The 1,153,433-nt window shown below is 44.3% G+C and overlaps 2 protein-coding genes and 1 pseudogene across 6 annotated transcripts in view; 1 reads left to right on the plus strand and 2 right to left on the minus strand.

Moving 5' to 3' along the window:
- SLC22A3 (solute carrier family 22 member 3) overlaps positions 1–184,963 on the plus strand; it is an 858,705-nt gene extending 673,742 nt beyond the window's left edge. The window contains exons 6-11 of the mRNA XM_078649172.1: positions 48,815–48,912; positions 63,819–64,033; positions 137,062–137,170; positions 164,532–164,644; positions 168,562–168,661; positions 184,690–184,963. Of these exons, the coding sequence (XP_078505298.1) occupies positions 48,815–48,912; positions 63,819–64,033; positions 137,062–137,170; positions 164,532–164,644; positions 168,562–168,661; positions 184,690–184,744 (690 nt within the window). The 3' untranslated portion in view covers positions 184,745–184,963. The remainder of the gene's footprint in view (positions 1–48,814; positions 48,913–63,818; positions 64,034–137,061; positions 137,171–164,531; positions 164,645–168,561; positions 168,662–184,689) is intronic.
- A 76,157-nt stretch (positions 184,964–261,120) lies between these two features.
- On the minus strand, positions 261,121–262,081 carry LOC144762721 (DCN1-like protein 4 pseudogene; annotated as a pseudogene).
- Positions 262,082–382,779: 120,698 nt separating this feature from the next.
- Positions 382,780–954,938, minus strand: IPCEF1 (interaction protein for cytohesin exchange factors 1). 5 transcript variants are annotated; one of them, XM_078649174.1, is made up of 11 exons: positions 954,387–954,604; positions 796,252–796,293; positions 731,773–731,809; positions 730,194–730,363; positions 627,032–627,105; positions 570,529–570,600; positions 505,143–505,204; positions 466,736–466,812; positions 460,150–460,498; positions 388,957–389,150; positions 382,780–384,103 (listed from the first exon to the last, which is right to left on the minus strand). In XM_078649174.1, the coding sequence occupies exons 2-11, from the start codon at positions 796,273–796,275 to the stop codon at positions 383,900–383,902; spliced, it is 1,263 nt and encodes a 420-aa protein (XP_078505300.1). In that variant the 5' UTR covers positions 796,276–796,293; positions 954,387–954,604; the 3' UTR covers positions 382,780–383,899. The 5 variants fall into 5 exon arrangements, with proteins under 5 accessions (XP_078505300.1, XP_078505304.1, XP_078505303.1 ...); XM_078649175.1 differs by lacking the exon at positions 954,387–954,604 and adding an exon at positions 954,883–954,938 and having other exon boundaries at positions 383,751–384,103; XM_078649176.1 differs by lacking the exon at positions 954,387–954,604 and adding an exon at positions 852,254–852,267 and having other exon boundaries at positions 383,751–384,103.
- Positions 954,939–1,153,433: the final 198,495 nt, after the last annotated feature.

Genomic DNA, 1,153,433 nt, shown 5'->3' on the forward strand with positions numbered 1-1,153,433 from the left:
TTACAATTATTGTATCATGCAGGAGAACACCGTTTTCCTTTCTATTAGCCAATTGTTACAACAAGTTAAGCACTCAACGTCCCAGATCGCCTGACCAAAAAGATGTCAGACCTCGTAGGAATGCCTCAGCTCCAACATCAGGCACCACAAGTAATAATACCGGAATTAACAAAACCGGTCAATTACAACCACTCCAGACCAGATATGCGAGATAAAGTGGTGGCTGGAGCCTCTGTTCAGTGTTCCCTGAGAAGCGAACTAAAATCATGCGAAAATGTATATTACACTCTAAGCAGACCCCCCACCCGCCCCTCAATCCTCCGGATATTGCCGCATAGATTTGCAAATTTCGCAGCACAAAAATTAAAAGTCTACGGCCTTATTGCAGCACTTTTTTTACTCTTAATCATTCCTTTTCAGCCTTAAATCAATGGGACCTGTTTCAGCAGAGTATTCCAATTTGAAATAGGCATGTTTAAAGTGTCTGAGAGTGTTTGCATGCTGTACAGGAAGGAGGAATCCTGCTGAACTCAACGAGTCAGGTCAACAAATAAATCAGGATTACACAAATTCCCAAAACAAATAGGCAACTCAACACAAACCACAAACGCATTTTCAATTACGGAAGAAGCCTGTGTGTCGGCAAAGAAGCCACTGGCTACCAACCAGTGGCGTAAAGAACCTTGAGGGGACCCCCCCTGCACGGGTAAGTGAAGGGGGCCCCCTCCGGACTCAATCTAGAGCTCCCCATCAGAAGTGCGGTGCTGACGGGGCCCCCTGGAGGGTGAGGGCCCCCCGCACCACGGGGGCTGCATGGGCCTGTGTTATGCCCCTGCTACCAACAGTTGGAATTTGGTCTGCATCTGCTATCAAGAAAGCCAGCCAGGCAGCGATGTGCGGCATGTGATTTATAAGGTATATCGGAAGCACGCCAGACCATGGCACTTTTGTAACTTTGAAGGATCAGGTGTTGTGGGTCGTCCATTGAACTGACTGGACAGTTTACACTGTCATTGAGACAGGAACTACTGTAACACTTACTGTTTGGCCTAAAACCAGGCCATGCGCCCAGAATGAGGAGCATGACACCTTCATCCTCCGCTGTGCAGTGTGACGTGTGGGAGTCTTCTAATCTGTAGGCCCCATGCCAATATGCCAATTGGGGGGAGTCTCTCATACAGCATCTTACAGAGTTATGCATCTGCTTCTGTGGCCCTATACCACCAAGTCTAATATGGCACCCGCACCCCAATCTTCTCCCATCAGGGTGTCTGTCCCCATCCTTTATGTGTCCTCCAGTGTAATGCCCAGGAACTCACACCCCCGTCACTGGGTCCTCGATCCTATGATCCCAGCCTACAAGAGAGGCTTTTCAAGGATGCTGCATCTAACATCCTTCCTTCCCTTATGCCACTGACAGTTATGTGTCTAAAACCCCACAGAGGGAACAAGATAACTTATAATTCAATGTATTCTACAACTGGACTATTCTTGCAGAGGTAAGAGCGAGTATACGCATTTGATTACACTGGCAGGGCAGTGTGTTGGTGAGGCATTCACTTATATCTTGGAATTTTCTGGTAGGTATCATTACTGGCTTTATATGGTTCCTATCTTGAGTGGGATCTCCAAAGGTAGAAGGGGGTCAATTGACAAGCAACCTATTGCGCTTTGAAAACACAAGGGGCCTCATTTATGAAAAGTGACGCATCGCTGCCCGAAAACAGCGATGCGTCACTTTTCACTCCGCCCTCCTTGCGACACCAATGATGCGTCATATTTACAGTATGACGCATCATGGCGCAAGGAGGTACAGATACGTCAGTATTTCTGACGTATCTGTAGGGTGCAAACGTGACGCATTGCTGGAGTGTGTCACAAAAGTGACGCAACTCCAGCAATGTGTCCTTTCACATGGGGCAAGCCCCATGTGAAAGGGCCTGCGTCAGTCTTACGCCTGCTGTGAGGCAGGCGTAAGAAATTGACGCATTTGTGTCCTACAAGTGGTGCAGTGAAATCTTATAGATTTCACTGCGTCACCTCTATGACCCTTTCTTGCGTCAGAACGCCCCCCCCTGCATACATTATACCTGGCGCAGGTATAATGTGGCGCAGGGGTTTACAAAGTGACACATCTACCTAGATGCCTCACTTTGTAAATATGGTGCAACAAGGCACATTTTTTACGCTGCTGGTGCGTCACAAAAAGTAACGCACCAGTGGCGTAAAAGTGACGCAAGGGCTCATAAATGAGGCCCAGGGTGTATTAAAATACTTAATGCATGCTCTGTATACAGTGTGCATACCTTGAACTAACATCACACTCTCACAGGCTCACATTGATCTACAGTACCATGAATCATGGAGTCGCATAAAAATTCACGGGTCCATGTGGACCTTTAATACAAGCATGGCAGTTTGGGCGATTGAGCATTTCTGTTTTATCATTGTTTAATATTGCCATTTTCTTTTGGGCTTTCAGATATGCCCCTGAGGAAGGGACACTGACACCTAGAAATGCATCAGGCATGAAATTGAACATGTTCATAACATTGTGTATTATGTAATGTTTTGATGTTTCATTTATGTTAAATTATGTATTCAAGGAATTCAATATATTAAATATTGTGTGTGAAATACACATGTGGTACTCATTCCAAAGTATTATCAGAAATATCAATGAATACTGATTGAATAAAAATAAGTATTCTGACAAAGTAATAAGCAGAGGGTGTTACATTATAAGCAAAACAGTTTGTTTCATTTTGATTGGGAACAGTGCGCATCGCATCCTAGTCTGTGTACTTGTTATAAACAGTTAAAACCCCCAACAAACATATTGCTTAGTTTTAAAAAAACACCCACTTTGGGCTTCATTCTGTTTTGGCACAATGTGCCACTAAAGACTGGCACCAATCACTTTGGTCCAGCTCGAAATACTAATCCATGCCGTCTTTTTGAGCAGCAGCACCCGGATTGGGCGCAGGCAAGCGGGTGGGCAACTGAGTTCAAGTGAGCTCTGATATAGGTGACAACACGATGCCAATGAGCAATGGCTAATTTGCGTTAGTGTAACCCCAGATGAGTGACTCTTGGTAGAGCTGAGTAAAACACAGGAAGAGGGAATGACAGACTTCCCTTTACATAGCAAAGTGGCCAGGCCCAGGTTCTGTTAAAGAAAGTGAAAATGACACTTGTGGGGGTGTGCTACAGGGAGAAATTGCCTTCATAAAGCAAAAAGTAAGGAATGGCTCGAGGAATGCAAGAGGGGGTGATAATGCACAATTAATCAAACATTGTCCAAATGCCCCTGAATGATGGAATCTTTCACAGAAACGTTATTGTAATGGGGTTTTAAAATATTAGTTTTGCTGAGTGATTATAACTTTGCAGATAAATGACAGACATTGTTTGGGCCAGAACTCCTGGCTGAAGAGGCAGGAAAGGAGGCGGGAAGCCAAGAAGCCTGTAAATTCAAGAGGCCTGGAAGCAGAGAATGACAAGCTGGCATCGATGGATAGAGCCGTGGAACAGAAGTGTGAAAGAGAAGAGTGAACACGGTTAAAAAGTGGCTTTGTGTACTTGAAGGCAGGCGAGAGGAGTTAAGAAGCTACATTTCCGATGATAGACCGCACAAGCCATACCGGCAGGATAATGAGTAAACTAGAGTAAATTACAGAGCTGGACCGGCGGGCCGCGCCGGAGCTTCAATGAAGCCTAAACTGGACTCGAGCTTTTATCAGCGCATGCAGGGTGCAGCTGAGACCATGACGATTTGCCTCCTGAGATGAGGTTGCAGCTATCTCTTTAGTTAACGTTCTGCCACCAGTGCAGTCCGATCTCCAGACGGCAGGTCAGGTCACAGTGTGTGGGTTGTTTTTTTTGTCTGTTTGTGGGCTCGTCAAGCTGGACTGCTGATTTTTCTGAAGAAAATAATATCCTGCAGTAAGCTTAAATGAACGGAATCTCACATGCAAAACACGTAGCATATGGGGAAAACCTTAAAACGTGTTTGTTATGATCTCCTACTGTTGCACTGACTTGCTATGCTATGAAAATTTGCTTTTGGTGGCACTGTCGCATTGCTCAAATGGGTGTAATTTCTGATATTAATTTTACCTCATTTTCATTGCTTGATTTTACTCGCAAAAAAGTGTCACTCATAGTAGTTGAAATGTCACTCATAATTTCCCTAAAATTATGAACACGTCACTCATAGCAATCTGAAACCTTGGCAGCTATGATTATTGTGAATTTAGGGACACGTGTTTAAAAATTCACATGCTCTGCTAGTCGGGCGTTCTTCCGTCAGTCCTGCTTTACGAAATGCTCTACTGACATCTAGTGGCTGATATTACTTAATGCACTCTTGCTGTTATACAACCTTCTCGAACAGTATTCTATTTTTTTTCCCGACTGGGTGCCTTTTGACGCACAACTCTACACAGTAATGGAGACAAAAAGCCCCTTTGTGTCAGTACTAGTATCGTATGCCAACACTAGGCATCACAATTTTATTTTTTCTCTCGATTTATATAGCGCGAACACGACCCGATGGTATTGGACCGCCTTACACGAACACCACAGTTACATTACATGAGGACACATTCATTTTCGGTAGGCACTGGGACATTAAGTGGTTTGTCCAGAACAGTCTCCTGAGCCGACCCTGTGGCTCGCACCTCCTGGTTCCCCAGCTCCAAAGTCAACAGCTCTGGCCGTGTAACCACACCCTCGCCTCTTGCACTCATCATAGTGTGTCTGAGTGGCAGTGAAAGCAACTGGTCTCTGGACAGGCTGCTATGATACCAGCACAGAGATAGGGCTGCCCGCGCGCAGCATGTGCCGGGAAACTTTTTTTTCTGCCCTTGGCATCTGCCAGAAACCTTTTTTTGTGGCCAAAATGGTGAATAATGCGGTCATCAAGGTATAGATGCATCAAAGGAAAAACCGGTCGCAAAGGGGCAGATTCTCAGAATCTGCCCCTTTGCGACCAGTATTTTTGCATTTGGGATGCATCATTCACAAAGGCCTGCTGAAATACGTAAAGTACTTCTGTAGTATCCTTTTAGGTAGTCTTATATGCCGCTGAGAATTGGCCCTAAACAATCTAACAAGCATTTGCCAAACCAAAAGGTCACTCCTATGCGAGATCAGTTGGCTTTGCCAATGTGTTTTAGCTACAGTAGCTTGGCTGCTGTTCAGTATTGCTAAAAGTTAGTTGCTTGGCATAAAGAGTGGTGTAGAATTGAGTGGCATGGTGTGTCGTAGAGTGAAATGACATTGAGTGGAGTGGTGTGGAATAGCATGGAGTGGCGCAGAGTGGAGGGTATGCAGTGGGCTGATGTAAAATGGAGTCGCTTGGAGTTGCATAGAGCAGAGTGGTGTGGCACAGTCTACATCGGCGTAGACTTGTGTGGCCTTCAGTGGAGTTGTATAGAGAGGACCCCACCAAACGAACACATGACCCAACACCTACATAACCTGACCCAACACCTACGTAACCTCTACTGACTCCCCATCGAGAAGAGAGTTACCTTCAAACTGCTCACCCACGCGTACAAATCTCTCCACAACATCGGACCCAAATACCTCAACGAGAAAATCTCCTTCCACGTACCCAAGAGGAACCTCCGCTCCACAGACCTCGCCCTCGCAGAGACCCCCCTCATCCGCAGAACCAGAGCAGTGGGAAGAGCTTTCCCCTACGTCACAGCCAAAGCCTGGAACGAGCTCCCAGTGAACTTCAGACGCTCCCCCACCCTCCACACCTTCAGGAAGAACCTCAAGACCTGACTCTTTGACTGAACCGGAGCTGAACCCTCCCCCTCCCAGCGCCTTGAGACCCTCACGGGGGAGTAGTGTGCTTTATAAATCCCCTTATTGATTGATTGATTGATTGAGTGGAGTCGAGAGGAGTGGTGCAGAGAGGCACAGAGTGACAGAGTGGACTGGAGTGGCATAGAGTGGCACGGAGTGGCGTAGAGTGGAAAAGAGTGGAGCGGCATGGAGTGTTGCAGAATTGCATTGTGTGGAGTGGAATGGTGTTGACAGGAGTGGAGTAGAGTGGCAAAGAGTGGTTTGGAGTGAAGTCACTTTGAGAGTTGTAGACTAGAGTAGCATAGAGTGGGATGGCTTAGAGTGGTGTGGAGTGACATAGAGTGAATTGGCATAGAGTGAAATGCCGTAGAGTGGAGTGGCGTTGAGCAATGTAGAGTGGAGAAGTAGCGTGGCGTAGAGTGGGATGGCATAGAGTGGCATTGTGTGGAGTGGCATAGATAAGAGTGGCATAGCAGAGAGTGGTATAAAGTGAGGTGGCATAGAGGGGGATGGAGTGGAGCAGAGTGCAGTAGAGGGGCGTGGTGTGGATTGCAACCTCGGCCTGTGCAGGTAAGAGCGGTGGGGCTAGGTGGGGGGCGGTATTTAGACTGACGAGGGAAAATTAAATAAATAATTAATTTACCCTTGTTGTCGTCATTCTAAAATCCCCCACCAGGCCCCACCAACCCCGCTTTTACTTGCACGGGCCGCAGCTGGTAGATTGGCATAGAGTAGAGTGAAATGGAGGGGCAATTTGTGGAGTGGAGTAGAGTGACATATTGTAAAGTGGCATAAAGTGGATTGGCATGGTACAGAGGAAAGAGGCATAACGTATAGGGAGTGGCATAGAGTGGGGTGGAGGGCCATGCCATAGAATGGCATGCAGTAGAGTGGTGTGGCATACATTAGAGTGGAGTTGAGGAAATTAGAGTACAGTGGAGAAGAGTAGACTGGAGAGGCATACACTAGAGTGGTGTGGAGTAGAGCGGGATGAAATGGTGAGTGTAGAGTGTCATAGAGTGTCATGGAGTGGAATAAAGTAGAGTGGTGTGATGCAGTGCAGAGTGGCTTACAGTAGAGTAGCATGGAATGGAATGGCACGGAGTTGTGTGGCGTAGGGTGGCATAGTGTTGTCTAGAGTGGAGTAGAGAAGAGTGGCAAAGAAGAGAGTGTCACAGAGTAGAGTGGCATGAAGTGCCGTAGAGTGGTATTGTGTGTAGTGGAGTGTCATAGATTAGAGTGGTGTAGATTGCCATAGAGTGGTGTGGAGAAGAATATAGTGACAGAGAGTGCCATGGAGTGGCGCACAGTAGAGTGGAGTGGAGTGAATGGTGTAGAGTTTCATGGAGAAGAGTGGCATAGAATGGAATGGAGTGGCATACAGTGGAGAAGAGTGGAGTGGTTTGGCAAAGGGTGGAGTGGAGTGGAGTAGAGTGCAGTGGTGTAGAGTGGAGTGCCATAGAGTGGAATGGAGTGGCATACAGTGAAGAAGAGTGGAGTGGTTTGGCAAAGGGTGGAGTGGAGTAGAGTGCAGTGGTGTAGAGTAGAGTGCCATAGAGTGGAGTGGAGTGGCATATAGTAAAGTGGCATAGATCGGAGTGTTGTTGAGCACCATTGAAAGGCACTGTGTGGAATGGAGGGGCATGGAGTGGCATAGAGTAAAATAGCATATAGTGCAGTGGCATAAAGCTGAATAGTGTATAGTGGAGCAGCGTAAAGTGGAGTGGCATAGAGTGGAATAGCAAACATGGTGTGACATACAGTGGAGCTGCATTCAATGGAAATACCACAAAATGTCATAAGTCTACCACAAGAACGGATATCACTAAGTTAAAATACTGTATACGTTTAAAAATGCTTACCCAGCTTACCTGTACTACCCAAAAGGATTATCTCCACACCGTAATCTGTAGTCCTGTCAAATTTAATTCAAATCTGTTAATCTATTTTTGCTCTACGTGTGCAGTGTAGAAACATCTATGGATCTGGAAAGTTTCATGGAGATTCATCAAACATAAAACATAATGATGTAAGCATCATTTACATATATATATCTATATATATCTACAACCAAGCCACTAGTCGCTGGCCTTGTCGGGGCAGATGCCTCCCTATGTGAAAGTGGTGATTCAAGTAAATATTCGCATTCCACCATGGTAAACAAGGCTTTTCTAGCCAAAATGCATCTGTCCTTTTTACTGCCACGAGGTGAATACATTATTTTACAAACTCCTGGACTGCTTTTTGGACATTTTAAGAATGCATATATACAAACATATATTTTAGGCCTGGCATCCTTGGCTTGGTATTTCCCTAACTTATTGCCTTCAAACTTCCTGCTTTTGCTGACCTCTTTTTTGCTTTCCTTAGGACTCTGCACACTTTACCACTGCTAAACCGTGCTAAAGTGGTGTGCTGTCTCCCTTAAACATGTTAGATTGGCTTATACCAAATTGACATATTTCATTTACTTGCAAGTCCCTAGTAAAGTAGTACTGCATGTACCCAGCACCTGTAAATTAAATGGCACTAGTGGGCCTGCAGAAATGATTGTGCCTTCCAGTTAAGCAGCACCTTAATGTGTGTCTCATACCTGCCATTGCAGGCTGTGTGTGCAGTTTTAAACTGCCATTTCAGCTTGGCAAAGTAAACATTTTACCAGGCCAATACCTTCATTTTTAATACAAATAAATCACCCCTTTGGTAGGCCCGGGACAGCCCAGAGGCCAGGGTGCAATGTATTAAAAAAGTTGGACATTTACCTTTAAGTTTGACATGTTCTGGTAGTGAAAAACTCTTAAATTAGTTTGTCACTCCTGCAAGGTCTACCTCTCCCATAGGATGACATTGGAGGTACCTTATTACATTTTATAAGAGTAATTTCCAAATGGGAAGAGTTCATGTTCATGTTTGGTGTCTCTGGAATTGGAATTTAAAATCCTAACTTATGGTGAAGTTGAATTTTAAATTTCAATTGTGAAAAGGCCACTTTAGAAAGTTGACAGTTTCTTGCCTCTGCAATTTTGTGCCTGCAGTCTGTCTCTGGGTTACAAATAACTGGGTGTAGATGACAGTTGGGCTTTGGGTATTCCTTTTAGACAGTTCCACAAAACTGGGAGCTTAGGTGTGACTGGATGGGTCATCACTGGCAGGATGGGAGGGAGGAGCTGGGCCCAGTCGCACTTACACTTGATTAGGCTGTGTCCTGTGTCCGCTAAAAGGGCTTATACCCCCTGTAGTTAGTCTGGAGCCAGCACAATGAAGGCAGGGCACCTGCACCCTTCAAAGGCATGCATCTAGAAGCTACTCCCCCCACTTTAAAGGCACAACTGGGTATACATTCTGGACCCCAGACACCAACTCTTCTGTACACCTCTAGACATGTGGATACTCTGCCCGGAACAAGGACTGCTTTGCTGCTGAAAAGACTGCCACTCTGTTGGACTGTTGTCTGAAGGACTGCTGCCCTGCTGTCTGAAGGACTGCTGCCCAGCTGTCTGATGCGCACTTGCCAGGGTGAGATGGACTGGACCTGCAACTCTTGAGCCCAGAACCCAGAGTGATTCCAAGGACAAGTTGGCTGGCCTCCTGATCTGAAACCTCAGTTATACAACAGGCGTTGAACAACGTTGCACCTGCACCTGGACTCTGCCATCTCAGAATCTACCCTGCCAAGTGGTGCCACCCCAGCCCTGTGCCATTGGAAGTGGGCTTAAGGTGCTCTTCCAGTCTGTGAATCCAGCGAAACCGACACACCTCCTCTGTTGCATGCCGAAAACCCGAGCAGAATGACGCTTTGACATTGCTGGTGGATTTGACCTTCCGAAAAGTCCCACATCGCCTTTCGCAGCCCCATCAGAACTGTCGCTGCATGATGCATCCATGGTACAGGCCCTTGCATCTCTCTCCAACAGCCTCGACGACGATGACTCTGCATCGCAGTCTTGCAGCTCATCAGAACCGATGCATCGCCATGACTGGGCTCTGCATCCTCGTCAATGGGCTTTGCATCGCAAGCCTCCTTAACGGAATCCTGGACAATGAAGCATGTCATCGAATCATAGCCTCATCGCACCTTGAATCCGATGCATCACAATCTTCTGCGTCATGCATCTTTGATGCGGATCCTCGCAGTTCTCCACAAATCAGGCTTTCCTGTACTTTGTTCAGCAGGCCAACTGGGTCTCTGTAGCCAGCCCACGCTCCATTGTGGTCAGCCTGAACTTGTAATTTTATCCTTGTGCAATGTGACCACATATCAACTGTTGGCACTTGATGCTTTTTGCAGCTATGTTTACTACTCATTGCATTTATGTCATTTTGCCTTCTTTGTCCTTCTTTGTTAGTTAAGAAAGTTCTATTCAAACTTGGAGTGATATCTTTTTTTGTGGTGTTCTCACTTTATTACTGTTTGAAGTGTTGCACACATACTTATACATTGCCTCTAAGTTAAAAACTAAAGCTGAAGCTATAACGCCTTAGTATCTCTACACCAAACCCCTTACTACCCTTTTATCCCACCCATTCCTGAATCCGAAAAACTCCTTAGTACAGTACCCACAAGCAGTAGTGGTTCGTCCATTGGGGGCGTTGGGGCGTTGCCCCACTAGCCATGAGACGACCGTCACTGCTGTCACTGACACACTGCGCAAAAAATAAAAAGCAAAATTATGAGCGCACACAAGAAAGTACCGACAGTCATAATTCAGCCGGCCAGAATCACATCATTGCGATCGCGGATGGTGGGGGGCAGGCCTGCGGCACTGTGAGTGGCAGGCTGGCAGCGTGTACTACTCACTAATCTGTGATAATATCAGCGCGTGGCAGGCAGCAGTGTGTGTGCGCATTTAGGACAAGTCATTTTTATGACTTGCCCACGCATGCGCACACACGCAATAGCCCCTTCCCTACTCCTCCTTCCCTAGCCGTCACAGAGGCAGAGACCCGGGGGAGCCGGGTCTCATTATGGGCAGTATTAGCCCTGCTCTTTAGCCAATCCTGGCGCAGTGGTGATGTTATGCTGCGCCAGGATTGGCTGAGTTAACGCGCACGAGGGTGGTGCTGCAGCGGGTGGGGCAGTTCCTGTTCAGAAGCGGGCAGCGGCGCCAACTTGGACCCGGTCAGGTAAGAAAGTTTTGTTTTTGCATTATAAATGCAAACTCCCCCGGCCCCCACCCCCGCGATCTTTATCCCCCTCAACCCCTCCCCCCGCACGTCACGCGACCTCTCGTCCCAGTAGTCCCCCCTCCCTATCCAGGCAGTTCATTCGAAACTCAAGGGGGCTCACATTTATTTTACCCGCTTTTTTACTTTAAAAATGACCGACGCCTTGTTAAATGTTCATTGATGATCCGTGTGATGAATTACACAGGCGGTTAGGCACACAAGCGCTGCTGCTGTCTCTGCCATTACGGGGTCATTAGAAGAACATCCCCTGAGCAGGTTATGTCTGTTGTTTTTAGATAAAAGATAAACTCGTGCCTGCAATCATAGGTTGTGAGGGGACGGAGGAGGGAGGACCCGGGCCTGCTGCACGAAGATGTGCATTTCATTGCAGGGACAGAGCACCTGTTAATCAGCCTCCCCCACCGCAAGTATTGCGACTGCAAGCCACGACTGAGTAGGACTTTGGCACGGTAAATTACAGTCCTTCGATTATTAAACAATTTGTGGAAATACAATTTGTGCAGTGCTGTCCAGTATGTGTGTCAATTTAAACAAAAAGCATGGCCGTCCTCCGGTGTTTCGCAATACCATTGCATTTGCACATTCCAGAGTGCATCCCGCACTGTGTTCCTCCGAGAGGCTGGCTGTCTGCCTCCGAATGGTCCGCATCAGGAAAGAACCAGACAGTTCCAACCAGCCGGCTTGTGCCCACCATCAATTCAGAGAGCTTATTAGTTCCGTTTCTTGTGCTAGTGGAATGTAAACAGCACTGCACAGTTACACAAACCTGCACGCAAGGACTTGTTCTAAAATACCACAGAGAGAATTATTTTAAAAATTAACATGGTGTTGTCACATGGTTTGTTTTCCCTCAATGATTCTAGTTTATGCAGATTATTGTACTTTAAGGGGTGGGATGTGCAGCCTTGGTAAGGACCCAGCTGTGTGATGTCACTGGTAGTGAAATGTTCTGCGAGGTGCTCGGATGCTATGGAGTCTCACCCTTTTTAAATGAGCATTTTAGTGTTTCTTTCATGGTTGGTAAATTCATTAATTTCGTTCATGAATGTGTTTATTACTGTTTTTTGTTTATTCAGCCACTGCTCTCTTCATCTGCTATTCATTTTGCATGCGTACTCCATTATTGCTGCATCCATGCTGGGTGGTGTTCTTGGGTCACATAGGATGCCTTGGGGCTTGTTCCCTCATATATTGCCTACTTGCCTGTTTTCAGGCTGTCAATCGCCCCCATTCCTTTTGTTGTTACCCACAGTGGCCAATTACCTCACATGTGCATGCTTTGTGTGTCTATCCATTACCGTGTGCGCTTCGGTGGTCAGGGTACCATCTCTGTGCAGTGTTCACCATTGTCACCCGGAGTTTTTTCAGATATTACACGGCGGCTTAGTCAGCATCTGAATACTGATAGGCTGGGTTAGTTGAGCTCTGGGGATAGTCCGTGTGATTACAAAAATGGCGAGAAGGACCCCACAAACCCACCTTATGGCAGTCAGACTCACTCGCTAGGCTCACTCGCCACCGAGCACTCACCTCAAACTTTTACACCTCACTACTTTCAAATGTCACCAGCCGCCACTGCCCACAAGTGTTAACCATGAGCCGAGAAACTCACGAAAAACCAGTTTATCGATTTATCATAGCGCTACAGTTTATCACCATGAACTGGTAGCTGCACACCACTGAGTAGGAATGTATGATTAAACTCTGCTACACAGCAAATGCTACACAGCAAATGCAACTATTGCAAAACTTTTGAGCTGACAACAATGACTAAAGAAGGCACAGAGGTGGCCACAATGTCTGACTACTACAACGTAGAAGACTTCGAGGGACCCCGATCTCCATGGCCAATGTCACTCTACATCGGCTGTGATGCAAGGAACCACCACAAGACACTCCTGTTGACCACACTACTACCTGAATATCGTTTTGAGCTTCTGTGCTTGCATCCCTCAGCATCAGGACCACGCCTTTGACTTCTATGGTAATTATTGTCTAAAGTTAGTTGGAATCTTGCTTTAAAAATGCTCTGGTGGTCATGAAACTGTCTGAAGTATCCTTTTTGCCCCCCTAGACCTTGTACATGTCAGATGTGGTCGCCCAAGCCAGGCTGGAACACTCGCACTAACTTTTCAAACTTTTCAAACGTTTTGAAACTTCGTTTGCCAATGCTTGTTTGCGGTTGCATTTAAAAGTGATAAAAGTTCTAAAATCTGTATCTCCGGAAAACTTCCTTTTTAAAAAAAAAAAAACTTTTTTATTAAAGCTTGAAAAAAATAGACAAAAACAACATGTGGACATGGCAACAAATTATACCTTTACCATTCCAGATTATTACAAAAGAAAAGAAAAAGAATCAGACCGACCAGAGAGGAAGAAAAAAGAGAAGAGCAGAGAAAAAAAATAAAGCAAATTTACAGAATCGAATAAAAAAAAAAAAAAAAAAAGGGAAACTGTAATAGGACAGCATGCATCCATACAATTCAATCTCAGTCTCTAAGCCACTCTTCCACTGGAGCCCCGATTTTCTGGCCCAACTCCCGCCTCCTCCTGCCCCACCTCTGGAAAATGGCTGATTCCAAATTATGGAGAGCCAGGAACCTCGCTCTCCAATTTACAAAAGTTGGGGCGTCAGGGCTGATCCATTCTGAGGTTATACAAAGCTGTACTGAGGACATAGCAATGAGCAGTAAAGCGGAGGCATGCCTTGTTCTCTCAAGAAGACAATTGCTCTCGCAGCCAAATATCACAAGCTCTGGAGATAGGACGACCGGGACATTAAGCCTTGAACTGATGAATAATTCTACATCTTGGAGAAATAACCCAAGTTTAGAGCAAGTAAAAAACATGTGCACATCATCAGCAGCTACAAGACCACATCTTGGACAACTATGACCCCCTCTACCTCCCCATTTAGAAATTTTGGCCGGGGTGTAATAAAGATCAAATAGAGCCATATAGCTTTGGGATCGTAGACTGCCTAATATTAGCACACTACTGGATAGTTCTAAAGCCTGAGAGATATCCAAACCAGCCTTGCCCAGCTTATTCTCCCATTTAGTGTTCTGGAAGACCAGAGAGAAGATTCTGGTATAATACCCCGATTCTTGACCTCCTCAGGATCAATTCCACGAATGTATTCCTATCAAACAAAGTAGTGGTTTGGAGCATCAATTTATCTAAAAAACTGTGAATCTGCAAATATTTAAAAAACTCGTATGTATTAAGACCAAACTTATCCTTTAGAGATGAAAAAGAGGCCATTTTCCCAGCACAGCCTAGATCGCCCAAAATCATTATTCCATGTGCCATCCACCTAAATGTAGTCTGATCTTGAAAGATGGAGGGTAATAATCTGGCTGCAGCAAGAGGTGTGTAATAGTTGATATTAGGGATTAACCATTTCTGCCGAATCTTACGCCAAACTGAAAACATTGCCATAGTAACCTTAAACCTGGACTTTTTATAATAACTGGGTTCAAGAACCTGCAATAATATCCCTTTAGCAACATCCCCTAAACCAATCTCAAAAATAGAGGGTCTACAAGAGAGCGGAAGTATCGCCCTGTCCCCGAATAGCGGCAAAGCAAAGTGCTGAAGGAGAGCTGACAAGCAATAAAGCACCAAGTTTGGCACAGACCAGCCCCCCCCGATCCAGCGGAAGGTGCATCCACTTTGCCGCCCTTCGCGGTTAATGATAGCCCCAAAGAAATCTATTAAGAAATCGCTCAGCATGGGTAAGACTTGATTGTGCAAATTCAAGTGGGATAGTTCTAAATAAATATAGAAACTTTGGTAGAATCAGCATTTTTAGAACATTCCCCCTGCCATACAAAGATAGATGCAAATTGTCTAATCTTACCAGAGTGGAATTGACTGAATCAATAATGGGCAAAATATTCAAATCTGGGATATTATCAACAGCAGCTGTGATTTTAACCCCAAGATATAACGCATTTCGAACCACTGGGGCTTCAGAGGGGCCCATAGAAGCTGATTGGACAACCTGGGTTTTGAGTACATTACGTTTGTAGCCAGAGAGCTGGCTATACTGCTCTGCTAAGCTCTTAATAGCTGGGAAGGTAGATGCTACGTTACTAGTTAAAACTATAATGTCGTCGGCATATGCCAACACCCAATACTCTGATCTATTGACCCTGACTGAAGGTATATTCGGGGAGCCCTCAATTTTACTTAAAAAGGGGTCGATATAAAGGGCGAACAGCAGGGGTGAGCAGGGGCCGCCCTGCCTAGTACCCCTGCTGATATAGAAAGATCTTGAGACCGAGCCTGAGACAGATAGGGTAGCTTCTGGAGCAATGTAAAGTGATTGTAGTGCTTGTATAAACTCTGGGGTAAACCCCTTCCACTGGAGAACTGCCCATAAGAACCCCCAGGCGACCCTGTCGAACACCTTTTCAGCGTCCAACAGGATCGCACCGAGGGGAGATTTTGTGACTTGGGCCCAGTCCAAAAGTGCAAGTGGACATGATCCACCGGGTCCCTACCTGGAATGAAGCCATGCTGGCATAATGAAACTATTGGAGAGATGTCCGAGGCTAATCTGGTGGCAACATTTTGGAGTATATTCTGCTGTCCGTGTTGATCAGTGATATCGGGCGGAATGATGCAGGATCCAGCTCAGATTTATCTTTTTTTTAAAAAGGATAATAGTGGTATGGCGCCATGAATCTGGGATATGACCTAACTGCGCTTCTCTAAGAATTGTTAAAAAATCCACTCGAATCTCTGACCGAAATACACTATAGAATTCCAAAGGGATGGAGTCAGGACCAGAAGCTTTGCCATTAGCTAGTGAATTGATAGCTAATTCGACCTCCTCCCATTCTATGGGAGCGGAGAGAACTTCATTCTGTTGATTTGCAACATGGGGGTATTAAGATCCTGTAGGAAGGCCCCAACCTCAAGGTCCAAGTTTGAGTCCCTAACTTTCTCTGTATACAATGAGCGGTAAAATTGAAGAAAAACCGCCATGACCCCCTCGGATGTATCCTAAACATGGCTTTGAGGGTCCTTGATCTTTATAATGCGGTTGGCCAGACTTCTCTGCTGAAGTCGTTTAGCCAGGACCCTGCCCGGTTTTTCGCCGAACTCAAACATCATAGAGCGGAACTGTAAGTACTTTGCAGCAAGGTCCTGCCCAAAATGCTTCAGCAAGGAAGCCCTAATTCGAGCGACCTGTAACTGGCTTTGAGCTGTATCCCGGCCTTCCTTGATCGCACATGTCAATTGAATCTCTACGACTCAAAGTTCATCAATCCGCCCATTGGTTTGATCTTACATTTTCTTCTGCCGATAGAATGAAAAGCTCTTAGTTTCCCCCCGGACTGCTGCCTTTGGTGTATCCCAAATAATATTAGAGGAGGCAGACCCCCTATTGATATTTAAGAATTCCGAAATCCAGGTCCTCATATGGTCTTTATTAACCCTGGGCGTATTATGCGTAGTGGGGCTACGCGAAGCTACGCAAAGTGGGCGAGAAACTATGCCCACCTACGCACTTCGTGCAGCCCCACGACGCGCCGCCTGACCCCCTCCCCTACATACCTAATTTTTGTAAATGCTCAAAGAAAAGTAAATTAAAGGCACCTACCTTGTCCGCTGCGTCCCGGGGCTCCCTCTGCTCGTTCACGCCGCCGTCTTGGATATCAATGTGCATGTGCGGCCGCCCGCGCATGTGCATTTCTCATGAGAAATGCGCATGCGCGGGCGGCCGCGCATGCGCATTGGTATCCAAGAGGGAGGCGGGTGGCGGGCAACTTCGCTTCGCCCAGGGAGTGGGCGTAGTGTTACCTGCTACGCCTACTTTGCAAAGGGCGAAGTAGGCAACACTACGCCCACTCCGTGGGCATAGCGAAGTCTTTCGCTCAAGGTTTGTCTTTATATGATTGTTCTAATAACAGTTTTCTCTCGAATGTCCAGACCCTTGGGACTCTTGCAGTGCGACTTAAAATACATTTAATAATCACAAGATTGTGGTCTGACATGATCCTAGGCGAAATCGAGATAGCTGTAGAGTCTGCCAATTGATCGGACAGAAAAAAATTATCTAAACGAACCATTTTATTGTAGGGAGCAGAAAAATATGTATACCCATCAAAGTGTTTATAATGATAAGACCAGAGATCGATCAAACAGTGCTCTTGAGCCAGAGCTTGGAGTGCCCTAAAGACTCTGGGTTTCTTCTCTAGATAGTTTTGACCTCCAACTAAATTAAAGTCAGCGGACAAATTAATATTCAAATCCCCACAAAAACAAATGGGGTGAGGCCAAAGGGCCAACTCTACATTCAGGTGATGTATGACTGCAGGATCATCCAAATTTGAGCAATAAACATTGCAAATAGTTAGGGATCTACTGTTAATTAGTAACTCAGTAATTACCCATCTCCCACTGCTATCTTGACTAGTTTTCCTACATGACCCTAATCCCCGTCGTAGTAAAGTTGCCACCCCTCTAATCATTGAGGTCTGGCGAGAGCATCCGATTAAATCGAACCCAGGAATTTTTAAGTAATCACGGTTGCTCCAGAGTACATGGGTTTCCTGCAGGCACAGTACCTCTAAACGTAGGGCCTGAACAACTTTTGAGAACAGAGCCCTCTTCTTACCATCATTCAACCTACAAATGTTCCAGGAGCCTATACGAATTTTACCCAACGCCATTTACTCTTGAAAAAAGGGAAACCTGAGCTAGTTAAAACATACAAAACAATATCAGTTCACCCTTCAAAAGATGAGAGCATCACAGTAATAGCATTGTTAAACAAAGAGCCATGATAAATCTGAATATTCAAACTTTTTTTTATATTTCCTACCCTCCCTCCCACCAAACCACCCCCCAACCCTTGAGCCCACCCACAAACACCCCCCCTGACCCCACCACCCCCTAAGCAAGGCAACAGGACCTAGGTCCAAGTGATGGAGGGGGATGTATGTCATCACAACGCATGCTTTTACTACGCATGCCTTTACAACGCAGGTTTTACAACGCAAGCCGTTACAACGACTTGCGTTGGGGGCGCTGGATAGTGGAATAGTTTAATTTACTATTCCAACTCCAGTCCCCGTGGATAGTAGGGAAGCTTTTGGATAGTAAATTAAACTATTCCCTATCCTACAGCGCCCTCCAGCGCAAGTCGTAATGACTTAAGTTGTAAATACTGCGTTGTAATGGTAGTGCGTCGTAAAAGTTGCGTTTTGACGGATGCTTCCCGATGGAGGGACTGGTTAAAACACAAAGCCCCCCCGGAGGCATTGCCAACTTAGAAATACCAATGGGGGATATGCCCATAGGGAAAAAGAACAAGAAGGGAAAATTCCTACACAAGGAAAACATCGACCCCACGTAGAGAGCAATACCCCCAATCAAAAAAAAAGCTAAAGGTTTCCAAGAAGAGATAAGAGATATACAAGCACTTCTTTCTTACTGAGACCTGGCTTACCCCCAGCTCTGGCCCTGACATGGTCAGAGCACTCCCTCCAGGTTTTCTCATTTCACATCTGGACAGGCCTGTGGGGAGGGGAGGAGGAATTGCTATCCTCTACAGAGATACGCTAGTTTGTAAGGTTCAGAACGGAGGGGTGAGTGACTGTGAGAGCTGCCAGTTCTCTCTCCGCTTAACATCGACTGCATCCATGGCAGGACTGCTGATCTATCGCCCACCTGGAACCCCGGGAAATTTTTTCCAACTCTTTTTTAGAAACAATTGCTGTTCTCGCTTCCTCAACAGCCAACTTCGTTGCTCTAGGGGATTTTAACATCCATCTGGATGACCCCTCTAACTCCCTGGGAGCAGATCTGCTAAGCGACCTCAAAGCTTTTGGGATCAACCTGGCCAACTCCGGTGCTACCCACGAGAAGGGCCACTTGTTGGACCCTATATTCTCTAACTCGGACCATCTTAAATCACTCCCAGGGCTGGCTCTGCCCTGGACAGACCACTTTTTGGTACCTGCATTGTGGCAGCTAGACATCCCAGCTGCGTTGGTCCCTAGGGTTCACACCGTGGAAAGAGCTTGGTCGAGGCTCCCTGTGGATAGTTGGGCGGTTCATTTGGAGGCGACCCGGCCTCCCCTTGGGTCTACTCCGCTAGTCTCAGATGCGAACTTAAACATCTGGATTACTAACTCGTTGGATGCCCTCCTCCCCAAAAAGAAACAACTTACCAGGGGGAAGAGAGTGGGATCGGCGCCTTGGTATACATCTGAGCTGAGAACATTGAGGAAGGGCTGCAAGAGGTTAGAGCGGACCTGGAGGAAAGATTGGAGTGAAACGAGCCGGAAAGAATATCGGGCGGCTCTGAGCACTTACAAATCTGCTATTCGGGTAGCAAAATCCGGATTCTTTGAGGAGAGAATAGGCTCTGCGGCCAACTCCTCGAAAGAGTCATTTAGGGTCATTAAAGATCTTCTGAAACCCCCCGAACCTCAGGTCACTCACGAGGACCCACGTGAGAAATGCTCAGAATTGGCCTTTTTCTTTAAAACGAAAATTGACAATATCCTTGCATCCCTTCCCCGGCGATCGGGGAGGTTTCCTCCGGTGGCAGCTTAAGTCCTCAGCCAAGGGCGCGATCAGCAGAGTTGGTCTCTCTTGGTCCTGTCTCTGTGGAGGAAGTTCTTTCAGTCTTGACGACCACGAAAAGTGGCTCTCCGAAAGACCCTGCACCCATGAAATACCTAAAGCAGGTAGCCCCTACCATCGGCGGCCCTGTGACGGACCTTATAAACCTGTCTCTCACCCAAGGAGTGGTACCCCCCAGTTGGAAAGGTGCGGTCGTCAAGGCTCTTTTGAAGAAGCCAAACCTGGACCCTGACGACCTTGCCAACTTTAGGCCTATCTCCCTGCTGCCTGGCTTCAGTAAGGTGGCGGAGAAGTTGGTGAATAGTCGCCTTTCGGGCTTTCTGGAGGCCAACTCCCTCCTGGGCGATTCCCAAACGGGTTTTCGCCCCGGTCAGGGGACTGACACTGCCCTGCTGGCAGTCGTGGAGAATGCGAGGAGCATTCTGGATTCAGGGGGATCGGTGGCAGTGATCCTCCTGGACCTTAGTGCTGCTTTTGACACCGTAGACCATCAGGTGCTTCTCCAACGGCTGTCGGGGGTGGGGGTCTCTGGGTTGGCCCTCAAGTGGTTCGCTTCCTTTTTGGAAGGCCGTACATTTGAGGTGTGGGAAGGCCATGAGAAATCTCCCTCTGTTCCTCTCCAGTGTGGTGTGCCACAGGGCTCTTCGTTGAGCCCTACCTTATTCAACGTCTATATGGCCCCTCTGGAGAGTGTGGTACTGCCTCTGGGTATTAAGATCATCAGCTATGCTGATGATACCCAGTTGGTGGTAGGCCTTTCCCAGTCAGCTTACCAACCTGACCGGCTGCACCTATGTCTGGATAATATCTACACCTGGATGTGCAGCTCAGCTCTCAAGCTAAACGGCTCCAAAACGGAACTGATGCTGCTGGGGAACTCTCTTCCATCTCTATCTCCTAGCAGCTGGCCCGACTGTCTGGGACCGGTTCCTTCCCCCAAGCATGAGATCAAGAGCTTGGGGGTGTGGCTCGAGCAGGATCTTTCTTTTAAAACACACGCAAAAAAAACAGCTGGCGTGTGTTTTGGCCTCCTCCGATCAGCTCGGAAGATTCTACCTCTCCTCCCAGTGGCTTCTAGGAGATTACTCGTTCAGGGGCTTATCATCTCGCGGCTGGACTTCAGTAACGCGTTGTTTCTGGGTGCTCCAGAATCCACCCTGAACAAACTGCAGCAAGTGCAGAACGCGGCCGCCAGGCTCCTGACGGGCCTCCCTAGGCATCAGTCCGCTCGCCCTGCGCTGAAGGCGCTGCACTGGCTCCCTGTCAGGGAAAGGGTGAAATTTAAGTCACTCTGTATCGCCCACAAAATTCTGCAGGGGGCAGGCCCACCCATCCTGGGGGAGATGGTTCAGCCTTATAAGGCCTCCCGCTCGCTCCGTTCCGATCATCTACATCTGTTGCAGGTTCGGAGGGTGAGGAAGGCAAGAACCGGTGGCCGAAGGTTCTCTATAAATGTAGCCACCCTGTGGAATTCCCTCCCTTTGCACCTACGTGCGGAAGCGAGTCTTCTACGGTTCCGCAAACTTCTAAAAACCTTTTTATTTTCTGTCTAGTGCGTGCCCTTCTGTGGTAGCGTATCTGTCTGGTTGAGCGCGGGGATGCCCAAGGGTAACCAGGCGCTATACAAAATTCATTAATAATAATAATAATAATAATTCTTTGCAGTTTAGCAGACTAAATTGAATCCATAAACTCTTTGGCCTGGACTTCGGAGATAAAGAATCTGGTCTGGCCTTGATAGATGACTTTAAGTTTGGAAGGAAAAAGCAAAAATACTTGTGCTCCCTTAGACTGAAAAGGTGCAATTAGCTGCCGGAGCTGCCATCTCCGTTTAACCGTAGCTGGGCAAAAGTCAGGCCTGACAAAGAACTCGCAGCTCTTGCCAGCTCTTCTCCTGTCCGGCCTTGCTAAGTCGTAGATCTTTTCTCTGGCTAAGAAGCTGTTCAAACAAATTAGAATAGCTCAGGGCCTGTTATCCGTTTGACCAGAGCGCTGTTTTGTCTTGAATGGAAACCGATGAGCTCGCTGAATTTCAAGTTGCCAGTCCCATTGTTTAACCTCCGGAAATGCTTCGATAAACATTTCGACCACAAACTGTCTGATGTCTGACCCTTCAATCCCTTCCGGGACTCCCAGGACTCTTAAGTTGTTCCTCCGAGCTCTGTTTTCAATATCAACAAGTTTCCACTGGATATCGTCCCTCTGGGATATAATCAAATCTGTGATACCTTTTTGAGTGGCCAGATCATCTTCGAGAGTGGAGATCCTCTCTTCCGCTTCCGCGATTCTAGAGGCAATATCTGCTCAGGTTTTAGCCACTCTGCGGATAGAATTGTGAACCCTGCGACACGCCCCCTGCGTGCGAGCACTCTCCTGCCGAGTCTCTTCACGGTGTGCCATTATTGTCTGATATATTATTGCAAGTGTCATCTCGCCTGGAGGCAAATCAAAACCATAAGTAGCTTGATCTGTAGCATTCCCTTGTAGGCCAGGCTGCGTAGAAAATGAATAGTCCCAAACTGGAGAGCCAGTATTTGAGAGGGGGCCGCTGACCCCTGGTCCTTAGGAGCCTTCAGAACTGTGAAAAGCCCTTTAGATAAAGCCTCAGAATTCAAAACCTCATTAATTCACCAGTCGCCCGTCTCACTATCGTCGTCGTCTGTCCATTCTTTATCCAGGCCGCCATCATCCACAAAAGACCCTGTATGGTCTGATAAAGAAAAAAAATTGTCGCCATCTGTATCCCCATCGAGATTTACTGAAGCATTCTGTGAGAGGGCTTGAGGCATTTCTCAGTGAGTGGCCTTAATTTGCTGTTATGTGGGAGCTCTGTAGACTTTTGAGCAAGGGGAGCAGCTACCATTTATGTGTCTGATGCCAAATCAGAGAGAACTACAACTCCCAGCGGCCCACTGAGCTGTGCCTCCAGGACTACAGTGTCAGGGGAATTCCCAGGAATGTTATCACTAATCAACCCCACTGATTGCAAATCACCAGCCCTTCCCAGAGAGCCCCCCTCACTGACACTGACAGCCTTACCGGTGGGGGAAAATGAGGAGACTTTAGGAGACACAGGTGGCTGACGGCGTTTAGTATTAGCCGAATTCTTTGGCGTTTTATTCTTGACTGCCGAAGGTTTAAACATCGCCGGGAGAGTTTTGATGTTCATCACTACTTTTGATGCCGCGATAACAGGCTGACTTCCCTTCATGTTTTCGCCGACTGCAGGGCCCGCCTGGGGATTGAGCCATTGCAGTACCAGTCTTCGCGAAGCTCCGGTGCGGATTCTTCGCCTGTCCCTACGGAGGCATGACTGAGCGGAGGGAATACCGAGGCTGAGGTGCCGACTCTCACCAAAAGCCGCCGTCGGCCGAGCGCCTCAAGGAGAAAATCCAGCGGGTTAAACAGCCTCGATACACCAGAGGCCACTGGAGCATTTTTTTCCAGGTCAGTTTGAGAAAAAACTTCTCATATGCTGAAATAGTGCCGGTTCGCCAACGAAGGAGAACCCCATCTACTTCTTAGGAAAATCCATTAACGCTGCCAAAGCCAGCAAGTCGACCGGGGGAGAGAGTGTTTGGACCAGCTCACACAGCCGAGTGACCGGCCGCCATCTCGCCCCCGGTGGTATCTCCGGAAACTTCCAGTGGATTTTAATGATCATGGTGTCTAAAAATTCATTAAAATGTGCTCTATTGCTATACATTAATGTTGTGTCTTTGTATTGGTGTGTGATTGTCTTATATTGTTTGGTGCTGTTAAATGCTTTACACTTGCGTTCCTTTTGCCAAGACTTACTGCTCACAACAACAGCTACTCAGGGTTGAGCTAAGGTTAAGTAAATGATACTGACTGGACCCAGAAAGGCCTCTACGTGTGTACTCCATGGTAACGCCCCACAGCCATATCATATAGTACACCCAGATCCTCACAGTGGTCTAAATGCAGAACAGCATGTGTATAAGGTGAAGGCTAGAGTTCTGCATTGGCATAACCTGTGTTTGCACCTGGTGCTGCTGAACCGCTGATGCTGTTTCCCGTTTCTGGCCACCATGCCTCTTTTTGTATATACAAGACACAGCAAGAACATGACAGAATACTAAATGCTACGTTACTGATACAAGAACAATTATTTCGTATTTGAATTAGTAAAGACAGTTTATTGAGCCCTGAAGAAGTCTCGTTTACGAGACGAAACGCGTTGGCTAAAAGAGAAATCACATGTACATTTGAATTGAATACGATCATCACTAAAGTCCGGACCTGTTTATTATGAAAACTATCTTCTGATTCACTCAAGACAAAAAAGACTGATTATGATATTTCCTTGATGGGTGCTGATTCCATATTCAATTCGCTTTGTAATTTGGGCTTTGCCCAAGAGGGAACAGATAGGGTTGTGTTCCCCGGTTTCACACGCACCATCACAAGAACAACTAGCCACGTATGTTAACAGTTGCAGATCTCTGTTGCCTCAACCCTTTTGCGTAACTTTTCTTGAAATGTTCATATGACTGCAATAGAGATTTCCATATGTGAGCTAAACTAGTACAAATGCAGATTCAATGCAATAGAAATGTAATGTTGTATCTACAAACCCTGCAGTGCTAATCAAACTGTCTAATGTCAGGGCAGATGAAATGTCAGATCATCGAAGCAGTTGCCCGTTATGCAGGTAGAGACAATGACCAGGCACTCCTCCAGAGAGAGGCCTTCTGGATCAAAAAATTACAAACTTTGACCCCAGGGGGGCTTAATGATAAATTTGAATTCAGCTGTTTTCTTTAATATATGGGCAGGAGGACAGCCTCAAATCGCCTCAACGAATCCCACATATACACACTCTAGAACATATGGCAACACCACATATTGCAATCAAATTATAGGGTTTGATGAATGACATTGATGTATACATATTGTGAATGCATAAGTTGTAAATAGTAGGCAGGTTTATTTATGTTAATTAATTTCAAGTTGTAAATAGCAGGCAGGGATTTATTTAGTTTATTTCACTATTTTCTCTTTTTTCTGTCACTCTTCTTTTTTCTGTCACTCCCCTTATGTTATATTCACATAGCGCGTTTTGTGTCTGTTGATAAAGTTTTTTTATTTGAATACACTGCTCGCTCCTCAGTGTTTTGTAATCTTTATTAGTGATGACCGTCTTTTAAGCACGTGGTAGATTTCGAAGAACCTAGTTTTTATAAGTGTGAATTTTCATTCATTCACACTCGCGTGTACACTAGCGTTTTTGGTGTAGTTCCTCAACTCTTCTGTTGTAGTCAGATAGAGTCTGTTTTCCATGTTCATGGTGGAAGCTTCACCGGTAGTGATAGTTATAAGCTGTAAACGATGACACGGAAGTGCATCATACAGCCAGGCGGATGAGTTTGGAAGGCACTCGGCGCGTCTAGGAGGTAAGCGAGGAGGGTCTGTTTGGTTTGGTAATTTAACGAGCGGTTAATATTTTAAAGGTACTGATGTTACCTTTACGTTTCTTCAGGCACCGATGATTAATTTGACGGACTCTCGGCTTTGAGATTTCCTGCTACGATAGAGGTGAGCAGTTGGCGGGTACTACACATGTCATGGATTTTTTGCAGTAGGATTGTGTCACTGATTACAGAAACTTTATTTTTTATCAGAGTCGGCATCTGACCACGTGATTGGTTGTTTGAACCAAGTCTTAGGATCGCTCAAAAAGGTGAGCAGGGTATTAGTACGTCATTTATGTAGTATTTTTCATCACCTCGCCGTGATTGGTTAAAGTGATGCTTTGGACTTACTTTCATTTCAGATATAAGTATTTTACATATTTGCGAGGTACGTTTTTGTCATGTTTTCATCTTTGGTGGTTGGGCAATTTTTAGCATGAGCACTTTCACGTTTGTTCACATATGATTATACATGCAGTGCTTTAGATTGCACCAGTGGAAAATGTTGTAGTGTTGGTTAAGAAACATCTATGTGAACGTTTTAGTATACATTTCATGTTGATGTATTTTGATGATTGATCTCATAATATGCGATATGGCATCGTTTTATATTGTTTCCTTGTTGCTTTTGCAGTTGACTACTGGAACCCCTGACGAAGGGACAAAGAAGTCCCGAAATGCATTGGGTGGTGGTTCAGACAAATTTGCAAATAATAATAATGTATATGATTGAAATTTGAAGTCATTGTATGAATAATGTTTATGTTCATGATCTAAAGATGACTTAAATAAATGTTATGACATTGTATATTATTGGTTAATTGGAGAAATGGTTTGAACATTTAAGAATTTTTTTCATTCAAGTAGTGCGCACTGCAGTCCTAATAGCCCATGTGGTGTTAGGCCATAATCAAAAGTTGGTCAATAATACTTAGCAGGTATTAATGCAGAGCAGCACACATACCGTCCAAAATTAGTGTGAATTTAATGAGAGTGTGCGACAATCATCCACATATATTTCATTACTCTCTGCTAATAAACTGATTGTCAGCACCAAGTTCAAAATGTCTTTCGAAAGCATAGCTTCAATAACAGAAAACAGAGCCCCAACTAAGTCATACACACCTGAGGAAGCAGACAAAATATACAATTTGATCAAGGAAGCAAAAAAATTCGATGCCCAAAGTGGAACTGTGACGCAACAGTTACGTCAACTTGAATATTTGACTCGGCGTGAATTGAATCAAAGACTACACGCCTCAACTTTAATCCAGTATCATCGAGTGAAAAGGATTCCGCGAGGTTTGAGACTGGCCATCAGGCCAATGTTATTTCGACTACATAGCAACATCAACTTTATGGAAAAGTGGTATAGCATTTTAAATAAATGCTCATTAGATCTGATTTTATTATTAATTGAGGAATTATCTACTACTATCAAAGATCTTGAGGAAGAGATTTATCACATCAAAGAGGATTTGTCAGCAAGAATGGACGCAGAACCATGGGAATCATTTTTGGCAGAAATGGAAATTAAGCTTGATAAATATGGGAAAGAGCTCCAAGAAACGAAACTGAGAAAATTCAAAAGAGACACTATCGATTATAAGCTTAATGAGGCTTATACATGGGCAGAGGTATACGCTCAGCGTAGATACACTCAAAGGAAACCTCAATCACAAACCCAATCGTCTGAAGAAAGTGGAGTGTCAGATCAGGATACTGATACATCAAGGCCGCCGGCAAGCTCACACTTGAAGCATAAACCAAGCACCCAGAGACAAGGAGAGGTTTCTACCAGTAAAGCAGATGCACCTTCTGAAAGTATTCCTACTGTGGCTTTTTTAGAGGAAGGCCTGGATTTGACCAAACCACCGGATCCCTCGACATCAAAACATTCAGACAAAAGACAAGACGTGGGAAAGGAGAAAGAAATAGAAAAAAAGACCGGATTAAGGAGCCAAGTGAAACTCTCATAATAAATATTTCCACGAAAAAGTTAACCACATTTGAAGAGAGAGTATTAAACAAGGGCACTTCATTTGTGAGTACATATCACACAACAGATCTGGAGACTGAAGTCTCTTTTTTTAAATTCATGAGAATTCTGAGACTGCGTCATTTTTTCACTAATGTTTGTCAAAATGCTACACCACAAGAATCTACCATCTTTAAGCCAAAAAGTAAATTTCAAGCCCCAGTGTCTCACAAGACGCTGGATAATTTTGAAACTTTGGTTAAAATTGATTTGAACAAATTGAAATACAAAAGACAGTTGAGAAACATGACTCGTGCGGAATACAGCACATTACAAAAATTATCACAAGACAAAACCATCACTTTCCAGAAGGCTGACAAAGGGGGAGGGCTTGTCATGATGGATGTTGATTTCTACATGAAGAAAGGGACTGAACACGTCACGGATGAAAACACGTACCTAAAGTTGGGTCAAGATCCAACCAGTGAAATTTCTCAAATCCTTGATAAAATTCTTGAACAAGCAGAAAAACTCAATTGGATTGATGATAAAACTAGAAAATATCTACAGCAAATCCATCCAAGACGCCCCAGGATTTATTTCTTGCCTAAGATTCATAAACATCTCAACGATCCGCCATTTCGACCCATTGTATCCGGCTGCGGATCAATTTTTGAAAATCCAGGGAGATACATTGATCATTTTCTTCAGTCTTTTGTGCAAAAATGGTCAACCTACATTGAGGACACTTCAGATTTTTTGAGGAGTTTAACAGCTATTCCAAAAACTCAGGAACATTGGATACTATGCACGATAGATGTCGTGGCATTATATACATCAATTCCACATCAATCTGGTTTAGAAGCAGTCGAATGGGCACTACTCCAAGAAGAAGGAACAGACAGTCAAAAATGTTTCGTGTTACAACTACTGGAGTTCTGCTTAAAGAATAGTTATTTTGAGTGGCAAGATGTCTTCTACAACCAAATGAACGGTACATCCATGGGTTTTCCAGGGGCACCCATGTATGCCAATACATTCATGGCGAAATTTGAACATGACCACATTATGTTGGATTCACAATGGCAAGAAGGTCTTGTGTTTTTTCGACGCTACATTGATGACATTTTTTTAATTTGGCGTCTCTCTGAAGACTCACTTGTGAAGAATATCACTCGTCTCAACCGAATAGATCCGAGGATACAACTTACCTCTATGATTCATCATGATGAAATTTCGTTTTTGGATGTTGTGGTAAAATTGAATGAGCAAACTATAGAAACTAAGCTATTCAAGAAACCAACTGATAGAAACAATGCACTGTTATACACCAGCTTCCATCCAAAAAATCTAATTGACAATCTGCCTACATCTCAATTTATGAGGATCAAACGCATCTCCTCTAATGAAACTGATTGTGCTGCATCATTAATGGAACAAAAGGCAAGGTACATCCAAAGAGGATATCCAGAACCCATACTTGACACACAACTAAGCATGGGCGGATTTTGCGGATTGGCAATCCGCGAACTTGCGTATTTACGGATTCGCAATCCGCGAAGATCCGCGAACTCTAGCGGATTTGCGGATTTTTCCGTTTTTTGTGTTGGCGCGTGTTCGCGCCGATTTTGGGACAAGTTCGCAATTGCGAACTTACTTTTCGGCTTGCAACGGCCGCGACTATGTTGTTTCTACGTCTGGTTTATCATCACAGGTTCACAGCACCCTCTGTTTCACCACTGCCACCCTCTGGGACACCCATGCCACCCTCTAGTACATCCTCACAGGCACCTATTAGGTTTATTTATTACTGTAGATTATGGTGGTTGAAAAAAGCTAGCACACCTGCCCTTCTTCAACTGCCATCAATTAATTTGTGTTTCATTAATGTGTCAGTAATTTTGAAAGTTCCAGTCTGGCTGGCACCTGCTTCCTTCCTTATCTGTAATTTGCTTTTTGTTGCAGTGAAATTTTTTTTTTACAGGACCTTTATGGTGCTATTCTATGAGCCTGCTGTTTGGGTCATAGCAGGGTCATAGAATTGTTGCAAACTCTGGAGGGGCCCATCAGGAAGCACTACCTTGAATGTTACTAATGTTAAGTTTGAACTTTTGCACCTGCTCATTGCTTTCATTTTAGCTAAAATCGTTTTTTTTGCAATTTCGCGCGTTATTTGGGGCGCGAATCCGTGCGAGATCGATTTCGGAAGCCGCGAATACGTGCGAATACAAAATTGTTTTTGTTGCGACGTGTATATTCGCGTGATCTTGCGCGTGTTCGCGAGGCGCTTCTAGCTATTCGTTTGCCAAGTTACCCTATCGGTCGTACACGGGCGCGGCCATCTTGTTGGCGTGACGTAATTCCGTTTCCGCCCGCTATGTGTAATCTCGCAAAGTGTGCTGCTCGCGAGTACAAGTTCGCGCGTACTCGCAAGGAAAATCTCGCGCGAACTTACCCACGCGGTCGTGAACGGGCGCGGCCATCTTGTTTCTCATTCATTGCTATGGTTCTGGGCATGCTTTCTCTATCCTCTCTCAATCTCTGCCATCCTTTGCTTGTTTGAAGTTTTTTTGATCTAATTTTACTTATTATCTAACCCTCTATTTTTCTAGCTCTATATTTTTGTGTTTTCTGCAGCTTTTATTTACTTTTAAACTACTTTTTTAAACTCTTTTCTTTTCTTCTTCACTATTCTATTTCTTCTTTATCATTTAAGTTTATTTCTGCCCAGACCATGGTAAAGGGAGCCGGGAAGCACCCTGAGAAGGGGAAGGGTCCCGCACCCCGTGCCCGGCTCCCGTGCGGGCGTTTAAGGGGGGAGCAAGTGGTCCCGAGGGAGATCTTCAGCGCGGAGGAAGTGGCGGCACTGATCTTCCATGTCCAGCGCCGCCTCCCCAAGACGATCCTGGGAGGCGGCAAGATCGCGACCGGCTATGGCATCCGGGAGCGCCGCCAGCGGTGGGAGAAGGTGTGCCGGGCCATGTACAAGATCTCTGGGGTCCGGCGCACATATAACCAGGCCACCCACCGCAGGACCGATGTCATGGACCGGGAGCGGGACTTGCTGGACGCGCTCGGCGTAGAGGTCCCCGGGCTTGGTGAGTAGTAGTAGTAGTACATTTACTACTCTGTTTTATCCTGCTCCGTTATTTGCAAATCTTTGTTCTTTACCAAGAGCAATAATGCTGCCGATTACATTGAGGTAAATTATATTTCAAAATCTTCTATGCATTTCATTTTCAGGTGCACTGCTCTCCTTCTCAGTAGCCTTGCTTGCTACTATGCTTCTTTGTTTTGTATGTTGTGTTCAGAAGCATTTCATTGGCCTGAGAAATTATGTATCAGTGTACTGTAAAGAAAAGAACTGCGTAATGCTAGACAGTAAGGGTCATATTTTCAATAACCGGCGCATCCCTGCAAAGTAGCAGGGATGCGGCAGTAATTGTGTGCCATGCCACCACCACCCATTGGCCCAAAACGTCACAGAAGCCTTACGCATCTGTGCCGTAAAGGCAGCGCATTGCTGGAGTTGCGTGCCAACGATGGCGCAGCTCCAGCAATGCTCTGGGGTACCCTATCTCCCCAATGCTGCATCAAGCCGTACGTCGGCTTCAAGCGCGCAGGGTTTGAGTCATGCATCATTGTCATAAAAATGACTGATTGACATCTTGTAGATTTCCCTCAGCCACTTTTAGGATTCGTTCCTGCGCAGGTACGCCCTCCCTTGCGCCGGAACGCCCCCTGATGGCGCAGGGCTTTACAACGTGATGCATCGCCCATATGCCCATATGTGTTTTTTTTTTTAATATATACGCCGCACCAACACCATGGCGAGTCTTTTGTTCTGCCGCTGCGTCAGAAAAGGCACGCAACAATGGAGGAAAATCAGCCGCAACTTCCGCAAGGGACTTATAAATCAGCCCCAACAGACTGAAGTCCAGTGTCCTTCCTTTAGACAGTCACATGGCTATCAGAAGAAATAGTGGCGGTGGTGGCGGGTGGATTGATAGTTTGAGTATTCACTGATCTGCAAGCAGGATGGACTTTGTCTGTCACGTGTTGCGCACTACTGCCTGCAGTGCCAGGCCTAGGCAAACCTCTTTAGTAGTCTGTTTATTGAGTTACATAGGAACTTTCTAAGTCAACGTTCCGCAAATCAGGCAATACAAATAACGTAGTATACCACATGAGATAGATCCCGTGGAATAGTTGTCTATCTATTTGCTATTTTTCCAAAATATGTTGTTATTGTTCTTTTGAAATGTTTGATTTGGTTGAAAAATCTCATCCATGTTTTATGGTTTTTCTTTCTTTCATGTTGTACATCAGCTCCCCCCAAGGGCAAGAGGACACAGGAGGAGGGTGCTGAGGATGCAGGCAAGGATCGGGCAGGCGAGGGCTCCTTTGCTGGCCCCAGTAAGTTTACATTTTACTAAACAGTACCTATTTTTTCCTAGCATTCCTCATTCGATTTTTTCTAAATCGTCTTTGATCTTCTTGTAGACTGGATATAAATTCTTATCCTGCCTCGAATATGACTCCCTGTGGTATTACTAGACTATTCTTATTAGTCTGTCTGTGTAGCTAACTAAGATTGGACATTTGGCAATTCCATTGGACTCCCATTATATTCAGCAATACCTCTATGCACTGTCTCCTTACTGACTAGATAGTGTGGCAGAGTCATTCAGCTCCCGAAGTCACCGATTATAGATCCCCAATGATCTCTAGATTATCGTACGCAGGACAAGAGAGTAGTACGGAGTCACAGCACAGTCAAGAAGTGTCAGAGGCACTCATGCTTGCAAAAATTCCAAAACCTTTAGCTCATCCACTCTAGTCTAGAGGAACAAAAACCACAGAGTCTATTTAAGTATAAAAGCTTTATTAAAAGTAAACACATTTATTAAAATCTACTTTGTCATAAAACTATTTAACTGTAAACGGAAAAGTGGTTAGTGCTGACGATTAATTGGACACATTTCTTGTGGTCGAGCCGAACTCTCACCTACTTTGAACTTGATCCTGGTCGTGTTCTTAGGACTCAGGAGTCAAGCTTCTGTCTGTTAGGAGAAAAAGTGGTGCGTGTTAAAAATCAAATGCAAGCATTCATCAGTTGTGCATAAAAGTGCAGCAAGACAACAGCCTTCCCTGGAAAATGGGACATTTTTACTATGGAGTAGACAGTCACAAATTATTACATTGTATTCTGGTTTTTTAACATTTCTCCTAGACCAAATATTATATAGTAGTGAGTGGTGTATTCTAACTTTCTTAAATGTACTTTGTAGGTGTAACATCTGGTGACGGGGCCAGCGCGGAGGTGGCTGTGTTGGACTTGGACTCGGAGGCCTCTGGGGAGGATGCGGCGGTAGAAGAGCTGGTGGCCGTTCCTGTGGGGGATCAAACGGTGGTGGCGGAAACAGGTAAGCTATATATTCCTTACTTATTGAGATTGAAGACTGCATAGTGTGCTTTCTGCACGGGTGTATTACAATTACAAATCAACCAGGTAGTAGCCTCCTCGAAATGTACTTCGACTTAGCTGTGAAGTTTTTGGTGAGAAGAATCCCAATAAGTTCTTAGACGAACGTGATGGATGGGATGAACGAAAAGCGAAAGAAGGGTGTAAGTAAGTGGGACGCGAACTTGTATGATGGCTGGCAAAGAAGAACAATATGTGTTTGCTTGGACCCAGAGGTGGCTGGGAAGGAAAGAATATGGTATGGTGCATGGCTGGGTCAATGATGAAGCAAGGATGGGTGGAAGGACAGCAGCCTGGGTGGGTGAAACAGAAACTGTATGTGTGCGTATACTTTGAATGAATGGATCCCTGGAGCATGGTATTCTCTGACTCTTACATAGCAAATGTGTATCTAGAGAGAGTAGATGGTCGCCAGGTGAAGTAAGTGTTACCTTGAAGAGCATGTACCACCGCACCCGCACGTCCGTCCCAGTGCAGGGAAGGCAAGGAAAAGAAATTGTAAATGTGTCCAATACTACCATGAATAGTAGCAGTACTTTGTATTGCGTTTGCATTCACAGCATATATCTGGTTATTACGGTGGACACTCCGTACCTCTCTTAATAACTTTAGTTTACTTGTAGTACGTCATTCATGTGTGGGTGTATCACTGTGTTCACTCAATATTAAGCAAAGCACCTAAAGTCATCTCATCTGTCATTAAATACGTCCCATGTGAAGTGATAGATAATCAAATTAGTTAGCTTCTTCAGTTTCCTTTTCTAGTACTCATTTGCACTGTAGGGTGAAAGGTAAATTAATTAAGCAGTAGCCCTTGTAACAGAGTATTCTCAGTGCCACCCGTAATAGAAAAGTAATAGCTTCACCACCTGCATGTACTGGACCGGTACAGTAACGCAAGTCTGTCTCCATCATCATGGTGTGCAACTTTTTTTCTCGGGTGCAACTTCACTGTGCTGTGTCCATGTCATTCTGCCGGCTTGCATAAGATAACGTACCCATTTCCCTAAACAAGAGAGAAGAAGAAGAATAAGACTGGTGTACTGTCATAGTCGACTGTAATGGAAGTCCATAGTGGTCGTAGAATTAGTTCATTAAACTACCACTACTGTTAGAGCAAGGATGCAGAAGTGGGAGGTTACATAGATACTGTCCTCAATAGTTATGTACTGTGCTTTCAATTTGCTACTTGTACTCTGTGACCCAACTTTCGGCTCAATCACTTTGTGTTATTAATAAGGAGCATTGGTTACAGACTATGTCTTTCTTTCTTCATATAGTTGCTCCTTCCAAATCAACAGCAAGGAGGGAGCAGGCTAGATTGGCCCGGCAACGGAGGCTGGAGGCCACAGTCGCCGAGTATCGGCGGCTGGTGGCCCTGGAGGAGGAGGAGGACACGCAGTCGAGCGGGGCAACATCTTCGACTGTGACCACTGCATCCTCCTCCGTGACTAAACCAGCGGGACCGAGCCGGGCTAAGAAAGCCGACCGCCACCGCCAAGCACCCGAAATACCAGCTGCCCCCCACAGGAGCTGCAAGGAACGCCAACGCCGCCTACGAGTCCGCATGTCCAACCTGGAGCAGGAGGTCCTGAGGTATAAGACCTTGGTTAAGGGCCTCCGCTCCGAGCTTGCCACCCTCCGCAAGGAGTATGATGCCCATGCCGCATCATGCACCAGCACCAGCACCCTCCAGTAGTGGAGTGTCCCTTGCCCTTTTTTTATAGACTTTTGGGGGGTGGGATTTGGGAGTTGGGATCGTTTTGGGACGTTTCAGAGACAATCGTTGGGGTTAGGGTGGGTGAGGGAGATTATTTTGTTAGGGATAAATAAATATATTTTTCAACTACTTTATCTGACCATACCTGTTTTTTACTGCTTTTCAGTCTGGTGGGTGGGGGGCGGGGGTGTAACAGTAACTTTGTTTTCCTGAACAGTCGTAGGACTTTAGTAGTACAACCGTCAATCTCTTGTCTACTCCGAAATAATACTCCATTATACTACCTCCCACCAAACGCTTATCTTACCTGTAATTTGTGTTAGAAATTAGGGCTAGGCCCAGGGCTGGCTCCAGGTGAAATGGGGATTAACGTTGTCATTCATGGGCGGGTGACATTTCCTCATTGCGGTGTTACTAGTGGTGTGACACAGTGGCAGTTGCATGCCTATGGAAAAAAAGAAAACGAAACCTTGTTTGTACTCCTTACTGTAGCATTACAACGGTTACGGTACGATCGAGAAAATAGCAGGTGACAGTACACTAGAACAGTGCCATAATGTAGCCTAACAAATGGTAAAGTATTGCAAGTATAACTAGTACTTGCGTTGAATTTATTTGACATTGGCTACTACTACTAGAAGATATAGTACTGAAGCTGAGTAAGTCTAGAAGATATCCTCGTATTCCTTCACCAGCCTGTTGCTGCTATCACCTTATCCTCCCCAGCAAGTGTGTGGAATTATTGATGTCATTTTAGTCAGACATCAAGCAAAACAACACAGCCCGGGGGAAGAGGGTTAGGGTTTGTAAAATGGATGGGAATGGGGGTTTCTTTTTGGGTAGGTTTTGTTGAGAGAAGAAAAAAAAAGCAGAGCATGGACAAACAATAATTGAAGATACAGAGTTTACAGACAATCTTTGGTTACAAAGTAAAGGTAAGCACATGCAGTCACACTCATAGAATAAAAGACAACAATGGATACTGTATCTGTATTGCGTATGTTGTTGGAGTTGTCCTGTTGAAATTGGTAAGTAAGTTGCATGCAGCAAACAATTCCTCTTATTGGCGGCACTCCTCCATTCCAGCTGACGCTTCGTCCATCAATGTGGTGGTGACCACTGACAGAAGAGACACCCTGTCCACTGCCTGCCTGGCGGATGTTGACTGAAACCCGGCCTGTAATTATTGAACGGAAAACAGGAAGTGCTATTACAATACCACTGATAAATAAATAAAAGGTATGTACGCTGTGTGGTTCAAAAAGTGACACTTTGATTTCCCTAATAGACAGTACAATATTTTTGAAATTGCGTGCTCTGTCTGAGTCACCTTTTTAAGGATCAATAAGTATGGCCAAAATATTATAGCGGATCTTTCCCCTCAAGGTGGGTGTACTACTGTGTTTTAGAACAAAATTTGACCTTCCCAGCAATGCTCCCACCAAGACCCTTACTAAAGCCAGTCGCAAAAATGTAGAAGAACCCAATCATATCTCCAAAAACGATGCCTAGCAGAAAAATGGTTACAAAACGTACTTTGAAAGTAACAGTAGACCCAAATACAGACCGTGGATTGTATTCAAACCACTTGCCTGCAAGCAAAAGTATCCATAGCCAGCATCGCTCCAACAGTGCTCTACAACAACAGAACCGCGTTGCAATAGAACCCCCCTAAACACATGCAATCCTGCTGCTAGGGCTAACCCTAACGAACCCTAACTTACAAAAAGTGCAAAAACTGGTGTTTCCTTATGGATTTTGTCCAACAAACTTCTAGCCGGTATTAGACCTTCCCAGGAATGCCCCAGGCAAGACCCGCCAACCCACCCGCAAAAAAACACGCGACACAACACCACCAAACAGCGAAAAAGCTAAATCTCATACTTACAATGTCTCTCGGCCTTCGGTCCAAACGCGGCGCTGTGCAGCTAGGTCGTCATCATCATCAATCATCATAACTCCTGTTTTCCACCACGGATTTCCTGAAAAGCAAATGCAATCAAGATTAGACTGTCGCAGCAGTGCTTCGACAGAGACCCCGGCCGCAACCCACCCACGAACAGCAGGAAGCCCCCCAAAACGCTACATTGAGCAAGATGTCTGAAGAAATGGCAAAAAAAAGGCTGTTCCTTATGGATTTTGTCCAAAACACTTGTATCCGGTATTAGACCTTCCCAGGAATGCCCCAGGCAAGACCCGCCGGCGCCAACCCACCCGCAAAAAAACACCCGACAACACCCCCAAACAGCGAAAAAGCTAAATCTCATACTTACAATATCTCTCGGCCTTCGGTCCAAAGTAACGCGCTGTGCAGCTAGGTCATCATCAATCATCATAACTCCTGTTTTCCACCACGGATTTCCTGAAAAGCAAATGCAATCAAGATTAGACTGTCGCAGCAGTGCTTCGACAGACACCAAAAATTACACACAAACCCCCGGAACCCCGCCAAAGAGCACCTCAAAGGCAAGCAAGTCAGCAAAAACGGCAAGAAATTTCCACCTCATATTTGGTCCAAAACACTTTTGTCCATTATTAGAGCTTCACAGCAATGGGCCCAAAACCGTCAACTCACCCGCAAAGAAGTACAACACCCCCACAAGTGCTGAGTCTTTCTTCATTGTGCGTAATCCAGCACTCTGCTTGGAGGGAAATCGCAGTCTGGAGGAGGAGGATAGAGGAGCATGTTCTTCAGAACTTGTGAACCTGAGGAATGTAGACTGCGGCACCTTCAAATCAATAAGCAAACAAGTGAAGACAGTTCTGATGATGGTCTTGTTTTTGGGATTAGGTGATTAAAGTTTGAATTAAATTAACTGTGCAAAACAAAGAAAGAGAGACACAAAGCACACAGGAATAAAAGTGAATAAGGACGAAAAAGAAAGTTCTTGATTGATTGTCTCATTTTCAGGGCTCGGTGTCAGGGAATAAGAACAAGATTTCGTCATCATACTCTGCGAATTCAGGCTGGATGAGGTCAGTGGCACCGAACAGAGAAAAAATCCCCTCATCTACGTTGCTGTCCTCATCGTCTTCATGTGGCGTGCTTTCTCGCACTTTGTAATCTGGTGGTATGAGGTGCTGATTCATCTTGATCATTGTCAGCCGCTCCACATTTTTGGGCGATAGGCGGCTCCGTTTGGCAGTTACAATGCCACCAGCAGCACTGAAAACACGTTCAGAAGACACACTTGCGAGTGGGCAAGACAAATAGTTTATAGCCAGGTTGTAGAGCTGTGGCCACAATTGTTTTTTGCCATGCCAATACTGCAATGGCTCCTCATTAAGAAAGACCACTGTTGAGTCATTCAGATAGTCCTGCACCATCGACTCAAGGTCATCAACTGTTCCTCCACTTTGCTTACTTTTTGCTGTGCCTGTGACATTTTTTAGAGAACCATACCCCATCAAACTTAGCCAATCCTCCTCCCCAGCCACTGTTAGTGTTGTCATTGTGTGTGGTGCAGATGATCCAGTTGCCGGTGTCTTTAACGGCTGAGAGGTCACTTGTGCCCCAGCCACAGGTGCAGAAGTGGATTCTTGTGACTGCGGATGGCCTGCTGATGCTGATGCTGATGTACTGGCTTCTCCTTCAATAACCTGCCGTTCTTTTTCAAACCTCTTGGCTGACCAGGCTAACCAATGTTTGTACTTTTGAACATCTGCATCAGCGAAAGGAAAGAATGCGTTGTCTGCCAGCGCCTTTTTGTAGCGTGGATCCAGAATAGTAGCACAAATGTAATGCTGATCTGAGTTGATGTTTTTAAGACGTTCATCACCACGTAGGCGATGTAATAATTTCTCAGACAAAATGAAATGTTTTTTTTTTTTTTCATCTTTTTCAAACTCAGAAGAAACCGCCATCAGTTGGTGCTCCAGTATGCACAACAATGGGATAGCTTTTCCCAAATTACAGTCCTCCTGGCTGACTGCACGCGTGAAGAACTCAAAAGGACGAAGCATGTCTGTCAGGCTTTTAACTATGGCCCATTGCGCCTTACTCATCCGCAGGTCCTCCTTCTGAGATGTAGCCTCTGTCAAGAAATAGTGATCGAGTACCGTATACTGCTCATGCAGACGCTCAAGCATGTAGAAGGTTGAGTTCCAACGTGTTGCCACCTCCTGGATGAGTGCTTTCACTGGCATTCCACGTTGAAGTAGCAGTCTCCGCAGATGCTTCCGGGCCTTAAAAGAATGGCTGAAATGGTTGCACATTTTGCGGCAGGTGGCCATTACCTCGAACGCTGGACTCTCTTTATCACTCAAGAATTTTTGAACTACCAGGTTGATACAGTGCGCCAAACACGGCACTCTAACATGGTGACCCTGTGACATGGCCTTAACTACATTGGCGCCATTATCCGTGGAAACATAACCAATCTTGCGTTTTAGGGGGGATAGCATTGACAACACCTTTTTGTCAAACTCTTCCAAAAGGTTTTCTGCTGTGTGACTTTTCTCCAAGGCAAACATGGCTAGTGTTGCATGTTTCCGAGCAGCTTTGAAAACTTGGTCCGGGTCAACACCTGCGTTTAGCTTTGCTATAACACCTGAAAAAGAGACCCAGTGTGCAGTGATGCACATGTAATCATCGCCTGGGCCACTGGTCCACATGTCTGTTGTCAGATGTATTGTGTGAACAGCACTCTTCTGCAAAGCTGCCCCAATCGCCTGCAGCACATCTTCATGTAGTGCTGGAACCGCAACTCTGGCAAAATAAAACCGGCTCGGAACCTTCCATTTAGGGCAGAGCGTTGCAACTAATTCAAGAAAACCTACCGCTTCTACAAAAGAAAAAGGTAGAAGGTCCACAGCTAGCATTTTAGCCAGCTTAGTGTTATACAGACGCGTCAGTGGGTGGTTGCGTTCATATGGCACCTCTGAAGTAAGCATTGTTCTAATGTTGCCCTGGACCAAGCATTTACGGGCTGATAATGACTTCGTTGACCCAATTTTGCTCGCTGGTGAACTTTTGTGCGTTGGTGTCTCACTCGCTCCAACACTCTTAGTGTGCCTCACATTGGGTGTGCTGCTGAGAGGGGTACTGGGTGTAAGGGAAGTGTTTGACACGTCTTCTTCCTGCTCGTCAACATCAGATGAAACATCAACGTTTCCTTGATTTTGGCCTTTCTTGATCGCAGCTAGGTGCGCAAACCATTGGACACCGTGCTTTCTGTCAAGATGACCACTCTGGCCGCCGGTACCATAGTTGCTACCTGGCTTACCACGACCAACTGCAAGCTTACAAAGGGTACAAATGGCAAACCTTGGATTTTTGGGACAAACAGTAAAGAAGTCCCAAACTGGGGACTTGAAGTGTCTGTGGGACCTGGAGGAGGCGGCGATACTGGTGGTGGTGGTGGTCATGAAGCTAATGCCAGATGAAGTGGAGGATCTGGATTGGCCAACTTTTGTACGTTTTCCACTTTCACCGCCACTAATTAAGGTCGAGGTTGACGCAGGTCTCTTCTTGCCAGAAAGAAATATGGAAGCGGGACGAGTTGGTGTACTACTTAACTCCAATGATTGTGGTGTTTCCACTGCCTCCTCATCGACAACATCATCATCATCATCATCACGCGCAGCAGCTCTTCGGGCTAGGGTCAAAATGTCTGTTTGCTGCATGCCCGCTGGGGCTGCAGTGACCTTTATGATGACTGGGTCGTCGTTGGCAGAGTCTTCATCAGCAGCAGTATCCGCCACTTCTTGTTGAGCCTCATCACACTCCATAAGTCTGAGACTTTGGACGAGCTTCCTTTTACGCTTAAGTACCTTTGTTGGATCATGGTGTGCCTCACTCTCAGACGGCTGTGGTGCTGGTTCCCAAGTTTGATCCGTATCATCAGAAGGAGGTGTGCTTGAAGAGGATGTAGACACCACCCTTGATCTCTTCCTTGCTAGGGTTGTGGAAGACAATGAAGGATCATCAGGAGGAGTGGCTTCCTCAAATGATACCTCGCCTTGATTGTCGATTTCCTGATGTGCCCCTACTTCGGGAGGAACAACTATTGTGGGCACTTGTTGTGACCCTCCATGCACCTCTGCATGCGCATCTCCTTGCGCTGCCTCTCCTTCCACATGTACTTGGGCTTGTACTTGCACATGTGATTGTTGTTGCCGCTGTGGTTGTTCAACACTCGTCAGATGAGCTACAACAACCTGTGTTGATTGAGGGACATTGCTGCTGCTTTCTTGCGATGAGCCAACATCACTGGTCGATGGTGATTGAAGAAGTATACTGGCTGCCTCTGCAGCACTCAAGGGCTTGGACTTAAGTTGGCGTGGTGGTGGTGGTGGCACTGAGCCCAATGGAGCGGGGGTGCTGCTGCCAGCTTGGTCCCCAGCAGATCCCGCTGCAGCTGCTGCAGGCATACTTTTTTTTTTACTCACAAAAAAAGGGGCGGGCGGCACACCAGTGTCCTTGGTAACTTGCTTCTTCTGCTCCTTACTGGCACCTTTCTTGCTAGAGGAGCTACGGGTTACTTTTTTTGGGGCCATCTTCTTCAGAGCAGGTCAGCAGGCAGCAGTTGCACGAGTTGCAGAGGGTTCTGTGTCCAGACGTGACGTCGCGTGACGTTATGCTGCACACACCGCTGCAGGACTTCTTCCTGGCACTGGTGGTTCTATTGAGTCTTCTTGTGCACCTAAAAGCAATGGAAGACAGAGGAACATCAGTTCAGTTATACACCCCAAAAAATCGACAAAACACAGAAAAATGAGCACAATCCCATGCCATCCATGATGTTTACATTGAAGACACCCCACAGAAAGACTAGGGACATGCAAGTATGCAACACTCACTACCCCTGGGCATAAGGGATGAAAAGTAGGCAAAATAAGTGCAGGCCTCAGACACTGCCTCTCCTCAAAATGGCCCCCTTACACCCCAAGCACATGTTGCCTGTACCAGCCAGCACTCAAGATGGCCACCACCACCACCCACATGGCCAGTCCACATCAACAGTACACCCCCAAAAAACAGAAAAACTGCCAGAAATCACCACAATCCAATGCCATCCATGATGTTTACATCAAAGAGAGTGAGACAACACCACAGGCACACTCAGTCCATGCACCACCACCACCCCTGGGCAAGCAAAAGGCCACACCAGCAGCCCCCCAAAAACGACAAAAAACAATAAAATAAGCACAATCCCAGCCCATCCATGGCCTCAATTATGTTTAAATTCAAGAAGACACCCCACAGAAAGACTAGGCCCATGCAACACTCACCACCCCTGGGCAAAGGGCCACACCAGCAGGCCCAAAAAAACGACAAAAAACAATAAAATCTGCACAATCCCAGCCCATCCATGGCCTCAATGGTGTTTAAATTCAAGAAGACACCCCACAGAAAGACTAGGCCCATGCAACACTCACCACCCCTGGGCAAAGGGCCACACCAGCAGGCCCAAAAAAACGACAAAAACCAATAAAATCTGCACATTCCCAGTCCATCCATGACCTCAATGGTGTTTAAATTCAAGAAGACACCCCTCAGAAACACTAGGCCCATGCAACACTCACTACCCCTGGGCATAAGGGATGAAAAGTAGGCAAAATAAGTGCAGGCCTCAGACACTGCCTCTCCTCAAAATGGCCCCCTTACACCCCAAGCACATGTTGCCTGTACCAGCCAGCACTCAAGATGGCCACCACCACCACCCACATGGCCAGTCCACATCAACAGTACACCCCCAAAAAACAGAAAAACTGCCAGAAATCACCACAATCCAATGCCATCCATGATGTTTACATCAAAAAGAGTGAGACAACACCACAGGCACACTCAGTCCATGCACCACCACCACCCCTGGGCAAGCAAAAGGCCACACCAGCAGCCCCCCAAAAACGACAAAAAACAATAAAATCTGCACAATCCCAGCCCATCCATGGCCTCAATGGTGTTTAAATTCAAGAAGACACCCCACAGAAAGACTAGGCCCATGCAACACTCACCACCCCTGGGCAAAGGGCCACACCAGCAGGCCCAAAAAAACGACAAAAACCAATAAAATCTGCACAATCCCAGCCCATCCATGGCCTCAATGGTGTTTAAATTCAAGAAGACACCCCACAGAAAGACTAGGCCCATGCAACACTCACCACCCCTGGGCAAAGGGCCACACCAGCAGGCCCAAAAAAACGACAAAAAACAATAAAATCTGCACAATCCCAGCCCATCCATGGCCTCAATGGTGTTTAAATTCAAGAAGACACCCCTCAGAAACACTAGGCCCATGCAACACTCACTACCCCTGGGCATAAGGGATGAAAAGTAGGCAAAATAAGTGCAGGCCTCAGACACTGCCTCTCCTCAAAATGGCCCCCTTACACCCCAAGCACATGTTGCCTGTACCAGCCAGCACTCAAGATGGCCACCACCACCACCCACATGGCCAGTCCACATCAACAGTACACCCCCAAAAAACAGAAAAACTGCCAGAAATCACCACAATCCAATGCCATCCATGATGTTTACATCAAAAAGAGTGAGACAACACCACAGGCACACTCAGTCCATGCACCACCACCACCACCCCTGGGCAAGCAAAAGGCCACACCAGCAGCCCCCCAAAAACGACAAAAAACAATAAAATAAGCACAATCCCAGCCCATCCATGGCCTCAATTATGTTTAAATTCAAGAAGACACCCCACAGAAAGACTAGGCCCATGCAACACTCACCACCCCTGGGCAAAGGGCCACACCAGCAGGCCCAAAAAAACGACAAAAAACAATAAAATCTGCACAATCCCAGCCCATCCATGGCCTCAATGGTGTTTAAATTCAAGAAGACACCCCACAGAAAGACTAGGCCCATGCAACACTCACCACCCATCCCTGGCCAAAGGGCCCCACCAGCAGGCCCAAAAAAACGACAAAAAACAATAAAATCAGCACAATCCCAGCCCATCCATGGCCTCAATGGTGTTTAAATTCAAGAAGACACCCCTCAGAAACACTAGGCCCATGCAACACTCACTACCCCTGGGCATAAGGGATGAAAAGTAGGCAAAATAAGTGCAGGCCTCAGACACTGCCTCTCCTCAAAATGGCCCCCTTACACCCCAAGCACATGTTGCCTGTACCAGCCAGCACTCAAGATGGCCACCACCACCACCCACATGGCCAGACCACATCAACAGTACACCCCCAAAAAACAGAAAACAGCCAGAAATCACCACAATCCAATGCCATCCATGATGTTTACATCAAAGAGAGTGAGACAACACCACAGGCACACTCAGTCCATGCACCACCACCACCCCTGGGCAAGCAAAAGGCCACACCAGCAGCCCCCCAAAAACGACAAAAAACAATAAAATAAGCACAATCCCAGCCCATCCATGGCCTCAATTATGTTTAAATTCAAGAAGACACCCCACAGAAAGACTAGGCACATGCAACACTCACCACCCCTGGGCAAAGGGCCACACCAGCAGGCCCAAAAAAACGACAAAAAACAATAAAATCTGCACAATCCCAGCCCATCCATGGCCTCAATGGTGTTTAAATTCAACAAAACAGTTGTATCATGCACCCATAACCAACCCTGGTCCTACTGGATACTGTGGCTACCCACAATATAATTTATTTAATTTTCTGAAAAAGTTCCAAAATTGTACTTGCAGCAACTGTAATGCCCCAAACAAACTTACTTGTGAAAGTTGATTTCTAATCCAAAAGTGATCCAAAGACAGTCAAAAAGGCCTCAAATCCAAATATCCAGCAGCACCCACAAAAAGTAATCCTTCCAGCTCCAGATCCAAATGAAAGTGACCAGGAGATGGACAAAGCACTGGGAGGAGCCTGCTGGACAGGAACAGGAAGTTGGAGACTGTGGGGCACTTCCTTCCTCCCCCCCGCCCCCAAAATGGACTCCTTGCAAAAAAAAAGGCCATGCAAATGTCAACCTGAGGAGTGATTCTGATAAAAATCATAATTTTCTGAAGGTTTATCCTGTTTGCTGGTGATTTTCTTGTGCGAAATTGCAAAATCTCTATTTCGCAAGTGCGAGATTGTTCCTTTCCGCCGCAACTACATGTTCGCAATTGCGAACTCTCGCGAGGTGTGCTGTGCAAGGTGGCAAGCCGCGAGTACGTATTCGCGGGCGACAAACTCCCGCGGGAACACGCAGCAAGATCTAAAATGGCGCGTCACTCGCAAAGAAAAACAACTCGGCAAACGCTAAAATGACGGAAAGTGAACGCCGTGCACCACGCCGCGCGCCGCAACCAAGCAAAAAATCCGCCGCGAGCGGATTCACGGATTTTCGACAAATTCGCGAGCGTTCGCGGATTGCGGATTTGCCGAAAATCCGAAAAATCCGCGAGCGGAGCGGATTTTACGCCCATGCTTACACACAACTGAAGAAAGTAAACAACATGACAAGAAGCTCTCTATTGACTAAAAAAGAAAAAACCAGCACGAACCGGATGATTTTTGTCTCAAAATATTCATCAGCCTCTAGAGACATCAAAAAGATCCTTTTGCACAGATGGGAACTGTTGGAAGTGGAACCGGATTTTGGGAATTTGTTCATTGAAAAACCATTATGTGCATATTCAAGAGCTCAAAATCTCAAAGAATTTCTAACAAAACCAGCAAAAGCCAAACTAAAAAGTGGTTCATTTCGTGGTACTACTAAATGTTGGAATTGCAACAATTGCAATAATATGATATTAGGGACCACGTTATTACATCCCAGAACTGGTGAAAAAATTCCGTTATATCACACGTCTGACTGCAATACTGAATTCGTTGTTTACTCGATCAAATGTCCATGTGGGCTACTATATGTTGGTAAAACCACAAGGAAATTTAAAATACGAGTATCAGAGCATAAGAGTAGGATACGTAATCAAAACCGCACGTCTCCATTGGCTGTACATTGGATCGAACAGAGACACACCATTGCGCAGATGAAATGTCAGATCATCGAAGCAGTTGCCCGTTATGCAGGTAGAGACAATGACCAGGCACTCCTCCAGAGAGAGGCCTTCTGGATCAAAAAATTACAAACTTTGACCCCAGGGGGGCTTAATGATAAATTTGAATTCAGCTGTTTTCTTTAATATATGGGCAGGAGGACAGCCTCAAATCGCCTCAACGAATCCCACATATACACACTCTAGAACATATGGCAACACCACATATTGCAATCAAATTATAGGGTTTGATGAATGACATTGATGTATACATATTGTGAATGCATAAGTTGTAAATAGTAGGCAGGTTTATTTATGTTAATTCATTTCAAGTTGTAAATAGCAGGCAGGGATTTATTTAGTTTATTTCACTATTTTCTCTTTTTTCTGTCACTCTTCTTTTTTCTGTCACTCCCCTTATGTTATATTCACATAGCGCGTTTTGTGTCTGTTGATAAAGTTTTTTAATTTGAATACACTGCTCGCTCCTCAGTGTTTTGTAATCTTTATTAGTGATGACCGTCTTTTAAGCACGTGGTAGATTTCGAAGAACCTAGTTTTTATAAGTGTGAATTTTCATTCATTCACACTCGCGTGTACACTAGCGTTTTTGGTGTAGTTCCTCAACTCTTCTGTTGTAGTCAGATAGAGTCTGTTTTCCATGTTCATGGTGGAAGCTTCACCGGTAGTGATAGTTATAAGCTGTAAACGATGACACGGAAGTGCATCATACAGCCAGGCGGATGAGTTTGGAAGGCACTCGGCGCGTCTAGGAGGTAAGCGAGGAGGGTCTGTTTGGTTTGGTAATTTAACGAGCGGTTAATATTTTAAAGGTACTGATGTTACCTTTACGTTTCTTCAGGCACCGATGATTAATTTGATGGACTCTCGGCTTTGAGATTTCCTGCTACGATAGAGGTGAGCAGTTGGCGGGTACTACACATGTCATGGATTCTTTGCAGTAGGATTGTGTCACTGATTACAGACACTTTATTTTTTATCAGAGTCGGCATCTGACCACGTGATTGGTTGTTTGAACCAAGTCTTAGGATCGCTCAAAAAGGTGAGCAGGGTATTAGTACGTCATTTATGTAGTATTTTTCATCACCTCGCCGTGATTGGTTAAAGTGATGCTTTGGACTTACTTTCATTTCAGATATAAGTATTTTACATATTTGCGAGGTACGTTTTTGTCATGTTTTCATCTTTGGTGGTTGGGCAATTTTTAGCATGAGCACTTTCACGTTTGTTCACATATGATTATACATGCAGTGCTTTAGATTGCACCAGTGGAAAATGTTGTAGTGTTGGTTAAGAAACATCTATGTGAACGTTTTAGTATACATTTCATGTTGATGTATTTTGATGATTGATCTCATAATATGCGATATGGCATCGTTTTATATTGTTTCCTTGTTGCTTTTGCAGTTGACTACTGGAACCCCTGACGAAGGGACAAAGAAGTCCCGAAATGCATTGGGTGGTGGTTCAGACAAATTTGCAAATAATAATAATGTATATGATTGAAATTTGAAGTCATTGTATGAATAATGTTTATGTTCATGATCTAAAGATGATTTAAATAAATGTTATGACATTGTATATTATTGGTTAATTGGAGAAATGGTTTGAACATTTAAGAATTTTTTTCATTCAAGTAGTGTGCACTGCAGTCCTAATAGCCCATGTGGTGTTAGGCCATAATCAAAAGTTGGTCAATAATACTTAGCAGGTATTAATGCAGAGCAGCACACATACCGTCCAAAATTAGTGTGAATTTAATGAGAGTGTGCGACAATCATCCACATCAACCCCCTCCATGTGGCCTCCCTGTATGGGACCCGGACCCACCCCCAAAGCGGAGATAAAAAGCCTAGGGATCTGGCTTGACACAGAGCTCTCCTTTAAAACTCAGGCGAAAAAGACAGTGGCTACGTGCTTCGGTCTAATAAAAACAATCCGGAAAATTCTCCCCCAGTTGCCGGAAACTGCGAAGAAAACCATAGTCCAGTCCCTCATTCTTTCTAAGCTGGACTATGGGAATGCTCTCTACCTAGGAGCCCCCGCCTCAGTGATCCGCCAACTGCAGATAGCTCAAAACTCTGCAGCAAGGCTACTCACCGGAACCAGCCGTCGTATCACCGCAGCCCCTGCATTAAGGGCCTTACATTGGCTCCCCATAAAGGAGCGAATCCATTTCAAGACCCTCTGTCTGGTCCACAAAACACTTCAGGGGAACGGCCCCCCCATTTTGAAGGATATGATCAAACCATACATTCCAACCAGGCACCTTCGGTCCAACCATCAAAACCTCCTCATAACGCCCAGGACCAATAAAGCCCGATCTGGGGACCGCCTTTTCTCCCGAAATGCAGCAAAACTATGGAACGCCCTACCATTATCACTCCGTCTAGAACCCAGCCTTCTGATGTTCCGAAAACAACTAAAAACTTCATTGTTTCCCTGGCCATAAACCACCCTTCTCTTTTTCCTAGTCTTTGCATCAACTTCCATCTTTTTTAAGCGCTGGGATGCTCCCGAGTAGCCATGCGCTATATAAGAACCTTCCAATTCCAATTCCAATATAGAGTTCTGCATTGGCATAACCTGTGTTTGCACCTGGTGCTGCTGAACCGCTGATGCTGTTTCCCGTTTCTGGCCACCATGCCTCTTTTTGTATATACAAGACACAGCAAGAACATGACAGAATACTAAATGCTACGTTACTGATACAAGAACAATTATTTCGTATTTGAATTAGTAAAGACAGTTTATTGAGCCCTGAAGAAGTCTCGTTTACGAGACGAAACGCGTTGGCTAAAAGAGAAATCACATGTACATTTGAATTGAATACGATCATCACTAAAGTCCGGACCTGTTTATTATGAAAACTATCTTCTGATTCACTCAAGACAAAAAAGACTGATTATGATATTTCCTTGATGGGTGCTGATTCCATATTCAATTCGCTTTGTAATTTGGGCTTTGCCCAAGAGGGAACAGATAGGGTTGTGTTCCCCGGTTTCACACGCACCATCACAAGAACAACTAGCCACGTATGTTAACAGTTGCAGATCTCTGTTGCCTCAACCCTTTTGCGTAACTTTTCTTGAAATGTTCATATGACTGCAATAGAGATTTCCATATGTGAGCTAAACTAGTACAAATGCAGATTCAATGCAATAGAAATGTAATGTTGTATCTACAAACCCTGCAGTGCTAATCAAACTGTCTAATGTCAGGGCACCATCTTCCATTTAATTCAGCGTTCAGAAGCAGCTAAAAAGGAATCTAAGAAATTCTGTTTCTGAATTGGTCTCCAGATAGGTCCTTCGATAGTAATCAAGCTCTGGAGTTTCATAAGAGGCAATAACAGATTTTGATCATTTGTATCTTCGCTTTTTTTCGAAATTGTCCCCAAATGATTTTATTAAAGCATGCTCTTTTAGGTTTATTTTAACATTTAAAAAAGCTGTTAATGCTTCTCTATACTACTTGAATAGTGAACTGCTTTAAGATTCTCTCTAAATTTTGTATGCATATTGTTTTCTGGGTTATTTACTAGCTGGTAAATGAAAGTCCAAGCTTCCAGTTTGGCATATAAAAAGTATGCTATTAGTTAATAACACTGGTTCTCTTTCCCATCTCTAGTTGACAGTTTCAGATGATGAGGTCACAAATCCAGCTTTTTTCGATCTTGTTCGAACATCACAAATGAGAAAATGCACTTTTATCCTCATGTATGCCTGGTAAGTCAGATTTTTTTGAAAGCCTCATTTGTTCATAACTAATATTGAAATGTTTTTTGTAATAGTCTTGGGATTTCTAAAGCCTATTATCATTTGAAGAACAAACCAAAACTATATTATTTAACAATTAAAGAAAAATGTGGTCTTACAGAGGTGTTCGGTTTTATGGGGTTTGCAAAATCTGGCTTGGGTAGATGATGTCCATAGACATCCTTCTCCACTATTTTGTTTTCACACTGAGAGAGGGATTTTGAGAAATAGGCCTTTTTAGGTATACCAAATCGACAACTGTAGCTAGGTTTCATTAACTACCACTTTCGCTCACCTTAGGAGTTTTGGCTTAGAGACATAGCCATAATTATTATAAATATCAAAGTGCTGACTTTTTAAACTGAATTGGTAGAACAGTTGTTTTCTTTGGGCATTCCTTGTGCTATTACAAAGACGGGAGAACAGGGTCTTAGGGGAGTTTAACGACCAAGCCTAGGTTGAACCCCCAATGCAATGATTTAAACACAAGAAAACCTAGGGGTCTAAAGTATGGTACCTTTCGTACACTTAAACCGCAGCACCAGCTTGCTGGAAAACTCTAGTAGGGGTGGAAAACAGATGCAACTGAAATGAAGAGGTGTAAGTGATTGTGACAAAGAAACCCTCTTCCTAAATAAAAACAGCATGAACAGTGCAAGGATGCAGTATGGGAGCAAATTACTGCATATCAGGCCAACATGTTTCAACCTCAAAGGGAAGGACCCAAGGTTTTCGTCAGGGCCCTGTTCACAACGTTGCTACTGCATAGTGAAAAACAAATAATATATCTTCAGATATTACAGATACCAGTGTAGTAACCAAACAAAAGGGGAGGCCACGCTCTCTCCGTCGTTGCCCCAAGCAAAACGCTGAGACAGGGGGAGGCCTCCCCCTGTCTCAGCGTTTTGCTTGGGGCAACGACGGAGAGAGCGTGGCCTCCCCTTTATTCCTGAGTCAGAGTCCAGGTGAGGTGAGGTCTACTCCCCGGCAGAATAGGATCACTGTTTGGAACCTTCTGCACGGCGGAGTTTTGAACCCAAATGCTGTATCCTTTTGTTTGGTTACTACACTGGTATCTGTAATATCTGAAGATATATTATTTGTTTTTCACTACGCAGTAGCAACGTTGTGAACAGGGCCCTGACGAAAACCTTGGGTCCTTCCCTTTGAGGTTGAAACATGTTGGCCTGATATGCAGTAATTTGCTCCCATACTGCATCCTTGCACTGTTCATGCTGTTTTTATTTAGGAAGAGGATAGCGTCCTAATAAATCTATTTTTCTGTCCTCTATTCTATTTTAAATTCACCACTTTTTAGTTTTGCACTGCACCTATACCCATCTTCAGTCTATCACTGGTCACTGAGTGCTTGTGGGCACTGACCCCGCTACACTACAGGGGACATTTGGGTCTCAATGATCTAGAGACACCAGACCCCTGAGGATGACCAAATGATAGAATTTGATCATACAAGTGTTTGATGTGAATCCTCAAAACCGAGTGGGTTTCTTTGTCACAATCACTTACACCTCTTCATTTCAGTTGCATCTGTTTTCCACCCCTACTAGAGTTTTCCAGCAAGCTGGTGCTGCGGTTTAAGTGTACGAAAGGTACCATACTTTAGACCCCTAGGTTTTCTTGTGTTTAATTCCTTGTGCTATGAAAGCAGTAGAGAAACAGCATTGCAGATGTCTGAAATATAGAAGACATGCACAGTGAAAAGCACTGAAACAAGAGGAGACAGTCTTACCACCCAGGCAGAGGAGAGTTAACGTATAATAATTCTGCCCCCAAACCCTGCTTTTTTGCATACAAATCCAGTTGGAAGCAGGCCCATTAGCATAAGGCAATTAAAATTATGTCTAAAATAAGGATTTAAAAACTTAAATGGAGATTTAAAACAGTTTGAAGGTTTGCCCATTTAAGATAAAACGACTCTTACATACTGAAAATCAAATCAATCATTATAATGACATTTTCTGTATAATCTTGTGTCATAATAGTAACAGTTTCAGTTATAAACATACAAAACTGATACATTTAATTTAAACTGACTAAAAAAACATACCCTTTGTTATGCCTTGCAATGTTGTGTCCCACCACAGAGACCAGGCCAAATTCTACCTAAAAGACTTAAAAATCACCATTGGGTTACCAACTGTCTAGCACCATTTATAAAGCTGTTTAGGGTACATCAATAATTAATATGCAAGAAGTGGTGATCCTTCTTAGCAAAAGCACAGAATGTTTGGTAATATCACCTTACTGGATCCGTAAATGTTTGACAAAAATAATAGTTTTCATAGAGAACATGTTTTAAGTTCCCAAAACAACTGCTTCCTTTGGGAACTGGACTTTCTTGTTCTGCTCTGCACTGGCTGTGCTCAGTCTCCGACTCACTACGCGTACACCAAGGGATGAGGGAAATAGTGATGAAGGGGCACCCAATGCTTCAAAGCAGAGATGACCACACAGAGGTTGCCTTTGCTCGACCTGGCAGACAAACTTTAATCTGTCAACAGAGAAGCAGTGCCAGAGGTGAAGTTTCATGTGGTATCCTGTGGGTGTGCCTTTGTGAAAAGATGAGATAGGAGATGAGGTGCAACACACAAAGATAGAACAGGAGACTTGGGAGAGAAAGGACTGCTTTCCCACCTGGTAGCAGTCTTTGGAAACAGTTGGGGCAAGGAAATAGAGGAGAGCAGAGAGGCTAGCATCCAAATCATTATTGCCCTGGTTCTTTCCAAACTTGATTATGGAAATATACTGTATCTTGCTAACCTTTCCAGATAGCCGAAGTCCACCTCATATTCTTTATTTAATAGCAGACACAGTGGCTTCCACAGTCTGTGAGCTAGGCAGTCGTTCCTCTGAAGATGGCATGCTTTTGACTAGTTGGGAAAGGCTAGCATTATCCCTCTGCTGAAGAATTCATCATCGTATTACACGGTGTTAAAGCATTTATAGACCAATATCTCTTCTGCCTTTCTGCACCAAGCTCGCAGAAGAGAGATCAATATACATATCTCTGAGTTTACCTTCAACAACCTGCTGCATCATCAAGCTCGGGCAGGCTTTTGACCATTACACAGAAATGGAGGTAACTCTGATAGCGGGCCAAAGTTAATTACGCACAATCTTAGGCTAAGGTGGTGTTCCTGTTCTTATTTTTCTTGACTTCTTTGCCGCCTTTGACACTGTATCTCAGAACACTATGGTGGCAAAGCTGGGGAGGTAGGAATCAGGGGCAGTGCCTTAGACTAGATTGATTATTTCCAACAAGGGGTGGTGAGGGACAGAGTCTCTGCATTAAGCAGAATACTCTCACCCAGTCAAGAGATCAGGGCTAGATCCAACACCGTTTTTTAGCTCATTGCACCATCCCAGTTTCAGAACCTGGCTGTATGCAAATTAGTCTGTTCCTGTCCCAGTGCATGATGGGAACAGGGCAAACCAAACTACCAAGCCAATTCTTATACTGGGAAGGAAACAAGCTTCCGGTGTTGGATCTAGCCCTGATCTCTTGACTGGGTGAGAGTATTCTGCTTAATTCAGAGACTCTGTCCATCACCACCCCTTGTTGTAAATATTTTTGTCCACCCTAAGCGTGGAAGGGTATACTCAGACATGAGTCCCTTGCTCACTGCACCATCAGGATTCAAGCAAGCCGGGCCGAAGACGGCTGTAATGCCAGAAACCGGTCCCCGGAAGCTTGTTTCCTTCCCAGTGTAAGAATTGGCTTTTGTAGTCTGGTCTGCCCTGTTCCCATGATGCACTGGGCCAGGGACAGACTAATTTGCATACAGCCAGGTTCTGAAACTGGGATGGTGCAATGAGCTAAAAAACGGTGTTGGATCTAGCCCTGATCTCTTGACTGGGTGAGAGTATTCTGCTTAATTCAGAGACTCTGTCCATCACCACCCCTTGTTGTAAATATTATTGTCCACCCTAAGCGTGGAAGGGTATACTCAGATGTGAGTCCCTTGCTCATTGCACCATCAGGATTCAAGCAAGCCGGGCCGAAGATGGCTGTAATGCCAGAAACCGGTCCCCGGAAGCTTGTTTCCTTCCCAGTGTAAGAATTGGCTTTTGTAGTCTGGTCTGCCCTGTTCCCATGATGCACTGGGCCAGGGACAGGGACAGGCTAATTTGCATACAGCCAGGTTCTGAAACTGGGATGGTGCAATGAGCTAAAAAACGGTGTTGGATCTAGCCCTGATCTCTTGACTGGGTGAGAGTATTCTGCTTAATTCAGAGACTCTGTCCATCACCACCCCTTGTTGTAATAATTTTTGTCCACCCTAAGCGTGGAAGGGTATACTCAGATGTGAGTCCCTTGCTCATTGCACCATCAGGATTCAAGCAAGCCGGGCCGAAGACGGCTGTAATGCCAGAAACCGGTCCCCGGAAGCTTGTTTCCTTCCCAGTGTAAGAATTGGCTTTTGTAGTCTGGTCTGCCCTGTTCCCATGATGCACTGGGCCAGGGACAGACTAATTTGCATACAGCCAGGTTCTGAAACTGGGATGGTGCAATGAGCTAAAAAACGGTGTTGGATCTAGCCCTGATCTCTTGACTGGGTGAGAGTATTCTGCTTAATTCAGAGACTCTGTCCATCACCACCCCTTGTTGTAAATATTTTTGTCCACCCTAAGCGTGGAAGGGTATACTCAGATGTGAGTCCCTTGCTCATTGCACCATCAGGATTCAAGCAAGCCGGGCCGAAGACGGCTGTAATGCCAGAAACCGGTCCCCGGAAGCTTGTTTCCTTCCCAGTGTAAGAATTGGCTTTTGTAGTCTGGTCTGCCCTGTTCCCATAATGCACTGGGCCAGGGACAGACTAATTTGCATACAGCCAGGTTCTGAAACTGGGATGGTGCAATGAGCTAAAAAACGGTGTTGGATCTAGCCCTGATCTCTTGACTTGGTGAGAGTATTCTGCTTCATTCAGAGACTCTGTCCATGACCACCCCTTGTTGTAAATATTTTTGTCCACCCTAAGCGTGGAAGGGTATACTCAGATGTGAGTCCCTTGCTCATTGCACCATCAGGATTCAAGCAAGCCGGGCCGAAGACGGCTGTAATGCCAGAAACCGGTCCCCGGAAGCTTGTTTCCTTCCCAGTGTAAGAATTGGCTTTTGTAGTTTGGTCTGCCCTGTTCCCATGATGCACTGGGCCAGGGACAGACTAATTTGCATACAGCCAGGTTCTGAAACTGGGATGGTGCAATGAGCTAAAAAACGGTGTTGGATCTAGCCCTGATCTCTTGACTGGGTGAGAGTATTCTGCTTAATTCAGAGACTCTGTCCATCACCACCCCTTGTTGTAAATATTTTTGTCCACCCTAAGCGTGGAAGGGTATACTCAGATGTGAGTCCCTTGCTCATTGCACCATCAGGATTCAAGCAAGCCGGGCCGAAGACGGCTGTAATGCCAGAAACCGGTCCCCGGAAGCTTGTTTCCTTCCCAGTGTAAGAATTGGCTTTTGTAGTCTGGTCTGCCCTGTTCCCATGATGCACTGGGCCAGGGACAGACTAATTTGCATACAGCCAGGTTCTGAAACTGGGATGGTGCAATGAGCTAAAAAACGGTGTTGGATCTAGCCCTGATCTCTTGACTGGGTGAGAGTATTCTGCTTAATTCAGAGACTCTGTCCATCACCACCCCTTGTTGTAAATATTTTTGTCCACCCTAAGCGTGGAAGGGTATACTCAGATGTGAGTCCCTTGCTCATTGCACCATCAGGATTCAAGCAAGCCGGGCCGAAGACGGCTGTAATGCCAGAAACCGGTCCCCGGAAGCTTGTTTCCTTCCCAGTGTAAGAATTGGCTTTTGTAGTCTGGTCTGCCCTGTTCCCATGATGCACTGGGCCAGGGACAGACTAATTTGCATACAGCCAGGTTCTGAAACTGGGATGGTGCAATGAGCTAAAAAACGGTGTTGGATCTAGCCCTGATCTCTTGACTGGGTGAGAGTATTATGCTTAATTCAGAGACTCTGTCCATCACCACCCCTTGTTGTAAATATTTTTGTCCACCCGAAGCGTGGAAGGGTATACTCAGATGTGAGTCCCTTGCTCATTGCACCATCAGGATTCAAGCAAGCCGGGCCGAAGACGGCTGTAATGCCAGAAACCGGTCCCCGGAAGCTTGTTACCTTCCCAGTGTAAGAATTGGCTTTTGTAGTCTGGTCTGCCCTGTTCCCATGATGCACTGGGCCAGGGACAGACTAATTTGCATACAGCCAGGTTCTGAAACTGGGATGGTGCAATGAGCTAAAAAACGGTGTTGGATCTAGCCCTGATCTCTTGACTGGGTGAGAGTATTCTGCTTAATTCAGAGACTCTGTCCATCACCACCCCTTGTTGTAAATATTTTTGTCCACCCTAAGCGTGGAAGGGTATACTCAGATGTGAGTCCCTTGCTCATTGCACCATCAGGATTCAAGCAAGCCGGGCCGAAGACGGCTGTAATGCCAGAAACCGGTCCCCGGAAGCTTGTTTCCTTCCCAGTGTAAGAATTGGCTTTTGTAGTCTGGTCTGCCCTGTTCCCATGATGCACTGGGCCAGGGACAGACTAATTTGCATACAGCCAGGTTCTGAAACTGGGATGGTGCAATGAGCTAAAAAACGGTGTTGGATCTAGCCCTGATCTCTTGACTGGGTGAGAGTATTCTGCTTAATTCAGAGACTCTGTCCATCACCACCCCTTGTTGTAAATATTTTTGTCCACCCTAAGCGTGGAAGGGTATACTCAGATGTGAGTCCCTTGCTCATTGCACCATCAGGATTCAAGCAAGCCGGGCCGAAGACGGCTGTAATGCCAGAAACCGGTCCCCGGAAGCTTGTTTCCTTCCCAGTGTAAGAATTGGCTTTTGTAGTCTGGTCTGCCCTGTTCCCATGATGCACTGGGCCAGGGACAGACTAATTTGCATACAGCCAGGTTCTGAAACTGGGATGGTGCAATGAGCTAAAAAACGGTGTTGGATCTAGCCCTGATCTCTTGACTGGGTGAGAGTATTCTGCTTAATTCAGAGACTCTGTCCATCACCACCCCTTGTTGTAAATATTTTTGTCCACCCTAAGCGTGGAAGGGTATACTCAGATGTGAGTCCCTTGCTCATTGCACCATCAGGATTCAAGCAAGCCGGGCCGAAGACGGCTGTAATGCCAGAAACCGGTCCCCGGAAGCTTGTTACCTTCCCAGTGTAAGAATTGGCTTTTGTAGTCTGGTCTGCCCTGTTCCCATGATGCACTGGGCCAGGGACAGACTAATTTGCATACAGCCAGGTTCTGAAACTGGGATGGTGCAATGAGCTAAAAAACGGTGTTGGATCAAGCCCTGATCTCTTGACTGGGTGAGAGTATTCTGCTTAATTCAGAGACTCTGTCCATCACCACCCCTTGTTGTAAATATTTTTGTCCACCCTAAGCGTGGAAGGGTATACTCAGATGTGAGTCCCTTGCTCATTGCACCATCAGGATTCAAGCAAGCCGGGCCGAAGACGGCTGTAATGCCAGAAACCGGTCCCCGGAAGCTTGTTTCCTTCCCAGTGTAAGAATTGGCTTTTGTAGTCTGGTCTGCCCTGTTCCCATGATGCACTGGGCCAGGGACAGACTAATTTGCATACAGCCAGGTTCTGAAACTGGGATGGTGCAATGAGCTAAAAAACGGTGTTGGATCTAGCCCTGATCTCTTGACTGGGTGAGAGTATTCTGCTTAATTCAGAGACTCTGTCCATCACCACCCCTTGTTGTAAATATTTTTGTCCACCCTAAGCGTGGAAGGGTATACTCAGATGTGAGTCCCTTGCTCATTGCACCATCAGGATTCAAGCAAGCCGGGCCGAAGACGGCTGTAATGCCAGAAACCGGTCCCCGGAAGCTTGTTACCTTCCCAGTGTAAGAATTGGCTTTTGTAGTCTGGTCTGCCCTGTTCCCATGATGCACTGGGCCAGGGACAGACTAATTTGCATACAGCCAGGTTCTGAAACTGGGATGGTGCAATGAGCTAAAAAACGGTGTTGGATCTAGCCCTGATCTCTTGACTGGGTGAGAGTATTCTGCTTAATTCAGAGACTCTGTCCATCACCACCCCTTGTTGTAAATATTTTTGTCCACCCTAAGCGTGGAAGGGTATACTCAGATGTGAGTCCCTTGCTCATTGCACCATCAGGATTCAAGCAAGCCGGGCCGAAGACGGCTGTAATGCCAGAAACCGGTCCCCGGAAGCTTGTTTCCTTCCCAGTGTAAGAATTGGCTTTTGTAGTCTGGTCTGCCCTGTTCCCATGATGCACTGGGCCAGGGACAGACTAATTTGCATACAGCCAGGTTCTGAAACTGGGATGGTGCAATGAGCTAAAAAACGGTGTTGGATCTAGCCCTGATCTCTTGACTGGGTGAGAGTATTCTGCTTAATTCAGAGACTCTGTCCATCACCACCCCTTGTTGTAAATATTTTTGTCCACCCTAAGCGTGGAAGGGTATACTCAGATGTGAGTCCCTTGCTCATTGCACCATCAGGATTCAAGCAAGCCGGGCCGAAGACGGCTGTAATGCCAGAAACCGGTCCCCGGAAGCTTGTTTCCTTCCCAGTGTAAGAATTGGCTTTTGTAGTCTGGTCTGCCCTGTTCCCATGATGCACTGGGCCAGGGACAGACTAATTTGCATACAGCCAGGTTCTGAAACTGGGATGGTGCAATGAGCTAAAAAACGGTGTTGGATCTAGCCCTGATCTCTTGACTGGGTGAGAGTATTCTGCTTAATTCAGAGACTCTGTCCATCACCACCCCTTGTTGTAAATATTTTTGTCCACCCTAAGCGTGGAAGGGTATACTCAGATGTGAGTCCCTTGCTCATTGCACCATCAGGATTCAAGCAAGCCGGGCCGAAGACGGCTGTAATGCCAGAAACCGGTCCCCGGAAGCTTGTTACCTTCCCAGTGTAAGAATTGGCTTTTGTAGTCTGGTCTGCCCTGTTCCCATGATGCACTGGGCCAGGGACAGACTAATTTGCATACAGCCAGGTTCTGAAACTGGGATGGTGCAATGAGCTAAAAAACGGTGTTGGATCTAGCCCTGATCTCTTGACTGGGTGAGAGTATTCTGCTTAATTCAGAGACTCTGTCCATCACCACCCCTTGTTGTAAATATTTTTGTCCACCCTAAGCGTGGAAGGGTATACTCAGATGTGAGTCCCTTGCTCATTGCACCATCAGGATTCAAGCAAGCCGGGCCGAAGACGGCTGTAATGCCAGAAACCGGTCCCCGGAAGCTTGTTTCCTTCCCAGTGTAAGAATTGGCTTTTGTAGTCTGGTCTGCCCTGTTCCCATGATGCACTGGGCCAGGGACAGACTAATTTGCATACAGCCAGGTTCTGAAACTGGGATGGTGCAATGAGCTAAAAAACGGTGTTGGATCTAGCCCTGATCTCTTGACTGGGTGAGAGTATTCTGCTTAATTCAGAGACTCTGTCCATCACCACCCCTTGTTGTAAATATTTTTGTCCACCCTAAGCGTGGAAGGGTATACTCAGATGTGAGTCCCTTGCTCATTGCACCATCAGGATTCAAGCAAGCCGGGCCGAAGACGGCTGTAATGCCAGAAACCGGTCCCCGGAAGCTTGTTACCTTCCCAGTGTAAGAATTGGCTTTTGTAGTCTGGTCTGCCCTGTTCCCATGATGCACTGGGCCAGGGACAGACTAATTTGCATACAGCCAGGTTCTGAAACTGGGATGGTGCAATGAGCTAAAAAACGGTGTTGGATCTAGCCCTGATCTCTTGACTGGGTGAGAGTATTCTGCTTAATTCAGAGACTCTGTCCATCACCACCCCTTGTTGTAAATATTTTTGTCCACCCTAAGCGTGGAAGGGTATACTCAGATGTGAGTCCCTTGCTCATTGCACCATCAGGATTCAAGCAAGCCGGGCCGAAGACGGCTGTAATGCCAGAAACCGGTCCCCGGAAGCTTGTTTCCTTCCCAGTGTAAGAATTGGCTTTTGTAGTCTGGTCTGCCCTGTTCCCATGATGCACTGGGCCAGGGACAGACTAATTTGCATACAGCCAGGTTCTGAAACTGGGATGGTGCAATGAGCTAAAAAACGGTGTTGGATCTAGCCCTGATCTCTTGACTGGGTGAGAGTATTCTGCTTAATTCAGAGACTCTGTCCATCACCACCCCTTGTTGTAAATATTAGACTAGATTGAGACATTTCTATTGGATTGTAGCCAAACAGACATTAATCATGCTTCCTATAAGATTTAGGATGCGTCCTGTCTCATGTGGCGCTCTCCAAGTATTTTGCCAGAGACCCACACTCAGCAGCACATCCACCTGACATGCCCATGTTATATAGATGGCACTCAACTGATCATTAGGCTTAATGGTCAAACCAAATACTCGCCAACATTTCCTTTGAACTATCTTAAGCTTAACTCAGACAAAACCAAGGTCATAGTGCTATGTGGCTCTCCATCTATATGGACGTCCAGGTGGTGGCTTGACACTTTGGGTCAATGTGGACTTCCCTCCGCAACCATAAAAGATATTGGAGTCTTGTTTGAGGACATGCTTTCCTTTAAACCTCAGTTATCAAATGTCTCGGCATCCTGCTGCTTCCTTTATAAAGCATTGAGGAACATCCTGTCCTTCCTACCAATAGAGACAAATTAACCTGTTAATGAAGCAATCGTAGGGTCCAGAATTGATTATGCAAACGTCCTTCATCAGGAGCATCCCACGTACACCACTCATCAATTTCAAATTGTGCAGAATGCAGTAGTCAACTTGTTCTCAATCTGCCTCATCACCCTCTGTCTCAGGCCATCCCACAGCCTTAGCTGTGAATGTGCTGGAGCTTTCTAATGATTTTTATATAGGGGTTGGTTGCACAGGTCGTGCTTTCCACTCTTCATGACTTAGTTGATGGTGATGTCACAAGTTCTGCTTCTTCATCATCCTGTCTTTATCAGCTGAATGGTGTACTGTATACTGTAAAATTGTTATGATACTTTGCTTAAGGAACATTTTTAACAGTCACATTTCTTTTATTTCTATGGGTATTGTAAAGCTTGCGCATTGTGATGGCCAAGATTCACTTACCATTCTAAAGGCCTAGGTGCACAGTGCTAAATTGCAATGCGAAACAGAAGTACAAGTGAATAAAGCCCTTGTTCCTTGAGATGTTCAGTGCAAATGGCTGCCACTGCACAGTAAACCCAGACCTGATTGTGAGTCCAACTGTTCATCACCTACACCAAACCCTGCGAACCTGTATACACAGCTTTCCAAACTTTTTATGTTGGGGACACACTTTTTGGAGATGCATCATTTTGGGACACAGTAAGGCAGTGTAGCGAGCGAACGTAGCGTAGCGAGCCCAAACTACCAAAGGGTGGTTCTGGGGAGAGGGGGGATTCTCACTCACTCCGTCTGTCTCCCTCCCTCTCTCTCCCTATGTCTCCCTCCCTCTCTCTCCCTATGTCTCCCTCCCTCCCCCTCCCCCTCTCCCTCTCTCTCCCTCACTCTCTCTCCCTCTGTCTGTCTCTGTCTTTCTCTGTGTCTGTCTCCCTCTGTCTGTCGGTCTCCCTCTGTCTGTCTGTCTACCTCCCTCTGTCTGTCTGTCTCGCTTCCTCCGTCTCCCTCCCTGTCTGTCTCGCTTCCTCTGTCTCCCTCCCTCTGTCTTCCTCCCTCTGTCTCCCTCCCTCTGCCTCCCTCCCTCTGCCTCCCTCTCTGCCTCACTCTCTCAGTCTCCCTCTCTCTCAGTCTCCCTCTCTCTCAGTCTCCCTCTCTCTCTGTCTCTCTCTCTCTGTCTCCCTCCCTGTCTCCCCCCCTCTGTCTCTCTGTCTCCCTCACTCCCTCGGTCTGCCTCCCTGTCTGTCTCAGTCTCTGCCTGTCTGTCCCTGTCTCTGCCTCTATCTGTCTGTCTGTCCCTGTCTCCCTCCCTCTGTCTCCCTCTCTGTCTCGGTCTGTCTCTGCCTCTATTTGTCTCTGTCTGTCCCCGTCTCTGTCTACATCTCTGTCTGTCTGTGTCTCCCTCCCTCTCTCTGTCTCCCTCCCTCTCTCTGTCTCCCTCCCTCTCTCTATCTCTCTCCCTCCCTCTCTATCTCTCTCTCTCTCCCTTTGTCTGTCTCCCTCTGTCTGTCTCCCTCTGTCTGTCTCCCACCCTCTGTCTCCCACTCCTTCCCTCTGCCTCCCCTTGACTGTCTCCCTCTCCTTCCATCTGCCTCCCCCTGACTGTCTCCCTCTGCCTCCCCCTGGCTGTCTCCCTTGCCTTCCCCCTGACTGTCTCCCTCTCCTTCCCCCTGACTGTCTGTCTCCCTCTGCCTCCCCTTGACTGTCTCCCTCTCCTTCCCTCTGCCTCCCCTTACTATCTCCCTCTGCTTCCCCCTGACCGTCTCCTTCTCCTTCCTTCTGGCGCCCCCTGACTGTCTCCCTCTCCTTCCCTCTGCCTCCCACTGACTGTCCCTCTGCCTCCCCCTGACTGTCTCCCTCTCCTTCCCTCCCCCTGACTGTCTCCCTCTGCCTCCCCCTGTCTCCCTCTCCTTCCCTCTGCCGCCCCCTGACTGTCTCCCTCTGCCTCCCCTTGACTGTCTCCCTCTCCTTCCCTCTGCCTCCCCCTGACTGTCTCCCTCTGCCTCCGTCCCTCTGCCTCCCCCAGACTGTCTCCCTCTGCCTCCCTCCACCTCCCCAGACTGTATCCCTCTGCCTCCCTGTCTGTCTCCCTCTCCTTCCCTCTGCCTCCCTCCCTCTGTCTCCCTCCCTGTCTCCCTCTCGGTCTCCCTCTCTCTCACTCCCTCCATCTCCCTCTCCCTCTCTGCCTCCCTGTCTGTCTCAGTCTCTGCCTCTATCTGTCTGTCTGTGTCTGTGTCAGTCTCCCTCCCTCTCCGTCTGTCTCTGCCCCTGTCTCTGTCTGCAGCTCTGTCTGTGTCTCCCTCCCTCTCCCTCCCTCCGTCTCTCGCAGTCTCCCTCCCTTTCTCTCCCTTTCTCTACCTCTCTCCCTCACTCTGTCTCACTCACTCCGTCTGTCTCCCTTTCTCCCTCTGTCTCCCTCCCTCCGTCTGTCTCTTGTCGGTCTCCCTCCCTCTGTCTCTCTCCCTCTGTCTGTATCCCTCCCCATCCCTCTGTATCCTTCCCTGTCTCAATCCCTCTGTATCCGTCCCTCTGTCTCCCTCTCTCTGTTTCCCTCTCTCTCCCTGTCTTCATCCCTCTTTCTCACTGTCTCCCTCCCTCTGGCACCTCACCCCAGCTTCCTGGGCACACACAGCTGCACAACGAGTACTACGCAGGTCTTTCAAGGACCATTTACTTGTTAATGGGGCTTTGTTGTGAATCTCCCATCCAATCCCCCCCCCCCTTAGAGCAGAGTGTCTCGGAGTCTGCGCTGCTGTGGCTGACTCCGAGACACTCTTTCAAAGGAATGCCTCCTAATTAGCAGTTATGTGCTAAGTGCCTCATTCCAGGGCCGGCCTAAGGCATGTGCAAGCTGTGCACCTGCACAGGTCCGCCAAACCCCAGGGGCCGCCACGCCAATATATATCCTTAGATACATATTTGCGTGGCGGCCCCTGGCAGGGATTTGGCGGCCTCAGGCCCCCTACCTACACTCCCTGCTCAGGGCCTCCGTGAGCCTAGAGCCGGCCCTGCTCATCCTGTGACACACCCACCACTTGCAGGCGACACAGTACTGTGTCGGGACACCCAGTTTGGAAAGTATCATCTACACCAAGTACTGAGCTTGGCAATCGGATGATTTGGTTACTTTGTCCTTTTATTTTATGGCATACGCTTGCAAAAAAAAAAATCATGACACCAAAATCTGGCGTCTTATGCTTGCGATGAATATGTTACATTTGAAAGAAAATTGAGCATCACACAATTTTAATATTATTTTGTGCATGGTTCCAAGCAAGCAGGTGTACTTAGAACAGGTATATAAGTATTTTTAGTTTTAATAAACACCACAGAAAAAACATTATTCTCATGAAAATTAACTTGAATTAAGGGGTCGGACAGAGAGCCAAAATAGCACCGGACACCAAAAAGAAAGAAAGCCCCCAAAAGTATATTAGATAGCTAAAAATGAGACCCATGTTGGCAAATGTGGGCAGTTTTTAACTTTTAATGACAAGCAGTGTAAGTGTTTCGCAGTGTAAGTGTTTCACGAGGTGTGTAATGCCTCAGGGATTTGAGCTTGCTACAGGCAATGTTTGTTTTAATATCAGGAACTTGTACTGGAACTGAAACCACAGGCATGATAAAATATGCATATAGAAACAACTAACTCCTAACATGCTAAGGGGACAACTGAACAAAAGAATGAATTGTGGAGAGAATGCAACGACAATGGAGCAAAAAGAAGGAGGACTTGGTTGCAAAAGTGTGGAAGAAAAACTATACTCTAGCTGATTAATCAATACGGATGCTTTATTTACGTTGGGCATGGGATGAACATATTTTATTCTAAACTCTCTGCACAGAGAATAAGTAGAAAAGAGAATACATAGGCAGCATCTATAACCTACCACAGCACCTGTGTTCCACACTTGGCCCACACTATCTCATTTAAATATTTAGGTGCCAATATTACATGTATACAGAAAAACAACTGAATTTAGGAGCCATTGATCTAATTCTATGGCAACACCTTCTGACGGCCCAGCTTGTGGACTAGAAACCAAACTCTACTTGGAATTCACTAATCCCATTTCGCCAACACCATCTCTAGCATGCTGTTTTTTTAAACATTTTTTATTGTAAACATGAAAAAAAACGTTAAACACATTTTAAATGTATGAATAGGAAAATATCCCAATTATAATGATTTCTATCAGGTTTGCTTGGTTACTTGCTTTCACTGAAAGAATTGTCTTGTTTTTAAGGTTTACAAGTGCTGTGGTTTATCAAGGGCTGGTCATGCGCCTGGGAATCGTATCAGGAAGCCTTTACACCGACTTCTTCATCTCCGCAGTGGTGGAAGTGCCTGCCGCTATCCTCATCTTACTGAGCATCGACCGCATTGGAAGGCGCCTTCCCTTCGCGCTGAGCAATCTAGTCGCAGCGGTGGCTTGCCTGGTCACAGCAGTCTTACCAGAAGGTAGGTGCATTCATTTGACTGCGGCTGCCCTAGCTAAAAGTGGACCCCTGATATACGTGCATTGGGTGGTAGGGTAGGCCATTGTGCATCCGAATAAACTACACAATAACTGCGAGATTTTCATATCTAGGGTAAAGCTGTGGGGTTCGCAGCAAGATAGAAATATGAAGAATAACGTAGGAGTGAACCATATTGGAGTGTTACCCCACAAGTTCATAAATAGTCTAGCCTCAAGATTTTCCCATATTTCAATTCAGTGTTTTTTTAAATAATTTGTATTATTTTCATTAAATGGACTTTAGTGCAATAGTGACAGGCATATAAGACAGATCTTAAATGATGTGCACTATATATACACAATTATTTGCTTTAAAAAGGTACACCGATAATTATGATAAATAGATTCAAGTATAGGTTAAAAGGGAGAACTACCCAGATAACTATAGTTTACAGATTAAAAAAGATAATCAATATATCTCATATGACATGCATCCACAAGCATTCAAGCATATTCCAAGTACTGTAAATTTCATACATATCTTAGATCTACTAAAATTACTGCAATAAAACTATAACATCAATCCCGGCACCCAGAGTTCCCCCTAATCAAGAAAAGCATTAATAAAGTGTCAAATATTCCACAGTGTTGTTTGGCACTGAAAGCATTACAACAAATGGCCATAACATACCACAACAAACCCTCCCCATTCAACAGCCACCACAACTTCATACAAACACTTCACATCCATATTTAATATCCACATCCCACTGCTATGTAACTTTATGATACAATACACATCAACATTTCAATTACACCAAAATGCATCACCTTACATCACTCTATACTCCCATACCACCACATTTCCTCAATCATTCAAAACCAAACGTACTGCATATCACCACTGATCATTCACACAATACCAAAAAGATATCCAGCAGAAACATGACTGGCAAAACACTCTGTTATCAGCAGCACTGATGATTTCAGGGTCTACTGATAATTTGTCTGCAGTTGACATCTTGCAAATCGGTGTCAGATCAGTTTGACCATACCGGTCAACGAATGCACAATAAGACTTTCTGGGATAGGGTGCTTGTGAGGAAATCTGCATCTCCAGACACAGGCCTGTATCATCCAGCTACTTGTTGACTGATAGCACAGAAGAACCTGATTTCAACCGTGCAACCATCAAGGGATCCACGATGGGGTCTTTAATGGGCGCTAGGTGCTCGGATGTCGCCAGTTCAATTTGTAGACTCTCCTTCAGAGTATTTGTCTAAGTCTAGGGAAACTGCAATTCTAGAATCTTAGCTGCTTGCTGATCCACCAACACAAATTGGGTACTTTCTTCCATTGTTGGTTCAATGCACAGAGTCAAGCTCAGTTCCAGGGGATGTGCCAAGCCCACTGTCATTTTGTAAGTCAAGATATAAGGCATTAGCAGCATCATGAGGATGAAGCAAGCTATGCTCCTATCATCATCAGTATCCTGGGGTGATCCCTGTTCTTGAACAGGATCAGAGCAAAAATTAGAATGGAGCCTCTGCTGCTGATAGTTGCATTACAGAAAAGACGCCTGGTTAGAATTAGGCAGCATAACTGGTTGCACTTTAGTAATTTTATAGCGCAGCATCGGACAGATGTTATGGTCTGACATGGGTGCCAGTGGAGCCAGCATCGGTGCGTCAGAAACCATTATGGACTTCGGGGATGTCGTGGAAGCTTGTTCCGGTGTCGGTACAGGCCTAATGATAGGTCATAGGGAAAAAACCTGTGTTAGGTGAGGATTTTGTCTCAATGGGTGGATATCCACATGGTTACTCAGGATGCTCTGTGAATTATATTGTGCTATAAGAAAAAACCTAGCTAGACATGTCGTTAAAATTCAAAGGTTGGATTCAGGTCTCCTCCATTGTGAATTTTAGAATTATTGAACGTTATGGAATGAAGATGGATTATTTGGACTGAAATCAATTCTGTGTTTGTTGACCTGTGAGTCTTATGTCTGTATTGCTGTGTAGCTTGAGATAGGTGCGTGCCATTGCACCAGTCAGTTCTAGAATTTCATTCGTGCCACCGGGGCAGAGCAAGCATCAAGTCTGCACACAGAACTTTTGTCTTTGAGCACCCTTTAATATGTTGACATTGAGGACATTTGGAGTGCATTCCATAATTTATCTGTGGGATATCCCCATCTTTTTGGGCACCTGAACAAATCAGGAGAAGCACCCCCTGCCCTTCACTGCCTCCATGCTTGTACACAAAGTGCACTTGCTACTAACTAAAGGCACCAAACTGTGAGTCTCAATCAGATGAAGTCTGTACAAAACAGGAGGGACAAGAGGGTGGTAGGGTTCAATGTGAAGGGGAGGCCATAACCTTGTTGAATGATCAACAGCAACCAGCTTACCAGCCTGGCAGGGAAAACAATATTCTTCCCTCTACCAGTTGTACGTACCATGGGAGAGATGAAAGGGCTCTGTTGCAGCTGTGTCAGGATAGGAGGAAGAAGAGGACTACTGTCCCTTGTGGTGCCCATGGCCACTGCCACCACAGATACACCCTGTTGAGACACAAAAGGGTTGTGTTGGCTATTGAAAGGAGTTTAAGGACCGCCTCTGGTGATAAAGAGACACAGAGGGGCATATTCTCAAGAACGTATGATAACCATCGCAAAAGTAACTTAACGCAAATCGCAACATCACAGTCTATCAACGGAAAATTATGCTGTGTTAACAAAGCATTCTCAACATGGCGGTACCATGTGATAGTCTCCAGATAATGCGTCAAATGTCCGCGTTAAAACCAATGCCATGTCACAAAAATGTGAAACCCAAAAAAAAAAATCCTGCCATGAGGCCAATTGCGGTACAAAAAGCAGCAAAAACCAGCGGCAGGCCTGCAAATCCGATACGTCTGGTGGGAAAATGCACTATAAAAACAACAGAAACAACACATCTGAAACAATCCAAAGCGCGTAGCAACATGGATGCAACCTGACCAAGGGCAGAGGTCAACGTAAACCCCACAACCCCCACAGACCACCAGCAAGGAACTACGGGGACGTGGACGGCCAAGGAGAAGAGGGAGAGGAAGACTGGGTGCAGTCCGCAGCAAAACCATATCAGCATCACGGAGGTGATAGAACACAACCATCAAGTGACCCACAAGTAGTCCACCGGTAATGCAGTCGGAGTGTCGAGGAGGCCAAGAGGCGCAGGAATGAAGTGAAAAACTAAACCAGGCACAAACCCACTGCCAACAGGAAGGCAGCAATGGCGACAGGCGGTGGGAGTCCTGCGCCACCGGAGGAGGGAGTCCTGCGCCACAGGAGGAGCTGGAGGAAATGGTGGCCACAGTCAACAGTGTGGAGACGGTGCAGGGAGTAAGGAGTACGGACACAGCTCGAGAGGACCTGACACAACATCAACAGGGTGAGTAATGACCAGGGACTGGGTTTATGGGGGCAGCTATGCACAATGGCACACATGTACAATGATGTGTAGCACACTGCACACCCACAATGACCCTGGATCATGTCCCTGATCCCCGTGGCACACTCCAGCACACACACATTGCAAGAACAGCACACCCACATTGACAACAATGTGGTACAATGCACAAACCCGACACTGCAGAACGGTGGACACAACAGGCTCCGCACACGCACATAATCAGGCCCACTACATCTGAGAGATCTGGAAACTGTGAAATGGAAATGTTCGCGTACAACCTCACATCCGTCATGTAGTCCAAATGTACACGGTCCTGCATCCAAATCCTGCAACTCCCAAACAGTCACATTGTACATTGTCAACATGCATCTCCCCTTCACATTGCAGAGGGACACACAACACCCCCAGCAGAGCACAGAAGACCACACACCAGTGATGCTGGAGAGGACCACCACACCTTTGACACCGACGCCCTACAACAGCCCATGGACATCCCACGCAACACACCAGCTGGACCAGGGCAGCCAAGCTCCTTAGAGGAGAACACAGACCCTGCAACAGACCACATAGCAGAAAGCACCCGCAAGCACGGCTGGCTCACAACACTTCACCAAGCCACACATGGCACCCCAATGCGAGGTGTCAGAACACCAAAAGGAGGTGGCCGAACAGGTGTGGGTTGGGTCTGAACTCATGAAAGGCGAACTAGATCACATACGTGGGTGTCTAATACCCTTCAGGGACCACCTGCACCACACAAAGGAGACCCACACTGCCATAGAGACACATGCAGATACACATTCCCAGTACAGAACCACCCCCAGGGGCACGCAAATATCAGTCACACACCCACGTTGGATCTGTGTATGATGGCCCAGGCCACTCCCCTTATGAATTGAGTGAGTGACGACAAAGCTACATGTCCAAGGTCTTACCCGCTGCGTGCGGTGACATGTCTGTGCCCGCTGTACACAGCACAATGTAATGTCGTAGGGCCCAGGGCCCTCATGCATACAACAAGACCACAGGGACACACGCAGATATTATGTTGAACTGGCTATGGGCACAAGCGCCCGGCCCCTTTATTGGCAGGTGCACATGTACAGTGAAGCCTGTGCTGGATGTGTGTGGGGTGAGTGTAAGCCAGCACGCACAGAGTGCTTGGTGCTGGCTCAACTTGAACAGTGAACACCATTAAAACGGAAACTGAAAACACCAGCATAACAGAGACAACTCCTGAGCAATAGCAAGTACAGAGGACACCCAACATGCAAACAGAAGTACCCTTGAGTTGCAGTGCACTGATGTTGGGGCACTATTGCTGAGAGCGCCCATGTGATGAGAATGACTAGGATTGTGTCAATTCGGGAGATCCCTGATGCTGATGCAGTAAGGTGTGTTAGACCTGCATCATCTTCCTCATAAAAGTCCGAGTTCTCCCACATTGCCTGAGGTGACATTGCCGCACAACCTCTCCACAGCACAAAACTCAATCAGCAACGGTCCATGGGTTGCAGTAGCACTGAGTCAGTGACACCTGAAGTGCTGAGCAGGGGATTAGGCAGATGATGGCATCTACGACAGGTGTGAGCAACTCCTTCTGCCTGGACCACGGTTTCGACTCTGGCAGATGGCGGTTGGAGGTGGTCCTGGTGATGGTGGCATGTAGCTCCTGCAGTGAGGCGACGTCCGGGCCGGTCTGGACTTGATTTGATATATGAGCCCTGGTGGGCCGCATTTGTGGCCGGAGGCAGCGGACAACGCAGGGCCACAGACACATGGCATTGATGACCCCAAGACCATCGCCTCGGAGACCATTCAGTATCTCAGAAGAAGGGGTCCCGGACCCGACCAGCACAGAGTTAGTGGCCCCGGATGCACAGTGGCTGGCACAGGCACCACGGGACGGTGACTTGCGGTTCACTTAGGTATGGCCACGCGGACTGAGCGGGTTCTCGTCGAGGTCCAAGGGGAATGTGGCGGAGGGTTGCGAGGGACAGTGAAAGGTGTCCTCCAGGGCATGATGCAGAGGTCTGATCTTATCCGGAAACAGGAAATGGGGGAGTGGAAAGCGACAGCCTCATTGCCACCATCAATTCAGTGTTAGCTGCATGAGGATGAAAACTACGCCCTCGTCCATAGACTCAGACGCCACAAATGTTCGACCAGCGAGTGTCCATGAATTTCGGGGAACAGACTTAATGGCACCTGGACTGAGAGGGGATGCAGTCTACGAGGATGCCGGTTCACTGATGTGAACTCCGCCATTGCTAAATCAGGACTCTGTGACCTATTGGACTGTAGTGTAGGCCGGAGGCAGTGGTCAGCAGTGGCCCACAGCCATGTGTCGTAGGCTCGCGATGCACAGAGTTAGTGACACCAGGGCAGTTGTTGGTAGTGTTTGATTACCTCCGTAACGATGATGCTTTTTTCCGCCCAAATGCAACGCATCATCCTCGTACGCCTCTCTTTTCGTGCACTGATATGCCTTTGAATAATAGAAGTCCAGTTCCAATTCTGTGACCTACTCGAGTGCAACATAGGCTGCGGGCAGTAGTCCGCGTGGACCCACAGAATCTTGCGGTTGTAATGTACGACTATGTCCTGGTGGCACCACGTCAAAGGGTGCATAGTGACATACACTCAGCCATAATTAATGTGCTCTGCCATGGTGTAATCAAGACTCAGTTCCAAATGTGTGACCTACTCGAGCGCAGCGTAGGCCACAGCCAGTAGTCCGCGTGGGCCCACATGCACGTGTGTTTGTGATGCTGAGCACAGACTTGGTGGCACCACATCGAAGGGAGTATAGTGATTTCAAGTTAGCCATGAAAATCGTGCTCTGCCATAGTGTAATCAAGACTCAGTTCCAAATGTGTGACCTACTAGTCTGCTGTGTATGCCAGTGGAGTTCGTCAACAAGAATGGAGTTCTGTGCGCCTTGCTCATGGAGGCCGGGACGGTCATATCAGGTTGCCAGGGTCGTGGGCATTGGTCTTGGAGCGTGCACCGGCACGTGGTGGACCCTCTTCGACACACGCCGGTGTCTGCAGATGGGCATTGAGGCCTGGGTGCGCAGGGGCGGGTGAGACAGGTTCGGAGACCAGCGTCCCAGTGCAGCAGGCGCACAGGATCCAAAATGCATCCAAAATGACAAAGGACACCTCCCTTCTTCATGACAGGGGACCTAACAAAAAATTCTTGTAGACCTTCAAGACAATTGTGGGAAATTCCTTATGAAGGGCCTGTATAGCTTGACAGAGGAACAAAACCAAAGAATGCAGGAATTTCATAGTGACATGAGATCAATGAACCAGAGGCTTGAGACATGACAGTGCCGGCAGAACTCAAGGGATGCCACCGACCAAACACTCCATACGACAGTGGCCTCACTGGAAATAAAAACTCAAGTACTGAAAGGTAAGTGCAAAACGGTTAAAGGAGGGAGACCATTTGTATTCGCAATTTGGGAGAAGAAACAGAATGCAAGGATGTCAGTTCCTATTCTGACTTCCCTGTTTTGCTCAATTTCACCATAAGCAGGACCACCAACTATACCAATAGACAGAGCTGAAAGACTTAGGCAAAAAACAGGGGAAACGAGTCAGACCCAGAGAAAATGTTGCAAAAATGACAGACTAGACTATGAAAGATGCCATCATCACCCAGGCTCGAAAGACCAACCTCCACAAGGGTAGGCAAAATGGCACTGTACCAAGATCTGGCGCCAAGCATGCTGCAAAATTAAAAATAATTTTAACAGGTGATGGACCAGTTAATTACAAAGCTAATCACCCATGCCTGTTTGCTCCAAAGTGGCATACTGTTTCTGTGGAACTGCTACTAAAGAGCCCTAGAAAAGCTTAGGACAACTACAGGATGACTTTAGAAATGAACCGGGAGATAACGGTAGAGCAGGGAACACAACCTGATTGCGACAAGCTGAGACTCTGTAGCCCAATACTGGCCAACCCCAAAGAAACAAATCGGCAAGTAAGGAATCATAAACCTGCAGGAAATGTAACTATGCATAAAATATCCAGAAGTATTGAGATCTGATGCCCTACATTGTCCTTCACTCTAACCAATGCTTAGCCATCGAGGATGACCTTGAATACTTTGAATATATCTGCAGCCTTGTTGTAGGTGAGGATGAATAACCAAGAAGCTTGAACCATGTCTTTGGTTGGAATGGCCTTTTCCAGCAATCCATTTCCAGTTAAATACACTCATGATAGCTCAGGAGATTAGTTCCAGTTTGTTGAATACAAGGGGAAAGTGGGGAAGAGAGTAGATCCTGGGGAAAGTAGTTCACAAATTGAATATGAAAAGGTCCAACACACAGAGCATTGTAGTACAAACAAACTTTAAGGCAAACTTTCAACTCCATTAGCACACATGATTGTTCAAGCTACTATCAACGAATTTTAAGGGTTTTAATAATCCCGACCAAAAGATGTCAAATATGACACTACATTATGCAGCATGATCCGGATGTCATACTATTATGAGATATCCACCTGCTCACGCCCCACCAGTTCAGGATGGATCACAAGTCAAACCCTAAACAATCCTGGGCTTCAGCTGGCTCAAAAATGGCAGGGGTGGCAATCATTTCAAGCATACATTCAGAGAAGATGATGTGATTAAAGACAAAAAAGGACGATATTTCTGCATCCAGGCACGAATAACGGAGTACTTTTAACACTTTTAGTATATACGCACCCAATATACAGCAGGATATATTCCTCATTATGTTAACAAGAAAGAGGGCCACATATCGGGAAAAGCAATTGTAGCTGGAGACTTGAATGCGGTATAGGATCCATAAATGGACAGCAGCAAGTTCAACCTTATAAGAACGAATTGGGAGCATCTGGAAATCTGCAAACAAAGCCAGTTCTAGGAGAGGAGCAACAATAAGGGAACTCTCTTACCTAAACACCTATGATCCTAGGGCCAGATGTAGGTAGCCAAATACCGGTCGGTAACGGCTGATTTCGGCCGTTACCGACCGGTATTTGGCTTTTGAGATGTAGGGGGATTGCAACAGGCCATTTCGGTAATTTTACCGATTCCGTAAATATACCGGTCGGTAAATTTACCGACCGGTATTTTTACAGAATCAGTAAAATTGAGATGTAGGTGGGACTCTTCTGAGTCCCACAAGCCCTACAAATTCGGTATTTTACCATCAAATTCAATTTGATGGTAAAATACAGATTCAGGTGTGCATGCACATGTGTGCATGCACACCTGTGCCATATGACAGGCAGACCTGCCCTTAGGGCAGGTATGCCTGCCACATGGCCCCCGAACCTTTTTTGGGGGTGCTAGAGGGTGTCAAAGTGACACCCCCTGCACCCTTGTCAAAATCGGTATTTACCGATTCGGTAAATACCGACCGGTAATGCCCCATTCATTCCTATGGGCTTCAAAGCCCATAGGAATGAATGGAGCATTACCGGTCGGTATTTACCGAATCGGTAAATACAGATATTTACCGATTCGGTAAATGGAACATCTGGATGTTCCTACATACCCCCCCTTCTTATTTACCGATTCTTAATTACCGAATCGGTAAAATTCGGTAATTAAGAATCGGTAAATAAGTTCTACCTACATCTGGGCCCTAGAGTGCAAAACCCCCCACAAATAAAGTTAGGAACCCGGATGGGTCACGGGCAGCGACAGAAAAAGATAAAAGAGAAGCGTTCATAGACTTTTATTGGAGCCTTTATGCTAGTGAATCAGTAGTAGGTAATGTAAGCTAGACACAATGAAGTCAGGGAACGGATAGTATTCCAGTATTATTTTACAAACATTTTATGACTTAACTCAAGGTACGTATGTCAAATCTCGTTAATCGCTTCACAGTGAGTGGCACAATCACCGACTATCTAGATTCAATGAAGTTGGGAACCAGGTGGTATTCATCTAGAAAGTCATGTCCGTACCTCACACAGGGTGAAATTTAGACAGAAAACTGGATTGTCACTGGAACTGATTCTGAGGCATTGGAAGAAAAAGGATCCCTTGATTGTCTCAGTGGTTTCACAACTTAGGGCATTTCTATTCCTAGAAAACTGGCATTAGACAGGAATTCAAATTAAATTCAAATTAATTCGAATTCAATTTTTTTATTTGATTTTAGGATTACATTAAGTAAATGATTTATTATACATTATGCATAAAATTCATAACATACAATGACAGGTTCCGTAAAAAGTATGTCTTAAAAATCATTAGGCATTACTCCACGACTCCAATCAAAAATGTTGAAACTTAAAAGTGTCATGCAATAGTATTAAAATATTACTTTTAGTAAAATGCAGAAATTGTTTGGATGAAAGAAGACCTCGCTTAGTCTTTGAGATTTTGATCTACTCTTATTAAAAGTTCAGTGAATCTGCAGTTCAAGATCGTGTCCAGAGAGTTAAAGCAAGTGATGACAAACGGTGTGCAAGATCGAATGACCCGATTATTAAAGGGAACTCTTAAGAGGGCTCTCCTTTCCCTTAGGAGTTTAGGGCAAATGCACAGTAAATGAACAATGTCCTCCAGAGCCGACCTACATAGCCAACAGGAGATTGAGTCTTTCTTCCGAAGCCAAGGCAAGGAGTGCAAAAGAGCAGGAAAATTACCAAAACGAAACTGCATTCATTTTTTTTTATGTACAACGACCATCCTGTCTCCAGATAATACTGTAGTTTGAGGGTTTTGTTTTGTAATCATTTAGTAGCACTCATCCAGAGATCTATTTGCCAGAGCCGCCTTGTCCTCTGCTGTCGAGAGTTTTTTCATTAAGTGTTTTTTGTTTTTTTAGTAAACCTGTGAGAGGCTAAGAGCTCCAGAAAGAGAGAAACAATGTTTTGAAAAAGGAGTTCTTTTTACAAAGCTATCTAAGGAGGATTAAATTGCTAAATTATGTGCCAACAAGACTACAAACACTCCATCTATTTGAAGATTAGAACCCAAAATCAAGACATATAATCTTCGAATATCCTGTATAAAAGATAGATAGTTTGAACAAAATTGATACAGCGTGTATTGCAATGCTTTTGCTTTTGGTTTTTTTGTGTTGTTCATTACTGTGTGACAACAGGCACTCAGGATGGCGGCTGGGAGGGGAATAGAGTAGGTTTTATTGTTATAATGAAGCCATGTTCTTCATAATTACTTCCAATGTACTGTATAAACGCTTCTCCACTATTGAAAATTCAGTCAAACGACAAAGGCTAAAAAAAATCATGTTTATTGTTAACTGTTTTACAGTCTGCTAAACCAATACTCAAAATGGCAAACCAAATCAGTTAAAAATGTAAAATATTACTTTTAAAAACAACCTTGCTGATGTGAACAGGTAAACAGAGAAGAAGTTTAAACATTCGAGCCTGAACTGCCAAGGCATGCCCTTTCTGAACCAAACACGGGCAACTCAAGACCGGTTTCAGCCTAATTGGGCTTTTTCAGTCAGGTGCAGCTTGGTTCCAATGGAACAGTGTGTACGGGACCCCGTTCTGGGTATACTCACTTCACTTTGGGCATTACACTTAGGAATGCAAAAAAGTAATGGATTAAATGCTTGAATTAATCTCAGCTCCTGGTAATTACCAGAGTGCATTCCAGTCCATCCCCCCCCATACCACCTCAGAAAAAGACCCAGTCATGTGCAAATAAACCTTGGTCCTGCTCCTAAAGTAACTGTCCAGTCAGAACTGCCAAGCCAGGTCCTCTCTGAGCCTGAATACAAGCAACCAAAGGCCAGTTTCGGCCAAATCTGACTTCTTCAGTCTTCATACTGTGAGTAAACCAATGCATAAAGCACAGGCGTAAGCGTAACACCCATTCAAACCAAGGTGATTGTTATTGTGCCAATCACACCAGTAAACAAACACCAAATGATATGCACACAGCGTATCAACATTATGTACCTGAACATTGTGTACACAAATTAGTAAGTGTTGTTTATAAAACAGAATATTATCCATACACACATATAATCAGTGCTTGTAAACCAATATGTTATTCATGGGAACCATATATTTGTGCATGCCCACTAGTACTTTGTGCATGCAAATCATTGTGGCAAACAGAAACCAGTAGGGTATCCAAGAGAACCAGTGCACAAGGCAGTGAAATCTGCAATTAATGTTTTCAAACCAATGAGTTATACATTCAAATGAATATATTACACAAGGTAGCCAGTGCATTATAAGAATGAAGAAATGTATTCAATATAAAAACCATACAAATCTGTATGTTAACCAGTACAGTGTGAATGTAAATTAAGTGTGGTATTCAAGCAAACCAGTAGGAAATGCATGTGAATCAGTGCATCACACATGCAAATCAGCATGTAATGGGTTGTACACTACAACCAATCTATTACACATACAAACCAGTGCATTAAAAGAGTGAACCAATACATTATGTATAGGAACCTAGTAATTATGTATGTCTACTAGTACATTAAGAATGCAGACCAGCATATAATCAAACCAATAGGTTGCACATTTCAAGCAATATATTAGGCAAACAAACCAGTACATTACAAGAGTCAGCCAACATAATATACATATGAACTAGTATACTAAACATCTGAAGCTATATGTTACTCTTGTTAATCAGTACAATACACACGTGAATCAGTGTGATTTGCATACCACAGTACATTATGAGGGTAAACCAATATATTATGCATCGCATCTCATCTTATGCATGTTAGACGTTTGGACCAGTTTATTATGCATGCACAGCAGCAGGATATGCTTGAGAACCATTATGTTATGCAAATAAACCAATTCATTATGGGAGCAAAAAGATCATGTATGCCTACAAACCAATAAAATGTGCAAGTATGCCATTGCTGTTCTACATACACCATTATTTATTGTGCATACACCAATGCACTAAATAGACACAGCTGTGTCTAGTGTATTGGAACATAAACGGGTATGTTGTGTTTAAAAGTCGCACACTTTAAAATGAATGCTTATTTCATGTAAACCAGTGTACCGTATTGGTGGTCTAGTAGTTTACCTTTGCATTAACCAACGTATTAATATCTCAAATCAATATTATTCAAGTCAAGTCAAAGTATTACTATATACCAGGTAGTATAGTGCAAGCAAACCAATACAACTAGTGTGAACCACTACATTAAGCACTAAGACACATCCAACATGTTTCATATTTAAAAGAATATCGTTGCTGTGCGAACCACTCCAATTGTTATTAAGCCAACATGTGTCACATACACATTAGTTGAATTTTGGCCTTTTTGGCACCTCATACCCGAGTGTCCAGAGACCCAGTAGAAAGCAGACACCAACTGACAGCCTCTAAAACACAGTGTAGTGTAAAATTGAGTGTAAGAGCTGGTGAGATGTAGTTTGTTTTCCCTCTTGTTCAGGCAGAAACTCACCACGGTTTGGGATACTGGAGCAGACTGAAAGTTATGAATCTCTTACTTTACAGAATAATTGGATGTGTCCCAAGCAAAAAATGAGAAATTCATGTGTTGTTTAGTGCACAAGAAAATCACAGTTAACACCTCTATTATGCTGTTGGATTTTCCAGAATGCAGACTTGGTGTGGGGTGAATCCCAGCTGTTTTCACAACTGCTGTAAACAACTATTTGATGAGCTGTTTGATTTGGCTCACACTGGATACATTGGAAGCCAATTTATTGTCCCACAGTGAATATGTACAAGTTGTGCAGCTGTTTGCCGACTAGATTGTTCCTGCAAATCTCATGCTGATTTACAGCACTTGAGCTCATTCGCTGGTGTATAATTTGGAACAAAAATGCTTGACATGGAAGTCAGAAATGCTACTGGAGAGTTTGGAGACCGCAATGGAAACCATTCTTAGCACCATTACAGAAGCAGGCAGAGATGGCAAGCCTTCACTGTGAAGTTTGTGAAAATTGCTTTAGGAGGATGTGCAATGAAAAATGAGAGGACTACTCAATAAGCAGACCAGAAAATGAAGAGAAGCATCAGGTTTATTCCATACACCTCAGCCACAGCACACCTACTGCCAATTCCTGAGCATGCAGTCTCCTCACTCTACATTCTAGAACTTTGTGACTGCAGGGTTCCACTGTTCTAATCCATTCTAAAATGTTCTGGCATCATAAAAGATGTTTTCCTAAGATTCCTAAAAAAAATGGACACGCATAATAGTGAATAAAACATTTGAAGCAGACAACCAAAATATAAAGATAAGCTAAGAAAAGATTTTTATTCAAGGCTTCACCAAATATAAATAAGACATGAGTATCACATTACATTTCCAATGATAATGGGAAGTTAGCAATATAAAAAACTTTCCCTGTATTACTTGACTAAGTAATCTTTTTTAAAAACTCGGGGGCAAGTCACCCATCCATTTGATCTGACTCAAACCACAGTGTTTTCCCCCTTCGATATCACAGGACAGTCATTCTTATGTCCACTCTCTGACATTGCTTCACTGTTGTTGTCATGTATCTCCCCAGTTTGTCCAGGCAAGAAATGCTTCACCACCCTACCTAGTTTACATATTCTACTATCCTGTGTCTTGACCGCATTGTAAAATAGTTTTATGACTGTCATAATGAAAGTAATGAGCTCTTGGAAGTTGGGGTGTAGGCGGATCTGGTAATAGGCAGATGTAAGGTCTAATGTTGAGAAGAGTTTTGCTCCAGCTACAGTTGTGACTATCTCTGGTATGTATGGCAAAAGGAACTTGTCAACAACTACCTCTTTGTTGAGGGCCCTGAGGTCAGCACACAGGTGAATCTTGGCATCTGCTTTTCACGCCACTACAATGAGTGCTAATCCAGCGGCCTATAGGAAATATGTCATAAGCAACGCTACCTAACTCTATAACCTACTATATTAAACACTACTCTAACTCATGGACCCATTAATCAAATATGACATATTTTGACCTACTGAATCAGGTGGCCAAATTAAACTTATATACAACTTATTTTCAATTTATATACATCCGCGGTAAAAGACATCATTTGAACAAATCCTAACTATTTAAATGACCACCATGGCGATGGTATCTAGCTAATAGTAACCCACACTTCTGAATAATCAAGACCAGCTTGTTTCCAAAAGATAGATTTTATTAACTAATTTAGATTGTTGTGAATATAATTTTATAAATATAATTTTATTAGAATCATAGTAAGTATATTTGAAAACAATATAGGAAATTACAGTTTCAAGAAAGAAATTTAAAGTTTAGCATTTCTAAAATCCTAAGTCCCTAGCTAAGTTAAAATAAATGGAAATAAAGTAAAGTCTTTATGAGTTCTTACGTGCTCCAAGCAAAGTCCGTCAGCACGACACCCTCATCTGAAAGTTGAAAAGCAGCAGCCAGCCCTAACCATAGGGCACAGATTTTTATACCTTTCTATGCTAGCTAATCTAAGTAAAGGAAAATTTTCTGCAGAAGTCGATGTCCCATTGGTCCGAAAATGACAAGTGACATGTCACCCCATATTTCAAAACTTCCATTCTGTCATATTCTTTGAGACCATTGTCTTTATTGTACGTGTTCCAAAGCTTCCTTAGTTTGCAACAAATTTGAACAAGAGTTCTCACTGGCTTCATTTTACTTCCTCGGATGCCAAGTTATCAAAATGTTCTTTCTGCCGGTTTCTAACCTTGGCCATGTCCGACAAAAATAATGACAGCGCTTCTCCATTGTTAAATGAATGTAACTTTCATGGAAAACTTTAGGGTGGACATCGTGCTTCAGGCAAAAATTGAATTCATCTTTTTGCAAACTCGAGCAAACTAGGCCCAAAAGCAGGCAACTTATTTTTCTAGTATAAAACAAACACAAGAAAAGTATTAATGAAAGAAATATAATTTTATTCTGTTTCCACCATTAGATTACTAATTAATTAACCCACTCTATTAGTCTAGTGTTACCTAGCAAGAAGCAAACAAATAAAGCAGCATTTTATATCTACCAGTCTTCATAAATCCATGAAATCTTATATGCACCTATAATAGTAGAAATAACATCACACAGACAAGGGAAGCAAAACAAGCGCATACCACTTTTAAATCTGCTGCCGTTAGTAATGACAACATTGAAAACGACAAAATTAATTTATTATTTTTGCACAAACAAAAGATGCAACAATAATGCACGTTTATGAGCACACATGTTAATAACCCCATGTGTAAAGTTTAATCTAAGTTGAGTTAGCATAACACATCACAAATCATTAATATTATTAATTTATATTATGGAAGTGTGACTTCACGAGTTTAAACAAAATTTTATTTTCTATCTCGCTTCATCAACTCCCTCATCTGGTGATTAACAAATCACCACACCACAACCCAAAATTTGGAAAATTTAGACTACTAGGAAAATGATTCAAATTCATTTGAGTTAGTATTTCTAGAAATTTATTTCTGCAAAATCCTTGCAATTGTCATACTGTGCTCTGTGTAATTCTTGTAACTCGATTTCCCTTTCTTCTTCTTTTTTAATTTTATAAATTCTTCTCTTTTCTTTCATTTGTTTCTTTCTCTTATGCAATAAACAACCAATTTTCGTCAGAACAAATATGAATATTATCACAATCAAAGGTGCCAAAATCTTGCCAAGAATTGAACTTCCAATATCATGGAACCACTTTTTTATAGTTTGAAATCTCTTTGAAAGCCTTTCTGAAAAATCTTCTTCTTCCAATAGAACTATTTCTGAATGCATTTCAGTAATATTCTTAATATACATCTCAATGTTCTTACTCTCATCAGGAATGTAAGTGCAACAATGTTGCACATGTAAAATGCCGCAGACTCCTCCCTCTTTTGCAAGGAGTATGTCTAAAGCAAGGCGATCTTGAATCACCATGGATCTAATTGCAATGACCTCAACATTCACTAATTGGAAACCGTCAGCTGTATCTGTTGACAATCTGTCAACAATTGTGGACAATTTTCTAATTCTCCCTGCATTCAGGGTTATACCTACTAAAGGTATCACTGCTTCAAAAATATCTCCCAAAATTTCTGTAAAAGTTTCTCTTTTAGCCCTATTTACATAATTATTAATTTTGAACAAACCTTCTGTATTTCTATCAACATGAAAGATTTTAGGGAAAACAATCCCAACATAACAAGTCCCATACCAGTGGTCAGGAAGGTTGTAGTAAGCTTTATCACCACAAACAAAATAAATCCCAAGGAAAATTGGATCTTTTCCACCTTTGAATCCCCAACCTCCCAAAATCTGATATGTATCTTCACAATTGCTCGCACCCACAAAGTAATTATCAAAAAGTGTATTGTCTCTTCTAATGCAAAGCTTACCACTAATTGGTTTGTCTATGTGAATTGCAGCGTTATCAAGCGTTTTACCATTTAACTTCTCATCCTCTTTTTGCCAGAACCTAGACTTAGTCTGCTTGACTATTTCATTTCTCTTGTAAATTGCTCTCCTTTCCTCAACTAGGTTCAAAAATTTCTTTCCTTCAACACTTAATTTGCAGGTTAGATTGTTTTTGTAAGCATACTCATATGTCAGTTCATTAGTAACAAGGAAAAATTCCGTCATCTGTTTAGCCTTTTTATGCTTACTTAAAGTAGCCTCTATTTTTAAATTAGCAAAAATGTCATCATAATTCGAATAATAATATTCTAAGCGTCCAGTTTGATAGAACAGACTAGCTAACACACTACATGTTACACCATATGTAAGAGGAAGCATATTATATGTCACTCCTTCAGAAACAGAAGCAGGTAACTTAACACAAACATAGCAATCTTTAGCATTCATTACTTTGTCATATTCGCTCAAAAGCCTTGTAAATGTATTGCTTGAAAAATCACTAATAGATTTGTCCTGATGAATGTCAGGTTGATGATCAATAACTTTGCCTATTACACTATGTTTGTTTTGACTAATCGAAGCTTTGCTTGTCATATTTACTTTGTGAGAATCTTTGTTAATTTCAAAAGGAATAACAACAGCTAAAATTAACCAGAGCAGAATCAAAATGAGCACACACACCAGAGTCATCCTACAGCATCTCTTAAAAATGGAACACCTTGAAGTACTCTGTTCCATGACGTAAGGCATCTTTTATTATCTATGCCTTAAAAGAAAACAAAAAATTATTTTAAAAACGATTTAATTAATTAATTATTATTTACACCCCCCTTTTTAAAAGAATTTTTTTTTTTTTAAACCCTAACAGTGTTTCTTCGACCTTATGTCACAAACAATTTTTCTCAGCTAAACAAAATTTCTTCGACCTTATGTCACCTAACAAGATTTCTTCGGCCTTTTGCCAAAAATAAAGAACTCAAAGATCCAAATTAAAATCTCTATACTTCAATCATTGTCACTAATCTCTTCAATTTCTTCTTCTTCTTGACTGCTATCGTAAATATCAATAACAGGTGGAATCACTAGATAAGACCACTCAGGAGATTTATATTTTTGATTTGGCTTTATAATCCTCCTTGTCTTTCTTGTCACTACTTCAATTTTTCTTCCAACTCCAACTTCCTTTTCACAATCCTTTTGACTACTTATTTCTTCCACCTGCTCCTTTGGTTTTTTGATTAATCTGACTCTCAATCTTCCACCTGGCCAGAAATCTGTTTTTCTCAAGAATTTTCTTTTTGGTTCAGAAACATTTACTTCCGACTTCCAGGATCTCTTCTTTACACTTCTACTTTCACCATCCACATCACTTTCTCCAGAATCGTAATCTGAAACTTCAATGATTGACTCAGGAATTTTTCTATTCGGCAGTTTCACTCTGTCAGGAACTATGCTTTGTCTTCCATCACTGGTACTCGGTAATTCGTCCTCCTCCTCTTCTTCAATTACCTCCAACTTCCCAGTTTCTGGTCTTCCGTTCCTTGCTTCAGAGCTTGATTTCTGCTTTTCGATACTCTCCTGGTCAGAAATTTCAATTGGTTCAGCTTCTCTGTCTTCAATAGAATTTACTCCATTTATCTTCTTAACTGAATCTTCAGTTGTCTTCCCTTTTAATAGATTCTCTTCTTCCCCAGAATCTATTTCAATAATTTCCAACTCTTTTCTTTTCAACTTTTCATTCACAGGTACATGTTCCAGATGTCGACCTCCCTGTCGATCTTCAGAATCTGGATTTGTTTCACTTTCTACTTCGGAATCAGAATCTTCCGTAGTATCACTCTCATCATCAGAATTTTCAGGAGTAGGCACTGGAATAGTATGACTAGGATGGATCCACCTTTTCAATCCTTTGCACTTTACTGCATTTGTAGTGACCAGAATAATTTGTCTAGGCTTCTGCCACCTAGGAACCAGACAATTTCTTCTTCGATGTACTTTTGTTCTGACCCAATCACCAGGTTTCAAATCATGAGTCTGAACTTTCTCATTTGATTGTGCTTCAGTTCCCACCTGATTAGACACAGAAGTTACTATATCAGATAACCTCTTACAGTAATCCAAAATAGCACTGTCATTTATACTTAACAATTTGCCTACAGGTACAAAAGCTTGTCTCATGACTCTTCCCATGAGAATTTCATGAGGACTCAAACCTGTCTTTTTATCAGGTGTACTTCTTAATGACATTAAGACAAGTGGAAGAGCATCAGTCCACTTTACACCAGTTTCTAAACACATTTTTCCAATCCTGTTTTTTATTGTTCCATTAATCTGTTCTACCACCCCAGATGCCTCTGGTCTGTATGCACAGTGTATCTTCTGCTCAATATTCAATGCCTCACATATTAGTTTCATAAGTTTGTTATCAAAATGGCTTCCTCCATCACTCTCAATAGTGACTGGAAAACCGTACCTTGGGATAATTTCTCTGAGCAGCAGTTTTGCCACAGTAATTGAATCACAATGTCGTGTAGGAAAAGCTTCTACCCATCTTGAAAACAAACAAACAATCACAAGGACATATTTCAAACAATTGTGTAGAGGCATCTCAATGAAATCCATCTGCAACCTGGTAAAAGGACCACCCTCTCGACCAATTACCCCTGTTCCTACAACTGATTTTCTGTTTGGGTTCATTTGTTGGCATGATAAACACCTTTGACAAAAAGATTCTGCAATAGTTCTGAATTTTGTGTTAAACCAAGTCTCTCGAAAAAGTCTGATCATAGCATCTCTTCCAAGGTGAGCTGGACCATGATATAATCTAGCCATGTCAGCAATCAAACAATTTGGTAAAACTATTCTACCATCTTTGTAAGTCCACACTCCATCCTCATCACGTGGTCTACATTCTGCTCTCAACCATAAATCTTTTTCCTCATCATCTGCTTCATTTTGTAAGTCCCTGATTTCCTGCCATGTCTCTACTGTTGTTGTTAGCATCAATGAATTTGAATCACATTCTTTACTTTTTTCCCGATTGTATGCGCGACAATTTTTCGCACAAAATTTAGCAGTTTCATCAGCATAGGCATTTCCTTTTGAAATATAATCCACTCCTTTTGTATGTGCTGCGCACTTAACAATTGCAATCTCTTTAGGCAATTGTATACCATCAATTAATCTTTTAATAAAAACTGAATTTTTAATTGGTGACCCTGCTGAAGTTAAATAGCCCCTCTGGGACCAGAGCTGTCCATAATCATGCACAACTCCGTACCCATATTGACTATCAGTAATGATGGTAACTCTTTTATCCTTTGATATTTCACAAGCACGAATCAAAGCAATTAATTCAGCCACTTGTGCTGAACGAATTCCTTCAAGACATGATGCTTCTTCAACATCTGCAACTGTACAAACTGAGTACGCTGCCTTCAAAACGCCTCCTTCTGTCCTCAGACAGGAGCCATCCACAAAGTAGACGACATCTGATTTAGGCAAAGGTACATCTTTAATATCCTGCCTCGGTTTGGTGCAAAATTGGATCTTTTACATCAGACTTAGTAAGTCTCTGTAGTGGTTTTGCAATTACTGAAAATCCACTTATCCATTGTCGACAGTAGCCAACCATTCCTAAAAACATCCTAACTTGTCTCTGTGTTCTCGGTGGCTGCATTGCTTGAATCATTTTTATTCTCTCAACTGTCACCTGTCTCTTCCCTTTAGCAATTCTATGACCAAGATATTTCACTTCTTGTTTACAAAACTGCAATTTCGCTGGAGACACTTTATGTCCCTCATCTGCAAGATGGTTCAGAAGTATTATGGTGTCTGTCACACAATTTTCTCTTGTTTTAGCAGCAATTAACAAATCGTCAATATACTGCACCAACGTTGACCTGCCAGGTAAATCTAAATCTTCTAGAGATCTTTTTAACAGCTCATTAAAGATTGAAGGACTTTCTGTATACCCCTGAGGAATTCTACACCATGCGAGGGTCCTACTCTGGAATCTGAAAGCAAAAATTTCCTGACTCTCTGGATGTAAAGGAACAGTAAAGAACGCATTGCAAAGATCAATGACAGTGTACCATTCAGCATCATGTGGAATCTGATACAAAATAACTGCTGGGTTTGGAACTACAGGACAACATGGAACTACAATTTGATTAATTTTTCTCAAATCTTGAACGATTCTGTACGTTCCATTCGATTTCTTAGTTCCCATGATCGGTGAATTACAAGGACTACTCCCAATTTCCTTTAAAACACCTTGTTTAATAAATTTTTCAATCACAGGTATAACTCCCTCAATTGTCTCTGCTTTCATCTTGTATTGAGGAATATTAGGAAATTCTATTCCCTGCTTCAATGTAATTTTGACTGGATCGACATGTTTCATCAGACCCATCTCATTTCCATTCAAATCCCAAATTTCAGATTGTACAGTATTTTTGAGTTCTTCTGGCAGAATTTCTTTTTCAAATGTGGGAAACAATTTTGATTCCTCTGATTCCATCAACATCATTGTCATTCTGTACAAGCCATCTTCTTCTATTGTTTGTAATTCAACCCCATCAGGAGAACAATATATTCTGCAATTCATTTTGCACAATATATCTCTGCCCAATAAATTTACTGGACTACTATTACAAACCACAAACCTGTGTTTGTCTTTAAAATTTCCAATTTCAACAGGTACCGGGTAAGTTAGATCAGTCCTGATCTGTTGATTACTTTCTCCGACAACTTGGATGGTTTCCCCAGAGAGAGAGGTAGGTTTTCAATTTCTACTGATCTAACAGTAGAACGGGTAGCACCAGTGTCCACTAGAAAAGTGATGTCTACATCATTAACTTTCCCGTTTATAAAAGGACCAGACTGGTCAACCTCAAGAGTGGCTCCAATAACACACTCTTCCCCCTCTCTCGGGCACCGTCAGAAATAATCATCAGAGTCACTTCCCTGTCCTTCAGTTAACAAAAACTGTTGTGAAGCATTTTGCACAGTTTGCCTTTGGGATTTTATTACCTGTTCATCTCCTTGAAATCCCACACCAGAATTATATTTTTGTATTCCTCCACAATTAGGAAAGGGAGGTTGTGGCAACTGATTCTGCTGGTGATTCACCTGATGCTGCAGCTGTCGCTGAAGATTTAACTCATTAATACTCTGTTGTAACTGTAGCTGTCGCTGCAGATCAACATCATTCTGCATCTGTGGATTTAACAATGGATTTTTTAAATTTCTTGGTGGTTTCTTACATTCGTCCCTCCAGTGTCCAATCTCGCCACAATTAAAACAAGGCAATTTCTGTTTCATTTCTTCGATCTTAGGATTAAATTTTCTGATAATATTATTACCCTTAAATTTTCCTTGACCTAGATTTGAATTTGCAGTCTGAACAAAATTTGTGTTTTTATTTCCACTATTAGCAATCTGTTGTTCAGCTACTTTCACTTGAGCCCACATTGCCTTTTCCTTGAGCTTCTTCTGTCTCACTTCTAATTCATCACTACAGTATTTAGCTTTCCTTAAAATGTCATCAACAGAAAGTGCTTGCCATCCGACAATACTATTCCTAATCATATCAGCAATTTCTGGTTTCAGACCATAAACAAATCTGTAGACGAAATGACTCATATCTTTTTCGTCTAGCTTTTCATAGCCACTGTATTGTTTGAAAATCAACAGTAACCTTTCGTAAAATGAATGAACTGATTCCTTTGGTTCTTGGTTTGTTCTTTCTATTTTAACCCAATCAACCTCTTTAGGTGGAATTTTTTCTTTTAACCAGTAAATCACTTTTTCATAAAAATCCATAACAATCGGATTAGGAGCACCTGTTTCCTTTATTCGTTCAGGTTCTACTTTTGGCCAATTTATGGATATTTTGCATTCCGTCCAAAGATCCGATGGGACAACTATGTCAAAAAATCCATCCAGATCAATCCACAGAACTTTTGAGACTTTGATGAACCTGTCTACCTGTCTATACCACTCAACAGGTTTTTCTCTCAGCCTCGGAAAATCATTTGTAAACAGTAGTATGTCCTGTCTTGACCATGGGACATGAACATACCCTCCACCTGCAATCGCTCTCATTGGAAATTGCTTTGACAATTTTTCTAATTTCTCATCTTCCTTCTTTCTTGTCCATTTAACTCTCCACTTACTCAACTCTCCCAGTTTTTTTATATAAACAATCAAATCTTTTATATGCATTATTCTTCCCATTGAGTTCAAGTTCTCAATGTCATTTTCTGAAAAGTCTAATCTGTAATGTTTTGCAAAATTCTTTTGCCTGCTTAAATCAATTTCAAGTTCTGCTGCCAGTTCATCTAACTGATCATATTTGTTTTTCGTTTTCCACTGGATACTCTTACAAATGAACAGAAGTTCATCATCTCGATAAAATTTTAAACTGTCAGGACCTATTGTACCAATTATTAATTCTTCTAAATTCGCTTTTAATTTTGCAACATCAAGTTTAGGTTTAGTCACTCTGACTTCAGAACACTCAGCATCAGATTCTGCACCCATCGGTGATTTAGGAAATGAATACTCATTAAAAGTTAGATTAGGCATTCTTGTTTTTGAAGAATTAATTTTAGAAATGTCTGAATAACAATTTTCGGCAACCCTTTGAATTTCTGCATTTAAAGGAATAGTTAAACCTGGCTTATTAATTTCTCTTTGTTCAAAGACAGGCTGAACAGGACCAATCGTTACTGGAACTGTCACAGCTTCCATGCTTTTTGTTATTTGTCGAATTAATTCTTCTTTTGATCGTAAATACTCAGAAGAATTCTCAGCTTCCACATTTCTGACTTCTCTCACATAATTTTTTGGAGCTTCCCTTTCTCTTGGAATTAATGAAAAATGTCTACCTTCAATACAGACATCTGCATTTGTTTCAGTTTCAAATTTCCTTGGAGTTTCAAAAGATTCAGAATTATTTGGATAAATCCTAGAAGAATCAATAACTGGAGGTGCACTTGGTGTGATTTCTGTAGAAACCATCGGAGTAGACCATGACCTAGGAGGTCTCAAAGGCTCATTTCTTTTATTGGAAGTATAAATGTCTTCTAAAACTGTATCTTCAGTTTCACTCTCTACAGGAGCATTATTTTTCTTTTCAGTTCTTTTTTCACCAGGAGAACCTAAAACCATTTCTCTAATTAAATAGAGTCCCTCACTCATATTTCCCTGTCTCCACATTCGCATCCTGTCTTCATGTGTCTCCCTTCTATAACTTGGAGTTTTAGGAGGTCTTTTAATTCCACTTGCTTCTCTTTGTAATTGAAACATCTCATCCTCCCATTCGACTAAAGCTTCAAATTGAGTAGGTCTTGGTTTTGGAATAAGAGCATTCATTTTCTCTCTCAAATTTCTCAACACCTTTACGTTAAACGAACCATCATCAGGCCAAACCAAAACACCATCATCCTTAGTGTAGTGTTTCCAAATATCAAACCACAAAACAGTATGATAACCATATTCACCTTCCATATATGCTGCAGGTGTTTTGTACTTATGAAGTAATTTACCACCTCGCGTTTCGATTTTCTTGTCAGGTGAGATAAAAAATTTTAGCTTCTGAAATAACGTTGGCTTTTTCTCAACATGTTTAAAATGGTAACTCATTTTTAAAATTTAAATTTAATTAAAAATCTTTGTTCGTAAAATAATTCCGGGATATTCCACACAGCTAACCAATCCGTGCGCGAAACACACTAACAAACCAATGAGAGTTGAGCCACGTCACTATTTTACTCAACCAATAGATGTGGAGTTTTTCTGAAAAGCCTATTAGCTTACAGCTTGTCAGAAACTCAAGAACCAATCAGAACACAGCTAGTGACGTATATCACCCAATCACAGCGCGTCTCTGTGACGTACACAGCAGCTGCGGTTTCTCACCTCTCTCCCTCAGCGCTCACCCCTCCTTCACAAAATCTTTTCACAGCGCCATTTTAAAGCACTTTTTCGATTAAAATTAATTTAAACAATGACAAGAAAGACTCATCTGTCTGTTTCTCTAAAAAGTGATAGAATTTTAATCACTCAAATATTCTCTTTCTCGGAATAGAAGGCGCTATTCCCATAGAATACAAAATTGTCAGTACAGTAATCTTTTTACTCTACCCTTCAAACAAGTAATTATGAACTAATTTTCCTCAGAACGCACAACTAAGTGACTGTTCGAAAGTTCCACTTGAACATAATTTACAAAACAACCTCGCACTTTCACACGGAAAAAGTCCCTTATTTCAAACACACATGAAATCCGTACAGGACTCTCACCTGTTTATAGAAATCATGCACCGTTAGTAGAATAACGACGTTATCTGTACAGGACTTTCACCTGTTTATAGATATAAAACATGTACCCCTACAGGACTCTCACCTGTTTATAGATAATCATGCACCGACGTCATTCTACCCCTCATGATTTGATTTGATTTGATTTGGACTTATAGAGCGCATGGCTGCCCTGGAGCGTCCCAGCGCTGATCCTAATCTGAACTTAATGAACTGAAGCGAGAGGCAGAGTTAAGGGATGGTAGGGAAGAGAAAGGTTTTGAGTGCTCTACTGAATTTCAGGTAACCCGGTTCCATTCGGAGTTCTCTAGGAAGGGAATTCCATTTGTTTGACACATTCAGTGAGAACCGGCGGCCTCCTGTGCGTGCCTTCCTCACTCTTGGAATGATGGCCAGATTTTCTCTATCTGAGCGAAGGGCCCTGGTCGACTTGTAGGGGCGGATCAGTCCTCTCAAGGCCGGAGGGCCTTTGCCCTGCAGAGTTTTATGGGCGATGCAGAGTGACTTAAAAGAGATCCGCTCTTGGATGGGGAGCCAGTGCAGGGCTTTCAGCAGTGGTTTGGCTGAGGCCCGTCTCGGCGCCCCCATCAGCAGCCTGGCTGCGGCGTTCTGGGCTCACTGAAGAGTATTAATAGTGGCACGGGGGGCAGCAAGGAAAAGGGAGTTGCCATAATCCAGTTTAGACAGGATCAGACCCTGGATTAGCAGCCTTCAGGATTGAAATGGAAGGAGGGGGAGAACCTTCCGAGCTGCACGTAACAGGCCGAAGCACCCTCCTACAACCTTCTGCGCATGGGTCTTGAAGGTCAGTTGGGGTTCGAACCAGATCCCTAGGCTTTTGATTTGTTGCTTGGGGGGAGGAAGATCTCCCATACAAGCGGGCCACATCTCAGGGGGCAGAGAGGTGAATTGATTGCCTAGGAACATGATCTCAGTCTTAGTTCCATTTAGCTTAAGTTTCGAGCTAGACATCCAGGAGGAAATGGCTGTGAGACAGTCCGGGAGGTCGGCCGGGCGGCCCCCTTGTTGTGACAGCGAGACGACGAGCTGGGTGTCGTCTGCGTAGCTAATGGATTTAATCCCGAATGGGGCTACCACCTTCTCTAACGGGGCCATGTAGACATTAAACAGTGTGGGGCTGAGGGAGGAGCCCTGCGGCACCCCACACTGGAGAGGGATGGCCTTAGACATGGACCCATTTTCCCAGATCCTGAAGGATCTCTCCTCCAGGTAAGACTGCAACCATTTGAGGGCTGATCCTGTAAAGCCCAGCAAGGCCAAGCGTTGGGCCAGGACTGCATGATCTACGGTATCGAATGCAGCACTCAGATCCAGGAGGATCAGAGCTACCGATCCCCCTGAATCCAAGATGCATCTCACCTCTTCAGTCACCGCCAAAAGGGCGGTGTCTGTGCCCTGACCCGGGCGAAAGCCAGTCTGAGAATCACTGAGGAGGTGGTTAGACTCCAGATACTCTGAAATCTGCCTATTCACCACTTTTTCGGCCACTTTGCTCAATCCAGGTAGAAGAGAGATTGGGCGAAAGTTGGCCAGGTCGGAGGTGTCTAATCCCGGTTTCTTCAAGAGCGTTTTGACTCTGGCCTGTTTCCAGCTCGGGGGCACTATGCCCGAGGATAGTGACGTATTGAGTAGCTCGGTGGCTACAGGGGCAATGGTGTTAAGGGTTTGTTTTAGAATGTGCATCGAGACTGGGTCTGAGGGGGAGCCACTTTTTATAGAGGAGAAAATGTCACAAAAGTTTTCCTTGGATATAAGACTGAATGCCTCAAATTGAGGGCAGGCAAGGTCAGGAGAAGGGCTCTCGGTGGGACCAGTGGCAGAGGATTGAGGGAGGCTGTCTAGGATTTTCCGAATTTTGGTGTCGAAAAATTCTGCTAACTGATTGCATTTCAGTACCGGGTCATTATGGACCAGAGTGGGGGCTGGGACTTTAAGGAGCAGGTTAACAATTTTAAATGTTTCTCTGGCAGAATTAGAAGAAAGACGAATTTTTTCTTCAAAAAAAGCAGCTTTGGATTTTTGCCGTGCTGATTTGTAGAGTTTTAGGGCAGCTTTATATGCAGATTTATTAATCGGTGCCCAGTCTTTCCGCCATACGCGCTCCGCTCTTTTACAATCTTTTCTGAGTTCTCTTAGTTCTGGGGAGAACCAGGGGGATTTAAAAGTATTGCTCTTTTTAGTGCAATCTTTAAGAGGCAGAACCGAATCCAGGGATTCGAGCTCGAATATATACTAATACTTTTATCACAGTGAGTTTTATAACAGGCTCTCAGTCCCTACACTCATGCTGTTCAAATTTCTTAGATAATCCTCACTATACAACTTTCACACCTAGCCCTAAAATGTGTTGCACGGCCACAACACTTGTGATACACGGCGATATCACTACTCTGAAACAGATCAAATGCCCTGTGTGACTACCTTCTCATCACACAATCTGTACTGGTACTACTCACATATAGCACAAAAACGAACTCAACATGTGTTAAACATCGATCCTATATCTATACCATAACAAACTGGTTACCTTTAGCAACCATCAATCTCTGCTACCAGAAGAATTGATCCAGCGGCCTATAGGAAATATGTCATAAGCAACGCTACCTAACTCTATAACCTACTATATTAAACACTACTCTAACTCATGGACCCATTAATCAAATATGACATATTTTGACCTACTGAATCAGGTGGCCAAATTAAACTTATATACAACTTATTTTCAATTTATATACATCCGCGGTAAAAGACAACATCATTTGAACAAATCCTAGCTATTTAAATGACCACCATGGCGATGGTATCTAGCTAATAGTAACCCACACTTCTGAATAATCAAGACCAGCTTGTTTCCAAAAGATAGATTTTATTAACTAATTTAGATTGCTGTGAATATAATTTTATAAATGTAATTTTATTAGAATCATAGTAAGTATATTTGAAAACATTATAGGAAATTACAGTTTCAAGCAAGAAATTTAAAGTTTAGCATTTCTAAAATCCTAAGTCCCTAGCTAAGTTAAAATAAAATGAAATAAAGTAAAGTCTTTATGAGTTCTTACGTGCTCCAAGCAAAGTCCGTCAGCACGACACCCTCATCTGAAAGTTGAAAAGCAGCAGCCAGCCCTAACCATAGGGCACAGATTTTTATACCTTTCTATGCTAGCTAATCTAAGTAAAGGAAAATTTTCTGCAGAAGTCGATGTCCCATTGGTCCGAAAATGACAAGTGACATGTCACCCCATATTTCAAAACTTCCATTCTGTCATATTCTTTGAGACCATTGTCTTTATTGTACGTGTTCCAAAGCTTCCTTAGTTTGCAACAAATTTGAACAAGAGTTCTCACTGGCTTCAGTTTACTTCCTCGGATGCCAAGTTATCAAAATGTTCTTTCTGCCGGTTTCTGACCTTGGCCATGTCCGACAAAAATAATGACAGCGCTTCTCCATTGTTAAATGAATGTAACTTTCATGGAAAACTTTAGGGTGGACATCGTGCTTCAGGCAAAAATTGAATTCATCTTTTTGCAAACTCGAGCAAACTAGGCCCAAAAGCAGGCAACTTATTTTTCTAGTATAAAACAAACACAAGAAAAGTATTAATGAAAGAAATATTATTTTATTCTGTTTCCACCCTTAGTTTACTAATTAATTAACCCACCCTATTAGTCTAGTGTTACCTAGCAAGAAGCAAACAAATAAAGCAGCATTTTATATCTACCAGTCTTCATAAATCCATGAAATCTTATATGCACCTGTAATAGTAGAAATAACATCACACAGACAAGGGAAGCAAAACAAGCGCATACCACTTTTAAATCTGCTGCCGTTAGTAATGACAAAATTGAAAACGACAAAATTAATTTATTATTTTTGCACAAACAAAAGATGCAACAATAATGCACGTTTATGAGCACACATGTTAATAACCCCATGTGTAAAGTTTAATCTAAGTTGAGTTAGCATAACACATCACAAATCATTAATATTATTAATTTATATTATGGAAGTGTGACTTCACGAGTTTAAACAAAATTTTATTTTCTATCTCGCTTCATCAGTGCCAACCATTAAGTTGTTTCCATAGGTTCTATTACATCCAGCTTGCACAATTTTTCTAACTCTTCTCCAACTGCATTCTATACTCTTTAGGGAAGAATGCCTACTTTAGCTGACACCGGAACTGCTTTCCATTTTAAATTTTAACTTTTGCACATATTGGTTGAGACATCCTAACTTTTTTGAGAAAACATCAACATATTCATTCTCTAAATCAGATCCCATGTCTATATCCTAGTTAACATTCTAAATCAGTATTTGAGGTTCAGCATTAGGATTCAGATAAACTTCTATGTCTTTTTGTGCTGGCCATCCTAAAATGTTATCTCCTTTGAATACTGTATATCTGCTTTTGTACTCGACCTTTCCCACAAAGTATCCTATCATATTTATTGGCTGGATACCATACCCTCTGGGTGTTTGTCCAATTTGTGTAGCTGTATCTGTTTCTTGAACAGTCTAATAAATACCTTCTCTAACATCGTGGTTAATCTAGGGCATGAATCAAACATGATCTCAAGATCGAGATCTTCTGTCCTTATCACGTTTCTGGGGTTGATAGCGCCTCCCATCAGTCATCTGCAATACAATTTCTTTGCACACCTCAGGGCACACCTCGTTTCTCAGGTTTTTTGCTACCAGTGCTAATTCTACAGAATGCCATAAAATGTCCTTTCCTCCCACACTTATTACATATGGCTTTCATTGCTAAGCATTCCTTACTGTTTGTGATATAGCCACCCCTCACACACCTGTAGCCGACACTCCTCCTGCCCTTTGTAATAGGAGTGCCATTTACTACTTGCCTCACATTTTTCTCATCCTCAGCCATTTGTACATTTTCCTTACTATTTGTGTCTTTCTTAATTCCTTTCACAAATCTCAACATATGCTCTATACTTGTTTTGCCACAATCAACACATCCCCCACGGGAGAATCTCTTTTGGCCAAAGTTCCTCCCATATCCTTTCAATTTTGCAATTCAACAAAAATTGGTTCATGATGAGTTCATCATTTGTTCCTTCAAACATTTAAGCCCTGGAATCATCAGTATTCAGATCAGGTAGGTACTCTAGGGTTTTTTGTCCCTCTGCTCCGAGACAATGTTGCAATAGTGCAGTCTCCCTCTCTAGATCCAAAGTGACCCACAAACAATAGAATAATTATGAAATACTTTTTTCCATTTGTTCCACATCATTGGTGGTTCCCCAGGTGCATTAAAAAGAATGGGGGAGGAGTAACACTCTGCATACTCATTTCTTACTTCTGATGTCACATAAAATACCCCTCACCCCACTTTCTTAAACCCCTATACCCTTGATTTTCTGTTCATTTCATACTTCAGTGAGAGTGGACTACAATGGATCCCTTTCTCCCTTTGCTTCCTGTCCACTGGGGTTCTCAACTTGAGATGGAGGTAAGAAAATAAACGGTCTTACCCCCTTACAGTAACTTTTATAACTTGATGTTTCGGGTCTTTATTTGGCACTCGATTGCTAAATACAGATGAGTGAGCTAATCCTGCAACAATCCTTTCTATATCTTATGATATTCCTACTTAAAGTGGAAGGGTTTTTTTAAACCTTTTTTATTGTTTTTCCTGAAAACAATACAGGCATGTCAATTTCAATTTAAAAAAGGCTTTTTTTTGGTATGTGTAAACAACCATAAAAGCCATAACAACAGTAAAATAATTGCACACAATCATAATCTAAAATAACAATATAAAAAGTGTATACTTAAAATTACCATGTTCCATAAAAACAATTATTACACAACAGTGGTGTCATCCTCATCAAAAGGTACTACTTTTGCGTACATTGATTGCTTTTAGCATAAAAAGAGCAACATTAAAACAAACCCCAATATCATTTAATTCATGCATATATATTATTCTTGCGAGATGGGCGGGCAAGGGGCGGCCTTCTGGGGGCCTTGCGATTTGGGTGGCTACACATCTAGGTTGCAAGGCCACATCTTACCCCACAGCTTCAGATGACATTCAATGTGTCATCTTGGAGTGGCCAAACTCCAGTAAACTGGCACTGGTAAATGTCTATTCCAGGCCGGTGAACGTGACCAGGGAATGGAGTACCATTGAGGAACTTTCCGTCTTCCTTGGCGATCTCCCACAGGGAATTCCATTCCTGGTAGGAGTCGATCTGAACTCCCACTTTGAGCCTCTTGCAGGTCTATCTGATGGAATATCTCTGGAGGAGGATGCGTCGTGGCGAGTTCCCCCCTCGGCGGCCCCCCTCCCAGGGCCTGGACACCCCTTGCAGTACAGATCACCACTGTAACCCTTAACCATGGCATCAGGGCCTGTAATGGACGTACGAAGTCCGACATCCCCCCAAAATGTACATTTAATAAAGTGGGAAGGGAGTCAAGACTGGATTATATTTTTATTCAACTGTCTTCCTGGTCAAACATTGAGGACTTCAGGGTGATACCCAGGGAGGATAGCGACCACAACGCGCTAGAACTAGAATATTCCTTCCCTGGCACTGATATTGCATATGGGGCTGTTGCAGACGTGCCCGATATGGGGTTGTCTTTGGCAAACAATAGACGGAGAGTGAGGTGGGAAAAGCTAGCCGCTAATCCAGAGAAGGTCTCAGGGCTGTATACCCGTGTCATTCCCATATTTGAAAAGGTGTGCGCACTAATGGAGCAACCTAACATCGGCGATGCACACATAAAACTCTGGTCTGCTTACGAGGACCTTATTAAGTCCATGGCAGAAGTTCTCTTCTCTATGGGAGGGACAGGGGGAGGAAGCCCACAACGTCCTACCTGGTATAATGCGGCATGCCGAAAAGCGAAATCTGATTGCCATCAAGGAAGGCAAAAACAGACTACTAATACAGGAAAGGAGAAAGGACTACACACGGCTGATTACCCACGCCAAGGCCGAATGGGACTATGATAAATGGGAAAATCTGACTATCACATTAGCCGTTAGGGACTCTCGGAAGTTCTGGCGCCTAGTGAATGCAGGGTCTGAGGAACTTTCTCCCACCATTGAGCCTAACATCTCAGCAAAGGTTTGGCAAGATCACTTCCAGACCTTGTACATGAATGTAGACAGGGCTCCAGCCGAAGTATTGCCACTTACTGGCACACTGCTAGAGGGGGATCTTTTCACAGAGGCAGAGGTACGGGTGGCCATTTTAGGGCTGGCTTCAGGAAAGGCGCCCGGCCTGGACGGGCTCCCGGGCAACATCTTCAAACAAGAGCCAGACATCTGGGCTCCATACTTGTTGACAATCTTTAAAGCCGTCTTGAGGGGCATGGAGGTGCCCTGTACTTGGCTGGGAGCAGAGATTGTCCCTATATTTAAGAAGGGATCGCCTCTGCTTCCAGCCAACTACAGGCCCATCAGCCTTATTGATGTGTCCCAAAAACTATTCGGCAGGCTGATACTTGATCGCCTCCAAAACTGGATTGAGGAGTTCTCCATTCTCAGCCCCTATCAGGCTGGCTTCCGTAGAAAGATCTCAACAACAGACCAGATTTTCCGACTCAATCTTTTGTTTTGTAAAACTGCTATATATAAATATATATATATGGTCATTTCCGTTCCGAGTGAAACCCTTGCAGCTGTGATTGTTTGTTCCTACGGGGAAGCGCAGACGCTTTCTTTCCCGCTGTGGATTCCGTGTACTTCACCATTTTTGCCTTGGCCAGGAATCGCGGTAATTGTTTTCACCGCTATTAGCCGTTTTTCCTTGATTTGGTTTTCAGCGAGCCGGCCTTGTAGTTGCTGTAATTTCACACGAGGAGCCGGATTATTATGTTTTGCGAGTGACAGTGAAGTGGACGCTTTCCTTCCCGCATTTGGAGGTCGGGAAACCGCGACCTCAGCTGATATCGCCGCGGCGCTCACATTCTTCACCCAGTTGTTGGGGGACTCAGAGCTCACGCTCCCTTTGCCTTTCTTACTGTGCCGGAAAGGTTCTCCTTTTGTTTCTGCCTGCAAAGAAGTCATTTGTAGGGAAGCGGTGAAGGTATTCATGTACGTGACATTGAAGGTAAGGTGTAATTACCTAGTGTGTATTGTGCTCTGAGCCAGAAGATATGTTTCCTGGATTTTTGTGTGTTCTGGTGGAACCCCTGCCTTCGCTGATAAATCATTCTCAGTTACCTGAAGTGGGCAGCTGGTAGGGATTTCATCTACTGGTCTGCGCCCTCTCTTTTATTTTTGGTTATTGAAGTACCACTCACCGGTTCTCTGTTCACTCTGAACTGCTGCTCATCTGTGCCTGACGAGGGATCTGTATCCCTAACTGCTGATTGTATCCCGCTTCTGCTGCCAGAGCTGACGCTCGTGTTCCTTTTGTGCCCCGTGGTGCGCCTCCCCTTGACTCGCTGGTGTGAGCGTGAGCTGCAATCTGCAAGCTCTGCCCTTCGCTCCCAGCTGGAGTCAGTAGGGTCGAGGCCAGGGTAAAAGAACTACAGCGCGTCAAGCCCGGGGGACTGCGAGGACCAGAAATCCCAGCTGGGGTCAGCTGGTTCCTCTTCCCCCAGGCGACACGCCCATCTGAGTCACAACCACTGACGAGGCAGGATAAAGCTTCGTGACACCCGCTTCGCGGGCGCCACTCACCGGTTCTCTGTTCACTCTGAACTGCTGCTCATCTGTGCCTGACGAGGGATCTGTATCCCTAACTGCTGATTGTATCCCGCTTCTGCTGCCAGAGCTGACGCTCGTGTTCCTTTTGTGCCCCGTGGTGCGCCTCCCCTTGACTCGCTGGTGTGAGCGTGAGCTGCAATCTGCAAGCTCTGCCCTTCGCTCCCAGCTGGAGTCAGTAGGGTCGAGGCCAGGGTAAAAGAACTACAGCGCGTCAAGCCCGGGGGACTGCGAGGACCAGAAATCCCAGCTGGGGTCAGCTGGTTCCTCTTCCCCCAGGCGACACGCCCATCTGAGTCACAACCACTGACGAGGCAGGATAAAGCTTCGTGACACCCGCTTCGCGGGCGCCACTCACCGGTTCTCTGTTCACTCTGAACTGCTGCTCATCTGTGCCTGACGAGGGATCTGTATCCCTAACTGCTGATTGTATCCCGCTTCTGCTGCCAGAGCTGACGCTCGTGTTCCTTTTGTGCCCCGTGGTGCGCCTCCCCTTGACTCGCTGGTGTGAGCGTGAGCTGCAATCTGCAAGCTCTGCCCTTCGCTCCCAGCTGGAGTCAGTAGGGTCGAGGCCAGGGTAAAAGAACTACAGCGCGTCAAGCCCGGGGGACTGCGAGGACCAGAAATCCCAGCTGGGGTCAGCTGGTTCCTCTTCCCCCAGGCGACACGCCCATCTGAGTCACAACCACTGACGAGGCAGGATAAAGCTTCGTGACACCCGCTTCGCGGGCGCCACTCACCGGTTCTCTGTTCACTCTGAACTGCTGCTCATCTGTGCCTGACGAGGGATCTGTATCCCTAACTGCTGATTGTATCCCGCTTCTGCTGCCAGAGCTGACGCTCGTGTTCCTTTTGTGCCCCGTGGTGCGCCTCCCCTTGACTCGCTGGTGTGAGCGTGAGCTGCAATCTGCAAGCTCTGCCCTTCGCTCCCAGCTGGAGTCAGTAGGGTCGAGGCCAGGGTAAAAGAACTACAGCGCGTCAAGCCCGGGGGACTGCGAGGACCAGAAATCCCAGCTGGGGTCAGCTGGTTCCTCTTCCCCCAGGCGACACGCCCATCTGAGTCACAACCACTGACGAGGCAGGATAAAGCTTCGTGACACCCGCTTCGCGGGCGCCACTCACCGGTTCTCTGTTCACTCTGAACTGCTGCTCATCTGTGCCTGACGAGGGATCTGTATCCCTAACTGCTGATTGTATCCCGCTTCTGCTGCCAGAGCTGACGCTCGTGTTCCTTTTGTGCCCCGTGGTGCGCCTCCCCTTGACTCGCTGGTGTGAGCGTGAGCTGCAATCTGCAAGCTCTGCCCTTCGCTCCCAGCTGGAGTCAGTAGGGTCGAGGCCAGGGTAAAAGAACTACAGCGCGTCAAGCCCGGGGGACTGCGAGGACCAGAAATCCCAGCTGGGGTCAGCTGGTTCCTCTTCCCCCAGGCGACACGCCCATCTGAGTCACAACCACTGACGAGGCAGGATAAAGCTTCGTGACACCCGCTTCGCGGGCGCCACTCACCGGTTCTCTGTTCACTCTGAACTGCTGCTCATCTGTGCCTGACGAGGGATCTGTATCCCTAACTGCTGATTGTATCCCGCTTCTGCTGCCAGAGCTGACGCTCGTGTTCCTTTTGTGCCCCGTGGTGCGCCTCCCCTTGACTCGCTGGTGTGAGCGTGAGCTGCAATCTGCAAGCTCTGCCCTTCGCTCCCAGCTGGAGTCAGTAGGGTCGAGGCCAGGGTAAAAGAACTACAGCGCGTCAAGCCCGGGGGACTGCGAGGACCAGAAATCCCAGCTGGGGTCAGCTGGTTCCTCTTCCCCCAGGCGACACGCCCATCTGAGTCACAATTATATACTACAACCGGGTCAACGCGTAGCGGGACGCGTGCGGGACCAAGCGCGGGGCTAAGCCCGGGCAAAGGGCGGGCCGTCTGTGGCCGTCCGGGGACGACCGAGGACGGGACGGGCCACCCCATTTACGCTTGGCCATTGAGGATCTACCAAACCTATACTCCGAAACCAATTCGTAAATACATCTTAAGTTTGACGGAAAAATTTTCTATTAGACATCTGAAATAAAGATCCTATAATTAAATAAAATCAACTGCGGCTAACATACCATTAATTAGACCTCTGATCCCAAATATGAGGGCTGTAAAAAAACTTCGCTCACGAACAATTTATATGAGGCGTATGGGGACTGAAACAGCTGTTAGAAAGACTGCAGATAAATCATTGAAACCTGGCCAAATTTCAAGTACTCCAGCTATAAACACGTATTTTTCTACCCTTTCTAAGAAAAAAACTGTATCTTCACTTTCAACTGAAAACCAAAATAAGCTAGAACCTTCTATAAATAAGGAAAATTACGATTCTCTACCTCTCTTCGTCCAGATTATTGACAATCAAGGACAGACAAAATCTGAAAGTAATTTGGCAAATATTTCTTTCACTGGGAAAGGCCAAAATCCTCCCGTAGATACGGCTCAAATAACCCCTATAATACCAATAAGTAAACAGGATTATGAGTTACCCTCTGATGTGTTTATAAGTATGAATATGAAGCCAGAACAAGATAAATCTGAAATAATATTGAGCCAAATACATCCTTTAACCAGCTCACCAGAAAAATCCCCTATCCTATACCCTAACCAGGCCAACTTTACTGATCCAATTTTTTCACATTTAACCTTTGGAAATACTACTTCTCCTCTCTCAAAGGCGCTTTTTACACTGCAAGAAATCTTGGAATCAGTGCTTACTCATCTTGGTCAAATTCTTGCTAATTCCGATGACACTTTGGACGTGCAAATAGGAATACTGAAATACTTGGTTGAGGAAAAAAAGAAAATATTCCAAAATAAATACATATCAAAAAAACCTGATTCACTCGAAACATTAAAAGATGAAGATCTTCAAAACAATGTAAATATAACTCCAAAACAGCGAGAAGCTAGTACACAAACGAATAACATAGCAAAAATTGTGACCAAAACAAAGGAACTAAGAAAGAAGAATAATCCTCTTATTACATATTCTCTTAAAAAATTGCTTAAAGAAGAATCGGAAACCATTACTGGAAATAGTAATAAGCATTTTCCTATCTTTTCGTACAAAGTGTCTAACAACAAGCAGGATCAGGGTATTAGGGACAACAAAGTAGAGCCATTGGGCGTTACTGCTGAACAGAAAAATAGTCAACAAGAACAGTCTGAAAAAAGAAATGAGAGGGAAAATGCTAGGGGGAAGAAGAAGAGAAAACCACTAAGGAGAATACAGAGGAAAAAAGGGAATAAACTGAAATTTCAAAAATTCACTCCCAAAATCTTGATGAACTCTTCACAAATTCAAAAATCTCCGCTGTTAACACATCTGAACCCAAAAGCTGAAGAATTCTGTCCAGTGGTAGAATATAGAACAACAGAACGAAATTCTAAGGCTACTGAAGAAGCGAATAATATTATTACGCAACCATGGGAAGGAATTCCATCTAAGCACTTAATTATAGAGGAACTGTTTCCTATTGACAAGATGCCATTGAATCGCGGTAGAATACTGAATCTTTTACAAGAAATGCCACCTCTGATCTCTCTGACAAGCAATGAAATTGATCTAGTTCTCTTTCCAAATAAAGAGAATAAGAAACTAGCACAGGTATCCTTTTTTTCGCCAGTTCTGCCTGGAATCATACTCAGGGAGAAGGAAATTCTTCATAAAAACGGCTACGATGTAATATCCGTAGTGGAACCCACACCTACTAATAATTTAAACAAAGGTATCCTAGGACAAACTAACCGAAGAAACGAAATCACTAGTACACTCTGGGGAGAAACAGTATCAAATTCCACAAGAAAAGACTCGCTAAAAATACAAGTAAAGCAAGGTGAGAGGTCAGTATGGTCCAGGGATTTAAGACCTACCGATAATGAGAACTCAACAAAATCTTGGGCATGGTTATCAGAAACCTTAAATAGTAAAAAATCTGTTAAACCTCAAAAATATCAAGTTTAGCAAAGGTCTGACGCTACTGTCCTGGAATTTGGCTGGGAAGACGGACAAAAAAATGAAGTATGTAACTGAAATCCTCCCTGACATTATTGGTTTACAGGAAACGTGGAACATTAACCCTTTTAAACAAAAAGGATACTATGTATTTGAAACCTTGGCAAAAAGATCTAGAAGGGGCCATGCCAAAGGCGGTCTAGCAATCTTATTAAAAGAAGATTACTCTTGGTCACAGAAAATAATTAATACAAATACGGATAATTTACAATGCTTAAAGGTATCTCTTAAATCCCAAATATCAGCCACTTTTTTACTACTCTTCAACATCTATGCGCCTCCCAGCATCAACTGCGATCTGTTGTTTGAACGCCTAATGGAGACCATCTCTCAAATTATTGAAGACCAACTCAATTTACCTTATATTATAATGGGAGACATGAATGCAAAAATGTCAAACTGCGAAATAAAGAAATGGGCTCTCCTCTTCAATGAGGAATCTTTGGAAACATCACTCCCTGTACTCCCAAAAGGAATGAAATCTGATAGGAGAGGTCGCGCATTATTATCATTTCTCCCAAGAATCAACGGGACAATTTTAAATGGTAATATACATGGTGATAAACCAGCATCGTATACGAGGCAGGGTAATGGATCTCCCTCTATCCTTGACTATTTCATATGTGGGATCGGAGAAAAAGATCGAATGAGTCAACTTTCGATCACATTCAATGAGGAAAGTGATCATGCTATCCTATGTCTATCAACTGAATGGATTGTACAAGCCACTTTCCAGTATCAGCCGATATTTCATCAAACCAAACTGGAAGTAAACGCAACGAGGGGCCGAATTTATTGGGGGACAGAAAATTTGGACCACGTGAGGCTATTGGTCTCCCAAACTAATCTGTTGACTACTACATACTCAGCTGATCTTATAAAGAACTTTGACTGCATATTAAATAGGCTGAAATATGCACTACAAAGTAAGTTAGAACAAACAAAATTAAGGAAAAGCAAACGTAGTAGTAAACATAAAAATTCAAATAAACCAGTCGTAAAACAAATCAACAGGTTGATACGTGCCCAGTTTTTGAATTTCTCATTTACAAATAAAAAGGAAATCAATAGATTAAAAAATCAAATACGACGAGAAAATACTAAACAGAAAAAACTGAAGCAGGACACCAATTGGATTGAAATCCAACAAGCAGCTAAACAAAAGAACCAGCGCAAATATTGGGCCCTGATTGCAATAATGACTGGAACCAAGAAAAAGTTAGAATCAACTCCTGTTACAGAAGAAGACTGGGAAATTTACCTTCGAGAGCTATATAGTCCAAACAAGTTGATTAATAATGGTGAGGCTGAAGTACAATGTTTGGGAAAGAATGACATAAAAATTAATAAAACGTCGGCAGTGTCTGTCTCTACGATCATAAGAAGGGCAAGAAGTACTGGTGCGTCGGGACCCGATCAGATACCTATCAAGGCCTATCAAATTGACCACAAAGAGTGGGGACGGCTGCTCTCGCCACTATTTAACTATATAATCGATAGTGGCAAAATGCCAATCTCCTGGAAGGGGAGTATAATTATCCCGATCTATAAAAAAGGAAAAAGAAGCATTCCGGGAAACTATAGGCAAATTGCCCTCATGGATGCTGTCGGGAAGATTTTTGCTGCAGAAATATTGGATAGGCTGAAAACTTGGGCATTTTCCCTGGGTTTAATCCCTAAGTTTCAGTCTGGATTTCGTCCAAACCATGCAGTGACTGACAATGTAGCGATCTTCCAAACCATTCTGGATAAATATGTATCAGGGAAAAAGCAAACCATCTATGCAGCGTTCATAGACTACTCGACGGCCTTCGATCGAGTAGATAGACCGACCTTGTGGTCAAAACTGAGAAGAATGGGCATACCGGAACAGCTATTGCTTTTAATAGTGAATCTTCACAGCGACACCTGGTGCCGTATCCAAATGGGAAGCGATAAGGGTCTATCAAGGGTATTTTGCACATCAAATGGCTTAAAACAAGGGTGCCTCTTGGCTCCAATTTTATTTTCTTTGTACTTAAGTGATTTACCATCCAAACTACAACAATGTTTAAGTACGCCGCCAAAGATAGCCAATGAGTATATTCACTCCCTGCTGTACGCGGACGACATTGTCTTGTTCGACCTAACACCATTCGGACTTCAAAATCTCCTAGACACTTTACATCAGTACTCCAGGAAAAATTTCCTAATCCCAAACATAAGTAAGACCAAAGTGGTTGCTTTCTCAAACCAGAAGAAAAGGGTGAGATACGAATGGAAGTTGGGAGGGGAGAAAGTAGAGCAGGTAAAGGAATATACTTACCTGGGCAGAATTTTTTCGCAAAACACGAGTAACAACAGTCAAATTGAACACTTAAAAAGGAAAAGTGACCTACATGCTGGGGCTTTGTCCCGCCTATATTCTGCTACTGGACATAGGCACTTTTCAGCACTAATTCAAGTTTATCGAGCGAAGATTCCGCCGGTCATTTCCTATGCTTCGGAATACATTCCTATTAATCAATGGACATATATGAACTTAATTGAAGGTAAAATACTAAAAAACTTACTGAAGATCTCCACATCTACTCCAGTACAGGCGTTGAGACTGGAATGTAACATCACGAGTGCCTATGCTACAGCTGTAGCTAGTATCATAAGGTGGGCTTATAACCTTCTCCACTCTAAAGAAGGCACTCTCCGAAGTTTACTAAAAACTGAGACATTTAACATCGGTTCTACCAATCTCACTTTTTCAAAAAACATGCGAGAGGCCTTTCAGCTTGCTAAAGTAAGTGTGGAAATATTGTCTACATGGTCTCCAGCCCAACTCAAACTATTTTTAAAAAAATTCACCCCTAAATTGAGTTATGACATTGACCACTCACATTGTGTTAGTTTATCTTTGTATAAGACCTATGCAGACTCCCATGAATATAAGCAATATCTGCCCTATCTAGACTATACCCTCATACACGGTGCAAGGCGCGCAATTATGATGCTGCGTCTGGGAACCCTTCCTGTACTAACTTTTATCTCTTCCTGGAGATCAGATAAGACAGCTTTATGTACCTTTTGTCAAGGGGGCAATCAGAATTTGGAACATCTTCTTTTTATATGTCCTAATACAGTAATTGTGAAGGCAAGGTTATTATGTCTTATACCCATTTACCGATCATGTAGGATCGTAAACTCAAAGGACTTTTTATTAATTTGTAAAAACCCCCCAAATGAATATGTTTGCTATAGAATTTTTAAGTTTTTGAAAATTTCATTGAAAATGTATTAAATGAGAATGTATAATGTATATATTTTATTTTGTGGTCCTCAATAGAGTACCGTTACAAATAAACTTTTTTTGACTTGACTTTGTTTTGTAAAACTGCTATAATCAAGGGAGGCAGCCTTTCTACGGTTTTCGTAGACCTGCGTGCCGCCTTCGATTTGGTCCCAAGATCCAGACTGTGGACCGTGCTGACGGAGAAGGGTATCCCTTCTGACATCCTGAACATCTTGATAAGACTGCACCAAGATAATTATGCACGGGTCAGGTGTGGCAGAAATGAGATGCTCTCAGGAAGATTCCCCGTTGACAGGGGGGGTGAGGCAGGGCTGTGTGCTTGCACCCACCCTGTTCTGCCTCTTTGTCAACGGGGTAGTCAGTCATCTGACCAGGATAGCCGACATTGATGCTCCAAAGCTTAACGGCAGCAGGGTGCCCGCTATCATGTTTGCGGACGACACCCTGCTGCTGTCTAAATCCCCGATGGGAATACAACGGGTCTTGGACGGGTTCGAATCCTTTTGCGCTGAGCGGGAACTGGAGATCAATGCTTTGAAAACTAAATACATGATACTCAGTCCTCCCCCTTCAACACGCCCCAATCCCACCATAGGCACACTGAGACTAGAGAGGGTTCACACTTTTGAATATCTAGGGGTGACCATTAATCAAAATCTGACTTGGGATACTCATCGAACAAAGGCTAACATCAAATTAGCGCAGTTAATAGGGGGCATCTCCAGGATGGTAAACAGATCAACCCACAAACCCCTCGGCCCAGTGCTCCAAATTTATAAAATGCAGGCTCGGGGGGCAGTTACACATGGAGGGGAGTTGTGGGGGCACACACCTTCCCAAAACCTGACAATCACTGAGAACACATTTATTAGGCAGATGGTGGCCTTACCCCCCAGCACCCCACTCTTCCTGCTCAGACTAGATCTGGGCTTATGAACAATTGAGGAAGAACTGGGATTAAAACCACGAACTTTCTGGCGACGAATCTGGAGCACCCCAGAACTCATGAGCTACAGGATGGAGTTGCAAGAGATTCTATCTCTTCCAAACATAACGAACATTCCCTGGCTAAAATATATAAAAAAGACATGCGAGAGTCTGGGAAAGCTGGAACTGTGGCTTGACCCAGCAAACGCTTGTAACAGGGTCTCCCGCAAATCTTTAGCACAGGACTATTATGATTTTAAAATAACATCCTCACTAAGGAACCCACGCCTTGGGTCTCTAACTCACTTATTTATTAAATTTAAAGACTCTTTTCATCGGGAAATAGTCCTTGACACAATTAGCCCTGTCCTGACAAGAAAACTATTTTTACAGTGGAGGTATGGCACACTTCCCCTTAGAGCACTTACCAGTACCTGGTCCCAGCCCCCTACCTCAGAGCTATGTCCTGCATGCTCCTACCAACAGGAAAATGGTTTGCATGTCATATTCTTCTGTAATGCTTACCAGAAACCTAGGAAGTATTGGCTTGCTCCCCTACTTAAAAACTTGGGGTTCAGGCCGTACTTTCCTGCTTACAGAATATTAAAGACGGACGTATCGCCCCCGACTGTGTACGCGGCAGCCAAATTCTTAACTGCGATGTGGCATATACGCACCCGTTGCATGCACTTAGATACAGACTCGGCATAAGTCTTAAAACAATTTTATGCATAGATGACTTCTAATTGAAATACAGTGCATTTAATCTTCGACATTTTAAATCTGACTTGTGATGTATGATAGGTAAACTTTTGTTACTGCCTGACTTTGTATATCGTACATTAGGATGAAAATTGTAATGTCATTCTTTTTAATCATTGTTGAAAGATTTTGTAATAATCCATTGCACTTTTTAAATTTTGGGTGTAATCTTTTATTATCTATTTGATCGAAATAAAGAACGAAATGAATATATTTCAGTGCAACAATGTGCGATTTGATATTTTATGCTAACAAGAGGGATTTTAAATAGTGATGCCAAAAGTTGAGTAACAATCGTAAAATAGCATAAAGTGAATTGTGCTTTGCTTACTCTGGCCGTCACAGGGACAGGGAATCATATCTGAAGGACAAGATTTCATGGAGGGGAAGGCAACTAAGTTATGGACAATCCCAAGTCTGCATCTAATTAATACAAAACAGTGCAGTGGGTTTATGACCCTGGTTAAATAACTTTAATAACCCTCCTCCAACACAAGTGATTGGTAAAATGTAACAGTAGTCTTCCCCCTTCAGATCTCATGCGAGCTGCCCTTCTAAGAGTCATGAAATTATCTTTAAACCCTTCCATGCTGATGACGGCCCCCGGCCGTCATGCATCACGTGGGCGTGTGCTGATGACGGCTGGGGCCGTCATGAACCCGCCCACTGTTTAAAAGTGCCGCATCGGCGCAGAATCGCGGCCGCGCCCAAGTGGTTAATAGACAGTTTGTTGAGCGCATTTACCAACAGGAGTTTAGACCGAATTGGCATCTTAAGCAGACAGCTGTAGATGAAATTAATATAGCCGAGCCAGGGAATGCACTATGCTTTATCCAAGGTCAAACAGTCTAAAAGGTTTGACATAGTGAAACTAGTCTCATCTTTGACCCAAATGGAGTTTCAGAGCAGCAAGGGGCAAAGTGTGAATAAGTCTGCTAAATACTGTAACCCTGCCTCCCTGTGTGTTATCTCTGTGGAGGCAGAGGCGGGTAAGCATATTAGGCATATGAGGAAACAGTTTTCCTCAGTCTGAAGAGCCTTGGTGTTATAAAAACCCCACACTCCTGCCCCATATGTAGCAACAGCAACTACTCTGACCTTATGTATTGCTAACATATCTTTAATGGGTCAGGTTCCCAACTTCGCTGAAAACCTGAAAATCCTGTGGGCACTTCTATTTATCTGGGTTCTAACATTTGTGGTTTCGTGTAACCATACCCATTACCTGAAAAAGTAATACCCAAGTAACAGAAGGTGTCAATGGTAGCTACCAGGATATATCAATATAAAAAGTTCTACATTTGTTTGAATTGGCCCCACAAATCATTATATAGGTTTTGGTTTTATTAACCACCAATTTTCTTGCAGAAATAAAATCCCCAAATATGTTCATTAAATGCTGTAAACCCACTAGTGTCTTACCCCGCAAAACAGCATCATCTGCATATAATAGCACTGGTAGAGGTCCCCCGGCGACTCGATGGGCATCTGGTTGAACCACTTGAAGGCCCTTGTCCACCCCTTAATAAACAGGGAGAACAGTAGGGGGACAAGGACACAGCCTTGCCAAATGCCTCATTTCATACTGAAATTCGTAGCGCATTCGCTCAGTGGACCAAAACAGACTTTACTTGATAATTTCTCATACAACCTTGTGAGTAAGCAGATGATCGATCTAGGTGCCACAGGGCAAGCAAGGTTGGTCAGTGGATATACTGATCGACTAGATCAAAGGCACTATTCAGGTCTGCAAAGCAGAGATACAATCTACCACCTTTAGCACATGTATGTTTACCTATTAGCAGATCCAAATTCACACATTGCACTATGGTCCCTACTCCTTGTCTAAAAACAAACTGCACCAGGGAAAGTATTGAATATTTGCATTCCCACTCTTCTAATCTCTTTAGTAACACTTTACTCATCACTTTCACCAAAGAGTTCAAAAGTGATATCGGGTGGTTCGGGTTTATTACCCTTTTGTAAATGGGTATATTAATAGACGTACCCCATGATGGAAGGATCACATTGGTCATAGCCATATTAAACAATCTAGGGCCAGATGTAACTCGCCAATTACCTGTCGGTAACGGCCGATTTCGGCCGTTACCGACCGGTATTTGGGAATTGACATGTAGGGGGCATATTATTTACAGAATCGGTATATTTACCGATTCGGTAAATTTACAGGATCGGTAAAATACCGAATCGGTAAATATACCGATTCTATAAATCAATATGTATGTGGCACTGTAATCAGTGCCACAGGCCCTTACCGAATCGTTATTTACCATGGAATACTATTCCATGGTAAATAACGAATTACAGTGTACATGCACATCTGTGCATGTACACCTGTGCCATGTGGCACACAGACATGCCCTAAGGGCATGTCTGTGTGCCACATGGCACACAAGCCCGAAACAGGGGTGCAACAGGGTGTCAAAGTGACACCCTGTCCCCCTTGTAAAATCGGTAATTTTACCGATTCGGTAATTACCGAATCGGTATTTGCTATTGAATCCTATGGGCTTCAAGGCCCATAGGAATCAATGGCAAATACCGATTCGGTATTTTTACCGAATTATTTACCTACATTGCAATTACCGAATTGTAAATACCGAATCGGTAAAATTCGGTATTTACCACTCGGTAAATTGCTATTACCTACATCTGGGCCCTAGTTAGGATTGGGCCTCACAGATCAACAACTGCTTAATAAACATCCACAGGTACCCCATCCGTGTCGGAGTGTTGCCTCCTATGCTTTCTTTCATTGCAAACAGGACCTCTTCAATCATAATATTCAATAGTGGGAGAGGCCAGGGATGCTGTTTCTCTCTTAATATTGTATATGGCCATGTTTAAACTGGGGTGGCAGAGTGGGCTAAAGAACGGTGATGGATTAAACCCAGATCTTTTGACTGGGTGTGAGTGTTTGATTGTTTCAGATGCTCCGTCCATCACCACCCCCTTTTGTAGCGCTTTTGGCTGCCATAAGTGTGGCAGGGTTTGCTCAGACATGAGTCCCTTGCTCACTTTGCCACTGGATTCAAGCAAGCCGGGCTGAAGATGGCTGTAATGCCAGAAACCGGTCCTTGGAAGCTTGTTTCCGGTCCAGGGAAGGCATGGCTTGGCAGTTCGGGCTGGACTGTTCCCATGAGGCACAGGGTCAGACTGATTTGCATATGGCCATGTTTGAACTGGGGTGGCAGAGTGGGCTAAAGAACGGTGATGGATTAAACCCAGATCTTTTGACTGGGTGGGAGTGTTTGATTGGTTCTGATGCTCCGTCCATCACCACCCCCTTTTGTACCGCTTTTGGCCGCCATAAGTGTGGCAGGGTATGCTCAGACGTGCGTCCCTTGCTCACTTTGCCACTGGATTCAAGCAAGCCGGGCTGAAGACGGCTGTAATGCCAGAAACCGGTCCTCGGAAGCTTGTTTCCGGTCCAGGGAAGGCATGGCTTGGCAGTTCGGGCTGGACTGTTCCCATGAGGCACAGGGTCAGACTGATTTGCATATGGCCATGTTTGAACTGGGGTGGCAGAGTGGGCTAAAGAACGGTGATGGATTAAACCCAGATCTTTTGACTGGGTGTGAGTGTTTGATTGGTTCAGATGCTCCGTCCATCACCACCCCCTTTTGTACCGCTCTCTCTTAATATACCCTCCCCCCTCATGTCGGCGCAAATTAGAAATTTCAGTAAAATGGGCCACCCAGGCTTCACACGTAATGTAAGATAACAGCTCAGGGAAGGAGTCGCTCTTTAGGAATGGTGAATTAACTGTGTTCCAGAAAAGTTTATTATCTGCTGTATCAGCAGCTTGAGACAATTTAGACCATGCTGCCTCTTGTAACTCTTTTTTCCTGGCACAAAGGACTTTTTTAAAGTTAGATCGAGGAGTCCTAATCGACGTGTTGTCTCTGAGTTAAGAGTGAAGGGTCAGTTTCAGTTGTTGGGAGGCTATAGTACATGCATGGTTAAATTATCCTCTACGTTGACCTTGTCCTGGATTACAGGGGCGGATCAGTAGATCATTAGTTATATTAGTGATGTTTATAAAACTGGAGAGTAACTAATTGGAAGTAACTTCATGCTCAGTAAAAGATATCTGTAAGGCTTCTAGAAATAATATCATAGAGAAACTTAAGAGGGTTGAATCCCTCCTACATATTGTATACCTCATTGGGTCTTATAGGGGCAATATAAGCAATAGTGCTTGATGGTAATTAGCTAATTCTAACCCAAAAAAGGTCTGTCAGTATGATACAATTGTGATTGTCAAAGAAGGGACAGCTCCTGCAGTTTATACATTAGTTCCTGCTATAAATTCTCCAAATTTCAATGGTCTTGTTAATCACATGAGAGAAGCGAGTGTCTCTAAAGGCCTCAGACCTTAGAGACTCCTGCTTCTCTCATGTGATTCACATGACAAAGAAGAATACACATTAAGACTTATGCCTTGAGAGAGCCCTTGGTGGGATAGCCAGATGGTCGAAATACGAATATGACACTTAATAATGCACTCGTCACGTGTGTCATAACAACTAATTTTTTACATCGCAAAATCCATTACAACGCATGTCATTACAATGCATGTAGTTACAACGCGAAATCTATTACAATGCAATTACTATTCTAACTCCGCCGGGGCATTACTTTGGGGAATGTGTTGTGATGGATTAGGCGATGTAATGACATTCGTTGTAATGGATTTCGCGTTGTAAAACATATGTTGTAATGACACGCGTTGTAACGTGTGCATTGTAAACGATATTTCCCTCAAAATACATGTCGGCTGTTCATTATCTATACTTTTTTTACTTTGCGTTCCCATAACCAATAAAATGATGAATCACTAATACATTGACGTTGGAATTTGGAGAATTTATTCCAGGAACTAATGTATAAACTGCAGGAGCTGTCCCTTTTTGGACAATAATTCTCCATTTTGGTGAGCTTTGGGGTGTAAACACTGGACAGGCTTTTCTGCATTATGACTTAGGGTCCTGTCTAGTTTCATGTGACACCCCAACAGCAGCACAACCCTACTTTTCTAGTAGCATGATACAATTGTGGTTGCTCAATGTCATGTATTACACCAATTGCTTGCATTGACTGAGATCAAAATATGGCAAATAATGGTCGAGGCATTTCTTGCTATAAAGGTTGGTATCAGATCTCCATTATTATCACAAGCACACTTTAGTAACTGTAAATCTAGCTTGGTGATCATTGAATTCAATATACCCCCACAATCATTATGGGGAAATGTAAATAACCATCCCCATCCTGATTACTTACCCCACAAACCGGTGTAGTTGACAAGGAGCAAGGTTGAATATTAAAATCCCCTACCCATATAAGTACAAAACTATTATTAATAGAACAACATAGTGTGTCCAAACCGCCATTGAGTGCAGAAACCACATTGCAATGGGTAGAATAAAATACATTATTAAAAAATTCACCAGAACCATGTCCCATCGTCCTCTAAAAGTTAGCCACAATATTAGTGAGTGTGGCCCAATTATTACTTTTTTCTTGATTTTACAGGGAGCTTATTCAATATAAGGATCTTTCAGCAGGGTTCAGTCTCACGCCAATATGATGAAAAAACCTCGAAATAAATGGGAGCTCTAACCATGTTTCCTGAATACATATTATATCGGGATCCCTTATAAAGTCAGACCATCCTAGTAAGCCCTTTATTTGCTAATCCTCCTACCTTCCATGATGCAATTGTGTATCCTCCCTCCAGAATAGGGCCAAGATTAATAGGTGATGACATATTTTGCTGTGTGTCACTCAAGCAGATGTTATCCACATTATTATTTCTTGGAGGCGGCGGTTCGATGATTAAAGTATTACCAAGCAGAGGTTCTTCTGTACGATTGATATCATTAATAACCATGCCAGTAACTGCTTTCCTATCCCTTAGAGTAAAGACCTCAGTCACAGCGGTGTGCCTCAAATCATGTACATTGTTGTCCTGGAGGGCACTCAATACTTAGAACCTATTAGATACTATCAGAGGCAGACTAGGTGGGAATTCTAAGCCTATGTTTTTGGGTATATTACAGGCCTCCCTCTCTTAGAACTCGATATTCCGTAGGTGTCTATAAAAGAATCCCAGGGACATTCAGCTCCATCTGAAGTGGGAGCATTACCTTTGCCAGAACTTCCGTCACCCAGTTAGGATCTCTAAAGTTAATAATGATGTAGTCCCCTTTGAGGTTCTTACTCAGGGAGCCTACCCAACTCACTCTGCTAGAAAATCAAATTTGTTATGTGCCCCCCACTGGGAATTGGCAGTTCCTGTCAAGCCAATGTACCACTCTGTTCTTCAGAGATTCATGGGTTTCTATTTGAATAGACCGCGGGTGGGGGAATTGACTAGAACGGCCACATATGGGCAACATTCTGGAGGTAAATTAATCGTAACATGGGCTCCCGTGCTATTTGCGCAACTATCCCTCTCTAATTTATGGGCTGCAACTAAGGGCAAGGTATATCACTTTGGATGTATCTTATTCGCTGTGGATTGCTGCGACATAGACCTCATATAATCCGTAGCAACAGATGCGTGTTCATGGTCTCTGTGGGTTGGCTCGGTAACAGTGCTGACCCCGTGTCACCTCTCAGAGTCGCATTTAGTTATCCCAGTATTGGACTCTGATGAGGTAGATGCTATGGTGAGTAGTGATGATTTGCAGGAGACATTCTCTTCATATTCCCTGGGGAGTGATTATGACAAAGGGATCTGACCTTATCCACTTCTGCAATCAGATGTTCTTACTTTTCTCTGATGGGTGTTAACAGGTCCTCAATTCTAGTTGTTATTGTAGCTACTAGTGGTGCCCAGTGTGACTCAGCAAAGGAACTTGACCTAATGACAGACTCTGGGAGCATTGAGGTGGCAGGCGTGTGGGCATGCAATCCATTGGCCACCGTTGCGACCTTCTTGCACTTTCTTTTTCTCTTAGGTGTGGGGTGCAACAGTAGAGGTAGTGTTTTTAGGTGAAAAATCTAGTGCCGTCTCTGGGAGGAGGTGAGTAACCAAGCTTTCTGTGGCACTAGGGCTCCCCTTACTGCAACTCGCATGTTGAAGACAACATAACATCAACCATGGGCGTCCCAGCCCCCTGCCTCTACTCCCAAACGTTGTTCTTCAATATCAATATCTTATAGAGATGACATTAACCACTGTACTAAAAAAAGAGTCAATTGTTGTGCGGGGAGCATCCGATGCTGGGGGATCATTTGTGGCCTGAAGCTTGCCCATGTTAGCTTATATTAACCATGATAGCAGGTATGGAATAATATGGTTCACTTTGGCAAAATTGTCAACTCGTCAAATAAACAACCCGACTCTCCATGCAATTCAGTCAGATTTGTTAATATTCAGAGCTGAACAACCATATCAATTAATGGCCTAAAAGTTCCTCTTTACAATTCTGTGTAGGATCATGGCTCCTGTTTTATAATGTATCCCAACCAATACTGATTCCAGCCCCCACTTATTAACCAGGAATGTCAGAATCACATCTGATGGAAAACACAGTATCTTCCTCACAGACATCCCGGTGGTAAATGTTAGGGAGGGGGCCGAGCCCTGCCTCTTGCAGGCAATGAGGGCAAGGATGAGCCCGCCCTAGGCCTGGACTTTGCGGCACATGCCACGGGAGTGAAGAAGGCGCTTTATAGGGCAAAGACGTCACCCAGGTGTGAATTGTTGCAGGCCTGCCTCCTGGTGCCCTGAGAATGCTGATAGTTTGAGTCCTGTTAAAAACCGGCTGATTGGCGTGCTGCGCCGCAGGAGTGAAAGAGGCGTTTTATACCGGAAAAACTTCACCAAGGTGTAACTTGCTGCAGGGCCACCTCCTGGGACCTAAGAATTCTGGCAGTTTGAGTCCTGTTCAAAACTTGCCGATTGGCATCCTGCAGACATGTCATTTATCAGACAGGATAGAGATAAAAAAAGTTGCAATTTTGACTACATTCAGGTCAGAAAGTCCAACTTTGCAAAACACCTCCCATCCACTTAGTCATATGTGCACTGGTCATTACATGCTGAAGTAACAGTGTATATTCATCAGTGTTACCCATTAAAGTCTTGCATTCTGATCCCTGGCCCCCAAATTCTTTGATACATTTGTGGACACCCACATGCTTGACAAACTATTTTCTCCACTGCCACACAGCTATCCATACCCCTTTCCTAGGCCGTCAGAGTGCGGGGGGGGGAGCAAGGGATACTGCTCTTCCAGTAGCTAGTGGGATCACGCTTTGCCAACAGAAAACCATTGCCTTCCAAGATCTGGAAACTAGTTGTGCCAAGCCAGTTGTACATCATCCCTAAGATTGCAATTTTTGGATCTAGTGCAACTCAATGACCAACTACAGTCTTTATATATTTGAGGCCCCAATGCCAATAGCCAGCGATTATTGGGCAACTTCATGTTACGTGTAAAAATGGTTCATAGACTAGCCATGTAAAGGAGGGTGCCCTACCTGTACACCTCAATCTAGTTGGATGATAGAGTACTCTATACAATTATTCATCGCGAAGAGATGGCCTTGCCTCTGTCCACTCCTCATCATCAATCAGACTCACATTTCACATCTATCTCTCTCTGAGTGACAGGAAGGAATCAGGGAGGTTGAGTAATAGGGGCCCACATACTCTGGAAATCCCTCCTTTGCTCCACCTGCTCCATAGTTACCTTAACTTCGAGTGGGCTGAATTCTGGTACCACTAGCAATCTATCTCAGTATGATTCCAATGCATGTCTAAGTTGTAAATACTTTAAAGAAATTGGGTGGTATTATGCGTAAATGTAGTAGTCAATCGGCCAAACAATTTGGTGTGATTGGTAAACAACACATTGAGAGTGGAGATACCTATGAGGTTCCATGATTGGAATCCCTTTACAGCGAACATGAGTGGGAGGCATGTTCCATGCCACAAGGGGTTTCCCCTGCAAGTCTATTGTGCCATTTAATACTTTGAAGTGCCGTGGACAAAATCATTGATAGGTGGGAGAGTATGAGGAATGGGTGAGCAACAGAGTATTGAGTGCAATTTGTGCCTGTTCAGCAACTCTAATTCCAGCTCAACCTTTAGATCTGCTCTACCACAGAATGTACAGTTGTTAATAATACCAATTGTGAGGCCAAATAATACTTCTTCATAGCTTCCTAGGACCGGTTTCTGGCATTCCAGCCGTCTTCAGCCCAGCTTGCTTGAATCCAGTGGCAAAGTGAGCAAGGGACTCACGTCTGAGCATACCCTGCCACACTTATGGCGGTCCGTCCATCACCACCCCCATTTGTACTGCTTTTGGCCGCCATAAGTGTGGCAGGGTATGCTCAGATGTGAGTCCCTTGCTCACTTTGCCACTGGATTCAAGCAAGCTGGGCTGAAGATGGCTGGAATGCCAGAAACCGGTCCTCGGAAGCTTGTTTCCGGTCCAGGGAAGACATGGCTTGGCAGTTCGGGCTGGACTGTTCCCATGAGGCACAGGGTCAGACTGATTTACATATAGCCATGTCTGAACTGGGGTGGCAGAGTGGGCTAAAGAACGGTGATGGATTAAACCCAGATCTTTTGACTGGGTGTGAGTGTTTGATTGATTCAGATGCTCCATCCATCACCACCCCCATTTGTACTGCACGTCAGAATTATCTTCCTTTCACTGGTCATTCCTGGAGCATTGTATCATTGGTGCTACCTCACTAGCTTCTATTTATGCAACAAAGGCTCTCAAATGGTAGACAGCACTGCTGGTGAAGTAACTAGCCACTGCAGACATTCAAATACTGGGGACATGAATCTGAAGGCACACCGTCCCGTGTCTCTCCTCTCTCGGAATAGACTAGCAGGAAAGGGAAGGAAGGTGGTTGACTTCCTGCTCGTGAATCCAACCAATCCTTGAGCAGCTCTCATGCTGTTTTCACCATGAGAGCAGCTCCACAATTGTCAGTCAGTCAGTCAAAGTTATGTTTATTTAGATCATAGTCTTTAAACAAGTGCAAAGAAATAATTACAGATTTAAAATATTCTACAGCAATACTAAAAAGTAGTTACAGGTTAAAATATTCGACATCAATATTTATAAAACGTTCACTCAATGAATACATAGCTTAAAAGAAGGTACCAATAAAAACATCACTTTCTTTGGGTGGTCCTAACCTTTAAGAGTTATTATCACTTAAGATCAACCTTTTCTCTTAGACGAGCTATATAATTCATTTATTTATGAGATTTATAAAATTGTTACTCATACATTGTTCGGAATCTTTGTACTACCTTTATATAATTCCCTAGAGCAATTGCAATTTAGATAGAAGGCATTTCCGTAAGGTGGGTGACCGCCTGAGCCCGCGTTCTTATATCATATTTTAAAAATATTGGACGCAGACATAGTTTTCGCTGTTCTAGAATACTTATACAATCTAACAGGATGTGCACTAGATCACCTTTTGTGCCCAGCCTACACTTGCAGCACCTTTTGTGGTCCAACATTTTTGATTTTAATTATTTGTTTACCAACCACGGGTTAATCCCAATTCGCATTCTTAATATCTCCTGTCTATACCAATGGTTTGGCAAGGTATCCAGATAAGGGAACCAGTTTTCCTTAGACCAAGAGCTCATCATATACTCTACAGATTTTTTCTTAGCCAAATATTCCATGTCAGTTCTTCTAGACACTTCTCGCCCGTTAAATTTCAGATCACTTTTAGTGCATTCTACTCGTAGGGATTCTCGGCACATAACCACCTTTATACACTCACAGGCCTACATAATTTTCTTCCTGCTCGTTTTTGCCCATTTTAGATTACTAGATTGAATCTCTTTTCTACACCATTGTTCTGCTTTCTGGCCTTTTTCATTTTCCAGGCATTTCCAGAATCTAATCACTGCTATTTGTGATTGGACCTCCCAGGCTGTTATTCCTAATTCAGTTCCTATTGCTTGGACCATTGATGATTGGGGCAGGGACATAAGGGGTTTCAGGCATTTTCCTTCCTCCAGGTCCCAGACTCCTTTACTGCTCAAATAAAGGATTTCTGCGCCGTAGAGTACTTGTGGAGGTATCATTACACTGAATGCCTTTAGCAACGGTCGGTGAGACATATCCCCGTAATTACGATTATACATTTTTAGTCCACAAATTAATGTATGAGCTTTCGCTTTCTGAGCTTCTAGATGTGTTTGCCAGTTTAGGGACTTATCAAACAACATCCCTAGATAGCGATATTCATTAACAGATTCCAATTTAAGATCACCTAAGAACCAATTAAACTTAATGACCTTCTTTCCAAAGCATAACATTTTTATCTTGTCCAGGTTTACTGTTAACATTTTCCTTGCACAATATTCACTAAAAGATTTCAACTTTCTTTGGAGGCCCAGTTCAGTCTCGTCTACTATTACCAGGTCGTCCGCGTATAAAAGACAGGGCACCTTTTTACCATCCATTCTTGGGCTTACGCTACCCTCAACTTCTAGACAAGCAGGTAAATCAGATAAAAATATAGAGAATAGCTGAGGGGCCATGACGCAGCCCTGTCTCAGGCCATTATCAATGGGTATTTTTGGCGTTAATGACCCCTCAGTATCCTTCATTACTTGCGCCCAATTACCTCGGTGTAGTTCTTTTATTATAGCCAGCAGGTCTTTCGGTATGTTTTTATTTATAAGAGTTTCCCAAAGACAGTTCCGATCTACTGAATCAAACGGTAAACAGACATAATATCGACTCCAAAATATCGACTGGACATAATATCGAATTCAAAATATAGACTGGACAAAATATCGACTGGACAGAATATAGACATCAAAAATATCGTTTTTAAGGTAAGTAATGTAATATCGAATGTTAAAAATATAGTCAGTTAACATATCGAAGTATATAATATAGGTAATTAAAAAGATCTAATTTTTAATAGTATCTGATTTTTTATAATGTTTTTTATGTTATTATATGTGTGAAAATTGTGTATTTATGTTATAATTAATTTAAAAAAATGAAATTTGTTTTTTTATTTATTGCGTAATTAAATTCTGTAGCGGGTTGTGGGTTTATAGGGGAATAGGGTGGGAAGTAATTTAATTATAATTAATTAAATATGTAAATTTATTTATTGGTATTATTTTTTAATTAATTATTAATTAATTTATATTTGGTAAATAATTAAATTTTAATTGGCAATTAATTTTAATTAATTGAATAATTGCTAATTATGTTAATTTTACAAATTTATTTTCCGTAGCAGGTTGTGGGTATATAGGGGAATTGGGTGGGAAGTAATTTAATTAAAATTAATTAAATATGTTAAAAAATGTATTGGTATTTTTTAGAATTAATTGTTAATTAAAAATGTATGGGTAATTAATTAAATTTTAATTGGCAATTAATTTTATTTAATTGATGAATTGCTAATTTTGTTAATTTTACTTATTTATTTTCAGTAGCGGGTTCTGGGTTTATAGGGGAATAGGGTGGGAAGTAATTTATTTATAATCAATTAAATCATTCAATTTATTTAATTGTATTTAATTAGAAATAATAGATAAATACATTTTAATTGTTAAGTAAATACATTTTAATTTGTAATTAATTTGGATTAATAGGTAAGAAATAATAATAATTAATTTTAATTTGTAATTTTAATTGATTACTTGTTATATTAAAATAAATTGGTAATTACTTTAAAATAATTTGTTATAGATATTAATTTATATTTTTTTAAATAATTTATGAAGTATTTAATTTCCCTACTGTTGCACACTCTGGAGTGGGAATAGTAATTTTTTAACCCTACGCTATCCAACGCTTTCCCTACTGTTGCACTCTTTGGAGTGGGAATAGTAATTTTAACCCCTACGCTATCCAACGCTTTCCCTACTGTTGCACTCTTTGGAGTGGGAATAGTAATTTTTACCCCTACGCTATCCAACGCTTTCCCTACTGTTGCACTCTTTGGAGTGTGAATAGTAATTTTTACCCCTACACTATCCAACACTTTCCCAACTGTTCCACTCACTGGAGTGGGAATAGTAATTTTAACCCCTACGCTATCCAACGCTTTCCCTACTGTTGCACTCTTTGGAGTGAGAATAGTAATTTTTACCCCTACACTATCCAACACTTTCCCTACTGTTGCACTCTTTGGAGTGGGAATAGTAAGTTTTACCCCTACGCTATCCAACGCTTTCCCTACTGTTGCACTCACTGGAGTAGGAATAGTAATTTTAACCCCTACGCTATCCAATGCTTTCCCTACTGTTGCACCCACTGGAGTGGGAATAGTAATTTTTACCTCTACGCTATCCAACGCTTTCCCTACTGTTGCACCCACTGGAGTGGGAATAGTAATTTTTACCCCTACGCTATCCAACGCTTTCCCTACTGTTGTACCCACTGGAGTGGGAATAGTAATTTTTACCTCTACACTATCCAACGCTTTCCCTACTGTTGCACCCACTGGAGTGGGAATAGTAAATTTTACCTCTACGCTATCCAACGCTTTCCCTACTGTTGCACCCACTGGAGTGGGAATAGTAATTTTTACCTCTACGCTATCCAACGCTTTCCCTACTGTTGCACCCACTGGAGTGGGAATAGTAATTTTTACCCCTACGCTATCCAACGCTTTCCCTACTGTTGCACTTACTGGAGTGGGAATAGCAATTTTTACCCCTACGCTATCCAACGCTTTCCCTACTGTTGCACTCTTTGGAGTGGGAATAGTAATTTTTACCCCTCGCTATCCAACGCTTTCCCTACTGTTGCATTCACTGGAGTGGGAATAGTAATTTTTACCCCTACGCTATCCAACGCTTTCCCTACTGTTGCACTCTCTGGAGTGGGAATAGTAATTTTTACACTTACGCTATCCTACGGTAATAATATTGATTAATTTTTAATTATATTATGTTACTATATATATATATATATGTTTTAACAAATATGATTGTAATTTTTTTTTATAACTTTCCTTAATTATTTAAATATTATAAGGTAATTTAAGTATTTTAAGTATATTTTAGTAATTAATTTTTAATATTAATTTAATTTAGCACAGTTTTTAATAAAGTCGATATTTTAATTAACTATATTTTTGTAAACGATATTTTGTAGTCAATATTTTTGTACTTACCTGTTTGTAAATACAAACTCGATATTCTGTCTGTCGATATTTTGTCAACGATATTTTTTCAACTCGATATTATGTCCCTCGATATTATGTCAGTGATCCAAATCAAACGATGCCCGAAAGTCAACGAAACAACCACAAAGCTTACCATTTTCTTCCGTCGACTTTCGGGCCATTGCCCATAGTGCAAAGCAATGATCTATCGTGGAATGCCCTTCTCTGAAGCCTCCCTGTTCAGTAGGTACGATTGAGAACTCCTCAACCCAAACATTCAGCCTATTTAACACTATTTTTGAGAATACTTTTTCTCCTATATCTAGAAGATTGCTCAATCTATAGTTTTGCGGCGCGTCCATGCTACCTTTTTAGGGATTGGCCTGATTACAGCGCCCTTCCAATTTGTTGGCATGATACCTTCTGCTAATATTATTTGGAACAACTGGGAGAGGAATCTTGCCCACCACTTTATCTGTGACTTTAATATTATTGCTGGGAGATTGTTTGGCCCTGCCGCACACGTTAATTTCAGGTTCCTTATTGTATTTTCTACCTTCTGTTCGGTGAAATCTAATTTGGATTCTTCTGTTATTTCCTGCCAATGCTGGGGCTCTATACAGTTCCCTTAAATACTTCTCCCAGGCTGCCTCGCTAACGACACATTTCCTTTCTCCTGCTGTGGGAGGGAATGCTGCTTTTACCAGCTTCCAAAATTGTCTCAAATTTTTTGCTTCAATTGATTCTAACAAATTTACCCAGCATTTCTCTTTATACGACCTTTTTGCATCAGTAAACATCTTTTTAAACTCCTTTTTCAGCTTAATAAGGTAATTTTGCCTCTCTTGGTTGAACTTTTTCCTTAGGCTTCTTGATACTGTCCTTATCTCCCTTTTTTTAGTTTGGCAGTCGACATAGAACCATTTCAGTCGGCTGACTGGGATTATTGTACCCTTTCTTTTACCTATTTTCAGTTCTATCCGGAGACACTGTACTACTTGGGCTATCTTCTCCTCGTACCATTCCAGGTTTTTACTCCCAAGATCCCCCAGTTTAACCTTATGTTGAAAGGACTTTAATTTTTCCTGATACTCCTCTGTCAGTCTTGTTGTCGCACGCTTGGGGTAATCAACTTCTTGTGGGATCACTTTCTCTCTATGATCCCTCCATCCCCCGTATACATTCAATTGTAACGGATTGTGGTCGCTGCCTTCACTTTGGGGTATCTTAAATTCCCAAACTAGTGTGAAATTCCAGGCTAGCATAAAAACATAATCAATTGGGCAATTTTGTAAGCCTATGTTAACCCCTCCCATGCTGGTGACGGAACCGCTCCATCACCAGCCTCGGTCGCGCTGTGCTGATGACGGAGCGGTTCTGTCGCGGCCCGCTCGGCGCGCCTGCGCGGCGCTGATTTCAAAGGCTCGTGACGGAGCGGTTCCGTCACGAGCATGGGAGTGCCGCGCCCCCCCCCCCCCCTAGCGCTGCGGCGGAATTACCGCCACAGCCAAGGGGTTAAAGGTTTTTTTTGCCGGGCAGTCTGTCTTAAATCTGCCATTTAGGCAGAAGAGACCCTTCGTCCCTAGATAGTTTACCAATTCTATGTCCTGTTTCGAGGATTCACATACTGGAAATCTGGCATTCTCTATTCCATAGGCATCCAACAATTCTCTGTGCCAGAGGTCGGCCTTCTTTGGGTTCAGCTTATGGTAAAAATCCCCCAAAATAAGAAACACATCTAAAGCATGTTTTTTCTAATAAAGAGTCTATATCCTCTTTGAAATTCCCTATCTCAATTTCATACTCTGCCACATTGTCCCAGTGCATATATACATTTATAACAATTACATTTTCATATTTCTTGTCCTGGGTCAGGAGGACTAATCTACATGCCAATAACCATTTACATTTCACTTTTAGCAAGGTTGCATTTCTTATTACTTTTGTCGATATGAGAGTCCTGCTTCCCCCTGATGGACGACCAAATCTTTTTTTCTTGGCCGGTCGGTTTAGTTGTAGGTAACCCTCGAAAGTAGGGGTTTCGTCGCATAACCAAGTCTCTTGCAGACAGGCAATTTCCGCTTTGTTTACTAATTTCTTTATATGCTCTTGTTTTATATCGTTGCCTAAGCCATTTATGTTCCATGATAAGAGACTTAGGCTATGCGACACCCCCTCATCCTATTCCACCTCACTTAGACCACCATCTTCAGCCATTTCCTCCATATACCTCTCGGAGGGTTCTCCCAGGTTGCTTCTTTGACTCCAATTACCCCAGGAGCCATCCTTTACTGAGTTGTTTACCACTATGTTCAAGCAGCTACCCTCTTCTTCGTTATCCATCAATAACCTCACCTGTCTCCTCCCAAGGCCTGCATGGCACTTTAGGAAACTACTTCCTGATATGGGCGTTACTCTTTAATTCCCTCTCTGGGATTAACCTCATTCCCACATGGAGTATCTCACTCGCCGCTTTCTCAATGGCCATTTTTACCAGGTCAGAGTAAAATCGTACTCTTGTTATTTCCTTACCATTTGTATTTTCTACAAAGCCCACCTGTCTCAGATCTTTTGTGCCAATCCCGCTCAGACTTGGGCATCTGTAAAAGGAAATCAGGATTTGGGCCCTATTTAATGGGATCGTTTTCCTCAGATTCCTTCCCCTTTGTCCTGATTGCACCGGTTCCAGGTACACACATTTGTTGTTACCCACCTCTAGACCTTTCTTGGAGTTTCTAGATTTAGCTGTCTACCATTGACCCATCCGGAGAGCCCCATTTTATTTTCCACTTCTGCTATACCTTGAGGCTGTGGTACGTCTTCTGGGTTAAAATACCTATGATAGTTTCTGGTTTGTCCCCCTAGGGAGGGATTTACTCTTTGATTTGTGAATTTGATTTTTAATAACTTCTCATTTGGACCCTTACTACTCTGACTCTTCGTTTGCACACTTTGGGCGTTTCTTTTGTTCTCAACTATCGGAGACCTATTGGGCACAAAAGTCAGGGCGGAGGCATTTAAACTTAGCTCTTCCTCAACCTCCCTTTCTTTCCTTTTTCCCTTTGTTGCTGTTTTAGGTACCCGCTTCTTGCTTGTCCTACCTTTAGTATAGACCCTTACATATTCTCATCTTCTTTTTATCAGCATTGGGCATTTAGATATGTATACGTTATCTGGTGCTTCTGCTGTCTCTCTAACTACGCTTTGTTCTGTGGGTTGGGGGCAACTACTGGTCTTAACATAAGCGGCATTTGCCCGTTAATTCCCACCAGCTCCTCTTCGATCTTTTTTAAGAACAACTTTTGCGATTTCAAGACTCCATTATTCAGCATTGTTACTTCTAGAATTTCCTAAAGGGTTTTCTGTAACATCAATAATAAGTCCATCATGGAGGATGAGGGTGACGCTGACATGTCTGGGTCCTGGAGACTGTTTCTCTCGGGGGCAGCTTGACTCCCTATTCTTGAGGTATCCTGCTGGCTTACGTTTTTTTGCCCATTTAGATGTTGCAATAATCGGTTGGGTGATGTCCCCCAATCAAAACTTGAGCCATGGCTTTCATTTCCCAATTGCCCTGCATTCTCCGACTCCAAAGCGTGTAAAGAGAAAAGTTTTGGGGATGATGAAAGACATGGCGCTGCTATTTGTATGTTTTTGCTCAGGAGGGAGTAATTTATTAGCAAGGGATCCTCCGTTTCCTCTTCTGGGAAGACTCCCATGCCATTCTCAGTCCGGTGCTCCTCCTCAGTTTCCAAGTTTATTACAGGTTTCTCTGTAATTTTATAATGTTTCCCTACAAAGTCCTTTATGGATTTAGTCACTGAGGTGCTACCTTTCAGATTAGATATTGAGGTACCACCATTTTGGGCTTGCAGGGATTGTTTGTTGGCTCTTTTATTTTTCCGCTTCTTTCGTACCCCCTTACTGTTGTCCTCGGGGAAGGCCTGGCTTTCCTGGCTCTCTTTCAAAGTCCTTGACCCCTCAAGTAACTCACTCCTCCCTGGGCTTTCCTCCAAGGCTTCTTTGCATGGTTTTTGCTTCCTTTTCGGGGCCATCGTCCTTTAATTCAGAGCTACTCCCTTTTTTTTTTACACACTTTTGGCTCAGGTATTGCTTCCAATTCACAAATTGCTAGAAGCTTAGCGGGGTAGCGGGTTACTGCAGTTATTCTTTCACTCACACATTCGCTTACCTCTGTTGTGCCAGTTGCCCATCTAGCCTGCCAAGCCGTTTATTGAAGAACACTTTGTCTGCTCTCTGGTCTGGTGGCCTCCCCCTTTCTCCTTTCCGTTTTTCCGCCGGGGAGCTGACACTCAGAGTTCTGCTCTACTTCACCTGCTCCTTCTCCTTCAGGGGGTTCTCGGGGGTCGTTTTCCTTCTGCGCCTTTGGGCTCCTCTCCCCTCTTGGGGCTAACTCTGCCCCTCCCCTCTTCTCCGGGGCGAAAAGACAAATGGCCCATGTGTTTGCACCAGGCGCTCGCCTCAGCTGCAGCGCGACCACCCACGGGAGGACCCGGTATTTCCTGGGTCCGCCAAGGTCTAAAACTCCTGAAAGTCGGCAAAAAGCCGGTACGCGGCGCGTCTCTCTACTCGCATCCCGCGGCTCGGCTCAGGCAGCTCCAGGTGGGCGGGGCAGCTCCAGTGCTGACTCTGCATATAGCGTGTACGTGGCGTTCTCGTCGGTAATCTCGTCAGCAGTCAGGCAGGCGGGGCGGCAACAACAGAGACCAGTGGCCAGCAGTAGATCAGGGAAAAAGGAAATGCTCCACAATTGGTTGGAGCAGGCTTACCACGTGCTCATTTTGAGGTTACGAGCCAGTGCCTGAATTCCCTGGCTGTTTTACAGCGCTGGGATTGCTGCATTAGAAGTGTGCATGTTGAATAGGCCGGCTGTAGACAGCCGGCCAATCCGGAATGAGCACTGCACACTGGCAGTGGCAGTAGTCATCTTACAATCCGTAGGAAACTTCCCCACTCCCAGTCTCACATTTGCACTTCAACAGTGTGGGCTGGCGGCACACAGAATAATAAAATGGTAATGACCATTTAATTAATCTGTGTCTACCGCTGCGCTTGCAGCAGGCAGGGCAATGCTCCTCCACCCTTTAGTAGAAACCGTCACTGCTTCCAGTTCATCTACTAATCTCAACAATTACCTGCAAGAACTCACATATCCCACCCCATCTCCCATTAATGATGAAACCTAAATCCTGCTAATTTAATTCACCACTGGAATGGTCTCCCTGAGAGAACAAGACTGATTAACCAATAACCTTGGGTCCAGAGCAGAGTGCTGCCTGGGGTGAAGCCCTTCACCATCTCATCAAGAGTACTAAACGCTATATGAATGCAATTACAGCACAGTGCAATATGTATTTTGTGTACATTTGTCAAAGGTAACCTCTTGTGTGCCCCCAGCCCACAGGACGTTAGTAAGCATTAGTGGACTAACTAGAAGAATTGTATAGTGAGTGTATATGGGTAATTCTGCTCAATGTAGAGAAATTGGGGCAGTACTATCATCCTGAATAATGCACCATGGCCCATTGTGGATAGTGGGAGGGTCTCCTAGTTTGTCATGTCTCGTGTCAATGGAGCCACACTTAGTTCCCAACTTCTTGTTTCACTTTTTGTGATAATTACACTAAGGTATCTGAAATGATCAGTAGCCACACGGAGACCAGTCTTTGTGCTTTTTTGTGGGATCTCGCCAGTCACTGGAAAATCGGTGAGCTTTTCCCACTTTTTACAGAGGCATCGCCAAATACCTGAAGCATATGCATTATACACAGAAAGGACATGACTGGCCGCTGAGCGTAAGCTAAAAGATCATCTGCATACAATAACACTCTATCCTCAACACCATTTAGCCACTGAAAACCACTGTCTCTGCATCAGGCCACATCCACTCGACCAAAGGATCTATTACTATTGCAAAAAGTAGCAGTGACGGGGCAAACCTGCCTCATGTCATGATGAGCAGTGCATTGTCCTAGTTTTGGGAGTAACATAAGAAGTGCACCTTGCAAGTCTTGAGGGAGCTGAACAGTGGTGTGTGTCACTTAATAGAGTGGGTGTAGGTGGGACATCATTAGGGACACGCATTTCTTATAGAATTCGATGGGAATTTTATTCATGTCAGCAACCCTCCCAGAGGCTTTGTCTACAATGGCAAACTATATTTCATCAGCCGTTATCAGGAAATAAGGCTCAGTGCGGTCCTCATCAGTGAGTTTTCCCAAGGGTAGATCGGAGGAAATGGGACACTCCCTCTCTATTTTAGGTGTCTTTTTTGCTATTAATAAGGTCTTCCGTACAGCGCAAAAACACTGACAAATTGCTTACTGCGTGTGACGAATTGACTCGTTTTATTAAGGATTGGTGGAACCAGTCTTGCCTAGGTCTCCCGAGTGGTGAGCCAATATATAAGCTTGCCTGCCTTGTTTCCCCATCCATACATTCCATGCTGGTTATGTAGAAAAGCATATCTAGCCAAGCCAAGCATCATCTCCCTGAAGGTGTTTTTAAGCCTTTCTACCTATCTAAGACTTCCTTCTCTGTGGTCATGTATAGGGAGCACCTCTAACATTTTAATGTGCGCCTCAGAGTCATCCTTGTCACATATCCTCTCCCTGTCTATCCCAACCTCTGCGATAAGTCATAGCTGGTCTGCTAGTAACTGTTTTAAATGATTCCCATAACTTAGCTTGTTGGGAGACCGAGCCCATATTATCCTCAAAAAGACTCTGTAAATGCATCCCGTAGATGGTCAGAGAAGCAGCCATCCTTAAACCACAGGCAATTAGTCTCTAGATTGCATGTGGTGACCCCATCCCCCGAGACACAGATCTGCTGGGCTGTGATCCGAGAGGCACACTTTGACTGGAGAGTGATCCAAGAGCCCCCGCAGGACGATGAGTACATGTGATTTTGTGGGCACCTAATCCCAATAATCAAGTCAAACCCAATAGTTTTAAACACCCCAGAATTTACCTTGATGATTCAGCATCCATCTCCAGTTAATCTATTGCATAGAGTTACAAAGCTCTTTCCTTATCCCCATCAATTAGAAGAGTAAAATGAACACAATCAAATAGTGACTGGTACCACTCAATAACGGAGTTCTAGATCAGAAATACATCTAAAGGATTTATTACAGAAGATGTCATTAAGCAAATTAGAAAATGCCATAATGACTCAGTTGCAGAAACACAAAATCAGCATTAGAAATATACGTTTTAGTAAAGCTATTCCCCAAGTTTAGAATCATAAAGAGTTCTGACAGCATTATATGTAAGGCAAAATCTCAACAATATTGGACAGAGTTTCAGCAGTAAAGTGGTAAGTCGTTCTGATCTTTTAAAACCAGGGGCTTTCATGCACAAGTTATGCATACCAATTAGTAAAACTGCAGATTCTGCATGGTATGATCGTGGTTATCTAAATTTCGGCAAATCAAAATAAACCATGTCACAAACATTGTTTGTAATGTTAACCCACTTCTTAAGGTAAGGTAATTCTTCCCTTCCTCCCTATGAAACTCCCCCTTCTCTATCTTAAGTAGTCCAGAGATGCAATAATACAATGGGAAACATTTTCTAGGCAACCACATTTACAAATGATACCTTTCCAGTGGAGGTCATTCAAAATGATACATAAAAACATGAACAAAATGTCATTCACAATACACTCTTTTTGACAGCTCATCACTTATGTCATACTCTCTTTGGTCCATGGAAATTATGAGGGGAAAAAGTTTGCAGTGGGTCTCTGACTGAGAGGGGAAATGAGCAGGAGCAGGGTAATAAGAAAACAGCATTCATTTCTAAAAAAATTGTGTCTCACTCAAAAAATATGTTGGAGCAGATTTACAAGAACTGGCGCATCCCTGCATATTAGCAGGGATGCCCCAGTTAAAATGCGACACGTTAAAAAACCCTTGCGCCAACATGGATGCGCCGGATTTACAATGCGGCGCAACATGGCGCAAGGATAGACATATTTTCAGGTGCAGCCTATACTTGCTGTGCTGCGTCACTGCTAGCGCGCCTGCTACAAGCCGGCATAAGGTTTTGATGCAGCAGGGTCGTAAAAGTGACTCAGTGAAATCTTTTAGATTTCACTGCTTCACTTTTACGAGGTTTCCTTGTGACGGAACGCCCACCCTGCATTCATTATACCTGATGCAGGTATAATGTAGCGCAGGGCTTTACAATGTGACGCATCTCTCTAGATGCATTATGTTGTAAATATGTCGCATAGTGGCGCATTGTTTGCAACACCGCTGCGTCACAGAAGTGACGCAACGGTGTCGTAAAGATGTCGCAAGGGGCTTGTAAATCAGCCCCGTTGTGTCTAAATTAGGCTTAAAACACTTCTGAACCAACTTTATTTGTCATTTAAAGTGCAACATCATCAGTTCACTTGATACGACTACGTGAAGCTTAAAACTGAAGAATGCACACAAATAATTTGTCATATGAAATTTGCACATTTAAAAAAAAATCCACAACCTCAAATGAACCTCTGCCACTGAGATGAATACATAGTCAATGCATGAGTGGGAATGATGCACATTGAAATAATAAGTACATTGTGTATATATGCCATGCCACCATCTCCACGTTTCAATAAGAACCGGTGAAGTGACCCATGGATTCACAGTGAAAGGCCTATCGGGAAAGCAGTGCTGCGGATATCTAAAGTGGCGTTCATCACCAAGTTGAAGTCGGTACCTGTAAGCGTCATACCAGGCGGTGCATCAAGTAGATGTCTAGTCATACCAGGCGGTGCATCAAGTAGATGTCTAGTCATACCAGGCGGTGCATCAAGTAGATGTCTAGTCATACCAGGCGGTGCATCAAGTAGATGTCTAGTCATACCAGGCGGTGCATCAAGTAGATGTCTAGTCATACCAGGCGGTGCATCAAGTAGATGTCTAGTCATGATCACCAAGGTACTTTCCTGTAGACGTGGAAGGTAGAGGCTAATCAGAGTTTATGGGCAAGCGGGAATTTCTTCACTAGACGATAGCTGTGGACAACTCTTGAACGAAACACACATGTGTAACCGTGACTGCTAAGAGACCCGCAGTTAGTGCCCCATAGATGTGTTTCTTAAATCCAAAGGGCATCCAAAGCATGTTTTAGACAAAAAGCATCACTGACCCCCCCTCTTGAGTTTATCATGTAACCCAATCACATTCCAGGACAGGATGCAAAATTAGCCTTTAGGTGTACCTTGCGAAATTATTGGTTAAAGTGAACGTGTTAATTAAAAATACAGCAAGCCAGAAACCAGTCAACCTTGCTCCATGGTCCGAGGAGCCTGATGGTGTGTCAGACCCAGCTGGGCATAATCTTGAGATCTGAGCTAGTTCTTTCATGGCGTAAATCTGCTATAAACGTGTTCCTAGGTTGCATTTTTTTTTGCAAGCATAACAGGCCTAACCAAATATGCTGCGATCATGGATTCAAGCAAACATTCAGTTCAAACGATGGCCATGAAACATGACTGTTAGAGAATGTTTAACTGATTCCGAATGGACCGGACACCGTCTCCACAATAAATGTGATATAGCCAAAAGTATCTGTACTACTCACACATCATTCTAAAATATCCCTTGCAACAAGTTTCAAGCACACTGCCAATCCTCATGAATAAAGTGAAAATTCCTCCCACATGCACCATTCTAAAAATAGTTCTCTACCACATATACACAAAGATTTTAGCATGCTCTTCAGCTGCAACGTGGAAGTCCTGTGAGATCTTGTAAGTGAGAGGAAACTGTAGACAAATGCGACAATACAAATTGTGCATGGTTGTCTCATGAAAGGAGAATAGGGATTTTGTCGACAAAAAAATCAAACACATTCCTTTAGCAAAAATATTTCGTAGGAAAAATAAAGAGCAAAATATGAGGATAATCTGAATTGGTTGAAACATGTTGGCCAAATGGAAGTTGTAACCATTGCTTAACCATAGTTCAACTTTGCTAACTACTAACTGTTTTGAAAAGTTGTGGTGAATTCATGATTTTTACACCATATTATTATGATTGGGTGCACACTTACATACATATGTCACACATCTTCATCTATTCTTTGTTTGGTAGGGATATTTAAGAGAGAAACAACAGGAAGTGCCAGCTTTAATGACCTTGGGATGTCAGACACCTGATGTAGTTACAATAATGACCGATTATGTGCAATGTATTTATTATACTGAGGAAGGCTACGAGGATCTCCTTCGAGAGCGCTGTGGAGGAATACGCTTCAGTGTGCCTTCCACTGCAACTGTACAAGTCCAACTCGACTTAATACTGAAATGTTTCGTTATTTCAAAGAGATTGCCTTCTTAGAAATGTGTGAAGCTTCTTAGAACTTTGTGGAACTAACAAACTTGCAAAAGTTGAGGAAAATTTTAAAATACATTTGGTGCAGAATTTTCACGTTAAAAGTTTTAATTTGTATAATATTAACACTTCTCTGCTCCTAACCTTTCTCGATTCACATTCTCTTTCACCTCTTGTGCACCTTTTTTCTTTTTCATTCCACCTCCTTACTTTTAAGATGTTCTCCATTTATATTTTTATTTCGTTTCCTTTTGCTTTTCTTCTCAAGCCTATTAGTTTCATTCGAATGTCTTTTTTCCGCTCACTCTTTCCTCAATTGGTTCGATTAGTGTTTCTTTCTTTTATTTTGTCCTGATCTTCTCCCCATCCCTTTTTTCCCCTCTGCATCTTTTTGCTCTTTCTCCACTCATTACTTTATTGTTACTAAATTTGACTCTCACATTCTTCTTTTAATTTTCCGTTTTCATTCTTTTCCTTTCTCTTTGTCAGTGTTTGATTGACTCTTTTGCCTTCACTCTGCCCCCATGCCTCTTCCCTACCCTGCTATTATCACCTCTCGCAGTTTGACGTTCTGTTAGGCATTTTCAGAGGTCAGGTTAAAGTTAAAGGAGCCCATAGAAACAATTTAGAGCGTCTGTATAACGCAGAAGTGTTACATTTTGGGAGGAGTTGAATCCGCAGCACCAATTACCTCTGGCAGTAGCCCCAACTACATGCCTAAATGCTGAGGGTATTGTGCTTGCAGGATTGTTCTCATTTCCCTCTTCGAAGGTCCCTTCCCACATTTTTAACCAGCAGACTGTCTGAGACCCAGGCATGGTACACCTACCCCATACAAAGCCAGCAACCAGGGTGGAAAACCATCACACACTGCGGGAGGCCTGCAGCAGCCGGCACAGTTAAGCACGGTAAGTTGCGGGCGGGGTGGGAGCGGAGGGAAGCCGACAGACAACGGAATAGGTATAATTAAATAAATAAATAACAGCTATTCCGTCGTCCGTCGACTTCCCCCCATGCTGTGCTCTGCCCCACCGCACCACTCTTACCTGTGCCGACCGCTGCTGTGGGAGCCATGGATTTCTTTCCCCTATTCACTGCCCCACTAATCAGAACACCTGCCACCCAAAAAGCCCTACGGTTTATTGCAAACTGTAAACTATCCAATAGCACATTCTCAACATCATGAAGCGCAAACTCTTGAAAGGGCTTGGTCCATAAGTTCTGGACCTGTTCAAGAACCACAATCCAATGGTTCTTTTTAGCAGCATGAAAGCGTAGAGGGGAGAAAGTCATTATTAATGCCTATCAATTCAACAGAAATTTCTCTTAACACATAGTAACCACAGACAACTATGTAAGGTTAGTTAGTTTATTACAAAGCCAAAAATAACTGACCATAAAGACACCTCAAACCGAGAGTTTAAAAATATGTTGGAATCAGCATAAAGCCAAATCTGCGAATCAAATTGAGGTGATGCAACATGAACAAAACAATTATCTGAAGAAGCAGGATGCAGAGGATCTGAAAGCATGAGTCCAGATTTCCCTGCATTGAGGGTTGATGAAACTAAATCATCAATCTATCCCTACACTAACACAAACATGACATCCCTACTTAAGCATTCTCAGGAAATGGAATAAGAAGGTGTCTGCATGTGGAGTCTTCCTAAGAAGTCTCTCCATAATTTTTTTTTTGTAGAGTTTTATATAGCGCGAACTGGACCCGAACCGAATCAGGTATCAGAGCGCCTTACATAGCACAAGTTACGTTTTTACATGAGGACACACACTTTCATGTTTAGGCACTGGGAGATTAAGTGATTTACCCAGAATCACAGGAGGTTTTGGTGTTGTTACCGAGACTCAAACCCAGATCCCCAGGTCCGAGGTCGAGCGCCTTAGCCGTTAGACCAATTGAGGTCAGATAGAATAAAGGTATCAAGACAAAGCTTGTTCTAAAATGCTCTCTATCCAAAGGCAGAGAAGTAGGCACTTACCCTACTCTAGCATCACATTATTACAGGTACTTTGTCCCAAGAGTCCTTGCAGGTCACGCCATTCGCTCTGAACATGATCTCATAGGTAACTTTCCATGGAATAGCGGTGTTCCTGAACTACAAAATGTTGACCTTGATTCCCAGGCCTTCTCTGGTGTTAAAACACAACAATTTCTCTTATTGGCTTAAGCTTACGATGTATCTCCTTCTCTACTTGCCCGAATAATAAATCAAAGACATTATTCTACATAACAAGGGTGCTTCTTCCACCAGCAACACAAAACGTGTGAGAGAAAAAAATCCACAGCACACATGAAATTCAAACTGTTAATTCTAAAGCAAGAGGTTGCAGGGAAATTGCATTTCAGACCTACAAGATTTATCTAACATAAAAAAATGGCATATGAGCTTTACGGAATTGCATAAGAGATTAAGACACGTTCAGTTAATACTCCTGCTTACATGAACAAGCATTTGTAATGCAATAGGCCTTGCATTACGCGAGTTTAAGCTATTGGCATTGCAAATGACAATGCCTTTTATTTACATTTTAAAAACAAAAACATAAATAAAAGTAATTGTCATTTACAATGCCAATAGCTAAAACTTACGTAAATGCGAGACCTATTGCATTGCAAATGCTTGTTTTGTTTATCCGGAAAAAAGCTGCTTGTTTTGGACTTCTTTCAAAGCCTTGTTCCCAACATTGATATCTGCTGTTACTAATAGCTCCTGCCGGGAGCTGATGGCCCAGCCAGGCAATAAGAAGCCTGCTTTAAAGTATCCTAACTAATAGCAGGCAGAACATTTGGGAAGATGCGGGGTGAACTAAACTACCCAACCCTGAGCTTCTAATGGGAACAGGGACAAAACAAAGCACGCTGCTGAACAACTTCTTATCATCGCCGCCACCAGCCCCCCACCCTGCACACAGAATCACTTCACCTCCTCGGGCATCAAAATGTGGCTCCTCCCCTCCCATGCCAAAACACCACCTAATATCCAACACCGAGGACACCACGGCACGCCCTCTCCAAAAGACAACAACCCACCTTCTCACTTGTTTCAAGACTCCCAACAAGTCCATGTGTATAAAGTGAGAAAACAAACAAGGACAGGAAGGGGGGAGGGGGAGAACAGAGGGACAAGAAATAATGATGAGGGAAGGTGGAAGGAGGGTGAGAAAAAGAGGCAGGGAAGAACGAAAGAAAACGATGATAGAACGGGAGGAAGGGGGAAGGGGACTAGGAGGGAGGATAGATACCAACTTGGACAGGATAGCAAGCCAGATTTTAAAGTACATAAGTAGAAGGAGAGAAAGATACAGATGTGACAGCCAGAGGCAGAGATGTACAAAGCGATGAAAAGAAAAAGCGTTTGGGGGAAGAAGAAGATAAACTAAAGACTAAGGCCCGGATGCATCAAGCTTAAATCCACTCGCAAAGGGGCAGATTCTCAGAATCTGCCCCTTTGCGACCGGTATTTTTGCATTTGGGATGCATCATCCCAAATGCAAAAATCGCAATTTAAGAAATCGCAAAATTGCGATTTCTTAAATTGCTATTGCATTTAAGGAATCTCAAATTGAGATTCCTTAAATGCAATGCATTAAAGTTAGAAAATTAGCGATTTGGCTAATAGGGGGCGCAAATTACCATGAAGTTGAACTTCATGGTAATTTGCAAAAACTTTGAAAAATGCACTAAAGTGCCTTTTTCAAAGTTTCATGTTGCGCACACACATGCCCTAAAGGCATGTGTGTGCGCAACATATGAGCACCGAATAATTTTAGGGGTGCAACAGGGTGTCCTTTGGACACCCCTGAACCCTTGAAATCACAATCTCAATTTGCGAATCGCTATTTGCGATTCGCAAATTGAGATTGTCTTCCCATTCATTCCTATGGGCCTCTAGGCCCATAGGAATGAATGGGGAGGTATTCCTTAATTGTGACTCGCAATTTGCGAGTCACAATTAAGGAGGTTTAAGAAATGTAATTTTTTTTAGCAATTTCTTGATGCATTGCATTTTACGATTCCTTATTTGCGATTCCTTATTTTTCGTAAATAAGGAATCGCAGAATGTATGCTTGTTGCATCTGGGGGTTAGAGGCAATTAGGGAGATTGAGATGAAGAGTAAGTTGAGATAAAAAGAAGAAAATGTGTGAATGGACGGGTGAGTCTGCAAGTTATAAGTATAAGGGTCAGGAAAAATATGGGTGCAGAGATGATAGAAATGAGTGATGTGCGCGCACTTCCAGGAATGTGAAGAATGCCGCTGGCACCTGGCCGCGCTGCACACACTACTTCCTCCAGAGACAAGCAGATGGCATTGCCGCCTCCACGGAGTGTGTTCTTAATCAGGGGCCGTGAGTTTATAGCTGCGTTATTCTACTCCTACGTAGTTTGTTCAGGGGTCCTCACCAAAAAACACACACCATAAACCTTAGCGATGCCTATGCAATGCATCCCAAGAGGAAACATTATGCAGTACGTTGTATCGAAAAGGATGGCTTTTCTGAAACCTTTAATGTTGCTGTTAGAAAACAAATATAATACACAGTAGCGTTCTGAAAAAAGACACGTCGACTAAAGTGCTTTACTGCTGGTGGGAATTCTTTGTTCTTAACTTAAACATCGAAACCCGCCATATTAACCAGAAGAAGCTAGAAATCAATGCAGAGGACCACGGACTGCTTGCTACGTCCAAATAAATATACAGCAATAAGAAGCTCCACTGCGGGGCCGAATCTAGAAGCTATCATACTGAGAGTGTGTGCTGCACTTTAATGGGAGCCGTTTCTCAGTGGAGAACCTGTTACCGAGTATTAATATCTGGGGTGCAACGAAATATGCATCGTGCATGAACGTCAAAATGAAGAGTTGCTGGTGAACCCATGTATTCCAAAGGCGCAGTTGAATACAAACGGGAAGCAGTTCACCCTCCCCTTGATCAGTGGGTAGATTACACACATCCAGAGTTGAAGCATAGAATTTATTCCACATCTCCGACAGCGGTGAGTGCAACACTTTAAACCCGGCAAAAGTGAAAGCAGATGCAGTGTTGCGCGCATGGCGCAAAAAGTGAAAGCATCTCTGCTCGTAAGCGCTCACCCTCGCGTGTATTCGCAAGCTCTAGGCCGCAAGCAAAAGTGTGTGGTAGCATTTTTTGAAGCCCACTTACTGAAAGTCTCGCCAGCTCAGCACATGCACTGGCTCAGGCGAGACCTAAAAATGACACATAATAAACTCATTCAACAAATGAAGGATTGACAGTTGCACAACATGAGTTCTTCATGTTAATGTTTTCAGCTAATTGCATTCACATTCTACGTTAAATCTTCAAGTTACTATTCAATTGCCTAAATACATCACATTTCACGTTATTACATTTAAAAATTCTAACACTCCATGTTAACACAACAAAGGATTATATGCGGGTGTGATCTACATGTGTGATTATAATACACCCCTACAAATAAAAAGCAGTTCGGCTACATCACTCTTATAATTCATTAAAGGTTAAGGCTTTGAAATTTAAACCACATCATTGTCAGGCATATGTGCACTAGGATTTCACTGTGCTCTAAAATATTTCATGCATTGTTTTCTGACTGGCCTTAATTTACTTTCTTACAGACATAATATGGTTAAAGATAACCATTGCTACGTTAGGACGTTTGGGGATCACCATGGCATTTGAAATTGTGTATTTTGTAAATACTGAAATATATCCAACATCGTTAAGGTAATTGAATTTCTCCTGTATCCACCTTTAATTTGTATTGATTTATGACTGAGGTTTATCTCCTCCTTTCCAGCTGCAGTGCTGCCTGACATTTCTCAGCAATAATTTTACATACTTTGATATCATTCGAAGATTTCATAATGTACACCTTGAACAACTTTGGAATGTGTGCCAAGCCTCTCCAAGTAAACCATGAGAATCTGGGTGCAAAAGGGCACTTTAGCACAATTTGCCCAACAATCAGCTAACATTAATATGTTTATTAGGCATTTCAAGGTAACTGTGTATGTGTACCTGAGATTCTGATTTAAATGTTAACACTGCCTTGAGAACAAAGGCATTTGGGTTCAATATTGAGGAAGACCCTTGGGACACTAAACTTTCTGGTGAAAAGTGCAACTAGAAAATCGCTCAGATTACTCAGGGCAGGCCTGTGTCATCTGACTATTTCTCCCTTACAGCGAGAACACTTTCCAGCCCAATGCCATTGAAGAAAAGCCAGGGCTCCACAACTGATGAAGATGGCTGAAGGACCTAACTAAAAATGTTAGATTTGGGCTCACCCAATGGTAGAAAAGATCCAAGGCTTGTATTGATTTTTGTACCACTATGGTGAACAAAGAGACTTCTTATGAATAAGAGCCAGCAAGGGATAGAGGTGGCCTTGATAAGTCTTCACGAGGAGATATCCCGATTTACAAAATAAAAACCAGCATCAGTATTGTAAGGGGTAAAAGGAAGACTACTTCTGAGCGGCTGTGGACACTTACTACGAATGCCCAGGGCCTCAGAGTTGGGCATTTCCTTATTTTCTTTTTCCTTCATCACTTAGATGATTTCTTCTGACATCTGTGCAGGCTTGGAGCTGGTGGTGCCTTAGGAGGCGTTGATTTCTTCCTAGAAGCTGAAATCTATGGAGGCATCTGGGTTAGAGGCCTTAGGGGGTCAATGCCATTGGGGTAAGAGCCACGTATGTCCCCAAATCTGTAGGAGAGGCCTTACCATCAGGTGAGTCTCTCAATCGGTCTCGGAGACAACCTGAATAAATGTAGCGTAGCCAGCTGGATTCGGGCTGCACAAAGACGGCCGATGGAGAAGGGAACTCTGGCTTTATGACTTCATCTTCTTTAATGTCGAGAATTTCTCTGACAAAAAGAAGCAACGCCTTTTATAAAGGCTCCTACATAGGATTCTTCATCTTTTATGGCCTGTGCTTCCATCTGATGTGAATTTCAATACTGAACAACTTCAGGTTTGGGTCTTTGCTGCAAGTCCTACATCAGTTTGGGGTAATTTAGTTCCCTCTTAAAACAGTGGTTCTTGGACAACCGCTCTAATGAAGTATCCATCGGTCCATTCATAAGCCAACATGCAACATGCATAACTATGTCAAACAAGTGGCCAATGTGCTCGCCCTTGTTGAAAAAATAAGAGCTCCAGGCTGGCTCTCTGGTTCCATACCTGAATAGCTACAGTTAAATGAAACATATGTTCTTACATTGCCTTTGGCACATCAGTAATGGGTTAGGCCTTCTATTTTGTCTAGATTAATAAATACACCTAGGTAAGTGTGTGAGCACCCTCTTATAAAGTCATACTCACAGTAGTCAATGCTACAACAAAATTATTCTCAACAAGCAGACATTGGGTAGAAGGTTACTATCCTTTCTATATTTTTAGATGGGTTTTGTTATTATGGCCAAGTAATACATGTTTCTGCCCTGTGCCTCACAGGCTGGGGCTTTTTCAATTCTGCAAATGTGTCACAAGCAAATAATAAGTCAAAAAATGAATGAACAAGTGTGGAAAATAAAACAAAAAACTGATGGAGAATTCAGTGTTGCAGATACCTAACCTCACTTTCTCTCTCTTGGTTTGCTTTATGAGTACCGTGCCTCACAAGTGTGATTCACGTTCAGAATTTGGACCACAATATGTTGTGCTTTCTTCTGAGTCAAACTACGTAAAGACATTATTGTATAAACATTACAATAAGACAATTTAGGTTATGAGCCATTCTTCAAGAATCTCTGGGAGAATATATACTTATCATTTTAGGTCCAACCTATTACATGTGTAAGCACAAAGATATTTCAGAGGAAGGCCAAAATACAATTCATATCTCGTTTACAGAAGACATAAGACCAACTGCAGCATGTGCTAGCACATTTTGACCAGCAGAAAGAGATAAATAGTCCTATCTGGCCCGGTAGCTTACCGTGCAGTCTGTATTAATGTGTCCTGAAGAAAGGGCCATCGAGTTTATGGAGGCTGTATCGAAAGTAGCATCTGTTTCTGTTTAACCATAGAACTGTAGGTGTGCAATCAGGGTACTGGGGCCCTAGTTTTCCCACAATTGCTCACTCTCAACCCTTAGTTCCACATAGCCTCCACATACTATATCCTATTAGCAGCATCATTTTTCATTGACTCATAAGAGAATATCATAATACACAGGAACATAAATAGACTGACTACAAGGAGTGATTAAAACTGCTGACCTTGGTACAGAGAAGAGATTGAAATCTAATTCCTTATCAGCATTGAACATATTTCAAGCATTAGAAAAGACACTCAAATATGAAACTGGCAAGTGGTGAGGAACTACAACCTTGAAGAAGATATCCTGGGAGCAGACAGGATCACAGGTCTGAGCATCTCTATCTTTCCACCTGGAGAAACAAGAAACCTGGCGAAAACTGAAAAATGAAAAACAAATTTATGCATAGCTTCAAAGAAACCCAACTGCTTATACATATCACAGAACAACAATTTGTATTAGATTATTCCATACAATTAATATTTTTCAAAGCACTGAATATAACAACTGGAGGAGATTAGTATTTTGAAGATCTTTCTGATAAAGTCATTCATTAATTCAAAGAGGCTATCATCAGATGTAAGTTCAGTTTTGCGACCGCAATTGCGGTCGCAAAAGAGTCATACATCCCTGGAGGACTCGTTATTAGGAAGGGACACCCTCGGAAATCCCCTTCCTAATAGCGACTCGCTATTCCTATTTTGCGAGTCGCAAATAATTTGCTACTCACAAAATGGGAATAGCATATGGCCAACTTGTTTTTTTCATAAACCTGGGCCTCTATGTTTACTCTACTGGGTCCCAAGGGAGCATTGAAGGTGTCACCTTGTGACTGTTTGGAATTTGATTGAGGATGTAGGTGGAGTTACCGAGAACTCCGTCGACTCATGCCCAGGACTAACTGCAACAGTCTTAGTAAAACTTTTGGAGGATGCAGCCCCTTGTAAGGCAGCAGAAACTCTTCATGCCACTAGAGATAATTTAGCCTTAGACTTCTGCTTCCTGCAGGCTTAACCTACTGCCCCCGACCAAATGCTTTTGCCACATCTGGCACAATCCCCTCCAATAGAGACAAACGACCAACTAGGCCAGATTAACATCAACATTCAGCCCCTCACCTCACAGTTCACCCAGGTGGAACAAACAGTGTCCAATCTAGAAGACTACAAGAACAACAAAGACCCTATAACTTTAAAACTTCAAACAGAACGAACAGAATTACGGTTGAAAGATGTCGATCACAGGTCCCGCGATTCCCTCTTATGATTTGTTGGAATCCCAAGGGCCAAGAAAAAGGCCACACTGTTACTAAACTAATCTCAGCTCTAATCAACAAGTATGTGATTCCAGGGACAGCAGCTAAGGACATTGACCTAGAACTCACCATTACACGGGTACACCATGTTCCGGTGTTCCAGTCCCCCAACTCTAAGTATCCACAAACTAGTCTAATGAAGTTTGGTGACTTTCATATGAAAGAACTGTACTTGGCCAACGCAATAAGGGATAAAACATATCAAACCTCAGACAATGGCTCTTTCTAAATCTTTTAGGATATGTCTTTTTCCACAGCACAGCAAAGAGTTCAAATTAATGATACATAGTTTTAAGTGACAAGGAGTGCCTGCAGGGATTGTTTAACAATTAAAATTGATCCATGATCCGCTCATCCACCTTATTAGTTATTATGGTCCCTTCGAAGACGATGCTTCCTCTCAAAGTAAAGTTTACAATCTCATGTTATCACTCGAGGGGCTCATAGTTTTAAAGGGGGTTTAATATATCATCCAGGATGTCAGACTTGACTCCTCATGCATTAACAAGTAGCACAATATGCTGAAGTCACTATGTTTGTTAACTAAACTGTGCAGCAATTTCGGTTTAATTCTTCCTTGGCGAGAGAATATTCTTGGTTCTGAAACACTATAACTCACCTCTAGAACTTATTTCTTTTTGCTCTCCCATTAGTGGCACAGAATTAGCTCAGTGTAAAACCAAGGCCGTGGGAACCCACACCCTGTGTGAAGCACAGCTAAAGACAATAATGTCTCTCCAAATTTTAAATGATTGTTAAAACTTATTCAAAAAGTCATTTGTAAAACAAACTCAGAAAACAACTTTGATGAGAGTTAGTTCCACTCTAATGTATTCAGTGAATTTGCAATTCATCAGTATTCATAACACATTGTTAATTTTTATCCTCATTGATATAGTATGATCTAATGAAATTCAACATATTTCCAATTTACAAAAACCAATACGAACAATTCAAAATAAATCCCAATGCATTTCTGGTTTATACTAATCCCTTCATCAGGGGATATATAATGAAATAATATGGATAATGTATTTTCTTTATGTCCTCCGTCCAGAGCTACAACAAAAACCAAAAGGATATCCTATGAGACAATAGTACAACATGATGCATGAAAAGTATTAGGATTTGCACTCGGGAGGGGGTTTTGGATTGAAGGAGGGGGTAAGTGTAATGGAATATGCTGTGTGTGAACCGAGACTGTGACCCCTGTGAAAAACTCGTGAAAATGCGCAACAAGGGGCTGTTTGTGAAGTACCGTGAATAAAAACTAACCACTCTCCATCACCGCTGCCCGTTGTGAACTCGTACATATGGTTAAGTTTTGTAAAAGCAGATGCCGCTTACTCAAGCGTACACCTTGATTTTTTTTTTATTTTTAAAAAAATATATTTTTATTAACATTCTTTCAATAAAATTACATTACATTATGCTATGCACAATTTGGCGACAGTGATGTTGTTGTTCAACCAACGGATATGCCCCCCGCATTTGGCAGGGATACCGGGAGTTGTAGTCCACTTGTCTTTTCTGTAACATGATTTCGAAGAGAATTGGGAGAATAAACTGGGGATGTATTGCGGGGGGAGTCAGGGTGTGAGCTTCGTGGAGGGCGTCTGGGTCATGTCAGCTACAATCTGTTAGAGTGGCATAGGATTGTTTTTAGGGGCTATCAGTTGGACGACGTCATTAGATGCAGTAGATAGTTCAATGAGTTGCGGAGTACCCATACATCACGTGATGGTCGGGCCGCTAGAGCTGTGTTATGTGTGCTCTGTTGCAAGGCTTGCGCTGCCGAGACTGTAGGGTTGTGTTGAGAGGTGTTTGGATCTGTTCTTGTGTGCGATTGTATATACTGGTGGGATAGCATGGCCCACTCCAATGATATGGGGTGTTTTCGCAGACCTTTTGCTACTTCCTCCCTCAGGGTCTCCTCCTCTGCTTTTGCCCATTTCAGTACCGCTCCCACCCATGCCTCTATTGGCGGGCACGATATGGCTCGCCAGTTCATGGCGATGCTTCTTTTGGCTAGGAGCATGGATAGAGCCGTGAAGCGGACTTGCACTTTGTGTGTTTTCGGCCTTCTAAATATTCCTAGAGCGACTGCTTCCCACGTGTGTAGATCTGTAAGTCCTGTGAGTTCTTTAATTGTGTCAAGGATTGTAGACCAGTACGGTCGTAAAGTGGAGTAGCTCCCACAACATGTGCTGGAATTGCGCGTCTGGTGAGTGACATCTGGGGCAGAGAAACTGAGTGTCTGGGTAGAACCGCTGTAGGCGCAACGGTGTTTGATACGCTCTATGCAGGACATACAACTGTATATTTTTAAAATGCGCATTTCTGGACACTTTCTTGGGCAATTCCAGTGCTCTAACCCACTCCCCGTCGTGTAGCTGTCGTCCAAATTCTTCTTCCCAGGTGTCTCGGAGAGTATGCAGTGGTCTGTCAGCAAGTTCTCTTATGGACTTATACAGTCATGTAACCAGGTGTCGGCCTATACCCATATATAGGATGGTGTGAATGACCGGGTGTGTTGTTGGCTCGCCAGCGGTAAGGTCAGACTGTGGGCGGTAATTTTCTATGAGCTGTCAGTGGGTTAAAAACTGTCCCTGGGGGAGATCGTATTCCTCCATGAGCTGTTCGTAGGGACGGAGCTGCCCATCCGTGAACAGCGCTTCTGCCTCGGTCATCTCACATTCCATCCATGCATGGAGCATGGTGGGCATGAAGTAAGTCTCCCGCTTGGGCCAGCCGACCAGCGGCAGCCGAGGGGAGTAGTACGGGGTCCCTACCGTCATGCGGTGAACTCTTTGCATACACCTTCGGGCCACCGACACTTGCAGCGGATACGTCCGCCGTGGTTTGGTACCCGGAAGCAGCAGACAATGGAGTTCTGAGATGGGGACCGGACCCTGCGCTGTATATGTTTCACCGGTATGCCTGCCCGCCGTCCAGTAATACAGCCACTGGAGTTGCGCCACAAGGAAATACGATTCAAGAGTAGGGGCGCCTAGACCCCCTTGCGTGGTGGGCAATTGCAGTTTAGTGAGAGCTATCCTGTGTCGGCTAGCCCCCCAGATAAGTGAGCGAAGGAGCGCATCTAGGTCCCGAAAGAAAGACCTGGGTGGAATAACTGGTAAATTCGTGAAGTAGTATAGCAGCCGGGGAACAATGATCATCTTGGCTATGGCTACCCGGCCTATCGGGGCCAACGGAAGGCTCCTCCAGAATCCCACCGACGACCTGATGCCAGCTAACACATTGAGATAATTACCCTCATAAATGTCAGTGGGGGAGTGGTACAGGCGGACACTGAGATATCGGGGGGGGCTCATGCTCCAGGGCAGGCTCTGTGCACCCACTCATACCTCCCGTGGTTCAAGGGACGGGTGTAAAGGGTAGACTGCGAATTTGTCCCAGTTTACCCTGAGTCTGAACGCCTCCGCGAATTCCGTCAAGGTTGTCCATATGGGTGTGAGGTCAGCGGTAATATCACAGATGTACAGGAGGAGGTCGTCCGCGTACAGGGAGGCGCAGTGGATGGTGTCCGCTATAGGAATGCCCCATGCGGTCCCCTCCTGACGTAATCACATCGCCAGAGGCTCCACTGCCAGGTCGAAGATCAGGGGTGACATCACTGTCTGGTACCCCTCTCCACCTTGAATGGGGACGAGATGTATCGGCCTAGTCTGATATGAGATGTAAGTTTGGTGTAGAGGAGCTGCGTGTACTTAAGAGAGTTGGACCTATTCCTGCCCGTCACAGGACGGCAAAGAGGTATGGCCATGTGAGAGTATCAAAGGCCTTTTCAAGATCTAGAATTATACAGGCCGCGTGAGGATGCATGTATCCCACCTGATCCTAAAATTGAAACATACGCCGTATGTTTTAGGACGTGTTCCTGCCGGGGACAAACCCGCACTGATCCGGATGGACCAGGGGTCGTAGAATTTGTTCATACCTATCCGCCAGAATTTTCCCTAATATTTTACAGTCGGCAGATAGAAGTGTGATGGGGCGGTAGGAAGACAATTGTTGCGGATCTCGGTGTGGTTTGAGAAAAGTCAATATGACTGATTTGCGAAGAGAGCTTGGCAGCTCCCTTGTTTAGAGTGCAGCCGCCTGCGTTTCCGCTAGACGAGGGACCAACAGGGTGGAGAAGGTGCTGTAATATTCAAGAGGTAGACTGTCTCGTCCCGGTGCCTTGTTCCTGGCCAGCGCACGGATCGTGCATGAGATGTCTGTCGCCGGTATTTTGGCGTCTATTGTGGTTTTGTCTGCTTCCGTGATGTGTGGGATCGGCAGCGGGTCTAGAAAGTGGCTTATCGCCTCCTGTCTGAGTTGTGTCAGGGTGCAATAAATCGTGGTATAGTATTGCTGCAAAGCACTTACAATGTCCATTTGGGAGCGCACCAGGTTACCCGAGAGATCTATTATCTCAGTGATGGGTTTTGTGTCTGTGTCCTGTTTTGCTAGCCATGCTGGGAGCGTGCCCGTTTTATCCCTTTCTTTGAGCGGCTTAGGCCCTAAAGTTGTATTTACGCAAGTCTGCCAAGGCGGTGGAATACTGTGTTTTGGCCTCTGCTATTTGAGCTGCTGTTGCGGCATTAGCGTCTTCTTGTTTCGTGAGTGCTGCCAGCTTCCGTTCAATAGCGCTGAGTGTTTTTTCTAGTGTGCTTTCACCCCCACTATTTGTTTGATGCATGCTCCCCGAGCCACTATTTTGAATGCATCCCATTCCACTAGTCTGGAGGTGACAGTATCCGCATTGTGAGTAAACTAGTCTTGTATGTTTTGCTCATGGTCATGTTTGAACACTTGGTCCATCAGACAGTCTCGTGGGAGGCGCCACGTGGGCACCGGGGGGGGCGAGGGGGCCTCCATTGTATGCATACGGTATGTGCATCATGGTCGGAGATTACTCGGCCTAAATAATCTGTGTGTTGGACTTTGGGAATCAGTGACGGGGTGCATAAAAACCTGTCCAATCGGATCCGTAAGTTGTGGGAGATGAAGTGAAACAAGTAGAGTCTCGTTAGAGGGTGGTGCACTCTCCACGCATCAACTAATTCCCAGTGACTGACCCAGCGGTGGAAGCGTTCTGTTTGTTTAATGGCGTGTGAGTGTGGCGGCGGCAGGTGCGACCTGTCTATTGCAATATTGAGCGCTCAGTTATAGTCGCCCCTAAGATCCATGGGAGAGATGCAAATTGGGCCAAAATGCCTGTAATAGATTCCCAGAACCTGTCTTGTTCAATATCTGGTGCATATATGCTACCCAACAGAATGGGCTGTCCATCTAACAGCCCCTCTAATAGGGCATACCCACCCTCTTTGTCTACTACTCTCATGAGTTCCAGAAACGGGGTACCCGGGCGGATCCAAATCAGCGCACCCCAAGCGTACGCTGAGTATGACGTGGCACATATGGTTCCCTTCCATCGGGCTTTCTGGCGCTGTAAGGTGTGTCTCCTGCAGGAATGCAATTTGCGCTTGTTGACGTTTAATGTATGCGTATGTTGCGTACCTTTTGTGTGGTGTATGGAGACCCCGTGTGTTTAAGGTTAGAATGCTAACGTCTGCATTATGTATTGGGATGCCTGGTGATCGCTACCTGTGCCCTGTGGTGTGACGATGAGTAATGAGGGCATGAATGCTAGCGGTGTCCTAGCCCTACGGTCTACACACATGGCGAATAATGCCACCCACCCAGATGTGCTGGTTTCCCTGGTGTATGTGCTGCCTGCGGGGTGAAGGGTTGAAGTAAACCAGGTCAGTAAAACAAGTAACTGGGTGGGGAAACTGTCCCAATACCTGGGGCATATCGGCGGGCCCAATACGTCCAAACCAACTCTCATGGAACCAGAGAGTAAACAGTCAATACGTGGGGGTGGCTTGTGCCTGCGAGGTGGGGTCCCAGAGGGGCATTCGAAGGATCAATGTTTGTTGTCTGGATTGTAGTACATCACGCAGGTCGCAAAGCAAGATGCGGGCGGGTTTAGTTTGGGCGCGCCAGCCCATGTCCGCCCAATCGAGCTGGATACTACAGGTTTTCACCTTTCGTTTCCATTAGTGCAGGTTATCGGATGTTTGTGGAGTGACCTGGGGTAAGGTGATGGAATCGGCCATAGAATGGGCCTCATTACTGTCATCTTCTCCTTCTGAAGAGAAGAGGTGAGGGGCCCCCTCGATGTCCTCTTCGGGTGTGGGGGGTCCCTAGAGCAGTCACAGCCTGCAGGGCCTAGCGCTGTTCCTGCATGATTTGCTCCAAGTCCGGTGATTCGACAATGTGGAGCACCGTGGTTTCTCTCCGTTTCTGCCGCTCCTGTGTTTGCGTTAGTTGTGAGGTACGCCTCCTGTTGCGTGGTGTTCTTTGTGTCCACTCCCTCGAGGCCTCTTCTGCGGGGTTCTGTGTGCAGTGGTGGTCCGCCCACTCACACGCGCCCGCTGCGTTTGAGAAGAAGTGGGTGGTGCCTGTATGGATAACGGGCTGGATATAGCAATGAATATTGTATCTTATTCGCCCGTAGTTGACGCTTCACCTCCAGGAATGACGATCTTTGTTTCTGCACCGCCCATGCATAGTCAGGAAAGATCATGATGTGTTTGTTTTCCACCTGTAGGGGGCCTGTGAGCCTGGCGGCCCGCAGTACCGCATTGCGGTCCTGAAAGTGCAAACATTTTGCAAGCATCGGCCGAGGTGTGGTTCCGGGCGGTAGTTTGCTGGCTGGTACCCGGTGGGATCGCTCTATTAAGTAGAAAGCCATTCGGTCCATTGTTGGGGTGAAGGACTTAACCCAGACTTCCATATACGTGATTGGGTGCCTCCCCTCGACTCCCTCCGGGAGACCCAGCACGCGAATATTGAAGCCGCGAGCATCCCTCTAAATCGTCCATGCGTACTTCCACCGTGATCAGGCGACCCAGGATGGATCGGAGCGTTTTCTGCTGTGCGCTCACAGTGGGCTGTAGGTGGGCGAGGGACTTCTCTCCCTCCTTCACCTTGTCGGACAGTTTCCTATGGTCATCTCGGATAAGGCTGATGTCTGTGGTGAGGGTGCCAAGTCGTTCCTCCATGGAGGCTCTTGAAAGTTCTATGCCGCAAGGTCCTGGTCTAGTTTGTCCGAAATGGTCGGCACTGGTTGGGTCGTGGATGTCTTGGTCAGTGAGTTAGTGTGAGGTTGATTCCCCGGCGCAGTTTCCGGGACCGACGTCTGTTGTGTGGCTCTGGGCTTCCCCATGTTATCGTTTGGGGAGAAATCCTTCTTGCCCTGCGTTGTCAGAGGTGGGGGTGTGAGCGGTTTGGTATCCCCTTGCGGTCTAAGTGCCCCACTCGTGGACCGTTTGATGTAGGGGGCGTAGTGCGCCCGCGGGTCACCTCTGCCCCAGTGGGGCCTACTCCGTTGCACCGCCAGCTGCACACGAGGTGGGTTCCCATAGCGGCCGTGGCTACTTGTCGAATCCATCACCTGCCTCCCTGCATGCGTGTCTCCTGGGGCCAACAGAGATTGTAGCGCCAGTCCAGGGTGTTCAAAGGGACCCAGCACCCCCAGGGCATCAGCGATGAGTACTGGCAACCACGCACACAACCGGTGGCCTGACAGTTATTGCCGGAGGTGGCCCAGGCTCCTGTCCACTAAGTCCGTGGGCGCAGTGGTGGCTTGGTGGTGGCCTACCAGCTGAGTTCAAGCCACCATGGTGGCCGCCATGTTGGGGTCAGGCAATGGTGTTCTGGCCCCCCTGGTTGTTGCGGCGAGTGAGAGGGAATTACGGGGTCAGGGTCAGCAGAGGAGGACAGGATCCCTCGTCGCTCACCTTCTGTGGCGCTGTGTGTAGGGCCCCTGGGAAGGTCCGGTTGGTGGTCGCGAGCGTCTTAGCACGTGGGCGCCATCTTGGGATCAGGCAGCTTTTGGCGCGAGGATGGCCCCAAGTCAAGAGCTGTGGAAGGGCCTCCGTGCCTCGACCCCCGGATGCTGTCCGCTGCTCCCGGTCCTCTCCGCGACACGGTGAGTCCACGCTGTTTGGTGGCAGTGGGCGCGTGGTTGCCATCTTGTCTTGCCTGGTTTTGGGGTGGTAGCCAGGCTCTCCCGGTGCGGGAGATCGTTGTGCCCGGTGAGCAGTACGCCGCTGCAGTTGAGTCGGGGCTAGCTACGGGTGGCCGACATTTTGTCGCTGTGCCCCGGGGCACTATTTTTGCGGCGATCCCAGTGGGTGCTGCGGTTTACAGGTTTTTCGGAGCACCCCCACATGCAGCCTCAGTTCCGACGCCAGCTGGGGTCGTTTTTTGCCAGAAACGATGAGGTGGTGTTGTCCTCTGGTCTGCCCGACTGCGGAGCCTCAGCAGAGCACGTCTGCCATCGTGGCTTGCTTGGCCACACCCCCAAACGTACACCTTGATATTCTAATTCCTCCAATTCTAGCTTGGCTGAAATTAAAAAGACGCCATATACTCAACGAATTGACAGCGCAATAAATTGAACAATCGAAACATGCCCACCGCACTGGTATATGAATTCTTACCCGTACGTGAAGCCGAACCTCACATTTGCCCCGCAACAAGGTAAGAGAATTACGTCTGTGCTCTGCAAAAAAGTAAATCTCCCGTCAGTCCTCCCCGCAACAACGTATCACAAAACAACAGTAAAAGTAACAATTAAAAACTTTCAGAGACTCACCGAGATAGACACCATAAGTAATCCTCCGTACTCGCGATAGGACGCCTGCAACGTGCGCAATGACGTGTGCAGCACTTCTGCCGTTTTTAAAGGGCCTGGCTGGGTGAAAAAAGAACTGAAAAAACACGACCATGTAACCTGCATAAAAACTTTATTGTGCCATGTCCATGCTTGAAAAACATAAATACCGATACCTAAGAACTGCCCGAAAACCTTGAATCCAATGAATGTTATACCCCACTGTCCGTAGCTGTGGCAACGCTCCATAATAATTAGCCAACTATCTTAACACCTGTGCAGAGAGCTCCACAAGCTCCCTTTAGAACAAGCAGCATTCAGGCTCCTCCTATGATCACTCCCCTAAAATTCCTGAAACGATGAACCAATTTGGTTGTTTACTCACAAAGTCTCCTGCCAGACGCCTGTAAAAAAGACCACTGAGCAATAAAACTAGGTACAATCTCAAAGAGTGACACAAGGGAAAAGAGAGGGATGATGAGTGCAAAGCCTGTACAATGTAAACACTTTGTTGCAAATCATCATGTACTGAACAAACAGATATATATTGTATACATCTTCATAGGAAACATAATATTTCATAATGATCATTAAGCCCCCCGGGGATCACGTGCCTAAGTGTTTAACCCAATGTGTCTCCCTGCATGCTAAGGCTGTGTTTATATCAATCCCTCGGGTCGTGTGAATTTTTTCAAGAATAGTGAATCTCAACTGGGTAATCGTGTGCTGCCAAAGATGAGTTTAAGTTTTTGTTTTGAATCCTACTTTTGTGTTCTACAATCCGTGTTTTAATTTTACGACTAGTTCTCCCTACATACACTAGCCCACATGGGCATTTAATGGCATAAATTACCCCCTCAGGGTTGCAATCAGAAGTGTGGTGATATTTTAGTTTAGGACCAGTCTGTGGGAGGGCAAATGTGTCTCCCAGGATTAAGTTGCCACATAGTCCACAATGATGGCAGTTCCTCATTCCTCTGTGACTTGGTTTTGCTGAGAGATGACTCGGTTTGAGAAGCTCCATCAAATTCTGTGACCTGTTGTGTGCAAATAAAGGTAAGTCGTGAAATAATCCTGCAAAATCGACCTCTTGTTCAATTATGTCCCACCGTTTTCTTATAATAGCCTTGATTTGGGGTGCTTGAACTGAGTGTTTTAGAACAAACACTTCTCGTTTGTTAGGAGGTTTCTTCAACTTGAATAACAGATCCTCAGGTTTTTTTGGGCAACCATCCTCTCAGCTTCCATGAGCATTTATTCTGGGTAACCACTTTCTCTTTATCTTTCCAATTGGGCCTTAATTGAAATCTCATATGTAAAGTCGTCAGAGGTTATTCTCTTGATTCCCGTCAATTGTGAAATCGGTAGGTGTTTTTTAAGGGAGTCAGGGTGCGCACTAGTGTAGTGTAATGCATTGTTCACATCAGTGGACTTTCTGTAAACTGCTGTTTCAAGTCCTGAGGCAGACTTCCGAATCTCAATGTCCAAGAAGTGGTTTTTTGCTGATTGAATGTCATGAGTGAATTGTATTCTTGGGTTACATGAATTCAATTCTGCAATGCATTCCTCCAGGAGTGTCTTGGATCCTCTCCAAATTACCAGTATGTCGTCAATGTACCGTAGGAAAATAGCCGCATTTTCACGCCATTTTGGGTTGTTTAGAATGTGTTGGTGCTCAAAGTACCAGAAACAATTCCAAGCATTACGGAGAACCGAGCATCCACAAAAGCTTAAACAGCTGATGAAGCTAATGAAATATAGAACCTTATTAAGGAGACAAAATCATTTGACGCACAATGCGGCACAGTCACCCAACAACTTAGGCAATTGGAATACCTCCCTACAAGGGAGCTTAACCAACGACTGCACGCTTCAACCCTTATTCAATATCACTGAGCAAAAAGGATCCCAAGAGGATTGAGATTATCAATTGCTCTTTCAGTTTACAGAGCAATCAGCAATTTATGGAAAAGTGGTATTCCATTTTAAATAAATGCTCGCTCGGTTTGATTTTACTTCTAAAAGAAGAATTGTCAAAAACAATACACGACTTAGAGGAAACAAAAAATGTAATTTGAAGAATGATCTGTCTAAACGAATGGAAGAGGAACCATGGGGCAAATTCCCAGAGGACCTCAATCAAAAACGGGAAAAATATGGGAAGGAGCTTCAAGAAACAAAACTTGGAAATTCAAGAGAGACATTATTGATTATAAATTGAATGAGACATATACTTGGGAAGAAGTATATGCACACCGTAGGTTTTCCAAGAGAAATACACAAGCGTCATCTGAAGCAAGTGTTGTTTCGGATCGTGACATAGATACATCTAGACTACCAGCTCAGCACCTTTCAGTTGGTAAAGAAATCAGGAAAGAAACTGACGTAACAGCATCAAGCTTTACAACAAGTGTGTCTTTTTTAAAGGGTAGTAAGGATCCAGACCGACCAGCGGATCAAACAATGGAGCAATCCGTAACAAAATCCCAAGACAAAAAACAAGGAGAGAAAAGGAGAAAGAAAAAGACAAAGTAAAGAAAGGTCTCAGGAGTCAAACACAGAAATGAGTCTGGTAGTTAACATTTCACAAACCAAACTCATGAATTTCGAAGTAAAAGTTCTAAACAAAGGCACATCTTTTGTAAGTACATACAATACAACAGAACTGGAAACGGAAGTAGCATTCTTCAAGTTCATGAGGATCCTCACATTAAGACATTTTTTCACAAATATTTGCCCTAAGGATTCCATAACAGACATTGAGACAACAACAACTATCTTTAAACCAAAGAGTACATTCATGGCACCAGTCTCTCATAAGACTGTGGATATCTTTGAGGCACTCGTAAAGAAAGACATTCAAAAACTCAACTTCACAAGCAGACACAAAAATCTGAGTCAAGCAGAGTATAGTGTATTGAACGCATTGGCTAAAAACCGTAACATAACTTTTCAAAAAGCGGACAAAGGAGGTGGGCTAATACTATGAACGAAAAGTCCTAGACCATGTTCACACCAACGAAAAGTCATTGAACATGTTCACAACACCACAACGTATGGAAACTAGAATGATGATCCGACTACGGAAATTGCAGAGAATCTCAGACAAATTTTAGACCAAGCCGAGAAATTGAATTTATAGACTCTACAACCAAAAGATATCTACTGAATCAGTTTCCAAGGAGAACGAGAATCTATCTTTTACCAAAGATTCACAAGTCTAACAGATCCCCCTTTTAGGCCAATCGTGTCAGGGTGTGAATCATTATTCGAGAATCCTGGAAGATTCATAGACCATAATCTTAAACCATTCGTTCAACGATGGATAACTTATATTGAGGACATTACAGACTTCCTACGGAGTTTGAATGACATTCAAGAACATGTATCTGAAGACTGTATTCTCTGTACCATAGACGTGGTTGCCTTGTATATCTATATTCCCCATGCCAACGGATCAGATGCGGTAGAATGGGCTTTACTTAACAAAGACAACCTTGATGTACCAAAATGCTTCATCCTTCAACTTCTAGAATTCTGTTTACAGAACAGCTATTTTACCTGGAAATATGAGTTCTTCATTCAACTAAATAGTACTTCTATGGGGTTTCCGGGAGCACCTGCCTACGCAAACACGTTATTGGCCAAATTTGAAAACAACTTCATCTTGTCAGACACCACTTGGACGGAAGGATTGGTTTTCTTTCGTAGATACTTTGGCAATATCTATTTCATTTGGAAGCGTTCAGAATTTTCACTATTGGATAACATACGTACCCTCAATCTTCTGGACCCTAGAATTCAATTTACATTCAATATCAACAAGAAATCACTACCCTTTCTGGATGTTCTGATAGAATTAGAAGCGGGCATCATTCATACGAGAGTATTCAAGAAACCGACAGATAAGAACAATGCTCTCTTGTTCAGCAGCTTTCACCCCCATCTCTTCTTAATAACCTACCAGTGTCTCAATTTTTACGAACTCAACGCAATTCATTGGATTCTGAAGCATGTGAAGAAACACTTTTGCAACAGAAACAAAACTACCTGAAGAGAGGAAATCCTGAGACCCTATTAGAGAGTAAATTGGAGAAAGCCAGACTGATCCAAAGAGCACAATTGTTTGAAAAGACTCCGAGAAAGTCAACCAAACGGGTTGTGTTTGTTTCTAAATATTCTAATCATCCAAAGATATCAAGAAAATGATCATGAAACGTTGGGATTTACTAGAAACTGAAGTAGACTTTCAAAAGTTATTTATTGAAAAACCACTGTTCGCGTATAACAGAGCTCAAAACCTCAAAGAAATCCTCTCCAAAAAGGGCACAACAGAATCTGTTACAGCATCTTCAAAAAATGGCACACACAAATGTTGGAACTGCATACACTGTAATAACGCAATTCTAGGCAACTTTCTACTGCATCCCCGAACAGGGTCTAAAATCAAACCACAGAACAGCACTTATTGTGATTCTGAACATATTGTTTATACAATTAAATCCCCATGCGGACTTTTGTACTTGGGGAAAACAGAGAGAAGAATAAAAACGCGGCTCACAGAACACAAAAGCCATATCCGCACTGGAAACTTAACTCCTCATTGGCGACTCACTGGACGGAACAACGCCACACCATTGCCCAATTGAAATTTCAGATCATTGAACAATTTACCTAAACAACCTGGAGTTGACAATTTTAAAAAACTTTTACAGAGAGCAGTGTTTTGGATAAAAAAATTACAGACTATGATTCCATTCGGATTAAACGACAAATTGGAAATGTCATGTTTCCTATGAATACCAATCAATCACCGCTCCTTGTGCACACAATGTCTCACGTCACCTTTGAGATTCTCACACTGGACACATACAATTACACTCAATACTTCTCCACTTTGGTTTATTGAGAACTGTATTTGGGGCCCCAAAAGATGTTTTTTGTCTTATGTTTATTGGTTTTATTTTATGTTATGTATATATAACATTTTTGAGAGAAACGTATTACATTTGCAATTCATGCATGCTTCCCACATTCTTAGAATGAATTTTGTGTGTGATATATAGCAATGTGCTCCAATCATTTTTTTCCATGACATGCTGCCATAAATGTGCCTTTATGGGGATAATACCTAGATTCATGTCATCCAGTTGGTTTGTTACTAACACCTAGGCTTCTGTTTTTGCACTCGCTTGGGATATACATAAAGTTTCAGAATATTCAAAGCTCCTAACGTGTACTAGCGTCACCGCGTACCGTCGTAGATAGGAGGCATGGGACGTTTGTTTACATTTCCTTCGAGCGTTCGTCATCGGCGTGAACATGGCGATTGAGGTGAAGCCCGGTAGAGCGTTGTTTTCAACAGCGAAGAGACACTTAGGTAAGAACGATTCTTTTTCTCCCGGTAACTTTGTTCTCGGGGCCATTATTATGTGAGCATTGATTTTTTGCTTCACTAATGTTTTACACAGAGATATAATATCACGCCATTTACACAGAGCCAGATCACCTTCCGGCTACCAGCCACGACTGTTGAGGTGAGCCATGGCGGCTTAACACCTTTCTTGTCCTATGTTTTCTCTACCATACATTTATCCCTGACTTAAGCACTGTAATTTATACGCAGGGAGGATCGACGCGTCAACATTTTGCAAGAACGATCACTCTGTTTGTTACTGCAACTTCCCGGTGAGAAGTGGGGTATATCTTTTTCAGATAATGACCATCTATTTAGTCTGGGCTTTAACATTGTACTTTTCATCCTTAGATTCATGCTTACTTTGTTTGAACACCCGGAAGTCACCTTCTGCACCTCAGAGATTATTGAAAAAGGTATGATTAGTTACGCATCTGTTCTGGTCCGGTTTATTTACGTTGGAACTCTCATGAATTGTGGAGTTTTTAAATTATTCTCTGCATTTCTTTGTGTTTAAACAGCCAGTGGCAGCAACAACCTTGATATTATTCAGTAAGTTTGGGGCTTTGTGTGTGCGCACTCGCTGTTTATTCACCTCGGTGATGGTAGCACCAATAAATGGAGTCAACTTGGTAGACCTTGTCTGTTTTTACTAACACTTTCAATATTCTTTACATGTGATACAAATGAAATTGTTTCCTTATGTTTCCTGTTTCCACAGAAAACCCCTGAAGAAGGGACGCATGCCCCGAAATGCATAGGGTTGGGTTATCAAAAAACATCAAAACTGTCTAAAGTTTGATGGGACTGCATATTCCATTACACTTAACCCCTCCTTCAACCCAGAAACCCCTCCAGAGTGCAAATCCTAATACTTTTCATGCATCATGTTGTACTATTGTCTCTTCGGATATCCTTTTGGTTTTCATTTTAGCTCTGGACGGAGGACATCAAGATAATACATTATCCATATTATTTCATTACATATCCCCTGATGAAGGGTTTAGTATAAACCCGAAATGCTTTGGGATTTATTTTGAATTGTTCGTATTGGTTTTTGTAAATTGGAAATATGTTGAATTTCATTTGTTCATACTATATCAATGATGATAAAACTAACAATGTGTCATGAATACTGATGAATTGCAAATTCATTGAATCTCATCAAAGTTGTTTTCTGAGTTTGTTTTACAAATGACTTTTTGAATAAGTTTTAACAAACATTTAAAATTTGGAGACACATTATTGTCTTTAGCTGTGCTTCACGCAGGTTGTGGGTTCCCACAGCCTTGGTTTTACACAGTCATATCTGAGAGGGGCATAGGGCTAAACCCCATAGTGTGAAGGCACGCCAAACAGCGTCACTAAATTGAGTACATTAGTCTTTACAATTCGAATAATTTAACACATTTTAGGTGTGCAGGCCCACTCTCATCAACAGAATTAGCTCAGGCATATCATTGAATCCAATTTCTGACCATTCAGTTCGTTTTATAGAGTTATCATTGAGGGACCAGAAGGCCGAACTGGTAAATTGACCAATCATTACTAACAGATGAAAGCTGGATTATGACTATGTAATCAGCTATAGATACATTTTTTGAAAGACATATAATATAGGCTTAGCTTCATCCATTTCAGTCTGGGGGTCTTTTAAAGCATTCATATGGGGAGAGGCAATTTTTTTTGGGACACAAATTCAACTTAGGAGGGAGCAGGCTGTGGCATTACAGCACAAACTCGATCTGGTTACTCTCACACACTCCATGGCACAACCATAGCCCACTAAAACCAAAATCTCACAAGCGTGTCAAAACTAAAAGATTTTTATATGTCCAGCTAAATTGTAAATCAAAATACTTGTTTTCAAAATTAGTATGAGGAGAGTGAGCATGTAGGGTGCTTTCTTGCATGTGCTAGTAAAGAAAAGAAGGAACAACAAGGTTGTCAAAGCAATTTCTGTTTTTCTTTTTAATTGTTTTTATTAACTTTTGTATCATACAGCATGTACGGGTGATAAATACATTTTGAATTCAACACAAAACAAAGGGGCATATTAACAAGATGTGCGATAATAAAAGCACATTGCACATTTCCATATCGCAGGCTATCGCCGGATTTAATCGCCGTGATAGCGTGTAATTATCAACGCGCAACACGTAGGCGAAATTAAATCCGGCGATATTAGGCAATAGGGAACATTAGCGCATGAAAACAAGCGTTGTTTTCACGCGCTAATGTGTGCCTTGATAATATGGGGGGGCGGATTCAGCTTTATGATCCACACCCCCATGTTATCAATGCCTAACACCTGATCAAAGCAGGCGTTGGGAGACCTGCGATAAACGAGTTTATCGCAGGTCTCCTTCTCCCAACGCCTGCCTTGATAATAGGGTGTTAACACCTCCAACCACATTTTACATGTAGTTGGATGTGGGAACGCCCACCCTGCATCCCATTAGCGTTATCTATCGCCCCCAGCGCAGGGCGATAGATGACGTCAAGGATACGTGTCTAACTCAGGTTAGAGATGTATTGGTAATAGTGCGATAAAAAAAAAGCGTTAGCGACTATATAAGTCGCTAACGCATTTTTCGCGGGCTTGGTAATATGCCCCAAAGTGACAATCACGAAGCAACAGTAAGTATAGGATTTTACAACGTGTTAAAATATCACTTTTGCCTCCCATGGAATCAACTTAAACTAAACAATCACATGCCCCACACTATGTCCCTTGTAATTGCCTGCCCGCTCTGGTCTTCAAAATCCCCTAAACACACACCAAGCCCCCCATATTTTTCCCAGTTTTCTGGGCATCCCCTACCCTGGTACACCACCTGCCCTGCTCTCTGACACCAATCCATATCAGACATCCATTACCTTATTGTTGGGTTACTCTTGCTTCAAAGCAATCTTTGACAAAGGGGAGAGCTGAATTGTAACCCAACCCGATTTGATAGGCAAAGTTTTTCTTGACCACTATACAAAGCTATGCGCTCCAACTAATAGTGCTACACTGTATGATATTGATGAATTTTTGCATTCCATTCACCTATCAGCACTATCTCTGATGAGCTGCAAGCCACTGCCACAGCTCACATTTTATTGGCGGAAGCACAAGATGCAATAAAATCTTCTCCCAATATTAAATCTTGAGAGAGTGATGGCCTACTAGCCAAAACATATAAGGCAGTCAAAGCCCAAGTGGCTACATTTTTCAATAATTCTCTAGAATGAGATTATAGATGGGGGTGATTTATCTGGTTCTTTCAGGGAAGCAGTGTTTATTAGCTTCCTGAAAGAAAGATACGTCTCCTGATCAACCAGCCTCTTATCGCTCAATTAGACTGCTGAACAACGACTACAAAATCTTTACCAAAATGTTCATACCCATGATAACCCCTCTTCCACAAACTCTGGTCCATCCAGACCAAATAGTTTTTTTGCCCAATAGGTTGATTTTATCCAACACTAATGTCTTGCTCCAGACCATTGACTATTACGCAAGCAATACTACAAAGGCGTCTATTATCAACTCAAAGCTGAAAGGCATTTGACCTTGTACAGTGGGAGGTTCTGTTCACCATTTTAGTGAACTAGGTTTGACCTTTATTTGACTTTTTGACACGATGGACCATAAACACAGTATTCAGACACATCAGAGGATAAAGCCTATGGGTCATCAAAACCCTGAGATCAATCATTAACCTCAGTTTAGGTAAAGCAGAAAGTCTAGCTAGACTGCGACTCTCACACCAATATGGCGGCATGACTACCTGTTGATGTCACCATGTCTATCAAGTTACATATTCCGCGTCTTGTTAAAAATGCCACTTGCAATACCATCTTCACAGAAAGCACACAGCTTAGTTGCCATTCCTTGTAGCCGTTAGAAGATGCAAACACATTCTGCAGGATATGCTGCCTGAACACAACAAACTTCTCTTCTCTGGTTCGGCCTGTTGCTTACCATTGCATAGTATTTACCATGATCCTAGCTGTCTCCTAGGGATAAAGGAATTGCCACTCTTCGTATTAAGTTTCTTGTGGACATGAGCCATCAAGAGCTCTACGTTCGAACTGAACTCCACTGACCTGACTTTTTCTTACACAGTAACTATTTCTTTAATTTCCCTCAACTACACACATTCACTTAGGGCCATCCGCAACAAACACTGGTATATTTTCATTTTCTTAGCTCCTCTGCCTTTCTACATTTCCTTACTTTTAACAATGTACACTCTAAACAAGATATGTATAGTATTTTGGCCCTCCACTACAGTTTCTTTGCATCTACAGAGATTACATACTGTAGACCGGGCATAAAATCAGGACATGGATGCATCATGTCACAGATTTAAGCCTCCAATGCCCTTGGTTTGGGCAGTAGAAGCACCCATTGTCCATGTACATTGTGCACAAATGCCAAATGGATGTGCCTTCTTGGCCAAAGTGCAACATGTATTAATAGATAGAGTGACCCAAGGAGAAATAGTCCACTATTACTGCTTAGTTGGTTTGCAAGGACCAAGAAGGGGAAACAGCTTGTTGTCCAGTCAATGTGATCTTGCCCAATTGACGTGATAGGAAACAGTTTGGCCCAGATTCAGCCTGCAGAACTCTTCCTCCTCTTTGGAAGCAGAGGAAGGGGGTAAGAAAAATGTATTAGTGATAGATTGGCCCATATGGAAGGGGGACAGCACTTCTGCAGCAATGAGGGGCAAGTATGCAGGACCGGTTTGTCTGGGGAGAGCGCAGTAAATGGTGGCAGGATCCACTGACAGGTAGAATTGAAAGTTGCAGGTTCTAAGTACTAACCAGCAGAAAGATTTGTGGGTCAAACAATGAACAGAACTGTGCATCGTTTCAAATGTTAATGCTCTGGAGGAAATCAGGATAACAAAAGGTTTCGGTTGATGAAAATATAACAAACATTTCTTTTTTTTTGTAACTTCCTCTGGTAATCTGCACATGGACAGCTAGTCAGGGAGACACCAGAAGGCTGACAATCTTACCAGACAGCCTTTCACACTACACTTAAACAAACTTTGTTGGGCAAGGGAAAGTGCACAGCATCTGCCAGCCACCCCCAAAAGGGTTCAAGCTTTAATAAATGTCATCCATTTAGTTGAAGTACATTTTTTTTGCCCAGGTTTCAAGTACAAAAGAAATACCTTATTTTTAAATGGATATCAGACCTTTTTTCCACAAATGTAATCAGTATCAGGAAGAGTCAGTGGGAGTCTTATATTATTACCCTTTAAGAGGATTGCTCAAGCTATTGATTGCCAGGCAGGCTTTTGCAACTGAAGATACATTGTCAAATGGAAATCCCTTTTCTTTTGTCATTATAAAAGACTGTACCTTCAAGTCACATGTATTGATGGAACTTGATTCTTCTTGTGATAGTCATTGACCTTTGGGATCTGGCACGTGTACTAAATTCCGTTTTCTTCTGACTGGTGGAGATTTGAATGCCAAGCATGGGATGGACCCTTAGTCGGAAGGGCTGAACCCATTTGAGGAACTCTCGCTTGGTATCACTAAAATGATTGCTAGTGACATCAGAATTGATTAGCAATGAATGTATGTAATCCAGCTCCTAGTCTATAAGAATGTATAAGCCCACAACAGAGCCTGCTTCACGAAGATTAATTTACACCTGTGTAAGTTTACAATTTTTGGGGATTACCAAAGTGTTTATTTTTACAAATAGTAATTTTACGACTGTGGAAATTCTGCAATCATTGTGGAGAACTCAGCATATAAAAAGCTAGGACAGACTTATCTTTTTAGTAGTGCCGTATCCGCAAGGAGAGCGGGGTCTTCACAGTCGTAAAATTACCATTGGTAAAATTAAACTCGCAGTTTTTGAATACCAAAAAAATTGTAAACTTATACAATTGTACGTTTTCTTTTGTGAAGCAGGCCCTCCATGTTCCCATAAGGAGCAGGATCAAGACTGATTTGCATATGGCTGGGTTTAAACTGGGATGGCATATTGAGCAAAAGAAGGATGGATTTTACCCAAATCTCTTGAATGCGGGCGAATGTTTGTTTTGTTCAGCATTCCGGCTATCATTTGTTTGTACAGCGATCTTCCAATTTGGACCATGGATTTTAAGCACATGGGTTGGATGTGGGGATCTCTGTATCTATTCTAGAGTCGTCTAACTCCCCACACTTCAGTGACGAAACATGCTCTGCTTCATGGAACAGAGATCCTTGTTTTCTTTTTTGAAACCATTTTTATTGATTTTTCAGCATCAGAAACCAATCTTACCATAAATACCAGCATTTGTAAAGTCTGCAGCTACCTCAGGCAAGGAGTCCAGGCGCCGTCGGCCATCAGGAAGATTAAATGAGCTATTGCCCAGAGTCACAAGGTTCTGGGCTAACCTGCTGCCGGCGATCGAACTGTGAGCCCCCATGTTCCGGAGTCAGCCGCCCTGGCCGCTGCACCGCATCTCTTACCACATACTTTCCACCATTATGTTTACACGTGTGTTCAAATCTTAACAAAACATTCCCCCTTTTTCTTACCCTCCCCCCTCCTTCCTGTGTGGACAGTTCAGTGGTTGAGAAGTAACAGAAGCAGTTTGATAGTGATTTGAGGCATAGGTGAACGGGTAGCAATGAATTCCTCGTACATTATGGTACAGCAACAATCGATTGTCTTATTTCAACTACAACATTTCCCCGACCTCTCCATAGTGATATGGAATGAACATGTATGTGTCAATTTATCTTACACAGGTGTATGCTCTTAGACAGAGGCATTTCCCTGGTCTTTTATCTCTAATAACATCTGCCTCCAAACTCTCAGGTCATCTTCTAATTTTTCATCTCTTCTACCCTGTTTCATTCTAACTTCTTCAGTAGTGGCCCATTCCATCATACCTGGTAACCATTCCCCATGACTTGGTGGGACTGCATTTATCCATTTAATGGCAATACGTCGCTTAGCCAGTACTAGTACTAAACTCATGAATTTACGACAATTTTTTTTATTGAATGGGGCTGGAAGTAAGCTCAATAGTATCTCGCGAGGAATACCCTCACTTTCCCATTTGGTTGCTTGCTTTAGTAGTCTAAGTACCACTTTTCAGTACGGTTTTATACATGCACAACCCCATATCACATGCAAGAAGTCTACCTCAGTGGCCCTGCACTGTGTGCATTCATTTGATCTTTTTATTTTATTTTATTTATTTGTGAAGTTTTATATAGCGCTGGCTAGATCCGGAGGTATCAGAGCGCTTTACATGAGGATCAGAGCGTTACAGGTTACATAGTTATATCAATTGTAGGCTTAAAGTAAAGACATAGGAGAAAAGAAAAAAAACACGAGATGTGGGGGAGGGAAGGAAACACAACGGGCGACGAGGAAAACAATGTCAGATGTTCGGGCAGGTTGGTGTCGGCCGAGGGGGTGAACTAGAGCCAAAACTCCTCTATAGCTGCATGGGACAGCTCCACAGGGCATCTGCCAAGGTTGCTCGGGCTGATCTGGTAGGGTAGATGTTATGTTGAGTTTTGTGGTTAAGGTAGAGTTGATTTACAACATTGAATTGAATTCATTCAAATCAAGCGATTGAATAAATTTAAATCAGGCGTTTGAGCTAACTGTAGGTGTCTCCTCATGAACTTTTTGCCTGTCTCGCGGAGTGATGTTCTCCACAAGATATTCCCCCCATCTGGAGTGCACCTTTGGAGTAATCCCTGGAGCATCCTCCGGTATAGCCCTGTATGGCTGGGTAATAAGTTTCCGATCCCCTGTCATATCTAGTAGTCTAGTTAATGTCTGAGAAGGGATGGGCTATTCCGGGACGTTTGGCCAAAGTTCGCGTACTGTGGCTGACATTTCATTGTATGGTAGGCCTGTGCCCAGAGTAAATAGGTCGATAGCATCACGGAGCAGAGATCCTTGTATCTCAAACCTTTAATAAAGTCATCAAACAGGACTCCCCTCTGGTTGTTTGGACCATTCATGGTCAACTGGAAGTGTAAGAAAAAGCTAAGATTAGTAATACATTGCAATTACAGTGAAACCAATGTGGTTCCACAGAAACGACAGAGAGGATATTGTCCAAACCTTAAGGATTTTTAAAGAAATTAGTCAACATTACAAGTTTTAATCAATTAGCAAACTTGTATGCAATTTATTGTTAGAGCTTATATACTAATATGATCATGCAATCTGAATTTATATAATATGAGTAAAAATATGACTACGTGGATCAGGCAAAGTTTCGGATAAACAGGTTCCAAAAAGGCACTTCCCTATTCTAATGAAACCATCACCAGTAGCAAGGGGGTTTCAGCTATGAAGGTGTCAGCATCAGATGAGCCAAATGTACGGTTCAGGGGGAAAGTATAAGAGTTCAAGCATGAAGCCTAACACTTTGGCTGGGGAAATCAGCAGAGTTGAGAAAAGGTCTTCTCTCATAGAAGTCAGGATAGGATCTGCTGAAGCTAAACTAAGAAACACATAAATAATGCATGAAATGAATTGCTAGAAGACTCTTCATATCAGCCCTTGCCAAATGAACCAATCATGAAAAACCATTCTCTGGGAGCAGGTAAACTCCCAAATTTCCTAACGCTGTATAAAGAAAACACATCTGTGCGACTTTGGATGTGTCGTTGGTCCTGTCTGCCTGGTACAAAAGGCTCTCTCACACCATAAATGTCTTCATGTCCGCAGTTACATTCTAATTACGTTCAACTACTTATAGGTTTGGTAGAATAGCAATAAACCTATGCTACCTAAAGAGACGAGTGTGTAAATAAGGCACCACCAGAGAAGAGAAAAGAACAAGAAACTTGCAAACATTTATGAACATGAAAGTCATGTTACTCGGGCCTGGTTGCAAGTTAGGCTAACTTTAAATCAATATGGCTTCCAAGCAAATACAATTAGAATGAGCAAACTGAATTGGTTATATTTCAGGAACATTATTCTCTTTAATATAAATAATTTGATTATAATCAGTGTAATGTATGGGTGGCTCTCATAAAAGTACATTTATCCATTTACTGCATCTGGTTAATATGTTCACATGGGTTAAAATGTTAAATACACTTTGTATAATTTGCATTTAAATGTATAGAGCACTAAATGATGCTGCTCCATTCTTTAGCCTTTCACTTGTACTAATGCAACATTGTATAGAGTTGCAGTTTCGCTATTAAATCCTATGTGTGATGCAGGCATAAAAATACAAAAGGGCAAACTTGAGAAGGTCCCACACATTTCTCTGCTTTTGAAAAGTCCTAAATAAGTATGTAAAACTGGAACTCAGACCAATCAATGTGATTTGAAAGCATTCCAATCAAAACACTAACGGTGGGAGGGACTAATGAACTGAGGGAAAATAACTGGGCCCAACCAGGTTAGGAATGATTCCTGGGCTCCAGAGTGTCACTTCTAGTCTTGAGTCCAATGGAGTGGAAGGATGGCTCATTATTGTATCTTCTATTTAGAAAGATAGAGTAATGCACCGTAATGAACATAAACAACAAATATCTCAATTTGTGAAAAATAATGCTGACTTAATGTCCAGTACTGATATACCTTAATCAAACTAACAACAGAACTTTCATTTTCCCTTGCAGAAACTTTGGTGTTTCAATGTGCTCAGGTATGTGCGATTTAGGAGGAATCATAGCACCGTTCCTACTTTATCGACTTGCTGCAATATGGTTGGAACTACCGCTTATTATATTTGGTAAGGATTTGTTTTGCTCTGTATTTTTCTTTAAAATTTGGGTAATGCATCTAACAATGAGAATGTGTTTTCAGGAAAAGATACATATCTTCTAGATAGTCAAATATCTGAGATGTCAAGGAATTTGTGTTAGTAGGATAACCTTACTTCAAAAAAATTGCAGTGATAGTTGACGCTGGAAGAGATGGAACAAATGATTAGTTGGAAAAACTCATAGAGAAGACAGTAAAAGCAACATTATTCTACTCTACAGCACTCCACTCTTTGCCACTTCAAAGTACACCACTACTCCAGTGTAGGTCACTCAATTCTACACTAGTCCAGCCTATGCCACTCAACTCTACCCATTCCAGTGTACGTTATTCAACTGTATTCCACTCCACTGTACCTCACTCCACACTACACCAGTCCATTCTACCCCACTAAACTCTACGCCATTCTACTCTATGCCATTCCACTCCACGCTGTTCCACTGCATGCCGGTCCTTCTACCACACTCCACTCTTCGCCATTGCACTATCCGCCACTCCACAGTACCCTATTCCACTGTATGCCGCTCCACTGTATGACACTCTAGTCTATACCACTACACTGTATGTAACTGCACTCTATGCTATTCCACTGTTCATAACTCCACCGTACGACATTTCACTCTATGCCAACCAACTCTATTCCACTCCACTGTACGCTACCCCCTCTGTACGCCACTCTACTCTACAACACTCCACTATATGGTATTCCATTGTACACCACGCCACTGTTCGTCAACCCACTCTACACCTCTCTCCTGTGCCCCACTTCACTGAACTATACCGTACTCCACTGTATGCAACTACACTCTACGCCACTCAACACTACCCTATTTGACTCTATGCAGTCCATTCTACCCCACTTCACTGTCTGCCACTCCACTGTACACTATTCCACTGTACACTACTCCACCGTGCCCTACTGGACTCTATACCACTCCACTGAACGCTATTCCAATCTATGCCACTTCAGTGTACAACACTCACCTGTATGCTTTTTTAGTCTATGGGAGTCTACTGTACACAAATTCACTGTAAACCGCACCACTCTACACCACTCCCACGTTGGCACTACACTTTACAACCCTCTCCACAGTATGCTATTATACTGTACACCAATACAGTCTACCCCATTAAACTCTACCCCGCTCCACTCTACGGTATTCCACTCTACAATACTAAACTATGCACCTCCACTGTACATCACTCCATTCTAAGCTATTCCACTGTATGCCACTACACTGAAACTCACTCCACTTTATGCTAGTCCACTCAACGCCACTTCATTTGATGCAAATCAGCTCGAAGCCACTCAATTCTGCCCCATTCCAGTGTCCAGTATTCCACTGTATGCCACTCCACTGTACGTTATTAAACTTTATGCCACTGTACTCTATGCTATTCCACTGTACGCCACTACACTGTACCTCACTCCACTCTGCACCACTGCCCTCTACACCTCTACACTATTTCACTGTATGCCAGTCCATTCTACAGTACTCCACTCTACACCACTGCACTGTACACCACTTCACTCTATGCTATTCCAATATATGCCCCTCCACTCTATGATACAAAGTCTACACCACTAAATTATATGCCAATCAACTCTACACTGTTCCACTGCATGGAAGTCTACTGTATGACACTGCACTCTATGCTATCTCACTGTACGCCACTCCACTGTACGCCACTCCACTGTACGCCACTCCACTGTATGCAACTATAATCTATGCCACTCAGCCCTATGCTAATTGACTTTATGCAAATCTACTATACCCCACTCCACTGTTTGTCGCTCCACTGTATGCTATTCTACTTTATGCTGCTCTTCTGTACCCCACCACACTCTGTGCCACTCCACTGTACGCTATTCCAATCTACGACACTCCAGTGTACGCCACTCCACTTTATGCACTCCACTGTATGCTATTTCAATGTATGGTAGTCTACCGTAGGCTAGTCCACTGTATGCAATTCTACTGTGTACCACTCCCCTACACACCACTCCAGTGTACGCTATTCCACTATATGCCACTCTAGTCTCCCTCACTCCACTCTACTCTATTTGACTCCACTCTGCGCCGCTTTTGTTATTCCAGTGTTCGCCACTCTACGCCACTCCACAAGACCTTAATCCACTGTACAACACTTCAGTCTATGAACCTCAACTGTACCCTACTCCACACCAATCTGCTCTAAGCTATTCTACTCTATGCAACTTCACTCTGCGCCACTCCACTCTATGCTATTTCACTCTAACCTCCTCTCTTGTACGCCACTCCAATGTATGCCACCGTAGTCTACGCCACTTGACTGTATGTTACTCCACTCTACAGCAGTACACTGTAAGCCACTCCAATATATGCTATTCCATTGTATTTAACTCCACTCTATGCCATTGCACTTTATGGGACTCCACTGTTCGCTAGTCCACTCTACTCCACTCCACTCTATACTATTTCACTCTACCCCACTTTACTCTTTGGCAATCTACTCAATGACACTTGACTATACACAACTACACTGTACGCTACTCCTCTCTGTGCCACTCCTGCGTATGCCACTCTACTCTAAGCCGATCCGCTCTACACTATTCCAATGCTCTCCACTTTTACACTTCCCTCTATAGTGTTTCACTCTATGCCACACCACTGTATGCCGCACCACTCAACTGCACTGTATGCCACTATAGTCTAGAACACTATATGCCACTCCACTGTAGCACACTGTACCACAATCTAGTCTGCTCTACCTCACTCCACTGTACAACACTGCACTCCACTCTATGCCACTACATTGTACTCCACTATATGACATCTTCACATACTCTACAATATGGCATACAACTCCACTGTACGATGCACCACTCCACTCTTTAACACTCTTTAACACTCTTTAACACTTTACTCCACTGCATGATACGCCACTACAGTGCACTACACTTCACAGCACTGTCCAATACGAGAGGCAACTCCATTATTTGTCACTTTAGGCCACTCTACACTATGCCACTCCATTCGACTACACTGTACAACAGTTTAGCCCACTGCACTCTACTGTATGTATGCCGTTCCACTCTACAACTCTGTACTGTACTCTATAAAACTACGCTCCATGCCAGTGAATGGCACTCTATTACACTGTGTGCCACTACACCGTACTGTATTCTACTCCAATGTATGCCATTCCACGACACTGCTCAAATCTATCCCACTTGACATCACTCCACTCCAGTCCACGACACTCAACTTCATGATGCTACAGTTGACGATACTCCACTGTACGACACTCAGCTGTACTGTACGACACACCACTTCACTGTACAACTCGCCTCTACACTCCCCCACTCCACTATACGATACACCATGCCACTCCACTATATAATTCTTTACTCCACTATGCGCCTTCATTTAAACACAATGCTATCTATTTAAGCTTTTGACTTTTTTACTTCATATCTGTGCAGGTACATTCTTTTGACTTTTCTGTCCTTAACATCTTCCAAAATGTTCTTTAGCTAAAGCAATGTAACAAAAAATGCTCCAGTTAGTGCAGAGTATCATTTAAATGTATTTCCAATATAAGGCTGACAGTGGGTCCTGTTAAACATGGAATACGAAAGGCCAGTGACACCATTCTAAGGACATAAATTCACTAACTACAGACTTTTGTGTAACCATGATTTCAATATGGCATTGATAACTACATGAAAGTAGTAACATTTTGCTTAGTGCCAAAATAATAAAAGTGACATCTACCGGTTTTGCAATTTATTTACATGGCTGGCAAGTATTATCTATGAGAAACCTGTGCAATCTCACACCACCTTGTGTATAATTTAGTGAAATCCTTCTAGCTTTCTCAATGAACTTTGTGTTTCTATAGGTGTACTTGCCTTGGTATGTGGGTGTCTCGTCTTTCTGTTACCGGAGACCATGGGAATTCCTTTACCAGAAACAATCCAGGATGTTGAAAACCTTTCACGGTATTGTCTATAATAAAGTCCTTTAATTTCTTTTATGGAATTTATGGAATATTGACAAAGTCAAATAGTTTTGTCATACCAAGAATGAAAGTGACAAAATCAGAGTATTGTTGGTGCCATACATGCTGGTGTCATGTCAAATGTGCTTTAGTTGAGCCTTATCGAAGAGTGCAGAGAGGAAAGAAGAAAGCATCAACAACAGCAGCATTCACTGCCAATGATATGTTTGGTAATTACCCAAGGAGGCTGTCCCCACAGCCCAATCAGAGCAATACTTTCCTGGGAGGTGTGCTTGAGCAGTGATATTCATAAGATGAGGTCTGCGAGACAATGCATCCATCATAAATCAAAGATCATTACAGAAGGTACACGTCTTGTGGATACATAATTTTCCTGTATATTCCTCACATCCTCTCTCCTCCCTTAAAGCATTAGTGCCATGATTAATAAGAACCCAAGGTATGCAAAGTATCAGTCACAGCGTGCTTGTGTTGTGAGGTAGTAATGCTTAGCAAATAACCAAAGATGGCCACTTGATTGCCCGGCTGATGTCAACCATCAGAGCGCCTCTAGTGAGGACAGCGCAGAAATAGCCATGGTCCAAGGGGAGTGAGCTGGAATGGCCTTTGGAGGATCTTTTTTGGCTAACGCATAGCAGATTACAAAGAGGATGAACCAATGTAAAATGGTGTATTTTTTCACTCCTGTGGATTTCGTCAGCTCCGGCACAGCTATAAAGATTTTAGGAAGACAAGAATGTTTAATGGTGCAAGTTAGAAGGGCCGAACCCTTGTCAAACTTGTTCCAGTGGCCCACATAAATGGAAGCCTGGAAACCTGCTTCAAAAACCAGGATGACATCCATAGCTTTAGCAGGAAGACATAGGCACATTACCTGGCACTGCTCAATAACCGCACATGCTGCTAAAGCATTTGAGGGTTGGGCTGAGGACCAGATATGCTACTGTGAGAACATGTCCTGTGCAGGAGAGGAATAGTGACAGAATGCTGAGTGCCAACAGATCCTTCTACCCCAGTTTGGGGTAATCATGTTCAGTTGCACTAGATCCTCCATAAGCACCATAAACATATGTGGAATTGGTAGAAATGCGTATAGCAAGCCCCAAGTCCTAATTAAATTGAATGTTCACCCTTCCATGTCAGAGAGAAGTGTATGGCACAAAACTGAGGACACTTCTTGTTCTTTGACATAGCAAAGAGATCTATACAAAAACACCCAAGTTTAGAGAAGCTGACCTCCACCACTTTTGGGTGTAGTTCCCACTTGTGTGTCTAAAGCGATAAGTGATTTAGAACATCCACAATTACATTGAGAAAGCCTGCAAGGTGAGTATGTCTCTGCAGGGAAGATTCCCAGTCACTGTCCCCACTACCAGAGGTGAGTCCCCTCCCAACACAGGGCTGTGTGAGGTCATGGGCCCTGTGATTATATAATGAATGGTGAGGGTATTGTTGGACAGAATTAATGGTGGTCCCTGAGATAGAGAGGAAGAAGGTTTTAAAGGCAAGGTGGACCACCTGCAGCTCCAGCAGGTTTATCTGCTCCACTAATGACCACTGCCATGACGCCCAGATTGGCAACCTAGCAGTGAGGCATCCATAACCTCAGTACTGTGTGCCTATGGAGGACTGAAGGAAAAACCCACCAAAAAGTTGGATGAGTCCAACCACTAATTCAGATACGGATGAACTGAATCCAGATGCTGTCACAGCAAATCTAAACTGGTCAATGGGAATTTGTTCCCCTCTGTTTACCTCCTAGATCCTCCATAAGCACCATAAACATATGTGGAATTGGTAGAAATGCGTATAGCAAGCCCCAAGTCCTAATTAAATTGAATGTTCACCCTTCCATGTCAGAGAGAAGTGTATGGCACAAAACTGAGGACACTTCTTGTTCTTTGACATAGCAAAGAGATCTATACAAAAACACCCAAGTTTAGAGAAGCTGACCTCCACCACTTTTGGGTGTAGTTCCCACTTGTGTGTCTAAAGCGATAAGTGATTTAGAACATCCACAATTACATTGAGAAAGCCTGCAAGGTGAGTATGTCTCTGCAGGGAAGATTCCCAGTCACTGTCCCCACTACCAGAGGTGAGTCTCCTCCCAACACAGGGCTGTGTGAGGTCATGGGCCCTGTGATTATATAATGAATGGTGAGGGTATTGTTGGACAGAATTAATGGTGGTCCCTGAGATAGAGAGGAAGAAGGTTTTAAAGGCAAGGTGGACCACCTGCAGCTCCAGCAGGTTTATCTGCTCCACTAATGACCACTGCCATGACGCCCAGATTGGCAACCTAGCAGTGAGGCATCCATAACCTCAGTACTGTGTGCCTATGGAGGACTGAAGGAAAAACCCACCAAAAAGTTGGATGAGTCCAACCACTAATTCAGATACGGATGAACTGAATCCAGATGCTGTCACAGCAAATCTAAACTGGTCAATGGGAATTTGTTCCCCTCTGTTTACCTCCTAGATCCTCCATAAGCACCATAAACATATGTGGAATTGGTAGAAATGCGTATAGCAAGCCCCAAGTCCTAATTAAATTGAATGTTCACCCTTCCATGTCAGAGAGAAGTGTATGGCACAAAACTGAGGACACTTCTTGTTCTTTGACATAGCAAAGAGATCTATACAAAAACACCCAAGTTTAGAGAAGCTGACCTCCACCACTTTTGGGTGTAGTTCCCACTTGTGTGTCTAAAGCGATAAGTGATTTAGAACATCCACAATTACATTGAGAAAGCCTGCAAGGTGAGTATGTCTCTGCAGGGAAGATTCCCAGTCACTGTCCCCACTACCAGAGGTGAGTCCCCTCCCAACACAGGGCTGTGTGAGGTCATGGGCCCTGTGATTATATAATGAATGGTGAGGGTATTGTTGGACAGAATTAATGGTGGTCCCTGAGATAGAGAGGAAGAAGGTTTTAAAGGCAAGGTGGACCACCTGCAGCTCCAGCAGGTTTATCTGCTCCACTAATGACCACTGCCATGACGCCCAGATTGGCAACCTAGCAGTGAGGCATCCATAACCTCAGTACTGTGTGCCTATGGTTGGACTGAAGGAAAAACCCACCAAAAAGTTGGATGAGTCCAACCACTAATTCAGATACGGATGAACTGAATCCAGATGCTGTCACAGCAAATCTAAACTGGTCAATGGGAAATTGTTCCCCTCTGTTTACCTCCAGGATGTCCATTTCTACCTACCAACCCTACCCAGCCATGGGAACTACCAGAGATTCCAGTTCCATCAGTATACACTACTACCATTTCTATTGATGACCACACTGTGTATTTTACTTATTTTCTTTTTAGACAGAAGTGCTGTTAGTTATAGCAGCTTTACTATGATTGGCAGGAGTTCACGCTTTTTACAAAGTTTGATGATTATCTGGTGAAAGGTGAGCCTACGGCACAGGTTGAAGCACACCTTCAGCAAAAAGTGAATCTCCTCCACCATTTGGGCTTCCCAATTAACATACATAAATGACCTCTAACTCCCTTGCAGAGGCTAATATTCCTAAGGGCTGAGTCAAGCACTGCTCCTATGAAGGCATTTCCTCTTCCTAACACAAGAGATATTTTAGGCGTTTCTAACTCCAAAACTCTCTGTTCTGAACTTCTTATACCTTTTAGGCCTAATGGATTTTATCTGCCATGTGGCGCCCACAGGATGCATGCGGGCCGGGCCCTCAGTGGTGCCTGAAAAAACAGTGGTTCACAAAACAAGGGAGGCTGTCAGCTCGGGTATAATGGAACTAGTCCTGCCACATGGACAACTTTGAGAGCCAAAGGTTGAGGATGGTTATCAGACCAGTCTCCTTTTTGGGGACCGAAAGTAAAGGGGATAGAATCCTATGCCTTCTTCTTCCAGATGAAAATAAAAAAGCAATGGACTGGGCTGCAGCCTGAGTAATTACAGGTAGATGAGATTCTTTCGAGCATTCCTTTCAGAACTTTGTTTATCTTTCTTCCAAAGGCACTACCCCTATAGCCCCTTTGTTCAGTAGGATAATGACTTTTCCCTCTAAAGTCTTATTGTGTGCATGCGAGCTTGTCCTAGTGCAGACAACAAGCCAAAAAGGAGGAAAGAAAGGATAGGTCATAGCCCTTGCACATTAGCTGGGTGACCAAGGGATTGATTATGAATGTCTACCAATTGGTGTAAAAAAAAGGGTGACATGCCACAATCTTCCAGTTGGGGTGGTAGAGGGGTGGACAGGTTAAGACAGAAGAGTCAGAAGAGGATTGGGAGGACTGGATCTACTTCTCTAGTTGACACCACCCCCTAGATAAGCTGTTCTTAACCTGTGGTCCATGGTCTCCAAATCAGATGATCTGAGACTGCTTAGGAAATTTAAATAATATTAACAGCCTAACGAAAAATATATAAACAAAAGTGCAAAATGTTAAACTGAATATTTTAAAATGTTCTGCAAATGTGACAGAATATGAAATTAAAGGCTATAACTTAAGTTGGTATCCTCCGTTTGATTCGTGGAACAGTGCAAGTGCCTTAAACGGACTATAGTATGGACAGTGGGTGACCTCAATTGAATTTAGAAAATCCCCAACCATCCCATTAAAATAAAAAATGATTTTTCTAGTATTTGTGAACTAAATAAAAAGTAATAATTTGTATATGTGTTTGATGGATGCATGTTTCTGTATTTTTTAAGATTGTTTTGTGGTTCAAATCATTGAAATTGCATAGGCTGGAGTTCCTAGATTGCAATAGTTACTCAGTGTGCGGTCCCCAGATTACAATAATGATTTAGTATGGGTCCCTGGATTCCAGTAAGGATTAAGTGGGGTTCACAGAAGTCAAAAGATTAAGAACCACTGACCTATATCCACCAATCCCAAAAGAAGTTCATCTTTTGAGGTGTTTTGTAAGGTTGACACTGCTCTAAGGCTGTGATCTGTGGCAGCTTCAAAAACATCTGTATTGTGATGGAACTGCCTCACTGGTGAGGCTAGGCGCAGAGAGTGAGCTGTAGCTCTAATGTTTTTAAGTCATTTCAAGAAGGCGTTGGTCTTTTCTCAGAACAGCTGCTTGCCACAGAACTGCATTTTCATGGGGCTTGCTTCAATATCTCCTAAGATAGTGGAACTCATCCAAGCATGGCAGCATTTCATGCTTTGGAACACATTGTTTTTGAAATCCAGGCCACACTTCAGGATAAGTATGGACGCTCCAAAACCATTTCTGATCAAGTCATGAATGTTTTTTTTTGTGTGGTCTGGAAGCAGATAAGTTTTGCCAATTCACACAGGTCATGCACATAGCAGCCCAGAGGGCATGTGGCATTCACCTCTGACAGACTTGCCCTTTCTATGGTGATATCACATTTTTGCCTAGGCCCAACCCTAGACTCCGCACCTCCCTGAGAATAATGGAAAGAAGGTGCATAAGTACTTCAGTTCAGCACATCGTCACATGCCGTACCATATCACAGGCCGACCTGTTGGATCAACGCAGTCTATTTCGAGTTTCCACATCTACAATAGTCCAGGGAGGTCTCAGGCATGCAGCGGTTGGCATGAGGTGCAGGTGTCATGACTCAAAGATATGACATTGTACGCAGAATATCAAAGTTTGCTTCTTTGTGGTAACAACCCCGATTAGTTCCCAGTTGTGGTAGAATTTGGCTTTAAAAACTGACAAATTCTATATGACGGTCACTCTACTGGAAGCTATGGAAACTTCCCAATCCAAGTTGCAGCCAAGTCTATTCCTAAGAGATCAGTTCCCGCTCGGGAACATGCAAGGCAATGTTAGTAGGGGGCATTCAGTCCATGTTTATTCAGCTGGCTTTTTGTCCCTTTTTCCATACATTTATCCCCTATATTTTGTTATGCAGATTGGCTCATTATAAGAGAAAAAGTACAACAAAACTAGCACACTTTCCAAAGCCGATTTACATCCACACATGTTCATAATTTGTTTGTGGAATTCCAATTCTTCTTGGCTTTTTTATCCTCCCTAATGTCAAGGGGAATTTGGTGCCTTGCTGATATTCACAAATGCAAGCAGTATCTTCAAGCAAGATCCACACCTATTGCCAAAGGAGAATTTTCTCTTTGTGGGCTTTTCATCCTAGATGTGACATTAGTCCCCTTTTGAATATATATTCTGTGCAGAGTAGCTGTGCAATTACTGGTAGGCATTGCCCTTCCTTCTGCAATCTCAGAAAACAATCAACTGTATGTCAAGTCCAGTTCTTAACACAATTTGATCACCATGCCTCAGTAGGTTTTATAGTAGGAACGCTCATACTCAGGACCTGGTACAAGCAGTACAGTAGTTGGGTCCGGAGAATTACATATTAAAACAAGGCCTGGGAGGTAAATTCCGCTCCGCTCGCGGAGTTTTGGCCATTCCGCGTTCCACGGAGATAGCGGAATTGCCAAAAATTCCACAATCCGCGGCGTAGCGGAATTTTACCCTTGTTGGCGCTTTCAAAATGCATGTTCGCACGCGTGGATGGGACTTACCAGGATCCCTGCGTTCGCCAACGAGTTTTCCTATCCATTCACATGCGCCACGATAATTTGGTAGTCAGTCGCGCTATCCCACAAGAATGTGCGAACACGTCATTCGGACGCGCCATCGGAACCCGCAGTCGCAAACAGGAAACACGCATCGCGAGCGGGCGGGACAAGTGAAACAAGATGGCCAAGCCAATTGGCAACGGCATGGGCAAGTTCACCAGATATTTCCCCCCAAGCACGCAAACAGCATCCCCGTACAGGAAAAACGCATCGCGAATGGGCGGAATTCTACGTAGCTCGCGGAGATTTTTTCTGTTTCGCGGAACTTTGCATAACGCGACTACACAAATTCCACCCACCCCTACCTTAGTGTCATTGTCTACAGATATCCCAGTAGTCTGATCAAGTGAACTGTAGTTTTCAGTAGATACAGTTAAGCTTTAATATGTTTTAGATTCTCTTATGGTACATTTTGCTTTGTGCCGTGGACAGTTTAACCCAAAATCAAACCAAGGTGGATGATTTAATTAACTGCCTTCTGGTCCTGCCTTGGCTTGCACACATCCATTAGTAACCATGAACTGATGTCTATTTGCAGTCTTATGATGGGTTTCTGCCTTTTTTCGGATGATGTTTGAATATCCCGTCCTTGAGTATTCCATTGAGGTGTGTGATATTCGTTAAGGAAGAATTAATGTTAGGACATATATGAATCGTTTTCACCAATTAGCTCCTAAAACAATCAGTTGAAAGAACTCAGATGGCTGTTTTGTTGCTGGATAGGAGATGAGATAAAGAACAAGTTACTTTGATCCAAGCATCCAACTTCTTTCCATTTGACTTTGTGGGCTGCAAATCCATTAGAAGAATGTTAAATCAATGTTAAGTCAATGAAATAACATTTTGAGTATGTTACTATTGAGATTTCAGATTTTCAGATTTTCCAGATGACAAAGAAGGTGTAGCTTGGTCAGTAATATTAGGGGGGGTGAGCTTCAGGTTTTCCAACAACCATGCTGCCATATATGTCAAAATACTTTACAATAGAAGCAGTGCAAAAGGGGAGTTTAAGTGATGGTGGAAAGGAAGCAGAGTACAGACTGTAAAGGGCACTTAAAACACTTGGGGCCAGATGTAGGTAATTCCGATGTACCTACTCTTAAAAACCGAATCATACCGATTCGGTATTTAAGAGTAGGTAAATTGGAAGTAGGCAGATGTAGGTAATTTTTCTTTTTCAATTACCGATTCTGTAAGATTTGGTATTTACCGATTCGGTAAATACCGAATCGGTAATTCCCATTGATTCCTATGGGCCTTGAAGCCCATAGGAATCAATGGGAAATACCGATTCGGTATTTACCGAATCGGTACATACCGAATCCTGGCAGGGGGAACGGGGTGTCACTTTGACACCCTGTAGCACCCCAATTGCAGGCTTGTGTGCCATGTGGCACACATACATGCCCTAAGGGCATGCCTGTGTGTCACATGGCATAGGTGTACATGCACAGATGTGCATGTACACTGGAATTCGGTATTTTACCACCCAACAGGATTGGGTGGTAAATACCGACTCCTAAAGGGCCTGTGGCACTCTTTGAAGTGCCAGCTACATCTGGATTTACCGAATCGGTAAATATACCGATTCGGTATATTTACTGATTCGGTAAAATTCGGTAAAATTCGGCCCCCTACATCTCAAAAACCAATTACCGGTCGGTAACGGCCGAAATCGGCCGATACCGACCGGTAATTGGTGTCCTACATCTGGCCCAATATTCTTTAAAATAAGCAATCCTTTTAAGACCTATAAAACATAGATGAGAAACAGTGAGTGTGTGCATGTATTTTTGTATGTGTTTGTATACAAAAATCCCAGGTGAAATCCGACTCCCCACCATGTCTGACTGAAAACACCTGTATCCAACTATTTTACTGGAGAATAGAATTATTAGGGGTGGCATAGCACCCCAAACACCTCCCCTGAAGCTACTCCCCTGACACAAAGCCTTTGGAAAATGTTGCCTTGTAAAACGCCTACACAAGTGTGGTCTGTGAGCCACCCTGTAGGAAGGTGAAGTATTATCTGGTGATGTTGGTTCGACTTCACCATGGAATACTATCACAAACTCCAAAGATGGTCCTTGGATTCACACTAATAAATCCTTAGCTCAGTCCTGATGGAGTGGAAAAGAGCAGTCAGGCTTTAGTAGAGAAACATATGTTAAGCATTTCAGACTACCAACATGGACAATAAGTAATTGACACAACTCAATAGAAATCCGTCACAAATTTCTAAAAATAAAGTGCTATTTTATCTTAATTTAGACACCAAAATGAACAAAACAGCATACATATAACCGGAGCTATGGATTTTAGAAGAAACAATAAATAACAGCAATTGAATACTGCAGAACTTTTGCATTGTGGTCAATGAGAAAAAGTGGTAGTGACTATCAGTCACTTGCAGGTAGAGTTGCGTGGAACCCACTGGAGGTAAAAGTGATGCAGACCAGGCCATGACAGTCACTTTAATTTTACATGGCCCGTAGTCCCTGGGGGCACAGTTGTCCTGGCTGTCCTTGGAACTGGTGCCGCAGGGGTGCTGCTTTCACCTCTTACATGGTGCGGGGGGAAACGGATGCAAAATCTTAACAATGGAGCTACAGCAGAGGTTAGTTGAAAGTGTTGTGGAGTTCCCTCTTGATGCAGAGTCGAGTGCAGGGGTCGGGTGCTGTACTGGCAACCAACAAGCCTTGGCAGTGGTAAACAGAGTAGATAGATACTTCGACGTCCAGTGGTCCTGGGAAACATGTTAGCGACCTGAAACTTCGTGGAAGGCAGTACTACAGTTCCCACAATCCACTAAATCATCTGGATTTGGGCGATCCCTCTGAGGGCCTGATGGTCAGTGATTCTTCTGATGCGAAGCTTTGTTTGACTTGCAAGTTGCAGGGACTAGTACCACTAGTCCAGGTGAGGATGAGGGTGCTTCAGGCTCTCACAGGCATCCCTCTGTCTTGGGGAACTGAGAGTTAGCCTAAGACGAGACATGATCAAGCAGTTCAAGGAGCATTGCCACAGGGGCAGAGTATTCCTCTTTTGGTTTGTGCAAGTCCTGGTGTCGCAGGCACAGGTCTCTTCTTTGTCCTCTTCGATGCAAGTTGATTCAGAACTGAGGCTCTGGTGTCGTGGGTGGCCCTTAAATCCTAGATTTAGGGGCATTAGGGATGTGGGTGCAAGTAGCCAATGGGCCTCTTACCCCAGTGCATAATCTGCCCCTGAGTTGAACTCATCCGGGGTGTAGGTCACCTTTTCTACCAAGAACCCACTATTTCCATGACTTTTAAAAATGGCAGAAAGCTTCTTTAGCTGTACAGACCAGGCAGCCCACCCTGAAGGCGTGGCTAGTCTTTTGGGGACATACACATCCTGCATACCAAATTTCTTGCCTGTTGGGAGCAAATGTGCCTGGGGCAGAGGAAGGACTGTTTCCACCTGGGGGAGACAACCTTGATGTATATCAGAGGTGTTCAATCATTGAAGCTCACTGCCTTGGTCTGTCACTTTACTAGCCATCCTAAGAGGTAGGAGGTGTGACCTCCTTCCTTCTCAGGCCTTTGTTACTGGCTCCTGGGACTGGTCACACTGCCTGCAGGAGGTCAAAATCCTGTCTTGATGGCAGCAAGTGTAGCCCGTCAGTGCACAGAGAAGTTGGGGCAACCGGGTGGGCTACCTCTAAAATAGCCATCTGGTTGCATGCTACATTGTCCTCAACACCAGATTTGTGTCAGAGGTGATGAGGCACGTTGTTTGACACCAAACTCAAGATATGTAGGTGGTACCATAATGGAGATAGTGACCCGGGTCTGTCTGGGTGCTAGCCCATGTTATCCTATAGACCACCTATCACGTATAATGTACTTTAATAGTAACTGCCTCTAGAGGGATATATAAGCTTGTACTCACGTGCCCACACCTTTAATATAAGGCATCCAGCCTTGTGGGCTCATGAGGCCTTCCTTAGGCATGTCTGACATATATCAAGAGTAGTCCATTGACTTTGCCCCACATGGTGGGGTCAAAGTCGAAATGGAGCAGTTTACACTGTTCCTGTAATCTGCAATGACAGGCCTGTTGTCAGTAATTTACTTGGGTCACTCAGGGTGGCACAACCAGTGCAGCAAGCCCTGGGGACCCCTTTCCTACCCATGCCCTGGGTAACACTGGTACCATATACTAGGGGCTTATAAGGAGGATAAAGTCCTTGTCAATTGGGGTTGCAGAGTTACATATAACAGTGTTAGGGAGACAGTATTGGCACTGTGGTGGGTTAGCTGGCTTCGGTGTACTATTAGAGTCGAAAGCCAGCATCTAGTAGTCCAAATGGGGGCTCAAATTGGGGTACGGACATCCGTAAAGACCCTTATTTGAAAAGCAAAATGAGCACAAGCCAAGGGCTGATATATGCTCATGGTTTTAGAGGGCACCAGTTAACTGCCTGTCCCAAAAGATCTTTGAAGAACCTTCTTGATGCCTGGGTAGTAAAGGACCTAGTCTTGCTGCATGAGGGCCACGTTCTTTGCCTAATTTAAATGGCTGAAATGAAGATGGGAGAGTATTGGCTTCCTTTTCAATGAAAAGTACAGATGATAATCAGCTCTTTTTACCAATCATGATAAGAACAGAAAGAGGTAGGGTAATGAATACATCTGCCTTGTGGGCTAGTGTGACACCTGGACTGTGCAATTTCTTTAGAATGTCTTTCCTCAAGGCCCGATTCCAAACAATAAAGAAGGATTCTGTAGTGATTTGAACTGTTGACGGTTCATCTTTGTTGTCTGGACCAATATGTGAATGTGCTTAGTTTTTACAAGTGTCATTTGAAGACCATAATAAGGTGTATTAATTTGATGGCTTCTGCTAATTATTCTGTGAAGTTTGGAATCTCTTGAATGAGGAGACATAATCTTTATGCCAATTAGTTTTTGCCTGTCAAGAGTCATCTGTGGGAGGAGAGAGAGACCATTTAAAGGTCTCTTTATAGGCCAGAGAAAACAATAACTTTGCCTCCATGCATCCAAAGGCCATTGAGGAATGGGAAGCTTAGTAGTCTTACATCTGCTGACCTTGATCAGGCCCGTGACACACCATTCATATGTAATGGGGCATCAGACATAGACGTCTGTTTGCACTAACATTAACAAAAGGAACCCATATTCCTTAAGATCTGATATTTGGATGAATCTACTGAACAAGGATTATTAGAATTTTAAAGAATTTGGTGAAAACAGAAGATGAGCCTCAGACAAGCATCAATAAGGTTCAGAAAAACAATAACACCATCATGCCAGGCAACACATTATAGAGTCAAGTGTCATGCCTAACTGAGAGGGTGAAGTTCTGTGGCATCACCTAGTGACCCTGGAGTGATATTGCCATAAAACGTTTCCTTGTCCAGTCTGGCGCATGGCTATATTCATAAAATGAGGAGTCTGCAGGAATACGTGTGCATCAGAAAATGGCTCAGTCTTCAAAAATTAGCTTAGGTTTGTAACCGACTTGTTCTATGTACCATGAATTCTAAACCTTAGCAGTCACCACAGCTGTAGCCTATAACAAGTCCCTATTGCTAGCCCCACTAGGTTTTAACCCTCCAACTATACACCATAGACGGTTTATTGCTTAGTTTCCTCCAAGCCTTAAAACTAACTAGCACTAAGTGCCAATTATAGCCTATGGAAGCAGTAGACCGGGACCCAAGGTCGACTTCAGGCTGAGCGTGATGGAGCATGGGTTCGATACACCAAGCGGGTTTGTCTCGTTCAAAGATTTTACCTTCTGACTTAGACTTATAGAGCTCAAAATCCTCCAGTGGGGCAAGCCTGCTGCTGTATTTGAGGAAGATACATTGAAATTCTGCACCTTTCCTGCAAAGTTCCCCTGAATGACACTGGAAGTTTCGGAAGTCCAAACATTTTCTACGTCCACAGTTTCTAGACGCAGCTCCTCTCGGGCACTTCTAAGGATTCCAGGGTCAGCACTTAAGGCAGAGGACCCACTCCATTTGAGGCTACCAGCAAGGTTCAGTACAGGTCCAGTTAATACTGGTCAGACCAGTCAGTTCAGGAAAAATGCCTCTTGCAACTTGTTGTGTCCCTGTATCCACATGGGATGTCAGCCAACTGTCTACGGGCCCGATTCACAGAATGAAGTTAAGACTAAATCCTAAACTTACTACTATTTTGGTATTCACAGAATGCACTTACTACTTTTGGCATTCACATAATGATCTTAAGACTCAATCCTAAACTTACTACTATTTTGGTATTCACAGAATGCACTTACTACTTTTGGCATTCACAGAAGTTAGGATTTTGTCTTAAGTTTGTCTTAAGACAAACTTAAGACAGACTTAAGACGGACTTAAGACAGACTTAAGTTAGGATTTTGTCTTAAGTCTGTCTTAAGTCTGTCTTAAGTTTGTCTTAAGTTTGTCTTAAGTCTGTCTTAAGTCTGTCTTAAGTCTGTCTTAAGTTTGTCTTAAGACAAACTTAAGACAAAATCCTAACTTCTGTGAATGCCAAAAGTAGTAAGTTCATTCTGTGAATGCCAAAATTAGTAAGTTCATTCTGTGAATGCCAAAAGTAGTAAGTGCATTCTGTGAATACCAAATTAGTAGTAAGTTTAGGAATGAGTCTTCAGTTCATTCTGTGAATCGGGCCCTATGTTTTTGTCCTGGTTACAAAAGGGAGCTGGTCTAGTCCTTCGCTATTAGCTCACAGGCAGAAAGTACTATCCTCTTCTGATTTTCAACAGGTCCAGAAAGTATCCTGAGGAAGGTTCCTTGGGGTGTCACATCGATGGTTGGCACTAGTCAGTGCGGGGAGGTGACTCCTGGACACTCGCTAACCAATGGGGGAAAGGTTTCAAGGGCAACCTTACCCGCTTTGCCGAGCTTTTGTGTACATCCTTAGGCATGGGCAGGAAAAGGAGCAGTCCCTCTCACATGTCCACTCAAAAGCAGTTGTGGGAGAAACTTACCTCTTATTGAGTTTGGTGCCAGTCTGACTACTGTGGGCTTAGAGGATAAAGGTTTTCCCTTCTTCAAGTCTCATCCTAAACTAAACTATAGATTGGTAGGCTAAACCTCAGTCCCTTTCAAGTTACCAAAAAATCCCTGGGCCACTAAGCTCTACCACCTGACCTGATAGGGATAAAATGGGCCACACCCAGTCCATTCAGTTACCAGGCCTAAGCAATTGTTATCCTTTGGAGCAGTTTCACACCTCATTAAGGTCAAACACTGGCTGTGCATATGCTAACAGAGAAATTAGTCTGGAAGCTTCAGGGAGGGAAAAGGTACCTTTCTAAAAGCTATTATCCCTAAATCTTTTTTAAAAATTACAACTTCACCAATGATTTGGACTTTTAATAATAATGAAAAATAATAATTGAATTACAATTTTAGCAATTGCCTGTTAAAAGCTTCAGATTCAAGTTTATCTGTACTTTGATATTTTCTAGGATCCTGTTATCGCCCTGACAGTGAAAGTAGCTTTTGTTGTTGAGTCATTGGAGGCACAGGTCAACTTTGAGTTTACACATTTTACACTTTTAAATATCAGGCAAGCCACCTAGTAGGCATCAAGGTGTGCTTAGAGGTGACTTCATATTCAAAAGAAGGATTTCCCACCTGTAAAAAGGGTTATCATGACAGGCTTGACTGCAGATTTTTAGACTGTTGTACTCAGGCAACAGATGATAGGATGGAAGCCATAGTTTACAGTCCAACCTTGTGGCTGGCAAAATGGGTTCTGCAGTCTACAGGTAGCATTTACTTCCAGGCCCTGAGTGCATTTCCTACACATATACTTAGGACTTATTGGCAAGGTAAATATGTCAATCAGGGGTAGGCCAATTTAGCCATGTTTAAAGGGGGAGCACAGGTACTTCACTCCTATTTAGCAGGGGTAAAGTGCACAGAGTTACAAAAACATCAAAAATAGGGTTTGAACGATGGTAAAAAAAAATCTGGGGTTACCATGCAGAAAAGGAAGATTTGCTTCATAGATAAGTTACACTAAATTTCTGCCGATCAAAGTAGTCAGCTTGGAGCATGAAAAACCAACAAGTGATGATGGACATTTGGACTATTAGTAATTACTGTGGGCAGTATTCTTCAATTGCATTTTGTTTGGCAGTACTGTTATATAGGAGGAATAACAATAGTCAAATCAGCCTTGACCCAACACAACTGGAGCAGCCTACCCTGAAATGCCAGATCACGCCCTCTGCACAGGAATACAAGAACCTTAAATGGGTTTCATCTTTCGACTGTGCCATACCATTGAGCTCCACTGTGTTCTTTCTAACAGAAAGCATGTTGCAGTTTTCTTTCAGGTGGACTGCTACTTTTGGGCCAGGGCAAGACTGTTTTGAACCAATCTGAACAATACATTTAGAAATATTCCATGCTAGTGTATCCGTTCCATTCCATTACAGATGGATACCAAAGATTATCATTGCGCATGAGGATAATGGATCTGGCTTATAAGTGCAGCAAGGGTACAATGCGATCAAAGGGTATGGCCTTCTCACTGTCAGGAACTAGCATTCAAGGACAGCGTTATGTCACGGATGTAGTGAATTGTCGAGTGCAAATATTACCCCACCACCACATTATGCGTACCTCACTGAATAACACAGAGGTCCTTATTACGATGAGGCCCGGAAAGCCTCTGACCGCAGGTCGAAGGCTTTTCCAAGCCTCATCGCGATTCCATTCCGACTGCCTAAATACAATCTAGATGGTTTGGAATTGAAACCAGCCGGTCATTCCGTCTGGATTCCGACATGCTCAAGGAGCCTGATGGCCAGTCGGAGACCACCCGTAATCCCAATGGACGGCGTTTCTGCCATTGGGATTGCGATGCTCAGTTTCGGAAAGGCTTTTCATGTAAAGTGAGTTTGGGGGCCCCCAGCAAGGCCCGCTTCTCCTTGCTCCCTCCTTGAGGTGCCTGCCATGCGGTCCAGGAATGAACAGAACCTCCCATTTCTCCATGGGAGCTCATGCTGTGGCCAGTTTACAACCGCAGCACAAGCTCCCATGGAGAAATGGAAGTATGCGACGGCAACACGTGCGGTCGTATTGTAATTGTGGTGTCAGGACCGCCGCCCGTAAGTCGGTAGATCTCGAGACCGCGGTGGTGTAGGTCAGAGGCAACTCCGACTGACATCGTAATTGAGCCCAGAGTCTTAACGGCTCTGAGTAACACAGAACCTTAACTGCACAGCAAGCCACCATGAGTCTGATGTTAGGCTCTTAGCTAGGTATAAATTAGAGTAAAATGGAAAATGGATGCTCTTGGGCTGACTTCTCTTCTTGTCTTCCATTAATATTTATGTATTTAAGCTCGTATTTGTAAAAAACTGATGAACATTATGGAACACAAATCTTATGAAAAAAGAACACATGACTAACTATTTTTTCTTGTTTCAGACCACGGAATTGGCAACATCTGAAGAAGACAAAAGCAGTTTCCACAGGCCCTTGATTTCTTAGGCAGAAAACTAAGGAGGGACATTCAGTTGCTGTCTATCCGGGGCTCCACTATGCGCATTGTGTTGCCACTGAAAGAGCCATTGAAACATTCACACAATTAAGAAAAAAACATGTTAATGGAAGCATATGTCATAAGGACCCACATAAAGACAGCAAAAACATTTTGGACTTTTTAACATTATATGGAGAAAATGAAACATCATTCAGATATTGTAACAAATATGTTTTTTGGCAAGAATGAGTGAGAGATAGAGTAACCTGGTAACTGTGCTGCACCAGTGGAAGTCATCTTGGCTGACATTGTATTAGATTGAAAGAAAACTGCTTTGGCATTTGTAGAGTGAAAAGGTTTTCACCAACACTGCTACCATACTGAGAAAGTACAGTAAGTAGCTCTGGCAGCATACAAACGGGTGCAGCACAATCAGAAGCAGGTGCAATGTAGAAACACACAGAGCCGGAACAGGTCAAAGAAAAGCAATATTCCTTTTCGGCAATATGTGTTCCTCCCAGTGGATGGGTCTCATCTAAAAAGAAGGCATTCCGGTTCCCTGCACTGCCACTACGTAGGCTGGACTTACTTTGTACAGTAAAAAAATGCATTTTAAGACATGCTATGGGGTGAGCAAAAAAAAAACTGTAATCTTTATGCATATTTTGCTTCAAAATATATATGTAAGGTATTATGCATGTCCTCCTGCTCAATGTATTTTCTTTTACGAGTTTAAAGCGTTTAAAGTCACGTGGTGCATGCACATTGCTAGCGCAACGCCTGCGGTTTCTTTTTCAGTCTTCTGTGGTCGAAAATTAGGTGAAAAAGCTTAAGCGGAATTTAAGATGTGAAATATGCGAAACCCAAAAGTTCACAGCGACGCTCCCTTGCGCAAAATACATGCGCAGCATCAGCGTTGGTCCCTCTAAAACAAAGTTCACAGCGTGAGCAGAAATTCAAGGGTCCTTCACACAAAACGCAGGTACTGTGTACACAACACCAGAAAAGGTGTTCCTCGAAGACATCATAGACAACAACCTACCAGCCCACAGACTGCTGCCTCCTCTTTTCCTTATGCTCCCCTGAAACCATCCCAGCAGCTTACTGGCAACCTACATGCTGCTGCCGAACCACTGCAGCACTGACACACTGCTCTACACTCACTCCTCATTCCTCTGCCTTCTACCTGTTCCCCCCCACTGACGAGCTCCAGCTGTGTTGCACCTGACAGCTTCACTCACCCCTGTGCTTTCTACCTGCTGCTGTCCACTGACTATGTCTAACCGTCCTGCACATGACAGCTGCACTCACCCTTCATCTCTGTGCCTTCTACCTGCCTCCCCCACTGACGAGTTCCATCTGTGTTGCACCTGACAGCTGCACTCACCCCTGTGTTTTCTACCTGCTCCCCCCACTGACGAGCTCCAGCTGTGTTGCACCTGACAGCTGCACTCACCCCTCATCTCTGTGCCTTCTACCTGCTCCCCCACTGACGAGCTCCAGCTGTGTTGCACCTGGCAGTTGCACTCACCCCTGTGTTTTCTACCTGCTGCTGCCCATTGACAAGGTCTAGCTTTCCTGCATATGACAGCTGCACTCACCCTTCATCTCTGTGCCTTCTACCTGCTCCCCCCATTGATGAGCTCCAGCTGTGTTGCACCTGACAGCTGCACTCACCCCTCGTCTCAGTGCCTTCTACCTTCTCCTCCACTGACGAGCTCCAGCTGTGTTGCACCTGACAGCTGCACTCACCCCTGTGCTTTCTACCTGCTGCTGCCCACTGACAAGGTCTAGCTGTCCTGCACATGACAGCTGCCCTCACCCCTCATCTCTGTGCCTTCTATCTGCTGCCCCACTGACGAGCTCCGGCTGTGTTGCACCTGTCAGCTGCACTCACCCCTCATCTCAGTGCCTTCTACCTGCTCCTTCCACTGACGAGTTCCAGCTGTGTTGCACCTGACAGCTACACTCACCCCTGTGCTTTCTCCTGCTGCTGCCCACTGACAAGGTTTAGCTGTCCTGCACATGAGAGCTGCACTCACCCCTCATCCCTGTGCCTTCTACCTGCTCCCCATTGACGAGCTCCAGCTGTGTTGCACCTGACAGCTGCACTCACCCATGTTCTTTCTACCTGCTGCTTCCCACTGACGAGGTCTAGCTGTCCTGCATGAATCACTGACAAAATATTGAAGGTCAAAAAATCGACCTACAAAAATATCGGAGCAAAAATATCGATGTAAAAAATATCGACATCCTATCTACAACATGGTAAGTAAAAAAATATTGAAAATAAAATATCAATGTTAAAAATATCTTTATTAAAAATATTGTTTAAACTAAACATTACTTATCAATAAAATAAACATAGTTAAACATATTTAATAATGTTTAAAATTAGTAAGTGATACATATGTAATAATAAAACATTAATTGAACATATACATATAATATATAATGCATATACTTTCTTAATAATCAATTTTAATAATTATTTTAATTAAAAAAAAAATTGGTCCTCATTTTCCACCATGGTTTCAAGTGTAGCCGTAGATGGAAGAACAACATGCTGTCACAGTGTATCAACTGGCAGGGAATTATTTTCTTTCGTGGGTTGCCAACCTCCCTCAGCAATGATGCTTCCTCCAGGGACAAACGCCATAGAAACCAGTAAAGAATAGTACGACGTGGGAATTACCATTAGGTATCGGCCAACCAACCAAACCAAGGCATTTGCAAGGTGGCAGAACCACAGAAGCAAAGTCATTGGACCCGGGGGAAAAAAAAAAACCCCGGCCAACTCAGTGCTCCCAGACCAACAAATGCCAGAATGCTCTCTTGTTCTGATTACCAGCCCTAGCCAAATCCAGCTTAGACACCTGCAGGACTGATGCGTGCCAATTCATTTGAGAAGGGGGTGTAGGGTCTTTCCACTTTTTACATATTTCCCTTCTGGCAAGTAAGTTGGGAGAGGTGTGGCGCCGCGGCCAGGGCGACTGACGCTGGAATCTGGGGACCACGGTTCGATCCCCGGCTCCGGCGGCAGGTTAGCCCAGCACCATGTGACTCTGGGCAATAGCTCGCTTAATCTTCCCGACGGCCCCCCAGCGCCTAGAGACCCTTACGGGTGATTGTGCGCTTTACAAATGTGGACTTTAAGATGCAGTAAAACAGTAGATTTTTGGCCGGGCTCAGAACCCAATCTATAACTCCAAAGATCACATGGGGAGCTCTAACAGTTATTATTTTAATAACTGATACATTATTAAAAATATATAAATTACAAATACATCTATACACATAAACCAATAACATAAATACAAATTAAATAAATATGTGTAAAACATTTTTAAAATGTAATTTACTTTGAATATTTTTAAAATTCATTATATACTAAATTAGCTAAAATAATACAAAAAATATTAAATAGCGTAGGGGTAAAAATTACTATTTCAACTCCAGAGAGTGGAACACTAGGGAAAGTGTTGGATAGCGTAGGGGTAAAAATTACTATTCCAACTCCAAAGAGTTCAACAGTAGGGAAAGTGTAGGATAGTGTTGGGGTAAAAATTACTATTCCACTCCAGAGAGTGCAACAGTAGGGAAAGCATTGGATAGCGGGAGGGTAAAAATTACTATTCCAACTCCAGAGAGTGCAACATTAGGGAGAGCGATGGATAGCGTAGGGGTAAAAATGACTATTCCAACTCCAGAGAGTGCAACAGTAGGGAAAGGGTTGAGTAGAGAGAGGGTAAAAATTACTATTCCAACTCCAGAGAGTGCAACAGTAGGGAAAGCGTTGGATAGCGTAGGGGTAAAAATTACTTTTCCCACTCCAGAGAGTGCAACAGTAGGGAAAGGGTTGAGTAGAGAGATGGTAAAAATTACTATTCCAACTCCAGAGAGTGCAACAGTAGCGAAAGTGTTGGATAGCGTTGGGGTACAAATTACTATTCCAACTCCAGAGAGTGCAACAGTAGGGAAAGTGTTGGATAGCGTTGGGGGAAAATTATTATTCCAACCCCAGAGAGTGCAACAATAGGGAAAACGTTGGATAGCGTAGGGGTAAAAATTACTATTCCCACTCCTAGAGTGCAACAGAAGGGAAAGTCTTGGATAGCGTAGGGGTAAAAATTACTATTCCCACTCCAAGAGTGCAACAGTAGGGAAAGCGTTGGATAGCGGGAGGGTAAAAAATACTATTCCAACTCCAAAGAGTGCAACAGTAGGGAAAGTGTTGGACAGCGTAAGGGTTAAAATTACTATTTCCACTCCAGTGAGTTGAACAGTAGGGAAAGTGTTGGATAGCGTAGGGGTAAAAATTACTATTCCAACTCCAGAAAGTGCAACAGTAGGGAAAGTGTTGGATAGCATACTTATAATTCTCCAGTATTAAGGGTGTCTTTCATAGATTCACATGCTTGAATATTCCCCGTCGTCGAAGTGGGAGTCCCACGGTATATAAAACATAGCAATAATGCTAATATAACATAAGTGATAACATAATACATAATAAAATAGAGATAATACATACTGTAAAAACCTCTACAATGGTACTTCCATAGGAATACAGTATAAATAGAAAAACTCATTTGTAACATATCAGTGTCATTATGTTAGTCCAAACTGCAGCCAATCAGGCTCAAGCACCCTCTAGAACCTTCTCCTCAGAAGCTCAAGCCCTCAGATTTTCTACCGCACGTCGTGTGAAGGGAGTCTCCCTGAGCTCTGCTCAGTTTTCTTCAAGTTCTATTACTTCAGTTGTTTTTTCTCCAAGATGTCAAGTAAGAAGTCTTTGTTTAGAACTTGCTCTTCCTGTGGGAAGCTACGTTTGTTTGAAAAGGACCCCCACCAAAAGTGTATTTACTGTTTGTATCCTGAACACAAGGTGGCTGACTGCAAATTTTGTAGAGCTTTTCCAGCAAAGACTCTCAGAGACAGAGAAGGTCGTCTTCTTCTGTGGTTGAAGCGCCTTCAGGATAAAGAGGATGTTTTATCAGACGCAGAGAGTTTCCAGTCAGGCTGTTCTACTGTTGCTTCTAAGCGTGGCAGTGTTCTGGAGTTACCTTCTCCTTTTTTGAAGAAGAAAAAGTTGGCCTTGACAGTGGCACAAGTAAAACCTACTGCTCCTGTGGTTTCTGTGTCTACGCCCACGAGACCTGGCTCTCAGGCGTCATTTCCAAACTCTATAAGTGTTGTTACACTTCTAACACCGCGGTCGTCGACGGGCTCGTCGACGACCATTCCATCGACGAGGTTGGCTGCGGTGTCTTCGTCGACGACGTCAGTGACGACGACGTCTGCTTCCTCGTCGTCGACGATTGTTTCGTCGACGTCTTGCACGTCGACGAGAGTTTCAATCTCCACAGTCTCGTCGACGATTCCGATTGTCTCGTCAGCGAAGAAACTGCCATTGACGAAGAAATCATCGTCGACGTTGAAGATTCCGACGACGAGTTCCACGTCGACGAAGGTCCCGTCGACGCTGAAAGCTCCGTCGACTAGCTCGTCGACGACTCTCTTACCGTCGACGAAGGCTTCGTCGACGAAGAAGTTGACATCCAAGGATTCGTCGACGAAGATACCGTCGACGACGGCACCGTCGACGGCAGAGGCAAAACGCTCGTCGTCGACGACTACTGTTAAAAAGGCACCGTCTCTGACAGCTACATCGTCGACGGCCGCCGTAGGAACAACTGGCTCGTCGACGGCAGTGGCTAAGTCAACGGCAGTTTTGTCTTTACCTTCAGGATCACAACAGGAACACACAGGTTCCACGCCAGGAATGGGTTCTTTCGCCACTATGCCCCTAGTGCCTTTGCCTTCTATGGACAGTTGTAAGGAGTCTACTCTCCAATTGCCACCTCCTACTCTCCAGCCACCCTCACCAATGATGGCTACTGACCACGAGACGGAATCTATTGGGGACGACGATGTCCTTGGTGATGCCCATAGTCCATCGGACTTGATTATTAAATGTCAGGACACGAGTTCTGAGGATGATGAGGAGGAGGACGTTGACCAACAAGAGGAACAATATGTACAAGTTCCTATGACAATATTTCCGGTATCTTTATTTTCCAACCTCCAGGATATGCTGGACGATTACAATAGAAGATTTCCTCCGACACCTCAGAGTACACCAGGCCATGCTCCATCTGAGACACCAGGGCCTACTCACCTTCAGCACTCTTCAGAGCAGGCGGCTCAACCAGAACGGCCCCGTCCTGCTATCCCCGCAAATTCGCAACAGGTTGCGGAAGATGAGGCGGAGTCGGACAGAGAGGAAGGGGAAGTACCCCAGGATACTGATGAGGATCAGGACCCTAATATGGCGGAGTTCGATGATTATCGAATGCAGACTCCCTCTCCTCAGCAAGCAGACGCCAGTGATTCACCTCCGGTTGACATCGCTAGCTTCCATGTTTTGATGAATAAAGCGGCGGACCGTTTTAAATTACCGAGAGCTCAGCGACAGGAAGACTGTTTTCTCTATGATTTTAAAAACCAACCTTATAAACAAGTCCACACCATACCTATTATCGAATTTGTATGGAAAGAGGGTATAAAGATCATGCACGCTCCTAACTCCTTGCCTGCTCAACTCCCTCGCCTGGAGAAGAAATATAAGGCTCCAGCTGGTTCCCCCGCTTGTTTGCTCTCGCATCCTAAGCCGGATTCAGTGGTAACCCAGGCAGCGCAACGACGATCACGTAACCCTGCAACTCCTATCACTGCGCCACCTGATAGAGAGGGTCGACGTTTGGATGCGATTGGGAGAAAATTTTCATCCATGGCGTCTACATCAGTCCGTGCCGCAAATGCGTTGGCCATTTTAGGTCGTTTCGACCGGCAAATGTGGTCGGATTTTTCTGCGCTAATTTCGCTGATACCGGAGGCGTCCAGAGCAGAGGCGCAACAGATCCTTCAAGATGGCATGAGGGCATCAGAAGAAATGATCGACTGTGCGATTGATGTGGCGAGTACTGGTTTTCGTATCCTTGCCAGTGCTGCGTCAGGGTTGGCTTAAGTCCACCTCTTTTCGGCAAGAGGTCCAGTCGAAGATACTCGACATGCCATATGACGGTGAGTCTCTCTTCGGCTCTCACATCGATGAGGCACTTGAATCAATAAAGAAAGACACCGATACGGCAAAGTCGCTTGGATCCTTACAATTCAAAAAGCAGCCCTTTTGTGGTGCACGTGGACGAGGCTCGTCTTCAAGCACTTTTCGAGGAGGACAATCACAGTACCGCCAGTACAATCAAGGAAATCAGCGTTACTCCAACCAGCAGTCTAATCGTCAGCCACAGTCAAAGCCCTATAGAGGAAAACCTAATTATAGGGGCTCCACCAACAAACGCCAATGACTTTCAGGTTGCGCAAGGAGTTGGAGGGAGAATCTCGCAGTTTTATTCCCAATGGTCTCTGATAACATCGGACCAATGGGTATTAGACATTGTACGCAAGGGTCATGCCTTGGAGTTCACAGAGTTTCCTCCAAATTCTCCTCCATCAGGCCCGCCACCTCCCCATTACGAGGAATTGCAACATCAAGTTTGTCTTCTAATAGAAAAGGGTGCAGTCGAAGTGGTTCCTATATCTCAGCGAGGGAAAGGTTTCTACTCACGTTTTTTCCTCATTGTCAAGAAGACGGGAGAGTGGCGGCCCATTCTGGATTTAAGAGCACTCAATTTCTTTCTAAAACAACAATCTTTCCGCATGCTGACACTATCGGAAGTCTTGCGACTTCTCTGCAGCGGAGATTTCCTAACCACAATAGACCTGCAAGACGCCTATTTTCATGTGCCAATTCTCCATCAGCATCGCCAATTTCTAAGGTTCAAAGTGGGGCACATGCACTACCAGTTCAAGGTGCTACCTTTTGGCCTTAGATCGGCACCTCGTGTCTTCGCGAAGGTTTTGGCCCCGGTCATGGCTCATCTGCGTCTTCAGGGAGTGCAAATCTTTCCTTATTTGGACGATTGCCTTCTAAAATCCCCATCCCCGCAACAGCTGGCTCACGACACATGTCTCTGCCTGCAGACATTCGAGTCACTGGGGTTGACCATCAACGTGGAGAAGTCACACCTTGCACCGTTGCAAAGAAGAAACTTCCTGGGAGCGATTCTAGACACGGACCTGTCAAAGGCCTTCATCTCCCAAGAACGACAGCACAAGATAGTCCGTCTGGTCACCCTCATCCGTTCAAAGCAGTCAGTTTCTGTGCGGACGTTGAAGTCGTTTCTGGGGATGGCATCATCCTGTATCGCTCTGATCCCTAATTGCAGGTTGCGCACTCGCCCTATACAGGAGGAATTAGACCTGCAATGGCGCCAAGTGTCAGGGTCTTTCAACGACCTAGTACGAGTCTCGTCCCGCATGAAGGACAGTCTGCTTTGGTGGCAACAACCATCCAATCTAGACGAAGGAACTTCGTTTCTAGTCCAGTCCCAGGATCTAACGCTGACCACAGATGCGTCCATGGAGGGTTGGGGCGCTCATCTCCTGGACCTTTCAATCAAGGGCAAGTGGACGACGGCACAACGAACCTGGCATATCAACAGACTGGAGTTGATGGCGATCTTCCTAGCGCTCAGATCCTTTTTGCCCGTAATGCAGGGGGAGTCCGTGCTGGTTCAAACAGACAACACCACCAGCATGCACTACATGAACAAACAGGGCGGCACAAGATCTCAGCCACTGTCTCGGCTAGCTCAAAGGATCTGGGATTGGGCTCTTCGTCATCAAATTTCTTTAACGGCGGTTCATCTGCCGGGGGTATCAAACATCCTAGCGGATTCTCTGAGCAGGTCCACGTCATCCACTCACGAGTGGGAATTACATCAGCCTACTCTGGACATGGTGTTCCGCCGTTGGGGTCATCCCATGATAGACCTTTTTGCAACCCCTCTAAATCGGAAGTGCCCCGCCTTTGCGAGCTGGCATCCCCATCCAGAGTCCAGCGGAAATGCCCTTCTCATGGACTGGAGCGGCCTGTTTGCTTATGCATTTCCTCCAATCCCGTTGGTGTCGAGAACGTTGTGGAAGATGCGCAGGCAATCCTGCCACTTGATACTGATCGCCCCTCGTTGGCCCAGACAGGCTTGGTTCTCAGAACTTCTTCTGTTATCCCAATGCGCTCCCATTCATCTGCATCCACGTCCAGATCTTCTGACGATGGACGAAGGTCAAATTTGCCATCCAGACCCAACCACGCTTCAGTTATGGGCATGGAACCTGAATACATCGAGTTCGCAAATTTAGATATGCCCCAGGAATGCAGAGGCATTCTAGCTTCTGCTAGAGCTCCATCAACCATCAAGACGTATAAGCTAAAGTGGAAGCGTTTTTGTCATTGGTGCGCTGCATCCGATATCCATCCAGTCAACTCCACTCCGGAGCAACTTTTGCCTTTCTTCTTGAGCCTCGCTCAGTCTGGTCTCTCCCATGCCACCTTGAGAGTCTTTCTATCGGCTATTTCGCGTTTTCAACACGATGGTTCAACGTCTCTCTGCTCATCCAGAATAATCCGACAGTTCTTTAAAGGTCTCTTCAGGAAGTTTCCTCCTATTAGGCGCCCTCCTCCGGCATGGCACCTCAACGTGGTGTTGTCACAACTTATGAAGCCTCCTTTTGAACCAATTCGCAGGGCAGACATCAAGTTTCTTACCTGGAAGGTTGCATTGCTTTTGGCCTTAACATCTTCTCGTCGTGTAAGCGATCTCCACGCTTTCACGATCAAGCCTCCGTATTTGCAATTTAAGCCCGATGGAGTGTCTCTTCGTACCAATCCCTCGTTTTTGCCAAAAGTGCCTACCGATTTCCATTTGAACGAACCTGTCTTCTTAAAGACTTTTTTCCCGGATCCAAGATCACCGGCAGAACAACGACTACATTCTTTAGACATCAAACGTTGTCTAAAGTTTTACATTTCAAGGACTACCCCTTTCCGCAAATCCGATCAACTGTTTGTAGCATATGGAAGGATGCGGAGGGGACACTCAGTGACAAAACAAACGATTGCAAGATGGCTCTCAGCAGCTATATCCTTTTGTCACCAACAAGCTGGCAAGCCTTTACAGTGTTCAGTAAAGGCACATTCGACGAGAGCGATGGCGTCTTCCACCGCTTTGTTTGCTGGGGTGCCTCTACACCAGATTTGCCGGGCGGCGACATGGTCCAGCAGGCACACCTTTACCAGACATTACTGTTTGGATTTCATCAACGAGGCGGATACCGCAGTGGGGCAAGCAGTGCTTCGTCATCTCTTTAAATAAGGTGAGCCTCTGTTCCCTCCTCCTTTTCTTTCTGTGATTGCTATAGGCTTTTAAGCTATATGTTTTGCCTTCAACTTTGGCGATCTGTTAGCAATCCCAATTCTAAGGAGTTACTGCTATCTATTCTATTCAAGCATGTGAATCTATGAAAGACACCCTTAATACTGGAGAAGAACAATTGTTACTTACCTGTAAACAGGTGGTTCTCCAGTATTGGTGTCTTTCATAGATTCACATGCGACCCACCCATCCTCCCCTCAGAGGCTCTCTTCTCCTCATACGCTATTATTACTAGTGCTACGAAAATCTGAGGGCTTGAGCTTCTGAGGAGAAGGTTCTAGAGGGTGCTTGAGCCTGATTGGCTGCAGTTTGGACTAACATAATGACACTGATATGTTACAAATGAGTTTTTCTATTTATACTGTATTCCTATGGAAGTACCATTGTAGAGGTTTTTACAGTATGTATTATCTCTATTTTATTATGTATTATGTTATCACTTATGTTATATTAGCATTATTGCTATTTTTTATATACCGTGGGACTCCCACTTCGACGACGGGGAATATTCAAGCATGTGAATCTATGAAAGACACCAATACTGGAGAACCACCTGTTTACAGGTAAGTAACAATTGTTCATATTTTTTTATTTAAAATAATGAATGATTTAATTTTTAAATCACTCCATATTATTCACAAATACCCATTAATAATTATTCAAAACATAATTTCCAATGAATAATTGATTAACAAGAAATTAATCATAAATACCAATACATATTAATTAATTTATATTAATTACCAAATATTAAACATTGAACAATAAAATATGTTTCACAACAAAAACATATTAATTATTAAAAAGTAATTAACAATTAAAAATATTAAACAATTAAATAATGTTTATACCAAAAATAATATTTATTAAGCATTAATTACCAATTAATAATGATGTTGTAATATACTAATTAAAAATATCAATTAATAATATGTAATAATGTTTAGTTACCAATTCATGATTAATCGACAATAAGTTAATTTTCATAACCAAAAATTATAATGTAAAATATTGACCAATTAATGATTCATCCCCAATAATACATTTAATAGTTACTTAATTAGATTTCAATTACTTCCAACACTATTCACCTATAAACGCACAACACACTCCAAAAATAAAATAATACACTTAACATAATTATCAATTAATCAATTAATAAAAGTTAATTACCAATTAATAAAAATGAATTACAATTAATATAAAATAATTACCAATTAAAAAAAAATATTTTCCGATTAATAATTTACAATAATATAATGATCAGTACCAATAAATAAAAATAAATAATTACTTAATTACAATTAAATTACTTCCCGCCCAATTCCCCTATAAACCCACAACCCGCTACAGAACTTAAACGCAAAAATTTATTAAAATGAATTTATAATTCCTAAAAATTAATAATTAACTTAGTATAATTAAATTACTTCCCACCCAATTCCCCTATAAACCCACTACACACTCCGGTACTAAAACACAAAATTGACTCAAAAAAACATTATTAACATATAAAAATAGTATACATATAATTTAAACCCAGTAGAACACTTAACAAAAACATATAACACATACATATCAACCGTAACAAATGACAAGAAGTCCCTAGTTGGCCTATAGATCAGGCAGAGAGGGAGATTCCTCAGTGAGAATGACAAGGGGTGGAGGGGAGGGAGAGGGAGGCTAATTAGCCAGCAGATGCCATAACCACATGAAAAATAAATCACAGATATTGAGGGAAAAATTATAAAAACACAATTCAAATCACAAAGTGTATGTACTTGTACAAATTTTTAATTCACGATATACAAAAGTTAATATACAATACCAGTTTAAAAAAACATAAAAATGTACTTGTAGATGTACATGGGTACAAAAGAATAATTTAAAAACACAAGAACACAAGTTGTCGACGCAGCGTTTCGGTTTCTATGATTTTGACCTTCATCAGGACAGGGTTTCTAGAAGAAGAAACATCTTATTTAGAAAAGGATCTATTACATTTTAATCATCAGTTTGTTCACACATTATTAACATTAAAAGACCCATATTCTCTGGCATGTTTGCTTGACAAGTACAGTGTCACATTTTTCCTTTTACATAGGTGGGCGTATTTCCGCCTCTTTTATTAAACATGTGGTATGGTCTTGGGGGGGAACCAGGGGGGAGGACACCCTTCGAAGACTAGGGTTTATAGAATATTGCACAGACCCAGTGATTGAGGTAGGGGTAACACATGACTAATAAAGTGTTGTGGCCAGTTTTTTGATAATTACTGGAGCAAGTGGTGGTTTACAGATTTACTGACGTTACAAAAAACCCATAATGATGGAGTTGTACCAGTACCTTTGGAAAGAGAAGACAGGATCCTCTCTATTGGGTTCTGTATACGTGTTGTTGCATCCAAACTTTTGGAGGCACGTTCCCTTGAGTGATGTGGTAGTTCTAAAAAGAATATTTGTATTTATCATCTCAAGTCATCATAGGGTTTACTACTACGGTATTAAGACAACCTGAAGAATTACCTTTGCAGTTATTCTTATTGGTGTATCCTTTAGTTCTATTCACCAATGAGATAGTTCAAGTGCGAACTCTGTAGTGGCTATCTTCATCAATTAGATAGTCTCTGTCGGGGCCCTGTGTTGTGGCAGAGAACGGATAAATACACTGTGTAATCTTTCTAGTAATATCTCGAGAATTTCTGATAGGAACGGTATGTTCGATTACCTTAAAAGAATTCGGTATTCCTGGTGTACGTGTTGATATAAAAACGTTACTCAGGTTGATCAGAGGGATCTCTTTAGAGGTTACTCTCTTCAATTAGTAATGCTCTGTCGGAGTCCAAAAGCGTCCACTATATTGGGAGAAGCCATATATACACTGTTACACTATTCTGGTTTGGAATAATTTAACATGTCTATAGTCCTGAACTTTTATTGTAATTACCTTATGTCTTTATGGAATGAAGTGGGAGAGTGCAGGTAGCCACCGATAATTCATTAATCTCTGGTCATTTCTGGAGAGAGGGTGATGAACACTAAATTAATGATTTGAACACTGTTTGTATTCGCTTATAGGTAAGATCAGAGTTGTTCAACACTTACCCAAATATGTATCATTTTGAATGTATTTTGATAAATAAATATATAGTGGTCCAGGAACTGGTGTCGCGTCGCAGGAAGTAACTTGCTGCGGGGAAATGATATATCTCTCTGCGCTGGGTAAGTAATATCACCAGGCTGGAGAAAGACGTGCATGGTATTAGTATATGCTGTTTTTTTTAATTAAAAAAGTTTATAGTATACTAATTAACTCAGTGGTACTAAAAATTCTTCTTCAGCATGTTGAACCACCCTATTTAATATTATAGTTACTTATAGTGGGGTTATACCAGTGTTTATGCATTATTAGAAGGAGAAAAGTTAGTTAGGACAGACATATTTATTTACTTTATGTCTGGCCTATAGCCGGAGCCTGTTGCTCAGCATCGTGCTTCGTTGTGCTATTACTTAAGGTTAACAGCCCCACATTGTCTGTGGTAGGAGCTTGCTGCTCAGCGCTGCGCTCTGTATTACTATCCCTTAAGATTAACAGCCCCACATTACCTTATTTTCGTAAATTAATGTTGTTAAAAGAACTGTGGTTCAAAGCAGTTCATTACCGCTTCGTGTGTCTATCCTAGTTTAACCATACCCTCGGATAAACCTTACCTTGAGGATGCACTTAGGCCTCCCTGCTACCTCGCGTCTCTCCGTTCACGAATGCAGGAGGACGGCGGTAGCCCTCTTTTTATGCAACAGATCGGCACTTGAATCAGCCGGTGTTAATTAAGGATAATTGATTCACGCGCGTTTTTTGACATGCATTGGACTACTGGAGTAGTTCAAATGAAAGAACTACTCGTGTAGTTTTCCTCTCTGTCATATTGCATCACTTCCTGTCGGGCAGGCGTGCCTTGGGTCGTGTATACTATTGAGTTACCGCGCGCTTTCTGCTGCGCACCGGACCGCTCCTGTAGTTCTAATGGAACTACTTGAGTAGTTTGTTATTATTATTTCAAATAGAGGCTCCTCGCTGCGACCTGTTAAAGTCGGGGGTTGGTCCACAAATGATGATGTGTATTTATAGACATAACAATGACTACCCAGGTCATTGAAATTGCAAGCCCTCGTAAATAATGAAGAGAATACAATTTCAATGAGCTGAGCCTGTCTGCATTAATGAGAGCGTTATATGAAGGTGTGAGGAAAATTTCAAAGGAATGTGTCCAAAATGTTTTTAGTTTTCTTTAATCTTGCCTAATCTCCCACACTTTTGAAGATGACTAATCTTGCCGCACTGCTAGAACTAATGTGCAACTTTCTGGTTTTATCACAAATTTAAGCCCTGTGTCGATCTAGAACAGATGGCCTTTTCCGCTTGGTTAGCCTAAATGACAATCCATTGTTAGCGCTTCGCGTTCTCCTGGCAACGTCAATTTTTCTTTGGTCTATGGGATTTTCGTGCATCTATGTCACTACATATTAACTGCCAACTGTTCCTATCTATCAAGGTGCACACAGGTAATTTATATTAGATTTATGACGCTGATGTACATTTTTATCGTCCTCGCTACGCCTTCAGTGCATATATTATCGGGTTCTATAAATATATAGGCTGTTTCGAGCTGTAAAGGTACACGAGGGTACCTATACTTGTTACGGGGCCATATTAAATTAAAATACGCTCCCAATCTTCTTTGTTATTCAATCCCTTCTTTACTGTTTTAAATTTTGACATGAAAAATTACTCTCTTTTCCTTCGTTTTGTTTCAGTGTCGCCTCCTCTGGCACTCATGTGTATTTGTTCCAACACGCACCAGGATAGGTCTTCCAGTGTATGCTTGGCCTCCTGCCAATGTTCAGTGAGAGGTGCTCCTTTCTTTTTAGTTCTTATGGCAGATCTGTGTTCATTTAGTCTTAGTCGGACCTCTCTAGATGTTTCGCCTATATATGGCAAATTACAGGGGCATTTAATTAGGTATATTAAATTTTTTGACCTACAGTTCATCATTGATTGAATTTTGTGAGTGTTGTTATTAACATTTATACAGTCGCCCTTAATTATTGACTTGCAGTTGCCACAATTACCACATGGAAAAGTACCTGTTGGCAAGGGAGCATTGTTCATGCTTTGTTGTAGATCAGGTTTTATTTCCCTGTACGTATGAACTAAACTATTTCTTATCGTTTTGTTGCGTCTGAACGCAAACATGGGTTTGGGTAATTTTTCTTTGTTCTTATTGGTCACAAGGTGCCAATTTCGGTTAATGATATTCTTTATTTTGTTACTAACGGAACTGTAATTGGTCACAAAAATGAGAGGTTTGTTTGCTTCGGTTTTCTTTTGTTTATTCTGCAGGAGGTTGTCCCTATTATAATATTTTGCTCTTTTATAAGCGTGTCTGATCATACGTTTTGGATAGCCACGATTGATAAATTTCTCGGTGAGGATTTTGGCATGTTTGTCGAAATCTAGCATCTTGGTGCAGTTTCGTCTCAACCTGAGAAATTGGCCGAAGGGTATATTGTCTTTCTGGCACGGTGGGTGGAAGCTATCATAATGCAGCATGGTGTTGCGATCGGTTTTTTTAGTGAACAACTCAACTGATAGTTTATTCTCGTCATTCTTGATCAAAATGTCTAAAAATTCACACTGCTGTGTGTCATAATTAGAAGTGAATTTCAAATTACTATCACCTAAATTTAGCCATATGATGAATTCTTCCAATGTTTCTAATGGGCCTGTCCATATGAAGAAGACATCGTCTATATACCTAGACCAATTGGATATGTTCTCATAGAATGGTGCCATAGTATTAAAAATGTGGTTATCTTCGAATCTAGCCACGTAAAGACATGCCAGGCTCGGCGCACATGTGGCTCCCATGCTGGTCCCTTTGGTTTGTTTAAAAAAATCGTTTTGGAACATGAAAATATTGTTTTTCAAGACTAATGTCACACAGTCGACTATAAAGGTTTCTTGGGCATTGAGGTCCCTCTCTTGACTTACAAAGAGGCTTTCTATCATTTCGATGGTATTATCTTGGGGTATATTTGTATACAAAGCCTCTATGTCGAGGGTTACCAAAAATTGGGTGTCACTGTTAAAAGGAATTCCCTCAAGTTTCTGAATAATGTCTCCTGTGTCTTTAACATAGGCTTTTTGGTTAATGACATACGGTTGGAGAAAAATGTCTGCGTATTGACTTAGAGGCTCTGTAAGGGAACCGATGCTGGACACAATGGGTCTCATTGGTGGATTCAAGATGTCTTTATGTACTTTCGGTAACCCGTAGAGAGCCGGGATCACCGGATTTTCGTTGAAGAGGTATTTATATTCTTCGTTACAAATCACCTCATCTTCTAATGCTAGGTCTAGTGTCCTTTTGACTGTGGTTTTTAATTGTAACCAGTCTTCTCTTTTGACCTGTTTATAGTGATCCTGATTGTCTAATAACACACGCATTTTTTCAGTATATTGTTGCGTGGACATAATCACAATGCTACCGCCTTTGTCTGCGGGTTTAATCGTCAGTGTTTGGCAATTCTGCAGTTTTTGTAGCGCCTGTTTTTCTTCTTTTTTTAAATTTAAGTTAGTCCAATTCTTTTGATCTAGGAGATCAGAAATACCCTTCTCGACTACTATCTCAAAGGCTTCTATATTCTTGTTTATTTGGCCTATGTTTGGGGTCCATGAAGATTTGGGTTTTAGCCCGGATTTATTGGAAGAGGGTGTTTTTTCTTTATCTTCAAAAAAAGTTAGCAATCTGACTTTCCTAAAGAAAGCCTGAAGGTCTCTCTCCAAGTTGAACCTATCTACGGGGGATGCAATAGCAAAGCCTAAGCCCTTTTCTAAAAGTTTTATTTCTGTCTCTGTTAGGTTAATCTCTGATAGATTAATTACAGGTGCTTTTTTTACGTTTCCCAGGTTTTCTGGCTCCTTGTCTGATATCGGTGATTGTATTGAGGTCGAGGGGTATAGTTGTTCTTGCCTCTCGCTCTCCCTCGGTTGTGGGAAAAGTTTTGTCGCTGCTCTAAAAAAGAGAGGGTATCTCTCGATTGAGCTCCAATCATATCTTTGTCTTTTAGGGAAGAGTGTTGTCCGTTCTCAGTTACCTCGGTTTCTGAGTCAGAACTTGTGTATGAAGTGTCGAAAAACCTCACCTTTTTACGTTGGAAGTTTTGTCTTTGATTTTGTGGTCCTGGTCTACGAGACTGGGGATATTCACGTGGTCGCTCATAATAATCTTTCTGCAGATAGGGATACACGTGTTCCGGATTATATTTTTCTATATCTTTCTTCAGTTTATTACTCTTTTTGTTTATCAGATAATCCCTATAGCCATTCACATCATTTTGGATGTCTTCTAGTTTTTTCCGGGCTTCTTCCAGACCAGTGCATTCTTCTAGTTTTTTCTCTAGGTCTTTTAGTTCCTCTCTTTCTATAATCAAGATGTCGGTTGCCGTTTCTATTATTAACAGCATCCAGTCTCTGCTACATCTGTTTGCTATAAGGGTCCAATTTTTGATAAATTTTTGATTATTTATGAAGATACCGGGCTCGTTAGCCACCTGGAGGCCTTTGGGGATAGTCCCGTGTCTGCAGTAGTCTATTAGGAAATCTGAATGTAATTCTGTTCTTATTATTCTCTTTTTGTTGTTCCACAGAATGCGCCATTCTTCCTCATCGCTGTTACTAGTATTGATAGTTGTAACATTTTTAATAGTGCTGTTTATGATCTTGTTAAATTGATCCTCACTATAGCTGAGTGTTTTTAGGCCTTCCATAATGGCCTGGGGAGCTAAATTTGCTCTGAGGTATGTAAAGAACCACCTCCCCGGTTAACAAACCGTATAAAGACAATAAAATGAAAAGGGAGGTCTCCTCACAATCCGTTAGGGGACGAGGAGAAAAGCAAACGTAACAAATGACAAGAAGTCCCTAGTTGGCCTATAGATCAGGCAGAGAGGGAGATTCCTCAGTGAGAATGACAAGGGGTGGAGGGGAGGGAGAGGGAGGCTAATTAGCCAGCAGATGCCATAACCACATGAAAAATAAATCACAGATATTGAGGGAAAAATTATAAAAACACAATTCAAATCACAAAGTGTATGTACTTGTACAAATTTTTAATTCACGATATACAAAAGTTAATATACAATACCAGTTTAAAAAAACATAAAAATGTACTTGTAGATGTACATGGGTACAAAAGAATAATTTAAAAACACAAGAACACAAGTTGTCGACGCAGCGTTTCGGTTTCTATGATTTTGACCTTCATCAGGACAGGGTTTCTAGAAGAAGAAACATCTTATTTAGAAAAGGATCTATTACATTTTAATCATCAGTTTGTTCACACATTATTAACATTAAAAGACCCATATTCTCTGGCATGTTTGCTTGACAAGTACAGTGTCACATTTTTCCTTTTACATAGGTGGGCGTATTTCCGCCTCTTTTATTAAACATGTGGTATGGTCTTGGGGGGGAACCAGGGGGGAGGACACCCTTCGAAGACTAGGGTTTATAGAATATTGCACAGACCCAGTGATTGAGGTAGGGGTAACACATGACTAATAAAGTGTTGTGGCCAGTTTTTTGATAATTACTGGAGCAAGTGGTGGTTTACAGATTTACTGACGTTACAAAAAACCCATAATGATGGAGTTGTACCAGTACCTTTGGAAAGAGAAGACAGGATCCTCTCTATTGGGTTCTGTATACGTGTTGTTGCATCCAAACTTTTGGAGGCACGTTCCCTTGAGTGATGTGGTAGTTCTAAAAAGAATATTTGTATTTATCATCTCAAGTCATCATAGGGTTTACTACTACGGTATTAAGACAACCTGAAGAATTACCTTTGCAGTTATTCTTATTGGTGTATCCTTTAGTTCTATTCACCAATGAGATAGTTCAAGTGCGAACTCTGTAGTGGCTATCTTCATCAATTAGATAGTCTCTGTCGGGGCCCTGTGTTGTGGCAGAGAACGGATAAATACACTGTGTAATCTTTCTAGTAATATCTCGAGAATTTCTGATAGGAACGGTATGTTCGATTACCTTAAAAGAATTCGGTATTCCTGGTGTACGTGTTGATATAAAAACGTTACTCAGGTTGATCAGAGGGATCTCTTTAGAGGTTACTCTCTTCAATTAGTAATGCTCTGTCGGAGTCCAAAAGCGTCCACTATATTGGGAGAAGCCATATATACACTGTTACACTATTCTGGTTTGGAATAATTTAACATGTCTATAGTCCTGAACTTTTATTGTAATTACCTTATGTCTTTATGGAATGAAGTGGGAGAGTGCAGGTAGCCACCGATAATTCATTAATCTCTGGTCATTTCTGGAGAGAGGGTGATGAACACTAAATTAATGATTTGAACACTGTTTGTATTCGCTTATAGGTAAGATCAGAGTTGTTCAACACTTACCCAAATATGTATCATTTTGAATGTATTTTGATAAATAAATATATAGTGGTCCAGGAACTGGTGTCGCGTCGCAGGAAGTAACTTGCTGCGGGGAAATGATATATCTCTCTGCGCTGGGTAAGTAATATCACCAGGCTGGAGAAAGACGTGCATGGTATTAGTATATGCTGTTTTTTTTAATTAAAAAAGTTTATAGTATACTAATTAACTCAGTGGTACTAAAAATTCTTCTTCAGCATGTTGAACCACCCTATTTAATATTATAGTTACTTATAGTGGGGTTATACCAGTGTTTATGCATTATTAGATGGAGAAAAGTTAGTTAGGACAGACATATTTATTTACTTTATGTCTGGCCTATAGCCGGAGCCTGTTGCTCAGCATCGTGCTTCGTTGTGCTATTACTTAAGGTTAACAGCCCCACATTGTCTGTGGTAGGAGCTTGCTGCTCAGCGCTGCGCTCTGTATTACTATCCCTTAAGATTAACAGCCCCACATTACCTTATTTTCGTAAATTAATGTTGTTAAAAGAACTGTGGTTCAAAGCAGTTCATTACCGCTTCGTGTGTCTATCCTAGTTTAACCATACCCTCGGATAAACCTTACCTTGAGGATGCACTTAGGCCTCCCTGCTACCTCGCGTCTCTCCGTTCACGAATGCAGGAGGACGGCGGTAGCCCTCTTTTTATGCAACAGATCGGCACTTGAATCAGCCGGTGTTAATTAAGGATAATTGATTCACGCGCGTTTTTTGACATGCATTGGACTACTGGAGTAGTTCAAATGAAAGAACTACTCGTGTAGTTTTCCTCTCTGTCATATTGCATCACTTCCTGTCGGGCAGGCGTGCCTTGGGTCGTGTATACTATTGAGTTACCGCGCGCTTTCTGCTGCGCACCGGACCGCTCCTGTAGTTCTAATGGAACTACTTGAGTAGTTTGTTATTATTATTTCAAATAGAGGCTCCTCGCTGCGACCTGTTAAAGTCGGGGGTTGGTCCACAAATGATGATGTGTATTTATAGACATAACAATGACTACCCAGGTCATTGAAATTGCAAGCCCTCGTAAATAATGAAGAGAATACAATTTCAATGAGCTGAGCCTGTCTGCATTAATGAGAGCGTTATATGAAGGTGTGAGGAAAATTTCAAAGGAATGTGTCCAAAATGTTTTTAGTTTTCTTTAATCTTGCCTAATCTCCCACACTTTTGAAGATGACTAATCTTGCCGCACTGCTAGAACTAATGTGCAACTTTCTGGTTTTATCACAAATTTAAGCCCTGTGTCGATCTAGAACAGATGGCCTTTTCCGCTTGGTTAGCCTAAATGACAATCCATTGTTAGCGCTTCGCGTTCTCCTGGCAACGTCAATTTTTCTTTGGTCTATGGGATTTTCGTGCATCTATGTCGTTATCACTACATATTAACTGCCAACTGTTCCTATCTATCAAGGTGCACACAGGTAATTTATATTAGATTTATGACGCTGATGTACATTTTTATCGTCCTCGCTATGCCTTCAGTGCATATATTATCGGGTTCTATAAATATATAAGCTGTTTCGAGCTGTAAAGGTACACGAGGGTACCTATACTTGTTACGGGGCCATATTAAATTAAAATACGCTCCCAATCTTCTTTGTTATTCAATCCCTTCTTTACTGTTTTAAATTTTGACATGAAAAATTGCTCTCTTTTCCTTCGTTTTGTTTCAGTGTCGCCTCCTCTGGCACTCATGTGTATTTGTTCCAACACGCACCAGGATAGGTCTTCCAGTGTATGCTTGGCCTCCTGCCAATGTTCAGTGAGAGGTGCTCCTTTCTTTTTAGTTCTTATGGCAGATCTGTGTTCATTTAGTCTTAGTCGGACCTCTCTAGATGTTTCGCCTATATATGGCAAATTACAGGGGCATTTAATTAGGTATATTAAATTTTTTGACCTACAGTTCATCATTGATTGAATTTTGTGAGTGTTGTTATTAACATTTATACAGTCGCCCTTAATTATTGACTTGCAGTTGCCACAATTACCACATGGAAAAGTACCTGTTGGCAAGGGAGCATTGTTCATGCTTTGTTGTAGATCAGGTTTTATTTCCCTGTACGTATGAACTAAACTATTTCTTATCGTTTTGTTGCGTCTGAACGCAAACATGGGTTTGGGTAATTTTTCTTTGTTCTTATTGGTCACAAGGTGCCAATTTCGGTTAATGATATTCTTTATTTTGTTACTAACGGAACTGTAATTGGTCACAAAAATGAGAGGTTTGTTTGCTTCGGTTTTCTTTTGTTTATTCTGCAGGAGGTTGTCCCTATTATAATATTTTGCTCTTTTATAAGCGTGTCTGATCATACGTTTTGGATAGCCACGATTGATAAATTTCTCGGTGAGGATTTTGGCATGTTTGTCGAAATCTAGCATCTTGGTGCAGTTTCGTCTCAACCTGAGAAATTGGCCGAAGGGTATATTGTCTTTCTGGCACGGTGGGTGGAAGCTATCATAATGCAGCATGGTGTTGCGATCGGTTTTTTTAGTGAACAACTCAACTGATAGTTATACATATCAACTACATAATAAAATACATAATATAAATATTGATATTAGTAACATTGATATTAGTAACATCAATATATTTGATATCGATATTACTTACTTCGATAGTACTTCGATATAAAAAAAAATGATTAAACTTACCTTAGGGTCGATATTCTGTCCGTAGATATTCTTGACCTCGATATTCTGTCCCTTCGATATTACCAACTCGATATTTGTGTAGGTCGATATTTAGGATTCAATACTCACCCCTCATCTCTGTGCCTTCTACATGCTCCCCCCACTGACCAGCTCCAGCTGTGTTGCACCTGACAGCTGCACTCACCCCTGTGCTTTCTACCTACTGCTGCCTACTGACGAGGTCTAGCTGTCCTGCACATGGCAGCTGCATTCACCCCTCATCTCTCTGCCTTCTACCTGCTCCCCCCACTGACAAGCTCCAGCTATGTTGCACCTGACAGCTGCACTAACCCCTGTGTTTTCTACCTGCTGCTGCCCACTGACCAGGTCTAGCTGTCCTGCACATGACAGCTGCACTCACCCCTGTGCTTTCTACCTGCTCCCCCACTGACAAGCTCCAGCTGTGTTGCACCTGACAGCTGCTGGTGCTTTCCTCGTGTTACTGCAGTTTGACCCGGAATGGAGGACCACACATTGACACTGACACACTGAGCAACACCACCTTCTGTGGAGACAGGGTTAACAAATATGCAGCTTGGGTAGGTTGACCAGACGTCCCGGATTTCCCCGGACAATCCCGGTGTTCAAAGGACGGTCCCTGTCTCCCGATGCTTTTCCTAAGTTTAAGCTTATGTCCCATTTAGTGGGTCAAAAATCGTCATCCCGAAAGGAGAACTGCAAGGTGGGCTCTTTCTTTCAGGCAGCGCAGTAGGTCAGCTGTAGCACATGAGGAGATGGAGAGGGGATGGAGGGCGGAGAAGGGGGGGCAGGGGATTCAGGGTGTAGGTTGTGGCATAGCTAATCTATACTAATATTATAAAGAGAGAGCCCAAACCTTGAAGGCGGGTAATCTCAGGAACCACAGCACCATTCACAACACCCAATACAGCATTGGAAAGGACAGTTGCAGCAGATGGACATAGGCTATACAGCTGCCCACCATATACATTAGAAGGGTAAAAGAACCTTAGGGGCAAAGTAGCCCCTTGTGGGCATGGACTTTCTGCTCGGGGAGTTGTGCTGGGGGCGTGTGCATACAGCGATGGGCGTGGCATTCCAACATTAAAACGGCATTCAGAAAAACAAAGCCTTCACACTACTTCCTTGGGGGCGTGTGCGTTCTGCCGGGGGCGTGGCCATACAGCGATGGGCAAGGCATTCACGCGGCATTCGTGGAAAAACAAAGCCTTCACACTACTTCCTTGTGGGTGTGTGCGTTCTGCCGGGGGTGTGGGCATACAGCAATGGGCAAGGCATTTGCACGGCAATCGTGGAAAATGGGCCGGAAATCCTGGATGCGTTCTGGAGCCGCCACACACCATAACATATTGCTAGGGTGCTCAGGCGGGGGCTGAGGTGAGTCAGCGTACCAGCGGTGCTCAGGCGGGGGCTGAGGAGTGTCAGCGTACCAGCGGGGATAAAAAAAATAAACAGGCTGCTCTTTCACACACATGCAGCGTCGCGTGCACGCTGTCACGCACTGAACTCTCAAGAGGCTGAGAAGAGTCAGCGTAATAGCGGGGATAAACGGACAACGTCGGGATGGGCTGCTAGTGTTATATATGTGTGTATATATGCAGGGCACATGTCCTATTAAAAAGAAGTGGGGGGACTGACCAAGTAAAACAATATGCAAATGACCTCATGACGTCACGACGTAGCACTATAAAAGAAATAAAATAGTGCTATTTTAATTATTTGTGTAAATACTGGAACAGAATATCCCATCTTACAGTCTTACAGTGTCGGCCTTTATGTACAGGGACAGAACAAAGGCAAAAGCTGCCTCTTTTAAGTACTTGTGAAGAGAAGGCATGCTGTGTGCCTTTGTTTCCCTCTGTGGCATTTACATTTAAATGTAAGGTTCCAGGCGTGGGCATACAGCGATGGGCAAGGCATTCGCGCAGCAATCGTGGAAAATGGGCTGGAAATCCTGGATGCGTTCTGGAGCCGCCACACACCATAGCAAATTGCTAGGGTGCTCAGGCGGGGGCTGAGGTGAGTCAGTGTACCAGCGGTGCTCAGGCAGGGGCAGAGGAGAGTCAGCATAGCAGCGGGGATAAAAAACAATAAACAGGCTGCTCTTTCACACACGCGCAGCGTCGCGTGCATGCTGTCACGCACTGAACTCTCAAGAGGCTGAGGAGAGTCAGCGTAACAGCGGGGCTACACGGACAACGTCGGGACGGGCTGCTAGTGTTATATATGTGTGTATATATGCAGGGCACATTTCCTATTAAAAAGAAGTGGGGGGAATGACCAAGTAAGACAATATGCAAATGACCTTATGACGTCATGACGTAGCACTATAAAAGAAATAAAAGAGTGCTATTTTAATTATTTGTGTAAATACTGGAACAGAATAACCCATCTTACAGTCTTACAGCGTCAGCCTTTATGTACAGGGACAGAACAAAGGCAAAAGCTGCCTCTTTTAAGTACTTGTGAAGAGAAGGCATGCTGTGTGCCTTTGTTTCCCTCTGTGGCATTTACATTTAAATGTAAGGTTCCAGGCAGCCCCTACTCAGCATATACAAACAAAAGGAGGCAGGATGGCCCCTTAACTTCGGCCCAGCTGGAGGTGAAAAAAGGCTCCCTCCTGCCTGCACGTTGCTGCTGGGAATGGAAAGCAGGCAATGTGCAGGTGCTGTTGAACGTGTCTCGTGTCTGAAAATTACACCGGGACAAGTTCAGCATATTTCTGTGTGGCCCAACTTCTTGGCAGGAGGGACAGCGTCCACCCTGTGAAAAGAGTGGGGGGATACCGTGTACCTTTGTGTACCCCCCATTCGAGCCCTGTATATATGTATGTGTCTACATTTGCAAGATCACGACAAGCCAGACATAAAAGTAAGGCGTAAGGCTTTAGTCCTTCTTTTATGTCTAGCCTGTCCCGGTTTTTCCTTCTCTAAATCTGGTCATGATAAACTTGGGTTGATGGTCCACAGTACAGCTTGCTGAATACTCCCCTGGCAGTCTCTTATGGGGACCGCAAGAGTGTTTTTTGTTTTTCTTTTTTTACCCAAATCGTGTATAATCACAGGACTTTTTCGGAAATGCAAACACCGGGCCTAATCTATTACCATCCCTCAGTCTACCGTTGACTATCCCTTATAGAATTTATCACAGTAACTGAAAGAAGTGGAAAAGCAGACGTCCACCAAGAACCACGACTTAAGTCTCGTATTTGGGAACTTTCTGCCTCCTTCCGGTGGGGCAGTGAGTCTGGAATGCACCCCCTGCCGTGCGCGCTCCAGCCGAGTGTTGCCTACAATGGTCCGTCCAGCTTGGAGGTGATGCGCGTGCATAAAATGAATCACAGCGTGATATGCTGTGCAATGCCATCAATGGCGGCACTGTTCTGCAGGTGGTTAGGAAGAATGCAGTAATTAATTTTGTCATCTTGTGCCTCCCGTATCCACGTCGTCATAAACCATTGCATTAAATCTCCAACACTGGGGTAGTTAGTTGCTACAATTTTGCACTTGTGCTCATGCGGCACAAAGCTCTACAAAATTGAACGAGTTGCTCGAGCGTCTGTGTAACTTTAGCACATCTAGGCCCGGATGGCTTCTTACAGTAAACCAATATGTAGTCAAATGCATCTTCAAGTTTTTTTAGTAAATTTGATTATTGAGAGAGAGAGAAATCAGCGATCAAAGTTGTTTTCGTTCTTAATCATTTCAGCATTTAATGTTTGGCCTAATGGCAAGGGTTAGGGTCAGACGAAAGGTTAGGCTTAAATTTAAGGTTAATATTTGATGAAGTTTAGTTAAAAGTTCATTTTGTGGTTAGGTTTAGGGACTGGATTAAGATTATACTTTCGGCTAGAGAGATTTAAATAAATGTTATGTTCAAAATTGGGGTTCATTTTACTGTAAGTGTAAGGTATTGGGTCAGCATGGGTAAATGACAAGGTTTGGCAAATGGTTAGTGTTAAGATAAGAGTTAAGTTGGCATGAGAGTATGCTTAGCTTTAAGTTTATTGTTATGGTTGGGGTTAGTGCTAGGGATAAAATTAGGGTGATATCTAGATTGGGTATTGTTTAGGAATAAGGAGCACACTGATTATATGGGTAGAAGAAAATTAGAATAATGCTCATAATTAAGGAACTTCTCATAGTATTGAATAGTATCTTAGAGATTTGCGAAATGATTAAAGTGTGACGGATAGTGTAGAAAGGTTTGCAAATGAACATTTTAATCTCTTCATTGAGCACAGGTGTCTATTTCGCTATTGTTTTGACATATATGCCCAGTAATTTGAAAGCGGTACAGTGGAAATTGAAACAAAGTACCTCATTATGAAAATTAATTTGAAAGATAAAAAAGGATACATTTAATTAATTCAAAGTAGTTAATATTGATGATTTCCTTTGTTGTGTTATGTTAACTCCTTAACTACTGAGGATTTTCCATTCCCAGCCTGTTTCTGCCTATTTGAGGGCACTTGGCAGGTACTACTCCATAACTTTCTTTTTCACATAATCTGTACATGCATAATTTTCATCCTTTCCCCCCAACATTATAGGGATTCTAATGGTTCCCAGAGTTTATGATATCCCTTGGAAGGGACCAAGAAAAAAGTCAAAATATAGCAACTTTATTATTATTTTGTGTGTGCAAAAAATGAGGGAAAAGTGCTGCTCAAGAAAGCTTTTAATTTCTCCTAAAAATAACATCAACGAAAGGTTTGCTGTGCTTGAACCCTCAACTTTCCAGCTTTCAGAAACAAACACAGTTGTATCAAAAACCTTCTTCTATCCATAGTTATCCTACTTGCACCTTGTGTTGGAAACAGACGCAAAACCCATGTGTGATCCTAGAGAATTATACATTTTCTTAAAAAAGAGGAGATTGGGAAGCCAACAAGAGATCATTTGTGTAGATACCTCTAGGTTTTCCCACATAAACTAACTTGAAATAAAAAAAACATGAAAATAAGTATGGGAAAAACACCATTTATGTTAACATTTTCATCTGTATCTTCTTGTAAATATGACAGATTTTCAATAGCAATACACAATTACATGTACAAAACCCTTCGGTTCACAGAGATATACAGGATTTTTAGGTTAGCCAAAAGTTGCCATACCCAGAACCAACAACGGAACCGAACCTGACAATGCATTTTCATTTTGTTCCATCTATAGAGCAACTCATATGGTAAAATGTAAAGAATTAAATATGAGTATGAAGGAAACCTATGTATTTATGAAATGTACACAAGCTACAGATCTTTGGAACAGTAGTTATTTATACACCTCATACTGTCTTGGAATTCAGAGGACATTTTGCAATATGTCTTCTTTCTTGCAAACTGGCTAATATTAGGAAGGCAAAATCCAGAGAAAATGAATTAGTAATAACAAATGTTCTACTATTCTGTGCTTCTATATGTTCCCCCAGAAAAATGGTAACCCTGCTTGTGTGGATGGGTGTTAGAAATTAAGTTACTGGTTGACCAGGTTATGAGCCCTGGTCAAGCAGTAATCACAATCCTAGTCAGGGTAAGGCAGAAAGCAAACCCCAAATTAACATCTGCTCAACACCCTGGTAGATTGGCACAGAGAAGTCAGGCTTAGATGTAGGCAATGTGTAAAGTATTTGTACAACCGTTCAAACAGTAAAACAATGAAAATACCAGACAAAAAATCTCACACCCAGTTAGAAAGATAGGGCTTAATTCAATAAATAAAACAAGATCAAAACAACATAAATCCAGTTAGTAGACCAGGAGATATTGAATTGTAAAGTTTTCAAATAAAACAGCGCTAAAAAGCACAAAGCTCTAACTGTGGACATCTGGTCGCGCCAGACTGGGACAAAGTCACATGTTCAGGCTGACCTCTGGGCTGTCCAGGGCCTACACTTCTGTGTATTAAAAAGGAAGGCTTGGGCCTGGCAAAAGGTTTAATTCACGATGAGCTAGTTCACCCGCAGGTTTACTAGACCCATGAGCACACAACTGTGTGCTCTAGGGCTTCAAAATCAAACAATGCTTATTCATATTTTAACAATATTCAAAAACTTCTAAACAAAGTATTGATGGTGCTGCTATACACAGTGTATTCAAAACAAGTTGACTTGAAACTTTCAATGTAGATACAAATGTTGCTCCAGAAGAAGGTTAGTGGGGTATCTTTCTCAAAGATTGTAGATTAACATGTTTGGTAAAGAGTCCCAATGCATTTTGGGTGGAACACCCTTGTCAGGGGTAACTATGAATCAAAAGAAAAGTTTGAAGTAAAAAACACAAAGGTCAGGTAAGCAGCTGTATTCGATGAGAACTTCAGTAGATGGTGAAAAAGAAGAAAAAGCAGAAAGAGAAAAAGAAAAACAAGAAAGTCAATGCAAAAGTGGTACTCAGAATCGCAACCTTTGAATGTGAACCCTGTCAATATATCGCCGACAAACAAATCGGTAACACAGGTACCCATATAACAAGCATTTACAAGGCAATAGGTCTCGCAGCATTAAAGTTTGAGTTATTGGCATTGTGTATGACAATGCGTTGCATACATTTTTTAGCAAACTTTGAATTAGTGAGCAGTGTGAGTGTGTGCAAGAGTATGCTGTTCTTGAAAGCAGTGTGGTAGAGAGTGCAGGAATTTGGGTGACCTGAGCAATGTGGGTGATGCACCTCACGCACGGGGCTGACGCAGTTATTATTCACACAGCTCTGATGATGCACCTCAGGCACGGGCGCACAGCTGTTATTATTCACACAGCTCTGATGATGCACCTCACGCACGGGCTCACAGTTGTTATTGACACAGCTCTGATGATGCACCTCACGCACAGGGCTGAAGCAGTTATTATTCACACAGCTCTGATGATGCACCTCAGGCACGGGCTCACAGCTGTTATTATTCACACAGCTCTGATGATGCACCTGAGGCTCACAGCTGTTATAATTCACACAGCTCTGATGATGCACCTCACGCACGGGGCTGACGCAGTTATTATTCATACAGCTCTGATGATGCGCCTCAGGCACGGGCTCACAGCTGTTATTATTCACACAGGTCTGATGATGTACCTCACGCACAGGGCTGACGCAGTTATTATTCACACAGCTCTGATGATGCACCTCAGGCACGGGCTCACAGCTGTTATTATTCACACAGCTCTGATGATGCACCTCAGGCACGGGGCTGACACAGTTAATATTCACACAGCTCTGACGATGCACCTCAGGCACGGGGCTCACAGCTGTTATTATTCACACAGCTCTGATGATGCACCTCACGCACGGGCTCACAGCTGTTATTATTCACAGAACCCTCCCTCTTGCGTCAGCAACCAAGCAGGATAACTCTGCGTGGAGCAGCTCCTGGATTCTCTTTTCTTGCTTGCTTTTGTCTGCCCTGTACTGATAAGAACTTGGTCTGCTACACCCTTACTCCCTTTGCAGCATTTATTTTAGCACTGTGAAGTGAAGGGGGCATTTCAATCTATATTGTGAAGCCGCCTTTGAAACAGACTGCTGCCTGCTTCTGTTTGTTGCCATTTTCTACTGTGTTCTGCCTCTGAAACCTACTGTTACTGCTTTTTTTGGCCAGCGGCGTAGGAGATGTATAGCGTCACCTTGAGTAATCTCCTGCCTGCCATCGGCCTGGGTGTAACAGTCAGCCTCTAAGTCTCCAGCTATTAGCCTGCCAAATGTAAGCCATAAACCCAGAAAGGTGTTAATAAAACTAAAGTAACTATGTATTCCCGGCAAGACAAGGGCGGCCCGGCAACTACAAGGCTCAAACAGAGGTACCCTGTGCAAGACGGGAAAAAAATTAAGACGTGCGCGTGACGAAAACGACCGTGGGGCGGGACTTCCGTTTCGTGCTGGAAGCTCGGGCCCACGGAGTGGCTGGCCAGGAGCGGAGCAGTGGTGACGCGGGGCTCCCATGCCTGAGGGAGAACCCCGCGGAGGCTGCAGAAGTCTGGAGTGCCGGTAAGTGGCCTTTAGTTGTAGGGGGGGCGGCGGGGGGGTCTCAGTGCGCTTGTGTGTGTGCGCGCGTGTGAGTGTGTGTGTATGTGTGCGACGGCAGGGGGGTGTCTCTGTATGTGTGCGTGCGTGTATGGGCGCTCGTGTGTGTGTCTGTGTGTGTGCGCATGCGTGTGTGTTGGAGCTTCCCAGGAGACAGGAGATGGCCACAGCGAGCGCGTTCACGCGCGCGCGGCCCGCTCCATTCCGATTTTTGGAGATGCGCGTGGCCATTCTTGTCTCCTGGAAAGCTGTGTCGCTCACTATAGGTCTCTGGCGAGACCGCGCTTTCGCGCGGTTAACGCCACGAGACCTAAAAAATCACCAGTGAAGCACACAATGGTCCTTGTTGGACATGGCACTTTTTGCAGGTTTATCCCCAAACTTTTGATCTTTTGCCTACAATTTGTCTGGTCCTCTTTTTCTTGGTTTTAGGAGTCTCGGCACTTTACCATGCTCTGCACTTTAACAGTGCTAAAGTGCATATACTCTCTGTGGAAATTGTGATCCTGATTGGTTATCAATGATTGGCATATTTGATTTACTGGTAAGTTCCTAGTAAGGTGCACCATGTGTGCCCTGGGCCTGTAAATCAAATGCTACTAGTTGGCCTGCAGCACTGATTGTGCCACCCACATGAGTATCCCTGTAAATATGTATCAGGCCTGTCTTTGCAGTGCCTGTGTAAACTGCCATGTCGATCTGTCAAGTGCACTTACTTGCCAGGTACAAACCTTCCTTATTACTTTATGTAAGGCACCCATAAGGTAGGCCCAAGCTGCCCCCATGGGCAGGGTGCAGTGTATGTGAAAGGTAGGACATGTACTGGTGTGTTCAGTTCAGTTCAAACGTCTTTATTTCGATATATTTCATCATAAAAGACATCATAAAACAATTTCTTCTTCTATTTACAACATATACCATAAAAAGATACTTAAAAGCTTAATTAACCATAAAGTCCCAAACACATCTCCTGCCAGTACAAATTTACACAGAAATACAGAAAAGTTAATTGATTAAAATACATAAATCAGGATTAAATTAGCGAATAAAGACGTTCCAGAAAATACATTACTGTTTAAAACAATCAATTAATCGACTAACAAGTGTCAGTTGGGTGCCTAGCTCTAATAACCCAAGTCCAACCCAAAAATTTAGCTACAGCTATGGCCACGGGGACTGATGTTGTCGTCCTCAGCAGCCATAGAGCCTCCTGTCCCACCTGTGTTCTCAAATTGTTGCAAATTGGTTTTAACCATTTTCTTCCGGGGGGCTAGGTATGCGGGACAGACAAAAAAGACATGGCCAATAGACTCTATCTGATCACTACACCACGGGCAGGTGGCCTTGGACTTACCCCCCCCATTTCTTTGTAAAAGATCTTAGTGGTAACGCCCCGACTCTAAGCTGGTGGTACAGCTTCCTATCAATACTCTTGGTGATGACATCCCAGTATATTTCAAACGAGGGGTCGAGCTTATGATTCAGGAACCTACCAGTCAGGGAAACTGAATCAGACTGGGCAATAAGCTGATTCCTTTGGGCCGCCCAATAAAGATCCTTAAATGCCCTTTTAGGAGGGAATACATTAACTGCATGCGCGCTAGCGGTTTTCCCGCTGTGCGCTGCGTTTTTTTAAAAACCGCGTTACATGACGAGCTCAGCTCGTCATGAGCGTATGAGCGTCGTCACTCATGACAAGCTGAGCTCGTCATGAGCGCCGAAGTGGTTAATTCCACGGTCCAACCACAGCTGACTTAGGCCCAAGTTCTCCAATATAGATTTAACAGTCAATTTCAATTTCAAAAACTTTATTCGATCATTATAAAATAATCATAAAAGTGCAGCTGTATATCACAACATTTACAGGTTACATTTACAATTTTACAACATACTGTTAAAAGGACATACTTTTCCTAAAAGATATAGATTTTAAAATATATACAGCCGTAAAAAAGCACACATCAGGTTTGGCAAGTGCGAATAAAAGGCTCATAGCTGTTTCCACGGAGGATACCTTATATTTTTTTAAAAGTGGTTTCAAGTATATAATCCGGAGTTGTAGATAATAAGGGCAAATCAATAAAAAGTGCACGGTGCTCTGTTTGGAAGATCCGTCACACGGACAAGGGGCTACAGTGTGAAATTGGATGTGCGGACAGGCAACAAGCAAATGAACTATACCCATACGTAATCAGGTAAGAACAAACTGGTGTGATCGTATGGTTACCATTTTTAGATATTCAGCAAAACCAGGTTCAGCCAGATTATATGTGTTATAGAAACGGAGAGTAGAGAGCTGGCTAGTGGCAGAACAACGCTTTTGTGCCTTAGCCCTCAAATACAGGTGTTTTAACTTGTTTTTTGGGATGTCCAAAGCACAAAGGGGGTCATCACGGACATTTAGCTTAAAAACCTCATCATATGTGGAACATATGTACTTGAGCCAAGGAATCAAATTGTACTTGTCCAGGCGAAGACAATCATTAATAATATTCCTCGTAAAACTGGTTTGTTCTTTGAGCCAGATAGACCTCCATACCAGCAGGGTTCTAAGACCAATAAGATCTGTAAGATGTTCCAGACCAACCTCCTGATGTATCAGGCTGGTAGAGGCAGAAGATGGTAAACAGAGGAGTTTTTTAATGAATTTATTTTCTTCAACTTGGAGTGATTGATGATTGCAGTGTCCCCATACCCCAGACCCATAAAGGGCCAACGCAACACATCTATGGCGATAAATGTGTAGCATATCAAATTTGCGCCTTGAGCCCAGCTTGGAAGCAAATTTAAAAATTCCAAAAGCACTTTTACCCATTTTTCCTCTAACATTAGTCATTTCATGTGACCAAATGCCCCCGCTATTAAAAGTAATGCCTAAGTAACAAAAGCTATCAACCACTTGGATCAATTGGGCCTTTAATGTAAAGGGTCTTAGTTTTTTGACTTTCTTTCCGCAGGCCAAAATAAAAGTTTTTGAATTATTAATCTTAAGTTTTCTCCCATTAATAAAGTCCTGAAACTTATCCATTAGTTTTTGCAACCCTAAAGGGGTTCTGGATAAGAGAACCGTGTTGTCCGCGTAGAGCAGAACTGGGATTGATATACCCTCAGCGGACGGAGCATCGGCATTAACTGTTCGCAATTCTGTTTCAATGGCATTAATAAAAAGGGAGAAAAGAAGAGGGGCAAGAACACAACCTTGCCTTATTCCGGACTTTACTCTAATGCTTGAGGTACATTCGCCCATGGGTCCAAAACGGATATTTGCAGACAGGTTACCATAAAGATGGGCCAAAAAATGGATAATTTCGGGGGGGGGGGCCCCATATTCAACAGGGTTGTCCATAGCAAGCCATGGTCAACCAGATCGAAAGCACTTGACAAATCCGCAAAACAGAGGAACAGCGAACCCTGTTTTGCACGCGTATATTTGCCTATAATGAGGTCTAGGTTGATGCACTGTTCTATAGTGCCTAACCCCTTGCGGAAACCAAATTGGGAGTCCGCTAGGATCCCATTCACTTCAGCCCATTCCTCCAATCGGATCAGTAGCACCCTACTCATTGTTTTCATGGAGGAGTCGAGGAGGGAGATAGGGCGATAGTTCTTGGCCTCGCTCCTATCTCCCTTTTTATAGATAGGGATAATAATCGACTCGCCCCACGACTGAGGTGCAGAGGCCAGGGCTACTGCGTTAAACACTTTGGTCAACAGGGGACTCCATAATGTTACATCAGCCTTGTATAGGTCCGCAGGGACCCCATCAGGGCCGGGTGCCTTCCCTCCCTTGCTACTTCGAATGGCACTATCCACCTCAGCAATTGTGATGTTAAGTGGTGTAGGAGGACCAGGGACTACAACCATATTACTCTCCGTAAAAGTCCCTCCCGGGTTAAAAATGCTGGAAAAATGGGATACCCAGTTTTCCTCACTTACTTGGGCCGAGAGCACTGGCGCTACTTCATCATGGAGGAAGGGACTATTAACAGTGGTCCAAAATAACTTAGTATCTCGGAGATCTACAGCCTTAGATAAATTGTCCCACGCTTCCTCTCTTAGCTCCTGTTTCCTCAAATTCAGGTGCATTTTATATGTGCTCCTTAGGGATCTAACCACTTCCTTATCCCTAGGCTTACTAACTAGGGCATTTTTTAGTTTTTGTAGGGATTTTGTACAAGCCCTGTTGAACCACCCTCTAGGGGCCCCTTGTCCCTTTGCCTTGTTCTTAGTCCAAAAAAATTTTGTGATTGCATTAATTCGTTCAAAGCCAGCCAATGTGCTTGTCGAACATGTATTAGGCTCAAGACATGATTCCACCTCCGGTAGGCATGCAGACACAATTTTAGCCAACAGTAATACCTCATTGTGTCTAACCCATTTAATCCTAGGACCGTTTGGCCTATGCAGAATTATATCCGCCACTATTCCATGGGGTACCACAGCCTTCTCCCCCCACAGAAACAGGTGTATAGTTAAACAGTTATGGTCACTGAGGGCCAAATCTAGTATTTCTGGCATAGTACACAAGGAATTTATACTTGCGGAGGCTATAAGATAATCTATAACAGTAGCAGAGTTCCTTCCCACGAAGGTTGGTATCGATTTGCCCTCGCTATCTTTCTTTGGTGACAATATCCCGAGATCATATTTAAGCAGGAGTGTGTTGAGTGAGTCCCCATAAACCGTATGTATAAAGTGGGCCTGATTCTCTCCATCCTCCCCTCCATAGCCACACACCCTTGAGAAAGAGAAAGGGCACATATGGATATTAAAGTCTCCAGCCCACAAGATTTCAAAAGAAATACCAATTTGCCCACACAAGTTTTCAACTGCCTCCTCAAGTTCATCAACCACTACAGAACTAGAGTGATTGAATACGGTATTATAGTGGTTAATTAATAAGACATTCCGACCACCATTATGCTGCAGCCATAATATCTGTGAGTGTGAGCCAACTGTCATGTGTATTTTGACTCGTGCCGGAAAACTCACTGACAGTAGAATAACCAGCCCACCTCTTGCTCTACCCATACTAGAGCTCAACGCCGGGCAGTTATAGGCAACATAGCCTTCTTGGGCAATATCTTCGGTGGACCACGTCTCCTGGAGACAAAGAATATCAAATTTAGTGATAAATTCCAGCCAGCCCAAACAGTCCGTCTTATTATGCCACCCTGCGATATTCCAACTTATTAAATTATACCCATTTCCTGGGATGCTTGCTCCACCAACAATGTGTATTCTCTTCACAGGTGGTGGCAATGGCCCATTCGGATGTCTGACTGGAGACATGTTTATTACATTCCCCACTACATCATCTCCATAAACAGTGCCCTCCATATTAGAGCTATGTAACCCACTTCCCTCATCCCCTGGACTCAAAAAACATCAGTCACAATCATCTAGCCCATTGAATATATCAAACCTATTGGTAGTCTCCAATGGCGTGAATGGTTTTAGATGGTTCAATCTCCCATTGAATGTTGTATTATTCCTAGTAGGTACAAAATTCCAACCATATGGATCACGGGCCGATACATGTGGCTGGTTCCTGACATTATTCAGGGTCAGGGGTGGGTATTGAAGTGAGTCTGTAATTGTGGGTAATGTGGAAATAAGTGCTGGGATGGGAATACCACTGATCGCGGGTAAAAATATGTCAGTGGTCGGGGAGTGATACGGTTGTTGGCATTTCCAGCAGGCCAATTTAATATAAACTGGACTGCTTCTTGGTCTCTAAAATTTACCACCACTATATCACCTTCGATGTCTTTAAGTCTCCCCCCCAACCATTGGAGGCGGCGAACATGAATAATGTCGCCACTGATATTACTTACAATTGGCCTATATAACCTCAGCCAGTGCATTATTTTATTTTTTAATTGGGCAAAACCTTCCCGCTTGTTCTCCTCCAGTTCAGGTACCCCTGTAAGAACTACCACGAAAGGCACTGCTTCCGGTGGGAGTTCTGGAAGAGGGGCCCTGTTTAATCTCCCTCGAGTATGCCTGGAATTTTCTCCCTCCCTAGTTGGTATCCCCGAAGTTATATTACCCAGACCCTTCGGCGGCCTTTTAGTTGGGATAGCTGGAGTCGGGTCGGGTTTATTGGTAGGTAATAAAAGGGATGGGTTGTGTTGCTTAAGGTTGTTGTTATGTGGAGGGATCAAGGTCGTATTCGAGACAGGGATTGGGGCAGAAGTAGTAGGTTGAGTAGGTGGTATAATATTTTGCACGGTATTATTTACATCTGGCTTTATTGGAAGTCCATTACTTGCCAGTTCCCGCTCTAATTTCCCTAAACGTTCCTCCACCTTATTCAATTTTTCAATGATAGCTAGGGAATAATTCCTAATTAGGTTTTCAATGCTATCCAGTGTGGTCAAATTATGGACTATTGGCGGCACGATATCTGTTGGTAGATGGTCAGTGTTAGCCTCGCAATCAATCTCTATAGAGTGTGGGGATGATGGAATAGGAGTAATTACTTCGGGTATAACTATTGGAGCCTTAACACTCCCGGTGATGGACTTAGTTTTTTTCCCGAACTCAGTATGGCTCAGTTTATGTTGTTGCGGTTCACCCCTTTTCCTCCTTTTTTTAGTAGGCGGTGGGCCAAAATTTCTAAGCGGTGTAATTTTTTTTACCCTAGTTGATAAATTTTTACAGGGCAAGGATGTAGGGGTAGCCAGAGACTCAGTTACTGTTGGAATACTAATACAATTAGCTGATGACAAGCCATTCACAACGGTCTTGGGGCAAGTACTAGCTGGCGGCGTAAAATCTCTAAATACAAGGGGTAGGCTATCCGATAAGAGTAAACAGTCATTACCATTTTGGCTCCCATCAGTAGAGGCAATTACTGGTAGCGGTGGCTCAACCAGAGGCCTATTCTTCATACCTTCTATAGAGCGGCGGCGTTCTGCTCGCCGCTCTGCTAAAGCATTCTCCTTAGGAACGTCCGCAGCAGTCTTAGTAAAATAATTGTCCAATGTTCCATTGAGGGTGCCCCCTAACCTATCCGACATGATAGGATCAGTGCTGGTCGATGACATTTGAAGGGAGCAAACACCCATAGGCAAAAACAAAATAGACCTACCAAGAATATATACACAGGGGCATGAACAGCCAAGGGTTTGGGCCCAGTCCAGTCTCCTCTGGACTCTGAGGGCCACAGAGGGCCCGCCCTTTGCCCGGGCTTCGCTCCGGGCGCTCCCGCGCGCTACCGCGCAGCGGTTTCCTCTAACATTTAAATTGAGTGAGGGCGGGGGGCGTGACCGGCAGGGAGAGCGGCCTCAGGTGTTACGAGCAGGGACTCCTGGGAAGTTGAGTCCCTGCTACGCCACTCGCAGCCCTACCGGTACAATGGAACACAGTTTGCTTCAGTCCCGAATGCCCCACAGCCCCGCAGTGCCAGGTGACGAAGAGGGACCCGCGAAGCGGGTCCGGCAAGGCGTCCAGCGGTTTCCTCGGCCCTCGAAGTCGGTCTGGGCAGGTAGGAGCCTGTGCACAATCCACAATCCACAAACAGCAAGGCGTTCCTCTCGCGTACCTCTCGCTATGGTTTCCCGCAGGCAGAAAGATCCAAGCAGGTTATATCTGGGCGGGGGGCGTGACCGGCAGGGAGAGCGGCCTCAGGTGTTACGAGCAGGGACTCCTGGGCAATTGAGTCCCTGCTACGCCACTCGCAGCCCTACCGGTACAATGGAACACAGTTTGCTTCAGTCCCGAATGCCCCACAGCCCCGCAGTGCCAGGTGACGAAGCGGGACCCGCGAAGCGGGTCCGGCAAGGCGTTCAGCGGTTTCCTCGGCCCTCGAAGTCGGTCTGGGCAGGTAGGAGCCTGTGCACAATCCACAATCCACAAACAGCAAGGCGTTCCTATCGCGTACCTCTCGCTATGGTATTTAACAGTCTTAAACCACGGGAGATTACCAGAACCCACTATAGATCTAACATCTTGGATTTCCTTCGCAAAGGATGCGAGTTACGGGGTTGACCATATCCTCCTCCACAGTGCAACAGTCCTAAAACGTGCAACTTCTTCAATCGGTTGACAACCTAGGTCCAGTAACAAGGGTTTCATAGGAGTAGATTGGGGCAAACCAACCAGACAGTGCAGAAATTTATTTTGTACTCTAACTAGGGGGGCCAAATCCAAGTAACCCCAAAGGTCTGCACCATACAATATTGCCAAACTTATTTTAGCATTATATATTTTAAGTGCAGGACCAATTCTTTTTATTAGTGAGGTTCTCTGTTCCTTGATAAGGCACCCAGTCAGATGAGCAAACTTCAGAGAAAGTACATCAATCTTTCCATCTAAGACTATTTTCAAGGAAAACCCCCAAGTAGGTCATCACTTCCACCTGCTCTAACCCAATACCATTCATACTGACATAACCCGCCAGCGGCCAATTTTTCGTTAGCAACATAAATTTGGTCTAACTCACGTTAACCTGAAGATCATTAATCTTACAGAATTCCTCAAATTTATTCAGTGCTATTTGTAGCCCCTTTTGGGTTTTGGAAAGGATAAGGGTATCGTCTGCAAAAATGAGGAGTGGGAACTTTGCACCGCCTAGAACAGGGGCATCAGTCGGTGTGTCCGCAAAAATCTGCACAACTCTGTTGATAAATAATAAAAACAGGGTCGGAGCTAGTACACACCCCTGGCGGACACCACGAGTAACTGGAAATCTCTGGGTAACCTGCCCCTGTCTGCCCCATCTAGCTTGTGCAAAATTTTCCTCGTGCAGTCTTATGACCAAATCCAAGAGATCACTAGGCATACCCATACTCCCCAAAGCCTCCCATAACTTGGCTGTAGGCACAAGATCGAATGCAGACTTTAAGTCTACAAACGCAGCATAGATTGTTCCTCCACCCAGGTACACCACCTTCCAGTAAATAAGGATAAATCTAAACACCTGGCCGATCGTGCTGACACAGGATCTTAAACCGGCCTGCATGGGGGATAAGATATTCTCAGTATCCATCCAGACCTGGATTTTAGCAAACACCATCCTAGATATAATTTTCTGGATAGCGTCTATTAGACTAATTGGGCGGTAATTCCCAGGGGGGCCGAACGATTCCCCTTTTTAAATATAGGAAGAATTTCAGCCCCCAACCAAGAGTCCGGAATCGGAGCCCCATTCGCAATTGCATTCGCAAATGTGGTGATGTACGGCACCCAAATCCCGGGATCGTGCTTAAATAAGTCTGCCGGAATACAGTCCATGCCTGGGGCCTTACCGGCTTTTGTTAAACCCAGTGCAATCTCTGTATCTTTGGACTCAAATACTACGGGCGGGAACCGCGACCTTGGCAATGCGGCAATTATTTCCGGGCCACCAGTGACCACTATTTCAGGACCCCTAAACTGGGACTCAAAATATTCTACCCAGTCGTCCGCAGCGACATGATTAGAGGGGGTTTGCAATTCGGGGATACTTCCCCATTTAACAATCTGCCAGAACTTGGTCTGATTAGTAGACAATCTTGCCTCATATAAGTCCTGCCAGTGACGATCATCCCATTCTCTCTTTGCCTCTCTCTGGATCTTTTTATACTCAAGCCTTGCCTTCCTGATATCTGCACTAACACAGGTTTTTAATGCAGTAATCAGGAAACTATGTGCCGGCCGGCACTGTTTGTTATACCATTTATGCCCTGGTTTCGTGCCCGAGATATCCGCGGGCTTGATATTTTTGGAGAAAAGGGCTTTCAAAGAACTAAAGAGCTGTTCATGTAGTATACTTATATGCACCAGATTGTCCAAAGGATCAACCAATGCCTGCATGGCATGCAGAGTATTTAAAACTGTGTGGGATATCTTATCCAAAACTGCGGGCTCTTCCACTACCCTGCTCCACCTCACCCTCCGCCTATCCACATGTCCTGATAGTGAAATACTGCCAATTTTGTGTTTCACTATTGCAAGGACTATCTGTCTTATCATTGGAGCAGCCTTGTTGCATCTTACAAGTGTAACTTCCAATTGGAAAGAAATAGAGATATGGAGTTTGTGCTCCCTGAGCTCAGAATTTAAAAATACATCTTTTAGTGAAGTTGTTTTTTAAATCCTGTGTTTGAAAATGCAGCTTTTAGAAAGTGGACATTTTCTTGCTTAAACCCTTCTGAAAATCTGCCAGCCTTTGGAATCAACGTCTGGTTTAGACTGACAGGGGCTGATTCGTGCATTTACTCGGGACAGTCACACAAAGGGAGTTGAGTTGTGCCCTGCATATCCCGATGACCCATCACCAGGCTGATGGGTCTTCCTGACCTACAGTGGTGGGAGGAGTTATCACAGACACCTGAATAGGGCTGTGCCTGTCCTCTCACAATGCTGTCTCCACCCCCCTGGAGTGTGTCCAGAGCCAAGGTAGGGCAAGGCAGGATATTGTGGACAGCAAAGACTTTTCTTTGAAGTCTGCCTACTTTAAAGGTCAAAGGGGTATAAGTATGTGGAGAAGCGTGGCTCAATGGTTAGAGCTTTGCAAAAAACACAGTTGATGGACAGAATGTAGAACAATGTCATACATTCACCCCAGTACAAGGATCTGGGCCTAAATCCATCGTTTTTTTGCACTCCACACCACCCTGGGTTAGACACTGGCTATATGCAAATCAGCTCTGACCCTGTGCCTCATGGGAACAGTCCAGTCCGAACTACCAAGCCATGTCTTTCCCAGACCGGAATCAAGCATCCAAGGACCGGTTTCTGGCTATCAGCCTTCATCAGCCTGGATAGCTTGACTCCAGTGGTGTGGAGAGCCTGGGACTCACGTCTGAGCATACCCAGCCCACTTGGGGTGAAAATTGCAAAAAACACAGTTGATGGACAGAATGTAGAACAATGTCATACATTCACCCCAGTACAAGGATCTGGGCCTAAATCTATCGTTTTTTTGCACTCCACACCACCCTGGAATAGACACTGGCTATATGCAAATCAGCTCTGACCCTGTGCCTCATGGGAACAGTCCAGTCCGAACTACCAAGCCATGTCTTTCCCAGACCGGAATCAAGCATCCAAGGACCGGTTTCTGGCTATCGGCCTTCATCAGCCTGGATAGCTTGACTCCAGTGGTGTGGAAAGCCTGGGACTCACGTCTGAGCATACCCAGCCCACTTGGGGTGAAAATTGCAAAAAACACAGTTGATGGACAGAATGTAGAACAATGTCATACATTCACCCCAGTACAAGGATCTGGCCCTAAATCCATCGTTTTTTTGCACTCCACACCACCCTGGGTTAGACACTGGCTATATGCAAATCAGCTCTGACCCCGTGCCTCATGGGAACAGTCCAGTCCGAACTACCAAGCCATGTCTTTCCCAGACCGGAATCAAGCATCCAATGACCGGTTTCTGGCTATCAGCCTTCATCAGCCTGGATAGCTTGACTCCAGTGGTGTGGAGAGCCTGGGACTCACGGCTGAGCATACCCAGCCCACTTGGGGTGAAAATTGCAAAAAACACAGTTGATGGACAGAATGTAGAACAATGTCATACATTCACCCCAGTACAAGGATCTGGGCCTACATCCATCGTTTTTTTGCACTCCACACCACCCTGGGTTAGACACTGGCTATATGCAAATCAGCTCTGACCCTGTGCCTCATGGGAACAGTCCAGTCCGAACTACCAAGCCATGTCTTTCCCAGACCGGAATCAAGCATCCAAGGACCGGTTTCTGGCTATCAGCCTTCATCAGCCTGGATAGCTTGACTCCAGTGGTGTGGAGAGCCTGGGACTCACGTCTGAGCATACCCAGCCCACTTGGGGTGAAAATTGCAAAAAACACAGTTGATGGACAGAATGTAGAACAATGTAATACATTCACCCCAGTACAAGGATCTGGGCCTAAATCCATCGTTATTTTGCACTCCACACCACCCTGGGTTAGACACTGGCTATATGCAAATCAGCTCTGACCCTGTGCCTCATGGGAACAGTCCAGTCCGAACTACCAAGCCATGTCTTTCCCAGACCGGAATCAAGCATCCAAGGACCGGTTTCTGGCTATCAGCCTTCATCAGCCTGGATAGCTTGACTCCAGTGGTGTGGAGAGCCTGGGACTCACGTCTGAGCATACCCAGCCCACTTGGGGTGAAAATTGCAAAAAACACAGTTGATGGACAGAATGTAGAACAATGTCATACATTCACCCCAGTACAAGGATCTGGGCCTAAATCCATCGTTATTTTGCACTCCACACCACCCTGGGTTAGACACTGGCTATATGCAAATCAGCTCTAACCCTGTGCCTCATGGGAACAGTCCAGTCCGAACTACCAAGCCATGTCTTTCCCAGACCGGAATCAAGCATCCAAGGACCGGTTTCTGGCTATCAGCCTTCATCAGCCTGGATAGCTTGACTCCAGTGGTGTGGAGAGCGGCAGACCCTGATGCAGAGGTCTGGCCCGGGACCAGGATTCAATTCCCGCCTCGGCGGCTCTTGGACTCAATCTCCCCGGACCTGATAATTCTCGCCTCGGTGCCTAGTCTAATCATGGGTCCCACTCTGTGACTCTGGGCAATAGCTTGCTTAATCTCCACAACGGCCCCAGCAGTGCTTGGATGCCTGGCTTCACCTTGGGGGTGCCCAGGAGTGGACATTTCACATGGAAAAAGCCAGGAAGGGTTCCACAGCAGTATGAGTGCAGCGCCGGGATGCCCCGTCGCGTGGGCAGCCGTGCGCTTTACAAATACAGCACATTTACATTTACATTGGACTTTGCTGTGTATCCCACTTGTGAAGATTCCCCAAGGGCTTGTGTGTGCTTACCTCCTGTTAAGAAGTCTTAAAGCCAGATTCATCAAGCGAAATGCGCTCGCAAAAGGGCCAGATTCTGAGAATCTGGCCCTTTGCGAGTGCAATTTTTGCATTTGGGATTCATCATCCCAAATGCAAAAATCGCTAATAAAGAATTCGCAAATTTGCGAGGATTAGCATTTAAGGAATCTCTATTAGAGATTCCTTAAATGCTATTCATGAAACATTTAAAAATTGCGATTTCGCAATTTAAGACCGCTATTTACCACGAAGTCAAACCTCGTGGTAAATAGCGAAAACTTTTAAATACATTTTTCTAAGTTGCATGTTACACACACACATGTCCTTTGGACATGTGTGTGCACAACATCAGTGTAAATTCACATTTCAGGGGTGCTACAGGGTATCCTTTGGACACCCCTGCACCCTTAAAATCGCATCCTTATTTGCGATTAGCAATTTGCTAATCGCAAATAAGGAACATGTAGGAATCGCAATATTTTTTGCAATTCCTACATGAATCCCGTTTTGCAAGTCCTTAATAGCGATTCCTTATGAATCGCTATTAAAGACTCGCAAAACGGGTCTTTGATGAATCTGGCAGATAGTGCCATCAAAGACTTAATCTGCAGCATCCCTGAACTCCACTGTTGGTAGTTCTGCACTGCCTTGTGGTGCCAATTCCAGTTCTGGGCCACTGGAGGGTTTTGCTGGGCTGCAAACCACAAGAGCAAGATTCCCAACAGCTGCATGCACCAACAGTATTGGCCTCACTCGTGGAGCACACAAAACATCGCCATGATGCGGGTTGATGCCAGTGCCTCCCACGGACTTTCACAGAGTTGACAACGGAACGTGGGTACCTTCCAGAAATCATCAACGCCGTACCGTTGTACGGAACCGACGCTTCACCACCGAGGCCACCTCACCCCCCTGCACAGTAAGCACTCGATGCCTTGCCTGCCTTGTGGTCATAGGGACTCAACACCTCGCCTCCCATGTGGTAGTAAGGAACCGATGCCGCCTCGGCCCATCGATGCCTCACCTCCGTGATGCTGTGCAAAGCCTGTTGATTTCAGCATTTTTCCAAGGTACTGTTTCTCTGGGGGTCCGTCTGGCTCTGTGGCCAGCCGTTGCACTTTGTGGTCGTCTGCGTACTATTGGATTTGTACTTGCCACGATGTCGAGATAGCCCCAGTTGGAGCTATTGTTTTCTGGGAACTGCATTTGTGCAAGAAACCTTCTAAAAGTGATATTTTAAGTTGTGTATGTTGGATTTTTGTCAGTTTGGTCTTGTTTGGTTTAGATATTAATTTATTTTTCTAAACTGATATGGTGTCCGTTTGAGGTGTTTTCACTGTATTACTGTGTCTATTATGTACAAATTCTTTACACATTGCCTCTGGGATAAGCCCGACTGCTCGTGCCAAACTACCAAGGGGGTAAACAGGGGTTATCTGGGTGAGTAAATCCCTTACGCTGACTCGAAGGGAGGGTCCCTTCTTGGACAGGGTTCATACCACTGCCAACTAGAGACCCCCAATTCTAACATTCCTCACATTATAATGCCTACGAATTGTATCTTTTACACCAAACGTGCAAGCATTGAGATGCCACACACAATGTGAAACAAGGAGTTTACAGTGAGAGCATCTCAATGAAGCTAAGTATGTGACAGTGGTCATACTTACTATCAACACCTAAACTAGGATCTTGACCTCCTTCAATGCAGAGTGCAATAGTTAAACTCGGGCAGTGAGCCTGAAATAATAAGATAGTGCCTTACAAAACTAGGCGATACTCGTGATGCCAGAAAAGCTCCAGTCTTGCAGGTTGGCATGAGAATCGGTACCTCTAGGAGCGACTCGTAGCATGTTATACACTAAACCCAGACATGTGTGACAGTGGAGACTAGGACACTACTAGGAACAATAGACCAGCTTGCAAATCGAACAACGCTGACTACAAGGTCAATGCTTAATTATGCCCGGTGTGCAGAACACTGCCCCCAGATTAGAACCCAAGTGTACGTGCTGCGTGTTACCTGGAAAAAGAAGCCAAGGGTATAACCTCATTCTACCTCGTAACGCAATGAAGTGGAAAACAGTGTGTAGACCCAACCGGAAATAAATAGACTCAAGCATGCGTGTCGTATTTATACGTGGCGATAGAAATAAAAAAAAAGAAAACCAGTCGATACCATTGAAAACGTACCACAGAGGACTAGTGACCACAAGCACATCTTCACATTTAACATGAAATTATGGGTAAAAATTGCCTACAAATATATGAAGATGTATGATTGAACATTTGATGGGAATTTATTAACAGTGGTATTTAAAATGTGCACGTAATGCACCTGCAAACATAACAACATAGTCACACAATAGTTGGACCGTACTGTTACAATGACACTTTATTGAGTTGATATCATGTTGCACAAATTGCGGTAATCATAACAGCATTGGAAAATAAAAAATCAATGTGTGCTTTGTTAGGAAACATGGGTATGTAATACACCCGCAACCTTGCTTGGGTATTTTTACATATAGTACACCTGTAAACATAGCAACATGATATTATAATGAATATGCAGCACCAGGTTAATAGCCCTTTATTGGATTAGTGTCTTGTTACAGAAGGTTGCTATAATCATATCAGCATTGAACAAGGAAAAAATCTTCTAGCATGTACATTGCTGAGAGAAATGTGAATATAATGCGTAGGTGATACAATAATTGTGCTAAACTTAAACAATCCTGCATTATTAAATGTGATATGACAAAAATTCCAGTAATCATAACAACAGTAAAATAAATGGGAAAATACACCATAATGTACATGTCATGAGACTTCAAGAGAAGAATAACAAGAAACACTGCAGACTCCATAAAATAAAACGCCATTGTTAGTTTATCATTGAGACCGTTAGGTAGAAGACTGTCAAAATGTCTTATCCAGAATGTCTCCTTTTGGGACAAAACTTTTTGTGTGTTAATTTTAGGGTTCACCATGATAGTTTCCAAAATCATGAAATGTAGCTACAATTACTTTATCAGTATCATTTGGATTATTTTGTCAAATTTCAGATAATAGAGAGCATTATAACAATAATTTCAAAAGGTTTACTTTGCCAGGGCGAAATGGCAGTTTAAAATGGCATGCAGATCAAAGGGAGAGAGAGGACTAGGTAGGCTAGCCCGTATCCCCTGGGTTATATGTATAGATCAATAAGGACTAGCTAGTTAAGGGAGAGTATAGGAGACTCAGGTACGTCAGACAATAATAATAAGGAAAAAACACTGTTTTCCTTATAAAGCCCTCACCCACCGACCTAGTCGGTGGCATGCTTCATCATCGGGCCCACCACAGTGGCACCGAATGTGCCCCGGGTGTGCTGCAACGCCAGGTGACTGTGGAGCTGGTATATTGCTGAGTGTGCAGTGACAAAGTGAGAGAAGTGAAGTTTAAAAGGCTATACAGAAGGTCCCAGCACCCGAGGGTTAACAAGTTTTAATAAACTGGGCCTCTGTTAGCAGATTAAAAAGGCAAAGGGACGAGAATAGGAGTGCTGTGATGGCCTCCAACGTCCAGTGTGGTCTACATGTTTCAGCCAGTGCCTTTTGAATTCTAAGCTGGCTTTCCTCAGGACCAATAGGATATGTGAAAAAGGTGCAAAATAAATTATAATAACCTTAAATTAAGTGTTTGTGTAATTCTTTGGCTATGTGTAGCGCACGCTAAGGCGCTATAACTGTTAGAGGGGGATTCCCTCAAGCTTTATCTGTTATTTCTTTGTAAAAAGCCTCAGGGGTCGCCTGGCAGAGAAAGAGACCGAGTAGTTCGGTCTGGTTCCTCCTTGGACCTATTCGTCCTTCCGCGGCGCCCGATAAGTTTAAAATGGCACACATTGATTCTGCAATGGCAGACCTGAGACATGTTTAACAGGCACTGGCAAAGACAACAGGTCTCACTTTTTTTTAAAGTTACAGCTATTGGCATTGTAAATGACAATGTCTTTTACCCATATGCAATGGAGTGTAGTAGATTTATGTGGTGTCGGGTGGAATTATGTGGGTTGGATTGGAAGTGCTGGTTGTGCAACAGTGTGGTGTGGAGTTTGTGGTGTGGAGTGGATGTGGGTAGTGAGATTATGTGGCATGGTGTGCATTGGAATTATGTGGATAGTAATTATGTGGTATTGGGTGTACTGGAAATATGTGAAATGGAATTGTGTGTCATGGAGAGTATTATGTGGAATGGTGTTTTGTGCTGTGACGTGGTATATAGTGAAGTTTAATTATGTGGTGTGCTGGTGTGCTGTTGAATTTTGTTACATGATGTGGAATTCTGTGGTGTGGATTGGATGTATGTGTGGTGTTGTGTAATTTTGTTGTTGTGTTGAATTATGTGGTTTGGTGTTGAATTATGTGGTGTGGAACATAAATGTATGAAGTTGAATTGTGTGGCATGGAACTGAGTGGTGTTGAGTGAAATTATGTTGACAGGAATTATGTGGCATGGTGTGGAGTGTATTTATGTGGATTGCTACTATGTGAGAAACCACAAAGTTTCCCAGGCAGTAGCCCGAGGAGGGAACAAGAGGCAGTAGGGTGCTGGTAGACGGTCAGCCTCCAATCAATTATAGTGAACACAATAGAGACCGTTCCCAGCTTAAGACCAAAATAGAGTGAGGTGCCTAATGATGGTGGGGCATCTCACAAAAAGTGATAGACTGGCATCACACACCACCAGGTGTCATGCTTCATCATCTGTCAGTCCTCGGCCTCCAGAAACCGTGTTTGGTGGAGGACGGGCATGCACCTGGAGACCGGGATGCACTTCTAGGTGAGTGGGGGCCCAAGAAGAAAAGTGATTAAAAAGCCATCACGGTACACCCATAGATCTTTTATCCAAAAGGTAAACTGTGTGGGGTTAAAATCGAAGGTGCGGTTTCTGGAGGGCGAGGACTGGCAGATGATGATTGCTACTATCTGGCATAGAGTGCTTTTATGTGGGGGTGTATATAGGTGATACTGAGTAAAGTGCAATTATGTGGAGTTGAACCATGTTGCGCTGAGTGGTTGCATGACACGGTAGCTATTTACTTGTCGAATCTGAAAGTGCTTAGGTGCTTAGAAGAGGTATGAAAGCGCAGTTTAAATGTCAATCCAATACTGCTTGCACTCCAGTGCTGACCCATCAATGTGTGCCTCTAAGCATTGCCTTGCTATAGATACTTGTGCACACGTTAATTTCAGGGGTGCAACAGGGTGTCCTATTGACACCCTTGCAACACTGAAATTGCATTCTCAATTTGTGATTCTCTAAATGAGAATGTCTTCCAATTCATTCCTATGGGCCTTCTAGCCCATAGGAATGAATGAGAAGGTATTCCTTATTTGCGAATCTCAATTTGCGATTCGCAAATAAGGAATATTTGGGATTCGCAAAAAAAAGTGCTAATCCTACCTACATTTCGTTTTGCGATTCTCTAATTGCAATTCCCAAAAAATCGCAATTTGAGAATCGCAAAACAAAAATTACCTACTTATGGCCCCAAAACATTTAATGGTTATTCACAATTTTAAAGCTGTCATTTATCAATGATGTTTCAATTATTGACATTTGTTTGAGATTTACCCTGTAAGTAACCAACTGTGCAAAAGTCACCGTAAACTGTGAAATTACCTTAACCCGGGACACTAAATGAAATGTAATAAGGAGGCAACCCATGCAGGTGAAAGTCAAAATTAATGATCAGGAAAGATGTTGCAATAGGATATGATTGATAATAACAACTCAATTGGAAAGCTTTTGGTATTACAGATTTAGATCGTCTTCAAGAAGATAATGCAATGGAAGGTGTTAACCCTGATAAATTGTTATATTCTTATTTTGCACAAGCGACGCAAGTTATAGTTTGGCAAGTGAGGGCTGAACGCAGCCACTCAAGAGTCCAAAACAACCTCTCCATGGGTGGTGTATGCTATCCCAGACCTACATATCTCATAATGCTGGAACAAGTGACATCATCACGCACATCACATGTAGTAAGCTGAAGGAGCCATGGTTAATTCAATTTACCATACAATACACTTTTTCTGTTTAGCAATCTAAATGTCGCAGACAAAAAGCGAGATGCATGAGTTGTGAACTACTATGCCAAATGGAAATGCTTCATTAGCGACACTCTTATTACACTGAGTGGCTCTGTTGACATCATGGCGCTAGCACAAAGATCAAGCGGTTCGTATTACCTGGAGAATCATGAGATGGGCGTTTTGACCTGTGAATCAGTATAGTCAATGGCATAAGAGCTTACCCCACAGAGTCAAGCCTGCAAGGGACAAGGTGCGCTAGGCAAGTATTCTCCGCAGAGGGGTTGTGGTGACAAGCAGCAATGATGGAGGGGGTTGGGGCATGGAACAGGCACATGGTGAAAACAGCATATGACATTTGATCTTGGTCTTTGAATGCTCAGCAAATGTGATGAGATAAGAACATGTTTAACAGCCATGTTTACAACTGTGCTGCAGCAAGTGAAAACACAAGCACTCCTAACAAGAAACCCACCAAAAAGGAAGCTTTGCCAAACACGAGCAGGAAATAAAGAAAAAAATTGGGCAGAAACCGAACAGAGAAGCACCAAAGTGTAATGATACCAATAATTGGGCCGTGCTCAATGGGAGGAAACAAAACACAAAAAAGAGGGGCAACACGCAAAGATTAACCACTAGCAAGCAAGCCTTTTTAATGGACAATCGAATGAATGAATAAAAAGGCAATGGGCGAGCTGTAAGCCCACAAAGTGTATACAAAACGTCTTGAAGAGAGAGTGAAAGTGCTGCTAGGTTTGACCTAAAAAGGGCTACTTGAGTGGGTGACACAACCAGTGTTGCAGGCCTACTAGCAGCATGTAATTTACAGGCCCTGGGCACATGTTTGCACTTTACTAGGGACTTATAAGTAAATTAAATATGCTTATTGGGTATATAAGCCAATTCTACCATGTTTAATGGAGGGAGCACAAGCACAGCATCCTAAGGCCAACAAAAACAGATGTCAGCAAAAAAGTGTAGGGTGAAGGAAAAAAGTTTGGGGATGACCCAGCAGAAACGGTCAGGTCAAGCATTTGGTCTACCATCAGTGAGAAAAACACCCTCAAACGCTACCTGGAGCCATCATAGTTCACCCAACAAAAACAATTTAACAAAAAGGTAGGTAGCTGCAGATTTAGGGCCTTAGCTCTGCGCCAGCCAGGAAAACTTGCCATTCACAGACATTTTTTAAAATAGACACCCAGGGGTGTCCAGGGTGGTGCGACTTGTAATGTTTTAACTAGGCTTACCCAGAAGCCCTTGCAAGCCTCAAACTTTGGCTGAAAGCATTCATTTTCTTCACATTTCTCCCTATTAAAATGGTACCTCACTTTAATGGGTGGACTTAAAGCCCTCGACAAAAAATGGCCCAAAATGCAACATGGACAGGTCAAAACTGACCCTTATTTTGCAATTCGGGTAGCTGTGGATTATGGACCCTAGCTCAGCCAGAATCAGGACAACCTACCAAACCCAAAAATTCTGAAAACTAGACACCTGAAAGAGTCCAGGATGGCATGACTTGTATGAGTCTCACGTGGTGTTGTTACGCAGAAGCCTTTTGAAACCTCAACCTTTGGCTAAAAAAACACATTTTCCTCACATATCTGTGATGGAAAATTCTGGAATCTGCGGGGAGCCACAAATGTCCTACCACTCAGCATTCCCACAAGTCTCCAAATAAAAATGGTATCTCGCTTATGTGGGTGGCCCTAGTGCCCACAACAGGAAACTACCCTAAAGGCAACATGGACAGGTTTATTATGGGCCATATCTCAGCCGGTACCCAGGGAACCCTGCCAAACCCACAAATGTCTGAGGAATAGAAACCCCGGTAGAGTCCAGGGTGGTGTGACTTGTGTGGCTCTTACGAGGTCTTGTTATCCAGAACCCCTTGCAAACCTTAAACTTTGGCTCAAAACATATTTTCCTCACATTTCTTTAAGGGAAAGTACTAGAAACTGCAGATACCACAATTTTGGTTCTACCCAGAATGCCCCTACTGCAGAGTCCTGATAAAAATGGTACTTCCCTTTTGTGGCTGGTGCCTAGTGCCTGTGACAGGGATGGATCTAACCAGGGTCAATGGGAGTCTCCTTGAGAGAACTCCTATAGACCCTGGTTTGAGCCATTTCTGTTGCAGGCGCTAGTCCCAGCCACATAAGTGGGGTAGCTTTTTTAACTGGTGCAAGTAGATGAATGCTGGATAGTAGCAATTTTTGTGGTTGCCTGCCAATTCCGGAAGTATACATCACATAATTGCAATGAAAATGCACAATTTTCAGCATAGTTTAAAGTTTGATGGTCATTGTGGATAAGAAAGCATTGTGGTATCCACACAAGACAACCCTCCGGGAATCTAGTTTTCAGAATTGCCCCTGTTTGGTAAGTTTGCCTAGGTGGCCGCCAAACCCAGGCCCAAATACCACAGCTACCCCTATTGCTGATTTCTCCATGTTGTGTTTCAGAGTGTTTTGTGTTGTGAGTACAAGGTCCACCCATACCAATCGGGTGGCATTTTCATTGGGCCGAGAGGAGACATACTGGGCGGTTTGAATTTTGCAGATCCCTGAGGTTTACGTCACAGATATTAAGAGATATCCATGCAAGGGACACCATCCTGGACACTCCTCAGTGTCTAGTTTTGAGAAATGTCTGGGTTTGGTAGGTTTTCATAGGTGGCTGCCAACCCGAGCCCGAGAGGTGCAGACATACACCTTGGAAAGTGGGGCGATATTGGGATCTACCTGCCCGCCAGATGGTAGATCCGTAAAAACCATGCCCAAACAAATATCATATTGTCCCTTCTCTTGCTTTAGAGATGGGGATGCTTTAGTCCCCAGAGTAGCAGAAATACAGTTGAGGCTTTTAGGCTTCAGAAATGCAGTAGGGCTTAATGTCAGGATATTCCTGGTGAGCTTTCTGCCTTCATGACCCCTGTTGGGACAAACCATATTTCTTCCCCCATGAGAGAGGAATGGGGGCAGAAAAGACTGGTTTGTCCTGCATGGAGTGGGTTAAGGCCCAACCCACAGCCGGACACCTGCAATCTTTTGGTTTGTCCAAATGTTAACTCCCTGTTGCACAGTACGCTTTGAAGGACCCTCCCGGGGGGCAGATTACAGGCAACTTCCCCAATGGAACAAACCTCTCCATGGAGAAATAGACTTTTCTGCTCCTTCTGCGGTAGGGGTATGGCTCGATGCCAAGGTAGTCCTCACCAATTATTTTATTTGTTTTGACACCATGTTGAAATCTCTGGCGCTTAGAGCCCTTTCTGTAGCCCGCGGGCAGATTGTGGGTAACCACCCAACTCCACCCCCAGCGAGGCAGAAAGACTGATGCATCCTTTCTGGGGTGGAGGCAGAGCGCAATGACTGGGTGACCGGCCCCACTCCCTTTTTTGTGGGCCCAATTTTCCCTTTGTGACTATTGGCCTTCTGTCCATCGGGTCAGATTTAGAGTAAATACACCCAATCCACCCAGGGTGGCATATTGGGTGTAAACACCTCCCATCGGCTCCACAGGTGTGGGGGGCAGCAAGTCTATTGCACCCGGGAGGAGGGTGACTACTAGTCCATTGACTTGGGGGGAGTGGCTCCACCACCCATTTATCTGGCACATACATTTCCCCTGTGTCTAGTGGCCTTTGTGCTCAGACTGGAGGTAAAAAGACCCATGGGACAGAACAAACTGGAGTGGTTGTTGTGGGCTTAGCCAGATGCCTGGGCAGGCAGCCCCCATCACTTTTTATAAGGAAAAGAACTCCCTGGTGTCTTCTGGGCTTTCTGTCTGCCGGTAGGCATATTGGAGGTAAAACTCTCCCATCTGCACCCCAGGTGTGCAGAAAGAGTGTTGGGGTATTTGTTGGGGATGGGGGCTCGGCCCCATGTCTGGGTGGGCCATCCTCACCTCTTTTTGTATAAGAAAAGGGGCAGAGAGACTGTTGGGTGTTTTTTGGGGGTGGGGCTTAGCCAGATGGTTGGGCGAGCTGCCCCTTGCCTTTTTATTTTTTAAAACACATGCCTGGTGTCTAGTGGGCTTTCTGGTAATAACCTCTTGTCTTCCCCCAGAGGAGGTGTGGCGTGCTAAGCCATTGCCATGGGGGCCATCACCCCATAAGTAATCCCTGATGCCTAGTGGGTGGATCCTTGCTTGGGAAACTTTCTCCTGGCATGATCCCCAAGCAGGGATCCACTACGGATACCACTGGAAAGGGGAGATTCCCTCCTTTTCAACGGTTCTTCCCCCACGAAAATCAGCACTCAGGAGGGTAGGATATCCCCAGAGCACCGATACAATGAAAGTAACACCACTGTTGGCCCCTTTAGCATTTCTCTAGCAACCTAACTAAAGACTGCATAATAACCTATGAAAAATATTGTCTTAACCAGGATAAAATAGTCAAAAGCGTGCATACTATGATATTGTTTAAGATTGCAGAGGAAGGGGAAACCCATGTGAATTCCTTTCTTTTTTATTTAGCACTCAACTTTTTTTCGACAATGGTACAGGCATAGAATTTTGCATCGGCATCCCAAAAAAGTGGTCATATGATAATTGACTTGAAGGGATGGATGCCCTATTAAAAAGGGGTGAAGTATCGAATCCTTTTATTATGAACAAATTACCCTGGTTTGAATACACGGCCTATATAAAATATCAAGTAAGCAATTCAGAACCTCGTAGGCAGTACCCCTGGTCGAAATAATCTGAGTATTCTCACAGAGGAATATAATAATCTTCAGATAGTTAGATCATGTTAACTAGAGTGTCTGCATTTGGGTTTACATATAAGGTGACAATATGTCCCTCCAATTTTAAGCCAATCCAGGTGTTAATGAACCTCCAAAAACAGTCAGCTTGCCTGTAAGTCACATGTATTTAAGGAATGCACAAAAAAGCATGTAGCTATTAGAATGACCTGTTACAAACCAAACACCTCATGTTGCAGGAGAAACCTGATTAACCTACAGGTGAAGGGCTTCACAAATCAACCACTTACCAGGGAAATAGAATAGACTTTTAATATAAAACATTTAATGATTTTAAAATGCCAAGTTGTATTCATTTTTAAATACGTATCCTAGACTGCAGATAAGTATTTCATGAATAACTGACCATATAAAGTATATTTATGCAATTTAGGGCCAGATGTAGGAATCCCATTTGCGACCGCAAACGCTGAAATTTGCAAATTAGAAGTGTACAATGTAGCACACCAAAACCCCCTCGCAAAATAAGGAATCGCAAATTTTGCGATTCCCTATTTTGCGATTGCATTTAAGGAATCGCAAATTGCGATTCCTTAAATACAATGTAAGAAGCACAAAAGAAAGTACGATTCTGCCTTAAGGAATCGCAAATTACCACCAACTTCAAGTTGGTGTTACTTTGCGATTTCTTTAAAAAAACTTTTTTGCTTTTTTAAAAGTGCCATGTGGCATACATTCATGCCCTTAGGGCATGTATGTGTGCCACATGTGCACACAAGCAAGTTTCAGGGTTGCAACAGGGTGTCCCTCTGGAACGCTTTCACCCTTGAAATTGGGCACGCAATTTGCGAGTACCTATTGGGTACTCGCAAATTGCGTGCGCAATTCCTATTCATTCCTATGGGCCTTTAGGCCTATAGGAATGAATGGGAAGGTATTCCTTGATTGCGAATCGCAATTTGCAATTCGCAATTAAGGATATTAAGGAATCACAAAAAATATTGCGAGTCCTTAATAGCGATTTCCTGAAAATCGCTATTAAGGACTTGCAAAACTGCTCTTGCCTACATCTGGTCCTTAAATTTCTAAATGTGCGTAATGACAAACTTCTTGAAGTAACTTTCCTGAGCAGTGATAATTATTGCCATTTAAATATATCACATACGTAGAATTATGTTCAAACCAGATCCTGCCATTCTGCATAATACAAATTGTTAGCTTCAATTACTTTAAAATGAAAAAGTCTGAATTTCACTCAGTCATGTCCTAGTGACACAATCACTGCTTTTCCTTAGTTGAAGCATTCGGCTCCCTTATTGGACTGAGGAGATGACTCAGACTAGGGAGTCTTGGAGTATCAAGTCGGCAAAATGGCCCCCCTCCTTGCCAATGCGTTTGTAGCAGCTTTGGCTAGCCAATAGCAGATTTTGATGCAGAGGACTATCCATCTTGGCCAGGTCCTTTTCTGCACCACCTTCCCATTCTTCCCTCCAGATAATCTCACAAAGTGCTAATCGTTCATACTATAGTCTTTTGTGCAGTCAATGGAGAAACACTATGGCTGTGTAGGGTCGAGCTGATGGAGCGTCTCATCCTCTTTTCAACAACGTGGTTGCACAAAAACATTGGTCGAGTGATAGATTGGCCAATGAGGAAAGGCATCACAACCCTGGGTAAGAAAGTTGCCTGGCTCACAAATTTGTCCAAGAAGAAAGTGCTGTAGTGTGGTTGCACCAAGAGTGCCTGTCGTACAGTAGTGCGCAGCAAAGAGGTGATAGCAATAAGGAAAACTGTTTCAAACCTCTGTAGCCTCATTGAGCAGCTGGGCATGGGCTCAAAAAGCATGATTGTAAGAAATGTCAGCAAAAAATTCAAAATCCATTGTTCTGTGACTTACTCCTTCAGGAGAAAAGATACAAGTCAGACCTTTCATAAAACTCATCACAACAGGTGACTTAAAAAAAGGGTTGATCAGATTAACTCAAAGAGGTTGACATTGGGGACATATACCCCTCACCTGTTTCCGCTGCAAGCACTTGCAGGGCCAATAACAGAACAAACAGCAATACATCCGTACATTTGTCCTGCTGAAGGTCAGTGTGAAGAGAACCACACCAGGCAACACAGTTCTCCTATTACCCAGTATAGACAAACTTTGTTGAATTGTGTCAGGTTGCAAGAATGACAAGGACTACTCTGGGTGGCAAATCAGACTCATTTAACCATCACAGCTTAATCTCCATGCATGGGGGTGTAGGCTGAGGATACTCAGGTGCAGAACCTTTCTCTGTAGCTGAGGCAGGAGGTCCCTTCTGAAGTGGTAGCTGGATTGGAGGGCAAACCCTCATGTTCAGAAGCACTGGGAACTATATCTGTCTAGCTAAGTCTGTAAAATGATTCAATCCCAGTCTGTCCTGATGTCCCTCAGAACTCAGGGTAGAAGAGGTAGTGGCAGTAACACAGACAGGAGACCCATTTCACATTGCAGTAGGAAGGCATCTCCCAGTGACATTCCTGTAGAAGTGATCAGTGCACAGTAATTGGGACACTGTGCTATCTGAGCCATAGTGAACACATCGAATCAAGGCATTCTCAAATGATTGAAGAGGTCTGTTGCCCCCCTGGGATGGAGATGCCGCTCGAGGTCCACCAGTCAACATCTGCTCACCTCATCTGCTCTGGCATTCGGAGAGCTTGCAAGAGGGTTGGCTACCAGAAAGATGTTCTGTTCAGCTGCCTCCAGAGGTGTATGTCCTCCTGTCACAGGATCCAGGACTCTACTCTGCCATCCTTATTGCAGTACCACATGGACATTGTGTTGTCCTTGAGGACCCACACCAGCTCTGGCATTAATGGATGGCAGGAAGGATTTCAGGGCTAAACGACTCACCTTAACCTTCTGAAGACTGGTATCTGGCACAGTGCCAGCTCCATATCAGAGACCTTCACATCCATCGGATGACGCCTACTAACCCTGCAAAGATGTATCCATCACAAAACTCATGTGTGGGTGGGAGAGCAGCCTTCTGGAGGTAAGGTTGGCACTCGACCGCCACAGAAAATCCTCATCTGACTCCAGATCTGGATGGGGTCTTCGAGAAAGCCCTGAAGCTGGGCACACTGGGGCTTGAGTTTCCACTGCAAGGCCCACATTTCATCCAGTGTTCAGGATTAAGGTTGTCCAAGATGCTTCAGTGCTGTTGCCATTGAGACCCAGGATTAAGCCTGAAACATCAGTACCATATTCTGAATGTCTAAACTTGCAGTGGAAAAGGAAAGGCCTTGAATACCCCTGTGTCTATGACAGCCCTAGTCAAGGGAATACTCTTTGAGGGGCTAAGGTGGTACTTCAGTACATTGATAGAAAACCTGAGAGAAGTAACCATGAGTTCAACCATCTTCTGGAGGGGCTCTACGGCTGACAACATCCAAAGATGGGCAGCAACCACCGCTTATGAACACCCAAGGGGCAGAGGGTAGGTTGAAGGGGAGCACGGCAAACTGGAAGTGCTCTGACCCCATCTTGAAAAACAGATAGCCCCTGTGGGAAATAGTTAGAAGAGAGCTATCCCTGCTGGTGCGAACAACCTCGGCCACTGCCAGAACTAGTTCAATATAGTCTTCTGGTATGTTTAGCGTAAATTGTAGATATTTAGTCATGTTTTTGTCAAACTTCAACTGAAGGGCTTCATAATTTCATGAGGACTTTGACAAATTGGGTTACTGGTGGGGGTGGGGGGTGAAAGCTTCCTCAATCAGCAACCACAATCCTTGTCTGGGTGAGGCACAAACAGACCCCAAACTAACCTCTGCTCAACCCGCTGGTAGATGGGCACCGATCAATAACTTAAGTTAGAGGCAATGAGTAAAGTATTTATGCAGCACTTCAAACTGTAATAAAGTGAAAACACAACACTAGTAAAATCCTACCCCAATTTAGAAAAATATAGCAAAATGTAATAACTAAATCAAGACCAAAATGACAAAATTCTAATCAGTAGAACCAGAAATATGCAATTTTAAACATTTAAGTGAAAATAGAGCCATCAATGCCAAAGCACCAATCACGGCTATCTGGTCATGCGAGACCAGGAGAAAGTCACGAGTTCAGGCCGACCGTGATGATGTACGTGTTAAATACAGGGCGCTGGAATTGCATTATCAAATTCATCCATAACAGTGCTTATTGATTCAAGTCATTAATACTTGCAGTTAACGCCCAATATTTTGTACAATATTTAAGCTCTTCCTTTTAAAATGTCTGCTCATGTACATGCTACAAAGTGAAGGGTACAGGGATCACACCAGTGCCCACACAGTATATTACACTATCCCTTCAGTGCTCTGTACTAATGATCAGCATGCAATGCCAAACAGCACTACAAGTCCTCGGTACATTGATTAAGCTTTAGCTCCTTCAGTTCCATCATTACCGTCATTGCTTGCAGCATGTTTGCATACTCAAGTTTTCTAAGCCACATTCACAATGTTGCACTGAATAGAGTTTGCAACCTAAACGTGGCACAAACATATCTGAAGTCAATATGAGTCCCTATTTACTATGCCAAAGTAGATGCTTTTTGCATTGTAGAACATGCTCTTCAGTTCAGAGTTTGAAAAAGTAATAGCCTATTATTATTTGCTCAGAGAAATGGACGAACTAACAGTTCACATGAAAAATCGCCCATTAAAAGTGAGTGAGTACACAACAGACAGTTGAAGGAGACTTTGTAATACAAGGAGCTGGTAGCAGTGATTGTCAGTACTCGCTGCATCTCTCATTGGATTAATTATTAATCACAGCAATATTAATATTGGCAATATTAAACTGATAATAAAGTGACAGTGTTGTATTATCAAGACCTGGGTAGAGTTCACGATGGTCCGCGAAGTGCCCAAAAAATTCTGCTGCACTCAGCAGAGTTCCACAAGCATCTGAGGGCCATATGTGTCAACATTCCGTTTTGCGATTCCTAAATAGCGATTTTTAAGGAATCGCTATTTAGAAGTGGCAAAATGGTATGTATGTAGAAATTCGCTTCTTTTTAGCGATTTCTTAAAATTCCTTAATTGCGATTAGCAAATTGCTATTCGCAATTAAGGAATAATTTCCCATTCATTTCTATGGGCCAGGAGGCCCATAGGAATGAAGGGGAAATGTGCGATTCGCAATTTGCTAATCGCATCCAAAGGACACGCTGTTGCACCCCTGAAATCAGCATGGGTACACATGTGGCGCACATACATGCCCTAAGGGCATGTATGTGCATCACATGGCACTTTGAAAAATGAAAAAATATGCATTTTGAAAGGAATTCGCAACTTATCACCAACTAGAAGTTGGTGGTAATTTGCGATTCCTTAAGGCCAATTTGCTATTTTTTTTAGCTTCTTACATTGCATTTAAGGAATCGCAAAATTTGCGATTCCTTAAATGCAATCGCAAGATAAGGAATCGCATATTTTGCGATTCCTTATTTCTCAAGCAGATTTCCTTGATGCATACCATTAGTCCAAATTGCATTCGCAAACGCCGAAAATCTGCGAATTTCGGCGTTTGCGAAGTCAATTTGGCTTGATACATATGGCCCTGAGTGAGGTAAGCTGCGCTGTTCGTGCTGATTTCTAGAGCCAGGAATTTGACCCACGCTGGAGAATCTGCATGAACGGCACCACACACAATTCAAGAGGGCTCAGCTTCTTTCGGCCACTTGAGTAGATGTAGATACTCGAGCGGCAGCTTCCTGAACGTGAGCAGCAGGTTTCTCAACAAGAGCGGTATCGACCTGCAGCGACAGTGTGCGTGTTGAGAAATCTCACCGGGAGGCTGTCTAGCGTATGATTTGCCTATTTCGCTCTCGCCAATTTAACGTTGGCAAATCCTGAGAGAGGAAAAGCCTCACTCCATGCTGCTATGTGGAGTCTTTCGGAACTGTACACTCTAAGTGGAATGGTAAAAACTCCACAAACTCCGCAAACAGAGCAGAATTTTATGCCAGGCCTAGAATTATCATAGCAGTAGTGGTTAAAGGAAATGATTGTACATTAGCACCCACTTAACCAAGACAAAAAAAACACATAAGCAAACAGGTTTCACTAAGATAGTGTTGGCTCTCCTTTGGGAGTCCTAAGTATTAATGCACTCCCCAGTAAAACTGCAGTTTTTGTTTAACAAACCCAAACAACATGACAATTAAAGAAATAGAAAGCTTAAAGGTATAAACCAAGTTTAATTAAAAATATAAAGTATGGATAATTTTTCTCCAAATATGTGAATTGTTTTGTGAAATGTTTATCAGCATTTAGAATTACTTCCTATGCATCAGTGGAAAAAGACATTCTACTCTAGTCTATGACAAAATCAAGAAATTGTGAAAAGTGTGAATGTTCCTTTCTGGAAGTCACATCGGACATGGAGACTCTTTGACACCAATGTATGATTGTATGCAGGTGGGTGATTGACCCTGATTAGAATTTTCCAGTTTGGAAAGAGAAGTGTTCTTGGAATAAAAATTAATCCAGCAAAAAGCGAATGATTGGCCAATATGGCCTCCAAAGGCATTCATCAGATGTTAAAAGTTCCTCCTTTGCCAAAAGGAAGCAATGTTGGGGCAGTGGAACAACATATGAAGTAAATCAGCAGATTGGCAAGGACAGGACCAACACTTAGGCGAAATGTCCTGGGAGAATGTGGCCAATTTCTGTGGAGTTAATAGTAAACGGTGATATAAAAAGTAAAGAGTTTGGGTAGTATTAGCAGCTCTGGACGTTTTGTGTATTTTTAACCACAGCTTATCCCATAGAGAGACAGGCCAGGATATTGACAAATCCCATTCCCAGGGCAATTCAGTCTTCGATTTGAGTCGGTCAGGTGAAGTTATAAGACATTTGTAAATGTGAGAAGCGGACGGAGAGGAATTCAAAAGTGGGCTAATGATAGAGTAAGAGGAGGGTGTCTCAGAGGAAGTAGGAAGAGATTGAAGGTATTGAAGAAGAGCAGGAAGCAACAGGTCGTATTGTTTTCTAAAGGAAGCAGGGAGAAGAAATTGAGCTTGAAGATCTGTAAAAGAAAGAGGAACGTTATGAAATAAGAGTTGGGAGATCCAAGATAGACCTTTGGATTTCCAAGATTTCCAATAAAAAGAACGGTTCTTAATGCGAAGTAGCTTATTATGCCAAATAGGTTGGTGGGACAAAGAAGTAAGGGAAGGGTAAGAAGAAGGTAAAAGGGGAGATAAGAGGTGACGGGTATGAGCAATGATATGGGATTTCAAAAGAGAAACGTTGGCCGAAAAGGCCAGGGTCTCCAAAAAATCAAACGGATAAAGGAGAGATTTCTCCAGAGATAGCCAAACTGGAGGATAAGTGGGAGTTTCTGTGTAAAGCCAGCGAGAAGCTTGTTTGAGGATAAAAGAATAATGGTATGATTTAAAGTCTGGAAATTTAAGACCACCAGACTGTTTATCTTTTTTAAGAGAAGACAAGGCGATCCGTGGAGGCTTATTTCTCCAAAGAAATTTCACTAAGAGTGAGTCTAACCGTTTAAAATAATAACAGGGTATGCGAACAGGAATCATGGATAGTGAGTATAGGACGATAGGACGATAGGAGCTAACCTCATTTTGATGGAGTCCAAGCGACCCCACCATGAAAGAAAGAGGGGATGCCATCTAGTAATAGAGTCAGTTAATTTCTTTGTAATATATTCAAAATTAGCCTTCAAAGTGTCTGGTATAGAAGGGGAAAACCACAATCCTAAATATTTTACCTTAGTCGACTGCCAAGAGAAACCAGTATGATCAAAGTAATGACGCTGACATAAGACATTAAGGGGTAGAACTTCACATTTGTCACGATTGAGACGATATCCCGAAACCTGTGAGAAGGCGTCAACTTGGAGTAAAAAGGCAGGAAGAGTGGACTCAGGATTAGAGCAATAGAAAAGGATGTCATCTGCATAAACAGATAATTTAACTTGATTAGGGCCGGGGTTAAAACCAGTGATTTGGGCATCCAGTCGTAGTTTAGTGAGAAAAGGCTCCAATGCTACAATAAACAATAAGGGGGATAAGGGACAACCTTGCCGGACACCCCTGGAAAGGGAGAAATAATCGGAAATGTTCCCATTAGCAAAGATAGAAGCTCTAGGACCGGAATACAAAAGGGAGATGAGGGAGATTAATTTAGGGGGAAAGCCAATCCAAGTGAGGGCATGAAACATAAAGTCCCAACTGATCCTGTCAAATGCCTTTTCGGCATCTAATGTGATGGCCGCAAGTGGGTAGGATAGGGAAGAAGCCTTACTAAGAACATTAAAGAAAACTCTGGAATTGTCAGAGGATAAACGTCCCTTCACAAAACCTGATTGTTCCGGACCTATAAGTTCGGGTAAAATGGGATCAATACGCAGGGCGAGTAATTTCGCAAATATCTTATAATCCGTGTTAACAAGGGAAATGGGGCAGTAATTCTTACAAAAGGAAGGGTCTTTGTTATCTTTGGGGATGAGGCAAATCATAGCGTCTTGAAAAGTACCTTGAGAAGAGCCATTTGCAATGAAAGAATTAAATAAAGCGAGCAAGCGAGGAAGAAGAAGTTTCGAAAAATGATCATAGAATTCAATAGAAAAGCCATCAGGACCGGGGGCTTTACCGCGTTTTAAAACTGAGACTGCGTGGAATAGTTCTTTAAGGGTTATATCCGCTTCAAGTGAAGGAAAATCAACATGGGAAGAAGAAGGAGTTCCACTGCCCCAACATTGCTTCCTTTTGGCAATTGATTTGGTCCCGCTTGCACAAAATTTTTGGTTTCACACTCCCTTTCTCCCTTTCCAACGTCCTTTTTGGTTCTTTGTCTCCTGATTTACCACTCTCCCCTTCTCTCTATAAGTTGCTTGACTTATTTTTGGCCATAGCCTTTCATCTGATTACCTCCAATTGGAAAGATTCTACCAAAGTCAGTTATTCAGCTTGGTGGAATGCTATTTGTTTTCACCATAGGCTTGATACCAATTATGTTACCCCTGTTTCCTTAGCTGTTAAACGAGACCTATTATGGATTCCTCTTACTACCTACCTCTCCAAAACCTCTCCCTCTCCTCAAAATACTATTGTTACCCACCAAAATCCATCTGATGATGTTCATAAGCCGCCATGATTTCGATTATTTATCTTTTTCCTTCGATTTATAAAGTTTTATGCTTTTTTATTACTCGCTGTCAATTGTATACATTTTATTTAAGTTTTAATATCTGCATACAATGTTATATTTTATGAAATGTTCATACTTCACTTCCCTTTTTGTTTTGTTTCCTTTTCCCCCCTTGTTTTCCTTTTCCATGACTTAGATATAGGTGTTTATTGATTCCGTTTTATTATGCCTTCTCAATTTTATTTTTGTATCTCATATACCTTTCATTGATTGAGTGTATTACATTCTGTATTCTATGCTATGTTTTGGTTTCAATAAACTTGAACTAAAAAAAAAAAAAAGTTCCTCCTTGACACCATCAAGTAGAGGAATGGTGACATGGAGAATAAGCTTCCCACACCTAACGGCAGCAGCCTACCATAAGAGGCCAGCTACTACCCTCAAATGATTTTGATCCTGCTGCCTGCTAAGAAGATGCAGATGGTAATGACGATATAGGTGCTTTATAGGTTGAGCCTAGGCAGCGCGCATGCGCTCGCTGCATGACCTGTTGTTATCTCCTCTATTGGCTTTTGGCATGCCCATGAATTGCATTTGTTCATTGTTGTACCATTTAGAAATACAGGGTTTTTATTGGTGCATTGGGTCTGATTCTATGTCAGGCAGAGGCTCCAATTATGCTTTTTGCTCTTCGCTTCAAAACGTTTTATTTTTTTATTTATCAAACATTTATTGAGCATACAATATTCATACATTACATGCATATATGTTCGTCAAATGTCAGCAGAGTAAAGCTCAGTGAACTCCAACATAACAAGGCCAAAGGTCACAATGATCAATTTAGGAACACAAGCACCATATATAAAGCATGATGGAATGGGCTTTCGCCGTGTGCATCAACCCCCCCCCCACCCGCTTTATTCTATTACAATCTTTCCAGCAGCCAGAAAAGCTATACTTTCATTGTATTTTTTTCCATAAAACACGGACACAACGAGAAAAAACATCATAACAGAAACAAAATCCAGATTGGACCGCAACTCCCAAGATCCTCCGGGGCATTGTCCATACAAGTCCTTCCACAGTTTCCATGCACTCTACATAGTCCCCTTGTCCTAGCTGTCTTTCCTCTTTCTTCGCTGCTTATGCAGCCAGTTAAGTGCTCCTTTCATTATTTGTTTAACTAGGCGTTTGATGGCGAGAGGAAGTGCCGGGAGGGAGGGGGGGCGGACTGTTATTTTATTGTATTGTGAGGCTGTATTGTGGGTTAACCTGTGTTTGTTTTCACAGATTCCCGATCGACCACGGAAGCGCTCCTTATGCGGCCGCGTCCCACCAAAGTTGTAGTGTTTTCAGTTCACCGCCAGGGGCGCTCTCCCATCTTGTTGGTCACACGGCGCAGATCCTCATCTGAGGAGTCGCACTGTGTGAGCGAGCCGCTAGAGCCTTGTCCCCTAGCTGCCTCACCGGTACGCCCTTGTTAAAGGGTCGGTATTGCCTGCATTTTGATCTCACATATCTCGTGAAAGCCCTGGAGGGGGTCCGTATTGTGGTTCAACCACGTGTGACGCCTCCGGACTGAACTAATCACTGAGCACCTTGAGGGTGCACTGGGAGGCAGGAAGAGGCCTGGTCCTGGGTGAGGGCCTAGCGTGCCTGGGCTTTGGTGCTCGCCCTTTGTGCAGTGTTACTGCTGCCCCAAGAATCTTGCAGTCCTACGGTCTGCCATATTTTGCCCTCAGGGGATTCTCATTGCATTTGTATTCAGAACTGCTGCCCGACTCCTCCTTATTTATTTTCACCATGTAGCAGGACGATGTCTATGTTGAGGAGGAGACGGAATACCTCCCTTACGATGATGCCTTTTTGGAGGCAGTGGATACATCCATTTACAGGTGTGTGAACGAGGTAGTGGGTCCCATGGAACAGCTCCTCTCAGAGCGCATTATTCAGGAGTGCGCCAGGCTGGCGCAAGCACGCTCTGAGGCCCCTGCGCAGGCCCCGTCAGAAGCCCCTTCACAGACCCCTATCCCTAATCCTACAGGGGAGGGTCCCCCATTCCCGAAGAAGGCCTATAATGAGGGTGGCCCCGGGGACACCCATGTTGTTGCTAAAGGGGCGTACGAGCGTTTCCATAATGCTTTCTTAGTGCGAGCAACCCCACCCGCTCCTGGACAGTCTACGGCCTCTGAGCCCATTCTGCCTCCCCGCCGGACTCCCCCGATACCAATGGGGACTCCCCGGAGGATTCAGATGATGACAAGGGGTCTTCGGGTTCTTGGTGCCCAGCTGGCTCTTCCACCTCACTGCTACAGGACAGCTCGGGTATGCTGGACCCGGATGAAATTATTTATCCCCGGTCGGCAGCCTGGGCCCCTGGGGAGAGGGTGGCCACGTTCTTAACTGGTCGCCTCCACAAGCCCCTAGAGAAGGCGGCGAGGGGTTGCCTGCGGTCCGAATGTCCGCTCCCTACTTTGGGAGGGAAGGTGGCCTGTACACCGGAGCTTGACCCCAAGATGGCAACCTTCCTGGCCAAATATATAGAAGACCCACAGAAGGGAATAGACAGGTCGTGGTGTTCATGCCAAGATAAATTGCTGGACCCCATAGGTCCATTAACCAAAGTCTTGGGCATGGCGGAAGAGGCCATAGATTCGGGTGTTACCATACCCCTGGAAGTGCTTTCCAATTGTGCGCAACGCACCATTATATTCTTAGGCAATGCTAACTGTGCCTTGTCGACGGAACATCATTGATCCCTGCTAATTAAGGTAGACCCTAAGTTAGGGAGTTGGACCAATGGAGGCAGGGACCGTGGCACAAGGGGGACTCTTTGGGGATCCCTTTGTGAAGGAGCTAGGGAAGTTTGTGGCCACCTCCACCTCGCTGGACAAGGCTCAGTCCACCATCAAGAGGGTCTTCCAGGCCCAGGTCTCTCCAGGGGCTGTGCGACCGGCCGTGGCGTGCATTCTGGTCCCAACAGGGGACATGGCTCCAGATGTGGCCAATACTCCACCAGCGCCACCTACTCTGAGTTCTACCTCACAAGAAGTCAACGATTCGGAGGCCGCGGTTTCAAGAACAAAGGCAACGGAGGAAATAATTCTGGTAAGTGTATTTGTATCAAAGGACGGCTGGCACACTTCCAGGATGCTTGGGCAGAGATTACAACAGATGCTTGGGTTTTGCAAACTATCCGAGGGTTTCATATAGAGTTCTACGATACCCCTCATCAAGAATTCTGCCCTCGCCCCATTTCTTTCTCCACCGCGGATACCCAGTTGGTCGACGAAGAGGTCTCAGCTTTACTCCGCAAAGAGGCCATCTGTTGTTCACAGCTGCACCCTCGCAGTTTTCTCAGCAATATTTTCCTAGTGGACTAGACAGATGGGGGCAGTCGGACGGTCATCAACCTCAAGGTGTTCAACACCTGGTTGGTGTACTGACATTTCAAGATGGAAGGAATCCATCTGCTCAGGGATGTCCTCCTTTCAGCCAACTGGATGGTACACCTGGACCTCAAGGATGCGTACTTGGTGGTGCCCATCCATCCACCACACAGGCGTTTCCTCCAGTTCACTGCCCTTCCATTCGGTCTTTCTTCAGCACCATGGTGCTTTACAAAGGTGCTTCACCCGGTGGTGGAATTCCTCAGAGCCTGAGGTATCCGGCTGATCATCTATTGGGACAACATCTTGATCATGGCGCAATGCCCCCGGACTTTGTTGATGCAGCTTCAACAAGCGGTGACGCATTTTCAAAGTCTGGGGTTCGTGATCAACGGGGACAAGTCTGTTTTGACACCGTCGCAGAACGTAACATTTCTGGTCTTTGTCGTGGACTCAGTCAAGGCTTCCTTCAGCTTGCCGTCCCGAAAAATGGCCAAGATTCGACACGAGTTACGGCAAACGTTCTCCAAACTTCATGTCTCCCTCAGGCAGATTGCCTGGGTAGTGGGGCTTCTATCCTCGTCCATCCAGGCAATTTTCCCGGGTACCCTGCATTATTGAGCCATGCAGCGGTTAAAAGCGTCTCATCTCCGAAAGGGATTGTTTTACAAGCATTTAGTACCCATTTCTGCGGAAGTAAAGGAAGAGATGGTGTGGTGGTTCACCCACATGGAGGCGTAGGATGGGCGAGCGATTTTTGGCTCAGTTCCGGACTTGGTCACAGAGTCCGATGCCAGCATGTCGGGTTGGGGCACATGCTGTGGGGAGTTTTACACAGGCAGTGTCTGGACTTCCCAAGAACAGAGATTGCACATCAATTGTCTGGAGCTCCTCGCGGGGTCCTTCGCTGTCAGGTGCTGGACGAGGGACTGGGTTCAATCTTGTGTCCTTGTAAAAATGGACAACATCTCAGCGGTCCATTACGTCAATCATCTGGGGGCCCTCGGTCACAAGCTTTGGCGAATCTGGCGAAGGATTTTTGGGAGTACTGCCTAGCACATCATATCTCGGTGACGGCAGAGTATTTCCCGGGACAGGCCAACCAGGTAGCGGACTGAAACTTGAGGTACCTAGTCGATTCGAGTCAATGGAAGCTGGATCCGGTGGTCTTCAGGTGGCTGGCCTGTCTATGGGGACCATTTACGATGGATCTCTTTGCATCACGCCTGGATCATCAACCCCCACGCTTCTTCAGTTGAAGGCCGGACCCTCTCGCCGAGGCCACAGATGCTTTCTTGCAGGAGTGGGGCATGGAAAAGGGTTATGCGTTCCCTCCCTTTTCCGTGATCGTGCAGACGGAAGCCCAGTTCTGCTGGCAGAGGGTGGAGTTGGTGGTGGTGACACCGTTCTGGAGGTCTCAAGTTTGGTTTCTGATTCTTCTGGAACTTTCTTGGGATTTTCCAATCATACTCCCACTGTTTTCTCACCTCCTCCTGAGTCCCAACTGGGAATGTCATCACCTAGTCACAGAGGGGACTCTCCATCTCATGGCGTGGAGGCTTTCCGGCAACATTGGACGCTGCCAGGCCTTTCGAGACCAGCTGAGGAGCTCCTGTTCAAGGCCTGGGCAGACAGCAGCTATAAACGCTATCACTTCACCTAGGTGTAGTGGGTGCGTTGGTGTCTTCGACGGGGTTTGGATTCCTTGGTCACCGGAGTTGTTCCCATCCTGAATTATTTTGCGGAATCAGCAACGTCCGGGTTAGCATACCGCTCTATTAACGCGGTACGCTCAGCGGTTTCCGCGTCTCACTGCCCAGTGGACGGATCGCCCTTGGGGGAGCATCCTTTTGTCAGAAAAATGTTGCGGGGTATTCAACTCTTGTTACCACCAGAACCGCATTATTCCGCCTTATGGGACATCAATTTGGTCTTGAATCTTTTCCTTTCTTGGCAACATTATAAGTACCTTTCTTTGAAGGAGCTTTCGGCCAAGTTGGCCATACTTTTGTGTCTGGTGTCTTGTCGAAGGGTGTCTGATGTTCGTGCCCTGGACGTTTCAGCGAGGGTTTTTTCACCGGATGGGTGAAGTTTACGGTGGGCCGCAGGACTAAGTCCTTGACCAGGTCCATTTCTTATTCTGCGTTTTTGGACAGTTCCAAATTATGTGTGGTTAATTGTCTTAAGGCTTACGAAGACCTTACTCAAGATTTACGCTCTCCGGGCGAATGCCAACTTTTAATTGCTTTACGAAAACCGCATAGAGCAGTCTCCTACCCCACCATTGCCCGGTGGGTGCGCTGGGTCATGCAAGAGGCAGGTATTGACACCAAACAGTTCGGTGCTTACTCAGTCAGAGGCGCAATGGCTTCTAAGGCCTTTCCTCTAGGAGCACGTTTAGAAGATTTAATGCGAGCGGCGGACTGGTCCTCAGATGCTACCTTGAAGACGTTTTACTTTAAACCAGTCTTGGACGTTGCTCAGTTGGTGGTAAGTAAGCTTTAGACTAGCATAATCGGAGCCTCCGGTCCTGACATAGAATCGAAATTTGCCTAGCATAAGTAACAGTAAATTTTAATTCTATTAAGGACACGGAGGCGAGGATTATGCCACCCGTTGCACGTTGGTGCGAACCCGCCCGTATGGGAGTAAGCACCTTTTTTAATCTCCACCTCTTTAAGAAGTGTTTTGAGTTCGGATTTGTCCTGTATTTGGTTCTTGCATAATGAAGTTGTCCGTAAAGTGCCTTACACTATCTTTGTCTCTCCTGGGACATGATGGTGCTAAGCAGAATCAATTAACCCGGTTGCGTGATTGGCGCGAAGAAAGAGGAAGGACAGCTAGGGCAAGGGGACTATGTAGAATGCATGGACACTGTGGAAGGACTTGTATGGACAATGCCCCGGAGGATCTTGGGAGTTGTTGTCCAATCTGGATTTTGTTTTTGTTATGATGTTTTTTCTCGTTCTTTCCATGTTTTACGGAAAAAAACGATGAAAGTATAGCTTTTCTGGCTGCTGGAAAGATTGTAATAGAATAAAGCGAAGAGAGAAAAGCATAATCCTTGCCTCCGTGTCCTTAATAGAATTGAAACTTACCATTACTTATGTTAAGCAAATTTCGATTCTCCCACCTTTGCGTGCTTGTGTCACGCCCAAGCAATTTCACTCATTGTTTGTTTGCGTTGGCCATCTCAATATGTCAGCAGTTCCTCCTGGTCATCCTGATCGGCCTTTTTATTTTGTAGTCTATCAACATCGTATTAGGCTTTCACGCTGTCTCACGGACCAATGCTCTGTTCGGCACCTGCAAAGTGGCAATTTCTGTCCGGTAGCTGTTGAACCATGCCAATAGCTCTAACTCAAAAAATGCACAACCATATGCAATTCAAATGCTTGTTCTCATTGTAACAGTGGTGTTTGAGTGGCTACTTCTAATATGAGCGCAAGTGGTAATGATCACTGACATGAGATGCCTTGCTATCTTATTGTAACCATATACTGATGTAAAGCATTCTGATACCCTCGGGTCCTGCTACCACTATATAAAACTCTTAAATAAATAAATGAGAAGAGTGGTGTATAGGATACTTCTGATCCACCTACGTCTGGTTGTGGCCATTTTGAATGAAATAAATAACCACTATTTCAACTGGATATTTCTTAGCTGTAAGGTGATGGTGTTATGCAGTAGGTACACGTAGCTGTTAGGGTTGGAGGTAGTGCTGCTGATAAAGTAAAAAGGACAGCGCCCAGACTCTGATTGCCTCAGAGCTCTGCAGCTCTGCATCTCCCCCTGCGCTGGCGCTAAATTTAGCTGCCTAATGCCAATGCAGGCACCCTTGCACTATGGTGCCTGCATTGAGGGAAGTGATTGTTTATGTGCAGGAAGGTGTTCCTTCCTGCACATAAACAATCTTTAAATGGCGTTTTGAAATTTTAATGTGTGCTGCTTAATGCAGCACACATAGAAGTTGCAAAACGTCATTTTTAAAAGATGATTGTTTATGTGGAGGAAGGAACACCTTCATGCACATAAACAATCATTGGCGTTTTGCTGTTTCCATGTGTGCTGCACAACGCAGCACACATGAAAACAGCAAAAACGAGGAGAAATTAAACCTTCCTCCTCGTTGCGTCAGGGCTTAATTTTGGCGTTGCCTCCTATTTTCATCACCCCTGTAAATAGGGTACAGAGTCAAAATCAATGGGTGTTGTGGTGGAACTCCAACAGCAAAACCCATTGCCCTCCCCTATCATGCTAAGTACAGCATGTAAGGGTACCTTATTTACAAGGCAGCGTTAAGCCACGTCAAATGGCTTAACGCTGCCTTGTAAATAAGGTGAAGTCCCTATTGCCATCACGTCACTGAAAGTTATAGGGGCTTGTAAATATGCCCCAATGATTGAGCGATATATACAGGTGCCTGAAGTCTAATAGGAAGAGCGACTATGTCAGAACTTGGGCGAACTCAGCACCCAAAGAAAGAGAACAAAATTGAGGGGAACACACATCGCTCACATTTCCAGGGTCAATGTGCGAGTAATGTATCACATGTTTTTTGCAGTAAATTTTGGGCCTTGTGTAGTCCTTTTTATTCCATTCTAAAACCAGATGACAGGTCTAATAATGCGAAGGAAACATTGCGATATGGAATATATACTCATACAACACAAATGCTCTGGAAACAATTGCAGAGAAAGGCAAAAGAAAGCTTGAGGGAGAAAATCAACTACAAAAGGGTCTAAGAGTAAAGGTTGAGGTAATAAAAGAAAGAAAGAAAGAAAGCAGGAGACAGTGAAAGAAAAGGTTTGGCTTTTCTACAGTAGAATGCTTAAAATAGTAATTTTCAGACACTTGGGGCCAGATGTAGGAGCCCTAATACCGGTCAGTAACGGCCGAATTCGGCCGTTACCGACCGGTATTTGGGTTTTCAGATGTAGGGGCCATTATTTTACAGAATCGGTAAATTTACCGATTCTGTAAAATACCGAATCGGTAATTTTACCGATTCGGTAAATCCAAATGTAGGTGACACTCCTGAGAGTGCCACAGGCCCTTAAAAGTCGGTATTTTACCACACAATCCTATTGTGTGGTAAAATACCGAATCCAGGTGTGCATGCACATCTGTGCATGCACACTGTGCAATGTGACACACAGACATGCCCTTAGGGCATGTATGTGTGCCACATGTCACACATGCCTTTACTTGGGGTGCTAGAGGGTGTCAAAGTGACACCCCCTGCACCCTTGCAACATTCGGTATTTACCGATTCGGTAAATACTGAATCGGTATTTCCCATTGATTCCTATGGGCTTCACAGCCCATAGGAATCAATGGGAAATACCGATTTGGTATTTATCGAATCAGTAAATACCGAATGTTACCGATTCGGTAATTCAATTTTAAAAATTAGCTACATCTCCCTCCTTCATATTTACCGATTCATAAATACCGAATCGGTAAAATTCGGTATTTATGAGTCGGTAAATTGAAGTTACCTACATCTGGCCCTAGATGATTAAAGAATAGCATTAGTGATCTGTGCTCCATATCTTTTGTGACACCAGCCAGTTCCCTCTACTGGCATAAAGCAAGTTGCATTTTGTGACTTGCAGTTTTTCTTTTCGCATTGAAAACAAAGATTGCAAAATTGCAACTTGCAAAGTGCTGTTGACTAAAAAAGTCATGACTGGTTGAAGTGTCACACATGACATGAAGGTAACATCGCTACTTCTCCCATTATTGCAAACCTTTTTCATCCAAAACCTATTTATTAAATATTGGTTCTTGTGTTGTTGGCGTGCACCTGTGAGATACTTCTAGCCAAAACCTTGTGTAAATTGTGCAAGCTAAATTTCTGGGGATTCCCAGGAAAAAACCTCAATGCATCACCCTGTTGCTCAATGGAAGCCACTGTAAATGTGTTGTTAATTTTGAAAATTAAAATAAAAAAAACACTATTCCTAAAATTGGCACCGGGCTGCTGATGTAATAGACTGCCTAAAGCATGAGTTGTTGGCAGATAGTCTCCTAATCGTAATGATTCTGGTGCCTAAACATATATAAAGATAAGTGTTATTTTTATAAATTGGTGTGGATCTCCTTATTTGGTTGTGTGCATTATTTATTGACTATTGTGTGTATTTGCAGATGTCTAACATCACTCTCTGATGGGGCTAAGGCTGCTTAACCACACCACCTCCCTAAAATAGCACATTGAGATTGTTAGAGCAAGCCCATGTCCACTAGTAAGGGAATACCTGACTCTTTGCATGGTATACCTGTTTTTGGTATACCATAGATAGAACCGTCTTCCTACTGATGCTTAACAGGCGCACATAGATGGTGAAGTGGATTGGTGATTGAGTTGACCTTTGTAGGAAAAGCAAGGTCAATGTTAGTTATTGTTGAAAGGTGGGAACAAAGCTTGGCTAGGTGGGAGCGATTGACTAAAAGGGATGAGAACGAGGATCGGATTTTGGTTCCTCCGAGAAATGAGAGTTGTTTGGGGACTGCTGTTTTCAATGCTCTTTAATACAAGGATGATCTGAGATGGACTGATAGTTGCACTTGATGGTTCTAACAGATGTCATTTATTTTCTTAAGTGGCGTAATGATGATGTGTTTGAGACTGCGCATCGCATAGATCCTGCGGGCTAACAACCTGCGAAAATCTATCACTATATATTCATCTGTGGCCATAAACACACTCACTCATATAGGCTAGTCAACACCGCTGGGGGTACATTTTTATAAGGGCTTAAATAGATTATTTACCTATCATTTCTCTTAACTATTACTGATCCTAAAGCTCTCCCTTTTGGCAATGGACCTATTTAGTTGAGTAGTAATTGATTATATGACATAGGTTCATTTACCTTTTTTATCTTATTAAAATAACCACAGACTCGGGAAAGTTTTAAATGTTTATCTAATTAATCATAAGAGCAAAACAAATTACAGTGATAATGAAATCCATAGAAGGGAGATCATTTTATTCAATTTTAGTGTTCTATTAAATGAGAAGTCACAACAAGTACCTCAGGAAAGAGAGGATAGACAGAGAGAAGTACATTGACACAGCACACAGAGATATATTTACCTAGGATGGTGTGAAAATCAGACCCCTCTGGTCAAGAGTTAATAGGTCCCTTAGAAAAGTTCAGGTAACAAAGACTTCAGGACAGGTTCAGGACAGAATAGATGACCTCTTCTGGATTCAACGCCAGCGTCTCACCCCTCTCTGACACTAACTTCCTCCTCGATTCTTCTGCGATCTTCTTCTAAATATTTAGCTATTAAATTCTATTAAATTCTAAGTCTGCATCTTCAGGTATTCAATCAGCATTCAGACAGCATCTCGGTCTCTCAACGTTCTTGCTGTGACTGCGGTAACTAATCTAACTAACTACCCCAATTATACTTTCTTAATGGCATGTACCACCCCCAAATGTTTCAACTTTATGAAACTCTTATTTCTGATTGGACGAGCTGAAGAGATGATCATCACACCATGCTAAGTTTTAGTAATTTTCTTTAGTTCATTGTTTTAAGTTCCCACCCATTAATTTGTTCTCCCAAGCTTTATTTCCCACCCATATTTGCAAACTTTATCAACAACAATGTATGCATTTCATAGTTGTCAATTGAATCTTCATGATGTTCAGCTGGTTCCCAGGACATGTACGGAGAACGTTGTTGGACGAGTTTCAAGAATTTACCTCACTGTTTATGGGTTGTCATCTTTGCACAAGTGTGAAGAACCATGTGGGTGTTAGACTTTAGCATCGCTCAGAGGCCCAAATAGGAACTAATAAAGAGGTCAAAAGAAAAGGTATTAATTTCAAAATGATTTCACTGTATACCACCTATCTCTACTCTAATCCCTTTTACTTATAAAGACTCTTCATGCATTAGCATTTAGTATACAACTCATTTTAGTTTCAGCAAAGCAGAAGCTTAGCACGTGAGTTTCCAAGCGGCCATTTTAGATGCTATTTCCCAGAAGCAGAAATTTTCCTCCAAGCGTAAAGACGTCATTCTGCGTAGATGCAGTTGACGCATGCACAATACATGTTCCCGCGTTAGCAGCCATTTCAAGTCACACTCTGGTTACTTGTTAGTAAAACACATCGGCAAGCTTCCTCTATCTGGAAATTTATGAAATGTGGTGCATAATAGTATCAAAATACATTGTTAATACTTCGTTATGGGTTTATATGAGAGGATAACGTCCGAGCAAGTCTCTTTTATACGACTCCTTGCTCCATCAGCATCATTAAAGTAAAATAAGGTATCGCTAAGTTTGGTCAAGAGGGGGCCAACTTCTAGCACGTGAAGTCATACATTGCTGCAGCTCCTCGTTATGGCCTTAATGCTGCAGTGGAATTAGCCAATTAGCATCTGACTGCTCCATCGTTGGATGTGCAGTTGTTGTAAATGTCTTTTATGATTAAAAAAAATCGAAATAAAGACTTATGAATTGAATTGAAAAGGTCAAGTTATGTGTGGCCAGGAGGTGGAATGGATGGCTGTCAGACACCATCAGGCAAAAAGGTTGGGTCATAAAGTGAAGTCAAGGATCAATGGTCTGGCACGCTGGGCTTGGTGAGAGTCAGGCTACGGTACCCAAACCTGGGAAGCCCTGGTACAGTCCCTCTACATTGAAGCTGCAATATACTGGGGACGCACTGCTGCAGGAGACCCACCACACACTAAGGTGGACAGCTGAGTCTGCCCTCCACTTGGCTCAGTCACTCGACATTTGAGCTGTAGAAAATTGCAGATTTGGTGAGGTGGTGGGAGGCAAACTAGGATATTGGTGGCTCTGGAGCATGTCGATGAAGTGCTATTGTGTGGCCGTGCTCTCGGTCACTTCTAAGGTGAGCAGTGGCACCCGGCACAGATCCGGGGTGGTGGGGGACATAGTGGGTAGCGGGTGTAAATAAAAAAATGAAGAACAAAGGTCCTTTCTCGCATTTTCCTCACCGTGTCTCTCCTCCCTAGTCTTTCGTTCCAGGCCAGACGAGGAAGCACACCTACGATCCCCACAGCCACCAATCACAACGCTGCAATGCAGCGTAGTGATTGGTCTGAGGGTCGTGGGTCAGTGCTCAGACAGGCAGTGGGAGCCTGGGCATGTTCTCCACCCAGGCTCAAAAAGCCTGGGTGGAGAACATGCAAACTGTGCATGAATGTTTGGCCGGCCCGAGACGGCCGACCAAATATTCATGCGCACTTCCAAAATGTGCTCACCACTCCCCCTGCTCCTGTCGTCAGAGCAGCCCGGCCCGCCCCGCCACAAAATAAAATGATAATAGCGTTGAGTTATTGTAATTTTATTTTTCCTTTATTTCACTGCTAAAAAGGAGTGGGGCTTCACTCCTCTGCCTTAGCAGAGGCGCCGCCACTAAGGATGATCACAGAAACATAGAATAGTGGAGTCAGTTGAACTGTATTGTACGGTTATAAGATGAGGTACACTACATCCACTATACTTGGAAAAAGGACCAATAATTTGGACTACCTTTTAGCATTGCTTTTTAAAGATCAAGGAGAAGGAAGAAAACAGTAGTAAAAAGAGTGGGTTTAATTCATATATATTCTTATGCATATATTTATACATGAAAGCATGAAGTACATGGTAATCAACTAATTTATTAATACTATTTTTGAAAAAACACATTTCTCTTCTATTGATGTCTATCTAGGCAGCATTGGTACTTTTCTTGGGCAAAGTCAAACGCATATCTATAAATAAGTTTGACATTTTCAGGCTCGTTCACTAAAGCTCTGAGGTAATCCAGTGAATCTCACAGTTTCTATGTTGAGTGAAACTGTAGGGAAGCCATTCCTCTCAAGCCCTCTTGCAACTTAAAAAAACATATTTTGTGCATCTGGTTTTCAGGCTAGGACAAGGATTACTATATTTTCAGTCTCCACTCAAATATACTCACAAACCTTCCCCATTGATCCAGGTTCCACCACATTTTCTGTACCTGTATTTTCATCGAACCAATTCAAGCATCTTTTTGTTCGAAAATATTCTTCTTTCATTTTAAGTCTACTGGAGTCACACTTTCTATATAATCAATCTTGTCTACTTTTCTTAGCCGTCAAACAATCTGCTGTTGGTCTTTTTTTCCTTGGTGGCATCACTTTGCTACAGTACCCTGGGGAAGTGCAAGAGTGCACACCTGGTTGAGTACCTACCAGGTTCCCCATTGGTGGTGCGCCCGTGAGGTGCCATCTCGCTCTCACACATTTTTTCACAGTGTTTGTTTGGTTTCACAAGTATCTGTTTAGAGGGATGGGCTTTTTAAGTTGGGCACGTGAGTGATATATCCCCTACCCCATAATCTCTGAAAGAGGGGAGGTAATTGTAAATTGAATGTAAAAATGAGAGATATCACTACATAATACAAGAGAATAGTGCCTGTGATCTAGGTCAATATTGGATTTGAAACTTGATGAGTGGGGGGCGACCTAGGTCCTGTGATCCCTCTTTGCTCCTTTTTGTTTTTGGTGGTGATTGTCTTGGCCAATGTCTTCAGTCAAATTTCATTCTGTTGAGAGTGCGTAGATTTTGGGAATATTTACCAGTGTTGATAGATGAGAGTTCAACTCAAAATTGATGGCAGCATCCGAGTGCATCTTCCTGGCGTAGATGTCCCAGAATCTGTCCTCAATCTCATCTTGTTGTAAATATAAACATGTAAGGCCATCAAAATATTTTGTCAGGGCAAATGATTCTGGTTGCACAGTTCAGAGGTGAGTGTTATGAGTCAAAACGGCGAGCGCTGAAAGTGTCAATAAAGTGCCCAAGCCTAATCTAAACTGAGAATATTGAGCAGTGGTTTGTCAGACTTCTTAGCCTCGTGCTAGGAATATCCATATGTATTCAGTCAGGTGGGGTAATTATTGTTGACGCTTTGCCAATTGTGACTCTCAGTCCTTTGATCTCACTAGGACAAGACATGGAGGGAGAAACTCAGACTAGATCCATCAGGTCAAAAAATCCTGCGGCTAGGATCTGGGCTAGGATGAGACGAGAATAATTATGTTATCTTTCCAGGAGAGCAAAGTAATCGTACTAGTGCGCCTCAGCGGAGGTGGCAGAGGTCCTCATGGACAGTAATGTCTGCTTTGTTCTATTTTAGGTCTTATCTAGACAGTGCTGCCTGTCTCTTCAAGACCTTTTGTTTTCTATCAGTGTGCTTAGAGAACGTCCATTGCTTACCATTTGTTGGTTTCGCTGTCACTTTCATTTGCTTTGCTTTTCATTGGTCAGCTGATGCGGACTCCATTCCCCTTCCTGTGTTTATTCCTCCCTTGTAGTATGGATGCATTACTTGTGCCTTCCACCACTCATTTTTGTAGGCGCTACTTTTTCTTTGTGTTTTAGCATTCTAGCAACGAGTGTCTCTTTCAGCTGGCTCACTCGGGTCCCTCTACTTCCCCTTCATCCCTCAGTTGTTGTCCATGTTGCTTGACCCTGATTGCTGTCCATGTTATTTGCCCCCACCTGCACTTCCTCCCTTGTTTTTTGTGTTGCTGGATCCTTCCCGCCCTCTCATCTTCTGTGGTTGCCCTTGTTGCTTGCCCTCACCTACCCCAGCCCCTCCTTCTGTTGTTGCTTGTGTTGCTTGCCTCAATCCACACGCTCCTTCCATACTGTCACTTGTTCCTTGGACCTACCTGCCCTCCTTCCTTCCGTTGTGGTCAGTGTTGCTTGCCTAGCCCACCTGTCTGACCTCCCTTTGTTGTCCATGTTGCCCCTCACCCGCCGTAGCAAAAAAAAGGATAGGACGCAGACACTACTGGCCCTTATTAGCCATTTTAATATTTATTTTCTGACATGCCACACAGAAACCTAAAACATTGACAAAGGCATAACATCACATCCTCGAGACTTATTGGCTTTGCCAATGCTTGTTCATATGCTTCTAGATTGAGGGCAGACAGAACTTGTGCACAGGCGGCCATCTTATGAGATGCCCTCTCTCTTAAGATAATACATGCAGGAATGGGGAGGCCCCCCTCCATTTTTTTTCTTGACTGCTAGATTGCCCTGGAGCAGTTGAACATTGGCTGCAGGAGGTTCCACTCAGCTCTGCACTTGTGGTGCGTTCGTCCCCCTGACCAGATGCTAGAACAAGATTCAGTGAAAAAGGGCCAAAACAAAGACTTGTAAATATAATATATCCACACGCAAATTCAAAGTCTGAAAATGTTAATTAAAAAAAAGAAAAATATAAGTCTAGCTCACTGAAAAGTGCAAAAGTGGATATCCCACCATCACCGTTGACCATCTGGGGCATCTCCTCCATAATGGCAAAGGAGTGTCGCCCCACAGCCCAGCGCCAGCAGACGATAAATAAAATGATACTAACACAATGTTATTATCATTTTATTTATGTTGTCTGGGCCGCACAAAGTGAATTGGGCGGGGCCGGGCATGGCAGGGAGGAGGAGTAGTGTGCACTTATAAGTGAGCATGTCAGTTTGGTAGGCCATTTTAGGCCATCCAAACAGACATGCACACTTATGGTTCTTCATCCCAGATGTGGGACTGCCAGATTTGAGAAATGCATCAGGCTCCAATGCACTGTCTGAGTGGCAAAAAAGAATGCTCAGACCCATTCTGGCACCTGTCTCATGACATGAGAGCTGCGTCTGGATTGGGTGGGAGCCTGTGCTTTGAGGGCCCCAGCATGACAAGAGAAACAGCGAGGCAGTATCAGCAGGAGTGGAGTGGCAGGTAAGTCTTTTTTATTTTTATATTATTTCTCCCCCCCCAACCCCTCCGCCCCCTCCACAGCGGCGGACCTACCACTTTAGGTAGGCGGTAGGCGGCCGCTGCCACTGATGACCATTCGCTGCACAATTAAGGCACCAGGTTTTCCGATACAGATCTCATTCCCTCCCTTTTAGGTCGAACATTCGAGACCTCTTGTACATACTTTAGTATATACTTATATGTGTATGTATTTTGTGGGCTCTGGAGATCAGCCCCAGGACTTGTCTGCTTCGCTTAGGGACTTTTTTTTCTCGTTAAACTGCCTCTATTTTACTGTCTTGATAGAAAACGACCAGTAGAGGTCAGTAAAATACTGGAATTGCTTTCTGCTGAGGGACTTTCTTTTTTTTAATTTTTCTGGCAACTGCCTCTATTTAACTTTCTTGGTAGAAAACGACCAGCAGAGATCAGTAAAATACCAGAATCCCTTTAGCGTTCTCTAGATTCCATTCCATAGAAATTGTCTTCCACAAGCACCCGTAGACAATAATATTTTTTTCAAATCATGTATTTTCAGTGATATGACCACCGAAGGCCCTGATTTTATATTAAAAACAGAGCTTTGGACTATACCATTTCCCACTGAAAGGCAATATTTCTCTCCATGTATTCCCGTACCTGTCATGTCACACAGTTTGATGCTTACTTTCCCTCCATGTTAAAGAACAGTAGATGTTTCCGCACCTAGACTAATGTGCTGCATAGCTAAATACATATAAGGTCCCAAAGGCGAGATCGATTGCATTGCAATGCTTGTTTACTATTGTGCAGTTCTTGAAGCACACACATTGTCATCAACAGATTCACCTCATGAGGCAATCATCACTAACATACTTTGTTGATACATAGTGATATTTCTAATTTAGGTCTAAGTCATCCTCAGGCTTGGTTATCTTGAAGGGAAAAGAAGAGGGATGCCCATTACAAGCAGGCCCACTACGTGTCGAGGACAAGACCATCATGCTGTTCTCTGACTACATTCGCACTGTTCAGCGCCAGAGCTCCTTCTTCTTAGAGGTCAAATGCTGCCTCCTCCAGTTGGGGGTCAAGTACTCATTGCTATTCCTAGCCCACCAGAAGGTAATTTCGAATTGAACCTCCACATTCTTCACGGACCGTAAAGACAATTGGGACTTGAGGGACCAACACAATGGAGACTTCCTGCCAAAGCGAGCCATGCTTCCCGGACCTGCCCAGGCAGTGCCATCGCCAGAGGGGCAGAGCATGCATGGAGATTACCCCCGTTCCTCCTCAATCACATCCCCAACTCTCAAACAGATCATTGAAGACGGAAGAGGAGCCTTACAAGCTCCGGCCAACCTGGGAACCACAGCAGGGGTCACAGATGGTGAGAAAGGTCTGCACATCTTTACATCCAAGGATGACTCTCTCCCGTCTGATGACTCTTGCCAGGACTCCCAGACTTTCCCACTGGTGACCCCACAAACTTCAGATAACCTCATTTGACTGTACCCTCTTCTTCAGACACGGTTTTGCTGTAACCTGCACTACACACCCTTGCATCATTGTTACACATCTACACCAGTTTGTATGTCATGCCTAACAGGGTGTATGAGTCACTGTGCACAGTCACCAACACAATCCCTGGTGCTTTCTCACCCCGACACAGCCGAACCCCCCCAATGTTTTCCTCCACACCTGCAACACCCAGACATGACACGCTTATCTGGACCCACTGCTCAATCTACCCTTACTTACTCAAGCCACTCATACAGCGGGGACCGGGGCGACCAACTGGCCCCGCTGGGTCCAACATGCCTCAGCCCTTGATACACTGGGCACATTGGACCCCACGCTACATCTTTGGATTAGGCCACACACCGATGTTACACTACAGTTTGCCTTTTGATTATGCTCAGTTTGGGTGTTTAACCGGTTGTAGTACGCTCCACATATTGCTCTCCCACATTTTGTTAAGTTTACTTGCCCCTCATTGCTCCCCCACGTTTAACAGCGACAGGCAGACCTTACACACCTTGCATGGCTTGGGCTGGGTGACCTATGGGGCGGGTTTCTCCCAAGTGATTTCCTACCACACGTCCTAGATGCAGCTTACTACAAATGGTATGGCCCCCCATATCTGCTATTCAATTCCTCACCCTGAATATGCGTGGAATGCACATGGCTAGGAAATGGCACGCAGTCTACTCCTATGCCTAAAGCCAACAGGCATACATAGTCCTTCTACAGGAATCACGTAGATGATCGAGGAACTTTGGCTACTGTAAGCGATGGCAGGGCACCATACATGCCCCCACCTACTCACTCTATGCGGGAGGCGCAATGATATGGATCAGACCCGGTGTCCCCTTTTAGGAAACTGGTGCTGTCATAGAAAAAGATGACCTGAACGGCTGACCCATACACATAGGTAGCATCTAGGTCCCCAACGTGAAGCAAGGTACCTTCTGGGATGTTCTCTCTACCGACCTGCCCCATAAAACCAGTACTGTGGATCCTCGAGGTGAATATAACTGTGTATTAGACCCAGACTTGGACAGGTCCCACGCCCATTGTCGCTCTCCCTGGCTGTGCACAGGCCAACAGTCTCTGGAACTAGGCACTTCATTCCCCATAATCTCTATGTCTTGATCGCTTCCTCTGCTCCACATCTTTGGCACTCCTCATATGCCACTCAGACTATCTAGGACACATCATCTCAGACCTTGAAGCCCCCATGGTGGACATGAGATGGCTACCATCCCTGCCTCTGATGCCAGCATGGCGATTACCCTGTGGCTGTCTGGAGCATCCTGTCTTCTGTGTGATGCAGGAGACTCATATCCGGCAATAGGATGTATGACGTTACGACGCATACTTTAACAACGCCTACCTTTACAACGCAATTTTTACAACGCAGGATCGTTTACAACGTATGCCTTTACAACGCATGACATTACATCGTAGATGCTTTGACAACGCATGCCATTACAACGTAAGTATAGGTAAGTATATAATTTTATTACAAAATTTAATTTATAAAATGTAATTAATTTAATTTAATTAATTTTATTTATTTTTTCTATTATTTTTAAATATATATATATTTAATTTAAAAATAATGTAGGCGTATAAAAAAAATCAAACTACAAAGGGGAGTAATAGTAGGGTAATTGCTGGATAATGTAGGGGTAAAAATTACTATTCTAACTCCAGGGGGGTATAATAGTAGGGTAAGTGCTGGATAGTGTAGGGGTAAAAATTACTATTCTAACTCCAGGGGGGTGTAATAGTAGGGTAAGTGCTGGATAGTGTAGGGGTAAAAATTACTATTCTAACTCCAGGGGGGTGTAATAGTAGGGTAAGTGCTGGATAGTGCAGGGGTAAAAATTACTATTCTAACTCCAGGGGGGTGTAATAGTAGGGTAAGTGCTGGATAGTGTAGGGGTAAAAAATACTATTCTAACTCCAGGGGGGTGTAATAGTAGGGTAAGTGCTGGATAGTGTAGGGGTAAAAATTACTATTCTAACTCCATGGGGGTGTAATAGTAGGGTAAGTGCTGGATAATGTAGGGGTAAAAATTACTATTCTAACTCCAGGGGGGTGTAATAGTAGGGTAAGTGCTGGATAGTGTAGGGCTAAAAATTACTATTCTAACTCCAGGGGGGTGTAATAGTAGGGTAAGTGCTGGATAGTGTAGGGGTAAAAATTACTATTTTTTTAAAACTTTTTAAACTAATATTAAAATTACTTAAATTAAATATTTTTTTTAATTTATTTAAAGTACTTTTTTTTAATAATAATAATTTTATTTTTAATATATATTAAATAATTAATATTTAATTATTTAAAAAAAATGTTTTAATTAAATAAAAGTTTTATTAAAATTATATACTTACCTATACTTACCTATACTTACGTTGTAATGGCATGCGTTGTAAAAGCATCTACGATGTAATGTCATGCGTTGTAAAGGCATTTGTTGTAAAAGATCCTGCGTTGTAAAAATTGCGTTGTAAAGGTAGTTCGTGGTAATAGTTGCGTTGAAATGGTTGTTTCCCCTGGCAATATTTTGCCGAAAACCATAATACAGCCACCACCAGAACCCTGAAGTGGGACACCTTCAAGGTGATAATAAGGAGTACCTGTATACAGTAGATAGTAGGAGTCCATAGAACACTGGACAGGGAAATAGTGGAGTTCGAACAACGTCTCGGTACCCTAGGAAAGATGGCAGACCGTGACCCCGCAGTTGCCGCGCCCTACATAGAAGTGAAAACTAACTCTGCCGCCATATGTTGACTTTCAGTAGTAAGCAACAAAGCAACTGCAGCATGGGACATGGCAACTGTAAAGCAAGAGCTACAAAATGTGGGCCATATTATCAAGGAAGTTGCGGTAGTTTATCGCCGCTTTACCGGCAGGAAACTGCCGATAAAGCGGCGATAATGGCCTTGATAATATGTGATTCGAATTTCAATCGATGCCCAGGTTAGATGTGTGAACATCTAACCTGGGCTTCGATTGAAATTCGAATCGCATATTATCAAGGCCATTATCGCCGCTCTATTGGCAGTTTCCTGCCGGTAAAGTGGCGATAAACTACCGCAGCTTCCTTGATAATATGGCCCTGTATTCCCTGAAGACTACATGAGGTGGGAAGCTGCTACCCCAGCTCCAAGTCTGGCAGAAGTCCTACTCCTATAATTACATCAAAGGCAAAATAATAGTAGTCTCTGCTACCTTGTACCAATGCAACGGTTTAGGGGCGTCTTTCTTCACAAAACCTTAGACAGGTTGTATAATGCTCACTTATCTTAATATCCACTTTCCGGAGTAAACTGGCATTCCCAAATATATGTGTACCTGTGAGACATTGGTCGGTCAAATTATAAATTATTTGAAAACAGTCTGTAGAAAGGTGTCTCTCACCCGCTAAGATGGCATGTCCTGAATAAGTGAAGATCAGGATGACAGAATTGCAGTTTTTTTTAAGAAGTGTTATGCCTTTATCTTCTAGCTTAGTGAAGAGATATAAGAAGTCAAGCTTATAATGGTCCATAGAGTCGGAAACAGCCCCAGGTCATCTATTGCCTCCTCAACGCGGCACACATTTCCCCGCTGTGCAGGCGAACTCCACGCGTGCGCAAATCGGACGGTCCCTGGCCACCCGACGCAATAGCCCACCGTGGAACACAAGGGTATGCAAGAGGATATATTGAACTAAAATTGGCCCACCGGGGAACACAAGTGTGTCCAGATCTTACTTGAGTTTTTGGAAGAAGGTGATTCAGTAAAGCCTTGGGGCAAATGGGACCACATCAGCTTCCCCTGAAAATAAAAACATGAAGAGTTATTTACTATCTCGGTATATGGGGATCCAGAAGAAAGCAGAACAAAGGTCCAACACCATGAACCATTTCCTGTGAGTGGGATACAAGACAATATGGTAGCAGCGTTTTGAACAACAAGAAGACTAGCTATTAAGCAGCATTATTATCTCATAGGTCTTGCACAAACCTATACATATCTTTGCCAGGATTTGTGATCTGCAAAATGAGGGTGGCACATGCAACCAAGGACCTCTTGTTTAATCACTGCACTAAAATCAGGCCAGATTCCTGCTTCCACCTCAGGGCCTAACAGGTACTGAGGGGAATAAAAGAAGTTTCCTTGGTCTCTACCGATTCAGCAGCTAAGACACAACTCACTTCATATGCATGTTCACACCATATAGGAGAAGGTACTTAAATATATCAGAGACAGGTTTTAGCATTACATTTTCTTCAGTCAACATCATCAGTACATTCTTGAGTGTCACATTGTCTAGCTAAAGCTTCATTTTCAATGTATTTGGTGCATTCCAATGCACACTATAATTAGTACAGAATTCAGTAGAGTTCAGTTTAAACATAGGTTCTGTCTTCAAAAGGTTGGCAGGGAATGTGCAGATTACTAAAAAGCAAGTTTCTTTGTATTAGGACAGAGGGTTTTGGATAAGGGATTGGCGATACAGTTAGGGAAGCAGGTGTTTGAAATGCCAACTGCAGTAACAGACATGCCTGAGAGAGGCAAGGATGAAACTGTGTCAATAAGGCATGAGGTGGGTTTTTCTGTTAATACCACATCATACATACAGTCAATTTGGATCTACGTGTATTGAATTGTTTATAGAGCAGTCAGCTCCCCTTGAGCTGCCCTAAAAGGTGGGGGTCTCGGTTTTAAGAAACTTGGTTATATTCAGGTTGTTCAGGTTGGTGGTAAGCTCTTGGGAGTAAATTAGGACTATCCTGTTTCTAATGTCCCAGCTGGCAACAAATGAAACAAGAGGAACACGCAGGTGCAGACTCTGCCAGACCTCCAATATCTCTGCCCACCGCGATCATTCTGTCCACCATCCCTCTCTGCGTGGCTTTTCATGGCCTTGTAAATATGGAATAAGGGAATGCCCTACTCTGCATGGAAGGGGTATTCCATGGGTGTTGCTGTGGGTGTTCCCACTCAACACCCATAGTTTTTGACACTGCCCCAGATTTACACCATAACATAAATCTGGGGCAGCCCCAAAACTAACGCCTTCCCTAGGCAGGGGTAATGAGAAGAAATGTTTACATTTCTCCGCGTTGTTTCCTCCTTCAACGTGTGCTGCATTCTGCAGAGGTTTAAATGTTGCAGCATCAGTGTCCCTCTTTTCTTTCCACATTCATCAACTCTGATCGGTAAGATGAACATCGGGCCATCCCCCAACCAAGTCCCCCCTCCAAAAAATCCTCTGTCTTACCTTTGATGCCTGGGGTCATTGTGTGGACTCTGGCCCAGCTCTGCTCCCCCTTTCTGGCCAAGCATAAGCACTCCTGGCAAAGCACCAGGGGGCTTGTTTATGAGCCCTTGCATTACTTTTGTGCCGCTGGTGCGTCACTTTATGTGATGCACCAGCAGGGTAAAAAATGTGCCTTGTTGCGTCATATTTACAAAGTGGTGAATCTAGGTAGATGCGTCACTTTGTAAAGCCCTGCGCCACATTATACCTTTGCCAGGTATAATGTATGCAGGGTTGGTGTTCCAATGCAAGAAAGCCTTGTAGAAGTGACACAGTTAAATCTATGAGATTTCACTGCGTCACTTCTAAGACGCAAATCTGTCACTATCTTACGCCTGCCTCACAGCAGGCGTAAGACTGACGCAGGCACATTGGAAATGGGACTTGCCCATGTGAAATGATACATTGATGGAGTTGCGTCACTTTCGTGACACACTCCAGCAATGCGTCATTTTTGCGCATACAGATACATCAGAAATACCGTAGTATTTGTAACTCCTTGTGACATGATGCATCATACTGTAAATATAACGTATCCAGCATGTCGCAAGGATGGCGCAATGAAAAGTGACGCATCGCTGTTTTCACGCAGCGATGCATCACTTTTTTTATAAATGAGGCCCGAGGTTTATTAAAGAACATCTGCCCACATGCCATTTCAAACTCTGAAAATGTTTATTAACAAAAAAAAATCTAACTGTGAATCACAGAACCAGGAGACAAAGGCATGTCCCAGCACCCCAAATTAGCATGAACTGCACGAGCACAGACAAAACACAATTGTATATATTTTCATTTGTAGTGTTCCAATGAAAATCATGTGATGAGACCGAAAGAAAGAATTTACACATGTGTAGGATTCTGAAGTCATGAGAAAGTAATATATTCAAACGATCTATCGTAGATTAAGAAACGTAAATTATCACTGCTGAGCAAGCTAATCAGAAATTTCTCACTTTTAAAGCCAGTCATGGAAGCATGACTTTACACATCATAGATAGATACAACTTGAAGGCATGGTTAGCACTGAGAAGAAAGATGGCTGCCTCATGGCTCAGAGGAAGTGATGTCATATATTGAAGAAAACTGTGAACTTAATCACTGTAACAGTGATTACACTCCTGCTATCACCTAACAGCACTGATGAGTAGTCTGCGTGGCTATCTTTTCTGAGTCTTTAGCCAGTTTGAGGCTGTTATAATGTATGGAAATATTCTTACAAGCATACTGTGGGAACATTTAAGATGGTGGGTGCAGAACCTGTGCTGAAAGATAATGGGGCATATTATCAAGAAACGGAGTTAAAATTATCGCCGCTTTAGCGGCAGAAAACTGCTGATAATGGGCTTGATAATATGCCCTTGAGAATTCCAATAGAAGCCCATGCTCTGGTGTGAACATGGGCTTTTATTGGAATTCTCAAGGGCAGGGGCGATGCGTTCATTAGGGCGCTTGGGCGTTGCTCCACTGAGCGTTGCCGTTACTCTCTAACTCCGACGGGACTCTCTCACTCACACAATGCACTCGGCTTAGAAGGGGGCGGGGCAGCACTACAGGACAGAGTTCAGCTGCAAGTGATTGACTGACTGTTGACATCCACCAACATCACAGGTGATCGGCGGAGCACACAGCAAGAGTGCGCATGTTCTGTTTAGGGCTTAAACATTTTGGGACCAGCCCTGAACATGCGCACACTAGGCTGCTCATTAGAAGAGCAAGGGTTTTTCTATGCTGCTTTTCTAATGAGCAGCCTAGTGTGCATGTGCGGGCTGGTAGCAAAAATTGTTAAGCCCTTAAACAAAACATGCGCACTACTACTCATGCCAATCCTTGCGCTGCTGCTGGAGCAGCGTCTGGATTGGCTGAGGGCAAGCGGTACTACTACTCGCCAAGGCGCCAATGCGGAGTCAGACAGCGGCCCAGGAGGACTCGCAGAGGCGGCGCGGATCCGGTAAATTTAGTGTGCTTTATTTTAATTTCCCTCTCACCGTGCACGACCCCCTCCCCCCCACGAGTATTGGAGCGCGAGCCGCTTGACCGCTACCAGATCTAAAAATGCAGCCATTTGAGTGCAAGGGTATCAGAAACTTTTCATGAGAATAGAAGAGTTATGAGAAAGAAGCAGATGAAACCACAAGTTCAAGAAACAGACGACTGCTGCGTGTAAAGAATAATATAATTGCGGCAGCATACAAGGGAATAAAATACCACCCTCTTATATCCGATCAGCTGCATAGTTAGCAATGTGAGCCAATGTTCCATCTCAAGTGCTCAGCAGAAATATGGCAAATTAGTTTGAAAATGGCAAGAGGTCTTTTACACGGTGTCAAGTCTGGCGTAGATAGTTTCCTCAGCTTCACGAGGTTCTTTCAAATACGATAATCCCACAGTCATAAATCTCCTTCTCATAAAATAATTTGATTGTGTGCTATCAAATGAACCATTATTTCTTCAGCTCTGACTAAGCTGACGGTGACCCGAGGTCGAATGATCATTGATTTCGCATCAGGGATCATGCAAAGAAAGTTGAACCCAACAATGGACAGGGGAGCAGGCTGCGGTAATGGGGTGATCATGAAACGTGGTAAAGTCATTATTTTGTAGTTATTTGGAAAACTTTACTCGTACACTTGTTATGTTATAGTACCGCATTTACAGCATCAACAAGCGGGTGGAGCTATCCACCGACGAAGGATGGATCGCTGTTGCTCAGGAGCTAATAGCCCATTGGCAGAGCAGTGCAGAGGACCTCACTCACCTTCAGGCCCATGTCTTCTCTGCTGTATCAGACGGGGAGGACTGGGCCAAAACAAATGGTTAGTGCTTAGAAGCCCTCACGGTGCAAGTGGAGAAGTCCTATATGTTGTTACAGACTCATGTTCAGGCATAGCCTTGAATGCACACGTCATCATCACATTTCACAGTACCACTGTGTTGTGGCCTCTCCTACAGTCCGTTCCTCACATGTGCACCTCTCCGGATTTGAAAATTGCTTTCTTGGATTTTATTAAGCGCTTTGGAGTGAGAGGCAGGCGTAATGGAGAACTAAGGGCAAGGGGCACCTAAAACGCTGACATGAATGAAAGTGAAGTGGAAAGATAAAATGAGCATTCCCTGGACAGATTCCTATTCGTGCAGAGTTAAATAACAGAAAGACAAAGGAAAGAAACGACACACATTCTACTGACTGCTTTTTAAAGATCAAACATAAATGAATTATGTTTTCATCGCAGCTGCGTTTTGTACACCTGTTAAGTTAACTGATCGACAGAGTGGCTATACACTGAAAACACGCATCACCAGAAAAAAAGCTGTGCACTTTATTTCCCAAGTTAAACAAAAAAAAACACATTGAGAACAGAGAAATAACTCCGTTTTATTTAATTATTCTTTTTTTTTTTAATCCTCATAGAACACGGCAATAGCTTTCCGAAAATGCATGTAAAAGGTTATTTATTCTCTTTATATTGGAAGTAAAATGTGGATTGTGTGTTGTTTGCATGATGACCATTGATGATAAAAGATGAATGCATCAACGCCTGCATTGTAAGATACTCATATCCGCTTTTATAACACGTTTTACAGGATGCTTTTTTTTATTTTTTTATTTTGCCGCCGTTAAAGTCATTCTGTACCGGAAGGTTCATTTTCCACGTCAGCGTGGGGCAATAAGGTTTCAAGTTGAGAGTAGGTACAGTGCCCTAGGGCACTGCAGTGAGGGAGATAAAGGTAAACCTCTCTGAGCCAATTGTAAGTACTTATGAGGCAGAGACCAAAATGCAGTTGCATTTGAAGGCCGTTAGACTGGTCAGTTGCACGTCAAGGACGGTATGTGTTGGTTGTTTGTGTAGCTCCTATGTCAATGTACGCAGTGGGTCCATCTGCAAATACAAAGGGTTCTTGGGAGCCGGTATTGGCTTTAATAAATTGAATCAATTGCAGCTTCCTGATGACACATTTATTCGTTTGAGAGGTATTGCAAGGGAGCTACCAGCTATGATGTGTAGTGTGTGTTTTTAAAAGGCAGTTACCCCAAAAAAAATTGCTTCACGATGACACACATTTATTGTTTTTGAGGGGTATTGTAAGGGTGCTACCCGCTAAGCTGGGAAGAGTGTACTTTTAAAAGACTGTTATAATAAAAAGAAATCAAGTTATTTATTGATCTTAAAACTACACTTTCCCATTTGCTTTATTAACCTTTGTGCTCTCTCTAATATGCTTGAAAATCCACCATTTCCCCACTCTGTTTTAAAAAAAATTCGGGGGTAACCTCCCAAACACCCCTTATGCCGGTCCGGTTCACTCAATATATTCGCTTGCCACTGGGCACTTATCCACATATCATACGCCTCACCACGTTGAAATGTCACCAGCTGCCACTGCTCAAGGGCATATTATCAAGCCCATTATCGCTGCTAAAACGGCAGTTTTCAGCTGCTAAAGCAGCGATAATTTGAACTCTGTGCTTGATAATATGCCCCAAAGTTGGTACCATTGCAGCTCTACTGGATGGCACGACAGGGAACTGCCCTGCTGGTGCTTTTGAGGCCTGGCAGAATCCAGCTACTGTAGATAAATTGGTCCCTATATTCCAGCCCATTTAAGAAATTGATGTCACTTTTGAATAGAAAATTGATTTTACAGCGGATGGAGTCACTCTCAAAAAAGTAGATCATCGCAAGCTGACTGACAGATTGGTGACATCTGAAACCACTCTGAAGAGCTTGGAAACTTGAGTTAGGGTCTTGCATCAACAGGTTGAAGATCTCAAGGAGAGAGACGCTATTATTTGGAGAGCAGAGCGAAGCACGCTCAGATCATTCCAAGCAAAATACATTTTTTTTGTTGTAGGTTTTCCGAAAAAGCCAATGCCCCAATCACAGAGGTTTGGTTTATCAAACATGTGATTCCCTAGGTTTTCCTAAACTTTTCTGCATGGAACAGTAACACAAGCCGGGTCCCTCTGTGGTCACTGCTAAACTTTTTTTATCATAGAGACCAGGATCATATCCTTCAATGTGCACAGTACTTTGTCCCATTTTTTGTTTTGAGGACTCTTCGGTCTTAATTTCCCCAGATTATAATTTGGCGGTGCAGCAGAAACTGAACTTTTTCTGAAAGCAAAAAGGGAACTGAGGGTTGTGGAATTTAAATATATGTTGTTCTTCTGGACAAAACTTTAGCTCCTAAAGAATGATAAAGCTACATTCTTCTTGGGGCCAAGAAAGTCATGGACTGAGTTGAGGCAAGGAAGGACCCTGTTGATGATATTCACAAGCACTGAAACACAGAGAGACCTGTTACAGACTGAGATACATCAGCCTATTTCTAAGGCTGTTGACTCCTCAATTTTTAACATGCAGGACTGAAGATATTACATAAGCGTAAAAACTCCAAGGATGCCTCCCTGCACAGAGAGAGACGAGGATGCCTCGCCAACTGGTGCAAACTCAGTCTCAGAGGAGGTTTGTGTCGAGTGAGATGCTGGGAGGGTCAGGCACACCAATAACAGTGATGATGTTGTCTGAAAGTATAGGATGCCCCCCTCTTTTCGAGTATTGCCACCATGGGAGTTTGTTGATGCATCATATCAACTAGCACCTGGAGCATTAGCCTGTCAACTGTGAATATGGGGGCATATTATCAACGGGTAGCGATAATTATCGCAGGCTATGCTTAGCGATATATTTTTTATCGCAGACTATCTCTGGAATTTATCGCCCTGGTAGCGCGTTATTAACAACGCGTTTCTCCAGGGCGATAAAAATTCCAGAGATAGCGAGGTTATCGCCGTTTTGCAGGAAACATCGCTGGTTTTCCAGCGATGTTCCCTGCAAAACGCTGATAACCTTGCTGATACGACCCTGTGGTCGTATAAGCATAACCCACCCCCTATGTAAAGCATAGGTAAGTCAGGATTTTAGAAGACATTCGTTTTTGGCGAAAACCGCCGTTTTCGTCAAAATCTAACGTGAGCTAAAATACTGTGGGCTGCCTTGTAAATATCACAATATGAACATCAGCAATATTTTACAAGGTAGTCCATCTGGGGTACGCCCATCATTATAGATGCAAAGGGAGGCGTTGGGAAAAAGGGTACTAACATGCGACTATGCATGTTAGCACCCTCTTGTAAATAGGGCAATAGTTTTATGTCCGCTTTTAGGGCTTTTTAAGCCAAAAGAGCAGAGCTAAAGCCCTTGTTAATATTCCCCATGGTGCTTTCTGAGGATGGGTCTCTGCTTGTATCCAGCCTGTATTGTGCATTTCATATGGGTAACAGATAGAAGTATTAACTTGTGACCTGATGGACTCAAATATTTGTGCCATACATGCTCCCCTGAGGAGGCGTACATTTTTGGAGTTGCCTCAGAGTTACGATTTCTCATAAATCAGTGTAAAAAAGCTATAGGTGTTACTGGGAATGCCCCCAGAAACACCCATGGCATGCCCCATTAACGCAGAAAACTGCATTAAAGAGAGCGATATTTACAAGGCTACATTAAGTCATGCAAAGTGGCTTGGTGCTACCTGGTAAATATGAAGCAGGCCCCTGTGCCACCATAGTGTCACAAAAAGTGACGCTCCGGTGGCACAGCCGCATTGTAAATGAGACTCCATGTTGCTTTGACGCCAGAAAGTGGACAGAGTTATCTATAATCAGGTCATGGATGTTACAGAAATACTTTATGACAGACCTTGTCCCTGGAGAGGGACCCTATCAGATTTACTAAAATTTCAAGCTTCAAAATGTTTCAATTACATGTACTGTGCTGTGTTGCATAAGGTAGAAACCAGTGAGCAGAGTCTTCGCTACCAGGATTGGCCTGCTCCTGCTGTCAATCCCTGTACTGAGTCTCTAACAAGCTTACCTTGCAAAGCACAAAGCCCTGCACCATGCTGCAGAGGTGAGCGTGTGCTGTCTAGCACTGGATTGTAACTGGAAGCATACCATCCCAAAAGAATTCCTATGTCTAAACAGATTCAGATGGATCCCACACATTGGATGCATGCTTTCCACTGCAATACACATGCAGGGACATATCTATGAGCCCCTTGCGCTTTGCACTTTTTGTCACGCTATTGCGGCACAAACTACGAAATCATATCTATGAGGTCATGCAAAGTCAATTTGCGTGGCTTTGAATGGCCTCAAAGATATGGAGTAAGGCAAGGCAGTTCAAATCACTTTGTTGCCTTACTCTGTGTGCTGGAATGTGTTCCATGGGCATTGATGTGGGTGTTCAAATGCAACACCTATGGAATTTGATGTTTTCTCAGATTTATAAGACCAAGTAAACCTGGAGAGGTGCAAAAACCTTACACCTCCCGAGGTGAGGTGTAACAAGAGGAAATACCTTTATTTCGCCTCATGTATTCCTTTTTCCATGTATACTGAATTCTGCAAGGCATATAGAAAGAGGAAAACACCTCTCAGGATTGTTTTTGTGCATTAGATAAATATGGTACATTCTGCCATTTCGCTTTGGCATAGGGCAGTGCAGCAAGGTGACTTGCTACGCTGCCATCTGTCAAATACCCATAAAGGATACCTATAATGTCTCAGGTTTATTTTTTGGGGGACAGATCAACGCATTCCCTTTTTGTATGTCTGCTTCAAGTAGGCCTTCGTTTTTGGAGTGAAGCCCGGTCTCACTATCATAGTAGATCAGGCTTTGTGTCAGAAAACTTTAGGTTTAAGTGTTTGTCTGAATTCCGCGGCAATGATGACAAAAATGGCCACATGCATCATTGTTGCCGTTTGCGATTCCTTAATTGCGAAAATTAAGGAATCGCAATTAAGGAATCGCAAACGGCAATGCATCAAAAATTCGCAATTTATTTTGCGATTCCTTATTTTTCCTTATTTGCGATTCCCAATTTTGCGAATCGCAAATAAGGAATCCCTTTACATTGATTCCTATGGGCCTAGAGGTCCATAGGAATCAATTGGAAGGCATTCTCATTTTGCGATTCACAATTAAGGAATCGCAAAATGAGAATGCAATTTCAAGGGTGCAGAAGGGTCCAAAGGACCCCCCCTGCACCCCTGAAATTAAACTTTAAGTAGATTTTTCACACAGAGATGCCCAAAGGGCATGTGTGTGTTTCAAATGAAACTTTCAAAAATGCACTATTGTGCATTTTTTAAAGTTTTCGCAAATCAGCATGAAGATTACTTCATGTTAATTTGCCACTTCCAAATTGCGATTTTTTACCTTAAAACAAATCATGCATTGCATTTAAGAAATCGCAAAATTGCGATTTCTTAAATGCAATCGCAATTTAGGAAATCGCAAATAAATTGCGAAAAAAGCAAAAAAGGTTAATGCATCCCAAATCTTTGAATTGCATTCACAAACGGCCGAATTTTGCGATTCGCACCGTTTGCGAATGCAATTCAGTTTGATGCATGTGGGCAAAAATGATGCAAAATAGGACAATGCATGTTTTGCACTGTGAAAATGTCTGCTTTCCAGCACTAAACACCTTTCGCTCTAAATAGTAAATGCCGTATGCTGCTCAGCTTCACTTTGCATTGGAAAAAAGCTTTAGTAGTACTGGCCCATTGCTCACATTTAAAATAGTGCAGGTGGTCGTGTGACGCAACATATAGTGTCAATTTACTCACCATTTAGAAGAACGTTGACATTTTTGAGTCACACAAGTGCAATCTTTAGTAAATGTGAGCCTAAATACTATGGGGCCTATTTACTAGCCCATTTGCGATACTTCTACATCATGCAACATAGTACAAGAGTGATGCAACACCTTACACGTGATTTATGAAGCCACGCAAGGCCACTTTGCGTGGCCCCGAGTGGCTCCATAAATCTGGAGTAAGGCAACACAGCGAAAATCACTGCATTGCCTCACTCTGCCCTGAGAAGGCTTTCCTTGGACTTGCATGAGTCTTTCCAAGCAACTCATGGTTTTTGACGCAATTCCAGATTTACCAGAACTGATAGATCCCGGAATGCTCCTTCTGAGCGGAGATATTTTTATTTCTCCTCATTACTTCCTCTTTCTGTGTCTGCTGCATTCTGCAGCACACGTAGTAAGATGAATATGCCTCTCAGGATTGTTTTGGTGCAGGAAGGTGCCCCTTTCTGCCCAAAAACAATACTGCACGCAACACAGGCATTCTTGCACCATTGTGCAAGGGTACCTGTGTTGGCACTAGGCTGCCAAAAGGGTAGCAGCGCAGAGAGAAAAGGCAACAAGGTTTTGTATTGAATTAAATACAGCACATTCCTGCCCTTTTCCAGTCACACAGTGCAGAACAGCAAAGTGACTTGCTGTGCTCCACTGCATGACATTCTCGTAATTAGGCCCCGATGACTGTAGGAGCACTAGGCGTTCATCAAAAAATTTTAGTCCTCACTTACAAGAGGCCAGTGCCGCCAGAGCATGACTTTTTATGGCAATCCGGTGGCTCAGGCCTCTCAATCATGTCTATGAGGCAAGTCTTCCTTCGTGGCTTTACATGGTTTTTATAAATATGGAGTAACGCACCAAAGTGCTGCCTTGCCTAAATCTACATCAAGGAGGTGTTCCATGGGCATTGCTGTGGGTGTTCCCACACAACACACATGAATGTTGACACTGCCCGAGGGTTACAACATCATGTAAACCTGGGGCAGTGCAACATATTTATACCTCCCCAGAGCAGGTGTAGCGAGGATAAATGGTTGCATTTCTCCTTGTTTTATTCCTTTTTTCATGTGTGCTGCATTCGACAGCGCACAATCTACTCCGGCTCTCCGTCAGACCCATTTCAGCACCACGTCTTCAACAGAGCAACCAGCACCATCACACCCCACCTGCGCAACGTCATCAATCTCTCCTTCGAAACCGCGACCTTCTCAGAGATCTGGAAACCCGCCGAGATCAAAGCCCTACTCAAAAAACCTAAGGCAGACCCAAGAGACCTCAAGAACTTCCGGACCATCTCTCTGCTCCCCTTCCCGGCCAAGTTCATCGAGAAAACAGTCAACAGACAGCTAACCCAATACCTCGAAGAAAACAGAATCCTGGACCCTTCCCAGTCAGGGTTCCACAGCAACCACAGCACCGAGACTGCCCTCTTTGCCGCCACCGATGACATCAGGACCCTGCTGGACAACGGCGAGACCGCAGCACTCATCCTCCTAGATCTCTCTGCCGCCTTCGACACCGTCTGCCACCGCACACTACGCTCACGCCTCCACGCCGCAGGGATCCGAGACAAGGCTCTGGATTGACTACCTCCTTCCTCTCCGGCAGAATCCAGAGCGTCCGCCACCCCCCATTCCGTTCCAAAGCCTCCGAGATCATCTGCAGCGTACCCCAGGGATCCTCCCTCAGCCCGATGCTGTTCAATATTTACATGGCCTCACTCGCACACGTAGCCCGACAGCACGCCTCAACATAATCTCCTATGCCGACGACACTCAGCTGATCCTCTCCCTCACCAAGGACCCCATCACCGCCAAAGCCAACCTCCACAAAGGAATGAAGGCCGTTGCCGACTGGATGAAGACCAGCCGTCTGAAGCTGAACTCGGACAAGATGGAGGTCCTCATCCTCGGCTCCAACCCTTCAGCCTGGGATGATTCCTGATGGCCGACGGCACTTGGGGCAGCCCTGACACCCCCCGACCACGCACGCAACCTGGGAATCATTCTTGACTCAACGCTCTCAATGACCAAGCAGGTCAACGCTGTCTCCTACTCCTGCTTCAACACCCTCCGCATGATCCGCAAGATCTACATATAGATCCCGACAGATACAAGAAAGACAGTCACCCAGGCCCTCGTCAGCAGCAGACTCGACTATGGAAACGCCCTCTAGCCGGAGCCCCGACCAAGCTCATCAAACGACTACAGCGCATCCAAAATGCCTCGGCATACCGCAACATCATCCCCCATCTGAGAAACCTGCACTGGCTCCCTGTCAACAAGAGAATATCCTTCAAGCTCCTCACCCATGCACAAAAGGCACTCCACAAGACTGGCCCAGCCTATCTCAACAGACGGCTCCCCTTCTACATCCCCAACTGCCAGCTACGCTCCGCCGACCTCTCGCTCGCCACCGTCCCGCACATCCGAAGAACAACCACCGGTGGGAGATCCTTCTCCCACCTCGCTGCCAAGACATGGAACATCCTCCCACTGAGCCTACGACAGACCCAAGACCTGCTGACCTTCAGGAGGATACTCAAGACCTGGCTGTTCGATCAGTAGCGCCCCTCCCCCAGCGCCTTGAGACCCTCGCGAGTATGTAGTGCGCTTTACAAATGACTGATTGATTGACATAGGAGCATATTTGCAAGGTGATATTGCCACCAGAACATCACTTTTAGTGATGTTTTGGTGGTGATATGCCCCTTTCCATATTTAAAAAGAGTTAAGCCACTTTTTGTGGTTTAACGCCTCCTTATAAATATGGACCCTGTACACGCATCACTTAGCATGAAAGGGGCGTGCACTAGGTGTTGCTGTTGGCGTTCCACCACAACACCCATTATTTTTTACCCTGCCCCAGATTTACAAGGAGGTGTAAATCGGAGGCAGTGCCAAAACTAATGCTATGCAAGAGCAGGTTTTAGAATGGCAAAAAGAGGAAAAATACTTTTATTTCTCCTCGTTTTTAGCTTTTTCTATGTGTGTCACAGAAGGAAAGAGCAAAATGGACACCTTCCTGTACATAAACAATAATTCTCTGCAACACAAGCACCCTTGCACTATAGTGCAAGTGTTTCTCCGTTGGCGTTACGCAGCTAAATTTAGCGCCAGCACTAGAGAAACACAGGTGTGCGCTGTAATCTTGTGAATACGGCGCAGCCCTGCATTTTGAGTGTGGCATTGCCAAATCTGAAATGTTCTCGTAAATGTGCCTCATAGTAAGAGGAAAACGCCTCTGTTGATTGTTTTTATGCAGGAAGGTGCCCCTTCCTGCCTTCCTGCAAAAAAACATCATGCCAACAACATAGTGCCTGCGTTGGCGCTCAGCTGCAAATTGTGCACCAGTGCTGGATGAAAGGACAGGAATGCTCCGTATCTTGTAAATACCGGGCACTCCTTACCTCTCGAATTGGTGTAGGGCAGCACAGCAAAAAGACTTGCGGCGCTGCCCTACAACAATTCTTTGTAAATGAGGCCCTTTCAATTTTTTTCTAAGGCTTTAGTGGTCTCACTCTTGGTCGATGAAAAGACAATTAGGGTTTGCTTTGGTTATTTGGCTAATGGAAGTGAACTGACGATATTTATAGGATCATAATTGGAGCGCAAATGTATTCCGATAATGTGGTAACTCCATTCTTGTTTGAAATGGATGTAGACCTTGTTGCTGCACGTACTGGAAAATCAACTTGCTATAGTATTGCTATAGTATTTATCGGCTCTGCAGCGTGTTCCTACGAAGTTATGTCGTGATTTTTATTAGTTTTGATTTTTCTTTATTACTAACAGGCACGGCCCGTGCAGGGCGTTATACCGGGGCGGTGACGTCAGGCGGGTGAGGGTCAGGGTGGGGGGTTGTAAAATGCGGGATATGGAACATTACAGATAAGTACCGAAGAAAATAAATAAAACAAATTTTGTTGCCCGCGCTGCATCGCCAAATGTGATTCAGCGCAGGTAACGAAATTCGTTTTTTTTTCGGTACTTACCTGTAATGGTCCATATCCCGCATTTTACAACCCCCCCACTCTGACCCCCCCCGTCTGACGTCACCGCCCCGGTATAACGCCCTGCACGGGCCGTGCCTGATTACTAATAATACCACGAGTACACTATACTTGTTAACATATGGTCTGCACTTTTCATGGCAATAGTTAGGGAATCGGCCATCGAGAAGGACCCCAAATCCTGGATGCACTTTCAAATACAAAAAAAATAATGAAACAATTGACAAATGATATTGATGTTTGAATGACCAAAAAGGTTATAGAAAACACAGTAATTTCCGCAGTTCAAATAGTTGTCCACTTGATGGCAGAATAACATCACAGAAAGCTAGGGGAGAACTTTGACGAGCTACAACTCCGGGTAAAGTTTGGACAGATTAAACATATCTTGGTTCACTTCAGGATACAGCCATGGTAAAATAGAGAAATGTAGAGTGTTTTTTTTCTTTGAAGCCTCAAATTTGCACTTCTAAATTTAGATCACTCACGCGCAGCACTTTCTCTCGCTTTTTATCCATAATCCACCAGGCCTCAGTGAAAGCTACTCGTTTCCACTCTATTCCCTCCGAACAGCTGAGTTACTATTCCGCGTGGAAGGACTCCAGTGCAGATAAACACAGCCAGTTATTTCAACTATTTGTACGTACAAGTGTTGTACTTGAGAAGCACGTGAGCCAGTGGTGTGGCTATAAGTGGTTTTTATAGGGCGCAAAAAATGAGCCAAAGATAAAACTGCAGATGCATACCTGCATAGCAAATACTGGCTCGTGTAGAGATGTATGTTGACATAAATATGCCAGAGTGAAAAAGCTTAAAAGGATGACTGTGTAGTACTTAATACTAGAACCCCCATTCTGTTGGAGAATATATTATTCAACTTGAAAGGCCCCAGGATGGATCATAGTGAGATTAAAGCAACCCTACTATGATTTTTTAATGAGCCTCAAGATTCAGTTGGTGTTCCTAGTCACTGATTAAAGCACTGTATCCACATTGTCCCATTCCTGGCTATAACATTGAAAGATCGTATAGTTTTCTTCCATATAGAATGACTTGTTCCCAAATGTGTTCTTTCCCAGGATCTATCCCTTGAATTTTCCGGGGTTGCCTACCTCTCTGTTATGTTCCATATAGGTACCCTAATATAGGCCCGGGTAATATCATACACCTTCACCTACATTGCCTCCCCTACACTACACAGTAACAAGCCTTTTAGGATTGAACCTGATTACGCTAAATTTAGTCCTTGCCTTCCCTTCCAAAATTTAGCACAGATGGTCTTTTATTTCCCTACGGAGAGTGGTTGAGGAGTGTAAACACTTCAAAATCATACTTACAATTTAGTCATATTTAAAAGACCACTGACTCCGAATTCCAGTTTATGGATTTTATTATAAGGCCAAAAATAATTGAATATAAACACACCTTAATATCAGAGAATATAGGTACATGAAAATCAATACAGAGCCGAACCTACGAATATAATTAATTCGGCATAGGAGGCATAATGTAATGAACTCCAAAATCAAAATGCAACCCAGAATTGAGGCTGAGTCCCAATCCTTTTTCATGAGGAAGAAAGCAAAAGTATCTTTCCCTACACTGCTCTTACTGAGGGTCCTGCCTATTTCCCTTATCTCATACCCCAAAGGTGTCAGCACGTGTTGACTTCCTAAGAAGTACTCACGTCAAATGGGTCAGATAGCTAAAGGCTATGGAGCTCGTTCTAAGATGCTCCTTCTCCTCTGAACAAATTAGAAGTCTCCTCTTTCTGTCCCTGCGCATCATACAAAAAGACAAAGTTGCCCCCCCCCCTCAAATGTATCATGTGATGAACTGTTCCACTTGTAATAGTCTCTAGTAGCTTTCCATAGACTCTTTAATTAAGTTCCTCTTGTCTTCCAGTGGCCTTGAGGTTCAGATAGGCCAGGCACAGAAGGCATCCTCCCTTCTTGCCTTTCAGACTTCTTCAAAGACATTCCGGGTATTTATTTTATTTATCTAAAGAGTTTTTTATAGCGCTGGCTAGACCCGGAGGTATCAGAGCGTTTTACATGAGAATCAACAATGTAACAGAAAAAGTTCAACAATTACACAATAAATCCCCAAAAAAGAATAGGCAATACAATTAGGAGAGATGAGAAAGGAGAGAGAGGTAGTGGAGGGGGCAGGGGAGGTGAGAAAGGGAGAATAGGGGAAGAAACAATATGGAGAGACGAAAAGAGATCTGTCTAAGAACCGACAGGGTAAGGTGAAGACCAAGGAGAGAATTCACAGCCCCTCGCACCTATAGCTAAACCAGGTAGCTCCATCAAGCATCAGACAAAAAAAGGGTCAGTCTCAATACATTGAGCGAAGGGAGAAGGAGAGACATAAAAAGAGGGAGGATGCGGGAGGAGACAGCAGGAGGGACGAAAGGAAGTGCAACAATGTGGTTTAACAGTATAACAGAAAAAGATCAACAATAATACCTTACAACGAACAGTCAGCAATACGTTATTAGAGGAGAGAAAGGAGAGAGAAAAGAAGTGGGGGGTAGGTGAGGTGAGAAAGTGAGGATAAGGGAAGAGACAACCGTAGAGACGAGAGGAAGTCTGTCTAAAGACCGACTGGGTAGGTGACGACCAAGGAGGGAATCCATGGTCCGTCTCCCTTATAGCTAAACCAGGTAGCTCCATCGGGTATCAGACAAAGTAGTTCGGTCTCAGGTGTTGAGGGAAGAGGTTCGCAGAAAAACAGGATGGGGGGGAGATACGGCAGAAAGACGTAGGAAAGTCTGCCCAAAGACCAGTTGGGTAGGTGACGGTCGAGGGGGAGTCCCAAAACCCATCTCCTCTATAGCTATCAGGTAGCTCCATTGTGCTTTGGCCAAATAGCTAGGTCTCAATAAGAAACAATTTAAGGAACATGGATGGCAAAATAAATAGAGCGTAGGACTCTTCGGTCTTAATTTTCCCAGATTATAATTTGGCGGTGCAGCAGAAACGGAACTTTTTCTGAAAGCAAAAACGGGAACAGAGGGCTGTGGAACTCAACTATATGCTGTTCTTCTGGACAAAACTTTAGCTCCTAAAGAATGATAAAGCTAAATTCTTCTTGAGGCCAAGAAAGTCATGGACTGAGTTGAGGCAAGGAAGGACCCTGTTGATGATATTCACAAGCACTGAAACACAGAGAGACCTGTTATAGACTGAGATACATCAGCCTATTTCTAAGGCAGTTTGCTCCTCAGTTTTTCATATGCAGGACTGAAGATATTACATCAGCGGAAAAACTCCAAGGATGCCTCCCTGCACAGAGAGAGACGAGGATGCCTCGCCAACTGGTGCAAACTCAGTCTCATAGGAGGTTTGTGTCGAGTGAGATGCTGGGAGGGTCAGGCACACCAATAACAGTGATGGCGTTGTCTGAAAGTATAGGATGCCCCCCTCTTTTCGAGTATTGCCATATTGGAGTTTGTTGATGCATCATATCAACTAGCACCTGGAGCATTAGCCTGTCAACTGTGAATATGGGAGTTTTTCATCAACCGGTAGCGATAATTATCGCTGGCCATGCTTAGCGATACATTTTTTATCGCAGACTATCTCTGGAATTTATCGCCCTGGTAGCGCGTTATTAACAACGTGTTTCTCCAGGGCGATAAAAATTCCAGAGATAGCGAGGTTATCGCCGTTTTGCAGGGAACATCGCTGGTTTTTCAGCGATGTTCCCTGCAAAACTGCGATAACCTTGCTGATACGACCCTGTGGTCATATCAGCATAACCCACCACCTATGTAAAGCATAGGTAAGTCAGGATTTTAGCAGACATTAGTTTTTGACGAAAACCGCCATTTTCGCCAAAATCTAACGTGTGCTAAAATCCTGTGGACTGCCATGTAAATATTGCGATATGAATATCAGCAATATTTTACAAGGTAGTCCACCCGGGTACGCCCATCATTATAGATGCAAAGGGAGGCGTTGGGAAAAAGGGTGCTAACATGCGACTATGCATGTTAGCACCCTCTTGTAAATAGGGCGATAGTTTTATGTCCGCTTTTTTGGCTTTTTAAGCCAAAAAAGCAGAGATAAAGCCCTTGTTAATATTCCCCATGGTGCTTTCTTAGGAAGGTTCTCTGCTTGTATCCAGCCTGTATTGTGCATTTCATATGGGTAACAGATAGAAGTATTAATTTGTCACCTGAAGGACTCAAATATTTGTGCCATACATGCTTCCCTGAGGAGGCGTACATTTTTGGAGTTTCCTCAGAGTTACGATTTCTCATGAATCTGGGGCAGTGTAAAAAAGCTATAGGTGTTACTGGGAATGCCCCCAGAAACACCCATGGCATGCCCCATTAACGCAGAAAACTGCATTAAAGAGAGCGATATTTACAAGGCTACATTAAGTCATGCAAAGTGGCTTGGTGCTGCCTGGTAAATATGAAGCAGGCCCCTGTGCCACCATAGAGTCACAAAAAGTGACGCTCCGGTGGGGCAGCCGCATTGTAAATGAGACTCCATGTTTCTTTGACGCCAGAAAGTGGACAGAGTTATCTATAATCAGGTCATGAATGTTGCAGAAATACTTTATGACAGACCTGGTCCCTGGAGAGGGATCCTATCAGATTTACTAAAATTTCAAGCATCAAAATGTATCAACTAAATTTACTGTGCTGTGTTGCGTAAGGTAGAAACCAGTGAGCAGAGCCTTCACTACCAAGATTGGCCTGCTCCTGCTGTCAACCCCTGCACTGAGTCTATAACAAGCTTACCTTGCAAAGCACAAAGCCCTGCACCATGCTGCAGAGGTGAGCGTGTGCTGTCTAGCCCTGGATTGTCACTGGTAGCATACCATCCCAATAGAATTCCTATGTCTAAACAGATTCAGATGGATCCCACACATTGGATGCATGCTTTCCACTGCAATACACATGCAGGGGCATATTTATGAGCCCCTTGCCCTTTGCACTTTTTGCCACGCCACTGCGGCACAAACTACAAAATCATATCTATGAGGTCATGCAAAGTCAATTTGCGTGGCTTTGAATGGCCTCAAAGATATGGAGTAAGGCAAGGCAGTTCAAATCACTTTGTTGCCTTACTCTGTGTGCTTGAATGTGTTCCATGGGCATTGATGTGGGTGTTCAAATGCAACACCTATGGAATTTGATGTTTTCTCAGATTTATAAGACCAAGTAAACCTGGAGAGGTGCAAAAACCTTACACCTCCCGAGGTGAGGTGTAACAAGGGGAAATACCTTTATTTCGCCTCATGTATTCCTTTTTCCATGTATACTGAATTCTGCAAGGCATATAGAAAGAGGAAAACACCTCTCAGGATTGTTTTTGTGCATTAGATAAATATGGTACATTCCCGCCATTTCGCTTTGGCATAGGGCAGTGCAGCAAGGTGACTTGCTACGCTGCCATATGTCAATTACCCATAAAGGATACCTGCAATGTCTCAGGTTTATTTTTGGGGGGACAGATCAACGCACTCCCTTTTTGTATGTCTGCTTCAAGTAGGCATTAGTTTTTGGAGTGAAGCCCGGTCTCACTATCATAGTAGATCAGGCTTTGTGTCAGAAAACTTTAGGTTTAAGTGTTTGTCTGAATCTGCGGCAATGATGACACAAAATGATGCAAAATAAGACAATGCATGTTATGCACTGTGAAAATGTCTGCTTTCCAGCACTAAACACCTTTCGCTCTAAATAGTAAATGCCATATGCTGCTCAGCTTCACTTTGCATTGGAAAAAAACTTTAGTAGTACTGGCCCATTGCTCACATATAAAATAGTGCAAGTGGTCGTGTGATGCAACATATAGTGTCAATTTACTCACCATTTAGCAGAACGTTGACATTTTTGAGTCACACAAGTGCAATGTTTAGTAAATGTGAGCCTAAATACTATGGGGCCTATTTACTAGCCCATTTGCTATACTCCTACGTCATGCAACATAGTACAAGAGTGATGCAACACCTTACACGTGATTTATGAAGCCACGCAAGGCCACTTTGCGTGGCCCCGAGTGGCTCCATAAATCTGGAGTAAGGCAACACAGCGGAAATCACTGCATTGCCTTATTCTGTCCTGAGAAGGCTTTCCTTGGACTTGCATGAGTCTTTCCAAGCAACTCTCATGGTTTTTGACGCAATCCCAGATTTACCAGAACTGATAGATCCCGGAATGCTCCTTCTCAGCGGAGATGTAACGAGGAGAAATATATTTTTATTTCTCCTCATTACTTCCTCTTTCTGTGTCTGCTGCATTCGAGACTAGCGAACGCCGCAGCCGAGCAGACCAGGAGAAGCGAATGCTCTTGCCCCGTACCGCGATTCAGTGGATGAGAAAATTAAGCGTCAATCAATGCTAGAAGCATTCTCCCCTACCCGCTGCTATCCGCTCTCATAATGCAAGACTAAACATCGTTGGATACGCCACCGCATCTGCATTCACATTACTCTCCCAAGATACACTGTCCTGATGAGACCCGGTATCTAGAGAGAGTCGAAACACAGTCGACGAATTTACGAAAAGAGACAGCTTGAAAATGTTATCTTGATATTCATATTTTGTCCTTTTTGGAAACCTACTGAAAACCGTTTTATGTCTGAATATGTCACTTAATGTTCACTGTAAATATGGTTATGGTCACTACACTTGGGGGTCACGAAATCAGTATTTATGTGAAAAAATATTATAAAAATCTGTAAATTGTTTTTACTCTTTTGTGTAAAATAAATGTGCCTACTTCGGCTGAAGTTAGGTATAACTCATTGAAAAATTTTTGTGAGCTTGTATAGAAATATTTGTATGAGCTGTCTGATTGACACGTGGACCCATAGAAGGGTCATTCATTATTTTTTTTTCGTGTAATTTAGCATTGCAATTATTTAAATTGCTAAAATTGTTATTGATATTTAAAACGAGTTCCTTGTGAACATTGTTTTTTGTACTCATGCTGCATTCTGCAGCACACGTAGTAAGATGAATATGCCTCTCAGGATTGTTTTGGTGCAGGAAGGTGCCCCTTTCTGCACAAAAACAATACTGCATGCAACACAGGCATTCTTGCACCACTGTGCAAGGGTACCTGTGTTGGCACTAGGCTGCCAAAAGGGTAGCAGCGCAGAGGGAAAAGGCAACAAGATTTTGTATTGAATTAAATACAGGATATTCCTGGCCTTTTCCAGTCACACAGTGCAGAACAGCAAGGTGACTTGCTGTGCTCCACTGCATGACATTCTCGTAAATAGGCCCCGATGACTGTAGGAGCATGAGGCGTTCATCTAAAAATTTTAGTCCTCATTTACAAGAGTCCAGTGCCGCCAGAGCATAACTTTTTATGGCAATCCGGTGGCTCAGGCCTCTCAATCATATCTATGAGGCAAGTCTTCCTTCGTGGCTTTACATGGCTTTATAAATATGGAGTAACGCACCAAAGTGCTGCCTTGCCTTAATCTACATCAAGGAGGTGTTGCATGGGCATTGCTGTGGGTGTTCCCACTCAACACACATGAATGTTGACACTGCCCGAGGGTTACAACATCATGTAAACCTGGGGCAGTGGAACATACTTATACCTCCCCAGAGCAGGTGTAGCGAGGATAAATGGTTGCATTTCTCCTTGTTTTTTCCTCTTTCCATGTGTGCTGCATTCGACAGCGCACAATCCACTTCGGCTCTCCGTCAGACTCATTCCCGCACCACATCTTCAACAGAGCAAGCAGCTCCATCGCACTCCACCTGCGCAACGTCATCAATCTCTCCTTCGAGACAGCGACCCTCCCAGAGATCTGGAAACACGCCGAGATCAACGCCCTACTCAAAAAACCTTAGGCAGACCCAAGAGACCTCAAGAACTTCCGGACCATCTCTCTGCTCCCCTTCCCAGCCAAGGTCATCGAGAAAACAGTCAACAGACCGCTAACCCGATACCTCGAAGAAAACAGAATCCTGGACCCTTCCCAGTTCCTCAGCAACCACAGCACCGAGACTGCCCTCTTCACCGCCACCGATGACATCAGGACCCTGCTGGACAACGGCGAAACCGCAGCACTCATCCTCCTAGACCTCTCTGCCGCCTTCGACACCGTCTGCCCCTACACACTACGTGCACGCCTACACGCCGCAGGGATTCGAGACAAGGCTCTGGATTGGACTACCTCCTTCCTCTCTGGCAGAATCCAGAGCATCCGCCTCCCCCATTCCATTCCAAAGCCTCCGAGATAATCTACAGCGTACCCCAGGGATCCTCCCTCAGCCCGACGCTGTTCAACATTTACATGGCCCCGCTCGCACACGTAGCCCGACAGCACGACCTCAACATAATCTCCTACGCCGACGTCACTCAGCTGATCCTCTCCCTCACCAAGGACCCCATCACCGCCAAAGCCAACCTCCACGAAGGAATGAAGGACGTCGCCAACTGGATGAAGACCAGCCGTCTGAAGCTGAACTCGGACAAGACGGAGGTCCTCATCCTCGGCTCCAACCCTTTAGCCTGGGACGACTCATGATGGCCGACGGTACTGGGGGCAGCCCTGACACCCACCGACCACGCACGCAATCTGGCAATCATCCTTGACTCAACGCTCTCAATGACCAAGCAAGTCAACGTTGTCTCCTCCTCCTTCTTCAACACCCTCCGCATGATCCGCAAGATCTACATATAGATCCCGACAGATACAAGAAAGACAGTCACCCAGGCCCTCGTCAGCAGCAGACTCGACTATGGAAACGCCCTCTACGCGGGAGCCTCGGCCAATCTCATCAAACGACTACAACGCATCCAAAACGCCTCAGCGTACCATGCCACTGCGACATCACCCCCACCTGAGAAACTTGCACTGGCTGCCCGTCAACAAGAAGATATCCTTCAAGCTCCTCACCAAAGCACACAAGGCACTCCACAAGACCGGCCCAGCCTACCTCAACAGACGGCTCTCCTTCTACATCCCCAACTGCCAGCTACGCTCCGCCGACCTCTCACTCGCCACCGTCCTGCGCATACGAAGAACAACCACCGGTGGGAGATCCTTCTACCACCTCGCTGCCAAGACATGGAACACCCTCCCACTGAGCCTACGACAGACCAAAGACCAGCTGACCTTCAGGAGGATACTCAAGACCTGGCTGTTCGATCAGTAGCGCCCCCTCCCCCCCAGCACGTTGAGACCCTCGCAGGTATGTAGTGCGCTTTACAAATGATTGATTGATTGCTTGATTGACATAGGAGCATATTTGCAAGGTGATATTGACACCAGAACGTCACTTTTAGTGATGTTCTGGTGGTGATATGCCCTTTTCCATATTTAAAAAGTAGAGTTAAGCCACTTTTTGTGGCTTCACGCCTCCTTATAAATATGGACCCTGTACACGCATCACTTAGCATGAAAGGGGCGTGCACTAGGTGTTGCTGTTGGCGTTCCACCACAACACCCATTATTTTTTACCCTGCCCCAGATTTAAAAGGAGGTGTAAATCGGAGGCAGTGCCAAAACTAATGGTATGCAAGAGCAGGTATTAGAATGGCAAAAAGAGGAAAAATACCTTTATTTCTCCTCGTTTTTAGGTTTTTCTATGCGTGTCGCAGAAGGAAAGAGCAAAATGGACACCTTCCTGTACATAAACAAAAATTAGCTGCAACACAAGCACCCTTGCACTATAGTGCAAGTGTTTCTCCGTTGGCGTTACGCAGCTAAATTTAGCGCCAGCACTAAGGAAACACAGGTGGGCGCTGTAATCTTGTGAATACGGCACAGCCCTGCCTTTTGAGTGCGGCATTGCCAAATCTGAAATGTTCTCGTAAATGTGCCCCGTAGTAAGAGGAAAACGCCTCTGTTGATTGTTTTTATGCAGAAAGGTGCCCCTTCCTTCAAAAAACATCATGCCAACAACATGGTGCCTGCGTTGGAGCTCAGCTGCAAATTGTGCACCAGTGCTGGATGAAAGGACAGGAATGCACCGTATCTTGTAAATACGGGGCACTCCTGACCTCACAAATTGGTGTAGGGCAGCACAGCAAAAAGACTTGCAGCGCTGCCCTACACCAATTCTTTGTAAATGAGGCCCTTTCAATTTTTTTCTAAGGCTTTAGTGGTCTCACTCTTGGTCGATGAAAAGACAATTAGGGTTTGCTTTGGTTATTTGGCTAATGGAAGTGATCTGACGATATTTATAGGTTCATAATTGGACCGCAAATGTATTCCGATAATTTGGTAACTCCATTCTTGTTTGAAATGGATGTAGACATTGTTGCTGCACATACTGGAAAATCAGCTTGCTATAGTATTGCTATAGTATTTATCAGCTCTGCAGCGTGTTCCTACGAAGTTATGTCGTGATCTTTTTTTATTAGTTTTGATTTTTCTTTATTACTAATAATACCACGAGTACAATATACTTGTTTACATATGGTCTGCACTTTTCATGGCAATAGTTAGGGAATCGGCCATCGAGAAGGACCCCGAATCCTGGATGCACTTTCAAATAGAAAAAAATAATAATGAAACAATTGACAAATGATATTGATGGTGAATGAGTCTTGACCAAAAAGGTTATAGAAAACACAGTAATTTCCGCAGTTCAAACAGTTGTCCACTTGATGGCAGTATAACATCACAAAAAGCTAGAAGAGAACGTTGACGAGCTACAACTCCAGATGAAGTTTGGACAGATTAAACATATCTTGGTTCACTTCAGGATAAAGCCTTTGTACAATAGAGGAAAGTAGAGTGTTTTTCTTTTCTTTAAAGCCTCACATTTGCACTTCTAAATTGGGATCGCTCACGCGCAGCACTTTCTCTCGTTTTTTATCCATAATCCGCCAGGCCTCAGTGAAAGCTACTCGTTTCCACTCTATTCCCTCCGAACAGCTGAGTTATTATTCCGCGTGGAAGGACTCCAGTGCAGATAAACACAGCCAGTTATTTCAACTATTTGTACGTACAAGTGTTGTACTTGAGAAGCAAGTGAGCCAGTGGTGTGGCTATAAGTGGTTTTTAAAGGGGGGAAAACATGAGCCAAAGATAAAACTGCAGACGCATACCTGCATAGCAAATACTGGCTCGTGTAGAGATGTATGTTGACATAAATATTACAGAGTGAAAAATCTTAAAAGGATGACTGTGTGGTACTTAATATTAGAACCCCCATTCTGTTGGAGAAGATATTATTGAACTTGAATGGCCCCAGGATGGATCATAGTGAGATTAAAGCATCCCTTCTATGATTTTTTTAATGAGCCTCAAGATTCAGTTGGTGTTCCTAGTCACTGATTAAAGCACTGTATCCACAGTTGTCCCATTCCTGGCTATAACAATGAAAGATCTTATCGTTTTCTTCCATATAGAATGACTTGTTACCAAATGTGTTGTTTCCCAGGATCTATCCCTGGAATTCCCCGGGGTTGCCTACCCCTCTGTTATGTTCCATATAGGTACCCTAATATAGGCCCGGGTAATATCATACACCTGCACCTATATTACCTCCCCTACACTACACAGTAACAAGCCTTTTAGGATTGAACCTGATTACGCTAAATTTAGTCCTTGCCTTCCCTTCCAAATTAAGCAGAGACGGTCTTTTATTTGCCTATGGAAAGTGGTTAAATAGAGTAAACACTTTAAAATCATACTTATAATTTAGTCATGTTTAAAAGACCACAGACTCCGAATTCCAGTTTATGGATTTTATTATAAGGCCAAAAAAAATTGAATATAAACACACCTTAATATCAGAGAATATAGATACATGAAAATCAATACAGAGCCAAACCTACGAATATAATTAATTTGGCATAGAAGGCATAATGTAATGAACTCCAAAATCAAAATGCACCCAGAATTGAGGCTGAGTCCGAATCCTTTTTCATGAGGAAGAAAGCAAAAGTATCTTTCCCTACACTGCTCTTACTGAGGGTCCTGCCTATTTCCCTTATCTCATACCCCAAACGTGTCAGCACGTGATGACTTCCTAAGAAGTACTCACGTCAAATGGGTCAGATAGCTTAAGACTATGGAGTTCGTTCTAAGATGCACCTTCTCCTCCGAACAAATGTAGACGTCTCCTCTTTCTGTCCCTGCGCATCATTTTTATTTTTATTTTTATTTTTTGTCCTCATCTTGCGATTACTGTATGCTTACGGAGTATAAGGTGTCTGCCTCTTTGATCTTTTCCGACACTGCCCCTTGAGCTCTCTTGTTTGGGGAGTTATGACCTCTTGTTGGTTTGAGGAGTATCCTTTACTCGTTACATACCAAAGCTTCTGGCTTTGATCGAGGGGAGCTAGCCAACTTGGCTACTCGGCAAGTACCATACTTGTCCACCAGAAAATGTATCGCTTTAATCATAGGACTTAGGTGTGGTACTTATTTGGGGTTTAAGAAGATTTCAAAAACTATCCCAAAACTTAAATCTTTTGCTTCCATTACATAACTTGTCCAGTTTATTGATTCTTATTGCCGAGTTCAGCCATTCTGCATGAGTCGGGCAGGTGGATCCTATCCATTTGATACAAATCTCCCTCCTTGCAAGAACTATTAACACAAAGAGGAGATTCTCCTGTTCCTTAGTAAGCCCCCCTTCATTACCTGAGTCTAATATCCCAAAAAGAACAAGAGTAATACTCACAGGTAGTTGTTTGGACAGGATAGTACTCAAGGTCTTACCGACTTGGTCCCAAAACTCTTTCTATTGAGGGCAGTTTTTAAACATGTGGATATCGTCTGATTTTTCCTCTCCACATTTGGGGCATTTCTTTATTCCAGCATTTTTAAATTTGGAGAGTTTTTTTGGTGTCCAATACGCTCTATGGATTGTATATAAATGATTTCTCTTCAGAGCCGCAGATTTCAAGTTGGACCAGCATTTGTCCACTGATTTTTACCAAATTAAATCCAGATCCGTTATTTCAAAGTCTTTCCCCCATATTTGGGTTTCCATGTTAACATTAATATCGTTGGCTGTAATCAGAGCCCAGTACCACTTTGCCACTTCTTTCGGTGGTCGCGTTGTTTTGATCATTTCATCTTCCAATTTTTCATTACCGTTCATACTGAGCAAAGTTCTAGACCAACTTAACAATTGATAATATTTAAATCTGGATAGAGTATTATTTGTTATTTCTTGCAGCTCTAACCATGTTTTTAAGATTGGACCGTTTAGTATTTGTCCACAATTTTTGATGTTGGCTCTTTTCAGTGCCAATGCGAGAGTGTCTCTTAAGCATTCTGGGGTTCCAGGAGATTCCCAGATTGGAGCCCACTTGCTATAGTACGATATTTTTAGCATGCCTCTAATTTGTGTCCACATTTTTGCTGCATCCCTTAATATCTTGAGCTTTATTTTTTTTAAGTATTTGGGGTGTCCGAACTTAAACAACACGTAATCCTCTGATTTTGGGATTGCTTTGAGATAGTTAGGGTAGTATTCATGATTTTTTAGTAGTACTTTAATATTTTTGAATTGAAAAGCTCTACAATACTCCACCAGATCTGGGCTGGCCAGCCCACCATCTTTCTTGCTCCCCCTGATCTTTTTCCATGCAATCCTCGATCCTTTTGCTGCCCATATGAAGCTTGTTATGTTTCTTTGTGCTCAAGCTAATTCCGTCTTTCCAAATTCCATTGGTATCGCGTTGAATAGAAAAGTAAACTTTGGCAGGACGGTCATCTTGATTATATTCGATCTCCCAATCAGGCTCAACGGTAAAGAGGTCCATGTCTCAAGCAGTTTTCTTACCTCTCCGGCAACTTTGTTTAGGTTTCTGTTTGCAGTCTTCGCTATATCATGATTTATTAGAATTCCTAAGTACCTTATTTCGTTTTTTATTAAATTGCTTTGAAAGGTTGTGTTCCATGTCATGACTTCTGTCTTCGTTTGATTTACCAGGTATCCTGATATTTTTCCGAATGCCTTTAAAGTTTTTTCAATACTTGCCTTAGCTTTTGGGTAATCCTCAGTGAAAATCCTTAGGTCGTCCGCGTAGAGAGCGATTTTTTTCTCCCATAAGCCATATTTGAATGGAATGATTTTATTGTTATTTCTTAGCTTATTTGCCAGTGGTTCGATATATAAGTTGAATAGTAAAGGGGAGAGTGGACACCCCTGTCTCGTTCCTCTGGTTATCTTTATATTTTCTGTTAAGCTACCATTAACTAGGACCTTTGATCTTGGATCCCTATAAATCTGGTTGACCATATTAATAAAGTGAGGTCCGAAGTTGTTCTTGACCATGACATTCTCAAGAAAAGCCCAATTGACCCTATCAAAAGCCTTTGCGGCATCAACAGCGAGTATGGTAAGTGGAGATTTCTCATTTGTTGCAATATCTATTGAAGTTAAGAGTTCTTGTGTTACTTCATGTAGATATCTTCCTTTTATGAAACCTTTTTGGTCTTGATGTAATAGTTTTGACATTACTCTCCCTAGTCGTGCTGCCATTATTTTAGTAAATATTTTATAGTCTGTGTTTAATAATGAAATTGGGCGATATGACTCGCATTTGAGAGGGTTCTTGCCGGGTTTCAGAATGATTGTAATTATAGCATCGTTCCAGGAGTCTGGTATGGTTTTTCGTTGCGTTAGAATTAGGTTAATTAGTTTGGTTATATGAGGGAGTATAGAGTTTTTCAGCTTCATGTATAATTCGTTTGGTAAGGCGTCTGGCCCTGCGGCTTTTCCCCTTTTCAAACTTTTAATGGCTTCTGCCACTTCTTCTTCTTGAACTTCCTTATCTAGAGCTTCTTTTTCGTTCTCTTCGAGTGTTAGAAGTGCTGCATCTTTCAAGTAAGAGTCTATCATTTGATCCGAGGGATTTATGTCTTCCGTGTATAGGTCTTTAAAAAATTTCCAAAATTCGTACTTGATATGTTTTCATCAGAGGAAGGAATTGTTTGATCATCCGGGATAATGCTTTCCACTTTGTTTTTAGCTAGATCCGATTTAAGCTTCCACGCTAGCCATTTTCCGCAACCTTCACCAAACTCATGTTTCGCCAGTTTGCTAGAATCCCATTTCTTCTGTAACCTTTCTTCCAAAATTTGATCTATTTTGTCTTTTTGAGTCTGTCTTTTATTAAGAAGATCTTGTTTCTTTTCCTCCTCTTGTTCTGTGGATATATCGATGTCTAAGAATCTGATCTCTGATTCCAAGTCTAAGATCTCCTGTTTTGCTTGTTTGTTTTTGTGTGCCCCTAAGCTCAAGAGTTTACCCCTTATGACAGCTTTATAGGTATCCCAGGTTATTTGTTCTGTGGTACCTAACACGTTTAACTCAAAGAAGATATTTGTTTCAGTTTCCAGCTCCTTTACGATCTCTTCGTCTTCCAGCAAAACTCTTTCGACTGTGAATCTCCTTTCGGTTATGTTATCCATGATTTGTAGTTCTAGCTGTACTGCTGAATGATCTGAGAGGTGAGCTGGTAAGTGAGATACACTTTTCACTTTCTTTGATAGTTCATTGCTAACCAGAAAGAAATCGATCCTGGATTTGTGTCCCAGTTTTTTGTTATATAGAGTAAATGGTTGTGACTTTTCTCCTTTGTTTTTCCAGATGTCTACCAAATTTAGGTCCCTTTTATAAGTCCCAATCCATTGTCTCATTTTTTTTAAGTTAGTATGTCTACTCGGTGGTGATCTATCTAGTTTTAGGTCCATCACTAAGTTGAAATCTCCTCCCAATATTATGGGAGAGGTAGCTAGTAGTAGTTGTGAGTACAGTTTTCGCAGCGGATCAGGATCATCCAAATTCGGACCATAGTACCCTGTGATAGTAATGGGAGAATTTCCTATTCTGACATTGGCTATGGCCCATCGTCCTTTATTATCTACTTCTGAACTGGTTATAGTGGCTTTTAATGACTTTTTAAAGATTATTGCTATTCCCTTTATATTACATTGTTGCGTTGTGCATTTTAGAGTGTCTACCCACCATAGGTTCTTAATTATTTGATCCCATTCTTCTTTTAACAGGTGAGTTTCTTGTAATATTATTATCTCGCTTTTCCCAGTTCTGATATACTCTAAGATTTTATTTCTTCTGCTTTTTGTTCTCAAACCATTTACATTCCAGGATAGAATATTTACATTCCTACGTGTACTCCCCATTTATTCTGTTTACTTTTTGTGAGTTATGTTTCACTCCTTGTTGTTTTAGTTTCCCGAGTATTCGCAGATGAGGAATTTTTTGTTTTTTTTCCCTATTTTGCTCCCCACCCTTTTTCGTGTAGTTTTGTACTTACTAAGTCGTGCTTTAAAGTTACCCTCCCCGGGGAAGCCTCCATCTTCTTCTCCTTCGGTTACCTTCATAACCCTTTTGGCTTTCCGATCCCCTCCCCGTGATTTTTATCTATATACAGTTAAAATAATGAAATTTGTTGGTTGGTTTGTAGCTCTTTCATATTTATGCCATGTTTTCCTGGCTATTAGGTAATCTGTATGATTTATCTGTGAACATTTAACTCAGAGGTTCTTCTGCGCTTATTTGGTCTTTAATTTGCTCTATCAAGTTTTTCACCTCTTCAGGTTCTCTTAAATTGCGCATTTTATTTCTCCACATGATCCGTAATGAGGGTGGAAATTTCATTTGCACTGTGGCACCTAGTTGTTGAAGTTCAGACATTAGATTTCCCAGTTCCCACTGCCTGGTCTGAGAGGCTTTTGACATATCTGATCTTATTTTAAAGTTCCAACTGTCTTTGTTGTACGTCCCTTTTTTCAATGCTTCTCCCAAGATCCTATCCTTCAGCATATACGTTTTAAAATTGACTAGAATCTTTCTAGGATTTTTCCTTTCTTTGCCTTTTCCATAGGGATCCCTATGCACTCTCTGTATGTCCTCTTCTAGAGTTTCTTTGTCTGCCCATGGGAAATGTTCCATCAGGAGTGCCACTACAAACACTTTTACATCCTTGCCTTCTTGATTCTCCGGCACATTTAGGATTCTTATGTTATTTTTCCTCGCTTGGTTTTCTAAGGATTCCAGTTTCTCATTCACGGTTTTATTTTCCAACCTCAAAGAGTTTATTTCCTTTCTATTTTTCTCCACCCTTTTGTCCAAACTGGAGACTTCATTTTCTACCGCTGTTACTCTGTCACCTAGTGTGTTCAGCTTGCTATCCAATTTCTCGCAGACCTCCTGCGCATCATACAAAAAGACAAAGTTCGGCCCCCCTCAAATGTATCACGTGATGAACTGTTTCACTTGTAATAGTCTCTAGTAGCTTTCCATAGACTCTTTAATTAAGTTCCTCTTGTCTTCCAGTGGCCTTGAGGTTCAGATAGGCCAGGCACGGAAGGCATCTTCCCTTCTTGCCTTTCAGACTTCTTCAAAGACATTCCGGGTATCTCCTTAAACTAAGAGTAACGAGGTTGAATTCCTCCACCTGCAAAAGGATAAGAACATACTGTCCTGGCACACAAAAAGGATTCATTTAATTATTTCTTGAGCAACCAAAAATTCTAAACCGACAGCCCGCAGTTCTCGGCCTACAGTGCAGGCAACTTAAATGGCACACAATTACATTTATGTGAATATAATGTCATCCTGCACTTTATGCATACAGAAATCATATTGGTCTCTAATACATGTAAAATCCTATTTGAATGTGTACACAACATTTCATTACTTATATAGAAGCATAAATAAATGCATTTTAATAAGCTTAAAACTCCATGAGTATAATGCACCCATACAATTTAGAGTGCTGTAAACGCTCTATCAAACCTTTTCCTAGTCCTAGTCCTGGGAGCAGAAGCAGGGTTTTCTCTGAACAATAGCATCCTATAACTTCATCAATAGACTCACACAGCATGAATGAATATTCATAAGGGTTCTTGGAAACCAGGCAGGGGTTTCACCACCTGCATAATATCTATGTACAAGGTTCATCCCATACTTCATCCTCAAATCCATCAATGGCTAATACAAGAAACAAGAGACAAATGAACCCTAGATACTTTCTGTATAAATACAGCACTGCTTGCTAGTAATAGCTCGAGGAGACCAAGACTTCCAGCCGACACACTAACCGCAGACGCTGAGGCTCCTGCATGCAGATGCTCCAGCTGACAGTGGTCTAACACATCCCTCGCGGGGTGTCCAACTCAAGACCAGGACAGGGTCCTACACTCTTTTACTTGTACAGAGAGAGGAGACCCCCGATTTAACATCAGCAAGTAGCCTAACATCTTTATCATCCACTGCTAGCTCTATCTCAAGTGAGGCCCCAGCACCAACAGTAACAGGAGAGACAAGACCAGGTCAGAACCCTTTTTTAGTGGAAATGGAGAGGTTGAGGCTAGGAACAAGGTCAAAAGATCCAAAACAAGGAGGGGGGGCGGAGTTGGAAGAGATCTAAACAAAGGCAAGAAATCAAATGCGGAAACGGTTGCAAAGAGAACACGATCCAACAAGAACTAAGAGAGAATAACACCGAGATTGGGAAAGAGAGTGGAAGTAAAAATAAGTCTATCATTGTAAATCTTTCAGATAAATGTCTTTCCCATGATGAAAAGTCTGTACTTGAAATGGGATTGGGTTTCTGTCCAAACCAAATAGGGGATGATACTGAGATACTGGTTGATCTGTGTAAATTTGTTCGTACCCTTAAACTAAAGGATCACTTTGCTAGAAATCCTGTTAAGAAAAAAGTCTCTTGTAATGATGTGAATACTGTGACTTCATACACTGTGAATGAAATAAATTTGCTACAATCATTAATAACGATTGAACTTGAAACTTCTATTGATACAGATGTTATTTGTAATGAGTTGGATGTGTCAGAAAATGTATCTAAATCAAGTGGTCTAAAACCAAGATCAAATTTTGTACCCGTAGGCACCCATCCCAACATAGACATCTTCAAAAAAAGAGTTACTGCAGGTTTCCACAAATTGATCGATTCTCCGATCAGCCGTAGTTGTAAGAATCAAAATCTTACACCACAGGAACTAACTGCCCTAAAAAACCTAAGGTCTGATAACTCTATAGTCATCCGTGAAGCGGACAAGGGGGGCAACATTGTCCTCATGAGGAAACCTGACTATATGAGTGAAATTGAACGGCAATTGTCGGATACTGACTGCTACAAAAAACTGGTGGAAAACCCTGTGGGTAATCTTATTGCCCACATAAACTTGAGACTGTCAGATTGGCGAGAAACAGGATTGATTAGTGAGGAAGAATATAGGTATCTGGCTGTAGCCGCACCAAGCTCGCCATGTATATATATTCTCCCGAAAATCCACAAGGGCGGCCCCTTTCCACCGGGCCGTCCCATTATTGCTGGTATCAATTCTCCCACAGAGAGATTGTCAGAGTATGTCGATACGTACATACAACCCTTTGTCCAGAACCTACCAGCGTACATTAGGGACTCTAAAGACATCCTGTCAAAATTCCAAAACTTGACATGGTCTGAGAATATGCTCTTTGTAACAATGGACGTGGCAAGTCTATATACTTGCATCAAAAAAGAATTCGGAATGAGAGCTCTGGCTTTCTTCTTGGGACAAAGGACCGCAGATCATAGATTACACAATGAGGTGCTTATGGAGATGACAGAAATCATACTATCTAAAAACTTTTTCCTCCATGATTCAACATGGTTCCAACAAATACAGGGTACAGCGATGGGATCCAGGTTTGCTCCCGCTTACGCTGGCCTATTTATGGGTTGGTTCGAGCGGGAGCATGCCTGGGGCCGTCACTCGGCGAGGTGGTCAAACTACATCATTTTCTGGGGCAGGTACATTGACGACGTGATTATGTTGTGGAATGGACCTGCCCCTGAGTTGTTGGCATACTTCGATTTTTTAAATGATAACCCGTACAATGTGAAACTGACCATAGAATACAGTGGACAACAAATAGATTTTCTAGATGTGACTTTCTTTATTGAGAATAACATGATTAACAGCAAAACACACAGGAAAAGTACTGCATGCAACAGCACTTTGCACTTCAAGAGTTCACATCCACGACATGTGATTAATAACATACCATATGGCGAAATGTTGCAGATGCGAAGAAACTGTAGCACTGAAGATAGTTTTCAGACAAACATTAGGGAGACCGAGGAACGTTTCCGTCAAAGAGGTTACCCCCAAAAAATACTCAACAGGGCGAAGGAAAGAGTAGCTAAAGTAACTAGGGAAAGTACACTGGAAACCAGGGCCCCAAGAAAAGACAACAAATTTCCCTTTGCTTTCTCTACGAAATTCACTGAAGAAAACAGTAGGGTTTATAATACCCTAAGGAAACATTGGCATCTTTTGACAGAGATCCCAAGTATCAAAAATGATCTCCCATCCAAACCTAAAATCATCTATAGGCGAGCCTACAACTTGAGGAATATGTTATGTCCCAGTTTTGTGACCACTGAAAAACAGAAACCATGTTGGCTTCCACCTAAAACTGTGGGGTTTTTTACGTGCAAAAGCTGCAATGTATGCAGTCTGGGAAGGGATAAAACGAAAACCTTCTGTTTCAACACAAACAAAACACATAGGATCAAGCACCTCATAAACTGCAATACGACCTTTGTAGTGTACATTGTAGGCTGTCCATGTGATAAAATCTATGTGGGCAGTACAAAACGACCCCTGAAGCAGAGGATTCAGGAACATGTTGGGGCTCATCGCAACAATGATCACAAATATGCAATGACATTTCACATGCAAGACAAGCATAAGCCTGAGGATACATTATGGTTCATGGGGATTGACCATGTCCCTTCGAACCCCCGAGGAGGTGACCGGACCCTAGCCCTAAGAAAGCGGGAAGCAGAGTGGATATGTAGAATGAGGAGTGTTGAACTGGGACACAATTATGATGATGAAATGCACTACCTTATTTCATAGTTTTCAAAAAGAGAATAAATAATAAATCCACTCCTCACTCAGATTTGACGCCTATGTGTCAATAGTAGTGCTTTCCTTTAACTCAGATGTCGGTATACTAATACACGTTGTAACATTAAGACCAAAATGATTCACTCTCGAGTGTCTGATCACACTTGAGAATGACACTAATATGTTCTATATTGATTACACACCATCCGTTAGCTGTACTTTGATCTATGACTGCAGATCAATGCTCTAGCTGTATACTGAGACTAAATTTGGTTGGAATGTCTTTTTGCGAATCTTGCATGGTACGGTTTCAAATTGATGGTTGTGTGTCAAGTGTTAACAGCTTATTGGAACCAACCCATGTTTGTTTCCTGCAAAAACACATTTGTTATGTACTTGCCAACTTGTACCTGCAGCATATTGTTTTTCATGTCGCATTGCCACTTCTTTAGCCATACCGGGTTTCTGTACAATGGGATATTTATAATGGATCCTGAAGGAAGAACCCCTGGGTTTTAAATTTCCCTGAATTCCAAACTTACCCAACATGGCTACCACACTATGTCCTAATGATCGGCTTAGAATGACTCATGGAAGCCTTACTTTCACAATATGGCTCCTGTGTTTTAAGGGATACCTATGGAGGTTATTACAAGAGACTACGCTCTTTTGTTACTCTTACTACCCATAGGGATGCCCACAGCTACTTTCTCACATTGATATAGCTGTGAGAATTTATTTCTAGTAATCAGTCGTCGTTTATTTATTTCAGCAATATAAAAACCAATATTTCATATGGATGAAATGTAACACAGTGACGGTCCGCCTTTTTCATTATAGACTTAGAAAGGGCATAATTGCTTCCGAGAAGTATATAGGTAGGCATATTTTTCGCCGACTTGTCCCACAATATATTTGCCCAAACTAAAATGGCCGCCGCAAGTAGATATGAGATTGAGGATTGACGCTGTGAATGCACTTCACTCAATCTCTAACTCCAATAATAGTTTACGGTTTGATTCAATTATCTGGGCTCCCGTAAGTGATACCCTTGACCCAAGGTAGGATGATGGACTTTATGCTTCATCACATACAGGGTTCCGTCCTTACACAACATGGCGGCCGTGTAGCTTCCTTTGGCGATTTACGTCCTAATCGAACACCGACGTAACATGGCCGCCGCTGTTCCGCCGATCTTACCGGTTTCATTGAAACCAGACGTAGGGAATTAGAGGCATTTGACTCCAGTATTTAAACCCAGTAGAAAATGGCAATTCTCTGCAGGAACTTGACGGAGGGGGACGCCTTTTTCCTGCTCTTTCATCGAGCCACGAATGAACCAGGGGATGCTGCAGCTGACTTTATTAAGGTAAATGGGATACTCAAATAGATTAGATATGGGGATATTAGGGATTCTGGGCCTTAACTAAAGAGGTCAACTATGATTCACTTAAGAAAAGCCCCACAGATAGTTTTGGGGAAACAAGGTCGTTTTCATCTTTGGGTAGAAACGGAGGGGCTACCTCTTACTATTATATTTGATAGGTAGCTCACTACAAATAAAAATAATGGATATTAATTAGTTTCCTTCTCTCCCTGAACCCACTTAGATAATAAAATATTCTTTAAGAGAGGCCATACAAAAAACAAGAAGCGTCTTAAGGATTTTCTTTATCCTTTCTTCTTTAGAGTTTCTTGACAATAGAACTTCTACACACTCTTCTACTAAAAAGAGGAAACAATCAAGAAAATCCCTAGAAGGTAAGTGTGGAGAAGCCATCGTCCCTACCACGCAGGGGCGGCATTCCAGACAAGGGTCCCTCCCCACAACGCGGTATACAGCATCTCTTACCCCTCGGACTTCCTCTCTCTCTCTCTGCCCCCAGGAACCGGCAACCATCATCCCGACCAACAAACCGAAAACGAACGCAACAGACACCGGAAGTCAGGCATCGGTCGTTGACCCGGAAACCACCAAGGTTGACCCCGGAAACACTTCAAGCGAAAACAGACCGGAACAGAGAAAAGCCGGCTGGAAAGAAGGAGAGGTGTTCACACCAGCGGACTAGTGGCAGGAGACAGCGGTAGGCGTGGAACCCCTGACGGAGAGCGGAGCGGAGGAGGAGCGCGGAGAGGAGGACGAGGAAGAAGACGTTTGGTCGGAGGACTGGTGGTGGCCTCCGGAGGTGGCTGGAGAGCGGCCGCAACTCGGACGAGAGTTGCGGCGGGGCACGTGAGTGACCTCTATCCTTTCTCCGTGTACCCTTGTAGATTACTGTAAATATTGTGTAAAGATCACGAGCACCCCCCACTAGCTATAGCGATAGAGAAGTATCACTGGCACTGTATATACGCCCGCGCACTGACCCCTGACACAACCAGCACTCTCTTCCCTTTCCTGATCCTACTAGTCCTTTCCCCTCTTACCCCTACCGCCTTCCCCACGCTCGCTTTCCGACTCCCTCACTCCCCGGTGCAGGTGGAAGCACTCAACAGTCCGAGCTGAACTGGACTAACCCCTGTCTTCTCTCTCCCCTGTATACCTCCGAGGAGTACCAGTGTCCGGCACTTACCGTGACGACCTCAGCCCAGCAGAGGACTACAACCCCGGAGCCTTCCCTACCTACGAACCACCTCAGCCCTGCACTTCCCGCCTGGACTCCCTCATCCCACTCTGTTGAGACGGACCTTGTACTTTACTTAACAATAAACATCACTGAACATACCTCACTATATTCGGCCTCCCCGCCTGTCATTCCGGTCCGCCCAGCCCACTAGCCCACAGGTGGTGTCAGAAGTGGGATCAACCGGAGGCATGGAGGCCGCAGTACAAAAGCTCGCGGAGACTCAGGAGGAACTCGGCAGAATGATGGAACGTTTCCTTAAAACCGCAGAGGACGATAAAGGACAACTCCATGATGTCCTGAAGGGCCAGGGGGCCTCACAGGATCAAGCACTAGAGAAACTAACCACTGTCATGGGGCAACAAAGACCTGTAACATCCTTGCCCTCAGTGGTCTTACAAAAGTATGTGCCGGGTGAAGACCCTGACTATTTTTTTTACTAATTTCGAGCGCCTTGCCCAGGCGGCGGCCTGGCCTGTTGACCGCTGGGGCCACTACCTGGGTCCCCTGTTGACTGGTGAGCTCCAGGCCGCCTACCAGCAGGCCAATATACAGGGACAGACCCCCTACAATGACATTAAAACCTGCATTCTGGAGCGTCTGGGGATTGACGACGAGAACTACAGGGTGCGTCTACGGCAGGCTAAGGAAGGACCCCAGGAAACGCCTCGGGCTCTATCGTTCCGTATACAGGACCTGGCTAATCGGTGGCTGAAACCTGCCACGGCTACCAAGGAGGACATCATGTCCAAGATATACCTAGAGCAGTACTTGGCATCCCTGCATCCGACCACCCAAAAATGGGTACGACAACATGCCCGCCTGACTCTTGATAGTGCTGTGGAGTATGCCAGTGCCTACAGCCAAGCCCAGGAATCCCAGCGACACAAGGAGGAACCGCCTCCGCGTGTTCCACATGGCAGCCATTCCCGACCCCAAAGACAGCCTACCGTGACCAGAAGAACGGATCCGGTCCCTTTGTTCCCCTACCCTGTTATGCCTCGGCCCAATCCTCCTGGGCCTCAGTGTTATCACTGTGGGGGTACGGACACATAGCCCGTATGTGTCCTCAAAAGGAAGAGCCCATGGACATAGGACTGGCCAGGAACTACGTCTGTCTCACTTCTGAAGCCACCCCACCACCTTTCCACTGTCCGGTACGGATCGAAGGTCACCGCATGATGGCACTGGCTGATACGGGTTGTCGACAGAGCGTAATACGACCCCAGGAACTACCCCAACCGGTCGGCGCAGTAACAGGAACAGTCGCTATCAAATGTGTCCACGGCGACACCAAGAGTTATCCGACAACCAGAGTACGGGTACCACACTCCTCAGACGAAGGAAGTATGTTAACCGTCGGATTGATTCCCACTCTCCCTGAACAAGCTATTCTGGGTAGTGACTACAGTGGTCTTCCCCACCTCCTTCAGGACACTACCGACTCCCTAAAGAAATGGTGGGCGGAAGCCCCGCTTCCTCATGTGCTTCCTTCTGTAGACGCCTCGTCAAAACCAGGCAAGACCAAGAAGCAAAAGAAGAGAGAAAAAAGGGACTTTACCAGTGCCTACCCGGCTCAAGTAGAGATCCATCCGTGGGAAACAGATAGGGAATTCCGCGCAACCCAGCAAGAAGACCCAGTATTGCACGAAGCCTGGAACAGTGCCCTGGACAACGAGGACCCCCTGAAAGTAGGTCCTTACTTTTTCAGAAAGAATGGACTCCTGTACAGAAAAGGGGGGCCACAGCTCCCGCCCCAGCTAGTTATCCCTTGGTTGTTTAGGGACAAGGTACTGTTCCTGGCCCACAGCCACTTACTGGGAGGACATTTTAGTGACGAAAAGACGGGACAAACCGTCCTCGAGAAGTTCTATTGGCCGGGTGTACACGGACAGATAAAGCGGTATTGCAGGGAGTGTCCGGTTTGTCAGAGAAACAGTCGGTATGTTCCCCCCCGGGTTCCTCTCCAACCCCTTCCTCTCATCGACGTCCCTTTTTCCAGAGTGGGGATGGACCTGATAGGACCCTTACTACCCTCTAGGACTGGGTGTAGATACGCACTGGTGTTAGTGGACTATGCCACCCGTTTCCCCGAAGCAGTCCCCTTGAAACAACCCACAACCCAAAACATAGCTAAGGCCCTCATCTCCATCTTCAGTAGGGTAGGGTTCCCTCGTGAGATCTTAACCGATCAAGGGACGCCTTTTGTGTCCGCCCTCATGCGCCAAGTATGTGCCCATCTGGGTATCAAGCAGATAAGAACATCGGCATACCACCCCAGACAGACGGGTTGGTGGAGCGATATAATGCCACCCTGAAATCCACCCTCAAGAAACTCCTGGGCCTCGAGAGCAAAAGGTGGGAGGAGATGCTTCCCTTGGCCCTATTCGCCATCCGCTGTAAGGTACAAAGCAGTACCGGGTACTCCCCATATGAACTGTTATATGGACGAGCCCCCAGGACCCTATTAGACATGGCTCGCGAGGCCTGGGAAGCTGAACCAGACCGAACCCGTCCCCTCCATGAGTATGTCGATAATCTCCGAACCCATTTAGGACAAATCAGGGAGATCGTACGACAGAACCTGGTGGCGTCCCAAGTCACCCAGAAACATCAATATGATAAAGGGACCAAAGCCCGCTCATTTAACCCTGGGGACCTGGTGTTGTTACTCCTCCCCTCTTCAGATCACAAGCTGTTAGGACAGTGGCAGGGCCCGTTCACCGTTCTAAGACAGGTGACTCCCGTCACCTACGACGTCGAAACGGACTCCGCCCGAGGGATCACACAGATCTACCATATAAACCTCCTGAAGAAATGGGAAGGCCCCCGCCCTGTCCTGATGAACACCTCATCCCTTCCTTTTGAGAAATGCCTGGACCCCGATCTCCCAGAACGCAACAAACAGGACCTCAGACGTGTCTTGTCCTCGGCACAATCAGTGTTTTCATCCCTGCCAGGCCACACAACCATAGTGGAACATGCAATCCACACAGACCCAGGGAAAACCGTGAGACAAAGACCCTATCGTATCCCTGAAGCGTGAAGAGCTGTGATAAAAGAAGAAACAAACCTGATGTTGAAGATGGGTATCATAGAACCCTCCAGCAGCAGCTGGAATTCTCCCATAGTTCTGGTCCCCAAACCAGACGGCTCCACCCGCTTCTGCATCGATTTCAGAGAGGTGAACAAGATCTCTGCTTTCGATTCCTATCCCTTACCTCGCGTAGACGAGATGGTGGAGCGAATAGGTAAAGCATAGTATATCAGTACCCTGGACTTGTGCAAGGGTTATTGGCAGATCCCCTTAAAGCCCGAAGACAAGCCAAAAACTGCGTTTTCAACCCCTGAGGGTTTGTTCCACTTTCGGGTTATGCCCTTCGGGCTCCATGGAGCCCCGGCAACGTTTCAAAGGGCTATGAACCTGGTATTGCGACCCCATTCACATTATGCCGGGGCCTACCTCGACGACATAGTCATCTACAGCGACAGTTGGGACCAACATCTGCATCATTTACACTCGGTAGTACACGCTCTGGGGACACACGTTTCACCATTAACCCCGCCAAGACCACTTTGGCGGCCCAAAGCGTGAAATACTTGGGGTATCTGCTGGGGGAAGGGGTCATCCGTCCCCAAGACAACAAGATCAAGGCCATCCAAGCCATACCCTTCCCACACACAAAAAAGGAACTACGTGCATTCCTCGGTTTACTGGGATATTACAGGATATTTATCCCCAATTTTTCCCAAACCGCAGCCCCCTTGACCGATCTACTGAAAAAGACCACTAGAACCGAGGAAAAGTTAATGCATCCCACTCCCATGATGTTACAAGCCTTCGGCCTACTCGAACAGTCCCTGCTGTCCGAACCAGTCCTGATCAGCCCTGATTATACACAACCCTTCATCCTGCAGACAGATGCCTCCGATCAGGGTTTGGGGGCAGTCCTGTCACAGAAAGATCCGGCAGGGGTCGAAAAACCGATCCTGTACCTCAGCCGGAAGCTTTTCCCACGTGAACTGAACTACGCTGTTGTTGAGAAGGAGGCCCTGGCTATTAAATGGGCCGTGGACAGTCTCCGGTACTACTTGGAGGGACGTGAATTCCTCTTGTATACGGATCACGCCCCCCTCGAGTGGATGGCCCACAATCGGGGCCACAATGACCGAGTCCTTCGGTGGTTTCTCTCTCTACAGCCCTTTCGGTTCAAAACACTACACCGAAAGGGGCTAGAACAGGGCAATGCGGATTACCTCTCACGATATCCAGCTCATTCAAACCCCACTAGTAAGACAGCTAGGGAAAGGGGATGTGGAGAAGCCATCGTCCCTACCACGCAGGGGCGGCATTCCAGACAAGGGTCCCTCCCCACAACGCGGTATACAGCATCTCTTACCCCTCGGACTTCCTCTCTCTCTCTTTGCCCCCAGGAACCGGCAACCATCATCCCGACCAACAAACCGGAAACGAACGCAACAGACACCAGAAGTCAGGCATCGGTCGTTGACCCGGAAACCACCAAGGTTGACCCCGGAAACACTTCAAGCGAAAACAGACCGGAACAGAGAAAAGCCGGCTGGAAAGAAGGAGAGGTGTTCACACCAGCGGACTCGTGGCAGGAGACAGCGGTAGGCGTGGAACCCCTGACGGAGAGCGGAGCGGCGGAGGAGCGCGGAGAGGAGGACGAGGAAGAAGACGTTTGGTCGGAGGACTGGTGGCGGCCTCCGGAGGTGGCTGGAGAGCAGCCGCAACTCGGACGAGAGTTGCGGCGGGGCACGTGAGTGACCTCTATCCTTTCTCCGTGTACCCTTGTAGATTACTGTAAATATTGTGTAAAGATCACGAGCACCCCCCACTAGCTATAGCGATAGAGAAGTATCACTGGCACTGTATATACTCCCGCGCACTGACCCCTGACACAACCAGCACTCTCTTCCCTTTCCTGATCCTACTAGTCCTTTCCCCTCGTACCCCTACCGCCTTCCCCACGCTCGCTTTCCGACTCCCTCACTCCCCGGTGCAGGTGGAAGCACTCAACAGTCCGAGCTGAACTGGACTAACCCCTGTCTTCTCTCTCCCCTGTATACCTCCGAGGAGTACCAGTGTCCGGCACTTACCGTGACGACCTCAGCCCAGCAGAGGACTACAACCCCGGAGCCTTCCCTACCTACGAACCACCTCAGCCCTGCACTTCCCGCCTGGACTCCCTCATCCCACTCTGTTGAGACGGACCTTGTACTTTACTTAACAATAAACATCACTGAACATAGCTCACTATATTCGGCCTCCCCGCCTGTCATTCCGGTCCGCCCAGCCCACTAGCCCACAGTAAGCTTCTTAATGTTGCTCTTTAATCTAAACTGGGATGTAGTAATACACTACAGTTGGATTGCCATATAACGGCATGTCAAATAAGGGTGGCCATGGGATGTAATTATTTCCTTAAGCTTCATGGCTCAGTATATTATATGTTTTTTATTCTTACACGTAAGATCAAGTAATGCTTATATTTCCCAAATCTTTGCCTATCACAGACGACAAGCGGAGATTCCTACTACCCTTCTACCCTGGTTCTACTATTATTGGATTATTATCCTTATTGAGATGTAAGTGTTATGATCCTTTTCTTTTTATAGCTTGACACCTAGCAACTTCCCAATAAAATAAAGAGTGCACTAGCCCATATCAGCCTTTATTAGGAGACCTTACAACTTTTGTCTATCCTACAGGTGGCTTGAATGCACAATATTGAAACACCTCATATTACTGGTGTAAATTGGTTTTAGTCAAATCCGAATAGACCCACACTGCCAATCAGAAAAATTGATCTACCGGAACAGAACCAAAACGGATAGGTGTCTATAATACGTGGTATGTCACAAGTTCTCAACTTTATTCCAGTCAATGGAATCAATAGTGCAGTTTTTTGTGGTTTTACATGTGGCTTTTCTCCTTCCTTCCAGCCAGCCTTTATTAATGATCTCTTGTTGACCATTCTTAGAGGACTCGAGTACCATAATACAACGTCGCGGATAAAACATACATACCCCTCGACAACGGGAGAAGATCCAGGGACACCACCATTAGCTACCGTCTTGGTATGATTCCTCTCTTGTCCCTAACAGACATCTCTAGTTTCCTTTACTCGCTAACCCCCCCCCCTTACCCCCCACCCTTTTTTTCTTTGACATCTGGGGCTCCCAATCTTCAACTCTTATGGTGGCCAAAAAGCCTAGGATGTGTTCTCCTTCCCATATAGCAATAATCCTGCCTCAATGGGAAGGTCTGTGAATGCGGCGCACCTTGTTGTTTGGAGACTCCTCTGCCGAGTGAATGCCGCGCTTGGAAAGCCGCGCTGACAACGCTGCACGTTGTCCGGTATGTGTTCTCCATACCATATAGCAGTAATTCCGCCTCAATGGGAAGGTCTGTGAATGCGGCGCTCCTTGTTTGGAGACGCCTCTGCCAAGTGAATGCCGCGCTTGGAAAGCAGCGCTGACAACGCTGCACGTTGTCTGGGATGTGTTCTCCTTACCATATAGCAGTAATTCCGCCTCAATGGGAAGGTCCGTGAATGCGGCGCTACTTGTTGTTTGGAGACGCCTCTGCCGAGTGAATGGCGGGCTTGGAAAGCCGCGCTGAGAACGCTGCACGCCCACAAACGATGTAACGTAAATGGGCGCGCACAGTCAATGCCGCGCCCCCTGTGACAACGCTGCACGGCCACAAACGACGGATCGTGAATGTGCGCGCACAGTGAATGTCGCGCCCCCTCTGACAACGCTGTACGCCCATCGCTGACAGCACAACGCCAATGCCCACAAGGGACTACTTTACTCCTAAGGTACTTTGACCTTTCTAATATATTTGGTGGGCAGCTGTATAGCCTATGTCCATCTGCTGCAACTCTCCTTTACAATGCTGTATTGGGTGTTGTGATTGGTGCTGTACTTCTTGAGTTTACCCGCCTCAAAGGTTTCAGCTCTCTCTTTATAATAGTAGTATAGATTTTATATTCATGTATGTATTCATGATCATTACAAGATGGTAGAACTGTACTATCCTTTTATTTATTTATTTATTTTTAAAGTAATTTTTTATTGCAGATTCTAAAAGAATAAAACATACAGTTGTACATACCGATGTGCCCACCCCTCTCAATTGCCACACCCAAATCGTCAATCAGCCCTCTACACAGCCAGTATGCCCACATCCCGGAGGCCGGGCGTCGTCATTTAGGTAGAGCACAAACCTGGAATTAGTGTAGGGAAGCCAGGCCGGCACTCGGTCAGAAGCTCTAGTGTCTTTTTAACTCTAATACCCCATACCCCAACTGTCAGGCAATCCATGTTGAAGCTCAAACTGGAGATCCTAATGTATGCCACCATTATGGTCCTACGTTCCCTTCATTAACCATCCTGTCCCTTGCCCCAGTCGCTCTTGGGGGGACACCCCACGTGCGCTCAGTTTATTCTAGAAATAACAAACACACTACTCATAGCATCATGTCATGCCACCTTCCCGTGTCAGTATTCCTTCACAACAACATGGAATACCCTACCCTCCCGTCCCACCCCCCCAACAAACCCCAACTGGTGTGGGCCTAGCTCATACATAGTACCTAACAAAAGAGAGGAGACCATCGTGACCTTACATAATATACTTTGTATCCAAAGGAACTTCCTTTCACAACCCTTCGTGCTTAGCCCTCTTCAGTCTCCAAGCTATTTTTGAACGTCTGCGTTAGATCTTCCCATGCCCTCGCGATTTCTAAGCTCTTTTCATTAGCCATGCGGGTCGCCTGCCTACGCCTAATGGTACCTTTGCTACAGGCCCACTTGCACATCTCACTCGCCCACCTCCTATTCGAAGGGCCGTCCCTCGACTTCCAGTGCCAGGTTATTTCCCTCTGGGCTAGCATAAGGCCTAAGTCAATAAATTTACTGGTGATCTTAGTTCTCTGTGTATGAGGAAACCAAAGCAGCAGACAAGTCGCCATGTCGTATTCTACCTGCCTCTCCGTAGCCTCATTCAATAGCTCCCCCACCTCCGCCCAATAGAGTCCCAGCCCAGGGCAGTCCCACAACATGTGCTCCAGCTCTACTGCAGGCATCAGGCAACGAGGGCATGCTGCATCCTGGACCTGGAAATATTTTTTGATTTTCCCTGCAGTAAGGTAGGCCCTATGTAGCACAAAAAAGTGTACTTGCTGGAAGCGAGCATTCCTGCTCCCTTTCCACTTCCTCCTCAGGATCTGGCCCCATGTCACATCTGGTATGGGCTTCCCCACACTCTCCTCCCATTTCTGCTTGAGGGCTGTAAGTGGTTCTAATCCTTCCTGCAACATTCGGGCCTGCAAACAAGTGACCGCTTTAAAAGTGCCCGCCGCCATCACCACGTACTGGCAGGCCATCGTGGTTTTAGGTTCCATAGTCCCCGATTTCCAGAGCTTCTTTATCGCTGATGTGACAGCCGTGTGTAATAGGAAACTCCCATCAGGAAGGCCAAACTGTTCTTGCACTGCTCTGAAGGGCAGTAATTCCCCCTCGGCATAGAGGTCCCCCACTACCTGGAGCCCCAATTCTTCCCACTCCAGTAGCCGTGACCAATCCCCCGTGTGGTAAAGCCGTCAGCATGCCCAGAAGGATTTCGGGTGCGTACGGGTGAATCACACCAACCTTACGCTGGCTCTTATTCCAGCATAATCTCAGAGTTTTTTCCTTTGTTGTTAATTCCTTCAACTCTAGTTTTTGTTGCATAACAATATAAGAAAGCACATGCCTCTGGATTCCCTTCCCGCGGGTCCATTCCGGGCCCCTAAATTCATTCGCAACATTTTGCATAAGAACCTGTAGCTGCGCTGCTAAATGGTAGAGCTCAAAGTTAGGGACCTGAGGAAAATGATATTTTGCCTGACCCAAAATGTCCACTACATATACCCTATGTTACATATATGTGCATGTCACCCATGCATATTTCCTCGTAGTGGCCTGAATCACTAGGCCCCTGCAATCATGTCCTGCATTAGAAATGCCAGTCATCAAAGTCTCCCAAACGTTAAGGTAGCATAAGGCCCATGTATTTGCAGTTCATGACTCCTGACACACTGAAGCTGCAGTTACGTCCCTCTGACCTCGCATACTTCTAGCTCAGCCGAGAGAAGCCCAGCAAGAGGCCTGCCAAGACAGTATTATGAATAACAGCTATCTGTTTGCTGTACAGAGTGGCATCCCTGCCCGGTGAGGAAAAGTAAACAGAACCCGTCCGAGGGAGATAGGGCCTAGCCATTCTGTCTCCATTTAAGTAAATTACAGTGCTTGCACCCATAGAAAGCTCATGCAATGAACAAATAAATATGCCCTCTCTGTCTTTTAGTGACGAACAACCTTTGTTTCGAATAATACATCCCCTGACTCTAGATATCAGTTGTACTGGATGTCCTGGTCGCCTTGACACAAGAGATCTCTCTACTAGGTTGAAAGTCAGCTCTCCTCCCAATTACACGTCAATTGCACGTCATGCTCCAGTTGCACAAGTAGGGCAGAGTTCCAGCTGGTCATGCAAACTCCTCCTAAGTACTCACCCACCTATGACACCTACCTATCACCTACCTATGACTCATCAAAGTACACACCCTCATGTACACCCACATGTTCTTATCTCATTTTCTTTCTTGCTCTGCTTAGCCTATGTAAAAGAAATGTATATATACTATGTTCAGTAAATAATTGTTAGAAGACTCTTCCTGAACCTCAGAGGTGATGGAACATATTCTCCCTTTGACTCGAGTTATTGGAATAAAGCCCATTTTAACTTGGACACCACGGATCCTGTCTCTCATTTGATGCATGATACTTTGTTAATGCCTAGAATTTCTGCCAGGGTAATATTTTATTTACCACATAATTTGGCGCCCGAACAGGGACATATCCCTTTCCCCACTCGCCGGAGTTGTCGGTCTAGTCTTTGCCCCCTTCTACAGCCGTGACGGACTTCAAAGCGCTCCAGCAGGACTTCCTGCCACTCCCTCAGGCCCAGGAGGAGGACGGACTGCGACCAGGCATCCATGTGAGGCGGTGAGGAACGCGGATCGTCTCAACCAGAGCCCAGCCCGTGAGAGAGCAATGTCCGAGGTCTCCAGAGGTCCACCTGTTCCAAGGCGCAAGCGTAGTCAAGTCAAGTTTCCGAGGCCTTCAAGTTTCAAGTTCTTCTTTCCCGGTGAGTACCACTATGGGGAATGCATCAAGTTCAAGACGGGCTCATTTTAAATGAGAACGGTCAAGACGGGCCCACGGTAAAACGTGGGAACGGTCAAGACGTGTCTCATTTCTGAGACCGGTATGGTTGTACTGTATTTTCAGTGCACAAACTGTTTTTCAAGTACATGTTTAACTCTCTGTATCAGTTTAGGTTGTATCTGTATCTGTTTCAGTGTTTAAATTGTTTAGTGTGAATGATTGTGACTTGTTACAGTTTATCTCTGTGTATTGTGTTTTCATTGTTTTGGTTCCAACATGCCGTTTTTCTCAAAGTTACGTCAGATAGGGACCAGAAAGGGTATACTAGAAGAGTCAGTTAATATCCCGCCTAGAGACACACCTGGTCATGATATGTGTTAAAAGTCAAGACCCTCTCAGAAAGATGCCATTGAGTTATGGCGCAAAGAGTCACATAGGTGATCAGAGAAAGAATTCAACAAAGTAGAGAGAAATAAACTAGCAGAGGAAAAAGCCAAAGAAAAAGAATCACGTCCTCTCAGAAGAACTAGTTCAAGTGACCACCTCAGTAACACCCAGTAGGTAGAGAACGCCACCACCTGTACCCTTTAGAGTATGTAAAATAAGCCGACAGCATCTGAAGCGTTCATTTCCTTGTATCTAGACAAGTCCCTTCTGGACTGCGCAAGTGCCTTGTGAGTAACTAGTTGGTTTATTTGTGAATTGCGCTTTGTGCTTAAGACTTGCGAACTTGTGAATAGTTTGTTACATCCATGTGTGTAACTCTTTGTGAGTGGCTTGCAGTTCCTTGTAAATAGCGCCTTGTGATTAAGACTTGTGAGTAGTTTGTTGAATTTTCTCAAGTATAGCTCCTTGTAAATATGGTTTAGAATAGCGTGTCATTTTTGTGACTTGTTGAGTTTCTTGTAAATATGGCTTGTGAATAGCGCCATGTAGTTATGGCTTGTGAATAGCGCCATGTGGTTATGTTTTGTGCAGAGCATGTTATCATCAGGTCCCTAGCCATTACGTTAGGCAGGAGAGAGCTGGATCTCTTTCAAGTGCTTGGAGAAAATGTTTTGAAGATGTGCGTACGTGTTATGTGATAACGTGGAGAGATGAGTTCATGACTTTCCCATGTACTGCAGTCATTGGGGAATGATTGTGCTTCAGCTGCCAAAGAGTTAATATCTTGTACTGAGTAGGCAGTATTTGTTTTAACATGCTGTTTAACAAGGTGTTGAGGGATTTTGGCGTTTTTTGGTGTTTGCGGGGGGCGTGTTTTTGAGCGGAAATACGTACCCGTTCCAGTGGAGGGATTTGGTTGCTTTTTAGTGAGGATTTAGGGAATCGCTTGGACTACTGTGATGCCAAATTTGAAAAGGATCCGAGCTGTGGAAGTGGTGGAAAAAGCATGTTTTGTGTGGAGGTGCGATTTGCCATGTTATCCAATGGGCGTATTCGTTTGCAGATTGAATGGTAAAATGTTACATGGAGAGTAAAGAAGTGTATTTGTAAGGGTTTTGCCTTGGAACACTTGATTTAATGTGTTTTGACTCAGAGGTCGGTATTTGTAAATAAACCAGTCTTATTGAGATAAGGGTTTTTGCACGGAGAGTGCTTTAATGTTTTCATGGATGAGAAGAAATTATAGAATAGACCCATTAGAGAATGTGCTTTTAATTAGTGTACTGCAACCGTGTGTTTTTTTTTTAAATAGGAATGTATCTACAGAATATTTTTCCCAATGCAAGCTGCCCTTTAGAATAGCGTTGTGACAGTTAATAGACTCAATTAAAAAACATGGGTTTATTTATTTATTTTGTTTGAATAATTATGAATCTGGCCCTTTTTATAGGTAGAATAGAAGAGCTTGCACACTCACTTAGGAATAGTGGCTATTTGTAAATTAATGAACGTGGCCCTTTTTGATAGCTATAATACACTACCATCTTAATGCATTGCTACGTGTCCCCTACATTAGTTTAATTTGCATTTAGTTTCAAGGCTCACCTATGTACTTTGACAGGCTGCTGATAGAAAGGTAATACTTGCACGGTGAAAGCAGTGTTCATTTAACATGCTGCCTGTTATGTGTCCACCAGCCTTTGTAAATAGGATTTATTATGTCTGATTCAGAGGTCAGTTAGGCTGAAAAGCTTACACAGATGGTTTCAGATAAACATTTAGTGGGGAAGCTTCAATTGATATGTGCAGAGAACAGTCCCAACCCAACAGTCCATGATAATTCGTTTTTTTCCCTCAACCGCAAAGTGCTTAGCCTTGTGTGCAGAAGCAAACTGTCCCTTTTTGTGTATTAATTTGCATGCTAAACAAATGCCCATGTTTCAAATGTCTTGCCTTCTAGCTGAATTAGTTAGACAAAAGTGTTCTTTTGAAAGTGGAGCTTCTAAGTAGCAGTACATTGTAACAGAATTATTTTAATGTGCTAGCATGTCACTTAGTTACAGAAAAATACATGTCTTTATTAATTTACTTTTTAGCACGTTTTAAATTCGCTTCAGTTAGTTAGAGAATAATGGTTCTGGCCTGGGAAGAGATATGTTATGACGTACAAGGAATGTGTTTTTCGACCTTGAGACAGTCCGTCCGAGACCGAGATGGCCTGGCTCCCAGTAAATGTTTATGTAAAGGGAGGGCTACTCCCTCTTGGAGCGAGCAGTGCCTGTCTTGTTGATATTGCCCATAACCCAATTCTTTCCGCGATCCCTTTGTTTATGTAAAGGGAGGGCTACTGCTCTGACTTACACTAGCTTCCTTCGCATGTAGAGGGTGGAGGCTTGCAGCTCACTCTTTCAGAAACTTGGCAGACGCTTGACTCTTTCAATGAGCTCAGCGTTGGCAGCGACCCAATTTTAGAGAAGCAGAGACGAGTGAGAGGCTTGTCTCCTCTTAGTGATGTTTGACACTGAGCCAGCTCCTGGCTCTGAGGGGAGGGGTAGGTGAGCAAGGAGTGAGTTCGTAGTGAAGTTACCTCCCCAGCCCCTTTGACTTGTGTACAAAATATTGTTCTTCCTTACAGTCAACACTAAAAGCTTCGTTGACTTCAGATAAATTCACGCTTGCAAATGAATACGTTTTTCCTTCAGTAGTGTAAACAGAATAATTGGCAGGAGTCTTGCTCTTGCAATGGGTTCAGCATCTGGCAGTCATTCAATTTTAGATCACAGTGTAGCCCGGCTTGGAGTTGATTCAAAACTCCGAGCGCGAACATAATTCTAGAGGGAGGGGCTGTTTCTCACAGAGGTGGGGAGTGGCGAGGCTCTAGGCCTTCTGTCTATGACATGAATACTTTGGTTTTATTCAAATACATTTAGAGAGCATATTGTAGGTGGTATGGTAATACTATTCCCAAGATTTAGAGTAGGAATTTTTTTGTAAACTACAGAGCTTTTGGAAAGAGGTTTCCCCAAAATAAAAATAGTGCTTTTGCATTGAGAATATTTATTTATTTATTTATTTGTTTTAATGTAATTTATTTTTGCTAGGTTAATGACAGATAGTCCTAGCATTTGCAGTCAAGCATTAAAGCGACAGCTAGTCAGTGTTTACATGCCTACCAACACAGCACTGATACAGTACTTAAACGACATTCTAATTACAGCAAGATCAGAACCAGACTGTGACATTGCATCTCTGACAGTCTTACACTTTCTGTGAAAAGCAAGTGGTGTACAACACATGCTTTCCAAGGAGGGTACACCAGGTATACAGCTTACATAACCATTTATTGGCCTTACTTCTTACTGTAGGCAATGGATTCCCCAGTATGCATATCTAGCCACACCACTCATACAGTTAACTACACAGAAGGCAGCCATTTTGACTGTTCTCCCTTGGACACAAGAACACTTGACTTGGCATTTGAGGAATTAAAAAGAGCATTATGTCACGCGCCATATTTTTATTTATTTTTACATTTGACTGTAGCGAGACTGACAGGATATGAACTGACATTATTTCAACCACACATAGAGATCAGACGTTGTAACATTCTGAATCCTGCAACACTTTTGCCCTCAAGTACAGTAAATGCACCGCCACATGACTGTGTGGAAGTTGTGAATATAGTGACAAAACCAAGACAAGACCTGACAGATATTGCACTTCTAGACCCTGACCTGACACTCTATGTAGATGGATCATGCATGAGAACGAGTGCAGGAGAGTTAGTAGCAGCGTATGCCGTGACCACAGAAGTCATAGAGACACAGAAAATAGACACCCTGTCAGCACAAGCAGCAGAGCTCATCGCTCTGACACAAGCCTGCATAAGAGCCAAGCACTTGAAAGTAAACATTTATACAGATTCACAATATGCCTTTGGCGTTGTTCATGATTTTGGGGTCCTGTGGCAAGAGAGAGGTTTTTTTGACCTCCCATGGGACCAAGATACAGCATGGCCAGCTTATTCAGGCCCTGTTAGAAGCCATACATTTACCTACAGCCATTTCTATCCTGAAATGCAAAGCTCACACCAAAGTTACAGACACCATTACCCAGGGTAATGACCTGGCAGACCGAACAGCTAAACTTACTGCCCAGACACCAACAGACACGACAAGGACAGAGGTACCGTTACTGACAACAAGCATGACAGTCAGGGATCCCACACAAGATGTACTCGACATACAGACACATGCCACTACAGATGAGATAAAGAAATGGACTTTACAAGGAGGGGTCCAGACTAACCAAGGTTAGATGACTAAGGGAAAAGGTACATTGTTTTCTTCTCAGCACATAGTCCAACACACGTAGGAGAGAAGGCAATGATAGACAGCTTACAGAATATTTGGTTTAACAAGCACCTACGTGCAGCAGTGAAGCAGAGAGTGCGAACATGTATGATCTGTGAACATGTATGATCTGTTGCCAGTTCAATCCAGCTAAAGGCATTCCGGTGGAACAAGGCGGATTTCATCCTCCTGACCGCCCTTTTGAGGTTCTCCAGATGGATTAAATCCAAATGGACAGATGTAGAGGTTACAAATATGTCTTAGTAGTTATGTGTGCACTATCTAGATGGACAGAAGCATATCCAGTTCCAGATTATACTGCTGTGACAACAGCCAGACAGTTAGTGCGCGAGTACGTCCCCAGATATGAATTACCTCATGTGATCTACAGACAACGATCAGCCATTCTCCTCTGAACTAATGAAACAAGTGTCCCTTCTGTTAGGTTACACGTGGATATTCCATTGTGTACGACACCCAGAAGCAGCAGGCCTTGTAGAAAGACATAATCAGACAATTAAGACAAAAGTTGCTGAGATCTGTACAGAAAAAGGCGTGGATTGTATGGTGGCCTTGCCGGTTGCCCTCTTTTACATGCGTATGGTAGCTCATTCCAGAACAGGCCTATCTCCTTATGAAGTGGTTTTCAGTAGACCGCCAAATATGTGAGGTACGCCTATGCCAAAGAAAATTACTGATGTTGACAGTAACATGCTGACAGATTACCTGGCTTCCTTGATTTCTGCACTACTCTCTTGTTGTTCACAGGTTGCTGCTGCCTTCCCTGACAACACCCAGGTCAAGGAACATGCCATAGCACCAGGAGAATTTGGACTCCTCAGGATCTTTGATCGTTCAAGCCCCCTTGAGCCACGTTGGAAGACGCCGAAGTTGGTGGAAGGACGTAAAGGCCGAACTCACCTTCATCACTACAAAAGACACTTTGGACTATTTGGAACTTTGGAACTTTTATAAAGAACACTGACCTTTGCTAGAAAAGACTCCACAGCAGGAGTATAGGTTTAAGTTGCGATCTAGTAAGTCAGACGTAGTTTAATTGTTTAAGCCCACCCGGTGGTGAATCGGTTAGACCAGATTTCTGACATGTATAAGATCACATATGAGAATAGCAAGAAGAGAGATAAGAAGGAAAAATACTGCAAGAGATTACGCAGTAGATGTATAGTTACCTTGATCATTCTTTTTATTCTGTGCATCGTTATAATTGGTATCAGTTTATTGCTACATGTTTTCTTTCCCATTTCCTCACATATACATCCTTCCAGTAACAGCACCGCAGAGCACACATTCAGTGACCTGCCTCCTCATGAATTGTCATATCGACTTGCACTGCGTAACAATACTTTTATTCATATGTTACACCATTCTCATCAGACCAGCAATGCGACTGATTGCTGGGTATGTGGCCAAATGCCTCCTTATCAAAAAACGGAGGGAGTTCTGCCATTCTACCCTTTACCGTTCTCACACAATGGTTCATGTGGAGCATGGTTTGCTCTAATGACCTCAATAGATAGAAGGTACATAGCTTATCCAGGTGGCTGGATATATGGAAACCTGAATAAAGTAATGAATGAAGCATGCTTTCCAGACAAAGACGGATTCCCCCAAAGAAAGGGAACCGATTTAGAGAATGAAGAGTACGAACAGGAAAATGCATCCGTTAATTTTATAATGTTAAACGTTCAGCCCAAGCAAAATACAGGTCCACCGTTTATATCAGTCCTGCCAGCAAAAGGTGATTTATGTGTTAGTAAGAAAGGCTCAGTACATATGGGACATAGCGAGTGTAACACTGTAGTAGAGTTTAATGATAAAGGACTTTCTTCTTTCAAAACATCACGCCATACCTATTTCATTTGTGGTCAGACAGCCTATGTACATCTGCCCTTAGACTGGGGTGGGACTTGTTATATAGCATTTTTATTGCCACCCGTTTTTCTAGCCCCATCAAATTATCATAGAGATTCACGACTAGAACATGTTAGACAAAAGAGAGAGACAGATTCTGCAGGGATCGATCAGACTGAAACAGCTTGGGAGCAATATACAGATTTCAACAAAGGATTCTTTTTCTTCATAGGTCCCGTCCAAAACAGTAAACTGATACGCAGGTTAACAAGGACTCTTGAAACAGTTGTAAATATAACTGCATCTGCCCTGGCGAACTTGACCCAGGAACAGTCTGCTATTAGACTTGTCGTTCTTCAAAACCGCCTCGTTCTAGACCTCATCTTGGCGGATAGGGGCGGAGCTTGTAGAGTGATCCGATCTAGTTGTTGCATTTTCATCCCAGATAATGCACCATCTGTGTACGAAGCAATAACAAGGCTCCACAAAATTGCTCATGCCATACATCAAGACCCAGGCACATGGACCTGGTCCAGTTGGCTCTGGGGTATAATATCTGCTTGGGGATGGAAAGTTATGTCCTTCCTAGGAATAATTCTACTTATGATATTTGGTTGCTGTCTCTGTTTGCAGTGTGGCCCGGCGATTTGCGGCCTGTGTGCCACTGCCTGTGTTCCCCATCCACGTAAACAAAGAGTTAAGGATGAACAAATGATTCTGTATGATGAACTATACGGTCTCATGAATATAGATGTATCCTAAAGGGTTATGTAGGGGACAAGGAGGGAATGAGGAAAATGATATTTTGCCTGACCAAAAATGTCCACTACATATACCCTATGTTACATATATGTGCATGTCACCCATGCATATTTCCTCGTAGTGGCCTGAATCACTAGGCCCCTGCAATCATGTCCTGCATTAGAAATGCCAGTCATCAAAGTCTCCCAAACGTTAAGGTAGCATAAGGCCCATGTATTTGCAGTTCATGACTCCTGACACACTGAAGCTGCAGTTACGTCCCTCTGACCTCGCATACTTCTAGCTCAGCCGAGAGAAGCCCAGCAAGAGGCCTGCCAAGACAGTATTATGAATAACAGTTATCTGTTTGCTGTACAGAGTGGCATCCCTGCCCGGTGAGGAAAAGTAAACAGAACCCGTCCGAGGGAGATAGGGCCTAGCCATTCTGTCTCCATTTAAGTAAATTACAGTGATTGCACCCATAGAAAGCTCATGCAATGAACAAATAAATATGCCCTCTCTGTCTTTTAGTGATGAACAACCTTTGTTTCGAATAATACATCCCCTGACTCTAGATATCAGTTGTACTGGATGTGCTGGTCGCCTTGACACAAGAGATCTCTCTACTAGGTTGAAAGTCAGCTCTCCTCCCAATTACACGTCAATTGCACGTCATGCTCCAGTTGCACAAGTAGGGCAGAGTTCCAGCTGGTCATGCAAACTCCTCCTAAGTACCCACCCACCTATGACACCTACCTATCACCTACCTATGACTCATCAAAGTACACACCCTCATGTACACCCACATGTTCTTATCTCATTTTCTTTCTTGCTCTGCTTAGCCTATGTACAAGAAATGTATATATACTATGTTCAGTAAATAATTGTTAGAAGACTCTTCCTGAACCTCAGAGGTGATGGAACATATTCTCCCTTTGACTCGAGTTATTGGAATAAAGCCCATTTTAACTTGGACACCACGGATCCGGTCTCTCATTTGATGCATGATACTTTGTTAATGCCTAGAATTTCTGCCAGGGTAATATTTTATTTACCACAGACCGCTGGCCCTCCATCCAATGTTGGTCTCAGCAATGTATCCAACGCCACTCGTCTCCTCCCATGTCACAATATGAAATCTATTGTAAGCGTACGCAATTCGAGAAAGAATCTTGGGGGTATCCACAGCGTGAGCGTACGGAAATAGTAGAGTAAGCGAGGCAGGGCCACCATTTTCAATAGTGCCACTCTTCCCACCACTGACAGTGGAAGTGTCGCCCAAAATGTCATACAGCCCCTCAGAGCCCTTATACAGCGCCCCACATTTCCCTCCAGCATGGCGTCCGCAGCGTGGTACATCCGGACTCCCAGGTAAGTGAAGCATGATCTCTCCCATAGCAGACCAGATGGCAACAGTGGTTGCTGCATGTCTGCCTTCAGAGGGAAAACACATGTCTTATTCCAGTTAACTCTGAGGCCAGAAAGTGCTCCAAATTCCGTGAGCAGAGTCACCGCCCCCTGTAGTGCCATGGTTGTGTCCTCCAGGAACAGGAGCAGGTCATCTGCGTATAAGGAACTATGATGTGGGTTTCCTCCACATAATAGGCCACTATATGCCTTCCCCATTCTGGCTTGGGTTGCTAGAGGCTCAATTGCCAATGCGAACAGCAAAGGCGAGAGCGAACAGCCCTGCCTTGTGCCTCTCTGTACCGGATATTGCGAGGATATAACAGTTCCCAGTCTCACACTGGCCATCGCCAAGGTATATAGGATCCTCGTCCATCTCCTAAAACGTTCCCCAAGACCAAATCTCTCCAGCACCCTATCGAGGTAATCCCATTCCAGGCTATCAAAAGCCTTCTCTATGTCCACCGACAATACAGCCGGGAGCATATCAATATCTAGGTCACTCTCCAATACTCGCACTAGGCGGCGAATGTTAACCGAAGTATTCCTAGTCGGAATAAACCCCGCTTGATCAGTATGAATCAGGGTAGTCATGTGGGGCAGCAGCCTCGTGGCTAATATTTTGCTCAGAATTTTATAGTCTACGGTCAACATTGACAATGGCCTATAAGAGGTCACGTCGCTACCTTCCCTTACAGGTTTCAACAGGGGGATCACCAGCGCCTTCCTCAGGGATTGCGGTAGGTGGCCCAGTTCCGCTGCCTCATTGTATACCTCCACTAATCGGGGCGCTAGGACATCTACATATTTTACATAGAATTCTATAGGGAGCCCATCTACTCCTGGAGTCTTATTCTTAGCCATCTGCTTGATTGCTCCTCTCACCTCCTCCAACCGAATTTTCTGCCCCAATCTCTCAGCATCCTCTTCCTCCAATTGCGGGAGCGGGGTCCCCACTAAATATTTCACTATTTCTGGCTCCTCGGCCTCTAGAAGACTACGATACAGTGTTGTATAATAACTCAAAAAGCACGAGAGGATGTCAGACTGGGAGTATACCACGTCACCTGACTCCGTTTTCATGTTTAAAATCAAGCATCCCCCTGACACTGGTGTTGCTAGTTTTGCCAGAAGCGTCCCCACCTTGTCTCCCTCCACATGGACTTTTACCACATATTGTCTGTAATCAAAACTCCGCAATCTTTCCGTCTCAGTCGCGACAAGCTCTTTAGCCTCCAGCAACCGTTTCTGTAGCCCCTTCTGTTCCGGTCTTTGCTTCTCTACTTCCCGCAGCGCCGCTTCCGCTTTCGCTACATCAGCCAACACTACTTTCCTCTCCCCCGCGTGATTGCTAATGCATAGCCCCCTCATCACTACTTTAAAAGCGTCCCATTCCACTCCCCTGGTAGATGCCGTTCCTTCATTTACTGCAAAGTAGCTATCAATACCCTCTCGAATTTTGGTGCTAAAGATCAGATCCTCCAGGGTATCCGGCTGTAACCGCCAAGTGGGTATTGCGGTTCTCGCTTGTTGCCATTGGAAGGCAACCACTTGAGGATTATGGTCCGATATTGTCCTGGCCAAATATTCAGCACGAGTCGCCAGGGGAGCCAACGCACGACTACAAAGGATCGTGTCAATTCTAACATGCAACTCATGGAGCGCAGAGAAGAAAGAATAATCCCTAGCTTCTGGGTGGTGTCCCCTCCATATATCCGTGAGCCCCCACTTGTCCTGCCAATCCTCTCTCTGCCTTGCTGTTCTGCGGACCAGGGATTCAGCCAATGGAGGATGTGACCTGTCTAGAAGTACGTTAGTAATGGAATTAAAATCACCCCCCATTATCACAGTGCCAGCTAGAGAATGTGCCAAAGATCCAGACAATCTATCCAAAAACCGGGGCTGATCCGTGTTTGGAGCATAGACACTGCAGAGGACCACTTCCCTTCCATATAACCTCCCTTCCAGTGCCACATACCTACCCTCTGGGTCAACCACGGTAGCCATCACCTGGAAAGGAGTCCCCGCTCTCACCCATACCATGACCCCCTTAGCAAATGCCGAGTATGTCGTACCAAACACCTGGCCCCGCCATCGCCTCTGCAACGCTGCACATTCTTGCTTGGTTAGGTGGGTTTCTTGGAGTAGCGCTATATGAATCCCCCGCCTCACCAAATACGCATGCACCTTGTGGCGCCTGGACATAGTATGCAATCCACGTACGTTCCATGTAATACATTTCAGTTCAGGTAATGTCCCCATCATCAAGGCACTCTGTACTCTCCGTCCCCCAACATCGCCAGCCCACACCAGGACCCCTAAACATCAAACCCAAAACTTGTTGAACATTTCCCACTACCCTCCCCCCCAGAACAGGACTCAATAACACAGTATCAGTCCCCATCCAAACTTCCATAACAATTCGCACACACCTATCCCGTAGTTACCACCACAGGCCGCCTTAAGGGCTATAGGGAAGTGGCGTAGGCACGACAGGCGACGGCCCGCACCCCAGCCCCCGGCCCACCAATCCCAACAACAATTAGATGCAGCCCAAGTATGACCATCAGCCGTCCCAGCGGACCCTCATCCAGACCTTAAATAGTTACCCTCCTTGGATTCGGCTAGATTCATAGATCGTCAGCTGTCCTGGGTGTTATATCCGGGCCTTTGATGCTATCTGTGTCCGAGAACTCAGGGCCCGAGAGTCGCTTATCTTCTTCAGAGTCCGTGCCCCTAGTTGAGTTCTCAGTTTGTGATCCAGTGATTGCTGCCGTGGCCATCAGAGCACCCTGTCTGTCTGCCGCTAATTGAGCAAGCTGTGAGGCTTTCTTGGCTTTGTCTCTCTTACGGATCCGTTGTGATTGGCGCATTCGCGGCTATTTGTACTGTTCGCCACGTCCCTTGTCCCTGCGATCCGTGCCTGCCCTGTATGATTCAAGCCACGACCAAGCCTCATCCGGCGTTAGGAAAAACTGTGTAGCACCATCCACAATCACCCTCAACTTTGCAGGAAACAAGAGCGAGTACTGGATCCCTTCGTCCCTAAGCTCTTCTTTAACTGCCAAGTACGAGGCTCTCCGTCTCTGTATGTCTTGGGTATAGTCCGGAAAGATGGTGACAGTGTCGTTCTCTACCATAAAAGGTCCATTGGAGCGTGCATTATGGATCAGCAGGTCCCTATCTGTATAGTGAAGGACCCTGGCCACCACAGGCCGAGGAGGGCGTCCTGGCAGGGGCGGCTTGGCTGGAACCCTGTGTGCCCTCTCCAGGGTGAAGAACGAGGATAAACCCTGCGGTGCCACCCGTGACTTGAACCAATCCTCCAGGTATGTTACCATATCTGTTCCCTCAATTTTCTCGGGCAGGCCCACTACTCGTACATTGTTACGTCGATTGCGACTTTCGGAATCCTCTGCCCTTCTTTCGAGGGTTGCCAGTCGCTGCAGTGCATCCTCCAATTTACGTTCCACCGTTACCACTGCCGGTTTCAAATCCTGTATAGTCGATTCGGCATCCTTGACCCTGTCTACCAGCTTCGCGTGGTCTGCCCGCAAGAGCCCCAATCCTGTAGCCACTTGTGATATATCCTGATGCAGGGAATCCTTCGTCGCTGCAATCGCTTCCAGGATTTTATCAAGGCGTTCAGTGAGTCTCTTCTCCGCCGGCGTGCTTTCTGCATCCTCATTGCCGCCTTTGGCACCATCCTGATCTGCTGCCCCCTCCGGTTTGCACTTGGGTTTCATTTCGACTACTTGGATGTATCACCACTCTGTCACCAGCTGGCCACTCGTTTAGCTACTCCGTCGTCAGCGACAGCGCAGGGCACCGTGGGAGGGACGTATACCTCGCGATCTCACAACGCACCCGCCCCCTCCTTGTAGGGCTCCTCTTGCTCCGAGAGATGTGGCCTCAGCTCAGTGTCTTCGTCAGTGCCCCTCACCTGCCATCAGCACTATCAGCTCTCAATATGTATATCACATCAGCCCCAGTTGTTCAGGCCCCCAGCCGCCATAATACTCGCCGGTAGCCTTATTGCCACTGATCCACCGTCGCTCCGACCTCAATGACGCCTCACTCGTCCACCTTAGCCCGTGATCAGAGGGTTAATATCAATGACAGGCCCCCCTGGCTCCAAAGCGCTCCACTAGGCATAGCAGGTCCAGCAACCCACCTCATTTTTGCTGTCACCGGGTACACGCTGTTTGTCCACTGTTCTGAGGGGAGGAGGGTGGGGGATGGTGCATCAGGAATCCTGCCCCGTGGTGTAGCGAGCCCACACTCCCGGCACCCGGCTCTGTGGTACTCCAGGTCTGCCCTTAGCACCGTTGCACTTTCCTTGGGGCTGCGCCACTGTTCTCACCCCTATCCGACTGCTCCCCAGCTACCAGCTACCGCTTCTCAGTAGTAGCCCGCAGGGTACTTCCCAGCTTTCTCGGTCGCAATTCAGACGGCAGCCGCACAGGCATACAAACCCCGCAGCAGCGCTCAGTAGCCGCTCATCACCACACCCCCGGACATCTCGGTTTCAGCCGCCATTTTGCCGCTCCTCCTCCGAGTACACCGGCCTTGTCCCTCGCCGCAGGAGCACTTCGCGGCCCTCAGAAGGCGCCGCAACTGGCGAGCTTGCTCCCTGGGTGTTCCGACACTCGTGGTCGTGAAAAAAACTGCATCACAGGTCGTTTTTACAGGAGATTTGGTGGGATCAGGCCCGGAGCTAGCCGCTCACGCCGCCTCCACCATCGGCGCCCTAGCCACGCCCCAACTGTACTATCCTTTTATATTCACTGTACTGCTAATCACATATATCTGCTACTGTCTAACGGTTGTTGCAGCACATCTATTTTACACTAGAAGAACTGTGCAATAAATTCTTATTGTAACACGCCCAACTGTTTCCTCTGTGTAAATCCCTGGGACCGAATAAGTGAGCACGAGTGACTGAGCTAAAGGTAGTGCATTGTTTCCACGATTCTGAGGGATCAGGGTTCTCATGTTCTAAGGTTGCCAGAAACTATTCTCTCTCCAATAAGAGGAGATTTTAGTGGCACTGTGAGCTAGCTAATGCAAACAGGTTAACATTCTCTGTGGGGGTGCTCAGAACTAGTCTGCCACCAAACCCACAGTTTGTGTTATCTGAATGCGCAGATTCTGTATAGGAATATATAGGAACTACACGACATGGCTCTACCAACGTTGGTTGGGTACTTATTTAACAGTAGAATCTGAGTAGATCAGTAGTACTATTCTCAGAGACCCCTACTCACAAAACGCCAACGACGTCTGGAGTGGGTGGGCACAAACTCCACCACAGCTGAGTAGGCGAAATATCCTATTTAGTAGCTGCTGGTTAATCAAGCTTGAAGGACACGTTGTTCCTAAAATGTGCAAAACACCTTATCTTAGTTTCCTTGGAAAGTTATTCCGTGTTCTAAAGCACAATGACTAACCAGGAAGGAGAAATAGACCTACTGACGCAAGTACATCCTCATTCAGACGAGGAGGAAGATCCGAATGGAATAAAGTTTCATCCAAATGTGAGACAAGCACTCACCCTTAAACTACTTAAACACAGTTTAACAGCCAGAGGTGGCACAGTAGCATTCATGATAGAGATGCACAAAGATTTCCAAACAGAGGTACTTTATTCATGGGTTACATTCCCAGCAGCACATGCAACAACAAAAATGTTTCATTTTTACATACATGATGACATACCAGTGGAATACATTCCGTATGAGGACATTGAAGTTCCTCTAACGTACTAGGAACATGATTACTGGTTTAAAGGCGCCCTCCCCATACAAGAAGAAGAGTAAGGCTCGATCCGTTTGGAAGGCCAGGAGCAACATGGCCAATATTACACACAATGTGCTGACAATGACACAATGCCACAAGATGAATTATTCACACAACACAAAGAGTTGATAAAACTTCACAGAAACATGACACTATTTGTCATGAGGACACTTACAGTCCAACCAGCAGTAGCTACAACTAATACAGCTCCTAAATAAAGTACAGCAACTAAAACTACTCCACAAACATTACACGCAGTAATGGGCAAAATGCCCACAAAACGTGAACAGATACCATTCTGGATAGCTCAGACAATAACACAGAAGCAATATTCCCGAATACTATCCTGTATAAGAAACACAGAATGCTGACAATCTGCCTGCCCATGGGGATTACACCACAATTAGAGGATTGTACCTCTTGGGCTACTATGTTTGCAGCCATTTATACCAGAACTCATGGTATGCCATCCTTAGCTGTAATACCAGATGTATTAAGACAAATACAAAATGAGTACAGGGCAGAACCTGCTCTGAGCTTAGGGATGCGGATGATATTATTAGGTAAGTACGCCCAGGTATCAGCAATAGTATTAGCAAATATTAAATGAGAGGCAGCATCAGTGGCAATCCGACAATGCCTACGAGAGTTCTGTCCTTTACAACAGGAATGTGAATTACCCAAAATTAGAGAAACCGCTCACGCAGAATTAGGCAGAGACAATTTGGGTGGGAAAGCTCTAAAACCACAATTAATGGGCAGTCCTGAAAAGGACAATTCCAAGCAGACACCTGCTTCTCCTAAAAAGAAGTGTGATAATTATAATAAAAAACAAAATAACAGAGATAAGCGATCTCAATCCAGAGGTGGATCTCTTCCACCGGAGCCCTCCAAAAAGAGGTACAACCTCAGGAATAGGGGTAATATTAGGAAACCTGACATGTATCAAGATACTGATACATGTTCCTCTTGTTCCTTTCAGGGCTCGACGACAAACTCTGAGAGAGAAGGATGGTCAGAACACAAAGAAGAGCGTACAAAGTTCAGAGACAAGCAGCACACTTAAGACTCTACTTCCTGAAAAGAAGAAAAGCCAAAATCAAAACCTCAGTTTAAAAAGAAGAAACTTGCATGCCTAAAGATCAAACATGCCCAGAATTCTGAGGACACAACTTCTGAATGGGCAATGGGCTCAGATGATGCTAGACAGTGCTGCAAAGATAACAATAGCTTGCCAGAACCTGATGGAATTTCTGGTGACAGTGGACTTGAATGATTACATCACGGTGGAAACACCAGATGCGAGGTTAAGCGTCCCACATAAGTTACATGAAATAACACTCCACATGGAGGGGAACAAGCCCAGGAAAGTTATAGGTCTATTTTGGGAGAACCTGTCATCTGGTTAAGACATCCTATTAGCTGAGCAAGATTGGCTGCCAATATTCATTATGGAGTGCCCTACGGGGGGAAATATAATTTTTCTAGCTTTCTCCAACCTCGTTCCCATTCATATTAAACACACATATGCACGGGAGTGGGCAGTTGTCCTAGCTCTAGCATTATACAAAAATCATGCCAGATGGGATGAGGATTCAACCCACCACGTGATCCTGTTAAAAGTTTCACCAAATGCACAGAGACAATATCCAATAAAGCAAGAAGCTAAAAAACAGGTCAGGGAGATCTTAGATCAACTGGAATATCAAGGGGTCATTGAAACATGTACCTCACCAATGAACAGTCCTTTGTTTCCTGTAATGAAACCAGACAACTCATATAGTCTGGTTTTCGATTACAGATATTTAAACACATACACAAAGACATTCGCTGTCCAAAATGCATACAGTGCCGCATTAATGAATAACATTGTGAGGAAGAAATACAAAACTACAAATGGATTTGTCTGCCAAAATATAGCACCTGAAAGCAAGTATTTGACTGCATTCTCAGCGTTACGGTCCCAGCGACAATTTTGCCATCTCTCTCAAAGGTATAAGAACAGCCGGCGGTATTTTTAGCTAGAGTAACCGAGTTACTCCAACATTTTGATGAGGAAGCATTGTCCTATGTGGATGATATTTATCTTATGGACGATGACTTCGAATGGCACTTGACCAGGGTGAACACCATAACTATGGGATTCGTCTCTGAGGGCTACACATTTAATTTGAAAAAGTCAGAAATCGCCCACCTCAGTGTCCTATTGTTTAGGATATGAGCTGTCAAGTGAAGGGAAAAGTCTGGCAGCTAATTTATTAGAAAAGTGTGAGCTGCTTCAACCTCCAAAATCATTAAAAAAAATGTACAATCAATACTGGGATTCCTAAATTGCGGCAGAATATAAATTTTGGATTACGCAAAAAGAGTGAAACCTTTCTACGACTTAATAAAACCTGACTTTTCAGTTAAACAATGGACACAGGAACACACAAACATCCTACTTTTACTACAAGAAGACATGATAACTTCAAAACACTTACAGATGAGGGTAAACGTACGCAACTTAGTGATCCGTGTAATAATGGGTCAATGCGGGTACACTTATTTAACCTTCAATGTAGACAAAATAGTACCAATTGCTTACAAATCACACCTGTACACAAATGCAGAAATGCATTTCACTTTGACAGAGAAAATACTGACAGCAGTTCAGACCGCTGTAGCAAGAGAAAGAGCAGTGGCACAGGGAAAACGCATAATTGTAGTTACCCCGGTACCAGCTTAAGAAGCTGTTACAAAGGCAAGCATTTCAAATGCAATAGCCTTACATCCGAAATGGATACAATGGGCTAATTCTCTTACTGCAACGGATGTTGAATACAAATTTGATCTAAGCCTAAAAACACAAGCATCCCTGCAAAACGAACAAGAATACCCTTTACCAAATGAAATCATGACTCTAGATCAGTATGAATATATAATTTACACTGACGGATCTGCTCAGCCGGCCATAGGGAGAAAGCAGCAATACAGTGCAGAATGCGCAATCGTTAAAGGTCTATGCGGGATGGAAAGTTCTATCCAACTTGCACGAAAACACAGACTGTACTGCCCAGCTGGCAGAATTAAAAGCATTGATACTGACACTGGTAAATGCGGATCATGAATTCCCCACACTGATAGTGTGTGATTCTTTTTACTGTGTACAAACGTACAATGAATATTTACATCATTGGCAACGAAGCGGTTTCTAAGACGCAAAGGGTGGCACAATTCAGCATAAAATGCTATGGGAACAGGTAGTTGAGTTGAGAAACCAACTACCACGGGCTCACATGATTCATAAACCGAGTCATCAATGTGATGGCGTTCACATTGAAGGGAATTCATTGGCTGATGAAGCCGCAAAGGGGGCTGTACTCACAGCTTAGGTAGCTGCAATCACTCATTCAAAAACGAGGGTGGACGGTGATATTATGGTTGCTGTCATTGCTTCAGGCAAGGGCAGCTCAACAGTACCAAAGAAATTTCCACTCAAGTACTCCTACATGTTAGATGCAAACATCATTACATATGCTCAGATTCCTGGAGTGGGGGATAGAGTAATATCAAATATGTTCCGTGGACAAGGTTTGATTGTTGCAGCACACAAGGGTTTGGGCTCTGCGCACACAGGTGTTACAGTGACTACTTCATTATTGAAACAGCGGTATTGGTGGCCAGGTCTAACAAAGCAGTCTAAAGACTATGGGTCTATTATAATGGTGGGTATGTCACCACCGCCTAAATGGCGGTGGCGTTCTGCCCACCATTATTCACCACCCGCCTCTAATTTCCCCCTGCCATATTAGGATGGTGGGGGACTCCAACGGATGGAAAGACTGTCCGCTGGTTTTCCGCCGGTCAAACAGGAGACCGGGCGGAAAAGCGGCTTGATATGGTGGCGGTGCCTGCATGACACTGCCATCCATATTGAGATACAGGCGGTGATGTGCCTTTCCATGGCGTTGCCGCCGTGGAAAGGCATGCGGAGTCTGCATGGGGTACCCGTTTCGGGCCCCCAGGGTGTTTAGGGTGGGGTGTGCACATGGGGGTACCTATGGTACCCCCCAGCATTTGCATGCACAACATGGCAGGCACTGCGCGGTGCCTGCCACATTGTGCATGCAAATGCACAACATGACTTTTTACATCGAGGCGGATGCTGCTGAAAGCACCGCCCGCCGCAATGTAAAAAAATGCGGGATGCGCCCGCCAGTGTGGCGGGCACATCCTAATCTTCCCAACGGGACCGCCGCACATATGGCAGGCGGTCCCTTTTGCTGTGACGGTGGTGGGCAGACCATCGTAATAGACCCCCTATATCTTGAAATGTGCCATCTCCCAGCAGATGAAAGGCTCCACCATAACATGCCCGGCACAGACACAGTTATTAAAATCAAACAAACTTCTCTCTTGTGTGTATCTGGACCACTGCGGCCCCTTATAATCTGATGGAGCGTACAAGTATATCTTGGTCGCAGTGGATTGATGCTCAAGATTCCTATGGGTTTGGCCTCAGTGCTCGGCTGACGCGAGAACTGTATCATAGATTTGGGAGTCTATATAGGGACATACGCAGTTGGCATGTTACATTCTGACCGTGGCCCGGCGTTTAGCTCTCAGGCTTACAAAGAGGCCATGGAAAGTATGGGCTTAGCATTGTGTTACTCCTCTCCATACCATCCTGAGGAAAATTTGGTTGTGGAAAGGAAAAACCGGGACCAAAAGCAATCTTTAACAGCTAGGGTATTAGGCAAGGGCGGTAGTTGGGTCAATCATCTATATGGGGTTCAGAGAGCCCTCAACAACCAGATAAGAAGTTCTCTAGGGGGTGTCACTCCTTACGAGGTCCTATTTGGGACAAGAATGTGGGTATCTGATCTTGATTGTGTAGGTAGAGTGGCGGATGAAAATCCTTTTGACATCCTTAATCGTTTGGCTATCTTACATGAATTAAATGAAGCAAGCGCTTTGCACAGCAATGTGCAGGTGAAACGAACCGCCACTGGGAAAGTCAAGGCAGTCAAGGCAAGATCTGTCTGGATCTCAAAAGTTGGGGATCTAGTCAGAGAGAAAAAAGCAGATAAAAAAGAATTTGGACCATTATTCAGAAAGCCTGTACCAGTCCTAGCAATTCAAGGAACAAGAATTGCGCTTTTGCCGCCTCTTTCCAGAAAAAAGGAGAAAAGATTTGTCTCAATTGACCTAATCAAGCCACACTATGTTACCACGCAGACTCCAAAGTAGTAGACCCCTCCTCTCGCTACAATTCAAGAAGTTCAAACGGAAAGACTCATCACGTTCAAAGAGCCTCCTTTACGATTGAAGGACTATGCAACAATGCTATGGAACTCGTTTCTCTTGAACCTGAAGTTCAACTTCAAAATGAAACTCAAAATAACAAATAAGTTGTAATTAGACCAAATACAGACATCTACGTCAACATGCTTCGACAAGAACAAAATGCGATCTCAATAAATCCTGATGCAATTCCAACAATTGATTGAATTGCTTCTGGCTTCTTCATGAACTTTGATACGTTTTCTTTAGATCCAAGTGAACCAGAAAAAACGCCAGCCCAACAAACACGCAAGGACTGTCTGTACTTTCTCAAAAAGACTTACCTGGTATCGCCTTGGGTAGAACTCTGGATAATTACTGGGATACTTTTTTTTCTTTTCTGTCTAGGCTTAGTTATAACTTCTAGCATGCTTATTAAAGGATGATACCTTCAACAAAGCTCTACAGCCCAAAAAGTTAATTTGATTCTGAAGCCACATCAATCTTCTCATCGTGAACATAGAGACTTGTCATCAGTGAACATTACAGCAGTTCCTATACCGGACGGTATAGTTTGGGACTAGGTTGATTTCGACATATTCGGTCCTACTGAACTTTTAAAAATTTCTCATGTATTTAAAATCTCATTGAGTGATATCATTACCTCCAGTACACTTTCTGATGATTGGGACTCTCAAACTGTTAATAACATGTTGTCTGATTTAGAGAAAACTGCTGCATTTCCGAACACTGAAATGCTATAAGGTACTTCAGACTATGATACTTTGTACTGTTGCCAAGATTGTGGTCATCATTTCTTGCACAAATCTATAACACCTAGAAATGTTTTTGAGTACAATCAGTGGGAACATTGCCCTACACCACCAAAAAGCAGTTCATAGACATTTGCAGAGGAATTTTCATATTTTTCAGGGGTTTAACACTTCTGATCCGAAGTCATCTATATCTATACTAATATTATAAAGAGGGAGCCCAAACCTTTGAGGCGGGTAATCTCAGGAACCACAGCACCAACCACAACACCCAATACAGCATTAGAAAGGGCAGTTGCTGCAGAAGGACATAGGCTATACAGATGCCCACCATATACATTTAAAAGGTCAAAGAACCTTACCAGCAAAGTAGTCCTTTGTGGGCGTGGGCGTGGGCATGGGCGGGGCGCGGCATGACGACAAAAAAAAGCGTTCCTTAAATGTGTGCGTTGTGCTGGGGGCGTGTGCTGGGGGCGTGAACAAGACCAATGGGCGCGGCAATTGCAATTGCGCGGCAGCAAGGGGTGTGGCCAATGGGTGCGACATTTGGCAACAATCGCGCGGCACATCCCAAAAAAAAAGCGTGCCTTGAGGGCGTGTGGAAAACAAACGTGTGCATTGGGCCGGGGGCATGGCCAAGGCTAATAGGTGCGGCAATTGCGTGGGAGCAAGGGGCGTGGCCAATGGGCGCGGCAATTGCCGGGGCTTAGGCGGGGGCAGACACAACTGTTCGTGCCTGCGGGGACAATAACTGCACAGTATCCTGCGCGCTGTCAGCCAGTCAACTCTCTGCATAAAGGACCGTGCCTGCGGGGACACTAAATGCAGTGTCTCCTGCCCGTTGTCACACACTCAACTCTCTGCATAAACGAATTGACACCAGGCACACAATATCAACCAGGGCTGGAGCCGGGCTCAGGTCGCGGATGACGCTACTAAGCGCGCCTGCTGGGACACTGACCTTTGAACTGACTGCACTTTCCCACACGCGCAGCGTCTCCAGCGCGCGCTGTCACCCACTCAACTCTCTGCATCAACGACTTTACACCACAAGCACAACATCAAACAAAACTGGAGCCAGGCCTCAAGTGGGGGATGACGCGATTCAGCGTTCCTGCGGGGACACGAAATTTACAACTGAATCCACTTTCACACATGCTTACCTACGGAAGTGGAGTACATACACACTAGAGACATCTGCTAATACTTCTTACTCCGAGGTACACACAGTACCTGCACACACATGCCTAACTATTGTGATACTTCATGCTAAAAATGTTCTCTACCGCGAGTTTTTAAAATAAATTTCCCTTGCCTATTACACACATTATATTTCATACCCGGACAATGCCGGGACGGGCTGCTAGTTTTATTATAAAGTTACACCCACATCGGCACTCAAAATTATGTTGACAAACACCAAACAGATTTACTCTGCTTCCTTTATTCCCCAATTGTCTGAACAGGGTTTTGACCTATGGAAAGACATAATAGCCTTAAAATCAGTCTGGGGTTCTAGGCAAGTCCAGGGAAAGGAAGCATTATTTAGAGCATGCCTCATTACACAGCAGATGCTATTTATAAATGACACTGTGCAACTGGCAACCTGTCTTGGACTATCCAAGAATAAGGACCTTAACACACCTCAGTTTCCAACACCATCACAGATGAAAGGGTGGCAAAATTCAACTTCACAGGAAGGGGCAACAGTAAGTGACATTTTACAGCACAATAGATCAGACCTTAATTGGAAAGAATGGTTGGTTTGGCCCTTAGACACGACCAGATGTCAAAACAGATTCTTTGGTATCACCGAAGGATTCAGTATCCATAGGCCAGACCCACGCTATGTACAAAGAGAACACCAAGGGGTAGTGACATCCTACAGTGTTGGGAAGTTGTGTCTTGCTTGGCTAGAAACCTCAACACTCACAGAAGTGAAACAGCACTTATCCCTACTCACACAAGACATGGATCTTAGGGATTTTTTACTAGGTCCCAGGAAACCCCATCAGAAATGTTTCATAAATATCGGCATTCATGCTGCCTATAAGGAAATTTGGAAAATATCCCAACAAGAGGCCGCAGAGAGAATACGGGGAAATAGACCGTATTAACTTAGAAAAAGCATTAGCCGTAGTGGACAATGGGTTAACAACTTTGACCTCCTGGATATATTCTTAAGGCAACATTGTATCTTCTGCGATTGACATACTGGAACAAGATTATTTGTCCATATTACAACAAGGGCAATCTCATTTACATTCTATTATGTTGTTAAGCTGGACACTGCAATCTTCGCATGCAGGCTATGTGCCTCAGCGTTTTATCCACAGTACTTCTCTGTTTTCTGAATACAATCTAACAGATAAACAGGTAGAAATGGGACAAAGGGGAGCAAAGTATACAATGCTGCATATTGTAAAACTGGATAGATTACCATTTACAGTAGCAGAATCAATCAATCAATCAATCAATCAAATAATTTGTAAAGCGCGCTACTCACCCGTTAGGGTCTCAAGGTGCTGGGAGGGAGGGGAGTCGCTACTGACCGAACAGCCAGGTCTTGAGTTGTTTCCTGAAGGAGAGATGGTCCTGGGTCAGCCGTAGGGGGGTGGGGAGGGAGTTCCAGGTCTTGGCCGCCAGGTAGGAGAAGGATCTTCCTCCGGCGGTGGCTTTGCGAATTCGTGGGACAGCAGCGAGAGCGAGGCCGGCAGATCGAAGCTGGCGGGTGAGTGTGTAGAAAGTGAGGCGGCTGTTGAGGTATTTGGGGCCCATGTCGTGGAGAGCCTTGTGTGCGTGGGTGAGGAGTCTGAACGTGAACCTCTTGCTGCCAGTGCAGGTCTTTCAGATGGGCAGAGATGTGGCTGTGACGGGGGATGTCCAGGATGAGTCGTGCAGAGGCGTTCTGTATGCGCTGGAGTCTTTTTTGGAGTTTGGCTGTGGTTCAAGCGTAGAGGGTGTTCCCGTAGCCAAGTCGGCTGGTGACGAGGGCCTGGGTGACCGTTTTCCTGGTGTCGGTGGGGATCCACCGGAAGATCTTTTGGAGCATGCGCAGGGTGTTGAAACAAGATGACGAGACAGCGTTGACTTTCTTGGTCATCGTGAGGGATGAGTCCAGGATGAAGCCCAGGTTGTATGCATGGTCCGTGGACTTGGGGGCGGTGCCCATCGCAGAGGGCCACCAGGAGTCGTCCCAGGCAGAGGGGGATGGTCCCAGGATGAGGACTTCCGTCTTGTCTGAGTTCAGTTTCAGACGGCTGAGCTTCATCCATTCCGCAACGTCTTTCATACCTTCCTGGAGGCTGGCTCTGGTGGTGGCGGGGTCGTTGGTGAGGGAGAGGATCAGCTGGGTGTCTTCAGCGTAGGAGATGATGTTAAGGTTGTGTTGGCGTGCGATGGCTTCGAGAGGACTCATGTAGATGTTGAAGAGGGTGGGGCTGAGCGAGGATCCTTGAGGAACGCCGCAGATGACTTCGGTGGCTGCGGATCAGAAGGGGGGGAGGCGGACTCTCTGGCAGCAGGAGGGGGTCACGGAGGAACAGGGGGAGCCGTGCAGCGTGTGGGGAGACCAGAGGTTAGGTCACAGCCACTGCTGCGCGGCTTCCTCCACAAGAGGACAAGTGGGAGGGAGGAGCAGCTGGGAGTGGAGCGGCCAATGGGCGAGGGAAGGGACGGGAATACAGAAGAAAAAACGGACGGGGAGCAGCGGGGGAGCAGCAGCGGGGAGCGTGGGGTGGGGGGGTCAAGGAGAAGCCAGAAACCACAAGAATACAAGATATAAAATACGGCGACAGAAACACAATTACAGCAGCACAATTACGATCAGTCCAAGCACAACAATACCAGTCCCAGGGGCAGGGGCACACCAGCGGCGGGCTCCAGGCAGCAGGAGGGGGTCACGGAGGCACAGGGGGAGCCGTGCGGCGTGTGGGGTGACCAGAGGTTAGGTCACCATCACCATCAACAGAATGGCTAATCCATCGCCACATAACTCTACCGGTCACTACTTTTCAGTTTCAATATTGCCTTGAGCAAAGGCAGGTAGGCAAATATGAAAAAAGGGGTAAGAATACATTAAGGAATCTTGGGAATTACCATACAGATTTCGATGCCGGAGTGGGGATCGAGAAGTGCTTCTAAGCAGTACAAACTACAACGCTTTAAGTGGTTCTCTCATGTGCCAGAATATTTCACTGCACGGAGCTTGTAATGGTTCAGTAAAGAATTTTTTTTAAAAATTCTGTTTATTGATTTTCAAGAATAGACAATTCGCAAAGCCGCCACCCAGGGCAGTATACTGTCAATGCTTACAGAACGTAACAAAAAATTGTGATTGAGTTATTTTGCATAGTTACATATTGAATATAAAATACCACTCATTACTTCTTTGCCACATGATAATAATTGCACATTACAGAAGCATACCAGTTAGTCATCCGGTATAGGTTACTTTGACTCTTCGCCAACATATATTGTCATAGTGGGTCCCAGAAGTCTTTGGGCTTAGAGGAGGCCGGAAGTTCTTCAGCAAACAACTCAAGTGTCTCCCTACAGTACACCATGTCTTTTATCCAATGGGCTACACAAGGGGGTAGGGAGCTCTCCCAGGTCAGCGAAATGCGCCTCATTGCTAATAACAAAGCGATTCACAGGAATCTCCCAACTGTGCCTTTAACCTGAGGTACAAAACATAGCAAACAGACAGCAGGTGTACATTGCAGGACTTGATTTGAGATGACCTGTAAACAGTTGATGACTTCTGTCCAGAATTATGCGACATGATTATAGTTCCATGCCAAGTGCCAGAAATCTGCATCTGGCTGGCTACATCTTTTGCAATTGCTTGTGCCTATTTTGGACAGTCTAGCCGGTGTATGATATATCTGATGAATGTATTTAAAATGAATTATCCTAAGATTGCCATTGGGGGTTAGCCTGCCAGTTAGCGTACATATGTGCTCCCACTCTGAGGGAGTCAACGGAGGGTCTAATATTACATTCCACTTTGCCAGGCTGTGGTCCTTCGCCCTCACCCTTTGAGCGTGCACTGCCCTGTATAGCTTTGTTACCAGTTTTTGCCTCGATGGTGCCACCAGCAGAAGCTGCAATGATTGTAATTGAGGTGGTTCTGCAGGGAACGAATCATAGTTTTTTTAGCGCAAGGTTCAAGCGGTGCATGTGAACTGAAATAGTAGAGTCTGGTAGGTGATATACTGAAGATCCGCAGGCGTGAGAAACTGCCCATCTATGAAAAGATTATGCATATGTTGAATACCAATCTCCTGCAGAGAGCGAATCAACCCTGTTTCTTGTGCAACTGACATTGAGGCAAGATGTGCAATTGGCAGGGCCGGAGCATAGATGGGGAGCTTGGCCGCCAATTTACCAATGGTTTGCCAGGCAGCAATAATGGTGTCTACAGTGTTTATTTCCGTCCACGGTGTGCCTCTACATGTGTGTGTTAGTATTCCGGACAGTGGGGTGGGGTGCACGTGCCCGTCTTCCACAGCAGCATGTGGTGTAAAGGCATGCGGTTTATACCAGTGGTAGGCGTACTGTGCTTGCGCGCAGAGGTAGTACAGGTATAGATCTGGTGCACTGAATCCACCCTGACTATAATCGAGAGTAAGGGTGGGCCAACCAATTCTAGCTTGCTTGCCGTTCCAAATGAGGCAAAGCAGGTGAGTGTGAATTGTGCGAAATAGCTGTTTTGGCAGTCTGATTGAGATAGTATTGAATAGATAAAGAAACTGCAGTAGCACAATCATTTTAATAATAGTAATGTGGTCGGCCAGGGAGAGTGGTAGTGAGGACAATCTGTCAACTTGAAGTTCCAGAGTTGCAAACGCTCTACCATAGTTCTCCCGTACTACTGTCTCCAGGTTGAGATGCACCCACACTCCCAGGTATTTCACCGGGTCTGTTGACCATATCAACGGTATTCCATTGGTGGGGGTGCAGTGATCGGCGTCAAGGGGACAACCACCGATTTATCCCAGTTTATCAGGAGCCCAGAAAACAAACCAAAGCGGATATATTCCCATAAGACCGAGGACAGGTGTGTTTGTGGTTCGTGAATGAAGAGCACCATGTCGTCTGCATATAGGGAAATGCCGACAGGGCGATGATTAAAAGCTAATGCCGAGGCCTTGTGACGTTGCCGGATCACACACGCCAATGGCTCAAGCATAAGGGCAAATAGGAGTGGCGAAAGAGGACAGCCTTGTCGGGTGACCCTCTTAATGGAGAGTGGCTCGGAGGTGAGACCCCCCACTCGGACCCTCGCCGACGGGTCAGTGTACACAAGTTGCATCCTTCTTAAGAACATGTTCGGGAATCCCATCCGCCTCAAAATGCAAAACATGTATCGCATTCTATAGAGTCAAATGCTTTAGCTGCATCTAACGTGATTGCAGCAGCTGAGAGATCTGGGGTTAAGATGTGAAACATGGCAAAAAAGCGCCCTTAAGTAGTGGGATGTAGAAGGCTCCGGTATAAACCCAGACTGATCAGGCAGGACTAAACAGGACATCAATGGTTGGAGTCTAGTAGCAAGTATTTTGGCTAGTATTTTTGCATCTAAATTAATAAGCGACAGGGCGCGGTAGGAGTCACACTGGGAGGGGGTTTATCTTTCTTGCGCAATGTAATGATAAGAGCCTGCCTCAGTGACGGCGGTAGTATGCCTGTGTCATGGGCTTCTGCATACACCGCTAATAGGTAGGGCATTAAGAGATCAGCGTACTCCTTATAAAATTCCACTGTGAGTCCATCCAGACCCGGGGCTTTTTTATTTGGCAAGGATCTGATCGCTGCTTTAATATCGGTCTCATCAGTTGGTTGAGTCAAGTACTCCCAATGTCCATCCGACTGCCAGGTACGAGCAATATCAGCGCTTGGACGCCTCCGGGCAGCAATTCGCGCTATATAAATGCACATCCTATCCTATCCTATCAGAAAGATATTCCCCAAGGGATTCCTCATCCATGCCCCCGCGCGAAGTATACATCTACGTGTAGTTGAACCTGAACTGTTCCACTTTCTCCTGGGGCGTGAAGTGTCCCCCCCCCTTGTGAGTTCACTATTTTTGTGATATGATGATGTTTGGCTCTAAACCTAAACCTGTTAGCTAGCTGATGGCCCAGCCAGCCCCCCTCTCTGTATGCTCGTGCAACATGACGGCGCGATATATAGCGGGTTTTGGTGTCAACCATTGTGTTGTATTTCCAGCAGCTCTTCCTGAATACGTGCTAAAGTGTAGCCTCTATCTCAGATAGTTGACCCCGTATGTCTCGTAGTATGCCTGCTCTTGTGCTTATGCCGACCCGCCTTACCATAAAGTGTCTTCACTTTTAACCGTACCCACATTTATTTCAAAATATTGTGCTATCTACCAATGCCTCAGCTTTAAATCCCCATGTGAATGGCCGCTGTACAGTGATGGGAATACTGAGACACAATCTCACTGAGTTGTGATCAGCCAGGGTGTGCGGAAGTGGCCCCACATCTGTGACCCAGTTATTAGATTCTTCATTTGAAAGCCAAAAGTCCAGGTATGAGCAGCTATTATGTGCGAGAGTGACGTGTGTACCACTCCGGGTTTTGGCATTATGCACCCGCCAAGCATCCACCAATCCCCACTCCACCATAGCATCGCTTATACACTGTGAGATTTTTAGGGTGCGTGCACCCTGTGGGTTTGACTTATCTCTCGCAGGGTCTAAGTGGTTAATAAAATCACCCTCCCATAATATGGCAGCTACCGGCCAGGTGCGCTCGATCCTCAGCATTCGAGAAAGACCTGTGGTTTGTCTAAGATGGGACCATAAATGTTAATGACCGTGATCATTGACGCCCCTAGGTTCACGTGGAGCATTGCGCATCGCCCCTCCTCATTAATATATGTTTTAAGTGATGTAAACTGTATTCCTCTTCTGAACAGAGTTAGAACCACTCTGGCGTATGATGACACCACCTTATAGCCAACCCAGTTAACAGCAATTCTAGCCTCTGAGGATTTGGTAAGATGAGTCTCCTGTAAGAAAACTATTTGCACTGTGTGTTTATCTAAGTATGCCAGTATCTGATTTTCTTGGGGGTATTGAGCCCTCTTACATTCCATGTCAAACAGGTATGGCTACTACACATTAGCGGAGATAATAATATTGGGCTGAGGCGAGTGCTGAGTCAACGCGTGCATGACTGTAACAGTAAATGTAAATGTGCGATATGGTATGCATATAAATACAATCACAAACAAAAAATCCCCACAAAACACTGATAACCCCCACCCACATCATCAGACCCAATTTGCCAAAGCCATAGTCCCAAAGTACAAGCCCCAACATGAAGAACATATATAAAGGTTGTAGCAGGTTATACCAGTGGGGGACACTGTGCCACAGTAACTCCCAGATGTACCAGGGAGGTGGCCGCCTTTTTGGTAACCTGGTCCCTGAACTGACCATGTAACATGAGTAATGTCTAGTCCTGTAGACAACTACTGTGAGCATCTCGTATTTGTTATCCACATAAGCTGCACACCTATAGAGTATAACAAGGCAGCATTAGATAAGACCAGCATAGACAAATTATGCAGTGTGAGCCACCAAACCAACTAACACACTAATAGGAGCCCAAGCATAGTAGTGGATTAGCACGACCTCAGACAAACATCAGTTATATAAAGTGACTAGCCTCAGCTTCAGTCCTCGTTATCTGATGCATCAGAAGTACCACGCTTCTTGCGACAGAGAGATTTGGCAAACTCCATGGCCTGCTTGGGGTTGGTGAAGATCTGGGCCTTATCGTCCACACCAATACGTAGGCGAGCTGGATTTAGCATAGCGGATTGAATATGTTCATTCACCAGTAGATTTTTTACCATTTGGAATTCCTTCCACGCCGCCTGGACTGTAGCCGTAAAGTCTGGGTAAAAGGATCGAGTATTGCCCTGGTAGGGGGTGGATCCCTTTTGGCGGGAGATGCGTAAAACAGTGACTCAATATCTGTAGTTCATCAGCTGGACAATAATCGGCCTGGGTGGAGTGCCGGCGACGGGCGAGAAGCCAGAGATCTATGAGCCCTCTCTACGATGAACATCTCGGACCGATTGTCGGCACCGCAGATCTCGTAGATCATGTGTTCTACATAGGTTTCCAGCTTGCCCACGTTTGTAGATTCTGGCAGCCCTAAAATGCGCACATTATTGCGCTGTGAGCGTGCTTCAAGGTCCTCGTTTTTTGCTTGGATGACTGCCAGAACCTTTTCCATGTCGGAGACCTTCATGGTGACCCGCTGTAGTCCATCTTCATTGTTTGAGATGCGTTGTTCGGCCTCGCCTATGCAGACAGCATGTCTGTCTAATTTGACATATATGAGTCCATTCACCCGTTGAGGGCCTCGATATTGCCATCTATGGATTGCAAGCTAGCTTGCATGGCAGCCAATGTATTTTCCAGTGCAGTCTGTGGCGCAGTGGCAGCGTCTAGCTCTGAGTCCGATGCACCGGTTTGCCCCTGTTTACCAGACTTACAGAGTTCAAAATTGAGTTGCGATTGACTTTTGTCCGGTTTGCCCATTGCGACGGTAATACAATAACTCAGTCCCAAAGTACTGCAGCAGAGGTCCACCGCACCAGTGGGGCCGCCAACAGGGGTATATGTAGGACTTTTGGATCCACAGGTAAGTGGGATTCAGCACTAGACAGGTATGAGTGATAACTGTGTGCTAAAAGGTGTGGTCTTTCCCTATGGTTCCCGCTTCCCTTAGTGTGCAGCCTGTATGCGACCAACAGAGACTGCCCAGTCGTCACCAGAGCGCGCAGCGACCATAAACTCGCGCCAAAGCGCTAGAAGAACAAGCCCTACTCCATGACAGCCACAATCGGTGGTCGCTTAGTATAGCAGCTAGATAGTGTGCAGTAGAGAGCCAGCATGTGGCACAAACAATATGCACACCCGGGCAGCTCGCGGCATGTGTAGTCGCCGTCAGTGCTGTTTACTTTCTAACTGCCCAAGTACTCACAGCGGAAGAGTCCGGTTGTATATGTAAGAACAAGGGTACCCCCTGACACAAATTCCTAAATCAGGGAAAATAACTGGAATGTAAATATCACAATTTAGAAACTTTGAAAATGCTTGTGGACCTAAATATTACATATCATGAACATATGTATGCAACTTCTATTTAATGGTATCAAAATTATTTTTTATTATTTTTACAAATAGGTTCCACACTCTCTCACTTCAGGTGATGGGGTTAGACAAAATCCTAGAGGGATTCTTGGCTTCACACCTACTCACATGCTAGGTACACTTAGATACATCTAGATAGGCATCGTAGGAGTACACGCTTTCTTTTATCATGCATTTTATATTCATGTATGTATTCATGATCATTGCAAGATGGTAGAACTGTACTATCCTTTTATATTCACTGTACTGCTAATCATATATATCTGCTACTGTCTAACGGTTGTTACAGCACATCTATTTTACACTAGAAGAACAACTGTGCAATACATTCCTATTGTAACATGCCCAACTGTTTCTTCTGTGTAACTCTCTGAGACCGAATAAGTGAGCACGAGTGACTGAGCGAAAGGTAGTACATTGTTTCCACGATTCTGAGGGATCAGAGTTGTCATGTTCTAAGGTTGCCAGAAATTATTATCTCCCCGATAAGAGGAGATTCTAGTGGCACTGTGAGCTAGCTAATGCAAACAGGTTAACATTCTTGGTGGGGGTGCTCAGAACCAGATTGCCACCAAATCCACAGTTTATGTTATCCAAACGTGCAGATTCTGTATAGGAATATATAGGAACTACACAACACCTCAATCTCCCTAACTCTATAACCTTTGGAGATGCTCAAACAGGGCATGGTTCTAACTGTTCTAAGGCTGTATATCCCCCTAAGTTCCCTGGGGGCATCCAAGCAGGGCCGTATTTAGCGTTGGTGGTGCCCTGTGCTAAATTGTTTGTTTGCGCCCCCTAATACCCACCTCAGTTATGGATTTCCTCACTACCACTCGTTAACAATGCCTCTCCAGTCTCCATAATCACTCTCACTCAGATAAGTTTAATTCGTTTATTAGCGCAGTTGCCACTCATACTAGTGTAGGGTGTCAGAGCACTTTACATCACATGCACTACACAGAGACAATCAATCATAGGTGTGTAGATTGGTGTATAGGAAAGGTTACATAAAACAGAGGACTACAAGGTACAGGTGTCACGTCATCCATTCTGGTAGACAGTATAGTTTAACATTGCTTGGTTTGGAGAAGCACAAACTCTGAATTTAATAATCAGAATGATTTCTATCCAAATGAACCCGGTTTTTCCAACATTGGGATAATAAAAGAAGGGATAAAATCATAACGGGCTAATCTATGACTTGCAGTTTTTATGCAGCTCTTTGGTGACAGTTAATAGCTCACTGTTTTATGCCCTGCATCCAAGTAGAGGACAGTATGAACAGTGATAAGGTTGTGAACCCACATTTAGTCAGGCCTGGACTGTTTATAAATAATATCACCTGGAACTAGCCAGTTTAAGAGGGAAATGGATAATCAGGAATGTTTGTTTTCAGGAAACCTGGGTTACTGATAGCCTATATATTAATAGTAATATTACTTATGGCACACCTGCAGTCCTGTCTAGAGCAGGAAAAGCCAAAGGAGATCTATGCACATTTATTTCAAATCAGTTCCCGTAAAAGTTAAAGTGTGAAGTGTTTAAATTTCCATTTATATCAGATATTACGCCAAAGGGATTGTTTTCATGATTGTTACTTTCTTTAATAATCTCTTTGATTCAAGAAGATCAGACATAATTTATTTGTTAGAAAAGTGCCTGGACTCAATATGCCAGAAGCGAGGTTCAGAGCCTTACATCTTCTGGTTAGGGAATGGAATTGTAATGATCATTTGGGTCTGCTAGCATGCACTGTTGTTTGTGGCATTGTTGACTTGGAGGATAACAGTCAAGAATCACTGACATAATATCGATGTATGCTAAATCGAAATACAAAAATACTGGAAAATAAATATTGTTAAGAAAAATAATGCCTTTCTAAACTTAACTAATAAAACCACAAATATCGTTGTTAAACATATCTTCTGTTACTTATAATGAAAACACAAATATATGAAACAAAAATATTGTTACTTTTTTTTATTTTATATTTTTTAATTTTTATTGAAAAAAGAAGAAAAACAACATACAAGGCAAAAAACAGTGTACATGTGTTCACAGAGGACGACACCTGAGCACGATGTTACACAGTTGATCAATAGCACAGGGAGTGGGGAGGGGGCCAGCGGGGACACAAATTAGAGATAACATAAAGAACGCAATATATGGAATGTCGGATCAGGGGGACAGGGGGACATCGGGGTTCTCCACGAATGGAGGCGTACACATATTTCCACGGTATGCGTTCCATTGGCTCCAGATTTTGTTCCATTTCCTAGGTTTGCCCCGCGCCACATACACAGTCTTCTCTCTGAACATACACCAATCCATATTCTCCTTCCATACCGATACCGTGGGCGACCGCTGGCAGCCCCACAACTGCGCAATATCTCTCTTAGCGATCATATTCCCAAGGGTCGCCCACTGCGTCTGTGCCACGCCATAATCATTCGGCTCCCACACATTCAACAGACAGCGTCTGGCTTCGGGCAACAACACCACTCCCGTGACCCTTCCCATCACAGCATGCACACGACTCCAGAACGTCACCACCTCCGGACACTCCCAAATTATATGAAGGAAAGTTCCAATCATCCCACAACCGCGCTCACATAACCCATCGGAGGAATAACCCATACGAATCAAGTGCGGACCAGTAACATATACACGATGTAAGATTTTGAGCTGAACGAGTCGGAGACGGGCGGGAATCGCCACCTCTTTAGGCGAGGATAATGCAGCTTGCCAATCCTCGTCGTCCAGCTCCAAACCATCGCCGGTCCAAACCTCCCTGAGACGCACCAGCAGATCCACCCGGGTATTGATCAACTTCTTATATATCAAAGAAATGGTACTGTCGGGCACGTGGCCGTCAAGGACCCGATCTTCAAGGGGGGAGGACTTGGGGATGTCGGTACCCGCAGGGAGAGCCGAATTTAAAGCATGGTGAATCTGTGCATACCTGAAGAACTCCCTATCACTCAATTCATATTCTGTCTTTAATACAGCAAAGGTCTTGAATTTGCCCTTGACCCAAAGATCGCCCACGCTGCTGATACCAATCATATCCCATTTTTCAAACCCTTTCGTTTTCCAGAGACATCCCAGCCTTTCAGACGCATACAACGGGGTCGCACAAGTCAATCGATCTCTCCATCCCACAGATGCATTCGCATCATGCCACACTCGTACAGCAATCTTGGTGGGCCCAGATAAATCCTTTCCCGCCACCTTGGAATAGAGAGCCCTTCTGTAGTCCCCGCCCGGTAGCAAATATTTATCCATCTCGAATGCCGGGTTAGGAGCTGGAGCGTACGTTGCATGATTGATCGCACTCATCTGCGAGGCCCAGTAATAACACCTGATATCCGGCAGCGCTATACCTCCGTCATACCAGGGAAGTGTGAGTTTAGCGAGGGCGATACGCGAACGTCCATCCCAGATTAACCGTCTCTGCAGGCTCTCAACCTCTCGAAAATAGCTCACCGGAATAATATTGAACGCATTCTGAAGCGCGTACAAAAACCGCGGCAAGGACATCATTTTAAAAAGGGCTGCGCGCCCAAGCGGTGATAGAGGCAACCCGCGCCAGCGCACAACATCAAGTCTCAATCTCTGAAGAGGAGGGAGCAGATTACGTTCATATCGAGCCACGGGATCCAAAGATATAAAAATCCCCAGGTACTTAAAGCCTGTCGGAGCGACCTGAATAGGGCACCTGTGAGGCAAGGGAGGGAGACCGCCCGAGAGCACGTATACACAGGATTTAGCCCAGTTGATCACAAGGCCCGAGTTCTTCCCAAACGAAGTAAGCACGTCAAACAAAACATTCAGAGATTTTCGATGGGACATAAGGTACAACAAGATATCATCCGCGTAGAGTGAGACGCGATCCTCAAAGTCCGGGGACAACTGGATCCCCCTTAATCGAGGGCTCCCATCGCAACCAGGCAGCCAGCGGTTCAAGGGCAAGAGCGAAAAGCAGTGGTGACAACGGTCAGCCCTGTCGTGTGCCCCTCCCGAGGACAAAAGACGCAGATACTCGACCATTCACGACCACCTGCGCCAGTGGCTCCTCATACAAAAGTTTCACCCAGCCGATGAACCAGGGCGGCCCAGAGATAAGGCCACTCCAGCGTATCGAAGGCCATCGTAGCATCCAAGGAAGCCAAGAGGCCGGCGCACGAAAAGTCGCCGCCCTCGCGAGAACACCATGCAAGCGCTGCAGGTTGAGCGGCGTGTTACGGTGTGGGATAAAACCGGACTGATCCGGGTGGATCAAGTCACTGATAACATTTGTCAGGCGGTTAGCTAATAACTTGGCAAGAATTTTCGGTTCAGCATTTAGAAGCGAGATTGGTCTATAAGAAGAACAGCGATCCCGTGGCTTCCCCTCCTTATGAATCACCTCGATAGTAGCAAGACGCTGGTCATGAGGAAGGGAGCCGATGTCTCGCGACTCTAGAAACATATCGCGAAGATACGGAGCCATTTTGTCAGGACACAATTTGTATAATTCAATGGGCAGACCATTGGGACCCATGGCCTTGCCAGAACGCACTGAACGAATAGCAGTAGCCACCTCATCCGCAGAAAGCGCCGCGTCCATTAGGACTCTGTCAGCCTCAGACAGGCAGGGCAATGTAATATCGCGGAGCAACAAATGAGAGTCTTCCTCCGGTCTGTCAGAGACCGGAGAATACACAGTTCGGAAGTGCTCCACAAAGCACTCAACAATATCAGCCGGGTCAGTCACACACACTCCGTCAAGGTTCTCAATCACAGGAACTACACGACTCGCCCTTTCTTTCTTGTCCAGCCACGCAATCAATTTACCCGCCTTATCCCCGACATCATAGTCTGCCCTGCTGTTCTCTGCTCATGACTTTCGCAACATCAGTAACCAGGGTCCTATAGTCTAATTGTTTGAGGCTGAGGGAATGAAGCTTGGCACGGGACACTCTGAGCTCCAAGTCACTCTCCAGCTCGGCTATCTCCGCCTCCAAACGGACCACCTCTTCGTGCTTACTTTTCTTAGCGTTAGCGATTAGAGATAAAGCCTGCCCACGTATCACAGTCTTAAAAGCCTCCCACAATGATACAGCAGAGGACACAGACCCCACGTTTTCAACAAAATACTGATCGAGGGATTTCATCAACTCAGCACGGGTCTTGGGATTGTGAAGATACCAGGGGTTTATTGAGGCGACTCGTCCCTCATTACTCATAGTAGTATCTATGCTAAGCCACAATGGGGAGTGATCGGATATGCCCCGGGCGAGGTGCCTCACGTCCCTGATAGAGGAGGCCCGCGCCGCAGGCACCAGAACATAGTCGAGTCTAGACAGACTGCCATGGGCTCCAGAGTGGAAGGTGTACTTCACCTGATCCGGGTGCAGCAACCTCCAACAGTCTACCAGACCCAGGGTCTCCAAGAACCCACTCAACCAGGACTGAGACTTGATAAGATCCCTGGGGGGGTAGCGATCCACGTTACCGGAGACAACCGAGTTGAAGTCTCCGCCCATCACCAAGATGCCCTCTGGGAGCCCCAGTACTACACGCCCAAGATCCGCAAAAGTCGAAGTCTGTAGACCCGGCGGGATATATACAGTAACAAATGAGACAGTCCTCCCCTCCCATCGACCAGTGAGAGCAGCGTAGCGCCCCCTATCGTCAAGAATCACATCATCTATTGCCAAAGGGAGGGAGGACCTGACGAGGATACCCACACCCCTAGAACCAGAGGTAAATCCTGAGTGTGCCGCAAGACGATAACCTTGCCGATTCATGGCGTGGCACGTGTTCCCAACCAGATGCGTTTCCTGCAGTAATTCAATATCAGGGGAGAGGCGCCGCAGCAACTGTAACACCACACCCCGTTTTATCCTATCCCCCAATCCATTGACATTCCAACACATCAGTTTCAACCCACTACCCCCCATCCCGGAAAGAAGTGCTGAATCCACCCCATAACGAACACAATGACCAGGTCAGTAAGAGAAACGATACGTTGCCTTGAAAGAAACTCACAAACACCCAGCCTCCCCCCTCCACCCCCCAACTAGAAACCGTTACAACGCCCCCCACCCTGCACCCCTGCGTTAGACTCAGAAGCCACCCCAACTTGCAGTGTGCCTGTCGCCCTACCATTAAACTAGTCTACAAAAAGAAACCCCTGGGGAGGAAAGAGTCCCACTCCCCGCGCCACCCTCGGGTATACAGCAATAGAACACAGTAGTAGAAGAAGTATCGAACCCAGCTGAATGACATGTGAATTGTCCAGAAATCAGGAATCATAATGTCACTCTTGTTCTGACACGCCGCCCTCGGCTCCACCCGGATGCCCGGTTGAGTCATTCTGTTTGGGAAGGGTATCCAGCCAGTCACTAACTCTGTCGGGACGATCAAAGAAGAAAGTCCGGTCTTCGTATTCGACACGAAGCCTGGTTGGAAATAGCATTGCATATTTCAGGCCCAAGTCTCTCAACCTTCGCTTCACCCCCTGAAAACCCATCCTTTGCCTCTGAACAAGCTGGGTGAAGTCCGGGTAGAAACCCACCGTCGTGTTCTCTCGAGGCCTGCAGGAAAATGTCTCTGTCTCTGAAATTGAAGATCCTGGCGATGATAGGTCTCGGAGAGGCACCCGACTTCGGTTTTTCGCCTGGCACTCGATGGGCACGCTCCACGGCAAAGAATTTACTCAGGCCTGTAGGGGCGAGGTGATTCAAGACGAGGTCCTCCACAAGGAGATTCGTTGCCAGAGTACCAGAATTTTCAGTGACCCCAATAAGGCGTATGTTGTTGCGTCGGTCCCTGTTTTCAAAATCCTCCAGTCGATGGGCCATGAGATCATTGGAGGATCGCAAGTTTCCAACTTCCGTCTGCAGATCAGACACATCGGTCGTGAGGCTAGAAGTCTTCAGATCTAGAGACTTGACCCTTTCATTGGTCTTCGACAAATCAGCTCTGATCAAAGTAACATCAACGACTACAGCGTCAATTTTGAGAGCGAGAGCCTCGTATTGCTGCCCGATGGAAGCCTTCATGTTGGCAATGGCGCCCATGACATCCTGCAGAGTCAATTCGGTCAACGCAGTCGGATCGTCATTGGAGTCCTCCAGAGCTCGACTGGTGCCACTGGGGGACCCCTTGGGCTGGGTATAGCGATACATGACGTTGGTTTGGATCGGTCCCCCACGTAGAGGCGTTTTGGTCTTCCGCTTCTCGTTGTCAAGCCTGACAGTCATTTTGAATGATGAGCCCCGAAGGGGCCCGCGAGACCTGGTGAAAATGGCCGCTCACCACCAGACCACCGAAGATCATGAAAGTGGGCCACAGAGGCGAGAGCAGCAGCTCAGCCCAACACCCAAGCACTCACGACCGTCGGCATACAGTAGAGAAGCAGAGTTAGGCTAGACCTCGGTGGGGGCCCGAAGCAATCACGCAATCAGATGAGGCCGGAGGCCCAAGAACGAAACCGAAAGTCAACTCAGGGCAGCAAGGGTAGCCCCTCAGGCCATTGTTGTTCAACTACTTCCCGGTGTCTTGGTGTGCCAAGCCCCCGGTGTCGCCGTAGGGCGGGTCTCAAAAACTCTGATCGGCTTATCTGCGGTTCCCGAAGTCCAAATGAAATTTTGAAAACAGCTAAGGTGTCAGCTGAGGTTCATCTTCAAGAACCCGTCGTCAAAGTCAGGATATCTTTCAGGATATATGCGGAGGGCGGCAAGGTACTCGGGAGCCCTGTGCTCACGCGGTCATCTCGTATGCGCGCAAAGCTCCTCCCTGTTACTTTTAAATAAACATTTTATGTAAAAATATTGCCTCACAATATATCTACTACAATATAATAACCAAAATAATCACATTATCATCAATACACATTTAGAAACCAATGTTTTACATTAAACAAATAATTACATTAAACATTACATAATATATACAAAAGTTTGAATTAAAAAAGATTTATATAAACTACAAACATTTATAGTATGTATATCAAACAGCATTCCTTTACTTCCTTGCGGTGATAAGGACTGCACGGACTCCTCTTGCTTGTGGGAATGATTCGTCTTTCTTAGTTATGTTATGACGTGTTTCGGCCGAAAAAACGGCCTTGATCACATCTATTAATTATAACTGGTGGTCGCCAGAAGGTAGTTATATTTAATATTTAATCTGCGCTCCTCTATTATTAAGCCCTCCGTCTGGGCCGGGTCATTGGTACATGCAACCATAAATATTTAAAATGAATGGGGGGGTCTCACAGACCCCCCTGTGCCCTGGAGACCAACACCTCCCTGGGTCAAATGCAATGTAAATTGGGGGGGACCTTGAGGACCCCCCCATGCCTGGGGACCACTACCTCCCCGGGGCTACTTAATATGTAATGGAAGCGCCTCACGGATTGTGGCGAGCCTTAGTGACCACCCCTCCCTGGAGCCTAATGTTATGTTTTAAAATGGGGATTGCCAGCACCCTGGGGCAGGCCCTACTACAGCAAAGGAGGGGGGCTGCCCGGCCCCCCTCTAGGAGACATAGATGACCCTGGGAACTGCCACCCCCCAGCTCCTGCTATGTCCTGGGATGGCCACCCAAGGGACATAGCTGTTTGCTGGGGTTCGGCGAGAGCTTTAACCATTCCCGCTAAACCACAGCAAACACTCCACTTCCAGCAAGTGAGAGCAGTGAAAAAGCTCTCTCTTGCTGGAAACGGAGCATTTGTCTGCTTCCCTGCCCGCTGTCAAGTGAGCAAGAGAGCAGACACATTTTTTTCAGACACAGGCATGTTTAGCAGCTCTTTGTTTCTGAAAGTAATGCCAGCTACCGCTAGAGATGGGGAGCTGGCAGGGACCCCTGGGGCCTTGAGGCTCCCACTAGACTCCAAAAAGGCTGGGCCCCGGGGGATGGGATCCCTGGGGCCAAAATCAGCAAGGGAAGGGAGGCTGCACACCCCTCCCTCGTTTTCAAATGGCCGGATCCTGAGGGACGGGGTCACTGGGGCCGAAATTGGCCTGGGAGGGGGGGCAGCATGGCCCCCTCCCATATTATAAATATAATTTTTAAAAAGGTCAGCCCCGGTGGATTTGGTCCCCGGGGCTGAAATTGGCCCAGGGAGGGGGCCGCGTGCCCCCCGCCTTCATTGCAAAAAGGATGAGCCCTGGGGGATGTGGCAACCCGGGCCGAAATGGACCTGGGCAGGGTGCCGAGTGGCCCTCCTCACCTTAAAATTTTTTTTTTTAGGTCGAGCCTGAGTCCGCGTTCATGCGTTGCTCAGCGAGACTGTAGTGGAGTATGGAAGAGAAGCTCTGCCCCCTCTCCGCCCATATATGTCATTGGCTTGTGTCACTGTCCATTCTAAATACTGGCGTCTGATTCATAAAGAGGCTTGTTAGTTTCTCCTAACTACCGCCTTGTCTTCATCTGTAACCTCTCATGGCTACTGGCCCCTTTACTTCGCTTGTTACTTGGTACATGTTCTTAAGCGTGTAAGTGGTACTAATTTCTTTATGGAGTTTCTTTTGCTGCAGTCATGATGTGCTTTACTTTACTTACATCCAGTGCACCATGCCCGCTTTCTCTTTTCAAGCAGCTGGGACTTCTTTGAAATGCAATTGGTCCCGCATTTATATGCGAGACCTATTGCATTGCAAATATTTTGTACTCAGTGCCTAATTCTGTGAGGCAAAGAACAGAGGCACATGGACAGGAAGTGATTGGCCCAGGATCACACAAACCGAGAGGTGGGTAAGCAAAGGCTGGAATTTGCATACTTTGCACTGACTTCCTAAGTGCATCGAGCAAGAAGCTCATTTAGCAGAGAAGTGCTGGCAAAACCTGTCCAAGATCACACACAGCGACTTTAGAAAAAGGGCAGTCAAAGTGAGTGTGCTCAGGGCACAGGGTTTACTTGGCTGTAGTGATTGGTTTAACAGTTTGGTGATGGGTGGTTGATATTATACGTTTTAGTTCCAGTATTTATCTTTAATACATCCCCTCCGACCTCCTCCTAGCCTCAATCATACCACCGCCAGTGTGATAAAGGGCAACATTATTAATACAAGGCTGAGCGTAGCCAATGTGGCATATGTCCTAGTGCAAAGAACGACGTGCCCCCCTCCCCACTTCTGGGCCCCGGTGCCACTACACCTGCTGCACCAAGGGAAGCCCCATCTCTTATACATGTATATAAGTTTGCGGGTCTGCTATAGCAAATACCACACCCAGGACCTGGAACGCGCACCTCAAGTTCATGGGTGCCCAGGTCTGTCTGATCGGCACAGATGTATCGATCTCATCCACAGCTAATTTCAGGTTATTTGTATTTTGAGCTACAGAAATGGTGTCACAGTGAATGTCCCGTTTCATCTGCGGCTGTTCTCACAACTGCGGGCCCCTTCTGCCCCAAAATTAGGAAGATGAAGACAGACACATTTAAGACTCACAAAACACAAGCCAATAATCGATGATTTGCATGGGCAATCGTATTGGTCACTCACATGGCTGCAAAATATCTCTAATTCTGACAATAAATTTTACAAAATAAGTCATATTTAAAAGAATGTCTAATTCAAGAACACGGACTATCCTGGCTAGAAGCTGACAGTGATGTGGGTGGGATGGCTTTAACACGTGCACAGCTACTAGTCACACTTTTATTCACCACCCAAATAAACCACAGCTTCATCCTTCTGGGAGAGATAACATGAAAAACTACTATCAGGTTTCCAACCTTTCATAGACATTAAATTATGAACGCACGTCAGATTTTCCCACATTTTAGTGTTATATAAGGAAGGCTGACTTCAGGGATGTGGCCTAATGGCTCAAAGCTGGATACCAGGGTTCCTGTCTGGGCAGGGATGCTCAACATCCTGTGATTCTGGGCAAATCACCTATTCTCCCATTGCCTAACAAAATGAATATGTCCATCTATAATGCAACAGGTGCTAGTGTAAAGCGCTCCGGGATACCTTCTGGTCGAGTTCGCGCTATATAAACCCCTCCCCTCTTGGAAAAAAACAAAGCATTTGCAATACAATAGGTCTCGCATTTACATGAGTTTAAGCTAATGGCATTGTAAATGACAATACCTTTTATTTATGGTTTAAAAAACAAAACATAAATAAAAGGCATTGCCATTTACAATGCCAATAGCTCAAACTCGCATAAATGCGAGACCTATTGCATTACAAATGCTTGTTTAAATAGCCAACCCTGGGGGAAGTTTTCGGAGGCCCCATCCCCTTTCTGAACCAATCTGCAAAGGGGCCTCCTGATGCACAACTTGTTGAGGGATAAAGTCCCCTTGGATGCTGAGGGCCCTTGGGGGCCAACATCCCCTCCTGTTGCCCCCAGTAAGTCCCACGGGATTGCTGAGAGCTCATTATATGCCCATGCCCATTCTCAACCACTCTGCAAACGCACCTGCTGGCGCACTACTAGTTGGAGATGAAGTTCCCTTGGATACTGAGGGTCCTTGGGGCCAAGAAACCCTGCTGTTGCCTCCAGTAAATACAACATAGTGGGATTTCTTAGAGATCATCAGAGGCCTGCCCCTTTTTAGACACTCACCCCCACTCACTATTAGATCTGGGTTAAATCCACTATTGTGCTTCTGCTCACTTCGCTATCCCAGTTCAGACTCAGCCATTGGCAGATCAGTCTTGTGTTTGCTTTGTGCGCCCTAAGTGGACAGGGCATGCCCAAACATGGGTCTCTTGCTCACGTTGCCACTGGATTAAAACTAGCATGGCTGATTAGGGGGTGTTACCCCAAAACGGGTCACAGGATGCTTGTTTCCGGTCCAGGGTAGGCCTGGCTTGGTTGTTGGGCTGGACTGTTCCCATGATGAACAGGGTCAAGACTGATCTGCATAGTGCTGGGTATGAACTGGGGTGGTGAAGTGAGCTAAAGAACGATGATGAATTCAATAGAGATTTAATAGTGACTGGGGGTGAGTGTATGAAGAGTTTCAGCGCTCTGTTCATCATCTCCTTGTGTTTGCTTTGTTCGCCCTAAGTTGGCAGGGTATGCCCAGACATTGATTTCTTGCTCACTTTGCCACTGGATTCAAGCTAGTCTGGCTGATAAGGGGTGATACCCTGAAACCGTTCCCCAGGATGCTTGTTTACCATGCAAGGAAAACCTGCCTTGGTAGTTTAGGATGGACTGTTTCCATGAGGAACAGGGTCAAGACTGATTTGCATATGGCTGGGTCTGAGCTGGGTGGCGAAGTGAGCTGAAGAACGATAATGGATTCAACCAAGATTTCATAGTGACTGGGGGTGAATGTCTAAAAAGTTTCAGCGCTCCGTCCATCATCTTCTTGCGTTTGCTTTGTTCACTCTAAGTTGGCAGGGTATGCCCGGACATGGGTCCCTTGCTCACCTTGCCCCTGGATTCAAGCTTATCTGGCTGATGAGGGGTGTTACCCCAAAACTGGTCAGTGGATACTTGTTTCCGGTCCACAGAAGACCTGGCTTGGCAGTTTGGGCTGGACTGTTCCCATGAGAAACAGGGTCAAGACTGATTTACATATGGCTGGGTCTGAACTGGGGTGGCAAAGTGAGCTAAAGAACGATGATGGATTCACCCAGATCTAATAGGGATTGGTGGTGAGTGAAAAGTTTAAGCGCTCCATCCATTATCTCTTGTGTTCAATTTTAGAAAGATGGCATTTACCTGCCTTAGCCATTTTAGTGCCTGCAACCTGTCTCTGGGTCACATGATTGGGTGCAGTTGGTAGTTGGGCTTTGTGTATTCCTCCTGGACAGCCACACACAATAGGAAGCTAAAGTGTCCCTAGTTAGGCCATCACTTGCAGGAAGGGAGGGTGGAGCTGGGTACAGTACTACTTACACTTGAATTGACTGTGCCCTGCCTCCACACAAAGAACTGCATACTTCCTGTAGTTAGTCCAAATCCAGGGAGAACAGGGACTTGTGCACTTCAAAGGAATGCCTTAGAAGCTTAACACCACTTTAAAGGCACAACTGGGTATAAATACTGGACCTCAGACACCAATTCTTCAGTTAACATCCGGACCTGAGGATACTGTGCCAGGAAGAAGGACTACTGTGCTGCTGAAAGGACTGCCACTCTGATGGACTGCTGCTCTGAAGGACGGCTGCCCGGCTTTGTTGACTTGCTGACCTCTTGCATGGGTGTGGAAGGCTGGACTTGCAACTCTGAACCCAGGACCCCAGAGTGAAACCAAGGAGTAGTTGGCTGGCCTCCAGATCAGAAGCCTTAGGGACATAGCAGGCTTCCAACAACTTTAAACCCAGCACTTCGCTGGTAAAACTTCACCTCTTTTAAAAAGACTTTGAAAACTCACCTGTTTCCCAGGGTAATGTAACCATGTATTGTATGTGTAAGCGTCAGGACAGTCTAAGCGCCAGGATGCCCGCCGGGTGACAGACATGCGCTATATAAGAATACCTATACATACATACATACAGCACCTGGACTGCCATCTGTGAGTCTTACCCTCCCATGTTGTCCCACACTAGCCCTGGACCCTTAGAAGCGGACCTGAAGGTGCTCTACCAAGCCCAGCTGTGGTCCCCATGGGAACCAATATGAAGCGAGATAAAGCCTCACACGTCCTTGCCACACAGCTACCAGCCTCAAAAGAATCATCGCAGAGTGGCGCGAAGCCTCGGGGCACAGCTGCCAGTTCATTGAAACCAACACAAAATGACTCAAGGCCCCACCAAGCTATGCTGCACCACTCCCGGGACCGACACAAAGGCCCACAAAGCCTCACCAGACAGCTTTATCAAAACCGATGCAGGACGATGCGAAGTCTCGCACTGCAGTGCCACACAGACTATGCACCAAAATGTATGGTACTGTGTTCAGCAAACCTAGGTGTGTCCTTGTAGCCGGACCGTGATCCATCGTGGTCGCCCTGAACCTGTGACTTTGCCCCGGTCCATCGCGACCAGATATTCACAGTTGCCACTTTGTGCTTGTTGGTACTACTTTCACTAAAATCTTTACAATTGCATATCTTTGGTTCTACTGATTGAGTTTTGTTATTTTACTCTTGTTTTGTTAATTAAAACGTACTGATGTTTTCTAACTTGGAATGAGATTCTTTTTGTGTGATGTTCTTCACGTTATTACTGTTTGAATTGTTACACAAATACTTTGCACATTGCCACTAGGTAAAGCTTTATGACTCTGTGCCAAGCTTCCAAAGGGTTGAGCACCGGTTAATGTTGGGTTGACTTGTGCCTCACTCTGACAGTGATTGTGGTTGCTGCTTAACCAGGGCTCACACCCTCATCAATCAAAAACCCAATTTCTTATATTGGTGATCAGTGGTTAGGACTAGGACTTGTGTTTGTGCAATGCCATACAGTAATTTTGTGTACACTACCATCCCATATCTGAGACCAATTTGGATGTTAAATTCTCCCAGATTGGCCTTTTTTGTTTTCCCAAATTCACTGTTACCCTATTTGACTCTTCGTGTCTGTGGCTTTACCAGCAAAGATGGAATTTGAGCTCCTGAACCTGGAGAGGGACACTGTGGCGGTGCTCAAGGAGTTTTACAAGGAAAGGGGGCTACCTGCCAAAAGCAGCACCAAGAAAGCAGAGATCCAAAAATCTTTGAGAGCATGGCAGAGGCCCACCAGTTGCCAGCCACCATAGAGAACCAGGATGGAGAAGGTGATGTGGAGGACCAAGAGATGCAGCAGTCAACTGAGAGAGCTGTATTGACCCCCGAGTTGGAACTACCTACTAGGGCATAGAGCAGCGTACCTACCCAAGGCCTGTCTCCAGAGGAGCCGGCAGACAGAAAGGCTGACAGGGAGTTCAGGCTACAGACAGGAAGACAAGTTCAGGAACCTACAGTTGGCCTGCTGCCAAGGAGGAGAAAGCAATCAACAACAAAGATGCCTACACCACACTTATTTTCTAAGCTATCGTTATTTACGCTTTATGGTCAAACACACATTACTTTTCGTTTGCACCAGTATTTTATTTATACCTTTTGATGTAATAACGTTTTTTCTTTATATTTAACACATTTCCTATATAAAAAGGAGAAATAAAGTCTAGGCACTATTTACAAAACACATGTTCAATTATTTACAACACCAATTTGAGTCCACATTCTAACTAAGACAAACCTTACATATTACTTTCAACGAAACAAAACTTTACACAAAAAAACAACCTTACACAAGAAAGAATAAACTTTAATGAATGTATCTCTGACAAATTTTCAGTGTATCTGCTAGGTCGCTGTGTGATGCTTGTTTTGGGTCCAATCTTGATTTTCCAACCGGCGCGTGCGTTGGAGTCCCTTTCTACCCAAGCTCGCGGGAAAAGAGTTCCCTAGCGGCGTGGGTGCTCCTTCCTCCTACTCTTTTCTTACTTCGACTCCTGTATATTGCTCTGAGGGGCAGTTGTCAGCTTCTCAAAAGATTTTAGCAGATGAAAAGATGTCTGCCAAAATCTTTTGAGAATTGCAAAAAACACAGTTGATGGACAGAATGTAGAACAATGTCATACATTCACCCCAGTACAAGGACCTGGGCCTAAATCCATCGTTTTTTTGCACTCCACACCACCCTGGGTTAGACACTGGCTATATGCAAATCAGCTCTGACCCTGTGCCTCATGGGAACAGTCCAGTCCGAACTACCAAGCTATGTCTTTCCCAGACCGGAATCAAGCATCCAAGGACCGGTTTCTGGCTATCAGCCTGGATAGCTTGACTCCAGTGGTGTGGAGAGCCTGGGACTCACGTCTGAGCATACCCAGCCCACTCGGGGTGAAAATTGCAAAAAACACAGTTGATGGACAGAATGTAGAACAATGTCATACATTCACCCCAGTACAAGGATCTGGGCCTAAATCCATCGGTTTTTTGCACTCCACACCACCCTGGGTTAGACACTGGCTATAGGCAAATCAGCTCTGACCCTGTGCCTCATGGGAACAGTCCAGTCCGAACTACCAAGCCATTTCTTTGTCAGACCGGAATCAAGCATCCAAGGACCAGTTTCTGGCTATCAGCCTTCATCAGCCTGGATAGCTTGACTCCAGTGGTGTGGAGAGCCTGGGACTCACGTCTGAGCATACCCAGCCCACTCGGGGTGAAAATTGCAAAAAACACAGTTGATGGACAGAACGTAGAACAATGTCATACATTCACCCCAGTACAAGGATCTGGGCCTAAATCCATCGTTTTTGTTTTGCACTCCACACCACCCTGGGTTAGACACTGGCTATATGCAAATCAGCTCTGACCCTGTGCCTCATGGGAACAGTCCACTCCGAACTACCAAGCCATGTCTTTCCCAGACCGGAATCAAGCATCCAAGGACCGGTTTCTGGCTATCAGCCTTCATCAGCCTGGATAGCTTGACTCCAGTGGTGTGGAGAGCCTGGGACTCACGTCTGAGCATACCCAGCCCACTCGGGGTGAAAATTGCAAAAAACACAGTTGATGGACAGAATGTAGAACAATGTCATACATTCACCCCAGTACAAGGATCTGGGGCTAAATACATCGTTTTGAAAAGATGTCTGCCAAAATCATTTGAGAAGCTGACAACTGCCCCTCAGAGCGATATACAGATAAAGAAAGCAGCAGCCTGGTCGAAAAAAAGAGGGTGATATCAATCCTGAGAATCATTCTAGGCGGTTGTATATTTAGAGGTGAACCCAGGATCATGAACAATTAAGAAAAGCTGTAAATACAAACAGAAGAAGACCTGTTTGTTTTGCACTCAGAAAACCAAGAAAGACTTGATGTGAATCTGGGTATTTATTTCCCTGGATTCTAAACACGTCGGCATATCAAAGGCATAACAAAGGAGCTTAACTATATAAAGGAACCAAATACTTGCTTTGTTTGATAGTTTAAATTAATTTGTGCTATCTATGGAATTTGTCATTGAATTTTGCTGATTGCTCCCTTGTTGTCTTTATTTTTGGATATCGATGTATTCATTTGGAATCCAAGAGAGGTCATGAATGTTTATTCTTTCTTGTGTTAGGTTGTTTTTGTGTAAAGTTTTGTTCTTTGAATGTAATATGTAAGGTTTGTCTTAGTTAGAATGTGGACTCGAATTGGTGTTGTAAATATTTTCTGATATAGTCTGGGATGGGCACTGAGCCTGTATTTTCTTTCTGGAGAAAGTTAGTGTTTTTGTTTTCTGGATAAATGGAAGGAGAGGTTACATTGACGGACAGACAGTAAACTGATTTCGGATAAACCGTTAACATTAATGTTTAAGTCGTAAAGCGCTCTGATATCCTCCGGGATCAAGTTTGCGCTATATAAAACTTCATAAATAAATAAATAATTGTACAAGTGTTTTGTAAATAGTGCCTAGACTTTATTTCTCCTTTTCATATAGGAAATGTGTTAAATATAAAGAAAAAACTTTATTGAATCAAAAGGTATAAATAAAATACTGGTGCAAACAAAAAGTAATGTGTGTTTGACCATAAAGCGTAAATAACGATAGCTTAGAAAATAAGTGTTGTTTAGGCATCTTTGTTGTTGATTATTTGTTTATGGCCCAGCCGAAACCGCATTCCTAAGGGCCTAACTCCCTAGTTTTTCAAAGAAGGAGAAAGCAGCAGTGCTAAAAGCTGGTAAAAAGTAGCAGGAATTGCACACCAAAAATTCTAGATGACTGGTGGCCCTGGAAGATATTTGTGCATTGCTTTGTGAATGATTCTGCTCTTCTGTGGGTGCCCTGGAACCAGGGCAACTCACACATACAAGAAAGACCCCATTGTTATGGCTGAAGACCACTGAGAAAGTCCAAGTGGAACTGGATCCCCCTGGGGACTGAGACACAAGTCCAGGTTATTTTAACAACATCCCTTTTAGCTGTGATGAACTTGAAACCAAGGTTCGTTCCTTCCTCTTGGGAAGCCTCCCAAGCTTGTATGTTGGCTCTCTGAAGAGGAAGGTTCACAGGTACAAGGAGCACCAACTGGGCTCTGTGCCAAGTGGTAGAAGAGCTGGGAAGCCAGAGGTAGCCTTCTCCGGTTGGCATCATATAGCGAACTGCAAGGCAGCAGGAGAAGACACAAAACCACAAGGCTTCGGGTCAAGGACATAGCCCCAAAAGCTAAGTGTGTAAGTGCACAACAATAATACACAATAATAAAAAAGAAAGCGCAAAACTTTCCCTTTCGCTGCGTATTTGTAGAGTGTGCAGTAACCAAAAGATATCCTGGAACTGAGAAGAAGGACCGTAAAGACAATAACATAGAGGTAGATAATTTGCAACTAGTCAAGTGGATTTCTAAAATGGAACAGATTGGTTTTATCTCTCAGTGGAAAAGAATTTCAGATTAAGGCTTCCTGCAAAGGACCTGCCTACGTGACAAGACTTCTTCATTTTTGTAGCCTGCTGCAGATGATGAAGGAAGAACTGTAGTTGGCCATTGACAAGGAAAAAGATATGTCATGAAGTTTGGAACACACCCATTTGAAAATGTAAAGAAAATGTAAAAGCTTTTAAGGATGATGCATTTCTCAACATCAAGACAGTGTAGAGAGTAGAAGAGACAGGATACAGGAATATATCATGGAAAGTAGAGGGTCAATCCAGCAGCACAATTGTGGACATGTTGAAGGCCTGTAGTTGATAAATTAGGACCCCTAAACACAGGACATTTGTTTAGTCCAACTGTGAACCTTTTCGGTTTGCGTCACAAAGAGTTGGGTTGAGATTTACTATCCAACTCGAACCAGGATTTGCATTGGAAAATTCCCCAAATTAACACAATGTTGTGCTATGTACTACTTTGTTCTACTTTGCGTTAATGGGGCAACCAATGAGTGGTACAAGGGCTTTCCAATGCAACCACCCATGGGTGATACAAATCCCTAACCACTAACATTCACAGACAGGGATTTGCACTAAAACCACACGCCTTCATGAGGCAGGCGTAACAAGGAGATATGTTTTCATTTCTCCTTATTTTTACAGCTTTGGAAGTGTGCTGAATTGCATGGAGCCAGGGTGTGGACATTGGTGCATGGCAGTCAAAACTGCGGCAGTACTTAGGATGAGAAATAAAGCATAAATCTTAGAAGATATGGTTAATTTTTTCACTCCCTTTGACGCAGGCAGTGCAACAGCTATGGTTGCTGCACTGCATCGCATCAAATACTACTAAACCTGGGCCTAACTACACAACGAGAAGCAGGATTTGCATTGGAAAATTTCCCGAAGTAATGCAAAGTTGCTGTACATGCTACTTTATGCTACTTTGCGTCAAGGAGGCATTATATGGGTGTTACATGGGTGCTTCTAAGCAACCACCCATGGGTTTTGTCGCAAATACCTATCTGCTAGTAACATGGATTACCACAAGAATTAAATGTTTGAATTTCTCCTTACTTTTCCAACTTTGCATGTGTTGTGTTCTACAATGCAGAGCACACGTGTAAAGTGGAAAAAATCTTAAAGGATAGTTTTTTTACTGGAAGGGTCACCTTCCATTACAAATGTTAAGCTTTAGAGAGCCCACACACCCTTGCACCGTAGCGCAAGGGTGTGTGCATTGGCGCATGGCAGCCAAAAGTTTCATAAGCAGCTAGTCTGTTAAGAAGCAACGAATGACAAATAAACTGTATCAGGGCCACGGAGCAACCCATAAACCCTTGCCAGCAAAAATGTGCATTGTTATGTTGTTGCTCATCAGGAGACAAGCGACACCCACATTGTTTATGCAAGTCCTTACGCTCTCAGAAACAGGGGAAAAAGTGCATAACAAAGACCTAGAAGACGCTGGCTGCCTGATCTAACAACTCCTGGTGATGAGCTTTGTTAAAGATTCTGGGTGTATTGAACCTTGTCTATTGAGGGACCACGAAGGTTGCTAGGCAACCTGGTATTTTAAATGTTTATTTTGTGATTATGAAAAGGTGTGTCAAAGCTAATAGGTTTGGGAGGGTCGTGGCCAGCAGCATGGCGGACTAGACGTGTCCGACCGAAGCTCCGATGGGCCATAATTGATCCTGCTAAAATCCTTCACTCAACGTGGTGATCCTGCCCTGCAACATACGAGCTGAATGCGGGAAGACAGTGCCCTACCTGATTGGTTTGCCTCGACAAACCTGGCAACTAATCGCTTGAAACGCGATGAGGAACGGCAACCCAACTAGAGGCAAGATGACGGAGGTCTTAGTCCTGAGGGAAGAAGGAGGCATTTGCGCGGAGTTTCAGGCCGGCCTCAAGCCAGAATAGCCGGGGGTGGTGGGGAGCGGACACCGGTGCGGCCCTGTCAGGGGGCCCTGCCCCCTGCGACCTTCCCACCCCCCTCCTTTCTACCTTAGCTGAGCCGGTGACTGTGGTGGTGCAGAGCCGGGTCCCGAAATTGATTCCGGGATGCTCAGAGAGGCAAAACGCAGGAGACCGGTGAGCTGAGCGGCACCCAGTGGCGAGGCGACGGAGGTGGTGGCCTGGACGGCCAGTTATTTAAAGAGCAGAAGACTCGCTGCGGTCGTGACTGATGCACATTGCCAGAGGCTGGGGGCTGGTCCGCACTGTGAAGAGGGCCTCGATCTAAGTGATTGAAGCTGCCGGAGAAGACTGTGAAGAGGCGAGGCCCAGCACGAGTAGGAATGCGAGAGACCGGCAGACCCAGACTCGGAGAGGTGACCTACCGAGACCGGGTAAGCAGTTGAGCTGGTGGGAGAGGCCCAGGGGACTGAGCGGTGCTGTCTGAGCCGACTCCGGGGCTCTGTGAAACACGCCAGAGGCACCGAGGAGATCCGGACTCGTCTGGGCCCTCTCCCTCTCTCCCCCCCTTCCAGAACCTTGTTGGGACACATGCACTCACGAGTGGGCCCGAGCGGTTTGATGCCTGGTTAGGGACACCCAGAGAGGAGTTCACCAGCAGGAGGACTGGGGGTTCCACATACAGTTTTGAGGAGCAAGATCTCACTGGCCTGGGCAAATGGACAAGCACCTAAATATGCACCTACAGCATTAGATACAATGCTTACTTCTAGCTGCCTTTCAGAGGCCCACTAGGACATGCCCCAGGGGTGCCCTCTTGATACTTGATAGCGGAGGCGGCGACATACGAAAGTGGGAAAGTCTCCGGACAGACATGCAATCTTGCACGGAGTATAACGCACTGAGCGCAGGAACGAGGCATAATCATTTCAGTGCGTGTCCACCACCCCCCCCCCGTGAGGGAATGCCAATGGACAGATTGGTAGTCATAATAGTCCTCAAGGTAGCCCCAGTTACCATCTGCCTCATTACACGCTGGATTGCACATACGACAACTCACATTTCTACGCAAAGGATGCAATAGGGAAGTCAGATGGCATGCGATAAAGTTATGACTGCCCCTGGGGCACAGGCTGAAAGGACAATGGAAGTGCCTGAAAACACTGCCATACTCCAGGCTATCCAAGCCTCGAGGGAGGCACTAGAGGGCAGAATTGATGAAATACAGACTGATGTAACTCTGTTGCGCCAGGATCTGCATAACGTCTCTGAAAAGGTTACACAAGCCGAGCAAAGAATATCAAAGGTAGAGGACACCTCACACACCCTCAGGAGGGAGGTCACGGCCATGACAGCGGCCATGAAGGAGGTGACATGGCAAGTCGATGACACAGAAAAATGCCCCCACAGGAACAACCTGCGCTTCATTGGCTATCCGGAGGTGATTGAGGGATCGGAAGCCTGTGCCTTCCTGCACAAATGGCTGACAGACTCCCTCCCAGGCGCATGTTTCTCCCCCTGTTTCGCAATTGAAAGGGCTCACAGAATACCGGGAGCAAGACCACCACCTGGGACACCGCCGCGGCCTCTGATAGCTCGCTTCCTCAACTATCAAGATAGAGATCTCATCCTTAGGGAAATGAGAAATAAGGGAGAAATACGGATTAATAACACCAAAATCATGGTGTTCCCTGACTACTCCAGAGACGTGCAGAAGCAACGTAAGACCTTCGACTCGGTCAAAGAAAAGTTGAGGAGCCTCCAGGTCCAGTATATGCTGCTCTTTCCGGCCAAACTAAAAGTGATCTATAGAGACAAAAGCTTTTTTTCCATTCCCCGAACGATGCCTGGCAATGGATAGAAGAACGTTTCCCAAAGAAAGCAATGGGAAACCTAGAATTGCCTGCCAGGAGAGGTCGCACTCTGATTAGTAGACTCAAATCGCAGAGGTTGAAACGGAAGGCCAGTGCCAATCAATCGGGCGACCAGGTCAGAGCGACGCCCTACAGAACCAGGAGAACTAGTAAAGTGGTTTCCGAGGCCTCAGACTCTGAGAGTGCTTTCCCAGACGGTAAACCAATGAGAGACACTTTTAACATAGAGGCAGTACAGCAACATTTCTTTGAGCATATGGAACATGAACTTTCTTCAGGCTCCGATAGCGATCACCCTCTGTTGCAGAACATAACCCGCCTCAAAGAGCTGAATACACACAATCAGGTGGCAGAGATATCGCCTCAGACCCGACAACCTGAAACTGAAGGCCAATGAGCAGTAGTGTGCCAATCCGGTGCCAAGGGGGCAGTGAGTTTACAAAGAACTTTCTCCTCTCTCTCCCGTGCCTTTTTAGCACAGCTGTTTTTTTGTCTTTTTGTTGCGTGTTTATTTGTTTGGGTTTGGAAGGCCACATTAAAAGGGCCGTGGGTGGGTGGGCAACAGACCTCTCCAATCCATTCAAGACACAGTTGGTCACGTTGACCCAGGAAGTAGTCAGATGGGTGGTAGGGGAGTGTGGGGGGGCACAGGAGTTGGGGCGGTGGGGAACAGGGAGTATTTAGTTTTCATTAGAGTGGGATTCGGCAGCAGCCATTTCGGATATCAATCAGGGAAACAGGGACAGACAAGGGGCATTTGCAGCACTGACACTTGCCATCTACAACCACTCCATGGCAATACACAACAATGAGATATACTCAGCCCTCTCCTGGAACGTTGGAGGACAAAGTGAAAAGAGGTTTAGTCTCGGCGTACATTAAAAGGTTGAAGCCCGAGATAATGTTCCTGCAGGAAACATCTGAAAGTCATGCAGTGTAGGTTCCTGGGTAGAGGAGCTTACAAGACACTGGTGCATGCCGGTTTTTCCTCCTGGGCAAAAGGGGGTGCCATCTTAATAAAGAAAACCCAGCCCTTTAGAATTGAACACACATGGACGGACCCAAACGGGATATATGTGGCAATAAAAGGTTATGGAATAGGAGGGACATGACTCTCATTAGCACATATGCGCCCCCAAGGTTACAAAAGCAGACGCTGGATAAACTGGCAGGAATTCTCTTGGAGGCAGACTCCAGTACCCACCTTTTAGGAGGAGACTCTAATGACGTAATGGACCCTCTTTTCCATCGTAGTACGGTCCCTCCTGCAGGAGCTAGCGAGACACAACTTAAGAGATTCCCGGACACCCTAGCGCTTACGGACTTATGGCAAAGACAGCAGCACCTAGACACCAGGGCGTATTCCTTGTACTCCAGAGTCCATGAAACCTTTTCGAGAATAGACTATATCCTGGCGCCGGCGGGAGAAGTGAAGGATATCCAAAAGGAAGAATATTTAGCAAGAGGCCTTTCAGACCACTCGCCCCTCTGGCTAACAGTGGAAAGAGATAAGGATCTCAAGGTAGCTCATGGAATCAGAGTGGATATGGAGCTCTACTTCAGGGAAAATGTGGGTTCTGTAGAATCGGCTGTAACACTCTGGGAGGCCTACAAGACGGTCCTAAGAGATAGGGCACAAAATATAATAGCCCATAAAAAGGTCAGGCACTGAAAGATAATGCTGAGATCGAAACTAGGCTCCTCCATCTTGAAACGCAGGCCCTCGCAAGCGAAGAATCCTTATTGCTATGGAAAATGAGGACTCTTCACCAGGAATACTTGGCAATGGCCAGGAACGATGCACAACAGGCCATGCACCGGTGCCTTTATGATGTGGGAGATAAGGCAGGTAGGCTACTGGCATGGCTCAGTAGGAAGGAATTGGACAGTGGGTGGGTTACCCAGATAGATACTGATGATGGTCAGAGGCACGCCACCCCCATTGAGATATCCAATGCCTTTGCTCATTATTACGAGGCTTTATACGCCAAGCGTCCCCTTGCGGGATTGTCACAGATTGAAAGATATTTAGATGCAATAGAGGTCCCCAGAATAGACATAGAGGACGCTCAAGCTTTGGGAGAAGAGATATCACTTGAGGAAGTAGGAGCAGCTATCAGCTACCTGAAGTTCGGGAAAGCCCCAGGTCCCAACGGACTACCACCAGAACTCTTTAAACAAAATGCTGCATTATTGAGCCCCCATCTTCTGAACTCATACCTAGAGGCACAAACAGTGGGCAGCATACCGAAAGACCTCCAAACTGTCACAATAGTGGTAATACATAAGAAAGATAGACTGCCACAGAATTGCAGCTTGTATCGTCCCATTTTGCTTCTGAATATAGAAACAAAGATTCGGGCTCGTATTCTCACTGGCAGGCTCACAACAGTCATATCTAGCCTCATTCACCATGACCAATCTGGCTTTATGCTAAGGAGGTCCACAAGATTAAACCTGCAGAGAGTACATAATTGGCTCGAGGTAGCTAACAATAGGACAGACCAACATTTAATACTATCACTTGATGCAGTAAAAGCATTCAACATTGTTCACTGGCCCTATCTCATGTCTACATTGGAAAAGTTTGGTTTTGGTCCCAAATTTAGGCAATGGATAACTCTTTTATTCAAGAAGCCAATAGCCACGGTATGGGTAAACGGAGCGATCTCTGGGGAATTTTTAATAGAGCGTGGGAATAAACAAGGATGTTCCCTGCCCCCCTCCTTTTTGCTCTCATACTGGAGACCCTTGTGTGCTTTATTAGAGTGCATTCAGATATGACTGGTTTTCGGTGTAAAAAAACTGAGACCATGGATGAACGAATATCATTATAAGCAGATGAGATTCTTCTCTATGTCACGAACCCAGGGACAACACTCCCACGCATATAGGACAGTTTTGACTGCTACGGTAGACATGCCGGATATAAAATTAACTGGGGGAAATCCTGTCTATATTCAGTGAATCGGGGATGGGGACCCCTCAATGTGTGAGCCACCTCTAGGGGGAAAAAAATGGAATGTGATATTTGGGCATTTATGTTACTACTGACTGACAGCAGGCCCTAAATCATAATCTCCACAGAGTCCTTAGAGAATTCAAAATAGACATTGAGAGGTGGAAAACGTGCCTCTGACACTGCTAGCCAGGGCTGCACTGTATAAAATGGTAGTATTGCCCAAACTCCTTTACATCCTCCAGAATACATATTATCCAATCCCAGAGGATGTTTTAGTTAAAATAGACAATGCTTTACGTACATTTCTCTGGGAGGGAAGGCCTCCCAGATTGGCCTTAGCCATGCTACAGCGTAATCAGTACAATGGTGGAATATCGCTACCAGATATTAGAGCCTATTATTGGGCCTCCCATCTGATAGGGATTAACGGAGGGGAACATATGCCTGGTGATCATCCTACGTATGTGTTGAAGCGCACGCAATTAGAAAAACATCCACACCCCCTCTACCTTTATGGAGGGAAGGGAGTTGCGAAATTATTGGTAGCTTCACAGGTAGTGGTTGCCGCCTGGAAAAAAGCAGAAAGACAAATTAAATGAACCAATATATTTACCAGAGAAACCCTTCGATGTGTGGGAGGAAGACTCAAAGAATTCACAAAATTGACTGGGTTTAAAAAATGGGATCTGCTGGGTATTTCCCAAATCAAAGACATACTAGACCACAACGAACTTGCTACCTTTCCTGTCCTTCAGAAGGACGAGAATCTATATCAGAGACAACACTATAAATACCTGCAGTTGGCCCATGCATGGGATGCGCAAAGTATAGAAATGGAGAAGCTCCCTGAGTATGCTCCGTTAGAGTGCATGCTCCTCATGGGCAACATTACAGAAAAAGCAGTTTCCTGGACGTATCGGACCATTATAAATAATCATGATTAAGAAAAAATGGTTCTGTCGGGTAGGACTGACATTGATTCAAGATACAGTAAATGTATTATAAAGGAGGTATGCTCTCTTAACACACAAAATAACTAACACATTACTCAAAGAGTCAGTTCTGCGCTCAAGTGTTTATCTGAAATTACTTAATTTCATTATAAGCAATATAGTTGTTGCAAAAAGACCGTGAAATCTAATTATGTACAAACATTTTTTACAGTGTCTATGAGTGACAGTTATGCATAGTGAAAAGTAAAAAAGTGAACAATATGTACAGTGTCAACAGAGTTCTATATACAATTATTTGTTTAGGAAAGGTGAGAGCCTGATTTGAATCCAGAAGTTTCTTCCCTAGTGTAGAAACCCGGTCAGTCTGGACCTAAAAAATGCTTCGACGTTTCGACTCTTCTGTGCCCCTGTTGGTGGTCACGGCGGGTCTTTCTCAAGACAAGGATGTAGGGATTATATGTACACAGTCCTGGCAGGCTAGAGGATTCGAAGCCTGTGGCGTAGTGGCACAATGGCCAGTTGATCTGTTTGGGAGCGGCTGTGATGAAATTACAGCCCGGTGCAGTCTAGCCCAATGGCTAATATTCTGAGAATAGTCGGTTGAATCCGGACAATTAATGTGGGGGTGGATGGATGGAGCAAAATCTCGGCCATCGGCTGACCGAGATTTCGCTCCGTCCATCTCGTTTACATAGAAAGGGGAGGGCAGAAACCCCTAATTACCTCAGATGTAATGAGGAATCTGGGACCTATTTTCATACAATATGGGTGTCTCGGAAAGTACAGGATTATTGGGAGAACATACTGACTGAGATGGAGGCTATGTTGGGCGATACGATACCTAGAGACCCCACATTTGTGCTACTGGGCATACACACAGACGTAGACCTCCCAAAGCCAAAGTCATATGGTTGTCAAGAGAGAGTTGGCACCTAAATGGGTGTCGGCGCAGGGACCCGCATTGGCTGAATGGAAGAGGGGGATGGAAATGTATATGACAGGAGAAAAAAACACCTATGCGACCAGTGATGCTCAAAAAAGGTCCAGAAAATATGGAGTATATGGATACAATATTATGCCAGTGGGGGGGGGGGGACTGAGACGAGGGGGATTTGAGAAGTATAAAACTCTGACCCAAGTATGTCTGCTGCAATTATCAATGGCTCTATATGAAAATGTTATCAAGAATTTGCTTTCATTGCTTGCAAATTTCAATTGTATTAATGTTGAATTAAAGAAAATGCCAATAAAGACATTTATTTTAAAAAGAAAAAGCTAATAGGTTTGGTTTTTTATCATTGTGTACATTAGTAGTTCTGGCCTTTGTATAGTGTATACCCTTGTACATTTTATAATGGGAAATTGGTATTCCTCTTTTGAAGGATAGGGCTTGCTGGTGTACAAATACTTAAAAGTTCCTCAAATCTAACAGTTCTAGTCTAGATTTAGGGGGTTCGTTGCACAATGTGACCTTTCGTTAGGAAATTTAATTTATTCCCTGATTAGTTTGCAAGGCCTCTTTTGGAGAGGTTCCCGTTAGTATTTATTGGGAGTTATTTTATATATTGCTGATTTATAGGTTTTTAGCCAACACCTCCTCAAGTCAGCCTTGGACTGCTGTGCCTCTCTACCCTGAGAGCCAAGTGCTAAAAAAGGAGCTTGGTCCTCAGTTTGAAGGTCTATGGTGTGAAGGCCCCAGGTCATTAGAGTTGAAAGATGCTATTCGATACAATTGAGGCCCAGTGATTTCTTATTGCTTGGAACCTCCTGAATCGGATTTCCCATGGAGCAGATTGCTTAGGAAGCTATGGTTGAGGGAGTACTTACTGTAATCTACTACAGGAGCTTCACAAACCCCAAACCATAACGACTAACCCTGTTACGCCAGGTCAACTCTTGACCACCAACATCTTGGACTAACACAGCTTGTTAATGGTATCACAAGTAACAGTATTTTCTAGCATTCACTTTGGGCTACCCTCTGCTACTGACTTTGGCTCTCATAGAACACAAAGTAAAGGATCAATTCCTTTTGCTCCACTTCCTTGCACTCCCAGTTTGACCCTTTTCCTGATTCCTTAGTCACAGGCTAGTGCATCACTCTCATGACAAAATCAGAGAGAGGGGGGACGAGGAGCAACATAAAGGTCCAGTGACTCGTGCTCCTGAAAAGTACACTATATCCCATGAGATTCACTGTTCCAATAAGAGATATGCAGAAAAATTAACAATGGTCGTTCTAATACTGTGATTACTGGGGACATTCTGTCCTGTTCTTGGTGCCCTCACACACCCCGAAGGATGTCATGCTTCATCATTGGGCTATTGCTCCTCGTCGGGCCGGTGCTGCAATGTCCTATGGGTCCCCCGAAGGGTCACTTTTTTGGAGATCTTTTCAGGATAAAGCAGTGAGGGTGCGTGGGGGTGAGTGGCAGTGGTGTCCTAACATGGAGTTAAAAAATTACAGGAGGGGCGCCTAGAGAATTTATTGAGAAAAAGAGTCCCTCTGTCATTAGTAAAAACCAAAAAAGTGGTGCTGCTGTAAGGGAGATAATGGCCCTCTGTAGCTAGGTTTACAACACACCCTTAGTGGGTATGTTATTTTAGGTCATGTCACTCTCATGGTCAGTGAACCAGAAGAAAGGCCATAGCGGGTACCATTCACCCCAGAGTAAGTGCACCATGATTGTGGCAGAGGGCATACAACTTATTGAGAAACATGTTGAGGCAAAATAATTGGTGAGTGTTGCTGGAACTCAAAGAGGCCTATGTCATTGCTCCTATGTGGGAGTCTTATTGTCAATTTATACATTTTCATTAGGACCAGTGCAGTCTAAAGTGGGCACTTACCACTGTGCCATACAGCCTCTCTTCAGCCCTCTTGTGCTTTACAAAGGTACTAAAGTAAGTGACCACTTCCCTGCAGTCCAGGGGGATTCACGTAATACTGTATCTCAACAACTTGATTTTCAGGATCCAAAAGAAAAGATTAATCATTCATCCGATCAATATGGTTGTGACGTTGATGCAAGATTTAGGATTTGCCATCAGTTGAAACATGTCTGTTCTGACTCCAGTGTAAACAATCAAAATCGTAGGTGTCACAGTGGACTCAGTGGTGGTAATGTTGAGGCTCCCCACACAGAAGAACATCAAAAAGTAAATTCAGAGAGTCTCGAAAAAGTCAATATCTGCTTGACAAATTTGGTTGGAGAAATTGGGCAGCAGCTCCCTTCGATGTAAGTGATAACCCTGGGCAAGCTTGATTGCGGAGCCCTGTTGAAAATACAAATTGAACATTTACATCAGGAGCTACCTCCAGTTCTGTATTCTGTGATCAGTATAGGCCAGAACTGATTTGTAAAGGCGATTGACACACATTGATGGCTCTACCAAGATGGTCCATTTTTAGCACAACACCATATATTGTGATAGAATGCAACAACAGTCAGTTGATTTGGGGAGCTTATCGAAGAAACATTGCAATCAAAAACTGCATCTTCACATCAGATGTTGAGTGTTGTTGAGGTTTAAATTATTTAGGAGTTTGTCAACTCTATCAGAACAGGAAGAAAAATGTTGGCGCTTTTGCCTGTCACATGAGATCTTGATGATTGTGGAACCTGGCAAAGCCCCTTCCACAAAGGAAGACAAGCAACCCCAGGCAGGTTTTGTTCTATTTGGGCCTTGTGTTCTCTTCTAGAGGGAGCTATGTCTTGCAGTTCAGGATAGGCTGATTTCCCAAGGAGCAGAGTTAGTACTGATTTGCATAAGAACTGTACCCCACATATCGTTGATTCAGCAAAATCACTAGAGAACAACCTATCCATGTTGAATCGCATCTGTTGCCCAACCGGGGGGGGGGGCAATTTCCATCTCCACCTCTTAAGAAAACTAAAGCCTAGGAATAGAGCTTCTTGTAGTACATGCTCCCTACTGCTGAAACCCCAACCATTTCAGAAAAAGCAAACCTATAAGAAAACTTGCACTGGAATTGCCCCAAGAATTTGGAACTCTCTTCCCCCAGAGATCAGGACCATCCCTTTATTTGGTCTTTTGAAAAACGAATACAAAATGAGACTACTGAATAATCTCCTTCCTATCTGAGGTGACTATCCATGCCAATTTGATTTCATTGCTGGCATTTTCACTATGTCTCTTTGTATTATCTTTTCATGCTGGATATTCTATTTTTTGTCCCTTGTATATTTGATTCTATTTGTTAGGTTCTACAGTGCTCTGACACCAACATTTTGGTCTTGTTCACACTTTACAAAACTTCATAAATAAAAAATATAAAGACTGAAATCTGTCTAGATTGGCATGGTGGGCTAATAATGATGGCCCAAATAAGCTCTGGTCAATTGCCAGTGACTGAGATTAAATCAATCATTCCATTCATCACTTTGCTGTTTGTTGAAGTTAGACAGACAACACACTTCTCCCCAGCTGTGATATTTATCACTTTCAGATTATAGATATTAATAAAGTATTTCAGCTATTTTTTAAATGCCTGACAATGGCTGTACATTAAAGTGTTGTCTGGAAGTATACCATATTATTTTGTCTAATATCCCGTTTTAGGGTTTCTGATGTCTGATCCCTGGACTTGGATGAGTGATCACTTTCTGCAGAGGGTGTTGGCAATGCCATTTACTGGAGAACTGAGACTCACATCAGGACAGCTTCAAATTCTTTCATTTGCAACCAAAGTTCTGTGTGATCAGATGTCTTAAGAAGTATGAGAAAAGAGTTGTGAGCCCAACAGACTTATAGTGACAATGACAAAACCTGCTTTTTAGGCAGTGTCCTCTGCCACCTTGGTGCAGTGGGTAACACAACTCTCAAAAGTAGAGGAAATTCTATTAGGGGAGCTATTGTATCTAAAGCTTTTGAATTATGTGGGCACTTAGATAATGCTATGAAAGCATCTCATTGGTTGTGGGATTCTGTGCTATTTGAAATGAATGGCTTTGCAAGTATTGTCAAAGCTATGAAATAGCATATTAGGAGCTTCCTGGTTTTGGTTCTTGTTATAGAAGGCAATCTCATCTTAGTATTGAGGTGGAAGCACAGGTGTGAGCCACTGGAGTTTCATTTTTAAACAAATACTCACAATCGAAAACACTAATGCACTACCTTGTTTGAATAATGGAGTATGCTTAAAATAAAGCTGGTGTAAATGTTTTCATGAGAGAGTCAGGCTGCAGTCAAAAGATCTAAACATGACTACGGCAAAGGGCAGATGGGATATTTTCTAGTATTCTGGGAAGCACAGAGAGATAGTGTAGGACCACTCCTTTTGAGCAGCCAGTCATACGTCAACATTATAGGCAGGCCAGTGAATACTTGTGTGCGCTCCAGTATGAACAAGTGATAAAACCTGCAATAAAGTATTCCTGGAAACTACCTCTAAAAATACTGCAATACTAAAGACATAAGTCAAAAGATGACACAGGATTAGTTTATTGACGCACATGTAGGACTTTGTATCTATCATGTGGTCTTCTGAATATACACAGGAAATTACACTCTGTGACTGAATAGCAATTAAATGCAGTTAGTGAGATGCTGAATGGCTATTGTGTCAGTGATTATATTTCTCATACTGCCATGTTCATATAAAGTGGTGATTATCTGAACTTCTTACTCACTGAATGGTCTTGTCCTAAATAAGCTTGATTCTATTTGCAGGTTTTCCCAATACAATATAACATGATTGATCTGTAGATCTTGGGCCTTCACAGGCCCAGTTCAGCATTGTTGATGATATGGAGTTGACCGTATAAACTAAAATACAACTTGTCAATGTACTGGTCGTCACATAGTATATATTGAACAGCATTGGATGGCCTGGGATCGAGCAACCCTAACACAGTTTATTTGTGGTATTGACACAAATATGATATTTAAAAAAAGCTGTTTACAGCTAGGAGTACCTTCAGAAGATAGTGACAATACAGAGCCAATAGTGCAAGCACTTAAAAGCTTGAAATTCCACAGATGGAACTTTTGGTGTGTAGTATATGTGATGGTACGCATGTGATATTTGTGTGGTGCAAACCTAGCCAAAGGCAGAGTAGCTCTGTACAGGACAATGGCAAGGATACAGTCAACAAATCATTTGAGAGGTAGCTGGTCTGTGGCAGTTTAAAGAAGTGTGCCTTCAGCTCCTTCCAAAATTATTACTAGATTAGGTGGTCCTCATGGATATGGAGGTGTCTTTCAAAATCCTTGGTGGAGATAGATAAGGCCTTTTGCCTTCTTTTATTTCTTTTTTCTCTTTTCTTCTTTAGTTCCAGGCCGATGCCGTTCTAGTTGCATTTGTGCCCAGAACCAGCAGAGATGGTGAGCTTGTCAGACAGATAAGTGGGGGTGATGGTTGTCATGGCCTTCTAAATGATGCTCTTGGGTCTGAAAGATGGTGCAGGCTGGCAAGATGAGCCTGTGGAGGTCCATCAGGATGGGGGGTCATGTGATCCTATTTCTTCAGGCCATGATGACACATGCTGTGGCATTTATGATGCTCTTAAGGGGAGCCAGTGTGGAACTTGGGACTCCAGGAAGCAGGGTGTTTCCACCAACCTGCTGTGAGATCATCAGGGCTTGAACAACAGTTATTAAGTCTCTCTCTAGGAGAACGGTTTAATCTTCTTCGGGACAAAGAACTGATACAAGGCCATCTTTGTGTTTTTTGGCAATGTGTTCCTTGTGGGTGGTGTCCAGGGTGAATCCAAGTGACTTGGCATTGAGTGAACTTGGAGTTTGAAGCCATCAAGATTCATGTAATCGAGCCAGCTTTGTACTGGCTCTACCTTGTTGGTCTTTACTAGCAACAATAGACCTGTCATGCTGGTGTTGATCTACAGGTAGGTGCTGGACACCCAGGCCAGAGGGGACTTTCAAGCAAAATTGTGTATCTCCATACTAATGAATATGTACAGTACAGTATGCGTTCCTAGGGGACTCCACAGGTGATAAGGATCCTCTGGTACCTTGAGAAGTCCATGTGCCCATGAGGTGTACAGAATCTGGATTAGATGTGCATTCAATAATGCCCAAAGACACTGATGTGGATTGGTACAGGAGCTAACACAGTCTACTGAAACACCATTATACATAAAGAATTCCTCTCTCCCCTATCATCATTTTTTCTAAGCACTGTGCACATGTATCTGTTTATAATGTATTCAACTGAGGATGACATTCGGTTTTGGGGAGCATGAAGCCTTGAAGGGTTCTAAAGCAATACATGAAAGCAAGGTGTAAGGCTGTCTTATGTTTTTTACCACCATGAAACCTTTGGCCGTATTGTTTGTTCTTTTCAATCTATTTGCCACTAAAAAGTACATCCCTCCAAACAGGCCACGTGTGGGGTGCTTTCGGTTAGGAAGTACTAGGTAAAAATGATGATTTGTGAGTCACAAGTTGAAATTGTAATGTTTTATCATATTTGATGGTGCATTTGCTGTCCATTATGCTACTCAAATGGCAGCATTATAATATTTTTTTTTAGTTGGTGACAGTCTTTTTTACCTTGCTAAAAGAGCAAACATGCAATAGGATTTTAAATTACAGAGGTGCAATAACAGCAGTCCCCCTTAACCAACTGAAACGCGCTGTGCATTAAAGATGTACAAAAATGTAAGCAAAGAAAAAGTTGACAAAATGAAAAACATGTCAGTAAACATAGTTCTTTTCAGGAGGGCAGGGTTTGAACAGGCCAAATTAATTTAGAGTGAGACCATTCTTAACAGTGGATTTTTACAGGTGAGGGGATTATTGAATTGATCAATTATCAAGTTGAATTTGCGAAAGCCATACTTGATGATGGTACTAGGGAAGTGGCATAGCTAGGCCTTAGGCAGCCGGGGCGGCCCCTGCCTTAGCCACCAGCAGCGACCGAATCTAAGAGAGGGGGTTCCTGGCGATTCCTGCACCCGCTGCCCCGTGACGGCCAAAGGTAAGTGCCGGGAGGGGGCCGCCGCCCCCAAAATGCATGCCTTCTTGGGCGGACCACCACCCCTGCCCCCTTGCTATGCCACTGTAGTAGGGTGCTATTAAGGCAGTCATAAGGAGCAGTGTTGTCTTTAATGCAAAAGTTGATGCATCTTAAAAAACTCCATACTTACGAGTAGAGAATTTATCAGGTTTGATAATTATTGCCTATTACAAATGTACTCTCTTACTGCACCAAAATCTGAATGTCCAGGTATTTAACAGGCATTTTTCCCTCTTTAAATTCAAGATGATTTGAGCTACTTAAATTTAATGGGGTTTGGGAGGGAAGCGATCAGTATAGGTCTTTGTGATAAACATTGCAACACTTGTATCTCTTGCAATGAGGGTCTAATAGCTGACATTGTGTACCATACCTAAGTACAAGACAAAACAATGACTTTTCCACTTCCTGTAACCAATGATTCAAAGATAGAGATCTATTAAGGAGGGTTATCTAAGGAAAAATAACGCACAATACTACATTGATACCAATGTAACAAGCAATGATATTAACACACACATTCTGAGCAGATATGATAAACAAGAGAAAACAAGATCACACATTTGAGGAATTTAATGATGACCAATCAATGAGGAGCATTTTTGATGGTAACCTTCAGAAGACACTGGTCTGCTGTAAAATCATAACGGATAGCTACAAGCTTAATATAAAATAAAAATATTAATACATGAAGTGAGGGGTCGAATAATTAGTGTGGCTATTACAAGTTGAGTTTTTTTTGTTCTTGGCGATGCTGTTGCCTCTTATAAACTCTAGCCAGCCAACCCCATATTACTAGGCACAGCATTACACCCTATAAAAAATGTAGATCGCTTCAATTTTGGCAATCCGCATGTTGTTCTCAAAAAGAAAGAGACTTTTAAAGCATAAATATTGGGGCCAGCACAACTTTCCAGTGTCTGTGATCCTGCCTTGATGGACAGTTCCTGTTCAGTTGACCATCCGAAAAGGACTAACTAAAATCTGTTCTCTGACCTAGATTCACATAAAAAGACTTTAAAGAAACTCCTTGAATGCGATACTGTCTCTGGGCTTAGCCTCGTTCTTTGCTACTTTATATTATTGAGTACCCAAAAAGGACCTGTAGCAAGGTCTAGAAGAATTTTCTCCCATGGAGAGCTTGAGCGATGCAATCACTAGTTTCGAAGAAGATTCCAATTAAAATTGAGCCACACCGATCCAGCATGCCAATGTTTTCTGACAAAGCTCTGTGATAAAGTGTTATCCTATTATATAAGTTAATTCAGCCTTACAATTACAAATGCAAATGTTCTGCATAACACTGAGCAATAGGTCCTTCATGTTCTCTAAGATGTGTGAGCATAACATCCCGTCTGGTTTAAATTTACATTATGGCGTGCCTCCGTCAAATTTGGATCACCGCTTGAATGTTCATTCTGCAAAGACACCACCAATTGGTTACACATCAATGAAAGTACCACTAGTTTCACAAGTGTTGTGCTTCAGCAAGCAGATCATTGCAGATTTACGGTAGATCCAAAGGTGTCATCTAAACAACTTGTCATTGGTATCAGGGAGACTGAAGGTCGAAAAAGTAGCGCACAACACGGTTGAATCCCAGCTGAAGCAACGCTTCCCTCAAGGCTTGGGCATGCTACCATACAGGAACATTCAGTAAAGTACCAAGTTCTAGTTGTTATGTATTAATTTCTGTCTGATGATGTGGCCTTGTGTTACTTGGCGCCATGCTACTCCCCTCACAGCAGTCCTGGGGATTTTGTGGCTGGTGGATATCCTGAAACAGCATTATGTTTGTATCTTTCCAGTCTCTGTACTTCTTTGCAGTAAGCTTGTGGTCCTCCAGCAGCTGGTTAATCATTGCCAGATCATGTTCTTTGCACTGTTAAATCAACAACAAAAATACAATGAACATAATGTAAATTGGAGCTGACAATTTAGATATGTTTTGACAAAAAGAAATCCAAACATTTACATTTGTGAAAGATACTTTGTTATATATGCTATAATGTGTGATTTAAAATGAGAGAATTCCATGTTTTTCCTCTAAGGAGAGAAATGATCTATTTGAAAAAGCCTACAAAGAAAAAAAACAATAGGACAAAAAACACAAAAATGAAGCCAACGGCAAGGTGCCAATTGATTCTTTCATCCATGTCACATTAAGAGACACATAACTTTGATCCACCAAGTTCTAACATTGTTATTAAAGCTTTGTGCATTGAAGGCCAAGTCCTTTTATGGTGCCGAAGCTCCTCTACGCGAAACAATGAAAAACGTCTCAGCAACCAACATAAGAGTAGCAAGGCAGAAGATGAACAGTGGTAGGGAGTGCTCTGGGAAATTTTAAGGAGAGATAAGGACACAGCAACAGTAGAAGACAACGCATGGGTGTGGAGGAGTCATGCGCAAAAGCATAGCAAATACAAGGGGAAATGATGACAAAGCAGTGGAAGGAGGTGGATGAGAGAGGGGGTGAAAGAGAGTCGGATGGGCTAAGTTGATCTTTCTTGGTGAAATTTAGGATAAAAAATGAAAAAGGTCAAACAAAATTTATACTGCTAATTTAAACTAATGAACAAAAGTATTGAAAAATGAAGGTAACAAATATGATTTCAAAGGGCAAAAATGTAAATACATAATTCCAAACTACACATGGAACTGCTACAATACGATCCCCAGAAACTAAAACAATGTTTTTGATTAACAGATTGAGCCACATACCCATTTTAATATAAATAATGTTCATCTGTTACTCTCCTGTGCCAACATATAGGCTATTGAAATATATCCCTTTGTTTACCGTATCTGGTTCTCTTTTGCAAATGATCAGTTCTTATGGTAATTGTTGCATTTATGTATGTAGGGTGAATTGTGGTATGATGTGCCTGTCTATGCAGGTAGGTCTTGCTTGGTAATATTGATAAATGCATCTATAGGAGAGAGAGTATGGAGCATGGCATGCAGTGAAGCCTGTCAGAGGGTCAAGGGGCAGTCACTGGTTAAGAGACCATATTGTTGTGGGTAGAATTGTTTACACCTAATGCCTCTTGACCTCTAGCACTGATGTTCTCCAGTTGCATATCCACATGCCTCCTTTTCTGCATTTGACTTTCCAATGGTAGCAAGGTCAGGCTACCTTTAGGATATAGCCTGGCACACAGATAAAACATGACAAGTAATGACATACAAGAAACTCAATGATCAGTCAATCAGAATCCTTTACAAAGAGGACTAGAGTCTGGTTATGTATGTAGTACATGCATCTAGCTATGATTAAGTATTTCTGTAACCGCTATTGGAATTCAGCCCCAACCCCCGATAATCAGCAACAGTGGTCCTCCCACTCAAATAAGCGCTGATGCTTCTCATATGAAGGATTAGTCGTTGACCAGGGCAGGCTGATGTGGCTTAAGGTTCTGATCATTCAGTATCAGGATGTATATATCGCCTTTACTGTCCCTGGTTAAACCATCCATCACTGGCTTGCGTCATTGTTTCCCCCCTTTACTGATGCATCTGTTTTACTACAACAACATGGAGGAAGTCGTCACCAGTGTACCATATTAAGGTTGCCATGACAAAGCCACAGTCCATTGCTAATAGCTGTCAGTCATTTCTCTCTATATAAAAACATGTTTACAGTTATTTTAACTTTCCTTATTCACCTTAAATTATTTGTCCCACGGGCTTGTCCTCCTAGAAAGTCATTTAGCCACGCACAATCAGAATTGAAAGAGGTCCTATCTAGAGTTGTGTGTGTGTGAGTGCATGTGTGTGTATGTATGTATATATAAGAGAATGTGAAAAAGGGAGCGTGTATTTGTATTTCTGTTGTGTTTTAATATGGTGTGTGTGTGAAGCCTGTGCTTTCCTTGTCAGGTAGAATGAACAATCTTCTATAGCAATGCATATTGTGACTGCTATTGTTCCAGTGTTGTTACTTAGGGCCATATTTTTGACCCGCTTTGTGTCGCTCTTGCACCACGCAATGTGATGCGAGAGAAACGCAGCCTTAAATCAGATTTTTTAAGCTATGCAAAGCCACTTTGCGTGCCTTGAGTGGCTCCAAAAATCTGGAGTAACGCAACACATCGCAAATCGCTGTGTTGTATTTCTGTGCTCTGAGAAGGCATTCTATAGGCATTGTGTGGGCATTATGTGGGTGTGCCTATGCAACTCCCATGGTTTTTGTAACATTCCCAGATTTTCAAAATCTTGTAAACCTAGGAATGAGCCAAAAAGATACGCCTCACCTGGAGAGGCGTAATGAGGTGAAATATCTTTATTTATCCTCTTTTTTTCCTCTTTCTATGTGTGCTGCATTCTGCAACACACATAGAAAGAGGAAACTGACTCTCAGGATTGTTTTTGTGCAGGAATGTAACACTTCCTGCACAAAAACAATCCTGCCTACAATACAGGCACCCTTGCAACATGGTGCAAGGGTGCCTGCATTGGCAATAGGCTGCCAAAACGGCACCAGTGCAAAGGGAAAGAAACAGGAATGCGCCATTTTGGATAAATGTGGCACATTCCGGCCCTTTCCCTGTGATGCAGGGCAGAGCAGCAAAGTGACTTGCTGCACTGCCCTGCGCCACAAAAGTAATAAATAAGCACCTCAGTGCATAAAGCGATTTATGTTAACCTGCCAATGTTGGTTCATGCACAGTTTTTAGACTTTTACTCATTGAAGGATACATCAGTCGCGTGCTTTGTGTGGGGATTGTCCTACCATGAATAACAAGGATAAAAGAGAGCTCCATATTTAACAATCTAGCATTTCTGACATACTAGAAGGGAGATCGCTTGGTCACTCTTAATTGTGATATGTTGCTATATCTGCACAACTAAGATTGCAGTGATTCTGTAGACACTGAACTGAGATGAGGACAGTTTACCCAGACTTGAACCACATTCTACAATGCAAGTGTCTTCAACTAAAGACTGTGCATTATGCTGCATATGAAGATTGTATTACTTCTACATATTGTGGGGCAGCAAAGTACAATTGATACATTAGCATTGTCTAGACAGCAGTTGTTCAGTGTTTGCACAGGTGAGGTGAGAACAGGTATTGTAATAAAAGTATTTGACGATAAACAGTCACCGGCATGTCCCATTGCACTTAATGATTGATTGAGACTAACCAAGCACACAATGTAAGCATTATAACACCCTGAAGCTGATGGCCAGGTTGAAAGGTTCACCTGTATCTTAACATAGTGTGTACCAGTGGGGTCAGTCTTCATTCTACTGCTCGGAATTTAACCCCTCCCATGCTCATGACGAGCTCAGCTCGTCATAAGCCACGGTGGACGTGTGCTCATGACGCGTCATAACGGTCAGAACGCTCGCACGTGGGGCTAATTCCTTCGCTGTGCTGAACGTTCTGAAGAAACGGGTGTGTCCGTGACGAGCGCAGCTCGTTATGAGCACACGGCCGCCATGGCTCATGACGAGAGCACTGGGGTGCTGTGCGCGCCCCCCCGCCCCCCAGCACAGCAGGGGAATTAGCCCCGCAGGCCAGGGGTTAAGGGTGGTGTAAATCTCCTCACACAAGGTAGGTATTAGTTCCTAATAATTCTTCCTACTTGTAAACTCTTATTTCCCTCCAGGCCACTTTTATACTTTAACCTGGTCCAGGAAGTTGAAGATCTCATCTTTGATATACCTTCACAATACATCGAGAAGCATTTATCTCTACATTGGGACATGAACTGCAGCTATTGTGGGGCATTTGTGCCAGTAAGGAGACTGGCATATTTAATTTACCCTGGTCAATACTGGACCAAGTATTACGCCAGAACAAAGAAAACAAATGTGAAAACTGTTTGACAAATCTTAGATGCATATTTAGAGGTCCTAAACAAATGTCATGGGCAAGTGCCAAGTTGAATCTTCTTTCTTAGATCACTCTTTCATGATTGGAGAATATTGTGGGAGGGTCACTGCATTTCCCATCATACAAAAGCTGTAAAGTGACAATGAGGTAATCTAAAGATGGAGAGATCAGAGTATGGCCTGCACTACTCTGAAGGACAGTCCACCAAGGTATAAATGGTGCCAGAAACTTGACAGCCCAAGCTGAAAGAAAAGAACCCATGCTAAAATCATAATCAGCGGCGGTCAGTGCAGGTAAGTGCAATGGGGCGTGAAAGGGGGAAGTCGACAGACGATGGAATAGGGAAAATGAAATTAATAAATCCATTTTGTCATCTGTCAACATCCGCCCGCCGCACCGCGCTTACCTGCACTGACCATCGCTGTCCATAATATGAGACAAGAACAGGTATCTGTATGTTTGTACATTATGTTGGAAAGAAAATGGGTTATTTAGTAAAGTACAGTCTCATGCTCTATCTTTCCTCGAAACTGGACTTTGGTGGTGGGTACAGAAGGGAGGTGGTTTCTATCACCAAAAGCAGTGGGTGGCAATAGTGAAAGAAGTAGACCGCGGTGGAAGTGGGCAGCGGCAGAAGTGGGAGGAGCCTCTCAAAACATTCAGGGCCTTTATCAGAAATTAAGCAATGTCAAAGGCATAAAATAATGAAAAGGTGAACAAGTACATAACACAAGAAATTCAACTTGTTGTATGGCAAAGTTCACCACTTCAGTGCTAAAAAATGAATTGTTCAGTTAGCTGTTCTTCCACATTATGATATATTAGGATTATTTCCCAATTTCATTCTACGTTCATTGTTTTTTGATACCTCACACAGACCACACTCTTACCTTCAACGTACTGTTGAGCGTTCTTATTTTATGTAACTTATCATTTATTGAGGGGTTTTTGCTACGTTTGATGAATGATTTTCTCAGCTCCCGCTTTGTAGATGGTCTTCGGTCGCCAATGGGGGATAGACTTGCTTGTTCCAGAGACTTAAAAAGTCTCTGCATCTCATCGTACTCTGGGCCCACACTTTGTGCTTGAAAATAAAAACAAAAGCATTAAATATGGATCAAAGCAGGTACAGAACAGTAGACCTTTAAGTTTCCCCTCCTTCGGTTCTGAAATCCAATGTAACAAGAGTTCAATGTGAAAATATAGCCTGCAAAAGTCACCTTTTGCAGAATCTTGGGGGATATTTACAAGCCCCTTGCACCGCCAGTGCGTCACTTTTAATTTGGGGAAAAGTGACATACCGGCGGCGCAAGGGGATTATAAATAAGCCTCTTAGATTCCAAAACATAAACTGCCAAAATTCTCGTGTTTGCATTAAAATCTCCATACAAAAAAATAAACCTATTTTTAATTCCTAAATCCAGCCAAAGCCATATATTTTAGACTCAGCCGCGGCCCGTGCAGGTAGAAGCAGTGAGGCGGTGGGGCCGGGTGAGGGGGGATTTTGACAGACGATGACCAGTGAAAATCAAATAAATAATGAATTTGCCCTGGTGGTCATCGTCTGTCGGAATCCCCCCTCACAGGGCCCTACCGCTCTTACCTGAACGAGCCGCGGCTGTTTCGACTGACTTAATTTATTATTGTAACTGCTGTCCTAGAATGTATGCCAGTCTAAATGTATACTAATTACGTACGGTCTGGGTTTTTGTAGTCTAGGATTTGGAACATTTAATTTTATTTTAAGAAAATATGTTTTTTAAAGTTTATGTTTCAACGTACTAATGCTAAAATGATTCACATTGCATTATTACAAAGCTGTCTGCCTCATTTATTGTAGGATTACAGGACATTTGTGGCTTTCACATTAACCTCGAGTAATGAAGTAACATGCTTTACAATGCAGTAAAACAGTATTATTGCGCTGGATATCATATAGCAGATCACCACCAACCACAGCATTAGCTGGACATGAATATAAAACCTGCACTAAAGTTATTATCACAAGTTGTGTGGTTAAAGTACAAAGTGTGTACATAATAGATGCTTATTTATTTAACGCTCAACATTATAAATATTATATTATTCAAATAAGAGACATCGAGATGCCAAGGAAAGAAAGATTATTATAGTCACTCGAGATCGAAAAACATTTAAAATAAAGCCAATAATATAACATTTTAAGATTTTTTTTTTTTTTTGCAGAGTTTTATATAGCGCGAACTAGACCCAAACCGAATCAGTAATCAGAGCGCTTTACATAGCACCAGTTACGTTACATGAGGACGGACACACATTCATTTTAGGCACGGGGAGATTAAGTGATATGCCCAGAATCACAGGAGGTTTTTCTCAAAATACTTTCTCAAAAGGTTACATTTCATAATAATGAATCATGAAGGCCATCATTTGACATTTATGTTTCCCAATATCATCTTGCATCCATTGATCTACAGTTGCTGGCTGGATTTCTGACCACCCCCTACTCTGGCCACTACAAGAAGTGTAGGATAGTTAGTGTAAGATAGAGGGATGATGAGGTATCAAGTGAACTCCAGACTAGGTAACCTTGCTTTTGTGAAACCTGGCATTCAGCCGTGCCTACAGCAGGCTCCTTCGAAAAACTTACAACCGCTTCATTTTGTTAAGTTCTGTGTGTTTCCACTCATCATTGCCCAAGAGAATTAGTCTAGAGAAGGAAAGCAAGGAGAGTAGATCAAAACTTTTAATCTTTTCAAAACTATTGTTACAGAACCAATGCACCTTGCAAATTTGTGAATTGGGTCTGATTTGAGGGGTTCTGGTCATTTGCCAAAAATTGAGAGATGTCAACACCTTTTGTCTTCCATCACTGGGCTTAGAGGCCACCCATTGCTTACTATAGGTTGGCTTCATTGTTACTCTCATTTGCTTGCATTTTATTGGTCAGCTGCTAGAGGCTTCCTTCCACTTTGTGTGCTTGTCCCTCTGCTGAAGAATAGACGCCATACTTGTGTCCTCCCTGTTCTTATTTTTTTAGGCGCTGCTTTTTTCTTTGTGGTTAAGCACTTTACCAGAGAGCATTTTTCAGCTGGATTGTGATGTGAGCTTGTATTATAAGGAATAAAATACTCTCTGATGTACATTAAAAGGGTATTGAAAGTCACCTCAGAGGTTTATGACCTTCTGCCTCTTTCCTCAATATGGTCCTGGAACTCCTTGGTGATTTGTAATATCCTTATACTGTACGTAAGCTGTACTTTAACATGCAGCTCCCCTTATCCAAAAGCAATCTGCTTCGCTTCATGGAAGCGAGAGCAGGTTTTCTGCTCTCGCTTCCACAAAGCAATGACAGGGTGGGAGCTGTGCTCTCGCCCTGCCATTGCAAACTGCAATGTCCCGGGGTGGGTACCACCGGACAATGCCGGTGCTGGCCCCGGGGGGGTGGCGGTCCCCAGGGCCATAGAGGGCTGCAGGAGGGGGGCTACGCTGCACCCCTCTATTTGTGCAAATAGCCCCAGGGAGGTGGCGGTCCCTGGGGCGGGGTGTTTGCAACGGACCCACGTATTTCAATACTTAGTGCCCCGGAAAGGTGATGGTTCCCGGGGCAGTGTGGGAGGACTTGAGCCCCCACACAGTTTTTTTTACAGAAGCCCCGGGAAGGCGGCGGTCTTGATAAAGACCCAGGGAGGTGGAGGTCCCCGGGGCAGCATGGAGGGGAGGAGACCCCCTCACATTTTTTTATGAAGCCCGGGGAGGTGGTGGTCTTGGGGCTGCGGGAGACGCGTGCCTCCGCGCATTATCAGTAAAGCTCCGGGGAGGAGGTGGTATCGATATTTTTCCTTTTGAAATTTCTAAGAAACTACAGAATTGAATTACACCATTTAAAGCACAGAGTGCACTCTGGACCAAGAGCTACCTCTCAGCAAATTTGGTGTAATTCCATTCAGAAGTTCAGGCTGTAGCCACAACAAAAGTTCCCATGGAAACTAACATGGAGAAAACGTGTTTTGGGACCCCCCTTTTTTCTCAGCCCCCGCTTGACGAATCACCCTGAAACTTTCAGGACAGGAGCTGACCTGAGCAGGCCATTAGGTTTGAAAATGTCGTAAAGATTCGTCAAACGACACCAAAGATATTTACAAACCAAAAAACGCTTTGCCTATGGAAACTAGGTCCTAACTATAACTACCTACTGGCGGTATATAAAAAAACAAAGGTTACAGAGACATTATAGTCAGTCTCAAGTTTCAGGGTGCCCCCCCTACTCGGACTGTTATATAGCCCCGGTGACCCTATCCCCATGGCATGGCCAACTTGTTGTGGAACACAGGGAGAGCCTGAAGGCCCCTGCAGTACCTGACGGCTCGCCACCTCCTGCGGAGCCGCATTGCTGTTGGACAGAGGGACCTGCAAACATGCAGCTCTCTCTTTCCAAAAGCAATTCCTGCTTAGCTTCGTAGAAGCAAGAGCATTTTTAATGCTTTTGCTTCCACAAAGCGGAGCAGAGAACGTATCTCAGAGATTTCTCCGGCTCTGCCCCGAAGATCTGAAACTCTCTCCCACCGTAAGTACGCAGAATCTCTCTCTCTATATATATATATATATATATATATATATATATATATATATATATATATATCACAACAACTCCTCTCGAACTGCAGGTTTCCACAGAAGAAAAGACAGGAGCCCGGACCACGATTTAGTGCAGAGCAGGGAGTTGTTTATTGCAGCTCAATCAAAACCTCAGTCATGACGCGTTTCGGATCCGTAGACCCTTGATCACATGACACGTTACACAGTTCTAGGTTTGCCTTTTAAGCCATTTTTTTACCTTTTTCTTAAAGTGACAGGTGCAAGCTAAAGGAAAGTCAGCGTGAAAGAATTACTTGTACACAGGTAATACATTTCTGTTTTTTCTATCTCATGAATAAATATATAAATAGATAAACATATATGAATACCAATGTAAATATAAATATATAAATAAGTATTAAAAAGATTTTGTTTAAAAAACGAATTTGTTTTTCCAAGCATCTTTCATCAAAAGTTTACCTGTGTTTTACGTTTACCAACCCGGACATTTCAGTGATGGACATGAATCACTTATGCATAGCTATGTTTTACAGTTATGAACATAGATTTGATAAACAGCACTGATTTCAAGAAATTCTGTTATAAATACCCAGCTGCTAACAATCGAATTGTAAACTGTCCTGTTTCCAGGGAAATATCTTTGCTTAAATGCTTATTTGCAACTGATGTATTTTCGCTATCAATGTTATGCTAAGTGGTCCTCATCTTCCACCCTTAAATATGTTGAACCTGTGGTTATCCCAGTTTGGTGAAATATGTCTGACAAGCATTTGCCTTGTTTTGTGAAGAAGTGCAAGTGCAAAAAAAAGAAATTTAAGAATATTATATCTTTAAGCCCATCATATGTGGAAAAACTAAAACCTATTTACAATCTAACTATAAAGGACATATAGGGAGGCAGCATATTAGTTCGCCTTTATGTTTGAATAGATATTCTATTTTTATTATTGTTGCTGTTGTGGACTCAGTTTTAGTTGACATTAGATGAGAGAATCTCTTTTCTTCAACAGGCTAGAGGCAAGTATAAAGGTCCTCTGTCCCATTGAGACCTCCTGGATGTTTGCTGTCCATTTCCAAAATATATCTGGTTTCCAGTTTTCTGAGGGCCTTTTCCCTATTACCTCCACGTTTATTTGGAGGTATAGAATCAATCAGAAAGTATGTCAAGTCCTTGGGGTCTCCCTTGTGTAGGTCCTCAAAGTGACGTGCTACTGGTTAGGCCTGATCTTTGTTTTTATTGGCCCTTATGTGCTGGAGTATCCTTTTGTGGCCCTGTAGGATAGTGCTTCCCACATATCTAAGGCCACATGGACACTCTTACACATAGACTACGTATTCAGATTTGCAAGTCAAATTTTTGTGAATAGGTATCTCCTGATCACTAAACGGAGTTCTGTACGTGGATTTATTGACCCCATGTTGACATGCGTTGCAAACTCCACATTTGAAAAAGCCCTTCTTTTGACATAGCCAAGTGGTTTTGGTACAGCTTCCTGGGTCATTATGGACTAACTGATCTCTCATAGAGGGCGCTTTGCTGTATGTGATTCCTGCCCTGTTAGGTAGCAGATGCCCTATTGTAGGGTCGCTAAGGATGATAGGCCAGTTTCTTTTGATGATATTGCTGATGATTCTAGCCTGTTTGCTATAGCCGATTATAAATCTGAAAGATTCTGGATTTTCTTTGGTGTCACATTTCCTCACTGATCTAATAGACCTTGTATGAGGGGATAATAAGGCAGCTCTTTCAACTTCATTGCTTTTAGTGATGGCTGTTTCAATCGTTGTTTTTGCCATATCCCCTTTCCAGAAACCTTCTTTGACTTGTCAATTGGGCCAACAGTAAATCATCATTATTACTGCAAATGCGTTTCAGTCGGAGCATCTCACCATATGGTATACTCTGTATGAGATGTTGTGGGTGAGAGCTCCTCGCATGCAGAATAGCGTTCCCTGCAGTTATTTTCCGATGTAGTTTGGTAGCTATTTTTCCTTCCCTGATATAAATTTCTACATCCAGGAAATTAACGGTTTGGTTGCTAATGGTGGCCATGAATTCTAAGTTGAGATTGTTGTTGTTAAGGTCATTGATGAACCTCTCCGCATCTGTCTGGGCCCCCTGCCAGATGATAAAGAGATCATCAATGTATCTCAGCCAAACCTTAATGTTTTGAGTAACTGTCCTCTCATGCTGTTTAAGGAGGACCAGCTTCTCCCACCAACCTATATGGAGGCAGGCATAGCTAGGGGAGAAGCTGGCCCCCAGAGCAACGCCTCGTAATTGGTGGTAAAGGGTGTTCTGAAAAATAAAGATGTTATTGTTGAGACAAATATCAACTATATCCCTGAGCATCTTGCTATGGTGTTTCAGTTCAGGTATCCTCTGATCAAGGTAATGAGACAACGCTTTCATACCATCCCGGTGATTTATAGAAGTGTATAATGAAGACACATCTAATGTGATCAACAGATAATCATTGTTCCATTCACATTTCTGGATCTTAGATAAAAAGTCTCCCGTATCTCGGATGTATGAAGGTAAGTTTTGAACATAGTCTTGGAGAAAGTGGTCTACAAAAACAGACGTATGTTCAAGGAGGCTGTTTCTTGCGGAAATGATCGGTCTTCCTGGTGGTTTGATGGGTTTTTGTGTATTTTGGGAATAAAATACAAAATTGGTGTTGTTGGATGATCATTTCGTAGGTAGAGATATTCTTGTTGAGATAGTAGCCCCGCATTTTTCCAGGCTATCAGTTTCATCGTGTAATTACTGTATGTGGCCTTGAGGGTTGCTCTGTCGCATATGCGATAGCATTGCCTGCCCTGAAGCTGGTTCATTGCTTCTGTAATGTAGTCCTTTTTGTTCCACAAAACTAAGTTGCCTCCTTTGTCAGAGTTCCTAATGACCAAATCTGTATTGGATTTGAGTTTTTTCATTAGTGAGTGATATTGAATGTCCATTTTATTTTTTATTTTTGTTCTTGCCAGCCTCTGGACTCTATAGTTCAATTTTTTGATGTCACTCACTATTTGCTCTTGGAATATTTCAATTCCATCTCGAGGCATGATTGGATTGAAGTTTGACTTGGGTTTAAATAAAGTTGTTTCCTTTGCCAACTCCTTTTTATTTTGTGAAAAGGCATTTTGCTCTTCGATTTGTGTGGCCGTCATATTTTCATCAAGGTAATCTTGCATGGTTCGAAGGGCAACCATATCCCTTGTGTTTGCGCTAATTGGGGGAGACCTTTGAGATGTTGAATCATAGTGTTTAATACTGTCCTTCTCCTGGCCCATGTCATATTGTACAAAGTACTTCTTAAGTTTTAATTTGAGTATGTTTTTGTATATATCCATGCGTGTTGTAGCATAATTGAAGGAACTCTCAGGGCAAAATGAAAGTCCTAGAATCAATAGTTGCTCCTCCGCTTTGGTCAAGTCAATATTTGCAAGGTTTATTATTGTTGGAGCTCTGCATACGCTCAGCACCGCCAAGCGACGTCCAGGGAGGAGTCTACAAACGGCAAGCATTCAGCTCGTTGGGAGTGTGGATATATATCCGTCCCCTGCTCCATCACCGCAACGCTTCTTGGCTGGCGAGGGGATTAGATCCATTTGCCTTTCAACTACAGCGGAGGACTCAAAGAAAAAAGACGCAATATGCGATAAATCCAGGGCAGGACTACAAGTTCCACCAGGCACTGCGGCGACAGTCCAGCCTATCTAGAGGCGTGTCATCTAATTAAAAGGAAGTTGTATCCTGCCTCCTTCCTGCAATCAGTTCGTCGTCCTCTGAAGAAGAAGGCTGGAGCCTTCGAAACGCGTCAGGATGCATAAGACGAATCAGGAAGGATGCATAAGACGAATCAGGATATTTTATGGACTTTTTTCTGTGTCTCCTAGCTATAGAAGCATGCTGTTAGGAGAATAAAGGCTTCTGACCTATATCCCCGTGAGTGTGGCTTGTGTTTCTACACGTGAGCTTTTATATATATATATATATATATATATATATATATATTCACTGAAAAAACCATAGGTTTCAGGCACGTTATAGTTAGAAATTAGCATTTAAAAAGCCTTAGCAATTCACTGAAAAAAAACATAGGTTTCAGGAACGTTATAGTTAGTTGGACATTTCACTTGTACAAAGCCAGAGAAATTCCCCCGTTATAGTTAGTTCAGCTAACTATAACTCACGCCCCACAATGCACTGCTGATATTACATCATTCATGACATGGTCAGTGACATCACTGATGACATCTCAAATGACATCACTGATGACATAATCCAGTGATTTGTGTTTTTATACAGTTTAAATATGTATTATATATATGCCAAGGTGTATTGAAGAATGAGTGGGTGTATAAGTGTCTAGATGGAGGATTTAGTAGGTGTGTGACTGACTGTTTAAGTGAGTGATTACCTGTGTCTTACTGAATGCACGGGTTAGTGACTGATACAGACATTCACACAGTTTAGTTTGTCAGTTGGTGTGTAAGCGGTTAAATGGGTTGGTGAGTAGCTAAATGAGGATCTATATGGGTTACTGATTGGTTTTCTGAGTATCTGTATGGGTGCCTGGGTATGTGTGTAGGTGCATGGGAGGTGTGTGAGTCTGTGCATAGATATTTGAATGGTTGATTCACTGTGTGAACGGGTTCAAGAGTGCACGTGGAAACAGCTGTATGAGTGTGAGTGTGTGTATTGTGTGTTGGTGAGAGAATGGATGTCTCAATGCTATATGTCCAAGTAACTACATACATAAAAGAAAGTGTATGTGAAAGTTGAAGTATATAAATGACTATACATGAGAGTCACTGAATGCATGAGTGTGTACTTGTATCAGTGATTGTAGAAAAGAGTAAGTATGCATTTGTTTCTGTTTGAATAACTGATGTGGTGTGTGTATAACTGTATAGGTCAGTAAATGGAAGTGTGATTGATTCTTTGCATGACTGACTAGGTGTGTGAGTAACTCTGGCTGAGTGGTGGTGTGTGAGTGTCTGTATATATGTATGAGTGCTTATGATAGTGTTGTATTGATGAGTGACTACATCTATGAGTGATTCTATAGGTGAATGAGTGGATGTGTATGTAGACTTAGGAATCAGTGAGTGTGTATGTAGTAACTGGTACAGAGGGTGTATCAAAGGTTACAGAGTGATGAGGTGGATCAGATTTTCAAGTGGCTGATGTCATCAGTGATGTAATCAGTGATGTCATTTGAGATGTCATCAGTGATGTCACTGACCATGTCATGAATTATGTAATATGTGACGTCACCAGCAGTGCATTGTGGGGGCGTGCGTTATAGTTAGCTGAACTAACTATAACAGGGGAATTTCTCTGGTTTTGTACGAGTGAAATGTCCAACTAACTATAACGTCCCTGAAACCTATAGTTTTTTCAGTGAATTTCTAAGGTTTTTAAAATTTTAATTTCGAACTATAACGTGCCTGAAACCTATGGTTTTTCAGTGAATTTGAATGGGTTTTTAAATGCTAATTTCTAACTATAACATCTGTAAAACCTATGCTTTTTCAGTGACTATATATATCGGCTCACAGAGAGAGAGCTACGAGCCGCCGGGCCTGCTGGCAGAGACTCACCTACGAGGTAAAGATGCCGGCCCTATGGCTCGCTGGCACACAGCTGCGAGCCGATGCACCGGTTTCTAAAGGCATAGCCGCGAGCCGCAATTGATTCTGACCATGATATAATCATCCTCTACAATATCAACAACACATGAAACAATGTTGTGTAATGGCACTTTTTTACTTTGAAATAATGAAAAATGCTGCCTCATCTTAAACGATATTCCATACATTATGACTGTGTCACAACGTATAGTTTGCTGTAAGAACGTACTGTTTCCTCTCTCACATGGCAGTTTGGTTACCTAGATGTGGCCTTCCATTCCGACCTTGAAGGCAGACTTCCACCAGCTGAGCCGAATAAGAGCCTTATAGTCCCAGAAAGAACTTTCTTTCACTTCTAACCATGAGACTTCTGTCCTACAGGTGACCAACACGACAACAGAAGTTCACAATCTTTTAAACACTGATCTCCCACAAAATTTTATTTTCAATGCTTCGCATACAACAAGGCTAGTGCATTGTTTTAGCTTCTGAGATCTGGCCTTGTAACGTTTTCAAACTATTTTTGGTGTGATCCCTGCTTTCATTTATTCTATTTTTTCGACTAGCTTTGGCTGCCGGAGTTTTCCTCTTGATCTGCATGCTCAGAAATGGCTGCTCCACTTGTGCTCGTTCACAACCCAGCCCTACTACAGCTACTTTGCAACCGCATGCTTGACTATTATGGTACCATCCCGCTGGCCACTCTCAGCGTGGCTTACAATTTGTCTTTCCGCTATCCCTGGTATACTTGCATCCAGCCAGTGTCCTCATACATGTGCTGTCCCTTCCAATGGGCATTGGATCTATGCCGCACAAACACAGCGTCGCCTGAACCGGATGTTAGTTTACTGATGAACCCTTTGGTGAATCATGAGCGTGAATGTTCCGGTATTTCATGGCATATGCTGCTGCACTTGGTGTACTAGCTCAGTGGGATGTATGTACGGCTGCACAAGATTTTTTCCCACGGGGTGACATCGAGTACCACGCAAGTTGCCCTGCTATGGTACTGGAAGCACTGATAATCAATGAGCACGTTTGCTCCTTCAAATTGCTGAATTGGATGGCGTCTACTTTTGCAGACGAAAATAATGAATTCCTGTTGGAAGCTGTTGCAGCTTACTGCTCTTACACACTGATGGATTAATTTGGCGGTGCCACATAAGTTTGTCGTGGGAGTTACAAGGTGCCAAAGAGCATTCCTAAGTTAGTATGAGTTCGTACCTTGCATCACAACCATTTTAGGTGCTTTTTCCACACGACTGTAAATGCATTGCTTCTTGAAAACACTTCTGTTTCCGCTGCTTCGAATGGGAACTGTCTGCCTTTCACTTTTTCTGCTGTGCACTGAGTTCTCGTCTGTACGCCGTATTCAAGAGCAGAAAACAACATTGCTGGTTATTCAGCTTTGGCCCCTCCCACACACATATAGACATAACATGGAACAAACCTCCGCTTCTGAACTTGGAGTGCTTTTAATGTTGCACATTATGCAAATGACACACAGTTAGAGAACAATCTTTCCTGAGTAAGAGCTGTGCTTGTCCGGAGATTTAAATCCTATCATATAAGACTTGAGGTAGGGGGTTCCGCTGTCCACAGCCAGAGGTCATCCACTGATATAATAAACAAGGCTTGTAGCACGGGGAGAGTGATAAGCGCTATTTGGCTTAATCCACTGACATTATAATATACTTTCCCCATTCATACTTTATGCAATTGTAACTATGCTGATTATATTATTTACATGCATTTCTTGTTCCCACGAATTCTGAGAGAACATTAGTCGCATTGTTCTAGGATATCTAATCATTGGTAGCTTCGCTGTAGTGCGGAAAACGAATGACATACTATAGCTAGCCCGATAGGGGTTTCTGTGCACTGAGGCGTGTTTTGGGTACACCACAACATACCGAGGTCCTGGTTTCCTGTGACGTGGGGAGCGAGCGACGAGCCGGTGATGTGGGGAAAGGGACTGTGAAAGGGGTATCTCGCTCAGACAGAGCTGCGGTATATTTTGAGTGTTGCCTAACAGAGGTAGAACTACGGCACTGATTGCTTGTAGAGGGAGAGATGCCAGCTCACAGACTGAATCACAAAATGGCGACAACACTTCCTAATTTCAACCGTTCACAGCCAATCAACTGCAAGCTCGTGCACGTAACCCCTCAGCCAATCACGTCACAATTTCCAAATATTGATATCTGTCAAATTTGATTTTTCCCAAAAACTACTGAACGGATTTACACCATTTAAACAAAAGCGTACTTTCTGGACCAAGACCTTTTTCCCTGCCAAATTTAGCATAATTCAGTTCAGCAGTTTGACCTGTAGCCTTGGCTACAGTTTTCTATGGAAAATGCATTGAGAAAACCCGTTTTGGGACCCCCCTTTTTTCTCAGCCCCCCCCTTGAACAATTACCAACAAACTTTCAAGATAAGAGCTGATCAAAAAAGAAAAACTTTCTGGTAAATTTCATAAAGCTTTGTCAAACGACGCCAAAGTTATAAGCATATGGAGGGCTTCAGGACAGGGGCAGCGCAACCGCCCTCCCAACATGAGTGGAGCCCCGGTGCTGCAGGGGCCCCAGCAAGCCCCCCAACCACAGCGAGCCCCCGCTATTATTTTTTAAGAAATGCCCCCGGAACCTAGCCCACCCAGAGGCCTCATTAAAATAAAATGTGAGAACCTGCGTGAATTGCGCAGATTTTTTTTTTTTAACACCTTTTTTGGCCCTGAGCAGGCCTAGGGGGTCAGGGTGTTTCTACCCTGCCCCCTTCTCTTGTTTTATATCTTTGTTTCTCTGTTTTCTGGTGACTCGTTTCTACCGAGTCACAAGATGGCTGCGAACACTTCCTGGTTTTGAGTGTTGGCAGTCAATCAGGGTAAAGCTTGTGCTCTGGACTTAGGCTCCGTCCAGATATCGAAACTTTTATTTTTCTAATTTCTCAGTAACTACTGAACGGATTTACAACATTTCAAAAAAGGTCGCTTTCTGACCCAAGCACTACCTTTTTGCCATATTTGGGGTAATTCCGTTCAGTAGTTTCAGCTGTAACATTGCACAAAGTTTCCTATGGGAAATTGATTTTTTGACTCTTATTGTTTGATTTTCTCAAAAACAACTGAGCGGATTTACACCATTTAAAAAAAAAGGTCGCTTTCTGAACCAAGCTGTACCTTTTTGCCACATTTGGTGTAATTCTGTTCAGCACTTCGGGCTGTAGCTCGTCGCACAATTTCCTATGGAAATTAACATGCAGAAAACGGGTTTTGGGACCCCCCCTTTTTTCTTAGTCCCCGCTTTACGAATCAGGGTAGGAGCTGACCTGGATAGACTTTTCTTTTGGGAGAGTTTCGCAAAGATTCGTCAAACGATGCCAAAGTTCTTTAGCAAATCAAAAAAAGCTTTTCCTATGGAAACTAGGTTCTAACTATAACTATATATATAGGTTTTACGTATATTGTTTGAGTACTACTATTTGCATCAATGATGATTTTTATGGTAGCACAATGGTATTTTACCGTAATCTTGCACCCCAAACCCTGTTCTTATAATGTGTTTTTAATAAGCACTTTAAAGACAGACTAGTATTACTAGTATTTCTTCCATGTTCACTATGACACAATTTTACCCTCTCATGTGACGAAAATTATCCAATCACTGGCAGTATATAATGGTGTTTCCTTAAATGGAACATTGTCATGTGAACAAGGCTCTTGCGAGCCGAAACGTCATGAGACTTCTCCTGCACCTGTAATAAAATTTGGAGCACTGCAATTGGTCCGTGTCCGTTGGCTTTCTTCCTGGCTGGAGTGTGTCCAGAGCGCGAATAGAGTGACGGGGTGTTCGATATTCTAGCCGTGTTGTTTCCGGACCGGCTTCTAACACGAGACCCTTCTTGGAATTGGACGACGCCTAAACCGGAAGCAATTTCCGGAACTGTGTTCTGGATGTGGTTACTCCGGAAGGAGTAAGGCGCCTGACCCCCACCAACCGAGCGAACTACATGCCGGTGCTGCTGAACTGAAAATCTTGATCGAGGTATTCCGCGATTGCGCGGCACGGAAGATTGAAGTTCCGAAAGAAGCATACCTACGAACAAGTAAGCGCGCTGGTCGTTGTGGTGGGAAAGTAGTTATAGTGCGCGGCTGAGAACGCGGCCGGATATTTGTCTGGGCCAGTTGACACGCCGTAATTATTTTACGCTTGGAGGTATTGCAGGGATGTCTAATGACAATGTTCGGGACCGGGAAACATTGGCAGCCACGATGTTTTCCGACAGCACCCCTCTCCCCCTTGATATCAGAGGGAGAAATAATGAAGACGCTAGTGGCAGCAAGTACAGTGAAATGAACGATCTTATCAAGGTCCTTGAAAAGAAATCCCGCTTAGAGCAGTCAAAATGGTGGGAATCTAAATCACTGCAAAGCAACATAGAGGTAAACCGAATACCACGCGGTCTCCGTATATTAACTGCTCCAACTTACGAGGACCCCAATCCTGAGCTCATGAGGGAGTGGGCCGAATGTAATTTAGACGCATCACGACGTCAGGTCCAGATCTTGATCAATTATGCCGATATCGATAGGGCTAAATTATTAAGTGAAATAGCGAGTATCCAAGAGGAGTTGGAAGCTATGGGGGAAGAGGAGGAACGAACACGACTGTTAAAGGCAATGAATGAGCGCCTGAAAAAGGAAGAGTTGCAAATCACTGACAGAAAAGCATATAAATTTGCGAGAGATCGTAATGACTATGAGATGGGGCAGATCTTTACATTTTCTCGCAAGTATGACTCACTTAGTAAGGGAGCAGCCAAACCGCCTCAACCCAAACCCAAAACGACTCGCCAAAAACAGGCAGCATCAGACTCCACTACCTCATCTATTTCCAATTTTAGCTCTGATATAGAAACTGAATCTGATACAGACCACCGCAAACGAACACAGGCGGAAGCTGGACCCAAACCCTCGCCTGGCCAGGAGATTGCTTTTTTATGTCAAGAGAGACTGAAATCACTAAGGCCATGTATACAGGGAGGTCAAGCCGCAAATGCGCAAATTACCGCAGGCGCAAAAGATGCAGGGCGGCAAAAAGGAGGGTTCCAAAAGAGAAAACGGGGACGAGGACGAGGACGGGGGCAGGGATCTGCCTCCACCAAGGAATAGCGGGAGATAGCAATCGAACTGTCATCAACCTCACCCCGTTAAAGCCAACAGTAAAGGAGGAGGAAACTCTCAAATTGGGATTAACATTTGCTTCCCCCTGTAACTTCAACTATGCGGAAACACGCTGTGATGTATATAAAGCAGTACGAAAACTAAAATTACGGAAATTCTACACACTAAAGGATAGAGCTAAAAACACTCCAGCTCAGACTACAAACTCAAATAGCGATACAATGACTGCCACACAAGGTACCAAGATCATTACGGAACTTTGGGAAACCGATGGGGTTGGCTATGAAGATAATTGCTCTGAAGATAAAAGCTTGTTTGATGAAAGGGGCAACAGAATCTTAACGGAAACTCAATTCAGGCCACCCTCCGTATTTGTACCAATATTACCAAGAGACAATATTGACGTCTTCCATGAGAATGTAGTGGGGGACTTGAAACAACTGCATGGTGAAACTAACAACAACAAAAAAAGAAAAAAATGGCAATACAATGATCGCGTTCAGCAATGCGAAGCGCTAACCAAAAGGCTGTTAAATGACAAAAATATCATTGTGAGGGGAAGTGACAAAGTGGGCAATGTGGTCCTCATGACCAAAACCAATTATGATCAAGAAGCTTATGCCCAACTTAATGATCGAACTTGTTATGAACGTGTCCAGATGCAGATATTAACATCGGTAAAAACTGATTACCATCAAAAACTGGCGAAGTGGAAAATATCTAAACTCATCAGTGAAGCGGAATACAAATATCTAAGAACTGATCACCCAATCACACCCATATTATACTTTTTGCCTAAAGTGCACAAAGGCCCCCTGCATCCACCAGGCAGACCCATAATATCTGCTAGAGGTAGCCTTTTGGAGCACACCTCTGTCTATATAGATTACTTTTTACAGGGGTATGTGCGGAACCTGGACTCTTATATCAAAGACACGGAGGATTTGTTGACTAAGATCATGGATATTGACTGGGTGGTGGGTGGTGGGTGATTGGTTGATTTCGCTTGATGTAAAAGCTTTATATACAAGTATATCACATCTTGATGGCCTCACAGCAGTGAAACACTATCTTCAAAGAAGGGGCCCTGAATTTGAAGAGCATAACAGTATGTTGTTGAGCATGCTTCGTTTTTGTCTATCAAACAACTTATTCATGTTTAATCATCAACTATATCGCCAACTTCAGGGAGTGGCAATGGGGGCCAGCTTCTCCCTGAGCTTTGCATGTCTACACATGGGGGCTTGGGAGGAGCTGGTCCTCAGGCCAGACTACCATAACATTGTTAACAATAACCTGATCAAATGGTATCGTTTCATCGACGATTTGATGATTATTTGGAGAGGTAGCAAGGAGGAGGCCCTGAGGTTTATTGAGAACCTGAACTGTAATAATCTCAACCTCAGTTTCACTGCCACCCTAAGCGAGGAATCTATCACTTTCTTGGATACTGAATTGTATATTCACAATGGACGTATTGAGAGTAGAATATTTTGGAAATTGACTGCAGGAAATAGCATGCTTCATGCGGCTAGTGCCCATTCGGCGCACTTAATCTCAAGCATCCCCTATGGGGAGATGCTTCGTTTACGCCGAGTGTGCAGTAACCCCACTGACCTCAAACTAGCTCAAGAAACCAGTAAGAAACGTTTCTTGGAACGGGGCTACTCTGAACAGGTAATTCACAAAGTCATAGATAAATCCATGATGTCGACTAGAGAGGAACTCCTAACTAAGACTGTGAAGCAGTCAGAATTAGAAACAGGAGAAACTGAGAGGAGTATAGAAAATGTGGAGGAGAAAAAGTTCCGGATTATAACAGGGTACAGTAGGCAGCACAATGAGCTATATAAAATCATGAATAAACATTGGCCGTTAGTCACTCGTGACCCGATCATTGGGAACAACCTCCCCAAAAGAGTCTCCCGCACTTTCAGTAGGGCACCCTCCCTTAGAGACAAAATTGTTGACACCAGTCCAGAGCCATTTAACAAAGCATCTTGGTGGCAGCAGAACAAAGGGTTTTATCAGTGTAAAACCTGCAAGGCTTGTGCTCATGGGGAAAACACCAAAACATTTTTGGATGGATTCACAGGCTATCCCCACCCTATAACACAGGTCTTAACCTGTAAAACCGAATTTGCGGTTTATGTGCTCCAATACCCCTGCCCACTCAGATATGTGGGCAGCATGAAGCATGCTGTACATAAGCGCATTCTGCAGCATTTATGTGCTATCACCAATGGTGATAACACGTACCCAGTGGCCCGGCATTTCAGAGAAGCACACCAGAGCAATAACAACTTGCTAAAATACTGGGTGATTGATTCTGTACTAGCTAGCAGAAGGGGTGGGGACAGAGAAAGTAAGTTGAGGAGACTAGAAACAAGATATATCCTCCTACTCAATACTAAGAGTCCGGGAGGATTAAATGTAACGGAGGACCTTTACACATGTTTACCTTGAAATTACCCTATGTTATCACAATGCTAATATGTCATCCAATGCACTGTTGAAACTTGTAGCCCGGCTGGGAGACATATAACATAGTGTTTGTAGATCAAGGCTTTGATTATGAATCTATAATCTATCTGTACTTGCTGCTTTTTTGATTATAAATTTGATTTTAAATATGATGGGTATGACTGGATATGGGTGGACTTGACGGGGCCTTACTCCCGGTTAGTCACAAATATCCAGTCAATCATACACTTAACTCACGGTGATCACTTATGTGTCATCATAGTGACGGAGGATGAAAAAACTTAAGAATCAGTGGGTTTTCAACAAATGAAATGCTTTATATGACCATTCTCATCAAATGCTTTTACATAGGACTAGAAAGTTGATGATTTGTAAATATTTTAACTATATTTTATTATTGTGGTTATTAATTTTAATGTACAATATACGGTATGTTGGATAGGATGGTCCTTATGCAAATTGGTTCCACCTGAGTTAATATTAACAAACTTTTGCACTATTAAGCGATATTATGCACATTGCAGGTATTTGCACTTTTGCTATTGTTTGCACAACTATATTTGCACAACTGCAGGTTTTGACAGCTGAAAACAACATGCATTTGCACTTTATTGTATATAAATTTACTGTATATAATGCATTTAAAATGTAAAAATTTGGGTATTTCACTTATATCGAATAACTCTAGTCCCAATGGCTCAGAAAATGTAAATGATGGGAAGGTTTTACGTATATTGTTTGAGTACTACTATTTGCATCAATGATGATTTTTATGGTAGCACAATGGTATTTTACCGTAATCTTGCACCCCAAACCCTGTTCTTATAATGTGTTTTTAATAAGCACTTTAAAGACAGACTAGTATTACTAGTATTTCTTCCATGTTCACTATGACACAATTTTACCCTCTCATGTGACGAAAATTATCCAATCACTGGCAGTATATAATGGTGTTTCCTTAAATGGAACATTGTCATGTGAACAAGGCTCTTGCGAGCCGAAACGTCATGAGACTTCTCCTGCACCTGTAATAAAAGTTGGAGCACTGCAATTGGTCCGTGTCCGTTGGCTTTCTTCCTGGCTGGAGTGTGTCCAGAGCGCGAATAGAGTGACGGGGTGTTCGATATTCTAGCCGTGTTGTTTCCGGACCGGCTTCTAACACGAGACCCTTCTTGGAATTGGACGACGCCTAAACCGGAAGCAATTTCCTGAGCTGTGTTCTGGATGTGGTTACTCCGGAAGGAGTAAGGCGCCTGACCCCCACCAACCGAGCGAACTACATGCCGGCGCTGCTGAACTGAAAATCTTGATCGAGGTATACCGCAATTGCGCGGCACGGAAGATTGAAGTTCCGAAAGAAGCATACCTACGAACAAGTAAGCGCGCTGGTCGTTGTGGTGAGAAAGAAGTTATAGTGCGCGGCTGAGAACACGGCCGGATATTTGTCTGGGCCAGTTGACACGCCGTACTTTTTTTACGCTTGGAGGTATTGCAGGGATGTCTAATGGCAATGTTCGGGACCGGGAAACATTGGCAGCCACGATGTTTTCCGACAGCACCCCTCTCCCCCTTGATATCAGAGGGAGAAATAATGAAGACGCTAGTGGCAGCATCTACAGTGAAATGAACGATCTTATCAAGGTCCTTGAAAAGAAATCCCGCTTAGAGCAGTCAAAATGGTGGGAATCTAAATCACTGCAAAGCAACATAGAGGTAAACCGAATGCCACGCGGTCTCCGTATATTAACTGCTCCAACTTACGAGGACCCCAATCCTGAGCTCATGAGGGAGTGGGCCGAATGTAATTTAGACGCATCACGACGTCAGGTTCAGATCTTGATCAATTATGCCGATATCGATAGGGCTAAATTATTAAGTGAAATAGCGAGTATCCAAGAGGAGTTGGAAGCTATGGGGGAAGAGGAGGAACGAACACGACTGTTAAAGGCAATGAATGAGCGCCTGAAAAAGGAAGAGTTGAAAATCACTGACAGAAAAGCATATACATTTGCGAGAGATCGTAATGACTATGAGATGGGGCAGATCTTTACATTTTCTCGCAAGTATGACTCACTTAGTAAGGGGGCAGCCAAACCGCCTCAACCCAAACCCAAAACGACTCGCCAAAAACAGGCAGCATCAGACTCCACTACCTCATCTATTTCCAATTTTAGCTCTGATATAGAAACTGAATCTGATACAGACCACCGCAAACGAACACAGGCGGAAGCTGGACCCAAACCCCCGCCTGGCCAGGAGATTGCTTTTTTATGTCAAGAGAGACTGAAATCACTAAGGCCACGTATACAGGGAGGTCAAGCCGCAAATGCGCAAATTACCGCAGGCGCAAAAGATGCAGGGCGGCAAAAAGGAGGGTTCCAAAAGAGAAAACGGGGACGAGGACGGGGGCAGGGATCTGCCTCCACCCAGGAATAGCGGGAGTTAGCAATCGAACTGTCATCAACCTCACCCCGTTAAAGCTAACAGTAAAGGAGGAGGAAACTCTCAAATTGGGATTAACATTTGCTTCCCCCTGTAACTTCAACTATGCGGAAACACGCTGTGATGTATATAAAGCAGTACGAAAACTAAAATTACGGAAATTCTACACACTAAAGGATAGAGCTAAAACACTCCAGCTCAGACTACAAACTCAAATAGCGATACAATGACTGCCACACAAGGTACCAAGATCATTACGGAACTTCTGGGAAACCGATGGGGTTGGCTATGAAGATAATTGCTCTAAAGATAAAAGCTTGTTTGATGAAAGGGGCAACAGAATCTTAACGGAAACTCAATTCAGGCCACCCTCCGTATTTGTACCAATATTACCAAGAGACAATATGGACGTCTTCCATGAGAATGTAGTGGGGGACTTGAAACAACTGCATGATGAAACTAACAACAACAAAAAAAGAAAAAAATGGCAATACAATGATCGCGTTCAGCAGTGCGAAGCGCTAACCAAAAGGCTGTTAAATGACAAAAATATCATTGTGAGGGGAAGTGACAAAGTGGGCAATGTGGTCCTCATGACCAAAACCAATTATGATCAAGAAGCTTATGCCCAACTTAATGATCGAACTTGTTATGAACGTGTCCAGATGCAGATATTAACATCGGTAAAAACTGATTACCATCAAAAACTGGCGAAGTGGAAAACATCTAAACTCATCAGTGAAGCGGAATACAAATATCTAAGAACTGATCACCCAATCACACCCATATTATACTTTTTGCCTAAAGTGCACAAAGGCCCCCTGCATCCACCAGGCAGACCCATAATATCTGCTAGAGGTAGCCTTTTGGAGCACACCTCTGTCTATATAGATTACTTTTTACAGGGGTATGTGCGGAACCTGGACTCTTATATCAAAGACACGGGGGATTTGTTGACTAAGATCATGGATATTGACTGGGTGGTGGGTGGTGGGTGATTGGTTGATTTCGCTTGATGTAAAAGCTTTATATACCAGTATATCACATCTTGATGGCCTCACAGCAGTGAAACACTATCTTCAAAGAAGGGGCCCTGAATTTGAAGAGCATAACAGGATGTTGTTGAGCATACTTCGTTTTTGTCTGTCAAACAACTTATTCATGTTTAATCATCAACTATATCGCCAACTTCAGGGAGTGGCAATGGGGGCCAGCTTCTCCCCGAGCTTTGCATGTCTACACATGCGGGCTTGGGAGGAGCTGGTCCTCAGGCCAGACTACCATAACATTGTTAACAATAACCTGATCAAATGGTATCGTTTCATCGACGATTTGATGATTATTTGGAGAGGTAGCAAGGAGGAGGCCCTGAGGTTTATTGAGAACCTGAACTGTAATAATCTCAACCTCAGTTTCTCTGCCACCCTAAGCCAGGAATCTATCACTTTCTTGGATACTGAATTGTATATTCACAATGGACGTATTGAGAGTAGAATATTTCGGAAATTGACTGCAGGAAATAGCATGCTTCATGCGGCTAGTGCCCATCCGGCGCACTTAATCTCAAGCATCCCCTATGGGGAGATGCTTCGTTTACGCCGAGTGTGCAGTAACCCCACTGACCTCAAACTAGCTCAAGAAACCAGTAAGAAACATTTCTTGGAACGGGCTACTCTGAACAGGTAATTCACAAAGCCATAGATAAATCCATGATGTCGACTAGAGAGGAACTCCTAACTAAGACTGTGAAGCAGTCAGAATTAGAAACAGGAGAAACTGAGAGGAGTATAGAAAATGTGGAGGAGAAAAAGTTCCGGATTATAACAGGGTACAGTAGGCAGCACAATGAGCTATATAAAATCATGAATAAACATTGGCCTTTAGTCACTCGTGACCCGATCATTGGGAACAACCTCCCCAAAAGAGTCTCCCGCACTTTCAGTAGGGCACCCTCCCTTAGAGACAAAATTGTTGACACCAGTCCAGAGCCATTTAACAAAACATCTTGGTGGCAGCAGCAGAAAGGGTTTTATCGGTGTAAAACCTGCAAGGCTTGTGCTCATGGGGAACACACCAAAACATTTTTGGATGGATTCACAGGCTATCCCCACCCTATAACACAGGTCTTAACCTGTAAAACCGAATTTGCGGTTTATGTGCTCCAATGCCCCTGCCCACTCAGATATGTGGGCAGCACGAAGCATGCTGTACATAAGCGCATTCTGCAGCATTTATGTGCTATCACCAATGGTGATAACACGTACCCAGTGGCCCGGCATTTCAGAGAAGCACACCAGAGCAATAACAACTTGCTAAAATACTGGGTGATTGATTCTGTACTAGCTAGCAGAAGGGGTGGGGACAGAGAAAGTAAGTTGAGGAGACTAGAAACAAGATATATCCTCCTACTCAATACTAAGAGTCCGGGAGGATTAAATGTAACGGAGGACCTTTACACATGTTTACCTTGAAATTACCCTATGTTATCACAATGCTAATATGTCATCCAATGCACTGTTGAAACTTGTAGCCCGGCTGGGAGACATATAACATAGTGTTTGTAGATCAAGGCTTTGATTATGAATCTATAATCTATCTGTACTTGCTGCTTTTTTGATTATAAATTTGATTTTAAATATGATGGGTATGACTGGATATGGGTGGACTTGACGGGTCCTTACTCCCGGATAGTCACAAATATCCAGTCAATCATACACTTAACTCACGGTGATCACTTATGTGTTATCATAGTGACGGAGGATGAAAAAACTTAAGAATCAGTGGGTTTTCCACAAATGAAATGCTTTATATGACCATTCTCATCAAATGCTTTTACATAGGACTAGAAAGTTGATGATTTGTAAATATTTTAACTATATTTTATTATTGTGGTTATTAATTTTAATGTACAATATACGGTATGTTGGATAGGATGGTCCTTATGCAAATTGGTTCCACCTGAGGTAATATTAACAAACTTTTGCACTATTAAGCGATATTTTGCACATTGCAGGTATTTGCACTTTTGCTATTGTTTGCACAACTATATTTGCACAACTGCAGGTTTTGCACAGCTGAAAACAACATGCATTTGCACTTTATTGTATATAAATTTACTGTATATAAAGCATTTTAAATGTAAAAATTTGGGTATTTCACTTATATCGAATAACTCTAGTCCCAATGGCTCAGAAAATGTAAATGATGGGAAGGTTTTACGTATATTGTTTGAGTACTACTATTTGCATCAATGATGATTTTTATGGTAGCACAATGGTATTTTACCATAATCTTGCACCCCAAACCCTGTTCTTATAATGTGTTTTTAATAAGCACTTTAAAGACAGACTAGTATTACTAGTATTTCTTCCATGTTCACTATGACACAATTTTACCCTCTCATGTGACAAAAATTATCCAATCACTGGCAGTATATAATGGTGTTTTCTTAAATGGAACATTGTCATGTGAACAAGGCTCTTGCGAGCCGAAACATCATGAGACTTCTCCTGCACCTGTAATAAAATTTGGAGCACTGCAATTGGTCCGTGTCCGTTGGCTTTCTTCCTGGCTGGAGTTTGTCCAGAGCGCGAATAGAGTGACGGGGTGTTCGATATATATATATATATATATATATATTCTCCCCACCACCGCTGGTTAAGAGATAGGCTGGCATGGGCGGTCCCGTTGCAGCCACCAGCTGGCTGTGTCAATTCACTCAAGAAGTTTATTCGGCAGATGAAGAAAGTACAGCTGTACTTTCTTCATCTGCCGAATAAACTTCTTGTATACTGCAGCCCTGGGTGTCCCGTTTTTCATCGGAAATCTTTGATGGTTTGTGGAGTGAATATATATATATATATATATATATATATATAAAAAAAATATATATAATTTTTTTTTTTTCACACAAAAATATGCCTGTCAATGAAATTGTTTTTAACTCCTTAATTTTGGTTTAAATGTATGTTTTGGTTCCGAGACCATTCTAAAGCTTTAAAATCTACTCCGTGTGTGCCTTTCAATTTTGCAAGCCAAAGAAGTGCCTGCTGCGTGAAGCAATACTTAGCGAGTCACCATCGCTGAAGTGTGCACCCGGAAACACGGAGCGGCGGGGGTGAAGTCCTGTTTTGAAAATCAATATGGCCGCCAGCCCGGAGGCTTTAAAATCAACAGCAACGCCGAGGGAAATGCGGACGTGAAGTGAGAGCGAGTTCCGTGGAGAAGAACCTGCGGATCAGCAGACCAACGAGCCGCGATGCTGCATTGACGAACCGGCTGGAAAGTGACACGACTTCCGTGAGGGAGCTGCGGCGACGACCTTTGGTGAGTCCTTGCTCCAACGCGTGTTCATGTGACTGCTAATAACTAAAGCTCCAAGCCTCTATTCCGAGGAGTAAAAAACGGTGCTTGATAGCCTTCTCCCTTCCCTGTTTCCAACAACCAGTGCAAGTGCAACTGAGGGCGCAATTTAAATCACGCCGAACGACGCCGAGATAGAAGGCGATATGTCTAGCGTAAAGGAGCGGGAGGAGATAGCCACGGGGATGTTTAAACCAAACTCCGGAGGGCGGCCCAAACAAAGTATAAATAACCAAACTACAGCGACCTTGGCCAGTAACCTGACAATACTCTTCCAAGCACTAGAAAAAGCCCACGAGAGGGAACTAAGAAAATGGTGGGAAGCCACCTCTTTACAAGGTTATGTAGATTGTGACCGAATACCAAGGGGTCTTAGAATCTACACAGTACCGGCTTATGAGAACCCGGACCCCCAATTACTCAAAGACTGGGCTGCATATACTGCTGAATCAGTGAAAGGCATGGTGAAAATGTTAATTCACTATGCCTGGAGTGACAGTAAGAAATCCCTTGATGAAATTGAAAGACTAGATGATCTAATCGGGAAAGAGCAGGATACTGCAAGCGCAGCCGACTTAAAAAAAGCGATGCTCAAGAGATTGAAGGACTATGAACAAACGATCAGACGAAGAAAACAAAGTAAATTTGATCGTGATGAACAAGACTATGCGACAGGGCGCATACTAACTTCGCGCGGAAATATGACAATGCCCGGAAAAAACTAAAGAAAGTTGGCACTATTGTCATCGCGGGCCAGGAAACATCTGAGTCAGAAGTAGAGTTATCTGAAGATGAACAACCAATTGGAGAAGCTGGCTCTAGCGGGCAGAATGTGGAGACTGAGACAGACCCCCCGTTTTTTCGCGAATACAAACTTATCAGGGAAAGCCGTCAAAGAACAACACAACAGACGCACACCCCGGTACAACAAAAATCAAAAAATCAAAAAGGAGGAAAACAAGGCGGGGTAAGAAAGGTGGCAGAAGAAGTGCCAACACAGAGAGAAACCAGGAGTCAACGGAACAAAGCCAAAAACAAACATTAAATAAAAAACCGGCACAAACTGTGGTCAATCTCTCTAATAGAACATTAACGCAAGAAGAACAGAAAGTCTTGGAATTAGGTCCCACCTTTTGTCCAACCTCAGGATATGACTACGCCAATGTTCGCATAGACTTATTCAAGTTCATACGAAAGTTAAAATTCCAAAAGATTTTCTTGATCAACCCTAGGGGTGAAACATCAACATCTAATTCCGCTACTAATGATGGGGAATTAACAGAGACCCAATCTACAGTAAATACTTTTCGAGCACTGTCAACCATGCAAGCGCTGGAAAGTCTGGGCGCCGGGTAATCAACAATACCCAGCACTCAGGAATATTTAGAACAAGCAGGCATCAGACAAGTGAGCGGAAACAGTGAATTCAAAAGAAAATCGAGAAAAATACCACATACATCTTTTGATGCTATATGTTATGTTATGTTATTTTTATTTATACAGCGCAACAGCTGCCCCAGCAAAGGGGCGTCCTGGCGTTATGAGAAAGCAGACACAACACAACATCGGTAGGGCGCAGAGAACAACCTAAATTTAGACAAACAAAAAGGTTTTGATGGCGCGTCTAAACTGGAGAAGGTCATCAATCTATAGACGTTTTTAACGAGGCTGTCATCGCTGACTTAAAAAATCTGGCCTAAAAAACAAATAAAGGAATTGAACATTACAACATCCCACGGAAATATTGGGAAGCATTACAAAAACTAAAAAACAACAAGACCATAGAGAATAAACCATCAGATAAAGGTGGAAACATGGTGATTTTTAATAAAGAACATTACCAAAGAGAAGCAATGCGGCAACTGGAAGATGTTGAATGTTACACTCAAATCCACCGTAACATATATGTGGAAAGTATAACTAAATATCATCAATTACTGGGACGATGGAAAGAGGAAGGCATGTTAAACAACGATGAGTACCTCTTCCTCTTTTGTGAAGAACCAACTTTACCAACATTCTACCACTTGCCAAAAATTCATAAACACTACAAAAATCCACCAGGAAGACCTGGTGTGGCTTCAATCAACAGCCTCTTGGAGAACACGGCGATTTATGTGGACTCATTTCTATCTCCCTTTGTAAGAAACCTGGCGTCGTATATACAGGACACACAGGATTTTCTTAGACACATAGAAGGGATTAGATGGGAAGAAAATGTATTGCTTATAACCTTGGACATCACAAGTTTATACACCTGCATTGGTCATTCAGATGGTTTAACTGCAATAAGATGGTTCTTGGGTCAAAAACATCCAAAATTTACACAACACAATGAAATGCTGTTAGAGATGGTCTCATATTGTCTCCATAACAACATCTTTATGTTTGATGGGCAACTGTACCTACAAAATCGAGGTACAGCGATGGGTACGTGCTTCGCCCCCAGCTACGTGAACCTTTTCGTTGGCTGGTGGGAGAAGCATGTAGCCTGGGGGGAGGCCAATGACCAATGGTTGGATAGGATTGTGCTTTGGTCGCGATATATCGACGATCTGTTTATTATATGGAGAGGCGATCGACCCTCGGCGGAGGAGTATATCGCATCTCTAAATAATAACGATTTAAACCTGATTTTTACAGGGAATATCAGCAATAGTACGGTCAATTATCTGGACCTACAGGTCTACATTGAAAATAATGCCTTACTAACCCGTCTTTTCAGAAAACCGACCGCGGGCAATGCAGTTTTGCACGCAGGCAGCCATCATCCAACCAGCCTGATTAAAAGCACACCCTATGGGGAACTATTGCGCTTAAAGCGCAACTGTACCACCGAGGAAAGCTATATAAGTGCCAAAAATGATGCATTGACACGCTTTAAAGACAGAGGGTATAGGGAAGGATACTTAAAAACTGCTGAATTAAAGGTGCAGAAGATTGAGAGGAAAACATTATTGTCCTCCAAAAGTAAAAAAACGAAATCTGAAGAAAACATTGTACGAATGATTACTAAGTACAATGATAAATCTGCCCAAATAATTCAAATTTTCAAAAAGAACTGGCATATCCTCCAAACTGACAACATACTGAAAGATCACATTCCACAACGCCCTCCCATCACATATAAAAGATGTCCTTCAATTGGAGACCATCTAATACATAGCCACTTTACTAAACCCAATACAATACAGAATAAACTGGGGATAAATGGCTTCTTTCCTTGTCGGAAATGCAAAGCCTGTAAATTTAGTAAAAAAATCGCCACTTTTGAATGGTGGGCCGGGGGACCCTAGGCCAGTAAGAACAATTAACAAGTTTTATAATTGTAATTCTGAATATACCATATACTGTCTAATCTGTCCGTGTAAAAAAAGATATATCGGCAGCACAAAGAACCCTAAAAAAAACGAATATTAGAACACATGCGGGCCATCTCGAACAAAGATCCAACCTACCCCGTCGCAAGACACTTCGAATTGTACCATCAAAGTAACAGGGATCTGTTACAATATTATTGTATCGACGGGGTAGAAAAGCATGAAAGGGGTGGAGACAGGCTGAAGAAACTCAGAGCCAAAGAGTCCCGTTACATTATAGAGCTCCAAAGCATGAGTCCGGCTGGACTTAATAATGACGAAGAACTTTGGACCCACCTTGAGTAATAAGTGGTTAGGCTATATCAAGAAGACAGACAGAGCTTCATTGTAAAAATAAGGATTAAGTACAAATATACATAAAAATACATATATCCTTTTCACTCCCCTAAATCCTTTACGATATAAACTGCTGCTTTATATGAAATAATCAAAAGGAGACTTTTTATTAGCAGTACGTTTTTCTAGACATGGATGAAACAATAAGCCCATTCAGGGCACAAGTCTTATATTTACGAAATGTGTAGATATTGTCCAGATTTCTCTCTGCCCCTTTTGTGGCTAAGAATTACAACAGGCAATATGTATTGCAAGCAATGAATCTTTTTGCACACAAAAATATGCCTGTTAATGAAATTGTTTTTAACTCCTTAATTTTGGTTTAAATTTATGTTTTGGTTCCGAGCATTTGCACTTTTTTAAATAAATTCAATATATTGTTTGCATTATATTAACCCACTGTAAGATAGCCACCGTACAATTTACATCATTGGGGTTGGTGAAATGTCCATCTTTTGTTTTCATGGCTATGATAACGCATGGAGGTTTAAAATGGTTGTGTTACACAATGGTAGTCGACATTGAAAAAGCCGCAAGGCGAAACACGTCTGTCGATAGGGGGGAGAAGACTCAAGCACCGAATAAAGCATTCTAAAGCTTTAAAATCTACTCCGTGTGTGCCTTTCAATTTTGCAAGCCAAAGAAGTGCCTGCTGCGTGAAGCAATATATATATATATATATATATATATATATATATATATATATATATATATATATATATATATATATATATATATATATATATATATACATACGTGTACATATATATATATTACGGGCATTTGGTTTCACACATAATTACACGGCGGCCACTGCCGTGGAGAGGAGTACCATTTCAGGACTCTTGAAACGCTGTGGAGTGGGACGATTCCACTCCACGCCGCACGTTGCTCCTTTGCTTGAATCAGCCCGCCTTGCTTTGCATCCCATCCTACTACAGGAGTCTCATATTATTACAATTGGACATTTTTGCCTACTAAGGCTATAATTGCATACTCATCCCTAGGGCCACATGTCCCAGCATACCTGTGTGCTAATGTAGCACCGCCCACTACGAGCCAGTATGCAAATAAAGGAAATTGAAAATGAGTGGTGAGTTTCTCAGTGCTTCCTTGTCAAGCCCATGAAGAAGAGGCGTTATGACCTCGAAACGAGTCGGCAAGGATTGTGATTACTTGGGGACAGTGAGGCGAGCAGCACAAGGGTACACTGAACGGAGCGATGTCGAGTGACCTCTCACTGCTTACGGGCATTTGGTTTCACATATATATACATATATACTTCATACAATACATGTCAAGTGTGACACTCCCTACACATTATTATGCCATATAGCCCCGGGGAGGTGGCGGTCCCAGGGGCTGCAGGGGAGGCCTTAGGCCCCCACTGTTTTTTTTATTTTTATTAAAGTATGTGCCCCGGGGAGTTGGCAGTCTCCAGGTCAGGGGGTAAATATATATGTTTAGTTATAGTGAAAGGTTTATGATTGATAGATAGGATCATGTTTTTGCACTTAGGACTGGTCTTACAGGCTTTACATGAATTACATGGATAAAAGCCTTCTATCGGGTTAAGAACTTTGTCATCTGGTATCACATTACTGCATAGTAAATCTGACAATGCATCACATTTTCTATAAGTGATTTTAGGCTGTCCACCTAAAAATTTACTAAGTGTAGAATCAGTGTTTAAAACATGCCAATATTTCTTTAGGCAGTTTCGCATTTCCCAAGACTGATTGTTATAGGAGGTGATGAACTTTAAAGGCTCCTCATCATTTTCCACTTTGGGCAGAATTGATTATTATGACTTTCATTTGGACCAAATGCCTATTGAGGTTGATCATTAGGGCAAAACTGACTTGCCGGCACTGTTGGAACTGGTCTGAATGGGTACTATTAGTGTCATCAGCCCACTAGGGCAGAATATTAGGGCATTTATTTTACACCAGGAAAAGTTGGTTCCTTGTATAGGTGTTGGCTAAAGTTTGTATATTATCACTGTGATGATTATTTCCTTTTTTCACTTTTTATCACGTTTATTTACGGTGGTAAATTTTCAGTACTAAGTTGAAAATAGAGTGTATTTATGGACTGTGTATGTATAAAATGCTTCAATCATGAAACTTTATTTATATCAAATTGTTGCTGATCACAATGTAACAAACACCATTACAAAATAGCTGCCAAACTGAATGTAGAGACAAGTAGTCCCACTTCTATGTTTATGAGTGTTGCACTATACGTATTCTAAACTAGCAAACGGTTCATCGAACCATGGCCAAGGTGCGGCTGCACCGAAACGCTTCGGGCGTTGTACTTGCCGCATGTTTGAATACATTTACACGCTTCAAGGTATTGGGCTCAAGTTGATTCGTTGGTGAAGGATTAAGAATTGTGGTACATATATATATATTCACTGAAAAAAACATAGGTATCAGGCCTTATATAGTTAGGAATTAGCATTTAAAAAACCTTTGAAATTCACTCAAAAAACTATAAGTTTTAGGGGTGTTATAGTTAGCTGGACATTTCACTCATACAAAACCATTGAAATTGCTCCTATATAGTTAGTTGTACTAACTATATTTCGCGGACCCGCAGTCCACTGCTGATGATGTCACATATTAGATCATTCATGACATGGTCAGTGACATCACTGATGACATCTCAAATGACATCACTGATGACATCACTGTTGACATCATCCAGTGAATGTGGTTTGCTTCGTTATTTAAATATGCATTATATATATAGCAATTTGCATTGAAGAATGAGTGGATATATATAAATAAATATTTGGATTGAGGATTTAGTAGCAGTGTAATTGACTGTTTACTTGACCAATTTATAGTGTCTCACTAAATATAGTCGATAGTGACTAAACTGTGTGAATATCTGTATCACTTTGTCAGTTGTTGTGTAAACTGGTTCTACAGTTGGTTACTAGCTATGTGAAAGTCTATATTAGTTATTGATTAGTTAACTGAGTATTTGTATGGGAGAGTGAAAGTGTGTGTGGTTCGGTGGGGTGTGTGTGACTGTCCAAAGATGTGTGAATAGTTGATTCAGTAGATATATGAAGTTAAAACTACATGTTCTAACAGTTGTTTGGGTGAGTGAATCTCTTTATGGGTGTGGTGATGAGCACATGTATTTCTCAATGGTACATCTCCAACAAACTAGAACAATAAAAGGCAGTGTATGTGTCAGTTGTTGTAAATAAATAAGTATACATAAGACTCAATGATTGTATGAGTGACTGTATGGATAACTGTATACTTGTAATAGTGATTTTATAATTCATTAAGTATGACTTACTATCTAAATGAACAGATGAAGTGGTGTTTGTATAAGTGTGTAGCTAAGTAAATATGTAAGTATGATCCATTGTTTGCATAAGTGAGTAGGATGACTTCATATGTGAATAGGATGTGTGCTGGTGTGTAATGTTGATATAGGTGTATAAGTATTTTTGATAGTGTTCTATTGTTCATTGACAGCATGTATGAGTGAATCTACAATCTACAGGTAAGTGATTAGATGTGTGTATACATCTATGAATCACTGAGTGGGTTTTTAGATACTTGTATTGCTGTGACAATGGGTTCAAATATGATACTCTGTATTTTACAAAGAGTGATGAAAGATTTTACTAGTGTATGAAAAGGTGTATGTGATTGTCACGTGGATGATGGCATCAGTGATGTCATCAGTGATGTCATTTGAGATGTCATCAGTGATGTCACCGACATGTCATGAATGATCTAATATGTGACATCATCAGCAGTGGATTGCGGGTGCGCGAAATATAGTTAGTACAACTAACTATTTAGGAGCAATTTCAATGGTTTTGTATGAGTGAATTGTCCAGCTAACTATAACACCCCTAAAACTTATAGTTTTTTGAGTGAATTTCAAAGGTTTTTTAAATACTAATTCCTAACTATATAAGGCCTGAAACCTATGGTTTTTTGAGTGAATTTGCAAGGTTTTTTAAATACTAATTCCTAACTATATAAGGCCTGAAACCTATGGTTTTTTGAGTGAATTTGCAAGGTTTTTTAAGTGCTAATTCCTAACTATATAAGGCCTGAAACCTATGGTTGTTTCAGTGAATTTGCAAGGTTTTTTAAATGCTAATTCCTAACTATATAAGGCCTGAAACCTATGGTTTTTTTCACTGAATTTCAAAGGTTTTTTTAATGCTAATTCCTAACTATATAAGGCCTGAAACCTAGTTTTTTTTTTTTTGTGAATTTCAATGGTTTTTGAAATGCTAATTCCTAACTATATCAGGCCTGAAACCTATGGTTTTTTTTAATTAAATTTCGAAGGTTTTTTAAATGACAATTTTTAAATGTATTAATTGTTATTTTTTTATACTGATTTACTACATTTTTGCAGGCAGGTGTTCAGAGGGCACCCCCCCCTTTTTACAACACTCTGCAGCGCAACCCCTGGCGCGTTTGCAGAGGAGGAACTAATTCCCCTTGCATACTGGAGGTCCCTGGGGGGCAACTAGCCCACCAGGAGCCTCCAGTATAAGCCAGTGGGCTGCATTGCAGAGAGGTGTAATAAGGCCACACCCTTTTTTACACCTCTCTGCAACGCAGCCCCCGGGCGTGTTTACAGAGGGGGAACTAATTCCCCTTGCATGCTGGGGGTCCCTGGGGGGCAACTAACCCACCAGGAGCCTCCAGTATGCGCCAGGGGGCTGCTTTGCTTTGCCCCGGAGGGCGGCGGTCCCCGGGACAGTGTGGGGGGGATTGGGCACCCCCCACACTTCTTTATCACTATGCCCCCGCGATTTGGTCCCCCTTGGGGGTAATTTTTAAATGAACATACCAGGTTTTTTTTTAAAAACATTTTTGGCCTTGGGGGTCCTTGTGGGACCCCCTGAGCAGGCCTAGGAGGTCAGGGTGCTTCTACCCTGCCCCTTTTTTTTCTACACGTTTGTTTTTCTGCTTCCTTATGCCTCGGTCTACCTAGCACAAGATGAATGCCAACACTTCCTGGTTAGAAGTGTTGACAGCCAATGAGCATGCTGCTTTCCTGTGAAAGGCAGGCTGATTGGCTGCCACTGTCTGTCAACACTCCAAACCAGGAAGTGTTGGCAGCCATCTTGTGCCTCGGTAGAACCAAGGCACAAGAAAGCAGTGAAACAAAGGTGCAAAACATGCAAAGGGGGCAGGGTAGAAGCACCCTGACCCCCTATGCCTGCTCAGGGGGTCCCACAAGGACCCCCCAGGCCAAATTGTTTTTTACATTTTTTTTTAAATCGCGGGGTACGCTCACCGTCTGCGCACCGTACGCGGACCGTACCCGTACGGTACGTGTACGGTGCACACACCCCATGATTTAAAAAAAAATTGGGGGGGGGCCTGGGGGGTCCTTGTGGGACCCCCTGAGCAGGCCTAGGGGGTCAGGGTGCTTCTACCCTGCCCCCTTTTTGAGTTCTACACGTTTGTTTTTCTGCTTTCCTGTGCCTCAGTCTACCGAGACACAAGATGGCTGCCAACAATTTCTGTTTTGGAGTGTTGACAGACAGTGGCAGCCAATCAGCATGCAGCTCGTACTCAGTAAGGTACAGAGTACAGTAAGCTTACAGTGCACGCACGGTACAATGCCTATAGATATATACATTTTTTCAAATACAATTTTCTCAAAAACTACTGGAGGGATTTACACCATTTATACAAAAGACCGTACTGCGTACCAGTCCCTACCATTTTGCCAAGTTTGGTGTAATTCCGTTCAGCGATTCGGGCTGTAGCTGTGTCTAATCGTCCTATGGAAAATTGCATGGGGGAAAACACGTTTTGGGACCCCCTTTTTTCTCGGCCCCCGCTTCACGAATCCCCCCGAATCTTTCAGGGAAGGAGCGGAGCGTAACGGGCCATCTTCTTTGAGAAAATCGCGTACATTCATTAACCGGCGCCAAAGTTATTCCCAATAGAATGTTGCGGATTTCCTCTGGAAACTAGGTCCTAACTATATATACCTACTAGCGACGGCCAGTAGGTAATATATATATATATATATATATATATATATATATATAGATATATATATATATAAATATAGATATATACCTCATACAATCCATGTCATGTGTGACATTCTCTCCCTGTTCAGGCTTTTAGCCAACAGCGCTTTGCATGTTGGAATATTTGCTGAAAGCTAAGACACTCCCAGAATGCAATGTGGTCTTGTCTCAAAGTCCAGGCTCAATTGAAGGTGCCAGAGGTAACATACAGGGCCATTAGGTGCCTCTCTTTTGTTAATGTACCAAAAAACACACAGTCTACTCACATTTGGTGCTTTCACAAGCTTGAAACTAAACACTCAACATTGTGGTCCTGATTGACAAAGGGCCTCCGCACTTGTGGCAGAGGCCCCACAGTTGTGGGCGGGTCTCTGCAGTCGGGGAGGAATCTCCGCAATGAGAGTTCTCATTGCGGAGATAAAGCCCCAAGTGCGGAGATAAAGCCCCAAGTGAGGAGGCTCCGCCATGTGTGCGGAGGACCTTTGTGAATCAGGCCCTTAGTTTATTTTATCACAGACCAGCACTTACCAACAGCTCTGCTTCTGACTAACAGAATGGGTAGAAGCGTACACCGCTAGCGTGGAAACTTTGACGGAAATGTGTGTTGTAATTGTTTTAAAGAGCATAGACACAGCAGCTTCTATCACCTTAATCAGGTCTATAATTAGGAGGTTAAACTCGGAACAGGAAACAGGAAAATAACAAGGCACTGCTGTTTGCTGTTTAAAAGAATCTAGTCATGTGTGCTAATTTCCTGTCAGCTGAATGGTCCATCACAAAGTATCTCTTAAAGCCCCGACAAGTCTTTGGTTAGCGCCTGACTATTGTTTTCTGAATTTTTAAGCAAAGGGGAAAGTAACATGTTATTTATACATTATTATTTTCCTATTTTTTTGTGGTTGTGGTTCTATTTAGATCAGTGGAATGTCTTAACAGACTTTTCCAACGAGTAGCTCGTTTTTGCTTGAATATACGTATGCCAAAATTGAAAAGTGTGTATTTGAGACAAAATTTTGTGTATTTTCAGAACTCATGAGCTGGTGCTGGTGGAAACCTATTACTAATATTACCTTGGTTCCAGGGGAGCTGTAGGCCAATGTACCAGAATACAAGCGTTCAGAGGCCGTGATAGATATTGTAGGTAAGGTAGGTGAGTAAAGATAGCATTGGCAAAGCTAATAGCTATGGTATTGGCCTTCAGCCTTTTGACTGTTAATGCCTGTTTTGTTTTGGTGTTCTTATTACAAAACATGTCAATCTAAAACAAGTGGCTAAAAGCAAAAACCTTTTATCAGTTTCAAAAGGCATATATTGAAATAGTAGTCCCAGGCACTGAAAGGACCTAATTTGTTAGGGGGTGTGCATCTTGTGACAGGGCAGAATAATGTCACTCCAGGGATGTTAGCCAATGGCTGAAATAGGTTGAGCCTTTGCAGTATGTTGTAGTGTGTGCAGGACAAATGTGAGTGATACATTAACAGACTAGTGAATGAAGAGGCCTGGCTGAAAGCTTCTATATGTAAGTATGCTATACCTATACTTTTAGCAGTATCTAAATGTATTGGCTAACTCCAGACCTAAAAAGAATCTGTTACTGTGTGGTGGGCAAGGTTTTATTTTGTGTTTGTGTGCATGTTTGTCTGTATGCGTTTGCACATACATTGAGTGTGTACATATTTGTATCATGGGTGAATATATGAATTCATGTATGTGCCAGTGAGTGCCAGAGAGGACATCCACATCTGTGTGACTTAGCCTTTTTTATGGGTCGCCTATGGCATCTTGAGCCCAGCCCCTCCGTTGGGTCATCTCTAGCTGGATGGGGGTCTCCTTGGTACAAGGGCATCCTAGGCATACATTTGGTATTAATTCCTGGAGTTATTAAGTATGAGGATACCCAACACTTGAATAATACTGACTTTTTCAATATGGTGATGGTTATTGCTTTATTGTGGGCACCAATTGCATGGTTGTGCTCACCTCAAGAATAATGATGAGCTTTATCTAATGGTGCTAATTATTGACATTGTGCATCCACTGTATCATAGCGCCCAACCCTTGAGTAAATCTAGCTTTGGCCTAATGGTGTTAATTCTTGTCACATTTAGGCATGGATATTTCAGTTAATTCATGACTTGTGCTTCTGTGTGTCATCATCTATTTGGTTGCAGATTTTTATGGTGCTAGTACCACTAAGTGAAAGCAATCATCATTTTTAGGAAATGGAAATCCACAGTTCTCAACGTGTTGAAGTGTAACAAATTGTCCACATTCCTTGCGTTAAGATAGCATAAATTCTATATTTCCTAATATTACAATAATCCATTTTCATAGGAGAGGGAATACTGTGCTCTCAAAACTAAAGGTCCACCTGTCCTGCTTAGGGATCAACATTCCCTATGTGGCACAATGGAGTAGGGGACCGTCAGAGAAGTGTATGGTATGTTGGGGGGTCTGAAAATAATAATGACCCCACTCCATACCTGGGGAGAAAATTACCAGAGTGTGAGGTCATTATAGGTTTTTCTTCTGCGGGGGTGGGGGTGGGGGGGGGGGGGGGTTGGTTATAGCAAACTCCCACTTTGTAAAAAACAAAAAATGCTAAGTGAGACCTGAGAATACATGTAAGGTGTAAGCTTGCACCATTCTGAAACTAAAACCATCTTCTCTAAGAACCTATCAAATATGCCCACTTCAGTAGTCTAATGCATGAGATTGTACATTTATTCTAACTTTTAAATGTTCTACTATGCACCTTCCCAGTCATAAAATGTGACTTAGAATGTACTTGGAGGGGCAGGATGAAAAAATTAAAGTGCAACATCTAAGTGAAGAAAGATATTATATACATTTTACAAAATGACAGACTAAGTAAAATTTCATACTTGTGTATCATAAACTGCCTGCAATATCTATGGCCTTTTTGAACATTTTAGAGAAATTTTGCTGAAAAAATGCTCCATTTTTGCCACATGCCATTTTGCCACATTTTGCCATTTTCCTGATATTTTGTAAGTTGGATTGAAGCATGGACGCCTTTCAGCCCTTGATACAAAGTGTCACATTGATTTTACATTATAACAATGTCATTTTCAGAATTTTAGTGGCCCTGGGCAATACATATTTTCGAGCCCCTATTCAGACCAACATTGAATTGTATTACAAATTTTCTCGTAATTCAAAATTCATGATGCAAAACATAATTGGATTATATGCCAAAGGATGAGCTAGAGAAATGAAATCTGGAGAGAGAAAAAAAAACAATTTCAAAGTTCGCCCCTTGGAGAGTACAGACCCATGGCAATTGCTCACTATTCTATCTGTCTTCCTACAGATCTAAGTTTTTAGTCAATGTATGTGAAAATTGAACTGCAAAATGTGTCTGTATATCCTATTTTTTCAAACCTTTATCAAAGGTTGGGACAACTTTGCCCTCACCTTAAAAAGGTTGTGATTCCTAGATTAGTCTGCCTACTCACAGCAAGTATTCACAGTCATGACTCACTCTGTTACAACACTATTGGCCTTCTGCTTGGAACCTCTGAATTAAAAATGGAGATGTTCTCCAATGAGATCCTGCATACCTACACCTTCTACCTAAGCCATGCACCTCCATCTGGAGGAAGTACTTTGTGAAAAGACTAAATGAGACTGTGTGGTGTGTTAATATTCATGCAAAATGTTTTTTTTCTACTGAAGCATTCAAAAGTAATCTTTTTAGTTCTGGCTACAGAAAGATTTAGTTATTTCGTAAGCAATCATGTCAGTCAGTCAATTCACTTTATTCGATACTTATATTATACGATCACAAAAGTACAGATGATGCACAGTAAAAGCAGCCATTCATATTCAAACTGTTAAAAATCAATTTAAAAAATCCATTAAAAGAGTCCAATACGATCATGATTACAAAAGCGGTCAGTAAAACCCAACTGATAATAACAAGAGTTACAGTTCATTCTTGGGTGTTATACAATTGCCTGGTCTTCCATGATAGAATTAAAAAAGACACCACAGAGTAACACACTCGAGGATCGGGTATTGATTGTAAAAACTACATTCCTTCACAGCATTGTTTAAAATGTTATTTACGCATCAGTGGCAATATAAATCTTTTGTGGTGTTCCATATAAAATTTGCAAAAGAAAAAGATGTGCAAATTTGATTGTGCAGAGACACTGTCACAAGGACAGAACAGTAAATCATGTATAGAAACAATTCCCGCTGGAAGGATCAGCATACAAGGGATAAAATTCAATCGAAATCTGACTAAAAAGAATTTGCGAAACAAATTTGTCACAGTGCAAAGGTATGAGGATGTTCCTCCCTGTACCATCAGACCCTCTAAATAAGATTTAACTGATACTTTTGTGTAATTGATTTTCAGTCTTTTGTTTGCGCTTTGTTTAAGAAAACAGGATTTTATCTCCCGCTTTGAGATATTAGAGCAATCACTGGGGGAAACAAATGGATACTCTAAACCAAGAGAAAAGGGAGTGTTTTTATTATAGGTAATCCATGGGATCCTATGAGCATGTTCCAGAGATAGGCAATCTTCAATTAGCTTTTGGGTGACGTGAATGGATTCCCTTCTCCGGATAGAATGCCATAGAATTATTCGAGCAAGGTTAATTATATCAGTAAGGTATGGAACATCTATTTCTGCATGGCAAGCAAAATTGGAGCAACTTACAGGGAGGCCTACTAATTTTTTCCAGAAAGTGTCATCTATGGTCTGGAGAGCTCAGGAGTTTGAATAACCCCAAATACCTGCCCCATAAATTGCTATTGAGACAGATTTGGCAGTGTAAACTTTTTTAACCATATCGATCGGTTTTGCATCCAGTATTTTAATAAGAGAGTGTACAGAAACAATGATTTTTTCTAGTAGTAATCCCCTTTTGGTGATTATATTGGACCATGTTAGTTGCCTGTAAAAAGTCACACCTGGGTAGGAAAAGGCATAATTGTGGGCTATTTTCTGGCCAGCTATTTCAAAGCTTGTGACCTTCCTATCATTACGGCCAGTTATTAAGATGAAGGACTTAGCCTCATTAGTTTTTATCTCTAATGTATGCATGTAGTTCACATAAATATCTAGTATCTTTTGCAGGGCTAGGCCCGTGCGGGTAATTAACACTGTATCGTCTGCGTATAGGAGGATTGGGGTACGTACATTAATAATTTTAGGGATGTCTGGTGCTGAGTCCAACAGGGGAGTTTCCACCCCATTGGTATAAATGGAAAAAAGAAATGGGGCACGTAGGCAGCTCTGTCGGACACCCCTGTTGATTGGAAATGCCCTGGTGCCCTCCCCCTGCCTCCTGTATCGGACGCTGGCCAAGGTCGAGGAATAAAGCTGCCTATTGAAAAGTATAATTACCTCATCAACACCCATTTCTTGCATTATCCTCCAAAAGTGTTGGTGTGCAATGCAGTCAAATGCTGCTGATAGGTCCATAAATGCCAAGTATATCTTACCAAGCTCTGTTTGGGTATACTTGGCAATTGGGAGGCTTAAATTAAGGCACTGATCCTGGGTGCCCATTCCCTTTTTGAAGAAATATTGGACCCAGATCTAAACATTGTTATTAGCAGCCCATGCCTCAAGTCTGTTCAGTAAAACCCTGCCCATGAGTTTAGCTGTGCTATCCAGCAATGAGATTGGCCTATAGTTTTTGGCCTCTGATTTGTCTCCTTTCTTAGGGATTGGGATTAAAATAGATTTCTTCCATTAAACTGGTGGATCCACCTTGGCGACTGCATTAAAAACATTTGTCAGCACTGGTCCCCATAAATCCAGCTGGTCAGTGAAAACATCTATGGGAGTGCCATCCAGGCCAGGGGATTTATTGCGGAAGCACTGCATAAGAGCCTCTCTGATTTCATGGATATTGAAAATCAGAAGGATTTTAGTAAGAGGGGAATTGGATGCCTACTGTGTTGTCACCCCCTCTGCTTTTGGATCAATTATTTAGGAGAAGTGTGTAACCCATAATTTCTCATCATATAACAATCCAAACTTGGGACTATTATTGGTTTGAGGAAATGGGCATTAATGGGACTCCAAAAGTCCCTAGCATTTTTTGAGATGGCAGCTAGATACAGTTGTTCCCATGCTTCTTCCTTTAGGGCCAGATGTACGGCCCTAAATTGGGGTCGCAAACAGGCAATTGGCCCGTTTGTGATAGCAACTTAGGGCATGGCCATGTACAAACCTCATTTTGTAGTAAATTTTACCGACTGTCAATATGAGGCTTGCGACTCTCTATTAGGAAGGGGCATGCCAAGGGCTTCCCTTCCTAATAGCGACTCACATTTGTATGTATGAATGTTTTGCAACCACAATTGCGGTTGCAAAACACTTGCAATTTACCACCTACTTCAAGAAGGTGGTAAAGCATTCGCAAACGGGAAGGGGTCCCTAGGGAACCCCTTCACCTTCATGAATGGGTCAAAAAATATTTTTTAAGGGCGGGCAGTGGTCCCAGGGACCACTACCTGCCCTTGAAAAAATTAAACTGAAAAGTTTCATTTTTTTTTTTAATGAATCCCGTTTTCCTTTAAGGAAAATGGGCTACATTTAAAACAAAACAGCAGGCCATCATCCCTGTGAGTGCTAGCCATTCCCAAATGGGGTTGCAAATTGCACCTGCCTCATTACTATTAATGAGGCATGCAATTTGCGACCCCATTAGGAATTGCAAACAGTGTCTGAGACACTGCTGTACATCCCAATTTGTGAGTCGCAAATTCAATACAATTTGCGAGTCACAAATTGCTGAGTCATACATCTGGCCCTTAGAGTTTTAATTCTGATCTTCCTGGCCTCCTTATATTGGAGATGAAGAAGCTTGACTAAATCTGCGTCTCTAGGCGTAGTTCTAAGAGCCTGATGTAAAGCTGATAGGGACTTGGTACAAGCTTGATCAAACCATCTGGGGCCTGATGTTTTGGCAAGGGTTTATTTTCTAGTTAAGTGATTCCTAATCTCTACTAATATTGATTCAAATTCTGTGGTTACCTGGATGGGGCCATGACCTTCTTCTAAGCAGGACATAATATTGTTTTGGCAGTTTATAACCATGGTCAGAACAAGGGATGTTTTGTCTATTGTGGCCCATTTAAAGATAATCCCATTATTCCTTGCTATCATGGGTTTAACGTGCCTAGGCTGCTCCAAGTATAGTCCTGCCCAAACCAGCTTACCAATGATGGCAGCATGATCACTAAAGTTAAGATACTTAATTTCGAGATTGGAAATTGATTTTTTGAAGAGTTCCCCTATGATTATATAATCAATTGTTGTACCCTGAGTTGGTGTGCCAAATGTATCCTGCAACATACCTGAGCTTATGTCAATGGGATTCCAAATCTCTAGGTTATTGATCACAAGGAGTCTGTTCGGGGATTCTTCGTAGGAATTATGATTAAAATTAAATTAGGGCTCACCTGGTTCATCAGTTATACCACATGTTACTAAATTTGAAAGATGATAGCAGTGCACATTAAAATTACCCATCCATAAAATATTCGGAATATGTTTAAAGTACTAAAAAGATTAGTAATATCTTCTTTAAGCTGATCTACGACCTTTTTCATGTCACCTGCAAAATTGTTAATATAAAAGTTGGCTAGAAGGATTGTGTCACCGCCTGGGCCTTTAAGATATAATAAGTGATAATAGGGAGAAACATTGTGAAATTACATGACTTCCAGTCTTAGCGTGTTGCTCAACAAGGTCAAAATCCCTCCCCTGGCTCTACCTGATGTGGACGGAAGGGCAGCGGTATGAAAAGAGCGATTACCGTCTAGATTAATCGGCCCAGTTACACATGTTTCTTGGAAACAGGTTAGATCGTACATGGTAACAATTTTGAGCCAATCAGGATCGGAAATTTGCTGCTCAATCCGGCAATATTCCATGTCATTAGTTTAATATATTCAATCGATCGTGTGTTGCGTTCAAGGGTTTGGTACTTTCGGATCCTAGTATAAAAGAGCTTTGAACAGGAGTGAGAGTTCACCTGTTCATTCTTTGTCAATCTCAGCCCTCTAAGTCTGTTAGCCAGTTAAATCAGTTGTGTGTGGAAAGTGGTTGCCCCAAGGGGAATGGATGGGGCTCAAGTGGAGGACAGATGACGGGGTCTGGGATTCTTGTCCCCGGAATGTAGTTCTAGTAGGTTTATAAAAAAGTCAAGCGGTAGTGCAAATATTTGTGTGAGTGGTAACAGGCCAGTCGGAAGCCAATGAAGTAGTTGTTGAATCAATTGGTGTGAATTAAAATTGAGCACCACACAATCGCTCTCAATGGATTTCTTCGATTCGCCCACCCAACCCACTATTCTAGCCATTACAATTTGCGACAACCTCTCCTCCTGCCCCGCATGTTTGCTGATCCAATTACATGCTTTAGACATCAATTGAACTGTGGTTTTCTTTTGTGTACTGTGTTATTTAGGAATGTTTGCCGGTATTACAACATATGGGCAAGCTGCTGGGGGGAGTGCCAGTTTCCTGTAGTAGTCTTTTTCGCCCACTTTTTCCGATACAGTCTTTCCGTCTGGTCTTGTAGGGGGTCTTGTTGGGGGCGGTGTCAGACCCTTAAGTGCTCCCTGGGACAATGTGGCGTTGTAATTGTCACAGGCTGGTTTAAGGGGCAAATGATTGGGTCTTTGTACAGCGGATTGGACCAGGATTGTAGAGGGGACTATTGGCATACTCCCTGGATGGGAACTATGGTCTGCTCTCACTAGGCCCGGGTTACCCATACAATTAATATGGCAGCCTGAGGATAATGCAGAAAGATTATGGTAATATTTGCCTTCCACTACTAAATAGTGGGTCACTCAATTAGCCTAAATTCTAGTGAGTCTGTCTATAAGTGGTTAAAGTAATACCGAAATTGACTGTTCGATTTTTAAAATCAGGGAATCCGAGATAGTTGAAGAGGTCGCGGTAGAATCTTGGGAAGCGACAGAATTTACTTTGGCTGTTCTCCCTCCTTTTTTCTTCTTTGTCAGGGGTTCTGATGACACCGGGCAGGAGAGTAGGATGTTAGCTGTGCGGAGAATCAAGCGTTTGGACCGAGTAGTGGTTGGCACTGGGATTGAGTGTAGAGTATCTGGTACAGCCACTGCGAGGGGCTCACTGATTAAGGGCTCGGTCAAATGGGCGTGTGCTCCCATATCCCCCATGTATAGCCTGCACTCGATGTATTGGATCTCCTTATCCAGTACATCAGTGGCTCTTATTAGGAAGGAGTCTAAGGTGTTAGTGGACTCCCCACCAAGCGTTGATGTGGTGGATTTTCGTTTCCCCATCTATAAACCAAGTCCTGGTCCACCTGCGCTGCTGGAATCACACACCTCAGAGGGGGGGGGGCAATCTCCTTTTGACTCCGACGGGCGTGGGAGGGCCCGCCCTTGGTGCTTCCTTATGCAGGGTGTGACGGGACTTGTAGTCTCCACCTTCTGCTGCTCCTCTCACTGGCTTCTCCCCCCTGCCTGGGGAATGAGGTGGTGTTCGCAACAGTCTTGCGCACTCAAAATAGCAACAAACAATGTGTAAATAAATGTTCTGAAAATGAAGAAACCATCCAACTTTGCAGTATATTCCGGAGTGTAAGTTCTCCCTTTTAACTGGCGTCTCGGATCTGTCCGGGTCATATACGAGACGCCAGATGGAGGGAGTGGGGCTTCAATTACAGCCACTATAACACGTATCCATGTTTTTTTCGGGATCAAGCCGGCTCTCTACTACAATCGCCTTGCCTTACCATATCCAAGGTGTGAGACAATTTCCGCCTAGTTACTTACGCAGGTCTCGCTACAATAATGGCGTCTCTTTACTTTACATCAATGTTCATACAGGCCATTACACGTCCTTTATCTGCCTTTGTTCACCGTGAATTCAGTTACCCTTCCGGGTTGGAATTATCACCGGAATTGGGCCGTTCTTACTTCGGATACAGCTAATAAGCCCTGAGGAGTTGTAGAACACTGTTTTCTACAATGAAACACGTGTCGGCTGGCTGTTTGTGACCTACACCTGATGACCAATTAAAAGGGAGAACTTACACTCCGGAAGATACTGCAACGTTGGATGGTTTCTTCATCTTCAGAATATTTATTTACACAGTGTTTGTTGCTATTTTGAGTGCGCAGGACTGTTGCGAATTTTGTTTGTGTGGCTTGCTCCACACGGATTGAGGTTTTTTTTTGGGTCTCCCCTCCCTGACAGCACTATTCTAAATACATTATACTTACTATTGATGGAATGTTAATACTGCTAGAGCGCCACCACTTTCTGCCCACTAAAACCCGTTTCCTTTTTCAGTACAAATGAGGTGATGTTGAGATGGCTACAAACAGCCAAGGGCCAGCGTCGCACTTATTAGCCCTTCTTGATGCAGGGGGTGATGGGACTGGTAGTCTCCCCCTGCTACTGCTCCTCTCATGGGCTTCTCTCCCCTGCCTGGGGAATGTAGTGATGTTGATTCAGCTACCATGTCCGGACAGCAACCACACCACACAAAACATATAACATTCAGAAAGTGGATTTGGGTCAGCCTTCTTCAGTCATTGCCTAATTTAGGTAGGCCCTCTTCAGGCTTTGGTTTGCTAGGCTGGTGTTATGTTTTTGGATGTACACATTTTGTGTTGTTCTTGTAGCTTGAATTGTTGATGCTGAATTGTAGCCCTTCAACCATTGGAGATGGATGTGTAGGGTTACAGAGTCCTCAAATTAAACACTGTGGGCTTGATTTATCCCCTGGCAGGCGGAGTACCCTCTGTCAGGGTGGCAGAGGACTTAATGTCTGCCACCCTGATGGTCGGTAGTCCATCCTATTTAGAGATGGCCGCGGGCCCAGTGGTCATCTTTGTACATTGAAAGGAAACCACTCTCATGACACTCCCCTTCAAGATACAAAAAGTTTAGCGGATGGTCGCCATCGATTTTGACAGCTGTCCATAAAACTGTTAACATTTTAGATTTTTCCCAAAGTGGGAGTTTGCTATTAAAAAACAAAAACAATGAATGACCTTCACACCCTAGGAGTTTTCTCCCATAGTCTAGGGGTGGGGTCATTATTTTTCTATGTCCCTCGGTGATGGACAGAAAAAAAGGCATCCAACCGTATACTTTAAATAGATGACTTTACTTTGACTGGCCCCTACTCCATTGGGCCACTTGGGTACTGACGGTCCCTAAACAGGACAGGTTTAGACCAGTTTTAGAACACAGTATCCATCTCCTATGTCATTTACACATGAAAATGGCTTATTGTACTCTTAGCAAATAAAGAGTTTTTGGTATCTTAAGACATGGAATGTGGATAATTTATTACACTTCAACATGTTGAGAACTGTGGTTTTCCATCTCCTAAAAATAGTGATTGCTTGCTGTTTAAACACAGCTGATGCTTCACGTACGTTTGCCTTTTAAAAGGCACACATCTGGCAAAGAAAAGCTGTTTCCTCAGTTAAAATTAGCCTAAATAACCCCCAAAAAATACCTTTTGGTAAATCAATATCATGTGCAGCGCCATTCAAATTGTTTCACTTTCAAATGCAATTGCTTTAAGGGTCTATAGCAATTGGTACTGCACCATTGCTTGGTCTGTCGCATACTGGAAAGCATTATAAGCATGTAGTGCATGGCCATCCCCCGCACGCCATTTGCAAATGGAAATCTTGTAACAACAAATTAGTTGTGAAACCATGCTGCTTCCTCTAAAATGCATATGCAAATGTGTGCTTTGGAGCAGTAGAAGAGAGGAAACCATTGTGCTAGCCTTAAGGCAATGGTGTGGTCACTGAAGGCCTCTGGGTCAGAAGGAACCATCTTTTTTTTGCGAAACCAGTAACAAGCAGAGCTCAGCATGCTTGCTGGCATCTGAAAAATCCAAAAGTCCCAAAAAGTACCATCTCGTGAGCCAATGGGCCAGTGCTGCTAAAGGCGAGTTGGAGAGTGAGAAGAAGTGGGGCTTTGGGGCACCACAAACCTCAGGAAAGTGGAAACTGGCCCGGCTGTGGTGTGCTCATACGGGGCAATTGTGAAAGCAGGCATAGCCGTACTGCTTTACAAAAGCAGGCAGACAAGAACCTTACAAGCCTTGGTGTATTATATTAGCACAATGAGGAAACTGGCATGTGCACAGTGCATTAGATGGGGGAGAAATGTGACCACAGGCATACTTGTAGCATATGTACCAAGAAGCATAGTCCTACTGTTTTATGGCTGTGTCGAGAAGATCAGTAAATTGAGTGGAATAAGTAAACTACACCATTTGTAGCAACCCAAGCAACAGACCCGACAATTTGGGCACACTGCTAGCACAGTGAGCAGCACCCTGGCACAATGTGCCCCGACTTGATGGTCATTGCCATTAGGGCTCCCGGTTTTATGGTATTTATTTATTTAACATTTCCTTCTGTATTTATCCATCTTTATTTTTTGGGCATCTTATTGGTATGTATCCATATTTTTTTTGTTTTGAGAACAAATGGAGTTGTAAAGTTGTCAATTCCCACATTTATTCAACTCTTGGACATGCACTCATACATGGATGCTTGTCGCGTTTGCGCAAATTAAGCAGCCACAAATAACAAAACACTACACCCACAGGTACATATTAGCATTGTACTACAACTATATGTTAACTAATGCCTGTTTTTAAACTCCGTTGCTGTCTATCTGCTCAGCTTTGGCCTGTAATTTATGAAAGGCAGAATGGACAGTCTCTCACAAGAAGCACCATTTTCAGTATTTTTCCGCTTTCAAAAATTAATACAGGCATTAAACGCATCGTTTTCTGTCAAAATGTATCTGTAAAAATCAGTAAAAAATGGAAATTGGGAGCCTTAATTACCATTGACAGGCTACCTTACTGAGCACACTGGCTAATTGGGGCAGCAATTCTGGTGGGCGGCACCCTGAGAATCACATTAACAGTACCACCATGGAAAACCTTAGCACCATCCTAAACAAATGGGACGCAGCCTTTCCGTCATATGCCTGGGTAGTGAAGATTACCAATCTACATTTTTCACCCAGAGCTTTAAGCATGCAGTGAATGGTAGATTACTTATTAGATGATAAGGATGGATCTAGAAGTCCCAGCAGGATTAGGGGTAAAATCACTAAAGTTTGGGCAGGTACTCAAGTGGCGCATCCTTATTTTGCTCTGCACTTGCTGCCATTTTTAATGTAGAATGAATAGGTGCTGAGTTGTGGGTCCCCTTGCACCACACAAGCGCAAGAGCAAATCTTTAATGAAACTACCTCTTAGAACTTTTAGCTGAAAGATCATCAGTAGCGGAAAGTCACCCTATACCATGGAACCAGCTGACATCTGTGGCCTACTCAGGATGCATACTGCACTCCTGTAGGTGCATTCTTACTGACTAGGTTACTATTTTGTGTATGTATATGCAGGTTCACCCTTTCAAAGATAACTCAAGTTGACAATATGCAATATATTTGGTAAATATACCGCGAACAAGCAGAGCACTGAAAATATTCCAATGGGTCAATGTATCAAACCGCAGGTCACACGTGCAACATTCAATTAGCTGAGTGAGGGCTGGTTGACAGTTTGGTGGTTATGGGAAGTCCACCCGAAAGCAGTGCTTAATTTGAGCCAGGGGGTTTCCGGGACTCGACACTGGCACTTAATGGTCAACACCAGCACTTGTGACAGTCTGCCACAAGGTGCCGCTGCCTGCCTAATTTAGAGATACCCACAGCAACAGTTAATTATGAGTTTAATTTACATTAAACATGACTATTATCTGCCGACCAAGCCATTCTTACAGCTTTGGGTGCCTGACATAGTCCGAATTGTCACACTTGGAGGAGTGTGATGGTTAGAAGCTGTGTTGTTACTATCATTGGCAGCGCTGGCAGGGGCAATGGATGGTGCAAGCTGCTGTGGACTCCTGACGAGCGCCCTGGCACTTATGTTTTCACAAGTTAAGCACTGCCAAAAAGAGGTGTACGTCCTATCGATCCTATGTAGTGCATAGACATCTATACACTCTAAATAGGGCGGTCAAAACATCCACCCTTTTTGGCTAATTTCGCATATCCGCCACACTCTAATTGAGCCCCTTAATCTTACAATAATGATTGAAAACGATTTGGTTAATACTGAAACCTGTAAGTCACAGAATTAAGACAGATGAAAGCAACAAGTATGGAAAAAAAGTTATTATCACTGGAACTTTTAAACGGTGAATTAAAAAATGCATATTAAATGCAAACAACTGTGATTCTACTCCGAGGAAGAAATCATACCCAGCTCAAGCTCCCCTCTCTTTTTCCTGAAAATACTGTGGGCATTATGCCGACAAATCGTCCATACAACAATGCCCTTACCTAGGCCATGTAGTTCCTCTTTATCCTTACTTTCCCTTCTAGGAGGTGTCTTCTTTAAGACTACTACAATTTCTATAACATTACAATTTTTCTACAAAGCTGCAGGGACCCGCAACAGTGAATATGAAGGTGTGGGTATGAGCAGTGTAATCTAGTGGATTGTACGAACTTATTTCGGGTAGCTTTACCCTTTGTCCCTAAACATTGAGAAGTTCAGTAGGCTTGGTATTAGCCCTTTAAAGACCTGCCTATGTTGACTATTTGCTAATCGCACGCTTCCTGTGTCAGTTTCCAGCCGCCCCCTTTCAGACACCCACACCTTCGTTTTTCGTCACAATTCTCTTTTGCCCAAGACTTGTCTGGGTCCCTATCAAAAAAGGAGCTAGCTAACCACGACCCGCTGGGTTACACCATCTGTTCCGTATTAAAAACGGAAGAGGATCAATTTTCAAGAGCAAGCTATCGACTCTTACCAACGGTGGCCTGCAGGACTCTAACACAAACACGGGCACATTTTCATCCAGATCTTCAAACATGTATTTATTTCAACCAAACACAGATCTGAAGATCATAAAAGCATGTATTTCCTTCTCTTTACAGGTGTGTATGTCAGAGAGTGTGGAGGGTTCCAAATAATTCTTGTAAAGGAGGGTAGAGATTTCTTCCAGTCCCTGTCCGGGAAATGTCCTCGTCAGGCCTGCTTGTGGGGGACAAGGGACATCTTTCCTAGAAAAAGTGATAAAGCGGTGGGAGGTAACCTGGAAGTGCTTGAGTGGCAGTTTTGTTTGGAATGTCTGTCTGCCTGTGGATGATTTGTAATTGATGATGAGTTACAACAGGCACCACAGGGTGAACAGCGTTGAGGGTTCTCAACAAATACATGAAAATGCTAATGCATGTCTTAAAGGTGAACAGGGCTTCACTATTCATGCTCTGAGATTACCTGATTGGACTATCTGGCCCTATAAAGGTTGTTCTGTGGAGGCTATGAGAAGTTGTAGAGTCTAGTGTTGTATTTACCATTGATGAGCAAGTAGGAACCACCAAGGGCAAAGTGATTCTATGGCAAGCATTCTTATGTTTTTCTAAGTGAGACCCTTAAGTGCTAGGGGCCCGATCACAGAACTAACTTAAGACAAAATCCTGAACTTACTTCCATTTTGGTATTCACAGAAGAGACTTACTCATTTTGGTATTCACAGAAGGCACTTACTCATTTCGGTATTCACAGAAGTTAGGTGTCCTAACTTTAGGACTCCTAAATGCCTTATGTGAATACGGAAAGTCTTAAAGTTCAGACTTTTCTCAGTTTAGAAGTAGTAAAGTTAGAACTCCCAAATGCCTTCTGTGAAAACCGAAAGTCTTAAAGTTCAGATTTTTATCAGTTTAGGAGTAGTAAAGTTAGGACTCCTAACTTTAGGACTCCTAAATGCCTTCTATGAATACCGAAAGTCTTAAAGTTAGGATTTTTCTCAGTTTAGGAGTAGTAAAATTAGCTTTAGGACTCCTAAACGGAGAAAAATCCTATCTTTAAGACTTTTGGTATTCACAGAAGGCATTTAGGAGTCCTAAAGTTAGAACTCCAAACTTCTGTGAATACCGAAATGAGTAAGTGCCTTCTGTGAATACCAAAATGAATAAGTGCCTTCTGTGAATACCAAAATGGTAGTAAGTTTAGGATTTTGTCTTAAGTTAGTTCTGTGAATCAGGCCCGACAAGTATGCCCAGACGATGGTCCTCTAAACATTGCCACTGGACTCAAGCTGCACCTCATTGATAAGGCCCAATAGGCTTAACCAGACTGTGGTTGTTCATGTTCCCATCTGGCGTGAACCCGACTGGCAGTTTGGGCTGGACAGTTCCTATTAGAGATGGACCAAGACTGATTTACATATGACTGGTCTCTGTCCAGAGTGGCATAGTGAGCAAAAACAATGGCTTGGAATGCGACACCAAATAATTACCAGTGGCTAAGATTAATTCCAGTATTCCATCTATCACTTTTTTGTCATGGCAAGCAGGGCTTTTGTAGTGGTTCTTAGATTTGGACCAGGGCTGGAATGGGAACCCAAAGCATCCCTGCCAAATTTTCTCGTACCAGTCCCCATACAGTGCATAGCGAGCAGGCGCACCGAGCGAGCCTGACCACTACAAGGGGGGTTAGGGGGCTCTCGCCCCAATACAATGTCAAAAATGATGCATTCGACAACACATTTTTCATTATATATTGAATTGTATTTGTTTGAAAGCATAGTAAATGCTGACCTTATTATACACCAAGATACAATAATCTTTGTTGGGTTCCTTCAATGGTTCCCTCACTTTCACCCTCCAACGGTGCCCGTCATCTCTCCAAAACCTTTTTCTCACATGTATTTCATTCATTTTATAGCGCCTCTCATACCAGTGTAGTGAACCAGAGCATTTTAAATTGCATACACATAGAGACAATGAATCATACGTGTAGAATTCACGTCATCCATACTGATAGTAGTGCGTAATTTGAGGTGGTGGTTTCCGGTGCTCAGCACTGGCACTTAATTGTCAACACCAGCGGTTATGACAGTCTGCCACATGGTGGCGCTGCCTGTCTAATTTACAGATAAGCACAAAAACAGTTGTTTATTAATTTAATATCAGTATAAATGGCTAATACCTGTTGCCCAAAGCCAGTCTTATAATTTTAGGTGCCTGGAAAAGTCTGAATTTGCACACATTTAGGAGTGTGATCTTTAGTAGTTGTGTTGGTACAGTCATTCCCAGTGCTGGCAGGGGCAATGGGTGGTGCAAGCTGCAGAGGGCTCCTGATTAGGGCCCTGACACTTATATTTTTACACATTAAGCACTGATGATAGGCATTTTATAAGGGTGCTTGTTCTGGGGAAGCACAAACTCAGGATTCAGAATGTAACACAGCGGTTAGAGTTTACTTCAATAATAAAATTTATTTCTACTCAAACAAACCCTTTTTATCAAAATTAGGATTGGGAAAAAAACATAACTTTCTAACCTAGATTATGATTGTAATTTATGAACTACACAGTAACAAAAGGATCTCTGTGACAAAAGCAGTAACCCACTGAGCTATGCACATAAAATACTGTCATGTGATCTGCATAGTGCACGCTATTTCTGGCAGACATATTAACTCTCTGCGCTACCTTAGATGAGTCAAAACTGCCACTAGACAAAACTCCTATCAGCAGGTACATTTATCGCCAGAGTTATCTTGGTACTTTTATTGCTGCCTGAAAAGTGTTGGATATACAAGGAAATCTGCAGTGCATTTATAAAATTGCTGCACTGCTACAAAACTGGCCCCCAGTAACAAAAGTGGCCCCCACTCTTCCAGCCTTCCAGGGAAATGCCTGATGCCCAGTACAGTGAGTCTAGCCGTGATTAGGACTACAAGATGGCAGCCAGACACTCTGGGTAGAAAAGTCCAATCCAACTGGGAATTTACGCAGCACTAAAAAGGGAGCGACTAAGAAGAAATATCTACAAATAAAAGTGTTGTGAAAGCTTTCTTGAAATACAGAATGTGTTGGATGTCCTTGAGATCTTTTGCTAAGGAATGTAACAGTGAGCTGGCTGAAGTGAAAAAAGACTTTCCTCCTTTTTTCTTCCCTTCTTTCGGGGCACTAGAAGATGTTTAGCTGCTGACATAAGAAATCCTTTGCGGCAGAGAATGTAAGAACTTGCTATAAGTAGGTCAGAGCAGCGCCAACGAGTATTTTACAGAGCAATGTTTGGATCTTAAATTGCTTGCGAACAGCAACTGGAAACCAGTGTATATTTCTGTGTTCTTCAGTTTCAGTCAAATTGTGGACTTCCATAACTTCGGAATTTATTTTGCCAAAGCTTGATTTCATTTGCAGTGTGCTTTGCATGAATGTAATTTGTATATCCTTTCATAAACTCCGCAAAAAAAACTTTATAAACTGAACTGAACACCTGTTACTCCACATCATTAAGTCATTTTCAAGTAAAATCAAAAGTTAATATTTGTAATGCTGCAATACCGAATGAATAAAGGTCACTGGACAGGAGGAGAGAAATTATCTACATACCCATGCTTTTAAATGGACCTTCACTGTACTACTAGGAACCATTTCAGAATCTCCAAACTTAGCATCAAAGTTCACTTTCACACAATTAGACGTCCTATAGTCTAGTCTTGGCAAGCCCAAAGTACATAATGTTCCTTTATTCAGTTCTTAATTCTTCCATATGTGTCCAAACGGTCTTGATAGATTTCAGTAGCCAACACGTGTTTCGTTGTTGTGGTTACAGTCACCACCCGCTTCCTCAGGGCTACAAATAAACAGAAAAGTCCACCTATGATCAAGTCATTGCATGATAATGTGGACAACCATCACCATATCCTTGGTGTTAGAGCAGTGGCACCATGCCGTTTTCATACATCGCTTAATGCCCAAACGGCAGGAGGAGCCTGTGAGAAAAGAAAACAATCATGCAAACCAAAATCGAGTTTCTACAAATGTAGCCATTGCAGCATTTGTAGGTTGACTATAGATGTACAAGCAAGTTTAGCTTCTACAACTCATGTGATAGCATTATTCAAATGCATATTGACGTAGAAAATATATGTAGGGAGTACGATCAGGTCCTTATGGTAAAGAATTAGTGAACACTTCAGAGTATTCAAGCAACAAGATGTCAGCTACCTCATCGCATTGCATGCAAAAGATTGTAAGGCTCAGTATGCAAAACTGAGCTTCAGATTTCATGGAATTGATGTTGTTCAGAGTGATGCTAGGGGTGTAACCGTGAACTAAAATGACAGCAATGTGAAGCAAGATGGATTATGCATTTACATTCTATAAAAATGGGTCTCAATATAGACAATGAGATGCAATATTTCCTTGGTACTTGATGCATTACAATGCTGGCCGAATGTTCCCTTACTGTCATTTACATATTGAGTATCTTTATGTTTTTTCTTTTCCTTTTCACCTATTTTCATTACTCACGGGTGACCTCGCTATGTATGTTCTGCCCCAAATGGCGTGGCAAACGTGAGAAATATTAGGGAGTAGAATCACCTGAACAACACTAGGGCTTTCCAGTAAGAAACTGTGATGTACACATATATTAGATGTGGGACATGTAATAAGTGCTAGTGATCTTTGGTAGTGTGTGCTTTTTTGATAGCAGAGCAGATGAATTCAGAAGTAGTATTAGGATCATGAAGTAGATGTGTATATGGTTGAGACTTATGTCAAATGGACCATGAAGGGACTATAACTTAGATTGATGGGAACATAGGCATTGATTGATTGAGTTTAGCATTAAAAAAATATTAATGTCATACTTTACATGGTCATGCCTCCTCGGATGCACATGGTTCAAAATAGCCACCATGTTTGCATCAGGACTCTAATAAAGTGCTTAGCATGTGGGTTTTGAGTTGGACATTACATAATTGAAAAATATGAGGTTTTTTAGACTAACTAGTTTGTGGTGGTTTACAGGACTGTTACGAATGTCCCAAGATTAGGGTATATGGCTTTTCTGGTTGTATTTAAGGTTTTACCATTTGAACTTTCCAAGATGGCCGCTACGATTATGGCTTCAGCGACTGGATTCGGTTACTATGCACAATATGATCTGGAAATGGTGGAATTGTGCAATTAGTTCTTTAAATAAAATTAGAGTGGTGACACGTACTTAATCAGTGTACAACTAAAATGTTCCCACTACTTTGGTAACAACAAAGTTGTGTCCCTATACTGTTTGTCAGCTTACAAATATTTGTGGCACTGAAAAACAGTGTCATTCATGTGCATCTTTTAAGATGGCCGCAACATCTTACACATAACCAGTCACAATACCCCCACCTTACCTGTGCGGAACTAGATTGGTCAGTTGACTGGTAGCTTAGTTGAATACAGGGGGTATATATAGAACATTCAGCATGGTGATGGTGTTAGGTGCTGTTAAACACATGTGCAGGTTGGAGTACTCTTTTTTTTTTCTTATTTACGGTAAGGAAGTCCTGGACTTTCATCAGTAGATAATAACAATGGAGAGCTTTGCATTGTGGAATTTTCTCGAATTTTGCGATATACGATACTGCAGATAAGTTTGGACAACTGGGATGGGTTTGATTTAGGTTATTGTGTTGGTTATTTTATTTCTTGTGGGGTACAGAGGGCAATATGTTGGCAGAGGGTATACTGTAGATATTTCCACAGTATTCAAGATGGAATATCGTTTGAGGTGTACACAGACTATGCATTGGGCTTTCACTACATCAGGTGGCGCGGAGTTGCCACATGCAAGCGTGCCCCAAATTTTACGTTGCGGACCGTGGTCTACACCTACCCTTCTATATCTGCATCCCCAGTATCGGGGCCCATCCCTGCTCAACTCCGCGCCGCTTGATGTAGCAAAAGCGATTTAACTCTAGGTTGGACCTTGAACCGCAAAGACAGTAGGTTACACTTTAGGGGCACCATTATTGTGTGGGGTAGACTTTCATTATAGATACCTTTGTCCTGAGAAATCCCCATGGCTCCTTCAGACCAATTTAATCGGCACGAAACATGTCGATGAATCACCGAGTGAGAGACCAACACGAGGCCTCCACCTCATGACTATCAATCAATCATAGCATTTGTAAAGCACACTACATACCCGTGAGGGTCTAAAGGCGTGGGGGTGGGGGGATGCTGCTACTGCTCGAAGAGCCAGGCCTTGAGGAGTCTTCTGAAGGTCAGCAGGTCTTGGGTCTGCCGAAGGTGGGTGGGGAGGGTGTTCCAGGTCTTGGCGGCGAGGTGGGAGAACGATCTGCGCTGCAGGTCACTCTTTGGATGTGGGGGACTGTGGCAAGAGCGAGGTCGGTGGAGCGCAGCTGGCGGGTGGGGATGTAGAAGCTGAGTCGTCTGTTGAGGTATGCTGGTCCGGTGTTGTGGAGTGCCTCGTGTGCATGGGAGAGGAGCTTGAAGGTATCCTCTTGTTGACGGGGAGACAGTGCAGGTCTCTCAGGTGGGGTGTGATGTGGCTGCAGCGAGGGGTACTTCCCTCACATAGTTGCCATACACTGACTACCAGGGTTCCTTTTAAATCCCTAGGGTAGCACTGGCCTTTTATACGGTTTTTATCTCTGACAGGGCGTTCTATTCATAAAAAGATAGTTTGTGACCTCCCCTATCAGTTTTAACCCACTACCACGTTTCACTACTCCACCACACTAGTCACCTCACCTCACCTGCACGCATCATACGGCATTTCTTAAAACGATCTCTGCCAAAGTGACCCTTCAGTGGACCCGAAGGGCATTGCAGCGCCGGCCCAACGAGGAGCACCACCCTGTGATGAATCATGACATCCCCTTGGGGATGTGTGAGGGCAACATGAGACAGTCATGATGGCTATCTTCATGATATAAGTCCAGTTACACCTGTTAGTAACACTTTTTCTTCTCCTGTAGGAACAGAGGCCCCCTTTTTGATTCTTTGATCTACCCATAGGAGCACAGGCTCTGGACCTTCTAAATTAGCTCCAAGTACCCCTTCCCCTTTGTCTGACATAGGAGAAAGTTATTGAAACTGAACTTGGTATGATGGCTGTATGAAACAAAGTTGTTTTATGTGGGATTGAATAAATCATCTGTTAAAGTAACCCAGAACTTAATAAGGATATCAGTGTGCTGTCCACCATGGCACCCTGCCTAGAACTAGTCAGTGCACACTGATATCTGCATGATCACTCCGAGGCTGAAGGGAGAACAAGTGGCTGCATGCCTTCAAAATGTTTATATGTGTAAATGTAGAGTTTATCAGATGCTTGCAACATTGGATCCCATTTATAGACTGTTGGCGCAGGGCCACGTCTGATTTGCAATATGGCTGGTATCTAGAGTGGCGCAGTGGGCAAGAAAAGTATGAACCAAAATGTGATCTGAGTGATTACCAGTGGTTGCGATTATAGAAGTATTTAACGATTCACTTTTGTGTATTAAAAAATGGGAATAGCACATGTAATATTATTTGCACTCATACCCTGTGCATTTTTTGTATTTTTGTGCCTTCAGTCTATGCTCAGTTTAGAACCTGGCCAAAGCTGGTGTCAACAGGGAGGGCAAAACTAGAGCATGAAGCACTCGCCACAAATATAAAATGGCACTAATGCAAAAACATGTTTTTTATTATCACTATGGTCTATTTAAGAACCTGGCAGACGTTAGCATGTGCTGTTAGCCCCAGTTGTCCTTGGTGATCCATGATTTATTTGTAGAATTTCCATAGCACCAAAGCGCTTTATAAAACTTATACAAGGTGGCACAATCATTTTATGAACAAGTGAAAAATGAATACAAATAACAAGAATGAGAGACCTGAAGAAGGTAACCAAGGTGAAACGATGAAAAGAATTCAGTACGTAACATTTATAACATGAAGCGGTCATTATCTGCGAATACATATTCATGTCTCATTCTCTTCCTCCTCAAAGAAATTAAGAGGGGAGATTAGTCCAAAGCTTAGAAGCAAGGATTAACATGAACAACATCAGCCATCCAAGCTATTAAGGGAGTGTTGTTAAGGGTGCTCAGACCTGTCTGCAGTAAAGTTGTTCAGAGTTGCCAGGGCGAGGATGATCCAGGCTAGGGAGTCCACGTAGTAGACACAAAGTCAAGTCCCTCAAAGCCTTCACCCCAAGCTAACAAATGACCCATGACCTGGTTATGGGACCAAGTCACATGCTTAATCTTAAAACAAAAAGTGGAGGTGACAACCATGAGGTGCAGGCTGTAGCGACCATACCATCAACTTACAAGTCACATCAGCCATTCGGATCCCAGTACTATGACCCACAGCAATCTCATGAGATCCAGCAACTCCGCTCACCATAAAGTTACAAAATACTCATCTAGTCCACAGACTGGCACAGCCTCGAGCTTGTGGGGTGATGAAACTTCCTGAAGGCAAATACGCCCGGGACCGTAAGTTCATCAACTCAAATTGTGCACTGCCATCCAACAATACAAATGGTTAGGACTGCATTGCTGAGTATTTGCAAAAAGCACAGAAGGAGCAGCATGCCACCCACAACAGCACACCACACGTCCATTCATGCAAGGCGAGGCAGCGCATTGCTGAGCAAGCGCTGGCGAAGCCAACCGATCTGGCATAGACTACAGAACTACTGGATTTGCTAATGCTTATTTTCTTTGGTCTAGTTTAGTATACCTTTATCTTTCCAAGAATTATGAGACATTTTCAAACAACTTAGTGGTCAACATGATATGCAGTAAACAATGATAAATACATGTCAAAATCATTTCTAGGTGGTGAACAGAAGGTGGGCATGCAAGTGCAAGCATGCCCACTGAAGGGTGGCTATCTGGGAAGGCTTTATTATAAAGTAGAATAAATACCTTCAAGATAGCTGCTCATGCAGCTGTATGCATGAGCATGCTGGCTCACATACGGGAAGTTAGCTTTGAATAGTTTGTGTAATACTTCAGCTAAAAATATAGAATAGAGAACCACATTTTAAAGTTAGCTGCATATTAAAGATCTTGTGCGATACAGGGCAGCACTGCCCATTTCAGTGAGTGGCCTGGTTGCAGTGTGTGATTAGCTGCATGAACCTGGTAAAAGGTTAAAAAAAAATGTTTATAAATGTAATAAAATGTTTATTGGAATGGGATGACCAATTGTCCACTTTTGTTTGCTGTGATGTGTGGGACCTAAGCGTGACTGACTCTATAAAATACCAATGGATGAAGAAGGTTCACTTAAAGCTTTCGATGTAAATGTGTGTGTACACATGTGCATATATAGGGGGGTGCGTGCATGTGTGTGTGTGTGTGTGGGTGTGTGTGTGTTTTCAAACAAAAGGTCTTGGCTAACAGCAGACCTTAAAAGAAGATGGGAGCAGTTTCTTCAACACCCTGGTACAAGGGTGAAGCAAAAGCCAGGAGCAACACCAGAAAAAAACACACTGAGGTAGAATCAGAAAGCCACACAACACCACACTAGCCATGGACAGATATCTTGCCCATACCACCAGGTCCCACGGCCAACATCCTCCATCACAGTTATCATAGACACAGCAACATTACAGTGTTGTACCCCTAACCTAAAGGACATCTTGAGATACATTGTGTTCCGCCATTAGGGTTAACAATGTAATGCCGATAGCTTTGGGTTACCCAATGACCAAAAAACATGTGTGTCCTCACAGGGTGGACAGTGTGACCTCAATTTACTTTAGCACAGCGCTGGCGCTTGCACGACTCAAAGCTATAGTGGTTGGTGCTCAAGACAGTTCCATCACCTCAGCAGGGGAAAAGGTGGGGGGATTTAATCTTGAGTTTCCATACAGGGAGGCAGACGCAATGGGAACTGGAAAACTTGAGTCACCGGGGTCATAGTAGCTTGACTAAGGGATGAGAAAGTTTACATCTGCACTGGAGTCTTCAAGTTTCACAGCCCTGTGCTGCACTGTGATAGGCTTTTTACTGCCTACTCTTTAAACAAATTTGGAAAGTTTAAACGCCAATAGCTGCTCCCCCACGCAGAAGAAGTCTACACATGAACCAAAAAACTGTAGGTGGTAGCTATTTATAGCTGATTAGCCGGTGGATGGATATTAAACTTACTCTGTTTACCCCACCACCGGCTCAATACCAGAGATGATGTACAATTGGGCTAGCAGACAAGAAAATAGCAAAGAAATGTCACTATTTACCTGGCTGCGTGCACAGTTTCTATAGCTAGTATTGCGCCAGCAACGGACATGCGCAATTGTCACTCATCAAGAATACCAGGCACAGGAGCCTGGAGGGTCTGCTTCACCTTACATTAAAGCAACTGAAATTATGCAGTTTTGCAGCTGTGGCATGGTATGCACAATTATGAATTTGCCACATTTGCCACATAATAACCTGCTGCATCATTTTCCGATTAAAAAATATATATTGCTTCACACTCAAAGGAATTGAAAGTTACTTAAAATTCAGTGACACATGTCGCCCTGCGGTGGAAGTCCCTTTGCAAAGATTTACTGGTCACCTTCCAGTTGCTTATTGCTGTATTTGGCTGGTAAATTGGCACTGATGAGGTGAACATTTTGCCCAAACAGTGTTAACGTGTAAAAATGACAAAATAGTTAACTAATACCATCTGTGCTGCATCATGCCACATAATTTGGCCTTCCTTGCCGCATAATTTAAGCAACTCTGCCACATAATTTGGTCGTGTTCGCCACATTATTCCAGTGACCCTGACTGCTCCTTTTATTTTCACTTCCGTGTTTACTGCTCATGACGTGTCTCTGACAGTCCTTTTCGATTAAGCCTATTGTGTGGACATAAGAGTGGGATTGGACGGGGGGAGGGAGGCTGGTATTCCCACAACATGGAACAGGTTAACTGTCAGTGACAGAAATCCGACACGAAAAAAGAGTTATTATGGGGTTTGTTTCTTGTTCCCATGTCAGACAACATTTTGGCAGCGCTTAAATATCTTTCCGCACTTGACCCTTTAAAGCAGACACAGCTGCTTAGCTTCGGGTCGTATAAACATCCATGGAATGTCCCCACGGTCTTTGAAAACCACTAATAAGATTTTCTGGCACGGTCTACGAAAATGCCTCCTTCACGCTGGTGGCCGAACCCTATTGCGCGCATATTTCTCATTGAACAAAAACAATACGGGTGCAGGCTTCCAGGGAAGTGCTCTCTTTCTAATGCACGGTGCTCTGAGAGACTTGAAAAAAAACAAGACTGGAGCTGAAAAAAAGACAATAGAAAAACCTCTAACTCGCAAGCAAATCAGAGGGAAACGAAAAAAAAAAGGAAAAGAAAAAAAGAAGGGAAAGACGGGCGTTGAAAATATAATGGTGAACTCCCTTTGTGCACAGTAAGCCATGATATATAAGGGGCAAATATTTGCTTCCCTTTTGCTCTTATGACGGATCTGGAGATACATTTCCTCTCCTCCTCTGATGTGACGTCACGTTTCAGTGGTGGAAAGCAACATGGAGGACAGAATAGGATAGCTGTTCCTAAACCGGGTCAACGCATCACTGCTCCCTCTATAATCCACCCAGTTACTGTGTGAACCCCCGCTCTTCCAGCTAAAGTGGGTTGTGCCGTTACGCCATGGGCTCCTATCCGGGGTCACATTAAAAGGTTGACTAATTCTTTATGGGTCTCTTCTTTCTGCTCCTCATAAATAACACTGTGAAGGAACACCACCACAGAGCTGGGTGCTGGGGGTTGCCAAGTACAGTGCCTGAGGTAGAGAACAATGCAAATGCAGAAGAAAAAAAACATATAAGGGGGCGGGGCAACTAGAACGAATGGGTGTGAGAAGGGTAAGAGAAAAAATAAGGAGGGGGAGAAAAAAAGAGGAAAGAAGGGTCAAAACGTGAAATGTAGACCAGTGGCATAGGAAGGGGGGGGGGTGGGTGAGGGCTGCCCCGAGTGTCATCACTGACGTGGGTGACAAAATGGCAAAATATGTGTTTTAAACACATATTTTTGCCATTTTGTAAAAGCCAGAGGTGACAAGAAATTTTCCGCACCAGGTACCACCTGACCTTGCTACGCCACTGATGAAGAGAGGTTAAAAGGAAGAGGGTGAGAGGAAGCTGGGTAAGTAAGTAAACTGAGCTTGTAAAGCTCCTGGTTACACTGACCAGTGTGCCCCCGCGCTAAAGTATCGGCCCCCAGTCTCCTACGCCATCATAGCCTCCCACACCTGTATCCTCTCTAAACCTGTCCCCTGGGAAATAAATGGGTTTTCAGTCTTTGCGAAAAACCACCTCCGAGGTTTCCAAACGGAGCCTCAGGGGTAGGCTATTCCACAGTCGGGCTGCCAGAAACCGGAATGACCGCCCTCCCATTCTGGCTCTTCTGATTTTGGGAACCTGCACTAGACCCGCCCCACTAGATCTAAGTTGTCGAGTCGGAATATGGGGTGTTAGAAGATTGAGAAGAAAGCGGGGTCCTTTCCCCTGTGTAATCCGATGGCTAACACCGAGGGCTTTAAACTGCACTCGCTCCTTGACTGGCAGCCAATGTAGCGTCTCCAACGCTGTTTTTGAAAGAGCTCTCTTAGGCAGCATCAGCACCAGCCGGGCTGCAGCATTATGAATACGCTGCAGCCTCTGGAGGCATCTCACGTTGGCTCCCAGATAGAGGGCGTTACCAAAGTCCAGCCTTGAGGTAACCAAGGCATGGACTAATGATTTCCTAGCTGTTATAGGAAGTAGGTCCAAAGTCTTTCTGAGGCCGCGCAGAATGCCAAAACAGGTGCCCGCAACACGTCTAGTATGATAGTCATTTGAGATTTTGGAATCAATCCAGATCCCCAGGTTCCTAACCTGTTTCACTGGGTGTGGGAAGTGGCCCAAGCGTCTGATGCCACCATGCTGAGGTCCAGACTGACGGCGCCTTTCCCACAATCAGCACCTCAGTTTTATCACTGTTTAATCTGTGGCAATTACTGGCCATCCAGGCCGCAAGATCTTGTAAGCAGAAGGTGAAATTACTGGCTGCACTCTCAGCTGGCTGCGCTAAGGCCACAACCAGCTGAGTGTCATCGACATATGTCACAACTTCCAACCCATATTTCTCAGTTATCGCAGCCACAGGCGCCACAAACAGGTTGAAAAGGGTCGGGCTGAGGCTAGACCCTTGAGGGACCCCTTGTTTCAGGCTTATGGCTTCAGACCTATAGGGCCCCTGTGCTACTTGGAAGCTGCGGTCTTGGAGAAACGATTCCAGCCACTCCCATGCCGTCCCTACCACTCCTCCCCTACTTAGACACTTCAGCAGAGTGTTATGCGCCACAGTGTCAAAGGCGGCATTTAAATCAAGAAGAATCAGTGCCGCAGTTTGACCCTCATTCACGTGTCTGCGAAGAGTCTCCGTGGAGAAAAGCAGAGCTGACTCCATAGAATGAAGTGCGCAGAAGCCAGATTGCGTGGGATGAAGCAACTTATGGGTTTCAGTGTGGGCAGTCAGTTGTTGATTAACCATCTTCTCAGCAATCTTGGCAAAGTAGGGAAGGAGTGAAATGGACGCAGGTTGTTTAACTTCTCCATGCTTATATTCTGCTTTTTTTCAGAGGGAGCACCACTGCTTCCTTCCAGATTTTCGGCACCCTAACTGAACTAAAGGAGAGTTCTAGCAGATGTCTAATATGTGGCTCTAGAGTCACACTGTTCCCTCTCAAGATTTTAGCAGGCGCAGGATCTTTGGGTGAGCCAGACTTGATGCTGATAGCTATCTAACTCAGCATATCTCCGGCTGGGACCCTAAACATAGTCAGGCAGTCGGTCTCAATTAGCCCACTACTAGGCACGCCCTCTCTCCCAGGCCCATCCCTAGCTTCCACAGGAAAGGTAGAGTAAATTCTCTCCACCTTATTGGCAAAAAACTCTGCTACCTGATTACAGGATGCCACAGATCCTGCCACAGGTGCCTCTATGGTCGAGAGCGAGGATATCTCTTTGTAAACCCGGAACAGCTCCTTAACTGAGCTGTCCGCCTTTTCTATCCTCTCAGTATAAAAGGATGTTCGTACTTTCCTAATCAGGGTGTGATAACCTTTAAAGCTGGATTTATATTCCATGAATTGGGAGATAACCTCTTCCCCAGCATCTCTCAAGGCGCTTACATGCTGTCTTTGCCTCCCTCAGCTCAGCATTAAACCAAGGGGCAGATTTAATTCGTCTCTCAGACCCTTTACTAGACCATGGCGCAGTGCTATCAAGGGCCTCCAGGATGCACCTATGCAGAGCCTCACAGGGTGAGTCTATCTCCAGCCCCCCTGGAGGTCCTCCATGTACCAGGGCCATGTTGAATTTCTCAGGGGAGAAACCCGCCCATTTCCTTTGTCTCCTCTTTGCTCCCACCTTCACTGGTATTTTATCGACTGTGCCAGTTACCCGAAAGGGGATCAAAAAATGGTCAGTCCAGATAACAGGTACTGGGGGATCAATTTTGAGTGTTTCCCAGTTACCAAAGATTGGGTCCAATAAATGTCCCAACTGGTGAGTAGGGAGCTCAGATTTTAGGGATAGCTGTAAAGTTATCAGCTCTTGTCGGAGCTCCTGAGCTACCATGTTGGAGGTGTCGTCCAAATGCAAATGGAATGGTGGAATGAAAGAAGGAACGGTAGAAGGTCAAGTAAAAGTAAAGCACAATGGATGAATGGATGGAAAGGTGAAGATGGATAGATGGGTAAAAGCAAGGACAGATAGGCAAAGGGATGAGTGGCTCAAAGGACAGGAGAGTGAAAGAATCTCTTATAGGCAGGAGAAAGTTCTAGGCAGTGACATTGGTGGTATGGTTGTAAGTGGGGCAGGTGTTTTCATTTCCTTACTCCTCCCTTGTTTCAAACTCCTTGTCACTAAGCCAGTGCTTAATTTGAGCCTGTGGTTACCTATGCGCAGCACCAGCACTTAATTTTCAACACTGCACCCATGACAGTCTGACACAAGGTGGCGCTGTTTGTTATATTTGCTTTGTTATAATGTCAAAACATCCATAATACGTGAATGAGCAAGATGCGATTTCAGAACAAATTTCTTGATGTAATTATAGAAGGTGTGTTCAATTACATATGTATACAAATCAGGCAAGAAAAAATGAAAATCAAAGTCCTTAAGAACGGCATAGGAGTGTCAAGATACGTCAACTTCAACATAGTGTATAAACATCACAAACTCATTGATTTCTTCATTCTCGGCTCCACCCCCTCCGCATGGTACGACACCTGGCGGCCCCCCGCCCTTGGAAAACCCCCCCACCTGACACCCGACAGACCACGCACAGAACCTTGGCATCATACTTGACTCATCGCTCATGATGAACCACCAGATCAACACCGCATCCTCAGCCTGCTTCAACACCCTCAGCAAACTCCGAAAAAGGTTGGGATGGATCCCATAAAATCCAGAAAAACGATTACACATGCCCTCATCACTAGTAGATTAGACTACGGCAACGCCTCCTACGCCGGAATCAACAAGAAACTCCTCTGCAAACTCCAGACCATCCAGAACACCGCAGCAAGACTGATCCTAGACATCCCCCATCACAACCACATCACCCAACACCTCAGCGATCTCCACTGGCTCCCCATCGAGAGAATAATCTTCAAACTCCTCATCCAAGCAAACAAAGCCCTCCACAATATCAGACCAATATATCTAAACAACCACCTCTCCTTCCATGCACTCAAGAGACACCTCCGATCAGCTGACCTCTCTCTGGCCACCATCCCACGCATCCACAAGACCAGAACAGGAGGAAAGTCCTTCTCCTACCTCGCAGCCAAGGCCTGGATAGACCTCCACCTCCACCCCAGCGTGTGCCTACACTACCCCAGTTCAGGAAGGACCTCAAGACCCGGCTCTTTGGAGGATCCCATCACTCAACGGTGTCAAACATTGGAAGCCAAAAGGGGTGATTCAGCTTACAGCATGCCCCATATGAGAAAATCCTTGTGCTCAATGGGTTTTGTAGGGCACACAAAAAAGAAGTCTCCTTCAGCAAACCGTGATTTCCTTTTAGTCAAATGCTACAGATTGATCGTCCAAGTGAATTTTTATTGGAAAATATTGATACGAGTAAAATGCAATTATTACTATTTTTGAGAGAGTGGAGGTGCCGCATGACCTACCCGAGGCATGATTATCTGCTTTAATTTCATGGTGGTAGAAAACCCATAATTCACAGGACCCCAAACATATAGAAAATATTTCACAGGTCCCCCGAAACTATGGTTTTCATTATCATAATCACATCCCCCAAACCAATTTGCAGAGTTTTAACACCTTCTGGGTCACTAGGATTATACAGCATTGGAGGACCAAATTATGCAGCAGGGTCATCCAAATTATACAGTACAAAAATGCAAACAATTGGCCATTACGTGCACATTCTCTGGCAAGATTATTTTGAACTATATGAGCTAGGAACCTTGTTTTTGTTTAAATCAGCAAATTAGGTCTCAAATTAAGGTTTTTTTATTTCTACATTCTTAACTACATAAATATTGTGCTTTTCGGTTCACTTTAGACAGGCAAATATATATTCCAGTATTTCACTTACTATTTTCAACAAACATTTCACTGTTTGGAAATAAAACATATTTTCAAGCTAACGATTCAAAAATCGAGGTATAATGGAAATAAATGCATCACGAATAACATGTTCAATATGTGCAACTTCGTGTGCTGTCAGGCCTACTAAATTAGAAGCTTTTTCTGGAATATATACACAATCCTTCAAATCAAATCAAAATCACTTTATTCGGTTTCCTGTGATAAAACCATAAAATCACAAGTAGAAAATACTGCATACAATCCAGACGAGAACATACCCAGTTTAAGTATAGTATATACAATGTAAAACAATATATACAGTTTAAAAATATATAATTACCAAATCTCTACGAACACATATAAAATACCTGCTAACCACCGCTCTAAATGGTGCAGTAAGACCTTGCACTTAATTAATTGTTAGTTAAACAGCTAGTGGAGCAAGGTAAAGTGCATAGTGCCGGGGATAGTGACAAGGGTCAGGCGAGTTAATCACAGCTCGCCTTAAGCCTAATCGCAGATTTTAAAAAGTTAAGCCCATAATAAACAGTATTACCCATCAACGTTTGTAGAAATATAAATACGGGCCATACTTGTTTAAAATTGGCATGTTTCAGACAAGGAATTAAAAAGGAATTTCCTGGCTTATCATAAAATGGGAAATACATCGTGAAATAAACCATGTCCTGCAGAGATGTACGGTCGCAGCCGCAGGGCAAAAGGGCATGCCCTTTATTATGACCCCTGGGATGGGCAAGAAGAAGATGGAAAAGATCAAACTGAAACCTGGTCAGAAGAAAACAGTTGTATGAGTTTGTGAACCCCAACAAGAACGGTTCCACCAATCCTTCACTATTTAATGAAGACCACTCAGACGACCCAAATATACCACAAAATATGATCTAATGGCTCCTCTGACGTGTAAAACAAGGCATAAAGCCGAAACACGTCAGGACTTCACACTCCAGCCAGCAGTGCGCCAGGAGGCGTGTTTGCAGAGTGGTGGAGAAAGGGGGCGTGGCCTCTGAAAAACTCTCAGCAGTTCCTCTATGTGGGCCTTACTGGAGGTAATAGTAGGGGTTGTTGGCCTCCAAGGACCCTCTGAAGCAGAGAGGACTTCATTCCTCAACAATCAGTGCGCCAGAAGGTGAGTTTGCAGAGTGGGGGAGAAAGGGGGGAGCCTGAGTGCCCAGAGACCCAGTGAAATGCAGCATTTATAGTTAGCTGAGCTAACTATAACTTGCGCCCCCCGCAATGCACTGCTTTTGACCTCACATATTGTATTACTCATGACATGGTCAGTGACATCTCTCATGACTTCACCGATGACATCACCCGGGGCCATATTCAACCCCGGAAACCCACCTTCCAAGAGCTGTCCCATGAAAAATGAATAAAGGAGAAGGGCTGTGCGGCCACCCTCCTGGAGAAAATTATGGATTTGGCTACCGCCACCCCCCCAGGGCAGAGTCCTGCTATGTCCCAGTGTGCCCACCCCGAGACCTAGCAGTTTGCTTTCGCTTGGTGGAAGCTGAGAGCTACTGCCAAGTGAAAGCAGCTCCCTACATGTGGGACAGCAGCAGAGGAAGGGAGCCCTCAGGGACCTCTGGGGCACTCAGGCTCCCCTGTGGTCCCCAACAGTCGGGACTGGGTGCCCTGGGTGGGCACCAGCATGACAAGGCCGGGCCCTGGGAGATGGGAGATGGGGTCGCCAGGGCCAAATCGGCTCGGGTGGGTGGCCACATTTCGACGTGGCGCATTACACAGTTATAGTGTAGAATACACACTGGACATTTACCCAATGATGTAGCACTTACTAAGTAATCAGTAGAAAGTACTCCAATTGGGTAGACATTTCGTGCAAAATGTGGAGTCTTGATGGGTAAACGGGCAGGTGAGCTTCTGTTCTGGCCATGATGCTTAGCTCACAGAAATTAAACCTCGACAGGAAGCACTTGCAAACATAAACATAGCAGGTGCCCGAGTTGAGGCTCCACTTCTGTAATGCACTAATGATCCGAATTCCCAGGCTTGGCGAAGCCAATGCAAGTGTGTTTTCTCTGCACTTTTACATTGAATGACGATGTGAAATCCTTTGTGGCGGTGAATGCATTGTTGATATATAGGAGCGCAATCTGTATGTGTCTGTGACGAGTGGGATCTTTCTTGTCCTCTCCTGGTGAGAGCAGAGTCCACAGTTCTCCCTTTATAATTAGGAGTGTGCAAAGGTCTTCCTGCCTTTTGCCAGGATGATGGACAGCTTACTAAGAGGCCACTCCTGTATGTTTCCCTCTGATTTTGGAGGCACATTCTTAATGCAGAGGAATATGAGGCCATCTCCACAGAAGAAAGAAGACCTTCACATAGTTAAGAAGAAGGGCCCTTGTTTGGTGTAGACTTACTTCTTTTTTCTTTTGTTGTCTACTCTATAGGAAGATTCATACTAACATACATTTCTGGATAAAGAAGCATGAGGAAAAATCACATTGCCAAAACACACACAAGGTCACTTGTGACATTTTGTCATGCTACCTTACGCAGCTGTGGCGTAGAACACGTAATGGACATTTACGCAAGGAGGTAGTACTTAGTAAGTAACTAGTAGAAAGTACTCCACTAGATATTTTGTGAGAAACAATGGACTGTTTTTGGATAAAGGGGCATGTGCGGTTTGTTCTGGTTCAGTCAGTGACATGGCTTCTGAAACACCCACACAGACACTCACAAACTCAGGCACTCGCACACCCACTCACAGACCTACTCAGACACTCACACACCCACTCACAGACCCACTCATAAAACTACTCTGTCTCTCTCACATGCCCTCATAGACCCACTCAGACACTCATGCACCCACTCACAGATACACTCAGACTCTCTCACAGACACTCTCCCACCCTCTCACAAATTAACTCAGGCACTCTTGCACCCATACACAGAACCATTCGGGCACTCTCACAGCCACTCAAATACCCATTCACATAATTTTACACCCACTCACAGACCTACTCAGACAGGTACACCCACTCACAAACCCACTCAAACACTCATGTGCCCACTTACAGACAACTCAAACTTTCTCACACCCGCTTACAGACCTACTCAGAGACTCACACACTGACTCACAGACCCACTCAGAGTCTCACACACCCACTCACAGACGCATGCAGCCACTCACAGACGCATTGGGATACTCATGCACTCACAGACTGACACAGGCTCATGGAGGCACTCAGAAACCTACTCAGACACTATCACACTCACTCACAGACCCATTCAGATCCTTACACAACCACTCACACACCCAGTGAGACTCTTATGCAGCCACTCCCAGCCCCACACAAACCCTCAAACCCCCACTCACACACCTATTGAGAAACTCATGCACTACACACCCACTGAGACACTCATGCACTCACTCACACAGTCACTCTCAAAGGTTACAGGTTACAAATAGGAAATAAAATTAAAGAAACCTTAGAAATTCACTTAAAAAAAGAAAAATTATAGGGACATTATAGTTAGGAAAAATAATTAAAAGAACCATAGCAATTCGCTGAAAAAAACAAAGGTTATAGGGACGTTATAGTTAGGCTCAGATTTCACTCATACAAAACCAGTGAAATTCAGCAGTTATAGTTACCTGAGCTAACTATAACTTATGCCTCCGCAATGTACTGTTTATGACTTCACATATTACTTCACTCATGACATGGTCAGTGACATCACTCATGACATCTCAAATGACATCACTGATGACATCATCCAGTGAATGTAAGTATTTTGTAGGAGTTTATGATTCTTAAACATATATACTAAGCTACTACAAAAGTTAAATTAGTATACTAGGTTTCCTACTAATGAGTGATGCACAGGGGTGCCGCTTAATTCAGCGCCTCCGCAGTCACACTACCATATACACATATGTTTATTGGATTAAGGAAGAAGTCAATGCACTTTGATTTGTTCTCAAAGTTGCTTTCTTCAGCTGCTCTGATTTGGTACCCAGGACTTATGCACTTTCGGAATAAGGTAAAATGTAACCTGGGGTTTTTGTGTCTTAGAAAGTTGATTTCATTCCAATTCAAAAGTTCTTTTTCATGACAATTTTTCAGTAGATCTGCACGATCATTATTGACCTTGTGGTATTCTAGAGTAGTGATCATGCGGTAACATGATGTATCATTAAGATGTTTGTAAGCTTCTCTGAAATATAGATATCTATCCCACAACATTACATTGCCACCTTTATCAGAAGGTTTTACAATTACATTAGTCATAGCCTGAAGTTTTACCACTGTTTGTCGTATTTCCATATTCCATATATATATATATATACACATACATAGGTCTCATCTCCTAATATGCACACGAAAGTGCTACTCCAGGCTGAGTTTTCAAGTGATCAGTTTATTTCAATTTACAACAAGGGGTGGTGATGGACAGAGTCTCTGAATTAAGCAGAGTACTCTCACCCAGTCAAGAGATCAGGGCTAGATCCAACACCGTTTTTAGCTCATTGCACAATCCCAGTTTCAGAACCTGGCTGTATGCAAATTAGTCTGTCCCTGGCCCAGTGCATCATGGGAACAGGGCAGACCAGACTACAAAAGCCAATTCTTACACTGGGAAGGAAACAAGCTTCCGGGGACAGGTTTCTGCCATTTCAGGCGTCTTCGGCCCGGCTTGCTTTAATCCTGATGGTGCAATGAGCAAGGGACTCACATCTGAGTATACCCTTCCACGCTTAGGGTGGACAAAATAATTTACAACAAGGGGTGGTGATGGACAGAGTCTCTGAATTAAGCAGAGTACTCTCACCCAGTCAAGAGATCAGGGCTAGATCCAACACCGTTTTTTAGCTCATTGCACCATCCCAGTTTCAGAACCTGGCTGTATGCAAATTAGTCTGTCCCTGGCCCAGTGCATCATGGGAACAGGGCAGACCAGACTACAAAAGCCAATTCTTACACTGGGAAGGAAACAAGCTTCCGTCCATCACCACCCCTTGTTGTAAATTATTTTGTCCACCCTAAGCGTGGAAGGGTATGCTCAGACATGAGTCCCTTGCTCACTGCACCATCAGGATTCAAGCAAGCCGGGCCGAAGAGGCTGAAATGCCAGAAACTGGTCCCCGGTAGCTTGTTTCCTTTCCAGTGTAAGAATTGGCTTTGTAGTTTGGTTTGCCCTGTTCCCATCATGCACTGGGACAGGAACAGACTAATTTGCATACAGCCAGGTTCTGAAACTGGGATGATGCAGTGAGCTAAAAAACGGTGTTGGATCTAGCCCTGATCTCTTGACTGGGTGAGAGTTTTCTGCTTTATTCAGAGACTCTGTCCATCACCACCCCTTGTTGTAAATCAGTTTATTTCAAGGCACAAGAAAAACCTACGTGTTTTGGTTGCCAGCGCAACCTTGGTCACGATCACACGCCATATTGTTTTTACAACATAAAAAGTCATACCCGGAATGCATTGTGCGGGCATCACAAAGTTTCATATATTTGCTCCATTACATGGGTGCCATCTATCAAAGTGCAAATAGTTACATGTAAATACACATTCTCTGCGTAATTTAACATGCTAAAAATTGTATGTAAACAATACTATATCATTTCTTTTCATTTGAAATTACCAATTTGTGTCAACAAAATTTGTGTCAACAAAATTTGTGTCATCAAAATTTTCATATTTACATCTTAAGTCATAAACGGTTTTAAATAAAATTAAAAAAACTACGGAGTATGGGAAATATGATAAACAACAAACAGTGGTAAATCTTCAGGCTATGACTAATATAATTGTAAAACCTTCTGATGAAGGTGGCAATGTAGTAAAAACGTGTTTAATTGCACAAGTTACACGGGATGCGTTTCGGCTGACGCCTTTCTCAACGTTTAGCCGGCATGCGCCATTCAATTCATTATAATCATAGCTGATTAGTGAAAGCAAAACCAATTTTCTAGAAATACTACTCACACCCCCTTTCGTTATAAGTAGAAATCATCAAAATATGGTATCTTTATTACTAACAGCTGAGCTAAAGATGAAAATGTGGCAAATCTGTTACCTTTATAACAGCATAAGTGAAAAGTAGAATATAGACCTCTCATAGACAATTGTGAACTATGTGAATCAAGACCTCTTACCTTGTGCCTCTTCTGATGCTGGCTCTTCAGTAGTGTTCAGCGTATCCATGCAGCCACCGCGTGCTGCTGCGACTGTACTGCATACCGTGTTCTGGGCTTTGCAGTCTGAATTCACCAACCTACTTTCTATTACTGTCTCACTATTCTGCATTGAAAGTTCTTTACTGGATATTGAAGGCCCAACCATATCTTTGGCAGAAGAACAGCTCACAGTGTCAATTGAATATTTTTTGTCCAGGTCAACCAGCCTGGATAACGAATTGGAACTCCCAATCACAAGACTGTCCAAGGAAGAGGAAGAACACGATGCTTGGCTTGAAATAGTTAGGGAGGATGTTAATTGGTGTTCCTGTGGTGCAGAACAAAATAAGGAAAGCAAATCACTCACAAACATTTGCTAGATTGAGGTATCATCAGAGATATTCTTTGAGGAGCACCAGTTAATGTCATGACACATTCCATGCATGGTCTTCTCTTGGCTTTACAGCTATGCAGAGCATTAGAAAACTAGCACTAAAACAACAACCAGCAACACTGTTGTACGACAGACGTGAGGAGGGCACCAGATACCTTTTTATCTCTAATTGGATATTTGCCAGTTTTGGGACAGTAACAGAAATACCAAATTTGCTTATCAATTACTAAACTGGTAATGGCATACATTATCAAATGTGTTGCTCTGTGGATGGTTATTGTCACCAAACATTTGCTATAAATTATTTTTCAAATATCTCTTGATGTACCTGAAGAAAACATTTGGGCCCTATTTACAAGGAAGTAATGCAACCCGTTGCCACAAGTCATTTGGCTGCACCGCGTTGCATTATTTCCTAAGCAAAGAGATGCATTGTATTTACAACAATATGGCGTAACCCTGAGCTCTCCCCTGCGCAGGAGCACAATTGGCTGCCATGCGCCATGGTGCAAGGGTGCCTGCTTTGCGGGGATGATTGTTTCTGAGGAGGAAGGGACACCTTCCTGCACAAAAACAATCATGAGAGGTGTTTTCCTCTTTCTATGTGTGCTGCAGAAGGCAGCACACATAGAAAGAGGAAAAAACGAGGAGAATTACAATTATTTCTCCTTGTTGCGCCTCCTTACTCCACCTCTGGGGAGGCATAGGTTTCTGACGCATTCCCAGGTTTACAAAACGTTGTAAATCTGGGAAAGCGGAAGAATCCATGGGTGTTGCGTGTGAACACCCACAGCAACACTCACGTAAAGTGCTGCGTGAAACGGGGCCATATTTACAAGGACACGAAAAGCCACGCAGGCTGGCTTTATGTGTCCTTGCAAATATGGAGTGCCACACTGTGCCGTTGGTGCGTCACAAAAAGTGGCGCACCGTCAGCTCAAGGCGCTTGTAGTTATGCCCCTTAATTCTGCAGGTTTAAAAAGGATGCTTTAACAGTTTGCTAGGCAAAGGCAGGAATTTAAATGTTATTGTTTTGTAACTTCATTAACACTGCATATTTTAAGCACTGTAGGCACTTCATAAGCAGATGGTTTGTTTTAGATTAGACCTATCAAAATAGATGCCCATGATTTGCAGCTACACATTCGTAAGATTGATACTTTACCCAAACTATAGATTTTGTAACCTTCCACCACACCTCGTCAAACTCTTCCTCCAATAGGGTTTGAAAATGCCTCATGAGAGCAGAAACACAATGAATAAATACTTTAACTATTTTGGAGAAATATTTACTAATGAAATGTTAATGATAATGTTTGAGGAAAGGATTGTAATGTATGATCTTACCACATCATTAAAAATAAGCTGTTTTAGTCCGGTTACAAAACTTTGAATATCAAAAGAGATGGGAGATATTCCTACCTTTGTCTGTGTCTACCAGTCTTTGTCTAATAGTTTTTCCTATCTTTCTCTGAGTATGTGTTTGTCTTTATATAGCAGTGTGTCTAAGTTTGTTTCTATTTTTGGGTCAGTCTTTGATTCTGTCCTTTGGCAATCTCCACCTATCTCCATCTCACTCTAAAAAAGAACTGTTGGAAAGTTGCTATTTTTTAAGATAAGGACTTAACTACTCCTGCTCTCTATTGATTACTGCATATGGGCCATCACTGAGTATGTTTAATAACATTGCCCATACTATCTGAGCAATTACAGGATTTTGAATAGTGGCGAAAACATTTAAAATAATTAGGGGACTGAAAAGTCCCTCTTGGGAATAGCTGTTGCGCATTATAAATCACTTATCATATCATATCAAAAGTGCAATTAAATAAATTAGCGAAAATGTAGACACATAATCCTTACAGTTACTAATAAACTGGGAAAATCACCCTAGAAATTAAGTTTTCAGAAAATCATTCTTCAATTTACAGCCCGATTCCGATCCAGTTCGGAAAGCATTAGGACCGAATCGTGTCTGGAATGCTTTCTGGAACACTCGGACCGGAGGAGTCCGACGGAACAAGTACGATGCATCCGGATACGATTCGGTCAGACTCCCATTGATTTCAATGGGAGCCTGTTTACCTAACGTGTACACAGGCTCACATTGTCAAAAGGGGTGGTTGGGGATACTCGTGCACCCTGTGGCGGACACCCCATGGTGCCTCCCGCACTGTTCATGGTTCGGAAGAGGGGATCCATTGGTACCCACGCAGGCCCGATTCGGAGGGCACCAGGCGAAGAGGGCCTGCTACGGTCCCCCAAAGACCGATTCCTGCAGCTTTTTTGATCCGGGCAAACCGAATCGGCAAGGCTGTCCGAATAGTTCATCGTACTTGCTCACTTGGAAAACCTAGTCCATAGAGCTGTATGATTCAGCTCTGGAAGGCTCTATCTCTACGAATGCCTTTCGGAACTGATTCGGTCAGCGCTAAGGCTTTCAAGACATCGTACTTGGTCGTTCGGTACTGTAAATGATTCTGTCCGAAACAAGGGCTCCGGATCGGTTTAGGTAATTCCAAATGCGATTTCGAGCCCTTTCCAACAAGATCGGAATTGGCCCCTAAGTAGTTTATTGAATCAGATTTTAACTTGGGAATGTTTTTTTCATCATCTGGTACAGTATTATTGCTTTGTCGCCATAAGTGGGAAGGGCATGTCCAGACGTGGGTCCCGTGCTCACTATGCCACTGGATTCTAGCTAGTCTGGCTGATGAATGGTGATACCCTGAACCAGTCCCAGGAAGCTTGTTTTCCAGTCCGGGAGGACCCGGCCAGGCAATTCGGGTTGGACTGATAACATGGGGAGCTGGGTCAGGACTGATTTGCATATAGCTGGGCCCAAACTGGAGTGGTGTGGTGAGCTAAAAAACAACAAATTTAACCCAGATCTGTGATTGGGAGTGAATGTTTGATTTGTTCTGCATTCCGTCCATCATTTGTGTTTTTTGCTTTGTCACCCTAAATGGGAAGGTTATGCCCAGAAGTGGGTCCCGTGCTCACTATGCCACTGGATTCAAGCTATCCTAGCTGATGAGGGGTGATACCCCGAAACCAATCCCAGGATGCTTGTTTTCCGGTCCAGGGTGGTCCTGGTCTATCAGTTCTGGCTGGACCATTCCCATTGGGAGCAGGGTCAAGACTGATTTGTATATGGCTGGGTCCAAATTGTAGTAGTGAGGTGAGCAAAAAAATGATGGATTTTAACTTAGATCTGTGACTGGGGATGAATGTTTGATTTGTTCTGCATTCTGTCCATTATTTGTGTGCTTTTTACTGTATTATTAGAGTCAAGGTCAATCAAGTCAAATGCCTGCATAGGTTCATAAAACTGTAGTTATTTTAAGGTACAAACTAGATTTCTATGGCATTGCTAAACTTTCTGACACAAATTCTGTTTTCTATTTTAGAAATTTCTTTTGCACGGTGTTCGCATATCCTTTTGAATTACTTATTGTGAGGACCAATTTTTCCCCAACAAAATCTCTTTTGCAAAACACTTCTGCAACATAAACATGGGTATGGTACACTGTTTATTGAACACCTAACTGGTTTCAAGTTTCAAACTTGCTTATGGATGCATGGCTGTGTTTTATTAAGTAGCTTGAAGTTAAACTTGGGAAATGCTTCTTACACAGCTTTTCAAGGCCTGTTTCATCTCTTAGTTAGACACAACATATATCTTGTCGTACTCATGATCTAGGAGAAATTCCTCATGCGATAAGAAAAACTGCTAATTTTTAATTTCTCCAGCGTCTCACTTAGTAAATTGGTGTGACCATGTTTTCATTCCATTTATATTGAATCGTCACATTGCTCATAAGAAGGATGAACCCTAGATACTAAAGAACCGGAAATACTGACACTTACTCCTAGATGCTAAAGATCGATAAATGCTAATACGTACTCCTAAAATTCTAGCTCCTGGCCTAGCAAACTTTGATTTTGATCAGCTTCATTACACTAAGTGACCAATAGATTGTTTCTTTGAATTATATCATGAATATTTATCTGTTGTAAATTACCTTGCTTCTCTATAGTTAAACTGCCAATATTTATAGCGTTCTCTTTTCTCATATAATCATTGTCTCAGGTCTTTGAAGCAAGAGGTCCAGAGATTTGAATAAGCCTGGATCTCTTGTGACAATTACATTAATCTACTTACAGTTAAAACACACTGAAAATAGTAAGCATCTAATCCCCATCAAGCTAAGCCCAATATGTATCCCGACAGCTAAAGTGTGCTGGCAATTGTTCTCTCTGCTGCATCCTTGGAAAATCCCATGGCCAATTCTCCTGTTAGTGGATCCGCCCAGAGATATACCAAAGTTGCACATTGTATGCTGTGGTGCAAAGTATGTTAGGGTGTTTTGGAGAGTAAGTGGGTGTATTTTTTGCAAAGTTTAACCATTTTTATGGTGTGGTGTTAGTGCAAATAGTGTTGTGAGTAGTGAAGAAGTGTGCAATGAGTGATGTTTCACTTTGTGCTGCGTAGGGTGGGGACATGTCATTTGTGGTGATGTACTGTGGTGGAGGGGGCTTATTGTAGAAAGTGTGTTTTAGTGTAAAGAGTGTGTGATATACATAAGGTTAAATTGTCTGATGTTCTATACTGGAAACGGAGGATGAAACAGACCAATCACAACACAGCAAAGTGGTCATTTTAGAACATTGATAGGCTCTCTGTCCAGAAAGATGTCGCCACAAATATCTTTAACTACAGAACAGTGCCAATTTTTGTGTACGCAATATAAAACCACAGCACATGCATGCAATTGTTTTAGCGGCAGGAAAAACACTTTGAAAAACAGTCTTGAACATATACGCGCCAAAATACATTTCAACTACTAAAGACTTTAGTAGATCAAAATACAATAACCTTACAAATGAAAATATTTTGCAATGAAAAAAAAGGTATTCGGGGTCAATTTAAAAATATAACACAACCATGATTATTTATGGCAGAATGAGTGTGGGAAAATGGAGCAAGGGAGTCAGAGCTGCAACAAGGCCTGCATTTCAATACTTGTAACAATGGTGCAGTTTAGCCAGTCATTACACAGCAACATGGCCATTTTAGAACACTGCAATGCTCAGTTCAGAAAGGTTTATCCATGAGGACCAATGCTTAATTTGTGCAGGTGTTTGCGGGTGCTCAGCACTGGGACATATTTCTTAACACCATCACTTATTTCTGACACACCTGTAGGCTCTTTCTATCCATGAGAGCATATCAGCAACAGAGTGTAGAACTGTAATACACTTTAAAAAAAAATAAGAATGCCAGCTCACCTAGGCCATTCTAACAACTTTGGGTGACATGGAATTGTCCAAATTGTCACATTTGTTAGTGTGGCGGCCAGTAGGTATCATTAGCACTGGATTGGCACCGATGGCTGGGGCAGCGGCCAGGTGGTCAAGCTGAGGTGGTCTCAAGTTAAACAATTGGGTCCTAGCACTTTTTTTTAAAACATCTTAAGCCCTGCCAAAGAACATGTCCTAAATAACCATGGCTACCTTTGTGCAAGCAAGTGAAAACACATGCAAGGAAAGGTTTTAGCAACAGAGGAAACACTTTTAAACAGCACAATCTGAATTGTTTGTGTCTCGAAATATTGATGTGATCAGTACCACTTGTGAAATGGCGTAGTTACCAAGACCGTTTCAGCAATATTATGTTCAAATATGTAGAAAATGTAAAACTGAGCATCTGGAACTCTGAAAGTAGAAAATGTAATACAGAGTATCTGGAACAATAAAAAAAAGTACCTGCGATTAAAAGTAACATCCCTTTGGGTTAGGGTTATAACCATTAAATGAAAACCTTTCTGCAAGGATTGATCTTTGACTGTACTCGCTCTTGACTTGATTTTAACCAATTCAGCTTTACATTTTATGATCATATCTGTATAATTTGTGTCTGTATAATTTCTAGGATCTAATATCTAATTGCCAGCTTCTGAAAATGATCTTCGTTTGTTCACATTTTTTAAATGTCTGCTTGATGGAAATTACACCATTTGTACATTGCATGAATACACAAGTTGACACCACTTTGAAACCAGAAGCCATGACACCACCAAGAAAGAGGAAATGTGACTGGAACATCAGTACTTTCCATAAAAAGAAAGCATGGCAGCCGTTGAACGGGATAATTACTGTAATACCAACCAGCTGATAGAGGTTGGAAAGGGGCGGGCCCTCCGCGGATATTTCTGGCTCGTCCTGTTCACTCTCACTCCAGCATTCTGTGGGAGAAAGGCGGGGCCAGAATTAGTCCAGCAATTAAGCACAGGCCGTGGGTAGCATCTCAACTAATGTGTTTGATAACAATTACACATATTCCTCAATAAATGTTTTCAAGCCAAGCCAGTGGAATTAAATGTGACTAATAAAGCATGATATATAGGACAACTGTACAAAATAACAGGCCTTTCACTCATTTATTACTACAGTGCACAGGTCAAATACAATGTTATTTACTACAGAAAAGCTTAACTCCATACAGCCCTGGAAAATACATGTTACAATTGCTTTACAGGGAATAACAGTCATCTGGGCACACTTTGGGGGAAACTGGATTTGCTTCTTAAGAAATATAAACCGCCACGACATTCCCGGTCGGAGTGGGAACAGAAACCAGTCCTGGTAATTCCGCTCGACCGGCCCGGTGGGGGGCGGGTGGGTGCTAGTGTCAGGCGCTGCTGCCGCTTTTGTTACAGGGGTCGACATTGTAGCACTGCTGCAAAACTGGCCCCCAGTAACAAAACGACCGACCACGGGCCAAACACGACCCCCTCCCTTCCAACCCACCGGTAAAATGCCTGGTGCCCACTACAGCCAGTCTGGCTATAACAAGATTAAATATATACCTCCTTTATTCAGTTGATTATCCAATATATAATCCCAATGCCTATTGGTACTAGAATTTTTCTAAAATGCACCTTGAGTATCAAATCCAGAATATCGAGGCATGTAAATACTGAGGGCAAAATATCGAATTTAAATATATTTCAATACCTTTCCACATACATGTGCCTTGGAGATAGATATCGATACCTTCAAGGCACGTAGATGTGGACTCAGAAATAGTAAACCTATGCTTCCCTATATGTACTTACCTTTCTATATTATGCCCCTTGATATTCTGTCCACAATATTCTTGTATGTTGATATTCTCGGCTCGGGCTCGATATTCAGTAATACAACTAAACTTACTCACTCATACATACCTCCTATTCATGCCAGCAATGTTGTCAGTGTTTAATTTATAATAGCATCAGTGCTTTTAAATGTTGCAATACCGAATACTGTGAGATAATGGTTTTCGGTCGCAGTCCCCCCGCACACTTTTTGTCTGGCTTATGATGCAAATTTGAATTTAGAGTACTGGGTCCCTGCTGTCCAGGTTCCCTTTACCAGTGTTCTTTCTCTTAACCAGATCTACAATGGGCCCTTCAGGCCCCCTTTAAGTCCATGGTAAAAGGTACATGGGTACCTAGGGATTTGGGACTGAAGAAGGTCCCCAAGGGACCTATCACCTAGACCATGCAGACCGCCACTGCAGCATGCATGGCCTGGTGCAGACAAAACAACAAAGTCGACAGGGCACACTGCCTGTGTGCCATGCCAACTAGCACTGCTCAAGATGTAGGTAAGTCATAGCAGGCCCTACCAGACCTAAGGTAGGGTGCACTGTATCAAAGGTGTGGGTATATCTGCATGAGCAGATATGCCCATACAGTATTAGGATATATTCCTTAATATTGTAAGTGCCAGGGAAGCCATAGAGAGTACATGGGCTGGGAACTTGAAATCTTGAGTTCCACAACACTATGATGGCTGCACTAAACCCAGGAGTGTTTGATACCAAATTACTACATTAAAAAAACCTACACTGATGCCAGTGTGGGATTTATTAAACCATGTACCCAGATGGCTCCTGAGAGGTGCCCCCTGGAAACCTACTGACCCTGGTGTGGTCACTGACTGGCTTTAGGCAGCCTGCCACATAATACACATGTTTCTGGACACCTGGGTGGAAAGCCTCTGTTCTCTGGGACCAGAAACAATGCAAATCCTGGGTGGAGGTGTCACACCTCCTCCGCCAGGATGGGTTCAGTGCCTGAAATGGAAGCATCAAAGGCCTGCCGCCATAGTAATGACCCCCCAGCCTCAGCTACTAACAGCAGATGGCAGCCCCCGGTTTACACCCACACTTTAGATGAGGAAACTTAGAGAGACTAGGAGGTGTTCCCACCTTTGCCAACTCCACTCCTCAGGTGGAGGAGGCAAAGTTAAGTACACTTTACAGTCCCCTCCATCTTGAAGATGAGCGGATCGTCAAATCAGGGATAGGACCATGCCCACTCCCTCAGGAGGGTGGCATTATAAAGGGTGTAGTTACCCCAGGTGAGGTGCCCATTGGCCCTACCTGTTACTCCCTTAAACTGCGCCCTAAATCTAGTATTTAGGAGGCTCCCTCAGACTTGAGGTAAGTTACCTATGACCTAATAAGAAGGATTAAGACGACACCATGCAGTGATGCCTGAAGACGAATCTGACTTGGCTCCAGCTCTACTGGCCTGTCTCGAGTTTCCAAGACCCTGCGAGAAGACGATGCCTGTCCTGCAGCCAGCGACTTCCAGAAACCAGAAGAAGACTGCCTGAACTTTGAAAAAGACCAGAACTCCTGAGGACAGTTGTTCTGTCCCCAAGAGACCAACTCACAGGACTTCGGTGCCCTTCGAATCCGCGAGTCCTGCCTACTCTGAACCCGATGCCTTTGACCCATGTACAGGTAGACAACTGACCCAGAATAGGTTCCCCAGCGATCCTGACCTTAGTTCCAGCGTTGGGAGACCCTTCCTGGACTCCACCATGAGGCCTGAATCCAGAGGCTCCCCCTGATTGCGACCGCATCCAGTAAGAAGACTCAAATGTCTAAAGGCACCCCCCCCCACCCGAAGGCCCTGGCCCTTGGTGAGCTGACCGGATGGTGCCCCTGCGACCCCCTGCATCTATACTTACCTCTGCTGTCTTTGGTCTCCCTCCTACAGCCTCCGGTTCGATGCATGCTGCCTGTTTGTTGAAAACAAAGTCTCCATTGAAAAGCAAAGGACGATCAATGCTAAAATTGCACCCTGCACCCGGCTGCCCCTGTGCTGCTTGTGGTGTACGTTTGGTGCTGCTTTATGCAACCCCCCCCCTATTCCTGACCTAACCCCCAAAGGTTGGCCACTGCAACTAGTTTACCTACCTTCAAACTGTGTGGCTTCGAGCACCTCCAGTCTCCTTTGAAACGCATTGGGCTGAACTTTGATCTTGACCTCTGCACCCAGCCACCCGTGTGCCATTGGTGGTGCAGTTTTGGTACTCACCTGACCCTTGCTGACTTTTGGTCCCGAAGATTGTAACTTTAAGTTACACACTTACCTGTATAACCAGATTATTGTTTTTCTCCGTAGGATAACATTGAACTGATCAGAAATTGCAGTGACAACTTTTGAAAGTGAAAAGTATTTTTATTTGAAAACGTGCTTACCTTATATAACGATCTTGTTCTCAAAATAAAACATAAGCAAAGCTTATTTTTATCAAATAGGTGTGGATCTTTTTTTTGAGTCATGTGTCAATTATTGGTCATGTCTGTACAATAAATGTCTTACACTTTTCTGCCCTAGGCCTAAGACTGCTCGATAGCACTGCGACTAGTGGAGCATCTTGGGGTCTGTATTGACCCTGTACACTTTTGGGGAATCTCTGGACTCTGTGAATAGTAAAACCACCTAGTGGCATACCATATACAGAGCCAACGTCCTACAAATACCAAGGCTGGGGAGTCTTGAATCCCACTCATGCCTTTTTAATGGACTATCGGACACTACCTGCCACTTTATCTCACTCGTCTAGGTCCTTGCTTTCTCCCTTTGCACCCATTTTTCTGTCTCTCTCTTTTCACGTCTTTCCCTTTTCTGTGTTTTTCTCTCTCTTGCATTCCCCAAAATTGAGTGTGGTGGTCCCCACCGGCAACCACCAGCTCTATTAAGCACAGAATTGCATCTTTCTGTATAGTTCTTTTGTTATTTTGCCCTTCTCTGTGGCTTTTTATTTATTTATTTACGTTTTGATCACAACTCATATTATTGAGATATAATTGTGTAGTGTACCATTGCTATATGCTAAAGGTGCATACTTTGCGACAAACTCCGCTTGTCCAAGTTACTATACGACTATGAGGTTTGTGCACGCAGAGTGTCTTTTGTTAATTCATCTCTCTCTCACTCTCTCTCTCCCCTGCCCCCGCTGCTGTAAGAACGAGTACCAAAGTAGGAGGATTAAGTGGTAAGGATGCTAGAAAATTAAAGGCTGGTCTGATTTGTGTGTGTCCTCCCTTATGACAACCCTAAATTCTTTGTGTGCATGCTGTGCCCTCTTTCCAGGCCAAGCAAGCATGCAAAGGCAATCCAGGAGCCCTGATATTCACCATCATTGGAAACTGAAAATGTGTGATTTATAGCATTGCATGTTATGGTTTTCATGATGGTGGAGCCAAAAGCAGCACTGGTTTTGGATACACGCTCACAGCAGACCAGGCACCTGTAGAAGTGCCTTCAGGCAGCTGCCGAATTTAGCACGCTCTTTCTGATGGCATTCCTGTGGGTGTTCTTTATGTATGAGCCCACCAACTAAATAAAGGTGTCATGGAAGAAAACCCTAATGTCCTCTCTGCACTGGGATACAAATCCAAGCACAGGGAAGGGGACATTAGTTGTTATCCCCGGGAGTCACGGTAGGGATCTTTAATTTTTGGGGTTTATCTTTAGGGGAAATAGAAGCAATACGGGACGACTATACCAGCGCGCCATGGCAGATGTGTTGCCACTATTTTACTCCCACAAAGCATTTCTTCCCCAGGATGTAGGATCCATTTTGAGGGGAAAATGTCCGCCCACAAGGTGTCGTGTATTTCTATAGGTTCTGAATCGATCCCCCTATTCCTGACCCTATTCTGGTTAAACTACCTAGCTAGTTAACTAACAGTCAGCCCATGAGGCAAGAAATCCCCCATGATGCAGATACCGTTATCTGACGCAGTCACACTACGGCACAGGAACGTGTTATCTGATTAGGTCATAACGCTTGAGATCTAATTAGACAAGCGACATTCCTCCAGCCCCTGATAAGGCATACGACGTTCTCATAACAAATCAAACCTATGACAACCTGGATAATCCGTGCGGCCATTGTTTTGATTTCACAGAGAACTTTAGTAAAGAATGTGCTAACGAGCAAGTCGTATGACATCTTTATTGACGTACCTATGTCCATCCTTACGTCAATCCCGGCACCTTTAAGGTATAAATATTGCCGACCTTGCCCTATGCAAAACACACGCGTGGTGACAAGACGGAGCAGCCATACTTGCCGAAGCCGAGAGCAGAAGCAGACCCCGCAGGCAGCAGCCCCGCCTTCCTGACGCGCTGAGAGACGCGCTGCTATCTCAAGCCGAGAGACCCAGCACCGGCGCTTCCGGGTAGCCCTCGCAGGCAGCCTGGAATATCGAGAGCAGAGAAAGAGATACCATTCCTCATTCATCCTAAATTCCAGGTACAGAACTGAATAACCCCTCCTAGAGAATTCTTTAGTTATTCACTTGGCAAAAACAAACTTAACTTAAACTGTAACTTTCTATTCCCGCCCACGCATTAGACTTAGGTCAGGTACACGGGGTAGGCGTATTTAGAAACACCAGTTGAGTACGTTTAGTCAAATGTATATGTGTATGTAAATATATTTTAATCATTTTAAAACATCATATGGCTCAGAAACCATATCAATGTTTTTACAGTATTATTTTATACTATTGCTTTTAATGTATGCACTTTACTTAACTATAAGTATTGCAATAATATCGATCCATTTCTCTTGTACGAGAAAAGAGACTGATCAATAAATAACATCTTTTATTGAACACGCCCGTCTCTTCCTTTTCTCTACATTCTGATGAGACTAAGAATGCACGTACTGACTGAGTAAAATAATTGCCTTGTGCTCACACGACTCTCGAGATTGACTCTTGATTAGGGGAGAGCAAAGTTGTCATGTTCTATGGTTGTCAGAAACTAAATCCCTTCTTGTCTAATCAGGGGAGTTAATCCTTCCTTGAACATTCGAGAAAGTTTCTAGCGAACTCTGAGCTTAGCTGGCAAACCCAAAAATTAAGTCTAGTATCGACAGTAGTAGACCTAGTTAACGTCTGGCCTAGGCCTTTACTGCTGTAGGTACTATTCCAATGCGCAGAGCCTATTGGGAAAATAGGAGCTACACTACATGGCGCCCAACGCGTTTGGAAAGGGCGATAAAACTAACGTAAGACATTTAGAGTAACTCAGTCGTGCTTTCTCACTCAGACCCCTTTTCCCAAATACTCCAAAGACGTCTGAAGTGGGTGAAAGGTTATTATATCCTCCAAAACCTCGCAGGAGGGAACTCCTATGTATGGTTCTTGGTCTAGTCAACGTTGAAGGATAAAACAGTTCCAGAATATTGTGCATCTAATCTCTGTTTCCATAAAGAAACCTGATCTGCAAATAAACATAATACCATCCTGTCAGCAAAATTGACAGCGATGAAGAACGAGAGGTTACTAGATTAGCTACTGAAATAGCAGATGCTGATGCTACCATGCAAACAGCAGACCCGGATATAATACTCATCCAGGTCGCCAAAAGGAGATCTATAACCTTAAAACTTATAGAAAATGGACTGACACCTAGAGGTGGCACAGTCATATTCGTAATCGAGGCACACGAATATCGGCAGACAGAGGTATACTATACATGGATACATTTTCCAGCAGCTAATACTGTAACAAAGTACTTCCACTATTACAAAGTAGAGGAACCTCCTAATGAGTACACTCCTTTTGAGGAGGTGGAAGTACCACTCAAATTCCAAGAGCATTTGCTCTTATTTGATGGCGCCCTAATACATAACAATCACATTACAAGGCTCGGTCCTTTAGGAAGACCAGGAGCAACGTGGCCGGTCCTAGCCGGATACACACCACATCCAGACATCGAAAGAATGCCTGCAGCAGAGCTGTTAATACAGCTAAAACAACTACTAAAAATTCACAGACAATTAGTTCAGTATGTAATGCGGACTTCAACAATTCAGCCAGCGATTAAACTTCCACAGCTGACCCCTCACCAGGGGAACACAAATAAAATTACACCACAGAACATCCAATCCTGCCTAGGTAAAGTCCCAGCAAAACGGGAACAGATACCATTCTGGTTGGCACAGAAAATTACCCAAATAGAGGCGGTGTTTCCTGACACCACCCCATTAGAAAAACACAGGATTCTGACTATATGTCTCCCAATGGGAATCGCACCACACATTGAGGACTGTGACACTTGGGGTACAGTCTTTGCTTCCATCTACACAAAAACGCACGGTGTTCCATCCATTTCGGTAATACCAGATGTGCTAAAACAAATTCAAGATGAATACGGTCCAGAACCTGCTTTAACTCTTGGTATGAAATTACTGAAAGACTTCAAGCAGGTCTCGGCTATATTACTAGCCAACATAAAGGGTGAAGCAGCAAACGTGGCGATCCGCCAGAGGTTAAAAGAGACAGATATAGCAGACCAACCAGCTGAAATTGCCAGAATCATAGAAAAATCCTATGAAGAACTAGGCAGAGATAGTCTAGGTGGAATACCAGTAAAACCGCAACTGACTACAAGTCCAGAAAAAATGTTTTTTAATAATAATAATAATTCACCAAAAAAGAACTGGGATGGGAACAAACAATCCAATCCTAAAGAAAAGAAATTCCAGTCCAGAGGAAGGTCTCCTAGGCGAAGAGAGAAATCTCCAAACCCGAGACAAAGGTCACCCCAGAGTGAACCCTCTGGGAATAGATATAACCTTAGAAATAGGGATAATATTAAAAAACCTGATAGATATCAAGACATTGATACACGTCCCTCTCAATCTTTTCAGAATTCCTCGCAGAAATCGGAAAGAAGAGGACGATCAGAAGAGCACGCCAAGTCCAAAGACAAGGAACCTGCTCAACTGAAAAAGAAATCACAATTTCCAAAAAAGAAGGTAGCCAGTATCAAGGTAGTTAACAATGCCGAGAATACTGAGGACACAACTGAAAAACGGAGAGTGGGCTCAGACAATGCTAGACAGCGCAGCAGAGGTGAGCATAGCTCGCAAAGTCCTTATGAATCATCTGGAGACAGTGGACACGAATGAATACCTTCAAGTGGAAACTGCAGATACCAGAGTTAGCAAGCCCCACAAAATATACGAGATAACATTACGTATAGAGGGAGATAAGACTAGGAAAATTAGGGGACTATTTTGGGATAACCTCTCCAAAGGCTATGACATCCTTCTAGCTGAAAAAGACTGGCCACCAGAGTTTGTCAGGGAGTGCCCTCATGGCGAAGAAGTAATTATGCCTGCCTTCTCGAATCAAATACCGATTCATAAAAAATACACACTTGCTAGAAAGTGGGCAGTGGCCTTAGCACCTGCTTTATACAAAAATCATGTAGGATGGGATGAGGATTCTCCTCCTCACAAAATCCAGTTAAAATCACAACCTACTGCACAAAGGCAGTACCCAGTTAAGCAAGAAGCTAAAAAACAAGTAAATGAAATACTAGATCAGCTAGAATACCAGGGGGTGATTGAAACTTGCACCTCACAAATGAACAATCCTTTGTTTCCGGTCTCCAAACCAGACAATTCATATCGTCTAGTTTTGGATTACCGACACCTTAACACATGTTGCAAAACTTTTGCAGTGCAAATTTCACACAGTGCTGCACTAATGAATAACATAGTGCGCAAAAAATACAAAACTACCTTGGACATCTCCAATGGATTCTTTTGTCAAAACATAGCACCAGAGAGCAGATATTTAACTGCATTCTCAGTAAATGGCACTCAAAAACAATTCTGTCGGTTAGCCCAGGGGTACAAGAACAGCCCGGGGGTATTCTCAGCGAGAGTAACAGAATTACTACAACAATATGATGATGAAGCATTATCTTATGTCGATGACATTTACTTAACAGATGATGACTTGGAGACTCACTTGAAAAGAGTGAACACCATAATACTTGGTTTCGCTGCAGAGGGTTACAAATTCAACTTCAAAAAGTCCAGAATTGCCCATCTGACGGTCCTATTCTTAGGATATGAGTTATCAAGTGAAGGCAAAAGCCTGGCAGACAATTTCCTAGAGAAATGTGCCGTAATCCAAGCTCCTAAAACACTAAAAAACCTACAGTCAATTCTAGGCTTCCTAAATTTCGGAAGAACTTACATTGCAAATTACGCAGAAAGGGTCAAACCCCTTTACGATCTAATTAAACCAGATTTTAAAAGATCCAGTTGGACTCAAACACACACAGACATTTTGAGATCCTTACAAACAGACATGCTAATTAAGACAAAATTAGAAACACGTGATAATACACGCAACCTTGTGATCCGAGTCATCCCAGGGAGATGCGGATTCACATACCTGACCTCTAATGAGGGAGAAAAGGTACCAATTGCATTCAAATCACACTTGTACACAAAAGCTGAACAGAGATTCAGCAACAAAGGAAAAATTGTTCAAGCAGTTCAAACCGCAATAGCTAGAGAAAAAGACATAGCTGACGGTAGACATATCACAGTCAGAACAGCTGAATCAGCCTTTGAGGCATTAACAACACCGTGTAATTTACCAACAACAACATTGGATCCAGAATGGTTACAATGGGTAAATTCAATCACAACGGACAAAGTATACTACTTCTTTGATCCAGAACTAGAAGAATTAAAAAATCTAAAATATGAAAAAACGTATCCTCTGCCAATCGACATTCTGCCTCTACGACATTACGCCTGTGTAATCTATACAGACGGACATGCTCAACCCTCCGTTTGGGGAGAACATGCATACAATCCCACATGTGAGATCACAAAAGAAGTGTGGCGCGGAGGTAAACTAAGACCTCTATTAACAAAATCACACTCAGTAGAAACTAATTCAGAACTGCAAACTGAAATAATAGCTTTGAAAATGGCGCTAGATAATGCGGATCGCGAATTCCCGACACTTATAGTGTCAGATTCATATTTCTGCGTCAAAGCATATAACAAGGATTTGCAGACATGGATTCAGAACGGTTACAAAGATGACACAGATGCACCAATAAAGCAGAGACTTCTCTGGGAACAAGTAGCTCTTTTGAAGAAAGAACTACCAAAGACTCACGTGACTCACTCACTGAGTCATCAACGTGATGGCGTTCACGTTGTAGGGAATTCATTGGCTGAGACAGCCGCAGCGGCAGCCACTAAATCGGCTCCCGTAGATCGGAAAAAGCGTACATTAAAATACATTGACGGTGAAACATTGCTGGCGGTGAAAACGTCATCAAAAGGCGACTGCTCAGCGTTACCGATCAACTATCCACTCAATTATACATACATAATCGATGCAAACTCCGTCCCTTTTGCTCGAATCCCTGGAGTGGGGGATAGAGTGATTCCAAACATGGACAGGAGAAACTTGTTAATCGCAGACGCACACATGGGCGAGGGTCACAGACACCTTAAATTAAAAGATTCTCTGGAAGATTTACAATCACGGTACTGGTGGCCAGGCATGAGCCTCCATCTTACCATCTTTGTAAAAAACTGCCCAAACTGCAACAGAGATCGCAGTGGGGAGAGAAGCAGTTTAATACCTCGTCGTATCAAGGCAGATAATATTACCAGCAAAAAGAATGGCTTGCGATTAACATATACAGGCTAGTTCCCACTTATAATGTAGATCCACAGCACTCGGCTGACGTCCGGACTATTATACAAGATTTGCGAGTCTAAATGGCATATACGCTAAGAGCATGCTACGTTCGACCATTTTTTTTCTTTTTCTCAGGCAATCCAGCCTGGGGGGGGAAAGAATGGCCAAATGAGCACAGCCCAGCGGGAATCTTCTCACTTCCTTCCTGAGGGTATGGGATGGTGTAAAGAAAAAACCAAGACAGAAAGCAATCTGTAATAGAAAGGATATTAGGTTCGGGAGCTGGGTGGGTCAAACATCTAATAAGTGTCCAACGTAGTCTAAATAACTTGCCAAGAAATTCTCTGAAGGGATTCAGTCCGTACGAATTATTATTCGGAACTAGGATGTTGATCTCTGACCTTGATAGTCAGACTTCAGTGGTAATAGAAAAAAGCTTTGATGTCAAAGACCGTTTGGCTATTTTGCAGGACTTAAACAAAACAAGAAAAGACCTGAGCAACATACAGTTGAAACAACAGCCAACAACCACTGAAGAATCACCACCTGTCCCAGCAAGACCTGTCTGGATTCCAAAAGTCGGGGATCTAGTCAGGGAGAAGATCGCGGTAAAGAAGGAATTTGGGCCTTCTTACAGAAAAGCAGTTCCTGTCTTGTCTGTCAACGGGACAAGATCAGTTGTACTACCGCCACTTGCTGGAAAAAAGGAGAACCGAGTTGTATCCATCGACCTGGTAAAACCACAACATGTGGCCGATAACAAACAGTAGGCCAAGTGGACTCCCAATAAGTAGCAGAACACCAAGGTTTGCTACCAGTACAGAGGTCCTAACAAAGAGGCTCATCACATTCGAAACGCCTACAGAAGAACAACAAGGACTATGCAACAATGCAATAGAACTTAGACCTCTGAAAACCCAAATAAAGACATTTAGCAGAGACACACCAATCTATACTGAAGTACCAAGTGAAAATGCAAGAAACAAAAATCCTGAACCAATTGGAACAATTGACAGAACTGCATCCGGTTACTTCATCAACTTCGATGATTCCTCTAAAGGTTTCAGCGAACAAAAGACACAGCCTTCATCAAAATCCTTTAAAGAAAAAGCGAAGGAACTTTTGAAACAACTAAAAGAAACATATCTGATTTCTCCATGGATTGAATTTTGGGTGGGTTTTGGTGCATTTATCCTCATACTTTGGCTCATCATGGTATTTACTTTGGGACGCTTCATTGAGGGAAAATATGCTAAAATGGACACAGCAAGTCAGAACATCAACTTGGTCCTCAAACCACACACATCTTCACACATCGAGAAACGAGAACTTTCTTCAGAACTTTCTTCAGCCAACTTCACAGCAATTCCAATACCTGGTGGGGTAGCCTGGGACAACACTGACTATGAAATTTATGGTCCGGTCGAGATCCTGAAATATCCACACCAAATTAAGATCTCTTTGAGTGACTTTGCAAAACCAAACTCATTTGCTGATGATTGGGACTTTGAAAGTATAAACAATATGATGTCTGACTTAGTAATGTCTGCTAAATTTACAAAACATGATTATTTGCAAGGTTCTACAAATTATGATAGTATGTATTGCTATAACCACTATGGTAACCATTTCTTGCATAAATCTGCACAACCTAGAAATGTTTTAAATTATAATCAATGGGAACATTGTGCTACACCTCCAAAAGGGAGCTCTAGAACCGTTTATGACAAATATTCATACTTTCAAGGTTTTAACACTAGTAATGCTGAAACATTTTATTATAAATTGTCAAACAAGACAGGGACCAAAACCATGATAACCAACACAAAATTGATTTATTCTGATTCATTCTTTGAAAAAATGAATACTTTTGGATTCGATTATTGGGACAAAAATGTTGATTTGAAAAGTGTTTGGGGTACAAAAGAATGGCAAGTACAGGGTATAGAAGCTTTGTTTAGAGCCTGCATGATCCCAGAACAAATGATATTTTTAAATGACACTGTTCAACAAACCACCTGTCTTGGCTTAGCCAAAATCAAAGATTTAAATAACCCGTCTATTCCAAAGCCAACAATGTTTAGCAATAACTCTGATACAGATGAAGAAATAGACATAAACCATATACTTAACCAAAACAGAACACATCCTGATTGGAAACAATGGTTGATCTGGCCCACAGATACAAATAACTGTCAAGATAGATTCCTGAATAAAACACAGGGTTTCAAAATGACCAGGCCAGACCCTAGATATCCCCAAAGACATCACCCAGGGATAATAACAACCTACAGTGTGGGCAAATTATGCCTTCAATGGCTACAGTCTTCCACACTGCCTGAAATTAAGCAACACCTAACTTTACTTACTGATGGTGCTGACTTGCGTGATTTCATAATGGGACCACGCAAACAGCGTCAAAAGCGTTTCATAGCAGCCTCTGTATATGCAGCATACAATGAGGCCTGGAAGGTTACTCAAATTGAAACAGCAGAGAGAATACGTGAAATTGATCGTATTAATTTGGAAAAATCACTTTCTGTAGTGGACAATGGGTTAATGACTCTGTCCTCCAGAATTTTTTCATTGGACAGCATTGTGTCTTCAGCAATCGATATATTATCGCAAGACTTACTGTTATTACAACATGGTCAGTCACAATTGCGTTCTATTGTACAGCTTGGCTGGACGTTACAAAACCTGCGTTCTGGCTATGTGCCTTGGCGTTTAATCAACACAACGTCACTATTCCAAATCTTTAACCTTACTGATAGACAAATCGGTATGGCGCAGAAGGGTGCTGATTATACAATCTTGAGCATTGAAAAACTAGAAAGATTACCGTTGACAATGTCAGAACGACCTGTCAGTGAATGGATAATCCACGGAATCATAAATATTCCAATCTCAACCTTCAGGTTTCAATACTGCCAAAAATATATACAGGCTGGCATGTACGAGAGATTGGGAAAGGGGTACCTTAAAACAACTTGGAACCTGCCCTATTCACATGCATGTGTCAGTAACAAAGGACAGAAAGTGTTTCTTAGTGGCAACAATTGTGCTATGTCACTAAGCGGCACACTTCTGTGTAACGGTATTAGTTTGCACGGAGCCTGTGAAGGGAATTCATACAACCTTTCATGTCACCAGCAAGGCGCACCTGCAACTGAAATAGAACCATTCTTTCAAAGACTCTATAATGGGAGTTACATTCTTATTGTAGACCGCAGATGTTGTAGTCTTATGCCCGGGACTCCTTATCTCGTCACTACGACGGCGAAGGTCAAGTGCTGTGGACGATCTTTGTTCCCCAGCTCCTTTCCAGACAGGGAGGCAAGGGCATGGCCCGGTTTGAAAATTACTTCTATTCGAATAGACACTTTAAGCAGAATGAAAACAGTGCTTCTTCAGACGCCTACAAGGCTCACGTCATCTAAAGAAACGTATGATCTACAAGTCGCAAGGACGACTGCAGAGATACATACATTATTATCAACTAATTCCCCCGTACATTTCGCGGAAATCCTGAGCGAAATCTTAAATATTTCTGATACCACTGGGGTCTCAAAGGTATTTAAGACAGTATTTTCGATGGCATTAACACCATTCAAAGCCATACTGGGTATTTTTCCAGATTTCGTCCATTCGATTTTTGGCGGACTTCCCTTGATCCTGGGACTAATTGCAGGAATCCTATTCCTAGTCCTTATTTTTCGTTATGGCAACCCATGTCACAGATCAAACTCTCACGACAATGGAAGATACGATCCTAGCCATTGGATACCGGGACCGGATTTCAAAAATCCTGGGACTCTCCCGGCTTAGAGACCTAAACATGACTTGGTTTCTATCATTTCGACCAATGTGGCAAAGGTGTGTTTTACCTGTACTAAGGTGTCTGCTATGCGGAGAAGAATGCGTGTTAGACACCTGTCTGACGCTACAATCGGATGCGCCGGTGGATGCAGATACACTGCTGGTTCCTACCAAGGTTCACGCTTTGTGCTGCCCTCAAAGGCTGCCAATTCTGATGACGGCATTCCTGGAATCTTCACCACTGCGATTGAAGGGTAGTGAAGTTCAAGATGAAAGCAGCATCGAACAGGTACGACCTTCTGTCAGCAATGCAAATCAGAATGTCAATGCAGACAATCATGCGCATGAATGCATGGTTACCCCTATTTCCGACTTAGTGGAACTTTCCCATGAAGCTGTTGACAGTTTTTTCGAAAGCCTGAATGATATGATGTTCTCTCCGGAACAGAAATAGAGACTTTTGAGTAAACTCGCACACGGCGTTCCCTGAATTCGGCCTTCAACTTTAAAAATAAAGTCACATGAACAATTACAATCCAGTTCACGGACAGCAACTTTTTTCAGCAAGCCCTTAAAATATTTTTCTATATATTTTTGCCCCGGGACACTGATCTTCTGCTTAAAGTAAGAAACTATTCCTAGAGAACTAAGATTTCTATTTTTTTTAGATACTTTATAGACTTTATATAGACTTTAGCTGCCCGCTGGTATGTTCACAATATATTTTATGTGATGAAATGGTTTCGACTTTTTTTCTGTATAGCCATATTAAGAGCCATTTCATGTGTATTTCTCATATACCAACAAGCAATAATGCATAACGATGCGTGTTTACTTTTGCATTTAATTCATAGCTTAAGTGCATACAATATATATGACTGCAATTTTTCAGTATATTTGAAAATTTCAAAATGCATTTATGTATTTTGGGGGTGGTAAGGTATACACTATACTCTATAGTATGTTGTACTATGTTATACTATGCATAGATTAGTAGATATGACCATAGTTAGCGTGGAGTGGGTGTCGTGTATTTCTATAGGTTCTGAATCGATCCCCCTATTCCTGACCCTATTCTGGTTAAACTACCTAGCTAGTTAACTAACAGTCAGCCCATGAGGCAAGAAATCCCCCATGATGCAGATACCGTTATCTGACGCAGTCACACTACGGCACAGGAACGTGTTATCTGATTAGGTCATAACGCTTGAGATCTAATTAGACAAGCGACATTCCTCCAGCCCCTGATAAGGCATACGACGTTCTCATAACAAATCAAACCTATGACAACCTGGATAATCCGTGCGGCCATTGTTTTGATTTCACAGAGAACTTTAGTAAAGAATGTGCTAACGAGCAAGTCGTATGACATCTTTATTGACGTACCTATGTCCATCCTTACGTCAATCCCGGCACCTTTAAGGTATAAATATTGCCGACCTTGCCCTATGCAAAACACACGCGTGGTGACAAGACGGAGCAGCCATACTTGCCGAAGCCGAGAGCAGAAGCAGACCCCGCAGGCAGCAGCCCCGCCTTCCTGACGCGCTGAGAGACGCGCTGCTATCTCAAGCCGAGAGACCCAGCACCGGCGCTTCCGGGTAGCCCTCGCAGGCAGCCTGGAATATCGAGAGCAGAGAAAGAGATACCATTCCTCATTCATCCTAAATTCCAGGTACAGAACTGAATAACCCCTCCTAGAGAATTCTTTAGTTATTCACTTGGCAAAAACAAACTTAACTTAAACTGTAACTTTCTATTCCCGCCCACGCATTAGACTTAGGTCAGGTACACGGGGTAGGCGTATTTAGAAACACCAGTTGAGTACGTTTAGTCAAATGTATATGTGTATGTAAATATATTTTAATCATTTTAAAACATCATATGGCTCAGAAACCATATCAATGTTTTTACAGTATTATTTTATACTATTGCTTTTAATGTATGCACTTTACTTAACTATAAGTATTGCAATAATATCGATCCATTTCTCTTGTACGAGAAAAGAGACTGATCAATAAATAACATCTTTTATTGAACACGCCCGTCTCTTCCTTTTCTCTACATTCTGATGAGACTAAGAATGCACGTACTGACTGAGTAAAATAATTGCCTTGTGCTCACACGACTCTCGAGATTGACTCTTGATTAGGGGAGAGCAAAGTTGTCATGTTCTATGGTTGTCAGAAACTAAATCCCTTCTTGTCTAATCAGGGGAGTTAATCCTTCCTTGAACATTCGAGAAAGTTTCTAGCGAACTCTGAGCTTAGCTGGCAAACCCAAAAATTAAGTCTAGTATCGACAGTAGTAGACCTAGTTAACGTCTGGCCTAGGCCTTTACTGCTGTAGGTACTATTCCAATGCGCAGAGCCTATTGGGAAAATAGGAGCTACACTACAAAGGTGGACAAGTCTGAAATAGACAGGCCAGATGTGTACGGTATTGTGGAGTTGCTTTCCTCCCCAAACTCTAATAATGCAGCAGGCACATCAAATTTTCAATGTCCCTATTATTTTACTGACACATAGATGATGCTGTGTCAGGTTAGTTTTGGAATAATGACTTTCTTATTTGGAGGGCCGAGCACTCATTTCTGCTACAACATTGGGCTTTTTCCTTCCCAGGGAATCTAAGTTTAAATTGGCCAAGGATTTCAATGGCAGAGGATACCTGCTAAAACTTTGAAATTTTTTAAAACATGCTCAAAAGGCAGGGGCGGCTCCTGTATTAGGGTGGAGGACGGTCGCCCCACTGCTTTCTCGCAGTACAAGAAGCAGAAACATGAAATGGTATTTTAAATACCATTTTATGTTTCCGCTTATCGTGCTGCAAGAAGGCAGAAGGCAGGGTATGCCTGGTAGGGGGCGGGCGCGAGGTTATGCCTGGTTGGGAGCGAGTGGGTGAGTCGGGGAGGAATGGCTTGCCCACTGTTGTGGGCCCTGACTGTTTGGTCGGACCTCTGAGGCCGACCAAACCAGTCATGTGCACTCTTCATTTTCTCGATGTAGGCAGCCTACATAGAGAAAATGGCCTCCCTACAGGTGCCCAGCTGGGCGCTGTCCGGACCAATCACAATGCTGCCATTCCAGCGTTGTGATTGGCTTAGGGGAGAGGAGGGACGATGCATGCTTCCTCTTCCAGGAATACACGGGCGCTGGACCCGGCCAGGAGCGGAGACAGCGCCGGACCTGGTAAGGTAAGTTTTTCATTCATTTTTCAACCCCCCTGCACGAACCCCTACGTGACCCCCCCACCAACCCTCCCACCCGCGAGTCATGCGAGTCACGACTGCTCAGAGTAATGTGGAGTGTGCTGCTTTGTCCTTAATCCGAAATGTAAAAAAGAAATCCGAATGGTTATTGTTTCCTATACAAATACTATTCAAGAAAGTGAAATAAAATGTAGATACCAGCTGTCCAGTGTTCCACGCCTCACGCCAAAAATCCATTCTCTACATTGTTGCTATTTTGGGAAATTCTAACATTTTTGGAGATGGGGGTTAGTAACAGAATTAAACTAAAAGACCGAAGGAGCCAGACTGAGTTGTTTTATACATACTTAATTCGTGGGAGTACTTCCAAACTCTAAAGGTATTATTGAAGGATGAATGTGTTAGCTATGCAGCTACAAGTAGCAAAACAACAGTGACCTTGTCTACTGTCCCTGAACAGTCTACTTAACATTAAGCAGGCACTAAGAAAGCCAACGCACATATTGGAGAAAATGAATACAAAGCACTATACTACTATGATACTTAATGTTAGTGTGGCTAGTGCTGTGGCGGAATCACCAACAGCGGCAGAGTCAACCGTGCACTCCTTAATAACTTGGGGGGGGGGGGCACATGTAGGAATGTACTGGTTACAAAAAGTATTCAAAAACTGTGCACCAACTTTTTTGCGACCAGTAAATTATTTTTCGACCCAACCTAAGCAGTAATAGGCAGGTTTGAAAAATACCTATTCGGGGGGGGGGGGGGGGGGGGGGGTTCCAAGATGACCTCCCTAATGAATATTCATGAGGAAGATCGCAAACTGTGACTTCCTCCACTGGCTACCATCACAGTTTCCTGCAAGGGACAGCAGACCACCATCCCTTTGAATGTGTTTCAAAAGGAAGTATTTTTTCAAGCATGCCTCAGGAAATGAGGCTGCTTTAAAAAAGGGTTTTCTATTTCAGTGAGGGTTGGCAGTTGTCCTCTGGAACACTGCCAAGTCCCCTTGAAGCAGCCCTCATCATTCACAAAGTGGAGGGGTCAAAACGGGAAGCCCTTAAACTCTGGAAAGTAGTTACAACCCTCAATTGCTGTCTGGAACTTTTCAGTGCTTTGCAACTAGAATTACATTCGCAAACCATTGATACAGAGGGTATCGATTTGCAATTCCGAAGGGATGCTGATAACATGCTTCCATTTTTAATCCGACTTAACTATTCAGAAAAACATTTTCCGAATTTTTAAATGGGTTTAGTATATTCCAAAAAGGTTTTTAGCAGTCGAAGACTCTGTTTTAACCCCTTCGGTGTTGATGACGGCTCCCGGTCGTCACCAGTTATGGTGGGCGTGTGCTGATGACGGCCGGGAGCCGTCATGACCACGCCCGCGATCGGAATGTGCCGCACAGGCGCAGAATTCCGGCCGAAGCCAGGGGGTTAATGAATAAGAAGTTTTGCCACTGTTATAAATATTAGTACTTTTGTCCCTTGATTACTATCAGTGTCAGTTTGCACTGTGCAATAGCTCAGTTGCCAATAGTGTCACTGTACTACCATACAAGCAATTTGTACTGCTATAATGAAAATATAAACAACTGTCACCATCAACGTCATCACAGTTCGTAAGTCATACCACTGAGTTGTACCACAGGGAAGGTGAGGATTGTGCAAAGAGCCAGGCATGGAAGGTTATTTTATACTTCCTCCTACATTTTGGTTCCATGGACTGCTATTTCTCTCTCAAATGAACTCTCACTCATTTACTTATGCAGAAAATGAATGCTATGTTTCTCCCAAATGTCCCCTCCTCTGTAAACACAGGGAGAGTATTCCTCACTCACTCACACTCATTCACTCACTGGCTCGCTCACTCACACTCACACTGCTGTCTGATTTTAACACTACAGAGCAACAGTAATGTCTGAAGGAACTCTAATCTAGCCAGAGAAGACACCACATCTTCAGTGATGTTGCAGATCCCTCAATGTTTGCACAAGGATTCTAAACGCTGCCCTCATGCTCAAAGCTTTGCACTCAACGCACTGAAAGTCTGCAGTCACTTTATTAGGAGTGTCGCTATTTCCATCGAGCAAACATCTGCACACAACATGGGCATTAGCAAGGTGTTTGGGGTTCAAGTGCTTTAGGATGGGGTGTAAATCACGCCTATTTTTTTGGCCATGGCCAAAGCCCCAGTTCACCTTCTTTTTCCCAAGGCAAAGAAGACATGAATCAGGATACACATCTCTCCCCTAATTGCTCCACACCTGCACATTCATTCTCCCATATGCACATCTCTCTACTTCAGTCACATATATAATCATCTTTGTTGTGATATACCTGCCTCTTCTTGTTCCTTTTCTATGCACCTAACTCACTGCTTCCCTAGACAACTCTTCCCTTCATTGTCCTATGCATACAAACCTCTCTTTTGAACCTCACAGCCCCCAATGTATCTACTAATGGCATATTACTCTCTCCCTCACTCCCTGCCTTATCTGCCCCACCCAATAACTCACTCCTTAGAGGATACCTTCACCATCTACCTCAGTCTTGCCACCTGAGGCTCAGGACTCTGTTGTCACTGGAAGCATGATGCAAAAGGGGTGCCATTCTGTGCTCCTTTACCTGGGCCAAGGCCAGGAAGAAATTAAAACAAGTAAAATACTTGTTAGTGCTGAAGTCTTTTTTCACTATCGTTGCACAAATGCATTTTTAGCACGCCCTTTGACCTCACGCTTTTACGTGCCCAAGCTGTTTCACATCACGGCTCACTAACACAGACTTCGCAGCAGTCCGGTTTGTTGATTACACTAGGGTGAGTTGAGATATCTGCTGTCACTGTGACATATTTGTAATTAATAACGCTCGGCGTTTCACTCATTCTGATGTTATTTCTTCTGGCAGATACATAGTTTGAGGCCACTCTGATTTCTAGATTTTCTCGCATAGTGAGACAGTTTCTCACGTATAGCAGGGTTTGTCGCTTGGAGGTATTACTAGTTTTACAGTTTCTTGGAAATCGGGTCAGCTGCACAACTTTCACACAATTGTCGTGGCATGTTTTCATTACTCGTGTTCTTTCATTTCACCTTTTCTGGTGCAGTCATTCTCAACACGTTTCGTTAAATCTTGTCATATTCTATATTCTCGTGCTGAATTTCCTGCTCTTGGTTATTGTTCCTACTATCACCTCTCACTGGATCAAATAGGGACTCTGTTGTGCACTCTCAGAATCACTTTTCTGCATTTGTACTTTATGGGCATGTTCCCTTTGGGGATATGTGTGTTACAAATATCCTTCACACTTGAAGGCTGCCCATTTGTTCAGATTAGTTGGTGATGTTTTGGATTGGAGATTCCCCTGACGAAGGGCAACAATGTCAGCCCGAAATGCATCGGGATAAGCCACACAGCCAGTTACTTATGTGTTTAAATCAATCTGTTTTTATATGGAACATTTCAAGACTCTTGTCATTGCAAAATAAATCGACTTGAGCAAGATGAAGCCCTCAAGCCATTTCATTGATTGATGGACACGTTCACAAAAAATATTTTGTATATGCACTGTTAAATTGTTGTTTGAACTGTCACAAGGATCTACACTGTTATGTTTAAAATTGTTTCCACTCTTGTATCAATCAATCAATCAATCATGCCATTTGTATAGCGCACTACTCACCCGGGAGGGTCTCAAGGCGCTTGGGGGGAGGGGTATGCTACTGCTCGAACAGCCAGGTCTTGAGTTGTTTCCTGAAGGCGAGATGGTCCTGGGTCAGCCGAAGGTGGATGGGGAGGGAGTTCCAAGTCTTGGCAGCCAGGTAAGAGAAGGATCTTCCTCCGGTGGTGGCTCTTCGGATGCGTGGTATGGCTGCGAGGGCGAGGCTGGTGGACCGTAGCTGGCGGGTGGGCGTGTAGAAGGTCAGGCGGTCGTTGAGGTACTTGGGGCCCAGGTCATGGAGAGACTTGTGTGCGTGGGTGAGGAGCTGGAACGTGATCCTCTTGTCGACGGGGAGCCAGTGCAGGTTCCTCAGGTGGCTGGAGATGAGGCTGCGTCGGGGGACATCCAGGATGAGTCGGGCGAAGGCGTTCTGGATGCTCTGGAGTCTTTTCTGTAGCTTGGCTGTGGTTCCGGCGTAGAGGGCGTTTCCGTAGTCCAGTCGGCTGGTGACAAGTGCCTGGGTGACAGTCTTCCTGGTCTCGGTCGGGATCCAGCGGAAGATCTTGCGAAGCATACGCAGGGTGTTGAAGCACGATGAGGAGACGGCGTTGACTTGTCTGGTCATCGAGAGGGAGGGGTCCAGGATGAAGCCCAGGTTGCGTGCGTGGTCGGTTGGCTTGGGTGCGGTGCCCAGGGCTGGGGGCCACCAGGAGTCGTCCCAGGCGGAGGGCGAAGATCCCAGGATGAGGACTTCCGTCTTGTCCGAGTTCAGTTTCAGGCGGCTGTCCTTCATCCACTCGGCGACGTCTTTCATCCCTTCGTGTAGGCAGGTTCTGGCGGTGTCGGGGTCTCTGGTGAGGGAGAGGATCAGCTGGGTGTCGTCGGCGTAAGAGATGATGTTGAGGTTGTGCTGGCGTGGGATGGCTGTGAGAGGTTTCATGTAGATGTTGAAGAGGGTGGGGCTGAGTGAAGATCCTTGCGGGACGCCGCAGATGACTTCGGTGGCCTCGGAGCGAAACGGGGGGGAGGCGGACTCTTTGTGTTCTTCCGGCGAGGAACGAGATGATCCACTCCAGTGCCTTCTCTTGGATACCGATGTTGCTGAGGCGCTGGACTAGGGTGCGGTGGCAGACTGTGTCGAACGCAGCGGAGAGGTCCAGGAGGATGAGGGCCACTGTTTCCCCCTTGTCGAGCAGGGTCCGGATGTCGTCAGTGGCTGCGATGAGGGCGGTCTCGGTGCTGTGGTTGGCTCTGAAGCCGGACTGCGAGGGGTCGAGGGATCCGTTCGTCTCGAGGAAGGCGGTCAGCTGTCTGTTGACGATCTTCTCGATGACTTTAGCAGGAAAAGGGAGGAGCGAGATGGGGCGGAAGTTTTTGAGATCGGTGGGGTCCGCTGTAGGTTTCTTCAGGAGGGCGCTGATCTCGGCGTGCTTCCAGCTCTCCGGGAAGGTGGCGGTGTTGAAGGAGGCTTGATGATGTTCCGGAGTTGGGGTGCGATGGTGGAGTCGGCCTTGTTGAAGACGTGGTGTGGGCAGGGGTCAGTTGGTGATCCGGAGTGGATGGTGTTCATCGTGCGGGCTGTGTCTTCGGTGGTCACCGTGGTCCAGGTGCGAAGGGTGGCGGTGGGGGGCATTGGTTCGACGGTTGGGTGCGTGGGTGGGGCGCCGAAGCTGTTGTGGATGTCGGCGATCTTGGGGTGGAAGAACGAGGCGAGGGAGTCGCAGAGGTCTTGTGACGGAGTGATGTCGTTGGTGCCGGTGCTGGGGTTGGAGAACTCCTTGACGATAGTGAAGAGCTCTTTGCTGTCGTGGGCGTTGTTGTCCAGTCGTTCCTTCAGGGATTTCTTCTTGGTGGTGCGGATGAGCTGGTGGTGCTTGCGGGTAGCGTGTTTGAGGGCGGTCATGTTGTCGGTGGTCCGGTCGAGGAGCCAGGCTTTCTCGAGGGTGCGGCAGGTCTTCTTGGAGTCCTTGAGGTCGTCGGTGAACCAGGATGCCTTCTTGCTTCTGGGTCTGCTGGGAGGGTTCTTTAGTGGCGCGAGGTCGTCGGCGCAGGCGGTCAGCCACTGTGTGAAGTTGCGGGCTGCTTCGTTGGGGTCCGTTGTGTTGGCGGGTGGGCTCTGGCTGAGGGAGGTGGTGAGCTGGTCTGCGGTGATCTTGCTCCAATTCCTGTGAGGTACCTGTTGCGGGTGGTGGTGGGTCGTGGATCTTTTGAAGCTGAAGTGGACGCAGCTGTGGTCGGTCCAGTGGAGTCCGGTGGCGTGGCTGAAGGTGATGTACTTGCTGGAAGAGAAGACGGGATCAAGCGTGTGGCCGGCATAGTGGGTGGGGGTGTTGACCAGTTGCTTGAGTCCGAGGTTGGCGAGGTTTTCCAGCAGGGCGGTGGTGTTGCGGTCCTTGTTGTTCTCCAGGTGGAAGTTGAGGTCCCCGAGGAGGATGTAGTCAGTGGAGGGGAGGGCGTGCGGGCTGATGAAGTCTGTGATGTCTTCGCTGAATTGTGTGCGTGGTCCCGGGGGTCTGTAGACGAGGGTGCCTCTGAGGGTCGTCTTAGGGTCGGTGTGAATCTGGAAGTGGAGATGTTCGGCTGCGGCGAAGGAGTCGTTGGCGTCGGTCGTGATGCGGATGGTGTTCCTGTGGACGATGGCGATGCCACCTCCGGTCTGGTTGATGCGGTCCCTCCTGATGATCTTGTACCTGTCCGGGATGGCGATGGCGATGTCGGGTGCAGAGGAGGCGTTCATCCAGGTTTCCGTGAGGAAGGCGACGTCCGGTGATGTAGCGTCGAGGAGGTTCCAGAGTTCCCCGGCGTGTCTGTGGACGGAGCGGGTTTTGATCAGGATGCACTTGAGGTGGTTGCTGCTGGTGTTTGTCTTGGCGGGTGCGGGGCAGGTTCGGAGGCAGGTGAACTTGCAGGTGCACCAGGTGAAGGGTCCGTGGGTGCGTCTCGGGGTGGCTCGGCAGCAGGCGTGGGTCCGGCCGGAATTGAGTGCGTTGAGAGTGGCGGCGTCGTAGGTCAGTCGGGTCGTCTTGCCTCGGTGGGGAGGGCCAGGGGTCCTGGCGCTGGGCGCGGGCCAGGCGCGGACGGGCGCAGACGGGCTTACCTTTGGCGCACCTTCGGCGCTCAATCGGTGCTCCCGCTGAGAGCGTCCGCTGCGCGGTCGCTCTGGGGGCGTCATAAGTAAGGAGCCGGGAGGGAGGAGCAGCTGGGTGGCGGGAGCGGGGCGGCGAATGGAATCACAGGGGGGCGGGCCGCAGGGAGGCAGCGGCGGGAAATTCCAAGAAGCAGCGGGCAATTCCCAGGAGCAGCGGGAAATTCCCAGGAGCAGCGGGCAGCGAGCGAAGGAATCTGCAGGCAGGAGGTGGCAAAGGCAGGCAGGAGCGGCAGCAGTGAGTGGGGCGACCAAGCCCTGTGGAGGGCTGAGCGGTCACACCGTAGTGTAGTGGAGCCCTGTAGTGCAAACTGTGTCTAGAGCGTGAGCTCTAGTTATTGTTTTCAAATTTCTAAAAGTGGTATTTTCAAAATTGTAAAAGTTTACCATAAATTAGTTTTTTTTAATACAGTTCCAAAGACACCAAACATGAATAGGGTACCTGTTCCCAATTGGAAATTACACTTGTACACTTATTAGATGTAATAGGCTTACTTCAATGTTATCCTATGGGAGAGGTAGACCTTGCAGTAATGAAAAATAAATGTAAGAGTTGTCCACTACCAGGACTTAGATAACTAAAAAAATACATGTCTTGGTTTTTAAATACATTGCATCCAGCCATCTGAGCTGTTCACAGCCTACCCTAGGGATGACGTTTATGTAGTGAAAATAAAGGTTTGGGCCTGGCAAAAGGTTTATTTTGCCAGGTTAAAAGGATAGTTTAAAACTGCACATATACATTTTGCAATGTCAAGCCTGAGAAATGTTTAGAGTACTACTTAGGTAGGTGGCACAATCAGTGCTGCAGGCCCACTAGTAGCATTTATTTTACAGGCCCTGGGCACAGGTAGTGCAACCTTACTAGGGTTTAACAAGTAAATTAAATATGTTATTTGGGTATAAGCCAATTATATCTTGTTTTAAGGAGAGAGAACACACAATGTAACACTGTTTAGCAGTGGTAAAGTGTGCAGATTCTTAAAGACAGCAAAAACAAACTCAGCAAACAGGAGGGTTGAAAGCAAAAAGGAGGAAAACCACGTCAAGGATAGTGGGTCTAACAATATTCTTGACCCTGATATCATTCTGAACCTGCAAGTCATCTAACACCTAAAAAGTCATTCCAAGGTACAACATAAGAGAAAAACACCCTGCCTTCTCCCTTTGTGAAAGTCATTCCTATCCAAGCCTATATAATTCTGGTATTAGGCACTTGAGATATCAAGTGGATCCAACATATGTCCCTGGGTGAAGATGGAAGAATAGAAATGTCAGACTTTGTAATCATTCATGATAAAGATCACATACATCTTTGTTATGGCCATATAGAGGAAATGTGAAGTATCCCCACACTCCACCACTGATCCATGTGGGACTAACATGGATATGAAAATCACTGAAAACACAGTTTTGTAACGTTTTGGTATAGTCAAAGGACATAACTATGGTGAAGAGAAGGTTATACCTGGATCTATGTCTGCAAATTATTTGTTATCCAAAATAAAAATGTATTCATGTTTATAAATAAACATGTTCTCTCATGGATCAATGCACGTGGGATACCAACCATTATTTAAACAAGTCTAGTATCATTATCTAGTCTCTTCTCCCTCAATGACATATTTCTGTGGGAGGGATGCAGAATACAGTTGGCAATTCTTATCTAAATAAAATAGAAAAATAAGCTTGATATGTATCAGGCCCTTCAGGAAAGTAGAAGCCTCGTACCCACTTTCTTTTGCCTGCACATTCAGAAGACATTTTGTTAGGTCTGGGTTTGAACAGCACATCTTTCAAACATATCTGTTGTTAACAATATAAATAGAGGGAGCCTTCAGTCTGTGTGTTTCAACCATTGGCTTTCTTCAACCATTAGTGTGCAACTTTGTCTTGGATCAGCCCAGTTCAGTATTCATATATCACCTAATAATATTGTATGTTTGACTGTAACCTTCCACCTTCACTGGGCTTCATTCAAATGCATGAAGGACTGTTTTACAACTATAGCCCTCTCTGTCAGCTCTTTTTGGCTCCCTCCCATGTACCTAGTTTTAATATGCTACAACTGTAAGCGTTAGCACATTAAACCATGACCTATTGGCTTTGCCATTGCTTGCTTTGGAACGTCACCCACTTCAGGTGTTTATTTCCTTCAATTATCGAAGAATGCATTACACTGGTTATTGCAATAAACTTCCTACTAGGCCACAGTATTTCAGATGAAGTGGACAACGCCTATTTTCTGAGTGAGATTTGCAGTTTAGGAACCCTCCCAAATATCCTGCTGTTTTGGGTAGAAAGCTATTGTACTGCAGAATGTAATGTGCTGTCATATGTCATGTATTGGAATACACCAGAATGAGGCAAGAGACGCCTAATTCTTTCAAGTCAAATGGCTTTATTTTAGCTGGCATATAACGAAAATTGCTTCCACTTTAATGCAAATCAATGGGAAAATTAATGCCCTCAATTTATTTTCAAAATCTCCCTATTTCTGTTTACAAATGTTGATATGTCATGTATAGTATCTTCACAGATGAACAATACTCAGTTCACCTTCACAATGGCCAATCTCTCTTTAAATTTTGTAAGAGGCATCCAATCTAACAAGTGATAAACACACCTCGAAGACAGGGACTTCAATCATAGTTCCGAGGTTCACCGAACGTTGGGTCTTACCAATTTTAAAGGAAGATTAACCATTCACATTACTAAAAGGACCCACTCTTCACATTTGAAAGGTAGGGGTGTGTGGTTGCCCTATTGATTGGTAAGGGTGAATTTAAACTGTTTTGGAGATATGACTAAAGTTTGGTTTTCATACTCTAGTGGATCCCATGTAAGTTTTGTGTTTGTTCAGATGAATCAATGCAAGTAAATGTACGGTGAACCATTTTGACAGTTTCTACTTGAAATATAGAAATACTTTTTAGTGATTACATGCAGATACACCAACAATAAAGGTTTTTGTGTGTGGGAGTTCTGAAATTTTTTTAACATAAGAGGCTATTTCTTTCATCATCATCATCATAAAATGCATACAAGTACATATGTTAAAAAAGCTCTTAAAATCATCTCTTGCTTTACATAATTGGTCAAGAGAATCAAAAATGCTTTTATCCACAGACAATTATCCAAACAATAATACAATCTCCAAAATTCCAAATCTTTAGGCTTAAAAATACAATATGCAATTCATATCAAGACACTTCTTTATCAGTTAATCACGTATTGTCTAAAACTCTAAAATTCCTGTTCACAGTTAGCTTATTTATATTATAAAAGCTATCTTAAAACTAATCGCGAAGAGTCTCGATTCTTTACAACTGCCCATAAAAATGCTGCAATCACATAACATACATACGGGGTTTCCAATTGTTGGATAAATAATAAAGGCTACAAGATGATGTCTCAGATAGAATTTGTGCAATAGCGGAACAATAAATTTTTTCTGCTCCTGGGCATAAAAAGAGCAAAAGAATAAAAAGTACAAAGTTGTCTGTGTGAGCTTTTTGTCGCATGGGCATGAGGGGAGATTAGTAATTGAATAGAATTTTGTGGGCTAGCCCAACATAAGTGTAATTTTATTGAAACCTTGTTAGAATAAAACAATGCTGCGGGTTCTCAACAAATGACAAATAAGACATGGATCCATACATCACGGGGGGCAATTCCAGGTATGCAGTTAAAGTGCTTTTCTCTTTGATTCACTCCCTCCTATCACTTGTACTTTTTGCCAAAAAAACTCTTTGAGCTTTGATTTTGAGAAGCTACCACATAAGCTTCGGGTATCATAGAATTTACCTAAAGCTAGGGAGATTAGGGTCCTAAATGTATGCTCTAATTTCAGTATGTCCTTTAGCACTAATTAAATTGATTTAGTTCAACTGAATTTCTTTTCCATATTGAGAGCCACAGCAATAGGGGGGCCAGTTTGATAGTGTCACTAATATAACGTAGTCCCAATTCTGTATGACAAAAAGAATTAGAGCAAGCGTGTGGCACAGAAATTAATCTTTTACAAAATGCATCCTCCCCGTGTTGCAATACAGCAACGTCCGCCATACCCCAAATCGCTGTCCCTTAGGTTGCAACAGATGTGTGTTTTGGTAGATAGATTTTTACCATTTCTTGGACTGGTTTAGAGCCTAGCTTTTTTGAAAAACTAAATATAGCAGCTATGCTTTTCTCCATAAGATTTGCTCTATTTGGTACCATATCCTTCCAAATTAATCTAGAATTGAAGAGAACTCATAAGTACATAAAGTTCTCCACCCTTTCTATTCTTTTTTCCCCTATTGAGAATTTCACCCACTTCTTTGAATCATCCCCTACGACCACTACAAAGGTTTTTGCTTTGTTTACATATAAATCCAGTTCAGCCATGAATGAGGTATGAGAATCTGCAAAGCCATTAGTGTTCTCTTTCAGTAGAGGGATCCAGTGGGCACCTCACTAGTCATAGTTATGACCTTAGAAAGGGTCCAGAATATAAGGCTGTGGCACCTCCCAGCACTGGTTAGGTAGGGCCAGAGGTAGGAGGAAGGGTGGATGAAAGATACAAATATGGGTAGTCAAAATGATTGATTTTACCAGTTCTACTTGATGCTGCTTCTGGGAAGTTCTTAATATATTTTTGTTTTTAGTGCCGTATGTTGGTTTTGTTAGTAGTTTGAAAGTGTAGATTGAGTCTAGTTTTAAACACTTACATATTTGGGTAATGTTTTATGTATGGATCACACATTGTTGTGCACTTTACATTTTTATTTTTGGAATTTGTTTTTCGATTCAAAGGGCAACAAGGAATAAAATGTATCTAGTTAGTATGTACAAATTACTTCTAACATGTTCAGTTTAATTTAGTGCCTACCAGACCACAAACCCTATTCAAACATACACAGATCTGGTGTTACCAGAAACAGTAGGCCCGGACAACATAACTGTGGACTACTTCCAAGGATTTATGTTTGCTTGTGTGATAAACGCAACACAACATTGAACAATTTTCTAAATAGAGATGAAAAAGAATTCACATTTAGAGAAATTTTCATAATACAACATGATATATATATATATGGAGGGTGCAGCAATACAACCCATGGTTGTGCTAAATATTCTTTAATAGCACAGTCTGAGTTTACAACAAGACACAGAATTAGTATGCCTGAACAACTCTATTATGAGAAATTTGGCCCTGGAGTATTGACACTCTGGCACTGAAGGGACTAACGAAGTAACAAAATGCATCATTTTGACCATAAGACTGGTTACATTCAGTAGTGTTTTTTAAGAATTGCAGATTTTTCTCTGCTAGCTGTTGCTATTTTAGGGGTCTATGTACTATATGGTAATACAGGCAACATCAATTGGCCAGTTTTGATGCCCAATGGAAATATTATAACAAGAGTGATCCATTTGGTGCTTAATTATTCAGGAGGGGTATGAGGAGGTGGCGTTACCTCTAATGTATCATTTTACATTTCACCTCTAACGTTAGAGGATTTTAGCATTGCTTTCCCATTATGCTACATCTTGTTAAAGAAGGTAAACAAAAAGACCCTCAAACATATTCTAGTATCAGCACATATTTTTCAGAAGTTCTTTTTAGTACATATGCGCAATCAACATAAACTCAAATTGTATTATATTCAACACTGTGCTTTTAATCAAAGAATAAATACAAAAGATACAAAAGATACAAAATGTAAAACGTTTGTGGGAACTATTTCAGGATTAAACACAAGGAAATGATGGATGGGGATGTACGACGGTACGACGCATGGTTTTACCATGCGTACCGTTACAACGCGTTTTTTACAACGCAAGTCGTTACCACGACTTGCGTTGGAGGGGTGCGGACTTAGGAATTGTTTAATTTACTATTCCAACACCAGCCTACGTACAGTAGGGAAGGTGTTGGATAGTAAATTACATTATTCCTTGTCCTGTAGCGCCCTCCAGTGCAAGTCATGGTTACGACTTGCATTGTAAAAGACGCGTTGAAAGGGTACTGCGGAGTAAAATCCGCGTAGTAAAGGATGTTCCTCAATGGACGGAGAGCTGAAACGTTTCAGACACTCACCCCAGTCACAGATCTGTGTTGAATCCAGTCCCAGGATACTTGTTTCCGATCTAGAGTAGACCTGGCTTGGCAGTACCGACTGGACTGTTCACATAAGGAACAGAGTCAAGACTGATTTGCATATGACTGGGTCTGAACTGGGGTGGCGAAGTGAGCTAAAGAACGATAATGGATTCAACCCAGATCTGTGACTAGGGGTGAGCGTCTGAAAAGTTTCAGTGATCCGTCCATCCTCTCCTTATGTTTACTATTTCGGGATTCCCAGGACAGGCAGGAGTTACTGGGTGATGGACACTGCTGTCATTTACTTGCATGTTTCTCACTCTAATGGGCTAATTCAGCATGCGGTAGCATGTTAGACCCAGACTTGTTGGTTTTGCCACTGCTTGTTTTTGTAATGTCCTTCCTTGTGGCACCTGAAATAGATTACTACATTGGGCATGTAGTGGGTCTGCTTCCATCTCTTCTCTTTGTGGTTCACACAAAGAACCCAGCATCTATTTTGCTTCTGTTTCAACCAGAGCCAATATGAATGAACCCTTGTGGACCATCCCGTCTTATTTTGAACTATTCTGCTAGAGCTCTATTGCCCCTTAGGTTTGTAACCATGTTGATTCAGCCCCTTGTTCACCAGGTTAGCTAACCATTTGTCAGCCAACTCAGAAAGTTTTTCTGGATCTCTCGCTGACATATCAGACAACTACAGTCTGAGTTGGGTGAAGCACTACACCCTGAGTTGCTCTGCCACCATCAACTGATGAGGGACTAACAGTCCTTGAATTCCATCCCGCTCACCCTCTCAGTTTGATTACACTCTCTATCATGGAACCAGTTCTCAAATGAAACCGGATCTGTCCTCTTGGGCTCCCATGACCTCTGTAAGTACTGGAATGGCATTAGGCCAAACCATCTAATTTTAACATCCTTCCTGCACTCAAAAATTAGATTGTAATTCCCAGGCATCCTTCCAATGATCTCAGTCCCTAAAAAGGGATGTAATATCCAAACACTACATGCAATCTCGGATATGGACGTATTAACTATTATTTGCATTTACTGGAACTGAAATGTAGTGCTCCGTCATGACTTGTCACCACTTTGTGATAACTATTCAGGAGAACGTTCAACTTTGTCATTTGCCATTTAAATAAAATAGATACAACATTTAACAAGCTGTAGCAGCATTACTGGTGTCACCTTTTGTAAGAGCTTTTTCAGGATTCCCAGGGCAGACGGGGACTTCTGGGCCTGAATTCTAACAATCAGAGCCTTTTACCACTGTTGTCCTGGATTTTACCACCATACTTATGAGTCCACAACTAAGCACCAAGTAGATCCCTTTAGCAATTGTCTACCAGGATATCGAGGATGAGCATCCGTAGACTTACTCAGGATGGCAGTGCAGGGTAGAACTCAGGACTCAATGATATAGTCAATACCAACTAGTATGCAAGGATCCAGTCAGCACTTTCCTTATGACACACAACACAATACTGTACATAATCATCATATCATTCAATTGGCACACAGTTGTCAGGTAACAATTACTTGTGGTTTGAGAAAAGCTCTTGTCTGCTCTGTGAGGAAAAGTATCGAGTGGTAGTGAAATGCAAGTGAAACAGTTGCAATCTTGGGGTAAATTACTGGGTGATGTTAAGCGGTTGTCCCTCTGCGTTATGCAGACCCCTCTCCAGATTTGTGATTAAATCAGCCTCAATGCACGTTTCCTCCCCCATCCCTCCCCATTTACCCTTGCAGATTCCCTTTCTGTCCTGGGTAATCTCTGATGGCGGGCCAGAGCTTTGAGTGCCGGTTGGGGTGGGGTAGCTTCACTCCAGGTGGAGTGTGTCCTCACACAGTCCACCAAACTAGATCACACAACCCTGCCCTGGTCCAGCCAACATTGCAGTAGTTGTTACCTGATGCCATGCGTGCACGCTTATTAGTAGACCATGAGCAGCTTCAGTACCAATCGTGAAGAGGCTCAGCTCATGTTGAGATGCTCATGGTCCTGTGAGTCTTCCCTGGTGAATGTTCCTCATGCTCAAACACAAGCCCGCCATCCAAACAAAACAAAGAGCCCACCACTGGCCGCAGCAGTGGAGTAGTGTGGCTCACTGGTTAGAGGCGGCAGACCCGAGAGCAGAAGTCGGCCCGGGACCAGGGTTCAATTCCCGACGCGGCAGGGTCGTGGACCTTGGTCAGCGGACTCGATAATTCTCGCTTCGGTGCTTACTCTAATCAGGGATCACACTCGGCAACTCTGGGCATTAGCTTGCCTAATCTCCACAACGGCCCCACCAATTCCGGGGATGCCTGGCTCCACCTTGGGGACTCCCAGCAGGGACCATCCCACAGGGAAAGCCAGGACGGGTTCCCCAGAGTTATACAGCGCTGGGACGCCCCGTTGCTGGGGCAGCTGTGCGCTTTACAAGTATACTACATTTACATTTACATTTACATGTATAGTTGTTTGCTGATGCCCTTGTTGACCATGGGGAGTGATTCCCTGCATGATGCAACACCTCTCAGGTGAGACGGCTGAATGTGGTCAAGGTCTTTCAGAGGCAAGTAGTCATAGGCAATATGGCTTTGTTGGCAGGAAACCCACAAGGTATGTTTGTGGTTTCTGAATGCATGCCTTTGTCATGGACACTTCCTCTTCTGAGTATTCTATAGAGACATTCAGGTCTCACAGCCTCAGCCTACGGTCTAGCTAACCAAGGGTTGGAGCTCCAGGTACTCTGTTGCATTTGCGATGGAGTACTCTGTGCACCAAACTCTAAATTAGCCCCTAATTTCACAAAAAGAGGTGTGTATTCCAAAGGACCACCCTTGGGCAGGTTGTAGGTAGTTTCTGCCTTTTGCATATTTCTATCAAACTAGTCCAGCCATAGTCTTTGTCTTGCAATATCAGCAAGAAGGTGAGGTGGAGGTCTTCTGTCAGGAGAGACCCACAACAAACCAAAGTCACAAAAGGGAGAGGCTTTCTACGTAATTGCCACTTATACTGGTGTGAGTAACACTTTTAGGAAAAAAATTATGCAGGAAATATATATTCCCTATACTACTGTTTCAGTTTCATTGGTCTTTATTCGGATATGCAATATCCATAAAAGTACAAACATTTCTCATAATCATTTACATAGTCCATCATCATTAAAAAAAATGTAAAACTAAATTCAGCTATGCAACTAATCAATGGGTGTATTGCAAGATTGTCAATTAAACATTTCTCATAATCACTTGCATAATCTGTTATCATAAAAATATTTAAAAGCTAAATTCAACTCTACAACTAATCAATACATATGTTGCAAGGTTATCACACGTATTCGATAGCAGCTTCAAAACTAAAGTGCCAAAGTGCAGTGTGCAAATATTTCAGGGAGTAGCAGGATGAAAGAGCAAATTACTAGATCACATTAAAATTACAGATAGCAGCATTATGTAAAAGTGCCAATGTGCATAGTGCGAGTAAATATACTACAAAGGAACCCTCTGTCTGCAATCCTCCACATCTTCATATCTGGCTTATATCAAAACACCAAAAACCAAGAGGAGAGAAAGGGTATGACGGAACTGCTCCTAGTCCCCTTGAGATTAACACAGTTTACAATGAAGGAGTGATACCGGATTTGGATCCCTGCTTGGAAGGGAGAAACAAAAGGAAAAAGATTCCCTTTTTAAGAAGAACCTCACCCACCAACCTAGTTAGTGGTATGCTTCATCATTGGGTTCCCACCCGAGAGGCTGAGAGCCTCCCGGGTGTGCTTTGCGCCTGAATTACAGTGGAGCAGGTTTTTTTCGTGGACAGTGCAAAGTGAGTGACAAGTGAGAATGATTAAAATTGCCTCTATGACACTTAGAAATGTATTGGTGGGGTCATTGGGCAAGGTTTAAAAGCAGGGGGATGTTCTTTGTGACTTAATTGGTCATAAACATCCGTGGTAAGGTTGTGATTTGGTCTACATGTTTCAGCCTCTAGTTGCTTAATAGCTAGGCTTTCTTCAGGAGCAGTGGGAAAATAAGTGCACTCGCTAAGGTGCACTCATTCGGTGAGAAGTGAACCGCAAACTTACGGTTCTGCTACCAATGACTTATTCTGTAAGAAAAAACACATGAAGTTCATAATCCTTCATTGAAGAAAATCATGTATCCCAAAGCAGTAATGTGCGCATTAGGTTCACCAGGTACAATAAGTCATAATCCACATGCCTGGATCTTCACTAGTTTTTTACCACCCGTGACCCAATGCAAGTAGTGGACACACATGTGTCTAAGTGGCAACCAATATTTGCTATCATATGCATGCTTTCAATCACACTTGTGACGCTAGTGATGTGATCTATTTATAAGGAAATTCTTGTGCCAATTGCAGAAATCGTTTATGTATGGTTGAACACGGGGGGGTGAGAGTGCTGTAATTTTGCCATGCGAGAAAAGCCCACACCCTTAGTACTCATCTTATCACCTTCTGCCTCCTTCAGCGTTGTAATAAACAACTGAGTTACACAATTGGCTGTTGCCAGCCTGGCACCAGGACAAGGTGAGCTCAGCTCTCTTCACTCAGTGCATTTCACCCAGGGGAATAATTATCCCACTGTACACTAGAGGACACGAGGTACTCGTGTAAAATTGTTCTGAAGAGTTGACAGGAATAAAAAGGACTTATTTCATGTAATAATGTACTGTTTAGTTTTTCACAATTCTGAAGGATCTTCGATTTGTAAACCCCTGGATGGTGTGTGACCCTGAGAATAGCATAACAAGGTGATTTAAAGCCGGGCAGACCCTGCTCACCCTATTATAAGATCCCTGCCTGTAAGGGATTCAATGCCTTTGAAGCAACCCACTGTGTAATGATAACACTCTGAAGGCAGAAAAAGTTGCTGAATGAACGCCATGTTCTTTGGCTCCGCAGAGCAAACTTTTTTGGTTTTTCAAAAACTAGCTCTAAAAACAGTAGTCTGTTTTTGAAAAACAAAAAAGCAATGGCCCTGACGCAGCAGAGGATTTTTCTTCCTGCACGTTGGGGTCATTATTTATTTCCCATCCCCAGGACACTAGGTGGGCCACTTTGGTGGTGGTCACATGCCACCCTATGGTGAATGAGGGTTCAACACTACTATTCTGTATTTCTTTCTATATATGCAACCAGTTGGTCTATCTTAGCTTTGTACTTTACACAGGTCCTCATTACAAGTGGAACGGTAAATTGTCATATGTGCTGTTATTGCTGTTACCCAGCCAAAGTAATGGAGAAATGCACAAACAATCAACTCGCCCACCAGCCTCGACACACCAACTCCTTAGATACCACTCACTCAGGCTTCAGACCCAACCACAGCACCGAAACTGCCCTCAGTGAAGTCATTTACGAATGATCCTCGACTGAGGAGAAACAGCAGCTCTCATCCTGCTTGACCTCTCAGCAGCCTTTGAAGCGGCCTCTTACTCCACCCTAATCAGAAGACTTCACGAAGTGGACATCCAAGGACTGACCTTTACAAGAATAACACAGAGTCAGCATACCACCCTACACGTCAGAAGCAAAGAACCTCATCTGTGCAGTCCCCCAAGGATTATCGCTCAGCCCAACCTTGTTTAACATCTACATGACCCAACTGGCAGGCCTCATCAGATCACACAGCATCAACAGTCTTTCTTATGCAGACTACACTCAACTGATACTCTCCATAGCAGACTAAATTCCAGCACCAAAATCCAACTTCGCCACCAGTATGACTGCAGTAGCCACCTGGATGAGATCCAACGCCTTAAAGCTCAACTCAAACAAGAGTGAAGTTGTGATTTTTTAAAGGAACACCTTTACATGGGACTCCACCTGGTAGCCAGCTGACGTCAGTCCGACACCAGCCCTCAGCGCATGCCAGAAACCGAGGAATCATTCTCGGCAACAAGCTCAATGTGTCAGTCCAGGTAAACGCTGTGACCTCCACCTGTTACCACATCCTGAGGACGCAGCGAAAAATCTTCAAGTGTCTATCAGTGAACACCGGATAGACCAGTCGCACATGCCTGATAACCAGCAGACTTGACTACAGCAATGCAATCTACGCAGGACAGGCGTGCAATACCCATTGGGCTCACAGGGCTTCAGCCCCCCCCCCTTCATGTGTGCCAGCCTGGGCTGACGCAGCTTTGCGGGCTGGCGACCATCTAATTGCAGCCGCACCCGAGTACTTAACATGTCTTTAAAAGACAATTTACTTGTAAATTAGGCTTTTGTTGTGTTTTCACCCCTTCTTACAGCCACTCTGTCTATGGTTGGAAGAATTAGCCCCCCCCCCCCGAAATTTGACTCTAGCTGCCTGCCTGACGCAGGAAGCACCAAAAACCACCTGAACAAGTTTGAACAGTACAAAATGCTCCCGCCATCTCATCCCCCACCTATCTCGTCACATCCTCATCACTCCACACCTAGCAGAACTTCACTCGCTCCCCATACACACGCACAATTAATTCAAACTACTCACCCACACACATACAAAGCATTACACAACGTAGACCCAGCCTACCTCAATAGCCACAGACTTCCACCACCCCTCTGTGCACCTTTGATCAGCCAAACACTCATTTCCCCATGCACCCTGCCTGCATATACTACAACAGGACTGGATGTCCCGCCTTCTCTCACACATCCCCAAGGCCTAGAGCCACCTGCCACAGGAGCTCCTCATTGCTCCTCGAGTTCCACAAGCAGCTGAAGCGCTAGCTCTTCAAGTAATCTCACCTTAGGAGTCCTCAGCCCACCTACCTGTGAAATGCCTGCATACCCTCACGGATGATGAGTGTACGATACAAATACGGGACAAAAGGGGGTGGTGAAGGACAGAGAATCTGAACCAATCAAACACTCACACCCAGTCAACAGATCTGAGTTTAATCCATCACCATTCTTTAGCCCACTCTGCCACCCCAGTTCAGACATGGCCATATGCAAATCAGTCTGACCCTGTGCCTCATGGGAATAGTCCAGCCCGAACTGCCAAACCACGTCTTCCCTGTACCAGAAACAAGCTTCCTCGGACCGGTTTGTACTATACAAATAAGCATAACATCACATACCGCAAATAAGAGTTTTGTAATAAATATCGTCAGGTCAAACCTGCCGACATTTATTGGTGGCAAAATGCCCAGTCAAGAACATGCACATTTTGCAGTAAACATCAAAATCCGAGTATTAGTCCCCCAAAACATATACTTTTGTGTTATTTATGGCACCCGACATATTCCAAGTCAGCGGAGTCGGATTTGATCAGATGCGATAAATATCACACCAATTACTTGGCCACTCGTAATAAGGATATTAGTTTGGATTTCTGTTTCCATGGGTACATTGTGTACAGTTTGATGGTCTTTAGGGCGGGTGTACTGTAAGATGGTATTTCTGCTCTCCTCTTGTGTTTTTTTTTCACAATCGCCACTCATGCAGCTTAAGATTTAGACATAACACAAAAAGGCCACATTATTGTAATAGTTGAGAGTATGAAATGTCACGTCATTTCTTTTGCAGTTGGAAATGAAGGGCTTTTTAGGCATCTGTACATGTATGTGTACTTGTAAAGCATGCTCACAGCTGTAGCCCCTGTGAGCTCTGCACGTGGGCGTGGCTTGTGGTGGGACTCGGGCGTTTACACTCAGGCAGGATGTTCGTGGGCGGTGAGAGTTGCGTTGTGGAGAAGGCTGCGTGAAGGGCCTTCACATTTGTCAAGTTGGGATCCCACTGATTTCCACCGCCCACGTGCAATAATGCGCTTCATGCAAATGAGCAAGGATGCGTTAATCACATACCGTCTTCGTTCTTTCCAAGCGAGGGGCGAGTGATTACGGCGAACCCCAGTTTATTCAACCACCTGTAAGTTGTATGAAAAAAGATGATTAGGTCTATTTCGTTTAAGAAGCAGGATGGCACAATACTTTGTCACGCCACGTTGAAGGTGACATGTCATCAGTCACCGAGGCGATCAAGGCGCATATATTGTAGGAAAGTTGGAACGTGGGTCATTTTGTTCTGTACTACAACAAGCATTCAAAACACAGGCCAATATTTTGACATTTGATATAGAAAAATAGTGTTTTTGGATCACAGCTTATGACTTTCATGTTCGTCTTTTTTCGAATCTCTTAGGATGAACTGTGTGCTGACACTTTACAATTAAATATATATGTACACCAACATTTTCTTGGATTTCTACACAAGAGTGACACGTGGCAAGGTGAATTCTAGTGAACAATGCAATAAAAGACAGATTTTTTTAAACAATCGCTTAACCATATCAGGAAGCATAGTCTATTGTATCTCTTTTTTTACCTGTGATATTTTTAAGCTGTCTTCCAATATCGTAAAAAATATTTTTTTAATGGCAAGCCATATGACAGAGTCTATCGGCATGTTCGCTATGTGAACATCATTCATTTGCTAGGAGAGCTCAGTGACTCATGCACAGTGCTTAATTTGTGCTCGAGACTGCAGGTGGTGGGCACCAGCTCTCATTTTTGGAGACCAGAACTGTTTTTTCATAATAAGACTTTGACCAGTGCACGACCAATTAAGGCAAAACAGGCTTGAGGTAGATAAAGATAGGAAACCAGTGACAATATAGACATCAAACATCAAAAATAAACTCTCAGAGTTAGATAAGGAGAAACGAAATGCAGTGTGAGGGAATAAAGAGGCAAGAGAAGGCTACAAGATTAGGCACTCTAGATATTAGGCAACCCTGGCCAGGGCCGGTCCTAGAACTTCTGGGGCCCTGGGCGAAAGGAAAGTTGTGAGGCCCCTCTAATTTGCATGTAAAATCCAGCTGCGGCCAAGGTCTCGCGGGGGTTCGCGCGGGGGGGGGAGTAGTTTAAAAATAAAATAAACTTACCTTCCCAGGTCTTGCGTCATCTCTGTGTTGTAAATAAAACAACGGTATTATTAAGCATTAGCTGAAGCCATAATGCATCAGTCCAAATATCTAGTATAGGGATTTCATTTTGTATTTCGAGTCCACCATTTTCATGCCCTACATTGCCATGTGCTCAATGTTCTGATTGTCCTACCTCTCTGCCAGTTACACTGTGGATTCTACCTAGCAACAGTTATTATTAGTCCTTCTTGAGAGTGTAGCGCATGCTCAGCAGAAGTAACAGTTGTTCCTTATTAGCATAGCCCTCCCATGTTCTAGAAATACTGTTAGCTCCACCCACTGATATATTTGGAAATGTCCTTACGTGGTTGCAACCTCTGTCTAAGCTGTAAGCTGAACCCCTTCCACTGTGTATAAAAGGGGCCATGTGCTTGTATTCAGTGTGCTACTCTGTACAATACTGTAGAAGTGTTGTGGAGGTTGTATCACCACCTTTAAAGGTTTATTAAACTATGTTTTTGTATTTCCAGTTTCCTTGCCAACTTCATTTGTAAGTCTAAGGACTTTGTACACAGAAGGGCGAACCCTTTCGGTACCTTTGGGCCTTGCTGAGGCCTGAACTCATCAATTGGCGCCCGTCACGTGGGGCTCATCGGCGACTCGGAGGCTCGAAGGATTGGTCGTGACGAAGGAGTGGAACTCTGCCGGGGAAGTGATCACTGCCAGCGGCGTCTTTAGTCCTGGCATCCTGAGGTATTTCTTCCTTCCTTCCGATCTGACCATCTGGGTGGCGCCGGTCTTCGACTGAGAACTCTTCTGTCGGTTTGCTGTGGATAAGCTGTTTGAGCAAATTGTGGAACTTGGCAAGTGGAATCTGGACGCTCGTGCTTGGTAAGGACCAATGTATGGTAATTACTGTGAGTGTTTATGGTAGCCAGTGATTAGCAAGGCAGTTTTAGGATACGCTTGCTGTGGCTTATGGATATGGAGATGTTTGGATGATCGATCATATTATGATTATGAATATGGGTATATATGCGTTGCAACACATATAGGTAGGCAATGTGGAGATTTTTCTCCAACATATGGTTGTGAGCGGCGCAACGATTAAGTGCCATTTTTCTGTATAATATTGCGTATTTCGCACTATTTCTAGCATGTCTACTTTTAGCGCACTACGTAAGTGGTGCTGCTGTGGAAACCGGTTAAGTCTTGAAGAATCGCAGCCGGCTCCCCCAGAAGGGACGCCGAATAGGGATATGTACATTAAGTTTGGTCTTTCCCCTATAATGTACAGCACATTGTGGAGGAAGTATACCAAGAAGGATCCTGAGTTGAGATGGCCTTTGTATGGTTCGTTTGATGTGCGCAAAATTGAGTATGTGGAACAGTGCCTGTGTAAGCGCCGAGCGAGACAAGATATGTTTGAGAGTGTGCGAATGTGGGTGAAAGAAGTACGTGAGCGTGAGAAACGTGAACATGCGCTGATTGAGAAAGAGCAGAGGAAGAATGTGCGTGAGAAGGCGCAAGAAATGAGACAACGTGAACAAAAAGATGCGGAAGAAAAACGGGAAAAGGAACGTAGATTGCAGATATCTGGCCAATATCCCATTCGTCGGCCTCTTTATCCTGTCCTTAATAATTCTGATGATGATTTTTCATTACTAGATCGTTCTCCGCCTCCGTATGCTGGCCCGTCTGCTCCGAAAGGGGAAGATGAGGATTCTGGATCATTTAAAGATAAGGTAGACACGCGGTCTAAGCTAACATCTGATCGTATGGCGGAGCTCCGACAAATTTCTTATCGTATTCTTAAGGGTACAATTCCTCTTGCTGAAATATTGTTGTCTCTTGAAAAATGGCCGGACAGGGAAAAAATTTATTTTCTTGAAACCTTTTCTGATGAAGTAGTCGGGGCTTTTCGAAAATATTCTCCTGTTCTTGAACCTGATGACATAATACAAGATAAGAAAGAATTGCGTAAAGGTCTCTTTTCTCCTTCCCAGGCAGCTGATGCAGTTCGACGGTTATTCGTATTGCGGGATGAGGCGTCTCGGTTACGAGAAGAAAAGCGACAAAAGACGGTGGACGACAAAGAGACGGGTTTGAGTGGCGACGGGAAACAATCACCTATCTTTTCTTCAGATAAGGTCGATATTGTGCATGTTAAACCTATGCGAGAGGCAGCGCCTTTGTATGTTCCTCCTAAAGGAGCGGGTACTAGTTCAGATAAAGATTCAGCTGATGCCCGAGGGTATTTTATCTATAATTGGGTATATACTCCTTGGAATAGAGCGGATGTTATGGCCTTAAAGAAAGCGTTACCTGACCCACGGAAAAATCCTGCTGCCTTTTATGAGGAAGTTGAGGGGGCTTTGAATTCTTGTACTATGACATTAGCTGACATTGATTTATTCTTTGGTCTTATATTACCCCCTGACATGTGGAGATCAGTACGGAAAATTGATGATTTAGTGACGTTTAAAGCTAAATGGGAAGACATTGAGGAGGAGGACAGAGCTAGGAAACCTGCGCAGAAACCACCCCAGCTCATTCTAGACCTCCCTGCTGCTATTTTGATTAAATTAAAGACGATTATTCCCCCTAAAAAGATTGACTGGACTATGTTAGCATCTTGCAAGCAAAAGATAGATGAATCAGTTTCTGACTTCTTTACGCGATTTGAAGAAACTTTTCACGATTTCAGTGGTCAGTCTCTGACGGATGACACGGGTCGACATCTGTTTGTAGACAAATATGTTTCGAATTTATTACCAGGAGTAGCAGCTCGGTTGAAAGCGAGTGAAAGCTCCTGGACGACTTCGACTCCGGCATCCCTCCTGACTATGGCTCAGTATTACGAGCGTCAGGAATTAGAAGCAAAAAGTAATGAAGATAAGAAATCTAAGGATTTGAAAACAAAAGTTATGTTAGCACAAGTGTATGGACCACCCCAGAGAGGAAATAATAGAGGTGGTCGGGGTTTTTATGATTTTACATATAACCGCACAGACTTGGCTAAAGATCAATGTGCATATTGTAAGCAACGAGGCCACTGGGCCAATGAGTGTCCTTTAGCGCGAGAACACAGGGCTATGGGACGGGGTAGAGGTTTTGGGAGAAATCGTGGGGGTTTTTCTGGCCCACGAGGTAACCTAAATGACAGGGCTAGATTCGAATCTAGGGAGCAACAACAAGGAGGGTCTAATACCTTTGATAGACGAAATCAGTATCAGATGTCTGACTATGTGCACCCCGAAAGTCATGATTCCCAATATGCATAGGATTGCGTAGGATGGGGGGAGGAATCAGTTGAAGTACCAGTAGATCAGAGGGGTCCTTATGTTACAGCACATGTTTTGGGTTCTACTGATCAGTTTTTGGTTGATACAGGGGCTACTCGTAGCGCTTTGTCTAAACAATTGGTTCCGAGGGCTCCCCTGTCTGGCTTAACGATCACATCTGTAGGGTTCGATGGAACACCTTCTCTTAGCCCATTATCCCAACCCCTTGCATTTCATGTCGACAAATTTACAGCACCATGTCCATTCTTGCTTTCCTCAAACACGCCTGACAACATTGTGGGTCTAGACATGCTGAAACATTTTAGAGCCACAATCCGCTGCTCCCCTGAAGGAGTACACGTGATTTTAAATGACAATTACCCTGCAAAAGAGAGAGTGTGTATGGTCGCTGAAAGTGCTGCATTAGCCTCTTTACCTCACACGTTGTGGGCTACTTCAGACACTGATGTGGGACAGATGGTCATTCCTCCGGTTCACATTAGTGTGAAGGAGGGAGCTGTGTTACCACGCCTGCCTCAATATAGGATTTCACAGGAGGGTGAGGAGGCGCTCATACAGATTGTGCAGGATCTCATCCGAGTGGGGGTGGTGGAAGAAGTCCCATACAATGTTTGTAACAGTCCTATTTTACCAATCTTGAAGAGGGACACTGATACTAGGGTATATCGATTTATTATTGATTTGAGGGAGGTGAACAAGATAGTGGTGCCCCAATACCCTGTTGTTTCTGACATCACGACACTCCTTACCTTGGTTCCACCAACAGCGACAACATTCTCGGTTGTCGACCTGAAGAACGCCTTCTTTTCGATCCCTATTCACCCTGATAGCCGTTACCTTTTCGGCTTCACTTTGAATAATCGATCGTATAGATTTTGTAGAATTCCACAGGGCTATACTGAGAGCCCTAGTATCTACAGTCAGGCGTTGAAAAGACAGTTGGATTCCTTTGTCTTGCTTGAGGGGGTAGTGCTTATTCAATATGTCGATGACATTTTGTTGGCTGCTGACACCCCTGAGCAATGTGAGACTTGTACGTTGTCCTTGCTTTCCTTTTTGGCTTCTCACAATCATAAGGTATCTATGAAGAAATTGCAATTCTGTAGACCTAAGGTGACCTACCTAGGCCACCTTTTGTCTAAGGAGGGGCGTGCACTTACATCAGATCGTATCCAAGCCATCCTGGACACACCAACACCTTCTACACAGAAAGATGTTCGAGCATTTTTGGGTCTTACGTCCTTTTGTAGGCAGTGGATACTGGGGTTTTCACATATAGTCAAACCACTGTTAGCGCTATTGACAAAAGACACTCCAATTCCCCTTCCTTGGACAGATGAATGTGAAAACGCTTTCCAACAGTTACGTCAGGCCCTTTGTTCAGCACCAGTGTTAGGCACTCCTGATTACACGAAACTTTTCACATTATATGTACATGAGAGAGATGGATGTGCGTCATCTGTGTTAGTACAGATGCACGGGGACAGGCAGCGTCCGTGTGCCTATTTCTCGGCATTGCTCGATCCTGTCGCTCGGGCATTGCCGGGGTGTTTTCGTTCGGTCGCAGCGACAGCTGTGTCAATACGTCAGAGTGAGGGAATAGTGTTATCTCACAAGCTGTTAGTGTTGGTTCCCCATGCTGTTGACGCCCTTTTGAATCAAACAAAGACGCAGCATTTAACAAGTGCCCGTCTGACCGGATATGAACTAACGTTGCTGGCTCCCCATATCACATTGAGGAGATGTGCTACGTTAAATCCAGCAACATTGTTACCATTCCTGACGACTCAGCCTGAGGCACAAGAAGCACATGATTGTATTTTTGTGACTGAGGAACAGACAAAGGGTCGTATCGATCTCCAGGATACGCCTTTCTCAGATGTAGATGGAGAATTATGGGTGGATGGCTCCTGCCTGAAGCTACCGGATGGTACGACTTCGGCAGCATATGCCATCACTACTTTGTATACTATCGTGGAAACAGCACGCATTCCACAGAAATCAGCCCAGGCAGCGGAGCTGATCGCATTGACACGAGCATGTGAGCTTAGTGCAGAATTGTGTGTGAATATTTATACAGATAGCCGCTATGCTTTCGGAGTAGCGCACGACTTTGGCCTGCTCTGGAAGGAAAGAGGTTTTCTGACATCACACGGAACACAAATTATGTATGGAGAATTGGTGCACAATCTTTTGACTGCCCTGACATTTCCTAAGAAGATAGCTATAGTGAAATGCAGTGCACATAAGAAAGTTATTGACAAAGTAGGGCAAGGAAATGCTTTCGCTGACCAAGTAGCACGAGAAACTGCAATGAGACCTGACTCCACTTCAATGTATGTTGTGAAGTCACAAGCAGAACGATGGCATGATGCTAGGAAAGAAGTGAGGGAAATACAGAGAGTTGCTTCTGATAAAGAACGAGAGCAATGGTCTGAAAATGGAGAACTGGATGATGAAGGTTGTTGGCGCAACAAACAAATGGATAGGTGGAAGTTGCCCACAGCTTTTGTCCAACCTATGGTTCAAATGGCACATGGGCTAGCACATGTTGGAGCTTCAGCGATTGTGAAATTGCTTGCGCAAGTTTGGGAGCATCCAGAGATTGCTAGCACGGCCAAGAGAGTGGTACAGACCTGTATGATCTGTCTTAAATACAACCCAGGGAAAGGAACACGGACTCCAGCAGGAGGATTTGAAATACCTACTGCACCTTTTGAAGTCCTGCAAATGGACTATATCCAACTTGAACGCTGTAATAATCTAAAGTACGTCTTGGTAGTGGTGTGTGCTTTCAGTAAATGGATTGAAGCCTACCCTACTAAGGACAATACTGCAATGACTACAGCAAAGGTGCTACTGAAGGAGTTTTTCCCTAGGTATGGTGTTTGTAGACTATTATGGAGTGATAACGGGCCTCATTTTATAGCAGACGTTATCAAGTACGTTCTGAGAGGTCTGGGGATAAAACAGAAGTTTCATGCAGTGTTCCATCCACAGTCGGCTGGCTTGGTGGAACGCTACAATGGAACACTGAAGCTTAAACTAGCAAAGATCCAGGCTTCCACTTCTCTGACTTGGCCCGACGCTTTGCCTTTGGCATTGTTGTCAATAAGATCAGTACCACACTCCCGAACCGGCCTTACACCGTATGAAGTGGTGTTTGGTCGTCCCATGAATATTTGGGGAGTGCCTAAACCAAGTTCCGTATATGATGTACCTTGTGTATTGATGAATGACTATCTGGCACAATTAACTGATAACTTGGTTTCTATTCATCAACAGGTTCGAGAAGCACTCCCTGACCGGTCCACAGGTGAGGGTCATAGTCTCCGACCCGGTGACTTCGTCCTCATCAAGGCGTTCGAGAGGACGAGTGGCCTGGAGCCCCGATGGTGCGGTCCCGAGCAGGTTCTGCTCGCAACAAGAACGGCCGTCCGAGTGACCAACCGGAAGAACTGGATTCACTCCCTTCATTGTCGCAGAGTGCAACCCGGATTGGTGGAGCCTGCCGTGTTGACTGACCATCGAGAAATCCTGACTACAGAGAAAGGCCCTGCTGTGGTACCTGATGAGCAAGAGGAGTTCTTCCCGGACCCGACGACTTCTGGAGTAAGAAAATACAACCTTCGACCCAGGAAGAAGTTTTCTGCTGTTTAGACTGCTGTCAGAACGGCCTCTTGGTTGGTGCAACGGAGAGCCGATGAGGCAAGGGGGGGGGGATCAGCCTTGCATTAGAGTAGTGACACCCGTCTTGGCCCGTTGGTGAAGAAAACAACAGCCGCCTTGGGGGAAGAGTTCTGACAGCCTTTTTTTTAGTTTCAGGAAGATTTGCGAGACATTTGTTCAACATGGAGAGAAAGAAAGTGATCTGCGCCTTCGGATTTATTGCTAGTGTGGCAGTTGTTGCCATTATCACGTGGTTTGTTGAGGATGTAATTCCTGCCCGTGATCTATATGTGGTTTCTACACCGGTGCCAGAGGAGCATTTCTTTTATACGCTCCCCTATCAGGAATCAAAACACCGCTTGTCCTTTGTAAATAACACCTTCATTCAGATGCTACATCATACCCACACTGCTACAAATGAAACAAATTGCTGGATATGTGGTAGGATGCCAGCGCACCAGAAGAAGGGGGGAACACCGTTTATACCTCTCCCTTTCTCTCATAATGGTTCTTGTCGTGCCTGGTATACTCTTCTATTTGCCACAAGAAAGCCTGCTGTTGGAAGATTACTTTTTAGACTAAACAAAGAATGTCACCAGAATAAAGACGGCTATCCACAAGCCAATGGAACTATATGGGAGTGGGAAGAATATCGACCAGACAATGAGTCTACTCCCTACATTTTTACGAACACTAGAGACACTGTCGAAAGTGAAAAATTTGTGATCTCAGTTGCACAAGCACAAGCGGACTTATGCGTACAAAGTGTTGGGAACATCCCTGTAGGTGTTAGTGATTGTATTAAAGTCTTAAATATAGATTGTCTGAATAATAGCACATTTTTAGCATCCCATAATACATATTTTGTATGCGGTAATAGAGGATATTATCGATTACCAGCTGGCTGGTCAGGAGTATGCTATGTATCGTTTTTATTACCACCAGTGTTTTTAGCACCTGCCACTTATCATAAAGACTTGAAATTATTGAATAATGCCACTGTGAATAGATACAAACGTACTTTATCTATCGATGATGTGGACCAGACCGATACTAGTTTGCAGCAATATGTAGATTTTAACCTAGGGTTATTCTTTTTTGTTGGAGCTGCCCTAAACAGTAGAAAGATAAGAAGATTAACTAGAGTTGTAGAGGCAGTGACCAACCAAACTGCTGCAGCACTAGGAAACGTAACTGAAGAGTTGCAAATTACTAGAATTGTTGCCCTGCGAAACAGAATGGTGTTAGATGTCATATTAGCAGAAAAAGGAGGAGCTTGTAGACTTATTGGAAGTAGCTGTTGTGTCTTCATCCGAGACAACTCGCCTTCTGTTTATAATGCCATAAATAAACTGCATAAAATAGCTGCTGACATACATGTAGATAATGGTACATGGACCTTCTCTAGTTGGTTTTGGACCTTATTTACTACATGGGGTTGGAAGATCCTCACTGGCCTTTGTATAATAGTAGTAATTCTTTTTACTTGCTGTATGTGTATTCAATGTGGTCCTATGATATGTTCCCTTTGCATTACCTCTTGTATACCCAATAAGAAAGCTGTTTCCGAAGCTGCTTATCAAAAGAGTCTAACTAAAGAGATTTCTAACATTATGAGCATTGATATTCAAGATGAGTTTGATGACTACCCTATGAAATGGAATGGCTTCAGCTAACGCTGAAAGGGTCGTCTGTTGTAAATAAAACAACGGTATTATTAAGCATTAGCTGAAGCCATAATGCATCAGTCCAAATATCTAGTATAGGGATTTCATTTTGTATTTCGAGTCCACCATTTTCATGCCCTACATTGCCATGTGCTCAATGTTCTGATTGTCCTACCTCTCTGCCAGTTACACTGTGGATTCTACCTAGCAACAGTTATTATTAGTCCTTCTTGAGAGTGTAGCGCATGCTTAGCAGAAGTAACAGTTGTTCCTTATTAGCATAGCCCTCCCATGTTCTAGAAATACTGTTAGCTCCACCCACTGATATATTTGGAAATGTCCTTACGTGGTTGCAACCTCTGTCTAAGCTGTAAGCTGAACCCCTTCCACTGTGTATAAAAGGGGCCATGTGCTTGTATTCAGTGTGCTACTCTGTACAATACTGTAGAAGTGTTGTGGAGGTTGTATCACCACCTTTAAAGGTTTATTAAACTATGTTTTTGTATTTCCAGTTTCCTTGCCAACTTCATTTGTAAGTCTAAGGACTTTGTACACAGAAGGGCGAACCCTTTCGGTACCTTTGGGCCTTGCTGAGGCCTGAACTCATCATCTGCTCCTGACCTGCTTTCCTTCTTTCCTGCCTCTAGCAGGAACAGGCAGCCTCCCTTCCCTAAGCCAATCACAATGCTGCAATGTCAGCCGACCAGCCTGGCGCCTATGGGGGAGGCCATTTTCTCCATGTAGGGTGCACTGGTGCCTACATGGAGAAAGGCCAGCGTGTGCATGACTGGAGGGCAGACCAAACAGTCAGGGCCCTTAGCAGTGGGCAAAGCACTCCTCCCCTGTCCTAAAGCAGACCCGCCCGCCCCCAACCAAACACTTCTGCTTTCTCGCAGTGCGCATAGCAGAAACATAAAATGGTAGTTTTTGCATTTTGTGTTTCTGCTTTTCGCACTGCGAGAAAGCAGTGGGGCAACGCTCCTCCGCCCTAGTGGAGGAGCTTTGAAAGTTACATCGCGGGACTATTGATCTTATTTGGCATCCCTGAAGAGACCTAACGTCGATATCAGTAACAACATGGGCAAAAAGATAAATATACAAATTAAATAAGTCCATATATTTTAAATCTGTATTAAATGGATTACATTTGTCACATTGGATGGAAAAGCTAGGTGCAGGTCTCACAAAGATGTATATTATTTACTCCTCGTTAACCTATTGTTTCGAGATAACTCCATGATACAATTTCCAGTTCTGTCTCATAAAGGGGGGAGATACTGTGAGGTAATGAGGGGCGGGATCATTCAAAAAATAAAATGACACAAGAGAAAACCTCTCGCACCATGGATATAATTGCAAATTTCAAAAGGCCCCCTTATCTTTCCGTGCCATTATTGTGCTACCTTAGGATGACATTAATACTTCGTAATTTGTTTTAACATAAACCCTCTCATCAGTATCCCACACGCACATGCTAAGAGACATAGGACAATCTTTTTTGTGTGTAGGCTCTTTACTCACCAGAATTATGTTAAGTTTAAAACACAACACATATAGTAACCATTACATTGCATGACACTACAATGCATGACACTACAACGCATGTCTTTACAACGCATGTCATTACAATGCATACTATTACAACGCATACCATTACAACGCATAGTACACTTACACTATCCAACACTTCTCCTACTGTTTCAGCCCCTGGAGTTAGAATAGTAATTGTTACCCCTACACTACCCAACACTTACCCTACTGTTGCACTACCTGGAGTTAGAATAGTAATTTTTACCCCTATACTATCCAATACTTACCATAAATGTAATGTAGTGGTATGTGTTGTAATGGTATGCGTTGTAAAGGTAGTATGCGATGTAATGGAATGCATTGTAAATGTAGTTTCTGAAAATGCGATGTCGTGTCATGCGATGTAATGGAATGTGTTGTAAAGGATGTTGTGATGTGAAAAATGTGTTGTAAAGGCATGCGTTGTAAAAGTATGCTTTGTAACTTCATACAACCCATGGTATAGGCCCAGATTCATCAAAGGAAAATCTGGTCGCAAAGGGGCAGATTCCCAGAATCTGCCCCTTTGCGACCGGTATGTTTGCATTTGGGATGCATCATCCCAAATGCAAAAATCGCAAATTGAGAATTCGCTAAATTGCGATTACTTGCATTTAAGGAATCTCAAATTGAGATTCCTTAAATGCAATGCATTAAATTAAAAAAAATAGCGATTTCGCTAATAGGGCACGCAAATTACGATGAAGTACAACTTCATGGTAATTTGCAAAAACTTTGAAAAATGCACTAAGGTGCATTTTTCAAAGTTTCATGTTGCGCACACACATGCCATAGGGGCATGCGTGTGCGCAACATATGTGCACAGATTAATTTCAGGGGTGCAACAGGGTGTCCTTTGGACACCCCTGCACCCTTGAAATCGCATTCTCATTTTGTGATTCGCTAATTGCGATTCACAAATTGAGAATGTCTTCTCATTCATTCCTATGGACCTTTAGGCCCATAGGAATGAATGGGGAGGTATTCCTTAATTGCGATTCGCAATTTGCGAGTTGCAATTAAGGAATTTTAAGAAATCGCTATTTTTTTAGTGATATCTTCATGCATTGCATTTTGCTATTCCTTAATAGCGAATCGTTATTTTTCGCTATTAAGGAATAGCAAAATGGGTTCTTGATGCATCTGGGCGTATGTCACCTAAATGCAGTACAGTGGAAAATATATAGGGTTTGCTCCAAGTAGGAGTGCACTGCAGTCCTGGCTCTACTGATTTAACCAACTGTTTGATTCTGGGCAAATAATTTTGGCACTGTGCCCCGTCCACTGATTTGACAGCAGGGCAGCACTTTGAAACAGCTTTCATGTGAGAAATAGACATTAAAAGATGACTCCCCAGAGAGGTAGAGGTGGGAGAAGATGTGTTACGTCAGGGCTGCTGATTTTTGACGGTGTCTCATCCTGTGATTCTCGCAAGTCACTTAATCACACTGTGCCTAAAAAAAGGAATATGTCCATGTTTTGTAACTGGTGCTCAGGTAAAGCACTCCAATACCTTTGGGTCAAGTTTGCGCTATATAAAAAGAGCAGAAGAAAACGAGTTTCATTTACACATTGAAAGCTATTTGCATTTAAATTACGGAAGGTGCTCCTGACCCTGCATGGTGCATGCCCCCCTCGTGTGCTACAACGCCTTCTTTTCTGCCACTGACAAGCATCTTTTTCGCAGCTCATCAGCATCTGAAAGAGTGAGAGTTGCTTGTCTTTATAAATGTTAAAACTGTCAGGCCCCAAAATGCGTGCTAATTGTCACTGGCGTGGGAAGTGGACAGCATCCTTAATCACAGGTCAAACCAAAATTCAGAAGGGCCTCGCGCGACACGTGGGGCTGCAAGGCCCAGGGGGAAAGGGGCCCCCTCCCTGGGGGTTAACAGCCATTGCCAAGGGCTGCAAGGCACAGGGGAGGGGGGCCTCTTCCGCTATTCCTACACAAGCCTGTGAAGCCCAGAGGAGAGGCAGCCCTTCCCTGGGACACACAGTGCTCACCACAGGCGCGAAGCCTAAGATGTGGTGAGTTAACACTTTTGCGAGGCCCCCTGTTGATGGGCTGAGCTCGGGGCCCTGGGCAGCCGCCCATGCTGCCCATGCCTAGCGCCGGCCCTGACCCTGGCATTCAGCAGTGCTGGCTGTGGGTTCCAAAGAGCACCTTTGCACCAAGAAATTAAGTACCATTCATTAGTGTCTAAGAGTGAATGATTGCTACTTGCATATGAAAGGGTGTTGTATGACAACATTCAAGAAAAAACAGTAAGCCTTCAGCTTTATGAGAAAAGGGAGACAGCAGGATATTGTCAATGCCCAACCAGGACCTGGCAATGCAAAAAAGACACAGTACATACTGGAAGAGAGGACTCATAAGAACTTTATTATACCCTTCTGCACCTCTGGATTTTGACCTCTGCTAGGACCCAAGGCCTACTAAGCAGGTCTCACGTGACATATGCATGGGCGCTGTGCTAAATTTGGTAAAAAATAATAAGTGCCAAGGCCATCGTGAGGACGTCACTGCTGCTTGTACAGCCCATTGGTGCTCCTAAAAGTGTAACAATTCTCACTATTCCAAGCCCTATAATCTATACGAATATTTTTAGTGGCTGGTATTAGTCAATTTTAAAGCTTATAGAACTAATATTCAGTTGTTGTTGTGTTCCCATCTAAATTTGACAAACAGCGCCACCATGTGGCAGACTGTCATAAGTGCCGGTGCCAAGCAGAGGAAACCATCGGCTCAAATTAAGCACTGTTTATGGGTACATGATGTTGCAAAGTCTAGTTCTTTAGACTTTGTAATCTTTCCAACTTAAACTTTGCAGAAAGAAGCTCCGCAAAATCATACCTTCAAAAGGAGAAATTACATGCTAAAAGGTTTTGCAAGTAAATTGTTCTGCTGTGTCCTCCTTTTTCTCCAAGAATTTCACCACCAGGTAAATTTTGCAGTTTGCACTACTTTGAAAGCTTTGCACAAATTTTCTAAAGTTCTTAAACTCTAGTCACAAGGTTATTTAAAATGGTTTTCCCCTTCCCTCCAATGCAGCTCAAGATAAGACTGGTCTGTCCCTAAGAAGGCAGTGGACAGTGTTAATTATTAATGACCTAAGTATAGTAATTCAACATTTCCTGTTAGGGCTCACCCATATCTGGTTATTACTGCACTTGCATTTTAAACCATGGGGCCTAGCTGAAAACTGGATTTATGCACTAATAGCTCTCTTCAAATATTATACCAAATACAGTCTAACTTTTGAAATTACAGATATAGTTTTGGGAAGAAATGTGGATTTTGGAATACAATTCCATAATGTGAAATCTGAATCAAATTAACTTAAAAGCAAATATACATTTAATCTCTTCTTACTAAATTAAATCAGTCCCTCAAGAGGGTTCCACAGGACTCTTTCTTTTGCCGACTTTGTTTAATATCTAAATCATTCCCCTGGCGCACCTTATCAAGCCAAATGGTTTTACCTTTAATATTTATGCATCTGACACACAATTGATCATGCAACTACATGATAAGGCAGGAAAGAGTAAAAAACAATTTCAAATTTGTCTTTCCGATCTGACTCAACAGATGAAAAACAGTGCCTTAAAAACTAACCCTGGGCGGAGTTTGTGGAGTTGCGCAACGTGAAACTCCGCGAAGTGGAAATAAAACTCTGCCGTGCTACGCAGAGCTCCGCAAGCAGCGGAGTGCGATAAAAAATTGCAGTTCGGGGCGACTTTCAGGCACGGATGCTTGTCCGCACTGTGCAATCATCGCTAATGGCACCATGCACAGCGCAAGCGGGCGCTGCTTTCCTTTCTGCTGCTCGAGTAGATTGTTACTCAAGCGGTAGCTTTCTCAATGCGAATGGGCAGTTTCTCAAAGTGAGCGGTCGCGAGCATACGCAACTGCTCACAATGAGAACCCTGACCCCCCTGCGATGAGAAATCTCACCAGGAGGTTTAATTTCCATGGTCGCGCTCGCCAACTTGATGTTGACGACCACAAACGAGGAAAAATCTCACCGGACGGTGGATTTTCCTCGCTAACACTCGCCAACTTGACGTTGACGAACGCGAGTGAGGAACAAAACTCCGCTCTGCATAGCAGAGCGGAGTTTTTCGGAACACCGTGAGCTCCGCGTAACGCGGAGTGCGGAAAACTCCACAAGCTCCGTGAGCTGAGCGGAGTTCACCGCTCAAGCTACTTAAAACTCAATACAGGGGGGGCGTGGCTTGAGGCATCAAGATGGCGGTCGCATTCTCTAAGAGTGCTCCGGACCCCCCGCGTCATCCGCCTTGCATCGGGCCGCTATTAATGCCCATCGACATCCCAAAGTCTCAGGGACGACTCCAGTATCCGGACCGCTTCGCCTTGACCCCCTCGAGAGGCCTGCCTGGTGCCCGAGCTGCCCATGCTGCCCTCTGCTGAGGGCGGCCTTCCTTCAACAAGATGGCGGTGGCCCCCGTGCGGCCCGCTTCGGAGGCCTGATTCCTCGGCTGGACGCCTCGGCAGCCCCCTTCCCGTCCTGCTCACCGGCGCTCCTTTGCTGGCGGCGGATGACGCCTGGGGAGGAAGATTGAACTGCAGCTCGGACCTGTGAGGGGTCTCCCGCTCTGATGCCCGTGGTGTTGGAGGGCAGGCTCCAAGACGCATTGAGAGAGATCGTGGGGCGGCGCCTGAGGTTCCCCCGGCGGAGGCGGTGACTGGAGGGAGTTGCAGTCGGAGGCGCCTCCCCTGGCCCTGCCGCTTCTGCTCCTGCCGGCGGCCTGCAAGAACGAATTCGGGCCTGGACGCCCGTTGGTGTGGCTGCCTGCTGGGCCCTGGGTGCCGAGCCTGCTGAGGAGGCTGGGGTGACGCCTGGAACGGGTGGCGGCCTGCGTTGAGGTCCAGACGAGGTGAGGTGGCGGGGGGGTTGCTGTGTGGGCCCCTCTCCCCCCGCACCCTTCGGTGGCCGGGTCAGGCCGCGGAGAGGACAAGCTCGTGGCTGGGGAGGTTGCAGCCCTGTGCCCCACGGTGCAAGTGGGCCGATTGGGCCGGTCCTGAAGCCCGGACTTGCCCTGCTGCCTGGTGAGCCCCACTAAACCTTTGTGTGCGTCCCCCGCTGGGGCGCCCCCCCCCCTTCTGACCAGCTGTGCTGATGCGCCCGACGCCGGTTTGGGATGCAGGTGTGTGGGAAGCACTGGGGGTACCCGCAACAGTGACAGGGGGGTTGCCGGTCTCAATTTGAATATCTGCTGGTGCAGAGGAGGCGGGTGGCTGCGGATGGTGGGCCCTGCTGGGAAGTGAGCTGCCCCCCTTTACCCATCTGGATACCGGGGGGGGGGGAATGCCCGACTCTGGCGGCTCATCGAGTCCCCTGGCCTACCCTAACCTGCTGTATTATGTGTAGAGGATGCACAGCACTTGGTTGAACTCGTTCAATGGTAAAAAAGTTAACTTGAGACGGGTGCACTCCTTGGTTGCGTTTCCGTCAAATGAACGCAAAATATATGAGAAGAAGTTGTGTGCACATGCCATGCGACTACATCCCAAGGGGGCACTCCTGGGTGGTTCCCAAAAGACTGTGATTCCAATGTTCCTTAGAAAGTATTTATTAATTCAAAATCGTTTTAATTGGTGATATTGATATTCATATCAACGATTTGACATTGTCTGATAGACATATGATTATTCAGGCATGTAGCTCCGATGCATTTCGGGCTGTGAAACGCCCTTTATCAAGGAGCGCTGAAAGAAGAAGAGATAAACAGTGATAAGCGTCGTGCGGTTGGTTTCCGTGGTGAAGGGTTACAAAATAGTCGTTATGGGAGAGTATAAGGTGCTTATAGGGCGGGTTGCGGTGTGATAAAACCAATAAGTGCCGGTAAAGGAAGGTAACAAAACTAAGAATGATAGGTGAGATGAATGAAGATGAACTAGGCATGCGGTGCTGCCTTGGAGTAGTGTCGGTATCATACATGCAAAAATAGTGACCACGAGGTGTATAACTATAAACCGGTGAAACGGTACATGCAGCTCTAATGGTGTGCTCATCTTAACGCGAGAAGGTGTAAACTAAACGGCTGGGTTTAATCGCTTACCTCATGCTGGAGGAAAACATGCGTCCGGTTTTCGGCGTGCTCAGTGAAGTTTAGAGTGACTGAGCACGCCGAAAACCGGACGCATGTTTTCCTCCAGCATGAGGTAAGCGATTAAACCCAGCCGTTTAGTTTACACCTTCTCGCGTTAAGATGAGCACACCATTAGAGCTGCATGTACCGTTTCACCGGTTTATAGTTATACACCTCGTGGTCACTATTTTTGCATGTATGATACCGACACTACTCCAAGGCAGCACCGCATGCCGAGTTCATCTTCATTCATCTCACCTATCATTCTTAGTTTTGTTACCTTCCTTTACCGGCACTTATTGGTTTTATCACACCGCAACCCGCCCTATAAGCACCTTATACTCTCCCATAACGACTATTTTGTAACCCTTCATCACGGAAACCAACCGCACGACGCTTATCACTGTTTATCTCTTCTTCTTTCAGCGCTCCTTGATAAAGGGCGTTTCACAGCCCGAAATGCATCGGAGCTACATGCCTGAATAATCATATGTCTATCAGACAATGTCAAATCGTTGATATGAATATCAATATCACCAATTAAAACGATTTTGAATTAATAAATACTTTCTAAGGAACATTGGAATCACAGTCTTTTGTGAACCACCCAGGAGTGCCCCCTTGGGATGTAGTCGCATGGCATGCGCACACAACTTCTTCTCATATATTTTGCGTTCATTTGACGGAAACGCAACCAAGGAGTGCACCCGTCTCAAGTTAACTTCTTTACCATTGAACGAGTTCAACCAAGTGCTGTGCATCCTCTACACATAATACAGTCAATTCTCTTACCCGCCAAACTTGAGGATTGCACGCTTGCAATATGCAATTCGACGAAATTAGTAAATCCACTGAAGCGAAAGCTCATACCCTCGCATTCGACGATGATGAATGCCGAAGAATTTATTCCCTGATTGAAGAAGATATCAACCTCGGCACAACCACACGAACCAAGGAACAATGCCTGAAACAACTCATATACCTATCAAAAAGACACATAAATCAGAAGCTCCACGCGAGCACCTTATTGCGATACCACAGAGCTCACAGAATCCCACGAGGACTTAGAATCTCCTTAAAGCCCTCTTTATGCAAAAACTCCAAAACATTCAAAGATAAATGGGAAGGCATACTCAACAAGTGCAGCCTCGACCTAATCTTGCTTATAGTTGAGGAATTGTCTAGCATCCTAAAAGACTTAGAAAAAGAAATCACTGAAGTAGACTCTGAACTTAAAGATCTCCTAACAAAGGAAGAACTGGACATCATGTTGGTAGACATAAAGAGCACCCTGGATAAACATACTAAAGAAATCAATGAGCGTAAGATTAGAAAATATCGCCGTGATACCCTCGATTACAAACTGGATGAGGTGTATACGTGGGCCGACATATATGCACAAAAACGACGCAACCGCCCAACTAACTCTCAAACAGACACATCATCTTCAGGTAGTGATTCTACTTACCGACCATCGCGACGAACAGCTCCGAGCTCCAACAAAGACACCATGGAAAAAACCCCGAGCTCACAAGCCAGCACATCAAGTTCAGACGCACAAAGCACTTCCCAGGTTCATTTTTTAGCCACAGGCCCAGAAGTCACCGAAGACTCAGGAGGAGCCAGAAGAAAAGACACAGAGACAAGTCCACCATTAACCAGAAGTACACTCTTGAAAAAGAACGGCAAACCAAAGAAAGTCACTTAGTCATCAATATTTCGGATACCCAGCTGACGCAACATCAGATCAACTTATTGGAGAAAGGAACTTCATTCATTCCAGTCACACACACCAACCTATTAGAATTGGAGGTATCCACTTTCAAACTCACACGCAAGCTTCGCTTACGTCATTTTTTTGACAACATCCTTCCCAACGAGCGTGACCAAAAACCAGATCAACTCAAAGGCCTACAACCACTTAGCAGCTATCAAGCTCCCAACAGCCACAAAACCATTGATCTCTTCGAAAACCTCATTCGTCAAGAACTATCCAAGATAAACTTCCATAAGAGATCTAAACACACTAATTTAACACAAAAGGATAAAGACACTCTAAAAAGTTTGGCCAATAACACAGATATCAAGTGCGCTAAAGCAGACAAAGGTGGCGCCATTGTCATCTTAAACAACAGTTTTTACAACCAACGTTTACTTGAACACATTCAAGATGACAACATCTATCTAGAGCTTGACTACAATCCTACCAACGAGTTTCAAACCACTCTGATTAAGCTAGTCAACAATGCCCACCATACTGGCATAATTGAAGAACGGACCAAAAAATATCTACTCTGTGACCACCCCAAAAGTCCTGCTATTCACATGGCTCCAAAGATACATAAAGATTTGCATAACCCCCCCTTTCGACCTATTGTGTCCACCAAGGGATCCATCCACGAACACGTCGGTAAATACATCGACAAATACCTACAGCCATCTGTCAGTAAGATGCGAAGTTATATCAAGGATACTACTGAATTTTTATTGAAGTTGCAACAAGTTGACATCAGCACTATGGAATCAATCTCATTATGCACAGCCGATGTCAGTGCATTATATACTTCGATACCCCACCAAGGGGGCATTGAAGCGATTGAAAAGGCCTTATTAGAAAGTGACATCGAACCAGCAATGCAATCGTTCTTAATGGAACTGATGGTATACACGTTATACCACAGTTATTTTCAACATAACAACAAATGGTACTTACAACGCTCAGGAATGGCGATGGGAAACTGCGCAGCTCCCACGTACGCCAATATTTATATGCACAACTACGAACAGCAATACATCTATGACAATTCCGAATTCAATGACAAAATCATGATGTACACCAGGTACATCGATGACCTGTTCTTTATATGGACTGACACCAAGGAATCACTCAACAGCGCACTGAACCTACTGAACACCAAGGATGAACGTATCAAATTGACATGGGTGATTAGCGACAGCGAAATCTCATTTTTAGATGTGAATATAAGAATCATCAACAAGACAATCTTGACCGATCTGTATAGAAAAAGCACAGACCGGAACAACACATTACACTTTTCCAGCTTCCACCAAGAATCCCTGAAGAAACACCTTCCGTTTTCCCAGATGCTACGCATTAAACGTATAGTGTCAGAAGAAACCACCTGTCAAGGCAGACTATCAGAAATGCAAGATCGATTCGCCGAAAGAGGATACCCACCAGCCATTCTCAAAGATGCTCGCTCACGCGTAGCTACCATCAGCAGACAGGACAGTTTACGCAAAAAACCACCTTCTGATAGGACCAAACGTATGGTTTTGGTGTCTAAATATTCTACCGCAAGTTACACCTATAAAAAAATCATTCTCAAATACTGGCCAAGGCTCCAGATGGAACCTGATTTCAGGGATTGTTTTCAAGAGTTACCACTGTTTGCATATTCCCGTAGCAAGAACTTGAAAGAAATTCTCTCAAAAACTCCGGAAAGCAACGTAGAGTATAAAGGAACCATTCCATGCAATAATTGCAGTCACTGTAATTGCATCATTAAAGGCAATATCATCCAACATCCGATGAAGGGCAATCCAATCAGACTACACGTCAATGCCACCTGCGACTCAATGAATTTAGTCTACGCCATAAAATGCCCGTGTGGACAATTATACATTGGCAAAACGGAAAGAAAAGTGAAAACACGAATGAACGAACACAAATCCAATATTCGGACTAAAAATGAGAAATCCAACCTAGCAGTACACTTCAACGAAGTTCGCCACACAATCGCCCAATTGAAGTTCATTGTGTTAGAGACTGTCCCCAAAAAAGAGGGTATTGACATTCGGAAATTCCTTCTACGTAGAGAACTAGAATGGATATACAGATTACAGACCATGAAGCCCAATGGACTCAATGATCGGGCAGAATACAGTTGTTATTTGTAAACCAATTTGCAATATTATGTTATTGTTTCGAGCATTGTTCCCGTCGTATTAACTTCACCCTCACATCACTTTGGCACATTTAACCCGTTCCAAGATGGCCGCCACTCCGCACACTTTTACCCCTTCGTTTATGTCGATCACACACTTCCTTAACCCCGCTTGTTACCTTCCGTCACTCTAAACTTCACTGAGCACGCCGAAAACCGGACGCATGTTTTCCTCCAGCATGAGGTAAGCGATTAAACCCAGCCGTTTAGTTTACACCTTCTCGCGTTAAGATGAGCACACCATTAGAGCTGCATGTACCGTTTCACCGGTTTATAGTTATACACCTCGTGGTCACTATTTTTGCATGTATGATACCGACACTACTCCAAGGCAGCACCGCATGCCTAGTTCATCTTCATTCATCTCACCTATCATTCTTAGTTTTGTTACCTTCCTTTACCGGCACTTATTGGTTTTATCACACCGCAACCCGCCCTATAAGCACCTTATACTCTCCCATAACGACTATTTTGTAACCCTTCATCACGGAAACCAACCGCACGACGCTTATCACTGTTTATCTCTTCTTCTTTCAGCGCTCCTTGATAAAGGGCATTTCACAGCCCGAAATGCATCGGAGCTACATGCCTGAATAATCATATGTCTATCAGACAATGTCAAATCGTTGATATGAATATCAATATCACCAATTAAAACGATTTTGAATTAATAAATACTTTCTAAGGAACATTGGAATCACAGTCTTTTGTGAACCACCCAGGAGTGCCCCCTTGGGATGTAGTCGCATGGCATGCGCACACAACTTCTTCTACCCTAACCTGCGGCATGGATGGTCCCCCCTCCCCCCCATTGACTGCGGGCTGTGAGGGACGCTGAGTCTTGTGTGGGGCAGATCGGCTGCCGGGTCAGGTGGCGTACGTGTGTGCCTGCCCCCCCACTTCCCATCTGGAGGATCTAGATCTTGAGGTTGGGGTCTGTGGAGGGGCACTGGAGTCCTGGGCCCACTGAGGTCGCCTCGAGGGCCGCCATTGTGGGGAGTACTGCCCTGATGAACGGACGCCTCCCTCTGTCGTGGGGGATCGAGAGAAGGATGGGCATCCTTACCAAGTGGCGGGGCGGCGGCATAGGTACTGCTTCGTGCCCCCCCAGACGACCCCCTCCACCTGCCTCTTGGAACATGGGTAACAACCGCGCTTCTCAGGCCACTGCCCCCTCAACTCAAACGAAAATGGACTAATTTACCAAGCCTGATCGCGATCCGTCGGCTGGGGCTGTGGCGGCACCTGGGGCGACCGGAGGGGACCTCTCCACGATCCTGCAGGCGATCAGTGCATCGCAGGCCTCGGTGAAAACCAAGATTGGTGATGTGCGGGTTGATGTGGCGCTGATCCGGTAAGACCTCCGTAATGCCACGACCCGTATTACAGAGGCGGAGTCCCGTTTTTCCACGGTGGAGGACGACGTGGGCCCTCTTAAATCCCAGGTGGCCCGCCTGCAGGCACAGACCGCGGAGTTACATCGCAGGGCAGAGGACGCGGAAAATAGGGCCCAGAGAAACAACCTACGCCTCCTGGGTTTTCCGGAGGGAGTGAAGAAGGGACGCACTGACACCTTCATCGAGGCATGGATCCGGTCCTGGATCCCCAAGGAGAAGCTCTCCCCCTGGTTTGTGGTGGAGCTAGCTCACAGCTCCCTTGCTCCTAAACCCCCTCCTGGGGCTCCCGCTCGCCCCATCATCCTCCGAGTCTTCAATTTTCGGGACAGGGATGCGATTCTGGAGGCCGCCAGTGTGCAGGGTCCAGTGTGCTTCCAAAATTCCAAAATCATGGTCTTCCCGGACTACTCTAGGGAGGTGCAGACACAACGCCGGTCTTACGACGAGGTCAAGAAGAAACTCAGGGCTATGGGCCTCCGCTATGGGCTTTTCTTCCTGGCCTGCCTTAAGGTGTTTTTTCAAGACAAAACCTTTTTCTTTGACACTTCACAGGCGGCATGGACCTGGCTTACGGAAGAGCGGCCCCTTCTACCTGGCGCGGCGCCCCCCTGCCGCGAAAGCGACGGACCGACCCGGCTAGGGGGTGCCCAGGGCGCAGGGTCCAGGCGGTGGCGCAACCGCCGGGGGGCAGCTCGCGGTCGCCGGGGGCACGGTCTCGGCGCTCCCCGGTTCAGGCCTTAAGCCAGATGGCGTCCTCACCCTGGTGTCCTCCATCATCGACATGGGTAGCGCCCCACGATCAGACGTTACCCAGCGGAGGGCTATGTCGGACTCAGACCTGTCGTGCAGTCCCGTGATCCGTGGCTCTGATGGGGAGGAGGGGGTATGATCCGGGTTACAAGTTGTGTGCCTGTATTCTACCCTTCAGGACCTGAAATGATGCACCTATCTCTGGCCTTGCGACAGGGTCTCTCCCTTGGCTCTGCTGAAAGATCCGGCCAAGGTTTATTTTCTTACTGCCATTCTGGATTCGACCCATCTTGTGACTTTTGGTTATCCACTCCATGCTTATTCATTGTGGGCATGCATCCGCATATATGGAGGGGGGTCCGACTCAGCTATGCTCCTGACTAATTGTTGCTAACCGTTTCTGGGCCCGGGTTCGGGTGGGCGTTCCCCTCCGGGTGGGTAGGGTTCCAAGTAGCGATCCGCCCCTCCACAGTTCACTTCCTTAGATGACTTACACCCTCGCTAGGCCTATCCACATCCTCTCATGGAACGTTAATGGCCTTTTGGATCGAATTAAGTGCACGGCTGTCCTCCGCGCTGCTCACCGCCACACGCCGGACATTCTCTTCCTCCATGAGACGCACCTCCTGGGTACACAATGCAACTTCCTAGCTCGCTATGGATTTGACAGGGTCTGGCACTCTGGTTTTACACGGGGGTCCCGAAGGGTGGCTATTTTACTTAGGAAAGGGCTTCCCTTTACCCTGGCTAAAGCCGAGACTGATGCACAGGGCCGCTATGTGGCCATCTCGGGAACCATCGAGGGGCGCCCCTTGAACCTCCTATGTCTTTACATTCCCCCACCCCACTCCTGCCTCCAACACTTCGCCACCTAACACAAGTGATCTCCTCCCTCCCGCAGGGTCTTACGGTGTTAGGGGGGGGTCTTTAACGCCGTTCTGCAGCCCCTGCGCGATACGGCGGGGACCCCGTCTGGAGCCTGGGTAGCCTCCGCGAAGCTCCTCTCCAGCTGGTCCTCGGCCCTTGGTCTCTGTGACGTCTGGTGGGTTTGGAACCCCCGTGGGGAACAGTACACCCGCACTTCGGCAGCCCATCATACTCATTCCTGAATCGACCTTCTCCTGATGCCGGCCACAGACTGCTAGCTAGTTTCTGGGGCTGTGATACTGCCCAGGGGGATCTCGGACCACTCTCCCCTCTCCCTTCGTCTTGGATTTCCTCCGTCGGGCCCCGAGTGACTTGGCGGCTGAATGCCTGGTTCTTGTAGGACTCTGCGATGGTGGAGTCACTTGGTCAGGAACTGCGCTCTTTTTTTTCCACCAATACAGGCTCGGTTCCCTCACCAGGGACACTGTGGGAGGCGAGCAAGGCCGTTATCCGGGGGGTGGCCAGGGGACTGGTCCACGCGAAACAATCAGAGCAGATGGCCCAGCTTGTTCAGCTGGAATCCCGGACGGCACAGCTCAAAGCAGCTCAATTCACTAACGACACGAGGGATTCCTCCCGCCAACTAGCGGTGGTACGCGAGGAGATCCGTCGGGTCTCGTTGGAATCTGCTAAGATGCTTTGGCATTCATCGGTTGCCCGTATTTATGGGTGGGTGTCAAGAATGGCAAGCTCCTCCACAACCTTGTGTCTTACCTCAAAGTCACCCGTATTATTCCGGAGGTCCGCTCGAACACCGGGACCCTCCAAGTGACGTCCTCAGCCATCGCCCAAACCTTTGCTGCTTACTATCCGAACCTCTACAACGCTCGTTCCCCGGGAGCTTCGCTGGCTGACTTGCTGGACGGGACTGGTACCCGACTGCCGTGTCTCTCTCCAGAGACTGCGGAAGCCTTGGACCGCCCCTTCACTCTGGAGGAAGTCCAAGACGTTGTCTCGCTCTTATACCCCGGTAAAATGCCAGGTCCCGATGGGTTCCCTCAGGAGTACTATGCGGCTTTTAGGGATATTTTGGCCCCTACCATTTGGTGGATCTTTTCCGCCATGTGGCAGAGACAGGATAATTCCCGCCCGAGTCGGATGTCGCCACCGAAGACGCAGCTGCCCTCCATGAACTGTGCGGACTACCGCTCGATCTCGCTGATCAATACGGAGATCAAGATCTTCGCCACGGTCTTGGCTGAGAGACTTCGACCCCTCCTGCAGGACCTGTCCACCCCGACCAATGCGGGTTCATGCCTGCCAGGGGCTCTCGCCACTGCATTCGTCGGCTCCACCTGGCGCTGGCCCACCGGGAGCGCCTAACACTGTACTTGGCATTGCTCTTTTTAGACTTTGAGAAGGCCTTTGATACGGTGAATTGGGAGTATCTGCAAGATGTGCTGGACAGGATGGGTTTCGGTCTGATCAGAGTTTTATACAGTAACCCCAGAGCCCGAGTACTCATTAATGGTGAACTCTCAGGGGCATTCCCGATCCGACGAGGTACGCGTCAGGGGTGTCCACTCTCGCCACTCTTATTTGCGCTGGCGATGGAACCCCTGGCGGCCCTTATCCGACAAGACCCACTTATTCGAGGCTGGACCTGGGACTCAAGCCAGGTAGATAAGATAGCCCTATATGCAGACGATGTTCTGCTTTACTTGGCAGACCCAAAGAGCTCTAGCCCCAGATGCCTGGCGGCTCTTGTCGCTTTTGAGCAGGTCTCCGGACTCCGCCTTAATCCGGCGAAGTCAACTTTGGACCCCATGCATCCCTTCAGAGACTGCTATGACTGGCAGTCAGACATCCCCCTTAGAAGACACTCGGTCAAATACCTTGGCGTCTGGATAGCTCTTCTGCCAGAACTCAAATCGGCTTTAAACGTTACGCCTTTGGTCGTCCGGATGAAGACGGATCTCAAGAGGTGGCAGACCATTCCCCTCAACCCCCTGGGCAGGAGTGCCCTCTTAAAAATGATGATCCTCCCCGTTTTCTTTACATACTGCAAAACACCACTGTCCACCTCTCGGGTACTTGGTTCCGCGAACTGGACGGTGTCCTCACCCGGTTTCTCTGGGGAGGGGCGAGACCACGTCTATCCGTGGCGCACTGTCGTATTCCCCCTTTGATGTAGGTATGGGGTAACCAATCTCCACCTCTACTACCTGGCCACGAAACTCATTGTCATCCATGATTGGTATGCGGGCGGCTGGTCCGACCCTGCATACCGCGTGGAACTCAGTACATCGGATCCAGGCGTTTCTATATGGTGGCCCAGTGCCACAGGCCCTGCCCTCGGTCACCAGGACTGTGTTTCTGGCCTGGCATATGGCTCATCGCCATGTGCGATAGGACCGGAAACTCACTCGGCAGACGCCACTTTAACATGGGTCCTGGATGCAGGAGGTCTCGTCCCTGCAGGGGTTCCGAAGATGGGACCTCATTGGAGTTTCAGTGCTCGGCGATGTCTGGGTGGGGGGAATCACATTCGCTCCTTTGCGGACCTGCAGCAGCGCCATGTTCTTCCACACTGCCAACACTATACATACCTACAACTTAGACACGCCCTTCATACACATGTCTCACCACCTATCTCCCTTCCAGAGTTCAGCCCGCTGGAGGCTCAGGTGATGATGGGAAATCTAGGGAGGGGGGAGTGTCCCGTATTTACCGGTCCCTGGTCCCGCTTCCCTAGATTGGCTCAGGGCTCGATGGGAGGGCTGGCTGGGCCCCCTAGAAGAGGCGGACTGGAGGGATGCCCTTATGGCGCCCAAAACCCTGACCACATCCTCCAAGTTGCGCCTGGTCTAACTTTATTACCACCACACAGCATATCTCACCCCAACACGTCTATCCAGGCCCAGTTGAAAGACTCTCCAGCAGGTACGTGTTGTGCCTCCGCCCCAGCCAATTTTTATCACATGGTATGGTGCTGTCCAGCATTGGCGCCGTTTTGGGGGGCGGGGGGGGGGGTGTAGCGCAAGCTCACGCAGGCCCTGGGATGGGAGGTTCCCCATGATCCGCTGCGTATGTTGTTGGGGGTGTTTGATGGCTTAGATGGCTCTAGGGCGGACAAGCGCCTGTTGGGGACAGCTGTGGTGGTGGCCAAGAGAGATATAGCGGCGCACTGGTCCCAGGCTAAGGCGCTTTCTGTTAAAGGTTGGAGGAGAGGAGTGGACTGGTGTGGGATCCTGGAGGAGGCCCTATTTGAGGCCCGGGGGTGCCCTGACTTATTCAGTAAAGTGTGGGGTAAATAGTTCAATATGCTACCACCCTGATGATCTGCCTGTACTTTAGTTTATTCCATGTACAACTGTACCTACTCTATGGACTGCCGGGTTATACCCTGATGGAACGCCCTTTTCTTTGTCAACTGTGTGTACTGTCATGTTTATCCTATTGATTATTGAACTGCAACCAATGATTTTATATGCTGTGAGAAAATTTTCAATAAAATTGATTATCAAAAAAAACCAACTCAGTACAGGTAAGACTGAGGTCCTAATCTTGGGTGGCCCTAATAAGATCTGGTCAAATTCTTTGTGACTGTTAGACTTGCTATCTTTGGCATGGTTTCCCCTGACATTTTGCCTCTACCTCCTGTATTTTTGATGCTGTGCTGGATTTTGTTCTTGTTGACATAGATGCTTTGGGCACTTTGCCACTGCTGATCAGTGTCAAAGTGCAAGTGCTCCCTGTGTAAATTGCTACTACAAATGGTTCTCCCTGATTGGCATATTTGATTGACTGGTAAGTCCCTCGTAAAGTGCACTGGGTGTGCCAGGGCCTGCAAATCAAATGCTACTAATGAGCCTGCAGCACTAATTGTGCCACACACATGAGTGGCCCTGAAAAGGTATCTCAGACCTTCCATTGCAGTGTCTGTGCGCAGTTTTAAACTGCCTTGTCGACCTGGCATGTGCACCCACTTGCTAGGCCCTAACCTTTCCTTTTATTACATGTAAGATACCCCTCAGGTGGGTCCAAGGTACCCTAATGGACAGGGTACAATGTATGTGAAAGGTAGGACATGTACTGGTGTGTGTGACATGTCCTGATAGTAAAATACTGCCAATTTCGTTTTTCTCTATTGAAAGGCTATCTACCCCATAGGATAGCATTGGAGATACTTTGTAACATCTTACAAGTATAACTTCCCATGGGGACAAGATAGAGGAATAACATTTAGGCTCTTTGAACTCAGAATTTGCAAACACCTCTTTTAGCAAAGATGTTTTTTAAATTGTGTGTTTGGAAATGCCACTTTTAGAAATTAGGCATACTCTTGTTTAACTATTCTGTGTGCCTCTGCCTGGTTGTGGATTGACTGTTTGGTATTGGAGTGACAGGGGCTGGGGATTTACATTCACTGTAGGCAGCCACTGGATGGGTTGAGGAGTGCCTAGCCCTTCCTGGATGACTCAGAGCTGAGCTGAATAGACCTTGGCTGCATTTAGGATAGTGGGAGGAGTTTTCCTTGCACCTGAATAAGGCCTGTCTCCCTAGCGCAATGCTGTCTTCACCCCCCTCGGTCATATGCACCAGTGAGGACTGAACTGATTCGGACTGGGCTTCGAGTCCCTGGCACAAAGCAGAACAAAGACAAAACGGGGTATAAGTAGTGGACCTTAAACCCCAGAACTTTAGATCACTTCTGGACTCAAGAGGAACCTGTGCCAATGAGAAGATCTGGAGAGCTCTGAGGAGGAGTACTGCCCCTTTGCTGTGTTATGTGTGGGGTTGGCCTGCAGGTGCTGCTTCTGCAAGGAAAGAAAAAAGACTGGAACTTTGCTGAGAACCTGCTTGAAGAAAAATCTCCAAGGGCTGGTGTGTGCTGGCCTCCTGTTCTGAAGTCTCAGGGACACAAAGACTTCACCCCGAGCTCCCCTGAACTCCACTGCTGGGAGTTCTGACCTGCCAAGAGATGCCTATTTCAGTTTTGTGCCTCTGGAGTTGTTCCTTATGCCAGAACCTGCACAGAGGCCAGGGGCACCACTCGTGGAGCTTACGACGCACCGCCTTGTCTGCACCAGAGTTCCGATGCCCATCGATGCCTGCCGATGCCTGTAGTTATCGGCACTCCCGACGCAGCGCTTGCACCGACTCCATCACCACGAGTGCCTGCATCCTGTTATCGTGGTGCCGATAACGGCCAATAGTGACTCCACGAACCTGCCAAATTCGCATCCCCTCACCAGGACTGACGCCTCACTGCCGACGCAACCGACTTCCACTGTCCTGGATTCAACATGTTGCATCCTTGCGGACACGATGTCTAGCCTATTGTGGCAGCCAGGGAGCCGGCCTCAAACCTCGGCACCAACGCCTTAACTCCACAACATCGTACATAATCATAGACTTCGTTTTCCAAGGTAATGTTTATGTGGGAGTCAGTGTGACTCTGTGCCCAACGCAGCACACCTCGTGGTTGGCGTCGTACTTGGGATTTATTGCTGTCACGACATCGTAACAGCCTCAGGTGGAGCTATTTGCTTTCTACAAGCTTTATTTTGGAAATAACTATTTTGAAGTGCTATTTTCCTACATGTATGCTGGATTTTTGTCGTTTTGGTCTTATTAAGTTTAGATAAAGATACTTTATTTTTTCTAAACTGGTGTGGTGTCCATTTGTGGTGTTATCACTCTATTACTGTGCGTTTTGTGTACAAATACTTTACACATTGCCTTTGGGCTAAGCCTGTCTGCTGGTGTCAAGCTACCAAGAGGGTAAGCAGGGGTTATCTAAAGTGTGTATCCCCCTAATCCTGACTAGATGCAAGAGTCCCTACTTGGACAAAGGTGCATACCACTGCCAATCGGAGACCCCCAGTTTTAACATTGGTGGTCAGTGGTAGGATTGAACTTATATTTGTACTTGACCCACAGTGATTGGTGTATATCAATAGTTTAGTGCAGACAACTACGCAACTACATACTGTGTTTGTGGTTCTATTTTTAATATGACCCTTGAATTATCCACGTACAATGTCTCTAATTGGTAAACCAACAGAGGAAGCAGAATTGGAGTTTAGCATTGAAATGTTGCATACCTACAAAGTAGATCAGCTGAAGCAATTTTGCAAAAACTTTAGATGCATCTCTAGGCGCTGCAGAAGGCCTTGACTGCCTAGTGGGAGGCCAAAGAAGCTGGGGAGGCAGATGATGCAGATGTGGATGGGGGTCTGCCAGAAGGCAGCTTCATATTTCAGGATTTGCCTGTTGGGAGTGCAGCCTCTGTGGCTGGCAGCAATAATTCTTCCAAGAATCCGGCACCAGAGGAAATGGAGGAAAGGCAAAGGGCCAGGGATCATGAGCTGGAGGTCGTGAGGCTCAAGGCAAATGTGGAGGAGAGCAAGAACACTGCTGCCTTGGAAGAAAATAAATTGCTTTTGGCACATGAACTAAGCATGAAAGAACTGGACATCAAGGCCAAACAGGCAGAGTCCAGTACAAATGGTAGCAGTGTACAGCTAGTGCAAGGGGGAAGGTATACATTCTCAAAGACCTAGTGCAGAATTTGCAGAAGGGGTAGGATATTTATGCTTGGTTTGCATCTTATAATGCAGTATTGTGTATGAATAAGGTCCCGAAAGATTATTGGGAGGCGGGCCTGTGGAAATACTTGAAGGCCCATGGGAGGAGCACCCTCACACCTTTGGAGGAGGCGGGTGCTCTGACCTACCCCAATATGAAGGAGGCTTTATGCCTCAGGTATGGGCTCGCACCTGAGCAGTAGAGGGAAAAGTTTGGGGGAGATATTCTTAAGAACGTGCGATAATCATCACCAAAATCGGTTAACACAATGTTTCAAATCGCTGTCTATTGCGGGAAAATAACTTGTGTTAACGTCCTATTCACAACACAGTGGTAACATGTGATATCCTGATAATGCGTCAAATGTCCGCGATAAAGTCACCAGGACGGCAAAAAAAATAAAAAACCCCAACGCAAAAAAAGTAGCGATGGGCCCAACCACGATAAAAAAATCAGCAATAAGCTGCACCAGGCCTGCAAGTCACACACGTCAGGCGGGAAAAATCATTATAAAAGTAGAAAAAAAATACAAACAAAAGCAAAACAACTGCGAAGCACAATGGAGGTAGCCGTAGCAAGTACATAGGACAACCAGAACCCCACAAGCCCCCCGGAGGACCAGCCTGGGACCTCGGGTCAGGAAAGGGCAAGGACAAGAAGAAGAGGAGTACGCGGTTCAGTCAGCAGGAAAACAGGATCCAGATAACAGAGGTGATAGAACACCATCAACTACTGTTCGTCACCTCCACTGTGTCATTGGAAACAAAAAATGGAATATGGCAGTTCATCATGCACAAGGTGAATGCAGTCGGAGTGCTGAGGAGGACAATCGAAACGGTCAAGAGGCGCTGGAATGATGTGAAGCGCAAAACCAAGCAGAAACTCAGCAACAACCAGAAGGCAGCAATGCAGACTGGAGGTAGGAGTCCAGCGCCACAGGAGGAGGAGCTGGATGAGATGGAGGAAATGGTGTCGACAGTGTGGAGACAGTGGCAGGAGTTGGGGGACCGGACACTGCTCAACATGACCTGACACAACCGCAACAGGGTGAGTAACGACCAGGGACTGGGGGACGGGTGGAGATGGGCACAATGGCATACATGCCCAGGCTTAAATGACCGATAGGCCAAAAAGACGAATCGAAACGTCAACACTTTTAGTAAAAACCTGGACCAATGTGTTCTTTCAAATATTGATGTACAAACACCAAATTGACATTGATGTGTCTTGAACATTTAGAAAAAGTTTGACTTAATTTGCTTTGCTTTGGCCAGGTTGAACAGCACGGTTAATTGTTTTTCCGGACTGTGGTGTACAAATTGTTTTGAATATTTTATGTCACAAATATTTTCTATGAATTCCTTTCTTTCTTAATCTCTCACACATTTTTTCACAACTCTTTTTCTATTTGCACGCTCTAATTGGGGCAACCATTGATATTAACTTTGAAAAAGTTCCAAAAATGATTAATTCGTTGACCAGTAGAAATTAAAAATTGTTCCTGGTTGGATACTGTTTTTTGCTGTTGCTTTTTCAAAATGTTTTTGTTGTCTTTCGTAAAAAGATACATTTATTGAATAGAGCTGATCCCTTGTGACAAGCTTTTGAAATTGTTGAATCATAAAGGTTACTGATTTATTCAATCCCACAAAATATAGAGGTCTCGGACCAATTTTTCACCAGCGAGCGGTAGCTGGGATCTTCCGTGCCCTGCAGACCCTCCTCATGGCATTGCTGCCACAAGGAAACATTTATAGATGGAAAGATGCACACCATTGTAATCCATGATTGCCATGCTTATGTACTCAATGTTTAACCATTTTTAATTTATAAAGGCGTGCAAGCTCGGCGTGCCCTGCCCGATGGCACTTTCAATGAGAACCAATACGAAGGAACCAGATATTATTGGATTCATATAGTTCAGGACTTGGCTGTGCAGCCAGATTGGCACCCGAATGGCAATGCTGCCACAAGGCCTGGCGCGGATGAATGCTGCTGCTACCACTCCATCCACATCTCCGCCCCCTGAAGTGTCAGTGCCATACAGTGTGGCAGACATTCCACTTCCGGCCCCTGAGGTGTCTGTGCCACACAGTGCAGGAGACAGAACACCACCATCCACATGTGAGGCACATGAAACAGCAGAGGACGAAGATGAGGATGAATCCACCTTAGTGATAAGAAGAAAGCTGTAGCATCTCTGCCATATGGCCTGTTTCTACTTGGTTCTGCCCTCCGCATCATCACCTTCCACTGTCCCTCAATGCACTCTGCGACACTCACCTTGGACCTCGACATGGACTGCCATATTCTGTTTGGTTACCAATGACACAGCAATCAGACTGCGGTCTGAACTCTTCCTCTTCCGATGAACTTGTCATTCTCTAAAGGACTCTGGCTGGCCCTCCACGGGCCTACAATGTAAAGTGGGGTTTGCATGGCCCTGTACTGGTCCAGCTACAACACTCCACTAAATGTGCATTAAACATTCATATTCACACAGATGTGTCATGTCTATGATCATTCAAGTGTGGAAGTATGGATGAATGTAGTGTCAGTGATTCCCCCTTACGTCCATGTTGCTAATGTTGTGGGACTTGAGTCACAGGGTGCAACATTACCAATTGCGGTCTGTGTGGTGCCGACACTACAACAGAGACACACGCATTTGTTACTTCCTTGTTCAGCCCAGGACAGAACCACGCCCAGAGCTCTGTGGTCATTGTTAACACCCCTAGGATGGACTGGCACACGCCAGGCCAGCCCACTCTGCTTACGCTTACAGGGGGGGGACAGCAACACTACATGTCCCAGGTCTTCCCTGTAGTGATCTGCTGATCACATATCTAGTTGTCCGCATACCACAGCCACTCCCTCACGGCTGGTTTACACCCACACCACACCCATCTAGGACAGGCATCACAGGACATGTGACCCTGCCATTAAAAAGGGCTGGACGCCATTTCCACTCTCTATCTGGGTGTATCCGTGTGGTTATTATTTATGCATGACCACATCACATTCCCCACTGCCGGAGGTGACATGATGGTGTCTGCACCACGATACTCAACCATAAAGAGTCCATGACTTGCGTTGCACAGACTTGGTGTTACCGGATACACTGCGGTTGGCAAGGGTCTACCGCCACGGGACAGTGACTTTTGCGGCACATTGGTAGGGGCACCTTAAGTGCTGAGCGGATGTGCGGTCTGCAATGATACCCCGTCCTGGCGGTCCAGACTGGTAAGGATTTGTGTGAGCCCTCCTGGACCGCAGTGTAGGCCTGAGCCAGCGGGCAGCACGGGCCTACCGCCACGTGGCGTTGCCTCACGGTTCACAGAGTTAGTGCACCTAAAGAGCGGAACAGGTGTGCAGCTTGCGATGATGCCATGTGCAGTGATATGATCTCTGCCATTGCGAAATAAAGACCCAGAATCACGTGTGTGACCTGGTGGCCAGTGGTGTGGGGCTGCATGATGTGGAGGCTGCCAAGGTCGCAGACCCCGGGCTTGGAGCTTGCACCGGCACGTGGTAGGCCCTCTTGGAGACACACCAGTGGCGGAAGGTGAGCAGTGAGGCCTGGGTGCACAGGGGTGGGTAATCACAGCTGGGTGGCGGGAGGGGCTGGGGTGCAGGAGCCTGTGTGCGAAGGGGCGGGCAAGCGATGATGGCGTGTGCAATTGTATGGACTCTGCCATTCATGAATCTGGACTCTGTTTCAGATAAGGGTCCTGGTGGACTGCAGTATATACTGACACGTGTTTGGAGCCACACCGGTGGCAGCAGGTGACCAGTAAGGCCTGGGTCCTCAATATCGGCACTCTCTCTGCCTCTCCCTCTCCCTCTCTTCCTTTCACTGTCTCTCTCTCTCTCCCTCACTTTCCCTCTCTTTCTCTCTCTCTCTCTCCCTCTCTTTCTCTCTCTCTCTTTCTCTCTCTTTCTTCCTCTCTTCCTTTCGCTCTCTCTCCCTTTCTTTCTATCCCTCTCTCTTTCTCTGTCCTTTGATGAGCATGTGACACACCTTCTTCTCTTGAATTTTGTCTTGCAGGCTGTGACTTACAGATTGTCCTGAGAAGACCCGCCGTGACTCTTCCAAATAGTTATTTTGAGTTTAATTTTAATAAATTGATTTGTTTGGAAATTCTAAGATGAGTGAATGATTCTCCTTTTTCTGACCACACATGAATGTTAATTGTTGTAATTGTGCAACATCTGGCGAATTGTTTTACCCATAATTTTGTCTGTGGGGGTGCCTCGGGGGAAGGATGGCAGGCCTGGGGGGGGTGGCGGTGGGGGTTGTGGCCCTCTTAGGTGTCCGAGCTGCATGATCAGTAGCTCCATGGCATATGTTGTTCTCCAGGTGTGGCTCTGGGCTGGGCTCCCTTTTATGGTGCAGGTTGTCGTTCGAATTTACACCAGGTAAGAGCAGATGTTAAATGCCTACTGCTAACGCGCCTTATTGCATGTTTTGGGATCTTATCGCCGATCTGGTTGGTCGTTGAGAATGTTGCGAAGTGGTGTTTACACCGCTTTTTGCACGGGAACGCCTACTCTGCATCTCATTAGCGTTAGTTGCTGGGGTCATCTGCTCAATGTTTTTTGCATCTGCTATCGCAAGAAAACTGGTGATATCGGCTGTTAGCACCAGCTTGTGAATAGGGCGATATATTTATCGCAACTTTGGCTGTGATAAAGTGCTGCTAACTCAGCGATAAGTCCTTAAGAATATGCCCCTGGGTCTTTTAAAAAGCTTGACTAAAATAAATGGGTGAAATGTGTGAATCTTTATGGCAGAGCACTGGATGGTTGGATAAGGGGCAGCATGATAACTGATTACCAGGGGTTGTACAATCTGAGCCTAGACCGGGCATGCGGTCACTAACTTCTCTTTAAAGCTTAGCTCTTTAAATTATTCCTTGATAGCCTTCGACTTTGCACCTCCATTGTTTTGTACGGTTTATTTATTTTATGCCCTAATTTTTACTGTAATACTTTTAACTTACTGGATAAATTGCGGTGTCCCTCTCCAGTCCACTGCATCTTGTTGTTTGAAGTAGAGAGAGCGTCACTCCCATTCTCACTTCCGTGTCTTGACTTCGGATAGGCAGAGTGGGTTAGCAGGCTAGTGGCATGATATCACTATTTAATCCGATGCTTGCGTGGGCACGCAGCCTAGACTGGGCTTGCAGTCACCAGGCAAGTAGATCTCTTTAGAGCTTAGCTCTTTTTATTATTCCTTCATAACCTACTTTGCACCTCCATTGTTTTGTATGGTTTATTTATTTTATGCCCTCATTTTTCATTTAAAACTTTGAACTTACTGGACAAACTGCAGCATCACTCTCTGGTCCCCCACGGCTTGCCATTTGAAGTGAAGAGAGCGTAGCTCCCATTCTCACTTCCGGGGCTTGACTTATGGTTTGATGGAGGGGGTTAGCAGGCTTGTGGCGTGATACCATTATTTAATCTGGTGCTTGGACGGATGCGCAGCTGGCGTGCAGCTGGCGCGCCAAAGTCACACCAAAGGCAAGCCCATCTGCGCCTTTTCTATGCCTGGATCAGGCCCAGGGCCAGTCCCCATGGTCAGCAAAATAGGGATTTGGGGAGCTGGAAGCCTTACTCTAGAGAGGATCTGATAACGCTAAACACTCCTAGTAATTCCGATATTTTGTCTTGAATGTGCACTACTATTACCGGACCTTTTAAAGGTGAAATGTTGCAAGTGTGAGAGTTTTCTATCTCTGGTGGTGATATGGGGGGGGGGGTTGGTGTCTGCACCTGTAGGTTTTGGTCAGGTGGCCACTCTCTCGGATTTAGGCCCTAAGGATAAATGTGCCTTAATTAACACCAGATCTGTAGTTAAGCATCATCTGGAATTGGCCAAATTGATTGATACCCATCAGCTGGATTTAGTTTTTGTAACGGAAACCTGGGCAGATCAGTCCTCCGGACCGGAGATGCATGCATTAGTTCGGCCCAATTACAGGATACATTGACAAGATAGGAAAGAAAGTGTTATATTCCATATAGGTACCCTAAATAGGCGCAAGTAGCACTGCAACATTTCATTTATAGCTTTCCCTACATTTCATACATAACGGTTCATAGGGACTGACCTTTTACCTAGATACCACACTGCATTCAGAATGCTAGTTTTCCCCCTGGTTCAATACTCATACATTATGCATGAGGCTTCTTGGATACACAGCAGGATGAACATCTCCTGTATAATATCGATGTTAAAGTTCAAGCCCGAAGTCATCCTTTAGGCCGACACAGTAACACAGTAAGGTAGAACCCCTGGGGAGGCCTGTGGGTATATATACATCATGTCTTGCGTAGACAGACCGAGGAGACTGTGGCTTCCCGGCTGACACACTGACCAGAGACGCTGAGGTTCCTGCATGCAGACGCTCCAGCTAGCAGTGGCCTAACATCCCTTGCGGGGTGTCCAACTCGAAACCAGAACGGGATCCCATAATCTCTCCTTTCTCAGGTAATGGGGTTGACTAGACCTTATTGGCATAACACCTACATCAATGCTAGGTACATTTAGGTACATCTAGTTAGGGAGACATCGTAGGAGTACACACTTCCTTATTATGTACTTGTATATATTCATGATTACTGCAAAATGGTAGAACTGTACCATCCCTTTACTGCTAATCATATATCTCTGCTACTGTCTTATGGTTGTTACAGCAAATCTATTCAACACTAGAATAACACCTGTTCAATAAATCTTTATTGAAACGCCTAGACTTTTTATTCTGTGTATCTCTAAGACGAACTAAGTGAGCACAAGTTACTGAGCGAAAAGTAATATATTGTTTCCACGATCCTGGGGGATCAGGGTTGTCATGTTCTGAGGTTGGCAGACATTATTCTCTCCCCGATAAGAGGAGATTCTAGTGGCACTGTGAGCTAGCTAAAACAAACAGGTTAACATATCCGGTGGGGGTGTTCGGAACCAGTCTGCCGCCAAACCCACAGTTTATGTTATCCGAACGCACATATCCTTTAAAGGGTATATAGGAACTACATGACAAAAGGAAGGGTGAGGGTTTGCTGTAATTCATCTTGATTGGTTTCAAGCAACTTTCTTCCTTGTTCCCAATTTACAGTTTGAACTTCTGGTTTTTAAAGTAGAACTCGCAAAGACTCCGTCATTTAATGGGCTTCTGCTGTATTGACCTGAAGGTGCTGAATCTAATTTTTTGGGCGCTATTGGTCAGCCATTAGAATCCTCTTTATTTTGCTGCTGGGTTTACCTTGCTGGGTGATGTTAATATTCACTTAGAGAAATGTAATGGCCCTGACGCCATTCCTCGGTTAGACCTTATGTCTGGTTTTGGCCTAGAGCAATGGGTGGTGGGGCCAACCCTTCGCGCTGGCCATACTCTAGACGGTAAATTTTCTAATTGTAGCAATCTGGTGAATTTAGCGACATAACCAGTCACTTGGTTCGATCACTGTGCAGTGACCTGGGATATTCTTTGGCCCATAGGACTGTTCAGGAAATGGCTTTTAAGAAGTTAATTAATTTTCGGACATGGAATAAGAATTTATGGCAAGATCTGAAGTTAATTCTAATTCTCAACCTGCCTTATCTGATGATCCAGACCAAATTGAATCTAATTATTCCACTTGGTTGGCTGAAGCAGTGAATAGGTTGGCTGCAGTCAAACAGATGGCACCTAGAAAGCAAACCTACAGCTCCGTGGTTTGGGGAATCGGTGATGGCTGCCAAAAAAAGGTGTTGTAAACAAGAACAAATGTGGAGGGAAAAGTATGATAATATAAAAAGAGGTAAATATAAATCCTTACTAGTGGAATAAAAAAAACTCATTTTGAAGGAAAAATCACTATATTTTATTAATTCTATAGAAAACACTAGTTGTCCCTACAAAGTCCTTTTTCCAGCTGTCTCCAAACTTTCCTCTTCTGCAGTTACAAACACGGATAATATTAACCAGGAATTTTGTGACTCACTAGCCTCATTTTTCTGAATAAAGGAGAGTTGATTTTTGACAAGTTTTCTTCAAATATAATAGATCCTCCCAGTAGGAGTGAAATTCATGTTAGGGACCGGGAGAAGGTCTTGTTTGCCGAGTTTAACTCTATTTCAGTAGATCAAGTTAGACAGATGATTTTTTTCCACTAAATCAGGCAAACCTTATGATCCCTGCTCTCCCAGAATCCTACAGCTTACCTCGGACCAGGTTGCTGTCAATCTGACTCTGATTTTTAATGCGGCCCTCAGGACTCGTCTCTTCCCCTGAGGGAGACGACCTTTACTACGCAGGCGTTTCACCGCGGTAGGTTTACAACGCGGGCTTTACATCGTAAGTCGTTTCAACAACTTGCGCTGGATGGCGCCATAAGCTAAGAAATAGTACGATTTACTATTCCAACACCGTCCCTACTGTGCGTAGACTGGTGTTGGAATAGTAATTCATACTATCCCTAAGTCCAGCGCACTCCAGTGCAAGTTGTTGAAACAACTTGCGTTGCAAAGCCTGCATTGTAACATACCACGATCAACATGATCGCGTAGTATCATCATACATTCATTACAGACCTATCTCTAGCCTGCCGTTTACAGCAAAAATACTGGAAAAAGAAATGAATCATCAATTATCTGCCCTTTTGGACTGCAATCAGCTTTTGGACGATTCCCAATTTGGGTTCCGTAAGGGGCATTCTGCTGAATCTGCCCTTTTTGCAGTAACAGAGATGGTTAGGGCCACTGTGGATGATAGAGCCAAGCTGGCCTTATTCTTCTTGACCTCACTGCAACGTTTGCCTAAGTGAACCACAATCTTTTGCTGAAGCGGCTAAAGGAATTGGGCACAGAAGGGGCAGTGTTAACCCTTTTTAAGTCTTTCCTCACAGAGCATAGTCAGACTGTGCCCATAGGGTATTTTACATCTAAAGCTTTTTCTCTTCCGTGTGGAGTCCCTCAGGGTTCCTCAGTGAATCCTACTATTTTTAATAATTTTGTTACACCGCTGGCCAACCTGGTTAAATCATTTGATTTGTCCATCATCTTGTATGCAGATGATCCTCAAATTGTGGTTTCCCTTTCAAGGAAGGGTCCCAACTTCAATGAATCATTCCAGAATTGTATTCGGGAGGTCGGGGTATGGATGAATTTAAATTGCCTTAAATTACATTCTACCAAAACAGAGATAATTTTATTTGAGAAGAACACCTTATTCTGGAATCCCTCATGGTGGTCGGTTGAATTGGGGCTCGCTACCGGTAACAGTGACTAAGGTGAAAAATCTGGGGATCATGATTGGCGAAACATTAACATGTAAAGAAAAAGTCAGTAAGGTTACCTCTACAGCCTTTTTTATGCTGTGGAGCATAAGAAAAAATGCACCCTTTCTCCCTCAAACTTGCTGAAAACAGTGGTGCTTTGCCTTGTAATGTCCAAATTGGACTAGTGCAACAGACTATATGTTAGCTTACTCAAAGCTTCTTTGAAAAAGCTGCAGACTCAACAAAATACAGCGGCAAGGTTGCTGCTGAACATTTCTGAGTCTTAGTCAGCCTCCCTTGCTTTGGGGAACCTTCATTGGCTCCTGTGAACCAAAGGATTAAGTTCAAAATGCTTTGCAAGCAAGGTATTAGTGGGGCAAGGTCATTCTTTCTTTATAGAAAAATTCAGATGGTACGTCCCTAACAGAATGCTTAGATCCTGCTTAGCCAGGAATCTGATTGTACCATCGTACAAGCTCTGCTCTTGGGGAGGTAGGAGCTTCATGCCCTGTACGACTTATGACTGGAATTGCCTTCCCTTAGAGATAACATCTGCTCCTCCTCTTTGGCGCTTTTGTTAGCTATTAAAAACTTGCTTTTTTTCTAAAGCTTACATCAATTGTAATTGCTTGGATATTCTTTTCAGTGCTGAGAGGCCTCAGGGTATTTGTTTGCGATATATAAATTGAATTCCATTCAAAATCAAATCAAATTGGTTGGGAGCACTTGAGTAGTCTTTGTGTTCCAGAGCTGCAACAGCATCTGAAGGATAGTAATCTGACTGACCCCAGGAAGCTTGCTCATGAGGCAGACCGCTGAACGAGCACCAGGGTCCACCAAGGGGCGTATGGGAAACCGAGCCTAAGGTGGCAGGGTCCCCAGCAGAAGAGTGGAGGGGACAAGGGTAACCATAAGGAGTTCTCTAAAGGGCCCAAATTTGGCCACAGTGTAAATATTCCCAGCCCCACAGTGGTAAAAAGCAATGGCCCCCTAGGGGTAGGCCAGACAACCGGGGTCCCTGCAAGTGTTATGCATGTGGTCAGGAGGGTCACATGCAGATTTATCCCAAGTGCCCCAAGACACGACCAGTACCCACTGGCACACTGTCCTTGGGGTTAGTTAGTAAAGTGCTGGGGGAGGAGTTGGTTCCTAGTGAGGGTGGGGAGCCAGATGTGATGGCCCTTATGTCATTAGGAGATACAGAGATGGTCCAGGAAACCTGTCTGGCGGATAACACTAAAAAGTACCTGCAGTGGGTGACCATCAATGGGAGGAGGATGGAAGCTCTGAGAGACAAGGGAGCCTGCCCCCCTTACCCCCATCCTACTCTTGTTTGAGCTGTAAAGAAGCTCTGTTTCGGCTGGGACAACTCTTTAACACTATGTTCCCAGGTCAGCAAAGTCTCTTCAATTAGTTTTCTCCATCTAAAATGCTGTAGAAGATATGTTCTTTTATATCTCTGGCATGCTGGAAAATTGTGTCCCATACATTGATAATTTCTAGAATAGAATACCGCGATGCCCTGTTTGTCAGCTCTCCTAAGTGCCTGACTGCTGAAATATGGCTACCTCAGAACTGGGTCTTTCAGATTATTTTAGGTCTCAGAGACAAACTCATATCTATTTGTCCACAATTCAGATTCACTTGTTACCCATGGAAAGAAAGGTTTTGTTCAAGGTACTTTATATCTATGACCCTGTACAGCGCTCCACTACTTTGTGGCTAGATTAGCACTATAGAAATCTCATATACATACATATATGCATACATTTGCAATTTTCATTGCACGTTCTACAAGATTCGCCCTAGGCCCTTTAAAAATAGAGTCCAGCATCACTACCTACATAGACTACTTCACAATGCATTCTCTGCCAAGCCCACTTTTCCAGATATGTCTCCCAGTCCCTATCAACCCAAACGGAACATCCCATCCAAAACTAAGAGGAATAAACCTGACCAACCTCCAATCCGTAACCACCAACCCCGAAATTCACGAGCCGTCCATAAAACATTTCTCTAAAATGATATCCTGCCTTCTCCTAAACTGCCGTTCAACCTCAAAACACACCTCGGACATTGCCGACCTCACCCTGAACATGAAAACGGACATAATCATCCTTACGGAAACTTGGCTCAATGAAGCGTCCTCCCCATGGCTGGAACTTTTAATCCCCCCTAACTACAACATTATTAGACTAGACAGACCTCTCAAAAAGGGTGGAGGACTAGCCTGCATTCATTGATCCAACATTACCATCTCGAAGTTTCATTCCGAATCCATGGACTCCAGTGAATACCTTGGGATCTCTGTCAAATCTTCAGATAACCACTCCCACAAGCTACATATCCTCTACCATCCCCCAGGTAAGAACGCAGTATTTACAGACCAACTTATGGAAATCATCACAACAAACACTACCCCTCTCTCCAATGACATATTCCTCGGCAGCTTTAATCTTGATTGGGAAAACCCCCTTGACAAACAGGTCCACGCCCACAAAACCTTCCTTGCAGACCATTCCTTGATCCAAGTTATCTCAAAGTCCACTCATGCTAAAGGTGCTACTCTTGACTGGCTCATCTCTAAACAAAATATGATTGAATCTATCCAGATCACCCCTTGTGACTGACCATCACATTATCACCTTCAGTTTTTCCTCAGCTACCAAGAAAACCTTCCTGCTAAAAAACAAAGCTAAACAATGGATAAGAAACACAAAAAACCTTGACTGAAACACCCTAGCCTCCCACTTTGAGAAAGTTCTTATCCCCCCCAACAACATGTCTAGCATCAGTGACCTCACCGACTACTACAACCCCACAATGACCAAGATCTTTGACCAAGCTGCCCCACCTAAGCTCAAACGAATTCCAGACAAAGATAAAAACCCTTGGTTTAACGGAGCCCTAAATGAAGAAAGACATGAAGTTAGATCATCAGAACGGAAATGGCGACATCATCCCTCCCCTCTCCATCTCAAACTACTTCGGCAAGCTAGAAACTCCTATAACAAAAGTATTCTTCAATCCAAAAAATACTTCTTCAGATCAGAACTAGACAATGCCAAGAACAGACCAAAGAAACTCTTTGACACCCTAAAACAACATTCTAACAAACTAGCTAAATCATCTTTCCTGACCGCAAATCACAGCTTAGCAGTGAAGAATTCTCCTCTTTTTTCACAGCAAAGACAAACTCCCTCCAACTCGAGCTTAACATGGCTGCAGCAAACTCAACCACCCCTAAGTACTGTCAAGCTGAAATCCCTGAACAACCTGAGTTATTTTTGCCAAAAATGAACTCTTACTGGTCTACTTTCAAAAGCTACGATCCAAATGACATCACCAAAACATTAGCAACCACCAAACTCAACAACCATTTCAATGACCCAGTGCCCTCAAATTGCCTTCCCCACATCTACCAAGTCATCTCCCCTCTCTGGACCAAAATCATCAACGCTTCGCTAGTGCAAGGGCACCTAAAAACAGGTCAGGTCACCCCTATACTAAAGAAACTGACAGCAAACTCCTCCGACCCCAACAATTTCTGACCCATAACCAACATTCCCATGCCAGCCAAGGTCCTGGAATAATGTGTTCAACAGCAACTGAACCAAGACATTATGGACTTCAACCTTCTGAACACCCACCAATCGGGTTTCAGACCCGGCCATGGCACAGAAACAGCCATTTTACATATAGTGGACGACGCCCTCCTTGCTCTTGACCGCAACAAAACCTGTCTACTTGTCCTGCTTGACCTCTCCTCCGCCTTCGACACGGTCAATCACAACAAAATTCTAAAAAGTCTGTAAAATAGGATGGGTTTATCTGGCTAAGTCCTTCAATGGTTCAAATCCTTTCTGGAAAACAGAACGCAATCTTTCATGGTGAACAAAAATCTTTCTTGCTCCTCACCGAACCCTCTGAGTGTACCACAAGGCTCTACCCTACCCCCCAACCTATTCAACCTATATGTCGACCCGCTAACCAAACTATTACAGCAGGCAAACAGCCTACCACATGTACGCGGACGACACTCAACTCTACATCAAGATCTCCTCCATTGAAGACATAATATCAATGAACATGGCACTCGAAAAGACCGTCCACTGGCTAACAACCAATTTCCTCAAGGTAAACTCACAAAAAACTGAATTTCTTCTAATCTTCCCCCCCTAATAATTCCCAGAAGACAAAGGAATGGTCCAAATTGACACCTGCACTTAACTGCACGCCACCTCTGGTGGACTCCACCAAAACACTTGGAATTACACTTGATAAGAACCTTAACATGCAATCTGTTAGTTAAAAACACACGCTTTCATCTCAGCTATCTCAGGAAAATGAAACCTTTCATCGAGAACCCGGACCTCAAAACTGCAGTTCAGTCCTAAGTCATCTCAAGGCTGGAGTACGGATGCACCACACTCACGGGACTTCCCAAAATCTCAACCGCCCCATTAAAAGCCTGTCTCAACGCTGCAGCAAGACTCCTAACAGGATCCAGGATATCTGACCACATATCGCCACACCTAAAAGCGCTCAACTGGCTTTCTTTTGAAACTAGAATCCACCTAAAATTGGCATGCATCACTCACAAAGCGCTTCACCACAATAGTCCCCAGTACCTATTTAAAAAAACTGACCTTATCTGGAGGAATCAGACATTCAAGGAGTGCTGATAATCTACTCCTGAAACCCTCACGCTCCAGAAAGAAAAAACCTCTGACAGAGTATTCTCTGGAGTAGCACCAAGAATATGGAACTCGCTTCCTCCCCACATCAGAAAAATCTCCTCTTCTTTTCTGTTAAAAAAAGAAGCAAAATTATTCCTTATGTGCAAATTCCTCCCATAAACTTTCACATGGACCTTTCCAGATGTACACCCTAAACTTGCCCCTTCTATCCCTCGAAAGACACCTTCGTTGTTCTCGACCCGTTGTTGTATGCTATTTGTTTTGCAAATTATTTTGCAAATTGTTTTATTCGTATTGTGCCCTCAGTGTAAAGTGCTCTGATACCCTTCCCTGGGTCTGGTCCGCACTATAGAAAACTCTAAAAATAAAATAAAAATAAAAGGGGCATGCTCGCACTCGTCTGAGTTTTAGGACGACACTCCTCTTTCAACAGATCTCTTTTTTTTTGATAAGGCATCTTTTTCATCTGATTTTTCAGCGCCTTAGCACCAGGACACCCTTTGGGTAAGAATTGTGTTCACTAAAACACACATAACATAACATGGTATAGAACAACATAACATAAAATAACATTTTAAGTGTGTATTTATATATTTTATTGAGTTAGTGAATGAATACATAAAATACAAAACAATATCTGGTGGGAAAATTAAATTATAGGAATGCAAATCCCCATGTGTGGGTTGGCATCTGTCTTCCTGCCCAAAGTAGCCTCCCCATCATGGCGGAAAGATTTAAAGGCCGGGACACTACGGTCGGCTGAATGACACATCAGGGAAGTGTGATGCCTCCTTATTCTACCAGATTTGTGTTTCTGAGGGCATGCTGACCTCACTGGCAGCCAAATATGTGGGACGTGATGACTGCTAGAAAGTCCTTTGGTGTGCCAGAGGTGGAAAAGCAGACAAAGAGAGGTTTAGCCTATCACAACTTGAAGCGGGCGGACACACCCAGAGACACTTAAAATCCCTGTGATCTAAATTCAACATTCATAGGCCTTCAGTGACTAAAAAATATATGGAAATGGTGAGTAAGTCATCTTTTGGGGCAGCATATGATTGGTTTATGGATGTGTACCATTAGGAAGAAGAAGGGAGGAAGATTACTCCTCACTTTTGAAGAACACAGGATATTTGTTTTGTCTAGTTTGTGAATCCATGTTAGTCGTGACTTCCTAACAGGGTTATTCTAGTTAGTCTCAAGAGTTGACTTCTATGCCCATTGAATCCTTGGCCTTCATCCTCCTAGTTGTAGACTGAGTACTTCAAGCCTGGAAGTACCTATATAAAGTACATAGACTTAAATTGTGCCAACTAAACATTATACAAAAGGATCTATACCAGGAGTAAGGCACCATCCAAGTGTGTGATCAATATCAAATTCAACTGTTCTCTTTTTAAGATAGACATTGAAGAACACCTGGTCATATACTACCCAGGCAGATATCCATCAGACCACGACATAATACATCTCACATAGCAAAATGTCCAGACAACTAACAGAGCACATGATCCCTAATAAACTCCAAAGAAAATGCAAAATGAAAGAGAAAGCCGACACATGGCAAGAAAAGAGGCGGGCAAACAACTCAACACATTTAAAAACTCTAAATAAAACTCAACCTAATTCTTAGCCCATAAAGGACTTTTGCAGATGGCTGCATTTCTATGAACCATGAAAACATCTGGTTAGACAATGATGTACCACAACCTCTTTGGATACACCTTTGGGGGTCAAACACTGCAATAGACGCTCTGCAGCTGGACAAACTTTTCTTTCCCTTCCCAAGTAAGTTGAACCTGGCCTCTTCACCCACTTTGAAGTTTCTCATCCTCACATACAGTTTCTGATCTAAAGCACAAAATTATGTTTATTTTGGGGCCTATTCCTGCACAATTTACAGCGTTGTAACAATATCATAATTCATCTGCCATTCATAAAAGACCCTTTGAATTAGATAAAACGGCAAACAATATACTACGCCAATCAGTCAACAGAAGTTTCAGATTATGTCCAGTATACCAAATCATTGGGAATGCTTCACACATGTTTGTATCTTCCCACGCTGTCATTAAACAGTTTCAAAGGTCAAATATGATATAAACAAGAGGCGCTTGTATGCAATTAAGCAAGCTCACTCCATACCAACTAATATCCACATCTCTGACAAGGAGGACAATATACTACTTTCATCATGAATGGTAGGTTTGCCAGAGGAAAAGGAAGTGAGCTTCTTCCTCCTCAGCAGGAATAATATTATACAAAGTGCCCCAGGATACAACAGGCTTATGCACACACTTTTGAACCCCGCCCTCAAAACACTTTGTTATTACAGAAGGTGCTGCAGATGCTTGTAATGACAAGGCTAAAGTTAAGGGACCCCCTCTGCAGTAAATCTAGGTCAGGGAAAGGAGGGGTGAAAAATACACACAAAGCTTAATATTTCCCTCGCAGACCATCTTATTTTCATTATTGGACATAGTTCCTATATGAATAATACAACAAGAAATGCAACAGTAACAACTCTGCTCATCTCATTTGTTATTTTATTTTATCAAAAAAGCTTTTCATTTTCTTTTTTTCATCTCATTTTTCATATTTTTATATTCAAAAAGATTTCTTTTTTACAAACTATTATCTATATCATATAAAAGACACAAGAGTATGCATTACTGGATTTCTCGGCTTACAAATACATTTCTTTTATAACATAGATTATTTACAATCCAGAAAACCCAAATCTAAGTAAAAACTGGGAACTGATTGTTACATATCTGGAAAGGTCCTGAGGAAGGTGGTCTTTACACCCTGACCCCACCGAAACGCGCGTCGACCTAGTGCTGAGTCTCATGTTCCATTTGGAGACTAGGAAGTTGGCAATAGTTCTCTCTTGCCTGATAATACTCAACTGTGTACAGATATTGGATGAGTGTAGTTGATGTGAGCATGTATGATTTGGTGTGACTGGAGTATGACTGCATGTATTTATTTCTAGCAGATCTATCGCACACTCTCACTAGTGGTGATCAGTTTTATCATTTGGTCATCCAGTTTAAGGGCACAGGTTTTTGTTTTGCACTGCTTCAATTTTTTCAGTGCTCTAGTACAGTATGTTCACTGTACTTGTTCACAATATATTTGGGTAGGATCCAGCCGAATGCATACAGGTATGGTGTTCTCTATGATTAAGAGGTACACCAGCTCTTAAACTGGATAACCAAATGATAAAACTGATCACCTTGAAGAGAGTTGATGGTTATTCAGATTCTGTTATAGGCGGATTCTCCCTTATATAGATCTTGATTTTTGGTTTTGAGTCCGAGTGTTATGTGCATTCTTTGTATAAATAAGACAACACACCACTAGTGAGAGTGTGTGATAGATCTGCCTGATTTGAGGTATTGTAGACCCCCGGTTCTTCTTTTTTGGTGTTTAGATTGCAGTATTTGGGAATGTGAACCTGGGCTGGTCTTAAAAATATCCCTATGACCCTTCCTCTCTCTCTTTTTTTTACGATATATATTTATTTCTAACCAGGGGGACATATATTTTTTTCTCTGATACCTCTAGGCTGATTGTATTTGGACTGAGTAGATTCCTACTAGCAGCCAATTTTAGAAGATTAAAACGAGGTTTAAAACTTTAATATCAGAGGTAATGTATTAACGTATGATGCCAGGACTCGCCAGGAATTGTTTTTTATATTCTTTTTAGATCATGTAGATGTTCTAATGCCTATAGGTTATAATCCTTGTGGCCAGTAGTGTATTCAGGAGCTATTAATCTATAGCGTTAGTGCTGTTAGTTTATAGACCTATACAATTATTTATCACATGCTCCTAAAATTTATAATTAATTGGAAATATATTTTATTTTGTGCCTTAAAGAAAATTGCACTTTGTAAATTATTGAAATTGCTGCTAGAAATTTGCATTTTATATAGACTCTTTTTAGCTTATTTATATACATACTTTTTAATGTAACTAAAGAGTTCTCATTGCTTTGATGGTTCTGTGACAAATTTTGATAAATTCGGCTCTATTATGTCATGGAACATTGCAGGGCTGAGTGCCAAGGTGGAAAGCCCAGAGTGGGCTTTGTTTGTCAGTCAGTTTACCATCTGTATATTTCAAGAAACGTGGCTCCTTGACCCCCAGTATTTCCCAAGGTTCCTAAACTTTAGTGTCGCCGCTGAAAAAAGTGATAGAGGACGACCCTCTGGGGGATTAACTATCTGGGTCAAACAGGATTCTGGAATCATTGTAAAGGAGATTATCTCTAATCACAAGGATATACAGATTGTGTCCCTTACACTTGATCGGGCAAAACCCTTAGACATTTACAATGTTTATGCCAGGCGCACAGGGGGGCGGAAGTCTGATAACCTTGCTGCCCTCGATGGCCTCATCGAAAAATTCTCCACACATTCACGTTTGATTGTTGCAGGAGATTTTAATGTAAACTTTGAACCTTTATCAGGAGGCGATTCTTATTTTGTAGATGACCACGACAGCCAGTGGGGGGTTCCTAAGCTAGAATTGGACCCAGTGAAAAGGTGGACTGATCTGGTGATCCAGATTAACTCTACCTGTTTAAACGAAGGACTAAGGGCGGCCAACGGTAGAACTCCGAAAGATAGGGGGGGTGCTGTCACATTCAAGATCGGCAATAGAGAAAGTAGAATTGACTACATATTAGTCCATCTCGAGTTCTGGCACTATCTGGAGGATACGATGATTGTTGACCGCCTCGAGAGTGACCACAACCCGCTATGCATGACTTTCTCCTATTGGGAAGTCCCAATGACAACAGAGGGCCCAAGCAAAGGAAGCTCTCAGGCTGTCTTTCTGGCAAATGACATGCGCCACTTGAAGTGGGCCAAAGTTGCCCAAAGCCAGTCAAACATTGACTTTATTTTAAAGAATTTACAGCAAGCCACCATTGAATTGAGTGTCTGCACCAATGCCGAACCTTCTACCCCAGAGAGAGATAATGTAAATAAGGTGCATGAAACCTTTTTCTTACAAATAAAAGGTCTATTTCTTAAACCAAACAACTCGAAACAAATCACGACCGATAAATCTCCGAGGTGGTATAATAAAGAATGTAGGAAGGCACGGCTGGATCTAGGGCAGGCCATTAAAACTGGATCCAGTGCCAGTGTTCGTATAGCCAGGAGCGCGTATAAAACTGTCATTCAAAAATCTAAGCGCGCCTGGGATGTAAAAAAATGGGAGGAGCTCAAGGAGGCTAGTTCTCTTAAGAACTCTAAACAATTTTGGGACTTGCTGAAATGGGGATGCGAAGGCCGCCCGGAAAAACCCCAAAATTGGGTAGCCCAGGATGATTGGGTAATTCACTTTAGGCCCCAATATGCCAAAGGGATTGTATATACCCCCTGTACGGAAGATGCGTTTACTATTATGGATATCCAAAATGCATTGGACTCTATCACACCTGGAAGGGCGCCAGGAATAGATGGTGTCCCGGCTGACATCTTCCTAAATAACAGAGAACTATGGGGGAAGTACATATTATTACTGGCAAACATGATAGCCAGTGGATCCCTGTTAGACCTGTCTGGTTTTTTTGCGTAGTCCCTCCAAATTATTATTTATTTTGTCCCCTTTTTGCCCCTCATACCCTTAATAATTTTTGTCCACTGACTTTTTCTAGGTGTTGGTCAAGGGGATAGGTGTTCTTTTTCCTCTCATAGTCTTTCACCTCAGGCCCAGAGGCCTGTTCTGACAGGAAAAGTTGGAACCACAAAATGGTGGCTACCAACTGCCCTAACTGCCAAGCCCAGAACTTGCCCATAGACTAGTATAGGGCGTTCCAGAACCTTCTGGTCCATTCTGGACCACTGAGGGGCAGCCTATATAAGGCGGAATGCTGGACAGCCATTTTGTCTGTCAGTGAGGAGCAGCTACAGTGAAGGCTGAGGTCTGGTAGGGGTAGGATCCTGAAGGGTGGTTTCCTCTACAAGAGTGGCCCTCTGTCAAGGCTTTTCCACCTCCCATTTCCTGTTGTCCTAGCCAAGTTAGTTCATCCTGCTGATCCTGGACAGATAGGAGAAAGGGTTAATTCCAGTAGTCTTGGGAGCTGAGAAGAACCCTGCCCTGGGAGCTGAACTAAGAGTTTCCCTGTGCCACTAGTCTGTTCAGTACGGAGGGATAGGGGATTAGTGCTGAAGAGAAGCTCTGTGGCTTTATTCTAAAGGAGCCCCCCTTATTATTCCCCCCTCCTCGCTAAAGTGTGGAAAGGAAGTACTTCCACTGAACAATTCCAAGAATTCCTTACCCCTGACTGGCCCTGTGGTGTGTGGCAAGTCTCCTAGCCTGTTAGGTGGGAAGCGAGGGGCTAGGAACTCGTTCTCTTGAGTGAAACAGGAGCGGGACCCCTGGGGCACCGATCGCGCGCTGTGGCAGCGTTTTCCCCGAGGTGAAACAAGATCGTATTTTGACTGACTCTGGAGCGCTAGCGCGCATGCCCCAGGCGATCCCACTTCCTTAGAGCAGGAGGGGCCTAGGACCGAGCAGGTCCGGAAGAAGCAGCGTCTCGCCAGCGGAGCCAGCGCGGCGGAGGCGGGTCTGGAAGCAAGGCGGTCCCAGCTCAGAGTGAGAGAGAGCGTCGGGATCCCATCGGCGGCTGGTCGCGTGTGAGGAGACACCTCTTCCCTGCTCGAGCGCCTCCTGAGAGAGCTGGCGCGAGCGGGAAGGGAAACCAGAGGAGCCGTCGCTCGAGTGGCGGAATCACCGTAACAGCGGCCCGGGTTGCACCTGGGAGGGTCTCCGCTCCTCTGCGAGGGGGCGAGGAGGCCGACCACCGGAGGAGAAGCGTTGGGAGGCACAGTGGGTAAGCGGAAGAACCGCCTGCTGGCCGCCCTCACAAGTAAGCAGTACTGAGTGAGAGGAAGAGGGTGGAGGGCCTGGAAAACGAGTGGCCTAACTTTTACAAACTGACTGATTCAAGAAGCCTGGTTACCTGTGGGGTGCAAGGAATATAAAAGTCTCAATAAACCCCTGGTTCTTGACAGTCAGTGACAGCTTGCCCCCCCCTCTGATGGAGTAGAGTTTCTGAGGAGCAAAGTAAAGCGCAATACATAGTTAACTGTCCTATGAAAGTAGAAGGGTTATCTACCAAACATGGTTATGGTGCATGCTTAAATGTAATGAACTATTGGAATTAATTGATAACTTGCGTAGCAGTTTAAAAGTATTATTGCTATTTCTGAGACCAACTGTAGAGTACAGGTCATATTTAAACTAGCCTATAGAAGTGTAAGTGTTACCTGCCAGATAAGGTTATGGAGCGTGACTAAATGTATGGTACTGTAATTGCTGATTGCTAAAATGTGTTAGTAGTTTAAGAGTATAGTAATTGTTTCCAAGACAAACTGAAATGCCTAAGTTGTACATTTTGAAACCAAAGAGCAGAGCTATATTTTTATAAAGCAGTACTTATTTTCCCATACTTTGGTGTAGTGTTATTTTTGTGTGCTATTGCGTGGATTTACTATTGGGTGGGTTGCAGCCTTTACACTGTGCCTCTAGAATTGCATGTCTTACCCCTAGGCCAGGCTACCCTAGGTGACCTGACATCCCAGGTTCCAACAGATTGGTGCCTAGCGGTGGGATTCTGACTTGGTTGCAGCTACTCATTAGTAATTCAACGCAATACACTGACCTACACCAGGAGTTTTCTCCTTGCGGCCCTCCTAATTTGAATTTTGTTTTTTTCCAAATTTATTTCTGGTGGTGGGTGGAGGTTAACCTCAGGTCACTTCTTGGTTTTCTCCTGTGTGTTAATTTTATTCCATAGTGAAAGATGGAATTGAATTTTAAAGAGCTAGAATCCAATACTGTGACCCAACTCAGAGAATGGTGTCAGCAACAAGGGGTATTCTTTAACAAAGGTGCCAAGAAAGGCGAGTTGCTGACAAGCATAAGGGCATGGGTGGAAGCTCATTTAGTGGAAGAACCAGATACCGAAGGGAGTGACAGGGACACTGTCCTTGAGATTGCAATGTTGAACCAAGCTAGAAGGGGGAATCTGCTGACAGGTCCCAGGACACCTTCGAGGGTGGGCAGCAGCGTCTCAGAGAGGGGTTTAACTGACGCCGAGCTAGAAGATAGGAGGGAGGAGAGGAGAACGAAGTTGGAATTAGCTAGGATGGATATGGAAAGGGAGGACAGGAGGTTAGCCCATGAGCGAGCCATCAAGGAGATGGACCTACAAGCCTTAATACGAAGGTCTCCCAATCCAGATAATGGTGGCAGCGAAAATAAAGTGAACACCAGGGAACCCAGACCCTATTTACCCAAAGTTGTCATCGCTAGTTACACCCCAGGCGATGACATTGCCAAATGGCTGGCCGCCTACGAAGTTTCTCTAAGGGCTCACGGGATCTTAGAAACTCACTGGGGGGGTGGGCTGTATAAATACATGCCACCTGCTGGCAGAGACACCTTGTTGGCTCTGGAGCAGGATGAGCAAACCCACTACCCTACAATGAAGGTGGCACTGGTGAAGAAGTTTGGAGTTACCCCTGAAAGATACAGACAGAAATTCAGGGGAAGTCACAAACTGAGTACCCAGAATTGGGTAGACTTCTTAGACTACGCCAAGAAAGCTTTGGAGGGTTGGGTCAAGGGCAGCGAGGTGAAAGATTATGAGGGGCTGTACAATCTATTTTTGAAAGAACACCTCCTCGAGAAATGTTTTCCCGAGTTGCGCCAACACCTGGTAGACAGCAAGCTGACCAATCCCCGGAAGCTTGCAGAGGAGGCGGACACTTGGGCAAGTACCCGGGTGTCCTCAAAGGGGACTGGAGGGGATTCTCAAAAAGCCGGACAGGGCGCCCCCCAGAAGAAGGAGGGGGGAGATAAAAAGAAGGAGTTCTCCAAAGGTCCCCAAAATAATTTCCAAGGTAAGGGAGCAGGTTTCACCCCTAGGGCAAACCCGCCCAGAAACCCTAATCCTGGCCAAAGCCAGCAGCCAAGGGTTCTCCACTGTTTTGAATGTGGTGGTGTTGGACATTATAAGGGAGATGTCAGATGCCCAAAGAGACCACCCCCTCCCACCGGAGGAAAGTCACCGGGAGTAGCTAGTGTAGCGCTCGGGGAGGAGTTGCCCTTAGATAAGGGGGGTGAGTGGGTGGGTGTCACCTTAGTGTCCCTGGGAGAGCGGGAGATGGTTCCAAAGATCCAGGTGCCCCCAAATACTACAAAGTATGGGCAATGGGTCACCATCAATGGCCAGAGAGGGGAGGCTCTGAGAGATACAGGAGCCAGTATGACTATGGTGAGAAGTCAACTGGTGTCTCCAGAGCAGGTGGTTCCTAATGTACTCCACCCCGCCGCGATGGCTGACGGCAGAATGGGCCATTATCCAGTGGCTGAGGTTCCCTTTGAGTGGGAGGGGGTTGCAGGTTCACTTCGAGTTGCCGTAAGCCCTGCCGTGCCAGTTGATTGTCTGTTGGGGAATGACATGGAGCACAACACTTGGAGAGAGGTGGAATACCGGACGCATTCTGCGATGCTGGGTACACCTGACTGGGCCTGTGTAAGCACACGGTCTGCGACTGCCCGGAGAGGGAGTTCGCCTGGGTTGGAGCCTGGAACAATGGCCCAACCCGCTGCCAAAAAGGGACAGACCCGGAGACAGGAAGAGCCTGCTTCGGCTTCCACGCCCCATGTGACAGATCGGCCACCTGCGGTGGTGGGCCAGGAGTCCATGGAGGGGGAAGTAGACTCTCTGGAGGATTTACCCATCCCTGCTGAGTGGCATGTGGAGGGAGGACCTACCAGAGAGGAATTCTGTAAGGGGCAGAGGGAGTGCCCTACCCTTGAGGGACTGAGGCGACAGGCTGAAGCCCAGGCAGCAGGTGATGCTACGGGACACCACCATATTTACTGGGAGGATGGACTCCTCTACAGTGAACCCAAGGTACCCCTACCTGGCTCATCAAGGGCCTTGGTGGTCCCGCAGCAATACCGAGCCTTTCTGCTGGCATTGGCTCATGCAATACCCTTGGCAGGACACTTAGGCCAGGACAAGACCTTTGCTCGGCTTGTCCTCCACTTTTACTGGCCTCAGATGAAAGTGGCGTCCAACACTTACTGTCGGACATGTGTATCCTGCCAGGCCAGTGGGAAAACAGGAGTGAAGCTGAAAGCTCCCCTGGAACCACTTCCAGTCGTTAGCACCCCCTTTGAAAGGGTGGGCATCGACATTGTAGGGCCATTGGATCCACCAACAACAGCTGGTCACAGGTTTATCCTGGTTCTGGTGGATCATGCCACACGTTATCCAGAGGCCATTCCTCTGAGAACTGTTACTGCACCTGTGGTGGCTAGGGCCCTGATGGGAATCTTTACCCGAGTAGGATTCCCCAAGGAAGTTGTGTCCGACAGGGGGACCAACTTTCTGTCAGCTTACATGCGGACAATGTGGAAGGAGTGTGGAGTGACCTACCGGTTCACCACTCCTTATCACCCCCAGTCAAATGGACTGGTTGAGAGGTTTAATAAGACCCTGAAGGGCATGATAAGAAGTCTGCCTGAGAGCTTACGGAGGAAATGGGACGTCCTCCTGCCTTGCTTGCTGTTCTCCTACAGAGAGGTGCCGCAGAAGGGAGTGGGCTTCAGCCCTTTTGAATTGTTGTATGGGCACCCTGTGCGTGGACCTCTCAGCCTGGTGAAGGATGGATGGGAAAAGTCTCCCAAGAAACCTCCTCAGGATGTGGTGAGCTACATGCTGGCCTTTAGGAGCCAGATGGCCAAGTTGTGGAAGCAGGCTTCTGATAACTTGGAGGCCAGCCAGGCAGTAATGAAGGAATGGTACGACCAAAATGCTCACCCGGTGGAGTTGGAGCCTGGCCAAAAAGTATGGGTGATGGAACCTGGAGAGCTAAGTGCCCTTCAGGATCGTTGGACAGGCCCATTTGAGGTGTTGGAAAAGAAGGGTAAGGCCACTTACTTGGTGGATCTTAAGACCCCGCGACAGCCCCTACGGGTGCTGCATGCCAATCGCCTCAAACCCCACCATGAGAGGCCAGAGGTCATCCTGATGTTGGTGACTGATGGTGCCGAGGAAGCAGAAAGCGAGCCTCTCCCGGATCTCTTTTCATCCCAAGAGAAGGATGGGTCGGTGGAGGGAGTGATTCTCTCCCCATCCCTAACTCCTGAGCAACGAGAGGATTGCCGCCAGGTATTGGAGCAGTACTCTTCGTTGTTCTCCCTTGTCCCGGGAAGAACCCACCTGTGTACCCATGATGTGGACACAGGAGACAGCCCCCCAGTGAAGTCAAAGACCTACAGGCTGTCAGACAAGGTGAAGGCTAGCATCCATGGAGAGGTTGCCAAGATGCTAGAGCTAGGAGTGATAGAACCTTCCAACAGCCCTTGGTCCAGTCCGGTGGTGTTAGTGCCAAAAGCCGCCCCACCAGGCACCACACCAGAACTGAGGTTCTGTGTGGATTACCGAGGACTGAACTCAGTTACAAAGACTGATGCTCATCCGATCCCTAGGGCGGATGAGTTAATTGACCGGCTAGGAGCTGCCCAATACCTAAGTACCTTTGACCTCACTTCAGGGTACTGGCAGATCTCCTTGACAGATGGAGCAAAGGAAAGGTCAGCCTTCTCCACGCCTGAGGGACACTTCCAATTTTGTGTGATGCCCTTTGGGCTCAAAAATGCCCCTGCCACATTTCAGCGGCTGGTGAATCAGGTCCTCTCTGGAATGGAGAGTTTCTCTGCTGCCTACCTGGATGACATTGCTGTCTTCAGTAGCAGTTGGGAGGACCATTTGCAACATTTGCAAGCAGTTCTCCAGGCCCTGAAAAAGGCTGGATTGACAATCAAGGCCAGCAAATGCCAGATTGGGCAGGGGTCGGTTGTGTACCTTGGACACTTGGTGGGTAGGGGGTCAGTGCAGCCCCTGCAGGCAAAGATTGAGGCAATCATGGCCTGGGAACCCCCCAAGACACAGACTGAGGTCCGAGCTTTCCTGGGCCTCACAGGCTACTACCGTCGCTTTGTGAAGGGGTATGGCACTATAGTAGCGCCCCTCACGGAGCTCACCTCCAAGAAACAACCTCGACGGGTAGTTTGGACAAAGGCTTGTCAGCAAGCCTTTGAAAAGTTGAAGCAGGCAATGTGTGTAGCACCGGTCCTGAGGGCCCCAGACTTCTCCAAGGAGTTCATTGTCCAAACAGATGCATCAGAACATGGCATTGGGGCAGTGTTATCGCAACTAAATGAAGAGGGCCTGGATCAGCCTGTAGTCTTCTTATCCAGAAGTCTGCTTCCCCGGGAACAGAAGTGGAGTGCAATTGAGAGGGAAGCTTTTGCGGTGGTGTGGGCTCTGAAGAAGCTGCGGCCATACCTCTTTGGCTCGCACTTCCTGGTTCAGACTGACCACCGACCCCTTCGTTGGCTGATGCAAATGAAGGGGGAAAATCCCAAGCTGTTGAGGTGGTCCATCTCCCTACAGGGAATGGACTTCCGGGTGGAACATCGGCCTGGAGTGGACCACGCCAATGCAGACGGTCTCTCCAGGTATTTCCGCCTTAGTGATGAGGACTCCCAAGGGTTTGGGTAGTTCTCCCCACTTTCAGCTGGGGGGGACGCGTGTTAGACCTGTCTGGTTTTTTTGCGTAGTCCCTCCAAATTATTATTTATTTTGTCCCCTTTTTGCCCCTCATACCCTTAATAATTTTTGTCCACTGACTTTTTCTAGGTGTTGGTCAAGGGGATAGGTGTTCTTTTTCCTCTCATAGTCTTTCACCTCAGGCCCAGAGGCCAGTTCTGACAGGAAAAGTTGGAACCACAAAATGGTGGCTACCAACTGCCCTAACTGCCAAGCCCAGAACTTGCCCATAGACTAGTATAGGGCGTTCCAGAACCTTCTGGTCCATTCTGGACCACTGAGGGGCAGCCTATATAAGGCGGAATGCTGGACAGCCATTTTGTCTGTCAGTGAGGAGCAGCTAGAGTGAAGGCTGAGGTCTGGTAGGGGTAGGATCCTGAAGGGTGGTTTCCTCTACAAGAGTGGCCCTCTGTCAAGGCTTTTCCACCTCCCATTTCCTGTTGTCCTAGCCAAGTTAGTTCATCCTGCTGATCCTGGACAGATAGGAGAAAGGGTTAATTCCAGTAGTCTTGGGAGCTGAGAAGAACCCTGCCCTGGGAGCTGAACTAAGAGTTTCCCTGTGCCCCTAGTCTGTTCAGTACGGAGGGATAGGGGATTAGTGCTGAAGAGAAGCTCTGTGGCTTTATTCTAAAGGAGCCCCCCTTATTATTCCCCCCTCCTCGCTAAAGTGTGGAAAGGAAGTACTTCCACTGAACAATTCCAAGAATTCCTTACCCCTGACTGGCCCTGTGGTGTGTGGCAAGTCTCCTAGCCTGTTAGGTGGGAAGCGAGGGGCTAGGAACTCGTTCTCTTGAGTGAAACAGGAGCGGGACCCCTGGGGCACCGATCGCGCGCTGTGGCAGCGTTTTCCCCGAGGTGAAACAAGATCGTATTTTGACTGACTCTGGAGCGCTAGCGCGCATGCCCCAGGCGATCCCACTTCCTTAGAGCAGGAGGGGCCTAGGACCGAGCAGGTCCGGAAGAAGCAGCGTCTCGCCAGCAGAGCCAGCGCGGCGGAGGCGGGTCTGGAAGCAAGGCGGTGCAGTGTAAACGCCTCGCGCATGCCCAGAAGTGTGCGCGTCCCAGCCCAGAGTGAGAGAGAGCGTCGGGATCCCATCGGCGGCTGGTCGCGTGTGAGGAGACACCTCTTCCCTGCTCGAGCGCCTCCTGAGAGAGCTGGCGCGAGCGGGAAGGGAAACCAGAGGAGCCGTCGCTCGAGTGGCGGAATCACCGTAACAGCGGCCCGGGTTGCACCTGGGAGGGTCTCCGCTCCTCTGCGAGGGGGCGAGGAGGCCGACCACCGGAGGAGAAGCGTTGGGAGGCACAGTGGGTAAGCGGAAGAACCGCCTGCTGGCCGCCCTCACAAGTAAGCAGTACTGAGTGAGAGGAAGAGGGTGGAGGGCCTGGAAAACGAGTGGCCTAACTTTTACAAACTGACTGATTCAAGAAGCCTGGTTACCTGTGGGTGGTGCAAGGAATATAAAAGTCTCCATAAACCCCTGGTTCTTGACAGTCAGTGACCGCTTGCCCCCCTCTCTGATGGAGTAGAGTTTCTGAGGAGCAAAGTAAAGCGCAATACATAGTTAACTGTCCTATGAAAGTAGAAGGGTTATCTACCAAACATGGTTATGGTGCATGCTTAAATGTAATGAACTATTGGAATTAATTGATAACTTGCGTAGCAGTTTAAAAGTATTATTGCTATTTCTGAGACCAACTGTAGAGTACAGGTCATATTTAAACTAGCCAATAGAAGTGTAAGTGTTACCTGCCAGATAAGGTTATGGAGCGTGACTAAATGTATGGTACTGTAATTGCTGATTGCTAAAATGTGTTAGTAGTTTAAGAGTATAGTAATTGTTTCCAAGACAAACTGAAATGCCTAAGTTGTACATTTTGAAACCAAAGAGCAGAGCTATATTTTTATAAAGCAGTACTTATTTTCCCATACTTTGGTGTAGTGTTATTTTTGTGTGCTATTGCGTGGATTTACTATTGGGTGGGTTGCAGCCTTTACACTGTGCCTCTAGAATTGCATGTCTTACCCCTAGGCCAGGCTACCCTAGGTGACCTGACATCCCAGGTTCCAACAATCCCCAATACCCGAATCCTGGAATGGGCGGAAATAATCCCTGTTTTCAAAAAGGGCGACAAATCGCTCCCAGGCAACTACCGCCCGATCAGTCTAATTGATACCATCCAGAAGATCTACGGTAGACTGGTATTAAAGTCCACGAGTGGGAGCGTGAGATGAATATTTTGTCTCACCTTCAAGCAGGATTTAGAGCCTGCATAAGTACAGTCGACCAAGTCCTACACTTTGCCATGCTTCATTGGAAGGTTGTTCAACTGGGGGGAGGTAGCCTGTATGCTGCCTTCATTGATTTGAGGGCAGCCTTTGATCTTGTCCCGCGGTCAAACTTTTGGTTTGTTCTGAATGACATGGGCATGCCTCCTACTCTTCTTTCCATGATTATCAAACTGCATGAGCACAATTACGCCCAGATAAGATGGAATCCCCCTGGGCGTGTCACAAATCAGTTTCCGGTAGAGAGAGGAGTGCGCCAAGTTTGCGTGTTAGCGCCAACCCTCTTCTCCCTCTACATTAATAATGTGGCAAAGGTCTTGATAGAGGCAAACGTTGATGCTCCAATTCTAGCAGGCGCCAAAATACCAATCTTAATGTTTGCCGACGACTGTCTTATTATTTCCAAGACCCCAAGTGGCTTGCAATAAGCACTTGGGATCTTCGAAACATTTTGTACTGACCACGGCCTGGAAATTAATGTTTTAAAATCTAAATTCATGTCTTTTAATCAACATAGGTCATTTAGAGGGAAGGTGCTGATGAATAAACTACCCCTGGAACAAGTAAAATCGTTTTCATATCTGGGTGTTACCATCCAGCATGATCTCCGATGGAATGAACAGATTGACCTAGCCACCCTAAAGCACAGGCAAATCGCAGGGGCACTGACTAGGGAACATGCCAAGTCCCTGACAAAACCGATGGCCCCTGCAATCATGGTCTATAATGCAAAGACTGTGAGTGCAGCACTTTATGGGGTTGAGATGTGGGGGCATGGGAACCTAAGTAAGCTAACCTCTTCTGAAAACAGGTTCCTACGCAACGTTATCATGCTGCCGCATAGTACCCCCTTGGGCCCGGTTCTCCAAGACCTTGGCATGAAACCAATTGAGATTATTGCAAACCTCCGTCCAGTATTATACTGGAGGCGAATATGGGTAATACCGGAGCTGAAAATATTCGCCATGGGACTTCTGGACATCATCACAAGTGATGTCTTTCACCAGATAAAATGGCTCTCTGGAATTAGAGCGGTTCTCAGAGAGCTGGGTCTGGTGGAGACTTGGGAAGACCCAACCAATGCTATATTTACCTCGAAAAAGGCTATCAAGGGATTGTACTGGGAGATGATATCCTCAAAACTGTTTAGGACCATTCCCCCACTTTCATTACCGGGGGTGTTTATGGACTTCAAGGATGAGACTCGTTTCGAGACATTCTGGGATGACATAACAAAGCCACTGGATAGAAAGCTCTATTTCCAACTGAGACTAGGTAGCATACCTGTCAGAGCTTTCACATCTAGATGGTCTAATGGTGGAAGCGCCTCTTGTCCATCTTGACTAGATCCTAAAGAAACAGTTAGTCATCTACTCTTTGTGTGCCCAGCATACTCTGCCCTGCGCAGAGTCTGGTTGCGACCCATGGCAAAACTGTTGGGTACTCGGAGTGGAACTGTGGCTGCTAGAATCATCTGTACAAACACAAGCCCTGTAATATATATAGCTGTGGCGAAATTTTTAGGATGGGCCTGGATTATCCGAAACAAAAATGTAAAGGAATAGGCTCTTGATAAATCACCTTCTACCTGAATAACTGATGTATTTTATTATGATGATTTTTTAATATTGTAATGAATTTTGAATTTTAAAGTTGTTTTAAATCTCTGTACAAATCTTAACTCTATTTTTTTAAATACATTTTTATCTGTAATGCTTTTATGACTATGTCGAATAAAGCTTGTTTGACTGACTGACTGATATAGATAATATTTTGTAAAAAATCTTTTAAATGCATTGGATGGATATTGTAGACAAAAGGGTCTTGAGATTAACCCGACAAAAACTAAGTACATGACCATCAGACCTCACAAATGTTTTAAAAATAAAATGCAGTCAAATGGAGTCAATCTGGAGAGTGTGTCAAATTTTATTTATTGATGAGTGACCATAAATCACAACCTCTCATGGAACCCCCAGATTGTGAAATCTAAAACCATTCTCAACCAAAATGCTGGCCCAATTGTAAAAAAATTTTTTTAACATCATCCAAGGCAATTACCCCTGCTCTACTAGTTTATAAATCCAGGGCCCAATCAGCTGCCTTATATGGCTCAGAGTTTTGGGGAGGTGGGGCTCTCTCTACATTAACTTCAGCAGAGAATAAAATCATGAGGAGGTTCACCGCCCTCCCACAAAACACCCCGGTGATCCCTCTTATGTTGGACCTGGGTTTTAAGCAGATCAAGCACAGGGCTGTATGGATGTCTCTTGCCTACTGGATCATAGTATGGACAACAGAAGTATTGCAGACATATAGACAAGCATTAAGTGAATTAATTACTCTTGATACATTTGTAACATTTCCTTGGTTGATCCATATACGTACGTGGTTTTTGCGCCTGGGTTTGAGCAGATACTGGGAATACCCGGAACAGCTCACCCCTGACTCAAAAATGGAGTGTAAACCATTTTTTGGAATTACATTGAACAAAGTATTGTAGTATACCCCGGCTATGGTTCACTTACAAACAGTTTTTTAAGTTTTAAAACAAGCCCCTTTTTTGAGTCCTTTATGGATGATATTGAGCCCCTCCTAGCCAAAGTATTGTATCAAAAATTTAGATATGGTACTTTGCAAATTAAGAAATTCACGTCTAGGTGGGGGAAAAATGTTAATGAGGAAAATGATTCTATCTGCACTGAGTGTGCTTTGGGTAGGCAAGAAGACCTAGCTCATGTTTTATTTTTTTGTACTTGTTATGAAGTACTAAGGAAAAAATGGATCCGCCCTTTGGGCAGGAATCTTGGAATTAGACAGTACATTGAAATGTTACGCATTCTCAAAACTGATACCTCTAGGCTGATTGTATTTGGACTGAGTAATTTCCTACTAGCAGCCAATTTTATAAGATTAAAACGAGGTTTAAAACTTTAATATCAGAGGTAATGTATTAACGTATGATGCCAGGACACGCCCAGGAATTGTTTTTTATATTCTTTTTAGATCATGTAGATGTTCTAATGCCTATAGGTTATAATCCTTGTGGCCAGTAGTGTATTCAGGAGCTATGAATCTATAGCGTTAGTGTTGTTAGTTTATAGACCTATACAATTATTTCTCACATGCTCCTAAAATTTATAATTAATTGGAAATGTCTTTTATTTTGTGCCTTAAAGAAAATTGCACTTTGTAAATTATTGAAATTGCTGCTAGAAATTTGCATTTTATATAGACTCTTTTTAGCTTATTTATATACATACTTTTTAATGTAACTGAAGAGTTCTCATTGCTTTGATGGTTCTGTGAATCGAATAAAGATGTATAAAAATATAAAAATATAAAAAATGAGATGAAAAAAAGAAACTGAAAAGTTTTTTGATAAAATAAAATAACAAATGAGATGATCAGAGTTGTTAATTTTGCATTTCTTGTTGTATTATTCATATAGGGACTATGTCCAATAATTAAAATAAGATGGTCTGCGAGGGAAATATTTAGCTTTGAGATGCTTGTAATGACCCTCATGTGAAGTAGATCATGCCAGCACTGGACGTGCAGTGGTGAGATCTAAAGGGTGTATTCTTACCTCTGCATGGTGGCCTGGTTCCCTGCAAATGAGGGTATCTTTTGTATTTGTACCTACACCATACTACAGACGCATAAATAGAGGCTAAGTGCAGGCGCACTGAGTTAACCCCTTGGCTGCTGGGGCTATTGCCCTGTTGTGCTGGGGGGCGCGCACAGCGCCCCCATGCTCATGACGAGCTCAGCTTGTCATGAGACACGAAGCTCCGATGCTCATGACGAGCTGAGCTCGTCACGACCACGTCCGTTTAATGGAACGCTCAGCACAGCAGGGGAATTAGCCCAGCGTGCGAGCGTTCCACGGGCCATGACGTGCTCAGCTCGTCATGAGCACCGGAGCACCGTGGCTCATGATGAGCTGAGCTTGTCATGGGCATGGGAGAGGTTAATAATAGAAAATTCTGTACAACGTATTTGGGCAATATAGTGGTAGTCGACAATGAGGATTCGATCCTTTTGATAGTCGAGATTTTGATTGAGATATTTTGATATACACCCATCAAAAATCTTTAGTAGTTTTCCTATTAACTCCCCGCCCCGACATATAGTAGCCAATGCTGCCTTCATGGAAACTGACTGTAAAAGATAATTCCTCACTGAGAACCTCAAGCACCCCCAGAATTTCCCACTGTGCCATGCTGGAGACAAAAGTTATCTTCAGGTTCATGAACTCCAAGCAGAAGGGCGCTTTTATAAGATAAATATTTTTCAATACCAGCAAATAGTATCTAAACATGTGATCAATAATTCGATTTTTTTCCAAAAGCCAAAGTGTGGCAATGGATATATGTTTGCTTTTTTTCATTACCTAAAGAACCATCTTCCTGAATTTGTTTGTGAGGCGCCTCTATGGTTGTTTTCCTATTGTTTATAGGGTGGTTGCAGCAGCCTTTGGTAATAAATTAGGAGTATCTCTGCTCCAAGTCAGCTTTTTTGCAGAATAATTCTTTATTAGGCGTTTTCAATGCATAGGTGTGTTTCCATCAACATCAGATCCGGTAGTCTAAAAGCAGATTGCTCGATTGAACATGCCACTGTTAGTAATGATGGCAGTAGTGACAATCACAAAATAAACAAGAAATGATTAGCACTGAAACGGGGATTGATAGCAGAAAATCAAGTACTGAAACAGTGGGAGGGAAAGGATGGTAATGAGTGTGTTATCAACATGTCCAGTATCCTGAATGTGATAATGGAGGGAGTTGAAATGGATATGGAGCAAGGGAGTGATGAGATCCTTCTAAGGATATTCCAATCAAAAGGGGTAGAATCATGTGTGGAACCCCAGGGATGTTCCATATGCCTAGCATTATGGTATTCAGTTTGCATGGATTTTGCCTCAATGAGGTATTGTGCTAACCACACAGAGCACATAGGGGACCCTAACTTTGAACATGCGTTACAACCAACAATGGTGACTTTCAATTGGCAAACACATTTATGATCACCAAGGGATTGCTTGTGCAGCAAATGAGGTGCAACCTAGAATGTAAAAAAGTATTTGCACAAATACAGGTATTCAACTATTGATTTAAGAGCATACTCTAAGGGTAGGTGTGTAAATGGGACAACCACAGTAGTGACTAAATCCACAAAATAGATGAACAGATGCAACGAGTGAGTGAGTGCGTGTATGTGTGGAGGAGTGAATGATTATGTGTGAGTTGACGACTGTACATACTTGCAACATATTCAAGTGAATAACCAAGATCATCTTCTAAGTATGAGAAGACCATACAAATAGGATGTAATTCTTGAGTGACTGGGCAGCCAGGGCTGGTTTTAGGATTTTAAGGAAAACTCTATGCTCATATTAGCCCAGAGGACCCCTGGCCTGGCATGTGAGAGTCCAGAGCTGGGCAATGATCATTCACTTGCTTCTGACATGCTTCACCCAAACCACGGGACAGTAATGAACAAAGGGCTTACTTGTTCATTTCCTCTGGGTTCTCCGCTGCAAAGTAAAACGTCTTCCTTTGGGGGTGACTGATCTTGAGGGCACTGTAACAGAAAAGAATGGTACAGAAACACTTTAGAAGTAGACCAGGAAAGCACACAGTGCTTGAACTACTGAACTGGGGCAGATCACAGACATAAAAGATGAACTTCTGTAAGCTCTATAGTTGGATCTCTCCACATCAGGCATGGCGGTGAGATGCATGGCCATGAAATGTACCAAGGTTGCAGTGGTCATCCCTGCTGGTGGACCACGAGTAGGTGCTAAGAGTTGATTTCACCACATAGTTCGTCCTTGATCCATATTTTTTAAAGAAAACATGATTTACAAGCATCCAGAATGCATTCAACAAAACTATTTTGACACCTGAGAGAATTTAGTATAAGCCTCCAACCCAAGACGGATTTATCTTCACTCTGTAGACCTTATGATCCTCAGATTTATTGGCTTAGTTTGGCAACTTCCTGGTCTTAGTCCTACATTCCTACTACACTCCTGAAGTAGGGTAGTATCCAACTACTGTTGAGTCGAAAGGAGGATTGATTTGTTTCTCTGCTTGGTAAAACAGAATTTAATGTATAACAGGTCCATTCTGTAATTCTCCAGTAACGGGGGTGGATTATTCTTTAGGGACCTTCTACATTTTATCTTTTTTTTTTTATTTAGAGTGAATTTTGTGGATGAGACGAGAAAATGAGCAGGTAATAAGTTGTACTGACATAGACAACATTCTCTGGGCTTTTAAAGATTGCTACAGCAGGGTCACTATAGCCCAAAGAATTGTGCACCACAGTCTATCAGATATACATTTGCTAATTCTATCATGCCATACATTAGTTTTACACTCTCTAGGTTTCTTACAACAGGGGTACAATTGAGGGACATTTTGAAATGGCTGAAATCCGTTTAACTGTTTTATAATTCCTCTTGGCATATGAAATATTTTATATATACTGTTATATTTTTCAGGTACATTTTGAAAGGTCAAGCCTGATGGAATTTAATGGGGAAAAATTCAAGATAATTAACAGCCAGTGGATTTTGGTACAGAAAACAGCAAAATATGCAAGTTGTTCCTCTTTTCTAGGGGAAACTTTGACATAGATGTTATTATTCGCACGTAGCAAATTCTGATAAATATCAAATACACTGTGGGGCGCTCATAAAAGAGGTCTTAAGTGGTGTATTAATTAAATTGTGTCAATGAAATACTAGAGATAATATCTAAAAAGAAAGAAAAAGTTAGTGGCTTCTTAAGAAATGCGTGTGGGAGTTTGTTTTATCTCAGCAAAAATTAGCTGTGGCAGTCGCAATAACAATAGTTCCTATTCGGAGAACCTTCAGTGCGGTAAAGGGAGCAGCCTTGGCAACTGCTTCGTGTACAACACAGATATTCCTACCAGGCAGGCAGGGATTTCTAAAAGGCAGAGAGAATCCTTCACAAAGGTCATGACCGCTGTCACCTTGCACATCTCAAATCTTCCTCCAGGGTCTAAATAAGACCCTTTGGGGGATATGTACAATGAAGTGGCGATGCGTGTCGTTAGCCTCCTTGACTTAACGTACCGCTCCGCAACTTCGGAAACACAAGGCTGCACCATATTTACAAGATTATGGTGCAGCCTTGCGTTTTCCACTGCGATGGCACTAAGTTTAACAACTTAGCGCCACTGCAGGCACTCTTGCACCAGAGTGCAAGGGTGTCTGTGTGCGGGGGAGGTATGTGTAGGACTGTGCCCCTTCCTGCACATAAACAACCCTTAAATGCCATTTTGTCACTTTCATAAGTGCTGCTTCGAGCAAAATGGCATTTTTTTAAAAGGTTTGTTCCTGTACATAAACAAATCATGGCATTTTGCTTTTTCCATGTGTGCTGCACAACGCATCACACATGAAAAAAACAAGCAATGAGAAATAATTAATTTCTCCTCGTTTCGCCAACTTAAGACCAGGATTTTCCTGGTCTTCATTTTGGCGCTGCCTCCTTTGTACGCAATCCTTGTACATAGGGGCAGCATCATCACAACACCCACTGCACGCCCCTTTCACGCTAAGTTAGCGTGAAAAGGTGTCTTTTGTACAAAGCCACGTTAAGTGGCTTAACACTGCCTTGTACATAAGGCAAGGCCCCTATCACCACGGGAAAGTCACAAAAAGTGATGTTCCCGTGGCGATAGGGGCTTGTACATATGCCCCTTAGTTTTCTGTGATAGCTTCATGGGGTGGTACCAACACTTGTTTGGCCGATTAACAGCCCAGTCACAAACCTGTGTCCCATCTTGTATCTCCTTGAAATTGGCTCTGGGCTTATACTCTCCTTTGAAACGTCACTTTGGTAACAGTCCAAAGGTAGTTGCCATCTCCTCAGTTGTCCAGTTTGAGCTGCTAAGAGATCCCTTATCACTTGAATTCTGATGACTTTGTGATTAAACGCTGGAAGCAATTAAATTATTATTTCTGTGTGGTCCTTATATTTTGCACTACTTAAGTAAACCAATGAATTGGAAGGTGTTAACTTCTTGCTGTTAATTGCAGTTACAGGTATTAAATCATATGAGTCAATCAGGTCACACATCCATACCGCAAAAACATTAGGTTAAAAGAACATGCAGTCTATGACACTCGTTGTAGAATGCATGAGTTTAAATGTCACTGCAAACTGATTTCCATAGACAAATCAGAACTCAAGATAACAAAGTTATGTGAAAAACATTACCCACAATGAAACATTAAATTATCCATACCTGTCCATTTCAAGGAGGAGAGACAACATATCAACCACATTAAATTCCCAAACACCATACAGTAGGAGAAATCAGAAAACTATTTCAATGGAAAATGCGCAGAATAAAACTTCATATTTTATATGCTAAAACGTTAAATAAGAGGTTTGAAGCAGCTTGTTTTTGTGAACTTTAGGAGCAAGTACAACTTTATCTACAACTTTATATAAAGTACTATGAGGAGAAAGAACAGACTTCAAAATAAACAAACACTCTTCTCCTTCATTCCTCTTTACATGGAAGAGCGAGAATAGTGCTGATATAACTGCTGAGTATGGCTATTTAAATGCTCAATGAAGTAAGCAGACTTATGTTAATTGATTAAATATAAGATTTGCACAAACATATTGCGCAAAAATAAGGGTTTATGGGCCAGATGTATCAAAGGGTTTTATCCATTCTGTGCCTTTGGGAAAAGATGTTCATACATATGTTATGTTATGTTATAGTGGCTTATATAGCGCACAGCTGTCCCAGCTAAGGGGCGTCCTGGCGCTCGTAGCTACTGAATAAGGGAAGGACAGCAAAACCGAAATACAGCAACAACCAGAGAGAACAAGAATTAGGCTGTGGGAAAGAGGAAGGTCATGACAGCTTTTCTGAAGGCGAGTAGGCTGTCCATACCGCGGATCTGCTCCGGCAAGGAGTTCCATAGCCTAGCAGCCAAGTAACGGAAGGAGGGCCTTTGACCCGGGGAACAGTGACCAAATGCCGGCCTTCCGACCATAACCTACGTTTGGGAACATACAGCGTGAGCAAATTGCTCAGCAAACTAGGATGGACTGACTTCACAATTTTGAAGGATAGGCAAAGAACCTTGAATCCAATCCTACTCTTCATCGGAAGCCAGTGCAGTTTACGTATAGTGTTAGCAGCCGAGCAAAAACGTGGCAGGCCTACGAGTGCTCTAGCAGCTGCATTTTGGACGCGTTGTAACCGACATATTTTGAAATTTGCTGGCCCCAAGTAGAAGAGAGCTGGCATAGTCGAGGCGTGAAAGGATGGTTGCCTGTATAACCAACTGACGAGTTGTGGGATCAAAGAATTTCAGAAGGGGCTTGAAACCCCGCAACAGGCCAAGACAAGTACCGGCGATTTTCCTGGTGTGGTCCTGAAAACTAAGGGAAGCGTCCATCCAAACCCTGAGATTTTTAACCATGGTCGTAGGCGAGGGGACTGCACCCAGCATGGTAGGCCACCACTGCTCATTCCAGAGATTGGCGTTCTTCCCAACCAACAGAACCTCAGTCTTGTTGGCATTAAGTTGGAGACAGTTGGAAGCCATCCAGTGGGCCACAGCCGCCATCCCCTCTCTAACCCTTGAGGCATTGGGAGCAGAACCTTCCGCCAAGGTGACAACCAACTGCGTGTCGTCGGCGTATGAGACCATAGCAAGGTCCCATTTCCTGGCGACCGCAGCCAGGGGTTGGACGTAAAGGTTGAACAAAGCCGGAGAGAAAAGGAGGAGCGGACACTCTGAAGGATCTGTCGCTCAGAAAGGATCTGAACCATGCCAGGGCTGACCCGATCACTCCAGCTTCCTCAAGCCGCTGTAGTAAGATCTTGTGTGAAACAGTGTCAAAGGCGGCACTAAGGTCTAACAAAATAAGTGCAGCACTTTGACCGTCATCAAGAATGGCCCGCAGGTGCTCGGAGGTGGATAACAGAGCAGTCTCCGTGCTGTGCCCCGGACGAAACCCATTATGGCCCTTTGAGAGTATTTCTTGTTTGCCTTAGTGCTCCTGTGACCATCACAGCCCTCTTCTGTGCTGATGTTAAATATAGTAGCAAACATTGTTGGATCTGATGTATGAAGCCTCATTTTAATGCTTGGCAATTTTATGAAAAAAATCTCATGTTGCTTGCTCAGCACAAAAAAGTTTACACCTTTTTATCATTTGTAAATTCGAATGTGCTCTGTTTCACTATTTTTTCATTCTTCCACATCTGCATTACCCTCTTGCATCAGTTTCATCCTCATGATCTCAATTGGAGCCTATAGTGTTTAAACCTATACATTTGTTTTATGAACAAATGTGCATTAGAATATATGCTCAATGGGTGCAGAGAGGGCCTCTTGTCTCTATGTTTCACAGACTTTATTTTGTCTTCTTATGAAGTTAATCGGACTTCAAGTAGGCATGTGAGCAGATTTTCTAACACAAGACTAATGAAATGGACAAAGATACTTCCAAGGTAACTTTTCACATTGTTCGCATAGTGGATGAGTGGCTTCAATGAGGGATTCTCAGTCTGAATGTTACTTCACCATTCATTGAAAAATCATAACAAACGCAATTGGTATACGCGACTTTGGAAATATCATGTCCCAGGATCACATCACTTCCTAAAACTAACACCAATCCTCACCCTAACCCAAATGTGTATTTATACATATGGAAGGACCTCTCAAACTAAACGGTGGCATGTTCACTCCTGACATCCAACATTAAGAACACTATGCTTGTCCAAGCACCTTTGTCATGAAATGTGGAAAGGGGTCACGGCACAGTTGTCACTGAGATGAGCACCATCAACTCATTCAATTTTAATTTTGTATCCAGACCTATGAACTTGAGGACATGCAGGAGGAATTGTGGGATCCATTTGAAAATGTCAGGTACAAAAGGGAAATCCATTACAAACAACATTGACAACACAGTTCAGCCAATCACAGTAGGAACACTATTTCCTGGATCACTCCAGCTTTCATTGCACATTAATTCAGACGACTCTGAGAAGGGCACATCTATGTAAACGTGTGTCTGCTCAACAAAAAAAGATGTCAAGAACCCCACTTTACACCGATTGTGAATGACCTGATTACTGAGATTACTGTATGCTAGATCTAGAATCTGAATACATCACCAGCTACTCGGTGCACTTCAACTTGAGGTGGAATAAATATCTCAACATTGGCATGTATAAATCAAAATGGGGGGGGGGCTAGGAGCAAGTTGAGGTCCGGTACCCTTGTTCCATGTAGTGGTATTGAACTAAACTGGTGGGTGACTGTTCCTATATGGACACTCTTGTTGTCTACAGAAAGAGAGAGAGAAGAGACTAGGTTTAAACCTCACATGATAGAGAAAATCACAGATCGTGTCTCTCTCTTGTTGCCCTCATACATCCCAAGGGATATCATGCTTCATCATTGGGCATTGTTCTTCATCGGGCCGGCGCTGCAATGCCCTACGGGTGTCCTGAAAGGTTGCTTTGGCAGAGATCTTTTAGTACCGCCGTATGATGAGTGAGGGTGTGAGTTTTCAGTGAGGAAGAGGGTTCGTGGGGGCAAGATGGCGCCCGCACGGATGGACGTGTCGGACGTGTGAGCTGACCTCTCTCTCTGACCCACAGGTCTAAGCTTTGGAAACGCCGTCAGTGAAACGAAAACTTACATGCGTAAAATTTGCTGAGAATGCTGGGCTTGGATGTTCAATTTGAAAAGATTTGAAGAAAAACAAGCAACTTTTCAGCAGATAGAACATATCGTGTGAAGGACGCTGCTGGGGAAACGCCGATGCTTGCCGAACTTACAGCGCTGGTGAAACTCCGCCGAGCCTTGTGGGCGGTGCCTTCCACAGGTGTTGCGGCTTGGCTCAGCGGTGAACGTGGTGAACGCCGATTCAGTGGAGATCACACGGAGAAAGGAGCCACGAGAACTCTCGAAGTAATGCCTCCGAAAGGTGCACGCTCCAAACGCGGCCAGGAGACGAATGTGACCGCGACCACAGGTGGAGGTGGAGGCGGAGGCGCGAAGGATATGAGCGGGGGTACCGCGCAGAAAACTGGAGCAGGCGTTCCAGGTGAGAAGACGGAGGAGACCCCCAGGAAAGTCAAACAGACTACCTCTGCTTTATTTTTAGCTGTGGAGGAAAAACGAAAGGGGAAGGGACCGCATGTGCAAACTGCATCTCAAGTGGATAATTGCTTGACAGAGTCTTCCATGCCGGTAACTGAGACATATACGTCCATGGAGAATGCTAGAGTTTCCCCGGGGGTAGAAGAGGTAACGCTGCCCGATATCACAGTAGAGTTAGAATCTATGGGTGTGCTACAAAACAACACTAGCATATCTGGATTAAATGGAGGCACGGGTATGGGCATTATAGACGCAGCGACTGAGCTTAATTCTGGACTATTGAAATGTATTGTAGATCGCCCTGATGATACAATCATGTTAGAAAAGGTTTTGGGAGCGCAGGTGCCCGATATCACAGTAGAGTTAGAATCTATGGGTGTGCTACAAAACAACACTAGCATATCTGGATTAAATGGAGGCACGGATATGGGCATTATAGACGCAGCGACTGAGTTAAATTCTGGACTATTGAAATGTATTGTAGATCGCCCTGATGATACACTCATGTTAGAAAAGTTTTTGGGAGCGCAGGCGGTTATAGCGAATGAAGCAGAATCAGCTGATTTTTATTCGGTTTCAGAAAATTCAGCTTCGTCGTGCGAAGACTTGGCTACACAGTATTCTAAGCAATTGCGCATGGACGAGGCTGATAGCGAGGCTGACGGCGAAGAGCTTGAGGAACATCTAGAAGACAGCCCGATCACAGTGAGGGGCGGAGGGGATGTTTCAATGTTAGAAGGGGCTGTAGGAGGGCATCAAGAAGCTGGGGTGGAGCATATCACTCTAGCGACGATCTATCAAACAATTTTGAGCCACATGGATAAAACTGAGCAAGAAAGTCATATAATTCAGAACTGTTGCCGAAAGCTACAAAGTTCCATTCGGAGATTAGCAAAGTTGCAGTCCGATTTTGGAGAAAGGTTCACCGAGGTGGAAACTAGAGTGTCCAATATTGAGGATGAATTGGTAAAACAGAAAGCGGCCACAGAAACTTTAAGTGTTAATAAGGAAGACTTGTTATGGAAAATGGCTGACTTTGAAAACCGGGCTCGGCGCAACAATTTAAGACTCATGCAAATCCCTGAAGGTAAAGAAGGGCAAGACCCACGCAAGTTTATAGTGGAGTTATTCCAGAAGGCATTCCCGGATCTGAATAAATGGGATTGGGAGAGCGAGATCGAGCGAGCCCATAGATATCTCTTTAATATTCATCTTCAAACTGGGCAAAATGTGATTAAACCAAGACCTTTTCTTGTGGCCTTCAACAACTTTTGTGCCAGGGAAGATATATATATGCATACCTGGCCAAATAATAAAAGTATGGGTGAAGGGTTCACTTTCTTTGCGACACCAGACTATAGTAAATACACAATGGATAATCGCTGGCAGTTGCGACAGCTAGTGAGTCAATTTCAACGAAAAGGCGCACAAGCGTACATCATGAACCCAGCAAAACTTAAAGTCATTTATAGGTAGAACATTTGATTTTTTACTAATGTAGCAGCAGCAAAGGAGTATTTGCAGACTGTAAATGATTCTTAGTTTCTCTTTTTCGATTACTAAAGTGAAGTGAAGCATAATTTAGTATAATTTAGTATGAAAGTCTGTCATGTAAAGAACATTTTTGCTTCTTTTGCGTATTAATAACTTTCTTGCTGTGTCTCTTGCACATAGATTTGTAATGGGATTCTGTGCTGATGCAGTATTGAGTGCTGAAAAGTTGGTTTTCAAGATGAACTTGGGAAATGATACTTTATTTAGTCCTGTGGGGAAATGACAGAGGGGGCGGGAAGCCGGCCACCATCAACAGAACCACGAGTCTGAAAGCCTCGGAAAAAGAGGGGGGTATTTGGAGGGTGGGGTGGGGGGCAGGAGGGGGGATAAGTGTTGGAGGGCACAGGGGGTTAAGGGGGAAAACATCACAGTGATTACTGGTGACAATATAGAAAAGAAAATATATTACTGGCACAGGGACATCAAGCTAAGCAGCTTAATTAAATCAAAATACATCTGTTCAGCTAGAATCAAATTCGATTGGAGGACCAGGAAATTAATATCTCATGCCCCGTAATATTAAGATTTGTTCTTTCAATGTATCCGGCCTTAACAATGCCAATAAAAGAAAGAGAATAGCATCTGAAATTCGTTTTATTCAACCAGATATTCTCTGTCTGCAAGAAACACATTTGGCATGGGATAAACGGAAGCTTATAGCAGATTTAGGATACACTTTAATCGCTGCCTCACAACAAACTAATATGGCTAGAGGGGTAATGATTCTTTCTCGACCAAAGTTGTGCACCTCAGCTCGTACCTTGACAGATAAGTGGGGCAGATGGGTAATATTGGAATTAAAGGTGGGGGGTGCACAATTTACAATTTGTTCAATTTATGGGTCTAATATGGATGAGGGGGAGGTTTTGGGATGGTTAAATACTGAACTCGCGAATTGGAGATCCCCTTTAATTATATGTGGGGATTTGAATATTAACTTAAATACTAGGGAGTTAGCTGCTGGTCCGGAGAACTATAAGGGTCGCAAACCACAAGTTTTTAAAGCTCTATACAATTTGGTTAGTGATCATGGCTTGATAGATATTTGGAGTAAAAATCATCCGACACTTCCAGGGTACACTTCTTATTCTTCTCCGCACAAGAAATTTGTCCATTTGGACTATTTTCTGATCTCCACATCTATGCATTATGGGACAAAGATGCAAATATTCCCTAGAGTATCATCGGACCACTCCCCAATTTTAATCGAATGCCCCATAGTAGAAGAGACAAATCAGTTTAGGAGCTTTACGTATGATAGAAAACTTTGCCTTGATGAACAGTACAGAGCATACATGAATAAATGGATATCAGAATTTATGAACACCAATTTAGGCTCGGCTAACATTGAGACGATATGGGACACATTCAAGGCTTGCTTTAGAGGGGAGGCGGTGAGCTATGGGTTGTATCATCAAAATAACTGTAGTGTAGTTCCTATTATCCCAATAGGCTCTGCACATTGGAATAATACCTCCAATAGTATAGACCTAGACCAGACGTTAACTAGGTCTTCTACTGTCGATATTAGACTTAAAGTTTTGGGTTTGCCAGCTAGCTCAGAGTTCACTAGAAACTTTCTCGAATAGACAAGGAGGAGTTGAACCTCCCTGGATAGACAAGAAGGGATTTAGTTTCTGACAACCATAGAACATGACAACTTTGCTCTCCCCTAATCAAGAGTGTATCTCTAGAGTCGTGTGAAAACAAAAGACAACTTATTTTACTCAGTCAGTACGTGCATTTTTAGTTTCACCAGATTGTAGAGAAAAGGAAGAGACGGGCGTGTTCAATAAAAGATGTTATTTATTGATCAGTCTCTTTTCTCGTACAAGAGAAATGAATCGATATTATTGCAATACTTATGGTTAAGTAAAGTGCATACAATAAAAGCAGAAGTATAAAATAATACTGTAAAAACATTTATATGGTTTCTAAGCCATATGGTGGTTTAAAATGGATAAAATAGATACATACATATAAACATTTGACTAATCGTACTCAACTGGTGCTTCTAACTACGCCTACCCCAGTGTACCTGACCTAAGCCTAATACGTGGGCGGGGATAGAAAGTAGCAGTCTAAGTTAAGTTTGTTTTGCCAAGTGACTGATTCAAGAATTCTCTGCAAGGGGTTATTCAGTTCCGTACCTGAGGTCTAGGATGGTTGAGGGATAGTATCTCTCATCTTTGGTCTCGATATTCCAGGCTGCCTGCAAGGGCTGCTCGGAAGCGCCGGAGCTGGATTTCTCGGCAGGAGAAAGGCAGCGTCTCGTTCTCAGCGCATCAGGAAGGCGGGGCAGCTAGTGGGCTTCGCTCTCTGCTGGGCTTCGGGAAGTCTCGCTGCTCCGATCTCGTCACCACCGCGTGTGTTTGCTTAAGGCAATATCGGTAATATTTATACCTGTAAGGTGCCGAGATTGACGTAAGGATGGACATAGATACGTCAATAAGGATGTCATACGAGCTGGTCGTTAGCGCATTCTTTTACTGAAGTTCTCGGTGAAATCAAAACAATGGCCGCAGGGTTTTTCCCAGGTTGTCATAGGTTTGATTTGTTTTGAGAACTCCGTATGCCTTATCAGGGGCTGGAGGAATATTGCTTGCCTAATTAGATGGCAAGCGTTATGACCTAATCAGATAACGTGCTCCTGTGCCGTGGTCTGGCGTAATCAGATAACGGTTTCTGCATCATGGGATGGCTGCTAGTTAACTCGTTAACCAGAATAGGGTCAGGAATAGGGGGATCGATACAGAACCTATAGGAATACATCACACCCACTCCACGCTAACTATGGCCATATTTACGAATCTAGGCATAGTAAAACATACTGTAGAGTATCGTGTATACCTTACCACCCCAAAATACACATAATGCATTTTGAAATTATGTAACATACGGGAAAAAAAATAGTCATATGTACTATATGCACTCAAGCAGTAGAATAATGCTAAAATAATCACGCATATGTATACATTATTAGTAATTGAATATTAGAATTACACATGAAATGGCTCTTAATACAGAAGAAAAGTTCGAGACCACTTCATCACAGTTCAAAAAAAATATTTATAAACATACCAGCAGGCAGCTAATGTCTATGAAGTTTCTAAAAATAGAAATTAGTTCTCTAAGACTAGTTCTTACTTAAAGCAGAAGAAAAGTGTCCCGTAAAATTTAACAAAAATATTTTGGGGCTGCTAAAAAATTGCTGTCCGTGAACTGGAGGAAAAGTCGATCTTGCTACTTTATTATTAAAGTTGAAGGCCAAATTCAAGGTGTCGGGAACGCCGTGTGCTAGCTTGTTCAAGAGTCATTATTTCTGCTCTGGTGAGAACATCATATCGTTGAGACTGCTGAAAAAGCTGTCAACAGCTTCCTGTGAGAGTTCCACTAACTCGGAAAAGGATGTAACCATGCATTCATGTGCATGATTGTCTCCATTGACGTTTTGATTAGTATTGCTGACAGAAGGTTGTACCTGATCGATGCTGCTTTCATCTTGATCTTCACTACCCCTTAATCGTAGTGGTGAAGTTTCCACGAATGCCGTCATCAGGATTGGCAGCCGTTGAGGGCAGCACAATGCATGAGCCTTTACCGGACCCAACAATGTTTCTGCATCCATTGGCGCATCCGATTGTAGCATCAGACAGGTGTCCAACACGCATTCTTCTCCGCACAGCATGCACCTTAATACAGGTAAAACACATCTTTGCCATATCGGTCGAAATGAAAGAAACCAAGTCATGTTCAGGTCTCTAAGCCGGGTTAGTCCCAGGATTTTTGATATCCGGTCCCGGTATCCAATGGCTCGGATTGTTTCTTCCCTTGTCGCAGGTGTTTTGTCTGTGACACGGTTTGCCATAACGAAATATAAGGACTAAGAATAGGATTCCTGCAATTAGTCCCAAAATGAGGGGAACTCCTCCAAAAATCGAATGGACGAAGTCTGGAAAAATACCCAGTATGGCTTTGAATGGTGTTAATGCCATCGAAAATACTGTCTTAAATACATTTGAGACTCCACTGGTATCAGAAATATTTAAGATTTCATTCAGGATTTCTGCGAAATGTATGGGGGAATTAGTTGATAACAATGAGTGAATCTCTGCAGTCGTCCTTGCGACTAGGAGATCATACGTTTCTTTTGATGACGTGAGCCTGGTCGGCGTCTGAAGAAGCACTGTTTTCATTCTGCTTAAAGTATCAACTCGAATAGAAGTAATTTTCAAGTTAGGCCATGCCCTTGCCTCCCTGTCTGGAAATGAGCTGGGGAACAATAAGCGTCCACAGCACATGACCTTCGCAGTCGTACTGATGAGATAAGGAACCCCGGGCTGTAGACTACAACATCTGCGATCCACAATTAGAATGTAACTCCCGTTATAGAGTCTTTTAAAGAATGGTTCTATCTCTGTTGTAGGTGTGCCTAGCTGGTGACATGAAAGGTTATTTGAGTTCCCTTCACAGGCTCCATGCAAACTAATTCCATTACACAGAAGTGTACCGCTTAGTGACATCGCACAATTATTGCCACTAAGAAACACTTTCTGTCCTTTATTACTGACACATGCATGTGAATAGGGCAAGTTCCATGTTGTCTTAATGTACCCTTTTCCCAATTTTTCGTACATGCCAGCCTGTATATAGTTTTGGCAGTATTGAAACATGAAAGTAGATATCGGAATATTAATTATCCCATGTATTATCCATTCAATGACAGGTCGTTCTGACATTGTCAATGGTAATCTCTTGAGTTTCTCAATGCTCAGGATTGTATAATCAGCACCCTTTTGTGCCATACTGATCTGTTTATCAGTAAGGTTAAAGATAGTGAATAGTGACGTTGTGTTGATTAAACGCCAAGGCACATAGCCTGAACGCAGATTTTGTAACGTCCAGCCAAGCTGTACAATAGAACGCAATTGAGACTGACCGTGTTGTAACAACAGTAAGTCTTGCGATATTATGTCGATTGCTGATGATACAATGCTGTCCAATGAAAAGATTCTGGAGGACAGAGTCATTAACCCATTGTCCACTACAGAAAGCGATTTTTCCAAATTAATACGGTCAATTTCCCGTATACTTTCTGCTGTCTCAATTTGAGTTATCTTCCAGGCCTCGTTGTAAGCTGCATATATAGAGGCTGCTATGAAGCGTTTTTGACGCTGTTTGCGTGGTCCCATAATGAAATCACGCAAGTCAGCACCATCAGTAAGTAAAGTTAGGTGTTGCTTAATTTCTGTCAGTGTGGAAGTTTTTAGCCATTGAAGGCAGAGTTTGCCCACACTGTAGGTGGTGATTATCCCTGGGTGTTGTCTTTGGGAATATCTAGGGTCTGGCCTGGTCAATTTGAACCCCTGTGTTTTGTTCAGGAATCTGTCTTGATAGTTATTAGTATCTGTGGGCCAGATCAACCATTGTTTCCAATCAGGATTTGTTCTGTTTTGGTTTAATACATAGTTTACGTCTATCTCTTCATCTGCAGAGTTATTGCTGTTCATTGTTGGTTTTGGAATAGACGGTTTATTTAAGTCTTTGATTTTGGCTAATCCAAGACAGGTAGTTTGTTGAATAGTTTCATTCAAGAATATAATTTGTTCTGGGATCATGCAGGCTCTAAACAATGATTCTATACCTTGTACTTGCCATTCTTTTGTACCCCAAACACTTTTCACTTCAACATTTTTGTCCCAATAATCAAAACCAAATGTATTCATTTGTTCAAAAAATTAGTCCGAATATATCAATTTTGTGTTTGTAAGCATGGTTTTTGTTCCTGTCTTATTTGACAATTTGAAATAAAATGTTTCAGCATTACTTGTGTTGAACCCTGAAAAGTATGAATATTTGTCATAAAAGGTTCTTGAGCTTCCTTTTGGAGGGGTTGCACAATGTTCCCATTGATTATAATTTAAAACATTTCTAGGTTGTGCTGATTTATGTAAAAAATGGTTACCATAGTGGTTGTAGCAGTACATACTATCATAATTAGATGAACCCTGCAAATAATCATGTTTGGTAAATTTAGCAGACATCACTAGATCAGACATCATGTAATTAATACTTTCAAAGTCCCAATCATCAGCAAATGAGTTTGGTTTTACAAAGTCACTCAACGAGATCTTGATTTGGTGTGGATATTTGAGGATCTCAACCGGACCATAGATTTCATAGTCAGTATTGTCCCATGCTACCCCACCCGGTATAGGATTGGCTGTGAAATTGACTGAAGAAAGTTCTCTTTTCTTGACGTGTGAAGACGTGTGTGGCTTGAGGATCAAGTTGATGTTCTGGCTTGCTGTGTCCATTTTAGCATATTTTCCCTCAATGAAGCGTCCCAAACATAGTATCATGATGAGCCAAAGTATCAGGATAAATACACCAAAGGACACCCAAAATTCAATCCACGGAGAAATCAGATAGGTTTCTTTCAGCTGTTTCCATATTTCCTTAGCTTTATCTTTAAAAGTTTTTGTTGATGGCTGTGTCTTTGATTCACTTAGATCTTCAGAAGAATCTTCAAAGTTGATGAAGTAGCCGGATGCCGTTCTGTCTATTGTTCCAATTGCTTCAGGATTACTGTTTCTTGCAGCTTCAGCATATTCATTTGTTACTTCATTGTAGGTTGGTGTGTCTCTACTAAATGTTTTTATTTGGGTTTTCAGAGGTGTGAGTTCCATTGCATTGTTGCATAGTCCTCGTTGTTGTTCTGTAGGCGTTTCGAATGTGATTAGCCTTTTAGTTAGCACCTCTGTACTTGTAGCAAACCTCGGTGTTCTACTACTTATCGGGAGTCCACTTGGCCTACTGTTTGTTATCGGCCACATGATTGTGGTTTTACCAGGTCGATGGATACAACTCGGTTCTCCTTTTTACCAGCAAGCGGCGGTAGTACAACTGATCTTGTCCCGTTGATGGACAAGACAGGAACTGCTTTTCTGTAAGAAGGCCCAAATTCCTTCTTTACCGCGATCTTTTCTCTGACTAGATCCCCGATTTTTGGAATCCAGACAGGTCTTGCTGGGACAGGTGGTGGTTCTTCAGTGGTTGTTGGCTGCTGTTTCAACTTTATGTTGCTTAGGTCTTTTCTTGTTTCGTTTAAGTCCTGTAAAATAGCCAAACGATCTTTGATATCAAAGCTTTTTTCTTTCACCACTGAAGTCTGACTGTCAAGATCTAAGACTAGCATCCTAGTTTGTAGTGTAGTTCCTATTATCCCAATAGGCTCTGCGCATTAGAATAATACCTTCAATAGTATAGGCCTAGACCAGACGTTAACTAGGTCTACTACTGTCGATATTAGACTTAAAGTTTTGGGTTTGCCAGCTAGCTCAGAGTTCACTAGAAACTTTCTCGAATAGGCAAGGAGGAGTTGAACCTCCCTGGATAGACAAGAAGGGATTTAGTTTCTGACAACCATAGAACATGACAACTTTGCTCTCCCCTAATCAAGAGTGTATCTCTAGAGTCGTGTGAAAACAAAAGACGACTTATTTTACTCAGTCAGTACGTGCATTCTTAGTCTCACCAGATTGTAGAGAAAAGGAAGAGACGGGCGTGTTCAATAAAAGATGTTATTTATTGATCAGTCTCTTTTCTCATACAAGAGAAATGGATCGATATTATTGCAATACTTATGGTTAAGTAAAGTGCATACATTAAAAGCAGAAGTATAAAATAATACTGTAAAAACATTGATATGGTTTCTAAGCCATATGATGGTTTAAAATTGGATAAAATAGATACATACACATATACATTTGACTAATCGTACTCAACTGGTGTTTCTAACTACGCCTACCCCAGATGTACCTGACCTAAGCCTAATACGTGGGCGGGAATAGAAAGTAGCAGTTTAAGTTAAGTTTGTTTTGCCAAGTGACTGACTAAAGAATTCTCTGCAAGGGGTTATTCAGTTCTGTACCTGGAATCTAGGATGAATGAGGGATGGTATCTCTCGTCTCTGGTCTCGATATTCCAGGCTGCCTGCGAGGGCTACCCGGAAGCGCCGGAGCTGGATTTCTCGGCAGGAGAAAGCAGCGTCTCGTTCTCAGCGCGTCAGGAAGGCGGGGCTGCGCCAGCGGGGTCTGCTCTGCTCTGGGCTTCGGCAAGTCTGGCTGCTCCGATCTCGTCACCACCGCGTGTGTTTGCATAGGGCAATATCGGTAATATTTATACCTTTAAGGTGCCGAGATTGACGTAAGGATGGACATAGATACGTCAATAAGGATGTCATACGACCTGGTCGTTAGCACATTCTTTTGCTGAAGTTCTCGGTGAAATCAAAACAATGGCCGCAGGGTTTTTCCCAGGTTGTCATAGGTTTGATTTGTTTTGAGAACTCCGTATGCCTTATCAGGGGCTGGAGGAATATCGCTTGTCTAATTAGATGGCAAGCGTTATGACCTAATCAGATAACACGTTCCTGTGCCGTAGTGTGGCTTAATCAGATAACGGTTCCTGCATCATGGGGGTTTTCTGCCTCATGGGATGGCTGCTAGTTAACTTGTTAACCAGAATAGGGTCAGGAATAGGGGGATCGTTACAGAACCCATAGGAATACATCACAAGTTCCAAACAGTAATTCGTACGGACTGAATCCCCTCAGAGAATTTCTTGGCAAGTTGTTTAGACTACGTTGGACACTTATTAGATGTTTGACCCACCCAGCTCCCGAACCTAATACCTTTGCTGTTATAGATTGCTTTATGTCACGGTTTTTTCTTTCAACAATTCCGTTTCCCTCGGGATGAAATGGACAAGAATACCGCAATGTAACGCCCATGCTGACCATGGCCTCCTTATAAGCTCTAGAGCTAAAAGCAGGACCCTGGTCCGAATGCAGCATGCCAATTGCGTATGTGCCGATAAAGACTCGCAAATCTTTTATAACAGTTCTGGCGTCAGCCGTTCGCTGGGGCCACATCCATATGAATCTCGTGCATGAATCCACTGCGACCAAGATATATTTATAGTTACCATCCCTTTGTAAGGGACCACAGTGGTCCAGGTAAACACAGGATAATGGTTTATCCGAGATTAGAAGGGGCGTCTGTGCTGGTCGTCTCACTGTTGATACTTTCATTTTTTGACATATTTCACATTCTAGAACATAGTTCCTGGTTTGTCTTCTCATTTGTGGCCACCAGTATCTCTGTTTTAATAACGATACTGTGGCTGAGACGCCAGCATGTAAAGAAGCAAGTCCTTCGTGTGCCGCTATGATGAGTCCTAACCTATGTTCCATGTTTGGAATTACTCTCTCCCCCACTCCAGGGACTCGAGCAAATGGAACGTTATTTGCATCAATTATGTACGAGTACTTTACTGGAAAGCCTTTCAGGAGTGTTTCTATATCATCTTTTACTGTAGCGCTGACAGCTTGTAATATATCGCTGTCTATTTTTGTTTTTGACCGAGTGATGGCAGCTACGGAAGCCGTTTGCACAGCTGCCTTCGCGGCCTCATCAGCCAATGAATTCCCTGCAACGTGAACGCCATCACGTTGATGACTCAGTGTATGTATCACGTGAGTCTTTGGTAGTTCCTTTTGTAAAAGAACTACTTGTTCCCAAAGCATTTTATGCTTGATTGTGCCTCCTTTTGCATCCTTAAAACCATTCTGAAGCCAGATCTGCAAGTATTCATTGTAAGACTGAACGCAATAATACGAATCACACACTATGAGTGTGGGGAATTCTCGATCGGTATTTTCAAGCGCCATCTTGAATGCTAGTAGTTCTGCTCGCTGAGCTGTACAATCTCCTAGAGATTGTGTTTTAGTGACCGCTGGCTTGAATTTCCCATCGTGCCAGCGACCTTTTACAATCGCACACGCAGCACTGTAAGCTTGTTTACCTCCTACTGCGGGTTGTGCTGATCCGTCTGTATATATTATACAGCCGTAATGTTCTAGAGGCAGAATTTCGGTCGGCGGTGGACATTCGAATTCGTATTGGAGAAACTCTTGTGTTTTTAAGTTAGGATCAAATTTGTATGCCACGTCTGTTGCAGCAAGAGAATTAGCCCATTGAATCCATCTCGGATGGAGCGCTTTAGCATTCGGTATGTTTGCTTTTGTTACAGCCTCTAGGGCTGGTATCGGTGTAACGATTATTATTCGTTTACCTTGTGAAAGGGCTTGTTCTTTTGCTATAGCTGTCTGTGTTGCAGTAAGAATTTTTTCCGTTGGGCTAAATTTCATTTCAGCTTTAGTGTACAAGTGTGATTTGAATGCAATTGGTACCTTTTCTCCCTCATTCGAGGTCAGGTATGTGAATCTGCATCTTCCTGGGATGACTCGAATCACAAGGTTGCGTGTGTTATCACGTGTTTCTAATTTTGTTTTAACTAACATATCTGTTTGTAAGGATCTCAGAATTTCTGTGTGTTTATGAATTGGAATATGATTTGAGAAGGCAGGCATAATTATTTCTTCGCCATGTGGGCACTCCCTGACGAACTCTGGTGGCCAATCTTTTTCAGCTAGAAGGATGTCATAGCCCTTGGAGAGATTATCCCAAAAAAGGCCCCTTATTTTCCTAGTCTTATCCCCTTCTATACGTAAAGTTATTTCATATATTTTGTGAGGTTTGCTAACTCTGGTGTCTGCAGTTTCCACCTGAATGTATTCATTCGTGTCCACTGTCTCCAGATGATTCATAAGGACTTTGCGTGCTATGCTCACTTCTGCTGTGCTGTCTAGCATTGTCTGAGCCCACTCTCCGTTTTTCAGCTGTGTCCTCAGTATTCTCGGCATTGTTGAATACTTTAATACTGGCTACCTTCTTTTTTGGAAACTGTAATTTTTTATTTGGATGAGCAGGTTCCTTGTCTTTGGACTTGACGTGCCCTTCCCTGGGTTCCGATCGTCCTCTTCTTTCCGATTTCTGCGAGGAAGTCTGAAAAGATTGAGAGGGACGAGTATCAAAATCTTGATATCTATCAGGTTTCTTTATGTTATCCCTATTTCTAAGGTTGTATTTTTTCACAGAGGGCTCCCTTTGGGGAGACTTGGGTCCTTGGTCCGGAGATCTTTCTCTCCGCCGAGGAGACCTTCCTCTGGACTGGAATCTCTTTTCTTTTGGATTGGATTGTTTGTTTCCATCCCAGTTCTTCTTTTGACTGTTTAGATTATTTTTAATAAATATTTTTTCAGGACTTTCAATTAGTTGGGGCTTCACTGGTATTCCACCCAAACTATCTCTACCTAGTTCTTCATAGGATTTTTCTATAATTCTGGCAATTTCAGCTGGTTGGTCTGCTATATCTGTCTCTTTTAACCTCTGGCGGATCGCCACATTCGCTGCTTCTCCTTTTATGTTGGCTAGTAATATTGCCGAGACCTGCTTGAAGTCTTTTAGTAATTTCATACCAAGAGTTAAAGCGGGTTCTGGACCGTATTCGTCTTGAATTTGTTTTAGCACATCTGGTATTACCGACATGGATGGTACACCATGTGTTTTTGTGTAAATGGAAGCAAAGACTGTACCCCAAGTGTCACAGTCCTCCACGTGTGGTGCGATTCCCATTGGAAGACAGATAGTCAGAATCCTGTGTTTATCCACAGGGGTGGTGTCTGGAAACACCGCCTCTATTTGGGTGATTTTTTGTGCTAACCAGAATGGTATTTGTTCCCGTTTAGCAGGTACTTTACCTAGGCAGGACTGTATGTTCTGTGGTGTAATTTTATTTGTGTTCCCCTGATGAGGGGTCAGCTGTGGGATTTTAACTACAGGTTGGATGGTTGAAGTCCGCATTATATATTGGACTAGTTGTCTATATATTTTAATTAATTGTTTTAGTTGTACTAAAACATCTGCTGCAGACATTCTTTCGATGTCTGGATGTGGTGTGTATCCGGCTAGGACCGGCCACGTTGCTCCTGGTCTACCTAGTGGACCGAGCCTGGTGATGTGATTATTATGTTTTAGGGCGCCATTAAACAAGAGCAGATGCTCTTGGAATTTGAGTGGTACTTCCACTTCCTCGAAAGGAGTGTAGGTATCCAGAGGTTCCTCTATTTTATAACAGTGGAACTCCTCTGTTACAGCATTTGCTGCTGGAAAGTTTATCCATGAATAGAATACCTCTGTCTGCCGATATTCGTGTGCCTCAATTACGAATATGACTGTACCACCTCTTGGTGTCAGTCCATTTTCTATAAGTTTTAACGTTATAGATCTTCTTATGTTGACTGGGATGAGTATTATATCCGGGTCCGCTTCTTGCATAGTATTATCAGCTGCTACTCTAGCTCTCTCTCTTTCATCATCACTGTCTGGCATTTCACTGTCAGGATGGTTATTCTGTTTGTTTGCAGATCAGGTTTCTTATGGAAACAAAGATGAGATGCACAATATTTTGGAACAGTGTATCCTTCACCGTTGATTAAACCAAGAACCATACATAGGAGTTCCCTCCTGCGAGGTTTGGCGGATTTTACCTCTCACCCACTCCAGACGTCTTTGGAGTATTATGGGAAAAAGGGGTCTGAGTGAAAAAGCACGACTGAGTTACTCTAAAGTCTTGCGTTAGTTTTATCGCCTATCCAAACACGTTGGGCGCCATGTAGTGTAGTTCCTATTATCCCAATAGGCTCTGCGCATTGGAATAATACCTCCAATAGTATCGACCTAGACCAGACGTTAACTAGGTCTTCTACTGTCGATATTAGACTTAAAGTTTTGGGTTTGCCAGCTAGCTCAGAGTTCACTAGAAACTTTCTCGAATAGACAAGGAGGAGTTGAACCTCCCTGGATAGACAAGAAGGGATTTAGTTTCTGACAACCATAGAACATGACAACTTTGCTCTCCCCTAATCAAGAGTGTATCTCTAGAGTCGTGTGAAAACAAAAGACAACTTATTTTACTCAGTCAGTACGTGCATTCTTAGTTTCACCAGATTGTAGAGAAAAGGAAGAGACGGGCGTGTTCAATAAAAGATGTTATTTATTGATCAGTCTCTTTTCTCGTACAAGAGAAATGAATCGATATTATTGCAATACTTATGGTTAAGTAAAGTGCATACAATAAAAGCAGAAGTATAAAATAATACTGTAAAAACATTTATATGGTTTCTAAGCCATATGGTGGTTTAAAATGGATAAAATAGATACATACATATAAACATTTGACTAATCGTACTCAACTGGTGCTTCTAACTACGCCTACCCCGGTGTACCTGACCTAAGCCTAATACGTGGGCGGGGATAGAAAATAGCAGTCTAAGTTAAGTTTGTTTTGCCAAGTGACTGATTCAAGAATTCTCTGCAAGGGGTTATTCAGTTCCGTACCTGAGGTCTAGGATGGTTGAGGGATAGTATCTCTCATCTTTGGTCTCGATATTCCAGGCTGCCTGCAAGGGCTGCTCGGAAGCGCCGGAGCTGGATTTCTCGGCAGGAGAAAGGCAGCGTCTCGTTCTCAGCGCGTCAGGAAGGCGGGGCAGCTAGTGGGCTTCGCTCTCTGCTGGGCTTCGGGAAGTCTCGCTGCTCCGATCTCGTCACCACCGCGTGTGTTTGCTTAAGGCAATATCGGTAATATTTATACCTGTAAGGTGCCGAGATTGACGTAAGGATGGACATAGATACGTCAATAAGGATGTCATACGAGCTGGTCGTTAGCGCATTCTTTTACTGAAGTTCTCGGTGAAATCAAAACAATGGCCGCAGGGTTTTTCCCAGGTTGTCATAGGTTTGATTTGTTTTGAGAACTCCGTATGCCTTATCAGGGGCTGGAGGAATATTGCTTGCCTAATTAGATGGCAAGCGTTATGACCTAATCAGATAACGCGCTCCTGTGCCGTGGTCTGGCGTAATCAGATAACGGTTTCTGCATCATGGGATGGCTGCTAGTTAACTCGTTAACCAGAATAGGGTCAGGAATAGGGGGATCGATACAGAACCTATAGGAATACATCACAAAACTACGCTCTCATATGCGAGATCTTTATAATTGCTTAAGGATAGCGGAAGAGGAACTGATCAAGGAAATTGAGAAGAAGGATAATTCACTGAATATATCAGAGGCCGAGGGAAGAGTAGCCCAATGTCGGGCTGCTATAACTGGGGTATGGAGTGAAGAGATAGCGCGGAAATATCTAGTAAATAGACTACACACTCATGAATACCGGGAGGCAATCGGTCGATCGCTAGCTTTAAGATTAAAAATGAAGGCGACGTCTCGTATGATCCCCAAGTTTCAGGATCAGTTGGGGGTGGTTCATGAGGAACCGGGGGAAATATTGGATATATTTCGGCAGTTTTACGCGGAATTATACACTCACCCGCCAAATCTAGCAGTGGGCCCGGTGCCGAAAGAGGGTATGATCAATAAATTAACTGATAGCGAGATAGAATTTCTAGATAGTCCCTTTTCTATGGAGGAATTAGAGGCGGCAGTGAAAAGTATATCGAATGGAAAGGCGGCAGGCCCGGATTTTATTCCTGGAGAAGTATATAAGTGCTTTTTTGAACCATTGAAAAAGGTCATGTTGGAGACTTTTAGAATGGCACAAATTGGGAAGGCTCCACATACTTGGAACGAAGCTTTAATTGTTGGATTTATTAAAAAGGCGAAGCCTCCTGAACTACCTGGATCCTATCGCCCAATATCTCTGCTTAATTGCGATAGTAAGATATATTCGAAAATGATAGCAAATCGCTTATCTAAGGTCATCAGACCTCTTGTCTCAATAAACCAACATGGGTTCATCCCAAAAAGAGGTACTGTTACACACATTAATAAGGTTTATTACTTTATTCGATATTGCTGAGGTGGAAAAAAGAGATTTAGCACTGATATTACTTAATGCTGAGAAAGCGTTTGATTGTGTGGAGTGGTTATATTTATGGGAAGTGATGAATAGAATGGGATTTGGAAAGGCTTTCTTAACAACAATACAGGTTTTATATAACTCACCTAATTCAAGAATAGCTGCTATGGGTCTGAAATCTGAAAAGATTATTATAACTAGACGGACACGACAAGGCTGTTCGTGCTCCCCATTACTTTTTGCTTTATTTATAAATCCTTTTATCACTAATCTGTTAAACTCATCTCACATTAAACCATTTATTGTTAAAAAAATTGCATATTCAGTATTCGCATATGCTGATGATATTGCGATAACTACAGTTGACCCTGGGGAGGCAATAGATGAGATTGAACTATCTGCTAGAGAGTTTGGTGCCATTTCTGGTTATAAATTAAACTCAGCAAAAACTCAAGTTATGTGTACAAATAACATACAATTCAACGATCCAAGAGCAACGGATGAGGTAACATATTTAGGTATAAAAATTAAAACCCAAATGCAAGAGATAGTCGACAGTAACTGGGAAGGGACCACACAACAAGTAAAGCAGAGGTGGGTGCGGCTGCAATTATCCATAATTGGTGGAGGCAACATTATCAAGATGAATGTTTTTGCTAAGATATTGTATTTATTTCGTAGCATTCCCTTGGAATTTCCATTGCAGTATATACAACAACTTCAGTTCATGTGTCTGAAATGTTTTTGGGCTCCGGGGAAAACCCGGCGAGCTATGAAATGGCTGACGCTACCCGAGGAAAGGGGACAGCGTGGGTTACCGGATTTTCTAGTTTACTATTATATCTGTTTTCTGCAAAGAATGAGACTTATGCGGACAGGGGAGCTGTTGGAACCTGAGATGACAGGTCACCTAGGGTAGCCTGGCCTAGGGTAAGACACAATCACTAAAGGCACATGTGTAAAGGTTGCAGAACCACCCAACAGTAAATCAACGCAATTTCACTCAAAAATGACGCTACACCAATGTTTGGAAAAATACAAGCTTGTTTATAAAAATAATATTTGCTCTCTTGACTTTAGAAATCTCAGTTCAGTACATTACATTTACCCATGGAATTATTAAGATTTTCAAAGTTATTAAAATATTACACTTTTCATTTTCCCAACTTACTAATACATCACATTGGTCTCCAGGGAGCAGTGTCTCAAATTTTAGCACAGAAACATTAATAGAGATTACTTTCCTGTTCAGCCCCCAGATACCCTAATTATAGGATCTCCAGTTTAACAAAGCCAACTCTTTCAGATATCATAGCAACCCCTCCTTCCCAAAGCTGAGTTTTTAGCAGGTGAACACCATATCTACTGAGTGAGCCTTCAGTGAAACAAGAACGTTTTGGCAATCCTCTAGAGTACCACAGGCATTCTACCCAGGCTGCTCCCTTGTAAATTGTACAGTGTTCTGTAGTTGACCTTCCTCAGCTCTGAAACTCCTACTTACTCTGTCTCTTTTGAATCTCTGTGAGGGAAATCCTTCAAGTTATCAGAATCGACCCCTCACTCTGCACTTTAGTGCTTCCAGACACCCTGAAGACTGAAATAAGGGGGGAAGTCTAAGCACCTCGCGCTTTTCCCCCACTCCCCTTACTTGTGATGAAAGTCGGCCTCACTCTTCAGCCCACACTTTCTCTCTGGGGCCTCAGTCGATCTCTCCCAACGTGAATCACAGGGCTGGGCTCCAGATTGCACCCGCCAGCCCCGTGAGGAGGTCGCGCTAACTCGCGCTCTGTGAGGAGCCCGCTCTCCGTGGATTCCCTTGCTGGCAGCGCTCCAGCGCACGCGCGAGGGAGATGCGGCTCCGACCGGCGGCTACTCCCCTTGTCAGCGCGGGTAGCGGCTCACCTCTGGGCCTGCTCGGTCCTAGGCCCCTCCTGTCAGAACAGTGGTCCCCGCCAAGAGTCTGCGCAGAGGCGCGTCGCCCAAATTCGGTCAGCGCCACACAGTGATCACCGCCGAGAGTCCGTGCAGAAGTGCGCCGCCCAAAACAACTAGCGCTACACTTCCGCTTCACATGGACTTCATGGCAGCGCCGGATCTTCCGCCTTAGGGTCCACAGGTGAGAGGAGGTGACACTGTCTGCGCTCACTCTCACTGACAATGGGGACCTGGTGTTACACCGAGGAGGAGCTAATAAAGGTTGAAGTTCCACGCTCCAAAGCACCAGTCCTCTAGCTCCTGCCAATTTCTCAATTCCCCTCTACTGGACAAGAGTGGGTCGAGGTTTGGTTATACACCTCACACCCTCCTAGGCTGGAGTCCCCCTGTCCAGGGTCAGCAGGAGGGGCTAACTGGGTCAGACTTAAAGAGAGAAAAAGGGGGGAATCATAAAAGGGGCAACCCTTAAAAGGCAAGCTTCCCAGTGAAGATTCTACCCTCTACCAGACCCCTCGCCTATACTCCAGCTGCTCCTCACTAACAAGACAAAATGGTTGCCCAGCATTCCGCCTTTTATAGGCTGACCCTCAGAGGTCCAGAAGGGACCAGAAGGTTCTGGAATGCCCTACTCTATCCTATGGGACAGATTCTAGGTTTGTCAGATGGGACAGTTGGTAGCCACCATTTTGTGACTCCAACTATATTCTTGTCAGAAAAGGCCTCTAGGCCTGAGGTGAAAAACTATGAGGGTGAAAGAGCGCCTATCCCCTTGACCAACACCTTGAAAAAGCTAGTGGACACAAAAATTAATAAAGGTATGAGGGGCAAAAAGGGGACAAAATAAATAATAATTTGGAGGGACTACGCAAAAAGTCAGACAGGTCTAACAGGAGCCAATTGAGGAAGAAGCGGAAGCTCCGTCGATATTGTTCTTGCTATTAGGAGAACATGCAAAGGGGTGTTTATTAAAGGAGTTGGAGGGGAATTATTACAAACGCACACGCTTTAAGGTATTGGAATCGGCTTTTAAAGTATGGAGAAGTATAAGGAGACTTATGAACTTTGGTAGAGTTACATATTATACCCCCTTTAGTGCGGATAAATTACTCGCTTCTGTGTTTTGGGATAGAACGGCAAAGGGCTGGTCAAAAAAAGGGATATGTAAAATTGGTGATCTATATGATATTAACGCAACATTTGTTACATACGGTAATCTAGCTGAAAATTTTAAGTTGTCCCATTCCTCTTTTTTTAAATATCTCAAATTCGGGATTTCTGTTTAAAAAACCAAATTAAACCTTATCCTAATAAATTAGTCGAGGGAATTCGTCTCAAGAAAAGGATAGGCTCACTATATTTAATCTTGATGGAGTTTAGAACTGATGATGTGCAAAAATAAATACGTACTGGCAGAATCAGCTAGGAGAATTAGAAGTGGACATTCAAGATACCTTATCTATGGCTAAGGAAGTATGTCTGGCTGCTAACCTAAAGGCTCAAATATACAAGACGGTGTTTATGCTATACTACACTCCTAAGCGGATGGCTATTCGGGGCAATAAATATGATGGTAAATGCTTCCGCTGTGGCGGGGCGGATGCTGATATGCTACATATTTTTTTTCTTTGTCCTAAGCTATCGCATTTCTTGACTAGTATAGAAATATTCATTGCTAAGGTTTTGCATAATCCGTTTAAGATTTCTCCGGCGCTTATGTTATTGGGAATAGGACAAAATGTTCATAATGATAATGTATTAGGTAAGCATGAATATTTTTTATTTATTGCCATGACCGTAGCGCGCTTATGTATTCAAACTGAATGGCTTCAGCCTGAGGCCCCTACGTTTGAATTTTGGAGAGCTAAGTTTTATAATATTTTTGAATTGGAATGGAGTTTATATGCTCCGAAGGGGGAAATGGAAAAAAAGCATTGGAATGTTAATCTGGGGTGCTCTCAAAGAATATTTGGAGTAATGATGAGTTTATCAGTATCTAATTTCAATGTTTTTGATATTGTTGATATGTGTCAGTTTACTTCCAATTGTATTAATTGGTATTGTTACCGGCATCACTGTGGAAATAAAATTTAAAAAAAATTTAAAAAAAAGAGAAAGAGGGTTCGTGAGAGAGAGTGAGTAAGTGAGTGAATGACTAAAACTGGCTAGGGGATACCAAAAAAGGCTTTTCAATGTATGAGTTCCCCTGACAATTGAAAAACACTTAGGTTGTTTGTTACTGGCTAGGCGATAATGTGCCTCAGTAACTCTTCGTCGACATGTTTCGCGCCCCTCACTGGTCATAATGATCCCGGACGCTTCCTCAGGACCAATAAAGTAGATTGTAAAAAAGTGTGAAATGTGAATAAGTGAAGAACCTTAATGTAGAAAGATGAGCGGTCCCCCTTGTGAAAACAACAAGGTGGCGATGGTTCAAATTGTGACCTCTCTTGTTGCGACCTATTTATAAATTTGTGATTGCTCCATAGGCTATTCATAAATAGGTCGCAACAAGAGTGGCACATCTGACATGACTGCTGTTCAAAAAGAGATCCTGGACTGTGAAGCCCACTGTCCACACCCTTGTCATGGAGTAGCGGTGCAAGAAAGAAGCGTATTGCAAAGTTTTATTCCTCAAGAAAGTTAGGGGGCTAATGTCTGAAAAGGTATCACATAAGAATAATCCAAATCTGTTCGTTGACATGATGATGACATACCTAAAATTTTAATTTTGAGATATGACAGTTTGCACACCTCAAATACATCTGACAGTGAAATAACTATTATTCTCACTTCTCCACATGCAGGTTCAAGCTAAGAGGAACTATCCGATCCGTTTCAAGGTTGAGGCGAACAGACCGATATAGTCTTCGATTAGTCCAATTTTGCCTAAAAGTGAAAAGCCTTTATATTGTGAGCTGGCCACAACCTTACTGTTAGCAGCCTTCATTCTTCTCTATCTGAGTTAACATAGTTTTCCATCTGGTTTAGATTAGATATTATGTTCATAATGGAAACCACCTGTTGTGATCACACAATGTTGTCAGCCAATTCTCAAATCCCAAAACTGGTTTTGCAGGAACCTACAGACAGGTCCAGATAAGCTTGTGCAGATCTATACTTAGGCACAGAGGGCCGGACACCACAATGTTTACACTTTGCACCCAGCCCAAGTAAAATGCACATACCGGTTTGTGTTTATATGCCTAGGAGTTGTGGGGGCATTTTGTCTATTGGAGGTGAGTGCTGTGTGCTTTGTGAATCAGGGCCAAACTGTATTTGTACATGTAGCTCTACAGAAAAAGTTTTTAAAATCTGGATAATAATGTATGTCATGTTATGTGGAGTTTTGTTGTGTTGTATTATGTTTTATCTTATATTATGTTGTTACAAAGTTGCACTGCCCCAGACTGTGAAGGAAAATTAGATGTTGGAGAACCAGTACCTCAATTTGTTCACATTTTTCACGTACTGTTACCACCAGCAAACCTGTAACTAAACTTCTGTGATCACTTGAGGTAATGTCACAATTCTCAGCTAAAATCATCTTACAATCCAAATGAGTGTGTCACTGTTTAGTTTTAAAGCTTGTGAATGTTGCAAGCTGTACATAGAGCCATGTAAACAGTTTCCATATTTTACAATGAACAGGAAATAATTGTCTGGAATCTTGCTCTTTAGGTCTTGCCTAAAACAGTGTTGTGCAGCGCTTGCAAGGCATTTTGTTATCTTAGAGGGGGCTTAGAGCCTACCCATTGTTTATCACTGATTGGCTTCATCATCATTCTCTTTTCCTTGCTTCTCTCTGGTCAGTGCATTCTGGCTCCATTTTTTCTTTGTGTGTTTGTCCATCACCTGGAGCATGGCCAAAGTGCTGCTTCCTTGCCCCATGAGTGTCCTACCGTTGCTCACACTTTCCAACCCGGATTATTGTTATTTTATAGTTGTTGCACATCCTAAGAGTAAATTTACTTGCTAGCAGTCTCTCTCCCATCCTTTCACCCCCTCCCCCTTCCGCTTTGTGTTATTGCTTGTCCCATCCCACCGTCCCATCTTGTTCTGTGTTATTTCTTGACGCTCCTACCCTCCCATCCCACTCAGTGTCACCCTTTCCATGTTATTGCTTGCCCCTTCCCACCCTTCCCCGCTGTTGCTTGCCCTCTCCCGCATTGTTCCTTGCCGCCTCCCAACCTCTTGTTGCAGCAGGAAAAAACAAGCATTTGTAAAGCCAATCAGTCTGGCTGAAGTGAGTGTATTGGCTTTAAAAACAATCTTTTGTTTAGTCATGCTGTACAGCAGCCACTCTGCTGTAGAACAATGCTTAAAATACACCGACAGGCGAGACCAATTGGCTTTGCCAATGCTTGTTATACATACTTTTAGGCAAATTGAGCTAGCACCGCCTCTGTTCTCTGCACAGTAAGTGAATGCAATTACTAATGCAACTAGGAACACTTTTATTACCTCAGGAACCACAGTACTTAACAGCGGAAACAGAAAATGGAAAGCTTTTAAACAATTAGGCTTCTTAAAATGCAGGTGCGGGCATATTTATATAGAAAGAATGAAATAAACACTGTTAGGGTGAAATAGCAATTCAGCTTCCTTTCAGCTGTAAGACTCTTCCTTCTGAAATTGCTTTTTTCAATGAATGTATAATTAGCAATTTGGCATGTGTAATGTCACTCAGCTGCATGAATTCAGAGCGCAGTACAGAAGTTTTTCCCCATATTCAAGTTCTCCTATTACAGTTGTGAAGGTGCTACTTTCCAGCTAACTGGTTTTACCTGTGGTGTCTATGAGACTAATGGTTCTAACCATTGTGAATCCACACGTTTTTCTTTGCTTTTTGACCTCTTAATTTGGGCATCTGCTGTGGTGTAGGGCCCCATAAGGAAGTTTCATCCACTGTAAACTCTATGGTAAAGTGATATTGAACGGTAACTTCCAGCGTCCGGCTTTTAAAATAAGGTCAGCGGCTGCCGTGCAACTGGGGTCAGGGCCATCTTAAAAGCATTATAGGTCCCTGGGTAAAGCAGTGCACTGGGTCCTGCCTACATAACCACTCACAGGTGGGTGATCGGAAAATGAGTGTTTCTGGTCGGTGCATAGATTAGCATAGGGCCCCTATGCTTGTGGGGCCCCCAGGCAACTGCCCAGTGTGCCCATGCGTGAAGACGGCACTGGCTGGGGTAAGAGAATCTATCCAGCTTGCATGTAAATATGCACTCATTTGAATAAGGAATATGAATGCGCCATGCCATCTTGGATATAGTCTAATGTGTAATGTGTTATACCCTACACTAGGGGCCTCATGTACAAAGGGCCATATGCATGAACACATTTTCCCATAGACACAGAATGGGCAAAACCCTTTGATGAATCTGGCCCAAAGTGTTTAATGGTAACACACCCTCAGATTTAGTCAGTCTTAGTGTTTGTGACCGCTAAAACACACTTTTAAATGTACTTAACCCCCTTAACGATTTGGAAAAGGTGTTCAAATCTTTAAATGGGTTCAGGAAACATTAAGAAAACACAATTTGGAAGGGGCCTATCTATAAGGGTGTTCCTTTGAAATACTGATTCATCATGGTATGTTTTAAACTTTTGTGACGGAAATCCTGTCACAAAACAACAATATTTTACCATCAACTGTAAGGAGGTGGTAACCCATTTGTAAACATTTTCACTTTCAGTTTTTTTTAATGCATGCTGTTTTCGGTTTCGGAAAATTGGTTGCATTAAAAAAAGATAATAGCCTTATTTAACCCCTTGCATGCGGCGTGAATTTTCGCACTGTGCAAGCGATTTGAATAGTGGATGGGATTCAGACGGCCCCCGGCCGTTCTCCGCACACGCCCACCGTGACGCATGACGGCCGGGGCCGTCCCGAGCATGCAAGGGGTTAAAAGCGCTCACAGACATGGTGGTCGGCTAACCTCAACAGGTCACCATGCCTGGGATTCTAACCAATCGTAGTGGGTCCTACCTTATTAATATTTATGAAGTAGGTTACATTATTTTGCGACTCGCTATGATTCTGTATTATGTGAACTTAACTATTAATACATGGTTCGGTTCGCAAAATACGAACTCATTCGGTAAAAGTCAGTGGCCAATTCGCAACAACTATTCCACAAATACGAAGTCGGCTTAGACATTTCTGGGTCCCTTCATATCTTTAATAATTTAGAATATTTTTCTTAGCCAGCCTTAAAGAAATGTGTACATTAGCTGGAAGTTTTAATTGCTTTGCTGCTGAGGCTGGCAGATCGAAGGCCCCTGAAAGTATTACGCACATCCTAGGCAGTATATATTATTTTCTTGATACAGGAGTATAATCTCTACAGCTGCAGCAGCACCTCCCTGTCAATTGGCTGGGAGAAGAACAGACAGACCTCTATGCAGGTAACAAAATGGTTCACTTGGCCTTACAGCTATTATGATGAGGGACACAAAGGTATCAAGTTTTGAATTAAGAGCTTATTCGGATCCCATGTATCTTTGGAATTATCTTGTGAAGGATAAATGACCAAATTGACTGTATGGCACTTTAAAAACACTTCCCAACAAAATTGATGTCACATTGTTCGAATCTATTTTGAATACATTGAGTGATACCATTTCTACTAGATTAAATTTGCCAAAATTCCTTCTATTCTTTGATCCAATAAATATACTATGCTTGAACGACAACTCATTAAAAATAGCCAAGAGGTAAAGGTTTGGTTGGACCTTCAATCAGCTGTCACTCAACATCATATGCACAAATTCTAGCTTCTGATAACAAAAAAGGTAGGTAAGGATACTAAATAAACATCCATTATGGCAGATGAAGGTTCTTGATGTTCCTGTTTCATTAAGCTGTGTGTGCCAACTACCACCAACCTTCTAGTCCCGAAACTAATCTCAATCGGAAATTCTCGCCATCCTGAGTTTACACAGGATGAAATTACTAATGTTATTTTAGAACTTAACAATAGTCGAGCCTAGGGGCCTGATGGTATTCCTGCGTGGCTTGACTAAGCTGATCCCTTTTCATGGGCTGGAATCCTGAAGCCATTATTTGATTATTGTTTGAAAGTAGATGAAATTCCCCAGTTTTGGCAAGGTAGTAATATCAGCCCCCCTTTATAAAAAAAGGGATCGTAATCTACTGAAAAGTTATCGTCCAATCGCACTTTTAGATGTCAGGAGGAAGACTTTCTCGAAAATGTCTATTAAAACATTTAGGGCCAGATGTAGGTAATTCCATTTTACCGACTCTAAAATACCGAATCATACCGATTCAGTATTTTAAATTCGGAAAATGGTATGTAGGTTAAAAATTACTGAATCGTTGGGTTTTGTTCTGAAAAAAAATTACTGAATCGTTAAGATTCGGTAATTACCGAATCGGTATTTACCGATTCGGTAATTGCCATTCATTCCTATGGGCCTGGAGGCCCATAGGAATGAATGTCAATTATCGAATCAGTAAATACCGATTCGGTAAAAGGGGGAAAACATTGAAGGGTGGCAGGGTGTCCCTTTGACACCCTGTTGCACCCCTCAATTGTGTGTGGGTGCACATGTTGCAGACATACATGCCCTAAGGGCATGTATGTCTGCAACATGGCACTGTTGGAAAAGCAAAAAAAATGCTTTTTCAAAGGTTTTCATTATTTACCACCAATTTGTAGTTGGTGTTAAATAACGAATCCTAAAATGGGAAAATCACTCACTTGAGTGCATCCTACATATCAGGATTCGGTAATTTACCGAATCGGTATTTAAGAATTCATTAATTTACCGATTCCTTAAATTAGAGATTCGGTAAATTACCGAATCCTTAATTTAGGCCCCTACATATGAAAAGCCTAATTCCGGTCGGTAACGGCCGAAATTCGGTAATTTCGGCCGTTACCGACCGGAATTAGGCTTCCTACATCTGGCCCTTAACCTTTTGGGTGGATGATGTCCAGCTCCTGTCAATCGAATAGTCCGATTTTTGTGCGGCTTGTTCCACGATAGATAATATTGATAAAAGAAATGTTTGCCTGATGCAGCTGCATAAACATAAAAAAAAGACCCAGGTAAAGGAGAACCCCTAAAGCCCTTGGCGATAATATTTACATATGGTAATGAGAGCTCCTAGAAGGACGTCTACACCTACAAAGTGTTGAGAATTGTTCTGTGGCCGCCTGAATTTGCAGTAAAAGCCACCAGAAGCTCCTGTGCATAAAGGAAAAAAGTGCTTTTCCCGGTCTCCCAGGAGCAAGAAATAGTGACCCTATCATAAGTGGGCCCATTGTCAATCTATTCCTATAGCTGTATATTGTGTTATGCTCTTGGACTACTGGATACTGTTTCACATGCGTTTTGAGTGGTTGTTTGCCAACCTGGTGTATAACAGGAAGTGTGCATTTTTTAATAGCTCATAATAGTGTTATGTAAATATATATAGAGCTCCCCCTGCCATGCAATTGTCATCTCTGTGGATTCTTAGTGTTCACCAGTTAGGCCTGTTCTGTTTTTTAGATGTTGCATATCTTTCTACGATCTTGCTTGTCTTTATATGGTTTTCTGTAGGCACAAATAGAAGCATGGCTATTTTACTATTAGGGTTTGCTGGTAAATAAATGGTTCATGGTGCCTCAAAACTATAAGACTTTGGATTTAGAGGGTCACGGGTCAGATGTAAAAAGCAGTTTTGTGTTTGCAAATGGCCCAATTCACAGAATCATGGCGTCTGTGACCACAAAAATGTTTTTTCTGTTGTTCTGATGTTCAAATCTCACATTACCATTCGGTGTTACCGCATAACAATTTGGAGTTTGCGAATCGGTATTTGAATGGGGCGTGTTGAAGGCGTCCCTTCCTAATACCAAATCACATTGGTATCTACAAATGTTTTGCAACCGAAATGTGGTCGCAAAATATTTTCAATTTACCCCCAACAAAATGTTGTAGGTAACCCATTCTCAAATGAGATGGGGTTCTTAAGGGACTCCATCCCTTTTGAAAATGGTTGGAAATGTATTTTTTTACATGAAACTTCAAAGTTTGCGACCCACTCCAAATCGATAAATGAAACTCAATGAGTTTCACACATAAGGAATATCGATTTCGTAATTAGGTAATCGATATTCCTATTTTCGTATATCTAGCCTTAGATGCCCACCATGACTTAATTTTAGGGTATGTTATTTCCACCCCAGGTAGGTGGCAAGCCTTTTTAGGAGGTGTTTCAATGTATTTCCCACCAGTAATTTTGTCAATATTTGTAGTGTTGTTTAAAGTATTCTGTTGCGTATTTTTTAAAGTATGTTTCCTTTCTAAATGAAAAGGTACTGACTTTGACAATGGTTTTTGGAGTGTAGTTTGATGTTTTGCTGAGGTGTGAGTCTCTAACTTCCAAGTCAGCCTGGGACTACTCTATCTCTGTCTCCATTTTGAGAGTCTGCGGAAAAGGTTTCCCTGGACAACGGAGACCACTGTTGACTACTGAGATAAATTCCGATTGCCTTTGGATCTCCATAATTGGGCTTCCGACCAGTGGCGTAACAATAGCCTCCACAACCACTGCAGTGCAGTGGTCCCCGAGCTCCAGTGGTCCCCTCTGGCTCTGTGCACGAATGGCAGGCCCCTGCCCTGAGAGCTCCTGATTGGGTCTGGAATGTGGCGGCCACCCTCCATGTACTTCGAGAGGGTCCCCTCAAGTTTAGTTACCCACTGCTTCCAACACTGTCCTTGATGAATACATTCTCTCCCTATAAATAAAATAGCGATACACCTACTTCTGGGTCATTTTTAATGACCGCTCCTTATCTTTGAAGCTTTGAGGGTTACTACCTCAACAGTTGTCTAACTTTGCTCTACTGAAGACACCAAACAAGTAACAACAAGTAACAACAGAAGGGGGTAAAACATTGACAATCATAGTATTGGACTTAGCCATTTAATCAACACTGCCAACATTCGATTAGCTATGCTCTCCCATGTTATCGATATACAATACTTTTCCACATATAATTTACTTTTAATATCCCTAGTAGCTCCCTGCATTAATTGTTTTCTAATTGATGACAGTGCGTTTAAACAATGCAATTTGACCTTTGATCTGCACTCTTATATTAATTAATAATTTTATATACTTTAAATACGTGCATGCAACTGGATTTTGCTTTATTAGTTTCCTAAGTGCATGAGGTTTGGAAGTATTAAAGTTCTGCCATTGTTTCTAAATCTTTGTAAGGTGTCTCTGAAGGAAATATTTTGTGCAATCGTGCATCCAGGTACCTGCCCATATGGGTTTGTATTGAATGTTAACTGTATAATAAGCACATTTCTTTGGTTATAACCTGTGCCTTGTTAACAAATGTCCATTGCTTCTTCTATTCATGGGCATACGCAGTAATCTTTCCCGGGGGGGTGGGGGGGGCTAACCTGGCAAACGAAGGGGGGTGGCTAATGGTAATCAATAGGGGCGGGGCTAAAATGGCAGAAAATCAGGACCGGGTAATGCTCAGGCCAAGCTGAGAAAAAAAAGTGGTGAATTCTGCATTTGAAACTGGACAACAATTAGAGCACACTTATGAACCCTAATATTACCCCCCTGGCCCCATAAAATTCATACATTCCCTGATCCCTAAAATTAGCCCTCTGGCACCCCAAAACTCATAACCCACGCCCGCCCTGACCCCTACAATTGTCCCCCTGGCACCCCAAAACCCATCCCCACCCTGAACCCTAACCTGTCCCCCCTTGCAACCCAAAACCCATACCCACCCTGAACCCTAAAATTATCACTGCCACCCCAAAACCCATACCCACCCTGAACCCTAAAATTACCCCACTGGCATCCCAAAAGCTGAACACTACAGGGTAGATTTACAAGCCAACTGGCATGGGTGCAAATTCAGGACAGTGAGTGTAAAAATTCAGGACAAAGGGTCAAAATTCAGGACAAAAATTCAGGACAAAGGGTCAAAATTCAGGACAAAAGGTAAGGTTATACTATCCCCCTGCTGCGGACGCCGATGCTGACAGTATTTCACCAATATAATGGTGGTTATGGGGTTGTTAACAACACCCCTGTCACAAAGCAAACAAACATGACTCTGCTACTACAATGGGGTACAGGGCTTTAAGTGGACTAGGTCCCTCCCAGATCCTCCCAGTAGTAATGAAAAGTGTATATTGAAACGCCGACCTATCGGTTCCTACATTCATGTCCTTAACCCTACTGGCATAAACACTGATTGAATATTGAATATAAAAAAAGTTAAGATACTCCATGTCAGCGATTTAGTTCCTATGTTTATTTCATATCTTACTTAAACTTGCTTTCCCTAAGAGTGCTAGCTATTTCCAGGATGTTGTGTTCCTGTATTTTTTTCTGTATACTCTTGTATAGTGGGTGGTGGGTGGTATCAAACAAGGGGAATAAAAGTGGACGATTTTTAATGGGGTCCAATGTACTCGTCCTAGGCAGCAGCAAACAAAGAGTATTGTACAGAGTTCCCCAGTGGGAGCTAGTGGTTTAGCTCAGTTAGTCTTTTCTCTCATTAGTTATAAAGGGATAAGTGCATGGTGTAGACCCTTTTCAGAATATAAGGATACCTCACACAGGTTACCGACAGGACAACAACTGTTGTCCCAGCCGATGGCCGTCCAGCGTCATCATCGGTATCCTGCTCCTACGGCAGGCTGGCGGTGCATTGCCCGTCGGGCAGCAAGGGGAGCTGCACTTTAGTGGAGATCTTTTATTCCGAGCCAACGGGTGTGTGTGTGTGAGGGGCCTAAAAAGTGCAATAGTGAGCATGGGGGTGTGTGTGTCTAAAAAAAGTCAGTCGAGTCCATTGGGAATTATTTTAATGGTCAGGCTCGCTGCTTTATTAAAAATAAGGGGTATTAAGGAGTGATGGGTAATGGGACCAATCCTTATTCAACCCTTGATGTGAATGCGGTCGACATGTTTCTTGCCATAAGGGCAATTCGTCAGGACCTTAGTGCTCATATGATTGCTGGAATCCTCTTAACTAAGAGTACCCCGATATACGACCTGTGTAGTGTCGTACAGAAATGGTTCCATGCGAGGGACCTCCTGGGAACCGTTGTGATTTCTCCTGAAGGCCTCACGAGCTGTCCAGGTGGGGCCAGCAGCGAGTGAGGAGTTCCTCAAAGGTCGCTGATGGCAGGCATCTCAGCACCTACCCATCCCACGGTGAACCGAAGTCAGGACAGCCAGCAGGGTAGTTAGGCATATTTTTAATAAAGCAGCGAGCCTGACCATTAAAATAATTCCCAATGGACTCGACTGACTTTTTTTAGACACACACACCCCCATGCTCACTATTGCACTTTATATTCTGAAAAGGGTCTACACCATGCACTTATCCCTTTATAACTAATGAGAGAAAAGACTAACTGAGCTAAACCACTAGCTCCCACTGGGGAACTCTGTACAATACTCTTTGTTTGCTACTCTTGTATAGTGCCTACCTTGAACTGAATCACCTTTGAGTGGTTATAACTGGTCACAATTGAGAGCTCTGGAGTTGAGGGTGAAGGCAGTGAAAGTTTCTAACAGTGCCTGTCAGTGAGTCAAAAAGGTGTTCAAAATACATGGTCATCCAACTTCTGGCCTTCCTAAAGTGCAATGGTCACGTATTGCAGTTGCAATTGTGCTTCTGAGAAAATTGGTATAAAGGAGGTACACAGTTGTCAAATATTGACAAGGCAAAACTAAAGGAAAATGCAGTGGTCACAGGTGAGTGGGTAAGTTGTGTTTGGGGGTGCTGTAGTGAAGGAGATGCAAGGAAATGAATCGTAGAAAGGCAAAAGATGATGCTGCAAAGGAAAGAGATGTGTTTAAGATATGTAGATGAACGAGATGTGGAGAGAAAAAGGATGTGCTTTTCTTACCCCGTCCACAGGCCTCAGTAAAGTTTAATTCACAGTCTCACAATTTCAGAATTGGAACCAGCGGCAGCTGGCTCAGGTAAGCGCGGTGGGCGGGGCGCGGCAGGGGGGAGAAGTTGACAGACGACGGACTAGGCATTTATTTATTAAAATATACCTATTCCGTTGTCCGTCGACTCCCCCCCTTCCACCCGCCCTGCCCCAGAATCACCGTGCTTACCTTTGCCGGCCACCACTCATTGGAACATTTACAATGTTAAAATTAACAACAGTCCTTGCTGTTATTCATTTATCTTAAATAGCTAAACACCACTGACAATGCCAATAGTCTTGGCTGAGTTTAGGTGTTTGTCAGCTGTTGTGTTATATGTATGGATGCAATAACAGAAAGCCCAGAGAGGCACCGAAATACCTGTGAGGTGGCACATTATGGGAATCACAGAAATGTCGCTTATAAGTTTTAAACCATGCCCTTATTTATAAAGGCCATGCCCCTTTTAGAGAACCATTTCATTTTGGGGGATGTTTTATCACCAAATAACCCGAACAAACTGGTCCACACAATGCATTTTTGTACTCATGTTTCCATACATGTTGACTAGTTTCTTAATTGTGTTTATCTACAATCTAATTCATTCTTCTAATTGCAGGATAATAATTTGTGTAAAATTTCTGCTATCACAATGCAATTAATTTCACAATCTAATTAATGTACCTTTGTTGAGGAACTATACCTACAATTAATAATAATGGAAAAAACATAATAATGTTGACACATTTTGGTCATAGATCTTATTTTATCACTTGTAACTGATTATGTAATTGAAATTACAGAACAAACTATGCCTTAACTGTTGATGAAAAAGAAAAATCCCCACACATGCCAGTGCTTCTTCCTTTGCCTAGAATACCAGAAATGATTTCAATATAACCTAACGTACATATATCCAAAGTCATCTTAGGGCCTTATTACAAGTACAGCGATCAATAGTACCACCGTAATCAAGGTGGTGGTCCAACCACTGCCACACTGCGCCCACCATCAGTTTTACAAGTGGGGCGGTCAGACTGCGACAGGACCGCTGCGCCCGCCGGGGATCCAGGATACCGAGGTGGTTGTGCAGCGGTCAGGAGCAGGAATACGATAGCGGTGCCGCTGCGGCACCAGCAAGCATATTCTGAGTTTCCTGTCCACTACCCATTTAATTGCCAAGAGCTGGGTTGGGGGGCATACGTACCCTTGAGATGAGTATAGCATCTATCATTAAAGGCCATGGGGTGTACATTTGCATTACAAATATACATGTTATGATGTGTTATAGTGCATCACATATGCGTGGCAAGACACTGCTAATAATTTAATGGAATGGGCTGCTACTTTGAGCAATCTTTTTTTTTTTTTACTTGTTTGTTCGGAAAGCACATGCTTAATAAAAGGGATTTGTAAACAAGCCCCTCGGAGGGAGTAAGGCATATTCAGCCTCATTGCTCGCTAGTTAAACTGTCACCGTGATTTAATTTACATATGGAAGGGACAGCAAGTTATATACTTGATGTTTCTGCTTTCATGTCACAAGTAACTAATTTGCGCAACACCATCACCTAAATAAACTGGTACCACCTTGTAAACATATGAGGAGTCAAACATGCTGCAAGATTAGAACCACCACAGTGAAAGCACAGCAGGGGGGCCTATCCACAAGGACCAGCAGACTTTGCTTTATGCTGGAGCCAGCCTGGGAGGGCACAGCTGTGACGTGCAGAGGCTGGTGCCCCCGTGACATTTGTGGTGAGGTGCTCGGGAAGGTGACAGTGCGCTTAGGGGCCACTGGAGCTCGGGGGGCCCCCCGCAACACAGGGGCTGCGGGGGCCTATGTTACGCCCCTGAAGTGGTGTCAGCCCAGTCCTGGACACTTAAAAGTGAGCCTGAAGGTGCTCTGTCAGCCCATCCGTGGATTCAGCAGAACCATTGAATCTTTACAGCCCATCTCCCGCAGAACTGGTGCATCACTTTTGCTGCTCGACGCATCGCCCTCAGAACTGACGCATCGCCTCTGCTGGGAAGACTTCCCTTACTCAAGGACTTCGCATTGCCATCAGAGCTGATGCATCTCCACGCAAGGACATCGCCTAACCCAAAGCAGCCGTCGGAACCACTGCTGCACAACGCATCTCCAGGGCCAAACATTGCATCACACTCAGCAGCTTTCCAGAATCGCTCCATCTCCTCGCCCGGACCTCCCATTGCTTCTCTTGTGCGGCACATCCTCAACACAGGATGTCACATCTTCTTGCAATCGCGATTAAGGTACTGTGTTTAGCAGGTCTAACCGGGTCTGTGTACCTGGCCATTTGACAAATTAATAATTTTAACTGATTTTTCACTACCAGGCCAAACAAAACTGAAAAGTACATGTCCTAAACACTTCACTCTGCCCTCTGGGCTGGTCAGAGTCTCCCCTAGAGGTGTCATATGTATTAAAAGTTCTCCGCGTGGACATATTTAATATATTGATCTGCCCGAACCACTGTTCGATGGCAGGCTGAAAACCCCAGGAAATCAACGGTAACACAGAAGCACCTCAACACAGCAATTAACATTGGAAACAAATGGACCACCACTTCATAAAGCTTTTTGCCATCCACATGGGGCAACTGGAAAATAAGGTAAGCTGTCTCCAGTCACCCACAGCATTAGGCTCTCACTTTCTGTACCTCACAAGCACAGAAGCTGGTCAGGGTTCGTCCAGTAGGGCTTTGAACAAGGACATAGAAGTTGTTTGTTCCGCATGCCTACCACAATATCTGAATTCTCTTTCTCTCTTTGCTTATCCTGACTTCTCCCTAGCCTGACATTCAGCAGAACAAGAGTGTGTGTTCGCCTGATAGCCCAGATCAAGCAGGCACCCGGAAAGGGAAGTTGCCTCAGCACTGCAAGCCTCGCGATACAGCGGCCGGGAGGTGTGACTGATGAGAGCCGAAGCTGTCAGCAGGTTTTCTGGGGACACCTTTCTTTCCATGCCCACTTACAGGGAGTATTTTTCCAAGTGTCACCCTTCCTGAAAACAGCTGGAACAGGATGGGCGCTCACCGGGGCTGATCAGAGCTGCTGCCATCGCTGCATGCTATTGAGAATATCTCGAAGAGCGAAGAAAATGATACACAAAAGAAAACCGTGAGACACATGGCATACCTAGAAGCAAAAAAAGAAATATTATTTGTATTTTTGTTTCATTATTTAGAAGAGTGTGCAAGGACATGCAATTGCGAGTGCTATCAATTAGACCTGATTGTGAACGAAGGGCTAAATCCTAAACTAATTTTAATTTTGAACGACGAGTAATGCAATATTTACCACATGGTGTTTTGATCCCAGGAGCCCTGATTATGTTTGGGCAGTTTATCGCACCTGAAAAATTCCAACTTCCTAGGGTTTGGAATTGATCATGTTGAATAAATAGCACCTATTCTGAGTTTTTGGGGAATAACTTTCAGATTTTGGTGCTAAATGCACCAAAATTAACATGTCACTGTAAATGCCATATCGTTATCACCTGTTTACATTCCGTCAGGTTTGGCCTGCCAAATGTTCACAAAGGATGAGGTATTTAACTCACCATGCAATTACTGTGTGCAGTAATTGCAGCAAAACTCAGATTTCTGACCCCTCCTAAATCAGGGGTTTGTGGAGGGGTTGGAAAACACTGACCCACTCATAATCAGAGACAGAGTGAGGTGTTTAACTCATACAGTACGTACCACATCTGTATGTTATGCTTCGTTTCTGGAGTTACAACTTGTAGTACGAGGTATTTAGTGCATCAGGTAAATACCAAACCCTAGGCATCAGTATTTACCATGAGTGGTAAAACCCTCATCCCATTCTAGACCATTTATAATCCGGGTCCTAAAGTAATATTTTGTCCCAGTTTATTACTTCCCAGTTTCTATTAGATACAGGGGCCTCTTCCATGCATAGGCTTTGATTTTCAGCTGCACTGATAAGTACTGGTCCACATTTACTCCTCTCTGCCATTAACACCCTTTGCTAGAAATGCATAGGGAGAGATGACAAGAAGTGCAGAATAATGTACTGAGTATACTGCACCCACAAAATACCATTATCCTGGAGAAAGATAATTATGTCCTATTCCTTGTCTTCAACTTCAAATAAGTTACGTCATGCAGAATTGGTATTTAACACACTGACAGCCACATGCATCAAGAGAAAAAACGGTCGCAAATGGGCAGATTCTCAGAATCTGCCCCTTTGCGACCGGTATTTCTGTATTTGGGATGCATCATCCCAAATGCAAAAATCACAATTTAAGTAATCGCAAATTGAGATTCCTTAAATGCAATGCATTACAGTAAAAAAAATCAGCGATTTCGCTAATGGGGGAGCAAATTACCATGAAGTTGAACTTCATGGTAATTTGCAAAAACGTAGAAAAATGCACTTTTGTACATTTTTCAAAATTTCATGTTGCGCGCACACATGCCCTGTGCACAGATTAATTTCAGGGGTGCAACAGGGTGTCCTTTTGACACCCTGGCACCCTTGAAATTGCATTCTTAATATGCGATTCTCTAATTGAGAATCGCAAATTGAGAATGTCTTCCCATTCATTCCTATGGGCCTATAGGCCCATAGGAATGAATGGGGAGGTATTCCTTAATTTGCGATTTGCGAGTCACAATTAAGGAATGTTTAGAATTCGCTATTCTTTAAGCGATTTCTACATGCATAGGCTTTTGCGATTCCTTAATTGCGATTCCTTAAAAATCGCAATTAAGGAATCGCAAAAGCCAACATTGATGCATGTGCCTGTCAATTCTGCATGCCTTGCCTTTTTTCTGATCTTTTCATAAATGTAGGCAGTTTTGTCTTGCAGAGATCTGGTAGGGGAAAGCAGCCAGTGTGTGAGAATTATCACACAACTCGGAATTCTGATTCATGTGCATTTGCACAGGGATCGGTAGAATTTGTAATCTTTGCCTTTTAGCCACATTACCAGTGCCTCTGAGAAGTATTTGGAATTTGTTGCTCCTGATAAAATCCAGTACCCCTGAGTTCGGTATTTTCAATTCAATTCAAATAGTGCTTTATTCGAGTAATTACTCATAAAAGCAAGACGTACACAAAAAATTAAAATACAATTAAATTTACAGTCAATCACATAGACAGTGCGCTATAGAATCCATAAAATACACTCAATTAAAAAGTTTCCCACGGTACTTGTTTAGCAAGTAAAAAAAAGTTAATACATTGATAAAAATAGCAGAGTTGTAAAAACATTAACGGTCTAAAGACAATAATAACAAATTCATGGAGACAGATTTTACAGACAGAGAATAGTTAATTAACTAGCAGTCTCTGTCTGATCGCCCAAGCCCAACCAATATATTTTGCAGTGGCAATTGATATCCATGTAAGTGAGCTTGAACATATAATACGCAGGGCAACAGAGCTACAGGTGGTCCCAAGATTCCTGCACGTAGGTGCTAACCAGACACGTCTTGGAGCACAGTAGGCTTTACAAGAGAACAAAAAATGTCCAAGTGTTTCCTTTCCCAGTCCACAGGCTGGGCAGGTGTCACACCCCCCTGCTCCCCATTTTACTAACAGAGTTCTTAAGGGGAGGGCTCCAGCTCTCAATTGGAATAGGAGCTTTCTATCTCCCGGCTTAGATATAATATCCCAGTACGACTCCAATGCGGGATACAATTTAACCTCAAGAAAACCCGCAGTCATGGACCCAATGCTAAATCTGCTCAGGCTCCTGCTCGCAACATTTTCCCAGAATATATTTTTTAAGACAGACTTAGTGGGAAATGTTGCACCTGCTGGGTCTAACCATAGCGAGCTTAGCCCAAGCTCAAACAATATTGCTTTCAGGATTTTGAACCAGCTAATTTTATGAAAACAGTCCGCCTTGATGACATCAATAAAACCTTCAGCATAATGAGAAAGCTCTGGCGTGGTCCAGAGCCTTCGCCAATACAGAATTGGTCGTAGTCTAGCTAGATCCATGATTTGTTTCCTACCAAGATCATATCTTAAAGGCAACAATGGAGTGCTTTTCGGGGTACCAGTGAGTAACCGTAAAAACTTGTTCTCTGAGGCTTGTAAAGTACTCAACTTTTAAACCCCCACATCTCCGCACCGTAAAGTGCGGACCCAATTGCCTTTGCTTCATAAACCAGCAATGCTGGCTTAACGGGTTTAGTCAAAGACTTTCTGTGTAACGAACTGATAGCACCAGCTAATTGCTTATGTCGCAGAGTAGCAATATTTATGTGCTGACACCACCTGTTGTTATCTGCAATATGGATACCCAAATACGTAAATGAATTTACCACCTCAAGAGGCCGGCCACTTAAAACTACGGTGCGGTTTAAAAATCATGAGTTTCGTTTTGGTCACATTCACCTCTAGACCGTGTTCCCCACAGAATTTATCAAAAATGGACAAAGCACGCTGCAAGCCACTAGGGGTTTTGGATAAAATAAGCGTGTCATCCGCAAACATTAAAATAGGGATTTTTAGACCTGAAAGAGAGGGAGCATCTACTGACGCTGATACCATACGGGAAACAACACCGTTAATGTATAAAGTGAACAAGGTTGGGGCCATTGAACACCCTTGTCGAACCCCGCGATCAACGGGAAAGTCCACTGTGACCATCCCATGGCCGCCCCATCGAATTTTTGCAAAAGTAAGCTCGTGGAGGCGCATTATCAAAGTCAATAGCTCCACAGGGACCCCCAAACTCTGTAAAACTTGCCACAATTTAACCCGTGGCACCAGGTCGAAGGCAGCCCGAAGATCGACAAAAGCCGCGTATAGGCTACCTCCTCCCAGCATCACCGTTTTCCATTGCAGCAATTGAAAGCGGAATACTTGGTCCACCGTACTTGTCGCCCTTTGGAACCCCGCTTGAAAGGGTGATAAGATGTTGTTGTCCTCTGCCCAGTCAAGGAGCCTATTTACGACCACACGGCCGACTATTTTTTGCACAGTGTCAATAAGGCTTATTGGCCTATAATTACCTGGCTGAGCACGATCTCCCTTTTTGAACACTGGGATAATCACGGCACCCCGCCACGATGCCGAGACCTCAGCACCTTTAGCGATGAAGTTGATAAGTAAGTAAATATATTTACACGATCGCTCCTTGTCGTTTAAGAAAATATCAGCAGGGACGCCATCTAGACCCGGAGCACGCCCTCTATTCACTGTATTTAGGGCAGACATAGTCTCTTTGTAGGTAAAGAGATTACCTTGGGAAAAAGACGGGATAATACTGTCCTCGCCTATAATCTGGTTATTAGCAGCGTACTGGGAGCTAAAAAATTGTACCCAGGCGTCTTGTGGGACATTGTTATTAATGGGGTCCTCCACTCTCTCACATCCCCATTTAACAATGTTCCAGAACAGTCTGGAATCCTTTCTGTCACTAGCTCTTTTCAAATTACACCAATATTGCTCATCCCAGGCTCTCTTTGCTTTCGCTATACAGGCTTTATAGTCCTTTCTGGCTAGGCGGGTGGCCAAGGGCTCCCTCGTCTTGATGGCGTTACCCAGAGCAAGTCGTGCCGCCCTGCATTCGGCATTATACCATTTTGCACTTTTACAAGCTCTTGCCCCGTTGCACTTAGCAGGTTTCAGGAAATGATTTTTGATCTTGCCAAAAAGGGTATCATGAATATTGACCACGTCCCCCAATCCCGAGGGAGAAACACTAGTCAATTCCATGGCCAGTATAGCTTTATCTGTTTCAAGATTAATATTATCAATGGCCTGTTGGTTAATTACTACGCTAGCCCATCTGAGCCTACGCATATCATTTCCTGGAATAATCAGAGGTGGTACAAGAGCATTAGGACAAAATGAATCATTCCCAGCGGGCCACCATTTATGCTCCACACATAGGGGATTGTGGTCACTCTCGGGTCTCACAACAACCTCCATATCGCAGACAGAAGGCCATAATGTCATACTACAAATTACATAAATCTATTCTGCTTTTGTGTCTCCCGTTATCAAATGTCATAGAGCCTTTTTTATCCAATGCTGTTCTTCCATTCAGAGCTCTTAGACCTTTTTCGAGACACATAGCATTCAGACCTATTATGTCCTCTGTCCAACGTGTGACTGGCTTCAGTTCTAGCACAGGGATACTCCTAAGGGAATCCTCTTCGGCTCCAAGGAAGGCCTCGCCAGTGACCAAAGGCTCAAAAGTCCGATTAAGGTCACCTGCTATGACGATATTATTATCACGCGAGTATGTGTCAAGAAGGTTACCCAAGGCAATTAAAACTTCAGATCGACCAACCTTAGCACTTCTAGCATATATATTATAGATATCAAGTGAACCTGAAATATCATTGGTTATCCTGATTAACTGGATATCATTGTGACCAGTCACCATACTTTTGATTGTTAGTTTAAGGGACTGTCGAACCCAAATTGTGAGACCCCCCATTGGTCTCCCTTTTGGGCCCTTTATTGCTGGCACAGAAAAATTTAAATATCCCAACGCATCAACAGGTTCGCATGCCCAAGTCTCCTGGAATATACATACATCGAATAAACTAACAAAGCCAAGCCAGTCCCCACAATCTAATTTAGAACACAGCCGGCCAAGTTCTAAGAGATTAGGTTTCCCATCCCAGTCAGAGTACCAGCTTGCAACTTAGGAGTAGGGCCCGGGTTACTAGGCTCGCCCGCTATTATCACTGCAGAACTTGCCTGAGCTACATTACATATGACATCACTATTACCCACCCCCTGTAAGCCAACTACTAAATCACAGCATACAGAGGGTAAGGCCGTGACCGTTTGGGGATCCGTCGGGCCGAACCCGGCCCCAATCCTAGGCACCATCTTGTTTCCAGAACACTTGCCCTTCTGGGCAGACAGGCTACCACTACTCTGAACTGTTGAAGCTGATAGTACAGAACTTTTACCCCCAGAGAGTCAATCACATTTGTTCAGATTAGAGAGAGCTGAGAACCTGTTTTCAAGATTTAATCCCCACTCAGTAGATTGAGCAACCCTCCTACCCTTGTTTGGCACCACATTCCATTTTGTCCTTAGTGTACACGGGTTAAGACTCCTTCCTCTTCGGTGATAAAAAAAGTCTAAAGCGAGTGGAATAATATCGGTTGTTCTTCGCTGTGTCGGGAGAAGGTTGGGCAGAATGTTGGTTAATACATCTGGATCTGAGAAATTCAGTACAACACAATCACCCCTAAATCTTTTAGGGCTACTTCCAATCTACTCCACCCTCCTAGCCATAACTAATTCTTCTGCCAACTGTTGCTTACCCCCGGGAGTTATCACCATATTGTTAGTCAGCCAATGTAGGGCCTTAGACAGCAGGGATGAAGTAGTTTCATCCTGTCCTGGAGCCAATGTGGGAACATTAGCTAAAACAAGGACCAAGGGGGAAGCCTCAACAATAAGCTCAACCGAGCCTTTCACGGGATTCAGGGCAGTAGATACAATGGAGGGGCATCTTCTCCTGACTCATCATCCACTATGGCTGTCTAAGGGACCGCCGGGTGGTTAAACAAAGGAATAACTCCACCTCCTCCCTCAGGTCTAGAGGTTCCCTTTTTTAACTCCACTCTAGATACAACTTCATCAGGCAGTTTTTCTACTTCAACTGGAGTTTTGTTCAGTAAATCCCCTAATCTATTTACCTCAGCAGTTAACTTCTCAATCCTGCCTACCAAAGGCTTTACAATCCCCTTAATTTTCGAATCTATCAGACCCAACAGCTTCTTAAATTGCTCGTTAGTTAAAGACATACAAACTTCATCAATTGACCCTACTTCCTCAACCTCAACAGTATTACTAGGAGGAGGAGCAGGCCTTTTCCGGCTCGAGCGTAGCCCTCCGCGTTTAGGCTGGTCCTTTCTAACTCCTCTGGTGGTACGCGGTGCAGGCACTGGGGTTGGGGCTTTTTCCTCAATTTGATGTATTTCAATCTCCCCCTCACTATCACTATCTTCAATTACACAATTGGTCTGAGCCGAAATGGCCTTGTCAGCAGGGTCAGCAGGGTCAAATAATGCAACAGCGCTGCTACTGCTGTCTAAATCGGGGAGTTGGGCAAGATCAGGATCCGGCAAGGTAATTTTAGGAGATACACCCAACCCCAATGAGGATCTCCTCTCGTTATTAATTTTAGCTACTACCTGAACTAGGTAGTTGTCCATAGTATTTTTGACCGGGGATAACTTTTTACTAGACATAGCTCACCAGTATACAATATACTCCCAAATACACTTAATAAAAGTGTGATCAGCGTATGTTACGGACCCTGAGTACGATTAAGCCATAGTTCGTACAAAGTCAATAACAGATGGAGTTCGTATAGGGCCTCGTTCAATGACAATATCTCACCTTGAAGAATGGACAGAGTAACTGGCCCAGTCCAGTCTCTGCCAGTCTCGGACTGTCTTAGACTGTCCGCCCTTGGTCCGGGCTTCGTCCGGCGTCCCGCACACGCGTCCCGCTCTGCGTAGGAGGGCGGGCCTAAATAAGAGGAGCAGGGGCGGAAAGAGTCACCAGGTGCGCTGTGTTGAGCGTGCGCAAGGTCCCCTGGTACTCGCAGTCCCGACCCCTGAATGCAATCCGTTGAGGCCAAGGTAAAAGTAAAGTAAAGTCCACATTTGTAAAGCGCACAATCACCCGTAAGGGTCTCTAGGCGCTGGGGGGCCGATGGGAAGATTAAGCGAGCTATTGCCCAGAGTCACATGGTGCTGGGCTGACCTGCCGCCGGAGCCGGGGATCGAACCGTGGTCCCCAGATTCCAGCGTCAGTCGCCCTGGCCGCGGCGCCACACCTCTTCCACAAAGGTCGGGGTCCAAAATTCAAATAATTAATCCCCCTCTACAGGGCTCCAGGGCTCTCTGCACCAAAGGAAGGCTGAGAACGAGTACGTGTCCCAAAGACAGCTGCGAGCGGCTCCCGCGAAGCGGGGGCCGCGAGCTGTAAATGCACGAAGAAACAGGGAGGAGCAGGGGCGGGAAGAGTCACCAGGTGCGCTGTGTTGAGCGTGCGCAAGGTCCCCTGGTACTCGCAGTCCCGACCCCTGAATGCAATCCGTTGAGGCCGAGGTCGGGGTCCAAAATTCAAATAATTAATCCCCCTCTACAGGGCTCCAGGGCTCTCTGCACCAAAGGAAGGCTGAGAACGAGTACGTGTCCCAAAGACAGCTGCGAGCGGCTCCCGCGAAGCGGGGGCCGCGAGCTGTAAATGCACGAAGAAACAGGGAGGAGCAGGGGCGGGAAGAGCCACCAGGTGCGCTGTGTTGAGCGTGCGCAAGGTCCCCTGGTACTCGCAGTCCCGACCCCTGAATGCAATCCGTTGAGGCCGAGGTCGGGGTCCAAAATTCAAATAATTAATCCCCCTCTACAGGGCTCCAGGGCTCTCTGCACCAAAGGAAGGCTGAGAACGAGTACATGTCCCAAAGACAGCTGTGAGTTCGGTATTTATTGGGTGGAATAACTTCCTCCTGTCATACATTTTTCCCTGACTATAGGATTTAATATGCGGACTGTGGTGCTTAATGCACCAAAAAACACATATCTCATCATTTATTGGGTATTTTTAACCACTACATTCAGGCCCGGTTTGACAAGCCGAAATTTAACAGGTGGTGCGAACTTTATTACACCTGGTATTTATCGTTTGCGATAAACATCACACCAATGATAATTGTGACCCCTGTACAAACAATTGTTTATGCAGGGATGATAATTTAATGGGCACTTGTAATCACACACGTAGGGCCTGATTTAGAATGCGGCGGACAGAGTGAATTCCATCGGCATGGCGGAACACGTTACGACCTCCTTGCCGAGGGTACTCCGCCCGCTGTATTTAGAGATGTCCGCCAGCTCAGCAGATATCACTTACATTGAAAGACTGCTGTGTGGCTTTGTCAAAGGACAGAGCCATACAGCACACGTTCAATATCTTTTTTATGACCCCCTCACCATTAGGAGTTTCCTCCATGACGTGGAGGTCATTACAGTGTTAAATAGGGTAGGTGGACAAACTTCTGAGAATTCTTACTCCAGCAGTCCATCAGAGGTGCATGTCAGCAGCAGAGAGGGAATAGTCTCACACTGAAGGTCTGCCTGATGCTAAATGATACGGGTTGACTTTCAGTACGCCAGAAAGTATACGCAATCGCCGTTGTGATGGAGTAACCTTTCCAAGGCAATTTAAAGCAAGTCCTTAGTGTTTGAGATTTAGAGCTTTGAGTCATGGAATGTACTTTAAAACAGTGTGTAGTATCCTGCATTTGTAATGAAATGTATTTTACACCTCCTGCTCAGCCAGATCTTATGAAGCTCAGTGGTGGTGGCATTTGTGTTGGGCTGTTGAACTGAAGCAGTGACAGGGCAGTGTGCACAGGAGCTTTCATTAATCAATTTGAGGCCTTTTGGCGGTCAGTGTGTGGCGCAGGGAGATTAAAGCTGTTGCTCCAAGTCTCGCAGAGGATGCTGGGTAAAGCTCAGTCCTTGAACGCTAAATAGTCCATGACATTTTGATCCAATTGTTCAGACAGTCACAATTAGAACAGCGTGTGCTCGTTAGTGTGGATGAAAGTGGACCGACGTTTGTACCCCATGACCTGGAATAGTTTCCAGCTAAGAAAACTCAAAAGGGCTGTAAATCACTGATCACCGTAGTCCATGTAAATGAACCAGATCATTACATTGTGTCACTAAGCAGTACGAATACTGTTATTTTTTTAATGTGTTTATTGCTACTATACAGTAAGACATGCATACAATAATGCAGTAATGACAAGAAACGCACATCGTGCTACAATGCGGCAGTAAGAATATCATCTGCAGGTAAAAACATCAGAGCCATGTAGCGAAGAGTTGGAAACCTGAAAAAAATTGTGGCGAACAGGGAAGGGTACCTCCGAATGAGGAAGGGTAAGGGGATTCTTGAAAACCCAAGAGATACCTGGATAATTGTATATATGGCCTGGGTGCCGGGAGTATGAGCCTGGTGGCACATTAGGACTAGGATTGTGACAGGTGAGAAGCCAACAAAAAGTGAAGAGATATGCCCGGAAGACTTATGACACCTGACAGGGGTAGTAAGTGGTCTACCTGGTCAAAGACGCCAAAAACTTGGACGACACAGTGCAAGGTGAAGCGAAAGACAGAATCTTGCCTCAGGGGAGAGGCTACCCTTAGGATGTTTGGCCAGATTCATAAGAAAGAGGCACTTGTGGGTTGGGTCTCCCCAAATTCAGTATGTGGGCTATCAGATGCCGTTGCATACCCTTAGCCTCCTCCCTGTGGAGTGCCACCGATTCTCCTCTGTCCTCTGGCCTAGTCGGTTAGGGACAGCAACAGGCCACCATGTAAGAAGTCATGAACCGTAAAGATCACAGATAACCTATAATACATATCCCTATACTCAAGAGCGGACAAGGCCCAACTTCATTAATCCAAATCAGACATCCAGACAAGACAATATTCTTGCTGTTCAGCAGTCTTTATTCAAGCTGTATAAAAGGTTTCTTTAAAATGTTCCCAGAACACGGTAGCCAACACATGTTTCGTTTTATACTAAGACTTTTTCAAGGCATGAACATCCAAGTCAATCCAGCCGTAGCTGAAAACTGGTGCATAGAGGATCCTGTACCCAATTACGTCAAGGGACCCGCATCCGGAGTCGAGTACACCAGCCCGCTCAAAATGTTAGGAAACCGTAGTCACCAGGATCCCAATTATCAGAAGTGATTTAGGCAGGTTAAAACATTTAAATCCTAAAACTGCACAAGGTGGTTTGCGGGCCCAGATTCTTGAAACACAGTCGTCCTGAGGATCCCCTCGTACAGGCAAAATCTGGCAGGTTACAAGACAATGCTAGAAGCTTCAAATATATCAGTTATGGGCCCCAAGAATTATTTCACAGCTGTGCCACACAAAATAAGACAACACAGCGGATAGCGTTAGCGGGCCAACAAGTTTTCTACTTCAATCTGTCCTTCCTAGTCTTGTAACATGTAGCATAACATCTATACGTTGTGGAACTTCCATGTACAATCTATCACCTAGCACACACCCAGTTTATCACACTCTTCCAGGCGCTTCATGTATCACGCCTGTTGCGAGTGCAACCAAAATACGCTGCACCCCTTAAATCGCAGTGTGTCCGTCGGTATGCGTCCCCAAACTGCCAATCAGAGAGTCAGTCTTGTGATTAACTGGGTATGTGCTAGGTGATAAACCTCGAATCTGGGGAACTGGGTTCGAGTCTCGGCAATGACGCTGAACATCCTGTGATTCTGGGAAAATCACTTAATCTCCCCGTGCCTAACAAAAAAAAATAAACGTATCCTCATGTAACGCAACAGTTGCTATGTAAAGCGCTCTGATACCCAATACCTTCGGGTAAAGTTTGCGCTATATAAAACTCTGTAAAAATAAAAAAATAAAAAAACAATGACTGAGCTCTGCTGCACAGAAGGTGGGCCTCCACCATTCCAGCTCCCTGAGGTGACCACGAGGTCATTGGCCCACACATTGCTTCAGCTTCTTGGAAATGCAAGACACTTTGATTGCGAGAAGATTGGAGCTAACGGAAAAGGGGTGCAATAGCCTCAAGGGTTTGATGACGCCAGTGGGTTACTCACCACGTCAGAAGCCATTTCTACAGGTCAACCCTTGCTGCGGTGACCCCTTTCCACATGGGACTGCATTAGGCACAGCTTGAACTGTTCCAAAGGTGAAGAGCGTTGTTTGTCGCTCCTCTCCCCCATAATATGCGGGCCACTGCATTGCATTCTGTGGATTTGCCAAAGGGTCAATGCAGGATGTTTGGACTTGTCTATACAACACCCTGTACTGGTCTGTCCATGGGAGTTCATGGAGCAGATCTAGTGTTGATGTGTGATTCTCACTGAAGGGTGAGTGCATGGCTCAGCTCCAAACTATCTCCTGAGGGGGACTCCTTTTTCTGTCTGTACTTGTCCCCACCATATGTGGACTGAGACAGTACAAAGGAAATACTTCATCCCTCCATATGGGCCTATCCAAAATGTGAATGACACTTCCAACAAGCAATGGCTGAAGGGAGATGAGACCCAGGCACACTCTGTGTATATTATACTTTTTAATTTTTTAATCATGCTCTGTCAGGCCTAAAAGACTCTTGCATGTATGTATTCATTTAATGTGCACTTTTCTGATACAATGCAACTGCTCTGCATTAAAGGTTAATCTGCTCTTAAATGAAGGCCTGGTAAATTTAAATGCTTTTGAAAACCGAATATGCCACAGATAATTAGCAAAAGCGAGCAAGGAACATGATGACAATGCAACTCATCTGAAAGTGCTGAAAGTCAGCGCACAAAGAAGCACAGTTGGACCCACTCACTGTTTGTCTTTAATGTTATGCTGTTTACTTAAATCTCAGCCAAATTACAGTTTCTGAAGCATAGTTGTTAAACCACTATGGGCCTTTCCAGCTTGTAAGCATGACACAGAAGCTAATAATTAAACACCAGACAGAACAGTTTTGGGGAATCTAGGGTAAAAAGAACTATTTGAGTTGAGAGTTTCCAGTCAAATCTCTGTTAACAATAAAATCGGAGGCTAAACTTCCATTTTGTGTTGGAATCTGGGACGAGGTGAAAACAAGGAAGCGAGAGGAGGGGTACATCATGCAGGCTATGGGGATCTTCTAGGGCCTTTAAGGAATTGCAGTCAAGCCTCGAGCCTGACAGTCTAAATGACCTCGAATTCCATTACAGTCAGTACAAAACAGCCTTTTCTGGCAAACTGATTGAGACCGGCCCTGAATTACATGGCCACATTCAGCATTACCACAGAGCTTGAACAGCCTGTCATTTTGATTGTTAACACATGAGGATTTTGTGTGAACGGTGAAAGATGCACATGCTTTGTGTTGTTTTATTTTAAAATATCTCCAAAATGATGCTGTTAAGGATGAATGTTTGTGAATTGAAGAAAAGGTCATATGCTCTATAGAGGTAGGTAGTGCTCTGTGAAGAGCCGAAGGCAGTGTGATGTGCAGAGGATCAGACTGTGCACAATGCAGGGCCAGGCAAGAAGCTGTGAATTCCAAGGTGCTGTATTCAGGGGGAGCCTGCATACAAATTTGGGCAGCGTGTACCAGAGACAACATAAATGAATGAATGTTTTATTTATGTGGTTACTTAAAACCATTACAAAATACAACGTTAAAAATGTATTGCAAGAAAAAAAAAGAAAGCGCAGCACATTGTTAACCCGTTAACCGCGGCGGGCGTTTCCTTGCGCGGGCGGGGCCCGTCGGCCGTTGGACGTGCGCAGCACTATGAAAATAGTGCTTGCATTGGCCAACGGCCGACGGCAGCACGCAACGGGTTAAAATCAGTTTGTTTGTTTTTTTTAAAGAGAATTCATACGGATGATGTAGTCATTTCATTTTTTTCCCTTTAAAACATAAAACATCAAGACGGGATTAAGGGCCATATGTATCAAGCCGTTTTTGAATCGCAAAGGCCGAAATTTGCAGAATTTCGGCCTTTGCGACTCGCAAACGGCCCTTTTGCATGTTTTGGGATGTATGAAACATTCCCAAAATAAGGAATTGCAAAGTTGTGCGATTCCTTATTTTGCCATAGCATTTAGGGAATCGCAATTTTCCGATTCCTTAAATGCTATGTATGTAGCATTTTTGGCTAGCGAAATATGGTTAAGAATTCGCAAATTACCACCAACTTTTAGTTGATGGTAACTTGCGAATTCTTCAAAAAATGCATATTTTGGCATTTTTTAAGGTGGGATGTGATGCACACACATGCCCATAGGGCATGTATGTGCGCCATATGCACACACATGTACATTTCAGGGGTGAGGCAGGGTGTCTTTGTGACACCCCTGCACCCTTGAAATAATTCTCAAATTGCGATTAGCAAATTGCGAATTCGCAATTTGAGAATTATTTCGCAATCATTCCTATGGGCCTCAATAAGTACAAAATAGTTTGTTGATACATATGGCCCTAAGGCTTGAAGAGTCCAGTGATGAATCACTTGTTCAGCAGTGGCCGGACCTCAGGGGCGGTGAGCCTGATGTTGAGGGGCTCACAAGCTGTTTGTTGCACTCTGCCTGTGAAGACTTGGCCTTCAATAATGTGCGAGTATGGTACCAGAGACAAGGCCAGTGGGATTATGTGATTCTGCTGCTTTTTTTTTTTGCACAATTACAGATTTACAGAATTTGCCACGTCTGCTGCGCTAACCTGCAAATTTTAACAAAACAATCTTGTTTCCAGCTCAAATTGATCAAAAATTACTAAAAACGTGGCAACATGTTCGCACGCAGTGCACAGCCCTTCGCAAAGGTTAGCTGGTTATCTGTCAGTTGCTTATTTATGCATTTGGTTGCTAAACTGGTTCTAATGAAGTGACTCTTTGCCTAGACAATATTACTATTTGTAGAAATTATAAATATGAAATTTTTAAAAAGTGTCGCATTATGCTGCATAATTTCCTGTATAATTTAGTGAACCCTGCTGCATAATTTGGCGCTCCCTTACTGTGTAATTTGCTAAAAACTGAGGCCTTCAAACTGTGGGTTGCACCCCCCTGGGGGACCAGCCTCCCAGGAGCCTGCAAATGCCTCATTGAGAAACTTGGGAATGAAAATGACCTGGAAGCGCAGATTTGTTTATTTACCTCGTTTCCAGGCTGTGTTCATTTACAAGCAGCAGCTGGAGTACATGGCAGAGTCAAAGACATGATTAAAAAGAACAAAATATTCTGTAACTATTTTTGTCCTTTTGGGAACTACATATAAAATAACGTACCCCTTAGATGAAAAAAAAAATTCAACTTAATACTTCTGAGTTCTCAGTTGGTTAACCCAATCACTGCAGATGTCTATGTGAGAAGCCAAAGAGTTACAGAATTTAAACTGCAGTGGGTGCAGTGGGAAAAGGGGGTTGTGTGTATATAGTGCTACAAGCTCCCAGCCTGTAACAGAAAGCACTGTAAATGTGAATATGTAAATCCTTATTTTAAAACTGTATAAGATTGGCTGCTGTGGAATGGATTAGTCAGAACCACTGGAATTATGCGGCAGGGGAGAGCCAAATTATTCAGCAGAGTTGACGAAATTATGCAAGAAGAAAAGACAAATTATGTGGCCTATTGTTTAATAGTATTACTTCATTGTTTTGCCCTTTTTACAAATGGTAATACTATTTGGCCAAATATTTGACCTGTAAGACCAGTTTATCATCAAAATACAGAAATAGGCAAATGAACGGTGGCCAGTTTAGGGCCTGCCACTGCATGGGAAACCCATTTCGCCACATTGTGTGCTAGTAGTCTCTGGAGGAAGTGTTGTGAAGCAGGAAGGAGTTCCTCTGGCGAACTAAACAATAAAACAGGCCTCTGCCCCCAGCTTTAGGACGGGTTCCATTTTTCGTCGCGACCAGGCCAGTCCAGCTGACGACATACTCCCTCAGTCGACGGTTGTTGCAAATCCTTCCTTGCATAGACCGTTGAAAGGGCTGTCACTCAGCAAGTTTTCAAAGGATTTGAATGGGCCTCTCACAAATTGTAACTTTTCAACAAATGGCCACTTACTGTTTTTTCTTGCATTCTAGGGCTCGGTCCACGGTGAATTCTGGTAAATTGATGAAGCCTTCGGCCTTCTCAGCCTGCAAAGAGGAAGCCACAGAAAGAACAGGGTGTGAGGTCATGAGTGAAAAAAGAGAAATGTGTAATCTAGAATACAACCGTTCAATGCACTGAGAAGTTAGAACAGGAAACCAAGATGAAGGCTCTGATTAAAATCTTGCCCAGTCCTGTGCAATTACCAGTTGGACCCCCTGGGATGCAGTATTCCCACGAGACTGATTATTTCAGTCCTAAAACCACAAAAAATTCACCAGAATGTTACTGAATATATTTACCACCTGCTCTGTGCAGGTGGTAAATGTGTGCAGGCCTGTGGGTGGTGTGAGGGTTGGTCAGAGGGAGTTGTTGGGTTTCTATGGGAGGGAAATGGAAGCTTTTTTCTAGGACTGGAAGGACTGTATACGTCCATCAAATGTGGATTGAGGTTTGGCTGCTACAGCAGCCAAATTCTCACACAGTTTTTCCATATGGAATTATCGTCTGGAAAAATCTGTGAAGGTTGTGGGTTTGGTAAAACCTAAGAAGGTGTAATCAGGCACAGCAAAATGAATCCATTAAAACATTCATTCATTTTACACCACCTAACTTGTAATAAAGGCCCTAGGGGGATATTTACAAAGAATTGTCGGAGCGTGGTCTTACACCAAAAATGATAACGCTGCTCTCTGACATTTTTAAAAAGCAGGGATGCACCGTATTTACAAAAATACGGTGCACCCCTGGGCTTTCCCTAGCACTGGCACTAATAAAGCTGCCTAGTGCCAGTGCAGGCCCCCTTGCGGCATATTGCAAGGGTGTCTGCACTACAGGGGCGATTGTTTATGTACAGGAAGGGACAAGGTCCTGTGCATAAACAATCTTGAAAGGTGATTTGCTCTTTTTATGTGTGTTGTATTCTGCAGCACACACAGAAAGAGCGAAAAACTAGGAGAAATTAATAATTTTTCTTCGTATTGCCTGTCTAAGAACAGGTATTTCCTGGTCTTTGTTTTTGGCGCTGCCCCAGCCTTGTAAATATGGGGCAGCATAAAAAAGCAATGGGTGTTGCAGTGGAACGCCTACAGCACACCCATTGTACGCCCCTTTCACGCTAAGTGAAGCATGAAAAGGGGCCTAATTTGCAATGCTTAACATGGCTTAACGCTGCTCTGTAAATAAGGAGAAGGAGATATCGCCAATAGAGCATCCATAAAAGTGACATTTTGGGGGCGATATCCCCATGTAAATATGCCCCCTAGTGTCTAATATATTCATTACGTGTCTTTAAAACTTGTATATCTGGTATATTTATGGCGTTTTTACAGTATCGGGTGCCCTGTTAAGTTGCAGGAAATCAATTGATTTATGAGCACTAATATATTTGGGAGCTTGACTATCAAAAAGACTATCTGCAGAACACAGCACTGGATGTTTGCAAGTGGTTGCAGGTGGTAGGCAACTAAACTCATTTTTGGGCACCGGGACTTATTTCACATGATAAGACTTTGACCCAGAGAATGAAAGAGAAGGACAGAAAGAAGGAGGAAGAGAAAGATAGCACAACTGTGACAAAAAACAGACAGCAGGAATTCAAAAAACCTGCAAGAATGAGGTAGAAAGTTTAGGGTGAGTGGAAGAAAGAGGCATGTGATTGAATCAAAAATTGGTAACCTTGGTATTCAGTACAGTGGCATTCATTGGTCGAGGGCTCCTAAGAAAAACTTTGGGCTGCTGCACATTTTTTTTTTCAAATTAAGAACTGTTTCAAGTTAATTTCATTTGTTTAGATCATCGCATTGTATGCAAAACAAACATATAAAAACAACAATTTACAATAAAACATCTTAAAATACAATCCAATATCTTCACATTGTATTGCAAATAATTCATGGACCTCGCAAAGTTGCAGTTGTCTAAAATGTGGCAATAAGATGCATTGGCAAGTAAGCCTTGGTTGAACCGAAGTGAAAAGAAGGGGGAGGGTAGGTTCTCAGAGGCAAGGCTCGAGTGTGGTAAATTTGAGAAACGGAAGGAAGATGTTCTTCCTCCTTCCACTGAAGATAGGCGACGCTTGTCTCCGACTGAACTTGCCAAGCTCTGCATTCTAAGACCCTACGCCGCTCTGAAAATAGAGCTACCGCCAATGCTTGTTGTCCACAAAAATCTGGTCAATTGTCCATAGCGTGGACTTGGAAGTTTAAAATAAGGCTATCAGAGACCCTACAGCGGAGATGAGGTGTGGTGCCACTTCGAGGCTCGTGAACCGAGAAGACCTGGGCCGGCTGCCATCGCTGCTTCTCTAGGTGACCAAAAACAGAAGGATTCTGGGAAAATCATTGTATTGCGCCATGCAATAGCTCCTCCCCTGTAAAATAATTTGATGACGAAGAAACAGGCTCAATACCATGAGTGTTGGAGGAAAACAACTAGGCCTCATGGACAATGCAGCTATGTGCACATGGGCAGGGCTTCCATCTTATGTACAAGGAAGGAGCTAATAGGACTATTTGTTATTCTTATGTTTTGATATGAAACCATTAAAAAACAGACGTGTCTCGCTGCAGTATTCATTCCACATTGTACTTGTAAACAAAGTGGATCACCCTTGATTGCATTATGAAGCTTTGAATCACAACATACAGCAGAACAATACACAGTTTTATCACATTGATTAGAAGGTCCATGTTAACTCTAATTGCCTCTTTAAAATTGGGCTTATAGATTATCCTTTCAAATGGTCCTGTTCCACCTTCTCTCAGAAGAGCAAGCACCAGGCTGATTGATGGTTAGCTGCTGGAGCTGGAGCTGGTAACTAGCTAATTATTATTATTATGATTTTTTTAAATGTATTACATTTTAATGTCGGACTTGCTGATTTTAAAAGGCGTTCATAAAAATAGTTCGAAACGCAAAACAAAACATAGCAGCAAAAAATCATTAACCAAGAAGGGAAAGCTGTTACTTCCATGCACATTCAAATGACTCACAGCCTTGCAAACAGGTTGCATGTTTGCTTTGCATTGAGACAAAAGGCAATAATTTCCCTTTCGTGTGTATACCATTATTTTCCCATATTTCACAAAAATGATCATGAAATATGTTATGTTATGTGTATTTCTTTTGCGCATAACCCACCCGGGAGGATATTCTGGCGCTAAGGGCAATATAGAAAATCCTCCAGAGAGAACTGTGCCCACTACCCTGCTTTATTTATAAGTATCGACCCAGATCTTCAAAAGCTTATCTTCAGTTTCACCTACGTTGAAGTGAACATTTGTGGCAACTTTATTTAACGAATAACCGGATGTTATATCTCCCAAAATAAAAAATAAAAAAACATAGGGGAGGCAGCACAAGTCAGCATTGTTCTTTAAGAGCTGTCGACTAATTTTACCATGTGCCCCATCATTGGGCAATAGTAATAATATCGGAAGTTATTAATGGGAGTCTCCAGTATTTCACAGGTCTCCTCGATCTCACATAGCCCACACGAAGTGGCCACTTATGGAATCAATGTTGCTAAACCAAGACATCCACAACATAAGTGGTTAACTCAGATCTGTGTTGTGGACACCCTGGAATCTCCCCAAAAATGTTTGCCTCCTTGTCAATTGTTTGAACTGATTCGTCATTTCATGTTGTCATTACCGCAAAGTTGTCTGCGTAAGCCAATACGTTTGTAACGGGAAACATCCTTTACAACGCAACTTTTACCATGCAGTGCTATTACAACGCAGGTTTTACAACGAAAACCATTACAACACATTGCGCTGGGGGGCGCTCTAGGATAGGGAATAGATTTAATTTACTATCCAACACCTTCCTTAGTGTCCACGGGGACTGGAGTTGGAATAGTAAATTAAACTATTCACTATCCAGCACCCCAAAGCGCTATGCGTTGTAATGGTATGCGTTGTAACAGCATGCGTGGTAAAAGCATGCGTTGTAATGTCATACATCCCTTTGTAACATTCTCCATATAGTCAACCGGTTATATTCTGTTCATATTTAGCATTTTTTAAATGTACAGCTGCATATATAAGACAAGTAATGATGTGGAATGCGGATACCCCTGTCTTGTGCCACCATTAATAAAAAAAATATCTTGACTCTTTAACCAAAAGTTATATTTTGGATTCAGGGGTCTAATATACCTTATAAATTGGAACCTGAGATCGAGCATCATCAGCAGAATCTAGATATAGGCGCATGTAACTCATTCAAAGGGCTTGTCTGCTTTGAGCAGGATCATCGCCATAGGGCTGCATTTTGCATCCGATACATCAGAGCTAGTGCTTAACTATTGTGATCCATTGTCCCTCATCCTGGGATGAAGTTGTGTTGCCATTGTGAAACCATTTTGGCTATGACCCTGCCCAGCCTTTTTGCCATAATTTTCTAATATATTTTTTAATCATGATTCACTATTTATTAAAGATAGCAGTCTATAAGATTTTGGATTTTCAGGGGTTGTATATATTTTTTTAAAACACTATAGTAATGGTAAGAGTTCAAGATTGCGGGAGAAAGTATCCTTGCTGAACACCCTGGCTGGAAAAAAAATTGTGGTATAATTATAAAGTGAAGCTGAACTTTTTTATATATCTCAAGTGGTATTAGGTCTAGTCTGACAGCTTCTCCAGAGGAAAGTGAATTGATGACATACTGTATTTCAGGGAAAGTAATTGCCCAGTAGTATATACTTTATTGTTTGATTAATAAAAATCATTACAATGGTGAACATGCATCCATAATAAAACTTATATTAAAAATAGTTATTAAAATATTTACATGTGTGCCATCACGATGTGAACGAAAGATAAAGTTCATCAGAAAATGATTTAAAATCCTAGAAACCTATTTTTTTTATAAAAATGTATTAACTTGTCTAGACAGTACGACCCCCCAGGGAAAGTAATTGGTTTTCTCAGCATTTCCCTTTCTTCTTCAGATAAGACATTCAGCTTTACGAATTCTAGGGTCTCGGATATTAGTTCTATGCTCGGAGTGCAATATTCTTTTCATAAATCTTGATAATTAAATACCCATGTTGTATCATGAGGACATTCTATAAATTCTCCTTTCTTATTCCATATTGCACCAATTGTATTTGTTGTCCTATTTTCTTTTTTTTTTTGTTTTAACTGCCAAGACTTCACCAATAACCTCACTGTATTTGCAGGACTGTCCTATATTTGTTGCATCTTTTCTGGCCAGTTCTTGGTGATGATTGCTCCGCACACCACTCCTCACTGTGACTATTTGCTCTTGAAAACTATCTGCACTTCAATCTCCCAAAAACTACGGGCGAGAAATGCTCAGCTTTAGGTGCCACTAATTTTGCACAATCTATAATTATTTGTTCATGTATCTTTTCTGTTTTTCTTATAGACTAGGTAAGAGTAGCCTCTCAAATTCCTGCTCTAATTGCATCTCAAATTATATGACGAGCCCCATGTCAGGTACCCCTGCTGCATAATTTCAATATAATTTGAATCCTTAAGTAGGAATCTTTCAGTGGTCCATGTGAAAATGAATTTCGGTACCAGTACAAGAGAACAATGGTACAATATAACAATGGTTTTGTTTTATATTATTACTTTATAAGTTGTAGCTACACTGGCTAAGAAAAAGTCTAAGTGGATATATTTTCTTAGGTGGATGAAAGGATAGCCAAGGTCAGGAGATCCAGATTCTGGCCAACAGTCAACCAAACCATGTATTTCGAACCATCAGATACATAAGTATAACATTTTAGACGTAGTCTGTTTTTTCCTTTCTCTGCTTTCCCTGCCTCCAAGTGTGCAATTAAGAACACTGCATATTATTTATAGAGCTGCCCAATGTCATAATTCTGTGGTTACAAAACGAAATCTATTGTTTCACTTTGTTAAATGTTTATGATGGAAAAAAAGAAAATAAACAATATCTCGTCCATTAAATAAAAGGCACATTTATGCACGCAAGTTGATAAATAGGCGGACAAATGTAATCAAAAAATATGTTGCGTGGAATGTTGTTGAAATATCAGGGATTTAATTGACAAACACTACAAAAAGGTTATGTTAGGGCTAAGAGTAACTCATAGTTATAGATGAGTCATCAAACCAAAACTTAGATTAATTAAGCAATATTTACTTCCATTCAAAGTTATGCTCATGGTCGCATGCATTATGTTATATACAACTTAAATGAAGGGTAATGCCACCCCAGAGTTCTCAATAATGGGAGAACTATTAATTCCATTGGTGGGATAAAGGGCAATAACACATGTGATGCAAAGGATCCTCTAATATATTAGGATTTACCAGAGGAATCTGTATTCAGATTCTCCTGGTTATCTCTAATGTTGCCCCAGATGAGCAAAGTGTTTTCTAAAATTAAGTTGGTCTAAGATTGAGCTGACGCAGACCTTTATTTCCTTGCATCTAGAGCACTCACTAATAAAAATGAATGGTCCTCTTAGATCATGTGCCCGCCTCAAATCAGAATTCAGAATTCAGAAAGAAAGCTAATCCTGCAATCCATCCTTCTTTTTCACTCACAGGACCTCCACACCATCATGTGGGCCCCTCCCCACCAATGTTTGCAAACAATAAGCTTTCACATGAAACTACTGTAGCGTTCTGCCAGCCCAAGCACTCACCAATAAGTATGCCACACATGGAAATTAAGTTTACACATCTTTATTTTGCTGTGTCTAAATCAGAACTCCACAATCTAAGCATACCTTCAATCCATCCCTCTAACGCTTATGTCACAGGCCTACAGTATACAGTGGCAACCAAAAGAGTTCTAGCGTTCTTGTATTACAAGACACCATAACTACCACTTCAATGCCTAGCCTCCAGAGGTCGCCTGGTTGTCTGGATTTCTTTTCTAAGGTAATTTACCCTGTTTCTCTTGCCTCATAGCTGCTTGTCCAGGCAGACCCAACACAGGTGCCTCAACCAAGGGCCAAAGCGGCAAACAACCTGTGGATACCCCATGCTTGGTCCAGGAAAGAGATATGGTCCAGAAACCTTTCACCTGCCTTCACCTGCCTTCAAGGTAAGCTAGTGTGTGATTTGCTGCCTCATTAACCTTCACAACCCATATCTGCACACAACCAACTATCCACACATGTCCTATTCTCAACACCTGAAATATTCACTCTCTTACACTCACTAGTGTTCAGTCTGCACAAAATAGCACCTTTGCCACTGACATTTGTGACCTTATATCTCACAATAACATCGATATAGTCTATCAATGGAAACTGGCTCATCGCACATCTTCTACTGTCTACTATCGGGGCATTCCATATTGTGTCATTATCATCCACCTACCACACCTACCCAACACACCTACACAAAACAGAAAATGGTCTCACCATCAAGCACAAAACCACACTCTCTGTCACCCCTTTCTGCCCTTTGCACCCTTGCTGTTGAACGCCCCTCAGAGACGTTAACCCTCTTGCCCACTCATTCCTTTACCTTTCACCTCCTTTACATCCCCTGACTATGATAAAAAACGTTCTCCAAGATTTTCTAACATCATCACAGCAAACCCCATCTCTAATACTTACAAAATATAACAGGCTGATGTTCATGCTACCTACGAATCGCCACACAAGAAATCTAGGAAAAATTTAGTAGTGGATGTCTCCATACAAGTTTATGCCATCTCAGTTATAACTACCACACCCACAATCTTAGAAACATCCTTCACCTCATCCTCTTTGTTTGCTCCCGCGCTTGTCAGTTGACAACTTTTCACAAGTGACTGAACCTTCCACTCTGAATTGACCTTTTATTTTATGCCAGCCAACCTAATTCAGAAACAGCCAAATTTGATACAATTATCTCCAAGAATTGTAAAAATCTTGCCTACCCACACCATTTAACAGATCTTGACCAATCTACCCCAAACATTAACACTGGTGACATATTTCTTGACAAATTAGGCTCTACCTTCTATTCTGCATCAATTCACCTATCTGTGTCAAGAAGGTGAAACCAACACCTTCCATACACATTTCTCAATGCCAGAAAAGCTTAAATCAGGACCTTCCTGTTGCTGATAATGGTGAATTAGTTAGTCATCATTATACAAAGCAACCTCATATAATGCCATAATCCTCTCTTCCTGTCTCAAACTCCTCCTCCCTTCCAGACCTCATTAAAACGGGCCAAATACTTCCCATAATACAAAATTTCACTTGAGTCCTGATGACCTCTGTTTGACCAGTCATCCTTAGGGTGGTTTCCCCCTAACTTTCTGCCTTCCTCATCATTTTTTATGACATTGATTTTGTGGCCTTAGAACTAATCAGTGCTAAAGTGCATGTACTCTCTCCTATAAACATGGCATTATTGGCTCATATTCAATAGGCATATTTAATTTAGTTATATGTCCCTTGTAGTGTGCACTACATGGGCCCACTGCCTGTAAATTAAAGGCTTCTTGTGGGTTTTCATTACAGATTATGGCACCCACTTAAGTAGCCCTTTGATCATGGCTCAGGCCTGCCATTGCAGAGCATGTGTGTGCATGTGTGTGCAGTCTTAAACTGCCATTTTGACGTGGCAAAATAAACTTTTTGTTCCAAACAAAGAAGAGAGTAAGGGAGTTCGTTCACCCAAAAGTGAACTAGAGACTTCTCCTATTCCCCTGGGAGGAGATATGGCAAAAACAAAGAGAGGAGTATCCACTATGATTTTGAAGAACAGACGTATCTGGAGGACCGGTTCTTGGCAAAAAGAAGGAAATTCATCCTTTTGATAGAAACCCCTCACTCACCACCTAGTGGTGACATGCTTCATCATCGGGGTCCACCTTGGCGTCCTAGCGACACCAAGGTGTGCTGCAACACCTGGACTACAGTGGAGCGGGTTGTGGCTGTAGGTGCAAAAAAATGTTAAAAATTGTCCTGGTTGTACTCAGAAAAAGTAGTTTTATTTTTAGAGCAACTAGCCGAGCTAGCCGAGCAGTGGACGCGAGGAGTAGGTCGACTCTGATCTTACCTGCCTGAAACTAATTTGTTATTATACAGGCATTGACCCTACGCCCTGCCCGTTGAAGCGCAGAGCACTCATATTTGAGTCTCTTTTTTACCCGCCAGCTCACTTATTTTATTGAGCGGCACTCACCACTGGCAATTTTTGCCAGTAGGCACACAGGGGATCAAGGACGGGTGTGCTTTTTAGGGAGCACGCACCCCCTGTCCACCTGTTTTTTCTGGTCCTGACGAATACCGGGCAATAGCCCTTATGGTAGAAACATGTTGACCACTCAACACATATAGAGATCCCTGGGTCGTAACCCTCCCTACCAGGATCTCGCCAGTATTAATTTTAAAACATTGTTCAGTTGCTCTAAAAATAAAACTACTTTTTCTGAGTACAACCAGGACAATTTTTAACATTTTTTTGCACCTACAGCCACAACCCGCTCCACTGTAGTCCAGGTGTTGCAGCACACCTTGGTGTCGCTAGGACGCCAAGGTGGACCCCGATGATGAAGCATGTCACCACTAGGTGGTGAGTGAGGGGTTTCTATCAAAAGGATGAATTTCCTTCTTTTTGCCAAGAACCGGTCCTCCAGATACGTCTGTTCTTCAAAATCATAGTGGATACTCCTCTCTTTGTTTTTGCCAAAATAAACTTTTTGCCAGGCTCAAACCCTCCTTTTTAATGCATATAAGTCACTCCTAGTGTAGGCCCCGGACAGCGGGGGCAGGGTGCAATTTTTTTAAAAAGCAGGATTTTGATTATAAGTTTCACATGTCTTCGTAATGAAAAACTCTTAAACTTATTTTTCACTACGATATCAAAAAGAAAAATACATATACATATACATCGTTTTGAAGGATACAAGGACGGGCTGCCAGGATATAGGAGCAGGGAGGCCGAATTGAAGAAAGAGGATAACGACAAACTTACGAGACCACCCCCAGGTTGTCAATCTGTCCTCCGCTAAAGACGGACCATTGAAAGAGGATTCAGACTGAAGCGACTTTCCGCCTAGCTCATATGGTAAATTACCGACAACAGCGTTCACAATAACGGTGGCTCCTCCTGGCAGGCAAATCCAGCGAGAATACATCTCACTAAAGATATGTCCTGAGGGATACAAATAGATGTAGATGACATCAAAAGGAGCATTGACTTAACTCCTAACCCGTGAGAGACTGCACACTTTGCAAATTGAAAACAGCATCCTGTGATCTGTCAATCATCCAAAAGCCTATAATAACTTTTAGTAATCAGCACTCTCCAGTTGAGCCATGAACTCCATCTGGAACAAGAATCAGTCCTGAGGAAGGTGTACTAAAAGAAAACCGAAACGCCGCGTCGACTTTTTTGATTCTTCGTGTCTTTTATTTTGTATTTTATAAAAAAGTTTTTATTAAAATGTCTAGTGTGATATGTTTTTAATGCTTTGATTCGAATAAATGTTTTGATTTGAATAATGAATTATAAATTGACTGTGTGAATAAATCTTATAACAGTGTTTTACCAAACATGTTTTGCGACAAGTCTCAATGATTATTATTATAGTCTAAAGTATTGTCTGTAATTTGTTAAAATCTACGATTGTCCCTATTGTGATACTGTTACAATCCAGTGTGTGAAGATAACTTGAATACACCATATTGTACCTTTGCCTTTCCCGCCCACTTTATGGCATGCTGTTCTAAGCATTACACCCCTACTAGTAATACTGAAATCGGACATATCCTTTACTGTCCATTTAATTGGGACTTTTTTCTTTGAACACTATCTTCCCCCCAGTCCCTTACAAGTCTGTGTGGGGTCCTCCTTTTCTTTACATTTACTTTTAGAACGTTGCCATTTTCTTGCCTTAGCTATTTGGTGCCTGCAGCCTGTCTCTAGTTAACTGACTGGGTGTAGTTGGCAGTTGGCCTTTACGTATTCCTCCTAGACAGCCACACATATTGGGAGCTTAGGTGTGGCTGTGTGGGCCATCACTGACAGAATGGGAGGGAGGAGCTCGGCCCAGAGTCACTTACACCTAAATAGGCTGTATCCTGTCCCCACACAAACTGTTGCATACCCCGTGTAATTAGTCTGGAGCCAGGGCAGGGAAGGCAGGGTATCTATGCACTTCAAAGGCATGCTTCTAGAACCATTGGCCACCTGAAAGGCAGAAATGTGTATAAAAGAAGAATCTCAGACACCTCCACTTCAGGAGTATTCCCAAGTAAAATGTCTACATTGCCTCTGCTGCATGGATTGGATCAGTCGCAAAAGACTCGTATCGTAGTCCCTCAAGTCCTCGGAACTGATTCATCGCCCAGACGGTGTGGCATAGCGCATCCACAGCCCAGATCCTAGCATCCATCATCAACAGCAGCCTCGAGAACGATGCCAGACTCGGCATCGCAAGCTCACACCCCCTTGGAATTGATGCATCAATAGCTGTTTGCCGCATTTCCGATGTCGAACTACACCTCGCAAGCCCTGCTGATGGTACTCCTGACGACGACCCTACAGGGCCTCACATCTCTGCCTTGCTGCATCATGGAGCAGATGCACTGTTTCGCCATCTTCGATGCAGATCCACGAATGCTCTGCAGCCAGAATTTAAGGTACTTTATTCAGCTGGCCAATCTGGGTCCCTGTAATTGGCCCACACTTTGTTTAAGTCGGTTTTAACTTGCGACTTCGTCCCAGTCAACACAACCAGATATCTCCAATGCCGCTTTGTGTTTCTTGGTGCTATTTTCAATCTACATTTTGGAATTCAATATCTCCTGTTCTGCTAATTTGATGTTTGTTGTTTTGGTCTTGTTTTATTTATTAAAAGGTACTCTATTTTCCTAAACCTGTTGTGGGCTCCTTTTGTAGTGTGTCTTCACTGGTTTACTGTTTGAAGTGTTGCACAAAAACCTTGCCTGTATGTTAGGCCTGACTGCTCTGTGCAAAGCTACCAAGGGGGTTAGCACAGGATATGTTGGGGTTTGCTTGTGCTGTACCCTGACAAGGATTATGCTGCTTGACCCCAGGTCAACCAACAATCCAATTTATTTGAACCTTTCTAATTAGTGAGGAGGTCTGCGCCCCATTACTAGGAGCTTATTTTCTTGTCACATAAATGAGGTATTGGCAAAGACAATAGAGATCACTTGTGACACCAGGGTACAGATCTATCGGCTGTGCCATTGCTTGTTTTCCAATTGTTCATATCAAAAACAAATTTAAGATGAACGGTCATGCATGAGCAAAACAAAAAACATTCAAATATGTACGCTGTGACAGCATGTGCAAGGGTATAGATAATGGCCATCTTGGAATGCTATTTAGGACAACTTAGAACAGGAGGAATGATCACGTTCCTATTCTTTTCATACTTTCTGCTTTTTTTGGCAGGCTCAGTTTGTCAACATAAATATCTTTTCACAGTATTATTGTTATTCTAAAAGAATTTCATATTGCAAGAGGAATGGATGGATGGATGGATGGATAGGTTTTTATATAGCGCAATATCACCGCCAGGTCTCAAAGCGCTTTGCATTGGGAACCCGTCCTGGTTTTTCCCTGTGAGATAGCCCCTACTGGGTATCCCCAAGGTGAAAGCCAGGCATCCCGCCACGGGGGGCCGTAGTGGAGATTAAGCAAGCTATTGCCCAGAGTTGCAGAGTGTGAACCTGTGATTCGAGTAGGCACCGAAGCGAGAATTACCAAGTCCGTGGACATTTTTGGCTCAAGACCCTGCCTCGTCGGGAATTGAACCCTGGTCCCGGGTCTGATCTCAGCGTCCGGGTCTGCCTCCTCTAAACAGTGAGCTACACTTCTCCACGAAGCACCCTTTGTGTCACAGTCAAAATGCATTAGAAAGTTATTAAAGGAAGATTGATTAAGAAGGAAGAAGCTACAAGAGCTTCAGGGATTATTTGGAACAGTAGCTCCGTTAGTTAGTAAGTTAGTTGGTTAGTTAGTTAGTTATATGATTATAAAAAGCCTGGAGCACACCAAGAAGGACACCAGAGTGGTGTGCAATTATAGACAGGTTAAGCAAACATTGGAGCAAAGCTACAACAATTGGAATCAAATTAGAATAACATCTGGTCTGCATGCCTTAGTGGAGAAAAAAAAGAGGGATCCGAAGTAAGATGATTGAGAGAACATAGCAGTCTGTGAAGGCAATCTACTATAAAGCCATGCAGGGAATTCAGCCAGGCATCGACAGAAGTGGATGTGGTTCAAAGAAGGATTATAGCAGAGCATAGGCGTGTGCCTTGCAGTAGAGGATGGGTGGGCTCCAATGAGGGCAATTGTTTTTCCTTCCAAGTTAGCATGCTGTCAAGAGCAGAAGTCCTTTGTAAAATGCACGCATGCTTTTGGGCTGACCTACAAAGACAGCATTTTATCAATCTAGCTGTGACAGGAATAGGGTGTGATCAGCCTTCAGAAATTAAAAAGTGGAATGGATGACCACTAAATTAATGTGGTGCTGCTTCTTTAACTATTGTCAATAGAGAAACCTTAGGATAGAATTGATTGGTGTCATTTTAAACTCTTTGTATTTTTTCAAGCCCCAGGTGTAGCAACAGGCAAGAGATTTAGCTGTGCTTTAATTTCAAGGTAAACACTGTCCAGTTGTAAGAATCAACTGTAACAATTTGTGGAGTGTGGTCTTGGGTTAAGCATTGATTCAAACTGATGTAATATTGGACCGATTCAAAAATAGAGTCTGTGATTGGCACTCGGGGTGACCTCTCTAGTATGCCTAGGTACAGGTGTTTTTTTTAATCACACATTCTCCTCTTATATTGGAAGCAATTCTAGTGTTTCAATAATTCCAATAGTATTTCATCATGTTTAGACATTGAAAAAACCAAAGCCATGGCCTGCACAAGTTTTGCTTGGGTTGATAATTTTTCCTGAGGCTTTTTCGAAGCTAGGACCATGCTGAAGACAAGCAATACAAACATTTGAGACTAAAAGGAAAGTCTTTATAATATGAGAGTATGATGGAAATTTTGGAAAAACACTCTGTGCCTGTGAGGTATGCATAGCAAACCCCAAAGTGGTACACCGCAAACATCAGGAATGGCCATATCACATTCTGAGAATATTCTTGTGGATATCAAATAAAGCATATGAGAAGCAAACCATAATTCATGAACATCACACATGATGTCATACAGGAACATGTACTTATGATCATTATCTTGATTCTTTAGATAAAGTAGAACATAAACTCAATATTGAGGAATATGACATGCTAGAGTTGCTTAATATTAGGAAGAGTAGTAATGAAATATTAATTATACAACTTGTCGGGTTAGCTTTAATCCCGCCTGTACTAGTTACAGACACATGTATGTGTTTTATCCTGTGATGTAAATATTCAAGAGATTTTGAGTCCATACTAATCATCACTGCTAGTGGCTAATTTGTGGTTCTCTAAGGGAAAATGCATGTATGTACTCGTACTAAAAAAACAGTCAATATGGGGAAAATGCAAATATTGATATGAACATCTTAGGGATTTAAAACAGAGGTTGCATACAGTGAAATTAAGAAGCTGAGGTGTGGGTTGGGCATCCTGCTTTAACTGAACCTCAACATTTTCCTTGTCATTCAAAAGAAAGGCCGACATTTCATAATCGTGTATTAATGCCATAAAAAGTAGTAAAAATAAAAAAAGCCATGTTGATGCAGGTGGTGCCATAAGTGGCTGTGTCATTAATCATGTTGTCATTCTACACTCTTGTATACGGATAGAACTGCCAATAGGCAATGAATGAAATGTGGGGAAAGTATAAATGGACAAGTATCTCACCCTCTACACATTTGTAGGAAAGACATTTGGATGACAACAGATCTGCAGATGCTTGAGCATATGTGCATGAGAATCACAAAAATGAAACTCAACCCCAGCTGTGTCCATAGCTCAAGCTACTATTCACATAACGTTTCATACCATCTTCTTTAACACTATCTCCTGAAATTAGTTTAGACATATTCAAAAGCACCCCTTTTTACATGGGATTCAGATTACACAAACCTTCACAAACCTTTTTATAGTTTGAATGAAGAATTCACAACAGCTGTAAAATGTTTACAGAACAAGAAGTGGAAAGGTGGCAGCAATTCCTGGCTCGAGAGACAGGATAAAAGAATGTTTGCTTTATGGGACTCGTAAAGTAACTGTTGCAATATCCATGAAGGCAGACTAGATACAAGAAACTATTTTGAGCAGACACAAAATGATCCTTTCAACAGCTCTGTTGCAGTATCACGTCTTGTCACACGCCGAATGTAAGCCTTTTCAGCAGGCACCTTGACCCACTGAGCTATTGTACTGTAAATGGAATCTAAAACATGCAGACAGCACTTGGAGCATAACATTCTCTTAAATCAAGTATGAGTAGCTCATCCTGGCCTGTTCTTTCATTGTATTTTGGTACTGTAATACTTTGTGTGTAATGGAAAAACCAAAATGACTTGTTTCAGTTTGCAAAGAAAGCTCTGGATCTCAGTGGTCTGCTCACACATGATATGGGACATCTTAAGACCTTTTTACTAGGATTAGAACCAGAGACTGGCATTTTGCATCAGATTTCTCAAGTTAGTCTATAAGTAGAAGATGTGAGTAGCTCATTTGCTTTTTTGTGTTTTTACAATGCATTCTGGGGCTTGTAGTCTTTCATTAGAGATGGGGGAAATCTGAGAGCCCTGGTTAAACCCGATTTCAGCTACTAGCCACTTAACCAGCCAGGATAGACTAGGATCTGCCATGTTAAAGTCATACAGCAGTTCCTTGGCAGGATCAGTAACCTAATGGGCTGCCTTACTGCAACATATATAGGGCCATATGTATCACCAAACTATTTTGCATTTCTCAAATAGCGAATTTTAAGGAATCGCTATTTAGGAATTGCAAAATGGTATGTATGAAAAAAAACGGTTTTTATTTGCGATTCCTTAAGCTTCCTTATTTGCGAATTCGCATTTTGCGAATTCGCAATTAAGGAATAATTTCCATTGCATTCCTATGGGCCAGGAGGCCCATAGGAATGAATGCAAAATATTTCTCAAATTGCGAATTCGCAATTTGCTAATCGCAATTTGAGAATTATTGCAAGGGTGCAGGGGTGTCTCAAAGACACCCTGCTGCACACCTGAAAAGAACATGTGTGTGCATATGGCGCACATACATGCCCTATGGGCATGTGTGTGCATCACATGCCACCTTTAAAAATGCCAAATTGTGCATTTTTGGAAGAATTCGCAAGTTACCATCAACTACAAGTTGGTGGTAATTTGCGAATTCTTAACCAAAATTCGCAAGCCAAAAATGCTACATACATAGCATTTAAGGAATCGCAAAATTGCGATTCCCTAAATGCTATGGAAAAATAAGGAATCGCACAACTTAGCAATTCCTTATTTTGGGAATGTTTCATACATTCCAAAACATGCAAAACGGCCGTTTGCGAGTCGCAAAGGCCGAAATTCTGCGAATTTCGGCCTTTGCGATTCAAAAACGGCTTGATACATATGGCCCATAGTACTGTATTATTCTATCTGTCGCCTAGCCTCCAACTTACCTCTCCCTTCCCACAAGCACTGCCTCTCCCACCCAGCAGCTTTCTTCCCCCCTTAACAGAAGAACCATGTCTGAAGTTTGCCAAATAGTGACCATCCCCCACATTGGTGATTGTATTCTACCCACTGTGGTTCCCCTGCTAAGCCTCTGCAAGGCTGTGGCTGCCAGACCCTCATGCACTACAGCCTGTCTTCCTCTTGAAATCTGTCCCCTTGTATCTATCTGCCTACCTCCTGGATCTTTGGGGTCCCAGAAATGTGCCCAAATTTGGGATAGGGTACATTTCCAGGAACCATGTTCAAACTGTCTTTGATGCACTAATGCAGGGATCTCTATCCTTTTCTGTAATAAGAGCTACTTCTGATCAGTGAAAATTGTCGTGAGCTACTAAAGGCCAAGCAACTTCACATTTTTCCGAGAGTCACCCATGCTCACCTTCATTGAATTTAAGCCTAATTTCGCAAGACAAAGGAAACACTTTCCACATAGGATCACAAACCATAGAAAACACTTCCAACCACCCACCCTACACATGCCATAGCTTGCTGAACATTGTAAATCAATGCTTCAATGCTTACATTAGCAAGCACTACAAAAATGATGCATGACAATGCATCACGTTTCTTCATTATCAAATAAACAAAGGGAGAAAAATGATGTTACAAATTAATACGTAGTATTTCCTTTCATGTCTGAGCATTTGCAGACCATTAAAACAACAACGAATGGCCGGTATTTGGAAAGGTGGTAATCCTAGTTTCACTATGTGCAGTGTTTTATTTTTAAATGACAATGCATGCTCATTCCCATAATCTCATGAAATGAGCGTTTCTACCAACATCTCTGTTTTTAAAACAAAAGGTACATATTTTCCCTGGCACAAACCTGAACCAGGAGCTTCCTTTTATGTCAATTAATCATGGAAAGAAAGTTGCTGGCCCTGGTTTGCGAACTTGCAGCTAGCTCAGACAGATGCAATTTTTTTTTAAGTCTGAGCCTTGTTTTTAGTTTGAACTTTAAAATAACCCCAGACAGCTGTCCAGTAAACAAAACCGTATTGATTATCACAACAATTGGAATCACCACATGGCAATGGAGAGGTATATCCGTATTATGAAATGGGAATAATTTTATTTTGGAGAAGCATCTCATTTTAAAATGAAGAGTAGTGGATATAAAGCGCAGTGCCAGCCCAAGTTAAAATTGTAGTGTCAATTTAATTAGGCAGTGTTTCTCACTTATTTTTTATTTTGGGGAAGCATTTTATTTTCTAACACGGATCATTATTACTTGATACTTTTGCAGTTTTTATATCGAAAAGTTTTGGAGCACTTCACATGTGCACCAAATGCATTCCACTATGACATATTCACTTTTTAGGCATTTACCCAGAATTACAGTATGTTGAGACAACGCAGAGACTCAAAGACAGTTCCCCATTTACAAAGACGGCAGCTTAGACCCTAACGGCACATCCTCTCCACTTGAGAAGTTAATTGATACTTGTGCTTAAAACCTTACCCTTCAGTTGAATGTCCAGGACCTCAATAGTACAGCCATCAGTGATTGACTCGAGCTGCTGAACTGTAATTACAGAAGTGCATACGAGTATAATGACCAACAATGCACAAGGTTTGCCTGTGAAGCCTGTCCATAGCGCTAATAAACAGCCCACTGACTCCCCACGGCTTGTGAACGGCTGCGCACTCTCAGCGGGTTTCAAGTTCATGGCCCTGATTACACCTTATTGAAATGAAAAAAAATGCCCGGAGGGAGCAGCATTAGTAGTTGCTCCCTCTGGGTGGGAGCACTGCCGGCTTTGGCTAAATGCGGGGAGCCAACAGGGCTCTGGGGATGGGGTCCCCAGGGCCAGGCCCTGTGACCAACTGATAGGCACTGCCAAAGGACGTGTGCAGTGTGAGGTTGGATTTCTTTGGGGGGGTTAGCCACAGGGACTGTCCGCAGGCCAGCCTTTGTGGCCAACCCTCCACCCTGCAAGGCCAAAGGTAGTGCAGAGTGTGGGGTTCGCTGCATGCAGGGTTTGGCTGCAACGCCGAGCCACAGGTGGGTCCTGTTGCCATCCCCCTGCACTGTACGACTGAAGGCCCTGCGCAGTCTGAGTTTGGCTGCCTTTGCAGGGTTTGGCCACAGGGCCTGACTGCAGGCCAGGCATTGTGGCAAACCCACCACTGTGCAGAGCCAAATGACGTGCACGGAATCGGGGTTGGCTGCATGCTGGGGGTTGCCACAGGGTCTGGCCGCTGGGGAGTTGGATTTATGTTTGGTAATTGAATATTACTTTACGTTAACAAAATAACTAAAAATGCTCAGAAAAACGAAAGGCTAAATTAACGTTATAGTTGGTGATATGTAACAACATAATTTTTGAACTCTAAAAACCACAGGAATTCACCAGTTATGGTTAGCTCAAGTAACAATTACTCATGCCCTATGGTAACTATAACTGATGCCCTCACCATGCACTGCTTATTGCCCCACATATTCCATCACTCATGACATCTTCTATGACATCATTGATAATATCACTACAACATCTGCAGTGAAATTATTGATGAGAAAACTGTGCATGGCGGGCATGAATTGTAGTTTCTTTACAGCTTTGAATTGGTAAAATACCATTCACAACAATCTGGAATAAATAAAAGCAACCCCTGACATGTTTTGCTCTATTTAGAGCCCTTCAGATAGGTATTGCTTTGTCCAGACACAAGGCAGCATTCAGTATTAGTCAAAACAATATCCTTTCCGGCTTAGAGTTCCACATGAATGATACAAAACAGGAAGCAAGGAACACTAGGTTGTTCTCAACTTTAGGAGGAGAGCAACTCTTAAAATGAAGCAATCTGCTTACCTCAAATGGCTGGTTCTCTAGCAGAGTTTTAAGCAAACACGCACACCCAGAGTAGACAGGAGGGACAGCGGCAGGTTCATGGAACATGGGCAAAAAGTAGAGACCAGGGGCATGCACACAGACATCGGAGGGCAGAGGGAAGGAGAGTAGGGGCAGCAAACTAAGCACAAAGTCTAAGCAGAAGTGCAATGATGGAACATATAATTGTGCTACAGAGGGCAGGAGGAGTGGGCAGGGACATCAAGCTAAATTGAGGGCAGTGGCATCATATCGGACCATGCAGGGCAGGAGGGAAGGGACTCGTGCATGGACTCGGCCAACAGAAGGTATGAAGCAGTAGGATGGGGCAGCAAGCTAACAGTTCAAGGCAGCAAGAAGGGCAGTGGAAAAACAATGGCCACACAGGGTTGTAATGCATAAAAGCCGAAATGCAAATGACATAATTGTCAGAGTTTACTAATTAATGTGGTTTTCTCTTCATTGTTCAGTAATGCGTGCACAATCGTGCTCACAAGAGGCATAGGTAAACCCCCCCTTTCGTGGCATTTCAATGGTAAGAGCGGCAGACCCTGATGCAGAGGTCTGGCCCGGGACCAGGGGTCAATTCCCGCCTCGGCAGGTCTTGGGCTCAATTTCCTCGGACCTGATAATTCTCGCCTCGGTGCCTATTCTAATCATGGGTCCCACTCTGCAACTCTGGGCAATAGCTTGCTTAATCTCCACAACGGCCCGACAGCGCTGGGATGCCTGGTTTCACCTTGGGGGTGCCCAGGAGTGGGCATCTCACAGGGAAAAGCCAGGAAGGGTTCCACAGCGGTATGCGTACTACGCCAAGACACCTCAGGGTATAAGTGCGCTATACAAGTACGAATTCATTTCATGGCAGTTGAACTTAGAGCCATGCTATTCTTATGAAAGATACGTATCTTTGTAGAGAGATCCCACCCTGTATGTTTATAAGTGAAACTAAATCACCCCTTTCCTTTAAATAGGACCAATGTTGTATGATAGTATAAAAAAAAGTAAGAGAAAAAGATAATAATAAGTCTGTAACTATCTCATTTTGTGATCACTGTCTAATGCTTGACAAATTGAGATTTCTCATGAAGGGAGTTGTGGACCTTCGAGTACATAAACGACTAGCATTGAATAGTCTGGCTTGGCAACCGGGACGGTTTCTATCGAAGCAAATCACCAATTATCGAAGTGCAAACTGACCTGACAGCAATGTTTATTTTTATAACAGGGTTCATGAAAACTGGCTAGTGCAATTAGAAAACATCATCTCATTTACAACAAAGGCAGAGTATACTGTACAGTAAATTACAGCAAGAAATATGTCTACCTGTACTCATTGCTAAAGGTATGCAGATATTGAAAAGATTTTTTAACTTAATCTTTTACAGTGTTTATTAGTCCTATTTGCTGAATGTGGCTTTTTATACATTTTTCAGCATTCTAAGTACAAACTTTGCCAGAAAGAACCAACAGCATTGACAATAAACATATCAGTGTAGAGATAACGCGGAGAAAAATTGAAAATAGAGGTATGTGAACATCAACAAGTAATAGCTGTCCAATAGGTTCATTCTATAAATACAGACAAGTCCATCATAAAGAATAAGATACTAAGAGGTTTGATAATCTAAATTTAGGACTGAAATCGATTGTTATTTTTGTTGACATGTCGAGACATTAAAACTATGACTGAAAAAAAAATTCAGTGAAGCGTATACTTCATTTTAGAGCCAATAGAAATTGGCAAATGAGGCTTTTTAGGTGAATATTGTATATAAATGTTTTATTGTATGACTTTTTTCGCACAGACAAAAATGTTTGTGCATATTTACTGAATATGTACTTAGATGGATCATTCTTTAGTTTATATAGAAGAATTGTTTTTAGTGTTAACCAGTTCTAATTGTAAGTTACATAACGAATGAAACTGTTTATAAAGAGATTAATCACTAAGGAACCATGGCCTTTAATACTGCGTTTTTATTTAACAACTACCTTTTATTGGTTGTATCAGTAATACAATTCTGCTCAAGTACTTCAACTAAAGAATCATTGTTTAAAGTTGTATATGGCACGTGAGTCCTGAAGGCATTAGAGCACTTTACAAGAGAACCAGATTACATTACACATTTTTTTAAGCACAGGGCTTTTAAGTGATATGCTCGGGGCCACAGGATGCTTAGCCGATGTGTGACTGGAACCTGAGTTCCCAGTTCCTATGGCCACATCCCCTACCTAAGCTCTTAAATGGTAATGTTTAAATGTTATTACAATACAGGAGACTCATATTATGCAGTATCCTTTCCTGCTGTTTATTTGCATAGCACTTTTAAAGTACACTAGATTTCCCACAAACCTGCACTCATGGGCAGGAAGTACCAACATAGAAGAAATACACTAAACACTATAAATATGGGCAGTCCATACACCACAGGCTCTTTTCTTGCTGCTAAAGTCAAGTACTTGTCAAGCCTTGTACTGAAATGCTGTGAATGAGAGCGCTTTAGGCATCTTCCCCAGATTCATCAAAGTCCTGTTTTGCGAGTTTTTAAGGAATCGCTATTAAATACTCGCAAAACGGGATGCAATCTTTTTTGCGATTTCTACTGTTTCCTTATTTGGACGTGTGTGCGCAACACCAGTGTACATTACCATTTCAGGGGTGCTACAGGGTGTCCTTTGGACACCCTGTAGCACCCCTGAAATGGTAATGTACACTGGTGTTGCGCACACACATGTCCAAAGGACATGTGTGTGTGTAACATACAACATAGCAAAATGCACTAAAGTGCATTCTTCTAAGTTTTCGCTATTTACCACGTAGTTAGACTTCGCGGTAAATAGCGGCCCCAGATTGCGAATTCGCAATTATAAAATGGTTCATGAATTGCATTTAAGGAATCTCAAATTGAGATTCCTTAAATGCAATTATTCGCAATTTAGCAATTTCTAGAATTGCTATTTTTGCATTTGGGATGATGAATCCCAAATGCAAAAATAGCGCTTGCAAAGGGCCAGATTCTCAGAATCTGGCCCTTTGCGAGCCGATTTTGGCTTGATGAATCTGGCTGTTAATTTATTATAATTGCATGTTGGTATGTGCTACTTCTTGTCAGGTGGTGTTGAGAGAAGCATTAGGCGCAGGCATTACTATTTCTTTATTGCAAGTTCAATAGCTTTCTGTTTGATGGTGGCTTGTTGCCTGAGCCCTGACTGTAACTGATACAGTGTTGCTTTTGTTCAACAGAGGCGTTTGGCAGCAGAATGGCTCGTGCAGTTCAACATTGTTTCCTCAAGCACGCATTGTTGTCGGCGCTCGTCCGACCTTTGTTGTCAGCTCCCACTCAAGTTGGACGGCAGTTATTTTCATACGCATGCTTGTAATTAGAAAGTTACATGTGAACTAATGGTTCAAGTCTTTAGACTTCTATTTTGAAAGCTAAGTGTTTGAGTCCTGGTGGCACCATGTACCCATGCATGTTCTAAAATTGTTTAATTACAATGTATAATGTGGGTTTCTTTTGCAAGCTTATGTTTGCCTTGTATTTTTTTGTGTGCATTGACATAGCTCTGAATTACACCATGGTAAAAAAAGGAAATGTTGATTGTGAAGGTTTTGTACTGGTTCTGAACTGGAGCACGTTTAGGTGTGTTTTTCGATTTTGCAAAGGACTGTTGTGTCTTTTAAAACATATAGGAGGTAATTATGATGTCAGGCGGAATCACTTCCGCCAGACACCGCATCGGTCATGGGACTGACTGACACACGGTCGGCGGTCCCGACTGCCCCGTTAGGATGCGATCAAACAACGTTCAGTCGCATTCCTACATTTTACTATGGAAGCATGCATTCTGGCCGTAAACCAGCCGTAATGCATGCTTCTATATTAAAATGGGAGGTGCAGTTCATCCCTGCACCCCGTGGCAGGCATCATGGGGTACAGGGATCAACAGGAGGGCACCCTAGGTTCACCCTTGGCCTCCAACTAGAGGCTGTGCACCCAAGGAGGCCCTGCTGGGGCCCCGAAAGTCGAGTTCCAAAACCCTTTCCGTGTCAGAAAGGACAGCACGGAAAGGCTGCCGAAACCTGACATGGTAATCTCAAGGGCCAGCCCTTGAGTTCACCGAATGCATTCCGACTGGCCGGCGGGCTCTCGTGCCCATCGGAAGCCAGACGGAATGACCGGCAGGTTTACTTTATGACCGCCTCCATCGTAATGAGGTAGTCATAAAGTAAATCGAACGGCTCATTACAATGCGGCCGCAAAGGCCCCCACTGAGGGTCGGAGCCTTTTACGTCCACATCGTAATCGGCCCCATAGTCTGTCGGGGTTCAATCCCCTGTGGGACATATTGGCATCATGAGTAATAATCATAATAATAATGGAAACCGTAATATTGATAACAGAGAAACAGAGGAAGATGAAACATTTAAAATAAACCTGTGTGATTTTATGGATGCTTCTGTGTCCAATTCAATTCAAAAGAGGACTCTTCCTCTATTAAAAATGTGGTTACCAAAATAGTTAACTCAGTAGCAACTGTTATATCCAGCATTTTTTCTACTGCACTGGGGCAAAAAATGTATTAAAAATATACATTTTGTACTCATTAAAAATTCTCAGGGGAATTAACCTAATATGAATTGTGGTGGTTAAATACTGCAATGTGATAAGGACTTAAAGTCCTTGTGGCGGGATCTAAATATGTGTGCAGTTGGCCCAAACAAAAGGCCATTTAATGATTTGTATGATCAGTACTCAGATGATTTGTAATCAAATTAAGCTGATGAAAATGCCACTAAAGGTTTTAAGAAATTGAAATAGGCTGTAAAGTCGCAAATGGCAACTTTGGATGCTAAAGGCAAGCCCATTTTTTATCAGGGTTTGTTGCAAAATCAAAACTCTGCTGAGTGGTGTCCTCCACCTTTAGAGGATGATTATATAAAATCTATGATCTGAAATCCTACCAGCAGAGCAATTGGGTGTAAAATGGGGGCAGAATACCAACATATTACAGATAAAGCAGATTTAACCCCTGGACACCCAAGGTCTACTTACAGGGTTATTATGCCTGGCTGAGCAAGCACAGAGTACAGGTGAAACTCTTGATCAGGAGGTGGTCTCTAGATTGGCCCAGAGAATTGTATGCTTTTTTGCAGAATGTTAACGCAGGACTGTCATATGAAAGGAATAAAACTCTTCCACTGAGGTAAGGTTCAAAACTTGTGGATCTCGCTTGTTCAAAGGCTGGACTGAACAGTCAGGGATGCCTATTTGGTGATGACTTCATAAGAGAGATCGAACATTATGTGCAAGCTTTAGCTTCCCTGAACAAGGCCCACTCCTTGTTGATGAAGGTGTTTGGTTGGTTCTCTCCCAGGGCTGGAGGACAGTGGTCACTTTGCTACCCATGCAGCTTACTTCAGACCCTACTTCAACCACCACCAGTACAAATAATCCCAGAAAATGTTTTTCCCACAAAGAAGGGGAAGAATGCTTTGGCATTGTTAGAGGAGAGGTAGGGAGGGGAGTTCAAGGTAAGAACTCTCTCCTCTCCCCTTGTGAAAGCGAAGGGCAGGTTAGCAATTTTTGCTCAAGAATGGGAATTGATTTCGATCAACCCTTGTGTTCCTCAAACAGTACCGGGGTTTCAAATAGATTTTTATGCCGCACTAGAACAGACCAATTTTCCTACTTCAATCCGGGTTTTTAAGGAAGGGGTAGATTTGATTTCACTTGAGGCATAGGATTTGCTCTTGATGGTGGCAACAGGTCCTTGTCTGCTTCATCCCAGAGAATTAGCAAGCAAAAGTTGCAGCCAGTGATACATTTAAAGGCGCTGAACCAGTTTGTACTCAATTGTCATTTCAAAATGGAGACATTCATCAGTCTGAAGGATGCTCTTCTTCCAGGGGACTGAATAATACATCTGAATTTAAACTAATGGTGGCACTCTTTCACAGTCACAAATAATATTAGCAGTCCTTCTAGCAAGGGCAGTCGTACAGGGTGAAGTCTCTACCATTTGATCTAGCTTTCTCTCCCTGGTGTTTCACCAAGCTGTTAAAACTGTTAGCGACAACTCTAAGCTCCTAGCGACTAAGAATGGTGGTATACTTACACAACATGTTATTTTTAGGCCAAAAGAGAAGGGTTGTTTTCATTCTGGAATTTGTAGTGCAATCAGAGAAGAGAGAAGGAAATAGCTTACTTCCAAATTCCAAATTAAAAGTGATTGAAACAAAGAATTGAGAATAACCTTAACACAGCAGCAGATTTCTCTTCAGCTGGTGGGTCTTCCTTCATCTTCGATTTATATAGTTTTCCCAGGACTCCTTTATTACAGGGTAGTCAAGTTTCTGAAGGTAAGGCACTTGCAAAGGGGATCGTGATACTCAAATATGGTTCCCTCAGATCTGGAGGCAATGAAAGAAAAAGGTTGGTAGTTAAGATGCCTAGAATGGGTGGGTCATTTCTAACATGTACCCAGATCCAGTATTAGAATTAGATGCAAGTTTCTGGGATTGCGGGGACCAATTGTGGCACAGACTTGATTGTGGAAAGATGGTCCAAGAAGGAACTATCAATTCACTTAAATTGTTTAGAGCTTCTTGCAAGATTCTTTGCATATCAAAGCTGGTAAAAACAGGTTTAGATGCACTGTCCTTGTATGCATGGTCTATCTAATGGCAGTCAGTTATATAAACAGACCTGGGGTATGGGATTAAAGCCCTTAGAGGTATTGGCAAGGGTTCTGTAGGAGTTCTGTCTCCACCAGGGGATATCGCTAATGGAGGAGTATCTTCCAGGACCATCCAACATGGTGATGGATTGGCATTCAAGGGATCTGTTCGACAGCAGCGAATGACATCTGGATGGTCATGATTTCAAGACCCTGAACGACGATTGGTGTCCATTTGACATGGACCTGTTTGCTTCCCGATTGGCAGCTCAGTAACGGAGGCACTTCATCTGGAGACCAGATTCAGAAGCTTTAGAGACAATGCTTTTTCTTCAGTATTGGTCTGAGGGAAATCATTATACTTTTCCGCCTTTCATCATGATACCCTGGTGTGTAGTGTGGATTCTCAGACAATTGGTGAATAGGTCTTGATAGCAATACTTTGAAGGTTGCAGTTTTAGTAACCCTCTCTTCCGGAGCTCCTTGTTGACTGTATAATCCACCTGCCAGTCTTCCTGCAAATATTGAGGGACCCTCACATCTATCACGCTCTTGTCCTAGAGGGCAATCTGCCCTTGGTGTCATGGAACCTCTGACGTTATTTAAAGACAAGCCAGGACTTTCGGAGTCTGCTTCAGGTGATATAACAGAGCCTCTTGGGCACAGGGCACAGTTAGGCCTGGAAGGTACAGAGTGGCTGGTGTATGGAATGGGGTTTGGGTCCCATTTCATTAAATGAAAGGTCCTGAATTTCGTAGCCTCCCTAACGGCTTCCCCATAGTCATATAGGACTAATAATGGGTATGGGCAGCAATATTAGTGGAACATCAGAAGGCTGATGGGAAGCCAGTTAGAGAACATGCTTTAGTTTGCAGATTACTGAAGGGAATCAGATATGCAAATGCTCCTAAATCCTCCAGATACTCTACTTTGTGGGATGTTATTTTTTTTTACAGTTGTTTCAATCATGGCAGTACAATGACAAACTTTCTTTTAAGTAACTCTCCACCTAGTTAGTTATGTTTTTATGTTTAGTGTCCTTTAGAAGAATGTTTTGTCAGATCTCTAGACATTTCTGTGATGCATTTCTCCCCATTAGGGGTCCTTTTTATTATCAGAAGGCATACCAAGAATGCTTCCACCTCTATAGAGTTCCTATCATTTCTTTCATATGCTAACTTGTTTGTGGTAAGGCGCCTTAAGCCTTATGTACAAGTGACGGATAATATCCATCCTAAAATTATTGATCTCATTGGGTAAGCTATTTACTCTGGTAACCTCAACTACCCTGAATAAAATGACCGTAGTGGGGATGGACACAGGGTATTTTGGGGCTCATTTCATGTAAACGGATTTAGCAGGCAAAAGTGACAGTTGTGGATATGTTTTAAACTAACATATCAGGAGCCTCCTATCTTGTAATAAAATTGCAAATTCTCCAACCCAGTTGCTGAAGGAGAGTCCTAATTTTGTTAAAGACAAAGGAGGCAAATATTATCCTTCCGCTGATATGGATGCCCTTCCTCGTAATAATTGGTAACACATTTCTCATGATTATTGCTAGTGACAATCGCAACTAACCAGACGATGGTCTGGGGCTCCAGTAAGCGATGTGTTTATGGGAAGCATTCTTCTTGGATGGGGAACGTTTTTCTTGCGGAAGTTCTTCAAGAAAAAGAGAACGTTTTAGGTTGCCTCTTGGCTTTCTGCTGCTTTTTAGGTTGAGCCTAACGCACCGCGCAAGCGTTGCTTTGGGTGACCTCTTGGAATCACTCAGTACTTTTTTGGAAACTCGTGCATGTACTGCACTGTTTCCAATGAGCACTCGTGCATGTATGGCTTTACCTTGCGGGATCTGTTTGCAATTATTGTGCACTCACTTGTCTAATTAGCTTTCCCTGTTGTGCTTACTGGAGCAGCGGCGCGCGCGGGGGCCATCTGTTTTCACAGACGACGATTTGCGAGGTTTTCTCCACCAATCACTTACAAAGGCGTGGTAAAGCCCACATTTTTAGGCTGTCACTTGATCACCTCTGCTGTCTTGCCTCTGATGGAAAAGCAAAAATAAAATGAAATCCTCGGCTCCCCGCGGTCAGATAACTTGCTCACAAAACGCGTGCAAACGATGTGCAGCAGCCACAGAGCTCTGTGATTTTCTAGAGTACATTGCATAAGCTTATTCTCAAGGGGTGGGGATCCCCTTTATGCCGTTAACCCTCTATTCACCATGAGGCCATGCCCACTTGCCACGTTTGAGGCACTGTGTCAACATGTGTAGAATGTGTAGAGTTCAAGTAGCTCGGTCTGGCGGCAGCATTGCCCCAGTCACCAGTTACTTCAAATATCGTCTGCAGGTGCCCTAGGAGCAATTTAATTACATCTAATGTCACCTTCGATCAGGTATTACAACTGTCAACACGGACGTCCAAATCGCGACACGTTTAAGCAGCATTACGAGTTAAATCAGGAGGAGGGGAATAACAGCGCAGATTACACGATATTTACAGGCATGTACCAGGCCAGTTCTGAATCGGAACTCTCCCACTTTCCCCTCCAAGGTTGTAGAGTGTAGATTCGCCATGCGCCAGTGCACAAGCTGCTTTTTCTCCAGGCAGAGACCAAACAGGAGGGAATCTCTCAAGTCACGAGCACAATAAACCTCCACGGGCACCATGTGACCAACGAGGCATACCCAAGTCAATTAGGTGACCAGTCAGCTGTACGGCGGGCGAGCAGTCAGTAATCCATTGTTTACCAAGTGCGCAGACACGGATGCGGCTCTCGCTGAGGATTACAGCACAGGCAGGTATTGCTCTTGGTGTATTTTTTCAATCAGATGTAGTAACCAGCAGCTGACACGAGAAAAAAGCTGCAGCGATTGTTACCGGAAGGAGCTGCATATTATCAATTTGACGTGACAGATAGTACGGGGGCATTGATAAAGAGGAGGCGCATTACAATGACTGAAACTGAAGCAATGCAATGTATGTTTTTGTAGCTGGTTGTTATCTCAGTGTGACTATAAAATGTGCGCAAAGCGCACATCTTTAGTGTTTATCATGCCAGTGCTCCATGTGCATTGGACGTCACAGGCGCGTTCTGAAATGCATTAAATGGAAGTTCATGTTGATCACGCCTTGACATCACAGGCACATTCTGAGTGGTCGAGTGTGACGTGATATTTATCGTGCCACTCCCATACCCTTTGGGCTTCTCAGGCGCATTCTGAATGCATCAGCACGCTTAGGTTGTGCTGAACTGGAACGTAAACGTGGTTGCGATGTTTGTCTGGCTAGTCCTCAGCACACGCAGTGTGACATTTTACGTGGGTTTGTAGTTATTACTCGAAAACCTACAGTTCTTTGTCTATCAAATAGCCTTACTTATTGGTAGAGCTTTAAGTGGGTTGAAAAAACTGGAGGAGGTGTCTCCCAAAGGGGCGTGGGCAATGTAATTAAGGACGTGGCTTAAAATGCGTAAGCTAACAATCAGTGCTTAGCCCGACTTGTATTTTGCTTCTGTCATTGCATCCAGATATGATACGAGAATCATCAAACCTACAAGTCAGGATAATGTGCAGCATGACTAACCACTTATACGGTCCCAAAGGGAGGACCTAATGGCTATGCCAATGCTTGTTATGTTGTTGCAGTTCTTCGATGGACTTTAATCATTAGAAAAGAGGGTGCAGGTTGTGGGCAGCCCGATTTATATTGTTTGCTGTATTTCCTCTGCGTTGTTGCTCCCTGCCCTGGGTAAATGATTGTGGGAAATGTAGTGTACTTTAAATGTGCCATTTAAATAAACAGCAGGAGAAGAGACTGCATGTTATTCACCTCCTTTGTCTTTAATAAATACAGGACTCTCCGAGCAGCGGCTGGTGTGAAGGAGCGTGAGGGGAGTTGCCCTACAAGTTATGTGGGAGGAGGTAGGAGGAGCAAAAGGAAAATACCGGTAAGATGCTCATTACAGAGCTAGTTTAGCATCAGAAGCAGTGCCTGAGGATTTTTTTTGGGGGGTGGGGTCAAATATGCAGTGCTTAATTTGTGCCGGTGCTTTCCGGTGCTTAGCACCCGCACTTATTCCTCAGGGCCGGGTCTACACTTGCAATATCAGCTCACTAATTTCTCATGGTCTCCCAGGTGAAAAGCTGATATTGCACTTTAAAGCCATGCCTGCCTGGGTTCAGTTTTGCCTGAATGGGCTGGATTGTGCGTAAAATATTTAAAGTTGTACCCTGCAACCGCCCGCCTTATCATGAGGCACACGGACTGCACGCAGACACCACCAGAAATGGCTTGGGTGAGGTCCCTGCCACGTGACTAACAGCGATCGGAGTAGCACTAATCCAATACGAATGACTGCTTGAAAATAGCCCGCCCCCTCTCTCCTTGGCGTTGTATCGTCAAGTGTTTCCTTTCCTTTCGAGTGAGTCGGACCAATGCATGAGTGTCCCCACTTTTGCCCGCCCTAGCATACTGCACACCGCAGCAGCAGGCCTGTAAAAAAACGAAAGACAGTGAGGCCATAAGTAAATGATTTCATTTTGGTAGTAATGCATGCACTAGTTTGAAGCAAGTATGCTTACTGTTTAATGTTTGAGGTATGTCACATGCCTGAAAAGTGCAACCTCAAAAGTAGCGTATTGTAGTTACCAAAGAAGTTGTTTCCCCTGCAGCAGTAACCACATTAAAATGTTCCCCCGACTATTTTCTTAGCTCATTCCCCAGTTCTGAATTTTGGAAAGGTGGGCAGCTGGGTTGATCACAGAAATCTGATTGAATGAGCCTGCATTCTTGTCTCCTGCTGGTCGGTGCATATTCCGCGCCCAGATGCAGAGAGTTTCAAGTAATGGCGCTGCGATGAGTTCATTCAGCCCAGCTGGCGCCACAGCACCCACCACCTTCAACTCTCCCCAGACTAGAGGAGATCAGAGGTGCTGGGCACATGCTGGCCAACTCAACTCCAAGCCATCGCACACTGACTATCGGTACGGGAACTTCCATTTCACCATCTGCATCGAGGCGCTGCTGTGGAGCTACATTGGCGCATGTGAGACAGCAAGAGGTCTCTGGGGTGATAGCAGCCACATCCTGAGACACCCTAGAAACAACTATATAAGCAAAGAGCAGGCAGAATACATCACCCATGAGGAAAGAGGAAAAGCCTCATTTTCTACGCCATGATCCCTGTTTATATCGACTTTTTCAGCAACCAATAACTAGACACAGTGGGGCATATTATCAAGTAAGGGCGTTACATTATCGCCGCTTTTATCGGCAGGAAACTGCCATTAAAGCGGCGATAATGGGCTTGATAATATGCTCTATGAATTCCAATCGAAGCCCAGGTTACATGTCTTCACATATAACCTGGGCTTCGATTGGAATTCATAGAGCATATTATCAAGCCCATTATCGCCGCTTTATCGGCAGTTTCCTGCCGATAAAAGCGACGATAATGTAACGCCCTTACTTGATAATATGCCCCAGTGTCCCTGCACAGCCGCTTTTTCCCCTTGCTTTTCACACTGTGTGTTCCACTGTGTCCGATAAATTTACAAGAATCGACACCAAACTTCTCATTTGAGGCAGGTGTGAAGTTCACTCCAACCCTGAGGACGGGTGACTTCTTAAACGATGCCTACCACCTATGGTGCTCAGAGGGCTGAGGCATTCACACAGTTCCATGTTTGGGAGGTTTGGATGACTTCTTGTAATTTGAGACAGGACTCTCACATTGGATTTTCTTTAACATTCCAGTGCATTACGGGATCTGTAGTCTTGGTTGCCTTTAATTGTACCCAGTGCAGTAAACCGAGATTGCAGTTTACTAAAATGAAAGCACATGACTGGATTAGCCTTTCCCTACTGACGTAGAGCCATCAAGTAAATACACAACTGCATCCCTTTAGATTGATTTTTAGCAACACCAGTAAAGTACCTAGCCATCAACTTTTACTCCATGCAAAACCAGTGTGCACTATGTCGTGAGCATCATTGTTTACTTTTAATCAGCATTCTACCGGAGGAAAGAGGCATCAACATTCGTTACAAAAATGTTGTTATTGGCAATACAATAAATATTTTTCGGCCTCCATTCCTGTGTATCAGCATCGTCTTTACTTTGCATGTCCATGCACTCTTGTTTAATGTCTTTCTTTGCTTGCTCAACTTTTTCCAGCTTACTGTTTTTTCCAACAGATGTAATCCATTTCCCTCTTTTTAGATCCTTATCCTCTCTCCTATATGTCTCTATCCCTCTCTTTTGCTTGCACCATTCATAACACTCGCTTTCTCTTCATGAATTTCATTACCTCGAATTATTTCTATTCTTCATGACTGTGTCTCTCTTTCAGGCTGTCTTCTCTCTTGTTCTCCATCTCTATTCACATTGTATTCTTCCACCTCATTCGCCTCCACTCATTATACTTTTTTTTTTCCATCCTTTCTGACTCCCTTTAATTCAGTTTCTCTCCCTCCATTTGGCTTCACGTTTTGCTCTTTGTTTTCAGCACACATCTGTGTATCCTCTTACATTAGTTGTACTTTCAGATACCATTTCTGGTGCACATGCTGATGATAATCTTTCATCAGCACTACACCTACAAAAACCACTGACCTACCCAGCAGCACAGACCTTTTAATGCATGGGGAAAGTGGGATAAGCCTCTGGCCCAAGCCTTTCAGGGGGGGCCTTATAAAGGCAGCTATGTTCTGCAAAGAGACTTGCCCCGACTAATTCTTAAAGAGTTTTTTTAATTACTATTTTCCTTTTTAATGTGGGTGATATCCTAGGGCCAGATGTAGGTAGCCCAATACCTTCGGAAACGGACGAAAATACCGATTTTCGCCCGTTTCCGACCGGTATTGGGCTATGGAGATGTAGGGGCTCAAAAAACATACAGAATCGGTAATTTTACCGAATCGGTAATTTTACCGAATCGGTAAAATTACAGAATCGGTAAATTTACCGATTCTGTAAATTTTACAGATTCGGTAAATTTACCAATCGGTAAAATTACCGATTCTGTATTTTCAGATGTAGGTAGCACTTTGAACAGTGCTTCAGGCCTTTCAGGATTCGGTATTTACCATGTAATACAATTGCATGGTAAATACGGAATCCCTGTGTACATGCACATCTGTGCATGTACACCTGTGCCATGTGGCACACAGACATGCCCTAAGGGCATGTATGTGTGCCACATGGCGCACAAGCCAGTTACAGGTGTGCAACAGGGTGTCAAAGTGACACCCTGTTCCCCTTTGCAATTCGGTATTTTTACCGATTCGGTAAATACCGATTCGGTATTTGCTACTGAATCCTATGGGCTTCAAGGCCCATAGGATTCAATAGCAAATACCGATTCAGTATACCGAATCTTACCGATTCGGTAAAAAATACCGAATATTTATCTACATCTTATTTACCGATTCATAAATACCGAATCGGTAAAATTCTGTATTTATGAATCGGTAAATGAGATTTACCTACATCTGGCCCCTACATACCTACATATGGACATTTTGCAGAGACATGTTGCGCATTTATGTTTTATGTAACACCGATAAAGTTTATTTCCGATCAAAACAGCACAACGCAAATAAGAAATGGGTGGGTGTCACAAAGACTATTTGCAGCAGTATTAGTGCATGCTGCTGTGTTACAGTATTGAAAACACAGGTCCCTATCTCTAAATATTAGATTAGTAAATACATTTAGAATGTTGATAAGTGTGCCTTGGTCACATGATGTGCATTTGCTTGAAGTCTGCACTACTGGACACTCATTGTCCACAAAATTATGCATTTGCCAAAGGTTTGAAACACTGGGCAAACATCAGCTGCCCTATGATGTGCATATACCAGAGGCTTTCACAGCATGACATATGTAATAAGTTAACCAAACAACAAAAGCCTTCATAGGTGGACATTTCTGACTCTGGTATGTGAAAATTGCAGACCTCCATTATATGCGCTGTAATTCCTAAATTGTGCTTTAAAGGCAGTGTTGATTTATCTTTTTCAAAATGTTCACGGGGTGGGGGGAACCTCATATCAAAACCTTACTTGAGGAAGGCACCTTAGCTGAAATTCAGATTGGGTATTACATCTGGCTCTCAGCAATGCCAAGGGAGGAAGTGGGTGGAGTCAGTGGAGGAAGTGGGTGGAGCCGGGGGCAGTGGGTGTGGCTTCCTGCAAAAATGTCAGCACCTGGACTTAATATTTAACAAATCAAGCACTGCAAATATGGATGTGCTGAAAAGCCGCAGGTGTAAATCGCCTTCAAGACACAGTCCAGCTTGGTAACGTTCATTTTAGGCCTGGCTTCATAAATGCTCGCCCTGAGGCGTTGGCTGATGTGGCCCAGGGCGGGGTTAGTAAGCAGAGCGACAGGCAGTTTGTAAAGGCTAGGCAAGGTTTGCTGATGTAGTTGGTGGCCAACGCAGGCACAAGGAAGGAGCAGGCTCCACCTACCATAAGGGTTTATTTGCTGAGAGAGCAGGCTGGGGGAGGAGTCCTGTTACTACTTTTCTGCTCACGTGTGGTATGTTGTTTTCTGTTGGCTGGAGCACTCGAGCAGCCTGTGTGTGCACTCTTCTCCGGCTCTGTCTTCACCTTTATGTATTTTTTATTTATACTGAGTGACAGGCCTAAGAAGTGCTGAACCCTGCTGGTGAACGGGGCACCTGGATATAAGCCATCTAAGGTTTATAGTGTCAGTCTTGCCCTCTCTATCTTGCACCTGATGAGCAAACTGTGAGAGAACCACTTGAATCTTATCTCACTTCTAAGAGCATTTTTCTGACCCCCAGCCCCTGGTGACTTAGGGCCAGATGTAGGAGCCCTAATACCGGTCGGAAACGGCCGATTTCGGCGGCCGTTTCCGACCGGTATTGGGGTTTTCAGATGTAGGGGGCTGAAAATTACAGAATCGGTATATTTACCGATTCGATAAAATTACCGATTTGGTAAATTACCGAATCGGTGAATATATCGATTCTGTAATTCCAAATGTAGGTGGCACAGTTTACAGTGCCACAGGCCCTTAAGAGTCGGTATTTTACCACACAATCCTATTGTGTGGTAAAATACCGAATTCAGGTGTGCATGCACATCTGTGCAGGCACACCTGTGCAATGTGACACACAGACATGCCCTTAGGGCATGTATGTGTGCCACATGTCACACAAGCCTGTACTTGGGGTGCTAGAGGGTGTCAAAGTGACACCCCCTGCACCCTTGCAGGATTCGGTATTTACTGATTCTGTAAATACAGAATCCGTATTTCCCATTGATTCCTATGGCCTTCAAAGCCCATAGGAATCAATGGGAAATATCGATTCTGTATTTACAGAATCGGTAAATACCGAATGTTACATTCGGTAATTCTGAATTTAAAATTACCTACATCTGCCTCCTTCCTATTTACCTACTCTTAAATACCGAATTGGTAAAATTCGGTATTTAAGAGTAGGTAAATCGGAATTACCTACATCTAGCCCTTAATGTGTTCTCACCAGCAGTGTTTTACTGGAACTGCAGCAGCTTGGACTCCAGAGAGGTGCGTGTGAAGTCAGGTGAAAAATTCCAATTTCACTTTGTGACACAAACAGAACACCTTATGTAACTTGCTGTTTACAAAAACCCACATTATTTACTGTAGGAGCATATATTAAGGTTCTAAATTGTATTTTCAATAGCAAGCTGCCTCTAGGAGCATATATTAAGGTTCTAAATTGTATTTTCAATAGCTAGCTGCCTATCTCTCTGTCCAGTGTTAGATGTTACTAGAATAACTGAACACAGAAATGTAAACTGTCCTCATCACGCCTGCAGTGCCTTATCTATTGCAAGCTGCTTAGCCTTTTAACTTTGCATGTCTGAGTTTGATTTGTCAATGTTGTTATATGGCTGGTGGTCAATAAAGAACTCTGCACTGAGCCACGAAGGAACAGGCATTTTGCACACCAAGCTATTTAGTGTTGTGCCAGTGGTATCTTTTGGCATGTTTCTAATAACTTGTCATGAATTTTGGGCTGTAATTGATACAATTTGAACTCCCTTTTTTCAAAAGCTTTTGCATCACATTTTTAAAAAATGTATGCTGTAACGTAATGCATCATTTGAACCTATTTTTTTTTTTTTTACTTGCTGGGGGTGACACAACCCCCTCAACACTCCTCTTTCATTTTGACATGCTTGCTGTACACACTTGCTCCTTCAAATTGAATAGCAACTTTTCGCTCACCACTTTCAGGATCCACCAGCCGCCATTGGTTCTCCTTCACCAACTGACTAGGAGAATTTGCAATTTTTGGTAAACACATTGCCCGAAATTAAACATTGCTTTGTAAGAAACACCACAATGCCAAACATTGGCAAATGTATGGTAGCAGAATGCTACAGAAGTGTAAGGTTGTGGAGAATCCTTTCCTTTATTTTCACAAGAATAACTATGATTATTTACAGAAAATCTATGCACTTAAACATGTCTCTTGAGTTATTTCCTTCCACCTAAAGGCCAGTGGAAGACAACATGGTAGATGGGTGACTGAGCGAAAAGTTGTTGAATGACAAATGTGGACACCTAAGAAGTCACATGTAGCTGAGACTAGGTCTGGAAAGTAATTTGCAATTTCTATTTAGTTTACCCTAAGCGAAAAATGTTGAGATATTGGAAATTGTACAATCCATGAAAATGTCCATACAACAGAAAACACAGTTTTTTATTGTGCATTACAAAAACCCCCATAGTTGTTGGCAAAAAGTATGCAATCTTGGTTGAATATCAGAATTTTAAGGTTATAAATTTTGACCTACATAAATACTGACAGCCAGGGCCGGACAGGCCATAGTGGGCACCGGGCAATCCCCCGGTGCGCCGCACGGGTGGATGCCAGTTTTGGGCCCCTGGGGGCCGTTTTTGTTACAGGGCCGTTTTTGCAGCATAACTGCAAAATCGTCTCTGTACCAAAATCAGCTGAAAACCGGCCCCGGCAAAGAGCTCGGTGGCACCTCCAACCCCTCCGAGTGGGGATTGAGGGCCCGGCCGAGCACTTTGCCAGGGTGTGGTTCCCAGTCCGGTCCTGCTGACAGCAGGATACCAACTATCAACATATGATCAAGGTAAGCATAACTAAGTAAGTATAGGTCAAGCTTATCCAATGAGTAGCTCGTGAGCTACTGGTAGCTGTTCAGCTGTCTAAAAGTAGGTCTCCCGAGTCCAGTTCAGCCAACTAAATTAGAAGCTTTTGCTTGACCGAATTATTATATGTATACCAAAATTGAAAAATGTGTTTTCAAAATGAGAACCTGTGTATTTTCAGAACTGATAAACTGAGGGTTAAATTTTCAAAATATATTTAAAGCTGATATTTGAGTGGTAAATAATGTGGCATTTGGGAGGTTTACTGCTAATGTTATATGCTTGGTGCCATAGGCATTTAAGCTATGACTGTTATACATTACCCATGTAAAGGTATTTCAAATTGATAAAGCCTTTTTGAGATCAAGCCTGAGCCAGCGCGCATGTGCTGCTCTGGCGATCTGCTGTAATAGAGTATGGAATGGAAGCCCCGCCCAGTCTCCGGCCATATTTGTCATTGGCTTGTGTTTTTGTCCTTCGTAAATGTTGGCTTCTGAATCGTAAATAGTCTTGTTAGTCCCTACTAAGTACAGCCTTGGCTTCATTTGTAACCACCCATGGCTACTGGCCCCTTTACTTTGGTTATTACACGGTACGTGTTACTTAGTCTTGTAAGCACTATTTTCTTTATTGAGTTTCTCCTACAGTGCTCCATGCACGCTTTCACTTTCCAACAGTCCGTCGCCACACTCGTTCTCATTAATTTGCATTGGAATTCAGGACGTTCTAGAATGTCTGAAGCTTGCTCTTATTTTTAAAACATCAGGGTTGACATGGGTACACTTCAAAACAATCACATAAATTATTGTGCTTGACCTGTGTACAGAAGCAGCAATTTACTCATTGGTACGCTCTGTTATCTACAGTGCTGGTCGGCAACAAGTTCACGTTGGCACGTTTGTTTTTTTGGGCTTGCGCTCAGAGTCGGTAGTCAGTCTGTGATTGTGTCACGTAATATATTTACTTGTTTTGGAAATCCAACTTCTTGTGGAAGAGTCAGTAACGTAATGTCTGGGAAGAAGCCGCTCAACCATCAGGTACTGGCAGTCGCAAAGGTACCATAGCAGAGCTGTACTGCTCATTCTTCGTCCTTACAGGTAATTCATTCTCCCCTGCTAAGTTAAAACAAAAGTGCAAGTGTGCCTGCTTATGGAGATGCAAGGAGCCTCAGTAAAAGGGAGGAGGTGATAACGTTAGTTTACCGTTGGGAGTTGTATCCTTAAAAATGACATTGTTTTGAAATCCTGGGAACGTATTTTAAATTATCGGCTACAAAAGGAGTATTCTGTTGTATGGGTGTCATTTGTAAATGTTGCATTTTTTGGGGACTGTCCAGTAGTGACCTTCATGTAAAGATACAAGATGAACTAGACATACCGTGTGTGAATGGCCAAGGTTATACATCTCCTGAAGCAACTGAGCAGACAGCGGTGACAAGAAGCCGGGATGCCTGACTTTCACCTTGTGGATACCCTGCTATCTCACAGGGGAATACCAGGAAGGGTTCCCTAAGCAAGTGCCGGGAAACCCACTGCGGGTAGCTGTGCGCTATATAAGCTCAACTACATTTACATTTACAAGAAGCCGCCATACGCTTACCCTGTGCTGCCGCTGCGCTGCATATTGGGCCGATACTGTAACCTTCTCCCCGGTGGGCCACCTGTTTGAAAAGAGCATAGAGACAGGCGCCCTCGCCCCTGCTTCACCGCCCCAGGCCACACAATGCCCTTGGTGATTCACTCTCTTGGCTCAGTTTGCGGAGCCCCTTCCTTACTGCTCATCCACGCCCCTCCACCTTGAGCACCGTCCTTGCCTCCTACCATCATATTCTACATCCCTGGGAGCTGCAGCAGGTGCAGAGCAGTGGATGGGAGCCGGGAAGAGAGACAAGGTTCTGCCCATTCCTGGCCTCTGTAGTTATGAGCCTAAAGACCACGAATGTAGCGGCATCACAGTTATGACACCGAGACGGTGACTGTGCATTTAAGTGTGTGGTGAATGAATGCATAGACAGCAGTGTGAGCATCCCAACAACAGAGATGATGCACCGTCACGCATGCATAGTGGTCGTTTTTCATTTCTGTGATTCACTGAACGTAAGCAGTTGAATTAAACTGTAATGTCCATCAGTTTAGGACACAGTCCATATCATGTCCACTGCAAAAGGCCAGTGTGTAAATTGCAACTCACAAGGCTGGTTATCAATACTGTTGCTCAGTAGGCTAAAGCACCAGCGCCTTAGGTCTGCGTTTAATCTCCAGGTCGCTAGACCCAAACCCACTAAGATTCATTTTAAAGATTTCTCAGTGGTGTAATGCTCATGCAGCAGCGCTCTTTGTGTAACTTGTGGAGACACATACTTCCGGTCTGATCCGTGGAGAGGTGTGCGTGGAAAACTGTCGGCCACCACCAGTTCTAATCACAGGTAAGTTACGACGTAATTGGTTAATACACCCGGTTGCTTAGGGCTTTACATAATCTACGGGTCGTACTAGAAACAAGTGGCAGTGGTAATAATGAAATGGTCAGCACCAGCGTTTGCAATTATTTGATTTTTAAATGTAAAGGTGTGCTCAATGAAAGCACTGTGCCACCCAAACAGTGTTACCCTGTACAAGAAAATAAGATTTTCCATATACTTGCATAATCAAAAATTATAATACAGTGCACAACATCAAGGTAATTTGAACTGACCCTGTTGTCAGTTTTAATTACTAGTACAACACCAAGGAAAACAAGATGGACACAATGATATAGTCCAAATGTGAATACAGAATTGTATTGATCCTTGATATTGTTGACACGTAGTTGTAGCATGGATGCAGACAGTCGACACGTGTTTCGTCGTATAGACTACTTTCTTAAGGCTTTTGGTAGAAATATACAATACACCACTAAAAATTAGGGAATTTTTGGAAAATGGCTATTTTTCCCAGTGTCAACCACTTCATGCAGGTGTTGTTACATACAACTAGAATATTGAAAGTGATTCATAAAAGTTGAAACCAAAAAAGTGCTTGATAGAGACATAGTCAAACCTTGAACATGTTGCAAGATATAAAGGCAAATACCCGAATAGAGAAAAAGAGGTAAGAACCACAGAAGAAATAGTATAGTCCTTAGATACAAAAACCAGTGTTAGAAATTTCTGGAGTACTTCACATATCCCATTGTAATTGTCCCTGGAACGGAATAGCTAGAGAAGTTGAACCCACCAGACACACGTAGAGTTGAAGAGGAGCATGCAATCTAAATTTAATGGTAGTTGTAGGTACCTCAAAATTTGACTGTTACGTATGTGACTGTTTATACACAGATACGGTCCAGACTCCCCTTGTTATGTTGGGGAGTTGAGACAATAGAAACGTAAAAGTTATCCCAAATGTAGTGGATAGAATCCCAACTTCAAACGTCATCTCTTGGATACAAGAGTAGGACTACGATATAAAAAAATAAGTTTAACACACATCGACATGAATCGTCAAAAATCCTGATACGGATCTATGTTGCAAATATTCATGAGGGAAGTCCGCCCTCACCAATCATAAAGAAGTCTTAATCAATGGGTCACAGATTGTGTAAACTACAGACCATAAATAGGCTTATATTAAATTGAATGGTATTATTTTTATGTAACAAAGGTTTGTTTTTCTGTGTTTTTAAATTTTTACGTTACCAATAGTATGCTTTCCTCAGTCAGCATGGCCTTTGTTTTCAGTCTGACATGAATAAATGTGCAACCGGGACAAGAGGTTATCGATTAGGTGGTTTAGTCTAATTTGTAAACACTGACCCTGGGGCAAGGAAACCCAATTATTGCATATTGTCAGATTAGGCTCACTCGCGCGACATTAACACTGTGCCAACTGACAGCAACAGAACCTTTCCTCGTTAATATTACGAATACAACGAGGGCCATGAGGCTGTGAAGGAGGATGGGATGGGGAGTTGCATAGGAAAATAAAGTCCACTTTTAAAGAGTACCTACATACAAAAGTATTAACTCTGAAAAGTATACAATTGTTTTGAAAGTAAGGCTCGTTCCCTCTTTGCACAAATTAGGTCACAACTCCTGATACGCTCAAAATATAACCCTTACATGAATGATCTGTCACAGATTGTAAATAATGACAATTATCCTTTGCATTGAGCGGTTATTACTAGAGCAGACGCGCGGAGATTCCACGCCATAGAAACCTGTCTTCCACGAGCACCCGTAGACAATAATATTTTTTTCAAAAGTTGTATTTTCAGTGATCTGACCACCGAAGGCCCCAATTTTATAATAAAAACAGAGCTTTGGTCTATACCATTTCCCGCTGAAAGGCAATATTTCTCTCAATGTGTTCCCATACCCAGTGTGTGCTGCAGTTTGGTGCTTACTTTCCCTCCATGTTAAAGGACAGTATATATTAGCACCGAGGCTAATGTGCTGCATAGCTAAATACATATCAGGTCCCAAAGGCGAGACCAACTGCATTGCAAAGGCTTGTTTACATTGCTGCTGGCTACCCTGCCTGATGGAGAGGTGATCGCTGAGTTAATTTTACACAGGGTGGCCACTGACAATCGTTTCTGATGTAAGCACTATTACAATACAAATGATATTAGTAGCTCGGGACGATTTGTATTGATCATAAGTAGCTCTCACAACAGAGAAGGTTGGAGACCCCTGGTATAGATTCACTATCTGAACTCCAGATCTACATGTTCGTGAAGACATACATGTAGACATAATCAAGGAATGTAGATCTGAAGTCCAGAATGAGCCATAGAATGGGAATTTGTGAAATGTTGACTTTTCAAATGGCATCTGTTAAAGAGGGAATTCATCCACTATGATGGAATGTCTGTAAGGGGAAACAGACTTAATAACTATGGGGCTAATCGCAAATTTAGAATAATTTCAAGGGTGCAGGGGTGTCCAAAGGACACCCTGTTGCACCCCTGAAATAAGCATGGGTGTAAATCTGGTGCACATACATGCCCTAAGGGCATGTATGTGCGTCACATGGCACTTTGAAAAATGCAAAAATGGGCATTTTTCAAGAAATTCGCAAATTACCACCAACTTGAAGTTGGTGGTAATTTGCGATTCCTTAGGGACAATTTGCAATTTTTTTTAGCTTCATACATTGCATTTAAGGAATCGCAAAATTTGCGATTCCTTAAATGCAATTGCAAAATAAGGAATCGCAAATTTTGCGATTCCTTATTTTGCACTGGATTTTCCTTCATACATCCAATTTAGCAAATTCGCATTCGCAAAGGCCGAAATTCTGCGAATTTCGGCCTTTGCTAATGCGAATTTGTATGATACATTTGGCCCTATGTCGGGTAACAATAATTTTTATAAGGTGCATCATACCACACTTTTGTCATAAGTGCTGCAAATTACAAGTGTTATCATTACCTAAGTTGTGGTACTCAATGTACAGAACTTGCTGGGATGGAAGGCTTTGCTTATAGAGCACCACATTTGTCAGCGGGGAGTATTCACCTTACTGAGTCGTCTGTTTGGTGCAACTAAACTACCATGAGAACAAAATATAGCACCTTGAAAGCTATCATTGAAACATGAACTAAAAAACACTAGCTGCCCTGAAATCGAAAGGGTCCATTTAAAAGAGCTCTGCTTTTTGACATGTGTGCTGGTCGCTCTTTGTCTCAAACCCCTTTCCAACAGGAAGTTGCTAAACCTCCATAGGTTCCCCTTACTGACATATTTGCTCTTTTTTTTATTGACTTTATTGTCCTTCTATATCATTTAAGTATTCAATTGTTATGTAAATTATTATTGCCAGTTCACAGTGCATATTGCTTTTGACTTCCTCTAATCATTCTCGTCTTACATGATTATCTCCTTTGCTTTATTGTATGGTTTTCTTATTGACAGTTTTTTCTTTTTTTTCTTATTTTGTACAACTTCAATTTATGTCTCTTAATAAAAAATTTCTGAACTGAAAAAAGAGCCCTGCTACTTTGCCTCTGAATCCATATCTTCTAAACTTATAGTTATGTTTTCTCACATGATACGTCAGAAGCTCCACTCTTTACAGTACAAAAAAGTACTACAGTTGCCCTTTTACTTCTAGACATTGTTTCCAAGTCATAGCTCTACCGGAAACCCTAACACAGCAGTGCCTCAGCTTTCAAAACAGGAGCTTGTTCCATGGCTATTTGCATACTCCTACCCAGAATGCTTTTACCTCACACCAAAGTTCTGGAAAAAAACCGCCTGCTGTGTAGGTGGGAGAGTGAACACCAAAAACATGGGGCTTGGATCAGCGCTTTTATGTACGGTAAAGTACGTTTTCAGACCACAACTTAAAGGTCTCCACATACTATCCTTCTTGCAAAACTACACTGCGTGAAAAATTGCTCTGCTCTGCTCTGCTGCATTGCATGAACAATAGACAAAGTGTTAAAGCCATATTTACAAAATGTCACCAATCGATGACATCATAGTACAAATTCCAGTGCATGGGTGCCCGTACAATGGTGAACTAAGATGTGCGATTTTGCGTAAACCAATATGGGGGCACATTTAAAAGGGGATTGTGCCACCAGAACGATGACATCATAGTACAAATTCCAGTGCGCAGGTGTCCGTACAATGGTGAGCTAAGAAGTGCGATTTTGCGTAAACCAATATGGGGGCACATTTACAAGGGGATTGTGCCACCAGAACGATGACATCATAGTACACATTCCAGTGCGCGGGTGCCCGTACAATGGTGAGCTAAGAAGTGCGATTTTGCGTAAACCAATATGGGGGCACATTTACAAGGGGATTGTGCCACTGGAACGTCACTTTCTTTGACGTTCCGCTGGCGCAATGCCCTGCACCATATTTACAAAGTGGTGTTGAGCCACTTTTGGTGGTTTAACGCAGCTTTGTAAATATGGTACTCTTTCATGCAGGTATCTGTATGAAAGGGGCGTGCAATGGGTGTTGCTGTTGTCGGTGCTCCACAACACCCATTGCTTTTTGCCACGGCCGTAGATTTACATGGAGTGTAAATCTGAGGCAGTAGCAAAAACTAACGCCATGCAAAAGCAGGCGTTAAAATGGAGCAACAAGGAGAAATACTTTTATTTTCCCTCATTTTTGCTTTTTCTATGTGTGTTGCATTCTGCAGCACACATATAAAGAACTAAGGGCCAGATGTAGGTAGCCAAATACCGGTCGGTAACGGCCGAATTCGGCCGTTACCGACCGGTATTTGGCTATCGAGATGTAGGGGCAGGTAAACTGGGCAAATCGGTAATTTTACCGATTCTGTAAATATACCGGTCGGTAAATTTACCGACCGGTATTTTTACAGAATCGGTAAAATTGATATGTAGGTGGGACTCTTCTGAGTCCCACAAGGCCTAAGAAATCGGTATTTTACCATCAAATTCAATTTGATGGTGAAATACCGATTCAGGTGTGCATGCACATGTGTGCATGCACACCTGTGCCATATGACAGGCAGACCTGCCCTTAGGGCAGGTATGCCTGCCATATGGCCCCCGAACCTTTTTTGGGGGTGCTAGAGGGTGTCAAAGTGACACCCCCTGCACCCTTGCCAAAAATCGGTATTTACCGATCGGTAAATACCGACCGGTAATGCCCCATTCATTCCTATGGGCTTCAAAGCCCATAGGAATGAATGGAGCATTACCGGTCGGTATTTACCGATCGGTAAATACCGACCGGTAATGCCCCATTCATTCCTATGGGCTTCAAAGCCCATAGGAATGAATGGAGCATTACCGGTCGGTATTTACCGAATCGGTAAATACCGATTCTTAACGATTCGGTAAATGGAACATCTGGATGTTCCTACATACCCCCACTTCTTATTTACCGATTCTTAATTACCGAATCGGTAAAATTCGGTAATTAAGAATCGGTAAATAAGTTTTACCTACATCTGGCCCTAAATGCCATTAATGATTGTTTATGTGCAGAAAGGTGTCCCCTCCTGCACCTAAACAATCATTAAATAATGGCGCTTTACTACTTCTATGTGTGCTACAAAATGCTTATGTGCAGGAAGGGATTTGTATGCAATTTATATCTTCCAGTACAAAATCCAGGGCGCCGATGCCCGTACAGTGGTAAACTAAGATGTGCCTTCCTGCACATAAACAATCATTTCCCGCAACGCAGGCTCCCTTGCACTATGGCACAAGGGCGTCTGTGTTGGCGCTAGGCATTTATTTTTAGTGCTTAGGAAAACAAAGGGGTGCGCCATATTGTTGTAAATATGTTGCATCCCTGCGTTTTGGAAATGGAGGAGACCTGCAAAATTTGCCGCAGCTCCGCCCTCTGTCATTAATTTCCTTGTAAATATGTCGGTTGGTATGCAAAAGTATATCACGTGACATACTGTTTGCAATACTGCTTGCTGCCCTTGCAGCAGCTGTTTTCACTTGCCGTTAGGATTTGACGCAAATCCAAGCCCGGTTGTAACATTTGATCTAGCTATGCAGCAAATTAAAGAGTTATTTGGGATGCGCTGCCCAAACCATGCCCCCTTTCAGGGCTGGTTTTGCTGTTAGTAGCGCCCGGTGCAAATAGTTAATTGGCACCCCAATTACCTTTTTCTTTACGGATTCCCTCACTACCACCCTTCAATTGTGCGCCCATCTATTCAACCTTCCCTAACTTTTTTTTTTATTGGCTATTCATCCCAAAATTCGTACAGAGACAATGAATTACAAGTGTGTAAATCAACTTGTAGGAAATGTCACTTAAGACAGTATGAAGTAAATGAAAAATTAAATAAATTAAATGAAATGTGGTCTAATTATGCTATCACTATGAGGATCCAAAGTTTTATGTATGGTTTATAGACTATGGTCTAAATAAACATCGTTTTTACCTCTCTCTCTCTCTCTCAGTATGAAGTACATGGAGTAGGAGTCACATGTCATGCATACGGGTAGGTATTATATGTTACGAGCACTTGGCCTGGAGAAACGAAAGGGCAAATTGACTAAGTTTCCATGATGCACGGTAAGCAAAGTTGCTGCGCTGAGACGAGTGAAAAGGAGAATGCACTGACTTGCACCAATGCACGCACCCTTGCACCATAGTGCATGGCGTGTGCCTGATGTCAAGTATAGGTTTTATTCTTGAAAGGTATACTTCCAGCACAAATTTCTACTCTGTGACAAAGTTTAACGCTTTTCTTTATGGTTTAAATCCCTTTCTATCAAAGTCAGTAGATGTAAGTATGGGGGGGCGGGGGGGTGGAGGTGAGATTCAGATTTTCCAACAATAACACTGTCAAAAAATGTTTCAATACATTATACAACAAGCAGGGTGCATGTGAGGGACTTAAGGGGCAGTGGAAAAAGAGAGGAATGCAGAGTGGTAGGGGTACTAAGTGAGGGAGAACACTATAGTTTGTAAAGACAGACGCGGCGGCGACTGAGGCTGCTCATGTTTGATGCTCCTGCCATTTACTTCACAGCTGATTAATAGCTTGTTTTTTTTTTAAAATTCGTATAAGTCATGTGTGTGAATTTTAACTGTGTTAGCCTGCACATTTTGTATGAGCGCTTCTCACCTGCCTCATATCGCTCCTGGCCCCGTTCCGCCCCGGCATAGTGCCGTTTGTGCGGAGGGCCGCCTTCTCGAGCGCCATTTCCGCCTTACCGCTACCACTTCCGCCCTGCACCTACACATCGCAGGTTAGCGGCGGTCTAGTGGCTGCAGGCAGGGAAACCTTTATCTAGCGCGCAATTGCTTCCATTCAAATGACAGACGCGGCGACTGAGGCTGCTCATGTTTGATGCTCCTGCCATTTACTTCACAGCTGATTAATAGCTTGTTTTTTAAAACATTGTTCGTATAATTCATGTGTGTGAATTTTAACTGTGTTAGCCTGCACATTTTGTATGAGCGCTTCTCACCTGCCTCATATCGCTCCTGGCCCCGTTCCACCCCGGCATAGTGCCGTTTGTGCGGAGGGCCGCCTTTTCGAGCGCCATTTCCGCCTTACCGCTACCACTTCCGCCCTGCACCTACACATCGCAGGTTAGCGGTCTAGTGGCTGCAGGCAGGGAAACCTTTATCTAGCGCGCAATTGCTTCCATTCAAATGACAGACGCGGCGACTGAGGCTGCTCATGTTTGATGCTCCTGCCATTTACTTCACAGCTGATTAATAGCTTGTTTTTTTTTTAAAAAATCGTATAATTCATGTGTGTGAATTTTAACTGTGTTAGCCTGCACATTTTGTATGAGCGCTTCTCACCTGCCTCATATCGCTCCTGGCCCCGTTCCGCCCGGGCATAGTGCCGTTTGTGCGGAGGGCCGCCTTCTCGAGCGCCATTTCCGCCTTACCGCTACCACTTCCGCCCTGCACCTACACATCGCAGGTTAGCGGTCTAGTGGCTCACTTAGGATCTATAAAATGGCAATATGGCGGTAAGCGCAGCGGACGAGCGCAGCGGGAGCGCCGACTTCGCGCCCGTCTGCGCCCGTCCGCGGCCAATCGCGCCCAGCGGCCACCCACCCTGCCCAATCTTTTATTTACTCGTCTGCCGATTTACTTGCTTATCGGCATGCAGTTTCTCTATCCCCTCGTGCCGCCAGAGCGGCTCACGACTGCGGCATTTTAGTTCCCTCTGCCTCATCGTATTTGGGTCCTTCTCCCATTCCCCCTAAAAATGTACCTTTGATCCACTCTCCACCTGTAGCCAGGACTCTTTTCTTGACCATCTTGTATCTTAATACTCGGTCCATGGTGAAACACCAGTTGGAAATTCTCCGTCTGCTAGATGACATGGCTGTGGACATTTTACTTCTGTCAGAAACTTGGTTAACTGACGACTCCGTTCCTGACATTCTTGCTGCCATCCCCTCTGGTTATTACATTTTACAATCCAATCGACCAGGGGGGCAAGCTGGTGGTGGAGTCGTAGCCATTATTCGCACAGAAAATATTTTCTCCACTTTAGTCTGTACTGCAATCCCCAACACACAACTCCTTGCAATTAAACTTTGTTCTTCTAGGTCTCCCCTCACCTGTGTCCTTGTGTACAGACCCCCTGGCTATATGCCCTCCTTTCCACAACAGATTGGGGCTCTCACCTCCGAACTAATTATCAATAACGCTAAAGTCATTATACTTGGCGATTTTAATTATTGGCCCTCTGACCCGCGGGAATGCCGCCTCTCTGAAGAGTTCTCAGATCTCCTCAAAAGTATGAATTGCCGGCAACTCATCTCAACACCTACCCACTACAAGGGGCACATTCTGGACCAGGTCTGGACGGCCAACCTTGATATCTCGCCTCCTCTGGTAACCCCATACTCCTGGTCAGATCATTACTTTATATCTTTTACTGTTGACCTATCAATTCCTCGCCGTGCCCCCCCTACAACGAACGTTCTAGCTCGTAACTGGAAGAAAGTGAATCTACCAGAACTTCATTCCCTGCTGGCAGTTACAGCTCCTCTGCTTTCCGGTTCAGCCACTCATCAAGCTTCCACCCTTGAACATTGGCTGTTATCGGCTTGCAACTCTATAGCCCCTTTAAAATCCATAAAAGCTCTGCGCCCCCATGACGCCCAGCGATGGTTCACTGACCAACTAAAATGCGACAAACTGGCTCTTCGCCAGGCCGAGCGCCGTTGGCGCCGAAATTACGATCCCCTTCTCAAGTTGCAATTCGTGAACCTCTTAAAAAACGTATAAAGCCTCTATTCTTTTTTTTTTTTTTTTTTGAAAACCTTTATTATATCGTTCAACACAAAATACAGAAGTAGCCCTGCATCGACAGGGGCCGGTCACCACATGTATGCAGAACGTATCAGGAAATCCAATAACACAGCTCTTCAGCCGACAACCCAATGGTCCGGCAGCAGTAGAGGATAGACGATGTATTGAAAACATTTCGAGATCAAGGATATGCCTAAGGTTTCATTTTATATTTAACCCCCCCCCCAAAAAACAAGATAAAGAAGAAGATACAGGATATCCGGAGCTACACACTGGAGGTATAAAAATGCGGGTAGGCGTTAGAAGGCAGTCATGGATCAAGATAGACCAACAGTAAAAATGCAAGCGCCAGTATGTTCACTAAGGGAGAAGAACAAAGCTACCTATCTATCATCATAACCACCCACCCCAAACCCCGCCCACTCATATGCTGCAGGATGAGATCGAAAGTATCGCTACCGGACCCTGCGAGAAAAAAGAAAAAGGGCCATAGAACACAACAAAGGCAAAATAACAAACCCCCCCGCACCCTCCACCCTGCACCCCTGCAATGGCTACGGCCTACCCCACTAGCAGCGTGCCTGTCGCCCAGAGGAATACCTTAAAGAGAGAGAAAGAGAAGAAAGAAGGGGCCATAGAACAAAACAAAGGCAAAATAACAAACCCCCCCACCACCCTGCACCCCTGCAATGGCTACGGCCTAACCCACTAGCAGCGTGCCTGTCGCCCAGAAACGTCCCTAAAAGAGAGAAGGAAAGAAGCGGAGGAGGAGAGACAAAAAAACACACTCCCGGACTCCCTTACCCTTTACCAGACGCAACCACCCGGAAACAAGTGCAAAATAAATGTAGCGAGATGGACAATCAATCCGGGAAGTACGAAACTTACCACCCGACTCCCGCATTTCACAGGTCATAATCCCAGCAGCAGATTAAATTATTTTCACACAGTTAACCCTGGCCAGTACGAATGTCCACTGGAGCACTTATAACCCAGGCCACTGCAACAACGAGAGAGGTAAAGTTTCCATGAAAGTTCAAGTCAGTATGAGCAAGCCAAATAAAGGATAAAAGTTCATGATCTCCACAGAGCAAGCGAGGAAAAGCGTGGAAGGATGATAAAACTTTCCAATAGTCCCAGGTGATCTTGTTAAGGCAGTCAAAGTTGTCCATAGTGATATTCGGCGAGATAGGGTTCAAGCAAGGGACGCTGACAATGTCCACGGGCGCGCGATCTGTCTCATAGGAATCAGCAGCGCGAAAGGGATCCGGCGTCTGCACAGGGACCTCGAAGTTGGATACACGATGTTTCACTGGTGGCACCGCTGGCTGCGATGATGGCAAAAAGCCGCTGTCCGGTCTCCGGCAAAGATCATCCATTGTTACCGACAGTGCCTGGTAGTTGACGATGATCTGTGAGTGGAGCGCTCTAATGGCCGCCATTACGGCGCGCAGCGGTGGTGTGTCTTTCGTCCCCTCCATCTCCTCTCGTACGCAACAGATCAGGTTGCAGACCCCGGAGGCCGGCTACTCCGGGGAAGCAGGCAAATCTGGAGCGGACACCAACCACGGGCGCTCTCACCTCACAATTTTGCACCTTCGCCGCTGGTCGGGGCTCCCGTCCGCACCCCCCCGACAAGCTTACTATGTCTCCGGGCGTCGGATACAGGGCCGCAGCAAACGATGTGTCACGCCGTGGCGTGTGCGTTGCAGGCAGGATACAAAATCGCCGTTTAAAACAGGTAGATTATGTCCCCGTTCGGGAGACCGGACAAAGCCCAAGGTTCACAGCCGATGTTGTTCAATTCCAGCCCGGATGGGTTAGAAATCGAGGCCCCGGCTTCCACTCCCAGGTAGGCCGAAAATGAAACACGGCGTATCTCCGTCATCCGGTGTGTTAAAAAGTTCGGGATTGCGCCTTCAGAGTCAGTCACTCCTCATATATACGGGAGTCCGGTTGGAAAACAGGATAACTTGCAGGATATACGAGCTGCTGGCGGAGGTCTGCGGAGCCGGGAGCTTATGCGGCCATCTTGCTTGCTAGAGTAGCTCCTCCTCCAAGCCTCTATTCTTGAGGCTAAAACTATTTATTTTTCCCGGAAAATAATGGAGTCTTCCTCCAAGGTAAAAGAAATTTTCTCTATTGTTAACAAGCTCTCCCTCCCTGATCGGGTCACCCTCCCCCCTGTGCCTACCCAGGATCTTTGTGATGCAATAAACACTTACTTTCAGGATAAAATCGCCACCATCAAAAATAATATTCCACTGCCCCCATCCTCCCTTCCCCCTCCGTTACCCCCCAAAAACTCACAGCATCTGGATTTCCCCCCCCCCCATCTCTATTATCGAGCTCCAAAGACTTTTGTATAAAGTCAGTTCTGGGTCCCCTAAGGACTGCTGCCCCCCCCCAGATCCTTAGAGAAATCTTCTTGGCCTGCCCTGACCCTGCCTTGACCCATCTTAACACCTCGTTGGCCACTGGAGCAGTCCCCGACTCCTTCAAACAGGCAGTGGTGCTACCAATTCTAAAAAAAGCCAACGCGGACCCTCTGGTCATGAGTAATTACAGGCCCATATCCCTTCTCCCCTATCTGGGAAAAATTTTGGAAACTCATGTTACTCGCTGTCTGGGCGCATTCATCGAGAGCTCTTCCTTTCTGGACCCCCAGCAAGCTGGTTTTCGACCGCTCCATTCCACCGAGGCGGTTATTGCTGCCGTCATGGACACTTTAAGAACTGGTGCCGACAATAACATCCATCAAGCCCTCGGCCTCCTGGACCTGTCGGCGGCTTTTGACACGGTCGATCACTCTATACTGATCGACCGTGGCGGAAACGCCGGCATCCAGGGCACGGCTCTGGACTGGATCTGCTCTTTTTTGGACAAGCGTTCTCAAGCTGTTCAACTTTCTACTTTCTGTGCTTCTTCCTCTTTTCTTTCCTGTGGAGTCCCCCAGGGCTCAGCATTATCCCCCCTCCTGTTTAATTTATATATGCAGCCCCTCATGGCTTCCCTCCGCAAGTCCCCTGCAACAATTTTTAATTATGCAGACGATCTGCAGTTGATTTTCCCTATTGACACCTCCCCCTCCTCCCTCACAGACTTCCAAACTACCATGCTAGTCATATCTGACTGGATGGCTCACAGCCAGCTCAAGCTAAATCCCACAAAGACCGAACTTGTGCTGGTGGGCGGGCTGGCCAATCCTTGGAACGACAGTTTCTGGCCCCACTCACTTGGGATCCCCCCTCGACCTGTCAATACTGTGAAAAGCCTCGGTGTCGTCATCTCTGGAGATCTATCTATGAAGGCTCAAATCTCGGCGGTAACATCGTCCTGCTTTTTCCACCTGCGCAGGATTCGTAAGATCTGTAGATTCCTCACCAGAGATGCCCTCATCTTAGTCATCCTGGCTCTTGTCATCTCCAGGATTGACTTCGCTAACATCCTATACGTAGGGATTCCCTCTTATCAACTCCAGAGGTTACAACTGATACAAAATCAGGCCGCCCGCCTAGTATTCCATCAGCCAAAGCACCAGCACGTTTCACCACTACTTCGGAGTCTTCATTGGCTTCCGGTGGCCAAACGTTGTACCTTCAAACTTGGATGCACTATCTTCAAAGCCCTTCACAATTTTGCTCCTGCCTTCATTTCATCCAACCTGAAGCGGTATATACCTACTCGCAACCTACGCTCTTCTGCTGATAATCTCTTTTGTATTCCCCAAATTCATCGTAAGAAACACGGTGGTCTCCGTTTTTCCTTTTTAGCCCCTACCTTTTGGAATTCCCTCCCTTCCTCCTTTCGGCACTGTCTTCCCTATGAATGCTTTCGTAGGACACTGAAGACGTTCCTTTTTACAGCAGCATATGAGTGATACTCCTGCCCGTGACCGCCGTATCTGTTATGAGCGCCAAGAAACCGTTTCGGTGAACGTGCGCGGTACAAAAATGTTTAACATAACATTTAACATAACAAAATAGCCAACATTTTTGAAGACTTTCAAAATGGTGAGTGGAAGAAAGTGTGGGTGCATTTTTGTCTGTGTCTATGTACTGTAATGTAAAAGAAATGTATAGAGCGCACAGCAACCCATTGGGCATCCTGGCGCTAAAGAGGGAAGGAAGAAGACAACACTGATCTAAATCACCTAGAGGTTAAGTTCTAGGAAAGAGCCAGGTTTTTATTTGTTTACGAAAGGGCAAAAGATCATTTAACTCTTTCGACGCTATTGACGGAACCGTTCCGTCACGCCCCTTGGGTGGGCTGTGCTCATGACGGAACGGTTCCGTCACGGCCCGCTCGCCGCGCCTGCGCGGTGCTGATTTTGCGCCTGCGCGGCGCGTTTCATTAAGCGGGAGGGGCCGTGACGGAACCGTTCTGTCACAAGCACAGCTCACCCGCGAGCCATGACGGAACGGTTCTGTCACCCGCGCAAGTGAGCCGCGCGCCCCCCGCGACCGTTAGCGCTGCGGCGGAATAGCCGCCGCAGCAAAGGTGCTAACTGTCGCAGCTCCAGGGGTAACTCTATGTAAAAATACTTGGTGGAATCCGACAAACACCTCACCATACCCAACTGATAGCACCTGTACCCAACTATTTACCAGAAAATACATTTATTAGGGGGTGTAACACCCCAAACACCGCCCCCCCTGAAGCTACGCCCCTGTAGATAGGGTATACTGCCAAAAAACACACGTAGATGCCTGGGATCATCCATGGTACGCCTACTTGATGTAAAGTAGCTGATAGTGCTACTCTGGACTGCAAAGTATGAATTGACATACGGTCAAATTTAAACTTCACAATGGACCATAAACATTAGATGCATTGAATGTAATGCATATTGCAGAATTTCAAGCACAGTTTGTGAGCTGTCACTACTATCGCCTGACCCAATGCAAGGAACGTGACTTACAGCCAGTTCTTGGGTTGTAGCCAGAAGCATTAAGCGTGCTGAGATCTGTAGATATCTGAGATATTTTCCAATACGCGATTCTTATGCAGGTCTCAATGTGTGTACTGGTTTTGGCTGAAAACCTAGAACTGGCTGAAAGTCACCCTCATGACTGTACAGTTTACAAGTAATAAATAAATAGGAGGGATGCTAAACAAAAAGGTCTTTCCCTATAAGCGTGGGCTGGAATGATGATGCCGAGTGAACTACCACCACACCAGCAGAAAAGGATGATGCGTGGGTTCAGGTGGGACATATTATGAAACAACAGATGGGGCAGGGGCAGATAGTGAACTGGAACAAGGATGTGGGAAGTCTGCCTCCCCTGGGTACCTTACTGTCGCTGACCTGTCTCACCCACACACAATTCTATGACTCCACTCTCCTTTCTTGGCAGAAGTGAGAACAGCAGTGGGATGTGAAAGTGCTATAAAAATGTAAGAACTTTTTTGTGTCTGTGGGCATATTTCCTCCAGTATGACAATAGGACCCTCAGGGCACCATTATCAAACTAAGAGGAACATGAGGTAGTTAGTTGAAGAACTTTCAGTGAGGTGTAGGAGTGCTACATGTCTAGTAGACAGTAAGTGCAGAGAGCAGCCCCATCCTTACACCAACTAGACACAACAATACCAGGCTGCAGTGACTCTATGTCTGAGACAATGTCTATGACACTTACTGGAATGGACATACTCTGGCCAGACTAAAGAGTTTTACAGCCATATAAAGGATTGAATGCTATGCAAATGCTTTTACACACTGAATCAAGCTCCAGTCTGCGGTGGGTACCCATGCACCACATCGCAAGGAGAGATATAGCGCAAGAGAATCGAAGATGTTGCGTGAGAGAAATAGAAAGCTAGAGTTTGGAGAGATAAAGAAAGACAAAGACAGTCCTCCCGGTCCTGCACGCTAGGCTGGCAATATACTCAGCTCCATGGAGCTTCTGGCATGACACTTCTGACTCTGCAACTCAGTGCACCATCTCTCAACTCATCTACAGACCTCCCGGACAAAACAAGGAAACTTCATAGACAAATTCTTAGACCTCCTCACCACCTCATCCATCCAACTGTCCACATCACCATCCTGGTTGACTTCAAATTCCCAGACATAAAAAGACAAGAGACATCCTCATGAACCCATTCAACATACTAAGGGGCAGGTTTATCATTCTTTCACTCAACTCAACACAGCAAGGCAACTGTCTGGGCAGCATTGCGTGAAAAGGGGAGGGCAGAAATGCTCCATATGTACAAAGATATGGAGCATTTCTGCTCTCTCACTGCGCTGGTGCACTGTGTGCTGCCTAGCGCCAACAAAGGCATCCTGGCACTATAGTGCAATGGTGCCTACATCATGGGCAGGTTTGTTTTTGTGCAAGAAGAGACACCTTCCTTGAGGCACATTCCTCTTGTTATGTGCACCACTGCAGAATTTGGTCTCCCAATTACCTCTTTGGGTGATCTAAATTTAATGTAATTTCTCACTAAGCACAGCACTATTTAACTGTTGATATTTTGCCTGTTTGATATGATTTATTGTCGACTTTCTGTAGCACACTCTATAAAGTGTGTCTCTTGGAAGTAGCGTGACAGATCGATTCGAGTTTTGTGTTAGTTAATTAGCTCAGTTGCCAATTACTATGTTCAGTCCAGTGTTTGCCATTGAGATAAATTTCAGGTAATGGTCCGCTTGTCTGACCTTAGATGGGAGGGTGTCTCAAAGTCTTGGAGCCAGGAAGGAGAAACTTCGATTTCCAGTTTCTGATGCTGACACTTGTTTGAGGCTAAAATATTTTTACATCCCGTGATTAAAAAGTAGTTGTGATATTGTTGTTCTTTGCGGAACCCACCAAATTAACATCTGGTACCTCGTATTTCAAGTATCCAAAGCTTGCCATTAAATCATCACTTCGAATTGATTCTGTGCTTAATTTGTAAAAGAATAAGTGCCGGGGTCAAAACTTGGCTCAGAAGAATGTGTGTTTTTTACTGTCTGTGGCACTTGATGAAAGTATGTTGGTTATAACTTGACGGTCCCCAGAAATAAGTTCTGGTGGGCATGGGCTTCACCTGCAACCACCGGCTCAAATTAAGTACCAGCAACACAGTCTGTTGCCTTCTACCAGGACTCTAATTAGGTTTTGGGTTATCACTTTGAGGGAGGCGGCAGTGGATGAGTTCTGGCCTCAGCATTCAACCTCTTTATTAAAGTAGAACGGTTGACACCTGCCACGATCCAGCCCACCAGCTGCACAGGGTTCAGGGCAAAACAGACAAGCACTGGCGTTGCCAATAGGTGTCGCATTAGGAAAGTGTGGTATTGTAAATGACAATTATTTTTTTAATATGTGTTGGCACTGAAAATATATAAATTAATAGCATTGTTATTTACAAAGCCAATAGCTTACACTTTCCTAATGAATTATTCAGATTATAAACATGAGCCATGTGGCTAGAGCGCCTCCTGCCGGTAGATTTAAGACTGGTGTTAGTCTCTAAAATGTCCTCCTCTTAATCTACAAATGTAAAACTTGAAAAGAAATAAGTAAACAAAATAGAGAAGAAGTACCTGAAGGACGGAGCACATAAAACAAAATAATGAAGACATGAATTATAATGGACTAACCCTGCACCACGAAGAAACTCAAGGCTCGTTTTGATATTTCATTACGTAGCTTCATGTTTTTTTTATTAATTGTTGATACAAAACTCCAGCCACAAGGAAAATATAGCATTGCCCAAAGTAGGACTGAAAGTTAACAGTGAAAACGAGAGATTGTTGATAAGCAGAGTGCTAAACACATGTAGAGAGCATTCCGTATATTTTGAAAGTAAAAAATGCTGTGGTTGATACAAAACTCCAGCCACAAGGAAAATATAGCATTGCCCAAAGTAGGAGTGAAAGTGAACAGTGAAAACGAGAGATTGTTGATAAGCAGAGTGCTAAACACATGTAGAGAGCATTCCGTATATTTTGAAAGTAAAAAACGCTGTGAAAGCCGTGGAAAACTAGATGTGCGGGCCGGCCAGCAGTGAATAATTAGGGGAGAGAGAGGGGAAGTGCTGGGGAACAGATGGCCGTGAAGCAGGGGGCACCCTTTGAAGTCACGGCCTGCGGCCGTGAATAAGTGAGGGCGGGGGGCGGGGCAGCGGAAGCCTTTGATGAGGCAAATGCTGCTGGCAAAGCTGGCTGGGGAGGGGGAAAGTTTATGGCCCAAAAGCGCGTGCCTGTGGCCACGTGAACTCAAAGAAAACAGCATGGAAAAACCCGTGGTTTCACGAGCATTTTGAGCACTTGAATTCTCGCTCCCTCAATGCGCTTGCGCGCATTGATAGGTCGCGAGACCTAAAAAACAGTTCACAGGGATAGAATATTTTAGGGCACCCAATCCAAACTGCAATTATTATTTTTTATTTACCCATGATTTATATTGAAGGCAATTATGTGAATATATTTTCTATGCACATTTTTTTTCTAAGAAAAGAAACATATAGGCTTTTTAAAATTAAATGAATGTAGTGAACCACATTCTGCCTGCTAAAATATTAAAGACAGCCTCAGATTTACTACTACTTTGTTTAAATAAAAACTGTCCTGCCTTTTCATTTTTTTGTTGTTTTGGGATTGAAACCTGAAAGTCCAAAAGGTTCCGATTTAAATATATTTTTCCTTTTGGACACAAATTGCTTAGTGTCTGTTATGATGTGCCCTTTACGAAAATACAGAATACATTGGTCTTCTTTTTTTTTGCTATTTAAACTTGAATATTTGTCATCTCAGCAGGGGGCTTTTTGTGTATATAAATATTTATAACACAAGTTAGAATAAACGAATCCCCTATCATGGAGTTAGCCAGACAAACTGCTGGCGTAAATGTGAAAATGTGAAAAAGCGCTCTGTGTGTTGGGGGGTTGGGGGGGATCTGTGGTCTTGTTGTCCTTCCTGATGTTTGTTTTGTTCTGCTGGGGTTTATGGTTGTCCATTGCTTGGATTGTGGGGGGGAGATTTACAAGAAAGTGACGCATCTGTAGAGATGCGTCACTTTCCCTGCGCCACCATGCAAAACCCTTGCGTCACCATGGATTTACCACGGCGCAAGGATTGACAGATACGTCAGAATTTCTGATGCATCTGTTGATGGAAAAGTCACGCATTGCTGGAGCTGTGTCGCAAGCACAACACAGCTCCAGCAATACGTGTTGCAGCCTACTCCCAATACACTGCGTCACTCCTTACGCCTGCTTCAAGCATGAGCATAAGGCTTTGACGCAGTGGCGTCCTAAAAGTCACAAAGGGAAATCTTGTAGATTTCACTGCATCACTTTTTTACGAGGTTTTCCTGTGGTGGAACGCCTACCCTGCATACATTATACCCGACGCAGGTATAATGTCACGCAGGGCTTCACAACATGACGCATCTCCCTAGATACGTCACGTTGTAAATGGGCCACAACTTTTACGCCGCCGCTGCTTCACAAAAGTGACACAACGACAGCGCAAAAGTGATGCAAAGGGCTTGTAAACCTGCCCCTGGGTTTGTGTCATGTTCGAAGGCAAAGACTTGACGTTGTTTCTGCTCAGTAGGTCTCGTGATTCATTACAAATTTTTCATCAGCGAGTTGTTGACACTGGTTTTATTATTTTTGTAATATTGGAAAAATTTAATAAAAGAAAATAATTTCACAAAAAATAGAATCCAATTTGTGAGGAAGGGTATGTAATTGAGGATGCACCACTCAAGAACAGTATAAAGTACAGTGCCTGTCCACGTGTAATCAACAATACCTTCCATTAAAAGTGAAGACATAGTTTCAGAATTCAAGTTGTTAAAAAATAAAAAATAAAGTGCAGGGCCCTATGTTTTCCTCCTGAGTCCCCTTCTGGTGCTGACAGACGGCAGATTTACTGAATACCAAGGGTATATAGTTTTGAATCCACCACTTTCTTTTTTTCTATCACCGTACACTTCCTATCTGTTTAATCGCAGTTTTTTTATCCATGCTTTCTTACTTTTTAGCTGTTTACCTTCGTCTTCCTCTTTCTTTCTCCAATCCTCACTCTGTTGATTACACACATAAGTTCTGGTCAACCAAAGCGTTTGCTGGTGCCTACCACCTGCAACGACGAGTGATCTACTATCATAGCAGTCAGTGCATTGGCTTTGTGCAGCCGATGGACCACATTTTAAATTGCTGTCTCTACCACTTATCTATAGGCAATTTTTATTTTCTCTTTTCGAAATTCATGATTTAGTCAGTCCCAGTGTTGGACTGGATAGTAGCTGGTTCTTTGACTGTCTGTTGGCAGGTATGGTGGTCTGTTGGGGCGGTTTTTAGAGTTTATTTCTCTGATATTAAACCAAACATTATCTGTAGCAAGCTCAAATCCATACCTTGCAAAACCACTATGAAGCGTGTCTTTACAAGTTCAAAACTGCTCCAATTTGTAAACAAGAGTTGTTTTTTTTAGCTATCTAATTTACTAATGGGGGCCACTTTTATTCTGGTTTCGGTGCCTATTTTCTGTCTCAGCCCGACCCTAACCAGTCCAGAAAACAAAACTGGTGGCGAATCAGTCAAACAAGTGCACTGCTACCAATATGAAATGATAAACATTTTTGGTGACAGTTATGTTGGAAAGGGCATTAACAATTCGAAAGGCAAACATGTTGGTCAGTCATGCACTAATATAACCACTGTAAGAAAAACAAAAAAAGTACTCTTCTTTAGTAAATATTACAAAATTCAACAACATTCAAGAGTTCTTTCTTTAGTAAATGGTATCCAATAAAAAAAATGAAACTACTTCGCACTGTACTTATTTCTGTATATTTGACGCTGTAACCTAAAACAGAACAGGGAGAAAATCAAAAAACACATCCTCTTTAAAAACAGAAATATGGCACGTACCACAATGTTCTCACCTAACTTGAGGCTCTGTTTGAGGAAGGGCTTCTAGCATGAGCCTTCAGTTTTTTTAACCCTTTTTGCATCAAGTGTCCCTGTATAGTTCTGGTGACAGTGTTGCAAGTTCAAGAAAAATATTGGATTGGAATACTCCACTTCTATAGCACTTTCCCACCTCTTGTAGTGGCGGCACACACTCCAAATAGGGGAGTTCGTAGTCGCTTACTCTTATATTGCCCGAATGAGGAAAAGATATTACATGCGATGTCATCTAGCGTTACCTTTTGGTGTTTTGAACATTTGTGTATTCATTTAGGGGCAGATTTACAAGCCCCCTGCGCTGCCAGTACGTCACCTACTGGCAGCGCATTTCCCTGCCCCATTTTTGCAAGGCTTTTCCTGTCCTTTTAAATATGGCCCTTTTACACGCAGGACTTTGCGTGAAAGAGGTGTTCCATGGGTGTTCCCACACAACACCCATGGAATGAGACCCATTTCCAGATTAAAGAGGAATCGTAAATCTGGAAAAGCGTCAGTATGCAACACCACCCTAGGGGTGGTGTAGTGAACGGCAACAAGGAGACATTTTTTCTCATTTTTTTCCTCTTTCAATGCGTGCTACATTCTACAGCACGCATTGAAAGAGGAAAATGCCTTTAGTGATTGTTTTTGTGCAAGAAGGTGCCCCTTCCTGCACAAAAACAATATCCCCATGGCACAGGCATCCTTGCACCATGATGCAAGGGTGCCTGCTCCAGCACATTGCAGCTATTTGTGTGCCAGCGCAAGGAAGAGCACAGGAATGCGACATATCCTTGTAAATATGTTGCATTCCTGTGCTCTGAAAGTGCCACAGTGTGGCGCAGCCTGAGGGCTTGCGGTGCGGCACTGTGGCACTTTCTTGTAGATCTGCCCCAAAGTGTCTTAAACAGGAGTGGCTCATGCAGGTAAGAGCGGTGGGGTGGAGGGGGAGACGACAAACGTCAGTGAGGGAAAATTGAATTTAAAAAACCACTTTACTTTCCAACTTAGCGATGCAGCGAGCGCAAGTAAAGTGGTTTTCTTTTTTTTTAAATTTCCCTCGTTGTCGTCAGTCAACTCCCCCTCCCCCCACCCTGCCTCACCGCTCTTACCTGCACCGGCCACTCCTTGTCTTCAACATCAAGAATAAAACCACTGTACTGAATATATTTACTAGTGATAATGTGCTAAACATGTTGCATCTCATCTGCTAGCGTGTGGGCTCCTTGGAGCCAATATGTGTTGTATAAGTAACCATATGCTAGTTCTGGAATCAATTGATATCAGTTCCACAATGTCCAGGGGTTTTGGGTTGGTGTGCTAGCCACAGACCTAGCCCGGTCTAATGGGACAACTTTCGGCAGATGAATGGTGAAAGCAGGTAGATGGTCAGTTGTGATGGGCCTGATTTGGTGGTTTGAAACAAATTTTACAGAATGCCCTGTTATTGTCCTTCATGTGGCTTGTAGAGCTTCCTGATTTTCTTTCACTGATGCTGAGCCTAGTTATTCTTTTGCAAGTATTAGCTGGTATACAGATTAGGGCCTGAATATTAACCCTGGGCGAAGCACTACGCTACGCTCGCGTAGTTTGCGAAGTTTGCGCAACTTCGCACTACGCGAGCTGCACGTAGCACAGTGTGAACATGCGTAGCGCAGCGTAGCGTAGTGCAGCGGTAATTTTTTGCTTATTTGCGGTCCTCAACGTCATGTTCGCGACTGCGAGCAAGCAAAATGACATCCCGGCGAGACTCTCAATGCGGGGAGGTCAGGTTTCTCATTGCGAGTGGTCGTGCATGCTCGCGACCGCTCGCGATGAGAAACTACCAGTTTGCGTTGAGAAATCTACTCGAACGGCAGAAAACTACAGCTCGCACTGTGCAAGATGCCGTTTTCAATGATTGCACAGTGCCGGATGCTTGTTCGCACTGTGCAATCATTGAAAATGCATCTTGCACAGTGCGAACATGCTACTACGCAGCTTGCGTAGTGCTACGTGAAGTTCGCGTAGTGCGAAGTACACTTCGCGCAGCTTCTCGTAGCGCTACTTCGCGAACTACGCCCACGGCTGCTGATTATGAGTCTAGTGGTCCACAGAAAGCCAGACTCGCGGAGCGCGGCAGTCGACCGACAGCCCTATAACAATTAGGATGGTTGGACACCCATTGCCCTGCCACAGCTGTCAGGGATCCACCATTCCCTGTTGGTGGTGCAGCAGTGTAGAGGCAGTAATATGCTTGGCGGGACCACCACAGTCCCGCCAAGTATATTACAAGTTTCCTCTCTGCCACGGTTCTCATAGCGGTTCCACCACCATAAAAACCGTGGCAGAGATGAAACAAAGGGCACCCTACAGGGCACCCTGGTGCCTCACACCATGTGGATGCACACAGGGGGCACAACATGTGCCACCCTGTGTGCATGCACACCAGTTCCTGCACAGCATGGACTTTGCAGTCCATGCAATGTAGGAACTGTTTTTGGCGTCCATTGGGGTGCCCATTTTCTGAAGCACCTCAATGGGAACATCGAAAAAAAGCCAACCAGACACGAGAAACACTCGAAATCAGGCAGGCGGCCGGATCAGGGGTTTGGGGGTGCAGCTGCAGTGCAGACCCAACACCAGACCGCCAAACTCGTAATCAGGCCCTAAATGTCTTTTTTTCAGGAGTACTGTGAAGCTTTGCTTTGAATGGAGGGGTATACCTTCTGTGGCTTTTCCCCGTGTGTACCTCACTTTATCCTGTACTCGTGAGAAAAAGGTACATCACACGAGTACAAAAGCACTTCTAGTGCTGTGAGTACAGGTCATTCTAGCAATTTACTGGTGTTCTGTACACTAGAGTATACCTTGCATAGCTTTTCCTTGTAAGGGACTAAACACTCACAAGTAAAAGGTACTTCAAATGACACTTGCAGAAAAAGCACCATGAAAGCCTAAATTTTTGCCTCTCTTTCACCAGTACTAAGTTTGTAAAAGAATAAGATCCAGGAACCAAATGTTTTCTCTGAAGCCTGCCAATTGCACTGCTGAATGTCAGGGTTGGCGGGTACAAATTCTGTTTAGTTTTGATTCCACCTCATATCCCTCTAATCCACCTTCATAAACTCCCTGTCTCTTTACTGCTCTCGTGGGGATTCTTTTTATGCCTGTCTTCTCCCTTTGTCATTGTTTTCCTGTCTTTCTCATCTTTCTTTCCCCCTTTTCTGCCTTTCTCTCTCTTGCTTTTGGTCAAAACCTGATTTTGAAAAATGAGTCCTGGTGCCCTTGTATGAATGCTGGTGGGACCCCCATGCAACCACCGGCTCAAATTAAGGTCTGACTTTAAATATGGTGAGTCATTAGATAACAAAGTGGCAGGGAGAAGAAATCAATTAAGATATTTTCCATTGAAATCTGATCCTTAGTTTAAGACTAAGAGCTTGGCAGGACATCTGTAAAATTGTATGGCTGTCCAACCCGCTAACATCTTGGTACCCCTATCTTGGTAGAGGTGGATGGCACCACTGAGTTTCCAACCGCGAACCTGCAGCTGGCTCTGCTATCGGAGGAATCCTCAAGGCAGACCTGCCACTCATTGTGAGGCAGGCACAACTCAACAAGGTCTGCCTTTAATAGAACTGGCCACTGTGTTATACTTACCCAGGACCACCATTCAAAGCATGGTGCCCCAGATAGAAAAAAAATATCCATAGTCCCCAATACACTGAAAGATAACTTTTAATATGTCAGAGCATTGTGGTTTTGTCTTTAAGAAATGAAAATACCAGCCTACCCATCATGCTCCCATAGCATAACAGTCTGACCAACATTGCACAGTTTTGCCACAAGCCCCCCTATGTCTGTGGATTGATTATTATGGTATGTGGCCCACCGATCAAGGCCTTAATGAGTCCCCCAGGTCCTGATTTAGACTTACACTTGAGGAAGTTCCTCCACCGTCCACTCACCAGAGAGGAGGTCAATATTTTGCTGGTTTCCCCTCTATATTTAGCACTTCCTCTAGAAAACACGGTATTTCCCATTACTACCCAATTCTTAATCTTTCCCACGCCCTTTTTTGCATCTTGTTATGTGAAAGAATTCCCCACTGGAAAGTTTGCAGAAATTTTTAACCGTGCTTAAAGTAGGACAATTGGCAATTGAGTGTACAGTGGGCTTGAGAAGCCAATGCTCACTTGACCATCTTTCCAGAAAATTGTCAACCCTCTCTAAGATGTCTCTGCACACTTTATTACAAGTAGCATGGCGCAGAGGGCCCAAATCATTGATTTTGGTAGCTAATGCCTCCTCTTGTTCCCGTGCTATTGTCAGCGGCGTCCGGCACAGGCAAGCGTGGTGGAGCAGGGGGGTGAGGCGGGCAGGGCAGGGTGCAGTGAGGGGGGGGAGTAGAAAGACAACGGAATAGGTATTATTTAATTATACCTATTCCGTTGTCTGTCGACTCCCCCCTCTCAACCTGCCCACCTCTGCCCCGCCCACAGCATTTACATGTGCTGGCCACCACTGGCTATTGTAAGTATTTCCATTGCAATGTGGAATAACACATGAGACCTGGATTTACGTGGCCATTCCTGCATGTTTTTCCCAATTCTGGCCATATTTCTTAGCACATCAGGTGGAATCTGTGCACGCGGAGACCAGGGTTGAAACCTGCTGTAGAGTCACATCTAGTGCAACTCACGTGACAATATTAATAGGCAGTTATAGTTTGCAATTAATACTAAAACTGGTAGAAGGAGGGATTCAATTCTTGGCTTAAAGCACTGCTTAATGTGGGCTGGTGGTTTCTGGTGCTCGGCACCGGCACTTAATTGTCAACACTGGTGCTTGCGACAGTCTCCCACAAGGTGGAGCTGTCTGGCTAATTTAGAGATGTCCATAACAACAGTTGATTATTAATTCAATATACTTTATAAATGATTTTTATCTGCCGTCTAAGCCATTCCTATAGCTTTGGGGGCCTGAAATAGTCTGAACTGTCACACTTGTTGGAGTGCGATGGTTAGTAGTTGGTCTGTTACTATCATTGGAAGTACGGCAGGTGCAATGTGTGGTGCAGCTCCAGTGGTTTTATCAAAGGTACACTTTTTTAATGAAACAAACTTCCAGGTATCAAGAATGGAATGGGGTATACATTGCAATCTAACAATTGATCTATGGGCATATTCTTAATATGGGGTCACACAGCCATCATCCATCATTCTACCTTTAGCTCACTGTGCATATTTTTCTTCATTCTTTGTAGAAGGAACCAAACATCACCACTATTAACACTCTGCTTGCAGTTGTGAACATTCACAGTTCACTCCAAGGACCACGAATACTTATTAGTTGCAAAAGTGTTAGAAATGTGACCGACTAGCTTCCGTCTTATCTGTTGCATAGTGTGCATGTTTGAGTTCTGATAAACAAAACAAAAAAAGAAACCCAGCATTAGTAGACAGTGAACCCTTTCATTAGAAGGGTGTAGCTAATTGCCAAACAGCAAATGTTCCTGTGTTGGTGAGGGGAATTTCCCCTGCAAGTTGTACAAGTGAGTTCCCTTGCCCTGAACGCTCTACTGTGAGCATCCTGGTTTTTGCCCTAGACTCACTTTAATGACTGTGCAAAGGCTGAGGCCTGTCCTGGACTCAAGTGAGCTCCTGAACCTGTCCTGTTACTGGGGCGCACCAGGCATGCTCTCCTTTTATGGACAGTGGGTCACTGTACCTGTCATAGGTTTAGCATGTAAGAGGTGGTAGCAGTGTAGAGTGTTTTGTGAATCTATAGCTGTGACTAGACCTTTTTGCCTGGATCATTGGAGTGGAGGCCTGCTGGCACGTTTGAGTAAAGTTGTGCTTCTATGTGCTAAACCAGGTCCTAACACTAAGATCCCAAGTGTATGTTGTGCATGTTTGTGTATCCGGCCTGTGATACATGCAGTGGGTAATTTGTAAAATAAAAAGTGCTGGGGCTCTCTTCAGGAAGCATCGCCAACAGGAGAACTGTGCTGGTGCACACTGCCTTCTGACTAGAGCCCTGGCACTTATTATTCGGGAGAGGACTTGGCCAAATGGCTAGAGCTGCTGATTAAAAAGCTGGGGAACCGGGTTTGAGTCTCTGCAGGACTCAACATCCTGTCATTTTGGGGAAAATCGTGTGCCTTTCAAATGAGTGTGTCCTTAACCTCTTTAACGCCCCGCATTTTCCCGTTGTGTGCTGGAAAATGCAAAAACCCATTGTTCATGACGAGCTGGGCTCGTCATGAGCGTGCGAGGAGGCTACCTCATGACGAGCCCAGCTCGTCATGAGCGTCGAAGGGGTTAATGGGTGCTATAAGCGCCGGTGCTGAGGATTAGGTGCTGTTGTTGAGCACCGGAAAGCGCCGACTCAAATTAAGCACTGGGTACATGCACTGTGTGTATGTATGAGCCACAGCAATGGAGGCCTATTGGTTATTTTTTGGAAGCCCATGGCCTGATCCTGTGCACAAGATGGAGGTAAGGATGATTTCACAGACAGTGGAAGTGTATTGCTGCCTTTCCTGAAACTACAGACCTGGATGCTCGAGAAAAGAGAGGAGACAAGGCTCTTTTACACATTAAAGTTGGCCTTTTACTGGTAGGGGCTGCTGAGAAGTCTTCCTATAACCCTGCCATTTGGTAGATGCTGGCGATAAAAGGTGGGGCTCCATCATCTGCTATTAATGTGAAAGGGAGTGGGGTCTCTGTTGTGGATTCTCTAGTCTGAAGACTGCACTGTTATGAGGACCGTCTCTCTCCACAGAGGCTATGTCTGGAGAGCAGCCTGGAAAGTAGAACCACCACAAAATAAGTCTGAAAGTACGGATCATGTAGCCACTTCTCCTGTCTGCTTTGACTGTATAAAAGTGGAAGCCACACACCCACTTGTTGTTTGAGTTCAAATTTCTCATTGGCCAAGGTTTGAGTGCTCTGTATAGTACTTGGAGAACTGCTGCACACCACCACTGGTGTCTTCCTGACAGCAAGCTTCCAAGAGATGAGAGACATCACCTGAAAAGTCTTGCACTGCAAGAAGAAACAGCTGTTCTGACATAAAGTGCTTGGAAGCCAGCGTGCCTGCTGAGAGAGGGAAGACGTCTGCTAATCCCTAAAGGAGGTGTGACTATCCGGGAAGCGCAAGAAGCAGCCTCACCCCTATGGTGTGTGTGGTCTACCAGAAGAAAGGAAGACTGTGGAGAGTGTGTTGAATTGCCCTGAGGAGTGTGAGTGTAGTCTCACACGCAAACAGTTCTGGATGTGAATTGCAGACAGTGGTTGTCACTGCTGTAGACTTCAACTGTGCCCAAGTGCTGTAGGTCCCTGCCAGCCACCAGGAAAGGACTCTGATGCTGTGCTGTGGTGAGACTGTGCTTGAAGGAACTTTTTAATTAATTTAGTGTTACCTACTGAACTAAATGGCAAATCGCACCGGATCCTCACTACCTGCACAAGAAGAACTCTAAACCCAGGTAGAGGCCTGCCTAGAATTATCAAAGAGGGGGTACACTTGGGAGAGGGGACAAGGTAGGCCAGTACCCCAAAGGCTTGTGTATTATTTGTAGCTGTTACGTGTTATGTGGAGCATTAAGCTTTAAGTGTACAGATTAAAGTAACTTTTCTGCTACTAAAGTAAAACACTGGATTGAAAGGACAATCAGTTCTTGCGCTGCTGAGAAGTGCGGGAGAGGTTGCACTTGATCCAGGTTTGCAGAGTCAGACAGACCCCCGGACAGCAGCGGCTAACAATCCCATCCCCCATGGCTGAGGTCCAGTAGCCCCTTCCTGCCATATGGTTCGCCCTCGGATGGGGTGCCATAGGGTCCGCCCTCGGATGGGGTGCCATATGGTTCGCCCTCGGATGGGGTGCCATAGGGTCCACCCTCGGATGGGGTGCCATATGGTCTGCCCTCGGATGGGGTCTAACCGAAAAGTAACGCGTGGTGGGCTGATTCATTCATGTGCTCTCAGGGCAGCAACCTACCAAGCACTTTGTCTCTCAACCTCACAAGGTGCTGATCTGTATAGGGGCATGAGAGGGTCTTGAGTAGTGAACCCTTATTCGACATTTTGGATCCATTGGCCTAGCAGGAGTATCTAAGATGTGAGCTTTAAAATAGGTGGTTTTTACTCAGTTTGACAACCTTGTTTGCAAGTCCTCTTCTTTCCTCATTCAAGTGTGTTTCTACAGCGGTAGGCAGTATCCCTGCCTTTAAAAAGATGTTTGGTGAATGTTCATCTCACCAACTTCCAGTCTTGCCCATTTGGCTTTATTTTGCTCTATTGACAGCAACTCTGCCTTGTGTATGTTGTAAGTTTGTAAGGGGAATGGCCATTCAGATCAGATGCTGGTATTCCCATGAGTGCTGACCACTCCACAGTTGTTTAGGACTTTTAGCTGCAATTGTGTTCTGTTTTTACTACCTTTAATAACTGTAATAAATTGTACCTCGCTTTTAAAAATACCTCCTTCTCAACGCATTTCGCACTGCTGAGTCGCTTTCTGTTCCACCCCAGCTGGTGCTTTTTGTGTGGAGAGAGCGTGTGACTCACTTCCGCTTTAGGCAGGTTAGCGTTTCAGCTTCCTGCACAGTTATACCTTTAAAATCAATGCTGCAATGGACGCGCGCAGGTGCTCCTAAGGGAAGCCCGTCTGCGCCCGTCCGTGCCCGTCCGCGTCCGTCCGTGGCCAGGACCTTGGCCCTAAATTGGTCTATACTAAGGAAGAACTTAGCATACTTAAGTGTGTATCCCACATGTCGCCCCTCCCGGATTCAGTTGTAGAGCAGCTTTGGCTAGAAAATCTGCTAGTAGGGAGTAGAAATTCTCCGAGGACCTGTGTGCCAGCTCCGATGCCTAGAGGCACAGGTCCAGAGACACCCTCTAGCTTAAAGATTGCTCTGCTAAATACCCGGTCCCTCACTAAGCACAGTCTAGAAGTATTTACGCTACTTCAGGAGGGGGAGTTTGATTACCTTGCTTCATCAGAGACATGGCTAGAGGATACTTCGGGGCCTGATATACTGGCTTCTTTTCCTCCTGAGTACAGTGCTCTGGCCTGTGATTGGCAGGGAAATAAAAGGGGAGGTGGAGTTGCTATTCTCAGACGCAGGATATTTGCTGCTGTGAAAATAGTAGAGGAGAGTCTGGATGGGGCTGAGGTTCTGTGGATGAAGCTGGGCCTCGCATCCTCGTGTCTGATAGTGGTAGTGGTATACCGCCCCCCCCCCGGCTAACTCCGCTGTTTAATGATCTGTTTATGAAGTTATGAGTGATCTGTGCTCTAGATACCAACAGATCATGGTTCTTGGGGATTTTAATTGTCAATGTTATTGTAAGCAATGGGACCCGCATTAGGCTACACATGTCTCACATGGAATGTACGGGGCATGCACACTATAAATCGGCGTCACAAGATACATTAATTCTTAACTCGTAGGGGCATACACGTCACATTCCTCCAGGAAACCCACCTCATTGCGAAAGAAGGGAAAGCACTGCAACGTCGTTGGAGGGGTCAGGTTTATTACACTACATACTCTGCATATGCGAGGGGGGTACTAATTTGGATTAGAGCTGGGGTTCCATTCCAATGCACGACACAATTGATTGACCCAGAGGGCAGATATGTGGTGATCCAGGGGAAACTAGATGGGAGGGACCTCACGCTGGGATGTTTATATGCACCTAATGTGGACCAACCTGCCTTTTTCTCTCTTCTATCACACAAGCTAGCGACAGTCCTTGCAGGGCCACTGTTACTTAGGGGTGATTTTAATTGTATCCCGGATATTGACCTAGATCGCTCCCCCCCCCCTCCCAAATGCACCAGCACATAAACTAGCAGAGGTGCGTTATACCTGACAACAGACCTGGGGATTAGTAGACACTTGGCGGGCCCAACACCCATTGATCAAGGATTACTCCTTTTTCTCCGCCTTGCACGAATTACACTTTCGCCTGGACGCCTTCTTATGTTCCCCAGATGTACACGGGGAGATTTGCAGTAGTGAATATCACACTTGAACTATCTCTGACCATAATCCGTTGCTGGTCCAGTTGGGATGGTCGCGACTGCGCCCCAGAATCCCTACCTGGAGATTGCGACCGGAAGCGCTTGACGATCAAGTCTTCCGCGCCACCATTACCATGGCTATTGCAGAATATTTCCAGTTCAATGAGGGGACTGCTGGGGCTGTAACTGTGGAGTGGGACGCTTCTAAAACGGTCATTCGTGGGAGATGTATTTCGGCGGTGGCTGGGACTCGGAATGTCCTCCTGCAAGATATCCAAAGGGATGATGATTGCTTGCGCACCCTGGCGAAGGAGCGCCCTGAAATTCTGGTGAAGCAGGATGAATTATTAGAAGCCAAAGAAGCGGTGGCAGCGAATGTAGAGCGCCTGAGGTGCTTCGATTACAAAAAATATGTCACACAGGCGCACTCGGAGCGAGATAAGTCGGGGCCCTCCTGGCCTGGTTGGCCAATCCGGCTCGTCACGGCTCAGTCATACTGGAACTGCGAGACCAGATGGGGATAGCCCGCTTTGATCAGCAGGGGTTAAACGATTTGTTTTTTGAGTACTACACAGAGATTTATCGCAGCAGTGTACTCCCTTCTGAGGAAGAATTACAAAACTTCACGGAGGGTCTGAACCGCTGTCCATGCTCAACTTAAACTTCAAAATCCTGAGCAAGATAGTAGCAACTCGGCTGCTTCCCCACATGCCCACCCTAATACATGCCGACCAATCTGGGTTTATCCCAGCTCGCAACACAGCGCTTAATATACGAAGGCTCCTACACATCTTGGAGGCCGATTCCTATGAGGTGGATACCGCGTCGATATTTGCTGTAGATATCGAAAAAGCCTTCGACACCCTAGAGTGGGAGTACCTATTTCATGTAATGGGCTGGATGGGCCTTGGCCCCGATTTTGTGCGATGGACAGCTCTATTATACGCAGATTCGCCACCAGAGTTAGAACTGGAGGGGTGATTTCCGAGGCATGCAAGGTGGGGAGGGGCACGCGGCAAGGGTGTCCCCTCTTCCCATTGTTATTCACTATGGCGGTGGAGCCCCTGGCGGCACATGCTCGATTAGGGCGGGCGTACCAAGACCTAGACGTTTATGGGCAGATCCACCATATCGCACTTTATACAGATGATCTCTAAATGTTCCTGGCGGATACAGGCGAGGCACTAAAAGGGGCGAAGTCCCTGCTGCGGACCCTGAGCACAGTAGCTGACTTAGAGGTCAATTGGACGAAATCGTGTCTCTTTCCAGTGCGCAAAGGCAGAATTCGCCCTCAGACCATTTATGGGTTGAATTGGGAAGAGAGATGTCTGCCCTTTTTGGGCACGATGATCTATCACGAACTGGAAGATATACTCGAGGGGAACGTCGTGAAGGCGATCAGGGGAGCCAGAGCTAACTTTGACTTCTGGAGTACCTTACCGTTGTCAGTAGCGGGACGCGTGGCGCTACTCAAAATGGTGACCCTTCGCGTTACTATACTTCTTTCGAGCCCTCCTAAACTGGATCCCGGCAGTCTATTTTAAGAGACTCAGGGCAATGATCAGCTCTTTTCTGTGGGGTACAGGCAGGCGCAGAGTGGCTCTCAACACACTCATGAGGTCCCGAGCGGAGGGAGAACTATCAGTCCCGGACTACGAAACGTATTACATAGCAGTCCAGCTACAATGGCTCACACAATTGGTAGCGAGGGCCACTAGGGGAGAGGGTGAACCAGGATAACTGTCAGGCCCCCTGTTGGAACTATCTCGCATAGTATTGCGACTGCCGCTCGGGAACACACACCTTACTCTGGAATTTGCCAGAGCCGGGAAATGTTGGAATAGATACCTGCGAAGAGGGTCTATAGGGACCTCTTACGCCCCTGACATACCATTGAAGATGTGCAGGTCTCTACCTCATGGGGGCACCTGGCAGAGGTTGGAGGCCTGGGAACAACAGGGATTATCAACGATAGGGGACCTGTACGAGGATGGTGCCCTGATACCTTTTGACGACCTCCGAGACCGCTATGAGCTGCCGGGGGGTGACTTTTTGCAACATACTGCGCTTACGGCAGCGGTTCGAAAGCACTGGAAGGCGGGCCTCACAGAACCACCTACTTCCATGGGCTGCCAATATGTTGTGGTTGCTGTGGGCACCATCAAGTCAGTAACATGCTTATACAGGCGCATGACACAAGAAGCCCTACTCCCATTAACAGCCCTAAAGACGGAGTGGGAAACTGACATAGGGAAGGACATCCCAGGCACGGCATGGAATGGGATAGTGGAAAGGGCCTGGAAAAGCAAGTGAAACGCGCGTCTCCAGTTAGTGCATTTTCACATCCTACATAGGGCATACTTAACACCGGTCCGTTTGCATAAATATTTCCCAACCCAGTCAGCGTCCTGCCCATGGTGCGCAATGGTTGAAGCTGATTTCAAACACATGTTGTGGGATTGTCCGTCTCTTGACTCTTTTTGGATGGGGGTGACGGCCCTGTAGATGGATGTAACGGAAAGAGACCTACAACCCTCCATGGCACACTGTACCCTCCATTGGTTTCCCCACACCTCAAAGAACAAAATCACTAGAAAATTCATAGACCTGGGTTTCCTGCTAGCCAAGAGAACGATAACCTCCCAGTGGAAAGCAAAAAAGGGTCCTAGTTTGGATAAATGGAGGGTTGAACTTTGAAAGTGGGCCGACTGCGAGGGCGCTGTCCGGCTACAAATTGCACACAGAACGGGTAATGAAAAGGCATTGGAGAGGGCGAGAGCCTGGGGAAGGCTGGTCATGGAACTTACACCCCTTGAGGATGAGGATGTAGATGCCCCAGCGAATAGTCCCGAGGCACGCCCACCATAGTCTGTCACAGCACTTACTGGGGTTCCACCGTGAGTTGTTGACAAAATGCTGCCCCTACCCGCATGTGAGACGCTTCCTACCACGATGCTTATATTGATCCCGTTGCTTGACACGTTCAGGGGTTTGGGCCCATTTATGTTCCAGTGAGGGCCCACTATGACACGCCTGGGGAGGGGGGGAGATGAGGGGGGGAATTGTTAGGGGTGACTGAGGTTGGTTGGGGTCGGGGGGAGATAGCTGTTAATGGACATAATACGGCATCCACACATGAATGACACTGAAACTGGTGGAACGAACTGAATGTAGACTTGAATGGACTTTCCTGCTGAAAAGTGTTGCTTAACTAGTGAACACCATGTGGAATGCAGATGACTATAGCTGTTATGATACTTACCAGTACAGCGTATTACTTTGTTGTCAAACCAATAAAAATTGTTTAAAAAAAAAAATGATGACTATTCTTGTGATTTTTTTTCCTAACAGGTAGCATAATCTTTGACTACCTAACAATGCAACCGATCACATGCTTTTCCTTCACATTATAAAAGTCATCAATACGATTCAATAATGTTCTTGCAATAATTCTTTACATGCCACAAATCGTATTTTCACTTACATTTTGTCAAATATTACAATAAAAACCCAAATGGCAGTCTCAATGAATTTCAGAGCTTGAATGAGCTAATTCATCAGGAGATTTTATCCCCATTTTTTCACATTTCTTGAAGGAAGCATAGGGAGTAGACAAAGGTATCTAGCCTTTGTCACTATCCCTATTCAGCTTGATTATATGTAAACGTGTATCAAATATCTCCTACCTCTCCAATTGTTAGCATGTAACATTACCTGCCCAACAGGTAATCTGGATCCAAGTAAGTCCTGATAACTCTGTCCCTTTGGAGTAACTGATACTGCGGGTACCACTAACTCAGAGAGGTAAAAGTACTGAGAGATACAAGTGACACCCACAAAGTCCCCTTTAAAATGAATAATTAGGGGGGGGACAGGCAATTGTGGGATCCACTCCCCTGATCATTTCTTGCCTCGCTTATGACAGAATACCAAAATATTAAAAGAATACTAAACACAAAAAATTCTTTAAAAAATATTGAGAACTTGAACACTGCATTTCCACATATTGAACATGAAAGACAAAAATATTGCCTACAAAACATTGCATAAAAATATAAAAGTACAGATAATTTAGAAAACAAAAACAAAGAAATGTACAATGAGGCCACTCAATCCTCAAAATATAATCAGTAAATGTACTGTGCTTCGGGTCGAGCTGGGCGCAGAATGCTGACTCGCTAGATGCAGTTGAATGGGTTAACAGTTGTTTTATATCAAATGCATCATTTATCAATTACCCATACTTGAATAAAGAGCTGTCAATAAAGTGAAGTTTTAAGGTGAAAAGGGATCAAGTGACATATCGTGCTCAGTGATACAATTGAGTGCGTAATATGTACAAAATTGTAAAGCGCTCTGATATCCTTCGGGATCAAGTTCGCGCTATATAAAACTTTATAAATAAAAATAAAATAAATAAATGTGATTAAAATATGTACAAGGGAAGGGAAGGCCAGACTGCGAACAGTAACTCTGCTGCTAATCCAAATTTAATTTCTTACGCAGAGCCTTGAACTGGACCGAGAGGTAGTTCAAGAAGCAGAGAAATTGTTCTCAGTCTGGCCTTCCCTTCCCTTGTATTTTAATCACATTATATTTTGCACATCCCTCGTGCAGACACCAATTAATGCATGCTTCATTATTACACCAGTGTTCTCTAAGCTTTTGAGCATTCCATTGCAAATCACAAGTGCAGCTAGCCCCAATTTAGCCTTTGCTTTACAAGGGGTGTCATCTTGGAAACTGATTTGCAATTATTTGTTATCACCATTATACTATTCGAAATCTGTTGATGTGAGCAACTGCCATGTTGGAACTGTGCCTGTGCAAACAAGCACTGTCAAAGCTAATGGTCAGTAGCGGCCGGTGGTGGGAGTGCTGCGGGGCGGTGAGGCGGGGCGGGGGAGAAGCAGGGTGGGGGGTTGTAATCTACAGCATAGGGCCAAACAGAGGTACATAAACAAATGAATAATTAAATAAAACTAAATATAATTGCGCGCACTGCATTGCCAAATGCAATGCAGCGCGCCGCAACAAAATTTGTTTTATTTATTTATTTGTTTACTTACCTCCGTTGGGTCGTATTCCATAGTGTACAACCCCCCACCCTGCTTCACCCCTGCCCCACCGCCCCGCAGCACTTCCACCACCGGCCGCTACTGCCAATGGTCCAGTACTCACCTTCTAAAGGTGAGACGTATTGGCTTTGCCATTGCTTATTTTTAAGGGCAGTGATGTTCCGCTGGTTAACTGATTTACAATACTGCACCTTAAAATGTGTAATGTAAAGTGTTGCTGCAGGTTAGAAGGATAGAACAGACAGATGCCCCTTCCCTTCCTTAACCACCCACCCCTTTCCAACTTTCTAGACTTTCGAGCATGAGATTCAAACAAAGCAAATATTCCATTGTGGTTTGGGTAAAACCCAAAATCAACAATTGATGGACGGAATATTGCACAACGGCAAAACATTCACCCCCATATGGCTATGTCTGAACTGGGGTGGCGAGGTGAGCAAAAAAACAATGGATTAAACCCAGATCTGTGACTGGGGTGAATGTTTGACAATTTCAACATTCCGTCCATCATCTTTTTGTGTTGCATTTTCACCCTACATGGGAAAGGTATGCCCAGACGTGGGTCCCTTGCTCACTACGCCACTGGAGGAAAGCTATCCTCGCTGATGAGGGCTGAAAGCCCGAAACCGGTGCTAGGATGCTTGATTCCTGTCCAGAGAAGACGTGGCCTGGCAGTTCGGTCTGGACTGTTCCCATGAGGCACAGGGTCAAGACTGATTTGCATATGGCTATGTCTGAACTGGGGTGGCGTGGTGAGCAAAATAACGATGGATTAAACCCAGATCTGTGACTAGGGGTGAATGTTTGACAATGTTAAACATTCTGTCCATCATCTTTTTGCGTTGCATTTTCACTATACGTGGGAAGGGTATGCCCAGGCGTGTTTCCCTTGCTCACTACGCCACTGGAGTCAAGCTATCCTGGCTGATGAGGGCTGAAAGCCCGAAACTGGTCCTAGGATACTTGATTCCTGTCCAGGGAAGACGTGGCCTGGCAGTTCGGTCTGGACTGTTCCCATGAGGCACAGGGTCAAGACTGATTTGCATATAGCTATGTCTGAACTGGGGTGGCGTGGTGAGCAAAATACCGATGGATTAAACCCAGATCTGTGACTGGGGGTGAATGTTTGACAATGTTCAACATTCCTTCCATCATCTTTTTGTGTTGCATTTTCACCCTACGTGGGAAGGATATGCCCAGACATGGTTCCTTTGCTCACTACGCCACTGGAGGCAAGCTATCAGGGATGATGAGGGCTGAAAACCCGAAACCGGTCCCAGGATGCTTGATTCCTATCCAGGGAAGACGTGGCCTGGCAGTTCGGTCTGGACTGTTCCCATGAGGCACAGGGTCAAGACTGATTTGCAAATGGCTATGTCTGAACTGGGGTGGCGTGGTGAGCAAAATAACGATGGATTAAACCCAGATCTGTGACTGGGGATGAATGTTTGACAATGTTTAACATTCCGTCCATCATCTTTTTGTGCTGCATTTTCACACTATGTGGGAAGGATGTGCCCAGACGTGGGTCCTTGCTCACTACGCCATTGGAGTCAAGCTATCCTGGCTGATGAGGGCTGATAGTCCGAAACCGGTCCCTTGATGCTTGATTCCTGTCCAGGGGAGACGTGGCCTGGCAGTTCGGTCTGGACTGTTCCCATGAGGCACAGGGTCAAGACTGATTTGCACATGGCTATGTCTGAACTGGGGTGGCATGGTGAGCAAAATAACGATGGATTAAACGCAGATCTGTGACTGGGGGTGAATGTTTGACAATGTTCAACATTCCGTCCATAATCTTTTTGTGTTGCATTGGGTATAACCCAAACATACGCTTTCATTTCACAGGCTGCAGAAATCCAGATTTGAGCACAGGGGCTTACACCTAAATCAGCATTGTGCACAAATAGTGTAGTGAACGTTTTTTTTCGTGCACAAATCTCAGTAGGAAAAACGTGGACACATTTTTGTGAAAGAAATTGATAGTACCGCTAGAAACCGCTATTCCGAACTGCAAACCTTCGAAAGATGTTGTAATTTTGGGCCTCTGAAAATCTAAGTCTTGTATTATTAATAGCCCTAGTGCTATCATCACATCATTTTGCCATTGCACATTCACAGAGGACCTGAATGTTGGCATCCACAGTCCTTGGCAAGCTGCTTCCTAGTATTGGGTACCAACAGATTAGTGGTGAAGAATCTACCCTCTCCCTGCTCCATTGGGCTGGACACCATCAATAACTAATAAAGATTACGTCCTCCAAACCTAGTGCCATATATATCAAAACTTTCGGCCTCTGCATAGCTCAACCAAAGACATGTATTCTTGTGCAAAGTGTTGGTTTGTGCACTGGAAAGTAGCCCTTAAGCAATGCAAAGTAGTGCTATGTACTCCTTTTCCTGATTGGACATCCCATGGGTGGTAGGTGCATGGATATTCTTATGCAAGCACCTGTGGTTTTTGATGCAAAGCTCTATCTACTAACATTTGTTTACCACCTTTGTGCCAAAAAAAAACAACAAACAAAAGGCGTAAAGATGTGGATACGTTTTCCAATCTCCAAACTTTTCTTACTTTGCTTGTTTGCGGTGCTGTAAAGCACAGAAGCAAAGAAAGAAAGGCTTTAAACTATGTATTATTCTGTATTCTGTACTAGCTAAAGGACCTTCCAGTACGAAATCTATGCTAGACTCATGCACACACCTTTGCAAAGGTGTTGTGGTAAAGCAGGCAGAATGCATGCCAGCCCTGGGGAATAGAGCAGAAGTGCCTTATCTTAGCAGATATGAAGCTGTCCTGCTCACTCCCTTTCACATAATGCAGCACAGAAACGTTGGTTGCTGAACTGTATTGTGTGAAAAAATAGTACATTTGGCGGTGAGTCATGAAGGAATGTCATGATCAAAACCATATTGGGCCTTCCTTCAGTCAACATACGAGGTAATGATGGCACTAAAGTAAGCAATGTGACTTGCTGGAACTATTTAATTAAGAAATATTAAATGCTTCTCTTTGATTTTACTTGAGTGACAGGCGTGCAGCAAGAGGCAATACTATCATTTGCTTTTGAACATTGAATTAGTCCAGGCTGCCAAATGGTCGTCAAAATTGTTTGCAGCGTATAGTTAATGGCAGGCAGCATGCACAGTGAATCAACCAATTAGGTGACAGATTGAGAGCACTCAAGCCCACTAAAGAGTACATTTGTGGAATGGATGACCACATTGCATTACCACCTGCTTTCTTTAAATAAACAGAAACATCAGTTTTTCTTGTTCTCTGCCCTCTGGAAAATGTTGCCATTTCTGGCAGTATGATGGGCAAACAGATGGGGCCAAATGGTCTGTTTATCTATCTATCTATCTATCTATCTCTGTCTGTCCGTCTGTCTTTCTATTTATAAGGCGCACATTGACTCTCAAACAAGGAGGTATGTTCACAAGAAAATGTTGGAGCTCGATCTGCCCCAAATTTGGCAACGCCGCGCTTTGACATTTTCAAAATACAGGGATGCCTCGTACTCACAAGATAATGGTGCATCCCTGTGTTTCCCCTAGTGCTGGATCAAAAAAAGCTGCCTAGCACCAGCCAAGGTACCCTTCTGCTATGTTGCAAGGGTGCCTATGATGCAGGGATGATTGTTTATGTACAGGAAGGGACACCTTCCTGCTTATAAACAATCAATAATGGTGATTTCACGTTCTGCAGCACACATGGAAAGAGCATAAAACTCGGCGAAATTAATAATTGCTCCTCGCTACACCATTCCAATGCCTAGTATTCCATGTTCGAGGACGGCCAGGGTGAGGGAGAGCCCGGGAAGAAGTGGCGGTTGCAACAGCGGCCACACAACAAGCTGCACGCATCTGCAATCCGGTAGGACCCTGAAGAGAAGGATTGACCCACAATGGCCTGATTTGGAAGTTGGGCCCAGCGAGTAGGCCCTCCATGGACAGAGGAGGATGGTGGCGGCATCTTGAGCTCTCCGTCCCCCCATACACGGTAGGGATACACAGGGCCATGGGCCCCCTTGCTTGACAGACTAGACGAGAGTGAAGCATACATGGCCAAGAGGCACTGGGCTGGAAGGGCCGTTTCGTGCCAGACTGAATGAGAGTGACGTTGGCGAAGGGAAACCTTGATGTTGTTGTGTTGGTCTTGAAACCCTTACGGACAAAGGCCCTGAAGGGGGGCTTTGAAGCTGTCAGGGAGGCAGCACGGCTGTGCAGACTGTCTCAACCATAGGGACTAGTGGGTACCCCCGCGGAGCGGAGGTGACAGCTGAGGCACTCTGAGTGCTTTCTCCCTCGTGGGGTTCATTTCACTACATTGCAGCACTTATCTGGAGAGGCTTATCTCCTTTGGAACTGGCCACAAATGTGAGGACTGATGTAGAGCATTGATGTAGTGACACTGAACCCTTAACATTGAAGATCAAGGAGGGCTATGCACATGTGGCTGCGGCCACGCAGCAATAGGGACATGCCCTGACTACCAACTGCAGGCAGCATTCCGGTGATTACCCCAGGGGGCAGGAGCCTGGTTACCACTGATGAGCGGTAAGCCCTAAAAGGGACCACAGGTTTTTGGCAGCGGCCTCCCTGCTACTGGGACTGCTTCCCCACAGCCTAGCAGATATACCTTTGTGGGTCTCTTCTTCCCCCTCCCCTCCCCCCATATCCTCAGCCAATGGGAGACCGAACTGCAGGTCTGACTGGGCTGCATTTAGGAGGGCTGAAGACTGGTGGTGAATGTCACGCAGCTCAGACTGGTTGGACTGGATCCCCCTTGGGGTTTCACATTTATCCAACTGCCCCCATCCTTATGATGTGATGGTACTGGAGGGGTGACATAGGTCCATAAGTGTTTTGGAGGAATGGATATCACAGTAGGGCCTGGGATGCTTACCACCGAGGCTGGATTGCGTGCCACCTGGAGGTGCTGGTTGGCTTCTACTGGGAACTGAGACAAAGGGATGCCTGCAAACACTGTACCCTCTCTTTTGACACTGGAGTTGCTGCCTCAGAGGACTCCTCGTGGGACTGCTGTTCTTGGTGGTGTGAGGCCCACATGATGATCGGTTATAGCTGAATGGTCAGTGGCCTGCACTATACGTGCCACACTAATTACCGACCCCTGTAGTGCGGAACAGGTGGCTGGCAGGGTCATGAGAATCAGCTAATGCCGCACCACCGGGGGCCAACCTTGGACCTTATCATTGGCCCTGAACTTTTGTGGACTTGTTATGACCGTTGAGGAGGCTTGACTTGTGGGTCCAGACATAGTGCGCCAGGGGGAGGGCCCCAACAGTTAGAGCAAAGAGGGCCGGAGACCAGTGATCCACCTGACTTGATGAGGGAGATCCATTGCCGGTGTTGGCAGATGCCAAACTGGACCAAATTCTTGCCACTATTGTGGATAAGAAACAATATCTACGAGGCAGAGTGAATGCAGTGGCAGTTGAGCTCAGCCTATTAAGGAATGACCAGAAAAAGCTTACTACCCGAGTCACACAGGATGAATGCATGCTCAAAAAGCTTAGACCCACGGTGACGGATCTGGAGGTTCAGATCAAGATCCTCAAGCCCAAAGTGCGCAAGCTTGAGCACAGGGTGGAAGCCTCTGAAGATTGAACGTGCTGCAATAATATGCACATCGTTGACTTTCCTGAGAGTGCCAAGGGCTCGGACCCAGTGGCATTCTTTGAGGCGTGGATGGTGTGAATGGTGGCACCTAGGGAACTGTCATCGCAAATCCTGGTGGAGTGGTCTCAGCAGGTGCCGACAAAACGGCCACCGCCTGGAGCATCTCCTAGGCCAATTGTGGCCACACTTCTAAACAATAGGAACAAGAAGCCTATCCTGTGTGCAGTATGCGCCGCTGACCCCATCATGTATGAGAATGCGCGTGTGTTTCCATTCCTGGTCTACACCTTATCAGTACAACGCCGCAGAGCCTAATTTCTGGGAGTGAAGAAGGGCCTGCGATCGGCGGGCCTAGCCTACTCTCTGCTGATCCCGGACAAACTGAAGGTTATGGTCAACAGATCTAATTATTTCTTTACCGAGCCGTCAGACACCTGGGATTTAGAGGAGAAACAGCTGTACAAATCCTTGACAAGAAGCACACCGACAAAACAGATGTTGACAAAATCGACCCAACAGGGTCATAGGTGCTATGGACGTGGTAATGGTGGAGCATAGGTGAATGTCGCGCCCACACTGGCCCAGGCTCGTGAGGAGCAGATGTTGGCATTGTCTGCTGTCATAAACCTATGGATGGAGAGGCGTCCCCATCAGCCCAAACTCTTGGAGATATGATCTCTAAGGTGAGTTCCAAAGTCTCGGCAAAGAGCGTGGCCTCAGTGACCCTGCAGGAAGTCATGCAACAGACTGCTGACAATCTAATATGAGCTCCATGGAGGTAAGGAGAGGGACGCACCTGCCTTACTGCTACTGGAAGATGCACTTGCCTGCTCATCACTTTTTTGTGCTGGGCTGCTCCCTTGGTGGGCTTAACACTGTTCAAAGTCTAGTGACATCCTCCTAGAGGACTTGTAGTCCTTTTTGACTGATTGTACAGAAATGGGTCGAGAGGTTACTTTTCCAACCCTCTTTCTTATTTTATTTTCTGGCCTATTGCCCCTTTGCTTTTGAGTGCATTGATCGAAGTAGGCTGGCCACCCCCAGACACAATCCTCATGGGAAGTACTGTGTACCAACATGAAAACCGATGATCCCCATGAATGGGACAGTATGTAATTTGTTTGGGAAGCTGAAGGTTCTTTAGCCACTCTGGGGTGGGAGGTCTGTTTTTTTCTTGTTTTATAACCATTCCTTTTGCCTACAGCTGACTTCGCCTACTGCCTGCCCCTCTTGTTCATGCCCCGTTAGGGTGTATTTAGGCTGTCCGGTTTTAGGTTTACACCTTTAATAACTGATAAAACCCCACCGAAAGGGAAATCGTCCTCACCATTGTAACCATATAAACACTGAACAAACACCTGCACAAGCACAAACATTAATGCCATTCAAAGAAAGGAAAAGGAGAGTGAAAGAGTCATTTTTTTCTTCCTAAATGGGCTGTTACAATCTAACTTTGTTATACAAGATAGCAGCCAGAAAGACTGAGCTAACATTATTCTGCTTGAGTTTTGTTGTTAAGGGATGTCACTAAAATATTGTTTCTTTTTCTTTTTGCTTTTTCAGTTTTGTGGTCTTTGATCTTTAAATGCAGGGTTTAGAAGAATGTTTTAGGTCTTCTTTAATTATTTTATAAACTGTAGAGAATCAGGAAATATCAAAATCATATTTGAATTTTGACTGCATTTGATTCTTTCACTGATATGTAAAATGGCTGGTTTCATAAGAATCTTTCCCAATATATGGCATCACTTGAATGGGTAAAAACCCTTGATGCATCAGCCCCCAGTTTCTAGTGAGTCAGTATTGATAGTAAGTAAATTGCCAACACCTTAGGCTTTAAACATTCAATGCAAGGTCGAGTGGCAAGTATATGTGAAAAAAGTGCTATCACCAAGCATCTGGGATAGTGGTGAAAACTCGACAACAGACTTTTGGAAAACATGGAACGCAGTGTCGCTTGGAATGCTGCTGCAAAAAGGTTCATTCCAAGTTCAACAAAGATTGGAGTGATATTGTTTATATTGGCAGAGATTCAGCTACGTATATGAAAAGGTTGTATGATGACCTGTCAAAATCGATACCTGAGCTGAAGTGCTTCCCTGTAAGAGATCCTTGCCACTTGCTAGATGTAATGCTGAAATCATCTTTTTGATCTTTAGAGTAAATGAAGAATGATATTGACTTTTCAGTCCATTCTGATGCACTGTTTTGTTATGCATCTGTATTAAAATGCAAATATGTTTCATTTTGTGCTTTCCGTGGCATCAAAGAAAGAGTCATCTCAAATGTGTCATTAGCTGGTGGTTCTCAGTCCTAGAGACCGTGAATGCTATATTAGCCACATGGCAAACGTTTACAAATTTTTTGCTGAGTAATGATGCCAAAGGCAAGAAATGTGAGGCTCTTGGCCGCATATTGATAGTGATGTGAAAAAAGTACACTTTACTGCATTCTTAGATTTTTACAGGAAAACATAACTGCTGTAGTGGACATAATAAAAAAAAATAGAGTTTGAAAACACCCTTGTTTGCCAAGTATTCAGCATAATTGGTGTATATGTGAAACATCACCTTGAGAGTAGGCTGGGCACCAACACCTTTAGTGACCATCACTGCAAAATGTTCCATGTTAGAGTATTTGCCACTTGGTGAGCAAAGCAATGTTGAAAGGCAATTCAGGAACTTTTATTTTACAATGTATGAGAAATGAGTTGCAATGATGCATACCAACTATGGCATTTGAAGTCAATGAAAGCTCACTGTGGTACTCTGTACAAGTTCTAGATTCCTTCCATGAAGGGGAATCTTCTCCGTAGTTTCAAAAGTGCTGCTTCATTTCTGACCGCTTCAGTAACACTGAGGGCATAAGCGCCCAGTTCAATGCAATTGTTGCAGAACCTGCCCAGAGAATCGCAATCTGCAAGTTCACCAGTATTGGCATGGAAAGCTATGTCAGGGGCCAGAGTTAGCAATTTGTGTACTGGCTGTTTTGGCATTGCTCATCTCAAGTGTCAATGTTGAGAGGGCCTTTTCCCAGAAAAAGGTTTACATGCGAAGGAAAGAGCGAGCACACATGACCAAAGACTCACTAAAAAGAAGTGGTGTACTACAGTAAGTTTGATTTGCAAAATGTATTTGTCTTAATATACACTGTACGTGCACGGTCTATATACCAGTGCAGAAAGCAAGCAATATTAAAAGAAAACGTTCCATAAACACCGTAAAAAAACTGTTTCTGTTGTTTTTAATGGCATAAAAATGTATAACCACTGATAACCACCATTTTTAAAGTAATGAAATCACTTGAAAACGCTGGAAAAATAAACACCAGAATTTACCAGAAATAGAAACTGAAAACAGGAAAGCCTAGGTGTATTATTATAGCTCTCCACCCCACCCCCCCCCCCCCCCACCCCCCCAAAACAGATTACACCGTGATTAAATTGCGCTTCATGACATGGAATGTACGGAACAGTGTGCAAAAGACACGCAGTTCTGCAGTACATTAGGAGATGGGATACCTAGACTGTGTTTCTTCAGGATACCCATGTAGCTAAGCAGTGCGATTACTGAAGCGTTGGCATCAGCACTGCATACTCTGGCTCCGCCAGAGAGGCCCATATATGGGTGAGGCCCTCTGTACCCTTTTGCTGTGTGGCCACGGACATAGACCCCGATGAGCGCAATGTCCTAATGGACAGCCACTTGGATGGCCGACCCCTCCAGCTTGGGAGCATATATGCAGTCCTTCCTGGCATGCCTCTCTGTTCTCCAGAAGTGCTGGGCATGGATTTGAACTGCGTTTTGCATCCGCATCTCTCACCCCGCTCCCCTTGCCTACCTCCCCATGGTGACTACAGCTGCCTGCCTGTCTCCATGACTCACACATTGGTTCCTGTTAGATAGCTGGTGCATATTGCATTCGACTGCTAGGGAGTACTCTTATTATTTGCCAGCAAATTATTTACATGTCCATCTGGACCGCATCCTTTACCATCACACCAAACAACTGTAAGCGGTGAGTGCCGAATATCTGAGGAAAGCACTACCCGATCATAACACGTACCAGTTGCACTTTAACTGGGGGGGGTGACCTACTTGGCGTCTGCAGCCTACTATATTAGAAGACCAGGTACTTAGGCATTCCACGGGCACCATGCTTTCTAACTACCTAATGGAAAACTGAGGCACTGCTAGATCTCGGTCAGTAGAGTGGGAGGCCATGAAGGGGGTCCTTGCATACACGCAAGGGTGGGTGTGAGAGATGAACTGCAATGGGATCTCCTCTGGGGGTAAACTACACTGGGAGCCCTGGATGCTGTGGTGCAAGCTTCTCTGGCTGGGGGTTTTCTTTGACAAGCAGTGCAAGAGAACCATGCTCAACTGCTTGAACAGCTGCAATGTATGGACTTTCGAGCATATCAGGCCAAAATGATTGCAGATGCCGACAAATCAAGCCAGTTGCTGGCATGGCCACTGCGAAGAGCTGTTCTAACTGCACATCATCATGATCCAAACGCCTACAACTGCCTGGTCACAACTCAGGAGGACATTCTTAGGGCATTTACTGATCATTATTAAGTCCTTTATGACACTCCTCCGTCGATCATCAGGCCCAAATCCTAGAGTTACCTTACATGTCATTGGGCCACCAGATAGGGAAGAACTGAACACCCCCATTACCGAGGAGGAGATCCATGGAGCTATTAGAAGTGCGGCCACCTGCAACACCCCAGGTTTGGATTGGCTGCCCGTTGAGTTTTACAAGGCATACAAAGGCTTTCAGGTCCCTAAGCTGCTGAAATTGTACAAGGCTGCCTTGGTGGAGGGTAGGCTTCCGCCAAAGCTTTAGGAGGCATTGTAGGTCTCCCTTCCGAACTCTGGTAGAGACCTGCTGGGGCTACCATCCTACCACCCGATGTCCAGGCTTGGGTTGGATTACAAAATTATTAGTAAAATCGTGGCGGTGGAACTACTGGAACATCTCCCCCGCTTGGTCCAACTGGATTAAAACAGATTCATGCTGGGTAGATCTACCACCCTTAATGCTTGAATGCTCCACAGAGTGTTCGACTTGGCCCTGAGCATGACCCTACGCAGCCTATGGGGTGTTGGACTTGGAAAAAGCACACAACACCACTGATTGGAACTGGATGTTATCAACACTAGCTTCCATGGGCATTGATAGCAGATTGCAGTGATTCATCAGGCTCTTTTACTCAGCCCCAATGGCCCAGGTAAGATAGGGCAGTGTGTCTCAGCTCATTTCTTGTTGACCAGGGCACATGCCAGGGGTGTCTTCTCCCCGCACCTTTTTGCTGTGGCAATGGAGCCACTGGCACAAAAGCTTCGACTGTGGGGCCAGAAGTGGGGCATACCACTGGATGGAGTGATGCATGTTGTCTCTCTGTATGCAGATGATATCCTGATTTTATGTTTGCGATATATGGGAGGTCATAACAGAGATAACTGGTATGCTATCAGAATTCCAGGACGCCTCAGGACAAGGAGTGAATTGGTCCAAAACCTGCCTGTTTCCGGTACACCCGGACTGCCCGCTGCAGCAATTTATAGTGGACACACACCCACTTCGTTGGGAGCCACTTCCCTTTAGGTACTTAGGGATTAACATTTATCATAGCCCTCAAGATCTTGTTGAGACAATCTGAAAAGAACCACTGCCTCTCTCCAGCCCCACTTGACATTTTGGTGTACCCTTCCACTCACAGTGCAGGGCAGGGTGCCGCTATCAAAGATGGTGATGCTCCTGTTTTTTATATTTTTTCCATAACCTTGCAGTGAGCATACCTCAGAGCACATTTTGCACCTTACACCCCATGTTAGGGGGTTTCCTCTGGAACAAGGGTAGACGCCCTCTACTTTGAACACTATTATCTAGCAGCACAGCTACAGTGGCCTGCTCGCTGGTTGGCAGGGACACTGGTGATGGAGTTGAGTGCGCCTGCAAGGGATCAAGTACAGCGTCTGGTGAGAGGCCTTTTTGCCGCTGAAGGACGTCTACCAGGGGCCATCGATTTTTGCAGGTGGTGCATACCAGCTTCCTTAGAGGCCTATGCATTATTCCCCAGTACATGCCTGAGATACGGCTAGGCTCTGTCTGGCACTTTAGAGATCTGATTGGGAGGGATGACAAGGAGATGTGGGAGGAGGCTCGTGATGGGATCCTGGATTCCTGGTTCTGGGATGGAGCACTCATCCCCTTCGAACAACTGCAACTTGACAATGTTCTCCGGGTAGGTCACTTCCTAGCTTATGGCTGATTAGTGGCTGAACTCAACGACCTGGGGAGTAACACTGATACTGAACCCGTGCAACACCCCCTGCTGCACAAGTTGCATACCATAGGTGGCGGTCGCCGCCTGATCACGTCGCACACGAGAATATTGTCACATACATCACAGGGCCCCCTGCTGCCCCTTCACAGGACCTGGGAGGGACATATAGTGAGTACGGGTGCTTTATCACCTCCGCAAACTTTCTTGTAATGCTAAATTCCAATATATCCAACATAGCATATTACACAGAGCTTATCCCACCTAGTCCAGACTTCACACAATGTTAGGCTCTTCCTCCAACTGTCAGAGAAGTTGGGCCACAGACGCTAACAAGGCACATATGTTCTGGCTTGGCCCCATAGTGATAAAATTATGGCATGAGGTAACACACGTATTAGCTGACTACAGGGAGAACGGACCTTAACTCCAGGGCAAGTGGAGTTTTGGGGCTGTTTAGGTGTAGGAATGCGGGGAGCACTGCAAATCGCTTCTTGGACTTGGTGATGTTAATGGTGCGTGGGTTAATCGCCATGAACTGGAAGGCAGCCTTTCTGCCCACCTTGGAGCATTGGTGTGCGGCAACACTTAAGTGGGGTAGGGCTGAGGCAGTGGTGCTGCGTTGTGAGGAGGCACAGGGCGTATGTAGGACGCCAATTGCAGCGGACTGGGAGGGCTTGTTGGATGAGCTACAAATAGCCTGAGAGGGCTCCTTTGATCGCGAGTGACACATCCAATTGGCTATTTGCAGGGTGGAGCCCTGTGTGATGTTGTCCATCTTCCTCTATCCCGGGGATTACAGGCCAGACAGTGAGAATAGGTAGGCATGGGAGCGATGCTCGTTGTGAGACAGAGCTCCATTCAGGTACAGATCTATGAGTATAGGGCAGGGGCCTAACGCTGCGGGTGGTTGAAATGGGAAGGGCTATTGTTTTTGTGAAGCCCCATTAGACTACAGATGTAGTAGGCATGGCTTGCTGTTACTATGTTTGTCTCATTTTGCTTCTTTTCCTAATGAGCCAATGACCCCGGCTAATCCTGATGTCACTGGGTGCACATATAGGGCCTCATTTATGATGCTCCAGTGGCACAATGTGCCACTGGCATATTTATAAGGCCACGTAGAGCCACGTTACATTATTTTTCATAGCTTTATAAATATGTGCCCCTTTCACACCGCAAACTGCATGGGGCTGTTCTTGCAAAGGGGTGTTCCATGGGTGTTGCTGGGGGCATTCCCAGCAACATCCATGGCCTTTTGACACTGCCCCGGATTTGCGAGAAATCGTAAGTCAGAGGCAGCGCCAAAAACGTATGCCTCCCCTGGGGAGGAGTAAGGAGGGCACAACAATGAGAAATATCTTTATTTCTCCTCGTTTTTCCTCCTTATATGTATGCTTCATTCTGTAGCACACACCGCAAGAGGAAAAAGCTTCTTGTGATTTTTTTTTGTGCAGGAAGGTTTCCCTTCTTTCATCCTAACATAGTTTTGATGCGAGAGAACAAGACCTAGACAGCATCCCCTATGTCTATCATAATGTCTCACATAGCACCTCTATTACCAAGTCTGGGTATCTGTTCAAACCCTCAACCAAACTGGTGGCTCTGGGCAGTATTCTGGTCAATCTCCTGCATGCTGGCATTTGCATACTGGCATGCTAAAGTAATCTGCATCCATTTTGCATGCCCATGGTATACTAAAGTGCCTGAGTTCTCATCTCCGATGTATACAGCCTCATTTCCATGGCTGGCACTGCAAAGAAAGAATTCTTAATTAAGCTAGCTCAGCGTCTGAGATCAACACTGTTGTCTCATTTCTGAAGATCCCTTTTCTTTCTTCTCATGAGACATCCAGGCACCAGTTAGTACCATTATGGAGAGTTTCAGTTTCTGTCACATGAATCCTCTTTCAATGGCCTGAGTAAAGAAAACAAAGTTGGTAGAAATTGGGGGGCGTTAGTATTAGATACGCTATTGCTTGGTGAGGTCAAGCTAGGTCTCCAGGGGGCATCTTTAAGATACCCTCTGAGTGCATTTTTCATTAAATCCCACACTGGCATCAGTGTGGGTTTAATGTGCTGAGAGGCTTGATACCAACCTGATACATGGATAGACCTCTGGCCATTGACTAGTTTCTGTGCCGCAGTTAAGCATGGATCCAGGGGTCAGTTATTCCCCATTTCTGGCACTGCTTAAGTATAGCCATGTACTACATACATTCCACGTTTCTGCTAGTCCCTTCACTCACCTCTTAGTAAGGGGTGGTCTCATACCAGGTTATAGTGGTCTTCGGGCGCTCTCCTCTTATGCCTTCCTTTTATAGCAGTTTCGACAGTGCCTGCGTGGAAGTGGGCACTCAACCAAACACCCCCCACTGAGATAGCTGCCTGTCTTTAAAATCTGAAAAACTGCTATCATTCCCCACGATTTTCCCTGGAAAAAAACACATTGTGGAAAAAAAGCATGGATAACACATGGAGTGAGTGACTATGGGATGTCTGGTGCATGACAGCTTTTTCCTGCTGCACCCAGATAATATGGCAGCGCCCTTGGCACAGCAGAACAGTCTAAGGTTTAGCCTCTTTACAAAAAAATTGAAAAAAAAACTTCAGGCCCAACAGCCAAGGTCAAAACACAGCAAGAAAAAGCTTTTTCGCATGTAAAGGCTTTTAATCAGAATAAAGTGGCAACACAGTCTCTGAAGAACAAACGAAAACGTCTAGGCTTCTCCCTGATAAGCACCAAGCATTCAGGAAGTGGCACAGAGATGGCAAAACAAAGATGTTGTCAAAAGCACAGATATTTTAAAAACTGTCTTTTGTTTGGTGGGAGGGTGGTGTAAGCCACTGAGACAAGTCATCAAATTTCCTGTCGACAAACTGCATCGTCAAGCTCAAAACACAGGAGGTCTCCAGGGGGTCTATAGGGGGTCTAACACAAAATTACTAACACCTTGAAGCGGCAGAGTAGCACTACACTGAACAAATAAATTATCAATTGCCTAAAATCTGCAAAGTGTAAACTACAAAGATTGTGCACGCTTTAGTGGTTACGTGGTGTGCTTTTGGTTGCTAACCATGGGTTGCAGAGGATCTGAAAGGGTGTAAGCCTCCTTTCGATACAAGATCATCGAAGTATTGTATCTCCTTTCACTCCATATCGACCAGTCAACCTCATTCTCATCACAATGGCACCTATTAGGATGGCGGACGGACCTGCGCCCATCCGCCACCCCCGAGGTGGAGGGACCGTCCGCAGGGGCAGCGGCGGTCCCTCCGGTGGAATTAGGATGTGACCGCCACCCTGGCGGTCACATCCCGTATATGTAACATTGCGGCGGGTGGTGCTTTAAGCAGCACCCGCCGCAAGGTTAAATATGCATGCTGTGCATTTGCATGCACAAAGCGGCAGGCACCGCGCGGTGCCTGCCGCATTGTGCATGCAAATGCAGGGGGGTACCATAGGTACCCCCCATGTGCACCACCACCCCCGACACCCTGGGGGCCCGCAAGGGCCCCCCAGAAGCTATTGTCCACATGCTTTTCCACGGCGGTAAATCAGCCGCGGAAAAGCATGTTTACAAACTCATCGTAATTTGGCTGGCAGTGTCTTGCGGACACCGCCACCAAATTGCGTCCAACACCCCGCGGTTCAGCGGCGGACGGACCTGCCGCCCGCCGCTGATCCCACCGCCATCATAATCTGGCGGTGGGTGTTTTGAGGGTCCGCAGCGGTGATTCCGCATCCTCCGGGCCGGCGGTGGCTTCCACCGGCCCGGAGGATGCGGAATCACCGCAATCATAATCGACCCCTTAGTATTTATTTTCCTTTTGCACCTTATGAGTACTTTTGGGTGCAACTCTGCGGTTGCGTACTGTTCTATGCAGCATAGGACTGTTGTTAATTTTGGCGTTGGCCAGTGTAAAGCACCATCAAGCCTCCTGTCCAGTTCAGAATATGCTCTTCTATGTGAACCCATGCAGGGGTGTCTCTGTGCATTTTCAGCATAAACATGGCTGCAGCTAACTGATGAACTAACCATCAAGATTCCATGTCTGGGAGGAACCAGTAATTGGCTCTTGTATCAGCATGTAGCTTAGAATTTGTCATATTCAGGGGCGTAGCTTGCTCAGTAACAGGGTCGGCCCCTCAGCAATGGCGGAGGAGCGTTGCCCCACTGGCTCAGAGTCAGCAGCAAAGAAAAGAAAACTACATTTCAATATGGTTTTATATTTAAGCTGCTGGTTCAGCCAGCGTGTACAGGAAGGGGCAGGGCCGAGGCATGGGAGGGGAGGAGGAGTGCTAGGTGCACTCTCTAGGTGCTCATGTGTGTTTGGCCAGCCGTCTCAGGCTGACAAAAACACACATGCGCACTTAGGTTTCTCCAACCCGGCTGTATTGAACAGCCGGGTTAGAGAAACCCCACAAACTCCCTGAGCGGAGCATCTTTCCAGCTCGCTCAGGCCAATCCCTGCACTGGTATGCAGCCTGAGGATTGGACAGGAAGTCTGTGACGTAGTCACAGTGTGTCTGCATGGACAAGGAAGTCACAGCAGTGAGGCGCAATGCAGAAGGAGGCCGGCAACAGGTAATCTTAACTTTTTTTGTTTTTTTTAAATCTTTTTATTGGTAACAGTGATGCGACATTTATATCTTACAATCAATGACATCTATTCTGGTTTGACGTAATTTTACATACAGAGATCAGTTACACATTTCAATACTTTGTATTCCTGTGTTTCATTATTTACGGTGTACTTGGAACAGAAGAAGAGGGGACAACTGGTGGGACACATATTACCACGATAGTCATTCCACTTTCCCCATATTTGTGACCATTTTTTCGGGCTGCCTCTTGCAATATAAACAGTTTTCTCCCTCATCATGCACCAGTCCATGTCAGCTTTCCAGGCCTCCACTGTAGGAGCTACACTTGCGCCCCACATTCTTGCCACGTTTCTTTTAGCTTCCATCAGACCCAGTGGCGCTCATGTTTTATCCTTAGTATTCAGGTCTATGGGTTCCCAGATATTTAGTAGGCATCTTTTGGAATCAATTTTCATTCGACCCCTAATCTTAGCTTTTTATTTTATTTGTATTATTATTGTAAACACTCCCTCGTCCCCCGCTGGCCCTCCCACGCTCCCCCACCTGTGCTCTCTCTCCCGTGCCCCCTCCCTGCCCCTCCTCTTTTTGTATGTGGCGCCACCACTGGTCAGTAAGACTAAGGGGGTATAAGCTTCAGATTTCCCAAAAATGGTGTTACATTCAGCAAGCAGGGTGCATGACAGGGGCTAAAGGGGCAATGGAAAAGGAGAGCAATGATGATTGGTAGGGGCACTAAGCGGCATATTTACAAGGGCAATGGACCACGGGAACGTCACTTTTAACGAAGTTCCTGAGGTGCAAAGCCCTGCTAATTTTTTTTAAGTATGTACACACAAAGAAACCCGGGATCCTATTTTTCAAAATGAAGCAATCACACTATATGCTTTTTGTGATTGGGGTTATTTATTTACCCACTTTTTTTCATTATTTTAGATACTTTTTGAGAAAATTCTCTCATTTCTAGAAAAACACCAAAATTATAATACATTCAACATTACTGACAGTGACATGTTTGGACGACATTTGACAAAAACATTTTTTTTATAGAAAACAAACATCATTTAGTACACAATATGTTAAAGACTCCACAATATTTTAACCAATATACATCACGTATATCTCTGGTTCTCAACAAACACCATATATTACTTTGGCATATATGTGAATATATCAGGCTAATGTTCCGCTCTTAATTAAATAAATTCACTTCGCCAAATCTACTATTAAATATCATAGAATGATTATGCCAACGCGTTTCTAGCCTCGTTGTATTCTTTACGGGCTTTCATCAGGGCTCCTTATTGTGAACATATTGGACATATCTAAAAAACAAGAAGTGAACAATCATCACTTAAGCTGCCTCCACTTTCCAACACAACCTGTGGAATCTCCACGCCTATGGTAACTCATACTTTGTGTTTATGTCATGTGACTCAAATCTAAGAACCTCCAAAATCCCAACATGGACAGCAAGATGGTCTGTAACAAACCAGCAAATTAACCAGAGAATAACCCAACATCGGTCCAGAATTAAAAATAAAGTGAGTACGGCCCCGATGGTTGACCATTTCATAAAGGAAGGTCACTCTGAACGGGACTTTAAATGGACCATATTAGTATCATTGCATCATCCAAAATCACAACAGACATTGATTCCTTATTGCTGGCCAAAGAAGCATATCTAATAATGAAGTTCAATAGTGTTCTAACAGGCCTTAATGAAATGTTTAAGAGCGGAACATTAGCCTGATATATTCACATATATGCTGAAGTAATATATGGTGTTTGTTGAGAACCAGAGATATACGTGATGTGTATTGGTTAAAATATTGTGGAGTCTTTGACATACTGTGTACTATATGATGTTTGTTTTTTATAAAAATAATGTTTTTGTCAAATGTCGTCCAAACATGTCACTGTCAGTAATGTTGAATGTATTATAATTTTGGTGTTTTTCTAGAAAGGAGAGAATTTCCTCAAAAAGTATCTAAAATAATGAAAAAAGTGGGTAAATAAATAACCCCAATCACAAAAAGCATATAGTGTGATTGCTTCATTTTGAAAAATAGGATCCCAGGTTTCTTTGTGTTTACATATTAATTAATGGCCCTACCTGGGTCCTGTCCATTGGGCCTGACCCCCTTCTTGGTTTAATCATTTTTTAAAAGTGAGGTTAAGCCACTTTATGTTGCCTAATGCTGCTTTCCAACTATGGTACCCTTTCATGCAGGTATCTGCATGAAAGGGGCGTGCCAGAGGTGTTGCTGTGGTCGTTCCATCACAACACCCATTGCTTTTTGATGCCGTCCCAGATTAATAAAGGGGTGGAAATCTGTGCAGCCCCAAAAACTACCGCCATGCAAGAGTAGGCGTTAGAATGGTGCATGAAGAGAAATGCTTTTATATCTCCTCATTTTTGCTTTGCTTTTTCTATTTCATTCTGCAGCACACGTAGAAAGAGCAAAACACCATTAATGATTGTTTATATGCAGGAAGGTGTCTCTTTCTGCATTTAAACAGTCATTAAATAATGACAATTTGCTACTTCTATTTGTGCTGCATCCTGCAGCTCACATAAAATTAACAAACAGCCATAATGGATTGTTATTGTGAAGGAAGGAACACCTTCCTGCGCATAAACAATCATTCCCTGCAACACAGGCACCATTGCACTATGGTGCATGCATTGGCACTAGGCAACTTATTTTAGCACCAGCTCTAGGGAAAAAACAGGGGTTCACCCTATTGCAGTAAATACGGCGCATCCCTGCATTTTGAAAATGTCAGAGAGCAGCGCTGCCAAATTTGTCAAAGCTCCGCACTTCAACATTTTTTTGTACATATGTCCCAAAGTGAGAGAAAACTACTTATTTTGTAAAATAACCAACATTGCTTAAGACTTTCAAAACAGAGAGGGCAAAGTTTGTGTGCGTTTTTGTCTGTGCATGTAAACATTCCTGTTGAAATCCAAAGTACACCTCACCATACCATACCTGACTGAGAGCACTGGCACCCAACTATTTAGTAGAAAATACATTTATGACACATTTATGGGGGGGGTAGCATCCCAAACACCCCTGCCCCACACACACACTTGAAGCTTCTAGGACTATTCCTACCCCCTACTATATGAACGTTTTGGTCTATTTCTCAAATACCTTTAATAATCCCTGTGACATTTTCAATAGTAATAGACCAAACACAGCCTTGAGCCTGTGGGTGATGTTCATTTTTATGTTATGATTTGCCTCTTGCCCCACGGAGATACCTGAAATTTACACCCTTTAAACAATTCAGTTTTAATTCTTTTGAACAATAGTTTTATATTCTCATGTACTGTATTCTCCAGTCCCCTGCTAATATAGATCCCAGAGTCAGCAGCGGCTCGCAGAGGGAGTGCTGCGGGGCGGTAGGGTGGGGCGGGTGAGGGGCAGAGTAGGGGGGTAGTTGGAGTCATACATACGACGGCAAGGAGTAAAGTAAGTAAATAAATAAGACTATTTACCTTGCGCTTGCGGCATCGCCGATTTGGCGATGCAGTGAGCGCAAGGTAAACGTTTTATGTATTTCTTTACTTACTATGCTCCTTGCCGTCATCTGTCCGAGTCCACTATCCCCCACCCTGCCCCTCCGACACTCCGCCCCACTGTCCCGCCGGCAGCACTCCCTCTGCGAGCCGCCACTGCCCTAAGTACTTCAGATTGGATTGAGACCATCTGATGGGTTAATTCCCCTGGGATGCAATCCCAAAATCAGAGGAACTTGAAGTGACCCACTTTATTAAAGCAATATTGGGGAAGCACAATGTACCCTATTAACAACCCCATATTCTATTATTTGATGATATGGAAAGAATTTAGGGGAATCATCTCTGGTCTATATTCAGCTCCAATAGGAATAATGCTTTCTGGTAACTATTGTGGTAATATTCATAGGTGGTGTGAAATATTGCTTATATATTATGGAAATGTACATCCCTAGAAAGAATTTGGGAATCCATATGGAAAACAATAATTTCAGAACTAAATGTCAAAATCCTGCTGACTGCCAGAATAGTGATGCTGTACAATGTTATAGACCATATGACAGTATCGCAACGCGCTAAGAGATGGGTCGCCACTGCTTTGTCTGCAACTAAAACAGGGATGCTACACCCTGGAAATCACTCTTAGCACCAACACACAATGACAGGCTAGATGAAATATATAAAATAGCATCTGTGAAAGAAAGACGTCATTATGTTATGTTGATGTACTCCTGGAATATCGAATTAGGAATCACAATGGCGCTAAATATCATGGGTACAATATTGAAGGACAAAATATCCTAAGGTAATGAAGTATAGTTTTTCCACACTTAACTCCACATATATGTATCTTGACGATATATATATATATATATCCACAGCCTTGGCTCGATTTTGCGGTCCAATGGCGCTCTTTCCACCGGTGCTTGGACTTCTAAGCAGAGCCCCGCTTTCATATATTCCACAACTCCCTTTTTCAAGAGAATGAGTCCGCACTCACAAAAAGTTTCTTCCCCAATCCTTTATTTCACTGTCGATACTCCAGCATATCAAAGTACAACCAACGCGTTTCGCAACCAACAGTTGCTTGTTCACGGTCAGTGTATAATTGTTCATGCTCCTCCTATATTGTGAAGGACCCGCCAGAACTTTTCTATTGCTGATCTCACTTCCTGTGGGTTCACAGGAAGTTAGATGGGAAATGTAGTTTTTTTGTTAAATTCAAACACAACATTTCTGTAACAATGTTTTTAGACGCAAAATTATACAGTTATTATTGCGGCAATTCGAATTAGTCATATGTATTTCGCCCTCATTGTTACTACCTTCAATTTTGATTCGGTAGGTCCGATAAACTATTGCCCGTCATTTGCATCACATAGCTATTAACAAAAAAGACAAAGTGGCCCTCCCGTGGGCAATTTAATTCTTCAAACGCATTGAAAATATATATTGTCTTTTATCAAAGACTGGGGCAGGTGCCTTGAGTCAACAGTAGTGCCTGAAATAATGCCGGATCCTTCGCCAGTAGTTACGAGCCTTTGACAAAGTGCATGAAGCACGAAACGCGTCGGCTGGACAATATAACTGCAGCTCTCCTTGATGTGCCTACGCAAAGCTTCCATTAAAGATTTCAGCTTTACCTTCCTGTTTGGGCCCTTCTTGTTGCGGGCAACTTTTGGTTGGATTTTTTACGGCTGGTCCGAGCCGTGGAGGGAGCCCAGCTGCTTGATTGCAGACCCGATGCTACGCCAACCGGCGGAGCAACTCAGGGACAGGTGCTTGGTTTTGGAGGCGGTAATGTTTGCTGGACATTGTGGAAAGGCAGCAGTACCCACTTGGGATATTATTTACACGTTATTTTGGTGAAGCACAACGGCAACTCACTGCAGTAACACTCAGCACTACAGGTACCAGGGGGCCGAGCGTGGCCACGGCCACTGGGGCAGGTGCCTTGAGTCAACAGTAGTGCCTGAAATAATGCCGGATCCTTCGCCAGTAGTTACGAGCCTTTGACAAAGTGCATGAAGCATGAAACGCGTCGGCTGGACACAATAACTGCAGCTCTCCTTGATGTGCCTGTGCAAAGCTTCCATTAAAGATTTCAGCTTTACCTTCCTGTTTGGGCCCTTCTTGTTGCGGGCAACTTTTGGTTGGAGATATATATATATATATATATATATATATATATATATATATATATATATATATATATATATATATATATATATATATATATATATATATATATATATATATATATATATATATATATATATATATCCTACTGGTAAGGTAGGTAGTTATAGTTAGGATTGTTTTCCATAGGAAATCCGCAACATTCTATTGGGAATAACTTTGGCGCCGGTCGACGAATCTTCGCGAATTTCTCAAAGAAGATAGCCCGCTCCGCTCTGCTCCTTCCCTGAAAGTTGGGGGGGGGATTCGTCAAGCGGGGGCCAAGATAAAAGGGGGGTCCCAAAACGTGTTTTCCCCATGTTAATTTCCATCGGGCGGTTGGACTCACTTTTAGCCCGAACGGCTGAATGGATTCCCACCAAACTTGGCAAAATTGTAGGGACTGGTAGCCCGATGTGCCTTTGCTATGTCTCAAGATATGTGCTCCAGAGGATTTTGAGTAATTTAGGTTCAAAAAAATATATATATCTTTATGCGCGCCCCGGTACGCGCACCCGGTGCGCTACGCGAGTAAGCGAGCGGAAAGCTGATTGGCTCTCGGGTGTCTGTCAACATTCCAAACAGTCCGGAGCGGCCGCCATCTTGTGTCTCGGTAGGATCGAGACACAAGAGGTGGCAAAAACAAAGGGGGAAATGACCATAAGGGGGCAGGGTAGACCCCCCCTGATCCCCTAGGTTTGATGTGGGCGCTATAAAAGTGCCCCGCGGGGAAAGAAAAATCGATTTTCGCGGGGGGAGCGCCCGGTACGCGCACCGGGGAGCGTACCGGGGAGCGTACCATGGGTCTGCATGATTAAATAAATATATATTTTTAAGAACACAGCTCTTTGATGAGAATTGGAGGTAGTTCTGAAAATAACTTTTTTTTTTCTTCTTTTTTTACAACAAAAACAAAAACAGGGAATGGGAAACTGCTCAACAGGAGCAAAAAAACATAACATAATTAGGGCTGGAAACGGCAGCGATGGTTATCCAATGCTCGAACCATGAGCAGAACACTTTGTTCCCCATAGCAAAGTAACTTATCGCAATATCTGCATTTAATAACGCCTTTATTAAAAGCAGGCTGGATGTTGGGAATCTGCTCTTGTGATTGCTCCCTCCCTGATGCAGTTTGTCCTCCGGTTGAAGTAGAGGCCCCATCACTGGGAGCCTCTCGTGCCAGAGCCCTGACACTTTCCCGGGCAAAATTCTGGGGGTGCCTCCTCTCCACATGGCGAATCATTGTGGAGTTACCAAATGAATATTTCTTAGTGGGGTCACCCCGTGACAGGACAGTGTGACAAATCCTGCACTCCACTTTTGGAGCATTTACTTTCTTCTTGTCATCAGGAATAGAAAAAAACTTCCAAATAAAGTGTTCTTTTACTTTCGGCTGAGGAGCCTCTTCATCAAGAAATTCATTGGAGTCATCTTCACTGCTGGATGGTCTGGCAGCCATGATAATCCAAGATTTTATTCCCACAAAGATCCGACAGCAAAAAGGCAGGTCTTGCAGTCACAAAAGTGAAAGAAGTGAAGGAAATGGGTGGGGATTTCATTCTTTGTAAAAAAAAAATGTTAGCAACCAATGAAAAGTGTTATGTTCAGGTCACATGACCCGACGCGCTTACGCTGCGCGCACCGGTGCGCGCCCGGGTGTGCGCCCCGGGGCGCGCCCGACGGCGCTTACGTTGCGCGATCGTAAGCGCTCGGGCGCTTCCGGGTGCGCTTACGCTGTGCGTCATAAGACGCATCTCGCGGCTACGCGATACGTCACGATGATGTTTTCGTTTGCGGCAATAGCGCTAACGGGACGCTTACCGGTACGCGCACCAGGGCGCGCCGTGAGACTGCGCTTACCGGGGAGCGCACCGGTACGCGCACCGGGAGCGCTCCAGGGCAAAAAAATAAAAAATATATATATAAAAAATTGTATTACATAAATATACAATATAGGATTCATTATAAAATAGAAATTAGCTATTAAAAAACCTATGAAATTCACTGAAAAAACCATAGGTTTCACACCAGTTATAGTTAGGAATTAGCATTTAAAAAACCTATGAAATTCACTGAAAAAAACCATAGGTTTCACAACAGTTATAGTTTGCTGGAAATTTTACTCGCATAAAACCATTGAATTTCCCACATTATAGTTAGTTGGACTCACTATAACTTGCACGTGCAATGCACTGCTAATGACGTCACATATTACATCACTCATGACATGGTCAGTGACATCACTCATGACATCACTGATGACACCATCCAGTGAATGTGTGTCTTTCTGAAAAATAAATATGTGTTATATATGTATATGTAAAAGTTGATGGAAGAATAAATGTTTAAATAAGTGTTTACATAGATTTTTTTTTTAATTGATTGGTTAACTGGTTTATTAAGTGTATCTTAGTGAATACATATATTAGAGAGTAATGTTTAAATATGTAAATATATGTATTAGTGTTTCACTTTGTGTATAAGTGGCTGCATGGGTTGGTGAGTAGCTACATATATATGTATATGGGTTATTAGATGTTTTTCTTAGTATCAGTATGAGTGTTTGTATGGTTTAGTGGGGGTATTACTTAGCACATAGATGCATGAATGACTGACTCTCTCTTTGTATGTGTTTTGAAAACAGCATATGTGCAGGACTGTATGAGTGGATGAGTGTGTATATGTGTGTGTTAGTGAGTGAATGACTGTCTCACTAGTGTCTTTATGATTAACTACATATGTTTTAATGTAGTATATGTGAATATTGATGTATATAAGTGAATATATGTGAGAGTGAGGGATTGTAAGAGTACCTGTTTAAATAAGTATGTGTTTCTATAAGTGATTGTTTAAGAGAGTAAGTATGTGTAAGTTTCCTTAGAAGTAAGGTGGTAGTGTGTGTATAGCTGTGTATGCAAATAAATGGATGTTCAATAGTTTATTTGCATGTGTGAGTATGTGTGAGAGTATCTTTTGGATGACTGTCGGTGTGTAACAGGATGTATAGGTGTATCACTACATACGATGAGTGAGTATATGTATGAGTGACTATATAAAACTGTTGTTGAATAAATGGATGTGTGTATAGATGGTGGAATTATTGAATTGGTTGTAACTGGTATGGGTATCTCCATTTTTTTGAAAATGTTACTTTCTATTATTGAATATGTGTTTCAAGGGTTACATTACAGTGAAAGGAGGTCTGTCACTCTGTCACAAGGATGGTGTCATCAGTGATGTCATGAGTGATGTCACTGACCATGTCATGAGTGATTTAATATGTGATGTCATCAGCAGTGCATTGCACGCGCAAGTTATAGTGAGTCCAACTAACTATAACGTGGGAATTTCAATGGTTTTATGCAAGTAAAATTTCCAGCAAACTATAACTGGTGTGAAACCTATGGTTTTTTCAGTGAATATATATATATACATATACACATATATATATATACACATATATATTCACAGCATGTATATTTGGCATTAGGAATAGTAAATCTATACTTCCTTTATATCCACTTAACTTTTGATATTTTGTCCTTCAATATTCTAGCCATGATATTAATGTATCACTATATTCCTAGCTTCGATATTCCGTTGACAATCATAGAATTTGACAAATTGCTTATAGTGATATGGTATGCATAGAATGTTATTATCACCGAAAATGACAACTATTAAATGTGTGATATACCTTACTTCTATTGTTCTCAGCAGTAACAAATTGAAATGCAACAAAAGAAATAGTGAGCCCACTTTAACCGGGCGGCTTGTTTGGGGTAAAAGCAGTGTCAATAATGTAGGTGAAGGATAGAGGTTGGGATTGAACCAAATTTTGTAGGATGAGGATTTCTAAGGCTTTACAAACCATATGACAATGGCGTAGACGTTGAGTATGCCTTAGGAGGGGATGGAGTTTACTTGCTGTTTTGGACAGCAGTGGACACAGACAACCTGATCCAAAAGTCAAATCCTGGCTTCTGCACTTTTATGATGCAAGATTCCAGGAAAATCACAGTACCACCCTGTGGCTTACATCCCTTATATGAATAAAATATGTGGTGCTTTGTAGCTCCCAGTTTAATTGCTTTGAAAAAACACGAGCCCATCACATTCCTATTTTCTATGTGTTTATGTGTCCTTATTTGAATCTTCAATTAGACAGTAAAACTTTAGTCACTGCAGGTGACTGTGGGTAACGTGTAAACGCATCCACTACCCAGGATAAGTCTATACAGCATGTGGCAGGAAAGATGACCCGCATTTACATTCGTGCAGAGTCATTTTGCAATGAAATTTAATAATATTAATAATCCATATTTGAAAAGTGTGAACATATCACCCCTTATTTATTTGTTTATTTATTTAAAAAGTTGTATATAGCGCTGGCTAGACCCAGAGGTATCAAAGAGATTTACTTGAGGATCAGCGAGTTACAGGTTACATCAGTTAAATCAAAGATTTATGGAGGGAGGAGGAGGGGGAGGGAAGGAAACACAATGGGGAAACAGGAAAAACAATGTCAGATGATCGGCTGGGTAGGTGACGGCCAATGGGGTGAAACCGGGACCAGACTCCTCTATAGCTGCATATGACAGCTCCACGGGGCATCGGCCAAGGTTGCTCGTGCACCGAGGTAAGTACAAACTGTTTTGGTATCCACCCAGAGTGACAGGTTACATACACGCCCTGCAAAATCAGCATTTGCAATGATTGACGAGCACAAAAAACACACCTTTTGCACCACTTGATCAGTCCATTTGTTGTTTCTACCTGGTTCAGTTGGTGCAAATTCGTGAAATCTGGTGAGTGTGAAGGTTGATTCTCTTTACCATCGCTCAGCAAAGTCAAAACCCTCCTTGACATTCAACGCAATGCAATACAATGCTACTCTATTTGTCTGAACTAATGTTTTACAAGTGTTACCGAAACTCTTGCAGTGTCAAAGATGTTCATTAAGTCTGAAGTACCCAAAATGCAACTGCCTACGTTGCCAACATGGTGACTTTAAGGAGAACAGTCTTATTAGTATTTCACACAATCTTAGAAAAGTGGATATTTTGTTATGGTCATCTGGTCATTCTAAATAAACCACAGCCAGAACAGGAGCTGGCCCATAATCCTGTGACCACGTCACATTCTGAACCACTTCTGCAGGGACCATGGGGTATTCAGGAGGGCTTGAACCTCAGCTCACCCTCTCCTTCCTCACAGCTGCAAAAAACAAAATTCATGACGCTGCACACCTGAGTAGCCCAGCCTGTAAATTAGGGCCACTTGAATTATACGATTCTGTGGCCGCAGCATTTTCTGCATGATTATGTATTCGCCACATTTGCCACATAATCCATCATCTGATGCATAATCTGCAGATTTTAACAAAAAAATTGTTACTAGCTCAAACCGATCAAAAGTTACTAAGCACATGGTGACATACGTTCCTGAGCAGTGGAAGCGCCTTCACAAATGTTGGCTTGTCATCTTTCAGTTGCATGCTGCTTTATTTGGTCATTACATCAGAAATAATAAGGTGAAATATTTGCCCAGACATTGCTAGCATGTGCACCAATTACAAAACAATGAAGCAATACTATCACAAAATCTCTCGCATTACATCGCATAATTTGGCCTTTCTTGCCACATAATTTAATCAACCATACAGCATAATTTGATTTTCTCCTGCCGCACAATTCCAGTGCCCCTGTTGTAAATTATTCTAACTGATGTGTCACTTCGATTAATAAACGTATGACACGTTTTCCCAACTACACAGCTGTGTGGTCTGCTTTTATGATGCATGACATGTAACATTAGTGAAGTAAGCTTGGAGGAGGCTTGGGGTGGGGGTGCCAGTTTCACAGGGACTCACCATCTGGCTGGTGTACCAGTAGAGCGCAGACTCCTTCAGCACAGACCAGAACTTCTTCCATTTGTTGCCCAGGAAGGCCCCCTTCTCCTTCTTGTAGAGCCAGCCCTGGCAGTCGGCCTGCCCCAGGTCCTTGCACGAGATCCTTCTCCGGCTCATGGAGAAAATGCTGCCTGCGGGGCCAAGAGATGGGGTTAGAAGGGCCAACAGCCCCTACACATACTGAGCATCCCTGCACCCCGAAAATGACTGTGTTAGTCTCCTCAGTATCATGTTCCCTAGTGCAAGGAAGGACACGGGAAACGGTGCTTGATATGTTAAAATACAGTAACCAGGATTCACCAGGCTTCTAGCCCCGGTGCCGCTGCACCTACTGCACACATGAAAGCTACACCCCTGCACATCTTCCTCTGGCAGCTAGCTCCCCTCTCCTAGCTGTTCGTGCACCAGGTGAGCCTGAGCTCCAATCCCGGCGTCTCCATGTTCCTATATTGTGTAATCTTGTGCGTATCGTTTTATCTTTCTGTGCCTCGGTTCCGCTATCTGCAATATTGACAGCCCGTCGTAGAACACTAAACCCCTCAGTAGTAACTGTGTGGTGGCGGTGGATAGAGGTATTCACCGCAAGTCATCAAGTACTAAAGGTAAACACATTCCCTCCCAACACACAACACACAATCACCCGGACACGCGGCGTCTCACCTGAATTGTTTCAGCGAGAATGCACTGTGTCCGTCACAGGCGAGTGCGTGTCTAAAAGTGAGAAAACGCTTTCTGTTCCCTGATGTGCATTTCTACAGTCGTCTCGTCTCTTCGTCTAGCACGTCCCATATTTGTTACTCTCTCCGTTCAACACATCTCACTTATTTCTTAGCTTTTTTCTCCACTCGTCTTTATTATTCTGTTTCTAAAGCTCCGTGCCGCCCTTCCCCTCTGCCACCTGTCTCCCCCCCGCCCCGTTACTGCTCCACGCCGCTCTCAACCTGCTTGCTACTCTCTCTCTCTGACTCTGCCTCAGCTTCTGCCTGACACCGTCTCAATCTCTCTTTTTCTTTTGCACTCTTTGTCAGTCGCTCCCTCTCTGTGTTTCGCTTTGTCTCAATATCTGTAATACGCACTCTTTCTCTTTCAATCTGGCCTCGCCCTCTTCCTTTATTCTCTACGAATTCCTTCTCTTTTTCACACTTTCTCTGTCAGTCACTTTCCTTCTTCTCTATTTCTTGCGCACTTTTCTCTAACAGTCTCTGCCTCGTATCAGTCTATCTCACTCATTCTCACTGGCTCTCTCGGTTGTCATTCGTGCTCTCCTCCTGCACCCTCACTCCTTCTCTCACTCTTTCATTCTCCGGATTCGCTCTCTTTATCTCTCTCCATCTTCTCACTCGCAGTCCTCACCACCTCTTCTCAACCCCGCTGTCTTTCCCTCAACATACCCACAAGGAATCCGCCCCGTTAGAACAGCTGCCAAGCCGATGCCACTCTGTGCCCAGCACACAGAGCAAAACTGCCGCAAGCTGGCTGTGCCCCTCCCCACCCCCGCCAACCCGCAGGCACGAGAAACAATAGTTAAAATGCCATTTACCTCGGGATTTCTTGGTCGGCTTCTGACGCAACGAAACCTGCAGGAAGGAAAGAAGGAAATGTCCGATTGTGCTGTAACATTTGTCAAGAAAGGAAGGAGGGTGTTGCTCAAGGGGGGAGGGTCTGAGAGAGGGTTAGCAGGAAGGGCACATTCTAGCAGAGGCGCTCAGTGCTAAACGTGAGCACTGGGCGAAGCGTCGCGTGTAGGCGCTGTAATAGAAGCACGCAAAGCTGTGGGGAGGCAGCGCTTGCAGCAGCGACTCCCCGAGGCCAGCCCCTGTCACACCATCAGCAACCACTGGCATTTCCTAAAGTTGTGCTTGAGCTGCGAGTGAGATAAAGGCGGCGCTGACTGAAACACTGTGCTGCTGAGTGCAGAAATCTAGTCAATAAAGTCAATTAGAACTCAAAACCAGACCCAGATGAACTGTTTAACGACCACCCTCTCCACCTGGACAGCACCAAATTCAGCCTTACAGCAGTTTTATGTAGCGCAAACTCGACCTGAAGGTATCCGAGCACATGAGCTCCAGTTGCATTATGGAGTGACGCATCCATTTTTGAGGCATGAGGAGATTAAGTAATTTGCCCAGGATCACAGGATGTGTGAGCTTCCCACCAGGCTTGAACATGGTTCCCCAGCTTCAAGGTTGGCTGCTCTACCCGATAAGCCACATCCCCCGCCCCCCAGTTGTAATAACGGATGAAGGAATCTCAGTGTTCCCCCTGTTCCGCCATTCAGCTGCAGTCCACGCTGCTGTGACCATGCCACCCGGTCCTTCCTGCAGAAATATCCCACCTGTAATAGTCACAATGAGCAACTCGTAGGCGGCACAGCATCTGTATATATTTATTCAGTATACTGGTGCTCTTCCTTTCAGCGCTCTCACCAACTGAACTGTGTACATTTTATTTGCCTTCAACTTTCCAACACAAACATTCTATTTCATGAAACTATGGGGCCATGGGGCACATGCATCAGCCTATTTAGGAAGTGCAAATGGTGCGAATCGGTAAATTCGGCCGTTTGCACTTCCTAAATAAGTTTTTGGGATGCATCATACTTTTTTGTGGAAATCGCTATTTTTACCCCCACATGCATCAACCTATTTAGGAAGTGCAAACGGTGCGAATCGGTAAATTCGGCCGTTTGCACTTCCTAAATACGTTTTTGGGATGCATGAAACAATTCGCTATTTTTTGCATTTCTTAAAAATGCAAATGCAATTAAGGAATCGCATTTGTGCGATTCCTTAAATGCAATGCATCAATTTGTAAAAAATAGCGAATTTTGAAATTGGAAGTGCAAATTAACACGAGGTTGACCCTCGTGTTAATTTGCGAAAATTTTTAAAAAAGCAAAAAAATGCATTTTTTAAACTTGCATGTTACAGACACACATGTCCTTAGGACATGTGTGTGTGAAACATGCACTTGAAAATACATTTCAGGGGTGCAGGGGGGGGTCCTTTGGACCCCCCTTTGCACCCTTGCAATGCATCAACAAATTGCGAGTGCCAAAAAAAAAAAATGCAAAACGGCATTGATTCCTATGGGCCTCTAGGCCCATAGGAATCAATGTATTGCCATTCCTTAATTGCGATTCGCAATTAAGGAATCGCAAATTCCGAAAATTAAGAAATCCTAAAAACTTTTAGGATTTCTTGATGCATAGGATTTTGCATTTCCTAAATAGCGATTCCTTAATTTTCGCTATTTAAGAAATGCAAAATCCTAGATTGATGCATGTGGGGGCATATGTGTCAAAATGTTCTTTTGCGATTCTCAAATAGCGATGTTTTGCGAATCGCTATGTGAGAATCTCAAAACGCTATCGGCCACATGCATCATCAACCTATTTAGGAAGTGCAAACGGTGCGAATCGGTAAATTCGGCCGTTTGCGCTTCCTAAATAAGTTTTTGGGATGCATGAAACAATTTTTGAAAATCCGCATTTTTTTGCAATTCCTAAAAATGCGAATGCATTTAAGGAATCGCATTTGTGCGATTCCTTAAATGCAATGCATGAATTTGTAAAAAAATGCAAATTTTGAAATAGGAAGTGCAAATTAACACGAGGTTGACCCTCGTGGTAATTTGCGAAATTCTTTAAAAAAGCACAAAAATGCATTTTGGAAAGTGTCATGTTACACACACACATGTCCTTTGGACATGTGTGTGTGAAACTTGCACTAAAACAAACATTTCAAGGGTGCAGGGGGGGGTCCTTTGGACCCCCCTCAGCACCCTTGGAATGCATCAACAAAATGTCATTGGCAAAAAAAAAAAAAAAAAGGGCATTGATTCCTATGGGCCTCTAGGCCCATAGGAATCAATGTAATGCCATTCCTTAATTGCGATTCGCAATTAAGGAATCGCAATTTCCGAAAATTAAGAAATCCTAAAAACTTTTAGGATTTTTTGCTGCATAGGATTTTGCAATTCCTAAATTGCGATTCCTTAATTTTAGCAATTTAGGAATTGCAAAATCCTACAATGATGCATGTGGCCGATTGTATGTAGGATTTGCAAATAATATTGCGAATCCTACATATTCCTTAATTGCGAATCACAAATTGCGATTCGCAATTAAGGAATACCTCCCCATTCATTCCTATGGGCCTAGAGGCCCACAGGAATGAATAAAAAGACATTCTCAATTTGCGATTCTAAATCAGAGAATGGCAAATTAAGAATGCAATTTCAAGGGTGCCGGGGTGTCAAAAGGACACCCTGTTGCACACCTGAAATATGTATGTGTGCCCATGTGGTGCACATACATGCCCTAAGGGCATGTATGTGCCGCACATGGCACTTTGAAAAATGCAAAAAAGTGCATTTTTCAAAGAAATCACAAATTACCACCAACTTGAAGTTGGTGGCAATTTGCGATTCCTTAAGACCAAATTGCACTTTTTCTTTGCTTCTTACATTGCATTTAAGGAATCTCAATTTACGATTCCTTAAATGCAATTGCAAAATAAGCAATGGCAAATTTTGCGATTCCTTATTTTGCGAGGTTGTTTTTCATTCCTACCTACCACTAAGCCCAATTGCAATCGCAAACGCCTAAATTCCGCGAATTTTGGCATTTGCAATCGCAATTTGGAATGATACATATGGCCCCATATCATTACATTGCTCCCCCCTTTATTCACCAACTGAACAGTGTACATTCTATTTCCCTTCAACTTTCCAACACAAACATTCTATTGTATCATACTATATCATTACATTGCTTCCCCCCTTTTTTTTAAATAGAGAAGTGTTGGAAATGCCTTTTCTAGGGTGCTTTCCCTCGACTTTTTGCTTTTGTCACTCCCAGTTTTCAAGTGATCTATGTGCTAGCCTTAGGACTTTGAGCGCTTTTGACACTGCCATTGCATGCCAAAGCACTGTGCTTGTCATATACATGGGGATTTGTGTATACATGATTGGCTGATTTGAGTTAGCTGTAAGTCCCTGGTCAAGGGGTAAAACATATACCTTAGGCATGTAACTCAAATGCTCCTCCGTGGTCCTGCAGCCCTGGTTGTGCCACCCACGGAGGTAGCTCTTCAAACATGCCACAGTTTGCCACAACAGAGTCTGTGTGTGCAGTTTACTGTTACTCAGCTTGGTATTTAAAAAGCCACTTGCCAAGGTTCTGCATGTCTCTTGCTATATCAGAGTATTTCCAGGGGACACAATGTGGTGTTGGGAAGAGGTAGGGCACGTGCGTGTGTGCGCTACATGCTCTAGTAGTGAATGGTACTGGATGGTGTGTTCAGTACAGTGGGGCCTGCTTCTTGCATTGGATTAGCATGAGGGAATTGTGGGAAGGCTATTTAACTGTTTTTCCTATGGGCAGAAAAGTGGCAATATTGAGTTTGATATCGATGAGTTGGTAATGGCAAATCCTCTCTGGTAGTGCTAGTGGATTTGATTTTACTAACATGGAAATACCACTTTGGGAAAGTGGACTTTTCTGCACTCATTGCCTCTGTGTGCCTGTCACCCTTTCTCTAATCCACATTTGGATGCTGGGGTCAGCTACATCTGTAAATTCCTGAAGAGACAGCCATAAACTAGGGGTCAAGGGAAACTGCAGACCTCTGACTCTGAGAGGCCTTCCTGGGATGGATAGGTGGGGTGGAATTGGCACCTGCATTCTAAGGGGCAGGGTATTGGGCCCACTAAAGATGCTGATCAAGCCTCCTGGGGTAGGATGGCAGACGGGACAGAATTTAGAGAGGGTTGGTGCATTTCAAAGGTAGCCTTTTGAACTGATCTCATCTTCAAAGGCCATTGTGGGTATAACTACTGGGGCTCTGGCCTCAGGCATTAGATACGCTTTGGGGATTGGAACCATACTAAGCTGGTTAGATGCTGGGACATCAACAAGAGGATCTATTGGGGCAGGAGGAACTGCAACTGGATATCCCCAGACTTGTGGTGGCCTGGGGCTTGTTGTGCTCTAGGAAGCGGACTATCACTTGGTGGATTTTACCCGGATGTTGTTGGCCTGCAGCTGATTGCCAGTCGTCGGGGCCCAGGTCCCTAAGCACTCCTCAAGAGTTGGTTCACTGGCCTCCTGTCCACGAGATCACAGGGACAGAAAGGATCTTCCCATTTCCATGAGATCATAAGGACACCTCAGGGTGCAGCAGAAAAAGGTGGAAGTGATCGTCGGTTGGGACAAGGACCATCCTGATGTACGCCCTAATCACACTGTGCAGAGGAGTGGGCTCGCAAAGACCAGCAGCCTACCTGGGATGCTGGAACGTGAAGAGTTTAAAGAGTGTGGGGGAAGTTTGCTGAGTTTGAGTGTCACTTGCTTACAACCAGAAACCTGTGCTAACTTGCACTCTGTAGCATGTGGTGTCCGATGGGTGTTGGGGGAAGTTGGCCAAGTACATGGGACTCAAGCTGGCAGCCTAGACTGTCTCTGACCTCCAGATCAGGAGGATAACAGTGCCTGACTATGTGACCTCAGCCCAAGGTCACTGGCTCTCTCTCCCTGAACCCACGCTACAATTGGCTCTGTTGTGGAGAATATCATGACTGGACCTGAGAGGTCTCATTGTGCTTTGTGGGCACCCATGGCTGGCTGCCTGGAGCAACTGCAGCTTGCACCTCCGCCGCAGAGGAAACAATTCTCAAATTGGGAAGTGCACCAGATTCCAGTGTCACAGTCTTTTGCCTACGGGAGGGATAGTGATCCAACACTCATGAAGGTGCTGCTGGGTGCCTGAAGGCCTAATCTGGAGGGACGTAATCCAGTAACTGTTTCCTTCTGCTTTGGGTGATCCCGATAATCAAATCAAAGTGTCGCCAGAAGGGGCAAGTTGTATTGTTGGCTGGTGCCTTTTGAGTGACTGAGGGGCTGTGTCACGTGGCGTAGTTGAAACATGTGATTTCTTGACCAGTGCAACTGTATGTGGTATGCCAAATTTGGAAATGTTGGGTTTTATGAATACCTCTGGATAGTGCATATATGTTGATGACATTCTGCTGCTTATGGGAGAGTTCTACAAGTGCATATAACTGTAAAATATATATCCAATGTGTATGTCGTGTTGAATTCAATGAGTGTGTAATACAAAGACCAGTGGGTTTAACAAGAAGAAAGAAGAGAGACAAAGGAAAAGAATAAGAAACAAAACAACAGAAAACCAAAGAGTTTCCTGACCAATATCACATAATAATATTCAACAATGTTCTCTTGGCCGATCTGGTTTCAGTGAAACTCTCTCATATTTCCTACGTATTACTCCATGTGTTGAACATCCAATTGCACATTTTCTTGTTTCATTAGCTCTTAGATTAAATTTTGTTGAAAAAAGTCTAATTCCTTGTTATCATTCTGCTATCACGTTTTGCCATAACTACAGTCCCATAAACTGTTGTCACTTTCAAAAGAGCAAGATGAAATCTACTTTGTGACTTTCTTACTTGTTGTTGCTTTACAAGTACTAATTCTCCTACATTGTAATCTTTGTCTCAAATGCTCTTTTTGTTGTCATCATAGTGCTTCATTTTTTCTTTAGCTTCTCTATCCATTATCACAGCATGATTTTTTGGTGGAACAGATGGAAGATGTGGCAAATGTGTTTGCCTCGACTAAACAAACTTCAACTCAGAAGGGCATTTTCCTGTAGATCCATGAAGAGTATTTCTATGATTTCACAAAACCTGACGTAATGCCAGATTTATTGAAATGTGAAATAGCCTTGCTCTTTGTACAGCTTTTTTAATGGTAGCATTAACCTTCCTACCGTTCAATTGACTTGAGGCCACATTGGTATAACTCTTCCATGAGTTATTCCTAAGTAATTTATGAACTTGTTAAAGTTATTTGTACTGAAATGTGGTCCATTATCTGTTTTCAACACAACTGGTATTCAGCAGGTACAAAAAATGTCATCAAGAATAAGAAGCACAGCTGACGTTGACATTGACAATGCTACTTTTACAGTAAGAAAACAAGGTATTCATCAATTAATGCCGGTAAATAATGTCCAGAATCCAGTGGTCCATAACAATCTGCTGCCACACTAGATCATACAGCATCAGGTAATCTGGACATGTGTAGGTCTTCCATTACTCTTTCTTTTGTAGTGTATTGACATAAATGACAGGATCATGCAGTTTCCTCTACTTACTATCCAGTCTTGGAAGCCACATTTTCTCTCTCAATATGTTCTTTGTTGCTGAGACACCTCTATGGCTTTCATGTGCCAAATCAACCACGCGTATTTGTAAACTTGTAGGAATTATTAGTTTATTCCTCCTTAGAAGCACTCCAGAGGATGCTATTGATAACTCTGAGTGTATATTCCTGAATAGCAACATTTCCCTTTTTCTTATATTTGCTTGAAATTGTGTTGCATCATCCACCTCCATTTGTTTTCAAGTATATATTTTTTTTACTTCCTGGATCATTTCATTCTCATTACTAGTTTTTTTCTGATATAATGCCCGACATTGCAGACCTGATGATAAAACATATGTTCTTCTGCTTTCGATTGTTGTTTTATCTCCACTTTAGTAGGGTGTCTAGACAAATAACCTGCTGGACTAAACTCTTTTTCTGGTTTCTAAATGATATGAAAATCATAATCCATCAGTCTCATTCCCCATCTTACAATACGTGGTGGCATTTTAATTTTTGGGTTTCCAAAAATTCCAACTATAGTGCTTGATGGTCTGTTAATATAACAAATGGCTTTACATATATGAAATCATGATAATGCTCACAAGCCCAGACTACAGCGAGACTTTCTTTTTCTGGCTGAGAGTAACTCCGTTCAACATCAGACAAACATTTACTAGCATGTGAAATCACATGCTGCGGAGTTTCTCTGCCAGGTTTATTATGCACCAACATTGCACCAAGTCTCACAGGACTAGCATACAGCACTACTTCAGTGCATATTTTCCTCATTTTCTCTCTCAATATGTTCTTTGTTGCTGAGACACCTTTATGGCTTTCATGTGCCAGATCAACCACGCGTCTTTGTAAACTTGTAGGAATTAATAGTTTATTCCTCCTTAGAAGCACTCCAGAGGATGCTATTGATAACTCTGAGTGTATATTCCAGAATAGCACAATTTAACGTTTTCTTATATTTGCTTGAAATTGTGTTGCGCCATTGATCAACCTCCTTTTGTTTTCAAGTATATATTTTTTTACTTCCTGGGTCCTGTCATCCTCATCACTAGCTATTTTTCTGATATAATGCCTGGCATTGCAGACTTGATGATAAAACATATGTTCTCCTGCCTCCGATTGTTGTTTTATCTCAACTTTAGTTGGGTATCTAGGCAAATAACCTGCTGGATTAAACTCTTTTTCTGGTTTATGAATGATCTGAAAATCATAATCCATCAGTCTCATTCCCCACCTTTGAATGCATGGTGGTATTTTAATTTTTGGGTTACCAAAAATTGCAACAAGTGCTTGATGGTCTGTTATTATAACAAATTGCTTTCCATATATGAAATCCTGATAATGCTCACAAGTCCATACTACAGCAAGACTGGCTGAGCGTATCTCCGTTCAACAGCAGACAAACATTTACTGGCATGTAAAATCACATGCTGCAGAGTTTCTCTGCCAGGCTTATGTTGCACCAACATTGCACCAAGTCTCACAGGACTAGCATCCACCACTACTTCAGTGCACAATTGTGGAACAAGATATTTTAAATTAGCTGCAGATAATATGTAGTCTTTTATCTGTTTAAAAGCATGCTCGCAGTCCATTCCCCAAACAAACTTTCGCCCTTTCTTTGTAAATTCTCTAAGAGGTGTACTTATAGTGGAATATTTCTTTACGAGACAGGAACAGTAACTGGCCATTCCCAAGAATGAACCCTGCTCAGACATATCTTTTGAGGTAACTATTGAATTTAAAGACAACACTTTTATTCAGTTAAGTCTCATTTCTTCTTGAGAAAATATATGGCCATAGAATTTTAACTCAGAGTGATTTATTTTTAAATTTTCCTAGGTTGTGCGTTAAACCTGCTTTTACAAGTTGTTGACACACTTCATTTAATGCTTGATCAAGTTCTTTCTGTGTCTGAATAACAAATTATCATCACTGTTGTTCATATCATTCCTTGCTGGCCTTATTATATTCTTTATAGTTTCCTAAAGTATTTCAGCAGCTGAGTATATGTGAAAATTCAATGCTTTCTACCTAAATAATCCTAAATACGTAAAAAATATTGTTATATATCGAGACTGATCATCAATTTTCAATTGATGATATCCCTAAATAAATCTAATTTTGAAAAGGTAGTCACAGCACTAATGCTACTAATCATGTCATTTAAATGAAGTTCTGGATGCCTCTCTCTTTCAATCGCTGTATTGGTCACTCGCATATCCACACAAATTCTTATATCCTCTGTATCATTTTTCAGAAGTACCACAAATGGAGATATCCATTGTGTTGGACCAGAAACTGGTTAAATAATACTTTGTTGAAGAAGTGAATTTATCTCTTTTTCTACTTTCATCTGCAAATGTATTGGAACTCTTCTGTGAACTTGTGCCACAGGTTTCACAGCTTAATTAATATGCAAAGTAATTGTCTTATCTTTCAGCTTTCCTAGTCCTGTAAATGATTCTGAATACTGCCTCAGCACAGGATGATCTGTTGTGACATTACAAGGCAATGCTAATAGACCCATAATAGCTGTGAGGCTGCTTAACAACGGTCAGGAACTTCACCTTTCAATACATGCATTTCCTCTTTGCTGGATATCTCCCCACACTGCAGAACTTCCTCAACTTTTCCTAAACATAAAACTGGATGTTTTTCTCCCCACTGGAAAATACTGACATGTGATGGACTTAGAGACAGCCGTTTTCCATTTTCTGATATTGAATAACACACATGATGTTGCACATCTCTCCACTAAAACGCACAAAAGGAACTTTCTGAGAGCCAACTATGATATCCACAGATGTTGTCTTTTTTATATCTCTTCTACTGATACGGTTAACCTGTTGTAATTCCCTTTCTTCACACATCATGTATAATCTCTCAGATTGTTCAGCTTCTTCGTCATCATAGTCATGTTCAACTCTTTGCACCTGCCTTATATGTTTCACATTCCCTACTTTCTCTTTAGTCTCAGGTATACTTTGTTTGTTCCAACTCTCCTTCTTATTCAAGGTTTCTTTTTTTATCTCTTTTGTACCAGCACATTTATGAAATCTTCCACATTTTCTACACTGTTGTCCTAGCGCGGGACAAACATTTAAATGCAGCAATCCAATCAATAGCATGATTTCTTTTCTTAATTTTGCCCATTTGCCTTTTCTGTACTATTATCCTTTTTTTTGACATTTTCCACCAGTTGTGTAGCTTCATTGGGGGTGTTGGGGATGTTACACCAACCTAATATATGTATTTTCTGATAAATAGTTGGGTGCAGGAGCTTTCAGTTGGGTATGGTGAGGTGTCAGTCAGATTTCAGCAGGAATTTTTACATACACACTGTCAAAAATGCACACACATTCACTCTTATTTGAAGGTCCTCAAAAAGATTGTTTATTGTACAAAATATTGTGTTTTATTTTAGTACTCCTCCCTTTCCACTGCCTCTTATGCCCCTCTCATGCACTCTGCTTGTCGTATAAGCATGATTGTTGGAAAATCTGAAGCAAACCCCCCCAATATTACTGAACAAGCTACTCCCCTATTTGTTGCACTTGTTCTACAGTTTTCACTCTGTCTTGTTCCATATTGGTAGCATGTTTTTTGTGTCCCTGTTCTAGCCATGCGTAAGATTGTTTGTAAGTCATATGTTTTTTCTAATAGTAGCTTTATCCTGATTTTTACCGAACAGCATCCTTGAATTATCCTTAACCTTATCGCGTCTTCATTGCTAAACTTCTCAAATTCACCAAAAGTAACCAACTTCCTTAATTTTGTTAACTTTTCAAAATCCAAATTCCTTTGCAGTTCAAACCTGTCATTCAAAACATTTAATGAGACCTCTCTACATAGTCTTTTCTTGTTCAGGAAATGTCACTATCAAATCCTTCACATCATCATCTACAAGGTTGAGCAATACGTCTTTTGCTTGTTCATTTGTGTGTATTTTTAGTACGTAGCCTTTAAAAAATGCTCAAATCTCCTTCTACATTTTTCCCACCTTTGTGAAGAATTTTGTTGATCAGATATGTCAAATGGAAAAAGCCTTTGAAAAATTATGCTTTAAACATTTTCTTTATCGTTGTATGTCTCTGTATCTGTGTTTATTGTTGCCTCACCGCTTGTTCCTTCACTTGACATTTTATTTGAGGAGAAGAATAGAGAAAAGAAGAAATACATAGAATAAAAAATGTGCACGTTAAAATGTTATGATTGACTTTAAAATTTAATTTTACTGCATGACCCAGATTCAAACAAGGTATGCCTGACTTCAGAATGGAGTTCCATTGTGTGATTCAGGCTGAAATCAGAAGTACCTGACATCAAAATGGAGTTTTATAACATTATTCAGACTCAAATCATGTGTGCCTGACTTTAAAATGGTCACAAGATTTAATTTCTTCAATACAGTAGTACTCCTCAAAGGCATTCACTTTTTTTATCAACGCACATGTGCGTGCGATCTGCCCAATAGCTTGTTTATAATTTTACTGGATAGTTTTCCTGAAATGACGCACATGTGATTAGCTACATATCGTGCATGACTAATGTCCTGTAACATATCGCGCATGTGCATGATCAGTGAATAGCACACTCAAATGAATCTTAAGGATACGGTCACACCTCAGTCAGCGCCCTGCTTTTAAACTTCAAGCTTCTGACTTCAAACTTTCTGCACTATCTTGATAGCGTAATGTTCTTTTCTAGGCAATTACTCACTGCAGGATGTTCACAGGCAACGCATCATCACCGCATGCCGGCTCCAGATTTTCAACACTTCGCACTCTTACCGGTGTGTGCAGCCACCATTATTCTCTTAATACATGCTGCGTGGATGTTTACCCTTCGACGCTCATGTAATAGCTGTAATTAACAATTCAGAGTCTGCACGGCCTGTGTATGTATTCATTCTGGACACAGGATACTGGTGCTCTTCCCTTCAGCACTCTCACCAACTGTACTGTGTATATTCTATCTCCCTTCTACCTCCCAATTCAAACATCCTATTACATCACAGTACATCATTACAGTCCCATTGGGGGTGGACATTCTATTATTAACTGCAGTAGAGTGATATTATGGCAAACTATATTTACAATGCTATAATGCTGTTGGTATCCTGACTACAATTTCCTAGAACCATACCCTTCCCCAGTCACCACCCCTCCCCTTCCCATCACTTGTGGACAGCCGGAGTTCTGATAGCAACCCAGGAAATTGCAATCCACTCATAAACTCTCAACACACAGCTGTATCTCAAGGGGTTGAGGGTTTAAGGCATCAAGCGGTCTCCCCCTGTTCAAAAGGGATGTGAGCTAATTATACGATGGTTCCCAAGCAGAATGGAATTAAGGGTGCAACACCTATAAAATACTTTACCCTCGAGATATGTCAAAAAGCTCATAAAAATCTAAAAAGGAGCACTCTCTCATCCAAACCTGAGAAACTATTTTCTCGCAACTTTATAACCAATGTACCTCAATGCATAAAACTCCTTCCCCTGTCAACCAATACCTCAACTCAAACATTCCACTCTTGCTCTACCTCATTAATTGTGGAACCTATTCGTAACTCTATACCTACTATCCTCTCTTATCTACTCTTACACTGATGCAGATGAAGACCCTTTAGTACCAACTGATCTCCCAACTAACAACACAATGGATGTCTTTTCTCCGATCACTCTTATTCCTCACTAATTTGCTTCCTTGCTCCAAATATTTTCTCTACTTCAAACTCTTTCCCACCACCAGTCAACAGCGTTATTCTACTACACTGCCCTACCCCCACCGCCCACTCACTGAGAGTCCAGTTATACATAGATTGTCTACTATCCTTCTTGACCCTTTTAACCTCTCCACTATGGAGACACATGAAGATCCCTTGGTTCTGAACTATGTCTCTCTCGCCACACACACCTTCACAAACCTACAGCCCATCTTTTTGCTCTCTCGCCACACAAGTATTATCACCTGACCTGTTAAATTCCAACTCATCAGAGCACACCTTCCCATTCTTGATCATTTACCCAGCCATCTGACAGAATTCCTAATAACTCCATTCGCTCTAACACTTAGTAGAAGAACTTCCTCTTAATGTTCTCTTTTCTGACTCCACTCCTCTTACTAACATCTTATCACTTTACAGCTTGTGGAGGAAAAGTTCAATTGTATTACTCGTGTTTGTGATTCCCTAAATCCAAAGCCCTCCACCACCATTCATACCACTCTTCCTCCACCAGCCCACTCCACGCTACAATGATTCAACGAGACAACATCTCATTACAGGCACTCTCTAACATTGGTGGCTGTTGGACTTGGCCCTTTTTGCAGTGTCATCCCTGAACTTTTTGCCTTCCTCCTGTATTTTTTCTGACCTGTTGTTGGCTGTTTTATGACTCTGGGCACTTTACCACTGCTGATCAGTGCTAAAGTGCATATGCTCTCCCTATTGTAAATTGGTGTATGGATTAGTGACGCCATCATTGGCTGGTTTGGTTTACTTCTCAGACCCTAGTACAGTGCACTACGTGTGTAAAACAAATGCTGCTGGTGGGCTTGCAGCACTGGTTGTGCCACCCACAGAAGCAGTCTGTAAAGTGTGTCTCAGGGCTGTCATTGCAGAGCCTGTGTGCAGTCTGGTACTGCCATGCTGACTGGGCAAGTGCACCCACTCGCCAGTCCCTAAACCTTCTCTTTTCTGCATATTAGTCACCCCTATGGTAGGCCCAAGGGCAGGGTGCATTGTAGGTAAAAGGTAGGACATGCCCTGGTGTGTGTGGCATGTCCTAATAGTGAATTACAGCCATTTTCGTTTTTTACTATTGCAAGGCTACCCGTTCCCCATAGGCCAGAATGGGCAGTTTGATTATAACATCTCATAATCCTAACTGACTCAGGGAACTAGGTAGAAATTCAAGTTTAGTATGCCTGAACTCAGAATGACAAAATACATCTTTTAGTGAAGTTGTTTTTAAACATTCTGTGTTTGAAAATACCACTTTTAGAAATTGGTTATTTTCTTGCCTAACTATCCAAGCCTGCCTCTTCTAGGTTGTGTATTCCTTGTCTGGAGTTTGAGTGACAGGGGCTGGGGGATTCCAGGAGCTGTGCCTGCCTTCCACAATGCTGGCTTCACCTCCTGTGGTGCGTCTGATGTCTCTGGCCCACGCTGTCAAAGGAAAGAAAGAGTCTTGTCAACAAAGTGCTCCGGGACTGCACAGAACTTGTTTGGACTGGGTACAGGACCCTCTGCCTTCAGAGGACAAAGGATTTGCTAGTATAAATATTGGGACCTAGACCCAAGAACTTTAGATCACTTTTGGGAAACAAGAACAACTTTGCTGAGGAGAGGAACCAGAGAAACTGAGAAGGAGACTATCCCTAAGCTGAGTGCTGTTTGGGGGATTGGCCTGCAGTGGTTGCCTGACTGCCAAAAAAAGGAGAAAGGACTTTGTGCTACTTTCAAATCAACTTGTAAAGGATCTCCAAGGGCTTGAGATAGAGCTTGCCTCCTGCTGAAGTCTCAGGGACAACAGACTTCACTAACCAGCTCCCCTGCCTTCCCTTGCTGGGAATTGAAGTGCCTGCTGTTGAGTTGGGCCTTCTGAGAGACTGCGTGTCGCTGGGAGCTGGAAGCGCGACTCAAGGTGAAGAAGCGTGTCGCCGCCGCAGCCATTGTCGCTGCATCACCAGAGAAGAGTGTCTCCGTCGCAGCAGATGCCGTCGCATCACCGGAGAAGCGTGCTGCCGCTGCCGCCATCGCATCACCCAAAGAGCCTCGCATCACCAGAGAATAGTGTTGCCGTTGCAGCAGACGCTGTCACATCACCGGAGAAGCGTGTCGCAGGGCCTGTTGCATCTCAGAAGAATCATTGTGTCGCCGCATGGCCGTCGGGCGAGCACACATCGTTGTCGCATCAAGAAGAAGACTCCAGTTTGTTTCATTGCACCGGATCTTCATCGCATCATGGCGCTGCTAGTCGCTAGTAGTTATACTACAACTTGTGTGGTGTCCACCTGTAGTGTTGTCACTGGTATACTGTATGTGTTCACAAATGCTTTACACACTGCCTCTGAGAAAAGCCTGTCTGCTCGTGCCAAGCTACCAAGGGGGTGAGCAGGGGTTATTTTGGGAGCGTACCCCCTTACCCTGACTAGACGCAAGGGTCCCTATTTGGTCAAAGGTGCCTACCTCTGCCAACTAGAAACCCCCACATCTAACAGTGGCACTTTTAAAAACTCATCAACAACCTTTTTGGTCTCCAGCCCTAACTACATCTCCCCTCGCTCTCAGTGTAGTATCACCACTCTCATTCAGACTTTCTCTAGCACTGCAATTAACCAGTCATTAAAACTCCACACCTCCAGAAGACAATCAAGCCATTCAAATTCTGTGTAGACAGAGGCTTCCATCAGTCCCTCCTCCGCAGACCCGACAAAGTCTCCCACTCTACGATGCTCTCTTCTTCATTACCACTACAGCTTCAACAACAGTTCAGCTACTGTATGAGATAGGAAACTAGGCATTCCTTTCATAACTGAGACCAACTTAAACCACTAATTATACTCACTTTTAGACATTCTTGTTCCTCCTAATTCCTCCATCATTGGTAAATCTGGAGGGGGTGCCATTATACACAAAAAGGACGTCTGTTATGCTCATTCCCGCTTTACCTCTTTTACTCTTGGATCATTTCCAAGCTGAGATCAACCTAGACCACAATGACCAAAAGGAGACTCCCTATCATCTGTAACGCTCAAGTAGAAGTTCTGTATTCATCACTGAGCTTATTAATCTCTCGACCTCATGCGTCCCTATCCCATTTGACACTAGGAGACCTTAACATTTGGTGAAACAAGAACTCAGATTCGGCAGCTTTCCTTGCAGTCAACAATCTCAAGCACCATTGTTTGAAATCCACAATTGGTAAGGGTTTTATCATTAACCTCATTATTGTGAAGCAATGCTTTATTTTAATAAAGCATTGACCCTCACCACTTAGAATGGGCTGACCATTTCCTGATTCCATTCTCAACATCTACTCAAACCACTAACCCTTAAGTTCAATAGAAATCATAATATATCTGTGATAAAGACTAAAATAAACTAGGAAAATAATATTTGACAGTCTGATCTCCACCACTCTCAACAAACTTTTGGACACTACAGTAAAGGGCATAGATATCAGTGGTGCAACTGGTGAATTGACACCAGGGCACCTAGGCCTGAGGAAAATTCTGAACCTGGTTATTTCTGTATTTTACTACTCAACCAGCAGTAAATATATTGGAAAAATCCCCCTATTTTTCCTTGCTTGAAAATGGTCCAATGGAACCCTTGCTACTCCACCTTCTACAGACATCAATGCTCCCCTAAACAATTATAACTCACTGCTCAAAGACATCATTGATAATGGTGGGCCCCATAAATATACAACACAGAATATCGGGGTATGGAAATATAGAGGACAAAATGTCAAAACCAAAATATTGAAATGCAAATATAAATTTTCTATACTTACCTCCACATACATATATGTTGATGATATTTATATGTAAATGTGGAGGTAGGAATAGTAAATCACTATTTCTTCTATATGCACCTACTTTTGATCTTTTGGACGTACCTTTTGATATTGTTTCCTCAATGTTTTACCAGCAACATTCTCATATCAGGATATTTCTGTTTGATATTCAGAAGGACAATCTCACAATTGCACCCCTCTATTTAGAAAGACTGTAACCAATATATTGTAAACCATAAGTCGAAGCCTCAATAAAAAGTTTGATTTGTAAAGCTGAAAGAATTGGGAGACTCCACTTTCCGGATGCAAGCTAAAACCTGAATGGGAAACCTACAATTTGGCTATCATCTCTGCTAGTGCCTCCTCTCTAAACTTTAAATTCAAGTCAGCTAAAATAGACACAAAAAACTCTTTGAAATCATCAACTCACAAACCAAGGACACCCCACCTTTGGATGCCATGCCTTTGCTTCCTTTTTCTCCACCAAATTCACCTACATTTGAGAAGCTCTGTAGAACACAAGCACAATTAGCAAAAATATTAGTCTTTACAACTTCAGAGGATACTGTATCCAATATTCACTCCAAAGAGTCCACTGCATGAACTTCACTGTCTGCAAGTTCTGAAGAAGACTTTCTTTTGGCTGTGTTTGACACTAAGGGCCTCATTATAATGCCAGTCGGACGAGATTCAGACTGGCATCATGTCGGAAATGGGACCACCTGACAAGGAGTTGGAGTTCCCGCTTCCCTGATAATGATACAACCATCTTCACAGCGGTCAGAAAGTGAATATTTCCTATTGCAGCTTGTGCAGTGATCTGCAGCGCAAGCCACAATAGGAAATATGCACTTTGTAAACATCCCTGCATGGTGTGGCAGACATCATGCGGTGCGTGCCCCACGATGCACGGATGTTTGGGTGAGCACCTGCCATAGCGGAGTGCCCCCAGGGCCCATAGCAGATGCCCAGGGGGAATGGGGGCCTATCTAGGGGTACCCAAAGTTCCTTTTCATCAACTTGTCTATGGCAGTCAGACTACCATAGGCAGGCAGATGGAAAAGGGCATTGTAATCCCTAAGGCGGTGCCTGAGTAGGCACCGAAGCTTTTGTAGGGAAAACTGTCCATCCGACAGTTCGATGGGCTCTTTGAGCCTGTCGGAAAGTGTTGGATGGTCCCTCTGCCTGCTGCCTCCTACCACACGCTATGTAATGGGTGGTCAGACCACAGCAGCAGATGTGGGGCAAACCGTCACCGACGAGCTGTCGGATGGTCTTCCGTCTGACATCGGAATAAGGGCCTAAGTCTTCTTTGTACTCCAAGGACCCCATCCACCTACTATTGACAAAGAACTAGCTCAGACTTTGATCCTACACTGGCTGGCTATGACTCACTTTTCGCTCCAAAATTGTGCTTTTCCACAATGTCTCAATGCTAAACTCCTCATCAAAAAACAGAACCTGGACCTTCTTCTGGCAGTGAGCCCTGTTGGCCAAGCCGCTGGTAAGTGAATCTCAAATAAGGTTTACATCAATAGAAGTGATGGAGCACCCTTATTTGTATTCTGTGGTGAAGGAGCAATTTGAGCAAGCTTTACACAATACTGTGCTTCTCAGCAGCTCGAAAGGAGGCCATGGCAAAATTTCACTTACACCGGCATAATACGAGTAATTTCGGGTATTTTGCGTTATGATTGTCACCTGAAATTCCTGAAATTACACGATTCCACCACTACACATAGTTATGCACCATTTGGTTTAAAAATGTATTGCAAAACATGCCTTTTGTTGTAAAATTCCACACAGGAACAACTTAACACGAGTGTCTTTTGCAAAAACTAAAGCACAAAGAGGGTTGAGGCAGTAGCCCTGCACCTTTCACTGTAAGTGACTTTACAATCTCTTGATGGTGCTAAAAGCCAGGAAGTGCACCCCTCTCCACTTCCTATTGGGTTCGACCCCAAAAACAAACACACAAAGCAAAGGATTCAGCACCCATCAGTTATAAATCTTAATTAGAATTTGTTGAAACATTAAGTGTCTACGCTGTTTTACCTATGCACGGACATCGGAATTATCGTTGGTGGCCACCCTGCCTACTGATGCCACCTTTGGCACTAAGCGCATTACATTAAGTTGACTATCATGGCACTATATTAATTTGTGTCTGAGAGTCTCTTTTCTATGAAAAAACAGCGTGTATACAATTTTGAGCCCTGAAGAAGTCTCTCCTGAGACGAAACGTGTTGGCTAAATGAATTCTTTGAATTTTAACAACTGAACATAATTATCAATAAAGAGACGTTTGTTTAATCCTAAAAACAATTTGTACCTGCTTTCTTCAAATCATCATGAACACTTGATGTTTCAATGAACTCTAATTAAGATTTATAACTGTTGGGTGCTGAATCGTTTGCTTTGTACGAGTGTCTGTTGCTCCCTGTACTTTTGTTAAATGCATTCTTGTGGATTTGCATTTTGCATAGTAACATGTAATTTCGCCAAAAGTTCATGTAATTACGCGAAAGCAAATTACACGCGTTTGACACAACTTACTTGACAGCAACACAATGAAACCTGTAAAAAACAACACAGGTCTAATGCTGTTGTTATATATTTTCCATAAGCAGAACCCCTTGGGGATGGGTTGAAATCTCCATAAACTAATTAGCTGTGTCTCCCTGACATACATTGGTAGAATGTTTCCACAGAGGACAAAGGGAGGACAGGCAGACCACTGGCTTCAGCCACCACTGTTAGTTTCTTAAAAGTCTTGGAGGGAAGAAATCAATCCAGAGAGGGTGGATTATGGCTCAGAGGTGAGGCGTGCTGCAGTGCCTCTTAAAGCGGTTATCATAGTTCTTACCAGAATGTTGTGGAGGGGGTTGGACAGTCAGGGAGCTGCTGACTGATGTGCCAGTTAGCAGTGGAGGGGTGATGTGGCATCTCTGGATTGGGTAGGGACTCCACCCATTACAACTTCCCAACTCTATTTTGGAGCAGTTTAAAAGAAGAGGCAGACACACACACAGTGGACGAACCCCTTTCAAGTGGAAAGAGCCACTCTGGACTTACAGTTCAGAGGCATTTGTTGGTACCCTTGGACATCTGAATGTTAGTGCCTACAAGTGGGTACCACTGGCCCCTACTGCACACCTCGCAGCCTGCAAGTGGATGTATCCCTTGGGGCCTTGGTGAGTGCAGATAGGGCAAATGGTCTGCCTTGAGGACTGAGGGGTGCTGCTGCAGAAAGAATGCAAGTCAGGAGACTTCCCAGGGCTGTCATTTGGAACCGCCCATTGATGAGGTCATTAAGCTGCTGAAAGGTTGGCAGCTGTGGCAATGCTTTCCTGCTTGCTATCATCTGTACTGTTAGCAAGCCCTACCTGTTGCATGTTTGAGAGGCTACTGAACATGTTTTAGAAAATAAATTAAACAGAATAGGTCAGTTACCTATTTCAGCCTTTGACAGTGCAGATTCGAAAAGCTTGAGATTGATTTCATTGCCTTTGAGTGGGAGGCCACCAAGAGCTGCTATAACTTCATATTCAATGCTCAGTGTAAAGTGAGGAAAGACAACAGCCCTCTCTTTTATATGAAGACGACAACCATCTACACTTACAACTCCCAGCGTCCACTGAGTTCTGGGAAGATTAATATAGAATAATTCTAGTGCACTCTTCAAACACCAGATCACAAGGATCTAGTAAACTCAGAGGGAGCAATCAGCGACAGAAGCGAATGCTCTCTACAAACACATGAGCGTGAAGCAGATCAATTCAGTTACTCATCGGCTCAGAGTAGCAAAGATCCTGGATCCCATGTAGAGGTCCTCCAATCAGCATACTAAAACTTTGGTAAATTAGTCCTGGCATCTCTACCTCGCTCTGCAGTGTGAAAAATATCACAGTGACTCTGTAAAGGACCACAGCTCAATGGTGTAAAGAAGATAGACCAAGTAGGAACATCAGAGACTAGCATCAAACTCCATGGCTGGGACAATTTGATTGTCCAGGAAGAAATCCCAGACTCTGCTCATTTATCAGGTCAAGGATACGTACGCATAGGGTGACAACCCACAAAGGACCAGGCTCCCAACAGCCAGCCTAGTTCAGGACCCTTACATCCTGTGCCATCTGGCCTGGACAAATCAGGAGGGAGGACTGAGCATTCCATCACTACTGAGAACCTCCAAAGCTACTGTGCCAAGTTGGGAACCTGGAGCTGGCCTCTGCTACATTCTCTGTGTGGGCAGTATTTGACGGTGCTGGTCCATGCACCATGTTCTGTGCACCAAAGTGCAGTGCTCAGATGGGGACAGGGAGCCTGTGCATGTTCTTCAGCAGGCTGTGTAATGCAGCCTGGTGGGGAACATACAAAGAGTGCGTGAACTGTTTGGCTGGCCCAAGAGGGCTGGCCAAACAATACACGCACAATTAAAGAGTGCAAACCACTCCTCCCCTGCTCTGGTCAGCCCAGCCCGCCACTGACTGCAATAGAAAAAATTAAATGATAATAACTATATGTTGTTATAATTTTATTTTTCCTTTTGAGCAGTGGGGCGACGCTCCTCCGCCTTAGCGGAGGAACCACCACTGAGATAGAGTCTGCCATAGCTCTAGTGGAGCATAACCTCCTCCATTTAGGGGATGCATTCTGAAACCTGCCAGGGTGGTCTCTTGGATAGGCTGCCACACAAATTTGGATGTACCTTAGATCACTATAGGCCGCATTACGTTCACATGATTCTAGACCCTGAGTAGCTTGTCATGTCAGGTGATGCTGTGATATCATGTTGATATTCCTGCTAGAAGGTTATATCAGTATCCATAGGTGTTTTCCTTCCTCCTCAGAAATTGGCTGTGGTGTCCTGAGCATAGTCCTGTGGAGAGAATAGCATAGGAGAACCCCCTGAAAGTGATGAATGCTTCTCTGAGACATCCCTGTTGAGAGAGGGGCTACTGGTAGGCCTTTCGCCTTACAACAATGTCTTTCCTGAGTCTGTTGTAAGAATTTTCCCTTTTTTTTATTCTGTGCTACGGAGAACCACACAGAAGACCATAATCACCATGCAGGTACATCAACAGTAGGTGTGGAGGTAACAAGAGACTCAGTCAAACTGTTACTTAATATTGCTCATCATGACACGCTAGCTTAAATTCTGTTTTGTTGAATTGATTGATGCCTAGAAAAGAGATGCCATTTAGCTACAGCTAATATGATCACCACAACTTTGTCAATTTCTGATATCCACCAATACAGTGAGACGCGCAGCTCATCAGTATTTTACTCCTCACTAGTGGCCCAAGGCGTAAGATTACCATAAAAATTCTGGTTGCCAGTTTAGGTAATTTCCACTTTTGGGCTTTTATTGAACCACTATTGCGTTCTGAAAGCTGGGGATTGGTTAAATCCAATTAATCCAAAGGTCCTAATAGGACTAAATAAAAGAGTAGTAAAGGACATCCCAGGACATCAAAACTGAATCTATGTGGCAGAAAATGATTTGGGAACACTACTTGAGACTACCCCCACAACATTCATATATATAGCCAGAAGTTATACCACAAAGCCTTGTATTCCCATAATCAGTCTGGATTACCAGTGCACATCAATGAATAATGATCATTAAGCCATTATCAAGGCTACCACATGATTTTTGATGCAGTGTAACTGTCCAGGTTCCCCTTTACCACAGGGTGTGGAAGTTATAGCATGATTATGAGATGAACTCTTTGGAAAGGGGAATTACTATGGAATCTGTGTTTTCACTTTAACTTCCACATTAAATCTCTTGATACTGTACATGACAGAATCCTGATTCGGGCATTAGGCTCAGAGATTCTTACAAGGAGACCCTAGATGAGTTTACAAGCCTCAGGGCCAGCTTTAGCACTGGTGGCACCTAGTGCAACAATCATTTTTGCCGCCTCCCACCGTGACGTCCTCCTCGGATTCCCCCACAACCATATGGCAAAAGTGTCCCTCATCTCTCCATAGCCCCTGTCTCACATACATGTCATTTGTTTTAAAGCACTGGTAAAGGCTGACTTTAATAATCCACTCAGCTATCCATATAAAATACAGATCTGTTCTTTGCAGCAGGCATATCAACCCTTTGCACCACTTTGAGCAAAACTGCACTAGACAAAACTCTAATATCTCTCTCTCTCTCTCTCTCTCATTAATTACAAGCGTTATCTTGACATTTGTGTTGCTGCCTGAAAGCTAGATCACAAGGAACTCTGCAGCAGGTGCTTTAAAATCAGAAGTTATTGCTAAACAGAGCACCCCATTAAAATGAGTGCCCCCCCACTCCAGGTCAGTGCCCAGTGCAGTCGCAACGGTTGCACCGTCTTAAAGATGCCCTGATAGAACTCTTATAATACTAAATATGAAACTCATAGATGGGCTAGTAAAAAATATGCTTCTGAAAAATGCCAAGCTAAAAACTAAAGTCCTACGCTGGACACGGAATAATTCGATTTCCAGTAGGGACTGTAGTGGAGGCCAAAGCATGTGCCATAAGGGAGAGGCTACAGTAGGAAATGCTTGACCTCACAGAGTAGCATCCAAATGTTAGGGCAGAATACAAATTCTCAGGACCTAGGGCATTCCTGGAAGCCCCATAATGCTGCAAATGGACAAATAATGGATGACATCAAGCACAAACATATCTGTACTAAAACTAGCTAAATGCACACTTACTTTTACAAGATCAGAAGCCAATTAGATTTAACCGGAGTGGAGGCAAGACAGTCCAAATGGGTTGGAATTAGCAAAAAGGGCTATCATCCGATACTACTAAACACCCTAAAATATTCCCCTGGCACATTGATTAATCAACCAGGGTTATAAGTAAAACTGGTCACATTCCTGTGAAGCACAGAAAACTACAAGATATAGTCTGCAAAGGCTAACATCTCCTCATGATATCTCCATAGAATAATCTTCAGAGTCAACTTCAAAAATGCATTGTAATAGGGCCCTTGAAGCCGACTCACTCCACGTAAACTTTAGAGACAGAACGAGGTGAGATTTCCCAGAAGAGATCCGCCCTAGTTTAATGAGTAATTTTAGAGATGATCCAGATGTCCAAATGGGAAGCCTATAACCCATTAAAACAAAGTACATGAATTGTGAGGACAGAGCTAAATAATTAGATCATCTTGTTTGTTGTATTTTTAAAATGGTTAGAAAAATCCAAGGTAACCAAGGGGGTTTTATTTTGTCGAACTTGTAAAAACAGCCAACACGTGTTTCGCCCACTCTTGGCGCACAGGCCTGGGGCTTTCTCAGGGTGCTAGAAATAGTCATGTCTAGGTGTAGAGTTAGACACAAACGGTCTCAAATTCAGAATAAAATCAAGCACTTCAAAGGCGGGGCAGCATATCCACTATGCCGACTTGCTTGCAGAACCTTCAGAGGCCTACAAGATTGTGGAACCTCCAGTGACCCGCACAAGCTATGTATCTTAAGTATGTCGAGAAGAAGTCACTAAAGGTCACAGGTTCGCTCATCTGTAGTCAATTTGTTTTGACTGAACCCGTGACCTGTAGTGACTTCTTCTTGACATACTTAAGATACATAACTTGTGCAGGCCACTGGAGGTTCCGCTTGCAAGGCGGCACAGTGGATAACCTGCCCCTCCTTCGAAGTGCTTGACTTTGTTCTGAATTTGGGACCATTTATGTCTGGCTCCATAACTAAGACAAAACTATTCCTAGCCCCTTGAGAAAGCCCAAAGTCTGTGCGCTGAGAGGGGTTGAGACGTGTGTTGGCTGTCACTCCACGTAAATCTGTGTTGTCTGCAGCAGACCACCAATGCTAAAGTTCCTAACAATAACCTCTCTTTAATCCTGATAATTCTGGTAACTGGCCACTTACTCTCTACTGAATCACTGGTAGCCTTCAAGGCATTACATCACACCACCGGTTCACTGATAGAACATCGATTCCTAAAGAATCCCCATACACAAATATTGATGCAAAAATATCGATGTCAAAAATATCAACATCCTATATTTAAAATTGTAAATACAAAAATATCGAAACAAAAATGTCGATGTCAAAAATAGAAATGTACAAAATATTGATATTTTTAATTAAAAAAATAATGCTAAATATATTAAATAGAAGAATTAACTTTAGAAATGTAATACAGATTTATTATACATTTTACCAAATATAATACAATGAATGTAAGTAAAATATTTAAACATGCATATATAAAATGCAATATATATACAATAAACTATAATTGTAATTTATTTTATAAAAATGTACAAATAATTATATATATTTTTACATACACTTATAAAATATAATAATGAAACATTATATTATAAATTAAACAATAAAATATTTAATAGTCTTTAAAATTTAATTTTGCAATCCATACAGTGCAACTGTAGGGAAAGTGTTGGATAGCGGAGAGGTAAAAATTACCATTCCCACTCCAGTGGTTGCAACATTAGGGAAAGTGTTGGATAGCGGATAGATAAAAATTACTATACCCACTCCAGTGGGTGCAACAGTAGGGCAAGTGTTGTATAGCGGAGAGGTAAAAATTACTATTCCAACTCCAGTGAGTGCAACAGTAGGGAAAGTGTTGGATAGCGGAGGGGTAAAAATTACTATTCCCACTGCAGTGGGTACAACAGTAGGAAAAGTGTTGGATAGCGGAGAGGTAAAAATTGCTATTCCAACTCCAGTGAGTGCAACAGTAGGGATAGTATTGGATAGCGGAGGGGTAAAAATTACTATTCCCACTTCAGTGGGTACAACAGTAGGAAAAGTGTTGGATAGCGGAGGGGGAAAAATGACTATTCCCACTCCTATTTGTGCAACAGTAGTGAAAGTGTTGGATAGTGGAGGGGTAAAAATCAATATTTCCACTGGACTCAGTTCAAAAATAAAAACTAAGAAATTAACAACACAAAAGATTTTTTTTAAAACATATATAAAGGTTTTAAATATTACAAAAGATATAAACAGATTAGAATGTTAAAAAGGTCTAACAGAAAGATTATTTTACAAAAATCCCAAATAATTTAAAAACAAAAAACTATTTTTAATAGATTTTTTTATAAACAAAAACATTATTTATTACATAAATGCAATAATTTGTATTATCTACCCTACAACACCACACAATTCACAACAGCCATTTAATTGTTTTTTATGTACCTCCATAATTAACATAATTATCAATTAAACAAATATTATTAATTTAAAACATTTTAAAACAAAGAAAAGTTAATTTAATCCCCAAACATTACCCCTTTTAAAACAAAACACACATTCAAAATAACAATAAACACTTACCATAAATGTGTATCAATTGATAAATTAATATTAATAATCAACTAATTATTAATTAATTAAACATAAATTACTCTCTACCCTCTACCCCAATTAACACCACAACCCACACCTAAAAATCATTACACAATTTCCATAACTAATTTTACATTAGTAAATTAATATCAATTAACAACTTATTAGTTATTTTAAAAGAATGTGCTTCCCACCCTTTACCACTATAAACGCCACAACTTTCATCAAAATTGATTACACAATTGCCATATTTTAATGTTAATTAATCAATTAGCATTAATTAACGAACAAGTATTATTTATAAATAAATTACTTCCCATCCTATTCTCCTATAAACCCCACCACCGACTCCTAAATAAATGACACAGTTAACATAATGATTACAAATTAATTAATTAGTAATAATTAACAACCAATTAATAAATGATTAATAATAAAATAACTCCCACAATTAACACTATATAATATAAATTCAATAAATATTAATACATTAGAAATAGTAATACATTTATTATAATTTAATCACTACTCATCCTATACCCCTATAAACCCACAACCGCTCCTAAAAAATGACACAATTCACATAATTGCCAATCAATTAATAATAATTAACAATTAATAAAAAAATAATTCCCACAGTTAACACTATAAAATCTAAATTAAATATATACTAATATATAAAAAAATATATAATTAATTTATTTTAATTAAATTACTTCCCACCCTATTTCCCTATAAACCCATAACCCGCTCATAAAAATCACACAATTTACATTATTGCCAATTAATGAATTAATATTTAATAATAAATTAATTCCTACTGTTAACACTATAATATCTAAATTAAATAAATACTAATATAAAAAATAATCATTAATTTATTATAATTCGGAGGGGCGCTAGAGGGTGCACGAGCAGCATGGCCGCACCTTCGTGAGGCTCCTGCAGCCTGTGCCAATATCCGATAGTTATCCTTCCTTAATCACCTCCAATGCCGCTAAAACTCGGTGAGATTGTGGAAGACCCATGACCCATCACTCGTTGCGAGTTTGAGACGAAACGGACACTGGGGTGCGGAATTATCCCAGTGAGAAGGTTGCACCGACTGTGGAGGCGGAGCCTGACTGACCGCGAGGCGGGACGCTGCGACTGCGAAACTCCGGGGCTTCCACGAGGTGTGTAGGCCGCGGCGGTTGGAAGAGCGAGCTTCCCGCGAACACACTTGGATACGGACACGGGGCTGCAGGAGCCGGACAGTATCGACAGCGGCGAGATCTGCGGTAAGAGGCGCCACAAGCGGAGACCAGCCCGGCGTTGGTGGACAGGCTTCCCGCTCCTGCCGTTGGTCTGCGGCCCCCCCCATCCCTCCCGTGAGTGCGGGCGCGGTGGGTTGCAGTGAAGCGCTATCACGGAGAGTCTTCCTGCTGTTTGAGGGGCGGCGATCGCCGAGGGAAGAGATTACAGGCGGCGTAGCTGAAACGGCCGGCAATCTGTGTGCGGTTGAGGTTATGAAGGCGGCTGGAGCGGAATGTGATATGCGGTGGGCATCCTGGAATTGAACTAACCACTCGGCGGCCCTTTGGTGCAGGTTTTGTGTACTGACTACGGCACTACACGTGAGTGAGTGGGGAGTGCCATGTAGAGATGTTGCCTGAGCCTTTGGCCTAGCGTGAGCGCTCCCGACTACGGAAAATAGCGCTGTGACGAGGAGCACTGCAGGGGTCACTCGCGCATACCGGAGAAAGGCCTGTGCGAGGCCAGGACAAGATTACATACCGGTTCCTGGCGCTAGATTGATTGTGCCTGCTGGCTTTACACGTGGAAAATAGCGGAATGGCCTTCGCCATTAATTCGTGTTGTTGCATTGGAATCTCGGCTGCTTAGGGACTGCACGTGGTGTGTTTTGATACGAATGATATCCGCTAGTGTGGTACTGACTCAGCAACGCAGAAAGGTGCAACTACCGTGCTCCTGGAAGGTAGTTGGAGCTCCAGAGGGTGCTACAGATCTTGCATGCGGAACCTGGGTAGTACGTGGCACCGGGGAAGCGGCGCTGATCCTTGTGCACTGCGTACCCACTACCTTGGGTATATCATACAGCGGAGGAGAGCCACGCAGAGATAGAGTGGGGCTCGGATTGGAGCAAGTAGGATACCCGGGAATAAGCAGCAGGGGTAGTGTGTGGTCAGGGCCAAGGACATAGTCGGCGGATCTCCTGGTGACCGAGGGGGCTGGACGCTGAGAACGTACCAATACATGTCCGGGGCCTCTGAATGGCCGCAAGGCGGGAACAATCGTGCGTATTCGTTAACTGCAGCGAAGTCAGCTAAGGGTGCCACCATGGGACGACAAGATAATCGCCAACTGAAAATATCCTTTGACTCAGCTCCGGCATCAAAGAAGACTGTGAGGACGGGGACGGACTCGAATGGTACTCAGAGCCCACCGGCAGCGGGAACTAGCGGTGATGTGGCCGTACCGGACATGCATCTACTATTGCAGGAAATGAAACAAGGGTTTGCGACGGTGGTGGACAAGGTGGATCGCTTCTCCTCCAGGATGGACGCAATTGTGCAGAAGATGGATGTTCATGAGGAACGTATAACAGAGGCGGAGAGAAGGATTTCAGACAATGATGATACCACGGCGTCCCATGCTACTAGACTGTCGCGAATGGACAATATCCTCAAAGTGATAGCTGCAAAGAACGAGGAGTTGGAGGCGCGCAGTCGTCGCAATAATGTCCGCGTGGTAGGTGTGCCGGAGTCTACGAACACTGGGCGTATGGAGGATTACGTGGAACGGATTCTTCAGACGGCGATTGGAGCGGACGCTTTTTCCAAGCAGTTCATTGTTGAGCGTGCACACCGTTCCCTTGGTCCTCAGCCCAAACCAGGGGCTCCGCCTCGACCGATAATAGCTCGACTACTAAATTATCGGGACAGGGACACTGCACTTCGAGCCGCAAGGAACGCTAAGCAACTGACGTGTGATGGGGTCAATTTCTCACTGTACCCGGACTTCACGCCTATTGTGCAAGAACAAAGGAGAAAGTTTATATACGTAAAGAAAAAACTAAGGGATCTACAAATAGACTATGCTTTACTGTACCAGGCAAAGCAGTTCTTTTTCTTGAACCCACAGCAGGTGGAGGATTTCCTAAAAACATTGCGAGCGTGGGAATCGTCCTGCGGAGGAAGAGGTGGAGAATGAGGAGGACTGATAAGTGTGTTGGGATTGCTGAGGGGTCTTCTAACCTGCTGTGACCTACGGTTGGTACCGTGGTGCGGGCTGTTATCGTGACGCCACACTCGAGAACTCTGCTGATGAACTACAAATATGAACAATTGAGAGCGATGAAGACGGCATTGGGACTACAGGTGGTAAAGTATGCCAGGCAACAACCCCCTCCCTCGACTTGCCCCACTAAGGGCGGTTCAGATTCGGGGACGAGGGGTAGGGGGTGTCAAAGTGTGTACCTTGGATGACCCTACTAGGGTGTGCCCCATTGACATTGTTCGTTACACTGCAGCTGTTGGGGAGTTTGCTCGCGGTGATGGGTGGGGGGGGTCGTGATTGCTGGAGAATTGGGGATACTTCAGTGGGAGGGGGGAGGGGTGGGGCCAAAGTTGAAAATGTTGCCCGTAGGATATGTTGAGGGGTGTGGGGAGGGAATAGATAAGATTGTATCTGACACAGGTCCTTGTTGGATGGAGGTATTGTGGACAGAGACGAGTTGGACTCCCTGGATTGGATGGGATGGGCATGGTGGGGTATGTTTGACTCAAAAGGGGATTAGTCAGATGATGAACGAATACATGAGGAATGAGAGGGTGAGTGGTGTGGGGTGGGGTGGGGGGCGCACTGGGGTATGCTTGAGTTAGATGGGGAGAGTCATGGGGAGGGGGGTGGCGAGGGAGTTTGTTTGCACTGGACAGAGGTTACACAGGAAATTGCGAATTTTTTGGTGTGTATGTTCTGGCACGCATGGGCGGTGGGAGGAACGGGCGGGGGTAAATGCTGGTGCTGCTGTTATCAATGATGATGGCTAATGTGGCGGGGAGCAAACTGATGATAATGTCCTGGAACGTGCGGGGCATTAATGATGCTAGAAAAGGTAGAAATATACTTGCATACCTGGACAGGCATAATGTACATGTAGCCTTGTTACAAGAGACACATTTCCGCCCCAGATCTGATCCTAAGTTTGCTAGTAAATGGGCCTCGGTCAGGAAGTTTGCTTCTTATTCCTCGTACTCTAGGGGTACTGCTGTATTGATCAAAAAATCTGTTGCCTTTCAGTTGTTGGGAGAGATCCTTGATCCTGCTGGACGCTATGTGATATTGTGGGGTAGATTAGGCATTGATACTGTTCCTATAGTGAACTGCTACGCTCCAAATGTTGATACACCGGAATTTTTTACTACGCTGTGGGGGCATGTATTGGGAGCGGGTGCTACACACATTATCTGGGGAGGGGACTTTAATGTTGCATTAGTGCCCGGCATGGATAGATCGGATGGTTGCGGTCAATATAACAGGCAAGCTAGGGATGTGCTGCTGGGTGTCATAGAGGAAGCAGGGCTTGTGGATAGTTGGAGATACACGCATCGAGCATATAGAGAAGGCACGCATTTCACATCACACGCTAATACTTGGGCCCGACTGGATTACTGCTTTGTGACAAGGGGACTTTGTACGGGTATAGGTAAGGTAACACATCTGCCCAGAACGTATTCAGATCACTGCCCAGTATTGTTGTCCCTGATGATTCCAGGTCATGATAGAATACGACCTCCATGGAGATTGCTCCCAACTATGCTACTAGACACAGTGTTTAAAACAGAGCTGGTTGACGAAATCGAGGAGTTCTTCCCCAGAAACAAGGATTCAGTCAATAGTGTAGAGGTGGTGTGGGAGGCATTCAAGGTCACGGTTAGGGGAATTTGCATGTCCAAGGGCGGAGGGATATTGAGAGACATCCAAAGGATGCTAGGCAAGTTGGAACGCGAGCTTAAGGAGTTAGAACTTGAGATGGCAAGGAGGGAAGACTCGGAGCTACACCAAACATTTAGAGATAAACTTTCCGAGTTTGGGGAGGAAGCAGCGAGAGAAGTCAAATTCAAGGGGAAGTATTGGACAGCGAGGCGGTATTGCGAAGGGGAACAACCAGGCAAAGTGCTTGCTGCAATAACGAGAAAGCCACGCTTCAGCACCACTATATTAGAACTTGTCACAACAGACGGCACACGATGTCAGGATGCGAGAAGGATTCAAGAGGAATTTCTGTTACATTATGAGCAGCTGTATACTTCTCAACAAACTACCGAGGTTGATATGGGGTGCTTCCTTGATGATAGTGCACTGTGCTGGCTCAGTGATGGGCATAGACAATTCCTAAGTGCACCATTGGAGATTGATGAGATACGAGATGTGATTATGTCGCTTGCTAATGGCAAGGCGGCGGGATTGGATGGGCTCCCCGCGGAGTTTTATAAATGTTACATAGATATCATGGCTCCGGTCCTTAGGGAAGTCTATGAGGAGTCGCTTGAAGTTGGGGAATTGCCGGGATCAATGAGGGAGGTGGTTATTACTTCCTTGTTGAAACCGGGTAAGGAACCGACGGATACGGACTCGTATAGACCGCTATCTCTCATCAACTGCGATGCGAAGATCCTTGCTAAGGTTCTTGCTACACGCCTCTCGCTGATTATGTCTAAGATCGTTCTGCCGGATCAAGCTGGCTTTGTGCCGGGTCGCGCCACTACACATAATCTTAGAACACTGTTCTCTTTGATACAGACGATTGCCCCGGAACTTCCAGTTGCTGCTATCTTTTTAGATGCAACGAAAGCATTCGATTCGGTCGAGTGGACGTACCTGTTTACTATATTACATAGGATGGGGTTCCCCAAGCTGTTTGTCAACTGGATTGAGCTGTTATATACCAAACCGACTGCCAGAGTGGTTGTTAATGGATTACTATCGGCCCCGATGCTGATAACAAGGGGCACCAGACAGGGGTGCCCTCTCTCCCCTTTGCTCTTTGCTATGTCGAATCTGCCAGCTACACAAAGAGAGTGCCTTTAACTGTTTTCAACGTCAAATTGGGGTGTTGTTATATGCAGATGATATCACGCTTTATGTGAAGTATCCTCAGTCCAACTTTAATTCCATTTTACGGGAGTTCCTAGTCTTTGGAAGGCTGTCGGGGGTGCGCATAAATTGGAAGAAGTCTCAGTTCTTCCCGCTCACGAGAGCAGTTACTAAATTCCAGTTGGATTATCCACTTGAATGGTGTGATACCGATCTTCGATACCTGGGTATAGTGATATCCCTGGACAAGGACGAGACACTCAGATCAAATTACGGGGTGGCCATCACAAAATTAGCTGATAATGTCACACGCTGGAAGGCTCTGCCGTTATCAATGGCGGGAAGGGCGTCGCTAAAAAAGATGGTGGTACTACCACAATTCTTATACCTATTCCAAAATGTGCCGTACTTCCCTGGCATTTTTTTTCTTTAAACAATTAAGGTCGGAACTCCTTCGACTCTTTTGGGGGGGCAAACAACCGCGACTGCGCTGGACCATCCTTACCCAGCCTTATGAGAAAGGAGGTTTTGATGTGCCAGACTTTGAAATCTATTATGTTGCTGCCCAAGCGCAATACGCCTATCATTGGCTAAAACCCACACCATACATGCCGCAAATCGCTGCAGAGGATTGGATTGCGCGCCCTCTTCCTCTTAATGGCCTCATACTGGGTACAGTTAAGGACATAGAGACACCATTTACCACGGTAACTTGCACCATTGACGCGTGGGGTAGGATAGCAAGGATTGTCGGTGCTCTACAATTGTATTCCCCGGTACTTCCTCTTACATATCACCCTCGCATATCGCTCTTGCAGGAGAAGGGTTTTCAGCTGATGTGTAAGCGCACGAGAATTGCCATGTGGGGGGACCTGTTTGTCAACGGACGGTTCCGTACCAGGGAACACCTGTTTCAGGCAGTTACACCTACTCCTCTGGAGGTGTTCTATTACATCCGACTTAGACAGGGCTTGAGGGAAGTGTTGCCCAATTTCCCGGAGGAACCGGAAGTAGTTTTATCACTGCATGCCATGCTTCTGTCAGACGGCCGCCATCTTGTCTCTAGGCGATATAATAACATTAGGTTGCAGCGCCAAGGGCCTGAAAGTTCTGCACGACGCCACTGGAGTGTGGATTTAGATCGGGATATTACTGATGATCAATGGCACTATTGTTGTGCTATCACTGCTAGTATCTCGTCTAGCAGCAGGCTAAAGATCATTCATTTAAAATTTTTACAACGTTTCTATTACACACCTGTGAGAAAGCTACGCTTTCACTTGGCAGATACTGATAGATGTGATCGCTGCAATAGAGAGGGGGCAGGATTCTTCCACTTAGCTTGGGAGTGCCCAGGAATTTACGAATATTGGTCACAGGTGCAGGCTGCTCTTCGGGTTATGACATCTGGGGCGATTGATAGAGACCCGTTAATTATGCTATTGGGATACACTAGAAATGTGCCTAAGGCTATTCGGAAATTCACGGATGTCGCATTATTACTGGCTAAAAGACGAGTTGCATGTCGTTGGGGAAGGGGAAGAGCTCCTAAATTTAAGGAATGGATTGAAGATCTGGTTTATTGTCAGGATCAGAATAATATTTATGCCGACATGACACCAGTACAGAGCAGGCCAAAAGATATTTGGGGGCCGCTGCAGATATATCTGTCACCTATACGTGACCCTCTTCATTTACACTCCGGGAGACACACTAGAGTACACCGGCGTGGGACACTATGGAGAGTAGATTAAAGGGGTGGACTGACTCATATTAGTTCGTAGCCTGCCTAGGACGCACATCAGGGTCTTATATACTCTACACCCTTCCTGCCCTGATATTGTGTGGAACATGTTCTATTGAAGTGAATTTGGAATGCTGTTCTACAAATTCTGGACTGCTTGATACGACTACCCGTGTTACATAGCTATGTAAATGTTACTCACTGTTTATGACTGTACAGTATTTGCTCCATTGTAATGAATAAGTTATGCTATGTGAATGCTTCCTGCCCGGATTGTCCACCTGCCTATGTATAGTGCCTAAATGATAGTCAACTGATTGCAAGATGTACCTGTGTAACCTGCTTGGTTGTTTCCTCTCTGTGCTGTTCACCGAGAAAATTAATAAATAGAGGTTTACATTTTTTTTATTATAATTCAATTTTTTTCCACGTTATTCCCCTATAAACCCACAACCCGCTATAGAACTTAAAAATGCAAAATATAATTAAGATAAAATTAATAACGACTAAAAATGTAACACATATATTAAAAAATAAAACAAATTTGTATACAAAAAATAGACCACATATTTTTTAAATACTTAACACTAATTAAAACATCAATATTTTAAACAACTATATTTTTGCAAACTATATAAACAACTTCGATATTTCCCAAAAAGATATTTTAACTGCAAGTCGATATTCTTGACCACGATATTCTTCCTGTGGATATTTCTGTATCACGATATTTAAAATTCGATATTTGTGTATGGCGATATTTTAAACTCGATATTCTGTCTGTGCACCCACACCACCATGGCTATTTGGAAAAAAATAAAGATATCAAGCTGTTCACACCTTGTAAAATGAGAGCAAACGTTCTTTAGATATTCTAAAATTGAGATATAACTTTGGTTGTCCACCGGTCACCTCATCAGGTCTGGAACATAGTTTGTTTTGGGCTTTCCACAGGCCTATAATTCACCCACTTTAAGAAACAACTTAAAGGAGCCATCGACCTTAGAGTAAAAAATAAATATTCTCCCTACTTTGCATCTTTAACAATCACCATCAATAGACGTTCTAAAATGTTACTTTGGTTCTTTATGCCAGCAAGGGATTTGTGATGTGCTGTATCTGACCAACAATGTTAATAGTGAAGCTGTATTACTGTGTACTAAGTCAACATTGGGTGAATCTTCATTTAGAGATGCAAATTAGGAATTGAAACATGTACATATGATTAGTTATGCCTATTTGAACATTTTAATTGAGATAAATATTGCAATAGTCTTCAATAGAAATGTTTTATATATATCTGCTGTTAAGTGTTTTTGTTCGAATACAATAGTTTTCCCCAAAAACAACATTTGCAGACAGTTCAGGCTAACAGATTTATTTAATTCTTACTCAGTAGCAGAAAAAGCTATGAGCTTGTCAGCAGCTATATGAATCCCAAAAACTATGGGCATCATTATGATACCGGTCGGACACTCGTCTGACCATCACCGTAGCAGAAGAGGGGCCGCCTGACATGGAGTCAACAGTCCCCCGGCCCTGATTACAATGCAACAGTCTTCACGGTGGGCGCAAAGTGTATATTTTCTACTGTGGCTTGTACCGCACAAGCCACAATAGAAAATATACACTTTCAAAACATCCCTGCACCGTGTGGCAGGCCCCATGCAGTGCCTGCCACACGGTGCATGGATGGTTAGGGGGGCACCATAGGTGCCCACCAGGCCCAATACTGGAGGGGCCGGGGAGAAAGGGGGGCCCACTATGGTTCCCCAAGTCACTTTTAGCCTGCCTTTTCATGGCGGGCAAACCACCATGAAAGGGCAGACGGAAAGAGACATTGTAATTGGTACAGCGGTGCCTGAGAAGGCAGCGCCCCTATTGTAGGGAATACTGACCCTCCGACGGTCCGACTGGCTCAAGGAGCCTGTCGGGAAGCATTGGACTGTGCCTCCACCTGCAGCCTCAGACTGCACACATTGTAATGCGTCAGTCTGACCGCAGCAGCAGACGGCGGTCGGACCGTATCCAATGAGCCATTGGATGCGTTCCGACCACCATCAAAATAACCCCGTGTGTTCCTATTCAGAGGTGTGGTACCAGAATATCATTGTGAGAATATAATCTATAAAGTGTCCTAAATATTGTATAGAAAACGATCACCCTATTAGAGGTTACAGAAAATCTACAAACAACCAGGAGAAATTCGTATAAAGGATACTTAGGACAAAATATTTATGTCAAACATTATTTCCGCATACAGCATGTTGACACCCTACCCGCTCAGAATCTATGTAGGGGCTTGAGTTGCACCCTTGTAGATGCTCATAACACAAATCTTGTCAACCAAGAGCAACATTAACAATGGCTTGTCTTGTTTTGTTGTTAAAATATTGGCCTCTCCTCATGTGGTCGACTAGATTGCTGGAGGCTACAACATTTTCTCCCGGTTGTTTGCTGGGAGCTGACCAAGGCGTGAATCACTCTTTGTGTACAAAGCTTAGCTGAGCCGCAGCATGTCAAGCTGCTTTTAATGTAGACTGGCTGAACGTGTTCCTCCTGGTCGAGGAGAAACTGGTTGTATTGGTCTCTTTTGCCAACAAATTGTGTTATGATTCTATACTTGGCAGAATGCAGAAACTTGCCCAGCCAGTTGAAGGAATCACATATTAGGTTGTTCATTTTCTCTCTAGGGGCCTCATTTATGAGGCCTTGCGTCAGTTTTGTGCTTCCGGTGCGTCACTTTTTGTGACGCATCACGGCGTAAGTTGGTTATGGTGAAATTGAGTTTCCACCCAATCGCGCACTGTTCACTTGGCGCCCTAGCGCTTTCTGTAATTTATTCCTTTAGTCCTTCTTAAACCACACTTGTTTTTATTTGCATTAGTTTTCCTTTTATTTCTTTTGTATACTCTTTTGTTGATTGATTATAGTTTCATTATTCAACATTCACATGACTGTTTAGTTACAAACTAGTATTCACAGTGCATTTTTACATTATTTTGATACACATTTGCTTGGCACATATATTGCATTGCATTTAATCAACATTTCTTGAGTGAGCCCAATGCATTTCAGCACTCGTGTGTGCCTTCATCAGGGGCAGTCTCTATAAAAGAAAGTAAGAAAGCATAGTGTAAGTGTCTTTTGTTTGAAGGGGGGTTCTCTTAATATGTGACCTTGATGTTTGCCTACCTGGTTGTTGTTGCTTTATACCTTTTGAATTCTGTCCTCCGTTATAGCCACTACTCTTCTGTTTGAAAACACAAATACAATGTGTATCAAAATAATGTAAAAATGCACTGTGAATACTAGTTTGTAACTAAACAGTCATGTGAATGTTGAATAATGAAACTATAATCAATCAACAAAAGAGTATACAAAAGAAATAAAAGGAAAACGAATGCAAATAAAAACAAGTGTGGTTTAAGAAGGACTAAAGGAATAAATTACAGAAAGCGCTAGGGCGCCAAGTGAACAGTGCGCGATTGGGTGGAAACTCAATTTCACCATAACCAACTTTAGTATCAGGTCTGACAACCCTTAACAATCGCAGCACCAGTGTACAAGAGTGAAAAATCAGAAAAATTCGGAGTGCTCCTACAACCCTTTCAATATTTTATAATACAGTCACAAGTAAGGAGGCACCCAAGCAATCAAGATGCAATTTGAAACAATCACAGCAATTCCGGACAATAGAGCCAGCACATTGGCTTATTCCAATGATCAAGCAGACCAAATCTATTCACTAATAAAGGAAGTCAGAAACATGGACGTACACGGGGGGTCCATAAGTCAGCAATTAAGACAACTGGAGTACATCACACGCAGACAATTAAACCAAAGGATGCATGCATCGACCCTAATCCAATATCACAAAGCCAAACGGATACCAAGGGGTTTACGACTGTCAATAAAACCAATGTTGTTCCGATTTAACCTCAACACGAAGTTCATGGACAAGTGGTATTGTATCCTCAACAAATGTTCATTGGATCTTATATTACTTATTATAGAGAAACTTGCTAAGACCATAAGGGAATTAGAAGAGGAGATAAACATATTGAAATCAGAATTGGAGACCAGGATGGAAGCGGATTCATTGAAAATCAGTTTAGAGGGAATTAATCTCAAACTTGACACATACGAGAAGGAATTACAAGAGGGGAAGCTCCGCAAGTATAAACGGGACACCATAGATTACAAACTCAACGAGGTTTATACATGGGCAGACATTTATGCCCGTCGCAAGTTCATCCCACCGAAAAGAACAACACCGGCCCAACATTCATCAGAAGAAAGTCTGGTTACTGACAAGGAGACATCCATACAGAGAGGACCTGTTAGAGTGTCACAGGAAGGAGAGATATTATCTACTGACAGCAGTCAACATGCAACAACAAGCAGACACACAGCTTTTTTGTCACAGGACCAGGATCAAGGACAACCACCAACGACGCAAACAACATCATCCACAATAAACGCAAAACAAGGCGAGGAAGTGGCCGGCAAAGCTCTACGAAGCGGACGGACAGTAGTCTAATTATAAATATTTCGTCAACATCACTAACAAAACAACAAATAACAACGCTGAATAAAGGACTAACATTTGTGCCCACCACTCCAACGAATGAATTGGAAACAGAAGGAGCATTTTTTAGGTTCATGAGAACACTGAAATTAAAACATTACTTTGGCAATGTGGTTGAACCAACAGATGTTCAAATTGAAAAAACAGACAAGCAATTCAGACCAAAGAGTGAATTCCAAGCCCCAACATCGCACAAAATGCTCGACACCTTGCCGATCATGGTGAAGAATGATTTAAAGAGGCTAGATTACAAGAGGAAAAGATATAACAATTTGACGAAAAATGAACAGCACACAATTAACAATCTGGCCAATGATGAGAGATTAACAATACAACCAGCTGATAAGGGGGGAGCACTAGTGCTTATGGACACCCGGTATTATGAGCACAAAGTACATGAACACGTCTCTCACCAAGACACATATCTTCAGTTGCCTTCGGATCCAACAACAACACTCCAGAGAATGCTGGAAGGAATACTACAGACAGCCAAACTAAATGACATAGTGGATGATCAAACAGTGGCATTTTTAACAGTCAAGAATCCAAAAAGACCACACATATATATGATCCCAAAGATACATAAACACCCAACCAATCCACCTTTCAGACCGATAGTTTCAGGGTGCGGATCTATCTTTGACCCCATAGGACAATACATTGATCACTACTTGCAAAAATTTGTTCAGCAGTGGGGTTCATACATCAGAGACACTACTGATTTTTTGAACAAATTATCTTGGATACAAGAAGGCTATCAAAATCACTGGATACTGTGCACCATTGATGTGGTGGCACTCTATACATCAATACCGCATACAGGAGGTCTTGAAGCTGCGGAATGGGCACTTCTCAGATTGGATGACATACTGACAGACAAAAAAATCTTTTTGTTGCAGTTATTAAAATTCTGTCTTCACAACAGTTATTTTACATGGAAAGACACATTTTTTGCTCAATTGACTGGAACATCCATGGGCTTTGCTGGGGCCCCAGCATACGCCAATACCTTCATGGCTCAGTTTGAGTCACAAAATCTGATGAGCTGGCAAGAATGGTCACATGTAAAGTTTTATTGTCGTTTCATAGATGACATTTTTTTAATCTGGGACGACACACAAGATAAATTAGAACACCTAATAAGAGCACTTAATCAGGTGGAGACAAGAATACAATTCACACACAAGATAAGCAAAGAAACCATTGATTTCCTTGATGTTAGAGTTATCAAGACCACAGATGGATTTGACACGGAATTGTACACAAAACCTACAGATCGCAACAGTGCCCTCAGTTACACGAGTTTCCATCCGAGGAGCTTAATCAAAAACTTACCATTATCCCAATTCATTCGCATAAAACGCATATGTTCCAACACCCAAACATGTGTGAAAACTTTGAACAGACAATTGCAGAAATATGAGGATAGAGGATATCCTAGTACCATACTAAAAGAACAGATTGCAAAGGTAACCGCAATGGACAGAACGAAACTATTACAATCACGACCCAAATCACAAAATGACAGAATGGTATTTGTAACAAAATACACCACTCAATCATACAAAATCAAGAGCATTATCAACAAAAGGTGGGAGTTACTATCTCTGGAACCAGATTTTCATGGATTATTCAAAGAGCTGCCATTACACGCCTACACCAGAGGACTGAATTTGAAGGAGAAACTGAAACTTAAACATCAACCAGACACAGGTCACACTGAGAAAGGAACGATCCGGTGTCATAATTGCATCAATTGTAATAATGTAATTATAGGTGATATCTGCACTCATCCAACGACTGGCAAACAGATACGTTTAAGACACACAAGTGACTGCAACACGCAAAACGTGGTGTACGGAATCAAGTGTCCATGCGGAAGAATGTACATCGGCAAGACCGAGCGCAAGATAAAAGTGTGAATATCAGAACACAAAAGTCGAATTCGCAATAACTCTTTAACCTCGCCACTGGTACAACATTGGATTCAAGAGAAACATAGTATTTCGCAACTAAGATTTCAAATTTTGGAACAAGTACCATTGAAACAAGGCATAAACAATCACCAGAAATTACTGCAACGTGAAATATTCTGGATTAAATATTTACATACCATGATGCCAACTCGTCTTAATGATAAGTATGATCTAGCGTGTTTTTTATAAGGACAATCAGGAACAATAATAACAAAAAAACAGCGAGTGGCATTTTATTAGTGTAATGTTATCAAGTACAATGTATGTCAACTATACAAAAGAGGGAGATGTAGCACAGCAGTTGTGTACTTAGCAACACTAGTAATTGTCCAAATGAGCAAACTACAAGAGACCCAAAATAACATGTTGAAACAAGAGTCCACACATTACACAATTTTAGAAGAGGCATTCAGGAACACCAATCATAACACACCACGCCCACAAAACACGAGTCTTAACTCTTGACCACAACACAGCAACCTATTTAAGTATGATTAACCCAAGGAATTGACATTAAAACAGATCGAGTTGGTACCCATACTAATAGGATTACCCCAGCGGGACACAGGAATAGGTAACAGATAACCCCAACACGAGTGGCAAACAGCTTCATGTAACACACCAGAGGATTGAGTACCACAATTGTAAATACGGGCCCAATACACATAAGACTCAAATATTCATAGGCGAGCGCTCGAAAAATTTTGCAGGGACTAGATCAGGAATTGATTTACAGTACTAGAACATGGTTACGACGGTTTTTTGGCAGGGTACCGAGGTGTTTGAGTATTGTGTAAAGATGGCGCTCACGGACACTAATGGATACGAGGACTGTTGAGCAAGTCCGTCGTCAATTGTTAATATCGCGTAGTTGTTTTGGGCAGCAGCGGGGTTTTAAATAAACACAGACTAGAGCGGACACACGACGCAGCGGTCAGCGGGAAATATTCATCACAATAGAAGGAATTGGCACAGGTACGTAGGTAGCGCACTATATCTGGAGCGTAAATGATTGAAGACTGGCGTTGCGGGTCATTGACATTGTTGCCTTTCGGTTTTTTAGATTACGAACGCACAGAGCAAGACAAGGTAAAAATACGGAGAGCTACTGCGACCCGTTTTCATTTTTCAGTGATTTTTTAGTTGTAACTAAGGAATAGTTGTGTTTTGTGTATTACAGAGACTCAAGGCATATTCGAGTGAGGTATGTTGTCAATACATGAGGTATGGGTACCGATGCAGTGTACTGTACATAGGAGTTAAGACACTTGTTGTTTATTTTTACAGCAACTCGAGACAGTATTACCGGAGGTATGTTGGGAACTTTGTGGAGTATTATAATCAATTACATGTGTACATGCGGATCAGTTACATATGGGTCTGTATTTGTGTTTTCAAACAGAAGAGTAGTGGCTATAACGGAGGACAGAATTCAAAAGGTATAAAGCAACAACAACCAGGTAGGCAAACATCAAGGTCACATATTAAGAGAACCCCCCTTCAAACAAAAGACACTTACACTATGCTTTCTTACTTTCTTTTATAGAGACTGCCCCTGATGAAGGCACACACGAGTGCCGAAATGCATTGGGCTCACTCAAGAAATGTTGATTAAATGCAATGCAATATATGTGCCAAGCAAATGTGTATCAAAATAATGTAAAAATGCACTGTGAATACTAGTTTGTAACTAAACAGTCATGTGAATGTTGAATAATGAAACTATAATCAATCAACAAAAGAGTATACAAAAGAAATAAAAGGAAAACTAATGCAAATAAAAACAAGTGTGGTTTAAGAAGGACTAAAGGAATAAATTACAGAAAGCGCTAGGGCGCCAAGTGAACAGTGCGCGATTGGGTGGAAACTCAATTTCACCATAACCAACTTTAGTATCAGGTCTGACAACCCTTAACAATCGCAGCACCAGTGTACAAGAGTGAAAAATCAGAAAAATTCGGAGTGCTCCTACAGAGGAGCTGCCTGTTATTTTGGCTAGCGTTTGTGCGCCCCAAAGTCCCCGGTCTACCCCAAATAAGGCTGTAAAACAGGCCAGTGGGCACAAGCACCAATAATGACATTATCAGCACGCAGCTGTCTGTAAATATGGCACTGCACATGTTTTACCCTCTGCGCAACGCAGCACTGATGGTTTTCATGTAGTGCTTGAAGAATATTAGTAAATTATGGCCAACGTGTTTTTATTTTTCTATTTTTTGCTTCCAGCGCCTATAATTTAATCCTGCCTCCTCCAGGGCACAGTGAGACATCTTGAAGAAACAAATGGCGGCAGCTTAGTCTAATAATATTCTTTACTGTGTCATGAACCAGTGAGGTCTTTCCGTAATTAGAGGGCTCTTGGAATTGGATTTAAATGTATTACCTCACCTATTTGTACTGTAATATGGATTTAAACTCTTTTAGTTGTGGTGCGATACCGTCATAACGCGACACTCTCCCCTCTAAGGGAGGAAAGAGTTAACAGAAATACAGTGTAGCCTTTTCTCTCAGGCACGGCTGTTCCTCTCCTTTTATTATTACTCTGAGTAAGAATTTTGACGATATGCAAAAATCATAGCTGTCTCGCAAAATCATTGTAAGTAAGTAAATATTTTATTTGTATATGATTAATTAAAATCTTTACAAAATTGTAAAACGTCCATAATTGTTGTTACTTAAACATAACAAAAATAGGATGCATAAAATTACAGTGTTATTAACAGTTTTATGGTTACCCTCGAGGGATTTAAAAAGTTCATCTAGCATGGTTAAGGCTCTTTCTTATTAGGTCAAAGAACTTCACAACTTGACAGTTCAATTTGATGTCGCTAGTAGAGAAGCACAGTTTGGCTGCCTGTCTACAGGTCCGAACGGCATGTAGGTTAAAAAAAGGACGTAAGAGATTGAACCTCAAGTCCTTTACGCTAGGGCAGATGCAAATCACATGAACTATGTCCTCCTTGCCGGTTTTGCACATGCGACACTGTTGTGAGGGGTTGTTTCTCTCCCAAGGTGGAAGATGTGGAAGTACAGGAATTACCCCGAGGCGTAATTTTAAGAATTTTTCTTTAACATTTATTTTCATGCCGATGCTGAAGTACTCTTGTGGCCGCAGTTTTTCATAGTCACCCACCGTTAGCCATCCGTGTGCTCTGTTTGCTAGGTCTTTCTTGTCTTCTATCGCTGAGATGATGCTAGCTGATTTTTTGGCTACTTTTTTAAAAGACAAGAGATCTATTGATGTTTCCCAGGTATCAATCAGGCCTAGAACTTTGAGTGACTCATATAAGTAGGCTCTCGGCGCGAGGTTGCGGTGCCGAAGTAGTTCTTCCCATAGGTTTGCACATAAAGATCCAGCATCTGCATTGCGAATTTTATGCCAATTTGTTGCATACACGCTCCGCCTCTCTAGAGTTTGTTTCGAGATACCGAATTCCAGTCGGATCTGAGCCGGGGAGACGTATTCGGGAAGATTAAAAATAGCTCTGTATGAGTTGGCAATGAGTGTGTCCAGCAACGCCGCATCCTTACCGTGGTGTGATTCACTCCCGTAAGTGAGAGTCGGTTTTAATTTGGCACTCAATATTTCGAGAAGGGGTTTAAGTGTCAGGTCAGGTAGTTTGACCTTCAATGATTTTAGAGCCAAATAGGTCATTGTAGCCTTCCCTCGCAAAGATTTGAACTGCGCCCTCGAGGTGTTATTTGAGTCCAGGATTACTCCCAGGTACTTATATGTAGTGACCTGGTCGAGCTTTTCGCCATTCAAGTACCAGCAAGGGTTCTTTTTTTCCCTATAATTCACAGCCATCACCTTTGATTTATTGAAGTTTATTTGTAGTGCATTTTTTACTGAAAAGGCTTGGGTTGTGTTCAAAAGATGTTGGAGGCCCATTGGAGTCCGACTTATCAACAGCAGGTCATCTGCATATAGCAGGTTTGAGAGGGTGATTTTCCATAGTTTCGGTGCATGGTTGGAGCATTTGTCTAGTTGCCCAGGTAGACCGGCTAGAAAAAGATTGAATAGGATCGGTGCAAGTAGACATCCCTGTTTTAATCCTTTTGTTGTCCTTATGGGTTTTGAAAGGTGTGTTCCAGCCCCAAGTTTGATTTTGATCCAGGTGTTTGAGTGGAGCAGTATTAGGACGTCTAATAGGTATTTAGGTATTCCCAAATTGTCCAGTTTCAACCAAAGTTTGTTTCGGTCCACGTGGTCGAATGCAGCGGTATAGTCAATAAATGAAAAGAATAGAGATGACTTAGTTTCTTTTGCTGCTTCCATCAGCAGTGATAGTGCCATTAGATTGGTTGTGGTCCCTTGGCCTTTGCAGAAACCCGTTTGGTTGATTGGCATGATGGAATTTTCAGTTGCCCATGATGTTAGCTCCTCCAAGATAAGGCCAGCAAAGTATTTTGCCTCCACATCTAGGAGAGCAATAAGGCGGTAGTTATTTGGAAGCCTCTTGCTACCTTGTTTATGTATCGGGCTGATAATTGAACCGTGCCTGGACTCAGGAAGGGTCTGTGAGAGTCTGATACTGTTGAACACTGATGCTAAAGATGCGCTCCAAAATTCGACATCTGATTTGTAGAGCATAGGTGGTAATCCGTTCGGCCCAGGAGCACCGGTTGGTCTCCCCCTTGATATTTGTCGTTGGATGTCTGATGGGAGAATTGGCTTAGGCCCTGACTCAAATGCCTTTGTTGAGTTTTTTCCGTTTTTGGTTTATCGATTTTTGGTGTATTCATGGCGATGTACTCCCCCGTTTCAAGGGGGTTTGTGGGGGTATAATGGTTGAGGTTTGCTTTTTTGTTATGCTTTGTGGTTGTTAAGGAAGGTTTGTTTGTAATAGCTTTGTCTATAGTCCCATCGTTGTTGAAGTGCGTCAGTAGGTATTTCGACCATACTTCTTCAGTTATGTGCTAGTTTTGACCAGGGAGGTCAGGATTCTGTATTCTTTTAACCATTTGCCAGAATCTGGAGCTGTTCTTCTGCTTCCCCTCGTGAACTAGTTTCACCCATAGTTCTTCGTTCCTTCGCTGCTGGTTGCCCCATTTTGTCCGTTTCAGCTTTGTTTTAGCTTCCCGTAGGGCAGTTTGCAAGCTATGATTTGTAGGATCCTTTCACAACTGTCTCAGTAATTGATTTACTAATCTTTTTTGTAGTTTCATTTCTGGACATGAGTGAATCCCACGAAGAGGCAACTGTTGATGACGTGAATTGGTGGGAACCTTTTTTACCATTTGCTCCCTAATGGTTTTGACGAAGATGTCCCAGACATCCGATCCCTTAGATGCCTAGCTGGTGGCTTGGGGGAAGAGGTTTTTCGCCATGGAGCTAATTGAATCGATGTTCCCGGCGTTACAGCGAAGCCGCCTTAAATTTGGGGCAATATCTGTGTCGAGGCCTATAAAGGTTTCGGTTCCCAGGTGGGAAGTAGTTTTTATTATGGCCTCTTGTGGCAAGTGATCACTGAGGTCGCTCGTACCTATTCTAAAGGACTTTACCCGACAAAGCATGTTTAGAGATGTGAACATGTAGTCAAGATAGGAGGATTGTTTATTCGCATGAAAGATGGCAACTGGTGGATCATCGCCAGGGTAGCGGCCGTTCAGGGCCCTTAAGTTGAGTTGTTCCAAATGTCGAAGTAAGATTTTTGAATGCTTCGTTGGATTCTTGTTTTTTATATGGCCTTGTGTCGGCACGTCCCATGCTGCGTTCAGGTCCCGGGTAAGGTCGCTAAGTTGCTCTTTATTAATTAGAAGCATATTGAAGTCCCCTGTCAAGATGAATGAGTCAGACACGCTTTCTTCCATTATTTTTTTCATCAGTTTGGCTAGGTCTTTCGCACCTTTTTGTTTGTCTTTGGGATGGATGTATGTGTTGATTATAGTTACAGCTTGGGGCTGCTTCTTTAGCCAAAGTGGGATCTTTATCACCTGAATGACGCTTGGGGGAGGAATATCAAGGTCCATTGCCTCGATTTCGCCTATTGTCGATATTGATGCGAAAAGCATCAGACCGCCTGATCTTCGGCCAAAGGTTGAGTTTTTATTTGCTGGAATACAGCAGGACGTGAACCCTTGGAGCTCGAATGCTTTTTCTTCCCAAGTCTCTTGGAGCAGGATAAGGTCAAATGTTGTGAGATATTCTAGAAACTCGGGATCATTTCTTTTGCTCGCCAAACCGTTGACGTTCCAGGAGCAAATTCTAATGTCCATATATCCCTCTGATGGGTTGGTGAGTTCTTTCCCTTTCTGTCAGTTGTTGATAGTAGAACTTGCGAATGTGCGTTGAATTGAGTTCCAATTGTGACCAGTTTTACGTGATGACCAGCTGCTAAACTTTTGGTTTTGTTCAGAGTTGGGGTTTTCTAGGTCTCGGGGGCACGGCCCAGGCGAGCTGCTTCTCGCTCCTTTTAGTATTGAGGTGGTGCTTTTTTGTGCTGGGGGTCTGGCTAAAGGAAGAAAAGGAGTAGGATAGCGAGGTCTTTCTTCGAGTCTCAGCTCTATCCCCCATAGCTGAAACGTCGCTATTTCTTCCATGATTTTAAGTGCTGTCTCAAGTGAGTGCCAAGTTGCTTTTGTAATTTTTGGGCGATGAGGTTCGGTGTTTGACTGGAATTCTATTTCCAAAAGATCAGATGAACTGATATTTGATAGATTTGATATTGAATGCATTAGCCTTAGTATGTTTCCCCTATTCAGTATATCAGCCCTGCCGCGGGATGTATATCCCGGGATGAAAAGGATTGGTGTTGGACTGTTCAAAAACTGTGGTTTGGTTGGGTCCGGCGGTGGTCTCTTGACACCCTGTTGAGTTGGCTGAGAAAGGTTGCTTGGGTCTGCTGTGACTGAGGCATTTGACTGCTCGCATTGATTGGTGGCTATGTGCGGGTTTCGGGTGGTACTAGCCGGTATAGGTGTCAAATGTAGAGAGGACTCAGTATTGTTAGCCGTGGCGGTGTCCACTCTTCCTCGTATTGGTGCGAGTTCAGATGGTGTTGGTTCCAGGTTAATAGAGTTTTGTGCCACTTGAGTTTTTGTGAATTGTAAGGTTTTCTGCTTGAGTTTTTTTTGTGCAGGTTTCTTAGTAACAATACTTGTCAATTTTGAGTGTGCCAATGGGGATGCTGATGATGCCGTTTCAGAAGCCTTATACTGAGGGGATTGTACTTCATTGGCTGTCGGAGACCCTGTGACAGTTACTACTGAAGGGGAAGAGTTGGAATATATTACTATCTTCTTATTTGAGCTTTTTGGAGCCCGATTCCTTCCTTTCCTTTTGTTTTTTCTTCGAGACTTAGAAGATTCCTGAGCGGTTGTTGAGAAAGGTGTGACTGTAGTAGCAGTCGTGATGGTTAGCTCAGTTGCCAGTGGTCTGGTTGGTAATGTTTCGGTTGAGGATGCGATGATATCTGACTTCTGCTCGATTGGATGTTCAATCAATAAGTCCGTTGGTGTCATTGGGACATCTGAGGGTGGATCGGAGGTTTGCGAGGTTTGGGTTGGTAGAACTGCCGATTTTAGGTCGCTTATTAATGCCCCCAACATCGTAGGTAGGGATGATAGTTTATCTAAAATTGGATCACAAGATAATGGTTGTGATAAAGTTAGTTGGGCCGCAAGGACGGCATCTTGACCCCTCCTTATGAGGCCATTTAGTTCTGAGATTTTCCAGTCAATTCCTGAGATTGAGTCAGCCATTGTTTGCAAAACACAAAGCTGTATGTCCATTTTTTGAGATTGGAATTCCAGGGCTGTAGCCGAGTGTTGCAGTGTGTTTAAGATTGTCACCCAAATTGATTCAGGAGCTGTTTTTCCTGGGCTGTAACTTCTCTCGGATCTTGGTAAGGCATCGGCAGTGGGCTTCCATTCAGATGGGTGACGGTTATAGGTAGCCACTAGTTCTTCCCACTCCTGTGCTGCTATAGAAGACATGTCATTATCATTGTCATTGTCTGGAAAGTTTTTTGTGGGCAGGGAATCATTGTTCGATGGTAAAGTGCCGCCTTGGGTGGCCCCTTGCACTGCAGGATTATTGGTCGCCGTTATTTGTTCGGTGGTGCTACTGAGGATTAACTGGTGTGACTTGGATAGAGCCGGTGAGGTGTTTAGCATTGGCGGTAGTTTGATACCGCGTTGTTGCTCTTCAATTACTAATGATGGTTTTGCTCGAATGGCTCTAATTTCTTTTGTTGGGTTTGGAGAACTGCTAACTAGTTGGGGCGGTGGTAGAATTTCCCTTTCATCCTCTTTATGTATCAAAGCCTTGATTTCCATTGTCGCGTCTTGTTTACCGCGGTGACGGGGGCTGATCTTGCTAGGGTGGGTCTCACTCTGCTGTACTGGATGTGAGTCGGCCACTGTATTTGGAGACTTGGCCTCAGTTGGTATGCTCCAGTCTTTTTTGGAGGCTTGACTGGCGGACGTCAGTCCCCAAGTATTGGAGGGGGTTGATTCGTGGTCTTCCTGAAGGGTGGATGCTGCTGCTCTTCTTGTTTTCGGCGAAGTTGGTATGGGGATGACAGTCGCTATCTCAAGAGTGGGTTGGCACAGAATTTCCACTGGGGTGGGTAAGCCTATTTGGCTGCTGTTCATGTGGCTGGAGTCGTGCTCGTCTTTTAAAAGCGGAGATTGAAGACCTCTGATGTTCCCAGTCATAGAGAATATAGCTGTTCCAGGGTCTTTAAGAAAGGCGAACTTTGTATAAATCTTAGGTTGATGTGAACATATCCTTTTCTTTGCTGGTGTTCCGTCGGTCGTTACAAGATTAACTGGGTCCGTTGGTGAAGGTTTTTTCATTTGAGGTACTTGAGGTAGTCCAAGCTGTGCCGGTCTTTGTGGCTGTTGTGGTTGCTGGAGGGCAGTAATTAGGGAAGGTGAGGCAGCAGGGACCTTGACTTGACCGTTTTTGTTTAGCGGTTGAGTTGTGGGTAACTTAGATGTTTCCATTACTGTAAGGGGTGAGGCCTCTGTATTATTTGTGTTTTCTTGATCGTTTATACTTGAACCGAGTTCCTTGGGATTATTCGGATTTGTTGGGAGTGTTGGCTCAGGTTTCCCCAGTTTTCTTTTCCGCGATCTCAGTGTAGAGTTGGGTTTTGGTTGTTGCCTGATCAAGCCAGATCTCATTGCGCTCCCTTTTTGTTTGGCTTTAATGCGTTTTTATATTTCAGTAGGCTAACAAGATTGCGGAGTGGACTCGTGAGGGTCGGGCCTCTCCCCCTGTGTCCAGTCTCTGGTCTCAATGTGATTAATGGGAAAAGATTGCTGTGACCTTTCGGTTCTAAAAGGAGTTTTATTTTATTTTAATTATTTATTTATTTTTGATTATTATCCGATGGTTATCCGTGTATATATATATATATATATATATATATATATATATATATATATATATATATTATAGTTCCCAGTAATGGCGATGATCTAGTAGTCCGGTATCTTAGTGCTTATTTGGGAGGAAGCTGATGAGTGGCTGGGTGACTGGAAGGCTGGCTGAGTCGCAGGTTACTGCCCACTGCCCACTGCCCACTGCCCACAAGAGTCAGTCTTTAGGGCTTCGACGAGAGCCGGGAGGTGGCAGGGGGGGCACGGGAGGGGCGTGGTGGGTAAAGGAGCGGCAAGCGTGGCGCGCAGGGAGGACCTCGGGTCAGCAAGACCTAGTCCGGCTGCCTCACGGTCACCCCCGGGCTCTTACTTAGCGGCCGCCTCTATCGGCAGCCGCGCTCGCACATGCCCTAGATAGCCTAGATAGCCTAGATAGCCTAGAGTGTCCCTGATTAGCCCTGTGGCCCCTGTGGCCCCAGTGGCCCTGCTCCCCTTCCTCCAATCCCCCAGTCCTAGGTATGGTTGCAGGTATGGTTGCAGGTGTAGTTGCAAGTATGGTTGCGGCGGTCCAGGCGATCCCGGCGCCCTATACCAATTTTGCGGCAAGCTTCCTGCGTCTCGCGGCTTGCTCTCCCCGCCACCTCCTGGGAACAAGCTTCCCCCCCTTGCTCACAGGGGCGGGGTACAGACGGCAGAACGCAATCACAGTGCCAGTGCCGACCTGGAATGGAGGCCGGGTGAGGACCGGTGCAGGAGTAGGAGCGGAGCGAGGGGTTAGGAGCAAGGGAAGACGCTTACTCACTCATGCTTGCTGCACCACCTGCTGCACCACCGTCGTCGCTCCTCGGCTTGCTTGACTCACTCGGGTGTTTCACACTGCCCGCCAAGGCCTTTGCCCACGATGGTGAGCTGCGCTGGAACCCTCCTTCAGCCTTATGGCCCCAATCTGAGGCCACAAGGGGCCGACTGGAGCAGCTCAGTCTAGGGCAGGCGGGCAGCTCAGGCGTTTCGCGGCGTGGAGCAGGTAACCTCTTCGTCTCCCGCTCTGGTCTGCCTCCCCTGCCTCCACTGACGCAGGTGCTGCGGCTTGTCCGGTTTGGAAGACGGGACTGAATGCCGGAGCACAGCAGGACTGGAGTACTGGAGGACTGGAGTCGACACGGCAGGCAGTGGCGTTCGCTCAGACCCCACTCGCCAGCGCTGCTGCGTGGCCGGTACCGCAAGGAAAACGGTAGGCAGGTGGGCTCGGTGGCGGCGGCGGGGGTGACTCGATGGGAGAGATGGGAGGTCGGCCAGCACACTACACGCCGCAGCCCGCAGCCACAACCGCTTCTGCCTCTCTCGCACCCCTTCGGTGCTCCACAAAACACGGACTGCACTCTCAGACTTTCCGGACGGGATTTCCAATATCCACCCCCATCGACAGTTCTTAAATCTTAAATTATTCAGCTATCAAGAGCCTGCTAAACATCAAATTAAGCACCCTGTTTTCGCTGTTTTTGATGTAAATGCCCAGAAAATGAGGTATGTCCACATACATACATTCACTACACTCCAAAACAAAACACATAGGTAAAAGACATTGTAATTTAATTGCTCTAACTTTTGCAAATGCAAGACCGATTTTAATTGCAAAATCCTTGTTTATACTTCTTTGCGGAGATATCGTCGTTAACGTTTTCCATGTTACCTTTAAAAGGCAATGGATAATGGATTATGGACATCCCTTAAGTGGTTTGACCCTTCCGCCAAACCTTCACCAAATCTGGCATGCTAAAAGGCAGATCGATGTTTGAAAACTGTTTGCCTCAAATTTGGAGCAAATCAGTCATTGGAAGACAAAGTTATGAATGGTGCAAAATGGCATTTCCTCTGGAGTACCATTTCAGCTTAAAATACAAAATTGCCAATATGTTTCAGTAATTAGCTCATATGTACGTGGATGTTTGGAACATAAGGTAAACTAATGGAAAGTTGAAATAAGGAAGATATATGTACCCAAGCCCAGCTGAGGGATACATCCGCCAAGCTCATCCCACTGCAAAACAATGGTGCGTCCTGTGCGCGTGCCTGACAGTATACCTCCCTCTGCAAAGCACTAGGCTTGTCCGGGTGGAACAAGCAAATCTACAAATCAGTTGTGGTGCATGAACTGCAGAGGCGAACTCCCAAGTTAATCACTGATAAGCAAACCTTGTAAAGACCCAAAAAGCGCAATTTGCCATGCACAATGCAAGAATCGCAAATATCAGAGACTTTTTAATTCAGGAACCCCCATGAACAAGTAGAGAAGGGGGTAAACCCACACATTGTCAACTGAGAGACATGGAACACTGGGAGTACCCTCCATTAAGGAGGAAGTTGAAGACGAACTGCAACCAAAGGAACAACGGAAACGGGGAGCAGATTTAGGATGTCACCCATGCAGAGGCAGAAACCGAGAGGAAAGCCACACCTTATCCCCCACTAAGTCGGGCTGGACATTTGCATTTATCTGCTTGCTGTTTCATCCTGCTACTGGCTACAGCCAATCTGTGTTTAACAGTGTCCCTTACTGACACTAGATGTTAAGAAACTCTGCAGAAGTAGGTACTAGGGAATTGGTAGGAATGGTTTTTGGACACGTCATGGGATGAAGACCTTGTAGACAAAAAGAGGGTGACACTCCTATGGAGTTATGTGTGCTGTGGTTGTATTTGAACTCTGCATAGGGCAAACGGAAAGCATAATTATCCTAGGTAGCGTCACTGATGCAACATAGTTATTGTTCCAGTGTCTGGTTTGTGCTTTAAATGAACCACTAGTTTGGGGGCGGAAACCTGAAGATAAGGTTCTGGATGTTCCAAGGACTGTACATATTGCTTTCCAAAACGAAAAAATGAATTGGGCCTCTCCATCGGAAATAATGATAGATGGTGGGCCATGTAAGTGAAAAACATCCAATATATAGGGTCGCATCATCTCTACTGCTGTAGGAATCTTCTTAAATCACGAAAAATTAGCCATCTTGGAATAATGGTCAACAGTTACCATGATCACAGTGCATCCCTATGACTTTGGTTGGTCTACTGTAAAATCTGTAAATATAGCATGCCAGGATCTGTGACCACATGGAGTGGACGAAGAAGACCAGAGGACTTGGCATATGAGACTTTATTCTGGTTACATGTTGGACAAGAAGATACCTACTGTTCCACATATTTGGCAACGGCATGCCACCAGAAGGATCAATGGATTAATTACAGGGTATTCGTCTTGTCATGATGCTTGTTTGAATACATCCAGAAAGGAGATGACTGAAGATATTTTTTGTTCTGGGACCAGCAAGGGTCGTGGTTGAGTATCCTGAATAAGGGAATCTTGATGGAATAGACCATCAGCCAGAGCGTTACGAGAGCCTAGAAGGTAGGTCACCACAAAATCAAACTCAGAGAAAAAATACACTTAACGGGCTTGCCGACTGTTTTGACACTGAAATCTTACAAAACCTGCAGATTCTATAATCCGTCCCGATTTCAAAAGGATATCGACCTCCTTGAAGAAGATGCCTCAATTCCTCACAAAATTCCTTCATCGCTAATAGTTCCCACTTGATTACTGAATAGTTTTGTTCTGAAGGTGACAAAGACCGAGAATAATAAAAGATAAAGGAATAATAAAAGGCTGTTATCTTCTTGAACATGTAACAGCACCGTACCCAATGCATTTCCTGATGCATTAGTTTCCACTATAAAAGTCTTCATTGGATCCAGTTGTCCCGGGACTGGAGCTGAACTAAAGGCTTTTTCTAAAGCTTGAAAGGCGTTTAAAGCTAACCAATCCTAATGAAATCCTGTACTCATATTCTCCTTTAGTAATAGAGAAATCTGGGAAGAATATTCATATAAATTATGGACGAACTGCTGATACAAATTGCCAAATCCCAAGTAGCTTTGAGTTTATTTGATGGAAGAAGGGGTTGACCACTGTAAGACCGATTGCACTTTCTGTGGTTCCATAGTAAGTCCACTAAAGGAGAGTATCAACTCCAAATACTACACTTTGGCGTGTTCAAATAGGCATTCTCAGGCTTGCATGTTAAAGAATGCCTACATAACCTATGTAAAACTTCTCTGACACGTTTATGGTGTTCAGCAACAGATCAGGAGATCAAAATGTCATCCAAATACACTATAACATTGAGGTTTAGGAGGTCTGAAAAGATGGAATCCATAAAACGTTGAAAATGGATGGGGCATTAAATAACCCAAATGACATTACTCCAACTTCAAAGTGCCCAAATTGAGTTTGAAATGCAGTCTTCCACTCATCTCCTGGTCAAATGGTAGGCTCTGCAGAGATCCAACTTAGAATATACTTGAGCTCCTCTGACCGACTCCAGTATATCCATATTGAAGGGAAGAGGATACGATCCTTGATCGTGATCTTATTTATTCCTCAATAGTCTATACAAGGTCTTAAATCTTTAGTTTTCCCAGGTACAACGAACAGAGGAACTCCTAAAGGAGATGTAAAGGGATCAATGAGGCCATTTTCGAAATTATCATCAAAGTATTGATGGAGAACCTTTTTCTCTGTCTCTGAAAGCAGATACACCTAGCCATATATATTTCAGGCCCTGGTACAAGATTTATTGCACAATTACACTGACGATGTGGAGGTAACAGCTAAACCTTCAGGTTTTTAAAGATATCACCAAATGTACTGAAATAGTTGACAGGTTTGCCTCCACCGTTGTAGGTTTGGCAGGACTGGTAAAGTACCCTGTTCCTTTCCTTGGCTGAAAGACAGAAAGGGAAAGTTACAATATTCCGAGATGAAAAACCTAATCCCGTTACCCAGTTAACATAAGGATTATGTCGTCCTAGCCAAGGTACTTCAAATATCATAGGATGGTGAGGTGAAGAAATCAAATCAAATTCCAATCTCTCATAATTATTGAAAGTTCTAACTTGAAGAGACTCTGTACACTGTGTTACTAGGCCTGAATTGATAGGCAAAACATCTACTTTCTGTAATAATTCTGCCTTGGTCTTAACATGTATGGAAATATGATTAGTTAACACCCACTCCTTGTCCATGAATGTGCATGTGGGGCTGGAATCCTATAATGCCAGGACGGAAACAGAATGAGACATGCTTGCAATGGTAATTGTTAACAGAAGTAAACGACTGTGTTCAGTAGAACCTGGAGACCTAGAAGATATTATTTGAGGAAGTGTTATCAGGCCCAATTCTACAATCCTCTCAAACACAGGGCTTACTCGTTTCCCAACAGCTGTCTGGGCTTCACAGGACACTGACAAAGGAAATGTCCCTTTTCTTCACAATACAGAGCTTCTTTTTACTGTGCCTTTCTTCCTCCAAGACAGGGCCTCCAAGTGGCTCTGTAGGGATTGAGTAGAATCTATCCTTCCCTGGAGGCATTGGTGTCACTATCTCTTGAGAGGTGGACATAAATAGGATCATCTGGACTGGATGGTTTGAGATCTGAAGCTGGGGTGATCGCCTATGGAAGCCACCTTTCCAGCTAGTGAAGGAAACATGAAGCTGGAATGTGCCCTCTAAGGAAACCGCCAGGAGGAAAAAGCAACAAGGCAGAAAAACCGTCCTGAATTTACCAGTACAACAACAGCAGGTTGGGAACAAAGAAGGAAACCAAACCGGAAATCAGGTATCCGGGAGGTTTGCAACATGGTGGACAATCCCTCAAAGGCCTTTATATAAGAACTAGCAGCCCGTCCCGACGTTGTCCGGGTATGAAATAGAATGTGTGTAATGTGTGTATTTGGCAAGGGCAATTTATTTTAAAATCTCGCGGTAGACAACATTTTTTGTTGCATTAGAATAGGGACGGAGAAGGCCCAGCTGCAGCCCTGGTTGATGTTAGCAGGCGCGTTTAATTGGTGTAGTGATCTGCCGCCTGAGCCTGGCTACAGCCCTGGTTGATGTTAGTAGGCGCGTGTAATGTCGTTGAATGAGAGAGTTATCAGCCGCGGGTAAATCCGTTTAATGAGAGAGTTGAGTGACAGCGAGTAGGAGAGGCTGCAGTAATTGTCCCCGCAGACACGCTCATTTGCGTGTTCCCCCGCTTGAGGCCCAGATGCAGGCCTGTTTGATGTTAGCAGGCGCGTGTTCCCCCGCTTGAGGCCCAGCTGCAGCCCTGATTGATGTGATCAGGCGCATGTAATTAGTGTACTGATCCGCCGCCTGAACCCGGCTAGAGCCCTGGTTGATGGTAGCAGGCGCGTGTAATTTCGTTGAATGAGAGAGTTCAGTAACAGCGCGCAGGAGAGGCTGCAGTAATGTTACTTACCAGGCCTCCAGGTGAACACGTTTGTCACGCCCCCCAGCACACGGCCACAACAGACGATCTTCTGATTAATGTACGACCCACATGGCATGAAGGGCGGAACGTAGCACACGCCCCCAGCATTTCTCACGCCCCCAGCGTGCCCCTTGATGCGGCGCAATTGCGTTCACATGGCATGACGGGCGGACACACGCCCCCAGCGTTTCTCACGCCCCCCAGCGTGTCGTGCCCCTTGATGCTGCGCAGCAACGTAATTGGCGCTTGTATGTACGCTCTCATGGCAGGAAGGGCGGACACATGCCCCCAGCGTTTGTCATGCCCCCAGCGTTTGTCACGCCCCCAGCACACGCCCAAAGCCCACGATGTGATGTCTGTACCACACGCCCCCAGTGTTAGTCACGCCCCCAGCCCACGCCCACAGCACAACGCAGACACGCCCACAAGGGACTACTTTGCTGTCACGCTTCTTTTACCTTTTAAATGTATAGAGGAGTTGGCCTAACGGCTAAGGCGCTCGTCCTCGGACCTGGGGATCTGGGTTCGAGTCTTGGTAACGACGCCAAACATCCTGTGATTCTGGGCAAATCACTTAATCTCCCCGTGCCTAACAAAAATAAATGTGTGTCCTCATGTAACGTAACTGGTGCTATGTAAAGTGCTCTGATACCTGATACAGTTCGGGTCAAGTTCGCGCTATATAAAACTCTACAAAAACAAAACAAATGTTTAAATATGGTGGCCGTCTGCATAGCCTATGTCTTTCTGCTGCAACTGCCCTTTCCAATGCTGTATTGGGTGTTGTGATTGGTGCTGTGGTTACTGAGATTACCCGCCTCAAAGGTTTGGGCTCGCTCTTTATAATATTAGTATTGATTGATATAAAACCTGGAAGAAATCAAATGTCAAAAGGGTGTAAAACTCCTCCACCATAAATTGGGAAAGTTCCTTAGGAAAACATTGAATGGCAGCCATGGTGAACAGGGGAAAACATAAGGAAGCCCCAGCCCATCATTGCAACAACAGTGCATGCTTGTCAGGGAGCATGGCAAGCTGAACCCTAGAATGTCGGCAGTAGAACACTCTCCAAAACAGACAGAAACATAGAGGACCCTGCAGCAGAGCCAGCATCCCCAGGTAAATGTGGGTGCAGTCAGCCAATGAACCTAAGTCCAGACACTGGGCGTGTCTGCTGAGCATGTCCCGCTGCAAAACAACAACAAGGCTAGTGGGAGCATTTGACACCAGGACCCTATGGCAGGTGCCATCAGCTGTTGCCAGTGACGCACACTGTGTCTTTTCCCTATCACTAGACCCAAATGGATAAATATATCTTCCACATGGTTTTATCCAATGTCAAATAGTATATGAAGAAGTGTCATCTTAGGTGTTAGGGTAGTTGTCTGGGCAAGACTAGTCCCCAGTACTGCCTTGATTGAGTTCCAGTATGAGCGGAGAAATGGGCAACTCCAAACGTTGTGAAGGAAGTCACCCACCCCCTCCCTGCAGTGCAGGCAAGCCAGTGTATCTGGTCTTTGCACGTGCCAAAGCGATGTGGGGTCAAATATATATGATGCAGATACTTGATTTGGGTAAGGTGAAACCGTGCAGTGATTGCTGATTCTTTAGGGCTCAAGAGGGCGGTAACCCATTCACTCTCCTCAAACTCCACACCATCTTCTTCCCTTTTCTCCTTTAGTATGTAGGAGTCTATGGTGTTAATCACAAGGGATTTATAAAGGATGGAGATGCAGTTCTTAGCTGGGAGGGACTCCATCGTTAGTATTTATCTAGTGGATTATGTTCCGGGTTGTTGTGGTCATGCCCCTGCACATATGGGGTGATTGAATGGCGGAACTGTAGGTATCCTTAGAATTGGGAGTTTTGCATTTAAAAGTCTTCCTGCATCTGAGTAAAGGACTTGAGATCTGTACCAGTTAGTACAAGTCTCAGATAAGTGATTCCCAGCATGTACCACCCATGGAATCCCACCAGTTATGAACTTCTGGCATATGAGAGCCCCACCAAAGAGGGGTTTTGTGTGCCAGTCTGTCACTGTCATATAGTTACTGCTTATCTATACACTGTGTTAAGTTAGCTTGGGTATATTAAATGTTTAAACGGCATTTTTTCCTTTTGCTGCTTCTGCACACGGCACATAATTGTTGATTTCGCTTTCAACCTAGAAGACCGTTGTGATTTACATGAGAATAATATGTTATTGCTCTGATATCAGCTTTGCTTAATAAACTATGTCTGTACTGAGAGTGCTGAAGCTTCAAGGATAACACGACACAGAATTGTTATGAGGTCTGATCTCCGCACCTTCATAGACATAACATAAGTGCAGCTTCAGCCAAATTCAGGCTTAAGGCGGGTTTTATATTGCTTTGCTTAGAGCACACATAGACACTTGATGCGGTTCGCATGCAGAGAGCTGGTGGAAGTTGATATGATCTCTTCATACTAGGATCTTGAGGTATGGGGCCGCCCTGCTAAAACCCAAAGAGACCTTCTTAGATATTAATATAATATGCTAGATAGGGAGGGTGAGAATTAGGTGTTGTTAACGCTTATTCATTACAGCATCTTAGCATGCTGTCACCTTTTGCTTTCTATGGACTAGTAACTATGCTGATAACTTTGCTTCTGATAATATGTTTCCTTGTATTATCTAAGATACTGCGTTTGAGAAAACGGCATTAGTAAATAAATATTTAAAATGTGCACGTGTCCTCATTTAATCCACGTTCTGGTCTGAAATGATTGTATAACGAAAGAGTGCTCATGTGTTCCACGTGACCTGAGGTATCGTAAGTTCATGTTCTGGTTTGTCTAATCATTGGGAGTTTATTATGACCAATGAGACACTGTAGCTAGCCTGGTAAGGGGATTTTGGGTACTGAGGTGAGTTTTGGGCCACCCTAATTCGTCGAGGTTCCAAATCTCTATGCACAGTTCTGTGGGAGAAAGGAAACCCTGGTACATCACCACACCTTTGATCCCACAGAGTTGTTCTCCACATTTTCAGCACTGTCCTCATCGACGGTGGCAATTTAACCTGTAGATATAGTGAAGTGGGGGGTGATTGCCCACTACCCATCTTTCCTGCTGTAAGTCGAGTTATTTGTCAGCCCATATATCCAGTCATTGAGGACCAGGAGTTGAGAGGCATGATACTAGGCTAACAAATCAATCATCGCCAGGGCCTCATGCATGGAGTTACAAATTTGGCAAAGGCCACCCACTAGGGTCTGCCTCCACCAAATGAACACCACAGGAGCTGAGGAGAATTTGGTAGATAATAAGTATAGTTTTGTATAATGTATAGTAATCTCAAGAGAATAACCATCTTTGGCAAGGTCCCTCTCCCTGTGATGGATAAGGGTAATGACGACAGTCTATGTCCCCGTGAGCAGGGGGGTGAGAATGTTTACTATGCACTGCAACTCTGTTGTCTGCATACTCACTCCCAGATATCAGATTCCCGCTGTTGTCAGTGTAAGGCCTGTGTCTTGTGCCCAGTATTCTGTCTCGGCCTGTAGTCCCACCGGAAACAGTTTGGATTTGGCCCGGTTTCCCTAGAGCCCCAAGTGACTCCCGAACTTTTCAAGGAGCTGCATGATCCTTGCCCCAGTAAAACGTGGGTAGGAGAGGTATATCAATCAGGAGGTCATTTGCGTATAGGGAGACCCTGTCTTTGCAGGTCTCAGATTAACAAAATCCATCCATCTTGGGGTCGGAAAATAATATATAATGAATCAAGGGCCCTATCAAGAGGGTAAACAGTAAGGGTGACACAGGACATCCCTATCACAACCCCGCTGCAGCTCCATCATTGCAGATATAATGACTTCCACTTGGAACTGTCCTTCAGGCTACCATAAAGGAGCTTGACATAAGACAAATAGTGAAGGCTAAATCCAAGGTATTCAAGCAAGGCAAACATATATGTCCACGAGACGCTATTGAATGTCTTTCTAATATCGATCCATGATATTGCAACAGCCATATCAGGCAATCAGCCAGTGCCAGGGCATTATGTAGTCACTGAATATTGTACCACATTGACCTATGGGGCATAAAGCCACTCTGATCTTTATGAACGAGGTCGGCAAGGGCCATAGCTAATATATTAGTTTAGGAGTTTATCAATCATATCTGTATGAGCTGCACCACTCAGGGGAACTGTCTGGTTTAGGGATGACTGCAATGTGTGACACTTCCAGCTCAATCAGAGCCGCCCCTCTCCTTTGCTTCCATACAGAGGTCCAGTTAGGGTTGAATCAGGATATCTGCCTGAGATCAGAAAAATACCACCGGGAGCCCATTAGGGCCCTTAGTTTATCCTCCGGGAAATTGAGCAATGGCGTCGCCAATCTTGCACACCATGAGCAGGGCTTTCAGTGTCTACCACTGAACTTCACTGAGGCATTGCGGTTGGACCGTTGAGAGGTAGAAGTGAAGTGTCTCCTCAAGGGAGGGTTATGTTTACCGATATAACTCATCGTAGTATGCTGCACATGCCTTGGCTATCGTGTTGGTATAGAGAAGCATTGCCCATCCCGTCCTCTAAGGAGGTCGGGGGTCTGTTTCGGTCTGTGTGTTGGCTCAACCAATGTAACAGTTTGCCTGTTTTGTTGCTGTTCTCATATAAGAGACTTTGAGATGCCTACCCGATCTTTCATGTCTCATCCGTCTGGAGTTGTTGCAGATCCAGTTGTGCGTGCTTCAAAGCATTCCACACCTACTCAGAGAGCAGCAGAGCATGCACATGATCTGCATCTAGTGCTGGCCATTCAAAGGCCACCGTCTGTGCTCTTTCTCCTGTTTGTCATGGGCCAGCTGTGAGATTACCTCACCCCTGGTCACGGCACTGTAGATGCTCCATATCAGGGTTCTCCAACAAGTAGCTTGTAAGCTACTGGTAGCTCTACAGCTACCCGTAAGAGATCTACTGTGTGTTGTCCAGCCCAATAAATTAGAAGGTTTTGCTTGACTGAATTAATATTGGTTTCCTAAAATTGTGAAAAGATGAAAATTTGTGAATTTCCAGAACTCATAACCTGATGTTTTGTGAAAAATGGCTGAAGTTCTAAACTATATATAAAGTTGATATCAGAGTGAAAAATAATGTGGTGTTGGGGAGACTAAAATCGTTATCTTGTGCCCTTGGGCATTGCAGCAATGGCTATTATGTGCTACCCATGTAAGGCATTCCAAATTGACAAAGCCCTGACAACCCTGGCTGATGCACTGACGTGATTACTGCTGGAACTGTTGCATATGGTGGGCAATAATGTGATCTTGCCCGATCACTTGTGGTCACTATTACAGTAATAATAATAATAGTAGCTCAGGGTGATTTTCATTGAACATCAGTAGATCTTATTACAGATAAGGTTGGAGGCCCCTGCTGCATTAGGTCGCTGCTGAGTCCACTGTACCAGTGTTTTCACAGAAGAATTGGGTCGAAGTGTCCTGTGGGATATAACAGAAAGGTTGCTGGGTCAGGCCCAGCATCTAAGCCTCCACGGTATCTTGCTAGCTGGGGACCCATAGCTGACAAGTAGCTAAGGGGGAATGGTCGGCAGGCTCCAGGCATGCATCTGTATCGTGGAGACCAAGGCTAGATGTATGGTGGGGACCAGAATTAAATGAGGCAGGAAAGGCAGGTGTAGGTACCCAAGAGACAAGTATCCACCTGCTTCATGACTGTAATAGCATCACACATCCGTTATGTCCATTGAATCCATGAATGGTCTCTATCTGGTGCGGGGTAGAAGCTTTGGCGAGAGGAGGCATGATCGATCCAGTGAGATGGAAACAAGACCATTGAGGTCTCCACCTATAATCGTGGTCCCATCCTGGGTTGCAAGAGTGGCTCAAGCATGTAGGGACGGATTGTGTGAGAGGCGGTCGGGTGTAGACTGAAAAAAATGTTATAGGGCATTCCCAGAGTATTCAGACCACCCAGCGGTTGAGGCCCTGGCTATCAGAGGAGACCTGCATCATCTGAAAAGGAACGCAGAAATGGATCAGGATCACCACGCCCCGTGAATCCCTATGGAGGTCTGTATGGTGGGCCAAAGTAAATCTGTACCTCTGCAGGCATCAACATTGTGTCCCTAGGAGGGGAAGTATGTCAGTACAACGCAATATTTTAGATCGCTGTACTTTCCAACGCTGCCATTACAACGCAAGTCGTTACAACGACTTGCGTTGGAGGTCGCGGATTGAGGAATATTATAATTTTATATTCCAACACCAGTCCACGTAACAGTAGGGAAGGTGTTGGAATATAAAATTACAATATTCCTTAACCAACAGCGCCATTCAGCGCAAGTCGTAGTAACGACTTGCGTTGTAATGGCAGCGTTGTTAAGGTAGTGCGGTGTAAACACCGCGTTGTAAACGAGGTTTCCCCTAGGAGGTGTGTGTACTGAAGGAGGAGCATGTCTGCATTCAGTTGCCTAGTTCAGGGAAGAGGAGACCCTTGTTTGATCTTATTTGGGAGACCGTAACATTCCACATACGACATCGGAAGGGGACATCCTTTGCAAATGTTATTGTCATCATGTATTAGATGTCATGATAGATAGAAGGGTAGCTTTGACATCGTTTGATTGGGAGGACAAGCAGCTTGGTAAACATAGGAAAACAAAAAATGAAACCCACCCACCACCCCATACTTTAAAATGAGAAGTCTCTGTCGTAAATAATGTGGGTCAATGCCCACATCTTTGAGATAGACAGTGTCCCGCCCCACCCTGAGGCCCCAACAGCAATAACAAAACCAACACACTAACCCAACAACATAAAAGGTAGTTATGAGGAGAAAGGAAATGGCCCAAGGGCCAATCGTGTGGTCTTTGTTACCTGTGTAAAATTACAAGTCTCATGGTTTCAGTCTGTTCAGTTGGTCCCGGCCTAAGAGACCTCCAAGGGGTTTGACCATTTTCAGTGGCTCCCCCCAAGGTGGATAGGAAGAGGTCCACTTTCCTGATAGTGTCGACCCAGGAGAGCCAGCAGGGGTGGGTGTCATGACCCCTGCTCCTTGCCCCAATGAAAGAATATTACAAATTAATTTGTGCCACTTTTTAAGAGAAATATGTTTTTATGTACCTGTATGAGATAAATATCTCTTTTTTATGTAATGTGTATTGATCGATGTACTATGTATATCCTATTTTAAGGATTGTTTTAAATACAACCATTAAAAAGTGTAAACCCCTGTTTTTTAACAATTTTCTCTACGCTTTCATTATTTGTTTTGCCACTTTAATTGCTGATTTGTGGATGTTTTCTTCATAGATTATGTATGGTGCTATATATTAATGTTTATATCATAGATTGCCTAGGAATGTTAATACTTAAATGATATATCCCTGTCCTAGGAATCATTGTATACGTGGTTCAGGGGGTCCTTGTTATTCACATACCCTTGCCCCAATATCTCCATGGGAAACCTTTTCCTTTTCTGTCTGAGCCGCAGTCGAGCGAGGGTGATGTGTCGCCTCAGGGATAAGCCGCTTGAGTCTCAGGTGATCCTCTTTCCCCAAGGGGAATATATATATTTTTTTAATGTAAATGTTAATTGGAAGGCCACTTGGCACCACTGCACATCTCATAACTGAGTTTATGTGCACAAGACACATTTTATCTTTCAAGCAGCCACGTTCTGCACTAGCTGCGGCCTCAAATCAAACACAAGGAAAGCTCAACATCACCTTCAATGTTCCTCTTAGCTAAGTGGACAGTCTAGTGACGTAATGATGGCAGTGTTTCAGTGGTCGTGGAGTAATAGAATACTACCTACAATAGTTCCTTTTATGTAGGAAAATCTTGGACGTTGATGCTAAAGTGTTAAACAATGTCCACATACTGCCAACAAAAATGTTTGAACTGTCTTATGTGGTATTTTGAAGAGGTATCTGTCGATTTGCAATGAAGGTGATTAGTGGAAAAGTACAGCCGTGGCCCATTTGTATGGGCTAAGGGGCCACGGCCCCCACCTTTTTCCTGGTAAGAAGAGTGTCCGTCAGGCTGAACAAAGGTCAGCCTGACAGACACTCTTCTTGTTCAGGTTAGGCAGCCAGGAGAGCTGCGGTAATGATACGTTTTATGTGTTTTTTATGTTGGAAGTACATGTGTGTATGTATGAATTTAAGTGAATTTGTGAGTGAGTGTTGTGCATGTATGAATGCATGGGTGTGAGAGTGTATGTGTCAGGGGCGGCTCCTTCGCTAAGGCGGAGGAGCGTTGCCCCACTGTGCAAAAAGGAGAAATTAAATGTCAATAACATATCGTTATTATCATTTTTGTTTGTCCTATTGCATGCAGTCAGCGACCTGTGTGCAGTGTGTGGCGGGCAGGGCTGGCCAGAACAGGGGAGGAGTCGTTTGCACTCCCAAAGTGTGCATGAACTGTTTGGCCGGCCCTCTTGGGCCAACCAAACAGTTCCAGTGCACTTTGCATGTTCCCCACCAGGCTGCATTACACAGCCTTGTGAGGAACATGCACAGGCTCCCTGTTCCAGTCTGAGCGCCAATCCACGGTGCTCAGACCAATCACAACACTGTAATGCAGCATTCTGATTGGCTCGCGGGAGCCTGAGTGCCAGATGCTTCCTGCTGCCGGCTCGTCTACAGAAAGGAAGAAGGAAGAGGACGCAGGGGAGGTGGCGGCTGGCCAGGCGTTCCAAAGTACGCTTTTGTTATGTTATCAACCCACCCCCTTCCCCGCCCGACCACCCCGTCCAGTAGCAGCCGCTACTGGTATGTGTGAGTGCCCACCCTCCCTTATAAAATTACCGGCTGCCACTGCAAGAAGATGTGACTAACAATATACACTTTTTAAAACACAGAGTATATCTGTTGCTTTGTTCACCAAAATGTAAACGATACTTACAGCATCACTGCCATCCGCAGCCATGGGGGATACAACTTGAATCTATGAACAGAAAAAGAGACAAACAATATTATGCATGCTCGTGTATGTCACTTTTGTGTCTATTTTTTGTTGTTATTTTTAAGGTAATTTGGTTACATTGTGTTTTCAGAATATCAAAAACGAGAATTGTCTCATTCTGACCAAGCCAGACCTGTTCTCTTCCCAACAAAACGTATGTGTGTTTCCACATTGGTTGCATTTGAAAACAGATTCTTCATGGTCACTTTCTGTGCCTGCCTTGCTTTATATTTATTACAATGTAACACTGTGTGCAAAACTGTTATGTATTACACAGGAGTCCACATGGTCTGAAATTGCATTTGTCCTTCCTTTTCAGTGTAATATTTCCATGTATCTGTATTTTTGTTCATCTGTACCTTAGCTGATAGATGCTTACCACCAAGGGGGACGCACCGAAATTCAATGTACTGTTTTTTTATGCAATACTTTATTTACAGTGTTTTATAAGGCTGAAACTTTCTCAAGGCTGATCCCGAAAAGCTGTAAATAACAGGATGCAATTAGAAGGTGGGGGAACACAATAAACCTTTGGAGGCTTGGGCAATAATATAGTATCAGGTACAAGGTGCCTACAGGGATTTTATTTAAAAAACAATGATTCTTCTTTGAATTAAATGTAAATAGATTCAATATCTATACATTTTGAACCACTACAAGTAAATTCAATAGTTTATACAATCAATGCATAAGGAATCGAATCAGTAACAACAAACAGGGGAGTATCTTTTGATGAATATATTTCTCATTCAGAATTCAAAATTCATGGGGTACATTCAACATTTAAGTTGACTTCAATGCATACAAATGAAAAAGGTGCAGTACACTTTAACCTATAATCCACAAGTAAGAGAATCCATTCCTAATAAAATCAAGAAAGTTACATATATATTCATAAATAAAACAGTCAGTAGAAATACATCAATACAAGTGGAAATGGACAATATAGTCGACGTTTCGGTCTTCTATCGTGTGAATCACTCAGACCATCTTCAGGACAACAGAATCTGCATTTTAGCAATGACCTTTTAAACAAACCGGTCAATCTGTTAGATGTTAGCTGTATTATGTAGACTCTAAAGGCTCTTTCTGATTTTCCTGGTTCTGAATCCTTGTTTTTTAAATAAAATCCCTTGTAGGCAACTTGTACCTGATACTGTAAATGACAGGAAGCAATGGGAATGACGGAGACAGAAATAGCATAATCACCTTTAAAAACCCACCCTAGGTGCGACAAACAGCACAGAAAAGGCTCACTCATTCAAAAAAAGTGTCCAAGTGATAAAGGCAGAAAATCGATGTAGGTAGTAAAATAGCAGTTAAATAGGAAATGTGGCATCATAACAATAGAGGTGGCAGTAGGATAACTGATGCTGACATCTGGCCAATATGGTATAAAAAGTTGTCTAGGTAGAACAATGGCTTTACGAGTTAGAACAATCTTCTGTTCTATTTTTCTAGGATTTAGAACAATAAAAGTGAGTTTTGTGGCTGTAGGATAACAGATTCGGGCAGCAGAAAAATAAATGTTTAAAAAGATGTCTGTTTAGAATAAATGCTTTAGGAATGAGAACGATAGAAGAGGGTACTAAAAAGTCCTGCTGTGACAAAAAGGTGACAGATGCAGGAATTGAAAAAATAAATAATAGCAGTAGACCAACTACCTCACTTTCCCCTCAGGAAGTGACACACCTAGCCGCATCCTATCACCCCCGACGAATTCCTCCCCTAAATCCGCGATACAATTATGAGATTTAGAATTGAACACCGCCCTTCCAGAATCCCCAGACCCCCTGCCCACCAAGCCTTCCTACCCAGAGTCCAATCCAATGAGAACAGGTGCAAAGAAGAATCCCCCATCAACTGCATGCGCCTAAACTGCAGATCAGCCTCCAAGCATGCAACCGAACTAGCTGAAGCCATCCTCTCCCATGACATAGACATAGCATTCATAACAGAGACCTGGCTCAATAATCCCTCCTACTCCAGCATTGACATGCTGGTGCCTCCCGGATTCACTATGATCAACAAAGACAGGCAAGTGAAAAGAGGCAGGCTCATAGCAATCGTCCACAAGAACAACATCTCCATCACGGAAACTTCCTCTTGTGTGTACAGCTCCTTTGAATGTCTCTCAGTCAACATCAAAACACAGGATACCAGGCCTACACTTTGCCATCTTCTATACCACCCCCCAGGCAACTCCTCATAATTCGGGGTTCACCTTTCCGACCTGAATGCCTATTGCGCATTCGGCAACTCTAACAACATAATTCTGGGCGACCTCAATCTAAGATGGAATGAATCAAAGAACCCGCTCATTCAAACCCTAAACAACCTACTACTAGTAAACAATATGACCTAACACTGCTCAGAAGAAACACATCATAGAGGAGCAATCCTTGACGCAATGATAGCAGAAAGCAATGCAATCTCCATCGACTACATCCTCCCCGTTGACTGGTCCGATCATCACATAGTTCTCTTTCACTTCAACCATACTATCTTGTCCAATCTAATTCCCAAGCTAGACCCCCCCAAATGGGTCAGGAACACAGCCCAGATCCCGCAAGCTGACCTAGAAGAAAGAATTAGCTAGCTCCTCCCCAACCCTACTGACCACCTCTCAACTACCGACCTCACCTCTCTTTACAACTCCAATATGACACTCACCCTGGATTAAATTGCCCCCTGAAGCTAAAGAAATCCAGGAACATCCCCTCCATATCATGGTTCACGACTGACATCAACGAAGCTAGGAGCAGCAGAAAGAATCTGGAGGAATAATCCCTCTGCCCTCCACCGCGATCAACTACAAGCAGCCCGCAGGATGTACAAAAAAACCATTAAGAACAGAAAGTCAGCTTTCTTCTGTTCTGCGCTAGATAACGCAAAAAAACGACCCAAAGAGATTTTCAGTATCATAAGGATTCAAATCTCTAAACCCACACCTTCCTCAACACAGGCATCCAAAGAACGATGCAATAACTTCGCAATCTTTTTCAATGACAAAATCGCCAAGATTGACCTCTCACTTGGCTCAAATCTCATCCCCTCCAATGAGATCAAAGCATCCAAAACTCTTGTTATTGCCTACTTGAACCCTCCAAAACAGTGGTCCTCCTTTATTCCCATCCAGGAAGCAGAGATAGTCAAACTAATCTCCAATTCTAAGTCCTCATCTCACGCCCTGGATCAGCTACCTCCTCACCTGGCCAAAGCTTGTCCTAGCCCCGCAATGGTGCAAGATCATCAACAGCTTACTGAGCTCCGGAATCATGCCTGACTGCCTCAAAGTAGGACAAGTCACGCCACTGCTGAAAAAACCAGGACTAGACAATGAGGATCTGACTAATTTCAGACCTGTTTCGAACCTACCTTTTTTGTCCAAAATCATGGAAAGATGTGTACTCCCTCAGTTGACCCAACACCTGGATAACATCAATCTACTAGATCCCCATCAATCGGGCTTCAGAAAATGATGCAGCACTGAATCCACAGTCCTCAATGTCATAGACGATCTACTCAAGTCACTCGACTCGAATCAATGCTGCCTTCTCATCGTCCTAGATTTATCAGCTGCATTCAATACAGTTGACCACAAATTGCTCATCAAGGTTCTACAAGAAAGGGCCGGCCCACAAGAGACGGTCCTACACTGGTTCTCTTCCTTTCTCCACAACAGATCACAAGGAATAAAAGTAAAAAACTACGAGTCCGGCCTCCACCCTGTCATCAGAGGTGTTCTACAGGGGTCAGTGCTCTCCCCTCAGCTCTTCAACATTTACATTGAACCCCTTACCTCTCTACTCAGGAAATCCAACATCCCCTTTCACTTATATGCAGACGACACGCAGCTTTATCTGGAAACAAGCTCAATTGACGACATCCAGAGACTAAACACCACACTCAAGGAAGTTCAAAACTGGCTCACAAACAATCACCTGAAACTCAACCAAGAAAAAATTGAAATACTCCTCATCTCCAACAAAGATGAAAACCCACAAATCGAAGAATGGCTCAAAGCCATTGACGCCCTCAATGGTAACCTCACCTTGGCGGATTCGGTAAACTCTCTAGGGATCACCCTAGACCTGAAACTGGACATGAAGAGACACATTACAAGATCCGCTACAAGTACCTTTCTCAACCTAAAACTACTATGCAAAATAAAACCCTTCCTCTCCCTTCCTCTCACCCAAGGACCTTCAACAAGCCACCCAAGCACTGGTCCTCTCCAGAATAGACTACGGGATCGCTACCCTGACTGGGACAGCAAAATCTCACCTTGCCCCCTTGAAGACAACCCTCAATGCAGCAGCCAGAATGGTCACTGGAAGTAAGAAATTCAAACACATCTCTCCCGCTCTCAGAGAACTTAGATGGCTCCCTGTTGAGTTGCGAGACAGCTTCAGAAAAGCCTGGCTCACGCACAAAGCCCTGCACACAGGCAAACCGGAAAACCTGGCTGCCAAACTCAAAAGTACGGTACGTTCAAGGAGTGGTCGTGGTAGACTTTTTTAATTTTAAAGACATTTTTAACATATAGAAACAAACAATTCACCACATATAATTCTGATTGTCTTCAACAGAAAGAAGGAAATTTAATTTCCACGAGTGATACATTCATTAAATGCAATTAATACTCAAAGCATTAATGATACTGCATGTATCGGCTTAAATACATTCATAGTGCATGTAGTAATTACAGTGCTCCCAGTGTGATAGAAAAAAGAAGGTGGTAATGGGGATGAATTGGTGAGTGAGGGACAGGGTAAAGGTATTGTGACATAGGCACAATCACGTTTATATACAATAGAAACCTTTCCAGCCTTACACAGGTCTATAGTTCCCATATATACATAACTCATAGGCATATATTTATTGACTTATTTAGTTTCTATGAGTTTGTAGGTAAGCAGTGGAATGGTCTACGTTTTGACCCCTGTTGGGTAGAGAGTGATTTGTTCCTCACTGTGGGGTCTTCTTCAGGACAAGGTTGTGTGGGGAGCACCTAAAAGTAATGGGAATGATTAAGTATTTGGTATGGACGTGGTGAAAGAATGATAAATATGTGGTTAAAATAAAACCTACTGCAGGTAGGAAAGACAATCAATGTTTGATCCTGGTTGGGCATTCAATGACTCCTAAACTTCTGTGGGGAAATAGAGACAAAGAGTTTCAGCGTTGCAATGAGGTGGAAAAAGTCAAACAAACTCATGCACCATATAAGACTCACTCAGCAGAGAAGCTGTAAACCGGGGTAATGAATCTCCTGGTATCGGTTGCAATCAGTCAACGGACAGGGTCTGTAGGGAGAGACACGGGGTAAGGGTCAAGGGCAAGCCTGTCTACATTCTAGTGGGTGACAGGGCAAAAAATGCGCTGTAAACTCAGAGTTTCAAGGAAGGGCTGTCTTAAAAGATTAGTGTAGTCATCATTAAACACGTATAATTGCGATGTAAACAAATTTCGGTCACAGTTACGACTTCATTGAGACACGTATATTAATGATGCAAACAAAATTCGGGCATAGTTAAGGCTTCACTCGCTCATGGCCATGCGAGAATCATAATGTTGAAAAATGTCATGTTACGTTATATCCCACATCGCAACTGCACAGGTCATACATTTAAACACATTTGTTATAGTGCCCCCTCGGTAGCAATCTAAAACTAGTAGTGGGTGGGTGGATTAGGTTGTGACATCTGTACAACTGGTGTTAATTCTCATATGTCTAGTCTGTCTATGCATGGTATAGAGATCCTAGTGTTCCCTCATTCTGCTTGCATTCACATACATTCTCAGATGTTCAAGATTGAGCTGAGGTCCCATCCTCTTGGGCCTAGGGTAACTTTTTCCAACACTAGCCATCTAAGAGATTCAGGATTGTGCATTAGAGTGGTAAAATTTTCAACCAAGGGTGCCCCCACTGTCTTACATCTTAGTCTGCTACAATGTTGTAGGATCTGGGCGCCAACAGGTGTTCTCTGTCATTATACCAGGCCCTTTTCCTGGCTCTTTTGACCAGCCTCTTGGGGTATCCTCTTTCTAAGAGGCGGGTGATCAAATCATCTGATTCCTTAAAGAAATCTTCTTTCAATGAGCAGTTCCTCCGGATCCGGAGGAACTATCCGAAAGGGAGGTTGTCTCGGATTACTCTGGTATGGTGACTTGTATATCTTAGAAGTGTGTTTCTTTCAGCTGGTTTCCTGTATAGGATGGTATATAGGTGATCCTTCTTGACTTTTATGCTAATATCCAAGAAATCGATGGTGGCCCTGTCGAAATGCATGGTAAACTTGATGTCCTCAGATTGTAAATTTAGCCAAATGAAGGACCTCAGGTCTTGTTCCTCGCCTGTCCATACAAGGAACACGTCGTCAATATATCTTCGCCATTCAGTGATGTTATTCCTATATGGGTTGACAGGTGAAAATATATAATTGTCTACGAAATTACTCATGAAGAGAATAGCAAGGTCTGGGGCAAAGGCAGCTCCCATCCCCACTCCCTTGCTTTGGATGAAGAATTATTTTTGAAATACGAAAGGTTTTTGGTCATTGCCACCTCCAGAAGTTCTACTATGAATTTGGTGGGGACATTAGTGGGTTGTGGTCTCCTGTCCAGGACTCTTGTCATTGATGCCAGGGCTGGTACTAGTGGGATGCTCGTATAGAGCGAAATGATGTCCATGGTGACAAGTATTTGTTTGTTCCTGTCAAGTGCCATCTCATCCACCAGATTAATAACCTGCACAGTATCTCTTAGATATGTTTCAGTTCTTTCTGCGAGGGGCTTGATAAAGAAGTCAACATATTTACAGACCAGTTCTAGAAGGGACCCACATCCTGATATTATCGGTCGTCCTGGCGGTTTAAGTGGATCCTTATGTACTTTTGTTGTAACGTATAGATTGTAGGAATCCGAGGCAGGTTCACATTAAGGTATTCATATTCATTATCAGTAAGGAATCCTGCTTCCTTTCCCCTTTCCGTAATGTTTTTGATTCTCAACCTGATTTCTTTAGTGGGATCACCATGGATTGGGGTGTAGCTGGTTCCATCTCTTAATTGAGCGTAGATCTCTGCTTTGTAGTCCTGGACGTCTTGCATCACAATTGCTCCCCCTTTATCTGCTGGTTTTATAACAATTGATTTATTGTTCTTCAGGGTATTGAGGGCTTCACGTTCCCCTGTGGTGATGTTATGTTTCACGTATGGTCTCTTTGCGCAGATCTTCATCACGTCCCGCAATACCACACTTTCATATGTCAAAATCCTGTGAGGGGGGGCGTGTCCAAGATGGGGGCGTGATCGGACGCAGGTCTCCGAGGCTCCCTGCCCGATCCCGCCTAAACGCCGCTAACATCGCCTAATCTAACCGGAGAAGCAGAGAAAAGCACAGGGAGAGGTGCTGCAGCACAGCCGTAGCCCCGAAACTGAGCCACGGACCTGCGTGCTTGGTGGGAGGCTCGGGCGCGGGAAGACGCCACACCGCGGCCTGCTGTAGCGGCCGCGCCGGGGACCTGACCGGCCTGAGCACCCGCAGCCCTGAGGTCTCTGGAGGCAGGACTTGCAAGCCAGACGAGCTGGGCACGGGGCCTTACAGACTGAATCCCTGCCGCTGGCCCCGAAGCTGCGGACCCGGAGAGGCAGCGCATCGCCATCCCCGCGACCCGGCCGGTGATCAGGTGAGATCCGGCCGGCGGTCGCGAAAATCTCGGCGCGGCAGATCGGGGCGCCTCCACGGTGTGGAGGTGGGCCTACCGGCGGCGGACCAAGCAGCGCTGCACCCGCTACGGTGACCCGAACCTGGGAAGTGCCCCACGAGGCCCGGCGCGGCCCCGACGCGGGGACCCTGCAGCCCCCCACGGAACCAGGGACCCTCAGGAGGAGTGCGGGGCGACGCAGCAAAGCCGGACCCGTGGAAACCGACCGCCACTGGGCACAAAGGTGAGGAGAGAGGAGGTGGGCACCTTAAAAGGCTCGGGGGCACAATCGAGCCCCCGGTGTGGGGCTGCGGGGAGAGGCCCGGGCCGCATCGCACCTGAACCGGTGGGACCGGGCTAGGCACGCTACAACTGGCAGTCACGATTCACAAGCCCCTACCACACGGTGCTGAGCGGCGACCCGGCTGGGTGGTGTGTGCCTGACTGGAGTAGGGGCTGACTTCGCGAAACACCTAGCCGGCTGGAGGGCGAGTGGCCGCATCTGCCCTCTTGACTCCGGGTGGCGCCTGGAGGGAGCTGACCCGCGCTGAGACTGCCCCACTGGGCTTCTACTCATCCACGAAGCGGTCGGCCCACGTTTGCCACCTGGACATCGGCGGCGCCGAGGGATGGCTGACCTGGGGTGGCGCGACTCCCCCCTGATTCTACAACGGGCCCCCAGAACCCAGCATTTGTCCACCTCCGAGGCAGCTCACAACATGGCAGGACAGAGGGGCAAGAAAGGGTCCCAGACGCTCCCTGAACTACTGGCCAAATCCCAGCCTAAACCTAGCAAAGACCCACCCTCGCCGGCGACCATGAAACCCCTGCCAGTACCGGCGGACGACCAGGTACCTATCACCAGATCTTTCTGAGAGATGCTGTTTAACTCACTCAGAGAAGACTTCAAATCCTTGAAGCAGGAAGTGGCGGGCGAGGTCCGAGAACTCCGACGCGACGTGGAGGGCCTTGGAGAACGGGTGGTCGCCATTGGAGAGCCGGACCAAACCAGAAGTAACGAAATCGAACAGCTCCAACAAGAGGTCCTGCGAATCACAGACCAGCAGCTGGACCTTCAGGCCCACGCAGAGGACCTTGAAAACCGTTCCCGTCGAAACAACATACGGGTCCGGGGGGTCCCTCAGAAAGCGGAGGGGACTGACGTCACCGGGTACCTGCAGGCCCTCTTCAGGAGTGTTCTAGGGGAACCAGCAGATTTCGCCATTCGCATTGACAGGGTGCACAGAGTTGGACTGCCCCGACGCGCCTCGGCCCCGCCACCGGACATTTTGGCCTTTCTCTCAGACTTTCCGCTGAAAGAGCGGATTCTCCGCGAAGCCCGGCGGGCACAGCCCTTCCAGTTTCAGGGTCACTCCATCGCCCTGTACCAAGACCTATCCAACATCACCCTGCAAAAACGTAAGGACTTCAAGAAGGCGACGGACTTCTTGCGACAGCAGGAAGTCCCCTACTCCTGGGGCCACCCATTCAGACTTATATTCAAATGGAACGGACGGCTACACCAACTACATTTGCTTAAGGATACCTGCACCCTCCTGGGACTTGATCAGGAAGAGGATGAACCCACGCCGAGAGACTCACAAGGACCGTCCAGAGGGGGTTGGCAGACGGTGCGCCATAGACTATCCCCATCACACCGCTTGAAACCGGATGCCTCCGTTATCACATAGGAACGAGCAACGGCGGTGGCAGAGGTAGCCAGGGAAGGAGTTACTCAGTTCGGGAGCAGGACTGTTGTTTGTTCTGGGGGGGTTTGCGGGAGGGAGGAGGGAGTTCGGGTTGGGTTTGGGGAGGTGGGTGGGACCCAGGGATCTGGTTGGGGCTACCTCGCCCATCGCTTCCTCATGGGCCACACCAAGGGAGAAGGCCTCGCATACATCAGGATCTTTGTGCTCTCCCATCATGGAGTCTAGTTTGAAGGTACTCACCCTTAATGTCAAGGGCCTAAACAACCCGATCAAACGCAGGGCCGTGATCTCATACCTAGAGAATTCCGGGGCCGACATATGCTTATTGCAAGAAACACACCTCCTACCCAAAGATTGGCATAGGATGCGTTCACGTGCCTTCCCTCAACAGTTCTTCTCCTCGCTGCCGACAAAAAAAGCGGGGGGTGGCTATTCTGGTCTCTAGAGGCTTCCATGGCAGTGTGGGAGATTAAGGGCAGATTACTGGCACACACCTTTCTGGTCGGGGGACAGCGCTTCACCATTGCTTCACTATACGCACCAAATTCCGGCCAGGAACCCTTCTTGAAACAGGCAGCCTCCGAGTCTCTTCAACCCCTTAATTCGCCTCTGCTAATCGGGGGGGACCTCAACCTGGTGATGGACTCACATATGGACAGATCGGGCCACCGATATGGGGACACGGGTGCCATAACAGCCACTGGTAGGGCCTGGCTACATGACGAGGGCTTGGTGGACTTATGGAGGTCCTTTCATCCCACCGCATGTCATTACACATTCTACTCCCACGTTCACCACACTTACGCCCGACTGGACCACTTCCTGGGCTCCTCTGAACTGCTCCCCATCCTTAAAGATATAACCATCACACCTGCGGCGCTCTCTGACCACGATGCTGTGGAGCTAACCCTACAGGTCCCTAGGTCCACCCGCCCACCTGGCTCATGGCGGTTGCGCGAGACCCTGTTACACCGACCAGAGGTCACCAAACAGCTGCACACATGCCTCACCCACTACATAGCCACTAACGACATCCCTGGGACTCGTGTGACTGCCCTGTGGGAGGCCTTGAAAGTGGCCAGGGGCGAGCTCATAGCCATCGCTGCAGCGGAGGCCAAGGACCGCAAAGAAAAGTGGACCGAGCTCACAGCTCAGGTCTCCGAACTCGAGAGGGTCCACAGCCGCACCGGCGCCCCACGAGTTTGGAGACAACTGAAGTCGGCCAGGGCCCAGTTGGCTAGCCAGGACACTGACCGGGCCGAGTTCGCCGCCCTGCGCCTCCGTCACTCTTACTACGTCGGGGGTAATAAAACGGGCCGCTTGCTCGCCAGCGCCCTGAGAGCGAAAACCCAGCGATCCCAGATCTCTACTTTAACTGATGACTCCGGTCGGGACATCTCCGGCGAGTCCCAATTGCGGAAGGATTTAGAACGTTCTATGCCACTTTGTACAGGGCGGACTCCGTCTCGCCGGACGAGGTTGGTGATTACCTTGAGACCGCGAAGATCACGGAGCTGTCACAAGCCAACGCGGACTCCCTGGACGCCCCTATCCGCCTGGATGAAGTCCTAGCTGCCATCTCTCGCTTACGCCCTCTTAAATCCCCGGGACCAGATGGCTTTTCATCCGGGTTCTATAAAACCTTTAGCCACTTGTTAGCCCCAATCCTTACCCGACTTTTCAATTCTTTCGAGGGGCCGAGCTCCATTCCCCCAGACATGCTGGCGGCCGAGATCGTTGTGCTGCCTAAGCCGGGCAAAAAACCTACAAGTTGCTTCGCGTTTCGCCCCATATCCCTGCTTAACCTCGATCTGAAGATCTTCACAGGGATCTTAGCCGCGCGCCTGGGCCCTTGCCTACCAGGCATTCTGGAGCCGGACCAGTCCGGCTTTGTCCCTAATCGCCAATGCAGCGATAACACTAAACGCTTTCTACACCTCATCGATGAGGCCCACTACCAGAACTTGGTCTCCGTATTATTGGCCATAGATGCGGAGAAAGCGCTTGATCGCGTAGACTGGTCCTACCTACAACATGTCCTGCGGCGATACCGGGTGGGAGACCGCTTCTAGGCCTGGATTGCAAGCTGTTACCACCGCCCACAAGCCTGTGTCCGCATCGTAGGCCTATGCTCAGACCCCTTTGAGAATCAGCGAGGCACTAGGCAGGGGTGCCCCCTTTCGCCCCTCCTATTTGCCCTCTACGTAGAACCTCTAGCGCAAAAAATCTGTGATAACCCCAACATACACGGAATGTCCTTTGGTCGGGAGCCCCACACAATAGGTTTATAAGCAGATGACATCATTGCTGCCCTAGAGAGCCCGGACCGCTCTGTCCCTGCCTTTCTGCCTTTGGAGCCGTCTCTGGCTTCAAAATCAATAGAGGGAAGTCCCTCATATTGCCATTAGGTAGGAATGCCCAGGCGCACGCCACTCCGCCTGCATACGGCGGGGGAATTCAGTCAATGACACAGCTTCCCTACCTAGGCATCACCCTCACGGCTTCCACGACCTCTACGCTGGCCCTCAACTACACAACTTTGTCCTCTCGGATTCGATCTGACCTTGCACCCTGGGCCAAACAACCCCTTTCCCTACTGGGCCGTGTCGCAGCTATTAAGATGACGACCTTGCCTAAAATCTTATACCTTTTTCAGACACTCCCGGTATTCCCCCCTGCTGGCACCTTCAGGCTCTGCAATCCAATATCCACCATTTCATCGGGGGGGGCAAACGGGCGCGCATGCACAAACACCTAGCATACAGAAGCCCGGATGAGGGAGGGTTGGGCATCCCCAATCTCTTGCAGTATTTTCTGGCAGCGCAGCTCCGCTATCTGGTGGAGTGGTTCAGGCCAGAATCCGAAAAGCGCTGGCTGTTCCAGGACAGAGCCATGGCAGGTACCTCCCTTTGGAAAGTCCCATTTCTTCTTAGACAACACCGGCCACGCTACCTCCTGAAGTCTCCCATTACCCGTACTGTCCTGCGGGTCTGGAACATGGTGGCGGTCAAGAGAGGACTCACCACTTTCCCATCCCCTTTAATGCCTGTCCTGGACAACCCGGAGTTCCCGCCGGGCAACACCCCAGGGGCATTTCCACAACGGCGCAACATCAGTAACTTCTCAGCCGGTCATCTCTTCGACCTGAAGGGCTTTCTCACCCTCACAGACATTACTCGGGGCTATGATGTCGTTTCCCCCCACTTATTTCAATATTTTCAGCTCCGTCACTGGCTCACCCATGCGGAGGCCGCGCCCCTGGTCGGTAGACCCATGACTACCTTTGAGAAGTGGCTGGTGACAAAAGACACTGACAAACACCTCATATCAGACCTCTACAACATGCTCACTCCGTCCTTCCCCCAAGGCAAATCGGCGGGCCAAAGGAGGTGGGAGCAAGAACTGGGAAGGGCCCTGTCGTCTCAGGAATGGCGGTCTGTATACTATAGGGCTGCCCACACCACACGCAACACGGCCTCTAGGGAGGCAGCAACGAAACTGGCTATATACTGGCATCTCACGCCGGCCCGGCTCCACAAGGGTAACCCCGTGCATAGCGCTGTGCTGGAGGGGGTGCGGAGAAAGGGGCACCCTGACACACCTTCTCTGGGATTGTCGTGAGGTCCAGGATTACTGGAAATCTGTCTTAGATGAGATTGACTCCAAATTTGACACAGAAATCCCCAGGTTCCCAGCATACACCCTCCTGGGCCTACCCAAAGCAATCACTTTTCCCCTGAAATCCCAGAGGGGCCGTCAGATGGGGGTCGCTATGCAAGCCGCTACACAACACGTCCTGTCCCTGTGGGGTTCCACCACCAAACCCTCCCATACAGGTTGGCTACATCAACTCTGGTTTGTCCTGGGCATGGAGCGCATTCACGCTACACTCACACATTCTACGGCTGCTTATCAGAAAGTGTGGCTTCCGCTGCTCTCCCTTCTGTCCAAAGAATTCAATGAGATCATGTGCCCCAAGTACCTGCGCATTCTGCGACTCACTGAGACTGCGAAGGTCCCTGCACACCCACCTGACTGATGTTATCGTTCTACACAGGCCTATGACATTACACGTCCCTTTGGATCGGCACACTGGGCGGGGTGGGGGTGGGAAGGGGAGTTGGGGGGAAGGGAGGGGGCTATCGTTGGGGGTTTTTCTCACCATGACTTCCTTTTCAGGCCGATCGGAATGTTTTAACTTCCCGCACTGTATAGCGGACTCATTGCATGCAGGCAATCACACAAAAGACTGCCGCACACCGCATAATTCATTGCCTGCTTGCTGCAGGTGCCTGATACGCATTTCATGCAATGTTTTGTATATTGTTGCTACTGAAACCAATAAAACAAATTTAAAATTAAAATCCTGTGAGAGATGGAATGTGAAGGTGGCATAAACGTTGATGGAGGGCGCATTCCAGTGAATGATGATGAAGATATTGGCAATGTGTGTTTGAAGTAATGTCTCAGTCGTATTTTTCGAAATTATGTGTGTAATTCTGTCTTTATGCTGAACGATTCACATGGGAGGTGGGTACAAATGACAGTCCCTTCGTGAGCACACTCATCTCCTCTGTGGAGAGTTCATGGGCTGATAGGTTAATGATGGGATTCCTCTGATTCACCATCTGTATATTCTCCATCTCATATTGATTTCCCCCTGGTTCTCTTGCTGGAATCTCACTAGCATAAAACCGCAGCCAAATCTTTTGCCGGAAACGCTCCAAAAATCTGGAAGTCCATCCCCCCACATCAGAATAACACCCTTGTTTCCAAAATTCAAGAGCCTACTCCAAGCCCTCTTCCTCGACCGCTCTCGAGCAAACCGATAGAGTCCAGATAGCTCCCTAGCCGACGCTCCATTTTACCTTAAATTTTGAGAATGATGACACTGATTCGGATCAAGAAAACTTTTTGTGTATAAACTGATTGAATGACGAATACGCACGGATGAACGTGTATAAACTGATTGAATGACGAATACGCATGGATGATCGTCAGGTTTGTCTTGCACCCCCCTCCCCTCTGCCTTTTCGCTCATGTGCTTGTTCCCTTCCCTGCTCAAACCTCCATGTTCGACCAATCTCCTGTACCATCTATTTGCACATTATTGTATATGCTGTGAAGCACTCTGATACCCCTGGGTCCAGCTAACGCTGTACAAAACTCCTAAATAAAAATAAATAAATAAATGTGTGAATTAAAACGCTATATATGTCACAAGTGGAATAATGCACATGGGCTGCAGATCAATATATGTTGCAACTAGAACAATAGTAATCGGAATGATTACCAGAGTAATAGATATCAGAACTAGAATAAATGAGGTAGGAAATAAAGCAATAGATGTCAGAATCTGAGTGGTTGATGTGAGAATCAAAACATGAGATGTAAACAGGAGAACAGTAGATGAGAAATTAGAACTATAGATGTGATAAGTAGAAAAGTAGTAATCCTTTAATCAGTTTTCTATGCTATTAATATTTTGACACAATAGTGGCAATATCAATATTTCTAGTCAGCTTTAGTTTGGTATAGTCTCATGTACACTGTTTCTCTTCTAAATTATTTTTCTGCTGCTCTATAAATACATTCAAATATTACAATTATTGATTAGGGCAGTAGAAAAGTAGATTTGGGGATGTTCATGCAAAATATATAAATTAGAATAAAATCTGCATGAATAAGAATAATAGATCTGGGTAACAAAAAAATGAGTGCCAGAATAAGAGCAAGGTTGTCTGAAATGAAGAATAGTTTTGGGAATTAGAACGCTAGATGTGGAGATTAGAATTCTTGAATTAAAATAATAGATTTAGGCAAGAGAGCCACCGATATGGAAGTTAGAACAAGCGATGTCTCTGTATGAATCGAAACAATAATGTGTTAATTGGAACAATTAACATTGGAATAATAACAATATATGTGAGAAACAGAATAATAGATATAGAAAGTTAGACATGGACATTAGAACACTGGATGTTGGGATTCTAAAAACAGATGTTTGATTTGCAACAACAGACGTGGCCATTAGGGCAATAAATATAAAAAATGAAACTTCAGACGTGTAATTAGAACAATGTGTGCCTAAATTGTAACAATTGATGAGGGAAATAGAACTAGTGACACCGCCAATGAAACATAAAAAGGCGAGAACTAAAATAATAAATGTGGTGATTAGACTAATAGTTGTCTAAGCTGTAACAACAATTAAGTCGTTTAGTAAAATAGATACCTGAATTAGGATTTGGGAATCTGGAATCAAGGTGTCTGGAAAAGACCTATATTTTTCAAAATCAGAATACAGATATGGTAAGTAGAGCAGTAGGTGGTATTTACAAGAGATGAAGTCATTAAAACATTACATAGTTGAATAAAAACAATAGATAGTTACACCAGAATATTACGTTTGAGACAGTGGACAATATTTGTGAATTAAGAAAGCTGTATTTCGAATCGGATTGGTAACAATGGATAGGGAAACTGGAGTACATATGTGAATTAGAACAATACGTTTAGGGACTAGGCCATTAGGTATCTGAATTAGTACAATAGAAGTGGAAATCAGAACAGAGGATGTGGCTAGTAGAACAATAGACACATGTAAGAATAACAGATGTCCTAATTAGACCAACATATTTGATCATTCCACTAGATTTCTGAATAAGAACTATAAATATGGATATTAGAAAAAAAGATCTATGCAGTAGAATAATACAATTGGAACAACTATAAGAATCAGAACAGATGTGTGCATTACTAATATAGGTGTGTGAACTAGAAATAAATATTTGAATTACTACAGCAAATGGCTGAATGAGAATACCAGGTGCTGTAATTAGAAAAATAAATGTGTGACTCGTTACAATAGATATCTGAATGAGGACGACAAATATGGGAGGCAGAATAAAATATGAACAATACATATGTGAATTAGAGCAACAAAGATATGCATTAAAATAATTAACCTTGGCCAGCGAGCAATAGATCTGGGCTGCAGAAAGGTGACGTGACAAGACTCTCCTTCATGTCTAAGGATGTGCAGGACCCACAGAGCGGACAAGCGTACATTGGCTGATTCTGTTGCATATAGTTGTTTTATATGCACTGGTCAGTCACTATGTAGAAAGTTAATGCTTCATGCATGTGTTCTTTTGCAGTGTACCATGCTCAGCTTCTATTGCAACGTTGCTGGTTTCAGGGTGTGGTGCAGAGATGATGTATGTAGTTGTATGGAGTTGAGTAAGGGTGAATCCAAGAACTTACCCATGGCCACCATGTGGGATCTGATTTGTGAGAGGGTCAGAATATGTGCTTGCCAACATTCAAGAACAGAGAATTAGTGGCATGTATGGGTGCAATGTGATGGTGCCTCTCCCCTTAAAGATTTCCACTGCACATGGCACTCACTGCCAGTAACGCCATAGCACTTTACTGCGTTTGCAATTGGGCCGGAGTGTCTGACACTCTCGTGAATAGCTCTAACTTGTTTTTAAACAACATACATTCAAAGCCCAATGTTTGAACCTTCAAAATGGCAAGTACATAAGGGTCACATACGCTGAAGGAAGACAGGAGCCGCCTTTACTCACAGAGAATTAGCTAGAAGTGAGATGTTGAGCATCAGGAATACCACTCCTGATACGTCCACTGGCCACCATCCCCTAATAAGAGAGTCAGTATACAACCTTCTGATGTTGTCAAAATAAATTTAGTCATTATTATCCTTCAGTGAGACTATGGAAAGCATGTTTCCAAGAGGCCTAAGACTGCCCTGCTGGTGCACAGCCTACTAGCTAGATAACTACTAAAGTCTATTAATTATTTGAACCAGCAATATCTCTCTCTTCTCAATTTAAGGAACCCAGAGGTGCAGATCCAACCTACTGTCAGCCACAGAAGTTGCGAATGACCAAGACCCCAATGCCCAATTTAGTTGTAAAGGCATGATTGTTAAAGGGATATGCGTTGAAAAGATCACACCTAGCCCCCCTATCTTGAGCCCTAAAACCCGATACCCCAGCCCTGCAATCCACCCCGCCTCAGCCCTAAAAATTAACCGACTCCCTACCCTGACCTCTAAACAGGGCCGGACTGGCCGTAGTGGGCACCGGGCGTTTCCCCGGTGGGCTGCTAGAATGTGTCCGGTTTTGGGCCCCTGGGGGGCCGTTTTTGTTACCGGGGTCGGCAATATCGGCCCTGTAACAAAATTGGCCGAAACCGGCCCTCGCAAACTGCTCAGCTGCACTCCCCTTCACCCCAAGGGGGGCAGCTGAGTACTTTGCCAGGGCCGATTACTGTTTCCAGTCCAGCCCTGCCTCTAAATCCGGCCCCCAGGCCTTAAAAACTACCCTCCCCCCCAAAACCAGCCCCAGCCCCAATTACCAAGCTGCGTCCTGGTCCTTCCTCTCCCGGTCTCTCTTTTTTCTGTTCCTCTCGATCCGCTCTGCATCTAGACTGCACACTGCCTTAACAACGCATATGCCTGGTTCAGGCAAGCGTTGTTCTGCTTGTTTTGAAATGGCACACGTAGCTCAGCCCGCGCTGTAAATGCTGTTTCCCTGAATGGGTCTTTCTTGGGATATTATGAATTAATGGCACATGATAGAGTTACAGATCAATCAGAGGATGGAGCGAGAGATAAAAGTGAGATAAAAACTAAATAAGAGTGAGAGGTTTGAGAGAAATTGAAGTATATCTTAAATGGAGGGTGAGGAGAAAAGATGGTGTGTGAAGAGTGAGGCGTAATAGTACGTCAAGGATTTATTACTTCGAGTTGTAGGTAACTACGATAATGATTTGGCACATCTTAGTTGGACCAGGTGAAAGTACCATATCAATAATTATGAAGGATCTACAGAAAAGTGAGAGAATGGAAAGAAATACTAAGTGAAGGTAGAGCTACATCGGAGTGAGAAGTTAGGAGTGGGTAACGCCGAGAAATAAACCTATCACGCCACGCTACTAATCGGTCTGGGAAGACCGCAACGTCAACGCTTACCGTGGGTTCCTGCTGTACCTGTTTCCCGCTTTCTCACCACCATCAACGCGGGACACAGGAATTGAAGGACTCGAAGTCCCAGCACTCCCCCTGCGGCGCTATCAATCTTTGTCACCAGTGAGCGCCAGGAGGCGCCTGAAAAACGGAGCGGGGGCTGGAGCAACCCGGGTAACGCCGAGAAATCAACCTATCACGCCACGCTACTAATCGGTATGGGAAGACCGCAACGTCAACGCTTACCGTGGGTTCCCGCCGTACCTGTTTCCTGCTTTGTCACCACCATCAACGCGGGACACAGGAATTGAAGGACTCGAAGTCCCAGCACTCTCCCTGCGGCGCTATCAACCTTCGTCACCAGTGAGCGCCAGGAGGCGCCTGAAAAGCGGAGCGGGGGCTGGAGCAACTCGGGTAACGCCAAGAAATAAACCTATCACGCCACGCTACTAATCGGTCTGGGAAGACTGCAACGTCAACGCTTACCGTGGGTTCCCGCTGTACCTGTTTCCCGCTTTCTCACCACAATCAACGCGGGACACAGGAATTAAAGGACTCAAAGTCCCAGCACTCCCCCGTGGCGATATCAACCTTCGTCACCAGTGAGCGCCAGGAGGCGCCTGAAAAGCGGAGCAAGTCTTCCGCCAATGCGGAACCCGCGCGGGCGCGCGACGGGCAAAGCCCGGGCCAAGGGCGAGCCCGTTTGAGCCCGTTCGAGACCAGACCAGGCTGGGCCGGGCCCACCCTCTAAGCCGGTCAACCTTACAAGGTCAGTTTACATTTGTCATACGGTTGGCTCCAGATAAGGCATAAGGCATAATTAATTAGGGTGGCTGAATCTACAGAACTATAAATGAATTGGGCCTGCATCCTAATTTAAGAACTATAGAGAGAATGAACCCGCGTGAGGGCAAGGGAAGAACTGCACAGCCCACCGGTAGTATTGCGGGGACTTTGGATCAGTTTTTAATCAGAGCCAGCGCTGGCCTTGCTCATGAGATAGCACTGACAGAGCGTCGCCTATCTTTGGATATTCAAGCTGAGAAACGATCATCCCTGGGTGCTATAGCTTCTGCACGCACCCCGGATCGCTCCCTGGTTGTTGATATTGTTTCCCTTGATGAAGGAGGCGATCTGGGATCGTCTGCTAACATATTATTGGAGGTACAAGACGGGCAGGGTGTACAAAATATTTTGCCACCCGTCGAACCGGTTGTAGCGGTCATTGAAAATACCCAAAGTACTCCGCGCTCACGTATTGCCACAAGACCTGCCAATCATGGCAAAATTATCATCCCAGATGTAAACCAAGACTCTTCGCTAAAGCGGAAGTGGGGCGGGGGGCCACAGAGACAGAAGCCGGCAAAAATGAAGAAGCCAAACAAAAAAGGAGAGGTATAGCTTTTCAATCCCCTGTAACGGTGGACTCCCAGCCAATTCCGTCAAACATGTTTAGTGAATCAAATTTAGTTGTTCCAGATGACGCTCATGTAAAAACTTTTGATGCTATGTGGCTCAGATTGGAAAATGTAATAACATCGTCTTTGTCCCCAATTTTGTATAGGCAGTCCAAAATCGAGGATAGACTAATTGCCTTTGAATTAAAGGTTACACAGAATCCTGGTGATTTGGAGGGTTCTTCTGAAAAGGACAATGGTTAATTGACCGAATGAATCTAGCAACATTGTATCTGGAAACCTCCCCGCCCCAAGCTCCCTTGTAGCAGGGCAAATACTTTTAACATCAAATGCGTCTGGAAGAAATGTAGATGCTGTTGGTAATCATAATACCGATAGAGTGAATGTTGTTATTGATGATGCAAGCCAGCCAGGGATTAACTCCAGTAGACACATTCAGGACAGCTCATGTGTCCTGGAAAGGAGGGCATACGGACCAAGTGTGAGGTTCATGGGGGAGGTCTTACCTAGTTTAACATCGGGGGCTCGGCATCAGGAATTACAACAGATGCCGAGGGGTACGGATCACCGGGTAGCCCTAGAGGGCTCCCAGGTTTTACATCTCCCCCCAGCAGCGGCTCCGTTGGTAGTGGTACTGCGCAATGTTCCAGTTTTACGAGAGGGGTAGACAGAAACCACTGATAAGTTGATGGCTAAAACCATGCAATGGCTTTCCAATCATTTGAAGAATGTGGGGGTGGGGGATCTGAATATTTGTAATGATATGATAATGGCTGGACGATGCGCCTGGATTGGGCACTCAAGGAAGGAAGAAGGAGGGGATTGTATAGTCGCAAATTTCAATAACAAGCGAGTTGTGGGATTTCTGTTGAACCGCCTGGAGAGTACCATTGCAGACTTTAGCGCTGATAAAATTGGTCTTTTACCTCTGGGGTTTCTTTATAGACCTCACTTTATTCAGAATGGATGACGGATGCCGCGGGTACAAAATAATCTTCGAGTACCACAGGGATTTAGCCAAAGACTACCTTTTTTAAATCTAGCTAATAGATTTGCTCAATTGTCGGGTACAAACTGTTGCGATTGACTACATCCTTTAAGTCCTACTCCGCGGGAGAATTCTGTTGTTCAGTTACCCCTGTCCCCAGTGACTTTCCCGTCCACCCAGTTAGATATTTCAGAGGATGCGGGGAGGAGTTCGAGTGATGTTAGTATAGGGGAACATAAGAGAAAGCCCACACCAGAAGTTGAGTTAAAATGTTTGAGCCGATCACAGTACGAATGTTTATATATAATGACATGGAATGTGGCGGGGGCTAGGAACAAATTGCAGGATGCAAACTGGTATAAAACTATTGAGCATTGTGACATGGTTTTAATACAGGAGACATGACTTACGGATGCCTTCTTTGTAAACGGTTTTAAAGACTATCGCAACTAATGCTATTCCCTCAAAGGCAGGTAGGGCTAGTGGTGGTTTAGCAGCTCTTATTTCACTGTCTTCAAGGTTGACTTTAAAAAAATACTACACCAAGTCACTGAATTTCCAGTTTCTTTTATTCTCCGTAGAAGGACTACAGGATATTATAGTTATTAACTTTTATAATAACATCTTTAATGCCTCGAGACGTGAGGTCATTGTATCATTGGACAACGAGTTGATGGATGTAGGTCGGGACTGCTCCCTTATCTGGGCGGGTGATTTTAATCTAGAACCATGTGATCTTATAGCGGGAATTCAATGTGGTTACAAAGAAGAACTAGGTAGTGCCCCTGTACATTTCCCACATAACAACTATGGTGAAAATATTAACTTTGTTATGTCAAAGCATAACCTGGAAATTACAGAGAAGGTTTTAAAAAGAGTAGATGGGAAGATAATATCTATACATTTGAAGGAGTAAGGTCATCCTCATGTATCGATCATTTCATCACTTCAACAAATTTAAGGACCTTAATATTAGAATGTTTTGTTTCCCCAAGCCTATTAAGTGACCACCATCCAGTATTAATAACCTTAAGAACCTCCCTTAGTAAACAATTACAATCAGGTATCCACGATGTGGACATAAAAACACACGGGGAAAATGGGCTCTCAATCAAATAGGCAGGCGTGGACCCAGAAGTCTTTACAAACAGAATCTTATTAAAAATAGAAGATTATATTGGTACTTGTTTGGACGAATCCACAAGCAGTTTTGACATTATTAAGGCCTTTCATTCTATTTCTACTGTAATTTCAGATAACTTACGAAGGAAAAGTAAAAAATCTATATCACATTCCCCAAGATGGTTTGATAACCAATGTTCTAGATTAAATAGAGATTTAAAGTCAGCATTAAAACCGATCCCGCGAAATAGAGAGGCGATTAGTACCCTACGTAAATTATATTAAGAAGCCCTCAAACAGAGAAAATCGGAGATAAGGGAAAGCGCATGGGAGAATCTAATTAAAGCCGCCGACCATAAAGATTCGGTCCTTTTTTGGAAAACTTTGGATCAACCCTTCTTCAAGGAGGTTCAAACAGTAAAGATTGATACTGAAGTGACCCCTGAGGAATGGTTAACCCATTTTGAAGCAATTTCTAATGAATCCAAACAGGGTATTTTAAATATCTAGGATAGAACTGTCATAAACGTAAATAAAACTAACGTAGGGTGCATAACTCAAGATGAAATCACAACAGCCCTTAAGAATAGCTCCAGTGGTAAGGTTGCAGACCCCGACGGAGTGCCAATAGATGTATTTAAATACAATATGGACTTCTGGGTACCCGTTTTGTTTAAATTCCTCAATGCAACAACTGACGGGGTGATACCGGCTACTTGGGTGGAGAGTCTGATAGTCCCCATTTTTAAAAAGGGTGATAGAAGTAGTGCTAGTTACTATCGCCCAATATCTTTGCTTGCCTCAACGTCTAAAGTCATGGCCCGAATATTGCTGGCCAGGTTAGAGCAATGGTCAAACGAAAACAATATTTTATCAACTGCACAGTCTGGCTTTAGACGTGGTGTTGGTACAATTGAGCAGTGCCTGAATTTGGATCTAATAATAGGAAAATACACCCTTGCGAGGGAGGGCTCCCTCCACCTCTGCTTTGTGAACCACTCAAAGCTATGGAAGACATTGAGAGGTATGGGTGCCCCGAACGATATTATTAGTTTCCTATCACCAATCTACGCTCATCTGTCCGCAAAGATTCGCTATGGAATACATGGGGAATGCATGAAGCACTTTAAAATCACCCGTGGAGTAAGACAGGGCTGTACTCTTGCCCCCCTACTGTTTTCACTTTATATAAACAGTGTCGACATCTTATTACAGAACAGTGGGGTAGATGTCCCAATGATTGGCAAGCGGGCCACACCCCTATTACTGTATGCTGACGATGCCGTCCTGATTTCTAGGACAGCCAACGGCTTACAGAACCTGATGGATAATTTTACCCGTTTTATGAGGGAGAAACATTTGAAAATTAACCTGAGTAAGACGCTGGTTATGTCCTGTGGTAAAAGGAATATTAAAACAAAATCACATTTTATCAACGGGACATTAGTAGAGAGAACTTTTACATTTTCTTACTTAGGCATTCTTTTTAATTGTAAGGGTAATTGGAATACACACGTAACCCTATGTAAGTTGAAATTTGTGAAAATAGTGGAGGCCATCTTTAGGTTCTCCCGAAAAATTGGCAATAAACCGGTTCGGGAGATTCTTAAGTTGTACGGAGCGAAGTGCATCACTGGGAGTTGTTACGGGGGGCCCTATGGGGTCAGATTGACACCTCGTCATTACACATCCTTGAAAACAAATTCTTAAGATGCTTTTAGCTGTCCCTGTTGCTACACCTTCAACTATCTTGCACAGGGAAACTGGAACTCCGTATTTATATGATCTAATTAGTATGGCCGCTCTAATCTGTGGCATCACGTCTGGGTCAGGGAAGAAACTCATTTCACGAGGGAAATTATTTTAGACTGTTTGTCTCAAGATGGTTGTAAAAAAAATTCCCTGGTTAAGCTATATTGCCAGTCTTCTAGAAGAATGCAGTTTAACCGTGAATGATTTTCAATCAGGAGATGTACATCATCCTAGTAAGGCTGAACTAAAAAGGAGTTTTTTGAGTGTAAGAGCGGCCCGTAGAGACGAGGTCTCAAATTCCAAAAAAACAGTTGTAACTTATCTTGAGGGCCCCATGGTTACAGGTTTACAACCATACCTTGTTTTTGTAACCAACGTACAACATAGATTTTACCTAACAAGACTAAGATTGTGCAATTTACATTTCTTATTTGCATTTCCTAATAGGGGTAAGTGGTGCTCCATCATGCCGAATTGTCCGTGTGATGGCAGGTCTAAACAAAGTACCCTTCACTTTTTATTTTTTTGTAAGTTTTATACAGAAATTAGAAAAATGTATCTCTGTCCTATTTTTAAAATTGATAGCCTGTATTCCTTTAAAACTGCTTTTAATTATGTGCGAAACTTGGAAAAAATATCAGTATGTAACGCAGTTATTTGTTATATAACGATGGCAACGAAACAAAGGAATGAACTTGTTCACCTAGAAAGACTGAATTATGAAGTAATGTAAGCACACCTGTTTAGCGTCTGTGCTCATTCAACTTATGTGATGAATTGGTGCCTACTGATGTTTTTAATTCAGATGTGTTTCTTTTTTAAATGTAAATGAATTTTAGAATTTTTATATAGTATGCTTTTGTGGACATTTTGTATGATCCGACTAAAGCTTGTTTGACTGACTTGAGAAGTTAGGAAGACCGATTGAGGTATATCTTAGGGGGAGGGGTGGAAGAAACAGAAGGCTAGGCCAAAAAGTGGCCTAAAAGAAAAGTCAAATATGAAGTGAGAGTAAAATACATCAGAGTGAGATGCTAGGTGGAAGAATGTGGGTTAGGAAAAAATAGAACGCGTGAAAAGACGGCAGCTTAACAATACATTTAAACACTTGTTGCTCAAGATTTATTTTAAATAAATATGTTTTTAACTTCTTTCGGATGTGCAATAGACGTTTTGGGGCTCTCAGATCAGCCGCAAGAGTTCCATAATACTGGAGACGCGGCTGAGAAGGCTTTTTAGTTGGAAACCATAGTTTCCAGTGTTCAATTTTGCACGGTTCTCAGTATTGCGACGGTTCCTCGATTTTTTTTACCCAGGGTACAGAGATTTAGGTCAGTCCAGATCTAGGTCTTTGTAGACACAGCAGGCTAACTAATTATATTTTTTTAGTGTGCCCTGCCTTCAATGTCCACGTTGCTAATAAGTTTGTAAAGTGCATATCAAGAACAGAAATAAGCATATATATATATATATATATATATATATATATATATATAGAGAGAGAGAGAGATAGATAGATAGATAGATAGATAGATAGATAGATAGATAGATAGATAGATAGATAGATAGATAGATAGATATCTATATATAATGTCCCTTGTTTAGAATAACGCCTGCCTTTCAATTGTCCTTCAAGCAGGCACTTTCATTTTTATTTCTAAAGATAACTTAACACCTGTCTGAAAAAGTTCTGGGAGGGCTGTTTCACTTTAGAATTCTTCAGGAACTAAGTTCATTTCACAAAGTTAGCAACGTTTTAAGAAAAAAAATCCGGAAAAAACAAAACAAAAAGCAGCTTTGTGGGAATAAATCCCTGAAGAATGATAACAAACTGTTGTAATTTAGGATATCACGAGAAGTGTGGCTCACCGATTAGAGCGGCAGACCCTGAGGCAGAGGTCTGACCCGGGACCAGGGTTCTATTCCCGACGCGGCAGGGTCTTGGGCTCAATGTCCACGGACTTGATAATTCTCGCCTAGGTGCCTACTCTAATCATGGGTCCCACTCTGCAACTCTGGGCAATAGCTTGCTTAATCTCCACAACGGCCCCGAAAGCGCTAGGATGCCTGGCCTCACCTTGGAGGTGCCCAGTAAGGGGGCATCTCACAGGGAAAGCCAGGAAGGGTTCCACAGCGGTATACAGCGCCAAGATACCTTTCAGGTGATAGTGCGCTTTACAAGTATACACACATTTACATTTTCAATACCCACGTAAACAGTGAGATGAACCCCAATATCTGCTCATTTTATCATCTGCCCTTGAATTTAAGTTTTGAAATAAAAAAGATAGCTTGATGTAGTTAAAGTGCAACAAATGACTGAAAATTAAACAACCTTTAACACTAGCCCTTTTCTGGTGGTAGTTATGTCAGAAAAAATGGACAATAGATGTGTGGTACAGCAGCAAGGTATTCAACGCTTTCCCCAGGAATAGGTCAAATGCAAAGGTAAAAAATGTTTTACCTCTGGATTTACCACAGAACACCACAGAACCTATTCAGGCTTGGGGGTGGTGGAGATAATTTTCTCTGCCAGCCCGCAGGACTACTGCCTGCCAAATTAAGAGATCACCGCCGCCCTATGGTGATCTCTGTGCCTTTACGGGACCCGCTGCCTTGGCAGATCCTGTGAAGATACCCATAGTTTGATGTGCATCCATCATGTTTTTGAGGGCTGTGTACCAAACTTTTTTTGATTTTCATTAACAAAGTGGGAGTTTGTTTCTGGGAAAAAAATATATATATTATGGTCCCCGCACCCTGTGCAGAGGTGATTTTTTTTCTGTTCATGACCAGTAGGTTTTACCTGGTTGTGATGGAAAGAAGAAAAGACATTAGACCGTTAGGATGGGCTGTCCGATGCTGTTACTCCTAAAGCCCTTATTCTGTTGAGTCGTCAGGGTAGGTTTTCCAACAAAAGAGCCAGCGGGGGCACTAGATTAGAAAACTGATGGTCTGCCCGACTCATAATTGTGCAGGCAGACCGACAGTCTCCATTAGGTTTGTGACAGAGTACCCTGCCTGAAAAACTCTAAATGAAGCCCTACATCCCTTACTAAACTCCCTTCTCAACATCCTAAAAATCTGTGACTACCCCCCACCCAACTTATTCATGTTTGAGCAGGTAAACACAGTACATTTTTCCCTTCAATGATCCTAAAGTAAAACAAAAGGAAAGGCAATGATGAAACAAGGATATTAAATTTGCCAATGACGTATTAACTGGCATAGTTCAGCTTTCAGTTGGTAAATGTCTGCCAAGCCACGATGAATAATATTTGCTCACCTAAACCGCGGCTTCCTCTTGAAAGCGTTGCGTGTTTCATGGGGCAGTGGCAACATCCTGTGCAGCACTGTGGTGGCTAACAGATACAGTTCATAAGTTACATAATCGCTAGGATCAGTCAGCTGAGGTGATGAGGAGTCCATGGTTTTTAGGAAACATGCTTCCAATAATGCATGAGTTGTCCAAGAGAATAGTTATTGCATTGTGCTGTGACAAGCCTCTCCTTTTGCAGAACGCTGGATGCTCAAAAACATCACATAGCAAAGGTCTTTTTTTGGGGAAAATTGCAATCTGCCCAGGTCTTGAGTTTTATCAATGCAGGAATTGGTTTGTGATAACACCGAGGAAATAAGTTAAAGCTGGGACGTACTCCTGCATTGGCCAGCACGCCTCAATCCCAGAATTCTTGCTTGCATAATGCCTGCTTTGCGACTTCTGTCCCTTTTTGTTGGCTTTAGGATTCTAAGCACTTTGCCACTGCTAACCAGTGCTAAAGCGCATGTGCTTCTTCCCTAAATATGGTGACTTTGGTGTATACATGATTGGCATATTTAGTTTAATTGTAAGTCCCTTGTAAAGTGGTATACCATATACCCAGGGCCTGTCATCTAAAGGCTACTAGTGGGCATGCTGCACTGATTGTGCCACCCACACAAGTAAGCTTTCAAACTTGTCTCACGCCTGCTATTGCAAAGCCTGTGTGTGCACTTTACTGCCACTTCGACGTATCATTTAAAACCACTTGCCAAACCTTAACCTAGCCTTTTATTACACATAGGTCACCCCTAAACTGGTGCCTAGGTAGCCCTACGGGCAGGGTGCTGTGTAACTAAATGGTAGGACATGTACTTTTACATTTTACATGTCCTGGTAGTGACAAACAGCTACATTCTTTTTTCACTACTGTGAGGTCTACTCCTCTCATCAGTTAGTATTGGGAATTCCTTAAAACACTTCTAAGCTGTAATTCCTGATTAGAAATGAATAGCTGCATCATATTTCATATCTTTGGAATAGTAATGAGAAAACCTCTTTAGTGGTAAAGATGGATTTAACATTACTAGTTTTGAAATGACACTTTTAGAAAATGGACATTTCTCTGCTCTTAACTTAACTCTGTGTGCCTGCAGCCTGTGTCCAATACACATCTGGAATGGGTGACAGCTAAACTTTGTGTATTCCTTCTAGACCACTACAAACATAGGAAGGGTTGGTGTGACAGAGAACTCATCTGCATTCACCTACATTCTTATAGCCTTCCTGGGAAGGGAGAGGAAACTGATTCACCTAAATAGGCAGCGTCCTGTTTCCCACCCAAACAGCTGGTTACCCCCCACAGATAGTCAGACACATGAGACTGGGATGAAAGGGGACATGTGCACTTCAAGGGCCTACTTTAAAGTCACCACCACTTCAAAGGCACAAAAGGGTATACACACTGGGGCTCTGACCCTACCAACACAGTACACAACTGGACTTCTGAAGAACTCTGCCAGGAGTCAAGACTGCAGTACCATGATTGCCACATTGCCTGACTGCTGCTCTGAATGAACTGATTTCTGCCTTTCTGAGCTGCCCTGCTGGCTGCTGATCCCTGCCCTGCTGAGTACAAGGACGGGACCCATCTCACTTGAACCCATAGTGACTTCAAGGACTTGCTGACTTGCCCCCTGTTCTGAAGTCTTAACAACATCACCTGTAGTCTGCCATCTGTGAGTCCTGCCCTGCCAAATGGTGCCAATCCTGTCCTGGGCTCTTAATAGGTGCTTTCTGCTGTCCGGAATGATCAAAATCGGCACAGTGACAACTTTGCGCTGATCGGAACCGACGTATTGCCCCCCGATGTAGGAGCAGATCAACGACACTGCTTCGACGGATTACGTGGCTCGACAATGACGGACAGCGCGGCTCAGTGACAATTAAGTGGTTCGACGCCAAAGCCTTTAACGACTGTGCGAGTCAGCGTCAACACTTCACCTCCATCCACAGGATCAACGATGACAGAGCGCCTCCTCAGCTCCTTGCATCGAGTCTTCACAGTCGACACTTGCTCCATTCAAGGTACTTTGTCAGCGGGACCTGCGTGAGTCTTATAGCTGGCCTGCCCTTCATCGTGGTTGGCCTGAACTTTGGACTTACCACAGTCTAGCAGGACCTCAAGTAACCCCTTAGCGCTTTTGACTTCTAAGCACTGTTGGTTTATTCTTTACAAATACATAACTCTGATTCTACCCATTGGATTTTGGTCTTGTTTTATTCATAAAAGTATTCTCTCTGTTTATAAATTTATGTGGAGTATTATTGCGGTGTTTTCATCGTGTGTCTGTGTGTGTGTGTTGCATAAATATTTTACACATTACCTCTTGAGATAAGCCTGACTGCTCTGTGCCAAGCTACCAGAGGGTAAACCAGGTTCATTTAAAGGGTACATCTAGCTTACCCTGACTAGGATTGTGGTACCTGTAATGTCCCTGTATGAGGCCTAGTAATGAAGGGAGACCACACGTGATGTACTGTTGGTGGTCAGCACACTGCCTGCCACGCCCAGGGTCCTGGGCTCTTTATTAACAATTGTGCGTGCCCTCCGTAAAGACGTCGGGCCAAACCAAAACACTTCACGCCTGAGGGGCCGGTGCATGAGGGTTGTTTCTAAGTAGTGTGCCCTAATGGTAGTGTCCAAACTCGGCAACACTACATTCCTCCTTTACCCCGAAGTGAAAACCAAACAATCATAACACAGCTTTACAACATTTCAGAATATAGTCTCTGGAACTTTCAAACGATTCAAAAGGAACAGTCTTACTTTTACGCCGGCAGGGGTACAGCTCACACTCCTTCAGCGTCTGCATCGGGCCACAAAGTCTCGGTATCTCTGGGACAGCTTCGGGCAAGGGCGTAGATTATATCTGCTCTGGCTGCGCTCGCTGGAGGGGGTTTGGAACAGGTCCTCAGAGCCATTTGTCTCAACTTCCTCTGGGTTGCCCTGGGCCCCTTGTGACACAGGCTCGCTTTGGGTCGGTGTGGCCGCATCATCTCCTGAGCGTTCCTCCTCGCTGGGTTTGTCTCTTTCTGCTGCTTCTCTTGGGCCTTGGGATGGTCCTGGGCAGGGTTCTCCTGGTTCGACGAACTCCTCCTCCTCTCCATTCAGGATTTTCTTAAAGAATGATACATTCCTTGTGACTCTCTCTCTTCCCTTGGCTGCCGTGACCATGGTGCCATTGACGTTGGTAACAGTCCATGGGTCTAGTTCGAATGGTAAACGAAACTTCCCACCTGGGTGGCGGTCTTTCACAAGCACTCAGTCACCAACTTGTATGGGGCTGTCAGCAGCTCTTCTCCTTCGGGACGCCTCACAGTTAGTCTTTGTTCGCTGCTCCATGGATCGGTTGCGAGGAGCTGGTGACGACGCCCACAAGGGGTGGTGTGGGATAGTGTCCATGACTGCCCTGTTAAAGCACAGGCGGCTTGGAGGAACCCCGGTGGTGCAGTGGTGTGTCAGCCTGTATTCCCGTAGGAACTGGTAGAGGGCCAGCTCCAAGCTTTGGCCGTCTGCCAGCGCGATTTGAACTGTCTTGTTCAGAGTCCTCATTAGCCTCTCGACTTCCCCGTTGGCTTGAGGCCATCTCGGGGTTATCCGGCGGTGTTTGATGCGGTGTGACTGCAGGTACTCAGCTAGTTCACTGCTGTTGAAAGGAGGACCATTGTCTGTGCGTAGCTCCGCAAAGAGGCCATGGGTGGAAATTATTTTCTCCAGCTTGGGGATCACCTCGGATGCTGCTGTGGAGGGCAGGATCTCTATCTCGGGATATCGTGAGAAATCATCCACTACCACGAACATGTACTTTCCTCCGGGGAGGCTGCCAAAGTCTGCACTGGCACGCACCCAGGGAGACGTCGGTCCTTCCTCCGTAATCACCGGCGCCGGAGGGTTGGGCAAGCTTGTTGCTAATCACACGGGGCATCGCTGGACGACTTCCTCCACCACTTTGTCGAGGCCTGGGAACCAGAGTTTGCTTCGAAGGCGTCTTTTTGATTTTACGATGCCCTGGTGTGCGCCATGGGCTAGGAGGGCTGCTTGTTGGGTGAGACTGTCGGGCAATATCAGGCGAGGGCCCCTCAGGAGACATCCTTCCGGAGATATAGACAGTTCGCTTCGGACTTGGTGGAGTGCCCTCAGCGTCGTTTGGGCATCCAGGGTGCGGTAATATGCTGGACTCTGGAGTGGCTTCCAGTTTCCCGACGTGATGGCCTGGATGGCGATCTGCAGGCAGTCGTCGTCTTTGGTGGCTTGCACCACGTCTTCCAGGGAGATCGGCAGGGGCCTGGATCTTTCCACGATCATCCGGACATACTCCTCGGTGGCATCGGCTTCCGCCGCTTCCGCCTCGGTGACTGGGCGGGCGTGCCTCGACAGGTAGTCGGCTGGGTTTCGAGTGCCTGGCCGGTACTCCACTGTGAATTGGAATTCCTGGAGCTGGAGCACCCATTTCTCAATGCGAGGGGGGGGCTGTGAGGAGGTCCCCTGGAAGAGTGGGACGAGGGGTTTGTGATCTGTAATCACCACGAACGGGTGTCCGTACAAGTAGATGTGGAAATGCCGGCATCCCCACAAGATGGCGATGGCCTCCCTTTCGATCTGCGAGTACCGTTGCTCCGTTGGCGTGAGGGTTCTACTCGCATATGCGACGGGGGCCCATTCCCCGCATGCTTGTTGTTGAGTCAGTACGGCTCCTAGGCCTGTCGGGCTGGCATCCACCACAAGTTGTGATTCGTTGCGGGGGTCGAAGTAGGCCAGGGTCGTGTCTGCAGAGAGTGCCGCTTTGGTTTTCTGGAATGACTCTTGCTGTTCCAGCCCCCACTCCCAAGTGGCTGTGGACTTCGTGAGATCGCGGAGAGGGCCGGTGAGGTCTGATAGATCTTTGATGAACCGCCCGCAGTATGTGACCATTCCGAGAAAACTGCGGACGGCGGTTACCGATGGTGGGGCGGGAGCTTCGTGGATGTCCTTGACCTTTTCGGGGTCCGGTCCTACGCCCTGGTCGGAGAACCTGTAGCCAAAGAAGCTAATGTCTTTTTGTAGGAATTCGCACTTCTCCCTGTGGAGGGTTAGACCCCGCTCCTGTAACCTGGCAAACACTGCTTGGAGGCGCCGGATGTGCTCATCCAGGGTCGGCGCGTGGACCAAAATTTCGTCACTTACATTTAGCACGCCGTCTAGCCCTTGCAGGACATTCTGAATGATGTTCTGGAACACCTCTGCTGCGCTCGATATCCCAAAGTTGAGTCGGGTATACCTCCACAGGCCTGCGTGTGTGGAGAAGGTGGTAATTGGGCGCGAGTCTGGGTGTAGTGGAATTTGGTGGTACCCCGACCTCAGGTCCATCTTCGAGAACCACTTTGAGCCAGACAACTCTCCAATGATGTCGTCGATGGTTGGCGTCAGATGGCGCTCCCGCTTCATAGCGAGGTTGGGGATGCGCATGTCAACGCAGATCCGCACGGCGTCGGGCTGCTTCGGTTTCTTGGCTACCACGATGGGCGACACCCATGGAGTGGGCCCGCTTACCCTTTCGAAGATTCCAGCTCTCTCGAGTACCCGCAGTTCCGCTTCTACCTTGGGTCGTAGGTGGAACGCGATACGTCGGTGCCGGAGGGCCACTGGGGCGACCGATTGGTCTATGTGGAGATGGATGGCGGGTCCTTTCAAACAGCCGATCCCCTCAAACAGCGAGGTGTGTTCTAGCACGAGATGGTCGAGGCTGTGGGCTTGGACTGTGAGTGCGAAGTGTATCAGCCCTAGGTCTTGGGCCGTTCTGCACCCAAGTAGGAATCTAGATCCCTCTTGCGACACGTAGATTTTGGTGTGCAGGTGAGTGGAGTCGTGTGACAGGGCTGTCCGGAAGACCCCACACAAACGTAGTGGGCGACTGGTGCCGTACGCATATACTTGCACTCTCGTGGGGTGGAGCACTGGTGGATTGTCTAATGTCCTGTACACGCTGGCCGCCATTAGGTTGATCGTCGCTCCGGTGTCAATCAGGGCCGCCACAGCTTGATCCTGCACGTTGACCGTGCACATGGGTTCTGCGGATGGTGTGGCTGCCAGGGTGTTGAGCATTCGCGCGACGTGGACGGAGGCCGCGTCCGCATCGTCATCGTCCATGTCGCTGCTGGTGGAGGTGTTGGGCCGTGGTTCAAGCTGTCTCACTCTCCGGGGTGTGCCACCTTGCTTCTTCCTCTGTGTCGACAGACACACGCTTGCAAAATGGTTGGCTTTTCCACAGGCGCCGCAGATCTTGCCCTGTGCCGGACATGCTCTGTTGTGGGGCGTTGCTCCTCCGCACCATGCGCAGGCGCGGTCGTGGGAGGAATGAGCTGGCCCTGGTCGTCCTCGCCGGGGTTGCTTCGTGCGGTTCTCGGTGGCACTGGTTTTGATGGCGCACACCGGTTCCACTTTGACTGCGACTGCTGGTTTCGGCTCCATGTGTGCAGCTCTGGCTTTCGACAATTCCTTGGACCGCCCTAATGCCAAGATGTCGCGCATGGGCATGTTGTCCGTTTCCAGGACTCTTTCACGCAGTTTCGACGAAGCGCAGCCTTGAATGAACTGGGCACGGATCTCGTCGTCTGCATCCGGGAGGGTGCACGTGCTGGCCAGCTTCTTTAGTCTAGCGTAAAAAACGTCCACCGACTCTTCTGGGAGCTGGCGGGCTTGGCGGAGTAGGAATCTTTCATAGTCCGCGCTGGCGAAGGGTTCAAAGTACTCCGTTATGGCGTCGCGTAGTGTGGTGTAGTTCCGGGGCGGGCCTCCCTCCACCACGTCCTTCGAAATGTCGTGGATTGCTTCACCACCTAGGTGCAGCAGCATCGCACGCCGCCGCTCAACTGCGATATCCGCCGCCACAAAGTAGTTCTCCAGGCGTTCCACCCATTTTCTCCACCGCGCTGCTTGCGACGGAGGCGTGCCAGTGACTGCGAATGGCTCAAGCGGGGCACGGTGGCCATGGCCATTGAGGGTACTTGCAGGAGTTGTCAGCAAGACTCACCCGCCAACCAGAGGACCAGGAGCGCAGGAGCACGTTCGGGCGGCTTCGTGGGGCCAGGGGACGTCCAAACAGCGTCCCACGCGAAATGCGTGAGGAATGGCAGGGTCGTCGCACACGAGATGCGTGGGAGACGTCCGGGTCCGCAGCGTTGCACGCAGGAAGCTCGAGGAAACGCACGCTCGGCGCACGTGGAGGGCCCAGCAGCGTAGGAGGCTGGCGCCTGGCTAGATGCGAGAGCGGGTGGGCGGAGGAGGCGGCTGTGGCGCCGGGGCAAGCAAAACACGCACCTCAGGCTCGCGAGGCCTCCTGCCAGGGTGGAGAGTCGGGGCTGCAGTCGCTGGATGCTCCTGCCCGTCAGATCGCCTCCGGGGCAGCGGTGCGGTGGGTCCGGATGGACGGGGACTGTGGCGGTGCGCGGCTGGGCCACCTTCCGGTAAGGCTGCTTGCCGGAGAGCAGGGACCACGCTTCCGGCAGGGGCGCGATGGGAGCGCCGTGAGGGGCAAACTGCAGGGGCAGCAGCTGTCGGCTCCGTAAGCAAAGGAGCGGCGGTGCGTGGCACGCGATGGGGTGGCGAGACCACCGTCGTCGCCAATGTAATGTCCCTGTATGAGGCCTAGTAATGAAGGGGGACCACACGTGATGTACTGTTGGTGGTCAGCACACTGCCTGCCACGCCCAGGGTCCTGGGCTCTTTATTAACAATGGTGCGTGCCCTCCGTAAAGACGTCGGGCCAAACCAAAACACTTCACGCCTGAGGGGGCGGTGCATGAGGGTTGTTTCTAAGTAGTGTGCCCTAATGGTAGTGTCCAAACTCGGCAACACTACAGTCCCTACTTGAACCAGGTGCAAACCTCTGCCAATTAGAGACCCAATTTCCAACAAATCCTTTTTATTTGATTTTCACGGAAGCATGATTATTTGTGTGTTACTTTTGTTGCCAGTGCTAGAGAATAAACATCATACCTATTGGCTTTGCCAATGCATGGTATATGAATGCACTAGGATTTTGCATTTTGTCACTCTGCTCACAATTGCATGTATGCTGCTCTTTAGCTGATGTTTCTTGATAGAGACCTTGTTTACTCTTCTGTTTTACTCTTCATGGAATGCATGTATCTACAGCAAATAGTGCAACCTTTTAATAGCTGAATACATATAATTCTACATGCCAAGCCCTCCACTTTTTTTTAGCATTTTATTCTATAAATGTTATGCTTCTTCTCCTGGTTTATGGCAGGTACAAATAAAAAATGACAACTCTGATGGGAAATGCAATAGATTTTAGTTACAACTGTGTGCTGTGTAGGGCAGGAGTGTTGCTCGCTTCCGTTGATAAACGCTGGTGTGAATTGAGGTTCCTATTTTGCCCGTCCAAACATTCACACTGTGCTGAGGTGAGATATTGAGCACAGTGACTCTTATTTTCGCCCACCTCGTTTCCTCATCTAAAACCGCTGATGTTCAGTGACACCATATGCCAGTGTGAGATAGCTCAGTGTTTTGAGTGAGTGGATGTAGCATCAGTAACCCATCCATGACTGAATCAGGGTATTACTGGCAGCAGATCTCTGGACGAGTCAAGTTACTTCTCAAAACCAGAGTTCTGGCTCTTTCTGGGTACAACCAGGAGCAGAGCTCTGAGTGAGTCTGTCTCTCTCAGCGCTTTGATGCATACCAAGGGTGGTCTAATTGCTAAACAAAAAGCAAAACTGATATGACAAGCATGGATCTGGACATTATCTGTAGAACAATAGTGAGGGGGTCTGGTCAGCATGAAAAGAAGAGCTCTAAATGAATGGGCAATATCAAAGCAGGACTGAGTCCCCTTCCCCTTAGTGTTTTGAAGCATCCTTGAGGTCGTCTAGCTATTATAAAACACACGCGTTGTCAAAGTCAATAGGTCTGACTTATATTTGAACATGCTTCTTCATTTACTTGCAAAGTTGTGTGTGGATGGTAACGTGTGGAGGGGGCTGGGTATGAGGATGGGCGAGTGGGTGAACTGGAGAATCAGTCAATGGTTGAAAAAAATGACTGGTTGACCACTGGACAATGGATGAGTGCGTTGATGGGTGAATTAGTGAGCGAGTGGGTTAGTGGATTTGGGAAGGGATTACTACTTAGGTAGGCATCAAACAAGTGAGATTTAAGGGGCCTCTAGTCCTCAGTCAATCAAATACTGTATCAATCTTCCACTCAAAGCTTTACAAGCAGGAAATTGTTAGTCCAAATGGATTAACACACTATGAGGTGAATTGTTACATTGATGCCAGCACCAGTATTATGTCAATGGTGGTCACCATCATGCCAAGGCTGGCCATAATATGTCAAGAACTTCCCCCATTATCTGAAGGTTACTATTAGTCGCATTGTGGTAAACATTGACATGAATATGCCAGAGTGAACACTATCGTGCCATGTCCTGACTTGAGAACCACCCCCCCCCCCATTGCTGAGAGCAACTGATCTACTATTACAAATGTTGCACTTGTGGGTGTTTTGAATGGTGAACAGCGTTTACAACGCAACTTTTACAACAAACTACCTTTACCACGCAACATTTACAACGCAAGTTGTTACAACGACTTGCGCTGGGGGCGCTCTAGGATAGGGAATAGTTTAATTTACTATCCAACACCTTCCTTACTATCCACGGAGACTGGAATTGGAATAGTAAATTAAAATTAAACTATTCACTATCCAGCGCCCCCCAACGCAAGTCGTTGTAATGACTTGCGTTGTAAAACCTGCGTGGTAAAGGCATGCGTTGTAAAAGCATGTGTGCTAACGACATACATCCGTTTTGAATTATTCTCTGTGAAACGCAGATATAGCAGTGGCCTTTTATTGTTGCCTGCAACTTGGTTTGTCACCAGAGAGTGTGATAGCTTGTTTGTTTACTATTTGTACTGTGTAAACAAAGATGCCAGGTATATCAGTCTCAAATGACATTAAAGGAAAAACCTATACAGCACTAAAGAGATAATCAAAAGATAAAAGTAAAAGAACACAAATAAACTTAACAATTCCACAAGTCCTGCAAAGTCAGCACTCACCTCCAAGCTAATTCCAGTACTAATCAGTGCAGTACATAGTGTACAAACAAGGAATAATATAAATAAATAACACAGGCAAATGCCTTCAAACTGTTTCATTAACTCCTTCGACGCTATTGACGGAACCGTTCCGTCACGCCCCTCGGGTGGGCTGTGCTCATGACGGAACGGTTCCGTCACGGCCTGATCGCCGCGCCTGCGCGGTGCGTTTCATTAGGCGGGCGGGGCCGTGACGGAACCGTTCCGTCACAAGCACAGCTCAACTGCGAGCCGTGACGGAACGGTTCTGTCACCCGCACAGGTGAACCGCGCGCCCCCCCCCCCGTGACCGTTAGCGCTGCGGCGGAATAGCCGCCGCAGCGAAGGTGTTAATGCATCTGTTATTATTAAGTCATATTCATATCATCCTCCTAGCAAGCAGCAATATAACCAGACTGAGGGAACCAACCTACCTATTACTAAAGGCTCATGTGGCAGTAACTTATCATACATGCTACCACCGGTTTTAAAAATCAAGTACCATATTTTGCCCAAGATCACACCTTTCAAGTCTGCCTGTCTCACAGTCTTCATATAGTCATCTAGCCCCCCATATCATTATTTGCAATGCTAAATGATACAGAGACCTAATATTGGTCTCAAAGAATTGTTTGCTATACTCTAAGTTCTGCTTCTGTGTTAGGTCAGACAGTTATTAATGGCCATGTAAGTCAATAGGCCATCTTCACAGGCGAGTCTTGAAAATATGTCCAGAGTGGTATATTTTGCGGTTTATTACCCCAGCCAGTAATTGATCAAATTAACTATTTTGAAGACGCTATCTTGAACAGAGAGGGACAATTTGAATACCTTCTTACCTAAATGAGGATATCTCTACACATCTAACAGAGTGCAGTATTGCATAATATGTTATTAGAACATTGGAATGTTGGGTGGTCCATTGTTGACAATGGAGTGCTCCATGCTTATACGGGCCGGTAAAGGCTGGCAAAGCAACATTCCAATGTTTTACAAAGGCCTCCATGAGCTTGAGGTGATTTAAATCGCTCGCGCTTCGAGAGCCCTTTGTTTTATTTGTTTGAACATTCTGCGGCAGAATGTTCTAATAAGCCTTATAGCCCCTCGTAGCAGAGCTATACTGGCTATTAAAGTCCCGGTCCCTTGTTAAAGTCCCTCGCCTTCGGCTCAGGCCTTTAACGCGGGAGCGGGCATTTAATAGCCGATAAAGCCCGCTACGGCGGGCTATAAGGCTATAGTATTGCATAATATCTTATACCCCACACATCACCAGTGATAAAATGTTCTCTTTGACCAGGTCTGTATATCATTTACTTTGTTTGCTAGCTTCCAAAACTGCACAGGTCCCTGCTCATGTACATAATGTTAACTACCTGAAGAAGGGACCGATGCTGTCCTGAAAGCTAGCAACCCAAAGCGTGTGCCAGCCCAATAAAGGTGTCATTCTTGAACCGAATCCTGTTCCACAGATCGCTTCTATAGGCCAACACACATTAAGACATTTTTCCTAAAGTAAATTAGTTTTTGACTTCATTCCAACTTCAAGATTATTACTAAATATTTATATAAAATCAAATCCTTTGAGCCAGAGGAAATTACATGAATATGTTTTTCATTTCTACTACAACCTATAACATTAGGAGCTGGGCTAAGATAGAACTCTAATATTATCTTTAGCTAGGACTTATTTCTTTTTTTTTATAGGATTTTGGAAAATTGAATTAAATTTGAAGCCAGCAAAGGAAACAAAAGTGTAATCTTTCCAAAATGTATGTGTCCAAATCAGATCGTAATCCTTGAAGGCCTTCCAAAAATAGATTTCTTGCGTAATTTAATAAATATAATGTGCCAAATGGATTATTTAAGTAACTCATCCCATTGCAGATAATCAGAAAAAAGGGTTTACCAGAGTCAATGCTCTTTTAAAGATTGGAAGTGATAAATGAGAAGGCCTCTTTGTAAAGGATTAAATTCTTGGTTGCACATACAGGGCAAAAATGGTTGTCATCATCTAGCATCTCAGCCAACTGTATTCTGCAAAAACAAATATGTTATATGTAAACATTGCGACAGTGTACTCCACCTTCTTGTTTCACTAGTCTTAATTTGGACAATCAATCTGTGATTTTTTCTTGCTCCATAACAATGAATTCAAAATGCAGTCTATTTTTTAAAAATAAGAAATTAAGGTATTTACAGCTGTCATGGATAGTAGCGTTTGGAACTAATGTAATTTTAATTGAGTCTACTAAGATCCACTAAGATCAAAATAAGGTACTACATCTGGATATTAGTTTAGTGAATCTATGTAAAATTTCATTAAAGTTAATTTAGTTGGTCACATTTCAATCTAAACATTTTATTTTTGTTACATTCCAAGTAAATCCAAAAGATTCAAACATTTGCTTTGCACAATATTTATTTATGTCAGGATTTCAGAGTCTTTCAAATTTAGTTTATAATCTGTTAAAACAGAAAACAATGTAACCACTCCAGAAAAGGATAGTAAAGATAGTTCAGGATTAGATATATAAAGCAGAATTTCATCCGCGTAGAGAGATTTTTTAAGTTGATTTTCGTCTTGCACAAAACCTCTATACCAGGAATTTGCCTAATTCTATATAGGGAAAGTTTCACTGTTCAAATAAATACAAATGTGTAAAGGGAAAGTCTAGTCTCACATCTCAAAGGAGGGGAATGAAACGTAAGGAAATACGATTCACAATAATAAACACTTTGAGTGACTCCTAGAAGTGAAATATTTCATCAATTATTTCAGGTCCAAAACTATGCTACTCTAGTGTTTTAAACATAAAACTCAAAAGTTTTTTTGGCGTCTAGTCTTATGGCAGCTAGTGGACGTTTAAATGTAAACAATTTATTTAAAACATACAAAAATTACCTGGCAGACAGTCTTTAAAGTAGCAGGTTGCAATAAAAACACTTGCAGGCCTTTTGTTTGAAAAGGGGTAATTAACTGCCGCAGCTGCCATCTCTTTTCCACTGTCGAGTGGCAGTAATCAGGTCTCACAAAAAATTGCGTCCCTTTGCCAGTTCTCTTCTTGTCTGGTCTAGCCAAGTCATACAGTGCCTGCCTAGCCCAAAAGTTATTACGGGAAATCAGAATGGCCCGCGGCTGTTGCACCGCTTGCCCACTCCTTGCTGGCCATTGTCGAAATGGGAATCTATGCGCCCGTTGAATTTCATGTGCCCACTTCCATTCTTTCAACTCCGGGAGTGCTTCCTCAAAAAACTCAGCTACAAATTTGCGGGCATCCCCTTGCTCCTCAAGTCCTTCTGGGACACTGTAGGGGAGTAGGGTCTGCTTTCCTATGGTCACCCCAATTTTTGCTTTTTGCCTCACTGGTTTTCGACTTAATGTGGCTGTGGGCCTGCTAATCAGACCCACAGCCCTGCTGTTCTCTCTCTAAATTCAACACCATGTACTTTAGGTACATCACCAATTGGATATTGAGTCACCTTATCAGCCCCTGTACAGTGTACTATAGGTATCCAGGGCATAGGTGCACCCAAGGCCTACCAGGGGCTGCAGCATATCTTTTGCCACCCCTGGCGGGCAATCCAAACTGACACAACTGGCTGATCACTCAGCTGGGGCAAGGTCGTGTAATCACCCCTTGCTTAGATATAGTATTCCTATATCTACCTTTACATATAGACACATATGCACCTATAAGTCACTCCTATGGCAGGCCTTAACAATCCTGAAGGCAGAGTGCCTGGTTTTATGTGAGATGGTGTTCTAGCATGAGCTGAGCCTGTCTGCAGCTTTCGTAACATGTCCTTATAGCTGTTCTATGATATTGCCATACCATATACTCAAGTGCATTATGAACCTCGTGGTTAAATGCTATCTTTGGTTTGGCTTTATCAAAACATGTCGTGTAAGGTGTCATACGCTTTGGAATACTACCCCCTCGCCAGTCCTGGGAACGGGGGTAGCATTCCACCCTTCTAGAGGGAGAAGACATGTTACTTTCCTTATACGCTGTTAAAATCAACCAGAGCCCCAGCATCACAAAATGGATGCTGCTGCCACAGACACAAGTCTGGCCTCCTGCTGCTGGCCGAAACACCAGCAGGGGAGGCCTGGACAAAAGGTTTCCTGTCACAGGGAGGTGCTAGCACCACCCCAGACAGGAGATAGTGGATTGAGGCAGGGAGGGATGAAAGAAACGAAACATGCCTGGGTCGCACAAGGTGCCCCATGCATAGGCCAGTTCAAACCGGTGCAGGGGCACGCCAGCCCCAGCTCTGGCGCGAAACTGGACAAAGGGAAAGGGGTGTAACCAACCCCTTCCCTGGTCCCACCCATAGGAGGGACCTAGCAGGTAATCCAGCCCCTTGGTTTGGAATAAAGGTAGGAGCTGCGTCCTAAGACATCAGATTATCCTGACTGATACTTTGAAACAGAACCCCTGACCTTCTACCATCTACTTTACAAGAAGATACTGAAGAATCTCCCTTGTGGCCAAGGAGTGGCCATCCTGCGCAAGCAGGCACCATCAAGCGCTCAACGAGTTGCTTTGTCCGACACTACCGCTGGAGCCCGACCACAGAGCCTGACAAGACCCAGACTTCCAGACTTCCTTCAGCCCGATCCACAGCCACAGCAAAGCAGAGACCCGTGGAGGCGACGTGTAACGTGGGACCGGCCATCTTGAAAAGACTGAGAGACGCTTCCTGTGCAGCACCCGCGGCACCCTCAAAGCTGTGCATTGGGGATTGAGAAGCCCCAGCCCCGAGCATCAACTGCACTGAAGCTCATCCCTCCACACTCACCGAGTGCTGCGTGGGGCCCCTTTTGCATTTTCCTACTTGACGCGTCTGTCTGGTCACTTGCCTGTTGGCTAGTGGCCTCTGTGACAACGAAACCCAAAATCTACACTGCTGGTCTGGTTGCTCCAGACTGGCCCTTGCTTCCCTGTGAAGGAGAAGCCCCTCGGTCCTTGCTGGCCTGAGTAAGAAGCCCTCTTCAGATCCTGCGTGGTTTGCCTTTGCCAAGGCTTGTTGACTCCAATCCGGAAGCCGACACCGCCGACAGCGAGAGCCTTCGTGGGTGAGTCCGTGCCCAGCTCCTGGTCATCGTTGATGCCCCCTGGTCCACGTGGCAGCAGAGACAAGCTTCTCGACAACCACCTGATTGCGCCCGACATCGCCTGGTTCCTTCCTGGTTCCTTCCTGGTCACTGGCGAGTGACCCAGACTCTGTCCCCTCTGCTTTCAGGTATTCTACATCTTCGATCCACCCTTGGATCCAACCGGACTCTTCTCTCCTGGTCGCCTGCAGCATCTTTTCTCCAAGGCTCCATAGAACCCCACGACGAAACCGACACACTTTGACACCTATGCACCCGCTTCCTGTGGGTGAGGTAACTCGAGTACTACGGCGCTCCTGTAGAGATTTACATCCGTAGTGTCCTAGTTTTAAGTGGTTAAGTTCTAGTCCAGTCAGAAGACTTCCAAAACTGCAACTTTCTAACTTTTACTCACCATTGACTTCTATTGGTGCACCCGTGTGCATTTAGACACTGGACCCGCATCCTGTGGGCCTCCCACGTCCTAACTGTTGTTAGTCCGTTATAGCCCCAGCGATTTCCAAGGCCCTAGGCCTTACCATTGTTCGTGACGTGGTTCTTATACCACTATTTTAGTATATGGTTTTACGGGCCACCAGGGCCTATCCATATTTGTGCAACTTTTGTATGTTATATAAGTTCCTTTGTTTAACACTTGTGCTTCTGCCCTCATAAAGAATACAGAGGATTATTCTAGTAATAAATACATACATTTTTATAATATATAACTTGTGTGGTGTCCTTTCATTTGGTGTTAAAAGGATTGCATATGGTAAAACAGCTGGCTTCACATGCCCTCTTGAGTTTAGCCTAAGACTGCTTTTGTCCATGCTACCCCTAGGATAGCTGGTCTATAAGGTTGACGTACAACCAATCACCATAAGGGTTGTTTGGACTGGTGCAAGGTGCTCACTAGAATAGTGAACATCACATACCAGGCCAACTTCTCACAGACACCAAGAATGCGTAAGTTATTACGACGAAGACGATTTTCTAAGTCAGCAAGCTTGTCATGCACATCATCTTTATGAGTTTTTATGTCAGCAACTGCATCTTTTTGAGTCACCATCTGGTCTTCTAGCAATGATATGCGAGCCTCGGCTTCCAACGGTACTTGGGTTGGTATCTTCACTGCCAGACCATCACTTGCCTGACCAGATAAATCTAATCCCTCTAGCAGCTGCTCCCCACTAGAGAGATTCCAGTTGGACGTTTCTTTTGTTGCTAGTCCAGCTGTTCCTTCCTTAACCTTTTTCCGAACCGTGAGCGCTTCTACAGATACACCCCCAGAAGACGAATTTTTACTATGGCTGTCATCCATGATAGCAGGGGTAATGTCTCCAGACCCCTCTTCCTGTAATTGAAGATCTCCTTCCAGATCAGACCCTTCTGAATGTTCTGAACGTGAGTAAAACTCACTATTTTTACTACTTATGAGTTCATTCCCATCTTCACTAATGATACCATTGTCATCCGTTAAAATACATTCATTACCGGTATCAACCACAGGCTGAGGTGCTTCAACATGCGCTGAAGGTACATGTCTCTCCTCCGAAGATACACCAGTCAATTCACCTCCCTCTTGCTGAGCATCAGAATTACAAGATTTAGCAGAGACTGTCAAGGGAATCCCAGCTTTTTTGCTAGCAACCGTTTGAAACATCTGGGATATCTTAGGAGTCCCTTGTACTAAGCCTTTGCCCTGCACAGTACTTTCCTAATCCTCAACACCAAGCATTTCTTTGGACATTTTTGCTGCAAGTGCTGCACGAGTTCTTACTGCAGCATCCCCAGTGGCTTTTGTTTTTCCACCACGTGCAACCTTAGGTGTCAACAGGAGACAGATACGTTTCTTTACCTCTGAATGTGCAGCCAAAGAATACCTTCATTCTTTGGGCTGAGGATCATTATAATGGCATGGACTTAGTATGCAATGATATGCTTTTTGTTAGCTATTTTTTATCACTTTTTTTGACGTTTCTAGCTGTGCAAATTTAAGGTTGCGGGAAGGTTGAGTACCAAGTGAGCTATTCACCGAACATCACATGGGCGATTGGCCCTAAGGCCTCATTGATGGTGGAGTGTCACAGGCAATACGTTTTGGGTGTTGGAAGGGGGGTGTAGAGGGTCACTTGGGGTGTAAGGTGTTGGGCGGGTATTTTCTAAAGGGTAAACATTCAGTTCATAGCATGTGCTGTAGGAATCTTAGGGGTAAAAATTCAGTTTATAGTATATGTTGCAGGAATCTTATTCTATGTTTGTTCTCTTTTTTTAATGTATGTTAATGGCTAGGAGATATATACATTCCAATGGTAGATAGGAGTCTGCGTATATGTTCATTTAATGTTTGTGAGCTGAATAATGGCCTTAAGAGGAGACATGTTATTGCAGAACTGTGGTTAATTAATCCTGACATTCTTTGTCAACAAGAGACGCATATTCCTTGGTCCAATCGCAAGATACTATCTGAGTTGGGATTTACATTGATATCGAACGTCCAGACAATCTATTATGAATAGGGGGTGGCAATCTATTATGAATAGGGGGGTGGTGATTTTGGTGTGTCAGGGTTTAAAAGGCACGGGTAAAGAGAGGCTGGATAACCTAGGGAGATGGGCTATTACTGAGTGTATTTTAGGGGACACTAAGGTTACGCTCTGTACAGTGTATGGGTCAAATCTAGACGAAGCTGAGATTCTGGAGTTTTTGAATGTGGAGTTGGCACTTTGGGGGACCCCTTTGATATTACTTGGGGATTTTAACATACATGGGGATTTACAGATGTGGGGTTCTCATTTTGTTAAGTATACAGGTCGTAAGCCGAAAGTTTTTTGGGCTCTCCTTCAGCTGTTACAGAATCATGGCCTAGTGGATGGGTGGATGGTTGTGAATTATGGTGATCCAGGGTACAGATTTTTTTCATCCCCTCATAATAAATTTGTCAGGTTGGATTATATATTTGTACCTCGATTTCTAACAGTGGGCGCAAAGATGCAGGTGTGGCCCCTTATTACATCGGATCATGGACCCGTGGTTATGGATCCGGTTTGCTTTAGCCTCCCGAGGGAACAGCGATCCTTTACATTTAATAAAAAACTTGTAAGTGATCAGGGAATATATTTGCCACATTCGACTTTGGGCTACACGGTTTTTGGATAGCAATAGAGGATTGGCTACCCAACCAATGATTTGGGACTCTTTGAAAGCGGGACTGAGGGGTGAAACACTTAGCTATGGCTGGGCTAAGCAGAAACAACAGAAAGTACAAGGGCGGGACTTACTTGAGGAGTTAAAGAAGGCTGAGTGCAAACTTATATTAGCGGTTAGAACAAACATGGATAGTAAAGTGGCGCAAACTAAGACGGCTTGTTGTAAGGCCAGGATTAACAGGGTTTGGAGCCAAGTAATAGCTGCTCAGTTTAAATTAAGGCAGAAAGATATGAATATGGAGAAACAGCTGGTAGATGCCTAGCTCAAAGATTGCGGGGCAGGCAAGCTTCCCAGCGCATTTAAATCTTAGGGATGGTAAAGGGGGCATCGCTGAGACTATGGAAGGTATATTGGAGGTATTTCACTCATATTATAAAGAATTATATACCCAAGATCCTGTGGAACAGTGTAAGATTGAGCAGTATCTTCATAAATTTGATTTATCTGAGTTAGGGCTTGCTGAACGGGAAGAGCTGGAAGCTCCTATCTCCATGTTAGAACTCCAGACCGCATTAGATGGATTAGTGCTAGGGAAAGCAGCTGGGCCAGATAAACTCCCTTTGGAGGTTTTATCGGATGCTTTTTCCTATTATAAAGGAGGATATGCTTGCCACTTTTATAGAAGCTCAATGTGGAAACCCCCCACCATCTTGTGATGATGCTAATATAGTGATTTTTAAGAAGAAGGATAAGCCCTCTAGACATCCGGGGTCATATATACCCATATCATTAATAAATGCCGATGGCAAGGTGTATTCTAAAATTCTTGCAACTCAATTAACACAAGTCACATTATCGCTGGTGTCTCCGCATCAGCATGGCTTCCTGCCTGGCAGGAGTACGGTTAATCACCTACATAAGGTTATTGGACTGTTAGATTATGCCACTACATTGCAAAAGCATATAGGTATAATTGTTTTAGATGCTAAAAAAGCATTCAACCATGTATCATGGTCGTTTTTATGGGCTACAATGTGCAAGATGGGGTTTGGTCCCCAATTTTTGTTAGCATTGCACACAATGTATAAACGCCCGCGGGCCAAAATTTGCACAATGGGGAAGAAGTCATCTTTTGTATATACAACTAGGGGCACTCTGCAGGGATGCCCCTGCTCGCCTTTACTTTTTGCCATCTACATTAACCCACTGTTGCAAATATTGGAGACTACCAATGGTATATACAGTCAATGGTAGGGGGCCAGCATCAAGCATGTGTTCTTGCCTATGCAGATGATATAGCGGTAGTAACATCTGATCCAGAGCAAGCACTGCGGGAGATTGAGAATCAGACCCAGCAGTTCGGGGAAGTTGCTGGTTACAAGTTAAATATTTCTAAAACCCAGGTTGTCTGCACTGAGGGTCTTTGCCCTGGTTAAGTACGTGTCACACCAGAAGCTAGGTAACCTAAGGAACCTAAGATTAGGATGATACTTCAAGAGATAGTTGATGTGAATTGGGCTGATATATTAGGGTCAGTTAGAAGACAATTGGAAAAGGTTGAGTGTCTCCATTTATCTATGGTAGGATGATGTAATGTATTAAAGATGTGCATACTCCCCAGGGCAATGTACTACTTCCGGACGGTACCGCTCAAGTTAACACGATCACAATTAATGCAACTTCAGTCTGTTGCAGACAGGTTTATATGGTGCTGGAAGAAAACTCGGCTTGCCTCAAAATATATGACGCTACCATTGGCATACGGTGGGTGGGGAGTGCCGAATTTTGCTTTTTACTACCTTGCTTGTTTTCTGCAGAATATGCAGTATCTGGTCACCGGGGGTGAAATAAGGCCGTTCGAAGCTCCTAATATTTATCAGATGTTATTGGGGGCTCAGGCGAGCGAGGTTTTGCTTAAGTTTTTTGAACCAAGTTATTTTAAAAGAACACGATTCAAGACTGTACTCGCTGCATATAAAGCGTGGAAGTGGACGCGCAAAATTGTGTCAATAAATCGGGTTTGCTATTATACGCCTTTTGATTCCATGGAAATATTGCCTTCGATATTTTGGGATACCAAGATGATGATCTGGAGGGACAAGGGGATACGTCGCCTAGGAGACATTTATAATGCTGGGGTAATTGTTTCTTTCTCAGATTTAGCTGAACGATATAGAATAGCTAAGAATGATTTTTTTAAATATTTTCAAATTCAAGACTTTATTTATAAACACTGTAGACATCTGTCTATTATAATTAATGATTTATTTGAGGCCTTGATTAAAAGGGCTAAGATTGGGGCACTGTATGATATATTGTTGGCAACTCAGCGGGACGATATTGAGATACATGAAGGGAAATGGAGGGATCGATTTGGCAACTCTGGCTCATATATGCAACATTCAATTGATATGGCTAGTAAAGTTATACTGACGGCAAACTTATGCACCCAACACTACAAAACTCTGTTTAATTTATATCACACACCTGTTAAAATGATGAATTGGGGTGGACCTCACGATGGGAGATGCTTTAGGTGTCAGTCGGAGAATGCTGATATTGTACGTATATTTTTTGATTGTACAGTTTTAAAATAATTTTTTTCATGCATTGCACAATTTCTATCGCAAACAACGAGGGTTGATGTTTCTATTTCTCGAGAGATTATGTTAGTAGGTGTGGGGGAGGACAGTCATCCCACGCAGACATGATATTTTATTTTTATGGCTATGGCCGTTGCCCGATGGTGTGTTGCATCTATTTGGCTGCAACCAGAGGTGCCATCATACGAAATGTGGCGAGCCAAGTTTTATAATGTGTTTAACCTTGAATTTAGTTTGTATCGTATTAAATCTTTGAGGAAGAAACAATTAGGGATTACAATTTTGTAACTATGCTACAACATATGGAGATGTCGATCTGAAATTATGTTTCTTATGATTGTCATTGATCTTTTTTCTTTTGTTATTTCTATGATATCCATATGTTGGTGTTTACCTGCAATGATGTAATACTCCTACATTATTGTGTTAGATGTATGATCTATAATTGTTATATGCTATGAACTGAACAATAAAAAATATTTTAAAAAATGTTAAAAAAATTAAACAAATGACCTGGCAGTATCAGAGATTTTCCTATTATAAAGCCAAATTGTTCATGACTGACAAGACCAGGTAAGAAGAGGTCTAGACATACAGCGAGAATTGTTGCAAAAACCAATCTACTTCAGACTGAAGAGTCCTAATCAGGTCACACCTGATATTGGGTTGCTTGTCGTCCGATTCAGTGAGGACCTGGCCTGGCAGTTCGAGCTGGAATGTTCCCATTGGAGCAAGACGGGTTTGCATATGGCTGGGTGAATGCTGAGGTGGAATGGTGGGCAAAAGAACGATGGGTTTGGAATGCTACTCAGAGTGATTGCCAGTGGTTAGACTTATTGCACGCATTCCTTCCATCACTTTTAGTGTGTATGATTTAATACCCGAAGTGGTAAGACCTGGGTCTCTTGCTCGTTGTGCTGCTGGAACCAAGTTACACGAGACTGAGGAGTCTCTATCAGGGTGAAACTGGTCGTGTGTTACTTGTGTCCCGTTTTAGGGAGGACCTGGCTTGGCTGGACTGTTCTTATTGGAGCGGGGTCAAGACTGATTAGCATATGTCTGAGTCCAACCTGAGGTAGTAGAGTGGGCAAAAGAACAATGGGTTTGAATGCTACTGTGAGTGATCGCCAGTGGTTATTCTTATTGCAAGTATTCCTCCCATCACATTTTGTGTGTTTGATCTAGTGCCCTAAGTTGCAAGAGTATGCCAGATGTGGGATGCTTCCTCGCTGTGCCACTGGAACCAAGCTACACTCGACTGAACAGCCCCAATAAGAGTGAAACTGGTCTTGGATTGCTTGTCTTCCATTTAAGGGAGGACCTGGCTTGCAAGTTTGGGCTGGATTGTTCCTATGGGAGCGGGGTCAAGACTGATTTGCAGATGGCTAAGTCCAAACAGAGGTGGCATGGTGAGCAAAAGAACGGTGGTTTGGAAAGCTATACCAGATGATTGACAGTGGTGAGACTTATTGAAAGCATTCCTCCCATCCTTTTTTCGTTTGTGTGTGCTAATGAACCATTTCCATGTGGCCTGACATAGATCAATGAAGGTATGTAAGAAAACAAATATATTGTTCTCAGCACAGTCTGATCACATACCAAATCCTAAAATACATTAAACATTTTATCATATTAAATAAATACACTCTTAACTACATACATTTTTCCTAATTCATCGAGCGTTCATTAAAACAAGAACAAGCAAATCCTGATTTTATTAAACAAAACATATTAGCTGTTTAACCACATTGTACAAAATCATAGAAATCTAAAACCATGCATTGATAAATTTGCCATGAAATACTTGGTGTATTTATTAACATAGAAAAGCCTACAAAGTTAGTAAACCTCGGAGTGCACCAAAATGGTGTACCTTCCTGACCGACCTAGGCGTAACAAAACTAAATATTTGTATATCTCTTCGTTATTTACTCTTTGTATGTGTGCTGCATTGTGCAGCACACATACAAAGAGGAACATGCCTTTCAGGATTGTTTCAGTGCAGGAAGGTGTCCTTCCCTGCACAAAAACAATCCTCCGCTTAATGCAGGAACCTTGCAGCATGACATAAGGGTGCCTGCGTTGGATCTAGACAGCGCACAGTGCACCAGCTCAAGGAGGGAGCAGAAGTGCACCATATCTTAGTAGATATGGCGCATTTCTGCTCTCTACATTTCACGCAACGTAGCACAGCTGGTTGCCTAGATACGTTTTGTGCATGAAACCTTAGTGAATCTGCCTCTTTGCAGGTGCATAATTTAATTTGGCAGGTTTTTTGAAAATTTCAATGTCACACAAAAATAGCCATCTGGGTCGTATTTTATTATTTTGCAACATATTAATATTTCATAATTACCAGTCTGTTCCTAAACACACAAAAAGAGTTTGACAGGATGTCCTCACACACATACCAGGTGTCTTGCTTCATCATAGGATATCCCACCGCTCTCCAAAAACTTTGGTTTGATGAAGAGAAGGCCTATGCCCTGAGATCACAGAGGCGCTTATTCTGGCCTTGTATATCTGAGATAAGGGCCTCCCCTGCATCGAAACCATGACCAGCACCCAGCTGCTGGCCCAGCCCTACCCGGCGACCGGTGGCTGAGCGGACCACAGGAAGGGACACATGAGAAGTTAGCCCGTAGCCCGGGGATCGACAGTGGCCCACAGCGGCCTCCAGGGTGAGCGTCATGGCGCTTCAGTCAAGGCCTGGGCCCTCACCATGGTCGTGAGAGACTCATCGGCATCTGCAAATGTCTGCACCATACGACGGAGGAGGGGGGACCTCCTTGTGTTCATGCTCCCGGGGACAAGACACAAGGTGATGAGCTCCGGCCGGGAGCTCCCTGGTTAGGGATTGCCTTTTTGGCCCTAATCCCCTTGAATCTACCCCCTCCTCTGACCTTTATACTCACATGGGGTTCTTATTAACTGCGGTGCTTCGACTCTCCGACTCCCATGTTTGATCTCGAAAGCTCTGAAGAAGCGTGAATTTTTTTTACAGACCACCTAGTAACATGGCCGATGCCCGGTGGAGCTACCTAGTCAGCTATGGAGGAGATTGGCTGTGGATCACCTCCTCGGCCGTCACCTACCCAGCCGGACATTGGGCATAGTTTCCTCGTCTCTCCGCTGTGTCTCCTTCCTCCCCCACCTTTCTGACAAATTCTCCAATGATCTGCCAATGGCGGTGCAAGATGATGACCCGGTTCCACCATCTTAGTGGCTTAGACCAATTCTCTTGCTACAGGACTGCTCCCTGTGTTGCCTGACTGTCCTTTACCTCAAATCGATGCCCCCTTGTCTCTTCCACCCCTCTCATCTTGTACAGTCACCGCAACACTGGATGTGGCGATTGCTGGTGCCCAGCTGCCTTGTTTGACTCTCTTTGACTTTTTTGGTTCCTCTGAAGTTCTTTCCCCCTTGCCGGTCTGCCTGACCCGATCGGCATTTTAACCCCTTTTTACTTTTCCCCCTCTACCTTCTATTCCCCATAGGATGTGTGTCTATTTTATGCTATGCTCTAGAAACTTATGATGTAATCTTTGTAACTCGCTAATCCTCATGTAAAGCGCTCTGATACCTCTGGGTCTAGCCAGCGCTATAAAATACTCTGCAAATAAATAGATAAATTAATAAATAAAAAACCAATGTGGTATCCAAGTATGGTCTTTACTTCGTAGGGTACCACTTGGTATTAAAACTTTGGAGTGGAGAATCGGGGAAAGAGTGTCCCAACCACAATATGATGTCAATATGTTTCTGCCTAGCGGCTCAACAGAGTCCATGGCATTCATCAGGACAGATATCTGATCCACTTAAGTATATACCCTTAGTATAAACTAATGAAATATTGGCATAATACTTGCCACCATCTACAGGTCATAGGTTACCTGGAAAACATTAATAACATGTGTGCTATAAATCAATACTTATTCAGACTGATAAAACTGGACCTAAAGTCCCTCAATCTCATTTAGGAGCAGCCTGGGGATATCCTAAGATGGAGCATGGCACCTGGTAGGTGTGCAAGGACATCCCATCAAACTTTGTGTGTGTTTAGGAACAAACTGGTAAAAACAGGCACCCAAAGTACAGTGGGCAGATGAACAACCAGCTCAGATGATCACGAAGAGCAAGGGGAAAGAACCCACTACATCAACAAACAGGGACACAACATCATAGTGAATTTGAGTAGTACCAACATCGTAGTTGGAGAACAAGGAGTCCAGTGGTGGCGACTCCGCTAAGGCGGAGGAGCGTTTCCCTCCTGCTTTTAAGCAGTATAAATAAAGGTAAAATAAAATTATAATAACTCTAAGTTATTCTCATTTTATTTTTTCCTTGTTGTGGCAGCTTTGCTGGGCGGGGCTGCTCTGCTGACAGAGCAGGGGAGGGGAGGAGGAGTTTGCACTCCTTAAGTACGCATGAATGTTTGGCTGGCCGTCTAAGGCCAGCCAAACAACCATGCACACTTTGCATATTCTCCACGCAGTCTGCATTACAGCCGGCGTGGAGAACATGCCCAGGCTCCCAGTCCCCATCTGAGCACCAAACCATGGATCTCAGACCTAGCACTACGCTGCATTGCAGCATTGTGATTGGGAGCCTGGGTGCTTCCTGGGTGCTCTGTGTTCCTGTACCAGAGACAATGGGGAGGGGGAGGGGGGGGGGCGGTAAGATTGTAAATTATTTTCATCTTTACCCCTTCTCCCCCCCTGCTCTCCAGCCTCCCACCCCGATCTGTACCAGCCGCCACTGAAGGAGTCCTATCTAAAGGACTACGATTTGTCGCTACCCCTAACACTCCACACTGAACTTTAGGCATATAAAATTACAAGCATTCTTTGGTGACTGTGAATCAAACCCGGAGGGTGATTCGAATAAAGGCTTGAGGAAAAAGTCCACTTTCCAACCTATGACACAATCCCTACCATGCGAGGTTCTGGCCTTTGATCAGGTGGCCTTAAGGGAAATTAAGGGTATTGACCACAAGGAAAATAACACCTTCCATAATCTAACAAAAAAGGAATCGCATGCATTGATGACCCAGAAAAAACAACGACTTTCTGATAAAAACCATCGAGAAGGGAGGGGCAATTGTAGTTATGGACAAACGCATGTATGATGTGGAATGTCACCCCCTCTTAGCTGACAGAGGTAATTATGAAATTCTGTGAGAGGATACCACCCCGAGGCTGAGTAATAAAATCAGAATAATGGTGGAAATAGCAAGTACACATGAATGGATAACAAAACATGATCCAGAACTCCTAATAGCAGAGAAACCTAGCACCCCAGATTCTACACCTTATCTAAGATACACAAACCGAGGACACCCCCCGGGTGGCCTATTGTCCCAGGAATTGGGTCTCTACTTGAACCCCTATGACAATTTTGTAACTGGTTCTTAAAACCCATAGTCCAAAAATCAACATCAAACTTATGTGACACAAATACATTTTTATGACCTGGAGATCAATGTGGCAGATTATCACCATGAATATGGAGGCCCTTTACACCAGCATTCCACAAAGAAGCCCCATTGAGGTAATTGAGTGATCCTGGAACACACAGAGTAGGGCTTCATAACCCAAGACGGGTTGTGCTGGAATGTGCTAAATTAGCATTAACTTCGAATTTCTTCGATTTTGAGGATGTACTTTACCATCAGATGTGTAGGATTGTGTAACGGTGGGTGCTTGTTTCTCATCTATGCTGAGACCGGGACATTTATCCATAGGTTTCGACTATATAGGATGGCAGTCTCTTGGAAGCCTGTAACATGACTCAGTGAATTAGGCACTCGTTACCGACATATGGTGCTGATGCACAAAAGTATTTTCATTCACAAAGCCATTGCAACTGCCTTAGTTAAGGCAAAGTACCACTTTGAAGGGTGGGTTCGGGGTCCCTTGCAATTTTGCACCCCAAAAATGTACCTCAATAGAATGCCCATGGACTGATGAATCAGAGATGGTGTTAAATCTCAATTTCATGAGGCAACGTGTCCCAGAAATAAGGTACATCTCAGCACATCAAAATATCAGAACTATTGTCAATTAGGTAAAGGACCAACTATATAACTGAGTTCCAGATAAGCAGAATAAATTTAAGGGTTTCAATATAAAATTCAAAAGATGAAGTACAGAATAAACAACACAAAGGAAATCAGCAAATAGAATATTACAGATAAACGCGAATTGGAAAATAGTTCCAAGTGGGCAGCAAAATCAATAAAGAAATGGACAGCATCGCTAGTAGAATCGGAAGGTTTTCGGGCTCACCCCTAAAATTAAGGGTTTGTATAGGAAATCTTCCTATAGAACAGAATAGATTGTGCAAATTCATCATAGTGTGAGCAAATGTATCATCTTATTAGCAAATCAAAACACAGTTTTATTACATAGCATATTACTTTAGTACCTAAGCAATATTTTACTACATGAATATTGATTCCGCCCACTTTATGCTAATGTCATCCTGAGATGGTAGAATAAAGTAGATACATAAACAACAGTAAGCTAATCTAAATGAACAGGGTACAGTGAGCTAAAGGAAAGAACTTGGACAGTTACAATTTTGTGACCATGCCGGGAAGATTTATGGGGAAACAACAAGAACATGACTCTGCTTGACTATGTGCTTCAGAAATAGCAACTGTGAAATTTGCAATGGCGGGAAACATTTATTTTGGAAAACATGGCTACTAGGCCTAAATTGAGGCCTGGTTAACAAGGGTCTCAAAAACACACTTCTACATGTCATAGGAAATTTGTTTCAAAGATAATAGCACAATATCAGAGTATACACTTGTATTCAGGAGCAAATCTACATTCTGAAGCTGTTGATGCACAAAATATAAATGCACAAAAATCTTCAACATCTATGCTCAAGGTATATTGTGATGTACAGTTCCCATGGTGATTCTCAGTGCACGTGTGAACCTTTGTGAGTCCTCAAAGGAAGTCAGATGAAATGGGACGTTCCTCCCCCTTGTAACTCTCAAGGTATGCACTAACTCGAATCACTGACTCGCACCCACCTACCAAGAGCAAGCAAAGAATTTCAAGAGTTCTCTTAGGGAGGCAGCCACTAGTTCAAGTACCTGGAAGTGCTCACGAGCATAAACACTTACGCATTTGGAGTTGTACTGTACAGTTTTGGTAGAGTAAAATGCAATGCAACAATGCATTTGTACTGTTTAACCTTTTTTGTACATATCTGAAAATACGTTTCAGCCTTGAGAAATCTGTCCTAAAAAAAAAACATCACTTTTGCTGCTCTTTTTTCCCTTTTCCCACTCTGATAACCGATTTACTCCTAAACTTGACATAAGTAAATTTAGAACCTGTTTTATGATTAAAAATACCTGTAAATAGTTTATAAATAGTCACAAAGGTGTGTGTTTCTGACGGTTCCCCATCACTTTCAGGTGTATGCACACTGAAATTCCTACATCTGGCATATTATCACCTCTCAGAGAGACACACCCAAAGAGCAAAAAGTGATAAATGGAAACGTTCGAAATAAAAGAAATCGCTGATGATTACGACGAGTACCTTCCATTCCAGTTTTTAACTTGTCTATGCCATTACGGAAAGACATAGGTAACTGAGATGGTGACACAAAAGCAAGATAGAATGGAATGTACTGCTCCATGAGTGATAGAATTATGTTGGTCTTCAGCTGTCTGACAGATTGCTGTTTTGGTATCTTGCCCTAAAATCCCTTAAAGGCATCTTACACGGAAATCCCTTAAAGTTGCCAAGATCCATTCCACCCTCTGACCCTTTGAATTGACACAGTGGCCTTCGGCTTTCTAAAAACTTTTTGAACTATTGCCGGCTTTCCCACCATTGCCTTCCTTGAAAATCACCATTAGCTGCCTTCAGAAGTACGTTTATCCTGCACCTTATAAATATTTTAATTTTTAAGTCTCCAAAGACGCTTGCACTGACGAATGACTCAGTAAACAAAGAACACACCTTTTTGACTCTAGTTCCGGGCATTTGCTTAAAGTACGAATTATTGGCTAGGTATTTTCTTATATTACATTCTATTGGCTAGGTATTTTCTTATATCACGATCTATTGGTTAGGTAGTTTCGTACATTACGATCTATTGGCTAGATGTTTTCTTCCGTTGTGGTCTACTGGCACGGTCGTTTCTTACATTAAGTACTATTGGGTTAGGTATTTACGTGGCCTGTTTTCACTGGTCTTACGTGTCACCGTCATGTTTTTTACATGCAGTAAAGCCTTAGTCACACAGGATGGGTAGAGGTCAGAGATTTATAGATACTTGGATACTAAGAATGTCTTTAAAGGTGATATGCGTATACACAGGTATCAATGGAATACTATAACTCTTACCTCTGACATTAAGTGGTTTTATTACTATTGTATATACTTCAATTGACTATTTAATCTCTAATAGCCTTATGCAAACTGCCTAATACCGGCCAGGAGTGCTTATTGGGTGGAACCAACTAGGCTGGGGCAGTTAACTCCTCACGTAGTTTGAATTTTGAGCATATTTATTGTATCCTAAAGTACATGATTTTATTATGATGTTTTTCCCCGGGGCATATGTTTGTTCCCTGACTAGAGTCGGTATTCTGTCCATGACCCTGGCTCATGTGACAGACAAGGATGAACTTCTTCTTTCAGCCTCTTTCTCACAATTTAGAAGAACTTGACTAGTCTCATCTCCCAGGCAAGTATATTTCCTTCCATACCCCTCCAGCTAAGAAGTACGTTTTGCCCTTTTGCTCCTCGTGAGCACAGCATGGTCTTTCTATCATTGACTTGCTCTACAGCAACCCTGCAGCAGTATCTCCTCCCAAATGGGGGAGGAGCATCGCCCCACTGCCTGGCTCAGAGCCAGCAAATGAAAAATACAATTATGTTCTAGCATTGTTTTATTTTTCACTTGACGTCTCTGAGCGAGCGCTGTTGGGAGGGTTGGGGCCGAGGCATGGAAGGGGTATATGGAGTGCTTTGTGCACTCCCTTAGTTATGTGCACTCCCTTAGTGTGCATATGTGTCTGCCGGTCCAACACACATGCGCACCTCCTCTTTCCAGCCTGCTCAGGCCAATCCCTGTGCTGTTCTGCAGCACAGGGATTGGATGGGAGTCTGTCCCAGGGTCTGCTGGGACCAGGAAGAGGACAGGAGGTGCCACGCGGGTATTGGCTGGTGGCTTCAGGTAAGTTCTCTTTTTTTATATATATTATTACTAACACCCCCCCAACCGCGTGACCCTTCCTGCGTGACCACGCCCACGGCTAAATATAACATTAAGCATACATTGCATTGTGACAATGTTGGTTGTACTAGTGACTATTGAGCCTAAGAATATTAAGATACAAGTATATCGCGGCCAGAATGTTAAAGGACAAACTATCGAAAGGTAAGTGCATATAGAGAAAGTATAGATTTACTATTCCTAAATCACATCTTTGTACCTTGAGAATTTATATATAAATTGTCAAACTACATAGATGTGGAGTTAAGTATAGAAAATATATTCTTACTTACCTATTGATATTTTGGCATCGATAACTTGTCCTAAATATTTGTACGCCTCTATATCCTGGTTGCGATATTCAAGTGGCACACTCACCATTTCCTTATAGTTGATAGATATGAATGTGGGCTTAGCGTGCAAACAGTAATCAAAATTGTACCACTCACACGCTAGATCAGTGTCATTGTCAGAAATTGTATCAAATTCTATTCCACACACGGTGACGCTCTTCATATAAACTTTGAAAACTTAATAATCTTAGACATAACTGCATGTAGTCAGCTACAGAGGGCCGCTGGGGCATATTTACAAGGTGGTATTAGGCCACGCTAAGTAGCTTAGCGCCACCTTGTAAATATTGAAAATGGTGCTATGCCACCTGAGTGTCAAAAAAAGTGACACTCCAGTGGCGATAGGGGCTTGTAAATATGCCCCACAGGCTCAAAAAACAGAGACAATCACGGTGTATCTTTACATAGTGGTTTATCCAGCTCAGTGGCATAGCTAGAGCTTTGGATGCCCGGGGTGATACCTTAGTCTGTGGCCAGTGCGGTAAAAGCAGGGGGCGTGTTTTTTATTTACTTTATTTATTTTATGTGATTTTATATAGCGCAAACATTACCTGAAGGTGTCAGAGCGCTTTACAAAAGAACCAGTTGCGTTACATAAGGACTTTGGATTACATGAGTTACATAAGAGATATAAACAGGAAAAAAATTACAAATGTACAAGTGGAGCGAAAAGAGGGAAAATTACAAATGTACAAGTTGTAAAGTCACTCAAGGAAGAGATACAAACACATAAACTATAAAATCACATAAGAATGGTAGTAAGTACAAAGGTCTACTACATATACTAGTGGTTGGAGTTATATATACAAGTTGAGTGAAAGGAGGGATAAATCGCAAATCTACAAGCTATAAAGTCACTCAAGGAAGAGATGCAAACAGATCAACTCTAAAATCACATAGGAATGGTAGTAAGTACAAAGGTCTGTGCGGACGACAGATGAGAACAAGCGGGAGGGGGCGTTTAGCAACGCCAGCGAGAATAAAGAAAAAAACTAAACTTACCTTGCGCTCGCAAGGTAATTTTTGTTTTTTCTGTATTCTCCACCGCCCCCAAATAAGTGACGCCCGTGGCAGACTGCCCCCCTAGCTACGCCACTGATCTAGCCTCATGCTGCTCTTAGATGACTCACACCACTCTCTCATAAGAACAGCCTGATACATCTCCTGTTCACACAAACAACCTCGCAGCCTCTGACTTACACATTTTGGAGGAAAAAAGTGCCTGTGTTTTTTAAGGACAGAACCAACATGGCTTTTTAGCAAAGTGATTTCTAAAGTCAACTAAAGAGCCAGTGAAATCTAAAACACACTTCTCAGAATGTGGAAAGTGGAAAGCGAGGGTAATAAAAAAACAATATGTAAAACAGGAGGCAGCATGACAATTTGGAGTTGCAGGACCTTCCTGTACAGATAAACGGGAAGACCAACAAATTGTAGCTTGGGTAGTAAGGATGCTGCCTCAATATAGAGTTCAACCATGACGTGTAAGTCACAACTGGTTCCTGAAATGTGTGTCTTAAATTAATGCATTGCAACTTTTTCTTCACTATTATTTTTTTACTATTTTTTCGCATTTTTTTTTTTACGATACTTGCTTTTTTCACGATTATTTTTTAAAAGAAGTTCTGTAAAAATCAATCCTGTTCCAACTAGTAAGCCAATAAAGTCAATTGGTAAAAGTTGTTGTAAGAACTATTAGTTTAGACTTAAGCGTCTTACAACAGCGGGCTGCACACAACTAACAGAGCTTGCCAGGATCGAAAGGACAGATGTCTGGCAAGAGATATGACACATCAGAAAAATATGATTTGTCACACTCAGAGCCGTGTAATCAGTTAGATACAGAGTATAGACATTACTGCACCATGCATTTGTTAATGTCACCATGAGAAATTCTTTTGAGGTCCCTGGAAAATGGAAACATTTATTATGCATGCTTAAACAAACAAAACGTTCTAAAGACTTGTTAGCCCATAGATGTGAGTATATATTGTAATCAACACAAATGAGATTGCTTTCTGTCCCCGCAAAAAAAGCCTGGTGTTGAAATTAATTTCCAGTGCTTATTTGATTCCATATCATTGGTGATAGGTCTGCTTGAGCCATTCAAGGCTTTTTCATTTGCAACAATCCAGCAGCTGCATTACCATTTGTATGGTTTGTTGATGATTGGTGTAACAGCTTGGGAGACATACTTTTGTTCGTGCTTTAAAAAAAGTATATATTAAAATATATATTAAAAGTAGGGCAGAGTAGCCTTTACCTTCCTTCAGCTATTGGCTCTTTATTAGTTTTCGTGGCTTAATGTGGGTTCGATGGGCTGACCTTCAATCTCCAATATATTTCATGATAGGTTACATTGTCCCATTACTGTTTCCAGTTGGTTTTGGTGGTAAGCAGGGCTTCAAGTAGTTTTCATTCCCTGTTTCTAACTAACCTGCTGGCTTCCTCTCACCCCATCATCTTTGAACCTGTCGCTCCTCACTGTCCCTCCCCATCTTCACTTCCCTCACCCATCAGCCCCATTCAGACCTGTCACCATGTGTACCTTTTTGCTCTCTCCCATTCATACCTGCCGCCCTGTAAAGTATACTCCACAAGTATGAGTACATACGAGATACTTTATTGGCAACTCAGCATCTTACGTCGCCTGCTTATCTTCTCAATACACCTTCAACTGTCCCCTTAGAATTCTCTTCCCCCATGAATTCTATATTCTACCCAGTGATGCAGGATACATTCCAAACATGGATTGTATCAACACCACACAACTCCCCCCGTATGAGATAATACAACTACATTGAACAACTATGTACAATATATATACAAATTACAGTACAAAAACTTATGACAGCATATAATCCTTAAATCTGTGAGGAGTATGAATGACTCTACCCATTCTTCCCAAACTTCTAGAATCCATTCCAGTTTGTTCCAGTACTTCTGCAGACCTCTCAGTAGTTTCTTGCTCACCCAATGTTCCTTCAACTTCTACTTCACCCTCTATCTCATCCTCCCACAACCAATCATCAAACATGGTTGTGGATCCCCCAATATCTTCCTCCTGTGCTTTTTGAATATTCTTGCATTTTACTATACGACTCATACGCCATACACGATCATCACTCAATCTTGCAGAGTTTTTCAAACACTCTACTACCACAAGTGGTTTAGAAAATACACTTTCTCCCTTAGCTACCTTACCCCATTTCTTTGATTTCACTCAATCACCCACCTTAAGTTCTTCCATCTTGTACACTTGTTGTGCCTTGATAATGTTTTCTTTTACCTTCTCAGGTGACCACTCAATATGTTTAGTGCTATCCATCCATCCTATGTTATCTTTCGTGAAAGGTTCTCTTCCCCTCATTAGCACAAACGGGCTTAGACCTGTGAGAAATGGTGTTAAACGATAACCCCACAACATTTTTTTAATCTCTACTTCCCAATTCTTTCTGTTTTCACAAGTAATTTGAATAGTGCTTTTTGTAACACGATTAAATCGCTCAACTGCACCATTCCCTGAAGGATGATACACCGATGTCTTTGCATGTACAATACCATTCCTTTTCAGAAATTCTTCCACTTTAAATGCCGTAAAATGTGTGCCATTATCACTTATAATTCTCTTTGGCAAACCTTCTTTTAAAAATACATCACTTAAAAATGTAATTACTGTGTCTGCATCAGCTTTCTCAACAATTTCTAACTCAACCCATTTACTGAAATAATCAATCAAAACAATGATAAATTTACTTTCTCCATTTGTGGTTTGTACAGGACCTACAAAATCTATAGCAATTAAGTCCCAAACCATTGGTGGACATTGCATAGGAGACAACTGTGGTTTCATTATTCTTAAACTTTTATCTGAATCCGCACACTCCCTGCACCCCTTACAACTCTTTCCACCTCAATATCTACTCCCGGCCACCAATATGAACATTTGACTCTTTTCTTGGTTCTCACAATACCAAAATGTCCTTCATGACACAAATCTATTATTTTTTTTCTCAATCCATTCGGTGGTATAATTTTTCCTCCTCTGCTCACAAACCCTGATTCTACACTTAACTCACTCCTTACCTCCCAATAACTCCTTTCTTCTACAACCTTTGGTTTCCTCTCTCCCCATCCTTCCATAATTTTTCCTTTAATTATTTTCATTAACTCATCTTTTTCATATTCTAAAATCCACTCTTTCCTCTCAATAGATTTTAAACCTTCATCTTCAAAAACAGCAATTTGATAGTCATCACAACTACTCTTTGGCACTTCTTTAATTGGTAATGGAATCCTACTCAAACAATCTGCAATTTTATTTTGTACACCTGGCACATATTTTATCCTATAATTGTAATCTTGCAATCTCATTGAAAGTCTAGCTGTTCTTGCTGATGCTTTCACCATCCCTCCTGTAGTCAATAAATTCACCAAAGACTTATGATCCGTTCTCACATCAAATTCATTTCCCCACAAAAATGCTCTAAAATGTTCCATTCCCCACACACATCTAAGAGTCTCTCTTTCACTTACCGAAAACAACTCTTCAGTAGGTGTTAAACTCCTTGACGCAAAACCAATCACCACTTCCTTATTCCCACTTTCATTCTGTGTCAAAACTGCACCCAGACCTTTTCCACTTGCATCCACAGTTAACGTACTCCTCAAATCTGGATCAAATCCCTTAATTGGTGTTGCATTGCAAATATCTCTTTTCAAAGTTGCAAAACCCTCTTTACATTTAGCATCCCAACCAAACTTGCTTCTTTGTTTAAGTAGCTGTCTTAAATCATATGACTTCTCTGCGAAATTACATACAAATTTGGAGTAGTACTCCGCCAGTCCTAAAAACGAACGCAGTTCCTCCTTATTTGTTTGTTCCAATGCCTCTTTTACAGCTTCAATTAGTTCCTTCTTTGGAGAGATACCATCTGTTCCAATAGTTTTGCAAACTTACATTTTCCATATTCAGCTGTCAATCCTTTTTCTTTGAGAACATTGAACACATCTTTCAACCTCTGGTCATGTAGTCTTCTATTTTCCCCCATTATCAAAATGTCATCTTGGAAATACAATACCCCCTGTATGTCTTTCAAAATTTCACTCATTAATCTCTGAAAGACTGCCGCCACAGAAGCCAGTTCGAACGGCATCCTAATATATTGGAAACATCCAAAAGGGGTTATAAATGATGTTATCTTTCTACTTTCCTTATGCAATTGGACTTGATGGTACGCGGATGATAAATCCACCGTCGAGAACCATTTCATCCCCTTCGTTTTTGCCAGCAGTTCATTAATCTTCGGTAAAGGATATTTATCAACTTGAATTTCTTTGTTTACTCCCCTCAAATCCACACATAACCTAATTTTTTCCATTTCACTTTCGTGCTACTACAATCGGAGACATCCATTCCGACGATTCAATCCGTTCAATCACTCCTGCTGTTTCCAACCTAAGCAATTCCTTCTCTAATTCACTCCTCACTACAAAATGAACATTTCTCACCCTAAAATTGACAGGTATAGCACTCTCCTTGAGTTTAATTTTATGTTTAAACTCTTTTAACATACTTATTTTCCCAGAGAATACGTCCTTAAAATCTTCTTATTTTTTACCTAACTCATCATCATCACTTAGCACCAATACTTGTTCCTTTCCATTAGGATTTAGAATTATATCCAGACTACCTTGATCTCTCCAATCTAACACACTGGGTCCGTACTCAGCCACATACATCCTTCCATCTGCTTTCCTCCCTTTAAATTAAAACGTTACATTTCTGCATCCCACCATTGGAATGCTCGCACCAGTGAAGCTCGTGGGATTAATATCACATGTCTTAAGCTCTTCACCAATTTCATTTACAAATTTCTCATTCCATATATCCAAATTTACAATAGTGTATGGTGACCCTGAGTCAGCCACTAACCTCACTTTCACTCCAGCCACAACAACCTCACAAAATGGTTTTCTTCTTCCTTTACTTTTCACATGTAAAACAACATAATTTATCATGAAAATCTCGCCATCATCTTCTGAACATTCCTCTTCACTTCCTTTTCCTTCCTCATTTCCAGTCACATACTTTATTTTTGTTGTTTTATCCTTCCTGTAACAGACTCGTGCATAGAGTCCAATTAATCCGCATACAGTGCACTTCTGGTCTCTTGCTCTACAAGCCTTACTATTTGCCAAATGAGTATAGCTTCCACACCTATAACACTCTAAATGTGCTTGACCTTCTCTTCTATATTCAGTTCTTATTGGATAATTGGTTGTTCCTTTCTCCTTTACACTCTTTCAATTTATCTTTTTTTGAGTGTTTATTGCTTCCCTTGGCCATTTTTTTTACAACGCAAACTTCCTCTTTTCCCTTCTCTTTATCTTCATCAAGAGCTGCTTTGGTGCACCTTACAGATACTTCTGCCTTCCTCACCACAGCAAGTACTTTGTTCAATGTGCCATCACCCATTGTCCATAATCTCTCTTGTACTCTTTTATTGTTTGTTAACATAATGATTTGGTCTCTTATCAATTATTCCTCTACTTGATCAAACCTGTATTTCTCTGCCATTTTCCTCAAAGCACTCAAATAATCATTTATTTTCTCATTTTGTTCTTGTTTCCTTCTGAAAAATGTGTATCTATCAATAGCTACACATACAGTAGGTGTATAGTATTTTTCTAAGTCTTTTAAGGCATTTGCATACACATCTACTTCATCTTCACTTCTTTCCTTGTTTTGCATTTGATGATATTGCCTAATTCCTTCCGGTCCTAAAGACCGTAATATTTCTTTTTTATTCAGAGTATCGCTCTGGGAGCCAGGTAGGGGGCTTTCCCTCCCAACACATGGATACAGTAACCAGGTGATTTATAGACGGAGGAGTTTCCAGCTTCCCCCATAAACTCTTTGCCCCATTCCTTACAATACTCCTATTCTCGACACTGCACATTGTAGCAGTGATTTTCAGTATGAGCTCAGTATGGATAGACTATTGGCAATACCTCAATGCAGTTTGCCTGCTCACTTTATCACAGCCAGTAGTCAGGTGTGCCTCAAATGTTTGTCTCCTATGTTAGCAATGAACAGTATTGTGGGGATGTGTTATATCAAATAATGCAATTTTGAGTCAGTGTTTAATTTGCAAAAATGTAAGTGACACAGCCCAAGGTAGTTCTTGGAAAGCGACTATGGTTAGCGCTACCCTCTGTCCCTGCCAGCAGATGGCCTGGACCCACATCTTTTATGTTTTTTTAAGGTATATTGAATACCTTGTTGATGAGGTGTACTCAAAAATATACTGACAGCACCACCACGTGGTAGACTATCATAAATAATGGCAGGTGTTTACAAATATGTGCAGGTGCTAAGCACCAGCAAACACCAGTAGAAATTATGCACTGCTCTGAGTACGGAAACATGAATGTTGGGTTTGCAAACTGGTCATATGTATCTACCAACACAAATTCTTGCATTGGCGTAGCAAGAGTGGGCTGTGTGGTTAGACAACCCAGATTATGGTGTAGAGGAACCTCACAACATTGGGGGACATTGACACTGCACCTGGTGCACTAATGATTGGTGCACTCTGTGACAATGAATGCTAGGCTTGTAAGTCTATGTTTTAAGTTAGGATAGACAGATTTTGGACTTCCTACCCAGAGCTCAAATTTGTGATTTCACAATCCAGTTTTGCAACCACAGAACTCAAAAGCATGTGCTGAACTACTAAAGGGCCAGGATGCTAGATTCTCCTTCGTCTAAAATATGCTCGAATATTAAAATCCTGTCCAAGCAGTTTCTGATAAACAGGTGCTACATACAATAAATAAAATGTGTGTTTAAAGAGAAATATCCCTTGCAGGACTTTGATGGCTTTTGATAAGGTTCTCATTTGCATCTTGGGCAAGACGGTGGTGAGTGGGCCACGGCCCGTCATTGCGGTGCTATGGCAAAGAAAAATCAGACATTAAACCAGGACCCTACGAGCCCTCTATTTCTCTCCATGGTGGCGAATGATTAGGAAATGCCATAAAAATATTAAATAATGATAAGTCGCATATACCCTTACATAGCCAAGCAAAGCCCCTGTATCCCTAATTACAGTCCTGATGTGCCCGCTAAAGCCTCAAATTTCTAGACACAGACCCGTTGCCCCGGTTCAAAACCATAGGCAGCGTGGAATGTTAAGTTGTACCTTCTATGCAACAGGCCATGGTCAATGACAAAGTGGAGCCTTCACATCTCGAATACTGCTTCATATAGGTTGGAATCAGGGGCATAGCTTTCATTTGGTGCAGCAGGTGCAGTAGTGCAGAGGCCCAGAGGCTTGAGGGGTTCAGAAAATCCTTTTAAGTTCTGTATTTTAGAATTTCAACAGCAGCTAGAGGGCCTATTTCTTTCCTTACACTTGGTCCCATGACACATTGTCTACTCTACTGGTAGGAATGCCCTAAATTGCACAAATGGGGCATCCAATGCCCAGACACAATATGCTAAGTTCAAAACAAGCATGAGTTCATAGTTCCCAGGTCCCCTTCCTGGTGTGCATTGAAGAAGGCCATTTGCTCTTTACAAAACGGATGCTTTAAGGGAAGGACTTGTTTTGAAGGAGGCAGGCATATAAGGGGCAGGGTGCACAGTACAAGGATGCTGTTTTGAATGAGAAATGTTATTTAAGTGCTTTAAAGAGGAGACAGCCTTTACATGACTGGCAGAGTTGCTTTAAATGAAATCAGTGATGTAAAACATAGGTACTCCTATTTCACACACCTGAAAAAGAAACCTTAACCTCAAGATGGTAGCAATGCTAACAGATAATTGACATTTTATATTCTTCCTTTTCCTTTCCCTCAGCCTTATCTTGTAGAGATCGCATATGTAAACATGCAAATAATTGTATGTAGCAAATGCATTAATGTGCAGGACAGACATGTGCCTGGATCTTTCTGTGCTGCTGCATTAATGCATGAGGCAATTCAAGATTGGATTGCTCTACATAGTTTGCTGCTGTGATTGCAGGGTGGACTGCAAATCTGATTAGAAGTGCACTGTGAGAGCTCTAATGACAACAAGTTACTTGCTACAAATGTATACTTAATCCCTTTAACATGTGGGCCACAGTAGAGGTGCAAGAAATCATTAAATGCAAGTATTTGGAGACCAGGGTGCAATGCAAACCTGGATGAGTGCATTGCAATAGAAGGTGACATAGTTTTGCATTATTGCAACTCTATGAATGTCTGAATACTGTGAATGCAATGCATGATGGAAGCCCAGCTGATTGTGTCTCGACATATGACATATATGCCTGAGTATTCGAGACGTTTCTGACCATTTTATGCATTGTCTCTGCATTTGGAGATTGTAAGTGTGTAACCATGAACGTCTCAGAATGCAACTGGGCGTATAATAGTTAAACCCAGAAATCTGAGCTTTCACTTGGGTATCCCCGGTTCTAACAGGGCATTTAAGTTTCTGCTTGGGCATATGGTCACTTTGTATAATTTTGCAGCTGTGAATGGCCAGGTTATAGCTGTACTTCTACTATATCTTTGTTCCTCCCTATGTAATTGTCAAGCTGTAGCTAAATTACTGTCTTGTCTATTGTAGTAACTTATAATTTCTTTCATTTATCTTGGACTTATTTTAGGTTTTTCTCATACATGTCACTTCTGTGGTGCAATCAGAGACAACCAGGATCACATGAAGTAATGCTTGTGAAAGCAAGAGGTAGAAGGCTGTGTGATGTCACATCCTGTGATGTCATTGGTCAAATGGCATGTGATGTCACTTCTGCTACCCATGCAATATGTTTTAAAAATCTAAACACGCAGTCTAAAGTTATTGTTTATGTTTGTAGTGAACCCCTGACGAAGGGCGATGAAACGGCCCAAAATGCATTGGGAATTACACGCTACTGAGGATGAAATATGTATATGTCCTGCTGTTGTGAAAAGGCCTGGATGGGCATACCTTCAGCATCAGATATTTATACATTAAATGGATTTCATGTGACATGATGAACTGAAAAAACTGAAAAGATTGGAACAACATGAATAAAATGATCGAATGGATAATAATCGTGGCATATATTTTTTGCGATTGCGCCCGGCATCGGAGCGATTGTGTTCCTGTATAATTGGATTGTAATTCTACTACCCAGGCATTTTGCAAAATTAACATCTATGCGTATAATACAATGGATGCTGAGTTCTCTCTGGTACACCAGGCACAGCTTGATATGCTCCGAAAGACCACGCTTGGCTTGGTTCAGAATGATCTTCTCAGTAGAGCCTTATATGCACATCTACATTTTCATATGCCGAGTGATGCCTTATATGTGTCGATCAGACATCGTGCCCAGTGCATCCTATTTTACCTGGTACAGCCTCATATGTCCAGCTGTAGCATAAGATGCATTATATGCCCAATATAGCTTCATATATCTAGTGCATCCTCATATGCCCAGTGCAACCTAATATTGCCAGTTCGGCCTTCTGTGTCCAGTACCTGCTCTTATGCACAGGGCAAATACGACTGTAACTGGACATAAGATCCAGTTCTGGGCTTAGAGGTTACCAATGAACATATGTGGCCAAAGTCTACATACAGGGTTATACTGAGCATAGGAGGAAGTCGGTAGCAGCCTTATATGCCCAGCACAAACTGGCATGCCCAGTACAAACTCGTATGCCCATGATGGCCACATACGCCCAGGTATAGCCTCATATGGCCAGACATGGCTTCATGTGCCAAGTTCAACAAGCTCCTCGCCCAACCAGGAACTGCTTTTTACCTTATAAGAATCAACTGCAGTTAATAGAGAAGCTCAGAGTAGTGGGGTTCTTGGGGGTAGGGTCTCTGACTCAGGTGAAGGTATATATGGTCTTCAGAGCAGTGTAGACTCCCCCTTCATAAAAAGGGTAACTCCTGCTCTCTTATCTCTGACTCCAGGACTGAGGGTGGGAGAGCAGAGACCCCTTTGGAATATGGGCAGGCCTCGACAATAGGGCGTCCTTTCTTCAGGGGTAGCTACTACCAGCACGTGTGCACCTTGCCTCATCTCAAAAAAGGTAGCAGTGGCGTGTGCAGGAACGCGTGGAAGCGGGAGGTCCATGCATGGTCCTTTTTTGTGGTCTCCTTATAGGGACGGGAATGGTTTCTAGTCTCTCACATCACCAGAATGTAGGACAGGGTGGAAAGCACTTCAATTAAGATTCTCACGCACTGTCCCAAATAAAACCACTCTACAGAAAATAGGAGGCTCCTGCGTTACTAGCGAATGAACAAGACGTAGGGGTTAACACCCTTGGTCCTGCCTTGCTTGAGTTCTGTCCCTGGAGGAGATGTGACGTAGTGGCTAAACCACGGGTACTCATAGTACGGCCTGCGGGCCGGTGGCGGCCCGGCAAGCCTTCCGTGGCGGCCCGCGGACCATGAGACATCCTACCCTGTTTTGAAAGAGTGTCTGCAAACACTCTGCTGCTCTGTGGGGGCAGCCGATTCAATCGAGCGAGGCCAGAGTGGAGCTGTAGGGGCGCTAAGAGGAGGAGAATTCACATGCAAAGGGTCTTTTTGAAGACCTGTGAAATGCTGTTAAGTGCTCGGGTGGGGGCTGTGTGTCTGTGCGCGCTGGGGAAGCTGTCTCAGCCCGTGACAGAAACAGAGGAAGAGGGAGGGAAAGGGAGACCGAGAAATGGAGACAGAGAAAGGGAGGAGGGCGACCGAGGGAGATGGAGTGAGGGAAGGGTATCCTTACCACGGAGAGGCCTGCGTCCTAGCTGCATTGCTCTCTCCTCCATAATACATAACAGAACATGGGACTGATGCAGTCCTCTGCAGTGCAGCCACAGACTCAGAGGCCTACACCTCAAGACACATTAGAAAAATAAGGATGCCAAATAGAGGTGGATGTTTAAAAATAATGCCACACGTACGAGCAAAACCTAAAAGTTATTTCCCCCAAAATATAGTGTATCAACGTATTAGTCCTCTTGCTGCAGAAGGCAGGGTTATTAATTTATTTCTACTGTCATCACTAGTCATACTCACACACAATACCCACACTTCATATTTTTTTCATATCGCCTGCTAACACAGTTTTGTCTTTTCTTCCTTGCGTTGTTAATAAAAGGTAATCTATTCGTGGACTTCAGAGCGACGATATTAGGCCCAGTGACCCGTAGTCCACAGCATGTGTTAGCAGGGAGAGCTTAAGTCACTGAGCTACACAGCTAAGCAATGACAATGTGGACTGCCTTTCGAATTATTCTCTTTATAACTACCCTAGGGAGAATGAAGGAAAGCAGCAGTAAGAGGTAAAATGTAGTCTCAACAACGTGACATAACCGAATCATATAACCAAATCATTATAATGCACAGATAAAGCTATAGAATTAAGTAAGGACATTAACAGAGGAAACACCAAACCCAGTGTGTTATTGCTTTAGAAATGCTGCTTTGATCAGAAAAACAAAACAATCACTGATGGTGGTGGGCCTTCAAGATGATATGCTCAAACCACGACATTCGATGTCACCAAAGATCAAGAGGTGGCTATGTTATGCTCATTTAAGCTGTAGGGCACTTGAATCACCCCAGAAGGGGTATCTCAGTGCCAGAGTGAACATGGACAAGGCAGAGTTAGTATGACCTGTGAAGTGCTGTGAAGTGCTCGGTTGGGGGCTGTGTGTCTGTGCGCGCTGGGGAAGCTGTCTCAGCCCGTGACACAGAGGCAGGGTGAGATGACAGAGGGTGACAGAGGGAGGTAGAGGGACAGAGACAGAGGGAGGGAGGGATAGGGAGGGAAGACAGAGACAGAGGGAGAGGGAGGGAAAGGGAGACAGAGAAAAAGAGACAGAGAAAGGGAGGAGGTCGATCGAGGGAGATGGAGTGAGGGAGATGGAGTGAGGCAAGGGAGTGAGGGAAGGGGAGTGAGGGAGTGAGGAAAGGGGAGTGAGGGAAGGGGAGTGAGCGAAGGGGAGTGAGGGAAGGGGAGGGAGGAGGGAAGGGGAGTGAGGGAAGGGGAGAGAGTGAGGGAAGGGGAGTGAGGGAAGGGGAGTGAGGGGGGACTGAGGGAAGGGGGATTGAGGGAAGGGGAGTGAGGGAGGGGAGTCAGGGAAGGGGAGTGAGGGACGGGGAGTGAGGGAAGGGGAGTGAGGGAAGGGGAGGGAGTGAGGGAAGGGAAGGGGAGTGAGGGAAGGGAAGGGGAGTGAGGGAAGGGAATGAGGGAAGGGTGTGAGGGAAGGGAGTGAGGGAAGGGAGTGAGGGAAGGGAGAGAGGGAAGGAGTGAGGGGAGGGAGTGAGGGGAGGGAGGGAGTGAGGGAAGGGGAGTGAAGTGAGGGAAGGGGAGTGAGGGAGGGAATAGGGGGAAGGGGAGTGAGGGTGAGGGAGAGGGAGGTAGAGGGAGGTAGAGGGAAGGAGAGAGGGAGAGGGAGTGATACAGTCAGAGTGAGTGAGACAGAGGGAGACCGGGGAGGGAGAGAGGGAGATAGAGGGATGAAGGGAGGGAGAGAGAGAGGGAGAGAGAGAGAGAGAGAGAGAGAGAGAGAGAGAGAGAGAGAGAGAGAGAGATAGAGAGAGACAGAGATAGAGGGTTGCTCTAGCTCCGCCCCCTCCCCTAATGACCCCGCCCCCACCTGTGCGGCCCTCGGACACAAACCACACTGTAAATTTGGCCCCCGAGAGAAAGTTTGTGAGTACCCATGGGCTAAACTAAGGACCGGAGGCAGAAATCCTGTCTCCGCCCAGGACCGAATTCATGTGATTTTGAGCAAACTCCTTAATCTCTCCCATACGTGAATATGTGAAGTGCTACTGTGAAATGTAAGGTAACTATGTAATCAAAGAGATGTCAATTGGATATTTACATTACCTCCTTGTCCCCTTTGTCCCATAATGTAAAGCGCTCCATTGGTCCCTAGCCAGGGTTGCTCTATAATATAGATATCAATATAGGCATGCAATACATGCCGCTTCTGGGATCCCTAAATCAGAAGCACCACAGTGTTGGCGGAGGTGCGCCTGCATACCCTAAATATCGAGCAAGTGTCCTACTATCTTTGCTACATGAGGGGATCCTTGCCTTTCACCATGGACACAGGCTTAAGTGTATCCAAACATGTAAAAACTATTGTGATGCGACTGATGTGAGCCATGGTACTCTGATGTGGTAAAACAAACAGGGCACATCGGTTGTGTATAGACACTGAAAATTACCCAATGATGCAAAGCCTCAAATAAGTGTCTGAGTGGAGCCTGAGATCCCTACTCTTCCCGATCTCTACTCTATGTCAGGTGGATGTTGATCTCTTTCTCCCTTCTCTCTCTCCTTCTCTCTCTCTGCCCCCTCTCTCTCTTGTTTTATATCTTCTCAGAATGACCATTGAAGCAAATGTAACGCAACCAAGCGCCAGGCTGTAACTCAAAGGGTTCCCTGACCCATTGGCTCTGTTGGCTTGGGACACTTGGGATCTTTCTTTATTGTAACAGACACCCTACTTGTACTCCATTTGACATGTTGCCTGAGCTCCATATTAAGAGAAACACCTACACCAGAGCTTCTACAAACAACTCAAAACAGCTTCATTATAAAGTTGTGCATCTGCTCACCAAGGCAGATCACAATTTCTGCCCTGCAGTGGCCCTATTTTTCCCTTTCCCCAAACTGGTATGGAAAATGACGACATTTACGGCGCTTTTCCATGGTTGTACCACAGCAAGAGGAGTCCCTTTAGCACATACGACAGTGATTGGCCTGCGCCTGGAGCGGGTTAGTCTGGCCAATTAGGACTGGTTAACTACAGCCCAAACACCCTAAAGACTCAACCGGGAGTCCAGCAACACTGGAGAGGTTGTTCTCTACCCTGAGATGTCCATTATTACCCATGATGCAACAGCAATGCGCATTGATACAACGATGGTTTGTAAACGACCTACGTTTTCACACTTCTGCTACCTAACCTCAACCTGTGCGTATTGCATGCTCTGAACCTGTACATATGTTTACCCAATTTTACAAGGAATAACCATTTGTTTGCCCCTACGGCTACCTATGCATTAAACCATGAAGCTTATCATTGTTGCATTTAACAGACTTTACTATTGACTAAAAAGAGACGGGAAAAACAGGTTTTAAAACTCCCCTGCCTTATACTTTTCTGAGATTTATGTTTGCATAATACTTTTACTGGTAACAATTCGAGTTTGAGTCCCTTGGAAGGACACGATACGCACATGCAGACATCCTTTAACCAGATGGCTCAAGAAAAAGTTTCAACCACTTGAGTGTTCCGTTGTGTTTAAGGATCGCTGTGCCTGATTTTAAGTTAAACGTTGAAGGAAAATCCACAGATTTTCTGCGGACGTGCTGAATTTTGAAAATAATACATCGGCTGAATTTCCTCTGTCATACACAAGGGCGTTCCACTATTAAATTTTACTCCAGATTTAGGGGCTTATGTACAAGCCCCTATAGCCACAGGAACGTCACTTTTTAGTGTGGCGATAGGGGCTTCGCCTTATTTACAAGGCATTGTTAAGCCACTTAATGTGTCTTAATGCCGCCTTGTAAATAAGGCACCCTTTCATGCTATACTTAGGGGCCGATTATGATGTCGGATGGACCCGAGTCCATCAGACATCGTTCTGGAACTGGAACCAAACGACCTCCAGTCGTCTTTTCCAGCCCCGAAATTAGGATGTGACCGAACCCTGATTGGTCGCAATTCTATAATTAGCTGTGAGAGCATGCATTCCGAATGGAATGCATCCTCTCATAGCAAAGAGCAGGGGTGCAGTTCATTCCTGCACCTCACGGCAGTCACCCCAAGCACCCATGGGGGCCCTGCTGTTGTCCCCCAAAGCTGTTTCCCACTGCCTTTTTGTGCCGGAAAGGCCAGCATAAAAAGACAGTGGGAAACTGCCATCCTAATTCCTCGGCTGGGGAATTACTGTGGGCCTTCCGAATGGTGGACGGGCACTCCGAGTCCGACGTAAGCCATTCAGAAGACTGATTCAGATTCCCTTCTGACCGAGTCCATCAAAATGGCTCGGTTTGAAGGGAATCCGAATCAGTGATTACGATGCAGGCAGGAGGGCTCCGACCAACGGTCAGAGCCCTTCCTGCCCGCATCGTAATCGGGTCCTTAGTGGGAAAGGGGTGAGCAATGGGTGTTTGCGGTGGGCGTTCCACCGCAGCACCCATTGATTTTGACACTGCCCCATATTTACAAGAGTGGCATAAATATGGAACAGCGCCAAAATTAAGACCAGGGAAAACCTGGTCTTAACATGGTGAAGCACGGAGAAAGGGTTTATTTTTCCTAGTTTTTGCTGTTTCTCTGTGTGGTGCATTTTGCAGAACAAACAGAAACAGAAAAATGCCATTTGTGATTTTTTATGTGCAGGAAAGTACACCTTCCTGCACATAAACAAACATTCCCCCCAACGTAGGCGCCCTTGCACTATAGTGCAAGGAGGCCTGCGTTGGCGCTTTTCAGCTCAATTTAGCGCCAGTGCTATGGGAAATGGAGGGGTGCACCGTATCTTTGTCAATATGATGCATCCCTGTGTTTTCAAAATGGTGGAGCGTGGCATTAGCAAGTTTTGCTTAGCACCAAGCTTCGTCATTCTGTTGTACATATGCCCCTCAGTGAAATCTGAAAACATTCTTCAAAATCTCCCAACTCTAAATTAGGCATTGAGAGTCCTATTTATAAGCCCAGTGTGCCACCAGGAGTTTACTTTTTGTGATGTTGTGGCTGCGTCTTGGGCTTACCCATTTTTTATGAGGCCATGTAAAGTCACGCATCACAAGTCACTGCGTTGCCTCACACTGTGATGTGGAGGTGTGCCATGGGCGTAATGGTTATCCCATGTAACACCCATGGCTTTTGACACATTCCCAGACATGCTGTAAACCTGAAATTACGCCAAAAGCCTACACCCCCCAGGGGCTGCGTAAGGATTGCTATTGTAAAGGAAAGTGTCCATTCCACCCACAAAAACAGCCTGATTTCAACGCAGACACTCTTGCACCATAGTGCAAGGGTGCCTGCGTAGGCGAATGGCAGCCAAGTGTGCACCAGCGCTGTAAAAGAAGACAGGAATCGCTGTATCTCATAGATACAGTGCATTTCTGCCCTTTTCTTTTGATGCAGGGCAGCGCAGCAGGAGGGCTTGCAGCGCTGCCCTACGCCAAAATATTGCAAATGAGGGACTAATTCTCTAGACTTTACATTCCCCCTGTGGTCAAATGAAACAATAGATAATTCTGTATTTGTAAACGAGGAAACTAAACAACAATAAAAGATGCCCACTCAGCTGTAATTTTGAGAAATGAGCTCTATTTATTAAACATTAAACATTAAACATTATGCAACTGATGTTTTAATAAGCGTTGATAGCACCTGGAGATAAAAAGAGAGGGAACATCCTAGGTTGCAGATAAGTGTATTATATAGTTTTCTCCTTTCTCTTTGTACAAATATAGTCAGCCACAGTTTCAATTAACACAGAGAACAAGCTTCTTTGAACAGTTTACATTAATATCATGCGCCACCAAGTGGAATTGAATGGGATAGCAGCTTTTCGTCCCGCAGCTCACGTTTGGCCTTTTGTTTCTCAAATATGGTAGCACATTTAATTGAGCTTTAATTGCCAGAAATTGATGCTCAGAAGACGTATAATGAGATATCCTTTGATTCCAACACGATAATAGTGTATATCATGAAAGCTTCACAGCTTCTGCCCACTGCTGACCACTTAGGGGAATATTGATCAAATATTCACGCAATGCAGAAAGCCACCTTGCTGTGCTGCATTGCGTGAAAGGGAGAGGGCAGGAATGCGCCATATTTAACATTATACCGCGCATTCCCACTCTCTGCTTGCTCTGGAGCACAAACTCCAGGCTAGCGCCAACACAGGCACCCTTGCACCCTGGTGTAAGGATGCCTGTGTTGTAGGCAGGATTAATTTTCTGCAGGAAAGTGTACCTTCTTGCACACACCAATCCTCAGAAGCATTTTCATTTTTTCTAAGTGTGCTGTAGAATGCAGCACAGGTAGAAAGAGGAAAACACGAGGAGAAATAAATATATTTCTCCTCGTTCCGCCTCTGGTAAAGAGGCATACAATTCTGACTCATTCCCAGGTCCAACAGGGTTGGTCAGAATCCATGGGTGAATGCGTGGGAACACCCGCGATCTACCCATGGCACGCCTACCTGTCCCACAGTATCGCAAGGCAGCAATTTGTGCTGCCTTGCAATACTCTAAAATTGCCACGCGGAAGGTGGCCTATCGTGGCTTGATACATCTCAATTAGGCTTTGCATCACCCTTACGTCCCCTTGCATGGCGCAAGAGCAATGATGAAAAACCTTGGGAAATATGAGACCAAGGGGGAGATTTACAAAGATTTACCAGCGCTAAACTTGTTTAGCACTGAAAATAACATGAAACGAATGCAAAGCAGCGCATTGAGCTGTTTTGCATTACTTTGCGCCATGGGGGCCTACCAAGGGTGGTGCATGGGCATTCCCATGCAACCACCCAAGGTTTCCCACACTAAACCAATTTACTAAAAACAGGAGATTGGGTTTAATGTGAGAAAACGGCGCCCTTTTCAACCAGGCGCAAAGAAGGAGTAATGCTTTCATTTCTCCTTCCTTTTCAGACTTTGCATGCGTGCTGCACTGTGCAACACGTATGCAAAGTGGGAAAAGCTTTGCATCGTGCCTAGCATTATATTTTGTACAGGAAAGGTACCCTTCCTGTACAAAACTTATGCTACACTCATGCACACACCGTAGCGCTACGGCGCTAAGGTGTGAGCATGGCGCACGGCAGCTGAAATCAGCGCCGGCACAAGGAAAAGGGGAGGAGAGAACTACATTTTTTAAAATATGTGCTCTCCTGCTTCCTCCCTGTTGTGCAACGCAGGGGGCTGTGCTGCGTTGCGTGGAGATTTTGTAAATTTCCCCCCAAGTTTTTCCCTGATCAGCTTCTGCCTTTTCATAATTGTCATGATGGGCTAGATTACAAAAACTTTCCTGACAGTGCTGATTTTGGCCGAGAAGCTATTTAGCACCGAATTATACATTTTCAGTGTTTGTTATTTCAATTTGTTTCCTTTTTTAATAATTTTGTCTGAGGCTTGTGGTGGTCTGGGGGCAACAAAGTCCAGGTTCATACTTTTTCATAGAGTAAGAGTAGTAGTATGCTATGTCAATATTGTTTTCAGTCCACGATAAACCAATGTGAATTCTGGTGCAACTCTGCCCTGTTTTGGGGTATTTGCTTATGCTTGCTAAGGACTGAAGAGAGACTGACACAAACAATATGTTTCCCTAGAGTCCACGAACCACTAAGAGATTACTGGTCTGCATTCAAATTGTGATTGGTTGGCATGGAGTCTAAACTGAAAAGATCCCTGCTTAAGGGCAATATTCATTGACTTCCAGAAACCAATCAGAATTTAAGTGGTTAGCAAATGCAGGTGTACAACCAATCAATCAGTGCTCTTATAAAGCGCAACTACTCACCTGTGAGGGTCTCAAGGAGCTGGGGCGGGGGGGCTGCGGTTCAGTCGAAGAGCTTGGTCTTGATGTCCTTTCTGAATTGCGCAGCTATGGGGATTCCCTGAGGTACAGAGGCAGGGAGTTACAGGTCTTCGCAGCGAGGACGGAGAAGGATCTTCCTCCAGCCACGGTATTGTAGATCTGTGGGATGGTGGCCAGAGCCAGTTGGGCGTAGTAGAGCTGTCTGGCGGGAGGGTGTAAGGAGAGGCGGTGGTTGAGGTATGTAGGTCTGGAGTGAGAAGCTTGAAGGTGATTCTTTGTTGATAGGAAGCCAGTGAAGGTCTTTCAGGTGGCCAGTGGTGTGGTTAAGGTGTGGGATGTTCAGGATCAGTCTGGCAGAGGCGTTCTGGGTGGTCTACAGTTTTATGAAGGTTTCTTGGTGGTGCTGGTTTAGATGCGTCACCACAGTCAAGTCTGCTGCTGACGTACTCATGAGTGACTGTTTTCCTGGACTCTTATGAAGGAGGCGGAGCATGTGGAAGCAGGATGAGGAAGTGCTGTTGATTTTGCGGCTCATTGAGAGTGAGGAGTCCAGGATAGAATGAGGACTTCGGTCTTGTCTGAGTTAGGCTTGAGGCAGCTGTCTTTCATCCAGGTGGTGACTGCCTTCATCCCATTGTGGAAGTTGCTTCTGGTGGATGTGGGTTCATCTGTGAGGGAGAGGATCAGCTGGGTGTCATCCGCATAGGAGACGATGTTGAGTCCATGGCGTCTGACAATCGCTGCAAGCGGGGCCATGTAGATGTTGAAGAGGGTGTGGCTCAGGGAGGATCCCTGAGGCACTTCACAGCTGATCTCTGAGGGTTCTGAGTTGAACTGTGGAAGTCTGACTCTCTGCGTTCAGCCGATAAGGAAGGAGCGGATCCATTCTAGGGCTATGTCGGAAATGTCTTGTACAGAGGGTGTGGTGGCAGATGATGTCGAAGGCGACTGAGAGGTCCAGGAGGATTAGGGCTGCAGTCTCGCCTCGGTCGAGGAGGGTTGTCATCCGTAGCGACGAGGAGAGTAGTCTCAGGGCTGTGGTTGCTTCTGAAGCCCGATTGGGAGAGGTCCAGGATGTTTTTTGTTTCGATGAACTCGGAGAGTTGGGCGTTGATGGCTTTCTCAATGACTTTGGCTAGGAAGGGAAGCAGAGAGGTGGGTCTAAGGTTCTTAAGGTCTATCAGGTCGTCAGAAGGTTTCTTCAGCAGGGGGTTGATCTCTGTGTGCTTCCAGTCTTCCGGGTAGGTTGCAGACTCGATGGAGCAGTTGATGGTGCGAGAGAGTTTGAGTGCGATGGAGGTGCTGGCTCTGTTGAAGATGTGGTGAGGGCAGGGGTACGAGGGGCTCCGGAGTGGATGCTCTTCATGATCCTGAGGGTGTCATCCGAGGTGAGGGTAGTCCAGTTGGTCAAGGTCTGCTGGGGGCTGGAGCCATTAAGTACGGTGGTTGCTGGTGGGGCGGATGAGTCTTGGGTTGCGAAGCTGCAGTAGTTCTCCTTGATCTTGCAGTGGAAGAAGGTGACAAATCTGTCGCAGAGATCTTGAGACTGCGGGGATGTCTGCTGTCTCTGTGCTGGATTTCGTGAATTCTTTGACTATAGTCAAGCGTTGTTTGCTGTTGTGTGCGTTGGTGTTGATGTGTTCCTTGATGGCTGCTTTCATTGTTGTTCTGATGAAGTGGTGATTTGTGGTGATGGTAGATTTGAAGGCTGCGTGGTCTGCCCTGATCTTGCTACTCCTCCATCTTTTCTCGAGCAGTCTGCAGGTGCATCTGGAATCTTGGAGGGCGGGGGAGAACCAGTTGGCTTTCTTGGAGGGCTGCTTGCCTGAGGGTTTATTGATGGGGGCAGTGTGTTGGCACAGTCAGAGATTCTTCGGTGGAGGTTTCTTGCTGAGGTGTTGGGGTCGGTTGATGTCTGTGGTGGGGTCTGGCTGAGGCAGGTGGTGAGCTGGTCTTTGGTGACTTTGTGCTACCTTCTGCAAGGATTGCAGTGGGCGTGGTGCTGTACCGTGGGTTTGGTGAAGAGTGGACGTAGTGGTGGTCATTACAGTGTGGCTCAGAGGTGTGGCTCATGGAGATGTTGTTGCCTGCAGAGAAGATGGGGTCGAGCAGGTGTCCTGCTGAGTGAATTAGCATTGTAATCAGTTGTTTGAGTCCGATGGTGGTGAGGTTCTCCAGTAGGGATTAGGTGATGTGGTAGTCTAGGTGAAAATTTAGGCTGCCGAGGAGGATGTAGTCTTTTCAGGTGAGAGTGTGGTGAGTGATGAAGTCGGTTAATGCTGTACTGAAGGGGGGGCAGGGTCCAGAAGGTCTGTAGACGAGAGTGCAGTGGAGGGTGGTATTCGAGTTGGTCTGGGCCATCAGAGCTGGTTGTGAGGTGGTGAGTGTCTTTGTGTATGATTGCGATGCCTCCTACCGGTCAGTTGATACAGTCCTTGTGGATGATTTTGTATCCGTCGGGGATGGCAGCTGTCATATCTGGGGCTGAGCTGTAGTTCATCCAGGTTTCTGTGAAGAAGGCGTCGTCGGGGGAGATGGAGTCCAGCAGGTCCCAGATCTCCACGGCGTGTTTTTTATTTTTATTTATTTATTTAGTTAGTAGCTTATAAAGCACACTTATGCCCAAGGGCGTCCTGGCACTACCTACTGACTCCTGAACGGGAAGGGGGGTCAACTCCATAAATAACCAGGTCTTAAGCCCCTTTCAGAATGCAAGGAGTCCTGAGGCATTTCTAAGATGCACCGGCAAGTTGTTCCAGGCTTTTGCAGCACAGAAGGAGAAGCTGTTTCCCCCCATCTGGCCTTTTTTATTCATGGCACCGCAACTAATCTGCCTTCGGACGATCAAAGTGCTCTACCTGGCACATACCACTTCACCCACCTGCTCAAAAACTCTGGACCAATGCCCATCAAAGCTTTGAAGACAGTGCACAGGGCTTTAAACTGAGCACGTCTTGTTACAGGCAGCCAGTGTAGTTGCCTAAGACCCTCATGTACTGAGGCGTATCTAGGGATCCCTAACAAAAGTCTTGCTGCCGCGTTTTGAACCAACTGCAGTCTGTGCCCATGTTTCTTTTTCAAATTCAGGTACAGACTATTGCAGTAGTCCAAACGCGACAGTGTAAGGGCAGTTAATGCTGTCCTGAAACCCTCAGCTGGCAGGAAGCATTTTATTTGTCTTAATATCCTACGGATATGGAAACAGGACGACACTACTCCACTAACCTGATCCCCGAAGTCCAAATTTTGTTTCACAATCACACCCAGATTTTTTACTTTCCCAGTTGGGACTGGTAAACTTCCCAAGGCCTCAGGCCACATATCAGGGGTCCATATGTTAGGGTTGTTTCCAAGCATAATGACCTCGGTCTACCCGGCATTTAATTTAAGGCAATTGGAACCCATCCATTCTGCCACGATCTTTAGACAATCGTGACATCTTACTGCCATGTCCACTTGGTACCCTCATTGTATCGATAACACAATTTGAGTATCATCTGCATAAGATGTAAGTTGCAGACCAAAGGATCTTATCAAGGCCGCCAGTGGGCTGACATAGACAATAAAGAGCGTTGGACTCAAGGAAGACCCCTGCGGCACCCCACAAGGGAGGGAAAAAGGTTTCGATTCATCCAACCCCATGTCAACTGTCTGTATTCTGTCCGTCAGGAAGGACTTCAGGAGACTCCAAGCTGAGCCCTCCAGCCCTGCCCCCGACAACCGGTCCATCAACACCCCATGGTGGACCGTGTCGAAGACTGCCTACAAATCCAACAGAATCAGCACAGCCACCCCTCCCTGGTCCACAGCCGCTCTAAGCTCCTCAGTGGCCTTGATAAGAGCCAGCTCTGTGCTATGTCCTGCACAAAACCCAAATTGCGTAGGATCCAGTGCATTAGTTTTCTGAAAGAACGCGCTTAGTTGTTGATTAATAGCCTTCTCTAGAATCTTGGCTGGAAGCGGGAGACGTGATATTGGTCTGTATCTATTAGGATCCTTTTCTTCCAAATTGGGTTTTTTTATTGGGGGAAGTACCAAAGTGGATTTCCACCTCCTAGGATACTCACCCATGTCAATAATCATATTAAACACGGGTGTAAGTGTGGATGCAATGACCTCAGAGCATATCTTAAGTACTGCAACCGGGCAAGGATAATTGGGAGATCCCGACCGAGCCCCCCGCAATAAGTTTAGGACCACCATGGACTGTAAAGGAATAAACCGCTCTAATCTGTCCAACGGCGTCCTCAACTTTGATTTGGTACTGGTGGCTGCTTCCCCCGCCTCTCCTTGGATGGTGGAAAAGGAGGAAAAGATCCCTTCCACCTTATTCCTAAAGAAAGAGGCTAGTGACTCACACAAAGCTGGGCCACTGTGAGTGGTTGGCTTGGCCGGGATAGTCAATTTAGAGATGGGCCTGAACAGTTCTCTAGATGATGAGTTCGCCCTCTCTATCTACTCAGAAAAATAGACTCTGTTTGCCTCCACTATCAATTGCTTATATATGATAAGACTTCCTTTATACTTTTCCTTATTAATTGGACAATACCCCCTCCTCCAGATCTTCTCAAGCCTCTTACAATCTGTGTTGTGCTTTTGCAGGAAGTCAAAGAACCAAGGTGTCGATGGCTGAGCTCTCCTGGGAGTGAAAAGTTTTATTGGCGCAAATTTGTCACACGCGCTCTCAATCCACCTTGTGTACAATTCCTCTGCCTTATCCACATTAGCAGGAAAGCTAGGTGGCTTTAATGTCAAGAACTTCCCCATCTCCACCCCATTAATATGTTTCCAAGCCCTAACAGCAATCTTTTCCCTAGGCTTAGGTGTAGCTGGATTCCAAGATCCTTGGCGGAGCGAAAAGATGATAGCCGCATGATCAGACCATGCGAGGGGTAGCACTTCCAGCAAATCTAAACCGGTATTGTTGAAAAAAATACCGTCTAACGTGTGCCCAGCTGTGTGCGTTGGGCCTAACACCCTTTGGTCAAGTCCTCCTCCTCCCAAAAGACCGATCAGTCTTTCAGCATCCGCATCTAAGGCATTCTCCAGATGGAAATTGAAATCTCTGATCATCGTAAAGGTGTTTGCACATAACCCTTCCTCCAGCAGATCACCAAGCGAGTCCAGAAACAAACCTCTGGGCCCTGGGGGATGATAAATTCGGATCCCTTTAAAGGTGTTAAGGGGGAAAGGCGCACACTGATGGACAGTGCTTCAAATGCGTCGGTGGAGGCTATGGAGAACGAGGGCTCAAGGCTACTATGGTAAATAACAGCCAGCCCTTCCCCCCTACCCGAAGGACGGTCAAGCGTATAGCACACAAAATTGGCTGGCAGGACCTTCACGATGTCAGGGCGTGAGGTGCTGTGGGTCCATGCCTCTGTAATGAACGCCATCATAATTTGGTGATCATCCAGCATTAAACTACACTCCAGGCCATGTTTGACTAATGACCTGGCGTTTAACAATAGGCATTTCAGGGGAGGGGCAACTGTGCAAGGCTTCTGACAGCCCCTCAACTCTCTGAAAGGAAAATTGCTGGAATAGGCCAAGATCTTAGGAAGCGAGCCGCCGCAGCTAGGACATAAGTCTTCCAGCTCTCCAGGCCCAATACATGGAGTAAACCTCGAACAACAAGCTTTCCCTTCCCCTAGATCCAGGCTTCTGAGCAGGCTGGAAGAATAAGTTAGTATACCTGGTGAACCAGACCCGGGGGGACTGGCCCTGAGCCTGATCCGAGCTCGGACGTGCGCAGACAGGCTTGCCTTAGGCGCGCCCTTTCGGCGCGTCTGCTGCGCAGTCGCGGCAAGCCCGTTATAAATGGCATTCCTGAGTCCGCTGGCCCAATCACAGGCCAGTTCCCCGCCTCCTATTCCTCCAATCAGCAGCGCCCCTGCTCGGCGTCTGCATGGAATCAGTAAGGACAGAAAACAGTGGTGTTCCCTCGAGCCCGGTAAGCTAAAGCCCAATGAAGAAAGTCTCAGCAAGCTAGCAGCAAATACAAATTTAAAAAGTTTAAAACAGTGTGACCTGGTGGGTATTAAACACAACCCGTACTCCAGGAGTCAGCCATATAACTGTTGAGTTGCTGTCCTGACTGCTCTTCTTGCAAGCGATTACTTTTTGAGTATGTTGCTTAGAAAATTGTTTAAAAAAACACACCAGAGTCAAACCAGAATGTAAGGGGAGGGCAAGTGGAGAAACTCTGCCCACTTTGAAGGAGGAGGTGTTGAGTAAGATGCAGCTGAGGTGGTTGGGTCCTGTTCTTGAGGGCTTTTCCGTCTGTGAGTTTGGTATACGGAGGCCTGAGAAAGTGCAGTGGCAGGGGGATAGGCCTTGGCTGTTCTTCGGCGACAAGAGGTGGCAGGAGGAGTGGCGCCGGTGTTGATGGCGTGCAGGGGGCTGGCGTCGTAGCGGTGGATGATCTGAGGACCAGGGCCCATGGCACTGGGCGCGGTCCAGGTGCGTACAGGCACAGACGGGCTTGCCTTTAGTGTGTGCCTATGGCGCTGCCGTGCAGTTACCGCCATTAAGTATTGTGAGGAGGAGGGGTGGACAGCTGGGAGGTGGGAAGCCTGAAAGCAGCGCTGGAGGGGAGCGGGGCCACGGGGGACGAGCAGTGGTGGGGACATGGAGAAAAAAAGGCACAAAAAGTGCAGAAAGAGAAAGAAAGGCTCTACGGAGATTGGCTCCCCATTGATGGCAATGAACTCTTCGGCCTAAATTAAGCCTACTTGCTTTTGTGCAAACTACAAGATGTTTAAGCACCAGTTAATTGTATGACTTTTATAGTTTACACCGACAAGGATTGTGGTTGTTCCTAGAGTAGGATTTTACCAACCTCAACCAATAACCTGATATATTCCACCTCTCCTCTTCTATACTGATTCTGTGATGTAGCAGTTAGGGCGAGGTAGTGATTGTGATATTTATGTCATTTACTATATCACATGCAATATAGTGACCTGGTACTGTTTGAAGTGTGTGTCTCACAGAGACTATTGCCTGGCGCCATAGTGTAATCCTAGTTGATCTCCAAGGAACAGAGAAAAACATTACCCCAGAAGTATGATGTAAGCCATCACTATGATACATATAAACGAGATACGTTCTGTGACATGCTTCTAAGGTGTAGTTTTGTTGGCAAGAGTGTGTTTCACAGATGCTGCCATAGTGTGATATGTTTCCATAGGGTCCCAGCTCATTTCATTCCAAGATGGAAGGCATTAAGTGAGCACTCACACCATATGTAGGCATGCCAGTGATCCGGCTAGTTGCCCTTAATTGTGTCCTCAATGGAGACATATATCGGACGCTTCCAAATCCTGGTACAAACACAGGATGTCTGCATCCCTTCAGCAGGTGATGGAGGATCTGAATTTGATTGATGTCTGGCGACAAGGCAATCCACAGTTGTGGGAGTTCACACACTTACTCCAGATAGGGTTACATATTAGTACATATGAGCTAAGTGTGCTACGCCACAAGTAACACACATGTGGAAACTAATCTCTGACCTCTCCCCGGTGTGCACAACATACTGAACGCCTCATATCAATCACACATCTACATGGAGGCTGCCGGTGCCTTCTCTGGATGATCCCTAGTTCAGGCAGGTCCTGCACGCTACCATTACATACTATTTTACTTTGAAAGACAGCACTGCCAGAACCAGAGCAATAGAATGGGATGGGTTTAAGGTGGTTGTGCATGGCTTGCCAGTTCCTGAGTAACATCAATGATTAAAACCCTATAAAAAAAGAACTTCTAGACATGGAGATAGACCTCATGCACTGATGAAACACTACTGGGAGTAGCCCACAGGCCGAATCCAGGCTAAACACCCTATGTACAGATATAATGAAGAAAACGATGGAGAAAGAACTGCTACAAAACCATGCCTTTAGGCAGGTTCTCCATCGAGATGCAGATAAAGCAGACTGTCCTGGCTCCTAAAGCAGGAATGGGCAACCCCTACATTGTAACTATTAGAGACGCTGGCGGCGTGCTAGTCGACACTCAAGAAGGGATAAAAAATATCTTTTATGCATACTATAGGTAACTATATAAAAATGAGGTCAGATACCCCTTTGGCAAAGGACCACTGAAACAGATTTGCTGCTGCGGGGAAGAATGTAGTGGGCGAAGTTGCAAAGTCAATACAACTGGCGATGCACCTCGGGCAAATAGGCGAGCAGGATGGTCCCAGTCACCACCTGGTTCTCAGAGCACTTTTTGGTAAAATTGTGTTGAAGTCCTCAGTTTGGGAAAATGGCCATTTAGGTACCTTTAGCAATACAACCAAGAGTCCAGGACCAGTGGGACACCTCTTGGGGGTTTACGACTCACTCAAGGTGGGTCCAGCTGCAGGTTCGAGGTGGTGGGAACCTGTTATGTTCCTGTGTCTTTTGGCTCTGAGCAGGAAACCAGCAAACTAGCCCTTGTACTCACTTCTGGTAGTCCTGGGTGCAGGTGTAAATGCAAGACAGGACTGACCACTGAGGATTCAAATCAGGCTCCAGGCAGCAAAGCAGTCCTTCTGGGTACAGCAGCAGTGTGGTAGAGTGCAGCTGAGAGTCCTTCCACAGGTCCAGTAGTGAACTGAAAAGTTGGTCTGAAGGTCCTATTTTTATACCCAGGCGCCCTTCTTCTGGAAAGTGGGAGAAACTTCTGGAAAGTCCATAGACTTCCTTGCCTCCCCTGCCCTGGCACCAAGCTGACTGCGGTGATAATATAGGGTTGTTAGGCCCTTTGTGTGAAGACCGACCACAGGCTATTCAGGTGTAAGGGAGGCTGTGCTCAGCTCCGCCCCCATCCTGTCAGCAGATGGCCCGTTCAAGCACACCTAATCCTCCTATTGCATGACTGTCTCTGAGGAATTCACACAGTCTGCCAGTTACAGTCATTCATGTGACCCAGGCCAGGCTAAAAGCGCAAAAGAGCTATGTGCAGGAAAATGGCAACTTTAAAAAAATTAAATTTTCAAAATTGTAATGAAATATACAACGTTACCATTAAAAGAGTTTATCATTACAATTTCATAAGTACCAAATATGAAATATCTACCTCCTCTCAATTCGGAATTACAGCTCAATAAAGGTAATAAGGAATCCCCAATGTTATCCTATGGGATGGGTAGGCCTCCCAGCAGTAAAAAAAATTATTTTGGAGTTTTTCACTACCAGGGCATGTAAGATTTTAAAGTACATGTTCAACCGTTTATTTATACTGCATCTTGCCCAATGGGCTACATAGGACCTACATTAGGGGTGACTTATATGTAATAAAAGGGGAGTTTAAGGCTTGGCAAGGGGGTTCATATTAGGGGTTGGCGGAATTTGCGTAGTCGCGCTACACAAAGCTCAGCGAAATTGTAAAATATCTCCGTGAGCACGCAAAAGTTTCACGAACACTTGGAATTGCTTGTTCCGCCCGTTCCTGATGCTTTTTTCCTGTTCGTGAACGCTGTTTGCGTGCATCGGGGAGAAATATCTCGCGAACATGCATTTTGAAAGCGCGAACAAGCATAACATACAGCGAAGCCGCAGATCGTGGAATTTTTGGCAATTCCGCGTTCTCCAAAGGAACGCAAAATTACCCAAATTCTGCAAATTCCGCGAGCAGAACAGAATTTACCGCCCAGGCCTAGTTCATATGTCAAGTTGACACAGCAGTGTAACACTGCATTCAGGCTGCAATGGCAGGCCTGGGACATGTTTTGGAGGGATACTGAAGTGGGTGGCACAATAAGTGCTGCAGGCTCACTGATAGCATTTACTTTAGGGGCCCTGGGTATATGGTATACAATTTTACAAGGGACTTATGACTAAATTAAATATGCCAATTAGGTCAATGCCAATCAATTCATGTTTGGGGGAGTGAGCACGAGCACAGGCACTTGACTACTGGTTAGCAGTGGTAAAGTGCACAGAGTCCTAAGTCCACCAAAATGTTTGGGAGAAGTCCACCCTAAGTGACAGGTCCAACATCCCCATATTATCGTACTCCCCTTGGCAAAGGAGAATACATTTTGCCGATTGTGTTTGTATATTAGGATGTGCTCATATTGTCTCATGGGGAGCTGTGTAATCCACATAATAACCTATGCTATGGTGTTTTGTGTATCTGACACCAATAGGATGTGTGTATGTCATGTGTTAAAACCCAATAAAAAAGAATAAAAAAAAAATAAAAATCTATACTGAACTTTCTCTCATACTCCTTGAACTGACTTATGCCACCCATATAAAACACATAGGATTTAGCTTGTCATCTTCCAACAAAGCTGGGGCTTCCTAAAGCACAGTGTAGAATACTGGGGACTCTGCCTCACCTTCCTTGGAGCTATGAAGAAGTGTGTTGGCTTCTAAGAAATAGTTCTGGATTGTTATGTAAGAATAACACCCCATGCAAGTGTTGACACTTAGCATGCTGAATGATGCTGGAAATCCAAAGGTCATACAGATCACCGCCCTTCATCAGCATTAAAGGGGCTCCTTGTCTTACCCTCAACATCACTTGGGTTACGAATCACCCTTAATTCCCCATTTGAACATGGAATTTATCTGCATGCACTGAATGCCTATCACATCAAGCACCTACTGAAGAAATAATCTCTTTTTCAAAAGTATCGGTACAATTACAAACTAAGGGGCATATTATCGAGAACTGTGATAAAATTATTGCCGCTTTAGCGGCAGGAAACTGCAGCTAAAACGGCGATAATAGGCCTGATAATATGCCCTTGTGAATTCCCATAGCAGCCCAGGTTAACACTAGCACCTGGGCTGCTATGGGAATTCACAAGGAGATATTATATATCCAATTGTCGCTGTTTTAGTGGCAGTTTCCTGTTGCTAAAGCGGCGATAATTTTATCGCAGTTCTTGATAATATGCCCCTAAATTATCAACTGAAGTTTGTTGGCTAAAGTGTTTTAAAAGGCAGCTCACATGTACTTCAATAAATACACCAAAACTTTGATTTAGGCATTGGGCAGAAGGTACAGTTGCCTTCTGTCACGCTGCGATGGCAGGCCTGGGACATATTCGATTAGAAGCCCTTAGAATTATCTCAAGGCTCATGGAAATTTGAATGAAGCGGCTCCGATCATACCACTTGACATTTTAGCTGCCAGTTTTACGAATTACCACTCACTCTACTCATATATCTCGGTGCTTTAGGAATCCGAAAAAAGTATTGGGCCAAGTCTAATCTTTCTTCTTGGATCACCTGCAAAACCTCTCATCTTTTGTTTTCCCCTCTTCGTATAATCTTCTCACTTCTAGTATTCTATGGTGCTCCATCAACGCCACTCTATTTTTCAAGTTCTACCACAGTCCCATGCCTTACCTGATTGGTTATCAGGTTTAATCAAATGTTTAATTTTTTTAAATTTTTATATTTTACAGAGTTTTATATAGCGCAAACTTGACCCGAATCGGGTATCAGAGCACTTTACATAGCACCTGTTGCATTACATGAAGACATATTTATTTTTGTTAGGCATGGGGAGATTAAGTGATTTGCCCAGAATCACAGGATGTTCAGCTGTCATTGCGGAGACTCGAACCCAGTTCCTCAGATTCGAAGTCGACCGCCCAAGCCGTTAGTCCACCTCCTCTCCCCAATTCATTAGACTATATCTCGATTTTGAGAATGAGGCATTCAATCAGACGTTGTCCTCACAATAGTTGGTTCCTGGCTCATCGCTCTCCAAGATTACCAGCTAAAGTTTAACATTGATCTCTGTCAGACACAGGCCTACTGGGCCCTCCAAGGGGCCTTCAGGCAAAAGCATTGGAGGTGTATTTGATGTAGATCTAATCCTGGCAATTTGAGACAAAAATGGTTTGGTTTCACAAAATTGATATTTGATAGTTCCAGACAAAATTAGTAAATTTACTAAAAACAAGTCTCATATTTTTGAGAAAGTGTATTTTCAGTAAAGGGCACTCTGAGGTCTGAGAACAAAGGTGGCAATTTACTTGGAGAAGCAAGCTGATGGTTGGGGACGATATCAGTGCACTTAAAAAACACACTGAAGGCAGAGATTTGAGCAATTATTCATTCTAAATTGGTAACAAATATTTCTCCTATTATTACAGTATTTCATAGAGGTCAGATGCCCTATACTTTCTCTTATTGTGATGATTTAATTACTTATGGGAGAATTGTATTATCTATGACAGCATTTAAAAAAAAGTTTTAGCCATGGGCATAGAACTACTGTTTGAGGCCTGTGGCTGTGGATCTGCATAAACCAAGGAACATGGCTCCCATCTGAACCTGTAAGATATCTATAGAATGGATGACAGCGCTTCTGTCTAAATGTAAATATTTTACAGTAGAGAGAAAAGGGACAGAAGGAAAAGACAAGCATTTGCAATGCAATAGGTCTCACAGCATTAAAGTTTGAGTTACTGGCATTGTAAATGACAATGCTTTGCATTATTTTATTTTTTTATTTGCAATTGGTATATAAACATTGTTTGGGAATGGTTAGCTGTTGCTTATGCTTATCTAAGTTGGCAGTAATATAGAGTGCTAGTCTTCCTTGTTATAAGCATGCTGATTTAAAGAGAGTGCCTGCACTTCTTACAGCACTTGAAACGGAGAGTGCCTAAACTTCTTAGTGGGCGTTCATTGCTTTTAATTGGAGAGCACCAGCCCTTCTCAATAGCTCACAGGTACCATGGGACAGTGTGTATTTACACTTCTGTAATTCAATTTTAACCACTGATAGTAGGTGGCAGCGAGCGTGGAAAAGTGTGCACGACCACAAAGCGCGAGCGTGTGGGGACTGGGATATTTCGAACACTAAGTTATCTCTCAAACTGTGATGCTGAGAGAGCAGGCTCGCAGTGTAGTGAGCAGTGCACTATAGTGAGTGGACGCTGGTGCTGAGAGTTTGTATCACAGTGAAAAGTGAAAGGTGGCAGTAGGCTGACCGGATTTTATGTAAATGGTCAGAAGACGCTAATCTCTGCGTGATGTGGGCAGTGTGCCGAGGTGTTACACATGCCACTGGAATGAAGCCACACATACTCCATGTGAAATAAACAGCGTACTGAAGCGGCGTGGCCGCACACACATTACCTTCTCTCTCCGTGTATCAGATAGAAGCTGCGAAAGAAACCTAGCAGCTCATTCTCGATCAAGGCGCTGTACTCAGTCCTCCCCTTGCCAAAACTTACTGCCCTCCAGCCCTGTTTCGGCATCACCTCTGACCATGTGACATCAGACCGCTGCTTGGGCGCACCCTATTAGAGGGGTCTAATGTCTGAGCCCCAACAAGAAGGCAGTGACAGAGAGAAGAAACGCCACAGGTAACATCGGAGCTCCTGAGAGTAGGGGTGAGAGGGGCAGCGTGTTGTAAAAGCATGGCAAAGAGAAGAAAGAGCTTTAGAAGGAAAGGAAAACTGAAGATACTAAGGAAGGAGATACATATATCAGAGTGTGCAGACAGTCAGAATAAAGATCTTATATATGAGCGAGGTGGGTGGGTAGGGGCAGGGAGATGATAGAGTCAGATTAAAGAGAAGAGGGGAAAGGCAGGAAGAGATAACATCGGACAGAGAGACGTAGAGAAGGGGGTCAAAGAGAGTAGGGGCAGGCGATCAGAGAGAAGTAACGGGACAGGAGGCAGAGACAGTTGACAGAAGAAGGCAAAGGCGGGCTACAGGGGAGTGCCAAAGACAGTTGTTATCCCAGGGGTCTGAGGGGGACCTGTTAGGGTGGGATCCAAAGACGGGCCTAATCTGAGCACCGGGGGAGGCAGCGGTGTGACCAGGGGAGTGCAGAAGCTGGTGGCGGGCAGCGCCCAGCATGAGGGCCTGCCCCTGGAGGTTGCGGCTCTGTCCGGAGTGCTCTGCTCCGGGGGGAGCGGTGGCGGGGTCCCTCGCCCCTTGTGCGGCGCGGGATGCTCTGTTGCTCTATTCGTCCCTCCCGACTGCTGCTGCATGATCCCGGGGCCGGGCCCCGCTCGCCATCCAAGGGGCCGAGAAGGTCGGGGCGCAGAAGAAGCGGGGCAGCTGCGGGCTGCAGCCTGTAGCCTCGGGGCCAGGGCATGGCGTGCGGCGGGCTCTGCCTCGGTCAGCCCCTGGCCTCAGGGATGCAGGGCCCGGCGGAGGCTGCTTTGTGCGGTGGCTGAAACCATGGTGAGGGCTGGCGGTGCAAAGTTTGGTAGCTCCGTAGTACATACACGAGCTGGGCCTCTATGGCACACAGCTGTACGCGTAGTGAGGCTAAGTTTTGCGGCACTGATGCATCTGGGGCTTTCAAACATCTGCACTGTTGTGCTTGGTAGACCACGTTGTACCTACGTGCATGAACATCTGGGCCTGTGTTTCTTTCTACCCGGCCCTGCCAGAGGATTAGGCAACCTTGCAGTTGGGCAGTAAATCTAAACTGACAGTATTTATATGGGAGGAAAAACAACGAGGCCTGCCGAAGACGCAAGTGCATGACGTAATGAGGATTAGGAATATTTCTGGAAAAACACATATTGGCATTTCGAGTGCATGTGACCCATTTGGCACAGACATCGCTCTCTCAGCTGTTTAAACTGAATGTGAGCTGAGTAAATCTGTGCTCTTATAACAATGCCCTTGAGGCACACGGATTGACCCATGTTCCCCTGCGCCAAGGCCATAATATGACCAGACAGACAGTTTCAGTGATCGAGCGCTTACCACAACTGTCTCTTGGCGCTTAGATCCCGAGTGTTATTGTCTTGTTATGATATGTCTGCCATCAGTTGGGTCTCGGGCGTTAGCACTTAACCCCCTGAGCTATCTTGTGACGAACTGTTGTGGGACCTGGGTTCCGGCATGCCTCTAAAAAGCATCGCGTTAGTTTGAAGAAAACATACAAAGAGCAGAAAGAACCACAGCAGCTCGTCTGCACACCTGTGCGCCTTCTAGATCAATGCACTCCAAGCAACCCCGGTCTTTGTCTCACATAGTCGCAAGCAGTGCTTTAAATGGAAAAAAAGCATTAACAAGTCAAATACCGCTGCTTCCTGAAAAAAGCCTGCCTGTTTATCAGCGCCGCGCGCCCCTCTGCAGACTCCCCCTGCATTCCAAACTCTGTCACGTGAACTGTTCACGAGGCGCGCGACGTGATCCGGTTCTTTCTGCCATGCTGTAAACAGCAGAAGTTCACGCGCGCAACCTAATCCTATTGCAAAGTGCTGCGCATGGCCAGCTCTTGTCGCCACTCGTTGTCGGCTGAGCCGACAGCTATAGTTCTCTGGCGAGAACGCGCTTCGCGCGTTTCTAGCCGAGACCTAAAAAAGGAAAAGAGTTAGGAAATATGTCAAAATTACAGAATTTTTTTAACAAGTAAATAGAAATTATAACAAAAGTACCTTGAAACTTTTAAACAAGTGATACCCCTACACAGATTCGAATATATATAATGTATTAATAAGACAATAATAATAACAACAGTAAAACAATAATGGCGCTCAACAGGTTACACAAATAACCATAAAGACAATACACTGTGTAAACATAAAAGGTGGCTGAGGAAAATTACATATATGAAGTTTGAACAAGACAGAAACAACACATAGCAGAAATGCGTCCTCTTCAATCAGGGCCACATGTAGACGTCAACGGTGTTTCGACCATCTTAGAATTAGATGGTCATCATCAAGACAAACAATAATGAATACTAGAGCATCTAATTGGAAATTCGATAAAAATCTATGAATGATAAATCCACAGCATGGGATTAAAATGGGTTCCAAAAGCTCCAAGTCAAGATGTTCCAAACCAGAGATACAAAAACGCCTTATCCGCTGTAATTTGTATTTCAGGGATCGTATGTATCTCTGTCCTAGGATCACAATATGGCAACACCAAATAACTATTTATGTAAGGAGCTTGTCCTCGAATTAAACGAGGCTGCTGGGTCTTTGAGCAAATCAATAGGGGCGGGCAAAAATATTAATTTAAGGTCCCACCGAGTGAGCCGTACTGCCCCCGCTAAGAGCTAGTCAGTCAGAAATCCACCATGCCGATTTGGTAACCGTCCGGACAGTATCATTTTTCTGTTTAATTCTTGGGTATTGTTATTTTGTATTTTATATTACATATGAGTTTTAACTTGAACCTTTGTTAGGATTCTAGTCTTTATTTTGCTCCAGGTTCAGGTCTTAGGGCTGCCCCTGTTGATCGTAAACAAATGTAAATATGGGCAGGTGCTTTGCTGAATTTCAGTGTCGTTTTTTTAACAGGTGCATTGGGGAAACTGATCTGTAAAATGCACCATTTAGCTGCGTTCTCTATTTTTCTTTAGAAGGGAACCCCTACAAAAACGTGTGGAATGGGCTCACATAAGTCATTATACACAAGAATATTTCATGTGTGCCATTTGAAGAATTCCCACATAACCTGGAAGGTTTTGTCAATTTTCTTTGAAATGTGTGTTAGAAAATGCATCACTTAGCATACTTTTTCCAAACTTTTCCTTAAAGCAAATCTCGGCAATTCCTTTAGTACAAAGGCGAGCTTGTTTGCTTTGTTCACCCCTAGATCTAAAAAGTCTTTTAGACCGCTTGTTAACAAACTCAGGCCAATACAGCTTTAGGGATTTAAACATGAAATAAATAACATACATGACAGAGATATATTATCAAGCGATGGGGTATGGTAACACACAAAGGCAATATTTGCCCTTACAATTAGGTAAATAAACTAGTCCAATAAAAATTCCTTTGCCAAAGCAAATATTATGGAGCCTATTTCTTTATGTGTTCAAGTGTCAGAAATATATTTATGCATGCACCAAAATAGGTAATAATATTTATGAATGCACAAAGCAGAAAACGAGGGGAGATTCAAGAACTTTGGGGCATCTTAGCAAGAACCTTGTTAAAATGATCGCCGTTTTAGCGGCATGAAACTGCCGCTAAAACAGCGATATTGGGCTTGCTAATATGCGTTATAGAATTCCAATTGAAGCCCATGTTAGATGTCCTGCACATCTAACCTGGGCACCTATTGGAATTCTATAACGCATATTAGCAAGCCCATTATCGCTGTTTTAGCGGCAGTTTGCTGCAGCTAAAACGGCGATAATTTTAACGAGGTTCTTGCTAATATGCCCCTTTGTTTCTTCCTATTACCGGAGGTCAGTGACCCTGGTATAGACAAGCATTATAAGGAATGAAGAAGAAGAACTCTGGGGCATATTATCAAGGGCCTTAATTCATGTGTTAGTGACCTTTTCCTGTTGCAAACGCATGAATTAATTATCGCCCTATTATCAAAGCGTCGCTAACTCCGGTTAGCGACGCATTTCATGCGTTATTCATCGCCCCCATGCTGGGGGCGATGAATAACGCTAATGAGATGCAGGGTGGGCGTTCCCACGTCCAACCACATGTAAAATGTGGTTGGAGGTGGGATTGCCTTATTCACAAGACAGGCCTTGGGAGGAGACCTGCGATAAACGCGTCTATCGCAGGTCTCCCAACGCCTGCTTTTAGTACGTGTTAGGCATTGCTAACATGAGGGGGTGGATCATAAAGCTGAATCCACCCCCCCATATTATCAAGGCACACATTAGCGCGTGAAAACAGCGCTTGTTTTCACGCGCTAATGCGACCTATCGACGATTTCACATCGCCTGTTGGCTTAAGCGTTGAGAATACGCTGCTAACAGGCGATGTGAAATCGGCAATAGATTTTTCCACGTTATCAACGTTGTGCGATATTTTTTGCACAGCGTTGATAATATGCCCGTGTTGCTCGAAGGCTTGGAGCGAAAGAGTTGGAGGATTTGGTGCTCAGAACAAGGATATTTATGTTAGCTTTCAACTCATCAAACCTTTTTATATCAAGTGCCCTTTAAACTGCATATACCCCCACAATAATGTTGGTCTTTATCCTAATACAAGTTTATAAGCTGAGATGTTAAATACGATTTGTCCTCGAAATATGCTCTTTTTTACTTACTGTATCCTGTCCCCTTTTATAGTTTCTGTCCCACACTAACCTCCTTTTCACCGCCACAGGATCCCCTTATAGGACTGACACCCCAAAACCAAGCCAATAACTACAATTGAACCTCTCTGTACATTAGTCCAGCTGCCATATAATCCACTATGGGCCCCTCTTCTCTCCGTAATGCATTCCAATCACCAAACAAAACTTGTTGACCCACTTTCTCTATCTTTCACCTCCAGAATGCAATCACTTTACTTTGTTTGGGGAGTGTGAATTCATTGGGTTGAGATGATTGTAAAAGAATGATAACTGCAAAGTTTGATCCTATGTGACCTGCCCAGTCCCATTGTCGCACAGATAGTCACATTATCCATCACCCAGGTTGATTGAAGTTGTCTTTCTTTCTTTATTCTTTATTTCGGTTTTAGTTTAAACCATAAAAGATACACAGAGTAATCAGATTACATTTTTTTAAAGTACGGTTAAATACATTTACACCAAAGAGGCTTCACTTTTAACAATTTTCAAAAGCAGGTAAACTCATTAGCAAATAAAAATAAAGACTGATCATCCATTGTACTCATTTAAAATATATAAATATAGATAAATACATAAAAAACTGGGCATGATTAGTATCTAAAAACATTTGAGGAATAACATAAATCAATCAGTTAACCCTATTGATATCTGTTCTGGCAGAGTGCTACTGCTTTTAGGATGCAATAGAGTACAGGTGCCTATCCATTCATTCCTTTGATGTGACTTTCAGGTTAATGTTCCATAACAAAAGTGCAAATATTTTTAGAGCAATAAAACAACTAGCAAAGTAGCCCTTGTAGTCTGTGTTTTTTTTTTAAAGTGCAAGTGCATTACTATATAAAGGCATATTTTTCAGATGCACATATACGCAATCATTTAAAATCATTTAGAATTTCAAGCCTACTTTTGCTCTTATTATGCCAACATTAAACAAATACCTACTAACACTGAAAACAATTTTTGGGGAACCATCAGTTTTCAATATCCTTTCTGCCTCCAGACAAGCCCTAATACCCATGTTTCTACATATAGGTTTGATCCATTTCTTCCTAGGTTTGTCATAGGTTTGTTGAATGCAGGGCAGAAGAATAGTATATGTAAATCATCCTCCAAAGTGTCAGGTTGGCATAATGTGCAACACTCACTGTTCTCCTCCCCATAGTTACTGACCCTTTTCGATGCATTTAAAGTTGGATTGTAGAATAACATATAGGAATTTCAAGTGTAATGATTTTGTTAACTGTGGCTGCACTTCATCCAAAAAAACTTGAAGCTTGCTATTGGCATCATTAACAAAAATTGGGTGGTTAGTGTGCCAATTTTGGAATTGTGGGACACACTGTTTTGAATATAAGTCCAAAAAGTGGATTTGATTAGTTTCTTCGAAGCCTGTATCAAGTTTGATGGTTCATCTCAAAAGTGTTGCAACCCCAATTTACCGAACCAATGGAAAACATGCTTAACCCCTTCCATGCTCATTACGGAACGGTTCCATCATGAGCGTCGGTCGTCCTGTGCTCATGGCGGAACCGTTCCGTCATGAGCCCATAGGTTCTTTAGAACCTTCAGCACTGCAGCGGAATTCGCGCAGCGCTGAAGGGGTTAATCCACTGGAGATTTACACTCTGTGATCAAAGTTTAATATTTCTTCTAAGCCATCTTTGTAATGTGCGAGTTCTGGTGTAGACCACAATCGCACCCAAAACAATAGTGGTCTCAGTATGGCTTGATGATCTATGCGTTTAATATTTAGGTCCATAACAATGGGGATTAGAGGTGCACGCAATGGAAGGCACAAAATCTTTTGTAAAAAACGTATTTTCCCCTACCGCAAAGATATTCTTACTTGACGGTCCCCATAATTCTGCCCCGTACAGGGTTACTGATTGTACCTTATATTTAAAAACCTCCAGCGCCAAGGACACTGCTATAGACGTACTACTCCCATCTTTTTTTACTATTGGTAGGGAGTTTTGAAGCAAGACAGGCTTACTTTTCTCCAGTTGCGGTTTCCAGGTAATTTTAGCATCTAAAGTTATACCTAAATATTTAAAATTATGCACATATTCTAACTTTTGGCTTTTGACCAAAATATTCTTTTTAAAAGATATACGTGGGTTTATTGCAATGTATTTGGTTTTACTAGGATTAATTTCTAGGCCCTTGGTATCGCAGTATGCACAAAAGGTATTTAATAAACATTGTAGGCCCTTTGGAGTTTGAGATATTAGTATGGTATCGTCTGCAAATAAAAGAGCTGGTACTGGCCCCCTCCTAGCCTTGGTGAATTGTGTGTACAACCCATTAGATATTCTGGAATATCATTGACATATAACGAAAATAGGGTGGAAGCCAGCACATGTCCTTGCCTCGCACCTCTTCTTATTGGTATTGCCTCTGTAAGTTCGCCCCTCGGACCCCATCTGACCTTTGCAAAGTTATCCTCGTGCAACCTTACTATTTGCACAAGGAGTTCACCTGGTACCCCTTGATCTTGTAATGTTTTCCATAGTAACTTCCGGGGAAAAGGTCAAATGCGGCCTTCAGGTCCACAAAGGCAATATACAAGGGGCCTTTTTTTAAAACTATATACTTCCAACTTATGCAAAGAAATCTAAAAACCTGGTCGATTGTGCTGGTTCCAGTTTTAAATCCAGCCTGAAATTTTGAAAGAATGCAATTATCCTCAATCCAGTTATTTAGTTTCATTAAAATTTGTCAAACAATTTTTTTTGTAGAATATCAATTAGGCTGATCGGTTGATAATTTGAGGGATCATAACGATTACCCTTTTAAAAAATAGTAGTAATTTCCGCCCCCTTCCACGATTCGGGGATTGGTGCACCGGCTGCTATTGAATTGAAAAGAAGGTTAATGTAAGGGCCCCAGACAGTATTATCGTGTCTCAGTAAATCTCCTGGTATCTTGTTGGGGCCTGGCGCTTTTCCTGGTTTCACTGCATTAATTGCTGTCAGTGTATCCTCCAAACTAAAGTGCAAACAAGCTGTACTAGAGTCAGATACACAATTGCTGATCATATGTTATTTCAATTGTAGATACAGAATAAAGGCAGGAAAAATGGTTGACCCATGTATTTGCATCCAAAAAGAGGTCTTTACTCCATTTTCCTGTTGTATTATCTTTTGCTATCAACCACCAGAATCCAACATGATCTGATTAATTCCAACCAAATGTTTTCATGCCAACTTTTCTTAGTTTGTACCAGTAATCTCTTGTAATTAGTCCATTTTTCCCTTAAGGCCATAACATTATGATTGAAGTTGTCAATAATACAGTCACCCTTGTAGCACTTGGGGCGAGGGCCCACTCACCCAGGCCCAAGGCCCGTCCACCCACCCAGCTATTAACCCCTTGCATGCCTCGGACGGCCCCTAGCCGTCCGACGTCACGGTGGGCGTATGCGGAGGACGGCCAGGGGCCATTCGAACCCCATCCACTCATTGATTCGCCCGCACTGCGGGGGACTGTGCGCAGCACGCAAGGGGTTAATAATAAGTGACTATCCTTGTAAATATCAAGATTAGATTCCTTCTAAACCAGTGAGTGCCCATATTTAAGAGCTGCTCTGGAGTCTCAATTGATTCAGAGAGCAGGAACATCAGCTAAATGACAACATATGGGCAGGAGGCTGGGGTAGATGCACACTTCACCCACAGGTGCATTGTGAACGCTACCTCCCCCAACACACCCCCTTTCTACAGCCACGAAGTTCTGTCGTACTCTGTTATTAACCATGTTTGATGGAATCTCACACTGGCATGGCCACTTTTTGACTGGCGGGCTGGGCTCAACAGTGGAATCAACAGCTACAGTATCCCGGGCAGTCTTATGGGCTGACCCGCTAGCCGCCTCAACTTCGATCCCAAGAACTTTTTCCAATTTAAATTCAATAGTCTTAAGTCTGGCCATGAAGAGGTTAATAATTTTACTGTAAAGAAGTGCACTGAACTTGGCACAAAGGGACTCAGTCCCATGTGCTGCAGTGTGTAATTCCATTCCCAACGATGCAATTGCGTGTACTGAAACACGGGCCCACGTGGCACACCTCTTAGTTTCTTCCTGTGCTTAGTGAGAGGACTAGCCCATGGAGATGGCAACTCGTCTTGGGAAGAACCATTAACAGGTGGTATTTCCACACTGGGGGATAGAGTGTGCACCAATGGCTCTGGGGAGTCATCGAGATCATCCACATCTGGTGGCCCATTTATTGGTACAGTAATGTCTCCGGATCAGGAGAGACTCCTCTCACCCAGCTCTATTTCCTTCTATAAAAACCCTACCGCTCGAGCCAGGCAACCATCAATAGTAGAGCTCCTTGGGCAGGAGTCTGGGTAGGAGCGTCTTGCATTTTCCCATTAGAAATTAAAATGGTACCCTCCTCATCAGCCCCTCCTTCTTGGTAGTGGCAGCTAGGACTTGCAGCCCCCAACAAAAGCGTCCCACACAGCGGGGAAGGAACAGGCTATTTGTAGCACTGGAGCATCTTGGGCCCTCCTCCTGAGCCCCTGCTCCTTGGTAGCGGCAGCTGGGACTTGCAGTCTCCAACAACAGTGTCCTCTGGCATATATTATCAGAAGTACAGGGCCTCAAGAGAGATTGTAGCTTCATAGTCCAAGCAGGAAGACCTTGAAAACAGATCCTGCCACTTCCATCCATGATTTGTGGGAATTCCTGAGATAAGAGAGAATCAAGAGAGAGGGGGAGGCCTAATCTCAAGTGGTGGGCCAACCTATTAAAGACTATGGGACTGATGTACAAATGTATTTTGCGGTCGCAAAGCCTGTGAGTCACAAAATCACTAGGTTTGCAACAGCAAAATATATTTTATTATATACAAAAGCGTAAAAAAGGTTTTGCTACCTTGTAGGAATCTCAAGTATGAGGGGGTGTGCAAGTGGTATTCCCCTTCTTTTCTGTACCTCAAAGAGGTTGCAAACTGTTGAATAGATACCAACACTCAATGGGGGTGGTATCTGATTTCCAAAGTGGACAATGTACCCATAGAACTGCTTTCTATTTGGGAATCATGACCGTGCCCATGTGCGGGAACAAGCAGTGGCCGAAAGGACCATTGCCTACTCTCATCAAAACTTTTATAAATGAGATTTTTTTTTTAAAGTAGCACCGGTCACTTTAATGGACACTGGCTGCTTTTAAAAAAAATCCCTTTTGGGATGCAAACGCAGGGTTGAAAGTCTGCTGTTCTTTTCAGGCCACATCCCTGCATTTGCAGACAATCACAGAAGTCTAATTAATTTTCATTAGACATGTCATTTTGCGACCCCCTGCGTTTGTCCAATCTGGAATGTGACCTTTTAGTAGATACGTCACATCTCAAGTTGACTTCCCTTTCGCAAACCAGGTGGGGTGTAAATTTCAAATCCTTGGTTTCTAACTTAGAATAGTACATCAGACCCCATGTCCTCCCCAGTATCTAAGGGGGCTTGTATATTTGTCAGACACCATGCACCCCCCTCTCCTCCAAAATGCAATTCAAAGCTTTGAACTGTTCCTGTCAGTTTTTGAATCAATAAATTAAAGATAGAATTTTGGCTAAGGCAACAAGTTTTTAACAATTTTTTTGTTTTATATAGTGCGAACTTGACCCGAAGGTATCAGAGCACCAGTTTCATTACAGACAGACACATTCATTTTTCTTAGGAACAGGGAGATTAAGTGATTTGCCCAGAATCACAAGATGTTAAGCGTCATTTCTGAGACTCGAATCCCGTTCTCCAGCTTCGAGGTCGACTGCTCCAGCCCTAAGGCTACATCCTCTCTTGGTTTACGTTGAGGATTTATTCTGACGTGAGTTTTGGGAAAACACCACGTCGTTGGGAACTGATACCGCTAATTTAGCACCAGCTCAATCGCCAAGGGATGTGGGTTTAGATGGTGGGTGGCAGACGGTGCTTGTAAATGTGTTGGTGCACCACTGAGACACCTCCTTGCCACACACTTGTTGTGGGCCCTTGTCACATGTACTCTAGATTCTTTTTTAATTCTCTTTTTTAATTTCCTTCCATTTCTTTATTCTGCCTAAGTAAGTTAATTTACGTGTTTTCTAAGGGATGTGTTAATTTTCTTTCAACTAGTGTGGGGCAAAGTTGCCTGTGAGTGCAACATCACACCTCTGGGTAGGGAAGGGGTGATCATCCAGTATTTGATCGGGTAGGTTGGTGAGGCACTGGGGGTGGACTGTAGAAGTAGAGTCTTGGGAAAATGCCAAAAACCTCTTAGATGCATAGTTCCTTCGTTTTCTGATGAAGTCTATCAAGGCAACAATTCTTTCCCATACTGGTTTGACTAAAGAAGGAATTGTTAAAGCCTATTACCATACAATTGAATGGTCTACTCAGTTGCCATAAACACAAAGGGCCTCATTATGACTTTGTTGGTCCTCCTTTGGCACCGCCACCGCTCTGTCCGCAGGAGAACCTCCAAGGGCGTGGTGCGCCTGCCCGCTGGATTCAAAGTTGAATGCAGGGGGGGCGTGATGTGGTTGTCCCACAGTGATGGGCTGTTAGGAGCCTAACATACAGCCCGCTGCCATGACACCGCATGCATGCCTCACCGTGTAGGAACAAGGGTGCAATTACAGGGGGCGCAACATGTGTCGTTGTCCCCCGCCCCCCACCCCCGCTTGTACCCCGAGGCCTAGATCCTAGCTGCCTCTCCGCCACACTTTTCCTGGCAGGCTCAGAAAAAGAAATTCGTAACATGCTCGGCGGTGCTGCTGGCCCAACGGGATTCTTGATCCCAGCAAAGCCAGCAGTCTTGTGGTGGTCCGACCGCCACTCACAGAATGCCGCAGACCCGCAGTGTGGCTGTGGTTGGACCGCCACCACAAGTAAGGCAGTCCTGAGGACTGCAGTATTCCTAATACGGCCCAAAGTCTTGACGGCTTTATTCATAACCCTTAGCCCTCAAGTAATCCAGTTACAGAAAACACATTTCCAAAAGTGTGGGGAGGAAAATTCTTGTGGATCTTTTTTCACAGTCACAGTCAAATATGATCGTGAAAGTCTGTGAATAATCCCCAGATGTTAAGCGGAACAAGAAATCTCCAACTTGCAGGCTAGTATTATGCAGCCATTATAGAGAGGTCTGCAGCTTTATACGAGCTTGCAGGGCAGCTGTTTACAAGCCTAACAAAAATTGTTGTTGAATGAATTTTAATTTCCTCCAAGGTTTTTAAATTTAACACAGCACAAGCGTTGTGAGTTTTTGGGATTTGGAACTTGTGATATTTGGAACTTGTGATATTTGGAACTGTGATATTTCATTTACATGATGCATTGAATGTATAGGAGACCATTTCTTGAAAAATGTATCATACATTTTGCATATGTAGATAGTGATAGGTTAGTTTATTTATAGTATGTAAACTGAGATGATTGTAACACGTCTTTATGTAATTTCTTTTTAAATTCTTTCATCAATAAAAAACTCTTTTAAGAATCATATCGGGGCACACTGAGACAGGACATTGAAGTATGTATGGGCCGGAACAGAAAGTAGGCCAACCCACAATCCTTTTCAGACCCAACCTCTGATTGCCGGGCAGGAGTGCAGGAAATGATTTATAGTGAGAGGGAAGCCTCCAACTTCCGCTTTCTGCAGAACACGTGACCTGTATTATGACGCAGCTGCTTCTGTTCTCCAGTTTGTTTGGGTGGTGGCTGTGCACCACAGTTTCACCCCACGCGCCTCAAAGAACACTGTGTTAATATTATGCTCAGGAATAAAGTACTCACTCACTGTTGAGCAATCACACCAGTCAGCAGTTTGTAAGTGAGCAAATGTATGAATGAGCATCAGATCGTAGGTCGTGGCTTCCATTGGTGCAGCAGGTGCAGTGGCACCGGGGGCCCAGAGCCCAGGGGTGGCACTGAATCCTGGTTAGTGCTGCATTTTATCATTCAAACCACAGCCAGGGGGCATTTCCTTTCTTACCCGTGGCCCATGGCACACTGGCTGCGCTATGGATCAGAACCATATCAATAGAGTGTTTATCCTGAAGCTAGATGCTTTTCTGCAGGATTATTGGTGTTATCTTTAAACTACACTACAGGTGTTTATTTTGTATTTGGATTATTAACTGCGTCGGCCAACAGCCGTCGCAAGCACTACCTCGGTAGTGCTGCGCACGTCAATAGAACTCCCGCACCGTGGCGAAATTTGCGCTGCAGTTAAGGAGATAAAAATAAGTAACTTGATTGAAAGAGGTCGTTCAAAATAGCCTAAGCTGGCAATATACATAGCTTTAAGCAATGGAGAGGACTATGCTCATATCTTGCATTCAAATCAATTTCAACGTAATTGTAGAATAAGTTCATAGGCATTTTCATATCTACAAGTAAATCGCCATGACAGTATGATGGTAGGTTTGCTGTGTGACCACTTCACTTTAATTCAACTACATCCCCTTACAAATTTGACACTTTCGGGGAGCATGACCTAAGCGGCTAAGATGGCGGACACTTTACATAAGAGCTCCTGCTCGGTGCTGAGTGGCCCTGCTGAATCTTGTGTTTCCACTAACGCGTCTGGACTCATGTCACAGCCAGTGGTTAATTTGTAAAAGAATAAGTGCTGGGGCTCTCGTCGGGAGGCAGCTTGCACCAGCCCTTGTCTCCTGTTAGCGCCGCCTAAAACAGATACAACTATTACCCATGAAAGTCATGAAACGATGTGGCTCAATGGCCAGAGCTGGGGAACCAGGTTGAAGTCTCGGCATCAGCTCAACATCCTGTACTTCTAGGCAAATCGCTTAGTTACTTAATTTCCCCGTAAAGGAATGTATCCTTAACTGGTGCTAATGCAAAGCACCGCTGTTGATGATTAGGTGCCGGAGCACCGAAACCGCTGGTTCAAATTAAGCACTGGTCACGAGATGACCAGCCCTGCAGGGTAGAGAAACCTGCTGTGCCTTCTGCTGCAGTAGGGGATGATGCTTCGGTTAGACATGATGGAAGTAAAGCCCAGTTAGATCCTCTCCACCGACAGTCAAGTACCTCCTAAAGACTTGCGCCTGACAGAGACAATAGTTAGGCTGGCCGCTTGTGCTCTTCCCCCCTCAATCTAAGAAGCAGCAGCTGTGAAGGGTGGGAGCGGGCAAGACAACTTTTAGTACCACCTGTGTATGTCAGTTGACCCTTTTGAAACCATGTATTCTTGTGGGACACAGTGACGTAACATAGGCCCCCGCAGCCCCTGCAGTGATGGGGCCCCCAAGCTCCATGGAACCCCTCAGCACAGTACCATGACCTGAGAGCTCCTGATTGAGTCTGGAGGGGGCCACCCTATGTATCTTGCAGGGGGGGCCCCCTCAAGTTTTGTTACGTCCCTGATAGGACAGTTTCCTTTGCGGGCAGGCGGGTGGGCAGGGTTACTTTGCTCTCGGAGCATGGGCAGAGTGGTTTGCCCACCCCTAAGAGCGCAATGACAGTTTGGTCGGCCCTCACGGGCTTCCCAAACCAGTCATGCGCACTTTACCTGTTCTCCATGCAGGCTGCATTACAGCCTGCGCTAAAACAATGCCCAGGCCCCCTTTCCCTGATTGAGTGTTGAACCAGGATGCTCAATATCAATCACAACACTGCACTACAGCGTTGTGGTTGTTCAGAGGAGCCTGGGTGCTTACCAATTGGCCAGCGGAGACTGGCTGTTCTTCCTGGATTCCTGTTCCTCGAGTCCCACTAGGAGAGCAGGAGCAGAGACGTAGGACCCGGCGGCAAGGGAAGCGTATTTTTTTTTATAGCTCACCCCACACCCCCAACACCCTGCATCGGCCCTGCCACCCATAAATCATGCCAGCCGCCACTGCTCTTGGTGAGGCGCTAGCTCCTGGGTGAGAGTTGAGACTGAAGCCCTACCTAGAGGTGTAAACCTGGGTAGTGGAAACCCATAGGAGCGTCTGAACTGATTTGCATGAGGTAAGGTCGGAAGGAAGGCGAGATCACACCCAAAAACAACATAAATGTTGGACCAGCTGCTTATGTTCCCATTCCTGTTGTCATGTGGTGGTTGGTTTGAAGGTGGGGGAGAAAGTAGGCTGATAAAAAGCAGACAAGACACACTCTACAATCGAATTGTTGGTGCTGTAGTGCACCAGGCGTCAACCAGATGGAAGATCCACCCAGGAACAGATGCTGTGGCTGATGCCCACATGCCCCACCTTGGGCCCAGATGTTGCTCTCTCAGCGTATGTGGCACATAAGTAACATTAAACGTGGACGCTGGCTGCTAGTGTTCTTCTCCTCTACCACACTTCGGGTAGTTGGCTGGCCATCAAACAAATAACCTTAAGTAGCCACGACATGCCAGTAGTGACTGAACAGAAACAGGAGCACATAATCACTTATCTTCATTTGACCAACCCGGCTGGAGACCGGGATCCAATTCAGATGACAGACCTACATACCTGTCACATGCCGTAAAGATGCGCAAAGATAAAGTAGGCACTATCCCCAACCAACGAAAGATGGATACATTGACAATTCAATCCTACACATAAAATCAGACCCTAGGGAGGGGACTGCTTCCAGACAGACACCCTATCACACACTGCAACAAATCTAAGGGTTAAACAATAATTGTGATCTGCACTGGAAAGGAAATGCAAACTATAATTGCCCATTGGTCAACAGCATTCAGGGTCATGAAAAATACGACGGAAGATGTAGAGCCTGCACAACCACCTCCAGGTCACTGTCTTCCTAGAGGGAGCAGAGTGCAGGCATCCCAAAAGATTCCTGGAAAAGAGGAGAAGGAGCTTGTTCTAGCAGAGAAAATATTCCTCCTTTTTCAAGGTGGTGCACTCGCACACAGCCTTTACAGAAAAAACTCCCCCTGGATTGTTTTCCCAGGCCTAAGATAGGCAACACTTCTCAACTGCAAAATAAATATGAAATCCTTTGAACTGCCTGCAAAATTGAGAGTGTTGAGTTTGGATCCAAATGCATCATGATATTTCCTAACCACTCAAAACATGTGCAGAAATTGCTTGGGGGTGGTCAAACAAAAACTACAGGCAATACACCTGCACTGTATGCTCCTCTATTCTGCAAAGGTCAAGGTCCTAGTCCAGGGGTCTCCAACCTTTTCTGTAGTGGGAACTACTTCTGATCAGTGAAAATCGTTGTGAGCTACTAGAGGCCAAGCAACTGCTGCCCACTGCTTACCATTGGATTCTCCCACGTCTGTAGCATTGCCCAATTACTTGCATCCTTCCACTACTTGCACTTTTGAAACTACATTTTTATCTTTTTTGAAGTATTCCATAAGAGTGTGTGTCTTTGCAGGCCTTCTCCCGCATGTGCTTTTCTCCCCTTCGGTGTTGCTTTCTCTTACCCTTGTACTTTAGTCCCCCTCTGTGTTGTTGGTTTCCCTCTACCGCTGTTGATGTTGTTGCTTGCCCCTTCAATTTGTCAATGTTGTTGCTTCCCACACCCTCTGCCTGTGTTTTTGCTTGCCCCTACCCTCTCCATATTGTTGCTTATCCCTAAAGGGTTGTTGCTTGCCTCCATTCGCTGTCCATGTTGTTGTCTGACCCCTCCCTGTACTCTCCATGTTGTTGCTTGCCCCTCTGTCGTTGCTTGTCCCTACCCATTGTCTGCCTTGTTGCTTGTCCCTCCTGCCCTCCTCCAGCTGTCCATCTTGTTGCTAACCCTCTCATGCTGTCCATCGTAATGCGTGGGGCAAGCATTCGTTGATCGTGTTTCCTCCATTTCCACCTGTCATAACAAATAAAAGGACTATGGCTTTGCCAGCACTGGCCATGTCCCAACACTTAAAAAAACAAAAATAACTTCATCCCTCCCCTTGTTATTGCTATCTCCCCCACTCAATCCATTGTCATTGCTTGCCTCCTACCACCTGCCATAAAACAAAAAAATGCTATATACAGGAACAGGTTTTAATTCCAGCATGGCCTACTTTGCCTGCCATCTTTAAAAGGTCCATAACATGTTTTGTCCTGTAACCATAACTTCTGTCATTCAAGTGCTTTGAGGTGGTCTGTTCATTGAGTCGTCCAAATGAATGGCCATGCAGTTTTACATTTAACTACATGCATCCTGAAAGCTTTTTGTCCAAGCTTTCACTACGTTTTCAGAATGTGTGGCACAAAAGAATTAGTCCATGTTTTAGAGCGCAGTTTCATTTGATAGACCTCGATGTGGCCGCTTTTACAAGTCTAAGTGTGAATTTGCCACTGTTTGCATTGGTACATGCCACAGACATCATAAAAAGCAAGGGTCACGCCAACATTTAAAGAAAACCATTAACACCTCCTTGGGCTGTGGTTTTGAAAACCTTGCAAGGCATGATCTGGTGGTCAAGACCAGGGTGTTTAGGGTGGCTCACAATGGCAGTGTCAATCAGATGGTAGAAGCTGCAGCTTCCTTGGAAGGCCAGAGAGAAAGTTTAGTGCATCCCGCGTTAAAAGTACTGAACACAAACCGCCGGAGGATGCAAGCTGTAATTAAAGTAGGATTTCACAGGGATACTTTATTTTTGTTGTTGTAAATAAACAAAGTTACTGCTCACATTTCACCCATCATTCCAACAATGAAACAATAAAACAGCATTTGACCTAGATTTCTTTTTAAATAAGTACCTCTTGCAAGTAGGCCATAAAAGCGAGTCAGGAACCTTATGCCAGTCCTTGGCCTTGTTCTCTTCAACCCAAGGTGCTGAAAGCTGTGGATTGCAGTTACAACAAAGTTAACCGAAGGCCTGGGCTTTAAAATAAGGCTCCGGTGTCAAGGATGCCACACCTTCTACAATGTACATGCAGGCCTGAAGTGCTGTGTCAGGCAGCTGAAGGGCCGTGGTGTAGCACTTGGTGGGCACTCCAATACTGCTCATGTCCGCTTTTGGCAATCACGTCACCTGTTCTGCCCTGCCCCAGCCAAATTCATTTTCGTCTATGTGAGCAGCTGGTTGAGGTGAGGGTGGGCAAACGCTGCAATAGGCCTGAAATTAAGACACTAATAAAGACAGGCCTTGCTTACTTTTAATGCAGTTCATCAAAAGGCATTAAAATAGATGTTGGTGCCTCGAGCTACTCACAGGGTATTGGCGAGCTACTGGTAGCTCGTGAGCTACTGGTTGGAGACACCTATCCTAGTCCAATCAAACACTTTTTGCTTGAATACTAGAGGTGTCGTGGGATTGAGCGGAGGAACAACCTATCCTGGGAACACAATCACCTGAGACAAGAAGTGAGAGGCAGCACTTCTCATGGAAGATCGCTGGCACCCCAAAGTTCTCTAAAGGGGCACCAATCGAGATGGATCCTGAAAGGGACCTTGCTGAGCCAAACACGTGTGCACTCCAAGAGACATTCCTGAAGCAACACCCAGTTGGAGAGCAAGAGAATGGGAACCAGGTTCAAGTCTCGGCAGGTACGCTCAACATCCTGTGATTCTGGGCAAATCACTTAATCTCCCGGTGCCTAACAAAAAATGCATGTGTCCATCTAGAACGCGACTGGTGCTTGTGTAAAGCAGTCTGATACCTTTGGGTCTAGTTTGCCTATATAAAATACCCCCCCCCCCCCCCCCAAAAGGAACCTGCTGAGGTGGTCAGCTCACAATTGTGTGATGGAGGCCAGACAACCAGGCAATCAGCCTAGTACTAGGTAATGACTAACGTCCAAAACATAACTCCTGAAGGTCGTGTCTGATGCCCTCCTGATCTGCAGAGGCCTAGTGTGATGATCAGTGGGTTGATGACTTTCTTTAAAGTTTTGCATGAGGTAATCTTGATAATTGTGGAAGGTAAGTTATTGAACTCAGTGGCAAGAGTCTGCCCATTGTTAATTAGGGCCAGAGGATGTAGCATTATGGCTAGAGCGGTCGATCTCGAAGCTAGGGAACCGGGTTCGAGTCTCGGCAATGTGTCCTTCTGTAACGAAACTGGTGCTCATGTAAAGCGCTCTGATACCCGATGTCTCGGGTCTAGTATGCGCTATATAAAACTCAAATTAAAAAAAATAAAAAAATAGGTTATTGTTATGCTACTTTTAGGGATTATGGGCAGTCTATTAAGGTTGATGCCACGATGCATCCAAATGTCCATGAGTGACAGATGTTTCTGGGATGAAAGAATGGGGTGGGGGCCATGGGGAAGTTTGTGGAAAAGATTTTTGTTGCATGGTGATTTGGAGTATGACACTAGAGGTTTGATACCGACTTTATGCTGGTAATATCGGGAGTCACGTAGATTTTGTGTGTTGACATGTAATTTCAATGATTTTACATGACAAAATCAAGCAAAGGACACGGCTGCAATTTATAAAAATGATGGCATGGAATGCTGCCCCTGTAATTGCCACAGGTTGAGATGAAATCAAGAATTCCACCTATCACCTTTTTGTATGTCTTCAGTGTAGTTACCTAAGTGTTGTGGCTATGTCCATGCTCGAGTCCTGTCTCACTGTGCCACTGGAGCCAAATTGCACCCTACTAAAGAGGCCAACTAGGACAAAACTGGCCTGGAGCTGATTGTGTAGTGGTACAGAATGGGCCTGGCCGTTCTGGCCCGACTGCCCCTATTGGAGCAGGACAAAGATTAATTTGGATGTAGCTGGGTCCTGTCTGAGGTGGACAAAAAAATTAAGAACTGTTTGATTGGTTCAGATGCTCCGTCCCTCACCACCCCCTTTTGTACCGCTTTGTTCGCCATAAGTTGGCAGGGTATGCTCAGACGTGAGCCCCTTGCTCACTTTGCCACTGGATTCAAGCAAGCCTGGCTGAAGACGGCTGGAATGCCAGAAACCGTTCCTAGGAAGCTTGTTTCCGGTCCAGGGAAGGCATGGCTTGTCAGTTCGGGCTGGACTGTTCCCATGTGGCACAGGGTCAGACTGATTTGCATATGGCCATGTCTGAACTGGGGTGGCAGAGTGGGCTAAAGAACGGTGATGGATTAAACCCAGATCTGTTGACTGGGTGTGAGTGTTTGATTGGTTCAGATGCTCCGTCCATCACCACCCCCTTTTGTACGACTAAGTAATTCAGACACGGCCGGCACAGGTAAGAGCGGTTAGGCAGGCGGGGGAAGTCAACAGACGACGGGATAGGTAAAATTAAATAAAACAAATAATAAAACCACTTACCTTGCACTCGACACATCGTGGCGATGCAGCGAGCACAAGGTAAGTGGTTGTAATTATTTTTTTATTTACTTTTTCCTATCCTGTCGTCTGTCGACTACTCCCGCCGCCGCCCACCACTCTTACCTGTGCCGGCCGTGCCTGAAGTAATTAAAGATGGCTGAGTTTAATTCAAGCCTTCCACCCATCACTCTTTTGTGTTTTTCAGTGCAATTTATAAAGAGGCTGGACCCTGAGATGATCCTCTTAGAGGAGACGCACTTCCTGGGCTCTAACTATGGTTTCCTGGCCAGACACAGATACATAAGTGTTCTACTCATGGGCTTCAGCAGAAGCTCAAGGGGCATGGCCATTCTTCTAAAAAAATGATTCCCTTATTGTTGACCCCATAGACAAGCAAGAGAGATATTTTGTAGTTTCAGGGGCCCTTCAGAGAACCCAAGGAAACTGAATTAATGTGTTTGCTCCCTCCCACACACTGGTAAAGAAAGATGACTATACTATCACAGTGTAAGCTGCATATTAAAACACTTCCCAGAGATGCACTATTATGTGATGACTTTAATGTTATTATATAAAGTGATTTGAATGTTATATTATTAGCAGTTTATATCATGATAGTGAATGAATGGCCATGCAGCCATAGGTACAGCCCAACCTTCCATCTGGATCATGACTTGTTTGCATAGCAGACCTAGCAGGGGAGTTTCTTCAGACACAAACAGCACGAGCACTCGCTTAGCCACACGGGCAATGCTTTGTTGGTGACTGAAAAAAATAGGTAAAGTGACTAAAAAAATGCCTTACTGGGAGCCAACATGTTGGCCCAAGTGGTCGTACTGCTTGCTGGCCTTCCATACTTGGAATCTGGGAGGTATCTCTAGCCCACGAGATGTATGAGAAAGCAATCCCATGAACTTATTTGAGGATCCTGCATCTGAATTTAACCTCCACAAGCCACAATTCTATAAGTATAAAATAGACACGCCTTAGGGTCACACTTCCCGAGCACTGACGCGAGAACCCTGATTTGCGCCCACTGGAAGTGGTGTTCCAGGCCGCCAGTAGTAAAAGCCCTACACATACGTCAGTGAATTCTGGTGACTGGGCCTCTCCTATATTGATCCTTGCAGTGACAACATCACTGTCGTCACCATTCACGCAATGGCGGTTGTGCGCGACGGATACATTGTTTTTGCAGGTGGATAGTTTGATCCCAATAAAGTGGTATAATAGGCATGTGCACATGCAGCACACTTATCATGATGCCGTGGTCATTTACAAAAAAAGATATGCAAATAAGGTTATTTTGGTGTGATCGTCTCCCTTTATTAAACTATGTGAATTATTTGACTGCGAGTATTCGGACCTGCATCCTCAATTAATATAGGACAGGCCCTATCATTAAATGCCAGCCATATACATCTCAAAATCGTTTTCATGCTTCATTCCCACAGATTGTCTCAAATACGCATAGGGAATATATATATTTCCCGATTATCACCATCAACTATAAGGTATACTATCACAAGGGTTGGAAGTATTCCTGATGTCTACATGGACCCCCTTGTGACCGGCTCAAAAGCTTCAATATGTTTTCCAAAAGGTTTGTGATGTACTTTTTGTTTTCAAAATGAGCAGAAATCAAATTCTAGATTTAATGGGCGTAAATAGCCACATCTCACTTTGAGTAAAAAAGGATGGATGCCAACTAGTTCAGCCTCAAAGGCTACATTACAGAGTGCCATGGGAATTTCCTCCCCACTGCACAGCCTAATCCCTTTCTACAATACCCCCAGCCTAAGAAAGGCCTAACCAAAACACAAGCACACTATTTGATTTCAATCAGTCCATAAACATGTTGCCTCATTACTAGGGAGAGTAACTACTTCATCAGGTCATTGAAAAAATAAAAATTCTGAATGCAAGAAAACATTCCTTAGTTGCCATAGGAGTAAATATGACACTAAACCAACCGACTCATGCCTCCCTCCCTAAAATAAACCTGGTTACAAAGCATCTAAAACATGCATACCAAGTCTAAATTGGAAACCCCATGTGCCATGTTCATGCAGCAAAACACCACCTATTCAAGGTAAGCTATAATTAAAAAGTGGGTGAATGTCCACAAAATAATCAGAATCAAACAGGTCTGTACCATCAAAACTGATTATTAGTGTGTGTAGTCCACCCATTTTAGGTTGGCAACAGAAGGTAATACACACACCAGGGAGGCAGTTCTCAGGTATAGAACGCCTTACAGCTAAACCTCCAGAATGAAAGAGACATCAGCCTTCCCACCAAACCTCCAAACTTAAAGAGACAGCCTACATTTCAGAAAACATTCAAATCTGTCATTCGCCGACCACCATACATACCAGATCACTAGGTACACAACCTGCTCATTGAAATCAAAACTATTGGAAGTACTTGAAAAAGATTGTGCGCAAAAATATAAAAAGAAATATATCCGAGACGTTTTAAGCCATGGGCGAATTTGTCAAATGCCCCAGTGCGCCCACCTTCCAAGGGGCCCCTAGGAAAGTAAACTTTTTCTCTATTTTACATTTCTCTATTTCTCTAGCTCAGCCTTCCACATATGATTACATTTTGTTTGCCATCATGGAGCTTGGTGGGAAAACATGGGGATACAAATGCCAAGAGACCTCTATGAGAACGAAACCCTGTTGACATTTCAGGCCTTACAGCATAAATATGACCTCCCGTGTGGTGATTATGTGCTGCATTCAGGGCTTACCTCAGCAGTACATGGGGGGTGGGTCTGTCGGAACCGCTGACTTCAATGGTATGCCAGTATGTGGTAATGGCAGCGGGAACTGTTAAAGCTATTACGTGCCTTTACAGACGCATGATGGCGGAGGCTCTGGAGCCATTGAGTGCGTTGCAAGGGAAGCGGGAAATGGACCTTGACAGGGGAATCCCAGAAAAAACGTGGGCTCAATTGGTCAGAAGGGCTTGGAAGAGCACGAGGAATGCTAGATTTCAATTGGTTCAGTTCTATGTCCTGCACAGGGCGTACCTGACACCGGCCAATCTTAATCAATATTTCAGTGCAGCGTCCGCTCAATGCCCAAGATGTAGACTGGAGGGAGCTGACTTCCAACATATGATGTGGGGATTATGATTTTGGGTACATACTGAAAAGAGGTGCTGGAACTACTGTGCAATATAACTGATCGTAAGATAGAACTGGACCAGGGCGCTTGTTTGTTGCATTGGTTCCCGCATACAGCTAAAACGAAAGTGACAAGTACATTTATAGATCTGGGTCTCGTATTAGCTAAGAGGGAAATCACTATACATTGGAAGTCAGGGAGGGGGCCGGGTGTGGAGCAATGGAGGGCGGAACTGCTTAAGTGGGCTCAGAGCAAAGGTACACTTAGGCTACAGCAGGCCCTTCATGCTAATAATGACAAGGCACACGAAACAGCAAGGGCGTGGGAGGCCTTAGTTGCAATATTACAGGCTCCAGAGACGGGTACAGAGGAGGGATCGGATTTGGAGGACCGACAGGAACCAGTTGGCACTCTAGCACAGGGAGAAGGACCCAGTGTGCAATCAATGGGATAAATGGTGATCTTTCAGGCATATATCAGCCCTGTACTGTACTACTGTTGTTCACGATTACTATTGTATTGGATACTGATGCACCCTAATTGTATCGCATGCATTCTCTTGAGGTGCACCGGTGGAGGGAGCAGGGAGGTGAGTGGGGGGACACTGCGAGAAGCGAATTGTAATTTAGCAACTGTCACTTATCCGCTTGTTACTGTAATGATTCTCGAAGATATTGGGAGTTTGAAAATCAATAAAACATATATATTTTTTAAAAATCATGGAGCTTGCATCAGCAGAAAATGGTAATAAAATTCAAAGTTATTTTAAATAGGGACCCCAAAATGTTTTTGCCCGGGGCCCCCAAAATACTTAAGACAACAGTGAAATATATATATAAACATCCTGTGATTCTGGTCAAATCACCTAGGGCCTAATTAGGATGTTGGCCCGGAAAGCCTCCAATCGCAGGTCGGAGGCTTTCCGACCGACATCCTTGGTTTGAAATTTCGTCCACCGTATTACAATTACAATGGTCAAAATTCAAATCAGCCAGTCATTCCGACTGGCTTCTGACAGGCTCAAGGAGCCTGTTGGACCATTCGGAACAGCCACCATAATCCCATCCAAACGGCGTTTCCGCCGTCGGGTGTATGATGTTGGTTTCCGACAGGCTTTTTATGTTGGCATTTGACATTGAAAGCCTGTCGGAAAGCGACTTTTGGGGCCCTAGCACGGCCCCCCTCTCTCAGCGGCTTCCAGTTGGAGACCGAGGGAATACCTATGGTGCACCCCTGTAATTCCCTGCACCATGTGGCAGGCAACGTGAGGTGCCTGCCACACAGTGCAGGGATTTACAGTGACTCTCATTTCTCTATCGTAGCTTGTGTGGCCAGTTTATGTCTGCTGGGTAAGCTCCCATTGGGAAATGGAAATCTGCGACTGCACATGTGCAGTCGCATTGTAATTGCGGTTTTGGACCGCCGACCCGAGATCGGTCAGTCTTGAAACCAAAGAAATGTCAGTCGGGAAAACTCTGACCAACATCCTAATAAGCCCCTTAATATCCTGGTGGCTTAAAAAAAATAATGTGTCCATCTGTAATGCAACTGGAGTATGAGCTATATAAAACTGCAAAACAAAAGCAGTCTGGCTAATTTCTCTTCAATACCAGGGAAACACAACAACACATACGGTAACAGCACCATGATGAAGGAAACTGCTGATGCTGAGCTGATCACACCACTTAATAGTAAAAACCCATCAGGTTTTCCATCAAAACTGCATACATTTGCATTGGATTTTGATATTCGGAGGGGCGATTCATCCAGCCATACTTTCTACAAAAGACAGTATTGGGGTGTGAAAAAGTGACAGGGCTTTAAGTGGGCAGGGTCCTGCCGGTGCTCAGCACCAGCAGTTCTAAAAAGCAGGGGGTCGTTTGCTGTGTGTGTTCCTGCTGCCGCTGGGAGACCAATTTTACTACTTGCGGAACCCGCTTCGCGGGTCCCGCTGCGCTGTTGCCGCCACCGGAGCCCAGGAGTCACAGGAGCCAGCTGGGTGAGAGAGCGTGCGACAGGGCTGCGAGCGAAGGAACCGGGACTCGCTTTCCCAGGAGTCCCGGCAATCCTCCGGCCTATCACCTGGCCCGCTCTCCCTGACCGCCCCGCCCAGCTCACCTTTTTAAAAATCCCCGCCTCCTACTGACATTGGGGTCGTTTGCTGTGTGTGTTCCTGCTGCCGCTGGGAGACCAATTTTACTACTTGCGGAACCCGCTTCGCGGGTCCCGCTGCGCTGTTGCCGCCACCGGAGCCCAGGAGTCACAGGAGCCAGCTGGGTGAGAGAGCGTGCGACAGGGCTGCGAGCGAAGGAACCGGGACTCGCTTTCCCAGGAGTCCCGGCAATCCTCCGGCCTATCACCTGGCCCGCTCTCCCTGACCGCCCCGCCCAGCTCACCTTTTTAAAAATCCCCGCCTCCTACTGACATTGGGGTCGTTTGCTGTGTGTGTTCCTGCTGCCGCTGGGAGACCAATTTTACTACTTGCGGAACCCGCTTCGCGGGTCCCGCTGCGCTGTTGCCGCCACCGGAGCCCAGGAGTCACAGGAGCCAGCTGGGTGAGAGAGCGTGCGACAGGGCTGCGAGCGAAGGAACCGGGACTCGCTTTCCCAGGAGTCCCGGCAATCCTCCGGCCTATCACCTGGCCCGCTCTCCCTGACCGCCCCGCCCAGCTCACCTTTTTAAAAATCCCCGCCTCCTACTGACATTGGGGTCGTTTGCTGTGTGTGTTCCTGCTGCCGCTGGGAGACCAATTTTACTACTTGCGGAACCCGCTTCGCGGGTCCCGCTGCGCTGTTGCCGCCACCGGAGCCCAGGAGTCACAGGAGCCAGCTGGGTGAGAGAGCGTGCGACAGGGCTGCGAGCGAAGGAACCGGGACTCGCTTTCCCAGGAGTCCCGGCAATCCTCCGGCCTATCACCTGGCCCGCTCTCCCTGACCGCCCCGCCCAGCTCACCTTTTTAAAAATCCCCGCCTCCTACTGACATTGGGGTCGTTTGCTGTGTGTGTTCCTGCTGCCGCTGGGAGACCAATTTTACTACTTGCGGAACCCGCTTCGCGGGTCCCGCTGCGCTGTTGCCGCCACCGGAGCCCAGGAGTCACAGGAGCCAGCTGGGTGAGAGAGCGTGCGACAGGGCTGCGAGCGAAGGAACCGGGACTCGCTTTCCCAGGAGTCCCGGCAATCCTCCGGCCTATCACCTGGCCCGCTCTCCCTGACCGCCCCGCCCAGCTTATTCAAGCCTTAGGCCCATATAAACCTTCGTAACCCGCTGCGCGGGAGCGCCCGGGGCGAAGCCCGGGCAAAGGGCGGGCCCTCTGAGGCCCTCGTAGGCCAGAGCAGGCCGGGCTGGGCCCACTCTCTAAAACCCACTCCGTGGGCTCGTGTTACAGGTTAGTTAATGGCTACCCTGCCTGATGGGGGGTCACCTGGGAGGAAGGGCAAACTTCGCAATGGGTCACTAGACAATTACTTCCCCAAGGTACTGCCCGAGGGGGAGAAGGAATTGATCATGGCTGAACGCAGGGCTGAGCGGAGGCGTTCAATCGAAAGCTTGAAAAACAGATCCTTTATTGACTCTGCGTCTGTATCCTTGTTCACCGAGGGGGACTTAATCGATCTTGGGAGGGAAACCGTTAGTCAAGAAGGCTTCCCACTTTTACTGCGTGACTGCACTTCTTCGCCTGGTATGTCCCTTGATCCTATTGTGATTGACCCCCCTACCCAGATCCCATGCCACCCTGCTGCTCCCCTGAAGCTTAAATCATTGAAATCCAAGCAACTAGTGGTTGCACAGATACACGGACCACCACCAAATAAAAAAAGGAGGAAATTAAGGGCGGGACAAGGCAAAGTTAAAATTTCCCATCTAGACTTTGGCAAAGGCCCTAAATTATCTTCACCGCATGTAAGGGCTACCATGGAAGTTGCAACTACTGTAACACCCGAGGCAACTCCAATGGTGGCTACTCCGCTTGTTGAGGTCCCCAATATAGCAGTTTTAGATAACAGTCAGGGGCCCTTATTTTCAAACTCATCGACTCCTCCTCCACCTGTAGGGGATTTCGAACTTTTACTGAGGTCTCTGTTGCTACCCGTGATTGAGAGTCTTAGGAAAGTCGAAAATAGATTGACCTTAGTAGAGGCTGCCTTAAATAGTATGGCCACGGTGACCAGGGCTCAGGGGAGTGGGGGAACACAACCACCACCTTGTACTGGGGTCTCGTTTAGCGAGACCGTAAAACCCCCAGTAGCTACCCCCTCTGCACTACTCCAGCCGTCTAAACAGTCGTCTCAGCATCAGGGAAAGGCGGTGCCTGCTATACATAAAGAAAATCCTACAATGAACCCGATCATTTCTGTAGCTGGGACAGAAGGTGGCCCCCAAAGGCCAATGACAAAGGCTCCCCCAGTACACAGAAGCGAGAGACAGGGGGAAGGGGGACGCACCAGAGGTCCTTTTACTAGGGTACCTCAAGTGGAAATTCCACCTCAGGCGGTGCCCTATGTAGTAGTCATGACCGGGGTTCCTCCACTAGCAGACAATAAGAAGGAAGGTTATGGCCAATTGAAAAATAAAATAATTCATTGGTTGAGGACATTCAGGCCTATAGCCCCAAATGTGGATGGAGATATTGTACATGTCAGAAGGATCCCGTGGTTGGGTAACACTAGGAAAGATATTGACGGGGATCTAGTGGTGGTCAATTTTAGAGACCCCCGTGCAGTGGACTACATTTTAAACTGGCCATATGCAGGAGGAGGAAACTCTATTACACCTAGGCCCTTAACCTACTTTTACCCGAGGCCGGTTCCTTACCCCCCCAAACATAGGGAAGAGTCTTATGCCCCATGGCCCAAGCAGTTTGGTTACAATAGTACTCATCAGGTATTTGGCCAGCATCAGCTTTACCCTAATGGTCAGTCTGGTTGGTTTACGGTTCCACAGAGACATCACCTAAGCCACAATGGTGCAATGGAGCATCTTAGACCCTTCACCCCCTTAGATACTTTCAATAGGTTTTCGCAGCTTAGTGGCATGGAGGACTGCGATTGATGCTTACAGCCTATGGAGGAGGGAGGCGGTGGACATGGAGTGGATCCCCAGCAAGGAGGAATTATTTGTGACAATTCCCAGGAGGTAACCATAGATGTCTCTAATGTCATCCACTCGAACATGCCTCATTTTGATGCCCCGGGTATGTCTATTATTGTTGATTGTTCTGAACCCGACAGGCAATCTTGTTGTGTGAGTAACAGCCACCAATCTAGAGGTGTGGGAATGGAGCCGGGGGGGGTGATCACGGAAGGGTTCTCTCTAGTGCACAAGGGTTCTAGGGTAATAAACCTGATTTCCTGGAATGTAGCCGGGCTAAAAAGGAAGTTAGACATTCCTGAATGGCATGAATTCATCGAGAAGTTCGATGTCTGCCTGTTTCAAGAAACTTGGTGCTTGATACCAATTGATAAATCTGGCTACACTACCTTCTTTTCCCCAGCGATAAGTAGAGGGAAAGGTAGACCAGCAGGAGGTCTTTTAGTCTGGATAAGAACTGACCTAGATTGGGACATGGCCTCTAATGACACCCAGTGTAATGATTTAATGCACCTTTCTTCCAGGGGTCATATCGAGGGGATTAGGCTTGAACTTTTTAATGTGTACGCTAGAGGGGCTGCGGGGGATAATACTTCGGCAACCATATCGAGCCTTGATTCTGCTCTAGCTAATTGCCCTCCCACAGCCAGAATTATGGTGGGTGGCGATTTTAATTGTACGTTCGAACCTCTTCTTGGTGATGATCCACTAGGTACTGAGGAGGACGACTCCAGGTGGTCTATCCCCCCCTTGACGGTACCCCCCATCCGGAAATGGTCTGCTAGGGCAATCCAACTGAACGCCCTCACTAGGGAGCACAAATTAAGAGCCCTTAATGGCAGGACCCGGTCTGATATATCAGGTGCAATGACTTTTAACAGGCTATCGGCCCCGTCCAGAATTGACTATATTTTAATGAGTGTTAGTATGTGGATGGACCTTATTGATATGGAGGTGGTACCCACCCAGGATAGCGACCATAATCCGCTTTGCTGCAAGTTTAAATGGGGCAAAATTAAAGAGAAAGGGATGAGTGCACCGTTGAAATTAACCAAAGAGATCATCCCCTACGAAAACAATCGTAGATTGAAGTGGGACAAGGCTCAGTTAAATGCAGACCAACTAGAGACCATTAAATTTACCATCGAAGCCCTGTACAGGGACTTGGAAGCAATGGATCGGGTGGTTGCTAGTCCTCCGTGCCTTTCTTTACAACTAGATTCTGCATATAAAGGCACGATAGATCAAGTGAGTCTTTATTTCACCACTAAAGGGAAAACCCCCAGATCAAATAGGACTCCCCCCATATCCAGCAACCCATGGTATTCAGCGGACTGCAGGGGGAAGAGGAAAAGTTTGTCAGTTGCCTTGCTCTCAAGGAATCCTACTCTGGTTAGAGCGGCCAGGAGGGAGTACTTGAGAGCAATTGCTCTGGCAAAGCGCGAGTGGGAGGAGGAGCACTGGAGGGAAATAACAGACGCCGTCAGCAGGAGGGACTCGACGTTATTCTGGGATTTAATCAATAGAGCTAGGCAGGGTAAAACCCAGCCTTTAGCAACCCATATAACCAGCCTGCAATGGTTCAATCACTTCTCATCTCTGTATGGCGGCAGTGAAGATACATCTGGCCCTTTGGTTGCTTGTGGGGAGGGAAGGGATCCTGGCGGGGAGACGGAGTGCTTATTTATGGCCTCCGAAGTAGTGGCAGCAATTAAACATTTGACGCCCAAAAAGGCAGCTGGGCCGGATGGGATCCCTGGAGACCTTTTGATTGCTGAACCCCTAGCCTGGGCAAATTTAATAGCCACCATAATGAATTTGTTAGTAAAGGGACACTCCGTGCCAGATTCATGGAAGGGTGCCGAGGTGGTCACAGTGTACAAGAAGGGGGCAAGAGATGACCCTGCCAACTACAGACCGATTAGTCTGATAGACATAATCCAGAAAGTGGTTGGCAGGGTCATTATCGCCAGGACGGGCGACTGGATGGAGGAGGAAGGCATTCTCTCTCATCTGCAGGCCGGATTTCGCCAAAGGGTGGGCACGATGGACCAGGTCTTTCGGCTGTTTGGGATCTATTGGAAGGCAGTTACCATCAAGAAGGGGAGCCTATATATGGCCTTCATAGATCTCAAGACGGCCTTCGACCTGGTCCCCCGTGCTAAACTGTGGGAGATTCTGAAAAGTTTGGGCTTCCCTGGCTCACTCTTAAGATTAATTGTAAGACTCCACGAGGGGACATACGCCAGGATCAGATGGGGTACACAGGGCCAACTGACAGATAGGGTACCTGTGAGGAGTGGAGTCCGTCAAGGGTGTGTTATGGCTCCGATTCTCTTCTCCTTGTTTGTGAATGGAGTGGTGGACCATCTGAGAGGAGAAGAGACGGATGCCCCAACCCTGGCGGGGGAAAAGATTCAGACCCTGCTCTTTGCTGACGATACCTTACTGATAGCTAAATCCCCGATAGGCCTGCACAAACTCCTGCAGCGTTTCTCCTCCTTTTGTACAGAGAGAGGCCTAACCATCAACACCACCAAAACCAAATTGATGGCCTTTTCACCCGCCAAAAATTTTAAAAACAATCTTCTGCTTAATGGGACTCCCTTGGAGTTGGTCGAGGCATTCGACTATTTAGGGGTCCGGATAAATAGCCGAATGACCTGGAAGGATCACTTAGCGAAAATGCTATTGGGCCACAAAAGAGTGTCGGGGTGATCTTACGAGAGTACCGGGCATCAATTAGTAAACCAGTGTCCCCGGTAATGGCCATCTATGATGGCCAGATACTCCCGGCTGCATTGTACGGCTCCGAATTATGGGGGTTCGACAATGTTAATGAGCTAACCTTAGCAGAAAATAAGTTTTTGAGAGATGTGGTGGCACTCCCTGTTTCCACCCCGCTGATCCCCTTGCGGTTAGACCTTGGTAGACGTGCCCTAAAGGATATAGTGAGGCTGCGACCATTGCTTTTTTGGGTCCGCCTGAGAAGGACTAAGGAGTTGGCCAAATATGCTGAAGTACTGGACGAGCTAATTTTACTAGACTCTGGGTGTAAAATTGGCTGGTTGAAAAATTTGAGGCTATTGGTCTCCCAATTGGGTTTGAGAGATATTTGGGAGTCTCAAGCGCCCCCGCCCAAAATGGTGATCAAGAAACTATATTGGGATTGGGTTCAGGCCGAAGCATCACGTGGTATAACAGGGGGTTCACTTACAGAGTCTTTTCTGGAGTGTAAGTGTGTAAGGAAACTTGAACCCTTCCTTGACTTGATAACCAAGCCTCTAGACAGGGCCCTCTTTTTAAAATTAAGGTACGGTACCCTCCCGGTACACGAATTTACTTCAAAATGGTCCAACCAGGGCGGCCCCTTGCGATCTTGTCCTGGCTGTGCGGCCCCTAAAGAGTCCGTGGCCCATCTTCTTTTTGCCTGCCCCGCGTATAAAGTGGCGCGGAAAAACTGGTTGAAACCAGTATGTAAAGGTTTGGGGATGAGGTGCCATCGCTCGGCCTTACGAGTGATTACATCGGATCTATCATCTACCCCATTGATATGCGGGGTGGCAAAGTTTTTAGGTAGTGCCTGGATTATTAGATCAAGATCTCTGGGAATGATTGCAAGGCCTCTACCTACCCAGAGTGGAGTTATTTGAAGCTGCTAATTCTGAGTGCCTGGAGTATTTTTTGTCCGTGGTTTTATTAATTATGATAGTGCTCAGTCGTATTTTAAGTATGGTCAACCCTTGTTGTTGCTAGTATAATTTTGATGGAATGTATTTTAAAATGTATATTGTTGTCTTTTATGGTGATCAATTTTACCGAATAAAGATTTATACTGCAAAAGCAGGTGCTGAGACGGGTCCCTGTCAGGCTCTGCATTTTTGCCCTCATCCTCTTTTTTTTTAAGGGTCTTTATTAATTTTATTAACCAAGAGTATACAGCATATAAAGACGTAAGAATGCATCATATTCCCACCCGCTTTCCCCCAAGAATCATCCAATCCCCCCACCCTGGCTAGTCCTTGAAAGGCAAGAAAGAAAGAAAGAGAGAAGAAAAAAGAAAAACAAAAGATATATATTCATGTACTGGCATGAAGAAAGAGAGAAAAAAGAAAAGAAACAGAGAAGAGAAAATTAAAGGAAGAGGTGCTATCCGGAAATAAAACGTAGCTTTGCCCATGTTAACAAACAAGCTGGGCCATGCACAATATACATATATACTTATACTTTATCACCCAATCCCCTCTGCTTTGCTGTCTTCTGACCATCTAATCAAAGGGGCCCAAATGTCCATCCCCTTGGCTCTAGCTCTCTGCCCCCTTCTCGCATATACTGCCGTCTCTGGACTGATACCACCAAAAATCTCCTCAGCCATTGTTGTCCCGTAGGAGGAACAGCATCAAGCCAATGGGTGCCTAAGCAGAGTCGAAATACTATTATTGCAATAAAGAGAATGGTTTGTACCCGAGCTGGTAGTCGAGAACTGCAAACTCCCAATACTATCAACTGTGATGTCATTTCTATATGCTGTCCCAGATGGGATTCATGAATGGCTCCAACCTCCATTTTAATTAAATCTAAATTGGGGCAGGATGCAAACATATGTACGAAGTCTGCTGCTGTAAACCTACAGCGTGGACATGTTCCCGCACCTCCTCCCCATTTGGAAATCTGCTCCGGTGTTATATAAATATTGAACCAGGTCTTGAAACATTACAGTTGGAGGTTAGTAGCAATACAAGAAGTTTGGGCCATATTGAGTGAGTCTTCAACCTCTCCCGCTTCAATCTGTAACCGCTCTTGCCAACGTTCACAGTGTTTGTGTAAATCATCATTCATCGTCTCATTTAGTTTTTTATAGATCCCACCTAGTGTAACTGATCCTTTAAGCAGCATCTCGACCAACATCACCCGGGCAAAACCACTGCTCCCCCAGATTTTCTCCCTAAAAAATCTCTTATCTGGAGATATTTAAAGAATTGACTATTGCTGACCCCAAAAGTTTCCTTGATCCTGTCAAAGAAGATCACCCCAGTATCGCCCATAATGTTCCCAACCATCCTAACACCTTTACCGTGCCAAATTTTCATAAGGCCATCATTAAAAATACTAGGGAACGATTTGTTTACCATACAATGGGGTGTAAGCATGGATGAGGCCAAGACCAAGCTTTTTTCGAGCTGCAAACCAAATTTTGAAAGCACACATTAGCATCTTGATCTTCACTCTTTTGTAATACTTAAAATCAGTGTAATGCAGAAGACACCCCCTAACCCCTGACTCCAACAGTAAATCATAAATTGATGCGGGAGCCGCCTCCTGCCCTTGATCAGGTTCATCCCTAATTAGAATTCCTATTTTTAACAATATGGCCACCCAGTGGTATAACTGAAGATTAGGGACGGCCCATCCTCCTCTGTCCCTATGTAGCATCAAAAACGTTAGCGCTCTCTGGGGGGCGGTGATTGGCCCAAGACATTTAGTAAACAACTGGTTCATAGCTTTAAACCAAGTATTACCAATAGCCAGCGGAATTGCCCTAATAAATTATAAAAAATTTGGCAGAAACACCGTCTTCATAACGTTACACCTCCCCACAAAGCTTAACTTAAGATTGTCTATGCGATTTAACTCTGTTTTGAATTTTGGAAGTAGTGGTTCCAAATTAGTTTCTACAATCTTAGACACATCTGCCATTATCACGACCCCAAGATATGTTGCCTTTCGTACAACCCGTGGGTCATTAAACTGGAGTCCCTTGCCGACTACCAAAAGAGTTTTGTTGGAATTGAGTCAATATCCCGAGATATGTCCGAAAGTCTCTGCCCCCTTATCAATTTCGGCTAGTGCACCAAAAGGGTTGGGGGTAGTGATAGCTAAATCGTCAGTGTATGCCAGGATCTTGGAGCTCCCCCCATTACTATGTATAGCTAAAATCTCATCATTATCTATAATTTTTCGGACCAGAGGGTCGATATACAGGGCAAATAACAGAGGGGAGCATGGGCAGCCCTGACGTGTCCCCCTTCTAATCGACACAGGATCTGACAGCTCCCCCATTATAGCAATTCTAGCCAGCGGGTTGTTATACATTATTGAGATAGCCTTGATGAAACCAGTACTAAAACCTCTGCTCTCAAGAGTGGCCCATAGAAACGGCCAGGAGACCCTATCAAAGGCTTTCTTCGCATCTAGCAGGATTAGCCCCATAGGGTCTCCCGTGATCTCTGCCGCATTAAAGAGAGCAATCGCTCTCTGAATATGATCGATTGTGCTCCTACCCGGAACAAACCCATGTTGGGTGGGGGAAACCAATTTTTGGACGACTGTGGCTAACCGATTTGCCAGAATCTTGGCATAAACCTTTACATCGCGGATGTATGTCAGTACAACGTGATCTTTTAGATCGCTGTACTTTACAACGCTGCCATTACAATGCAAGTTGTTACAAGGACTTGCGTTGGAGGGCACGGATTGTGGCATATTATAATTTTATATTCCAACACCAGTCCACGTAACAGTAGGGAAGGTGTTTTGGAATATAAAATTACAATATTCCTTAACCAACAGCGCCATCAAGCGCAAGTCGTAGTAACGACTTACATTGTAATGGCAGCGTTGTTAAGGTAGTGCGGTGTAAACACCGCGTTGTAAACGATGTTTGCCTTACATCGCTATTAATTTGCGTTATAGGCCGATAAGACCCGAGCTTCTTGACCGACTTCCCTTTTTTGGGGAAAACCACAATGTTGGCCGATCCCCATGACTCAGGCGCCCTCTGACCAGACTGGCTTTTAGAAAAACTTCAACCATAATTTCCAGTAAGCAGGGAGCAAATTTTTTTTAGAATTCCCCTGGGATAAAATCATTGCCCACTGCCTTCCCGTTAGCCAAGGAGCTGATGACATCGGCTACCTCTTCAGCCGTAATGGGTACCTCTAAGGTTTCTGTTTGCTCCCTAGTTAGCCTTTCTCCTGGAAGCTCTGCTAGATAATCCCACATTTCCTTCTCACTTCCCATAGTTTCCTCAGTATAGAGTAGTTGGTAAAAACGCTGGAAAACAGCCCTAATGTCTATGGCCTCAGAGACTAGCCCAGCTTGAGGGTCGTTGATTGCGAGGATTGCTCCCTGTGTCAACCTTTGTCTAGTACATACTGCAAGCAAATGTTCCACTTTCTCACTGCATTCATACATTTTGGATCTCCATGCTGCGTATTTCCCTGCCGCTTTTTTTGTTGAGACTTCAAGAATTTGGGATTTGGCTAATGTGACCTGAGTTTGTACCTGGCCCACATCACCCCCGTTCATAATAGCTTCAACCAATTGCGTCTCTGCATCGCCTAATTTATCATAGAGTTCCTGTTGGTAGATTTTACCCCCTTTCTGAGACCGTCAGCCGTACCTTGAAGTTTCCCCTTTATCCCAACTTTCAGAGCGTCCCATGCAATATCCACCCGGGTGCTACCCCTGTTCTCGGATATAAATCTAGGAATCCATGCTATCATATGTGTTAAGTACTCTTGGTCATACAGGAGTGCTCTATCAAAAGTCCACCACGGTACCTCCTTCTTTAAGGCCGGAAGTGGGATCTCTAGGACTAGCAGATTGTGATCAGACATGACCCTAGGAAATTTGAAGATCCAGCAGTTAGTAGAGAGACCCTGAGACACAAAGAAATAATCCAGCCTGGCATGTATCTGATGTGGTGCTAAAAAGAAGGTAATGGCATAGTCATTGGGTTCTTGGGAGGCCCAAGCATCAATTAGTCCATGAGTCAAGCATAAATTCAACAAAGCTTTAAAGACTTTAGGTTTACGGCCTCTATATAAGCTAGTCCCGAGCTTCGTAGTATTAGCTCTCAGATTTAAATTAAAGTCGACACTTGATAATTAAAGGCAATGGCCACCCAACAAGTTCCATGTTCAACCAGTTAAAAAGAGCTGGATCATCGAGCACTGACCCATAAATAGAGCAGAGCGTAAAGGAGTGATTATTCGCATTACATAGAGTAAGGACCCATCTGCCCAGGTGATCTGCCTTAGAGTGTAAGAAATTAAACCTTTTTCTGCGAGCCATAATGGCTACCCCTTTTGTGTATGTGCCTTGAGTTGTGAAGGAAACTAGCTGATACCCTGCTTATTCTGCCACCTTTTGTCTCCCTGCTTCAATATGTGTCTCTTGTAGAATACTATATCTGCATTCAAATGCTGGATATCTTCATTGACCCTGTGTTTTTTGTGCGGACAGTTCAACCCACATATGTTAACCGATGCAATTCTTAGCTTACCCCTTGTCATTTTCTACATTCTCACTTGTCCTAGATGAAAAGGTGCCCATAATTCCATATAATCTCTATGCCAATACATATACTTCAAACCAATGGACCAGCCGTACCCCCAGAGGGGTCCCTACCCCCATCCCTCCGCCACCCTACCTTGCGGCAAAAAAGGTCCGAAGACCCTTGTGATGCCTCCTGCATGATGCTACTTTCCACCACCACTCATCAAGCTCCCCTATATACACAACAAAAGACTACATACAGTTATTGTCCGAGTACCTCAGCCTAGAGAGTCTTTATGGCCTGGCTCCTGATAACTCCCGTAGAAAATCCTGTGCTTGTATCTAAGATGAAAAGACCTTTGTGTTCCCCCGGTAGATGACCTTGAGGCTAGGAGGACTCAGCAGATACACCTCACAGCCAACCTTTTCGAAGGGAGTAATGAGCTGGCGTAACCTCCGCCTCCTTTCCACAGTAGCATGGCAGAAGTCCAGCCTGACAAAAAAGGAGTGGCCCTTCGCCAAGCGCCTTGCTTTAGGGCGTGCTTTGTCAAAGATTGCTTGTCGTAGCAAAAAGTTGCCAAAAAAAGATTAATATAGCTCTGGGTTTGTCGTCCCCACCCGCCTGCCCCTTCCTTTTCTTCAGCATGAGTGGAAACCGATGTGCCCTCATCCTCAGGGTGAAAAAAAAATCTTAACTCTGCAGCAGTGCCACCGTTCACTGCCTTTGAGGCAACTTCAAAGAGACTCCTTATAGTTCTTTGATAGTCTCATAATTTCAGAACTGATGACTTTTCAATGTTATACAAAACAAAGGCAAAGTTGTTCCTTATTTAGCTTATGCAACTAACAACCACTGACAAAGCCAATAGCCTTGGCTTGTTGTATGTGTAATGTCACTTGTTGTATCTGGATGCAATGACAGAAGGAGCAAATTTACCAATTGGGCGGCACACTATGCTAAGCACAGAGGGCCTCATTTATGAGGTTTTGCCGTAGGGAAGCGCAGAGGTGTGGCGCCGCGGCCAGGGCGACTGACGCTGGAATCTGGGGACCACGGTTCGATCCCTGGCTCCGGCGGCAGGTTAGCCCAGCACCATGTGACTCTGGGCAATAGCTCGCTTAATCTTCCCGACGGCCCCCAGCGCCTAGAGACCCTTACGGGTGATTGTGCGCTATACAAATGTGGACTTTACTTTACTTCCTGCTGCACTTCCCTACGGCAAAAGAAAAGGGGAGGAATGCGCCGTATCTATAAGATACGGCGCAATCCTGTCCTTTTCCCCTGCACCGGCGCACAGTGGACTGCCGAGTGCCAACGCAGGCATCTTCGCACAATGGTGCAAGGGTGCCTGCCTTGCGTGGATGATTATTTTTGTACAAGAAGGGAAACCTCTCTGTACAAAAATAATCACAAGAGGCTTTTCCTCTTTCTACGTGTGCTGCAGAATGCAGCACACATAGAAAAGGGAAAAACAAGGAGAAATAAAGATATTTCTACCCGTTGCGCCTCTTGTACCACTCCCGTGGGGAGGCGTAAGCTTTTGGTACTGCCTCAGATTTACGATTTCTCGTAAATCTGGGGCAGTATCAAAAGGCCCTGGATGTTGCTGGGAACGCCCCCAGCAACACCCATTGCACGCCCCTTTAACACAGAACACTGCGTTAAAGGGACTGAAATTTATCAGGCAGCATTAAGCCATAAAAAGTGGCTTAGTGCTGCCTGATAAATATCACGCAGGCTTCTGTGCCACGGAACGTCACAAAAAGTGACGTACCAATGGCGTAAGCCTCATAAATGATGCCCAGATTGTTTAACTTATGTGTTTTTACGCCACACCCTTAATTACATTGGCCACGCCCCTTTGAGAGAACCCTCCCCCCCCCTAGTTTTTTCATCCCACTCAAAGCCCTGGTTAAATTAACCTGATGGCTCGCTTGTGAAAGCGTGGTGTACGCTTATGGCAGAAACCCACGTGGAAGAGAGAAAATATGTATATTGATTGCATTCATTTGTAGGAACTTTCTGAGTTATTTCAGCCCATCCAGACAATGCGTGTGTGGCATGATGCTGTCTTTTGATGCTGGGAAGTGCAGGATTGACAGGGCACATTTCTAAACTATGTCGTAGGTGGAGGCAGTAGAGGTGAGCTTTCAGTGGTGCCTCAAATTCATGAGGATAGGGGTACTGTGCATGTTTAGGGAGCAGCTACTCCATCAGTAGCGTGGTCCACAGACCAAGAGGCGTTTGTCTTCTCTGCTTTTGCAGTTGGCCCTGGGGACCATTTTAATAGGCTTACCTGGTAAAGACTTCAGCAACCCGGGCCATATCATAAATATTGTGTTCGAAGCTTCAAACAAATTCCAAATACACCCCCACCCCCCAGTGCGCTCGGTTACACCTGAAGACAGACTTTTCTGTCATAACAAATGTTTCTAAACAGGTTCTGATTGACACCCAGCAGGTACATTCGTTTTCGAAGTGAACATGTGTTGCTTTCCCCTCTCTCTCCATTTAAAAGTGCAGAGTTTCTGAGTTTGGAGCAATACGTTTTATAGATGTGATGTGATGCAGGAATTTTTTATAAACTGTCCTGGGATTGGATATTTATTTATCTTTCTGTCAGGCCGAAACACACCTTTCTTCCACATTGTTATGGTAGGCTTACAAGCGCTATATCTAAACTCTTCTAAAGACACAAAAAAATCAAAAGCACAAAGGTAACATAACTTTAATACACAAGGAAAAAAGAAATCAATTTTTTTTACAAATCTACTATCTATTAAGCTCTAATCTTGGGTTCCAGAGAGGCGCGCTACTCACTGCAAATGCTTCAATGTCTGATCAGGGGTAGGAAGCCCTGTATAAATACAATATACAATTTATACCATTATTTCGTCACTAATTAAAAGAAAGTTTCCTGATATCCACATTTTCACATATAAACGTAGAAAATAGTTGACTCCTTACTTTAGGAGCCTGAGAATACAATATACAATGCAAGGTAAGGCTACAACTAGTGGAATCCCCTTAAAACGTTTCAACATATTACGCCTCTTTCGGTAGTCCACATTCACATGAAACCAAGGACTCTTTGACCAATCGTGTTGCTCTGATATTAGGTGCCTCTGCTATTGCACCAATCATGTTGCTCTTGCAGTGCAAGCTCACTGCTGTTAGGCCAACCCTGCTGCTTTTACAGTTCAATGCCCAGGGTAGGGAGACAAGAGTTTGATAGAACCAGGGACACTCTATAGACATAGAGGTAGGACTACCATTTTGCATCAACCATGAGATACGAAATAAATGAATTACCTGACAGCGAAGACCAACAAAGAGTAAACAGACATTATGGCATGATGGAGGACTATCCTGCAAATCTGGGATGCCTGGTCACCCCAAGTATATTAACTACACTTACTGTAACGGCAGTGCTACAATGTAACATCCCACAAACCTATGAGGCAGAGTATGTATTAGGAAGGCAAACAAGATCAGTGTTTTAGAGTTTGTGGCTTTTCTCTAGTTCAGGAAGCCGAGCCAAAGGAAGATATTACAGAGACGGGGCTTCTTTTTATAAATTTTTATTTGTATTTACAGATTACAAAATACAATATGACATTTAACAAGTATCTGGTTTCGCGGGCATTCGCGTTCGGGCAATAATCTTGTGGCTATGGCAGTTATCCACTACTCAGGTGTTGGCGGGCTGTAGGGTTTTAGGTCTTCGTGTGCTTGCCCTTTAGCTTGGGCTCATATAACACATAACATTGAACAACAAGGGTAATTGCACTTGGTTGCGTGTCTGGTTGGTACATATAACATAACATATGCACCCTTCGTTCTCCAGCTGGGCTGGGTAAGAGATCCCTCTCTTCCTCCATGAGTCTATGTCTGTGGATTTTCCCTTTATTTGATCTTGGGGTTTGTCCAGAGTGATTCCCAGTATGAGTTGTTAGGTCTCGGCTAAGCGCGCGGAAGCGCGTCTCCGCTGAGAACCTATTGTCGGCGTGTGTGCTTTCCAGGAGACAATCCTGGCCGCGCGCATCGCCTTGGAGGCGATTTCAAACTGACACGCGCACAAGTACGAGCGCTGTTGCAAGTTTCTTGCAATGCGCGCAGCTCCACTACAACACATGCATGCGCATACACATAAACACACACACAAAGGCACACGCACGCACATACATACAGAGACACACCCCCCCACACATACACCCACGCGCGCACACACAAGTGCACTCCCCCTCCCCCGCCGCCACCGTCACCGTCGCACACATACATACACACACGAGCATACACACACACACACACGAGTGCACCAAGCCCGCCCAGCCCTTTGGAACTTACCTGGCCAATCTCAGGGGACTCTGCTCTCAACACGCGGCGCGCAACCTCCTGCTGGCGGCCCCGGGGCTCTCCACCGCTCACAGGAGCCCCGGGCCGCGAGACACATTGACTCCGCCTGCCTCCTCTTCCGGTCCGGACGTGGCCCTGCCCCCGTGTCAGGCGACCTTGCCTGACTTCCGGTGCGGCCGCGGCGGGATTCCGGGGGCATTTTCTGACAATCTCATCACAGAGACGTAACTGGTATGCCCGTCTCATAATAGTGTCACGCAACGTGTCACATTTTATCTAACACAAGGCATTGATATTTCACACAGTGGCACTACTACAATAACAGAAATGCCACAACTACGAAATATGTAAACGTGGCCATATTATACAGGAGCAAACAACTGCCAGGTCACGGGTGGGTTAAAAAAATGATGCGTGAGTAACTAGAATTACAGTTCACCTAGTGCAACTCATTAAGCAATACCCAAAAGGCCGTTTATGGTGCAGAAGTGCCGCTGGATGAACAGCGTCATTCCAAAGCAAACACCATCAAGGTGGTGTTTTATACACATGGCTCGGCCATGTTCAAATTTCAAGTTTTTACTTTATGTCAAACAGCAAACGTTTATTAACTTACTTATGTAGCACATTTTCTAGGAAAGGTTTTCTACCGACGTCTTAAGTACATTCTCGCTAATAAATTCGAAATATTTTTCTTACAACTAATGTATTTAGTATATTTATAGCCAGACAACCAATTTATATACGGATGTCTTTCTTTATTAAATCGTGCCATGAGTTGTAAGCTTGTAAAGAGAGAGTCTTCAATATTCGCACGCGTTTCCCATTATATGAAACTAACAGTATCTCCAGGAAGCGCACATGTTTTTTTCAAGAGGAAGCCGAGTGACCGCTAATTACGTCTGTCTTTTATTTCTATAACAGCTGCCTCCATGGCTCCCAGAGTAAACAAAACCCGTCTGACTTTTGACCTGCTCCCGTAGTAGCTTGACCAATCAGAGAGCGCCCTGTTGGCTCTGCAGGATTTCCCCATGTCCCCTCCTGTACCTAGGTCTACGTCAGCAGAGCCAAGATGGCGGTATCCATGAAGCGGCTTCAGCTCTCTCCCGTAGCCCGGGGACTGTCATTAGTTCTATTGTTCTGCCTCCACCTGAGCTCCGCTGAACAGGGCACTGATACCCCCTCAGTCCCGCATCGCAGATTTGAATATAAGTACGGTTTCAAGGGACCGCACCTTGTGCACAGCGATGGAAGCGTGCCTTTCTGGATCCACAGTGGAAGTGAGTATGCCAGAAACATACTTTTCAAAGAGTTGGTGAAAAGATAGACTGCCTATATAAATAGCAAAGCGACTGTCTATGTGCGCTTTATCTGGCACCGAGAGCCTTGACCAGGGCGAATGTTTTGCGCACTGCGGTTATTCATAAACGGTTTACTTCACTGCATCTTTATTATGTCACTGTGCTATTCTGGGAAGTAAAGATGTGATAACAAAAAAGCGAGTGTGTGTATGTTTTCCGGGGAAAGACCAACATCTTATTTACATGCATTCACCTGCCTCTTCTGAGTTATTAGCAGATGTGCCACTACAGAGGGTTAATCAGTTAAAACCAAAAGCATTGCAGAGTGTAAATGTGCACGATAGGTAACCTCGCAGGATTAGTCCTTGTGTCTCCAGAATCTACCTTTTGTACTATCATTTTATAACTCACAGAATGACCTTGCCATGTGCTAGCAAATGATAGAGGGGCATTGGTATGTGGGTCAAACTGATTGCTAGCACTTGTTCCAATAGAAATGCGAAGCGACTTCCTCAGGAAGCTAAATGATGGGCCCATTAGACTGTATCTGAGCCCGTTAGACTACGTGTACTCAGGCTGTGCTCCAGAATTTTGGATATAGCAAGATCATGGCAAGGCATGGGTGGGCCAAGAAGATGTGCTGTCAATATGCACAACTGTGTGCCTGGTTTATCCCTTTCTGCATGTGTCAATGAGTTAAAGTCAGCAAGGACACGAAGTGGGTGGAGGGTACTGCTGGCCTGGTGGTGGCGGTTGTCAATTCGGGGTGGGCATGCTGGGCACGGAAGAAAGACGGGCTGCAAGAGATGGGTGGAGAGGTGCGCAACCTGCGGCGGTGGACAGGAACTTTTGTATAGAAGGCTTCTTGATATATCCAGGCAAGATCGCACCCTTTTTTTTTTTCTAAAGCTTTGACTGGTGCCAAAAACCCCGCTGGTAGTGGTCTCCAGAAGGCACCACGCTCCAAAAGTGAAATCCGTATCCTAATACGAGCATACAAGAGGATTTGATCCCAGCCCCGTGCCCCTAATCCCCCAGACCAACAAATCTGTAGCAGAATACACAAATATAGTCTGCCTATCCTCATTCAGGAATTAATGTATGCTAATCCTGAGCCAAGAGTACTTGTGTGGGAGGTACACTGTAGCCATCAAGAGCGCTCAGGGGCACCACTCCGGGGCACCACCACATCACTCGGGGACACCACCACATCACTCAGGGACACCACCACATCACTTGGGGACACCACCACATCACTCAGGGACACCACCACATCACTCAGGGACACCACCACATCACTCGGGGACACCACCACATCACTCGGGGACACCACCACATATCACTCGGGGACACCACCACTCATCACTCGGGGACACCACCACTCATCACTCGGGGACACCACCACTCATCACTCGGGGACACCACCACATCACTCGGGGACACCACCACATCACTCGGGGACACAACCACATCACTCAGGGCCACCACCACATCACTCAGGGGCACCACTCGGGGGCACCACCACATCACTCGGGGACACCACCACATCACTCGGGGACACCACCGCATCACTAGGGGACACCACCGCATTACTCGGGGACACCACCGCATTACTCGGGGACACCACCACATCAGTCGGGAACACCACCTCATCACTCTGAGACACCACCACATCACTCGGGGACACCACCACATCACTCTGGGACACCACAAATAAAACAATTACAGTTAATTGCGTTTGTGCCTGGGTGTTAATGGATTTTATTGTCTATGGCCTGGCAGCCCCATTCCTAGAAGGAGATGGTGAATGGTCTTTTCTTTTTGCACATTATTTATGGTCTGGTGGACGTGGTACAGGTAGGCTTTTTTTTATTTATTTATTAGTTTTCACTTTTATATGGCGCAAACTTTACCCGCAGGTATCAGAGGGCTTTAATCAGCATGCTTCTAACAAGCAAGACTAGCACTCTATATGACTGCCAACGTTGCTTAGCATAAGCAACAGCTAACCATTCACAAACAATGTTTATATACCAATTGAAAATTAAAGAAAAAAAATTAATGCAAAGCATTGTCATTTACAATGCCAGTAACTCAAACTTTAATGCTGCGAGACCTATTGCATTGCAAATGCTTGTTGATGCTGTGCTCGAGCTTCTTCTCCACCTTGAGCAATAGCATTATGGGCCGTCGAGCAGAGCAGTTCACTGGGCCCTGCCTACACAACAACTCACAGGAATTAAAATGTTTAGCAGAAAATTAGTGTTAAATTCTGGTCTGCCCGGGGCCCCCAGGCTTGTGGGACCGCTGGCCAACTGCCCAGCGTGCCCATGCGTTAAGATGGCACTGTTACAGAGGTCTTGTGTTGCCCCATGATCCTTCCCCTTCTCTCCCTCAAGCTGTAGTGAAAAAGGATAGGGCTCATGAGCTTGGGGGTCAGCGGAAGGTCTCATAAGACGCTAGTTGCATGCCACTGTGACGCTGCTGCACAGTAGGGGAGTCCACTGGAGTCTTTTAAACAAGGGTCAAAAAATGTACTTCAGTCCTGCAGTTATACAACAGGTAAAGGCTGCAGGAAATGTGAGCATGCACTCAATTTAAAATCAAATGTGCATGCTCCCCAACTCGCTCCCCAAAACTGGGACATGTATTGGTTTCATTTAAAATTGTCGCGATGATGGGACAGACTAAGGAAAACCAGGACTGTCCAGAGAAATCTGGAAAATTTGGTCACCCTAGACCAGGGTTGTTAGACCAAATTTGTTGTTTGATCAGTAGAAGCTCTCAGCTTTAAACAACTTGTGGTTTTGGAAGCTGTACATTAAAAAATGTATTAAGTAAGTTCATCAATTGTTTTATAACGCAGCAGCTTCATAACTATTGCCAAAGGGAGCCTTAAAGTATAAGAATGGCCACTGGAATTATGCAATTCTACAGCTATGTGTTATCTGCATAGTTACGATTTGTCGCCCATGCCTCATAATTTATCATCTGCTGCATAATTTGCAAATTTTAATAAAAATAATTATTTATAACTTAAATAGATCAAAAGGGTCTAAATAAAGCAGCAACATGGTTGCCGCGGAGTCAAATACCTTTCTCAGAGGTTGACCATTCACCAGTTTGTTGCTGTATTTGGGTGTTAAAGTGGTATTATTTAGGCGTTAAGACAGTGTTAACATGGGTAAAAAAGGGGAAATAATGAAGTAATACTATCAAAACATGTGCCAGATAACACTATATAATTTGCATTTACTTTCCACATTCTTTGGTCCTTCCCTGTCATATAATTCTAGTGGACCTGTGGACAGGAACCATTGAGAGGTCTTAAGTTGTGCAAGGTAGGAAAGCAATACGGAGATTAGGAGTTCTCTCAGCCGCTTTGGGGTTTCAGGTGGGGGTGTTGACAGGGGCATGCAGGAGATCCTGTGAAAAGGTTGTTAGCCCTTTCGAAGAACAGCCTATAGATGGGTCTGGTGGCTCAGTCAACTAATGTTTCCACTACAGGGGCCTGTGATCAACCTCATCATCACGGGTTCAAATCCCGGCGGGTCCACTCAGCCATTCATCCATCTGTTTAAATATTTTCATTAGGGTTTTGCATTTCAGAGTCCCATGTGGGGGCATTATACCAACCATATGTCAGTTGTTACACACATAGAAGGGTTACATAAAGTCCACAAATATAACTCAACTTCAACATATGGGTTCCACTCCGCCCGGTGGGATTGTACATACTCGCTCGTGGATTTGCAAGTAAGTAAACTGATTGTACAATAGTGTGTCTCGCTGTGTCTTGTCCCTTAGACTACGTACTGGCGAAGGCAGGCATGAATATCATTCCCGTGTTTGCCTATATGACCCCTTACTATATATAGTTGTAACAAAGGAGGGAGGGAGAGAAAAGTGGATTCAGTCACCCCGGGTATGTTTCATAAACAAAGTGGAATCCTTACTATATAGTCAGTTACTAGCCTTCAATGGCCTTTCATCCATCTGGAGTTGATAAAATGATTACTATTGAGTTGGGTAACAATGAACATCTGTTATTCAGTGGCAAGATACCTACGGGTGAACGGGCGCTTTACAATGACACGTATGTTATATTCCAACAATGCTCTCCCTCACTTTTCACCTCTAGTAGGAATTTGCTACAGGGGCAAAGAACACCCAGTACAGCCAGTGCCGTACAATAGGGTGGAGTACAAACAATATCCTGTCCTATTTCTGCAGACAGGTATGGTTGGTTTCAAACAGATGGCTCCCTGTGATGAAATTAGCTGCACCACAGTGACGTCAGAGTACAGGCTCAAAGGTCCAATGTGATTGAGGAGGAGTTGATTTTAATTTCGATCTGCGCTAACTCAACCATAGGACACTGTGGTGACGTCGTCTTATTTTATTTTGCTTTGATTTAAGGTAAAATTGCACAGCAATGAAAAATATCACAGACCAAATCTAGAGCAGATACCTGACACCTTAGGTCGCTTTCAAATTAAACTTTGTATGATTACAAATTTAGTGTGAGTGTCATTCTGATCCAGATTATAAATTAGGAACAGGGGGCCTCATTTATGAGAAATGACGCATCGCTGCGTGAAAGCAGCGATGCGTCACTTCTCAGTGCGCACTCCTTGCGACATACATGATGCGTCATATTTAATGTATGACGCATCATGTCGCAAGGAGTTACAGATACGTCAGTATTTCTGACGTATCTGTAAGCGCAAAAGTGACGCATTGCTGGAGTGTGTCACAAAAGTGACGCAACTCCAGCAATGCTTCCTTTCACATGGGGCAAGCCCCATGTGAAAGGGCCTGCGTCAGTCTTACGCCTGCTGTGAGGCAGGCGCAAGATTTTGACGCAACTGTGTCCTAGAAGTGACGCAGTGAAATCTCATAGATTTCACTGCATCACTTCTACGACCCTTTCTTGCGTCAATACGCCCCCTTTGCATACATTATACCTGGCGCAGGTATAATGTGGCGCAGGGGTTTACAAAGTGACGCATCTACCTAGATGCGTCACTTTGTAAATATGGCGCAACAAGGCGCATTGTTTACGCCACTGGTGCGTCACAAAAAGTGACGCACCGGCGGCGTAAAAGTGACGCAAGGGCTCATAAATGAGGCCCACAGTAAGGGTACACCTGGACATTAGTTTGCTTAGGAACTTTCTCCACCATTTACCGGTTTAGGACGCAGCTCCAAATTCGGCCTGTAGTATTTTTATTTGTGCCCTAATGGGAGGGAATGCTATAGTCAGGGCCACTGGAATCATCAATTTTGCAGCCACCCGTTTCCATATAATTATGGATTTGCCGCATTTGTCACATAATACATCATCTACTGCATAATCTTCAGATTTCAGCCCAAAAAAACATTTTGTTTCTAGCTCAAACAGATCAAAAGTTACAAAAAATACGAAAGCACATGTTGGTGCACAGTGGAAGGCCCTTTGTAAAAGCTGATTGGCAGTGGTGGATGCTACTAAATGGGGTGGTGGGCGGGTAAGTTGGGGGAAGGAATTAAAACAAACATTGGTAATGCATCGGTTTCGCCTATGTGAGGAATGATAAGCTGTTTTCATCAATCACTGTCCGGTACGAAAAAAAAGAGCACCCTTACAAGTAGTACAGGATTAGAGAGGATATGGCGCAGCAGTCAGAGCTGCCGACTCGAGAGCGGGGGGGGGGGTCCCGGTTCTAGTCCCTGCAGCACAACATCCTGTGATTCTGGGCAAATCACGTAATTAATCTCTCAGGATGATAAATTGCACCCTCAGTGTATAATTTTCTCTTTAATCATTTCTTTTTGTGTTGCTGCCCTAACATCCCCAATCAAATTGCAAAATACTATACATATATAGAGAACAAATAGAAAGTAAAATCATTACACTGAACTAGACTTAATCATGCTCAATGTCAGAGTTATGTCCTTAAGTGAAGGAGTTACAAAGAAGTGAAATTATTGTTAGATAAAACAAGCTGAGAAGAAAAAAAGTTCTTCTTGCTGTTTGCACAGTTATTTTTAATATTCTCCATGGCTTGCAACACATTTGTGCTCCTTTGCAAATAAAAAAACAATCCTGTTTGGCCACAGTCCACGCTATCAGAGCAGGGCCTGGTGTGACTGCAGGGAATTGAAGTGCCGGTAAGTCAGTGTAAGACCAACTTTAGCAGTTGTCATACTTCCTAAGAAGTCAAGTGTGTGACTCGTGCTTCCGTCCTGTACATTTCTCCTAATACAGAAGTCTGAAATTACCATACTTAACAAGCATCACAGGAGTGGAGAGGATGTGGAGCAGGGGCTAGAGCTGCTGATTTGAGACCCGAGGAGTCCTGTTCGAGTCTCGGCGCAACATCCTGTGATTCTGAGCAAATCACTTAATCTCTCGGGTGATAAATTGCCCTACATAAAACCGCTGCTCGATGAAAAAGTGGAAAGAGGCAAAGCTTCATCAATAAATAATTCCACCAAAGCGGATATTAACAGTATTTCAGCCATGGGAAACTGATAAGAGAAGCAGATTAGAAACAAGCATTGGTAAATGCAGGGAAATATGATACAGCCAATAGAAATGGAGAAAAAGTAAATGGCAAGCACAGGAACCAATAAAAAGCCAGGAAAAAGAGGAGACGAAATGTGAGCCCCTTTTAAGTTTATATTAAAAACAATAGATATCACAAGCACAGCGCAAGCGCTGTACAGGCGAAACTTAAAACTATAAATCACTTACCTGGTACGATCACCACTTCTCCTCGTCCTCCTCTCTTCTGAGTTCCAGTCCGAAGTAGGAATCACACAGGCTCCACTAAGGCAATCATGATGTTGCAGTCACTATGATAGCAGCGCTGTGATTGGTCTGAGCGCCGTGGTTCATTGGTCAGACAGGGCATGGTAGCCTGTGCATGTTCTCCAACCCAGGCTGTGCAATACAGCCGGGTGGAGAACATGCAAAGTGCGCATAACAGTTTGGCCGGCCCAAGAGAGCCAGCCAAGTCATCATGAGCACTTAGAGAGCGCCCCCCACTTCTCCCCCTGCTTTGCACAGCGCTTCTTCACCCCGCCCCTAGAACTGAGCCAGTTCAGAAAAAAAAATGATAATAACATTGCGTTATTGTCATTATATTTTTCCTTTTTTAACTGCTCAGATAGCAGGGGGGTGACGCTCCACCGCCTTAGCGAAGGAGCCTCCACTGTTGATTGGTCACTTTTTTGTTGTTTATTTCAATATTTGAGTGTCAAAGTTGTAGTAATAAAGTGAAACTTTTTCCCCAAATGTATTAACCTGTTTAAAATTGCCAAAATGCAGCCCCAGTTTGCGGGCACTACACCTCTTCCTGATATAATAAGGGGCTTCCCTCCTCGGGGGGGGTTTCGGGGAGCCCCCCTCACATGTGAAATCTCTCGCGTGGGACGTGGGAGTCAGTCTCCGCGACCCCCCTTGTCCACACAGCAGACAATAGGCTTATGTGTTTTCATGGGATATGGTTGGGTTCTTTATTCTTTTCGTTTCCTTCTTTTCTTTTCCTTCTTTTCTTCTTACTTATTCACGGGTAGTTTGCTTCACTATAAATGTAAATGTTCGTATATTGTAGAACTTGGCTTTTCAGAGATGCTCACGGGGGAAATCCGACCCTTGTTACAAAACTGTACCGATACTATAGCTAACTTATGCATGGATTTTGCTCCCGTGAAAAATGACTGAACGTACTATGATGTTTGCAAAATATTTGTAACATATGGATACATTTCAATAAACAGATTTTGACCCCTCCCAAAAAAAATGCTAAAATAAGGAAGTAGTAATACCCAAAATGTGATGCATTATGCTTCTTAATTTGCCTTTTCCTGCCACATACCTTAGTCTACCCTGCTACACAATTTGGTCCTCCCCTGCAGCATGTTTACAGTGGCCTTGGGTGCCGGCTATTCAAACTATGTTCCTTTCACTCCTTCTTAATTTCTGTATGAGGTAAAACTGCACCACTCCAGAGGAGTAAAGATGGATGCAAACTATGGGGCATATTGATAATTATCGCTGGCCGCCCCCAGCGTGGAAATATTTATCGCCGGCTATCGCTGATAATTATCGCATAGCGCAATTGCGATAGTTATCCCAGTGATAGCGATGTTTTCCATGGAACATCGCTGGTTTTCCAGCGATGTTCCATGGAAAACGGAGATAACCTTGCTGATACGACCCTGTGATCATATCAGCGTAATCCAACCACACTGATATGTATAGCTAAGTCTGCAGTTTGGCAGACGTTAGTTTTTTACAAAAACAGAGGTTTTGTCCAAATACTAATGTCTGCTAAAATGCGTGGGCAGCCGTGTAAATATCACGATGTGCACATCAGCGATATTTACAAGGTTGTACTGCCCAGTGACGCCCACTTTGCATCGCATTAGAGATGCAAAGAAAGGCATCAGGTAGAAGGGTGGGAGGAGTTGGCCTAACGGCTAGGGCGCTTGACCTTGGACCTGGGGATCTGGGTTTGAGTCTCGGTAACGATGCCAAAAACCTCCTGTGATTCTGGGCAAATCACTTAATCTCCCTGTGCCTAAAGTGAATGCGTGTCCTCATGTAACGTAGCTGGTGCTATGTAAAGCGCTCTGATACCTGATTCAGTTCAGGTCTAGTTCGCGCTATATAAAACTCTGCAAGAAAAAAAAACGTGCTGATGCATGTTATCACCCTCTTGTAAATAGGGCAATATTTTTATCTCCGTTTTTTTGGCTTTGAAAGCCAAAAAAGCGGAGATATGGCCCTTGCTAATATGCCCCAAGGGCATGCTCTCCCGTTGTTTAATAAATAGGCGCCATTGGGCTGGGGCAGGCATCTCAGTGAAGTAGATTGACTACCCAAGGATAAGATAGGTAAGGAAAGGGAGCCACAGCTAAGAACACAAGCAGGGGAGTCCCTAAAAGGAGTACACCAAAATACGAACCATGTGGCACCATGTAACTTACCTGAAGTTAGACCTATAGATACCCAAACATCCAGTGAGCCCATCATGACCGCTGGGTCTGCCACCAGTGGTCATTGGAGCACCCTTGAATTAGTGTCCTGGAACGAGGCGGGTCTATCAGCCAAATTCCAAAACACTGAGTGGTTGGACTATATCAACAGATTTAATATAATCTGTGTCCAGGAAACCTGGGAAGTGGAACCGACTAATTTCAGTTTGGTCGGGTTTAAATCCTTTGGTGTCCCAGCGGGTAGGTCCACGGCAGGCAGAGCAAAGGGTGGTCTCCTAATAAGGGTTCATTTGAGTTTGGATGGGGTCTGGAAGGACTTAAATTGGAAATCGGACTGTATGATAGCTGTACAGTTCAAAAGTAAGGACCTCAACTTAATTTTAGTCAACTTTTATAATGCGGGAGGATGTAGAGCTGGTGAGCTGGAGAAAAAGACTGGGGTCACAGAGAGAGCGGGATCAGGGTGCTACGGCCCCATTGATTTTAATAGCAGGGGATTTTAACTGTCATTTGTGTCTGAAACTGATACCGTTCACGAAAGACTGGACATCTTGCAATGTAGAAGAGGGAGCCCATTTTGAGCACACGGTGGAAGGAAGGGAATTAAGTAGGGTGATGAAAAGTTACAGTATGGAACACTCAATGGATCTGTTACCCATTAATCTTAATAAGCAGATTAACCCTACTTTCAAAGGAAGAGGCCATAGTTCATATATTGGTTTTATACTTGTATCCCAAGTGTCAAAACAGCGAATTTGGGGTTTTAGCATTGATTGTAGTGGTTTCAGTGATCATAACCTACTAACAGTGACGGTGGCAGTGTCAAGGGTTAGTAAGGTAATAAGGAGGGAGGCAGAAGGTATTAGGGAGACGGTTACGGACCAAGATCGGCGTCTAAAATGGTTCAAACTTAATGGAGATAGTTTTTATAAATCACTTTTGGAAGAGGGGAAACAGCACCTAGAGGTGTGCTTAAACCTAGAAGTCAATGGGCCCCCGCTCGTCGAGGCATTTGAAGAGATAGGGCGGTTAGTAGATAGCCTAATGCATACGACGGGACGGGGAAAGAAAAAGATCGAGCCCAAATGGTTTGATAGAGGGTGTTCCCTAGCCCAAAAGAATCTAAGAGCTGCTCTCAAATACAATCCAAGAGACAACCAAGGGGTTATGCACTGTAGACTAACTTATAAACAGGCAGTAAAGCGCCGGAAGAACGCGCTCCAAACCCAAACGTGGCAAGATCTTAGAGGAGCCGCAGAAAGAAGAGATCTTTCCACTTTTTGGTCGATAGTCAACAGCCCTTGCTATCAACATGGAAATAGCCCACAGATAGCGTCTAATGTGCTCCCTGAACAGTGGGTGGAACACTTTAGAGGATTATATAATAGGGGGACCACCGAGACTGAGGAGCACGAGGCGAATGGGGGGTGGGATAGAGATGTCAGAATTTACATTAGAGGAGATTGCGGGGGGCATCAAGGGCCTTACCCGAAATAAAGCCCAGGCCCGCATGGGATACCGCCGGACCCCTTCCTGAGTAAAGTGGAACTGTGGGGTCCAGTTTTAACAAGAGTGATAAATGCGGCCATAGTTTCTGGGCTACCCCGCTCATGGTCAATGGCCACAATAGTGCCCATTTTTAAAAAGGGGAATAGGGATAGCCCCCAGTGCTATCGCCCTATCTCTTTGATAGATGTAACAGCTAAAGTAATGGGCAGGGTTGTCTTGAATCGCCTTATGAGTTGGGAAGAGGAACACCACATTCTTACTGATGTCCAATATGGTTTCGGGCCTGCAGATCCACGACCGACCAATGCCTAAACCTATATCTATTGGTGACAAAATATACAGTAGCCAATAAGGAAAAGGTTTATTTAGCATTCATGGACCTAGCAGCAGCCTTTGATTGTGCGAACAGGGAGAAGTTGTGGGCCATAATGTCTAATTTAGGGGTAGATGCTGGTCTTATCAAAATTTTGAGAGCCCTTCACTGGAACACATCTGCAAAAGTGAGATACAATTTGGAGGGAGGGAACACCAAATCCTTCAAGTGTACCAGCGGGGTCAGGCAGGGGTGCATTTTGGCCCCCTTTCTGTTCTCTCTATATATTAATGGCCTAGAACAATTTTTAACTAAACTAAAAGTGGACTCACCCAAAATAGGAAGCCGACCGATACCTGTCCTGCTTTACACAGATGATGCGGTTTTGCTGGCACGTACCCCACTTGGACTGCAGCGTCTGATAGACGGGTTTGTAGATTTCATGAACAGCTTAGATTTATCTGCCAACTTGACTAAATCGTATGTTATGGAGGTGGGACCAAAAAATCTGGGAAAAAATGTTAACTACAAAATAGGCACAGTGAGCTTAGCGAAGGTACAGACCTTTTCATACCTGGGAATTTTATTTGATAGGGGCTTACATTTTAAATCATTGATTGAGGAACGCTGTAATAAGTTAGTATCAAGCTCAGGGGCAATAATTAATTTTGGTCGCAGATTGGGGCGATGGTCTCCTGAGCAGATGTTGATCTTATGATCTGTTATGCAAAAGTGGCATATGGGGCAGAATTGTGGGGGATGGTGGAGGCATCTAAATTGCAAATAGAGGAAAATAAATACATAAGAAGGCTCCTCAAAGTCCCCCCGTGTGTATACTCCCACATTCTACATAAAGAACTGGGCTGTGAGTACTTAGAGCATAGCTTTCCAAACTGTGTGTCCCGACACAGTACTGTGTCGCCTGCAAATGGTGGGTGTGTCGCAGAATGACACCAGTATTAAGGGCACTTAGCACATAACTGCTGATAATTAGGAGGAATTCCTTTAAAAGTGTCTAGGAGTCCGCAGGAGGGATACAGAGGGATGGATACAGAGGGACAGATACAGAGGGAAGGATACATAGAGCGGGAGGGAGACAGACGGATACAGAGGGACGGATACAGAGGGACGGATACAGAGGGACGGATACAGAGGGAAGGATACAGAGAGCGGGAGGGAGGGACACAGACGGATACAGCGGGACGGATACAGAGAGCGGGAGGGACGGATACAGAGGTACAGATACAGAGGGACGGATACAGAGAGCGGGAGGGAGGGAGACAGACGGATACAGAGGGACGGATACAGAGGGACGGATACAGAGGGACGGATACAGAGAGAGGGAGGGACGGATACAGAGTGCGGGAGGGAGGGAGACAGATGGATACAGAGGGACGGATACAGAGGGAAGGATACAGAGGGAAGGATACAGAGAGCAGGAGGGAGGGGGACAGACGGATACAGAGGGACGGATACAGAGGGACGGATACAGAGGACAGATACAGAGAGCGGGAGGGAGGGAGACAGACGGATACAGAGGGACGGATACAGAGAGCGGGAGGGAGGGACGGAGACGGATACAGAGGGACGGATACAGAGAGCGGGAGGTACAGATACAGAGAGCGGGAGGGAGGGAGACAGATGGATACAGAGCGACTGATACAGAGGGAGTCAGACAGAGGGAGTCAGAGTGACAGAGGGAGTCAGAGTGACAGAGGGAGTCAGGGTGACAGAGGGAGTCAGGGTGACAGAGGGAGGAGGGTGACAGAGGGAGGATGGTGACAGAGGGAGTCAGTTAGACAGAGGGAGTCAGAGTGACAGAGGGAGTCAGTCAGACAGAGGGAGTCAGAGTGACAGAGGGAGTCAGAGTGACAGAGGGAGTCAGAGTGACAGAGGGAGGAGGGTGACAGAGGGAGTCAGAGTGACAGAGGGAGTCAGAGTGACAGAGGGAGTCAGAGTGACAGAGGGAGGTGGGTGACAGAGGGAGCAAGAGAGACAGAGAGAGACAGCGGGAGGTAGACAGACAGAGGGAGACAGATTCATACAGACAGAGGGAGACAGAAGGAGGGAGACAGTAAGAGAGGGAGAGAGAGAGAGAGATGGAGACAGACAGAGTGAGTGAGCACCCCCCCCCCGAATCCATCTTAGGTGGGTCGGGCTCGCAATGCTACGCTTGCCCGCTACACTGCCTTACTGTGTCCCAAAATGATGCATCTACAAAAAGTGTGTCCCCAACATGAAAAGTTTGGAAAGCTGTAACTTAGAGGATGGAGGAGGAGTAGGCCCCTCGTTGCTTGGCTAAAGATTTGGGTCAACCCAGAAGCCAGTCTGACAAAACAGATAATTATTGACTGCCTGGGGAGGGAGAAGGGAATGTCCATCCCATGGCTCAAGTATGTGAAGGATGGCTTGGAAAGCATCGGGTGTTAGGATCTTTTTCTGACGCCAGCCTGTATAATTAAACTGGATCAGATCAGAGTAAAGGAGATGTTTTTCAAGCACAAAGCCATAGCACGAGACGTGAAGGCTAGAGATAAACAGTCAGTAAAGGCACTTGCTGTAGTGATGTCCTGCAGTGGTCTGGAGCCCTACCTCGCCCTTATACATAACGCCCAGGGTAGATTTTTATTTACTCGTTTTAGGCTCAACCTTTTACATCATTTATTAGCCGAGCCGGCGGGATTTACCAACTCAATTGAGTCAAAGGGGCCCTGCGGCTGCGATCATCGATCTCCGCAGGATACCCTTCATTTTGTATTAATATGCCCATTTTATTTTATTTCTCAGGCGTCGCTTTTTAATATGTTTGCTTAAAAAGGCCAATCTTAGACATGTGAAAGAAGCTCTCGTATTTTTACAAATGGCCCTAGATCCCCTGACTTTATTATGTATGATAAACTTTTTAAGAGCATCAGCTAAATTAAGAGACACTAGAGGAATTTGCTGAACAAAGCCTATCACAATTCTGATAGAAAGGTGGAGGGGTGAATGTTTGTCTCTCATATGATTTGTGTACGAATAGAACTGTATCTCTTCTGATGTTTTTTTTTTTACCTATACATGTTTGTATCTTTTTTATACTGTACTTTTATGGTGTTAATGAAAAATGCTGAATAAAGAACTACTGAGACTAATATGCCCCAATGAGTTTACATAGAATGTGTTCACCTCAATATGCTAACAAGTGGCCTCATTCAATCAGGACTAAAATGATATGTTCCAAGAACATCAATTACAGCTGGAATAGAATCAATTGTTGTTATGGGTGAAATATTCCCAGCCTATTAATATCATGAAAGTCCTTTAAATGAAATCACCTCATCCTGATGAAGAGCCAATGGTAAACTTCCAAACAAGAGCACTGAAACAGAAGTTTATGTGCATATGGCCCACTGATTTGATCTTGATTAGATGTGGAAATACCCAGAGCCCCCTACAGCACCCCAGTGACCAAATGTGCAACTGTCCCATTGTGCATTCAGGAAAGACAAGTGCGCTTCAAAATTTCACATTTAAGGTTTTGACCAGATTCCTATCAGGGTATGCCGACACTCAAGTGTGCAGACTGCCTGCTTTTGCATTGTGGCACACAACATGGTGGTGCTGTAGGCATGGTTTGGGCCTAGGGACACACATCCCTCTTTCTCAAAGTGATGCACTGTCACTGTAGGGAGATCCTGACTGATGGCTTTCACGCGTGCTGAGTCCCACTTGGTACAACAGAAACCATAAACAGGCCGGATATGAGGCAGTGTTGACCCCTTTGTGTTGTGATAAAGTTGCAATTGTGAGTGGGGTCGCACACTATATATGTGTTTATTATTTAATAGTTGTAATTTTAGGGGTACAATCATTTCCAACCTGAAAACAAATGTTGCTTAAATGAGCATTGGCGTCCGCAGAAATGTTTTCGAGAGGGGGGGGCATAATTTTAATGTTATGTAGTACTTATCTGTACCCCACTTAAATACATTGTTTTCAACAGTGTGGACACTTCCTCCATGTATGCAACTCCAGGTGTAAAATATCCCCTACCAAATCTATATAGCAGGCCTTTCTTCCTTTGAATGAGATTTTCCCTAGTCGCCCCCGATTGCATGAAAGTTCCCAATGTAAGACATTATGTTGCAGGTGTAAGGCGCTAGTTTCATTGTTCCGTGCCCCTTCCCCAGTATTTCACGGACTCTACCCAAAGGTACATGCCAGTCCCCAGAGAGCAACCATTGCGTGCGTGCGAATAATTTAAATAAAGAAACAAACTTTTTAATGTGGCCCGAAAAGAAAGCAGCCCTCGCGCATTTTACAAAGTTTTATTTTTAATTGTTTATATTCCCACTGGTTAAAAAGACACGCTTACTCACTCATAAGTGCACCATTCAAGTACAACTGCAAGTTATTTTCCCACAGGTATACAGTTAGCATTTTGCCTGGTCTCTCGTATCTCCGGTCCTTTCACGGTCCCTTTCCTCATTAGAAAATCACGGTCTGGTGACGTTCCTACATACCCTAGCTTTAAAGAATGCACCACCACTTCCACCACCACGTCCAGCACCACGTACACCAACCACCACCATGTCCACCACCAACATGTCCACCACCACCACGTCCACCACCATGTCCACCACCACCACGTCCACCACCACCCCATCCACCATGTCCACCAACACCACCACGCTCACCACCACTTCCACCACCACTTCTACCACCACGTCCATCACCACCATGTCCACCACCACCACGTCCACCACCACCACCATGATCACCACCACGTCCACCAGGTCCACCACTACATCCACCACCACGTCCACCACCATCATGTCTGCCACATCCACCACCACCACCACGTCCACCACCATGTCCACCACAATGTCCACGTCCAGCATCACCATGTCCACCACCATCACCATGTCCAGCACCAATACGTCCACCACCACTACGTCCACCACCACCACAGCCACCACCACCATGGCCGCCGCCACCCTGGCCACCACAGCCAACACCACATCCACCATCACCACGTCCACCGACACCTCCGCGCTCACCCCCACTTCCGCGCTCACCCCCACTTCCACCACCACATCAACCACCACTTCTACCACCACGTCCATCACCACCACGTGCCACCACCACGTCCATCACCACCACATCCACCACCACTACCATGACCACCACCACGTCCACCACCACCACCAGGTCCACCACCACGTCCACCACAACGTCCACCACCACATCCACTAAAACGTCCACATCTACCACCACCACATCTGACACCACCACGTCCACCACCACTGACGCGCAGCGGTCACGCGCAGCTGGGACGCCGGACTTCCGCCGGAGTTACGCCAGAGTTCAGCCCGTCTGCGCCCGTCCGCGCTGAGGATGGGCTGGACGCTGGACCCCCTGGTTATTTTCCACAGGTAACTTGTAGCTATACCTTCCGGGAGTTATTGGCTTATAAACCTTCTTCTTTGCCTTGTCATCACAGATTCTCTCCGGAGGGTATATTACACTCTTCAATCTGTCATACCTGTAAATTGGCTTTTCTGCAAGTAGCTACCCGTGAGAGTAGCTATGAGAACCCGTCGACGTCACCTGGGGCCCCCCCTCCAGGAAGGGATTTTTGATCAACGCCAGGTCTCTCGTTAAAAACAACATCGCTTTTCACGAGTTTGTGTCGAACAGACAACCCGATTGGGTGTTCGTGACGGAAACGTGGGCCTCTGAGTCGTCAGGTCACGATCTACTCCTTGCCATTCCTGAGGGCTTTAAACTGTTGAGGCAGGATAGATTTAAACGCAGAGGGGGAGGGCTAGCTATTCTATGTAAAGCCTCGCTTCCTTGTACTATCAAAGCTTTGTCTGAGGCCTCGGATCCTTTTGAGGCACTGTATTTTTCTATTCTATGTGCTCCCTCGGTCTCCTTCACAGGTATCCTTATCTGCCGGCCACCCGGCCCGAGGGCCAACTTTAGTGGTGACTTGCTGAGGATTCTTGAACCCTATTTTGGTAAATCCCACCTTTCCATATTAGGGGACTTGAACTTCCATCTGGATAATCCAGGGGATATCGACACCGCTAGGCTGGTGGATTCACTTGGGGCATGTGGTTGTACCCAATTGGTTAATAGCCCCACCCATCGGGCGGGTCACATCTTAGATGGTGTGTTCACTAATGACCCGAGACTTTCAGCGGGTCTTCCGGTGCCTTTAGTCTGGTCAGACCACTTGGCAGTACCCCTTGAACTGGCATCTGGCTTGGCAGAGCTGCAGGTTCGGACGGCCCCCACTAGAGGCCCAAAAAGGTGCTACAAGAATATCACTAACGACGCCCTTGCTCCATATATAAAGACCTGCGAATATTCGCTCTTGAGAGAAGCGGATGAAGCCGCTCAAGAGTTTGCCCACTCTATCGCCAAAGCTGTTGACGAATTAGCCCCTGCATCCTATCGATATTCAGCACGGCGTAAACCCTCTGCCTCCTGGTTCTCAGAGCCGTTAAGACTCTTGAGACAGAGGTGCAGAAGACAGGAGAGGAGATGGAGGAAGGCATGGGACCCCTTAGAAAGAGACGCACATAAGCGCCTGCTGAGAGAATATAAGGCGAGCGTAATCAAGGAAAAACAGGAGTTTTTCTCAAACCTTACTACTTCCTTGACCTCGTCTAGAGAACTTTTCAAAATCGTGGATTCTCTCTGTTCCCTCCAAATGCCCGATCCGGTTGTGGGCTCGCAGGAGCTGTGTAACAATATCTCAGAGTTTTTTCATAAAAAGATCGAGGATATATATGTTGCCTTGGAATCGCAGAGGAACACTTTGGGGGTCTCTTCCTCCCAAACCCTAGCCAACCTAGAATCCTGGTCTAGAGATCCCACCAGGATCTTTTCCCATTTCCCTCCACTCTCCCCTGACGAGCTCGACCTCTTGTTGGATCGGACAAAATCGGCCTCACCCTTGGACCCATGCCCCTTGAAGACTCTGAAAGACTGTAGGCACACGCTTTTGCCGCCTCTTCTTGAAGTGATGAATGGGGCCATGGTGCAAGGCACCTTCCCCTCGGTGTGGAAAAGGGCAATAGTGAAGCCCCTCCTGAAGAAACCCACCCTGGACCCAGAACAGCTTAAGAACTTTAGGCCCATTTCCTTGTTACCTGCCCCCCGCAAAAATGCTCGAATCACACCTGAACGTACATCTGTCTGCCTTTATGGATTCCTCTGGGTTCTTGGATGGTTCCCAGCATGGATTCAGAAAGGCCCATAGTACAGAATCTGCACTGACTATGGTTGTGAATAACATCCGTATGGAGGTGGATTCGGGCCAAACCACTGTGTTGGTACTGCTTGACCTCACAGCAGCATTTGACACCCTGTCTCCCTCTACGCTAACATCGCGTCTGAGGGAGGCGGGCATTGCGGGCCCGGCCTTGAGCCTTCTGCACTCTTTTTTACATCTGAGAGAGCAGAGAGTCATTCTTGGAGAATTCCTCTCCCCTGCTAAATCCTTGCAGTATTGGGTGCCACAAGGGTCGGCATTGAGTCCGACCCTATTCAACATCTATGTGGCTCCCCTTGCCAGGCTAGTAAAATCGCAGGGGATGGAGGTTGTGTCATACGCCGATGACACGCAAATTATGGTGTCCCTGGCCCACTCTGTTACCACTTCCGCCGCCAACTTTAGGACTTGTATGCAGACAGTCTCGGAGTGGATGATTCAAAACTCCCTAAAGTTGAAAGGCGATAAAACTGAGATCCTGGTCTTTGGTAAAGACCAAAATATCTGGTCCAGTGAGTGGTGGCCTTCATCTTTGGGAACGTGTCCTTCTCCCTCCCAATCGGCCAGAAATCTCGGCGTTATATTTGACACATCTCTGTCCATGACATTACAGGTCAATCGAACAGTGGCCACTTGCTGGGAGTTATCAAGATCCTTAAAAAAATCCTCCACTATCTCTCTCCCCAAGCACGCAAGCAGACAGTGGTCGCATTAGTGGGTTCCAGGTTGGATTACTGCAATTCTCTCTATGCAGATGCCAACAAGGGACTCACTCAGCGCCTTCAGGTTGTTCAGAACGCTGCCGCGCGCTTCGTCCTAGCCTTACCTAACGCATCCTCCGCTACAATGGCCAGAAAGAGCCTGCACTGGCTTCCCATACAACAGAGGATTTCTTTTAAGATCCTGTGCCTGGCCTTTAGCGCTCTTGCGTCTGACTCTGTAAGCCCTCTGGGCTCCCTGTTAACCCGCCATGTGCCCAGTAGAACCCTCAGATCATCGGAAATGAATCTGATAGTGGTCCCTAGGATTAGGAAGGTCCGCTGGGGCAGTAGAGCATTCTCTATTGTGGCCCCTAGGTTGTGGAACTCACTCCCATTGGAGATTAAAGCCCAACCCTCCCTGTCTCTTTTTAAAAAAGCGCTCAAAACTTGGTTTTTCATCAAGGCCTACCTGTAATAGTGCATTTTTGCTCCAGCTAGTTCTTTGGTTAGGCGCCTTGATGCCCTTTGGGCTTAGTAGCGCTATATAAATCTATTTTCATTTCATTTCATGTCCACCACCACTACGTCCACCACCACCATGGCCACCACCACCACAGCCACCACCACCACATCCACCACCACTGCATCCAACACCACCGCGTCCACCACCACCATGTCCACCACCACCATGTCCACCACCACCATGTCCCCACAACCACGTCCACAACCACCACGTCCTCCACCATGTCCACCACCATGTCCACCACGAGCACGTTCACCACCACCACCATGTCCACCAACAACTTGTCCACCACCACCACCTCCACCACATCTACCACCACCACCACATCAATATCCACAACCACCACCATGTCCACCACCATGTCCACCACCACCACCACATCCACCATAAGTATTACACCAAACCCAAGATACATTTTGAAGAGGCGCAATGTCACAGGGGCTCCTGTAAAAGCACTCGCAGCATCTCTACCTCACAGTGGCATACTGACACAAAACAACCTTATAAGTGTTTAGCCATGCAACGCTTGATGTTGTTGCACCAAGGATATTGTGCTGGATAACTGAACACTTATAAGGTCCCAAAGGCGAGACCTATTGGCTATGCCAATGCTTGTTTATGACTGTCACCTCCCCCTCGCAAGACCTCCCGCCGCTCTCAGTCTCCCTCACTGTCTACACATGTCCCGCACTCCAAACTCAAGCGCGTGCCCAGGCTGTCACTTACTACCTGAAGCTGCCGTCTGGGCAAGCGTGAAAGCTTGACGTCGCGAGTTTATTCATTATTCAGGAGAGGCAGAGTCGTGATGGGCAGGGCCAGGCGCCTTGGTATCTTCATCTTGTTTTCAATATAAAGGAGGGGTTAGGGCTATGGTTGAGTAGGTGCGGCTTCTCGCAAGTGAATGAAACACACTGCAGAACTAGAAGTGAGGATGCAGCATGGCATTGAGGGAGATACCACAGTCTGACAAGGAGGACTTGTCTTTTGCATTCTCTTCTATTCTGCACTCCATCAATCAGTTGAGTATCTTTTGGATAATTCTCGAATTGTAGTGGTAAAATGTCACTATTATTGGGCAAGAGAAAAACCCAGGAGGGACAAGCGCCCCCCATTGCCTCCTCCTGCGGACGCCCATGTAAATTAGCACGATGGGGTTGTTTAAGCTAGTCTGGATGAATCTGCACTCTACTCTCTCAATGATGGAAGATTATCTCCAGAAGGCCACTGTTTCCATGCCATGCAGATTACCAACTATGAATCAGCTGGCTACTTTTTACTTATTCACTCTGGGGGCCATGATAGCCTATGCACTCGCCTGCCTTGCAATGTGCAGGTTCTCTTTGCGGAGTTGAGGACCTGCCCATTGCGCACAGCTTGTGAAGGCTTCATGAAATTTGACCCAACAGTACAGCAGATCAACAGTCTCATGTCCGTCTGACGATCGCCATTATCAGGTGTGCATTAGTACATGGTCTTCCGCCATTGTGTAAATTGGAATCGCTGGCCCTTTTACTACGCTAGTTAAATTGCCCTGACTCAGTACTTGACTACTTCTTCTTTACTTCTCAGGATTTGGGACACCTGGACATCTTCACTATTCCCTTCTCCACTATTCACTGTCCTGATGAAGACCCACCTATCCTTCAGTGTTGAAACTTTGCAATAATCACATCTGTGCCCTACAAATGATTTATTCACTTTCTGTAATTCACAAAACGTTCTACTACCTTACAAGAACCATACAAGGTCATATGTTTTGTTCTCCCCTTTTTCCACACGTATTGATATGACAAATTTCACATGTAAATCACCTTTCAGCACCAAGTACTTTACCGCATTTATCACTAATCCCCATTAAATAATGTTTGTAATAAACTTATTTATGTTGTTCAGCATGCTGTACCTGTGAAAATTAATTGTGACCTTTTCCATAATTTTGCAATATCTTCTCCTGGATAATTTCTGAAAGTTAATTTCAAATGTTTGCGAAGTAATTACTTCTTGTGCCTTAACAGGAACCATTGTTGTCTCTATATAGTTACTGCCCTAGGTTCTTGGTTGACTCCTTGAGCTCATCCTTGTTTTTTAATACAATGCTAAAACCAGGGGCATACAAAACAGACCCCACTATCCCAAAGCTCAGGCTCATACCAAATGCAGACTCCAACTGCCATACATGTACAACACATTCCCTACAAAGACATGAAAACCACTTTAATGCTTTTCTCCACTTTAAATGTAAGGAGAAATAAAAAGATTTCTTCGGCGTTATGCCTGCATCGTGAAGGCATAATGTTTTGCATAAATCTCTGTCTACAATAGTTAGTAGATAGGGATTTGCATAAATCTTCTTGTTTGATAACTTTATTTTGGTCGCAACGGACCATAAAAGTACATGATAAAAATACACACAACACTATATTACAGAGAATAAATAGCGTAAAACAAATCAAGAACAATCACAATCATATATATACACCTACAATACACAGATAAAACCATCACATGTTAAAATCGGATTAAACCATAGAAAGTAGTTATCAGAAATATACTTTTGATTTCATAAAAATACCTAAATTCAAAATTTAATTCATTAAAAAATTTCTACGCTTAAGCCACATCCCGTTTAGAAATCAGAAGACGGCAAATACGATAGGTGAGTGCGTATCGTATTTTAGTACTCTAAAGGCCTTATTACATTCTCTGATCCAAGATTCCTACAGATAGGTTTCACCCAGTGTTTACGTGCAGCCTGGTATTGGGGACAGATGAAAAGGACATGGATTTCATTTTCAAAATGATATTTGCATGCTGGACACTCAGTATTTTTATTTAAGTCAATTTGCTAGTAAAAGACATGAGCGGCAGACTACCCATCCTAAATTGCATATACAACTTCCTTGCCGATGCTGGGTAGATCAGGTCAAGGAAGTCCTCCTTTTTATAATCCTCTTTTATTAAGTGGAACTGGGATGTCAGTCTACCAACTGTGGAGCTCACGTGAAGAGACAATAGATTATGGTGCCTGTAGCGTTGTACCAGATCGGCCCTCGATAATACCAGACACGATACTTCTGGTGTTCCCCAAAGCTCGGGTAAACCGATCCTAGTACAGAGTTCCTTGATGTGAATTAACCACGGGATTTTCTTATTTCTAATTTCGACCCATACATCCCTGAACTCATTTCTGTAAGGAGCCAGTTCAGGTACTGACCAAAGTCTCCTCCAATAAGTAAGTGGCCTTAGGGCCACTTCCTCCTCATTAGGGAGTAGTCCTAGGTCCAACCGGAGAGGTACTAGCGGGGTGCTAACTGGCAGTCCCAACAAGTTCCTCATAAATGAGTGCTCTACCCTTGTAAGGCTCAAGGGCCTGTGGTGCCCCCACAACTCTGCCCCGTACATGGAAGCCGCTCTAGCCTGTACTTTATAAATTTCTATGACTGGAGCAGTAGGCTTATACACAGATACTCTGTGCATTTGCATAAATACCCATGGGTGGTGGTGGTTGCATGGTAACACCCATGTACCACCCATGGAATGCCCGCTTGAAGCAAAGTAGCAAATAGTAGCACAACCAAGGCGATACTTTGTGTTACTTTGACCAACTTTCCAAATGTCTTGAAAAGTCAATGCCACCACAACACTATGGGCTGGCTTTATGTTACAAAAGTAACACAAACCAGGTGTAAAATCTCAGTCAATCTGGGTGGAGATGTCAGCGCAAGGTTTTGGGGTTCACATAACAGTTGAACTTTACATGGGAACGGTAAGTAGGCCTTGCTCCCTCTGAGACAGAGAAAAAGGTCTGGTCACGCTAAAAATTCACAAAACATGGTAAGCTGCCACCACCCCTTAATTTATATGACCCCAGGTATGAACAGTAGCCCTGTGTTCACTCTAAGGGCACGCTTGGTGCACCCCTCTAGGTAACAGAACAGGTCTGGAGCTCACATTATCAGGGACAGTCCAAAGCAGTGCTTAATTTTTTGAGCCGGTCTGTTGTGGGTGGGGCCCACCGGCAGTCATTTTTGAAGACTGGCATTCATTTTTCCTCGTTAGCAATCAATGAGAACTAGCTTTGGTTTAAATTGTTTGTATGTCTGCGGGTGGAGTAAAACCATTAGGTTTTATGAAGGCCCTCACCCACCAACCTAGTTGGTGGCATGCTTCATCATCGAGCCCCACCCAAGGTAACGAGTGTGCCTCAGGTGTGCTTCGACGCCAGATTACTGCGGAGCGGGTTTTTTGGTTCGTGAGGGTGCTGTAAGTGTGCTCTGAGTGAGGTTTAAAATACTGTCCTGGATGTCCCAAAGACTGTTTTAATGGTGGGCCCCAGGCAGTCAATAAAAACACAGGCTTTCGGACGTGCACGGTAGGCTTATGGCCTCTGACGTCCTGTGCAGTCAACTAGTTTCAGCCAGGCCTTTTCTTCTACTGGCTTTTGTCAGGACCTTATATGTGTAGGGTGTTACAGGGGTTTGTATGAGTTTGTCGGTGCCCTGTGTGTAAAGCACACGCTACGGTCCTCATCAGATTTGACCCATAGCAAGATAGAAACCACAAAAGGGGAAAAGAAGGATGAAGTGAAATGCGGAAAAACAGTGAGAATAAATAATGCAAGGGAGAGATAAAGGTGACTGTGGTGAAAGAGGTATGAGATGGAATCAAGAGTACATAGCCTTGGTATTTGGTATCCCAGACTTAGATAGCATCGACTACAGGCTTCTGAGAAAAATACTGGGCCCGGCACTTATTTTATCACAGATTAAGCACTGGCCCTAGGCCTCAGTGCACACACTGGAATAACGTGTCTTTAGGGCCAAACAAAAGTCAGAATTCCAATTTCAAATGTAATCGGGCCCGCATGGCAACGGTATATTATTGTTTACTATGCAGGGAACAGTCTCATCCCAACAACAAGGCTTCTTCATTTTTCCAACTTTAACTCTTCTCTGTTTACCTCAACCTCTCTCTCCTCTTTTTCTCTTGCACACTTTTTTGTGGCCACATCTCTTCTTCTTCAACTTCAAGATGAAAACTCCTCCCTTTGGCTCAGTCTCTTTAATCTTGTATGTAACCTCCATTAATATTTTTGCTGTATCTCATTGGATATTGTGCACATACTCCTTTTTCAACACCGATCTCTTTGTTCATACTGTATTTACACTTTATACTTATAATACTGTGCCTTTCATTTAAAGCACCGTGTTTGTCTACGGGGTCTTTTATGTGTGATATAAACTTCATAACTAACTAAACAAACATTGTCAAAGTCAATAGGCCTGGCATTGGCAACCAACGTTTGTCTTTGACAATGTTTGGGAATGTTTTCTGTGAAACTTTACAAGTGAACTACTTTTTCTGTGTAAGTGTACTCTATGCAGGAGCAGAACACCATCAATCACAGAGAATAAGCCAATGGCTCAAGTGGGCTGACCATGGGTTCCACGCTGCACGCTGTGGTTGGCAGGACAAAAATGTGACAGATCAATGGATGGAGAGAGCTGCCAGAAAGCCCCTATAGGTAAGTATAATATGCATAAAATATTAATAAAATCAAAAGGTCTTGGCAAATGCAAGACTTATTTTTAAAAACTTGCACTGAAGAAAACCTGGAGACGCCTGAAGCATTTTTGTGATTCCTGCTAAATCTTTATAATGCACTTTAGTTAATCAGTGAATACATTTTGCACACCAGCATCTCTAAGATGTCTAGGGCATAATCGTATCAGGTGAACTGCACATCTTACTGAACAGGACAAAGGACTCCTGGCATTCGTGTCATATGCTCTCGGCAAACTCCTTGTGTAGTACTCCCTCCCTCCTGTCCCACCCACATTTACTTCTAAAACATATACTTCAGTGTGCAGAGAACTTTGAGAAAGATCTGTGAACATCTACAAAATGCACATCTCCAGCAAAACAGCACTCAAAACCAGGCCTTCTGAGCCTAAAACAAAACCCAGCCTTTCTTACTCAAATCATTCTCTAACCAGAAAAACACTTTATTTCTCTCGAACACACTCAGGTGTCATTATTTTACAACACCCCTCTGATTTTCTACTTTTCCATTTTCTTTCTTTTCTGTGTTTCTCGCTTCCCTGTGTTGTGTTTTGTTGTATTCCTTATTTTTCACTTCTCTTCTTACTCTCACGTTAGTTCTTCCTGTCGTTTATCTTTCATATATTCTTTCTTCCTTTTGAATTTCATTTCGCCTTTTTCTCTCACTAACACTCCATTTCGTTCCTTCCTTCATCTCCTTTCTGTATCTTTATTTCCCCCTTCCTCCTCCTTTATTTTACTGTCGAAAAACCCACTGACATTTCTTCCTCGTGCACTTACCCGTCTTTTCAGCTGTGCAGCCGTGCAGTTGTATGTTTACGTTCGTTTCCTCTGACGCAGATGAGCTGGTGATTGGCTATCTCAGCAGACCTCCGTTGCCCACCCTCACGGTTGTCTCCATTCTGCCGCATCAGGACCGCGCAGTTACCATTGTTATAATCTCACACATGCTGGAGCTAACAGGCAAGCCTATTCCGGAGATAAAGATAGACCATAATGGAATCTTTGCTAATCTCCTCCCCCTCCCCCCACCACCCAAGAATCTACATAAGCTCTCACAAAAAGGAAGTAGAACATGTCCCTTTCAAAACCGCTGCTCAAAAAAAAACCTTCCAAACACGAGCTCACGTGAGCTACTTCCTTTCTTGTCGACTTCCCAGCGCGCAACGTGCAATTTGAGATAAATTGAACGCAGGGAGCAAGAAAGCCTGTAATCAGAAAGTGTCAGTGGTACAAGAGAGCGTAATTGAGGTTGAAAGGTGCAGAAATGACATACCCTCAAGAGCCAGGAGGGATCCAGGGCACCCAGGCTGCAGAGCCACCACCCCGCGCGCGTGCCGCCGTGACAGGAAACTCGCACACCACTGTGTCGTCGTAACCCCAGGGTTGCTTAAGAGGAAGGCAACAAGTCACTGAGGAGAATGCTGGTAAACCTAAAAGTGGCACTGGTCACGTCATGCCCCACACGATTCAGCATGGGGCAGGAGGGAGGGCGGGCTCGCAGTGGGCGGTGGCAAAAGTCAGCTGGGGTGGGTTAATTTTCAAAGAGAGCAGCCATATTCCTGTTGTGTCAAATGCAAAATTGTATTTTACGACCGCTTCACTCCTCCAGCCAGCCAGTGCTTGGTTTGTAGAAGTGGAAAGGCCCAATGTTTTTCTCAGGAGCCCACCATTAAGGGTGCCTTATACCAGGATTGCCAAATTCCAAGGTTGCCCAGTCTTGATTTCACCTCATGCATCCTTCTTCCACCACCGCGTGCTCCTTTCATTGACCTATTTGGCGAGTCAGGCCTCAAACTATTTGAGACCCTTAAAAGGGAATGCAGCATGCATGGAATGGAGAAAAAACATGAACATCAGATATGTCATATGACTGTGCACTTAACAGTTAAACTTTTTTGACCACACTTGAGAAATGGCTCCTTACAAAAGATGGATAAAGGAAATGTATTGTGGCATGAATGCTTCTTGACCATGTAGAGGACTCGCATCTCTTAAATACCTTAGGGTCCTGAAAATGATCTTTTCAGATCTTTCACAGCAACCCCAGACTTGGAGAGCATTCTATGTGAGGGTTAGATGTCTAGGGGTGCACTATATAACAATGCTGCGTTTAGGGAATGAGGCTGGATGAAATGGGATTCCTGATGAAGCTTCAGAAAGAGGGAGAGGTATGTGATAAATGGTCCAGATGTATTTGTTTTATTTACAGCTCTTGCAGGCCGGTGGCTGTAGGTGAGGATATGTCTTTGATAAAACTCTAATATAGTTTGACCCATAAATATTTACTGTCTCCTTTTCAGTTTTAAATATCACAGACCAGCTTGATGGGTCTCAGAGTGCTTTACGTAAGAACGTTAGTGTACATAACACCAGTTATGGTTCATTACATAGGAACACATTTGTTTGGATGCATTATACATGGGCTAAGTTTCAGGATGCAAATATGCTCATTATTTTTCAATTTACCAGCAGAAATCATGAGTTCTGTTCAATTCCCAGTGGATTCTGGAGTTTTGAGGGTATCTAAATATATAGTCTGCCCTGGCTATGGAGGGATAATTACAACTCAGAGTGCATCCGGGCTGCAGTAGCTGTTGGACTAGCAAAAATGTGGCCCATATTGTGGCCACAGTGTAATAGGAGGACTCTACATTGTTACCACCACATGTGTGGCTCCAAATTGTCATCTGAGCAGTTTATGTGGACTAGGAGTTGGTGTTGCATCCCCCAGCTACAGAGCTTCAGTCATATTGTAGAGCTTTTCACCAGAAGGCAGACTTGGAGTATAGGAGCATTTCCATCTTATGTCATTACATTCATCTCAAATAATAAGAAATGTAAAAGGCTTATGCACCGGTGAGTTATGCAGGGCCTTGCAGCCCCTGCGCGAAGTGGGGCCCAAAACCCTTCAAGGAGCCACCAAATCATCAGGAGCCCCCCATTTAGCCCAAGACCAATATTTATGTGTGAGATATGGGAAACTCAGTGCCCCCCAATACATTCCGCAGGGTGGCCTTATCATTTTGTGTTACACCGCTGCTCACGTGAATATGTTGAGACGTGAATTCGCATGGTATTACAATCTAAACAACACAAACACTCACACGTCAATATAAACATTCAACTTAAATTCATAGTATGGTAGTATTCTCAAAAATACAAATATATGGGTTCAGCGGAGTGCATGGTTTAATTGAATCTGCCAATTTTCAACCCTTTCTGGTTTAGAGAATTGCTCAGGATTCTCACTTTTATTTTCCTCATCCATTATGGCGACTCTATATTTTAATTTCCAAGCATGAAGGGTAGCTGCCTATTGCAAAATTGCCTCTTTGAGATAAACACAGCTGCCCTGTGTAGATGTAAAACGCGGTGTATAGCATTATGAAGGCGAGAACTCAGCATATCTCTGAAGAAAGGATGAGGAACCGAGGCATTTCCTGATGACATAGCACACCCAACGCCCCTTCACGTAGGAGATATACATTCATCACATGCCCTCATTGTGTCCCAGGCACCCTTGCCATAAAAGCCCAGATTAACAAGCATTTTGCCCTGGTTTGCGTCACAAAAGAGACACAAACCTGCACAAAATGTTTTTTTTATTTATTTTCCAGTGCAAAACAACAACGGACTTGGGTGGCTGGGGCGGGCTGAACTGTGATGCCGAATGGCAAACGCACTGTCGAATGCATCTTCAGAAGCTTCAGTGTTTGTTGGATAAAATTATGACACAGGTGCCATCCCGTGCAAGGTACACCATCTCGAAGGAATGAGAGGCTGAGGGAGAGGAACCTTCTTGCTCCGGTTTCCAGCACAGTGCGTCTAGATGAAAAGTGCGTGCTCCCATCACATCTAGATCATACCAAGGATTCGAACTGACTCTCTGAAATCTGTGCGAATTGGAACCTACCATAGGTGTTCAATGAAAGCTCGATGTGACTACACATCCCAGCATGCTGTATGAAGAAATCAAATATGTAATTGAACCCATGAGGGGTTTTTAAACCAATCAGAATTCAGTATAAAGAGCGCTCCTATGCGTACAGGAGAAATGCTTCTGATGAAGTAGTACGTTGGCCACAGAAACGGATCAGGCAGTAGAACGAACTTGGATGGCTGGGGCGGGCTGAACCGTGATGCCGAATGGCAGACGCACTGTCGAGTGCATCTTGAGAAGCTTCGACGTTTGTTGGATAAAAAAAAAAGAAAAAAAAATATATATATATATGTACATTTTTTTATCATTTTAAAATTATAAAATAAATTAAAATTAATAGTTTATTAATTGTCTCAAAGTAAATATATGTATAGATATATTAATTATTATGTATGTGTGTAGAACTTTTTTTAATTTCCTTTGTTATATTTGTTACAATGTATATTAAATCTAATTTATTTTGTTAAAATTTGTTTTAATATTTAATATTTTTAATATTTATTATTTTATTATACAGATATATACAAATCGATATGGTGTACAGCTATGTTATTTCCATCTATATTTTTGTATTTACCTGTTTAAATACATGGAGTATATATTTTTGTAATCTATATTTTTACATCGATAATTTTTCCATCAATATTTTTTAGGTCAATGTTGTGTCAGTAAACCATTCTCGATATCTTATAGCCTCCCATATTTACAGGCTGGTCAGGGTGGTGGGGGTCCAAAGTTATTCTTAACTCATGTTGCTGGGGACACCCGATCAACTATCCTCCTTTTTTGGCAACATATATGTTGTATAGATTTTGATGAGGCAAATACCCAATTTCTGCTTCAAAGTAACCAATTACACCTATTGTTTTCCTTCCGTAAGTCATTAGCTTGATGTCTGATTATATTCAAGTTTTCACCTTAGTATACCTGTACCATGTCCTCCCCAATTACTGTGTATCATGTGCCAAAATCAATATAACCCTAACAGCCGGACCATTCTGTGTGTCTTATTCAGAGATAAGACCATGATAATCCCACTGTACTAGTGCATGTATGTACTAATTACAGAAGGGTCTATGCAATAAAGCCCATGAGTGACATCATTTACCACAAGCGCCCGCTTCACCCCTGCTCTCGACAGATGGCACACCTCCTGTTATATGAACTGCAGAGGATCAGACATCTGTGCATGATTTTATTCCAATTGTGGTTCTACTGCTTCCTTTTCCTCCTCATTCCTGTCACTCTCCTCCTGTTGGAGAGTGCTTTCAAACCAACAGATTTCTGGGCAGGAATTTTGGATAACAAGAAAGGAATGAGAGGTGGGGGACAATACAGTAAAAAGCATAGGACAGAAACAGAAATTAGGAGCATAGATAATATGAAAGTCAACTGCATGCTAAAAATAAGGGGGTGGAGTTTGAGGAAAGGACCTGGAGACATGGTCTAAACAAACTATGGTTGTGAAACACTAGCAATACAATAGCCGCTATTTCACTACTCCCTTTTACAATTGAAAGTGGAAAAATTGATAATATAAAGACTGATCAGCAATGTGCTAACAAATGGTGGTATGCTTGTGTATCCACGCCTAGGGAAGTATGATGATTGACTGAGGCATTGTTGTATATGGGGATTGTATACAAAAGTGTGTAGTTCAACCATGAAATGACAGTGTGAGAACATGAAAACGTAGAATTTGAATCCCAGTGAGAATTTGACATTTTAAAAGAGCGAGTCAAGTGGGAAAAAATAAAGCCTGTTCTAATTTCTTTATTTTCAAATTGCCACAGAGTCCTGGCAACACAACAGTTATTTGAAGGCTCTGCCCTTATGCGAAAGAAAGACCACAATATTAATATTAATATTTCTTAAAGCAGAAACGTTAAACAGCTTTTAGATTTTGTTCCACTAATACACATTTAAATGCTCTGGTTATTTTAACGGCTGAATATTTTACAATTTCTGTCCCAAAAGTTACTTTTTGCATTTGCTTACAATATCATTCAGAAATTCAGAACATTAAAAAATGTGAGTATCTAATACATTCATGACACAATGCATAAGCTTTGTAAACCACTTTTGTGCCTTTTTCACATGGAAGTGGATCAATGATCAAAAGGGTAAAATTGGCTTATGTGGATATTTATATTCAAGAAAAAAGCGTATGATCATTTAGCCATTCGTGTGCTGCAAGGTGGAAAGTGCACACAATGGGCTTTTTAAATGCAAAGAACCATGGGAAGAGGCAGGAGCGGCCTGTGCAGGTAAGAGTGGTGAGGCGGGGTGGGGGTGGGATTCAACAGACGAACACGAGGTAAAATGAAATAAATAATGAATTTTCCCTTGTCTCTATCGAGTCGTCCCCCCCCCCCCCCCCCCCCCCCACCACCACTCTTATCTGCACAGCCGCTCCTGGTAAGAGGAAGGAGTTGTGTGTGTGTCTGTGGCTCGGAAAGAGGCTTTTTTATTTGTTATTTATTTATTTATTTAATGTGTTTTTATATAGTTCGGCTGTTGAACAGATACACAGCTGCTTCTCATACAATGTTTCTCTCTCCATGAGAACCAATTGTTGTAGAAATGCCTTTACCTCTGAAACAGATATGTAGATTTTTTTTAAATTATTTTTTATTGAAATATTAAACAGAACAAATAACAAACTACACAAGGCATAAATACGGTAAATACACGGTCATGGGTCCATGCGGTCGGCGCTCCAGCGCTGCCTCATATATAATACATTCGATATCCGTAGTGGGGGGGGGGTAGCGAGGAAACCATCAGCAATACAGTAAAAGGTTAATATCAATTAAGGGGGACAGGGTAACATCGGGAAGCAAATCATGTGGGGGGGGTGCATATATTCCCACGATATGAGTTCCATTGTGACCAAATTCTACTCCATTTCTTGGGCCTGCCCCGTGACAGATACACAGTTTTCTCCCTAAACATGCACCAATCCATGTTCTCCTCCCATAATGATACAGTGGGCGGCCTATGGGAACCCCAGAGCTGTGCAATATCCCTTTTTGCGATCATATTACCAAGGGTCGCCCAGGTGACCTGCGCCATATTGTAATCATTGGGTTCCCAGACATTCAGGAGACAGCGCCTGGCTTCGGGCAATAGCGCCACACCAGTGACCCTTTCCATTACGACATGCACACGGGACCAAAACTCAACCACCTTCCTCCACATTCTATGGCATTCCCATAGAATGTGGAGGAAGGTGCCAGTCATGCCACAACCACGCTTACACAAATCATCCAAGGAGTAACCCATGCGAACCAGACTCGGACCAGTGACGTACACACGATGGAGGATCTTAAGTTGAACAAATATAAGGCGAGCAGGTATGGCGACCTCCTTGGGCGAGGACAGGGCGGTTTGCCAGTCCTCAGCATCCAATTCTAGACCGTCGGCGGTCCACGAAGCCCTTAGGCGTACAAGCAGATCAGCCCTATTATTTATCAGCTTCTTGTAAATCAAGGAAATTGTGCTATCGGGCACATGTCCATCCAGGATACGATCCTCAAGAGGTGAGGACTCAGGAATATCTGTACCCACAGCAAAAACCGACAATAGGGCATGACGGACCTGGGCGTACCTGAAGAATTCCCTGTCACCGAGTTCGTATTCCGCCTTTAGCACCGCAAAGGTCTTAACGTCGCCTTTAGACCAGAGATCCCCCACCTTGCTAATACCAATCATATCCCATTTATCAAAACCTTTAGAGCGCCACAAATTACCCAAACCTTCAGATGCATACAAAGGGGTCGCGCGGGTAAGTCTATCACTCCATCCAAGAGCCGCATTTGCGCCGTGCCACACATGTACAGCAATTTTAGTGGGACCAGCCAGTGTTTTACAAAGCCTCTTGGAATACAGCACCCTGTTGATGTTCCCCCCCGGCAGAAGGTGTTTATCCATTGCAAAGGCCTGGGCAGGACCGGGAGCATATGTTGCGTGATTAACCGCACTTAATTGAGAAGCCCAGTAGTAACGCCTGATGTCAGGGAGGGCAATGCCCCCGTCATACCACGGAAGCGTGAGTTTAGACAGGGCGATATGTGCACGTCCATCCCAGACCAGTCGCCTTTGTAAACTCTACACCTCTCGAAAGTAACCCGAAGGAACGGGGTCAAATGAGTTCTGGAGAGCAAACAAAAATCTAGGCAGCGACATCATTTTAAAAAGAGCCGCACGACCGAGCGGCGACAGTGGAAGCCGACGCCAACGTGCAACATCAAGCTTCAGCCTCTAGAGAGGGGGTAGCAAATTACGCTCATAGCGAATGGTGGAATCCAAGGAGACATAGATCCCCAGGTATTTAAAACCAGTCTCAGTTACTTGAATTGGAAATCTACGAGGCAATGGGGGGAGACAACCAGCCAAGACGTAGACACAGGATTTAGTCCAATTAATAATGAGACCCGAGTATTTTCCGAAAGAAGTCAGAACATCGAAGAGCACATTAAGGGATTTCTGAGGGGAGGTAAGATATAGGAGGATGTCATCTGCGTATAGCGAGATACGATCCTCAAAATCGGGAGCCCACCGAATGCCCTTTATAGAAGGCTCCCAATGGAGCCATTCAGCCAACGGTTCTAAAGCGAGGGCGAAGAGCAGCGGAGACAGCGGGCAGCCCTGTCGAGTGCCTCGCCCGAGTGTAAAAACACCGGACACCTTCCCGTTAACCACCACCTGAGCAAGGGGCTTCTCATAAAGAAGTTTCACCCAAGCGATAAACACCGGGCCGAATCCAAACTTTGAGAGGGCCGCCCAAAGGTAGGGCCATTCGATGGTGTCGAAAGCCATGGTAGCGTCAAGGGAAGCTAAAATGGCCGGCTCAGTGAGCGTCTCAGCTCCCGCGAGAACTCCGTGGAGTCTCCGAAGATTAAGGGCGGTGTTTCGATGTGGGATGAAACCCGACTGATCCGAATGGACCAAGTCCCCGATCACCTTGATCAAGCGATTAGCTAACAATTTAGCCAGAATTTTGGGTTCGGCGTTAAGCAGTGAGATAGGTCTGTACGAGGCACAGCGATCATGCGGCTTACCCTCCTTATGGATGACCACGATGGTGGCGAGTCGCTGGTCGGCAGGAAGGGAACCCAAAGCCTCAAGGAACATCCCCCTCAAGTAGGGCGCCATTTTGTCGGGTCGCAGTTTATAAAGTTCAATGGGTAAGCCATTGGGGCCCATTGCTTTGCCAGAGCGGAGAGAACGTATGGCCACCGCGACTTCATCAACCGTAAGGGGTGCGTCCATAAGGTCTCTGTCATCATCGGAAAGGCAGGGTAACGCAATGTCCCGAAGCAACAACCGGGAGTCATCCTCGTCTCTATCACAGACCAAGGCATACACGGTTTTAAAGTGGTCAACAAAGCACTCAACAATCCCGACTGGGTCAGTAACACTCTCACCATCAGGCCTCTCAATCACAGGGACAACACGATTCACTCTTTCTTTCTTATCCAGCCATGCAATCAGTTTACCAGCCTTGTTCCCCACGTCATACAACCTGCCCTGTTGCTCTCTGCCCATCACCGTAGCCGCATCAGTGACGAGGGCTCTGTAATCGGCCTGTTTCAGACTGAGGGAATGCAATTTTAAACGTGTTACTCCGGAATCAAGATCATTCTCATGTGCAGTTATGTCAGTTTCAAGGCACACAAGTTCCTCATCTCTAGCCTTCTTGGCAGCAGCTATCAGTGACAGAGAATGCCCACGAATAACCGTCTTGAAAGCTTCCCACAGTGAAACAGAAGAAGAAACAGACCCCACATTGTCATTGAAGTAATGGTCCATAGCTTTCACAAGTTCAGAACGGGTTTTAGGATTACGAAAATACCAGGGGTTAATGGGAGCCACTCTACCAGCAGTGCCTACCCCAACCTCAAACCGAAGCCACAAGGGGGAATGATCAGAGATACCCCTAGGAAAATGACGAACCTCACTGATGGAGGGGGATTGGGCCGATGGCATTAAAAAATTGTCTATCCTGGAGAGACTACCATGTGCCCCAGAATGGAAGGTGTATTGAAGCTGTGTAGGGTGCATCAACCTCCAGCTATCTATCAGCCCAAAAGTTTCCAGTAGGTCACTCAGCCACATATGAGATCTAGCCAGATCCCGGGGGGGAAAACGGTCAGCAGTGCCAGAAAACAACGGAGTTAAAGTCCCCACCAAGGATAAGGGGACCCTCAGGCAGCCCTAGTATAACCCTACCCAGATCAGCATAGGTGGAGGCCTGTAGGCCCGGAGGGATATATATCGCGAGTATGGACAGTGTTTTCCCCTCCCATCTACCTGTGAGCGCTGCGTAGCGCCCTCTGTCGTCAAGTATTACTTCATCAATTTCAAAGGGGAGAGAAGACCGGATGAGAATGCCAACCCCCCTGGAACCAGAAGTGAAACCAGAATGAGCGACTAGTCGGTATCCACGCCTGTTCATGGCTTGACAGGTGTTACCTAGCTAATGCGTCTCCTGCAGAAGAACAATATTGGGGGAATGGCGTCTGAGGAACTGCAACACTACCCCTCGCTTTATCCTGTCTCCCAACCCAATAACATTCCAGGATAGCAGTCTCAACTCACCACCCCCCATCCCCGAGAAGGAAGCAGAGCACCCCACACACGAAACCCAGAGACCTGAGCAGTTAGAAAAAACAATACAATGCCTTGTGAAAAGAAACAGTCACACACACCCCCCCCACAACCCCCAACTGAATCCCGTTACAACGCCCCCCACCCTGCACCCCTGCGTACGACTCAAAAGCCACCCCAACTTGCAGTGTGCCTGTCGCCCCGTCATAAAACTACTCTACACAAAGAACCCAGGAGGAGGAAGAGTCCCTATTCACCCCCGCCACCCTCAGGCCAATCTAAAACAAGAACAAAAGAACCATTGTCCAGACTCAGCTGAATAGTTGGAAAGTTCAGACGTCAGGGCCCACAATGTCACTCCTGCTCCAGCGAGCCGCCGGCGCCGGCGCCAGGGTGCTCAGTTCGATCACCCCTTTTTGGCAAAGAATCAAGCCAGTCACTGACACTGTCCGGGCGGTCAAAGAAAAACATTCGTTCCTCATACTCGATACGAAGTCTGGTCGGAAACAACATGGCGTACTTAAGGCCCAGGCCCCGCAGCCGTCTCTTGACTCCCTGAAACCCCATTCTCTGCCTTTGAACCAGCGGGGTAAAGTCAGGGTAAAAGTTCACGGTGGTATTTTCAAACTCCACAGGGCCCTTGTCCCGGGAGGCTTGCAGGATAGCGTCCCTATCCCTAAAGTGGAATAGTCTAGCAATAATGGGTCTCGGGGGGGCACCCGGCTTAACCTTCCCGCCTGGAACTCGATGTGCCCGCTCGACCGCAAAGAATTTAGTAAGTCCGGCGGGAGCAAGATAGTTCGAGACCAGATCTTCCACAAGGAGGTCGGTTGCAGAGGTCTCGGGATTTTCAGGGACCCCGATAATGCGCACGTTGTTGCGACGGGCCCTATTTTCATAATCCTCCAGACGACGGGCCATCATGTCATGAGAAGAACGCAAGTTCCCGATCTCAGTCTGAACGTCCGTAACATCTGTAGTCAGGCTGGAAGTCTTCAGATCCAACGCCTTGACCCTCTCGTTGGTCTTTGCCAGGTCCGCTCTAATCAGCGTAACATCAACGGCCACCGTATAGATCTTGGAGGCAAGTGCCTCATATTCCTGTCCCATGGAGGCCTTCATACTGGCGATGGCGCTCATGACATCTTGCAACAATACTTCCGAGGTCGCATCAGAAACAGCCTTAGGATCGTCAGGCATACGGCCTGCAGCACTGGGGGACCCCTTGAAGTGGGAGTAGTGATCCATAATATTCATCTGGGTTTGTCCCTCACGGGGTGTCTTAGTCTTGCGTTTCTCCGCATCTGGTTTGGTGGCCATATTGGAAAAAGGACCCCGGAGGGGCCCGCGCGACCTGGTGAAAATGGCCGGTCGTGATGCGACCAAAGAACAACGAAACTGGGCCAAAGCAGCGAAAATGCCAATAATGCTGAGAACAAAGCGATCCACTAGGAAGGCACACAGCAGTGTGGTAACACCAAGCAGGATCAAGGGTAGATCCGAGCAGCGTTTCAGTCGATTCGAGCCGGGAGTAGGAAAGCGAAACTGAAAGTTAGGCAGAGGCCGTCTGGGGGAGAAACCCCTCCGGCCGTTGTGGTTCAACTACTCTTCGACCTGCAGAGCAACCGGGCCCCCGGTCACGTCTCGGGACGGGCCGCAAAAGTTTAAGACGATGTAAAAGTGGATCCCAACGTCCGAATTCGATTCTTCAAAGAATATTGGGATCAGCCCGAGTCTGTCTTCAAAAGCCCATATTCAAAATCAGGATGTAGTAAGGATATCTGCGAAGGGCGGCGCGGGTCTCCGGAGCTCTGTGCTCACGCGACCATCTTGTATGCCCGCGAAGCTCCTCCTCCAGATGTGTAGATTTTTTTCTCTGGCTTCTAACTGTGGCCTAGGAACACACCTATGCGTTTATGTCCTAGCAAGGAGCCAGCTCTGTTTGAAGTTTTTGGTAGTCTAAGAAACACCCAAACAACTTTTAGCTCCATGGGGCACACAGCTCTTTCCTCTACAAAGTTCCACTTTCAGTGAGAAGCAATATGATAAGGAAGATATGTATGCCTGTGCCAAACAAGGAGCCATTTTTTAGTTTAACAAAAGGGGGTAGTGATGGACGGAGCATCTGAACCAATCAAACACTCACACCCAGTCAAAAGATCTGGGTTTGATCCATCACCGTTCTTTAGCCCACTCTGCCACCCCAGTTCCGACATGGCTATATGCAAATCAGTCTGACCCTGTGCCTCATGGGAACAGTCCAGCCCGAACTGCCAAGCCATGCCTTCCCTGGAACGGAAACAAGCTTCCGAGGACCGGTTTCTGGCATTCCAGCCGTCTTCAGCCCGGCTTGCTTGAATCCAGTGGAAAAGTGAGCAAGGGACTCACGTCTGAGCATACCCTGCCACACTTATGGCGGCCAAAGCGGTACAATAAAAAACCGCAGAATGGAGTTGAGAGTGTGACAAGTGAAGGAAGCAATACTAAATATGTCAGTGTAACGATAGCAATGTACAAATATAGGTGTTCCCCTGACAATGAATGAAGTTCCTAAGTCAGGGACAAAAGAGCAATTGTCTTAAAAAATACTTCGGCAACTATAGGTTTAAATGTACTAATAAACAAGGGGGGCTTCAAACCTTTAATGACCAGAGACGACCCAAATACTAAAATTAATTGAGTATGTTTATTGTATCAAAAAAAGAATAAATACATATTTATCACTCTATCTTTAGTGTATAATGCATGTGATTTAAAAGTATCTTATCATTGCTAATAATCAGTCAAACCCATTCATACATCCTCATTCATACTACATTGAATAATTCATTGTGTAGTATTACAATATTATATCCACATTATAACATGCTATTCCTTAATTAGTATGTTAGCATTTAAACATTTTTGTCATTTATTAGAAAAAAAGGAAAACAATGTAATAAGAACTGGTAACTGTCCAAACTAAAACCTAGGTAGATAACATACCTCCAAAAAAGCAGCAATACCCCGCACAGACAGGCTGTGGAGAAAACCGATGTAGAAATATAAAGGTTCCCCTGACAATGATAAGTCAGAGACAAAAGAGCAATTGTCTTAAAAAATACTTAGGCAACTATGTAGTGATAAACAAGGGGACTTCAAACCTTTAATGACCAGAGACGTCCCAAATACTAAAATAAATGTAGTATGTTTATTGTATCAAAAAAAGAAGAAATACATATTTATCACTCTATCTATAGTGTATTATGCATGCGATTTAAGAATATCTTATCATTGCTAATAATCAGTCAAACCCATTCATACATCCTCATTCATACTGCATTGAATAATTTATTGTGTAGTATTACAATATTATATCCTCATTATAACAAGCTATTACTTCATTAGTGTGTTAGCATTTAAACATTTTGTCATTTATTAGAAAAATTGTAAAAAAGGGAAAAAATTTAATTAGAACTGGTAACTGTCCAAACTAAAACCTGGGTAGATAATCTACCGACAAAAAGCATCAATACACCGCACTGGCTGTTGAGAAAACCAATGTACATATATAGGGGTTCCACTGACAATTAATTAATTGAAATTAATGAAACATTACATTGTTTTCCTTTTTTCCTTTTTTCTAATAAATGACAAAAATGTTTAAATGCTAACATACTAACTAAGGAATAGCATGTTTTAATGAGGATATACCATTGTAATACTACACAATGAAGTATTCAATGTAGTATGAATGAGGATGTATGAATGGGTTTGACTGATTATTAGCAATGATGAGATACTTTTAAATCACATGCATTATACACTATAGATAGAGTGATAAATACGTATTTATTCTTTTTTTGATACAATAAACATACTAAATTTATTTTAGTATTTGGGTTGTCTCTGGTCATTAAAGGTTTGACGTCCCCCTTGTTTATTAGTACATTTAAATGTATAGTTGCCTAAGTATTTTTTAAGACAAGTGTAACTATAGCAGCCAGTAATAAAGATGCTAGAAAGAACACCACCTTTGGGACAAGAGCTAGATCAGGCTTGACAAAAGAAGGAACTGTGTGGTCCACAATGAACCAGGATGACAAGATGAAAACCAGGACTGGAACAACTGTGGAGCAAGGTGTGATGTGTGCTGGAGAGCATACTGCCATGAGCAGGTCTAAAGGCAGGAACTTATAGGGCTTACATGAGTGCCACCTAGTGGCCGTATGACGGAATCCCCAGAATCCTGACAATACTATGATGTCCATCAGACTCTACCAATCAAAGCGTATATATATTACATAGTATTTAGTGGTGTTCGGTATATTTAAGGCTAATAAACATGCCCTCATTTACATTGTTTTTCCAATGTATACCTACCATGCATCAATTGATAATGAGTAATCTAATTAACATAAATTGAGGGTTAAAGAAAGCTAAGCATTTTTATAATCCACCCAAGATTCCCAAGTTCTGGAGTACCCATAATGCTACATAATTCTGAGGAAGTATTTTTCAAAAAGTGTTTTTGAGAACACTGACTTACAATAGTAAGCCACATATATAGACATCCCCGACAGGTGGGTGCAGTCATTGTCTGAAATTTTGATAGAACATTGTTTATGCAGACTCACTACAGACAGCTTCAGCTCTCTAACAGACAGCATTGCTTACAAACTTCATAGAGTGGACTTTGGTTTAGCCCCTTATTCCTTATTGCATGACTTTGCTGCATATCTTTGTTCCCTCCTCTTTATTTTATGACTTTCCTACTTATTCCTGTGTTTTTCTTGCTCATGAAGAATGTCTTCTTTTCCCTCATGTTTGAGTGTTCATTGTACCTTTCCACTGCTGATGTTATGAAACTATTTTTTTCTTTTGCTTTCACTCTTATTTAAAACTCCTCAAGGGTTTACGTTATGCTCCTTGCGCTCTCTGCCTATAGAGCACAATTGCCCTCTTTTCCCTTGCTCCCCACTGCCCTCTTCTCTCCATCTTTCCACCTATATGTCCCACTTCTTTCTCTCTGTGTTTTTTTAAGCCGGGGCGGGTAACTACGCTCCGCCATCGGAGTTTACGTACTTTTGCATACTCTGGGTTCCGTTGCAAATGCAGAGTTTAGGCAAAACTACCATAATGTGGCAGAGCGTAGTTAGCCGGCCCCTCCACTCTCCCAAAGTAATATAAAGTAAGAAAAAAGACACGTATCTGCCGTGGCTGCCTCCTCCTTGCCATGGCCGCTTTCCTTCCTCGTCCTCACCATCCTTCTTCTTTGCTAACCCCTACATTGTATGTCTTGCGAGTGTGCATGTGCAAGACGTACAACGTAGGGCTTAGCAAAGAAGGACGGCGAGGACGAGGAAGGAGAGCGGCTATGGCGAGGAGGAGGCAGCCAGGGCAGAGAAGTGCCTTTTTTATACTTTATATTACTTTGGGAGAGGGGAGTGAGTGGAGCGGAGTTCCACCAAGTTTTTTTTGCAACTCTGTGGAACTCCGCGTAAAGGCACTATGCCTGCTCCACCCAGACTTAGTTTTTTTCTTATTCTTTTTCTTGTTTTGGGCATGCATAAGCATGTTTACCCTCAGTCGTAAACCCCTTCTTTCTTTGCTTTCCCACACCATGGTAAAGTTTTTCCCGTCTTCAACACAGAGCACAGTTTTAGCTCACTGTCAGACTCTCTGTCACGTCCTTCACTTCTCTACCCATATTTCTTTCTCCCCATCCTGCCATTCTTCCCCTACCTATCTCATTTGCCCTCACCCGCCACTTGCCACTCACCCCCAACTGCCCTTCACTTTTGCCTTTGCCATTCCTGGATCCTTTCCAAATTGCGACAGCATTAGAAAAGCCAAATGCTGCACACAACCATCTTCAAACATGTCGCAACATGACAGCCATCTTAATAGCATAGAAATCACATTTTGTAAACTTTCAGGTTGGCCACCATGTTGCATGATGCAACGCGACACACCATAGCAGCCATCTTGAAAGTATAAAAAATAGACTTTCAAAGTGGCAGGTTGGTATTTTGTCCCCCTCCCCACAATTGAATTTGCTAATGTCGGTCCAAATGAAAAGCATTCTATGTTGGTAAAGCAAGACCAAATGGCTTTGCCAATGCTTATTACCTCTGGTTTCAGGTTACCCAAAATGCATGTATATTTCGTGTTGGCTACTGTTTTTTATCAGGGATACATTAGTCAAAACAATAAAATTCTACACAATTATTGAAACTAAATGAAGATAAAAAATGACATTTCAAAACAACAGATATCCCTTAATTGAAAATGTAGGGTAGGTTAAGCAGTACTGGAAAAGGTAGTAATTGAACTGCATGTCACATGTTATGCAAATCCAAATGGGCTTATTTACAAGCCCATTGCGCCGCTGGCACATCACTTCTTTTGACGCCCCAGCGGTGCAGTGTGTCTACCCATATACACAAGGCCACGAAAAGCTACTCTGCGTGGCTTTTCATTGCCTTCTAAGTATGGCCCCCTTTCACACATTACTCTGCATGAAAGGGCCTTCCATGGGTTTCACTGTGGGTGTTACCACACAACATCCGTGGAACCTGACGTATTCCCAGATTTACAAGGTTTTGTAAGCCTGTTAATGCGTCAGATTCCTACGTAAGGAAGAGCCAAACAAGGAGAAATACCTTTATTTCTCCTCATTTTTCCTCGTTTCTCCATTTTCCATGTGTGCTGCATTCTGCAGCACACATTTAAAGAGGAAAACACCTTGTGATTGTTTTTGTACAGGAAGTTGTTTCTTTCTGCACAAAAACATTCACCCCTACAACACAGACACCTTGCACCATGGCGCAAGGGGGCCTGCGTTGGCGTATGGCAGCCCATTGGGCACCAGCGCAGGGTAGAAGGACAGGAATGTGCTGTATCTTATAGATATTACACATTCCTACCCTTTTCCTGTGACGCAAGGCAGCACAGCAGGAAGGCTTGCGGTGCTGCTGTGCATCAAAATATTGTAGATGAGGCCCATAATATTTAAAGGCTGAGGCATAACAAAACATGCGGTTAAATACTGAACTTATTTCACCCCATGTTTCTCCAGATTTTGTATTACTGTCAGAGTACAGGAAAGGCAGTTGTAGAACTTTCATATATCAGGGGGGGAAAAGTAATCCTAACATTAAAACGACTGTTTTAAGCTTCAAAAGGAGCCAAAACCTTTGTAAATAACTAACTGGCTTAAGAAAGTCGAGAATGTCTTAAATTTGAACAATCCCTTAGTATTTCTGACCCATTGTGCTTTAGTATCTAGATGCAATTCCTGTGTGAAATGCACTTCCGCTTAGAAATGTTGCTGAGAGTTAAGGAACATGCGCCTAGACTGGTTACAAAACAGAGAAACAAATTTAAAAAAACATAAGCTTCTGCGTTCTCAGCAGGATATGAGGAAAATTAAGAGCTAAAAGTCCATCTAGCTGTTTAAAAAAAAGCACACAAGCAAAACTGACTCCATGACTCATGACTATTGCTTGGGAAGGGGGGCTGAGAGCACGCATTTGGACAGCCCCTTTCCATAGTGTTTCACAGCCTAACGCTTACTAGAAACATCTTTAAGCCTTGCCTTTGTCAGCAGTGCATAGGCAGGCAGAACTCCTCTGGAAAATTAAATAAATTATGTTAACAGTGACCATTATATTTTCGTTCCCTGGTTTTGAAAGTACCACTTCCCCACGGGTTTTGTGTAGATTCTTTCGCAGCAGAGACATTGCCATCTGGGCATTTTGCACAGTTGTTGAGGATTTATGTCTATGTATATTTTTATCTACAGAATGTCGTTTTACTCTCGATTACACTTGCACACACTAATATAATGCTATTCGTTTTCAAACACATTTTCTTTGACATGCAGAGAGCTTTGTTTTCCTGGTTCTTGGTAACTTTAGGCCTTAATTTAGGCCTGGCAGCCATGTTTTCTAAAATGGAGGTCTTTCTCTCTTTCCCCCTGCACATTTCACAGTTTATTTCAGCAGCACACAGGCAAGCAGAGTCATGTTTGTTTGATTCCACTGGCATTGTTCCTGTTGTTCTTTAAGCAATCTTCCTAGTTTGATCACAAAACTGTAACTTATGTCAAGGTCCGTCTGTTAGTTCACTGTGCCTTATTCATTCATAATAGCTTGTTGTTGTTCACGTGTCTAGTTTGTTCTACTATCTGTAGATGGTATTAGCATATAGTGGGCAGTGTCAATATTTATGTACTTGGATAGTGCTTTGGTGCTAAGGCAAGATGACTCTTAATAAACCTGCAATCTGATTTTCTAATAAGATGATACATTTCCTCACACCATGATGAATATGTATTTTCTATTCAGTTCTATGAGAATATTGCCTGTATAAACCCCCAATTTTATTAGTGAGCCAAAACGTGCTCAAAGACTTTCCAGTTCTTCAATGAATGTTGTCCTTTTCTCTATTGATTTTGCTGCTCCCTTAGGACTTAGAATAGTTTTTGATTTTGCACTTCTCTATAATATTCTATTTGCTGAGAGCCTTCATTGCAGTTATTCTGTACCACAACTTTTTAATTTTGTAACAAAACCCTTCAAGTCATTTCGCTGATCTAGAACTCGGTTATTGAGTTGGCCCTTTTATTTAATTATATTTCTAAAATTTTGATGTATTGGGAGGTGCGTTACTCGAGGACACATTGCCTCATAAAATTGAGGTTTAGCACTGTCTCCAAATCATCAATCCGTGGGTGTTCTGTTGAGGTACATTTTTGGAGTGCAAGAATTGTGGGGGACCACACATAGCCGTCACAAGTGGAGTGCAGGGAAGGGCGACAAAGCCCCAGGAACTGCATTTTATGAAGGCCCCACCCAGCTGCTTCGAAAATTAATGTCTATTCCTTTAAAGAAGCTTACCTGTTTATTAATAAAGAGGCAGCTAAACATGTCTACACCACAAGATGGCACCAAATGCTAGCAAGGCTTTATTTTCTCTTTTCCCAGGAGCAGACTTTTGATATATATTTAGAAGCAAGGTGCCATCACTGCTTAATTTGAGCTGGTAGTTGCAGGTGGCACCCACTGGCACGTATTTTTGGGCACCTGCACTTATTTTTACTCATCAGACTCAGACTCAGATCCAGAGCCAGAAACAGAAAAGCAACAAGCATTTGCAATGCAATAGGTCTCGCAGTGACCCAAGTTTAAGCTATTGGCATTCTAAATTACAATGCCATTTTATGTTTTTCAAAAAGAAAACAAAAAGAAAATGCATTGTTATTTGCAATGCTAATAGCTCAAACTCGTGTCAATGCGAGACCTATTGCATTGCAAATGCTTTTTAGGGCTCGGGCTCTGGGTACACTGCGCATGCAGTGTCGCGCAGCGAGAGTCCTATTCCGGGCGTTTTGAAAATGGACCTTGAAATTCCACATAGCTCGTGCGTGTGGATTTCCAAGGTCCATTTTCATTGGCCTATGCGTGCATGCTGTTTTTAAACAGAACACACAATAGGCCATAGATGGTCGCCTAGCTCCGCCTATGGCCTATTGGTGTCTGTTACGTGCACCAGAGGTGATATGGTTTGAATTATCGCTGCTTGACAGCTGCGATAATTGAAAACATATGCTCGCAGTGGTGCGCGCGCGCGCACCACTCTCGACCTTCTTTCATTTTTTGGGGGGATCCATTTCACGGGAAAGCTCTCCCTGTCAGCACCTCTTCTCTGTGTCTCCGCGCCCTGTTTTCAACATGGGTTTTCTTGAATGTTGGATATATCACTAGAAACATCTGCCACACGTGTGCCAGCAGACATCTGACACGAGAATTCTGCACATTCCAATGCTTATTTAAAGTGCTGAGGCCCAAAGTTTTGTGTGTGTTTTTTTTGGTTGTTAAAGAGGCCGCCCCCGTGCCTCCAAATGTCAAGTACGCCGAATACCGAGCCTTGCCTAGTCCCAATTCGACGTCATGCCTCTTTCTTTCACCAGACTACACTTCCTGTTTGTCTCACCTTGTTTCTTTTTCTTTGAGCACACCATAGGGGCGCGTGTTTTTCTCTCTCTCTTTCTCTCGTGGTGCTCCCCCTCACATCCCGGCCTGCCCTGTACTCAACGGGTTGCTCCCCATCCCTCACAGCTCATCCTTAAAAGCACAGCAACAAGTATATTTTTGCAGGGTTTGACTGAAGAGTAGACTTCTGAATGTTGGTTCCTTTTATCACCTGCATTCCACATGTTTCACGAAAGCCTTGGCCATTGCAAACAAAGCCAGCATTTACAGCCCGGGGAACAGGGCCGGTGGAGGGGATGGGGGGGGGGCGGGGGCTTGGAGGGGGTTAGGCTGCTGCACTCAGCCAGTGTTTGAGGCAGAATAGTGACTGAAAAAATGTTTCTTCTCCCGGAGGCCCATAAATCTGTTACCTGGACTGCCGCAGGCACCAAAAGACTACAGCTTTTGCTCAAGTTCGTAGTAGCTTGGAAAGTACATGACAAGGAGTTTCCTTTTACATTCCGACAGCTGTTATCAGACAGCTGGTACCCTCCTTTAAGTATCTTCAACTAATCCTCTGAGTTATTTTTTAGGCCTGGATCATGCGCAATAGGGATTTTAAACTCAGTTCAGGGTTTTCTTAAGTGAAATCTCAAAAACAAACAATGTCATACGCTTTGCCTATACTTGTTTAAATTGCCCACTGGGGGCCACTACTAATACTAAGAAACTGATTCAAGATGGCAGTAATCAAAACAAGACACCGAACATGGTGGTGCTGCAACACTGTACACAGTGCCTTCTTTTACCTCCATATAAAAGTCCACCCTCTAATATGTGTTTCAAGGGTTTCTTGCATAAATCATCTGGCAGTCTTAGCAGCAATTGGCACAGATTAATGGTACAAATTAATTTTCTAAGAAGAGGTATTTATATATTTTGTTATTTTATACAGCACTAGGCATCATCTTGCAACACACTGTCAAAAAGGTCTTGTATCACAACCCATCTCACTGTAAGAAGGTGTTAAATGACAGTACATTATCACCGGCGTACAAAGAGAACGTCTCACTCTCCCTCGCTGATAGCACTTTATTACATCATTCATCAGCTCGAATGTTCTATTGCTGTATCATTGCTATTACCCCAACCTATTGTAATCATAAGCTAGGTAGTGACAAATAGTCCCCAGGTTCAAGGTGCAACTCTAGGTAGACCGGTTACCAATGGGTTTCGCTTTTTTCATTTGTGATCCTTTTGTTTTGTACATTTGCCTTTATTTATCCTGGCTGGAAAAAGATAGGATGGATTGACGGAGTGTCCCTTGGCAAATCTGTTATCAGATGTGAGAAGTGCTCAGGAAACGGGCAAAGTAGTGGTTTGCACCCCTAGCAATGGCATGCGAGTTGCCTCCAACTGCATCAGATTTACTCAGACCGAATTCCAGGAGAACCAAAACCCGAGAGGTAACGGGGAGAGTGGCAGTGACTCCATGCATGCAACGCTCATTACCGACCTGGAGCCCTCTTTGTGCGTCAGTCCTCGGGAGAGTGAGGACCACTAGTCTGGTCATGCAGAGAGTTCTTAATGGATGGAAATGAAGGTGAAAAGAAGGAAAAGACGAAAACTCAAAAGGTATAGGAGACCACTGAGGGCTAAATGGAAGTAGACGTGAGGAAGAGAGCCATCAGCCCTGGAATCTTCTCCGCAATGAAATTCTCTCATCACTTGTCTTCCTGCTAGACTGTGCCACCTGCTGCGCGCATCTATGTTCACCTTACACATTTGTTTGTGATATGTGAATTCTAAACTCCTTTCAGGCAACCTGTGCCCCAAAATAATAAGTCAGCTGTGCACGGATTGCACCTACATGAGTCAAATTTCCACCAAAACTAGTAACTCGCTAACTACTCAGACTTGACCCACATATTCATTCCATTTCATCTAGTCCACAGAGCTTCAGGCTGGGTGCTCTACACTAACAAGCATCGAACACACACAGATGTTTCACTGCTATTACGATGCAGACTTCCTTTTGCTTCTGTCACGGACATCTTCGGTCAACGCACCCAAGGCCAGGCCAGATGATTCTGACAAAACAGCGCCCCAGATCGTTTCCACGGAGAATACCACATTTCGCAACTGGTCTGCCCCATACACCATTCAAGTCCATGACCATAACAAGCAATGTGTCTTTTGAACATTTTCTTCCCCTTAATGCTGCTTGCTACACGGCAATACAATGGGTCAGCAAGCACTGTCATTAAAACATTTTTAAAGCAACAAACAACCAGGGGGTGCGGGTTCCAATAGACAACGACGCTCTAGATGAGCTGGCAGGCTTCAATTACGCTAGCTTTGCTAGAAACTTCAGCGTCATTGCGTCATCCGGCTCAGTGACGGTGGCATGTGCGTGCCACACGGCAAACTTTTTAACTGCGCCACAGTACCATAAACGAGACACAGGAAGCCAGGCTGTACTGCCCGGGACTGCCTGCTTGAGGGCGGGGCCACCAGCACAGACAGGAAGCGGACGGGAGCCTACCCCGCGATCCTGTGACGAGGAGGGAGCCAGCGTGTGACCCAGCGGGGCTCCCGTGCTAAGGCAGAGCCCCGCCTGCTGCTGGGCCTGGACCGCTGCCGCGAGGAGTCTGGGGAGAGAAGCGGAGGGGGCTCGAGGCACATTGCCGGGGCCTGCCCCCGCCGCCTACCAACCCCGTGCAGCCGCCACCACCGCGGGACGAGAGGAGTCCGACAGACCCGGTGAGTGGGGGGTGGGGGAGGCGTGTGTGTGCGTGTGTGTGTGTTATCCACTTGCTGGGAATCTGGGACAGGAGATGTGCACGGCGCGTGGGTGAACGTGCGCGCACACATGGTGAAATCGCCGAGGGCTCTTCGCGTACCCATCCCCTGTCCCATTTTCCCAGCAAGTGGATAACAAAAGACGCTTTGCCCTGCTTACACCAGCTCGACCTAAAAAAGAGAAAGGGAGACAGAGGCAGAAAAATTGTTATAAAGAAAGAAAGCAGAGATGAAGAAGAACTTGCAATAGCTAGATAAAGGGGCAGAGAGTATCTGGCGATGATTAAAGAGGCATGAGGTGGAATCAAGACTACACAGCCTTGCTGTTCGGGATCCCCTCTATTGGGCAGCACCAATTGTGGACCTCAGAGCAAAACTTTGGGCCCTGCCACTTATTATTGAACAAATGAGGCACTAGGTGCCGTGGGCCCCTAAAGCGTTTGACATGCCTCCACTCTATGCACCTAGCTAAAGGTGATTTTTCATGCGCCTACTGCCCATTTAGGCTCTGCCCGGCTTTGGAATCGCAGCTAGATGTACATGCCCTTCACATTTATAAAATGTTTTCTCTGAACTATAGGTCTCTGTCTAAACACTCGGTTGAACTAAACTTATTTTTAGCAGATGAACAACCAGATGTATTATTTTTAACAGAAACCTGGATTCACAAGGACTCTGCACCTGATGTGGTTTAAACTCTTCCTCTTGGGTATAATATCCAGTGCAAAGATCATGAGAGGAAGAAAAAGAGTGGCTTTGCAATAATCTCAAAAGACTCCTTTAAATGTCGATTGAGTCCAATCCTGTTTCCGACTGTGAAAGCGTATTCTTTTCTACCTCACTCTCCGCAATGCTTACTTTCTCAGGAATCCTTATATATCGACCTCCGGGGGTGGGTGGACACTTTTTCAACTCTCTTCCTGAAGTGGCAGCCTCATTGACAAGCTCATCCACAAACTTCATGCTTTTAGGAGATTTGAATTTACACTTTGATGACCTAAGTAAAATAGATGCCTTGGAGCTCACCCACGGCCTATCAGCAATTCAATCAACACAAAAAGTCATAGGCCCCACACACATTAAAGGCCATACCTTAGACCCCGTGTTTACCAATAAGCGGTCAGTGGGTCACACATCCCCCTGCCTTGGTGGAATCACTCATTGATCCCTATTTTCTTAAAATCCCTGATTCAACGTAATCCCACAGAACCTAGCACCAGGAAAGTCCGCCCCAGGCCCAAAATCCCCATTGAGTCCTGGTCTACTGTGCTCAATAACTCTAAACCTACTCTAGACTCCAGTTCTGTTTTATCATCTGAAAAACTCAAACACTGGTTAGAGTCTTCACTGGACACAGTTGTTTCTGCTAAAGCTAGCCACCGTAGGATAAGAGAGATAATCTCTCCGTGGTACTCGTCCAAGCTTAGGCTGCTTAAACAGCCCTGTAAACGGATCGAAAGGAAATGGAGGAAGGACTATAGTAAGACCAGTAAAATGAAATACAGAGAGTCCATAAAATGCTATCAAGCTGAAATTTAAAAATGTCAGGTGCTTTATTACGAAGTAAAAATGAACCCAGCAGCTAATGCTCTAAGAGAAATCTTCCACATTGCGAAGACCCGCTTAGAGCCCCCGTCCCCCGATACCTCCACGGCAATATCCCCCGATTGCTGCAGTGAACGTGCAGAATATTTCCAGGGAAACATTCTGAATATATATAACACGTTCTTAGATTATCCATGTCCCAGTAACCTCCATGTCCCAGTGACCAGTGACCTCCTTATCATGAGCAGGCCTCCAGATCACATTAAGCACACTCTGGAGGAATTTCCTCTCCTGGACCTGGACACCCTTCCCCACCTTTTGTGCAAGGTTAATGAGGTGGTGCTACCGGTTATACTGGATGTAATAAATCTCTCTATCACCAATGGCCATGTTCCACCTTTTTGGAAGCACGCCATGGTGAAAGCTCTATTGAAAAAGCCAAACTTAAACCCTGACGTCCTGAGTAACTATCGTCCCATTTCTCTGCTGCCTATGGTCTGTAAGGTCCTGGAAAAGCATGTCAATTCCATTCTCTCCGACTTTCTAGAAACTCATGATCTTTTACACCACTCTCAAACCGGCTTTCGTCTCCATCATGGAACTGAACCCACACTTATTGCCGTTGTCGAAGAATTGAAAAAGATCATCGATCAGGGGGGAGCAGTAGCCATTATCCTCCTTGACCTGAGCGCCGCTTTTGACACAGTTAATTTCAACATTCTCCTTAACAGGCTTAGGAGTGCCGGGGTGTCAGGGGGAGCCATCCTGGATCCAATCCTACCTGAATAGTAGAACATTCCAGGTCTTCGCGGGAGAATCTACCTCAAGGTGTCTACCTCTCAGCTATGGAGTACCTCAGAGATTATCTCTGAGTCCTACGCTGTTCAATGTGTACCTGAGGCCGCAGGCTGATATCATCCTGCCATATGGGATCAAAATTGTCACATATGCAGATGATACTCAGCTGGTAGTATCTCTAAACCACCTGCATAATGCTCCATCCGATCTGGAATCCTGCTTGGAAAAGGTGGCAACCTGGATGCGACACTCATGTCTCATACTCAATGGAGAAAAAAACAAAATAATGTATCTAGGCAATATACCCAATGTGGATCTCAAACTACCATGGCCAACCTGTCTGGGACCCACACCGATTCAAAAGTCCAAGATTAAAAGCTTGGGCGTCTGGCTTGACAAGTCACTCAAATTTGACCAACAAGCAGTGGAAGTGAAAGGTGCCTGGTATTGTATCCTTAGAATGCTGCAGAAAGTTCTCCCCCTCCTCCCTATGGTGGCTAGGAGAACTATGGTCCAGGCCCTTGTACTTTCGTGCCTGGACTACGGTAACTCCTTGTATCTGGGAGCACCTATATCCACTACAGGGAAACTTTGAGTTGTCCAGAACTGTGCCGCTCGGTTGATGCTTGGCGCACCTAGAACTCAATCGGCCAAGCCTTTCTTGAAGGCCCTACTCTGGCTGCCCATTCTGGAGAGGATTCCATTTAAATCCCTCTGCATAGCCTATAAGACCCTTATGGGAAGAGGCCCTTCCATTAACAGATCCCTTATCATCTTCTATCACCCCAGGAAACTCCTCCGCTAGGCGAGCCTGAGTTTAGCCGGCATCCCTAAAATCCAAAGGACGTAAAATGGGGGTAGTTCCTTCTCTTATACCACAGCTAGGTTTGGAACGCCATTCCAATGCACCTGCGCTCAGAGACTCACCATCTCACCTTCCAAAAGTGTCTTAAAACCTGGCTGTTCCAGAACACTAACTTGTGAGCTTCTTTCCCTCCCTTGTCCTGCCGCTAGCGCTGGGATGCCTTAGGGTAGCTATGCGCTTAAGAAATGCTAATTAATAATAATAATAATAACATGCCTGCTTTTGCAGTAATTTGCCAGCCTAGTAGTAGTGCCTTTGGGCTGGGGTCAGATGGGGCCAGTGTTCCATTTGGATATCTTCTGCCCCCACATCCCCCATTTCGCACCACATCTCCATGGCAGTCAGTATTCCCAGGCAGACTGCTGAGGGTACCCAAGCTGTAGCGTGGCGCATTATGAAAGAAAACAGACATCCACAGAAGTCAGACATCTCATTTTAGTGCCGTGTGTGACACAGAAACAGTCTGAGATGTCTGACGAGTTACACAGTCTTTAATGAAAGTGTGACGCAAACATTATTCTTATTTACTTTGTATCTTCGGTTCAAGTGGCAGTGGTCAACATGAGTCAGTCATACTTTGCCACCTGGCTGCTTCTTCTGACAACTAATTCGGATTTATTCCATGCAAAATATTAAGTGAAAATGAAAAAGTAAAACAATTGTGATTATGTAGCAGAGCTGCAAGGGCCCTAATGAAAAAGAGGAAATAGGGCCCTGCTATCCTCGAGTTTGGTAGTTGATACAGTCTCTAATTACTGTGCAGTGGTCCCCTCACACCTGTAGGTCTGGTTGCCACTGCACCTGCTTCACCATTGATAACAACAACCCTGTAAGGTAGTCATTCACAAAGCAAATACCAGCTAAGTCTCCTTCTCACCTTTCAAGGAGATTCACAGTGGTCATCTAACTTCAAGTAGTCATTTTCCTAGCGTAGTACTAAGAATTTCTGGGGCATATTTACAAGTCCTTTGCGCTGCCGGTTCATCACTTTTTGTGAAACACCGTCAGTGCAGTTTGGTGCTCCATATTTACAAGGACAAGTAAAGCCACTCTGCGTTGCTTTTCGTGTCCTTGTAAATACGGCCCCTTTACATGCAGCACTTTGCGTGAAAGGAGAATTCCATAGGAATTGCCGTGGGTGAACCCACACCACACCCATGGATTCCGCTGCATTCCCAGGTTTACTCTGCCGCATTCTCAGATTTATGTTTCGTAAACCTGGGAATGTGTCAGAATCCTATGGACTAAGGAAGCGCAACAAGGATAAATAGTTTTATTTCTCCTTGTTTTTCCCTCTTTCTATGCATGCTGCATTCTGCGCTGCGTTACTTCTTGTAAATATGGCCCTCTGTTTCCTTTGTAAAGTCCAACCATAGCTTTTCCCTTCATTCATAGAATTTTCTATTTTTTAGAAAGTGATATTGGGTTGTGATTACGTTATTTCTCCTGGCTCCAAAAATGGAGGACATAAAATCACATACAGGAACATTTTAAGAGTACCTGTCAAGAATGTCCCTTTTACATCTATATTTTTTATCCAATTTCCTGAGCAAATATGCAATAAAAAGTAAAACATTTTCGTCATTTTTTTTAACATTTCCAATGAGCAGACTCTGCAAACCACTCGTGGGAAGACTTGATCTCACTTGCTTTACTCGTTCTCTTGTTATAATGGATCAAAGGCAATTAAACCTCACCGCTGCTAAATCTGACCAGCCAGCAACAATTTTATGGGGTTTAAATTTGAGGGCCTGAAGGAAGTGACCCGATCAGGCTCACCCAGGTCACTCGCGACCACCTCTCAGCCTTCAATACAAATAAAGAGTTGGTCAGACAGTAGAGAATACAAACCAAATACATTTTATTTCAGGTACACTTGAGTGGAGTCTGGTCTGACCAGCCTCCTTGGATTGCTGCAGAGGGACTGACTTCAGCAGGCATGGCGATACATAATTTACAATTCAGAACCAATAAAGACACGCCCTCACTGGAAATTTCCAGTTGGTAGCTGGTGAACAAAGGAGATACAGAAGGATGGGTACATGCTATCTCATCGCCAAGGTCACTCTGCCTGTGCCCGCTGGTCCTAAGGGTGGGAGCAGGTCTATCTAAGGGGAAAGATATGTACTGACAAGAACAGTTTATTAATTAGCACAGAGAAGCCCAACCTTGGAGAAGCAAAAACTATTGCAGCTGCTTTCAGCTGGGGCAGAGAGAGAGAGAGTGAGACAGAAGTTAGTTTCGATCATGGCTCAAGATGGTAGCTGAATATAAAATGATGCTGCGAATGCTAACTTAAGACATACAATGCATGGAGAACTCAAAACAGTTGCAAAACCATTTTATTACTACCAAGAAACAAATAACATCTTATAGAAGATAAGAGCTACCACTACAAGCTGATATGTGCATTGTCAATATTGAAAGATGCCTTCATCAATCAAGATACGGTCATTAATATATTTCATCATCATGATCGTGGCATTACTGTCATGGACTGATATCTTTGACTTAGGCGCCAGAGTATGTACATATTAGGCACAAAATACAGGGAGGCAGTGTATGCAAAGATAACATGTAAAGAAAATACCAGCAATTGCAACCAGAAAGATAAGAATCTTCCAACCCCAGGACATGAACATACCCCAAAACCATTCAGTGAGAGTCCAAGTACCATTTTCTTAGTGTATGTCAGATGAAAGCCTATGCAACTTCTGTATGGCAGCATATATATTGGGGTGTGGTCTGGGATGTACACACAGCAGCTACTGCCAATAACGCGACAGGCCCCTGACCGATCAGCAAGGATGGCATCTAACACCATCCTGTTTTATAAGGTGATGAGCCTCGTAGCCTGGAGCTCAGCAGTGATATTGGTCAGTATCCCTGCTGTTGTATTAATAACCCCTTCTACAACTCTTGTGAGCCGACAAATGTTAAGGCTATTGGACATGGGGCCCCAAAAGGGCACAATACCTTTCATGGCATCATCAAACAATTGCCAAGTGGTATTTGTCTGATCTATATCTTCTGTGTCAATAACCCTTCTAACTCCGGGCAAATGTATTATTATTATTATTATTATTAAATGAAATTTGTAGAGCGCGCTGACACCATGGGTTTCCTGGCGCTATAGAACAGAGGTGAAGACGCAGGCTGGAAGTTACAGGATTTAGCAGGGTGGGGGGAAGAGGAAGGAGGTAAGCTGCTTCCTAAAATGAAGGAGGGAGCTGCTGGATTTAATAGTCAGGGGAAGAGGATTCCAAAACTTCGGGGCCAAGAGGGCAAACCTTCGCCCACCGAATTTATTGGTTCTGGTTTTGGGCACAACAAGCATGTGAAGATGGGCAGAGCGTAAATTGCGATTTGGGCAGTAAGGATGGATGAGTGAGGTTAGGAAGGCGGGGCTGGTGCCGTGAAGAGTTTTGAACGTGAGGAAGCCCAACTTGAAGGCCACTCTTTGCTCTATAGGCAGCCAGTGCAGTTTGTGCAGCAAGGGTTTGGCCGATTGCCACTTGGGGGATTTGTAAATGAGGCGGGCTGCTTGGTTCTGGACTACCTGTAGGTGGTAGAGAAGTGATTTGGGAAGTCTGTGATAGAGGGAGTTGGAAAAGTCCAAGCGGTAGAGCACAAGGGAGATGCTTACTTGGATCAAAGCAGCTGGGGGGAGTACGTGGCTGACTTTGCTAATCTTACGGAGTTGGAAAGAGCAGGATGATATCACGGAGCCGACTTGAGATCGGAGGGAGAGTTCGGCGTCGATGGTCACGCCGAGGCTCTTTACAGAATTCGCGGGGGTCGGTGAAGCGCCCAGTTCAGTGGGCCAGAACTGGGTCCCCCAGAAAGTATGGCTGGAGCCCGTAAGAAGGAGCTCGGTTTTCCCAGGGTTCAATTTCAATTGGTTGGAGTTCATCCACTCCTGGATGTGGAGCATGACGGAATGGAAATTGGCTACCGCATTCTGGGAGTTAAATGGAAAGATGATCTGCAGATCATCAGCATAGTTATATACTGTAATGTCCCAGTTTCGGAGTGAGTGGAGTAGGGGCCGGAGGTAGAGGTTGAACAAAAAAGGTGACAGGGAGGAGCCCTGGGGAACTCCACATGTCGTGGAGGTTTTGGGCGCTGTGTGGGGGCCTAGACGGACGGCTTGTGTTCTACCAGTCAAGAAAGACTGTATCCAGCTGAGGGCATGGCCCTGGATACCCGCCTGTTCGACACGGTGAAGCAGGATGTTGTGGTCAACCGTGTCGAACGCGGCCGATAAATCCAGGAGTACGAGGGCCTGGGTGGTCCCTGCGTCAGCGTTCCTCCTCAGCGTGTCAAGGACAGCCAGGATGACAGCCTCGGTTGAAAAGGTAGGCCTAAAGCCCGCCTGATTAGGCTCCAGGTAGCATGAGGTCTCGATGAAGTTGGAGAGGCATCGAGTAGCATGCGCCTCGATTAATTTGGAGAAGTAGGGCAGGAGCGATATGGGGCGGTAGTTGGACAATTCTGCTGGGTCCGCGCCAGGTTTCTTCAGTAGCGGGACTAGGATGGCCTCTTTGAAAGTGCTGGGGACAGTGCCTGTGCTGAGGGAGCCGTTCAGCAGAGGTAAGATGCATTCGGGTAGAGAGTGACAGATGCTCCGTAGGATCGGGGGACGACAACCATCATTCGGGGAGCCCGATTTTATCCGGGACGTGAGCTGGGCCAGGGAAGCAGGGTCAAGGGAAGGGAAATCGGTAAAGACAGATGAATTATTGAGAGGAGTATCGGGAGTGGGAGTCTGGGGAGAGGTGGGGATCGAGGCCTTGATCTTATTGATTTTCTCAACAAAAAAGAGATTGAGAGCGTCACAAGTACCTTGGGTTGGGGTTTGACCTGGGAGAGTTCTGTCATCGGAGGTAAGTTCGTTCATGATTCTAAACACTTCTTTAGATTTGTTGTCCGAAGATGAGATTCGGTTAGAGAAGTGAGATGATTTAGCTGAGGAGATTGCGATTTTGTAGTCTCTACGGGCTAAGGTGTATTGCAATCTATCTGATTCGGAGTAGTTACGTCTCCATGTCCTTTCCAACTGGCGTACTTTCAGTTTGATTTTTTTGAGGTCGTCCGTGAACCATCTGTGGGAGTTGTGATGTCTGGTCGGGGGGAATTTGATTAGGGGGGCAAATTGGTCACTGGCTGACTTCAGCCAGGTGCCGATGTCACTGTCCAGCTTGTCGATGTTGGTTAGCGGATTGAGGGCAGGCCGGGTGTCGAAAAGGGTCGCAAGAAAGCCTTGGGAGTCGTAGGAACTCCATTTGCGAGAGAAGCCGCCGGCCATCAGTGGGATGGGGATTCTACCTCTGACAGTGAGAATGGTATCGATTAAGTGGTGGTCTGATCAGGTGCAGGGGGAGACGGATGGAGGAGAGAGAGTTAGATTTTGAGTCCATATCTGGTCCAAGATGTGGCCCTTAATGTGAGTAGGCGAGGTGATTTGTTGAATCAGGTTGAGGCTGGTGAGGGCCTCAAAGACCTCGGAGGCATGGGGCTCGGCGTTAGCATCGTTGAACCAGTAGTTGATGTCGCCGAAGAGGGCGAATCTGGGGTTGGAGGTGAGTAGGGTGATCAACTGGTCGGTCAGAGTGGCCGCGAATTTACACTCCGACACCTCAGACGATGGTCTTTGTGCTAATTCGATGGAGCTATATAATACACAGGGAAAAGGAGAAAGAAAGATAAAACTTGCCCGACCATCCCTCCGGGAGTCAGACATAACCTTGGGATCCACAAAAAAAATAGACATTAGGGTGTGATATTAAGGGCGGACTATCAGCCGTTCGTAACCTATATGTGGAATTGCATCTACTCTCCCCCACTTTTATCTTCCTAGTCCCCTGGACACAGAAACTAGCTGTTGTGTTGACCACTGACACCGGTATTGGCTTTTCCTCAGTACCATTACGAGCCTGGAGATACTGGAAATACTCTTACGTGTTAAACCCATGGAAATCTGCTATTTCCATTCGAGACCACGTTCCATTCTTTAATCCCTTGTAGGCATGCATATAGGAACTCAAGATCAATTTACCAAACGGCTCTTGGCCTGTCAAATGGCCTGGGGGAGCCCTGTGCTGGAAATGTACATTCTGTACCATAGTGCGAGAATCAGCACATGTTCTATCCAGAGCATCTAATTGGGGATGGGGGCGCACATACTGAGCAAGGCAAACCAACCCTCGCAACTATTGATGTTTGACAGTGGCATGAACAACAGGTTATCCCTTTACTGAGTCACTGAGGGAAGTAGTCAACACACCCAACAATTAGTTGTATTGGACATCTCATGAGCCTGATGCAACATTTGTATAAATACATTATCCGTATAAGACTTTCGGTGCTCTCCTTTGTGAGGGGCCAACGTGACAAAAATGTGTTCAGGAGGAATCAATGTTGTTCCAACCATGGAACCCACAGGATGCTCCTCTTCCAGAAAATAGGATATCCCTAATACAATGATTAGTGCAATGAAAACTATTGATGCAAAAACAATTTTTCCTTTTGTGGACCAACCCCGCTCTGGACACGGAGGTGCAAATGGCTGTTCTTCCTCAGTCATGGGCCGAACAAACAGATACATGATGAGCAAAGAAAAGGGAATGCAGTAAAACTGATGACCAAAAGGGGTAAGTGTTCCCAGTGTCCTTCTGAGCCTTACTGGTAGACTCCTATTGTTCATCAACGTTGGCGCTCTTGAGCACCTGCAGTGGAGTTGCTCAGTCCACCCTCGTGATGATTCCCACATCATCCAGGATAGTGTACTCCCCTCCAAGGGAGCAGATTCGATTTATCCTGTCCAATGTCTGAACAATACAATTGCCTCGCCCTAAACTAACACTGTTAGTAATATAGGCAAAGGACACCCTGACTTGTACAGTCCATCCCTACTAATCTGACCTCTCCTTTGGTGCACTGTTCTTTCCTCGAGGGCGCAAATTGTACTGGTGACTCCAGGCACAGAGGAGTCAGTAAAAAGGGGCTCAGGCACAGAAAGGTCAGCGGAAAGGGGCTCCTGAATTGCTCTGATCTCCGGGGGTGTTGCCGTATTTAGTACTTCATTATTTTCGGCATCCATTATGGTCCACGTGAGCTTGGCATCAGAAAAAGGGACGAACCATGGAACTCTCTTACACTCTGAGTCCCCGATACCATCCCTCACCCACTGGTCGTAGGGTAAAGGCAGGGGTACTCTGCGGCAATGATGCGTATGAATCCAGTGCCTTCGGCCAGCGACCTTTATGGCTGTGCGAGTGGCGAGGAGGACCTGGATAGGTCCCTTCCAGCGGGGCTCCAAACTCTTTTTGCGCTGGAAATTCTTCACCAGGACATAATCACCAGGCCGAATATCATGTCCGGGCCCCCGGGTACAGGTGGGAAACACTCATATATCTGTTGGTGAATAGAACGCGGACTTTTAGTTAACTCACATAGGTAATCGGTCAACAAAGGATACTCAATTTCTAAAAATGTTCGTGGTCGCAGGACGCCCCAGACATTCGCCGGGCATCTGAACACGACCTCATCAGGTGACAATCCTGTCTTAGAATGTGCTGTTGTTCTTGTGGACAAAAGGGCTAATGGTAAAGTATCTGGCCACTGCAACCCTTTGGTCTCCTGAATCTTTGTCAATTTCAGGTTTAGAGTATGATTGTACTTCTCAAACAAATCTGCTGATTGGGGGTGATTCACAGCATGGAACATCTGTCTGATGTGTAGTCCCTCGCAAACTAGCTGTATAAACTTGGCATTGAAATGACTTCCGTTATCACTCCAGATCAAACGGGGCAAGCCGAAGCGAGGAAAGAACTCCTCCAGGAGTATCTTTGCAGTCGCAATGGCTGTATTTTCCTAAGTAGGGTTGGCCTCAACCCATTTACTGAATGCACAGACGATCACCAACACATACTTCAAATTAATTGACCCTGTCCGTGTCATTAAAATCCATCTGGAGGACCTCAAATGGGAAAGTGGGGGGTGCACAATTACCAGGTGGTGTAGGTGTACCCTTGCCAGGATTGTGCATCATGCACACCAAGTAGTATTTTACCAAATGGGCAGCTGTCTCGGAGATATTGTCATTCTGCCCTACGGGGTCAAACAACTTGCAAATACCCTTAGCACTGATGTGAGCTGGCAACATCCATTACTGCTTCCTTGACTTATCAATCCAACATCCCTCATCATTCAAATTTGCTGTACTCTCTTGCACAGTGCTAATTTCTCCATCGTGGCCTCACTCTGGATTTCTTTAACATTCTTGAGTGTATCCTCAAGCATGGGGAACTCTGGCACCCACTTAGCGGGACCTGATTCAAACATTCTTTTCATCTTAGTTCGAGCTGTCTGCTTAGCTGTCTGATCTGAAAAAGCATTCCCCTCACCCACCTTGTCAGTAACCTTCTTATGAGCGCTGCACTTCACAATCACCAATTTATTAGGGAGTGTCAGGGTGGCTAGAAGCCCAAAATGCTGAATGCATGTCCCGTTGGGAGTAAGGAACCCTCTCTCTGCCCAGAGCCACCCGAAATTATGGGCGACCCCAAAGGCATACTGGCTGTCAGTATAAATATTAACAACCAGTCCCTCGCTCAACTCCCATGCTCGAATAAGGGGGAGCTCTTCTGCCTGTGCGAACTGATAGGGAACTTCTGAGGTCTCAACAACAGTGTGCAGCGTAGTAATTGTGCATGCTGCAGTGGTGGTTCCATCTGGTAATTTGAAACAAGAGCCAAAGACATATAGTTCCGCTTGGGGTTCAGATAAGGGAACATCTGTCAGATCTGCCTGTCCCTTCGTCGCTTCCTCTGTCCAAAAAATGCCATCAAGTATATCTATCTCCTCATTCTCAGACGGTAGGTGTATTAACATGGCAGGATTCAGAGTGGCACTGCGTTTGATCGTAATGTGCTTTTGAAAGCGCGTCAGCTCGTAACCAGTCAGATGTGCACCGGTGAGGTGCTGAGTCTTTGTCCTATTTAAAAGTGTATCCACAGTATGGGGTACCTGTAGTAGTCACCAATGAGGCGAGGGAGGCAATGGCAAGTAAATAGAAGTATTTATTAAATACTAAAGTAAGAGGTACAACACACGACCTCAGCCACCGCTGAAGCCTAGCCGCCGCACAGCTGGTCAGGAGTCACTGCCGGCGCTCACCTTGGAACCCTCGCAGTGGTGACATTCCATGTGATGTCACCACGGAGCGTTCCACGGCATGACCTGGGACAGGAGGGTGGTGGCAGCACAGATGGACAATACCACACATCCCCCTTCCCTACATAGCAAAATACATTAGTTAAAATGAACATTATCAAAGACAACCTACATTATTTAGTCACATATTGCTCCAAATGTCTGGGCGGCCTGGCCACTCTCTGGCTGGTTCTGCTGGCATGGCGAGATACTACAACCCGCTTCCTAGGAGGCAGATCTCTTCTCACCTGGGGTTTATATTCTCTCTCTTCCCCACTGCCATTGCTTTCACTAGGATAATACCTCACTACTCTTCCAAGTTCCAAATCTTTCCCTCCTGGGTTTTCACGGCATTTCTGAATAGTTTTACAATCTTGGTGGGTCTGCTGAACTCCGACCAACTCGCTCTGCCTGTGGGTGCCCTGATTTTTATATCATCTCCCACCCTGAACCCCGCATCACGAGTGGAGTGCAATCTATCGAACCTTTCCTTCCTTTCTAACATGACCTTGCTCTGTCTGTCTAGTCCTATACTCTCCCTAGAGTGATCTGTCCATCCTTTGTGCCACCCCATCCATCCCGGTGATAGTTTGGTGTTAGGTCTTCTCGCTCTGAGTAATTCAAAAGGTGTTGCCCCCGTCGTCTGGTGAGGGGTCAAACGGTAGGCTTCCAAATGTTTAGTGATTTCTTCCCTCCAGTTCAGTCCATTGGTTTTAGCTAACTGGATGCTCTCTTTTAGGGTCTTATTGAACCGTTCTACCATTCCGTTGGTTTCGGGGTGGTAAAGCGCGCAGCGCTTATGTTCAATCCCATACTTCTCGAGAAAGTCCTTCATTTTCTTTGAGCATAGCTGCACTCCGTTGTCCGTTAGCAGACTGCTAGGTAGTCCTTCTCTGAGGAATATCTCCTGTAAGAACTCAATGACTGTTTTCGTGGTGGTTTCAGGTACTACCTTCACCTCTGGCCATCTTGAATACAAATCCACAAGAACGAGGATGTATGGTGTGCGTAATTCTCCCGTCAGTGGGCCTATTATGTCCAGCGCTACTTCATCCCATGGTCCTGAATGGGGTGGTCTGCAGATCATGGGTGGCGTGTGTTGTTTCAGGACCTTGTCACTAACCGTACAGGGGATACAATCTCTTACTTTCCTTTCAATGGTATGATCCATGCACGGCCACTAGTAGTCTTCCCGCATCCTCTGCTTGGTCTTGGTGATGCCCAAATGTCCATCATGGGCTAAGTCCACCAAGTGTGCTCTCAACGTCTTGGGCGGGATCAGCCTCGTTCTTCTGAACAGACACCCGTCAATGACTGACAGTTCTTGTCTGACCATTCAGAATGGGCATAGTGTTTCGCTTTGTTTGTCTTCATGTCTCTACTTCCCTTTTACTCTCTCACACACACTCATAAGTAGGTCGTCTGCCTTCAGGGCATCTTTCCAGGATTCTTCTCTGATGGCCCCTTGAGTAATCACGTACACGTTTTCAGTTTGGTAGTGTTCCTTGTCTTCAACATTCTTGTCTTTAGATTCGTCTTCACCCCTTTCTTCCACCAACCTCGAGAGGGAGTCTGCGGCTAGATTCCTCGCACCAGGCACGTACTCGACACAGGATTTGTATTCCTGTAGGTTTACCACCCATCGCCTGATTCTGCTTGAGATAGCATCTAGTCCTTTTTTTGTTAAACACTTCCACTAGAGGCTTGTGGTCGGTACGAAGGGTGAACTTTGTACCCCAGATGAAGTCTCTGAACCTGCTCATGGCCCAGTGTACCGCCAACGCCTCCTTCTCTATTGCGGAGTAGTTTCCCTCGGACTTCTGTAGCGACCTCGACGCAAACGCTATTGTTTCTTCTCCACACACCCCTACATGAGTAAGAACTGCTCCGAGTCCTTTCGAGCTCGCGTCGGTTGTCACCACCGTCTTCCTGTTTGGTATGAACGCTTTCAGGCTGGGTGCTTCTGCCAGTGCTCTCTTCACATCCTCAAATTCTTTCTAGCATTCTCCGTCCCAACTGAACCCTACATCTTTCTTGAGTAGGCGTCGTATTGCGAACGTTCTGCCGGCGAAGTTCTTTACGAATTTGCTGTAGAATTCCAGCATTCCCATAAATGACTTTATTTCTTCTTTGTTCTTCGGAGGCATCAAGTTTGTTATAGTGTTCTGTAGTTCGGCTTTCGGACGGATCCCTCCTGGGGTCACCTTGTGCCCCAAAAAGTCTAGCTCCTTGTACCCAATTCTGCACTTCTCCCTCTTCACCGTGAGACCTTGTTCCATAAACCTCATCAACACTTGCCTCAACCTTCTGTCATGTTGTTCGTCATCATTGCCAAACACAAGTACGTCGTCCTGGTAACATAAGACGCCGGGAATTCCTCTTAGTATGCTTCCCATGATTCTCTGGAATACTGCCGCGGCAGAGACCAACCCGAAGGGCATTCTCTTGAACTTGAATGCACCCATGGGTGTCACGAACGATGTAAGTTCCTGTGAGTCCTCATGGTGCTTGATTTGGAAGTAGGCTGAGGTCAGATCCAGTGTGGAGAATACTCTTGCACCTTCCAGCATACTCATCATTTGTGCGATGTTTGGCAGAGGGAATTTGTCCACGACCACCTCCTTGTTCAGTGCCCTAAGGTCGATGCACAAACGGACCGATCCATCCTTTTTCCTTGCTGCGACGATCGGCGCCAGCCATTCTGTTGCTTCCACTGGTTCAATGACTCCTAGGTTGCACAATCTTTCTATTTCGTCTCCGACTGCCTCCTGAATTGCTATAGGAAGGTTCTTAACCTTGGCTCCCACCGGTACTGCGTGCTCTTTCAGTTTTATCTTGTGTAAATAGTTCTTCAGGCACCCTAATTCGTCATTGAACACTCCTTTGAATTCTGTCTCTATGCTGTCCCTGGTTCCTTTCACTTCCTGTACCAGAATTTGAGAGGTTCTGTTAGGGTCGAGGTATATGCCTAAATCCTTTTGGGCTTGCCATCCCAGAATGTTGTCTCCCTTGGAGGATACGTACACCTTAGACACTGTAAGTCTATCTTTGTATTCTACTGTGCCCCACAAGTAACCCTTCATGCTAATGGGCTGACCACTATACCCCCTTGGCCTAACATCCATCCTGCTCAATTTGATTTTACCCTTCGCACCCTTTCAAATTCTTTGGCATTAATAATCGTGATCTTGGAGCACGAGTCGAACATAGCCTCTATTCCTGTCCCCTCAATCGTTATAGTGTCTTTAGGACTACTGACTTGACCACTCTGAACTTGCAGGACAATTTCGTCACACACTCTATTTGTGTTCTCTCTGGTTTGCTTCTTGATGCCCTGACCACTTCTACAGTACTGTCTAAAATGGCCCTTCCTACCACACCTGTTGCATGTGTACTTGAGCGCGGGGCAATCCTTATCGTTCGCCATATGCCCTTGCTTACCACACCTATAGCAATTTCCTTTAAAGGACCATCCCACTTTGCTTTCCTTCTGCTCTTTTTGTCCCATCCTCTGTCCTTTGACTTCCAACACACTTTCGCCTTCTGTTACCACTTCACTCACCTTGACCTTGCCCTCACCGTCTTTGTTCTCACTATCCTGTTTTATTTCACCCACACATTGCATCATGTGTTCCACCTGCTTGGCAACTATAAGTACTTCTCTTAGCGGTGGATCATCTTTTAACCACAACTCCTCACGTACTCGTTCCGTCCTGCACGCTAACACACACTGGTCCCTGATTCTCTCTTCACTTGAACCCCCAAATTTGCACGTTGCGGCACGCTTCCACAAATCAGACACAAAGTCTTCTACCGATACACCTTCCTTCTGTCCTCTTTTCCCAAAGTGGTATCTTTCCATAATGGTGCTAGTTTTAGGGAGATAGTGTAGGTCTAGTTTTTTATGCTTATCTCGAATTCATTCATCCCTCTAGCCTCATGTGCGCCCAGCTCTGGGAGATGCTCTAATACTTCTTCTCCCTCCGCCCCCAAATAATACACTAATAAGGCCACCTTTCTCTCTAAACCCAGATTTGGCCCGCATACAACAGCATAGTTCATAAACATTTTCTTCAATTTCTTCCATTGTATTGTGGGGTCCCCTGGACACACAAGAAACAAAGGGGGTGGCGTCACGTTCTGCATACTTCTAACAGGGGATGTTCTACAACAAACTCTATCGAAATTAAAAAAGATTTCTACTACATCTGTTAGATACACTAGAAAGACAATACACAGTTCTGTCTACTTCCCAAAACACATTTTCATCAATATAGATAAATAAGTGAGTGCAATGTGCTTTGGAGCCCACAAGATGGCACTGTTGTTCTTAGAGCTCACTTTCAGTCAGGCTTCCCTCTTATAGATTTCCAGCAAGATCAAATCTCTTTTCCGTGTGGCAGGAAATGTACTCAAAGGAATGATGAGAAAGATTGCTCTACATAAATCAGTCACGAAACAATCCCTCAAGGAACTTGTTCCCCGTGCTTCACCACAGCTGTAGATTCCCAGCGAGTCATACGCGATGGTTTGATCCTCCAGCAGGCTTGTACGGATACGTTTCTACTATTTTCAGCAATCTACAATTACTCTGCTTATTCTCTCATTTAGTGCCACACTAAAACGGCTCAGTCCAGCTACACTTTCCCACGTTCTTTTCTGCCTCCCATGCCGCGATCTTCGGATGGTGTTTTCTGCGCCACACGATCACACAGGCAGGCTGATTATTTCCTTCGCTTGCTCCGCAGCACCCTACCTGCGCCAAATCAGGCCGTCACTCGCTCTGTACGTTTCCTCACGACACTCTGCCCGCAATGCCAACTCAGCGTAATTCTTCAGATGGGTGTTAGGCAACTCACTGCTCCTTCAGTATTCGCAAAGTTTCCCTACACGCTTCCGATATTGTGTTTCAAACAGTCACGCAGCCCTTCGCATAGCTCTCCCTCAAGATGCCACATGCGTGGACTATACCTTCATATAGGCACACTGAAGGTTATGAATGCTGTAGGTTCTCCCTGCGCCACACTTTGCCAACAGTACCTTCCGTTACAGGTGGCGCTTCACTTCGATAATTCTTCTTTCTGTACTGGATAATTTCCGGACCTTCTATTTTCTTTTCCCTATTTCTTCGTTCTGCTCCGTGTTGAGGTTGTGTTCAGAATGATCCACGTCCTCGTCGGCAGTGTAGTAGTCACCAATGAGGCGAGGGAGGCGATGGCAAGTAAATAGAAGTATTTATTAAATACTAAAGTAAGAGGTACAACACACGACCTCAGCCACCGCTGAAGCCTAGCCGCCACACAGCTGGTCAGGAGTCACTGCCGGCGCTCGCCTTGGAACCCTCGCAGTGGTGACATTCCATGTGATGTCACCACGGAGCGTTCCACGGCATGACCTGGGACAGGAGGGTGGTGGCGGTACAGATGGAAGATACCACAGTACCGTAACTATGAGTTTAGTATCAAGTACGAGTCCAGCCGATTGTCTTATTGAGGAGGCCACCGCCGCGATAGCTATTAGACAGCTCAGGAGGGATTGGGCGACAGGGTCAAGCACAGCAGAGAAATAATCACATGGTTGTTGCTTATCCCCAACCACCCAGCTCATGGACATACAGCACAAAGCATTTCGAATAGTTCTGGGTACCAAGCACTGGAGCTGAGCAAAGCACAGTTTTCAATTGTTTAAAAGACTGTTGACACTCTGGCATCCAAGGCAGGTGCTCATGTACATCTTTAGTGTTAAGGCAAGCAAGGACGTAATAAGCAGTGAGTAGCCAGGTATCCACTGCCTGCAATAGGAAGTGATACCTATGAAAGAATGAACGTCTTTCTGAGTTTGCCGGACAGACATTTTAACAACGGTACTGATGGCCTCAGGGGTCAATCTCCTACCCTCCTCCGACAGTAGGTGACCTAAGTAGGTGACATCCAGTTGACAATACTGAAATTTGGAAAGGGATACCTTATGACCATGGTCAGCTAAGTGGAGCAACAGTTTAACCGTACTGTCTCTGCAACCCCGTTCTGTGTCTGAGGCCATGAGCAGGTCATCAACATATCGGAGTGAAACATTACCTGTGGGAAGCGCCAAAGAATTCAACTGACTTTTCAACGCCTGACTATAGATACTGGGACTCTCCGTATAGCCTTGAGGAGCGCGACAGAATCTAAAGCTCCTAACAGCTAGGGTGAACCCGAACAGATACCTGCTGTCAGGATTAATTGGGATGCTGAAAAAGGCATTTTTCAAGTCAATGACAGAATTTTATTTAGCAGAAGTAAGACTCATCGTCAATAGAGTCGTAATGTCAGGGACCACTGGAAACTGGGGAATCATTATTTTGTTAACTTCACGCAAATCAATCACAAAGTGATAAACATCTTTGTGATACTCAGAGGGACCCGAAAGCGTCCGTTTGAGGATGGAAGAATAGGGCTGTTACAAACATTAGCAGACAACTTCTCAACCACTCCTTTCTCAATCGAATCGTGCACAATTTGAATCAAAGCTCGTTCACCTCCCTGAGGTATCTTATACTGAGGAATACGGGATAAAATAGCACCTTCCTTTAAACGAATCGAAACAGGCGATATCTGCAACAAACCCACATCTGTGTCGCCCATTGCCCACAGTGTGGATGGCACATCCTTAAATTCGGCAGGTGCATCTTTGGACAGGCACTGCGTAGCACACAAAACATTCAGACCCACTGTCATGTAGACACCCTCCTGGAAGCAAATCATTGTGGCATGCAGTTTCTTCAAGAGATCCAAACCCATCAAATTCTCCCCACAATTGGACGTCAGCAAGAATGGCGAATCCAGAGTGAAAGAACCAAGAGTCAACACAAGAGGTTTGGAAATGGGGCTCACAGCCGGTACACCAGAAAAACCTACCGAAACATTATTATTGCCAGACAGAGCTGCACCAGGGACCAAGGAAAGGGAAATGGAGATGTTTGTTGCACCTGTAACCACCAAAAACTCCTTAGTCGAACCAAGCACATCCGCACTAACGTACGGACCACGTTGATCCACAGGTATCAGAACTGGTCCCTCACTCTGTCCCTGGCTGTCCTAACTGTAAGACATCCCTTTCACCTCATCTATATCATTATCATCATGATAATTCTGTTTGCCCCCGGGGTCGTCAAAGTAAGTTTGCTCAGTTTGGCCCTTCGATGTCTCTGCTGTCTGAGTTTTGTCCTGGCCACCATACCCACGACCCCATCCACGAAACCCCGTCCTCTGGGGCCCGCCACCTTCTGCAAAAGCACAGGACACTTGTTGCACCAGTGTCCCTCCTCCTCACAGTACACACCCTGGTTTGGTCCTACAGGCGTAGTATTCCTGCCAGTATGAGGATGCTGTTGGGCCATACCACCATGTCCTCTACCATTCTCTCGAGTAGCCTGCTGAAACAACATCTTCGTCTTCAATTCTTTATGCTTTTTCTCCAACTTCTCCTTCTCCTCATTTTCCTGTGCTCCTAATACTGCGCCATAATCAAGAAAGCAGAAGGAGAAGATGTGAACAAAGTACTTCTGGAAGCCTGTAATCGTGTTGCAATCTCGCTGAGCAAATTAGAAGCAAATCTACTAACAAACAAACGCACACCACCTTCAATCGACAAGTCCGGTCCACTATAATCCAGAAACGCACTTTGAAACCGAGTGAAAAAATTAGACACACTCTCGTCTTTCTTCTGGCAAAAAGCCGATAACTTGTCCCAATCAATCTTTTGGGGTGGGATAAGGGAATGCATATACGTGATTATTCGGTTAGGCAAAGCTACTATCTCTGCATTAGGCTTCTCACCAGGCTTCCTCTCCTGGTTCCATGCTTTAATCTGGTCCCAGGTACCACCCACTTCCATGACCTGGTCCTGTGCGTGTACCTGTTTCCAAATATCAATGGGCACCAACAAACCAAAGAATATTTCGCTGTCCGCAAGCGTCATCACTGTCGATGAAGTGGCCTCAGTCAATTCTTTATAATGTGCAGTAGTATTTTAACTAGGGTCCGGTAACTGAGTCTTAAGGGACAAAACCTCACACATTTTCCATGGGGTATAAACCCACTGTTCTGTTTTTGGAAATGGGCCGCTACCCCTGGTCTAGGAACAACATTGTGATGATCCCAGAGCACTGGTATTTCAGTGTGATATATGGGGTGGACCTCCCCCATCGGAAACTGAGACACCATCTTCGGGCTCTTCTCAAGCAGCCTACTCCGATAAGCAACCAACTTCACAACATTAAACAAAAACCTGATCAGGCGCCATATCAGCTACGGGTACATGATCCTTAATATCATAGATAACCTGTAGTGCTGCCCCATTGAGACACTGCTCCCAAGCCCAATCACAGTAGCCAACATGTGTTTAAAGGCATGCTGCTGCACAAAAGGCTCATAATCTTTCATCACATTCCACACATCCTCCACACCATGAATGGGATTCTGGGCCCACTGCACAGCCTGATTAGCTACTTCCTGTTTTTCAGCCTCCCCCACATCATATTGTATCAGGGTTCGCTCTAATCGACCCTTGAATTTTGTCCAGTCTCTATCTTCAGGGCCACGTGCTGGTGTCCCAATACTCTGCAATGTCAGGGAATGGAGGAAAACAGTGGGAGTGATAACAGAGGTAGTAGGCATTAATGTCGCTGCTTGCTGGGTCATGGGTGTAAGAGCTGGTGAAACGGATGCCGAAGCAGTAGGTGTTGCCAGAATGCTGACAGCCTTGTTGCCACAGACGGCGAAGAAAGAGAAAGGACAAGAAGTGCAGTGACCAAGGCAGAATGAGAAACAGTATCAAAGACAGAGACAGCAGAGGTAGAAGAACCGGGCAGCTGGGTCTGTGGGGAAAGAATGGGATATACCCTCTGCGGGGCATATGGAGGTGGGGGTCGAGCATCTAGCAATTCTTCGACAAAGCATCATTGTCCTCTCGAGCTACATAATATTAATCAATGTTCAGTCACAACCTCCTATCTTCACTTTCAATTCCTATCTCCTGCTTCTCTCTATCATGTGCTACAGCTTTCTGAGTCAATGTCTGCATTCTCCCTTTCCGAGCCTCTTTCTCTGCTTTCATTCGCCTCTGTTTAGCCTCCTTTTGCCATGTTCTAAGGGAGTCAAACATCGACTACCTACTCCTTTTCGCAAACAATTTCTTCTGTAAAAAAATTAATTTTCTGTTTATCAAAAGTGCCCGTCAACAGCCACTGCAACTCAGCATTGCCCCTCGTATATTTGTACCATAACGTACTAAACATAATAGGGCCAAGGCTATGTTTTGTAAAGATATAAAAATTTGGAGTGCCTTCCGGAGGCGCCGGCTGACTTTCTTCCAGTGGAGCATCAGCAGAACAACAACGACAACAAGAAACCAAGAAGGGACTTAGGCAAAGCATTTCCAAAAGTGGGCCAAATTCATTATGTTGCCTAACGAATTGTTCAGAAACACTACGTATCCAAAGCGGTCTTTAGACCGTACCAAAGACAATTCAAAATCGGTCCTCAGATCGTACCAAATACAAACCAAAATGGTACCATATCCACAAAGAACCAAAGCAAACTCACCTGGTGCACACAGGTCAAGCAAATGTATTCTCCACTGCCGACTCTTCAGACCAAAAGGTCAGATTCAAGGGTTTTGCCGTTCAGGACCCCAGTCGGGATGATCGCTGGGCGAGGCACCAACTGGTCAGACAGACGGGGCAGCTGCGAGTTCAAGACTCTCTCATGCAGGGATCCCTGATCCGCCCGTCAGACCCGACGTGGCTCCGACCTCCCCACTCGTCCGCGGGCGAAGATGGGTCACCCAATGGGGTCCCTGTTTGACGCCAACTGAAAGAAGTGACCCGATTAGGGTCACCCAGGTCACTCACGACCACCTCTCAGCCTTCCACAGAATTGAAGATTCAGTCAGACAGTAGAGAATACAAACCAAATACATTTTATTTCAGGCAAACTCGAGTGGAGTCCGGTCTGAAAAGCCTCCTTGGATTGCTGAAGAGGAACTTACTTCACCAAGCATGGCGATACATAATGTACAATTCAGAACCAATAAAGACACACCCTCACTGCAAATTTCCAGTTGGTAGCTGGTGAACAAAGAATATACAGAAGGATGGGTTTAGATTCTGAGAACAGGTACATGCTATCTCAGCGCCATGGTCACTGTGCCTGTGCCCGCCGCTCTAAGAGTGGGAGCAGGGCTATCTAAGGGGAAAGGTATGTACTGACAAGAACAGTGTATTCATTAGCACAGAAAAGCCCAACCTTGGAGAAGCAAAAACAATTCCAGCTGCTTTCAGCTGCGGCAGAGCGAGAGAGTGAGACAGAAGTTTGTTTCGATCATGGCTCAAGATGGCGGCTGAATATAAAATGGTGCCGCGATTGCTAACCTAAGACATACAATGTATGGGGAACTCAGCTAAAACATTTTTATTCCAACAGGCCAGGGGGTGGTGTCTTGTTAACTCCCCCTATCCCCAACCTCACTCTGACACCTCTCTTTTATTTCAGGCCTGCACACTCTCTAAAGAAACCTGCTTTGTTGGTCATTGGATCATTTATTAGCGTTTGTAGGCATTATATTTACACTACAGGCTGGCAGCTTTAAAGCACCAGAAGCAAAAACATAGGTAAACACTAAGGCCCTCATTATGAGTTAAGTTCTGGTGGGGTGGAAATTCTCCACCCATAATTACTGGTACGGTGCAGTCACATCCCACCAGTAATATACAATTACAAGTTAAACCCCATGGAATGGGAAATAACTGTGCAGACCTGGTATTACCAGGCGTAAAATCACGTTGAAATCCCTGTTCCATGGCGCTTTATGTTCACATTTACCACCTGCTTTGAGCGGGTGGTAAATATGAGCCATAGTGGGAGGTGCTGGACAATGACAGAGGGAGAGGTGTTGAGAGGGGAAGGCGAGGGGGCAAGTAGGTACCTGGGTGGGGAGAAGGTTCATGTAGCTCTCCATCTTGAAGAGAAAGAAACTCAGCAGAGATGGGAACAGAGGCTTAGTCAAAGCCAGGAAGGTGATAGCGGAAGTCAACCTTCAGGGAATTACTGCAGGTAGAGCAGCCTTATTGATAACTTCTGCTGGTTACACCTAGGCTCCTGTAGAACCTTCAGCTCATCATACAGATGACTCAGCATCTCTTTAAGCTCTTCTTCTCTCTTTCATTTCTTCCCAGTTCTCTTTTTCACCGATTCTCTTCCCTTACACTTTGATCGACTCCTTCCATTTATCCCTCTAAATCCACTTCATATACAGCAATGAGCAGATAGCTAAGATAGCAAATATTAAAATGGGTCAAAACAGTCCTCATTATCAACCAATCAATCAATCACTGCATTTCTAAAGCGCGCTACATACCCGTGAGGGTCTCAAGGTGCTGGGGGGCGCTACTGATCGAAGAGCCAGGTCTTGAGAAGTCTTCTGAAGTCCAGCAGGTCCTGAGTCTGTCGTAGGCTGGTAGGGAGTGAGTTCGAGGTCTTGGTGGTGAGGTAGGAGAAGGATCTGCCGGCAGCGGTGGTTTTCCGGATGCGAGGAACTGTGGCGAGGGCGCGGTTGGCTGAGCGGAGGCTTCCGGTGGGGGTGTGGAAGCTGAGTCGGTTGTTGAGGTATGTGGGTCCGGTGTTGTGTAGTGCTTTGTGTGCGTGGATGAGGAGTTTGAAGGTGATCCTCTTGTTGACGGGGAGCCAGTGCAGGCCTCTCAGGTGGGGTGTGATGTGGCTGCGTCGGGGAACGCCAAGGATCATATGTGCCGAGGCGTTCTAGATTCGTTGTAGTCGTCTCAGGAGCTTGGTTGTTGTTCCTGAGTAGAGGGCATTCCCATAGTCGAGTCTGCTGGTGATGAGGGCCTGGGTGATGGTTTTCCTCGTGTCGAGAGGGATCCATTTGAAGATCATGCGGAGCATTCGGAGGGTGTTGAAGCAGGACGCAGAGACGGCGTTGACTTGCCTGGTCATGGAGAGGGTGGAGTCGAGGATGACTCCCAGGTTGCGTGCGTGGTCTGTGGGTTCCGGGGCTGTGCCTAGCGATGTGGGCCACCAAGAGTCGTCCCAGGCTGATGGGGTGGGTCCGAGAATGAGGACCTCCGTCTTGTCTGAATTCAGCTTCAGTCTGCTGTCCTTCATCCAGTCGGCTACGGCCTTCATTCCTCTGTGGAGGTTGGCTTTGGCGGTGTGGGGGTCTTCGGTGAGGGATATGATCAGCTGGGTGTCGTCGGCGTAGGAGATGATGTTGAGGTTGTGTTGTCGTGCGACGTGGGCGAGCGGTGCCATGTAGATATTGAACAGCGTCGGGCTGAGGGAGGATCCCTGTGGGACGCCGCAGATGATCTCTGTGGTTTTCGAGCGGAAGGGTGGTAGGCGGACGCTCTGGGTTCTGCCGGAGAGGAAGGATGTGGTCCAGGCTAGAGCCTTCTCTTGGATTCCGGCGTCATGTAAGTGTGCTGATAGGGTGCGGTGGCAGACGGTGTCAAAGGCAGCTGATAGGTCCAGAAGGATGAGGGTGGCTGTTTCTCCTTTGTCCATCAGGCTCCTGATGTCGTCAGTGGCGGCGATGAGGGCGGTCTCGTTGCTGTGGTTGCTGCGGAAACCGGATTGGGAAGGGTCCAGGATGTTGTTGTCTTCGAGGTTGCGGGTTAGCTGTTTGTTGACAATCTTCTCTGTCACTTTTGCCGGGAACGGGAGCAGGGAGATGGGCCGGAAGTTCTTGAGGTCCTTGGGGTCCGCCTTGGGCTTCTTCAGAAGGGTGTTGATCTTGGCGTGCTTCCAGCTTTCCGGGAAGGTTGCTGTCTAGAAGGAGCTGTTGATTGTTTTCCGGAGGCGGGGCGCGATGGTTGTGCAGGCTTTGTTGATGACGTGGTGAGGGCAGGGGTCAGATGGGGATCCGGAGTGGATGGAGTTCATGGTTTTGACGGTGTCTTCGTCGCTGACGTTGGACCAGGCAGTCAGGCAGCTGGTGCGGGTAGTGGTCGCAGGGATGGTGGACTTGGTGGTGGGTGCGGGGGTCTCGGAGTTGAAGCTGTCGTGGATGTCGGTGATCTTGCGGTGAAAGAAGGTGGCCAGGGAGTCGCACAGGTCCTGTGATGGTGGGATGTTGTTGGTGTTGGAGCTGGGGTTGGAGAGTTCTTTCACGATGCTGAAGAGCTCTTTGGTGTTGTGTGCGTTGTTGTTTAGGTGGTCCTTGAAGGCGGTCCTCTTGGCGGTCCTGATGACTTGGTGGTGTCTGCGGGTGGCGCTCTTGTGGGCTGTGTGGCTGTCTGGTGTGCGGTCGTGGAGCCATTTCTTCTCCAGCTTCCGACACGTGCGCTTGGAGATCCGGAGGTCTTCGGTGAACCAGGTGGCTTTCTTGTTGGTGCGGTTGGTTGTGGGGGTCTTGAGAGGGGCGAGGGTGTTGGCGCAGTCATTGATCCACTGTTTGAGGTTGGTCGCGGCGGTGTCAGGGTCGGTGGGGTCGGCGGGTGGTCTCAGGGCGAGTGATCACGGGCTTCAGAAGAGACCACACCCGTGATGCTCACCAGACCTCCACCCGCCCTCACCTTCATACCAAGGGGCCCTTTAGAGAAGCAGTCGATCAAAAACAATATATCTACCAAATGCATGCTCATTAACTGTAGATCTGCTCCTAAGCATGCAACAGAACTTGCTGAAGCCATCCTCTCTCAGGACTTAGACATTGCGTTCATCACGGAGACTTGGCTAAAGGAGTGCTCCCCACCTTGCTTCGACATGTTAGTGCCCCCTGGTTGCAAACTCATCAATAAAGACAGAATAGACAAACGCGGAGGAGGTGTAGCCATCATCCATAAAGATGATATTGCCATTACGGTAATGGACACGTGCCAATATAGCTCCTTTGAATGCTTATCGGTCACCATTAAGCTTAAGGACAACAGCCCGTTAGTAGGTCACCTTCTTTACCACCCACCCGGCAACACCTCTACCTTTGGCGAACATCTTTCCGACATGATTGCCCACTGCGCACTCAAAAACACTAACCACATAATTCTGGGTGATCTCAACCTACGTTGGAATGAATCCAACAACACATTAATCCAATCGCTCAATACTCTCCTTTGTGACAATAACCTTTCCCAACATTGCTCCAAAGAAATTCACAACAAAGGAGCGACCCTGGATGCCATCATTGCCCAACAAGACACAATTACAATTGACAACATCCTCCCAGTAGACTGGTCAGATCATCACATGATCCTATTCCACATCAACCAAAGAGTCTTATCCCTGCCTCCTGTGCAAGATCCCCCCAAATGGTCCAGAAATCTCTCCCAGATTCCCTTGGAAGTCATGGAAGATAGGCTAAAGCTCCTCCTACCTAGCGACAAAGATCTATCCACAACCGATCTTACCTCACTCTATAACACTAATATGGTAAACCTTCTCGACCAACTAGCACCACTGAAACAAAGAAAAAACCGAGCCATTCCGTCCAGATCCTGGTTCGACTCTGACACTAATGAAGAAAGGAGACAACTAAGAGCTGCAGAAAGACAATGGAGAAACGTGCCCACTATCTTCCACCGAGACAAACTCAGAACTATCCAGAAGAAGTATAATAACCATATTAAGAACAAGAAATCCATGTATTTCCGCTCTGCTCTTGACAGAGCAAAAAACAGACCCAGGGAGCTCTTCAGTATTATTAGACAACAAACTTCCAAACCGGATTCCTCCCTAGGGCTGGCCTCCAAAGAACGCTGCGACAACTTTGCCAACTTCTTCAATGACAAGGTCTCCAAGATCGAGCGCTCTCTGGTCATCAACTGCTCTCCCCGGTCCCATTGCAGCATGGGGGGAGGGGGGGTGCTTGGTTGCGCTCCACCACCAACTACTAAACCATGGTCACTCTTCCAGCCCATTCTAGAAGAGGAAATAGTTAAACTTATCGCCACCTCCAAACCTTCATCTCATACCCTAGACCCCCTTCCTCCTCTACTCACCAAAAAACTGAAATTCTCCCCACTACTAAAATAAACCAGGCCTTGATACAAATGACTTAAATAACTTCAGACCCGTTTCTAACCTTCCTCTCCTTTCTAAAACACTAGAAAGATGTGTTCTCCAACAAAACCTCCTTGACTCACATCAGTCAGGATTTACGAAAGGATGCAGCACGGAAACTGCAATCCTCAACATCATTGATGACATACACAAATCACTGGACTCAGACCAATGCTGCCTCCTCATTCTCCTCGACTTATCGGCAGCATTCAACACAGTTGACCATATTCTTCTCCTCAAAGCCCTTGAAGAAACGGCTGGACTAGATGATGTGGTCCTCAACTGGTTCTCCTCATTCCTGCATAATCGCTCCCAAAGAATCAAAATGAGAAGCTTTGAATCCGACCTTCAACCAGTCAAACAAGGAGTTTCACAAGGTTCAGTGCTCTTCCCTCAACTCTTCAACATTTACACGGAGCCCCTCTCTACCCTACTGAGGAAAGCTAACATCCCCTTCCACCTCTACGTGGACGATACCCAAATCTATCTGGAAATCTCCTCCGCTAAAGATATTCACAGACTCAACGAAACACTAAAGGAAGTTCAACGCTGGCTGTCAAGCAACCATCTAAACTTGAACCCTGACAAAACTGAATTACTCCTCATCTCGAACAAAGAAGAGAACCCACAAATGATCGAATGGCTAAAACATATAGACACGCTGTAATGGGGCAGGTGGTGTGGGAGTAACGGAGTCCGAGACCTTGATCAACAATTTTAAAGAAGGCTTTATTTTTATATATGCTTTCCTTCTCCTGCTCGTCAGTCTTTCTCTTGCAAACACGGCAGGGTCCGTTTTTGGATTCTTAATCGGCTCCAGGTTGAATATGCCACTCAGGTCGGGTCTTCGGTGTGGTCCGATAATCCAAAAACAAAAGAGAGAAAAGGGGAGTTACTGGGACGTCCGGGAAACTGTATCTGCGGGGCCATGAGTGAGGGAAACCAAGTGCGCGGGTGTTTGTACAGTTGTTACGATAGTGCTCAAGTGCTCGTGCGGGGAAGGGAGTTCATCGGACTGTACAACTAGTTACACGTATCTACAGGCAGGCTACTATTCGGCAGGCTGGAAACGCCGTCCCACCCAACACACTACTGTGCACCGTACCTGTGATAGCCACGCTCCTCCTGCGGGAGCGTGGCGGGGTGGCTCGTGTATACGTTGGCCTCCTGGCTTGATGTAATCGCCTGGGCTCGTCTCGTCTTCTTCCTCCGCTCTGTCCTCAAGGTTCTTCGACTGCACACTCCTTCTCCGCTCACCAACACCTTCGTCCTCCGGGGAAACGCCGTCCATTCTCTTCCGGGTTCGTCCTTCTTTTGGCTCAGTTGACTGGATGACGTCGAAAAGGGGAGGAGGCTCATCGCGTTGGACGGCACAGTTAAAGGCGACCAGTTCCTTTTCCTCCTCGTGTTCCCAAAAGTGTTCGCTTTCCTTGGGTTGCCAGTCTTTGTGAAGGTATGGGGTGCCATGCTGTTGAGAGGGGAGAGAAACGGGTGACAAGGGGACAACTGACCACCAGTCATGTTGTATGTTGTCATGTTCTTTCGAGGAACGTCCCGCCCCGTCACACACGCTCAATGAGAACCTTACCCTAGCGGACTCCGTCAAATCACTAGGCATCACACTTGACTCCAAACCAGACCTGACCAAACACATCAAGATCTCGGCAAAGAGCGCCTTCCTTAATCTGAAGCTACTAAGCAAAATAAAACCTTTCATCCCACCCAATGATCTCAAACAAGCCACCCAAGCATTGGTGCTGTCAAGACTTGACTATGGTAATGCCATCCTCTCTGGAATACCCAAAATCCATCTTGCTCCTCTGAAAACAACCCTCAATGCGGCTGCCAGAATGGTCACTGGAATAAAGAAATTTGACCACATCTCTCCGGTACTAAAAGAACTCAAATGGTTACCAATAGAATTGCGGGCGAACTTTCGAACAGCCTGCCTCACCCACAAAGCCCTTCACACTGGCAAACCTGACTATCTGGCGTCCAAACTTAAAAAAGCAGGTCAGAACAGGAACCTCCGAAGCTCTAACACCTTACTTCTGATCCCACTAAAAACTCGAAAACAAAATACCAAGGACCGGTCCTTTGCTGGTAATGCACCCAAAATTTGAAACTCTATCCCTCCCCACATCAGAACTATTCCTTCTTTCCCGAAATTCAAGTCAGCTCAAAATCCTGTTCCTTGATCGCTCCTTAACTATCAGATAGGACCAGCCTGGAATGTCTTAAGAGATTCTGCTCCCCGCTCAGATGGGGATTGCCAAAACCCTGTAATGGATCTCTCCCTCTTCCTCCTACTGCGATTCGTACCCTGAATGTCTTGTTGTACTGTACTGCATTGTGCTTTGCTTTGCTTGCTCTCTTTTGCACCGCTTTGTAATTATGTGAAGCGCTCCGATACCTTGCGTTCTGGCTAGCGCTATATAAAACTTCCTAAATAAAAAAAATAAAAAAAAGTTTGTCTTTGGTGACCTTGCCCCAGCAGCGGCATGGCAGCTGTTGGGTGCGGTGGTTTTCCTGAAGGTGAAGTGGACGCATCTGTGGTTGGTCCAGTGGGGTTCGGTGGTGTGGTTGAAGGAGACGTGGGGGCTTGTGGAGAAGATGGAGTCCAGCGTGTGTCCAGCGGCGTGGGTGGGTGTCGCCACGACCTGTTTGAGTCCGAGGTTGGCGAGGTTGTCGATCAGGGCGGTGGAGTTGGCGTCGTTGATGTTCTCGAGGTGGAAGTACAGGTCCCCGAGGAGGATGTAGTCCGTGGAGGCGAGGGCGTGGGTGCTGACGAGGTCGGCGATGGTGTCGCTGAACTGTGGTCTTGGTCCGGGTGGTCTGTAGACGAGTGTTCCTCGGAGGGTAATGTGTTGGGGTCGGTGTGGATCTGGAAGTGCATGTGCTCGGCAGTGGTGAGGGTGTCGTCGGTGTTGGTCGAGACTCTGATGGTGTCCTTGTGGATGATGGCGATTCCCCCTCCAACTCCGTTGGTGCGGTCTCTGTGGGTGATCTTGTAGCCCTGAGGGATGGCTATGGCGATGTCTGGTGCCGAGGGGGCGTTCAGCCAGGTCTCCGTCAGGAAGGCCACGTCGGGGGCGGTAGAGTCTAGGAGGTCCCAGAGTTCGATGGCGTGCTTGCGAGCGGAGCGGGTGTTGAGGAGGATGCAGCGGAGGGGGTTGGGTTCCCTGGTAGGTGGTTTGGTGGGCTGGATGCTGGTGAATCTGCAATTCTGGCAGGCGAAGGGCCCTTGGGTGTGCTTCGGGGTGGTCTCATCCGGTTTTGTGTGCCTGGAGGGTGCTGGAGTTGTAGTGCAGTCTGGCGTTGCGGGGGCACGGGGTCCAGGGTTTCTGGCGCTGGGCGTGGTCCAGGCGCGGACGGGCGCAGATGGGCTTGCCTTTGGCGCGCCTCCGCTGCACGGCCTCCATATGAGGTGAAGAGGGAGGGAGGAGCAGCTGGGAGGTGGGAGCGGGGCGGCCAATGGGGGACAGGGGGGCGGGGCCGCAGGGATGCAGCGGCGGGAAAACGGCGGGGACACGGGAGGCGGGGGAGAAGAGGGGCAAAACGGGCACAGGGGTTCAGAAGATAAAGGGTGGAAAGGATAGAAAGTGAACAAAGGATGGACACCAAATATCAGCAGACACAGCTCAGTAGCGATGCAGGCGGGTTGCAGTGGAACACGGTCACACAGGGGGCTGCATGGCGGTGAGGGGAGCGACCTGCCTGGTGACAGGGTCAGAGGTCATTATCCCACTCCCTATGCCACGAAGCCAGCTACCAACTACGGAAAACCCTTTCCCAACTCTCTCACAGATATGTGTTCCTTCCAACTCCTTCAGATCTTTCAAAACTCCAGTAATGTTTTAAGATACTTAATAATTTCTTCACTCTTGTCAGGCAGTACTGAACTCGTAATATGTGACAGACTCTGCCTTCTTTTGCCAGTAAAGTATCTACAGCAAGCCGATTCTGTAAAACCATGCCAGTAATAGCCACATGTTCTGTATGAATCGTGGAAAATGAACCAGTTGTTTTGCTGGCAAAGTGGCCCACTAGTATAGACAGCTTTCTAACTTTTAGTTCAATTGGGAAACATCTTTTACCCTGCAGTCACAACAACGACCTGTCTTTACAACTGAGAGGAACATTCACAAGGACTTATCTCCAATTTATCCCGACGGTAACGCATCAAAAGTGGAGATAGATGTAACACCCCATTCACAAGCAGGTGCAAACTGCAGACATCGCCAGAATTCCCGCGATAACTGCCCCAAAATGTATTACCACAGTGGACACCACCAACTAACCCTAATGAGAAGCAGAGTAGGCGTTCCCATGCAAAAACACACAAAAAAAACACAACACCACTTTCACAATGAACTGCCAGATCTAGAAGCGCAACAAAAACAGGTGATAAGCCAGGGTAGCACCAGGGATTTAACAAATGCCTCTGGCTGGTGCTGAACAGGACGACTACCCACATCGTGAAAAGGAGCCCAGCCAAGAGCCACAGATGCCATGTAGACAATGATCATGCAGCTCCAATACCCATGAGGGCCAAAACATCCCCCGCCATCAACCCCAGCCCCCCAACCATCCTCCGGACATACACATAACATGCACGACACTAGATCCACAAAACCGCATGATGACGCATATTGCCAAAATAAATACACACATGTGTGGCCAGAAAAACGAGAAACAGTCACACAGCACTGAAGTAACAACCAAAAACGTCATTGAAATACAATGCAAAACACCAATGCGGAAGACTCCTGTCGGGTCCATCAGGGACAATCTCGACGTCACAGCCTGGAAAATAAAGCACAAAATCAGTGTGTCAAGCGCACATCAAAGGAGCGAGACACAGAGAAACAGACAAGGAAAGTAAGCCAGAGAGAGAAAGAGAGGGAAGGAAGGGAAGGGAAGGGAGAGAGAGAGAGAGGGTGAGGGAAGCGAGAGAGAGTGAGAAGGAAAGAAAGGGAGAGAGAGAGAGAGAGAGAGAGACACTTCCGCCCCTGCGCACACAGGCCCCACTGTTCACCTGTTGCCACCGGTGTGTCCACCTGTAGGCACACTACGTGTCCATGCAAGCTCCAGGCCCCGGTCCCGCCACCATGGCATGGTCCACATCATGCGGGCCTTCCCAGCGGCCCAGCAGGTCCCACACATGCCGCTGAGTCTTGAGTCATCAATGGCAGAGACCACATCAGTGCACAAGTCATCAACGCAGGCTGCACACCCGCTCAGCTATTTCGCTGCCACTAACCCTGTGCAACGCCAGTCAGCGCCACATGGTGGTAGGCCAGGGATGGCTGCAATGCTTCGGATGCCACTAACACTGTGTAAAGCCAGTCAGCACCACGTTGTGGTAGGCACGTGACAAACGCAAGGCTTCAGGTGCCACTAACCCTGTGCGCAAAAACTCATGGGCCCTTCATGATTGAGAACCGCGGAGCGTCCATCATCCAGACACCACCGGCAGAGGGGAATGTGCCGTTGTCGGCCCCTTATATTTGCGGGGTCACATGGTCTGTGGCGCCTGTGCCAGATGGGTGTGGTGTGTGTGCAAACCTGCCCTCAGGGAGTGGCCGTGACATGCTGACAACTAGACCAGTGACCTGCACACCACCAGCGAGTACGCCTGTGACAGGTAGCTATGTGGGCTCCCCCTCGGAGCGTAAACACAGATCGTGTCCTAGCAGCAACAACGTATCCTCTAAAGGAGTTCGTTGCCTTTGAACGCTCAAGAGGATACATTGTTGCCGCTAGGACATGCCGCGATCTAGGCACAGTAGCCATATATAATGAAGCTATCAAGCGACTGCTGACATCTTTGGGATCTGTGAATAGTGGACACAGATATCGCCCTGACGAAGTTCTTTGTAAGAACGAAACGCGTTGGCTGCCCGACAAAATTTATATGAATAAAGAAGATTAAAAGAAAACGTTAAAACCATATCAACATTGGATGGACATTTCTTAATCCATTTGTATTTTTGTTACTCATGCGAGGTGGTGCAATCCACAGTGAGTAGAAGATTTGATTTTGATAATTGAGATCGCTCCTTGGGGACAACAGGGGCAGTGGAAATGCACACCATGGGAGCTAGGAGCTCATAGTCCAAGTCTTACTTTGGGAGGGCGAGCGTGTTGCCACATTAGAGGTGCATCACCCACAACTTGGTTGTGTGTAGTGTTGTGTTGTTCCATTGTTGGGTTACTCAACTTGCTTCGCTGTGGTTACTTTTGACTCATTCACCACAGATTCTGCAATTGCCTCAGACTGACGTTGAGACACTTGGGCACACTCTTCCCCCCCCTCTGGTAATTCAGTGTTCTGGGGTGTGACTCTGCACATTAGGGGTTGTAGTCATCACTTCTTCACCAGTTTCTCTCACTCTTTGGTTGTGAAAAGAATTTACCCAGTTCAGAGGGCCACCACACTTCACAGGAGTGTTTGTCACCAGGATAACTTAGAAAAGGCCACACCAGCAGGGCTCTAGAAAACTTTTCCTGCTGTGTTTCTTCACATGGATCCAGTCTCCTTTGCTTAAATCATGACTCAGTTCTTGACTCCCAAGGAGAGTTGCGGCCTCAACTTGATAGACAGGATGCATCAAGTCAGCCACTACTTTGCAGTAGTCAAAAGGCATCTGTAATATTTACAAGCTTAGTTGCAGGCATGGCAGGAAGACTGATAGGTTTCCCCTTGAGAAGTTTGTGAAGGGACATTCATGCCCTCCGGTCAGGGATTCTTATGAGGCTCATTAGCACCAGGTGAAGGGAATCAGGCCGCTTGAGAGACGTGGACGTGCACACTTTGACTAGAAGGGACTGCAGTGTCCTGTTGATCTGCTCAATGATACCAGATGCATCTGGGTTGTAACTACAATGAAGTTTTTGGTCCACTTGCTGGCTTACACACAGTATGCTCATAATATCATTATTAAAATGAGACCCACAGTTTGACTCCAAAGAAACTGGAAGGCCAAACCCAGATAACAACTCTCTCAGCAACAGCTTGGCCACAGTGAGACTGTCATTTCTCTTGGTCAGGAATTAATCCACCCAACCAGAAAAAATACACACCACTACTAAGATATAGTGGAACCTGTTGCACATAGATATCTTAACAAAATCAAATTGCATGCGATTGAGTGTGATGGAGCAAGGATTTGCATATAGGCAACTTGCTGGATTAATCCTCTCCTTTAATCATAATAAGGTATTAATAATTGTTCGTCATTCTAATTTACACAAATTTTGTACACAATGTAGAAGTGGCGGAAGCTTGCCTATGTGTCTACTAACAAGTAATTGAATGAGACTAAAATGGCCGCTGAAAAAACGTGGGAAACAAATTGCGCATGCGCCAATTGAATGATGTCATAACGCTTGGAGGGAAAGTTTGCTTCTGCGCACTAATGTACAAAATGGCTGCTTCGGAATTCACATTCTAAGCATCTGCTGCACTTAAAACTAAACTACGTATTACACTAAGTGCTAATGCATAAATAATTATTTTGATCAAATGGGATTAGAGTAGAGATAGGTGGTATACAGACTATTTTATTTGAGTCTAACTTCTTGTTTTTCAGACTTCTCTGTTAGTTCGTTATTGGGCCTAAATCGAGAGACGAGACTTAAACCCATGTGGGTAACTTGCGCTGACTCTGTAGACAGAAACCCTGGAGTCATGATCTCAAGCCTTGGAACGTGGTCAAGGACGAAATGTTCTCAGAGGGAAAAATGACGAAACATCCTGAGGACCCAATGAACAAATGTATAAATGTAATACAATGTTTTTAAATAATATGAGAAATGGGTGGGAATAAAGCTTGGGAGACACAAACTAAATGGGCGGGAACATAAGACAATGCTCCATAGAAAAGTATTTATTTTAATGTAGTGTGACGATCATTTCCCTTGGTTTGTCCCACCAGAATAAACAATTTATACAAGATTGAAACATTCAGGGGTGGAACATGCCACCAGAAGGTATAATTGGGATAGTCAGCAAATTGAAATAACCTTTTTTCTGCCATAACGCTGAGAGATAGACATGCTGTCCGATTATTGATCGATTATCTGAAGCAGACTTAGAATTTTCAAATAAAATTTAGGAACAAGATTGCGGAAGAGGACCGAGGATGCGAGGGACTAGGAACGATGTGCAGAAGAATTGTCAAGGAGGGAACTAATAACTGAGAGGGGTTTGACGCTGGTGTTGAATCCAGAAGGATGATCTCTCCTGTCTTAATCATTGTCTTGAGCAGATACCTGGTATTTCAGGGGGCCAAACTCTTGGCCAGAGGGGTCTGATCTCACACCATCCTAGGTAAATATAAATGTATTGTGTCAATGTGCTTTTCTCTCTATCCTCTCTTCCTGAGGTATTCATCATAAAAAGTTTATTAGACTAATTTAGGTATTTGAAACTTACTTTTCCAGAATGATGGGGTTAACACTGTAATTTGTATTTGATTCACTATAATATTTTTAGGTAAAAAATTATAAAACTAGAACTGAGTCTATGGCTATTTATGGAAATAAAAAGGTAAATGATTTAAGGTCATTAATTACCATCTCTAACTCAACTAAAATCAATCCATGAGTAAATAAGGGCTTAGTAATGAAAGTAGGTTCAAAATTCCTTAGGCAAACGGACATATAGGAAAGCCCTAAAATTGATTCCCAGTGAGGTGTATCAACTAGATACTGTAAGTAAGTGTGGTAAATGCGCCCGAACGTGAGTGATTTAGTTATACTTGTCCGCAGGTTGGTGTCTTGCTGTGCATTGTTTTTATTGATTAGTCTTGTGATTATTTGTTATAGATTTAAGTATTAACACATTTTGTTTGTAAATTGTTTTATGTTGTCTGGAAATTCCCGGGAAATGTATAGCGGGTGATGAATGGAAATCACACTGCAGAGAGGTTACTCGTTGATTTATAGAAATTATTCGAGAAACAGTGAGAGTAATTGATAGTGAAGAGTTTGATGTTGATATTTTGGTGTTATATCACATAGAAAGGGTAACAGTGGAAGAGTAGCAAGTTCTTCTGAGCTTGTGTGAAGAGTAAACAGAAGAGTTTTGCTTGTAGTGATTGAAGAGTAAGCGGAAAGTTTTACTCGTAGTGTAAGAAATTAGGTGTCAGATTTGCAAAATCAACAGAGCAGCGAATGTATCTATGTTATCATCTAAAACTTTTGTAAAAATTAAAAGAAAATAGGTTTTCGTATTACCTTGTAAAGGAAGGGTCAGTTGCCACAGTTGCACTGACATCACAAAGTGCCGCGCTGGGATTGGACAGCGGGTGTGGGAAAGACGACAGGGTATTGTAAAGGTGGGGTTGCTTGTCGCACTGACCTCATCAGGTGCTGCGCTGGGATTGGTCGAGACAGCAGGCGTGTGATTTACGAAAGATTTGTAAAGGAGGGTTCAGTAGTAAGGAGTGAATACTGACTTTACACTAAAAGCCGGGCTAGCATTGGTTAAACGTTTTGTATATTTAAACCTGATTGGAGTAAAAGAATAAAAGTGCTAACGAGATTGGAGGACGAAGTGTAAACAAAAGTACAAATTAATTAGAAAGAAAATAAGAATTTTATGAGGAAAAATGATCCAACCTTAAAAGGGAATCGCTAGGATAGGAGACATCTAGATTTTGTTAGACAAGCATTCATAAGAAGAACTTATAATATGTACGGAGAAAAAAGAAAAATGTCCTTTATGCAGAAAATTAAGCATTATTTCAAAAAAGATAAACCTGTTAAAACTAGAGAAGGAATTCTTAATCCACCGTCTCAGATACCAGCTTCATTTATGATGATGGGGAAGGGGTATCATACGTGTGTATGATTAAAAAAAGATGGTACATTTAATGGCAGAATCCTCTATAATTTAAGAAATAGGATGAATGAACTAGAACCCAGACCTAGATTAACCCAATACGACGCACTAGAGGAACGGGAAATGGAGGCATTTGACCGAGACAGAACTAGGAGTACTAGGGAAGATAGAGGGTTCTATCCCAAGACATTACACATAAAGCACGAAGATCGGATGAAACAATGGAGACAGGCAATGGTTGCAGAAGGATTGTATCCTGTAATAATGTCAGATGAGCAATCAGGAAGCAAGTGTACAAGGAAAACTAAACCATGACAGGTTGTGGTGAATCTGAAGATGAGTCTATGGACGAGATTTTAACAAAGAATCCTACACCATACCAGGAAAGATCCAATAATAGTATACCAAGTGCTCCAGTTTTAGAAATTCCTTTGGTTCCACAAGTATTACATCATTCATTAAATGAGAAAATTTTATAGGAAAAGGAAAGGGAAGCTATAAATAGGAATACAGAAGAATTAATAGAGAAAATAACTCAAAATCCACAGGCATTAACTATACCAGTGACTATAGGTCCCGTTGTCCCATTATATGGGGATAAAAGAATTTGTCATAATCCACCAGTTATGACCACTTCTGTTAAAGAGCCAAGAAAATAAGGTATAATAATTGAAGATCAAGGAAGAGAATGTGAGTCAGTAATATCATTAATGGACTTACCAATCAGGGAAAAAGTAAATGAAACCCCAAAGAGAGTTACACCAAATTGTTCACAAGAAATACGGATAGAACCTTCCACAGGAACTAGGAGTGCTACCCTAGTGTCACTAGAAGAATTAGAAAGATGGGCACAGGGAGTGGATAAAACAGTACCATCACCTAAAATTCTGGACATTTATAGATTAAAAATAGAACTTGAAGAAATGATAGCTGGAAATGTGGGAATAGACAGGCTAAATACATATTGTGAGGAAGAATTATTATTTGTATGCCGAAGCATAACCAGAAATGTAAAACTATTTCTTGAGAAATTAAAAGAACTTGCTTCCGAAATGGGAATTGAAATAGAAAAATCCAAGGTATTGCAAAAACCCTATAGAGCAGAGTTCACTGACAAAGATTTGGAGAATATGAATATGCCAGGAAGGAAATTACAGATCAAAGAACTGATGACTATTTTACAGAAATGGGGAGAATTAGACAGGTGGAAGGCAAGGTGGACTAAAAAGAAGGAGAAAGCTCAAGCAAATAAAACCGCATGAGAGTACGTTTTAAGAGAAACTAAAAAAGCAGAAAGATTGTGTCCTATGAGAGAAGTACCCCGAGGGGAATATGTACATGTTCCATGGACAAGGAAGGATACTTTATCATTTACAAATGATTTCCCTTATGAGGCAAGATGGCGGCCACTTGAACCGAGTGAGAGTCACTCCCTGTCCGAGGCTGTGTGAAGGAGCTGTTCATGAGCGAGAGATTTACCTGATTTTGTTGCTTTGAATCCCGGTCTATTCAACTGGCACTACGAACCGCGAGTGAGAAAACTCCATGCTGGTTCATCTTATCACGGAGAAAACCTGGCTCCGGTCAGCGCAGCTGGTAATCACCGCCTTTCGGAGCCGTGTACACCTGGGGATGTGGCGGGTGTGGCGTTCAGAGAGAACGCGGAGAACGCGGAACACCAACAGCAGGACGGCTGAATTCACCGCGATGCCTCCCCGCAGAAATGGAAATGATTTACTGGTGACCGGGAAAATGTCCGGAGAATCCCCCGCAGCTGGCGTTGCTGCGAGAAAGAACCTGTCCACCGAGAAAGCGGAGAAGGTGGAGAAAGCGGAGAAAGCGGGGAGACCTGACAAGATGGAGAAGGCTGTAGCTAAAACTGCAGCGACAGTGAGTGGTAAAAAGCCCGGGTTGGTGAAAGGAAAGCAAATAGAGAAACCAGCGGATCAAACTGTGGGGAAAGTCTCTTCCAGCGCCGCCTCCAGAACCAAAGACTCTGCACAATTGGGGGCACAGGTGGGGGCAATTAATGGCGCTGCAAGGGGGAAAGCTGTAACGGTCCCGGATATGTTTACGGGAAAATCTGCTTCTGTAAAAAATGGGACACAGGTTCCCCTTTTAACAATAACCTCCCCCGCTGATACAAGTACAATCGATAAAAAAACTGGATATAATGATAATCGAGGTATTATCCTCGAGCCAGCTAAAAACGGTAATGCGGGCGATAAGAGTGCGGCAGACCAGGAAAAAGCCATTCTAGCCGCGGAACCCGCACTTGCTGTATGTTACGAAACAAGAGATGGTGAGGGGCCCGAGGGCCTTAATAATACAGCAGTATTAAGTTCCCCTCAGAGACAGTTGCTGGAGGAGGGGGTGTCAGGTATTTTCCAGACCCCCGCAGGGGAGAAAGCTGGGGAGAAAGTGGAACCAAATGACTGTAGCCTGCCGGAGGCGGATAGCTTCTTCTCAGTGGCTGAGGAGTCTGAGGGGGAGTCCACTGGGAGCTTCATAAGTGGGGATTTGTTATCGGACGAGGAGAGTGCTAGTCCACCAAATACAGAGGATACACTTAAAAGGGCTACACCCCGCTATAGTAAAGCAAAGCTGACACTCATCCAGACTTCAGGGGATGGAGATAGTGAAGGCTCTGAAGTAAGTCACAATCTTCAGTGGGACTACGCCCCGGCTACCACTAGTCTTACAGGATCAGGGGGGTCTAGGGCCCATGGAAAAGAGAAAGACCGCAATGAAACTAACTCTCCCCCATCCAATACTCTGATCTATGCTATGCTAAAATCGATACAAAGTGAAGCTCGTCAGGAACACAAGAGGGCACAGTTGGCTACAATGAAGATCCAGGGGGCTATCCGGAAAAACACCAAAGCATGCTCCGAAGTCATTGCTAGGACGGCGGCGCTCGAGGAAAGGATTGTGGAGCTAGAGTCAGGGCTACAGAAGACTGAGACTCAAACAACGGCCAATGACGATAGACTGATAGACATAATGTGGAAGTTGGAAGACTCCGAAAATAGGCTACGAAGGAATAACCTCAGACTTTTTGGAATCGAAGAGAAAAAAGAGGGTCAAGATATCAGAGGTTTTGTGATAAAACTGTTTCAAGCCGCTTTTCCGGAGCTTTCTCAGTGGTCATGGGATACTGAGATTCAAAGAGCGCATCGCTTTCCCCTTATGCAAAAAAAGAACCCTGATCCGGGTGCAAAACCTAGGGCTATCCTGATCTTTTTCGGCAATTTTTTACAACGGCAAGCCATCCTTGAAAAAGCACGTCCTGATGCCAAAAGAACTGCTGATGGTCATACTTTTTTTGTGCGCCCTTACTTTTGCCACGCAACAGTGGCACGGAGGTGGCGGCTCCGTTCATTGATTACCCCCTTCCAAAAGAAAGGGTGCGAGGTGTTCTTAATGAACCTCGCATGGCTTAAGGTTATTTTTCGTGGCAAAATCCGGGTTTTCACTTCTGAGATACAGGCCGAGGACTACTTGAAAGAATTACCTACTGGCTAAAAGGCTCTTGGTTTATCAGTGTAAATGTAGATTTAACCTGGTGTGGTATTTGATCAAGACTTAACTAGGGAGGGAGGGGGAAAATGGCCTAGAGGGGTATACTCTGTTGGCTTATATTCTCTTGTTTTTGTTGATTTTTCCCCAGGTAGAGTTACATGGGATTCAATCTTATCTGGGCACTTTTGCTCACTCTCGTTCACTTTCGTATTTAAGGGCACATAGACAGGGAGTGACCAGGGCACACTCGGAAAGTGGGAGGCATCACACGGGTCTGAGGACCTATTTTGCCTGTGTTTGGGGGGTGGGGTTAGAGGGGTCAGGGGGGATAGGGGAGAGGGGGATCTGCTACGGGGGGCGCGAATGGTAGGATTTGAGACATTGTTTTCTGATAAGCTCTCCGTATTGAATATTATTATGAAGTGCTGGTTATATTTGCTTTCTGGAACATCTTCTCTGAGAAATGGCTAATATTAGAATTGTATCCATAAACATATGTGGGCTTAATGATCCAATTAAACGGCGAAGAGTCAGGAAAGATCTGCGATTCTTGCGGGCGGCTATTCTCTGCCTGCTGGAAACACATATTGAAGCTAGCCGCCATAAATTGCTGGAATTTGAGAGGTTTCAACTAGTTTCTTGGACTAAACTTGAGGCTAAGACCAAAGGAGTAGCAATCTTAGCAAGACAGGGGAAGGTGAATATAATTCGCTCTCTGGCTGATAGCTTGGGTCGCTGGGTAATTGTATACGGTGATTTTCAGGGCAAAAATATCACACTTTGTGTTTTATACAGCCCAGTACTGGATGACCCAGAATTGTATAAATGGCTAAGTCTGGAGCTGATAGGATGGCCATCCCCGCTTATTATCTGCGGGGATCTAAATATCAACATGGAGTGTGGACTATTGAATCAACCAGGGAGTGCATACACTGGGAGAAAACCTAAAGTGTACAAGGCTTTATGCCATCTGATAGAGTCGCATGGACTAATTGATGCTTGGGCGCTTTTTAATCGGGATGATCCTGGGTTCACTTTTTTTTCTGCACCACATAAAATTTGTTCCAGGCTTGATTATTTTTTTATATCACCAGTTTTTTAGCCAAGGCTCCAGTATTATAAGATATCCACGCGTGATGTCGGATCATAATCCGCTCGTGCTGGAGGTGAATATACAGGCATGTAGGAGTAAAAGTGATGTCTGGACGTTTAACCGTGGCCTGCTTAGTGAGAAGGAGTTTGTGGACACTATGTCCCCCTGAATTCTAAAGTTTTTAGAGGAAAATAAGGCTAGCACAGGTATTCAGAATGTTTGGGATACTCTTAAGGCTGAGATCAGGGGTGAAACTACAAGATATGGCTGGGATGCTCAAAAGAAGGAGAAGGCTAATTTACAGAGGCTGTATAAAGAACTGGAAGAAGCAGAGGTAAACCTGTCTCGCTCGATACAGATAGGTGGGGATAGCGATTCAGCCCTAACACAGATTGCTATAGTAAAATCAGTTATCACAGAACGTTCACAGGCGAAAGCACCTGGCAAATTCATTGCTTGGAGATCTAAAATGTTCGAGAGTAGTGAGAGAGCAGGGCACATGCTAGCCGCAAGAACTAAGGACAGAGAAGCAGCTATACGCATTAAGAAGATTCAAGATCCGGATCTGGGGCTCGTGTCTGATGAGAAGGTCATTGCTTTCGCCTTTCAAAAGTTCTATCAAAAACTATATTATGATGACATTTATAATAACGATGCACTTCAGGTGGAAATTCAGGAATACCTGAGGGGGATCGGGGTGGATACATTATCCTCGGAAGAACGAGAATCATTAGATGCAGAAATCAGTATTGAGGAGCTTTGGCAGGCTATAGATTCTCTCCCGCGGGGTAAAGCTGTTGGACCAGACTTTCTGCCGGGGGAGTTTTATAAGATATTTCGGCCTCAGCTTACTCCGGTCCTGCTAGAATTATTTCGTAGAGTTCAGGATGGGGAGGTTCCTCCAGAGTCTTGGCGAGGTGCCCGAATTATAACTTTTAAAAAAAAGGATAAAGATCCATCTGATCTGGGATCATATCGTCCTATTACGCTTATCAACAGTGACATTAAAATATATGCCAAGATATTTGCTAATAGGATCTCTGGGGTGATTAAGAAACTTGTATCTGCTCAACAACATGGCTTTGTGCCTGGGCGCGAAACTATAGACCATATACGCCGTGTTATTGCACTGTTTGATTTTACTAAGTTTTCAGGAGACCCTAAGGCCTTTGATAGGGTCTCCTGGCCTTTTTTATGGGCTGTGTTGAGACATTATGGCCTAGGAGAAAGAACCATAAGAGCGATACAGAGCATGTATAGACAGCCGACGGCCCAAATTTCAGTTATGGGGATCCAGACGAGTTCAATTAATATTTTAAGAGGTACACGCCAGGGTTGCCCCGGCTCCCCTTTATTATTTGCAATTTATATAGATCCCCTTATTAAAAAAAATCTTTTGAATGATTTGATTTGCCCAGTGAGATCTAGGGGTGGTAACACTAAAATATTGGGGTATGCAGACGATTTAGCCATTTTGACAGACTCTCCTCAGGCAGCACTGTCAGAAATTCAAAACCTAACATCACAGTTTGGTAAGCTGCCCGGATATCATTTGAATGACTCCAAGACCCAAATTATTTGCAATGATAAAATTGCGTTGCTGGATCCTCGGGTTATTGATAAGGCAAAGTACTTAGGAATTGTAATAAGCTCTAATCCCGAGGAAATTGTTGAGATTAATCTTAAACCACTGTTAGGCAAGATGGAAAAAGATACTAGAAAGTTTAACAACCTTCAATTAACACTGATGGGTCGTTGTAATGTTGTTAAAATGATTCTTTTACCAAAAATATTGTATCTTTTTAGAGCGATTCCTATTTTGTTTGAACAAGTATGGTTTAGGAAATTGGAACGTCTAATATCGTGGTTTGTATGGGCAGGTAGAAGACCCAGACGAGCCCATAAATATATGACGTTACCTAGGGAGAGGGGGGAGTTGGTCTTTACCAAACTTTCAGCTTTACTATTGGGCTATTACATTAAGGCATATTGCTGTATTAATGGATTCTATGGACTTAGAGGTTTCTGAGTTTTCTACGTATTGTTTAATTTATGGGGAAGAGGTGAAGGGGTTACTATTCAGGCATATTGATTTTGCGTATTTCAAACGTGTGAGGTTTAAAGTTTTACTGGCAGCCTTTAAAGTCTGGACGCCTGTGCGGAAACTATTTAAAATACGAAGGATACATATATAAACTCCGGTAATTGGTAATACCCTTATGCCAGAAATATTTGCAGACGGGTATTTCAGAGAATGGACTATACATGGAGTTACTATGTTGGGGGATCTGGTTTCAGTTCAGGGCGTGCGGACATTTGAATACATAAAACATAAATTTGGTACTAGTAATCAGCATTTTTTTAAGTTTTTACAGATTCGTGATTTTCTTTTTAGGAAATCTGTTAGCTGGATTTCTAACCCATTAGTTGAGACCATTGGGGGGGCACTCTAATATATCAATAATTTATAAAATGTTAAATGAAAGGAGGAGTGATGATCTACCTAAACACGGCGGATTGGTTTACAAGCTGGGCAGGAGGTTTGTGAAGACTCATTGTGTTTTAGCTATACTGCCACTATATCTGCTAACCTCCAGGTACAATGTTTTAAAACATGGTTCAATTTATATATAACCCCACATCGCATACAACAATTGGGTGGGATCACGGGAGTCAACTGCCCTAGGTGTGGGGAGATAGCAGTTGACAGTATCCATATGTTCTCTTCCTGCCCTAATTTAACTCCATTGATAATTAAAGTGGAACAACGGTTGGAGCAAGTGATCGGTTATCGGATACAATTATGTTCGCAAGCCATTATATTGGGGGTGGCAGATGCAAGTATGACGTTGTCAGAACGGAAGCTATTTTACATGGGAAACATCCTTTACAACGCAACTTTTACCACGCAGTGCCTTTACGACGCAACTTTTACAACGCAAACCATTACAATGCATTGCGCTGGGGGGCGCTGTAGGATAGGGAATAGGTTTAATTTACTATCCAACACCTTCCATACTATCCACGGGGACTGGAGTTGGAATAGTAAATTAAACTATTCACTATCCAGCGCCCCAAAGCACTATGCGTTGTAAAGGCATGCATTGTAAAAACAGCGTTGTAAAGGCATGTGTTGTAAAAGCATGCGTTGTAATGTCATACATCCATTTTACATAGCTATGGCTACATTTAGATTATGTTTAGCAACAGTGTGGTTAGATCCTTCCCCCCCGACAGAACATGAGTGGTTCAATAAGTTTTTGAATGTTGGGAAGTGGGAGCTGTTGGTTTACAAGAGGAGGGGTCCACGGGCTCGAAGAGAGGGTGAATCAATATGGGAGCCGGTAACTAATTGGCTGGATAATTTCAATCAGTACATTTTTTTCCCCCTTTTTTTCTTCTTGAAGAAGGAGGACAATCTGGATGAAATGTGTATGTTGTATATTATGAGATATAATGGGATTCACCTGTCTTATGACACGAGTTTATCATATCCAATTTTTATTTGGTTTTTTTTTCCCTCCTGTAGCGATCCCTAGGGGGGTGGGTTAGGGTGGGGTTCTGGTGTATAATACAAAATGGGCAGCAATGACACAGATGAAATATACTATGTATTGTATACTTTATGTTGTATTTTCTGGTTGTATCCTGAATTTGATGTCTTGCTTCTCTCTAACAAACAATTAAAAAAAAAAAATGATTTCCCAAAATTGAAGGAGAAGCCTATAGAATGGTACAGACAAGTCGAAAGGTTTGTAAAGTTTTCTAAGGTTTTGCTGAAGGATCTGGATGGTTTGTTTGACATAGCGGTACCTGTTGATCTATGGACAGAATGTAATATTTCATTAGATTGGCCTAGTGAAGAATATCCAGGAGATGAGAAAACAAGTGCACCATCAGAAGAGGTAATGAAGAAATATAATCAAGTAATTACATTTTTGAAAGGGAAAATTCCTCCAATTGAAACTGATTGGGTATAAATAGAACAACACAGGAAATAAATGAGACTGTGCATGCATATTATCAACGTTTACTGCAAGTGTTTAAACATTATAGTGGTTTTAAAAATATGGGTGATAAGAGTATGGGACATTTTGTATATCGATTTGTATCTGAACTGAGACCAGAAATTTGTCAAATGATTCAGACGCACATGTTGTGTTGGCAAATTAAGCCTGTAGATGAGGTTTGGAAATATACAAAATATTGTGGAGATGAGATAGACAATAGACGGAAAATGTTAGAAGAAAAAGTGATGGGGGCACAAGTAAAACTGGCTTAATAACAGGAATTAAAAATAAATAATGAACAAAATAAAAGATTAGGACAGAATGAAAATAATGAAGGTGTAAACCAAGAGGGAAAATTAGTAGAGAAGAAACAAAAAGAAAATGTCCTTGTCATGGGTGCGGAAATCTGGGGCATTGGAAAAACAAGTGTAAACATATACAAAATAATAATGGCCCACATGAAAATGTAAATCCACAGAAGCAGAATGAGGTGATATTGAGTAAACCACAGCTGGTTGTAACCCCACAGAATCAGTTTGTTGAGATCTCATAAAATGTATGGGGATTCAACTCAAAAAGTTCTCTTGTTAGAGTTCTGTCAAAGTCAGTTAGAGAGCACTTGAAGACTTGGATGTTGCTCTGTGCTGGAGATGCCATCAACAATAAACTACAACTAAGAAACGGTTGAAGGCTCTTCTTTTCATGGCGATGGGATTCCTGTGCAGGGGGCAGGTACCGGCATCTTCACCCCTGGAATATTTATGAGTGTTTCATGACGGACTTTCATCTACTCTCCTGTGAGTAAGCTTATTTTTTTCCTTTCGGATATTTGACCTGGGTATTTTATTGACTTAAATAGATTCCAGTTGTTGGGAGTTCAGCTCTGCTGATTACATGGATGAATTTGATATTTTCATCAAGTAACGCTGTTTGGTACAGCGCGCACCAGATTCTGCTCCTGCTACTCTAGTTTAATAGGTTACCAAGCAATTTTTGTGTCTCAAGCTCTTGAGGGCATTCGTTTTGTTGCCAAGGAATTAAGTGTTTTGGACTCCATCGCGCGCCGATCTCAAGCTTGTACACAAGATTTTTTTTAGACTATCTGCGTGAGCATCCTGAGCATGTGCATGAGATTACGTGTCCTTCACATTACAGAAGAATCTACTTGCTCACATTGTCACGTCATATACACTATCTGAATCGTCTTCCCAGCAACCTTGCAGTGCTTATTTGTAAAAAAAGAAGTGCGGGTGCTGACATTTTTCCAAGGAGGCCACAGCTCACTTCTTCCTCCAGTGAGCCCCACTTTCAACACTCTCACTGCCTCAGTCTCTATCTTCTAACCTTAATCTGTTGTCTGTCCCCTACGACTTTGCTCTAAGAGTCTATCTTCTTCTATCTTCTAACTTCTTTAATTGTTTTCTATCATCTTTGTCACACCTGGTGTGTTACCTTATTCCTTCATTTCTGATTTGCCCTCTATTCATTCTACTCCTGCCCTTTTCCTCTTCACTTTTATCCATGCTCTGCTCTCTCTCCCCTCGATCTTGGCTCTTTACGATCACGCTTCTAGCAGTGATTAGCTGTGTCTCCGTTTTATCATTTGTCTGCTTTTTCCCTCTGTCCTGTCCTCTACATCATTTTATTCTTCTTCACATCATGGCTGCTTTCTCTTTGCATCTGATTTGCTCTCCTTTACTTCTACTTAGCTCCGTCTTATCTCTCTCCTCTCCTGTTGTTTCTTTCTCCTCTTTACTCCTGCTCTCTCTCCCATCTATAACACTGCTGCTGCCTGTGACCCCTGTTGTCAGCCTGTACATATCCCTGCTATTTTGAACTCTGCGTTTTCCTGTTGTCTTTTCTAAAGAAGAGGAAGATGACATGTGTTTTACTTTCGTATGTACACCGAGGGCAAAAACAAAATGTACACCAAATGAAAATTATTTTTTTGCATATATTAATCAGTGCAGTATAACTAGGTTACTTGCAGAACAGGTAGCTGCTCGAGCACAGCAGGTGATGTCACTACTAGTGCTGCCTGTAATTAGTAGGTCCAGCGAATGCGACGGCATTGGCATCCCCTGCTCAGCTAGCTGTGTCCCTGCCTGCTACAGCACAGGCATTGTCCCTAGCCGTAATGCTGCCAATGCCGGTAAGTATGGCTGTGGTGCCTACTGAACTCACCCACACTCAGCAATTACCATGCTGGGGTGCTGCGCACAGATTCTACAGGTGACGCCATGGTGCACAAAAGTTATATTGGGCCACAGCCGCATCGAGCACGTTGAGGATAGCAGCAATGCAGGGCTGCACGATATGCTACTCTGTCTACACAGCAAGTGGAAAGTCCACACTTACTTTCGTTTATTCTTCCTCAAGAGCCCTCACTCCCAAGTTCCAAATGCACTCTCGCAGCTTCCTTGCCTCAACTCCGTTTTGAGCCAGTCCCCAGTTACAATTATCCAATGGGAGGCTTAGGCTCAAGCAGTGGCATGGTGCAGCAGACTCTGGGAATAGAAAGCAAGACCTAGTTTGTCGATGACTTCTTGGATTTGTGATCAGCGAGATGACATCATCACTAACTTGGTGATACACAATCATGCCTGCCTGGACAGGCTTATGCTGGCCTGTCTATGAACATTTACCAGCCAGAAAGCATGCAATGTATGTTATTCTTTTTATTTTGAATTTGAATAATTAATATTGAGACCACCACCTGTAGGGTCAGAAATTGTAGCCCCGGCCCTGTGAAAGAAGTGCAGGTGCAGAGCACCTGAAAGCTCCTGCTCAAATTAAGCACTGCAACCTTGTATTTCCTGCCTTTGTTTCGTTGCCCAGCAACTGTTTCAAGCTTCTGCATCAGTCTTCTGTTTTCATGAAGGATTTGTCATTTTTTTTACCAATCGGATTAAAAGTTGATGCCTGCTGCCACCATGTGGATGTAAATTGAATTGCCTCTGGTCAAAATTCATCTATATCTGGAACTGAAAATACAACTGAATACTTAAAATTATTATTGATACATGGAGTGAAATAATACTACTGCTACTACTGAGAACTACTACTGCTGCTACTGGAATATTAAGAACTACTAATACTGGAATATTAAGAACTTCGACTATTAATATAAAAAGTATAAAAGAAGGATTACACAACATCATTTTTATTTTAGATTTTTATTTTAAATTATTATTTTAAATTTGTATTTTTGTATATTTCTTTACAGGTATTATGTCTGACCAAGGTATGTCTTCTCCCCATCCCTTCTTAGCAACACCTGGTGATCCAACCATACCATGGAAACAGTGTAAGAAAATATTTATAACTTACTTATTAGCAACAGGTGGAGACAAATATGGTCCCGTGAGATGACAAGCAGCAACAGGTGGAGACAAATGTGGTCCCGTGAGATGACAAGCAATACTTCTCCACCATCTTGGTGTTGAGGGGAGGAGGGTGTATGAAGAATTACCGGAAATGTCTTTGGGAATGAGTGATAGAGAGCCTAATAATATATATGATATGTCTATCCAGATGCTAGAATTACATTTTACTCCGAAAACAAATGTCGTTAGAACGTCATACATTTTTTAGTAGGAGCCAGAGAGTAGATGAAGATATTGCTTCATATGTATCTTCAGTGCGGGGTTTAGCATTGACATGCCATTTTGAGCAATTGAATGATTCTTTAATCAGTGACCAGATAGTTAGATGCACCAGTGATAAAAAGATAAAGGAGAAATTGTTGATGAAAGAATATACCTAAGATGAGGCTGTTCGCATAGCTCAGGGAATGGAACACACCGTGTTATGGATTAAGGAAATGGAACATTCAACTATTACGAAAAGTGAAAAAGGGGAAGTTGTCGAAAGGAAACCTGAGAATAAAAAAATAGATGTTAAAATTAACAATGATTCAAAGGGGTCACAAATGGAAAAAATAAATTTTCCAGTTAGAGATATAAAATGTTTTTGCTGTAGGTCTCCAGGACACATTGCATCAAGCTTAAGATGAATGGCTAGAAGTACATTGTGCAGAAAATGTGGTGAAAGAGGACATTTTGCAAAACTATGTCATACAAAAATGCCACAAAGAAATAGAATATAAGAAATTGATTATACATGTGAAAACGTCGATGAAATTGTGTCAACAATTGATGATCTTACAAAATGTTTTGAGAATAGTACTATAGAAATGGTCAAATTAGATTCTGAGGTAAAATGAAGAGTGAAGACAAATTAGAGAAACCTCATTGTAATATCTCCTTTGAAGGGAAGGAGATAAAAGTATTAGCAGATTCTGGAAGTTTGTATACACTTATTTCGAATGCATCTTATATTCAAAATTGATCTAATGGAGATAGTCCGCCCTTATGCAATTCAGATATTCGAACTGTAGGGTATGCAGGAAAGAGGATTGAGATCAGAGGGATGTGTTGGATGATTACAAGGTTCAAGGGGGAAGCTGTCAAAGGTAGAGTTGACATTACTTATTTTGGTTCTGATCTTTCAGGATGGCGACATCAAAAAGACCTGAATATCATAATAGATCCTAACGCCAAAAAACCTGTAATGGTTTTAGAAAGAGCAGATGTGAGAGAAGTAGAAGATTGTGCTGAGTTAATGAGTAAATATCCTAAGGTTTTTAACTCTAAATTAGGTTTATTAAAAGGGTACTCACACAAAATAATTTGAAAAGAGAATGCAAAGGCCGTGGTACATAAGACAAGGAATGTTCCAAATTTGATGCTAGAACCATTGCGCCACGAAATTGAGAATTTGTTGAAACAAGACATCATTGAGCCTATCGATGCATCTGAATGGTTGGTCCCTATTGTAATTGCTCCAAAGGATGGTAGAAAAATGTGTCTTTGCATTGATTTGCGTGACTTAAACAGAAATATTTGGGTGGATAGGCAACCTCTCCCCAATATATCTGAGATGTTTTTCACTATGGGTGGGGGAAATGTATTCAGTGTTCTTGATATGTCAGTTGCGTAACATCAAATCAATTTGAATGAGGAATCAAGGAATCTGGCTTCATATGCAACTTCTTTAGGTGTGTTTAGATATAAGAGGATGCCTTTTGGGCTGAAATCGGCGTCAGTCGTTTTTTAAAAAAGTAATGGAAATATTTTAGGGAGATTTAGAAGAAGTTAAGTGTTTCCAAGATGACATTTTGATTGTGGGAAGTGATTTGTGTAGCCATGACAAAATGTTTGAAGAGGTAATGAATAGGTTGGAAAAACATGGGTTGATGATAAAAATGGAATAATGCCAAGTGAGAAGAGAACGAGTGGATTATCTAGGCCATGAATTTACTGCTAGTGGAATAAGGCCGAAAAAAGTATTATAAAAGCTGTAACTATGGCTACTGAACCATTGGATAAAGATAAACTCAGGTCATTTCTAGGGTTTGCGGAATATTATGCTAAGTACATTGACAATTTTACTGAACTGGTGGAACCTTTGAGAGTGATAATGAAAAATAATGTGGCATTTGAATGGAATGAAAACTGTAAAGGAGCATTTGGATCTATTAAAAAAGCTATATCAGGTGTACAGTTTTTGGAGCGGTTTGACATTACAGGAAAGACATATTTGACCACAGATGCTGGTGGTGTAGGAATTGGGGCAGTGTTGTCACAGATAGTAAATGGTGAGGAACGTATCATTGGTTTTGGATCCAGAAGGCTGCAAGGTGCTGAACGTTCGTATTCGGTCATCGAAAGGGAGGCTTTAGCTTGTTGCTGGGCGATCAACCACTTTAGGTTTTATGTGTGGGGTTTGCCTTTTAAGATTCGAGTGGATCATAAGCCTCTGACCTATATTTTCAAAGGAGGAAGGGGGTTGGAGGGTGGTGTGACACCCTGCATACCTAGGTGGTTGTTGTCTGTTATGGAGTTCAATTTTGAAGTTGAGTATGTAAAGAGTACAAAAAATGTGGTTGCAGATTGTTTATCGAGAATGCCATTGGAAGGAGAGTGCGATGAAAAAATCAGTGAATCTGTGGATGTGATTAATAGTGGAGAAATGGCTTTGTGTTTTGAAGAGTGGGAGGAAGCAAGAGAACAGGATTTGGTGTTAATGAGAGTAGAAACTAATATTGTTCAAGTTTGGAGTATCGAAGATAGCAGGGATCATGAATTAAGTGAGTTCTTTAAGGTAAGAGATGAGTTAAGCATATGTGAGGGTAAAGTTAGAAGAAGACCCCAGCTTGTTCCTCCCAGAAATATTCGCAAGCGTGTTTTAGATATTGTTCATGAAGGGCATCCTGGACGGAATATGTCCAAGCGTAGGGTCAGAGAGTCATTCTGTTGGCCCGGAATGGATGGTGATGTGGAAAAGATAGTAAAAGATTATCACATATGTGCCAATAGTGACTAATCTAAAGTTGTAAGGTAACCTCCTCTGTTATATACTGACTTTCCAGCTAGATCGTGGGAAAGATTGGCCATAGATTTTATTGGGCCTGTAAGTGAGTTAGGATATAAGGATAGATATATTCTTGTGTTGGTTGATTATCATTCTAAGTGGTTTGTAGTGGAGACAATGAGTGAAGTTAATAGTGGAAGGGTGGTGAAATTTTTGGAGAAGGTTTTTCTAGAGGAGGGAATACCTGCGTCTTTGGTGTCTGACAATGGAATGCAATTTGTTCCCAGGGAAATAGAAGAGTATTTGAAGAGAATGGGAATCAAACATGAGAGGGTAGCTCTTTTCAGACCACAAGCTAATAGTCTAGTGGAGAGAGTAAACCGTCTTGTAATGGACAACATCCAGCTTTCTCTTGCAAATGGGTTGTCCTGGAAAGATGAATTAGGAAAAATTATGTGGACCCATAGGATTAGTCCACATTCAGCTACTGATGTACCTCCGTTCATATTTTTTAAAGGAAGAGAACCTGGAAAGAAAGAATGTCCAGTGTGGTTGAACAAGAAAGACAGGATTTGGGGTTGATCGTGAGGAAGTCAAAGAGAGAGTTCAAAGGGGACAAGAAAGAATGGAAAGAGCATACAATTTTAAGAAAGGAGTGAAAAAAATATGGGTTCAAACAGGTGATTGAGTAGTAGTTTGGAAGAATGAGTGGATTGGGAAGGGAGAGAGTAAATATTTGGGACCATTCCAGGTTAAAGATTTTAAAGGAAGTGTCGTGAAATTGGATGATGGAACTAAATGGAGTTTAGGTGATATATGCACAGTATGTGAACCATAAGACTATATCTTTAGACATTAATTTTAGACAGTGACATGTCATGTGATGTATTATAACTATGTAAGAGGTTATATGTTAAATATTGCTTATATTCTGGCAGTTGGATTTTTATATGCATTGTGTATGTAATGTTTGCTTTCTTTATTATTGAACTTGTATTGTAATTGTGTAGTGGTATTTACTGTCATTACTATTATTGTTATTTTATTGTGTAAAAAGGGAGATATGTGGAGATGTCATAGACTGTATGGGGATTCTACTAAAAACAAATTCTCTTGTTAGAGTTCTGTCAAAGTCAGTTAGAGAGCACTTGAATACTTGTATGTTGCTCTGTGCTGGAGATGCCATCAACAATAAACTACAACTAAGAAACCTTTAAAGGCTCTTCTTTTCACAGTCACCTCCTATCCATATGCCAAATATTGTGAACAGAACAAAGTACAGTGTGGACGCCGGATTTCAAGGAGAAAGTGGTAAGCCAAATTCTATAACTTCTGAATTTCTTTTACAGAATAGTAGTTCATCAGAAGATGAATTATGACGGTGCCTGAGGAGGGGGGAAGAAAAATGCGTACTTGGCGCATCTTTACCGGTAGATCAGTCAGGTCCATACATTGATGGGAAAGTAGAAGGGAAAGATATTACCTTTTTACTGGACACTGGTGCTACCTGGTCTACTGTGAGAACAGCAGACATCCTAAACCCGCCCCTCTCAGGAGAAGCCATCCAAGTAGTTGGAGTTACCAACAGACAGATCAGAACCCCAGTTACAGGACCAACGGAAGTGTGCATTGGGAATTTCAAAGAAATGCACAAGTTTGTGGTTTGTGATTCCATTCCTGTAAACTTGTTAGGTAGGGATTTACTTTGTAAAATGAACTGCACCATTTATCGTACACCGGAGGGTGTGACAATCCAGACCCCTGATGAAGATAGTTGATGTAAGCAAAACAAGGAACAGAGATAGATGAAATGTACTCAAAGATGACAAAATATGACCTACTAAAGAACTAAAATCAGCAGTAAATCCAAAAGTATGGGATTTTACTGGAAAAGAAGTAGGAACAATGGCAGGTGTGGACCCAGTGAAAGTGACTGTGAAGGAAGGTGCTACTTACCCAAATACAAGACAATATAAAATGAGTCCAGAGGTAAAATCAGTTGTCATAGCAGATATAGAACGAATGATGTAACAATGCATTTTGAAAGAAATAATGAACAGCCCTTGTAATTCACACATAATTGACATTAAGAAACCCAACGGAAAATAGAGGATAGTACAAGACCTTAGAAAAATAAACAAAATAGTGGTACCTTGTTGTCCTATCGTGCCAAATCCTGCAGTGATTTTATATCAGATACCATGGAACGCAGGATGGTTCACAGTAATTGTTTTATGTCATACATTTTTCTCTATCCCATTACATCCAGATAGTCAATACCTTTTTTGCATTTAAATTTGAAAATCGAATTATTTGTGGAATTGTGTTCCTCAAGGGTACACTGAAAGTCCTTCAATATTTAATCAAATTCTAAAAAAGTGCCTTTAATCATTGATAATGCCCAGAAACTCAGTGCTGGTCCAGTATATTGATGATTTGTTAGTGGCCTCAAAAACACGAGAAGATTGTGTCTTGGATTCTATTGCATTGCTAAACCATCTAGCAGATGGAAGGCACAAAGTGTCAACAGAAAAATTACAGTTTTGCCAAAATAACGTAAAATACTTGGAACATCAACTAGAAAGAGGAACAAGGAGAGTGACGCCTGAATGAACAAAAATAATACAACAGATGCAGTTACCCCAGACTCAGAAAGAAGTTAGAATTTTTCTTGGTGTTGTAGGCAGTGGATCACAGGGTTTTCTGTACTGGCCAAGCCTCTGATTCAGTTAACAAAGAAACTAGCAAAAATTCCTGTAGAGTGGGATGATGAAAGCATGAAAGCTTTTGTTAAACTAAGACAATGCCTATGTGAAGCTCCTGCTTTTGGAATGACAGATTATACAAAAGAGTTTGCCTTGTTTTGTTGTGAACGAGATAAATGTGCATTGTCACTTTTGACCCAAAGACTTAGTTTTATGAGACGTCCAGTGGCATACTTTTCTGCCACCTTGGACCCAGTGGCTGCTGCATTACCTGGTTGTTTGATAGCAGTAGCTGCTACTCGCACAAGTCTTGAACAGAGTGAACCAATTGTGATGAGACATCCTGTAAAGGTGTATGTTCCACATTCAGTTGTAATTCTTTTAACCCCTTCTATTCTAATGACAAGGTCAGCTCGTCATGCAGTACCACTGGAGCTGTGCTTATGACGAGCTGACCTTGTCATGAACAATGCAAATCTGGAGCCTTCAGCACAGGAGGAAAATCTCCTGTAGCATTGAAGGTGTTAACAAGAACTCGTACTCAGTATCTAACACCAAGTCGAATGACAAAATATGAGAGAATTATTCTGGGAGCTGAAAATGTGACCGTGATCCGATGCATAGTGTTAAATCCAGATACCCTCTTACCTGACGTCTACGGAGAAGAAGTGAGAGATGATGTTGATCATGATTGTTTAATCGTAACAGAATACTGCACAAAACCTCGCCCAGATATTCAAGAAGAACCATTGATCAATTGTGAAAATGAAATATTTGTAGATGGCTCATACATGAGGCATGAAGATGGAGGATTGAGTGCTGCTTATGCTATTTGTACATTGGCTGGAATAGTCGAAGCATCCTATTTACCTGGAGAGAGGTCTGCACAAGTAGCTGAATTGACTGCGCTAATTAAAGCATGCAAAATTGGGAAAAAATGGAGAGTAACCATTTACACTGATAGTCAATATGGTTACGGGGTTGTGCATGACTTTGGATGCAAAGGGATTTCATGACTTCTTCAGGAACCCCTATCAAAAATGGACAGTATTTAAAAGAGCTTTTAGAAGCCATACAATTGCCAAAAGAAGTGGCTGTGGTCAAATGTACTGCACATCAGTCAGGAAATGACTTTGTGACTGCAGGAAATCGTTACGCTGACCAAGTTGACCAATATTGTGCTAAAACAAAAATGGCAGTAAATAAGAAAATTGAAACTACAGGAATCAGATGCTTCTTATGCTTATTTCAGCATTAGAAACATGGAAAGAAGTGAGAAATTGACAATATGAAGTAGATGTAAGTGAAAAAGTAGAATGGAAAATAGATGAATAGGATATCAAAGAAGAGAGAATGATGGTGTATGGTTTTATCCAGATGGCAGACCAGTCATGCCAGATTATTTACTTTCACAATTAGCAAGAATGTATCATGGAGACACACACATAGGTAGGGATGCTATGATTAGACTTTTCAGACAAGATTGGTATAATACGAAGTTTAGGACTGTTGCAGAGAGCCTATGTCAGAGATGTTTAATTTGTCAACAAAATAACCCAGGTAGGACGACAGTGGTCAGCTGGGGAAAGATTGGATAGGCAGAAGGACCATTTGTGAAATTGCAAATTGATTTCACTCAGTTACCACCATGTAGAGGATTAAAATACATTCTAGTCATAGTGTGCTTAGTCTCACGATGGGTGGAAGCATACCCAACCAGAAGAAATGACAGTATAACAGTTGCCAAATTGTTGTTGAGGGAGATCATACCACATTTTGGTTTTCCATTAACGGTGGAATCAGACAGAGGATCTCACTTTAATAATGAAATAATTCGATTGATCTGTGAAGCATTCAAGATTGAACAAAAGTTGCACTGTGCCTATCGTCCAGAGACTTCTGGGATAGTGGAACAGCTGAATGGTACAATAAAATCAAGGTTGGCAAAGGTGTGCGCATCCACATCACTGAATTGGCCAGATGCATTGCCTCTTGTTCTGGTGGGACTCAGAAATATTCCTGACAGAAATACTGGGTTGAGTCCCCATGAAATACTCATGGAAAGAACAATGAGATTAGCTTTCATACCTGGACACAGATTGTTAAGCATAACTGATGATCCAGGTATTGGATTATTGTAAAAGATTGGCTGACCTAGTGCATTCTGTCTCTCGCCAGGTTGGAGAAGATGCAGAGGCCAGGCAGCCGGATCAAGCACATGATCTAAACCAGGTGACTGGGTGGTAGTGAAGAATCACGTCCGTGAAACGTGTCTTGTCCCCAGGTGGAGTACACCAAAACAGGTCATATTGGTTAGAACAACCGCAGTGAAATGTGCAGGTTTGCCTATTTGGATTCATGCCAGCCATACAAATAAAGTACCAACACCTGATGAAGAAAATTAACAAGAAATTGAAGTTCAAGGTGCAGAAGGTTGTGCGCTGAAGAACCTGAAGTAACAAATTCTGAAGTAGTTGATCAAGAACAACCAAGCACTAGTCAGGAGGATTGGATACCAGCAGTTGATTTGCTTGATGCAGAAATAAGAACAAAGAGTAGAACAAAAGCGGAAAAGCTAGAAGTTGATGAATATCAGATAGAAATTGAAGATCAAGTTCAGAAAATAGAAAACAAAATTGAAGTCTTTGAACAAGAACAGATAAGAACAGAAAGGTACACGCAGACTGATTTGAGAGGTAATACTGAAAAATAAAAACGTGAAACAAGCCAAATAAAAATAGGGAATCAAAAACAGGGAGAAGAGCAGATTAGCAAAGAAACAGTACAAGGCCAGTTAAATAATGCAGAGCATGTTCAGGTGAAGAGTAGTGCTTTAAAAAGTCCTGAATTTGGTCAACTAGAATGGGATTCAGAAGACGAAGAGAATAAAATTGTGCCACAACCAAACACAAGTAAAAGAGTAATTGAAAATGACGAAGAGAGGGACATTACAGTGCAACCCAAAAGGTGATAATTGGCCCAGATATGTCAAGAGATTGAGATATCACCTTAAAACTATTGATGAAGCACCTGAACAAGTAAATGAAGTCACTAGTCTATCGGGAAAGAATAGTGAAAGACAAAAGAGAAGAAGCCAGAGACTAAGAATATTAAATAATAAATTTAAGGGACCTGAATGGACTTATATTATTCTTGAAGATCTTGAAAATTTAGATCTACTTGAAGAAAGTGATGAAGAAATAATTGCAGATCAAATTAACAAAGGAGAGGTGAGACCGCCTTGAAATCGATACGAAATTTCTGAATTTCTGAAAGAAAAGAAAATTCTTCTTAAATAATGGCTAAAAATAGAGTTACTGAAAGACCAAAATGAAACTGTTTACAGAAATGTTGTAGAATATGTATATGTAACATATTATTAGTGATTATAGTATGGTTGGGATTCACATAGCAGTACCACATTTGATGAGTGTAGAAAAGGGAAATGTTACAGGTGTAGATGGAAAAATAGCTAACATGAAAGGAAATAGAGAAGAATTAGAAGCATCAGATGAGATAGAAGTACATCACACAGTAACAGATAATAATAATACAGATCTTAATGTTATTACAAAATTATTATTTGAATATGTAGATACGATGGAGATTAGTGATTGTTATGTATGTATGAAATGACCAACTTCAGTAGCAGAAGGAGTTACATATTACCACATACCATTAACATATGGCATATCATGTGGTATGCTAACAAGTCGATTTTATAAAACAGGAAAATTACAGTATTATTACTCAAATTTAGATGTGATATTTTCAGAAGTTCCTGTTAGAAAGAATTTGAATCCAGTACACACTAGTTTAGCTGCACAGTTTATGGGAGAATTTTTCTTAACACAGAATGTAATAGATATAGCAGCAGCTCATAAACATAATTTAACATGTTTACTAAAAGAAAAAGAAAAGATTTTTTTGAATTAAGTAGAAGAAAGGAGACAAGATTTCCAGAAGAAAGCCAAAGAAAAGAAACCCAAAATTCCAACATGGGCGAAGAAAATTTGTATTCACCTGGCAATGCTCAGGCAGCAATGGCACTAGACTTTGAAAAGAAGGGGAAGATTTGTCTCCACAGGTTGAAAACTGACTATAGCAATAGCTTTATTGGTTCCAGTGAATGAGAGCACAATTTCCTGATCATTGGGGGATAGGGACTAAAAGGAGGAACAGATCCAGTATTTCCTGGAATGTATTATATATGCAGGAACAAAGCTTATTTTAAACTACCGGAAAGGTGGTATGGGAGTTGCTATTTTGGAATAGTATTTCCTAAAGTTTACCATGTAAAAAGAATCACTGTAAGCAATAAAAACAATAATGAATTAATACGTAGAAAAATAGCTAGTTTTGCAGAAATTGTAGGAGATATATTCAGTGCATTGATACCTTCAGTGGGAGTAATTCTGAATACACAAAGAATTTGTAAATTATCTACAGTAGTTGATCGCTTATCGACTGACACTGCTGGAGGGTTTCTAATGATAAATACCGAAATGGTTGCAATCAGATCTAAGGTTTTGCAAAATAGTCTTGCCCTTGATATACTACTAGCAAAAGAAGGTGGAGTCTGTAAAATATTGAACTGGCAACATTGTTGCAATTATATTCCTGACAAAAGTATAGAAATTGGGAAGTATATTAAAAATATTACAAATTTGGGAAAATAATTAAAACCACTGGAAATTATTGATGTAGGGAACAACAAGTACATAGGGGCAGATTTATGAGGCCCTTGCGCCACGTTTACGCCGCTGTTGCGTCACGCAAGGCGGCGTAAACGTGGCGCATCCCTATGACCGATTTACAACGTGACGCATCTAGGCAGATGCGTCACGTTGTAAAGCCCTGCGCCGCTTGTGGGCGTTCCGGCGCAGGGTGGGCGTTCCGGGGCAGGTGCGCCTCGCAAAAGTGGCTGAGTGAAATCTATAAGATTTCACTCAGTCACTTTCAGGGCAATGCTGCGTCAAAACCCTGCGCCTGCTTGAAGCAGGCGTAGGTCTTGACGCAGCATTGCAAAGATGGGGCACCCCCGAGCCTTGCTGGAGCTGCGTCGCGCTTGCGATGCAACTCCAGCAATGCGCCACCTTACCGGCACAGATGCGTCACGCATCTGTGCCGTTTTTGCCACATGGTGCGCCACATTGTAAATGCGGCGCACCATGGGTGGCGGAGCAGCGGTGCAAGATAACTGGCGCATCCCTGGGGATGCGCCAGTTATCATAAATCTGCCCCTTTAACTTCAATAGGGTCTTGGTTTAATAGTTTAAGTAAAGGAGTAAAAGCTCAAGTAATACTACCTATATATTACATTGATATGACTTCTAATAATGATTTGGTGCAAATGCACCAAAAGAAGAAGAAAATATGAAAGAAATAAACAGGGAAAGAAAAGAAAATATGAGGAAATTAGGCTGGAAGAATTGAAAGGTGAATAAAACAAGAAAATGAAGAATAGGGAAGGGAAGGAAGACAGAGAAATGGATAAATTAGAGAAGGGAATGGAAATATGCTAAAGTTGGCACTTGATTTGGGTATGGGTAGTTGTTGATGGCATAAATGCCATCAGAGAAGGGATTAATGGAGCAAGGGTATGCATATAGGCAACTTGCTGGATGAATCCTCTCCATTAATCATAAGGTATTAATAATTGTTTGTCATACTAATTTACACAAATTTCGTACGCAATGAAGAAGTGGGGGAAGATTGCCTATGTGTCTGCTAACAAGTAATTGAATGAGACTAAAGTGGCCGCTAAAAAGACGCAGGAAACAAATTGCGCATGCACCAATTGCATGATGTCATAACGCTTGGAGGGAAAGTTTGCTTCTGTGCACTAATGTACAAAATGGCCGCTACAGAACTCACATGCTAAGCATCTGCTTTGCGTAAAACTAAACTACGTATTACACTGTGTGCTAATGCATAAATAATTATTTTGATTAAATGGGATTAGAGTAGAGATAAGTGGTATACAGTGAGACTATTTTATTTGAGTCTTACTTCTTGTTTTTCTGACTTCTCTGTTAGTTTGTTATTGGGCCTAAATCGAGAGACGAGACTTAAACCCATGTGGGTAACTTGTGCTGACTCTATAGATAGAAACCCTGGAGTCATGATCTCAAGCCTTTGAACGTGGTCATGGACAAAGTTTTCTCAGAGGGAGAAATGACGAAACATCCTCAGGACTCAATGAACAAATGTATAAATGTAATACAATGTTTTTAAATAATATGAGAAATGGGTGGGACTAAAGCTTGGGAGACACAAATTAAATGGGTGGGAACATAAGACAATGCTCCATAAAAAAGAATTGATTTTAATATGGTGTGACGATCATCTCCCTTGGTTTGTCCAATCAGAATACACAATTTATACAAGATTGAAACATTTAGGGGTGGAACATGCCACCAGAAGGTATAATTGGGATAGTTAGCCAATTGAAATAAGCTGATTGCTGCCAGAACGCTGAGAGATAGACATGCTGTCCGATTGCTGATCGATTATCTGAAGCAGACTTAGAATTTTCAAATAAAATTTGGGAACGATAGTGCGGAAGAGGACCAAGGAGGTGAGGGACTAGGAACAGGAAGAATTGTCGAGGAGGGAACTAGTAACTGAGAGGGGTTTGACGCTGGCGTTGAATCCAGAAGGGTGGTCTGTCCGGTCTTAATCCTGTTCTGAGCAGATACCCTGGCAATTCGTAGGGTCCAAACTCTTGCTTGACCAGAGAGGTCTGATCTCACACCGTCCTAGGTAAATATAAATGTATTGTGTCAATGTTCCTTTTCTCTCTATCCTCTCTTCCTGAGGTATTCGTCATAAAAATTTTATTAAACTAATTTAGGTAATTGAAACTTACTTTTCCAGAATGATGGAGTTAACACTGTAATTTGTATTTGATTCACTATAATATTTTCAGATAAAAAAATTATAAAACTGGAACTGAGTCTGTGGCTATTTATGTAAAAAAATGGGTAAATGATGTAAGGTCCTTAATTACTATCTCTATCTCTTTTTTTTTATTTTTTTATTGTTCAGCTTGACACGATAATTGATACATGTAATTCATATCTTACGGCAATCCTTAAACAAATTAAAAACTCAACATAATTACATTTTAACAATATAGAGAAAATAGAAAGAAGAGCAAAAAGAATTGCAATATTCAATTATTCATCCACTGTATAAGTGGAGCCCATATTTTCGCCCCCCTCTCTCGCCTCCTCTTCCCCCCTCTTTGAAATACTGCTGATTCCAGATTGTAAAGGGCCAAGAACCTTCCTCTCCAATTAACAAAAAATGGGGGATAGGATTAATCCATTCAGAGGTTATAGTTAACCGAATAACAGACATCGCTATACACAAGAAAGCAGCTTCATGCGTTGATCTAGTAAACAAACAGTCATTTTCACAGCCCATTATGACTAACTCAGCAGAGATAGCCACAGAAATCTTAAGAGCGCTAGTAATAAAAAGTTGAATCTCTTGCAGAAATTGACTCAATTTCGGACATGTGAAAAACATATGTATATCATTAGCAGCTGATTGGCCACATCTTGGGCACCCATGGGCCCTAGAACCCCCCCATTTAGAGATCTTAGCCGGGGTGATATACAAATCGAAGCGAGCCATATAACTTTGAGAGCGTAAGCTCCTCGAAATTAAAACTGAGTTAGCTAACTCCAGTACTGATGGAATGTCGATGCCAATTTTACCAAACTTGTAATCCAATCTCGAATTTTAGAGAGAAAGATCGTCTGGCAGCCCTGCTAATAAATTCTGATACAAGTCACCAATGCGCTTTTTCCTGAAGATACAGTCCATAAGTGAGATTTTAACCAACGTGGTTGATGTACGCTGCTGGAGGTTACCAATATAGCTACGTACCTGTAAATATTAAAAAAAATTCATGTGTACCTAATCCATATTTTTCTATTAAAAACGAAAAAGAAGCCAAGTTACCATCAATGACTAGGTCTCCCAAAGTACAGATGCCTTGTGCTCTCCACCTAATAGTGACACAGTACTGAAAGATGGGAGGTAGCAACCTAGCAGCCGCCAGAGGTGTATAAAAATTATAATTAGGAATAGCCCATTTCCTTCGTATTTTCCTCCAGACGGAATACATAGTTTGGATTATCTTGAACTTTGTTTTTTTATAGTAACTGGGTTCCAACACAGAGAGAAGAATCCCCTTAGCGTCCTCACCCAGCTCTATCTCAAAAATAGAGGGGGAGCAAGCTGATGGAATTAAAGCTCTTGACCCGAACAGAGGTATAGCTAGATGTTGCAACAAGGCTGCCCAGTTATACAGCAGTAAATCGGGGACTGCCCCCCCCCCCCTGTTCAATGGTAAATACATCCACTTGGCCGCCCTACGAGTAGCATGATAACCCCAAAGAAATCTATTACAGCAGCTTTGTGCTCGAGTTAAGCTGGCCTTTGCAAATTCCAAGGGAATAGTCCTAAACATATACAAAAACCTAGGTAAAACAAGCATTTTCAAAACATTCCTCCTACCAAATAAAGAAAGATGCAACTTATCCAATCTAGTTAAAGTAACATTCACTGCTTGAATAATTGGCAAAATATTTATTTCTGGTAAAAGATCCACTGCTGCTACAATTCGATCCCCAAGGATTTAGCACTTTGTACCACCGGAGCATCCGAGGGACCCATATTAGTTGTTTGTATGACCTGGGTTTTCTGAACATTCAGCTTATATGCTGACAATTGACCGTAAGAATCTGCCACTCTCTGTAGAGCTATAAATGCCGATGACACGTTCGTGGTTAAAACGGCAATATCGTCGGCATACGCCAATGCTTTCAATTCATATTCATTGATTTTAACTGGAACTATATTTGGAGAGGACTCTATTTTGTTAATAAACGGATCGATATATAAAGCATAAAGCAGGGGCGAGCAGGGACACCCCTGCCTAATGCGCCTACCAATGTCAAAAGGGCTTGAGAGTAGACCTAATATAGATAGCATTCTACGTGGAGTAATATACATTGATTGTATAGCCCGTATAAAGCTTGGAGAAAAGCCCTTCCATCGCAGAAGCCTCCAAAGAAACCCCCAGGCAACCCTATCGAATGCCTTTTTGGCGTCCAATAGGATTGCCCTAAAGGAGAATCCGTGACTTGAGCCCAGTCTAATAAAGCTATAACTTTGCGGATATGATCTGCCGTATCCCTTCCCGGGATAAAGCCATGTTGATGAATTGAGACCAAAGGAGATATAATTGATGCAAGCCTAACTGCGAGGATCTTTGAAAATAGTTTGCTGTCCGTATTGATTAGCGAGATCGGACAATATGAGGCCGGGTCCAGATCTGGCTTATCTTTTTTCTTAATCAAAATAATAGTTGTCAACTGCCACGAGTCCGGAGTGATCCCCAGCTGGGCTTGTCTCAAAGTTGTTAAAAGATCTTGTTGAATCTCGGCCCGAAATATAGAGTAGAATTCTAACGGAATAAAGTCAGGTCTAGCTGCTTTACCTTTAGCCAGAGAGTTTAATGCTATTTCTACCTCATCCCACTCTATAGGAGCGGCGAGGACAGAATTCTGGGATTCAGATAGTTTTTGCGTGTTAAGATCGGCCACAAAGGTATCAAATTCCTGGCCTGTAGTAAACTCACTAACATCCTCAGTATACAAAGACTGATAAAATTCTGAAAAAACAGCTAATACCCCTTCCGGAGTGTCGTGGACCTGTCCCCTAGTGTCTTGTATCTTACCAATGCGATTGACTAAACTCCGCTGCTGAAGTCGCTTGGCGAGGACCCTACCAGATCTTTCTCCAAACTCGAACATTGTCGAGCGGTACTGTAGTTATTTAGCAGCGAGGTCCTGGCCCAAGAATTCCAGAAGGGAGGACTTAATACAAGCCACACGGGATTGGATACAATCAATGCTATCTCCATCCCTAATCGCATTCGTGAGCTGAATCTCTACCTGATGTAATTCATCAATGCGGTCGTTAGTCTGAGTCTGAATCGGTTTCTGACGATAAAATGAAACACTTTTGGTCTCGCCGCGGTGTGCGGCTTTGAATGTATCCCACAGGACCTGACTGGAAACCGAACCCCTATTAATTAAAAAAAACCTGTTATCCAGGTCCTCATATGATCAACATACAATTTATCCAACAATAATTTCCTTTCGAATGTCCATGATTTTGGAGTTCTTACTTGGGTTTTTAAGGTACACACAACTGTTAACAAATTATGATCAGAAATGATTCTAGGCATCATTGTGATTGAAGTAGAATCTGCAACTTGATCTGACAAAAGAAAATAATCTAAGCGCACCATTTTTTTATGAGGAGCTGAGAAATAGGTTGAGCCATCGAGATTCCTACAATGATGAAACCACAGGTCAACCATTGAGTGTTCTTGTACAATAGCTTGCACAGCCCAAAAGACCTTGGGTTTCAGACCCACATATTTCTGACCTTCAACCAGATTAAAACTAGTAGGTAGATTAATATTAAAATCCCCGCACAAATATACCGGGTGAGGCCATAAGGCTAGCTCTATGTTTAAGTAATCCAAAACCGTTGGGTCATCGGAATTTGAACTGTATATTGTGCATACAGTAAAAGACATACCATTCATAACCAGTTCAACCAGAGCCCATCTCCCCACAGTATCCTGTTTAGATCTTACACACATACCCACTCCACGTTTTAACAGTATTGCTACCCCCCTTATCATAGAGGATTGTTGTGAGCATGCTACTAAGTCAAACCCAGGGAAATTTAAGCAACTTCGATTATTCCATGGTACATGCGTCTCTTGTAGACACACAACCTCCAGATGAAGACCCTGAATAATTCGAGAAAGCAGAGCACGCTTCTTGCCATTATTCAGACCACAAACATTCCATGAAGATATATTTATTTTACCTAAAACCATTACAGTGCGTATGCATTTTCACCAATATAGAAAATAATTTGCTGTATTCATACATGATTGGTACATGATTGCCTAAACTAAGAGACCGGTTTTTCAAGCTGAAACTTTTTAAATGTACTATCTCTATCTCAACTAAAATCGATCCATAAGTAAGTAAGGGCTTAGTAATGAAATTAGGTTCAAAATTCCTTAGGCAAACGGACATATGGGAAAGCCCTAAAATTGATTCCCAGCGAGGTTTATCAACTGGATACTGTAATTAAGTGTGGTAAATGGGCCTGGGAGTGTGTGATTTAGTGATACTTGTTTTCAGGTTGGTGTCTCAATGGATCGAGTAAGCCACCTGATCTTACTATCTGGCTCATTGCTACCACAGTCCTTCTGCCTGCATTCTGCTGACAGGTGACACAAACTCTCAGCCATGGCAAAGAAACGAGGATTGATCCAGTGTGACTTAAACAAGCACATGATTGCATTCTTCCCTATATGGGCTGGGCCATGAAAATGCGTAGCCATAGCTGACAACATGGTGTCTGGCAAGACAGGTCTCCCATCTGCTAAAACCCAGATCTGATCCTGATTCTTTACACACCCTGCTCTGACCTAACCTTCTTGTTCATGTTCTGTGACTTCCTCCTGCAAATTCTTGATCTCTTCCCACGTGTCAGCAGCAGTCAAGTGCCTTGTAACAATATCAGTTTCAAAATAATTTGAATGGTTTCTATTAAACGAATAAGACCCAAGAGCACATCATATAGCCATCTCATCTGCATAGCGGTCACAAAATCACATCCACTCTTGTGTGCTTCACATTTCATGACCACTTTTTCAGCGGGTAATTGTTGAGCGTCAAGCAGTTTCTGGACAACCCCAAACCCATATTGACTATCTTTGTAGATGGTAACTCTTAAATTGCTAGAAATACTCCAAGCTCTGTAAGAGCAATCAGTTCTGCCACCTGTGTAGAGGTTACATTGTGCAAATATGAGGCTTCCAATATACCTTGTAAGTTGCAGATGGCATAGGCTGCTTTCAAAATCCCTCATTTATCTCTTAAACAAGAGCTGTCCACAAACAACTTACAATCCGGCTCTTCCAAATGTAAGTCTTGGATGTTGGGTCTTGGCTTGGTACAATTCTGTAACATCCAAACAATCATGGTAAACCCCATTGTCATTCTCATCAGTAACAAGTATAGGCAACAGATTTGAGACAGGAACACCCGCTGCAGCGTGATGTTCTCCGCATTGAGGATAACCTGCTCATAACGGATCAAACTACTGTTTGTCATGTATTGTGTTTGAGTACAGGTGAGCAAGATCTTACAGAAAGGGCAACCATAACTGCCAGGAGATAGCCCATAGCTATCCCTTCACAATGCTGACAACAACTGCGGCCACCACCTTTAGGCAACCCGACATTGCTGTGGCTACTGGGTCAAGAGTGGCGGAGAACTAGGTACAGGTCATTTAGAATTGCTATGGGTCTTAGTAAGCACTCAGAGGGGGGCACCCGTCCCTGTGAATGCAGGACAAAATTTAGGGCTTGATTTTGGTGGACTGGGATTTATATTTCAGCCTTATTTGATGTAAGATGAATCTCTTTTTTATATATTTTTTTGTCTATCCTTCATTGCTGTTTGAAAACAAATTTTTTAACATGATTTGATGGTTAATTAACCAAATAAAGTGATTTTGACTGACTGACAGCTGACGGGATATCTGTCACAATTGTGACGGAGTAACCCGTCCGCCAAGATCTAAATCAGTTATTTACAACAAGGGGTGGTGAGGGACAGAGTCTCTGAATTAAGCAGAATACGCTCACCCAGTCAAGAGATCAGGGCTAGATCCAACACAGTTTTTTAGCTCATTGCACCATCCCAGTTTCAGAACCTGGCTGTATGCAAATTAGTCTGTTCCTGTCCCAGTGCATGATGGGAACAGGGCAAACCAAACTACAAAAGCCAATTCTTACACTGGGAAGGAAACAAGCTTCCGGGGACCGGTTTCTGGCATTACAGCCGTCTTCGGCCCGGCTTGCTTGAATCCTGATGGTGCAATGAGCAAGGGACTCATGTCTGAGTATACCCTTCCACGCTTAGGGTGGACAAAATTATTTACAACAAGGGGTGGTGAGGGACAGAGTCTCTGAATTAAGCAGAATACTCTCACCCAGTCAAGAGATCAGGGCTAGATCCAACACCGTTTTTTAGCTCAGTGCACCATCCCAGTTTCAGAACCTGGCTGTATGCAAATTAGTCTGTTCCTGTCCCAGTGCATGATGGGAACAGGGCAAACCAAACTACAAAAGCCAATTCTTACACTGGGAAGGAAACAAGCTTCCGGGGACCGGTTTCTGGCATTACAGCCGTCTTCGGCCCGGCTTGCTTGAATCCTGATGGTGCAATGAGCAAGGGACTCATGTCTGAGTATACCCTTCCGCGCTTAGGGTGGACAAAATAATTTACAACAAGGGATGGTGAGGGACAGAGTCTCTGAAATAAGCAGCACCACCCCTTGTTGTAAATAAGATCTAAATCAGGGCCTGAGACTTTATTATAGTAAGGCATTTCCAGACCTGGGGCATGGCAGAGACTTTCTCCCAGCTCAAGAAAGGCACTCATGCAATTGTTGTTCTGAGGTTGCGGGATCAGACACAGATTTGTGTGTTAGCCTCTGGCGAGGCCTTGGCATTAGGGAATAGTTCAGTTGGGAATCCACTGAAGACAGTTGCTCACCATTTTCAGACACATTCTGACTTCTCTTTGCATTGTGGGAGGGTTCATTTTCATAATTGAGGAGATTCTCTCTTCTGGCACCGTCTTAGCTCCTTTCTCAATATGGAGTCCCAGATACAGAACTTCCTTTTGATATTATTGCCATTTGGTTGGGGACACTTGATGTCCATTTTCAGTTAGGGGATTCAATTCAATTCAATTCAATTTTCAATTCAAATTGACTTTATTTCGGATATATTGCAATCCATAAAAGTACAATACATTATACATTACATTTAAAAGCATTACAAAGATGACAAATCAATATGAGATAATACATAAGACATAACAGTTTCTTAAAATAGTGAGTGGACGAGAGCAGTACAGAAAAAGTGCAGGTTAAGCCCATGTACAGAAAAAGTGCAAAATAGTGCGTCTAGCTTAGAATCACAGTTATTCATCTAGGCATTTTCTTATTCTCACTGATAATTTTAAATATTCTAGCACCTGAAGGACACAATCAGAATGCAATAGCTGTAGATATACAAGGGCAGGTCTGATTTGTTTAAAATTTAATTTTCTTAAAAGAGTCACAAGATACCGCCTCCGGGGGTACTCATAAAATGAGCATAAAAATATAAAATGCAGCATATCCTGTGGAGACTTCCCGTCGCAGCCACAGGGTGCTGCAGGTTTTTTAAAAGTGTCCAGCTTTGGTCTAATTAAAATATGATGAAAGATGTTGAACCTGAATCGTGTCAGCAAAAATTTATCATGAGAGGAAAAGGAGCATGTTAGGTACATTTCCATGGTGTCACAGGTTTTTAACATAATGTACTTTCTAACATTTGGTTTCAGAAGCTCAACTTCATCTCTTGTGGCACTACAGTTCATAAAAAAAGCCCTCTTAATTGCTGCCACATCACCCTTAACTATATCCTTTGGATTTTCAAACAAATTTAGGCGGCCAAGCTTCAAAAATTGGGACTTCAAATATTTGAGCCAGGGTACACACATAGCATAGTCCATTGATACAAGATCTTCCAGTATCTGGTGGGTTAAGGGAATATCCTCACTTAACCATAATTTTGCCCAGCATAACAATGGTTTCAGACCAACAATATCTGAAATATACTGACAACCAAGCTCTTCATGTGCAGCTAAATTCGGTGTACTACCTGGGACACACAGCAAGCGTTTTAAAAAATTATTTTCGGCTATTTGCAGTTGTTCATTATTTTTATAGCCCCATAGCTCGCTGCCGTAGACTGCGGTAGATATAGATTTAGCATTATATAGTTGCATCATGGCCTCTGTCGGTTTTTTCCCCAATTTACTGGCAAAATTAAAGATTGATGCGTTCACTCTGATCAGTTCACCCTTCTTCCTGGCCAAATGCGGAGCCCAACTTAGCTTAGTATCAAATAAAATACCCAAATATGAAAACGTATTAGTGACAGGAATCACAACATCATTTAATTTAAAAACGAACTTCTTTTTTGGTTGACGGCCAACATGCATAATAAAAGATTTCGAATTGTTGACCATAAGGTCCCTTTCAGACATAAAATGATTAAAAGCATTCAAAAGTGCTTGGAGACCCTTCTCTGTTCGTGATATTAAAACCGCGTCATCAGCGTATAAAAGTAGTGGAATACCCCTCGCACCAGCTCTCGGGCAATCTGATTTTATCTCTTGCAATTCAGACTCTAAGTCATTTATGTAAAAATTGAAAAGAAATGGGGCCAGGATACACCCCTGTCGTACTCCTTTATTGATACAGAAATTGCTTGTGATATCCCCATTCGCTGAGAACCTCACATTGGCCCTTGTGTCATTGTGTAGGTCCGCAAGGAAATCCACAATCCCCCTGTCAACGCCTTTGTCCTTCATGGTCTGCCACAGCCTCCCTCTGTTAACACAGTCGAAGGCTGACGACAGATCCATGAAGGCTAGGTGAATTGTTCCTTTTTGTACAACAGTGTATTTATTCAAGATAAGAAACAAATTAAGGCACTGAGTTATAGTGGACCGGCCTTCACAAAACCCATATTGGGAAGCCGACATAATATTATTTTCAGTCGACCAGCTTACTAGACGTTGAAGCAAGACTCTCCCCATAATTTTAACCATTGAATCGCAATGAGGACTTCCCCTGTCGCCTATTTTAAAGACCGGGACTATGGTTGATAATCCCCACGTTCCCGGACAACCCACACTAGCCGCAGCGTTAAAAACAGCAGCCAGAATCGGAGCCCAGAAAGCTGGATCATATTTGCAAAGGTCCGGCGGAATTCCATCAGGACCAGGCGCTTTATTTGCCGTAAGGCCCATAATGGCATCCAAAACCTTGCTTTTTCCAAATGTTATACTACTGCTTCCAGCGTGGGGAACAGTTGCCCTGCTTCCAACACCCTCTGAGTGGTACAGGCTTTTAAAGTGGCTTTCCCATTCTTCTTTTGTTATGCAGCAAGCAAGTTCGTCACAAGGAGCATCGGTCAAAAAAGGTTTTTTAACCAGTGCCCAGAACTTGGTGCTGCACTTCAGGGTGGAGGGATCAAGTAGGTCCTGCCAAGCCTCCCTCCTGAGGAACTCCTTGCGGGCGACAGTAATAGCCTTATATTCTTTTCTACAAGCTTTTACCTCCTCCTGATTCCTTACTGAAGCTGACAAAGCTACCCTCAAATTGCGAGCAGCTTTGGTACAATCATGACTGAACCATTTCGGGCCTAGTTTAGGATGATTTTTGTTAGGGACAGTAAGAAGCGCTGACACCTTCTCCGACACATTTTGATAGGACTCTAACACTAGCCTGGGGTCGCCCCCCTCGGTCATGCAAACTTCAATGTCCACTGTACACTTTTCAGCAATTGTTTTGTACAGTATATCTGCAGAAACCATAGACCATTTTAGCCTCCTCCTCCCGTCAGTTGTTCCCAAACTGCCTTGACTGATGGTCTTATTTCCCTTCTTTACCAAGGGACATTTTAAACAGATTGTTAGAGGATTGTGATCACTAAATGCACTTGAAACAATGCTTAAAGAGTCTATAAAATTTTGCATCGTCCGAGAGACCAGTATATGGTCTATAAAGGTGCCCCTACCATGTCCCTTAAAGGTTGGGGTATCAAAACAATATAAAGGGTCTTTAAGAGACATGGCCAGTGAAAGGTCAAGATCATCCATTAGATCGTTGCACAGTTCCCCCTCCTTAGTGTGTTCCATATGGAGAAAACATGCACGTTCACAAAACATTTCTGGTAAGCGCTTATGTAATGGGTCTATACAAGGATGCAAATTGAAGTCCCCCATAATCATCAAGTTATGACCAAGGTCTTTCATGTTTTTAGAAACAAAAGAATTTAGGGTAGAAATATCATTCTTGGCCTCACTATCATAGATAGCATTATAGAAGTTCACTAAACCCACACGAACATTTCCACCAGATAAGGCCAAGCCCATTACACCTGTATGCTTGGCTTCAATTCTGCGTACTCCACACGGTATTAATATAGAGATGAAAATTACAAGGCCCCCCTTCGGCCTACCCCTTAAGGATGGCAAAGCTGGTACATAGAAAGCCTTATAACCTTCCAGAAAGAGGTTGCAACCCACCTCCCAAGTTTCTTGTAAACAGATGATTGAGAACTGTTTCATATAGGTCACCCAATTTACATCACACATTTTTGACGCAAGACCGGCGATGTTCCAGGAAACAACATGATATCCTTGGTTAGTGGCCGCCATGTTATCTGAATTTATATTTGTAAGTTCACCTGTAGCCACAGTATCCTGAGCCGCAGGTGCCATCCGTCAATCGCACATCTCAAGCCCAGATAATGCCTCATACCTGTTCTGTGTAATTAGATCCGGGTCATGACGGTAATGGCCAGCACTAGTACTCCTATTATGAACATTATTCAGTCCACCTGACCTACAAGGGTTCGTGATGTTATAAAAGAATTGGGTATCTTGAACAGGAGTATATGGTTCAAGCCCTCGCCTGGTTAAACTCTGTTGTGGTGTGGGTTTACAGAGGTGTGCATAGAAATAACCCAAGGGGCGAACACAGATGCTGTTTACATTATACACCAGTGAAGAAGCTCTCAAGAGAACAGTTGCCACATGCTGAGGTTGCTTGAAATTAATGACTATACAGTCTCCAGAGCCAGATTTTTTAGAAGGTCCCACCCAATTTACGCGTCTAACTGCCATTATGTGGTCAGAATATGCGATGGGAAAACCACAGTTTTTATTAAGCCACGCCACTGTCTTGTTTTTCAGGGAACTGTGTGATTCATCATAAGGAGATGCAGGATGTGTGCCACAAGGGGGAACATTTGTCAGCACTGCCACAAACGGAGCACAATCCGGTGGTAGATTTAAATAACGGTTATACTTTGGGGGTCTGGGGGTTCTACTGTTTTGGGGTGTTATAGATGGTTGTGCCTGCGAAGCCGATACCACTGGGGCATCCCGTATGTTGGGTCTATCAGGCCCTACTGGTGCGGCTACAGCAGTATTCCCCCTGCCCATGTTCCGTGTGTCATTAGCTTCAGCAGATTCTTTCCCTTTCCCCCCACAATGAGCTGTGCCACCAGATGTTACAGTTTTTTGTAATGATATCAGACCACCCAACCTTGTGACTTCCTTTGCTAAGTTATCGATCCTGTTAATTAGAGGTTTAATAAGCTCTTCTAATTTTGTTGTTAAAGAAACTTCAAGATTTTTTATAAGTGAGGCAAGTAAATCAGAATTTAAATTACCCCCACTACCATTACTGCCTGTAAAGACAAAAGGAGTTATTGCAGCAGGGCAGCTAGACTTTTTGCCATCCTTTTTATTAACCTTAGAATTATTATGTTTACCATTATTTTTTTGAGATACAGTTCTACAAGTTCTCAGGGGCCTAGCTTCAGTTTGAGTCTCATTCAATACATCGGTGTCATCAATCAACTGCACCAATGGGTCAGAATAGACATCAACACTCACTGTAATGGGTACTGGAGGATCAATGGAAGTAACATTAATGGTATTAGCATCAGAATCTATAGGTGGAGTAATGTCAGGAGACATTTCTAGTAAGTCCCCTGTCCTAGAGTCCTTCCCCAAAGATGCACGTCTACTATTGTTAATCTGGTTAACTTTCCTAACCAGAAAATTATCCATAGACGCAGGGCCTACCATCACCTTATCTGTTTTGGGTTTAGACATCATAAGTAATGAGGCTATCACCATACACACAAATACTCTCTAGTCTATACACTCACATGAAAAATAATAACACAAAAATACTAACACTTTTAAAAATAAAATCTTGCGTGCACACAGCACGATAACCTTATAGGTGAGACGAAACAGGGTCCCTGGCCCAGTCCAGTCTCCTCAGGCCTCTGAGGGCCACAGAGGGCCCGCCCTTTGCCCGGGCTTAGCCCCGGGCGCTCCCGCGCGCGTCCCGCGGGACGAGGAGGCGTGTTCTCCTTTATGCGCCTCCCGGCGCTGCCCTTCTGCGAGTGCGGCGTCCCTTAGCGCTGAGGCAGCTGGGGGTTGTAGGCGCAGCGTCCCCCTGGCGGAGCCAAGCCCGGCCGAGGACACCACGATGCAGGAAGATGTTTGCGGAGCCAAGCCCGGCCAGAGACACCACGGCGGAGCAAAGCCCGGCCGAGTGCACAGCTGCTGACAGTAGAACGCCTCCCAACGCACACAACGGCGTGCTCTCCTTTATGCGCCTCCCGGCGCTGCCCTTCTGCGAGTGCGGCGTCCCTTAGCGCTGAGGCAGCTGGGGGTTGTAGGCGCAGCGTCCCCCTGGCGGAGCCAAGCCCGGCCGAGGACACCACGATGCAGGAAGATGTTTGCGGAGCCAAGCCCGGCCAGAGACACCACGGCGGAGCAAAGCCCGGCCGAGTGCACAGCTGCTGACAGTAGAACGCCTCCCAACGCACACAACGGCGTGCTCTCCTTTATGCGCCTCCCGGCGCTGCCCTTCTGCGAGTGCGGCGTCCCTTAGCGCTGAGGCAGCTGGGGGTTGTAGGCGCAGCGTCCCCCTGGCGGAGCCAAGCCCGGCCGAGGACACCACGATGCAGGAAGATGTTTGCGGAGCCAAGCCCGGCCAGAGACACCACGGCGGAGCAAAGCCCGGCCGAGTGCACAGCTGCTGACAGTAGAACGCCTCCCAACGCACACAACGGCGTGCTCTCCTTTATGCGCCTCCCGGCGCTGCCCTTCTGCGAGTGCGGCGTCCCTTAGCGCTGAGGCAGCTGGGGGTTGTAGGCGCAGCGTCCCCCTGGCGGAGCCAAGCCCGGCCGAGGACACCACGATGCAGGAAGATGTTTGCGGAGCCAAGCCCGGCCAGAGACACCACGGCGGAGCAAAGCCCGGCCGAGTGCACAGCTGCTGACAGTAGAACGCCTCCCAACGCACACAACGGCGTGCTCTCCTTTATGCGCCTCCCGGCGCTGCCCTTCTGCGAGTGCGGCGTCCCTTAGCGCTGAGGCAGCTGGGGGTTATAGGCGCAGCGTCCCCCTGGCGGAGCCAAGCCCGGCCGAGGACACCACGATGCAGGAAGATGTTTGCGGAGCCAAGCCCGGCCAGAGACACCACGGCGGAGCAAAGCCCGGCCGAGTGCACAGCTGCTGACAGTAGAACGCCTCCCCTTAGGGGATTCAACAGGGCAATAGTGTCTTGTCTGCATGGATCTTGTGTTGTTGACGCCACCAATCGGTCGTCAATGTCCTGAACCAGGACTGAATTGCATGACAACTGCAAGGTCTCCAGATTCTCTTTCAGGATACAATTAAAGGTCAAAGGGACTATCTGTTTACATCTGAGGAACTCGTCACCATTCCAGAACTCTTTATTGGAATCAAAATGATAAGAGGAAGAGCCTGTCCTTGTGCAAAGGGATGGAAAAAATGCTAGGTACAGTTTGATGCAGGTTCTGTCTGCACCATTCTCTTCTTTTTACTCTTCATTATAGGAAAATTGCAGGGACTCTCTACTATCTCCTTTAAGATGCCTTGCTCTGACATGGACTCAGTTACAGGGATTATTGCAGCTACTGCCTCTGGTGAGAGGTTGTATTGGGGAGTTTAAGGAGACTGCATTCTGTTTGATTGTTATTCTCACTGGTTCAGCATCTTTAATCAGTCTAATATATTTACTAGTATAATCCCAGACTTCCTCCTTCAGAGAGTCCTTTATGTCATGGGGTAAGTTTTCCTTTGTCATGACCGGGAATACTCCAACATTTGACTTTTGTGTGCCCAGTTAAACTCTGCATCCTCATCATGTGTCTGAAGCTCAACACCATCTAGTGTACAATATATCACACTATTTATGCTGTAGAGTAGATCCCTGCCAAAAAGATTGACTGGACTTTAATCACATATCTCAAACTGATGATCCTCTTCAAGGCGACCTATCTTCACGAGGACTTAAGCTGAAACAGGATTCATAATCTGCTTATTAGAGATGCCTAGAGATTGGACTTGTCTTCCTAAGGGGGGTAGGTTTGTGACCTCTACATTTCCAACAGTAAAGCAGGTAGCTCCTGTTGCAATCAAATACAACATGAGGTAGCCATTGATCTATCGTCCACATATGAGCCACTTTGGTCTGCCACAAAGACTGCGGCAAGCAAGCGATCTTCCTCCCCTCACAGGTACAGTCATTGTGATTGATCAGAACCTGAATCTCCGAAATTGTGGAAGACCAGGTACTGTTGAAAACTGTCAGGGCTTGTGAAAGTATTTTGTTGAACACTGTAGCTCAGATTGACATTAAAGCTAAGACCAATAACATGTGGCTGCATTAACAGGGCTTGGGGCATGTTAGCATTCTTAGGCCTTTGCATTTGAGCATTTGGCATCAGCATTACACTTGTGTTTGAGAGAAGCTGTTATCATTCTACATTCAAATTATATTCAGTCTATACTCCTATTTTTAGTGGCTGACTTTGTTACAATAATGACACTGAGTAGTCTTTTACAACATTGTTATATCCATCCACTGACATTCCCCGTCCCCTACATAGTAGGACACCATTCACATTCTGTATCATCTGACTACCACCTTGATGGCCAACTCCCTGCATTTCTGCACCAACGCCAGAACCGGAATTTGCCACATATGGGCTATTCTGAAATCCTTTCTGTGCTAACTTTGTGCCAACATAAATTTGTCTTTAATCCCCTTCTGTGTCACCTCCAAATCATCACTACAATACTTAGCATAGAGAAAAATTGCATCCAAATTCTTTGATTGTCAGAAATGCCTGCAGTAAATGCTCACAGTAAACATGGACAGACTCTTTAGACTCTTGGGTAGTTATGGCAATTTTCATTGACTCAATCTCTTTCTGCAGAATCTTGGTTTTCAAACGTTTTCACTTGATTATATTTATCCATAACAGTAGGCAAAGGGGCATTTGTTTGGGTCACTCTCGGCAGCTCCTTGTCGGCCAATGCACTGACACTTTGAACTAAGCCCATGTTAGACCTGGCACCATTGGCGTGGGTTTCCCTTGTCGTTTTTTCCTTTGCCTCCTGTGTTTTTACTGTGTGTTGGACTTCGTTCTGCTGGTCTAGATGCTTTGAGCACTTTGCCACTGCTGTTCATTGCCAAAGTGCAAGTGCTTCCTTTGTAAATTGTTGTTATGTATTGGTGATTCCATGGTTGGCTTATTTGATTTACTAATCAGTCCCTAGTACAGTGCACTGTGTGTGCCCAGGGCCTGTAAATCAAATGCTGGTAGTGGGCCTGCAGGACTGGTTGTGCCACCCACATAAGCAGCCAGTAAATGGAACTCAGATCCGCCACTGCAGTGTCTGTGTGCAGTCTAGTACTGCCATGTCGACTTGGCAAGTGCACCCGCTTGCCAGGCTTTCCCCTTCCCTTTTCTTACATGTGAGTCACCCCTTGTAACACACATGTAATGTTGTAGTAATGATATGCTTTATGTGCTTTTATGATTGCTTGTCAACAACCGAATAAAGCTTACTTTTGACTTTGACTTTGAGTCACCCCTAAGGTAGGCCCAAGGTAACCCTGTGGGCAGGGATGCAGTGTCTGTGAAAGGTAAGACACGTTGTGATGTGTGTAACATGTCCTGATAGTGAAATACTGGCAATTTTTTCCCACTATTGTAAGGCTATCAGTCCCCATTGGATAGAATGGAAGTTTGTTTATAACACAATATAAACATAACTGCCCATGGGAACCAGATAGGAAAATAAAGCTTGATATGCCTGAACTCAGAATGTTAATATACATCTTTAAGGGGCATATGTATGAAAATCCCTGTTTGCGATTCTCAAATAGCGATTTTTTGAGAATCGCTATTTGAGGATTGCAAAACGGGATGTATGTTAAAAAAAATGTGCGATTTCTTAGTATTCCTTAATTGCCAGGAGGCCCATAGCAATGAATGGTAAGTCATTCTCAATTTGCGATTCGCAATTTAAGAATCGCAAATTGAGAATAATTTCAAGGGTGCAAGGGTCTCATAAGGACACCCTGATGCACCCCTGAAATGAACATGTGGGCGCATATGGCGCACATACATGCCCTAAGGGCATGTATGTGCGCCACATGGCACCTTCACAAATGCCAAAAAGTGCATTTGTGAAAGAAATCGCAAATTACCACCAACTTGAAGTTGGTGATAATTTGCGATTTCTTAAGGAGGAATCACAAAACTTGAGTGCTTGTTGCATAGCATTTAAGGAATCGCAATTTGCGATTCCTTAAATGCTTACGCAAAATTAAGGAATCGCAAATTTTGCGATGCGATTTTCCTAATACATCCCGTTTTCCGAATTTTTAGTCGCAAATGCTGCTCTTTAGCGATTCGCAGTGTTTGCGACTAAAAATTCTGTTCATACAAATGCCCCTTAGTGAGGGTGATTCTGGACATTCTGGGTTTGAAAATACCACTTTTAGAAAGTGGGTATTTTCTTGCTTAGCCATCCAGTGTACCTCTGCTAGGGTTGCTATTGCATGTCCGTCTTTGGAATTACAGGGGCTGGGGATGAGCAGTGACTCCAGAGAGTCTGGATGAGTCAGGGCTGGGCTGAATAGACCTGGACTGCATTTAGAGTAGGGGTAGGAGGTTTCCTTTCACCTGAATGGGCCTGGTCTGCCTCTGACAATCATCTCTCCACCTCTTGCCAGGAAGCTGCACCAGAGATGACAGAACTGGTTCTGGCTGGTCAAAGACACTTTCTGCACTAAATAACAACGATATTTAGTGTATAAAAAGAGGTGTCCAGATCCCAGATTTTTAGATCACTTCTGGGAATCAGGAGGAACCTTTGCCAAGGAGAAGAGCCGGAGAAACTGGAGAGGAATACTGCCCCTGGGCTGTTTGCTGTCTGGGGTTGGCCTGAAGTTGCTGTTTTTGCCAAGGAAAGGACAAGGACTTTGCTGTGTGCTGTGTCCCCTGCTTGAGGAAGATCTCCAAGGGCTTGAAATAGAGCTTGCCTCCTGTTCCAAAGTCTCAGGGACACAAAGACTTCACCACCTGCTCCCCTGAACTTCCTTGATGGGAGTTCTAACCTGCTAAGAGGTGCCTGCTGCTATTTGTACCTCTGGAGGCTGTTTGCGCTAGGAGCTCAAAAAGTAATGCAACTTCGAGTAGCGCGAAGCATCCGTACCTGTTTCCGACACAACCGATGTAAGTGCCTGCCCTCTGCACTAGAAATCGTTGGAGGACCCATCGAGGGGAAACATCCTTTACAACGAAACTTTTACAACGCACTACCATTACGACGCAACTTTTACAACGCAAACCATTACAACGCATAGCACTGGGGGGTGCTCTAGGATAGGGAATGTATTTAATATACTATCCAACACCTTCCCTACTATCCACGGGGACTGGAGTTGGAATAGTAAATTAAATAAATCACTATCCATCGCCTAAAAGCACTATGCGTTGTAATGGTATGCGATGTAAAAACCGCGTTGTAAAGGTAGGCGTTGTAAAAGTATGCGTTGTAACGTCATACATCCCGCATCGAGTGCATCGATCTACGAAGGTCGAGATCACTGCACCGATTCTGATGCAGGCCTGGCAATGCAGCTGCAACAACCAACGATTCGTTGGACCACGGCTGAAGAAACCAACGCAAGCGCCGTTGCTGACCCGCGTCGAAAACTGATGCATCCCCGATCCTCACGCTTCGCACCTGGGTGCCACACTGGCAAGAACACCAAGGTGAAACCACAAAGAAACCCCGGTGACGACCGGAGGAGGGAACAAGAGGCAATAGAGCTCTAGAAGTAGGTCAGCCTCCAATTAAATCATATATCACACAAAAAGACCACTTCTAGAAATTAACCAAGTGAAATGTGGATAGCCGAGCAGTACTATGGGCATCTCACAAAAAGTGATGGACTGGCATCACACACCACCAGGTGTCATGCTTCATCATCTGCCAGTCCTCGCCCTCCAGAAACCCCGTTTGGTGGAGGACGGGCATGCACCTGACGACAGGGATGCACTTTACTAAAGTGAGTGGGGGCCCTAAGGGAATTGTGAATTAAAAAGCCATCAAGAGTTCCTCAATGTAACTTTATTTAGTAAGGGAACCATGTGGGGTTTAAAAACAAAAAGTGCGGTGAATATGTAAACAATTATCCAATCACCGCTGTGTGAGTTTTTATATAAAGGTCAACATGTTTCAGCCATAGTGTCCCTAAGGTACATGGCTTTCGTCAGGACCAAAAGGGGCTCCAATCTTACCAGGCTGTACAGGTAAACCCGCTCTGGGGATAGGACCTATAGTCCTAATCCATCAAAAAGGTCCAATGACCTGTGAAGATATAAAAGAAAAGAACAGACATGCAATCAGCTCAATGGAAGTGCAAATGATGTTCAAAACGTACTTGCTATGATGTATGAGATACTGACACCCATTGGGGTCATGATCATCAATACAGATTGTGTACATAGTAATGTTTACTAGACACCAAGCTACAAGAGCAGTCAAATATTCTTACCCTTAAGTAGGGAGCGACTGGCCCCATGGGAGGCGAGGGTTAGGGATACCCCGAGTTCACACGCACTGGAGGAGAAGAGCAGAAAAATGAAGTGTAAACACCAAGGTCACAGTAATAAACCGATGCATCACGCCCCGGCGCAGTAAGAAACCAACGCATCACCTCCCCTTTAGTAAGGAACGATGCCTCACCGCCCCTGCATGGCAGTAAAGCACCAACGCATCACCTCGTCTGAAGTAAGGAACCAAAGCATCACCTTCCCTGGGCATAGGGAACCGACGCATCACCTTCTCTGCAACAGTATTTGTTTGTGTGCATGACGCATCCAAGGTACTTTGTGTGAAAAGTGTTTCAACTGCAATTTGCTTTGAACTGAACTATTTTTACCCTTTAAAATTCATATTTTGATAACTATATTGTTGATTTTTGTCGTTTTAGTCTTCTTTGGTTTAGATAAAGATTACTTATTTTTCTACACTGATGTGGTGTCCATTTGTAGTGTTTTCACTATATTACTGTATGTGTTCACAAACGCTTCACACATTGCCTCTGCGATAAGCCTGTCTGCTTGTGCCTAGCTACCAAGGGGGTGAGCAGGGGTTATTTTAGAAGTGTATCCCCCTTACCCTGACTAGGAAGAAGGGTCCCTACTTGGACAAAGGTATCTACCTTTGCCAACTAGAGATCCCTATTTCTAACAGCCCACAAACCATCAGGACTGGCAATCTCAAAGAAGGTATTTACATTTTCTCAAAGCACCTTTGATATCTTAGCAAACCGTTCATTCGGAGCATGCCAAAGATCAGGAAGTTTTCTCAGTTTTAAAATTGATTTATACTTGTGAAAAGATTACTGCGACTCCAAGGTATACGTATATATCCACCCATGCACCTCTCTCAGTAGGTATGCCGTGACTTCTGTATCACTTAGTACACCCTCCCCATCTGGTCTTCCAGTATCATTTTTCTTTCTCTTTCTCTTTTCTTTCTGAGCCCACTGATTTTTAATCTTTTGAACATTCCTCCACCTTTGGATGTTACCAACTAACTTCCTCAGGCATAACTTAATTCCAGGCATCTGCATATTCTTGAGAAACTCCTCGCATATGAACATCACACAATTTTTCTTAAATTATGACTATTAGACAAATTAACCCAAAATTCCATGGCTATTCCTTTTAGAGTCTCATGAGTGGCTTTTTTGAACAGTAATAAGAGTTTTGCCTTGTTGTACCCATCTATAAATCCCAACTCTAGATTTCATTTAATAATTTCCTCAAATTCTTCCTTTGTTCGTAAAATATCCAACACTCTTATTGGATAATTCTCTTCTGGGGCATCCGACTCAGGGCTTTCCTAACCTCTACAACAGACACACTCAAGACGGGGGTGTTGCTCCTATAATGGGTTGTGCTCCAAAATCTAAGGTAGCACCAGTGCTTGGAATAGCAGGCACTGTCATAACTGTTGATGCAGCTGAGGCTGGGGCAATGACAATGGTACTTGGGGCTCCTGATTGCGGAGCTTTTGCAACAAGCCTTCCTCAGAGAGAATCTGATCGACAGGCACACTCGCTCCTCGATATACAGATGGTGGGTTCCCTCCAGGCTGTGGATTCCCTCCAGCCAGATGGACAAAATTATAGGGATTTGTTTGGGAAGCTAGTAAATCGTATAAAAAGTTATCGATAAAGTCACTATCACTCATCTCATCTTTCTTTTCATGAATTCCACCAATTCCATGTACTTTCTTCCTCTCTGTTCTGTCTCTTGTTAATGCAGGATACACTCTTATACCACTGATCACATTCACCCGCCATTGTTGCTGCTCTGCATCTATCCTCACTTCCAGTCAACTACGAACCTTATACATTTTTGTGGTGTGATATTTATCCTTCAATTTCACATGTGTGACACTCTCCCAGGCATTCAAAGCTGCATAAAGAGCAGGTCTGGGTGGTTGGTTAATCTTGTACACCACTCATCTTAAATTCTCAATCATTCTCAAATAACTATGTGGGGGAAACTGCAAAGACCCTTAGTTTTCTGTGAACAAATTCCATTGTTTGATCCAGATACATCTATGTAACCCGATTTTGGCTGCCATGTAATGAGCTGATATGACCTCCGGAGGGGCCTCCTCACACTCATGGATAGGTTTTCTCACATCATCACTGAACAAAGCTCTGAATTTCTTGAAAAATGTCATCTTTACTCTAAATGCGGCCAAGCACAGAATAAATAGACTTCAACTGAAAATAACCTGTAGTTCTCAACAAATCACAATGCACACACAGCAATGCTAGCATCCAATCTCAGAGATACATCACTAAACTGACCACTCACAGCACAACACTTTCTGATGTAATATCCAATCCCAGCGCAGCACACACAGTAACGAACAAAAAAAAACAGCCCTCACAGAGCTCTCACTCAGCCACAATCAGTTTTGCAATAGCAAATTATTGATAACCAAAAACAAAACAAAACACCTTGTCTTTTCCACTAAAGACAATTCAAAGTTCACAATCACTCTAGGGGAATCAAGAAATAATACTTGGAGAACATTATCACCTACCCGTTGTGAAATATCGACCAGCGAGAAATCACCCTGACTAATGTGGTCTGCAAAAAAGTATTAACCAAACTTCAATCTCAGTTAGGACACCCTAACAATAGAAGTTTATTAAGTCCCTATATTTTTGTGTGGCTGATAGCACTTCATAGTCCTACACCACAAACCTTAACATACAAATTATAACTTAATATACTTAATATCTTTCTTGGGATCTTAGACTTCGGCGATTCCAATAACCAATACCTCAACTCTTTGCAGCAAGCGTGTTTCTCTGCATAAGCACAAGTAATATGCATGAAGCAGCTTTCTGGTTCTCAGTTTCAACACAGAGCTCTCCTAAGTGGAAATTGACACCATACCTTGCACACACTACCTCATCAAAAACTGCAAACACTACAATTCTCGACAATAAACAATCAAAGACTCATAACACTAATATACGCACACTATTAGGACACCGCAACCTCTTCAGGAACTCCAATCTGAACCATAGGACCCTAGGGACGGGAACAGGGCTGGCGCAGATACTAACTAACTCTGGGGCAAATTCTAGCTCTTTAAAAATCAGCGGGAACCATCCTCAGCCACCAAAATTGTTTCAGCAGTGTTATATTCCATACAGGTTCTATAATATAGGCCTCAGTACCTTGTTACCCTTCACCTATATTCTCTCCCTACATTACACTTGTCACGGTTTACAGGGACTGACCTTTTACGTAGATATTAAACTACATTCAGAACGCTGGTTTCCCCTAGTTCAAAATCTCATACATTATGCATGAGAGTTCTTGGAAGCACGGCAGGACTGCCATCTCCTGTATAAAATCTTTGTACAAAGTTCATGCCCAACGTCATCCTTAGGCCGATACAGTAATACAGTAAGGTAGGACCCCTGGGGAGACCTTTGGGTATATATACATCACATCTTTCTAAGATAGCTAGAGGAGACCACGACTTCCCGGCCGACACACTGACCAGAGACGCTGAGGTTCCTGCATGCAGACACTCCAGCTGGCAGTGGTCTGAAAACATCCCTTGCGGGGTGTACAAATCGAGACTAGGACGGGGTCCCATAGTCTCACTTAAGGTAATGGGGCTGACTAGATCATAGAGGGATTCTTGGCTTAACACCTACGCCCATGCTAGGTACACCTAGGTATATCTAGTTAGGGAGGCATTGTAGGAGTACGCATCTTTTATCATGTGTTTTATATACTTGAATGTATTCATGATTTTAGTAAGATAGCAGAACTATACCATCCTTTTACTTTTATAGTACTGTTAATTATATCTTATACTGCCTAGCGGCTGTTGCAGCACATCTATTCTACACCAGAATAACAACTGTTCAAAAAATGATTATTGAAAACACTGCTGCTGTCAAGGGCAGTTTTTTGTGCTCATTTGGTTTTCCCGCTGCCTGTTTGCCCACTCCTCGCGGCCCCCGCTTCGCGGGAGCCGCTCGAGGAAATTACTTCACCGGTCTCCCTGATCTTGGAGAGGAGACGTCGAGGAGCCGTCGAGGGGCGCCAACACCTTCTCGGGACTGCGAGGACCAGCGGGCGCTGCGCTCTGAGATTCGCCGCAGCTGGTCCTCTTCCCGCCCCCTCCTGCTATTTAGAGACAGCCCCAGACGCGCTAGCGGGGACGCGCTAGCGGGGACGCGCGCGGGGCAAAGCGCGGGGCTAAGCCCGGGCAAAGGGCGGGCCCTCTGAGGCCCTCAGAGGCCTGAAGAGACTGGACTGGGCACTAGATGCTGGTGCTCTTGGTACTTGGGACTCTTGATAGCCAGGTACTGTCAATGACAATTCTTGTTATATATATTTAGGACAAGGGCAAGGGCGTGGGCGCTGAGTGTTGTAGCTTTGTTGTCTTGTTTTGATATTATTATTCATTTTAACTATTTGTAATATTGTTTCAGAATCTGTTTAATTTTAAGCTAGCAAAATGTATAAGGAGAAATTAGATAAAGGGCCTATGGATAATTATCTAATTCAAAAAATTACCCAGATTAATTCTAATAGACGTGCCTCTCTTGGCCAGGGGAATCTTTCTCTGACCCAGGAGGAGGCGCTCCTAATTGATATATCTTCGCCTAAAAAACCTCCTATTTCCTGTGGTAAAGTAGTTACTGCGACAGCACAGGTCCATGTTATAAAATTTTCCGATTATCCAGATATCGTGGAAAAACAAAAACATACCCCACCTGTAAGAATATTCAAAAAGGCAAAAACACGAAAGAGAAGGGGGAAGCAAACGCACAAAGTACAAGTACCTAAAAAAAGCACACAAGTGGTTAATATGATAAATAAAAGTACTTGTGTGGGCTATACAGGGTCAGCCCCATCGGTATCGCATATACATAGCAGTGTGGAAGAAATTAGGTCATCCAACTTAGGAGACAGGGAAGATAAAGTTGGAGTATCAGATTATTCCACAACTGAGATCTCCATTTTAACAACTCCTGTCAGTTTGAAAGCACACCACATGAGTCTATGTAGTACCTATGTTGATGAAGGGCTATCAGACTCCCCCAGATTTTCTCCTGCACCACTTACTAATTTTACCCAGATGTCACCGCCGAAAACTATTACTAATATTACTAAAAAAAGATGTCCCATGACGACTAGGGAAGCTAAACTACAGAAGAGGAGTTTGACTCCAGTAGTGACTGATGCGGCTACCTTACCACCCCTCCCAATATTACCTCAAACGATAACTGATTCTTGTTCTTGGGGTGAGACTGGTTTATTAGTAAAACTAGAAAGTTTTCTAAAAGGGCTAATTCAGCCCCGGTTGGAAAAAATTAATTTGTGTAATACCAGATTTGATCAGCTAGATAAAAAAGTAGGGAAAAATACACAATTACTAGCTGATCTGATACAGGGGGTGAATCTCATGAAATCTAGTGGTTTATCCGTGCCAATGACGACTGCTCCCAAACTAGCATCACCTTGCCCAGTCCCCTCTACAAAAATTGCCCAAGAAGGGATAAAATTGACTGGCCCTATACCAAAAAGCGTTCCACCTGTATCTCTGTTAAAAAAGAAGCCTGACAATAAACCTGTGAGTACAGTAGGCGGCCAAGGCGGGGAAAAAATGCTGGTAGAAGAAAGGCCACAGATACTCGAATCTAAGGCCATTAAGGAGAATGGTACAGCAAATCCTTATAACAGAAAACGGTACCAACAGAGAACTGTTGACCTACCGCCTGAAGCTGCCCCTTACACAATAGTCATGGCAGGTGTCCCGAGTTACTTATGGACGCTAGGGAAGATCACCATGCATTAAGAAACAAAGTAACACACTGGCTATACAATAATAGACCCTTGCCAGCGCATATCAATGGAGAAATCCTGACTGTGAGGCGATCAGTGTGGGTGGGTTCTAGACCCAAAGACAAGAAAGGGGATGTTATCATTGTAAATTTCAAAGACCATAGATCGGTCCGCCATATAGGAGATTGGTATGAGTCAAAAGGCAGCGACTCTATCACTACTCACTATCTTAGTTACTTTTATCCGTATTGCCCAGGGCAAAACCCTGGAGATAGGGATAGAATAAGGCATCCTGTAGATTGGTTTTCCTCAAACCAATGTGGATATGGTATGATTCCATTATCCCAAACTGGGAGACAGTTTGGTATTAATCGGAGGCAATTTCTTCCAACAACGCCTGGATTAGATTATAGGAATAATAACTTTTTCTGGGAGAATAGAGATTTTTCCCGCCCAGCCTATAATCTACCAACCTACAATAGATTCGATGTATTTTCGGGCCTTGATTATGTCGATTGACAAAAAAAGGCTGCCGATCGGACAAACACTCAGAGTCTAGAAGAGGTGGCTGTCCCTAAAAAGAACCTCATAAAGTCCACCATAGGGGAGGGATGTCAAACAATTCTATCTTCAGAATCGCCCTAAATATAAATTTTGGTGACGTTGATGAGCCTCCTTCTAATATTGTCATCACCCAGAAGGTAGAGGTTGGGGATAACAGTGGAAGAGTAAGTCCCCCATGTAAGGAGACAGCTTGTCATACCCCCACGGTAGAATAGGAAGTAAGTAACAAAAAAGGGAATTCCTGTACATTCCTATCCTGGAATGTAGCAGGCTTAAAGAATAAGATAAATAATCCATCCTGGGAGATAATCCTAAATGAGCGGGATGTCATGGTCCTTCAAGAAACTTGGACCACGGAACCGGTGTATTTAAGTGGGTACAGAACCTTCTTCACTTCAGCTGAGGGGGGTCAACATGGACGTGCGAAGGGAGGCCTAATAACACTTCTTTCTAATAAGCTTAAATACGAGAAAGTATGTTTTAAATCCAATTCAAATTATTACCAACTAATAACCATAAGCACAAAGGGAACTATTGTAATTTTGATTAATTTCTACAATAATATCCCGAAAGATGAAATATCGAATACCTTAAGAACACTTAGGGAAAATATACAACATGAAATAGATAAATCAAATAAGGAAAAGGTAATTTTATGGGGGGGAGATTTTAACTGTCCACTCTGTACAAAGGGAAAAAAGGGGATTTGTGGCCTAATGTTAGAACAAGATATAAACCTAACACACTTTGATCATTCCTTGATCGGGGATTTACTTAATGAACTAATATTTATGTATCATTTGGGTTTTGTAAATGAAATAGCTCAGAACCCTACTCCTTTTCAACCTACATTTATTGGCAGAGGAGCCATGTCCACTATTGATTTTATTCTTGTATCAAATAGTTATAGTTATAGGATCAATATCTTAGAGATTTTAGAGTTACCCCTAAGTGATCATTTGCCCTTATCATTAGAGGTTGAGAATCCTTTCTATGAACATTCTGAACATACTCTCACCCCATATATTGCCTCTGATTTGATTTTGGGAAGGCAAAATGGGTATACACTAAAATGGGGCATGGTCACACCAGAAATGTTTCTTGCAAAGCTGTTAAATACCTGTTCAGATAGTTTCTCTATTTGCCTAGGGGAGACGTCTTGCTCCAATCAGATCTTAGAGCATTTTGATAGAATAGCTCTCGAAATTAAGAAAAGTCTGTGGGTGGAGCTAAAAAATAAGACTAGGCGTACTAAAAGCTGGTTTGATACCGCTTGTACCAGGGCTTTAAGTGACTTGAAATATGCTATCCATAGGTCTCCCCGGGATCACTTAGCAATAAGAGGGTTAAGGAAAACCTATAACAAGGCCCTGAAAAGTAGGAAAAATGCCATAAAAAAGGAGGCCCTTGAGGCACTCTGCGAGGCTGCACAGTCTAAGGATGCATCCGCTTTTTGGAGGGCAGTTAACACCCCCTTCCTCTTTGATAGTCATAAGGCTCGTATAGAGACGGCGATTACCGAAGAGGAATGGGTGGAACACTTTTCAACTTTATATAGCTCGCAGGATGCTCCTTACTCTACAAATGTTTTTAAATTTGTGAACGGTGCAATGGGTGAGGAAAAGTTGGTGATATCCCTGGAGGAAGTTTTAATCGGGTTGAAGGCAACGAAGGGTGGCAAGGCTGCTGGCCCAGACGGGATCCCTGCAGATTTATATAAAGCAAACATAGAGATTTGGGGTCCCATGTTGGTACAGCTTTTTAATGCCGCTCTTGCAAATGGTCTGCATTCATCCTGGTTTACCTCGATAATTGTGCCGATTTACAAGAAGGGTGAGAGACAAAATTGTGCTTGTTATAGGCCAATCTCCCTTCTTGATTCATCTGTAAAAATTCTCGGTAGAATAATTTTGGCAAGACTCCAGAACTGGGCAGAGGAAAATGAAATAATGAGCGACCTACAGTATGGTTTCCAGAAAGGTATGGGTACCGTCGAACAATGTTTAAATTTAATGATTATCCAACAAAAATATACAAGGGTTAAAGGGGAACGGTTATATCTTATGTTCGTTGATTTGTCTTCGGCATTCGATTGTGTATCGCATACTAAATTGTGGGATATTTTGAAAGGGCTAGGCGTCGATGATGCCATAATTCGCTTCCTGAGAGATTTATACTCAGGTGCCACAGCATCAGTTCGATACGGCCGTGGGGGAGAATGTACTAGAAGATTTGGAGTGGGACGCGGAGTACGCCAGGGCTGTGTTCTTGCCCCGTTTCTATTTCTTCTTTACATTAATGGACTTGAACATCGTCTCCTGCAGGAGTGCAGGGATGTGCCTAGAGTGGGGAAGAGGTCGATCCCTGCGCTCATGTACGCGGACGATGCCGTTCTAATGTCTCGAACCCCCTTGGCCTTACAGAAATTGTTATTATCCTTTGAAAAGTTCATGTCGAGCTTAGACCTGAAAATTAACTGTGGTAAAACATACTCCATGAACTGCGGTACAAAATCTGGAAAAAAGTTGAAAAGTATGTTTTTAAATAACGTTCCCTTGGAAAATATTTCGTTTTTCCCCTATTTGGGTATTTTGTTTCATGAATGGGGGGGATGGTTAAGTGCTATAAAGGCTAGAACTCTTTTTTTCCGGGCTGTGATACAGGATATATTGAATATGGAAAATACGGGCAATGTCGAATGGCTAGCATACATTAAGCAATTTATGTCTGATATTGGACACTGCGAATATTATGAGGATCCATCATCTATGGGAACTATACCCAGAAGATCTTTGAAAAAAACTGAGTTTGGAATACCTCAAGGATAAAAGCAGAAGAGCAGAAGCCAGTAAAAAGACAGTTGGTTCGCATAATTTAATATTGACTGGAGTAAAAGTACAGCCCTATTTGACCCTGTTGATGTCAAATCATAATCGATTTCTTTTAACCCGCTTTAGATTGAATCTTGTTTTTAGACTTCTGTCCTTCCCAAAAATGAACTTATGGTCGCAAAATTTATCAACCTGCCCCTGTGATGATTCCTCGTCCCAATCCGATATTCACATTTTATTTTTATGTAAATTTTATATTACTCCCCGCCGAAAATTCTTAATCCCCTTTCTTAAAGATATGAATTTAAACAGATGCCGTTTAGCTTTCCTAGAATGTCAGAGAATGGATACTGTTTTTACTGTTGTGGTACTTTTAAGCTATTTTAAACATGTTCTGAAATTACGGAAAACTATTACTGTAAATGAAATATAATGATAATGTGTGTTTTAATTTAGCTTTTGTATATAGTGTATTGTTCATGTTGTTACTTTCATGGTTAATGATTTTAATCGAATAAAGTACTTTCTGATTCTGATTCTGATTATTGAAAACACCCAGCTTGTTTTCGGTGTATCTCCCTGAGACAGACTAAGTAAGCACGAGTGACTGAGCGAAAAGTAGTATATTGTTTCCACGGTCCTGAGGGATCAGGGTTGTCATATTCGATGGTTGTAGGAACCATTCTCTCCTTGGTAAAAGGAGATTCTAGTGGCACTGTGAGCTAGTTGGTACAAGAAGGCCAGCATACCCAGTAGGGGTTGATCAGAGTTCGTCCGACACCAATCCTACAGTGTATGTTGTCTAAACACACAGATCCTGTATATTTTCTATAGGAACTACATGACAGCAGAAGATGATATTTGCACCATGCTGATTATTGGTGCAAACTCAAGTAAAAGCTGCACTTGAGGTGATTAACCTTTCGTCCCAGAATAAGGTTTGATATCAACAAATCAATAATAATTCAATTATAGTGAAGCCGATTGGGCCCTACAAGGATGACAGAGAGTAGTACATTTGCAAACCATGATTGTTTATTAGCAGATTAGAAAGTTACAAATTCAAATCATTCAAAATAGTCATAAATCTTCAGATAAATGGCAATGTTCAGTATAATTCAAACTGAATTAAAAGTTCTCATATGCAAATCGAGTAAATTTCAGTTTCACCTGAAGGGAAAGTCCCTAATGCTAAGCTTAGAAATCCAAAGAATGGGGAGGTGGAGCAGAAGGTGTCAGCAAATAAAGCCTCCAAAAGGCAGAATCAAGTGAAGATCCAGTCAAGTAAGAGAGACTTGATTTGCTTATGAGTCTAACCCGGGGCGTAGCTTCAAGGGGGTGTTTGGGGTGTGACACTCCCCCAAATAGATGCATTCTTGGCTTGAGAGTTGGGTCTGGGGGCCCTGAGTCAGCTTGTCTATGCCTTTGTTGTTTTTTCTCATTGTCTTCCTCTGAAATGGAGCAGCTACTTTCAAGCAAGTGTGGAAGCAGCTCTGAATCCAACTAGTTAAGCAATACACAATTAAAATACATACCATTCAGTACAGTGAAAGACAACTCCCTACAGTTCTATCAGAGAGAACCAATCAGAATCGAAATTTGCCTAGCTTACGTAACGGTAAGTTTCAATTCTATTAAGAACACGGAGGCGAGGATTATACTTTTCTTCCTTCGCTTTATTACACATACAAAAAACACAGCAGCCTTAGAAAAGCTCCAATCCATGTTTAAACTGCAGAAAAACTCAGAAACAAACGACTTTCCAAACTTTGTAAGTCCAGGACGAACTACAACTCCCATGAGCCTTCCAACACTAGTCCTTCCATTATGTCCACTCCAGGTATGATAGCCAGTCCTTCCTCAACCTTCCTCCTCTTTCTTCGCGCTGGTTACGCACATTCCTCATTGTTCTTGCTTGGAACCGTCATTTCCTAGCGGAATAAACTACAGCGTAAGTGAAGCATCAGGACCCCACTGACCGCATGCAAACTGAGGACATCATCAAGACTGGCATCAGAACATGTACAAAGCAAAGATGGAAAACAGTTTACTTACTGGCATACGGGCGGGTTCGCAACGTCGAACTCCAGGGTGGGATAATCCTCGCCTCCGTGTCCTTAATAGAATTGAAACTTACAGTTACGTAAGCTAGGCAAATTTCGATTCTATGTCAGGACCAGAGGCTTCGGATTATGCTAGTTCAAAGCATACTCACCACCAATTGAGCCAGATCCACCACCGGTTTAAAATAAAACCTCTTAAAGGTGGAATCCGAGGACCAATCTGCTGCTCGCATTAAATCCTCCAAACGAGCTCCCACCGAAAACGCCTTAGAAGCCATGGCTCCCCTGGCAGAGTGAGCTCCAAAACGTTTAGTATCAATGCCCGCCTCCTGCATGACCCAACGCACCCACCTTGCAATGGTGGGGGAAGAGACTGCTCTGTGTGGTTTTCGCAGGGCAATTAGCAATTGTTGTTCACCCGGAGGGCGGATATCCAACGTCATGTCCTCATAAGCCTTCAAGCACTGCACGACGCACAACTTGGGAGTGTCCACAAATGCCGGGTATGAGATAGTACGTGACGCGGACTTTGTGCGACGTCCCACCATAAAAGTTACCCCGTCAGGGGAAAAGACTCGCGCCGAAACGTCTAAGGTGCGCACATCCGACACACACCGGCAAGAAACCAAACACAGAAGCATAGCCAACTTAGCTGAAAGCTCCTTCAGGGACAAATATGCGTTAGACTGCCAGGACAGAAACAGGTTCAGGACTACATTGACGTCCCAAAGGACCAAATACCGGGGCTCCGGAGGTAAAGAGAGACGAACACCTCGCAAGAGCCTGCAAACAAAGGGATGTTCTCCCACCGGGGAACCCTCCACAGGTTGGTGACCCGCTGAGATTGCGGAACGCATAGCATTAATTGTCCTATAAGCCAGGCCCTTAGTTGCCAACTCAGCTAAAAAAATTAAGATTGGAACGAGTCCTGCGACCACGGGATCCAGGTCCCTTCGAAGTCACCAACGCATCCCTTTAAGCCAAGCGGATTTGTAGCGCTTCGCCGTGCTATCAGCCCAGGCTTTGGAGAACAGGCCCTCAGCCGATCCCGAAAGGCCCGGGAGCGACCAACGTCTCCGGAAAGCCTCCATGCCATGAGGCGGAGAGAGCCCTGAATGATGAGGGGATGTGGCTCCGGATCCGGATTGAGCAAGAGGTGAGGAAACTGGGGGAGTAGGATTGGAAAATCCCAAGAAAGTTCCAGAAGAACCAGAAACCAGACTTGAGACCTCCAGAGCGGTGTAACCAACACCATCTCCTCCTCCTGACGGCGAACCTGGGCCGCCGTCCGCACCACCATCGAGAATGAAGGAAATGCAAAGGGCTTCTCCTGACTCCAATCCTGGAGGAAAGCGTCCATGGCCTCCGCGAGCGGGTCCGGCCTCCAACTGAAAAACCTTGGGAGTTGGTGGTCCAGCCGGGACGCAAACAGATCCACCGAAAACGGATCCCAGCGGGCGCTCAGCCATTGGAAGACCGGGATGTCCAGCATCCACTGACTGGCATGCCTGGAGTGCCAGTCCGCCACCTGATTGGCCCGCCCGGCAAATATTCCGCCGTCACCGATATGTGATGTGAGAGGCAATAGTCCAAGAACTCCTTCGCCAGATCCACCAGAGCTCGAGAGCGAGGACCTCCCAGGTGATTGACGTATCGAACCGCCGAGATATTGTCCATCTTTAAGAGAACGCAGGACTTCACGGAATCCTTGGTCCAGCAGCGGACCGCGAAAGACCTTGCTAGAAGCTCCAAACAGTTTATATGCAACTGTTGTTCGTCGGATGACCAAGCGCCGCCAGTGGAGAACTCCCCGCAACGGGCACCCCAACCTGACCTGCTGGCATCGGACTCTATCACAAGGTCCGGAACCGACCCGAAGATCGCCCGACCATTCCATGCTTCCATGTGTGAGAGCCACCAGGACATCTCCTTTTTCACGTCCGCTGAGAGGGGCACCAACTGGTCATAGGACATGCCCCTTCGGAGATGTTGGGCCTTGAGGCGCTGGAGCGCTCTGTAGTGCAATGGCCCCGGGAAAATTTCCTGAATGGAGGACGACAGAAGTCCTTCCACTCTGGCCACCTGTCGCAAAGAGATCCGGTCTTTTGAAACCGTCTGTCGTAACGTATGCCTGATCTTGGCTATCTTCCTCGAGGGTAGACTGAGAGAGGCTCCTACGGAGTCTATGAAAAAAATAGAAACTTAATTTTCTGACACAGAACCAGGACTGACTTGGATCCGTTGATGATGAAACCCAGCCTCTGGAGAAGCAGAACCGCCTGCTGAAGTTGACCAGTCAAGACCATTGGACACTGGGCCATCAAAAGGATGTTGTCCAGGTAAACGATCATCCGAATACCCTGCCCCCGCAGGAACTCCACCACCGGGTGCAGCACCTTCGTGAAGCACCAAGGGGCCGAGGAAAGACCGAAGGGAAGGGCGGTGAACTCGAACACTCTGTCCTTCCAGCAAAACTGAAGGAAACGCTGATGCGGAGGGTGGATGGGCACTACCAAATAGGCGTCTTTTAGATCCAGCCTCACCATCCATTCCCGTGGGAGGAGCACATCCCGAAGGAGGTGAATCCCCTCCATCTTGAAATGCCGGTAGACCAACCAACCGTTGAACTCCTTGAGGTTGATCACCGGACGCTTGCCTCCATCCGTCTTGTCTACTAGGAAGACATTGCTGAGGAAACCGGCGGGATGCTGCGTTGATAGGCGGATGGCTCCTTTTTGGAGTAACTCCGAGACCTCCCCGTCTATCAAGCGCGAGTCGGACTCGGAAAAAATTATCGGCCGTGGCGAAAACTCCTGAATGGGCAGGTCGTAGAACTCTATGTGGAACCCCCGCACGGTTTGCAAAACCCAGGCGTCCGCAGTAAGCGACGCCCACTCCTCGTAAAAGGCCGCTAACCTGCCTCCCAGGAGACCCTGGTCCGAAGAAAGGACACTTACCATTGGAATTGTTGGGTCCAGGGTTCTTGCGGTAGCCTCGTGGGGTAAAAGTTGTTGAAGTTTGCTGAGGTCTGGTATTGGCCTCTGCCAGAGCCTTGCCCTCTATTATTGGCATGCTGCCCTGCTCGGCCGGTCGGGCGGCCCCTGCCCCGACCGGCCCCTTGGGAAAAACGCTGCTGGAACACACGCTTAATGCTGGACTGCGCCTTATCCAGCGAAGTGAAGGTGGATACAAAGTTGCCGAGCTCTTTAATGAAGGGCTCCCCAAAGAGGCCGCCCTGGGCAACCGCCCCCGCTTCCGAAGAAGCCAAATCTCCCAACTTCGGATCCAGCTTAATAAGCAGGGATCTCCTTCGTTCGGTGGACAGGGCGCAGTTGGCGTTCCCCCAAAAAATTATTACTCGCTGAGCCCAGTTAGACAAAACCTCAGGGGAAATAACCGTGCCGTTGGCCTTCGCCTCTTCCGCCATGTCGAGGATCTTCGTGGCGGGCCCAACCGCGTCCAACAATTTATCTTGGCACGACCGCCAGGAACGGTCAATGCCCTTACGCAGGTCCTTCATAAACTTTGAGAGGAAGGTGGCCATTTTTTAGTCTAGCTCGGGCGTCAGGGCCACCTTACCCTCCAATGTAGACCTCGGACACTTCCCTCGCAGGCATCCCCTGGCTTCCTTCTCCAAAGACTTACGCAGGCGACCTGCCACGAACTTCACCACCGTGTCTCCCGGCGTCCAGGCGGCGGACCGCGGATGCATAATCTCATCCGGGTCCGACATGCCGGAACTGTCCCGGGGCAACTCCGCGGCCGAGCTCGAGGGGCGCCAAGAGCGCACCGACTCCCCATCGTCATCCGTGTCGGGGGAATCCACCCCCGGAGACGGGGGTGCGGTCTCCGAAACCACTGAAGGCTCAGGACCCGAAAGTGGCGCAGAGGGGACAGCAGTCGCCGTGGCTAAAAAAGCGTCTCTGAGACACTCAAAGGCGCCTCTGTCCACCCCTTGCCCCCCTTCCAGAGCCCCTTCCCTGTAGGGTTTCTTCGGGGCAGGAGGGCCCTCACCTGAGGGGCCCGGGAAACCAGTAGGAGCTCCCAAATGGGCCTGCGCAAGTTTGGCGCATTCCTCGACAATGCGCACTGACAGGCGGTCCTCCATGGGGCCCACCACCTCAGTCACTCAGCGATAGATAGAGCTGTCGACTGCCTGATAAAACTCCTCATCCTGTAAGTAGGAGTGGGGCTCCTCCTCAAAATAATCGCCTTGTTCCATGGCTGCCAAGCTAAGAACTGAACTTGCCGCAAGACTGCGCTTTTAGTCTTACCCCCTTGCAGAGGGTGTCAGGTAATAAGATATGGGCAGGCGAGTCGGCTGCAATAACTTTTTGGGCCAAATTGTAGTGTAGTTCCTATATTCCCAATAGGCTCTGCGCATTGGAATAATATATTCAGCAGTGTAGACGTAGGACTGAGGTTATCTAGGTCTCTACTGACTATATTAGACTTAAGGTTTGCCAGCTAGCTCAGAGGTCACTAGAAACTTTCTCGAATAAACGAGGAGGAGTTTAACCTCCCTGGATAGACAAGAAGGGATTAGCTTCTGACAACCATAAAACATGACAACTTTGCTCTCCCTGAATAAGAGTGTATCTCTAGAGTCGTGTGAAAACAATAGATAGCTATTTCACTCAGTCAAATGTGCGTACTTAGTTTCACCAGAATGCAGAGAAAAGAGAGACGGCCGTTTTCAATAAAAGGTGTTATTTATTGAGCAGTCTTCTTCCTCATACAAGAGAAATGAATTGCCACGATTGTAATACTCATGGTAAAGTAAAGTGCGTACAGTAAAAGGAGGATTATAAAATAATACTGTAAAAGCATTGATATGGTTTCTTAGCCATATGATACTTTAAAATAGATAAAATATATACATACATATATACATTGACTAATCGTACTCAACTGGTGCTTCTAAATACGCCTACCCCGGTGTACCTGGCCTAAGCCTATTACGTGGGAAGGAGTAAGTAAGTAGCAGTTTAAGTTAAGTTTGTTTTGCCAAGAATCTGACTCAAGAATTCTCTGTAAGGGTTTAGTCAGTTCCGTACCTGGGTAATAGAAAGCAGGAGGTCTTGTATCTCTTTCTCAGGACTCGATATCCCAGTAACCCGCGAAGGTATCTGGAAACACCGGAGCTGGATTTCTCGGCAGGAGAAAAGACAGCGTCTCTCTCAGTGCGTCAAAGAGGAGGGGCAGCGTCCGTGGGCTTTCGCATCAGCTGGGCTCTCGGGCAAGTAGATAGCTGCTCTGCTCCAGAATCACCACCGTGTGTTTGCTTAAGGCAACGTTGGTATATTTATACCTGAAAGGTGCCTGGGTTTGACGTAAGGTTGGACATAAGACGTCAATAAAGATGTCACTAAGAACTGGCCGTTCTTACAGTGCTTTACAAGAGTTCTAGGACGAAATCAAAACAAAAGCAACGGGGATTTCCCAGGTTGCTGGAGGCTTGGTTTCGTTTAGAGAACTCGGTGTGCTTACTAGGGGGCCGGAGAAGTAGGCTTGCCTAATGTGACAGCATGTGCTACGACTCGATTATGGATATGATTATTATGCCGTTGTATGGACATTATTGATTATAACCGGACAAGGGCATAAAATAGGAATATCGATTCAGGTTCCTAGATAAAACACTACACCCACTCCACGAATTAATGTCCATCATTACTAAAACTTAAGCAATAGTAAACATAAAAGGTGCATGTGTATACCAACCCATCCCAAAATACATTTTTGCATTTGAAATGGTGTATGCGAAATACATGAAAAATGATTATAGGTACTGTACGCTTTTCAAGCATTGTAATCATTCATTAAAAAAGGATGCATATATATATCGGCATGAATGATTTGCGAAATTTACACATGAAATGGCTCTTAATACAGAAAAAAGGGTCGAGACCATTCCATCACATATAACTACAGTTGCTGTAAATGTGCTAGAGGCTGACGTGATATATTGTCTTTAGAGTTCCTAAAATAGAAGCTCTGTTCTCTAAGAATAGTTCTACTTCAAGCAGAGTACATGTGCCGGAAAAAAGGTAAATATTTTGGAATCGGGAAAAAAAAAATTTCGCTTTCAGGGGAGAGAGAAAAAATATAGTTCCAAATATGTTCAGTAGCTTTTGTTTATCAAAGCCGAAGGCCGAATTCAGAGTTCAGGGAACGCTGTGTACTAGTTTGCTTAAAATTTATTCTTTCTGTTCGGGGGAAAACATAATTTCAGACAGACTTTCAAAAAAGTGGTTTACCGCTTCAGGTGAAAGTTCGACCAAGTTGGAAAATGCCGCAACTGTGCAGTCGTGAGAATGATTGCTATCATCGATGTCAGGATCAGCAATGCTCACAGAAGGTCGAAGCTGGGTGATGTTGCTCTCATCTCTTACTTCACTACCCTTTAATCGCAGTGGTGAAGTCTCAACGAATGCCGTCATCAGGATTGGTAACCGCTGGGGACAACGCGATGCATGAGCTGTTACAGGACTTAGCAAAGTATCTGTATCCAATGGTACTGCTGATTGTAGTGTAAGACAGACGTCCAACGCGCATTCTTCTCCGCATAGCATACACCGAAGCACAGGTAAGATACAATTCTGTCAGATGGGTCTGAATGAAAGAAACCAGGTCATATTCAGATCTCTTAGCCGGGCTAATCCAAGGACTTTAGTTATGCGGTCCCGATAGCGTATAGCTAGGATCGTTTCTTCCATCGTGGCTGGAGTCTTGTCTGTGTTTTGGCTTGCCATAACGAAGCAGAAGTATCCAAAATAAAATGCCTGCCACGAGTCCCAACAGGAGTGGTAGGCCGCCATAGACAGAATGGACAAAATTAGGAAAAATGCCCCGAACTTTTGTGAAGGGTGTTAACGTCCCGAAAAAATTGTCTTAAATACATGTGGGATACCGCTGGTATCAGACATATTTAGGATTTGGCTTAATATTTCTGCGAAATGTAGGGGGCAATTTGTTGATAAAAGGCTATGTATCTCTGCCGTTGTCCTTGCGACTTGCAGATCATACGTTTCTTTTGATGACGTCAAGGGCACAGTTGTCTGTAAAAGAACAGACTTCCTTCTGCTTAAAGTATCAATTCGAATAGAAGATATATTCAAAAATGGCCACATTTTTGCCTCCCTGTCTGGAGTGCTGTTTGGAAACAATACTTGCATACAGCAAGTGACCATGGAACTAACGCTCACGAGATAAGATTTTCCTGGCACCATGCCACAACATCTGTGGTCCACTATTAGAATATAGCTCCCGTTAGAAAGCAGTCTAAAGAATGGCTCTATCCGAGTTGCAGGTATGCCATGCTGGTGACATGAAAGGTTATTTGAAGTCCCCTCACAGGCCCCATGCAGGTTAATACCTTGACACAGAAGTATACCACTTAGTGACCTTTTACAATTATTACCACTAAGAAATACATTCTGTTTCTTTTCACTATAACATGTGTGTGTGTAAGGTAATTTCCATGATGACTTAATGTACCCTTTACCCAACCTTTCATACTGGCCTGCTGGTATATACTCTTGACAGAATTTAAATTGGAAAGTTGTTATCGGAATAGTTATTATTCCGTGTATTATCCATTCAATGACAGGTCGTTCTGACATTGTCAATGGTAATCTCTCAAGTTTTTCAATGCTCAGAATTGTATATTCTGCTCCTTTCTGTGCCAAGCTGATTTGTGTATCAGTAAGGTTAAAGATAGAGAATAATGAAGTTGTGTTGATTAAACGCCAAGGCACGTAGCCTGAACACAGATTTTGTAACGTCCAGCCAAGCTGTACAATAGAACGTAATTGGGACTGACCGTGTTGTAACATAAGCAAGTCCTGCTCTATTATATCTATAGCAGATGATACAATACTGTCCAGTGAATATATTCTGGAAGACAGAGTCATTAACCCATTGTCCACAACAGAAAGTGATTTTTCCAAATTAATACGGTCAATTTCCCGTATTTTTTCTGCTATTTCAATTTGCGTTTCTTTCCAAGCTTTGTTGTAAGCTGCATATATACCGGCCTCTATGAAACGTTTTGGACGCTGTTTGCGTGGTCCCATTATGAAATCACGCAAGTCAGCACCGTCTTTAAGTAAAGTCAAGTGTTGCTTAATTTCTGCCAGTGTGGATTTCTGTAGCCATTCGAGGCAGAGTTTTCCTACACTGTATGTTGTAACTATCCCTGGATGTTGTCTCTGGGAGTTGCTAGCGTCTGGCCTGGTCAATTTGAACCCCTGTATTTTGTTCAGGAATCTATCTTGACAGTTATTTGTGTCTGTGGGCCAGATCAACCATTTTTTCCAATCAGGATGTGTTCTGTTTTGGTTAAAAATATCGGATACGTCTATCTCAACATCTGTAGTGCTATTATTGTCAGGTGTTGGCTTTGGAATAGACGGTTTGTTTAAGTCTTTAATTTTGGCTAGGCCAAGACAGGTTGTCTGTTGAATGGTATCATTCAAGAATATAATTTGTTCTGGGATCATGCAGGCTCTAAATAATGATTCTATACCTTGGACCTGCCAATCTTTGGTACCCCAGATGGTTTTTGTTTCAATATTGTTTTTCCAAAAATCAAAACCAAATGTAGTCATTTGTTCATAAAATGCTTCTGAATAGATTAATTTAGTGTTTGTCAGCATTGTTTTCATTCTTGTCTTATTTAACATTTTGAAATAAAAGGATTCTGCTTCACTTGTGTTAAACCCTGAGAAGTATGGGAATTTCTCATAAAATGTTTTTGAACTGCCTTTTGGTGGAGTTGCACAATGTTCCCATTGATTATAATTTAAAACATTTCTAGGTTGAGCAGATTTATGCAAATAGTGATGTGCAAAGTGGTTGTAGCAGTACAATTCTTCATAATTAGATGAACCCTGCAAGTAATCATGTTCTGTAAATTTTGCTGACATTACTAAATCTGACATCATATCATTAATACTTTCAAAGTCCCAATCATCAGAGAATGTGCATGGTTTTACAAAGTCACTCAATGAAATTTTAAACTGATGTGGATACTTCAAGAGCTCGACCGGGCCATAGATTTTGTAATCTGTTTTGTCCCAAGCTACCCCACCGTGTATTGGATTGGCTGTGACATTCACGGATGATAGTTCTCTTTTCTCTATGCGAGATGACTTGTGTGGCTTTAGGACCAAGTTGATGTTCTGACTTGCTGTGTCCATTGTACTATATTTTCCCTCTATGAATTTTCCCAAACAAAGAACCATGATAAGCCAAAGCAGGAGGAAAAGTACACCTAACACAATCCAAAATGCAATCCATGGAGAAATCATATAGGTTTCTTTGAGTTGATGAAAGAGTTCTGTTACTTTGTTTTTAACAGATTTAGTTGTTGGCTGTTCCTCAGGCTCGCTTGGATCCTCAGAAAAGTCATTGAAATTGATGAAGTAGCCAGATGCAGTTCTGTCAATTGTTGGAATCGCTTCCGGATTTTTATTTGCTTTTGGAATTTTCTTTGTTTCATTAGCATAGTCTGTGGCTACATCGTTGTAGACAGGTGTTTCTTGATGAACGCTTGCAATTTGGGTTTCAAGAGGCACAAGTTCCATGGCATTATTGCATAGTCCTTTTTTAATCACTGTAGGTTTATCAAATGTGATTAGTCTCTCAGTTTGAACCTCTTGTATTGTAGCAAACTTTGGTGTTCTGCTGTTTTTTGGGAGTCCACTGGGCCTACTACTTATTATCGGCCACATGATTGTGGTTTTACCAGGTCGATGGATACAACTCGGTTCTCCTTTTTACCAGCAAGGGGCGGTAGTACAACTGATCTTGTTCCGTTGACAGCTAAGACAGGTACTGCTTTTCTGTAAGAAGGCACAAATTCCTTCTTCACCGCGATCTTCTCTCTGACCAGATGCCCAATCTTTGGGATCCAGACAGGCCTTGGTGGGACAGGTGGTTTCGCTTCAGTGGCTGTTGGCTGCTGTTTTAGCTTTACGTTGCTCAGGTCTTTTCTTGTTTCATTTAAGTCCTGTAAAATAGCCAAACGATCTTTGATATCAAAGCATTTTTCTTCTACCACTGAAGTCTGACTATCGAGGTCCTGAATGTGCATTCTAGTCCCGAACAATAGTTCATACGGACTGAAACCTTTTAGAGAATTTCTTGGCAGATTGTTAAGACTACGTTGGACACTTGTTAAATGTTGGACCCACCCATCACCCGTACCTAATACCCTTGCCGTTATAGATTGCTTTATGTCTCATTTTGTTTTCCACAATCCCGTTTCCCTCAGGATGGAAGGGACAAGAGTACCGCAATGCAATGCCCATGCTGGTCATGGCCTCCTTATAAGCTCGAGAGCTAAAAGCAGGTCCCTGGTCAGAATGTAGCATGCCAATTGCGTATGTGCCGATATAGACTCGCAAATCTTTTATAACAGTTCTGGCGTCAGCCAAGCGCTGGTGTCTACATTTTAAGTAAATCTAGTCTTAAATAATATACATTGGGACGCATGTTTCCTGTTTAATCATGCGTATAGATCGCCTTATGCTTTCTATTAGGTGTTCTGGCACTACTTCGGCCGGTTCGCCACTGCGATCTCTGTTGCAGTTTTCACAATTTTTTGCAAATTTGAGATTATCCAAGCTCATTCCCGGCCACCAGTATTCTGATTGTAATTCTGTCAGAGATTCTTTGATCATCTGATGCCTTAGACCTAATTCCATATGTGCTTCTTGTATTAAGAAGATTCTCCTGTTCGTGTTTGGAATTACTCTATCCCCCACTCCAGGGATTCGAGCAAAAGGAACGGAGTTTGCATCGATTATGTATGTATAATTGAGTGGATAGTTCACGGGTAATGCTGCACAGTCGCCTTTTGAAGACGTTTTTACCGCCAGCATGGTTTCCCCGTCTATGTATTTTTCTGAACGCTTTTTTGTGGCTACGGAAGCCGGATGAGTTGCTTCCACTGTGGCTGTCTTAGCCAATGAATCCCCTGCAGCGTGAACGCCATCACGCTGATGACTCAGTGTATGTATCACGTGAGTCTTTTGTAGTTCTTTCTGCAAAAGAACTACTTGTTCCCAAAGCTTTTTATGCTTTATTGTGGCACCTGTGTCATCTTTGTAACCGTTTTGAACCCATTTCTGCAATTCATTATTGTATGATTTGATGCAGGAATGCGAATCTCACACTATTAGTGTCGGGAATTCGCGATCGGCAATGTCGAGCGCCATTTTTAAAGCTATTAATTCAGTTTGGTGAGATGAATTGTCTTTTACAGATTGTGACATTGTTACCAGTGGTCTCAATTTACCTCCGTTCCACCGGCATTTGACAACCTCGCACGTAGCGTTATAAGCTTGTTTTCCCCAAACTGAGGGTTGTGCATATCCGTCTGTATATATTACACAGGCGTAAAGTTGTATGGGCAGAATTTCGATTGGCAGAGGATATTCTCTTTCATATCTTAGATATTTCAATTTTTTCATTTCCGGGTCAAAATAGTATTTCACTTTTTCTGTAGCAAGAGAATTCTCCCATTGTATCCATTTTGGATCTAATGCCACGGTAGTTAAATTGCGTGGGCTTGTTAATGCCTCGAAGGCTTTTTTCTGCTGTTAAAACAGTAACCTCTCTGCCTAGGGCCTGGGCTCTTTCTTTTGCTACAGCTGTTTGAACCGCATTTACGTAAAAAAATAGAGTCCCCTTTGGACCAATTATAATCAGTCAAACAAACTTACATTTATCACCATACTAATCAATACATTCATACAAATTTGAGCAACACTAAAGATGATGCGAAAAATAGTCAGAAATCATAAAAAAGTACACAATTTATTATACTAAAAAATGTTTTCACATTAAAAAAGGGATAACACTATATCCTGATACAGTACATGCAGGTAATAATCACAGAGTGGGAACAAAACAACACACTGGTTAAAAAATGGAAAGGGATACTGTGGTCCAATTTCAGTAAATCATATTCTAATTTTGTAAGTATATCTATCAAATTGGAAACGTTGTATAGTCCACTGATATAGTGTATCCCAGTACACAAAGGCATCGACGCGTTTCAGTTTTGGCAAATTAAATTCCAGGCCAACACCTTCATCAGGATAACATTTTTAACATTCCCACAATATAAGGAAAATCTCGTTCAATTGATAATACCAGGTCGCTTTTGGTCCTTCCAGTATTTGATATCAAGGTAGGGAATAGGTAAACGTACCACCCACTGCTGCCGCCCGTAAGGACTTTGGTATGTAATCCGTCTCTCGGGCTTAGCCAATAATACAATTGTAAAGTTTTTTTCTTAAGTCTTAAAATATTCGTGATCGCACATGGGTTGGCGATCGGAACCCCATATGTAGGAAGGCATGCTACGTGAGAGCAGACTGCAGGCGGTCTAGCGTCCCGGGTGGAAGCTTTGTCGGAAAAGAGAAGCTCCCTTGATTAAACGCCAACCCATGTGCGATCACGAATATTAGTAATAATAGTAAAAAAAAAAATTATTATAATAAATTGTGTACTTTTTTATGATTTCTGACTATTTTTCGCATCATCTTTAGTGTTGCTCAAATTTGTATGAATGTATTGATTAGTATGGTGATAAATGTAAGTTTGTTTGACTGATTATAATTGGTCGAAAGGGGACTCTATTTTTTGATATACTGTCTTTTGGAACCCTACCCCTTTGGTGTTTGGGGTCCCTCTCTTTAATTAGAGATCAACCGCATTTACAACATTTTTCGCAAGACTGAATGTTTTTTCAGCTTGTGAGTACAAGTGTGATTTGTATGCTATTGGTACATTTTCTCCCTCATTAGAGGTCAGGTACGTGAATCCGCATCTTCCTGGGATTACAAGGTTGCGTGTTTTATCGCGAGTTTGCAATTTTTTTTCCGCTAACATGTCTGTTTGCAATGATCTCAACATTTCTGTGTGTTTTTGAGTCCAATTGATTGGTTTAAAATCAGGTTTTATTAATTCATAGAAAGGTTTAACCCTCTCTGCATAATTTAGAATGTATGTTCTTCCGAAATTCAGGAAACCTAGTATTGATTGTAAGTTCCTCAGCGTTTTTGGTGCTTGGAGTACAGCACACTTCTCTAAGAAATTGTCTGCTAGGCTTTTGCCTTCACTTGATAATTCATATCCTAAAAACAGGACAGTCAGATGGGCAATTCGTGATTTTTTAAAGTTGAATTTGTAACCCTCTGCTGCGAACCCAAGTAGTATGGTGTTCACTCTTTTCAAGTGAGTATCCAAGTCATCATCTGTCAGATAGATGTCATCGACATAAGATAATGCCTCATCATCATACATTTGTAGTAACTCTGTTACTCTTGCTGAGAATGATCCTGGGCTATTCTTGAACCCCTGTGGGAGTCGACAGAAATGTTGCTGCGAGCCCATTATTGAGAAAGCGGTCAAATACCTGCTTTCAGGTGCAATGTTTTGACAAAAGAATCCATTAGAGATGTCTAATATTGTTTTGTATTTTTTGCGCACGATGTTATTCATTAGTGCTGCACTGTGTGAGTTTTGTACTGCAAATGTCTTGCAACATGAGTTAAGGTGTCTGTAGTCCAAAACTAGGCGATATGAATCGTCTGGCTTGGAGACAGGAAACAAATGATTGTTCATTTGTGAGGTGCATGTTTCAATCACCCCCTGGTAATCAAGTTGATCTAAGATCGCCCTGACCTGTTTTTTAGCTTCTTGCTTAATTGGGTACTGCCTTTGTGCAGTTGGTTGACATTTTAATTGGATTTTGTGAGGAGGAGAGTCCTCATCCCATCCTACATGATTTTTATATAATGCAGGAGCTTGGGCTACTGCCCACTTTCTTGCAAGTGTATATTTTTTGTGAATTGGAATGTGATTTGAGAAGGCAGGCATAATCATTTCTTCGCCATGAGGGCACTCCCTGACAAACTCTGGTGGCCAGTCCTTTTCAGCTAAAAGGATGTCATAGCCTTTGGAAAGGTTATCCCAAAATAGACCCCTTACTTTCCTAGTCTTATCTCCCTCTATACGTAATGTTATCTCGTATATTTTATGAGGTTTGCTAACTCTGCTGTCTGCAGTTTCCACTTGAATGTATTCATTCGTGTCCACTGTCTCCAGATGATTCATCAGGATCTTGCGAGCTATGGTCACTTCTGCTGCACTGTCTAGCACTGTCTGGGCCCACTCTCCGTTTTTCAGCTGTGTCCTCAGTATCCTCGGCATGTTTGATTATTTTAATGCTGGCTACCTTCTTTCTTGGAAATTGTAATTTTTTACTTTGAAGAGCAGGTACTTTGTCTTTGGACTTGACGTGCTCTTCCCTTTGTTCTGACCGTCCTCTTCTTTCCGATTTCTGCGAGGAAGTCTGAAAAGATCGAGAGGGACGTATATCAATATCTTGATATCTATCAGGTTTCTTTAGATTATCCCTATTTCTAAGGTTGTATCTTTTCTCAGAGGGCTCCCTCTGGGGAGACTTGTGTCCTTGGTCCGGAGATCTTTCTCTCCGCCTAGGAGACCTCCCTCTGGACTGGAATCTTTTTTCTTTGGGAGTGGATTGTTTATTTCCATCCCAGCTCTTTTTTGGAGTGTTTAGATTATTTTTAATGAATATTTTTTCAGGATTTTCAGTTAGTTGGGGTTTTACTGGTTTCCCACCCAAACTATCTCTTCCTAGTTCTTCATAGGATTTTTCTATGATTCTGGCAAGTTCAAATGGTTGTTCTGTTATATCTGTCTCTTTCAATTTCTGGAGGAATGTTATATCCTCCGTTGCCAATTGAACCAACTCTCTATATGCCTTTGTTAATTCTTTTATTTTAACTAAGAGTTCTTCACTTGACATTTTTTCAATGTCGGGATGTGGTGTGTAGCTGGCTAGAACCGGCCACGTTGCTCCTGGTCTACTTAGTGGACCGAGCCTGGTGATGTGATTATTATGTTTTAGGGCGCCTTAAACAGAGCAAGTGCTCTTGGTATTTTAATGGGATTTCCACCTCCTCGAAAGGAGTGTATTCATCCGGTGGTTCCTCTATTTTGTAATAGTGGAATTTGTGTGTGACAGCGTTTGCTGCTGGAAAGTTTATCCATGAATAGAATACCTCTGTCTCCCGATATTCATGTGCCTCAATTACGAATATGACTGTACCACCTCTCGATGTTAGTCCATTTTCTATAAGTTTAAGAGTTATAGTTTTTCTTATGTTGACCGGAATGAGTATTGCATTCGGGTCATTCTGTAGGAGACTCGTGTCATCCTCTAGTAGTTGAGCTGCTATTCTAGCTGTCTCCCTTTCGTCTTCATTTTCTGACCTTTTTGCTGACAGAAAGGTTTTTGTTGCAGATCAAGTTTCAATCAATCAATCAATCAATCAAGTCATTTATAGAGCGCACTACTCACCCGTAGGGTCTCAAGGCGCTGGGATGGATGGGGGGGGCCGTTACTGCTCGAACAGCCAGGTCTTGAGCTTCTTCCTGAAGGAGAGGTGGTCTTGGGTCAGGCGCAGGTCGGTCGGGAGTGAGTTCCAGGTCTTGGCGGCCAGGTAGGAGAAGGACCTTCCTCCTGTTGTCGCTCTTCGGATGCGGGGGACGGCGGCGAGGGCGTGGCTGGTTGATCTGAGGAGGCGCTTGGGAGTGTAGAAGTTGATCCGTTTGTTGAGGTAGCTCGGGCCTTGGTCGTGTAGGGCTTTGTGCGCGTGGGTGAGGAGACGGAAGGTGATTCTCTTGTTGACCGGGAGCCAATGCAGATCTCTCAGGTGTCCGGAGATGTGGCTGCGTCGGGGGATGTCGAGGATGAGTCTGGCCGAGGCGTTCTGGATCCGCTGGAGTCTCTTCTGGAGCTTGGCGGTGGTTCCGGCGTAGAGGGCGTTGCCGTAGTCCAGTCGGCTGGTGACGAGGGCCTGGGTGACCGTCTTCCTCGTCTCGGTGGGGATCCACCGGAAGATCTTACGTAGCATGCGCAGGATGTTGAAGCAAGACGAGGAGACGGCGTTTACTTGTCTGGTCATGGAGAGGGAGGAGTCCAGGATGAAGCCCAGGTTGCGTGCGTGGTCCGTCGGTTTGGGTGCGGTGCCCAGGGCGGGGGGCCACCAGGAGTCATCCCAGGCGGAGGGCGAGGAGCCCAGGATGAGGACCTCCGTCTTGTCCGAGTTCAGTTTCAGGCGGCTGGTCGTCATCCATTCGGCTACATCTCTCATCCCTTCGTGCAGGTTGGCTCTGGCGGTGGTGGGGTCGTTGGTCAGGGAGAGGATCAGCTGGGTGTCGTCGGCGTAGGAGATTATGTTGAGGTTGTGTTGGCGTGCGATGGCCGCGAGGGGGCTCATGTAGACGTTGAAGAGGGTGGGGCTCAGTGAGGATCCTTGAGGGACGCCGCAGATGACTTTGGTGGCCTCTGACTTGTACGGTGGTAGGCGGACTCTCTGTGTTCTTCCGTCGAGGAAGGAGGTGATCCATTCCAGTGCCTTGTCCTGGATTCCGATGTTGCCGAGGCGCTGTACTAGGGTTTCAAGGAAACAAAGATTAGGTGCACAATATTTTTGGAACACTGTATCCTTCAACGTTGACTAAACTAAAAACTATACATAGAAATCTCTTCCTACTAAGTTCCGGCGGATTTTAACCTTTTACCCACTCCAGAAGTCTTTTGGAGTATTTACGGGAAAAAGGGTCTGTGTGAAAAAGCACGACTGAGTTACTCTAACGTCTTGCGTTAGATTTATCGCCTTACCAAACGTTGGGCGCCATGTAGTGTAGTTCCTATATTCCCAATAGGCTCTGCGCATTGGAATAATATATTCAGCAGTGTAGACGTAGGACTGAGGTTATCTAGGTCTCTACTGACTATATTAGACTTAAGGTTTGCCAGCTAGCTCAGAGGTCACTAGAAACTTTCTCGAATAAACGAGGAGGAGTTTAACCTCCCTGGATAGACAAGGAGGGATTAGCTTCTGACAACCATAAAACATGACAACTTTGCTCTCTCTGAATAAGAGTGTATCTCTAGAGTCGTGTGAAAACAATAGACAGCTATTTCACTCAGTCAAATGTACATACTTAGTTTCACCAGAATGCAGAGAAAAGAGAGACGGGCATTTTCAATAAAAGGTGTTATTTATTGAGCAGTCTTCTTCCTCATACAAGAGAAATGAATTGCCACGATTGTAATACTCATGGTAAAGTAAAGTGCGTACAGTAAAAGGAGGATTATAAAATAATACTGTAAAAGCATTGATATGGTTTCTTAGCCATATGATACTTTAAAATAGATAAAATATATACATACATATATACATTGACTAATCGTACTCAACTGGTGCTTCTAAATACGCCTACCCCGGTGTACCTGGCCTAAGCCTAATACGTGGGAAGGAGTAAGTAAGTAGCAGTTTAAATTAAGTTTGTTTTGCCAAGAATCCGACTCAAGAATTCTCTGTAAGGGTTTAGTCAGTTCCGTACCTGGGTAATAGAAAGCAGGAGGTCTTGTATCTCTTTCTCAGGACTCGATATCCCAGTAACCCGCGAAGGTATCTGGAAACACCGGAGCTGGATTTCTCGGCAGGAGAAAAGACAGCGTCTCTCTCAGTGCATCAAAGAGGAGGGGCAGCGTCCGTGGGCTCTCGCATCAGCTGGGCTCTCAGGCAAGTAGATAGCTGCTCTGCTCCAGAATCACTGTGTGTTTGCTTAAGGCAACGTTGGTATATTTATACCTGAAAGGTGCCTGGGTTTGACGTAAGGTTGGACATAAGACGTCAATAAAGATGTCACTAAGAACTGGCCGTTCTTACAGTGCTTTACAGGAGTTCTAGGACGAAATCAAAACAAAAGCAAGGGGGATTTCCCAGGTTGCTGGAGGCTTGGTTTTGTTTAGAGAACTCGGTGTGCTTACTAGGGGGCCGGAGAAGTAGCCTTGCTTAATGGGACAGCATGTGCTACGACTGAATTATGGATATGATTAATATGCCGTTGTATGGACATTATTGATTATAACCGGACAAGGGCATAAAATAGGAATATCGATTCAGGTTCCTAGATAAAACACTACAAAATGACTGGCAAGGTAGGGCTGCACGAACCCCCCAACGCGCTGACCCTCCACACAGGGATCGGGCCTGTCCACCCCCAATGCGCGTCCAGCCACACAAGCAAACAAATGCGCACACTCGCCTACCGGCGTTCACCGCGGTCTCTGCCGCCAAATACAGACCCCAGAGGGCTTAAGGTAGGGTAATTAGGGCCAAATACGGACCCGGAGCACCGGGCGTAAGAAGGGTGGAGAGGGCAAAGCTCCGTTGCAGACCGTCTCCTCAGCGCGGCACCCCAGAATGAAGGGAAGCGCGCCGAGGAGCAGGCGAGACGTTCGAGCGCCCTCTGGCGGGTGCTTCAATCACCGCACCGCCGCCGGGACAAGAGCCACAACTGGGGGCTCTGTAGGGAGAAAACCACAAATGAATCACAATCAGAGCCCAAGATACCCCCGCCAATCCTGTAGATGAGAAATACAGTGCAATAGACCCTTAAAACGAGAACCAGAAAAATCACTTAACTGACTGCTGCGTGAACAGCGAAGAAAGAGGAGGAAGGACTGGCTATCATACCTGGAGTGGGCATAATGGAAGGACTAGTGTTGGAAGGCTCATGGGAGTTGTAGTTCGTCCTGGACTTACAAAGTTTGGAAAGTCGTTTGTTTCTGAGTTTTTCTGCAGTTTAAACATGGATTGGAGCTTTTCTAAGGCTGCTGTGTTTTTGTATGTGTAATAAAGCGAAGGAAGAAAAGCATAATCCGAAGCCTCCGGTCCTGACATAGAATCTAACATTTTGTGATAACACATTAGGAGACTTCTTGCCAGTCATTACACAATGGACAATTTCATCTGTGAGGAGGGGGGAGGAAATGTAAAGAAAATTAAAAACTCACCTTATGGCCGTCACGTCGCTCCTCCGTATCAGGACTCAGGAAGCAGCCAGGTTCCTCTGACCAATCACAATGCTTCAATACATCGTTGTGATTGGTCTGAGCGTCGTGGTTCGGCGCTCAGCCAGGAAGAGGGAGCCTAGGCATGTTCTCCACTGAGGCTGTACTGCAGCCTGCATGGAGAACAGAGGAAGTGCGCATGACTGTTTTGGGCTGCCCAAGAGGGCCGACCTAACAGTCATGTGCAGTGAGGAGTGGGCAAACCACTCCTCCCCTGCCCTGCTCAGAGAGCAGAGCAGCCCCGCCCGCATGAACAAATAAAATGATAAGAACATTCTGTTATTATCATTTTATGTTTCCTTTAGTTGCACTGCTTAAAAGCAGTTGGACAATGCTGCTCCACCATAACGTTGGAGCCGCCACTGCTTGGAGGATTTCAGACTGGTGCAAAGCATGCACACGCCACAGGATCACAAGACATGGCTAGCTGTCCCTCTAGAGCTAAATTCAGATACTTGGAGATTCTTTTACAAAGTTGCAGTGCCACAAGTTGTTTCTAGATATCTGTCCTGAGTTAGGAACAAGTCCTTGAAAATTCTTTTTATAAAGGTCCAGTAATAAGAGCTGTTACTAAATATCACTCCTAGTTTCTGACACAAGTCCATGTTGTACCGCGCTGTAGTACCTTGGTTGGTTACTAGAAGTCCCATAGTCATCCACAGTAAATACAAACGCCACTGCCCCTCAATCTCTGAATACCAAGGCATTATAAACACAACAACCCTTTGAACTTTTCCTTTTGATGTAAGTGGAATGAAGCGATGGAAAATACACTTTAATGTGTTTTTGAGCAAGGAAACCCATGGAGATGGGGTAGCTTTAACATATACATTTGCATATACATTTTTGCTAGTCTAATGATTTATGTTCCTTTTTAAAGGACTAAATAATATACCAATTCTAGATATTAGGGCTAGTCGTTTGTGTACGTCGGAGTGCACGCCCTGTGTATTCCAGAAGAAGTAGGAGAAGATACCCTAATATTTACAGGAATTGCCATGTATTTATTTCTAAATAAGTGCCTTTATTTTGGCCATCCAATTGATTTTTGTTTGTTGAAGATGTTGAGAGTTCAAAACTAAAATAGCAGTTGCTTTATATTTTGATGAGACATCTACAATTGATTAAGAGATACTACATTGTTAAACAAAACGCCAATGCAGAATCTACTGAGAAAAAGATGTGAAGAATGTTTCACAAAGTGAGTGTGCTCCTATTACTCGATGTCCATCATGAGGAAGACACAAGTTAGAGAATTGTCTGTATATTGCAGAAGCCGCACATAGACCACCCAATTGTTTTTAAAGGTTGTATTAGTCATTAGTACTTTGAAAGCATCTCTGCTCTTAGCATTAAACATTTGAAGCTGCTGGGAGATCAAACATTTAATTTGCTTAATAGTTTTATGAGGATGCACTGTCCCTCTTCCCGCTGCACTAATTACTCTCCCTGTATTTGAAATCACCCTAATATAATCAATCAGAGTACCTGTAAAGTGCGCTACTTACCCGTGAGGAATCAAGGCGCTGAGGGGAGGGGGTGCCGCTACTGCTCGAAGAACCAGGTCTTGAGGAGCCTTCTGAAGGCGAGTAGGTCTGGGGTCTGCCGTAGGTGGGTAGGGAGGGTGTTCCAGGTCTTGGCGGCGAGGTAGGAGAAGGATCTGCCGCCGGAGGTTGTTTGTTGGATGCGGGGGACAGCAGCGAGGGCGAGGCTGGCGGAGCGGACCTGGCGGGTGAGGGTGTAGAAGCTGAGTCTGCTGTTCAGGTAGGCTGATCCGGCGTTGTGGAGTGCTTTGTATGCATGGATGAGGAGCTTGAAGGTGATCCTCTTGTCGATGGGGAGCCAGTGTAGGTCTCTCAGGTGGAGGGGGATGTGGCTGCGGCGGGGGACGTTGATGATCAGGCGGGTGGAGGGGTTTTGGATGCGTTGTAGTCGTTGTAGGTGTTTGGCTGGGATTCCTGCGTAGAGTGCATTGCCATAGTCCAGTCTGCTGCTAACGAGGGCCTGTGTCACCGTTCTTCTTGTTTCGTTCGGGATCCACTTGTATATCCTGCGGAGCATGCGGAGGGTGTTGTAGCAGGAGGAGGAGACGGCGTTGACCTGTTTAGACATGGAGAGGGAGGAGTCGAGGATGAATCCTAGGTTGCGTGCATGGTCGGTGGGTGTCGGTGCTGGTCCCAGTGTGGTCGGCAACCAGGAGTCGTCCCAGGCTGAGGGGGTGGGTCCGAGGATGAGTACCTCCGTCTTGTCTGAGTTCAGCTTCAGACGGCAGTTCCTCATCCAGTCGGCGACGGCCTTCATTCCCTCATGGAGGTTGGTTTTGGTGGTGTGCGGGTCCTTGGTGAGGGAGAGGATGAGCTGGGTGTTCTCAGCGTAGGAGATGATGTTGAGGTCGTGTTGGCGGGCCACTTGTGCGAGGGGGTCATGTAGACGTTGAACAGCGTCGGGCTGAGGGATTAGCCCTGGGGGACGCCGCAGATGATGTCGGTGGCCTCGGATCGGAAGGGTGGGAGGTGGACGCTCTGGGTTCTGCCGGAGAGGAAGGACGTGGTCCATTCAAGGGCCTTCTCTTGGATTCCGGCTTCTAGGAGGGGTGTCTTTCGAGTGCGATGGCAGACAGGTCCAGGAGGATGAGGACTGATGTTTCGCCGTTGTCTAGTTGGCGCCTGATGTCATCTGTGGCAGGGATGAGGGCTGTCTCGGTGCTGTGGTTTCATCTGAACCCGGACTGGGACGGGTCCAAGATGTTGTTGTCTTCCAGGTGGCGGGCCAGTTGCATGTTGACGATTTTCTGGATGACCTTCGCTGGGAGCACGGAGATGGGCCGGAAGTTTTTGAGGTCTTTGGGGTCCGCCTTGGGCTTCTTGAGGAGGGCGTTGATTTTGGCGTGTTTTCAGCTTTCCGGGAATGTCGCTGTTTTGAAGGAGATGTTGAAGACCTTCCGTAGTTGGGGTGCGATGGCAGCATCTGCTTTGTTGAATACGTGGTGTGGGCACGGGTCTGACGGAGATCCTCCGTATATTTGCTGTTTTGTGTATGATGCATGTTTATATGAAGCTGCTCTCTGCATGTTAGGGACTTTGTATTAAATGTAGATGGATAGGAACATACTGATTCTAAAATGGTTACTTCAAATTCTTGTGAGATTATGGCTTCTGGGGAGCAATTTTGAGGTCAGGCTAACCCAATGTGCAAAACGAAAATCAATTATTGGGCTATCTTAGGATCTGGCTTGCTCTCAAGTGTTGGCCAATTTATGACAAAACAGCATTTCAAGCATGGAAAGACAAATGGTATGCTTTAACCCACTGGGATGTTTTAATGGAGGTGTTATGAATACATGCCAAAGAAAACCTAGGAGAATTATTGTGTTTTAGTGAATTGACTCCACATGCAACATATCATGCTCACATATGACATGCAAAACTCTTCAAGAAAGTATTGGGCCTGGGAGAAATGACCAAAAAGCTCTACAGGCTAGGAAGAGTTCTGCAAGCTGTGGAGTGCATTTGGTCATACAGTTTGCATTGATTTTCAGCTCTGGGTGCTTCTACTGTGCTGTAAAATAAGCACAAACTGCACTATGAACTGCGCAAGAGGGCATTGCTTCTTTTCTTGCTGGTCGAGTAGATTTTCCACCCGAGCGGCTGCTTTCTCAATGTGAACCGAAGGTACTTCAAAGCGAGCAGTCACGCCCATCCGCGTCCGCCTGCGTTGAAAAATCTCGCCGGGAGATGGGTTTTCCTTGCTTCCTCAAATGAGGAAAAAACTCTGCTACTCATAGCGGAGATTTTCTGAACTCCACGTGCCCTGTGAAGTGGGGAAAACTCCACAAACTCTGCAAATGAAGTGGAGTTCACCACCCAGGCCTAGAAAGTATATTTGGATATGCTATACAATAACACATCACTTATTGACACGGAAAAGGTCAACCATGTCCTTATGTATTAATAAATAAATGATACTTTAGGGTATTTTATGTCCTGTTTGCTTTTCATTTATATTTTTGGTAGCCTCTTGCTCAAATAATGTACTGGCGAATACAATAAAACGGCCATTTATATTGCCCCAAAAGGACAAGAATGAGTCAAATAGAGGAGATGTAGGGATCCCCCTTATGTGATGGATTTCTAGGTTTGCATGGATGGAGCCTACATTTAGAGAGGAGGATTCATGGCCCCTCTCATTTCTAGTCTTCTCAGTATACTTGCTCTTTGTATGGTGGTGTGTGGTTCCTATGCGGCGCAGATTTGCCCGCCTCTCCGTTACCCCCTGCAAGCCCTTCAATGGGGTAGCCGTCACCTGCCAGAGCCTGCTCCTGCCTTGCTGGGAAGACTCAACCAGTTTAGAGACCAGCTCTGAAGGCTCCCACATGGCTACCTATTTAGAGGAAAGGTCTTGGTGATACAGGAGTTGCTGGGGAGGTAAGCTGGCATATTCTACTATGCGCTATTTGGATGTATGACGTTACAACGCAGGCTATTACAACGCCTGCCTTTACAATGGGGTTTTTACATTGCATACCATTACAATGCATAGCGCTTTTGGGTGCTGGATAGTGAATAGTTTAATTTACTATTCCTACTCCAGTCCCCGTGGACACTAGGGAAGGTGTTGGATAGTAAATTAAACTTATTCCCTATCCTAGAGCGCCCCTCAGCGCAATGCGTTGTAATGGTTTGCGTTGGAATGACCGCGTTGTAATGGTAGTGCGTTGTAAAAGTTTCGTTGTAAGTGATGTTTACCGCGCTATTTCTCTCATTTTCTGGCTCCTCCATAGCGTGACTACCTATCTGTATTTTTCGCAGGCTATTCAGTTTTGAGTGTCTTATCAGGGTAGGCTAGAGTCACCCTTTATCGCTGTCGCTTGTTAGACATCTTGTGGAAAATTTTGTCTGATGGGACTGCTAGCGAGGACATCTTCAATGTCGAGATGCGCTGTAGGCCACAGTGGATAGCACGACAGCTGTTTTCTGGGCAGAGATGATGCGTACATTCTTGTTGTCAGGTGTCAAGAATTTACAGGCTTCGGCTTCTTGGCTCTTTATTATACTGTTTGGCCTCACTGAGCCAAGTAAACAACTCCAGATGTGGAGGGTGGGTTATGTCATTGCTGTAGCACACACCCCTCACAACGATGAACATAATCGTCCTCCCTTAGCATAGGTCAAATGAATAGAGAACAATAACAAATTGCAGCAAAATTATTGACCAAAGCACTCAAAGTGGACTCAAATCCCAAAGTCTCTATACTTCTGGCATAGATGGAGAAGCTACCTCATGCTCTTGCGTTAACACTAAAATCTCGAAGTGAGAACCGTGGTTGAAAGTTGAGACACCTTAGATTTAACTTCCATCAACACTGCTTTCAGAAACAGGAATCTTCCAGGGCCAACATCTACTGCAGGTTTGACATGCAGGGGTCCCTTTTCGTGTAACTTTTTAAAGTGAGAGAGATTCCATGTTACTATGTCACTACTATGTTCTACAGTAACTAAAGTACATCATCATGACTTTTATGGTCTATTTTTATAGATCGAATAAAGTTTACTATGATGAACTAAAGTATCTTTCCTGGAAGTCACCACCAATGGGCACCACTCAGATAAAGGCTTAAACTTGCTAGCAGAAAATCCATTTCATGGGAGAACTTGCTTTCCCTGTCTCTGTCTCTGTTGCTGTCTCTTGGTGCTTATTTATATATTCTTCATTCAGCTGTGGTATTAATAGCTGGTTTCTATTTAGGATGCATTTGTGTAGTATCTCTCACCTGTCGACCTGCCAACATTGATGTTTGAGTGTTCCTCTTGGATTTATGCACAGTGTTGGGATTCTAAAACAAGAATCGATATATAGCCCACCCTATATAATCATGTTCCAGCTCAGCTATATACATGACTTTGTTGGGCTACCTTATGAAACATTCAACCTCCCCATTTGCCTGCGGCCATCTAGGTGTTATCTTGCCATTGGTGATGTTCAGAGACGAAAGGTAAGAACCAAACTCACTCCCTTGGAATGCTGGGCAATTGTTTCTGTGGATATCCTGCTGAAGGCCATGGTTTACAAAAAGGTGTTTTCCATTTAGGGTATTACTTTGGTGGCCAAAGTAGAGTGAACACGTTCACCCTCAGGGTACTTGCTGAAATCATCCACCTCTATAATAAGGTAGTGCCCATCTTGGACACTCGCTAAGAGAGCATTGGTTGGTTCATGACAGTGACACCGGGTGATCTATTAGTAATGTTGGACAAAGGTGGATTACTAAGGCCCATGGCCAGAATGGCCAGCCGGTCAAGCGAGCAATCCCCTGGGAGGCTCGAGCCCCAGGATGCCGGCCTTAACACTTGGAGCCCGGCTTGGCTTCCCGGAGTGGTGGTGCACGTTACGCAATCCCGGCAGCAACTTGAAAGAGTTGCCCTTGCTCCAGCACACATTAGCACGTCTGCACATGAGGGCTGGATTTATCATTTTTGCCAGGGCTGTTTGAAGTTCCCAGTCTGGCCCTGCTAAGTCCAGTTCTTGACATGGCAGACAACCAGCAACCATCTGTTGAAACACGCCATTCGATATCAGGGACACACACTTTTTGCCTGATTCACATTATAGTCTATACAGTTACTTGGTAATCAGCATGGGCTAGCCAGAGGACACATGTGATCAAGGAAGTAGGAACTATGATGATGCCACCTCATGTTTAGGGCGGTCATTAAGAAGTCCTCTTTGTCTTTCTTGTGTGGTGAGATACTCCGGGCCCGATTCACAGAACTAACTTAAGACAAAATCCTAAACTTACTACCATTTTGGTATTCACAGAAGGCACTTACTCATTTCGGTATTCACAGAAGTTAGGAGTCCTAACTTTAAGACTCCTAAATGCCTTCTGTGAATACCGAAAGTCTTAAAGTTAGGATTTTTCTCAGTTTAGGAGTAGTAAAGGTAGGACTCCTAAATGCCTTCTGTGAATACCAAAAGTCTTAAAGTTAGGATTTTTCTCAGTTTAGAAGTAGTAAAGTTAGGAATCCTAACTTTAGAACTCCTAAACTGAGAAAAATCCTAACTTTAAAACTTTTGGTATTCTCAGAAGGTATTTAGGAGTTCTAAAGTTAGGACTCCTAACTTCTGTGAATGCCGAAATGAGAAAGTGCCTTCTGTGAATATCAAAATGAGTAAGTGCCTTCTGTGAAAACCAAAATTGTAGTAAGTTTAGGATTTTGTCTTAAGTTAGTTCTGTGAATTGGGCCCTTCATGATTTTTCTGGTGCCGAGATGGTCTGTAGTGTGCTTTGGATATGCACAGGCATTTGTCAACAATGATAGTAGCCATCATGAGTTCTAGTGGAAGGGGACTTGGGCAAGAGTTGTTCACCACAATCCTTTATATACTTTAAATGTCATTAGCCTGTTCAGCTTTTATTGTCTGCACTTCATAGGTGATGTGAAAAGTAGTCTGTCGCTTTGTCAATCAGGTTTAATCATCACCTCAAATAAGTATTATGCCACGCAGACAATGCCTGCCCTTCCATAATGGGGAGTGTGACAGTAGCCTTAGAGTGTGCAACCACGAGCTGGTGCCAATTAAGAGGGAATGGCAAGAAAAACTGCCTTTTTGGTTCTCGTCTACTAGACAGCTTTTAGCTTTCTGGTTGCGAAAGACCTTTTGTTGGCTATACCATTTGCTGCTTTATTTTCACCCATAAAGGGAATTTGACCCCCTTGTTTTTTAAAGCGGTTATTTTTTTGTACCCATAGATGCTGACATGGACAGACCCAAGCTTTGAGATGGATTGTTTCGGTCTGACACATACCACCAGTAGGTGCACCATCACAGTGTTTGACTTACCTTACAGAAACCATTAGCATACATTAGGTTGTTGATTTCCTAAAAACTCTTTTTAGATTCTACCACTTATTGTCTTGATAAATCTTTAGGGGTTAAAACATGAACATTCTCGTCAGTGGACTGACATTCTTTGTAATGCCGAAATAATTTTATTCTAAATTTGAGTCATGGGGGAAAATTGTACCATTAACTAGTCCACGGGGTTGTTTCTTACTCAGGGGCGGTTCCTCCATGTGGATGTGGAACATCGCCCCACTGCTTTCTCGCAGTGGGAGAAGCAGAAACATAAAATGGTAATATAAATACCATTTTCGCAGTGGGAGAAGCAGAAACATAAAATGGTATTATAAATACCATTTTATGTTTCTGCTTCTCGCACTGCAAGAAAGTGGAAGGGTTTAAGTGGGGGTGGGCGATCCTGCTCTGACTGTTTGGTCGAGTCATGCACCCGCTCCCTTTTCTCAATGTAGGCTGCATGCAGCCTACATGGAGAAAATGGCCTCCCCATAGATGCCTGTGTGGCTGGCAAGCCAGCCAATGACAAAGCTGCCATTACCGCTTTGTGATTGGCTTAGGGGAGGGGAGGTAGGCTGCCTGTTTCCTGTGAGGAGCAGAGGCGACGCGGGACCTGACCGGACCAGCGAAGGCAAGTTAACTATTTTTTATATATTTAAAATTAAACCCACCCCCGTGTGACCCCCCCTCCCTGCAAGACCCCTACTTGTGAGTCATGCCGGCAGCGACTGTTGTTATTGCTTTGTATATAGCAACAGTGCACCTTTTTCTCACTTATATCACAACTCACTTTCACTGCGCCGTTTGTTGGAGCACCTAGAAGATAACTTGTTGTCCTGTTCTTCTATTCCAATGGACCATACAGTAAACACAACTGTATTCCTACAGTTCTTAGAATTCATAATTTGTCAAGCCATGGGAGTTTAGGCTTAAAACTTCCTGAGAGGGAACCATTGTTGTTTCATATTATAAATTGCCTGGGTTCCAAGGAATGGAGTACTGCTTAATATATTGATACCAATTGCTGCTGGGCTTCTCTGCTTTATAAAAAAAAAGTGTTTTTGCTCTGGTAAAATATTTTAATTTAATTTACCAATCCAAGTGGCATCCCCAATCTTGGATCTGTAAAGAAAAAAATGGTTCCCGTTTCAATTTGTTGCTGCGTCCTCCTCGCTTGAGTCTTCTCTTCAGGCATGCAGGCTCCAACACGGAACCCAGGAAACTGCAGTAACCAATCCTGGCGCTGCTCTCCTGCAGCATGAAAGAAGCACCAGGATTGGAGGAAGTGGCCTCATTCAGCGCTCCCGAGGATACTGGAACCTTATGCTGTCTCTAACCCAGCTGTCTCAGACAGCTGGGTTAGAGAGGTTTAAAATGCACGTCTGGCTGGCCATCGCACGACGACTGGCCAAAAAGACAGGCGCACTTTAAACTTAAAGTGCCCTGCCTATCACTGCTTTCTTCTACTGCCTTTTCCGGTCCAGGGAAGACCTGGATCGGCAGTTCGGGCTGGACTGTTCCCATAAGGAACAGGGTCAAGACTTATTTGCATATGACTGGGTCTGAACAGGGGTGGCGAAGTGAGCTAAAGAACGAGGATGTATTCAACCCAGATCTGTGACTGGGGGTGAGTGTCTTAAAAGTTTTAGCGCTCTGTCCATCATCTCATTGTGCTTGCACTGCCTGACTGGAAGCAGCAGAATTCAGAAAGCCCTGCCGCCCCTCTCCCCGCCCCTCCCACCCACCATCCTGATGCTTAGCTCGGGACGGGGTTTTGACAAATAAAATGGTAATAAATTAACTTTATTACCATTTTATTTTACCATCTCTGGGGGCAATTTTTTAGTGGAGCAATGCTCCTCCGCCTTAACGGAGGAGCCACCCCTGTATCATTGCCACAGCCAATCAGTTCCAAACATGAAACCTATTGGCTTTGTCAATTCTTGCTCCTCTTCTTAATGGATGGGAAAGGTGGTATTAGTAAAACGCTGCTTTGCTCCGTCCATCACCACCCCCTTTTGTACCGCTTTGTTCGCCATAAGCTGGCAGGGTATGCTCAGACGTGAGTCCCTTGCTCACTTTGCCACTGGATTCAAGCAAGCATGGCTGAAGACGGCTGAAATGCCAGAAACCGGTCCTAGGAAGCTTGTTTCCGGTGCAGGGAAGGCATGGCTTGGCAGTTCGGGCTGGACTGTTCCCATGAGGCACAGGGTCAGATTGATTTGCATATGGCCGTGTCTGAACTGGGGTGGCAGAGTGGGCTAAAGAACGGTGATGAATTAAACCCAGATCTGTTGGCTAGGTGTGAGTGTTTGATTGGTTCAGATGCCACGTCCATCACCACCCCCTTTTGTACCGCTTTGTTCGCAATAAGTTGGCAGGGTATGCTCAGACGTGAGTCCCTTGATCACTTTGCCATTGGATTCAAGCAAGCCTGGCTGAAGCGAGAAACCAGTCCTGGGAAGCTTGCTTCTGGTCCAGGGAAGACATGGCTTGGCAGTTCGAGCTGGACTGTTTCCATGAGCCACAGGGTCAGACTGATTTGCATAGGGCCATGTGTGTGAGGGTTTGATTCTACCCGTTTTGTATCTTGGTTTGTTATTTTCTGCACAGTTCTTCCCTGCTTTTATTCCCCTCGCCGCATTGCCGCACTTAAAAGGTTACACTCACCGCTGTTTAGCGGACCGGACCCTCGCGCCGAGTCATCGGTGGGCGCCATCTTGGGTAGGGACTAAGTTAGTTTAAACGAACTGCGCTCTAGCAGTCAGGTGGACTGGCTAGAGCCATATATCTACCAGTACCTATGGCGCGCAGCGTGTGCGCGCAGCGTGATCGCCGCAGCCACGCCGGAGTCACGCCAGAGTCCAGCCCGTCTGCGCCCGTCCGCGCTGAGGATGGGCTGGACGGCTGGACCTACAGGTCGGAAATAGTGGGGCACGGTGTACTGAAATATCCTTTACAGGATGTTTTACGCCTCCGACCTATTACTGCACCGTGCTTCCATAGAAGCACTCCTGATGACCTTTTCCGGCCCATGGGTTGTGGGTGCTTCCAGATAGGCCCGGAGGGCCGGAATTTTGCCCCCCCCGCCCCTCCTCGGGAGCTCCGCTCGCTAGTGGCACCTAGTGAACTGAGCGTAAACTGCCTGCTTCTTAATGCGCGCTCACTCATCAAAAACAATATTGTTTTTAAAGAGCTTGTTTTGGAGAAGAAGCCGACATGGGTTTTTATCACAGAAACGTGGGCTAGGGACTCATCGGGCCCAGACCTTATCGAAGCAGTCCCAGATGGGTATTGCTTGACTCGGCAAGACAGAATAGGCCGGGTCGGTGGTGGAGTAGCTATCCTGCATAGAGACAGGTTTCAATGTCATATTATGCCTCTATCTGACCCTAAGGATCCTATCCAGGTGATGTATTTTTCATTATATGACTCCTCTATCTCTCCATTTAACGGGATTCTGGTCTATCGCCCGCCCGGTCCAAGAGCAGATTTTAACCTACAACTGCTTCAGTTCCTGGAGCCTTATTTTGGCCGTGAGAATCTAACGATTCTGGGTGATTTTAATTTTCACTTAGAGTTGTTGGAGACTCATGACACCTCTGCGCTGCTGGATGTACTGACAGCATGTGGACTTACCCAACTGGTGAAAGGACCCACCCACCGAGCGGGGCATACGCCCGATGGGATCTTCTCTAACGATCAGAGACTGTCAGTTACGGATCCTTTCTTTCTCTCCTGGTCTGACCACCTGGCCGTTCCTTTCAACGTGGCCTTCCCTAGCCAGGAAATTCTTAGGAAAGTTCCGAGTACTTTTGAAGTACGTAGGAATCTTAAAAACATCGGGGAACATTCCTTTGACCCGTGGATTCCTAGTCTGTCTTCTATTCGGGAGATGGATCTTTCTTTGGCGGTGCCACATTATGACAAAATTCTTACAGAGGCCTTGGACGAACTGGCACCGGCTCGGTCCTGTTATTCAGCCAGGAAAAGACCCTCAGCCCCCTGGTTCTCTGAACAACTAAGACTCCTTAGACAGGAAGTAAGGAGGCAGGAGCGTCGATGGCATGCTAGTTGGGATCTAAAAGACAGGGAAGCTCATAAAACCCTGCTTAAAAGATATAAGGCGGAAGTTATTGGGACCAAACAAGACTACTTTACGGCCCTGACTTCTTCCCTTTCATCTCCCAAAGAGCTCTTCAGGATCATGGACTCTCTTACATCCCTTCAGGTCCCCGATCCTGTTATTTCTTCTCAGGAGCTCTGCAATGACATAGCTCTCTTCTTTCAGTCCAAAATATCGGACATCTATACTTCATTGGAGTCACAGAGGCTATCAACGGCTGAGCCACCGGTTACAGTGGTCTTGGATGTCTCCTCGGCTGAGCTTTCTTCGGCCGGCTGTCTGGAATCCTTTCCTCCGCTGTCTCTACAAGATCTTGAGACGCTGCTTGACAAAACGAAGTCAGGGTCTCCGCTGGATGCTTGCCCTCTTAAGATCCTGAAGCAGTGTAGAGGATCTCTCTTACCCCCTTTGCTTGACATCATGAATGGGGTAATGAGGGAGGGTGTCTTTCCACAGCAGTGGAAAAATGCGGTGGTAAAACCTCTGCTTAAGAAACCCTCCCTAGACCCAGGGGTATTAAAGAACCTCCGCCCCATCTCACTGCTCCTGGCCCCCGCGAAGATGCTCGAGGCCCATTTAAATGGGCATCTTGCTGTCTTCGTGGAGAATTCGGGCTGCCTGGATCCTTCCCAGCATGGTTTCAGGAGGGAACATAGCACCGAGTCTGCCCTCACCCTGGTGCTCGATTCCATCCGTAGGAGCGTGGATAGGGGTCGGACATCCCTCCTGATCCTTCTGGACCTCACGGCTGCCTTCGATACCCTGTCTCCCCATGTCCTAACATCTCGACTGGGTGAGATTGGGGTCCGGGGGGCAGCCCTGGGGTTGCTCTCCTCTTTTCTCGTTCACAGAGAGCAGAGGGTAATGCTGGGAAAATTTCTATCTCCATCCCTGTCTGTGCAATGTGGGGTCCCTCAGGGGTCGGCGCTTAGCCCCACCCTTTTTAACATCTATGTGACCCCCCTTGCCAGACTTATTAGATCTTTTGGAATGGAGGTAGTCTCCTACGCGGATGACACCCAGATCCTCGTGTCTTTCTCCCAGTCAACCGAGCTGACAGCCTCCAGTTTTAGATCTTGTATGGAGGCTGTCAGCCAGTGGATGATCTACAACTCACTGAAATTGAATGGGGAGAAGACCGAGGTGATGGTGTTCGGCGGAAAGGAAGACATTTGGTCTATGGAGTGGTGGCCTGACTCATTGGGTGCCTGCCCTAAACCTACCTCCTCGGCTAAAAATCTCGGGGTTATGATTGACCCCACCCTTGGTATGTGCCAACAGGTCAATAGGACGATATCTACCTGTTGGGGTATAATCTACATCCTAAGGAAAATTAGGAACTACCTTTCCTTGCAGGCAAGAAGGCAACTGGCTGTCGCCCATCTGGGTTCTCGCCTGGACTACTGCAATGCGCTGTATGCTGGGCTGAATAAGAGTCAGCTGCAGCGCTTGCAGGTAGTCCAGAATGCGGCAGCCAGATTTGTCCTTGATTTTCCTCGACGCTCTTCGGCCACGCTGGCCAGGAAGCAGCTTCACTGGCTTCCGATCAAGGAGCGGATAGTCTTTAAGTCCATGTGCGGGGGGAGGAGCCAAGATGGCGATCGGAACGGTCGCATAACCGCCTCGCTCCGTGATCTCTTCCTCCCCGCCACCTATCCTGTATTTCATCCTGTTCGGGGTGTTCCGAATTTGGTCACTGAGGAAGAGCCGTCACTTACCATCCTTTTCCGGGGCTCTGGCGTGCAGTGATTCCGGCGTTCTGCCCTGGTCATTTTGTTGGCCTTCCCGGCCCTGACGCCGGGGCCTCGAGTGCTGTGCCTGCCCGGAGATGATCGGAGTGCCGGCGGTCCGGAACCGGTGGAGAGACCCGATGGTGGGAGCCTGAGAGCCGCGGGCCGGGACCCCCGGGGCAGACCCGCCCCCGCTGGTGGGCCACCCCGCATGTCCATTCGCTTACCGGCCCGAAGAAGAGAAGCCGCGCTGTCCGGCACCCCTCAAGTGAGAAACCCACTCCTGTTGTTAGTCCCGCCCGGGATCCGGTGCTGGGCTCCCCCCGAGTGCTGTGGGGAGCACGCCCGTTCTTCTGGTGACTCTCCTTTCTCCGCCGAGCGCCATCCGCCGCGGTTTGGCGGTGAGCCCTGGGGCCGCCGGTGCTCCTGATGGACTTGGAAGAACCTGCGGCGATGGCGGAGGGTGCTGTACTTAAGATGGCGGATGGCCCCTCGGGGTGTCTTTCTCCTGGAGACAGGGAGGTTGCCGCATGTGCTTTCTCCGGCCCTCGTTTGGTTTGGGCGGCCCCTACTCGGAGTGCTATCTGGTTTGCCCTGTCTGCTCTGCGGATCGACCTGTCCTTGAAATGTCGAGCCTTGGAGTTGCGGATAGCTGCCATGGTGGCTCCGCCATTTTGTGACGCAGTGTCGTCTCCCCGAATTGTACTGCCTGAAACTTCGCCGGCGGCTGTGCTGGGATCTCCGGCTGGGTGCTCGATTCTATGGGATCTAGCGGACCCGGTGCCGATGCTGCAGTGCTTTCTACATCCTGTTTTCTTTGCTTCGTGCTGGACGGCCCAGATACTGTGCTTGACCACGTGGATCTTTGAGGAACTTTTGCATTCTGACTGTTGCCGAGTTCTCCTGGTTGCTTCCAGTTTGCCGGGACGTTGTTTTGCGGAGATCCCACCGGCTTTTCCTGACTGGTATGGACCCACTGTGTTCTGCTGTTTTTTGGCTGTGGCGGGGTTGGGAAGCTCGACTCTTCATAAAAGTGGACAGGGGTGATCGTGCCCGGATGCCTGTGGGACCCCTTTTTACATGGCATCTCCGGGCCTCGTTATTCTGGATGGTTCCTGTCTACATCCTGGTGTAGGCTTTTCTTGACTCTCCTTTTCGACCTCGATTAGTGCATTATTGTTGCGGGGGGGTAGTGTTTTATGTCTCGGTCGCTGGCTCCTCTCCTCTCTCTTTCTTCCTTTTCCTCTCCTTCCTTTTCTTATTCCCCTCTCTTTCTTCGTTATAATTCCCTTTCTCTTTTTCTATATTTCGGGTGACTCTGGGCGACAGGCACGCTGTTTAGTGGGGTAGACCGTAGCCATTACAGTGATGTAGGGTGGGGGGGGTGTTTGTTATTTTAGTTTGTTTTATTCTATGGTCCCTTTTTTGCCTTTTCCAGGGGGTGGGCTATGTCCCTTGGTGTTTACTCCTCTGTTTCGCTAGCGTCTGCACTTTCTCCTTTTTCGGGGCGGGTGGGCTGTACGTGTGGCGCCCACTTTATTTGTTTGCTGGTATTCTTCCTCTATTCTGTACCTGGTATGGGCGTGTGAGGTCTTTGGGCTTTGCCCTACTGTGGTCGTCTGCTTGCGTGGGGGGCTATTTCCCTCCCGCCCCCCCCCCTTCTTTTCTGTATATGTTGCATGACGCGCTGGTAGATATGGTTGCTGCCTCCTTTATATAATGTAAAATGAAACCTCTTTTATCCTGGCGCTGGCGATGTAACGACTTTATTTGCATCCATCCTGTATTCTCCCTATCGTATACATTGCTTTGTTATTTTGATTCTCCTGACTTTGCGGCCGGCCCCTGTGGTTGTAGGCCAGTGCTTGTACTTATACGTGTCTTTCAATAAAGGTTTTTAAAAAAAAAAAAAAAAAAAAAAGTCCATGTGCATGGTCTATAAGGCTCTGGCGAAAAGTAGCCCTACATTCATTGGATCCATCCTGTCTTACTACAACCCTGGCAGGAACCTCCGCTCCTCTAATCATCTTCTTCACCGCGTCCCACGCATTCGGAAAACCAGATGGGGCGGTAGGGCTTTTTCCCATTTGGCTCCTAAATAGTGGAATGATCTTCCATTAGAGCTAAGGTCCCTCCCCTCCCTTCAGACTTTCAGAGCTGCCCTTAAAACACGCCTCTTTGTACAAGCGTATGAGTAGACGTGCCCTGCATTTTGATCTTTTTGTTAGGCGCCTTGACACCTCCGGGTTTAGTTTGCGCGATACAAGATGCATAATAAATAAATAAATAAATAAATAAATAGATTGGTTCAGATGCTCCGTCCACCACCACCCCCTTTTGTACCGCTTGGAGGAGGAAGCAGTCTTGCACCAGTCATCATGACTGCTCAATTTGAGAGTCATTGATTATGTTCAGGACCATTGGAATTGTGTGATTCAGCGGATTTGCTGCAACCCATCATCTGCAGCGCAATTTATAGATTTTAACAAAATAATATCTTAAACAGATCAAAAGTGGTGACACATATAGCAGAGGAGCAGAGAGCCTAGTGCAATGGTTGACTGGTCACCATTTAATGTTTCTTACTGTATTTAGGTATTAAACTAACTCTAACGAGGTGAAATCTTTGCCAAGGCAGTATTAAAGTGAAAAAAATACAAAATAATGGAATAATCCTATTATAAAGTTTGCCACAGTATACTGCTTGCCCACAATTTAGTCAACCCTGCCACATAATGTGGTCCTCGCTGGTGGCATAATTTCAGTGCCACAGATGACCCTGCATTTTGCTATTGGGATTGGCGTGTTTCCATGCCTCGTTGTCTACCTTCTAAAGGAGAGGAGTCCAGGCCACTTGAGGTCTCTGACTGGAGAATAAATCGGTGGCCCTACTTGGATCAGGTTCTATTCCCTCTGGGGATTTCAAATATGTTTCTTGTTACAATTTACTTTTGGGAGAACAGACATTACATCTGCCATAATTCATACTACGGCGTCAGGAATGCAACTGTTCCTTTTCTTAATCTGACTAAGAAAATAAAACGCACCAGCTATATCCGTTTAACAATCATCGAAATGGCTCCCTAGTCCCTGGTCACTGATTGAGATTGCAAAATCCGCTTCAAATCGTAAGGCACTGAAGTAGGGATACCAGAGTAAAACAGCAGAGGGCAGTATTGCACCAAGATGCTGAAGCCTAAAACACGGGGCTCTGGACAGCATTTAAACTGCAAAAACAATAAAGAATCAATGCCGCTTGGCAGGCTAGAAATGTACTGGAAAGAGTTTTCTAGTTAAAGAAAAATAATTTTGTATATAATATATTTTTTTCTTAATTAGATGGGGGAGGCATGTAGCCTTACGGCTGGTGCGGTCGACCTCGAACATGGGGAACAGGGTTCGAGTCTCGGCAACTACATCATGTGATTCTTGGCAAATCACATATTCTCCCTGTGCCTAACAAAAATGAATGTGTCCTCATGTAAGGAAAATGGTGCTCATGTAAAGCGCTCTAATACCCGATGTCTCGGGTCAAGTTAGCAAAAACACTATAAAAAGAAAAGATGTTTAATAAATATAAACACAAACGCATGAATTGTAAAGAAACAATTGTGAATTATCTGCTGCTTTTCTTTCTGTTTTTCTTATGTTAGGCTCTAGCTGAGTCTGTCTTTGCCTCTCCCAATACATTTTGGTCTTCTCTCAATTGAGGTATTCAAGTCTAAATAAATAGATTTGGATCGATTCATTAATAGAGGGCTGTTAGACCTGGCACCATTGGCGTGGGTCTCCCTTCCATTTTTACTGTTGCCTCATGTATTTTTGCTGGTATTAGATGCTTTGGGCACTGTGCCACTGCTAGTCAGTGCCACAGTGCGAGTGCTCCCTATTGAAAATTGATGTATTGATTAGTGGTTCCATGTTTGCTATTTGGTTTACTTGTCAGACCCTAGTCTAGTGCACTGAGTGTGCCCAGGGCGTGTAAATCCAAATGCTGCTGGTGGGCCTGCAGCACTGGTTGTGCCACCCACAGAAGCAGCCTTGTAAAATGTGTCTAAGGTCTGCCATTGCAAAGCCTGCGTGCAGTCTGGTACTGTCATGCTGACTGGGCAAGTGCACCCACTTCCCAGTCCCTAAACCTTCCGTTTTCTTCATATCAGTCACCCCTATGGTAGGCCCACGGGGAAAGGGTGCATTGTAAGTATAAGGTAGGACACGCCCTGATGTGTGTGGCATTTCCTAATAGTGAGTTACAGCCATTTTCGTTTTTCACTATTGCCAGGCTACCTGTTCTCCATAGGCCAGAATGGTCTGTTAGAGTTATTACATTTTATAATCCTAACTGTCTCAGAGAACATGGTAGAAATTCGAGTTTAGTATCCCTGAACTCAGAATAATAAAATACATCTTTTAGTAAAGTTTATTTTAATATTCTGAGTTTGCAAATACCACTTTTAGAAGGTAGGTATTTGCTTGTCTAACCATTCAACCCTGCCTCTGCTAGGTTGTGTATTCCTATGTCTGGTTTTGTGAGTGACAGGGCTGGGGAATTCCAGGAGACAGGCTGAGTCACCCAGTGGTGAATAGAGAGATCTGCATCAAGATGGGAGGGAGGAGTTGCACCTGACCCTTGAATAGGGCTGTGCCTGCCTTCCACAATGCTGGCTCCACCCCCTGGGAAGCGGCTGATGTCTCTGCCCTGCACACTGAAAGAAGAGGAGTCCTGTAAACAAAGTGCTCCAGGACTGTACTTGCCTTCCACAATGCTGGCTCCACCTCCTGTGGGGCGTCTGATGTGCATGCCCTGCACTGTGAAAGGAAAGGAGAAGTCTGGTAAACAGAGTGCTTCAGAACTGGTTTGGACTGGGCAAACACCCCTCTCCCCTCAAAGAACAAAGGATTTTGGAGTATAATTATTGGGACCCTGATCCCATGAAATTAGATCACTTTGGATTACAAGAAGAAACCTTTACTGAGGAGAGGAACCTGAAGAAACTGAGGAGAGACTATTCCCAAGCTGAAGTGCTGCTTGGGGAATTGGCCTGCAGTGGTTGCCTTACTGCCAAAGGAAGGAGAAAGGAACTTTGTGTACTTTGCTTATAACTTGTGAATGATCTCCAAGGGCTTGGAAAAGAGCTTGCCTCCTGCTGAAGTCTCAGGAACAACAGACTTCACCCCCCCCCCACAGCTCCCCAGAGTTCTTTGGAAGTGCCTGCTGCTGTTTAGGGCCTTCTGAGGAACTGTGTGTCGCAAGGAGCTGGAAGCGTGACTCAACGAGAAGAAGCGTGTCACTGTCACTGTGCCTACCGTCACAACTCCGAAGGAGGGTGTCGCCGCTGGTATGTCGCACTGCACCGCATCGGAGAGAAGCGTGCCGCAACAAAGGGGAAGCGTGCGGGTTCTGTGGAGGGGTTTGACGTATACAGTAAGTGTGGCGCCTTAACTGGTAGCGGTGTGTGTTAGGTAAAAAACAACAATAATGAAGACCGTTCAACAAGGTCAGAGGAAACCCCGAAACCTCTGCAGAGTGTGGCCAGGGCCCACACAGTAATTATGTCAAGAATCCTGTGCACACGTTAAGCGAGGTGTCTACATGTATCATGCTTATTCAAAAGAACACAATAGGTAGTAAATGAAACAAAGTGGACATGATAGAAAGTCTTTTTGTTCTTCAAAGGATTGTATTTGACCTTCCTTTGTTGAAAGGTAACTTCAAAAGCAAATGACCTGCCGACACGTGTTTCGTTAAGCGGGCACGGTGCCCGTGACTCTTCAGGGCTGGGGGTAAGATGAAAGACATAGTACAGTATGGGAAAATATGTACATAGCGTATTGTCTGTGAAATGGTGCATAGCACAGAAAATCACCTTACGTGAGTGAAAACCCTTATGGATGTGAAAGCAAGAAAAAAATACATTTCACATGTTAGATAGTGACATCACATATGAGATAGGTAGAAACCAGGTGAGGAAATATAAAAATATGGTTCCGCGAATACTAAGAAGAAACACAAGACATCAAAAACAACCAATATCGATAATCTAGAAGAACAGAGTGGGTACTCTGGCTAGGAACCCAAAAAAGAGGATAACGTGACGCGTGAGGTGGTGACAATTGGACTGGTAGGTAACAGTATCAACAGTAAGAACTATATAGGTTTAGAAACAAGACAGTCATACAGTATGGAAAATAAGTCTCATCGGTTATGCCGGCAACTTAAATGAAAAAAGGATAAAATCAAAAGGACTTTCCATTCAAGAGAACAAGCAGATTGGCTCGTTAGACAGAGAAATTAAATCAACATTTAATTCATGGGTAAATGGTAAATACCCAGACGATGCACAAAAAGCAAAATATTACTACTTAGTGAAAGAACAGTGTTAAAAAGGTCCAGGGGCAGTCAGAGACGGATATTATCAGCTCATATAACCTACATGACATGCAGAAAGTATTAATATTTAAGATAATAGAACGAAAGGTTCACAATCAAGTCATGCTTAAGAAAGTCTAGATGCCTAAACGATAAATTACATGCATAGGTAATCAATGGTCTCGATAAAAAACAAAAGTTCAAAGGTGTCGTATAGACCAGTCTAAACCCAGAAATCTATGAGCAAAAAGCGATCACATGGTTTATGTAAAAAAGGTTTCAGAACTATTTGCGGCCACGAGGTGAGTAAAGAAAGAACGGTAAGGTTACCAAAGAAAGAGAAAAAAGGGGGTGGTGGGCGGGTGGGAGCATACTGGCGCAGCAGCAAAGTATAGGTGAAAGAAATACCTGTAAGCACAAATGTAGTAACGGTCCTGTACAAAGAAAAGGCAGGGGTGGCAGTAAGTAACAGGTGAAGGCAGGGAACCCACAAGAAAGTTAAGAAGTGTGGGCATGAAACGTTGACTCACCATAAAGCCGGTGATATTTCCAACCCGGCGTCAGGGGTCTGGGTTGAAATAATCAGCCATAGTGAGTTCCAGTGGACTCAGAGACGGGCGGGTACATCCGTCTCAAACAAGCTAATGCCTAGCAAAAATCAAGTCAAAACGAGGGCATGAGATTGCAGACTAGCCCTGCAAGAGAGTCAAACAGGGGGGCGAGGTCAAGTACTGTTATCTGGGGGGTACTCTTACCTGGGATATGGCACCGGAGAGACGGTTCCTGTCTTCCTAAGGGGCTGGCAACTGTGGGAGGTGTCGGTACTCGCTATTTATAAAGAAAAAGGGCGGGAGAACCTGGTGCCTAGTTAGAACGCTAGAGCGCTAAACCGTGCAGGAACAGGAAGTGAGTAACACCGCCGGTATCATTGACATAAAAAAGGGGCCTGAATGTAGATCGCTTGAGAATGGGCAACTAGTCCGCTAACCTGCCTGAGTGTGAATGGACTGGAGAGAAGAGTCCACGTATTGTGAAAGTCTTTCAGTGGGTCCCCCCCATACCAGACACAATGGGTCTGCCAGGTAGGAACTCTGCCTGCTTATGAATTTTAGGGAGAGTGTACAGCCATGGGAAGGTTGGTCTTGAGACCTTCATGTACAGAGCCTCATCATCGGCAATGATTCCTAGTCCGCGCCACGCCATCAAGTGTTTGTTGATAAGGATGGTGAGGGGGCTCATGGCCTCATATCCTTATCATTGTTTCAGACTCCTTGTCACAATATTGTATGAATTTTCTAAAACTTTGCGAACAATGTTTGATTCTGAACATGATGCCGATTCTATTTGCTGTTGTCATATGCTTCCTGGCATTTACCCTTTCTGTTGCGTCACGTACATTTTGTGTCAACTTTGTTTTTCTTTTTACACACACGTAACCTTGAGTTCCTATTGTTGAAATTTCGTTTTCCATAATGTTGCTCTCTGCTTGTAGCTTGACTTTGTACATGATTGACAGTAGTAATGAAGCATTACTAAGAATAGTCTGATGATTTGTACAGAAGGTTATGCCTATTAATATTTTTAGGTTTCGCTGGAGCACAGAGCTTTTAGCTCCGCCTCCAGAGAAATCTCTAGTCTTCAGTAAGGGACTCTTGGAATACGCCCTCTGTTCCATTGGCTAGCTCCATAAATGGAGGCTAGCCATTGGAACAGAGATCTGTCCGTCAGGGCCGGACCAGATTCGGGGGCGTTCCCGAGATTTTTTCCCTGGGCGTTCCCTCTGTGTAGTCATCGGGCGGTGTTTCGTTTTTTTTTTTGGGTGTTTGTGTCCGTCATTATGCCGACCACGGCCGCCGGAAGAAGTCCAGGTGAGTGCGTTCCTTTCCCGCCCCCCCTCCCGCTGTCCGTTCCTTTCCCGCCCCCCCCCTCCCCCCGCTGTCCATGCGCCGTTCCCCCCCCCCCTATCCATGCGCCGTCCCCCCCCTATCCATGCGCCGTTCCCGCCCGCCCCCCTCCCGCTGTCCGTACCCGCCCCCCCTCCCCGTGTGCCCGTAGGTGCTTGTTGTCAGAAGTGTCCGGGGCCTTCCACAATGGCGTGCAACGGCTTCTCTGACCTGAAGGCCGAGGTCACCTGCTGCATCTGCCTGGACTTCTTCCGGGACCCGGTGTCCGTGGACTGCGGGCACAACTTCTGCCGCTCCTGCTAGGAGGTCTGCGAGCAGGGCCCCGGCGGCTGCCTGCCCTGCCCCCGCTGCCGGCGGGCCTCCTACAAGAGGGACCTGCGGCCCAACTGGGAGCTGGGCAACATCGTGAAGATGGTGAAGCGGCGCTGCGTGTCCGAGGAGGTCCGCTGCGAGCAGCACGGGCAGCCGCTGCAGCTCTTCTGCGAGGAGGACCGGGCGCTGGTCTGCGCCGGGTGCCTGCGGTGCCGGGAGCACCGGTCCCACTGCGTGCGCCCTGTGTGCGAGGCGGCCAGGGTCTACAAGGTAACGAGGGTGGCAGTGTCATGCCAGGGGGGTCCAGTGCAGGCGCAAGAGGGCCGAGGCAGGCCGGGCTCCCCAGAGGAATGCCCTACCGCATTGTTTGTGTAGATTTATCTTGTAAAGAGGTCATGGGAATATGGAATGATCCGTGCATTTAAATAAACCACTGGCCTACGTGCCACAATGACGTGCATGATTGCTCTGCACTAGATGAGGAGTAAAACGTCTAAATATTCTTATTCCTGGTCGCAATCCGCACCGTGGAAGCTTGTTACAGATTAGAACCGCCGACCATCTAAAGAGGGAAAAATGTCCAAGCGTCTACCGGTAGCGCAAAACGAAAATAATCCCATTCTGATATGGCGGCGGCGTCTTCTAGGACATCCGGGTGCGGCCATCTTGGAACTGGACTAATGTTAATGCACACTCAAACACTGGAACTGGCAGAACAAGATTAAAATCGAGGTTAGCGGACATATTGGGTAGGAGTAATTTAATTTCCATCAAAACGAAAATTGTTTATTCTGTCTGCGGTGAAGCAAAGAACATGGCTAAAAGAGAGGAGCAGGTTCGCCATCTTGAAAGAGTTGAGGCATTACTAGTTAAATGGCTTTTATTTTATTATACGGCAATTGCGTTTAAGACTATCTATAAACACGTTTAACATGCATAAGGGTGTGCTAAAAAATTTAGGAACTACATGAAAAAAGAGAATGAACGTTCTAAGGCCAATATTTAAAATCTATTGTAAACTAAACTGTTGTAAAGTATCGTTCGTTTTTAGGAATATTCTATACACCATAACTTAGTGTTCCTGCTTTTCCACCATTGTTTATCTCATTATACCTTAAAATATTCGCATTTTTCATACCAAGATGGCCACCGGGTTAGCCAAACTGTACTCTAAAAGGGACCAGATTTTTGAAGACTGATCATACAGTTGCCTGACAGAGAGTAATCTTAGACAAGGTAACTCGAAGTTGCCTTTCACCTTCCCTTATGTTCCAGAATAAACAATGTATCGATGTAAATTGTGAACTGTGGTTATTGAGACTTTTTTCTTCGTGTCCTCCGTCACAGGCAACCTGTCTACTTGACCGCTCCAGACATGGCGGCCGCTGCGGTGTTGAGAAAGCTGAGTCGGACGCGGTGGAAGGCAGGGTTTTTTCAGGTGTCCCGCGCGGTCTCTCTCGGCTTAAGTCTGTTTCTGTCTTTTTTCCACTTTTGTAGGGAAGAAGCGAGAGTGTCTGTTCTTAGAATTGTGAGATGGCCTTAAAGGGTCATGTTATCATTTTCAATGTCACGGTCTGTTTCTTGGGAGATCGCAGGCAGGGCTGGATATGGAATTCAGCGACATGGTTCCAAACGATGGCTCAGACAGTTTTCTCAAGGCACCATAGCGCACCATAACATTATTTAAATACATTCTTTCGTTTAGTTTTGCGTGTTTGTCAACGAAAACATTATTATCGATCTACTTTGCTAAGAGACTGAGAAGCAATATGCAAGCTTGACAGTATTTGAAATATGGATGTGTGTTCTCGCTACCCCAGAGTACTTATTTGCTGCTGATAATTGTTAGTATTAAAAATATTGCACTGGTGTTGAGAAATGCTGGTGCTCTCCCTATCAAATGAAAGAAGCGCAAATACTCAGTACCTGCCTATTTAAAGCACTGTAATGCAGCGTAACTGGCACTTGTGCACAGGAGACACGGCGAGCTGAGTTGTTACAATTTTGCATCTATCAAAAAAGGGCCACTGTTCCTCAGGGAAGACAGAGGGAGTTGTTTTAGAGAGATAAGAGGGAAAGTCAAAGTGACTTTTACTTGGTGCCCTCACACATTCTGTGGGATGTCCTGCTTCATCATAAGGCTGTGCTCCTTGTAGGGCCGGTGCTGCAATGCCCTATGGGTCCCCCGAAGGGTCACTTTGGCAGAGATCTTTTTAATTTAACTCCTATAATGATGAGTACAAGGTAGTGCTCGTGAAGTGATAGGTGAGTTAAAAGTGGCTAGAGGGTATCTGTAATGAGCAGGTTTAATGAAAGAGATCCCTCTGCCACAGTTAAGAACAAGCATTTACAATGCAACGGTTTCGCCTTTGGAAAAGTTAGAGCTATTGGCAATGTAAAGGACAATGCCATTTATTTATCTGTTTTCAAAACCAACACATAAATACAAATTTTGTCATTTACAATGCCAATAGCTCACACTTTTCCAAAGGCGAAACCGTTGCATTGTAAATGCTTGTTTCTCATTACTTTCACTTATTCCATTTTTATTACCTTTTTTTCTCGTTTATACCTTTATAATGCTATCGGCACCCTGGATTACATTGCCATCCCCCGATATTAACTCTTCTCTACAGTCCATTCACACTCAGGCAGGTAAGCGGACTAGTTGCCCATTCTCAAGCGATCTACTTTCAGGCCCCTTTTTTATGTCAATGATACCGGCGGTGTTACTCACTTCCTGTTCATGCACGATTTAGCGGTCTAGCGTTCTAGCAAGGCACCAGGTTCTCCCGCCCTTTTTCTTTATAAATACAGAGTACCGGCACCTCCCACAGTTGCCAGCCCCTTAGGAAGACAGGACCCGTCTCTCCGCTGCCATATCCCAGGTAAGTGTCCCCCCAGATAACAGTACTTGACCTCGCCCCCCTGTTTGACTCTCTTGCAAGGCTAGTCTGCAATCTCATGCCCTTGTTTTGACTTTATTTTTGCTAGGCATTAGCTGGTTTGAGACGGATGTACCCGCCTGTCTCTGAGTCCACTGTGACTCACTATCGCTGATTATTTCAACCCAGACCCCAGACGCCGGATCGGAAATATCAGTGGCTTTACGGTGAGTCAACGTTTCATGCCCACACTTCCTAACTTTCTTGTGGGTTCCCTGCCTTCACCTGTTACTTACTGCCACGCTTGCCTTTTCTTTCTACAGGACCGTTACCCCATTTGTGCTTACAGATATTTCTTTCACCTATACTTTGCTGCTGTGCCAGTATGCTCCCACCCGCCCACCACCCCCTTTTTTCTCTTTCTATGGTAACCTTACCGTTCTTTCTTTACTCACCTCGTGGCCGCAAATAGTTCTAAAACCTTTTTTATTTAAACCATGTGATCGCTTTTTGCTCATAGATTTCTGGATTTAGACTGGTCTATACGACGCCTTTGCAACTTTTGTTTTTTATCGAGACCATTGATTACCTATGCATGTAATTTATCGTTTGGGTATCTAGAGTTTCTTAAGCCTGACTTGATTGTGAACCTTTCGTTCTATTATCTTAAACATTAACACTTTCTGCATGTCATGTAGGTTATATGAGTTGATAATATCTATCTGTGACTGCCCCTGGGCCGTTTTAACACTGTTCTTTCACTAAGTAGTAATGTTTTGCTTTTTGTGCATCGTACGGGTCTTTACCCTTTACCCATGAATGAAATGTTGATTTAATTTCTCTGTCTAAAGAGCCAATCTGCTTGCTCTCTTAAATGGAACATCCTTTTGATTTTTTCATTTTTTCATTTATGTTGCCGGCATAACCGAAGAGACTTATTTTCCATACTGTATGGCTGTCTTGTTTCTAAACCTATATAATTCTTACTGTTGATACTGTTACCTACCAGTCCAATTGTCACCACCTCATGCGTCACGTTATCCTCTTTTTTGGGTTCCTAGCCAGAGTACCCACTCTGTTCTTCTAGATTATCGATATTGGTTGTTTTTCATGTCTTGTGTTTCTTCTTAGTATTCGCGGAACCATATTTTTATATTTCCTCACCTGGTTTCTACCTATCTCATATGTGATGTCACTATCTAACATGTGAAATGTATTTTTTTCTTGCTTTCACATCCATAAGGGTTTTCACTCACGTAAGGTGATTTTCTGTGCTATGCACCATTTCACAGACAATACGCTATGTACATATTTTTCCATACTGTACTATGTCTTTCATCTCACCCCCAGCCCTGAAGAGTCACGGGCTCCGTGCCCGCTTGACGAAACATGTGTCGGCTGGTCATTTGCTTTTGAAGTTACCTTTCAACAAAGGAAGGTCAAATACAATCCTTTGAAGAACAAAAAGACTTTCTATCATGTCCACTTTGTTTCATTTACTACCTATTGTGTTCTTTTGAATAAGCATGATACATGTATACATCTCACTTAACGTGTGCACAGGATTCTTGTCAAAGAGGAAGCGTGTCGACGTCGCTGCTGCTGCCTTCGCAACTCCGAAGGAGGGTGTCGCAGCTGTAGTTGTCGCACTGCACTGCATCAGGAGAAGAATCTCGCAACGGGGTCGGAGCTGCTGCCATCGCATCTTTGATGTCGCCGCTGTAGTTGTCGCATCGAGCAGAAGCTTCACGCATCTTGGGAGAAGAGCGTTGCTGCTGGAGCTGTTGTCCTCGCATCGTAAGGGTGTCGCCGCTGCAGTCCATGCATCGAACCGAGAACTTCTCGCATCCCCGAGAAGCGTCCCGCATCTGGAAGATCTTCACATCTTTATTTCTTTGTATCTGAATTTTGCCGCATTTCCCATCGCTGCGACATTGCTTGTCGTGGAAGCGCAACGCAACTTAAGGTACATTGATGCAGAGTGTCGCATCTAAGAACTGAACTGAACTAAACTAAAAATAAACCATCATAGAGTAATCATAGTGTGTATTTTTGTCGTTTATGGTCTTGTGGTAACTCTATATAAAGTCTACTTATTTTTTATATAAAACCTGTGTGGTGTTCATTTGTAGCATTGTCACTGGGTTACTGTATGTGGTCACAACTGCTTAACTTACAGCGCCTCTGAAATAAAGCCCTTCTGCTCGTGCCAAGCTACCAAGGGGGTGAGCAGTGGTTATTTTAGGAGTGTAATCCCCTTATCCTGACCAGAGGAGAGCGTCCCTATTTGTCACAGGTATCTTACCTGTGCCAACTAGAGACCCCCAAATCTAACAAGGGCCACTTGAATTATGTGGCTGGGGAGGACCAAATTGTGAGGTATGGTTGACTAAATTACGTGGCAGGACAATCTAAATTATGTATGCACCATATTGCGGCACTATTTGTGACAGTATTACTTCACTATGTTGTCAGTTTTAAATAGATTAACAGTGTCTGGGCAAATGTTTCACCTCATTTGTATGAGTTTAACAAACAAATGCAACAGTAAGCAACAGGGCACCAACAAAGCTTTGCAAAGGGCCTTCCACTGCCCGGCAACGCGTGTTGGCGAGTTTTTAGTAATTTGTGATCCACTTAAACTAGAATCAAATGTTGTCTTGTTAAAATCTACATATTATGCAACAGATGATGGATTGTGTGGAAAAGGCCAAGTTCGCAAATGCTGAACACTCCACAGCCACAACATCACATAATTCCACTGGCCCTGACTAATACCAACAAAGTGGTATATTTTAAGACATGCGTAAGTTAATTAATGTGCAAACATTATGACTCTTTGCTTAGTCATCTTCAGCTAATTATGTCTCGTAAGTATTACATAAGTACGGATCGGGAAAAGCTACTTATCTGTTCAGAAATCTAATCACTGGTACAGATGCTTGCTACAATTCAGAACTGTCAACCACCTTGTGTTTGGAAGAGTGCTAAAACCGGCTCTGTCCAGCCATGTAACTGTATGAAACAAGTGCAACTGCTCCTATTCTCACACTCATCCTACCATTTTTGGAGCATGTGTCTAAACCCCATCACCTTACCTAACAGCTACATACAGACCAATATGTAACACAAATCCTTACATCCAGGCACACCTTAAAGGCAACAGGAGGCAATGTATTAGAGTGCTTTGTGGCCTTGACAGGAGTATGAAGCACTATACGAAATATACAATACAATATGTGTTGCATATTGTATTGTATTGTATTGGCACTTGTACAGCAATTTCCATACGCCGTGTGATGTCTAAAGCATTTTCTTGATTGCTGAGTCGGATGTGTCTCTATATGTATACTATTATAGAGTGCTTCGTAGGCATGACATGAAAGCGGACCAATTTTTTACCAGATTCCTGCAACATAACCCATACAAATCATCGCGCAGTTTAAAGATACCATTACCTCTCCTAACTTAAATGGCTTTGAGGGATGAAGGAACCATGACACTATTTGGGGCTTTAAAAAGAACACGTCTGATAATAATCTGCTTTAATCCTTATGAGAAGTGACTCCTCCAATTGTTGAGTTGGGAGAGGACAGCGGAAGTCTCCAACCATTCATCCACTACTCATGGGGTAGGCATCTTATATCGAAATGGCTGCGGGTGGTTTCGCAACAGTTCTCAAATAATCGCGGTAAATGGGATATTGCCACACGGGAGGGTAGGTCTGAGGCACTTCTGAAAAGGGTCAACTTTTGCATGTCAAAGTGGAGGCTGCACTGTGAATTTTCCAATTCACTGAGCAGCATTCATTTTAGCTGAGTTGGATAACACCTAGGTATTTGTGGGGTATTTGAATATTATGATGTTCTCACACGATCTATATCAGCCGATAGATTTTGGCGAGGGCAAGCCAAAGAAATAAAAGCCACATTCCACTCTTGCAATTTAGAACCCAATGTGATCTGAGAAGCATGTGGCCAAAGAATTATGCCCAGGAACCATGGTTAATTTTTTCGCACCACAATCTCAAACGTTATCACAGATTGACTTTTATTGAACTCTAGAACAATAGTGGGTTCTTCTTGAATACGTGATATGGCCCTGAGATTCCTATTTAATCATTTTATGATTACTCTAAAAAGTAGGATATAGACTGTGCAAATAAGATAAGAAATGTATGATGGAATCGCAACCATCATCTCCTGCAAGATCCACAATTTAGGGAAAAGCTTTCTCTGAAGATCACTCGCTGCTTTTTTCCGGCAATCAGAGGTCCACAGACGTGCACAATATGGGATACCTTTAAGGCACACATTTGTGTAGGAATATTAAAATACGGGTTCAGAATGGCTGCAACAGTGAAGTCAATCAGACGTAAAGCAGTCTATGCAATTGCTATCCTGGAGAGACAACATTTCAATGCAGGATCCATTGAAGGTAGAACACAGTTCTTTAGGGAAATCTACATATCTGATGGTGCTTATAGTTATGGCCTACAGCAGTGGTTCCCAAACTTTAGACTTCTGAGGAGCCCCAATTAATTATTACTGCAACCCAGGGACCCCCGCTGAATCATTATTAGAATCCGGGGGCCCTCCCACCATGAGTCATTACTGGAAGCTATGGAACCCCCTAAGCATTATCTAGGATTTGACCAACAAAAAAATACCCAAAAAAATACAGAAAAAAGCATGGATGCCAGCTCCAAAGAGGCTCTAGTATAGGCATTTGTTGATTTCGACTCCACATTTTGTAAATCAGATACCTGCATCCAACAACCTGATGGACTCATTTAGAGTTAAAAATATCTAAAAATCCTCAAATTTCTAAAAAAAAACTCGAAATATGTTCAGAATTCAGAGGTTGAATTGTCACAATACTATCTTTATGATGGAGGAAATTCATGCAGTGAATTTCTACACTGTATTTCGAGTTTCCTCAAGAAATTGGAGAATATCCAGTTCCCGCAAAACTCTAAAGGAGGCTCTGAAGATGATGTTTTCATGAACATCCTAGTTTGATCCAGGGGCGTAAACACAGGCCCCCGCAGCCCCTGAAGTGCGGGGGTCCCCCAAGCTCCAGGGGGCCCCCTCACCGCCCAGTGAAAAATGCCAATTGACATCAGAACACAACTCCTGCAACACTCTGCCCGGGAAACAGGACACTTTTACAAGCAACCATTTGTGGTTTTTTTAATGTAAAATGCTTCACAAAATGTCGTACTTCCTCTTGTCTCTCGTATGCATAACCCAGACTTTTGACATTAGTGTCACCCAAATGTCAGCGTTTTTAATAGGGCACTCAGCCTCAGCCATAACTACAGACCTGGCAATATGATATTACTTGTGACGGCCTCACGTTACGTGCCGTCACGTGACTCTCTATTATCCAACAGGAAGAGTCACTAGTAGAAAGGCGGCAATTAAACGTGGGCAGTAATGTTTCTTGGGTGCCCTGCTTCCAGCTTTTGTGCCGCAGTAGTTTGCTGCCCCATCATCATGCGGGACCCCAGGCAGAAGAGCAGTCAGCAGAAGAGGTCGGACAGTCATCTGTGCAGAGGGAAGATCTCTAGAAATCTGAGTGCCTCCAAAATGCCACTCTTGTCCCATCCGCAACTCAGGTCTGACAATTCATGTTGCTTTCTGACATTATGATGTCGATTTACAACAGTAATAATAATTTAATTTTAGCAGGCAGCCTGAGCTTGCAAGTAAAGTAGCACTGTGCGTTGGTGCCGCGGCAGATTTCGCTCAGAGCCGAGCTAACTGACATTAACCTCATCACTGAGGCGCGAATTCCGCCGCAGTGCTGAACATTCCGATCATGGGTGTGGTCATGACGGCTCCCGGCCGTCATCAGCACACGCCCACCGTGACTCATGACGGCCGGGAGCCGTCAAATGCATGGAAGAGGTTAAGATCAACTGTGACCTCGCAGGACCCTGTCATGGGGCTCTGTAGTTCGTTTCCTTTGCATATTGTGGTCCATAGCTTTGTGCTCCGTATTCTCAGTCATCTGCCAGCATATCTTGCATGTTTAAATTACTCTGTGTAATATATTCCACTTATTAATGGACCAAGATGGCGAGCTGGGGAGTAGCATAGCAGAAACATGACAGGTGGTTGACATTGAGCTATTCTGGACCATGAGCCAATAAAAGGGCATGATTACCAGGTGGCTCGTATCACATGAGAACATGTACTGTAATCATGCCTTTCAATACATGTATTTATTTGTTTACGTTTGTACTAAATTATACAGCTAGTTGATTAAATCAATCAATCAAGAATCTTTATTTCGGCCAAAACGGCCATAAAAACACAAGTAAAAAATACAGTACAAACCATTAGATAAAAGGAGACGATCATTACAATGTGAAAAACAGCCGGGTATTCTAATTAAAACAGCATTACAGTACATACAGCGCTCCACTGTCCGCACAGACTTCCTTAATGGGTCAGAGAGCACGTCTAAAATTGTGTAATTTGCTAAAAGTGCATGTGCATTACATAGGGGACGCGGGGCCTAACGTTGACAATGAGTCAGATTCAATAAAGTGCATGTGCAATATGTAAACAGCCAAAGGTTATTAAAATGCTCCAGTATCCTAAAAAAGGAAAAAAAAACATTCATAATACACAATTCACATATCCCCTCTTGTGTTCCTAAGGCGCATCGCTACTCTTAGAAAGTTTACAGTACAGTGTAATGTTAACATATCTGCAGAAAGTTTCAGGTACAGTAGTGCCACCTTGGCCTGTCTAAAACCAGCCTTTTTTACAACTCTTTTTAAAAAATGTTTCCTTGGGAGCATGTAATACGGGCATAACAGCACGAAATGAAGGGTATCCTATGGAGATCGAAAATCGCAGCCGAAGGGACCCTTCTGCTCCACCGTTTTAGTAAAACCTGCAGGCACCGCTAGGCTGTGATGTATGGAGTTCAACCTGAAGCGTGTCATAAGGAACCTATCCTGGGTTGAATCATTTGTTATGTCTTATTTGTATTTCTTGAGTTTGTATTGAGCTCATGCGACCAATGTAAGCTAAAAAGCACCATTTTGATGGTGAGGACTGTAAAAGCAAGTTGAAAATGTATTCCCAAACATGTTGCCGAGCAACCATTACATGGCGTTTTGTTACAAATACACAGGTTTGCCTGATGGCGCTGCATGTGGTACTTTAAATCTCTTGAATAACATTTAGACCAAAAGTACATCTGGCCTTGGCAATTTGCTCCCTGACAAACAAGAGTTCAAGGAGATGCAGTCTTTGTCCATGGCAATTATTCCAGCTGGGCAAAAGGACCAGGTATGGGATGGAGGGAGGAAGAGAAAGAGAGAGAGGGGGGGAGGGTAGAGAGAGTTTATACTATAAATCTGAGGCTAGCGACATAAGGGCTGATCTGTAGATTTACAGGATGTCTGTCAACGCACCAGGTCAATGGAGGACATTGCCTGCTTCACCCCATTGCAGAGTAACACCAGTCATATTTAGATATCAGTGCCTGATGCGCATCGCCAGCTGTGGCAGTTGCGTTCTAAGGACAGCAGAATTCTGAAGGCATCATATTTAATTTGGGCCATCTGAAATAAAAAATACTCCCAAAGAGGGAATGAGTTTGGGAAAAGCAAAGAAAGCACTGACCCTGGAGCACAATCCGTTTCTTTGCTTGGTGGACGTGGGCAATGAAAATCAGTGTTGGTGGCTAGGCCCTAAGCAGTGCCGGGCTGCTGCTGACGGGCCACCAGGTCACTGATTTCTGACAGGAGAGCCAGGTGAAGTTCCATCTGCAGTGCTTCTCACTACTAAAAGGGAAGGGCTAATAGCGAGTGTGGTGGGGACCCCAGCCAATGTATTTCGGCCTTGCACTATGCTAAACTCTGAATCACCCCTTGTGCCCAGCCAAGAGACAATGTCTTCAGCTCAACATTTGGAGTGATAGCCAAGCATTGGAGGTCCCAGAGGACAGGTCTGGAAAGGTGAAAGCGGTGGTTTAGGTAAGGAGAGGGGTTGGCCTAACGGCTAGGGCGGTCGACCTCGAACCTGGTTAACTGGGTTCCAGTCTCAGCAATGACGCTGAACATCGTGTGATTCTGGGCAAATCACTTAATCTCCCCGTGCCTAAGAAAAATGAACGTGGCCTCATGTAATGCAACTGGTGCTATGTAAAGCGCTCTAATACACGATTCGGGTCAAGTTCGCGCTATATAAAACTCTGTAAAATAAAAAATAAATAAAAATATACATTAATCCCCTGGGGGGGGGGGGCACCTTCCCTGCTGCCAGCTGCTGTTTTTACAGCATGCAGCGCTCACTTCTCTTACTACTTCGGGGACAGCGAAAGGCCTATCTCCTTATATGCTTGTTACAGTCCAGCAATTAAAAACGTGGGAGTTCAATGTTCACAGCGCATCAAGTTTAGAAGCTCTGTAGGTTTTAGGCCTCGCTCCATAACCTCGGGCTCGGGGATGTTTCATTTCAATCCAACAATGCAGACGAGGAGTTTAGAAGAGAACAGGGGCCTGAAAGAACTATGGCTACAAAGTACTGGTGAAGAAACATTACAAATAAAAATACCATGAAAAATGCTGACGTTTTTATTGTGGGAATTGCAGCTAATGTGATGTAAATAGCAATGCACTTAAAAACTGGATCGATTAACACTGAGATACTAACAAATGCAATGCATTTTTGTGTATTATAGAAATTACTAAATTTACTCAATGCCTTTAACTTCAAATACAGAAAGGCATTTCATTTTCACTTAAGTGCTATGGAAAGACCAAAAGTCCTCCCAGTGTAGGTTAGATTAATTGTCTTAAATAAAATTAAGATCTTTTTGAGTCAAAGGTTAGTGGTTAAGGCAGTGGTGTCTTTTTGTTTATTTGTTCCTTTGCAGTTTGTTGCTGGGGTGCATGAACCAACCAACGTACTAGCCCACCACAGATTTTAGTGAGCAATACCATCACTGCTGCACAAGTAGACTAAAGGAGTGAGAAAGAAAAGATGTAGGAGGAATCAAGGGAGAGGGGAGAGGACAGAACTAGGTAAGAAAGCATGACAGAAAGACAGTGAGGATGGAGGAGTGAGAGAGAGAAAGTGTGCAACAAAAGTAAGAAGTGAAAGTAAGAAGATGAACCAATAAAAAGAGGAAATTGAGTGGAAGAGAGCCATATAGAAGAAACAGGAAAGTGGATGAAGGGGAGACAGATGAACAGAGAATACAGGGGAGAGAATAAAAGTTAAGGAGAAAAAGCGGGCAGAGAGAACAGTGTGAGAGAGGAGAAGAATGGACGGAAGCGCAAAGAAGGAGCATGAAGAGAAAAGAAAGGAAGAGGAGGAAAAGCAAACAGTGAGAGAAGTTTGAGAAAGGAAGAGTGGATGAAAGAGCAAGGGAAGAGAGTGCAAGTGAGAGAATGGGATGAGGGAAATTGGACAGAAAGAGTGGGGTGAACTAGACCAGCTTCAGTGCATCCAGCTGGTTCAGGTTAGCAAGTGTGCTGATCTCTCAAGGTGGCATTTATTTCCATTATCGGAAGTTGCACTCTGTAAAGCACTGCTCCTTTACCCTGTTACCTAAGTTTGAACCATCACCTTGCAATGCTAGGACAGAACTGATGGGCATATTAGCACATATTTAGTGATTGCGCTGGCCTGTAATAGAAAAGCACTGTTTTTCTCTTGTCTGCTGCACATTGCACCCCTCTCGTTTTGTCACCATACTGCATAAATTATGTGAACATTTTCAAAGGGCAGGGGACACAAACTCAAGTGGCCTCTAAACAACACCTTTCTGTTTTTGCTTCAGATCAAACTCTTTTAAAAATTCAGGCTTATCTTATTGAAATAGGGATTTAAGATATTCCCCTTAAATGAGCAAATGAAAGATGTTGATCTCTGTTATGGGCGTTTCTAGACCATTACATTGAACAAAAAAAGAGTAATTTCTGTAATCTATCTCAATGCGGGTGAGATAATGCATTTGTTCTTGCAATGAAGTCTCGCTCATAGTGTGACTTAAGGCATTGGAATGTCACTCATGAGGACACTGAACACATTTAAATGTCGCTTATAAGGCAGCAGAAAACTTGGCAGCTGTGGCTGAGGCCTCTACTTTGCAGCAATTGCACTGTCTTCAGTCTGCACAAAATTGTGTTCAGCGTCATAAGTAAAGTTAGTACAACAGAGATTTCGTCATTGCAGTGAGTCGCTGTCTGCAGTACGATTAGGTGCTTTGCTAGCCTTTTTAAGATCTTAGAGTTTCTTGTTGCTCAAATGGGTGTAGTTTCTGTTATTTAAACGTTTTCCTCGTCTTCATTCCTTGATTTTGCTCACGAGAAAGTGTCACTCATATTCGCTGAATGTCACTCATAATTACACTGGAATTATGAAAATGTCACACATAAGCAGTCTGAAACCTTGGCAGCTATGGTTGTGGTGCATGTGACGTAACCCGGCGTCTGCACAGGTGTCATTCAAAGTTCTGGTTGGTCAGTCTTGCCTCTTTTTTTTGCACACGTTGCACTGTAACTAAATGAAAATTAATCCACCATGTCGATTTGCAGATGGAAAGAAAAGTGTGGTATTATGGGTTGTGGATAAAAGATACATATCCATGGGTTGCTTTCAGTGTAAGTTAGCTGAGCCATCCTTTTCTAATGAGCTGGGGGAGGGGAAGGCTAGAAAACATAATGAAAACTGAAGATAATATGGACACTTATAGCTGACGGCCCTCTATGTAACATATGTATTTTTGTGGGTCTAGTTTACATGATTTAGATTGCTAAATATTTACTTGCTGGCAGATGCATCAAAGTTATGTTTTGCGAGTCCTTAATAGTGAATTTTAAGGAATCGCTAATAAAGACTCGCAAAACGGGATGCATGTAGGAATCGCAATGTTATTAGCGATTCCTAAAGATTCCTTATTTGCGATTCAGTAATAGCTAATCGCTAATAAGGAATGGCTTTCCCATTCATTCCTATGGCCCATAGGAATGAATGGGAAAGCCATTCCTTATTAGCGATTACCTATTACCGAATCGCTAATGTTCCGCTATTTCAAGGGTGCCAGGGTGTCCAAAGGACACCCTGTTGCACCCCTGAAATGGACCTTTACACAAATGTTATACACACACATGCCCTAAGGGCATGTGTGTGCACAACATGTAACTTTGAAAAATGCACAAAAGTGCATTTTTCAAAGTTTTAGCAAATTACCACGAAGTTCAACTTCATGGTAATTTGCTCCCCCTATTAGCGAATTCGCTATTTTTTGGGGTTTCATGCATTGCATTTAAGGAATCTCATTTTGGGATTCCTTAAATGCAAGAGCAATTTAAGGAATCGCTATTTAGAGATTCCTTAAATTGCGATTTCTGCATTTGGGATGATGCATCCCAAATGCAAAAATACCGGGAGCAAACGGCAGATTCTGATAATCTGGCCATTTGCTCCCGGTTTTTCTTTGATGCATCTGCCTGTAGATGTCTTACTCGGTTTTCATCCATCCAAATGTAGTCTTAAATGACGGTGCTACAAAAATACAGACACACACATTCCACAATATGCATATTAATGAGGCTTCAACACAATTAATCATTCTCAGGACATATGTAATGATTTGACAATATTTTTAAGGATAAAATCCTAAAAATGTTGTCCAGTTTTGATTCGACTGCAACGGTTTGTGGAGGCTCAGGGGGTCAGGTTATTTCCTATAAGCCTAGATTATATTTGTCGGAATATCCTCCTATAACTACAGACACAGCGAGATCCCCAATGAATACTGTTAAATCAGGCTCACCTTCCGACCCTTGCTCCTCTGGGGGTATATTCACTAGCCCCTATTACCACCACAACGTCACTTTCAGTGACGTTATGGTGGTGATAGGGGCCTCGCCTTATTCACAAGGCAGAGTTAAGCCACTTAACATGGCTTAAAGGTGCCTTGTGAATAAGGCCCCCTTTCAATCTGTGTTTAGCGTGAAAGGGGCGTGCAGTGGGTGTTGTGGTGGGCGTTCCACCGCAACAACTATTGATTTTGACGCAGCCGCCTATTCACAAGGGCAGCGTAAATAGGAGGTAGCGCCAAAATTAAGATCAGGAAAACCCTGGTCGCACTTCTCTGCTGAACTCCAGAGGTTGCAGCAGCCCCTCACTGAGCTCGCACAGACTGTAGACAGGCCCATTGTCATTCTGACTGAGGCTGATTATCCCCTTTTGAATGACAATGCACCGTCTACCTTTAGCATATCTTGTGAGTGAGTGCCTTGTAGCCAGTAGATCGTAGTTGGTGATTACAGAGGAGCTTTCCTCAAACAGAGTACTGTGGGGAACTTGCGGCCCAGTGTAATTTGCCAATGTTGCTCACTGAGAGTGGAGGGACAGGAACAGTGACGGGGCAAGAGCTGTGACGGGGCAGAAGAGGTGACGGGGCAGGACTTGAGAGGTGACAGGGCCAGGCGCGTAACCCTGTCCCCCGCGGTGCGGGGTCCACCGAGCTGCAGGGGACCCCCTCAGCACAGGACTCAGGCCTGAGACCTTCGGATTAAATCCAGAGCAGGGACCCCTCCATGTACCTTGCAGGGGGGCCCCCTCAACTGTCGTTACGCCACTAGCTTGATCACACCTTAACAGTGAAGAGCAGGAAACTTCATAAAAGTGATCGAAAGGGAAAGCATCTGACACCGACAGTATTCCGACTCTGTTTCTAAGGCTTCTTATGTGCAATTGGCATCTTCTTGCTTAGTCTTTTCAACTGGCCTAACGGCTAAGGCCATTAGATCAATGGGGTTCACCCACAAAATCAGAGGACCTGGGTATGAATAGTATAATAAGGAGGGTGGTCCTTGACTATGAATTGGTACTAAACTTATATAGTTGTCATTTGTTTCTCAATGGTGCGATTAGATCTGCATATGTTGATTAAAGCAACATGGGGGAGATATATTCAAGAGCTATTGGTTGTATGCACATTGACTGCAAGCATAAAAAATAAAAAGTACCCAAGATATAGCAAAATCAATTTGTGAACAGAAACATTGATTATAACCATACTCTGATTTCTCGTTATATCAAAATTCACGTATTTATTTACAATACCATAAAACAGTTTTAAACGGCGCAAAGGACTATCAGGGTATAGTCCGTGAAAAGGGGAAAGGGGTGCTCTTAGTGGTGTAGAGAGGAAAGGGGAAAAGAGAGCAAGTATAATATACAATTGTACTATTTACAAAAACCAAAGCGGGACAGCTTCCACTATCATAACAGCCTGTCCACAACAATTGAAAAGGGGAGGGAACTTAAACTAGACAGGGTACAGGCATTCAAAATGATAAGCGTCGACGTTTCGACCCTAGTGCTCCTGGGGTGTTTGGGACCTCAGCTGCGGGTCTTCTTCAGGACAAGGTGATGGGATAGGGGCGAAAGGGAGGGGGAAGACTTGGCCGTATTCCAAAGGGTGATCTGAATTGAACACCAATAATACTGCTCAGGTTGGACCTCCGTCCAAGCTTGTAGGGAGTTGGTCACCTATTGGATAGAAAAAGGATACTGGGTCAGAGCCCATCTCCCAAGGGCGACTGATTCCAGATATCCAGTCCATTCATATTTGTCACCTAGTATCTTGTTGGTGGTCCAATTAGTACAACTTAACATTCACTCAGGTTGATCTTTCATGTTGGGCCACTAAAAAGTAGCTAGTAGGAAAGTCCTACCGGTGCCCCCTCTGGCCTACCGGTAGTGGTAGCACTCAAGGGTGCCAACGTTGCCTCGGTTGGATGATTCAAGGTTTCACTTCAATTTTAAATTTCGAGTCCCCGATTGACCTTCCGAAGACTTTAGGCAGTAACTACGTGCCGTGGAACGACCTTCGCCGGTATCTTTTTAGTGGCCCAACATGAAAGATCAACCTGAGTGAATGTTAAGTTGTACTAATTGGACCACCAACAAGATACTAGGTGACAAATATGAATGGACTGGATATCTGGAATCAGTCACCCTTGGGAGATGGGCTCTGACCCAGTATCCTTTTTCTATCCAATAGGTGACCAACTCCTTACAAGCTTGGACGGAGGTCCAACCTGAGCAGTATTATTGGTGTTCAATTCAGATCACCCTTTGGAATACGGCCAAGTCTTCCCCCTCCCTTTCGCCCCTATCCCATCACCTTGTCCTGAAGAAGACCCGCAGCTGAGGTCCCAAACACCCCAGGAGCACTAGGGTCGAAACGTCGACGCTTATCATTTTGAATGCCTGTACCCTGTCTAGTTTAAGTTCCCTCCCCTATTCAATTGTTGTGGACAGGCTGTTATGATAGCGGAAGCTGTCCCGCTTTGGTTTTTGTAAATAGTACAATTGTATATTATACTTGCTCTCTTTTCCCCTTTCCTCTCTACACCACTAAGAGCACCCCTTTCCCCTTTTCACGGACTATACCCTGATAGTCCTTTGCGCCCTTTAAAACTGTTTTATGGTATTGTAAATAAATACGTGAATTTTGATATAACGAGAAATCAGAGTGTGGTTATAATCAATGTTTCTGTTCACAAATTGATTTTGCTATATCTTGGGTACTTTTTATTTTTTATGCTTGCAGTCAATGTGCACACAACCAATAGCTCTTGAATATATCTCCCCAATGTTGCTTTAATCAACATATGCAGATCTAATCGCACCATTGAGAAACAAATGACAACTATATAAGTTTAGTACCAATTCATAGTCAAGGACCACCCTTCTTATTATACTAACGGCTAAGGCGCTCGACCTCGGACCTGGGGATCTGGGTTCGAGTCTCGGTAACGACGCCAAAACCTCCTGTGATTCTGGGCAAATCACTTAATCTCCCCGTGCCTAAAAATGAAAGTGTGTCCTCATGTAAAAAAAAAAAAAACGTAATTTGTGCTATGTAAAGCGCTCTGATACCTGATTAGGTTCGGGTCTAGTTTGCGCTATATAAAACTCTACAAAAAAAAAAAAAAACTGTATGTTGATACTATTACTTTCTTAACCATGTTTCGACAATATACATGTTGACTGTTAAAGAGAATATTTAGGTTTCAAACTAATTCTATTTTCTTCTTTTATTCAGCCGAATTTATTACTTTTCCGTGATAGACATTTTGCATTTACTGTATTGATTGTTGCACTTCACCACACCTTATGTGCTACTTATGCCATCATAAATGTCAATACTTATGCACATTGTAAATTGACGATATTTGTAATGCATATCCTTGTCACTCCTCTGACATACCCATCCTCATACTGCATGCTGCTGAAAATAACATATGCTATTCCTGACCAATTTGTTGGAACGCAGTTTACCAATCTCAAAATGATGGAAGTCTCGGTGAGCTTTAGCATGATTCTAATTTGGAATCTATAAATCACCACAGATGGCAGCAGTGAGGGTTAACTTGGTCAGAAACTTTGCTACCATGGGAATGTAGTGCTTAGTTTTTTGGATATATTTAAACCCAGAAATAGTCAACAAATGGTCTACTGTACAAAACATTTTAGCAGTCACAAACCCTGTGATTTGCGAACTTTGGGCCTCGTTATGATTGCAGTTGGACAAGCGTCTGACTGCCATCGTTTCGGGCTCAAGGTCTTCCGACAAGGAGTTGGCAGTCCCGACAGCCCAATTAGGATGGGACCGCCGTGCAGGTGGTCGTAAACATCCCTTTTTTCACTACAATAATGGAAAAAGAGATGTTTTTTCAACATCCATGCACTTTGTGCCAGGCACCCTGTAGTGCCTGGCTACCATGGGAATGTAGTGCTTAGTTTTGTGGATATATTTAATCCCAGAAATAGTCAACAAATGGTCTCCTGTACAAAACATTTTAGCAGTCACAAACCCTGTGATTTGCTAATTTTGGGCCTCATTATGATTGCAGTTGGACAAGCGTCTGACTGTCATCGTTTCGGGCTCAAGGTCATCCGACAAGGAGTTGGTGGTCCCGACAGCCCAATTACGATGGGACCGCCATGCAGGTGGTGGTAAACATCCATTTTCCACAACGATAATGGAAAAAGAGATGTTTTTTAAACAACCATACACCGTGTACCAGGCACCCTGTGCATGGATGTTTGGGGGGCACCACATGTGCCCACCAGGCCACATCGCAGACGTCTACAGGGGACAGGGGCCCTACTAGGGACCCTCAAAGTCCATTTCCGTCAGCTTTTGCATGGCAGTGTGACCGACATAAAAAGGCTGTCGAAAGGGACATTGTAATCCCCAAACAGGTGTCTGCGCTGGCACTGACCCCCATTGTAGGGATTATGATCGACTGAAGTCCTGACAGGCTCTTTGAGCCTGTCAGAGGCGTCGGTCTGTCCCTTTGAAAACTGTAGTGAAAATTGCCCCTGATATTATCTCATCAGCCCCACCTCTGCACTCAGCCCTAGGCCCTTTCTATAAAGCTTTGGTGGGGGGCCTGACTTCAAAAGATTTTGATTAGGCGGGGCTCAGAGCAAATATGTTTGAAGACCTCTGGTGTACACCAATCTTATAAGCTGAGGCATTAGCACAATTGTTAATGTTATTAACATGCCCCAGATGTTATGCTGATGCAAGCATTACACCAGAGTTGAGCACCATTGTGTCAACAATGTATAAAGAATTTTCACCATTATGCTAAGAGATGGTGCCATCAAGCCATGGGTATCAACAGCATGTCAAGAATTACAGCATAAGACATAACCAGCATTGTGGTCAAGGTGGGCACAGGCATGCCATAGATTCCCACATTCTGCCAAGTTAAAATGCAGCGTGCATAGTATGCTCAAATTTCAATCGAACGTCTAATAAGGCAATAAGTTATGCATAAAGAGCTGAATGTATCAACACAGTGCCATGGGCACAGTGTGTTGTATTTCTATCTAGGACCCTAATTCAATATTCCTAATTTATGCCCTTGTATGGCTATAATAAATAATATCCTTATAAAGGCATAAGAATCATATCCATATTTAGTCATTGCCCATGCAGTCCAAATTAAGCAAGGCTACTTCCCCAGACTCCTAGAAAGTACAACGCATTCTTTAAACAAAGCAAACCTCCAGCAACCTGGGAAATCCCCATGCTTCTGTTTTGATTTGTCCTAGAACTCCTGTGAGCACTGAAAGAACGGCCAGTTCTTAGTGACATCTTTATTGACGTCTTATGTCCAACCTTACATCAAACCTGGCACCTTTCAGGTATAAATATACCAACGTTGCCTTAAGCAAACACACGGTGGTTTGGAGCAGAGCGGCTATCTACTTGCCCGAGAGCCCAGCTGATGCGAGAGCCCACGGACGCCGCCCCTCCCCTTTGACGCACTGAGAGAGACGCTGTCTTTTTCTCCAGCCGAGAAAATCCAGCTCCGGTGTTTTCAGCCACCCTTGCGGGTTGCTGGGATATCGAGTCCTGAGAGAGAGAGACCAGACCTCCTGCTTTCTATTACCCAGGTACGGAGCTGACTAAACCCTTAAAGAGAATTCTTGAATTCAGATTCTTGGCAAAACCAACTTAACTTAAACTGCTACTTATTTACTCCTTCCCACGTATTAGTCTTAGGTCAGGTACACCGGGGTAGGCGTATTTAGAAGCACCAGTTGAGTACGTTAGTAAATGTATTTATGTATGTATATATTTTATCTATTTTAAAGTATCATATGGCTAAGAAACCATTTCAATGCTTTTACAGTATTATTTTATAATACTCCTTTTACTGTACGCACTTTACTTTACTATAAGTATTGCAATTGTGGCAATTCATTTCTCTTGCATGAGAAAGAAGACTGCTCAATAAATAACACCTTTTATTGAAAACGCCCGTCTCTCTATTTCTCTGCACTCTGGTGAAACTAAGTACGCACGATTGACTGAGTGAAATAATTGTCTATTGTTTTCACATGACTCTAGAGATACACTCTTATTCTGAGGGAGCAAAGTTGTCATGTTTATGGTTGTCAGAAGCTAATCCCTTCTTGTCTATCCAGGGAAGTTAAAACTCATCCTTGTTTATTCGAGAAAGTTTCTAGTGACCTCTGAGCTAGCTGGCAAAACTAATTAAGTCTAATATAGTCAGTAGAGACCTAGTCGACCTCAGTCCTACGTCTACACTGCTGTTTATATTATTCCAATGCGCAGAGCCTATTGGGAATATAGGAACTACACTACAAGTGATGGAAGTACTCTCACAACAATCCAGGCCTTCATAATCAGTCTGTATAATCACATTGCCAAACAGTGTACAAATGCTTTGCAATTGTTACTGTGGTTATCAAAAAATCAGGACCTATATTATTGCACTTACTCTTTGGAGAATCACACTGAAATGTTGCTCAAAGTATTTTGGGATGTGCTTATATTATGAAATTTCTCCTGGTTAAACATGTATTTGTTCCAGTAATAATAACATTATTCTATTTTTTGCAGCCTGTATTGGATGACTATAAGACGCAGGACTGCTGATTGTTGGAGTATTAATCCAGTACCAAACATGATCAGAATCCGGGAGCGATTTCTCTCACTGCCTCGATGAGTGGCACACGTTATTAGGGAACTAATATGCTTTCTGTGGCCAAAAGTGAGATACCTTTCATGCTTTCGCATCTGATGGCTTTGATGGAGTCGCTGGGTTGTAGTTTTCACATCTGGAGAGGCATTGTAAGTCTCAAGTTGTGGTCTTCTCCCTGTTACAATTGATAAACAGTGATACTGCTGCAGCTTATATCTGTTGGAAGATAGAACGGAGTTTTTCAAATATCATATAGAAGGGTATTAATTTGTGCAGACATATGTTATGTTATGTTACAACATTTTATATAGCGCACAGCTGCCGCAGCAAAGGGGCGTCCCAGAGCTTTAAGATTTCCCATGAAGCAATAGTCACCAGTCTTATTTATTGGGCTCAGCTATTTACTTACTTTGTCATCATATTGATGGGGTTAGAGTTCCAATGAACCTAGGTCACCTGCTTGCTAGGGTTAGGGTTCCCATTGGGCACAGATCCCCTGATAATTGAGGTTATGGCTCTCATTGGACCCAGGACTCCCAATTACCAGGGTTGGTAGTCTGGCTACTAGGGCTTTCCTGCCTACTTAAACAGAACATTTTCGGAGTCCATCCTAGGCGTCCTGGTAAAGGGCGATAGGTTAAAGGTGCTGCCTGTTAGGGTCTGGAAAGGCATAAGGCCAGGAACTGTGCCTCTCTAATATCAGATTACCCGGTAAACCATCTATTAACTATAATCAATTCATATATGCCCACCTTGGCTGTGTATAGCTGTTCCTGAACACAGCTTAAATCTTTCTACAGGGGCTCAGTCACATCATTTACAACTTGGGTGGGGACATCTACCTCTTAGAATGCCATCCGGATAAAACTAGCCTCACTCCACATATAGAAACAGTTACCCCTTAGCATAATTCTCAACCCCCTAGAAGGTTAATAAGCCACCTTTGATTTGGTCGATAGCCACAAATAGGGTAGGAATAATTGCTCCTGGGTGAGCATTATAGCCAAACTAGTAGTTAGAGTTTCTTTTCTAATCTAATACCGGTGACTGATTACAGCTTAAAGAACACTTGGGAACTCATTTACATTTTGGCCGAGGGCAGCACCACAAGGCTTCTTGCTGCACTGCCTTGCGTCAAAAGAAAAGGGCAGGAATGTGCCCTATCTATGAGATGCAGTGTATTCCTGTCCTCTTTCACTGCACTGGCACACAAATGGCTGCCTTGCGCCAACGTAGGCACCCTTGTGGGGGTGTCCGAGTTGTAATAATAATTGTTTTAGTGCAGGAAAAGATATCTTCCTGCACAAAAACAATCAATGGAGATGTTTTCCTCTTTCTATGTGTGCTGCAGAATGCAAACCATATAGAAAGTAAAAACACGAGAAGAAAGAAAGTTATTTTTTCTCGTTGCGCCACCCGTGGGGAGGCACACAGTTTTGATCCATTCCCAGATTTATGCTATATTGTAAATCTGGTAATCGATCCAAATTCATTGGCGTAGCATGGTAACACCCACTGAAATGCCCATGGCACGCCTCCCTGACACAATGTGAGGCAATGCATCGACTTGCGTTGCCTTACACCATATCTAGAGGGCCATGAAAAGCCATGCATGGTGGCTTTCTGTTGCCTCGTAGATATGGGTCTGCACTCTGCACCACTAGAGCGTAAAAAAAAAGTGATGCTCCGGCATAGCAAGGTGCTTGGAGTCTGTCCTGGTACTGCCATGTGATCTCCATTAACCAAATGGACATCGGGGTCAGTCCAAAGTTCAGAGTACCACGTATTCTACATGGAGCTAACAGATATGAAGACATCAGCTTTAAACGAGGCATGTTTCTGTGCATGTCATGTGCTGTACATTATTATTATCTAATTTTACATTTGTTACCTAGTATATATTATATCAATATTATGTATTATTATAATATAAAAAAAACTAAGTGAAAATGAAACTAATATATGCTTCGAGTAATTATTTTTTTACAAAACAAAGTAATATATATTTATTTAAAGTAATACCTGAATATAAAAATAAGTATTAACATATGCATAAAGAAAAAATAAGGTAAAAAATAAAAACACAATAAATATCCATACTTACCATAAAATGTGTTGTAATACCTTGCGCAACGTATGCAATAGAATAATGGGGTCAGAGCAGGCAATATAATAGGGAAATGGTGTAGTGTGTGCTAACTGGACATACTAAAGTGGGCATTAGTATGGCCAGATCATGAGACGCTGACATCCACCCCCTACTGGTGGATGAAGAATAGAAGGCATGGTGTTGCTCCCCAAGTGTTGCATGTGAAAAATAAGTTTACAGGCATCAGATACAGAGATCAAGGTTGTTTCATGTGTTATGTTTAATACACAGAGGTTATGGTGTAATATTGGTCAAATCAAGATAGGAGAGAGACAAGGTGACAAGATACACAGGGGAGAAATAGGGAGAGGGGAGAGAGTAGAAACAGAGGGCAGGCGAAAGTAGGGAATGGTGTGGCACCTGACAGTACCACGGGAGTCTTTAGAAATATCAACACCATGCATCATTTGTAGGGGGTGATGGTCAACCCCTAGAGTTAGTGAAATAGCCGACGTGGTCTATGACTTTTTTCATGTTTCTTTTTATCTAGATGCTGTGGAGAAGTGTGGTGCAGCGGCCAGGGCAGCTGACTTCGGAGTACAGGGTTCACGGTTCGATCCCCGGCTCCAGGCGCAGCTTAGCTCAGCACCATGTGACTCTGGGCAATATCTCACTTAATTTCCACAACGGCCCCCAGCGCCTTGAGAACCCGTAAGGATGAGTAGTTCGCGCTTTACAAATACGTATTTATTCTTGACTTTTTCCACAGTGTGCTCCGAGCAGCACTCACCATATCAGTGCGATAAAACCACATTGGTAACTTATCAGCAGCACAGAAATCAGCAATACTTGGTTGAATAGTTAATTCCTGGTTCGATTCACTTGGTAATTAAACAGCCAAAAGCGTCAGGGGAAACAAGACATGTTGATGGCGGTTCTGCAAATATAATCATTCCAATGGGCCCAGTGACCCATTTACAGGTTCAGCAGAATTAGTAGGTCAGACTCTTCTAAAGAGTGAAGATTTCAAAATGTAAAGAATTCACTAAGGTTTCTAGGAGTACTCCTGCAATCTTGTGACAGTCTCAGGTTTCCACAAGCACGCCTAGAAAATATTTATGAATTTCCACTTGTGGCCATGCTATTGGCTTACCACATGTTTAATTGTATGAAGAGTACAATTGCACATGCAAAGTGACTTTGCATCTGTGCAATTGCTCCATCCATATCCCACAGGGAGAAACTTTTTCCCTGTGGAAAAATCCTCTTCAAAATCCTCCAACAATGTTCCAAACTCATCCCCACACCGGAAAGGGATTTATGTCCATTCATTCACTCCTGAGCTTTTATTGAGCGCTTTGCTACGCAAAAAGGGCTTCCCAGCGCTAACAGGTCATGTATGATAGTTGGCTGTTTAGCCAAATGAATGGGTTTTAAGTTGTTTTCTAAAATGTAAATGATTGTCCTTTTGTCCTAAGGCTGATCATTAGGGAGTTCCAGAGTTTAGACAAATGAGCGACCACCGCCTCTGGCTCTCTTGAATCTGGGGATGGCAAGGAGAGATACATTGTCTAACTTCAATTTTCTATTCAGACTGTAGGGATTAATGAGGTGACAAAGGATATGCGGACCAACCTTATGTTTTGCATGATGTGTGTAGTAACTGACTCCAGGCTGTTTGTAGTGTTTCAAGAGTATTTATTGTTGAGGCTACAATTCCAGTAGTTCAGCCCTACCAGGAGCAGCCAGCAAGCTGCTCAGCCCTTCTCCAACTGTGGTTTCCAGACACTAACATTCTATATTACATCATTCTTACAGAGTTCCACTGGTGGAGCGATAGATGACATAAACTACAATATAGCTAGGATACAACAATGTGCAATGCAGAGTGCTTTAAATTGTTTTCTTTTACTTATTGGCAGCCAGTGAAGTGTAGTGTGAGCTGGGTGAGCTGACTGAGTTTTGGGTATGCCCAGTAGCATTCTGGCTGCAGCATTCTGGATGACTTGCTATTTCTTGTTGACAGATAGTGGGTGGTCTAAAAAAGGTAACTGCCACAGCCTAGGCGAGATAGAATAAGACCTCGGACCACTGCTCTGCGTGCTTCCATCAGGAGCCATATAAGGGTCTTCCTAAGAGCTCTGAGGAGGTCTAAACACGTTGTGCAACTTTATTTGCCTGGGAGGTCATGGTAAGCTGTTTTGTCCAGCTTGACACCTATACTTTTCACTTCTAGTTTGGGAAGTGGGTGATTGCCATGTGGTGGTGGGCAATAAAGTTGATCCCACAGTGACATATTGTTTCTAGTTAACCATAACCTCCATTTTGTCCAGCTAGTGACCTGCTCTTGACAGAGGTTACTTTTTCCAGACATGGGGCCAATATTGGGTGACAAAGAGACAATAATCATGGGTCCACATAGGACACCATGGTAAAAGCATGGGAAAGCAATGATGTCAGATAAAGGGCGGACTTCCAGATTAAAGAGCGTAGGGCTCAAAGAAGAGCACTGCGGCACTCCACATTTTAGCTGTTGATTTAGAGAGAGAAAGAGCCTTTCGCTAACCTGAAATGTCCCACTGTTAAGGAAAGATGACAGCCATTTCAAAGTGCTACCTGCAATGCCTACTTCTTCCAGTCTACACAGTAAGATGGAGTGGGAGACTGTGTCAAATGTTGCACTTAAATCAAGAAGAATAAGCGCAGCTGATCCACCCTTATCCCGTTCCTTTGTGAGGTCCTCTGATGCTAAGAGGAGCACTGTTTCTGTACTGAAACCAAATCGAAAACTAGTTTGCTTCGGGTTCAGTATAATATTGGATTCCAGAAATTCTGAGAGGTGCATTTGTGAAAAGTACATTTTGATCCATTTCCATGGTGGGAATGAATCAGAGACAACTTAGTGGAAATCTGCAAGCTTTCATGTTTGTGGGTATTACCAAACCTTCTTGGGAATTCCCAACCTAAGAGCCCCTTGTACTCGTGCAAAGTATAACAACATTGTGTGGTAATACTACTCAAAGGTAATTTGATTTATAAGGGCAAACTCATCTTTTGTGAATTGCTTGCACTTGTATATCAAAGTATTTACTGTGAACTGGTTTATATAGAGAGAGTTTCTAAAATAGCAAGGATGGGAAACATATTCAGTGATTAGGTCATAGGTATTGAAGTTGTATTTGGGGTCTGATCAGGTTAGAATGTATATTGAATTGTAGATTATCGCTTGTAGAGTGCTAATTGTCACCTCACCTAGGTTTCCTGAAGGGAGAGGATTGCCGGGAGTGGTCAGGGTAATAGAGAAACGTAAGCTCTAAGAGACCATTTTTTAGTGCTTTACAGAAAAGCACTATTAATCATTATCCTTAGAGATAGTGGAAGATAGTGTCAGGCTTTGGTGGCGAGAAAGAAAATGAAGGCTCTACCAACTTATATGTGAAACGACCATCGGGGTGAATGAGCTAGAACTCAACAAGTAAAGTGGGTAGTGACTTTGAAAGCTGGAACCAGGCCAACCAGAAACATCTGTGGAGTCTGGGCAAAACCTAGTTGCAAAAAACCTGGCCTGGCTTCCCAGCCTGACAATTGTGACCCATGGCAATTACTTTCCTTCAGCTGTGTCTCCTTTTCTCTGATTTTCCACATTTGAGAGTAACGTGAAATATTTCAGTTCAGGATACACTCTAAACAAAAACCTCTCTTTTATATGGTGTAATAGGCCTTAATGTTGCTCCATCAATAACAATAGTAGGTAGAAGACAACTAACTAGCCTCTTTGGTCATTAATAAAGTCATTGTCAGGGCAGAAAGGAGAAAGATGGAGCTATACATCCAGTAACTGAATTTGCACAGAGCGTAATCAGGAAACCTGATGTCTAGGTTTGTTTTTTGTACAGTTAATAAAAACTGACAATTTTAAAACGTACAAATATTAAAAGTCAGTAACTTTTTTAAAACAAAAAGTAGCTGTGGCTCGAGTATTTAAGATTGTAAAAGTCTCAGCTTGGGTTACATAAGAACCAGTGGGGTTTACGTGGCCTTGATGCTTCCAAATTTCAAGAACGAAGGTAGCCAGGGGTGTTTACTTTGTTATTGTTTGGCTAATGCTTTGAGTAAACCCTCTGGATTTTTCATTTAGTCTTGTGGCCACTATGTCGAAATATTTTGTTGTTCTGCAATTTAGCTGAGTTTCTTCGGGATTAAAACAAAGCATCACGGCCTGCCTGCAACTCGTTATGCCCTTCTGGTTCCATAGAGCCCGAAGCAGAGAGCGCCTTATGTCCCGGAGATTTGTGCAGATGCAGATAATGTGTATAAGGTCCTCTTTCCCAGAAAGACAGAGGTGGCATTGATTTGCAGGGTTTTCCCTTGTCCATGGTGCCAGGTGCGGAGCTATAGGAATTTTGCCCAGGCGCATGTTAAGGAACTTGTTTTTTGTCTTCTGTGTTAGGTACTCTTGTGGTTTTAGAGCGCTGTAACCTTTCAACACGACCCATCCGTGCGCTCTCTTGGCTAGGGTAGCTTTATCCTCAATTGATGAGACAATCTTGGTGACTTTCGACACCACTTTTTTGAAGGTGCCAGGGTCAGTTGCCGACTCCCATAGGTCTGCTAGTCCTAGGATCTTCAGTGATTCCATTAAATAGGTCCTTGCAGGTGAGTTATCTCTGATGGTCCGTTCAGTCCAGAGGTGGTCAGATTCAGATTAGCTTTATTTGATTTTAGTTTAAAAAACCATAAAAGCAACAACAATACATAAATAAATATCTCAACATTTCGTTACGAAGTTAATATCAACTATTAAAACAGGATTAAATCAGTGTGACGAGTCAGCTAATCAATGTTCATGCATATTCAAGGCTAATTAGAGGCTAGAGGGTTAATGGCACAGGGTACACAAAATCCCCTTCTCCAGGAATTATAGTTCATTGTCGTTGGTCTTGGTAATGGAAGCTCGGATAGAAATCAAACAAGTCCCGAATGCAAATGGGGCCATCTCCTTCTTTTGGCTTGCAAAATCGTAGGTAGGGGACAGTGTTCCTATTCTTAAATTTGATTAACACCAAGTCCCCCGAGATGTCTTTGGGTAACGTACCTAGCCACCCCACCCTCCTGACGCTCAGGATTCCACCATCTAGGTCAGGTGGCAAGGGTCTGTTGTGCTTTAGCCAGAAATGACCTTATTTAGCAGGTCCTGGTGTGTTTCGAATTTGCCCTGGCTAAGTGCAGGGACCCCAGAGAGGACAGTCACGTATGGGGCGGCTTCGGGAGGTAAATTGATGCGATGCCTTCTATCTAAAGTGGTCCTGGCCGGTGCAGAATTTAATGTCAGTTTAGGGCCAGTTGGGATAGGTGTAGTAAGAGGCAGTTCTAGAGTTTGGACGTTCCTACATACAGTGGACTTAGACTTTTCGTGGTTGATGGGAGGATTGGGGCAAATAGGTATAACTGATTTGTTGATTGGTAGAGGGTTCCTTTTAAGTGTTTTTTCAATACTGGTCAGCCTGTCCCCTAGATCGTTAATTTTTGTAACCAGGGGTGATATGGCTGATATTAACAATTGCTCAAACTGAGCCAGTAAGGACAATTGGAGGGGCGATAAAGGATCATCTGTTCTATACACAGCCTTATCCACCATTGATGTGATTGGGTTAGAGGGGGCCGATGTAGAGCTGGTGCACGATTTTTGAACGTTAGATTGGTTCTCATTGTCTTTTTCCTTATCGTGCTTCCTTTTACAATTTGGACCCGGGGGCAGTATATTGACTTGAGATTGGTCTTTATTAAAAGGTAAAGGTACATCCCGTGGAGTGCCGTTTAAATAGTCAGCGTCTCTACCCATAATAGGGGGGGTTGATACGACCGGGACATACTTGGAGCCACACAGGGCATTCAGCTCCTCCCAGATGGACATGGTTAAAAGAAATTAAGACTCCAAAAGTCCAAAAGCGACAATAGGCAGTACAGTGCAAGACAGATAAGAAATTAAAACATCTCTATACCTCCTCCTTGGAAAGAATCAAGTGGGGTGACCCGTCCCATCCTCCTCTGGCCTCTGAGGGCCGTAGAGGGCCCGCCCTTTGCCCGGGCTTAGCCCGGCGGTCCCGCGCGCGTCCCGCGGGGACAGGAGGTGTTTCGCTGTTTGTAGGCGCCTCCTGGCGCTGGCAGTGACATCCCAGGTGCGCCTCTGCCACCGGGGCACCTGGGGATTGTGATCTGGGTCTGGGTTCTGCTTGCCGTTTCCCTCACGGCGCTCGGTGGTGTTGGACTCTGTCGGTCCCCCTCCCGTGCTGTGCTGGCCGAAAATAGCCCCCAAGGAGCTGTCGGTGCTCCGCTGTTTGTAGGCGCCTCCTGGCGCTGGCAGTGACGTCCCAGGTGCGCCTCTGCCACCGGGGCACCTGGGGATTGTGGTCTGAGTCTGGGTTCTGCTTGCCGTTTCCCTCACGGCGCTCGGTGGTGTTGGACTCTGCCGGTCCCCCTCCCGTGCTGTGCTGGCCAAAAATAGCCCCCAAGGAGCTGTCGGTGCTCCGCTGTTTGTAGGCGCCTCCTGGCGCTGGCAGTGACGTCCCAGGTGCGCCTCTGCTACCGGGGCACCTGGGGATTGTGGTCTGGGTCTGGGTTCTGCTTGCCGTTTCCCTCACGGCGCTCGGTGGTGTTGGACTCTGCCGGTCCCCCTCCCGTGCTGTGCTGGCCGAAAATAGCCACTTTTTTGAAGGTGCCAGTGTCAGTTGCCGACTCCCATAGGTCTGCTAGTCCTAGGATCTTCAGTGATTCCATTAAATAGGTCCTTGCAGGTGAGTTATCTCTGATGGTCAGTTCAGTCCAGAGGTGGTCGTTTAGGGATCCGTGGTCGGCATCTCTGATTTTCCGCCAGCTTTTTATATATGCGCCTCTTCTCTCCACCGCTTGTTTCTGCAGGCCGAATTCGAGGCGGATTTGTGCGGGTGATGAGTTGGTGGGGAGATGAAATATTGCCCTGTATGCTCGGCTGATGGTTTTGTCTAGTGTTATTGAGTCTTTGCCTCGCATGGACTCGCTGCCGTAGGTGAGCATGGGCTGTAAGCGAGCTCTTAGTACCTGTAGGAGAGTGCCCAGTGACCGGTCGGGGAGTGCTTTCTGCAAAGGCTTTATCGATAGGTGGAATGTCGTGCCCTTTCGACGTATGGCCTCTAGTTGATGTTTGAAGGAGCCGTTGCCATCTATTATTACGCCTAGATATTTGTAAGAGGCTACCTGGTCTAGCCTCTGCCCGTCCAGGAACCATGCAGGTTTCCGTTTTTTATGGTAGTTCGTTGTCATAACTTTTGTTTTATTTAAGTTAATTGTTAATGAATTAGTTTTTGAAAATGCATTGGTTTTGTCAAGAAGGTGTTGGAGACCGACGGGGGACCGGCTGATAAGGACTAGGTCGTCTGCATAGAGGAGGTTTGAGAGCGTGATGTTGCCTAGTCTTGGAGCATGAGATTTTACTGTTTCCAGTTCGCCAGGGAGGTCTGCAAGAAAGAGATTGAACAACATGGGGGCTAGGACGCAGCCCTGTTTCAGACCCTTACTGGTCTTGAATTGTCTCGAGAGGTGCGTGCCAGGTCCTAGTTTAATCCTGACCCAAGTGTCGGAGTGTAGCATTATCAGCTGCTGTAAGAGTGGGCCTGGGATTCCCCATCTGTCCAGCTTCCGCCAGAGTTTGTGTCGAACTACATGGTCGAACGCAGCGCTGTAGTCAATGAAGCACATAAAGAGGGAACTATTGGAAGCTTTTGCTGCGTCGGACAAAAGGGTTAGCGCCATGATATTTGTCGAGGTGCCCTGGCCGCTGCGGAATCCAGTTTGGGTTGCTGGGATGATGTTATTTGCTGTTGCCCAAGATGTTAATTCCTCCAAAATGAGGCCCGCGTAATATTTTGCCTCTGTATCAATTAAAAATGTATGATGGGGGGCTGCACTCAAAGTATCCTAGCTTTATCTAAGTTAAACCAATATGTGTGCTGTGTGTGGATTAGTGCCTGCACACTTTGAATATGAACTGAATATGGCCTGGTGCCGAAAGGCCACCAGGACTCCAAACACGCACAACAGAATTCAGAAATATTCCTTTAGTCAAGCTGTCAAGTACTTTATCTGGTCTGATTCATCACAAATTCATATTGTTTCAATCATCATATGTTTTTGTACAATAAATCACAAACAATCTCATAAGTGCATATATACATAAGAACAACAGTATTAAATCAATAAATCATAAGATGTATTCAAAACATTGCAATAACACCCAATGCATTTCGGGGCACTACCCCTTCGTCAGGGGTCTAATTATTGTCGTTTTGCATGTTGCCACTATTGTATATAGTGTGCAATATCTTCTCTCTGCAAAGTTCTGAAACTGTCAAGAAAGCGTCCAATCTGTGGGATGTATGTGGATTTAAAGCCCCAGTAAGTCGCTGTTTTGACAAAGTTGCCTGCGGGATAGAGAATGCGACCGTTCCCGCTTTGCTTCAAAAGTAAACACGTCCGTTCGGCTGCTAAACCAAGTGTTCATCAAGATGGGCTCGCGTCTCAGTGATTTGGATCAATTAAGGCTATAAGACGGTAGCTACTTGGGTCATTCCTGGCGCCCTTTTTGTAGATCGGGCTTATTATCGAGCCACTCCAGGATGTTGGTGTTTTTGCTGTTTCCCTTATTGCGTGGAATACTGGTGTCAGGATGTTGCTCCAGAAGGCAGGGTCTTGCTTGTATAGTATCGGCGGGATCCCGTTGGGACCGGGGGCCCCCTCAAGTTTGCCCTTTAAGATTAGTTTTCTTAACCTGTCTGGTGTATCCAGGAATGAATTTTCTTCTCCAAATACGGGTGGGTCGAATGTTGGTAATAGACCTTTAGCCTCAATTGAGTTTTGGTCCTGTGTTAGTTTCCACCTGCGGGCTTGGTTCTCTTTGGGGTTGAGTGTGCCGAAATTGTCAGAGCTCTGGCGCGCTCCGTCTGACCTGTCTCCCCCTGTTGACTCGACCGTTGCTGGGTCGGCTATGTTGAAGTGAGCTGATAAATAGGTAGCCCAGTCGGATTCGGATATGTTGGAGTTGATGCCTTTGTGACCTGACTGTTGGAGGCTGTGAATGATCTTCCAAAAGCCGGAGCTGTTCTTCTGTTTGGAGTTATGAAGAATTTTTATCCAAAGATCCTCGTTCAGTTGCCTTTTCCTTTCCCAGGTCTTCTTTTTTAGCAGTGCTTTTAACGTGCAGAGTTTCTTTTGGGTGTCCTCGTTTTTAGGGTATTTTCGGAGTTGTTTGCGAGTCTTTTTTATTTCTCGCTTTATATTTTTTGTCTCTGCAGTTGTTATTTTGCCATGTGTAAACCTGGTGGTGATGTTGCCTTTATGAATGTTTATCCTTGTAGCGTGTTTGGCTCCTAGTTCCGTTACAAAGTCTACCCAGGCGTCAAGTGAGTTGTTGTTTGAACTGGATGTCTGGTGTATGATTATTTTTGTGCTGGTTGATAGTTTCTCAGGCTCGGTGGGCTTGCATCTTATTCTTCTGTAGTTGGTAGTGTGTTCTGTAGCGATGTATCTTCTTTCAACTGCTTCGTTCACGCAGGTCAGTCCAAGATTGGCTTCTAGCGGCAAATGGTCGCTTTGGGCACTTTCTCCTATCTTGAACGAGCTTATTTTCTCATACAGTGGAAGTGACACAAGCATGAAGTCAAGGTGTGAAGAAGTGCTTGATGAGAAATGTGTTGGTGCTGGGGGGATGTCCTCTATGAGTCGTCCGTTGAGCACTCTTAGGTTTAGTTGCTCAAGTTCTTTTACTAACAGGGTTGAGGTTTTGGTGTGTTTGTTTCGGGAGCGGATGGATTGGCTTGGGATTTTCCAGATGGTGTCCATTTCCTTTGTCATTTCGTCCGTAGTTTTATCTCCAAAGAGGTTAAGGTTGAAGTCTCCTGCCACAAGTATGTTCTCCATGTCCCCGTCGACCATAAGCCTTGTCAATTCTTTGACAAGTTCCCTTGACCCAGATTTCTTGTGCTTCGGATGTATGTATGTGTTTATAACATGTAGCTGTTGAATGACCTGGTTGTTTTTAACTGTAAATGACATAGACTGTATTTCGTTTGGTGGGGTAATGTTTACTCTTTTTACTTCCGTTGTGCCAATAGTTGATATTGAGGTAAGTATTGCCAGACCGCCTGAGCTTCGGCCATATTGAGAGCCTCTGGTTGCCAGATGAGTCAAAGTTGTGTAGCCTTGTAAGGGAATATCATTTGGTTCCCAAGTTTCCTGGAGGAGAATCAGGTCAAAACGTTTTAAGTAATTTAATGTTTCTGGGTCCTCCAGTTTGTCTGAAAGGCCGTTGATATTCCAGTTGCATATTCTAATTTTAGTGAGGGGGGCCGCAGAGTCGTAAATTAAGACTGGCGCTTTTTGTCAGTTGGTATCACCTCCAGGTATGGTGCGTGTTATTGTTAAACTGCGTGATGGTAGTTGCTGAGAGATGGTGTTATGAGACAACGGTGAATATTTTTCCAACCCTGGGGAGTAGCTAAGTGCTCCTTTCAGTATTGATTTAGCCAGTTGGGGGCGTTGTTGTTTCCTTTCTTCAAGGAGCAGAGTAGGATAAGCTGGCCTTTTTCCTACTTCGAGCATGAATCCCCACTGTGAGAATCTAAGAGATTCATTCATGATTAGGTTTGCTACCTCCCTTGTTGACCATATGGTCTTTGTTGTTTCGTTTCCTTGTGGGTGGGGGGCTGGTTGGAATTCAAGAGTTAGCAGATCAAAAGTTTTTATGTTTTTTAAGTTGTCTATTGAATTGATTAACTTTAAAATGTTTCCCCTGTTTAAAGTGTCCACTCTTCCTCTGGATATAAATTCGGGAATGAATAAGATTGTATCCGAGTCCTTTTCCCCAGGGGGCGGTGTTTGCTGGTGCGTTTGTTGCTCGGTATGGGTGTACCCGTGTGGCTGGTGGGTATACGAAGTTGTTGTTCCACAATTGGAAATCACCCCCTCCGATTTCTCCTTCATCTGGTTGCTTTCTATGTTGACGACGCTTGTTGATCGGCAATTCTTTGTTGTTTCACTAATAGTGGTCTCAGTTTTGTCGCAGGTGCATTTTTTTTGGGAGATTTTTTGATGTGACTTCTATTCGGATTGGTTTGGGCTCCTCTCGGGCCTGCTTACTGGTTTCCAGAATTGGTTGCGTTGTTGCTGCTTGGCAGACCCGTTGCCCTTTTTGTTCCAGTTCTAATGGGTTTCTGGTTGCTGGATTGTATGTTTGACCGGCGGGATTCTGCTCTAAGTGGAGGCTAAGGGCCTCTTTTGAGAGTGTGAGGGATCCTGTTCCTGCTACTGTTAGCGTCTTTGTTTGCAATGGATTTGTAGGTGATGGTGTAAGATTTGTGGGTTCCCTTTGGTGCTTATGGTCGCCTGGCAACTCCTTATCCCTCGATGTGATAAGATGGTTATTCTCTTCTCTGCTGTCTGCTTCTGCTGTTTTCTTATTCCGGCCCTTTCTTTTTTGCTTTCGTTGGGCCTGGGCATTGGATGGGCTCTCCAGTGGCTCGATTAGTCCTCTTGTGAGGATGTTCTGAGGAGATTCTTCAGGTAGGTTTATGGTGGTTGGAGGCTGGCACCACTGCGGGATTGTTTTTGTGGGTCTTTCCTGTTTCCTGATGCCCTTATGTTGGGAGGGGTATTGGACCTAGCCTCTGTTAATGGAAGTTTTATTGTAGTTGATTCTGTGTCAGTCTTATCGAGCCTGTCGTTTGTTGGGGGAGGCTTTTGTGATGTTTGTTTTTATGTCCTCCAAGAGGTTGCCCAACATTGTAGGTAGAGATGATAGTTTGTCGATGATTGGCGAGCAGATGCAGTTAGTTCTTTCAATTTGGATTATTTTTGCTGACTCTTGTCCTCTTTTTATGAGGCCGTTAAGGTCTGCAAGTTTTCTATCAATCCCCATTGTGGCCTCTGCTAGCCTTTGTAGGACTGTCAGTTGTAGATCAAGCTTATCTGATTGATACTGGAGTGCCGTTGATGATAGCTGTATTGTATTAAGTAGGGTTACCCAAAAGGAGTTAACGGGGTCTCTGGTCCCCTCTGTGGGCAAGTGGGAGCTTTCTTCGCTATTGCTGTTGGTATGTTCCGTAAAGTTATATGCTGCCACTAGTTCGCTCCATTCTTGGGATACCAGGAAGGTCATGTCCCTGTCTGGGGAACTTTGGTCCCCTCTTACAGTGATTGGTGAGGAATTTGCAGGGTCAGGTTTTGATCTCAGTGTGTCAGGAGCCTCAGTATGTCCTTGTGTTTTTTGTTCTAAGTTTGAATGGGTGTTGGTTGCTTGAAAGGATACTATTTTTTGATTTGTTGTTGCTTCTACCACCGCCTGCTGAGTGTGTAAGGAGGTTTTGGTTGGCGATAGATGGCAATGTTTTTTGATGCTGTGGAGCCCCAGGGACCCTTCCATCTCTTGGGCGTGTTTTGTTGGTGTGTCCTCCTTTGGTGAAGGACTTGTTTGGTTTATTTCCTCGGTGCGTCCCTCGATGCTTCCCTCGATGGGTCCCTCTGTTAAGGGGGCTTGGCTGATGGCACCTTCTGGTGGCGTTTTCCTTCTGGTTTCTTTTGCCCAGTGGTCCCCTGCGCCTGCTTCGCCTCCGGCGTCGTCTGTTCTCTCCCCTGGTGTCGGTGCCTTGTGTATTTCTGCTGCTATATAGCTTTTGGTTTGGGGCAAAGCATTGTTTGTTCTTGCAGGTTGTAGTGGAGATTGGAGGCCTGTGATGGAGTCATTTGAGGAGTAGATGGCATTTTCTGGGTTTTTTAAAAAGGTAAATTTTGTGTAAATTTTCGGCTGGAAGCTGTGTTTTATTTCCGTTTGCTGTCCCGCTAAATTAATTAGTTGGTGGGTATTTTTCCTTTTGCTACTTCTGGGTTGTTCTGGAAGTAGGGTTGGGCTGTGATTGATGTCTTTATCGGGTGGCTGACCGTCGGTTGTGTTGATATTGATTTCGTTGGGGCTACTTTCCGGCAAGGTGGTGTTTCTGAGCTCGTGGTTGTGTTATTTCTTTTTCGTTTAGCTGGTTGCTTTGTTGGAAGTCTTCTTTCTCTTCCTGACCTCATGGTGGTCCACTGAATCCCTTTCAAGGGCTCTTGATGCCTCTCAATGCCTCCGTGCCTCCGTGTCTATGTCTCTCACCGTGACAGTGCTGCTCACTGCTGTGGACCGCTGTTTAGGTGCTCATTTGCGCTGTGGTGGTTTGCTGCGGCTCGAGTTCTCCCTGCTTGCCGCTCCGCAACTGCTCACGGTAGCCCGCTCGCGGGCAGTGACTCGCGTGCTGCAAGCGGGCTGCGAGCAGTAGGCTGTAGACTTTCTCACTCTTTCTCACTCTCCTACAGCCGCCGCACTGCTGCGTTTACTCAGCTTCGGGGGGAGGGGGGCTACTACCGGGAGCCTGCCGCCGGGAGCCTCAGCCTCCTACCTGCCGTCACCTCGCTCCACACTTCTCTCGCTGGCTGATGGATATCGGTGCCGGCAGCGAACAATTATTTCTTCAATGGTTCTTCAATGGTTCGCCCGCCAGCCGTCAAGCACCAGTAGGGATCGGTTAATTAATTATTATTTAACTCAAGCAATGTGGGGTGAGTGTGGGTAAAAGTATAGATGAAAGTTGTCTCTGTACTCACGCTCACCTCCGTCAATCATCGTCAAGGTCAGACCCGAGCTCTGTGCCCGCCGAGCCAAGCCAAGACCGCCAAGATGCTCTCTCATCCACCCGCATTCACTCGCGGGCGGGGGAATTGTATCCCGTGTACCGGGACCGGGAGGGGCTGGCTGGAGGAAAGACAGAGCGTCCTGATGCGCTGGTGCAGTGCTCCATAGCCCTGCGGTTGTCCCGCTGTTGTCCGTGATGTCCCTTTGCCGGAAAACAGGGTGGTCGGCAATCGGGGTAATCGGCGGCCGCTTAGGGCTTGGAGGCTTAGAGGACCTCAGCGCTCGGACCTCGGTACAGCCTGATGGCGGCGGCGGCGGCGGCCTGCGTCCTGCTCGTCCTGCTCGACCTGCTCGTTGCTGCTTCGACTGCTTCGCTCTCCACTAGCTCTCTGCTGCTCTCTGCTGGCTGCTGTCAATAATTGTGTCACGACTTTACCAAATGGTGTGTTCCTAGGCAATTAAGTGCCTCCTTTTCCATGATCATGACATTTGAGAGCATGTGTAATAATTCAGGTCATCCCTGTGCACTGTGTAAACATTTCTCTTACATATGATTTAATCGATCATAATGTTGCTCCATTTATAACTGTGAGCTTATATAAAATAGACACAAGACAAGACTTGCCTCCTTAACCAGGAATAAAATCGCAGAAGGAGGGTGGTTCAGCTTCAATTCTTCTAAAAAAAAGTCAGCTCAATGCAGTGGATGTGATCTAATGTGTTAAAGTGAGGCAATCCAAAATCCAGAATTTTAAAGAATACCCTTATTAATTAAAAATAATTGTACCACAGTCTCAATGGCTTCAGATCAGGGGTTCCAGGCTGAGCTAAGAGCAGTATCTTTTGCCAACTCAGCCCTGTGACTTTGCTCTTGCAGACAGGAATCCTATCACAGGATGGAACAGAGATGGGGCTGGTGTGAAGAATTCACTGCAATCACTATCACTGCCCTATTGGCGCTGGTAGTGAGGCTGGAGGATAAACAGGTTTGGGGGTGTGGCGCACGGGCGCAAGGCCTATACAAGTCACACCCAGTCAGCTGTCAGCGCGGGCTTGTCTGACTCTCACAGCATGAGTGTGGCATGTTTAATAGCGCAGGCTAGGGTTACATTGACCCGCATGGTGAAGCATGCTTCGCCTACAACTTGCTTCCTGATCAAAGCCTTGCCGTTTGATTGGTCCTCTTAAAGGGGCAGGGCCTGTGGAACTGTGCCCCACCACACCCCCTCCAGTATTGGCTAAAACCAAAGCAAAAGGCTTGATAGGGAATAGGTTCTTGTACTGGGAGACAGTGAGGGGACTTGAGATTCTTCCCTTTATTCTCTTTTCCGTGAGGAAAACGGTGGTAGGAGCTTTAGTGCTATCTAGAATAGACTACTGCAATGCCCTCTATCTTGGCGCCGGGGCACGGCAGCTCACCAAACTCCAATCATTGTAAATGCAGTAACCTGAGTACTGCTCAGGTTACCTAAACACCACCCAACCTCAGCCAGTATAAAGCAACTCCACTGGCTTCCAGTGAGGCGGCGGGTGAAGTTTAAAGCCCTATGCCTAGTTCATAAAGCCCTCTATGGAGGTGGCGCAATGTACCTACAATCTCTATTCCCTCGGTATGTCCCATCGCGTTGTCTAAGATCTACTGACACCGGACTGGTACAGCTTCAGAGAATAAAAAGATTAAGATGGGGAGGAAAACTTTTTCAATCCAAACAACCAGGTTATGGAATTCAAATCCCCCCCCTCCCCGTCCAACTTCGACTTCAGTCCTGCCATACGCTTTTTAGGAAGAATATTAAAACCTGGCTCTTTATGCAACTCTAATTCTCTCTGCTGTTACGCCTTTCACACACCCCCAGCACCAAGACACCTCAGCATTAGTGCGCTCTATAGATATTTCAGTCAGTCAGAGATGTCCTAAGGCAAGGCATCAGCATGAGAGACCCAGGACCAGACAGGTTCTAGATTTTGAATGGACTGCATGGGTTGTTACAAATATTTGAGCATGCCTTCATAGACTGCACTGCAATAGTTCAGCCTCGAAAGTAAAAGCACCTAAGTGATTATTTTTCAACAGGAAAAGAGAGCAGACATAGAATATTCCTCAGGAGGAAGTTAGTTTGGAAATTGTTGGTACAGAAAATTAAGGATTGCCAAAGACAATATACGAATTGCGAGTTTGGGAAACTAGAAGCAGTAATGTGCTCATACAGATTGACCTTCTGAAAATCAGACTATAAAGGAGAGGATCTTATAAAGAAAATTATTTTTGCTTTATTGGTGTTTAACATAAGATGTGAAAGAGAGTGTTGCAAAGGCCTTCTTTTATGAAACTAGTAGTTTTGTGTGATACAGCATCCACACTGGGGACTGATTTGACTTCCCTTGACTGGCATTATTTACCTACAGAAATGGTTGGGGGTCCTGTTGAACACTTGAGTCTTATTATATACAGGGAGTTAGGTCCTGGGACGTACGGACAGCTGGACCATATGTCAATTTTTGAAAGAAATGTAGTGCTGCTCATACATATGGTTTATAACGTCTCCTTATTTGGAGTAACAAATCACCTTTTACTTGAAGATTTGTCTGGTATTATTTATTTATACCTTGTGAATCATTTTTTAGTTAGAGAATTAGTTTATACGAAAAGACAAACCATGTACAAACAATTATTCAAACAATAAATATACAAAATTACAACACTACTACATAAAACACAAATCTAAACATTTCATATGTACATTTGCACAATATCCACATTTTTAAATGTCATATGTACATTACCAAAGTATCCAAATTTTTGATACAATTCCAATCAAGGAATAAAGAAGAAAATTAAGAAAAAATCAGGTGGAGAAGAGATGAATCAATAACATGCACAATATTAATCAGAATGAATAGACTCAATCAGTGTTTCAGTCATTCAACAGTGCTTGTCTCCATTTGGCCGACGCGTTTCGAACTCATTATATTAATTAGCGTGTTCTCATCAGGGCTGTATGATTTTTCCTGTATGGTTTTGTGCAAAAAATGAAAAGGAAATATACATCAGTTCCTCTTATATAGTGAATAGCCTCAGTGAATTGCTCAAGTATGTGCATTAATTGCAAGGGATTACCTTACAAGAGTTGTCGCAGTTTATTGGGGTTCAGTTGTCGGGATTCAATTGTTTTATGAAGTCCCTGCAGTGGTTTCTAAAAGAGGGGACACTTAATCAGAGCATTATTCCAAAAGAGAGTAGGTTTTTGATGCCAAAAACATGTGCACTCATATCTAAAATTTTGTCGCATGTGTTACCTTAATCGGCTTGCGATAGGCATCCAAAGTAATTTCTAGGAGGTCTTGTTAGGTACCCGCCGGTACCAATTGCGAGCCTGAGGGAATGAATGAAGTGGAATGTGAACACTTGAGTCTTGGCATTGGGAGAACTGAATCATGATTGACTTTGTCCGAGGGTTAACCTCCTCTGAGGATGTTACCCCTGGTCTTAGCCATCTACTCAAGCTAGCAGTGCTAAAAGGTTTTCAGATAATCATCCTTTAGCACTGTCGGCTCCTAATTATCTGTGTCTCCTACATGGTTGTTAGCAGGTATTCATGTTTACTAGTTGTGAATATAGGATTTGTTTACTTTCACCCACAAGTAGACTGCATTTCAGCAAAGAGCTTAACTCTTCAATTAACCTGGCAGGTGGGAGCTCAGTTTTGGATATGATGAACAGTCAACATCCTAGATGTGTTAGGCCATGTACTTACATCATCTTTAGAGTCATGTTGGTCAAGTGGTTTGTTACAGCTTGTTACAGGACACAAAGGACTTAGGGCATTTGCCAGGAGGTTACTTGCCAGGGTTTGTATCTTGTCTATCCCATACCGCCTCTGTCATAATGTGCTTTAACTGCACTGTTAATAATGCCTTCTTCATCCAAACTCACAGTCCATATTTCCAACTATCTCCCATGTTCTTTTGTTTTGGTGTTTCTTTTTCACTCCCCTCACCATCCAGTTTCCAACCTCTTATTTCCGTTGGAGTTAGCTTGCAATTATTTTCTCCTTTTCGGTGTTTTGAGTGTTGTTAAATTAAAGTGTAGGCCATTAAGCCACACACAGTTCATTATTGACATAAACTAGCATGTGGTGATCACTGTTAGAAATGGGGTCTCTATTTGGTAGTAGTTTGTATCCTGTCCATGGAGGGCCCCTACTCCAGTTAGGGTAAGTACGTTACACACCTAAGATAAACCCTGCTCACCCCCTTGGTAGCTTGGCACAAAGCAGTCAGGCTCACCCCAGAGGCAATGTGTAAAGTATCTGTACACACACACGCACACAGTAGCACAGTGAAAACACTACAAAAGGACTACAAACCAGTTTAGAAAAACAGCAAATATTTATCTGATTAAAACAATACCTAAACAAAATAAATCCAACATACACAAGTCAAGTTATGAATTTTTAAAGATTAAATAAAGTTGTAATTCTTAAAAATCAGTGGATGCGCTTCATTAGGACAAAGTACCTTAGATGCGTCAAAAATCAAAGACGATGCAAAGCTTTTTGTATCACCATAACTCACCTCCAAGGGCCAAGGAACTGGATTTGGCACCTCTTCGGCTACTAGGACTCACAGCAGCAGAGTCCAAATGAATGCAGGTGATGTCATTGATGGCCACGAGACTTCTTAAAATGACACAAGCTCATATGAAGCCCTTGGTGCTCCTTGGAAGCAGGATGTAGAAAGCAAAGTCCAGTCCTTTCACTCACAGGACAGAAGCAGCAAGCAGCTATCCAACACAGCAAAGCAAATAGCAAAGTAGCAATCTCTCTTGACAGCAATCCTGCACTTCTTCCTGGCACAATGCCCTCAAACCAGAAGTGTTGTATATGATGGTTTTACAGACCCAGTACTGATACCCATGTAAGCCTTTGAAGCAGGAAAACGTTAAAAGAACGTCTTTGTAGAGCACAAGACCCTGCCTTTCCCTGCCCTGGCTCCAGACACACTACAGGGGGGTGGAGAATTCTTTGTGTGAGGATAGGCACAGCCCTATTCAGGTGCCAGGGTCAACTCCTCCCACCACTCTTGCTCAGGAAGGCCCATCAGCCTAGTGATGAGGCATCAGGATATGCAGGGCAAACCTCAGCTCCCATTGTGTGACTGCCTAGAGTGAATGCACAAACAGCCCAACTGTTATTCTGACCCAGACGTGTATTCAGAGGCAGGAAGAGGCACAGAATGGTTTAAGTAACAAAAAAGCCAACTTTCTAAAAGTTGAATTTTCAGACCTGCAACTTAGAAACCACCATCACTAAAAGATGTGTTTTTAAATTGTAAGTTCAGAGACACTGAACTCCACTTTTCTATCAGGTCCCAATTGGCATATACACTTGTAAGACGTTAGAAGGCAGCCTCAATGCTAACCTATGTGAGAGATAGGCCTTGTTGTAGTGAAAACGAAATTAGAAGTATTTCACTACAAGCACATATAAAACACAACCGTACATGTCCTTTCTTTTAAATACACTGTGCCCTGCCCATGGGGCTACCTTTAGGCCTACCTTAGGGGTGCCTTACATGTTATAAAAGGAAAGGTTTGGGCCTGGTAAGTGGGTGCACCTGCCAGATCGAAATGGAAGTTTAAAACTGCACACACAGACACTGCAGTGACAGGCGTGGGACATGTTTACAGGGCTACTCATGTGGGTTGCACAATCAGTGCTGCAGGGCCACTAGTAGCATTTGATTTGCAGGCCCTGGGCACATGTAGTGCACTTTACTAGGGACTTATTAGTAAATCAAATATGCCAATCATGGGGAAACCAAACATACCATGTTTTAGAGGATAGAGTATATGCACTTTAGCACTAGCATCGGTGAGGTGACTAGAGTCCTAAAACCAACAAAAAGAAGGTTAGAAAAATACAGGAGGAAGTCAAAATGTGTGAGGAAAACGCTGCAAAAAGGGCCAGGTCCAACAATCACCCTATTAAACAACCATGAAATACATGAATAATCAAAGAACACAATGTATATAAATGAAAAATGATGGG

This window comes from Lissotriton helveticus, chromosome 6 (genome assembly GCF_964261635.1).
Source record: "Lissotriton helveticus chromosome 6, aLisHel1.1, whole genome shotgun sequence".
NCBI classification, from domain to species: domain Eukaryota; kingdom Metazoa; phylum Chordata; class Amphibia; order Caudata; family Salamandridae; genus Lissotriton; species Lissotriton helveticus.

Excerpts from the sequence above, each read along its gene's own strand:
- IPCEF1 (XM_078649174.1), bottom strand. The coding sequence starts at position 796,275 with ATGGCTGCGGATGGCAGTGATGCT. Across the intron at positions 731,810-796,251 it reads CTGCGGATGGCAGTGATGCT|GTTTCGTTGCGTCAGAAGCC; the intron begins GTAAGTATCGTT and ends TCCTTCCTGCAG. Across the intron at positions 384,104-388,956 it reads CGCTCAACAGTACGTTGAAG|TGCAAAGAACATGATCTGGC; the intron begins GTAAGAGTGTGG and ends TTGATTTAACAG.